The sequence below is a fragment of the Capra hircus genome, chromosome 21 (genome assembly GCF_001704415.2).
Source record: "Capra hircus breed San Clemente chromosome 21, ASM170441v1, whole genome shotgun sequence".
Taxonomy (NCBI): Eukaryota; Metazoa; Chordata; class Mammalia; order Artiodactyla; family Bovidae; genus Capra; species Capra hircus.
In genome coordinates, this window is record NC_030828.1 from 30,717,742 (window position 1) to 31,797,305 (window position 1,079,564).

General features: G+C 41.5%; 10 protein-coding genes, 1 long non-coding RNA gene and 4 pseudogenes across 18 annotated transcripts; 7 read left to right on the forward strand and 8 right to left on the reverse strand.

The window, feature by feature from the left end:
- Positions 938–62,568, forward strand: UBE2Q2 (ubiquitin conjugating enzyme E2 Q2). 2 transcript variants are annotated; one of them, XM_018066095.1, is made up of 13 exons: positions 941–1,422; positions 12,132–12,233; positions 16,610–16,714; positions 23,744–23,800; positions 26,591–26,731; positions 29,849–29,933; positions 31,298–31,358; positions 32,107–32,197; positions 41,251–41,309; positions 52,448–52,496; positions 52,935–53,030; positions 58,466–58,532; positions 60,929–62,568. In XM_018066095.1, the coding sequence occupies exons 1-13, from the start codon at positions 1,234–1,236 to the stop codon at positions 60,958–60,960; spliced, it is 1,134 nt and encodes a 377-aa protein (XP_017921584.1). In that variant the 5' UTR covers positions 941–1,233; the 3' UTR covers positions 60,961–62,568. The 2 variants fall into 2 exon arrangements, with proteins under 2 accessions (XP_017921585.1, XP_017921584.1); XM_018066096.1 differs by lacking the exon at positions 58,466–58,532 and having other exon boundaries at positions 938–1,422.
- On the reverse strand, positions 22,547–208,593 carry NRG4 (neuregulin 4). 4 transcript variants are annotated; one of them, XM_018066097.1, is made up of 8 exons: positions 208,503–208,593; positions 204,884–204,945; positions 194,311–194,425; positions 164,891–164,955; positions 159,233–159,326; positions 115,604–115,753; positions 108,817–108,896; positions 22,547–22,805 (listed from the first exon to the last, which is right to left on the reverse strand). In XM_018066097.1, the coding sequence occupies exons 4-8, from the start codon at positions 164,898–164,900 to the stop codon at positions 22,699–22,701; spliced, it is 441 nt and encodes a 146-aa protein (XP_017921586.1). In that variant the 5' UTR covers positions 164,901–164,955; positions 194,311–194,425; positions 204,884–204,945; positions 208,503–208,593; the 3' UTR covers positions 22,547–22,698. The 4 variants fall into 4 exon arrangements, 1 of the variants encoding a protein (XP_017921586.1); XR_001297025.2 differs by lacking the exons at positions 22,547–22,805; positions 194,311–194,425; positions 204,884–204,945; positions 208,503–208,593 and adding exons at positions 103,053–103,196; positions 125,740–125,836; positions 166,213–166,320; XR_001297026.2 differs by lacking the exons at positions 22,547–22,805; positions 194,311–194,425; positions 204,884–204,945; positions 208,503–208,593 and adding exons at positions 103,053–103,196; positions 125,740–125,836; positions 166,229–166,310.
- Positions 64,452–90,216, forward strand: FBXO22 (F-box protein 22). Its single transcript, XM_018066094.1, has 7 exons — positions 64,452–64,699; positions 65,093–65,231; positions 74,951–75,038; positions 75,899–75,994; positions 77,962–78,126; positions 85,348–85,513; positions 88,240–90,216. The coding sequence occupies exons 1-7, from the start codon at positions 64,554–64,556 to the stop codon at positions 88,655–88,657; spliced, it is 1,218 nt and encodes a 405-aa protein (XP_017921583.1). The 5' UTR covers positions 64,452–64,553; the 3' UTR covers positions 88,658–90,216.
- LOC102188260 lies at positions 166,761–167,040 on the reverse strand (annotated as a pseudogene).
- Positions 171,748–208,657, reverse strand: LOC102188537 (annotated as a pseudogene).
- On the forward strand, positions 208,266–335,319 carry TMEM266 (transmembrane protein 266). Its single transcript, XM_018066093.1, has 11 exons — positions 208,266–208,367; positions 267,225–267,356; positions 270,279–270,467; positions 287,950–288,104; positions 290,939–291,012; positions 302,746–302,802; positions 304,027–304,165; positions 307,496–307,611; positions 320,484–320,673; positions 332,390–332,452; positions 334,081–335,319. The coding sequence occupies exons 2-11, from the start codon at positions 267,343–267,345 to the stop codon at positions 334,677–334,679; spliced, it is 1,596 nt and encodes a 531-aa protein (XP_017921582.1). The 5' UTR covers positions 208,266–208,367; positions 267,225–267,342; the 3' UTR covers positions 334,680–335,319.
- ETFA (electron transfer flavoprotein alpha subunit) lies at positions 345,670–423,404 on the reverse strand. The gene is made up of 12 exons (XM_005695108.3): positions 423,245–423,404; positions 411,322–411,468; positions 408,678–408,759; positions 407,497–407,579; positions 404,311–404,410; positions 402,736–402,846; positions 401,986–402,087; positions 400,743–400,811; positions 397,129–397,211; positions 363,955–364,020; positions 357,333–357,413; positions 345,670–345,973 (listed from the first exon to the last, which is right to left on the reverse strand). Exons 1-12 carry the CDS (start codon positions 423,281–423,283, stop codon positions 345,935–345,937), a joined length of 1,002 nt encoding a protein of 333 aa, XP_005695165.3. The 5' UTR covers positions 423,284–423,404; the 3' UTR covers positions 345,670–345,934.
- Positions 443,781–451,705, forward strand: LOC108638468. Its single transcript, XR_001919826.1, has 2 exons — positions 443,781–443,967; positions 451,286–451,705. It is a non-coding gene; the product is annotated as an uncharacterized LOC108638468 (long non-coding RNA).
- On the reverse strand, positions 450,360–451,494 carry LOC102186723 (annotated as a pseudogene).
- ISL2 (ISL LIM homeobox 2) lies at positions 465,485–471,221 on the forward strand. Its single transcript, XM_018065878.1, has 6 exons — positions 465,485–465,646; positions 466,509–466,698; positions 466,957–467,219; positions 468,949–469,232; positions 469,877–470,044; positions 470,433–471,221. The coding sequence occupies exons 1-6, from the start codon at positions 465,589–465,591 to the stop codon at positions 470,547–470,549; spliced, it is 1,080 nt and encodes a 359-aa protein (XP_017921367.1). The 5' UTR covers positions 465,485–465,588; the 3' UTR covers positions 470,550–471,221.
- Positions 477,319–878,030, reverse strand: SCAPER (S-phase cyclin A associated protein in the ER). Of its 2 annotated transcripts, none has more exons than XM_018066270.1 (32): positions 877,905–877,969; positions 860,163–860,229; positions 842,074–842,191; positions 835,626–835,696; positions 823,239–823,436; positions 803,967–804,067; positions 800,514–800,630; positions 796,622–796,782; positions 774,581–774,843; positions 771,223–771,441; positions 766,047–766,217; positions 765,367–765,436; positions 765,033–765,150; positions 764,495–764,606; positions 760,751–760,891; positions 749,416–749,571; positions 744,263–744,405; positions 739,471–739,552; positions 737,935–738,087; positions 737,258–737,365; positions 711,539–711,675; positions 694,172–694,237; positions 684,729–684,855; positions 620,945–621,060; positions 597,100–597,223; positions 559,630–559,862; positions 545,658–545,813; positions 513,384–513,621; positions 507,085–507,234; positions 482,991–483,182; positions 480,146–480,197; positions 477,319–477,840 (listed from the first exon to the last, which is right to left on the reverse strand). In XM_018066270.1, the coding sequence occupies exons 2-32, from the start codon at positions 860,166–860,168 to the stop codon at positions 477,737–477,739; spliced, it is 4,203 nt and encodes a 1,400-aa protein (XP_017921759.1). In that variant the 5' UTR covers positions 860,169–860,229; positions 877,905–877,969; the 3' UTR covers positions 477,319–477,736. The 2 variants fall into 2 exon arrangements, with proteins under 2 accessions (XP_017921759.1, XP_017921758.1); XM_018066269.1 differs by having other exon boundaries at positions 477,414–477,840; positions 771,205–771,441; positions 877,905–878,030.
- RCN2 (reticulocalbin 2) lies at positions 901,442–920,417 on the forward strand. Of its 2 annotated transcripts, none has more exons than XM_018066370.1 (7): positions 901,442–901,810; positions 902,203–902,308; positions 905,606–905,802; positions 913,832–913,945; positions 917,244–917,340; positions 918,785–918,927; positions 919,438–920,417. In XM_018066370.1, exons 1-7 carry the CDS (start codon positions 901,667–901,669, stop codon positions 919,588–919,590), a joined length of 954 nt encoding a protein of 317 aa, XP_017921859.1. In that variant the 5' UTR covers positions 901,442–901,666; the 3' UTR covers positions 919,591–920,417. The 2 variants fall into 2 exon arrangements, with proteins under 2 accessions (XP_017921859.1, XP_017921860.1); XM_018066371.1 differs by having other exon boundaries at positions 913,844–913,945.
- Positions 908,914–910,146, reverse strand: LOC102187269 (annotated as a pseudogene).
- On the forward strand, positions 967,202–1,011,912 carry PSTPIP1 (proline-serine-threonine phosphatase interacting protein 1). Of its 2 annotated transcripts, none has more exons than XM_005695113.3 (15): positions 967,202–967,867; positions 992,052–992,152; positions 992,485–992,559; positions 1,000,931–1,000,965; positions 1,001,191–1,001,297; positions 1,003,002–1,003,064; positions 1,003,676–1,003,774; positions 1,004,630–1,004,675; positions 1,005,595–1,005,674; positions 1,006,225–1,006,323; positions 1,007,363–1,007,459; positions 1,007,955–1,008,045; positions 1,010,299–1,010,354; positions 1,010,566–1,010,690; positions 1,011,608–1,011,912. In XM_005695113.3, exons 1-15 carry the CDS (start codon positions 967,832–967,834, stop codon positions 1,011,737–1,011,739), a joined length of 1,242 nt encoding a protein of 413 aa, XP_005695170.2. In that variant the 5' UTR covers positions 967,202–967,831; the 3' UTR covers positions 1,011,740–1,011,912. The 2 variants fall into 2 exon arrangements, with proteins under 2 accessions (XP_005695170.2, XP_005695169.2); XM_005695112.3 differs by having other exon boundaries at positions 967,204–967,867; positions 1,010,557–1,010,690.
- TSPAN3 (tetraspanin 3) lies at positions 1,028,547–1,056,018 on the reverse strand. The gene is made up of 7 exons (XM_018066449.1): positions 1,055,744–1,056,018; positions 1,041,006–1,041,197; positions 1,040,681–1,040,755; positions 1,037,536–1,037,637; positions 1,036,440–1,036,592; positions 1,036,096–1,036,179; positions 1,028,547–1,029,452 (listed from the first exon to the last, which is right to left on the reverse strand). Exons 1-7 carry the CDS (start codon positions 1,055,804–1,055,806, stop codon positions 1,029,360–1,029,362), a joined length of 762 nt encoding a protein of 253 aa, XP_017921938.1. The 5' UTR covers positions 1,055,807–1,056,018; the 3' UTR covers positions 1,028,547–1,029,359.

Consider the following 1,079,564-nt stretch of genomic DNA (forward strand, 5'->3'; position numbering starts at 1 on the left):
GAAAAAAACGAATAAATAGGAAAAATATCAGATAGTGATAAGTATCCAGCAAAAAATTAACATAGGATGGTATGATACAGGGTGACTAGAAGGCTATTTTAGATTAGGTATTCAGGAAGGCCCTGAGCTAAGACTTCACTGAAAATAGGCCAGCCCTGCCTCCATGGGAGGTGGAGAGAGTTATCTTAAGCTCGAGACAGGAAAGAGGGAGAGAAAAATGAATGCCAGAGTGAACAGAGGTACTGGGTACGGAAAGGATGAAATTGCGAGAGGTGGGAGGGAGCAGCTGGCAGGGACCAAATTACCATCATCGGTAAAAGGATTGCTTGAGAGCAAAAGAGTGGGCAGAGTCCGGCGAGAAGGTCCTGGCAGGAACTCAGGCTAGATAGAGAAGTGGTGGCTAGGTGACTAGGTGACTAGGATGAGAGTAGCGGAGATGCAGCTAAGTGGGCCGATTTGGGTCCGGAGTGCTGTCTGCAGCCTCCTATCTGGGAGGGCCCCGGGCTGGGTCAGGTGAGTGGGTGGCCCGCTCAGAGCCTCGCGGAGCCCCGCCCCTAGGGACCGGCGCGTGGCCGCTGCCCCGCCGACGTGGCCGGCGCGATAGGCCGGGCACGTGTATGGTCCCAGGCTGGGGGACAGGGGCGCGCGGGGGTCTCCGGGTCCTTCTGGTTATTAGGGGCCGGGGTACCAGCTGGCCTAACTCTGGCGTCCGAGAGCGCGAGCAGAGGAGATGGGCCGTGGGGAAGGGGGCTGGGTCACAAGGAGGAGGGGGCGACCAGGCGGGCGCGCGCCTCAGCCGCGCGCACGCGCCGGAACGGGGACGCGCAGGAGAGCCGGGGAGGGGAGGGGAGGGGGAGGGGAGGGGAGGGGAGGGGAGGGGAGGGGAGGGGAGGGGAGGGGAGGGGAGGGGAGGGGGCGGGGTGGGGGCAGCCCTTTCCCAGGCGGTAGCCGGGGTGGTGTCGCTGTTGCCCTTTTAAGCCACGGGGCCGCCGCCTCCTGCCGGTGGAGTCAGTTACAAAGGGAGCAGCCGCCCAGGCCGCCACACCGCCGCTCGTTGAGGCCTCAGCGTCCCTCGCCATTTTCCAGCCCCGATCCGACGCGGGCCGCGGCGGCGAGGAGAGGCGGAGCCGCGAGAGCGCGGCCCGGGCCGGCCCCGCGGGGCGGTCGCGGCCGTGACGGCGGCTCCGGGCCCGGCTCCCCTTCCGCACCCCTCCCGCCGGAGATGAGGGGAAGATGTCCGTATCAGGGCTCAAGGCCGAGCTGAAGTTCCTGGCGTCCATCTTCGACAAGAACCACGAGCGGTTCCGCATCGTCAGCTGGAAGCTGGACGAACTGCATTGCCAGTTCCTGGTGCCGCCACCGGCGCCGCCGGGCAGCCCGCACTCCCCGCCGCCGCCGCTCACACTCCACTGCAACATCACGGTGAGGCACCCGGCCGCAGCCCCTCAGGGCCGGGCCGGGGAGGAAAGGGGCGCCCCGAGTGCTCGGACAAAGGGGAGGCTGCCCCGGAGAGGCCCCTCGGACCCTGGGCGGGGCGGGGCGGGTCCGCCCCTTTTCCCGGTGAGGGGCCTGGCTGGGGCCCCGCCGGGACTGCGCGCGGCTGGGCTGGGAGGAGGCGAGTTTCTCCGGCTTTCCCGGCGGGGCTGGGTTTGGGGCTGCTGGCCCCTCGCGGCCCCGGTCGCCGCACCTCGAGGCGGCCGAGCTCCCGTCGGGTCGCCATGGCCTCCCACAGCCAGGGGCCTGCCCCCGGGGGCCGCGGCCCGCGGGTCGGCTGTTGTTTGAACCCCGGCGGGGCAGGCGAAAGGCCCTCAAGTTTGAACGCGTCCTTCTCCAGTCAGGTTTCCCTGGTTCCTTCTATTCCCCCAGTTATTTTTTAAGTTCGGGTTTAAGGAGAAACTAACATTGAAAACTGACGCGTTTGTGGGGGGAAAGTTTAGAATGCAGCCTCTGGCGCTGTTTGAATGATCCCCTTCCCGCTGGCCTGGCTCCGCGCTAATGCGTTCCGAAGGCGCATTGGACCTTGGATGCGGCAGGTGTTCTGGGGGATGTTTGTGTAGCCCCTCCTGTGGTAAATCGGGAGCAGGGGAAAGGAGATCCGTGCCCAAATCTGCTGCCCAGAAAGATCGTTTTTATGTCACAAAGTCGGAAAGATCCTTTAAAGCTCTCTCATTTGCTTCGGCGGAAAGCTCGTGACAAACCCGTAAAAAAAAAAAAAAAAAAGTTAAATAAGTTTCCTCATAAAAGTGTATGATGAGGATGTTCATTGTGAAATTGACCTACGGTATCGGTTCCAAACTGCGGGATGTGCCGCTTATTATAACAGGAGTCAAGGTGGTGGTTTCATGTTCCTCTGTAAATACGGTTAAAGCTGACTCTAGCGTCGTTAAACTCCCTTTGGTTAAGTTAGTAGGTAGGTAAGTCCTACAGAGTGCCTGGTGCTCCGGAGTCTGCAAAGGCCTTGAGGTTATGATAATATTAAAATAGTTTTCAGAATACCGGGGAGCAGGTGTATATTTTATAAAAAAGGTACAATAAAGAGCTGTACTGAGGTGTTCTCTTCTAGGCGCTGGTTTCGCGAAAATGGGTAGAGCAGTCCCTGCTTTCAGAACTTAGGCTTCTTGAGGGAAGAGTTTTACACAACAAAGTGATCAAGTTCTATTGTATGCTCGCGAACGCCAAAGAGAGCAATTAACTTTGACTTTGGTTGGGGGGCAGGGGGCGCTTCAGAAAGGGCCTTGAGGAGAGGCGGATTTGTGGAGTTGGGTTTTCACAGGTGAGTCGAATTTTGGAAGGGAGCCAAAGGGCATTTCAGGCAGAGGAAACTCCATCCGGAAAAAGACACCACAGCTTTGAAAATGTGGTTGGCTTAGGAATAGAGACGTTATAATGAGACTTGAGAAGCCCAGGATATAGGCGGATGAAGGAGAACATTTTCCAAGAATGGAAAACAGGAAGTAGTAGTGAGCACAAAGTAGGTGATAATAAAGAGACTGGCTGATCTGAATGATGATTATTCTGGCACAAGTTGAAGGATGGCCAGGAAAAAGTAGGGCTGGTTTAAATGACAAACTGAACTTGTAGGCTCCTGGGGAGGCGCAAGCTCAGGTAAACGGGAAGATGTATTTACCATCCAGGACTAGGAGTAGTTCTCTGTAGTGGGTGGCATTAGGAAATGTGTGTGTGGTTTTGGTTATTCTGGTGGGGGTGGGATGGTGGTATTGCTGTGCTGAGCTGGCATTTAAGTGGCAGGGGTACAGGGATCCCAAGTGTAATATTCAGGCAGTCTGCCAGACAGAATTATCCCACTTCAAGTGCCAGCAGTGCCCTATTGAGAACCATATTGGAGGCTGATAGAGTCAGCTGCACACAAAGATACTGAATGATGACATGGATTAGGGAGTGGAGCACGAAGTGAGAGATGCCTGGCCAAAGGAGGATTTGGTACCATTAATACAAACTACTCAAATTGAGGTGTCAGTGAATTATGACACATTATCAGAAGATAATTATTGTAGATGCTGTGTTAATAACATTATTATGGAGAAACATCAAACATATTCAAGAAGTTCAGTAGCATGGAGAACTTGAACAACAGTGATAAAGTTTTGGCCAATCTTATTTCATCTCTGCCCCACCTTGGATTATTTTGAAGCAGATTCCAGACATAGCACTTCATCTGTAAATATTTCGGTGTGTATCTTTAAAAGATAAAGACTGTTTAGGCATGGCTTAGTGTTTAGATAAAATCAATACAGTTTGCTGTTGTTGATGCCATTTTCTTAGAGGGGAAGGAGCAAGGAAAGAGTGGGGTTGGATTTCAAATGCCAGGATTTGTCTACTGTGTTTGATTTGCTATAATCTAAAAAGTTTTAGCTGTTAAAAATGTACTGTTTGATCTATTAAAAAAAAAAAAACTTTTCCTCTTATTCCCAAATATTTATTGAGTTCTTGCCAGGCCCTGTCTTCTCCCTGCTTACCAAGAAGCATCCTTAGGCACTTTCTCTAACGTTTGAGTGAATGGTACCTCATTAGTTGTTTCTTACACACATGCATGTCAATTTGAGTAATCCTCTAAAGATATGGTGCCCCTTTTTCTTTCAGGCTTCTGCATCAGCAGTTTTCCCCATGTGGAATGTGCCCCTTTCCCCAACTCATTCTGTCCTGACATGTCTGACCATCCCCAAGGCTCTCTAGTCGTACAGTGTGTCTATTTCCCTTCCTGCCTCCTATAGTCCTTAACTGCTGCTTTGGTTATGTTTTCTGATATTCTGTTATAATACGGTGGTAGGTTTTTTGGAAAGTCTTTTTCATGGTGGCGGGGGAGACTAGTCAGTGGTTTTGCTTTTCATCCTCCACTCAGTAAATGCTCAGTAATATTTGTGTTGTTGGCAATATGGCCACCATTTTAGCTACATTGTCTTTGAACAAAAATCTTAACTACTTAATCTTAATAAGTTAACTGCCAAGAACTGGTCAAAAGGGCAGAGAAAACATCAAGAAAGTGTCTTGGGTAGTGCATAAATATTTGAAAGGCCTCTTAGGGCTTGATAGGAAATCTTCAATTTGACTTCACATGAAAGTGGTTTAAGAAATAAAAAAAAAAACACAGACAAAAGTGTACTCTTTAGGCCAAGGGAGTAGAACTAAATTTCTTTTCTGTTTCGTAAATTTGCCCTAATCTTAGATACGAAGGGGAAAGAGGGCTAAATTCAACTTCAAGGAATCTTTTTTTACTTGTTTTCTGTGAACTCATGATAAAAAAGTTTGTCATGCAGACTTAAAAAGTTATTTTTTTCCATTTTCAGTAAATAGATTTAATTGCCAGTCAGAGCTAACATCCAGTTGTTATGATCACACCTAAAAGCAAAGCAGGTCATTTTAATAACCTGTGCAGCCTTATTCAGAGCCAGTATAGTACTTTATTTTAGTTCTTTTGAAATATTTAGCATAACTTGGCAACTCCATTACTCCTTTTATGGACTTCTTGCCATCTGGGAACTCTTGGTAGGGAATCACTGTTTTAAAGTGAGAAATCCCCCCCAGGAAGTAAATTAGCTGGTAAACAAATAAAACCTCATAGTACTTTATTATTTGTATAGCATAAATCATTACTCTTTTTGTATGAGTGGCTATTTGCCAGGCTATTTGGGGTGGAACATTTTTTTGTTTAACTAATTAAATTTCTATTCATCATTGCCAAAAAGGGTACTCTTTTCCCCACCCCAACAGCAAGATACTAAATTTAAAATGTTAGAGCTCTGAGTTTAGGAGATGGGAAAAATTTTTTTACTTTTAGTCTTTGGGACCTCAAGCAAACTACTACTTTTACTGTATTTTTCTGTGAAATAGATAATACTTTTTGATCCACATGAGAACGTATTTAGGAGAATTCTTTAACAGTGATAATAATCTCTATAAATATAAAAGTGATGATGTCATTAGTGGCTGAATAACACTGGTTTGAAAATACTTTTTAATAGCTTTTCATGGGAAATGAACCAGTGCTGTTTAATTTTTGATGTTTCTTGTCTTTACACTGATAAAAAAAAAGTAGCCCTGACAGTGTTATACAAGGGAAATAACAAAACTTGACTGAAAAGCTCAAGACCTTTTCTTTGGTCTGTTCTCCTGGGACAGATTGCTTTTCCAGTTTGAACTCCTGGAGAATCTTTTGGAAGTATCAGAACTGTCATGTTAAGTGCTTAAATGGTACTTTCACTCCAGAGGAATCATTGTTTCCATTCATTTGACCAATTTATAATATAGAGTCAAATTCCTAGTTTGTATCTAGTCTCCCTCATCCCCATTTTTATGACCTTCCTTGAAAGGAACAGATATATGAAGAGGAGATTTAGGTTTCCATTTTGTGAATGGTGTATCCTTTAGTAATTTGATTTTTTTTTTTCTTTGTTAAACTTCCTTAGACCTGGAAAAGGATAGTGTTAGATAAATGTCAGCTGGTTGAAGGGCTGGGAATTGAATTTAAATAGTCCCTGCCAAATAAAGCATTATTGGAGAATCAGAGTGGTAAAGCAGAGGTCCCTTTTTCCAAGGCCATTGTAATAGTGTTCTGTGTTCTCTTCTAAAAGATTATTTTGAAAGACAAAGCAGGCTCGGAACCAAGGAAACCAGTGGTTTCTGCAGATTCAGTGGTTTGAATCTTTTTCAGCACTTTTGATTTCTCTGCTTCAATTCATTTAGAATGACGTTTTAATTAGCTGTAATTTGCTCCTCAAACAGTTAACATTTTCAGATCACAGGAGTGTGTATGCAGTATTCTTCTACCAAATATTAGCGTATTTACTCTGCTTCTGTGGGTTTCAGTCATGTTAGATACTTGGTTGTACATTGTTTACTTGTAAAATGATTATCAGGGAGCAGTCTCTTTTTTTCTTTTTTGGGGGAGGGGATAGCTTTTTTAATGTTGTCAGGTCATTTAGGCTTTTATATGGTGCCATATGGTAATTCTGTCAGTTTATTTCATTCTCCATCCCACATTTATTGAACGGCAAAGTGTGAAAATAATGTGTCCTATAACTGTTCTCCAGAAGTGTTACAGTTGTTAGACCTCTGAACCTTCAACAAGAAGTATGTGCATCAATTTTCAAAAAGTTAAGACACAGCCATCTCCAAGGATTTCATATCATTTGGAAAAATACCAGAAACTGAGCATTCTGGCAGGCAGTTTTGCTGGCAGGTGCTTGATATAGAGCTGGACATTGGTCTTGTAGTGGATTTGTGTGGAAAATAGATAAAGTTATTTCTGAACAAGGCAAGCTCCTTAATGAGAAGCAAAGAGGTCGGTTTGATTGACCTTGAGTTATGTTGTCTTAGATTAGGACAACAACACAGCATTTTATGCTGGCAATGGTGGCGAGCTTCTTTGTCATTTGTCCAATTATGGTAACTTTTAGGGTGGTGGTCACAGACAACTTCATCCTTCAAGCCTTAAAATTACTATAAAAACAATAGTATTAATAAAATTGAGGAAAAACAGGGCCCCTGAATAATTAGATGCTTAGATAATTGTCTAAAATTTTCATAACTATGGTGAGAAAGAGCTGTGTTAGAAGCGTTTAAACATTTAATGTGGGGAAAGTTGCTTGAACTTATATTGGGATTTTTCAGCACCATCCATTGTTTAAAAATTGTATATCATGGGTCATTTTAAAGAGAAATAGTAAGGAAACTATCTTTTCAAGATAGAAAGCTTAGTTATTAATCTTGTAAAAATTTAAAAACTTGAAGTATAAGAGGTTGAAAGCATTAATGCTTAGGTTTCTAAGTTTCGGTAATAATTTTAGATGCCTTTCAAAGTATGTGGGTTGTCTTTTAAACATTACACTGAACAAGCCTTGACCATGATGTTGACCATTTGTGTTGAAGGTTCAGTTTCCAGAGGTGATGGTAGTGGATGTTTTATAATGTGGAAGACAAGACATTTTTATTTAATTAAGAAATCTAGAAACCAGGTAAGCAAAACTAGAAAAAAAAAATTGCCTGTAATTCTACCATTCAGAACACACTACTATCCAGACTTTGATGTATGTATTGTCAACTGGTCATATTTTTTCTCTTCTATTTATATAGATTCCCTCTCTCTTAAAAAAGTCAGATTATTTTATAATCTGATATTTTTTTTTTTACTCAATAATGTTGTAGACCTTTGTAGTAACCATTACTTTACAGTGTCTTCAATTATTGTGTGCTGTCTCATTATATGGCTTTAGCATTGAGTCAGTCATGTCCCTACTATCAGTGGTTTCTGTTTTTTTTCTGTTTTAAGTAATGCCTTAAACATTACTAGATCGAGCTAAATCCTCACGTATATAGGTAATATCCTTTGAACATTTCCTAGTAGTGATAACTTTCCTTTCTTATTGGTGAATTGGTTTTTGGAGATGTTGTAACACATTATATTGTAGGAGCTTTTTTTTCCCTTTCAGGTAGCAGCTTTTATTTATCAGATTGGTAATAATGTTAACAAGTGTCAAGTGAAAAGAGCATTCTCATAGTCAAGGTAAAAAGTGTAAATATTTATGACCCTCTAGAAAACAGTTTGGTTTCTTTTGCTGCTGCTGCTAAGTCGTTTCAGTCGTGTCCGACTCTGTGCGATCCCATAGACGCAGCCCACCAGGCTCCGCCCTCCCTGGGATTCTCCAGGCAAGAATACTGGAGTGGGTTGCCATTTCCTTCTCCAATGCATGAAAGTGAAAAGTGAAAGTGAAGTTGCTCAGTCGTGTTCAACTCTTCACTTTACAACCCCATGGACTGCAGCCTACCAGGCTCCTCCGTCTATGGGATTTTCCAGGCAAGAGGACTGGAGTGGCTTGCCATTGCCTTCTCCGTTGGTTTCTTTTAACCCTCTCCATTTAGCAAGATAAATGCTGACTACCCCTGTTGGCCAGCATTGACCTTGTGATGCTAGATCTCTGAGAAAGAGGGCTTTAGTCCCAGAGAAGACCCAGATTTGCCTAGTTTAGCTCATCTGACAGCTAATCAGGAATAGGATAGGCTGGTAGAGGCCGGTAATCAGGTTTTGGGTCAAGAGAGGAAGGCAGGAAGATGGAAAGGGGATAGGAAAAGTATCCTCAGTGGAACCACCTTAATACAGAATGGTAAAAGGATGTTTCTTACACGGAAGAAATTCTGAAAGTGAAAGGGGGGAAGGGTTGGCGGATGGGGACAGGCAGCAGTTTTAATGAGAATAGTGGCGCAATTTTACATTTTTTTGGGGTTAAACTCTTTGATATCTGGTCTGTCATTTGCCTCTGCATTCAGTCTATGGTGGTATGTTGTTGTGGTTGAAATACTAAGAAAATCTAGCCTCACACAGATACTTGATTGGAAAAAGAAGTATTTTAATAGCCATTTTAGATAGCTGTAGACATTCTTTTTGGATACTGTACTCAAACTTGGTTTTTCTTAGATTTTGACTGGATCTTTCACCCTTGCATGATATAACATCATGCGTTATTATTTGGGAAATATTAGTTCACTGGAATCTTATAAATGTTAATACATTTCATTATATAACATAACATTATATCCACTAATATCATCATCACCCTCATAAAAATACTCTTGGGACGCTGTCAGGCTCACATGGTGGAAACAGGCTTTACAAACTTCTAATTTTTGCTTAAAAGCTTGAATTTTATTATTGGCAATAAATACTGCCTTGGGTTTTCCTTGAAATGACAGGTTCTCTTCATTCTTTTTTTGAGAAAATACCTATCAGAAACCCAAGTTGGAATAACCATTGTTTGACAGTCATTCTTTCAAGTGAAAATGGTGTCCTGTCAAAGTGGTTAGTTCAGCTCACAACTCAAACACACAAGTGCTCTCTCATGTATTCTGTAGCAATGCTCGTGTGTGCCCATTTCATCACTGCAATATTAAAAAGACATAAGGATTGAGATTTAGTAAAATAACTGCCTCATCACAGACATTCGTAAGTGAAGTGCCTTTTTCTTTTTTGAAACAACTTTAATGCATAGTGGTGAATAATACCATGACTTCAAGTATAGTTTGGTGTCACTGCCTTTATCTGTGCTAAGGTACCCACCGTTGTATTGGCACCATTGGTAAGAATGTTAAGTGTGCAAAAGGCAATGAACATCTTAGTATTCCCATAGAAATAGTTTGGACCTTGGAGTCCAAGGACCCGCTTAGGGAACTGTTAACATAGTTGCTTAGACCTACTATATATCCTGTCTTTTGTCTAGGATTAGAAAAATATGGCATAGGTAGTAACTGATCTCAGTATTTCTTTTTCTTTTCTTTTTGTAATTTTCATAATATGATTTTGAGGGGTTTTAGCCCAGAGCACCAGTTGATATATTTTCTTTTGCTTATGCAGAACTTTAATCAATGCAATGAAGCTCAAAATGTAGTTTGTTTTTTTTTTTTCTTTTTTTAAGACTAAAGAAAATACAAATATAAAACAGAATGGTTTAGATAGTATGTTCTCCAGATTAGGCTGAAGACTTTGAGGAAAATGTGATATTCAGTTAAGTAATTCTCACTAAAAATGGGATTAATTTTGAAGACCATCTACGTTTTAGACTTAAAGAGATTTGGAACACAGTAAGAGTTTGAGGGATGGGGATACAGAAATAAACCATTGGTGAATGGATATAATGATGTTCTATTTCAACTTTTTTTCTTTAAAGAACATTTGGTAAAATGCTTTAAAAATATTTAAAAATATTCTGTGGCTCCAACTATGTTATAATTGAGATTATAATTCTCAAAGCAGTGCTTCTTTAGAACTATGTAAAATTGTCATGTTTCTGTGACTAGATCTAGCTGCAGCTAATACTAATAATAATGGCTTTCCCTAATATGTAACAGAAAGCAGTACAAATGAACAAAGTAAATGTTAGTAGGTGGAAATGTGTAATGCTTAATTCGTTAACTTAAAAAAATCAACACGTAATTGTGCTTTAAAAAAGTATGTAGATAGTAATAGCATTTCTAGGTAGTATTCAGTTTGTGTGATGTAATAAAATATTGGAATTTTACGGTGTTTGAATTATTTATTGCTCTGCAACCAGTTTAGCAGCTTAAAACAGACATTATCTCACTATCTCTCATTATCTCATTTTGATTATGGGTTAAAAAACTCTGTGTGACTTACCTGGGTTCCTTGGCTCAGGGTACCTGACCAGGCATTCAAGGTGTTGGCTGAGGCTGTAGTCATCTCAAGGCAGGACAGGACAGTCCTCTCCACCTCCAAGTTCATTCATGCACTTGTTGGTAGGATTCATCTCAAACGCTGTTGGTCTGAGGGCCTCAGATTCTAGCTGGTACTCAGTCAGAGGCTTCTTCAATCCCTTGCCCAGTGGGTTTGTATTTCTCCATAGGGAACTGTTTTCCATTGGGGGAACAAATGAAAGGGCAAGGAAGGCTAAGCAAGACAAAACTTCCCATCTTTTTGAAACCTGATTTCAGAGGTGACATCTATTACTTTACTGTATTCTGCTTGTTACAAGTGAGTTAGATCTAGGGGAGGGAATTATATAAGGGAGTGAATACCAGGAGGTTGGTTAGGATTATTGGGGCCATTTTAGAGGCAGCTTATTACAGTGTTCAAGAACACAACTGACCTCGATGAGTGGGAGCCCACAGACAGTAGCTGTACAAGGAGAATGCCTGTCTCAGAGTCCAGCTCCCATGGCAAGTGAGCGCTGAAGGTAGCCCTAGGATAGCTGTGCTGCTGTTTGTTCTGCCTTTCTAACACTTGCTATATTTAAGAAGTAATCTTAACCTTATTTAAGAAATCTGTCCTTTAGAAACTACATTCTTGCTTGCAATCTAAGAAAGGAAGGGAAATTATTAGGAAAAAGGCGAAAATTAAATGGGATTGCTTTTAGGGGCCAGTTTTCTAATGGAGAAAAAAATCTCAAAGTAACTTCTGTAGTTACACTACTCAGAAGACAAGTCATACAGTGAGTGGATTTAAAAAATTAGTTTTAGCATTTGTAAGGATTTAAAAACATGTGCCTAGATATGTATTCCTTTACTTTGTTTAAAAAATTGAGTTACATCTCATCTAGATAAAGCCTAGAAATGTAGCTTTATTATACTGAAAGGCAAAAAGTAGTATGGTTTAACTCTATAGACTACTTCAAGGTTAGAAATTTTTGTCTTTGCTTTTAATTTGTTTCTGTTTCTTGAAGGATTTATTATGATTCTAGATTTTAAAGCCCTTAAAAAATGTTAAAGCTGGCAAATCCACGCCATGATAGACCTTTCTTTGTAAAGGAAGGGAAACCCATCATCCTTGGTACTTGCATAACATTTTTTTCTGCTTTTGATGGAACAACTTTTGCAATATATTCTCTTCTGTTTGTTTTAAATCAGACTGCAAGTCCTTTTTTTAAGGCTTATAAATCATATAACATGAAGCAGGCAAGATTAAACTATAGAGCTTAATAATTTTTGTTTAAAAAATTAAAAACATGGATTTTTAATGAATTTAAAGACATGGATTTTAATGTGTTACTTTTTTCTGCGATATGTTTTACTTAAATTTGTGATCATCTTGCCATTTAGTGGTGGGGTTTCCTTGCCTATCCAGGTTAACCTGTATGTAAATGTGTTTAACATCAGTGTCTCCGTAACAGGAATCTTATCCATCTTCTTCACCAATATGGTTTGTGGACTCTGATGATCCAAATCTGACTTCGGTTCTGGAACGTCTCGAAGACACTAAGAACAACAATTCGGTAAGAAAATAATAAACTACACTACTTTTTTTTTTTTTTCCTCATGAACGTAACAGAATTCAAGTGTTAAGAGGTAATATGATACAAAAGCTTGATTGATAACCTAGTTTTTAGCTCCTCTAAGATTTTCTTTTTTGTCCTTCAAATTCTGTTTAGTACTTCGTTTCTCATTTTTATTCCCTGTAACTATAGTCTTAGTTTAGCTCAGGAATTAGGTTGTCTCTTTCCCATGAATCCTAATCATTAAATTAACTAAGCATTTTTGATTGGGCCCATTATCCAAGGTAGGAAATAGAAAAAGGGAAAAAGATTGAGATAGATGTGAGGGGAAAATAATGATAGAATGACCCCAATTGATGTTTCTGTCAAGAGTCTATATAACTCTGCAGTAAAAACCAAAGGAATATAAATAAAAAATTATTTTTAATATATAAAAAAATCAGATTTCTTTGATTATAAAACTATTAAGTGACCCTTGTGAAAGAACTAGTGAAATTAAAAACAATAAAAGGAAAATAGAAATCACCCTAATTTTTCTCTACCTGATAATAAACGTTGTTGACATGATGGCAATTTTTTTATTCAGTATTTTTCTTTTGCTTGTAAAATACATAAACATGTTAAAATTATTAAAGTTATATCATTTGCATTTTTCCACGATATCACAAAATTCTTATAGAAGAATATCAGTCATTATTTGCAGGCGACGTGATTGTTTACATTAAATCTAAAGGAGTCAGTTGAAAAAGCAATTTTTAAAATGATTGATTAAAAGTTCTGTTATATAAAAATCAAGTTTTCTGAAATATCAGCTATAATCAGAAAATACAATGGACAGGTATTTTATTGACAGCCCCAAAGAAAATTAGACACCTAGGAATAAGCTTAGATGTGCAAATTTTGTATCAAGAAAACTATAAACATTTGCTGAGTGGAATTAAAGACTTGATAACTGTGTTCCTAGATGTGCAGACTCTCATATTATAAATATGTCAGTTATCTGTAACTTCATGTGAGTTTATAAATTTAATGCAATTCCAGTAAAAATCCCAACAGATTTATTTTTGGAACTTGACAAAATGACTCTAAAGTTTGTTTTGAAGAGTAAATAATAATAATTATCTGACCAGATACTAAATAAAATATCAAGTACTAGCACTAAGCTGGACAGGTAAAGGCAGTTAGAAATTTAGAAACATAATCATGCAATTGGGAATCTAGAATCAGTTAAATTGAACCGAAATACTCAATAAATAAAGCATAGATTATTTTATGAGTAGTACTGGGAGAACTGACCATTTGAGGAAGTTAAAGACTTACCTCAGATTTTTGTCACAATAAGTTAGAGGTGGTTTAAACATCTCTTTTTAAAATTAAGATCAGAGGAACTTCAGTGTGAGTATTACAAGAGTAATAACAAAGCCATGAAGATTAGAGGAAAAAATTAAAAGCTAGACAGACATGTGTTCACATCTCCAGCAAGGGAGGGGCAACAGGACAGGTAATGAGCAATAGACATAGCCCCCTTACCAATGCTTCCCTTTAGGAGGTTGCCTCTAAAGATCTAAAGTTGTAAGTTTTATAGGAGTAGAAATGAGTGGGCTTATTTTTTGATGTCTAAAACATTCCATCAAAAAATGCTCCTGAAGTAGAATGACATAGGATATAAAATTTGGTACAATTTTATGAACGAGTATTTACATAAAAAAACAAACTCATCCTCTACTCTTTCTTGTGCTCTCTGCCAGTTATTTTATAATCTAGTTTCTTGATCAAACAAGCTATCTTTTCTCACATTTAATTCATTATAATATGGATGCTGCCACCTTTGTTGTACTAAAATTTTTACCCCTAGTTGCCAAATCCAGGACTACTTCTTTAGTCCTAAAGTTTCTGCAGCATTTTGATACTGTTCACTCTTTCCTTTTGAAATAGTCCTTCATTCAACAAACACATACGCTTTACTGTCCACCAAGAAAGAGCTGGTTAAAAAAAAATTGCTGTATGGTTTTATGATAGAACATCATGTTGTTAATGCAGCCAGTCTTTCCACAAGAGCACATGCAACGTTCCAAGATGTACTAAAGTGAAAAATCAATGCAAAGCATATTTTCTGAAATCTGGCCCCTTTTGTATGGTGATTCAGTCACTAAGTCGTGTCTGCCTCTTGTGATCCCACGCGCTGTAGTCCACCAGGCCCCTCTGTCCATGGGAATTCCCAAGCAAGAATACTGGAGTGGGTTGCCATTTACTTCAGGGGATTTTCCAGACCCAGGGATGGAACCCAGGTCTCCTGTGCTGCAGGCAGTCTCCTGCTTTGGAAGCAGATTCTTTACTGACGAAGCCACCAGGGAAGCATGTATACAGTGCTGTAAAAAATATATAAGTAAATATATATCTATGTGTACACTGGTTTGTACATACCTTTTTTTAACCTGGGTGGATACAGGAAACTTTTAGTAGTAGGACACAGAAAAGTGTTTTTAAAAACTTGCCTGGCTCTGTGCCAGGCTTTGGGATAAGTGGTCAGTATAAAAGACCAGTCCTGTCTCTGTCCTCTGAGAATTTCCATCAAATCACTTTCTCCTGTTTCTGTCTCTTGCTACCTTGCCTTGGTCTGCTCTGAGCACTTATTTCTTGGTCCACCTCTTTGTTCTCTTTCTGTGCTTTCTCTGCGTAATCTCTTCTAGCCCCAGTACTTAAATTGTGGCCTATATTCCAATGATTCCTAAATTTGTATCTCTAGATAAAATTTTGTCTCCTGAGTTTGACACCCATTATTTGTCTATATATCACATAGATCCAGGGAATCTCACTCAGATGTGCCATGGCTGTTCAAAATGATTACATCTAAAATTTAAGTTCATCTACATCTTAGTACTCCACCACCCCCATCTCGTTTTTCCTCAAAAATTTCTCTCTGTGATTGTGAATGGGGCAAAATGAAATAATGAAAGTTGTTCTTACCCATTCCTGAATGTGGGAACTATCTTAGAGTTCTTTTTTATACCAGTGTTTCCTGACCCCTGCCACCTCAACCCCAAACTATCTAGTAAATTTCTAAGACTTGTTCCTCTCCCTTCTAAATATTTCTTAAATTCTTGCCCCATGGTCTTAGTTTCTTCTTCTGATCCTAAAACACCTTTCTGGGGACACGGGAGGTGTACGGCCCTGCTGCTTACTGCCTGGGGCACCTCTGCCACCACGCGGCCGTCTCTCCTGCAGTGCTCAGGGAGTTCTTCCTGTACCGGGGGTGGAGTGTCCAGGTCTGTCCAGCTCACCCAGCCGCCTCTTTATTGTGTACTGAGCACAGAACAGAGCTTATCAGGTGGAGAACAAATCCACAGTGGGGCTTTGCTGTTTTTTAAGCTTGAGGATACTTTTGATACTAATTTACTGCTCAGCTTTCCTCATTTTCATTTGCTCCATTGTCCACTTTGGAAAGGCTTGTTCTTTGCTTTGTTTAGCCTATTCTAACTCTGTTTCTGTTTTCCCTTAGTCTTTCATAAATCTGCTTCTTTCTCTTCATCTCTTTTCCTGGTTGGCAACATCTAGGAAACTGTTCTGACCAATTGAAGTAAGTTGCCTTATTTGCTCCCAGTCAGGTCTACTGATAGTGACCATTCTTCTGAAATCAGTGCTAAACTTATACATTGAAAACAATGTATATTTTTTAAAGAAAGAAAAGTATATTTGTGCATATAATTTACCTTGCTTCCTTAAAGTAAATATGCTCTAGAAAGCATAAGAGCATAAAAATATGCTCTTAAAAGTGGAAAGGAGTTATTCTTTGCAGTTTTCCTAGTGAGGCCTTTTTTTTTTTTTTTGACAAACACTTAAGAGCCTATAAGTGTCAAGTGTTTTCACAGATTTCCTTTAATCTTTACCCTTATGAGAAGGTCTTAATTTCCTTATTTTCCAGATGAGGAGACAGACTCAGGACATTAGGTACTGTATCTAAGGTTGCCTAGGTTCCAAGGCTCTGTCTGCTAGACCACATTTGCCTCTGTACTTTCAAATGAGTGGCTGTGAAATATATAATTTTATAATCCATGTGCAACAACACTGCTTCTGTTTTCTGTAGCCTCATTAATGTCTTAATATACTCTTTTAAGTTACTAAGAAAAGAAGTTAACAACTGAAAACTAGGCAGTGTTTGGAGCTTCTCTTCCTCTGCCATTTTTTTCATGTAATTCTGCTAGGCAGCCCCAAAAATATTTCTTAAGATTGTTATTTTATCTGTAGGCTGTAATTGAGCAATAGTAAACTTTTTTTTCCCCCATTTCCTACTGGATTAGTTACAATAGTTGTAGCATTATTCATGTCTTCTAAGGGCTCTTTAACATAATGCTTATTTACTGAAATGTGTTTTGTAGCTTCGTCAGCAATTGAAGTGGTTGATATGTGAACTCTGCAGATTATATAACCTTCCTAAGCACCTGGATGTTGAGATGCTAGATCAACCACTACCCACGGGTCAGGTAAAGTAAAAATTCTCAAGTGTTCAAGAGCTAAAATACATTGTTTCATGCACAAATAAAATTAGGACGATTTCTCATTATTATACAACTTATTTAGAAGTTAGTTTTTGTTTTCCTGTTGAATTGTTTTGTTTGTTTTAGATACTAAAAATAGCCTTTTCACTCTTGGGAGCTGCTGGTTATATTTACTAGGACAGGCAAACAATCGCCCTTGTCCCCATCACCACCTTTTTGTTGTTAATATTTCTGGTTGCTGTAACTGTTCCTTGCTTCTGCAATTGTTTGCTTTTGTTTATTTACTTACCTTCACCTGAGAATGCCATCTCTCTGCCCTTTTGTGCTTCTAAAGGCCTAACTCGAATGTTATCTCCTCCATGCAGCAGAAAGTACCCACTTGCTCACCACCACCTCTAACTTCTCTGGATTTCTGGATTTACCTATTTAGGTATAATTTCGTGACTTGTACTATAATAAAGATTTAACTCTTATACCACCCACTTACCCACCCACCTCCCCTTCCTAAAACATCTTTATATTTAGTCATATGAATAATCATCACTTATCATTAGGACTTTGTAGTGTAGTTTCCTGTTATATTTCCTTTGTACAACGTTTTGCTTTGTGGTCTCTTCCTTAGTAATAATTCTTAGTTTAAAAAAGTTATGTCCTGTTTCTTTTCTGTGAGATCTCCCCTCTCTTCTTCAGCCTTTGGTTTCTTCTGTACCAGTCTCAGCAGGTTTTTTTCTGGGCTGGCTATTCAGCGGTCATCTTGAAATTTTTCCTGTCTCTTCTACTGGAGTAGTAGATACATTGTTTTCAGATTTCATGTTTCTTTCTCTTTTCCTTTCTCTGGAGTAAAATGATTTTAGTCAAGTAAAATCTTAAGAAAACATGAAGAGGTGGCACATTTCTGAGTTAACTTCTAAAAAAAAAAAAAGACCAGACCACCATCAGTTTGAATCTTGATCTACTGCTCATTAGTTGTATTACTAGTTAGCTTAGGCTAGTTACCTAGCAGTATTTTCATCAGGTTCCCATTTGCAAAATGGGAGAAATGCTAGTAATATGTATATTTGGGGGGACATGTAAAGATTAAATAGGTTGTTACATATAAATAATTTAGGGCAATGCCTGATGCATAATAAACGCCCAATAAATGTTAACTGCTATTATATTCGTCACTTGATTGATAGTTTGGTTGAATGTGTAATTCTTGGTTGAAAAAAATTTCACCTCAGAATTTCAGACTGTGCTGTCGTCTAGTCAGTAGTGGTGTGCCCTTCTTAGTCATCTCTGTGTGACTTTCAGGAAGCTTCTAGGACTTTGTCCTTCCCTTGGCGTTCTGAAATATCACAGTGGTTTACTGAGTCGTGGTTTGTTTGGTTTTCCGTTGTTTTTGAGCACTTAGTATGGATGGGCCTTGTCAAATTTGGGCTCTTGAGTCTTTCTTTTTGGGTGGATGTTCTTATATTTTTCCCTGTGGCACTTTCTCCTTCCCATTCTTTTCTTTGTTCACCTTGGAATACCTACCAGTAGGATTTTAGACCTCCTTGCTTGAATCTTTGTATCTTATTATCACTATATTCTGTCTCTTTGTCTTAATTTCAAATTCTGAAACATTTACCTTTCAATTTTTGAAAACTTTATTTGAATAGTCATAACTTTATAAGTTTTATTTTGGCTCTTTATTACTGCTTAACCAGTTACCCCAGAACTTAATGGCTTAAACAACACTTTCTTCTCTCTCTTAGGATTATGTGGGTTGGTTAGGCTTAGTTGGACAGGTTTTCTGCTGACCTCACTGTGCAGTCAGAGAGTGGCTGGGACTCGTTATTTGGACATGTGACGCACTGGAATGTCCAACATGGCTTCTTTGTTTGCATGCCTGATGCCTGCTCTTTCCTCACATGGCCCTTCTTACCACATGGCATCTCATCATTCCGGGTCTCTTATTGTGGCTTCTCTTCCTTTAGAAAGGTAGTCAGAATTCTTATTTTTGGCTTTTAAGAGCACAAAAGTGGACGCTGTCAGGCTTTTTTTAAAGTTTAGATCTGGAATTGGCACAGTGTCATTTCTACCATGTTTACTGGTTAAAGCAAGTCACAGGGCCAGCCCAGATTGACAGTGGGCAGGGTCCATATGAGGGTGAATGCCGGGAGTGTGGTCATTGTGGGTCCTCTCCAAACATGAACAAACTATAAGTTCTAAAAGCTTGTTCCCTGATTATTCCTTATTCGTAGCATTCTATTTTTGTTTTGTTGATGTAATCATAAGTGTTTTTAAGGAGTTACTTTGATATTCTCCCTCAAGCATCTCTATTTCTAATAAGTTTAATAATTTTTTTTCTAATTTATCTTGGTTTGTTTTTTTCTTTTTGAAGACTTTCCTCATATATCTCTTTATTCTGTTGCTTTTTCATATTTTTTCCTTTTTTTTCATTCGTATTTGAAAGAGGTACTAAAAAGCTGATAAGGAGTTCTTTGAGGCCAAGACTTGCCAACTGATACAGCTCTTTGGAGGAATTTAAGCTGGCTTCCATCCCTTATCCTCCACTCCCTGTTTCTTGGTATAATCATAAATGATGGCTGGAACTGTCTGGTTTCTCTGGACGTGAAACCTTGTCTCCTGCTTGAGACAGATGTGTCTGCCAGAGTTCTTCTTAGGAGAGCGGTGTGTTCTGGGGGCTAGACAGCCTGCTCTGTCGTTGGCCTTTGGTTAGTCTGTGCCTCACTCCTGTCCAGCTCTCCTGGTGTCTAACCTGCGGGACAGGTTAGCCTGCCGATTTATCCCCTAACCTGTAGCTTTTCTTGTTTGCTCCACTTAAATTACCGTTCTCCAGGTCACTGTCATCTCCTAGCATGAGTTGTCTTTTCTGCTGGTAGCCCTCTTTTGTTGTTGTTACACTGTGTGTTTGTACAGTGTTCGACCTTCATGGTATGTCTTCATTGTAGTTCTAGTGGAGCCTCAGCAAAGAGATGGGAGAAAAGTATATTCTATGTTCAGCTTTGCTTCTTTAGAAAACATAGGTTTTTCACTTAACAGTATATCATGGACACAATACATATAGACCTACCTTGTTTTTCATGACCATGCATATATTAATAATTCCATGTAGGGATATAACATAAATTACATGCATAAGTTTCCTAATTTTGACTCTTCCTTGCATTCACATAATAAACATTCAGTACCTATGTAGGTTGGGAGTTGGGGGTAGAACACAATAGATATGATACTTTATATTGGGTTTTTCTACTTTAAGTAGAATCTAATATAGTCTCTTTTCTTTTAGGCTCCTCTTGTTTAATTTTGGTATCAGAGTATAAGCAGTATCATAACTTGGGAAGCTTTGTGTATTTTTTTTTCTAAAATCTCAAACAGTTGAAATCAATTTTCAGCTAGGGGGTAGTTTTGCCTCCCATGGGACACGTGAAAGTATTTGGAGATACTTTGTATCGTCATGCTGGCAGGGGTGGAGGAGTGTGCTGTTGGCTTTTTGTGGGTAGAGGGGATGTTACTAAATATCCTGCAATGTCAGGACAGTTCCCCACAACAAACAGTCATTTGGTTCAAGAATATCAATAGTTCCAAGGTTGAGAAGCCCTGATTTAAACAAACATCTGAGCCCGTTCCATTTTTCTTTTTTATGTAATATTCTACTTAGATTTTCCATTTCTTCAATCAGTAGTATTCACTTTTTGCATCATCTTCATCTGTGGTTATAATCTTTTCTAAAGTTTTCTTTATCTTGAGGCTTGTCTGTTTTATTATAATGGTCTTTTGAAAGAATTGACCCTTAGTTTTATTTGTTAAATGTTTTTATTTTTTTCTCTAGTCCTAATCATTTCTTTTTCTCTTTTAGTTTACTGGATCAATGTGATTTAAATCTTATAATGAAACATGTAAGGGCATTTGTTTTCTTTTACAGTGTTGTTTGACTTTATTGTATAGATCTTAAAATTTACTTATTTTCTAAACAGTTTGTATGTCTTAAGTAGTTTGAGTCCATCTCTCGTTCATATTACTTTTCTTATATTTTACAAGAAAAAGTTTTAAATAATATGTATTGAAAGTATATAGGCATAAGTTTAGAATAATAACTAGTGATAGGGAATACCTGGCAACTATTGCCTAGCCACCCCTCAGGTAAAGAAACAGAACATTGCTTGCACTGCAGAAATCTTCTTCAGGCCCTTTCCAGAGTATCATTCTCCTATATGTAATCCTCCCCTTACTTTTCTCTAGTTTTATTGCTCATATATCCATCCCTGAACAATATGGTTTAGTGTTGCCTGTTTTTGAGCTTCATATTAAAGAGTTATACTATCTGTGTATTCTTTCATGTCTGTCTTTGGCTCAGCATTGTGAGTGTGTTCATTTAGATGGTGTGTAGTTATAGTTCTTTATTATTGCTGTATGTATTCCATTGTACCGTACATACTCATCCATTTGACTGTTTACTGACTTCTGGTTTGATTCCAGTTTGCTATTAGGAACAGTGCTCCCATGATAATTTTTGTCTATAGTACATGGTACACCTGTGCAAGTATGTCTCTGGGCATGTATTTAGGAATTGAATTACAGGGGCATATGAAGGTCAATTTCTTCTTAAATTCAAAAATTATTTAGAAAAAATTTTTAAAGATTCTCAGGCAGCTTTGGGGTTTTTAGTTTTTCACTGTGATCAGAATATGGCCTGTAAACTTTGAGCTGCATTAGCAGCAGTTGCTTAGACTTAACCAGTGATGTCTTTTGATTATTGCTGTTTCTTGTACTCCGTGGTTACCCCTCTCTGAAATATATCTCTGACTAATGTATTCTTCTTTCTAGAAAGGATTTCTGAGGGTGGATATGAGGAGTGTTCCTTGACTACTCAGTGTCTGTTTTTATTATTTATTTAATATATGTATTTGACTTTCTGTAAAGTACTCTGTGTAAGTGCTAAGGATCCAGTGCTGAATAAACACAGGTATGGCTTGCATCTTGATGGAACTCAGGGAATTCTAAATTCATAGCTGAGTCTTTTCCAAGTTCTTTACATTTTTTTCTTCTGGTATATTTTGTTACAGATGAAAAGTCTGAAACCTGTCTGATTCTTAGTTCTTTATACTTTTTCTCTCTGGAAATTGATGTGTTTTTTTTTCTTTAACTGTAAAGTATGGGGTTTTACTTTTCAGCATTACTTTGGGGCATTCAGAGCTACTTGATATTTTGACATCCTTCTTTAGGTTGGTAACATTTGTCTCTTTCTTTCCCTCATTTTCTGAATGAATATTGTTTCTTTATATTCTGCTCTCTTTTCCCTTAACTCTTCTCTTATTTTAATCACCTTCTTCCCACCCCACCCCCCATCTCCTTTTTCTCCACATTTTAGGGGAATGTCACAGTTTGGTTGTCTTCTTTAATCATAAATATTTTGTTCATTCAGGTCCGTTGTGCTCTCTGGCCCTTCTACTAAGTTGTTTTTTTTTTTCCTTTGAGGGGAGATATTTTTGATTTCCCAGAACTCTCTTGTTCTTTCACATAGTAATATTTTTAGATTTTGTGGATGCAGTATCTTCTCAATTACTGCTAAAGATTCCAGTTAGATTTTTTAAAGTATTTGTTTAATTTTTGGTCTTAAGTTGCAGCACGCTGGGTCTTTGTCACAGTTCATGGACTGTTTTCTAGTCATGGTGTGTGGGCTCCAAGGGTGTAAGGGCTCAGTAGTTGTTGCCCTGTGGCATATGGCATCTTAGTTCCCCGACCAGGGGTCGAACCTATATCCCCTGCATTGGAAGGTGATTTCTTAACTGCTGGACCACCAGGCAAGTCCCTCCAATTCAGATTTTAAATTGTTTTATTGCTTTCATTGATCATGCTTCAGGGCACTTCTGCTTGTTTAACTTGGTGCCTTTCTTTCAGATTGCTAGTTTCTTCAAATATCTGGTGATCCCTGATTATCTCCTCATTTTTAGATGGGGTATGAGTTGTTGTGCGTGTCCTTAGCAGTTGTCACTCTTCTCTGCTGTGGCCTCTCCTGGTTTTTCAGACCTGTACTCTGCCTGTGGCGTGTGAATGGGAAGTGCTTGACAGGTGGCCATTGTAGTTCCTAAGTAAAAAGAAGAGAGAACTCTGTTAGGAGAGTTTGCTGCTGCATTGAGTTACATTAAAAAATTGTTTTTTTTCCTCTGGTTCTGACACTGACACTAAGAGGCCAGCAAGGTTGATCTCCTATATGAGCGTGATCCTTACCAGCTGTAGTTGGACAAATAGAGTAGGAATTTCTGGGGAAAAAAAATACCAAGTTTTTAAAGTCCTAGAGAACTCTGTGTCCTGGAGAACTGTGCCCTGGGTCCAGGAAGCTTGTCTTTATGAACTCTGATTAAACTAGATATAAAACCTCTTCTTAAAACCCCATCTGACTCTCTGTGAATGAGAGTTAAGTTGTAACTTATACAGATATATTCTGTGGTAAATAGCATGTTATAAAAAAAGAAAAATCGCTCTTTAGTGAAATGGTGATTACTTTATAACTTTTAGTTTTGTGCAGTGTCTATGCCTTTATAACGCATTTAACCTTTTAAAATGTAAACTGTAGAATTTATGGAAAGATTCAGGTTTTTCAAACCTTAAAAGGTAGATATTTTAAGGAACCCTTGGTTTGGGGTATTTTAAGCCAAAAAGAAGCCATTGGCCTTATAGGCATAGCGATATGTATAAAATGTTTTCTTATTTTAAATTAGAATATTTAAAATATTAATTAGAATATGTTTAAATTTTTTTCTGTTTGCTTTATATTTGACTCTGCCTTTGTTAATTTCTAAGGCATCTGTTAAGTTGAATTTTTCAAAAATTTTCTTAAAAAGCTGATAAATATTTGTCAAAGCAGAATTTAAGAAAATTAAATGTTAAAATTAAAATTAAATGTTTCAGCTTTAATAAACTGTTAGTGGAATTGCAGTGACAAGTAGTTTGTCCCTAAAGTCTTCCGATATGCTGTGTGCTTACTTGTTCGGTGTAGTCCTGGCAAAATTTTTTTCTTTTCAGAATGGGACAACAGAAGAGGTGACTTCAGAAGAGGAGGAAGAGGAAGAGATGGCTGAAGTAGGTATTTTATGTAAAAGTAACATTTCATAAATATCTTCATTTTTGGACATTTTAGTAATTTTCTAATCTCCTTTATTAAAACCATTGTTAATGTGGAATAATGAGAAACACATTGTATTTGAAGTTTAATACAGTTTATAAAATCTGGCTTTATCTCTAATTCATCATACGCTTTTTAGCAAATTGCTTATCTGATGTCCTTGGATTTGATTTCATGGAAAATAAGAGCCCTTAACATTTAGTACTAAAATTATATATGAATTTAATAGTAGTCAATACTTAACTTGATTTGGTTTAAGAATAGGAACTACTAAGTTTCAAAAGCTGGAATAAAAGGGGAATTTGAGAACATTTAAGGGACTATTCATTGGAAGTAATGAAAACTATTTCATATTGAAAACTTAAGAGTGTCAAAGAGGAAATTCCAAAGACATTGAGCTTACATCAGTCTAGTTGCCAGTCATTGATAAAATTTTAGAGGTTTTCAGACTCTGAAGCTTTGCATTTAAATTCAAACTTCATAATGAAGATCTCTTTCTCTGTACTGACCTGATAAAAGGCATTTAAGTTCCACAACGTTGGTTTTAAAACATTTTTCTGTTTTGGGTCTTAGAATTGATTCAGGTTATTACCTTATTTTTCTTGATTTGGAAAAATGTAAATCTTAAGTTCACTTCTTAGGATGCCTTATAACTAATGTAGTTGGAGGTTTGTTTTGTGAGTCTGGAAGTAAAAATAATTCTTTTTTGGAAAAAAATAACTTTATTTTTGACTGTGCTGAGTCTTCGTTGCTGTGCCAGTTTTTCTCTAGTTGCAGAGAGCGGGGTCTGTTCTTCCTTGCAGTGCGTGGGCTTCTCATTGTGGTTGCTTCTCTTGTTGCCCAGCACAGACTCTGTCTAGGGCGGGGGGGGCTTCAGTAGTTATGGCACATGGGCTCTAGAGTTGTCGTTCCCGGGCTCTAGAGCACAGGCTCAGTAGTTGTGGTGCAGGGGCTTAGTTGCTCTGTGGCACATGGGGTCTTCCTGGGCCAGGGATCGAACCCGTGTCTTCTGCATTGGCAGGCAGAATCTTTGCCACTGAGCCACTAGGGAAGCCCTAAAATAATTCTTAACATTATCCAATTAGAATGAATTTTGGAGATACAGGAAGTTTTTTTTTAATGTTTACATGGAGTTTAACTTTGGAATAAACTGAATTAAAATTTTAAACTTTTTATTGAGCCCAGTATATAATAAAGTAGATATTGTACTCAAAGAGTTTATGTACCTTTCTTTTTTCCATTCACGAGATAATATGAGGGAAGGATAGCAACATTTGGGGAAACCTGGAAAGGTAGAATAGACTTTGGAGATGTCAGATTAGGACAGGTGAAAAGATATTCAAGGCAACTAAAATAATGTGGTAAAAAGGCCCAGAACAACCCTGGGCATGGTATGTGAGCACACTGGAGGTTGTCCTTTTGGAAGAAGATTGATGTGTTGGAGTCTTGGAAAGCAAGTTTGTCTAGAAAAAGCAGATGGCTGAGTTTTTAATTAGAGACAATATTTGTTTATATTTGGTGTGATTGTTGATAAGGCCTTAAGAAGAAAATAGTATACCGTGAATATTGTTTTGTAAAGATGATAATGATGACTTCTGTGTTGTTTAATACTGAGTGGAAAAATTTTGTGGGTTGGAATATGGCTGAGGTTTAAGTTGGAGGAGGAGATACAACCCAGCACTCTGAAGAAAACAAGTGTAGATGGTAAATCGTAGCTGAAATGTGCAATCCAGGGGAAATCAGCTCTATGAAGTGTGAAGTCCTAGACAGGGTCTAAATAAGAAAGGAATAGGAGTTGAAGAGATGGCAGTCCAAGAAAAAGATCATTGAGTCTGGATGGAAGTGGTCTAAATCAACCTGGTTTAGAAATCATGAATTAATCTGCTTGATAAAATGGAGATAACATATAGACTACTACTTTAGAGATTTTGATGACTGAAGTAAAGTTGGAAGTAAGATAATAGATTTATACAAACGTATGCAGAATCTTTAAATGTGTAAAAGCAGATAATAAGGGAAAGGAGGGAGAAGAATTATGTGGAGATAAATGATGTTGACCTAGAGATGGTGTTTGAATTCTTTTTTTAACTTTTTTCCTAATTATAAAAAATCAATATGTGCTCACTACAGAAAACTTGGAAAAGAAGAAAAAACACTGATAATAGTATTTTAGTATATGTCCTTTTTTTTCTGTGCTTATTTTGACATAATTTACATTCTGTGTATTCAATTTTGTATTGTGTCTTTTATTTCATTATTGATATAGAAGAAGCCATTATACTGTATTGGCATTTTAATGGTCTTCTGGCATTCTATTAATGAACTGTTCTGATATTTTGCACATGAAAATTTTGTTTTTGTGGTTATAAAGTTGAAATGGGCAAATAGATTTGTGCCTATATCTGTGTTCACATTTTAGACTAGGTACTAAACTAAATCTAATGGATTTTTAGAAGTCAAGTTAAAGTTCTTGGTGCCTCATGCTGTACTATTTCAAAAATTCCTCTTAATAGGAGATTTAAAGCCATTTAAGATGGTTATGGCTTTGTAAAATTATTAAATATGCTTTACTCAGTTTCTAGCTTTAAAATATACGATATAAAAGGAGAGAACCTTTTAAATTGAATGGTAAAAGCTTTTCTCCTCTCCTCATAAGATACATGTATTTCTCTCTTCTATTTTCTAGGTCAAGAATAATTTAACTTTTGGCATGAGCTTGAGTAGCTAAATTTTTAAATTTTTTGTAGGATATAGAAGACTTGGATCATTATGAGATGAAGGAAGAAGAGCCTATTAGTGGGAAAAAGTCAGAGGATGAAGGAATTGAAAAAGAAAATTTGGCAATATTAGAGAAAATTAGGAAGACTCAAAGGCAAGACCATCTCAATGTAAGTATTGTATAAGTATCTAGAACCTGGACTTTTGTGGTTAAATAATTACAGTTGACCCTTGGATGCTGACCTTACACAGTCAGAAATCCACATGTAACTACAGCCAGCCTTCTGTATCCGCAGTTCCACATCCAAGGATTCAACTAACTGCAGATAGTGTAGTATGTATTTATTGAAAAAATCTGCATATAAGTGGATCCATGCAGTTCCAACTCATCTTGTTCAAGAGTCAGCTGTATAGGAATACAGAGCAATTCAATAAGATACCAACCTCAGCCAGGCCTCTCCATCCCTGCCTTGGTAGTAGATTCAGTCATATGTTTTATTGCCCTAGTTTTACTTTTTCCCCTAACATTTCTCATCTACTGATAGCGCCTTTCTACCCTGTTCATCTGCTTTTCTACTCTGTTCATCTGAAATCAGTTACTGTCCAACCTGCTTATCCTGTTTTCTCTCTTTACCCTTTTCCTATGGGATCTGTAAATTTAAATTCAGTCTCTCCTACAAAGTATAATTCAAATTCTCCTCTTCATGAAGCTGGCATCTGGTTTGTTCTGCCATGACAGAACCAAATGTAACTTTTTCTTTTGACTTAACATCTTTTATATGAAGCAGCATGGTAACAAACACAGCTGTGTGGCTTCAGTTTCCCAACTCTATAACGTGGACATTATGTACCGTTTAGATGATCTTTGTAAATAATAAAGGAGAATGATGTATATAAATGTTCAATGTAGAGAAATATCAAATGAAAGTCTAGCTCTCCATCTCAACACTTAACTGTTTACCTACTGCCTTTCTGTTAAAGCTGTTTATCAACCCCATGAAATCTGAGAACCAGTTCTTTTGTCCTGAGCACAGATTCTCAAACACAGGGAGTGAATTGTTGTGCAAGGAGATGAGAAGTGTTGTAAATAGGAAGATGACTCTCATGTCGTCAGTCTTACTTACTGTACTAATATAACTGGCAGATCTTTCTTTAGAGAGCAAAGAAATTTAGCCAAGTCTTTACCTTGATTATTAAAAAATAAATAAAAGCTTGTGGTATTCAAGTTAAAGATATTTACTCTTACTTTCTATATCTTGTGATTGCATCCAGTTTGTGTGTTATAGTCAAACAGCTACAAATTGTTGAATACTATCACATGACACATACTAAGTCCTTTAAACTTTTTATATGCCTTTGCATTTAATTTTCATAACCACTGTGGGAAATATTCTTCCTACTCTACAGATGTGAAACTGGGGTTTTAACTCATCAAATAACGTAGCCAGATTTTCTACCTCACCTTAAAGTGTAGTGCAGTTTTTAAGGTGCAGCATTTAAAATTTTACACAGATGTTCAGAACAGTCTTTTGGACTCTGTGGGAGAGGGCGAAGGTGGGATGATTTGGGAGAATGGCATTGAAACATATGTAATATCATATGTGAAATGAATTGCCAGTCCAGGTTTGATGCATGATACAGGATGCTCAGGGCTGGTGCACTGGGATGACCCAGAGGGATGATATGGGGAGGGAGGTGGGAGGGGGAGTTCAGAATGGGGAACACGTGTATACCTGTGGCAGATTCATGTTGATGTATGGCAAAACCAATACAATATTGTAAAGTAATTAGCCTCCAATTAAATAAATTTATATTAAAAAAAAAATAAAATTTTACAAGGTCAGGTTTTCTTTTCTGTTTTTTAATTCAGAAGACATTCTAAATATTTTTATTATGATAAATAGTTCTATTCGTATTCAGTCTTAGGATAAGATACTGGTGCCTTTTAATCTTCAGAGAAGTTGGAACACTGAAAAGTACTGAAACCAGTTGTATGTATGTGGACATGTTTCTCTATTTCTTAATATGTAAACTATAGATTATTAGTATATTATTCTTGATTATAAGGAAACTGCTTTAGTTAATGTATCATGTTGAGGGTCTTCTAGTAATTTTCAAAAATGCATGGAACCCCTACACATCTATTAAAACGGCCAAAATCTGGAGCACTGGCAATACCAAATGACTGGTGAGGATATGGAGCAACAGGAAACTTTTCTGATTGCTGAGGGAAAATAGTGTCTGGCAGATTCTTTAAAAACTAAACATATTCTTACCATACAATCCAGCAGTTGAGCTCCTTGGTATTTGCCCAAATAAACTCAAAAGTTATGTCCACACAAAAACCTGCACATAGATGTTTATAGCAGCTTTGTTCATAGCTGCCAAAGCTTGGAAGCAACCAAGATCATCTTTGGTAGGAGAGCAAATAAACTGTAATACATCCAGGCAATGGAATATTAATCCCTGATAGAAAAAAAAGTAATGAGTTGTCAAGACAGGACATAGGTGTGGAGGAACCTTAAATCCATGTTACAGGTGAAAGGAGCCGATCTGAAAAGGTTGCAGACTGTGTTTCAATTACATGGCATTCTGGAAAAGGCAAAACTATGGAGACAGTAAAAAGATCCGTGGTTGCCAGCCATTGGGGGATGGGGTGGGGTTACTAGGTGAAGTGCTGAGGACTTTTTGGGCAATGAAAATACTTTGTATGTCACTGTAACATGTGGATGTATGTCATTATACATTTGTCCAGATCCACAGAATGTACAGCACCAAAAGTGAACCAAAGATGGTGTGATGATGTGTCCAAATAGGTTTATAAGTTGTAAGAAGTATGCCCCTGAAGGATGCTTGATAATGAGGGTGACTATTGATTGTGAAGGGCAGTTATATAGGAAATCTCTGTACTGTCCTCTTAACTTTGCTGTGAACATGAAACTTCCCACCCCAGTAAAACCACAAAAAAGAAAATAAATTTTTAAAAAATTGATGAATTTGAAATAGACCCTTATTAGTTCTAGGCTATTGAAGTGGTCGTGGTGATCTGGACATAAATTAGTCTTTTTTTTTCAGATGACAAATAGTAAATGAATCAGACCTGTTCCAAATTTGTATTCCTGTTGCAACTTTATGATCATTGATTTAATTTTTTTGACTTCTTAAAATGTTAAGTGGTGATCCATTTTTACAGTCTCATCGTGAACATTCATTTCAGGTTCAGATACCTTAAATCTTCAGTTGTTTGAATCAATAAATCCTGGTAAACAGCAAGTTTTATGTTTCAGGGTGCAGTGTCTGGGTCTGTACAAGCTTCAGATAGACTTATGAAAGAGCTCAGGGACATATACAGATCACAGAGTTATAAAACAGGTAAGGACCTCTGGATCTCTGCTGTTGTCCTTATGCCTAAAGTTTTCAGATATAATATAACTTCATTTCTCATAGTATAACTGGACAGAAACAGAAATGTTTATTAACTTTATTTTAGGAATGTGAAATGCAAATGCAAATTTAAGTAACCAAAAGATGTAGGGGATAAAATAGGATGAGTTCACTTATTGTTTGGATTTTTAGAAATTGTTTTTATGGACACATTTTTTGTCTTCTTGTTGATAGGGATTAATTCATAGGATTTTTATCTTCTGGGAAAGGTACAAGAAATATCTGCTTTAGAAAGTAAATAAGATGAATATGTTTTATTGTACAAAGAACTATTGCCAAGTTAATTTATGTTTTTTATTCCTTTTTTGAAATGACAAACTCATATACATAATTAACTTATAGAGAGAGTTAAAATAGGTTTTTTTTTAAAATTATAGTTTGACTTAAGAGTTCTTTCTTAACCAATAAGACTTAAATATTGTGGAACCTCCATAACTGATGTAAAATTCCCGCATACTATTGCAGAGAGTCTAACAGTATTGTATAAGATAAAGAGCCAAACTTTACTTTCTTTGAAAAAAGTAGCATTATAATTCATTCAGAATTTTTCAGAGTGATCAAATCTAAATCATTAGAGCTTACTTAAAAACAATCAGCCTCTCCCCTTAATAGAACAAGATAAGTCAAACTTGTTTCTGAGATTATTACAAGTTTTGGTGTCCTAACAGTTCTTATAAGAAGTCTGAAAGTTTGTGTGTAGAAACCTTATAAAGTTTAATATTTGAATACTATTTATACCGAAATGTTAAATCATCACGTTTGTTACGGCATTATTTTGTAGTAACAAAAAATTAAATTAATAACCAGATATATGGTGAACTTAATTAAATCATGGCTTATCCATAAAGTAAATTACTGTAGAATTATTTTAAAAATTGACAATAAATTTCTATATGCTAAACTGGAAAAATGCCCCCTGAAAGATTATAAAACTATATGTTAGAGGGATTTCATTTTAATAGAAATGTTTGTATATGCATAGGGGAAAAGTCTTAAGTACATGTGGTTTTGCATAATCTTTTTTTTCCTTTTGCAGTGAATGGTAAACAGTTTCTCAACCCCACAATCCCCTTCATGATGACTTTAGTTATCTGTCTATTTAGGGTATAAGATACTCTGTTCCAGCACAAGAATTATTACATTACAACTTAGTTGTTCTGTTTTAACAGCAGAATTTCTTGCTTTTGTTGGCTATATAGTGTGTACATTTACAGCAGAGCAATAGTTATAAGATCAAGTGCAACAGTTATAAGATAAGTGAAGAGTAACTAACGTACCCTATATCATTACAGGGATTTATTCAGTGGAACTCATAAATGACAGTTTATATGACTGGCACGTTAAACTGCAGAAGTAAGTGCTTTTTTATGCTAACACACTCTTTTTAATGGTAGACTGTCACAATGAGATTTCCTCCCTGCTTAATTCGGTACCTATTTACTATGGCTTTTACTTAGAATTTTAGATCCTGTTTGTATAGAAGTAGTTCTTAGGTTGTTAAAATGAGCTGTTTCTTGGGCTTAATAAGTAAAATGAGAAAGCAGGAGGAGAAAAAGAAGGGCCAGCTGTGAGGGAAAGTGTTTCACGGAGTTAGTGAGATAACTATACAAACAAACGTGTGTAAATGGCTTGATGAGTGTATCCATTGTGTGCTCGAAGTAAGAAATGAGGAGATCTTTACATAAACAATTTTAGACAAATTTAGGTTTTGTTAGTGATTTCACTTGTCCTTGGTAAATTTCTCTCATTGACCCCTTTGTCTAATAATATAGTTTGAGAGAAGCAGATTAAATTTTTGAGTTCTTGAGAAGACTATGTACATATGACCCTTTCCTTTAGGATAACTGCCAACTTTGCATGAGAGAATAGATTTAGAATGCTGTGGTCTCTTCTCTGGACATTTTTGTCTCAAGGAACTGGAGACTATAGTAATTTGTTTTTCTAGGGGCCATAGAGCAACTTTAGACTTTCTCTGTTTGAAACTTGCCCCAGGGGCTCTGTTGTTAGCTTCTGGAATGGTTCATTTTTGAAGTTAGTGAGGAAAAAACATCTGACCTTTTTGTTTGAACTATTTTTTTTTGTTTTGTTTTGTAATTCTCAGGGTGGATCCTGATAGTCCTTTGCACAGTGATCTTCAGATTTTAAAAGAAAAAGAAGGCATAGAATATATTTTGCTTAACTTCTCTTTTAAGGTAAGAAAAATTGTAAGGGGACTACATATGCTTCTAATGCAACATATATTTGTACAATTGCTTTGGAAAACTATTTGGTATAATTTGGAAAAGTAGAAGATACTTGTACCCTATGGTCCAGGAATTCTCCTTCTAGATATACAGTCTGCAAGAAATGAGTACTTAGATGTGCCAGGAGACAACACAGGAATGTTCAAAGCAGCATTGTTTATAATAGGCTCAAATAAAAATAACCTAAGTGTCTCCCAGTAAAATTGAGAACTGTGGTATTCATAAAATGGAATAGAGCTATGTACAACAAGATAGATGAATCTTGAACACAGTTTGAGCAGAAAGCAGATCCAGAAACATGTTGTGTATAGTTTCATTTATATAGAGCTCAAAAATAGGTAAAACTAAATTGTTTAGGGCATGCATTCTCATTGGAGGCAGGTCTCTCTCCTTCCTTGCTCCCCACCCCACACCCAGTGCAGTGAAAATTGGTCCTTGGAGTGAAAAAGGCTTAGATGTTAAGAAGGTCTGTAGCAGTTCAAGGGGCCATAGTATGTATATACATACACACTATGTCTGAGGTGTTAAAATTTGGTGAGGGAGCAGGACAGGGAGGAATTAGGAAAAAAAAATACTCTAAAAAGGCTTGTTAGTGGGACAGAAATGAAAAGAAGGCTGAGAAACATTAATGGATTCATACTTGGAAATGAAGATGCGAGTACCATACAGTTAAGATAGCAAGTACGTCTAGGTGAGAGGAGGGAGTTGTGAACTGAAAGGGACATCTAGGGGCTTCTTGGATACTGGCTATTGTCTGTTTCTTGACCAGGGTGGTGGTTGTGTGGATACAGTTTCATGCTAATGTGTAACAGTATACCTATATACTTTTCTAAATTTATGTGTTGTATTTAACAACTTTTTTTTTCCAAGTTGCAAAAAAACAAAAGTTAAAGAAGAATAGCAATGGAATCTAGATAAAATGAATTGATTTACTATGGACTCTGGATAAGTGTAATGGTTTTAAGCCTTTGTTTAAAAACACTATGAATCATTTCTAAGGGATTATGTTTTAATTATTTGGAGCTGGTTTTTGACTTGTTCTCTGAAATTGAGAAATTGTGTAACAGCTGTCTTGCAGATAAACTTTTCTTTTCTATTTCAGTTAGGCTTCAGTGCATTTTAGTGTGATAGAACAAACAGCAGTCCTCAACTTTTTGGCACTAGGGATGGGTTTCATGGAAGACAGTTTTGCAGCAGATTGGGTTGGGAGGTGGTTTGGGGATGATTTAAGTGTGTTACATTTATTATGTTGTTCTATTATTATTACATCAGCTCCACCTCAGATCATCAGACATTAGATCTCAGAGGCTGGGGACCCCTGCTATAGAAGGCTTGAGGACGTGAGGCATCCAAAATGTAATCCCTGTTCTTTAAAGACCTGTCGTCTTTGGAGAGAAATCTGTGATGAAAACTGTAGGGCTTTGGAGATCATGATGGAGAGTCTGGGAGCTTACCTTTATGTAGTAAAAAGCTAGCAGGGGTTTTTAGGCAGGGGTATGATTGATCTGTTTGGCTTTTTATTTTATTTTTAAAAAACAGTTAGTATGCCATCAGCATCAGAGTAGGGTTTGGATAAGACAGAGTAGACTTCTGGGAGACAAGCTGGGGGCATTGATTTTAATCTGGGAGAGAGTAACGAAGGTTAGTAGTGTAGGAATAGGTGACAGTAGATGAATATGGCTTCTCTGGTGGCTCAGCTGGTGAAGAATCTGCCTGCAATGCGGGACACCTGGGTTTGATCCCTGGGTTGGGAAGATCTCCTGGAGGAGGGAAAGGCTACCCACTCCAGTATTCTGGCCTGGAGAATTCCATGGACTGTATAGTCCACAGGGTTGCAAAGAGTTGGACACGACTGAGTGACTTTCACTACCATTAGATGAAAATGAGATGTTTTGAAGGAAGAAAAGACATGAAAGGATACTTTTACACTTGCAAAAAGGAGTAATGTTTTGAAAGCTGCTTACTTAGTGTTTGTGTGTGTATATTCTTGTTTGGGCATATATCCTCATTTATGATTGAACTTTCTTCAAATAACCCAAATGTCAAATGTCACTATTTTCCCACAGCTTTGTTATTGTAGAAATTATTGAGGCTATCAGCTGGGTTATACCTTCCTAGAGAGTGAATCTGGCATATATTTACTGATTCATGTGGTGCAAAGAACCTAGGAATGTATCTTTTTAAAAAATGCAAATTTTAATTTTATTTATTTTTGGCCACTCTGTGTGGGATCCTACTTCCCTGACAAGGAATCAAACTCTGGCCCTTGACAGTGAAAGCATGAAGTCCCAACCACTAGACTGCCAAGGAATTCCTCTATGTAAATTATTTTTAACTTGAAATCTAAATAATTAAACCATATGCCCAACACCAAGCTTAAGAAATAGAACCGTATCAGTATCTTTGAAGCCCAATGAGGGCCACTCCCCTCCCACATTCTCCTTCCAGACATATCTTTAAAGGAATATGAAATCTTGACCAGGAACCTGAGACTTGTGACTGCGGATAGTGTTTTCACTATATTTTCTTGCTCTAGATGGGACTTCAGGGAGGACAATCTGGGAGATAAATAAATGGCTGAGATTCTGTTGGATTTGTGTTTCTGGACCATGGTTTCTGATACCAGAAAGAAGGGCATTTGCTAGGGTTGAAGTATCTAAGAGGCCTGGGAAGGTTAAGATTGCCCTGAGCTAACCGCCCTTGTGAAGAGGACCTTAAACTCAGTTGCCAAGTTATAAATCTCAATTCATGGATTTTGGAGGATAGCAGATACGACTCAGAAAGAAGGATCCACAGAAGGAGCATGAATAGTATTTGAGGCCTTGACTGCCCACGGTGACCCCTTGAGGGTCCTGAAGAATAAGAAAATGAAACTGGAGATGCAGTGTGACACCAGGTTGGGAAGGGGCAGGGGCCGGAGGGTTGCCCTATAGATTGGTCAGCAGCTTGGTTAGGAAGTGGTGGTCTGGCTTTTCTGGCCACGTGTGAATTACGGAGTTGAACTCTGAGGTAGTACTTTAAAAAGAGTTTGTTTAGACAAATCTGGGTTCATCTAGAGAATCGCAGCCGGGATTAGAGATTCCGTGCCATGTCCTAAGATGGTGGGATTGTACATGTGGAGAGGAGAACATGGGGGTTTGTGATACCTTGTCTTCAACTATTTCAAGGACTGGGGATGTAGAAGGATTAGTTTGATTTTGTTTTTGATGAACACAAGGCATGGTGATTAAATTAGTAAGTCAGACTGTAAAGCGACGGTTTTCAACTCAGTATAAGGAAGTGATTTGTAACTATTTACAGCCATTCAATGATGTAGTCATTCAAAAATAGAATGTTCCTCATTGTTAAGAATAGCTTGGAAGGCCTAGACAGTTTATTTGGAAATCAGATAACTGTGTGAGATCACTGTAAACTCTGATCTTCTTAGTTTCTGAGTTAATACATCACAGTAACTCGCATGTCTATATTTTTGTTTTTGTTTTAGATACATGGCATGGCTCACAGGATTTTAATTCCCCCGCCAGGGATTGAACCTGGCAGTGAAAGTGTGGAGTCCTAACTGCTGGACTGCCTGGGAATTCCCTCTCTTATATCTGTTTTAACAGAAACCTTCTTCTCTTGCCCCCAGTGCCTGTACCTACCCTCCCCCACCCTGACACCTTATTTCTGTAAAATTTTGGTTACTGAGTTCCAAGGTACAGAGTCTATGGAATAGAATCCCTAGGTTTTGATAGAGTAGTTAATCTGGGCATTACTTAAAGTGAAGGGAATCCTCACTGTCACATAATCAATTCAGAGAGGTTTGTAGTCACTCATATGGAATCACACATTCAACAATCTAAAATACAGGAAATTCAATCAACTTGTGCTTTACCAAACTTTGCATCTATGCCTTTCTTTATTGTAGAAAAAAGGTGAGCTACTTATTCGGAACTAGATTATAATAACTGTCATTAAGTTGGTTTCTTGTGTGGATAGATTTCTTCTTTTTCTGCCTTACAATAGATAGCTAAGATTACCTGTTTTAGCCATCAGAAGTATGTTTTTTTTATCTCCCTCTCCTATTAGGATTTAGTTTTCATAGTTTATATGTTCCTCAGGGTCTTGCTCAAGGATGGGTAGAGGTAGGGAGTTAAACACTGTATTTTTGTATTCTTAGAAATAAACACTGTTATTTTTCTGTTTTTTAGAAGTAAACATTGAATTTTTGTGTTCTTAGAAATAACTGGATGAAAGAAATGTTTGTTTAGCTCCTTACCTGCAGATTGATTTTTGATTTAAGGGGCAATAGTTGTTGACTAATTCTTTTTTATTTGAACATAGCAATTGGAGGTAATTTCTCTTAGCCTTCCTGACATCTCTTCATGGGAGGCAGTATGCTGTTACCTTGTTCCTGTGTTGTAGTGGCTGGGACCTTTTTTGGACTCATCTGACACTGACACTCTGTCAGAGGCCAAGACCTCTGACACCCTGAGGCTACCTCAGCTACAGTCTTAAAAGTTCACTGAGAGAAAAAGTTTTGTTCTGGAAACCTCAGTTTCCAGGACTGAAAATTTGAAAGAATTGTGCAGCCTGAGAATTAACTAAGATTCTTTTCTCTTATTTTGCCTTCTTTATATGTTTATCAAGTCTGATCTTTGCCAAAGCGATCATCTATTGACATTTAATGTTGTTATTGCTATTTGAGTCTCAATCTAGTGTCTCATTCTGTTTGTCATTGAACCATCTCTTGTTTCTCATTTCATTCAGATTTTTAAGAAATTACTCTAGTTTCCCCACCTCTGTTAGCATGGTGCTATTCGTCCCTTTACTCTTCTTTACTGCCTTACAATTAGAATGCATATCCTTAGCTTGTCCACGTGTAATATGTATTTGTTAGTGTTTTTCTTTTTCCTTGTCAACACAGAGATCTTAGAACATGTACTCTGTGCTCTTGTTGTCATTCCTTTGAGTTCTGTATTTATCTTATACATGTAAACCCTTATACATCACTATTACATAACTCATCAGTATGCATTTGGGCCTGTGGGTGTATTAGCTCTCTTCATGGTCTTTATTCTCCATGTTTCCATCTAGGACCTTCCTCTTGCTTGAAGAATATCCATTTTTGTTTCCTTTAGAGTGGGTCTGCTTATAGGAAAATATTTTTATTTGGACTTCATTTTTGGAAAGTATTTTCATTTGGTATAGATTTTTAGGTTGGAAATTTCCTTTCTTTCATTGCCTCAAAGATGTCGTTCCTCTATTATAGCTTCCATTGTTTCTCTTGAAGTATTTACAGTGGGTAAATCTTATGAAATCTTTAATCATTTTTGGAAAATTCTCAGACATTACCTCTTCAAATATTACTTCTATCACATTCTCTCTTCTTCTAGGACTCTGTATATGATTAGCCTTTTCAATTCATTTTCCTACATCTTGCTTATTATCTGTATTTTCCACTTTTTTCTCTCCCTTGTCTTCATTTGGGATGTTTTCTGACTTATTTTTCCAGTATACTAAATTTCTCTTCCAGGTCTCCATGGTAGTTAAACTCATCCATCAAGTTACTAATTTCAGTCATTTATTTCTAAGCTTCAGAATTTCTATATAGTTCATTTTTATAATTTTAGTTTTCTGCCAGGGTTTTCAGTCTTGTTTTTTCTTGCACATATTTGGCTTCAGTTCAGTTCAGTCGATCAGTCATGTCCGACTCTTTGCAACCCCATGGACTGCAGCACACCAAGCCTCCCTGTCCATCACCAACTCCCGAAGTCCACCCAAACTCATGTCCATTGAGTCGGTGATGCCATCCAGCCATCTCATCCTCTGTCTTCCCCTTCTCCTCCTGCCTTCAATCTTTCCCAGCATCAGGGTCTTTTCAAATGAATCAGTTCTTTGCATCAGGTGGCCAAAGTATTGGAGTTTCAGCTTCAACAACAGTCCTTCCAGTGAATACTCAGGACTGATCTCCTTTAGGATGGACTGGTTGGATCTCCTTGCAGTCCAAGGGACTCTCAAGAGTCTTCCCCAACACCCTAGTTCAAAAGCATCAATTCTTTGGTGCTCAGCTTTCTTTGGAGTACAACTCTCACATCCATATGTGACCATTGGAAAAACCATAGCTTTGACTAGATGGACCTTTGTTGTCAAAGTAATGTCTCTACTTTCTAATATGCTGTCTAGGTTGGTCATAACGTTCCTTCCAAGGAGTAAGCGTCTTTTAATTTCATGGCTCCAATCACCATCTGCAGTGATTTTGGAGCCCCCAAAAATAAAGTATGTCACTGTTTCCACTGTTTCCCCATCTGTTTGTCTTGAAGTAATGGGACTGGATGCTGTGATCTTAGTTTTCTCAGTGTTGAGCTTTAATCCAACTTTTTCACTCTCCTCTTTCTCACTTCCTTCTCAGTTCTTCTTTACTTTCTGCCATAAGGGTGGTGTCTTCTGCATATCTGAGGTTATTGATATTTCTCCTGGCAATCTTGATTCCAGCTTGTGCTTCATCCAGCCCAGCGTTTCTCATGATATAAGTACTCTGCATATAAGTTAAATAAGCACGGTGACAATATATAGCCTTGACTTCCTCCTTTTCCTATTTGGAACCAGTCTGTTGTTCCATGTTCAGTTCTAACTGTTGCTTCCTGATCTTCATACAGATTTCTCAAGAGGTAGGTCAGGTGGTCTGCTATTCCCACCTCTTTCAGAATTTTCTACAGTTTGTTGTGATCCACACAGTCAAAGGCTTTGGTGTAAAGCAGGAGTAGGTGTTCTTCTGGAACCCTCTTGCTTTTTCAATGATTCTGTGGATGTTGGCAGTTTAATCTCTGGTTCCTCTGCCTTTTCTAAATCCAGCTTGAACATCTGGAAGTTCACAGTTCACTTATTGTTGAAGCCTGGCTTGGAGAATTGTGAGCATTACTTTACTAAGCATGTGCAATTTTGAGTGCAATTTTGTGGTAGTTTGAACTTTCTTTGGCATTTCCTTTCTTTGGGATTGGAATGAAAACTGACCTTTTCTGGTCCTGTGGCCACTGCTGAGTTTTTCCAAATTTGCTGGCATATTGAGTGCAGCACTTTCACAGCATCATCTTTCAGGATTTGAAATAGCTCAACTGGAATTCATCACCTCCACTAGCTTTGTTCATAGTGATGCTTCCTAAGGCCCACTTGACTTCACATTCCAGCATGTCTGGCTCTAGTGAATGATCACACCATCGTGATCATCTGGGTCCTGAAGATCTTTTTTGTACAGTTCTTCTGTGTATTCTTGCCACCTCTTCTTAATATCTTCTGCTTCTGTTAGGCCCATACCATTTCTGTCCTTTATTGTGTCCATTTTTGTGTGAAATGTTCCCTTGGTATCTCTAATTTTCTTGAAGAGATCCCTAGACTTTCCCATTCTGTTGTTTTCCTCTGTTTCTTTGCACTGATCACTGTGGAAGGCTTTCTTATCTCTCCTTGCTATTGTTTGGAACTCTGCATTCAAAAGGGTATATCTTTCCTTTTCTCCTTTGTTTTTCGCTTCTCTTCTTTTCTCAGCTATTTGTATGGCCTCCTAAGAGAGCCATTTTGCTTTTTTTTTCTTGGGGATGGTCTTGATCCCTGTTTGCTGTACAGTGTCATGAAGCTTCGTCCACAGTTCATCAGGCACTCTGTCCATCAGATCTAGTCCCTTAAATCTTAAATCTGCTGTATAATCATAAGGGATTTGATTTAGGTCATTACCTGAATGATCTAGTAGTTTTCCCTACTTTCTTCAATTTAAGTCTGAATTTGGCAATAAGGAGTTCATGATCTGAGCCATAGTCAGCTCCCAGTCTTGTTTTTACTCACTGTATAGAGTTTCTCCATCTTTGGCTGCAAAGAATATAATCAATCTGTTTTCAGTGTTGACTATCTGGTGATGTCCATGTGTAGAGTCTTCTCTTGTGTTGTTGGAAGAGGGTGTTTTTTATGATCAGTGTGTTCTCTTGGCAAAACTCTACGAGCCTTTGCCCTGCTTCATTCTGTACTCCAAGACCAAATTTGCCTGTTACTCCAGGTGTTTCTTGACTTCCTATTTATTCCAGTCTCTTAAAATGAAAAGGACATCTCTTTTGGGTGTTAGTTCTAAAAGGTCTTGTAGGTCTTCATGGAACCATTCAGCTTCAGCTTCTTCGGCATTCCTGGTTGGGGCATAGCTTGGATTACTGTGATACTGAATATTCAGCTTAGTTACTTTAAAATCTGTGTCAGATAATGCTTATCTTGACACCTTGTAGTTTTGTCTGTCATTTTCTGATAATGCTGTCTTTAAGTCTCATGTGACTGGTTATTTTTGGTGATAGATGTTATATATGAATGATTAGAAAGCTAATTTGAAGCCTTGGATGCTAGTCCTCTACATAGAAGATGTATGTCTGCCCATCAGGTAGTTGGGCATTGTAACCCAGGATCCCTGAATCCCAAATGGCAGTGAGATGATATAAAGATGGGCTTTGTTCTCTACCTTTTCAAACTACTACCTGTGTAGTTTGTGGTTTGTCTTTCAGGGTCCCAAGCTAACGTGTGCTATAGCAACTTATAAGGAGTCTTGTTCTGCTCAGCTTCTTAACCTCTTATCTTCCTCTCCTCCAGTTGAAAGAAAATCCAAACAGGGAAAAAACAAATGCACTCTGAGGTTCCCTTTTCCTGATCTTAGCTCTGTAGTTGTACATTTGTCTATCTTTTCTAGTTCATAGCCAGAGGATTGATCCAAATTACCTAGTCCATCATTATTGGAATGGTTTCTTTATATAGTTCTCTTGCAGGTGGGAACCTCTTTCTGTATTTCATAATTTTGCAAATATGCTGTTCTGTTTGGGCCTGATCTTCATTTTTATTTGGTTTTCATTTCATTTTTGGGGACTGTTTTTACGTTTATGACTCTCATTCATCATTAGATAATAAATGTATGCATTCTTTATAGATTATTTTAAAATCGTCTAAATATACAGTATTAAGGATATTCTTAAAATTAAACTTGCTTATTTGTTTTTTAGGATAACTTTCCGTTTGATCCTCCATTTGTTCGAGTGGTATTACCTGTTCTCTCAGGAGGGTAAGTTCAAGTGATTATTTTCTTTGATAGTATACATCAGAATCATTTGGAGGGCTAGTCAAATGCCAGGAGGCCTAGAATGCTAAACTTTACCTCAAAGTTTCTGATTCAGTAGGACTTGTTATGGGGCCTGCTGCTGCTGCTGCTGCTAAGTCGCTTCAGTCGTGTCCGACTCTGTGTGACCCCATAGACAGCAGCACACCAGGCTCCCCCGTCCCTGGGATTCTCCAGGCAAGAACACTGGAGTGGGTTGCCATTTTCTTCTCTAATGCATGAAACTGAAAAGTGAAAGTGAAGTCACTCAGTCGTGTCCGACTCATAGCAACCCCACGGACTGCAGCCCACCAGGCTCCTCCATCCATGGGATTTTCCAGGCAAGAGTACAGGAGTGGGTTGCCGTTGCCTTCTCCATGAGGCCTGAGAATTTCCATATCTAAGACAGTTTCAGGTGAAGCTGGTGTTTCAGGCTGGGAACCATAATTTAAGCATCACTGGTATAAATCATTATGTTTATAGGGGTTTTTAAATGACCCCTATGTGTATATATTTCACCTTAAAAAATCAAAATGTTTTTAAAATGTAAGTTGTGATTGAGGGTTTAGAGAAAGTTAGGATTAAGTGATTCCCACATGCCCATGATGCGAGGAATAATCACAGGAAATCTCACGGGCCTATTGAGCTGGTAATTGATTTTCTAAAGAGGTGGTCTCAGTTTGGTAGAATCAAATGGTAATTGCCTGGCATTTTTTATTGAAATTTGTATTTTTGTGTGTGTGTGATTAGAAGTCATATGAATGATGGGGAAAGGATCAGAATTTTTACCTAGGTTAGTTGTGGAAGATTCTATAGATCCTTGAAGTAAGAGGAGTTAAACTAGTTTGAGAATTGTGATATGCTCAGCTGATCAAGTCCACTCTGAAACAATCATATTATGGTAATTAAAATCTAAAAATATCCAATCCTTTGATCATTTCTATGCTTGATATAGTAATAGTCTCATTTAGATTAAAACAATATGGGTGGCTATAAATGATTAAGGAAAATATTTGGAAACTTTTTGCAAATTCAGGATAAATATATAAAAAAATGTTTTTGTAAAATTATTTTGAAATCTGATGTAAACTTCACTAGCATAGATTTTTTTCACATTCTGATGTGGAAAAAATTCCCTAGAGTTTATGGTCTTAGTAGTTTACCATCTTGTGGGGATAATTAAATTATAAATAATGACATTTTCAGTTTTTAAATCTGCTATGTATTTTCTCTTCGTTGATTACTTTTACCAAACGGGGTTATTTTCCCATTATTCAAATAAATAACTAGAATAAGAAGTCAGTTTGTGACTTATCCAAATAAACCTTATATCTTCTAATAAAATGTTTTTTCCATTATACCAAAAGGCAGCAATAACAAAAGATTAGAAGTATTGAGTATTCAGTTGATTTGTCAGGTGTTAAGTATGGACTTAAGTTCTCTGACCTTAAAGGAAAAGGAGATTGCTTCTGGCAATAGTGATCTGGGAAGACCTGGACAAGGAGGTGGGATCCCAGCTAGATCTTGAAGTATTGGTTGGGGTTTGGTCAACTTATGGAGGTTGAAGGAAAATTGTCTATATAGGTGAAAAGTAAACACAATCACACATTTAGGAAAGAGCATAGTGTATTCAGTTTTATCAGAACAGTTTGAGCTATAACACATGAGGGGTAGAGTTCCTATAGAAAAATTATAGGAAATTGTGTTGACAATAGCTTGTAATTACATAGGAGCATGGATTGGTGAGCAAACTATTACCCATGGATATTTAATTTATTTTTCTTAAACTGGTTCAGAAATAGGGAAATAACAGTAAAAAGAATGTCTTAGAAAGCTAAATCTGTTGACAGTAGAAAATACTACAGGACAAATTATATTCACAAAGTCTGGAAGAATGCAAGGCTAGTTAAGAGCTGATGCTACTGTTGTAGGGTAAAGTGATAACAACCTGAGCTGTTACAATAGTGATGGGAATGGAAAGATGAATGAAGGATGAGGGTGATTTGAGGCAAAATCAATATGACTTGATCTTCACAGTCAACTATTAAGTAAAAAGTAAGAATTATTGACTGACATGGGAAGAACTAAAAAGTGTGAAGCCTGATAGAACAGCTTGTGATCTGACTCAGGCTAATGCTTAATTAAACACTGTGACTCTGGACAGATTATTGAACAGTTTTTGTTCCAGATATTTTATATCCCATATCTCCTAGATACTTCCTTATTTGTTTCTTGTCAAAAAATTTTTTAAACATAACAGCTTCATTGTGATACAATTCACATATGATAAAACTCACCCTTTTAAAGGGTACAGTTCAGTGGTATAGTATACTCAGTTGTGTAACCATTACCATTGATTTAAAAATGCTTTTATCACCTTGCAGAAGAAACTCTGTACCTATTAGCAATCACTTCTCATTCCTCTCTCCTATCCCTCCACCCACTAGCAACTACTAATTCTTATCTCTATGGATTTGCGTATTCTGGACATTTTCATTTAAGGAAGCAAACAAATTACACGCTTTTGGGACTGGCTTCTGTCACTTAAAATTTTTCAAGGTTCATCCATGTTGCAGCATATATCAGTAGCTCATTCCATTTTATTTATCCATGGACATTTGTTTTCACCTTTTGGCTGTTATGAATAATGCTATGAACTTTCACAGGCAGGTTTCTGTGTGCACATCTTCATTTCTGTATCACATATACCTATGAGAGGAGTCACTAGGTCCTTTGGTAATAACTTTTCAACTTTTTATGAAGTGCCGCACTTTTCCCAAGTGGCTGCACCATTTACATTCCCACAAGCAGTGTGTATGTAACCAACTCTCTTCATTTCTTTCCTGCTCACTTTTCAGCCCCATGTAATTCGGCATTAGCTGTTACTGTTCCTCCCAGACTGATATTTCCAATAGGGACTTCGGTAAATCCAGAAGTATGTTTTCAGGTTCTGTCATACCTGATTATTAGATTTCTCAGCAACACCGAAACATTTTTCCCTTGGTTTCTGATTGCCTCTTCTCAGTCTCTTTTTGCTGGGAATTCCTGTTCCTTAACTTCTACCTGTTGGAGTTCTTTAGAATTTGGTACTAGGTCCTTTCTCTTTTCTTTTCTCTTCATTCCTTTGCCTTAAAAAAGAATTTTTTTTCCCATTGAGTTAATTGTATGCTTGCACACAGTTGTAAGAAATTAGAGATACTTTGTACCTTTTGCCTAGTTTCCCTATCGTACAGTTTTTGCAAAGCTGTATAGTATAGTATTATGAAACAGTGATATAGAGACAGGGATACAGTATATAGTGCTTATGCAGATTTTCCCAGTTTTATGTATAACTCATATATATCCCTGGTGGCTCAGATGGTAAAGAATTTGCCTGCAGTGTGAGAGACCTGGGCTTGATCCCTGGGTTGGGAAGATTCCCTGGAGGAGGGCACTGGCAACCCACTCCAGTATTCCTACCTGGAGAATGCCCATGGACAGATGAACTTGGTGGCTACAGTCTGTGGTGTCGAAAAGAGTCAGACATGACTGAGCAACTTGAGCACAGCACAGCACATACGTGTGTAGGGCTTCCCTGGTGGCTTAATGCTATAGAATCTGCTTGCAGTGAGGGAGATGTGGGTTCAGTCCCTGGGGTGGGATGATCCCCTGGAGGAGGGCATGGCAACCCACTCCAATATTCTTGCCTGGAGAATTCCCATGCACAGAGGAGCCTGATAGGCTACAGTTCATAGGGTCGCAAAGAGTCGGACACGACTGAAGCAACTTAGCGTGCATGCATGCATATGTGTGTCTTGAATTTTATATTGAGTAGATTTGTGTATGCAACACAGCAGTCAAGGTGCTGTGCAGTTCCAACACCACATGGATCCTTTTTGTTGCCCCTTGAAACTAGACCCATTTTCCTCTAATGCCCCTCATCCCTTAACTCCTGGTAACCACTCATCTAGCCTGCATTCCTAATATTTTGTCATTATAAAAAAAGTTACATAAATGAAATCTTAAAGTTTTGTATTGTAACCTTTGGGGATTAGCTGGTTTTTTGTGTTTTTTTTACTCATAATTCCCTGGAGAGTCATCTAAGTGTCTGACTGGTTTGTTCCTTTTTATTGCTAAGTAGTATTCCATGGTGCCCCATGTACCACAGTTTGTTTAACCAGTAACTCACTGAAGGACCTCTAGACTGATTTCAGTGTTAAGAGTATTACAAATAAAGCTGCTATGAATATTTGTATACAGTGTGTGTGTGTATATGTGTGTGAACGAATGTGAATGTATTGTCCTTTGTCTGGGATTCATGTTTAGGAATGCAGTAGCTAGGTCATAGAACCCCATGGACAGCGGGACCTGGCCAGCTACAGTTCATAGGGTCACCCAGAGTCGGACAACTGAGCAACATCGCGTGCACTCGCAGTCATTGCATATTGAGTTCTAAAAGAAACCACCACACTGTTTTCCAGAATGGCTTTACCATTTTGCATTCTGTCAAGAATGTGTGAGTGATCCACTTTCTCCACATCCTCGCCAGCACTTGGTGACATCATTTGTTTTTATTTTAACTATTCTGTTAGCTGTGCAGTGATGTCTCATTGTGGTTTTAACTTGCACTTGCCTAATGAATATTCCTCAGTGTTGAGCATCTTTCATGTGCCTATTTGACAACTTTATGTTCTCTTCAAAGAGATATTTGTTCGTGTCTTTTGCCAGTTTTCTAATTGGATTGTTCTTTTGTTGAATTTTGAAAGTTTTTAAGATGCATTCTGCACAGTAGTCCTTTGGATGTGTGCTTTTTTAGTTTCTTCGCCTGGTAGGCTGCAGCCCATGAGGTCGCTAAGAGCCAGACACGACTGAGCAACTTCACTTTGACTTTTCCCTTTCATGCATTGGAAAAGGAAATGGCAACCCACTCCAGTGTTCTTGCCTGGAGAATCCCAGGGACAGGGGAGCCTGGTGGGCTGCCATCTCTGGGGTCGCACAGAGTCAGACATGACTGAAGCGACTTAGCGGCAGCAGCAGTTTTTAGCTTAATTTTATCTTAACAGAATCTTTTGTAGAACAGAATATTTTAGCTTTGAAGTAAAATTATGCTTTTGGTATCAAGTCTAAGAACTCTGCCTAGTCCTAGATCCCAAAGATTTTTCTTCTATTTTTGTTCCTCAGGGTTTTACAGTTTACATTTTACAGATATGTCTATGAATCATTTTGAATTAATTTTTGTATAAGGTATGAGGTTTAGATCATAGATTTTTACCTAATGTCCAATTGCTCTTGTGTGGTTTGTTGAAAAAGCTCCATGGCTTTTAAAATATTTCTGTGTGCCAGTGACTCCTAGGCTTGTGTCACACATCCCTATGTCTTTGGTGTTTCCAGTATTCTTCTGCTTTACTGACACCTCTACTCGAATGTCTCTTACACAGGCCTTTAGGACAAAACTTGAGCCCATCTGTTTTTCAGCCCCCTTTCCCCAGTCTTCCTTATCTCACTTAGTGAACCTAGAGTCATTGTATATATCTTGTCTTTTTCTCATGTTCCTTTGTTTCTCCACTTTAAAGGGTTTTCAGATCCAATAGTTTCCAGTTTTGTTGCTACCACCATCAGTTCTCACTTGGATCACTTCAGAGAATTTCTGATCAGCCTCACTCATAAAGCTCTTTAGAGTGAGCTTTTACAGATTTGTTCTGATTGTTGCTCCTCTGCTTAAACACATCCCATGTCTTCCCGCTGCTCCTGCAGGTTGATGTCCTTACCTATTCCATATACTTTCTGTCAGCTTGCCCTTGCTTGCCTCTTCAGTCCTCTTGTTTCCACCCACACTTCAATTCCTGCAAGTCTCAGCTTGTGTTTCACTTGTAGGTATATTATTCCTGACCACCAGATTTAAAATAAGGCTTCTGGTTTTTCCTTCTCACAGAACTTTGGGACCCCCTCCACTACTTTATTGTTCACTTAGCATCTAATCTTTACTATATTGCAAAATCATGAAGGCAAGTCGTATCAGTTTTCTTCATTGTATATTCTTGTGTCTGCCTCAGTTTTTAGCATGCATACATACTATTACTATATATGCAGTAAATATTTGTAAATGAATGAACGAGATAAGAAAATATAGTAACTTAGCAGTTCAGTTCAGTTCATTTGCTTAGTCGTGTCTGACTCTGTGACCCCATGGACTGCCCCACGCCAGGCTTCCCTGTCCATCACCAACTCCCGGAGCTTGCTCAAACTCATGTCCATCTAGTCGGTGATACCATCCAACCATCTCATCCTCTGTCATCCCCTTCTCCTCCTGCCTTCAGTCTTTCCCAGCATCAGGGTCTTTTCAAATGAGTCAGTTCTTCATGTCAGGTGGTCAAAGTATTGGAGTTTCAGCTTCAGCATTAGTCCTTCCAATATTCAGGACTGATTCAATATTAGTTCTTCTAATATTCAGTCCATCCTTTAGGATGGTTTGATTTCCTTGCAGTCGAAGGGATTCTCAAGTCTTCTCCAACACCACAGTTCAAAAGCATCAATTCTTAGGTGCTCAGCTTTCTTTATAGTCCAACTCTCACATCCATACATGACTGCTGGAAAAACTGTAGCTTTGACTATATGGACCTTTGTTGGCAAAGTAATGTCTCTGCTTTTTAATATGCTGTCTAGATTGGCTATAGCTTTTCTTCCAAGGAGCAAGCATCTTTTAATTTCATGGCTGCAGTCACCATCTGCAGTGATTTTGGAGCCCAAGGAAATAAAGTCTGTCACTGTTTCCATTGTTTCCCCATCTATTTGCCATGAAGTGATGAGACCGGATGCCATGATCTTCATTTTTTGAATGTTGAGGTTTAAGCCAACTTTTTCACTCTCGTCTTTACTTTCATCAAGAGGCTCTTTAATTCTTCACTTTCTGCCATAAGGGTGGTGTCATCTCCATATCTGAGGTTATTGATATTTCTCCCGACAATCTTGATTTCAGCTTGTGCTTCATCCAGCCAGGCATTTCGCATGATGTACTCTGCATGTAAGTTAAATAAGCGGGGTGACAGTACACAGCCTTGGCATATTCTTTTCCCAGTTTGGAACCAGCCTGTTGTTCCATGTCCAGTTCTAACTGTTGCTTCCTGACCTGCATACAGATTTCTCAGGAGGCAGGTAAAGTGGTATGGTATTCCCGTCTCTTTTAAGTTTTTTTTTTTTTTTTTTTTTAAAGTATTTTTGACAGCTTGTTGTGATCCACACAGTCAAAGGCTTTGGCATAGTCAATAACGAAGAAGTAGTAAATGTTTTTCTGAAACTCTCTTGCTTTTTCGATGATCAAGCAGATGTTGGCAATTTGATCTCTGGTTCCTCTGCCTTTTCTAAAGCCGGCTTGAACATCTGGAAGTTCAGGGCTCATGTACTGTTGAAGCCTGGCTTGGAGAATTTTGAGTATTACTGTGCTAGCGTGTGAGATGAGTGCAATTGTGTGGTAGTTTGAACATTGTTTGGCATTGCCTTTCTTTGGAATTGGAATGAAAACTGACCTTTTCCAATCTTGTGGCCACTGCTGAGTTTTCCAAATTTGCTGGCATATTGAGTGCAGCACTTTCACAGCATCATCTTTTAGGATTTGAAATAGCTTAACTGGAACTCCATCACCTCCAGGAGCTTTGTTCGAAGTGATGCTTCCTAAGGCCAACTTGACTTCACATTCCAGGATGTCTGGCTCTAAGTGAGTGATCACACCATTGTGGTTATTTGGGTCATGAAGATCTTTTTTGTATAGTTTTTCTGTGTTTTCTTGCCACCTCTTCTTAATATCTTCTGCTTTTGTTAGGTCCATACCTTTCCTATCCTTTATTGTGCCCATCTTTGCATGAAATGTTCCCTTGGTATCTTTCGTTTTCTTGAAGAGATCCTTTAGTTTTTCCTATTCTGTTATTTTCCTTTATTTCTTTGCAGTGATCACTGAGGAAGGCATTCTTATCTCTCCCTACTATTCTTTGGAACTCTGCATTCAAATGGGTATATCTTTCCTTTGCTTTTAGCTTTATAGCTTTATTATAGTAAGTTAGCAAGATGTAGGCAAATACAGTAAATAGGCAGTTTAGGGTAGTATACAATTTCCAATCCACTGGTGTTTTATGAGCTACTTTACTGAGCCATCACAACTTGGCTGTCTTTTTGCTTAGTCCAGGGTACAATGTAGTGAGAATCAGAAAGATTATTTGACGGTAGTACAATACATTATTAGAGAGCTCTTTGTAAGCAACTAAAGATGCTTTATTGGCTGATATAATAGGAGGTATTGTTTGTGTCCCAGTCATTCACAAAGAGAATACTTCTACTTCTATATGACCATGGGTTTTTTGTCTGTATTGAGGGAACATTATTTTAAGAATCTGGTTTTAAATGCCAGAACTTTATTGCTCTTTTAGGGCTCGGTTCTTATCCATGGCCCCTTTCCTTACCTCAACAAAGGGAAAGATCATGACTGTTTTATGTCGGCTGATAAACCTACCTGTTTAAAAAATTTATTTTTAATTGGAGGATAACTGCTTTAGAGTATTGTGTTGGAAGCCTGCCTGTTTTTTTTAAAGTGATCATTATCAAGAATTTGGCTTAATATAAAATTTTATTTCTCATCTGTTTTTTGGATCCTTGCAAGAATCAGTGTTGCATGAATTGTGGTATTTGTTGTCCACTTAAGTACTGGTATCTGTTGTCCCCTCATAGCAATTAAGTGATCATCCTAGATTGTGGGTGGGGAGGTTAGCTGGCAAACATTCTTGCAAGAACCTCCTAGTAAAACAAAAATTTTATAAACTAATGCCCAAAGAGGCTGAACTTAGGATAGTGTTTGCTATATAACTTTGGCAACTGAAAAAATTTTTAAGTTGAAAATGTTACTGTGCCCATGTATGTGGCATTTTATCTGTAAATGACCCTTAGATTATTTTTTTTCCTAGTGTCCTTGCATTGTCTCAATATTCTGCAGGAGCTCTTTGTTTGGACCCTAAGAGCAATAAGAGCTTTTAACACATACTGATAAAATGACACAAGACAAAAGTAGAATTGACTTTTTTTCATGTGTAAATACTGCTGGTGGTATATATATTAAAGAGAAATTTAGTAATTGTATATACTAAGGAAAGTTTATTATGCACTAATATATGCTTAGCTCACTTTTTGTATAGGTACTAGAACTACTTCTGTCTTGTGTTGAGACATTGAACACTTTTATAGTTAGTATGTGCATGTAGAAAATGTACTTCCTTCTGATCTACAAGTATGAAAACTTTCCCTTCTCTCCTGACAAGACTCTCCATGCCCACAATGAAGAGTGGGGTGCTAAAGGGGAAGGTGGTGGTTAGATAATTGGTAACTCAGCATTAACTACATGTCCTTTTCCTAAAATAAGTTTCTCTTTAGCGTTTCTGAAGTGTAAGGACCCAGAATGGTGTTAACTCATGAACAGATTACTAGACTTTGAGTGGTTTTGGAGAAATCAAAATCAAATGAGAACTTGGATCTTGTAATTCTGTTAAATCAGCAAATGCTTATTTAAAGCTGCAAGATTTTTAAATATGCAAGATACACTTTGAGCCCAGTGGGAGATTCAGAGTATTGTAGACAAATTTCTGAGTTTCAGGAACATAAGAGAATATACACAGTTTATCTTTTACTGAAAAAAAATTATGGTGTATAGTTGATTTACAGTGTTATATTACTTTCTGCTCTACAGCAGAGTGAATCAATTAATACATTTACGTATATCCACTCTTTCTTAAGATTCTGTTCCCGTATAGGTCATTACACAGTATTTAGTAGAGTTCCCTGTGCTATACAGTAAATTCTCACTAGTTATCCATTTTATATAGAGTAGTGTGTATGTCAATCCCAATCTCCCAATTTTTTCCTCCCCTACAAAGTGTAAAATCTCATGATTCTCCTTCCTGATTTAATTTTTTTGGAGTTTTTTTCTTCCTATTAAACTTCTGCTTTGAAAGTTCCCGGAAGTTGGGACAAGGAAGTAAAAGAGAGATGGTTGCCTAAATTCTCCAGGATAGGGGAGAGTTATTGACTAGTTTCTGTTAGTGAGTGATTCCACTGTAACTATTATTACTAGTGGTCTACAGTAGAAGTTTTTAGATTCCTTACTTCTCTGTTACTTGGTTTAGTCAATACAAGGATGCATTTGCTTAGCCAGAATGCAAAATTTACAGGCTTGAGTGGTCTTGGCAAATTTTATGGGGCAGGAGGAAGAACAGGCATTTGGGAGAGGAGGCAGCGGAAGGAATCTCAGGCAAGGGAAAGGCATGGGCAGAGTCCCAGAAGACAAACAAAACTTGTGGTGGACACAGTTTTCACATAGACCTAATCAGTGGTCCTACCTTATGTGTTTTCAAGATTGCCACAGTTTTCTTTTGTAATTACCATTCCTTTTATTTTTAGGCATGATATTTAATGTGTTTTAAAGTTTAACATTAAAGGAGGAGTTACTTTGTTTGAGAAAATATCAAAGGCTGAAGAATCTTGATCTAAATAATGATTTATAAGGGAGATCTAAGGGAGATTTCTAATGAAATCCCCCATAGTTGTCCTTGGTTCAGAGAAGAGTCCTCAGGACTAGAAAGAGAAATAGGGGAGCTCCAGAGAGGCTCCCTGGTCAGAACCATTTGATCTTCACAACAGAATGAAAAATATTTTAACTATAAATGCAGATGTTCATTATTATAAATAGGGTAAATTCATCACTGCTGTCAGAGGAAAAGCTCTTGGCTATTTAACATGATGGTGGAGAAATCTTAAGATGAGTAGAACAGTTGAAAACCATTTAAGGAAGATTTCTCCTGTCCCGATTCTCTGGAATGTTTAGGGCTAAGTTCTTAGTTTCTGATACCTTAAAAGTTTTCAAGTGTTCTGTTGTTAAGAACCATTATTTAGTTAAAAAGAAAAAAGACATTTAGAGGATGACATCAGAATTTTAGAATTACCTATAGTTCTGTAACCCTAAAAACTTATTTTCATTTTTGCATGGTATCTTTTAATCCTGTATGCATACTTTCTTAGTAGTGATACTTTAAAAACTGAAGAAGGAATACCAAGATCTAGAGAATTTTGTATGATTCCTTTTTCTTTTTAAGGTACGTGTTGGGCGGTGGAGCACTGTGCATGGAACTACTCACAAAACAGGTGACTATTTTTCTTATGGCACTCAGGTATTTCAACCTCGGTAGAGTGTTTTAATTATGTAAGTTAGATTCTAAGTGGACAGAGCTGTTTGTAATAGTACCTACTTTAAAATATATATTTTTTTTTGCTAATAGCACCTATTTTAATAATGAAAGCTATTTAAACCAGTAAAATGACATTGTACTTGGTGCTTAAACTATGCTAGGATGGGCAATAAGAGTGAGGTATGTTATAATTCGCTCATTTGTTGCTCTTACAACACAGCTTTCTTTGTTTTGTGAGATTTTGGAAATGGTCCAACTTTACTTTTACTGCCTGACTACAAACTTAACATAAATTTGATACTACTGAGTTGTTATATGCCATTTTCTTAAGCTTTCCTGAGTGAGAATCAGGAATACCACAGTGTTTTAGAGAAGTGTTTTCTTCTTTCTATAGGGCTGGAGCAGTGCCTATTCAATAGAATCGGTCATCATGCAAATCAATGCCACCTTAGTTAAAGGCAAAGCCAGAGTGCAGTTTGGAGCAAATAAGGTACTTTTATTAAGAATATCACATTAACTATGAGATACTTTTCCTGTTATGAAGCTTCTACCTGTTCTTTTAGTCTTTGTTATTTCTACTATAATTAAATATGTCTATGGTTTAAAATTTATTATTGGTTTATATATACTAGTGAATAAAAAATTGTATGTAGTTACATGCTTCCCCAAATTGAGATCTCATTGTAATAGTTAATTCCTAGTAAGCATATATGCACTAGGCTCTAATCTAAACTTTTTATCTGTATTAACTTTCTATCCTCTAATAACCTAAAGTAGGTACTATTATTGTCCTCATTTTGTAGATGAGGAAACTGAAGCACAGAGAAGTTAGGTGACTCATGTAAGGTCACAGGTGGAGAGTGAGGATTCGAACCAGACGTTCTAGCTGTTAGTCTCTGCTCTTACCCACCGTCTTCTGTTCTTTATTCACTTACCATATCAGAAATATCTTTCATGTCTAATTATAGTTATCTGTGAACACTTAAGACCAAAACAAACTCTGAAGTTAGTATATTTTGGAAAAGTGTGTGATGGAAATCATCCCTACCTGACATTAAAAAAAAAATTCTGTATGTTCCTAAAATTCCTTGTGAATTTTGTATTAAATACCTATCCAAATAGTACTAAATCTAAGTAAGTATATCTAACTGTATTGCACATCAAATCAAGAGCTCACTGGAATCAATGCACAGAGGAAGCAGAAAATTGATTCTCTAAGGGGACTAAAGTGGTCTCATGTTAATTGTAGCCACAGTTCTCATCAGTAGCAAATGCCAATACTCTTTAGAAGAAAGGATTTCTGAATTAAGACTATAAGATTCTCAGAGATTAAGATCAGTTCAGTTCAGTCACTCAGTCGTGTCCGACTCTTTGTGTCCCCGTGGACTGCAGCATGCCAGGCTTCCCTGTCCATCACCAACTCCCGGAGCTTGCTCAAACTCATGTCCATTGAGTCGGTGATGCCATCCAACCATCTCATCCTCTGTCGTCCCCTTCTCCTCCTGTCTTCAATCTTTCCCAGCATCAGGGTCTTTTCCAATGAGTCAGTTCTTTGCATCAGGTGGCCAAAGTATTGGAATTTTAGCTTCAGCATTAGTCCTTCCAATGAATATTCAGGACTGCTTTCCTTTAGGATGGACTGGTTTGACCTCCTTGCAGTCCAAGGGATTCTCAAGAGTCTTCTCCAACACTACAGTTCAAAAGCATCAATTCTTAGATGCTCAGCTTTCTTTATAGTCCAACTCTCACAACCATACATGACTATTGGAAAAACCATAGCTTTGACTAGGTGGACCTTTGTTGGCAAAGTAATGTCTCTGCTTTTTAATATGCTATCTTGGTTGGTCATAGCTTTTCTTCCAGGGAGGAAGTGTTTTTTAATTTCATGTTTGCAGTCATCATCTGCAGTGATTTTGGAGCCCCCAAAAATAAAGTCACTGTTTCCATTGTTTTCCCATCTATTTGCCATGAAGTGATGGGACCGGATGCCATGATCTTTGTTTTTTGAATGTTGAGTTTTAAGCCATCTTTTTCACTTGACAGTGAAAGATGACAAGCACCCAAGTAGACAACCTAACATACATGAGAACTGGCAGAAACAATGACTAAGAGACACAGAGTCACAAAGACTTGAAGTTTTGGAATTAGCAGATATTAAAATTGTGAGAAAATGAATACTTATGTGTAATATCTAGTGATCAGAGAAAAGAATCTATAGAAATGAAGAATGTTAAAATGAGAAACTGATTAGACATCAGAACAGAGAATTATTAGAAGAAATAACCCAGAATGTTGCACAGAGGGACCCAGGAATAGATAGTACAGCAGAAGATAAGAGGTAGAGATCAGAATGAGGTGTAAAACATGTCTTATTTGAATCCCAGGAGGACATAATAAAATCATATTAAAAAGTGAGGAATAGAAATCAGAAAGTGAAGTTATAAAAGCAAATCCAAATAAATAAATCATAACAAATATAAATGCACAGAAGTTACCAGTTAGTTTGAATTAAGTGGTCTTTAAGAAGTGTATTTATTTATTTTTATTAAAATTTTTTGGAAATACAGTTGATCTATAGTGTTAATTTTTTTCTGTACAGCAAAGTGACTCAGTTATACATTTATGAATATATTCTTTTTAATTTTCTATTATAATTTGTCACAAGAAGTATGTTTAACATGTGAGGATACAAAGAGATGGATTTTTTTTTTAAAGGAAGAAGATAATAGAGATAGACCAGTATAGGCATACCTTGGAGATATTATGGGTTCAGTTTCAGACTTCTTCAGTAAAGCCAGTATCACAATAAAACAAACCACATGAACTTTTTGGTTTCCTGGTATGTGTAACAGTTACACTGTACTGTAGTCTCCTAAGTGTGTAACAGCATTATGTCTAAACAACAATGTACATGCCTTAATTAAAAAATATTACTAAATGCTAACCATCATCTGAGCCTTCAGCTAGTGGTAGTGGTTAACACCAAAAATCAGTGATCCCAGATCATTGTAACAAACATAGTAATGAAAAAGTTTGAAGTATTTCAAATTGCCAAAATGTGACACAGACACACAAAGTCAGCCAGTGTTCTTGGGGGAAATGGAGCCAGTAGACTTGCTTGGTGCAGTGCTGTCAAACTGTTAAAATCTGCAACAAAAAAAATGTGGCATTTGCCAGGTGCAGTAAAGTGAAGTGCAGTAAAATGAGGTTTGCCTGTATACATTGACAAAAAGGTGATTTAGCTGTGTAAACAGTGTGATTTTAGAACACAGTATAACGTGTGGTTTTGGAACAAAGCATTAGTTCAGTCAGTTCAGTCGCTCAGTCGTGTCCAACTCTTTGCGATCCCATGAATCGCAGCACGCCAGGCCTCCCTGTTCATCACCAATTCCTGGAGTTCACTCAGACTCACGCCCATTGAGTCAGTGATGCCATCCAGCCATCTCATCCTCTGTCGTCCCCTTCTCCTCCTGCCCCCAATCCCTCCCAGCATCAGAGTCTTTTCCAATGAGTCAACTCTTCGCATGAGGTGGCCAAATTACTGGAGTTTCAGCTTTAGCACATTCCTTCCAAAGAAATCCCAGGGTTGATCTCCTTCAGAATGGACTGGTTGGATCTCCTTGCAGTCCAAGGGACTCTCAAGAGTCTTCTCCAACACCACAGTTCAAAAGCATCAATTCTTCGGCACTCAGCCTTCTTCACAGTCCAACTCTCACATCCATACATGACCACTGGAAAAACCATAGCCTTGATTAGACGGACCTTAGTTGGCAAAGTAATGTCTCTGCTTTTCAATATGCTATCTAGGTTGGTCATAACTTTCCTTCCAAGGAGTAAGCGTCTTTTAATTTCATGGCTGCAATCACCATCTACAGTGATTTTGGAGCCCCCAAAAATAGTCTGACACTATTTCCACTGTTTCCCCATCTATTTGCCACGAAGTGATGGGACCAGAGTCCATGATTATAGTTTTCTGAATGTTGAGCTTTAAGCCAAATTTTTCACTCTCCACTTTCACTTTCAGCAAGAGGCTTTTTAGTTCTTCTTCACTTTCTGCCATAAGGGTGGTATCATCTGCATATCTGAGGTTATTGATATTTCTCCCGGCAGTCTTGATTCCAGCTTGTGCTTCTTCCAGCCCAGCATTTCTCATGATGTACTCTGCAGAGAAGTTAAATAAGCAGGGTGACAATATACAGCCTTGATGTACTCCTTTTCCTATTTGGAACCACTCTGTTGTTCCATGTCCAGTTCTAACTGTTGCTTCCTGGCCTGCATATAGGTTTCTCAAGAGGCAAGTCAGGTATTCTAGTATTCCCATCTCTTTCAGAATTTTCCACAGTTTGTTGTGATTCACACAGTCAAAGGCTTTGGCATAGTCAATAAAGCAGAAATAGATGTTTTTCTGGAACTCTCTTGCTTTTTCCATGATCCTGCAGATGTTGGCAATTTGATCTCTGGTTCCTCTGCCTTTTCTAAAACCAGCTTGAACATCTGGTAGTTCTCGGTTCACGTATTGCTGAAGCCTGGCTTGGAGAATTTTGAGCATTACTTTACTAGCCTGTGAGATGATTGCAATTGTGTGGTAGTTTGAGCATTCTTTGGCATTGCCTTTCTTAGGGATTGGAAAGAAAACTGACCTTTTCCAGTCCTGTGGCCACTGCTGAGTTTTCCAAATTTGCTGGCATATTGAGTGCAGCACTTTCACAGCATCATCTTTCAGGATTTGAAATAGCTCAACTGGAATTCCATCACCTCCACTAGCTTTGTTTGTAGTGATGCTTTCTGAGGTCCACTTTATTTCACATTCCAGTGACTACTTGATGATAAAAGTCTCATTTAACCAGGAGGATATAGTTTTTTACTCTAGGTCATGCTGTCTATCATTTCTCAAAAAATGCAGGGGACAGTGACTAATAACAATAGGCTGTACATTAATTTTCTTGTTTAATCTTTAGGATATACAAGGGTACTAATAAGAGTAGTTTATTTGAATGGAAGAAGGAAGGTGGGTGAGGAAAGGAACTGGGTGGTTGCAGGCCAGGTAGGAATGAAAGTTGTCATTTGGAATGTGTTTATACACATTCTTATGCTATGAATTTATTAAAAAATTAGGTGACATAACATAATAGATGTGAACCACTATGGAGAATGCTTGTGATAATTCTCCACGATGGAGAATTGGAAGTTAAGATGTAGGCAAGTTGTACTTATGGGGATAAAATTAATAAAATCAATCCTAAACTTGGTCCCATAGAAGACATTCTAATCTGTAGAGGTTAACAAAAGAAGATTGCTTTAGTAGTGTGACTTGCTATCACTTATGGGCATTCTTCAGGTTTAACTCAAATTGTTATCCAGATGTATAGTCGTTAAAGCCTAGTGTTTTCCTTACCTGAAGGCAGTATTTTGTAGTTTATTTATTTATTTTTTTTGATGGAAGTTATGAGGAAGAGTTTTCTGTCAGTGGACATGTATGATTTTATATTTCTAGATACAAATGTTTTTTTCTTTTTTGAAGTAATAGTTGATTTATAATGTGTTAATTTCTGCTCTACAGCAGTGATTGTTATACACACACATATATATACAGACACATATATACATATATATGTACATGTACATTCTCCTTGCATCCAAATAACACCTTTAACTTTATTCATAAAGCCTTGTACTTGTGCAGTGGCAGGAGGACTTAGCACATGAACTGTGAATTTTGTAGATCTTTATTAGAAAACAGTTTTGATTTTGTTATCCCTCTAAAATAGCTGGGAATAATGAAATTGGGAAGTTTACTTTTCAAATGGAAATACTTGGTTTCTTGTGTTCTTTTAAGTACAGCAGTGATGCAAATAATCCATCAATTATTTATAATGATTTTCATCTACTTATAGTTTTGATATAAAATGTATAATTCTCTTTCAGAATCAATATAATCTAGCAAGAGCCCAGCAATCCTATAATTCCATTGTACAGATACATGAGAAAAATGGTACGTTTACTTCAATAAGTATTTATTGCCATATGTGAAATTTTACATAATGGACTGTTTACTTATTTTGTTTTATTCTTCTGTTTTTGCTTTAATTTCTTACAAAATATGGTTACCAGAGTGAAAAAATTTAACTTGAGGATACACATATTGTGCTTCATTCAAAATCTTTGTATCCTAAATACTTGGGCTGGGAATCTCTGAGTCAAACATTCTTGAGTAGATTAATGAATGAATCAATTTACCTACTTGAAATGTGTGATATTGGGATAGGAACCGAGTTAAAGGCAATTCTAAAGGTGGAGTTCTTGCTGTTAATACTGAGTAAGTTGCAATCAGGATCATAAGCCAGTTGCTGAACCATTTTCAGACCGTTTAATGCTTTTTGACAGTTGTGCAGATTTATTTATTCAAGTAAAAAAGTTCTAACTTCAGTCTATACTTAAAAATAGACTGAATTGTAAATTTTAAAAAATATCTTTCAAAAGTTTATTGGACTTATTTTCAATTTTTCTTGTATTCACAAGGCATGTTTGGAGTTTTTGTCTCTAATAGTGAGATGACAACGGAGAAGGCAGTGGCACCCCACTCCAGTCCTCTTGCCTGGAAAATCCCATGGACTGAGGAGCCTGGTAGGCTGCAGTCCATGGGGTCACTAAGAGTCGGGCACGACTGAGCGACTTCACTTTCGCTTTTCAGTTTCATGCATTGGAGAAGGAAATAGCAACCCACTTCAGTGTTCTTGCCTGGAGAATCCCAGGGACAGGGGAGCCTGGTGGGCTGCCGTCTATGGGGTCGTACAGAGTCGGAGACGACTGAAGTGACTTAGCAGCAGCAGCAGTGAGATGACAAAGAAGTAGACTTGGAGTCAAGACCGATTATCAGGTGCCATTTGGGTCACTCACTAGCTCTGTGGCCCTGAGCAAGTCCCATTACCTCTCAGCCTCAGTTTTCTCATCTCTAAAGGTGGTATGATTTCTGTCTTGCCAAATGTGAGGAAGGAGATTAGTTGTGTGTGTGTGTGCAGCACTTAATAACCAAGTGTGCTGATATTCATGGTAGCTGGGGTAGTGGAATGGATGCATTTTTGTGCAGAGGAGGTTAATTGATAGGAAGTAGTTTTTCTTCAAGAGTATCTACAGTAAAGTGTTCTTTAGTTAGAATGTGGTAGCTTGTGACTTAATATTTGTGTTTTTTGTGTGCTCACTTTCATTTAAGTGATAGAGCAAACGTGTCGCTTTTGCAGTGACTGCTTACTTTTGAAAGAATAGTATTCAAAACAATTTTCAAGCTTCTGAAGAGGGAAATGATAAAATTTGAGGACAAAGCTGGGTTTTCATAATAATCATCTCTAGCACGCTAAAATTACAGACCCAAAGATGCCTATATGCTCCTTTATTAAGCACGTGGACACTCCGCAAGTCTTGGTATATTTATACTGTTGGACGCGCAGCTTCCTACCAAACAATACTTTGTCTCAGTCTCATTTGCCTTTTTAGAGAGAGCTTATCTTGTTGTTACCTTAGGGTGTTCCCTGGTGGCTCAGACGGTAAAGCCTCTGGCTACAATGCGGGAGACCCGGGTTTGATCCCTGGGTCAGGAAGATCCTCTGGAGAAGGAAATGGCAACCCACTCCAGTACTCTTGCCTGAAAATCCCATGGATGGAGGAGCCTGGTAGGCTACAGTCTATGGGTTCGCAAAGAGTCAGACACGACTGAGCGACTTCACTTTTTATCTTGTTGAGCATAGAAACACGTTTTTCTTATCTCTTATTTTTTGTTAAATTAGACATTATAGTCAGCATTCAAAAATGTTTATGGAAAGCACCTGTATTTCAGAAAGTGTAGGTCTGTGTGTAATTAGCTATGAAGAAAGAGCAATAGATTCAGATTCAAGAGATGGATTCTAGTTAACCTGCTGCTGCTAAATCTGATCTTGAGCTTAATCACTTAATCAGGGCACCTGCTGAGATGGCACCCTCACTGGTAAAATGACATCACTGCACTGACGACAGTCCAAGTTCCTCATACTCTAAAATACCAGGATTTTGTTTGGGGGACAGTTATTTTTAGTTCAGTTTCCTATATAAAACTTAGCCTGTTGTCTAATATTCCACACTCTCCTCTTTAGGTAGAAATGCCACCAATACAGAGATCTCACCTTGAAAATTCAAGTACAGTTTATTCATAGAAAATAACTATATTGTGAATATATCAGAATGTTGTGTTACCAACCCAAGTATAAGCTTAATTTTTACAAATAGGTTTAAACAGGGAAATTACGAGTAAAGAAAACTATGGGTAGAGAAAGTATGTAACCTTGCTAAAATGTCACTTCTCCTAGTTGGTTTAAGAATTAAAATATGTTAACTTTTTTTTTCCCCATTCTTTTTCAGGCTGGTACACCCCTCCAAAGGAAGATGGCTAAATGTGTTGACTTTTGTATGCTTGGACCAGTGTTGCTTTAAAGAAAATCTTCCCAACATGCAGACAAGCTTTGAGTGCCCCTATAACAGCAGTACCGAAGATGTTAGCTAATAGATATTTTAGTGGATAATCTGTCAACTGATCCAGCATAAGTTACAGCCTTTCCATTTTTCTCATTTTAGGTATCTTGGACTGAGCAGTGGGGCCTTTACTGTATTTTTTCTGATAAATACACATACTGGCCACTCCTTATCATCTCTTTCTTGAAAGGTGAAATGTCTTAAGTAGACAAGTCAGCATCAGGTTACTGAAGTTATGACTTGAGGGCAAATTTCCCATTTTTGAGCTTGTGTGTTATGAGGATTTACAATATATTGTTCCATTAAAGCCAATAAAGTTTAATCAATGTTTAATATTGGTTTAGAAAATTTAAGGTGTTCTGAATCACAGTAGCTTTTTCAGGTTAAAACTATTTTATGATATTGCCAAAATAATGACAGGAAATGTACTTGTTAAACTGTTAAACTTCTTTTTTTTGGCTATGAAGATCTGAACTATCTGCTGAAGATTTGCTCTTAATTGAGTTGAACTTTTTAGGCAGAGCAAAGCAAGGCTGTGTCAATTCAGCTTGTGTGTAGTAATTTCCACTGGGGCATCAGAGTCTTGCTGAGCTGAATCTGCTTCTTGTTGGTTCAATATTTCTTATGAAGAAGAGCTTGAAGTATAGAGCTTGAATTATTTAAAATACTAAGTCATTCTACGTTTCCATTTTATTAACGGGATGTTGCAATCAGTTGTAAACTAATAATCTTATAAAGTGATTGGCACAAAGACTTCTTGAACAAAACTTCAGTTAAGTACAAAAAGTATCTAATTTGGAGACTTAAATTTTTCCTATAGTCATAATAATGGCTTTTACATTGAAAGACTAATAGGAATTCTACATATATTAATTCTTTTATAAAATCTAGATTCAAATCAGTGTACTCTCCATTTCATTGCCTTACCTGAATTAGTCCTGTTGGGTTGGTAATAGATTTTTTTTTTTTAATGTACCCAAATTTGATTTAAAAGTAAACTCTAGTTATTAAGCACTTTTAAAAAGAAACCCAGAAGCACATTTTTTTCTGCACAAACCAGTTACAAAGTTCAAAAGTGTGTCTTATGCTTTAAGACTCAGTTTTTAACTTTGTAAACCACATCTGAAAAACATGGCACTTCTGCATTATTGTGTTTAATTTCTTTTCCTTTTTTTTCTTCTTTCCTATTTTGGTTAAGAGGATAGTAGAAAAAGATTTTCTGGCATTCTTGTTCATTCGGTTAATTTGTATACAGTTCCAATTGCCAGTTGCTCAGATAACAAGTGACAAGGCAGAATTCTTTAAAGCATTAAAGTTCCTTAAACCTAAGGCTAAATCTTGAATACATTATTGAATTCTTTAATATCCTGATGGCTAGCAGATTGACAGCTGCACATTTGGCATGCTTTGGTTTTTGGTTTTGGGGGGTTTTTTGGACTTTATTTTTCATTGCAGATTTATTTGGCAATGTACAGTAAATTTTGTAAACTTGCATCAAGTTTATGAATAAAGAACCATTTAAAAAATAACTCTTTCACTTTCCTTTTGTAACAGATACTCTTTGAGTTTCTATAGGCTCTGTTGGGTTTCTGGAATAGGATCATATATGGTGGGATGGGGTGAGGAGAGGCTTAAGGTAGATTGATTTCACAAGAGAAAGCTGGAGAACCCAGAATTGGTGTGTATAGACTTGGCATACTCAGGGTTTCCTCAACCTCTTCCCTTGTGCACACTGATTCTTTAATATAAATTCAAATGCTACTTTCTTCATCGCTTTCCTAATTCCCCAAGGGTACAGTATCTGTTCCCTGTTCAGTGTACCCATAGCCTCTTGACACAATTGTCAATTTCTCACATACAAGAAGTACAGAAGTAGGAAAACTCCAGGCGTAGTACCTCTGCTGCTTTGAGACCTTTCTGTGTTGGTTTCATCTTTGGATAGAATTGAATGTGCAGCCACCTTAATCCATCCAGAGGTAGATAATGGCCCTGTGGTCCAGTGTCTCCTTAGGACATGAGAAAGTCTTTAGAGGTCCCCCTACCCACCCCCCCACCCCTCAAAAAACACAACTTTTTCTTGGCCTAGAACTAGAGCATTTGTCTACCCCTAAATTAATGGCTGGTCAAAAGAATGAAACTATCATAATTAGTTTGGATCAGTGGTTTTCAAGGTATAATTTGTTGGAGAACTCTGGAGACTCCTGAGACCCTTTTAGGAGGTTTTTAAGGTCAAAACAACACTAAACCATTATTTGATATTTTCACTCTCATTCTCTCACAAGTGTACAGTGGAGTTTTCCAGAGGCTACATGATGTGACAGATGGGATATTGAACAGACTGAATTCAGAAGCAGATCCAGCTGTCTAATACTAACTAATGTCAGTAGTTACAGGTTTATAAGATGTAAAGATGCTACTCTATGCAATAGTGGGGAGTGGGGTGGAGATCTGGTAAGGTTATTTTTTCATGTTACTCTGTGTGATGAACTATTTTAAGTGAATTAGTATGATAAATACAGTTACAACCCACATAAAGAAGTTCTTTGGCGTTATCAGTATTTAAGAATGTGAAGCAGTCCTAAAGTCAAAATGTTTGAGACCTGCTCTTTTTAGACTTACCACATTTACCAGCCAAGAGCTGGGCACCAGATCAGGGCCTTGTTAGCAAGGAAGCTACAGGAGGAGTGGGTGTTCCCTGGGGAGACAGCAGTATCTGCTGTGCTTACATTTTTTCTGTCTGTGGTTCTCAACTTGAACTTGCATCAGGGGTAAATTTAAATCACAGTAAAGCTGAAACTCCGACTGCTGGCCCCAGCCCGCATAGTAAGCCTGCGATGGGGATCAAGAACGCGCCAAGGTATTTCCCAGGTGAATCTCATGCTATAGGCAGGGAACTAATGCTGTTTGGGGCGTGGTTTCACAGCAATGGTAGGTACTCTAAGCTGATTTACAGGTTCAGAACTTGAGGTTACACGGTGTTGAATAAAGGTATTTTCATACTTTTAAAATGATATGCTATCTGTTCAAAAATCAGACTCATGCTGTTGTTAACTGACATTGGGACTGTAAGGACTGATACAACACTCTCTAGTCTGACTCCAAGAATTCATGAAAGACTTGGAAATGAGGCTACAAGAGCAGTGAGCGGCACAGAACGAGGTGGATCTAGTTTGACTGCGTGAAGCTTCCGGGAAAGTCCCAGAAGAATTACAGGACGCGTGACTCTGTGTGTTCTGTTCTTAGTCGCTCAGTCCTGTCCGACTTTGCTACCCCGAGGGACTACTAAGTCCGCCAATCTCCCCTTCCAAACACCTGCCTGCCATCCAAGGCCAGCGCCGGAAACGTATTAGCCTGGAGTCACGTGGGCTTCCTCGCAGCAGTTCCGTCTCCCCGGATCGGCCGGAAGTGGCGCGCGCGCCTGCTCAGTGCGCCGGGGGCCCTGTCTAAGCCGCTCCCTCTGAGCCGCCGTACTGTTTCCCGGTGGGGTTGGTGGGGTTGGTGGGGTTGGTGAGGCATGGAGCGGGTGGGCGGCGGCGGCGGCGATTGCTGCGGCTCCTCCTCCGCAGACCCGCGAAGTACCTTCGTGCTGAGTAACCTAGCGGAGGTGGTGGAGCGTGTCTTCACCTTCCTGCCTGCTAAGGCGTTGCTGCGGGTGGCCGGGTGAGGGCAGAGGCGGCGGGAAGCTGACCTCGGGACTTGCCTCGGGCTTGCCTGGGCTGGCGGGTGGGCGGGTACCGTCGGGACCCAGGGCTGACCCCGGCTCCGGACCCCGTGTCCCAGGTGGCGCTCCCATACCCCAGCGCTACCTGCCGTAGTGCTCCCGGGGACCCTTCCCAGAGGAGCCAGTTTCCCCCTACGGTTCTCTCCGCCCCCAGTTCTGCCTCCGAACCGGTGCTACACGCCTCGCCGTCCCGGGGACTCGGGATCCCGTAGCGATCTCCTGCTGTTGAGGTTATGGGTGGTGGCGAGCGGAGGGAGGTCTGTACAGAGAGAGCTGCGGGAGAAAGGGAAGTGAACGTCCGTTCACAGTCCTTTGTGCGTGTGCGTCCCCAGCGTGTGTCGCTTATGGAGGGAGTGTGTGCGCAGAGTGTTGCGGACTCATCGGAATGTGACCTGGATCTCCGCGCTCTCGGCGGATCCCTGCCATCTGGCGCAGCATTGCCTGGTCCGCGTGGTAGCCGAAGAGCTTGAGGCAAGTAAGGGGTGTCGCGTACAGTTCTTTGCAAGTTTGGTGGGTCAGTCGTTGAGATTAAATACTATAAAACAATTCATATATGGTCTGACTTCCCTGGTGGCTCAAGACGGTAAGTTGACCACCTGCAATGCGGGAGACCTGAGTTTGATCCCTGGGTTGGGAAGATCCCTTGGAGGAGGAAATGGCAACTGCCCACTCCAGTTCTTGCCTCGAGAATCCCATGGATAGACTGGCGGGCCACAGTCCATGGGGTCACAGAGTTAAGCACAGCTTCCAGTTCAGGCACGCCAGGCCTTCGTGTCCATCACGAACTTCCGGAGTTTATTCAAACTCATGTCCATTGAGTTGGTGATGCTATTCTGTAATTTAGGGAAAATTTGCTTGGGGCATGAAGACTTTATAAATACCAATTTTAATGACTGCATATTGTAAGGATGTGCCATGGTTTCTTTGACCATTCTCCACGTACTGGGCATTTTCAATTCAGTTCAGTTGCTCAGTCGTGTCTGACTCTGCGACCCCATGGACTGCAGCACGCCAGGCCTCCCTGTCCATCACCAACTCCCAGAGTTTATTCAAAGTGCCATTGAGTCAGTGATGGTATCTAACCAACTCATCCTCTGCTGCTCCCTTCTTTTGCCTTCAGTCTTTCCCAGCATCAGGATCTTTTCCAGTTAATAGGCTCTGCACATCAGGTGGCCAAAGAGGTGGAGATTCAGCTTCAGCATCAGGCCTTCCGATGAATCTTCAGGGTTAATTTCCTTTAGGATCGATTGGTTTGATCTCTGCAGTGCAAGGAATTTGGACTTCTCCAGCACCACAATTTGAAAGCATCAGTTTTTCTGCACTCAGCTTTCTTTATGGTCCAGTCCTCACATCGGTACATGACTACCTGAAAAACCATAGCTTTGACTATACAGATCTTTGTTGGCAAAGTGATGTCTCTACTTTCTAAAACGCTGTCTAGGTATAAGTGTACCACATTTATATCCATTTCATCTCTGTGAGCACCTAGGTTGCTTCCATCTCTTGGCTATTGTAAATAATGCTGCAGTGCATCAGTTCAGTTCAGTCAGTCACTCAGTCCTATCCTATTCTTTGTGACCTCATGGACTGCAGCATGCCAGGCCTCCCTGTCTATCGCTAACTTGTGGAGTTTACTCAAACTCATGCCCTTTCAGTCGGTGATGCCATCCAAACGTCTCATCCTCTGTAGTCCCCTTCTCCCACCTTCAGTCTTTCCCAGCATCAGGGTCTTTTCTAATGAGTCAGTTCTTTGCATCAGGTGGCCAAAGTATTAGAGTTTTAGCATCAGCATCAGACCTTCCAATGAATGTTCAGGATTGATTTCCTTTAGAATGGACTGGTTGGATCTCCAAGTCCAAGGGACTCTCAAGAGTCTTCTCCAACACCACAGTTCAAAAGCATCAATTTTTCGACACTCAGCTTTCTTTATAGTCCAATTCTCACATCTATACATGACTACGGGAAAACCAAAGCTTTGACTAGATGGACCTTTGTTGGCAAAGTAATGTCTCTGTTTTTTCATATGCTGTCTAGGTGGGTCATAACTTTTCTTCCAAGGAGCAAAGGTCTTTTAATTTCATGGCTGCAGTCACCATCTGCAGTGATTTTGGAGCCCAGGAAAATAAAGTCTATTACAATTTCCACTCTTTCCCCATCTATTTGTCATGAAGTGATGGGACCAGATGCCATGATCTTAGTTTTCTGACTGTTGAGCTTTAAGCCAAATTTTTCACTCTCCTCTTTCACTTTCATCAAGGGGCTCTTTATTTCTTTACTTTCTGCCATAAGGGTGGTATCATCTGCATATCTGAGATTATTGATATTTCTCTCGGCAATCTTGATTTTAGCTTGTGCTTCATCCAGCCCAGTGTTTCTCATGATGTACTCTGCAGAGAAGTTAAATAAGCAGGGTGACAATATACAGCCTTGACGTATTCCTTTCCCTATTTGGAACCAGTCTGTTGTTCGATGTTCAGTTCTAACTGTTGCTTCCTGATCTTCATACAGATTTCTCAAGAGGCAGGTCAGATGGTCTGGTATTCCCATCTCTTAGAATTTTCCAGAGTTTGTTGTGGTCCACACAGTCAAAGGCTTTGGCATAGTCAATAAAGCAGAAGTAGATATTCTTCTGAAACACTCTTGCTTTTTCCATGATCCAGTGGATGTTGGCAGTTTGATCTCTGGTTCCTCTACCTTTTCTAGCTTGAACATCTGGTAGTTCACGGTTCACGTACTGTTGAAGCCTGGCTTGAAGAATTTTGAGCATTACTTTGCTACCGTGTGAGATGAGTGCAATTGTGCGGTAGTTTGAGCATTCTTTGGCATTGCCTGACGTTTTCCAGTCCTGTGGCCACTGCTGAGTTTTCCAAACTTGCTGGCATATTGAGTGCAGCACTTTCACAGCATCATCTTTCAGGATTTGAAATAGCTCAACTGGAATTCCATCACCTCCACTAGCTTTGTTCATAGTGATGCTTCCTAAGGCCCACTTGACTTCACATTCCAGAATGTCTGGCTCTAGGTTGGTGATCACACCATTGTAATTATCTGGGTCGTGAAGATCTTTTTTGTACAGTTCTGTGTAGTTTTGCCACCTCTTCTTAATATCTTCTGCTTCTGTTAGGTCCAGACCATTTCTACCCTTTACTGTGTCCCATCTTTGTGAGAAATATTCCCTTGGTATCTCTCATTTTCTTGAAGCGATCTCTAGTCTTTCCCATTCTGTTCTTTTCCTCTATTTCTTTGCATTGATTGCTGAGGAAGGCTTTCTTATCTCTCCTTGCTATTCTTTGGAACTCTGCATTCAGATGGGTATATCTTTCCTTTTCTCCTTTGCCTTTCACTTCTTTACTATTCACAGCTATTTGTAAGGCCTCCTCAGATGACCATTTTGCCTCTCTGGATTTCTTTTTTGGGGGGATGGTCTTGATCCCTGCCTCCTGTACAGTGTCATGAACCTCCATCCATAGTTCCTCAGACACTCTGTCTATCAGATCTCATCCCTTGAATCTATTTGTCGCTTCCACTGTATAATCGTAAGGGATTTGATTTAGGTCATACCTGAATGGTGTAGTGGTTTTCTGTACTTTCTTCAATTTAAGTCTGAATTTTCCAATAAGGAGTTCATGATCTGAGCCACAGTCAACTCCTGGTCTTGTTTTTACTGACTGTATAGAGCTTCTCCCTCTTTGGCTGCAAAGAATATAATCAGTCTGATTTCGGCATTGACCATGTGGTGAGGTCTATGTGTAGAATGTTCTCTTGTGTTGTTGGAAGAGGGTGTTTGGTATGACCAGTGCATTCTCTTGGGAAAACTCTATTAGCCTTTGCCCTTCTTCATTCCGTACTCCAAGGACAAATTTGCCTGTTACTACAGGTATTTCTTGACCCCCTACTTTTGCATTCCAGTCCTCTATAATGAAAAGGACATCTTTTTTAGGTGTTAGTTCTAAAAGGTCTTGTAGGTCTTCTTAGAACTGTTCAACTTCAGCTTCTTCAGCGTTACTGGTTGGGGCATAGACTTGGATTACTGTGATATTGAATGATTTGCTTTGGGAACGAACAGAGATCATTCTGTCGTTTTTGAGATTGCATCCAAGTACTGCATTTCAGACTCTTTTGTTGATTGTGATGGCTATTCCATTTCTTCTAAGGGATTCTTGCCCACAGTAGTAGATATAATGGTCATCTGAGTTAAATTCATACATTCCAGTCCATTTGAGTTTGCTGATTCCTAAAATGTCGATGTTCACTCCTACCATCTCCTGTTTGACCACTTCCAATGTGCCTTGATTCATGGATCTAACATTCCAAGTTCCTATGCAATATTGCTCTTTACAGCATATATCTTATCAAAATAGGTTTGTTTTTTTTCCCTTCAGAAAAATACCCAGAGGTGGAATTGCTGGTCAAATGATAGTTCTGATTTTAGCTTCTAAAATCTGTATGGAAACACAAAAGACCCTGCATAGCCAAAACAACCTTGAGAAAAAAGAGCAAGGCTGGAGGTATCATGTTCCATGATTTCAAACGATATTACAGTAATCAGAACAAATTTTAGGGTTGTTTGTTGTGGTTTTGTGGAAATGTCACTGGTATGTTAGGGATTGCGCTGACTGTGTAGATGACACTGGGGCATATGGTCGTTTTCACAGTGTCGCTGCATTTGGTGACCTCAGGATATTGTTCACGTGTGCCATCTTCAGTTTCTTTCATCGGTGTCTTAAGATTTTCTGAGTGTAGGTCCTTTAAATCTTGGTTATTTTACTCCTAGTTATTTTATTCTTTGGGGATTATTTTCTTTGTTTCTCTTTCTGATAGTTCATTGTTAGCGTATAGAAACACAACCAATTTCTGTATATTAATTTTGGATCCTGCAACTTTACTGAATTCATTTAATAGCTGTAATAGTTTTTTTGGTAGTGTCTTAAGGGTTTTCTATGTGTAGTAGTATGTTATCTGCAGACAGTGGCAGTTTTACTTCTTCCTTTCAAATTTGTATCGTTTTGTTTCTTTTTCTTGTCCGATTGCCACGGCTGGAACTTGCAGTACTATGTTGAGAGTAAGTGGCAAGAGCGGGCATCTTTGTCTTTTTCCTTATGTTATGAAATGTTTTCGTTCAGCTTTGCACTGTTGAGTGTGATTTTTGTCCTATATGTAGATGTGTGTTCCCCCTGTCTCCAGTTTGTGCAGTTATTTTCATAAATGGACACTGAGTAGTGTCAAAAAATTTTCTGCATTTATTGAGATGACCAGGTATTCTTCATTTTGTTAATGTGGTGTATTACATGGACTGATTTGCATACATTGAACTATCCTTGCATCCCTGGGATAAATTTCACTTGATCATGTGCATGACTCTTTTAATGTATTATTGAATTTGATGTGCTGATTTTTTTTAAGAAGTTTTGAATCTTTGTTCATCAGGGATATTAGCTTGTATTTTTCCTTTTTTGTGGTGTCTTTATCTGGTTTTGGTACAGGGTATATGTCATGAGTTTGGAAGCCGTTCTTCCTCTTCATTTTTAGGGAATAATTTGCGTAGAGTAGGTGTTAACTCTAAATGTTTGGTATAGAATTCACTGGTGAAGCTCTATGGTCCTGAACTTTTGTCTGTTGGGAGTTTTTAAATTTCTGATTCAGTTTCATTGTCAGTAATTGGTTTGTTCATATTTTCTGTTTCATTCTGATTCACTCTTGGAAGGTTATGTGTTGCTAGAAGTTTATCCCTTTCTTCTAAGTGTTTATCTTGTTGGCGTATAGTTGCTCATAGTAATCTCTTTGAATCTTCTTGTATTTCTCTGGGGTCAGTTGTAATATCTCCTTGTTCATTTTGTTTTATTGATTTGGGCTCTTTCTCTTGATGAGTATGGCTAGTTTTTTAGTTTTATCTTCACAGAACCAGCTCTTAGTTTCTTTGATCTTTTTTTATGATTTTACTGTCTCTATTTCATTTATTTCTGCTCTAAGCTTTATGATTTTTCGGCTAACTTTGGGTTTTTTGTGTTCTTTTTCTAGTTCATTTAGGTGTAAGATTAGGGTTTTTAAATTGTGGCTTTTCTTGTATTCTGAGGTAGGCTTGCATTGCTGTACACTTAGCTCTTAGAACCGCTTTTGCTGCATTCCACAGATTTGGGGTTGTGTTTACATTTTCATTTGTCAGCAGGTATTTGATTTCTTCAGTTGCCCATTGGTTACTTAGTTGCATATTTGGCCTACCAGTGTTTTGTTTCGTTGTGGTTAATGTCTAGTCTCATAGTCTTGTGGTCCGAAAAGATTCTTGATATGATTTCTGACTTCTTAGTTTATTGAGACTTGTTCTGTGGCCTAGCATATCATCTATCCTTGAGAATGTTCCAGGTACACTTGAAAATAATGTGTATTCTGCTGCTTTTGTATGGAACGTTCTATATGTTATATCTGTTGAGTCTATCTGTCCTAATGTATTGTTCAAGGCCAGTGTTTCCTATTGATTTTCTCTCTGGATAATCTGTTTACTGATATAAGTGGGGTGTTAAAGTTCCCAACTATTGTGATGTTACTGGCACTTTCTCCCTTTGATTCTGTTTGCTTTATGTATTTAGGTGTTCTCTTTCTGGGTGCATATATATTTACAATTGTCATATCTTGTGGTATCAATCTCTTTATCAAAGTAGTGCTACCTGTCTTGCTTTTCATATCCATTTCCATGGAACACTTTTTCTCCATCCCGTTACTCTTAGTGTGCGTCTTTAGATCTGAAGTGAGTTTCTTGTAGGCAGCATATATATGGGTCTTATTTTTTTTTACCCATTCAGCCAGTCTGTGTGTTTTGTTTGGAGCATTTAGTTCATTTACATTGAAAGTGATAATAGATTAAGTGCGTACTTATCCCTGTTTACTGTTTTCTGATTGTTGATGTAGTTCCTTTTTCCCTTCTTTTGCTTGCTTCCGTTGTGATGTCATGACTATCTTTAGTGTTAAGTTTGGATTCCTTTGTCCTCTGTGTGTGTGATTATTTTAAGGTGGTGATTCTTAAGTTTGAACACATTCAAACTAACGTGCATCCACCCCCAGCCTTAATTATTTTTGACATCGTAGTTTCCCTTTTTTTGGTTTCTGTATCCCTTAACAACTTTTTGTGGATATTGATGATTTTACTCTACTTTTGTCTTTTAACTTTCCTTCTAGATGTTTATATTTCCAGGTGAGATGTTTAGAGAAGTCTCTTAAACATTTCTTGTAAATTCTACTTAGGGGTGCTGAACTCAGGTTTTGCTTGTCTGTGAAACTCTTTATTGCTCTTTCAAATCTGAATGATAGCCTTGCCGAATAGACTACTCCTGAGTGTGGGTTTTTTCCTTTCATCACATCGAACATACTTTGCTGCTCCCTTCTGCCCTGCAAAATTTCTGCTGAAAAGTCAACTGACCATGTTATGGGAGTTCTGTTGTACATAACTAGTTGTTTTTCTCTTGCTGCTTTTAAGAGTCTCGCTTTAAGTTTTGCCTTTTGAATTATCATGTGCCTTGGTGTGGACCTCTTTGAATTCTTCTTGTTTGGGATCTGTGCTTTCTGGATCTGGATATTCCTTCCCCAGGTTAGGGAAGTTTTTAGCTATTATTCTTCCAGTAACTTCTCTTGTCACTTTCTTTCTCCTCAACTTCTGGGATTCCTATAATGTGAATGTTAGTACTCTTGATGTTATCCCAGAGATTTTTTAAACTACTGTCAGTTAAGATTTTTTTTTTCTTTTTCTTTTCAGCTTGAGATGTTTCTACTACTCTTTTACTTCACTCATCCGTTTCTCTGTATCGTCTAATCAACTGTTGATTCCTTCTAGTGTAGCTAAGTTTATTGCAGCTACTGTATTTCTCAGATCTGATGGTTCTTTATAAGTCACTCTTGAGCTCCTCACTGTGTTCATCCATTCTTCTCCTGAGTTCATTGAGCATCTTTATGATCAGTACCGTGAGCTCTGTATCAGGGAGATCGCTTACCTCATTTCACTTAGTTCTCCCTCTGGGATTTTGTTTTGTTCCTTCATTGGGAACATACTCCTCTGTCACCTCATTTTTCCTGATTTTCTGTTTTTAGTTCTTTATATCAGGTAGATCAGTTACGCTTCCTGATCTTGGAGAAGCAGGAGATGGCCTAGGGGGTCCAGAAGCACAGTTCACTCTGATCACCAGAGCTGTATCCTCTAGGAGTACCCCTAATGTGGGCTGCGAGGGTTCATCTCCTGTGGCAGAGCTGACTGCTGTGGGTGTGCTGGTAGGCAGGGCTGGCCCCCAAGCCCGGTTGGCTGCCAGGAGCTCATGTGGAGGTGCCAGCTGCTGGCGGGTGGAGTTGGGTTCCAGTGAAGTTGGCTTTGTGGCCGAGGGAGGACCAGGGCTGGTAGGTAGGTAAGCTCGTGGCACTCATAGGCTGGAGGAGGGACTCCACGGTGGTGCTAGCGGCATCAGGGTCCTCCTGGTAGAACACGCTCCCCAGAATGGCTGCGGCTAGCATCTCTGTCCCTAGGGGAGAGTCCTCGTTGCCTCCTGCTTTTCCAGGAGGCTCTCCAAGATCTGACCCAGCCTCCTTTCAAATTACTGCCTCTGCGCTTGGACTCAGAGCATGTGAGATTTTGTGTACACCCTTTGTGAATAGAGTCTGTTTCCTCCAGCCCTCTGGCTCTTCTGTACACAAGCCTTCCTGGCCTTCGGAGCCAGAGGTTCTGGGGCCTCATCTGCCTGGCTTTAGGACCCATGGGCTGGGGGTCCAGTGTGGGGCTCGGATCCCTTGCTCCCTGGGGACAGCCTCTGCAGTTGTGATTACCCTCACATCTGTAGGTTGCCTGTTCAGGGTGTGGCCTACTCCGGTTTCCCCCTTCTGCCTTCTCGTGGGGATTCCTGCTGTATGTCTTCAGCTGAGGAAATTTTTTTCCATTAGTCGTGAGGTTGTTCCCATCAGTAGTTCCTCTGTAAATAATTGTAAATTTGGAGTTTATGTGGTAGGATGTGGGCTGAAGGTCTTATTACTGTTATCTTGCCCCCTACTCCCCCAAATTATATTCTTTGAAGATGCCTTGTGGACCACGGAAACTATATCCATAGTTAATTTTCCAGCCCTGAGGCCACTACAGGGTCATCATTGTCTCAGTATCTTTTCTGAGTTTGTCTATATGGAATCTGCTCCAAAACAACCTAACTTTCCCAGATCCGCATTTCTTTTTCATTTAACTGCTATTGAGGCTTTGCTGAATGCTGTCTTCTTCCTTCCATTTTGATAGTAAAAATCTTTGAAAGTAACCAGCTTAGGAGGAAAACTATGTTCACCCTTTTCATTCAGTTGAGCTGTCTTGCCACTTGTCTGTTATATGTATTTTGGTGGAAAACATGAGTCTGAATAAGCCCAGGTTGTAAGGGCTTACAGCTGTCCCTCACAAGAGATAAGGCACAAGCAGGAATGACTGGGATGTCAGGGGCGTCACATACGAGGGCAGAGGTCCTCAGGATGTCAGGGGTGTCACATACGAGGGCAGAGGTCCTCAGGATGTCAGGGGTGTCACATACGAGGGCAGAGGTCCTCAGGATGTCAGGGGTGTCACATACGAGGGCAGAGGTCCTTAGGAAGTCTAGGAAAGGTTTTGTGGAGTGCGGCACGTAGCTCTTTCTTAGGAGAAAAACAATCTTCAGCAAAAGGAAGAAAGCTGCAGAAGGATAAAGACAGAAGTGAGCTTGTCCAGATAATGGTGAGCGAGAGATTCCTGTGGGAAACTAGTCGGCAAGCCAGAAATGAAGGCCTGGATTATCTAATTGGCAAAGAAAAGAGGAGCGATGCAAGTCTGTATTCTTTTCCTCTGTTGCCGAGCTGTTTCTATTGCTGTGATACCTGTTCACATAAAGCCAGTGGAATCTTTTGCTGGTACTTAATGTTTTTGTCTAAGAGCTTAAATTATTGTGAAAGTGAACTTCTTCAGTCAGGCTGGAATGAATGTGACCTGAAGAAATAATATATGTTCAACAGATGAATGAACTGAAAATGAAAGAGCGTAAGTGAAAAATGAGTGAGTAGATGGACTCAAAACACCAGCACTGACCTGAAGAAAGGTAGGGCAGCAGCAGTTTGGGTCAGGGCAGAACTTGAAAGCTCCACAAAAGCATCTGTAGACTTGCGTGATCAAATTCTGTTTTTTTTGTTTGTTTGTTTCCTTTTTTCCTTTGCAGAATGTCCATATATTACCACAGACAGTTCTTTACATGGCTGATTCGGAAAATTTCATTAATCTGGAGGAGTGTCGTGGCCATAAGAGAGGTGAGCATCAAAGGAGAAAGTTGTGGATTTGTTCGCTTCCTTATGTACCTCTGTTGGAGCTAGGTACTGTTTTCATCCTGAGAGTTACTGCCTTTCTGAGGCTCTGGGCCTGTTCCCTGAAGAATGCATGAATATAGTTGTCTCTGAACTTTTGAGGAACCGTTTGCTTCAGAGATTGCAAACCTTGCAGGCTAAAGATTCAGAGATTCTATCCAGAGATTCTAAACCTTGTGGTACAGTTGACACAAGTTCTTTGGAAAGGTGTTTCCTCATTTTGAAATACTTGCATGTGCAGGCATTTGTTTTTTACTATTAAAACAGAATGTCTGTCTTTGGCCGTTCAAGCCTTTCATTGCGTTGGATGAGCATTTACCAAATGGTCATTCTCTGGCAGGACTGTGCATTCTTCTTGGCCTCCTAAGTGAAGAGGCAGACGGTGTCCCGTGATGGGCACACTGACCCCAGAGTTAAGACTCAGTGGATTATCATTGTGTGATTTGATTCCAGATGACTGTGCTCTAGAAAAGTCATGATTTCATATCAGCTTAACAGAAACAATAGTAAATCTGAAATTCAGCTGCTACTGCTGATGTCATTGAAGCAAAAGCAGTATGTGAACAACTGGAAAAGACAAACTGGCAATGCTGAAGGTCAGATTTAGAATTTAACATATAAAACAGGGACTCACAACAACAACAACAACAACAAAACACGACTTTTGTTTTTAATCAAAGCTTTTAGACGTCCTTGTAATGTGTTCTAGTGTAAAGTGACTTAAAATGTAATATTTGCTTTTATTTTCCTCATCAAATTTGACCTTAAGTGGATGACCTGGATAATCTTCTTCTGTATTACTGCAGCCAGGAAAAGAACTACTATGGAAGCAGCGTTTGCCCTTGAGAAGCTCTTCCCAAAACAATGCCAAGTCCTTGGGATTGTGACCCCAGGAATTGTAGGTAAGAGAATACCAACTTGATTTCCTGCCTTTCATTAATATGGGGTCCTATGGATCGGTGGGTTATTTGTAGCTTAAAGCAGATTTATGTTTTTGGCCATCCAAAGTACAATAAAGTTAGGCTTATATACCTTCAAGTTATATTTGACGTACATTCATGTTCCTTAGGTTACTGTGGTTAATATTTTCAAGTCTCAGGGTTGTCCATATAAGCTGTGTGTATTAATAATTCATATCTTCCCAGTAGCCATTCAGAGGAAGACAAAGATCTCATTCCTCCTCTCTTCAAATCAGAAAGTATTAGTGAGAATTCTCACTCCTGGCAGTTCAGCCAGAACTGTTCCTGGTGGGTGGAGGTGAGGTTGGCCTGGATAGGAGCTGCCTTTGACCTGCCTCAGACACTTCTCTTCCTCTCCTTGGCTGCCACTCTTTGAAGCTTATAGCGTGAAGTTTTTTTCTAGGTTTGCTCCTGGTGAATGTTTGCTACTTTTAATTATTTTTGACTGTTCTCTAGCTCGTGTGGGAATGAGAGCCTGTTGAGGCCATCATGGTCCAGTGGCTCCGATCCCCGGGTGGAAACCCCAGCTGTACCACTCAAGTGTCTGCATGACGTTGAGCGAGTTCACTGACCTCATGGAGCTTCAGTTTCCCCATCTCTGACATGGGGTGACTGACAGTACCTTTCCCAGAGAGTCTGAGCAGTCAGTGAATTACACACGTGCAGTATTTAGACCAGAGGCGTGTAGTCAGCAGTGAGTAAATGGTAGCTATGATCCTTTACTTTGTTGCACTCAGTAGTACTCCATAACTGGCATTTTTAATCTTCACTGAGAGACTTTTGATTGGATATTAAGTTCTGTGCAAGGAAGTACAAAGGATTTCAAGTGCTCACAGGCAAGTAGGGGTAAATACATGGTTGATGGGAACTGTCTCGTGTAATTACCTCCTACTCCTATATTATTATATCAGCCCCGTCATCACAAATTTTGTTTCTCATTGGATTGAAAAATGATGGCAGTGACTGATTTTAACTCTTAATTTTTGCTTAAATGAGTGATCTAGTTACCCATTATTAGTTATTATCAAATGCGTCTATAGAAACAGCTTTGAGTTCTTACATAATTTTGTTGGGCCTCTGTGCGGGCAGTCATGCTGCCTGCTGTGACTTCTTCAAAGCACGACCAGGTAGAAAGTCTAAAATTTGAGTTGGGGGTCAGCGACAGGAGAGGGCAGGCAGACCCGGGCGACACCCTTGCCTCCGTGACCCCATAGTGAGGGGTGGGCAGTCTACCTGAAGTCTTCCTCTCACACTCAGAGCATTGCACATCTTTCTCCCTAAGTTCCCGTGTTATCTTGATGTTGGGAGGGAGTATCATTCCCGCTCCCTTTATTCGGGACCTGGACCCACTCCACTCTGCCCGCTGATTCTTGTTCCCCTGCAGCTGAGTGCTGTCTTTGAGCCAGTTCCACACCTGTCACAGCAACGCTTCCACCACGACAGCTGATTGGATTCCTTTTTCTTAGGCTACAATTAGTAACTATTTCTAAAACAGCCATTGGTGATAACTTTTTTTGAAGTAGAATTGCTGTAAAGTTATAATTACTACCTCCCCAACTTTTTATTTGGAAAAACCTCAAATCTATAGAAAAGGTGGTAGAATAATAGAATAGTACAATAAACACCCATATGCCTTCATCTAGTTCACCATTGTGAAAAACATGTGCTTCTTCTGTGTTTATGAAAACATTTCTTTCTAAATAGTTTGAGAGTAAACTGTAGGCATCATGACCTTATACTTCTAAAAATGTGAAAGCTGAGAAGTTTTTCCTTGGGTATTGGCCTATTATCTCATTGATTATGCTAGTAAACTAAGCCACAGTTACCTAGGTGTGGCTGGGTAATTTATATGAGCTGAAATGTCTGTCTTCATTGAATTTGTTCACAAAATTGTTTAACTTCTTTCCTAGTGACACCAATAGGATCACGTAGCAATCGACCTCAGGAAATAGAAATTGGAGAATCTGGTTTTGCTCTATTATTTCCTCAAATTGATGGAATAAAAATAAAGCCCTTTCATTTTATTAAGGATCCAAAGAAATTAACACTAGAAAGGCATCAACTCACTGAAGTAGGTAAGTTGTTATGTTACCATTAGTTGCCCATATTGTTGATTGATTTTGTTTGTTCCCGAGAGTCTGAATTAAGTACAAGTTACTGCAGATGTGGACAGTTCAAACTAGTGATTAACAGAGGCTGGTGCAATATTTTTGATCCACTTTTTAAGTTATTTCACTTACATTAAAACCTGAGAGAACTAGAGATGAATTTTCCACAAATACTCCATTGATAAAAACTCACTTGTATTAAATTTTGAAGGACTTCTTCCTCTTTGAATATTTTCTTATCATTTTGTCCTGTTTTGTTTTTTGAAGGTGAAAAGTTTAAGGTTTTATTTCTCTTTTGTGATAGTAATAAGCATTTGTTTAAAAAAAAAACTAGAAGGTACAGGTTAGTTCAGTATCGACTAATTAGAAAGAAATAAGTGTGATGAATTTGATAAGTTTTAGAGATAGTATAAGTTAAAGCAAAGTCTGTCAGACAAAGGTTTACTAGGAAATACCAGGCAGGAGACTTGGCTGATGTAGACAGGTCATGCATGAGAGTTGATAAAAAGGGTTGGCTCAGTTTCTAAGCACTAATGAGAAAGCTTAATTTAATATAGTAAGCATTAAACTGACTGTTGAAGCAAAGCAGTGCTAAGGCCTGTCATCTACCTCTGCGGGTGAACTGATTGGGGCTAACTTGTTGGGGGAGCTCGTTTGGCCTTTGACTCGGTGCTTCTGCTGAAGGTCCTGTGGTTTCTTCTTGTCTGCTGTCTCTTGTTTTTTGTCCGGAAGTGAGTGTGGTGCCTCCTGGGCATGCTCTCTTCTGTTTTAAAGCAGCCTGGGGATCCATGGTCGAGGTCTTCGTGGTAGTGCTGCTTGAAGCTAGAGGCCTAGTTTTGTCCATTTATAAGAAAGACTCAAAATTTTGAGTGGGAGTAACCATCTATTTTATAATCAAATAGTTATTAGGTTTGTGTTAGACCTTGTTTGCATTGTGGCTCTAAGTACAAGAATCAGAAAACTGATGGAAAGAGTCCCGCATTCTTCTGCTCTGTGACGTGATTTTATTGGTGTCCTTTCCCTGAACTGTTTGCTGTCAAGAGTTTTGACTTATTCCAAGACATTGTTTTCATGCTGTTCATGACCTTCTGGAAACAGGCTTTGCCTAGATTGAGATGCTAATCTCTATTCTTTCCCGTACTGTTTTTCATACTTCTCTGTTTGGACTGTTGCCTTGTATGTGGACAGGAAGATGAAGGCATTTGAGGTGGGCAGGGAGGGAGTGGTTGGAGGCTGGGATGTGGGCACCCCTTCTCCACAGAGCGCCAGCCTGCAGCCCTGAGCCAGACACCCAGAGCAGCTCGTCAGCCATGTTCTGTGGCCGTGGACGGCACCCCGTTCCTGCAAGTGTCCACAGGCTCAGCACACTTTCTCTAAAGGCCAGGCAGTGACTGTTCCAGGCTTAGCCAGTCACGCAGCCTAGTGGCATCTATCCAGCTCTGCCATTGGAGCACAGAAGCAGCTGTAGACAGTGCACCAAAAATCAGCTTTGTTCCAGTAAAACTCTCTATGCAAAGGCAGGGGGCCAGATTTGGCACCTGGGCTGTGTTCCTCTGCATTGTAGACTTGGCTGCTCTGAGTAGAAGGTGGTGTGTGGAAAGCCTGGGGTGAATAAACAAAGCCCCCTCAGCCTCCTGCGAGATGGGCAGTGTCTCTGTGGGCAGGGACCTCGCATGAGATTAGTCCTTGTAGACCTTGTACATAGGGTGTGTCATAATCAGACCCACCCTCCCAGGACATATTACTTTATATATATAAATATACATATATATATAGGAGAAGGCAATGGCACCCCACTCCAGTACTCTTGCCTGGAAAATCCCATGGATGGAGGAGCCTGGTGGGCTGCAGTCCATGGGGTCGCGAAGAGTCGGACACGACTGAGCGACTTCACTTTCACTTTTCACTTTCATGCATTGGAGAAGGAAATGGCAACCCACTCCAGTGCTCTTTCCTGGAGAATCGCATGGACAGGGGAGCCTGGTGGGCTGCCGTCTACGGGGTCGCACAGAGTCGGACACGACTGAAGCGACTTAGCAGCGGCATACACATAAATAATACACACACACGGCGGCCACACACCCTGGTTACGTTCTTTTTGAAGAACTTACAAAAATGGCACGTTTTTTAAAAGAGGCGTGGTGGTGGTTTAGTCGCTAAGTTGTGTCCGACTCTCGTGACCCCATGGACTGTAGCCCACCAGGCCCCTCGGTCCATGGAATTTCCCAGGCAAGAATACTGGAGTGGGTTGCCATTTCCTTCTCCAGGGGGTCTTCCCTACCTGGGATCAAAGTCCGATCTGCATTGCAGCCAGATTGCTTACCGATTGAACCACAAGTGAAACCCTAAAGAGACACAGGTTGTTCTGAGATATGTATGGTATCCACCCCGTGTTAAAAAATAGTCTCTGGAATGAAAAAAAATCTATAGATATACACGTGTAGATGGGCCAGCACTTGATTCTTTGGAAGTGAAAGCAGAAACACGCATGTTCCGTAACAGCCAGTGTTGGTGCATTGGAAACTGTTCGTGTGCAGCTCCTCCGCCAGTCTGGCATGTGCGGGGCTGTGGAGATGCCTCCTGGGGCTCCCCGTTCAGCAGGCCAGGCCGACTTTGAATGCAGTACACCGATGTGTGAGTGTCACCGAGTGGACGCACTGAAGTGCTGGGAAACATAAGCACGGGACTTAATCCACCCTGGGGTCTTGGGAAAGTGACATTTGGGCAGAGCCCGGAGGAGGAGTGAACTGGAGTGGGCAGGGGTCCCTCACATGTGGAGTCAGGAAGAGGATCGTAGAAGTATTGTGCCTTCTTTCCAGGTTATGGACAAAAACAGATCAAAGGACAGGAAATAGAAAGAGCCTGGCAGCTCACCTTCGGGACTGCTGTGCAGCCACTGGCTCATTTATGAAATGTAAGGAATTCCAGTGTGTCTGGAGAACGATGAGATGGAAGGTGGGGGAGTGTGGTGTGAGCCAGGAGGCAGGCTGGGGCCGGCTCTGCCTTGTAGGGACACACTAAGGATTTTTACATACATAAGGGCAGCGGCAAGCCGGGACTCGAGGCAGAGGAGGGACACGGCCAGCTAAGTCTTCTGAAACTGCCCCTCTGGCTGTGGTGTGATCAGTTTGGAGGGACACAAGAGAGGCTGTTGTGGTTGTGGCAAGTGGAGCTGTGGAGACATGGATGGATTCACGATGAAGTTTCGAGGTGGAATCGAGGTTGAGGTGATGGATTAAAATGTTGGGAGTTGAAAATGAGGATGGTGACAGTGTTGTTACCTGAGTTTCTGCCACGGTGGGCATGCTGAGGAGCGGAATAGACGGGGACAGAGGTCAGAAGAGCCAGATTACCAGCTCTGAGTTGGACACATTGAATCTGAGATGGGAACATTGATTCGACAGTTAATACGTGGATCTGAAGCTCAAGAGAATGGTCTCAACCACAGATGGAAATTTGGGAACACCAGGTAATTTAAAGGTGATTGAAGAAACAGGAGCTGGCACAGTAATTGGAGGAGGAGGGGAAGGAGGTTCAGCAGCTGATGTTGCTTATTCATGGTTGACACTGACGTGATGCCAGCATGTCCCTCCCAGCAGCCATTCCCTTCTCCAGGGTATCTTCCCAACCCAGGGATTCCCAGGTCTCCCGCAGTGCAGGCGGATTCTTTGCCAGCTGAGCCACCAGAGAAGCCCAAGAAGACTGGAGTGGGTAGCCTGTCCCTTCTCCAGCGGATCTTCCCGACCCAGGAATCGGACTGGGGTCTTCTGAATTGCAGGCGGGTTCTTTACCAGCTGAGCGACCAGGGCATTGTTCCCTGTGCTGTGAATCTTTGTTGCTTGCTGTGTACCTGCTTAAAGTAATTATCGGCACTCTACATGCATTTAGATTATATCACTTTCAAATAGTTCTTAAAAGAGCTGTCTTCAGAAAGAGGTTTCTCTAAAAAGAATAGAAATCTGAACACACAGACCTAGAGATTTTTCAGGCAGTTCTGGCCAATCTTTGGAATAGTTCTTCATAGTAGGCTTTCCTGAATCTGATGCTGGTCTTGGTGTCTAGATTTTAGTTTTTTCCTTTTAACCTTCTAGCTTGATCATATCTGTAATGAATTTATATTCTGCCTTATTTCAGAATGAATTTAAGGCAGCTTACAAAAAAGATATGTAGACGGTCTGTGGAGGAATTCTGAGCTGAGGCTCGCGTGTAGGAGGGGCATGGGGCAGCCAGGGCCATGGGTAGTACCTGAGGTGCAGGTTTGCCGAGCCGGGACAGAAGTAGAACTCGACGCAGTCTTCCGAGAACTGTGATAAATTCTAGTGGATCCATATGCCCTTACAGTAAATAGGTTGAGTTTTTCAAGCTGTTTTGTACCATGTCTCTCTATGAACACCAGTGGCATCACCCCAACTCTGATTCCTTAAAACAACAGTGGTAGGATCCAAACCAATGAGGTCTGGTCACTGAGCGCTGTGTGCAACTGAACAGTGTTTAGGGCTGCCAAAGGAATGGGTAGCCCACGCGCCCTTCAGGCACTCAGTCTGCTGACTTCCGTCTCTTGCTGGATTTCCAGGAACAGGGAACTGGAGATCACTGGTTGAGTGTGTCGTCTGCCCAGCAAACATCAGAGCTGGGAAGATGGCTAGCCCGCTTTCTTGAAGTTGAAAGTTCTGAGACACTTGTACCGAGTAGAGGACCCCCTCGTTTCACCAGAGGCAGGACTGAAGGCAGTGCCAGGATTTACCTCAAAGTGAGCTGGGTGGTCATCTTCTCAGGCTTGTTTATCTTAGACCTCTCAATGTTGAGTGGCGTGGCGTTTGAACCTTCCTTCCGGTATATGATAGAGACCTGTCTGCCTTGACAGGCAGCCAGCCTGGGCTACGGTGGACTTGTTCTCTAAGTTCAGTGGAGGGAAGTGAGTCTGGTTTCTAAATTAGTGTGTTTGCGTGGTCTGCTATAGAACGAGACCACTGGAGGAAGACATTGAAAGCACTGGGTATGCAGTGGCTGAATGAGGGTGGTGCCTAGTCAGCAACTGTAAGAGTCTAGAGCTTAGAAAACAGTAGGAAGGGGAGAGATTAGAAGTCTTTAGGTTTCTGAAACTTAAAACTGAGAGTCGAGATGTGGGTCTAGTCTGCTAAGATGTCCTGGGCCAGTCACTTTCTTGAGATTAGCAGCCTTTATTTGTAAAATAAGACTACACTGTTGACCCCACAGGCCTCTTCTAACTCTAAACAGTCATTCTGGGAAAAAAAAAAAAAAAAACCCACATTTTCTGAAAATTTGCTGGCCTGGTCTGTGTGGAGAAAAAGAGCCTTTAGTAATGGTTTGGGGTCTTGAAAGTACTGGCTTTTACTAATATTCTTCTTACTCTCCCTGCAATGTGGGTTTCCCTGGTGGCTCAGACAGTAAAGAGCCTGCCTGCAGTGCAGGCGACCAGGTTCGATCCCTGGGTCGGGAAGATCCCCTGGAGGAGGAAATGGCAACCCACTCAGGTATTCTTGCCCGGGAAAACCCATGGTTGGAGGACCCTAGGCAGGCGACAGTCCATGGGGCACTTTCTTACTCTCCAAAGCAGTGATGCGCTGTGGAGAGAATTAGAAATGGACCAGAGGCAGTCTCCCTAGAGAAGTCATTACTTCGTGTTAGGAACTGGTCGTTCACCTCCGCCCCACCCCAGTCTGCTTGAGTGAGCTTTACTTCAGGCAGCCTTTATCCTGTGAAGATGGAAGTCCTCTGGCTGAGTCAGTGGATACTCGAATGGGGGGTCAGGTGTTTGATTTTTTTTTCTTTTTCCTGCCCCAGAGCCAGCTGTTTGTCAGCTTTTAAATTGATGATAGTCTATGAACAGGGTGCCAGAGGCGCATAGGAAAGCCTGGGAGCTTGTCGGGGATGTGTGTGCCCTGCCTCCTGGCCGGCTTGTGCTGCCCTCTAGTGGTAGCTGCTTTTCATTCCAGAATTACATCCCAGAAGGGCTCCAGAATTGAGTGTTTCCCTGCTTTGGAATGAGTTTCCCATGGTTAATCCACCTTCTCTCTCCTGGAATATGTGGATAAGGCCTGTATTATAATGGTGTTTTGGTTTCCTAAGGCTGCTGTAACAAATTACCGCAAACTTCAGTGGCTTAAAGCACCATTTATTCTGTCACAGTGCAGAAGGCCAGAAGGCTGCAGTCAGGGTGTTGGTGGAGCTGCTTCCTCTGGCGGCTGCGGGGGCGGGATCTCTTTTCTCTTCCTCCTTCTGGTGCCACTGATGTTCCTTATGGTTGCATCGTTTCAGTCCCTGCTTCTGAGGTCACATTGCCTCTTCTGTCTGTTCTCTAGTAAAGATACTTGTGTAGTATTTAGGGCCTACCTGGACAATTCTGATGATCTCATCTCAAGATCCTTAATCACATCTGCACAGACCCTTTTCCCAAGTTAGGTCACATTCTTCGTTCCTGGGAATGTGGTGGGGAGATCACATTCAACCCTCCACAGGTGGTTAGTGGCGTCTCATTTTCTCTGGACGTTTAAATTCCCACTGCATCTAACTCTGTTCTGTAAACCAGTGTTCCCTCCCATGCCAGGTGGCGGCCTGAGTGGAGATGGCTTGTACCCAGGCCCACCAAGGGATGCTGCTCAGTTACACAGCTACTTCCTTATTTGTGTTGAATGTTGACTATATTATTTTCAAATAGCCATTTAATTTTCTTAATGGTTAAAAATTAATTATAGCAAAGGTTTTGAGTAATGTTAGAGCTTGCAACAGAGAAGGCAATGGCACCCCACTCCAGTACTCTTGCCTGGAAAATCCCATGGACGGAGGAAGCTGGCAGGCTGCAGTCCATGTGGTCGCAAAGAGTCAGACACGACTGAGTGACTTCACCTTCACTTTTCACTTCCATGCATTGGAGAAGGAAATGGCAACCCACTCCAGTGTTCTTGCCTGGAGAATCCCAGGGACGGGGGAGCCTGGTGGGCTGCCGTCTGTGAGGTCGCAGAGTCGGACACAACTGAAGCGACTTAGCAGCAGCAGAGCTTGCAAAAAAAATGGAAGACTTGACAGCTTACACACTAAGTTGCACTTAACTAGGCATATAAGATATTAGCAAGAACATTTCATTTTGAAAAATAATTCACAATTCCTTTTTAAGGATTTCTTTCAGAGACTCTCTTTTTAAAATGGTCACTCTCCGTTGTTCTGCAGGTCTTGTCGATAACCCTGAGCTTCGTGTGGTCCTTGTATTTGGCTATAACTGCTGTAAGGTGGGAGCCAGTGATTATCTGCAGCGAGTCGTCAGCACGTTCAGTGATATGAATGTCATCTTGGCTGGAGGCCAGGTGGACAACCTGGCATCACTGACTTCTGAAAAGTATGTCTGATGTGCTTTTGGCTTCTTCTGCATGTGATGGGTTATGTTCTCAGCTTTACATTACTTTGGGTTTTTTAAAAAATCATGTTTAAAGGATTGCTAATAGTTCATTCCATTTTGCAATAGACATAGGTTGAAGGGCTTACACAACGTAATTCTGCTTATCTTTGAAGAACAAAACTTACATATGTTATCCTTTTAGGAATTTATTCTTAGTTGGACTTACACTCTCCTTAAAATTGACTTTCTGCATTGTTTATTGCATTTCCTTGATGGCTCCATCACTCTGTAACTGCCGCATATCACTTCCTCTCTGGTTCTGTTCTCCTCTAAAGGAAATGTGTGGTTCAGTAGCACAGCTTTGTGGTAAAACTTCTTGGAGCCTCCAGTACTGTGCTCAGTACTTTGGATCTTTTAGAGGGAAGGGTAATACTGTTACTTGTGGCAGTTCTTAAATACATTTGGCCACAGAACCTTTTGTACGTAAAGCATCTTGCAGGCCTACTGGTATTATTCAGCACACATTTTTTTAAAATATTGTATTAGATTTTTAAAAAAAATTTTATTGGAGTATAATTGATTTACAATGTTGTGTTAGTTTCAGGTATAAGCAAAGGGGATCAGTGATACATATATCCACTCTTTTAAGATTCTAGTCCCATTTAGGCCATTAGAGTGTTGAACAGGCTCCCTGCGCTATATAGTTACCTGCTTTATATGTAGTAGTGTGTGTGTGTCAATCCCAGCCTCCCAGTTTATACCCCGCCTTCCCCCTTGATAACCCTGTTTGTCTTCTACATCTGTGACTATTTCTGTTTTGTAAATCAGTTCGTTTGTACCATTTTTTCAGATTCCATGTATAAGCAATATTACTTGGAACACATTTTGGGAAATACATACTAGATCTTTTGAAAGGCTTTTTCAAGTTCAAAAATGATATCTCTTTGATTTTATTACTAAGGCGTCTGTTTTCAAAGATAAAAATATTTGCTCTTCTATCTTGAACCATTACTACTTTTCCATTTCCAATGAAAGTATGTAGTATTTTGAGTTTCAGCTGATTAAGTGGACATAAATACCAGCTGTTCCCAAAAGGAAGAAAATGAAACATTCCTCCCGACCCCAAATATTTCCTGCAGACCTCGTTATTTCTGTATTCATTCTTAGTATTTGGATCCTAGAGCAGTGACATGGAGACAGACTGTTAGAGATCAGTATCTTTAAGAGCAATTTAAATCATCCTAGTCATAATCTCCATCCTGGTTGTCAGCACTGACAGGTCAGGGAAAGCAGATGCTAAGTTGAGTTTCTTGGAACTTGAGGAAGAAGGGAGGAAAGCCAAGTGCAGTGAACTCTGAGCACTGGATTTCATGCATAAGTATACCTGATTCTTGGTAGCTGTCTGTGGGCTATTTCCCCTCTTGTTTAATCTTCCTTACTGTCTTTTACTTTTAAATTATATACAGATGGGGCAGTGGTGATTTAACTTACAGTTTATCTTTGAAATGCCAACTCATTCAGACATGTAACATCTGAGATGCTGGCCAGTTAGTTTAGCATGGCTGCCTGTATATAATATACCCTTTATACCTAATATGGGGAAATACACCCTCCAGCAATCATTACCTTTTACGTGACCCATTAGTGTGGTCTTTACACTGTGTCATTGAGTAAGGGAAGTCACTGAGTGTCTATCAGTGCTTCATTTTAATGGTGTCCAGATATAAACCCCTCTCCCTCTGAAAAAAAGATGACTAATTCTTTTAGGCAGGAGACACCTGTTGCCATTGTATACCGACGAGGAAATGTAATAAAGTTAAAGGAGCAGCAGCAGACTCAGAAGATGGATTCTGCCCCTCAGAAACTGGTTTTGCCACTGGTTAGCCTTAAGGCACTTACTGCTTAAGCCTTTTAAGTCTCAGTTTCTTATTAACCCAGTGAATCCTGCCAGTTCACAGACTTAGATGTTGCTAAGCCTGATAAAAAAAAGGTACTTGCTTGGTTTCCCCCAGTGGGTGTTAACAACTTTATTAACACTGTTTATATTTTCTTTAGTAACCATAAAGTATTTATATTAAAAAATGCCAGGTAAATAGAAACAAAATATATGATTTTTCCCTTCAGATTAAACTAAATTATTGGCTCAAAGCAATAAATAAGACACAGCAATGTAACCTGTTTCTTTATGGACCAAATAGAAGAGAGCTAAAACTTCTGGAATTATGGGTTCTAATAAAATTATCCTTCATGAGTGAATATTTAATACACCTCTTTTAAAATTTGACAAGCTGAGGTAGGGGACAAAAAGGTACTGAAGCTGTAAATAATGCCAAAAGCTTCAGCATTGTATATATGAGTAAAGTTGTAAGGTTCCTTTTTAAGGAAGAGGGTAAGGTGAGGATGCTCTGTGCCCCTCTAAAGCTCAGGCTGGATTTTAGAAATCTTTGTCGTGATGCATTGGCCCCTTTGTATCTGTGACTGAAGAAATAATTGCTTTCTTCTCCACAGATCTGCCTTCTGCATTCTTTCATTGTATTAATTTCAGTAGTTTCATTTTTAACCCTTTCTACCTTACCTCTGGTCGGGGAGAGAGCACCTCAGACTAACCGTAAATTAAGGCGGCACTGCTCAACCAGTGAGAATTGGGAGGAGCTTGCTTTCTTCCACACTGTAAACCTGAATTGTGTTTCATGACACGTTGCCACTTTTCTGATTTCATTTCCTAGGAGCCCCCTGGACATTGATGCCACTGGTGTGGTCGGACTGTCATTTAGTGGACAGCAAGTCCAGGGTGCCACAGTGCTTCTCAACGAGGATGTCAACGACGAGAAGGCTGCTGACGCTGCCATGCAGCGCCTCAAGGCAGCGAACATTCCGGAGCAGAACACCATCGGTTTCATGTTTGCATGCGTCGGCAGGGGCTCTCAGTATTACAGAGCCAAGAAGAATGTGGAGGCTGATGCATTTAGAAAGTTTTTTCCTAGTGTTCCTTTATTTGGCTTCTTTGGAAATGGAGAAATTGGATGTGATCGCATAGTCACTGGGAACTTTATATTGAAGAAATGTAATGAGTTTAACTACAATGATCTATTTCACAGCTATACAACAATAATGGCACTGATTCATCTTGGGTCATCTAAGTAAAGCCACCTGTAAAGTGGCTTTCACAATATATAACTTGTAGGCTCTGCCTTTTCTGGAAAATGGAAACTTGGGAGGTGTATATTTCAGACAGAAGAAACTTTATATGTATCTGTTTTGTAGCTTTGACACTCTAAAGATTTTTTTGGTAGTTTTTAATGTATTAGAGGAAGGATAACTTTGTATATAACATAACGGGGACCCAGAGTTGAGAACTTTTGCATCAGGCACAAGCGAACCGATTATGACTATTGCACCAGGCTGTGTGACTGCTGTATGACAGGACTTGACATAGTCTTCTGCATGGAAAGACTGAGAAAGGACCCATCACTGGAAGGAGAGCTGAGACATTCCATGACTACCTCTGCAGTGTGAGATGATCTTTCAGCAGAATCATGAAGATTTTTTTCTTCCTTAATAAAAGAGAAAACTATACAGACGGCTTGATCAATTTTTCTCTGCTTTACAGTTTCACCATGCTTTTCAGAAGCTGTAACAAAATTATCACTGACTTTTTACTTGATAAGTATTAAAGAACTGTTTCATTTTAGTACTCTATAAAGTTGCTTAGTCAAATGAACTGCCAAGACTAATCCATATTCTATTATAAGGGAAAACATTTTCCTTTTCCCTCAATAAAGACATTGCAACATGGACAAAGGATCGAGGCTAGAGTCACACTTGGGTATCAGCTGCTGCCTTTGTGTGCTAGAGTCCTTGAAGAGTAACTGCTGACCTTAGTCACTCACTGTAGCCCTCAGGGCATAGTCACCAGCAAATAAACATCAGTGTTGAGATTGAAAAAAAAAAACCGCATCGGAAGATTCTTTTTTCATCTACTTCTATATAGCTAGTTGGCAGATCAGGCAATTACATCACCTTTCTTTGATTTTATACCAATATAACATACCTTGGAAACTCAGATAGTTGTGGTTGTGTTATGTTGCCCAGCTGTGTTCAACTCTTTGCAACCCCATGGACTGCAGCATGGTGGATTTCCCTGTCTTCCACCATCTCCTTCAGCACTTTTAGTGAGTGAGTAAAGGAAACTAAGGGGAAAACCCAGAATGATGGTGTCTGTCAGCTAGCAAATCCTGGCACATTTCCAGTAACAGGACTGTCAAGTTTAAATTTCTAATTATTTGTAAATATATCAAAATAGGTGCAGAGAATACCAGTTTTCTCCTGATACCATTCTTTCCTGTTCACACAGATAACACCTTTGGTTTTTAGCTAGGCACATGCACACCAGAATAAAGACTACATTTCCTAGGCTCCCTTGCAAGTATGACTGTTCAGGGCAGTGGAATGTGAGGGAAATGGTAATATTTCCTTTAACAGTATGACCGTTTTTGTTTTGCTTTCCTTTATTCGGTGCTGTTGCTTAGAAGTGGGTGTGAGAGTGAGCCATCTTAGACTCCACAGCAGAGTCAACGCTGTTTTGTGGAGGAGAACCACACAGAACAGTATCCACACAGTGTTTTGTTGAAGTGCATAACTGATCTGGACTGCCTCTCTTTAGGCTGTTTTACAAGACAGAAATTAAAATCAGTCTTGCCTAAGCCACTTGTTTTTTTCCCAGGTCTTTGTGATAGGACATCTGTATTAGCATATTCTAATGCAGTATGATGTAATGTATGGCCCTTTTGTAACAGTCAGTAGTTCTAACAGGATAGAAGGAAACTTGCAAGGTAAGTGAAATCAAAATATATGAACATTCACACTTTTCTGTTTTTAATAACCAATTTTTGCTCCAAAAGATTTTCTTTCTGCTGTTTATATGAATGATGAAAATACTTTAAAGTTTCTTTAAATTATGATTATCCTCAATATTAGTTCTTGAAGAAAGTCCAAAGAAAAGTTTGATTGCAATGGAATATTTCTGAATATTAGTATTTAGCTGTTTTTGAAAGGCTTGTCTTAAAAGCAAGCATTAAAGGAAAAGTTACTGTTTCAGCTAAAAGAACATATTAAATTTTTAGAATGGCAGCTGTTGTATAGTCATTTGTGAAACCGGAAAAATGATCACGTGAAAAAACTGACCCAAGCACAAAAAAACTAAAGATGTATTTTCAGTGTCTTCACATACTGAACTGCCTCCTATCAAGTGACAGGGTTGACAGGATTGTTTATTCAATCAAAATGTTTTAAAAATGCTTTCTTATGTGCTTTCAAAGCAGAATCTTTCTGCAGCTACAGTCTGCCTTGTTAAAGTCTGCTTTAAGGAATAAACTCCTTGAAAAGCCAAGTAACAATGTAAGGAAGAGGAGGGAAGCTTGGGATTAAGACCTGGAAACAGACATCCTACATATTGCTACAGTTAATAGCCTGTGACCTAGACTAATGAAGGGGTCCAGAAGGCCAGTTCACTGCTGTAATTCTCAACTTTGCTTACACCTGGACCATTGGTAAATATTCAGTCTAGTAAGAGAAGCCAAACAGCAAAGGTTTTGCCACTGATTTATACCGCAAATTTAACACAGTGAACATGAAAGAATGTAAAATAGACTTTTACAAACCTGATAATGCCCTATGCATTCTACAGAAATTTGAGAAAATAATTAAATCTACTTTTGCCATTTTGTGCCCACACAGCCTAACCCGTTTAAACACCACCATAAATTCCATTTTAATCAAAACAGAAGACTCTAAATCCTCTTGATTTGAAACTGAGATTTTAGATGACTGACTTGGTTTTCACTTGTAGAAACAATTTATGAGTCTTGCGTTATGAAAATCCTAAAACATAGTGAATATTAGTAATAACATCCTTGTTAAATGAACAAAACTAACACCTATACTATGTAAAAGAGTGTTACCAGGAAGTCATTTTAATATTGGCCCATTTATAGAAAAAGTCATATTTATATGAGACATGTTACTTTTATTTCATTTCTGCACTATGCCATGATGGAGACAGAAGAATATATGCTACTATAAAGTAGAGAACATTGGCAGAAACCAATAAACACCATTTAATGTTTTGGTACTAAGAGTCTGTGGAGCATTTCATTTCAGAAAGGCTTTATAAAAGTTAAGTGTTCTGTGGACATCATATCTTTTTGCCTTTTCATATGAACAAAGCTAGTGGAGGGAATGGAATGCCAACTGAGCTATTTCAAATCCTAAAAGGTGATGCTGTTAAAATGCTGCACTCAATATGCCAGCAAATTTGGAAAACTCAGCAGTGGCCACAGGACTGGAAAAGGTCAGTTTTCATTCCAATAACAAAAGCAATGCCAAAAAGTGTTCAAACTATTACACAACTGCCCTCATCTCACATGCTAGCACAGTAATGGTTAAAATTCTCCAAGCAAGGCTTCAACAGTGTGTGAACTGAGAACTTCCAGATGTTTAAGCTGGATCTGGAAAAGGCAGAGGAGCCAGTGATCAAATTGCCAACATCTGCTGGATCATAGAAAAAGCAAGAGAATTCCAGAAAAACATCTGCTCCACTGACTGCACTAAAGCCTCTGATTGTGTGAATCACAACATCTACAAAATTCTGAAAGAGATGGGATTACCAGACCACCTTACCTGACTCCTGAAAAAGCTATATGCAGGTCAAGAAGCAACAGTTAGAACCAGACATGGAACAATGGCCTGGTTCCAAATTGGGAAAGGAGTACGTCAAGGCTGTATATTGTCACTCTGCCTATTTAACTTATATGGAGAGTACATCATGTGAAATAGCTCAAGCTGAAATCAAGATTGCTGGGAGAAATATCAATAATCTCAGATATACAGATGACACCACCCTAACAGCAGAATGCAAAGAGGAACTAAAGAACCTCTTGATGAAAGAGGAGAGTGAAAAATCTGGCATAAAACTCAACATACGAAAAACTAAGATCATGGCATCTGGTCCCATCACTTCATGGCAAATAGATGGGGGAGAATGGAAACAGTGACAGACTTTATTTTTGGGTATCCAATCACTGTGGATGGTGACTGCAGCCATGAAATTAAAAGATGCTTGCTCCTAGAAAGAAAAGCTATGATGAACCTAGATAGTGTATTAAAAAGCAGAGACATCACTTTGCTGACAAAGGTCTGTCTAGTCAAAGCTATGGTTTTTCCAGTAGTCATGTAGAGATGTGAGAGTCAGACCATAAAGAAAGCTGAACACCAAAGGATTGATACTTTCAAACTGTGGTGCTGGAGAATACACTTGAGAGTTCCTTGGACAGGAAGGAGATCAAACCAGTCAATCCTAAAGGAAATCAACCCTGAATAGCCATTGGCAAGGACTGATGCTGAAGTTGAAGCTCCAATACTTCGGCTACCTGATACAAAGAGCCAAGTCACTGGAAAAGACCCTGATGCTGGGAAATACTGAGGGCAGGAGGAGAAGGAGGTCACAGAGGATGAGATAGTTGGATGGCATCACCGACTCGATGGACGTGAGTTTGAGCAAGCTCCAGGAGTTCGTGATGGACAGGGAAGCCTGGCGTGGGGCAGTCCATGGGGTTGCAAAGAATCAGACACAACTGAGTAACTGAACAAAACAGTAACATCATAGTAAGAAAGGAAAGATTGATTACTACAAGGAATTGGAAAAAATATGTATTCATTAGTTTTAAATGTAGATGAAAATAATCGAGGCCCTTTTCTTAACATTTACACAAAATTTCCAAGTCTAACTAAAATTCAGTCACCATACATGTATCTGAAACATACTCTATTCAAAGCCTAGTCAGGATACTAGAATTACAGATAGGAATAAACATAATTGATCTGACTGACACAAGCAAAATTGTAATCTATGACATTCTAGCTTTCATTCCTCCACAGAAACACTGGGGAGAAAAGGGGGAAAGCAGCAACTATATGAACCAACTTTGTTGGAATTCTGGAAAACAGTCAAAGGTTTACAGCAACCAACACATAGCCCAGTGAAGAAAACCCATCGTCAAAATGGCAGAAAAATGTGACTTTTTACCCACCCTTGCCTCCTGTGCAATGGTGGGCTTATTCTTAAAATAAGAGAAGCCTGGTTTCCATTTCCCTTCCTCAAACCAGAAGAGGAAGAATAGACTTTACTTGCAAATTACTGCCTTTTCTAATCTGTCTTTGGGATTACAAGGTTTGATTCAAGCTGTTCATCATTATTTTTCATAACTTGGAAACAGGCAAGAAAAGGTAGGCACTGCCTGTGAAAGCTGCCCGATGACTACAGAATTGCAGGCACCTAGATACAGGCCATATAAGGCCCAGAGGAGAAACGGGGGTAAGATTTTTGACAAACCAGATGTTCAAAAGCAGTTGTACCCAAGGAATGCACAATGCCAAATGTGTGCACAGACAAAAATGGCTCAGAAAAGATTTAAGACCTTAGGCTTTCATCTTGGTCTGATCCCTAGGATAGAAGCAAGTATGGCGAGAATGCGTTAGGACACAGCTAAACTGCAAAAAGGAGAACTGGCATTCAGGGAAGTCTCTAAAATCAGATAAACGAGATAATAGGGACAGAGGTTTCAATGATCACACACAAGGAATAGGCTTTGCAAAAAGGGCTTGGAAGTCTCAAAAACAAATGAACAACAGCCTTTAGCTGTCAGCAACAACTGGTGAACTGAGGATAAAACAATGTTATATTCAGAATTACAATATTGTAATAGTAAAGTGCCCAGTTTTCAACAATAACAACAAACCTGAAAGGCGTACAAAGAAACAAGGAAACAAGGTCAATTCAATGAAACAGAAACTGGCCTGGAGGAAGCCTACACACAGAACTTAACAGAAAAAAATCATTAATTATGCTCAAAGAACTAATGAAAATCAAGAAAGTGATGAATAAAATGGGAATACCAATGGAGAGAAATTACAAAAAGGAACCAAAGGAAATCTGGAGCAGAAAGTTAAAATAATAAAATTTCACTAGAGGGTTGAACAGTAGAATTGAGCAAGCAAAAAAACTCATCAGCAAAACTGAAGACAGGACAGTTGAAATTGCCATAAAACAAAAAATCTAAGGGATTTGCAAGATACCCTCAAATGGAACAAGAAACATTACAGGAGTCCAAGGAGGAAAGAGAAAACTATATAATGATTATTTGAATAAATAATGACAAGCTTGCCAAATTTGATGTAAGATGTGGATGTAGATGTCCAGAGGCTCAATGAACACCAAATAGGGTAAAGTAAAAAAATACATCATAGTTTGTCTTCAACCTAGGACCTGGGATTTTTCAACCTTAATGTTACAAAAGTGATATGGATTCAGTAAAAACCACATTTCAAGTTTTGAATTTTGATCTTTTCCCAGGTTAGCAATATGCAATGAGATGCACTTATGCTGACTGGCAGTGATAGAGAGCGACAGCTCCCAGTCAGCCACGTGATCATGAGGGTAAACATCTAATATACTTACAATCATTCTGTTTTTCAGCACAGTATTCAATTACATCACTTCAAAATAGGCTTAGTATTAGATGATTTTTGCTAATGTAATTGTTCAGAGTACATTTAAGGTAGGATAGGCTTAGCTATGAGGTTCAGTAGGATAGGTATATAAAATGCATTTCAACTTATGATATTGTCAACTTACCATGGGTTTATCAATATACAACCCTACTGTAAGTCAAGGAAGATCTGTATAATTAAGCTATACAAAAAGAAAGAATTTGAAAGCAGCAAGAATGAAGAGACTCATAAAGCTTCCTATGTGGCTCAGTGGTAAAGAATCCACCTGTAAAAGTGGGAGACGTGGGCTTGACCTCGATCCGGGAAGATTCCATGTTCTGCAGAGCAACTAAGCCTGACTAAGCCTGTGTGCCACCACTATTGAGCCTGTGCTGTAGAGTCTGGGAGACAACTCCTGAGCTTATATGCCACAACTAGTGAAGCTGGTGCACTCTAGAGCCTGCGCTCCACAACAAGAGAGGCCACCACAATGAGCAGCCTGGGCACCACAACTAGAAAGTAGTTCCTGCTTGCCACAACTAGAGAAAAGCCCTTGCAGCAATGAAGACCTAGCACAGCCAAAAGTAAAAAAAAATTTAAAGGGATCTTCAGTAAGATTATCAGATTCCTCATCAGAAACCATGGAGGGCAAATGGCAGTAGTTTGATATATTCAAAGTGCTAAAAGAAAAAACTGTCAACCTAAAATCTTTTATCTGGCAAAACTATCCATCAAAATGAGGGAGAAATGAAACCATTATCAGATAAAAGCAGGAAGAGACTATTACAACTAGATATGCCCTGAAAGAGATGCTAAAGGGAATTCTTGGAGGACAAAGGATAGGAACAGGAAACCATAAAAAGAAATTAAACTCTGCAGTAAAGGTATACATGAACAATTCCAGAAACAAGTATAACTCTGATGTTTAACTCTATTTTCCACACAACTTAGGAACCAGCGTATAAAAACAGTTACTGGTTTATGTTTTCCGACACAATGCTTAAAGATGGAATCCTGTGACATTAATGGCTGAAAGGGAGTGAAGGCAAAGTTACATAAGAGCAAGGTAGCAAAGTTTCTATTAACTGTTGAACTTAAGCTGCTATAAATTCAAATTAGTGTTATTACTTTATGACGTTAAACAGAATCCCCATGGTAACCACAAAGAAATAGCTACAGGAGAATTCCCTTGTAGTCCAGTGGTTAGGACTCTGCACTCTCAATGCTAAGATCCTAGGTTCAGTCCCTGATTAGGGAACTAAGATCCCACAAGCTGTGAAGTGCAGCAGGGGGAAAAAAAAAAAAAAACTGCCAAAAAAGTAGCTATAGAATACCTACAAAAAAGGGGAATTTACATGTTTCACTACAAAAAAAAAGCAAAACACAAAAGACACTAACAAGGAGCAAAAATCCATGAAGCCTTTAGAAGAGAAATAGCAAAATGACATAAGTTCTTCCTTACCAACAATTACTTTAACCATATGTTGTCTACAAGAGACTGACTTCAGATCCAAATAGGTTAAAAGTAAAAGGATGGATAGATAGATATTCCATGTGAATAGTAATCAAAAAAGAATAGTATACTATTATCAGACAAATAGACTTATAACATTTGTGAATTTAAAGAGACAGAAAAGGATGTCCTATAGGGTTTTATATGACAGCTATAACAATTAATAAACATTTATACATCTAATAACATCCTCAAAATACATTAAGCAAAACACAACATGCATTGCTCTCACTGCATCTCATAAGAGAATATTTTAGCAGTAACTGTTTACCTTAAGAAAGAAAACTGAAATCAACATTCTAACTTTATAACTTAAGGAACTAAAAAAAGAAGAATGGACTAAGCCCAAAGCCATTAGAATAATGAGGACTAAGATAAGCAAAATACTGAACAGAAAATCAACAGAAAATTTTAAACCAAAAGTTAGTTCTTTGAAAAGGTTAATAAAATGGATAAACTTTTAGCTAGATCAGTAACAGAAGAGAAGAGACTCAACTTCAAAAAACAAGTACGATTAAGGATATTACTAATGAGTCTACAAAAATAAAAAGGGTCACAAGAATACAAGAGCAGTTGTAAATGTCTTGGATAACCTAGATCTGATGGATATAATTATAAAAACCATACCAAGACTGATTCATGAAGAAATTAGGTCTTTGGAGACCTATAATTAGAAAGGAGATTGAATCAGCAGTCAAAAACCTCCCAACAAAAGAAAATCTTGCAACCTTTGACTTTTCTCAGTTGTACCAAACATTTAAAGAAGAAATAACATCAGTCCTCACACTTTTCAAAAAAAACAATTCAATATGAGAGAACACTTCCTAATCCACTATATAAGCTTAGTATTACCCTGATACCAAAGCCAGACAATGACAACACAAGAAAAGAAAGTTAAAGACCAATATCCATGTTGAATACTGATGCAAAATTCTTAAAGGATTAGCAAACTGAATTCAAGATCACTTTAAAAATTTTATACATTTGAACACATGGGTTTATTGCTGTAATGCAAGGATGGTCCAACAGATAAAAATCAAATTGAATACAATACACCACATTAGCAGAATGAGGGTCCCATGGGGATCATATCATTGATGCTGAAAAAGGATTTGATGAAATTCTTTTTGATTAAAAAAAAACAACAACACACTAGGAATTGAAGGAAGCTACCTCAACATAATAAAGACCACATATGAAACTCTTACAGCTAACATTCTACTCAATGGAAAAGGACTGAAATCACGAACAAGACAAGGATGCAGCTTTTACTAGTCCTATTCAGCACAGTGTTGGAAGTTCAAGGCAGAGTAATTAGTCAACAAAAAGAATGAAATTAGAAAGAATGAAGTGAAATTATCTCTGCAGAATACATGGCCCTATGTGTAGAAAACACAAATGATCTCCTCACCCCCAAATCTGTTAGCACTAAGAAAAAAAATCCAGCAAAGTTTAGATACAGAAGCAACACACAAAATCAGTTGCCTTTCTATATATTAATATGAACAACCCCAAAGACTTAATGAAGTCTTAATGAAGAAGTTGATGACTTGTACATTGAAAACCACAAGACATTGCTGAATGACGTTAACGTGAAAGTTGCTCAGTCATGTCCGACTCTTTGCCACTCCATGAACTATACAGTCTATGGAATTCTCCAGGCCAGAATACTGGAATGGGTAGCCTTTCCCTTCTCTAGGGGATCTTCCCAACCCAGGGATTGAACCCAGGTCTCCCACATTGCAGGCAGATTCTTTACCAGCTGAGCTACAAGGGAAAACCAAGAATACTGGAGTGGGTAGCCTATCCCTTCTCCAACAGATCTTCCCGACCTAGGAATCAAACCAGGGTCTCCTGCATTGCAGATAGGTTCTTTACCAACTGAGCTATACCAGGGAAAGTGAAAGAAAGAAAGTGAAGTCACTCAGTCATGTCCAACTCTTTGTGACCCCATGGACTATAAGCCTACCAGGCTTCTCCAGCCTGGTAGAGAAGCCTGGATTTTACAGGCAAGAATACTTGGGTGGGTTGCCATTTCCTTCTCTAGGGGATCTTCCAGACCCAGGAATCGAACCTGGGTCTCCTGCATTGCAGGCAGATGCTTTTCCCTCTGAGCCACCAGAGAACTCATTATACCAGGGAAGCTGATATTAATGATGTTAAAGATGACACCAATAAGTTGAAAGACATCCCATATAAACAGACCGGAAGACTTAATATTGGTATGATATCAGTACTACCCAAAGTGATCTACAGATTCAAAGTAATTCACTTCAAAATCTCAATGACATGCTTTACAGATACAGAAAAATAATTCAAGTGGAATATCTAGGATCCAAATAGGCAAAACATCTTGAAGAAAGCTGAATACCAAAGAATTGATGCTTTTGAACTGTGGTGTTGGAAAAGACTCTTGAGAGTCCCTTGGACAGCAAGGAGATCAAACCAGTCAATCCTAAAGGAAATCAACCCTGAATATTCTTTGGAAGGACTGATGCTGAAGCTGAAGCTCCAATACTTTGGCCACCTGATGGAAAGAGCCGACTCAGTGGAAAAGACCCTGATTCTGGGAAAGATTGAGGGCAGGAGGAGAAGAGGGTGACAGAGGATGAGATGGTTGGATGGCATCACTAACTTAATGGATATGAGTTTGAGCAAGCTCCAGGAGATAGTGAAGGACAGGGAAGTCTGGTGTGCTGCAGTCCATGGAATCACAGTCAGACATGACTTAGCAACTGAAAAACAACAATAATCTTAAAAAAGATCAAAGTTGGAAGACTCACACTTCCTGATTTCATATTTTACTGCAAAGATACAATAATCAAAACAGTGTGATAATGAATAAAAACAGACATATAGACCAGTGGAATAGAATAAAGAATCCAGAAATTTTCACATATATGGTCAAATGATTTGGAGGAAGCACACCAAGACCATTTCATGGGAAAAGGACAGTGTTTTCAACAAATGGTGTTGGGAAAACTGGATACCCACATGCCAGAGGATGAAGATGGATTCTTGCCTAACACTATATACAAAAATTAGTTCAGATAGACCAAAGACCTAACCATAAGACTTAAAACTCCACTCTTGGGAAAAAAACAGGGGGAAAGTTTCAGAACGTTGGATTTAGGAGCAATTTCTTAGATATGACACCAAAGTCATAGGCATGAAAAGAGAAAAGAGACAAACTGAGCTTCAAAAATTAGACATTTGGACTTTCCTGGTGGCACAGTGGATTAGAATCTGCCTGCCAATGCAGGGAACCTGGGTTTGATCCCTGGTGCAGAAAGATTCTACATGCCAAAGAGCAGCTAAGCCCAAGCTCCACAACTACTGAGCCTGTGTGGCCCAAGTACTGCAGTTCATGCACCCTGGAGACCATGTGCTGCAACCACTGTACCGCATGCTGTAATACTGAAGCCGATATGCTCCACATCCCACGCTCTGCAACAAGAGAAGCCACCGCAGTAAGGAGCCCACACACCACAAGAAAGTGTGGCCCCTGCCTGCCACAGCCCATACCGAGCAACGCAGAGAAAGCCCATACCGAGCAACGAAGACCCAGCATGGCCAGAAACAAGTAAGACATTTATGTATCAAAGCATACTATCAACAGAGTAAAAAAGGCAGTCCACAGAATGGGAGAAAACATTTGTAGATCACATATCTGATGAGGGATTACTACCCATTTATACACACACACACACACACACACACACACACACACACACATATAAAACTCCTAATATGCAGCAACAGTTATAAAAGACAACCCAATTCAAAACTGGGCAAAGGTAGACAGGTATCCAAAGAAGATATAGATGACCAATTAGCACATGAAAAGATGCTCAACATTACTAATCATTTGGGAAATGCAAATCAAAACCACGATGAAATAGCGCTTCATACCCATTAGAGTGGCTATTATTTTTTTTTTTAAGTGTTGACAAGGATGTGGAGAAACTAGAGTGCATTGCTATAATATATATATATATATTCATATATATATTTATATGAATATAACACAGTATAGCTGCTGTGGAAAATAGTGTCATAGTTCCTCAAATAATTAAATATATAATTAACATTCGATACTACTTCTGGGTATTTACGCAAAAGAATAGAAAACAGGGGTTTGAACAGCTATTTGTGGATGTATGTTCCTAAGAGAATCATCACAATAGCCAAAAGGTGAAATGACTCATGTTCATCTGTTGATAAATGAATAAACAAAATGAGGTAAATATGTATAATGGAATATCATTCAGTCATAAAAAGGAATGAAATTTGGATACATACTATACTGTTGATGAAACTTGAAGACATGGTAAGTGAAATAAGCCACACACAAGAGGACAAATGCATGATTCATGTATTTGTATGAAATACTGAGACTTAAATCAAGCATTGAGAATATTCAGATGCTTAGAGATTAAGCAGAATGTTAGCTACCATGGTCTGAGTAGAGGAGGGAATGAGGAGTTATTGTCTAATGGGTATAGCATTCAGTATAGGATGATGAGAAAGTTCTGGAGATGGACAGTGGTGATGGTTGAACCAATGGGAATATACTTAAGGCCATTGAATTGCATGTGTAAAAGGCTAAGAAGTGAAAGAAGCCAATCTGAAAAGGTTACCTACTGTATGATTCCAACTATATGACATTCCAGAAAAAGCTATAGACATAGTAAAAAGCTATAGAGATAGTAAAGGGCTCAGTGGTTACCACTGAGACTGGGAAAGAGTAGATGGAGCACAGGAGATTTTTGGGTGGTGAAGTTATTCAATGTGATACTGTAGTGGTGGACACATGAAATCATGCATTTGTTAAAATCTATAAAACTAAAAAAAAAAAAAAGAGAGAGAGAGGAGCCTTAATGAAAACTACAGACTTCTGTTACCAGCTTTACCAAATGCATTCTTTATATTGCTCCTAATAAGATGAAAACCTCATGATCTGTAAAATCGTGCCCTAAAATTAAAAGCCTAATAGGGGAAAAAAGGTTTGGAATTGTATAACCTGAGCAGTAACAAGAACAAGAATCCTAAATCTCCACTAGTATCTGCACTGAGAATTAGTCCATCTTTTGTATACTTAAACGTTGGGGTTTGTGCTTCTTCCTTTCAGATATAGACCCTGAAATCAATTGCTCCTCATAGAAACCATTTTCAGGGCTTCCCTGGCGGTCCAGTGGCTAGGACTCTACACTCTCAATGAAGGGGGCCTTGGTTCGATCCTTGGTCAGGCAACTAGAACCTACATCCTCAACTAAGGATTCCACATGCACAACTAAGACCCAATGCAACCAATTAAATATTTATTTTTAAAAGAAACCAGTCTCGTTAACATTAAAAACAGGATCTAAAGGTAGCTCCCAATGATAGGGATAGAGCAGGATAGTTACACAGGCAGCTTTTGACATCCCACTAGGGAGTGATAGATGGAGAAGGAACTTTGGGAGATCGTTGTAAGCTAATGATCACTCAAGAAAGCAATCAGACTATTGGGAAACAGGCCTGCTTAAGAACAAAACCACACAACAAAAGCATAAGATATGTCCAGTCCAGTAAGTGAAAAGTGAGGCCTGCACTCTGCTGGTCCCGGTCAGCATGAAAATGATCCTTAGGACAAGTCCCGTAGCACATACCAAAGACAGGAATACATGGGCAAGGTGCCAAAGCAGAAGACCTCATCATACTAAAACCTGAGGTTATTTAACATATTTTGATCTATGTTAGTTTACATTACCACCCTTCTGCTGATGTGGATAGCACCATGACAGTCCCAGTTTGACCATATAGGATCAAAAAGTCCTCTACCTGACTTGAGGAGGAGCTAGTGATGTAAGCTTGACATCCACTCAAAGAATGAGGAAGAAAGCGGTCTTCTTCAACCCTTTCTATTTTCCCTTTGCTTATAAACATGTTGCCCACTTAGTCCTCAGGGCAGAGGTCTCTTGCCTGCCTGCTTGTATCCTTCAAAAGCATCCTAAACTATAAATCCACTTCTTACCTCTCACTTTGTCCCTCACTGAATTCCTTCTGCACCAAGACATAAAAAGCCTGTGATTTGCTAAGTCCTGAGATGAGCTGTGCAGTTTCACCTTCATCAATCAATGCTTTTTTCCTAATAACCAGGTGAAATGTCTTCACGGTTAACTTGCTCTTTGCAGCTTCCCTATCCAGCTTAATACAGTGAAAGCTACTGAAACAGTCACTCTTTGCCCTTAAAGGATTTTCGCTTTTCTTTTAGGGTCTTTATATATTACTAAGAGTTTCTCCTGAGCTGTGAGAAAGTTTGCCTCTAGTTGCTTCAACATATTAGTTTACTGGGGGGAAAAAAAAATCATGTTTGAACCCATGCAACTTTCATACAGGATTGATATTACTTTCCTATTTACCAACTGCAAATAAGTTAATATATGTTACAGAAACACACATACTTTGCAACAGGATGGACTGTGTTTCAAGGTATGATAACTTTCAGTCTTTTATTTAGAGAACAAAGGAAGATTAACTTGTTTAATTTATTTTACCATTTAGTGTTTCACTTTCTTGCCTTTGTAACAAAGAAGCAATGATTTGGCTTCACTGTGTTATTTCTTCAATGTTCTCCATGACCTATGGAAAATAAGAATCAAGATGTTTTCTCCCTCTCAGTTTTTCTTTATATGTACAACTGTCAACACATCTTTGTTTACACATGTACACCCACCCCTTCTGTTTGTGAAAAGTTGAGGTGAACTAGCCTAGAACATCCAAATGAGCCTCTTAACACACCCCAGTACACAGAAGAGTTGTATCAGCACCTCCATTCAGATCTCACAGAAGTGCCCCTGCCTTTTCCCACTGCCTATTTTCTGTTACCTGAAGTTCTAACAAGCTTGGTGAATTTTTAAAAAGGTATTACAAATGACAAAGAGGGTTAAGAGGGAAAGATTGGTAAAGTGAGTCACTCTAACAGCGATAAAAATGAATAACTGATGGCAGGAAAACTGGAGAAAGTAGCAAAAATAAAAACCAAGATAAAAACAAAACAAAACCTGTGGCTGGTATTTAACGTAGGGACAACTGGCTCCCTCAAGAGCCAATGAGCCCTGAGCCTGTTACCCCCTATCTGTGGAAGCATAAGTACAATATGAAAAACTTGGACTTGGGAACTAGATTCACCTGGGCTTAAATCCTGTCTTAGCACCTTTTGATGTGCGATCTTGATTTTAACCTCTCTAAACCTCAAGTTTTCTTTTTCGTAGAGAAGAATGCCACTTGCCTCACAATGGGTTGCATTCAGTTCAGTTCAGTCACTCAGTTGTGTCCAACTCTTTGCGACGCCATGGACTACAGCATGCAGGCTTCCCTCTCCATCAGCAACTCCCAGAGCTTGCTCAAACTCATGTCCATCGAGTCAGTGATGCCATCCAACCATCTCATCCTCTGTTGTCCCCTTCTCCTCCTGCCCTTAGTCTTTCCCAGCATCATGGTCTTTTCCAATGAGTCAGTTCTTTGCATCAGGTGGCCAAAGTATTAGAGTTTCAGCGTCAGCATCAGTCCTTCACAGTAAATATTCAGGACTGATTTCCTTTAGGGTGGACTGGTTTGACCTCCTTGCAGTCCAAGGGATTCTCAAGAGTCTTCTCCAACACCACAGTTCAAAAGCATCAATTCTTTGGCACTCAGCTTTCTTTATAGTCCAACTCTCACAACCATACATGACTACTGGAAATTCCATAGCCTTGACTAGACAGACCTTTGTTGGCAAAGTAATGCCTCTGCTTTTTAATATGCTGTCTAGGTTGGTCATACCAAGGAGCAAGTAGCTTTTATTTTCATGGCTGCAATCACCATCTGCAGTGATTTTGGAGCCCCCAAAAATAAAGTCTGTCACTGTTTCCATTGTTTCCCCATCTATTTGCCATGAAGTGATAGGACCAGATATCATGATATTCACATTTTGAATATTGAGTTTTAAACCAACTTTTTCACTCTCCTCTTTCACTTTCATCAAGAGGCTCTTTAGTTCCTCTTCACTTTCTGCCATAAGGGTGGTATCATCTGTGTATCTGAGGTTATTGACATTTAGTATCATCTGTGTATCTGAGGTGACTGATATTTCACAATGGGTATTAAGACTTATAAGAGTCTCCAAAGTGAATTACCAGCCACAGTGTCTGGCACCTACAGGTACTTGATGTTCACGGTTCCATAGTTACCTTACTTTCTTTTCATTTAAAGAGCTATACTTTAAGAACTAGTGTGTTATTGCAATAGGGATGATATGTAATCACAATCTAAATGGATGCCAGGACTTAAAGCTGTAGGTTTACTTAATGAACAAATTTTAAAAAATGCCTTGGGAGATTTATATTTCAGAGGCATACAAAGTGACATGAATGAATCTATTAGGAGTGTTAAACTGAATAAAGCTTTATGGTATGGTGGCAACAGGAGTTTCCTGGTGAAAATAGGTCATTAATAAATTTTAAAATAACATGTACCATCATGCTCTGATTTTCATAACAAATATAAGCTAATAGCATGAAGAAGGAGAAGGCAATGGCAACCCACTCCAGTACTCTTGCCGGGAAGGTCCATGGATGGAGGAGCCTGGTAGGCCGCAGTCCACGGGATCACTAGGAGTCGGACACGACTTCACTTTCCACTTTCATGCATTGGAGAAGGGACTGGCAACCCACTCCAGTATTCTTGCCTGGAGAATCCCAGGGATGGGAGAGCTGGGTGGGCTGCCGTCTATGGGGTCGCACAGAGTCAAACACGACTGAAGCGACGCAGCAGCAGCAGCATGAAGAAATTCCCAATCCCCATGATCAACTTTGTTTTCATGACACAGATCTTGTCACATGTGGTAAAGGCATTTATTTTGCTTTTCTTAAAGTAATGGCTTTGCAGATACTGAGACTGTTTGACATTGAAAAAACAAGTGGCCAGTGACCTAATTTTGTGAGCTATGCCCAACACCTTATCCAGATTTTTACCCCTGGTTGTGATACCCTTTTTTCCTCATTAAAAGAAGGCAGCAGTTTAATACCCGAGTTCTGAAACTCTTCTCCCAATTAAACCAGAGTACCTCTGTGTAGAAAGGCTCCCAGGTAGTTTCTATTTTATTACAAACATGTCTTTATAAATTGAAAAGAAGCCAACTTGCCTTTTAGGTGTAGGTGGTTTCTAAAAAATAATTTGAGTTTTTACCATCCCATTGAATGATCTGAAAAAAAATTAAGAGGAAATCCTTTGAGGAGATAAACCATTGGTGAATTACAAGCATGGATACTTGTGCATTCAAGCGTTAGTGGCAGTCAGCCATTCCCACATTTTTTCCTGTCACATTTGGCCCTATTTGTATTAATCTTCCCAGTTAAAACCATGTATGATAATACATTCAGTTCTCTGAGAATTTTTTCACTGGTTATTTTATCATCAAGCATTTAAAAAATGAATGCAGTTCCAGACATTATCATTACAAATAACAGCAAAAATAAAAAAAACCTCATCAGATAAACCATTAAAATACATGACTTCACCCAAAAGTAGAAGAATACAACTCAATCTCTTGATAACTCAAATGATAATTTTGAGTATATCAAAATGAATCATCTGATAGTATCATTTAATAATGGCATCTTAGACTTCCCTGGTGGTACCCTGACTAAGAATCCTCCTGGCAATGCAAGGGACAGAGGTCTGATCCCTGGTTGCGGAAGATTTCACATGCCACAGAGTAACCAAGCCCCTCTGCTGAAAATACTGAAGCCTGCAAACCCTAGAGCCTGCAAACCCTAGAGCCTGCGCTCTGCAACAAGAGACACCACTGCAATGAGAAGCTTGTGCACTGCAATGAAGAGTAGCCCCAGCTTGTCACATCTAGAGAAAATCCGCATACAGTAACGAAGACCCAGTGCAACCAAAAACCAAAAAACTGCATCTCTTTCTGGCTTTTTATTGTGAAATATACTTAATAAAATTTACCATTTTAACCATTTTCAATATGCCAGCAAATTTGGAAAACTCAGCCGTGGCCACAGGACTGGAAAAGATCAGTTTTCATTCTAATCCCAAAGAAAGGCAATCTCAAAGTATGTTCAAACTACCACACAAGTGCACTCATTTCACATGCTAGCAAAGTAATGCTCAAAATTCTCCAAGCTAGGCTTCAACAGCACGTGAACCGAGCACTTCCAGATGTTCAAGCTGGTTTTAGAAAAGGCAGAGGAACCAGAGATCAAATTGACAACAAGAGAGTCCCAGAAAAGCCTCTACTTCTGCTTTTTTGACTACACCAAAGCCTCTGACTGTGTGGATCACAACAAACTGGAAAATTTTTAAAGAGATGGGAATAGCAGACCACCTTACCTACATCCTGAGAAACCTGTATGCAGGTCAAGAAGCAACAGTTAGAACCGGACATGGAACAACAGACTGGTTCCAAATTGGGAAAGGAGTACATCAAGGATGCATACTGTCACCCTGCTTATTTAACTTATATGCAGAGTACATCATGCAAAATGCTGGACTGGATGAAGCACAAGCTGGAGTCAAGATTGCTGGGAGAAATATCAATAACCTCAGTTATGCAGATGACACCACCCTTATGTCAGAAAGTGAAGAGGAACTAAAGAGCCTCTTGATGAAAGTGAAAGAGGGTAAAAAAGTTGGCTTAAAACTCAACATTCAAAATATGAAGACCATGGCATCCAATCCCATCACTTCATGGAAAATAGATAAGAAACAATGGAAACAGTGACAGACTTTATTTTCTTGGGATCCAATATCACTGTGGTTGATGACTGCACCCATGAAATTAAAAGACGCTTGCTCCTGGGAAGAAAAGCTGTGATGAACCTAGACAGTGTATTAAAAAGCACAGACATTACTTTGCCAACAAAGGTCTGCCTGGTCAGAGCAATGGTTTTTCCAGTAGTCATGTATGGTTGTAAGAGTTGAACTATAAAGAAAGCTGAGCACCAAAGAATTGATGCTTTTGAACTGTGGTGTTGGAAAAGACTCTTGAGAATCCCTTGGACTCTAAGGAGGTCAAACTAGTCAATTTTAAAGGAAATCAATCCGGAATATTCATTGGGAAGGACTGATGCTGAAGCTGAAACTCTAATACTGTGGCTACCTGATGTGAAGAACTGACTCATTGGAAAAGATCCTGATGCTGGGAGTCTGAGCAAGCTCTGGGAGTTGGTGATGGACAGGGAAGTCTGGCATGCTGCAATCCATAGGGTCCCAAAGAGTTGCACATGACTGAGTGACTGAGCTGCTGCTGCTGATGCAGTTAGGTTATTTAGAAACAATTTGATTCTTTCAGTTCTTGCTTTTATGGTCTGTTAGGCAGGACTGGAGCAGTACTGAATCTAGGGCTAATCATTCCCCACTACTGAAGAAACAATCTTCTGTGTACACTATTACTCAATGAACAATTAGGATTTTTAGCCTTATTATTGGGAACAGGCACTTTTCCTAGCCTTGTGCAAATAGTGGGTACCTCTAATCCTATCAGGTCATTCTTTCCCTAATATCAAGTACTTTCCTAGTATACATGTGATTATTCCTTAACTGAATACTTGAAGATCTCTGAAATTCTCTATGTGGCTCTCCTCTTTTCCAGTGAACTATATTGATTAAGCCACATTGATCAACCTGGGTCATCCACCCAACTTTCCCATGCCACAGCATGGAAATTCTCAAGGCAATACTTTGAGGGAATCATTGGTTCATCTCATCTGTTTTCAGTCTCTCATGATCCTTTGTTTCCTGTTGTCCAATGTCTTGAAAACCATCACTTAATGTAGAATGTCCTTTTATAAATTGTTTCAAGGAGGAGGTAGATCCAGTCTCTGTTACTCCATCTTGGTCAGAAGCAGAAGTCTCATGATATTTTTAAAACATGAATTGACCCATATGTTTCCAAAAGATTTGCTTATCCTTATAGATAAAAATCCTCTTCCTGTCCATATACCAGCCCACTTCAAATTACTTCTGTAAAAATCAGTCTGTGAAACATAACTAACATCATAATTTCACATATTGTGATAACATAGTTTTCTTTGGGGGAAAAAGATGACTTGTGTCATACAGCTAATGAGAAATTCATCTTCAGGTAAAAAACCCATATAAAAAATTTTTAGGGTCAACATTTTTTGGATAGATCCAAATCCCATTAGACAACCAACATCTAACTTGAGGTTTTAAAATATACATTTATTTTGAATTTACTCACCGTGGTGGACACTGGTACTGCTTGTCTCTACCAAGTTGATATCATACTGGACCGAACTGGCCCTCTGAAGATGGCCCTTCCTGACAATAAAGAAGAAAGAAACACACAAATGGAAAATGGGTAAGTGCAAATGCAGAAAGCAAGTTTAAATTTGAATATATGGAGGTTTATTTTCTTTTCCGCAACTATCTGAAACCGCTAGAGCGTCCCTAAAACTGTGCCCCATTATTTAACAAATGCACCAGGGCAGGTAGGTCATCTGTAGGGGCTTCAGATGCTGATGATGCCACTTAGTCTTTTTCCTTTAAGACAGCAGAACTGTGCTATTTTAATGTAGCATTTTTGTGCTCTTCTTAAAGTGGTTAGTTTTCATTATTAGTTGGGATCCTTATGGTGGCTCAGATAGTAAAGAATCCGCTTGCAATGCAGGAGACCCAGGTTTGATCCCTGGGTCGGTGAGATCCCCTGGAGAAGGGAATGGCAGCCCACTCTAGTATTCTTGCCTGGAGATTTCCATGGACAGAGGAGCCTGGTGGGATCCATGGGGTCGCAAAGAGTCAGAATCTACTGAGTAACACTTTATGTGACATGGGGTGTCTTTACTCAACTATTGAAAAACTCAATTGCACCTTTAAAAAAATTTATTTATTTTTGGTTGCACTGGATCTTCAGTGTTGTGCACAGGCTCTCTCTAGTTGAGGCAAGTGGGGCTGTTCTTAGCTGCGGCGCACAGGCTTCTCATTGTGGTGGCTTCTCTGGTTGTGGAGCAGAGGCTCTAGGAGGCATGGGCTTCAGCAGTTGCGGTGTGTGGGCTTAAATGCCCCCCAGCAAGTGCGATCTTCCTGGACCAGGAATTAAATCCATGTTCCCTGCTCTGGCAGGCAGATTCTTAACCACTGGACTACCAGAGAAGCCCTTATTGAATGACAATATTTATGCCTCACTTGCATTTTTTAAGGCTACAGTTCATCGGTCTTTTTTGTCATCTGGTCAATTAATATAGTTTCTAATTACATTCAAATGCTCATGACAGAGTTTTTTAAAACCACTTTTAATATTAAATAAGATATTGGAATGTACACTTGCTTTCGATTTTTTTTCAGTAAGTCAATGCCTAGAGTATTTACCTTACATTAATGAAAATTAATTCAAAACCACTTTTTACCATAGCAAAATGAAATGTGTTTTCTAAAAATACACTGATTCCTCTTCGTAAAACATGATTGATTCTGCCTAGATTTCAGCATATGGGTTATCATTTTGGACTTCATTCAACTATGACATTAATTAGTTATTAAATTTCAAAAGGGCTTTAGCTTAAAGCAATTTCAACCACTGATGGACCTAAAAACTACTACAGTAAACAGGGACTTGTTTAATTCTTGAAAGCACATTTCAGACAGTATGTTTCACCTGGTCAGTATGCAAGAGTCTAAATCTTATGACTAGATTTTATAAGCAATAGCTACTCATGTTTCTTTCAAATTAATTCTACTCTTGATTTTGACAAGACACAAATCATCATGTAGAAATACCTTTGCTTGTGTTGTCATTTAAAAATGGAAAAGGTTCAGTGGGTAGCATGTTTTAACCATTTCTGAAAATTATTCAATGTCATATTATTTTTGTAAGAATCTTAAGGATGCTATTTTTCTCAGTTATTAAATTTACATTCATTTTCCAATTAATATGAAAGTGTTTAATGTTTACATATGGCAAAAAGTTGCTTTATTTTTAAATAAAGTACACATTTAAAAAGAGTGAATGACAATATTTATGCCTAGAGAGAAATAGAATATCTCCTGCCATGTCAGTAAACAAAGGCTGTCACAGTCATCAGCCTGCAGGCTGCCCACAGGCCGCTGGTGAGCCCTGAGGGAACTTAGAAAGGAAAGAATACCTGCCATCTGACTGCTGCCACTCCCTGTAGTGAGCCCTGAGGAAAACAGGAGGTAAAAACACAGGAAACTGGCCCCAAATAATTAAAGTGTATATCAAAGGAATGATTTCAGTGAATCCAGATTCTTGCATCTTCTCATATACAGAAAAGTGCTAACTTCCTTAACTTACTGTAGCTGGTTTTCTTTGACTTAATTAACAATAATTAAAAGACTTAAATATCTTTTGATGTTCTGACTACCTGCCCTTTGTTGCAAAACTTCTATCTATCCTAGCTCCCCCCTTGCCTCATTGGATCAATTTTCTCAAGATTACTTGAGATGCTGCCTCCCAGGCTTGAAGTCCTAAAAATTCCTGCCAAAAAAACACATAACTCTCAACTTTTGGTTGTGAATATTTAACTTGACACCAGTTTAAAAATCAGTGATAGACCCTTACATGCGCAGCACAAGATTCAGTTCAGTTCAGTCACTCAGTCCTGTCTGACTCTTTGCGACCCCATGAATCGCAGCACGCCAGGCCTCCCTGTCCATCACCAACTCCTGGAGTTCACTCAGACTCATGTCCATCGAGTCAGTGATGCCATCCAGCCATCTCATCCTCTGTCGTCCCCTTCTCCTCCTGCCTCCAATCCCTCCCAGCATCAGAGTCTTTTCCAATGAATCAACTCTTCACATGAGGTGGCCAAGTATTGGAGTTTCAGTTTTAGCATCATTCCTTCCAAAGAAATACCAGGGCTGATCTTTAGAATGGACTGGTTGGATCTCCTTGCAGTCCAAGGGACTCTCAAGAGTCTTCTCCAACACCACAGTTCAAAAGCATCAATTCTTCAGCTCTCAGCCTTCTTCACAGTCCAACTCTCACATCCATACATGACCACTGGAGAAACCATAGCCTTGACTAGATGGACTTTAGTCAGCAAAGTAATGTCTCTGCTTTTGAATATGCTATCTAGGTTGGTCATAACTTTTCTTCCAAGGAGTTAAGTGTCTTTTAATTTCATGGCTGCAATCACCATCTGCAGTGATTTTGGAGCCCAATAAAATAAAGTCTGACACTGTTTCCCCATCTATTTCCCATGAAGCGATGGGACTGGATGCCATGATCTTCATTTTCTGAATGTTGAGCTTTAAGCCAACTTTTTCACTCTCCTCTTTCACTTTCATCAAGAGGCTTTTTAGTTCCTCTTCACTTTCTGCCATAAGAGTGGTGTCATCTGCATATCTGAGCTTATTGATATTTCTCCCGGCAATCTTGATTCTAGCTTGTGTTTCTTCCAGTCCAGCGTTTCTCATGATGTACTCTGCATAGAAGTTAAATAAGCAGGGTGACAATATATAGCCTTGATGTACTCCTTTTCCTATTTGGAACCAGTCTGTTTCATGTCCAGTTCTAACTGTTGTTTCCTGACCTGCATACAGGTTTCTCAAGAGGCAGGTCAGGTGGTCTGGTATTCCCATCTCTTTCAGAATTTTCCACAGTTTACTGTGGTCCACACAGTCAAAGGCTTTGGCATAGTCAATAAAGCAGAAATAGATGTTTTTCTGGAACTCTCTTGCTTTTTCCATGATCCAGCGGATGTTGGCAATTTGATCTCTGGTTCCTTTGCCTTTTCTAAAACCAGCTTGAACATTAGGAAGTTCTCGGTTCATGTATTGGTGAAGCCTGGCTTGGAGAATTTTGAGCATTACTTTACTAGCGTGTGAGATGAGTGCAATTGTGTGGTAGTTTGAGCATTCTTTGGCATTGCCTTTCTTTGGGATTGGAATGAAAATGGACCTTTTCCAGTCCTGTGGCCACTGCTGAGTTTTCCAAATTTGCTGGCATATTGAGTGCAGCACTTTCACAGCATCATCTTTCAGGATTTGAAATAGCTCAACTGGAATTCCATCACCTCCACTAGCTTTGTTCGTAGTGATGCTTTCTAAGGCCCACTTGACTTCACATTCCAAGATGTCTGGCTCTAGATTAGTGATCACATCATCATGATTATCTGGGTCGTGAAGATCTTTTTTGTACAGTTCTTCTGTGTATTCTTGCCACCTCTTCTTAATATCTTCTGCTTCTGTTAGGTCCAGACCATTTCTGTCCTTTATCGAGCCCATCTTTGCAGGAAAAGTTCCCTTGGTATCTCTAATTTTCTTGAAGAGATCTCTAGTCTTTCCCATTCTGTTCTTTTCCTCTATTTCTTTGCACCGATCACTGAAGAAGGCTTTCTTATCTCTTCTTGGTATTCTTTGGAATTCTGCATTCAGATGCTTATATCTTTCCTTTTCTCCTTTGTTTTTTGCCTCTCTTCTTTTCACAGCTATTTGTAAGGCCTCCCCAGACAGCCATTTTTCTTTTTTGCATTTCTTTTCCATGGGGATGGTCTTGATCCCTGTCTCCTATACAATGTCACGAACCTCATTCCATAGTTTATCAGGCACTCTATCTATCAGATTTAGGCCCTTAAATCTATTTCTCACTTCCACTGTATAATCATAAGGGATTTGATTTAGGTCATACCTGAATGGTCTAGCAGTTTTCCATACTTTCTTCAATTTAAGTCTGAATTTGGTAATAAGGAGTTCATGATTTGAGCCACAGTCAGCTCCCGATCTTGTTTTTGCTGACTGTATAGAGCTTCTCCATCTTTGGCTGCAAAGAATATAATCAGTCTGATTTCAGTGTTAACCATCTGGTGATGTCCATGTGTAGAGTCTTCTCTTGTGTTGTTGGAAGAGGGTGTTTGCTATGACCAGTGCATTTTCTTGGCAAACTCTATTAGTCTTTGCCCTGCTTCATTCCGCATTCCAAGGCCAAATTTGCCTGTTACTCCAGGTGTTTCTTGACTTCCTACTTTTACATTCCAGTCCCCTATAACGAAAAGGACATCTGTTTCGGGTGTTAGTTCTAAAAGGTCTTGTAGGTCTTCACAGAGCCGTTCAACTTCAGCTTCTTCAGTGTTACTGGTTGGGGCATAGACTTGGATTACTGTGATATTGAATGTCTGACAGAATGTGGTCCACTGGAGAAGGGAATGGCAAACCACTTCAGTATTCTTGCCTTGAGAACCCCATGAACAGTATGAAAAGGCAAAATGATAGGATACTGAAAGAGGAACTCCCCAGGTCAGTAGGTGCCCAACATGCTACTGGAGATCAGTGGAGAAATAACTCCAGAAAGAATGAAGGGATGGAGCCAAAGCAAAAACAATACCCAGCTGTGGATGTGACTGGTGATAGAAGCAAGGTCCGATGCTGTAAAGAGCAATATTGCATAGGAACCTGGAATGTCAGGTCCATGGATCAAGGCAAATTGGAAGTGGTCAAACAGGAGATGGCAAGGGTGAATGTCGACATTCTAGGAATCAGAGAACTAAAATGGACTGGAATGAGTGAATTTAACTCAGATGACCATTATATCTCTTACTGTGGGCAGGAATCCCTCAGAAGAAATGGAGTAGCCATCATGGTCAACAAGAGTCCGAAATGCAGTACTTGGATGCAACCTCAAAAACGACAGAGTGATCTCTGTTCGTTTCCAAGCACAAGATTAGAAACAGGCTATTAACATTCCATGCCTTCTTGGAGTGCTTCCCTTTCTCTTCCCACCACAAGTAACCATCATTCTGTATTTTGTGCTAACCAGTCTCTTACTTGAACCAATCATATATATCACCCTAACCAATACATTATTTAGTTTTGTCTCGTTTTAAACTTTTCATGAGTGGGATCATATTGTTACATTTTCTTAGGTGACTTGCTTCTTTCACATAAAATTATGTTTCTAAGATTTACCCAGGCACTTGATACCAAGCAGGGTCCTCTGGGGCTCCTGGGCACAAAGCCTTTCTGTGTCTCTCATTTCTTTGATTACAGGAAATAGCCTTTTTTTCAGCCTCTATGACTTTTCCTGAGTTCTAATGGGCAGACTCAAGCAGCTGTTAATTAGGGAAGGGAGGGAATGCTAGACCAGGAAGAAACAAACAGTCAAGAGAAAGAGTAGTGCAGCCTTGGGACAAGGTCCTGGTTCTGCATCAACGGAAACACACAATATCTTTCAGCTGTTTTGCAGATACTGAAACCCTCTCCAGGTGGGAGAAAGTTAGATGGTATGCTATCCACAAGCATGTAGATCCAGATCAATTGGAACCTAAAGGTTGATGATGTGGACTCCTACTTATCTTACCACCAATCCATCAGAAGAATGTCCACAAGCTGATCACACCCTTTTAAAATCATTACTAGAAAACTTCTAACTATCCTCTCCAAGCTGGGACACACAGTTTTCAAGGCCAAAGTCCACTGTGTCCTCCTTTGCCTGGTAAAGTAATAAAGCTATCCTTTTTACCTTACCCAAAACTGTCTCCAAGATTCAATTCGGCACTGATGTACAGAGAAGCTGAGCTTTCAGAATCACAGTTTGTGTAACTGTGATTCATTTCAGCTTATATATTACCTTTTAATAGCAATATATCACAACTTGGTGTCCATTCTTTTGTTGATGGGTACTTGGGTAACTAATAAATCATTGCTTTCTTTCACATTCAAAGTCTACTTTAAATAGACTTACTCCAAATATTTAGGTGTTTTTGGCATGATGACTTTAGTGAATGTTGGTCTACCTTACCAGTTTAGAAAAGTTGAGGTAATCATGATAGTAACAAAGAATAAGATCCTTTCAAAAAAAAAAAAGATCCTTTCAAAAATGACATTAATTTAATAACAAAAATAAATAAAAGATACAATTTAGTAACAATAACTGCATTAGAGAAATAACTCTAAACAGAAAACATGATCTGGAAAAATAATCTAGAGCTAAAGGGCATATTGATTATTTAGTCAAACAATAACTACTATGTATTACTTTTTTCCTTTCAAAAGCATGTTTCTATTTTGGTTACCTGCAGAGGAAGTAGAGGGCTCCAAGGATAAGAGTTCCTAGAAGAACAGTCAATGCCACGAAAGCTGTGAACAGGTCACTTTTAGTTTGGATACTGGAGCTTGGGAGAAAAATCTCTTCACAACGAGCTCCTGTATAATTTTCAATGCATCTATGGAAAAAAAAATGTTAGATACAGAGTTGCATTCTTTGTTCCATTAACTAATATAGGAAGCATAAGTTTTCCAGCTGGTATGAAAAAAAAAAGACTAATTTTCAGATTCTGAACATAGACTAGGAATGCTATACTATGATGCTCACAGAGCTACAGTTATAATAAAACAAATTAGCATCTGCAGTCTGATCTTTACTCTCTTCCTTTCCCAGTTTTCAAACTGCTTAGAAACTCCAGAGAAGTTATAGAATATTCAGTCCTTTTATCTTCCATATTTTCAATATGTAATTGTCTACACTTTAGGTTCATCTGAAATTTATTTTGTTATCTCTGATGTAGATGTGATTCTAAGTGTATTTTTCCTTGACAATGCTAAATAGCTATTCCAACCCCATTTATTAAATAATCATTCTCTTCCCTGCTGTTTAACAGTGCCTCCTTTAATATATGTCAAGTTTGTATAAGTGACAACAGTTCTTTACTCTTCAGTGATTTATACATCTAATCTTGGGCTTCTACCTTACTGCTTCAATACTGTTACTTTATGTTTTAGTATCTGGTAGTTCTACTCCTTATATTATCACTTTGCTTTTCTAGAGATTTTGTGATATTTTCATTTGCCAGCCAAATATTTTAAGCCCATTTATTTTCAGCTCTTTAAAACTATGTGACAGAAATCCATAATCTTTGGTAATATCACCCAGTTGCTTTCTCCCTGTTAGTATGTTCAAAGATTATAAAACATAAAAATTGATATGAATTAGTGAGTTTGGCACCAGATCAATTTAATTTTTTCATATTTGCAGTTAAGATAAATAATAGTATTTTAATATATACTAATGTTTATTTATAAAGCAACCCACAAAGTTAAACAGTAAACTATACTTAGCAAAAATTTTGTGTAAAAAAGTATGTGTGTGTATATATTCTTCAAGGTAGCATTACCAAAACCAGAAATATTTGTTCTATTTAATTAATTCTCCTCCCCATCTCTTTCTAGTTTAGAAACTATTTATAAATGTTACCTTCTTTTCTCCCATTCTAGACTAATAAGGATGCAGGCCTAGAAAGTTACATGTGAACTAATTACTAACAAAGCTTGGCAACTAATGTGATAGGCTAATAAAGCAGTATACAAATAAATAAGAGAAAAGAATATCAAGTTACAGCACAGGTATCAATTTTACTTAAATGAGCGTATGAAAGATGTTTTATGAACCTCAAGTCCTACTGATAGAGAGAAAGTGGTGTTATTGGTTAGAGCTTCCACTAGAGGGGGTGTCAGTTTGACCAACGCAGCAATTCCCATTCTCTCAAACTACTGTAAACATGGAGTTGAGGAGACACAGAGAGGAAGAGAAAGGACAGAATATGAGTGGCAAACTGAAATGGAAGTAAAACACTTTAGAAAGCACAATTACCTAAAGTCTAAATAAAAAATACTTATTTTCCCCATAGATCAAGTCACCTGCGTCCTGAGAAATCTGTATGCAGTTCAAGAAGCAATGGTTAGAGCTGGACATGGAACAACAGAATGGTTCCAAATTGGAAAAGGAGTACATCAAGGCTGTATACTGTCACCCTGCTAATTTAACTTATATGCAGAGTACATTGTGTGAAATACCAGGCTGGATGAAGCACAAGCTGGAACCAAGATTGCTGGAAGAAATATCAATTACCTCAGATACACAGATGACACCACCCTTATGTAGGAAAGTGAAGAGGAACTAAAGAGCCTCTTGATGAAAGTGAAAGAGGAGAATGAAAAAGCTGGCTTAAAACTCAATATTCAAAAAACAAAGATCATGGTATCCTGTCCCATCACTCCATGGCAAATAATGGAGAAACAATGGAAACAGCAAGAGACTTTATTTTCTGGGCTCCAAAATCACTGCAAATGGTGACTGCCACCATGAAATTAAAAGACGCTTTTTCCTTGGAAGGAAAGTTATGACCAACTTAGACAGTATATTAAAAAGCAAAGACATTACTTTGCCAAAAGGTCCATCTAGTCAAGTCAAAACTATGGTTTTTCCAGTAGTCATGCATGGATGTGAGAGTTGGACTATAAAGAAAGCTGAGTGCTGAAGAATTGATGCTTTTGAACTGTGATGTTGGAGAAGACTCTTGAGAGTCCCTTGGACTGCAAGGAGATCCAACCAGTGCATCCTACAGGAGACCAGTCCTGGGTGTTCATTGGAAGGACTGATGTTGAAGCTGAAACTCCAATACTTTGGCGACCTGATGTGAAGAGCTGACTCATCTGAAAAGACCCTGCTGCTGGGAAAGATTGAGGGCAGGCGGAGAAGAGGGTGACAGAGGATGAGATGGTTGGATGGCATCACAGACTCAATGGACATGAGTTTGGGTGGACTCCGGGAGTTGGTGATGGACAAAGAGGCCTGGTGTGCTGCGGTTCATGGGGTCGCAAAGAGTCGGACATGACTGAGCAACTAAACTGAACTGAATTCTTTATGAGATTAAAAAAAAAAAAACAACTATAAACTCATTACTCAAATTTCTTAAGGCTGGTTCAAGTTTAGGTAGGATAGAACTTCAAGGAAGATGACAAACTAGCTGATGTAACTAACTATATGTTAGTTAAATCATAGGAGTTGGATGGAGTCAAGAGAATGGTATAAATATAAACTGAGTGGTCAGGTGAGGTTATACACCGACAGACAAAAAAAGGCATATAAAGGAAACCAATCAACACTAGAGTGCTGTCCACTGTCTTACAGCACGGCCAAACAAACACATGCTCTTGTGAGAAAATCACAAGATGGTATCTTTAAATAAAGTCAAGAAAAAATACATCTTTTTGTTATTTAGCTAGTCATATCAGAATTTAGAGGAAAAACAAAGAGAAATTTAAATATTATGTTGTTATCCAAGAAGTAGAAATGACTAACCTAAAAATTAACTTGAAATTTTCAGATATATTTACAAAAAATAAACATAGCCTACCAATGAGTATGTACAAGGATACCACTTTTATCATTTTAATTTATTTATTTTAGTTGGAAGCTAATTAATTTACAATATTGTAGTGGTTTTTGTCATACGTTGATATGAATCAGCCATGGGTTTACATGTGCTCCCCATCCTGAACCCCCCTCCCACCTCCCTCCCCATCCCATCCCTCTGGGGCACCCCAGTGCACTGGCCCTGAGCACCCTGTCTCATGCATTGAATCTGGACTGGCAATCTATTTCATATGTGATAATATACACGTTTCAATGCTCTTCTCTCAGATCATCCCACTCTCGCCATCTCCCAGAGTCCAAAAGACTGTTCTATACATCTGTGTCTCTTTTGCCATCTTGCATGTAGGGTTATCATTAACATCTTTCTAAATTCCATATATATGTGTTAGTATTCTGTATTGGTGTTTTTCTTTCTGGCTTACTTCACTCTGTATAATAGGCTCCAGTTTCATCCACCTCATTAGAACTGATTCAAATGTATTCTTTTTAATGGCTGAGTAATACTCCATTGTGTATATATACCACAGCTTTCTTATCCATTCATCTGTTAATGGACATCAAGGTTGCTTCCATGTCCTGGCTATTATAAACAGGGCTGCGATGAGCACTGGGGTCCATGTGTCTCTTTCACTCCTGGTTTCCTCGGTGTGTACGTGCAGCAGTGGGATTGCTGGGTCATATGGCAGTTCTATTTCCAGTTTTTTAAGGAATCTCTGCACTGTTCTCCATAGTGGCTGTACTAGTTTGATTCCCACCAACAATGTAAAAGTGTTCCCTTTTCTCCACACCCTCTCTAGCATTTATTGTTTGTAGATTTTTGGATAGCAGCCATTCTGACTGGTATGAGATGGTACCTCATTGTGGTTTTGATTTGCATTTCTCTGATAATGAGTGATGTTGAGCATCTTTTCATGTGTTTGTTAGCCATCTGTATGTCTTCTTTGGAGAAATGTCTGTTTAGCTCTTTGGCCCATTTCTTGACTGGGTCATTTATTTTTCTGGAACTGAGCTTCAGGAGTTGCTTGTATATTTTTGAGATTAATTCTTTGTCAGTTGCTTTGTTTGCTATTATTTTCTTCCATTCTGAAGGCTGTCTATTCACTTTGGTTATAGTTTCCTTCGTTGTACAAAAGCTTTTAAGTTAAATTAGATTCCCATTTGTTATTTTTGCTTTTATTTCTATTACTCTGGGAGGTGGGTCATAGAGGATCCTGCTGTGATTAATGTCAGAGAGTGTTTTGCCTATGTTTTCCTCTAGGAGTTTTATAGTTTCTGGTCTTACGTTTAGATCTTTAATCCATTTCGAGTTTATTTTTGTGTATGGTTTAGAAAGTGTTCTAGTTTCATTCTTTTACAAGTAGTTGGCCAGTTTTCCCAGCACCACTTGTTAGAGATTGTCTTTTCTCCATTGTATATTCCTGCCTCCTTTGTCAAAGATAAGGTGTCCATAGGGTGTGGATTTATCTCTGGGCTTTCTATTTTGTTCCACTGATCTATATTTCTGTCTTTGTGCCAGTACCATACTGTCTTGATGACTGTAGCTTTGTAGTAGAGCCTGAAGTCAGGCAGGTTGATTCCTCTAGTTCCATTCTTCTTTCTCAAGATTGCTTTGGCTATTCGAGGTTTTTTGTATTTCCATACAAATTGTGAAATTATTTGTTCTAGTTCTGTGAAAAATACCATTGGATAGCTTGATAGGGAGTGTATTGAATCTATAGATTGCATTGGGTAGTATACTCATTTTCACTATATTGATTCTTCCAATCCATGAACATGGTATATTTCTCCATCTATTTGTGTCCCCTTTGATTTCTTTCATCAGTGTTTTATAGTTTTCTATATATAGGTCTTTTGTTTCTTTAGGTAGATATAATCCTAAGTATTTTATTCTTTTCATTGCAATAGTGAATGGAATTGTTTCCTTAATTTATCTTTCTGTTTTCTCATTGTTAGTGTATAGGAATGCAAGAGATTTCTGTGTGTTAATTTTATATCCTGCAACTTTACTATATTCATTGATTAGCTCTAGTAATTTTCTGGTGGAGTCTTTAGGGTTTTCTATGTAGAGAATCATGTCATCTGCCAACAGTGAGAGTTTTACTTCCTTTACATTCTGGATTCCTTTTATTTCTTTTTCTGCTCTGATTGCTGTGGCCAAAACTTCCAAAACTATGTTAAATAGTAATGGTGAGAGTGGGCACCCTTGCCTTGTTCCTGACTTTAGGGGAAATGTTTTCAATTTTTCACCATTGAGGATAATGTTTGCTGTGGGTTTGTCGTATATAGCTTTTATTATGTGGAGGTATGTTCTTTCTGTTTCTGCTTTCTTGAGAGTTTTTATCATAAATGGATGTGGAATTTTGTCCAAGGCTTTTTCTGCATCTATTGAGATAATCATATGGTTTTTATCTTTCAATTTGTTAATGTGGAGTATTACATTGATTGATTTGTGGATATTAAAGAATCCTTGCATTCCTGGGATAAAGCCCACTTGGTCATGATATACAATCTTTTTAATATGTTGTTGGATTCTGTTTGCTAGAATTTTGTTAAGGATTTTTGCATCCATATTCATCAGTGATATTGGCCTGTAGTTTCTTTTTTTGTGGCATTTTTGTCAGGTTTTGGTACTAGGGTGATGGTGGCCTCATAGAATGAGTTTGGAAGTTTACCTTCTTCTGGAAGAGTTTGAGTAAGACAGGTGTTAGCTTTTCTCTAAATTTTTGGTAGAATTCAGCTGTGAAGCTGTCTGGTCCTGGGCTTTTGTTTGCTGGAAGATTTCTGATTACAGTTTTGATTTCCATGCTTGTGATGGGTCTGTTAAGATCTTCTATTTCTTCCTGGTTCAGTTTTGAAAAGTTGTACTTTTCTAAGAATTTGTCCATTTCTTCCAAGTTGTCCATTTTATTGGCATATCGTTGCTGATAGTAGGCTGTTATGATCCTTTGTATTTCTGTGTTGTCTGTTGTGATTTCTCCATTTTCATTTGTAATTTTGTTGATTTGATTCTTCTCCCTTTGTTTCTTGTTGAGTCTAGCTAATGGTTTGTCAATTTTATTTATCTTCTCAAAGAACCAGCTTTTGGCTTTGTTGATTTTTGCTATGGTCTCTTTTGTTTCTTTTGCATTTATTTCTGCCCTAATTTTTAAGATTTCTTCCCTTCTACTAGCCCTGGGGTTCTTCATTTCTTCCTTTTCTAGTTGCTTTAGGTGCTTTTATTTATTTGACTTTTTTCTTGCTTCTTGAGGTAAGCCTGTATTGCTATGAACTTTCCCTTTAGCACTGCTTTTATAGTGTCCCACAGGTTTTGGGTTATTGTGTTTTCATTTTCATTTGTTTCTATGTATATTTTGATTTCTTCTATGATTTTATGGTTATTCAGAAGCATGTTGTTTAGCCTCCATATGTTGGAATTTTTAATAGTTTTTTTCCCTGTAATTGAGATCTAATCTTACTGCATTGTGGTCAGAAAAGATTGGAATGATTTCAATTTTTTGAATTTACCAAGGCTAGATTTATGGCCCAGGATGTGAGGATCCCGCTTTTAAAGCTCGAGCTCATTTGTGAAAATGTTACGACCCAGTTATGACACAAATATCAAACTTCAGGCAAAGTCAGCTCCTTTAAGGATAAATAAATAAGGGTGAATTAGGGCTTCCCTGGTGGCTCAGCTGGTAAAGAACTTGCCTACAATGCAGGAGACCTGGGTTCAGTCCCTGGGTTGGGAAGATGCACTGGAAAAAGGTTACCCACTCCTGTATTCTGGCCTAGAGAATTCCATGGACAGAGAAGCCTGGTGGGCTACAGTCCATGGGGTCACAAAGAGTCATACATGACTGAGCGACTTTCAAAAAAAAAAAAAAACAAGGCAGGGGAGGTGAACTAAGATTTAGACAGATAATGAAATAGTAGTACCAGTTGAAGCAAAATAGAAAGGTGAGCCATTTGTACCACCATTTCATGTAGAACTAAGTAGCCTTCAGTCTTTATGTAACTTCCTTGCTAATTTATTTTTGGACATCATTTCTGCACAGACTGCCAAGTAGCAAACAGTTGTGCCATCTACTGAGGTAAATACCAAGTACTAGGATTATGCACATTTTCCTGGAACTGAAAGATGAATGCTGGAACAGGTACTAGAGATTTCAAAATTCAGAATCCAAGACATATGTGTTGGTTTTCTAGCTGAACACCACCAACAATCTCTCCTTAAACCCAGAAGCTATGTTAGTACACTGGACATGAAATAAATTCATTAGACTCCACAGCATTCAAGGTAAGTTGTTAGAACCAAGGTTTTAATCATGTAAACAAACAGTGCCATATAGCTCTAAGAAAGAGTATTGGACTGTGAGCTAGAAAAACCTGATTTCTTGATCCACTCTTATGACTTGATGGTGTGACCTTCAGCAAGTCACTCAAACTCTGTAAGACTGTAAAATCAAAATAACACCTGCTGTAGCTATTTCATAGGCCTATTGTCAGAATCAAACAAGTAATGTCTAAAAGTGCTTTGAATATGGAAACACACTATAAAAGTGAAACTGAAATTAGTTACTTTACAAAGGCCATGTTTACATCTCATGTATGACTACATGGAATAAATACTGAAGAAAAGTTATAGCCAGAAAAAATTCAAAGGTTTTCAGAAATAATAAACAATTATAGAAGAGTTCACTAACCAAGTAGAGACTTGATGTCAATGCCACTTGACTTGGGCAAATCTATCCTAGAAAGAAAAAGTATAATATTGGCATATGCTAAAATTGACTTCCAAGTTTGATTCCTACTTTATAGCAATCAAAGTTCAATCTGAAACCCATGAAAAATGGCAAAAGTAAATCCAAAATAAAATAAAACTATTAGAGTGTTCAAAAAAACATGAACTAATAAGCACATGAGCTTAAATCCCTTTAGTGATCCAGAGCCAGATAACCATACAAAAACATGCCAACATCCTATGGAACTCCTACTATATTTTTATAGGTCAAGAATTTAGGGAAGACTGATTCTTTTATTAGCTAATGCCATAAATGTGCCATAAATGTAATTTCACTAAACATTAATAGATTCTTAATATTAAGTAAGAGACACTTAGCTAATATTCAACTTTGCAAAAGTTTTGCTTAATAAAATATTTATATGATATTAGCACCCTTAAAAACCAATAAATATTGCACTTCAAAAGTGTAAAGTATAATCTAAGTCCAATAAAAAAGCAAAATCTATTAGGTTCTTCCAAGGTGGACTATTAACCAGATAATTCATGTGCTGAAATGGACTACAGATTATCAGTTCAGTTCAGTCGCTTAGTCGTGTCTGACACTTTGCGACTCCATGAATCGCAGCACACCAGGCCTCCCTGTTCATCACCATTTCCCGGAGTTCACTCAGACTCACATCCATCGAGTCCGTGATGCCATCCAGCCATCTCATCCTCTGTCGTCCCCTTCTCCTCCTGCCCCCAATCCCTCCCAGCATCAGAGTCTTTTCCAATGAGTCAACTCTTCGCATGAGGTGGCCAAAGTACTGGAGTTTCAGCTTTAGCATCATTCCTTCCAAAGAAATCCCAGGGTTGATCTCCTTCAGAATGGACTGGTTGGATCTCCTTGCAGTCCAAGGGACTCTCAAGAGTCTTCTCCAACACCACAGTTCAAAAGCATCAATTCTTCGGCACTCAGCCTTCTTCACAGTCCAACTCTCACGTCCATACATGACCACTGGAAAAACCATAGCCTTGACTAGACGGACCTTAGTCGGCAAAGAAATGTCTCTGCTTTTGAATATGCTATCTAGGTTGGTCATAACTTTTCTTCCAAGGAGTAAGCGTCTTTTAATTTCACGGCTGCAGTCACCATCTGCAGTGATTTTGGAGCCCAATAAAATAAAGTCTGACACTGTTTCTACTGTTTCCCCATCTATTTCCCATGAAGTGATGGGACCGGATACCATGATCTTCATTTTCTGAATGTTGAGCTTTAAGCCAACTTTTTCACTCTCCTCTTTCACTTTCATCAAGAGGCTTTTTAGCTCCTCTTCACTTTCTGCCATAAGGGTGGTGTCATCTGCATATCTGAGGTTATTGATATTTCTCCCAGCAATCTTGATTCCAGCTTATGTTTCTTCCAGTCCAGCGTTTCTCATGATGTACTCTGCATAGAAGTTAATCTGTATATAAATGGATAAATGTTCTCCATAGAGAATAACTAATATTTGTCATGTATGGTAGTAGTATTGTGAAAAATTATGATTTTTTTTTTGCTTTAGTAAAACACTGTGAAAATTCTAAACATTTTACTTACTGAAACAAGCTAAAGCACCATGAATGAAGGAAGCATGTAAACAAATGATAAGAGTAAGCAAGAGTAATTTAAAACAGGACCTTCATTACTGAACCCATGCATTGGCTAGTCTTTTCCAATGAAGACTTTTTGGGAGAGACAGCCACAGAATGCTGCTTGGTTCAACCAGAATACTTCAGGCAAAATTTTGTGATTAAAATTTTTTTCCCAAATATTGTCTTTCTCTGTGTGAGAAAAATTATCTCAATTCTTTGCTCACCATATTCTGCTTTCCTCAAAAAAAAAAAAAAAATCAGAAAGGAAATCCAAAAATGTTCTTGAAAGACAAGGTATATATATATTTTAAACAATCAGGGAAGAAAAGTAAAACTATAAGCAGGAAATATATATATTTTTGTAGTCTATATTGCTATAATCCTTGGTATAAATATATATACACGTATTTGTATATACAAAGATTTATTTATATATAAAATCAGTATATGTCAGTTCTTCCTTTCTTTTAAGTAATAATTTCAGTAAATATAAAACTACATTTAAAATTTATACAAAAACAAATTATATTAATGGACCTCCTAATCGTAGACATTGGTAAAACTGAAAGGTCAGGGACAACTGGAAAGACTCATCCTCTTAAATCACCACTCAATTAAACCACAGTTCTAAATGGACAGTATTCATGCTGGCATCTTACCTTCCCAGGCTTCAGGTCTCAACAACCTTCTAATGCAGAGAAAATGTCATGCCCCAACTTGGAATAAGACAAAGAGAAGCCAGCATCAGCTCACTTCCTGACAAAAGAAGTTAAGTATTAGAGCTGAACAAAAGTCACAGTTTCCAGTTTGCATGGTATTCCTATATTGAAAATGAAATCTTATTGATGAGAAATTGGGATATTTTTCAGTGGCCTGTCAAAGGAAGTAGTGGATGAAAAAGACACTGTCTAAAAGGATAACCAAAATTCAGAAGCAAATACACAGTCTGATATAATTTCATAATGCAACAAATAAGAAGAAAATGAAGGTGCTTTAAAGGAGGATATTCGTTGTCTTTTATTGGCACTCTGCTTCCTAGAACACCTGAGTCAGTTCTGAAGAATAGTTTCTACTCTTGGACAAGTGATACAAAGGAGTAAGACAAAGGCTGGTGGAAGACATGGAGACCTCAGACGGCAGGTATGTTTGCACTGTTTCAAAACCATATTCTGCCATGTTTGACAAGCAGGTGATCTAGAAAAACGTGAGGTTTCAAGAAGATTTATCCTTTTAAGTTTTTTTTCTAAGCATGGTGAGGTCAAGAAAGATATATCAGTTGTTTCTGCTGAGAATACTAATGAAAAATAAGGTTACTAAAATGAAAAGTGTCAACAAAATGTATAGCTAAATAAAGCAGTTGTTTGAAGTTTTACAACTGTTCTATCATCAGCTTCAAGGCTGTGATTTCCTTTCTGTAAAGGTGTTCTAAAGATCAATCTAAATCCTGATGTTTAATAAAGCATGTGGTACACTGCCAAAAGTCAAAGTGAAGAAGACACCGTTCTGTCATTTTGAACTTTCTTTCTTTGAAGTATAACCCTCTACTAAATTTACAGATGAAAAGCCACAAGTCTTACCTAAAAAGAGGGCCAAGAACTGGTCTATCATAACTACTGACCTTAAGAAAACTAAAATTTTATGTGATTAATAAAACAACTCATAAAACCAGAAAATTCCTTTTTGAAATTGAGTTTAGTAAAATGTACACTGAGGCCCGGCAAAACCGTGGACAGGCACAAATGCAATATACAGTTAAAAGAGGTAACATGTCCAATGCAGAAGTACAATAAATGTTGATTTCCTTATATTTTCTCAATTCTGATTCTCAACATCAATTATTTTACTTTCATAAAACAAGCCTTTCATATAGCAAAACTTTCATGTATTATGTTTGCAGTCCTAAATTGCCTCTCTTAAGTAGAATTCAGTCTTTATCACCTTGACAAATGATGATTTTTACCTACCCAACACTGGAACTGCTGTAGATAGGGGACAAAGCTTGCCTTCAGAGACTTCCCCAACAATTCAGTGGTTAAGACATCATGTTTCCAATGCAGGGGGTGTGGGTTCAAACCCTTGTTGGGGAACTCATATCCTACATAGCCAAAAATTTTAAAAAGAAAAAAAAACCTTGGCTTTAGCCAAGGCAGCAGGGTATCAGGTTCTTTGGTCTGAGCCTGTGGCTCTGTGGGCAGATAATTCTTAGGAATGCCCCTCTGGAAGAATTCTGGTCGTCAGGCTCAGGAAGCCAGAGCTTACTGAGTCACTCTGGGAAGGTATCTTTTGCCTGATATTTAAAATTCCACCTCCACACTGTGCAATGGTTGGCTCCAAAGTGATCACAAGAAACCTGGAGGAAAGTGAAGCAGCAAGGAGAGGCCTCATCCAGCTAGTGATGCAAACACAGGTGAAAACAAATCCTTCCTCCCTATCTTTGCTCCACGAACCTAGAAAGTTCTAGTTGGAAGGCTGAAAGGTCAGGGCCTGGCTAACCTTGTGCCTAAGTTGGCCAAGAAGACAAGGGCAGTAAAGGACTTCACCTGGATTGTTCTCAGTGAAAGACTTTGAAATAGACAAGAAAGGTTGTTAGGCCTCTAACAACCCTCTGGGTTGTCTGATACTACAGGGTCCTGTGTTTTTCATTGTCTTTGAGCTATTTTACAACTCTGTAAATTTAGGAAATCTATTACAATGTAAATTAATTTTGTCCAGTATAATACAAGAGATTTCCCTGTGGATAATAATTAGTACTTATAAATTCACTTCAACATTATAGACTGATCACCTATACTTACATGTGTGTGGGGGTTTTTGTTTGTTTGTTTTTGGCCCCACCGTGAGGGCCCTCAGCAGTGAAAACCTGAAGACCTAACCACTGGAAGGCCAGGAAACTCCCATGCATGTGTTGTTTGCACTTGTCTTTGAGTCAGTTGTAACATTTTATTGGTTCCCTTGTTAATGAATGAGTCAAATATGTCTTTGACACATGTTCATATTATATTTGTATGAAAATCATGATTTTCTCTTTAAATTATTTTTTTTTAACCAGTTTGAAGGTCACCCACTGAGATGGATTCATCTGACAAAGCTAGTAAACGGAGCTGCCAGTGAGGTGCACCTCTGGAGTAGCTTAAGCCCTGGCATGTCTTTTCCTGGCTCCCAGAGGTGAATCTCAAGCAGCAATAGAATTTAAAACTTGCTGGCTCTCTGTTTCTCTAGCTTTCTTCCCTATCCACTAATTTCATGTTTTAGTTTTTATTGTTGTTGGTTTTCTTACTACTGATAAGTTATTTTCCCATTAGTAAGAGCAATGATAAGGAGTTTGGTTTAGCTTGGGGCTTCCCTGGTGGCTCAGAGGTTAAAGCGTCTGCCTCCAATGCAGGAGACCTGGGTTTGATCCCTGGGTCGGGAAGATCCCCTGGAGAAGGAAATGGCAACCCACTCCAGTATTCTTGCCTGGAGAATCCCCTGGATGGAGGAGCCTGGTAGGCTACAGTCCACGGGGTTGCAAAGAGTCGGACACGACTGAGTGACTTCACCTTTTATAGTTTGACAATCTGATGATCTCTGTAAATGGATGATAGAGATCTATTTATCTAGATGACACAGAAACTGGTTTATTAGACTCTTATTAAAAATTTCTCTTTTTTTTTAGCTCAAATAAATAAAAAATTACATACCCACTGGGGAGGAGAATACCTCTTTGACATATGGACAGTGAGATTTTAAGTTTCTGTGTTTACTTGATCTGTGCCAAAGGTATAGATTTGAAGCTATAAGCCCTCTCTGTGCCTATGTGTAAAATTCAGAAAGGCCTTTACCTTTCACTCTATGTGAAATTTCTTCCTTTCTCCAGAGGATATGAAAAAATGAGAGCACAAGGTTTCTTAAATTAAAGAAGTTCTGATCTGATTGACTTAATAGAGATAAATAAGCTCTTACATAAATTCAACATTCCTAAAATTCTCAGAATAGGAAATTGAACTTCTAATGCTTTTTTTTTCTAATTTTATTGAAATATACTTGATTTACAATGTTGTATTAATTTCTGCCATACAGCAAAGTGACTCAGTTATATATATTCTTTTTCATATTCTTCTCCATCATGGTTTATCACAAGTTATTGAATATAATTCCCTGTGCTAGAGAGTAGGACTTTGTTTTCTGAACTTCTAATGCTTTAAATGTACTAAACTTAAATAAAATTCTTCTTGCTAAAACTATGAAATATTCTAAGAATCCAAGTTCACATTAATAAGACTAAATCTTTGGTAAATAATACTAGCTTAATAAAACATCTATATCTTTGAATTGTCGGTATTAAGTATTACAGAAGCATATATTTTATTCCACTTGGGCTTGTTTTTCCTAAAATTATACAGGTTTACTAATCAAGTTAAGCTAATGTTACTCCTACATATTATTAAAAACTACGAAAAATGAACACTGTATTCAGTTAAATTCAATCATTATTCTGACAAACATTTATTTCAGCCATAATTATGTTTTATAGTATTTGTTTTCAGTAGATAATTTCCAAGGTAATGTAAAAGCTTAAACTTTTACATTACCATTGAATACTAATATCCATTAATTCAATTATTAGACATAGATATTATTAGACATAGATAAATTTTAAGTAAGAGAGAATGTGTGTGTTAGTTCTCAGTCATGCCTGACTCTTTTGTGCCCCTGTGTACTGCAGCCCGTCAGGCTCCTCGTCCATGGAATTCTCCAGGCAAGAATATTGGAGTGGGTTGCCATTTCCTTTTCCAGGGGATCTTCCTGACCCAGGGATGGAACATGGATCTCTTGTATTTCAGGCAAATTCTTTACTGTCTGAGTCACCAGGGAAGCCCAAGACAAAATACTGAAATATTAATCACTAAGTATAATTTTAAATTTATATAATTTTGCTTAAGGTTACAGCTTTGGTCATATTAATGAACATACTCATTTCTTCCATTTAGAAAGTCATGTAAGAGATGTGTATGGTAGTAGAAAGTTGCAACAGGTGAATTCATGACTTTGCACACCTACTAAACTGCTTGTGGATGCCATACAGTTCTAAATTATCCACTACCCTAGTTTCTCTGTAAAGTACGTTAGTTATAGTTACTTGGTTGAAAGTTATAATTGATATGACTCATGAGACTATACTTGGAACAACTGTGACAGAGAAATGCAACTCTGTGTGTACTTTTGTTTTCCAAGGGTAGGTGTGTCTGGAAGCAGCAGCTGGCAGTAGTTCTCAAGATTTTCAGTCTCCAATCCAAAGGACTCTAGGACTTAGGACTCCAGAGAGCTTTTGTTTATATGGGTTCAGAACTATTGGCGTTTACTATATTAGGAAGTAAAATATAAATTTACAAAATACTTATTAATTGGTTCATTTGAAGATAATAATAATAATGAACACAAAGTGTGTTAAAAATTACATCTCAGTATTACAAAAATGGCTTGGAAGGGTCAACTCCTAAAAGAGAACTAGATCAGTTTGTTCTAGAATATGAGAAAGTATAATGAAGAACAGAGCTTAGAAAATACGTTTTGTCTTTCTGACTAAAGAGGTAACTGAATATTACTTCTTAGGCACCTATCTTAACCAAATGCCCAGATCTCCTCTGATAACTTTTTTGATTTTGCCTTCCCAAAATTGGAACTTAATATTGGAAAAATAAAATAAAAAATCATGATATCCATTATATCCAAAACTATATTTGAGATTTCCCAGAGGACTCCAGAAAATCACAATTTTTTTTTGTCTATCTTTTAAAAACAGAGATGATAGAAATAATTATTACAGTAAAATAATGAACAAAAATCTATGAAATTTCCTGGACATCTGTCAATGCCTTTGCTGCACATAGTGTTGTTGTTTTTTTTTCCTTTTGGCTGTACCATGCATCATAAGGGATCTTAGTTCTCAAACCCATGCTCCCTTCAGTGGAAGCACAGAGTCCTAACCACTGGACCACCAGGAAATTAATTCCCAGTTCATACAGAGGAAATGCCAATCAAAACTCTTATGAAATAGCTATATACTATACTTCAACAGAAAATTTTACCCTTATTCACCCTGATATCATTAACTAGAGAAACAAATTACCCATAGTCATTAAGTAACTGTCATCTATATAGTTTTGTTTTAATGTGATGCTTGGCAGAAAGCACTGCTACAGAACTGTACTTCTGCTTTTTTTTTTTTTCTATCTACCACCCTATTTTTAACAACTAAGTATGTAAAAGTAAAGAAAAATATGTAATTTCTTTCAGAAACACACAACATGCCAAGGGTTAATTTCTGTCACTTGTACACAGTAATACAACAGGAAAATTATTTTTAAGATAATACAAAAAGGAATGCCAAGCAATAAAGCAACTGTAATTTCCTTTATCTTACAAGAAACTAAATGATAAATTAGTAAAATCCATTTGGATGAGGGCTAACAAATTTAGTGGCAGCTTTGATGAGATATGGGTAAAAGTCTTCCTAATAGCTAGGCAATTGGTACCATGAGATTCAGCTTCTCTTTTCAATTCTCTTTCTGCAGTACAAGTTAAAATGCCAGTATCTTTGAGAAAAGTAATACATTAAGTACACTGTCATTTAAATCTCTATGTGGGGAGGAATTTCCAGAAAGAATTTTTAAAACAAAACAGTGGAAAGAATGCATAGTATAAAGAAAATAATTATGGCACAAAAAGAGGTAAAAAGATAAAATTTTGCTACCTCACACTTGGCCCCTGATAACAACCACCTTTTTCTTCGACAGAAATTAGAATACGTATTCCTAAGAGAAGTCTTGGGTACACAAAGGTAAGAAGGTGTATAGTAAAGTAAGTAAAGTCAAGTCAAGGCACTCAGTCGTGTCCGACTCTTTGTGACCCCATGGACTGCAGCCTACCAGGCTCCTCAGTCCATGGGATTCTCCAGGCAAGAATACTGGAGTGGGTTGCCATTTCCTTCTCCAGGGTATCTTCCTGACCCAGGAATCGAACCTAGTTCTCCTGCATTGAAGGCAGACGCTTTAACCTCTGAGCCACCAGGGAAGCCCAAGAAGGTGTATATAATAGTAGAAAGGGCTAGTGGCCTGAAGTAAGTTACTCAAACTTGGGGCCTCACACCCATCTAAAAGTGGACTTTGGAACGATCCAATGAGATCATGTATCTTAAAGCATTTGGCATATCAAGGCGGTCAATAATGTTTGTTTTTGTTGTTCAGTTGCTAAGTCATACCTGACTCTGCGACCACATGGACTGCAGCACACCAGGCTTCCCTGTCATTCACTGTTTTTGAAAGTTTGCTTAAACTCATGTCCATTGTGTCACTGATGCCATCCAACCATCTCATCCTCTTTGCACCCTTCTCCTCCTGCTCCCAATCTTCCCCAGCATCAGAGTCTTTTTCAATGAGCTGCAATCCAGTGATCCAACAAACTCCTGAATACAAGCTGTGACTTGACTGCTTCTTGTTTTCCTACTTTAAAGAATGGTGTTATCAGAGAAAGTCTGAGAAGGAAATGAATAAATGGAAAAACACTAAATGCACTAAACGAAAGCCTGGTATGTGGATTCCTGGAATTTATTTGCAAAACTGGAATAAATTATATACAGAATCTGAATAACTACAAAATATACTATATACATATGAATCTATGAAGATGTATAATAATTACTCATTTTTCTGAAATTTCTTTAAGAAGTTTCAGATAGTTACATATACATTTTCTCAAAAAATGAATAAAAAGCTGAATAATGTGACTGAAAATTTAAAACTTGTGCTGTATTTTCTTCCTATTGTATTAACATTCTCAGTTGAAGTTCAAAAACAATAGTATCCTTTTATTTTAGACTATAAATTACAGTAAATTCTTATAATGACAATGTCCTATGTCCACAATAGAAATGCTGACACCTGAATAATAGTGGAATAGCTCAGCATAGCTATAGTTAGGCAGTAATAGCATTAGCCTATGCTTATATCAGCAAAACTCTTTATATTATTCTTTTCTTATCTCCAAATTGAATGGATTTTGACACACACACACACCCCATTTTCTTTGTAGTTGGGCTAACTTTCTCTATGCATATAAAATACAATTATATGTACCCACAGATATATCTTACTTCTGTATTTCCAAGCAATTTATTATGTGGGAAATATAATTTTCTGTTTTAATTAAGTTTATCTGAATATGTAGGTTTATAGTGAGAACACACAAATAATTTTATCTTGGGACCATTTTATAAGTATTATTTGTCAAGATCAATATAGTTGAAATTTAAATCTGGTTTAAAAGGTTACACTGTATTAAAGAGGTAATATTTCCTGTTCAAATCATGATTATATAGAATCAGATTTGTAAAATACTGACCAAGAAAAAGTGAACAAAAAATGATCATAGTTCACCCAACTATGATACATTTCACTTCTGGGTATTATATTAATAGCTTAAATAGGAAATCGATAAAGCTGAATATAAACACATTTTGGGCTTCCCAGGTGGCTCAGTGGTGAAGAATTACCTGCCAGTGCAGGAGATGCAGGTTCGATCCCTTGGTCAGGAAGATCCCCTGGAGGAGGAAATGGCAAACCATACCAGTATTTTTGCCAGGATAATCCCACGGACAGAGAAGCTGGAGGGCTATGGTCCGTGGGGGTCGCAAAGAGTTGGACACAACTGAGCAACTGAGCATGCACACAAATGGCATTTTAATATTTAGACTTCTGGGGACTTCCTGTGGTCCAGCGGTTAAGACTCTACAGTCCAGCAGTTAAAACTCTGTGTGCTCACCATAGAGGGTAGAGATTCAATTCCTGGTCAAGAAAGATCCTGCATGCCACATGGCATGGCCAAAAAAAATGTTTTTCAGACTTTTGCATGTCAAAGTAAATTTACTAAATTATTCTTTCTTCCTTCACATATTTTTCCTGCCTCCTCTATATGCTCATTCTCAATAGTTTTAACTATCTCCTATTAAACAGTTAAAGAATTTTAACTATTTCCTAATAAATAAAATAACAAAGAGCTCAGTTGAAATAAAACTGTATATGATAATTTAGGCATCTTCCTTAGCATGAATGGTAGTTTATAAGTCTTATATCTACTATGTTTCAGACTTTCAGAATTATTTTATGGATAGGTCAATTAGTTTACAATTTTTTCCTGAAAAATATTTGTGAGTGTAAGTATCCAAAGTATTTCATTCTATCGACTATTTCTACTATTTTTCACCTGATAATCTTATAACCTATTCAAAATACATCTATGAGAAAGAACTTTCCTTCAAAAGAGTCCACAGTCTAGAATTGGACAGCATGAACCAACTGTTCAGTAGTAAAACAAATTAGTTTCAGAACAATCATAAACTAAAGAGAATGCATCTCAAGGATTTTTTACCAAGCACATGAGAAACTGTCAGCTTTCCCAAATGATCTAGACTCCAGAGAATTAAAAGGGAATGCAGAGATTAGTGAAAGGAATAGTGGAGGTGTACTGAAAAATATCAGGTAGGCTCAAAATAAACAAAACAGTTTTCTCTGGTGACTTTTTCTTTTAAACTGATGTTAATTAATATAATCAAATACAGTAAATCAGTAGAAAGTATGAGGAAGAGTATACATCGTATGAAAATCTAGGGTATTTCCAAACAAAATGGCAGTGTTTCAAGATTATCCCTGGCATCATTTCAGCTCATTTTTCAGCTTAGTTGCCACACGGCACCCACTCCCAAAGTCTTGAGTCTTAAAAGGTATTTAGGACATCCTAGTGCTGTGATATCCAGAAAAGATCCCACGTTCCAGACCACCCTCTGCTGCCTCCACCCGTCAGAGACATTTTGCTCTGTTCTGATAAACTGATTTCAAATACTAAGTAATACTAATGACCAAAGTGTAATCCTTGGAGGATCATTTGCATATAACAGAGAGCCTCATAATACATAGAAAATAATCAAGTTATACTACTCAAGACCTTTATACATTTAGCTAGACTTGGGTAATAATAACTGGCTACATTTATTCCCACTAAAGGCAAGTAGAACAATTAATCATCTAAAGAATTTAGACACTCTCAAGGAAAATTTTTGGATAAGTAAGGCTCCTCTCAGTTTACATCATTGTTAGAAAAGAAGCACTATTTCATATTCTAGTTTGAGAAATAAACATCCTTTGATCCTTATCAATGTTATACATGTTATGCTTCATCATTTAATTATGTGTAATTTGGATATGACTTAGCAACTGAACAATAACAATTTAGACAATAATGCTCCTTTTCCCTAATAAGACTACAAAACAGGCAGAAACACCTAAATATCCCCTATCCTCCATTATCATTTTATCCTTTCTCTCCTCCAATTACAAGAAATTGTAGCTAGGCACATGGCTACATGAAATAAACACTGCGCTTCCAAAGTGCACATTCACTGAGGAAAAGCCATATAACTTAGGTTCCAACTAAGAGAGTGTAGGAAAGTGATAGCTGCAACTTCCAACTTCAAGAAAACATCCTTAAAAGGAGTAGAAGTGTCTCCTTTTCTTCCTTCCTACTTTTTGAAAAGATGTGATCTACAGATTATAAAATATGTGAGAAATGTCAAAAGAAGCTGCGATTGGGCAGACACTACAAAATAAGAGCTTGGGGGACTAAGAAGCAAGCAGATCTCTTTGTGCACCATATGCTTCCTGGAAGATGAAAGGCTCATTTTGACTTGTTTGCAGTGGCCTGTGAAGGAACCAGGAACACAGGAAGGAACACAGGAGACATAGCAGCAGAAATGTGCAAGTGTGCCAGAGCATGGAAGAAATACTGAATCTGGGAGCCTGACTCCTGGAAGGCATCTAGCAAACACACTTCAGCTGATCATGACATGATTAGAGAGGCAATGACAAAAGGGCAAGCAAGGAGCACTGAATATACTCAACTACAGAACGCAGACTAAAACAGATGAGGAAAATGGTGACAAAACACAGGGAAAATGTCATATACTCTGACAAAGTAGAAATCGTACCATTTACAAAAATTGGGAAGAGAGTAACAAAGATAGGAGTGGAGTGAGGACTGCAGTCTAAAGCATAAATTGGCTGGCAGTCACAGCAGGTATTTAACAATAAAACATCAAGTAGTAGAGAAATATATGCACATAGAGATTTTTTTTAAACTGTGAAAACAGTTCAGTTCCGTTCAGTTCAGTCGCTCAGTCGTGTCCGACTCTTTGCAACCCCCTGAACCATAGCACACCAGGCCTCCCTGTCCATCACCAACTCCTGGAGTTTTCCCAAACTCATGTCCATTGAGTCAGTGATGCCATCCAGCCATCCCATCCTCTGTCGTCCCCTTCTCCTCCTGCCCCCAATCTTTCCCAGCATCAGGGTCTTTTCAAATGAGTCAGCTCTTTGCATCAAGTGGCCAAAGTATTGGACTTTCAGCTTCGACATCAGTCCTTCCAATGAACACCCAGGACTGATCTCCTCTAGGATGGACTGGTTGGATCTCCTTGCAGTCCAAGGGACTCTCAAGAGTCTTCTCCAACACCACAGTTCAGATGCATCAATTCTTCAGCGCTCAGCTTTCTTTATAGTCCAACTCTCACATCCATACATGACTGGAAAAATCATAGCCTTGACTAGATGGACCTTCTAGTTGGCAAAGTAATGTCTCTGCTTTTTAATATGTTGTCTAAGTTGGTCATAACTTTTCTTCCAAGGAGCAAAGGTCTTTTAATTTCATGGCTGCAAGTCACCATCTGCAGTGATTTTGGAGCCAAAAAAAAAAAATAAAGTCAGCCACTATTTCCACTGTTTCCCCATCTATTTCCCATGAACTGATGGGACCGGATGCCATGATCTTAGTTTTCTGAATGTTGAGCTTTAAGCCAACTTTTTCACTCTCCTCTTTCACTTTCATCAAGAGGCTCTTTAGTTTTTCTTCACTTCCTGCCATAAGGGTGGTGTCATCTGCATATCTGAGCTCCTGGCCATCTTGATTACAGCTTGTGCTTCTTCCAGCGCAGCATTTCTCATGATGTACTCTGCATATAAGCAGGGTGACAATATACAGTTTTGTCATACTCCTTTCCCAATTTTGAACCAATCAGTTGTTCCATGTCCAGTTCTAATTGTTGCTTCTTCACCTGCATACAGGCTTCTCAGGAGACAGGTAAGGTGGTCTAGAACTCCCATTTCTTTGAATAATTTTCCACACTATAATAAAATTTAAGAATTTTCCTTATTATATAAAAAGCCCTAAACATGAATCCTAAAAGACTACAACTTAACAGAAAAACTGGGAAGAAAAAAAATTGACAGAAGAAGAAATACAAATGGCTCAGCCTCATCTATCATAAAATAAATGTGTCAGAGAAAGATAAATATCACATGGTATGACGTACATGTGTAATCTAAAAGAATGGTACAAGTGAACTTATTTACAAAAGAGAAATAGTCACAGATGTATAAAACAAACATAAGGTTACCAATGGGGAAAGAGGGAGGGATAAATTGGGAGATTGGGATTGACATATACACACTACTATATATAAAACAGATAACTAATTAAGAAGCTACTGTATAGCACAGGGAACTCTTCTCCATTATCTGTAATGACCTAAATGGGAAACAAATCTAAAAAAAGTGGCCATATGTAATGTATAACTGATTCACTTTGCTGTACGGCAGAAAACAATGAAACACTGTAAATCAACTATACTCCAATAAAAATTATTTTTTAAAAAAGGTAAGTTTGAGTTAAGGCAACACTCAGATACCATTTCTCACCTATCAGATTGGTGAAGGTCCAAAGTTAGATAATATACTCTGCTGGAAAATGAGGCAATCTCAAATACCTATCCAGAGCAATTTGGCAATATCTACCCAAATTACAAATGCATATACCCCTGACCCAGTCAAATTCCTGAAATTTACTTGCACTCTATAAATGACGTTTCCCCGTTTTAAGCCTAGGTTTCCCCAATGGCTCAGTGGGTAAAGAAACTGCCTGCAATACAGGAGACATAGGAGACAGGGGTTCTTTCCCTGGGCTGGAAAGATCCCCTGGGAGAGGAAATAACAACCCACTCCAGTATTCTTGCCTGGAGAATTCCATGGACAGAGGAGCTTGGTGGGCTACAGTCCATGGGGTTCCACAGAGTTGGACACGACTGAGCATGCATGCATCTCTCCGTTCGAGGTTATCTACTACTGCACAATTTGCATTAGCAAACACTGAGAAGCAACTCAAAGGTTCATCAAAAGGTGTTCATTAAATATACCATAGTGTTTTTTAGTGTGTGTTTTTATATGAAACATAACACTATGAAATTGTTATAAAGCATTCTGTGTATTGTCATTGAAAGGTTTCTAAAATGTATTACAAAGTGAAAAAAGCAAAGTAGAAAACGGTGCAAAAGTTTATTGAAAATAAGATCTCAGGTTGGTTTTGGCTTATACATGCATAAATATGTTAGAAGATGAACAATACATAAAATTAGTTGTGAGCAGAAAATAGGGAAATAGGTGAAAAGAACAATTTATGCTGTATATCTTTTACTATTGCTTAATTGTTGGGTCACATAAATTTATCAAATTTTTAATATGTCAATGTACTTTGTAACCAAAACTGAAGCAAACTTAAGAGATGGTTGCAAAGGAATAATCTTAGCAGGAGATAAGATCATGCCCCGGGCCTTTTATTCATATCTTTGCCAGACAATGCTGGCCTGCTCAGAAGCAAAGTTGGAAGGGAAAGGATAAACTAAGAGAACATTAAGTGAAAGACCTAAAATTTAAAGTTAAAAAACAGTTCCCCTTAGATCTCCAGCTATGGTACTTACATTCTAGACCTAAGTGGAAACAAGGACACTTCTAGAGCGTACTAAGCTGTTCAGTGGGCTGCATTAACAAAGAAACCACAGACCAAAAGCCTGTTCAAATCCTGAAGTCCTTATCTTCCACTGCTGCTGTTCAGTCACTAAGTCATGTACTGCTCTTTGCAATTGCATGGACTACAGCACAGCAGGCTCCCCTGTCTGTCACTATCTTCTGGAGCTTGCTCAGACTCAGTTCAGTTCAGACTCTCAGTTGTGTCCTACTCTTTGTGACCCCATGGACTGCAGCACACCAGGCTTCCCCGTCCATCACCAACTCCTGGACCTTGTCCATAGAATTGGTGATACCATCCAACCAGCTTATCCTCTGTCGTCCCCTTCTCCTCCTACCTTCAATCTTTCCCAGCATCAGGGTCTTTTCAAATGAGTCAGTTCTTCGCATGAGGTGGCCAAAGTATTGGAGTTTCAGGTTCAACATCAGTCCTTCCAATGAACACCCAGGACTGATTTCCTTTAGAATTGACTGGTTGGATCTCCTTGCAGTCCAAGGGACTCTCAAGAGTCTTCTCCAACACCACAGTTCAAAGCCATCAATTCTTTGGCACTCAGCTTTCTTTATAGTCCAACTCTCACATCCATACATGACTACTGGAAAAACCATAGCTTTGACAAGACAGAGCTTTGTTGGCAAAGTAATGTCTCTGCTTTTTAATATGTTGTCTAGGTTGGTCATAGCTTTTCTTCCAAGGACCAAGCATCTTTTAATTTCATGGCTGCAGTCACCATCTGCAGTGATTTTGGAGCCCAAAGAAATAAATTCTCTCACTGTTTCCACTGTTTCCCCATCTATTTGCCATGAAGTGATGGGACTGGATGCCATGATCTTAGTTTTCTGAATGTTGAGCTTTAAGCCAATTTTTTCACTCTCTTCTTTCACTTTCATCAAGAGGCTCTTTAGTTCCTCTTCACTTTCTGCCATAAGGGTGGTGTCATCTGCACATCTGAGGTTATTGATATTTCTCCTGGCAATCTTGATTCCAGCTTATGCTTCTTCCAGCCCAGCATTTCTCATGATGTACTCTGCATAGAAGTTAAATAAGCAGGGTGACAATATACAGCCTTGATGTACTCCTTTCCCAATTTGGAACTAGTCTGTTGTTCCATGTCCAGTTCTAACTGTTGCTTCCTGATCTGCATACAGGTTTCTCAAGAGGCAGGTCAGGTGGTCTGCTATTCCCATCTCTTTAAGAATTTTGCACAGTTTATTGTGATCCACACAGTCAAAGGCTTTGGCGTAGTCAATAAAGCAGAAGTAGATGTTTTTCTGGAATTCCCTTGCTTTTTCTATGCTCCAACAGATATTGGCAATTTGATCTCTGGTTCCTCTGCCTTTTCTAAATCTAGCTTGAACATCTGGAAGCTCACAGTTCACATACTGTTGAAGCCTGGCTTGGAGAATTTTGAGCAATACTTTGCTAGCGTGTGAGATGAGTGCAATTGTGTGGTGGTTTGAACATTCTTTGGCATTGCTCAGACTCATATCCATCCAAAGGACTCTCAAGAGTCATCTCCGGCACCACAATTTGAAAGCATCAATTCTTTGGCACTCAGTATTCTTTATGGTCCAACACCCATATATGACTGCTGGAAAAATCATAGCTTTGACTATACAGACCTCAGTTAACAAAATGATGCCTCTACTTTTGTCTAGGGTTGTCATCGCTTTTCTTATAAGGAGCAAGCATCTTTTAATTTCACAGCTGCAGTCACCATTCGCAGTGATTTTAGAGACCAAGAAAACGAAATCTGTCACTGTTCCCACTTTTTCCCAACCTATTTGCCATGAAGTGATAGGACCAAATGTCATGATCTTAGGTTTTTGAATGTTGAGTTTTAAGCCAGGTTTTCACTCTCTTCTTTTACCCTCATCAAAAGGCTCTTTGGTTTCTCTTCACTTTCTGCCATTATAGTGGTATCATCTGCATATATAATATTGTTTATCTTCCATTAGTTTTCCCCATATATTTACTTTTCCATGGTTTGCCATCCTTAAAGTCTAAAATCTCTTCTTGTCTTGTCACTTCTCTACAAATTTATTGTTTTTTTGTTCAGATGTTATAGAAACCCCAAGTTTAAACCAACCCTTTGAGTTACTTATCACCAAATAGTCTCATGTATTTATTCAGAATACATGCATTAGTAAACTCCTCTTCTTCTTTTTTTAATTTTTGTCAGTCTAATTTGCAAGGCCTCAACCAATAAACCTAAGATAGGTAGAGGAAAAAGATTTTTCTCCTCCCTTACTAGGACATATATGTTACAGTAACAGTGTAAAGAAAAATCAACTGGGGTCTTGACGCTGAGATGACCTAAACACTGAAATTAGCAGACAAGAATTTTAAATACCAAGGTTTAATGCTCAAGGACATAAAAGAAAATATAATCAATGAAGAAATGAGATAGCTCAGCAGAAAAATAGGAAATATGAAAAAATAATTAACATGGAAATTTTAGAACTCATAAAATAATATATGAAATAAAAAATTGATTGGATGGTCTTAACAGCAGATTGTAAATAATAGGAGGGTCAGTGAACTTAAACACAGATCATTACAAACTATCTGTTTAAAATACAGAAAGATTTTTTTTAAAAAAGAAAGAAAAATCCAATGATTTATGGAACAGTATTAAAAGGTCAACATACTTATAATTGGAAACCCAAAAGGAGAAAAATTAGAAAATGGGGCAGGAAAAGAATATTTAAAGAAATGATGCCCTCAAATTTCCCAACTTTAGTGAAAGATAAATTTGCATATTGAAACGGCATATACCAAGCAAATTTAGGCACATCATAGTTAAACGGCTGGAGGGAAAACAGAGAAAATCTTGAAAGTAATCAGAGAGAACAACACAGCATACATGGGGAAATAGTAATATGAATGATAGCTGACTTTGTATCAGAAGTCATAGAGACCAGAAGACAGTAGAAGGAAATATTTCAAGTGTGGGAAAAAATTGAACCCAGAACTCTGTATTTTGCAGAAATACCCTTTAAATATGAAGGCAATAAAAGCAGCACTACTCATAATGCCCAAAAGTAGGAAAAATCTCAAAGGTTCAATAACCGATAAGTAGAAAAATAAAATGTATATCTACATAATACGACATTATTTGATGATAAAAATAAAGCACTGAGACATGCTACAAAATAGATAACTCTACAACATAAAACAACTTAGGCTAAGTCAAAGAAGCCATTCACAAAATAACCCTTATTGTCTCATTCCATTTGTATTAAATATCCAAAATAGGACAAAGAGACTGAAAGTAGATTAAGCACATGGTGGAAGATAGGGATTAATTACAAATGTTTGTGGTGTACTTCTAAGCATGAAAGTGAATGTGTTAGTCACTCAGTTGTGTCCGACTCTTGGGACCCCATGGACTGTAGCCCCCCAGGCCCTCTGTCCATGGAATTCTCCAGGCAAGAATACTGGAGTGGGTTCCCTTCTCCAGGGAATCTTCCTGACACAAGGATCGAACCCTGGTCTCCCGCATTGCAGGCAGGTTCACAGATTCTTTACCATCTGAGCCACCAGGGAAGCTTTTAGGAGAGGATGAAAATGTCCTAAGATTAGATTACAGTGATAGTTGATTGCATAACACTGTGAACATATGAAAAAACATTGAACTATTTACTTAAACTGGGCAAATTATATGATATGCTAATTATATCTCAATAAAAGCTGTTAAGAAAAAGACTGAAGGCAATATAAGGACATTTTTAGATATAAGAAAAAAAAGATAACTCATGGTCAGCAGCCTGTTTTGTAAGAAAAATAAAAAGGAAGGTCTCTAGGCTCAGGGGAAATAACTAGATGGAGACAAATCTATAGAAAGGAATGATGAGCACTGGAAACGGTTAAAAAAAGTGTCACTTAAATCTCCATTTAGAAAAATACTTATGACAGTTAAAGCCAAAAACAAAAATACTGTACTGTGGAGCTTACAGACTTACGTAGATACATTACTTAGGATAATGACTGCATAAGGAATAGGGAAACAAGTGGAACAACATGGTTGGCAAGATTTCTGCATCTTATATGAAATGAAAATTAGTCATGATTATATTAACTGTGAAGTTAAACCTGTATATATCCTTGGAGCAAAAATTAAAAATATAATACAGAGGTAGTTAAAAGGCTCATAAATTAAAATGAAATTCTACCTTCATGTTTAATCATTTTAAACAGTACTAGCCACAAGACTCATATTGTTGGTAGTCATGGGCTAAAGGACACAAAGAAAAATACATATATAAGATATATAATACTTGCAACACACCTCAACTATATTTAGACTGTGCATTAAGTACAAGTAAGTAATACACTTACTGTGTTAAGTAAGATGCTGTACACTACTGATAAATGAATGAAACAAGGTTATTTAACAAAAGCTAAATTATAATCTATGAAACAGAGACGAACAAAGCCAAGGTCCTTCAAAAAATGGAGAATGGCTGTATATATATTAACATATCTAAAGAAAAAGCCTGTCAATCTGAGGAGCTGTTGGTCAGCAAGAGAAACCCAGGAGCAAAGAGCACAAGAGCCAAACTTCAGCAGTACTCATCTAAGCACTGATAGAGAAGTTATGGGGCAGACTTCAAGTATTACAGTCCTAGGTAAGATTATTCCTCTTATGGAAATGAATGCAACAGGCTAGTGACAAATCCAATTTATATAATTTTGTTTCCATTCTATATTCCCTAAGCAATCTTCTAATTATAAACTTGACTTCCCATGTGTAACAGTCTACACAGAGAAAATACCTGACTCACATTAACTCAAGTCTGTGTTAACTACCACTCAAAAATTAATACACTGGAATGGTTATTTTAGTTATTAGTCTCTACAGGCCCAGTTTGTGTTCATGAGAGATGAGAACTCCCTCCCCCCGTCATGCTATGCATGGGGCTTCCCTGGTGGCTCAGAAGGTAAAGAATCTGCCTGCAATGCTGGGGACCTGGGTTCAATCTCTGGGTCGGGAAGTTCCCCTGGAGAAGGAAATGGCTATCCACTCTAGTATTCTTGTCTGGGAAATCCTATAGACAGAGGAGCTTGGTGGGCTACAGTCCATAGCATCACAAAGAGTCAGACAGGACAGATACACACATGCCACACTATGCATAATTAGGTTTGAAAGCATGGAGACCAAGAGAAGATCTCCAGGTTGTGAAAACAAGGTTATACGGTTACACAGTATTTCATAAGGCTACTTATTTTATGGCCTAGGTGTACAAACTTTACTGAGTAGTTCATTTTCTTTTTAATTACAAGAGTTTGAAATGTAAACCTTCGTATTATTAAAAAACTTAGTTTTGCTTTTAACAGTCGTGCTTGATTACATAAGACAGTGGAATAAAGAGATGCTGCTGACAAAAGAGAACATTAGTGAGAGGTCAGGAAATCAGATATAGTCCTTGACATAAGCTACCCCTTATAAGTAACAGAAAAGAGATTCATTCACAAAACTGGAAAAGAGTGCCCAATTCTTGTTTATAATAATTTATTTTTACAGCAACTAATGAATTGTTTACCTACATAATGATAGTATTAGATCTCAATATTATATTTGTTATTACTACATCTGCTTGTACTGTCTTGGTAGAAATCAGATAAAATGGTTGTATCAGAATGAAGAATGAACAGGTCCTAGATCAAACCTCAAATATTCCCAGTGAAATGTGTTATAAGAATTACATCATAAAGATCTATAAATATAAGATTTACACATTTTTTCTTGATAGCCATAATTAGCTCTATATTTTAAATTTCTATTTAACACATATTGGTTCAGATGCTTTGTAAAAAGGATGAGGCAGGTGTAAAACTGAGGAAATTAATTTAATGATATTTTTAAGGCTTCTTTTCACAGCCTTTCCCTCATTTGAGCCCTTCCCATTCTAATACTTTATTAGACAAAGAAAATTTTCTGAGATTTTTAGAAGCACTGGTTTGTTATTAACTTAATGAGAGAAGGAAATGTGTAAACTAAAAAAGAAGGGCAAAAAAACAATTCAATACATCTCTGTAGAAAATCACAAATAACTTTTATTTTCAAATCCAATCTACTGTAAACATCTTCCTCACAGAATTTATTATATCTTAGCTTTGATTACTTGGTATTAAATACCCCTACTTTTCAGTGATAAGATTTCCAAATTCTTCTCTATCCTCGTTTTCCTCGTCAACATTTTACCAAGAAATTTTTTTTTCTTTTAGCATTTATTATATTCTAGGACTTATACTGGATGGAGGCAATTCAAAGACAAGTAAGAGGATGCATTTCCTCTAAGGTACTTATTATTCTATTCGGGAGCAGCATATACAGAAGTCATTTAAGTAACATAAAGAGTCATAAAGATGTCTAAAACATGTCTGAGTACATGAGAATATAATTACTAGCTGATATCTAGGGTAATCCTCAAACTGGTGGCTTAATGCAAGAAAAGTGTTTTATTCACAGGCAGCCCTTCTCCATCACTTAAATCTACTACCTTGAAAACATGGCCCCCAAGGTCACTGAGGTAGGAAAAAGACAGGCTGGAGTTTTTCAGGAAACAGTTCTCTGGGGCCAGGTTTGGAAGTGGCCTGAATCCCTTTCCATAACACTGTCCCAGAACTCAATCTCATGGATCCAACCTATCGACAAGTGGGGCTGGGAAATGCAGAAGACCCCAAAGATATTTATTGAACACTAATAGGCTCTGCCACAGAGTGTAAATGAAGGCCAGTTAATTCTACTTGGAAAAGCTTTATAGAAAATATAATGCTTGAATTGGGTACCAGATCACTCTATCAGTTTTCCATTGTACACGATGAGAAAACCAAGAGAATCAACTGAAAAAATATTATGAACAATAAAAGAATTTAGCAGAATAGCTGGGCCTCCATTCATTTGAAAGATAATTATTAAGCACTTGTTCTAGATCTATGGGAAACATCACTGAATAAAAAAAAAATTCTTAAATTTTTAAATTTAAAAAACCATAGAGTTTATAATCGATCCTGGGGAGATAGTAAACAATAAAGTAAACAAGGGCTTTCCTGGTGACTCAGTGATAAAGAATCTGCCTGCCAATGCAAGAGACACAGGTTTGATCCCTGATCTGGGAAGATCTCACATGCCATGGAGTAACTAAGCCTGTGTGCCACAACTAATCAGCCTGTGCTCTAGAGCCCAGGAGCCACAGTTAGTGAAGTCCGCGCATCCTAGAGCCTCTGCAACAAGAGAAGCCACTGCAATGAAAAGCCCATGTGCCACAAGTAGAGAGTAGCCCCTGCTCGTCACCACCAGAGAAGAGTCTGTGTAGTTATGAAGATCCAGCATAATCAAAAATAAAATAAATAAAAATTATTTTAAAAATAAATTAAAAGTCAGATAGCATGTTAGTAGATCATAAGAGATGTGGATAAAGGAAGAATGGAAACGGGAGAAGAATAGGTTTCATGTTTTAAATAGTGGTCCAGAAGTTGACAGTAAAGAGATGAATGATGTGAGGGAGTTAGCCATAAGGATATCTTGAGGAAAGAGCATTCTATCACAGAAGGAAAAACCAGGGCATTATCTTAAAGTCAGGAACTTTCTTGGCATTGAGGAACACCAAGGATGCCAGTGTGGCTGAAGCAGACGGAACAACAGGAGAGGAATAGGATATGAGGGTAGAGAAATATGAGAGCCATTTAAGCCTCTGGTCTTGATGTGAGTGAAATGGAAAGTCATTGAAGAGTTTTAAATATAGGAGTAACATGATATTTATTAAATTTATGTGTAAAATGATTTATATTTGCAGCAAAACATAAAATCTATAGGAAAAAACTAGAGAAATGTGCAAAATTTATATAAAATGTTTTTAAAACACCTCTAAAGGACACAAAAGGGAATTTGAATAAGTGAGAAGATACGTATTATTCTTGGGTAAAGACTCAGTACTATATAAAATTTTTTTTCCTTATATGAATGTATCAACTTAATGCAATTAATAAAAAATAACTGTCCTTATGTGAATGTATCAATTTAATGCAATTACCCACTCAAAAAAATCCACAGTCTTTCTTTCTGGACAGATAAATTAATTCTAAAAGTTCATATGAAAAAATTAAAAATCAAGGGTGGTTGGGGTGTGCTGATGCAAAACCTAGACTTACTATATATTAAATCTCACTATAAAGATCTAACAATTAAAAGAAGTTGCTACTGGCACATGAACAGGCCAAAGGAAAATGAGAGAAATTCCAGAAAGAATTCAAATACTTACATTTGAAACTTAGTATATAACAAAGTTGGCATTTCAAATCAGTCGAGGAATTCAAGCATTTAATAAATACTGAGTACCTATTATGTTTCAGGCACAATTCCAGCAGTAAACATGAGTAAAAGTTCTTGTCCTTATGAGGATGACATTCTAATGGGAATTATGACATTAAACCAATAATGTTGAGAGGACTGGGTAGTTTTATTGAAGAAGATAAATCTGGACCATATACATATTCTAAGTAGAATGAATTTTTAACTTTTAAAAAAGAACCTGAAACAAACATGAGAAAATTCATTATAACCTTGGAGTAAGAAAGACTTTTCTAAGTATGACTCAAATTTGAAGTTTAAGAAAAAAACAAAAGACTGAAAATTTTGACTGCAGACAAATAAAAGAACTACTGAATGGAAAAGTAAACACCGTAGGATAGGTAAAAAGAAACATAATAAACTATAAATAATTATTTTAAATTAATATTATACATAAAAGGCTGCTGCTGCTAAGTCACTTCAGTCGTGTCCCACTCCTTAGAGTGACCCCATAGACGGCAGCCCACCAGGGTCCCCCGTCCCACTGGAGTGGGTTGCCATTTTGTTCTCCAATGCATGAAAGTGAAAAGTGAAAGGGAAGTCACTCAGTCGTGTCCGACTCTTCGCGACCCCATGGACCACAGCCTTCCAGGCTCCTCTGTCCATGGGATTTTCCAGGCAAGAGTACTGGAGTGGGGTGCCATCGCCTTCTCCGCATAAAAGGCTAACCTCCCCCAAATAAGACAAGTTCTAGAAATAAAAAGGATCAATGACCCAATTTTTAAAAATAAGCAAATATGTGAACAAACGTTTATCAAAAAAGATAACTAGTATTTAAGCAATGAAAGATGTCTGACTTTACTTATAATTAGGAAAATATAAATGAAAAGAATACTGAGATACTATGGTTTTAATCCATATTTGCAAAAATCCAGAAGTTTGACAACTCTGTTGTAATGGAAACAGTTACTCAAATACATTACTGGTGGGAGTTCAAAATAGTATTATAATCCCCATAGAGAACTATTTGGCAACACCTATTAAAATCACAAAAGTATGTGTCTTCAACCCTGAAATCTTACCTCTAGGAATTTACAGATAAGTGATTCCATACATGTGCAGATTTATACACACAGTTATATACTTCAGCATTGTGTAAGCAGTAACATCCAATGAGGAGTTCAAAGAGCTAAAGGATGAAGAGAAAATTAAGCCCAAAGAAACTGCAAAAAAGAAATAACGAGTAGATATTAGCCAACACTACCTGTGCTTAAATTTTTCATAACATCTTTGGGCAAGAGGAGTTTGTTTCTCCAATTTCATAGCTGAGTCAAATGTGAGTCAAAGAAGTGAGGCAAATAGTCCACAAGCATACAGCTTGTATGGGCAAAGACAGTTTCACAGCTATGCTGAAGTCTAGACCCTGTTCAGTTCAGTTCAGTTCAGTCGCTCAGTCGTGTTCGACTCTTTGCAACCTCATGAATCGCAGCACGCCAGGCCTCCCTGTCCATCACCAATTCCTAGACCCTATAGTCTTAAACAAAACTCAACACTGTCTGCTATGAAAATATGTTGTTACACTGTTGTTGTTACTTAGTCCCTAAGTCCTGTCCAATTCTTTTGCGACCCCAAGGACTGTGTCCCACCAGGCTCCTCTTTCCACGGAATTTCCCAGGCAAGAATATATACTCAATGACTGTTTATTCCAGGCCCAGAAAGTTATCCTAAGAAAAACACTGAAATGAGAACTCCACTCCAAATGTACAGAGCTGCTTATTCATTCCACAAATATTTGTTGATTGTTCACCATGTGTCAGGAAATATCCTTAAGGATATCCTTATCCTTATAAGAAATAAATGCAGGCACTAACCTGACAGAGGTGACAGGCAAGTGTCCCATTCCCAGGGCTTCTCCCTAAGTCCTGCCAGAACCAGTAGTCACGTGGAGCCCTCTTGCCAGGGGGGATGCCCCTTGACTGTCAGGCTCTGTTGGCCAGGGGGGAATGCATTTCCAAGCCTCACAGGTCTGAAACAACAGCAAGGCAGCTGAAGAGACTATAAAGATCCAGGGCAAAGTTAAACAATAAGGTTCATCTCCTACGCAAGGCCACTCCTTCAAAATTGGGGGAGAGAGCTATCTTGCCTAACACATAGAAACAAATACAGGGTCAAGCAAAATGAGGAAACAGAGGAATATGTTCCAAATGAAAGAATAAGCTGAACTCCAGGAAAACAAAAAACAAAAAAACCTAAGTGAAATGGCGATAAGTCATTTACCTACCAAACAGTTAAAAGTAATAGTCATAAACACACCAAACTTGGAAGAAGAAAGGATAAACACAGAGATAACTTCAACAAAGAAACAGAAAATATAAGAAAGCACCAAATAGAAGTCCGAGAGCTGAAGAATACAATAAATGAACTAAAAAAATACACTGCTGCTGCTGTGTCACTTCAGTTGTGTCAGACTGTGTGACCCCATAGACGGCTGCCCACCAGGCTCCCCCATCCCTGGGATTCTCCAGGCAAGAACACTGGAGTGGGTTGCCATTTCCTTCTCCAATGCATAAAAGTGAAAAGTGAAAGTGAAGTCGCTCAGTCGTGTCCAACTCTTCCCAACCCCATAGACTGCAGCCTACCAGGCTCCTCCACCCATGGGATTTTCCAGGCAAGAGTACTGGAGTGGGGTGCCATTGCCTTCTCCGAAAAAATAAATACACTGGAGGGGTTCAACAGCAGACTAGATGAAGGAGAAATAATCAGTGTTCTAGGGTACAGGACACTCTGTGGAACTCACCAAAACAGAGCAGGGGGAAAAAAAAAGATTTTAAAAAGAGAAGACAGCTTAAAGGACCAATGGGACAGTATCAAATACAATAAAATTGACATACTAGGGGTCTCAGAAGGAGAAGAGCAAGAGAAAAAGGGGCAGAAAGCTTATTCAAAGAAACAATGACTGAAACTTCCCTAACTTAAGGACACAGACATTCACACATATGAATGTCAAATCATTATGCTATACATCTGAAATGAATGGAATGTTGCATGTCAACCGTACTTCGTTAGAAATGACATCAAGAGATAAGGCAATTTTAAAAAAGCATTTATGAGATAATGTTAAATGGAAAAAGTTGACTACTATCTTAAATTTATCCTACATAAAAACAACTGGTCATAAGGCTCAGGCTAAGGGCTGAACTGATGTGAAGTTATGTGATTTGGGATGGGGACTAAGGCAAATTAATTACTAAAAGTTTCATTGGGAAAAAAATCAATGAAATAGGAAACAAAAATGCAATTGAGAAAAATCAAAAAAGCTTAAAACTGGTGTTGAAAAAAATAATAAATAAACCTCTAGGAAAAAAAGAAAAAACACAAAGCATTTATATCAGAAATTAAAAGGTGACCATCACTATAGATACAGACTTTTCAGATGTTTAAAAGGTAATAAGAGAATAATATTGCATAGGAACCTGGAATGTTAGGTCCATGAATCAAGGTAAATTGGATGTGATCAAACAGGAGATGGAAGAGTGAACATTGACATTTTTGGAATCAGTGAACTAAAATGGATAGGAATGGTGGATTTAATTCAGATGACCACTATATCTACTACTGTGGGCAAGAATCCCTTAGAAGGAATGGTGAAGCCCTTTATAGTCAACAAAAGAGTCTGAAATGCAGTACTTGGTTGCAATCTCAAAAATGACAGAAATGATCTGGATTGGTTTCCAAGGCAAACCATTCAACATCACAGTATTCCAAGTCTATGCCCCAAGCACTGATGCTGAAGAAGATGAAGTTGAACGATTCTATGAAGACCTACAAGACCTCCTAGAACTAACACCAAAAATGATGCCCTTTTCATCATAGAGGACTGGAATGTAAAAGTAGGAAGTCAAGAGATACCTGGAGTAACAGTCTAGTTTGGCTTTAGAGCACAAAATAAAGCAGGGCAAAAGCTAACAGAGTTTTGGCAAGAGAATGCATTGACGCATTGGTCATAGCAAACACCCTCTTCCAACAACACAAGAGGCGACTCTACACATGGACATCTCTAGGTGGTCAATACCGAAATCAAACTGATTACAGTCTTTGCAGCCGAAGATGGAAAAGCTCTATACAGTTAGCAAAAACAAGACTGGGAGCTGACTGTGGCTCAGATCATGAACTCTTTATTATAAAATTCAGGCTCAAACTGAAGAAAGTAGGGAAAACCACTAGGCCATTCATACAACCTAAATCAAATCTCTTATGATTATACAGTAGAAGTGACGAATAGATTCAAGGGATTAGATCCAATAAGAGTGCCTGAAGAACTATGGACAGAGTTTTGTAACATTGTACAGGAGATGGTGACCAACACCATCCTCAAGAAAAAGAAATGCAGGGAGGCAAAGTGGTTGTCTGAGGAGGCCTTACAAATAGGTGAGAAAAGAAGAGAAGCGAAAAGGAAAGATAAACCCAGTTGAATGCAGAGTTCCAGAGAATAGAAAGGAGAAATAAGAAATCCTTTTTAAGTGAACAATGCAAAGTAACAGAGGAAAACAATAGAATGGGAAAGACCAGAGATCTCTTTAAGAAAATTGGAGATACAAAGGGAACACTTCATGCAAAGAGGGCACAATAAAGGACAAAAATAGCAAGGACTTAACAGAAGAGAGAGATTAAGAAGAGGTGGCAAGAATATACAGAAGAACTGTACAAAAAAGCTCTTAATGACCCAGATAACCACAATGGTGTGATCACTCACCTAGAGCCAGACATCCTGGAGTGTGAGGACAAGTGGGCCTTAGGAAATGTGGCTATGAACAAAGTTGGTGGAGCTGATGGAATTCCAGCTGAGCTAATTAGAATCCTAAAAGATGATGCTGTTAAAGCGCTGTACTCAATATGCCAACAAATTTGGAAAACTCAGCAGTGGCCTCAGGACTGGAAAAGGTCAGCTTTTATTCCAATACCAAAGAAAGGCAATGCCAAAGAATGTTAAAATTACCATACAGTTGCACTCATTTCATGTGCTAGCAAGATTATGTTCAAAATCTTTCAGGCTAGGCTTCAGCCCTATGTGAACCAAGAAATTTCAGATGTATAAGCTGGATTTAGAAAAGGCAGAGGAACCAGAGATCAAATTGCCAACATCCATTGGATCATAGAAAAAGCAAGGGAATTCCAAAAAAACATCTACTTCTGTTTCATTCACTACGCTAAAGCCTTTTACTGTATGGATCACAACAAACTATGGAATATTTCTGAAGAGATGGGAATACCAGACTACCTTACCTGCCTCCTGAGAAATCTATATGCAATTCAAGAAGCAATAGTTAGAACTGGACATGGAAAAAAGGACTGGTTCAAAATTGGGAAAGGAGTATGTCAAGGCTATATATTGTAACCGTGCTTACTTAACTTATATGCAGAGTACATCATGTGAAATGCTGGGCTAGATGACTTCACAAGCTGGAATCAATATTGCCAGGAGAAGTTATCAACAAACTCAGATATGCAGATAATACCACCCTAATGGCAGAAACCAAGAGGAACTAAAGAGCCTCTTGATGAAGGTGAAAAAGGAGAGTGAAAAAGCTGGCTTAAAACTCAACGTTCAAAAAACGAAGATCATGGGATTCGATCCCATCACTTCATGGCAAATACATGGGAGAAAAGTGGAAACTGTCAGATTTCATTTTCGGGCTCCCAAATCACTGTGGATGGTGACTGCAGCCACAGAATTAAAAGATACTTGCTCCTTAGAAGAAAAGCTAAGACCAACCTAGACAGTGTACTAAAAAGCAGAGACATCACTTTGCTGACAAAGGTCTATATACTCAAAGCTATGGTTTTTCCAGTAGTCATGTATAGATGTGAGAGTTGGACCATAAAGGAGGCTGAATACTGAAGAATTGATGCTTTTGAACTGTGGTGTTGGAGAAGACTCGAGAATCCCTTGGACAGCAGGAAGATCAAAGCAGTCAATCCTAAAGGAAATCAACACTGAATATTCATTGGAAGGACTGATGCTGAAGCTGAAGCTCCAACACTTTGGCCACCTGATGTGAAGAACTGACTCATTGGAAAAGACCCTGACGTTAGGAAAGATTGAGGGCAAGAGGAAAAGGGCATAACACATACACACTTTTGAACTGTGCTGGAGAAGACTCTTGAGAGTCCTTTGGACTGCAAGGAGTTCACACCAGTCAATTCTTGACTATTCACTGGAAGCACTGACGCTGAAGCTGAAGCTCCAATACTTTGGCCATATAATGCCAAGAGCCAACTCATTGAAAAAGACTCTGATGCTGGGAACAATTGAAGGCAAAAGAAGGAGGAGGCTGCAGAGGGTGAAATTGCTAGATAGCATTACTGACTCAATGGACATGAATTTGAGCAAATTCTGGGAGTTAGTGAAGAACAGAGAAGCCTGGCATTCTACAGTCCATAGGGTCACAAACAGCTGGACACAACTTAGCAACTGAACAGCAACAACAATATATATATTACTATATAGAAAATGCTGTGCAGTGCTTAGTTGCTCAGTTGTGTCTGACTCGGCAACCCCATGGACTGTAGCCTGCCAGACTCCTCAGTCCATGGGGATTCTCCAGGCAAGAATACTGAGTGGGTTGCCATGCCTTCCTCTGGGGGATCTTCCTGACCCAGGGATTGAACCCACGTCTCCCGCATCACAGGCAGATTCTTTACTAGCTGAGCCACCAGGGAAGCCCAAGAATACTGGAGTGGGTAGCCTATCCTTTCTCCAGGGGATCTTCCCACCCCAGGAATCAAACCAGGATCTCCTGCTCTGCAGGCAGATTCTTAACCAGCTGAGCTACCAGGGAAGCCCATATATAAAATAAATAAATATTAATAATGACCTACTATATAGCACAGGGGCCTCCCAGGTGGCTCAGTGGGTAAAGAATCTGCCTGCAAAGCAAGAGATGCAAGAGACTCTGGTTTGAACCTTGAGTCAGGAAGATTTCCTTGAGGAAGGCACAGCAACCCACTCCAGTATCCTTGCCTACAGAATTCCACGTACAGAGAGCCTCATGGGCTACAGTCCATAGGGTCACAAAAAGCAGGACACGACTGAAGTGACTGAGCATGCATATAGAGCCCAACAGAACTCTACTCAGTACTATGTAATGACCCATGTGGGAAATGGGTCTAAAAAAGTGGGGATATATGTATAACTGATTCACTGTGCCATACAACAGAAAGTAACACAACATTGTAAATTAACTATACTCTAATTAAAAAAAAATAGGGTTTCCCTGGTGGCTCAGTTGGTAAAGAAACCGTCCACAGTGCAGGAGACCTGGGTTCAATCCCTGGATCTGGAAGATCCCCTAGAGAAGCAAAAGGCAACCTAGTCCAGTATTCTTGCCTGGGGGGTTACAGTCCATGTGGTTGCAAGAGTTAGACATGACTTAGCGACTATACCACCATCAATTTAAAAAAATAACAATATTGAGCCACTGAATCAAAAAATAGTATATGTGACTCCAAACACATGCACACTGACACATCTGAAGCACAAGTTTCAAAATAATACACTCATTATGTACTATTTATTCTAATATTTTTTCTGTTCTTTTCATTAATTTTAAGACATGTCAATGAAAATAAACAGAACGTAGGATGGAAAAATAAAACTCAATCATTCCAATAAAGACAGAAAAGGTGAAGTTCAACTAACTGTATGTGTTTATAGACACACACTGGAAAATTGAAAGAAAAATGTATACTAGTCAAGTACCAAAAACAGGAAGGCTAGTATAACACATTAATGTCAGTTAAATAGATTTTAAGACAAAAAATATTAGCAATGAAGAAGGTCACTATATCATGATAAAAAAGGGACACTTCACCAGAAGACCTGGAAGAGAAAATGGCAACCTACTCTAGTATTCTTGCCTGGAAAACCCATGGACAGGGGAGCCTGGCAGGCTGCAGTCCATGGGGTTGCAAAGAGTTGGACATGACTGAGCATACACGCATACACACACACACACACACACACACACACACACCCCAGAAGACATAACCATTCTAAATTAACATATGCTTAATAACACTGCTTCAAATACATTCAGCAAAAATTAACAGAAATCATGGTATTAAAGATCCAAAATTAGTGAGAAATTTGGACATAATCCCTTAGTTACTGATAAATCATGAAGATAAAATTATTAAGGATATGAGAGATTTGAACAGCACATTATAACAAGCCTGATCTAAAGTGTATACATAAAACTCGACATCTGTCAATTAGAGAATCCACAATCTTCTCTTGTAGACACAGACCATTTAAAATTCTGTACATGAATCAGGCTCCAGAGCAAATCTCAATACTAATAAACTGATACCATGTAGTCCTCAACTTTAAAATATTAGCTTAAAAAAAAGAAAATCACTGTGCTAAATAAGCAAATAAAGAAACTAGATAAGAAAAACCAAAGGATGCTGGTTTGAAAGTCCAAATAAGAAAAAAAAAATAGAGACAGAGGAAAAAGACCAATGTGTAAGAAAAAGTAAATTAAATTTGTAAAGCCTACTTGTTTATTGCCATTGTAGTATTTCTAAGTATTTTATTAATTTACTTATGTATTTCATGAAAGAAAAATATACTGACCACTGATTCAGAAATGAATCAACAATTATTTAAACTGTCATCTACCATGGGCAAGGCAATTTCCTAAATGGTAAGAATGATGGGGGATATTTATTGTAGAATAAAGAGAGTGAGTATATATGTGATACAAAATATAAGGCAATAAATTCCACACATTTCTCTGTACAGAGAGGAGGAGGTTAATTTTGATTTGTGATGAGGTGAGTGATTAGGAAGGAGGCAACCTTGAAATATAAGTAGGATTTGAATATGCACATGCGTTTTTACTCGGTTGCAAGTCAATTCCACTCTTTGTGACTCTATGAACTGTAGTTTGCCAGGCTCCTCTGTCCATGGGACTTCCCAGGCAAGTATTCTGGAGTGAGATGCCAACAGACAGGAAGAAAAGGAAGGGTGAGAAAATGCAAAATGTATCTAACATAAAGAGTAAATGGTTCTAGGTAGAACTCAGACCAAGGAAGAATAGAACATCACAAAGGTAGTTTGGGGGCAAACAGTAGATGTCTCTAAAAGCTATGGCAAAAGGTGAAACTTTATTGTTATCTGTGGCAGATGGGTAGGTATGAAGGTTGTCACTGAAGTTTTATTTTAGCAGAAGTAGTGATGAGAATTAGGGTCCAAGAAAATTGGCTAGGAAACCATTTCTATAGACAAATCAGGGATTAAGAAGGTATGAGCTTACAATGATTGTAAGACAACAGAGGGCTAGAAAGATGAGAGACTTACAGCAAAGGCAGAATTTTGACCTGACAACCAGACAAGGGTTCAGTGACAGTTAAACATGAATCAGTGAGTGACAAACTGGTCGGATTGTCAGAAAAAGGGAACGCAGGAAATAGTACGAGTTGGGATGCGAAATGAGTTTGCCTTTACATATAGGCAAGATAGCCTATAGGACTGTATTAGAAACAGGGTCCTAAAATTATTAGAAGGCAATTATTTTTACAAAATATGATTTTAAACTTATCTGCCTTTCAGTTTCACTGATCCCTTAGTCACCATATTTCTTCCTTTTTTCTCAAGGTCCCTTTTGTTCCTCCTGACTTCACCTTCTACCAGTATGTTTAATAACTCCAGGGTATACCTTGTACACTGTGCGGCAAGTGCTAATCTCAAAGAATCTCCTGTGATCACGCAACATGGTGACCTTGCTTCCTTCCCAGCCATTATGAATCATGGGGTATGGTTTCAACTTCTCCTCAATTACTACCACTATTAAAGTCTGAAATTAGGAAGATATCAGATAGATTCTTAAGCCTGGCATGAGTTCCCAGCAAAGCAGCCCATTCTCTTTCATTAGTCACTGTTTGAAAATAAACTAAAAATGCACCTATATAAAATGCAAAAGCAGAGTGACAACCTAAGTGCTATGGACTAAACATCTGTGTCCCCCCACAAAATCATATGTTGAATTTCATAACCCTAATATGACAGTATTAGGAGGTAGAGGCTTTGGGAGGTGATTAAATCATGAGGAGGGAACCCCTCATGAATGGGATTAGCAACCTTATAAAAGAGGCTCTAGTGAACTCTCTCTTCCTGCCACGCATGGCATAATTTTCTGTAATTTTCTGAATATGTTTTTTAACCCTTTAAAAAGCAAAAAAAAACAACAACTTCTTAAGTCAAGGGTCAAACAAAAACAATCTGGCCTGTGGTTTGTAATTTGCTTACACCTAGAGGAAGGTCCTCCTCATTCTATCACATGTTGTCTCTGCAGTCTGATAGCTGGCTCCTTACCAGCTCTTCCTGACAATAAATCTGCCAGTCAAAAGTTCTACCCAGGTACATCTGTAAACCAGGAAGCAGCCACTCCCCAGAAACCAACCAGGCTGGCGCCTGATCTCAGACTTCTGGCCTTTAACTATGAGAAATACATTTCTGTTCCTCATAAGCCACTCAGTCTATGGTGTTTTGCTATAGTAGCCTGAACTAAAACACTAGATTTCTTCCCATTTCAATGACTTTCCATATTTCAATACTCTTTAACTCTTTCTTTCCACTTACTCAGTGCAGTATAACAGACAGTTAGTATACAGTCAGTTAAGTTTTCATTTTCTCCTTATTTTTCTATTTCCTTAGGTCTCCTCTCCACCTTTCCTCTAAGGTTTTTCTGAGAATGAAACATGGAAATGTAAATAAAGAATATGGTCAGTAAAGAAATTTGAGGGGATAATGGAAATACTCCGTATTTCGTGGTGGTGATGGTTTCACAGGTATAAACATTAGTTAAAATTCATCAGTTATGCACTTACATGAATGTTGTTTATCATACATAAATTATATTTCAGTAAATGGATTTAAAATGTAATCTAATATAAAGCACCTGGAGGGTGACAAATAGTTGCTAATTTGTTCCTCTATCCCCTTCTTTTTTCACTTAAGAGGAAAAAAATACCTATTTTTAAAAATAGTCAGTCATTATTCCTTCCATGAAAACTTCTAAAAACTTCCTGAGATAATTATAAGGTTATTTCTCTGTCTCTCCTCCTCCACACTAAATCCCAACATTCTTCTCTTTTTCTGAAAATTTCACTTTCCTATTCCTTTATTTAATATGGTCTTAAATCTAGATTCTATCTCTCTCATTTCAGTTAAATAACAAAAACAGAGTAATTGACACACATGCTACAAAATATCTTTGGATGTCAGCTCTGCTAAAATCTATGGACACTGCTGGTAGTACTATGTTGTTAGTTCACATATTAAAAGAGGTTTATTATAACCCCCTTTAATCCTATTCAACCAAACTCACATGAAGTCAGCTATACAAGTACTATTTTCAAGTCTTTTATTAATCACTAGCTATAACTATACTCCCAAAGTGAATCATAGTCTTTTAAAACAATAAAAATTAAGATCCTTTCTTTTCAAAATTTGCTCCCACCGTTAGAAAACCTTAACTCTTCACTTTCTTTTTAATATATCAAATGAAGTCGGTACCAACACAGTTGTCATGTACTTAGATATTCTAAATCAAAGCAAAATATCTCATGGTATGTTTTCTTATATTAGTGAATTCTCTAGCTGTTTTGCCAGAATAGTAAGTATAGACTGTCTTCCCTAATTTGCTAAAATTGTAGAGAGTTTACTAAAATGGATTATTAAAAAATACTAATAGACTTGAAACAACCACTACAAGTTTTCAAAATAAATGCTTTTGAAATGATTTGCCACTTTGCTTTGTTTTTTTAAACCATATTTTTTTCTATATAAATATGAAGTCTTCCTTACCCCTTTTCATCTCACATTCTTTATTCAATATTTATCACTTCTTTAAGAAGTGAGTAGATAATGAAAAATAAAATTACCCTCTCCCCCAGCCCATTTTACTCACCTACAAAACGGGCTGGGAATAGTAGGTATCACATAACAAAGTCCTCCATTCAAGCAGAATGACCTGTGACTAGGACCACAGGGCTCTTCGTGATCTAAAACATATACACAAATAAAAGACAAATTATAGTTTTCTTAATAAAACAAGGAAAAGGACTAAATATCTTAGATTGAAGTAGTAATTCTAAAAATTAGAATAAAGAATTGTTTCTTAAAATGAAGGACTTAGTCTTATTCCTTATTTGATAAGCAGGGACTTCTATCTCTTTGAGGGAAAGAAATTAATCTGTCTTAAGGGTATGGCCATTAATTACAATGGAGCTTAAAACTGTATTGCAGACATAGGGACTCTCTATAATATATTAAGGGCTTCCCTGGTGTCTCAGTGGTGAAGAATCTACCTGCCAACACAGGAGTTGCGGGTTACCCTGAGTTAGGAAGATCCCCTGGAGAAAAAAAAATGGCAACTCACTCCAGTATTGTTGCCTAGGTGCCGGAAGCCAGTGTGAGGAATCCTGCCTGTGACAAGGTCATGAGGAAGGAAGCTGACATACGCAAGGTCGTGATCAGACTTCAGGGGTCCCCCTGGAATTTCCTGAGCATGTACCCCAACAAAAAAACAAAAATCTGCCAGCTTTTGTACTCTGCTTTTCCACTCTTCTGATATTCTCTGGGAAAAAGTCAACTCAGGGCTTTAGTCTTCTGCATTTGAAAGGAATGTTTCAGTTAAACCCCCTCTGATAGCTCTCTAGCTTGCCTAACAGGTTCCCCGGACCTCTTGCAGCTTGTGAATTGCTTACAGCCCCTCAACCGTGAGAGGCACAAAGCTTAAAAGCATCTTAAAGATACAGAGCCTTTTCTAAAGAGCTAAAAATCATATTGGTGATGGGTTTTCACTGTTGATTTAATGACTGCCGCCAGGCCTCCATATTCTTTATCTTTTAGGCACCTGGGAGGATGTTAATCAATGTAAATGGGATATGGAAAAAGATATATAGTAGTTTTGATGTTAGCAACACCAGACTTTTGAGTTAATTACTTTTCTTTTGTTATAAATCACTGTACTCCTTTCACTTGTTATAAACTGCTGTATCTTTGCTATGTAAGAATGTAACTTTATTTAGTGCTTTCTGAGAATGGGACCAGACTTTGGGAAGATCAACACAAATAAGTCTTCTGGTTGACAAACCCTTATCAGGAAAAAGGCTGTAAAATGTTAATTGGCCCTTTTGGCCGGAAGATTATGTAAATTACCTAAGACTTGTGTATACAATTAGGTATGCAGAGAGAAAAGCCTGGTTTTGATAAGAGTCTGGACTGCTAACGGTGCATAACTTTGTGTTACCCATTGATCTCCATGTTTTATCAAAAGTATAAAAAGCCTTCTGAACAATAAAGGATGGACCAGTTTCTCGGACTAGTCTCTCGGCCTAGTTTCTTGGGAATCTGGCTCCCCCCGTGTCTCTCTCTCTCTCTCTCTTTTTCTCCCTCTCCCTCCCTCTCCTCTTTACTCTAATTTTAGGCTGAATTCCCATCTGGAGCGGGGCGGCTCACTAAGTCTACTTACTTGCCCTGGCTTTTAAGACCTGCACGAAAGGGAGCCTAAGAAGGGGCACCCTTAGATACTCAAGTGGGCACCGGTGGCCCAACGTAGATAGTGCAAGCTCCTTGTCTGGAACTTTACTGGCCTTCCCTGTAAGCCAAGTTATTCAGCCTTCTTTCTCCACTTAATTTTCCTACTACACTATTTCTTCCTAATTTAATCTTATATTAATAAATAAATAAGTTTTCCTCGCCAACGCCCTCCCCGCTTCGAATTTCCTGGATTCACCGGGGCTGGACCCTGGCACCTAGGAAATTCCATGGACAGAGAAGCTGGGTGGGCTACAGTCCATGGGTTCAGGAAAGAGTTGGACACAACTTAGTGACTAAACAATATAATAGATTAAAAGGAGAAGACCAGTATCTTAAAATAAATAGTGGCTTTTCTCATTCAGTAAGCTTTGCTTAGAGTTCTGTCCCAATAGTATAGTTAGATTCCTATCTTTTCTTTAAGGTTTCAGATGCATTAAAGCCTGAAATTGCTGTGGGAAAAAATTTTAGATTACTAAATAAATTCTGATGTTCAGAATCATCTTTAAGTATTTCTATATATGACAATTCTAACATCAAAAAAACAAAAATATCTTATTAGGTTTTGATTTGCAAGGGGACATTAGGTAATAGCTAGTAACTATAAAGACATATTTCAAGTCCTCAGTAAAACTGAAAACAGTAATACCATCATATGGGATACAGCAAAAAATTTTGGAATATTAAGAAAATAAATATCCGTGTCTCTCTTCCTTTCTCTCCTCTTTCTCCCTCCTTTCTTCCTTCGTTATCTTTTACCTTTCTGTTATGCTTCTTTCTCTGCCTTCCCTTTCTTTCTTGGTACCTATCCCTCCCTTCCAGACTCTACCTCCTCACTCACTCTTTGAAAAAAATCCCCCAAAACCATTAGACAGAAAAGTTTAGAAATAAACATTATATATGTTATAACATTAGATATGTTATAACATTATAACATATCTCCTGTGTGTATTGTATATACTATATACTTTAAACATGTCTTTATATTTACTCATTGAGTTATACTACTATAGACTACTATTTATGATTAGAAAAGTCAATTGCTAAATGCTTTATCGTTTGATCCTGAAGGGGGAATTACTTAATACATTGCTTTAAAATTGAACTTTGTTGGTTCCTGATCGTTTCTGTGCAGAAAGTGACATAGAATCTAATGTGAATAAGAAAATGGCATTGTTCCAATTAGGCATTTTAAAAAATAGCGCACTAATTTTAAAAAAGTTATTTAGTATTTATTAGCCACTAATGTGCTTGATAAAGGACAGAAATGGTATGGACCTAACAGAAGCAGAAGATATTAAGAAGAGGTGGTAAGAATACATGGAAGAACTGTACAAAAAAGATCTTCACGACCCAGATAATCATGATGATGTGATCACTAATCTAGAGCCAGACATCTTGGAAAGTGAAGTCAAGTGGGCCTTAGAAAGCATCACTATGAACAAAGCTAGTGGAGGTGATGGAATTCCAGTTGAGCTGTTTCAAATCCTGAAAGATGATGCTGTGAAAGTGCTGCACTCAATATGCCAGCAAATTTGGAAAACTGAGTAGTGGCCACAGGACTAGAAAAGGTCCATTTTCATTCCAATCCCAAAGAAAGGCAATGCCAAAGAATGCTCAAACTACTGCACAATTGCACTCATCTCACATGCTAGTAAAGTAATGCTCAAAATTCTCCAAGCCAGGCTTCAGCAATACGTGAACCATGAACTTCCTAATGTTCAAGCTGGTTTTAGAAAAGGCAGAGGAACCAGAGATCAAATTGCCAACATCCGCTGGATCATGGAAAAAGCAAGAGAGTTCCAGAAAAACATCTATTTCTGCTTTGTTGACTATGCCAAAGCCTTTGACTGTGTGGATCACAATAAACTGTGGAAAATTCTTCAAGAGATGGGAATACCAGACCACCTAACCTGCCTCTTGAGAAATCTGTATGCAGGTCAGGAAGCAACAGTTAGAACTGGACATGGAACAACAGACTGGTTCCAAATAGGAAAAGGAGTACGTCAAGGCTGTATATTGTCACCCTGCTTATTTAACTTCTATGCAGAGTACATCATGAGAAACGCTGGACTGGAAGAAACACAAGGCGGAATCAAGACTGCCGGGAGAAATATCAATAACCTCAGATATGCAGATGACACCACCCTTATGGCAGAAAGTGAAGAGGAGCTAAAAAGCCTCTTGATGAAAGTGAAAGAGGAGAGTGAAAAAGTTGGCTTAAAGCTCAAAATTCAGAAAACAAAGATCATGGCATCCGGTCCCACCACTCCATGGGAAATAGATGGGGAAACAGTGGAAACAGTGTCAGACTTTATTTTTGGGGGCTCCAAAATCACTGCAGATGGTGATTGTAGCCATGAAATTAAAAGACGCTTACTCCTTGGAAGAAAAGTTATGACCAACCTAGACAGCATATTCAAAAGCAGAGACATTACTTTGCCGACTAAGGTCCGTCTAGTCAAGGCTATGGTTTTTCCAGTGGTCATGTATGGATGTGAGAGTTGGACTGTGAAGAAGCCTGAGTGCCAAAGAATTGATGCTTTTGAACTGTGGTGTTGAAGAAGACTCTTGAGAGTCCCTTGGACTGCAGGGAGATCCAACCAGTCCATTCTGAAGGAGATCAGCCCTGGGATTTCTTTGGAAGGAATGATGCTAAAGCTGAAAACTCCAGTACTTTGGCCACCTCGTGAGAAGAGTTGACTCATTGGAAAAGACTCTGATGTTGGGAGGGATTGGGGACAGGAGGAGAAGGGGTCGACCGAGGATGAGATGGCTGGATGGCATCACGGACTCGATGGACATGAGTCTGAGTGAATTCCGGGAGATGGTGATGAACAGGGAGGCCTGGCGTGCTGCGATTCATGGGGTCGCAAAGAGTTGCACATGACTGAGCGACTGAACTGAACTGAAGATATCAATACCCTTAAGATATAATTACTATCGAACCAGATATCTTCACTGTCAGAATTTGAACTTTGCTTTTATTTTAAATTGTTTCACCTTCACATTACAATTATAAAAGTATAAAAATTAAAGAGGGAAACAGAACTTACAAAGAATTTAAGTGGAAAAAAGGAAAATAAACCAACCAGAAATAATCTTCTAATTTTTTTCTTTTTTTACACAATGTTATGCTTCTTTACTAAAGGAAATCAATCCTGAATATTTATTGGAAGGACTGATGATGAAGCTGAAACTCCAATACTTTGGCCACCTGATGCAAAGAACTGACTCACTGGAAAAGACTCTGATGCTGGGAAAGATAGAAGGCGATGACAGAGGATGAGATGATTGGATGGCATCACTGACATAATGGACGTGAGTTTGAGTAAACTCTGGGAGTTGGCGATGGACAGGGAAGCCTGGTGTGTTACAGTCCATGGGGTCGTAAAAAGTCGGACACGACTGAGTAAAAGAACTGAACTGATGCTTCTTTACAAGACAACTTCTTTTTTTCAAAACAACTTTTCATAAGATAATTCTAACAATTTTCCAGGAATAATTTGGCTAACAAATAAAATCCCAGTTGACATTACATTACATTAGAATCATGGACATCATCACATACGGTTTTCCATTGAGGGTGGAGTGTCAACTTTATCACAGAATGATTTCTGTAGCTGAAATTAATGTCCTTGTTTTTAATAGCATCACAACCAGTTATGACTCAACATCTGGGATTTTATCAGTAAGGAATACTCATATAACCTGAATCACTATCTCTGAATCTATTTGTATTCTGATTTCATTTACTTATTTGTAAAGTTGATAGCAGATTTAGAGTACACCAGAATTAGTTTGTAAAAAGCGATAAAATGTAGGTCTAAAACTACAGGTCTAAATAAAATAGTTCCATGTTATAAAGCTAGGTCTTTCAAAACCAAGGTATTTCATATTTCTAGGATAATTTTAGATGGAAAAAATACAGTCTTGTGTTGATATACATAACTTTTTTGTTTCTATTTTTATGACATAAATTTTTTTTGACACACATTGACAAAAGTATAAACTTACAAGAAATTACCTGTTGTCATCTTAACTTCCAAATAGTTTCATTCTTGGCTGAAAGTTTAGGGTTGAAAACAGCACCTAAAATTAATAATTCAGGAAAAATTATCCTCTTTTGATAGCATTACAAAATTTCAAATATCATAACAATGATATTCTTTTAAATGATGAAAATAATTAAGCATTTATAGGCTAGGGACAAAATTCTTTGGTTAGAACATCTATATTTTTAGATACTTATATATCAATAAAAAAATCTGAACAGGTAAATCTAAAAGATCAATAAACAGTATAAATGCACTAGATACAAATCACTGCCTAAGTAATATAATGCAATCTTACATCTCTCTCTAAAGAAAAGTCTAATGTTTTACTTTTAATGAAAGTGAAAGTCACTCAGTTGTGTCCGACTGTTTGTGACCCCATGGACTATACAGTCCATGCAATTCTCCAGGTGAGATTACTGGAGTGGGCCATGTCCTCCACCAGGGGATCTTCCCAGCCCTGGGATCAATCCCAGGTCTCCCGCATTGCAGACAGTATCTTTACCGGCTGAGCCACAAGGGAAGCCCAAGAATACTGGAGTGGGTAGCCTATCTCTTCTCCAGCAGATCTTCCCAACCCAGGAATCAAGCAGGGGTCTCCTGCACTGCAGGCAGATTCTTTACCAACTGAGCTATCAGGGAAGCCCAATAAACACTGCTAATTTAGTAGTATACTATATGAGTTTCTATATGAAAAATATGAGTCAATATGTAAAAATGAATGACTTGAAATTGACATTTTAACTTTCTCATAAAGCCTATTTCTAATCTGACTTTTCAAAAGAACAACTTTCAATTTTTCAGTTTATTAAAAATGACCAAAAGGTTTGCATTTCTACAGAAGCTTTAAAATTTTTATGAGTACTTTTAAATGTACTGTAGATTACATATTACATTTACCAATCTACATGTGCCTTTCTTTTGAAAAATGTCTGGCATCTGGCAAAACAAAGGAGTTATGTATGAAGTTATCTGCTTTAACAGAAACAAAGGAATTCCAAAAGACATCTGAAAAGATGATAGATTTATACTTACATTATGATTATATGCTCTCAATTTTATTTTATAAACTTTTATAACTTACTCCTGACTTAAGAAGAAAACCTTTTGTAACAGAAATCTCAATCAACAACTTCCTATTAACACAGGTGTAATAAGCAAGATCTTCTTTCAAAGTGAGTCACTCTTAAACAGACAAGCAGTGAGAGAGAGAAAGACAGAAATTAAACCTATTTAATTTGAAATAATTACTGGCTCATTGTATGAGTTTCTTTTTCTAGAGAAACAAACTTACCTCAATAAAAACTTACATTCAAACAATAAATTTTGTTGGATATGCAGCATTTCAAAAGTTTTTGAATAATGCAATCTGCAGCAGCTGTACCTTGCCCTTTATAATCCGTCAAAAATCTGATTTACATGGCTGCAATGTGCAGTGTGGGTGTGACTGAGAAAGACCAAAGTGTGCACAGAGGTCAGGCACCAGCCAAGGGAACCAGCCCTTTCAGTCCACATGTTCAGAGTTACAAATGGAGCAGAATTTTATTTAGAAAATAAGTTGTTCTAAGCTGCCCTCTTAAATCACTTTCCAAAATTTTCAAGTGATTAAGTAAACCATATTCATTTGGCTCCTAACTTATCTTTGTACGGCTGAATAATTCCATCGTGTTGTATAACTTTGTGAAGAAAAGGAATTTTAACATGGAGTTAGTGGGCAAGTATTCCATGGATTTTTTTTTGTCTGACCCAAACAATTTATTTTTAGCATAAACATATAATCTCAATACGAGATGTCTAACTAAAGCAAGCACCACCAACAAGACCAAGATGGCATCTCCTCTTCTAAAGTTTAGGTTTTGCCCAGAATTCTTGATATAGGGAACAGCCCATACCAAGAGTCATTGCTCCCAGAACAAAGCCTTGAGCTGCCACAAACATGGATCAGGTGAACAGACATTTTAGTATTTCCCCTGTTCTTCAATCTATATAATCCATATGCAACAATTGCTGCAAAACCTGCCATTCCAATGGGAACAAATGGTGCCTCTCTAGCTTTTCGGATAAGTTTAGATCCCTGATCTTCATCATATGAAGAAACAGAAACATTTGTGTCACTTGACATAGTGATTGAAGAATCTTCAGACAATTACAAGACATTTCAGGTTCCTACTGGCTTCTGACCCCACTCCCATACTCGCCCTCCACGGATTTTTTTAAATTAATTTATTTTAATTGGAGGCTAATTACTTTACAATATTGTGGTTGTTTTTGCCATACATTGACATGAATCAGCCACGGGTGTACATGTGTCCCCCAGTCCCATAGCCCCCTCCCACCTCCCTCCCCATCCCATCCCTCTGGGTTGGCCCAGTGTACTGGCTTTAAGTGCCTGGTTTCATGCATCGAACTTGGACTGGTCATCTATCTTATGTATGGCAATATGCATGTCTCAGTGCTATTCTCTCAAATCATTCTACCCTCACCTTCTCCCACAGAGTCCAAAAGTCTGTTCTTTTTATCTGTGTCTCTTTTGTTGTCTCATATATAGGGTTGGTGTTACCATCTTTCTAAATTCCATATATACGCATTAATACGCTGTACTGGTATTTTTCTTTCTGACTTAACTTCACTCTGTATAATAGGCTCCAATTTCATCCATCTTATTAGAACTGACTCAAATGTGTTCTTTTTAATGGCTCAGTAATAATCCATGTCCATAGGGGTTTTTTAAAAAGGAATTTCCTTACAAAATATATAATATTTACATACATAATGATTTGAAGTACTGAGAAAATTTAAAGAAGTTAACAGTTACAATACAGCATACATACACTACCATGTTCAGTTTGAAGTGAATGTAAGCACTGAACATGGCTCATACTGATGGCAATATAACTATCCGCAAACTATAACAAAGCTGTGCTATATGCATTAGGGAAAGTGACAAGGTTTAAAATCATAAATAACTTAATAAAGTAAAGCATAATTTTGTTTAAAATTGAAGTACAGAGTTCTTTAGCAAGTAACTACCTGAAGTATGCCAACCATTCATATGGTTTTCTTTTCTAAAACAGCTCAGACATGACTACTTGTTTGATATAAAATGTAGAAACTAGTACATTTGCTCTTTTAAGAAAATATTTAAATAAACTCATAATCCATATTCTGAGAAAAACTCTTTACATTACTAAATACTATCTCCCTCATTCAAAGGTAACTTTTACATATTACAATGTTATAAATACACACGTGCAAACATATATATACACACATATATAAAATTTTGTTAGCTTACAATGTTTGGATTTTAAAGTGACATTTTTATGAAAACTCAGTAAGTTTGATTTGAACTATGGTAATATATTGCTGTCCACTAACATGAAAATGACTACTAAACTGTATGTGAGAGATAATAATCTATGAGTTCATTCAGGATATTCAAGATGCTATTTATTAAGAGACAAATCATGGCAGTTAGTTTGATATTAATAATTTTTCACACAATACAAATACATTTAACCTTTGAGGCTACATGATTCTAAAGAAGACTTAACATTTTTCAAGTTAACTTTCACTCTAAATAAAAGCCATGATCTTCAAAAATAATTTGTTCATGCATCTATCGATAAATATGTGGTAAGTGATCTGCTATCATTAACAAATGATAGAAACAATAGCCAAGTAATTACACAAATGTTTTAGGCTGACAATGCAATTCAACCTAATATATTTTCACAGACACCTATTTATGTCACTATATTAACACACACAGAAACAAAGCTTAACTATTAAGGAGAATCAGAGATTCTGAGAGGGAGTTTTATTTGTGCTGAGCCTTGAGGAACGAGTAAGGGTTTGCTGTTTTCTGACAGAGGTAACAGCATGCTCAAAGGCACAGAAGAAAGAAAATCCTAATGTATTCAGATAACAGCAGACAGATTACAGGTCATGATGTGTTCAGGGTGTGCACGTGGCTTTATAAGAGGAGAGGATGGGGAGGGAAGGAATGGCAAGAACAAGCCTTGTAAAACAGGCAGGGTTTAGACAGTGGACTTTATATAAAGGGCAATGGGGCTCCTTGGAAAGGTTTTTAGCAAAGAAGCGGCATGATCACACCTACATTTTAGAAAATTCATTTTGATAATGGTGTGGAAAAATTGACTGCAATCTGCAGAGGAACTACTATCAGAGAAAACCATTTGGAGGCCATTTTAATAATCAAAAATAGTGAAGAAATAAAGTAATGGGAAAGAGCATAAAGGAGAGAATTAAAGATATACTTAATAGGTACACTCACAGAATGGGATAGCAGGGTACAAAAAGAAAGGTCGAGGCCAACCTTCAAGTACACATTGTGCTGTGCTCAGTCGTGTCCCACTCGTTGCGACCCCACGGACTGCAGCCCGCCAGGCCCCTCTGTCCATGCGGATTCTCCAGGCAAGAATACTGGAGTGGGTTGCCATGCTCTCCTCCAGGCAAGTACCCATCAGGGAAATGTATATGAAAATCACAAAGAGATGGGACCTTCCTGGTGGTCCAGTTGATAAGAATCTGTATTCTAATGCAGTGGACACAGGTTCGATCACCAGTCAGGGAACTAAGATTCTACATGTCAGGAAGCAACTAAGCATGCGTGTGGCAACTACAGAGCCCACGCACTCCAGAGCCGGCCCACGTCCCAACTAGAGAAAGCCCCTCTGCTGCAACGAAAGCTCCCACATGCCACAACAGCCAAAAATAAATAAATAAAAATATTTTTAAAAATCTACAATGAGGTACCATTTCACACCTTACTAGAATGTCTATAATAAAAATGGCAAACAATAACAAAGAGAAACTAGACCTCTCATTGCTAGTGGGACTATAAAATTGCACAGTCATTTTAGAAAATAATTTGATACCTTCCTAAAAAGTTAAAATATAAATTTTCCATGCATGCATACGAAGTTGCTTCAGTCGTGTGCAGTTCTGTATGACCCCATGGCCTGTAGCCTGCCAGGCTCCTCTGTCCATGGGATTCTCCAGGCAAGAATAATGGAGTGGGTTGCCATGCCCTCCTCCAGGGAATCTTCCCGACTCAGAGATTGAACCTGTATCTCTTATGTCTCCTGCATTGGCAGTCAGGTTCTTTAGCACTAGTAACACCTGGGAAGCCCATGTTTGTCATAAATGAATCCAAGAGATATGGAAATACGGATCTACACAAAGACATGACCGTAACGTTTAGAACATTACTCATAATTCTCCAAACTAGAAAACAACTCAAATGTCCATCAACTGATAAACAGATAAACACAATACGGTACAGCCATACAGTGGAATATTATTCAGAAGTAAAAAGAGATGGTGTGTTGGTACATGAATTTCAAAAACATGCTAAGTAAAAGAAGCCAGTCACAAAAAACACATATTGTATGATTCCATTTATGGAAATCTTTAGAAAAGGCAAATCAAGAGACAGGAACAGATTAATAATTGCTTGGGACTGGGGGTGGGAAAAAGAAATGATACAAATGAACATAAAAGACCTTTTTAGAATGATAGAAATATTCTACAATTGGACTGTTGAGGCAGCTGCAAATTTGATAAGCATAATTGACCAGGCTAAAAACAGGTGAATTTTATGGTATATAAAGCTGTTTCAATAAAGCTGTTAAAGAAAATTAAATACTGAAACAGAGTTCATGAGTAAGATAATGATTTCTACTTGGACACGTTAAATTTAAAGTGCTGCTGGGACATGCAGAAGGAATTGCCTGAAAATGCAAATCTTGCGTGCAGGATAACAATCAGCTCAGAGATACAGGCAGTTCCCGAAGTCATTTACGTGAACGAACTAGCTCACAGTGTGCATGTGTGAGACAGAGGCCATGGACTGATCCCTGGAAAATACCAACATTGAACATTTGTAGAAGGAGCCCATCGAGAAATTATCAGAGAAATAAGAAAAGAACAAATGCGACCAACAGCAAGCTCTTCTCCCACAATTCAAAATGCTTATCCTCTCTATTTCTAAACTTAGCACTTCAGTCAGCATCTAACCCCCAGCGATGGAAGATGAGGCTTTAGCTGTCTTACACTACCTTCTACTTCTTTGATTTGAATGTTTGATAAGTTACACTGTCTCTATTTCTTCTCTTGGTTATATCTGCAATTTTAAATAATATACTTATACTTCTATGTCCTCATCAATGAACTTGAGTCAATTCACAGACCGGCTTAACTTTATAATAACTTTGCTCCCAACTTTTCTCTCTCCTTTTCCTCTTTCTGCCTTGGTAGCTATACCTTGACTCCTGTATCACGAAGGTTTTTAATTTACATTCTCATCTGTGACCCTAAAAAAGTGTTGCATAACTTTGCCTCTACATGTAAAAGTTGAAAACCAATAAACTACAGTTTTATCAATATTACTATAAATACTATTAACAGCAGATCCATGCTGTGTGAATATTTCCTTCTCTTGTTTCAAGGCCACAATACTTGGGCTATTCGTAAGATAATACTCCCAACAACAAGACAAAAAATAGATTCTTTTCAACTCTAGATTGATTAAAATCATGCTGTAAGTGAATATGCATTTTATTTGTACCTTGTTTTTCTTAAACAGCTTGAGAGCTTGACAGTTGCCTTCTTTTTGGTGGGCTGGAGGGACAACTGAAGAACACTGTGCTTTATCATAATATCTCAAATATTCAGCTGCCTTTTTTGTAGTATAGGGATTTATTTATACCAATAGCACATGATCCAGCATAAAATCAAATCTCTTGAAATGTTTACTCTGTGACTTCCTAATAATTCAGGGACAGGGCGACATCATCTGATCTCTTCACACACCAGGAGTTCAAGGTAGGAATTTCTTAAACCACAGGTATGACGTGACTGCACAGAGTCTGCACCAGTGCACGCTGGTGCTCAGTCCTCAGAGTGACTCTGGTTGTCCTCCATGGGTCTTTCAAGAACTGTGCTCTGGAAGTCAGCATCAGTGAAAACAGGGTCTGTACCTGGGAGCCTGGCCATAGTCTCCAGGTCCTGGTAATGCCACTGGTTCTGTCTGTATCATTCTTGGAGACAAAGGACTTCCTGGTTTCTGTCAGCCTCAGAATCATGACTAGGCCTGCTTGTCCCCCAATCTGGACTTCATACCATGTTTCAGGATTCACTTTTTTTCCTGGGCACAAACACCCTGTTTAGCAGAATGATAATTCCCAGGTCAGCACAGTGAAAGGGAGTGACAAGGTAGGCTCCAGTAAACACAGGGAGCCAGTATGCCAGCCTCCCGGGCACGGTCCACCATGGTCCGAGACATCATGTACAGCAACTTGGAGGTCAAAGTGCCTCCTGACCTTCACTGGCCTGTACTCCAGATGTTTCGGTTCCACTGGATCTGCTGGCAGAGAAATGGGCTTGGTAATCATTCTAGACTCTAGCTCTGCCATCAACTTTAGCTTCCACTTCCGACACTGGATCGGCCATGTCCCTAAGCCAAAGGCAGTAACAGGAACGAGAAGCAGAAACCACTAGAGGAAGGAGCTGTCTTCTGTTTCTGTGGCAGCTGCTTTGGCTTAAGAGTTGCCCACCTGCTGGGCCTAGAGGCCAGTCCTTGGGAGGAACATGCAAACTGTGTTGATTAGTTATGCTTTCCTTTAGGATCCAAGACCCCTGGGTTTCAGTTTGGGGTTGGCTCCGCATTAGCCCAGGGAGGCACAGGAAGTTACTGCATGTCCACAGTCAAGTGTGTAATGCAGGAGTGCAGGAGGAGTCAGTCATGGGGCTGTCATGAGGACAGAATTCTCACCAGAGTAGGCATGCAACCAGGGCCTGATGGCCTGATTCAGAGGCTCAGGCAGCAGTCCCAGAGCGTATTGCAATGCCCATACCCACCCTCCTGGGCCAAGTGGAAGGCAGGGACAGAGCAGTTTTTCCTAGGTGGATAGGGCACACTTGGATGAGTCTTATCTGGGCCCAGGGCTACCTCAAGGATGCTCCTCCTGACAGTTGGCCTGGTGCTCACTCCACAGAGCCCCAGTCCCAGCTCTCAAGTACTCAGTGTCTTAATCATACTATTTATTGCATGCAGTCTTTTTTCATTTTGTTGGACATCCCTTCCAACACTCTATCTCTTGCTCAAATCTAGAACTAATACCAAATTCAGCATAACAATAATAACTACTGCTTTTTTTAACTTTTATTTTTTTGCTGAAGTATAGGTGATTTACAGTGTTTCAGGTATACAGGAAAGTGATTCAGCTACACTATTCTCTATTCTTTTTTAGACTTTTTTCCATTATAGGTTATTATAAACTATTGAATACAGTTCCCTGTGTTATATAGTAGGTCTTTGCTACTTATTTATATATAGTAGTCTGTATTTGTTAATCTCAGATTCCAAATTTATCACTTCCCCTTTGGTAACCACAAATTTGTTTTCTATGTCTGTGAGTCTATTTCTGTTTTGTAAATAATTTCATTTGTATCATTTTTTTAACAGTTGGATTATTTTTTAATAATTTTTATTTATCTATTTTATTTTTGGTTGCACTGGGTCTTCATGACTGCGCGTGGCCTTTCTCTAGCTGTGGAGAGCAGGGGACTCTACTCTCTAGCTGTAGTGTGTGGGCTTCTCACTGCAGTCGCTTCTCCTGTTTCGGAGCATGGGCTCTAGGCACATAGGTTGCAGCATGCGGGCTGTAGAGCAAAGGCTCAGTAGCTCTGGTGCACAGGCTTAGTGCTCTGCAGCATGTGAAAACTTCCCAGACTAGGGATCAAACCCATGTCCCCTGCATTGGCAGGCAGACTCTCCTCCACTACACCACCAGTGAAATCCTCATGTTTTTAGATTCCATATATAAGTGATTTTACTAAAACCATATGCAAAAATACTCAAAGTGGATCAAAGACCTAAATATAAGACTGTTGCTGCTAAGTCGCTGCAGCCGTGTCTGACTCTGTGCGACCCCATAGACAGCAGCCCACTAGGCTCTTCTGTCCCTGGGATTCTCCAGGCAAGAATATTGGAGTGGGTTGCCATTTCCTTCTCCAATGCATGAAAGTAAAAAGTGAAGGTGAAGTCGCTCAGTCGTGCCTGACTCTTAGTGACCCCATGGACTGCAGCCTACCAGGCTCTTCCATCCATGGGATTTTCCAGGCAAGAGTACTGGAGTGGGTTGCCATTGCCTTCTCCGAAATGTAAGACTAGACACTATAAACCTCCTAGATGAAAACACAGTCAGGACATTCTTCGATATAAATAGAAGCAATTATTTTTTTGGATCTACCTCCTTGAGTAATGAAAACAAAAACAAAAATAAACAAATGAGACCTAATTAAAATCTTTTGCCTAGCAAAGGAAACCATAAACAAAATGAAAAGACAATCTATAGAATGGAAGAAAATATTTGTAAATGATGCAACCAGCAGGGATTAATTTCCAAAATACACAAATAGCTCATAGAGCTCGATAGTATAAAAAAATTAAAAAAAAAATCAAAAAATGGGCACAAGAGCTAAAGAGACATTTCTCCAAAGAGAACATACAGATGGCAAACACATGAAAAGATGCTCAGCATCACTAGTTATTAGAGAAATGCAAGTCAAAACCACAATAAGATACCACCTTACACCGGTCAGAATGGCCATCATTAAAAAGTCTACAAATAATAAATGCTGGAGATGGTGTGGAGGAAAGGCAACTGTCCTACACTTTTGGTAAGAATATAAATTGGTGCTGCTGCTAATGCTAGGTCGCTTCAGTTGTGTCTGACTCTGTGCGAACCCATAGAGGGCAGCCCACCAGGCTCCTCTGTCCCTGGGATTCTCCAGGCAAGAGTACTGGAGTGCGTTGCCATTCCTTTCTCCAATGCATGCATGCATGTTAAGTCGCTTCAGTCGTGTCTGACTTCGTGCGACCCTATGGACAGCGGCCCACCAGGCTCCTCTGTCCACGAGATTCTTTAGGCAAGAATACTGGAGTGGGTTGCCATTTCCTTCTCCGATAAATTGGTGCAGCTACTATGAAAAATAGTATGGTGGTTCCTCAAAAACTAAAAATAGGTTTACCATATCTTTTGGCAATCCCACTTCTGGGAATGTATACAGAGAAAACCATAATCCAAAAATACATGTGCCCCAATGTTCACAGCAGCATTATTTACAATAGCCAAGACATGGAAGCAACCTAGATGTCCATTGACAGATGGATGGATGAAGACGATGTGGTATGTATACACAATGGAATGATATTCAGCCATAAAAAAGAATGAAACAATGTCATCTGTAGCAACATGGATCATACTAAGTGAAGTAAGTCAGACAAATATGTGATATCACTTATATGTGGAATCTAAAAAAAATACAAATGAACTTTTTACAGAGCAGATTCATATATACAGAAAACAAACTTATGGTTACCAAAGCGGAAAGGTGGGGGCAATAAGTCAAGAGTTTGAGATTAGCAGATACAAACTACTATAAATAAAATAGATAAACAATATTCAATATTATATAATAAGCCATAATGGAAAAGAATTCAAAAATAAAATTAAAATAATGGCCTAAAGTTGGCATATCTCTTTTCTTCCTGGAAATAACCACACTCCTTTGATGATGGCTCAGATGGTAAAGAATATGCCTGCAATGCAGGAGACTCAGATTCGATCCTTGGGTTGGGAAGATCCCCTGGAATAGGGAATGGCTACCCACACCACTGGATTTCCCAAGGGGCACTAACTAGTAAAGGACCTACCTACCAATGCAGGAGACATAAGAGATGCAATTCAATCCCTGGGTTAGGAAGAGTCCCTGGAGGAGGAAACGGCAACCCACTCCCACATTCTTGCCTGGAGAATCCCCATGGACAGAGGAGCCTGGCAGGCTACAGTCCATGAAGTCATAGAGTCAGACACAACTGAGTGACTAACACTTCAATGGCTACAACAGCAAATTTTGAAATCGGGTAGTCTAAGTCCTTCGGGTTTGTTCCTTTTCTAAATTGTTTCAGCTATTCTAGGTCCACTGCCTTTCTATATAAATTCTAGAATTAGCTTACCAATTACTATTTTTTAAATGCTGTTGGGATACTGATAGTGAATGTGTTTAATCTATAGATCAAGAACTATACACTTAGAACAAACCCTTATATTATTTCGACAAAAGTATGAAGGAAATTCAGTGAGGAAAAGGTAGTCTTTTCAACAAATGGTGCTGGAATATTTGAATATCCATGTGCAAATAACAGAATTATACCTTTACCCTGTAGCATACAAAAAAATTAACTCAAAATACATCACAGATCTATATGTAAGAGCTAAAACTATAAAACTTTTAAAAGATAATCATTGTGACCTTGGGTTAGGCAAAGATTTCTTGACTATGACAGCAAGAGGACAGTTCATAAAAGAAAAAGTTGACAAATTAGATTATCAAAGTTTAACTTTTCAATTAAAAAAAATTAAGAAAATGAAAAGGCAAGCCACAGAATGGAAGAACATATTTACAAATCATGTATCTGATTAAAGACTTGTATCCAGACAATATAAAGAACTCTTACAAATGAAAGGAAGACAACCCAAATAAAAAACGGGCAATCATTTATTTTTTTTAACTTAGGGAAACTTATATTAAAACCCTCAACAAGATACTACTGCCTATCTACTAGAATAACTATAATAAAAAATACTGACAATATAGTTTCGCAAGGATGTAGAGAAACTGGAAGTCTCATACAGTACTGGTGGAAATGTAAAATGGTACGACCACTTTGGAAAAGTGTGGCTGTTTCTTAAAAACATCAACATATGTTTATCATAAAACCCAGCAATCTTTCTCCTAAGAATCTGCCTAAAAGAAATGAAAACATATGTCCATTCAAAAGATTTGTACACAAATATTCATAGCAGATTTTTAAATTTAGACACTTTGATAAACCAAAAATGAAAAAAATTCTACTAAAAAAGCTGCATTAAAGTATGAATGGAAAGTACCTGAAGAATGAACGCAAAAAAGGAAAATAATTCTAGCTGTAAAAAGGAAATAAGGGCCAAGAAAGTTGTGAATATGGTGGCAAATCTAAATAAACAATATAAAAAGTGGAAATGTCCTTTGGGTTCAGCTGGTAAAGAATCTGCCTGCAATGCAGGAGACCCTGGTTCAATTCCTGGGTCAGGACGTTCCCCTGGAGAAGGAATAGGTTACCCACTCCAATATTCTTAGGCTACCCACTCCAGTACTGGGCTTCTCTGGTGGCTCAGACAGTAAAGAATCCATCTGCAATGCAGGAGACCTGGGTTCGATCCCTGAGTTGGGAAGATCCCCTGGAGGAAGGCATGGCAACTCACACCGGTATTTTTGCCTGAAGAATCCCCATGGACAGGGGGGCCTGGCAGGCTACAGTCCATGGGGTTGCAAAGAGTTGGATTCAACTGAGCGATTAGGCACAGCAAAGCAATATGCAAGTAGCATTAAATACCTGAAAACAAAAGCATGAAAGTTAGCAAGGGGTAAATTAAATGTGTCCTAAGATCCTTTCAGTTTGTGGGATGAGAACAAAAGTTACACTTTTGACTTTGGAAGTGAAATTTTTTCACTTTTCCAAAGTGGCCATACCATTTTACATTTCCACCAGTATTGTATAAGGGTTTCAGTTTCTCTATATCCTTGCCAAAACTATATTTCAGTATTTTTTATTATAGTTATTCTAGTAGGTAGGTAGCAGTATCATGCTGAGGTTTTAATTTCAGTTTCTGAAGACATAGCTGCTGCTGCTGCTGCTGCTGCTGCTGCTGCTGCGTCGCTTCAGTTGTGTCTGACTCTGTGCGACCCCAGAGACAGCAGCCCACCAGGCTCCCCCGTCCCTGGGATTCTCCAGGCAAGAACACTGGAGTGGGTTGCCATTTCCTTCTCCAATGCATGAAAGTGAAAAGTCAAAGTGAAGTCGCTCAGTCATGTCCGACTCTTAGCAACCTCATGGACTGCAGCCTACCAGGCTCCTCCATCCATGGGATTTTCCAGGCAAGAGTACTGGAGTGGGGTGCCATTGAAGACATTCAGTTCAGTCGCTCAGTCGTGTTCGACTCTTTGCGACCCCATGAATTGCAGCATGCCAGGCCTCCCTGTCCATCACCAACTCCCGGAGTTCACTCAAACTCTCATCCATCGAGTTGGTGATGCCATCCAGCCATCTCATCCTCTGTTGTCCCCTTCTCTTCCTGCCCCCAATCCCTCCCAGCATCAGAGTCTTTTCCAATGAGTCAACTCTTTGCATGAGGTGGACAAAGTACTGGTTTTAGCCTCAGCATCATTCCTTCCAAAGAACACTCAGGACTGATCTCCTTTAGAATGGACTGGTTGGATCTCCTTGCAGTCCAAGAGTCTTCTCCAACTCCACAGTTCAAAAGCATCAATTCTTCGGCGCTCAGCTTTCTTCACAGTCCAACTCTCACATCCATACATAACCACTGGAAAAACCATAGCCTTGACTAGATGGACCTTTGTTGGCAAAGTAATGTCTCTGCTTTTGAATATGCTGTCTAGGTTGGTCATAACTTTCCTTCCAAGGAGTAAGCATCTTTTAATTTCATGGCTACAATCACCATCTGCAGTGATTTTGGAGCCCCAAAAAATAAAGTCTGAAAGATTTCAGTAAATGAAGAATGCATCTGGTACTTTCTAGGGTAACTACCAGTACAATAGAAACAGTGTTTTAAGTTCAAACTTAAACTAGCAGAGGGGAAAGCTGAAAAAAAAAAATCCCTAAGAAGGCAAAAGGAGAGAAAATAAAACAGATGCGAGAGACAAACTATGAATCAAATGAGATAGAGTAAACAGGAAGAAGATTTCCCCCATTTCCTCTTAGGAACTCAGCCAATAAGAAAGTCATGAACTCTTTGTTTATTATAGCCTTTCAAATTTGTTTCTCCCTGTACAAAAGTGTTCTCTTTAACTTTGCTGTGTGGGGGCTTGCCCGTAGATTACCATGCCTGCAGACACTGAACTGAAATTCTTTGCTGATCCCAAATAAACCCACTTTTTAAAATTGTTGCTGGAAAAGTACCTGGAAGTTTATTTCTTTTAGGCAAAATGTTTGAACAATGATATAAGTTTGAACAACATAATATTAAAAAAAAAAACGAGCTAATAAAGATATGTAAACAATGCTCCTAAGAAGTACTAAATAAACTTTTTTTTCAAGCATACACGGATTTATAAAAAACATATCATTACTGAAAAGCAAGTCTCAGAAATGTTTAAATGACTGAAATCATATGGAGTAAGTTCTCTGACCACAGTGAGAATAAACTAGAAATTTTATACGGTTCAGTGAAGAAATTAAGAATATATTTTAACTCAAAACAATAAAATAAATGGTAATAGGATCATACATATCAACTTTGGAAATATTATATATTAAAATGTGGATGAAACTAAAGCAACATTTAGAGGAAAATTTACAGCCTTAAATGTATATGTTAAGGGAAAAAGAGGCTTACAGATGTTAAGCTAAACAGCCAGCTAAAAAGAAAAACAATTCAAAGAAAGTTTAAAGAAGGAAACAAAGAACAGAAACAACAAAATGAAAAGCAAACATACAATTCAGAGAATTAACAAGGCCAGAAGTTGATCTAATCTTTGAAAAGTTTAGAAAAATTGACTATCATTTATTAAGATTGAGCAAGAAAAAATTTAAAAATTACAGGTCAATAGCCTGGATGAAATAGATGCAAAAATCCTCAACACAACACTAGCAAATTCAACCACTACCAATTCAACAGTATTTTAGAAATCTTAAAGGTCACCATACACCATGATCAAGTGGGATTTATTTCTGGGATGTAAGTGGTTCAACATACACAATTCAATCAATGAGATTCTCTTTATTAACAAAAGTGATTAGGGATAGAGTAAGATAATCAGTCAGTTTAGAAATCCAACTAGGAGACTAAAGGCAGGAAATTTTAAGGCAGTTTGGGAGACTGTTGCAAGCTAATGACTACTCAAGAACAGAATTCAATAACCTAGCAACAATCTACACTACCTTGAAGGAAGACCAGGTGCATCCAAGCACCAAACACAAGTCACAAACCCTGACAGTTAAAATGCAAGCAACAGATATGGGTCTGAATCCTGTTACATTAAGTCAGAGAGTTAACAGTCTTTGAAGAGTAGCATTTCTGCATGTAACCAGGAAAGAAATATTGGTGAAAAGGTAAAGAAATTAGGTGAAAGGGGACATTATACCAAAACCTGAGATGAAGTACCATATTTTAATATTTTTACCACCCTTTTGCTAATGTACGTATGATTTAAATAGCACCATGACAGTCCTGGTGTCTGTCATAACACGGCCATGCAGGGCCAAAGGAGGAACTAATGATGTAAGCCTTGATGTCCATCCAAGAATGAGGAAGAAGGTGGTCTCCTCCCCTTTCCAATTTTTCTTTATTATAAAAATGTAGCCCTCTTTGTTTTGGGGGCTGTGCTCCTTTGCCTGCCTCCCTGTATCTTTCACAAGCATCCTATGCTGATAAACTCAGTCTTTGCCTGCTGCTGAATTCTTTCCATGATGAGACAAAAGAGTCTTGAGCTTCAGTAAGTCCTGACACCAGGTGAGTGGTTTTAATCGAAAGGCAGGGGTTCAAGTCCCTTTCTAAGCCAGGGATTTCTAAGCACAAGTCTGAGTTTTGGCTAGGTTCCAGTCCCACCCAAGAAGGAGTGCCGTGTCAAAAGGAAGAATTAAAATCCTACAATCATTTCAATAGTTACAGAAAAAGCACCTGATGAAATGCAACATCCTTTCATGACTAAAAACTCTCTCAACAAATCAGGTATAGATGGAACATACCTCAACATAATAAATGCCTTATATGACAAGGTCACAGCTAACACCATACCCGACAGTGAAAAGCTTTCAGCTTTTCCTCTAAGATCAGGAAGAAGAAAACACAGTAATGAAAGTCCTAGTCAGAGCAATTAGATTTAAAAAAAAAAAAAAGGAAGAAATAGAATTCCCTCCGTCTACAGATACATGATATCACATATGGAATACCCTGAAGACACCACCAAAAAATGTATAGAATTAATCAATTAATTCAGTGAAACTGCAAGATAAAAAATCAATTTACAAAAAAACAGTTGTACTTCTATACACTAACAACAAACTATCTAAAGAGGAATTAAGAAAACAATCTCACTTATAAAAGAATAAAAAACTTAGGAACAAATTTAACCAAGGAGGTGAACAAGCTGTACAGTAAAAACCATAAAACACTGAAAAAAGAAACTGAGGATGACACAAATAATTAGAAAGATATTCCATGTTCATGGGTTGGAAGAATTAATACTGCGATATCTTCATATTACCTTAAAAAGATATAGGAGAAGATATAGGAGAGGATTCTGCAAACCATACATTTGGTAAGCAATGGCACCCACTCCAGTACTCTTGCCTGGAAAATCCCATGGACAGAGGAGCCTGGTGGGCTGCAGTCTACGGGGTCGCGAAGAGTCAGACACGACTAAGAAACCACCTTCACTTTTCACTTTCATGCACTGGAGAAGGCAATGGCAACCCACTCGTGTTCTTGCCTGGAAAATCCCAGGGACAGGGAAGCCTGGTAGGCTGCCATCTACGGGGTCGCACAGAGTTGGACACAAATGAAGTGACTTAGCAGCAGCAGCAAACATTTAGAATATATGAGGGACTCAACTCCACAGCAAGAAGACAGATGACCCAATTTTTTAAATGGGCAAAGGACCTGAATAGATATTTCTCAAAGGAAGACATACAAACGGCCAATGAATATATGGGATGATGCTCAACATTAATGATCAATAGGAAGGTTCAGACTGAAACCACAGTGAGATATCACATCATACATGTTGGAATTGCTATTACTAAAACGACCAAAAAAAAAAAAGTGTTGGTGAGGATGTGAAGAGAAGGGAGCCTTTGTGACAAGAAGGTAGACTGGTACAAACATTCCAGAAGACAGTATGGTGGCTGCTCAAAAGACTGGAATCGAAACTGCTATGTGATCCAGTGGCCCCCGTCTAGGTATGCATCCAGAGGAAACGATATCAAAGCTCGAGGAACTATTTGAACTCCCACAGTCGCTGCAGTGTTATTCTTCACAACACCCAAGATAGGGAGTCAATCTATGCATCTATCAACAAATGAATGGTTGGAGTCATTTTGGTGCAGTGTATTTAACAATGAATTGTTATTCAGCTTTAGGGAAGAAGGAGATCCTGTCATTTGTGATAATGTGGATGAACTTTGAAGACACAGGGTATATAGTGAGCCAGACACACAACGACAAGAACTACGTCATCTTACTTGCATGTGGAATATGGAAAAGTCAAACTCTTGGAGGCAGGGAGTGAAACAGCGGTTGCCAGGAGCTGGAGAATTCAAGAAATGGGATGATGTAGCTTAAAAAAAACCCAATGGCTAAGTTACCATCACAAAGTAAGTCAGAAGAAAAATGGTATCTTTCAAGTGCTGAAGAAAAAACAAAACTTCTTCTATCCTTAGAATCCTATACCTAACAAAAACATACACATACCCATGGCTGATTCATGCTTATGTTTTGCAGAAACCAACACAATTCTGTAAAGCAATTATCCTTCCATTAAAAAAATAAATAAATTAAAAATATATTCTTCAGAGAATGACACAAAATAGAGACACACTAAAATGAAAGATAAGTGTATTTGTGGCTAATAGACCTAGCTTTACAAAAAACAACGAAGAAATTTCTTCAGGCTAAAGGTAAATGATCCCTGACTGAAGCCTGATTCCACAAAGAACACTATGTGGTAAATTCAATATCTATGTATGATAAAAACTCTCCACAAAGCAGATGTAGATGAAGCGTACCTCAGCGTAATAAAGGCTACATATGACACGCCTATCAAAACTCCAATGGTATTTTTTATAGAAATAGAACCAATAACCCTAAAATTTGTATGGAACCACAAAAGACCCCCAAATAGCCAAAGCAACCTTGAGAAGGATGAACAAAGCTGGAGGCATCACATTCCATACTTTCAAATTATATTACAAAGCTATAGCAATCAAAACTGTATAGTACTGGCATAAAAACAAACACATAGATCAATGGAACAGAATAGAGGACCCAGAAATTAACCTATATATATATGGTAAATTAATCTATAACAAAGAAGGCAAGAATCTATGAGGTGACTAGGTGTTTTCAAGGGAGAATGAGGGAATAGGGAGGGGAGGGGAGTGGAGGCTTAGTAGAGTGAAGGACTTGCAAAATTACATAAAGCAAGAAGGTGCAAAGGCTTTTCCATGTGAGTCCCATCTGGGTTTATTAACTGGCAGTCATCCAAGGTAAGCTCCCACACTCCCATAGAGACTGGGAGATAGAACTCTATCTTCAGGTGCTGGCTGAAATAAAAAATAAATTATTTTGGCAGCCTTGATTTTCCTCAAGCAGGCACTTGAAAGGGGGTGGAGATGGGAGGGTAGGGTCATTCTAGGGATGTGGCATCAACTGTTAGAAGACATGGCTACTGTTGTGTTCAAGGTTGGTGTCTAGTCAAGAAGACAGTTTAGAGGACCCTGGCTAGAGACTGGTCAAGAAGAAAATCTTTGTTAGCCCCCAAATGTGAATCAGATTCAGATAATAGAACTGATTACTCAAGAAAGAATCTAAATTATATCTATGATACCTTGGCTGTCACAGAACGCTCTATGCCCTCTCGGTCTTTAATGAACAAGAACTGTGGATATGAAAATCAAAGCCAAAAATAAAATGTTCAAATGTGGCTGACATTAATATCCATGTGAGTTAATAATAAGAGTTACCATTTACTGTACACTCATAGCATGGCAGACAAAATAACAGAAGCCTCATATACATTATATAGTCCTTAACAGTAATCTGGGGACTTGCCGGTGAGTCACGGCTAAGACTCCACACTCCCAATGCAGGTGGCTCAGGTTCTGTCCCTGGTCAGGGAACTAGATCCCACATGCTGCCAACTACAAATCCCACCACATGCCACAGCTAAGACCGGTGCAGCCAAATAAGTAAACAAATAAATTTTTAAAAACAGTCTTACAGTGTAGGGATTAGCTTCATTTTACAAACACTCTCCGACATAAATCACAGCAGGATCTTCTATGATCCACCTCCCAGAATACTGGAAATAAAAGCAAAAATAAACAAATGGGATCTAATTAAAGTTAAAAGCTCCTGCACAACAAAGGAAACTATAAGCAAGGTGAAAAGACAGCCTTCGGAATGGGAGAAAATAATAGCAAATGAAGCAACTGACAAACAACTAATCTCAAAAATATACAAGCAACTTCTGCAGCTCAATTCCAGAAAAATAAACGACCCAATCAAAAAATGGGCCAAAGAACTAAATAGACATTTCTCCAAAGAAGTCATACGGATGGCTAACAAACACATGAAAAGATGCTCAACATCACTCATTATCAGAGAAATGCAAATCAAGAGCACAATGAGGTACCATTTCACACCAGTCAGAATGGCTGCGATCCAAAAGTCTGCAAGCAATAAATGCTGGAGGGGGTGTGGAGAAAAGGGAACCCTCTTACACTGTTGGTGGGAATGCAAACTAGTACAGCCACTATGGAGAACAGTGTGGAGATTCCTTTAAAAATTGCAAATAGAACTGCCTTATGACCGAGCAATCCCACTGCTGGGCATACACACCGAGGAAACCAGAATTGAAAGAGACACATGTACCCCAGCATTCATTGCAGTACTGTTTATAATAGCCAGGACATGGAAACAACCTAGATGTCCATCAGCAGATGAATGGATAAGAAAGCTGTGGTACATATACACAAAGGAGTATTACTCAGCCATTAAAAAGAATACATTTGAATCAGTTCTAATGAAGTGGATGAAACTGGAGCTGATTATACAGAGTGAAGTAAGCTAGAAAAAAAAACACCAATACCGTATACTAACACATATATATGGAGTTTAGAAAGATGGTAATGACAACCCTGTATGCGAGACAGCAAAAGAGACACAGATGTATAGAACGGACTTTTGGACTCTGAGGGAGAGGGAGAGGGTGGGATGATTTGGGAGAATGGCACTGAAACATGTATACTATCATGTAAGAAATGAATCGCCAGTCTATGTTCGATACAGGATACACAATGCTTGGGGCTGGTGCACGGGGATGATCCAGAGAGATGATATGGGGTGGGAGGTGGGAGGGGGGTTCAGGATTGGGAACTCATGTACACCCGTGGCGGATTCATGTCAATGTATGGCAAAACCAATACAGTATTGTAAAGTAAAATAAAGTAAAAATAAAAATAAATTTAAAAAAAAGGAAACTGACACCAAGAGAAGTGAAGTGACGTTTCTCAAAGTACAGCTTGTAAGTGGCAGAATTTTTAAAAATTTACCATAGTAAATAGACTGTACATATTTAGTCTCATGAATTTACTTATGAATGGAATATGTAAATATAGTCTCAAAATCCCAGATATCGGATAGGCAAAATTCTTTTATATCCCAGGTACAGAATGTTTATGAGATCACTTTCTCTGAAGATAATCGATCGCTATTGGGGGAAAAGAGCCATTTAAAGTTAGTCTGCTTAGGGACTTCCCTGGTGGTACAGCATCTTAACCATCCCTGGTGATTAAGACTCCACACTCCCAATACAAGGGGCACAGGCTCGATCCCTGGTCAGGGAACTAAGATCCCACATGAGCCACATAGCATAGCCAAAAAAAAATCCACTTTAAACAGAGATGAAAATTTCATATAAAAGCAGGGGTAAGAATTTTGATGCTTATTTCATCTTATACTTAAAGAGTTTGGGTTATAATTGCAATTATGTGCTAATTCTTATTAACTTTTCTTGGAGTGTAGTTGATTTCCAATGTGGCTAGTTTCAGCTGTACAGCAAAGTGAATCAGTTATACACATACATGCATGCTAAGTCGCTTCAGTGGTGTCCAATTCTTTGGGATCCTATGGACTCCAGTCCACCAGGCTACTCTGTCCATGGGCTTCTCCAGGCAAGAATACTGCCATGCATTGCCATGCCCTGCTCCAGGGGATCTTCCTGACACAGAGATGGAATCCAAGTGTCTTATGTCTCCTGTATTGGTAGGCAGGTTCTTTACCACCAGCGCCACCTGGGAAGCCCATACACATACATATATCTTTTTTTTTATTAAAGATTCTGTTTCCATATAGGTCATTACAGAGTATCAGCTAGTTCCCTGTGCTTTACAGTACATTAGTATTAGTTATCTGTTTCATGTACAGTAGTGTGTATATGTAAATCCCAATTTTCCAATTTATCTCTCCCACCCCCAACCTTCCCCCACTGGTAACCATAAGTTTGTTTTCTACAACTGTGACTCTATTCCTGCTTTGTAAATAGGCTCAATTGTACCACTCTTTTTAGACTCCATATATATAAGTGATATCAATGTGTGTTAATCCTTAGAATGAACAAATCAAGTAGGGATTGGGGCATAATTTTTCTGACAAAGTTGTATCATATATAAACAGACTTCACCTAATGTTTATTTTCCATGTGGACAATTGTAAAGACGGTTGTAAAAAATTTAACATTGCTGACAATTTTCCCAAGGCCTTCTTTGAATCCTAATGTTGAACTTTTTTAAGAGATGAGTCGTCATCATCATTGCACTTTCTCTATTTTTCACCTGTTGCGGCCTAAGTCTGCCACATCTTCATTTGCCATTGGTTTCATTTGTGATCTGAGTTCCCCAACATCATTTTCATCATCTCCTCTACATCTTTTCAAGATTCATAATTGTGCCCTAAAATCACCTGTATTGTATTTGTGTTTTACAGGAATATTCAACAATCATGAAAAGACTGGCCAACAATGCTCCTAAGCTAGACAAGAATGCATGTATGAGGGACAGTCAGCTTTATAAGTGATTCATTCATTAGTGAATATTATTATACCTTTGACTTCCCTTTGGAATCATAACTGTGGGGACTTAGATAGTAGTCAGATAACTGGGATATCTGTACTAAGAGAAGACTTATGCAGTTTGAGCAGATAGTGACGTAAGATGAGGGCAGAGAGGGAGGCATCCACCCAGCAATGCTGCATCTCAGAGTGAAGGATGGGCACATGTATGTCATACATGATTTAAGAAAAGCCGGAAAACAGGGTAAAAAGTAGATAATCACCCAGCAGACAGACTTTATATGATAGTCATAAAAGCCACCACTCCAACAACACATGCTTACAAATAAGAGTAAATCAAGAAAATCCTCAAGCTTTAAGCTCTGTTTCAAACTCTTTCAATAGAGTGTTCAAATCTTAGCTGAAACAGATCAAAGAGTTTACATTGGTTGCTCAAAAATAGCCTTATCATATATTTAAGAATTTCCCACTTAGATGTTAGCTTGCTAGTCTTACAATATTAGTAGTTCTTTTATCAGGCCTGACTCGGTACATCAGAAAAGGAAAGCAAAATATTATGTATGAAGCCAGTAAGCAAGAAAATCAGTGGAGACCAATACCTCTCAATACCTCAAAATAACTTCATGTGTATTTAGACATGGTAATAATAAGATTTTCAGCGTCAGCCCTTTTCAGCTTATTTTAAAAACAATTTTAAAAGCTTTTGTTTTTAAAATTTAATGTATTTTTAAAAATCCCTTCAGACTAAAATAGATTTTAGGAAGTGAAAAAAAATGATTTGGATCACATTTTGTTAACGTGTGAACACAAATAAAAAAGCCAGTTTTTCTTGAAGCCAAATATAATTTTTCTATAGAATACATCCAAAGAAATATGCCTGTTCTCCTTAACTCCATATTTACCTTTGGTTGGTATTCAAGAATTTCCTTTTCATATAAAAAGCTGGCACACCTGTCTTCTACAACCAATTAATGTTAAGAAAGACAAAAAACAGAAAAATACAATTGTGAACCTCATATAGTTGAGGCAAAAATTAGAATAAAAAATTGTTCTGAAATGATGAAATGTTCTGAAAAACATTTAAAAGGACACTGGAATTTAAAAAAATGCATGCTCTGAAATAAAGCATAGAGAGTAAAACATCACTTTGGAAGTAGTAAACATTTACTAGCAGTCAACGATGCAGAACTAAAAGACTGTTCTATACAAAAGCCAAGACTTTATATTGAACGTATTCTACTCCAGTCAGCAATTTCTTCCTGAAGACTTTTATTTGGTGGTAACAATTTTAGCTTTTCTTGCTGCATACCTCAGCATGGGAAACCAATTTCTAAAAGGTGTTCCCTAATTATATTAAATGTACAATGCTGAACTATACCCATATTCTATTTCAAAAAAGGAACCAAAGTAGGTGGCCACGTATGGAGAAGATGCCTATCCATAGTAACACATCAATAATGCCATTTAAATGTGAATCAGCCTAATGTAAAGCTTTTTTAAAAATATTTTTCTCACTTCATATAACTATTTACTAATAAGACTTCATGCTAAAAATGAACCAATAAACAAAAACTATCTTTGAGGTTGTAGTATAGAAAACAGACATTTATACTGCATCAGTTTAAGATGCTTTGGGCTGTAGGCAACAGTGAACTCAGTTCACAAGAGTCTTAACAATATGGATTCACTTCTCTCACAAGACAAAAAACTTTCAACTTGGTGATTGCTAAGGGTGGTTTACTAATCAATGATGCCATCAATATCTTCAATATTTTTGTTCTACCACCCTGAGTGTGTTTACTTTTTTTTAAGGTAAGAAATGGATTTATTTAGAGAGAAACACACTCCACGGGCAGAGTGTGGGCCATTGCAGAAGGCAAGAGCAGGCCTGAGTGAGTTTACTTTTTCCATTCCAGTTTGTTGCCTAATGATTTCAAGATGGTCACTGCAGCTCCAAGCATTAACTCCAGCCCTGTCTGATTCTTTTATCAGTGAAGTCCCTCAGGAGGTTTATGGGCTACAATTGTATTATATGACTATTGTAGCAATAGGCAAGACTGGAAAATCAAATATTTAACTTCTCTAATTTTTACAAAAGAGGTAAGAAATGAATATGGATTGGTCAGCCAACAGTGTCTGCAGTCCTCAACTCAGTATGCACACACACACACACTTTTTACATGAGTGTTAAACACAACATACTCATCCTCTCTTCCAGGAAGACAGCCCCACTCTGTCATTCAGTCATTGCATGATGCAGGATCTCTGGTTGATTTTCTGTCTGCTCTATGAAGACCAAATACAACAACTCTTATCTGACCATTTGTATCGCTGAAAGAGAAGATGTCTCTAAACAACTCCCCTCACATATATACAAGGATGAAAAAGAACAAAGTGATCTCAATAAAAAATTCCACTGAGAAAGGGAGATAATAAGAAGTACACAGTCGACCACAATCAACAATCCATATGATATCTTATTGGACAGAAATCACAGATTCCCCTGCAGGCAATAAATCCCTTGGTCAGTCAATCTGACTGTGCCTACTTTAAGCCTCAGGAGGATCTGCTTTGTCATTGTCCTCTGCAGCCATATCTAAGGTAGGTTTTGAAGTGGATGACCTTTCCAGGGGATTCACAACTTTTGTAGCCTACTTCACCCTGGCTTGACATAGGGAGAAAAGGATGGGGATTGCTTGGAAGGTAAAGACAATCACAACTAATTGTCAGCTTTGTACTACAGTTCCCTCAAAAACATATCAAGCTTCTGATCTAACTGCTTCAGATCAGTGCCTTGTGTGAGTAAAAGTCAAAGTGAAGTCGGTCAGTCGTGTCTGACTCTTAGCGACCCCATGGACTGCAGCCCACCAGGCTTCTCCATCCATGGGATTTTCCAGGCAAGAATCCTGGAGTGGGTTGCCATTGCCTTCTCCAGGTGATCTTCCCGACCCAGGGATTGAACTCGGGCCATCCGCATTGTAGGCAGACGCTTTACTGTCTGAGCCACCAGGGAAGTCCTTGCGTGAGTAATCACAACCAAAAAATTGTTTCTAGAAGTTTCTAGAAATAATCTAGACTCTCATCTCTTAGCTGCCAACCATCATAAAAGACAAGGCAATTCTAATGACAAGACTTAGGTAAGAAGATACTACCCTCAGTCCCAAAATTTCAAATTACAGGACTCTGTCAATTTAGAGTACAAGCTAAAGGTAGGTTATCCCCATAGCAAAGCTGTATTCTTCTAGCATCTCTGCCTTCATGCTGAGAAGCACTAATCTGAGTTCACTCTCTTGTGTAGGATCCTACTGAAAAGCCACAAGAAGTAACCAATATGCACATTATTCCAAGTTTTTCCTTTCATTTCTCCTAACATGCAGTCTCAGTTTGCACAGTCAGCCTTCCATGGGATAGCAGGTATAGGTTAATCAAATGCTCTATGACCATGTAACATGGGTTACAACTTTCCTCTCCTTAATTTTCTCCATAAGTCTAGAGGTAGGCAGTCCAAGACTGGAAGAGCTGTTCAACAATGTTCCAGACTCTGTCAAACCTTCTTCTCCATGGTCCTCAGCTTGTTAAAATCATCTTTTCACTCTCATACCTGTCACCCCATGGTTACAAGATGGCTGCTGTATCTCCAGGCTTCATGTCTGCATTTAAGAAACAAAGGAGGGGGAAAGAAGAGAGCACCAGCCACCTCTGTTCTTTTTATCAGGAAAGCAAAGGCAATCCCTGAGCTCAGCAGTCTTCCCTTTACGATCACTGGCAAAGGAGAATGGGATTGTCATGACTGGCTTCAAGGTTTTTTGCTAGGCGTGGAGAACTCTGCTGCCCCTAACAAAGTGAAGGTAAGCAATAGGGAACGGATAGAAGGGAGGTCACTAAGAATATCTACCACACAGAGACATTTATAGTTTTAAGAGAATGTTTGAAAAATAAAAAACAATCTCTATTTGGTGAAATTTGAACAACAGAAGTGAGGGGAAGCCCCTCAGGCAATGCTACAGAAATACATTTTAGGTAAACAGAGCTCTACTCAGGCAAATGCAGCCTACTTAGGAGTCTGTCCCTGAAATTAACACCCTTAGTAACTGCTTTCAACAGACTCTTCCCTTTCTTCAATTCTGAACCCACAGATTCTCTAAAATACCCATGTTTATTAACAACTGTTTCTATGGCAGCAGAGCCCCTGGTGGAGGGCACAGGGCTGGAGGCTATTTATAAGTTAAGGACTGACAGTACATGCCAATAACAGCTATTATTGATGAAATCCTTGAGGAATTTTTGAAATATAAATATTATGAAAAAAAACAAGAAATATTCAAAATATTCATGATGCCTGTTGCTCACCAAGAAACCTTTTGTAATTTGGTTTCCCATCTATATGCACCACCTGGAAGAAAATACACTGATCACACTGTTACGACTGGTTTTTGTAACAGTTTCATCTGATTATATTTAAATTAATTTGCATTCTGGCTCTACATCTTAACCTGATGAGATCTTCAGACTAATTTAATCCTCTCTGGGACACTTACTATCCAGACCAGCTTTCTTAAGACCACAAGACTGGGAGTTAGACCCTGGTAAACTCATTAAGGTTATACCATTCAATCTGGTCTTCTGAATTAACAGTAGCACTGAGTGTACTGGCAGAAACAATAAATCAATTTTCATTCCATGTAGCAGCTCACAAAAGCCACTTTCTTTGATGTAAATTGTGCCACCTATAAATATACTTTTCACAATGTTCAAAGCAAAATAGTTTCCAAGTAACTTTCAAACTGTGCTTCTCTGATAGCTCAGTTGGGAAAGAATCTGCCTGCAATGCAGGAGACCCCCGTACAAGTCCTGGGTCGGGAAGATCCCCTGGAGAAGAGATAGGCTGCCCACTCTAGCATTCTTGGGTGCCCCTGTGTGTCAGCTGGTAAAGAATTCACCTGCAATGCGGGAGACCTGGGTTTGATCACTGGGTTGGGAAGAAGGGAAAGGCTACCCACTCCAGTATTCTGGCCTAGAGAAATCCATGGGCTGTATAGTCCATGGAGACACAAAGAGTTGGACATGACTAAGTGACTTTCACTTTCAACTTTCAAATAAAAAATTTTATATATGTAAAAAGGTATGTGGTACAGGGATTATGAGCATGAGTCCACAGCCAGAAGGCCAGAGTGCAAATCCTAGTTCTCTTAATTAGAACATTCTACCACATTAGAGCATTCTACCACAGAATTGAGCAAAAATCTTTGTGCCAAGTTTCCTCATCCATAAGTGAAGTTTGAGGTAGTGGGGACAAAATAATAGTGCCTACTTCAAAGACCTGTCTGAATATAAAATTAATTTATATGTATAAAGTGCTTGAAATATAAGAAGCACTCAACAAGTGTTAGCTGGAAAATCTAACGGTACATGGTTGCATTTTATGCACAGGTAAAATGACTTGATAACTAAGATTCACTTTATGTGTACAACATGAAATAATGCAAAATTCCCTCCAATTAATAATTCATTAAGAATCACAGTTTCAAAACTGGCTGGTGAGTGATTTATAAACTCTTTTAAGCTACCGCCACAAGGCAATGGCAAACTTTCCATTCTTTGCTGCCAGGAATAGTCTTGAATTATGTATGTCTCCTACAAAAGGCTACAGCTCTATACAGGGATGTGAAGCAGATAAATATCACAGCACTTCCAACCCCCTGACCTCTCCATATTGATCCTGGTCTTCCTAGAGGTTTTCTATGTCAATGTCACTAGAGCCTAGAAACCCTACAGTCAATATCCAAACAGAATTAAGGCTTTGAACACCATCCCAGAAAACTTTTCCTGAAATAAGATGTCAGTCATGCTGGTTATTTTTCACATGCATGTGCCATTCTCAGACCTGGAGTAATTGCTATCCCCTCCCATTTTCCTTAGTATAAATAACTGGTCATCTTTAATACATCCCTGCTCATAAAGAATTATTATCCTAATGGCCCTGATTTTCCTTTAACTTGTGTCTACTTTACTACTCAAGTACTTCTTTTATTTGTTTTATTTACTCACCTCCAACAGCACAATTCTTTTTTCCCTTTTGCTTCTGACTGCCAGGCACATCTCTCAAACTCCCCCAACCATGCTCATTTCACACCCAATTCTTCCACTTCCATCATTCTTTACCATCTTGCCCTATCCGCCGACTACTAGCGGATCTGTTTATTTGAGGAAAAACTCTTTTATCCAAAACTATTTTTCACTTCTCTGCAATTTACTCTTAAAAAAAAAAATCTGGTTCCCCCTAAGATCACAAGGTACCTTATAAGTTTCCAATATAACTTATTTAGTCCTTACCTTCTGCTCTTTCTCTGAATCAATAAGAAGAAATGAAAGACAAATGCCATCTTCAGATTATCACACTGTGCTCCACTCTCCTTTGAAATCTTCACCTTGTCTCACATTTCACAGAGCTGTCCTCAACAATCCTATCTGAACAAACTGTTCTTTAAATTTATCCTCCCATCCTTCTCTCCAGACTTGATAGAGGTCATTCATTAAGAGTCACAGTTCAGTTTCTACTAACATTAACACATGTATTTGAAGAGAATTATATGCACCAGAAAATTTAAACATGTTAAGGATGATCACATGGTCAACAATGGAACTGAATAAAACACATGAATATACCTGTGGTCATAAAATAACTCTATAAGTTTCTACAATACTCCTAAAGTCAAGTTCTACTAGTTTACATATTCTGTCATTAGAAATATATCATGTCAGCTACTGCCTTAGATACATATCACCACATGTTTGTCAAAATAAAACGATAACAACATAAAATTAAAAGGCCTTATGATGGATATATAAACTGTTCTTGGCAGATGATCAGACTACTTAGAAGACCTTCCAGAAAAAGGATTCTACAACTTCCCAAAGTCAATCATTCTAATCTTAAACATCCTTAATTTCAAAAGCTTTGACTTTTCTTATCTATATTTCTTCTGCTGTTTTTCCTCTATGGAGATGGGGAAAAGACAGGCACCATTCTCAGTCTCTCATCTACTTGAAAAGCAATATCATCCCTTAGCCTTCACTCTTCTAAACTCAACAACTTGAACTGTTTTCTAGATTCTCGCTCTCCAAGACCTTCTTAACCTTAACTATGTTCATATTATTTTTAAATTACTAAGGCTAGACTTGGATTTAACCAGCATACAAGTTTTCTGTTTTTACTATTTTATGAATAGTTAACACATACATGAACATGGTTCTATACATACAGGCTTTTCCAACATTAGAATTGAGCTCTAAGCTTCTGTACATTAAAAGTTGAAGAATCCTCCATATTATGGAACCTATTTCTATTGTCTCTTAGTTGAACTAAACCAATAATCTATGGCTATAGTTGACAAATTATGGCTCCACATATTGGCCCCAAAACATTACAAAGAATGAATTAACAATTACTTACCTGATTTGTCCTTAGGAGAAAGTTCTTCTCCTAGATTGCAGAGTAGAGAGGAAACCAGCTTTATAGTTCACTTTATAATTCACCTCTATTTCTTCTGCTTTGATAGAAATTGTAGCTACCATAAATAAAAACAAAATATTTTATATAGCAATTTTAGTAACACATGGAGAGAAGAAAATAGCATCTATTTACACATTTCATAAGCTTTCTCATTTCTTTAGGTATACCTTCAGAAAACTTCATAATAACTAACAGAAACTTTAATATGCTTAATTTCTTCTTCTTCCCCTTTTTTAAGCCCCAAGAAAACTATTTATTGTTAATACTTCAAATACAAGGCTAGAAGGTGGATTAAGAAGGACACAGAATTTTATTAAAATAATATTGGGTGGGAGAAAGGAAAACCTTTCAGAGACTTTAGAAGATGGCAAGGCTTCCCTGGTGGCTCAGACGGTAAAGAATCTGCCCACACTGTGAGAGACCTGGGTTCAATCCCTGGGTCAGGAAAATCCCCCGGAGAAGAAAATGGCAATCCACTCCAGTATTCTTGCCTGGGAAATTCCAGAGACAGAGAAGCCTGCTGGGCTACAGTCCATAGAGTCACAAAGAGTCGGACACCACTGAGCGACCAACACTTTCACTTTCTTTCAAGGAATTTTATTTCCTTCTCTATAAAAATTACTTGTTACGTTATGTCTCCACCTAGAAAAAATTTCACATGCAGTATTATGGACAGAGTGTTAATAATGATCATTTCAATAAAGTGGTAACTTCATGAGAAAGGAGAGGGGAAAAGTGGTATACAATATGATCTATCTTCCACTTTAAAAGTTCCTTTTTCCAAAGAGCTTTATTTCATATGGCACTAAGAAGATCAAGGCTCAGAACACCTTAAGTATACAGAAGTGGCATATATAATATAAATTTTTATATCAAGCCAATTATCAGAATGCATAATTAATTCCTCAGAACTTTTATGGTATTTCTAAACCCACATGCTGAAAAGTAAAACTCTGATAAAGGAAACTACAGATGGTTCAAAGAAACAGAAAGATATTCTGTGCTCTTAGAAGAATTAATATTGTTAAAACGGCCATACTACCCAATGCAATCTACAAATTTAATGCCTATCAAAATATCCATGAAATTTTTCACAGAATCAGAATGAATAACCCTGAAATTTATAAGGAACCATAGTATTCAAACTGCCAAAGCAATCCTGAGAAAAAAAGAACAAAAACTGTAAGTATATCCCTCCCAGATTTCAGACTATACTGCAAGACTACAGCAATCAAAACAGCATAGTACTGGCACAAAAAAGAGACACATAGATCAATGGAACAGAACAGAGGGTCGAGAAATAAACCCACTAACCTACATTGAACTGACCTACAACAAAAAAGGCAAGAATATACAATGGAGAAAAGACAGCCTCTTCAACAAGTGGTGCTGGGAAAGCTTACAGCTACATTAAAACAATGAAATGAGAACACTGTCTCTTACACCATATACAAAAATAAACTCAAAATGCTTTACAGACCTAAATGTAAGACATGACACCATAAAACTCTTAGAAGGAAACATAAGCGAAACATTCTTTAACATAAACTGCAGCAATATATTCTTAGATTAATCTCCCAAGACAAAGGAAATAAAAGCAAATGTAAACAAATGCTGCTGCTGCTGCTGCTGCTGCTGCTGCTGCTGCTGCTGCGTCACTTCAGTCATGTCCGACTCTGTGCGACCCCACAGACAGCAGCCCACCAGGCTCCCCCATCCCTGGGATTCTCCAGGCAAGAATACTGGAGTGGGTTGCCATTTCCTTCTCCAATGCATGAAAGTGAAAAGTCAAAGTGAAGTCGCTCAGTCTTGTCCGACTTCTAGTGAGCGCATGAACTGCAGTCTACCAGGCTCCTCCATCCATGGGATTTTCCAGGCAAGAGTACTGGAATGGGTTGCCATTGCCTTCTCCAAATAAACAAATAGGACCTAATCAAACTTAAAAACTTTCGCACAGCAAAGGAAATCATCTAAATATGAAAAGAGATCCTATAAACTTATGGAAACTATTCACAACATGAAAAGATACCCTATGGAAGGGGAGAAAATATTTGCAAATTGTGCATCTGACAAGGTGCTAATATTCAAAATATACAAACAGCTCATACAATTCAATACAAAAAAGGACAATCCAAACAAAAAATGAGCAAAACACCTAAACAGACATTTTTCCAAAGAAGACATACAGATGGCCAATAGGCACATGAAAAGATGCTCAACAATGCTGCTGCTCCTGCTAAGTCGCTTCAGTCTTGTCTGACTCTGTGTGACCCCATAGATGACAGCCCACCAGGCTCCCCCATCCCTAGGATTCTCCAGGCAAGAATACTGGAGTGGGTTGCCATTTCCTTCTCCAATGCAGGAAAGCGAAAAGTGAAAGTGAAGCCACTCAGTCATATCCTACTCCTAGTGACCCCATGGACTGCAGCCTACCAGGCTCCTCTGTCCATCGGATTTTCCAGGCAAGAGTTCTGGAGTGGGTTGCCATTGCCTTCTCCAGCTCAACAATGCTAGAGAAACACAAATCAAAGCCACAATAAGGTGTCACCTCACAATGGTGTAATGGCTATCATCAAAAAGTCTACAAATAAATGCTAGAGAGGGTGTGGAGAAATGGAAACACTCATACAATACTGGTGGGAATGTAAACTGGCACAACCACTGTGGAAAACAGTATGGAGGTTCCTTTAAAAAAGACCCTGAAAACAGATCAACCATATGATTTGGCAATCCCCTCCTTGGTATGAAAAAAGTGAAAGTGAAAGTCACTCAGTCATGTGTGACTCTTTGTGACCCCATGGACTGCAGCCTGCCAGGCTCCTCTGTCCATGGGATTTTCCAGGCAAGAATAATGGAGTGGATTGTTATGCCCTCCTTCAGAGGATATTCCCGACCCAGGGATCAAACCTGCATCTCTTACGTCTCTCCTGGATTGGCAGGTGGATTCTTTACCACTAGGGCCACCTGGGAAGCTAATAACAAAAAACAAAAACTCTAATTTGAAAAGATATGTGCACCTCAATGTTCACAGAAGCACTATTTATAATGGCCAAGACATGGAAGCAACCTAAATGTCTATCAACAGATGAATGGACAAATAAGTTGTGGAATATATATGTGTGCCATGTATCAGTTCAGTTCAGTTGCTCAAATCGTGTCTGACTCTTTGCGACCCCATGAATCGCAGCACACCAAGCCTCCCTGTCCATCACCAACTCCTGGAGTTCACTCAAACTCATGTCCATCGAGTCGGTGATGCCATCCAGCCATCTCATCCTCTGTCATCCCCTTCTCCTCCTGCCCCCAATCCCTCCCAGAATCAGGGTCTTTTCCAATGAGTTGACTCTTCACATGAGGTGGCCAAAGTATTGGAGTTTCAGCTTTAGCATCATTCCTTCCAATGAACACCCAAGACTGATCTCCCTTATGATGGACTGGTTGGATCTCCTTGCAGTCCAAGGGACTCTCAAGAGTCTTCTCCAACACCACAGTTCAAAAGCATCAATTCTTCAGCTCTCAGCTTTCTTCACAGTCCAACTCTCACATCCATACATGACCACAGGAAAAATCATAGCCTTGACTAGACGGACCTTTGTTGGCAAAGTAATGTCTCTGCTTTTGAATATGCTATCTAGGTTGGTCATAACTTTCCTTCCAAGGAGTAAGCATCTTTTAATTTCATGGCTGCAATCACCATCTGTGGTGATTTTGGAGCCCAAAAAAAAACAAAGTCAGTCACTGTTTCTATTGTTTCCCCATCTATTTGCCATGAAGTGATGGGACCAGATGCCATGATCTTAGTTTTCTGAATGTTGAGCTTTAAGCCAACTTTTTCACTTTCCTCTTTCACTTTCATCAAGAGGCTTTTTAATTCCTCTTCACTTTCTGCCATAAGAGTGGTGTCATCTGCATATCTGAGGTTATTGATATTTCTCCCGGCAATCTTGATTCCAGCTTGTGCTTCTTCCAGCCCAGCGTTTCTCATGATGTACTCTGCATAGAAGTTAAATAAGCAGGGTGACAATATACAGCCTTGATGTACTCCTTTTCCTATTTGGAACCAGTCTGTTGTTCCATGTCCAGTTCTAACTGCTGCTTCCTGCATACAGGTTTCTCAAGAGGCAGGTCAGGTGGTCTGGTATGCCCATCTCTTTCAGAATTTTCCACTGTTAGCAACCTAAATGTCTATCAACAGATGAATGGACAAATAAGTTGTGGAATATATATGTGTGCCATGTATACAATGCCATAAAAAAAAAGAATAAAATATTGCCATTCGCGGCAACAAGCGTGGACCTTGAGAATATTATGCTTAGTAAAAGAAGTCAGAGAAAGACAAATACTACATGGTATCACTTATATGTGGAACCTGAAAAATAATACAAATGAATCTGTATACAAAACAGAAAACAATTCACAGACGTAGAAAACAAACTCATGGTTACCAAAGGGGAGAGTGAGAGGGTAAGGAATAAACTAAGAGTATGAGATTAACTGATACAAACTACTATACATAAAATAGATAAATAAGGATTTACTACATAACATGGAATTATACCCAATATCAAAATACCCGATATAATAATAACAATGGAATATTTTAATAATTTTATAATAATCTATAACAGGATATCATTTGCAAAAAAAAAACCATTATGCTGTATATACAAAACTAACACAATTTTCTGAATCAACTATATTTCAATTAAAAAAAGAAGTTTATGGTCTTTCCCTAGTCACAAAAATAATGAACATGAAAGGCTTAATAATAGCTAATTTTGCAACAAAATATCAAAAATTTATCTACCTTCAAATTTAATCATGCTAGTTTTTTTTTTTTCTGGTTCATTTTTAGTCTGTTGGATAAGTGAAAAATCAAATTTTCTTCTTTACATAAAAATCATAGAATCACAAAAACTTACAGCTAGAGAGAAATTTGGAGAATTTCTAGATATATTAAGTTCAATCCTCTCCAAATCAGAGACATTCATTTAACTGCCTTTTTCAAAGTTAAAGAATGAACTGGAGGGAACTTCCCTGGTGGCCCAGTGTTAAGAATCTGCATGCCAATGCAGTGGACATGGGTTCAATCCCTGGTCTGGGAAGATTCCACATGCCACAAAGCAACTAAGACTACCATGGGCCACAACCACTGAGCCCACAACCTAGAGCCTCATGCTCTGCAGCAGGAGAGGCCACCACAATGAGAAGCGCAAATAGAGAAAGCCTGTTTGCAGCAATGAAGACCCAGCGCAGCCAAAAATAAACAAATAAATAAAATTAAAGAAAAAAATAACGAACTGGAGGTGAAACCCTGGAACCCAGAATGCTTTTCCCACTACATCATGATTCCTCAAACTAACTGAGGCACAATTTTGAATATATATGTGACACAGCAGGGTTGAACGAGAGGTCTCTGAGTCAGACTGTCCAGGTTTGAATTTTGGGTTCTTCCACTTGCTATTTGGGTGATCTTGAGCAAATTACTAAATCTCACTGTCTCAGTTTTCTCATCTGTAAAATGAGACAACAACTATACTTTGCCAACAGGACTATTATGAAAAAATTAATACAAATAAAGCTCATAGAATGATGTCTGACACATTGCAAGCATTTCATAAATGTCAGAAATCATTAGGAGTCTACTGATAAACACATGGACATGTATTTGCTAGATTTTAAAATAGCCTAAATATATTAGAATTAGAACATTAGATCATTTTTATGTTTTAAAATATATATACAACCACTGGCATTTCATTTGCCATATAAACAGTACCCCCAAAATGGTTTCCTCATGAAGTATATGCAAAATTCCAGATATTAAACACATAATAAAGCTCACTTAATTTGAACATCATTCATTTTGTAATCATTTGAGTCCAGTGGTATTCTCAGAATATAATACCCAGAGGGATCTTTGTTTTAAACATACCCTTCTCTGTGTGACAAAATTATTTTCAGTAATGACCATGAAATGAAACAAATAATAATAGGAATGAAACAGTGAAAATTCTTTGACTCAACTCCACTTATATGTCAATATAAAATAAATATTACAGTACAAAAGAAAAAAGTAATGGAATTAGTGTTTTGAAAAAAGGAAAAACTTAAACCTATATATTGTTTGTGGGAGTACTAAATAATAACATTATATTTACTATTCTCTTGATTCCTTCTTCAGTTGTGGAGTAAACAATAATTTAAAAAGAATAAATTTCAGAGTTAAATATATTTTTAATTCTTCAAAAGGATAATTTCACATATTAACTAAAATTTGTACTTATAAGTCAAAAAGATTACACCTCAAAGTTTATACTTTCACTCTTAAACACAAATGAAAACTCTTAGGTCATCACATGGAATGAAATACTGAAGTAATCAAGCTGTTTCTTCACCTTGCAGTCTCTGTACTATCACTGCATAAGAATCTACTATTTAGGGATCCCTAAATACAGGGATATGGACCAAAGGGGTTGCAGACATGAACTGCACCTGAAGCCTTGCATTACCCTGAATTTTTATGAATTTATTTGGAAAAATATCTGTAGAGCTGAGTCTAGATTTATTGAAGGCTAGCTATATAATCGGGAGTTCTCTGATTTAAAGTCTCTGTAGAATATAATATTTATTAAAGGATCAATAATTAAAACGTGGTAATTTAAAGCTTACACTGTTGTTTGTTCTTCGGCCCTAAGTCATGCCCAACTTTTGCAATCCCATGAACAGGTTTCCCTGAGTTTGCTCAAATTCATGTCCACTGATACCATCCAACCATGTCATTCTCTGTTGCCTCCTTCTCTTGCTCTCAAACTTTCCTAGTATCAGGGTCTTTTCCAGTGAGTTGGCTCTTTGCATCAGGTGGCCAAAGTATTGGAGCTTTAGCTTCAGTCCTTCCAATGAATATTCAGAGTTAATTTCCTTTAGGATTGACTGGTTTGATCTCCTTGCTATCCAAGGGACTCTCAAGAGTCTTCTCCAGCACCACAGTTAGAAGGCATTAATTCTTCAGCACTCAGCCTTCTTTATCGGAGAAGGCAATGGCACCCCACTTCAGTACTCTTGCCTGGAAAATCCCATGGGTAGAGGAGCCTGTTAGGCTGCAGTCCATGGGGTCGCAAAGTCGGACACGACTGAGCGACTTCACTTTCACTTTCATGCATTGGAGAAGGAAATGGCAACCCACTCCAGTGTTCTTGCCTGGAGAATCCCAGAGATGGGGGAGCCTGCTGGGCTGCCATCTATGGGGTTGCACAGAGTCAGACACGACTGAAGCGACTTAGCAGCAGCAGCAGCAGCCTTCTTTATGGTCCAATTCTCACATCTGTATGTGACTACTGGAAAAAACATAGTATGGACCTTTGTCAGCAAAGTGATGTCTCTGCTTTTTAATACGTCGTCTAGGTTTGTCATAGCTTTTCTTCTGAGGAGCACGTGTCCTTTAATTTCACAGCTGTAGTCATCATCTGCTGTGATTCTGGAGCTCAAGAAAAGAAAATCTGTCACTCTTTTCATTGTTTCCCCATCTATTTGCCATGAAGTGATGGGACCAGATGCCATGATCTTAAGTGTTTTGAATGTTGACTTTTAAGCCAACTTTTTCACTCTCCTCTTTCACCTTCATCAAGAGCACTTTGATTCCTCTTCACTTTCTGCCATTAGAGAAGTATCATCTGAGGGTGTTGATATTCCTGCCTGCAGTCTTGATTGCAGCTTGTGATTGATCCAGCCTGGCATTTCAAATGATATACTCTGCACATAAGTTAAACAAGCAGGGTGACAATATACAGCCTTGATGTACTCCTTGCCCGATTTTGAATCAGTCTGTTGTTCCATGTCTGGTTCTGACTGTTGCTTCTTGACCCTCATACATGTTTCTCAGGAGACAGGTTAAGGTGGTCTGGTACTCCTATCTCCAAAATTTTTCCAGTTTGTTGTGATCCATACAGTCAAAAGCTTTAGCACAGTCAATGGGGTAGATGTTTTTATGGAATTCCTTTGCTTTCTTCATGATCCAGTGAATGTTGGCAATTTGATCTCTGGGTCTTCTGCCTTTTCTAAACCCAGTTTGTACATCTGAAAGTTCTCAGTTCACGTACTGCTGAAGCCTAGCTTAAAAGATTTTGAGCACTACCTTGCTACCATGTGAAATGAGCACAATTGTCCAGTAGTTTGGAACTTCCCTGGTGGCTCAGACAGTAAAAAAATCTGCCTGCAATGTGGGAGACCTGGGTTTGATCCCTAGGGTGGGATGATCCCCTGAAGAAGGAAATGGATACCCACTCCAGTATTCTTTCCCGGAGAATTCTATGGACAGAAGAGTCTGGAGGGCTAGAGTCCATACAGTCACAAAGAGTGGGACATGACTGAGTGACTAACACTTTCACTCAAACTTTCTTTAGGATTGGAATGAGAAACAACATTTTCCAGTCCTGTGGCCACTGCTGAGTTTTCCAAATTTGCTGGCATATTCAGTACAACTCTTTAATAGCATCATCTTTTAGGATCAGAAATAGCTCAGCTGGAATTCCATCACCTCCATTAGCTTTGTTCATATTAATGCTTCCTAAGGTCCCTTTGACTTCATGCTCCAGAATGTCCAGCTCTAGGTGAATGACCACGCCAATGCGGTTATCCAAATCATTAAGACCTTTTCTATACAGATCTTCTGTGTATTCTTGTCCTTATAGTTTCTATCCTTTATCGTGCCCATCCTTGCATGAAATGGTCCATGATACCTCCAGTTTTCTTGAAGAGATCTTAACCTTTCCCATTTTACTGTTTTCCTCTATTTGAATTGCTCATTTAAGAAGGCCTTATTTCTCTTCCTGCTATTCTCTGGAAGTCTGCATTGGGTATATAGTTGTTGTGTTAGTCACTCAGTTGTGTCTGATTCTATGCAACCCCATGGACTGTAGCCTGCCAGGCTCCTCTGTCCATGGAATTCTCCAGGCAAGAATCCTCCAGGCAAGGGAGTGGGTTGCCATTCCCTTCTCCAGGGGATCTTTCTGACCCAGGGATTGAACCTGCATCTCCTGCATTGCAGGTTGATTACTTACTGTCTGAGCTACCAGGGAAGCCTTCAGTTGGGTATATCTTTCCCTTACTCCCTTGCCTATTGTTTCTCTTCCCCTTCATGGATCACAGCCTTGTCATGGTGAAGGGCCTTGAATAATTCAGTGACTCTATGAGTCATGCCATGTAGGGCCGCCCAAGATGAACAGGTCATACTGCAGAGTTCTGACAAAAGTCTACTAGAGGAGGAAATGGCAAACCACTCCAGTATCTTGCATGGAGAGCCCCATAAACAGGCAAAAATACTTCCCTAGTGGTCTGGTAGTTAAGAATCCGCCAGTCAATGCAGGGAACAGGGATTTGATCCCAGATCTAGAAGATTCCATGTGCCACAAGGCAACTAAGCTGGTGTTCCACAGCTACAAAGCCGGCATGCAGCAACTATTGAAGCTTGTGGGCACTAGAGCCCATGCTCCACAACAAAAGAAGCCACCGAGATGAGAAGCCAAAGCATCCCAACTATAGAGTATGCTGAAACTAGAGAAAGCCCATATGCAGCAACAAAGACCTAGCACAGTCAAAAATAAAATAAATTATATATACTATGGAACTTGTTTAGAAACTAGGTTCCTAAGAAATTTTTCAAGGAAGAATATTTTATCACTGACATTGTTTAGAATTTCTGGTACATAAAAACTGCTGGTAATGAAAATCAGACAGGCTTTTAGTGGGTATATTATAGTTTAAATTCCCTACAGACAATGAGAACATTTTTGCCTACACCCCAAGGGATGTTCTCACTGCCCCATTCTTGGCATGCCACCACTCAAGGTAAAATCTGCCCCTGTCCTTGAAAATGGGCTTGCTACATTAAGTGAAATTTAACGTACTTATGAGAAAGTATTTTTTAAAAGAATATTGAGGACCTAGTCAGTGCACAGTACTGTGCTTTGCTTTAACCACACAGAATATATGCACATGAATTTTGCTAATTACAAGTCAATCACATTTATTCATTAAAGCACTCAGCAGGATTTTGAAAGCTATTTTGTTAGCAGGTATTATGTATACTAAATTTTTAAATAACTATCACACAAATTCATATATATTCCATTTTTCAAGCTTTTCATTGACTCAGATTGGCTTTCTCCCTGTGTGTTCCCAGTAAGTGAGGCTGCATCCCAAATCAACATGCAGCAGAGGTTTTAAAATATTAACATTTACATAAACATTAACAACTTAAAATCTCTTGATATTATTTAAATTTCACAAATCACATGGCATCAGAATTCACACGTTCTACTTTTTCAAGCAACTACCTCAAGAGAACAAATTTTAACTCTAATAGCAATCTTTTTCAGACATTCATAGGATCAACGTAATCTCCAGTCTGCCTTCTCCTAATCTTGCAGCTGCATACATGCACAATTTTTCTGATTATGTGATTCTGGTACTCTTGAAAAGACAGTCTTTTTAAATAAAAGAAAATCTGACTTACCTCAAAAGATATTTTGGTATGGAAGAGCATGGTAATTACAGCCACATTAGAAGCAGATATATCTGGCAAGAAAGTGACACAGAAGCCTTAAAACTACAGTTAATTTCTTCTATTTCTGCTGTATAGGTCCTATTTTCCTTTTGCTGTGGGGTACCATCACCCATAAAATCCCTTCTCTAGTCACCTACATTCTACTGAAGCAGGCACCTGTCCTATTTATAGCTCGTGTTCCTCAACGTCTCCTGTTGATAAGTATCACCTGGGGCAGTTAAAAATAAAAATAACAGGCCACACTTGTGTCGATTCAATTTTAATGGATTTGAGGGGAGCCTCCAGAATCTGATTTTAATCAAGCATCCTCAAGAGATTCCTATAGACACATTTAAGAATAAGCTAAAGAGGCCTGCCAGAGTTCTTCACGGTTCCTCGAAATTGATCACCCGCAGGGGCTAATCCTCCTCCAGGTATTAGGACTTAGAAATTTGAAAACAGAGCAGGAAAAGTTTGGAGAAAGCAGAATAGCATCTTGTCTACACAGCTGATTTAGGTTTTCAACATCCCTAAAGACTTAGAAATTAAAAGATGCTAACTCCTTGGAAGAAAAGTTATGACCAACCTAGATAGCATATTCAAAAGCAGAGACATTACTTTGCTGACTAAGGTCCGTCTAGTCAAGGCTATGGTTTTTCCAGCGGTCATCTATGGATGTGAGAGTTGGACTGTGAAGAAGGCTGAGAGCTGAAGAATTGATGCTTTTGAACTGTGGTGTTGGAGAAGACTCTTCAGAGTCCCTTGGACTGCAAGGAGATCCAACCTGTTCATTCTGAAGGAGATCAGCCCTGGGATTTCTTTGGAAGGAATGATGCTAAAGCTGAAACTCCAGTACTTTGGCCACCTCATGGGAAGAGTTGACTCATTGGAAAAGACTCTGATGCTGGGAGGGATTTGGGGGCAGGAGGAGAAGGGGACGACTCAGGATGAGCTGGCTGGATGGCATCACTGACTCGATGGACGTGAGTCTGAGTGAACTCTGGGAACTGGTGATGGACAGGGAGGCCTGGCGTGCTGTGATTCACCGGTCGCAAAGAGTCGGACACGACTGAGAGACTAAACTGAACTGAACTGAACTGAAAGACTTAGAGGTGGGGGTTTAGTTTGGGTAGGTGATATGACGTACACACCACCAGGGTGCAGCATAGAGCTGATAAATTACAGGTGTTAGGGGATTTTTTTTGGACTACACACTACCAAATAAAATAGGTGCACCTACATTTTCCATGAACTCAGATTACCAAAAAAAAAAAAAAAAAAAGCAGCACACTTAAAAGACCCAGGTAAGACACTAGCATATAATTCCCACAGTCTTCTCTCTCTAGAGGGTCTTCAATGATAGCTGTTAAAGGAAGAGTTCCCTTGAAGTAGTATTACACCTGAATGTAAAACTGGTATTAGACTACAAAGATTCCAGGCAATCTAAAGTGGTGTTCCAATTTTTCTGTCTGAAATTTTCAAAACACATGTCCTACTGTTTCAACTAGCAAACTGGACCCTTTTAATCAAGCCTTTGGAGTTCTACTACGTGTAGGGGGCAGGGAATGGGGTTGGAAAATAACACGAACAAGCTATGCCAAAGCTACTTTTTCTTACACTTTTTCAAGTGTAGTTGAAATGTTGCCACCACCTGTCAGAAAATACCCATTCCCCATCCCATCCATCCTCCCAACTTTTCCAGACTCATCCCCGCTTTCTCTTTTCAAGTCTACATTAATTGGAGAAGAAAAATCCTCTGGCAACTCAGGTAGCTTCTACAAATATCACCTCCAAGGGCTTTGTGTTCCTCTCAAATTCCATTAGAGTTGGGTTAAAGATGAGGGAGGGCCTAAAGAAGGAATTTTACTTATTTCCCAACTTGCCAAAAGTAGATACACACTCTGGATCTAGATATTTCTTTGTCTAAGAAACGTATAATCCAAGCCCCTGGGGCAATTCTGTGACCTGGGTTTTGAAGTCTTTCAACTCCACAATTTGCAACTTTTAGCTAGAAAAGCTGAGGTGGGAAGAGGAAGAGGCAGGGATGACTAGACTAAGACATTCCTGCTTATCAAACAGGCCTAACCAAAACAAACAACAAAACCTTTTTAAGAGGTATGAGAACCAGAAATCAAGGCTGTCTGTAGAGCTAGAGCTCACCCTGGAACTTGGTGGCCTAGAAGAGAGAGTTTGCCATCTTTTCAAATACTTTAGAAAAACTATCGGGACTCTCCCGGAAATGGCTAGATTTTTAGCATGAATTGAGACTACGAGTGACAAAAGCTACTCTGACTCCAGAAGGTGCTTAAGTGATTGTATTATTCCACTGCTGGGAGCAGCCCGTACAGACACCAGAAACAGGGAGGATGTAAGAACTTAAATATATAGTCTTCTGGGTGCACCCAGAGCCCTCACCTAAACCATTTGCCACACCCGCTAACCAAGAGCCACTGTCCTAAAGCAACCATTCTCTACGGGGAATATGTTTTACCTCCAAAGGGTGAGATCTTACTCCTTTTATGTGTAAAACACGATACACGCACGGTACAGAAGCAGTTATGCGGTATATGAACGGTATCGGAATTTCATGGCGTCGAGGTGGAAGAGATTGATGAGCAAAACGTTTTAAAAGGCTTTTCTTAAGAGAATGATAATGAAAAGAAAAAAAAAAAAGGTTGAGAAACACTGACCTACAAGGGTCCCGAGGTCAACCATGAAATGAAGGTCCTGACAAGTAATTTTTTCCCCAGACAGCAGCCTGAGGGTCAGGGGCTCTCTGACTCTGGTTCAACCTTGGCCAGAAAGGGGTTCATCAAAGCTCAAAGGGCAATCCATGCCCGCCGTTCCCTGCCTCACCGGGTGCCGTGTGGGGATGTAACCAACGGCTGGCAAAGAGATTTGGAAACTGCAAGGCGCTGCACCAAAGCCAGAGAAGGTTTCTATTCTCGGTTGCACGAAATAACCTCGAATGGGGCCCTCTCACTTGTTGCTTCCCAGCCCTTTTACCTCAGACCTTCTCTCCACGACCCCTTCCTGATTCCACACGCGCACGCGCAGTCCCCACACCCGACACTTCCCCGCGACCCCCTCACCCACGCCCCGAAACCTGCGCGCTCCGTTCGGGCCCAGGCGCGCGCCGCGTCCCCAGCCCCCGCCCCCTGCCCGGTTCCCGCTGCCCGCCGGACCCGCCGAGGGGGCCGGTTTCCTAGACAGCCGCGCGGCCGCTCCGCAGCTGCCTGGGCGCGCGCGCCGAAAGAGGAGGCGAGGGCGCAGGCGCGGGCCCGGTCCTGCCGCCGGCGCGGGGCCGCGCGCGCGCCCCCGAGCGCGGTGGGCGGAGGAGCGGAGGAAGCCGCGGGGCCGCGAGGGGGCGGGGGGGCGGAGAGGGGAGCCCCGGGAGCGCGAGCCGCGGCCGGCGCCGCTGCAGAGCCGAGCGAATCCCCAGCCCCGGCAGCAGGTATGTGTCCCCGCAGCCGGCCGTGGCCGGGGCTTCCCCTGCCACGCTGCCCGGGTCCTGTGGCCGGGGCGGGGGTGGGGGCCGGTCAGGGTTTGCAGGGTACGTGCCCGGGAGGGCTGGGATCTTACCACTGACCTTCATCCCCTCTGGCCGGGGTAGCAAGGCGAGGGTGCCTGGGGCAGCCCAGGGCTTCAGCTCCAGCCTGGAGATCTGCTTCTTGTCACATGCTTCTTATTTATTTTTGCAAACTGCCCTGGTTCGGGTCCAGCTGCAGATGCCTTACCTCCCATTCTTTGCCTCCGTGTGCCATCTTGCATTTATTAATAAAACATGCAAGCTGGGGGTGGGGGGGGATTGCTGCTGAGGGGAATCCCATTGCAGTATAACTAGCGAGCGCCTGTTTTCGTTTTTCGAGTGTGGTATTGAGGTGGAAATCCCACACCCCGGGGATTTGTGGCTTGGTTGGTCGTAACCGCTTCCTAGTGGGCTTCCCCCATTTGTCTGGAGGCGCCACAGCGGCAGAATGGACTGGCAAGAAAGGATGGTGGTTTTTCACTGTCAGGCCAGAATCCCGTTCTAGGGACAGGTGCAAGCTACGGCAGACAGTTTCCCTGCTTGCTAACTTGCCAGGGTGTCTTAAAACCAGAAAATTGTTTCCCTTGATTGCCGAGAGGAGGCCTTGAACAGAATCCCTGAGACTTGCATACTCAAACTCATTAAGATTTTACATCTGAGGATGACTAAAGCTTGCCACCTGTTGGAAGTTAGACCCCATGAAATTCCCTGTAATCTAGCCCACCAATCCCTGTTTCAGACACTAATACTGAGATAGCAATAGGCCCATATTGATTCCTAAGGTATTCTTTAATACTGCTTGGCTTTTGTCTCTTTTAAAATAAAACCTGACTATGATTTGATGCCCCATATGTTATAGATTGAAATGAGATGATTTGTTTATATTCCATACACATATAACATCATATCCTAAAGACTAAATTTCTCTTCAGTCACCTATTTCCCCAGCTTTTCACCTTGCTTCAAGAAACAGTTCCAAAAGTGGGACGTATGAAACTACCTTTTTCCCCCACCCTTGAAATGCTATGGTGAAAAAATAGCGAAAGCTAGAAGTATAGAATAAAAATGGTTATCACAAGATGTTTGGATATGGCAACAGGACTATAATTGCTTCTAAAATGTATAGTAGAGTGCCACATTTAATCATGAGAACACATTTTTTTAATGGTCATATATACCAGATACTGAGTTATAAGCTATTGGTGCATGATCTCATTTAATCTTCATAACAAACCTATTATCTCCATGTTGAACACGAAGAGGCTAAGACTTAGGTTAGCTAACTTGCCCAAGGTCACACGGTCAGGGACAGGATAAGGATACAAACTCTAGTGCATCTGATTGCTGGGGAGGCAGCAGGGGCGGGGGGGGGGGGGTGGTGGTTAGTGCATGGGTAAGGGGGTGGGAGTAATGTTTAACCCTGGTACTGCCACTCCATCCACATTTCATTAAGATCAAAGCTTATGAATGAACATACAGGCTTGGATCTGATTTTCCATTTCATAGATTCGATTCAACCTTTGTGACTTTCCAGTAATAGAAACTGTTGTTTCAGAATGGATTTGTGTGGAATTTTTTAAGGTGGCACTGAGCCTATAAACATGGATTTGAGACATGTTTCTTAGACTTGCAGAGAATGCACTTATGGTTGCCAGATGGGGGGTGGATGGAGGGCAGGGATAGTTAGGGAGTTTGGGATGGACATGTGCACACTGCTGTATTTAAAATGGATAACCAACAAGGACCTACTGTATAGTGTATGGAACTCTGCTCAATGTTATGTGGCAGCCTGGATGGGAGGGGGGTTGGGGGGAGAATGGATACATGTCTATGTATGGCCGAGTCCCTTCGCTGTTCACCTGAAACTATCACAACATCGTTTGTTAATTGACTATACCCCAATACAAAATAAAAACTTAAAAAAAAATTTTTTTTAAGACATGTTTCTGTTCAATACTCCCAAAACAGTTTCAAAAAGTTGTTTCCCTTCACATTTAAATCTATAAAATGTATATGCATCAGGTAAAATGAATCATTCACATTTTTCATGGTCACATTCCAGTCCTATCTTCTCCCTACACTGCACATCATTTTCTGGTCTCACTGCCAGTCATTAAAACATTGACACACTTGTGTGTATGTGCCTTAACCAGGTGAAGAAATCTATGCAAGCTGTAGACCATAATCCAGTCTCTCTGTGATTATAGCAGCTCTTCATTAGAAAAATCTTGGAATTTGTACATTTAACAATGGATGTAAATTTAACATTTTTATATAAATGCATTATTATAATGCAGATATTAGATCTTGCTACACATTCCTAACAGTTTTCACTGTAGTTGCATTGATGGGAAATTCATCCAGGGGGTGGCTACAAAGTTTTATACTCAGGTCACATATTTGAGATGGTGGTGAGAAAAGTATAGATAGGCATAAGGGATTATTTGAAAATTATATCCCATGGAAGTTACAGCTTTAATGTTAAACTGGTGAATAATATTAGGTCAGAAATAAAAGACTCTCTTGTAAATTCTATAAGCTCTGTTTTCTTTCTTGGGCAATATGACTGGTTTTAGGACATCATGATGTTACTTTTTTCGTTATACTGTGTTCTGTTGATAGTAAAGCAATTTGTTACAACCGTTTTGCCTTACGGAAGTCACTTGGTTTTGGAAGCACAGGGCTCTGGTGCTGATGGAAATGCTGAGATGGAGCCTTTCTGCCCTGGGGATTTCCAGTTTCTGATCAGATAAACTCAAGATAAATCCTGATGTTACTGAGCGGGAAGTGGAAAGCCATGAGAGGCATTGCTTGATTCTGGGGAGTAAATGGGTTTTCCTATGGGGAGCACCTCTATCTTCTACAGTCAGTTGTCTTATAATTAAAAAGCATCCAAGAAGTCTACTTTCTTCTATTCAAGCAGGATATTGTTTACTGCAGGGCTGAGCACCCTTTTTTGGTGCAGTGGTCAATTTGAGGAACATTAAAACGTTTCTGACTACATATTTGTTTTCCTGAAACATATGTTTACACTGGGAAAAACCATATGGGCAACTATGGATGCTTAAGTGTTATTATTTTTTTCCCCCTTCACCAAGGATTTTTTTTTTTTTCTTATTTTGGAAGTGGGGAAGCAACTAAAATTTTTCCAAGCTATATAACTAGCATGCATTGCAGTGACTTATTGTAATGCACATTTTAATGTATTGTTGAGTAAGACACTGGGAACTTGCATATTTGTCTTTCCTTGACTGACCTTGTAGGCTACTTACTTGTGAAATGTTTTGTTTTCTTACACTTAACTCAGTATTCTCTAAAATGAGATATTTGTTTCTGTGTCAGCAATCTGGAATCAAAAGTTCACAGTAAGTTTACTCTGAAATACTCGATTTTCACCAGTCTTCTTTTTCTCTCCTTGGTGGAAGCTATAGCAAGGGTTTTAATTTTATTTAGAAAGCTGTTCACAACCTGCTAGTTAATCCATCCCCTTTCCAAACTGAACCAGAGTTCACAAATGCTGGCCAGCACATCCACCATAGGACTTTCTCCAGTAGTCCTGGTCTGCTGAGAGACCTAAACCTTTGGTTGAGCTTGTATACACTCAGTTGCCCCATAAGGAAGATGTAAGGGTTCCTTAAGTGGACTCACATCTGTGGGCTTTGGGCGCAAGGGAAGATGGAGGCTGCTTATAGAAAAGGGCCAGGAAATCAATTCTCCTGTACCAACATTAGTATCTATTGTGATTTCTACTTGCAAATATGTATGTGTTGTAAAATGTTTAATCGTTACATTAATATAGAAGTCCATGGTTAGAATCTTTGATAGTCTTATACCTTCATGAGACCACCGTTAATAGTTTGGTATGGATTTCTCTGGATTTTTTAATGCTGATACTAAAATGTTACTGTTCACCAACAATACTATACATAGATGCATACTGCTTTGCAGTTTCTTTTCTTGCACTTGGCAGTATACTTTGAACCTCTAGAAAGCCCTTGAATGGCATACTTCTAGACACGGCCACAATGGGAGCTAGATGAGAGGAGCCCTGTAACCAGGGCTTGAGGAAGGAAACTGATGTGTGCGGTGACCTGCCATAGGTAATTTCACATTCGTGTCTCCTTTAGCCCTTTGCAAGGACCCTTTGTGGTCAACTCTTTCTAGATTAGAAGAGAAGAGTCCGAGGTACATGACATAAGGAGCAGAGGCTGAGGTTCAGGCCCTGGTCAGTATGGCTCAGAATCTGGGCTTTCTCCTCCTTACTCGCACTGCAGGATGGAGAGTGCCTCGCACCCTCCTCTGCCTCTGCCTGTCCACAGGGGGCCCCCCCTTGGTGTTCCTCTCCTAGACCATGCTTCCTGCAGATTCCTGCATGGTTTGCTCCCTCACCTCCTTTTGGCTCTGCTCAAAGTCGCATCACTCCTTTAAAACTACACACCCTCCCACAGGCATTCCCATCCCTCCTCCTGCCTTGCTTTTATCCACAGCCCCTCCAAACACACTCTATAAAAATCAGCCCCAGGGAATGAACGCTCCAGAGCACAGAGATTTTGTCTATTTTGTTCACTCCCCTAACCCTGGTGCTGTGGAAAAGAACTGACAAGTCACCGTGGCATCCTTGAGTCTTTCCAGCCTCCCACACTTCTTGTTTTCTTGTAGCCCTTACAGTTCCCGTTGTGAGCAGTGAAACCTCTCAAATGCAAAGGCTGTATATGTGTTGGGGGTGGGGGAGAACAACAAGGAAAGTGGAGAAGAATCGAGGGAGATCTTGTCTTACGTTTGAGCTGCTGTTGGCAAAAGAGGAACCTCCCAGACAGAGTCAGCCCTTGGAAAGATGAAAAGACAGTCTCCAGAGGGCTGCAGTGTATAACAAGGAAGCAAAAGGTACATGGGAATATGGCTTGGGATGGAAAGGAGACCTGTGTGAGTTCCCTTCTATTTGGAGTGCAGAATGATTTTGAAGCTTTCCAAAGAAGGATGCTCTAGAGTCCACCAACTTTCCCATGACCTGAGTCACTAGAAAGGAAAAGGAATCTGTGGACACTCATATAGGCAGGTTAATCACGGCACTACCAGCTTCATCCTCTTTTTTTTAAGGTTGAATACCTGTTGGTGTCTTTCCTGCTTAAGCGAGGGTATGGTCTTTCCTACTTAAGCCAGAGTGTGAAAGTTCATTGCCAAAGCATTTATCTCATGAGTCTGAGTTTTGCAGAAAGCGTACCCCAACAGCATCCCAGCCTGAGATTATTTTGGTCCCAGCAGTCTCAGACTCCAAGTTACCGTTCGTTCATCTATTGTTTGCAGTAGTTCTTGGGCAACAGCAAAATGATGGGCATTTGGGACACGAACATGACTCAGAACACTGTAGAACTGAGTACGCTGGAGTGCCAGAGGGAGGGAATGGCTATGGGATGGAGTCTCGGTGGAGCCTCTCCTCAGCCACAGGGAAGCCTCCTTCTCCTTCTCTCCTCCTCAGTGCCTTTAATTGCTGCCCTAGGCGGTCCGAATTATCTACCAGGAGAGAATTCCCCTCCAAGAAAATGTAGCCTGCCTGAAACTGCTTTTGATTTGTAATGGAAACTACTCAGTAGCTAGGACAGGGCCGATAACTCTGGCTCCCACAGCTCATTAAAACAAAGAATTTTAATAAGTATTTCTGCCCTTTTCAGCCCAGGTTTTTGGAAGTGCATGCTGCTATCAGGCAGCTCTTCTCTGAATTCCAGCCTCAAGCCATAACGCGTGCAGTGCTTTCTGCTACTCTTGGCTTGAACTAAGTCTGAAGCAAGTTATTTCATCCGTGATTTTCTGACAATGCCCCATCCCAGTTACAGAATTGCCATCATGTCCAGCCAATGCAATATAGAAATAAGGTTAAATAACCTTTCTCCCGTAATGATTTCCCTTCAAACAGTTAAATATTTGATTTTACCTGAATTTGATGCATCTTTAAAAAGAAAAAAAATTTCTGTGACACCTGCTAATTCTCCTTTAACCATGGCTACTGAAGTGTATTAGTTATACCCTTCAAAACAAAAGAACAAGGTGAAATATTTTATAATTGTGTTCCACTGGTAGCATAGCTTCAAAAGAAAAGCCTGGAAGAGTCTCTTTCTTTTCTCCCTGTCCTTTCATTATCAGTTTCTACCAGGGACTCTCTCTGCATTTTCACTCCCCACTTCCTGTCTTACCAGGAACCCCTGTCCCCACCCTTCTACGGAACAGAACTCTTAAAGGTCACCCCTGATTGCCTAATCACAAATCCAATGGCCCTTTCTCAGATTTCGTTCCTGATGGCTCAGCAACATCTGACCCCATTGACTTCTACTCCTTGAACTGCTCCCTGCTGGCAGCATCTTCCTAACGTGTCTGATCTTTCCTCAGCTCTCAACCTTCCTGTTCTATCAAGAGGCAGCCCTGAGAAGAAATTAGAGTGTGGGCTCTGCCCAGGGGGTGAATCCTGGCTCTAGTTCTTCCTAATTGTGTGACTTTGCACAAATGATTTAGTAACCCCATGCCTCAGTTTCTTCATCAGTCAAATGGGAAGAAGACTAGCTTTGTCGTAGGGCTGTCAGGAAGAAGATGAAATGAGTGTGCCTGGTAAACAGCAGTCACTCAGTAAATGTCACCTTTTATCACTGTAACTTCCTGTTTGGATGCCTTCAGAGTCTTAGTTTGCTCCCTGCCCCAACCCTTTCCAGCCTGTGCCCACTTCCTAGCCTTTGCTCTGATCCTCCTTCCCCCCGCCAGAGGAAGGGAAGAGAGCTGAGGGCTGTGCCTGCCTGGAGGCTCTGAGCACAGACCGCCTTGTAATGAAAGACATCCTCCCTTGGGCACCGAGCCTATCTCTCTCAGGCAGATTATAAATTACTTAAGGACACCAGCTGTGATTTATACTCTTAAAAAATATTGCCTCAGCATTTAGCACTGTACTTTACACATAGTAGGAATTTAACTCATATCTTTGAACTGCCAGAACTTTATAGGTTTCCTTGGTCCTCCCAAAATCCTTTTTCCTCCTACACTGAAACACCTATTGATCGGTCCTAAAGCCCATGTAAGCTTTATATGGGGAGATTGACTCGACACCACAGGGCGAGTTAACCACCTCAACCTTTTTGGAATGAGGAGGGATATACAGAAATCATTAAAATAATGGGAGCACAGGGAGTTATTTAATGCTTTTTAAAAGGAGTTTGAAATCCTACCAACCCATGAAGCTGTTAGGATTTTATAAAGTGGAGCTTTTTTCTGTCCTCATGACATCCATCCCAAGTAAAATGAGCTCTGAGGGTTTAAGTGGCAAATCTTTAGACCTCGTCACAGGCCTGCTCCTGAGCCGCTGTGTTCCAGTCCTGTTTTCTTTCCCCTTACTATGCAGGTGAGAGGACAGTGAAGTTGAATGAAGATCAGAGGAGGGGCTGCCTCCTTAAAAAAAAGTAGTCCTGTTCCTGACATTCTGTTGGCAAGGCATGTACTCCATCAGTTTCTGTGTCTCTGAGGTCGTGTATAGTCAGAGTTGTGCTGCCGGTAGAAGTGTCCCCTCTCTTACCCTGGCAACCTTACAGACCACGTTCTTTGCATCTTCAGATTCTGTAGCAGGATATTTCTGCTTCAGCATTATTGATAGTGGGGCTGGATAACTTTGTTGTAGGGGAGCTGTCCTGTGCACTGCTTAGTAGCATCCCTGGCCTCTACCTACTAGATGCCAGTTGAGATGATCAAAAAATGTATCTACATATTGCCAGATGCCCCCTGGGAATCTTTGGCATCTCTCAGTTGAGAACCATTGCTCTATAGGATCAAACACGGAAACTCAGCATATTACCATTTTGTAAGAATACCAGAATTTGGACAGTTGGGGGCAATTGAAGGTGAAGATTTTAATAGCTGTGAAGGGTGAATTTGTGTTTGAAATTACTAACACAGGGAAAATTTAGTGTTATAAGCAGTTATAGATTTTATCATAAATAAGGAGAAGTAAACAAATAAAGTAGTTATAGAAGTTGAGACCATTTTACCCCTAACGGCCTTGGATCTGAATATAACGCCTCATTCTAGGGCTGTTTCAACCATCTTGGACTATTTTTGTTGGAATTGTATTTAAGGCCTTTGGCAGTGAGTATATAATTGTTTTTAGACCTTTGACAATAAGTATATTAAACCAAAAATAATTAATATTTCTGGAGAAATCCTGGTTAATTACCATTGGAGAAAATTATATTTCACCTAAGGTTGGCTGGCTCTCTTCACCAGAGGCTGCTTCTGACCACAAAGTTACTTGAAAACAGCACTTGCAGGTGCTTCAGGGGTGAAGGAGGAATGACAAGGCCTTTTGGGCTTTGGTGAAGGGCCACAATTAATCAGTACTGTCCATGGCAGTCAGAAAATGTAACTGTATACGTGTGATTTGAGACCCAATTGAAACCCAACTCCAGTTGACAGTCACCATTGTGTTCTTTCTAAAGAGAGTAGCTAATTTTCATGTCACGCCCCCAAACTGAAAGTAACAGTAAATATACTGCTTTCTGAAAAACATTAAGGCTCCAGCCTCAGGAGAGACCTGCTTTGGCCAGAGATCACCTTTGGTGTGTTAATTTCCTTTGAAAAGGAAATGCATACGCGGAAGACCCCAAGATGCTCACTACCCAAGAGCTGAGAAATGAGCCTTGTGCAATGTCTTGAATCAAGGAAGCCAGTAGACTAACTGATTCCATGGACAACTGTGAGCATCTTCAATGTTCCAGACTTGTGCTAACAGGTGGAAGGAACTCCAAATGTCATGTCTGTGCTGTGGGCTGAACTGTGTTCCCCCAAAATGCATATGATGAAATCCTAACCCCCAGTGTGGCTGTTTGTGGAGAAAGAATCTTGACAAAATAATTAAGATTAAATGAGGTCAATAATTAAAAAAAAAAAAAAGATGTATCCCAGTGTTCATGGCAGTGCTATTTACGTTAGCCACGACACGGAAGTAACCTAAATGTCCATTGACAGATGACTGAATAAAGTAGATGTGGAACATATGTGGGATGGAATATTATCAGCCATAAAAAAGGAATGAAATTGGGTCATCAGTAGTGATGTGGATGGGCCTAGAGTCTGTCATACAGAGTGAAGTAAGTCAGAAAGAGAAAAACAGATATTGCTTATTAATGTGTGTGTATGGAATCTAGAGAGATGGTACTGATGAACCTATCTGCAGGGCAGGAAGAGAGATGCAGACACAGAGAATACACAGGTAGGCGCGGGGCAATGGAGGGTGAGATGAATTGCGAGAGTGGGATTGCCATACACACACTACCATGTGTAGAATAGGCAGCTAGTGGGGACCTGCTACATAGCACAGGAGACAGCTCCGTGCTCTGTGATGACCTAGAGGGGTGGGAGGGAGCTTCAAGAGGGAAGGGATGTAAGTATACATATAGCTGATTCACTTCATTGTACAGAAGAAACTAACACAACATTGAACAGCAATTATACTCCAATTTAAAAAGAAAAGATTGACTGAGGTCATAAGGATGGGGCCTTAATCTGCTAGGACTATGTCCTTATAAAAAGAGGGAGTTCTCTCTAGCAGTCTCTCTCTCCCTCTCTCTTTTTCCCCACCGCCAGTGTGAAGATATAGCAGGGAGAAGAGCTCTCACTAGAACTAGACTGTACTGGCACTCTGATCTTGGACTTTTCATCTCCAGAACTGTGAGAAAATAAGTTTGTTATTTAAGCCGCGTAGTCTAGGGAATTTTGTTAAGGGAGTCTAAGTTGACTAGTTCATCCAGCATCCTCACTGTCCAGAGGAGGAGACTGGATCCAGAGAGGTAAACGACTTTCCCAAGGTCCAGGTACTAAGTTAGTGGTGGAACTGGAGCACAAAACAGGTTTCCTGACCCCTAGTCCAATGTCTGTTCCTCTTTCCCCACTGCCTCGGGTCATTGTTCCCGCTGTTGTTGTTCATTCGTGGAGTTGTGAAGTGTCCGACTCTTTACGACCCTGTGGACTGCAACATACCAGGCTTCCCTGTCTCTCAATGTCTCCCAGAGTTTGCCCAGGTTCATGTCCGCTGAATCAGTGATGCCATCCAGCTATCTCATCCTTATCTCTAGAACCCATCACTCCTCATAGTCCTTGTGCTTGCCCTGTTTGGTTCAGCATTGCTGTGAGGATCAGTGAGGTGGTACAAAAAATGACAGTTTAAGTTATAAACTACAAAATATTTCACAAATATAAATATCATGCTCAACTCAGATTTTGCCTAGGACACAGAAATCTGGGCTTCCTTGGGAGCTCAGCTGGTAAAGAATCTGCCTGCAATGCAGGAGACCCCGGTTTGATTCCTGGGTTAGGAAGATCCTCTGGAGAAGGGATGGGCTACCCACTCCAGTATTCTTGGGTTTCCCTGGTGGCTCAGACAGTATAGAATCTCCCTGCATGTGGGAGACCTGGGTTCAATCCCTGGGTTGGGAAGATCCCCTTGTCATCTGAATTAAATTCACCCATTCCCATCCATTTTAGTTCACTGATTCCTAAAATGTTGATATTCACTCTTGCCATCTCCTGCTTGAGCAGATCCAGTTCACCTTAATTCATGGATCTATCATTCCAGGTTGCTATGCAATATTGTTCTTCACAGAATCAGACTTTACTTGCACCACTGGACACATCCACAACCAAGTGTCTTTTACACTTTGGCTCAGCCGCTTCATTCTTTCTGGAGCTATTTCTCTGCTCTTCCCCAGTAGCGTATTGGACACCTACCATCCTGGTGGGCTCATCTTCTTGTGTTGTATCTTTTTGCCTTTTCATACAATTCATGGGGTTCTCGAGGCAGGAATACTGAGGTGGTTTGCCATTCCTTTCTCCAGTGGACCATGTTTTGTCAGGACTGTCCACCATGACCCATCCATCTTGGGTGGCCCTGCACGGCATGGCTCATAGCTTTGTTGAGTTATACAAGACTGTGATGTGTGTGATCATTTTGGTTAGCTTGCTTTGATTGTGGTGAGGTGATCAAGATGGTGGAGTAGAAGGATATGTGTTTATCTTCTCTTTTACAAAGGTCAAGAAAGAGTCAATTCCTTGGTTCTGTTTGGCTGAAGTATGATAATGTTTTGCTCCCACAGATTTCTGCATACGACTCTGCTTCTTGAATGAAAACATGTCTCTCCTCCAAGTCTAGTTTATTACCTGTATGTGTGTGTTAGTCACTCAGGTGTGTCTGACTCTTTGCGATCCCATAGCCTATAGCCCATCAGGCTCCTCTGCCCATGGAATTCTCCAGGCGAGAATACTAGAGTGGGTTGCCATTCCCTTCTCCAGGAGGTCTTCCCAACCTGCATTGTAGGCAGATTCTTTACTGTCTGAGCCACTACATAGATTCCTACTATACATAAACAGATTTCATTTCCCAACATTTTCCATAATTATTTCACCCAGTTTTTAACCTTCCAAAAAGAATCTTCGTCTCTTATATCATAAACTAAAATAGTTCCATTTGAATTTCTGTAGCAAATTGGACCCAATGCATGGAATCTCTTCTGACCTGCTGTGTACCATATAGCAAGATTTATTTTCTCACCAATATTTAACTTCTGAAAGGGGTGGTCTAGGCTTGTCTTGCTGCTCAGGAATGTCATCAGAGGCCAGGATTCCGTTTAGCATTTTGCTTCTCATGGTCATGAGCAGATGCTTCACCTCCAGGCATTTGATGTGTATTCCAGGCAGGAAGAAGGAGAGGGACAAAGGTGAAGTAAAGAAGCTTTTTCCTCTCCAGGTTTTACCTTCATACTGGGGAAGGGACTTCTTGTTTTATTTTATTAATCAGGGCTATATCACATTGCCTTAATGCAAAGGTGTCTGGGAGTTCAAGTATTTTGCTTTCTAGCCTCTACTGTAGAGGGAGAAAAGGGTTGAATGGGGCTTATGAGCCGAGTTAAGGTAATTATCACAGAGAACATGACATCTCTGCAGAATCTTCGGGGGCTAGAGAGCCAGGCTCAGAATATAATCAAGGTGGCCAGGCGCAGCTCACAGGCACTGGACGCTGCTGTACTTGTCTGGGCTGATCACTTGCAGCCGACATTCATGCCATACCCATGGACTCTCATTCCACCAGTTACACTTTTACATTCTTATTAAGGATTCAAAGTCCTTGGATGAGGCTGAGTCACATTTCCATGCTGTACTATATGGGAAGGGTAGGGAATGAGACTCTATGGCCTCCTCTTGGGCTTCCATAATGACCAAAGTGGGAGTCTGCCCACCACCCATCTTGTAATTCCTCCAGCGGAGATGGTGCTACGATGCTATGCAGCCGAAAATGACAAATAGTCACCATCCCCCTATTTTATAGATGGGGAACCCAGAGTTCAGAGGAGGAAAGAGCTCAGTCTGTTACCACTGAGTGGGTGAAGGGCAGAGGCAGGATTTTATCTTATGCTGATGCCCCCAATCTGCTTGGTCCCAGAGAAGCAGCTCCCCTCAGAGTCTTCTCAGAATCTTTGACATTCCCTATGATGAGGGAGGGTTTTCTTTGGAGGCAGTCCCTCCATTTTCCAGTCCATGAGTAATTCCCTCTCTCCCTGTAGGATCTTCCCCAAAACTGCTTCCTCTTTGTCTTCCTTACCAAAAGTAAGAACAAACTTGCTGACACTTAGGACTCCCATAAGACAATATTGAATGGAATTTTTTCTGATGAAAATGCTATGTGGTAAGTACCGTATACTTCTGAAGAGGAATAGCTAGGCAAAACCCCTCAAGATTTATGTAAAGGTGGGTAGACTTTTCTGGCTGCCATCACCCACCAGCCTGTGTGAAAAAAAGACTAGACAGGGATTTCCCTTATGGTCCACTGGTTAAAGATCCCATGCTCCCCGGGCAGGCGTCATGGGTTCAATCCCTGGCCAGGGAACTAAGATCCATATATGGCCATGCATAGCATGGCCACAAATAAATGAATAAAAAAACTCTACAAAATAAAATATATATTAAAAATAAAACATAATTCTCAAAAAAAAAAAAAAAAAAAGACTAGTCAAGATTTGATTCACTGGGCAGAGTTTGAGGGACAGTGCAATTGGAGATGGGCAGGGAGAGCCTTGGTTCCTCCTAGCCAAGGGAGAGGGCTCCCATAGCACCCTCACTTTGGTGCCCCTGACTCAGATCCTATGGAGATTCCCATAAGGCCTTTTCAGAAGCCATAGCTGCATCCCAAGGTATGTTCAAATCTTTGGACACCAACGCAGAGAATGCTGTCAGTCAAGGGAGCTTTACAGTCAAGTGCAAAGACTTTAGCCCCTTTGCTTCAATCCTTGTCAACTCCTCCACCCCTGGCCCACCACTGATCCTGGGAAGCGAGAGCAATGGAAGAAGGGAAGGAGAGAAAAGCAGATTTCATCTCCTTCCCCATTTCCAAGACCTCAAGCTGTGAGTCGGTCTGAGCCATGTGGAGAGAAAGAACTTTGAGCTAAAAGTGAGACTGAAGATTTGATTTAGACCAGATGAATTTAAAACAAAAAACAACACCTGAAAATTAGTCTTAATTGCTGAAATTAGGTGGTCCTTGAAAGTGTGAGTAATCAGAAAGCTGTGGAGTCTATTTGAAGACAAAGAGAAAAGGCTGTTTTTAGTTGTAACCACATTCAGACTGTTGTTACTCTCCTTTTCCAAAGATAACATTCCAACTTTTGAGAAAATGCATGGGACTAAGGCAAAAGGATTTCTGGAGTCGAGCCCCCGCTATTCCACACACTAGGAGGGTAACTCTGGACCAGTCACTTTGTCTTCTGGGTCTTGGCATCCTCTCCCCAAATGATGGGATTGTACTTTGTGATTTAGGTATCCCAGAATAATTTCTCTACTCCTCTGAACCGTGCAGTGACTTAAAACAGCAGGACAAAATAATTCACACGGTGAGCTTGCTTTACAAATTGTACTTCAGTTATATTTGTTGGAAGAGTCAAGCATAGATGAATGGCATTTGGCAGGAGAAAACCTTAGTACATCCGAAACCCTTAATTATGCACGATAGGCAGCTCTGTAGCTTGGTCTATGTCGAAAGATGCCGCATTATCTAATGTCACACTGTAGAGATGTGTCAGAGTTTTTGCAATAGCTTGTTCATCTGTAGCATGATTGTCCTGTGTCAGACAGGTAGCATCCATGTTGTCACCTGAGTCTGCATTTGAAAATCTAAGTGCTCCTATATTTAAAGTCCTCTTGTCTAGTTCCTGTGGAGATGAAGCCATTGAAATTGATGACACTACATAGGAAGTTTAGTGATAACATATTTATTTCCAGAGTTTGTATGTAGTTAAATATCACCATACTAGGTATAAGTTTTGTACACAGCTTTTTATGAATTTTATAATATGTGTAATATATAAAAATCACACATAAGTAATACATATATTAGAAGCACTTTTCCTTCAAAAAAGAAAATCGTATGTAATCCTTTTACCCTAATAGGCTTCCCTAGTGGCTCAGACTTGGTAAAGAATTTGCCTGCAATGCAGGAAATTGGGTTTAACCTTGCTGGTTCAATCCTTGGGTCAAGAAGATCCTCTGGAGGAGGGCATGGCAACCTACTCCAGTATGCTTGCCGGGAGAATCCCATGGACAGAGGAGGCTGGTGGGCTACAGTCCATGGGGTCGCAAAGAGTCAGACACAACTGAGCAACTAACACTACTCTATAAATAATTACTATCCCCTTTTGTGCTTATGCTTCAGACCTGTTTTGCAAATATACAAATATTAATGATCGTTTTCTTTTTTATTATTTATTTTGGTAGAATACACAAAACGTAGAATTTACCCTTTTGGGGAAATTCCCTGTCAGTCCAGTGGTTAATACTCCATACTCCCAATGTAGAGGGCATGGGTTCAATCCCTGGTCAGGAAACTAAGATGCCCCACGCTACTAGCTGTGGCAAAAAAAAAAAAAAGAATTTACCATTTATCTATTTTGGTAAAATATGCATAACATAGAATTTACTATTTTGACTATTTTTAAATATATAGTTCAGTGACATTAAGTGCGTTCACATTAAGTTCTGGAGATCTGCTGAACGAAATAGAGCCTGCAGTTAAGGAAATCCACATTGTTGTGCACCGTCACCACCATCCATGGCCAGAACGCTCCTCATCTTGCAGAATCGAAGCTCTGTACCTGATAAACACAAGGACTTTTTTTTTTTTTTTTTACAGCTGCACAACCCCACTACACACACTTTGTGTTATTGATGGCACAAATTTTCTTGTTATATCTTATCTCATATTTTGAGGCATATATGTTCAGTTTAATAACTTACTGAAGACAAGGAGGCCTGTGTAACAAAAATAGGAAATAAAACTGGAAAAGAGCATTTGCAGGGCCTTGTGGACTATGGTGAGCATTGAATTTCATGCAAAATTTACTGGGACATCTTTGTATACTTGAGGGCGGAGGAGTAACATGATTTAGTTTGTCTTACTGGGCTGCTTCCTGGAGTTTGACTAGCAGGGGGTGGGAGAGAAAGCAGACAAGCAGTGGGGAGTTGTTTTCAGGTAAGAGTTGATAGTGTCATGGACCAGGTTGCCCTCAGTGGAAGCAGAGGCAAGAGGTTGGATTCTGGATATATGTGGAAGGTAGAACCAATAGGATTTGTTGATGGATTGGATGTGGGGTGAGAGAGAGAGAGGAGTCAAGGTTGACTTCAAGGTTCTGGGCTTGAGCCACTGAATGAAATTGCAATTTCCTGAAGTGGAGATGGAGGAAAGTGAAAGTCATTCAGTCGTGTCTGACTCTGCGACCCCATAGACTATACAGTCCATGGAATTCTCCAGACCAGAATACTGGAGTGGGTAGTCTTTCCCTTCTCCAGGGGATCTTCCCAACCCAGGGATCGAACCCAGGTCTTCCACATTGCAGGCGGATTCTTTACCAGCTGAGCCACAAGGGAAGCCCAAGAATACTGTATTGGGTAGCCTATCCCTACTCCAGCAGATCTTCCCAACACGGGAATCAAGCCAGTGTCTCCTGCATTGCAGGCAGATTCTTTACCAACTGAGCTATCAGGGAAGCACTAGATAGAGGAGGAGGAGATTTTAGGTGGGGTGAAATGAGGAGTTCTGTTTCAGTCATTTTCAGTTTTACAATCTATGAGATGTCTCATTGAAGATGTCAAGTAGGCAGCTGGATATGCAAGTCTGGAGTTCAAGGGAAAGAATGGGGCCAGAGATAGCATTTTGGAGAAAGCATGTGTGAATGACATTTTTAAGTCATGAGGCTGAGTGAGCTCACCTAGGCCCTGGAAGAGAGAAGTGAATAAGATAAGAGGTCTGAGTAATGAGCCCTGGGGCATATCAACATTTAGAGGTCAAGAGGAGGTAGAGGACCCGGTGAAGGAAACTGAGAAGGAACATCCATTGAAGGCAGAGATAAAGAGTACAAAATATTCCAAGAAAGAAGAGTGAGCGGTCCGTTGTCCCATGTGTCTGAGAAATTGAGTGCTGTCTTTAGCAACATGAAGGTCGTGCCTTGTACTTGGGATGTGGCTCTCGTCGCCAGGTTCAGTTAACTGATGATGTCAGGGACTCTTGAATCAGGCAATTCTCCTTCCTTTCACAGCTTCTGAGGCTTAGAGTTCTTCTGCTGCATATTCACATACATTTTGAAATTGGGGCTATTTTATCTGTACAAATTCTTCACCACATCCTGTCTGGGAGGAGAGGAAGACACTTTGCGCCCTCTAATTTTCCTTCCTGAAAGGTCTATGCTGTCTTCCTTTCTTTCTTTGAAGTCTTTAGTTGAAGCACATCTTAGTTCCCTTATCAGCGATGGAACCCATGCCCCCTACACTGGCAGCTCAGGGTTTTAACCACTGGACCACCAGGGAAGCCCCTTTATGATATATTCCTTGATAGAGAATCACAGTGCCTGACTGTCTTAACAGCTGTCTGCGTGTGTACTTGCTCAGTCATGTCCAACTCTTTGTGACCCCCATGGGCTATAGTCCACCCAGGCTTCTCTTGATTTCTCTGGGAAATCAAAAAATCTGTCTTGATTTCCCAGGCAAAAATACTGGAGTGGGTTGCCATTTCCTACTCCAGGGGATCTTCCTGACCCAGGGGTTGATCCCCGTCTCCTGCATTTCCAGCATTGGCAGGCGGATTCTTTACTTCTGTGCCACCTGGGAAGCCTTCTTAACAGTTACCACTTATGTAAAAGAACTTTATCTTTTAGCTGAATGTTAAACATCTCATCCTCCAGGAGATAATTATCTAATTTTCTAAATCAGTTGATCCCAAAATGAGTATTCTGTCTTCTCTTGGACCCTCCAAGCAAATAGGTGTTTTTTTTTCCTGCCTCAGAGTGAAGTTTTGTTGTAGTGTGATCTGTTCTTTAGCTCACTAGTTTTCCTTACATTCATCACCCAACAATTATTTAACAAAATCCCAACAACATACTATACTATATGAATTGAGTCTAATTTGAGAAAGAAACTCTTAGAAAGAGTTTACCAAGTCCCAAGCAGAAGGAGAAGAGGGCATCAGAGGATGAGGTGCCTGGATGGCATCACGGATGCAATGGACATGAACATGGGCAAACTTAAGGAGATGGTGAAGGACAGGGAGGCCTGGCGTGCTGCAGTCCATGGGGTCACAGAGGCAGACATGGCTTGGCAGCTGAAGAGCAACATAGCAGAAATGATTCCCGTGGGCAGGAAGGGCAGGAAGACCTCAAGGGAAAGCAGGATTGTGAAAAGGTATGGAGGGTAAGAAAATGTCATGTCCTGGGAAAGTAGAGCATTAGCTGGGCCTCAAAAGGTAGAAAGGATTTGAACAGGTAGAGCAAAAGATCATCATGCAAGATATTTAACATCACAGTCAAAGTTAGTGCTGATTGCGATTACTCTTATACAGACAGGTTGGCCTAAAGAGATAGGTTCCTTGTAAGAGATAATTCACATTGATTCATGAACCCATGAAACTCATTCACACTGGCCTGTGCTTGAGTGGCCAATAGTATAAAGATTCTAGATTACCTTTCAGAGAGACAGTGATGGTCTGTAGTGGTAGTGAGGCACCTTACAATTTAGAAATAGGATTGCCTTAATTATCTATTCATTTGCATTCATATGTGAGACACTGAAGAAATATGAAGACAGATAGGTCCCAGTGTTCAAAAGCCTTGAATGGTGACTGCCAAACCACACCCCCCACAAACTGCAAAAGGTATTCAAACCAAGTCCCTGGAACCTGTAAGTGTTATTTTTGGCAGGGAGTGGAGGCGGGGGGGAATGTGATTTGGGGCAGATGTGATTAAGTTAAGATTCTTGAGATGAGATCATTCTGGATTATCGTGGACACATGGAGAAGAAGAAGTGGCAGTGTGACCCAGAGGCCAAGATTGGAGTGATGAGGCGGCAAGCCAGGAACACCTGAAGTGATAAGAACGTGGAGGAGGCCAGAACCAGAGCTTCCCCCGGAGGGAGCACAGCCCTACCAATGCATTAATTTTGGAACTTTGGCCTCAAGAACTGTGAGAGAATAAATTTATACTCTTTAAAAAGAATATCTCCATGTTTATGATACTTTGTTACAGTAGCTACAGGAAATGTAATGATATTGATTATGTATTAATTATGGTTATTAACAAATGGTATCCAGCCCCATCACTTCATGGCAAATAGAAGGAGAAAAAGTGGAAGCAGTGACAAATTTTATTTTTTTGGCCTCCAAAATCACTGCGGATGGTGACTGCAGCCATGAAAATAAAAGACACTTGCTCCTTGGAAGAAAAGCTATGACAAACCTAGATAGCATATTAAAAAGCAGAGACATCACTTTGCTGACAAAGGTCACCATACTATCAAAGCTGTGGTTTTTCCAGTAGTCATGTACAGATGTGAGAGTTGGACCATAAAGAAGGCTGGGCACCAAAGAATTGATGCTTTCAAATTATGGTGCTAGAGAAGACTCTTGAGAGTCCCTTGGACAGCTAGGAGATCAAAGCAATCAATCCTAAAGGAAATCAACCCTGAATATGCATTGGAAGGACTGAAGCTGAAACTCCAATACTTTGGCCACCTGATGCGAAGAGCCAACTCTTTGGAAAAGACCCTGAGGCTGGGAAAGATTGAAGGCAAGAGGAAAAGAGGATGACAGAGTATGAGATGGTTGCATGGCGTCACCAACTCAATGGACATGAATTTGAGCAAACTCTGGGAGATAGTGAAGGACAGGGAAGCCTAGTGTGCTACAGTCGGTGTGGGTTTAGAAGAACCCGGTAGTTTAGTGAACATCGCCTGCTTTGTGAAGGGAAGCAAGTCCAGAACATAACTATAATATAGCAAGTTTAAATACAATTATTGGGGCTTCTCTGGTGGTCCAGTGGCTAAAGCTCCGTGTTCCTAACGCAGGGGGCCCAAGTTCAATCCCTGGTCAGGAAGCTAGATCCCACATTCCACAAATAAAGAGCCAACTAAGACTTAATGCAGCCAAATATATAAAAATATAGTCTCTGATCAGCTTTTGGTGTGCTCACTCTGGGCCCCTGGCAGTGAACTTGAGCATTTTGGATCCTGAAAGGGAAGCTTTCTCTCTTTCTCACACATGTACCACTGAATACATTTGCAACCTGGTTTTTATTTCTTGGGAGTTTGATTAGCATGATTTAGCTAATCACGCAAAGGTCGACTCAACCTTGAGATTGACAAAGCTAGAGACCACATTCTGACGCTTAGTGAATTTGCCCGCTAAAGCCACATGATCAGACTTTTGAGATACAGGCTTGGCGTCTCCCAGATACTATCTACTGTTACTGTTGATCCCTCTACGCTCCTCAGGGAACATCATGCTTCCCCCTCAATTTAAAATCTGGGAAATGTATTTACTCAGCAGACATTTTTTCTTGGTGCTCACATGTAGGGGTAAAGTAAGGGGCTGCTGAGGCCTGGAGACTTCATTGATGTATCTTTCAGGAGAATGACCTCAGTTCCTGTGTTAGTTTCCTGGGGATGCTGTACCAGACACTCAGTGGCTTGAAAGAACAGAGGTTTATTCTCTCACAGTTCTGGAGGCTGAAAGTCTAAGATCAAGGAGTCAACAGGGCTATATTCCCTCCAAAAGCTCTAGCAGTGAATCATCATTGCCAGTTCTGGTGGATGCAGGTGTTTCTTGGATTGTGGCCTCATCACACCAGTCTGTGCCTTGGTCTTCACATGGCCTTCTCTGTCTTCTCTTTGTCTCTTTTAAGGAAACCTGTCATTGGATTTAGGGCCTACCCTACTGTCCTTAATTAATCACAGAGACCTATTTCTAAATAAGGTCACACATGAATTTTGCAGGGGCACTGGTCAACTGACTATATCTCCTTAAGCTGGAAAAGCTGCAAGGGCTGGAATGAGTCTTAGGTTATACTGAAATAAATATGAATTGAGGACTTCCCTGTTGGTCCAGTAGTTAAGACTCTGTGCTGCCAATGCAGGGTTCAATCAGGGTTCAATCCTGGTTGGGGAGCTAAGGTCCTACATGCCATGTGGAATGAACAAAAGATAAAAAAAAAATTTAATAAAAAAATATGTCAACTACAGCACAGACTAAGTAGATCTCAATCTGCAAGTGCATGGGCAATAAGATAGCATATGTGTGTGTATGCTCAATCATGTCTGACTCTTTAGGACCCCCATGGACTGTAGCTGCCCAGCTCCTCTTCCATGGAATTTTCCAGGCAAGATTTCTGGAGTGGGTTGCCATTTCCTGCTCTAGGGGATCTTCCCTACCCAGACGTGGGATCAAACCCACATCTCCTGCATTGGCAGACAGTTTCTTTACCGCTCTGCCATCTGGGAAGCCCATAAGACAGCATGTGTGAATGTTAGTCACTCAGTCATGTCCAGCTCTTTGCGACTCCATGGACAGTGGCTCGCCTGGCTCCTCTGTCCATGGAATTCTCCAGGCAAGAATACTGGAGTGGGTTGCCATCCCCTTCTCCAATAAGATAGCATAAGGAAGCTAAATAATGATCAAGAGACCACACTGGCGGGTGGCAGCAGTGATGCGCAATGTCTCCTGTTAAGATCCCTAAAGGCACCTCTCCAAACGAGGAACCTGCCCATCTGGCTCCCTTTCCCTCGTCTAATTCAGATCACTCCAGCAGTACTGCTCTCTACAGATGGAGCCAGTTCCCGCATCACCTGCTGTTCTCTGTTGGTGTGGACACCTGTCTCCTGGCCCAGGGTCTTCACAGCTTTGTAGCTTTCCGTGGACACTCTGGCACTTATTTCAAAGGCTTTTTTTCTCCTGTTGGGATGGGTTTGTCTTCTAAGGGCTGCCCCGCCCATAGTCACTCTAGTTACCCAAGCTATTGCCATCTTGGCGTTTGTGCCTGAAGCTCAAAAGGCCGCATGAAGGCATGTCTCCATGACATTCCTGGACTCATGGCACTCTACGGAGAAGTTACTGACCTCATCTTTAGTTAAGTTAACCTGTGGCATACTCCAGTGTTGGTTTCTTTATGATTTTTCCCATCTCAGTAAGAAGACAATGGGTTCTAGGCCAAAATGTTGCATTCTAGCTTCCCAAACTGTGTTCTCATTCCTCATTCACTCATAAGGAGACCCTGGAAAGCACACTGTCAAATTAAACCAGCCCTATAGGCAAAAGGAAGGCAATGGCAACCCACTCCAGTGTTCTTGCCTGGAGAATCCCAGGGACAGGGGAGCCTGGTGGGCTGCCGTCTATGGGGTCGCACAGAGCTGGACACGACTGAAGCGACTCAGCAGTGGTATAGGCAGAACTGCCTCTGCCGCCTTGCGCTGGGCCCATGTTCCAGCTGTACTGGAGTAAAGCATCTGGAACCAGGGCACGGGGAGCAGAATGGCCAGTCTACCACGTTGCCGCAGGACTAGGTCATCCACTCACTGACAGTGTGGATCCAGGAAAGGTTTTCAACCTCCTTGAACCCAAGTTGTGTAAATTGTAATTCATCCATAAATTGGGCCTAAAATTATATGCTTTGAAAAATTGTGAACTGTGAAAATTTAGTGAGATGGCGAATGTATGTGAAAACTTAGCGTCGTGCTGGTTGCAAGTCACCACTCTATAAATCTGCTGCCAGGACTATAGGCAGAATCCACAGCACCGCTGACAAAGAGTGATCATCTGATAGCACCATGCAGATTCAATGAAATTTCCAGTGAACCCACGTGACTGTAATAACACTCCTGCCCCATAATAACACATCTGCCATGGAGTTCGTGTCTTTTCTCTAGATCTTTCCCTGGTTTTCTGCCCTTTTCTCATACCTCAGTGGAAGAATTATCCTTCCTTTTCAAAACTGATAATCTCTGTATTTGTGATTCAGAACTCTATTTACATAGTCCATCCTTTTATTAGCTGTATTCCCTCAACAAACCCAAGTTGTGCCCTTGCTTTAAAACACTATTCCTTAATTCTGCAGCCCACTCAAGATACATGTGGTCCCTCCTTCCCTTTAGCTGTCAAACTTCTTGAATGCTTCTAAAATTATTTCACAAATGTCTGTTTCACACGACCCCATGCTGCATACAGCGGTGGACAGTGGGCATCCGTCACAGCTGTCAGTGGAGGACGATGCCACCAGGTCTCCTGCAGATCAGTCTTGAGCAAAATGGTGACCAAATCTGAGCAGCTTCTGGTCTGGCCCTTGTCCAACTGTATCCATCACACGGGGCCCATCAATCTCTGTTCTCAAATCTCACCAGCTTCATTTCAGTTTCTTGAACTGTCTCAAATTCTCTCACCTGATTAATCCCTAGATTCCAATTAGATTATCTGCTCAGGGAAACCTTCCATGCCCCCTCTTCCACCATATTCAGGACAGATTTTTTTTCTTTTATGTACTCATAGACTCACCATCCCCTTTGTCCAGAACACTTAACTCAGTACCTAATTCTCCATTTATGAGTGTGGTTACCTCGCTTTCTTTTCCACTCTACCCTAAGCTCTAGGGGAGCAAGGGCCGTGGCTATTTTTACTTACTTTATGCACAACTGCTAGTAATGTTGTCTGGCAGTAGACCATCATTAAACAGTGTTAGTTTCAGGAGCTAGTCGGATAGCAAGAAGAAAATAACGTGTTCTAATGCTTTGGCTTCGAGGGGAGTATTCTAATAGAATTATATTGTGTATGTTAAGGGGATGCAGAAGAGCAGCCATTAACTCGTAGGGTGTAATCAGCAAACACCTCTGAAAAGATGAGTAGACATCCGTTACGCAAATGAGGAGAAAATGGCATTGTGGCAGACAGAAGGACTTACGTGAAGAAGTGAAAAGACTTCATGAGTTGAGGGAACTGAGTGACATTTCTATGACTGGAATGAAGGGAACATGTGGAGAAATAGTAAGAGGTGAGGCTGGACAATTGGGGCATAGATCATGGAGAGCCTTGCCTATTTCCTGTGGAATTTGAGCATGTGTGGAGACAGAGATGATCTCTAAGTAGGAAAATAGCATGACATATTTGCATTTGAAAAAGACTTATTTTGGCAGCTAGAACTCTCAGACACGGTTTGTGGAAATATAAAATAGTAGAACCATATTGGAAAGCTGTTTGACAGTTTCTTACAAAATTTAACATATACCTATCCTATGAACTGGCACTTCTATTCCTATGTATTTACCTAAAATTGAAAATATATGTCCAAAAAGACATACAAAAATGTTCATGACAGCTTTTTCATATGAGCGAAAACTAGAAACAACTCAATTTTTCATCAACAGATGAATGGCAAAATAAGTTGTGGTATATCCATACAATTGTGTACTACTCAGCAATATAAAGGACTTCCTCAGTGGCTCAGCAGTAAAGAATCCGCCTGCAATGCAGGAGACTCGGGTTCAATCCCTGGGTTGGGAAGATTCCCTGGAGGAGGGCATGGCAACTCACTCCAGTATTCTTGCCTGGAGAATCCCATGGAGAGAGGAGCCTGATGGGCTACAGTTCAGAGTGTCGCAAAGAGTTGGGCGTGACTGAAGTGACTGAGCATGCATGCACAGCAACATAAAGGAACAAACTAGTGAAAATGCCATAGCCCAGATGACTTTCACAGACACTGTGTTGACTGAAGAATCCAGACACAAGGTAATCCACACCATGTGATTCCATTTACACACAGTTTGCTGCTGCTGCTGCTGCTAAGTCGCTTCAGTCATGTCCGACTCTGTGCGACCCCATAGACAGCAGCCTACCAGGCTCCCCCATCCCTGGGATTCTCTAGGCAAGAACACTGGAGTGGGTTGCCATTTCCTTCTCTAATGCATGAAAGTGAAAAGTGAAAGTGAAGTCGCTCAGTTCTATCTGACTCTGCAACCCCATGGACTGCAGCCCACCAGGCTCTTCTGTCCATGGGATTTTCCAAGCAAGAGTGCCGGAATGGGGTGCCATTGCCTTCTCCGACACACAGTTTAAGAACAGGCAAAACTATTCTGTGGTAATAGAAATCAGGACATCAACTGCCTCTGGGCATCAGGGGCTTGACTGGAGGGAGTCATAGGGAACTTTCTGAGGCTATGGAAAAGTTCTATTTCTTGATTGGGGTGGTGGTTATGTTTAAACCTGTCAAACTTTACTCTTACAATTTGTGTGTTTTATTGTATGTAAATTATGCATCCTTTTTTTTTTTTAAGTACTAGAGGAAAAAGACTTCTGTGGTCACAGTGTGGAGAATGCTCAAAGAGGAATTGAGGATTGACTTGGGGTGATTGTAACAATGCAATAGAAAAATTTCAGAATGCTAGAATTTAAGCAATGGGTTTGGAAAAAGAGGGAATGAATTTCCAGTTTATTGAGGTAAGAGGATTTTTTTTTTCTTCTTCCTCCAACCCCCTCCCCTCTAAGCAACCACCTGTTAGTCTCTGTATCAGTGACTCTTTTGTTTAGTTATGTTTGTTCATTTATTTTGGTTTTTTAGATTCCATATATAAGTGAAATCATACAGTATTGTCTTTCTCTGTCTATATTATTTCACTTAGTACCTCTTGGTCCAACCATGTTGTCACAAATGGCAAGATTTCATTGTTTTTCTTGGCTGAGTAATACTCCATTGTGTGTATATGTGTATCTGTATATATGTATATCATATCTTCTTTATCCATTTTTCTATTGATGGGCACTTAGATTGCTTCCATATCTTGACTATTGTTAATAGGGTATAATTAACAATACTGTATGATTTCACTTATATATGGAATCTAAAAAACATAGGGCTGCATATATCTTTTCATTTTCTTTGTATAAATACCCAGGAGTGAAACTGCTGGATTGTATGGTAGTTCTGTTTTTAATTTTTTGAGGGAGGCCGCTATGCTCCTTTCCAGAGTAGGTGCACCAATTTACATTCCCACCAACAGTGTGTGAGGGTTCCCTTTCCTCCACATCCTCACCAACACTTGTCATCTCTTGCCTTGTGGTTTTGCTTTGCATTTCCCTGATAGCTAGTGATGTTGGGCATCTTTTCATGTGTCTATTAACCATCTGTATGTCTGCTTTGGAAAAATGTCTATTAAGCTCCTCTGTCCATTTTTTAATCAAGTTTTTTGTCTTCTTGATGATGAGTTGTGTAAGTTCTTTGTGTGTTTCAGATATTAACCCCTTATCAGATATATCATTTGCAAATATCTTCTCCTATTCAGTAGGCAGCCTTTTCATTTTGTTAACAGTTTCACTCTGCAAAAGCTTTTTAGTTTGATGCAATCCATTTGCTTATTTTTGCTTTTGTTTCTTTTGCCTGAGGAGACATCCAAAAAAGTATTGCTAAGACTCATGTTAAAGAGCATATTGCCTATGTTTTCTTCCAGAAGTTTTATGGTTTCAGGCCTTACGTTTAAGTCCTTAATCCATTTTGAGGTTATTCTCACATGTGATGTGAGAGAGTAGTCTAGTCTGATTCTTTTGCTTATAGTTGCCTCAGTTCAGTTCAGTTCAGTCGCTCAGTTGTGTCTGACTCTTTGTGACCCCATGGATTGCTGCACGCCAGGCCTCCCTGTCCATCACCAACTCCTGGAGTTTACTCAAACTCATGTCCATTGAGTCAGTGATACCATCCAGCCATCTCATTCTCTGTCTAGTTTTCCTTTATTTCCTTTATTGCAGAGGCTGTCTTTTCCCCATTGAATATTCTTGCCTCCTTTGTCATAGATGGATTGACCATATCATTGTGGGTTTCTTCCCCTGGATTCTCTATTCTGTTTCCTAGATCCATGTGCCTGTTTTTTGTGCCAGTACTGTGCTTTTTTTTTTTTTTTTAATTTGGCTGCACTTGTTTTAGTTACAGAACACAAGATCTTCATTGTCACGTGCAGGATCTTCAGTTGCTTCACACAGGCTCTTAGCTCCAGCATGTGGGATCTAGTTCCCTGACCAGGGATCGAACCCAGTCCCTCTGCACTGGGAATGCAGAGTCTTAACCGCTGGACCACCAGGGAAGTCCCAGTACCATACTATTTTGATTACTGTAGATTTATAGTTTGAAATCAGAGATCAAGGTACCTCCAGCTTTGTCTTCTTCCTTAGAACTGCTTTAGGCTATTCAGGGACTTTTGTGTTTCTCTACAGAATTATTTGTTCTAGTCGTGTGAAAAATGCCATTGACATTTTGATAGGGATTGTATTGAATCTGTAAATTGCCTTAGGTTGTATGTTCATTTGAACGGTATTAATTCTTCCAATCCATGAGCACAGTGTATCTTCCCATTATGTTTGCATTATCTTCAGTTTCTTTCATCACTTCATCATTCTTCTGAGTGCAGGTCTTTTACCTCCTTAAAGTGAAAGTGAAAGTGAAGTCGCTCAGTCGTGTCCGACTCTTTGCGACCCCATGGACTGTAGCCTACCAGGCTCCTCCGCCCGTGGGATTCTCCAGGCAAGAGTACTGGAGTGGGTTGCCATTTCCTTCTCCAGGAGGTCTTCCCAACCCAGGGGATCGAACCCGGGTCTCCCAAATTGCAGGCAGATGCTTTACCATCTGAGCCACCAGGGAAGACTCTTTACCTCCTTAGTTAGATTTATTAGCCGGCATTTTATTCTTTTTGAAGTGATTTGTAAATGGGATTGTTTTCTTAATTTCTCATCCTAGTTTGTTTTTAGTGTATAAAAAGGAGATAGTAGGATTGACAGAACTTAAAAAATGAGGAGGAAAGAGTTCAGAAGTCTTTGGATTGTGCCCTTTAATAGGTTGATACAGTTGCTGAAAATTTGGAAGCAGGTTTTGAGGGGGGATTTTTGGTGGTGGCCGGTGAGTTGGGTTCCAGAAATGTGGAGCTTGTAACCCTGAAGAATCTCCACGTGCAACAGGCAGAGCTAAAGACTGGTCTGAAGCCTGGGGAGAGTCCAGGGCTGGAGATAAGAGTGTGGGGTCAGCAAGAGGTAGGCATCATTGAAATCATCACGAATGGGAGAGTTTAAGGATTAAGCAGAGACAAGGGCTAAAAACAGAACCTTGGAAACCTTGACATTTAAAGGTCAGTAGAGAACAAGGAGCCTATGAAGGAATCTGAGGAGATGTAAAATGTGCTTGGTAGAAGCCAAAGAAGGGGAAAGTGATTCAGTAAATAGGGAGGGTCAATGTCAAGTGCTGGAGCAGTCAGGTCAGAAAATAACTGCCTCCACGCCCCTTCTTCCCTCCCAAACCTTTCGGATCTCATCAACTCCTTTCTCCTGCTGCTGGTGTGTTTTTCCTGAAGGTGGCCAGAGACCTCCAAGTCTCCAGATCTAGTGGTGTCACCATCTCCAGCCTCATCTTCAACCTCCTGCACATTCGACATCACCAACCATGCCCTCCTCCTTGAGATTCTCTCCCCTAGGCCTCTGTGACTCTGCAGGCTTCTTATTACCCTCACAAAACTTTCATCATGGCTCCTCTTTCTGCTCCTGAACATACTCATTTCCTGAGGTTTTGCTGTCTTTTCTTCCCTTGACATCAAATCGAATCATCTTCTGGTTAGACCTGTGGTAGGTGCCGATGAGACCCGTAAATATAACATAGGCCTGGCTTCCCAGAAGTTGACAACATAGCCACAGAGGAAGAAGAAAATAGATCTCAACAGTATTGTATGCTAGACAGTTCTTAGCAGGGTTCTCTGGGATTGTGGAACGAACAGCTGAGCCTGAAACAGTAAATAAGAATGCATAGTCTAGGGAGGAATGGGATCTATGGAAATTTCTGTGGCTGAAGTGTATATAGAAAAGGTGGGGCTGAAGGGTGAGAGAAGGATTCGAAATATAAATGTAGAGAGGTAAATTGCAAAGTGTCGTGTGTAATTCTTAGGAGTTTGAGCATCATTCTCTCTATATATAAGCAGTAGGGAGGCAGTTGGATCTTAAATAGAGGAAAGATGATCACACACAAGCTTCCCAGGTGGTCCAGTGCGTAAAGAATCTGCCTGCAATGCAGCAGACTCAGGAGACATGTGTTCGATCTCTGGGTTGGAAAGATCCCTGGAGGAGGGCATGGCAACCCACTCCAATATTCTTGTCTGGAAAATCCCATAGACAGAAGAGCCTGATGGGCAATAATCCATAGGGTCACAAAGACCTGGACATGACCGAAGCAACTTAGCACACACACATGCTTTATCACACAAAAAATTTTGGAACATAACTAGCTGAATGAAGGCTAGAGAGACTGGGAGGAGGCTGGGGGCAGAGGGGCTGACAAGGAGATTGTATCCGTAATCCGGGTGAGAAATGACGAGGATTTGAATTAAGGTAGCAATGAGAATACCCACTCTGGTACTCTTGCCTGGAAAATCCCATGGACGGAGGAGCCTGGTAGGCTGCAGTCCATGGGGTTGTGAAGAGTCGGACACGACTGAGCAACTTCACTTTCACTTTTCACTTTCATGCATTGGAGAAGGAAATGGCAACCCACTCCAGTGTTCTTGCCTGGAGAATCCCAGGGACGGGGGAGCCTCGTGGGCTGCTGTCTCTGGGGTCGCACAGAGTCAGACACGACTGAAGCGACTTAGCAGCAGCAGCAGCAGCAATGAGAATGGGGCTTCCCTAGTGGCTCAGTGGTAAGGACTCTGCCTGCAGTTCAGGAGACCCAGGTTTGATCTCTGGGTTGGGAAGATCCCCTGGAGGAGGGCATGGCCACCTACTCTAGTACTGTTCCCTAGAGAATCCCATGGACATAAGAGCCTGGCAGGCTGCAGTCCTTAGGGTCACACAGAATCAGACACGACTGAAGCAGTGAAGCAGCAGCAGCAGCACTGAGAATAGGGAAGGTGATGAAATTCCAGAGATATTTCTGGTATAGACTTGAATTGGTGAAGCAACTGGTTGGGAGATGCAAAAGGAGAGGTTGAGGATGACTGCACAGAGCTTAAATGGGGAGATTTGGGTCAGTGGTGACTCCATGACCCCAAAGTAAAACCACAAGAATGGAAACAGCCTTTGAATGGAAGTACAGTAATGATTAAGATTTAAACATATTTGGGAATTCTGTAGGGGTCCACCAGTTAGGACTCTATGCTTTCACTGCCAAGGACGCTGGTTCAGTCCCTGGTCAGGGAACTAAGATCCCACAAGCAGCGTGGTATGGCAAAAAAAAAAAAAGATTTAAACCTACTAATTTTGAAATTATTATACAGTATTTAGTTAGAACTCTGTTTCAACACAGAGACCATAGCTGAAGCCCTAGCGTTTAGTTCAGTTCAGTCGCTCAATCATGTCAGACTCTCTGCGACCCCATAAATCGCAGCACACCAGGCCTCCCTGTCCATCACCAACTCCCGGAGTTCACTCAGACTCGCGTCCATCAAGTTGGTGATGCCATTCAGCCATCTCATCCTCGGTCGTCCCCTTCTCCTCCTGCCCCCCAATCCCTCCCAGCATCAAAGTCTTTTCCAATGAGTCAACTCTTCGCATGAGGTGGCCAAAGTACTGGAGTTTCAGTTTTAGCATCATTCCTTCCAAAGAAATCCCAGGGTTGATCTCCTTTAGAGTGGACTGGTTGGATCTCCTTGCAGTCCAAGGGACTCTGAAGAGTCTTCTCCAACACCACAGTTCAAAAGCATCAATTCTTCGGCACTCAGCCTTCTTCACAGTCCAACTCTCACATCCATACATGACCACTGGAAAAACCATAGCCTTGACTAGATGGATCTTAGTTGGCAAGATAATGTCTCTGCTTTTGAATATGCTATCTAGGTTGGTCACCCTTATGGCAGAAAGTGAAGAGGAACTAAAAAGCCTCTTGATGAAAGTAAAAGAGGAGAGTGCAAAAGTTGGCTTAAAGCTCAACATTCAGAAAACGAAGATCATGGTATCTGGTCCCATCACTCCATGGGAAATAGATGGAGAAACAGTGGAAACAGTGTCAGACTTTATTTTTGGGGGCTCCAAAATCACTGCAGATAGTGACTGCAGCCATGAAATTAAAAGACGCTTACTCCTTGGAAGAAAAGTTGTGACCAACCTAAATAGCCCTAGGGTTAGATGAGCCTTTTTTGAAAGCCCATATAGAAGAAATCATGAGTTTGGCAGAGATGGAACATCAAAGAATATCAGCATTGGGACTCCTCTGGTAGTCCAGTGGCTAAGACTCATGCTCCCAATATGGGTTCGAACCCTGGTCAGGGAACTAGATCCCATATGCTGCAACAAAGATATCATGTGCTGCAAAGAAGACCTGGCACAGTCAAATAGATAATAAATATTTTTAAAAGTTAATATCAGTATTGTAGAGTTGAGAAGGGAAAACCTCAAAGGAAATAAACAGAGAAAGAGGAAAAGGACAAAGAATCCTCAAAACTAAGAGAATAAAGAGTTTTAAGAATCAGAGGGTCATCAACAATGCCAAATGTCATAGAAAGGTTTAGGGCTAAAAGTGTCCATTGTGTTTGGTAATTAGGAGATTATTGGAAGGTAGGGATGGAAACCATAGGGTTGAAGAGAATTTAGGAGAAGAATGAGAAAAAGCATAGTGTAAAATAATGTCACATTCAGGCATACAAATACTTAGAACATTTCCTTTTCACATAATTTTACTCAGGAAAATTACTTGAGGGTGTACTCCAGAAAAAAAATGAAAGAAACTCAACAAAAAGGAAACATGAGATCTGAGGGGGAAAAAAAATAGAGCCATGTCAGATTGATAGTGGTGGAGCAGAACCATAGAGGAATGTGTCCAAAATTGATCATTTAACAGGAAAATTAGGGATCTTGACAGTCTTACCGTAAGATGAAGAAAACGTATAGTTCTACTTTCTATAAGAAAAAGGGCAATGAGAAACCTCAGTAATGTAGAGAAAAGCCTGTGGAAGAAGTCTGGGCCAAACATGAAGCAAAATGAAATATAATCTGATTTTGAGCAATTTGATGGCAGATAAGAAAAGAACAATAAACCTATATATTTGAATTTTTTCCATCTAGTAACTTGGCTGGAAATAGTGTTAGAGCCCTTTCTGTCATGATTTATTCACCCTACCTGATTCTGCCGTGTATGTAATCATAAATACAAATGTTGCTTATTGTTCTTCAAGTTTTAGATTCAATTTTTGTGAAGTTTACAAAGCATGCAAAAATTCATGTAGCTCCAAAGCAGAATCTGAATGAGTTAAACCTTGACATGTAAAGAAGAACCTGAACAGGTGATCAAAATTTGGAAGTGGAGAAGAGTATTAGCAATAAGATAGCTACCATTCATTGAGTCTCCACTATGTCCCAGTCACTATCCTAAGCCTGTTAAAGGTTATTGAATTCATGACAAAGTTAGGTGCTATTTTTATATCTATTTTCCAGCTAAGGAAACTGAAGCACAGAGAGGTGAAGTAACCTGCCCAGGGTCACACAGCTAGCAAATGGAAGCAGTGAGATTAGCACCTCAGTTGTCTGGCTCCAGAGCCTACATCTACATATACTCCAGTCCACTGTCCTGTTTCCTCAGGTGAGGCAGAGAGAAGTGCCCAGGTGCCAGCAACCTCATCCCACTTCCTGGAAGGGGGAGGGGGAGGAGAAACTGACCCAAGCCGATGGAGCAGACAGGAAGCTTAAAATACGTATTTTACAAGTCACCTGAGGTGGTTGCCTCAGCAGGCTAGGACTGAGGGGTGGGAGGCTGAGAGGAGAACTTACTGTCATTTTATACACTTAACGAACCATTGAATCGTTATTACTAAGTGCGTGGATTACTTTCATCATTTAAAAGTCCTACCTTCTTCCAAGGCCATGTTTAAAAATTTCCTCCCAAAGCTTCCCTAATTCCTTCAGGGAAAAAATGGGCTCTCGAATCCTCAGAGCTCCTGCAAGGCCATATCTCTGTTTCTGCCCTCTTTAGAACCCACTACTTCTGACTTTACGTTGCCTTTGAAAGTGCCTTGGGGACAGCGTCTCTGTCAGATTTACCTGACTTACCTCCGTGGCCCTGGCATCAGGCCCTGCTTATGTTATGTGCTCAGTAAATATTGAATGAACTGGATGAGTGGCTTCTGTTAGCAGCAGATTGTGTCCATTTCCCGCACTTTGGGGAACTCAGAACACACAGCTTGAGTATGTCTACGTGTCAGTCACTGTGCTGCCGCTGGGAAGAGGGAGACGGGGAGAGAAGGAGGGGTGTGGAGTGGCCCCTTTGCCCCATCCTTCTGTAAAAACAGAGTCACAAAATGACAGTGCTGAAATGAATCTTAGATCATTACGTCCAACCCCATCATTTTACAGATGAGGAAACTAAGGCCAGGGAGCAGAAAAGACTTGAAAGCCCACAATGAAATCGGAATAGCTGTATATCAGCTTAGGTTCTTAAGCTTTGTTCCTAATTGCCAAAGCAATACTTAGCTTGGTTTTGTTTTGTTTTGTTTTTTTAACCCCTATATCTCTCTATATTTCTACCTAAACATGGTTTGGAGCTTTTATTTCATTTTTTTATGGTCTTGCTTTGTAGGTGATATTTTAAGTTGGCATAGATTCTTTTTGGATGGCAGTGAACGATGGATAAGTAGATAGATGGATAAGTTAGTGACTTTCCCGGGATAACATAGCTGGTCGGTGACAGAGCCAAGACTTAGCAAAGCATCTCGCTGAGGGATGCTAAGCAGCTGAAGTACCTAACACAAAAGCACTTCTGAGTTGCCGTGACAACTACAGTAGTCCTCTAATTTCCAGCAGAGTGTGTGGGGATCAGGGTCAGACCCTAATGCACAGGCTCAGAGGTTAAGGTGCAAAGGAAGACACTCCTTACCCAGGCTGCAATGGCGCAGCCCCAGCTAGATTCAGGAATCAGCATTTTGTTGAAGCCACCAGGCCTGGTCTGAAAGAGGGGCCAAGGGAGATGGATCCAAAGGACACTGTTATCCAGGTGGCATCATGTGGTGAACAGAAACAGGAGGCAGACCCAGATTCCGGTCCTGGCTCAGGCACTAAGTCATTGAGTGACCTTGGGTAGGTCACTGCCTCTTTCTGGGCCTCGGTGTCTTTACCTCTGAGGCGAGGTGATTGGACTAGGCCACGGGTGATGTCCAAGGGTGCTAACCATATGAAAACGCCCCGACACCACAATTGCAAAACGTCTTGTCAGAATCCAGAGAAGGCTGGGATTCCAGCCTCGGGTCCACAGAGAGGACCTATCCCTCCCCTCACCCCTTTGTCACCCACGGACTCCATGCCCTCTGCAGCCAGCCAGAGCTGCGGGACGACAGCCTGAGACAGGTAGCCAGCCAGCCCTGGCCAGCTCCCCGCTCCAGCAGAGGTAGGAGTGGGGTCGGGAGCAGGTACTCTTCTTCAGAGATGCCTCCCTTTGGAGGAGGCACTACTTAAGTGGTAAACAAAGACCCAGGTTTCTCAGCTGGAAACAGGGGTGTGCCTTCCTCCTCCTCCACGAAGATGGGGGTTGGCAGGAGGTCAGCAGTCCTGGGTGCACTGCTGAGTGGGGCGTGAAGAAGCCACCTGGGTGGAGGGGCAGGGTGGCTGGGTGACCTGTGGTGGCGACTCTACATCCATGTCCAGTCCCCGAGGGTCATATCTCCCAGTCTCTTCACAGGTCATCTACCTCCCAAGCCTCTCCACGTTCCTGTGCTTGTCACCACTTATACTTCATTCACTCAGTAAATATTTCTTGAGCACCTGTTGTTCGGGATGCTGAGGATACAGTGGTAAATGAAAGAGACACAAAACCCCTGCTCTCAAGGAGCTTATGTTCTAATGGGAGAGGTACTTAGTAAACAAATACTAATCATATCGTATATTATACACATGGTGAGACATGCTGTGAAAAGAATAAAGCAGGTAGAGGAGATAAGAAATGTGAGCAGAGCATGCTATTTGAATTAAGGTGGCCTGGGAAGACATTGCTATTAAGGTGACATTTGAGCAAAGACCTGAAGCAAGTGAAGGTGCAAGCCCTGAGATATTCCAGGCAGAGAAGAAACATCCCAGGCAGAGAAAAGGCCCAGAACAGAGTGTGCTTGGCATATCTGGAACACAGTCAGCAAGGCTGGAGAGGCGGAGTCACGGGAGACAGGTGGAAGTTGCAGAGAAGGCAAGAGAAAGAGGATAGCACCTTGAGGGCCATCACTCAGTGGCCAGGACAGGAAGCCGCTGGAGGTGGTGAGCAGTGGGGGGATGTGTCTGACTTGGGTTTTAAAAGGGTTTCTGCTGTGTGAAGGACAGGTGAAGGTGGAAGCAGGGGAACAGGTGAGCTGTCAATTGCAGTAATCCAGCTGGGAGATGACAGGGGCTTGGACTGGAGTGGAGAGGTGGTGAGGAGTGTTAAAATCTGAAATGTATTTTGAAGGTAGAACTGACAGATTTGCTGACAGATTGGATATGGGGCATGAAAGGAAGGAATCAGGATGGTTCCAAGACTCTTTGGCCTGAGCAACTGGAAGGATGAGTTTGTTGTTCACAGAGAGGGGAAGGGCTGTGATGGGCTAGATGAGACATCTAAGCCAGGTTTTCTGGTTGATGGTTGGATCCATGAGTCTGAAATTAATGGGAACAGTTGAGGGTAAAGATATATTTGAAGTCATCAGCAAATAGACTTGCACTGTCCAATATGGTAGCCACTAACCACAAAAGGCTTTTTATATTTCACATGAATTAAATAACCTCACCTCAGATATGCAGATGACACCACCCTATGGCAGAAAGTGAAGAGGAACTAAAAAGCCTCTTGATGAAAGTGAAAGAGGAGAGTGAACAAGTTGGCTTAAAGCTCAACATTCAGAAAACGAAGATCATGGCATCTGGTCCCATCACTTCATGGGAAATAGGTGGGGAAACGGTGGAAACAGTGTCAGACTTTATTTTTCTGGACTCCAAAATCACTGAAGATGGTGATTGCAGCCATGAAATTAAAAGATGCTTACTCCTTGGAAGAAAAGTTATGACCAACCTAGATAGCATATTCAAAAGCAGAGACATTACTTTGCCGACTAAGGTCCGTCTAGTCAAGGCTATGGTTTTTCCAGTAGTCATGTATGGATGTGAGAGTTGGACTGTGAAGAAAGCTGAGCACCAAAGAATTGATGCTTTTGAACTGTGGTGTTGGAGAAGACTCTTGAGAGTCCCTTGGACTGCAAGGAGATCCAACCAGTCCATTCTAAAGGAGATCAGTCCTGGGTGTTCATTGGAAGGACTGATGCCAAAGCTGAAACTCCAATACTTTGGCCACCTCATGTGAAGAGTTGACTCACTGGAAAAGACTCTGATGCTGGGAGAGATTGGGGGCAGGAGGAGAAGGGGATGACAGAGGATGAGATGGCTGGATGGCATCACGGACTCGATGGACATGAGTTTGGGTGAACTCTGGGAGTTGGTGATGGACAGGCAGGCCTGGCGTGCTGTGGTTCATGGGGTCTCAAAGAGTCAGACATGACTGAGCAACTGAACTGAACTGACTGAACATTAAATAGCATTTAAAATTTAGCCCCTTCTGTCACACTAACTACATTTCAAGTGCACAACAGCCAAATGTGAGCAGAGGCTACCATACTGGACAGCACAGATAGAGAACATTTCCACCATCACAGCAAGCTCGTTAGACAGTGCTTATAATGTCTGGATGAGATGCCGGGAGAGTGGATGGAGAAAAGCGAGCTTTTCTCATTTGGGAAGATAAAGAGGAGTGGCCTGTATGCTCAATTGCTAAGTTGTGTCCAACTCTTTGTGACCCCATGGACTGTAGCTCACCAGGCTCAGACTTTGTCCATGGGATTTCCTAGGCAAGAATACTGGAGTGGCCTGTATAGGAGTAGGAAAATCCAGGAGAGGGTGGATTTCTGGATGCCAGTAAAGAAAGTACATTGGAGAGGAGGTCAGATGCTTTTATTAGGACAGGGAGACTGAAAATCAAGAATTGTTGGTGGTCCAGTGCTTAAGTATCTGCCTGCCAGTGCAGGGAGGGGTTCCATCCCTGGTCCGGGAGGATCACACATGCCACGGAGCAGCTAGAACGCGCACGCCACAGCTGCTGAAGCCATGCACTCTGGAGCTCATACTCCACAAGAGAAGCCACTGCACTGAGAAGCCCGCGCCGTGTAGAGAGTAGCCCTTGCTCACCACAACTGGAGAAAGCCCACATGCAGCAACAAAGACCCAGCACAGCCAAAATAAATAAATAATTTTTTTAAATAACCTTAAAAAAATTGGCCAGCAGGTTTATCAACATGTAGGTCGTCAATGACTTCAGGGAGGGCAGTTTTGCAGAGGTGGAGACCAAAGCTTGAGTGAGGTGGTAGATTCTGGAGAGAATGAGGAGAGAGGAATTGGACATGTACACACCTTCACACCTTTTCAGATGAAGGTGCGGTGAAGGAGCAGAGAAATAGCCAGAGGCTTATGATGTTAAGGGAAGTAAAGCTTCCCCACAGGGGAAATTGAGAAAACCATGCCTTGAGTAAGGAAGAGCTGAGGGGATCTGATCCCCACGTGGCTCCCATGGCTAGGATATGGACAGGATGGATGTCTTGTCTGGAGGATGGAGGGAGGACAGAGTCTCCTTATCGGCAAGGCTGCAGATAAGAGAGGGGCTGGGGGATGGGGAGCGTGGGGAGGTTCTCTTGGAAATGTCTCAGTTCCCCTGGGGCAGTTAGGAGGAGTTCATCCACTGAGTGTGAACACAGGCATTGGAGGGGTGAGGAGAGAGAGGAGGGCATCAGTAGTCATCCAGGAAAGCAGGAGCGTGGTGGGATTAGGGGATGGATGTGGGATTGCCACGCTGCACCGAAGGCTTGCTTAAAGTTTGTGGTCCTGCTAGAGCCAGCTTCCAGAATTTGCCCTGTCTTGCCTCTGTGTGTTCACGTGCTGCTTTCTCTCTTCAGTGGGTCCTTCCCATTTCTCTAGTCCCTCCTCTGCCCAGCAGATGATTCTGCAAGGCACAGCGTAAGCAGCAGCTCCTCTGATACCTCCTTCCCTCCCTTTCTTCTCACCGGTGCCCATCCTTCCCCCTAGAACTCTGATCGTGTCACATGAACAGTATTTGCTTACATGGCGATTGCGCTAAGGCAGGGGTCAGCAGACACTTTTTGCAGAAGGGCAGATAGTGAATATATTAGGTTTTGTAGACTGTTCGGTCTCTGCCACACTATTCAGTCTGTACAGATTGTAGCACAAAAGCAGTCAGACAATACATAAAAGATGGGGTGTGACCGTGTTCCAGTAAAATGCTGTTTGCCAAAACAGGCGGTGGGCTGGATTTGGCCTCTGGGCCATAGTTTGCCAACCCCTGCTCGAGGGAATGGCAGAGATGATGTCTCAATTGTCTCAGGAGCCGCCGTACCTGGGTACCAGTTAGGGGCTCAGGAAATGTTTAAGTGGACCATAGAAGAGTGGATGTGCATGAATAAACATTTAGGCCTGTCCTACTTAGATGGCAGAACCATGTTCCCTCAGACATGCACATTTTAGTCTGTTTGTCAACGGTCTGTCATTACACAGTCACCCCGTGCCTAGGGAAGGATTATACATGGGAGCATGAGCCCTTGATACCCAGGAAAGATCAGAGATGGCCTTGCCACCCACTGCATCAATGCTAAACTGCCACCCTGGCTAGCCAGCCTTGTTGCTACTTGTTCCCAGGTACACAGACTCCCAGTTCAGAGGGACCAGCCTCTTCACAAACAGGCCCTCCGTATTCACCCTCCCTCTCATAGTTCCTGTGCTTCCCTCCAGCCCAGCATCCCTCAGCCCCTGCAGAGAATGAATAGTCACCAGGTCTCTGTCATATGCAAGGCACAGCGGGAGAATCAGAGGCCCTTCCCTGAAGAAGCTTACTCAGTCCAAGCATCCCTTTGGGAGTGCCCTCTGCCTACCCTCACCATACTCATACCTGAGCTCCTCCTTGAAGCTTGCCAGAGCCACCCCAACCCACCTGATTCCCCCTTCTTTTCTATTTTTTTGTCCCGAGGTTTTGCACTACACTGGGCTTCTCTTGGGGGTGGATTCACGTGTAAATCTCCTCTCCCCATTCATATTGGCAACCAACAAAGACCAAGGACAGCAGAGTGTGCTTTTGTTTCTTTGAGCTCACACTGTCCAAGAGAAGTATAAACCACACACACAGTTTAAAAATTTTCTAGTAACACATTAAAAAGTTAGAAACTGGTGTGTATGCGTGTGTGCTCAATTGTGTCCAACTATTTGTGACCCCATGGACTGTCGCCCACAAGCCTCCCCTGTCCATGGAATTTTCCAGACAAGAATACTGGAGTGGGTTGCCATTTCCTACTCCAGAGGATCTTCCCGATCCAGGGATTGAACCTGCTTCTCTCGTGTCTCCTGCATTGGCAGGCGGATGCTTTACCACTGAGCCACCTGGGAAGCCCTAAAAGAAACAGGTGAGATTAATTTTAATGTATTTTTAATAACAAGTATATCTAGAATGGAGAAGGAAATGGCAACCCACTCCAGCGTTCTTGCCTGGAGAGTCCCAAGGACGGGGGAGCCTGGTGGGCTGCCATCCATTGGGTCCCAAAGAGTCGGACATGACTGAAGCGACTTAGCAGCGTATCTAGAAGATTATCATTCTAACATGTGATCAATGTAAAAATGATTTTATTCATATTATTCATAGGTCTTCGGTGTGTATTTTGCTTGTACAGAACAGCTCAGTTTGGGCAACAACACTGCAAGTGCTCAGTAGCCACATGTGACCAGTGGCTCCAGCACTAGAGTGCATAGTTCATGCAGGGAGGGTGGGAGGTGCCTGGGAAGTGGCCGCATCGAGTCTTCCTTGTGAAGGGCTTTCCTCCTACTCTCTGACACCATTGGATATTGTATCGGGGACTCTGAAGAGCTCCAATACTATAATCCTGTATGTCCCAGCTCAGAAAAGAGTTTGGCTTGAGGCAAAGTGATAGATAAGAAGTGATTTATTAGAATAGGACACTTGTGAGCCTTACAAGCAGGCAGGCAAGAGGATGCTGCACCCTGAGAATTTACGGGGCTATAGTTTTATAATCTAAAGAAAAGTGGGATGGGGGAAGAAGAGCTTCTTTGTCTTTCCTGGGTAGACTCTGTGCTTCCATCATCAGCTCCTCCTCCAGGTTGTGCAGGAGAGTTTTCTTGACCCCACATGGTCAAGTTAGGTCCACAAATTATTGTTTTCTGTGTGTGTAGAGATCATGTCCTAGGGATCATTAACTGAGTTCACTGGGCAGGATGTGGGTCTCATGACATCTGACTGGGGATTATACCCATGTCCCCTGCATTGCAAGGCAGACTCTTCACCACTGGACCACAAGAGAAGTCCTTAAAGTATCTTCACTGAGAAACATTTGACATATAAATATTGTAGAGAAAACTGAGATTTAAGAGCTTGCTTTTACTCAGATGCTAAGTTACAAAGCTCAAATTTGAACCCAGCTCTGGGTTGGCCTAAAGCTCAACATTCAGAAAACGAAGATCATGGCATCTGGTCCCATCACTTCATGGGAAATAGATGGGGAAACAGTGGAAACAGTGTCAGACTTTATTTGTTTGGGCTCCAAAATCACTGCAGATGGTGATTGTAGCCATGAAATTAAAAGACGCTTACTCCTTGGAAGAAAAGTTATGACCAACCTAGATAGCATATTAAAAAGCAGTGACATTACTTTGCCGACTAAGGTCCGTCTAGTCAAGGCTGTGGTTTTTCCAGTAGTCAAGTATGGATGTGAGAGTTGGACTGTGAAGAAGGCTGAGTGCCGAAGAATTGATGCTTTTGAACTGTGGTGTTGGAGAAGACTCTTGAGAGTCCCTTGGACTGCAAGGAGATCCAACCAGTCCATTCTGAAGGAGATCAGCCCTGGGATTTCTTTGGAAGGAATGATGCTAAAGCTGAAACTCCAGCACTTTGGCCACCTCGTGAGAAGAGTTGACTCATTGGAAAAGACTCTAATGCTGGGAGGGATTGGGGGCTGGAGGAGAAGGGGATGACAGAGAGTGAGATGGCTGGATGGCATCACTGACTCGATGGCCATGAGTCTGAATGAACTCCAGGAGTTGGTGATGGACAGGGAGGCCTGGTGTGGTGCAATTCATGGGGTCACAAAGAGTCAGACACGACTGAGCGACTGAACTGAACTGAGCTGGGTCCAAAGCCTGTCCATAAAATAGAATATTTAAGTTGGAAGGTTCATTAGAAAATTATCCAAACTGTTATCTCCATGAATATCACTTGTGTTTTCAGCACCAACCCCCAGTGTCTGGCTCATCCTAGGAGCTCAGCTATTTCAGTGAGCAAATCTGGTCTCACTTTACAGATGAGGAATTGGGAAATGAGAGGAGACTTTTCCGACTCGATGGAAAAAGGGACGCCAGGGGCTAGAACCCACCTTGCTGATTATCGCTGCGCTGCTATTATTCCATGTCGTTCTGTCACGCAGGTGATCAGCCACCCAAACCATGGGAGTTTGACATCTGAAATTCTCTTTGTATTTGCAGGGACAGATTTTCAGCAGGCATTTTCTTCCCCATGTCCACAGCCTCAGAACTCGCCAGAAATCTTCCTTGCAATTCCCATCTCCTCTTAATTCCACCCTCCAGCAGCTGAGCCTGCTCAAGGACCCGGACTCCAGGTCTCCACGTGAAGCCGCATAAACCAGCAAAGCTCACTGCATGTGGGCACCACCCCCAGCTTTCATCTCAGGTCACACTCGTCGTGACAACTCGAGAGGTTTCCTTGGCTGGAGGGCAGCACGACTCTCCAAGAGGGTCATGCCAGCAGCTGCCTGCTGTGCCTGGATGCCTGCCCTGGAGCCTGATTGGGAAGGCGCCCTCGGGCTTACTGCAGGCCCAGCCAGTCAGCATCCTCCCAGGGAACTCCTAGCAGCCTCCCTCCTGATCAGGTCATAGTAAAGGTCATAGATTGTATTAGAAGCTTAGAACTGAAAGGGAATTTAAATATCATGCACCCTAGTGCTTTTCTAACTATAATGTCCTACAAGTCTCCTGGGAATCTTGTTAAGATGCAGATTTCTGATTTCACCAATTGCAACATATATACCACTGGAAGCTATGTGGGGGGGTGGAGGGAGGGGTGGTGGTCACATAGAAATGCTCTATACTTTAAATTTTTCTTTAAATTTTAAAACTGCTCTAAAAAAATAGTCTATTAATTTTTGAAACATCCTACTGAGTTCCAAGAGGAGATCGTTTGCTGGGTAATTGCTCAGTCGTGTTTTTCCTTAGGCACAAAGATGACCTTGCACATTCACTGCTGACGGCCCCTCCAAGGCTGCCTCCAGCACTGACTTGCTGAAAACTGTCCTCGAGTTTGATGGGTTAACTGAGGAATACTTTTTGAATGCAGAAAGCATACTCATGGGGCCATCCAAGGACCCTGAAAGCATACTCATGGGGCCATCCAAGGACCCTGCCTCATTTTTCTGCCTTTAGAAAAGCTGCTGAACTAAATCTGGCATATAGAAATGTGCCTGAGAGATTTTTCTTTTATTTTTTTTAAGGATTTAATATAATTTTTATCCTATATTGAGGTACAGGCTTACAATTGTTGTGTTAGTTGCAAACGTATAGCAGACTGGTTCCATTATACATACACTTTTATCTGTTCTGTTTCAGATTCTTTTTTTCCCATAGTAGAGTTTCCTGTGCTATCTAGTAGCTCCTTGTTGATTATTTTATATATAATAATGTGATGTATTATTCCCAACTTCTAATTTACCCTTCTTCCCCCACCTTTCCCTTTTAGTAACTGTAAATTTGTTTTTGAAATCTGTGAGTCTGTTTCTGTTTTATGGATAAGTTCATCTGTATCATCTTTTTAGATTCCCCATATAAGTGATACTGTATGGTGTTTGTCTTTCTCTGCCTGACTTACTTCCCTTAGTGTGATCCTCTCTAGGTGCATCCGTGTTGCTATAGATGGCATTAGTTCATTCTTTTCCTGACTGAGTAATATTCCACTGTATACATGTACCACATCTTCTTTATCCATTCCTCTGTCAATGGACATTTAGGTTTTTCCGTGTCTTGGCTATTGCAAATGGAGCTGCAGAGAACATTGGGATGCATGTATCTTTTCAGATTATGGTATCCTCCAGATACATGCCCAGGAGTGGGATTGCTGGGTAGTTAAGTTGTTAGTTTTCTGAGGAACCTCCATACTATTCTCCATAGTGGCAGCACCAATTTACATTCCCAGAAACAGTGTAGGAGGGTTCCCTTTCCTCTACACCCTCCCCAGCATTTACTGTTTATAGACATTTCGATGATGGCCATTCCGACCGGTGTGAAGTCATGCCTCGCTGTTTTGATTTGCATTTCTCTAATAATTAGCAACATGAAATATTTTTTCAAGTGCTTTGAGGTTTTTTCCTTTCAGTTTGCTAATATGAACCCTGGCCTTAAGGAGCTTATAGCCTAGAATAGAGTCTAAACCTCTGTAAGACAAAGTAGAAAAGTGGTACACGTCCTGAGTGATGTACAGTTGAAGTGTACAGAAGAGAGAAAAGAGATGGCTCCCTGACACCGCGTTCAGGTGCAAGCAGTGACACTGGGTTATAGAAGGTTGGATGAGAGAGAGATTACAGTTGGGACCTGTGGAATAGGGGGATCCGTGTTCCTGCCGGGAGAGTTCCATAAGCAGAAGCAGAGGGTGGATAACTGTGTGCCTGTCTGTGCATCGGGAACAGTGGTGTCTGGACAAGGTGGCTGGAACACAGCACAGAAAGAGGATGAGGAATGGCTTAAAACGTTGAGGTCAGGTGGTGGAGGGTTCTGAACCACAGGCTGAGGAATTGAGACCACGTTCAGTAAGCAGTAAACCATGAAATTAAAATATGCCTGCTCCTTGGAAGAAAAGCTATGACAGACCTAGACAGCATATTAAAAAGCCGAGACATCACTTTGCGACAAAGGTCTGTTTAGTCAAAGCTGTGGTTTTTCCATTTCGTCATATATGGATGTGAGAGTTGGACCATAAAGAAGGCTGAGCGCCAAAGAATTGATCCTTTCAAATTGCGCTGGAGAAGACTCTTGAGAGTCCCTTGGACTGCAAGGAGATCAAACCAGTCAATCCTAAAGGAAATAAACCCTGAATATTCACTGGAAGAACTGATGCTGAAGTTCCAATACTTTGGCCATCTGATGTGAAGAGCCAGTTCATTGGGAAAGACCCTGATGCTGGTAAAGACTGAAGATAAAAGGAGAAAACGGCAGCAAAGAATGAGATGGTAACACCACCCACTCAATGGACATGAATTTGAGCAAACTTCGGTAAATAGTGAAGGAGAGGGAAGCCTGGCATGCTGCAGTCCATGGGGTCGCAAAGAGTCGGACATAACTGAGCAGCTGAACACCACCAAATCGGTAAGTAGTGGGGACTGAGCAAACCCCAACTTCAGCAGAAGAGTTATGTGGTGGCTGCACGTAAGATGTGTCAGAGAAGAGAAGCCTAGAGGTAAGGATCCTCGTCAGAAGACTGCTTTGAGGAAGATTCGAGAACCCAGGCAGTTGGAGTCTGCCTTGGGATTCCCATAGCCCTTTTCCTGTATCTCTCATGCACACTTACCAATTTTTAACCTTATGTACGTTTTTTAGTTTTAAAGTAGATTTAGTTCATTATTAATGAAAATGAGACAATATAGAAACATATAAAGTAAACAGTTCCTTGTAGTCCCACCACCCAGAGATAACATCTTTTAACATTGTGGGTCTGTCCTTTCAGATTGGTTTATGTATACATCACAATATATGGGCTTTTTTTTTTCCCCCCCAGATATGACCATAGTTTAAAGCCTACTTTTTCTAATTACCTTGTAGTGAACATCTTTTCTTGTCAAGCAGTATTTCTAGATTTTTGTTGTTGTTTTGGTTGACTTTTGGTTTTGCTTTCCTAGTTTTTAAAATTGTGGTTAACATATACATAACATGAAATGTACTGTCACTGACAGTATATTTGTATCATTGTGCAACCATTAATATTATTTAGTTGCAGAACATTTTCATAACCCCAAAAGAAAACCCTGCAATCACTAAGCAGTCATTCCCCATTCCTGTCTCTCCCCAGCCCCCAGAAACCATTAATTTGCTTCCTATCTCTAGAGATTTATCAATTTGAGAAATTTCATGTAAATAGAATCATGCAGTATGTGGCCTTTTGTGTCTGGCTTCTTTTATCCAACATAGTGTTTTCAAAGTTCATCATATGTGGATTATCCTTGTCTTTTTTTTTTTTTTTAAACAAAAGATGCTCAGGAACAAAAAGCAGTGAAATGAAACCTCTCCTCGAGAATACCACTTCTTCCCCCTACCTCCCTACCTGTTAATAACTTTGGATGCAGCCATCTGGACCTTTTAGATGAATGGAGGTTGATAGGAACAATCAAGCGATGACTTTTTTCAACATATTCTGCTGTGTCTCTCTTCCCATCACCTGACATGAATGTGGCAAGATGCCTTAGCTTTTCTAGTCACTTTCAGGATTTAAAAAAGTGTTAGTTACGCCTGACTCTTTGCGGACCCATAGACTGTAACCCACCAGGCTCCTCTGTCCATGGAATTCTCCAGGCAAGAAGGCTGGAGGGGGTAGCCATTCCCTTTTCCAGGGGATCTTCCCAACCCAAGGATCAAACCCGGGTCTTCTACATTGCAGCGGATTCTTTACTGTCTAAGCCACCAGGGAAGCCCGTCAGGATTTAGGACAGCCTCATTTTCAGGTGTTAAAATATTCCATGTAAAGGAAAACTTCTGTCCAGGCTACACAACCTGACCTACAGGCCAGCCTTTCTGCTCCTTCCCACCCCCAGTTCCCTGTATTCACCCGGCCTGACCCAAGGATGCTTTGCAAGTTCCTTAGAAACCCACCTTCTGTGTTCTGCCCACTCCAGCCCCTCTGGGTGCAGTAGGGGAGCTGCACGCACTATTCTACTGGATTCTTGCCTAACTTCAGAGGGCTACCTTCAGTTCCTGCTTTGGACGCTGTGTCCCTGACACCCCTCTGGTCCTCTTGGGCCGAGTCCTATCAAGATGTCCACAGGAGTCCATAACTGTAGTCCATAACCATTGCCATATTTGTGATCAGCTCACATCCTTCCAGTGGCCTTTCTAGATTTGGGGAAATTCCCATATTGAGTCCACCCCCATGCAAGGTGGCAGCCTCCCTTGCAGCCAGGATACAGCTGTGTGATCTGTCTCTGCCGATTTTTAATCAGGTGGAGCTGGGACCTGGGAAGCTGGGGAGGAGAGGATGTGGGTGTGGTGCGGTGGCATCAGCGATGCTTTTCCTGGAGCAGCACCAGCGTCCAGTCCATGTTCCTGACCATAAATGTTTGATACCTGGCGCTCTCACCCACCTGGAATTCAGCATCCTTTAAAAACGTATACTCTGCTTCAACTGTTGAGTTTAATTTTCACTAAGGTCCTTGACTGATGCCATACCCCTGCTTAGCTTGGTGGTTAAGGGCAGGTTCCTCCCACCAATGTTCTCTGTCCTCTCCTGGCCAACCTCCCATGTCCCAGTCAGCCTGGGCATCTGGCATGGGTTTCTCTAGCCTTCTCTCTCACAGGCTATCAGGAGCAGTAGCTACTAGACCAGCTTGACCATCTGTTAGTATATTCCAAATACATAGTCTGACATCTCTCTTTAGAAAATGTGAGCATTTACTATCTTTATCTTTGACTTTAGGGCATCTGCCAAATTCTGGGACCACAGGAAAAGTCCCATTCCACACCTTGTCACATACATATTTCCTCTATATATTATGTAAGTGGGATCATCATCTATTTATCATTTGGTAACCTTTTTTATTGTTACATTGCAGGCAACTTTCCATGTTATTCCATTTAAAAAAAATCAGCTGTATTGTTGAAAGAACTATTTACAAACAATAAAAAGCACCCATTTTAAAAGCACGCTTGGAACCATCACCACAATAAAGATTTAGAATATTGCCAGAAGTTCCCTCATATTCCTTTGCAGTCAGTCCTTCCCAGTTTCCGTTTAACCTCGTCCTATTCAATAGCTGTGGGACAATCCCATAATACAGAAGTTCCTTAATTTATTCACCTAGTCTCCTATTGATAGACATTTGCATTGCTTTCAATTTATTATTTTATTGATTTCTTATCAACACATATTTGTGGAGCACCTACTATGTGCTAGGTGTGGTGATATTATATAAATTCAAGAAACTTCTATATGTATGTATGTATCTGTTATTCCCCTAAAACATAACTTCTAACAGTTGAATTGCAGGGTCAAAGAGTACACATTAAAATAATTTTGATAAATATTGTCAAGTCACCCTTCAGCAAATTTCCAACGATTTTCACCTCTATCAACAATGGCTCAGACCATAAAGAATCTGCCTGTAATGCGGGAGACCTAGGTTCAATCTCAGGGTTGGGAAGATGCCCTGGAGAAGGAAATGGCAACCCACTCCAGTATTCTTGCCTGGAAAATTCCATGGACAGAGGGGCCAGAGGAGCCTGGCAGGCTACAGTCTGTGGGATCACAAAGAGTTAGACACAACTGAGCAACCAACACACATATATATCTCAATGATGCGCGTGAATAGCCATTTTCTCACGCACTCATCAGTACTAGGTATTATAAATCTTTCCTAGTCCATTAGGAGAAAAGATGGTTTGAATTTACGTGTCTTTGCTTACTGATAATGTGGATCCACTTTGCATCTGTGACTTTTATTTGGTTTCTGGAAATCACTGCCCCAGGAGCCAAACTCCCTTGACTTCACTCAGAGTGAGGTCATGACCAGATTCTCTCCACTGAACTGGAAGGACATCCTGTCCTATTAGAAGTGGGACAAAGGTCACCCTTCGATTCCTGACGTCTCCCTGCTTCCCCTGGAACAGCCACTTCAGATAAAGCCCCTCCAGGTTGGGGTTGGCCCTAGTCTCTTCCGTGATTGGACCTGCCCCTGCAGATACCCCTGAGTAGGTCCATGTCGTTTACACTTCTAAGCTGGCAGAGAATGTGGGTGGAAATATAGCAGGCTTAACTTAGATATAGTTCCTGGTCAACTAGATAAAAGTCATTATCAAAGGATAAGAATTTTAGCAAAGTCACTCTCTTTTTAACAAGTAAGTATATACAAAGAACTGACTCATTAGAAAAGAACCTGATTCTGGGAAAGATTGAAGGCAGGAGGAGAAGGGGACAACAGAGGTTGAGATGGTTGAATAGCATCACCGACTCGATGGCCATGAGTTTGAGCAAGCTCCTGGAGTTGGTGATGGACAAGGATGCCTGGCATGCTGCAGTCCATGGGGTCGCAAAGAGTCGGACATGACTGAGCACCTGAACAGACAAACAAAAATATCAATGTGTGGGGCTTCCCTGGTGGCTCAGATGGTAAAGAATCTGCCGGCAGTGCAGAAGACCCAGGTTTGAGCCCTGGGTCAGGAAGATTCCCTGGAGAAGGGAATGGCAACCCACTCCAGTATATCAGTATATAAGTTAGTGCCTGAAATATGACTGGAAACTATTAAAAGGTGACACCAGAATTTCCTGTAATCTCCCCTGCACGTTGGTGCTCTCCCATCCTCATTTCCAGGGAAGTCAGATCTCCTTGGATAGATCACTCATAACTCCTGGGATTGGGCAGGAACCCAGGAACTGGTTATGTGGCTGGTTTAGTTGGGAGGGTTAGGGTTTATGGCACAAGGAAGAAAACAGAATCCTCAGGGCATTAACTGTTCTGAAACAACTCATAGAAATACTGGGACAGGGTAGTTCCTAAGTCAACTAAGTCTTTCCTTGTGGTGCAAGGATATTTATTGCTATTTTTGGTTTCACCCTTGTCCTCTATTTTCACTCCAGTGCTCCATGGGGACAAGGGTATAATTAAGCAAGTATTTGGACTTATCTGGTCCACAGACACCCTCAACAGCTTGCAAATGATTAAGACGTTCCCTTAAAAGGGAACTTTAAAAGCAATCTTGTTCTAACTCTTAGAATTTAAGATATATAATTTTTAGCCCAGTCATCTCACTTCTGGGAATCTATCCCATACAAATAAAAATACCATAATGAAATGTATGCAAGATCCTTATTGTAGTATTTTTCACAGGGCCCAAAATCTCTGAAACTGCCTGTCAATAGGGATCTGTGTGCGCACTAAGTCGCTTCAGTCGTGTCCAGCTCTTTTTCACCCTATGGACTATATAGCCTGCCAGGCTCCTCTGTCCATGAGATTCTCTAGCCAAGAATAGCAGAGTGGGTTGTTATGCCCTCCTCCTGGGGGTCTTCCCGACCCAGGGATAGAACCCGCGTCTCCTGTATGTATATTAAGGGAGAGCAACAGTGAGGCAGGTGAAGTGGGCAAATGAGGGGGAAGTGGGCAAAAAAGAACACATGTGCCACTAAAGACATGAATTTTATGATAAGCAATGTATATAGTTATATATTATACATGTGTGTGTATATATATGTATATGAATTAAGAAATTAGAAAAGTGTAGATCTTTCTCTATTGACTAGAAAGGATTTCCATTCTATATTGCTAAGTGATAAAAGCAAATTACAGAGTTGGTTTTATTTTGTTAAACACAAACCCCCCAAAATTAGCTTATATCTGTGAGTACATGCTTACATAATTCTGAGCAAGGATTTCCACACCTGGGTGTTAACATAGGACCTCAGGGGAGACGTGGAGGGTTAAAATGCAGGCTGGAGAGAGGTTATCGTTAATATACATATATACAAAGATGTATACGAAAATATACATCTTTGCTACATCTGGCCAGTCCCTTAAGGTGGATTGTAAATTTGATTAGAAACACAAGACTAGATGCCAACATTGATTCTAAATTAGGTCATGTGGTTATTGGTAATAGTGCAGGCTCACCTTATCAGCAAGTGATTAAAAAGACCAAAAGCTGTTCATTTAGAAGCCAGATATTGGCCATAAATAATGAAAATCAGAATAGCAGGTCAGAGGCTCCTAACTGGGCAACTCAGGACTCGGGTCTTCTATTGAAGAACTGTACACAAAAAGAAACACCTATAAAAGAAAGGTGAAATAGTAAAACCTTTGTATCATGGTTAAGCATTTTTGAAACATGTTTACTATAAATTTCAGAAAATTTAAATAAAATTGTGCTTCACTTAAAAATATATACATATGTGTCTTTATATTATTTTGTGTGTTGCAGTGGACATTTATCTATAATGTATCAGTGATCTGTTACCACAGTAACACCACATAACAACCATTCCCAAAACTTGGTGGGCTTAGAGAAACAAACCTTTCCTAACAGATGGCTGAAGGAAGAAGACTGTACCTGCCAGTGTGAGTGATATTTATAAGGAAGTTTACAGCTTTCAAAACACTCCTTTGTAATGTTTTGTTCTTCTCACCTCTCTGAATTTTAATTTCTATCAGTGCATCTGTCTTAGCACTAGCCCACGAGTTTTCTGAGTGTCTCTTTTATCTTGATAACCCCAGTCTTTGGTATACTTCTAGAGGACACCAGGTGCTAATAAATGGCTAAAGGATGATTTTGAAAAAACCAAGTTTTTATCTAGGTCATGGGTCTGTGGCTCTGCAATTTAGGCTGGGCACAGCTGTGTGACTCTTCTAGACTTGACTGAACTCACGTGTCTGGGGTGGGCAGGTGCAGGCGGCTATTGGCCGTCCTTGGCCGGGGTGACTGGGCATGCTGGCTGTCATGGAAACGTGTGAGAGAGGGGGCAAGCCCAGTCACATGCGTGCTTTCATGTTTGCTGATGTGGTCATTGGGGTTCTACAGCGAAACAAGAGCAACAGGATATATGTGTGTGCATGTGTGTGTTTCTCTGTGTCTGTGTGTGTGAATAAAGAGATTTATTATTAGGAACTGGCTCACGGGATTACGGAAGCTAAAAAGTCCAGACCCAGTAAAGCCAATAGGATAATTTTGAGCCTGAGTCTGAAAACAGAAGGCTGATACCCCAACTCACAGTCAGTGAGGCAGAGAGAGAATTCTTTCTTACTAGCTTTTTATTATCTTCAGGCCATCTACAAATTGAGTGAGGCCCGCCCCCACTGGCAGGGGCAGCCTCCTTTACTCAGTCAACCAATTCAGATTTTAATCCCATCCAAATATATCCTTTTAGACACACTGAGACACACTGTCTGACCAGATAGCCCCTTGTGTGTCCAGGTGACACATAAAACTAATCATCACAGTTCCCAATCTATGTTGACAAAGCAAGTCACATGGCCAGCCCCAGCAACAGGTGAGGGGGCAATAAGCTATGTGACTATCCTTGTCCATTTGAGCAGCTGTCACAGAAGGCCGTAGGCTGGGGGCCTTCTTACAGTTCCGGAACCTGGCAAGTCCAGGGTCAAGGTGCTGGCAGACCTGGTGTCTGGTGAAGACTCTCCTCCTGGTTTGTAGTAGGCGGTGTTTGGGTTGTATGCTCACATGGCTAAGAAGTCATCACTCTTGTGTTTCTTCTTATTGGGGTACGAATCCCGTTTGTGAGGATTCCTTCTCCGTGACTTAATTACTTTCCAAAGGCGTTACCTCCCAATACCACCAACATATGAGTTTTGAGAGACACATTCAGTCTGTAAGAACAACAAAAGGGGCATTAATACAGGGAGAGTGAGAATGGGGTCATTTTTGCATCCTACTACGGATGTACAAAAAAGTACTACAAAAGTATTGAAGAAAGAGGATTTCCACACCCCCTCCCACACCATTTATCAAAGAATAGTCATTTGTCTGGTGCCATGTAGAATTCAATGGCAAAGTTAATCATATCCAAGTTCTTAAATCTTTTAGTTAACATCATGTACAGCCAAAGATTTCTTCAGAGATTTGCAAAGTCTTACTCTTAAGATTTGCTTGAATGGAACAGGGAGGGGGGACGATAGGGGTCATCCACGGCAGCCCTAGCTCCTTGTTGTCACTTCTCTAAATCACAGATACTTGAGTTCCCCAGGAGCTCTGCAGAATTCTGGAGGGAAAATGACCTCAGGCGGCGGGTGAGGAATCCCTGCTATGGGATGTCTTTTTCTTTTTTTAAAAAATTTTAATTTATTTTTTTTTAACTTTACAATATTGTATTGGTTTTGCCACACATCGACATGAATCTGCCACGGGTGTACACGTGTTCCCCATCCTGAACCCCCCTTCCACCTCCCCCACCACACCATCCCTCCGGGTCATCCCAGTGCACCAGCCCCAAGCATCCTGCACCCTGCATCGAACCTAGACTGGCAGTTCGTTTCTTATATGATATACATGTTTCAATGACATTCTCCCAAATCATCCCACCCTCTCTCTCTCCCACAGAGTCCAAAAGACTGTTCTATACATCTGTGTCTCTCTTGCTGTCTCGCATACAGGGTTATCGTTACCATCTTTCTAAATTCCATATATATGCGTTAGTATACTGTATTGGTGTTTTTCTTTCTGGCTTACTTCACTCTGTATAATCGGCTCCAGTTTCATCTACCTCATTAGAACTGACTCAGATGTATTCTTTTTAACGGCTGAGTAATACTCCATTGTGTATATGTACCACAGCTTTCTTATCCATTCATCTGCTGATGGACATCTAGGTTGCTTCCATGTCCTGGCTATTATAAACAGTGCTGCGATGAACATTGGGGTACACGTGTCTCTTTCAATTCTGGTTTCCTTGGTGTGTATGCCCAGAAGTGGGATTGCTGGGTCATGAGGCATGGGATGTCTTTTTCTGCCCAGACTAGCCAGAGGCAAGGAACCACTGGGTCCTTTGTTCCATCAGGGACAACTTAGGGAAGTACTCAAAAAAAAAAAAAAATGTTGGGAGCCAGGGAAGGATTAGAATGATGGTCCTCTTGATTTTCTTCTCGGAACATGAGAGTAATTTCAGATCTAGTTTTGTGTGATCTTGTTTTATGTGTCCCTGTTTCATGAGATGGGTAGTAGTTGAGTGGCTGCATTATTTGGTAAGTGGAGAAGAGCAAACGGTAGAAAGTAAGAGGGATCCACAGAAGATTGGGCTGCATCTAGAAAAGAGAGCCACCGTGGGCTCCCTGCCCGCTTGGTTAACTCCACTCCGCAGTGGAGTGGAGATCAGAGTGAGAGAATGCTCTCAGACACGATTGATTTTCTTCATTTTCACTCCTTGTTAACAGAGCAAGGTACAAATGGGTCAAGGTAACAACAAGGTTGATCTTGTGTTGCTGTACACAAACCTTTGTCTTTTAGAGCAAGAAACAGCCTCCTCCTGGGGGTGTGGAACATCGTATCTGTGAACGGCACCTGTGCTCAGCAGCTTCTCCCTAGGAGCAGATTCTGCAGCATGCTTGAGGATGTCAAAACTGAACCCCACACATACGCTTTCTAAATAAAAGAGCCCCGAGGTTTGGTAAGAGCACATCTTTTATCTCTCCTGCCGACCAGTTACCAACACTTTGGAGACCCAGGAAACTTCCTTCAACAGAGCCTCAGAACCATCTCACAAGTGTCCAGACCTGGTCTGGCAGACAAGTGGTTATACACCAGACAGCTCCTTCCTGCTTCTTGCTTGCTAAGAGAACTGAGGTTTGTTTATGGTAACAATATGCCCAGCTCCTAAAGGATGAATCACGACTGGTCTAGGATCTCATATCACCCCTTACTCCCTTGGCCAGCTGTGTATTGTCCTTGGTTCTTTTGCAGCCATATGACCTAGCTATGCCCAAGAGACATTAGATGTTGACTAGAGGCCTTGGGAAGATAATACCAGCTAAATAAAAGACTTCGTGAGGAGAAAGCCTTTGATTGTTTCTTTTTGGTAGGAGCTAGTGTGAGGATGTGCAAGCTGGAGCCGCAGCAGCCATTCTGCAACCACAAGGCAACAAATACGAATAATGCCTCACGAGAGGAATGAGGGAATGCCAAGATACAAAGGGTTTCGAGTCCTCGGTGATATCTTTGAGCCCCTGCCTCCAGGCCTCTTGCTATGTAAGATAATTAAAAGTCGTTACTGCCTAAGTCACTGCTAGTCAGATATTTTGTTACTTGCAAGTAAAATTACTCCTAACTAATATAGCGTGTCATCTTCAACCTGGCCAGGATAGGTTTTGCTGACTATTTCACCATACTAGCTTTGTGTGCAAAATACACAGGGATAAAAATCCCTTCTATAAATTACCTCAAGCAGACTTTCTGATACAGAAGATCAGAGTGTGGTCTGTGGATCAGCAAGTCATTATTCTCTGGAGTTTTTTCAAAATATAAATTCTCAAGTTCCCACCCCAGACATACTAAATTAGAAACTTCGTGGTTAGGGCTATCAATTTGTATTTACATAAACCTTCCTGGTAATTCTGGTGCAATGGAATGTCTAAGAACCACTGATATTGAGGGTCAAGTGGAGTGGCTGCATGTCAGAAACAGCTGGGGAACCTGAAGATTCTCACACTCCACCTGCACAGCTCAGATTCAGCATTTCTGCAGTGTAGCCTGTGAATTTATATTTCCCAAAAGGCCCTCAGGTGATTTACAGTAAAAGCAGCTTTGGCAACCAATGGAACGCAGGTGAAAGCAGATCATGTATGCCACGGGGCTGTCACTAGAGTAAGAGATGAGGAATAGACTTAGTTGCCCCTGGGGACAGATGAGCCAAATTACGGATTTTCTCACCTGGTAGGTAAGGGAACTGACTACTTGTTTTTAGAAGCCTTTTTCAGCTCTAAGATTCCTAGGATGCCAGCTTGAACTTGGCAGGTTTGGCTGGAACAAGCCTATATGGTTTTGGTAAATTACATAGATAGACTCATGAGCAACAAGTGGAATGGATGGAATTTCCTAAAGTTTAAAAAACAGCCTTCCTCCCCACTGCTGCCAGACCAAATAAATCTAAAACAGGTTTCTTCTTCTGCTTTCCCAGGTTATGAGACAGCAGGTTTGCACTGCAGATGTTCATTTATAGAGTGCTAGACTACACCTGCTTCGTGCTAGGCTTGTGCTTTGGGCGTTATTTCATTTGGAAAATATTATTTTTAAAAAGCATCATCTTAAGGGATCTTGAACTGTGTTACTTGTTAAGGTTCTAAATCGCTGAAGCAGCCTACTCACTGTCCATCCAAATAGGATTTTAACCCTCTATCCTACCGCATCTTTGCCTGTACTGGAGATGCCAATCATTTCTTCCCCATCCCTACATCTCCTTCCAGGAACCTGCCATCCCTGTTTCCAAGGAGCCTGCTCCCCTCTCAACCCCTCCTGAATGAGTGTTTAAATCCGTAACACGGTGAGAAATAAGCAACCACCACAAAACAAATCACTGATCGACTTTGGGAGATTATTTCGAAAACCAATAAATAAAGGAGGGGAAGTTAAGCATGTATCCTTCCTTTTCGATATGAACTGTACCTTAAGCTAATCTAATAGTTGACGAGGGGGAGTTTGTCTTCATAGAAGCTGAGAAATGAAGACAGAAAGATGAAACCATATGATCTTTTTGCAAGCCCTAATGAATTAATGGGATCTAGGAAGTGACCATCAGTGGCTGTTGTGTCACAAAAGAAAAAAAAGACATTCTGTGTCTCTGAATGGAAGTCATGATACTGCTTATGAAAGTGAAAAAAAAAAAAAACTGAAGGTGAATCTTATTAAAGCTTATAGACTAATATTTATAGGAAATACAGAGGGCAGAGGAACATGTTAAATGAAACCAAAGAGATATAATCACCATAATCTAGACTATGGGAAACTTCATGAGACAAATGACCCAGTTTTTCCAAGAAATTGCATGGGAAAAAATCCAGTACTGTAAAGCAATCATCCTTTAATTAAAAATAAATAAATTTTTTTAATTGCATGGGAAAGAAGTGAGATGGAGGGGGAAACCTACAGATTAATTAAGAATCGTATGAACCAATCATAATGGGTGGGCCTTGTTAGACTCCTGATTCAACAAACCTTAAAAAATTATAGGAAAAATAAGGAAACATGAATAATTCCTGGATATTTCATAATATTAAGAAAATATTGTTGATTTAGTAGTTGATGATAGTTTGGTGGTTGCATCTTTTAAAGGAAATCCTTATCTTATGCTTAGGGTTACATACTGAAACATTTACAGTTGAATAAAATGACACCCAAAATTTCTTTCAAAATAATCGTGAGGAGTGAGAAGGGGCAGTCTACAGAGAGAACTAGACAGTCCCTGTGATGTTAACTGTTGAAGCTGGGGGAAAGATAACTAGAAATTCACTCTACAGCTCTATATATTTGAAATCTTTCTTTCTAAAATGTTAAATTAAAGACATTTAAATCATTTTTATTTCTGTTTTTTGAATGTCTTACATGGGTCATATCAGTATAGTAGTTTATTACGTGTGAATATAGATTTGTCAAGTTTTACTTGTTCATCACGGTCAAGGATACACAAAAATTGGGGGGTTTTGTGTATTTTACACTTGCGTGCCCAACTGTACGGGAAGGTCCGTGGAAGCAGAGATCTTCCTAGTATATTCTCCAGAGAGTTAATATCTTGAATAACATGTAAAGGGCTTACCTGCAAATACAGCTTGTTAAAACACCATTCCAGAAGGGAGTGTTGCTCACCTGGACTCCTGTTTGTGGACACCTCCATCCTGACTTCATTGTCAGTGGAGGATGGACAGTCCACGTGAGCAGTTCTACCACGGGGAGGGGTTGGTTTGCTTGAGGCTTTGTAGGAAGAACTGAAAAGATTGAGACTGACTAAATCTGTGCTATGGAATGGAGAACTTGATATATTTACTGTACAGTTGCTACTATAAATGCTGCAGGAGAGTTCTCATCTTTAAGTTCAGGCCCTCCTTCTGAAGGTATAAAGTAAGGTGAAACCCCAGGAGGTGTGGCTGCAAAACTTCTGTCCAGATTCTCCTTGCTATTGTCCCTGGCTCTTGCTCCCGTGCTTTGTTTTGCCCCAAAAAACATCTAGTGTGAAAACAGTGGTCGCTATATTAAAGCTCTTCTGGCTTTATTTATTTATTCTTTTCTTTTCTTTGGCTGTAGTGGGTCTTTGTCTCGGCATATGAACTCTTCATTGTGGCACGCAGGATCTAGTTCTCTGGCCAGAGATTGAACCTGGGGCCCCTGCATTGAGAGTGCAGAGTCTTAAATACCAGACCACCAGGGAAATCCCAAAGCTCTTCTGATTTTATGAAGCTCTCCATCTCTCTTACTTCCAGTTCCTCAAAGTTCAGATTTCCCAAGATTTCCTCAATTTCCTTTACCTTGAGCTCTGACTTTTCTTAGTTACACAGAAGTTGAAAGCACTTCCCCGCTTTGCAAATTTACCATCAATCCTCTAACATTTTTCACTCCAGGAGCAACTTTTCCTTTGGCACCAAGTGACAGTTCTGTCCCTTTGTTCATTGAGAGCTGAGTTTCAGGATTGCATTGCTAAGTCATTCAGTCAGGTCCAACTCTTTGCGACCCTATGGAGTGTAGCCTGCTGGGTACACTCTGTCAGTGGAATTCTCCAGGCCAGAATTCTGGAGTGGGTTGCCGTGCCCTCCTCCAGGGGATCTTCCTGACCCAGGGATTGAACCGCATCTGTCTCTTACATCTCCTGCATTGGCAAGTGGGTTCTTTATCACTCGCGCCACCTGGGAAGAGCATCAGGATTGGGAGAGGGTATTTATCCTGGATTGATGTCTTGTAGGAAAACCAGTTTGCAGTTGGAATGTAACTTATGAAAGGACCAGCCCTTTGAGTAACTTCCCTTTTAAGTAGTGCAAAATCGCCCCAAACCTGGGTCTGTCTCCTTGTCTGTGTACATTCTGTTACTCTTTCCCAGAAGACTTCAAGGTGGTACTATAGTATCTGTAGAAAAGTATATTCTATTTACCTAATCCAGATTTTAAGAGGAAATCTTACAGTCAGACATCCAAATGCTTTGGAATGTGCTCAGATTCAACAGACTGTGCAATTTAAATTTATAAAACAATAGCTCTGTTGATAAAAGCCAACAGTAGATGCCAGGCACTATTCCAAGGGTTTTACATGCATTAACTCATTTAGTTAGTTCTATTATTATTCCAATATTTTATGAGTGGAAAAAAATGAGGACAAAGTTTATTATTAGAGACATACCACAGTGTATGGGAGAACACACAGATAAAGTTTATTTATTTGAGGCAGAAATAGACATCAGGAGAGGAGTATGGGTATCTTGAATGAGGGCTGCAGTAAGAGGTGATTTAAGTCCCATAGAGAGCAGGGGTTCCCAACTGTTAGAAATGGTGCTGCGTGGCAGGAGGTGAGTGGCAGGTGAGCAAATGGGAAGCTTCTTCTGTATTTACAGTCACTCCCCATTGCTCACATTACCACCTGAGCTCTGCCTCCTGTCAGGTCAGCTGTAGTGTTAGATTCTCACAGGAACCCTCGTGTGAACTGTGCACGCGAGGGATCTAGCACGCGTGTGCTCCTTAGGAGAATCATCCTGAAACCATGTCCCCCACCACCCCGTGGAAAAACCATCTTCCATGAAACCGGTCCCTGGCGCCAGAAAGCTTGGGGACCGCTGTTACAAAGGACCGTCCTTCCAGGTCTTTGTTTATATTTGGTTACTTATCTTCTCTTTTCACACCTGACTGGTCCTAGGACCCTCTCCAACATGTGTGCACAACTTTTTGCTAAGGTGGATCCCACTGCAGAGGCCTATGGGCTGTTCACACTTATTATGGGGTGGTGTCTCCTCCCCTCTTGTCCCCCAAGGAGCCTCTCTGCGAAGTTTTCCTTGACCTCAGGAATGGTTATCTTATCTCTCTACTTCAGCAGAGCTCAGCTTCCACCACTAGCTTTGTCCTTGGAGTGTCTGGGTGAGAACAAAGCTTCAGTTTTACTCCGCTTGACAAATACCAGCTGACCAGCCCAGGGGCCCATCTATCTCAAAGCTCATGACCATAGGCAGCCTGGCTTTGAGGTGTGTGACCTCTCTCCTGGAGAGTCCCACTTGGGAAGAAGAGAGGGAGGCCTGGAAGAGTGGAGAAACAGCCTGCCAGAGGAGAGGGAAATCTTGGGAGAAAGAACTTTGTGGGAAAGCACTTGAGATTATTTTAGACAAACCTACTTTTTGAGATTTCTAAAGCTGAAGTATATAGAGTTACCCTGGTTTTTACTTGGCTATTTAGTAGAAAAAGCTGTGGTCCAACCTGGCTCTCTGCCATCTCCATGTGATGCAGAAAAGTCACTTTGTCACTCTGGGCCCATTTCTTCATCTCTAAAAAAGAGAGAAATCCTGTCTGCTGGTATCTGCTGTAAGTAATGATCAGAATCTGTTCACTGTTACTTTGAAGGGAAGTCTATCTCAGAGAAAGTTCTAAGGGCTTCCATCTTTAGATGAGCTTAGGAGGGCTCTGGTTTGGCTTCTGAGTGTAACAAATTCCTACTATTCAATTATTTGTTTGCAGGGCACCACATTCATATGTTTTGTAGAACTCCTGCTTGGAAATGCTGACGTCAGGCTTCAAGACAGCTGAGCCCCACTAGACACCAGGAACACCCGTGGCCCTGGTTGCATCTTTCAACATGAGCAATCCACAGTAAGTAGCATTGGGATCTGCTCTCTGTGGATGCTGAGTTGGTATGTTGGGATCAGGGAAACAGCGAATAGCTCCTTCCCCAGCCCTGTAGAGATGGAGGGGTTCCAGGTGGTTTTGTTCTTAAGCCTGACATTAAAATAACTTACTAAAATCTACTTTTTCTCTGAGTTGCCTTACTCATGTCATCTCATTTTTTTAGTTCAAAAAGGCAGAGGAATTCTGCAATCCAAAACTGGGGTTGTAGGGACTTGCCTGGTGGTCCAGTGTTTAAGACTCTGTGGTTCCATTGCAGAGGACATGGGTTCAATCCCTCGTCAGGGAACTAAGATCCCACATGCCACGCAATGCAACCAAAAGACAAAACAAAACTGGGATTGTAATCCCACTGCTAGTCCAGTGGAATTACTAATGTCCCATTGGCCAAAACAAGTCTCTTGATTGAACAGAGCATTGGAGGTGGGAAATATACTTTTCCTTTTGATGGGAAGCTGCAGAGTCACATGGCAAAGGGAGGGGTGAAGAAAAAAACCACTGATACATGTTGTCCACCATACTGTTCTCCTTACCCAAGACCAGGGACCAGTCCCAACACCCAGACCTTTACTCCCCCTAAAGGAGGCCTTGTCTCCTTCTGCTGAGAGATGACCACAAGAGGAGAGATGGTGCCGGGCCATGGTGCTATGACCATAAGCAGGAGGGGAAAAGAGCCAGAAGCAGCTTATCCCACGCTTCTTAGAGCCACATCCTGTTGGTCTCAGAAACTCACCCCAGCCCTCCACGAACATCCCATGGATCAGAAAGCCCCAGTTCAGCAATCCATAGTTTCCAAAAGAAAAGAACAAATTCAGCCCAGTGTCATCTACTTTTGGGGGAACATCTGGAAGAGCCAGGATTCCCCCATGAACAACCACACTTTCGTTCCAATTGTTGAGAAACTCAGCAGCTTCACATCCCGTGACTGTTCTGTCTGAAGATCTTGAGTTGTTTTGTAGATGTGACACCATGATGAGTACTATTATCCATGCCTTGACAGGGAGCGAAGAGGTAAGGTTTAAATAGGGCCCACAAAAGAGAATTGGGGCACTGGAAATTCCTGGGTGAATTCAGGTAGTTTAGGCCACCAACCTGTGGTGCTCAAGAAAGACCCCTCTTTTCCCTCAATTATCTGGATGATTCAAACAAAAGAGAAGTAGGCAGATGCAGCTCTAGACTTTCTGGATCACTGCCACTGTGTATTATTGGGTAGCTTTGGAGAAGGAAATGGCAACCCACTCCAGTATTCTTGCCTGGATAATCCCATGGACAGAGGAGCTTGGTGGGCTACAGTCCATGGATCGCAAAGAGTTGGACACGACTGAGCGACTTCTCTTCACTTTCAATAACCAATAATCTTGGTAGTTGGAAAAGCTTAGCATTTAGAACTGTCCAGCCCAGTGTGGGGACTTCTCAATCCAGAGCCCCTCCGACCTCTTCCTCTTCCTCATACCAATGTCAGGTCATAGAGAAGGGACAGCACCTCTCTTTCACCTCGTTGTGCCTCTGCTGGGGAAACTGAAGCCCCAGGATGTGGAGGCCCGCAGAAGTTAGCACTGGAATCTGCACTTGCAGCCAAGAACAGTCTAACGCAGGGTGGGCTGTCACCTCGGCCTTAATGCTGGCCTCTCAATGATCCCTTGGATAGCTCATTCTTACTCTTCCTCCCTGTTTGGCCAGAGGCATAAGACCCAGCCCCTCAGATTCTATGGGATGAGCTAGGCTCAAGGATTTGTTGGGGAGACCAAAGACGGCACCCCAGGAGGTGAAAGCAAAATGACCCAGCTTACCATCTCTTCCCAGGGTAGCTGTTGGGATTGGGAGGAAGCGTTCTTAGTTACCCAATACACCGCAGGATGTGTAGTGTGCCCTTTCCTGTTGATGTCGTTAGTGACCTCCTGTGGTCACTGGAGGTCACAGCCACAAATTCTTCCGCCAGTTGCTAAATACCCTGCTGGGGTTGCTTGATAACCTGTCACAGGAGGTGGCCCTGCCCCTGGTTGAGATGCTCTGTAATAATGGAGTTGTGGGTTATTTGCAGGGCCCTTGATGAGTCTGACAGTAACCTAGGATGAGACTCACAACCTCTCAGACATTTGATCTAGTGACCCCCATTTCCTACTCTCAACCTTAAAAGGGAGCTATAACAAGACCTCATTGGAAAAGACCCTGATGCTGGGAAAGATTGAGGGCAGGAGGAGAAGGGGACGACAGAGGATGAGATGGTTGAATGGCATCACCGACTCAATGGACATGGGTTTGGGTGGATTCCAGGAGTTGGTGATGGACAGGGAGGCCTAGTGTGCTGCGGTTCATGGAGTTGCAAAGAGTTGGACACGAATGAGCGACTGAACTGAACAGGACCAGTTTGAGTAGGAATGGAATGGCACCCAGGACAGCAGGCCCCTCCTGTCCTCACAGCCTGAAGGCTCACTCGGCCCCTCCAGATCGGCCCCCCAAGCACCTGCAGTACATCCAGTTGTGAGCAAACACCTCACTTCTGTATTGTGTACAGATGGTAGGACCATTACAAAGAAATCCAGGAGACAATTTACAAGAATATATTACTCCAACATAAAGGCCGGTGACTGAGAGGCCGAAAAGTCTTAAGTCCTGGCTTTGCTGGTTGGCAGAGTTTCCATCTGGGTCTATACCTGCCCCCAAAGCTCATGTTTTCAGATGTGAGTACGCTTCTGCTTTTCCCCAGCTGGTGAAGCAGATGGCCCAGGTGGTGGGATGGCCAGTGGGGAGGAATGGAACCTCACCCTCCTTTGCCCTCCTCCAGCACAGCAGTGATCCCGTGCCTACTCCCTCGTCTCTTTGGGGAACAGAAACGTCATTTTGTTCTTGGAGGATAACTCTGTCCTGTTGCCGTCCTCCCCCACTCAGGCCTGCCACAGAAAGAGCACTTTCCGAAGTTGAGATCATCTCCCAACAAGTAGACGAAGAAACCAAGAGCATTGCTCCCGTGCAGCTGGTGAACTTTGCCTATCGCGACTTGCCGCTGGCTGCCGTGGACCTCTCCACAGCGGGCTCGCAGCTCCTGTCAAATCTGGACGAAGATTACCAAAGAGAAGGGTAGGTGTGGGACTGCTGAGTAGCTAAGAAGTGTCGCATAAACTCCCCAGGTTTCCATGGGTACCTCCAGGGAGGCAGCCCGAGAGGACAGATGCTAGATAGTCAAGAGACCAGAAGTTCACATCAGGCCACATAGGCCCTTGTCCTCAGATGTGGTTTCCTCCGAAAAAGGCCATGGGCACAGCAAGCATCAGTTGCTGCTGGACAACTCGTTAAGTGAATATTTGCTTGGAACTCAGGGAATTACAGTATTTAAAGGCTGTTAAACTCCCTAAGGGCCCATACAACTTCCAATCTGGACACCTAAGAATTGGGAAACCCACAGGATTAGTGAGTCACCCGGGGGGTCAGAGCCCATAACGAATGGATTTAGACTGTACTTTCCTTATATCGGGCTTCCCATGTGGCTCAGTGTGAATCAGCCTGCCAAGCAGGAAACACAGCTTCGATCCCTGTGTTGGAAAGATGCCCTGGAGAAGGAAATGGCAACCCACTCTGCTATTCTTGTTTGGGAAATCCCATGGACAGAGGAGCCTGGCGGGCTACAGTTCATAGGATCACAAGAGTTGGACACGACTTAGCAACAGTCTTCTCTCACCAGGGACGGGATCAGGAAGAAAGCACTCTGTGTGCAGGAGCATGCTAAGGGCAGAAGGGAATTTAGCAGCATTCAGCCAGGAGCTTTGCAGCCCTTAGCTCCACCCTTTCTGGTGGCCTCTGATACAGGGAGTGGCCCCTACCTACTTTTATTTAACTGGTCAATCAGATTGGACACCTTTGTTCAATCTGGGCAGGGGAGACACAGCAGTGACACCCTCAGTTTATGTGGGGGAAGCTAAAGGCCAGAAACAGGCCCTGGGGTCACAGGGGGGTCCAACTTTCCCCAGCACCACCCTGTGGCTCTTAGATACAGACCTTTAAACATTGGCCCCGAGCTTGGGAGCCAGTTGTGGGCTATTCTCCTTCCCTGGGTACCGCCGTAAGTATTTTGGAACACACCGACTGCTTTGACTATAAAAACTAAGGGTTGCCAGGTTATTTTAGAAGCAAATGAGAAGCCTTAGCTACAGTTAAATTTGCAGAGCTTGGATTCCCTGCGCGTATTTACGCAGAGGCTCCCAGCCTTTCCGAGGTAAATTGCCTAATAATTGTGAAACCATACACCGTGTGCAAAAACTTCACCCCAGTGGCTTTCTCTGAAAATATAATTTTCTCCAAGGACTGTGCTTAGAGTCAGCAGGACACTGGAAACGGATGGGCAAACGGGTTGGAAATGGTTCCGGGAGGCCTCGTGGACGGCGGCGCCATCCTCCTGAGCACGGGCTGCGCGCTCTGACCACAGGGTCTTCTCCGGGTCTCCAGGTCCTCGCCTCCGCCAGTGACATTAGTGGGCGAGCCTTCCCCGAGCACGCGGTTCCCGTGTCATTGCCCTCTGGCGGTCAAAATTGATATACAACCTGGTATCCTTCCCTCCGCGGTTCTCATGGACTCAATTCCCACGTCACCTGCGCCAGCGTTAGGTTCTTTTCAAACGGCAAGAAAAGGGAAGGATTCTCGAGGGTTCTGGTTCCGGACCATGTCCACAGTCTGCACCCTGTGAGCGCATGCACTGCGGTGGTCCAGGCCGTGGGGCGCCACTCCTTAGCTTGAATTGGAGGAGGCAGTGTCCCCGCTTTGTCATTCCATTTACGTCTGAATCAGGCCCCTGCAAGGTTTCTTCTGAGCAGGGAGAATACAGATAGGATGCCTGCAAGGCAAAGAGGCTCTTGATTTGATTCGAGTCTCCAGGTGCGCCCTGGAGCGCTGCTTCTGTTGAGTAAATAGGAAGCAGCCTGGCAGAAGGGATTTGCTCCGCTGCTGGAGTTCTCCTCGGGGGCTCCGTTGGCAGCCAGAGAGCTTCCTGGAGGAAGGAAGAGCAGGTACAGGACACCAGCCAGGGCACGAGGAAGCAGAACCAAAGCACACTGTGAAGGGGGAGAAGCCTCTCTTCACAAGCTTCTTCTTGGCTCTTGCTGCACTTCCTGGGGTTTTCCTAAATTTTCCAACCTGGCCTTTTCTGAAACAAAACAACAGGATTTCTAGGTCTTTGAAAAGCTGTTCTGTGAGTCTTGTCAAATACACCTCATCCTAGTAAGTGAACTGATAAATATAGGAATGAATCTTTTCAGTAGGAAGTGATGGGACCTCAGAGTCCCCAGCAGGGGGGTGCCCAGTGACCCAGCCACCTTGCCATTCACTTCTTTTGAGCTCAGTGGTATTTCAGTGCTTTGAAGTTCCCCAGAATCTGAGAATGTTAGAGCTAGGGGAAAAAAAATCTTAGGATGTATGTATTCTAAATATTCTAACAGGATGCCAGAGTCCAGGGAGTGGAAGGAACTTGTCCAAGGTCACACAGTGACTGAGACGAGACAAGATAGAGCCTTGGCTCCTGGTCCAGGCTGGCACTACAGGCTTCTGTTTGTCACCTGTCCCTTTACAAAATCACATTGTAACTGTTGTTACACGTTGCACACACGTGATACCACTGCTCAGCTCTACTGTCCAAAGTGTATAGTCACTGAAATGTGGGTAAACCCCTAGGCAAAGATGGAAAAGATTCATCTCTGTCAGGCTCCTTGACTTTCCTAACAGAACTTTGTCCTTCTCACGTATTTGCCTCATGGAGCTTAAACTGCAGAGCTCTCTGCTGTCCGCCGTCTTTGCTTCTATACCCAGACTGCCTGGGGCTCAGGTAGGAAAGTCAGACACCTGGGCAGATCGGCACTGGCTTGGTTTGGTGGGGCTGCCATAACAAAGGGCCACAGACCGGACAGCTGAAACACATATCTTTATTTTTTCACAGTCCTGGTACTGGGAAGTCCAAGATCCAGGGTCCGGGGCCGGGGGGGGGGGGCCTCTCTTTGGGCTGCAGACAAGATCCAGGGTCAGTGGCAGGGGGGGCTCTCTCTTTGGGCTGCAGACAGCCAATTTTTCGCTGTGCTTTCAAATGGCCATTCCTTGTTCTGTATGAGTGGAGAGAGTGAGCGCCAGTCTCTTCCTCTCCTTATAAGGGCACTAATCCCATCATGGGGGCCCCACCTTGACCTCATCTAAACCTAATTGCTTCCCAGAAGCTCCACCTCCAAATACAGTCACAACCTGCAGTGTTGGGGGGCTGGCCAGTGCTTAGGGCTTCAGCATTTGAATTGGGGGGTGGGGGTGGGGGAGAAGGACTCATTTAGTCTGTAATAGCATTTCCCCAGACTCATGATCTGCAGTCTCAGCTTGTTTCTCAGTTTTGCCTGACAGTCCTTTGTTGTCCTGGTGAGCTTTCACTCCTGGTCCCCAGATGGCTATTTCAGACTGCTCCCATTCCCCGCAAGCCATCCCTTGCCCCCAGCAGATGACCTCAACTCCTCCTTCCCTCAGGAAGTAGAAACGGTCACAGATGAACTGCATCCCACCCACTCTGTCCCTCGCATCCTCCCTTCTAGGGCCCACCTTACCTCTGAGTGCTGATTCCCCTCCCCTAATGCCTTTTCATGAACTTTGCTGCATCAGTTAACATCCTCAGTCTGACTCATCACACACTCAGGTCTCTCACATCCTCCCCTGACTCCACGTCCCATTTGCTGCTCCCATCTCTGTCTTCCCATTTGCAGCCAAACTTCTTAAAAGCTTCATCTACACTCACCCTGCCGGCTCTGCCCCCTCCCGTTCATTCCTTGGTCTACTGCAGTCCAGCTCAGCCCTATCTGCATGGAAACTCTCCTCAAGATCATCAACAGCCTCCATGATACCAGGATCTTTCCGCTGTCCTCTGTCCAGCATTTGAAACTGTCAGCCACTCCCCCATCTTGAGACACCATCTCCTGCTGCTCTATCACACTCTCCAGACTTTCTTCCTGCCCCTTTGGCTGTCCATTCTAGGCCTTTTAAAACTTGTTCTTTCTCTGCTTGGTCCTTGAATGTTGCGGTTCTTCATTTTCTATCTTTGGCCATTTTCACTCTACTAATTCTATCCACTGGGTAAGTACATCGACACCTATGACTGCAATTAACGTTCTTCAGCTTGTAGCTTTCAAAGCCACGTCTCCAACACAGTTCTCTTCCTTTCTCTCTCTCTCTCAAACTCCTGGCTCACATACAATTATTTCCTGGACATCTTCACAGGATCCCAGATACGTGTAGAATCTTAACAAGTGTCTGTGGAATTATCTGTTCTTCTATCTCTGAGTGGACTGCATATTTGAGAAATGTTCTAGTCTCCACCCAAATCATTGCTTAAAATAGTTTTTTTGGTGGAAGCACTTAAGTCCAGCCTGAGCAACCATTACCTACCCAGTCAGGACTTCTGGCCATCTCAAACGCGACAGGACCCAAAACTGAACTGTCTTCTCCCAAAAGAGAATTCTGTCTGGCCCCAGTCGGTGGATCTAGACCTACCTGGCTGTTCTCCCCAACCCGTCGCCAGAGTGAGTCACGTGCATTTGACTGCTTTACAATGGCCCTCAGCCTCCTTCCTGCCCCGACAGGAGCCAGCGGTTTCCAAGACACCTGCGCTCCAGGAAGCTAGTCAGCCAGGCATAGTCGCCATTGGAGCTGGGTCCTCCTTCCTCCCCTGCTCTGGCTCCCTGTCGTCCATTGCACTGCCACCAACAGTGTACATTGTGGGAATGCTCGTGCCCGGTTCAGGAGCTTCAGAAACCAGAAGGCCACAGTATACCCAAGCAGGGTAGGGATGAAAAGCCTCCCCCCACCCCCAGACTCTTTACCAAGCTTCTGTGAGCCCAGACCACTCTGGTCCTATTTGCTTCTGGCTCTCGCTTCTCTTCACCCAGGTCTCCAGTTCAATCCAAGGGGCTGCACTGGCACATGCTGCCAACGACACCACTGCCTCCCCACCATCATCATCCTTGCCCTCCCTGCGTCTTCCCCCTAGCCATGCACTTCCTCCTTCGATAGTGCTAAAACACAAATCTGTGTGCGTGTCTGCAGATGTGAACAGACACTTAGAGGAGAGAGAGGGGAACAGAGGAGCTGCCTGAGCACGTTCTGAACCCCAGCTGAGCTGCCACAATGCACCCACTCCATAAGTACCTGGAGCCAGCGCAGCTTTGAGGTTGGTCCAGACCCTCAACAATAGAGACAAGGACCAGATTCCTGCCGTCTGTCTGCTCTGCCGTCAGCAGTGTTGGCTTCATCCTGATGCTGTAAGGTTCCCCTTATTTTGTGAGAGAGCTGCCATGGTTATCTGGCCACATCATCTTCCTGCATATCTGGCAAGAGAAAGAATGGCGACCCATCATTCTCTTTCAAGAGCAACAAAGAACTTTCCCAGAATTCTTTAGCTGCTCTCTCCTCATGTCTCATTGGCTAGAACTGGGTCACATGGTAAGGGATATGGGAATCCACAGCCCAATCAGGGCCACGCCTTGAACTAGGTCATTTCCTAAAACACATTGATGTTGGCCTCTAAGGAACCCAAGCCTTCATGCATAGCTTTTGATCCAGAATGAGACTTTCCTTTTCCCTTTATAGTCATTGTTGGATTTGGAAAAGATCTAGAAACATGTCTGCCTTCTCAGACTGTTTCTTCGGTAACTTGCTTGACTTGTGTCCATGATCCCAGTGTTTCCATGTAACTAGAGCCCCGTCTGGCCCGTTTGCCTTTGGAACATCACCCCATTAAACAGTGGGAATGTGAGATACAGAGCTGCTTCTCAGTGAGCCAACTGTCCACCTTTAGGAGAGGGACACTGGGCTTGCAGGTGTCTAACTCATGGCACAGACTGGGAGTTCTACCTTTTCTTAACCAACTTCACTACATTGAAGGCCTGGTTGGTTTGCAGGGTCTGGGTTAGCTAGACAGGAGGTTAGCTTCACAGAAGACAGAAAATTCAGAGAAGCCCAGAGTCTCCACCCTCAGGAGGCGCACAGCCCATAGGAAAAGTGATGGGGACAAGATATGTGGGAGGAAGGCAGTGAAAGCAAGGGCTGTCACCCCCTTTTATAGAGGAGACTCTGTGGCCCTACAGAGAGATAGTGCGCCCCTTCTTTTGGTGAAAAGCGAGTGCAGGGAGAGTTGTGGGAGAGTAGGCAGGATCGTCTTTGTCAAAATACCAAGACAAAGTAAGAAATGAAAAATATTCAGCCTTTTGTAATTAGTTATATTTTAGTGTTCTACAAGGTCTGACTTGGTTGATCAGGTCCAGATCTCCAGATGGGAGAAGTTTGGAGGAAGGTTGGGAAGACAGAAAGGGACATTGTTTGGTGATGATGCTAATGGCACATTTCTGAAATAACTGCAACTTCACAGTCAGAGGAAGAAAACCTAATAGTTTGTGAGATGTCAGGTTGGGAAGAGAAGACAGGGCCAACATAGCAACATCTTTAAATAACGACTGAAATAATTTTAGACATGCCAGCAAACAAAGGCTGGAGGCACAGAGGGAGGAGGAGAGGCACCCTCTGAGCCATGACCCCAGAGTCCCTTCTCTCTCCCCATAGTCTGCAGTCCAAGGACCACCCCCTCCAGAAAGTCTCCTGTCCCCCACCCCACCCAGGCCAGGGTCTCACCTCCGTGCACCATAGCCCTTGACCTACTTCTGTCTCAGCACTTGTGACACTGAGCTCTGTTCTACTCTCCAGCCTCCCTCTGGTACTGGATCAAGTGCTCCCTCAGGGCAGGGATCGGATCCTTTGAGCCTTGGATCACAGAGCGGTGTTGATTAAATGAAGGAATGACCTGAGCAAGTAAATGGATGGATGAGGCCGTGTTAAAGATAAAATTAGAAGAGACGAGGAAGCCCAGTTTTATTTGGGGAGAGGTGGAGGCTAGTCCTAGACCTATGTGGGGTCCAGGAAGAATCACAGGAAGGGACCAGGATTCTCATGCTTCAGAAGTCAAGGCAATGGTCTGTGACTGGCCCACCGCTGAGCATCCTGGCTAATTCCACACCCTCCACAAAATCATTCCAAGAGAAACAAGTCAGACTTGCCTCAGAACCTTGCCCACTTGAGCTAGTATACTCTTAGCATCCTTTTAGAAAAAGAAACAGTTTTGGGGGGTTCTGGGTTAAAAGGCAGTTCTTTCTGTGCCATGACCTTGCAAGTGCGAAGTCCAAAAGTTCTATATCACTTGGCTTGTAAAGCTTGAGTCATCATTTTTCTCTTAAGGAAGAAAAAAGTTAAAAAGAGTTTCCTTAATCCATTTTCTCAATGCCAGTGAGATTTGTCTATAATAAAACTCCGTCCCTTCCTTTGACACACTAGCTGTCCCTGAACCCAAGCTGACCTTGTGACCCATGACTGTATATTTTTAGTAGTCTCAGGCTTCCATGAGGGTTCTTGATGCCCCAAACAGGGAATAGAGGTTTAATTCAGATCAAAAAGTATTTTCTTGTAAGAACAGTTAGCCTGTTTCCTGTAGTCCAAGAACTGCAAAGATTTTCTATTTGTTAGGAAGGTCAGTTCAGTTCAGTTCAGTTCAGTCGCTCAGTCGTGTCCGACTCTTTGTGACCTCATGAATCATAGCACGCCAGGCCTCCCTGTCCATCACCAACTCCCGGAGTTCACCCAAACTCATGTCCATCGAGTCGGTGATGCCATCCAGCCATCTCATCCACTGTCGTCCCCTGCTCCTCCTGCCCTCAATCCCTCCCAGCATCAGAGTCTTTTCCAATGAGTCAACTCTTCATGTAAGCTGGCCAAAGTACTAGAGTTTTCAGCCTCAGCATCAGTCCTTCCAATGAACACCCAGGACTGATCTCCTTTAGGATGGACTAGTTGGATCTCCTTGCAGTCCAAGGGACTCTCAAGAGCCTTCTCCAACACCACAGTTCAAAAGCATGTGCTCAGTGCTCAGTTTTCTTCACAGTCCAACTCTCACATCCATACATGACCGCTGGAAAAACCATAGCCTTGACTAGACGGACCTTTGTTGGCAAAGTAATATCTCTGCTTTTCAATATGCTGTCTAGGTTGGTCATAACTTTCCTTCCAAGGAGTAAGCGTCTTTTAATTTAATGGCTGGAATCACCGATATTTCTCAGCAAAATAAACCTCTTTTCCCCACCTGAGTAGGGGCAGAGTGTGCCGCCGCTGGAGACCACTAGGTGGCGGCAGAGTGCCTCTGACCATCACACAGAGTGCGTGTGAGCTTGGGGGGCGGGGTGAGGACATAAACCCAAGTCCAGGTCCCCAAGGAAAGTGAGCTGAATTTATGGGCTTGGGGCGGGGGGGAGGGCAATCATCTGTGGAGGCACTTGAGATCTGAACTTTGGCCAAAGAGAAGAGGGAGCTGGCTGACACAGAATTTGCCAAGCCACAGCTCAGAACCACAGAGAGCTGGACAGAGAAGCGGGGAGGGAGTGCTTGAAAATCGTAGCCCACTTGTTAACCTCCTGGGTAGGAAGCTGACCTCATCCAGGCAGCCCTGCCCGCAAAGCTTGGCACAAAGAAGACTCTGGGACTTTTGGCCAGTTCCTGAATTAAGGACTCAGGAGGTGAGAGAGTCTTGCGGCCACTTGGTCCAGCAGCACCCCACTCTCTCCCTTGCGTAGGCTTGAACCCGTGGCAGCCCTTCAGAGGTGTGTGGACAATGCCCCAGGTTCCCCAAATAGCGGGTCAATGGTGTGTGTTGGTCATTGTGTTCCCAGACGGAGGTGGATGGCTTGTCAAGTGGGGTAACATCTCCTGGGCTGGGCTCTTGCCACCGCACCCTGCTGTCTTTCCCAGAACTGGCATTTCCCAGGATGCAAGCTATCTGAGATTCTGGAGCAAGCCATGTCAGACTCCTGTGACCCCAGCTGCACACCGCCCTCCACCCCCAGGTGCTGGGGCTACGCTTTAGCTCTGATTGCAGCACCGAAGCTGCTCCAGCGGGAGCTTCAGTTTCTCCAGTTCCCCCAAGGGCTGAGAGGGTCACCTCTCACCTCCAGCCTGAGAGGCCCTGTGACCACAGCGTGCCGTGCGCTTGCACTTCTGAGTGTGTGTGCTCTGCGTGCCTCCTGCGATTGTGTGCAGGAATGACGGGGCTTGACAGTGCTCCTCCTGCTGCTCTGGTTCTCCCTGTGAGAGTGAGAAAGACGCACGCGTGTGTCCCTGTGGGCGTTGGACTGACGGTTCTCCTGAGAGGATGGTTGTCCCTTTGAACAAGTTCTTCACGTGTAAGCTCATTTCCCTCGTCTGCTTTCTCCTCTCCCTTTATGTGTTCAGCTTTTCAGGGTAGTCGAGGACTAAGAGCTCGTTGTGGAGTCAGAACTAGCTTATAAGGCTGCAGATTCCATATAGATGAATGCCCTGAGTGCCCTCATGTGCTGAGCCCCCAGTATAGTCCTGGCACTTAGCGGGCATGTGATGAACTGTGTGCAGGGTGGAACGGGTGTGTGCAGGGTGGAACGGGTGTGGAAACTGCCCACATTTAGATGATTGATCGCTTTTCTAATGTCCACACATCAAAATCATAATAGATACGAATGGTGTAGTAAGCATTACGTTATAGATTTTACATGTTATTTTTAATATTTTAGTATAACACTCCTGCAGTAAAATAGCAGTTTTCCCATTTGGAAGCTTAGGAAACTAAGGCTCGAAGATAACACTCAGAGTTCAGGCAGTGGTGGGGCTGCAGTTAGTACCAAAACCTAGACAGATGGGAAAGTCTGACTTTCCCCACTGTTTGTTAACAGAGGGGGGAAAAAAATTGAAGGAATTGTCATCTAAAACTGCTAGACGAGTTAACATTTGTAAAGTGCTCAGAGTGGCACATGTACATAGTAAATGCCTTATAAGTGTTTGTGAAATCAATACAAATAAAACCCAGGGCAATGCCAGAAGTTGTGGCTTTCTCTGACAGAAATTTAATCATCCGGAGTGAATACAGTAAAGAAAAGTGGGGCCACTGGATGGTCTGCTGATGAAACCGCCACCAGAGTCCAGCAACAGAGTATCTCAAGGCCTGGGCGGGGGGTTGGGGGAGAGGGGCGGGGAGGGGCGGATCTCAGACTGCGCAGTCCTGGGCTTTAAACTTGTATCCCAGGTGTCCTCAGAAGACCTAGTAGTGAGATTCAGGGGTCCGTGCGCCCCTTGGAACGCTGTGTACACTGTTGTGGTTTGAGCACTGTTTGGGTGCAGGGCTGAGGTTTTCATGCCTCAGAGAGCTCTGTAGGCCAGAAGGTTCAGTGGTCTGGTCAAGTGAGCCTAAGGCTGGAGTTGAGGTGGGGGCGGGGTGGGGGAGGCCCAGCGCCCCAGACTTCATTAAGGCCTCAACTTCAACCCCTTTCTTTGGGGACTTGAGGGATGAAAATCCCCACGCAGTAGGATATGCAGCCATCTGGTCTGGCCACTCACAGAAAAACAGGCTCTTCTGTGATCTTCCACCTCCTCCAGGGACACTGACTGTCCACAGCCTGTGAGCACCTGTTCAGATAGCGTGGGGGTCTCCACAGTCCCCATACCCTAGCCACTGCCTCTCCCCCATCGTGCATCCTCCCAGCTACACCAGCCCGGCAGCCACACTGTGGATTGCCAGGGTGGGAGAAGCCAGACCCCCCCAGGAGCAAACACAGCCCCTGCCGTCCTGGCAGCGCACAGCTCTGCTCTGCCTTTCAGAACAGGGCTGTTTCGGTGCCAGGCTTGGGAACACTGCCTGATGGAGCAGTGACCTGGAGCCGCCTCCTTCTGGGCCACTCACGCGGCCTGACCTCATATGAAGGTCCCATCAGAAACTTGCCAGAGTTCATTCTCACATTCTAAAAGTCATTCTCTCAAACTTTTATCAAGACACCTAAGTATATAAAGCAGAAGCAGTAAGGGCACTCACCTCCCCTCCCGCTCCAGGGTTTCTCTGAGCTCTCAGGAGTGACTGGTGGACCCTCACAGTAGGACACGCGCCTGCCTGCCAGGAGATGCCATCTGCTTGTTGGTATTTACAGACTTTGGCAGCCCAAGCAGCCTCCTGGAGCTGTCCCCTCGCTGTCACTGCACCAAGATAGGAAATTAAGAGACGCCTGCCCTCTGGTGGTATTCCTGGGGATAACACCACCGTGAAAACCCACTCCAGGGCTTTGATGGACAGGACTGGATGCTCAAGAGATAAAGGAAAGTATCTTCTCTAATTAAAGAGTCAATGCTGATTTCCCTTTTGGCCCATGCAACTCCTTGAGTCATTATTTAATCACTCAGGGACATTTTGAAGCTAGAAAGATTCTATTTTTCTGCTAAGACAGAATCTCCTAGGAATGTCTGAATCATTTGCGTCTCAGAGGACATTTTATCAGCAGCTTGGGATTTCCAAACACTGGGGCAGCCAGGAAGTGTGCTGCTTCAGCCCAGCCTCCATCGTGGAGACTTGGGGCCCACGGTCCTGCTCTTCATGGAGCTGGAAGCCCAGAGCCTGCTTGGAGCTCTGGCTTCAGCCTTAGGTCTGGGCTAAGGAAGCCCTCGATGCCCCTGAACACACACACACTCAGTCTCAGTGAGAATCAGCGCTCCTTCTTGCTCCCCGGGGGGCCTGCCTGCTTCACCATTTCCTTGGTACTGGGTCCTGTGCCCAGCCCCGGGGACCTGCTTGCCTTCACTGCCTCATCTCTTCTGCACCCAGTCGCCCCGGACCATACCCTGACCACCTCCTGAGCTGCCCAATGCCTCTTGCTAAAGCCACTGCAGTGGTTGTCACTCGGATCACCCAGGATCTCATTGGAATGCAGACACTCATTCCATGGGTATGGGGAGGCCCATGAATCTGCGTTTCTAACAAGCCCCAGGTGATACTGCTGCTGCTGGTTCCCAGAGTCCACTGGGCATCAGAGACCAAAGACAGTTGTTCTCAAGTTCAACTGCACTTTGTGAAAGTGTTAGTTGCTCAATTGTGTCTCACTCTTTGCGACCCCATGGACTGTAGCCCACCAGGCTCCTCTGTCCATGGGATCCTTCAGGCAAGAATACTGGAGTGGGTTGCCATTGCCTTCTCCAGGGGATCTTCCAAGGAGATCAAAAATTACTGAGGCCTGAGTCCCACCCTAGAGGCTGTGTTTTGAATGATATGGTGTGTGGCCCAGGCACCAGGGTGTTTTTAAGCTCTCTTAGTGGTCATCGGACCAGCCAAGGTTGAGAACCATCTAGCTGGATGTGGACTGCAGTGTCCCTGCCCCAGGCAGCCACTCCTCAGCACCTATTGGATCCCTGGATGCTGTGCTTTCCTTGATGGGTGGTCTCCCTCCACCTGCTGCAGCTGAGTCCACCCCCACGTGTATTGCTCTGGGGTTCACATAGAGCGTGTGTGAATCGCATTTCTTGAACTTGTGCAAACAGAGGGGTTGCAGGAAGTCACCTCCAGATGGACGTGGTTGAGGGATGGCAGCTGAAGGCAGAGCAGGGCCGGGGGACCCCTGGGCTGGTGCGGGAGTGGAAACGCAGGACTGAGGCAGTCTTGGGCTCTGTTTGCAACTGCCCTGGGTTTTGGGGGGCTTCCCAAGGCGGCTCAGAAGGTAAAGAATCCACCTGCATTGCAGGAGACCCGGGTTCAATCCCTGGGTTGGGAAGATCCCCTGGAGAAGGGAATGGCAATCCACTCCAGTATTCTTGCTTGGAGAATTTCTTGGACAGAGGAGCCTGGTGGGCTATACAGTCCATGGGGTCGCAGAGTCGGACATAACTGAGTGACTAACACGTTCACTTGGGGTTCTTTAGGAACTGCATTGGTTGCCCCAGGGCTGTGGGAACGCCTGCAGCACCCACCCCGGGTGGGTTAGGTAAACTGCCCCCACGCTAAAGGGGGAGCCCCACCTCCCCCACCCCCAGCCCAGCTCCTGCCCTTCTGGTGTTTACTCTGCCAGAGATTCCTTGGGAGTCTGATAGAATTTTACCACAAACAGTGCCTGTTTCCAGTACACTGCCACCGCACCCTCAGATATGCCCAGCCTCACTCCCTCCGGCTCTTGCTTACAATGGCAGTTTCTGGGCGAGGCCTACCCTGACTGCCTAGTTTGAAATGCCACCCTTCATGCCCCTCTTTTCCTCCACAGAACCCACCGCCTTGTCACACACCATCTCATTTCCTAACCTGTTTTAATGAATTAATTCCGTTTATCTACGTTTCAGCTGCACTGGGTCTTCACCGCCGCGCACCGGCTTTCTCTCGTGGTGGCGAGCAGGAGCTAGTCTCTAGTTCTGGTGCCCGGGCTTGTCACTGCGGAGGCTTCTCTTGTTGCCGAGCACGGGCTCTGGGGCACAGGCTCAGTAGTTGTGGCGCAGGGGTTTAGTTGCTCTGCGGCACGTGGGATCCTCCCGGGCCAGGGGTCGAACCCATGTCCCCTGCATTGGCAGGCGGATTCTTAACCACTGGACCACTGGGGAAATTCCTAATTTCCTCGTTCATGACATTTATGGTCTGACTCTCACCCACTGGAAGGGCAGCCCTAGAGCCGCTGCCTGTCTGGGTCACAGTGCCTGCCTAGGGTAGGACACCTAGGGTGTCCGGCATGCACTTGACTTCTAGACCTTCCCTAGCCTGGTTCCTGAGTCCTGCCCCCTAAGGGATGCCATGGTGTCAGGGCCAGGCCCGCCTTGCCAGCTTCAAACTACATGTCTCCACTGAGTACTGACCACTTCCCAGTAACCAAACCCTGGTCTGCTTAGGAAGTTTTCCCAACTGCCCAAGAAAATAAAAAGCAACATCTTAACATTTGAAGCGGCAACATAAGATGACTTTTCCCTCCCCGGGAGGCAGCTCAAGCTTGGAGTCTCCTTTTTAGAGGTAAAAACTGCTGCTACTTGAAGTACCAGAGCTACTTCTCAGGGTGGAAGGCTCCGGCTCTGAGGGGTACACCCCATGCTTCGGGGATGCGCAGGCACGGAGGAGAACAGGTGCCCCCTGCCCGTGTTGGGCGTACAGGCGTGTCTTCCTCTGGTGCCCAGCATGGCAGCAGCTCTGGCAAATGGCCTTGGCAGCTGCCCTTTTTTGTTCATCACGTGGAAAGCACTTGCCTCAGATTTCAGGTGACAGTGAAATGGCATCGGTTTAGGGGCTGCAGACGATTGGACTGGGTTTCAGGGAGGATGTGGAATTGGAGCTGGGTCTCCTCTGGGACCGGGCCGTGAAAGTGCTTATGGCCTTGGGGAGGAGTGAACAGGAGGGCAGAGGGCGGCAGGAAGCTTCCAGAGGACGTTCTGAGGCAGCTGGCGCTGGGCGAGAACCAGGGTGAGAGGTGCCAAAAGATGAAAACAGGGCCCCTGGAAGGGGGCTGGTGAGAAAAGAAGGCATGACCCCCTCAGCATGGACCAGGAGGAGAGGACGCCAGTCGGTGATGAGGGCCAAGGCTGCCTTAGAATTCAAAGGGTCCAACTTCTCTGGTGGTCCAGTGGCTGAGACTCTGAGCTCCTGATGCAGCGCACCCTAGTTCGATCCCTGGTCAGGGAACTAGCTCCGGCATCCTACAATGAAGAGTTCACATAGCACAAATAAGGATTCTACACGCCTCAACTAAGACCTGGTGCAGCAAAATAAATAATTTTTTTTAATCCAAAGGGATCTTTCATACACACAAAAGCATGCACAGCTGATAGCCCCTGTGGGCAGAGCCTTTAGGCTTCTCTGGGCCTCGGCCAGGTGGGACGAGGCTGTCCCTCTGAGCTAGCCGCCCTAGTGCTTATTTCCTGGTTTCCTGGACAGACGCACAGTCCTCCCAGCAGTGTCCCTCTCCTGGTCTTTCCTTCCCTGATGCGGGCTTCTCACCTGTTTCCCAGAGTCCCCATGCATCCCTCTGACTTATCCCAGCCACCCTCATCAGACCCACCTCAAGCCCCCTCTGTTCTGAATTTAGGGCTGTCAGATTTAGCAGATAAGGTTACAGGGCACCCAGTTAAATTTGAATTTCAGATAAACAATGAGTTGTGTTGTGTTTTTTTTTTAGCGTAAGCGTGCAATGATTGGGCATGTCTGCTTGCTCGGTTGCTTCAGTCGTGTCCGAGTCTACGACCCCATGGACTGCAGCCCACCAGGCTCCTCTGTCCATGGGATTCTCCAGGCAAGAGTACTGGAGTGGGTAGCCTTGCCCTCCCCCAGGGGGACTTCCCAACCCAGGGACTGAACCTGCTTCTGTTACGTCTCCTGCTTTAGGCAGGTGGGTTCTTTACCACTAGCGCCGCCGGCCAGATTCTTTTACTCACTGAGCCACCTGGGAAGCCCAGTGCAGTGATTGGGACACACGCATAGCAGAAGATTGTTGATTGCTTATCCAAGGTTTACCTGTTTGTCCTGTACTTTCTCTGGCAACCCTCCTGAGGTCTGCGTGGTGTTGGTTTGAGGTTTATCCTGCAGCCTATTAGTCATGGGCCGCCAATTGCTTCTCGACCTTTCTGCTAAGATCCAGGGTCGTGGGCAGCCCTCGTGAGCCTTCAGGAAGGTGGAGCGAGGTGGTTCTGTGGAGGATTTTGAAACCCACCTTCAGTCTGGCCTCCACTCACTCTTGTCCCCAGTGAGAACCCTCCCTTCTACCTGGCAGCTCTCCTCACCCCTCACCCCAGCCACACTCTTGGCTGTGGGCTTGGGGGGTCACATCAGTCACCCTCTGCCTGTCCATGGTGCCTCCCATCCTTCCCCATCACCTGATGGAATTCCCCTTCCTCTTCCTGGGACCAGCTTCTGAGGCTGGGGATTGAACCCCCAGTTTTTTCCCCTGGAGCCAAGGACACTGTTCATTCCCATAGGTTTTGGAAAACATCCAAGAAAGATTTGACTAAGCCAGGTTTCCTTGAAGAGCCACGAGCTTTGCCCCACCTTCCCACAGCTGGGGCCTCCTTCGAGCCTTCCCTATCTGTATTGTGAGGAAGAAATCTCCTTTTGGAAGCACCCACAGTATTCCTTTGGGGAGAAGGAAGCTCATCAAGGCAGGAGTCCCCCTCCAGCGACACCCTCAGGGTCTTTGAGGGAGGGTCCTGGCCATTGTGCAGCGGGCTCCAGCCGGCTGCTCCCGCAGGACAGGAAGAACAGGGGTGACGGCTGAATCTTTGGGCCATCAGATAATTTATCATCATCATTACCACCACCATCATCACCACCATCACCATCGTCATCAGCTGCATGTTTCCTTCCAGGTCAGATGCATTTTCTCATTTAATTTTCAATGACCCTGGAGGTTAAGGAGTTTTACATCTGGGGAAGCAGAGGTCTAGAATGCCTTTGGCATGGCCCCAGGAGATGGAAGGTAAACCAGAAGCGAGAAGGCCCCAGCCACTGGTGCTCCAGAGCACCTAATTCCTCCTTGTTGAGGCAGGCAGGCGGGTCCAGCCTATAAATAACCTACCAAGGCAGTGAGTTTTGACCTCACCATCCCAAGACCTTCTTAGAGGCATCCCCTTATCACCAGAATCTTGTGTTCCTGAAGGTAGTGGATCAAGTGTGCTAAGACACCTACCAGCTCTGAGATTCTCTGCCTTCTCTCCACATCCAGGCCTACTCAGGATAGATTTCATCCTTGGTGGCTGCATGTCTAAGTATGTTCACGATCGTGTAGTCAAGGGTTTCCCAAAAGATGGTCCATGGACCACTAGTCCCTCCAGATGCTACATACAAAAGTGTGCCATGGGACAGTGCGCTTGGGAAACACTGATTCTGTAATTCCTTTTGGAGTCCATTGGTGTATGATAGCGTATTAATGGCACTAAAATGTCCTGCAAAGAAAAATCATCCATTTAACCTTGATGCAAGTTTTCCAAAACTTACCCAACCATGGAAACTTTATTGAGTAACAGCCATTAATGTTCTGTGGAACTAATGTTTCTTACAGTCTTCTTTGAGAAGCAAAGATCTACTTCAAATCTTTTCTTATATAACTGAAAAAAAAAAAAAGAAAATTCGCTTATTAATTCACTGAGCACTTGTTAGAGGTGGTTTGAGGGTCTCCTGAGTGTGGAATGTGTGCTCCATTCTGACACTGCACAGAAGTATAATAACAAAGTCAAAGTGTGAAAGTGTTAGTCACTCAGTTGTGTCGAACTCTTTGGACCCCATGGACGGTAGCCCGCCAGGCTCCTCTGTCCATGGGGATTCTCCGGGCAAGAATACTGGAGTAGGTTGCCAAGCCCTTCTCCAGGGGATCTTCCCCACCCAGGGATCAAACCCGGGTCTCCTGCATGGCAGGCAGATTCTTTACCACTGAGCCACCAGGGAAGCCCTATAGTAATAAGTGTAATACTAATAATAATTCATGCAGTACTTATCACATAGCCAGCCTCTCCACTGACCTTTGTGATCTTTACAACAAGGCTGTGAGATGTGGTTTTGTTCCCGTTTTAAAGATGGAGCGCAGGGAGGCGCTGTGAGCAGCCCGGGTCAGCCTGTAAACGAAGCTGCATCTCAGTGAGATGTTTCCGCCCAGCGCCCCAATGAAGAAGGCGCAAGCCGGGGAGTGGGAGGTGGTGGGGGCGGGGCGGGGTCTGAGAGCAGGGCTGCGGCGGGCCCTCCCCCGCTCATGCCCCCTCCCCCACTCTCGTCCCGCAGGTCTACCTGGCTGAAGCCGTGCTGTGGGAAGAGGGCAGCCGTGTGGCAGGTATTTTTGCTCAGTGCGAGTGTCAACGGTTTCCTGGTAACCTGTGTAATATTGGTGGTGATTCTCCTGACTCTGGAACTTCTAATAGATATAAAGCTTCTCCAGTGTGAGTAGCAAGAGAGATACATATGCAAACACATATGATGTCAATATTCCATGTGCATCCATCAGGGGTCCCCAACCACCAGTGAGATCTGCCCCCGGCCTGACGGCTGTCCCCACCCCCTCAGCCCCCGGCCCCATAGCTCATGGGGGTGACCACGGGGAAGCATCTGGCAGCCTCTCTCTCTGTCACCCCAGCATGGGTTTGCTCCCCCATCCACCCGGGGTGGCCTCTTCACTCCCCCTCCCCAGCATGCCATGATCAGCAACTGATAAGATCCACAACGTTGGGGACCCCTCTGTGCGCCTTTTTTTTTTTTCAATTGTTCCCATTTGGAATCTTCCAGATTGGGATTTTCCGTAGCTTAGAGTTCCCACGTGTGGAGGCGTCTCACTTGGTAGTAACCCGTAATGACAGCAGCCCAGCGATGCTAGGATTCCTTGTATTTTTAACCAGTTGTAAGTTGGCAGGGTTACGTGTCTATAACGTGATCATTTTGAAAGCCCTTCTCCGTGCATCTGATCCTAGTAGCAACCCTGGGAGACAGGCAAGACGGCTGTTACCCCTTTCTATGGATATGGGAATGAAGCTTGGGCAAAGTTAGACTTCCCCTTGGTGAGAGGTACTGGAGCTGGGATGTCAAGTCGGCACGCCAGTTTTCTTCCTCACCCTGGTCCTGTTGGCGTCTGTCCTACTTTCATGGGAGCCTGATGCACGTGGTGGCTGCTGGCCTGCTGGCCTCCTCTGTCCTTCCAGGTGCCCTTGGCAGCACAGCCATCAGAGCAGAGGGTCCTCTTCCTGCCCCCAGCCCCTTGTAGATCCCTTCTGGTGTACCAGCAGGAAGGGCCAAGGGCCTTGACTCTTGGCTTTGGGTGAGTGAGTGCTCTTTGGATCCCCAGAGGTCCCCTAGTCAGAGGATGGTTCATTCAAATGCAAATAAAAAAAGAAATGAACTTGTTGGCCCTCTGAGAGATTTCCTTCCCATCCATTGGCAAAATCCAGAACTATTGATCCGGCCACCCCCAGACCTGTTCTGTCATCTTAGACTTGTTTTCTCAGTTGCCCCCAGGTCCTTTACTGAAGTTTCTGCACTCAGGGTCCATCAAAGCTCCTGCCAGCCTGTTAGCCTTCCCTCCTCTCCAAGAGGGTGGTGGAGAGTACAGAGTTGCTTTTGTCTGATGAGGCTCGTTGGCTTTGTACAGCTGGTGGCCCCTTGGTTCTAATCACCGTATCTTCCAGCAGAAAGTAACCAGTGCTGATTTTACACTCAGCCTGTCTTCAATTATACTGTGTTGTCTATTTTCCCTCCCACTCATCCCTCCATCTGCTTTTTATGAGGTCTGACCATAACAGAGTCTTTCTTTCCCTGTTGTGGGTTATACCCAGGGCCCTTGGCCGCTCAGGCATTGGGTAGGGCCGAGAACACAGCCGACACTGGAATTTTGCTTAAAATTATGTATCCAGGAGATTGATTTTGGTGGGAGATCCAATAGCAGCTCATAAAAGGCATCTTAAATTCCATAAAATGCACAATCAGAGATTTATTGCTCTTCTAAAGCGAACCGTAAAAAAAGGCCCAGGAATTCATTTGAGAAATAATGGGGAGAGATTTTATGTTTCCAGAATCATCTGGAGGTCCCTTCAGAATCACGCAGGCCTCAGCCTCCCAGTTCCCACTCATCTTCATGTGACCCACAGTGGGGCAGACCTTGCCTTCTGAGGCTCGTATTGGCCTCAAGCAAGGGGCCCCAAAGACTCCCACCTGGAACCCGGCATTGCAGCTTTCTGAGCCTGGACATGGTCCAGGACTTCGTTTCCACCTGCCCTTTTAGGGCAGGCCATCTCAGAGTTTTGGGGATGCTGTGGGTTCCTCTCTTTGGCCAGCCTGCCCTACTGATGGCTCAGGGCATTTTTCCTGGGCTCCCAGGGCATTTTTCCTGGGCTCCCAGTAGGGAAGCGTGCTCCCAGCAGCATTCCTGCGCCTTGTTTCAGCCCTGCCACACTGCCTGAGGTCACCCACTACTATCACTGTCTCTTTTGGGCTGGCCCTCTGAGCGGCATCCCCTTCTGCCCTCTCTCTATCAAAGCCCACCTGCCCTTGTCCTGGGCCCCAGCACCCTACTGTTAGCCTCAGGGCTCCTATAGTGTGAGCCCAGAGGTGGTGCCTTAGTGCCAAGGACTGTCTGGTGGAAGGTGGGGTGGGAGTTTCAGTGGCTGTTGGCGCTCCCTGCTCACACTCTGGAGGTGGGAAGTTGTGCCGCTTTCAGGAGGCTGACATCCCCTCCCCACCCCCAGCTCCCTCTGCCAGTCCCAGCTCCAGTCTTCTCCCCAGAATACTCTGGCTAACATCGCAGCCACTCAGGATTTTCAGAATGAGAAGTCAGAGGAAGCTTGCCTTAAATCCCACTCACAGCGCACAGTGCTTTGGGGGTCAGTTATGGTGGGGATTTCTGAACGCTCATCTAGATCTGACCAAAGCTGCCTCCCCTGGTCCGAGAGCCCTGGATGTCTCTGTAAGCTCCCTCTGGAAGGCTCCTTTCTGGGCACAAAGCCCACAGCAGCTGGTGGACCGAGCTGGAACTCTGAGAGGCAGCCTGTGGGGAGATGGAGGCAGCCTCTCGGATAGAACGAAAAACAGCATCACAGACCCACCCACCTCCCTCCACCTCCATTGCAGACAGCCCTTAAAGCGCCCTCACCTTCTCTGGCCCGACTGCTTCCCAATCCAGATGCTCACTCTCTGGGCTCCTGGAGGCCCGCCTCCATGCCATGAAGCCCGCTTTGCTGATGGGCCTCATCCTTACTCCTAAAATTGACCCCCGTTACTGTGCTTGCAGTTTCCAGTGCGTTCCAGTTTGCCGGCGTGATACACTGGATCAGCCTGGTCATCCTCTCGGTGTTCTTCTCAGAGGTGGGTTGAGACTTGGGCCCTGTGACCATCTCTTTAGGTCAACTCCTGTCCCAGGGAGACGAAGCTTTAGTCTCTTGGCCCTCGAGGCTGCAAAGAGGGAGACACAATACGGGGAGTGAAGTTGTGTGCTGGGCCTTGACAGGTGGCCCGGATGGTGAGCAGGTGTCGTCCAGGTAAGGGGTGGATGGTGACCTCTGGAAGGTGGGGCTGAGTGGGAGGTAGTTGAGAGAGAGCAGATGATTCATGCAGCTGGTGAGGAGCAGGCAGAGGCCGGGCCAAAGCCCAGGGGCCTGGAGCGGGGAGACTGTGGGTGTGGTCCTGGGTGTACAGGGGGTCAAGGCCCAGGAGGCAGAGAGGCGGAGTCATGGGCCAGGCAGTGGACTTGACCCAGGTTTTCAGGGGGGACAGGGTCTGGCTCGACTGAGCTGTGACCCTTCTGTGGGAGCAAAGGGGCATGTGTCTGGGGTCAGGGAGCACAGATGCCCTTTGCCATTGCTAGAATCAGCTGATAAAGCCCCAGCCCATATCTCTGTGTGTGAGATAAGAGGGAAAAATCACCTGGAAGCCCAAGGGCCCTGGGTTTTGATGGGAGCTGATAGCCTTGAGTGCATCTGAAATGCATGGGAACCAGGATCTCGGCCCAGTTTCTCTGCCTTGATGGAAGGGTGAGTGGCCAGTCCTCTGAGCGACTCCTGGCCTTTCACAGTGACCGCTGCCTGCATTTCGGGGCGTTGACTTGGGGCTGTTCCCGGCAGGGTCTGCAGGGGAGGCTGAGAAGACTGGGCTTCGTCCTGTGGGCGGCCGGTCTTTATAGAAGTAGAGAGTTTTGTGTGGCAGCCCTGTTCCTCCTAACGGAAGATGGGCCCGAGTCACCTGGCCGCTGGCCTTCTCCGTGTGCCATTACCCCAGGGCAGAGTCCCACTGGGACCTCTCAACGTGGTCAGGAGGCATGGGGAGGAAGTCAGAAAGGAGTACGGTGCAGAGCCTGTTGGGGAGGTGTGTAGGCTTGTGCACACACACACATGTGCACACACGTACACACACAGCTCACACCAGCTCAGAAGCAGAGGGGACTCTGAGTCCCAGAGCACAGCAGGGCCTCAAAGGGAGGAAGGGTGCTCTGGGAGAGCAGTGATGTGGATGGAGGGATGGAAGTAGAGAGTGTTTTGTGATGTGATCAGGGAACCCGGGGAGTTGGGAACCCGGGGAGTCAGTCACCCGGGATCCTCTTGTGCCCGGGGCTCTCGGTGGGCCAGCTCTGACACTGGCTAGTGGCATGCACTCTTTCTCACAGACTCAGGGGAGGCCCAGGCCCCATAGGCCTGGAGTCCAGAATCCTCAGCCTGGGCGTGGTGTGTGCTGGGCTGGGCAGCAGGCATTCCACACCCGGAACATTCTCTTCCCGGGCCTCGGCTCCTGCAGCCCACGAAGTTGGCCTGCGAGCCAGGGCTCAGACTGAGGGGGCAGACCCAACACTCCCCCTCCTGGGAGGTGTCCCCACCAGCTCACCAAGGTCATCGCCCCAGAGATGCTTCGGCCCCCAGATAGTGCCTGCTCCCCAGCCTGCTGCCCCTCAGAGGGTCCTTGTCTCCGGCTGGGGGGCCCCCTTGTCTCAGCTCACCAGAGCTCCCTCCCACACATACACGGGCTGTGGCCAGATGTCTGCTTGATGCAAAAGCCTTGGAAAATGTGCCATGTGTCTGTGGCTGCCAACAAAAATGTTTAATCAGTTGCTGCGGTTCTTCCATCTATCCCTCCGCTTTGGTTTTATTGGGTTCACAGAATTTATTACCCAGCGTTAATTTGGCATTCCCTTCCTGTCACTGCTAGAGACGAGCCACCTGAAACAGACAAGCCCCTGTGTAGAGGCATCGCGGCTTCAGACCCTCACCCGCCCCCCGCCCTGTCTCCACATCATGGAAGGGGGCTGGGCTTCCCACAGGCTCAGCAGGGAGAGATGGGGGCTGGGGGAGAATGACTGTGACCTTGGACCTTGGCAGAGATGGGGAGGGTGGGGCTGTAAGGTGGGCGTAAGAGAGGGTAACGGGAGTAACGGGGGGTGGGGGTAACAGAGGGGTAACAGGAATAATAGAGGGATAAAGGAAAGTAACAGGGGAGACCTGCCTTCCCCAGCACAGCCAGCCCCTCATGAGGGGCAGCCCAGCTCGAGAGCCTGGGTGTCCCCGGAGCTCCTAGCATCTGAAGAGGTTAGAGCTGTCCCACAGAGCAGGGGGCCCAGCCCCAGGCTGTGGACCAGTGCTGACCCGGGCAAGGCCTGTTAGGAACCAGGCTGCACAGCAGGGGATGAGCAGAGGGCAAGGGAGCGAAGCTTCATCTGTGTTCCCATCCCTCCCCGTGGCTCGGGCTTGCATTAATTACCACGCGTCCCCCCTGCCCATCTGAGGAAAAGTTGTCTTCCACAAAACCAGTCCCTGGTGCCAAAAAGCTTGGGGACCGCTGCCATAGAGGCCCCCATCCCCTACTCCCCGGAGGGTTGGAAGTGTGTGAAGGTGTTTGTGCTTCTCACGATGACAGGGGCACCTCTAGCGGAAGTCAACTGTCCCTCCGCCGTGGAGCGGGCTTGCAGATTTGCCTGCTGAAAATGCCAAAAGCGTCCCTTTAAAACCATGCAGATGAGGACCGCAGCCCAGGGTCACATAGCCAGTTTCCACCAAAACGGGGCCCAAGGCTCCGGACTCTTGTCTGGTGTGTCGCCGCTGCAGGCCCACCCCCCTTGGCCCTGGTGCACGCAGGCGGGGAGCAGACTAAGAATCTGAGGGAAAGGTCTGGGCCAGCAACTGAGAAAGAAAAGGCCCAACCCTGTGAAACCTCTGACCACAGACCCAGCACCCCCCCTCGCCTAGGGAGAAGCTGATGCCGCCCCTTCAGGGCTGGCCCTTGTCCCTCTGGGGAGCGTCCAGGGCCATGGCCGCCAGCCAGGGGTGGGTGTGGAGTCCAGGAAGGTCCCACCCAAAGGGCTCCTGGGGCCAGGCAGCCGGTCACCTAGTCCGGAGCCACGTCCCACCCCACATCTCAGCTGAGCTTGAGGACAGTCCCCAAGTCGGGCAGGACATTTTGTGAGTTAGGAAACTCAGAAAACTGCCAGGCCTTCAGGAAGATGGGCGGCACAGATGCAGGCCTCTGGGTGGGTGTGCTAACGCCAGCCCGTCCTTGCCCGTCTCAGAGCAACAGGGGCTGATCCAGGGAAGACGCCCCAGAGCACAGAGCTAAGTCTGAAGAGAAGTATGAGGCTGCTTTGGGCTTAGTGTGAAGACATCAATTTTTAAAATCAATTAATTAAATTTAATTGGAGAATTAGTTACTTCACAGTATTGTGATGGTTTTGCCGTACATCCACATGGATCAGCCACAGGTATACATGTGTCCCCCCATCCTGAATCCCCCCTCCCCACTGCCTCCCCACCCTATCCCCCTGGGTTGTCCCAGAGCACTGGTTTGGGGTATCCTCCATGATGAAGCATCGTGCATTGAGCTTGCACTGGTCATCTCTTTTACATATGGTAATTCAGTTTGAGGAACTGACATCTATTCAAACAGGCCAAGCTCTTCAGCAGCAAGGCAGATGCTTCTCAGTGTAGTGAGAGTAGGTGCCCCACATGCAGTCAGGCCAGGCAGGGTCCATGTAGGGTCACGAGGTGAGTGTGGATGCCTCGGCAGCTTCCTGGGCCGTGTCAGGCAGGGTCATCCCGCTTCCTCCTGCTTCCATTGGGCCCTGCAGCACTGAGACGGGACAGAGCCTTCCGAATCCAGATGGACAATTGTGCAAACTGTGTTTCCAAACCGCCCTTGGCTGAGACCAGGCCCAGTGGTCACTTGCAACTGGGGAAGCCAGCTGCTTCTCTTCCTGAGACTCCACGAGGCCTGGGGGCCCAGCCAGGCTGGGTCACCCTGCAGCAGGGCCTGAGTGCAGGTCATGGGGTGTTGGCCCTGTTCCCTAGCCAGGGTGGAGATGCAGAGAGGCCCAGCTCCTTTTCCTGGAAGAGGGGAGAGCTAGCCCACGGCTGACCTTGTAGATGGGAGCCTCAAGGCAGGGGCAGCAGCTGCCGCTTCTTCCTTCTGTTTGTTATTATTAGGATTCTATTGAGGTGAAATTCACAAAACAGAGCCTTTTATTTTTATCAGTTGATTCTTGGCTGTGATGGGTCTTTGTTGCTGCATGGAGGCTTTCTCTAGTCATGGCAAGAGGGGGGCTACTCTTCATTGCGGTGTGCGGGCTACTCACTGAGGTGAGAGCACAGGCTCTAGAGTGTGCAGGCTTAGTAGCTGAGGCACAGGGGCTTAGCTGCTCAGAGGCATGTGGGATCATCCCAGACCAGGGATCGAACCTGTGTCCCCTGCATTGGCGGGCAGATTCTTAACCACTGAACCACCAGGGAAGTCCCGACATAACAGCCTTTTAAAGGTTCAGTGGTCTTTAGCACCCAGTGCTGTGTAACCATCGCCCCTTCCTAGTTCCAAAGCATTTTCATCTCCACAAAGGAGACGCTGTCCCCACTGAATGGCCACTCCCCCACTCCCCCTTTCCCGCAGCCCCTGCCAACCACACCAGTCTGCTTTCCGATTCAATGAACTTAACTATTCTGGATATTTCATAAAAGTGGAAATATTCAATATATGACTTTTTGCGTCTGGCTCTCTTGCACAACATGCTTTTAGGTTCATTCACATGGAGTGTGGTTCGGTGCCTGTGTCCTTTTCATGTCTCAGCCTCCTTCCCTTGTATGGATAGACCGTACTTGGTGTAGCCACACATCAGTTGATCATGGTTTCTTTTAACTTTGGCTGTTAGAGCAGAGAGAGCAGATCCTTCCTCCTTTTGCTTTCTTTGGCCCTTTGGTGGATTGAAAAGAATGAGACTCACTCACATTGGGGAGGGCAGTCTGCTTTTACTCAAGTCTCCTGGTTCAAATGATAATCTCAGCAGAAACACCCTCCCAGACACACCCCAAAATGATGTCTGGCCAGACATCGGAATACCTGTGGCCCAGCCAAGTTAACCCGTAAAATTAATCTCCCAGTGCCTGACAGAGAGCTTGGCACAGAGGTGCACGTGTGCTAAGAAGCTTCAGTTGTGTCTAACTCTGTGATCCTATGGACTGTAGCCCACCAGGCTCCTCTGTCTGTTGGATTCTCCAGGCAAGAACACTGGGAGTGGGTAGCTATTTCCTTCTCCAGGGGATCTTCCCAACCCAGGGATCAAACCTGCATCTTTCAAGTCTCCTGCATTGGCAGGCAGGTTCTTTGCCACTAGTGCCACCTGGGAAGCACAGAGGAGACACCGAAAAGTGGAAGCTCTCACTTATTCATCTGGCTCCTACTTTTGAGTGACTCTGTGCCAGGTGCTGGCTCTGTAGGTGGTGCTGGGCATGAGGATTCTGCCCTGATAATCAAGACGCAGGCCCAGTTCAGGGGTTTACCATCTACTGGGAAGGAGCCAAGCAGACGTGTATAATGAGAACAAGAAAGTGAGCTTAAATCTCCCACTGAAGTCAGTGGGAGACCTCAGAGGGGCCGCAAGCTGCTGCTGGATGTGTGAGCTGCCAGTCGGTGCGGGCATGGAGGGCCTTCAGGCAGTGGTCACAGAGCGAACAAGGGACTGAGAAAGAGCAACCACAGCATGTTGGGGTGTTGACTCTGGCCCGGGAGGTGGTGAGAGATGTCCTGGGGACCAGGCCAGGTCACGAGGTCCTTTCCAGGTCTTGCTCAAGAATGGGACATCTTGTTCAGGAGTAGAGTGGCTTGCTCAGGATTGGGGCATTGTGTTCAGAGTGGGGAGGAGGCTCCAAGCAGGAGAGGGAAGTGATGAAATTGGCCTTTTAGAGAAATCGCCCAGGTAAGGCAGTGAGGAGTGGGTGTTGGAAGTGGGAGGAGGACTGGAGTTTGGGGACTATTTGGGAGATGTGGTTCAGCTTCGGGGTTAAAGGTTTGACCCAGAGCAGTGGAAGCAGGACAGAGGAAGGAACAAGCTGGACGGAGCTGAAGAAGCTAAACTGCAGGATGTGGGGACTGGCCAGCATCGAGGCGAGCATGTGAGCAAGAGAGGGGGCAAGCATGGCTTGGAGGGGAGGGGGACTGGTCTCCTAAGAGGGGGTGGGGATGCCCTTCACTACGCCCAGAAACTGCTGCAGGAAGAGGGGGGAGCAGCGAGGGGAGGGAGGGAGGCCTCAAGATGTCCGGTGGGAGTTGAAGCCAAGGGTGCTGCCATCTGGGGACCGGGAAGCAGGAGAGGAGAAATGGAGCCCAGGGAAACAATTTGAGGATGGAAAGCTGACTAAGAAGCTGTAGCCAGGAGGTGGGAGGAGAATCCAGAGGGGTTGGGACCCTGGAAACCAAAGAAGGAAGGAAGGGAACCAACCAAGGAAGCCAGGGATGCCCCCCCAAAGCTGCTGAGGAGTCAGCACTAATTACCAGGTGCAAGCAGTTTTGGTGGGGGCCGGCGGCAGGTTGCAGTGGGTTTAGTGGAGACACCTCTTCAGAAACTTGGGAGAAGAGACGAGGGGTTGGCTTAAGGGAGACTTGGGGTCAGTGAGAGATGTTTCAGGACCGAGGAAGTGGAGGTGTTCATATGCTGAGAGGGAGTTCTAGAACAAACTCTGCTTGTCTTGTGGGTTCTAGGCTCTCCTACCCATGCCTAGCACGGTAGCCCCCCCCCACCCCTGCAGCCCCCCCCCCCCCCCCCCCCGCACCGTGAGCACACAGCTGGGTCATGTCAGGGCTTAACGCACTGCCCTTGGTCACGTGGTCGCCAGCATGCTCTATCCTGCCGGCCTGGAACCTATTCTTTTAAGGTAGCTGGGAACCACCTGGGGAACTGGAACTAGTGCAGCCAGGGCGCCTGTCGGCTACAGTGTCTGGTGCAGGGTCACCTCTGGACCCCTAGGGCGGAGGCTGCCCAGGGAGCAAGCAGATTCCCGTCACCATCTGGATCCCCGCACATTTGGGAGACCGGAGGGTGAAGCGGGGAAGTCCGGGAGCTGCTCGCTCTGCTCCTGTTTTATCAACGCCTAACTCCAGGGGGCGCGCTTGTGCTGCCCTGCGGTCACCCCTGAAAGGTTTCTCACCTGATAAACCTTTCTTTTGTAAACAAGTTGAAGACTGCTTTCAGCTCCCATTTCCTAAGTTCTTGTAGCTGAATCCCGGGCAGTGTGCCTATCTCTTGCTGCTCTAGTTTAAAAGGGGGCTTGCAGGGGAGGGAGCCTGCAGCCATCTTGGCAGCGAAAGCCTGCCCGGGGATAGGTAGGCTTCTTGAGGAAGCACCAGGGGTCGCCCCTCAGGTGCCCACCAGGGGTATTCCTTAGGCCAGGCGGCTCCCCAGAGAGCCCGCCGCACTCCCCAAACCCACCAGCTGCAGTGTTGCAGGGGCACAGGCTCAGGGCGAGAGGCCTGCTGCTTCCTTCTTCCTGGCTGGTGGGCCCAGCTTTGGGGGTGGGTCTGTGGGGGGCAAGGGTGCCAGCCCCCACTCTGCTCACCAATCAATGAGCCAGGGAATCTGTCTGCCTAGAGAAGGGGTTGTTGTTGTTGCTGTTCAGTTGCTAACACATTTCCGACTCTTTGCAGGTGCAACGGTCAGGTCTTCCCACCCACCCTCGTGCTCCCTGAAGCCTGAGCCCCTTCCCTGGGGAGAAGGGAGGGCGTCCCTCCTGAGAGCAGAGCTTCCCAGGGGAAAAGATGAGGGCCCTGGGGTAGGAAGGAAGAGGGGCCTGGGAGCCAGAAGGCTTACCTGCCCCTCTCAGCCTCAGTTTCTGTATCTGTAAAATGGCAGAAGACCTTGGCTTATAGTAAACGATAAATGGTGACATCCTGTAGGTTTTGCCAAGCCTATCTTGAACATCAGAGCAACCTCATCTCTGGAAGGTGAGACTGGAATGAAGGAGACTGAAAACTCTTAGTCCCAGGAGGGACAGAGGCAGCTGGAATTGAGGGTACAGGTCCCTCAGTCCCTCCCTGCCTTAGAGACCTTTGCAGCGCTTGGGGGCAGGATCACAAGGCTGAGGGTCTTGGGGTGGGGGATGGGTGGCTTCGGACAATGTCCCATGGTTAGTAGGGGTTAGTCAGAACCAGAAAGGGGCCCTGACCTTTGATTCCTAATCGAACTCTCTTTATTCTTGTTGCGTCTGGGCATGTGGCCTCCCTGGTTTCACCCAGGGCATTGTCACCTCATACATCCCCGCTATTCTTTTGGGACCCCAGGGGAGTTTGTTTAAAAGGCAAATTCCAGGGCCCTTCACCCAGAGGTCCTGACATCCTGGATCTCCATGAGAGTCCAGGAATCTTCATTTTAAACAAATGAAGGACTGATGCTGAAATTAAAGCTCCAATACTTTGGCCACCTGATGTAAAGAGCCGACTCATTGGAAAAGAACCTGGTGCTGGAAAAGATTGAGGGTAGGAGGAGAAGGGGGCAACAGAGCATGAGATTGTTAGATAGCATCTTTGACTCACTGGACATAAGTCTGAGCAAACTCCGGGCGATAGTGAAGCACAGGGAAGCCTGGCGAGCTGCAGTCCACGGGGTCATAAAGAGTCAGACGCGACTTAGCAACTGAACAACAAATAACAACCCAGATGTTGCTGAAGTAGAGGGTCCTTGCCAGCACTTTGAGGAACACTAGCTATCAATGGGTTAGTCGACTGGGACGAGACCCATGGTGGGGACTGTGAGGTGGGAGGGCAGCATGGCTTGATACCTGCAAAGGATGCTACAGGGGAAAAGCCCCTGGGTGGGGGGTTTCAGAGCTGGGTTCTCATTCCAGCTTTGACCCTGACTCAGAGCCACCAGTTCCAGGCCATTTCCCCACAGCTGCTTTTAGCTGTTCTGTTTGAATGGGCTGGGCTAGAAAGAAAAGGCTCCCTTGGTGGGCAGGGAGGGTGGCGGTCTATGTGGATGGGCCAGCAAGGAAGGCAGGCAGGAGGCAGGTGCTTCTGCTGTTCTGCTTGCCTTCCTGGCACCACTTTGGCCCAGGAGCTCATCAAGCCTCCATCCCTTCCTAGACCACAGAGGCTGCGTGTATGCTGCCTGCCCCTCCCCTCTGCAGGTTCCTGGCTGAGTCTCAGCCTGGCCAGCTCCCTTCCTCCTCCACCTCCTCCCCCTCACTCCCCATCCAGGGCCACTGACTTTTCAGTAAGTGCTGCTTTGTTTATAAAGAAGCAGGATGATTCCCTTTTAATGAGGTTCTGAGAGTAGTCAAACCGAGAAGGGAAAGTGGAATAGTGGTTTCCAGGGGCTGCAGGAGCGGGGAGATGGGGAATTAGTATGTAATGGGCACAAGAGTTTCAGTGCGGGGAGATGAAAAAGTTCCGGAGGTGGATGATGGTGGAGGTTGCACAATAATGTGAATGTACTTTATGCCACAGAGTCTAAAGTGTGTGTGTGTGTGTGTGTGTGTGTGTGTTTTACCACAATCTCAGAAGGAGCGGCAGAAGGAGAAATCACATTTGGACCAGACCCTGTTCCCCTCTGTGCTAGCCAGGACTTTCTGCTTTGGGAGCCTCAGAATTGTGTGTTTGGGGTGGATGTGGGCTGGTGTATCCTTTCAGAGGAGACAAATGCTGAGTTTCAAAGTCAGCCCAATTCGAGGGCGTGAACAGAAGACACTGGGACAGTCTGGTGTTCTAATGCAGCCTGGGTGTACGACGCAGAGTCAACGACCTCTGGGTCCAGATGCCGACTCACTGCCCAATGCCTGAGTGACTTTGGGCAGCTTCCTTAACCTCTCTGAGCATCAGCTTCCCCTTCTGTAAAGTGGGAGTCACGTGTGAGGAGGGCCAGCCCAGGATTTGCAACCTACTGATACATCCCAGATGGCAAACGTTAGCCTCATACGGAACTGGAAGATGTGTATCTTCTAACCCATCTCTCCAGTGGAAGAGGAAACAGGCCCAGAGAGGGGATTTGACTTTGCCACACAGCCAGCCTATTACTGAGCTGTGACCTCAAGATACCAGACCACCAACCCAGTTCCCTCTGCACCCACTCAGAGCTGCGGTGCAGTTAAGTGAGAGATCGGGGAACGGCATGGAAGGGACTCAGGCTATGTGTGTCCCTCTGTGTTCTCAAACATGGTGACATAACAGGCCGCCACCAGCATCCCTCCTCATCCCCTCCTGGAAATCGGGACAGTCCTTCATGAGGAAGGGGTAAACTTTAGCAGCCAGTCGTTTTTGTGGCCTAAGTATGCATAGAGATCCCTAGGCTTTCTGCAGCTTTTGCCAAGTTCAGGTGGCTGACCTTGTATTGGGCTGGCAAAAAAAAAAATTCAGGTGGGTTTTCTGAACAAACTTTTTGGCCAACCCAATCCTATAGGCGTGTGGGAGAACGGACCCCACCTGGAGGGAATTGCCATGAACTTCTCACCTTGGTTCAGGGAAGGACCTAAGACAATTATACCAGGGTCATACAAGACCAGGTTCTAAGTATCTTCTTTGGAGAAAAAGGTATTCTTGGTGAGGAAACCACCCCAGAAGGCAGACGCATTGAAATGAGTTATGGAGGGTTTTAAGGAATCAGTCAGTCATGCATTTATTCATCACTCACATGGGTAATCACTCAGTGTCACTCCATGGGATAAAGGAGAGAAATCAGACAGTGTCTCCTCATCCTTAATTGGGGCATCAGGCAGGCAGTCGCCACAAGGTAAGATGAAGTGCCGGGGGAGGGGACAGCAGCAATTGATGTTTCCGAGGACTATAGGGACACCCAGGAAAGAGGCATCAAGCCTGGAGAAGGTAGAGGAGCTTCATGGAGGTGATGTTTGAGTGGTTGGGAAGACCCCCTGGAGAAGGGAAAGGCTACCCACTCCAGTATTCTGGCCTGGAGAATTCCATGGACTGTATAGTCCATGGGGTGTCAAAGAGTCAGACAGGACTGAGCAAATTTCACTTTCTGAAGAAGAAAGCCTTTCCAAGTAGAGAAAGGGAAAGAGGCCCTGCTGGTTAGCACACAGGCCAAGATGCTCCAACAAGAAAACCAAAAACACAGGGGCTTAAACAAGATGGGATTCATTTCTCTCTCAGGGAAGGACAGGTGGGACCAGCTCTTTAGGCTCACTTGGTGATGTGGGGCTGATGGGGACCCAGCAGTGCCTAATTGAACACACCTCCCCACCACACTCACACGCCCACATTCTAGTCTTTGGGAAGAAGGAAGGAGGAGGAAGAGACTAATCCCCTAAAGCTCACAACCGAGAGGTGAGCTTCTCTCACAGAGCTTCTCTGCTCATAAGCCATTGGCCAGAACTTGCTCACTTGGCTGCTCCAGATGCAAAGAAGGCTGGGAAATGTAGTCTTTTTCTGGGTGGCTGTGAGAAGAGAGATTGGGGGTGGGGGAGCAGCCTTTGCCATATGAGAAGACAAGGTAAAGGAGAAAGAATTGCATGCTTGTAGGTTCTCAAGTGCTTTGTGTCATGCCAGGAGTGCAAGAGATGGCTGGAGAGGGAGGCAGAGTTCTGAGCGTCCATTCCAAGGATTCAGAGTGTATCTGTGTTCAGTGGGTGCACTGAAGGTGCTGAGCCAGGGGCTGGCGCCAGTGCTAACGCAGACCTGAGCTGCATCATTCAAGGCAGGGCTGGGGAGGGCACACGAACCAAGATACCCTTAGGGGAAGGCTCTTCCCCAGGAAGCAGAGCCTTGGACTCTCAGCTCTGGAGTCTTTGCTGGTGGAAGCAGGTAGGAAGAGCAGTAACCACGGCCTCTTTTCTCACTTCCTCTCCCCAGACTGTTCTTCGGATTGTGGTGCTCGGGATCTGGGATTACATTGAAAACAAGATAGAGGTAAAGACCGTGTCCCTCGCACCCCCCGAGCCAGCCATCCTGGAAGCTGAAGTGTCCCTCGCACCCCCGAGCCAGCCATCCTGGAGGCTGGAGTGTCCCTCGCACCCCCGAGCCAGCCATCCTGGAAGCTGGAAACTGTCACTGTCCTATCCGTCCCAGGGTGGGAGCCATCAGCAAAGGCCAGCTGCCTCCCACACTGGACACACGAGTCTGTCCAGCTGTGCCATTGGGCAGGTGGGGAGGGGAGACGACTGAGAAAATCGTCCAGCGAAAGAATATGGTCTAAAATATCTCCTTGAAGTTCTGCAAAATTTAAAAAGTTATGCTTGAATCATTTTGGAAAACTTCTGAAATGTGTTTGAAAACCAATGTACTCTTTAAAATCGTCCCGTGGTTGGAGAGCAGAGTGAGGGGACCCTAGATGTGCTTCTCAGCCTGGGTTTCTGCAGAGCAAACCAATTGCTCTGTTTCGTGTGAAAAGGAGGTGAGGTGTGATGGGTGGGGGGGGGGTGCTGGGAAGGCTGGCTGTCCTTCGAGTTTGGTGCGCACAGGACAAGGCAAGGAGGTCAGTGTCTGCTGCCCATTCCTTCCTCACCCCCCACCAACACACACTTTTTAGCCTCTTTGGGTCAAATGCTGGGAGCAGTGAGGCCTGGCCTGTGGAAGTTTCAGACCAAGGCCACGCTGAAACAGGCCGATGGCAGGGCAGGGCCCAGAGCTGAAGCTTAGGCGGGGGTCCCCTCCTCTCCGAACTCTGTCTACAGGCAGAGTTAGAGACTCAGCACCAGCCCTGGATGAAGAAGATGCAGGCTCTGGGCTTCCCAAGGGGAAGGGGCCTTCCTTCAGCCCCTGCTGCCACTGAGAGGTTCAGAGAGGCCAGTGCAGGAACCCTGTGACATGGAGGCAAGCCTGTCGCAAGAAGAGACAAGATGCTGGAGGCAGATGCTGAAAAAGAAGCTTGGAGTAGTCCGAAGCAGCCTGAACCAAGGCTGGCAATGGACTGAGGTCACTGGGAGGAGAGACAGTGCTCAGGAGCATGTCCAGCAGGGAGAGGCCCCTAAAGACTAGGGAGGGTCAGGAGAGGTAGCCAGGGATGGGCGGTGACCTTCAGAGGGGGCTGCAGGGCATCGTTGGCCAGTGCCAGCTGCCTTGCCTGACCTGGTCACTGGTTCCAGGACGTTCAGGAAGGTGGCCCAGGATGCTGACATCCACCTCCTCTCACAGGTGTTTGACGGGGCAGTGATCATCCTGTCCTTGGCCCCGATGGTGGCGTCCACTGTGGCCAATGGGCCCCGGAGCCCTTGGGATGCCATCAGCCTCATCATTATGTTCCGGATCTGGCGGGTGAAGAGGGTGATTGATGGTGAGTGACCCAAAGGGGCTGAGCTGGAGGCGGGAAGGGCGGCACAGCTTCTGGGGTCTCACCCTTGTCGGGGCAGCCTTTCCTTGGTTCCCACCCCTACGTCCCACCCTGTGAATACTGTGGGGCTTGACATCTGCTCAGGGAGCCCCTAATCCAGGGTTCTCATCAAACCGGGATGTGATCGGGTCCAGCTTCGGAAGGTCCACTCTGGGAAGGTGCTGGTGGGTCGTCTCATCCATCCTCTCATTTCACAGGTGGGAAGGCTCAGGCCCCGAGGGAGGAGGGTCACACAGCAAAGCAGCCTTGAGCTGCAAGTGGAGGCAGGACGCCCGAGGCCTACTAGTGCTCCCTTAGACGTTCAGCCTCCCCCATCCGCACAGGCTCTGCTCTCGGCTCTGTCCCTGAGAACATCCGCTCCCTCCAGGGCATGAACAACGCCTTCTGGCTCCTCTCTGCCAGCTGTGCACAGCTGGATACCCTCACACCGATGCATCCTGACAGCCCCCGTTGTGAATGCTCTTCCCAGCTGTTCCCCTTTGTCCTGACACATCAGGGGTTGCTGAGTCACTGGGAGCATCATGATCGGGATGCGCTGTGTGAATGGATGGGGGTTGGTTGCCACTCTCACTCTGGGTGTGAACTGGCTTTGGCAGAGACCCCGGGGACAGTGGGCCCACTTGGGGCAGTCTCTGGGGCCTGGAGACAGGTCTCAGGGACTCATGGGCTGTCCTCGAGTTTGGAAGCAAACAGAAAAATTCTGACTTCTCTCATCTGCATGATTCCTACAGCAGCCAGAGAACATCTGGAGGTTGGGATGCTGTGGGTGGAAAGGAACTTGGAGAATTGAGACGTGGAGAGTTCTAGAACGTAGTGGCAAAAGAGGCATGTGACCGAGGTTTCTGAAGGGTCTGGAAGGGCTGGGTTCTGAGAGGTGTGAGAAGAGTGTGAAAGGCAGAGGCCAAGGTCAGGTCAAGAGTTGACCCTGAGACTTCCCAAGAGCCCAGAGAACTGCCAGAGGAGGGGTCTGTGGGGCTGCCACTGGCTGGGAACGCTCCAGGTTCTCCAACCCAGAGTCCAGGGGCTCTCCTCTGGGTCTCAATGTGTTTCATTTATAAGTAGGATTGACTGTGAGTAACTAGATTCAGAATAGCAGTGACTTAAAATAGAAGCCTGTTCCTCTCACATGAGAGGCTGCAGGTAGGCAGTCCAGGGTCAGTAAGGAGCATCCAAAATAGGTTCCTCCTATTTTGTTGCTTTGCTGCACGTAGCCTAATTTCCAAAGTCACCCCCACGGTCCAAGATGGCTGTATCCGTGCCTGCTATCACATCCTCATTCCAGCCAATAGAAAGGTGGAAGAAAGGAATAAGATAAAGAGTCAAAAGGAAAGCCCCAGCTGCCTTTTCTTTTTATACAGCTTTACTGAGATGCAGTTACATACCATAAGACTCACCCATTTTAAAGGCACAACTCAGTGGTTTTTAGTACATTCATAGAATTGTGCAAACATCACCAAAATTTAAGTTTGGAGCACTTAAAAAATCACTTCAAGAAGAACCCATTAGCCTCACTCCCCATTCTCCTCCAGCCTTAAGCAATTACTAATCTACTTTCCATCTCTATAGATTTGTTTCTTCTGAGCATTTCATTTAAATGAAATAATATGATATGTGGTCTATTGTATCTGCCTTCTTTCGCTTAATGTTTTCAAGATTGATCCATGTTGTAGCATGTGTACATGCGTGCTAAGTTGCTTCAGTCATGTCTGACTCTTTTGTGGCCCCATGGACTATAGCCCGCCAGGCTCCTCTGTCCATGGGATTCTCCAGGCAAGAATACTGAAGTGGGTTGCCATTTCCTTCTCCAGGGGATCTTCCTGACCCAGGGATTAAACCCACATCTCTCTTGTTTCCTGCATTGGCAGGTGGGTTCTTTACCACTAGCACCACTCGGGAAGCCCAAGCATGCATCAGGACTTCATTCCTTTTTCTTGTGAAATGGTGACTGCAGCCATGAAATTAAAAGATGCTTGCTCCTTGAAAGAAAAGCTATGACCAACCTGGACAGTGTATTATAAAGCAGAGACACTGCTTTGCCAACAAAGGTCCATCTAGTCAAAGCTATGGTTTTTCCGGTAGTCATGTATAGATGTGAGAGTTGGACTATAAAGAAAGCTGAGCACCAAAGAATTGATGCTTTTGAACTGTGATCTTGGAGAAGACTCTTGAGAGTCCCTTGGACTGCAAGGACATCCAACGAGTCCATCCTAAAGAAAATCAGTCCTGAATATTCTTTGGAAGGACTGATGCTGAAGCTAAAACTCCAATACTTTGGCCACCTGATGCCAAGAACTGACTCATTTGAAAAGACCCTGATGCTGGGAAAGAATGAAGGTGAGAGGAGAAGGGGACGACAGAGGATGAGATGGTTGGATGGCATCACTGACTCGATGGATGTGAGTTTGAGTAAGCTCCAGGAGTTGGTGATGGACAGGGAAGCCTGGCGTGCTGCAGTCCATGGGGTCGCAAAGAGTCGGACACGGCTGAGCCACTGAACTGAGCTGAAGTGCTCCATTGCACAGACGTACCACATTTTATTTGTCCGTCTGTCAGCTGATGGACATTTAGGCTGTTTCCACTTTGGGCTGCTATGGACACTTAGGTTTGAGATTTTGTGTGGACATATGTTTTCATTTTTCTTAGATTCCTAGGGATGGAATTACTGGGCCATGTGGTCACTCTTTGTTGAATATTCTGAAGAACTGCTGTTTTCCAGAGCAGCTGCCCCATTTTACATTCCCACCGGCAGTGTGGGAAGGTTCGAATATCTCCACTTCCTCATCAACCCCAGCTGCCTTCTAAGAAAGGCTTCTGGAAGCTGCTTCATGACACCTGCGCTTATATCCCATTGTCCAGGATGTAGTCTCATGGCTGGTCACAGCTGCAAAGGAGACTGGAAAATATAGTCCTCATACCAAGCAGCCATGCACACAGCCAGAATTACAGAAAATCCCATGGACAGAGGAGCCTGGTGGGCTGCATTCCTGGGGTTGTGAAGAGTCAGACACAACTGAGCAACTGAGCACGTATGCAGAATGTCACTATGGAAAAGGAGGAAAACGGGTATCTCGGTCACAATGGCTTAGGGTTCTAGCCCTCTTATACTTTCTGGGTGCTGTTGGTACCTAGGTACCACGCCTGCCATTGCACTGCTGGATCTTCTGGGAACCACACCTGGGCCTGAACCTGCTGCTAGCTGGACGCTGGGACTGCCCCTTCCCCTCCCAGCCCTGCCACTGCCAAGCTCTTCATGGGGCTGTCTCTGTCTTGCAGCCTACGTCCTGCCGGTGAAGGTGGAGATGGAGATGGTCATCCAGCAGTATGAGAAGGCCAAGGCCATCCAAGACGAGCAGCTGGAGAGACTGACGCAGATCTGTCAAGAGCAAGGGGTAACGCGTGGCCACTCTCAGTTCTGCCCGGGTCCATCCTGGGCAGAGAACACTAGTGGTGCCTAAAGCCCCCCCATCCAGGGTGTCAGAGCTGCAGGGGCCCTGTGGTCAGCGAGCTCCTCCGGCCCCTTCACAGACACATGGGGAGCCCAAGGCCCAGAGTCAGGAGACGTGTCTCTAAGGTCACTTGTGCCCAGCCAGGCCTGGACTCGGCCCCAATTCTCAGGCCAGGCTTCTTTTCATCTTGCTGTGGTGACCAGTCAGCTCTCCAGCCTGAGCCAGCTGAGTCACCTTCTCAGTTATCAGGGTCTTCAGGGCACCGTGGTCTCTGAAGGTAAGGGGAGTCAGATTCTGTGTACAGAGCTTGCCAGGCATCGCGGTGGGCCAGCTGCCACCCAGGACCCCCAGACCCACCAGAGAGGCATCAGCAGTGCCCTCTGCCCTCTGGGAACCAAGAAAAAGACTCAGAGACAGGGAGGGGGCCTGTGAGGCTGTGCTGAGGGGGGTAGGTGGGCTGGGGATGGGCAGCTGGGCCTGGAAGAGGGTCTGCCTAGGATTCTAGGCCCCACTCAAGGCCCATCGCTTCCCCTCCACCCCCTGTCCTCTGCACGGCTAACCAGAGGTAGTTTGGCTTCCATCCTGATGAGAGGGAAGAAACCTGGGGTGTTAGCAGCAGCGGCAGGGGGATCTGCGCAGGTGTGAAGCTTAGTTTTACTTTGGCCGTGCCTGGTCTTGGTCGTGGCGTGCGGGGTCTAGCTCCCTGACCGGGGATCAGAGCCACCTAGCCTGCCCTGGGAGCACAGTCTTAGCCACTGGATCACCAGGGAAGTCCCCAGATTTGAATTTTTGGTGGATCTTCCTTGCCACCATTGGAGGACGGATGGGAGAGGCAGGAGTGGAGATGGGAATGAAGCCTGGAAGAGGCTGTAGAACCACCAAGGGGAGCAGGGTCTGGGGTCAGGGAGATGACACCTTGAGCCTCATCCAGGACCTGGCCAGAGCATGGTCCGGCAGCGTCGTCTGCTGTCTGATAGGAAAACGAATGCCCTGCTCAGCCACACTTGGCCTCATGAAAGCCCTGCATCTGCTCTTCATAAATGCATGGCCTCCCAGGCCGCAGAGAGCGAGCTGGCCCCACGAGCCTCACGTTAACAGCCCATGTGCCGCGTGGCCAGGGGAAGCCCTGGCGGCAGCCCACCTCCCCTGCTTTCCACCGCGACCCCATCCTGAGCCCCCGGGGACCCTGTGTTCCTGCTGTCCTGGTTCACATCACCCGCTCCATGTGGCCTCCTTCCCGGGGGTCTGGGCCAGAGGGAGACTCCCTTGGACTCCGTGCAGGAAAGAGCCCATAAATAAAGACAGATTCCCTCTAGGTAGTGACATCTGGAAAAGAGATGAACAGAAACAAACCGTTTTAATTTAAAAAACACCTGAAGCCTGTCATCTGAGTTAAGACAGCAAAAAAGGGCCAGACGGGCTGGAATCCCAGGGGGCTGCCAGGAGGGCGGGAGGGGCTGGCTAGAGCCGTGACTGAGTTCTCCACTCTCCCAGAGCTCGGCCCTGCCCGCTCCACAGGGTGGGGCAGACAGACACTTCATTTTCAACCGGATTGTAAGACCAGGCTTGAGACTTGACTGGGCAACAAATGCCTTTAAAGAAATGTGAGTGCTGGCTCATGGGATATCAGGGGTGGCCAGATCCTTTGAGAGGAAAGTGCTTGGAATAGTTAAGTTGTTACGGACAGACCTGAGTGCAAAGCCAGCTTGGCTACTTGTGGTTTTGGACAGTGTCCAAAACCTCTGTGGACCTTGGTTTTCCTAATCTGAAAAATGGGGCTAGTAATAAAATCCGGGAAGGATGGCTGTGGGATTGTTTAGCTTAAAGCCCAGCACCTGATAAATAGTGACTCTATGAGAACTAACCCCTATTTCCCCTGACACACCCATTTTACAGGTAAGAAAATTGAGGAGTGGTGACTTGCCCAAGAGCACACAGCTAAGTGAGGGCTTTTAGAGCCAGGAGTAGATCCAGGTGTCCTAACTGAATGCCCTTCTTCCCCAGCCCACCTTGCTTAGGGTCTTGTTCCATGACATTTTTCTACCCAGGTCACTTCTCAGGGCTTGGTTAAAACCTTGATCAGGGTGAGCACCAGGGTGATTTAAAATCACGGCCTGAGGACAGCCCTTCTTTTGTGGGCACAGACCTGGCTCCCCTCAGCTCCCCTAACAGCGTCCAAAAAAGTCTCTCGCTGCTGTCCCCACCCCCACCCCGCCCCATCCTGGTTCATCTTGGTCACAAACTCTCTTTCCCGGCTGGAATTCTTAGGGTTCAGTGAAGCAATTTCCAAACTAAATTCGTGTATTCTACCTAAGAAACTGAAATTTATCCAAAGTTCCAGTGAAATGTGTGGCATCACTTTGCATTCACCTTGCTCTCTCCCTGGCATGTATTTGTATAACTGTTTGCCAGCTCTTATTTTTCAGGACAGTTGTAGACTTATAGGACAACCGTGACGGTAGCTGAGTCCCCACATGCGCTTGGTCTACCCCATTTCCCCCTGTGGACATCTTACCTCAACACCACGCGTGTGCCACAGTTAACGCACCAACTTTGATGCGTTATTATCAAGGTCCGCACAGCGTTCAGATTCAGTTTTTATCGAATGCCCTTGATCTGTTCCAGGATCCCGTCCAGTATATACCATATGGCAGTGAGTCATCATGTCTCCTGGGGCTCCCCTTGGCTCTGGAAGTCCCTCAGACCTCTCTTGATTGTGGGGGCCTTCACAGTTTGGGAGAGTTGGTCAGGCACTTTATAGCATGTCTCTCTGTTGGGTTTTGACTCGTGTTTTCCTCATGATTCGACTGGAGTCCTGGGAGTCTGGGAGGGAGACTGCAGAGATCCTGTGCCGCTCTCCTCCCGTCATATCAAAGGTGACACTGTCACTCGGACGGCACCGTGGGTGTTCACCCTGAGCCCCTGGCTGAGGTTGGGTGTGTCAGGACTCTCACGGGTCAAGTGACTCTTTTTAAAATTCATCTTCACTTTTTAAGAAAGCTTAAACTGCTTCTTCCGGGGACCCTGTGGAGACTCTGGGTGACGTGGTTTGCCAGCTCCTTACATGAACAGCTTGTACGTTTTATCTTCTGTGCCACGTGGCAGCCGATTTCTTACCACGTGGCCACACCCCAGGTGGCCTGGAACCTCCTTGTGTTACAGACGAGGGGCCCCTGGGTTTGGCAGACGGGAGAATCTGAGGCCAGTGGGGGATGAGGATGGAAGAGGGGCGTCTAATGGCCATTCCAGTCCTTGCCCCCTGGACCACACTGGCCCTCTGGTCTTCTCAGCGAGACAGGATTCAGAGCTGCCCTCAGTCCCACGTCTCTCCAGGCCACTGGGCTACCTCCCCTTTAGCAGATTCCTACAAGGAGCCCAGAGGGGCCGAGCGGCGGGCAGCGGCAGGGCTGCACTCTGTTGGCCGGCCTCACCTTTCTCCAGCCTCAGCTGGCTTCTGCAGTTTTCCTCCAGACGGCTCATTACTGTGATGGAAGCATGTCCCCTCAGACCCCTGCATTCAACAGTCCTTTGGTTGGAAGGTCATTCCCATTTGCTCTTCTTTCACTCTCTCTGTGGATTCTGCTGTCTGCCTGTACGTCCACCCAGAACTTTGTTACACCAATCTGTACACCAATGGATTCCAGAGGAGGGGTGGTAGTGACCATCCTTCGGAGAGATGGTGTGCACTTTTTGTCCGTCTCTGTAAATGGCTGCTTCAGAAATCAAAGGTATTTTCGAAGCAGGGGTTAAATCAGTGCAATGATATTTTCTTCCCATTTGTCATATGAAACCACCTCTGAGGTTTTAGTGTATCCTTGCCTGGCCCCTTGCTCTAATTCCAAAACAAAGTTTGAAGTCCCCATTGTACCCGCTCTTTGCGTTCTAAGCCTTGCAACAACTTTTGGCCCCCAATAATACGATCCAGCTCAGAGCCCCATGGAAGTTTGTCTCTCTTCCCTGCTGGGCCCCGTGGGTTGAGCTAAGTTCTACTTCCTCAGCACCATCCACCCTGAGATCACTGGCAAGAGACCCAAGGAGGTGGGGCTCAGTCTAGGGTGACTTGGGGCTCAGCCTGCAAGGCAGCCAGTGGAACTCAGTGAGCCCCTTAGGACAGCCTCAGACCTGGGGCAAGCGGCAGGCTCTGAAAGAAGAGTCCTGTGTGAGGGCAGCTTGCGGGGTGGGGGGCCATCCTCTCACCCAGGGAGTCAGCAAGAGGAATTCTGACCTCGGCTACATGGATCACCCCCTTCACCCCTGGACCTCAGGATCCTCACTGGAAAAATGGAGGAAACAAGGCTTACATCACAAGGATGCTGTGAAGTTCAGATTAATTCAAGTAATACAGAAAGTCTGGTCCACTGAAGTCTCTCAGTAAATGTGAGGGAGAGAGAATAAAACCAGCACTGAATCATTTACAGTGGTGACTGTTTACAAATGCACTGCCACGTGTTTTAGCTCATCTTGACTTTGATGGTCAGAGTTGGCAGGCTTGGTATTATTAATCCTTTTATAGATGGAAAGACTGAGGCTGAGACAGACTGCGGCTCGCCCAGGGTCTCGCTGTTTGTCCTGGAAGGAAGGGCCGGGATGGAACTCTGGGCTCCGTGTGCATTTTCCTACACCACAAACAGGGCATCTGTACAAGTCTGTTAGAATGAGTGACACCATCTGCTCCATCACATAGATCCAGACATCCAGTGGCCTAAGGAGGAGCGTACCTGTCCCGCCCGCCCCCCTGCCCCACTGCAGCCCAGTGCAGTGACATTGAGGGGGGTGGGGGTACAGGGCCACTGTGTCAGAGTCACTCTGGCCTCCAGGCTCTTCCATGTCATGGCTGCTGCTTATTCTGAGTGTCTGGAGTTTTCTCCCTTTAGCCAGGGGATAAGAAAGGGAGGGTAGCGAACGGTGCATAGACAGTTTTACTGCCTGGGCCTGAAAGCAGTAACCTTTGTGCTGGTGACCTGGTGACCTTGCTTCTGCCCCCATTTGATGGTGGACTCAGTTACACATTCATACCTAAGGCACCAGGCCCCAACAACAGTAGACGGTGCGCCTACTAAAAACAGTCACCTGCGTAGCCGCCTAGTAGGCCCACAGTGTTCCCTAGCTCCGCTCCCCCCTTCCCAATAGCAGGAGGGGCAGTCACAACGATCAGTCCTCCCTGGATGATGCAGGTCCCCCGTCTCCTGAAGAAACAGGGTGATAATCTGGACCCCAAGGAACAGGCGTTCCCGATGGAAGCAGGGGAAGGGTGCAGAGGCCACGCCCCTGTCCTTTGAGGCCAGCAGGTTCAGAGTAGCAGGAAAGAGGTTCTCCTCGTTCTTGGGGTGGCGTTTGTGGCTGGCTCATTCTAGAGAAGCCCCCTCTTTTCTTATAGAGGCCAAAGCCCCCCAGCTCAGCACAATAGTCTTTGTTACCTGGATTATTCAAGATCTCCAACCATGAGAAGGAAAGTTGTTTTTTTTTCAAACATGGGAAGTGATTTGTAAAACAGCCGATAGCTTTAATGACAAGCCTATTTAGCTGATAAAATTAGCCATCAGAGGAATAACTTATGTTATCCTTTTGCCATAATTTAAATTTATGGCCAACTACCAGTCATCTTCACAGTGGATGGAAAGGGGCCAAGGTGGGATTCAGCATCACCCTGCTCCTAAATCATTAGTTTGCAACTGTCTCCTGAGTTTTATTGTTACCAACAATGGTGAAACTAATGGAAATAAACATTGGATGCCATCCCAATAGCAGATGGGTCTGAAGGCAGGGCAGTCTGTGCAGACAGCCCTAATAGGATGGAAGAAAATTATTGCTATTGCATTAGATACCATCGAGCTTCTGGCCAAAGTGTGCATTGATCAGGCCAAGGCCATGTCAGTTGTACTCCACAAACCAGACCATTAAAGGCAGAGATGGGCTGGGCGTGCCCGCCCTGCTGCCCCGGGGGTCTGGCCCCGCCTGGGCATGCATTAAAAACCCAGCCCAATGGAAGGGGCCTGACTCACTCCAATAATGCACACTGAGGGCTTCCCTGTGGATCCCAGCTGATTTGGTCAGGTCCTCTGATTAGAAATACTTAGCTCATGATGTGCATTAAGAAGGGCGGTGACTGCACTTTCATTCTTCCTAAGTCACACAATGGTCCTTTTTTCCCCACTGGACCAGCTTGCCAGTGGGAAATTTGCTTCATTTTGTCTTCAAAGCCGCCACGTGCATCCTCTCCCAGAGGCCCGGGCCCACGTGCTACGGGTGTTTCTCCTTACCTGCAGTTTGACTGAAGGGCATTGGGGTTTTTGTGTTTATCTTCCTTGAGATTCTTCTGAGTTCCTTGAATTTATGGGTTGGTGTTTTTCCTTAGATTTGCAAAGGTTTGGGCAAACCTTTCATTTCTTCTCCTTTTTAATGTTTGTTTATTTGCCTGTGCCTGATCTTAACTGCAGCACGTGGGGATTTGAGTTGTGGCATGTGGGCTCTAGTTCCCTGACCAAAGATTGAACCCAGGCCCCCTGCATCGGGAGTGCGGAGTCTTAGCCACTGGACCACCAGGGAAGTCCCTCCATGATCTCTTTATTTATTGCTTCGGCCTCATCTTGTCCTTTTTCTCCTCTGGAACTCTAATTGCATATTAGACTTTCTGGTCGTGCCTTCAGTTCAGTTCAGTCACTCAGTCGTGTCTGACTCTTTGCGACCCCATGAATCGCAGCACGCCAGGCCTCCCTGTCCATCACCAACTCCCGGAGTTCACTCAGACTCACGTCCATCGAGTCAGTGATGCCATCCAGCCATCTCATCCTCTGTCGTCCCCTTCTCCTCCTGCCCCCAATCCCTCCCAGCATCAGAGTCTTTTCCAATGAGTCAACTCTTCGAATGAGGTGGCCAAAGTGCTGGAGTTTCAGCTTTAGCATCATTCCTTCCAAAGAAATCCCAGGGCTGATCTCCTTCAGAATGGACTGGTTGGATCTCCTTGCAGTCCAAGGGACTCTCAAGAGCCTTCTCCAACACCACAGTTCAAAAGCATCAATTCTTCAGCACTCAGCTTTCTTCACAGTCCAACTCTCACATCCATACACGACCACTGGAAAAACCATATTACTTCTTTCTTATACCCTAATGTCTTCCCCCATTCTCTCTTTTTTCTTTTTCTGAGTGTAAGTCATAATATTTTTTTTTATAGATCTATCCTCAGGTTTAACATCCCTGTCGTCTACTGTGTCCAGTCTGCTGTTAAACGCACACAACTGAGGACTCAATTTCAGATATTGTATATTAAGGTTCTAGAAATTTCATTTAATTCTTTTTATAGGGTCTGTTTCTCCACTGAAATGTTATATCCATTTTATCCATCTTTCCCCCTCCCCTCTCTAACATATTAATCACAGTTGTTTCAAAGCCCTTGTCCATTAATTCAAATATTTAAATAGGTCAGCTTCTGTGCAGATTCTAAGCAGCTTCTTAACTGGATTATGATTTGATAATCAGTCACTTTTTTCTACTTGTTTGCATGAATAGTAATTCTTATTGTCTGTGAAATGCATTGTTGATGCATTTTAGATGTTCTGGGTTATGTTATCTTTCTCTGTAAAGAGTTGGCTCTCTGCATTTGGGCATTTGCATGAGAGCAGGGGGCTGCCCAGGTGGTTCAGTGGTAAAGAACCCACCTACACTGTAGGAGACTCAAGGGACATGGGTTCAAACCCTGGGCCTGCAAGATCCTCTGGAGAAGAGAATGGCCACCCACTCCAGTATTCTTGCCTGGAAAATCCCATGAACAGAGGAGCCTGGTGGGCTACAGTCCACAGGGTCGCAAGGAGTCAGACATGACCGAGCACACACAGAATGCAGCAGGAGCACGGGATGTTGCTGAAGATGCACCCAGAGTTTACTGGCGCTTGCAAATTTCCCCTCCCGGTTAGAATCCCAGAGGCAGCACAGAGCTTATTATAGACCAGAATTCAGCTGGTCTCTTAGCCTTATTGAACACACAGTGAAAATGAGGCCCAAAGAGGAAAAGAGGCTTAACCAAAGTCAGAGTGAGGCAGGAGAAGGGGGTGACAGAGGACGAGATGGTTGGATGGCATCACCTATTCAGTGGACATGAGTCTGAGCAAGCTCTGGGGGATGGTGAAGGACGGGGAGACCTGGCGTGCTGCAGTCCATGGGGTCACAGAGTCGGACACGACTGAGCGGCTGAACAACAACAGAGGGAGGGAGGGGTGATGGGCCACGATCTCAGGCTCCTGCCTCCAGGTCTAGCTGTTTCCCCACGTGGGAGCCTCCTTCCCATCTCAGGGCCTCAGCTCTCCCATCTGACTAATGAGGCCCTGACATCCTAGGGCCCTTGGCAACTGATACCCCTTGGCAACTCTTCATCAGCTGGGGACGCACACGTGGCCATGTTCAGGAATGGGGATCAGGAGCCGGGCTCTGAGGGTCCCAGCTAGAACATCTGGACCGCCCCCTGGGCTGTCACGGCCAGTGGCCGGAGCTGAGAGCCCATGCAGCCCATCTGCAGAGGCTGCTCTGTGAGGGGTCAGTCATTCCTCCTCTGGGCAAGCGCTCAGAGCATCCAGCCCACACTCTCTGGGTAAGCAGCTTGTAATAACCTGTCCCCAAAGCAGGTGGCCCTCTCCCTCATCCGCATTCTAATCATGCCCATGCTGACACTGTCACCTCCTAAATCGTTCTCATCTCCTTCTCACTGTCTCTACTCTAGTCCAGATTCTGGTCATCCCTGGCCTGGACTGCTGCAGTAGTCTCCCAGCTCATAGTCCCATGTCTGTCCTGGCCTATGTCTGTCCAGTTTATTCTCCACTCTGCTTTCAGCACAGTCCTTTCAAAATGCTCAGCTGAATCACCACCCCACCACCCCAACTTTCTGTTTAAAAGATTTCAGTGGTTCATTGTTGCTCTTTAAATAAGGGCCAAAGTCCTTAGAAGCCCTTACCGTGGCTCCAAGGCTATATGCCTGGTGTGGCCTCTGCAGACTTTCTCACCACTCTATCCTCCCAGTCTCTGCCTCCTGGACCCAGCGCCTCTACCACAGGTGCCACCCAGAGCTAGCTTTTAGGACTCTCCTAAGAGATTTGTTCCTTGTGCAGCAGATAGCCCCTGTCACTGGGACCAGCCAGGACTCACTGGGAGAGGCATTTTCATTCTAGTATACATAACAGAATTTTAACATCACCCTCACCATGCTTTACCTGACTTCTTAGTGAATGGATGAATAAATGAATTGCTAGAACTACCATACACTTGGGGTGCATATTTTTAGCTTAAAACTTATTTCATTGTGCATGCCTATGTCTGCATATATGGGCTTGGGGCTGGGCAAGCTCTGGCCTCTGGCTGTCTGGCCTGAATTCCAGTGGGACACCCATGGGCAGCTCTGTATCAATTACAAGTTATCAATAATGCATCTGTTCAGAGTGGCCTTGGAGGCCATTAGCTAGGACTGCCGGCCCTGATGAGCGGCCTTGGAGAAAGCAGGCTGGGTATGCCCATGGGAAGTTCGGATCATCTGGGGCCGGAGGGGCTCCTAGCCCCAGCAGAGCTAAGGAGGGTTGCCTAATGGGTCGTCCGTGACATCTGAGGCCTGCTGCGAGAAGGGTGGCTCCAGCCCGCTCCCTCTGCACAGACTACCCTGTAACAAGCCAGCCGTGCTTCCTCACTTTCTGAGACCAGTGGCGCCATCTGAGTACTGGGTTGTTAAGATCCAGGTCTGAGCCTAGTCTGAGACCAGAGGTAGAGCCCAGTGTGTGATCAGGTTGGGCTCTCAGTTCGTGGCTTGGGTCAGGGCTCAGTGTGTGAGCAGACTTGGGGCTCACTCTGTGAGCAAGATCAGCGCTCAGTGTTGGGGCTGAGGCTTTGTCTCAGCTTTGGGTCAGGATCAGGACCCAGTTTGTGGCTAGTGTTAGGACTCAGCCTGAAACCACAGAATTGGGCAAAACTGACTAGTTTCACACATTCATGTATTGATTCACTCAGCAATATTGAGGGCCTTCTGTGTACCAGGCAACAAGACGGACAAGACCCACAAGACCCCTGCTCTTGCAGAGATTTTCTTCTATACTTTACTCTTGTGTAGATTATATTCTGCATGCCTGCTCTAACAGAGCGCCAGGGTGGCAGTGGGGTGCTGGGGCGCTCACTGGCTCCTGAGGGCCAGCTGTGCACGTTTCTTCCCTGTTCCGCATAACATCGTGTTGGTAGTTTGGAACTGGCCATGGTGGATTTACCAGAGATTAGCATGCACTGTCAATCAGGCCTCTTTTTATTTTTTTAATACCTGCACACCACTGCAGGTGAGAGAGGAAAACCCACAGACAGTTTTTGAAGAAAATGGTGGAGTGACCCCATGTGTTTCTCTGATCTCCATCCCCAAATTCCACTAAGATGGTGGTAAAGAGAAAAAGAATAAACAGATAAGAATTAAGAAATCCTTTAAGTCCTGTCCATTAGGACAGAGAGGAGAGAGAGATTTCTGTGGATTTACGGGAAGTGGAGAGTGAGCAAGAAAGCAGTAACTGATCTCGAAGAAAGGGGGATCTATAAGGGAGTGTGTGAAGAGGTGGCTAGTGAAGGAAATGGGCTAATTCCCCCTCGGAACCCTGGAGAGTTTGGAAGGAAGGGGTGAGTATGAAGCTGACCATAGCAGAGAGGGGTGGGCTATAAAAGGCTGTACACATGCTATCTGAACCCTCCAGGTCCCCTTGCAAATCCTGCACAGTCAGGAGACCATGCCCCCCCATCACACAAGAGGCGAGCATTTCAGCCTCTGGAGAAACTGACCCAGAGGCACACCCCGGGATTTAGGTAAATGTCCTTTCGTCTCGTGGCTGGACCCTCAGCCGCATTTCCCTGCTCTGCTCTCGGGGCACAGGTGGGCCCGAGGCGTGTCCTCAGGCAGGAGGCTGATGGAGTCTGCCCAGACCTGAGTGGTCCTAGAGACAAAACCCGTGAACACTGCCACTGGGAAGCTGTCCCAATGTCAGTTTGCTGCCCAGCCACCCTAGTGTTAGTGACTCCTTGAATTGTGTTTCACTTTCATCAAAGGAAAAATAGTGAAACATTAAAATAATATTAAAAAAAAACAATCAGAAGGTGCTAAGTGCAATGTAGAAAATTCAAAGAGGGTAATGGGATGGAGTGCCTGACTTAGGGGTCCGGGAAAGCCTCCAAGGGGGCAGGGGCAGCCATGTGATGTAGGACCAGAGGTCACTGGGGAAGTGATCCTGAGACCAGCACAGGCTTAGAGTGTTTAAGGAGTTTTGAGAAGGTGTGTGTCCCAGTGAGAGGTAGAAGGAGAAAGAATGAGATGAAGTGGGCCGAGTAAACAGAGCCAGAACACACACCTGCTCTGTAAGTCAAGGGTAAAAAGCTTGGGTTTTCTCCCTCCGGAGGGGAGACATGACAAGGGGGTGACATGATCTGATCTGGGTTTATGAGAACCCCTCTGGCCCCTGTTGGAGGATGGATGGTAGAGGATGTGGGGCTGCAATCATCCAGGTGAGAGCTGGCCGTGGAGGTGCGGGAGGTGGGTAGACTTGGGGTAGCCCTTCGGGAGCTGGCCTTGAGGGCAGAGTGGATGGCAAGGATAATGGAAAGTGAGGAAACAAGGGAGATTACATTTTTGGACCCAGCTAAAATGAGATGAAAGCGCCTGAGGAGCAGCTGTGAGGACAGAGTGAACAGTCCTATTTAGGTTGAGTTTGTGATACCTATGACCCATTTCGGTTGCTGTCAGGCAGGCAGCTGGAGGTGTGACCTGACATTGCAGGGAGGGGTCAAGGCTGGAGGTTGGAATCATGAGCAAGCAGGTAATCTCCTAGATAGGAAACTAACCCCCAGCTTCAGGTCTCTGGGGGTTTGACTGGAGGTTGTGGGGTTGTGGAAAAGCAATGCAATGTGTGTTTGGAACACTAGGTGGCAGTGAAGACTCTCCTTCCTCCCGAGTCCGCAGTCAGCGTCAGACCCAAACTTTGCCTTCGCCCAGAAGACCCAGGAAGGCCCCAGTGTGAACAGCTATCTCAGCCACAACCCCAAGAGGCATCTGAAAGCCTCTCTAAGAAACTTTCCCCAACAACAAGAATTTAAACCAAAATAAAAATGTATGACGCCTTTTACAAAGCCTTTATGAAGAGCTCTGTGGGGTGATAACCCCCATTTTACAGAGACAAGAAACCACGGCCATATGGCCGGTAAAGCCACAGGGTTGGGACCAGAGCCAGTCCTGTGTGACCAGCAATTGGAACACCTCCGAGAAGGATGTGGGCGTCGCTGCAAGACAAGTGGGTCAGGCACCGCCCAGCGAGCATACGATGCCACGAAGGGCTTCCCTGGCAGGTTACCACGGGCCCTGGATTTTGTGGGGTTTCCAGTCCTCCGCTAAACATCGGTGTAAGACACCTGAATAAGGTTCTCATTTTGGGGGTCACACATTTAGACAAGTAACTAGAACAGGATTCAAGTCCGATATTCCCCGACTCCTGCGATTTTTTTTTTTTTTTTTTGGTTTTGTTTTGCAAACCACCATTGTGTTCCTCTTACGGCCATCTTGTCCTCACTATGGGGCCAGACGACACAGTATCAGAGGTGGGACACAGAAACATGTTTTATTACTTGGAAAAGGCTCCATAAACGTCAGGGACTCTTGCCATTAGTGTCGTTGGGAGATTTATAAAGGAACGGCCCCTCCAGCCTTTGGAGGCTCAGCGCCTTGCTCCCCGCTCCCCCAAAAGGAAAGAGCCCAGACGTCTGGCAGGGCCCGGGCCCCCGTGCCGCCCACCGCCCACCGCCCACCGCCCCTCTCCTTCTTGCAGTTTGAGATCCGGCAGCTGCGGGCACACCTGGCTCAGCAGGACTTGGACCTGGCAGCGGAGCGCGAGGCGGCGCTTCAGGCCCCACACGTGCTCAGCCAGCCGCGCAGCCGCTACAAGGTGGTGGAGGCCGGCACGTGGGCCGAGGAGACAGCGGCCGAGAGCGTTGTGGAGGAGCTGCAGCCTGCGCAAGGTGAGTCCGCCGGCGCCAGCCCCCGGGCTCTGCGCACAGCCACAGCGTCCGGGAGCTGGAGCACGTCTCCTGATGGGTCTGTGTCCCGATGTCGGTCCACGATTTTGGTGGTGGTGATGGGGGAACCCTAGTTAAGTGCTCCCCGGGACTGCCTTTCTCAGCCTTGGATACAGCGTTCAGTCAAGCTACCTTGACATGACTTCTACATGACCTCGGTGGCCTGTAGGCATCTTGCCTGCTTTGAGTGTTTCACCTCCCCATTCCTTGCGGCAGCTTGCAGACTTTCCTACTTTATGGCTGAAGGAACTGAGCCCCAGAAAAGTCGTCCAAAGGTGCAGAGCTGGGTTTCCAGTCCAGGCCTGGGGCCAGAATAGCCCAGAACCTAAGCCTTGAGGATGGTGGTAAATTGATGGGGCAGTGATGTTGGTGGCGATGGGGGCCTCGGCAGTTCCCTAGGGCAGACTTCTCTCTAGGGAAGACCAACTGTGTCGCCTTGCAGTGGGGACTTAACCTTTGTGAGTCTTGGTTTCACTAGCTGTCAAATGGGAACAATGCTGAGCCTTCCTCACAAGTTCATGTGAGGCCCCAGGAAGCAGGTGTAAGTGGCTTTCAGAATTACGAAGTAGTCCTGCAAATGTCAGGTGGCGTTATTTAGTGATTGGGGTGGAAATACCACTCCGTGGTGATGCAGCTGTCAGGTTGGGCCTTTGTGGGGTTTGGGGAGGCTGTGTTCTGACGGGCTCAGGCCAGGACTTGGCTCCCGGCACAGGGGCCAGCAGGGGAGATCTGAAGCCTTGTTGGAGCCCCCAGGGGGTCCTGGGAGCCTGGACGCAGGTTCCCCTCCCCAGGCACCCTTGCTGCTCCGCTCTGACTCTGCCCTGCCTTGACTTGCACCTGAAAATGCTGTTGCTAAAATGATGGGTAAGGGATTTCTTCACTTTACCAAGATATTTTTTAAAAACATTGACTTCCCCTAATAATTCAGAATACATTTCTAGACCGCCTTTTTGACCTAAAGGTAAGGGAACTACCCAAATGCCTCCAAGAGGAGCTTTTTACAGTGTGATATCATACCATCCTCACACCTCTTTTCTCTCATATGGAGAGAAAAACTCAGGCTCAAAGAAATCAAGAGAACTTCATGGGGTCACATGGAAATGGAGGTGCTGGACTTGGCTAACTGCAGCTTGATCCAGGGCCCTCTTCACCTTGGTGGGCTCTATTCCCCTCACCAGGGCAGTGACAGCCAGGCAGGGCTGGGCAGGGTGGGAGGCAGGAAGCCAGAGATCCAGACTCTGCCACTCCCCAGCTCTGTGACTTGGGGTCTTAGTGCTCCCTTCTGTAAAGTGGGCTCATAACTCCGGCTCTGTCTGCCTCACAGGAAGTCTGGGGAGCTGGTGGACTTGAGAAAGCTCTGTAGGCTACAAGGTGCTGTGAACGGGTTTTTGGGAGTAGGATGATTGCTATTATGATCTTTTGAGAGAACTTCTAACCTTAGAACTTTAGAAGTTGGGGGCTCAGGACTTCTGAGCCTAGCTCTTCAGCTGATGTGCTAATCCCATCTAGAACCCCTGCCAAGAGGTTTACCAGCCTCTAAGAACAGGTACCGGGCGCCTCCCAAGGAAGTCCAGGCCAACCCAACTGCACATAACTCTGCCTGTTAGAAAATACTTCCTCAGACTGAGCCAAGGTCTGCCCCCAGCACCCATCTCTCCCACCTGAACGAAGCTTTTAAGTCTCCCAGCTGAGACATCCTTTTGGAAACTGGCCTCTGAGTGTCTTCTCCTCCAGGGACTGTCGCCTGCATTCCCATAGCCACTTCTCAGGGGACACAAGCCCTCCAAGTTCTTGCTGTGCAGTCCCTCCCTGAGCTTTCCAGTGTTTCCGTCCCTCTCAGAGTGACGTGTAGAACTAAGCGCACTTCTCAGGGAGCTGCAAGACTAGGGCAGAGTGTTAAGGGGTCACCCCTGCTTTTTTGTTCTGGACCCAAGACTCCTGTGACTGAGCCTTGTGGTGGCTGCCTGGCCTGAGCTCACAGTGGCGCCAGGTCATGGCTCTGCTGAGCCCTGGAGCCTCCCCACAGCCCATCCTTGACTTTCTATACGCCCAGGCAGAGTTGGACATTCATTTGTGTTCAGTTGTAGCCTGATTCCTGCCTTTACTCTGGGTTTCCAGGGCTTTGTAGGTTCTGCTCACAACTCACCACCAATCCTGCTGGTTTTACTGCCTGCATATATTTTGAAACATTCCCAACTTTTCGTCTGCATTGTTCAGCCTCCCTCTTTCTGGACCTCATCTGCTTCCTTGCCCTCAACGTTGCCCCCATGGGTGCCCTCTTCACTCCTTTCCCCCTCCAACACACACACGCACACACACACACGCACTCGGTGATCTTCCATAGATCTTTCGTGTCACTCTCTGACTTAATACCTTGGCTGGTTATTTGCTCGAGCTGCTGAAACAAAGTCCTGCAAACTGGGTGGCTTAACCAACAGAGGTTTCCTGTCTCTGAGTTCTGGAGGCTGAAAGTCTGGGATCAGGGTCTTGGCAGGATCAGCTCCTTCTGAGGTTGCGAGGGAGCATTGGCTGCTCCCTCTCCCCCGGCTCCTGGCGCGTTGCTGGCAACCCTTGGCGCCCCTTAGCTTGTAGAAGCATCACCCTGACCTCTGCCTTCTCTTCACATGGTGTCCTCCCTGTGTCTGCATCTTGTCTGGATTTCCCTTTTTACAAGAACCCTAGTCGTGTTGGGTCTGGGGCCCACCCTACTCCAATATATGACCTCATCTTAACTAATTCTGTCTACAACAATCTCATTTCCAAATCAGATTACATTCTGAGGTTCTGTGGGTTAGGATTTCAACATATGACTTTGGAGGTGGAGGACATGGCGACTCAGCTTGTAACAGGTGGCATATAAGGCCCCTGATGGTCTTGTTCCAGGCTGCCCCCTCCCACCCGCTGCCATCTCATCTCCTTCCAGTCTGCACTCCATCTTCACTTTCACTCTGGCTGAGTGAAGCATCTCTGCGTTTGGAGAAGTGTTCTGTGTAGTAGTAAGTCCCTGAGGCTTTCCACATGCTGTTCACTGGCAGGACAGGCCTGCCTGCCAAACTTCTGTTCATCCTGCAAACCCATCTCAGAGTCAGCTCCCGGTCACCACGTCCTTCCCTCGAGACCTTATATGAACTCCCGCTTGCCAGGTTGCCCCTGCATTTTGTCTTCTGGGCCACACCTGGCCCTTGGCAGGCTCCCCATAGAGTGATCTTCGTGGAATGTAGTCTGCAAGTTCATAACTGATTGAAGAACAGAACAAATCTGTGGACGTCGCTTGTTTCACTGTGGGTCCTGCAACCCTGGGTCTTCTCTCAGCGCTCAGGGGGCTTCTGGCGGTAGCCCACTCCAGAAACCCCACTTGTGGCTTGCAGCTCCCCATGCCGGGGCGTGGTGAATCCAGAATGTAAGATCTTCTTTTTGAAAATTCTGGAAGTTGGTGGCAACTTTTGCCTACTTTGTCCTGTTTTCCAAGGATGAGAGGAGCAGGTTTACAGCCTATCCCAGGGTCTTCCCAGGTGGCGCTAGTGGTAAAGAACTTGGCTGCCAGCACAGGAGACTTAAAGAGACACAGGTTCAATCCCTGGGTCGGAAAGATGCCCTGGAGGAGGACATGGCCACCCACTCCGGTGTTCTTGCCTGGAGAAGCCCATGGGGAGAAGCCTGGTGGACTACAGTCCATAGGGTCGCACAGAGTTGGACATAACCGAAGCAGCTTAGCACATACAGCTGGCTCATCCCAGGACCTTCCTGCTGACGGAGCAAAGTGAGGTGGAGGAGCCGCCTCCTTGCTCTGCCCGTGGTGGCTGTTCAAGCCCATTTTGAGACTGCAGCTCACCTGGTGCTGGGGCCTACTCAGCGCTGTTCCATCTTCGGCAGCACATGCCTTTGAACACCTGAGCTCAGGTGGCTCCTCCTGTACAGCCAGTCATTCTGCAGCAACGCTCTGCCTCTCTCAACAGGAGCCTTAGCTCTTGAGGTAACAGCCTGGCCATTACTATCCCCCCAGCCAATGACCTCCAGATCCTGGACACCTGATGCCACACTTGGATTCACAGGGTGTCAAGATCTGAGGTCACAGAGTCTGCAAACAAGCCAAGTATTTAACGTAACCGCACACATTCTAGTACCGTGAAGCCGTGAGTCGCTGCCTCTCCACCCTGTTCCAGCTCTCCCTGCAATCCCCATGGTGGGCACCTTCCAGCAGGAAGTGGAGGGAGGCAGAATAAGAAGGGAGAAAGTGATCGGCTACACGTGCCAGCCAGGGGGATCATGGGTTCTGTGCCAACCCTCCTGGAAGCTAGAGGCATGTCTGAATAGGGCCCTCGGATCTCCCAAAGAGCTGGCAGACGTGCACCCCTGGGAGCTGTTGCCAGTGCCCCTCCCATCTAGCCCTGGAGCCCCAGCCTTGCTCTCTGTCTCCTCTGTGGCGTCCCTGCCTCCCAGCTCTCAAGGGGCACACCAGCCCTGCCCAACTCAGCAGAGCACTAGCACATTTCCCAACCTGTCACTTGACTGCCAACCCCCAGAGCCGTCAATAGCAAAGGCAGTTCCTCGGAGACAGAGAGCAGAAGCCTTGCCGGGCTAGCAAGTGGCATGCGTGATTCACGGCCTCGGATGAGCTGGGGAGTCAGGGCACCCCAGCTCATCTCTCTCTGACCAGGACTTGTGTCCAGAGAGGGATTTCCATGATGTTAGAAATCATGGCTAGACAAGCTAGGGGGGTCTGGGCCACGCTGGAGAGGGAGAAAGGGCAGCGTTTGTTGCTCACCATGACCTTCAGGCCAGCGAGGGCCCCAAGGCTCAGCGTGTCACACTAGTACACAGACAATCTGGGGATTAACCTGCAGACATCAGCAATAAGTCTCTGGAGCCTCAGGGGAGGGCTGGCCTCTCTCAGGGTACGGGGGTGGGGAAGGAGGCAGCAGTGGGGGTAGGAGTGCCAGCCTCAGCCATGGCAGGAGAAGCAGCTCCTGCAGTCCCCACAGTTGCCAGCGGGTCACTGTCAGACTAACGCCAACCAGCTTCTGTTTAAACTTGCTCCAGCACAAATCATTTTTAAAACCCGGACTGCAAAGTTCCAGGCTTTGGGGCCTGCCAAGTTCACAGTGCCCCTGTGTAGTCATTAATACTTCCCTCCCAAATTTATTAGTCTTGAAGCTCGCCCATAACTTATGAATTACAGCCCCTGGTGGGAGTGCCACAGCTTTTACCATATATCACAGTGAACCTCGGCGTCCACCCCCTGCCGCCCCCGCACTGCACCAGCGCTCAGAGAGACCTCCATGGAGGTGCACCGGGTCTCACCTTGGAGAGGAGAGGCCTGTGTGCTGATGGGGGCAAGTCGGGCTTTCTGCCATCACTGGGCTCTTGATGGGGGGCCACTGGAGACCCAGGAGAGCCCCCAGAGCTGTAACGCTAGAGCTGGGGCGCCTCATGTAAAGCAGAGAGGCAGATACCAGCGTAGGGAGGTGGGGGTGGTTCTGAAAGAAAGATGTGGATTCAGACTCAGGGCTGGGTTTGAATCTCAGCTTGGCCTTGAACAAGTTACTTGACCTCCCTGGACTGGCTTCATGGCGGGGAGACCCATGCAGTCACCGAGGGTGTCACACTTGGTTCATTGCTCTGGTGTCACCCTCTTAAAATTCATAATGTTTTTTCTTTCAGTGATTGATACGTTAATTTCAGGTATACCTGAAAATACTCATATATACTGGAGAATCACAGTAAGTCTAGATAGCATCCATCACTATGCATAGTTACAGAATTTTATTTATTGTGATGAGAACTTTTGAGATTTATTCTCTTAGCAATTTTCAAATATACCATACAGAACTAACTATAGTGACCATATTGTAGCATATCCCCTTGACATTTACTGTATAACCGGAAGTTTGTACCTTTTGAGCCCCTTCACCCACCCATTTCACACCCAGCCATTTCACACCCCCTCCCTTGCTTGCCCAGCCCCTGCCTCTGAGAACCACCAATCTGTTCTCTGTATCTCTGAGCTCAGGGCATTTGTTTGTTTCAGGTTTTGTTTTTCGATTCCACATATAAATAAGATCATAGCGTGTCTTTGTCTGACTTACTTCACTTAAGCGCATGCCCTCTGTTCCATCCAGGTTGTTGCAGATGTCAAGATCTCATTCATTTTTATGGCTGAGTAACAGTCCATTGTATGTATGTGTGTGTGTGTGTGTGTGTGTGTGTGTGTACACCACATTCATCTGTTCTTGGACACTCAGGTTATTTCCATATCTGGGCTATTATGAATAATGCTGCTGTGTACATTGGGATGCATGCATCTTTTCAAATGAATGTTTTTGTTTTCTTCAGATATATGCTCAGAAGTAGGACTGCTGGGTCATATGGTAGTTCTATTTTTCTTTTTTTTGAGGAACCTCCATACTGTGTTCCAGAAGGGCCACACCAATTTATATTCCCACCAACAGTGTACTGGGGTTCTCTTTTCTCTGCCGTCTCACCACCACTTATTATCTCTGTCCTTGTGATGCTAGCCATTATAACGAGTGCGAGGTGGCGTCTCCCTGTGGTTCTGGTTTGCACTCAGTTGCACTCCTAACGTTGAGTGACGATGAGCTCCTTTTCATGTACCTCTGGCACACTCTGTGTTTTCTTCAGGAAAATGTCTATCCAGATCCAATTTTTAAATTGGATTATTTTTTTGCTATTGAGTTGTATGAGTTCTTTGTACATTTTGGATATAAATCCTTATCAGGTATGATTTGCAAATATTCTCTTCCGTTCTGTAGGTTGCCATTCATTTTGCTGATGGTTTCTGTTGCTGTGCAGAAGCTTTGTAGTTTAGTCCTACTTGTTTATTTTTTGCTTTCATTGCTTTTGTTTCAGTGTCAAATATAAAAAAATTATTGCCAAGACCAAGGTCAAGGAGCTTACCTGCTGCCTGTGTTTTCTTCTAGGACGTTTATGGTTTCAGGTTTTATATTTGAGTCTTAATTCATTGAGTAAATTTTTGTGTATGGTGTAAGTTAGGGGCCCGGTTTTCCCAGGACCACTTACTGAAGAGACGTTCCTTTCCTCCTGGTATATTCTTAGCTCCTTTGCCGTAAATTAATTGACCATATACGGGTGAGTTTATTTCTGGGCCTTAATGCTTTTTAAACAAAGAGCCCCACATATTATGCAGCTGGTCCTGGGTCTGAACTCTAATGGTCCCAACTAGAAGCAGAAGCACACCCCACTGAGAAGGACTGAACACTCAGCCTCAGCACACAGGGTCCTTTCTTGATGAGGGCTGCTGAGCTGTGGAGCAGCAGCTTGGAGTGTGGCAGTGGGAGCCCCGACCAGGAATCAGGGCCTCCCTCTGGGCTCGGATCTGCACAGGACGTGTGGGTGTGCAGTCCCGACTCCCACCCCACAGCTTGGCCAGTCCTGCCACCCAGGGAGGCCCACCTGACTCACCGCCCTCTTGCTCCACCTCGCTGGGCAGGTTGGGGCTCTGCCCAAGGGGCACACCCGCACAACGAGCACTGCCGCCACAGCACTCGACCAGCTTTAGGAGGATCAGTCAGGATGGCTGCGTGGAGTGCTCACGCCCTAGGAAAAAAGGTGCTGGGTAGTTGAGAGCAGCTGCGGCAGCTGCCACAGAAATGAGCTGAGACTTAGGGGCCGGCAGGGAGCACCGCGGGCCAGGGTTTCAGGGAGGTGATGGACAGACCCAGGTTAGACTTGACCTTCATCATCCTGGCAAAACGTATAGCTCACCAGCAAGTAGGTATTTCTTATTCCCATTTTACTGAGGAAGCTGAGGCTCAGAGTGGCCAGAGATTTGCCTAAGGACACACAGCAGATGTCTGCAGAGCTGGGGTTGGCACCTGGGCTGTTTTGTCCTGGAGCCTGAGTTTGTACCAGCCCTTCTTTCTCACCCCTCCAGGGTCAGCCAACCCAGTCCTCCTGTGGGGCAGTTCCTACCTGGCCTTAGGGCTCCTTAGTGCCAAATCAAAGCAAACCTTGGGGCAGGGGTTCTCTTAGATGGAGGGTGGGCAGCCCCACATTGGGGCTCACTGATGGCCTCTTCCTGGCCGCATGCATCCATGCCTGCCTGCATTCCCTCCCTGCAGGCTCCCAGACACCAGTAGTCATTAGTCTCTGGGCAGGAAGTACCAGGGACCAAGAGCAAGGCTGCGTGCTGCATGGTGCCGATGGTGTCTCAGAGGCTAAGAGGAATGGTCCAGGGAGGTCTTGCAGGCCCTGGACCCAGCCTCAGTCACTGTCCAGTCATCCTGTTTATTGGTGGGTAGTATACGCCAAGCCCCATGCTAAGTGCTGGCGAGACTCTGAGTAAAATGTGGCCTCTGGGTGGGAGAGGACAAAGCCTCAGCCCAAATGGTCATTGTGGAGAAAGGGGCCTGCCTGAAGCAGAGAGAGTGGGGGTGTGGGTGGTGATCAACACTGCTGGAAAAGCCTGGGCAAGGCCTTGCTCTGACTGTCTTGAAACTCACTCTGAGGCCCCTGGGTGGGTACAGGTTTGGAACAGAGGGAACAAATGCAGACTGGACAGGCCTGCAGTGGCCGCCTGGAGATCTAGGTTCTGTGTCAGGCACATCCATGGAGTGAGCAATCCCATTTATTAATCCCTGCAGGCATGATGAGAGGCTAAAGGGAAAAGCGTGAGGTCTGACCCAAGGCTGGATGGCAGAGGGCATCTGGGGGGTCCCTTGATTGGTCACAGGTTTGGCAGGAGCTGAATTGCTGGTAAGAATGGAGAAGAAGCATGGAGAAACGAGCAGGGTCCCAGGGTACCATTCACCAAGGTGGAGGTTGGAGGAGAAACTGAGTTCTCTTTTGGACACGTTGAGTCAGAGGTGGCTGGAGGTCATCCAGGAGAAGCTGTCTGGTTGGCCAGACCAGTCAGAAGCTGAGAGACGTCTGGGCTGAAGGTCACCTGGCTCAGGTTACTTTTATCCGTGGCTTTGATGAAGATTGAACATCCTCAATTGAACAGGCAACACTGAGGTACAAGAGAGAATACCTTAGTAGATGGAATCAAGATTCAGAATGCTTTCAGCAGGCTCTGGGCTGAGACCAACAAGCTGACATTTGCCTGAGATGATAAACGTGAAGTCCTCTGTGGAGCCGACACGGCCACGGTGTGGTGAAGGCCTGGCTGGCTTGGCCCCAGCGCCTGCAGAGGAGGCCTGGCCTGGGCATCCGTGTTGGCCACAGACTCATGAGTCAGCAGAGGAGGGTGATTGCTGAACCCAACTGGAGGATGTTAGGCTGTGTGAGGGGAAAGACCCCAGCAGATCTCCAGGAGGACCCACCTGTTAAGTAAGATGAAAGGAGGTCGCTGTGTGAAGTGCTCGATCCGCAGCCTGGAGCTCTGAAGGACACAGTGACAGTCAGCTCCCTCCTGCCTCCCTTGCCCTGTTTCGGTCACATGTGGAGCCCACAGTGACTTGAGAGGCTGGAAAACGAGGGAGAGCTGAGAATGGACAGGGGTTTCTCAGGAGAAGAGACATTTTGGGAGAAATGTGAGGGCTTTGTAAGTGCTGGAAAGTCTGTCATGTAGTAAGTAGAAGTGGGGTGTGGCCTTGGGGCGTGTGGGGACAGGACCCAGATACCCAGATCTGCAAGGCCTCCCATAGTGGGCCCTTCCTAAGGAGGCGGAGATTGGCTGCCTGACCACGGAGTGGAGGTCCCCGGGAGGCCCTGTGCTCCTTGGAGGTGGAGGGCCAGGCACGCCACCCCTGCTGAGCACAGAGGAATCTGATTATTAGAGCTGCTCAACAGAGAGGCAGGAGGCCCCTTCTGTGAGGGGCACAGGCCGTGGTGGGCAGAGCCCAGGTAGGGGTTGAGAGGATGCTCACACGGGTCGGGGTGGGGGGAGTGTGGTTCCTCGATGGCTCCGGTCCTTTCCCACTCTGCTGTCTCTCCTCTTGAACTTCAGGGCTGGCTGAGGGGCCCGGAGCCAGCTAGCCTGGCTGTCACAGTCTCTAAGAGCCCCACCCGTTCCCCCATGGTACAGATGGAAAAACTGAGCCCCGGAGAGGGGATGTGACCTGCCCAGGTTCCCATGGTGGGCCAGTGGCAGTAGCAGCACAGGATCCCAGGCTCTGGGTGTTTCTCATTCACTCCAGGCCACCTCCTGCACATGAGCCCCTGTGGGACACACAGGTCTGTGGATCCGTTAGCTAAGTTTATTGTCCTGCCTTCGTGACATGGCCCTCTACAGCCACACTGCAGGTCCCTCCTGCCACGGCCTCAGGATAACACCAAGATCAGTGACCAGACCTGTCTGGCCTGGTGGACCTGGTGGCTGTTGCACTGCTTGCCAGGAGCAGTCACACCAGCCTCCTCCCACTTCCCGGGGCAGCCTGCAGGGCTAGACAGCATTTACAACATAAATTATGAAGAGCCACGGAGAAGAGTGTTGCTGTCTGATTCTGAGGAGCGTTGCTGGTTGATCCTGAAGCAGGGCCTGGAGCCAGCCTGGGGCCCCTCCCTCAGCTCAGGCATTAATGCAGAATACACCTCTGGCCGCAGGCATTTAAAGATCAAAAGAGGCCAAAAAAGCTTTTAAGAGCCAGGTTGCTGTGTGTGCTGCCACCGGCCTCCCCATGTCAGGGCAGACACGCTTCTGCAGCGAGCTCAGATGTGTCAGGAACGCAGCCATGGAGAGCAGCAGGTTCCATCACCTGCAGACCGAGGCTTCTTGAGGGTGTAGACCCCCATCCTCACCTTCAGCCTCATCGGGACCTGTCTTCCCTCCCCTGGGCATTGCTGTCTCTCTTCTCCCGTCCAGCCTGACACCTTCCCAACCACTCTCAGTGCAACCTTGGGAGTGCCTCGCACTTGAGCCTGTTCACACTTTCCTGTGGTTCCTCACTGTGCTTGGGGCAAGGCTGAGCTCCTTAGGATGGCTTTGGCGTCTCCTGTTATCTTCTGTCCATTCCCCACCGCCCCGCCCCTCACCATGCTCAGGCCTCTCTGAAGTTCTCACCTCTCCTCTCTCATCCCTTCCCACCCCATCAGAACAATGAACCAATTCTTTGAGACCCTGTTCCCATGCCATCTCCCAAGACCAGGACAGCTTTACACCTCATTGGTTATTCATTCACTGAGCATCTACCATGTGCTGGGAGCAGGGTGCTGGGAGCAGGGCTGGGGGTGCCCAGCGCCTGTGTCCATTACTGGGCGGTGTGGAAGACCGAGGGGGCTGTCGTCCATCGTCAGCCTCTGCAGCTGGCTGTGTGCGGCTGGAATGGCACTCTGAGGCTTTTGCACTGAGGAGAGCTTTCCTGGTGATTGTGAGAAACTCGGGTGGATTCAGAGACTCAGGCTATCCAGGCAGGGAAAGCCCCAAAGGACTATTTCCATGCCCTTGTCTCAGAGAAGGGGAAACTGAAGGCAAAGAAGGAAAGGGCTTCTTCATATCACACAGCAAGCTGGATGCTTCATCAGAACCTGGGTCCCTGATACCCAGCCCAGCACTGGGGCAGATGAGCCATGTGGTCCCCCTGGAGGAACCACGTGGCAGGGAGCTTGTGGGAGACCAGCACCTCCTCGTGGTGATGGGGGTAGAGGCACTGGGGGGAGGAGCACGAGCTGGCCACAGCCCCTGCTCCTGGACTGTCCAGCTCGCCCTCACACTCAGCCTTCTCTGTCCTCACCTCCACAGAAGCCACGGTGAAAGATGACATGAACAGCTACATCAGCCAGTACTACAATGGGCCCAGCAGTGGTAAGTCCGTGTCGGCGCTATCCGATGTGTACCAGAGCCTCTGTGTGGCCCCACGCCAGAGGTGACCCTGGCAGCCCCTAACATCCAGGCCAGGGACAGCTCGACCAGGCTGTCCATCTCCTGGCCCCTGTGAGCCATAACCGCAGGCAGAGTTCCCGGCAAACTCTGGCACCTGAGCTCAAGTGCTGGGATGGGAGTGCTCCAAGATGTGCATGGGGGACCCTGGGGTGGAGAGGGGCTGGAATCTAGGAATCTAATGACCTCAGCGCTTCCCAACCTGAGAACCTTTCAGGATGAGCGTGAGGGGGGTGAGATAATGCATAATTGGGTGTGAGAAGCAACAGGCACTGGGCATGTCCTTGTTTGTTTCATTCTTGCACTTCAGAAAGTCTCAGGACACCTAGTGGTTTTCACTTATGAGAAAGGTTGAGTTTTAAAATAGTACTCGGTCCTTCAGGGTCTTATTTCTCTTTAGCCAGTGTCTTGAGTCTTGTAAGGTTTGGGTTTCACAGCCCTTGAACAGTGAAAGTGTTAGTTGCTCAGTAGTGTCCAACTCTTTGCAACCCCATGGACTGCAGCCCACCAGGCTTCTCTCTCCATGGAATTTTCCAGGCAAGAATACTGGAGTAGGTTGCCATTCCCTTTTCTAGGAGATCTTCCTGACCCAGGGATCGAACCCAGCCTCCTGCATTACAGGCAAATTCTTTACTGCTGAGCCCTTAAATCCTTGTAAACTCCATTCTAAGGCTAGAAGGTTATAGTGTGGACCATGCTGAATACATCTGAATTTTGTCTTTTCTGCAATTTAGCCCCTTTAAGGCCTCTTTCCCTCTCTTTCTCCTCTTCCAAAGCCTTATCCAACCTGCTGATCTCAAAGACCACCATCTCTAGCCTGAACCTCTGTCCCAGCCCACTCTTCCTACCACTTTAGAGAGAAACCTTGCCCACACTACGCCTGCTGTAATTCAGGCCCTTGATACTTCTCACTTAGAGCCAAGACATTCTGGGATGTCCTCCACCCTCCACTTACAGTGCATCCTGTAGAAATCCATCAGTTTTCTGAGGGCTCAGCTCTGGTCATGAGTCTCACACTGGACCCATTTAAAACTTTGAGTCCTGCGGACCATGATGTTCAGATTCCTTGTCATAGCACACTGCGCTGAGTTAGTCAGGATGGGCTCAGTTATGCTGCGCCCAGTGACAACAACCCCATATCTGAGTGGTTTAAATAAACCAACAAAGGGCCAGGACACACTGGCCAGGGGCTCTTTGCCCAGGCTGTTATCTTTACCCTGTCACCTCCCAGCAGACAGAACAATTGGCGTGCCTTCTAGAACAGTGTTGACCGCCCGGGCAGAGCACAGCTGGCTTATGTAGCTTCTCCAGGAAGTGCCACCGGTCACTTCTTGCAGGTGACTGGCTGAGGCCGGTCACATGTCTGCACTTGACGGGGAGGCATAATTCTCCCTCAGGGCAGGTGGCGAATATTAGAAACCTGGGCCATCTGCCATGGCCTCTCCCAGCAAAGCCATTCACACTCACCTCACCCCACCATCCAGCCCGACCCCCATCAGGGCACAGAGGTGCGGCCGGGGTGGAGTGTGACCCGCACCCCTCCTTTCTTGCAGACAGCGGCGTCCCAGAGCCAGCTGTGTGCGTGGTCACCACGGCTGCCATCGACATCCACCAGCCCAACGTCTCGTCTGACCTCTTTTCCGTCGACGTGCCCCTGAAGCTCGGCAGCGATGGCACTGGTGCCAGCGCCAGCTCCGAGAGCGCCACCCGCTCCACGCGCAGCTCGGGCACCCGGGCCCAGAGTGACAGCAGTCAGACGCTGGGCTCCTCCACGGACTGCAGCGCTGCCCGCGAGGAGCTGTCCCCCAGGCCCAGCCCCTCCGCCCTGCCTCTGCCCCCGCCGCCATCTCAGCAGCAGACGGCAGAGGCCACAGTCCAGGACCTGTTGTCCCCACTGTCGGAGGACCCCTGCCCCTCCCGGAGGGCCTCGGACTCCGCCCCCCTTGCCCAGCCCAGCCCAGAGGGCTCGGCCCAGCCCAGCCCTGAGCTGGAGCACAGGGTGAGTCTGTTTAACCAGAAGAACCGGGAGGGCTTCACCGTCTTTCAGATCAAGCCTGTCATCCATTTCCAGCCGGCTGCGCCTGCGCTGGAGGAAAAGTTCAGATCTTTGGAATCCAAAGAGCAGAAGTTGCACAGGGTCCCTGAAGCCTAGAGCCTCCAGGCAGGCTGGGAGGGAGGCGGGGAGACAGCCATCTCGATGCTCCCCCAGGGCCCCGGTGGCCACCAAGGTCACATGAGGGGCCCAGGAGCCCTCCTGGCTTCCCTCAGGGTGCTGCCTGCCTCCAGGGAGGTGACGCCAGGCCAGGAGGCCACACGCCTCAGACCTCAAAGCCCAGAGCTGGCGCCTCCTCTCACCCTGCTCAGGGGAGGGTGGTGCTTGTGGCTGGGGTTTTTTTTTAAAACCACTTTTACAAAAACCAGCCTGTGGCCCAGCTTCAGCAGGGTAGAGCGTGGGGGCCAGCTCAGCCTCTTCCGTTGCCTTTGTTCCCGACGCCCACCCTGGACCCTCGGGAACAGCACTGTGAGCAGGGGCTGTCCAGCCCCACCCCCAAGCCGTCTTTTCCAGGAATCCCGGGTGGAGCCCACACAATCACACACACCATCTGAGCCTATCTCATTTGTCTTCATTCTCATTTAGGCATGAGCGTTTCTGAGTCTTTTCGAGACAAATCTAGTTTCCACCTTCTTGGGACATAAAGGGAGGGTCTGGAGGAGGGTGGGAGGGTTGTGGGGTGGGGGTGACAGCCATTTTCCAATCTTGGCTTTAATAATAAAAACCGCCTGCACTGAGACTTCCGGTTGGCAGAGGTATTCCTTTGGCTGCTAGTCCAGGTGAGGACCCCAGAGTGGCTCCTCTGGGCTTGGGTTGACCTTGAAAATCCACCAAGGGAGCCCCCAGCTCCTCTCCGGTATCCCTGAGGCCTCTGTAGATGAGCCCTAGACCCCAGGAAAGAGGTGCTCACACTGCCTGGCTGTGTGACTCTGGACCAGTACCTTCTCTTCACTCATCTCCCCACCACAGAGGAGCTCAGAATTCTGTCTTCCTTGCCAACAACTCCCAGACACAGCTTCCTGACCCAGGGCTCTGTTCCTCAAGGATCTCAAACTTAAGAGGTCCAAAGCTGAGCGAGATGTCTTGCTCGCAGCCTGCTGCTCCTCCCAGGTTCCCACCCGGGACACCACCATCCACCCGGCCACGCACATGAATGTTGGCCCCCTTCTCATTCCCCACGAGCAGTCAGGGATGCTGGCCACCTGCCCCAGACCCCTCACAGCCTTGCTAAGGCCCAGGCCCAGCCTCTGACTCCCCCTCCTCTCATCACTATTGAGCTGCATCAATGGTGTCAAGGACCCTTTCGAGCTGATAGTGTGTCAGCTCCCAACTCTAACCCGAGCTGTTGAGCCTGATCAGTGTGTCCCTTGCTGAAGAGCCTCCAAGGTGTTTAGCTTATGACTATGTTTTGTTTTCGATGTCCAGAATAAAAAGGGAAGAGAATTTTTTTTTCAGTTCAAGGGCTCCCGTTGCCTCAAATAAATTTCTTGGTGAGGTCACTGCTGCTAAATGGGCTGCTTGCCTGCCCCCAGGCCACAAAGAACATTCTCCTTATTCATGGGGAGATCAGCATTTGTCAGCAAAGATGTTAAAGGGAACGGTGTCAAATGGAGCTTGTTTTGGGGTGTAATCTGAGGCATTCCATCACCAGCAGCAGAGTAATTCACAGCTGCCATGACTGAGCGCTCTGTAAGGCCTCTACACCCTTGGGCTCCTTTAACCCTTCCAGTGGCCCTGTGAGGTGGGATCACTGGGCCCATTTTACAGGTGTAGGACCCAAGGCTCAGAGGTTTAAGAAACTTCCCTGAGGTTACACACTAACAAGAGAGACACTGAAACGAGCTCAGATCTGCCTGGCAGTGCGCTAGGTGCTGGGGTTCCCAAGTTGTAGAGCTTTTGAAAGTCAAGTGGTCACTCGGGTCTGTCACGTATGGGCTGGAGGGCATTACATGACCTATAATCTCCAGGGCAGGAGCTGCGGGATCTGTTCCTAGCGGTCTGCGTCTGCTAGACTAGAAGCAGCTACCCTCCTGGCCAGGATCAGCCTGCTGAGCTGTGGCGCTCTCTTGACTGAGTTCTCGTCGCCCCAGCTCATGGGCTAGTGCTGGCCACCCAGTCAAGTAAATGAGCCTGTCCTGTGCTGGAGGTGAGACCCCAGTGGCTAGCTGGCAGTCACCTCTGCTTGGACTTCTACTCCAGAGAAAAGGGCTGGGAGGAGAGCAGTGGGGTGAGATGGTAGGCAAGTGGCCCCACTCTCTTCCTCAGTTTCCCCACCTAGAAGAGCTCCCCTTTGAAGAGCTGGTTTCGTAGGGCATTTACAGATTGCTGTGAGGTGAGATTGTGCCTGATTGCTCACGGCTGCCTTCCTGCCTGCCCAGGCAGTAACAGTGGCAGAGCGGCTGCACGAGCAGACGGAGACTAGATGCGGTCTGGCCTCTCTGAGGACAGAGTCCACAGTCGTGAGGCAGAGGGCGCGCAAGACAGAGGGAGCCACTCACCTGCCTGAGGACAGGCGCGGGGTGGAGCCTCACAGCCTGGAGTGCAGGAGGTGGAGAGCAAAAGCTTTGGCTTTCACGGTTCCCCCCGGGTGCCATAGCCCAGAGTTATGGCGAGTGGGCAGCTGGGCGCCAGTGGCGATGGAGGCCAGGACCTCCCTGGGAGGTTTGCTGCTCTGGGAAAGACCCCCTCCTTGCTCGCGACTCGCTCAGGGAGCGCACTCTGGGGCTCTCTCAGGGAGGCAGGCCTAGTGGCAGCTGCTGCCTCCTGTGAGCCAACAAGAGGGCGGTCACAATGATGGCTCCCACTTACTCACTTGCTATTGTGCTGGGGGCTCTTTGCGGTCTTCCCTCTCTATCACAGTCTTGCAAAGTGGGTGCTGCCTTCCCTGCTTTACAGAGACAGAGGATGATTTATGAAATGACTTGTCCAAGGGCATACAGCTGAACTAGCAGCAGAATTCAAACCCAGGTCTGTCGGGATTAGATGCCATGCTGGATGTGGTGAGCCGAACTTCGTGGAATTAAACCAGGTTTCAAGGGGAAAGCCAGAGAGGGAGCAGCCAGCCTGCAGGGCTCCTCAGGCTGGAGGCACCTGCCCACCCTCCCTGCAGAGCCCTGTGGCCCTTCCCGCAGGGCCAGCCTCCTGGCTCCGCCTTGCCACTGAAGCTGGAGAGGAGCCCGTCCCGCGGCCTGGCTGGCTCCCTGAAGGCCAAACCTGGCAGCCAAGACAAGGCTCAGAGTCAGCAGTGCTGGTGGCCGGCCCGCAGGGCAGCGTGGCCAGAGCCCTGCAGGCCTGGCTCACAGTCCACCCGGGACTGGGGAGCTGTAAGGCCTTCCCTGAGTGACACGACCGGCCTCTCTCCAGTCAGCCCTCCAACCCAAACCTTGGTTGTTCAGATCAGGTCACACAGACTGGGGTTTTTCACAAACCCTGTACAATTAATTAGAGGCCAGTGGCCTGGGATTCCCTTCAGCATGGTGGCTTGTTCACTCCGTCCGTGACTCTCAGCTCAGCAACACCTTTCTCACGCCAAGCTCTTAACTGAAGCTCCTGCCCTGGTACTGCCCCCACATTCCTCTCTGGTATGATTTCCTCATCTCTAAAGAGACTAAGAGTGGGGCTGTACTCTCTGTGAGCTGAGGAGAGCCTCAAAGGAGATGAGGTCCAAGGAAGCCATCTTAGAAAGAAGCTTCCCAGGCGGCGCTAGTGGTAAAGGACCCGCCTGCCAGTGCCGGAGACGTAAGGGACGTGGGTTCGATCCCTGGGCTGGGAAGATTCCCTGGAGGAGGGCTTGGCAACCCACTCCAGCATTCTTGCCTGGAGAATCCCATGGACAGAGGAGCCTGGCGGGCTACGGTCCACAGGGTCGCAAAGGGTCAGACATGACTGAGGTGACTTAGCGCATCTTACTATCGAATCTACAGGACACCTGCACAGAGTTGCTTAACAAGGATACCCAGCAATTCTGGGGGCTTGACAAGACATCTCAGGGCTAAAGAGGAGTCTGGATACCCCACCTCCGCCCTCCCCCACAGTTGCTGTGGTGCACACAGGGTATGTGCCAAAGCCCCGGATCCTCAGCTCAACCAGCTTCTGTTTTGCTGTACGGCTCCCAGCGAATCCCTGGGTCTGCATCCTTGCCCTGTACAGCAGGAATAATGACTCTCATTCCCTCCATCCCCACCCACCCCTGTGAGGGCTGCTGGGATAGCTAACGACATAATGGAAGGGAAAGCCCTTTGAGAATGTTTCAAGGGAGACACAAACAGACACCATCCTTATTAATAATGGATGCCTGGGTGTTGTGCTGCCTATCCACGTTCAGCAATTCTGGGGAAGGCTGCCCGGGACAAGCTCAGTTATTTCACTTGCTGCTGCTGATAGTTTGGTGCGAGAAGAGGGCGGTAAATAGGAGCTGAGAGGACACGGGCCCCACCCCCAATCCCAATACCCAGCCCAGGCACTGTCTGCTCCTCCTGAGCTCACCTTGCTCGTATATCTCCACTGGTTCCCCCATAAATAATGCCCCAGAGTTACCCTGAGTTAAAGCACTGTTGTTCCAGGAGGCACCTTATTTGCCTTCCTCTCCTTTTCCCAGTATAAACCCCAAACCTGCATTTCCATGGCATAAACTGAATGATGAATTCATAACTACTCTGAAATTTTTTTTTTTCCCTTTGCTTCAGCACTGAAAAGTTTAGTATTGTCTCTTGGTGAATAGTTAATTTAATTATCCAAAGAAAATGATGGAACATTTGCTGCTAAATTTATTGCAAACTACCAAAGAGACAGCGCTGGCATAATTTTATGCAGAGCCCCAGGCTATAGCATAGGGGAGCAGGCTGCTTATTCATCCTGAAACAAGCAAATGAAATTGACTACCCTGGAGATCAATCAGGACATTAAACACTGTGATGAATGTGGCAGAACTCTTCAGTGTCTGAGATTTACAGGGCACCTTTCACCAAGCGCTCTAGGAGCCTCCCCAACATCAATTAGGCCTCATAACTAGGTAGGCTCACCTCCACCTCCACTGCATAAAGAAGAGGCGTGGTGTTCTTGGACCTGGGTTTGCTAAACGCCACAAAAGTAAGCCAGTGTGCAGACCAGATCCAGCACAAAGCCCCCTGCCTCCCTCGGCAAAGAATGTTTTAGAATGGAGGAATCAGGCTAAAAGGGGACTGAGAGATTGGAGTCCAGACTGTGTCACGTTCTTGGTGCTTCTGTGCCTTGGCCACGCTGGGCGTTTCACCTGGGATATGCTTCGTTATTGGTTGATTTTGACTGAACTCAGCTCAGCTGTCTCATCTTCCTCCCCTTCACTGCAGCCGGTCTGGGTACGTCCTCTGTGTTCCCAGGGGCTTCCCAGGTGACACCAGTGGCAAAGAACCCACCTGCCAATGCAGGAGACATAAGAAACATAGGTTCGATCCCTGGGTTGGAAAGATCCCCTGGGGGAGGGCATGGCAACCCACTCCAGTATCCTGCCTAGAGAATCCTGTGGACAGAGGAGCCTGGCAGGCTGTAGCCCACAGGGTCACAGAGTCGGACACGACTGAAGCGACTTAGCATGCACGCACACCGTGTTCCCAGAGAGGAACTCAGGTTATGGCATGTGGTTGAGGGTATACTTCAGCCTAAGGTCACCACTCACTGGCTGTGAATCCTTTGGCAAGCGTTTTAAGCTCTGTAAGCTTCAGTTTTCTTATTTGGAGAGTGGAGAATATTACAATACCTCGTGGGGTTATGAAGCTTAAATGAAATAATGTCTGTAAAGCATTCAGCACAGCTCTCCAAAGTGGTTCTTGTCTCCATTTTCCTAAGCTGTTTGATATCTGCCAACACATTCACACAGGTTGAAGCTTGAAGGTATCTTGGAAGATTATCAAGTGCAATTTGCCATTTTACAGATGAGGAAAATGAAGCCTAAAAGGAGAGAAGGAATGTGACCAGGGCACCCCTGAGACCATATGAGAACCAGGATGAGAACCCCAGTGTCCTGGTGAGCAGCCCACGCAGTGCTCAGCCCAGGTCCCAGACCTCACAGTTCCCCATGCAGCCCCCACACTGGGAAGGGAAACAGCCCTCCAAGCCAGACTTGAGTGCCCAAAACCATGTGACCAGTTGTGGGAGGCAAAGATGGGGAAGCCCAGACAGAGAAAACCTCACCATGGCCTGACTACTCACCAATCCGGGCACCAAAGAAAGTAAACGCCAGCTTCCATCCCAATAAATTCCTATTTCTATCACCCCTCACTCTTCCACGCTTGTGTGACAAGTTTGCTGTTTTGAGGCAATGCAAACCAGAGGAGAGAGGCTGGAAGATATTGAGGGGCAGCCTGGTGCAAAGGCCAAGCTCTTCAGGCCTTGAGTCAGCTCAGGTTTCATATCTCACCAACTGCCTCTGCTCAGCCCATTTCTTCTTCCAGAAAGTAGGGGTGATGATACCCACTTTGGGGACTGTTGTATTAGAGAAGGATAGATAATGCACCTAGTAGGTTCTTAACAAGTAATGTTTGCCAGGATTCTGGTTTGTGTCCAGCTCTGCCGCCTGCTTTGTGCCTGGGGCAGGTCACCTCTCCTGAGAGCCTGACTTCACAGTTTCCTATCCTTCCCAACTCTGAGCGGGGAGCCTGCATGAGAGTGCTATTATAAACCAAGGACTATCAGCAACTCTTCTCCATGTGGGTGCCCCACAAAATATTTTTAAAACCCTAGGGCTATACAAGTTGGAGCAATATATCACCCTAAATGGGCTTTTAACAAGGTTATCAGTCAAGTATCCTTTCGTTCAGCAACAGCTAACCAAATCCATCTGTTATAATCAATACTACTCTCCGGGTTTCCCAGCCTCTTAAGCACACTTTTACACGGACCAAAAACAAAACCCCCCTCTCACTCCCATGAGAGACAGTGTGAAATACAACCAAACTGATTCCCCCTTTCACACAGCACTTACGGCTGGGGTTTCATTCAAAGCCTCCCAGCCCAGTACAGACACGCCCAGGCTCTGCCGGCAGCGTGGCTCCCGCACTATCCTGGGAGGACGAGCCCCACTCTCTGCCAGCCTCGCCCACAGCACCGGACCCATTTCCACAGTCTCAGGGGACCCATTCTGTACCCAAAGAGCTTTCAGTCAAACCTATTCAGGGCATAAGGCCAGAGGATTCCTGCAACAGCCTCCTAATCACTTCCATCTTTTCTTCCTCTCTCTGTCCTGAACACTTCACCAGCTTATGTTATTCCTCTAGATCAAGTAACAGGCCTTCCTCAACACAGGCTAGTATAGCATCTATCTCCCTGTTGCCAGAAGGGTGCTCCCGAAGACCTGTTCAGGTGGCAGGGCCTCAGGACGTCATGCTGCTCTTTGTGGAACATTCTGGATATACTGACATGGTTAATTCTAACACGTAAACAAGGACTAGTAACAACCAGTAGAGAGCATTTTTAAGTATTCAACATCTGTTCACTAAACAAAAGCTGTGGAGAGCCAGTGGCTGCTGACCTCCTTAGTTAAATATCCATTTGTTACCAGTTCATTCACTTTGGAACCTGATTATAGTAGGATCAGATACAGCAGCAACTGGAGTTTTAGAAAAAAGGATGCAAGAAAGACTGAGATTGGGAAATTCTATTAATTTTTCCTGCAGATCAGGAGCTCTCACAGTACCATCTCTGGCCCAGCTCCTGAAACAGCAGTATTCCTTGAGGGCAAAGTTTGAGAACCACTGACCCATGAGGAAAAACAACAAACTCCTCAGCCTACTAGCCAATATCCTCCACAATCTGGCCTTAACTACCTACCACCCTCAACCCCTCTCCTGACACTCTGTGTTTCCGCCCGTCACTGCCTCAAGCATGCGAGCTCTCATCTGTTCTACTTCCGCCTCTCGTGTTCATGTTAACACCTCCACGCCCTGAGGAATACCCGCAGCTGGCCCCCTGGAGGAGCCCTCCCTGTATGTGCAGTTCATGCTGACTGCATGCTATCTGCTTTTCCAATCACTTGGGTCTCATCTTCTCTGCTAGCTGCAGATCTTGGGGCAGGGCTGTGCCTCTAACAGCCTGTATTCTCAGAGCCCAGCAGCAAGCTGCTCTCCCCATCAGGACCACAAGCTACGTCAGTGCGGTGGCCGGACCAGACATCCAGGTGTTTGCTCCAGAGACCCACACAGCACAGCTGCTGGGTGAGCCAGGGAGGCTAGAAGGGAATATGCCCCGATGTACTGCTGAGAGACCAGGGGAAGAGCTGGTCTTCCCCTCAACTGCCAGAGAGCTGAGACCAGGGCCCTCACTGTCCATAGTAAGGAGGTTGTTTATTGTTCAGTTGCTAGGTGGCATCTGACTCTTTGCAAACCCCTGGACTGCAGCATGCCAGGCTCCTCTGTCCTTCACTTTTTCCCAGAGTTGGCTCAAATTCATGTCCAGTGAGTTAGTGATGCTGCCCAACCATCTCATCCTCTGCCGCCCCCTTCTCCTTTTGCCTTCAGTCTTTCCCAGTGTCTGCTTGACCTAAACGACCTCAAGAACCTATCAGCTTTGCCCCCACATGGCTGCCTTCCTACACGCGTACTCCTGCCCTCACAGGGACTTCGTGTTCTGAGAAATTACCCAAATTCCTGGGGGCTGTTTGACATCAACCTAAGGCCTGAAAGGTCTTAGGGGAGAAAGGCAGGAAGCATACACACAAACCCCAAAGAAAGCTATTCCTAACACTTTTGCCGAGACTGCTCCCAGAGCTACAGCTCAATCCTCAAGCCAAGATGTAGGGCCATCATTTGGAACTGACAGCTTGGTTTCCCACAGAACATTAAGTAAGTGAAAAAAAAAAAAGGGCATGTCAAATTGTACCTTCTGGCACAGATGGTAGTTTTTAAAAATTTGTCCCAGTCTCACACAACTCTCTTTGGAAGGTAAACTTTGAGTGGGCACTTAAAGGGGCTTCTAAGTTGAACAAATTCCTGCTGGAAAGACAAGCCCAGGATACCAACTCTCTTCCTCCACGAGGATCCTGAGTGGTGCCCCGCCCACCTGGGACAAGGCACCGAGTGCCCTTTACCTGAGGGTACCATGCAGCCACTCCCTGTTCTTCCAGCCGAGGTGAGGCAGAAGCACACAATGGTGAAGCCACTGCTCTGAAGCCAAACTTCCTGGTTGCAACTCATGGCTCTCGTTTGTAAGCTGTCTGAAATTGGGCGAGTTACATACCCTCTTTTTGCCTCAGCTTCCTCATCTGTAAAACAGGGATAAGAATAGCACCTATCTTCTGGGTGTTGTGAGGACTGAAGGGGTTTAGTATGTGACATATAGTAAGTGCCATGTGTGTGCTCAGTTGCTCTGTTGTGTCCGACTCTTTGAGACTCTATGGACTAGAGCCAGCCAGGCTCCTCTGTCCATGGGATTCTCCAGGCAAGAATACTGGAGTGGGTTGCCATTTCTTTCTCCAGGGGTTCTTCCCGACCCAGGGATCGAACCCGGGTCTCCGGCATTGGCAGGTGGATTCTTTACCACAGAGCTACCTGGGAAGCCCCTACTTAATGCTATTATGATGATGATGAATTGTATCCAGTAAATTAACTGAACAGCTGCTTGAAGCTGGAGCAGGACAGTTGTGACAGGAGGGAGAGAAAAGGGAGAAAGACCAAACAGTTCAACCCCAAGGCTAAGAACCACACCAAGATACCCCTTGGGATAGACCTCCTTGAGCTGGCACACCCTGTATACAGTGGGCGTACCTCTGCAGCCACCACTTCTGCTTCTCTCCTGTCCCCCCAGTTATGGTATCCCACAGGAATGAAGAATAAATTGAAAAGGCTCCGAGTAAGGTTAGCTTCCTTGGGAAGAGCCCCAAAGACAGCAACAAGATACAGGCATTACTTCTGCAAGAGAAATTCAAATTACATGGCCTTGGACAAGTCACTTCAGCTCCTTCACGTTTCTTTGTGCCACAGTATCCGTCTCTGTACAAGGGGGCTGAGCCGGATGGTCCCTCAGCTCTGCATCCTAGGGTCCTACAGTTCTAACACTGAGCACTACTTGGCTGCTCCTCTCACTTTGTTACAAGAAGGCAGAAGTGTCTGTCAGTGACATTTAACTTCAAAGAGTGTTTCACAGCAAGTGATTATAATGCATCAAAAAAGGGTTCAACTAATCAGCCCCAGGCTGGCCACACTGAGGGCCCGACTGGGCCCTCTGCTCCCTCCCTTTGTGTATCACTAGTCACCTCCCGTCTCTTCCCTGCCATCGGTCTTGTCATCAACTATACCTTCTGTGCTCGGCTTCAGCGTGGCAGGGCTCTTCACTCAACTCGCCTGCGGACTCCTCAGATCCCTGCCCACGCCTTCTTGCAGTCCTGGCCAAGACCTCACCAGCCTCTGTTCCTGGGGCTGCACTTGCACAAGCGCCTGGGCGCTGCGACGCTCTCAACCTCAGCCCGTGCCCTAGGGCAGCATGGCAGAGTGCTAGAGCTCACCGCACACGTGGCCAACGTGCATGCCTGGCTGCTTTCTAAGACAATCCAAAGGAAGCCCCCAGGAGGGTGAAAGAGGAGCCAGAGCCATCTCTGAGCAAGACTTTTACCATTTCCAATAGTATTGAGCTATCTGTTAGCGTAAGAGGCCATACTGTCTCAATGCAGCCCCTTCTCCACTTGCCTCTTCTTTATAGACACCAAGAACTGTAAACTGCCAAGATCTTAAAAGGAAATGGAAAATTAAACTAACTTAAGTCAACTAAATACATTCAGCAGGTTCAGGTGTAAGGCTGGTCTGCTTTTGTCCCATTAGCTATGATTCTCTAGAGACTGGAATATACTTAAGATAATCTTCACGCTTTGTGGCCATGCTTTTTTACCTCTAAATTCACCACTCTAGTTCCCTTGTCTCAACAACTGGATTATGTTGATTAGACTGGTGGGAACATTCATGTTTATAATTTTATTAAAATACAGGACCATCCATGACCAACACAGGCAAAGAATAAATGATAATCTTCACTCTTGTTTTTTCAATTTTCTCTCTTCCTATCTCTCTTCCTATCTTCCTATCTTTCTCTCTTCCTATCTTCCAGAAAGATAGGCATATTTCTGGTAATACTTTTAAAGTTATGGAAAGGCTTTATTATGTATTACAGAGCTATAAAATTCCAAAAAACAACTGTTTAGAACCACAAATAATTAAGAAATAATAATAACCCCATAAAAAAAAGCATTTGGTGTCTGTTAGAAATTTTCCTCAAGTTATGAAATAAATGTAGCTCTCCACACTTTCCAATGATTGTTATATTAGCCATGAATTTCTATGATTTCAGCTGAATATACTTTGATACAATTTTCCTTCTTAAGACGTGGTCATGACTCATTTCTTCTTCAATAGCTCAGTCATTTCAGGAACAACCTGCAAATTAAAAAAAATAATAATAATTAAACAATTTGAGTCTTCATTGTGATAAGGTCACAGCTCCTTAAGGAGTACAGAAAGGCCAAAAGTAACAATGTGAATCACTAGGGAGGTACAGGAGGTACAAAGTGCCCCCTCCCTCTGCCTTACCGAGGAACTCCCTGTTTTCCCACAGTCTCTCTTCCCATCCGTGGGGAAACTATACCCACCCTGGACATGTGGCTGGCAGAGCCAAAAGCCCACTCATGGCCTGGAAGCCTTTGTGACACAACCTCAGACCTCAGAAAGGCACCCCTGAGAACAGGAAGTCCAATTTCTCCTGTCTGTGTTGAGAACAGTGTATATTTTTGGCCTTTGTGTTTCCTGGCACTCCTCCTTCCCTCACTGCAGTCCTGCCTTACCTTCAAAGTCTCCTGCTTAGTCACGACTCCTGCCAACCTCCTCTAGTACTTGTTTTCTCATTGTTTATTCACTCATTCATCATTCATTTAACAAACACTGTAGTTGCTGTTCCTCAGCACACGTTACCACCTTCTGGCACATCAAAATGAGCTGCATGCTGGACGTCACCCATCATCGCTCTTTACTAAAATCAAGGCCTTGTGCTAATGCGGTGGCTGGTCAGCAGACACAGCAAGAAACCACAGGGAAGGAAACTGACCAAGTTGGCTCCCACTTTAGAAAGGATTCATTACTAACCCTTGGCCTGGGCGGTTCAGTGGCTGCAACTGGAGCTTTCGGTGTGGAGCTGCTTTTTGACAGCCTGGATCACAGAGGAGGGCTACATGTGGGGACTGCAGGAGAATGTCACACAGGGCCTGCCTGAAAACTAGCCTAGCCACTCGTGTAAAATATCAATTACTCAGCTTCCAAGGGGTTGTCGACTGCCCTAGCTCACCAAGATCCCAGCTGAACTCGCTACTGATGAATATAGCCTCTCAATTATTTAAGAGAGCTACATTTCCATTAGGTGGAAATAATGTGTTCGTACAAAATTTATTAAGGAAATTGTCGACATGTTGTTTCTTCCGAATGTCACTTTGTCTCCAGCCTATTAAAAGGCCCGTGTTTACCATGGAGCCAGCAGGCATTAGCTCAGGGGCAGCATTAAGTGCTGGCACCACTTCCCCCAGTTTCCTCGGTGGAGAGACCATGAGCTTATGCCAGTCACACAGATGACATGCTAAACGAGCCTCATGTGGGGCCTACGTGTTTCATGAAAAATGGGCTAGGGCCCAGCTTCTTTTAAATAAAACATCAATTTGGTTTAGAACATAGTTTTTAAAAACCTTACAGAAAGTCCCCCTGCCACACTCCCCCCAAAAGGGTTGAGGGGTCTTTCTCTCTCCATGCTCCATATCATTTTTGTTAGATCAATCTCGGAATTCCCAAGCATACCAAACAATGCCTTGGTTAGGGAAAAAAAAAACATGCCAACTCAGTTTACTGAGTATCTAATGGCCTCAGCACACTGAAAGATCTGAATTCTTATTTTTTTCTACTTTAGACCCTGCAGAGGCAGCTCCCTACTCGGTAAGACCAGATGAGAGTGAATTTATGTCTCAAAAAGGACAATCTACTGATATAAGTCACAGCACATCTATATGTCACTCATTTGTTTAGTATTTCCTCAGGATAAGCACTATGGGAAATAGCGAAGATCAGGCCGGATTCCTGGCCACAAGGAGGGAAGAGACAGAGGCCTAAGAACCACTCGATCAGAAATTCGCTCATCTTATACTGTCCTGTAAGAGGATGAGAATGGCATTAAAAGCTCCGAATTCAAGCATTCTGAGGTAAGTCGAGCCTGGTACGGACTAGGAAAAATCAGAACATTTAACGTGGAGAAAAAAAAGATTCTGGGCGAAAAATGAGGAGGCAAACAGATAAACACTGTGGCTTCCAGAGACAGTAAGGGACTAGAATGACTGTAGTAAATGGCTATGCTGGAGAGAGGTGGAAAAGGGTTAAGCAGATAGGACTTATGCCAAGTCTAACCAATGGGGACACAACAGGCTCTCCAACAGAGACAGACAACTGGATATCCACATGCAAAAGAATGATGTTGGGCCCTCACCTCACACCATACACAAATAGTAACTTAAGATGGATCAAAAACCTAGCTAAACAACATAAAACTCTTAGAAGAAAACTTGAGGGTAAATCATCAGGACCTTGGATTATGACAATAGATTCTTGGATATGACATCCAAAACATAAGCAACAAAAACCCGATGAACTGGACTTCATCAAAGTTTAAAACGTTTGTCATCAAAGGATATTATTAAGAAAATGAAAAGACAACCGACAAAATGGGAGAAAGTATTTAGAAAACATACTAAGGGTCTCATAACGGTTTAACATCCAGAAAATATGAAGAAATCTTACAACTCAACAACAAAGAAACAAGCAATTCAATTACAAAATCGACAAAGAACATGGATAAACATTTCTCTAAAGAAGACATACAAATGGCCAAAGAGTACACACAAAAAATGCTCAGTATGATTTGTCCTCCAAAAAAAAAAAAAAGTCAATCAAAATAACAATGAGATACCACTTTACAACCATTAGGATGGTTATAATAAAAGATAATAACAAGTGCTAGCAACTGTATGGAGAAATTGGGGCCCTTGTATATTATTAGGTAGGAATGTAAAATGAGTCAATCACTTTGTAAAATAGCAGGCAGTTCTTCAAAATGTAAAACACAAAGTTATAAAAGTGTACAAGCAATTCCATTCCTAGATATGTATCCAAAAGAGATGAAACAGTGCACAAAAACTCATACATGAATATGCACGGCAGCATTAATTATAACCATCAAAAAGTGGAAACAGCTCAACAGGTCATCAATTGATCAACGCATAAACAAGCTGTGGCATAGATATACAATGGCTATTACTTGGCAATAAGAAGGAATAAAGCGCTGCTCCAACAATGAACCTTTAAAACATTATGTTAAGAAGCCACCCACAAAGGACCATGTATTACATGATTCCAATTACCCAGGACTGGCAAATCTACAGAGACACAAAGGAGATGAGCTGTTGCCAGCGGCTGGGGAGAATGTGAATAGTCACTGACTGTTAACAAGTATGGGGTTTCTGCTCAGTGTGAGGAAAATGTTCCACAAGTAGACACAATTAGACCTAGGCTAGCAGTGATGGATGCATAACTCTGCGAATATACTAAAAATGACGACACTGAACTGTACCTTTTAAAAGCATACATTTTATGATATGTGAACTATAGCTCAGTAAAGTTATTATATCTTTAAAAATTAACAAAACTACCAGCCAAGTGGTTCCCTCTGTCCTATAACTCTAACTCTGATTATGATATTCACCATTTATTAAGCACCTACTATGTACTTGCATGGAACAAAACACAAACAGGTAGGCTAATATTTAACACAGACTAAACTAAGTACAGTAAATGTCACTTAAATCTCATTACAAGGTAATATTTATATTACTTATGAGAATGCTTACATTTAGATAGATTAAGTAAGTTTGCTAAGATAATTTAATTAGTATATGCCCAAGACAGAATATGAAATGAAGCTTGTAATTACTGTACCATGTTACTTCTGTCATATGAAGAAAAAATAAATTTGTCCTAACTCATAAGACTGTTGAAGGGCCAAGCGAAAAAATAAATAAAAGAAAATAAAATGTTATGCATATCCAGTTTTACTCTAGACACGATGAGATTTGGTGGATGCAATATACCTTAGGGAATTATTAGTTCAATAGCTATTTCTATATTTGTTATATGTGATACAGTTTGAAATTTTTAAACAAAAATTTGGTCTAAAAAAGTCCTTTTTACATAACTATGATTTATGATGTTATTTTAAGATCTTAATCCCAAATAGATAATTAATTTTCATTCATAATTTCCATAATTATATTTTTTCAGCAGTTTATACCTTAAAATTTTTATTTTTAAAGACAGAAGGTAGCTCCAGTGAGAAGTGTACTCACTGTGCCACCCTGTCTGCTCTTCTCTCAGAATTATTAGGTTGGAGCAAAAGTAACTGCAGTTTTCGACCATGAATTGTAAATTATAACTAGGCTCAAACACATCTTTATTAATCAAAATAGGAACCATTCAATCAACACATCTTTGCCAATGAGAAATATGTTTGTTTGCCCCTGTAGCATAAAAATACCTGCTTCAGGATTTGACAAACTCTTGGAAAGCATTTTCTGCCTCCTGCTGGTTGTTGAAATATTTTCCCTGCAAAAAGTTGTCAAGATGCTTGAAGAAGTGGTAGTCAGTTGGCAAGATGTCCGGTGAAGATGGCAGATGAGGCGAAATTTCACAGCCCAATTTGTTCAACATCCGAAGCATTGATCATGCGGTATTTGGTCACGTGTTGCCATGGAGAAGAACTGGGCCCTTTCTGTTGATCAATGCCAGTGGCAGGCGTTGCAGTTTTTGGTGCATCTCATCGATTTGCTGAGCATACTTCTCTGATGTAACGTTTTCGCCAGGATTCAGAAAGCTGTAGTGGATCAGACCAGCAGCAGACCACCAGTGACCATGACCTTTCCTTGGTGCACGTCTGGCTCTGAGCAGTGCTTTGGATCTTCTCTGTTCAACCAGCCATCACCAGTTTTTGTATAAAATCCACTTTTGATTGCATGTCACAATCTAATTGAGATGGTTCACTGCTGTTGCAGAGGATAAGAGAAGACAACACTTTGGCACCCTTTTATCGAGTTTCTTCACCTTTGCAATTTGCTTCAAATGCTGAATGACCACAGAATGGTCAACACTGAATTCTTCGGCAACTTCTCATGTAGTTGTAAGAGGATCAGCTTTGGTAATTACTCTCAGTTGGTCACTGTCAACTTCTGATGGCTGGGCCACTGTGTTCCTCATCTTTAAGGCTCCCATCTCCTTTGCAAAATGTCTTGAACCACCACTGCACTGTATGTTCAATAGCAGTTCCTGGGCCAAATGCATCGTTGATGTTGCCAAGATGTCTCCATTGCTTTATGACTCATTTTGAACTTGAATAAGAAAACTGCTCAAATTTGCTTTTTATCTAACATCACTTCCCTAGTCTAAAATAAATATAAAATACACAGCAAGTGATAAGTCATTAGCAAAAAACATAAAGCGAGAAATGTGCATCAAAATGATGTATAACATAACCACATTGAGAATGTATTCCAATATCAAAGGGCAAAGTTCAACAATGCGAAAAGCGCAATTACTTCTGCACCAATCTAATACTATAATACTCATCTGTGTTACACTTAATTCTGATTTCAACTGAGAAAACAATTTGATTTCTGTTTAGTTCTGTCTTGGTTGCCAGAGTCTGTAAAAGACGTGGTCCTATTTACTGCAGTTCATCTAAGGTACAGGAGTAGTGGTGAACCGACCAGCTGTGGTACCTGATGAGCTAGAAAGACAGTAATGAGAAAAAGAACAGAGGAGGAACCTGGCTTAGTTGTGCCAACAACTTGCTCAGCAACTTCCCTAAATCACATCTCTCCGAGACACAGACAACTTAAGAAGAACACAACCTGCTTGTTACTCATACAGTAATAAATGAGAGGCTGTACCTCAAGTAGAATTTTTCATATTTTCTTAACTAGTTTTCCCCAAGACTGCATTTTTAAGGACTGATTAACTTTCTCACCACTTTGTATTAATCAAAGGCATATATAACTGTGCTTCAGAAGCATGAGATAGACAATGCCTTAATTCTTGCCAAAGGCAAATAGAAGTTATGTCTTACTCCAGTCTCCCAATAGTCAAACGTGGGCTTCTTAAGGGATCGAAGATTGGAAGATGATACTCCAAGCAAATGGCAGCCAAAAGAAAGCAAGTAGGGCTACACTCGTATCAGACAAAAAGACCGCAAGACAGAAAAGTTAACAAAAGACGAAAATGGACAATATATAATGAAAAAGGGACAATTCATAAGGAGATACAACTTAATAATATATATGCACCTGACACAGGGGTGTCAAAATACATACAACAACTATTAACAGACCTATACAGAAAAAATGGCAGCAACACAGTGACAATAAGAGATTCCACTTACATCAACCAATAGATAATTTAGAGTCAATAGGGAAAGAGCAGGCTTAAGTGAAACATTAGATTTGATATGACAGATGTGTACGGAACATGCCATCCAAATGCAGCAGAATACACATTCTTCTCAAGTGCACATGGAACTTTTCTCAAGGATAGACTGTATGCTGGGACACAAAACAAGTCTCAAGACTGATAACGATGGTAAGAATCTAGAAATCAACTAAGAGAAAGCTGGAAAAACCACACACAAAAAATGGAGAATGAACAACATGTCACTGAACAACTATTGAGCCAATGGAAAAAAAATCAAAGGAGAAATAAAAGCACAAAGCCCCAAATCAGCAGAAGAAGGAAATAATAAAGATCAGAGCAGAAATGAATGAAATAGAGACTAAAAAGATGATAGAGAAGATCAGCAAAACTAAGAGCTAGTGCTTTGAAAAGATAAATGAAACTGACAAACTTTTAGCTAGACTCACCTAAAAAAGAAAGAAGGCTCTGACAAATAAAACAAAAGAGGATAAATAACAATGGGTACCACAGAAATACAAAGGCTTATAGGAGAATATTATGAATAACTATATACCAACAAATAGGACAACCTGGAAGAAATGGGCAAATTCTTAGAATCAGACTTTTTAAGCCTAACTCATAAAAACATAGAGAATAAGAATAGACCAATCAGTAGTACAGAGATTGAATCAAAAAGCTCAAAGTAATCAAAAAGCTCCCCAGAAAACAAAAGTTCAGAACCAGACAGCCTCACAAGTGAATTCTACTGAACATTCAAAGAAGATTTAATATCCACCCTTCTCAAACTATTCCAAAAAATTGAAGAGGGAACATTTCCAAACTCATTTTATGGGGCCAACATCATCCTGACACCAAAACCAAAGACAATGTGAAAAAAAAGAGAGAATTGGAGGCCAATATCTCTGATGAATATAGATGAAAAAAATCCTCAACAAAATTATTAGCAAAACAAATCAAACAATACATTAGAAGGATCACACACCATGATCAAGTAGGACTTATTCCCTGAATGCAAGAGTGGTTCAACATCCACAAATCAGTTAATGTGACGCACAACATTAACAAAATGAAGGATAAACACCATACGATCATCTCTGTAGATGCAGAAAAAGTACTTGACAAGATTCAACATACATTTATGATAAAAATTCTCAATAAAGTGGATATGGAAAGAATGTGCTCCAACATGATAAAGGCCATACATACTGAGCCCATTAACATCACCCTTCGTGGTGAAAAGCTTGGCCAAAGTCACCCTTCTAAAATCAGCAACAAGACAAGGGTGCCTGTTCTTACCACTCTTATTCAAAATAGCATTGGAAGTCCTGGCTGGAACAATTAGGCAAGAAAAAGACATACACGGCGTCCAAATCGGAAAGGAAGAAGTAAAAATGTCACTAAAAACTTGTGGATGACATAATTTGATATATGGAAAACTCTAAAGATGCCACCAAAAAAAATATTAGAAATAATAAATGAATACAGCAAAGTTGCAGGGCACAAAATCAACATAAAAAAATCTGTTGCATTTCTACATGTTACCAACAAACCAGCAGAGAGAGAAATTAAAAAAACAATTCTGTTCACAATCACAACATAAAGAATAACATGCCCAAGAATATATTTAACCAAGGAAGTGAAAGACCTGTACACTAAACCCTTAAGACATGGTTTTGTTTTGTAAGACACTGTTGACAGAAACTGAAGACATAAATAAGTGAAGGTATCCCATGCTCATAGATGGGAAAAACTAACGTTTTTAAAATGTTGATACTGCCCAAAACAATCTACAGATTCAGTGCAATTCCTATCAAAATCCCAAGGACGTTTTTCACAGAAATAGAACAAAAAATTCTATAATTTGCATGGAACCATAAAAGGACCCCCATCTCCCCACACAAAGCCAAAGCAATCCTGAGGAAAAAGAACAAAGCTGATTTCAAACTATATTACAAAGGCATAGGAGTCAAAATAGCATGGTACTGGCAGAAAAACAAATACACAAATAAATGGAAGAGAACAGAGAACCCAGAAATAAAACTAATTTACAATGAAAGACAAAGAACATACACTGGAGAAAGAACAATTTCTTCAATAAATGGTGCTGAGGAAACTGGACAGTCACAGGCAAAAAAAAAAAGAAACTCGACACACAAAATCAATTCAAAATGGATCAAAAACTTGAATGTAAGACCTGAAATCACAGAACTCCTAGAAGAAAACACACAGAGTTTGCTCTCTGACATTAATCTTAGCAACATCTTTCTAGATATGTCTCCTCAGGCAAACAAAAGCAAAAATAAACACATGGCAAGTTAAAAAGCTTCTGCATGACTAAGGAAATCATCAACAAAACGGAAAGACGCCCTATGAAACAAGAGAAGATGCCTGCAAATCATATATACAATAAGGGGTTAATATCCAAAATATGGAAAGAACTCATATACCTCAACAACAAAACAAACACTCCAGTTAAACAATGGGGCAGAGGAGGTGAACAGACATTTTTCCAAAGAAGACATAAAGGCAACTGGCACATGAAAAGATGTTCAACGTCATTAATTATCAGGGACTCGCAAGTGAAAACCACCATGTGGCATCACCTCATTTCTGTTAGAATGGCTGTTATCATAAAGGCAAGAAACAGCAAGCGTTGGTGGTGAGGATGAGGAGAAAAGGGACAACTGGTGCACTGTTGGTGGGAATGTAAAGTGCCCCAGCCACTTTGGAAATCAGTATGGAGATTCCTCAAAAAATTAAGGACAGAACTACCACATGAACCAGCTACCCCACTCCTGGGTTTTTAACCCATAGAATACAAAAACACTAACTTGAAAACATACAATGGGACTCTTAGGTCCGTTGCAGCATATTTACAAGAGCCAAAATATGGAAGCAACTTAAGTGGCCATCAGCGGATGAATGGATAACGAAGATGTGGTCTATATGTATACAATGGAACAGTATTTTGCCATGTGTGACAACATGGATGGACATTGATGGGATTATGCTAAATGAAATAAATCAGGAGGAGAAAGGCAATCTCACTCGTGGAATATAAAAGACACCCCGTCCCAAAACACAGTAAAAGAACACACCAAATAAAAATAAACACACAGAATGAGAGAACAGAGCAGCGGCTACCAGAGCAGAAAGGGCTGGGGGAGAGCACAGCGACTAAAGGTGATCGACTGTATGACGATGGGGCGAGACTAAATTTGTGGTGGTCAGCACACTGTAGGGTATACAGAAGTAGAATTACAATGTTGTACACATGAAACTTATATAATGTGATAAAGCTACGTTATCTCAATAAGAAAGTCAGAAAAAGCTTTTAAAGTGTGCTTCTTAACACACCAAAAATAGCTTGAGAATCTTTGGAAATCAGCTTTCTGGATGATTTTTGAGGTCCTTTTCCACTTTTAGTGTCCTAGAACTCTCAATATCTCTTTGAGCATGCACACACACATGTGCACAGACACACGTAACAGACACACACATACGCTCTCATGTTAAACCTAGGAGCTGCCCCTGATGCAAGAGGCACAACTTGTGGGACACCATTGCATCCAACATTGCTGCAGAGATGCTCCTGCCCCGAGGCGGGTGTCCACAGTATGAACATCACAAATGTCTGAGTGTTCCTCATTTTTTAATCAAGTATGTGGGCAGCAAAATACAGCACACAAGCAGACAGAAACATAGGCCTGAAACAAAACCACTTACAAATTTATTAAAACAGTCTCTTGAAGAAAAGTAAAAGGCAACTACATTCGATGTCTGTTTGCAAACATGTCAACAGGAGACATGGCTGGGGTTCAGCAAGTATTAATTTCATGTTTTAATTTAAAGGTCTTTATCCCTTTATCTGTATCTCACTGGAACTAAACGCTTTCTACTTGAACAAAGGTATTATTACCCAGAAATACAAAAATATTTATTTTTTTCATAGTAACTTTTCCTCCCACTGGAATATCTTGGTTAAATGACTGCAGCTACAGTCACAGTTCTTATACAGCTGGGCCAGGTCACAGGAGCAGCTAACCTACCTAAACCCTACATTTCAGATACAGAACCCTAGGGCCACAGAAGATGGGCTGTATTTTTCCCATACAAGATAGAAGCTCTTCTGGGTTGCATGTGGGGCGGCGCGGCAAGGGGGAGGATTTCCACAGAGAAAAATGCCCTTTGCTGACCCAGGGCAATAGCCCCACTCCAGTCTCGGCAGGCAGGCTGGGCCACTACCAAGGAACTGCTGAGCATCTGAAGGGCCCATTATTCACTGAGCGTGAACATACACTTCAAAATACAGATGTGCTCTCAAAGTACACTCGTGAGTTCATCTGGATCATCCAAGTGCTAGAGAAGCCATGGCAATGGGCCAATCCTCTTGCTGGGGAGACCACCCCTGGTTCTGTTCCCAGGGTGCAGCCTCTCCATAAAGGCCCACAGCAGCTCATTATAGTTCTATGTGACAGGTTAGTAAACCTAGCGTTGGATGCTACTTTCAGAGCCTCAATCACTGCCTACGTGATTTCTGCACAAGGTAACCTAGAAACTTGTAGACAGGCCCTGAGGGACAAAAAGAGGCCAGCCCATGCATAAGCTAGGACCTCTAAACGTGGCCAAATGGGTATCAGGTGCTCAACTATATCACTGAAGTAATTCTTTCACTGAGAGGGCAAACATAAGGGTGGTAGGAGGGCAGAAAGAATGCAAAAATATTAAAGAGTGTGAGGAGTTAGAAATAAGTGTTCTTTCCTACAGCTGTCACTATTAGGAAGGCCTCTGACTCTCAAACACAGCAAGCAGAGCATAACCTGTTGAACCGATAAAGTGGACTTGAGAGCCCACTCATCCCATGAAAAGCTATAGCATCACTAGTAAATCTCTGAATGAGGGGTTATGATGGGAATTTCTTTAAGGTATCTGGTAAATATGGTTCTAGGTTATAATTATTTGAGTCATTTCACACTGCGTACTAACTTAGTACATGATATGCCAAGAATCATATGGACTTCTTAAAGGGAAAGTTATTAATATAATGTTCCATAAAAACATCATCTACTAAGCAGAACAATTCTTCACTTTAAGTAGTTCAAAATTGTGTAAATATATTAATATATACATACACAGACAGACACAGATACACATTCACTCACTGTCTTCCTATGACAGCTTCCTCCCTGACCAACTCCTGCAGATTCTTGGATGACAACTTAGATAACAGCTATCACTCTCAAGGCCAACTTACCTTAAATAGATCTGCAACTATTCCATAATCTGCCACTTGAAAAATTGGAGCTTCCGGGTCTTTGTTGATAGCCACAATTGTCTATGAAATAAAAGCAAAGAGTTTTTTAAGAAAACATACCACACTGACTGATGGTTCTATTCTAACTTCCTTAACAACAAATTCGTATGCTTAAAAATGTCTACCAAATAAGATTAGTTTAATTTGTGCTGGTATTGTAAATTTAGAAGTTTCTGGGTAGGAACATAACAAAAAATTATCTCCCAACCCTACCACAGGCCAACTGCAATATTTAAAAAGGTTCTATATCATTATTTTTAAAAGTTCTTTTTTAACTTACGAAAAAATGTTGTAGATAAGTAACAAATCCGAGAGGATTCTGGGAAGATGGCCAAATAGGAAACACTGAGAAACTGTCTCCCCACCTACACAACGACTGAACTGGCAGAATCTTTCATGTAACCAGTTTGGAATTTTGGAATCTATTAAAGGTTGCAACTTCCAGGGGAAGACTTGAATGGTAAACTGTAGCTCTTAGCAGAATAGTTGCTACTAAACCCCCATCTCTGACTCCTGGTGGCAGGCAGCTGTGTATATATTCCTGGAACAGCCTGCATACAGCTTATAGCAGTCAGAGTGGGTAAAAGAAACCTTGTCCTCTAAATATTGGTGATCTGTGCTTTGATCACAGAGTGTTGCATCTGATCACAAAGGTGCAAACAAAGAAGAGGGTGGCTATTGCTGTTGTACCGCAACCATTGTTTTCCCCCACCTGTCAAAGTTATTCCCAGGGGATTTAAAAGATTAGTGCTCTTCATTTTTCTCATTTTCCCCCTGTGGGAGCCAGACATTTATGACTAGGACATTCAAAAGCAAACGCATATCAGAGGAAAACTGCAAAGTGGCCATACATGCCTAGGGAAAGGCACAGACTCTGAAAAGACTCCAGAAGCCCATAAGTTTATATACCTCAGGTTAACACTTGGCACAGAGACAGTGTACAACAATCAAAAAGAATAAACAAAACAGTAACAAAAACAAAAAAAACCAGCATACTCTGGGGAAATAGAAGAATCTACTATATTCTTGATTCAAATGTCCAGTTTTCAACAAAAAAAATCACAAGGCAAAAAAAGAAAAAAGTATGGCCCACTCAAAAAAAATATAAACAGAAACTGGCATATCTATTAGACAAAGACTTTAACATAATCATCTTAAAGATGTTTGGAAAAAAAAAACTAAAAGGAGATGAGGAGAAGGTCAAGAAAACAATGTGTGAATGCAATGGAAATAGTGATGAAGAGAAAACGCAAAAAGAAACCACAAAGAAATTCTGAAGGTGAGAAGTACAAAGTGTGAATGAAAAATTCACTAGAGGGATCCAAAGGCAGATTCGATCAAGCAGGAGAATGAATCAGCAAATTGGAAGATAGGACAATGGAAATTTTCAAGCTTGAGGAACAGAAAAAAGATTTAAGAAAAGTGAACATAGCCTAAGGGACCTGTGGACCACCATTAGGAGGGCCAAAATATCTTATGGTGGTCCCAGAAGGAGAAGACAGAGAAGACGGCAGAGAAAATATTTGAAGAGATAATGACTGACAACTCCCCAAATTTGATTACAGACATGAATAGAAACATCCAAGAAATTCAACAAACTTCAAGTAAGATGAATTCAAAGAGACTCCACACTAAGACACACAATCAAAGTTTCAAAAGCTGAAGATAAAAAGAGAATCTTGAAAACAGAGAGAATTGATTTGCTACACACAAGGGATCCTCAAGACTATCAGCAGATTTTACATTACCAACTTTGGAAGCAAGAAGGCAGTGAGCTGATACATTCAAAGTGGTAAAAGAAAAAAACTGTCGACCGATAATCCTATATCCATCAGAACTGTTCCTATAGTGACTTTTGCAGAAACTGAAAAACTCATCCTAAAATTCATATGGACTCTCAAGAAACCTCAAGTGGGACTTATAGACCAATGAAACAGAAGAGGAACCCAGAAATAAACCCTCACATATATGGTCAAATGATTTTTGACAAGGGTGTCAAGATCATACAATGGAGAAAAGATAGCCTTTTCAACAAACGGTATTGGGAAAACCAGGTATCTACATACAAATGAATGAAGTTGGCCTCTTACCTAACACCATTTACAAAAACTAACCCGTAACAGATCAAAGATTTAAACATTAGACCTAAAATTACAAAACGCTCAGATGAAAACATAGAGCAAAAGCTTCATGATGGTGTTTCTGGCAATGATTTCTTGAATATGACATGAAAGGTATAGGCAACAACAAAAAAAACAGACGAACTGAACTTCATGGAAATTTAAAAATTTTGTGGCTCTAAAGTTGCTATCAACAGAGTAAAAAGGTAACCTAGAGAATGAGAGAAAATACTTGCAAATCATATATCTGATAAAGAATTAATATATGGAACATATTTTTAAAAAAATACTAAATTACTTCTAAACTCAACAACAAAAAACCAAAGTATCCAATTCAAAACTTGGGCAAATGGCTTTAAAAGCCACTTCTCCAAAGAAGATATACAAATGGCCAGTAAGCACATGAAAAAATGCTCAACATCATTGATCACTGAGGAAATGCAAATCAAAACTACAATGAGATACCACCTCAGATCTAATAGGATGGCTACTGTCCAAAAAAACCATACTAGTGCTGAAAAGGGTGTGGAAAACTAAAACCCCTGTGCATTGCTGGTGGGAATGTAAAACGGTACAACTGCTGTGGAAAACATTATAGTAGTCCCTCGAAATATTAAAAATAGAATTACCATGTGATCCAGCAATTCCAATTCTGGATATATACCCAAAAGGACTGAATTCAGGACCTTGAAAACATATTTGTACACCTGTGTTCATAGCAAAGTATTCACAAATGCTAAAACTTGGAAGCAACTCAAGAGTCCATCAATGGATAAGCAAAATGTGGTGTGTATGTATACACACACACACACACACACACACACACACATAATGGAATATTATTAGCCTAAACAGGAAGAAAATTCTGACGTATGCTACAACATGGATGAATCTTGAGGACATTATGCTAAGTGAAATAAACCAGTCACAAAAAGACAAATACCAAATGATGATTCCACTTAAATTGTACTTAGAATAGTCAAAATCATAGAAACAAAAGGTAGAATTGTGGTTGTCAGTATATAGACTATGAGGTGGGACACTGGGAAAATACCATTTAATGTGTATAGAGTTTCAGCTTTAAAAGATGAAGAGAGTTGTCGAGTTGGATAGTGATGATGGGTGCACAACATTATGAATGCATTTAATACCACTATCAGTGTGTACATAGCTAATTTTACACTTAAAAATGATTAAGATGGTAAACTTTATGTTATGTATATTTTACCATGCAGAATAATGTTTTAATGCAATATACTAAAAATGTGAATTTTACATATATAAATTAATAATCTGACTTAAACCAAACCAACCAAATATAACAGGGAATTTTTGTAGGTCATTGAAAAACTTTAGATATACTGAATAAAAACTACAGATAAAAAGTTCATTCATCCATTTTATATTTGGTGTGCTTTTTTCAACAAGACAGAAGTCAACTTTGTCAAATCATGAGATACATATTATTAGAGTCAATTCTCAGCTTATTTCACTTATAAGGTGATCAGTATTTTCCCACCTATTAACAATATATGTTTTAAACTTGTGATTATAAATGTTAGATTTCGACTTTAAAAAGTAACAAAGCCATATCCTAATTCATAGGCTTTAAAGCTCAAACTATTTATTCTGTATATACTGCATTCCATTTAGCATTTTTAAATTACTACCCTGGGTCTACTGTGAGAATAGAAAAGTTAACTATCTAGTTGGCCTATTAAGTAAAGATGAATATTTAAAACAAAAAAGTTTAAGTCCTTATGTATGCAGCAAGTAAATGTAACAAAGTACTACGTCTCCTACAAAAACTACCACAAGTTCCTCTTAACTCCCATAAAATCTTTAAATGTAAAGGATTATAATGACAGATCAGTAACAGATTACGGAGAAACTGTCACTAAAAACATGTTATGTTTACACAATTATTCTATTAATAACAGATTTCTTTACATACTACAAATAGTTTGGTTATCCCCACAGATGCTTCTAACACCATTCCAATTAAAGTAAGATTAGACTTTTGACTCTAACATGGTGTTATTTTAATTAAAAAATGATAATTTTTGAATCTTTGGAAGTAAAATGAAGTACTTCCCTGCCTATTACTCCATCTCATGAAAACAGGCAGAACACCCTTTTCAAGTATTTTGATACAGTCTAACTTAAAACATAGTCTATATGATATATGTGTAAAATCCTCTAAAAGGGCCCTGAGGCCTGAATATTCCAGAATATCTGAAATTGGCACACACTGCAGTGCAGGTAACTACTGATGCAGAGAAACATGCCATATATATTAAAGTGTGGTCAAAGACTATAATATAGCACGGTTTCAATATACACCTCAAATCTAGTCACAAGGACAAACATTTTGAATCATAGGCATTGATTTGCATCGTGGTCTTTCTCTTCTGGGAATAAGTAGCCTGCTTCATAGCTACTAGCAGAGATTTATTTAATTAACGACGGTTAATGATTTCCTGGAGGCCACCTAGTCAAACATCTGACAGTTTAATCATCTGAAAGCTTTTTCATCCCACTATATAAAAGTTATTTTTAAAGAAAGAGCCTGTAATTGTGGGCAAAGAACTACCATAGTATTTAAGAAAAAAGATTTCGGCCAGTTACAGAATTCTCAGATTACTGAAAGAATGTTTCTGAAATATCAACTGTAAATAATTATGATAAAATCTTGCTTGTACTCTAGGGCTCTTTTAATATGTCCTTATAAATTAATACTCTTCTTCCTTATGGACATTTTAAAACACAGATTGTATTCAACCATATATCTGTATACAGTTTATATGCAGAGCAGGCTCTGGGAGTTGGTGATGGATAGGGGAGCCTGGCGTGCTGCAGTCTATGGGGCTGCAAAGAGTCTGACACAACTGAGTGACTGAACTGAACTATCAGACTTAAACCAATCACTTTATCTATGGCTGGGTCAGGTCTTGGTTGCGGCAGCTGGGCTCTGTAGTTGTGGCACGTGGGCTTAGTTGCCCTGCAGCATATGGGATCTTAGTTCCCTGTCTAGGGCTCAAACTCACATCCCCTGCACTGGAAAGCAAATTCTTAACTACTGGACCACCAGGAAGTCCCAATCCTCCATTTTAAAACTTGGCCAAAATTACAATCTAAGATTGGTGCGTCTCCCACAAAAGAGAGTTATGACAGGGGCTATGTCATTTTCATTTAAGCAACTCCAGCATCTGTACAAAGTACACAGACTTAGTAAATATTTATTGACTGGATAGACAGACAAATTATTGGCTCAAGTTTATTCTTACAGATTATTCCCCAACATGGGTCTCCTTAATTCAATTATTCCCTTTTTGCTTTGACATTTACCATCTAGTCCATTTCTCCTCCAGTCCGGCCCTGCTGGCATGAACAAAAACTTTCACCAAGATCTTTAGGCAGGCAGAGAGAGAAGCAAAATTCTAGATATGTCTGAACAGGCCCAGCTAAAAATATTTTTGAAGGTTGCTGGTGTTTACTGTTTTTTTTTTTTTTCCCTCTAATGCAGCAATAACATTTTCCCCATTGGCACTGCTGCTTTCAGAGCTCAGTGAAGAAACCTGCCATCCAACTGTGAAATCTGACTGGTTTGGGGCCAACTCATTTAGAGGTTACAAGGAGGTAGTGCATGCATCTTTTCAAGTTAGAAGTTAAACCTATTAAAAGTTTTATTACCTTTTCTATCAAACTTCCATCTGAATGAATAAAAGCAGGAGTGTCAGAGGCATCTCTGACTTCATGAAAGACTAAGTTCATAATTCAAACTGTGCATTGTTATGCATGAATTAATGTGTCATATTCTGAAATGTATGTTCACAAAGTCATCACACAGGACTTCTAGATAGAATTCAAGCAGCAAGTTAAAATCAAGTGGCTCCTCTATATGCTGCATTTTTGACAATTACTAAGGTTCTGAGATGCTCTAATCCAAAATGTGTCAGTCACAATTTAGTAACGATCCAAAAAGACGGGCACTGCTGATGTATGACAGTGGGACCATTAGGGGACTAGGGTAAAACACAGAACCAGGTATCAGTACGTCATAAACTAGATGGTCAGAACCTCATCAAGTTGTTTTCACCCCATATTCTCTAGCCATGGATTGTCAGAGCTGAAAGAGATCTTCCAACACGTGCATTTGGCAGACAAAGAGCTAAGGCACAAACAAGGCATGTCAGGTGGTAAGTTTGCAGGGGAGCTGGGATTCAGGTTCACATCTCTTTCCATGATACACACTGCCTCTCCCACCAGTGGTACATCCTCAGGCAGGGTACAGTGGTGTATATACCTTTCAATTCCTAGGTTTGTGTTAATGCGAATGGTTCCACTACACACACTATAACTACATGGAAGCATTTCAGTGAAACCTAAATTTTAAAATGTGAAAATTTTTCCTCTTAGTATCATCACTGTTGTGTAGTTACCTTGCTGTCTTTCATCCCAGCTAAATGTTGGATGGCTCCAGATATTCCTACAGCAATATAAAGTTCCTGAAACAAAAGAAACCATATCATTAATATGCATTCATATATTACACCTTCCAAAGTACTTGCTATAACCAACCCAAGTCTTATACAAGAAATATTTTAAATGAAACAGATGCAATATGTATTACTTAAATTATGCCTTCCTCCTTCCCTGATCTCCCTAACCCATAGTCCACACTTACCTTTGAATTCATAAAGTAGTGGTGGAACAATAATATTGGATAATAAGAATTTTTGAGCATTAACTGTGTCGACCACTGTGCTAAGCATTTCATATCAACTGTTTCACTTAATCTCACAATTTGCTGTAAGGCTGTACTTTCTGTCTCTGCTACTCATTTGGATACAGCTCTTCAACTCACCACCCTGCATGGAGCCATTCACAATATACACACATTTGATATTAATATAGAAATACATATTAAAGTATACTTTGACTCAGCTATTTGCTTCTCATGGATATTTGTTGAAGTGGTTATCAGAGTATATTTATTAAGCTTCACATTTAGAAAAACCAAATATACAAATCAGTCTCAAGGGTCACACACACACACACACACACACACACACACACACACACAATCTCCTTAATTAAAAAATAACAGATTTCTCACAGGCACAGAATGAACCTTTGTATTTCTAACGCCTAATAAATGGGTCCCTGCACTGCAGTTTCCCAGTAAATGTGGATGATAGTTGCACCTCTTCCTACCCCTCTGCTTCAACTAATTATAAAGGGAATGATGACTGCTCTCTGTACCTTTATCTAAAAATGAAAACTCACTATCATCATGGAAAACCGATTTAATAAGTGCTTAATTAAAAATGCTTAGTTGCTCTATTAGGGATAACTAAAACTTCAGCTGAAAAGCTTTCCCCACACATAAACTGAACAAGCCCTGGCTTGGGTAGGGGGTGCCCCTTACCATGTAACCAGACTGACACTACAGTTCCGTCACGACTGACAGTATCGCCTCTCCTCAATATGAGTAATGTGGAAGGTACTGAAGGTGGCTCTGTCACAGTTTTATTACAGGGCAAATACTTCAAAGTCAGTGACAATGTCAGGTGGTCCCACTTTGTCTTCTGCATGGCCCGTAATCTAATTCATGAGCACTGGAGCTTTTCTTTAAAAAGCTCTTCAATAGAGGACCTTTCTAAAAAGGCTCCTCAGGATGCTCTAACATATACAGAGTTGAGGACCAGTACAACAGATGATCCTCAGCTCGTGAGCAGCTTGAAACCTGTAACTTGACCCAGCACATTGATAGCGTATCTCTCTGGGTCTTCTCTTTAAAGGCATAAAGTGTCCACCGCTTCTAGAGCAGCAGGATACCCTTAAGTACTCTGGAAAGGACACAACCTAGCCCCCAATGTGAGTTAATCATCTAAAAATCTACAGTGAGCTGGGTTTGCTTTTCAATTCAACCTGCTCATTAGTTAATCATCAAAAGCCTGAAAATAGGAAAGAGCACTTAGGCCTAAAGAGACTGTGTCTTAGGGTGGGGAGTACACTACTGCAGAAAGCAAAATGTATGGGGTGAGGATAAAAAGCAATCCCATGATTTTATCTTAAACATAATCCAATGCCTCAATTATGGCCATACACCTTTGGATAATACAGTAAGGCCTTGTTATTATACTCTTATCAGACAATGACACTTGTATGACTAATAAACAAGCACTACTATTTTGAAAAAGCACCAGTATTTTACACTGAAGACTACAGGTAACTTCAATCGATAATTTTAACATCATTCAGTTTATTCTGACCAGCATTTCTTTTAAGAGAGAACATTCATTAAATTATTAATCACAGTATATTTACTAAATCCTACATTCAGGAAAACCAAGCCAAAATGTAAAGCTTTTTAAAGTAAGTTATTTAGATAGACACTGTCTCGCTAACCATGCTTCGAAGTATGTTCTCAAACCATATATTGGAAAGGATCAATAGTTCTATATAAAGGGGTCTTTCTGACATACATGTCTACATTAAAATTCAGCAAGTCTTAAAAGCCTCCCCATTTGCATTATAAAATGCTAATAAAAATGCTGATTCACTCTGGCACTAAACATCAACATAAATATGATATAAATGAAATTTACATTAAACCTCCTGAGAAATGACTACTGCTGGCTTTAACCATAAATGTCAGTAAAGAAATAACAGATTCTGGGCCAAAGGAAACCAACGGTGGTTCCAGGGTCATTCCCACCTTTCTAAAAAGCATAAATTGTCCAAACAGGTAAATTCTGACCTGTTCCTGACCAATAAGAACTTATTTTACTATCACGCTAACATGGTTCTCTGAATAAACCAAAAAAAAAAGCTTTGAAACAACAGCCCTGAATGAGTCCTGAGGTTCTGGCTGCTGTTCTGAGATCTGATGGCTCTTTAAGACAGGAAGAGAGGCTTGACGCTTTTTTTCTTCTTTTTCAGAAAACGTGTACAGGCAATTAGACTACAGTCATAGGATGCTTCCTCATGATTCAGAGAGCATTTCTGTATTTCAATAATAATAATTAGTATGTGCAAAACCCTCCACAGATGCTAATTTATGGAGCACTTAGACACTGCTTCACAACATAGCAAGGCAATCCCTGCCCTGAGGCACTTTCTTTCTAAATCGGATGGTAGGTAAAACACTTTGGAGCGAAAATGAGAGGTGATGTTGGAGGGGGGAACAACAATTAAGGGTTCAAAAAGAGGTGGGATTAAAGAAAGGAACAGACAGAAAAGGAAGGAGGGGTAGTCCTGGAGATAAAGTTCTAGTAGCCTTCACAAAGGGAAAGAAACCTACAAGAGTAAGAAACTAGGACGAGGGCCACAGATGGTAGCAGTCTGGGTTAATCATCGTGCAATTCAAGGATGGAGAGGACGGGTGAGCAGTAAAGCCACAGGGTTGGTAAAGAAGGGACAGCACCTACTTCAAACAAGTTCGAACAAATCTTTCTTTCTTTGCCGAGACCTAAAAAAGACTGCAGCTGTAGCCTCATCCAAAGAACTCAGGAGCAGATGTCTACACTACCTCAGAGTGTGCTCAGATAAACACAGGAATAGGGCTTGGAGACTGCTGCACCCAGTGTGGTTAACAGAGGTTTGCAAGAGGAGTTTATCACTGTCATTTAGAAGTTTAGAACCTAGGCTCTGGAATCTCACTGCCTATGCTGAAATAAATGCCAGCTCAGCCATCTAACAGACCTTGACCGTGAGCCAATTGTTTTAACCTCTCTATGCCTCGGCTTGCTCATCTGAATAACTGGGATTGTAAAGCTTCAATCCTTAGCACAGAATCTGGTTTCCCAAGCCACTGGTGTACCACTCAAGAACTGAGATTTATTCAAACACTGATTTTCTCAGCCCACTCAGTGACTAGTGGACTCCTGGGGTGATCCCAGGGCTAGCGTATATAGCTGAGCGGGCTGTATACTGAACAACTCTGGAGGGAGGCATTATTCATATCATAGTCATTATAGATCTGCATTTTTATTACAATAATTTTCCAACAGATGGCAGTAAAGTAACTTGAGAAAGGAGTATTTTTTCCCTTATTCATACAAAAGAGTTGTATGGACTAGCAGAAGTACAGGACAGCAAGAATCCCCTGTGATACACACTCAAGAAGCTCATAGTCAACATAGGTTAAGGTAAGATCGTAAAAATCCGGGTGTGACAGAGCTCTGGTCTCTTATGCAACCCCTTACTTTCTGTTCCTGCCAACAAGAAGCAGAATGGCCTTTAGCAGCAGGAAGCAGTTTGGGGGATGATGGTTCTCTGGAGTAATTTCTGTCCTCTGCCAAACCGGAGTCTACTTTTACAGCCTAACCCATCTGTCCCTGCTCCTTAGTCCTTTAAACAAAACACGCTTTTAGAAGAGGTTTTACTAGTCCGAACATGATGACAAATCTGTATGTCCGAGAATTGAAAGACTGAAATGAAATCTTAACACTTTTACAGAAATCTAACCAACCTGGGGAAGTAACATGGTCAGAGTATTCTCTGATGCATGATTTGGGGTTTGGCTGCTTTCTTCTGAAAGTATTTGCTAACATCACTCTCCTGCGTCACTCAAATCTTGGGCAGGAAATATGGAATTCCAAGAGCATACATTTCTGAGTCCTGCTCTCCAGAAGATCCTGGTGCAGGTGCTAAGGAGAAAAGTGTTTCTTACTTGCACGTTGTGATTTTTGCCTAACATTATTAAATCCAAAAGAGATATACAATATAAAAATATTGTAAGCCACATACTTTAAAAAAATTTCTATTAGCCTCATTAAAGTGAAATGAAATAGGTGAAACCAATGTTAATAATATAATCTCATTAAATCTAGCCACATTTCAAGCGCCCAATATCCACATGTAACTTCATGGTTACCACCGTGCTAGACAGCCAAAGAACCAAGATAATTTAAGAACAAGCTAAAGAAGGGAATTCCCTGGAGGTCCAGTGGTTAGGATCGTACTTTCACAGTCGAGAGACCAGATTCAATCCCTGGCCAGGGAACTAAGATTCCACAATCCGTGAGGCACACAAACAAACAAAAAACCAAAGTAAAGAAGAGCCTTCCTGTAAGCTCTATGAGGTACTGCAGAGCATGACAGTAAGACCTCAAGACAGAATGACATTAGTATCTTGTGTTAGCTTTGCTTTTATTGGCTCAGAAGATCATAAAAGGAAAGTCAGCAGAATGACCAGGCTGAAGATTAAATAAGGGGGCAGTCAATAGAGAAACACACAGATGACTCAAATCCACCAATTTTCAGGTATGGTAGACCATTATAAGAAAACCCAAAGCAGATGAAAATGGCTGGTTTAAAACAGTAAATTTATACCCTGAAACTGATTATCAAATTTTGTTCTCTAGTGAGATACTCTTTCTTGAAAGTTTAGAAAAACCTGAAGACTCTATCCCGAAAGGCTCACACTTCTCAAAAAAGCATACGGGCACACCCTGGAGATTTTGGGCATTCCAGACTACTGCAATAATGTGAGCAGTGCAAAAAACAAGTCACAAGAAGCTTTTGGTTTCCTAGTGTATATAGAAGTTATGTTTACACTACACTGTAGCCTATTAAGTGTGCCACAGCACTATGTCCAAAGAAACAACATACCTACCTACATTTTAAAAATGTTATTTTTAAATTAAATACCTGCAGCTAATAGGATTGTTGGGATTATTAAATAACACAATGCATGTGAAGTGCTCAAAATATGAGCCATTACTATTAATGCTATTATTATTACTGAATGATCACTAAATCTTTAAACCAGAAGGCATTAGACAACCAACTGCCACATAAATGCCACTTTAAACTACTTGGGTAGTTTACTATTGTGATAGTAACTACCACTATCTCAAGAGAAGTTGCTATTTAACTTTATAAAATTCTTCTGGGATAATGTATTGGGAAAATTTTTTTACTGATATTCTTAGTGATTTTGGGGGAGAGGGGCACTTAGTACTAGCTGCAAAGTTTGAATTCAGCCCAACTTTCTAGACAGTGCTGGCTGGCCTAGGAAGTTGAGGTGAGTTTCTTCACAAAATTCTAACATAATCTTCATACAGGGATACATAGCCCAGAGACAGCTACCAAGACATATCAAATTTGTCATACAAAAATAATATATATCAAGTTGAAATTACATCTTTTTTCCTACAATTGGAACAGTATTCTGCCTGCAGCAACTTCAGTACTGCTTAAACAAAGTAGAAATGAAAGATTTAAATGTTTACTTTTATGTTTATATAAAAATATGACTATGAGAAGAGTGGTTAAATCTGGAGCTTTTCAGAGCAGAAAAACCAGGCCAGTATTTCTTTGCCTCTTTAAAACTCAGGTTTAAAATTCCTTTCTACCAAGTCTCGCTTTCCAGATTGGGGAAGGAATGTAAAAAGCTATATTTATTTGAAGACAAAAAATTTAAAGACATCATATAAGTAGTTCTATTAAAAACTAGAATTCAGCAATCCTATGTACGTGCTTAAAAACAATACCCTAAGACTGCCTCGGATGAAACAAATTTTACAGAATGGCACACTCTCTCTCAACATTGCTGACTCAGAAGACTACAGAGGCATAACCTTAAACAGCAACTGTTACAACAGCTAAAACACAACACAAATACCCAGGACAAATGCCAGGTTAGGAGTTAAATGTAATTCATCATAGGAAATAATGAATGTCTCTTTGAGAAGTAGATTAACCGAACTATATTTTCTAATTACTGCAAGTCTCTTGTGCATTAATATTGCTATATTTCATCCTGCTACTCATTTAAAAGGCCAAACTATTTCCTCCGTTTGCCAAATTGTTTTTAAGTCTCTTCTCTTTTTGGAAGAGGCCCCAAAATGCAAAGCACAACTGTGGCTCTTCTCTCAAACAGCTCTCTGCCTGTATTATGAAATTCTCAGACAGGTTTATGCCTCAACTGAGTTTCATATGAATACAGAACTTTATGCATACTCCTGCTCTGAAGCTGAAGGTATGTCTCAACCATCAGATAATGGTCCTGTACCAGGACTAACTCAGATTGTATCAGTATCTGAGATGACATGTTAATCATCACAACTACATGAATCGTCTATAATATGCCAGTAACCATACTCTACTTTATATACATTATCTCACTTAACTATGACAATAACTCTAAGGGGTGGAAATTTTTCTCGTTTTATAGAACAGAAAGCACAGGCTCAAGGAGGCTTGATGAGTCATTCAAAGTTACACACACCTAGTAAAAGGCAGGCTTCTTAACCTTTGATTTTAAGTTCAGTACTTCTACTACATCACAAATAACTCAATATTGTGACAGTACTATTAATACCCTTTAACTGAAGTCACTAGTTTATTAAAACTCCAGTAAATTTATTTATCATGGAGAAAAATCACTAAAACAAGATGAGATGTACAGCTAACATAAGGTTATATGTAAAAAAAGTATCAACTTCAGCTAACATTAGTTTTTACCCCATGTTACTAGATGATAGCTTATTTCTGAGTTCCTCACCCTGAATTAGGACATATACTATAGCCTTTGATTTACCTAATGACCAGTTAGTTGCACATAAACTGAAATGCCTCTAATACAAATGTTTCACACAAATGCACTGGCTACAAGGCTATCAAGAAGACAGAATCATGGAAGGGGCAAGACTTGGAAACCATTTCTTGTTTGTTGATGTCTTTGATGTTTAGCTTATGTAACCTATACAGAAAACTAACACTTTGGATAAAAACTTTCACCTGGCTTTCGATGAAGTCAATATCTGGTTCCAATAACTTTAATGGAAAAGGTCTAGAAACAAAATCAGAAAACATTTAAAAGAAACCTCTGTAGGTTTCTCATATTAATAGATATTCCATGGCTCAGTAGATGGACTTGGTGCTTACTAGGCAGAGAATACATAGCTTGGGTTTTTTGTTCAAGGTATTTTAAAATCCTAAATTCAACCACAGATAGGAGTTTCTCTATATTCTTTTTATTGGCCCGCCTTTCCCTCCAGAGAAGCCAATTAAATGTCATCTTCACGACCAGTCTAGTTACAATATGACCAAAGCAAGTGGTAATTTATACTTCTAGCATAGGTTTCATTGCGTTTGTGCACTCAGTCACTCAGTCATGTCTAACTCTTTGAGACTCTGGACTATGGCCCATCAGGCACCTCTGTCCATTTTCCAGGCAAGAATGCTGCAGTGGGTTGCCATTTCCTCCTCCAGGGGATCTACCTGACCCAGGGATCAAACATGCATCTCCCACACTGGCAGGTAGATTCTTTACCACTGAGCCGCCTGGAAAGCCTATATTGCTTCATTACATACCTTATTATTTTTGTTCAAAGTGTAAGTTTAGTAACTCAGTTTCTCAAATACAAAGTTAAAAGAATTTTTTTTAAAGGATAGTAACTAACTATATTGTGATTTAGAATTCAAAAGTTAAAATGTAAACCAAAAAAGGTGAAATTTCAACCCTTGGTCTTTAAATACTGTTTTCAAATGTAGGATTTGATTACATGATGCATAGAATCTGACATAAGTTTTTCTTAAGAAAGTATTTTTACAATAAAATATAACTTTTAATACTTAACTATTCTGCAAGTAAATATTTAGCATTTAGGTAATTAGCTTCTATACTAAATGCACAGATTTTCTATTGCAGGAAGACTTTCTTCAAGGACACCTAGAATGACAGAAAGCAGTCAAGTGTGTGTGTGTGTGTGTGTGTGTGTGTGTCTGTGTGTGTGTGTGTGTGTGTGTGTGTGTGTGTGTGTGTAGGCCATGCCCCACAGCTTGTGAGATTAGTTCCCCTGTGTGTGAGTGTGAGTGTGTGTATGTATGTGTGCGTGTGTGTGTGTAGGCCATGTCCCACGGCTTGTGAGATTAGTTCCCCAACCAGATATTGAACCTGTGCCCCCTATAGCGGAAGTGCAGAGTACTCATCACTGGATGACCAGGGAATTCCTAGGTATAATATAAAATTACTCAGATGATTAAATTACACTGAAATATTTGGGTATACAACATCAAATTACTTAGATATATAATTAGTATATTATAAAGCCTTGCATTTTTAGCAATCAAATAAAAAGTTTAAGTATAAAATTTTTCATCAGTAAGGTTTAATTGATCTAACAGATAAATTATACATATGTATACAGAATTTTGTAACAGTAAGGATAGAAAGCTCAGTGCCGAAAAACTGATGCTTTTGAACTGTGGTGTTGGAGAAGACTCTTGAGAGTCCCTTGGACTGCAAGGAGATCCAACCAGTTCATTCTAAAGGAGATCAGCCCTGGGTGTTCTTTGGAAGGAATGATGCTAAAGCTGAAACTCCAGTACTTTGGCTACCTCATGCGAAGACTTGACTCATTGGAAAAGACTCTGATGCTGGGAGGCACTGGTGGCAGGAGGAAAAGGGGACGACAGAGGATGAGATGGCTGGATGGCATCACCGACTCGATGGACTTGAGTTAGAGTGAACTCCGGGAGTTGGTGATGGACAGGGAGGCCTGGCGTGCTGTGATTCACAGGGCCACAAAGAGTTGGGCACGACTGAGTGACTGAACTGAAGGTTATCTACGCATTTGTTGTTATTGTTCAGCTGCTAATTCATGTCCAACTCTTTGTGACCCCATGGACTGCAGCACAACAGGCTTCCTTGTCCTTTGCCATTGCCCAGAGTTTCCTCAAATTCATGTCCAATGAGTCAGTGATGCCATCCAACCATTTCATCCTCTGTCGCTCCCTTCTCCTCCTGCCCTCAATCTTTCCTAGCATTGGGTTCTTTTCCAATGAGTCAGCTATTTGTATCAGATGGCCAAAGCATCAAAGCTTCAGCTTCAGCATCCGTCCTTCCAATGAATATTCAGGGCTGATTTCCTTTAGGATTGACTGGTTTGATCTCCTTGCTATCCAAGGGACTCTCAAGAGTCTTCTCCAGCACCACAATTCAATGCACAATATCTAATTCTATGCACAATATCTATGTCATCGATTAAAAAAAATAGAGGCCTGAAGAACCAAGCTGGCAACAGAACCTGACTTCAAAGTACTATTCTTTTCACTCACCAAGTTACCTCATTCGCAAAATTACTAAGAAGGTCATTGTTTGTGCATAGCCTTTCTTGATGATTATTTAATCTAAAATAATAAAGATAGTTTCTATGCCAAGAAGCTCATGAAAGCTATATAATAACTTGAGAAAAACAGTTTGGAGGCTCTTCAAAAAGCTAAACAAAGACTTATCATGTAGCCCAGCAATCCCAGGCCTAACTTTACCACCCAAAAGAATTTAAAGCAGGAACTTAACAGATAATTATATGCGAATGTTCAAAGCAGCATTATTCACAATAGCCAAAAGGTAAAAACAAAAATGACCAAAGTATCTATCAACAGATAAATAAACAAAATATTCATGGAATATTATTAAAATATTTTTCAGCCATAAAAAGGAATGACGTTCTGACATATGCTACAATAAGGATTAAACCTGAAAATATGCTAAGAGAAGACACTCACAAAAGGACAAATATTGTATACAATTCACTCTTAAAATATCCATCATAGTGAACTCATAGAGACATAAAGTAGATTAGGGATTACCAGAGCCAAACGCTGGACTGGAAGAAACACAAGCTGGAATCAAGATTGCCGGGAGAAATATCAATAACCTCAGATATGCAGATGACACCACCCTTATGGCAGAAAGTGAAGAGGAGCTAAAAAGCCTCTTCTTGATGAAAGTGAAAGAGGAGAGTGAAAAAGTTGGCTTAAAGCTCAACATTCAGAAAACTAAGATCATGGCATCTGGTCCCATCACTTCATGGGAAATAGATGGGAAAGAGTAGAAACAGTGTCAGACTTAATTTTTTTGGGCTCCAAAATCACTGCAGATGGTGATTGCAGCCCTGAAATTAAAAGACGTTTACTCCTTGGAAGAAAAGTTATGACCAACCTAGATAGTATATTCAAAAGCAGAGACATTACTTTGCCGACTAAGGTCCGTCTAGTCATGGTTATGGTTTTTCCTGTGGTCATGTATGGATGTGAGAGTTGGACTGTGAAGAAAGCTGAGCCCCAAAGAATTGATGCGTTTGAATTGTGGTGTTGGAGAAGACTCTTGAGGGTCCCTTGGACTGCAAGGAGACCCAACCAATCCATTCTGGAGGAGATCAGTCCTGGGATTTCTTTGGAAGGAATGATGCTAAAGCTGAAGCTCCTGAACTTTGGCCACCTCATGTGAAAAGTTGACTCATTGGAAAAGACTCTGATGCTGGGAGAGATTGGGGGCAGGAGGAGAAGGGGACGACTCAGGATGAGATGGCTGGATGGCATCACGGAATCGATGGACGTGAATCTGAGTGAACTTCGGGAGATGGTGATGGACAGGGAGGCCTGGCGTGCTGCAATTCATGGGGTCGCAAAGAGTCGGACACGACTGAGCAACTGAACTGAACTGAACTGAGGTTGGAAGGAATGGAGAACTACTGCTTAATGGTTACAGAGTTTCTTTTTTGGGGTGATGAAAAATTTGGAGTATAAACAGAGGTTATGGTTGTACAATGCTGCTGCTGCTGCTAAGTCACTTTAGTCGTGTCCGACTCTGTGCGATCCCATAGACGGCAGCCCACCAGGCTCCCCCATTCCTGGGATTCTCCAGGCAAGAATACTGGAGTGGGTTGCCATTTCCTTCTCCAATGCATGAAAGTAAAGCATAGTTGTACAATAGTCTGAATATAATTGATGTCTCTGAATTATACACGTAAATATGGTTTCAAATTTCATTAGATTTTTATTACAATAAAGTCATCAGGAAGTAATTTCCTTGACAGAATCCTTTATACCATTCTTCATCTTCAAAACACTTAATTCTAGAATCCTGTCTTTAATAACTATCAAAATTCTCCAGGCCAGAATACTGGAGTGGGTAGCCTTTTCCTTCTCCAGCAGATCTTCCCAACCTAGGGATCGCATCCAGGTCTCCCGCATTGCTGGTGGATTCATAATCAGCTGAGTCACAAGGGAAGCCCATAAACAGTTCCAACAACATTAGAAAATAACAATACGGGAAACCAGGTAAAAGACTTATGGGAATTCTCTGTACTGTTTTGCCATTTTTCTGTAAATCTAAAACTGTTCTGGAAAAAAAAAAAAAAAAGCAACTTGAGTTCTCTATGAGTTCAGCCCAAATTACACAAAAACTCCTTGAGCCACCTTTTAAAGCTCTAATAAGAATCTGAGCAGAGCTAATAATGTAGAAAAGGGAAATGGGTATAAGAGAAGAGTAAATTTACTATTCATCCAACCTTACTAGAGACCATCTAAGTAACTTCACTTTAAGGAAATGGAAAACATTTCCCTGCCCCTAATCCATTTCCCCAATTCCTTCTCAGACTAACTTTAGTTAATATTAATACATAAATATATTAAATTAAATTACTAAAATGTTCTTTTATACAAGATCGCAGTACTCATATCTTTGGCTCTAAAATAAACATGAGGATGGAATTACATGTGCTAAATGACCAGCTATCACTGAATAAACATCTCCTTCTAGTACAGTGTCTTATTTTCTCTGACATTAATGTGCATGATTATCTTATCTGAAGCGACACATGAGGAAAACATTAGCTTTTATATGAAAGAACCGAAAATACAGTTAGGATAAGAATAGAAATTTAGAACAGTTTTATTCAAATTGCCACACCAAGATGGCCACAACAAAGATTTGCTGTCTACTCTTACTGATTTTCATACCAGCTGTTAAATTAGATTGATCATCTACAAGGCACGTCAATTTCTATCAGTGGAATCTTTTATAAAAGTTCTAATAGATACATAAAAAATTCAACACACTCTCCAAAACTTAAAAAATTAACTTTACATACTAAATGGTAATGGATAAGAAAACTTGACTGACACTGGTCTTCTTGGAATAAATATGTAGAGAAAACAGTCAATAAAAATTAGTTAAGAAAATGAAGCAAAGACACAATTAGAACTCACAGACACAATTACAACTAACTTTTAGCAAATAAGTTTTTAGCTCTTGCACAACCAAACTATCTATACATCCAAACCACAGTTTGTTAGTTCAACTTCTCCTTTGTCACTTTAAGCTCCACTGCAAGGGCTTTGATCATCCAGGCCATGTAATTACCTTTAAGGAGCATGCTTAGGGTGTTTTCTGTACTACAGGTCCATACAGCATTTCTCTTTGTCCTCTTGGGAACAGAACATCAATTGCTTTCAGCTAAATGCACTCACATATGAATATTTTAGTACAATCTAATGCTTCTATACCAACCCCAAAGGAATAGAGCATCAATTTGTGAACACCATTTTCTTAGAGTTAAAAGCCAAGCTGGATAATGTAGTATGAAAGGGGTTGTCACTTTTTAGCTTTTTAGCAAGTCAGAAAAGCAGTCCATAAATTCAGTCCCAGCTGTGTACAAATAACTCCCATAAAGTTTGTTCATACACAGACTTTTCAACATTAGTGAATTTTCTTCAAAAGAACTCAGAAAAAATGTCTTGTCTTAGTAAATTCTCCCCAAAACTGTTTTATCTAGTAAGTATTCATCAAGTCTTAGAATTATAAATGAACCACTAATCTGTTAGTAAATACCAAAATACAGACAAAGTAATCTACTTACACTAAGTGAAAAAACAAATTTCTCTGGCAGGACACAACAGAAACTCTTTAATGACTGCAATATGTTTATTTATACGTTTGAATGGTGACGTAGGTAAAGTCATCAATGGGGCTTCTAAAAGGTAATCCAGGAAAAAATTTAAATGGGAACTACTACCAACTATGTCAAGGCTAAAAAAGCTGTATTTATTAAATTCTAGTCATAGCATCAATCTGACACTCTATTAAGCTCAACACATGTTAATTAATGCCCTAACAAAATCCAATGAAATTATCAGATAACAGTTAAAGAATTCAATACCTGTTCATGATTTCAAAACAAAAAAACCTCTAACAAACTAGATTTATAATACTAATTCACGATTATAAATAGTGTATTAATTCACAGTACTCATACTATCTGCCAGGCACAGTTTTAAGTGTTTGACATAGACTAATGCATTAAATCTTTAGAACTTCCACATGATACAGACTGTTACCACTACCATTACACAGCTGAAAAAATGGTGGTACAGAGAAGCTAAATGATCTGTCCAAGGTCACATAGCAAGCCAGTGGTAACACTAAGAACTGAATTCAGGCAACCTGGCTACAAAGTCTGGACTGCTAACCATTTTTAACCATGATATGACACTGGCTATTGTAGCAAACTGCTTTAGCAGCATTCCTAGTGGTGAAACACTAGAATTCCCTTGAAAATAAGAGACAGGGACGTTTATCAATCAACATTCCAAACATGGAGCTTGACAAATTAATTCTAAAACTGTGGGAAATGACAGAGTCAAGAACAGCTGAGACAATTCTGGAGAAGAATGAGGGAGATGGGTATTGCCTAAGTAGGTAATTTTATTACAAAGCTCAAAGAGCAGTTTCAGTACAATCATAAACAAATGACAGACAAAACACAGAATCCAGAAAGAGACTTCTGCACATATGTAAACTTGATATGTAAAAGATCTGGGGCAGAAGAAAATGAGTAATAAATGATTAGCTACATGCGGAAAAATTAAATAGTTACTTCATACCAAACAAACAATTAAATCAAGTAGATTAACTGAGTGTGAAATATGAAAAGCAAAACTTTAATAAAACTTTTAAGAAAAAAAATACAGGTTAATATTGTTAAGACCCTCTCTTAGCAGAGATCCTTTTAAATAAAAGACCAAAAAAAGTATATATCAAAAAGGAAAAAATGTTCAACCACATTAAAATTAAAAGCTTCTCTTTATTAAAACAAAAAAGATTCAAAAAATGAAGAAGACAGTCATTCCTGAGACAAAATATATGTAATACACATAACCAACAAAAGATTAATATTCAGAATACATAAAAGAACTTCCAAAATTGTTAAGAAGACAGGCAAAAAAAAAGGCCAAAAAGATATGAACAAGAAATTCAGACGGGGGGAAAACATGAACGAAAGATTCCTTACTCATAATCAGGGAAAAGCAAATTAAAAAGCACAGTGAGATTTCATGATCAGACTAGTAAAACTTTTAAAAAGTTGTAGTAAAATATATCTAACATAAAATTTACCACTCTAATCAATGGCAAGTGTTCTGTGGCATTAAGTATGTTTGCCTTGTTGTGTAATAACCACCATTACCTATCTTTGGAGCCATCATCAACCTCTACAACTGCAAAAGATGTTAAAAAAAAAAAATTGAAAATACCAAAATACAGCAAGGATGAGAACAAAGGTAAATTTTATAAACTGTTAATAAGTGTAAATAACCACTTTGGAAAACAGTATGTCAATATCTGGTAAAGCTAGACATTTACTATATGTAATTAAGCAATTTCACTCTTACGCATACTTCTCTAGGGAAACACGAACATACAAGGAAAGATTTTTTAAGAATTTTCACAGCAACACTACTTGTAATAGCAAGAAATTATAGACCACCTAAATAAACATCCATTAATGGAAAAATGGTAGAAGTATGATATACTTGTAAAATAGAATGCCATACATTAATGAAACACAAATGAAAACTGCTACCTTCATTAAATGAATGAATCTCACAAACAAAATTGACTAAAAATAGAATAAAGAACACACAGTCAACAAAGTGGGTATAGAGGGAATATACCTATATAATAGGGCCTCCCTTGTGGCTCAGCTCATAAAGAATCTGCCTGCAATGAGGAAGACCTGGGTTTGATCCCTGGATTGTGAAGATCCCCTGGAGAAGGGATAGGCAATCCACTCCAGTATTTCAGAATTCCATGGACTATATAGTCCATGGGGTTGCAAACAGTCAGACACGACTGAGTGACTTTCACTTCACTTCACCTTTATAATAAAGGTTACATATGACAACCCCACAGGTAACATCATACTCAACCATGAAAAGTTGAAATTTTTCTTCTAAGATTAGGGACAAGACAAGGATGTACACTCTCATCACTCTCATTTGACATAGTATTAAAAGTCCACACCAGAGCAATTAGGCAAGAAAAAGAAATAAAAGGCATTCCTTGGAATGCAAGAAGGAAAACTGTCTCTAATTGCAAGCAATATGGTATTATATAGAGAAAACCGTAAAGATACCACCAAAAAATTGTTAGTACTAATGAGTGAATTCAGTAAAGTTGCAAGATACAAAATCAACACAGAGAAACATTGTGTTTCTATACACAACAACAAACTATCAGAAAGTAAAATTAAGAAAACTACCCCATTTACAACTGCGTCAAAAAGAATAAAATACCTAGGGATGTATTTAACATAAGGAAGTAAAAGACTTGTACATGGAAATCTATGATACTGATGAAAGAAAATGATGAAGATACAAATAAATGGAAAGATACTCTGTGCTCATGGATTAAAAGAATTAATATTGTTAAAACATCCATACTGCCCAAAGCAATATACACATACAATGCAATTCCTAACAAAACTCCAACAGCATTTTTCACAGAAATAAAGCAAACAATCCTAAAATGTATATGGAATCAAAAAAGACCTTGAATAATTAAGGTTATCTTGAAAGATTAAAAAACCTGGAGGTACCATATCAGAAATACATTATAGAATTTAAAGAGGAGCTACAGTGGTCATGTACAGATGTGAGAGTTAGACTGTGAAGAAAGCTGAGCACCGAAGAATTGATGCTTTTGAACTGTGGTGTTGGAAAAGACTCTAGAGAGTCCGTTGGACTGCAAGGAGATCCAACCAGTCCATTCTAAAGGAGATCAGCCCTGGGTGTTCTTTGGAAGGAATGATGCTAGAGCTGAAATTCCAGTACTTTGGCCACCTCATGCAAACAGCTGACTCATTGGAAAAGACTCTGATGCTGGGAGGGATTGGGGGCAGAAGGAGAAGGTGGCGACAGAGGATGAGATGGCTAGATGGCATCACTGACTCGATGAACGTGAGTTTGAGTGGACTCCAGGAGCTGGTGATGGACAGGGAGGCCCGGTGTGCTGCAATTCATGGGGTCGCAAAGAGTCCGACACAACTGAACTGAACTGAACCCCAAGTCCGAGATCAGGGGCGGCGGCTGAGAAGAGCTACCCCACGTCCGAGGTCAAGGGCTGTGGCTGAGACGGGCTACCCCACGTCTGAGGTCAGGGGCGGTGACCAAGAGGAGCTACCCCACATCCGAGGTCAGGGGCAGTGGCCAAGATGAGCTACCACAGGCCCAAGATCAGGGCGGTGGCCAAGAGGAGTGCCCGAGGTCAGGGGAGGTGGCCGAGAGGAGCAACCCCACCTCCAAGGAGCTGCAGCTGTGCAGGGGCAGGAGGGCCAATAGGAGCTACTCCATGTTCAAGGTCAGGAGGGGTGGCCAAAGGAGATACTCCTCATCCAAGGTAAGGAGCACTGGCTGCACTTTGCTGGAGCAGCCGTGAAGACATACCCCATTTCCAAGGTAAGAGAAAGCCAAGTAAGAAGGTAGGTGTTGCGAGAGTGAATCAGACGGCAGACATACTGAAACCATAATCAGAGAAAACTAGTCAATCTGATCACAAGGATCACAGCCTTGTCTAACTCAATGAAACTAAGCCATGCCATGTGGGGCCACCCAAGACGGACAGGTCATGGTGGAGAGGTCTGACAGAATGTGGTCCACTGGAAAAGGGAATGGCAAACCACTTCAGTATTCTTGCCTTGAGAACCCCATGAATGGTATGAAAAGGCAAAATGATAGGATACTCAAAGGGAATTCCCCAGGTTGGTAGGTGCCCAATATGCTACTGGAGATAAGTGGAGAAATAACTCCAGAAAGAATGAAGGGATGGAGCCAAAGCAAAAACAATACCCAGCTGTGGATGTGACTGGTGATAGAAGCAAGGTCCGATGCTGTAAAGAGTAATATTGCATAGGAACCTGGAATGTCAGGTCCATGAATCAAGGCAAATTGGAAGTGGTCAAACAGGAGATGCAAGAGTAAACGTCGACATTCTAGTGAACTAAAACGGACTGGAATGGGTAAATTTAACTCAGATGACCATTATATCTACTACTGTGGGCAGGAGTCCCTTAGAAGAAATGGAGTAGCCATCACGGTCAACAAAAGAGTCCAAAATGCAGTACTTGGATGCAATCTCAAAAACAACAGAATGATCTTTGTTCATTTCCAAGGCAAACCATTCAATATCATGGTAATCCAAGCCTATGCCCCAATCAGTAACACTGAAGAAGCTGAAGTTGAACTATTCTCTGAAGACCTACAAGACCTTTTAGAACTAACACCCAAAAAAGATGTCCTTTTCATTATAGGGGACTGGAATGCAAAAGTAGGAAGTTAAGAAACAGCTAGACTAACAGGTAAATTTGGCATTGGAATACGGAATGAAGCAGGGCAAAGGCTAATAGAGTTTTTCCAAGAAAATGCACTGGTCATAGCAAACACCCTCTTTCAACAACACAAGAGAAGACTCTACACATGGACATCACCAGATGGTCAACACTGAAATCAGACTGATTATATTCTTTGCAGCCAAAGATGGAGAAGCTCTATACAGTCAGCAAAAACAAGACCGGGAGCTGACTGTGGCTCAGATCATGAACTCCTTATTGCCAAATTCAGACTTAAATTGAAGAAAGTGGGGAAAACCACTAGACCATTCAGGTATGACCTAAATCAAATCCCTTATGATCATACAGTAGAAGTGAGAAATAGATTTAAGGGACTAGATCTGATAGACAGAGTGCCTGATGAACTATGGATGGAGGTTCGTGACATTGTACAGGAGACAGGGATCAAGACCATCCCCATGGAAAAGAAATGCTAAAAAGCAAAATGGCTGTCTGAGGAGGGCTTACAAATAGCTGTGCAAATAAGAGAAGCGAAAAGCAAAGGAGAAAAGGAAAGATATAAGCATCTGAATGCAGAGTTCCAAAGAATAGCAAGAAGAGATAAGAAAGCCTTCCTCAGTGATCAGTGCAAAGAAATAGAGGAAAACAACAGAATGGGAAAGACTAGAGATCTCTTCAAGAAAATTAGAGATACCAAGGGAACATTTCATGCAAAGATGGGTTTGATAAAGGACAGAAATGGTATGGACCTAACAGAAGCAGAAGATATTAAGAAGAGGTGGCAAGAATACACAGAAGAACTGTACAAAAAAGAGCTTCAGGACCCAGGTAATCACGATGGTGTGATCACTCACCTAGAGCCAGACATCCTGGAATGTGAAGTCAAGTGGGCCTTAGAAAGCATCACTACGACCAAAGCTAGTGAAGGTGATGGAATTCCAGTTGAGCTATTTCAAATCCTGAAAGATAATGCTGTGAAAGTGTTGCACTCAATATGCCAGCAAATGTGGAAAACTCAGCAGTGGCCACAGGACTGGAAAAGGTCAGTTTTCATTCCAATCCTGAAGAAAGGCAATGCCAAAGAATGCTCAAACTACCACACAATTGCACTCATCTCACACGCTAGTAAAGTAATGCTCAAAATTCTCCAAGCCAGGCTTCAGGAATATGTGAACCGTGAACTTCCAGATGTTCAAGCTGGTTTTAGAAAAGGCAGAGGAACCAGAGATCAAATTGCCAACATCTGCTGGATCATGGAAAAAGCAAGAGAATTCCAGAAAAACATCTATTTCTGCCTTATTGACTATGCCAAAGCCTTTGACTGTGTGGATCACAATAAGCTGTGGAAAATTCTGAAAGAGATGGGCATACCAGACCACCTGACCTGCCTCTTGAGAAACCTATATACAGGTCAGGAAGCAACTGTTAGAACTGGACATGGAACAACAGACTGGCTCCAAATAGGAAAAGGAGTACATCAAGGCTATATATTGTCACCCTGCTTATTTAACTTATATGCAGAGTACATCATGAGAAATCCTGGGCTGGAAGAAGCACAGGCTGGAATCAAGATTGCCAGGAGAAATATCAATAACCTCAGATATGCAGATGATACCACTCTTATGGCAGAAAGTGAAGAGGAACTAAAAGGCCTCTTGATGAAAGTGAAAGAGGAGAGTGAAAAAGTTGGCTTAAGGCTCAACATTCAGAAAACGAAGATCATGGCATCTGGTCCCATCACTTCATGGGAAATAGATGGGGAAACAGTGGAAACAGTGGCAGACCTTATTTTGGGGGGCTCCAAAATCACTGCAGATGGTGACTGCAGCCATGAAATTAAAATGCTTACTCGTGGAAGGAAAGTTATGACCAACCTAGATAGCATATTGAAAAGCAGAGATATTACTTTGCCAACAAAAGTCCGTCTAGTCAAAGCTATGGTTTTTCCAGTGGTCATGTATGGATGTGAGAGTTGGACTGTGAAGAAAGCTGAGCACTGAAGAATTGATGTTTTTGAACTGTGGTGTTGGAGAAGACTCTTGAGAGTCCCTTGGACTGCAAGGAGCTCCAACCAGTCTATCCTAAAGGAGATCAGTCCTGGGTGTTCTTTGGAAGGACTGATGCTGAAACTCCAGTACTTTGGCCACCTCATGCGAAGAGCTGACTCACTGGAAAAGACCCTGATGCTGGGAGGGACTGGGGGCAGGAAGAGAGGGGGACAACAGAGGATGAGATGGTTGGATGGCATCACCGACTTGATGGACATGAGTTTGAGTGAACTCTGGGAGTTGGTGATGAACAGGGAGGCCTGGAGTGCTATGATTCATGGGGTCGCAAAGAGTCAGACACGACTGAGAGACTGGACTGAACAAAGCTACAGTAATCAAAATAGTATGGTACTGACATAAAAATACAAGAGAACCAAGAAATATACCCATTCACACATGGTCAATTAATATATGACAAAGGAGCCAAGAATATACTACGTGGAAAGGACAATCTCTTCAATAAATGGTGTGTGGAAGACTGGACTTGTTGCTGTTTTTCTGTCACTGAGCTGTGTCCAACTCTTTGAGACCCCATGGACTACAGCACTCCAGGATCCTCAGTCCTCTACTACCTCCCCGAGTTTACTCAATTTCATGTCCACTGAGTGGTGATGTCATCACCTCAACCTCTGTCATCCCCTTCTCCTCCTGCCTTCCATCTTTCCCAGCAGTAGGGACTTTTCCTATGAGTCGGCTCTTCACATCAGGTGGCCAAAGTATTGGATCTTGAGCTTCAGCTACAGCATCAGTCCTTCCAATGAACATTCTGGGTTGATTTTCTTTAGGATTCACTGGTTTGCTCTTCTTGCAGTCCAAGGAACTCTCAAGAGTCTTCTCCAGCACCACAGTTTGAAAACATCATTTCTTTGGCGCTCAGACTTCATGGTCCAACTCTCACATCTGTACATGACTACTGGAAAAACCATAGCTTTGACTATACAGACCTTTGCCGGCAAAGTGACGTCTGTTTTTTAACATGCTGTCTAGGTCTGTCATGGCTTTTCTTCAAAAAGCAAAAAGGAGCAAGCATCTTTTAATTTCATGGCTGCACTTCCCATCCACAGGGATTCTGGAGTCCAAGAAAATAAAATTTGTAACTGCTTCCACTTTTTTCCATTCTATTTGCCACGAAGTGATAGGACCAGATGCTAGGATCTTAGTTTTTTGAATGTTGAGTTTCAAACCAGCCTTTTCACTCTTCTCTTTCACCCTTATCACAAGGCTCTTTAGTTCCTCTTCACTTTATGCCATTGCAGAGGTATTATCTGCATATCTGAGGTTGTTGATATTTTCCCCAGCAATCTTGATTCCAGCCTGTGATTCATCCAGCCTGATATTTCGCATGATGTACTCTGCTTAAAGTTAAATAAACAGGGTGACAATATATAGCCTTGATGTACTCCTTTACCAATTTTGAACCAGTGCAGTTTTACCTGTTGCTTTTTGACCTGCATACAGGTTTCTCGGGAGATGGATAAGGCAGTCTGGTACTCCCATCTCTTTAAGAATTTTCCACAGTTTGTTCTGATCCACACAGTCAAAGGCTTTAGCATAGCCAATGAAGGAGAAGTAGATGTATTTCTGGAACTTCTTTACTTTTCTCCATGGTCCAGTGAATGTTGGTAATTTGATCTCTGGTTTCTCTGCCTTTTCTAAACCCAGGTTGTACATCTGGAAGTTCTTAGTTCACGAGCTACTGAAGCCTAGCTTAAAGATTTTAAGCATAACCGTACTAGCAAGTAAGGAGAAGGAAATGGCAACCCACTCCAGTATTCTTGCCTGGAAAATCCTATGGACAGAGAAGCTCAGTGGGCTACAGTCCCTGGGGTTGCAAAAGTTGGACGCAACTGAGCACACACTTTTTTTTTTACTAGGATGTGAAATGAGCACAACTGAATGGTCTCTAGCATTGCCCTTCTTTGGGACTGGAATGAAAACTGACCTTTTCTAATCCTGTGCTCACTGCTGAGCTTTCCAAATTTGCTGACATATTCAGTACAGCACTTTCACAGCATCACCTTTTAGGATCTGAAATAGCTCAACTGGAATTCTATTACCTGTGCTAGCTTTGTTCATAGTAATACTTCCTAAGATACACTTGACTTCACACTCCAGGATATCTGGCCCTAGATGAGTGACCACACCATCTTGGTTATCTGGGTCATTTAGTAACTATATTAATTTTTTTCTTAAGTCTAGCTGTCTTTGTTTTGATTCAGTTTAGTACAGTTCAGTTGCTCAGTCGTGTCCAGCTCTTTGCGACTCCATGAATTGCAGCACACCAGGCCTCCCTGTCCATCACCAACTCCCAGAGTTCATTCAGACTCACGTCCATCGAGTCTGTGATGCCATCCAGCCATCTTATCCTCTGTCATCCCCTTCTCCTCCTGCCCCCAATCCCTCCCAGCATCAGAGTCTTATCTAATGAGTCAACTCTTCGCATGAGGTGGCCAAAGTACTGGAGTTTCAGCTTTAGCATCATTCTTTCCAAAGAACACCCAGTACTGATCTCCTTTAGAATGGACTGGTTGGATCTCCTTGCAGTCCAAGGGACTCTCAAGAGTCTTCTCCAACACCACAGTTCAAAAGCATCAATTCTTCGGTGCTCAGCTTTCTTCACAGTACAACTCTCACATCCATACATGACCACTGGAAAAACCATAGCCTTGACTAGACGGACCTTTGTTGGCAAAGTAATGTCTCTGATTTTGAATATGCTGTCTAGGTTGGTCATAACTTTCCTTCCAAGGAGTAAGCGTCTTTTAATTTCATAGCTACAATCACCATCTGCAGTGATTTTGGAGCCCCCCAAAATAAAGTCTGACACTGTTTCCACTGTTTCCCCATCTATTTTCCATGAAGTGATGGGGCCAGATGCCATGATCTTAGTTTTCTGAATGTTGAGCCTTAAGCCAACTTTTTCACTCTCCTCTTTCACTTTCATCAAGGGGCTTTAGTTCCTCTTCACTTTCTGCCATAAGGGTGGTGTCATCTGCATATCTGAGGTTATTGATATTTCTCCTGGCAATCTTGATTCCAGCCTGTGCTTCTTCCAGCCCAGCATTTCTCATGATGTACTCTGCATAGAAGTTAAATAAGCAGGGTGACGATATACAGCCTTGACAAACTCCTTTTCCTATTTGGAACCAGTCTGTTGTTCCATGCTCAGTTCTAACTGTTGCTTCCTGACCTGCATACAGGTTTCTCAGGAGGTAGGTCAGGTGGTCTGGTATTCCCATCTCTTTCAGAATTTTCCACAGTTTATTGTAATCCACACAGTCAAAGGCTTTGGCATAGTCAATAAAGCAGAAATAGATGTTTTTCTGGAATTCTCTTGCTTTTTCCATGATCCAGCGGATGTTGGCAATTTGATCTCTGGTTCCTCTGCCTTTTCTAAAACCAGCTTGAACATCTGGAAGTTCGCGGTTCACATATTGCTGAAGCCTGTCTTAGAGAATTTTGATCATTACTTTACTAGCGTTTTTATTAAGTTATATTCAAATATAATTGACTATATAAGTTTAAGTTGTACAGTATAATGATTTGACTTACATACATCATGAAATGATTATCACAATAGTTTAGTGAACATCCATCATCTCATGTAGATATACAATTAAATAGAAAAAAAATTTTTTTAATAATAAAAATAGACCTACCATATGACCTGCAATCTCATTACTGGGCATATATCCAGAGTAAACCAAAACTCAACACACATGCACTCTGATGTTCCCTGCAGTACTATTTCCAATAACCAGGACATGGTAGCAACCTATATGTCCATCAACAGAGCAATAGATAAAGAATATGTCATACATATATACGATGGAATGTTACTCAGCCATAAAAAGGAATGAAATTGGGTCATTTGTAGAAATGTGGATGGACTTAATGACTGTCACACACAGTGAAGTAAGTTGGAAAGAAAAAAAAAAGTATCATATATTAACGCATATATGTGGAATCTAGAAAAATATAGATGACCACATTTGCAAAGCAGAAGTAGAGACACAGACGTGGAAAATAAATATATGGATATCATGCAGGAAAGTGGTGGTAGTGGGAGGGGTTGGGAGACTGAGATTGACATATATACACTATTGAAAGTACGTTTAAAATGAATGACTAATGAGAACCTACTATATAGCCTGGGGAACTCTACTTGATGCTCTGTGGTTACCAAAATGGGAAAGAAATCCAAAAAGGAGGGGAATATGTGTATACATATTGCTGATTCACTTTGCTGTCCAGTAGAAATTAATACAACACTGCAAAGTAACTATACTCTAATGAAAATTATTTATTAATTAATAAAATAACTTAATTTCAAATGAATAAACACTTTAAAAATTTCTCAAATGAATAAACATTTTAAAAATTTCTAAGTTTGTATCTCTAATACAATAAACATCACTGCCTATGAGCCAAATAAACAAAAGCTCTCTGAGGGCCCTCAACAAATTTTAAAAGGAGTCCCAAGACAAAAAAGTTGAGAACCATTGTACTACACACATAATGAAACAGGAAAATGTGAAAACTACAATCAAAGCATATCAATCCTGAAATAACCAAGAACTTGGAATTAGTACACAAGGATTTAAAAACAGCTATTACAAGCATGGTCAAAGATGTAAAGAAAGGTACCTATAATATTTGAACAGATAAGAAACCTCAGCAGAGAAACGAAACTATAAAAAGAACCAAATGAAAATCTAGAACTAAAAAAATACAGAATAAGAAATTTCCTAGCTAGGTTTAACAGCATATCAGAAATTATACAAGAGCCCAGGGACAGGGTAGCCTGGTGGGCTGCTGTCTATGGGGTCGCATAGAGTCGGACACGACTGAAGTGACTTAGTAGCAGCAGGAGTAATCTTGAAGGTCAGTCAATGAAAATTATTCAGTCTGAAGAACAGAGGGAAAAAAAGATGAAAAGGAATGAACAAAACTTAACCTACAGAAGAATGTAAAGATATCTAAAATATGAGGAACTGGAGTCCTAGAATAAAAGTAGAGGAAAAAAAGGTGGCTCAGTGTTCTATAAATGCTAAGTCAATAGGGCAAACCTGGACTGCCACCTGCTTCTGTATATAAAGTTTTAATGGAATACAACTCATTAATTTATTTACAAGTCTATGCCTGCTCCTGCTCTACAACAGAAGAGTTAAGCAGTTATGACAGACACTCCATGGCCAATAAAACCAAAAATACTTGCTGTGTGATTTACATATAGCTTGTTCTCCCTGATGTAGATCTTTTATATCTTAACTGGATTTTTTGGTCCAGAACTCCATCAATTATTCGTATAGTACCAAACACTATAGTACTTGGTATATTAGGTATAGTACCAAAACCTCCAACTAGGATAATAAATTTGTTTATTCTTCACTTTAGTTGCCAGATTTTGCTTGATGTAGTTTGAATTTCTGTTATTGGGTACTTACCTGTTCTGTCTTACTGATAAATTGTTCATCAAGTTATGGCCCTCTTTATGTTTGGCAGTACTCACTGTCTTGAAGTTTGCTTTATCTGATATTAATAAAGACACCTCAGATTCCTTATGTTTACTATTAGTATGGGGTATCTTTTTCTGTCTAAATGTATTTCTTATAGGCAGCATATAGTTGAGCCTTGCTTTTTATACATCTGGCGATCTCTGCTTTTTGACTGGAATATTGAGTTCATTTATACTTTTCTCTCACTGCTTTTAAGAATTTCTTTTTATCAGTACTGACGTGGATATACCTTATTTATGGGTTTTGAATATAATTATATCAACCATAAACACAGATGAAACAGCTTTGCTTGTCTGCCAGAAAACAATTCTTGATCATGAGATTTCAGGTCTTCATTTTGTTTTCACTTAAAGTAATAAAAGGTGCTTGCTAATCTTTAACTGGAGAAAGCTATAGAATCAGTGAATCTGGAAACTAACATTTATGACACACAGAAGGCCAAGAGGCACAGGAAAAGATGCTCAACATCATTAATTATTAGGGAAACGCACATCGAAATTATAATGAGGTATCACCTCCCACCAGTCAGAATGGCCATCATTAAAAATTCTACAAACAATAAATGGTGGAGAGGGTATAAAAAAAAGGGAACCCTCCTACAGTACTGATGGGAATATAAATTGGTACAGCCACTACACATTCTTTAAAAAACTAAAACTAGATCTACCACATGATCCAGCAAGCGCACTCCTGAGCATATACCTGGAGGAAACCAATATTCTGAAAGATACAGGCCTCCCAATGTTCACTGCAGCCCTACTTACAATAGTCAAGACATGGGAGCAACCTAATGTCCAACAGCAGAGGAACGGACAAAGCAGGTGTGGTACACATAAGGAATGGAATACTGCGTGCATGCTCAGTCATGTCCAATACCCTTGCAACCCCACAGACTGTAGCCCGCCAGGCCTCTATCCGTGGAATTTTCCAGGCAAGAATACTGCAGTGGGTTGGCATTTTCTACTCCAGGGAATCTTCCCAATCCAAGGATTGGACCTGTGTCTCCTGCGTCTCTCACTGACCCACCTGGGAAGCCCTACAATGGAATATTACTCAGGTCATTAAAAGGAATGAAACAATACCATTTGCAGCAACATGGATCGATTATCATACTAAGCAAAGTTAAGTCAGAAAGAGAAAGACAATTATGATGTGATATTTCTCATATGTGGAATCTGAAAAATCATACAAATGAACATATCTATGAAACAGAAATGGACTCATAGACATAAAGAACAGATTCGCAGTGCCAAGGGACAAGGGGTGAGGGAGGGAAAGACTGAGAGTCCGGGTTAGCAGATGCAAACTGTCATAGGATGGATAAGCAACAAAGGCCTGTTCTATAGAACAGGGAACTATACTCAACATCCTGTGATAGCCTATGATGGAAAAGAATATGAAAGAGTCAAGTAAGGCAGACAGAGAAAGACAAATATCATAGGATGTTACTTACATTCAGAATCTTAAAAAAAAAAAAGGTACAAACGTACTTATTTATAAAACACAAACAGACTCATGGACTTAAGGGAGCAAACTTATTGTTATTGGGGGAGAGGGTGGCGGGGAGGGACAGATTAGAAGTGACATATACACACTGATGTATTTAAAACAGATTACCCAGGGATCTACTGTATAGCACAGGGAACTCTGCTCAATACTCTGTTAGAACCTTAATAAGAGAAGACTTTGAAAAAGAAAAGTTTCAACAGGGAATGCAGCAGAGAGACCTGATGTTGGTTAAACTATGCACTCTTTCCAATTAATTGGCTCTCCCTCCAAAGCAAATGTACTAAAAATAAAACTTCTATTTTGAAAAACAGATTTTTTCTTTTAATCATTCTTTAAGCAATCTGACTGTAACATGCCTTGTAGTTTTCTTCCTGTTTCCTATTCTTGGTATTTGTTGAGCATCTGAGATCTGAGTTTTTCTCCTCCAACTACACACATAATAGACCTCCTAAAGTTGTCCCACTGTTCATCAAAGCTTTGTCCATTTTTTCCTGTGTTTTCAAAATTTTCTGTTTCATTTGGGACATATCTCTGCTGCCATATTTTTAAGTATTCCTGCAGTGTCTAATGGCAGGATACACATTCTCTTCAGGTGCACAAGGTATATTCACCACAACACAGCATTTGTCAGGCCATAAAATAAGATTCAATGAATTTTAATACTGAAAATTTTATCTTTAACATTTACATTTTAAAAAGCAAAATACAAAATTAATGAAGTAAAGTTCTATCTTAAGTGCAAGGTAAATCCAAAGTAAGCAGAGGAAGGAAATTAAGAGCAAAAATCAATAAAAAGAAAACAATGAGAAAGTTAAGAATTGGTTCATTTTTGGTGTAGCTGCTCCGGAAAACAGTTCCTCAAAAGGTTAAACATAAAGTTATCATATGAACCAGCAAGTCTACTCCTGTGTATCAAAGAGAAATGAAAGCATATGCCCACACAAGAGAAATGAAAGCATATATCCACACAAAAACCTGTATATGAATATTCCTATCTGGATTATTCATAACAGCCAAAAAGTAAACAGCCCAAATTTCCATCAGATGATGAATGGATACATAAAACATGGTATATCCATATAATGGAATACTATATGGCAATAAAAAGGAATATTATAATATGAATAAATGAAAACATTATGCTATTTTTTTAAAGCCATAAAAGACCATATATTCTATGATTCCCCTTACATAAATGTCCAGAATAGGTAAATCTATATAGACAGAAAGAGCTTCCCTGGTGGCTCAGATGGGTAAAGAATCCACCTGCAACGCAGGAGACCTAGGTTCTATCCCTGAGTTGGGCAGATCCCCTGTAGAGGGAAATGGCAACCCACTCCAGTATTCTTGCCTGGGAAATCCCATTAACAGAGGAGCCCAGTGGGCTACAGTCCATAGAGTCGCAAAGAGTCAAACACAACCGTTTGCCTAGGATTGGGGAGCTGGAAAGAAAATAGGTGTGCAGTTTCTTCTGAAGGTGATGAAAACGTAGTAAAACTAACAGGTGATGTTTATACAATTCTGTAAATAAACTAAAAGTCACTGAATTAAATAGTTAATTAGATAAACTGTATGGTAAATGAGCTGTAACTCAATAAACTTGTTATTTTAGAAAGCTAAATCATTAGAAATGTTTAATATTACAAATTCCTCACTGGACTGATGTAGGAAAGGGAAACAAAAAACAGAAGACACAAACTGCAAAATTTAGAAGGAGCTGTCACACCAGATTTTACAAACAATGAAAGGAAACAGGGCAAGATTATAAACAACTTTATCCAATATATTTGATAACTTAAGAGAACTGAACCAATTCCTTTAAATACATCACTTAGCAAAACAGACCCAAAACAAAATAGAAAATCTGAATAGCCCTAAATCTATTAAAGTAACTAAGTTAACTGTCAAATGCTCCAACAAAGAAAACTCAAAGCTCAGATGGCTTCAGTGGTGAGTTCTATCAAACATTTACGAAAGGCACAAACACAAACCAATCTTACACAAACTCATTCAAAAAATACACCAGAAGAGAATATCTTTAAACTCATTTCATGAAGGCAGCATAATGCCAATACCAAAATTAAACAAAGATATTGGGGATGAGGAGGAAAATTACAAATTATTTTGATAAAGACAGACCCCAGACTCCTTAACAAAGCATCAGTCAATGAAAGCCAGCAATATATTAAAAGGGTACTATATCATGATCAAGTAGGACTTATCACCGGAACTCAAGGTGGTTTAACATTTAAAAATCAAGCAATGTATTATTATGAATACATAAGTCTGTGTATCTGCCTACACATACAAACCTACACACACTCCCTAACTTTTTTCACTGAGGTGTCCTAAGAACAGCAATATCTGAACAGCAACGAGCACAATTAATATTCAGATGTCAGCTTCATACTTTTCTTTCACTAAAAGGAACCAGGATTCCCTGGAGAAAAGGTTGATGTCAGGGCTGGGATAGCAAAGGTACAAAAAGCCTAGAACATCTTATTCTATCAGTAAGGCCCCAAAGAAAGATGGGAACATGTTAAGATACAGAAGCCCCCAGAAGGGCTTCTCACTGGCCAAATGCAGAACAATTTGTATATCAACAAAAATAACAACAACAGATTTTCACCCACTGAACATAATAGGGACAATAAGTCCCTATTCAATGTTTGCTTATAAGAAAATAAATGTAAATGAATAAATTGAAAGTTTGAGAACTGGAATATTCACATCATTTCAAAGTACCTCCTTATAAAAGATTTATTCATTACAAAGGGAAAAACAGCTTTACAATGGAGAAGTTTGACAAATATCACCTTAATCAAACAGTCAAAGTGAAAACCTAATAAGACACAATGAAACTGTGTACCACTTGATAGGATGAAATATTACTTTTGGGATGTTCCTGTCAAAGATGCATATATAATCTAAATTGAACGGTGAGGAGACAACAGACAAACCTAAAATAAGGGACATTCTACTCTACAAAATAGCTGTCCTATAATTTTCAAAAGTGTCAAGGTTTATGAAAGTCAAAATAAGACAGGAACTGTTTGAGATGGAAGGACATATGACAACCATATGCAACATTTGATTGCAAATTACAACCCTTTGCTATACATACAGGACATTATTGGGACAACTGGCAAAACCTGAACAGGGTCTGATGATCACATGGTATTAACGTACTGGTGCCAATGTCCTGATTTTAAAAGTTGTATTGTGGTTCTATAGGAGAATGTCCCACATATTTGGAAATGATGGAGAATCATCTCAGCAACTTACTCTCAAACAGTCCACAAAAATAAAGATTTTTACTTTGTACTTGAAAGTTTTCTGTAAACTTGAAATCAGCTCAAAAAAGATTTAGAGTCTTAAAAATAAACACATACACAAATACACACAGACAAATAATACACACAGAGACAGACAGACAGACAGACAGACAGACAGACACACACACACACACACACACACACACACACACACACACACACACACACTGAAGTCTAACTTAGAGTTAATGAGCCAGAATCTCCAGGGAATACAGGATTCATGTTAAAGAAAGTCTTCAAAGACTTTGAAGTGAAGTGAAGTGAAGTTGTTCAGTCATGTCCGACTCTTTGCGACCCCATGGACTGTAGCCTACCAGGCTCCTCCGTCCATGGACTTTTCCAGGCAAGAGTACCGGAGTGGGTTGCCATTTCTTTCTCCAGGGGATCTTCCTGACCCAGGGATCGATCCCGGGTCTCCCACATTGCAGGCAGACGCTTTACCATCTGAGCCACCAGGGAAGCCCATCAAAGACTTTCAGTTCAGTTCAGTCCAGTCACTCAGTCGTGTCCGACTCTTTGCAACTCCATGAATCACAGCACGCCAGGCCTCCCTGTCCATCACCAACTCCTGGAGTTCACTCAGACTCACGTCCATCAAGTCCGTGATGCCATCCAGCCATCTCATCCTCTGTCGTCCCCTTCTCCTCCTGCCCCAATCCCTCCCAGCATCAGAGTCTTTTCCAATGAGCCAACTCTTCTCACGAGGTGGCCAAAGTACTGGAGTTTCAGCTTTAGCATCATTCCTTCCAAAGAACATCCAGGACTGATCTCCTTCAGAATGGACTGATTGGATCTCCTTGCTGTCCAAGGGACTCTCAAGAGTCTTCTCCAACACCACAGTTCAAAAGCATCAATTCTTCGGTGCTCAGCTTTCTTCACAGTCCAACTCTCACATCCATACATGACGACTGGAAAAACCATAGCCTTCGCTAGACGGACCTTTGTTGGCAAAGTAATGTCTCTGCTTTTCAATATGCTATCTAGGTTGGTCAACTTTTCTTCCAAGGAGTAAGCGTCTTTTAATTTCATGGCTGCAGTCACCATCTGCAGTGATTTTAGAGCCCAAAAAAATAAAGTCTGACACTGTTTCCACTGTTCCCTCATCTATTTCCCATGAAGTGATGGGACCAGATGCCATGATCTTAGTTTTCTGAATGTTGAGCTTTAAGCCAATTTTTTCACTCTCCTCTTTCACTTTCATCAAGAGGCTTTTTAGTTCCTCCTCACTTTCTGCCATAAGGGTGGTGTCATCTTCATATCTGAGACTTAATATCTGCATATTAAAGACTTTAATATGTTTTAAATTCCTTATGAAAAATTTTTAGTAATCCTACAGTCATGACAGTAACGTTGAAGAAAGCTGACTGCATGACATTTATCTACAATACAAGTAAGGATGACACTGGTCCTTTTCTTTCATTCTGCCATGCTACTTAATAACAAGTGTACTGTTCCTGAAAAGTCAATGTAAATAAAAGCCTGTCTCCCACCATACTTTGCTGTAGAAGATTACTGATTAGAAAGGTTGTGGGCTTCATCTTTGGTAAATAAATTCAAATCTAAAGATGTTTATTCATGTACACTAGGACAAACAAGATTTCCAAAAAATAACCTATTTGCCATTCCTCATTAAATGTCAGGGAAGGTTCGAATTTACCTGCTCAATAAATGTTCTCACAGCCTGACAAATGTGGAATCACAAGCAAACAGGTCACATGGTTTTTCTAACTTTGTTTACAGTTTTAGTACACATTTTAGATTCTGAGATCTTATCTGAGTTCAAATAAGCTGAATAACACAAAAAGCATTAACAACCATCAATAATTAGTATAAAAATAAAAATTTCTGCTCTTCAAAAGAAAATGAATAAAGAAGCAATAAAAAGACAAAGAACCCAATTTTAAAATGGGCAAAAGATTGAACTCTCTTCAAAACAAACTTCAAAGACAAGACTTAAATTTTTTTATTATTTTGAAATTTTAAACAAACATCTGATGAGATATGAGATTTTTAAATAGATATGACTTAATATCTTGTTTTGAAATACATTAAAAGTACATTTTGAAATATATTTAAAAACTCATTTTCCTCCACACAATAAAGACGATTTAAGCTGGCTAAGAATTCTACCCACTGAAACCTTGTATCATCTAAGAAATGTGAACAATCATTCAATATTGTTAGTAATTCAACTTTGAAACCAATATATTCCTAAGTTTTGAATAGTTTTAATTGAAGAATAATCTAATATGGATCAGAAGGGAATCGGAATTCCTAAATTTACAGAATTTACTGAATTTCATGCAACTAGACATAATACAGAAATAAACTAGGTGTTCAGGAAGATGTCAGACTACAGCTGTCAATTCACAGGTCCTGATTTTGAAAGTCTGTGTTCATTAATAGAGATTCATTAGTTTTATGTACAGATTTTATAATACATAGGCACTATGGTAAATAAATGCTAAGATGAACTTACAAAATCTATATAATAAAATGATGCTTCTCTCAATTTCATATTTAGTGTTGTGACATAAATTTGACAAAGTATTCTACCACTTTAAAAACTTTGAAAAACACTGCTGGATTTAAGACCTGCTATACTTTTTACTGAGGCCAAGAAATCCATAGGCCTATGAGGACACATTCACCAGGATAAAGGGTAACTGCTTAGGTACACTGAAGAGGTCATCACTTCACTGAGATGATTGTTCCACAGATATCTATAGTTCTTACCCCCGCAGAATTGTGCACGGCGTATTTTACTGCAGTACTTACTGGTGCCACTATTTTTCCTGTCTGTCCAACTTGCAAGTCGTTGGGAACAAAGCCAGCATCAACAGCAGCACGAGAAGCACCAACTGAGAAAAAAATAGTTGCCATTTTTTAAAGCTCTATTATTCAATCTGTTGGGGACATTCACTGATAACGGTTTTTAAAAGATTTTTTAAAAGAAAGACTTTTTTTTTCACCCTCTCCAATCCTCTCCAGCAGATGCTGCCTTGTCTGCCACCATCCTCATACCACTGGGGCCTCAAGGTGGTACTCCAGGGCCTCACTGCCACTCTCAAAAAGGTTTCCCTCCTTTCTCCTTAAAAGCCTTCAGTTTTGAATCTCGTGTCATCGGATAATGTCACTCGTATATTGCTTGTGTCCTCTATTAACCAGCAGGTCAATTCCCTTCATTTCTCTAGGATTTTTAGCTTCTGGGTCTTCGTTACTCTCTCCAATACTAGTCTTATCTTCATTCTTGAAGACTTTGACATCCTGGCTCCTCAGTGCTTTGAGCAATTCTTCTCCAGTCATCTTACCCTTCACGCTACCTCAGCCACACCCGTGGTCATATCCTCAATCTGTCCACTGCCAATATCATCAACAATCTCAATTTCCAAAATCTCTCTGTGACTTCCCCATTCCAGCTGACCCCTTTTAGTCCCTTACTCCAACTACCCTCTGACCCCACTGAGGTCTATAATTCTTTCCACTGTCCCTCTCTCCCCTTATGTTCTCCCTTCTTTCTTTACCCAGTTCAGTTTCTATTATCAATGACTCTAAGCACTCCTCTGCATATGCCTTCAATTTCCTTGCCCTCCTCTTATATCATCTTATTTCCAGATGGTGGAAAACCTCCATCTCTGGTTACTGACTAAGCAATCTTTCTCCCCTTTGCATACCTGTCCTGTTCAGCATGACTGGAGAAAAACGCCAATATTCAGCCATGTTAACTGTTTTGTACTTTAAATAAATAGGCCTTACTTCTCTCAGACTGTCCTACATTGTAATTTTGTATCTTTCCTCTCTCTTCAAACTTTCAATATTCTTTTAACATTCCGCTTCCAATTTCACTAAAAAACTGAAACCTGCTCCAACTAACACGTTCACCCATCAATTTGCAGCTGTGTTCATATTCTCTCCCACCGACTCAAGAACATCACTCCAATAACTCTCCTCTCATGTATGATTAACCTTTCCCTCTTAACTGGAGCATTCCCATCGGCATATAAAGCATGCTATTATCTTCTAATCTTTAAAAAGTTCCTCTGTCGGTCCTGCTTCCCCTCTAGCTACTGTCTATTTCTCTGCTCTACCATATGATTAGAAGCCTCTAAAGAGTCATTTGCATTCATTGTCTCCATTGCCAGGCCTCCCATTCTACTTTAAAAACTTTTTAATTAAAATATGGCACACATACAAGAAAAGCACACAGGTCACAAATGAGCTCAGCTCGTGATCAGCTTCGCGGGCTGATCATGAAGTGAATACAACCAGGTAACTACTTTTAAACACTCCAATCAGGTTTTTGCCCCCACTACCACCATGACTAGAATTGCTCAAAGTCACTAATGACCTTTACGTGGCTGATCAATGAGGCACTTTTCAGTCCTCATCTTCCCTGACCCGTGGGCAGCATCTGACACAGGTGATCATGCTTTCCCTTACTGAGCCACTTCACTTAGATTCCAGAACATCACACTCTCCATCCTGGTTTTCCTGCCTTGCTTTTCCGTTTGTCTTTGGTCTTCATTCTCCTCTTCTCCCCTACCTCTTAATCTTGCAGCACCTAGGGCTTAGTCCTAGGACTTCTTTTACATCTACACTCTTGGTGAATTCATCCAGTCTCACAGTTTCAAATACCATCTAAATTTGCAATTGATTCTCAAATTTCTATCTCCAGTCCAGACTTTCAAACTCCACATTCCTATACCAACTGCTTAACTGACAACTCTATTAGGGTGTCTGTAATTAGACATCTCAAAACTTAGTATCATTCCTTGGTATCCACAAGGGATTAGTTTCAGAACCCTTCCAAGGACACCAAAATCCAAGGATGCTCAAATCCCTCATATAAAATGGAACAGTATTTGCATATAACCTACACACACCCTTCTGTGTACAGGCATACCTCAGAGATACTGGTGGTTCAGTTTCAAGCCACCACAATAAAGCAAGTTATGTGGATTATTTTTTGGTTTCCCAGTGCATTCATTGTTGTTTAGTTACTAAGTCACGTCTGATTCTTTTTGCGATCCCATGGACTGTAGCCTGCCAGGCTCCTCTGTCCATGGGATTCTCCAGGCAAGAATACTGGAGTGGGTTGCCATTACCTCCTTCAGGGGATCTTCCTGACCCAGGGATCAAACCCACATCTGCATCTCCTGCATTGGCAGAAGGACTCTTCTACCACTGAGTCACCTGGGAAGCCCCTAACATACTATTTTATTATTTACTAATTTACTATGTTTACTGTCTGTGGTAAGCAGCAAAATGGCCCCTCCATAGATACATTCACTTTCCAGTTCCCAGAACTTGTGAATATTACCTGTGTGGCAGCAGTTATGATATAAGGTTAAGGATCTTGGGAGAAGGCACTTATCCTGGATTATCTAGGTGATTTTTAAATGTCATCACATATATCCCTGTTAAGAGGGATGTAGAGGGAAACATGATACAGATAAACAGGAGAAGGTGATACGAAGACAGTGGCAGAACCTGGAGTGACATGGCTGTAAGCCCAGGAATGCCATGGCAGCCTCTGGTAACTGGAAACGTATTCACTCCCCAGTAGGAGTGTGGCTCTGCCAACACCTTGATTTCAACGTGCTTCTGGCCTCTAGAACTTTGAATCATTTTGCTCATTTTATTCATCGTTTTTTGCCTAGCTCCTTAAATAGTGCCTGCCATACAGCAGACACTCAATAAATATTTATTCAGTGAATGAATAAATGAAATATCCTCAGTCAAATACCATCATCTGATTATAAAGAGTCAAGATTACATCTTTATTCAGACAAAGCCATAACTATTTCTATGGGTACATATATTAGGTAATATAAAGCATAAAAGCCAGAAAGTTATACACGAAACTCTCAAAAGGGGGAGAACAAACTAGACATTAAAAATACACTCATTAATAGCTGTATAATTAAAAACTAAAATATTTTTAATGTTCTGATTTTTTTCAAAAACCATCATTCCATTCTTAATATACTTTTAATAACAAGATCTATCTTCCCTATAAATTTTTTAAATGTTAATTTCTATTTGTATGAGAGATTTACATTGGACCAGCAATAAAGAGAAAAACAAGGGCATTCCTGAATCTGAAGCAGGCAATGAAGTGGACATTTAATTTTTTTTAATGGAAAAAACTACTAAAATTTGGCAAATGGTAAGAGTATCATATAAATAATAAAGAACAAGGATAATCTTTCCTCACTGAAGGCTACACCATTTACATGGAGATTAAGAAAAACTGTTTCAGACAGAAAAGTTGAAAACCACAGAAAGCAAAGAATCTGCAGCTTTGAGTGACTTACATACAAATGAAATAATGAAGAAAAAATACTTCCAATGAAACGGGAATGTTTTTCTGGTAAGGAAAATAAACTCACCTGCAGCATGTAGTTGATCTGCCAGATCATACAACAACTTAAAGTTCTCTCCACTCTTCAGACCCCGACCTCATTTAAGACGATGAAAAAAAAAAAAAAAAAGAATTAATCAAATATAAACTCCATTCTGTAAAAATTTTGAACTTCATATGCATGAGTGAATCTTCATGTTATACAACTGCCATCCTCTCTATAAAGCCTTTCCTAAGTTCTCCAATGATACTCTTGCACTTTTCCAATAAAGCATTCAACACTACTGTAATTCTGTAATTAACTAACTGGTTAACTACTAGTATAATTAGTCTTTAAAATCAGTCTTCCCCACTAGAACAAAAACTCTTTAAATACAAGATTCATACCTATCTTGGTCACTGCTATATTTAGCAATACTTAACTGAACAACTGAAAGAAGACATTCCACTAGTCTTCAAACTCCTTAAGAGCAAGAATAATCCGTTTTTTCCTTTATTTCTCCAGCACTTTGCAATGAGCCTGGCAGAGAACATATACCTAACAAACATTTATTGAAAAAAATAAGTGAATAAACTAGTCAGATATGCCTTTCTGAAATATAAATTATTTCCTCTCAATGCCACTTGCAATAAGAGGTTGTTTGGAAGCTTAATTATTTCATTTGATGTTTAGTTTGGAAAGATTTTTCAATCATAGCAGTCACTGTTTTAAAAAGTCAGCAGGCTATGAAATATGGGTCTTTTTGTTTGTTTCTTGAGGTTTTTTGTTTGTTTTGTTTTTAAGTAAGAAGCATGATATACAAAAAGAAGCAAGTCCTATGCAATATTAACAGTTTTCATATTAAATGTGATAAAAACTTCGAAAGAATTATCCATAGAGACTGGGACTGTGCTGCAAGACTTTTAAAATAGAGCAAAGGGTCACACAACACAGCCTTGAAATTCCAACCAATCCTTTCTTTGCTTCAGAAGTTAACCATACTCTTCAGAATGACACAGGAGTCAGTCAAAATGACAAAGATACCAAGTTGCAAAGCTACGGAGTTGAGATTTGTACCATGCTCCCCCTGGTGCCAATAAAACAGATTTGCAACAGAAATCCAAACTATTAAACTAAAGATTTCATTTTCCGAATAGGTAAAATGGGACTAATACTCACAACTTAGTTCTTACATTTGAAAAAACACCTGTGCTCCATTAAAATTAAGTATTAATAAAAGCAAAGTATTTTAAGTTTACATCATTTTTTAAAATTACAATATTCTACTTACCACCAGACACCACCACTTTGGCACCTGTGAGCTCTGGTCGATCGCTTTTTGTTAGTTTCTGGTCAAGCCATTCTGATATTCCCACTGGGGAAGTGCTTGATGCTGTGTAAATTGATACATATAACAAAACAAACAGTATGAGTTCAAGTACTATAGTGAAAATAATTTTTTAAGAGAAATACACAAAGAATTAATCACAGGAAATTTAATTTTGTTAGTGTGATTTCTTATTTTTTGCTACTAATTTCATTCTCTCTGATTTTTGGAAAGACGTAAAGGGACTGGATTCCAGCCTTCACCGTTATTAGCTATATGACTTTTGAGAAGTCATTTAATTCTCTGAGTCTACCTGTAAGACTGAATAACCATTTCTTTATGGGGTTTAATAAGATACTATATATATTAAAGTATTAACACCTTCTATAAGTTTACTATTATTACAGTCTTCCATTATATTGAAGCTCTTTTATAATAAACAATGAGAGGAGAGTAAAAAATCCTTACATCAATATAACAAATTAATCTTAATGCACTCCATCCCTACCCCTTTGATATACACCAAACTAACAATCACAGTACAAAAAAATAATATAAATATTTCTTACTTTTGGATAAACTTGGGAATATCATTTATTTAGATGGAGCTCTCAAACACCCTGCATTAGAGATTTAACTAGAAGCAATCTCTTATTCTAATATAATGTCTGAACCAAAAATAAGAAACTAAAACAAATACAAATGAACACTCACCCTTTTCTGAACTGGCACTACCTCCACTTGTTGCTGCAGCTTCAAAAGATGTTCCTCGGACAGAAAATACCTTCACTTTCTCATCACACTTCACTGTACATATAGCATTTCCTGAAATACACGTTTATTTTTAAAAACAACCATGAAAGGCAAAAAAAAATCCCTCAAGTATTCCTTTGAGGTTCAGAATTTACTTCACAAAGATAAGGAAAAAATAACCGTAGACCAGTTAGGTTTTGTCTACCTTTGCTAAATATAGGAAAAGGACTATAACACTGAAGAAACGTATCAGTGGCACTCTATGTAACTTTGGATGTCTTTAAAAATGGAACAAGTGCTGACCTGCATGGAAGAAACAAACTGGAAAAGGCTGTCACATTAATCAGGTACATTCTTCCTAAAAGGAATATAAACAAAAGCTTTCTTCTCCAAAACAACATGATCAGTAACTTAACAACATGAGCTGCAATAACTTAATAAAGACAAAGCTACTATGCCTGCTAAGGGAAGAAAATAAGTGAAAACACGGTAGGGGCATAAAGGACGGGAAGTATGTGCACCCAGATTTTTAAAGGATTTGAGACATTTCTTACGGATTAGCAATTACATTAAGAGTGACCTAAACTATAACCAAATACTTCCCTTTAAACACTACTAAAGATGAGAGGTTTGAGTTCAGTCAGAAAGATCAAAGAGTTCATTGCCTTCTCCAGCCCCACCAGAGACCAGTGTGCTTAGCAAAAGATCAATCGACTAAAAAGACACTGAACTGAATTTCTTTTTTATTTTTTAAATTTTAATTGGAGGTTAATTACTTTACAATATTGTATTGGTTTTGCCATACATCAACATGAATCCACCACAGGTATACACATGTTCCCCATCCTGAACCCCCCTCCCTCCTCCCTCCCCGTACCGTCCCTCTGGGTCGTCCCAGTGCACCAGCCCCAAGCATCCAGTATCATGCATTGAACTTGGGCTGGTGACTTGTTTCATATATGATATTATACATGTTTCAATGCCATTCTCCCAAATCATCCCACCCTCTCCCTCTCCCACAGAGTCCAAAAGACTGTTCTATACATCTGTGTCTCTTTTGCTGTCTCGCATACAGGGTTATCAATACCATCTTTCTAAATTCCATATATATGCATTAGTATACTGTATTGGTGTTTTTCTTTCTGGCTTACTTCACTGAATTTCTTAATGCAGATAGAAATGAAATAGAAGCAGCAAAGAAGACTGAAATTTTTTTCTTAAATAAAGTTTTCTTCTCCAAGAGCCACTTACAAAATATACTAAAAAGAAACCTAATTTTTATTGATCACTGGAAAAATCTCACTCTGTACATGGAATGACCAGGAAGGAAAAAAGTGTGTTTTAAATCTATCAGAGATAATGTCATATCACGGTGCAGCAGCAATTCTAACACTAAGATAGATCTAACACTTAAGATTTTCTTCAGGAAGCTTTAGGATGATCCATGCTTCAAAATCTTATCTTCAAGATTAATTTCTGCTTTTAGAATTTTCAAAAATTTAACATACTGATTAACTGTTTTCCTTGGGTACTCACCTGCATAAATGGTTCTCACAAATGTGTCAGGTGATTTGATTGCAATGATGTCAGAAATAGGGGCAACATCAAGTTTGGCTGCTATTCTGGGCAAAAGGTTCTAAAAGCAAAATAAATAGTGAGTTACATGCATACATGCTGATGGATGGCTATAAAATACTAGCAATTCTATAGAAACTTTATTTTGAATATTTTATATTTCACATGCATCTTTAGACACATGACAACTTCAAGCACAACTTTTTGGATAGTCTTTGAACATAAGTACGAGTCGATCACTACTCTAACTATATTAAGAGTTTTATGAGTTTATAGCAATAAACTACCTTAACTCAGTACGTTGAATTATGAGATATGATATTTGCTTTAATGATCATCATTTACAAAGTGTGACAGTTATAGATTACTGAATTTAGATAAGATAGAAAAATAATTAGAGCAGTAAAATTCTCAAATACTAAAAAAGAACATCCTTATATGTTTACTTAATGTACATGAAAGAAAAAATTCCAAATCAGACATGTTCACCTTTTTAAAAAGTGATGTCACATTTAAAAAAATAAAAACTAACTGAAGTGTCCATCAATAGGGCATAGGTTTACAAATTATAGTAAATCCATATAATTTAAAAAATGAGAAAAGTAAAGCACAGCCTCTCTCTCTCTCTCTCTCTCTCTCTCTATATATATATATATATACACACACACACACACACACGTATATGCTTTTTCTGTATATGCATATAAATCTCTGGAATAGATACATGTGGTAACTTTGCTCCCACTAGCAGGGATCACTGGGCAAGCCTCAATAACCCCAGGACTTAGTTACTTCACCTCACAGTAAGAGGAAGAGAATCTCTGTGCTTTTATTCTAAATTTCTTGAGCTCTAAAACAGAATCAGTTAGTGAAGAATGAATATGCATACTTTATGGATGCAAAGGTTCTCTTAGATGATGACATCATCTAAGTGTGATTTAAAAAGTGAAGTGTTGCTTTTATCACACAAATAGAAAGGGTAAATTCCCCACTGCTTTCTACACAGAGCTTACTCTATGGCATCTCCTAAACTCAGTACATGAAACCAACTCCAGCAGGTGAACTTTCATTGTAACAGCACTCAAATTCCTCTCCTCATTCCATCCCCAAATCCTCTCTGTTCCTCTAAGAATTCTCTCAGGACCATCCTCTAATCACTCCTTTATTCCGCATCCTCTCACATGCACGTACAATTATTGGCACTAACATGTATTTTGTTTTAAAAGTTTTAATAGACATATTATATAACCTTCAATTAAGTTTATAAGCACCCTGAGAGCAGAGGCTATGTGTCTCCACTTCTCATCTCTCTACCCTGTATCTAATAAGCAGTTCTATATAAGTTGATGCCAACAAGTATTGAAAGCTGGAGTCAAATTTCCTCCTGCTACATCCTCCAACACTAAAGATTTTCTAATATTCAGTCTATTGTTAGCTATATTATATAGCAATTTCCTTTCAACCATAATAACAGAGCTACTGAAAAGTACCATAGTTTATAAATCCACAATCAGAAAAAAAATTAAGATTTCATAGGAAATAAAGGGCTTGGGAAAATAATTAAAATGCCATTAAACATAGTTCTAACTTGGTAAATAAGAGGTTTAGAAGATACCTGCTTCTAAAACAAACCAAATTTGTCAGCATTTAAAGCCTGCTTCAGTAAGTAACTCTTTCCTGGAGGCACCTTCTTTAACTGTTCAGGAAATACAACTGGAATATTATTACCTGGCTGAGCAGATTCTCACACAAATTTTATGATATTTACACTGTATTTCTTTCTAAAGCTTTAGAGGTTTTTTTAAAATTCCTTGAAATTTAATACTTTTTGTACTTATACTCTTCCTTGTTTCACTCTAGCACATCTTGAAAACAAAATTGACCACAGCACTTCAAGGCACATGTCTCAATGTCCTGAAAGGATGGATGGGAAACAGATACCTCTCGACACTATCTAACAGGCTACACCACGTGGTTTCACGGAAGGAGAGGTAATAACTAACAGTGTTCTTTTGATGCACAAAAAGATGACAGTTTTAAAACTCTAGATTACCAGTATAAAGCTGTGGTATCTTAAAAAGACAATCGGTGAAGAACTACTATAGAGCAAATTGTTTAGCTTCACCTGATGGACTCTTCCTTGTCCCCAATCCATTCAGAAGCTGCAGCACCAGCTATAATACTGTTATGTGACCTTTGTTCTCAAAACACCCATAAAGCAATCAAAGCCAGAGTATTAAAATCTAGGGAATCAGCTACAACAAACACCCTTTCTTGGTTTAACAATTTTTTAGGTGAAATGTCATCACAGAAACTCAAGACTCACGAAATTGTTTGAATCATCTAACACAGAAACAAAACCCTCATAGATGAAATGGTCCCCAGCGATCTTTTAGTCAATGCTGACCTGCAACATCCCAAAATATAGTAGCTGGGTGGCAAGCCTCTGACGTAACCATTTCCAAGGAAAGTGGAAACTGCTACAGAGAAAACCCATTCCATCTTTGAATAGTTCTGACTGGTAGACTGCAGACATCACCTGGCCAAACTGCATCATGTTACATATCAGAAAACGAATTTCAGGAAGGTAAATAACTCATGCAGGCCACTACCCATCTCACAGCACATTCAGACATATCACAATGCATGTGATCAGACTACACTTCTCTCTACCCTAAGGATGTCTTCAACCACTACACAGCCCTTTCCAAATCTCTCAAACAGATAAACTTGGCCTGTCTAAATATCCACCAGTCACCAAAGCAAACCGATTTCTTATAATGGGTTACTAATTCAAATGGCGTTCAGACAATGAGACAGTTCCACATTGTTATTTAAGAAAAATACGTTTAAAAACAGAGCTTTCCCCATGAGAAAATCTGAAAATCTGGAAGTGGCATTATAAAAAATTATGACAAAGTCTCAAAAGAACAAAGTTGTCTCTATGACCATAGCTGAAAGCCTGGAGATAGCATTTTAACAGAAATTATATCAAAATCTTGAAAGAATAAATTTTATCAAAACCATTACATTAATTCTGAAAGCCAGAATTAGCTATCTAAACAAAGTCTGTTGTACATTTTCAGCACCATGAAATCTAACCCTTCCAACTAGCGACATCAGATTCCACATTCTCAATCTTCTCACCTTTCCAAAGGCAGATGCTCCAGCACAGATGTGTGTGTGATTAAACTGCTTCTGAGTTGCCAAAATCAACGGTGTCAGTTCCTCTGAGAATTAAACACATTTGATAAACACATTTCATAATATTTTCATATTCAGTTGGGTTTTTTTTTGGTCCTTTTGTTTTTATTGTGAGAAAATATACATAAGATGAAATTTAATGTTTTAAAATATACAGTTCAGTAGCATTACAGACATGCACGTTGTACCAACACCACCATTCATGTCCAGAATTTCAACTTCTCAAACTGAACTCGCAACCCATTAGACAGTAACTTTCCATTCCCTCCCTCGCATCCTTGGCAATAACCATTCTACCTTCTGTCTCTGTGAATCTGACTACTCTTGATATCTCATATACATGGAATCCTACAGCATTTTTTTGTCCTTTGCCCCTGGATTATTACAGGTAGCTTAGTGTCTTCAAGATTCACTTACACTGTAGCATGTTTCAGAACTTTTTTTTTTAAGGCTGAATAATGTTCCATTGTATGTGCAGACCTAGAGCTTTGCAGTTTTCCCTCAGAGATCTTGTACATATTTTCTTAGATTTATACCTAAATATTTTGTTTCCTTTCTTCTTCTTTCTTGGTGCTAATGTAAATGGTACTGGGTTTTTAATGTTATTATTATTTTTTCTTCTTTTTGTTTCTCGGTTTTTAATTCTAATTGATTACTGATCTATAAGAAAGCTATTAGCCAGCCACTGCACCCTTAATTTGATGCTGTACTTCCCCTCCCTAACCATCCTTGGCTCAAGGAAGCACCAAAGGAGCCCAACTCCCATAACCAAGAGCATCACGTCCCCCCAAAGAAGCCCCAGGCTCCCACACACCTGCAGGGGAGCAGACAGGCACTCTCAGTCTGAAGCAATCTCTCTTGTGCCAGGTTCATGCTGAAATGTGCAGAAACAGGTGAACACCCACCCAGTAACCAGAGAGGGAAGTTTAGGGGTCCTCACCTAACATGCTCAGATACTCAGTTATGTCCGATTCTTTACAACCCCATGGACTGTAGCCCACCAGACTCCTCCATCCATGGGATTTTCCAGGCAAGGATACTGGAGTGGGTTGCCATTTCCTTCTCCACATATTCAGTTTTCAAGCATAATTTAGGCATTAATTTTTTCCACTGGAAAAGCTCACCTGGAAGGAGGCCTTTGTACGCGTCATGCTGAGCCACCAGAACTTTCGCTACACCTGCTACTTTGCAGAGATCTTGTGCCACCTACGAATAAAAGTTTTAAATTATCCATCTAGCAGAAAAATACTAATAGAGCCACCATTACAGATTCAACAGACTATAAAATCTTAGTGGCCACTGTAAAAACTGTTTTTATGAGAAAAAGGGCTTCTCAGGAATAAAAGAAAATTATTTAACAAAGAAAATCTTAAGCCAATTAATCTTACGGTCTACTGACCCTAAGCAAAAATTCTTGCCTTGAAAAAAGTACAAATTGATAAACCAAAATCAACTTAGCTCTCCACTCAAATGTAATTGTATATCGTGCTCTTCCCTTTTGCTCAATACAAATATAAGTCCATCATTTTAGAAACGGTTAGGTTCTTTCGCTCATAATAATGACACAGCCAATTCCTTTCAGACATCTCAGACTTCAGGTTCCGAGAACTAAAGAGCAAGACTTAACCAGTCTGGTATGCAAGCCACGGCACTTTATCTGACAATAATGATTTCTGCTGATATTAAAATCAGTGATTCTGGGCCATAGAGAAAACCATAGAGAGCCTTAGAAAACTATAGAGAAAACAGTCCACTGTCAACCCCTGAGTTCCTGCCCATCCCCATGGATTTATCTACAATGAAGCAAAATATTTTCTATCTTAATTCCTTTTTTCTCTTATTTAGAATCAGGATGGGGTTCTGGGAAAGCTGTTTGACCAGTCAAATTTTCTGTATACAGAAAGCCATTAGAATTCCTTCTTTTAAATCTCTAAGTACCGCATGACCGGTTTCTGTTGTAGCAGAAACATGGCAGTCATAGTCTGGTCTACCGTCTTCTTACCTCTTGCTGATTCACTGATGAGTAAGCATAAAAGGCCACGCGTTCTGCCCTCCCTCAAAGGAGGGCAAGGCTCCAACAATACTCACTCAAGAAAAAAGGCGGTGCAAAAACAACTCTTCTGAATCAAGTATTCACTGGCAGGGGATATTGTACTATCAAATCCATCTCTTATTTCAGGCACTACACAGAAAAGTTACTTGCTGTCTATGATATATCTTCCAAGTTATATTAGATTAATTAAAATCACAGTAAAAAAAATCAAATCCAGAACTTGTATATCTGAAAGTAGGGCAACCAAAAAGAGAGCTTAGCTATCTTTTATAACTGCAAAAGTCAACAGTTGTTGGCAGGATTTAGGTAAAGAAATCCACATAAGCATACAAAGCATACACCTGGTTGAATACATTATTTTAAGATACCAATTTCATGTAAGAAATTGGCCAAAACAACACTAACTGAACCTGCGTTATATCACATGCTCTGCATCAATGCCATGTAATAAAAAATCAATTAAATTGTCTAAAAAGTAACAAGCTCTCTTCTGGGTTTTTTCCCCTGAGGTCCAAGCTCCCAACTACAAAACTGGCAGATCCTGTATGGTGAGAGAGGCAACTGGTGGCTCAAGGTGTGTAAGCTTAATGACAGCACAATTTCAACTACACTAAAGTCCAAGGTACAGACTCTGCAAACCTCATTAGAGTTCCTTTTCAGGGGGTTAGTTTGCAAAGCTGTCATTGTCTTATGTCAACAACCAAACAAAGAACATCTAGTACCAGTTGTAGTTTTGGGAAAGTCCTTGCATTTGAATTCTTACACCAAGTAAAAATTAACACCCATGATACTTTTTCCAGATTTACCACTTTCAGGAATTAAAAGCAATTAGCAAGTATATTCCGGAGAAGGCAATGGCACCCCACTCCAGTACTCTTGCCTGGAAAATCCTATGGACAGAGGAGCCTGGTAGGCTGCAATCCATGGTGTCACTAAGAGTCGGACACGACTGAGCGACTTCACTTTTACTTTTCACTTTCATGCATTGGAGAAGGAAATGGCAACCTACTCCAGTGTTCTTGCCTGGAGAATCCCAGGGACAGGGGAGCCTGCTGGGATGCCATCTATGGGGTCACACAGAGTCAGACACGACTGAACTGACTTAGCAGTAGCAGTAGCAGCAAGTATATTCATCAATACTAAAAAGGGATTGGCTATTAACCTCTGCTGCTGCTGCTAAGTGGCATCAGTCATGTCCAACTCTGTGCGACCCCATAGACGGCAGCCCACCAGGCTCCACCCTCCCTGGGATTCTCCAGGCAAGAACACTGAAGTGGGTTGCCATTTCCTTCTCCAATGCATGAAAGTGAACAGTGAAAGTGAAGTCGCTCAGTCATGTCCGACTCTTCGCGACCCCGTGGACTGCAGCCCACCAGGCTTCTCCATCCATGGGATTTTCCAGGCTAGAGTACTGGAGTGGGGTGCCATTGCCTTTTCCGATTAACCTCTAAGGGGACTCTCTGCTTGGCACCTGATGGCACAAGACGGCGCCAGTGGAACTAAGTCAAGTATTCCACCTCATTTCATAAGACAAAACGCCTAGTGAGCAAACCTTTTAGTTTTCTTTTCACACACAATAATGGTTGTGAAACTGACCATTTAATGAGGTTTAGGGCCCAGTTTGGGTTACAGTCCTCATTATAACTCTGTCGCCATCATTCCCTGTCTCTTGATGGCAATTTTATTTGCTATGGTTGACCTTAAAGATGTCTCACCTTGTCACATTTGGTTCCAGCTACTAAACAGGACACTTCACCTCCAAGATGTTTGGCTGCAGTGATGGTATTTAATGTAATGGGTGCAAGGGTATCATTTGCATGCTCAGCTATCACCAGGGTACTCTGAAATCGTAGCAATGAGGTCTAAAAAGAGAAAAAAAAAAAAGGAAAATAATGTTGCGGTATAATTTTTGTTGTGCTCTAACTGGTAAGCAGGTGTGGTTTAAAGAGAAATGTATGCAATACTCAGTTCTATAAGTGTATTTATAAATATTTGCTCAATAGCAAAATTGGGCTATTTTTATCTATCACTCTATTACTGATATTCCTGCCTAATAAAAATAGAAAATACATATTAGTATTCTACTGTTAGAAAAAAAATCTTTTTATTATTTCCAAACAACTTTCCCACTAATCTATGTTCAACAAGAAACTGATATATGTATCTGAATGTAAAATCCTTAGAACACATTCTCAAACTAGGTATCAACTACCAATTACATTCACGGGCAGTCAGTACTACTAAGGAGCAGAGTATATCCAGGAATAATGATAATGTAATCAACTACTAAAGTCCTACCGCTTCAGGTAAAATGAATTTAATACCAAAATAACTGATAATGTAAACCTGTCTTTACAATACAACACTACAGCAATTTTGCTAAAGTTTCAATTGTTTAAATATGCTTTTAAATTCAAAAAAGCTTTGGGGCTGTATCCTGGAACCAGTTAAAATCCTCCCAGAGGTACTGCGGGCTATCGAGAAACCAACATGTAGTTCACGGTCATGTGAAATAATTCGAACACCAGAAACACAAAGATGAACAAGAATGGTCCCTGCACTCAGAGTTTTCAAGGGAAATAAGACTTGTTCACACACAATTACAAGACAGAATAGTTTCCAGTTAATGATAGTTTCCAAGTCAAAATGCTGGCAGCCGCAGATCACAGACGATCAAGGGGAAGAATGGAAGGAAGCTTAGGTGTTCTGACATGTGAAAGGATGAGGGAGCACGCCACAGGCCTGAGGAAAGGAGAAAATCTGAGAACTGTCCTTGTGGAAAATGGCAGTGAGAAAAAGAGGCACTGATGATCACGTGTCATGGTTCAGCGGTTTGAATTCAGCAATAATCTTCTGATCGGGAGTGGGAATGAAGAAAGCCTAATATAAAATATACCCAGAGCTTAAATTTTATAAGGAGGTTATAAATGAAGGGAAGCCAGGCACAGGACTACAATGCTGGTCACGCAACTAAATCAACAGAATACGTACTTTTTGTTTACTATTTTGTACATATCCTGGTAGCTCAGATGGTAAAGAATATGCCTGCAATGCAGGAGACCTGGGTTCAATTCCTGGGTCAGGAAGATCCCCTTGAGAAGGGAAGGGCAACCCACTCTAGTATTCTTGCCTGGAGAATTCCATGGACCATGGGATCATAAAGAGTTGGGCACTACTGAGCAACTAACACCTTCACTTTTATCTTTTTATTAATACTTAGGCATACCAGTTCAACTAGTTTCCATAATCATTTAGGTTATGAGACATTTTTTATGATTATAAACAATGCAGAGATGACCCTTCTCATAGCTCTCTGCAATCTTCCTCAACAGATGAGATATCCTTTTAGTCCAGTAAGACTAAAAGTTCAGATTGGAACTTGGCCAGGTTACTTCAGCTGCTCTGCTTTCAGATGACTAAGCCAGATTCTGTGCAACCTTCAGCAAGATAGGGGCCCCTTTCCCCCTAAGCTTCCTACCTCTACAACCGCAACCCATTCCTTCTCCTCAGCCCTCTAAGCCTCCTCGATCCTTGATGAACCAATCCCAGAGCTGAGGGCCATAGATTCCAGGGCAAGCATTCAGGGATAGAAATGCCACAGGATGAGGATGGGAAGAGAATAGGGAAGAATTTGCCAGAGGACATAATTGCTACATTGTTTATTAGTGAATGACATTTATCTTTTTCCTCAAAGGAAGCAAGCTGCTGCTGCTGCTGCTGCTAAGTCGCTTCAGTCATGTTCGACTCTGTGCGACCCCAGAGACGGAAGGCCACCAGGCTCCCCCGTTCCTGGGATTCGAAGGGGGAGAAAAGGAGACTCTTTTGCTGAATCAAGTCTCTGTTTGTATAGCTTTTACGTTTTTATAATTTAAAAAAAACCTCACAGAAGGTGAGAATTTTTATGGTTAAGGTTAGAAATCTTTATGCACATCTTAAGATTCACTTCTTATGACAAATCCAGGAATGTTAGATCAAGACATAGACACACTTTCAAGGCTTTTAACACTGATCGATGCAAAATGTTTTCCAGAAAAGTTGTAACAGTTCACAATTCCTGCGATGGCATGAAAGTTCTTAGAAGGCAAACAACATGCCAGTTCATTTTTGTATCCCCGTTGTCTAGAATAATGTGTTTTCCGATATACACCTGTAGAATTACACGGTACTTCTATTTTAATCAGAAGAGCACACAGTAAAGAACTGTGTAATTAGGATCCAATGGCATAATTTATGCTTCAAATCACATTTAACAAGAATTGCCAGTTACAAACTATTTATTACCAATATATATCAGACACCATATTTTTGATTATGTTTCACATATCATTTACCATAAAATTTATGAGCTTTTCGTCACCATTTAAAGAATAAATCCAGGATTTGGTGGCAGAAGGCCCATATTTGCTATAAATTATAGTTCTATAATAAGATAAATTGGGTAGTTTCCTATGGAATTGTCAAGCTTTTCAGAACTTCCAAGGGAACACTGCATATTCTTCTTAAAAGGCTATTCAAAAAAACTGTATAGAATAAACAACAAAAGAATATATAAGAAACTACTCAGTCCATCTATCTGACCAGTCTTGACTAAACACTACATATATCCTAAGACACTTCACATTATTTTACCAACTGACTCCTTTATAGTTTAATATTAAGGGTTCTTTAATTCACTAAGGTTTTTTCTAATTCAATATTCTACCTTCTATTCTCACATACCACCTCAAGAGAAGCCATAGAACCTAAACATGGTTATGTAGCTTAATTCAGCAATAATAGCTGTGTGTAGCCTGCAGCAGAAGAAATTGGTCTGTGGTCTTTAAAATGTTATTCCTTAAACCAGAGCCCAGTTTCCTCATCTTCAAATTGAGGGAGACAAACTAAACCGAAGGTTTTCAAACTATACTCCATCCAGGAAGGCACCGCTGGAACCAACACACAGAATAAAGTGAGCACCAGGCAGGCAGGGCTGCCAGAATGGTCCCTCGCTTTGCTTTAACCAAATTAACCAAACTAATATTATTGAGCCCTCTGAAAAAGAAAGGAAAGCGAAAGTTGCTCAGTGTGTCTGACTCTTGGCAACCCCATGGGCTACAGCCAGCCAGGCTTCTCTGTCCAAAGAATTCTCCAGGCAAGAATACCAGAGTGGGTAGCTGTTCCCTTCTCCAGGGGATCTTCGCAACTCAGGGATCAAAGCCCTCTACTAAGATTAAATTGTATTTAAAACTCAAAAACCCTTTATGATGTGGTACTATTACTACCTTGAGTTTACATATGGAGGAACTGGAACTTAATGGCTACAGACCTAAGAAAAGAACCAGGTTAAAGTCCAGGTAGCTGGACTCAGATCTGAGGTTTGCAATACCTACCATTTTTAGCACTACCATTTTTAGCTGTTTTATATATGGGTCATTCCTGTAATATTTCACCTAGCAAATATTCTCCTGCTAAAAATAATAGAACTGGTCAAAAAGATGACTTCAAGGGCCTCTTTTCCAGCTCTAAAAATCCTACAACGCTAAAATCCTATTTTAAACCCAAGTGGTGTAGCATATCACAAAAAGATTCAAAAAGTACAGGTCCCATTACTGAAAGGTTTTTAAATGCAAGTTGTTGTATTACCTTGTGATCCACTGCATCTGTAGACTTTAGGGCCCTCTTTTTTAATGAGGAAAAAAAAGAAGCCAAATCTTCAACATTTAAAGATAACTGTTGAAATACGCAATAAGGTAGCTGCTCAGCAAAGAATCTCAATCTCTTCAAAACACTGCTACTTAAATTAATTAATGCAGACTGGTACCACCATCCATTTTTGGTCATCAACCTGTGTGTGTGTGTGTGTGTGTGTGTGTGTGTGTGAAAGAAGTTTACTGGGAAGCACTCTTGGCTCCCCATGAGGCATCAAGGAAATATAACTGGGCAGTGGAAGAAGCTGAACTGCAATACTGCAATACAGCCACTAAAAAGCTCTCAGCTCATCTCACAAGGGAACCCCGGAACTAGGATGGCCCATCAAACTTCCCCAGAATTGAAGCAAGGGGGCTGCAGACTTTAGATGCACTTTTATTTGGGGCTTTTTAAAAAAATAATCAAACTAACGTGACTAATGCACTTTTATCTCTGTTTCAAACTCAATCCTGGAAACAATACCATGTTTAAAAGGCAAGATATGTATCATATAAGAGAGCTCCCTGGTGGTTCAGTGGTTAAGATTCAGCGGGTGCAGACTGGATCCCTGGTCAGAGGACTAAGATCCCACATGCCTTGAGGCCAAAACACATAATGTAAACCAGAAGCAGTATTGTAACAAATTCAATAAAGACTTTAAAATACTTTAAAAAAATTTTTTTAAAAAAGAGCACATACAGTACATAATAAATTAAAACAAAGGTAAACAGGTGAGTTAAGGCAGACAAAACTAAAAAAATGAAGTGACCTTGTTACCTAAAGAAAATCCTTACTCTTACTATTACTTCATTACCCACTAACAGTTGTAGTTCACCTTAGTTCACAAAGTACTTTCACAGGTTTCTCCAGCTCCCTAACTAGGTTAATTCTCTCCCCCAATACATATTCCCGAAAGACCCTATACACCTTTCACGATCACTCTTAAGATAATGTGTAAATGTCTGTTTTCCCCAGTCTGTTTGCAAGGCACTGGGCAGGCTCTAGGTCTATCTCAGGAGAAGGCAATGGTGACCCACTCCAGTACTCTTGCCTAGAAAATCCCATGGATGGAGGAGCCTAGTGGGCTGCAGTCCATGGGGTCTCGATGAGTTGGACACGACTGAACAACTTTACTTTCACTTTTCACTTTCATGCACTGGAGAAGGAAATGGCAACCCACTCCAGTGTTCTTGCCTGGAGAATCTCAAGGACGGGGGAGCCTGGTGGGCTGCCGTCTATGGGGTCACACAGAGTCGGACACGACCGAAGCGACTTAGCAGCAGGAGCAGTGGCCGGTCTGTCTCACTCTCCATTGTAAACTCAGTATCCATCTTTGAGTTTGATACATAGTGGGCATTCTGTGAATGTTTAGTAACTAAGAGAGGTTTCCCCCAAAATGATCAAAAACTAAAAAGCAACCATTTTTCTGTCATTGATAACTCAATTATCTAAGTACTTTAATATGTGTGTCTACCAAGAACAGTACGCAAAGGTGCTAAATCACTAGAGATACCCTATCATACTTTTTTTTTTCCACTAATTTTTGGCTGCGCTGGGTCTTCGCTGCTAAGGCCGCTTTCTCCAATAGCAGGGGAAACTTTGTTGCAGTGTGCAGGCTTCTCATTGCAGTGGCTTCTCTCCCGGAGCACAGGCTCTAGAGTGCACAGGCTCAGCTGCCCTAAGGCATATGGGATCCTCCCAGACCAGGGACCAAACCAGTGTCCCTTGCATTGGCAGGCGGGCTATTAGCCACTGAACCACCAGGGAAGTCTTCCCACTCCATCATATTTTTAGGGAACTTATCTGAACTTACTGACTAGACTTAGTTCCAAGTAGTAAAGTGAAGTTTTCTTTTACATACTAGCTGCATACCCTTATTAAGCTGACTGGCCTTTTATGAGACAGTATTCTTTTCAAGGATAGGGCTTAAAGAGGTTATCATCTCCCCACCCTTTCAAGGCTAGACTTCTTGAAAACAAAGTCCTTACACACAAACTCTGCTGCCTCACCTCACTCCTTCTAAACCTTTACTCACAGCAAACTGGCTTTCACTTCCACTCAACACTGAATCCAATCTCTTCAAAGTCACCATCAACCTTGGATAGCTAAAGTTCAATCAACACATTTCTGTCCTCTTATTCAGCCTTAACAATTTTGATCCTGCTTGTTTTACTGTTCATCAGGAGCAACCAAGGATTGCTGTTGCTGATAAAAAGTCATGTACAACTTTTTTGCAACCCCATGGACTCTAACCTGCCAGGCTCCTCTGTCCACAGGATTATCCCAGCAAGAATGCTGGAGTGGGTTGCCATTTCCTTCTCCAGGGAATTTTCCCGACCCAGGGATCAAACTCACATCTCCCGCACTGCGGCCAGATTTTTCACTGTTGAGCCTGGGAAGCCCCTTTAACTGTATGTTCTTGTAGTGAACTATAACAGGAGTTGGAAGAAAAAAAGTTGGGACCCTAACTCCCTATTTTACCCTTACAAACCTACTCGAAACATGAAGTAGTAAGAATAAACATAATCTACCTCCCCCACCACCTTTGAAAACTAAATGGGGTTATGGTAAATGGGCAGAGGTCTTTTTGTTTAACTCAAAAATTAAAAAGCAGGTACAAACTATAAAATCTTTCAACTTCTACTGAAAAAGACAAATAATATATAATTAATTACTCATCCCTATTTTAACGTAACTTTTGTAATTTAAACATGTATATTACATTTCTGAACTTTAAATTACTTTAACCTCTTTAGTAATAAAATACAGTAGCTTTTAATCATGACTAGAAATGTCATATGACATTGACTATATTATTAAAAACAGTCAATTTACTTCTCTTTAAAAACAGACAAGACGCTTAAAGTAGACACATTGGCAGCAGCATAATTTTATTTAATTCACCTCATGCAATAAATCTTTCAGTACCACATCAAAGTTGGCTTTCTCGCTTCCTTCAAAAGAAATTAAAATCTGCATGTGAATTACAGAGTTCAAGCTCATTCATCAGTGATAAACCATGGACTCTGAAAATTGTCATGTTCCTTCATACCAGTTTTATAGCTTCTGAATCATAACAGAGATGCCTCCCTGTCTGGGAATGAATATAGTAATAGGCAGATTCAAATAACCTTCAAAGTGTTGCTGTACTCTCTGTGTAAAATATCTCTTTGGTATATTGAAAGTATAAGCCGTTCAGTCATGTCCAACTCTTTGCGACCCCTATGGACTGTAGCCCACCAGGCTCCTCTGTCCATGGAGTTTCCCAGACAAGAATACTGGAGCAGGTAGCCATTCCCTTCTCCAGCGGAATTTTTCCAACCCAGGGACGGAACCCGGATCTGCACTGTGAGCAGATTCTTTACCAAATGAGCCACCAGGGCAGTCCCTTTGGTATCTTACTAGTCAACAAATCAATCTTAAATGCAAATGAATAAAATAATACTAATAATTCAGATTAATATTCCTGCAAGAATATTAACTACCTATTTTCCTCTTAGTGTGCTCCTCAGCTCTTTGTTTTGGCTGGAGAACACTTTCATTAACAGGTAACACTGAGGAGGCCCCTCCAAAGATGAAGGACTTTGCTCAAGGCCACAGATAAGCCAAAATGGAAACATAACTTAGATACCAAATGTGAGTCATTTAACTTACATTCAAACAGCTTAACGTATCTCTTTTCTTTTTTCACTGACTGCAATGAAAAACAAATATAAAATTTACCATCTCAGCCAATTTTAAATATATAGTTTAGTAGTGTTAGCTATATTCACCTTGTCATGTTAACAGCTTAATATTTTAAATCTTTTAGTAGATTAATCTATTATTAAAAATAAGACTTTGTAGAAATGTATCTTTCTAAATTTATTCAGTTAACTACAGAACAATTTTTTTTAATTTCTAGAGTACAGAGTCAGATAAGGCATTTTGACTTTAGAGTATCATAGGTGACAGTAAACAGGTCAGACTGAAGGGACTTGCACTTCAGAAATCTGGCACAACTTGACCACCAAAACATTTAACAGTGGTAACGGATTATGGGAAATAGATGGGGAAACAGTGGAAATAGTGTCAGACTTTATTTTTCTGGGCTCCAAAATCACTGCAGATGGTGATTGCAGCCATGAAATTAAAAGACGCTTACTCTTTGGGCGGAAAGTTATGACCAACCTAGATAGCATATTCAAAAGGAGAGACATTACTTTGCCAACAAAGGTCCGTCTAGGCAAGGCTATGGTTTTTCCAGTGGTCATGTATGGATGCGAGAGATGGACTGTGAAGAAGGCTGAGCACCGAAGAATTGATGCTTTTGAACTGTGGTGTTGGAAAAGACTCTTGAGAGTCCCTTGGACTGCAAGGAGATCCAACCAGTCCATTCTAAAGGAGATGAGTCCTGGGTGTTCTTTGGAAGGAATGATGCTAAAGCTGAAATTCCAGTACTTTGGCCACCTCATGCATAGAGTTGACTCATTGGAAAAGACCCTGATGCTGGGAAAGATTGAGGCCAGGAGGAGAAGGGGACGACAGAGGATGAGATGGCTGGATCGCATCACCGACTCGACAGACGTTGAGTTTGAGTGAACTCCAGATGGTGATGGACAGGGAGGCCTGGTGTGCTGCGATTCATGGGGTCGCAAAGAGTCGGACACGACTGAACGACTGAACTGAACTGAATGGATTATAACTTACTGAATGAAGCACAGTTCCATGAGTTCATAAATAATAATACAAGGCTAACAAATGTAGAAGGAACGATGGAATTAGAAAAAAATCACCATTTTACATCACAGTAATCATTTCTCAGGCAAGAAGCATCACCAGATAAGACTAGTGAGTAAAAGGCGGATGAGAAAGAGAAGAGTTATAGTCTCAATGTATATCCCCATAAATTAGTTAAAAATCACAAAGGGAGGAGTAGTAATTTGAAAGCAGAGAAACCTGCTGAATAACCCTTTAGCCAAGTAATTAACACCACCAACAATGGAATAAACCAACATTATGAGCCTCCCAGTACGATCCACTGAGAACACAATATCACTTCTGCAAAACTCCTGCCAAAAATACATAACCTGAAACTAATCAGGGGAAACATCAAACGTAAATGGGGGACAGTCAACAAAATAAAAGGCCTGGAGCCTTCAAAAATGCCATTGTCATCAAAGCCAAAGAAAGGCTGAGGAGCTTTCTAACAAAGACTGAAGAGACATGAGAACTAAATGCAAGGCCTGATTCTGGACTATCCTAGACCAGAGTAAGAGATACGCTACAGAAGCAAACTGGTACATACAGAAATGAGTAAACCCCGAGGTCCCACTGCTGAGCATCAGGGAACTACAGTTAATATCCTACGATAAACCATAATGGAAAAGAATATTAAAAAGAATGCATATATAACTGAATCACTTTGCTATATAGCAGAAATTAACACTGTAAATCAATTATACTTCAATTTAAAAAACAATACAAAAAATACTGCTACAAATGATTAACAAGACAACTGATAATACATGAATAATATCTGTAGATCAGATAATGCATAGTATTGTATCATTGTTAAACTTGCTGATTTTGCCAATTATACTGTGCCAAAGAATTGATGCTTTTGAACTGTGGTTTTGGAGAAGACTCTTTTGAGAATCCTTTGAACAGCAAGGAGATCTAACCAATCCATCCTAAAGGAGATCAGTCCTGAATATTCATTGGAAGAACTGATGTTGAAGCTGAAACTGCAATTTGGCCACCTGATGCAAAGAACTGACTCAATGGAAAAGACCCTGATGCTGGGAAAGATTGAAGCGGACGACAGAGGATGAGATGGTTGAATGGCATCACCAACATGAGTTTGAGTAAACTCCAGGAGTTGACAGGGAGGCCTGGTGTGCTGCAGTCCATGGGGTTGCAAACAGTTGGACACCGCTGAGCAACTGAACTGAACTGAACTGTGGTTATGAAAGGTGCATATTCCTTGTTCATAGAAAATACACTAAAAGTTTTAGGAGTAAAGGGCATGTTTGCAATATAATCTCAAATGGTTCAGAAAAATAACAGGCTGTATATATGAAGAGAAATAAAGCCGATGTGCCAAACTGTTAACAGCTGGTGAAATTCAGCAAAGGGTGTTGAGATTTCTTTGTGCTGTTCTTGAAACTTTTCTGAAATTTCTCAATGTTTAAAGCTAAATATGTATGTGTATTTATGTATTCATTCTAGAAGTGTTCCCGCTATTTTCCTATATCCCTTGAAATTCAAATCTCTCGGATGTTTCCAATGACTTTCGAGGAGTTACTTTACTTAGCATGACTTCAAATTCTGAAAATAAGTCATAAAGGTCAAAGTCTTTGGCAAACCACAGTAAAGATTTGGAAATACTGTCCATGTATATTGGCAAACTGTGTTTATAGTGATTACTTAAGTTAGTCGTTCCATTATTTTTTCTGTTGAAGTGAAGTTGCTCAGTTGTGTCCGACTCTTTGTGACCCTGTGGACTATAGCCCGCCCGCTCCGTCCATGGGATCCTCCAGGCAAGAATACTGGAGTGGGTTGCCATTTCCTTCTCCACGGGATCTTACTGATCCAGGGATAGAACCCAGGTCTCCTGCATTGCAGGCAGACTCCTTACCATGTGAACTACCAGGGAAGTCAAATAACTGAGTCAATAACTATAAAATAACTGACTCCCAAATGCCCCCTCCACAACTATTTCTCTCAGGCCAGACCTCTAACCTGTCCACAAAACTACCTTCTCATTACTGTATACATTAAGAGAGTCACTCTGATACCTGGAACTTTTTCCAAATCGATGACTTTAACTTGTTTATGTCTGGATCCGCTGAGGAAAATGTCTGGGAGAAAGACTGAAGGCTGACCTGAAGGATATGGGTTTGAACTCTGCGTGTATGAGGGGGAGGGGTAACAGAGGGTTGGCGGTGTGTGTGTTTTTTTTTTTTTAATGAAACAAAGAATACACAAGAAAAGGACCTACAGATATCTAGAAAGATTGCTAACTATGGAGAAGGTCCCAGCAGGATATAAGAAAATATGAGTGCACAAGAAAAAGTGTAGAAAGAGTACAAAACGCCCGGAAAGTTCCTGACCCAAGTTTAGCAATCTTGTCACTTAACCTAACTGTAAATTAGAAAACCTTCAGAATCTACAATATAAATTGTTACTTGACTTGTAACTGGTCAATCTCCAAATACTAGTGTCCCAGAGCGTTAGACAAAAACATACTTTCTATCAGTCTTTCTCATAATAGAAAATGTGGTAAACTCATGAGTTGTAACTCATAAAAGCATCAAAAACTTAGCGCTACCAATAGTTCCCCAGCTACTTAACCAACAATCTGCTGGATTTAAAAAAAAAAAAAAGGCAAATTGGCCAAAGTTGTCAATACAATCACCTAAACTCACCACTGTCCCATTCACCAGGGAGAAGACCAAGTTTCCAAAACCACATCGCCCCTCGCCCCCGGTACTTGACAGTGAGTGGATTCGAGCAGCCATAATGCGCCCAGGGAAAATGTTTAATTCTTTCAGAAACGACACCTTCGAAACTGAACTCAAGTTTTTTATTTTTTACAAGAAGGCATCCCAGCGGCGACATTTTCCTCCCTTGGGTAAAGATTCGCCGGGGACGCAGATGCTCACTCTCCGCCCAAGGTGGAAAACCTGGCGGCCCAGCAGTGCAAAGAGGAAAGCTGGAGGACTGGAAAAGGGCTGCGAAGAGGAAGCGGAGGGGCAGCGGGTCGTAGGTTCGGTACTCTGAGCTCTGACCTCGACCCCCAGCTGGCGACCAGGAAGGAGGCAAGGGCAGGCCTCAAAACTTTGAACCCAAGCCCCAGTTCAACCTGGGCCTGCCAGCGCGAGGGCCAGCTAGGTCTGGGAATGGCGGTGACCTTCGCCCAGACCTTCACAGGAACAGCAGATTAAGGCCGGGCCGTCACCGGGCTCGGCCCTCCCCGCCCGGACTCACCGCCCGCCGGAGCTGCCCAGGAGCCGCGGCTCGGAACATAGCCCCTGCACTGGTTCGCCTCACGGCAGCCGAGAGTAGACCGAACTGCAAACCCTCCGCGAGTCACTGTAACGCTCGCGAGACGCGGGAACGAGAGCAGGCGCCCCCCAGGCGAGCGGAGAGAGCGCGAGCGTAAGGTTTCTGCCAGCCGATTGGGCGGTCGTGCAACCAATGGGGAGGGCGGAAAGTTAGGGGCTGGACTTGGGAGTAGGACAAAAGTGGAGGTGCGTAAAATAAGGAAAGGCAGGGGCAAAGCGGGGGAAAAGCGGGCGACAGTGGCTCAGACTGCCTGCCAGTCCCAGCGTGCAGTGTCCAGTTACACTGGACTGATGACGTCACTGTCCTGGCTCCCCAGTCCTCTCGACTAAGTCCTCCGCTCAAGCTCCAGTTATTCGTCTGCCTGTTTACAGATATTAGTGCGAAGACCTGCAGTATGCTAAACACATTTTTCAGGTCAGGGCAATATAATAAAAGGATGCGTGAATGGTTGACTTCACCAGACTCTGAAGGAAAACGTATCATTACTATTACGGAAGGAATGATTCCTGGAATTGGTGATGTTTGAGCTGGGTTCTAGAAGGAGAACAAACAAGGAGCCCAAACGAGGAAGGAGCAGGACAGGAAGATCCCAGGAGAAGGGGCAGGCTACTGTGTGCTGCCTTATAGAAGGAGGCAGATTGGGAAATGTCTTGGATTGGGGTGTAACATGCGGCCCCACCCAAGCCCTCTTCTCTCCCTACTCAGGCCCAACCACACCTTGGCTTCAGTGCCCATGACTGCTAAATCTCTCCTGACCTTTGGATCCATTTATCCACTTGGCTACTGGGCAGCTCCTCAGCATGTTTTCTCAACACCTCAAATCCACACATTCACAACTGACTGGGCATTCCCATCCAGACTTCCTTCTCTGCCTGTATTCTGTTTCTCAAGCAAAGCTTTCCATCTCCCCGCAACGGCTCACGCCAGAACCTGAGGGTCACACTTGACTTGTTCCTTCCTTTGTTTTCTATCGTATCAGTCACTAAATTCTAGCGATTCCACTCCCCAAACAGCTCCCAAATCCACCCAGGACTCTCTTCTACCCCGGTCTGTGTTTACACTGCTTGAGTTGCTTCTTTACTGTTCTCCCTGTTTCCAGGCTTTTCCGCCCTTCAATCCATCTCACACAGCAACCAAAGGGCTCTTTCAAAAGGATGAACAGGTGTTGGATTCCCCTGCTGAATACACTTCAGTGGCTCCCCATTGCTTTTAGAATAAAATGCAACCCCCTTAATGTGAGGAATAAGCCTTGTGTGAACTGATCCCTTCTTTTACCCCCTTTCCATCTTGCATGGCCATACAGAACTTCCTTTACATCCTCCGATACCCTATTCCCTTCACCTCCCTACTCTCTTCCTCCTTCTTCTCCTATTTATTCCTTCAACTGTTTAATATTAATACCTATTCATTCTTGATATTTCAACTTGGACTTTCCTCTCCCCCCGCCAACACCACGAGTAACTCTGAATTAAATGTCTCTTCCATGTGCCCCTATTTTCACCTATACTACTTCCCCTGTGTATGGAGGCAGTTGTCACAAGGGTTGTAACAGCCTGGTTACCTGTCTGTCTCACCCATCTGTCTGTAAGACTTGTAAAGGCAGAGTCTGTCCTACTTGTTTTTATTAATGTGTCTTCACACATTGTACAGAGCCTGTCTTATAGGAGGTATTCAATCACTATTTGTTGGATGAATTAGCAAATCAGTGAGTGGCTTGCTAAAGAGTCTAAACTTTAAGCAGGGGAGTGATACGTTCAGAAGTTTTTAGTCCCCAGTTTTGTAAAAAACTACCTTTCCAGCCTTGTCGAGACTACCAACAAATCCCACTGGCTCTACCTTCAAAAGATGTACAAATTCCAGCAAGTTCCACCAACATGTCTTCATTCCTCCACCATGGCTGCCTTCCCTCAGGCCCCTATCGTCTCTCCCCTGGATCATGGCAGGAACCCCTGACTGGTGTTTCTGTTTATACCTATACCTCCTGAAGTCTCCTCTCCAAGCAGCAGACTAATCATGTCCTCTGCTCAAAGCCCTCCTCTCTACTGCCCCCTGTCACTATGCCCACCGCCCCCCACACTCTGCTGCTCCTTGAACACCCCAAGCAGCTCCCATCTCTGGCCTTTGCGCTCTCATTGTTCCCTCTGGCTGAAATGCTCCTCACGTGGCTCTGTTTCTCACTTCATTCAGGTCTCTGTTCAACAGCCACGTTTTCCAAAAGATTGACCTTGGCCACCCTACGGAAAACAGTCCCCCTCCCTCTGCACTCTCTGCCATCTCCTTTTCTTTCCTTCTTGGCACTTATCACCACCTAACAGCATACACGTTTCTATTCTTTTGTGTTTCTTGCTAATCTCCTTGCATGGGAATATAAATTCCCTGGAGCAAGAACTTTGAACCAACAAACATTCGCAGGCCCTATACTTTGCTTGTTCTTGCCTCTGTCTAGACCTGGCAAGACTTCTCCACCTGGCAGATTCCTATGCCACCTTAAGCAGGCATTTCTTCTGTAAAGCCTTCCCCAACCCTCCAGGGTGAATGAACCCTTTCCTCTTCTTTACTCTCCTGGTTCTATGACCATAACTTGAACATCACTTACATCTACTTAGAACACGTCTGCATCCACGTGGTGGGCTGGAGCTGTGGACCCCCTCTGGGAGTCCGCATGTAGGAGCTGCCATTTAGTACTCCCTGTATCACTGCATTGCCTCCCAACCCAGTTTCACAATCGGACAGTCCTGTGGAAGTGGAAAGAAGAGGGAAGGGTGCTTTAAGTAAAAACTGAAAGGAGTATTTTACTAAAAATGATGTGGAAAAATTGGTACCCAAACAACCTCCTTCCCTGCCTTCACACCCATGACAAAGCAAAACACAAAAGAGAAGAGAGGCTTCCCCACCCCCATCCCACCTCCACCCTCGCTGGGGCAGCTTTGGCACCACCCAGGCTCCAGTGAATCAGCAGCAGCTGTGCCCAGCAGAGGCGTGCAGTGTCCACGGGGACAAGGTGGTTCCTGGCAGAGCAGAACCAAAACCAGGGAAAAGGCAGAAAACCGCCAGGTCTGTGATGACTGACCAGAGCTGCTCATGGAGTGGTGGCCAGTTCTATGTTCACAAGCCGGTCAGCAACCACCGAAAAACATGTGCACTAAAACATCTATCTTAGAGGACTTCCCCTGCAGATATTTGGGTGTCTGTCCTCTTCCCCCTCAGTTATGAGCTGCTTTTGTGGCAAGACCCAGTCAATGGTTTTTGGTATCTGGTTCATGTTTACTGAGTGGTTGTAGAAATGTTTGTCCAAAGAGAAAAGGGAGGGAGGGAAAGGTGAGGAGAGGGAGAAAGGAGTTGCCACAGTCAAACCCTGCAGTCTCCACAGTCAACCTCCAGTCTCCAAAAAAACACCTCACCTCACCTCTTCCCCCCCCACCCCGCCCCCAGGCCAGTTTCGGGAGCAGCCTCTCTAGGATTCCTGGTGAAAACTTAAAAGAGGAGCGTTAGTGGGATAAATTACAGCCCCAGCTGTGGCAGCTCTCTGGGGGCCACACCTGGTACTCACCATCTCCTTCCTCGTCAGCCATGCGAAGTTCCTCTGCCCTCAGCTGGCACCTCCTCTGGGCTCAGTGGTCTGCCTGCTGATCCAAGCCCCTGACCACTGGCCCTTCTTAGCCCAGGGTAGTTGCATTTGTCCATTTATTGTCACGACTGGGCAAGAGAGTACTGAGAAGCACCCACGTGGGTCACTCTGGGCCAGGATGATGACTCTGCTTCTAGCCTGCTGGTCCTTGCATACAAGTGCCCAGAATGCCCAAGTGGCATCTGTAGCTAAATACTTCAATGGAAGTAAATACTCCGGGAAGTAAATAAATACTCTGGGCTGTGAGGCCTGGAAGCTGAAGCTCCTCAAGAGCTCACAAGAGTGATGATAAAGTAGGTCCCTCCTGCTTCCACCCCTTGTTTCCTGGACTTACATGTTCTTCTTACAGGGGGCACAGCACCATATAAAGTTCTGTGATTCAAGATGCAGATTCAACATTAATACCAGCTATGGAAGCATAAAGGGCCAAATAGCGGTACTGCTGGGACTACAGCCTGGATCTGATATAAAGTCTTTTTCTTCCCTGAGCTAACCACCTTTTGTCCATCTGACTGAGTTAGTGAGATGTCATTGATGTAACGGAGCAGTGTGATGTTTTGCAGAGTGTCTAAATGGTCTTGATCTCTTAGGCTGTCTTACTATAGAAGCTGAAAATTAACATAGCTCTGGAGTAAAGTTATAAATGTATAACATTGATGTTCCATGTGAATGCATACCATTTCTGATCTACTTTCCTCAGACGCATAGAAAAGAACTTATTCACCAAAGCAATGTCCACATAAAGTGCACCTGAGGCTCTGTTCTTTTGCTCCAGCTAAGATACCCAGACTGGTGTGGTGGCTGCAGGAGGACGACTCCTCGGGTGGGTTTGGGGTCCACGGTCACCCGCTGGGTTTAGTCTGGTGTCTTCAGGGATAATACTGATGAATTGATTGGAGAAATGATGAGAATCCTTTAGAGTCTTAAAGGTTGCTTCATTGTATGCTGCCAAGGAAGCCCTCCAACTTTTACACAGATTTTTTAATTGCCTGTTAATCACTCCTAGTTTTTTATATTTTTTTATAGGGCATCAGTAGAGCTTAGCAATTGCCACCCAATGCCATTGTCTGATAGTAACTATTTTCCCGGTTTCTCTCAAGTGCCTAGCATATTCCCTTCCACAAGCAAAGCATCCCAATTCACCACCAGTGAAAGCTGTAACAATTGCACCACTACTTTATGCAAAGGGTTATCTGCATTCCAGCTACTGGCAGTGAGAGGGGCCTCAGAACTGGTCTAGCAAAGAGTAATACAGCTCCAAAACTGTATCTCATCTCCTGCTTTCTCAGACCACTCCACTTGCAATAGGAACACATTCCTGTTTCTTTTGGAAGCAGGCTCTGAGACAAGTTTTAAGTACCTGACGACTGTTGGGAGGGGATGCCCTTAAGATTCACATGTGTGTAAAGGATGAACCAGAAAGAATGGGACAGAGGGAAAAACTGGGCAGACATGCAACCTGAACAACAATCCAGTGGAATGTGAATTATTCTGTTATTGAATTAGATGGTAAAGCATTGTTTATTATGCAATAACACTATTGCCATGCTAAAAGAATACAGTATATATCAGCATTAACAGACTAACCACATTCCTGTCAACCCACAGGAGAACAATCATCAGAAAAAATAGAAAATTAAAAATGGAATGTATCATCTGCAGTATTTAAAACTGAATAGCTCATTACATCAGAATTTCTTCACAAGTGCAAAGAATGAAAACAAATCTGCAACCAAAGTAAATTTCTGAGTGGCTCATTTGTTCACCAACCACAGAAAACTGTTTTACTGATACTGAGTTAATTAAATTTGGCTTGATTGTACCAGCTGACAAAATGTGTCCTAAGAAAATTAGCTTGCTTACTACAGTTAGATTTGGGGGTAGAAGAAATGAGGGCATGAAAAACAACTTCAATAATCAGTTAAAAACCAAGGTAAATTATTTCAAGTAGTCTTCCTTAGCTTTGGATGAGTAAACAGGTATTATTAATGATAATGTTCAGTTTGTCTTATTTATTCAAGGAGTCAGAGCCAAGTTTGAAATGACTGCAGAAGGCCTCTGTGAATCATTTGAATGAACAGACTAGTTCCTAAGAAGCTGAGTAAACAAATCAGTACAAGCTGAAGTGGAATCTGCTATGATGCGTTACAGCTTATGGTGGCAAAAACACATGTGAAGCAGAAAAAGGCTTAGACAAATTTTAAAATTTATGAAAATATAAGGTGTTCCTATAGTTATTCACTGTATTATTTGTCAGCAGATATTTCACTGAAAATATTTTGAATCTATCATTTCTCATTGTCTCCATGTCAATGGTGAAATTCATTCACTCATGGACTCTTATCAATTCTGTGATTGTTTATTCTTTTTTTTATTTTTTAAATTATGTAAGTGTGATAACACAATTACAGGAGACTTGGAAAATACAGAACAAAGTTGCATCTAGTTCCACTCTATATTACAATTTTTAAGTAGATAAATTAAGGTTTTTAGTTGGAGTTTCAATATCAACTGTCAAAAATTAATAGAATGAATAGATAGAAAAGTAAGAGGATATAGTAGACCTGAAAAGCACTATGAACCAATTCAACATAATTAAGATTTATACAATTTTCACACAACAGTAGGATACAAATTCTATTCAAGTTCCCATAGACTATAAACTTGGAGACACTGGAACATCAGTTCTGTGAATTTTTTTTATTTTTTTTTGGGTCTGAAATAGAAGCTGAATATTCCAACTTGTTGTACTACATAGCACTTTGACAGTTTAGAAGTGGTAAGGATTTATTGTGATTTTTAACTCAGGAACTAGATTGAAATTGTACTCAAATGTTTATAACAGCTTATTATCACATCCCCAAATGGGAAATAACCCATTAAATGCCTATTAACTGGTGAATGAATTAACAAATCATGGTCTATTGTATTCCACTCTATGGACTGAATTGTGTTCCCCCCAAATTTATATATTGAAGCCCAGTGTGATAGATTTGAAGATAGGACCTTTGAAAGATAATATGGATCAGAGGAGGTCATGGAGGTGGGGAACTGGTTGTGAGATTACTGCATCCCTCCTTTCTCCCCCATTTGAGGACAGAGAGAGAAGGCAGCTGTCTGCCAGCCAGGCTTTGCAGAACCCTACCACAATGGCACCTTGGTCTTGGACTTCCAAAACTGTGAGAAAATATATTTCTGTTGTTTAAGCCCCTAGTCTGTGGTGTTTTATGGTAACCCAAGCAGCTGCTGCTGCTGCTAAGTCGCTTCAGTCGTGTCCGACTCTGTGCGACCCCACAGACGGCAGCCCACCAGGCTCCCCCATCCCTGAGATTCTCCAGACAAGAACACTGGAGCGGGTTGCCATTTCCTTCTCCAATGCATGAAAGTAAACAGTGAAAGTGAAGTCTCTCAGTCGCGTCCAACTCAGCGACCCCACGGACTGCAGCCTACCAGGCTCGTCCGTCCACGGGATTTTCCAGGCAAGAGTACTGGAGTGGGGTTCCATTGCCTTCTCTGAACCCAAGCTAAGTATGACCTATTAGATTCTGTTGTAACACAATAAAAAAGACATACTATTGATACACACAGCAACATGAGAGAATATCAAAAACATTATGCTAAGTGACAGAAGTCAGACACAAAAGACATGATTCCATTTATATGGCAGTCTGTAAAAGGCAAAACTAAAGGGACAAAAAGCAGATAAGTGGTTTCCAAGAGCTGGAATAGAGGGTGGAGACTAAAGGCAAATGGGCATGAGGGAACTTATCAGTGAGATGCAAGTGTTCTGTATTTTGACTGTGGTGTGTATGTGTGTGTATATATATATATATATATATATATATACATACATAATGTGGTATATATATAGTATCTGTCTATATATAATGTCTGTCTACATTTATCAAAACTCAAAAAACAGAACATTTCAAATTGGTGAATTTCATTGTATGTGAATTTGACCTCAATAAAGCTGATTAAAACCCATCCACACACACATACAGCAGGTCACCAGATTGAATCCTCTGCTCATACAATTTACAACCACGGTGGTATGGTCACTCATTTAGAGTCAGACATCCTGGAGTGTGAAGTCAAGTGGACCTTAGGAAGCATTATTGCTAACAAAGCTGATGGAGGTGATGGAATTTCAGTTGAGCTATTTAAAATACTAAAAGATGATTCTGTTAAAGTGTTGCACTCAATATGTCAGCAAATCTGGAAAACTCAGCAGCGGCCACAGGACTGGAAAAGGTCAGTTTTCATTCCAGTCCCAAAGAAGGGCAGTGCAAAAGAATGCTCAAACTACTGGACATTTGTGCTCATTTCCCATGCTAGCAAGGTTATGCTCAAAATCCTTCAAGCTAGGCTTCAGCAGTACATGAACTAAGAACTTCCAGATGTACAAGCTGTATTTAGAAAAGGCAGAGGAACCAGCAATCAAATTGCCAACATTTGTTGGATCATAGAGAAAACAAAGGAATTCTAGAAAAACATCTACTTCTGCTTCACTGACTACAAGAAATCCTTTGACTGTGACTGTAGATCATAACAAACTGAAAATTCTTCAAAAGATGGGAATATTAGATTACCTTCCAGTCTCCTGAGAAACCTGTATTCAGGTCAAGAAGCAACTGTTAGAACTGAACATGGAACACTGGACTGGTTCCAAAGAGAAAGGAGTAGGACAAGGCAGTATATATTGTCACCCTGTTTATTTAACTTATATGCAGAGTATATTATGTGAAATGCCAGGCTGGATGACTCACAAGCTGGAATCAAGTTTGCCAGGAGAAATATCAGCAACCTCAGATATGCAGATGATACCACTCTAATGGCAGGACTGAAGCTGACGCTGAAACTCCAGTATTCTGGTCATCTGATGTGAATAGAATGGAAACATCACAATGGAAAATTCCCTGATGCTGGGAAAGACTGAAGGCAGAAGGAGAAGAGGGTGGCAGAGGATGAGATGCCTGGATGGCATCTCTGATGCAACGGACGTGAACTTGGGCAAACTTCAGAAGTTGCTGAGGGACAGAGAGGCCTTGTGTGCTGCAGTCCATGAGTTTGCAAACAGCTGGAAACGACTGGGCTATTGAACAACAACAACAATGGCAGAAAGGAAAGAGGAACTAAAGAGTCTCATGATGAAAGTGAAAGAGGACAGTGAAAAAATTTGACTTAAAACTCAGCATTCAAAAAACCAAGATCATAGCAACTGGTCCCATCAGTTTAGCTCAGTTCAGTAGCACAGTCGTGTCCGACTCTTTGCGACCCCACGAATCACAGCAGCCAGGCCTCCCTGTCCATCACCAACTCCCGGAGTTCACTCAAACTCATGTCCATCGAGTCGGTGATGAGATCCAGCCATCTCATCCTCAGTTGTCCCCTTCACCTCCTGCCCCCAATTCCTCCCAGCATCAGAGTCTTTTCCAATGAGTCAACTCTTTGCATCAGGTGGCTGAAGTATTTCGAGTTTCACTTCAGCATCATTCCTTCCAAAGAACACCCAGGACTGATCTCCTTTAGGATGGACTGGTTGGATCTCCTTGCAGTCTAAGGGATTCTCCAGAGTCTTTCTCCAACACCACAGTTCAAAAGCATCAATTCTTCAGCGCTCAGCTTTCTTCACAGTCCAACTCTCACATCCATACAGGACCACTGGAAAAACCATAGCCTTGACTAGACGGACCTTTGTTGGCAAAGTAATGTCTCTCCTTTTGAATATGCTATCTAGGTTGGTCATAACTTTCTTTCCAAGGAGTAAGCATTTTTTAATTTCGTGGCTGCAATCACCATCTGCAGTGATTTTGGAGCCCCCCAAAATAAAGTCTGACACTGTTTCCACTGTTTCCCCATCCATTTCCCATGAAGTGGTGGGACCAGATGCCATGATCTTCGTTTTCTGAATGTTGAGCTTTAAGCCCACTTTTTCACTCTCCTCTTTCACTTTCATCAAGAGGCTCTTCAGTTCCTCTTCACTTTCTGCCATAAGGGTGGTGTCATCTGCATATCTGAGGTTATTGATATTTCTCCTGGCAATCTTGATTCCAGCTTGTGTTTCTTCCAGCCCAGCATTTGTCATGATGTACTCTGCATGTAAGTGAAATAAGCAGGGTGACAATATACAGCCTTGACATACTCCTTTTCCTATTTGGAACCAGTCTGTTGTTCCATGTCCAGTTCTAACAGTTGCTTCCTGACCTGCATACAGGTTTCTCGAGGCAGATTAGGTGGTCTGGTATTCCCATCTCTTTCAGAATTTTCCACAGCTTATTGTGATCCACACAGTCAAAGGCTTTGGCATAATCAATAAAGCAGAAATAGATGTTTTTCTGGAACTCTCTTGCTTTTTCCACGATCCAGAGGATATTGGCAATTTGATCTCTGGTTCCTCTGCCTTCTCTAAAACCAGCTTGAACATCTGGAAGTTCACGGTTCACGTATTGCTGAAGCCTGGCTTGGAGAATTTTGAGCATTACTTTACTAGTGGGTGAGATAAGTGCAATTGTGCGGTAGTTTGAGCATTCTTTGACATTGCCTTTCTTTGGGATTGGAGTGAAAACTGACCTTTTCCAGTCCTGTGGCCACTGCTGAGTTTTCCAAATTTGCTGGCATATTGAGTGCAGCACTTTGACAGCATCATCTTTCAGAATTTCAAATAGCTCAACTGGAATTCCACCACTTCCACTAGCTTTGTTCGTAGTGATGTTTTCTAAGGCCCACTTGACTTCTCATTTCAGGATGTCTGGCTCTAGGTGAGTGATCACACCATCGTGATTATCTGGATCGTGAAGCTCTTTTTTCGTACAGTTCTTCTGTGTATTCTTGCCACCTCTTCTTAATAGCTTCTGCTTCTGTTAGGTCCATACCATTTCTGTCCTTTATCAAGCCCATCTTTTTATGAAATATTCCCTTGGTATCTCTAATTTTCTTGAAGAGATCTCTAGTCTTCCCCATTTTGTTCTTTTCCTCTATTTCTTTGCATTGATCGCTGAGGAAGGCTTTCTTATCTCTCCTTGCTATTCTTTGGAACTCTGCATTCAAATTGGGAATATCTTTCCTTTTCTCCTTTGCTTTTCACTTCTCTTCTTTTCACAGCTATTTGTAAGGCCTCCTCAGACAGCCATTTTGCTTTTTTGCATTTCTTTTCCATGGGGATGGTCTTGATCCCTGTCTCCTGTACAATGTCATGAACCACCGTCAATAGTTCATCAGGCACTCTGTCTATCAGATCTAGTCCCTTAAATCTATTTCTCCTTTCCACTGTATAATCATAAGGGATTTGATTTAGGTCATACCTGAATGGTCTAGTGGTTTTCCCTACTTTCTTCAAAGTGAAAGAGGACAGTGAAAAAATTTGACTTGAAACTCAACATTCAAAACCATGATCATAGCAACCAGTCCCATCACTTCATGGCAAATAGGAGAAAAAGTGGAAGCAGTGACAGATTTTATTTTCTTGGACTCTGAAATCACTGTGGATGGTGACAGCAGCCATGAAATTTGAAAATGCTTGCTTCTTGGAAGATAAATTATGACAAACCTAGACAGCATACTAAAAAGCAGAGACATAGCTTTGCCAACAAAGGCCCATATAATGAAACCTATGGTTCTTCCAGTAGTCACATACGGATGTGAGAGTTGGACCATGCTGCTGCTGCTGCTAAGTCACTTCAGTCATGTCCGACTCTGTGCGACCCCATAGACAGTAGCCCACCAGGCTCCCCCATCCCTGGGATTCTCCAGGCAAGAACACTGGAGTGGGTTGCCATTTCCTTCTCCAATGCAGGAAAGTGAAAAGTGAAAGTGAAGTCACACAGTCATGTCCCACTCTTCACGACCCCATGGACTACCAGGCTCCTCCGCCTATGGGATTTTCCAGGCAAGAGTACTGCAGCGGGTTACCATTGCCTTCTCCATAAAGAAGGTTGAATGCTAAAGAATTGATGCTTTCAAGCTGCAGTGCTGCAAAAGACTCTTGAGAGTCTCTTGTACTGCAAGAGATCAAACCAGTCAATCCTAAAGGAGATCAACCTTGAATATTCATTGAAAGGACTGATGCGTAAGCTGAAGTTCCATTACTTTGGCCACCTGCTGTGAAGAACCAACTCATTAGAAAAGACTCTGATGCTGGGAAAGATTGAAAGCAGGAGGAGAAGAGGGTGGCAGAGGATAAGATGGTTGGATGGCATCAGTGACTCAGCGGACATGAACCTGAGCAAACTCCAGGAGGTAGTGGAAAGAGCTGGACATGACTCAGAGGCTGAACAACAACAAAGCTGATTAAAATTCATCTATCACACATACGGCAGGTCACCAGATTGAACCCTCTGCTTATACAATTTACAATCAGGATGTTGATGCCAATGTAAATTGCAACATTTCTTTTTGTAATCTGACTTACAACCTACATTCAATCCATCAGTAAATTCTTAGGCTTTAGCCTTCTGCTTCCACTCTAGTCTAAGCCACCGTCATCTCATCCTGGGGTTATTGAAGCAACCTCCTAACTAGTCTCTGGGTCTCTGCCCTTGCCTTCAAAGGCAATTCTCAGGACAGTGATCCTCTTAAAACATAAAGCACATTCCATCACCCCTGTTCAATTGCTTCCATCATGCTGGGGAAACACTCCAAAGCTCTGCAGAGCCCTCCTTGATCTGGACTCTGCTTGGCTCTCCAATTTATTGGATGGCCAAAAGTTCCTTTGTTTTTAGTACAAGTAAAAGACACATTTTTCATTGTCATCAAGAACTTTATTGAACAACATATTCACCATTTTGTTCTACTCCACATGTGTGTGCTCAGTCATTCAGTTGTGTCTGGCTCTCTGTGACCCCATGGACAGAGGAGATGCCCAGGCGCCTCTGCCCATGGTATTCCAGGCAAGAATACTGGAGTGGGGTTGCCATTTCCTCCTCCAGGGGATCTTTCCAACCCAGGGATCAAACCTCCATCTGTTATGTCTCCTGCAGATGCTTCACCACTGTGCCATCTGGGAAGCCCTTTTCCCACTACCCTCTGTCATTTTTCAGGCAACTTCATAATTCCATCTTCCCAAAGCTTTTTATCTTTTTGAGCAAAGAACTGTTCTGTGCCTTTAACAGTCTTTCAGGAAATTGGAATTTTTTCCATTAAGAGAATTTTAAAGACTGAAATAAATGGACATCTGAAGGGGCAATGTCTGGTGAATACTGTTGATGAGTCAGAACTTTCCAGCCAAGTTGTAATGGTTTTTCCCTGGTCATCAAACATGCGGTCTTGCTTATCCTAACGGAAGACTGTGCATTTTCTGCTGACTAATATTGGGCACTTTTTGTCAAGTGATGCCTTCAGCTGATTTAATAGGGTGCACTACTTGTTGGAAGTAACCTTTTGGTTTTCCAGAAGGAGCTCATAACAAAGGACTCCCTTCCAGTCCCACCATATATACAACATCACATTCTTTGGCTGAAGACTGGCCTTTGGTATAGTTGATGGTGGTTCATTTCGCTTGCCCCATGACCCTTCTGCTCCACATTACTGTGCAGTATCTACTTTTCATCACCCATCACAATCTGTTTTTAAAAACAGAATGTTTTGTTATGTTTAAGGAGAGAACTGCACGCAGAAACATCATCAAGAAGGTTTTTTTTTTTTTTTGCTTAACTTACATGGAAGCCAAACATCAAAGTGATTAACATAACCAAGCTGGTGCACATGATTGTCAATGCTTGATTTGGATATTTTAAAAAATAATTTTAACTATTTATTTTGGCTATGCTGGGTCTTTGTTGCTGCTCTTTTGGTTTGTTTAGATTTTAACAACAGCTTTCTTGAGACATAATTATATACCATTTCATGTATATAAAATTTTTAGCATATTCACAGAGTTGTACAAGCCACAGTTAAATTTAGAATATTTTTGTCACTTCCAAAAGAAACCTCATACTCTTAGGCTATCAAATCCTAATTATCCCATACAACCAGCACTGAGAAATGACTGATCCACTTTTTGTCTATGAATTTGCCTATTATTTCAATGTCTTGCATTGAAAAAGCAAGAGAGTTCCAGAAAAATGTCTATTTCTGATTTATTGACTATGCCAAAGCCTTTGACTGTGTGGATCACAATAAACTGTGGAAAATTCTGAGAGAGTTGGGCATACCAGACCACCTGACCTGCCTCTTGAGAAACCTGTATGCAGGTCAGGAAGCAACAGTTAGAACTGGACATGGAACAACAGACTGGTTCCAAATAGGAAAAGGAGTATGTCAAGGCTCTATATTGTCACCCTGTTTATTTCACTTACATGCAGAGTACATCATGAGAAACACTGGGCTGGAGGAAGCACAAGCTGGAATCAAGATTGCCAGGAGAAATATCAATAACCTCAGATATGCAGATGACACCACCCTTATGGCAGAAAGTGAAGAAGAACTAAAAAGCCTCTTGATGAAAGTGAAAGAGGAGAGTGAAAAAGTGGGCTTAAAGCTCAACATTCAGAAAACGAAGATCATGGCATCTGGTCCCATCAATTCATGGCAAATAGATGGGGAAACAGTGGGTGGCTTTACTTTTCTGGGCTCCAAAATCACGGCAGATGGTGATTGCAGCCATGAAATTAAAAGACGCTTACTCTTTGGAAGGAAAGTTATGACCAACCTAGATAGCATACTCAAAATCAGAGACATTGCTTTGCCAACAAAGGTCTGTCTAGTCAAGGCTATGGTTTTTCCAGTTGTCATGTATGGATGTGAGAGTTGGACTGTGAAGAAAGCTGAGCGCAGAAGAATTGATGCTTTTGAACTGTGGTGTTGGAGAAGACTCTTGAGAGTCCCTTGGAGTACAAGGAAATCCAGCCAGTCCATCCTAAAGGAGATCAGTCCTGGGTGTTCATTGGAAGGACCGATGTTGAAGCTGAAACTCCAAAACTTTGGCCACTTGATGAGAAGAGCTGAATCATTTGAAAAGACCCTGATGCTGGGAAAGATTGAGGGCAGGAGGAGAAGGGGACAACAGAGGATGAGATGGTTGGATGGCATCACTGACTCGATGGACATGGGTTTGGGTGGACTCGGGAGTTGTGATGGACAGGGAGGCCTGGCGTGCTGCAATTCATGGGGTCGCAAAGAGTCCGACATGACTGAGTGACTGAACTGAACAGAAGTTGCCTATTATGGACACTTTGTATAAATGTAATCATAAAATCTGCTGCCTTTTGTGACTTGGTATATACTTAGGATTAGAATTTGTAACTTTGTGTATCCATTTAAGAAACTGCCAGGCTATTTTCCAAAGTACTACCTCATTTTATGTTCCCACCAGCCATGTGTTATCGCACTCTGATTTCCACATCTCTGTTACATTCCATTATTTGTGGCCTTTGCTATGTTGCCACAATACAAAAATTGCACCATGCTCCTGGGTCCAGTTTGAGCCATAGGTTGTTATTGACCTTACGTTATTGTTTAGTACGTAATACATGAGACACTCACCACCCCAAATGAACTGTATACTACTTTAAGGTAGATTCCATGTCTTGTCATATTCATATCTCCTCCATCATATAGTGAAATGCTAGGCATGCAACAGGTGCTCATTAAATATACATTGATTGTCTGAAGAAATAACAAGAAGTTGGCAGCAATCATGAAAGGAGAAAAAAAATGAAATAGAGGAAAGAAGAAGGAAAGGGAAAAAGTCAAGGAGATTAAAGGAAGGAAGGAGTTTGGGGTGACAGGGAAAGTTAGAACCAAATCATTTGAATTTTAAATGTTATACTGAAAGGTCAGGCATCAAAAAGTTCATTCTTTTGCTTCTCCTTGAAAGAGCAACTTTCTTGTTGTAAGGTTTCCACATGCAAAAGAATGAAGTTAGAGCCCTTCCTCACACCATATGCAAATATTAACTCAAAATGGGCCATGGAGAGATGGTGTGAATAAGGTCCTAGGGTTTCTGGAAGACCCTGACTAGGCCCTGTAACTGAAGAGCCAAACGGTGGCCAGTCCACCTAGAGCAGTTTGTAGGGAGCTGTGACTAGGGTGAGGTGGTGTTTAGCTAGATGATATAGCTGTCAACTGGACAGAATTTTTTTGTTCAGTTCAGTCACTCAGTCGTGTCCGACTCTTTGTGACCCCATGAACTGCGGCACGCCAGGCCTCCCTGTCCATCACCAACTCCTGGAGCTCACCCAAACCCATGTCCATCGAGTCAGTGATGCCATCCAACCATCTTATCCTCTGTCGTCCCCTTCTCTTCCTGCCCTCAACCTTTCCCAGCATCAGAGTCTTTTCAAATGAGTCAGCTCTTTGCATCAGGTGGCCAAATTATTGGAGTTTCAGCTTCAACATCAGTCCTTCCAATGAACAGCCAGGACTGATCTCCTTTAGGATGGACTGGTTGGATTTCCTTGCAGTCCAAGAGACTCTCAGGAATCTTCTCCAACACCACAGTTCAAAAGCATCAATTCTTTGGCTCTCAGGTTTCTTTATAGTCCAACTCTCATATCCACACATGACCGCTGGAAAAACAATAGCCTTGACTAGACGGACCTTTGTTGGCAAAGTAATGTCTCTGATTTTGAATATGCTATCTAGGTTGGTCATAACTTTCCTTCCAAGGAGTAAGCATTTTTTGATTTCATGGCTGCAATCACCATCTGCAGTGATTTTGGAGCCCCCCAAAATAAAGTCTGACACTGTTTCCACTGTTTCCCCATCAATTTCCCATGGAGTGATGGGACTGGATGCCATGATCTTCGTTTTCTGAATGTTGAGCTTTAAGCCAACTTTTTCACTCTCCTCTTTCACTTTCATCAAGAGGCTTTTTAGTTCTTCTTCACTTTCTGCCATAAGGGTGGTGTCATCTGCATATCTGAGGTTATTGATATTTCTCCTGGCAATCCTGATTCCAGCTTGTGCTTCTTCCAGCCCAGCATTTCTCATGATGTACTCTGCCTATAAGTGAAATAAACAGGGTGACAATACACAGCCTTGACGCACTCCTTTTCCTATTTGGAACCAGTCTGTTGTTCCATGTCCAGTTCTAACTGTTGCTTCCTGACCTGCATACAAGCTTCTCAAGAGGCAGGTCAGGTGGTCTGGTATACCCATCTCTTTCAGAATTTTCCACAGTTTATTGTGATCCACATAGTCAAAGGCTTTGGCATAGTCAATAAATCAGAAATAAACATTTTTCTGGAACTCTCTTGCTTTTTCCATGATCCAGCGGATGTTGGCAATTTGATCTCTGGTTCCTCTGCCTTTTCTAAAACCAGCTTGAACATCTGGAAGTTCATGGTTCACGTATTGCTGTAGCCTGGCTTGGAGAATTTTGAGCATTACTTTACCAGCATGTGAGATGAGTGCAACTGTGTGGTAGTTTGAGCATTTTTGGCATTGCTTTTCTTTGGGATTGGAATGAAAACTGACCTTTTCCAGTCCTGTGGCCACTGCTGAGTTTTCCAAATTTGCTGGCATATTGAATGCAGCATCATCTTTTTTTTGTTAGCCCTTATAAATTAAAGGCTTTAAAAGCTCTCAAGAGTCCCTTGGATGGCAAGAAAATCAAACTGTCAATCCTAAAGGAAATCAACCCTGAATATTCTTTGGAAGGACTGATGCTGAAGCTGAAACGCTAATAGTTTTGGCCATCTGATGCGAAGAGCTGACTTACTGGAAAAGAAGCTGACGCTGGGAGAGATTGAGGACAGGAGGGAAAGCAGGCGGCAGAGGATGAGATGGTTGGGCAACATCAGCGACTCAATGGACATGAGTTTGAGCAGGCTTCAGGAGGTGGTGATGGACAGGGAATCCTGGTGTGCTGCAGTCCATGGGGTCGCAAAGACTCAGATAAGACTTAGCGACTGAACAACAACAATGACAAATAAATCAAAGGAGCACCAACTTATGAACAGCATGGCAAGATATTCACCTCTAAGTATATGAGTAAGGAGTACAAAAGCCAACTCGTAAGCCATTTTGGAAAGATTTAGTTGAATCTCAGATCTTATTTTTACTCTGGGCTAGAGGCAAGATGCAAGCATTTCTTCTTGTCTCCATACATGGAATACTTAAATGGTACCTGACTTATCAGTTCCTCAAACATTTTGGAGGATTGGTCTCTGACATCATATTAATGTAAGGCATTTTAAGGGGCTTTCACTATTATTTTCAATTCTTATTGTTAATTGTCAGCTCTTATAAAGCCTATTTTGTTAAGTTATATTATCCTTGAAAGATAAACATTTCATCCATTTTTCTACTTTATATTCTTGGATTTCAGCAAACTCTCTTTTATGTCTTTAATTCCACTCACAAAAAGTATGAATTCTTTGAATATTAAAATAGCTCTAACATTTTTGCATTTCCTAAGAATTAATATTTCATTTTTCCACATTAATCCTTCTCTTCTTTTCTTGGAGTTGCATTGGTATTTTTCTAATTTTGTGAACAACAGGCTTAATTTGAACACATTTAAAATCAATACTTTATTTTTAAATAAATTGTGTTAGAATTAATATCCTAATGTAAACTTTGACTGTGCTTTGGCCGTCTGCCAGTGGTTCCTATGTGTTTTTAATATTGGTATTTTTCTAGATAATGTGCAGTTTTATTTTGGGTCAGCTGCTTATCCCAATATGATAAGAGGTTTTTAAAACAGCAAATGATGGCATATTATATTAAATTAAAACCTGTTATATTCATACAGCAGAAACTAACACAACATTGTAGAATAACCATACTCCAATAAAAAATTTTTTTAATCTCATCATTTCATTTTGCTCAAAATTTTAAAGAAATGGACCATCGACCTAAATGTAATAGCTGAAACAATGATACTCTTGGAAAAAAATAAAAAATAAATCTTCATGATCTTGGGTTAGGTAAAGCCTTCTTTGATATGATATCGAAAGCATAAGCAACCAAAGAAAACATTGATAAATTGGACTTCGTCAATACTTAAAAGTTTTGTGCTTCAAAGGACACCACCAAGGAACTGAAAAGACATCCCAGAGAATGGGAGAAATATTTGCAAGTCATATATCTGATTAAGTATTTGTACCCAGAATATATAAAGAACTCTTCCAACTCAAAAAGGCAACCCAATGTTTAAAACAGGCAAAGGATCTGAATAAACTTTTTCTCAAAGAATGTATACAAATGTCTTCAAGTGCCAATAAGCACATGAAAAAACACTCAATATTGGTCATCAAGGAAATGGAAATCCAAACAACAATGAGATTCCACTTCAACTGCACTAGATTGGCTATAATAAAAGAGACAGATAAGAACAAGTGCTGATGAGGTTGTGGGGAAATTGGAAACCTCACACATTGACGGAAAGAACCCTCACAAATCATGTAGCTGGTTTGGTTAACAATTTGGCAATTCTTTGAAATGTTTATCATATTGCCATACGACCTAGATATCTCATATATAGGTATGGGTATATGCCCAAGAGAAATAAAAACATATTCACACAAATCTTGTACATAAATGCTCATAGCAACATAATTCCTAAGAGCCCCAAACTGAAAGCAAGCCAAATGTCCACCAATTGATGAATGGATAAATAAAATGTGATCTATCCATACAATAGACTATTATTCAGTAGTAAAAAGGAATAAAATACTGACACAGGACAGCATATATGAACCCTGAAAATATTATGCTAAGTGAAAGAAGCCAGTCATGAAAGACCATGTATTATATGGTTCGATGTATATAAAATGTCCTGAATAGGGAAATCTATAGAAATAGGAAGTGGATTAGTGGTTGCCTATGGCTGAGGGCAACTGAGGGAGGTGATTGCTAATGGGTATGGAGTTTAGGGAGAGGGGAATGAAAATGTCTACACGTGAGGGAAGTGATGATGATGCAGCTCTATGAATGTATTAAAAACATCGCACTGTACACTTTAAATATGTAAATTGTACAGTATATAGATTCACACACACATCATTAGGATATAAGGGTGAGGGACATTATGATAAGTCCTCTCATTTATTTTCTGTTTTTTTAAAAAAACGTTTAGGAACTTTCCTGGTGGTCCAGAGATTAAGACTTCACCTTCCAATGCAGGGGGTGCAGGCTCCATCCCTGGTTGGAGAGTTAAGATCCCTCTTGTCTTGGGGCCAAAAAAAAAAAACCAAACCCAAAACATAAAATAGAAGCAATATTATAACAAATTCAAAAGACTTTAAAAATGGTCCATATAAGGAAAATTAAAATTAAAAAACAAACATCTGACAAAAGCCAGTAATTCAACCACTAATGATTACAATGTCTGGTAGCCCCTTGCACACACCAACTTGGACCCACCAGTGTTTCAAGACTCCACAAAAGAGAACTGCTGCTTTACACCTTGATTTATTATGCTTAACACCCTTCAGTTCTCTCTGCTCTTCATCTAGATGGCTTTAATTCACTGCTTTCCAGGGCTGCTCCAGAATTTCTCTCCAGGAGTGTTTTAGGGGCAGCAGTCTGGTTTAGAAGGAACAACCCCAGGGATTTGTCTTGAAGCTGCATATGCACAGCAGACCCACTTTTTCACTTAAAATTTAGAGGCTGATAAGATTGGTACACCCAGAGTACTGCTTTTGGGTGGTCCCCTCCTCTGCTTCAATAGGGACCACATAGAAATGGGCCTGTAGTCTTAAAACCTGCTGCATAGTTTCAAGGCTCACTTGTGCTTCCAACAAGCAATTATTCTGCAATGATATTCTGCCTTTCTAAATATAGCACATGGAAATGCACCTCCCCTTTTTAACAGTGTCTGCCAGCAAGACTTCTTTCCTGGGGCTAAAAATACATGCAGATGATTTTGACTGTGCCACTCTCAGATTCTCCTTTCCGTGTATCTGTTCCTTCCCATGAGTGGTCATTTTTCTATTTGAAAATCATGACCATGAAACCTCGAACATTTACGGGTTATGCAAACAGCTTCCGTCGGTATATTTTTAATAATCACCACTCTTATTATTACCAGATGTTGAAATCCCAAGTGATAGCAGAGTGACAGACTGTAATGGTAAGATTATTTGGTCAAGAGACGCGATGTTTTTGTTTTCTGAGAGAGAGCAGGTGTCTTGCTTGAATTTGTATCCACTTTCCCCCTCATTTGGCTGAGATGTCTTAGACAAATTCTTTAGTATCACTGATCCTTTGCGTCTTCATTAGTGTGTGTGTGTTCGTGTGTGCTCAATCGTGTCTGACTTTTTGCAACTCCATGGACTGTAGCCTACTAGGTTCCTCTGTGCATGGGATTTCCCAGGTAAGAATACTGGAGTGGGTTGCCATTTCCTGCTCCAGGGGATCTTCCTGATTCAGGGATCGAACCCGCACCTCTTTCATCTCCTGCATTGGCAGGCAGATTCTTTACCACTGTGCCGCCTGGGAAGCCTGTCCTCATTAGTAGAATGCTGCTAATGCCTTAAAGGATTTTTGTGAGAAACATGCGGGATTTTATGTTATCTATTATTAGATTTTGAATTAGATATTAGTTATCTATTGCTGTGTAACAAATCCTCACCGCTCACCCTGCCAAATTTAGCAGCCTGAAACAATTTATTATCTTACACAGTTTCAGAGGATTAGAAATCCTGGAGCAGTTTAGCTGGGTGGTTCTGGTATAGAATCTCTCATAAGATTGCACTCAAATTATTGGCCAGGGATGCATTCTCTGTAGATGGCATGAGTTTGGAGGATTTGCCTCCAAGTTCACTCATATGGTTATTGGCAGGAGGCTTCCATTTATCACCATGGGAACCTATCCACATGGGTTCTCCCAAAGTCAGTGATCAGAGGATAAGATAGAGACAGATAGAGTGTATGCCAAGACATACACTGCACTCTTACAACCTAAATTCTATGGTGACATACCACCATGACTGCCATATTCTGATCACACTAACCAACCCTAATACAATGTGGGAGAGGACAGCACCAGGGTGAAAAGAACAGGAGGCAGGCATCACTGCAGACCATCATGGAGGCTGGGTACCACCTATGGATGGAGCACCCAGCAGGCACACCTGGACACTAGTAATTCAACACCCATTTATTGAGCCCTTCCAGGCCCAAGAGGTATAAAATAGACGTTTTCCTTGCCCCAAGGACTCTCATTGTAGAGGCTCATAGTAAGTGCTCGAGAAATATATTTTTCCCTCAAGAGAAAGAAAGAAACAAAAACGTCATGAAAGGAGATCTTGATAGTCAGAGGTACAGCCACTATCCCTCTAGAGAAACCCCTCCTAAATGTAACTATTATGAGTTGGAGGACTAAGCAATTTTTGGTTTAGAGCCTGAGAATTTACATTAAGGATCTGAGCAGAAGTAAAGACAATCATTATAACTGTCTGTGAGAAAAAAGTGTACTAGGCAAATTGATGATGTCCAGAGCCCAGCAAACATGGTTATTTTCCAAAACAATTATTTGGCAAACTAATAAGTAAGGTTCTAAAACTCTGGGCTCCTTATCTCTATGTGAAAGCAACTAAGGTGTGAGCTCGCTTTGGCAATGATTCATCCACTGTCAATTTTGTTGGTGTTTAATCTAATGCATATATACATACTGTATGTACTATATGACCTTGAGTGTAACATCTTCTTCTATTAATAGAAGGCACTCTGACCTCCCAGTTTATCATAATTAGTCAGCTGTGACTCTCCTGATATTTTACCTGTGCTAAAATATTCATATTTCAGGCTCTTAGAGGAGACATGTATGATTCATAGGATTAATGGCAAAGGAATTTACCTCCATTATCAAATTAGCCTTGCATCTCACCAGCCTTCACAAGGCTAAAGTGAAGCTTGAGATTTATACATAAATATTAAAGTCTGATTCCAAGTTTAATAAAACATGCATACCTTTCCAATATACCCATGGAACTTTTGGACACTGGAACTTTTGCTAATGCAAAAGAGCCCGCAGGTGTCTGAGAAACACCAACTAAAGTCCCATTGGATGGCTGTCATTCCCTCTAATGCCCTTGACCAGGCTTTTCAGGTCACCAAAACTTCTGTGGTTCAGTAGCTCTTGGCTGAGCCTGCTGTTCTCTGCCAGGCCTGTGGAGGATGCAGGAGAGGAGACTGATACCATCTCTGAGCTCATAGATTTAATGAAAAACACTTGTCCCAGAGTCTCCTCCTCCACAAGAAATGGCAGGGATTATAGTTGTCATATTCACAGCTGTATTTTCAGTGCTTATAAAGGGGGCTTCAGGCAATCCCCATTAGGGAATCCCTAGCATGCCCGTAAGAACTAAAGCATCATGTGGCCCCCAGAAGGCTCTGCACTTAACCACACACACCATGAAACTGCAATGAGAACTTTGGGGCCGAGCCGGGGCCAGACCTTCCAAAGTCCCCACATTTTGGATTCATTCCTGTCTCCCTACATTGCTGCCACCTGCCTGATGGTGCACCCTCCTCAACGCCAAGACTCTACTCCAGTGGTTCCCAATCTTCAGCCAAAGAAAAAGTATTTGGCCTTTTGCAGAGAATAATAAGAATAGTATAATTCGTTTTTCACAAAGCTCAGTGGGAAGGACTATTTATTCTGAGAATAGGCTTTTCTTTATTGGTGTTAATATGTTACATCTTTTATAAATTACGGTAGGAGACAGCGGAAATTTTTTTTAAATAAAAAGACAATAATATTTTATTTGGGGCACTTACTCAATATTTCACAGATCCTCAACAAGTTTTGAGGTAGGTTAATATTATAATTTATTTTACAAACTAAAACTCAGGCAGAGATTACATCACTTGTTGCAAACCATAACAGGAGTCCTACCATAACCAAGAATTAATGGTTTTCCAGATTAATCTGATGTGTGTGAGTTTAACAGTAATAGCTTGCAAATAGTCATTAAAAACAAAACAAAACCCAAACCCCACTAGATATTACAGAAATTCTACTTTGGGTATTTTGTAATTCTTAAATCAATCCTACATTGATTATACCTGCTTTTGAATAACCTACTTACTCTCATTATAAATCTATTTCCACTGGATCATCAAAAAAGCAAGAGAGTTCCTGAAAGGCATTCTTTTCTGCTTTATTGACTATGTCAAAGCCTTTGACTGTGTGGATCACAATAAACTGTGGAAAATTATGAAAGAGATGGGCATACCAGACCACCTGATCTGCCTCTTAAGAAGCTCGTATGCAGGTCAGGAAGCAATAGTTAGAACTGGACATGGAACAACAGACTGGGTCCAAATAGGAAAAGGAGTACATCAAGGCTGTGTATTGTCACCCTGCTTATTTCACTTATATACAGAGTACATCCATCATGAGAAACGCTGGGCTGGAAGAAGCACAAGCTGAAATCAAGATTTCAGGGAGAAATATCAATAACCTCAGACATGCAGATGACACCACCCTTATGACAGAAAGTGAAGAAGAACTAAAAAGCCTCTTGATGAAAGTGAAAGAGGAGAGTGAAAAAGTTGGCTTAAAGCTCAACATTCAGAAAACGAAGATCATGGCATCCAGTCCCATTACTCCGTGGCAAATAGATGGGGAAACAGTGGAAACAGTGGCTGACTTTACTTTTTGGGGCTCCAAAATCACTGCAGATGGTGATTGCAGCCATGAAATAAAAAAATGCTTACTCCTTGGAAGGAAAGTTATGACCAACCTAGATAGCATATTCAAAAGCAGAGACATTACTTTGTCAACAAAGGTCTGTCTAGTCAAGGCTATGGTTTTTCTAGTGGTCATGTATGGATGTGAGAGTTGGACTATAAAGAAGCTGAGTGCTGGAGAATTGATGCTTTTGAACTGTGGTGTTGGAGAAGACTGGAGAGTCCCTTGGACTACAAGAAGATCCAACCAGTCTATCCTGAGTGTTCATTGGAAGGACTGATGTTGAAGCTGAAACTCCAATATTTTGGCCACCTGATGTGAAAAGCTGACTTATTTGAAAAGACCCTGATGTTGGGAAAGACTGAGGGCAGGAAGAGAAGGGGACAAAAGAGGATGAGATGGTTGGATGGCATCACTGACTCAATGGACATGAGTTTAGGTAAACTCCGGGAGTTGGTGATGGACAGGAAGGCCTGGCATGCTGCGGTCGCAAAGAGTCGGACACAACTGAGCTACTGAACTGAACTGAATCCTTATCATTGAAGAAGGAAATGGCAGCCCACTCCAGTACTCTTGCCTGGAAAATCCTATGGACAGAGGAGCCTGGTGGGCTACAGTCCATGCGGTCACAAGAGTCAGAGATGACTTAGTGACTAAACCAGCACCAATCCTTATAGTAACAAATTAGCACATTATTGATTTTGTTGTTTTCTGCTTTTGGAGTGGGTGAAGCAGGAAGATAAGCAGCAAGCTTTCCTCAGAGTGCTAGGCAGCCTTTACTTGCAGGTGCTATGCTCAGCGCACCATCTGTGGTGCTTTGGGGTTAAAGAAAAGCAGGTATCTAATGAACCCAAGATCCAGACAAGATGCCTGGATCCAAAAGAGGTGGAGGCCTTGCACAAGTCCAAGGTGAAGAGAAAAGCACTATCATCTCGGGCCAGTGATACTCAGCCTCAGGCTACAGCATCACAGCATATGGGAAGAGCTCTTAAAAGACCAGTAAATTTGTCCCAGCAATCTGTTAATTAAAATTCTTACTAACTAGACAAACCACACATATACTTAAATTTACATTTTATTAAAATGACATCTATAGAAGCAAAATATCTAAATATGTATTATCTGTCCCACCTATCATGTAAATTGCTCTAATTGTCACAAATCTAATTCACTTAGCTCATTATAATCACTTAAAATTCAGCTCATCCTGACTAGATTCCTGGGCCAGTCTTCTCAAATAACTTGTTTTATTATAAGTTTCCTTTTATTTAAACAATTGTCAGTTAGTAATAACACAGGATTAAGAGTGGTTAATTAACAACTGAGAAATTATAAGGAAAATGTCATTATTGGGTTAGAAAATCCAGCATTCAGCAGAGCAAATTTCAAGAGTAAGGATATAGACACTTATGTTTCTAAACAGGCTGAATGGCACAGCTCAACACAATGTGAGTCAAAGAAGCAAGAAAAAAAGAAGGGAAGGGGCCACAAGAGGCAAAATATTTTATCCTAGTGTCCCCCAGATTGACTGTGGAAGTAAACATTTTCTATATTAAAAATGTTTATATAAATTATATGAATAGTAATTTTCATAAAAGTCAAAATGAAATGTTCTGCATAGGACAAAAGATATGCCTAAGCAACATATCATATTTGCACAAGGCCACTGAATGGCATGGGTACTAGTAACAAATGAAAAAGTGTAAGTCTATGGCAGACTGAGCAAAGATTTCAGTGTGGTATTCTATAAGCCCAAGACTATAAACTACTCTCGCTATACGAAAGCTCTAATGACACACAGAGTCTTTTGTAGGAACACTTGTGCTTCTGGTTGGCACATTATCTACTCTTTAATATGTGAAAGTAATACAGAGAGTTGTGAAAGTTTGTGCAAAACCACTGTATTCACAGAAATGGCATAGAAGTGAATTCAACAGTCGATGCATTTGCACACTTCATTCACATCTTCAGCGACAAAAGGTATTCCGAACACTATCGAACTGAACAAGAATGCTGGCTTCAACAACAGCTGCTAGTAAGCAACAGAGTCACATAAGTTACCCCAGAATGGGCAAATATTGCCCAAGTAAAATTCTATTGTTAAAGCTGAAACAGATTTAAGGCCATTCAAGTTCAAGCACAGGATACAAATCTTTTGGAGCCCCATCTAATTGTGTTTGAGACATGTGACCTTTCTTCTAACTTGTGGTCTTAAACTTCTGTTTTACAAAACCCAAAAGGAAATTCCAGAAGAAATTAACAGTAGAGGTTATATGAAATAAGAGTAATATGTGTGTGCGTGTGTGTGTGGTAGTCTTTCAGTCGTGTCTGACTCTTTGTGACCCCATGGATTGTAGCCCGCCAGGCTCCTCTGTCCATGGGATTTCCCAGGCAAGAATACTGGATTGGGCTGCCATTTCCTTCTCCAAGGGATCTTAAGAGTAATATACGAAGCTATAATTAAAATATATTAAAGAAAGTCAACATTAAAACTGCAAAACTTGTTACTTGTTGGATCCAGCCCTACACTAGGAGTTAGGTAATATATATATAAAATATTTATAATATATATATAAAATATATATATTTTTTCAAGTAGATTGCTTTATGTTGCTCTAACGTGTTCTTTTCAACAGTGCACTGTTAAACTAGTCAAAAACTCTACACATGTATATTCCCTTACAATAGCAACACACACTACTGCTACCTGCAAAGCCATCACTCTCAAATGACTTAATGAGTAAAAGGAAATAAAAAGCAGAGGAGTAACATATTAAGGAGAAATAATGGGAATTAGAAGATTCATGTGGTTCAGCTCTTTTTAATCAGCCAGCCAGCTTGCTAACAACAAGAGATGGTTTCCACTGAGGAAGGTCCTGTGGAGTGGGATGTAGTCACCAGTGACCTCTGTCTTATCTGGGGTTGCAGTAGGAAGTTGCTTGTTCTTCATTTTGCTTTCAGTTCAGTTCAGTCACTCAGTTGTGTCCGACTCTTTGCGACCCCAAGAATGGCAGCACGCCAGGCCTCCCTGTCCATCACCAACTCCCGGAGTTCACCCAAACTCACATCCATCAAGTCGGTGATGCCATCCAGCCATCTCATTTTCTGTCGTCCCCTTTTCCTCCTGCCTCCAATCCCTCCTTGCATCAGAGTCTTTTCCAATGAGTCAACTCTTTGCATGAGGTGGCCAAAGTACTGGAGTTTCAGCTTCAGCATCATGCCTTCCAAAGAACACCCAGGACTGATCTCCTTTAGAATGGACTGGTTGGATCTCCTTGCAGTCCATGGGACTCTCAAGAGTCTTCTCCAACACCACAGTTCAAAAGCATCAATTCTTCAGCGCTCAGCTTTCTTCACAGTCCAACTCTCACATTCATAGATGATAACTGGAAAAACCATAGCCTTGACTAGATGGACCTTTGTTGGCAAAGTAATGTCTCTGCTTTTGAATATGCTATCTAGGTTGGTCATAACTTTCCTTCCAAGGAGTAAGCATCTTGTAATTTCATGGCTGCAATCACCATCTGCAGTGATTTTGGAGCCCAGAAAAATAAAGTCTGAACTGTTTCCACTGTTTCCCCATTTATTTCCCAGAATCAAAATATTTTTACCCTTTATGTAATCATTTACTTAAAAAATTTGAACCTCCAGGATTTTGTCCTAGATGAGGATACCTTGCTTCTAACTTTAGCTTCTTCAGCTTTCTCTGGACTAATTACTTCATCTTCTATTTCCTTCTTCTCCTCTGCAGAGGCTGCCTGGGGGACTTCTGCGGACATACTGCTCCCTCTGCGGACAAGAGGCTGAGAAGAGAAGTGCCCAAGACAGTGGAATTTTTTTAGTGTGTCACCTGGCATCATGGAATAGTGGCAGTCCTGTGGGATGTCCCTACTGGTTGTTCCTTGGTTCTTGAATTCCAAATGTTTGAGTACCACTGTCATACAAGAACAGTTCAATCCCCATCTCACCCTTGGGGCCTTCCCTGTCTTTCGGGGCTCCCACTTTTCCTTTCTTTTAAAAAATATCAGTTAGGATATTTTGTTTGTAAAGTCATAAGTATATAGGTGCAGGACAATTGGTAAATGTAAAAACTCACAAAGAAGAAAATAGTAATCCTCTATAGTCTCACTTCTCAAGTGAAAATAAATATTGCCTAAGAGATGCCCTTCTATTCTGCTTTCTGAGTTTATCATTTAACTTTTTAACATTTTGTATGGTAATTTCATAATATTCTATCCTCTTCTTCCTATACAATTAAGTGCTGACTTTGTCTAGCTCCTGGGGTAAGCATTTACATGTATGAGCCACTTAATCCACAAACAACCTTGTAAAGAGGGTACTATTATTATTTCCTCTTTGTAACTAAGGCTCAGAGAGTTTGAAATATACACCCATTTTACAGAGCTGCTAAGTAGTGGAGTCTTTCTGACCAGGGGGAGCCTGGCTCTGGAGCCCAGACTCCAAAATAGTCGGATCCAGTGCACTTCCATCATATGGATCTACCACAGTTTATTTAACCATTCTTGTACTTTTGCTCATTTCCCTTTTTTCTTCCAAGTTTCCAGTATTATAAATAAAGCTGCCATGTACAACCTCATAATTAAATCTTTGTGTACATTATCCAGGAGTATTTCTGCAGAATGATTTCTGGCAGAGGATTTGCTTGATCAAGGAGATTACAGTATTAAGGCTTTGACAAAATTCACCAACCTGCATCTCATATTGTTGTGTCTTTTCAGAATGTTGTATCCTTGACACTCCATCCAACAAGCTAAGCAATGAAGAGCCAGTGGAGCCAAAAATAAATAAATTTTTAAAAATACTTTTGCTATATGATGCTTTAGTTACTAATATGGTAGTAATCCACAGTGATCCAAACCCTTGTATAATTCAGTCCCCATGAATACCTGTGACTTGTTTCTAATGAACAGAATATGGCAAAAGTAAAAGGATCTTGCAGATGTAATTAAAGTCCCTAATCAATTGATTTTCAGTTAATCAAAATGGAGATTATCCTCGGTGGGCCTTACCTAATTAGGTGAGCTCTTTAAAAGGGCTTGCTGAAGTTAGAGAGAGCAGTAGAAACTGTTACTGACTTTTAAGAAGTAAATCATCATGAAATGAAGCTGCAAGTACATGAATTCCATCACCGGTATGGGAGTTCAGAAGTTTATCCTTCCCTGCCACACCTCTATATGAGAATGCAGTCTGGCCATCATCTAGATTTCAGCCCTGTAAGGCCCTGAGCAGAGAACCCAGGTAAGCCATGCCCAGACTTCTGAGTTGCACAAACTCTTACATAATAAATGGGTGTTGTCTTAAGCCACTGAGTTGTGTGCTAATACAACTAACAAGACTACAAATTTTCCATGTGTTATTAACCATGGTTTTTCTTTCTTTCCAGCTCATGTTTCTGCATTCATCATTTTCTTATTTGGGTTCTTAATAGTTTCTGTTTTAAAGATATCAACAACCCCTTTGTCTGTCATAAATAATACACAGCCATTGCATTTTCATGTGGTCAAATCCATTGGTCTCTCCCTTTGTGGTGCCACTTGGAAAGTCCATCCTCATCCCAAAGAGACAGCATGAGTCACATACATTTGTCTAGTACTTTTGTGGTTTCATCATTACATTTAAATCTTTAATCCATCTGAAGGGGTTTTTGGTAAACGGTGGTGCACAAAAGCCCAACTTTCACTGCTTTCAAATGTACAAACAATATCTACTGAATAATCATTTGCTTTTCTACTGAATTTATATCAGATCCAAAGTCTAAATTTGACCTTTTCCATGTGTTACATCAGGTCTATCCTGTTCTGCTTTAGTATCCAACTGTTTTCGTTGTTAGAACTCTACGATGCATTTGAGTATAGTAGGAAAAAAATCACCCTTCATTTCTCTTCTTTCATAAACTTTCCTCATGATTCTCAAACATTTCTTCTTTCATTTTATCTTTGGAATTGTTTTGTCAAATTCCATTGGCAATTTAATTGTATCTGTGGCACACTGAGATACATTTATAGATTTATACACATATAGATTATAGAATTGACTTCCCGTATTTCCATACTAGAACATGTTTAGAACTGTGTGTCTTTTTCATGACCTTGTCAAGACAGGTTTAGTTGTGTACATCTTCCACGTGTCTTATTGGATTAATGACAGTGTTTTAAATATTTTCATTTAAGACATCCTAACTAGTATATTTCGATAATTGTTTATTTACTAGATTATAAGAAGATTTTTTTTAACTTACTTGTGCAACCATAAATCAGTAAGAGTCTGGCAAAAATCGAAGAAAGCATTCTGTGAGAATCAGTTCTTAAACAATTATCAGTACCCCCTCGTGGGATGTATGTACCTATGCTGATTAGTCTAAACCAACAAGAGAATCCCAAATTCCTTGCAGTAATTGGTTCAGGAATGGACAAATCTAAGATAAGTTGGGCCAGTGAAACAAAAAAGAGGTTTTCCAGGGGATTGTGATAAGAAGCTTTCTTGCTCTTTGATGAGAACCCCAGGAAGCCGGCTTTTCCCATTGGTCACAGTCAAGGAGACGTGTGTATTTTGGCAGCTGTTGTGTGACCATAAGAAGCACCCTCAGAATGAAGCTGAGTCTGTGGATAGCAGAGCAGAGACACCGAAAGACCATGCTGATGACACCTTTGAATGCCTGGATCATCTGACTCGAGATCTGTCCTGCCTCTGTGCTTGTTCTTTGAGCCAGTTCATTTTCTGTTTGTGCCCCTTTCACCTGGGCCTTTTTTAGCCCAAAGCACCCTGCTGATACATGAGGACCGAGTGAGACAGATGAAGGACAGTTCCCAGCACAGAGTGGCTGCTCAGTATATGATAGCGCCACCCACCACCATCCCTGACCCCTAGCCCCACCAGGCCTTACTTCCGTGTCCAGTGCAGACCTGCGTCCAGCCTTTGCTCCCACACTTTCTCCCTCCTCACTCACATACGGAGCTTTCTCGTCCTTAAAGACCCTGCTCAAATTCTACCTCCTTCACAAATGCTGTTTGGCTCATGGGGAATTCTCCTCCGTGCTCGGCTTGTCTGAGCCTCACTGCCTCCGTGGCTGCCTTTGCCTTCCTGAGTCTGGGTCCGTCTCCCCATTCCCCATCTAGAGTGAATCCCTCCAGGGCCTGGACCACCCAGTGTACCTCAGCCTCCTGCACTGGTCTGCCTCCTGCAACCTCTTGCCCCTTGTAATGCTCAGTGAGCACTTGATGCTGAAGTTACTAGCCTTTAAATTTCTTCTCTCCCTGGCTTTTTTTTACAATTTGTGGGCATCAGGATTCAGCTGAATGAGATTCCTACAACAGCAAGAGGAGTGTTATTATTTTGTTCTGAAGGTCTCTACAAGTGTAAGGCATGTCTAAAGTGGCTATAAATAATTTATATTGTCCATAACTCAAGTCGATAAAAATAGACCTCATCACAGTGATGCGGCAAAATCTGGTACAAGCTGCTTTTCTGCTGCCTCCAAAGCCATCACAAACTAGGTGCAGATGAAAATCTGCCTGGATTCCCTCCTGAATCGGATTAATGCCCCATCCGAAATCACATTAATCACAATCTGTCCGAGATTAGACCCTGGATAATCCCATTGGACAAGAGGTGACAACCCAGATTCTATCATCTCATTCATTATCTATTTTTGGAATTTGCTAGTAACTCTAGCCTCCAGAAGATATTTTCTGATGAAAGAGGATCCTCCGTAGATTCTTTTGAAAAACTGTCAGTTCATGGGCTTTGAATAGAGCCAAGCGCTTGGTGTCATTGATGTCTCCTATTTTGTTTCCAGGTGATGAACAGACAACAGAATCCCCAAGTCCGTAGTCTTTGTTATGAGAAACACACACACATTTAGCTTTTTACAAACCTATGTTGAAAAAAATTAAAGACATCCTTCAAAACCTTTAAAAAGATTAGGACAACAACTTTCTGAAGAGACATCCTCATGTTTGAGGATATGATATTTTCTTTTCTGCTTTTTTTAGTATCATAAAGGTAAGCATCTATGGTTGGTAAAGGGGCTGTAACTGGCCCCCAAAGTCTGAAAACTGCCTCCCTCACACACACATCTACACAACTGTGCAGGATGGAGGACTTTTTACAATATTCCATTTCCTGCTGGCAAGTCAAACTGAACTCTGATAGCTGATGTTCCTCTTACTTGCATCTAGGAATACTGCTCAAGGGAAATGCTAGGACCAAACGAGTCAGGGCAAACCAATTCCGGTGCCTACATTCTCAGACCTCTGGTGCGGGAGCACAGCATAGAAAGCCAACCCCAGGAAGGATACAACCCACATAACAGGACTGTTGCCCACAGTATTGGTGTCTGTATCTCAAACCAGATGTTATTTTTCAATATCTTTAACAAGTAAGTTACAAATGAGTGGTATTCTTTTCTGCATTCTTCGGGACTACGAATAGAAATGCTTCCCTTTATCCCATGGAAATGGTGGCCAGGAACTGATCACCAGCCAACTCTCCCCAAACTAGCCTGCTGCCAACCTGCTCTTTCTAGGTTTCTGGGTGGAGAGAGGAACTGTCCATCCATAGGATCTCTTCCTTCATCTCCTGGCCCCTTACCCCCGCCGCTCCCCCACCCCCCGACTCACATCCTTGTTTTCTCTTGCCTTGCTTGATGCACCCACTCTTTCCGTAGCACACTACGCTCATGCTATTTTCCGTCTGAATCACTCCAGCCAGGCGACAGGATCACGGAGGTTCCCTTTGGCCAAGAGGATCCCTGAGACTCCGCAGTGGAAGTTCGAGGCTCCACTTTCAGTGGAGCTTCCCTTTCAGTCTTTCACTCTTGCTGACTCCTCCACGGAGTCCAGCCACGTGGACCTGCCTTAGGTGGCTACAGGGTCTTTCCTGTCTCCTGTCTCTAGGGCTTTGCTCGTGTCACTGTCCTGGGTCATTCTCCCTCTCCCAGCTGCTCACCTTTCCCCCAGATGCATTTGCGTCATTCATCTCCTCTCTCTATCTTTGAGACCATTTCCTCTTCCAAGCAGACTTCCCTGATCCTTTTCTTCTTGGCACTCATCCTACAGGGCTCAGATAAGATGCCACAGGCTCCAAGAAGTCTCTCCAGCCATCCCATTCTGTGCCCCTCCCTGGTGTTATCGTTCCAGGTTTGGTAGCTCTCTTCCCAGTGCTGATCATAAGTCAGAGGTGAACAAAGTCAGACATGAGGTCAAGTGGTGAGGACAGATTTTAACTAATGATATCTTTTGCATCAGGGAGAAGAGTCTCATGAACTGAACTCAACTGCAATATGTACAGAGGTGACCAGACATCTTAAAGGGAGAGTGTGGGAGTAAGGAGGGCTCATAAGAGTCAGCAAGGCGAAAAATTGCAAAAGGCTGGAAGATAGGAGGCTGGCCCTATCTTTAGGTGTTGGTTGGAACGGAAAGTAAATTCTTTCAGCACTCTCGAGTATTTTCAGGTAGACACTTTAAGCGGGGCTGGGGTGATCCTAGGGATGTGGACTTGAGATGTGAGAGACTATGTTAGTGTTTTGCTCAAATCTACAGGCTAAGACTGAGGTCTAGTTGAGAAAGGGGTCAGAGAAGCGTGGCTAAAGTTTGGTCAAGGAGAGACTGTGTCGCCTCCCTTCATCCTCCTCTCCTCCTTAGCCTTGTTTCAGTGAAGGTACCGTGTCCAACCAGGGGCCCTAGCCTTAGCCTGGACCATTTGGTACGAGGCCAGCCTTTCTGCAAAACCACCCAATCTTGGTTTGGTGATTCTATTCCTTTTGGAGCTCAGTCTTTCCCTCTTTCCTTCTCTCCCTTTCTTTCTCACTTTGCTCAGTATCCTGATCTTGGCAAAGGGAGGGATAGTGATAGGATGAAACCACACTCTAGAAGGTAGACCCTTCTAGAGGCTGCTCGCTGACAGAAGTCAGCCAGGAATGCCAGTGCCTGGGGCCACACTGCTCAGAACCACATCCAGGCCACCTGAGCCAGCTGGGGATTCCCCTTCTGGAAAGCTAGGAAAAACACAACTGTCCCTAAAGCCATCAGCATGGGTCTTTTTTTATGATTTCCTCCCCTCCTGGTGGCTTAGAGGATAAAGCGTCTGCCCACAATGCGGGAGACAGGGGTTCAATCCCTGGGTAGGGAAGATCCCCTGGAGAAGGAAATGGTAACCCACTCCAGTACTCTTGCCTGGAAAACCCCATGGATGGAGGAGCCTGATAGGCTATAGCCCATCAGGTCGCAAAGAGTCAGACACGACTGAGCGACTTCACTTCACTTCACTTCCCCTCCTGGGATGCTTGGCAGGTTATCCCCTGCAGCTATGAGGGTGTGATTTGGAAAGAAACAAAGGCTTCCAGGTGGTTTCGTTTTTAAAGGGCTACTTCTTCTCATCCTTCTATAATGGTTGTATTGATCCCCCAAGGACAAGAGTGCTACAGACGGGGCTTCTTAACACAGAACGACCTTTGTCACATGTCCACTATAAACAAAGTAACCAACAAGTAAGTTCATCCCATCTGGACAGACTCACATAGCGAAAGTTGATAACTAGTTTCATGGACTAGTGGGTTTAAGTCTCAGTCTCACCTCTTGCTAGATGTATTAACTCATTTAGGTTACTAATTTATTTGTTTCTGAGCTGCTGAAAGATGGTAAAAAGACCTGTCTCAATACCTTAGATGTAGAGTCAGCTTCATGAGATGCACCATGTGGGGCCCCATCCTTGGTTTCATGTTTTGATACTGCCATCTTGAAATTCTTACTAATTTTTGAGCAAGGGACACCACATTTCATTTTGCACTGGCATCCGCATATTATGTAATCCAGTCTGTCCTGGGGGTTGTTGGGAACTTTAAATGAGACCTCTTAAGATGGCTTAGCCCAAGGCCTGGCCAGAAGCAAGTGTTCAGTGAATGTTAGGGAGGGATGGGCCCACCCCATGTCACTGGGTGCCTTTGCTCAGAGGAAGCTGGTGGGGGTCAGGCAAGAGAGCCTGGGGAGAGAGGATGGGTCTGGATATCAGGAGACCTGGAATCTGACTCTGATTTGCCAAGTTTCTTGCTCTTCCCAGGCCTGAGCTGCTGTCTAAAACATGGTGCCCAACTCCCTCCAAAGTCAAGCTCTCAGAAGCCTATGGTGGTGATAATATGGTGGTGAGACCCCTTCTGGCCTCCTCTGTACAATGTCTCCAGCTGCCTTTGGAGACAAGGGTGTGGGCTGGGAAGGGGATGGAGGCAGGAGCCAGAGGAGAGCCCAGGTCCTCAGGTGGGCAAAGAGAAATCCCATCCCAAAGAACTCCAGCAGGAAGACCCCTGGCCTGGGTCAAGGGGCCTGGCTTCCAGCTCCATCTCTTTCACTTACATGCTGGAAGACAGGTCATTGGCCTTCAGTTTCCTCTCTGCTACTCACAGGGGGATTAACGCTCCCATTGCTAGCAACAGCTTCCTTTGTGTTGGGTGGACAGTGCGTCTGCGACATGCCCTTTGTGAGTGATTCAGAGGCCATATAGTGTAGTGATACAACCAGCAAGTCAGGGGGCAGAGAGTCTGGTTCAAACCCTGGCTCCACTGGCTATGAAACCTGGAACAAATTACCTAATATCTCCAAGCCTCAAGGTCTTCATCTGTGAAACAGGGATAACTTTTATCTACTTGGCTGCATTGGATCTTAGTTGCAGCATGCAAGATTTTTGCTGCGTCCTGCAGGATCTTCCGTTGCAGTGCATGGACTCTCTAGCTGTGGCACGGGGGCTCAGTAGTTGCAGTGTGTAGATTTAGTTGCTATGTGGCATGTGGAATCTTAGGTTCCTAACCAGGGATCAAATCCACATCCACTGCATTGCAAGGGGGATTCTTAATCATTCGATGACCAGGGAAGTCCCAGACACAGGGATAATTTTAACAATAGTAACTCCTTCCTAGAATTGTTGTGACACACTAGCAGTCCTGTGTGTGAAGGTGGGTCCAAGTTAGAGACCTGTATGTTAGCTGTGATAAGGATGATTCTGAACATGAAGGTTAAGCCCCACATTCTTTCCCATATATGTGGTTCCATGATGATGAATAGGAGACAAAACATCTCGCGGCAGGTAAATGTCTCCTGAGTGGGTAAGAACAGGAAGGCAGGTAGTGGGGAAGGAAGCCGAGTGTGTGTGCATGTCCAGGCCTGTGGGAGCTGTCTGTGAGCTCTGTGCTTGAGGAGGAGGAGGCCAGGCAAGGATGACCACCTCTCCGGCCTGCAGCTTTTTGTCTGTCAGACAAACGCCTGAAAGAGAAAGTCTCCAAAGGGTCTTGCCGCTTTTTCGTTTGGGCGTTCTAGAAGAAGGGAGGCTCGACTAAGCAAAACTGGAAGATAATAAAGCCTGCTTTGTGATCTACTCCCAGGCCCCAGATTCCTTCCTGCTCCTTCTTTCAGGTTTTGTTTTCAGGGTAGGAGCGGCTGTCCCTGTATTGTGAGTGAGCACCTGTTCTGTGCTTTCTCAAGGATTTCTGAAAAGTAAGCCTATCTTTTAGGGGAAATTGTGAGTAGAGTTTAAGGCAGCAATGGTGGGGTGGGGGAGGTCTGGGGAAAAGGAATCCAGAGAGACTTCTCTGTGCTTCCAGAATCTTCCCAGGAGGAGAGTCATAGCCGGGGCTAGTTTTACGGAATATATAGAGCTCTGGAGCTCAAGCTGCTATTCCCTGTAAGGGTAGAGGGTGCTCTAAAGCCCAGAAATGGAGGGCCCCCAGATCACCTGTGGTCTGTAGTTTGGGACATGGAGAAGGGGATTGTGGGAGTATCTGGAAAGCAGACACCCAAGGCAGGGTCAGATCGACGCCACCTTGTGGCTGTGCCAGGGGAAAAGGATTTTTGCTTCTCTCACTCTTGTGCTGTCTCTCAAGGATGGCTGTGACCCAGGAGACCCAGGTGGAGGGGTCTTGAAAACAGTCCTTGATTTTCTAGCTGCAGAGAGCTGAAGCTGGTGACAGAGGGGCCCACACTCGTGGGCCTTCGACCACAGCGGAAGCAGCGAAGCCTGTGGAGCCGGGCAGACCTGCTGTGAACGCCAGTTCTGATTCATCCTGTGACCAGAAGCAATCATGTCACATGATTCAGTTTCAGTTTCCTCGGGGATTGAAGGAATCTAGCACTACCCACCTCGTCGTGTGCATGTGCGCTAAGTCACTTCAGTCATGTCTGATTCTTTGTGACCCCGTGGACTGTAGCCCACCAGGCTCCTCTGTCCATGGGATTCTCCAGGCAAGAATACTGGAGTGGGTTGCCATGCCCTCCTCCAGGAGATTTTCCTGACCCAGGGATGGAACCCATTTCTCCTGTGTCATCCTGCATTGGCAGGTGGGTTTTTTACCACTAGAGCCCCCTGGGAGGCCCACCCACCTCATCACATTGCTGTAAAGACCTAATAGGCTAATAACAGGGCCTTAGCACATAACCCACTCCAGTACTCTCGCCTGGAAAATCCCAAGGACGGAGGAGCCTGGTAGGCTGCAGCCCATGGGGTCGCACAGTCGGACACGACTGAAGCGACTTAACAGCAGCAGCAGCAGCAGCAGCAGCACATGATGGAGACTGAAAGAAATACTGGTTTATGACCTGGCTACCTGACATCCCAGGAGAGATCCACTACTCATCCTACTGCCCCCTCAACACCTGCCCTCCTTCCCACCCCTGCCCACGGGCCCCCAGACACCCCCTTCCCTAATAAGGTCTCAAACAATTGGTATTTCTGGGTTGTAGGAGGAATTTCTCTTGGCCCAAGAGATTAACAGTCTAGACCTAGGATTCCAGCCCAGAGCCGCCCCCTCCTGGCTGCCTGAACCATTGAGTTAATTGATTTGCTTGCTCCTAGCTGGGTGCTGAAAGTCTGGCCAGGCCCAGAGCCGTTAGGGAAGGAGGAGAAGCAGCCAAGAGCACCTTTTTCAGTTCACTACAGAAGGGTACCTACCACATACCGCCTCCCAGTTCTGAGACTGTGCCCAACTACACAGACATCATCTGTACACAGACTCTTCACTCAGACCACACTTTCTGAGCCTCCACCTCCACAGAAGCGACAGACAGAACAAGCACACATGGAAATGCACAAAGAAACCATCAGATGACACATACACACAGATAGACTTCCCCTCCACACCCAGAGGCAGGCAGGCACCGGGAACAGGTCAGGCACAGTGTACACACACACTCCCAACATAAAGCCATAATGGTAAGTGTCATATTTACCACTATTGCACTTCCCTTTCACTTTTCACTTTCATGCATTGGAGAAGGAGGTGGCAACCCACTCCAGTGTTCTTGCCTGGAGAATCCCAGGGATGGAGGAGCCTGGTGGGCTTCTGTCTATGGGGTCGCACAGAGGCGGATACGACTGAAGCGACTTAGCAGCAGCAGCAGCAGCAGCAGCAGCACTATGTGCCAGATATTGTTCTAACCTTTTCCAGAGAATAATTCTTACAACTGTAGAGGTAGATACGATTTTTACCCCCCTACCCCATTTTACCAGGGAACATTTCATGCAAAGACAGGCTCGATAAAGGACAGAAATGGTATGGACCTAACAGAAGCAGAAGATATTAAGAAGAGGTGGCAAGAATACACAAAAGAACAGTACAAAAGAGAGCTTCATGACCCAGATAATCACGATGGTGTGATCACTCACCTAGAGCCAGACATCCTGGAATGAGAAGTTAAGTGGGCCTTAGAAAGCATCACTATGAACAAAGCTAGTGGAGGTGATGGAATTCCAGTTGAGCTATTTCAAATCCTGAAAGATGATGCTGTGAAAGTTCTGCCAACAAATGCCAGCAAATTTGAAAAACTAGCAGTGGCCACAGGACTGGAAAAGGTTAGTTTTCATTCCAATCCCAAAGAATGCTCAAACTACTGCACAATTGCACTCTTCTCACACGCTCAACATTCTTGAAGCCAAGCTTCAGCAATATGTGAACTGTGAACTTCCAGACATTCAAGCTGGTTTTAGAAAAGGCAGAGGAACCAGAGATCAAATTGCCAACATCTGCTGGATCATGGAAAAAGCAAGAGAGTTCCAGAGAAACATCTATTTCTGCTTTGTTGACTATGCCAAAGCCTTTGACTGCGTGGATCACAATAAGCTGTGGAAAATTATGAAAGAGATGGGCATACCAGACCACCTGACCTGCCTCTTGAGAAACCTATATGCAGGTGAGGAAGCAACAGTTAGAACTGGACATGGAACAACAGACTGGTTCCAAATAGGAAAAGGAGTACGTCAAGGCTATATATTGTCACCCTGCTTATTTAACTTATATGCAGAGTACATCATGAGAAACGCTGGGCTGGAAGAAGCACAAGCTGGAATCAAGATTGCCAGGAGAAATATCAATAACCTCAGATATGCAGATGACACCACCCTTATGGCAGAAAGTGAAGAACTAAAGAGCCTCTTGATGAAAGTGAAAGAGGAGAGTGAAAAAGTTGGCTTAAGACTCAACATTCATAAAACTAAGATCATGGCATCTGGTCCCATCACTTCATGGGAAATAGATGGGGAAACAGTGTCAGAATTTATTTTGGGGGGCTCCAAAATCACTGCAGATGGTGACTACAGCCATGAAATTAAAAGACGCTTACTCCTTGGAAGGAAAGTTATGACCAACCTAGATAGTATATTCAAAAGCAGAAACATTACTTTGCCGACTAAGGTCCGTCTAGTCAAGGCTATGGTTTTTCCAGTGGTTATGTATGGATGTGAGAGTTGGACTGTGAAGAAAGTTGATCGCGGAAGAATTGATGCTTTTGAACTGTGGTGTTGGAGAAGACTCTTGAGAGTCTCTTGGACTGCAAGGAGATCCAACCAGTCCATTCTAAAGGAGATCAGTCCTGGGTGTTCTTTGCAAGGAATGATGCTGAAGCTGAAACTCCAATATTTTGGCCACCTCATGTGAAGAGTTGACTCATTGGAAAAGACCCTGATGCTGGGAGGGATTGGAGGCAGGAAGAGAAGGGGACGACAGAGGATGAGATGGCTGGATGGCATCACCAACTCGGTGGACATGAGTTTGGGTGAACTCCGGGAGTTGGTGATAGACAGGGAGGCCTGGCGTGCTGTGATTCATGGGGTAGCAAAGAGTCGGACACGACTGAGCAACTTAACTGACTGACCCCATTTTACAGATGAGGAAACTGAAGGTCAGAGAAGTAAATAACATGCCTGCGGTCACAGAGTGGCCGCGGGCAGCCATATACACCCATACCGGCTCCCTCCTTCCTCAACCCCGTTTATTTTCATAGACACGTTATTCAAACGCAGCATTCTTCCCACCCCGACGTGCTCCACATACACTGAGGGTGAGTGCTGTTCGGGGCGCTAAGTGGCCAAAGACTCAAGAAATGGCATGTGGGCACAGCAGCTGGTAAGCTGTGCTGAAAGACCGGGTAGTGAGAAGACCAGAAGTTACAAAGGCAGCGGCGGTGGTTAAAAGTCTTACAAGCCCGACCGGGCTACCACGTGAAGCGCTCAGCACAGCGCTGGCCGGCGGAGGGGCGCTCGCAGGCCGTGCGGGGATAGTCCTCGGGTAGTGAGTTGAGTGTGCGCTGAGGGTCTAGCTCCAGCTCTCAGCAAAGCCTCTCCCTGCGTACTTGACTGCACCCATTTCCCGGCAAGCAGTCCAGAGCGTGAGGCCGACAAGCCTTACGTTTTTAGCAGACGGGCCGCGGAGCTCCACGGTGCCCTCAGGCCGACATGGGTCGGATCTGAGATTCCCGTGGAGGCATTTTATAAAGCCTAGGAGCCCACCTGCGCCCCACTCAAGCGTACACCAAGTTCTTGGTACACCTTTTAATGGGAAAAACAACAACAGCCACCCTGGTTGGGTAAATGTGATTTATAATTCATGGGCCAGACTTTGAACCCTTTCAGACAAAACCCACAGCAATTTCTTTGAAAGAAAGAAATGCCTAGACTTTGCTCAGAAGTCGCAGGTTTTCTAAGGAACGACAAGCCACTGCACGGATAGTAAATCACCCTGCGCACCACATTTGTTTCTAATTATTTGCATTGCAGTTCGTTTGTGAAATAAAACAGAAGAGTTTATAAATATCGTTTATTCTAGAAGTGAGACACACATTCGACCCCAGTCTTGTTCCTAGAAGGAGCTGTGCTATTCGAGTGGGGAAAAGAATGAGGGAGTCCGTGTCAAATTACACCCTCGCCCCAAATGCAAGTCAAGGCTGGAGTCTGGATCTGGCGAGGGTCTTCGGATTCTGCGTTCTGATGCTATCCACCTAACGCTCCAACTCGAAGAAGTTTTCTGCAGGCGGATGGGTGGGGAACGTCTAAATAGAGTTTACCCAAACCCTTAACCTCTCTCTCTAGCTTGGACCCTGAGAACAAAGGCGTCTGAGAGAAGAACGCTCACCGCCTGGACGGTGAAGGTCTTGTCCAAACAGACCACCTTCTCCGCAGCTCTCCTCACAAGAGGGAGAATTTTTTGCTGTTGTTAATGAAAGAAAGGAGCATTTAAAAGAGACACCCCCGCCCTTTACTCCCCCAGGTATTCATCACCCTGCTCGAGCACGCCTGGGGAGACCGCCCCGCAAGTCTAAGAGGAAGCTAAGAGCTGCGGCGGTCGCGGAGACAGCTCAGCAGTGACGCAAGATCCAGCCGGGATAGCCCGACCCGGGGCCAGAATGAGGATCTTTGTAGGTTTCCGGGGAGGGGGCCGCGCTCCATTGTTCACTCTGGGCCAATCAGGGTTGGCTCATTTCCTTCCAGCCAATCCCCTGTCACTCCCGCCTTCCACCCCACCCCGCCCATCAGCCCCCAAGTCCCTAACACCTCCCCCGCATACCCCGCGGTTCTGGGGAAGCTTCGTGACGCCACAGGTTCCGCCCCCAGCTCCGGCCACGGGCGAGTGCGTGCTGACGTCATGCTGCGTGCGGGACGGTGCGGAATCGCTCCTTCAACTCCGCGGGGCAGGAGGAGTTAGTTAGCAAAGAGCCGAGGCTGGGCGCACGACCCTCGTCCTTCTGCCCCTGGCCGCACGCTTTGCGCACATCTCTTTTCTGCATGGTGGATATTATTTTTCACTATCCTTTTCTAGGTACTATGGGGGATCATTCCAAGAGTAAGTCTTTCTCTGTATATGTGTGTGGTGTGTGTGTGTGCGCTTAATATGCAATATTTCTAATGCAGAAGAATGTTCAGCGTATTCTACAAGTGGCTTCTATTTGACAGAACACAGAGAAAAAATCAAAACGAATAGATTTTCCTGCAGGACCGCTTATCCTTTGGAATCCTGTTGTTTTAGTTTATAATTAAACATTCTTTCTCAAGCCTGCTAGGCTGACCTCGGGCTGTGAAATCTGCTTCTGTTTTGCGCTAGGGCAATAGTTTGATTTAGGGATGTGGGTTTTTTTTTTTCTTTGCTTGCTTGTCTTTCGGCCTTTCAAATAAGGAAGATTTCTTTAGATTAATCTGGGATGTTTAAGCTAAAAAATGTCAAGGAGGATGAGCAGAGACTCTGCTAAAAGCTGATGTGTCTGTGTTGGGATAGGAGGGAGTCGCGGAGAGAGGGAGTGTGCGGACGGAAATGCCGGAACATCACCGTTCGGTACGATGGGGTGGCGTCCGCAGGGCTTAAATGTCTATTTACCCTTTCTTCTCACTTACATCTTAGCTTTTAGTTACAGGAGATATCAATAAAACGCCTGTGTCCAAGTGAATGTAATACCGTAAAAAAAAACCCAAACTGAGGAAGGGGTGGGGAGAGACTAAAAGCCTTCACAGATTCAGAAGATTGTGTTTCTTCGTGTTTTGTTTCTTTTTTCGTTTACAATTATCTGGACCTTTGCAAAGCCCATTTCCTTTTTATCTTGTGGTCCCAATTCTTGAAAGAGAGAGCGAGCGGGTTGGGTTGGGGCTGGAGCGGCCTCGGCCGGGGTCCGGGCAGCCAGGCCTGACGCGGGCTCCGCGCCCTTCCCCGGCAGAGAAGCCCGGGACGGCCATGTGCGTGGGCTGCGGGAGTCAGATCCACGATCAGTTTATCCTGCGGGTGTCGCCAGACCTCGAGTGGCACGCCGCCTGCCTCAAGTGCGCCGAGTGCAGCCAGTACCTGGACGAGACGTGCACGTGCTTCGTGAGAGACGGGAAGACCTACTGCAAGCGGGACTACGTCAGGTGAGGCCCGCAAGTGTCCGGGCTGCGCCACTGCCCGCTGGGGCCGGGGCTCGAGAATGGCAGGCCGCCTGCACGCCCCCGCCCCGAACGCGCGCCGCCACTCGTCTCCCGGCCTGGGAACCGCCGAGGGCTGGTCCCCGCAGCCACCCTCGCGACCACAAAGCCTCCTGGGCGCGTGTGCCCTGGGCGGGTAGCAGCGCGGCAGGCGAGGCCGGCCACAGGCCCTATGCTGACAACGCCCGTGCCTTGGGCCCGCAGGCTCTTCGGCATCAAGTGCGCCAAGTGCCAGGTGGGCTTCAGCAGCAGCGATCTGGTGATGCGGGCGCGGGACAGCGTGTACCACATCGAGTGTTTCCGCTGCTCAGTGTGCAGCCGCCAGCTGCTGCCCGGAGACGAATTCTCGCTGCGGGAGCACGAGCTGCTCTGCCGCGCCGACCACGGCCTCCTGCTCGAGCGCGCGGCGGCCGGCAGCCCGCGCAGCCCCGGCCCACTTCCCGGCGCCCGCGGCCTGCATCTGCCAGGTAAGCCGGCACTGCGCCGCCAGCTCCGGGGTGCAGTGCACATGTGGGTGTGTGTGTTCTTAGACGGGTGCTTGTGCTCGGACGAAAACTTGTCACTGGGGTGTGTTTCCGTTTGCCAGCATTGTGGGGGTTTCTGGGTGAGTGCAGAACTCTGCTTGGAACGTGACGGAGTGTATGTTCGTGTGTGACCGGGAAAATTGCGTGTGGGTAAACGTGAGCCGGGGTTGTGTGTATGAGTGTTCGGAATTGTGGAGATTTGTGTTCTCAGGAATGTGTGGGACACGGTAGTAGTAGGAGGAGGAAGGTAAATGACACCGGGGCATCTCAAGTGGTGACTCTAAGGACCTTGTACTGGGAATTTCAAGCAGTCTGTGTGTTGCTGGAGAGAAAAGACAGGTTTGCCTGGGGGTATGTGTGTAAGGAATACAGTTCCCAGCCTAGAGCTGGGCTCAGCCAGGCAGAAGTCCACCGGCACAGCTCTGAAGGCTCACCAGCCAACAGGGAGTGAAATGTCTGCATTTTTCTTTTGAGGCCCAGTCTGATGAACAATGTAGCCAAACGTTTCTTGGTGGGAAAGAAGTGGAAGCACAGTGGATTCAGGGATAATGGCAAACACCCCAGGGGATGCTCTAGGTCATAATCAGAAGATGGCCAGAGGCTGGTTCTAAGTGTGTGGTGAGCCGGTGGGAATGGTGACTCCAGCTGAGCAGTTACCAGCGAGTAGCCGCAGACCTGAAGCGTCAATCTGCAGACCAGGCTGAGCCTCTGGGCGTTGTGTGCTCCAAGGGATCGAGCTTTTTGCTGGCCCTCTCTTTAGTATAGAATGAGGACATTGAGTTAGAAGGGCTGTTTGTGAATATTTATCCAGACCTAGAAATGCCTGGAAGGGGATATAATTTGAAACACTGCGACTTGTATCCAAGGGTAGGTAGACCTGGTTCAGATGGGGGTGTGATGCCAGTGTTGAGTGAACCCTGGTCTCTCCTTTGTTTGTTGAAGGTTTCCGGCCACCGGAATAGGGCCCTAAATAAGTACCTGACTCTACCCAACCTGGGGTTGAGAGAACCCAAGGCCAAGTGAGGAGAGTGCCAGCGGTTGTGGGCCAGCCGGGAAAACCGCCGCTGGACAGGGAAACTAGAGCCTCAAGAAAGGAGATCCTGGGGCCGAAGTCCAAGGGCTGTTAGAAAGGAACTCTTCCAGGTCCGCGAGACCCATTCCTGACCCCAGGCCAGGTCTTAATGACACACGGTCTGGCCCTGTCTGAGCGGCCCCAGAATCTGGGAGACGGTCTCTTCGGGGAGAGGCAGACAGGCCCCCTTGTCCCGATGCAGCGCGGCGCTCGGGCCCCTTCCCCTCCCAGCGTCCCAGGCGCGCCTCCTTCCTCTTCTGAAACAGTCCCGCGGAACCCTTGCGGGTATTCCGACGGTCGGGTTTAGCGGAGGAGGCACAGCAGGGTGCAGCCACTTCTGTCCTGCACAGGCCTCGCTCGGAGCTCCCAGGCCGTGCTTGCTCTGCGGGGATCGCGGCGGGGAGCCCGGTGGAGGAACTAGGGAAGGGACGAAAGTGCACATCTTTCTCCGGGTAGGGCGAACAGACAGAAAGGGAGAACAGACAACCAGAAAACTGAAGAAAAGACAACGAGATCGGGCCCCGCGGGGCTCGGCCGCCGCGGGGCAGGGCGCAGGGGGAGTGGGTGGCGGCCGCTGGCTCACCTCTCGCTCCCTCGCAGACCCAGGATCCGGCCGGCAGCCCTCGCTGCGCCCGCACGTGCACAAACAGACCGAGAAGACAACCCGCGTGCGAACCGTGCTGAACGAGAAGCAGCTGCACACTCTGCGGACGTGCTACGCCGCCAACCCGCGGCCCGACGCGCTCATGAAGGAGCAGCTGGTGGAGATGACCGGCCTGAGCCCGCGGGTCATCCGCGTCTGGTTCCAGAACAAGCGGTGCAAGGACAAGAAGAAATCCATCCTCATGAAACAACTGCAGCAGCAGCAGCACAACGACAAGACGGTGAGCGTCGGGGAGTTGGAGGTCGGGTCGGGGAGCTGGAGGTCGGGTCGGGGAGCTGGAGGTCGGGTCGGGTGGAGCTTTGGGTTCGCGCGCCGCATCGCTCCCTTTTCTGGGCCGGCTCTCCGGAGATCCAGGGCGGAACTGTTTCCTCCAAATAGCGTATCTTTGTGCTTTCAGAGCGAGGCTTACCTTGGGGTTGGAAGGCACCTTAATTATTGTATCTGAGGTCAGGTCTTCCCCAGACCCAGCGGTAGATCGGAGTTGGGGTCAGGGGCTCAGTTCGGAGCCCAAGGCAGCCTGGTTTTGAGCTCCAGCATGTAGGGGCGGGTTGTGTCCATCTCAGCGGGACTCAGTTTGAACACTTTCCCTCTGCAAACCCGGAGAGGGGGTGGAATGCAGCCCTCGCGTTTTGTTCCCTTGCGGTGTTGGCTTCCAGCACTGACTGGCCCGTGGTGGCTGTTTTGGGGCCCGAGGTGTCTTCCAGTGGAGAAGGCAGGCTCACGCGGCTGCTGCGGACAAGTGCATGCCTCCCCAAACAGTTTCAGGCTCCAAATCATGTGCCGGGGCCTGGGGTCCCGGTCTCAAAGGTGGCGGGAAACGCAAGACCTAACTCTTCTGCCTCCCCTCTTCTGCTTGTTCCGCAGAGTCTCCAGGGACTGACCGGGACGCCCCTGGTGGCAGGCAGCCCCATCCGCCACGAGAGCGCGGTGCAGGGCAGTGCAGTCGAGGTGCAGACGTACCAGCCGCCGTGGAAAGCGCTCAGCGAGTTCGCGCTCCAGAGTGACCTGGATCAACCCGCCTTCCAGCAGCTGGTGAGGACCTGCTCTACCCGCCCGGACGGCTGGACTCCGGGGGAGGTGGGGTGGATTTAGTCACTTAACCAAGGTGGGAAGGGGTGGGGGGCTTTCAGGGGAACAGGGGCTGGGAGAAGGGGGAGGTTGGTAGCTGTAACCGCACCCGGCCCATAATTGGTTCTAAACCAGGTCTCCCTGGATTAAAGCACCGGGAGGAGAGGTCGAGGGATTAACCCACCCGTGCCCCCGCCCGCCCTAATACTCCTGCCTGGGGGCCGGGCGACTTCTCCAAGGGCACGCTCCCACCCGAAGACTTGTCCCAAGGATACCTCAGGGAGCTGGCGCCCGGGAAAACCAGCTCGGGCACGTCTTCACCCGCTCCTTACCGGTGTCTCCCATGCCCCAGGTCTCCTTTTCTGAGTCCGGCTCCCTAGGCAACTCCTCCGGCAGCGACGTGACCTCTCTGTCCTCGCAGCTCCCGGACACCCCCAACAGCATGGTGCCGAGTCCCGTGGAGACGTGAGGGGGGGACCCTTCCCCGCCAGCCCGCGGACCTCGCATGCTCCCTGCATGAGACTCACCCATGCTCAGGCCATACCAGCTCCGAAAACTCTCTCGCCTTTGTAACTATGATTGTTGTTATTTAAAGAGAGAAAGGACTGAGAGAGGAGGTCGGGACAGCCAAAATCGCCTGGACGCAACCTGCTTTCACCAGACTGGAGAGCCCCGCTCCGAGGACTTTTATTTTTACAAAACCAGAATTTGGGTTGACTAGCGTTAGCTCTGCCCTCTCCTCTCCCTCGGTCCGCGGCGCCCCCCGTCCACGTACCCACCGGTGCGTGGAGCTCGCGCGGGGTAGGTCCCGCGCCCGCCAAGCCTCGCGCTCGCCGGCGCGGACCATGGCTCCTGCCCCGGCCTGGCTCCGCGCTTCCTGGTGGCTTCGCCCGCTCTCTAGCGGGGAAGAGGACGGGGGCAATCCAAAGGAACAGACACTCAATCCCCCAAAGCGCATGATTGCCGGAAAAAAGTAGAAACGAGACTTTCCTTGAAAATGTTTTAAATTATCAGTCGACGGAGGACAGAGTGTGTGAGCCTTTGCCGAACAAAACGTAAGTTATTGTTATTTATTGTGAGGACAGCCAGTTCATAGTGGGACAAATATTTTGTTCTTAATAAAAAAGAAATAATAACCCTATGTGATGCTGCTCCTGTGTGCTGTTGGTGCAGCGGGAGGGCTGGACGAAGGCACGTTGCAGCTTGGAGCTTCTTTCAACGAAAATGACACTCGGCCCAGGGCCCACGGCTCGTGCCCGCGCCTCGCGCACCGCCGGCCCGCGTGCTCCCGCGCCGCCCGGGGGCGGGCCCGGCGGGGATTGGGCGTCGCGAGGGGGGGCGGGGCTGGGTGTCTGCGCTCTGTGCGCCCCTTGCGGCCCGGCGAGGCCTCCGAAGCGCTCCAGCGCCATGGCTCTCCCGAAGCCAGTGCGCCCGCTGCTCGTTCCTCATCCCTGGCGTTTCGCCGCAGAAGCCCGCGGGGCAACGGGGTGACTGTTCGGCCGGGAAACCTGCGATGATCGGGTTGGCTGTTCCGATTGTTGGGGCGAGCCGTTCCGTCTCAACCTTGCCTTAGCCGAACCCAACCTGGAGTTCTTCAAGGTCCTCCGACTCTTTTCGGCCCGGTGCACTCGGGCCCTACATGCGTGCGGTTCTCTTCCCGCGGGTCTGGATGCCCGAACCCCCACATCCAGAACCCTCGATCGCCTGCCACGCGGGCCCTGCCACCGAGCCACGAGGCTAGCCAGCGGGCCCTGGGGTCGAAAAGGGGGGCCTTAACGGCTCATCCTCGGCGCTGTCCCCAGAGTGGATGCGCGACGTGATCAATCTCGCTGCATTTATTAATTCCCCCGTCTAGACAGAAGAGAAGGCCGGGCGGCGGCTCCTTATCTGAATTTGGCATCACCTGCAAGCGATACACTGAAGGAGCCACAACAAGCCCCCGCTAGGATCGCGGCTGCCAGGGAAAATAAGTCCACCCAGAACCAGTCTGGCGTGTCGTTGGTTTATTTTCTTTCCAGACCCGAAATGCAGGGGGCGGGAGCTGGCTCGGGTGGGAGGGGGCTGGGAATGGCCCCTGGATATGCCGTGCCCAGGTCACTTGGTGTGACATTTCAAACCCCTGCGACTTGTTTTCTTGAAAACTGGCTTTAGTGATCGCAGGAAATAACCGGGAGATACTGAATCTCTAGCAGGCCCCCGGGCAAGCACAAAAAAAAAAAAAAACCGGGAGGCTCAGGTTTTACCCTTCACAAATATTTAACCCTTTGGCAGCCTGGGATAATTCTTTTCCTAGACCAGCCGTCACTTGGACTCAGAAAGCTGCCAGCCTACCAGTGATTGCACTACTCTTGAAGAATCTCTGGCATTGGGTTTCTGTTTCCTTGTCCTACCAAGTTAAAAGATCCCAAAGGTATATCCTTTGTCCAGGAATTGTTTTGAAAGAGGGCAACGCCCTTACTATTGTTGCCATCTTAGCTCAGGTAGGGCCTGGTAAGGAAAAATGTGTCGGAGGGGGCATCTTTGGTCGTTGGGCACAGAAGTCGATGCCTGCTGTTAAAAAGCCATGGGCTGCTTGGATGGCCAGAGGCCACTGTAGGTGTTTCAGCTGAGCTGATGGCGGAATTCTGAAAGCGAATTTCTCCCCTTCCCCCGCCCCCCCTCCCATTAGTAACGGGAGGCTAGCAGCAAAGCTGGCAATTACTGAAAGAAAATGGGAGGAGGTGGGAAAATTGGGCCACATTTATATTTTACTTCCTGAAAGTCAAGGTGATGCTAGCACAGACGTTAAAGAGACTATTCTCCTTCTTCAGGATTTAGGAAATGGTGCTGCAAACTTAGAGATAAAGGAAGAGATATTTAGGGTTAATGAGGACCAGCTTTACCTCTCAAGTGCCAAGAAACGGTTTTAATAATCAGAGTTGGAGACTTTGAGGGTTTGTTCCCTTAACTTAAATTCTTCCCTCCCAAACAGAAATACAGATATTTCCTTTTACCTTCTGGTTGGCCACTGGATAGGGGGCTAAACTTTCAAAAGTCTTACTTTTGAAAATTTTGATTGATCCAGAATATTGGGTTTTGTCGTTTTTAAAAAGGAAATAACAGGTTCTTGAATTTGAAAAATTTCATTATGGTTGTTAATTAGCTTTGAATTTTTGCTTTTGACAGATTGCAGTATTTTAATGCTACAGATGGAAACATCTGCCTATCTAATTACAGTCACTTCTTCCTTGGCCATCCATAGATCAAAAATCTAATTCCTTTTTGGATATTTTTATGAGTGTGTGTGTTTTTGAATATTGGGAAATTATTATGATCAAAGTGGTTACCATGTATTTAGGATACCTGTAGCTATGTGTTGATGTTGTTTAGTTGCTAGGTTGCATATGACTGACCCCGAGGACTATATAGCATACCAGGCTCCTCTGTCCATGGGATTCTCCAGGCAAGAATACTGTGTGGGTAGCCATTTCCTTCTCCAGGGGATCTTTCAGACCCAGGGATCGAATCTGAGTCTCCTGCATTGGCAGGCAGATTCTTTGCCACTGAGACACCTGGGAAGCCCCGTATCTGTGTGTACTGAGGCATAAAACATTAGAAGCTCTTCTGCTGTAGATTGTTGCTAGCCACCCAAAGGGGCACATCGTTTTCTGTGCGGGTTTCCAAGAGGAGAGTTTGACTCTAAAGCCTTATTATGATGGTCCCTGGTGAGGTGTCAGATCTATGGTTGGTTAGTTACATTAATAAATATCAATTTTACTGGCTCCCAGGTCATCTTTAAACATCTTCTGTAATACAGTAGGGATTTCCTTGTAAATTAAATTACCTGTAACAATTACAAGTGTATTTTATGCTTACTGAACTTTTAAAGTGAGATACCCAGTTGTGTAGTAAAAAAGTCAGTTCAATAAAAGAGGCCATAAGGTGGGAAATGGGAGTTAGTTATTTAAGTAGATTCACCTTAGGATAAGATTTTCTCAGCAGATTTATCTAATAATTTGGGTAGCTCTATGTAATTGAAGCAGGAAAGAGATTCCCAGAGATGGAGAAGTTTATGGCTACCCTACCACAAAATTTAATACATATTGAAAGGCTACACAGTTCTGGGAAATTCAGAGTCCCTGTGGCAGTATTCCCAACGAACTTTAATTTTTAATGAATTTTGTAACAGAAATCTGCCTTTCAGTTTTGAATATGAAATAGCTTTAAAGCTTAGTTTTGTCAGAGCTGCAAAGACTAGGTTTAAGTAAGAGATGGTCTAAGATTGTTCTCTTAAAAAATGTGAGATTCTGCCACTGCTGTCTGGGGGAGGGCATAAGCTGCCACACATTTAGTTAGCTGTGTTTTCCCATACAAGTATTCACCAAACAGAGCAAGGGAATTTGCTTGACTAGCAGCATGCTAGAGATGGGAAACAATGAATGAATATAAACTATATGCAGCAGAGTCCCAATGGACTTGTGATAAAAGCAGGAAATTCAGAGAGTTTATTAAGCTGATGTAGGGAAGATTAGAGGCTTTTAAATATGGGTCTGATTGATGTAAAGGTAAACTTTCCTCAAGATACTGGCATTCAGTGCAATAAGGAGGATTGTGTGACCAATTACAGGCTAGCACCTTGTTGATGGAGACTGTGCATGGAAGATGCTGATAAATGGAGTCAGGCTGAGAGCAGTAATAGGAGCGAAAAAGGGCACAGAGAAATACTCCATTGGGAACCAGATGTGGAGTGCTGTGGGGGAGTGGTTCAATTTGTAAAGCAAGTTTGGCGCCTCGCAGAAATCACGCCAGAAAGGCTAGAGTGCTAGGTGAGTCCATCTTTTGGATCAGGGCACCGCCCGATCGATAAGGTCAAGGGCTGGTGAGAGAGTGGGTCAGGGAGTGAGCGGAGGGGCAGGAGTTGAGAAAGGCAGAGAGCTTCCTCAGTGGGAAACAGGATCTTTAAGGCGGGGGTATCATATGGAAGGCGGGAGACCTCTGGGTTCCGGGTGTGGGAGCAGGGAGATGGAAGTGGAGGAAGAGGGGTAGTGAGGAGTAATCCCTTCCCAGAGTATTGAGACCCAAGAATTCAGAAAGCTTGGCAAGGAGCTCTGGAAGAACTGGCCCAGGTGGCTTCTTTCCTGGGGAAGGAAGGAAGGAAAAATGGTAGACGAGGCGAGTTCCGGACCTAGGTTCAGGGTTCGAGGCTCACAGCGCCCCCGACTGCCTAGAGCGAGAGAGAGTCTCTGGAACTCGGCAGGAAGCCGCGGGCCCGACATCGTGCTGGGCTTCGGAAGGACTAGCCGCGTACAGCTCCGGGCCAGCGAGCTGCAGCCGAGAGCGGGAAGTTCGGTTGGGCAACGGCGCTGGGCATTCAAATGCCGCTGCTCTCGGGCCTCGGGCGGCCAATTCTGAGCTTTAAGGCCCGGGCGCAATGGTTACCTACGCTCCGGCTGGGCCCAGTCGCACCTTCAGCTTTACAGGCTGGACCCAGCCGAGGCCTTTCGCTTCGGCCCAGCGGGCGCACCTGTGACCCCTGAGCCTCGGGGGACCGGGGATCGGGCCCCCGCCCCCAGGAGAACGCCAGTGGGTGGCACTCGTCCCCGTAGATTGGAGCAAGATGTGCCTGCGCTCACCTGCGCGCTGTTCTTTCCCCATCCCGGGAGAGTTTAGAAGTCGTAAAACCCAGGGGAGTTAGAGCTTCAATCATTCTGGCCCGGCGGAGCGCGCAATAATAAAGTAGGGAACTTGAGACCTCCAGAAACCGCGCGGGTCGGGAGTCACCCCCCGAGAAGCCCCCGGGCCCGATCCTCGCAGGCTCCCCAGCCGGGTGGGGCCGGGGTTTGTCTCAATCAAACCTCCTCCCCTCCCGGACCGGGGGGTGGGGGCGGAGGGAGAGCGGGGCGGACCAAATGAGACCATTCAATTAAATGTTTAATTGCGAATTCTGGTATGGTTTCTGGAAGGTTAATCACAGCTGTCTCAATTACTTATGGCGTTTTGGCAAATTTCCGACCAGATAAGCATATTTCTATTGTGAAGCGTCTTGTAGGAAATCTTATAAATATTTGATTATTCATTTCAGCTACAAGGATTCTGTATCCACGCCCCAAGATGCGGGGAAAAGCGGAATTTGGGAACGCCTCCCCTGGATGGGGCGCCCCAGGCGGCGGCGGGTCGCTCAAGAAGCCGGCCGCCGGTACCTGGCTCCCAGGCCCTCTGGCCACAGAGGAGCCCCGGGCCGCCGGCCGGAGGTGGGGTGCGGGCGCCAGGGCCGAGCCCACTCGGCTTCCCGGAGTGCGGCGCTCCGCCCGGCCGCGGCTCGAGGTGCTTCTACGCGCGCCGCGGCGAGGGCCCCGGGCCCTGGGTCTGGCGGCCCGGTCCGAGTCGCCGCCAAGCCCTGGGAGCGGGCTCCGCTGGAGCGGGAGGGGTTTTCCCCGCCCCGAGCCCCGAGCCCCGAGCCCAGCCGGGCCCCGCAGCCCGAGCGCGCGGAAGACCCCGGGGGCCGGGCGGTAGGAGCACAGAACGCACAGGGATTGCGTTTGCTTTCTTCCTCTTTCGTTTGAAATTGGACCTCTTTATTTTCTATTTGCAAAGAAGTAAAAACAGCATACACATAACTCGACAGCCTTGGGAGGATCCAAAAATAAGTGTCCTGAACAGGAGGTAAGTTTGCTTTTAACAATCCGGTGTAACTTCTGTATTTTCCGTCCCCTCTGCCCCCAGTCTTGAATCTTATAGTATTAATACCAATCCCCCCCCCCCATCAGATCTTTTTTCTTGCTAATGTTTGATCCTTATCTGACAGAAATAATTCCCAGTGTCACTCAGTGAACGGCTTAGCACTGACCGTCGGCTTAAGGTGGAGAAACGATGAGAACAAGATATGGAAAGGTCAACATCTCCTGGCAGACACTCCTCCCGTTCAGCTGTGAGCCATGCACTGGAGTGAAAACGTCTATTCAGGACTTTGTGACCATCTGTTTTATTTTTACTTCGGCTTCATTGCAGTTATTTGAGAAAATACTTTAGAGTGGTTCACTATGTTTGATCTTTTTAGGACCACTAATTTTTATTTTGGAGAATTTCAATTCAGCAATCCTATTTCTATAGGAGACTCTCGGTATTGGCTGCTGGGAAAGTTTAGGCAGACAAATACAATGCTCTGAGTTAATTTCAGATAGCTGCTAGAACATATTATGTAATTAGAATGTAAAACTGTTACAAACATCTTCTACTCAAACCTAATAAGGGAAATTTAAAGCAGGTTAACTTTGAGGAAGTCTTTAAGATACTTCCGGCGTTGGAATTAGTTTTTCTTTCAAATCTGCATTGCCTTCACAAGAAAAGTCACCACTGCAAACAGAATAAGTTATTTTATTACAAGAACAAAACAGACTTGCTAACTTTTTGTCTAATTTCACCCATATTACAAATGCAAAGTATATATTATCATAGAATGTAAGTTACCAAACTCCAAACTATTGTGCATAAATGAAATAAACTCGCAGAATTAGAAAGAACATTAAAGTATCTACAGTCTTTATAAATAGTGTAAAGTATATACCATATCTACAGAGTATAAACATGTGAAAATGAACTTCTTAAGGAGTAGTTACAATGTTTTGAACAATTTAAAATATTAATGAGTGTACTCAAATACACAACCAACCAAAAACTTTATTTTTTCTCTTTTTTTAAGAAAAACTGTCGAGCTTCTTCCCAGGCCTGCTGAGGAAATCTGTTAGCCAGTTCAAGATAGTCTTGGGAACCAAGGCATTTTCCTGAGAGGGGAAAAAAGAAGAGAATAGTAAACAAGTTAAAGTCTTCAACATTTTAGAAATGAAAATTACTTTGATATCTGAGTTCAAAATGGAGACATACATTTCAAATAAACCACGATGCAAATTTCAGTAAAGGTAACTCATCTATATCTGTAGTATGAAATATATAATATATATTTTAATTATAATCTATCTCATGCTTCTAAGCTACTCAGACATTAACCTCTAGGTAAAATATTATGAAAAACACCGTTTTTGGACTCTGGAGTAAGAAAATAGGGAAAATAAGAATGGTGAACAAAATGAGTTGCGTATTCCATCTTTATGTTAGCCTGGAAAGGCTGTATCTGTACATAAACTTGATGGTTGTTTTCTGACAGTTACGTATTCCATCCTTAAGTTATCGTGGAAAGGCTATATCTGTACATAAACTTGATGGTTGTTTTCTAAAATAGTCCATTTGATCTAAAACATGATTTTAGTTTAAACATAACTTTAAAAAATGCTCAAATCTGGCATTCAGTTGCCCAACAAAGCAGAGGGAACTATCAGGCGCTTTACTGGCTACTGAAACAAACAGTTTCCTGGCCAGCAGTGAGGATTTGGAAACCCAGATTCTTCCTTAGCAATAAGAATGTGGTGTGTCAGGAGCCACTTCATATTAGAATTTAGAGGTTCACCTGGGCAATGAACTCAAAACATCTTGAAACATTTTATGGGGACATTCTAAGCAATAGGGGAACAGATGTCCAGGTGCAGACTAGCAACAGTGTGGCATCATCATTTTTTAAAATCAGGTATGCATATTACGAGCTGTCACCAGTATAGAGATGACTTTCCTAAGCAAAGTAGAGAACAGTTCCCCATTTACTGTTTTGAAGATTAATCCCATAGTAATTGGGGAAAGCATGAAAGTCAGAGAAGATGATCCTTTGGAAAAGAGAGGTTGAAACTAAGCAGATAGAGGCAGCCCTGGGACATGCCTGACAGATAGGCAGCCAATGGTGACTCATCCTTATGTCAGGAGGAAGAGGAAGAAAAAGAATGTCTATACTTCTTACTGGCCAAGAAAAAAAAAAAAAACAAACCCAAAAAACTGCTGTACAATTAAAAATAAATACAGTAGAAGAAGATTTCTCTAGGCATTTTCAAAATTTAAACCATTGTTTTTAAAATATAGAAACAAATTACGATTACAAATTATGATGTTTTTCCTAGCCTCCAACAACTTAAAAAAAAGGCTGTGACTGAGTCAGGGCAGAAGTGAACTTGCACACTAATTCTGACTTAGGCAAATGATGCCAACTATGATGGTGACTTGAATTTCTAAAAAGGGGCATAGCTTTCTGTTTACTTGTGAGTGTCTGAGCCAATAAAACATGACATTTTCTCATGATACTGTTACAGTTTTAGTTATATTCTCATTTACATACTTTTCAGCACCTGTCCATTGTAAAGAACTGTGAGACACACATACACCCCCTGCATAGGGTGACCTCCTCCTCCCCCACAGTGAGGGCTACTGAGTGGGTGCCCCAGAGGATCTTGCTGGGACTAGACCTCTGGCCACTTTAAAGACTATCAAACTAATGGAAGAATTGGGGAAAATCTGGATGAAGGTCTCATTAATCAGAGATGCTGACATGACAGACAAAGAGCAACTTGCACTTCTCAATTACAGTGTGGGTAGCAGAATATTTAAAAAAGTAAAAATGCACTTGAAAATTCTACATCTCATCTCTGATCACAGGACTCACCTCAGCAGAAATGCTACAGGGAAAAACACCTTTTTTGTAAATCTTTTGGCCCCTGAACTGTGCTCTTTCTTCATGTAAAACAATTTTACAATTTTTATTTTAAATAAAAAATTCAAGTGCTTGAATTTTATGGGAACATATGGGCTACTATCAATGACAATTTTATTCTGAACACTGGTAGGGAACTAAATGTATGTAATTTCAGCATTTATATGAGTAATGTAGGCCAATATTAATGATCTGACTGTCTCTTCTATTACAAGGTAGCTCTTTAGTAATTATTCACCATTTATTATAACTTGCATGAAGTGAGTATAAATTATATAAAGATGTTTTGTGCTTTTCTTTTTTCCATGGATTTCTCTGTATATTCTGATACACTCATGTTTGATGACAAAATCAATTTCTTTATTCTCTGAAATATACTTTGTTCTGAACTTCAAATATTTTAGGTGATGAAATAAATTGATTTCTTGACAGCTGCAAAGGGTGGAGTGAGAAATGTCCAGCTAACAAACACATGACATTTAATTTCAATAGAGACATACCTTTGGGCTGATACGACTGGTTATCTGCCTGACCTGAAGTCTGTGCAAAATCCTGTGTGAAACGAGAAAAGTGTTTATATATCAATGCTACGAACAGAGAACTTTGCTGAGAGTGGCTATAAAATGCCTCTGAATTCTGAGATAACTATTTTTACCGTGAATACTTTGGAGCCCAAATATAAAAGCTTAAGAAACTGATGTTATGTAATTCAGGTTCTCATTTATATCAAATAATGATGACTCAAATCTAAATATCACCAACAGCCAGGTTGTTGCCTGCTGTGGAAAGTATAACTTTGTTTTATATCTAACAAACTGAATTCTTTAGTCAAATACTGTCTTAAAATACTGACAGACTTTTAACATTAAACAAAACCCACAAGTATAAAAGCCCTTATGTATTCTGTAGCTAAAGTTTTAAATTGAAGTATAATTGACGCACACTATCACATTAGTCTCAGGTGTGAGGCTCAGTGATTCCACAGTCATCTACATTTTAGAACGGTCACCATGATATGTCTAGTTATCAGCTGTCACCGTACAATGTTATTATTTGCTGACTGTATTCCCTGCGCTGTACGTTAAGTTCCTATGACATTGATTTTATAGCTGGAAGTCTGTACCTCTTAATTCCCTTCACGTGTTTTGCCCACCTCCCCATCCCACTTTCCAAACCACCAGTGCTCTGTATTTGTGAGTTTGTTTCTGTTTTGCTATGTTTGTCTCATTTTTTGGATTTCATATATAAGTGAAATCACATGGTAACTGTCTTTCTCTGACTTCTTTCATGTAGTATAATATTCTTTAGGTCCATCCATTTTGTAGCTAAATCTTAAAGTCCAGCAATTTTACTCTTCAGTGGAACATGAAAAAGGTCATCTATAATATGTGAAATTTCAGGAACCTAGGACAAACTGCTAGCTCTTATTTTTAATATTTTCTAGTGACTACTAATAATCTAACACAGGGGACCTTGAAGAATCATTATATAAACGAAAGTCCAATGCACTTTCATTCTCTTGAGCACAATAATTTATAGAAAAAAACCAAACTTGTTTTTAACATCCTATCCCAAATAAGCATTATAAGAAACTTCCACAGTTATTTATAAAATCTGTGCTAAAATATATGGTTAATGTGTTAAACTTATATTAAATTATATTTAATTGTGTATTAACTATAATGGAGAGGAGTCAAATTAGAAGTACTCTGAGATCAACACCAGATGAAATACTATATATGATCCTTACTTTAGATTCTGATACCATTTATATTTTTATAAATTGTTTTCCAAGCAGTTGAAAAAATGTAAGGGACTAAGATGGTACAGCTACAAAATTGTCTTTGCTCGATACTCACTGTCTTGGTTGAGGCCTCTTTGCACAGGCCGCAAAAAGCTGCATGTCATCTCTCTGGAGGTCCCTGTCCCCCTTTCCTTTCTTGCCTTACTTTTCTCCACAGCATTTAACACAATCTGACATGCTATTTATTTTGCTCATTTATTTGTTTTTTGTTTGACTCCCCCGACTCTAAATTTCAAGGCAGGAATTTGTATCTGTGTTGCTCGCTGCTGTATTTCCAGTGCCTGGAGCAGTGCTCAGCACACCAGAGGCACTAAAAATTTACCTGTGGAATGAGATAATTGAATTTTAAGATCATGGCCTTAAAATTTTCTATAATGTATTTCCTGTTTAATCCTAAGGCTGTAAGAATATATGAAGAATCCTATATGTTGATATGATGGTTATATAAAACTTCGTTAAGATTTTAATTATTAACTATAATATTTTTTTGAATATATATACCCTACCTATAAATCTGAATATTTTAAAAAATTTTTTTGGAAACTGGAATCTAGACTCAAAAAGAAGCTGAAAACAAAACATTTCTAAGCATAATTGATCTAGTGTGTTTATTAGCTGATCATCTAATAGAGGATAGTTTAAGAAATGTAAAACCACTTCTAAGGTGAAGAAAGCTTGGGGGATCCTTTAGCCATCCTAACCAGGTGGGCACTGTTACGCCCTTTCAAAAGTGATACATGTATATTAGCCAGAATAAGGAACAATAACAATACAAAGTTCTGCTTTCTGTTTCATTATTATTATGAACAGAAAACACTGTCTATTAAGCATATGTACGTCATGGAACAATAACATATTGGCTTTAGGGTGAGAACATTTGAAAAAAGAATGGAAGATTTTCAGCAAATAATGTCATTGTGTAATGACAGAAAAGAAATAACAGAATTAGCTATTAGCTAATGTTAAAGAATAACCAAATTGATTCTCTATTGTCAGTTGACTGGGTTAATTTAGATGTGGAAATACTGCTTTGCTACAGTACTGATTCTGATTCGAGTCCTACAGAATTTCACCGGATCAGAAAAATGTAAGGCCATAATTAAAAGTTTTAGATTTGAGATAAAGCAACAAGATATTTTTTTTCTTATATACACACTGACTGTGTGTATATACATATGAATATTTATTAAAAAATTTACAAATAAATTGCAGTTTTAATCTTGCTTCAGCAGTCATTATCTATTCCCTATAAATAGACAAAAAGCAAGATGAAGTAACAGTTAAAGCCTTAAAGAAGTCTTTTGAAAACATTTCCTTAGTATAGGCTTAACTGGAAAAATACCTTTTTCTTGAAATCCTTCAAACAGAAATTATATACAATACTCAAATCCCAGTTTTACTATCACGACAGTCAAGCACATAAATAGGTGAAATTTTGGGGTGGTGTGGATGGCAGGGGTAAACAGCTGGTTCACTTTTATTTTTCAGTCGCATTAGCTTTCACACAGAGTCAGAGAATTTGGCGTAAATATAGAAGGTACCTGAATAAATGTGGCCAGTAGAACACAGCTCATCTCTTGCTCCAGAATGATCTTGTTCTGAAGGTTGTTGTAACAAGCAGCGATAAGTGACGGGAACAGCACTTTGATCAGCCGTGGGTCACTGAAATACTGGAAGGGCAGCTGGCAAAGCTTCTGCAGTACTGTGGGGTGGCGGCCGGACTGCACGATGACCTGCAACAGAGGCAGAACCCCAGGTCAGCTGCCATAGAGCCCTGGCCTGGCCCATGTCCCGCTTCCTCAGCCAGCAGTACCAGTAAGAATCACAGAAAACGTGCTGAAGAAGTGTAAGGAGGGGAAAAAAATACTCCTAACTCCTTATCAGAGCTTAATTTAAGTGATATTTGAAAGGAGCAGAAAAGAAAGAAATCTCATTTCCTAACTGAAGGAAAAGCTGCCACAAGTTCTACATCCATTTAAAAATTCTTATAATCCACGAGGAACCATGGATTCATCATGGAGAGAGGATGCCCACGAAATGGATTCAGGATACGCACTACTTTAACAGTGCCTCACCCTTCACTCTTCCCCTTAAAGCAAAATAGCCATATTCCTTAAAACCTGCCAAGAGCTCACTCAGAAGAATGATACCCTCTCCTATACCCTCCCACTGCAGTCTTCCCCTACCCTAGCTCATGGAATATATTGAACACAGATCAATTTACTCCATACGCAGAGAAGCCCCTGGAAAGAAGAAGGGGGTTTGTTAGGGGAATGGGAACAGTTTCAGCCAAAAAAAAAAAAAAGCTCCAAAAGTTCCTTCCTCCAATCCATACTGCTTATCTGTGTTTCCATCAGTGCCATTGAGTCTAAAAGGAGAATTGTTTAGATAAACGAGACTGTTGTCCTGAAGCAGTCTAGGTTTACAACTGTGTACATTTTAAGAAATGGGGCAAGGCAATTAATGGGCTTGCAGGAAAGCCCTCCGAACTTACTCGCTAGGCCTATATGATAAACTAAGAAATGTCAAAATCAGATCTGTTTCAAGTAACCTTGATTAGACTGTTCTAATATAAAAGAGCTGGGTGACCCGAAGCCCCATTTCTTGGTATAGGAGGAAGCTCACGGAAGGTTAGGAACACTGTAAAATCTAAGGTCAAGACTGTAAATTGTACTTGGAAAAACACAATTTTACAGGTACACACCCAGACAGGACTGCATTCAAATTAAAACCAGAAGGACAGAATGAAACAGCAGAGGCAGGAGAAACATAAATTATAGGGATTTACAAGTTTTCAAAGTACTTTTAACAATACTTTAAGAACATACTCTCAGATGATAATGCAGTTTGGTTTAAGAACAAAATCAACAAAGTAATAGTTCACATATTTTAGTTCAATAGCTGAAATGACATCAAAAACCTTTAGAGAATGTTGATAGGGACTTGTTAATACCTTCAAATCCAGCAGGAATTTTAAAGACTTGCAGTGTGACAATTCAGCACATGGCTATGGGCTGCCATCCCTGACACTGGCTGAGAAAAATGTGCCCCTATCATCCACTTTATTGATAAAGCATTTACTTAAATCTTTATTTTAATTATTAGCTACAAATTTTGTCACACAGCCAAATGATCATCACTTTAGAATTTATAATGATACCATTATTAGAAGCCTCTTTTCCCCTCTTTGGACAAAAATTAAGAACAAGTTTTTTCTTTGGAACTTCACTGTTAAAATGCTATTACTGGAAGTCTCACTAATTGAAAAGATATTAAACTGGACAGTCTGGCTGGCACAGGCACAATGCTAAACTTAAAGATGGCAACTCCTGGTTCCTGGTAAATCAGCACAGAACATGCGCGCTTAACCGTAGCTTATTCCACCTGGACTCCTGACCCTCGCTGGGGACCGGGGGTGTCAGTCCCCTCTGGGAACAGAGCTGGCTATGAGTTGCCTGTTGAAAAAGTGAGTTTATAGAGGTCACCAGCAGGGTAGTGAGATGACCTGTCAGAGACCACTATCTTTAAGTTCCTGACTGCAGAAGGCACGAATGGAGGTCGGCAGTTTGGGTGCCTGGGGGTAAGGAGCTCTACCTACAGGACCACCCATGACAGGACTTAGCCAGATTACGGGCAAGGGGTCCGCAAGGGGTGCTGCGAGCATCCCCCTGGCTTGGCAGTGAGCCAGAGGAGGACATCTAGTTAGCACCGTCCCTCAAACCACATTTCAGATATTGCGGGGAGACAGCTCTAGGAGAGCCTGGGAGGGGCCAACCCGTAGCACCGAGGCCCAGGAAGTGAGACCACTCCTGGATAACGCAGGCGGGCTCGGGGCGCAGAGGAGTGGCATGATGTCAGGAGCACAGATGAACAGTCAGCTGAATCAGGTTAGGTACTTCCTGTAGGGGCAGGGAAGCAAGGCTGGGGATGCAAACAGCCTGACCTCAATGCTCAGGGCCTTGGGGACAAGGAGAGAGTTGCCTGAGAGGCTTTTGACAGGTTAGGGGATGAAGGCAGGACTTAGTTTTATTTCATCTAGTCACTCAGTCCCAGGCCTTAGCGGGGAGTCAAATGTCACTTGGGACTGCTTAAGTTGTCCAAAATCAGTAGAAAGTCAACAGGGAGCCATCATAGGACGTGAACGTCTTGCTGAATGAAAGAAACATACGTAAGAGAAATCTCCTACCATATGATGTAAGTATGTCTCTCTATATGCCTTCCTCGTGGAGCTGCAACTAAATCAGTAACTCATCTGTCACCTGTGTCCGGACAAAGGCCTAAGGTGGCACCACCTGAGCCTGGCCAGGCCACCTGCCCCTTCTTTCAGGGCACACAGGTCAACACAAATATTAAAGGGTATTTTCACAGAGCCTCGTTCCTGAGCACTGAACCAAGGATCGATGTGACCTGCCTGTAGATTTCTTTAGTGGCCACAGTCATCAGACAACAGCTGGGGAGCTGGTGTGGCCCCAGTAGTAATGAGAAACCTCCTCTCGACCGTTTTGTCCATTTCCATGATACAAACTAGGACTCCAAGGAAAGCAAGAGAATTTCCAGCAACTTCAGATCAGAAAGGACTTCCCTGGTGGCTCAGACAGTAAAGTGTCTGCCTACAATGTGGGAGACCCGGGTTCAGTCCCTGGGTTGGGAAGATCTCCTGGTGAAGGAAATGGCACCCCACTCCAGTATTCTTGCCTGGAAAATCCCATGGACGGGGGAGCCTGCTAGACTACAGTCCATGGGGTTGCAAAGAGTCGGACACGACTGAGCGACTTCACTTTCACTTTCAGATCAAAAGCGACTGAAACTGAACTTGCCACTTGCTCTTGGGTGCGATTCTAAAATACATACTAACCACAGAGCTAGGAGATCTGAGTTCTGGCCTTTACTCTAGTCACCGACTAGTTGTGCAACCTAGGCAAACTGTTCAGTTGTTTGGGGTTTTAATTTTTTTTAAAGTATTCTTTTCAATGAAGCAGAACACATATCCCCTTTAAATTAAAAGCCTGATTTTTCACAAAGTTAACATAACATGTTAGTGTTAGTTGCTCAGTCGTGTCTGACTCTTTGTGACCCCATGGACTATAGTTTGCCAGACTCCTCTGCCCATGAAATTTTCTAGGCAAGAATACTAGAGGCTGTTCTCCAGGGGATCTTCCTGACCCAGGGATTGAACCCATGTCTCCTGAATTGCAGGCAGATTCTTTACTGTCTGAGCCACTAACACTCAAATAAAGAAAATGAACATGACCAAGAGTTCTGGGTCTTTAATATACTCTTTCTCACTGAGAATTAGATTCCTGCATTTTGAATTTAAGACAAGTCACACTGAAACTACTTGACTGTATCAGAACATGAGAGAGCACTGCAAGGCTTTCTTGGGCCTGTTCTTGGTCATCCTCTGGAGAGAATTCTCCTTTGGGCTTCTAAGCAAAGGCCAGCAGTAGTAGTTCCAAGGTCACTGAAGAAAGGCACCTTTTACCTGCGTGCCCTGGCACTCACCACCTTTTTTCTTCACTGGCAAGGGTTTGGGAGAAGGAATAGGGAGAGGGTAAGAGAGGAAGTGGGCGAGAGACCCTCACTTCCTTTTCTTTTTGGAACTATCAACAATTCTGGGAAGGGGCTTTAGAAAAAGGAAAGTTGCATGCTGCCAACGTGCGCTATAGCCTTGGAAAGAGGGCCAGGAGGATCTGAATACCGGCACTAAAAAGGCATCTGGGAAAAAAATAAAAATAAAAGAATCTGGAGTAGACAAGTGGGACATGTTGATTCTTTCATCTGCTGATCCCTGGACACCCACTAAGCTTTCTGGTTCCAATCTTTGTACTTCCTACCAAGTGAAGTATAACTGGGTGCCCCAATTGAAGAAGCCAGAAAAGAGCTCTAAATTCAGTAGCCATTTACTGAATGCCTCCTGTGCCAAATGCTGAAGGGGACATGCAGAGGAGTCAAGCCTCACCTCTCAGGGAGATAAGGTATGTCCACAAAGGACAATAATACAAAGGAGCCTGGGCCATCAGAGAGGGAAGGATCAGGTCCTGGGGGATCCCATGGGAGGGAGAGATTACTCCTCACTAAGGTGAGGAAGGCTGCACTGAGCAGCTGGGTTGGACCTTCGAGGTTAGATCAGATCTGAGCACCTAGAATGGTAGGTGGAGGAACTTCACGTGGAGAGAAGAAACCACCTTGATTCAGGGCCAGCCTGTCTTTGTCTTCTCAGGCTGCCATCACAGACTGCCCTAGACTAGGTGGCTTAAATGACAGAAATTTATCTCCGCACGGTTCAGAAGCCTGGCAGTCTGAGGTCAGAGTGCTGCATGGCTAGGCTCTGGTGGGGCGCTCTTCCTGGTTTGTGTGCTGACGCCTCACTGCGTCCTCCTGTGGCCTGTCCTTAGTGAGTGTGCATGAGGCCACCAATCCTATCACGTTAGGACCCACCCTCATGACCTCATTTGACCTTCATTAACTCTTAAAAGTCCTATCTCCAAGGACAGTCACACTGGGGGTTAGGGCTCAACATATGAATTTTGGGGGAATACAATTCGATCCGCAGCTCAGGTCCGATTCCTCGTCACCCCTGGCCAGCATGAAGTTTCATTAGCAGGCTTTCCTCACTAACCAGGTGTATTTTACAAGTGCCTGGGCCAGCTGTCTCTCAGGCCACAAGCATGAATCTGCAGGCTCAAGGGAGCTTGGTGCTAAGTAGCCCTGGCTCTGGTCAGTTGACTGGTTTGAGCCACAGTGTTCTTTCAGTGAAACGGAGGCGGATGGCAGCTTTCAGCATTTACATGAATGAGGATCAAACAAAACAAAAACAGTGTCTGTGATCACAATGTAAAAGGCAATGTCAGTAGGAACCTTCGGTTAGCTCACCAGTTCTGCTGCTCTGAGTCTCCTCACCAGTTCTGCTGCTCTGAGTCTCTTCCTGCCGGATCTGGCTTCCCTACACTCGCAGAATCAGAAGTCCCCTCCCAGTGTGTGAGTCCCCTCCCAGTGTGTGAGTGCTTTCTGTCATCCCGCCCCCGCCTCTCCTAAGGGGTGCTCATCAGAACAGGGCGCCTGGCAGCAGCGGGCCCTGCTCTGGCTAGGGCTCATCGGCAAGCTTCATGCCACCTGGGAAGCCATGCTGTGGCCTCTCCCTGGCCCTGCCTCCACAGGAGAGAGCTGTGCAAACAGGCGGGGGCTGCCAGCCAGGATCTTGCGGTGGCGGGGTAGGAAGTGCATTCTGACAGCTCTGAAAAGAAAATCCTAGCATAAGCGTGATCCAAGAAACACAGGTAAGTGGTACAGAGAAACAGTCTTAAGCTTAGTCCGTGTGTGTGTGTTGGGGCTGTTGTGCCAGATCTGTCAATCTGAAAACAGAGCAAGAAGGGCCAGAGCTAGTGAGGCTGGTGTTGCGGGCTCCTGATTCAGACCCAGGAGGAGCTTCCCTCCAAGCACTTAAGGAAATCCTTCAGCCCAGGAAGCCTTCCCAGGCAGCACGGCCAGAGATTGCTTCTGCTTTTCAACCCAAAGACAAGGCAGCAGCTCTTATACTGTAAATTGTGTGAGCAGCTTAATTCCTAGTTCCAGAAGGGCAGAACTGTTTCCTTCACTTTTCTGCCCTCCCCTGCTCTGCTACAGGGCTGGGCACCTCGGAGTTACTGGGATGAGTGAACCGAAGTGACGCAGGGTCCCCAGTTCACACTTTCCTCTGCACCTTGCCATGGGGGAGGATCACACCGAGATCTCCTCTCATGGGTACACACGCCATTTTCTGAAGCAGGTCTCTGTTTCACATCGTCCTAGGTCTGCTCAGCTAGCCCCTTGTCATGGATTAAAGGTTTGTGTGCCCCCCTCAATTCTTATGTTGGAATCCTAATCCTCATGTGATGGCATCAGGAGGTGGGGCGTTCAGGAGGTGATTAGATCATGAGGGTGGAGCCCTCATGAATGAGATTAATACCTTCATTAAAGAGACCCCAGAGAGCCCTCTAGTCCTCTTTCTGCCTTGTGAGGATATGATGAGAAGCTGGTAGTCTGTAACTTGGAAGAAGGCCCTCACCAGAACCCTGACCTTGGACTTCCAGCCTCCAGAACAATGAGAAACAAATTCCTATTGTTTCACAAGCTACCCAGTCTATGGAACTTTGTTACTGCAGCCTGAACTAAGACATCCCTAAAGAATGAATTCTGTGATCATTCGTCTACTCCCCTAGAAGGAAACTGGGCTTGAGACTCTCAGCATCCCAGGCAGGGGTCCCTGGCCCAGTTATAAGGAGAGGTCTGGGAAAAAACCCTCCTCCTTTGTGGGTAGTGGGGTGACACTGGTCTCTCACTTGATGTGAAGGAATCCAAAATCTTCTAGGGCATCACATTGCCAGTTGTTGCTTGCTGTTCAGTCACTAAGTCATGTCCGATTCTTTGCGACCCCACGGACTGCAGCACAACAGAACCTCAGCAACATCCAATGCAGCAGAAAGCCTGTCACTGGCGGAGACCTGGGGCCTTGGGGACGAGGAGAGAGTACTGGCGGAGATGGTACTCAGTAGTCTATGAAGCCCCTCTATCTACATCATCTGAGTCTCTCAACACCTTTGAGGAGGGCAGACACGGATGGCTATACTCTTTTATAAGAAGAGCTCTGAAACTCAGAAAGTTTGGCAGACTTGTTATAGGTCCATTTGCCAGTCAATAATGGAGCTGGGCCTAGAAAACTCTTCTGACTCTGAGAGCTGGCTTCTCTCTTGCCTCTCAGGCGCATCCAGGGCTATCACACCCAGGGGGCTGCCCCTTCCTAGGCAGAGGGGCTCTCTGTCGCCAAGCCCTGAGCTCGTTCCAATGACTGGCTGCCAGCCAGCTTCTCGCACAACTTTGCCAGCCCAGATGAAGAGGAGGATGACATACTTCCATTCTAAACAGACTAAACCAACTGACATACACAGATTAAACCAACACAAAAGGCCTTTCTTCAAAAACCTATATTCTGCTGGGCTAGATATCAAATAACCAGTTCTTGGCTAAGTGCTAGGCTGTGCCAAGGGTTTGTCTCAAACTATCAGACACAAGAACTTGAAAGAGAGGAACGGTTGGTGACGGGGCTAGATTCTCAGGAGTGAACTGTTGGAACAAGCGACTTCTAAATGAGGACCCTCTTGTGATGGTGACGTAATTAGCTGCCTTCTGGATTTTGCATGCCTGCAGACCCAGCCTTGTTTTTGAAACAACCACTATCACCTATGATTTATTTATAATGCTAATCCTTGGTATGACCTGCAGAGTTTTTCCCAACAGTTAAATTTCAGGTACAAAAAAAAGGAAAGTGGAGGTAAGCTGCTGAGTAGGTATGCATCTGGTCTAGAAATGGAGTTGGCCTGGGCAGTCTGCGTTTTTCACATCTGTGAAATGACAGCTGCGGTAGTCACTTCACATCTGTGAAATGACAAGTGCCGTAGTCACTTCAAAGATCCCAAGGAGAGTGGCTAGGAAGGCCTCTGGGGACTCTATCACGATACGTGAATGGAAAACGGCCTGATTCTCCTCACCCAGAAGGCCCCTTTCCTCCAACTGTGACCACCTGGAATGCAGCCAAGAACCAGGAAGTGAGCAAGCAGGCTGCTGATCAGACAAACCAGCTCATTCATCAAAACTACTGAGCATCTACCCTGGCAGAGTGCTATGCAAGGCTTGGGGAGCGAGGCAGGGAATGAGTCAGAGACATCCCTGCCCTCACAGAGTGCCCAGTCTGTCCAGAAAACCCACGTCAATTCTTTATAGCTAAGTTCTGCAAGCTCCAGCTCAGCCTACCAATTCACATTTCAGAAGCAAGTCTAACAAAAGCAGACTGGAATCAGCAAATTAGGAGACTGCTGGAGACAGAAAGAAGCACCAGCTGACACTAATAAGTGAGGGGGTGGGAATTAAAATTATTTCAAAAAGAAATAAGAATTGAGAAAGTTGCATGGAATCATTTAGCATAAGTGGTTGGTCTTGAGTGCCATTACTGTGCTGTAGTAGTAACACAGATTATAACCCGTGACCTTCTCTCAGTACTCTATACTTAAAAAAAACTTGCTTCACATACATGATAATGCTCACGTACTTGATACTATAGTAGGTGTTCATTTCTTAAGGCATCAAAAATATATATGAAGCATGATTTAAGCTTAAGAAATAAATAGACTAAAATTTTAAAAAAGAGCACAAGTAGTTAATGTTAAATAAATATTGTGCTTTAAAGGTAAGTTTGCTGCTAAGTCTGCTGCTAAGTCGCTTCAGTCCTGTCCGACTCTGTGCGACCCCACAGACAACAGCCCACCAGGCTCCCCCGCTCCCTGGGATTCTCCAGGCAAGAACACTGGAGTGGGTTGCCATTTCCTTCTCCAAAGCATGAAAATGAGAAGTGAAAGTGAGGTCGCTCAGTCGTGTCTGACTCTTCGCGACCCCATGGACTGTAGCCTACCAGGCTTTTCCGTCCATGAGATTTTCCAGGCAAGAGTACTGGAGTGGGATGCCATCACCTTCTCCAAAGGTAAGTTTAGTCCTCTGCAAAATCCACTTATATGGGAACAGCTCTCTTCCTGACCATACCAAAACCATAACACTAAATAATAGAAATAAACTAGTAGAAAGGTTCTGTGGGACAGTTTCTTGGCCCCTTTCGAAATCCATTCATCCAACCATCCTTCCAAGCATCTTAGACACAACCATGGTGTCCTATAGCAAAATCTCCATCTCTCTAGAATTTACCTACATTCAAGGAAACAAAATAGAAAGTGGTCACTTTCTGGCTTATCTACTTATACTCTGAATCCTGCTAATTTTGCTATGATCTAAGAGTGATCTTAAATTTCTCCTTTATTTAGGAGAAGGCTTTGCATTTTATTTTTATGTTCTTTTTTTCCCTCAGAATGCCCTCTCTGGCAAGCTGCTAACTGCTCGGGTCACTGGACGCTCAGTCCGACGTCTGCCATAGACCAGAAAACAGAAATACACATGCGGCCTGTCTGGCTCCAGAAGCATGAGCAGTTGTTGAGGCAAAGACAGGCTGATGTGAGTCTCCAGTTTTCAGTACTATGGGAACAGAAGTCACGTCCTTTCTATTTGCTGCTGTGTCTTTAGTGTGTGGCATAGTGCCTAGCACCCTGCCTGACAAATCACAGGTGCTCTATAACCAGCTGGGGAATGAACAAACAAGGACTGAGCTTTGGTGTCGAAACCTGACTCCAGGGGCCGGGCTGTCTATACCCACCACCACACCAGAGCCCTGGGCCTATGCTTCCCAGGGCTTTCAAGGTCCTCAGGGTCGCTGTCTTTGGACTTACAAGAACAGCTGACTGAGTACCTCAGGCAGCACCCCATCAACTCCAACAGCCTTTTGGCACAACAGTCTGGAGAGCAGGCGCAGGGAGGGCATGGTAGGGACAGCAAGAGCTGGTCTGTCAAGCCAAAGGCCAAACCACCTCCATCAGGCAGGCTGGTAGGGTGAATGGAGTATGAGATCAGACAGAAATGGACACAAGTAGTTAAATCTCACCAAGGAGAATTCTTTACACCTAGGAATTTTTGTTTTGCTTTTTCCCTTTTCTTGTCAGAGACAAGATGTCCTCAACAAAGGGGCAGAAAATGGGTGTCTAGACATCTAAATTCATTATAAGAGACAGCCGAGAGGGCCTGTAAATCATTGGAACAAAGAATATTTTTCTAGCAGAGCAGAAACAAAGTAGCTGTTGCATTCCTCCCTGTGAACCTGGTCCTGCTACAATGCTGGAGCGCAGGGGGCAGCAGTCCTCGTGGCCCGGCCGGGGCAGAGGCCAAGCCTCTTTGTCCACAGTGCTCTTTGACAAGTCCCATCACACCTGACTCCCAAGCCCAGGAGAGGAAAGACATGATAGGAGGGGCCGTGAGGCCAGTGACCTCTATGAATCATACAAAGGAAAAGGTATGTCCCAAACACCCCCACCCACACACCTTGTTACTCTGATCTGATGCCTTATGGGTAGAGTGGCTGGGCACTAAAATGGCTTTATTTAAATATCACATGAGAAAAAATTGAAGAGTCTGTCCACATACATAATCAAACCGAATTCGGGTCAGAGAAACACAAAGATTCCCTTGGCTAGCACTGCAAACACATTCCTCTCTTTCCAAACTTGCTTCTGCTGTAAGATAGATTTCAAGGCTGAGATTAAGTGCAGAGATCTTGGCAGACTGTGTGGGAGGCAGGCCCTTGGAGCACTAGCCTTCTTCCTGGTGGTCCCAGGGATTCATTGGTGTCTAGCGCCAGCCGAAGGTCGAGGAGGAAGGAGAGAGAGGGAAGAAGGGAAGGAGGCAGGGAAGCAGTCAGGGGCAGGAGAGGTTAAAGCCAGTATCTAGGGGCTGGGCCTCACAGAGGCTTTGGAAACCAGGTTACCCTACAGAAACGAGGGCTTTCCTCGCGCAGCGAGAGGGAGTGGCTGTCCTGCAGTGTCCCTCCAGGGAACCTGGGTGACAAGGCCCCTGACGTGTGTCCGCTGCTTTGTATGGGTGACAGGCAGCTTGCTGAGTACTGCTGGCAGAGGGGTGCAAAGAAGGCTTCTGGGCAGGTGCCCCCCTCAGACACCACCCTGCTCCTGTGGGGATGAACAATGCTACAGAACCAGGGACACCAGCTCCCATCCTGGCACTCCACGGCAGAAGTCCTGAGGCCTGTCTCCCCACTCTCTACATCTTGAGTGGACTTTCAGACACAGCTTGAACATCTCCTCCCCCTGCTAGTAACATTAGGGGCGCCTCATCATCTCTGAGAGAATAAACCCCTAAGACCTACCAACTGCACATAGGTCTCTTCATGACCTTGGCCTGGCCAGCTTCTTCACTCTTAACTCATATACTCTCCACTACCACCTAAGCTACAGACAGAAGGAACAGCTTGTCGTTCCCTAAACCTGCCAGGCCATTTTACATCTCAGTAAGATCCCCTGGAGAAGGGAATGGCTACCCACTCCAGTACTCTTGCCTGGAGAATCCCACGGAGAGAAGAGTCTGGCGGGCTATAGCCCGTGGGGTCACAAAGGGTTGGGCATGAGTGAGTGACTAAGTGCGCACACACACCTTTGCTCATGGTCTTTCCTAGGCCCAGAAGGTCTTTCCTACCTTGCTACCTGCTAAGAATCTATTCCACCTCCAGATAGCAGCTCCAACACCACCTCCACTGTGAAATCTCTAAACAAAGCTCAAGCACCCATCCAGGTTTGCTTATTGATAGTCTCTCCCTTTCCTCCCAGAGTGTCAGCAGCCTGAGAGCAGGGGCTTAGGCTATTTTGTTTCTCTCGGGCTCCTGGGTGGCTAGAACAGCGGCTGGACCATCGCAGGTGTTTGTGAAATGTCTGCGGAAGGAAGGGATGAGTCTCAGCACCGACAGCACGGCTCCTAGGCTCCGGGCTCCACAAGGGCAAGCTCGGGGCTCTGTTCATTTCTGCATCCTCCAGCACGTGGTCTGAGATGGAGCGGACATTCAGTAAGAGCTGATCACTGAGAGAAGGAGTGAATGATGAACGCTCATGTGGACACAAAGCTCACGATACTGGCGTTTCCCCAAGAGTAAGTCACCTTCAGCCTCTGCTCCACAATAGAGCTTCTTTTTCCTTCTTTCATGCGGACTGTTTTGTGAGAAGAGTTACCTTTTAAATGAAGCATGTTCTAAATCCCCTTCGAACACATCTTGCAGCACAAGAAGGTTGGCCTAGATTCTCTTAAACACTTGGCTAACCCTAAAAGTCATGGATTCTATAATTTGTCAGGGACTATACTCGTAAGTGCTCTTTTCATTTTAATTTGTTTGAGAAAGAACTTTGTCTAAAGAGCACAGACCTTGGAAATGATACAGACCCACTATATTGTCATACATTTGAGGGGCCTCTTTATTTTGGATTTTTTTTTTTTTTTACTTGAAGTATCTATGTCCCACCTACCACAAGGTAGAGGGTAGGGAGAGGAGGGAGAAGACTGGTCACAAAAAGTCCGAGATCTTGCGTCAGGAGGCCTGGCTCCAGGGACTTGAGCAAGTCCTTCTCTTGTCTGGCAATGAGGGGAGCTGGACTAGGTGATCTCTGAAGGCCTGTGAACTTGGAGAAACAATATAATCCTGCGCTACAAGGTTTCACACCCATGAGTACCTTTTGGTGGTTATACCTGAATAGACACTACATCTAAATATGGTGAAAATAGCTTAGAATATACTTTTTTTCTTAAGAATGAATGAAAAGTCTTCACACAAAATATGCTATCCTCATATTCTCAACTATTTTGATTTTGAACTTGGGTCAAGCCTTCCTCACCACAGAGCCTTTGGGTGGTGTGAGAATAGCAGAGTTAATAAACGCAGAGCACAGCCTGATAGATTTTCTGATCACATCCCAGCAGCAGCCACGGCGTACTTATGGGCTCGCCAGCACCAGTCTATGACAATTTTATTTAATCATAAAAAGTATAATAGCGGTCAAATCTTTTTGTAGTTTTAGTTTACTGCTTTCTCAAGTGAAATAAATGGTCTCTCAGATTCCTTTTGCTTTCATCTCTCTGCTCTAAGTACAGTAGGATAAGGTTCCAATTAAGGTCCATTAAATGCTCACATTGATTCATGTGAGGCATTTCCCAGTTTCTTTTCCTAACACCATCTCAGTGCACCTCTGAGTTATTTCTGTGGTGTGTTTTCAGTTTAGCAGTTGCCCATATAGAAGACAGTTATTTGGGTGTGAGGTCTCCCTTCCTCTTATTTCTGAAGCCCCAAATGGTTAGCAGAGATTCTCCTCCACTGCCTTCCAGACAAGCGTATGTTTATTACCCGTCAGGTATGTCCGGCTGAACTACGCATGCCCCTTGGGGAGGGGAGCTGGCAGCTGGACAGGGCCACACTGGCCCGCCCAGACCTCCCTTGGCAGCTGTGCTGGGGCAGCGCATCATGTGGCGGCCCAGAGACCCCTACAGGAGGACCTCTTCATGCTTCTACATCCTTGGGGTCCACGAAGACACAGAGTTCTCTTCAGTTTTCTCAACAGACGGGGGGACACAGGCTGTGACAGCAGAGATGGCCTATCTAAGGTGGAATCAAGTGTCAGAGCTGATCGAGTGACACTCCAACGATCTCCCCATTAATAGCAGCGAATGTGGAAGGCAGACATTTCAATCATATCACAACTAACCTTTGTTCAGGCCCAGGGAATTTTACACTATGCTCATGAGCATAATTTAATAATTATGAGCATAATTTTACACTATGCTCATGACCTAATTTAATCTGCACAACAACCCTATGAGGTGTTATCAGTGTTATCCTGATTTAAGGAAACTGGCACCAGGAAGATAAGGGTTTTGACCAGGATCACAGAGCTAGTAAGGGGTATAGTTGTGACCAGAACATAGGTCACCTGGCTCCAGAGCCCACAATCCTCTCCTCATGCTACAAAACATACTGCCAGGGCCTTGACGCAGAGACCAGCTCATGGCTACCATGACAGAACTCCTACACACCAGGTTCTTTGACGAGGTATGCAGACCCAAGGTGCGTGATCCCAAGGGAACTACACACACATGAAGAAACTTGAGAAAAATATTTTAACCAGCGCACCACAGCCACCCCCACCCCCCCGCCCCGCCGCCGACTCCGCCAAAGCTTGCTATTAAAATGAATGACACGGTGATTTGGGGGTCTTTAAGTGTAGATTTTCCAACAGTGTATGCTTTCAGAGTGGGACACACATATCAAAAAGACTTGCTGTGACAGTGCCACCAACTTGACAAGCAAACATCCGAAAGACATCCCCTCTCACAGCTGAGAGTCAAGTAAACCTGGGGTCTGCGTAACAAAGACGACATTTAAAAAACTGTTTATTTGGCTGTGCTGGGTCTTAGGTGCAGCATGAGGCATGTGGGATCTTTATGGCACCTTTAGTTGTGGCATGCCAACTCTTAGTTGCGGCATGTGGGATCTAGTCCCCAGAGCAGGGATTGAACTTGGGGCCCCTGCATTGGGAGCGTGGAGTCTTAGCCACTGGACCATCAGGGAAGTTTTGAGGATGACATTTAATCATTACAATTTCTTGGCTCTATGTTATAGCTTGGGGGAAGCAACACTCAGGATAACCTACCCAAGTTTATCATTCAAGTGAGGGGGGCGGCGCTAGGACATGGACTTAAGTCTGCCTCCAAAGTTTTCTCTCACACACTGCTGTTTTCTCAAACATAGGATTTGCCAAACCTTAAACACACTAGTTTCCTTTGGATCTCAGAACTACTGGCTCCAGCAAAAACAAAACTAAGAAGTTTCTCTTAGAATAAACTCAAATGTAACTGACTTACCATGCCAAAGAAATGGCTCTTAAATTTTTAGCTAAAAGTCAGTTTAGGAGGTTTGGTCACTAAAACAGAAGTGCTGTATTCTTTAAAATCTGGGGCTATTTTAACCTTTTCTGCAGTATCATGTCTAGAAGAGATATATTATCTCAACATCCAATAATTCATTTAACAAATATTAAGTAATTACTATGTGCCAGACACTCCTGTAGGCACTGCAGACAAAGACTCTGTTCTTGACATACTAACACTAGTAGCACGGGGTGGGAGAGGGGAGACAGACAAAATAAAGTCGGGGTGGGCAAAAGTATATGAATAAAAATACAGCTAGGTAAAGGTGCAAGCAGGAAGCATGGGGCTGATTTTAGATCGTATGGTCAGCGAAGGCCACTCTGATAACATGGTAACTGAGAAAAAAGCCTTTGAAAGTTGCCCCGCCTCCCCCGCCCCGCCCCGCCCCGCCCCTGCCACTCCCCAGACCATGCTGATTTCTGGGGGAAAAGATTCCTAGGTAGAGAGTGATAAGAACACAGTTTTGAGAAGTGTGTTTGCAGAACAGCAAGGAGACCAGCGTGGCTGCTAGAACATTTGTGATGACTACATTTAGAAATGAAAGTTATTAAATTCAAGCACCTATATTGGCCTGGACATAACTTCTCACTTCATCTTAGACTTATACATTTGTCTTCTGTCGGAGCTGGAAGGGCCCTTGGGAGCACCCAGCCTAACTCTTTTGACAGACGGGAAAGTGGAGCCCAGAGAAGGGCAGGGACTTGCTCAGGGCCACACAGCCGCATAGTTATGAGAAGCCCTTATCTCCTGACTGCCGTCCCAGTGTTTGTTCTATGATGTCGGGCTTTTACGTAAGATCTCCTACGTCAGAAGAGGTGTTTTCTCTGTGATTACAGACGTGTTTACAGTCTATCTCAGTGATTTTAAAAGGTACCCTTTAAGTCTGAACACCAAGGCAGGCCCAGGAAAAGTTAGTTTTATGATTGGTCATTAAACTTTGACCAAATATTCCTTCTGGCCTCATTTTCCACGCCAGTAGAAGACTTCCAAGTGAGCCAAGGATGACTGATGACTGGAAACACCCCCCACGCCTGGCGGCGGTGATCGGCCTTGGCCCTTGCTCACAGGACCTGGTTTGGGTCCCTGGGACTGGGGTGCTGATGGTTGTGTGGCTTCTTCCCCTTGTGCGTTTTCTGCTGCTCTGCCCAGTCTTGGGATGGATCTCAGAGGATTAACTTCATGTCACTGTGCAGCTAAACCAAGCCCTCAGAATGTCCCTCCTTACGCTCTTCGCCTCAGACACTGTGGAAGGAGTTTAGTGGGCTGCCAGCCTTTATAGTGGAGTGGAGAGGAAACTATGGTGAGCTTTCCGTTTCAAAGCTTCAATGTTAGATTTCATGACAGTTATTTCACTGGAGTGTTCTGAACCTGAGTTCCCTCAAACTGAGAAACTGAGAAGACAGGTGAAAGAAGGGTAGTTCGTTTCTGCTGTTGAGTTGCTAATCATATCAACTCTTTGAGATCTCATGACTGCAGCATGCCATTCCCTGTCCTTCACCATCTCCTGGAGTTTGCTCACACTCATGTCCACTGAGATGATGCCATCCAACCATCTCACCCTCTGTCACTCCTTTCTCTTCCTGCCTTCAATCTTTCCCAGCATCAGGGTCTTTCCCAATGAGTTGGCTCTTTGCATTAGGTGGCCAAAGTATTGGAGCTTTGGCTTCAGCATCAGTCCTTCCAATGAATATTCAGGGTTGATTTCCTTTAGGATTGACTGGTTTGATCTCCTTGCTGTCCAAGGGACTCTCAAGAGTCTTCTCCAGCACAATCCGAAAGCATCAATTCTTCAGTGCTCAGCCTTCTTTATGGTCCGACTCTCACATCTGTACATGACTACTGGAAAAACCACAGCTTTGAATAGAAGGATCTTTGTCAGCAAAGTGATGTCTCTGCTTTATAATACACTGTCTGGGTTTTTCAGAGCTTTTATTCCAAGGAGTAACTGTCTTTTAATTTCATGGCTTCAGTCACCATTATCTGTACAACCATGCTTTTTTCAGTTCACCATGCCAGAATTATGAATTCAGCCTACTGCTGACTCAGCTGTAGTATTTAGTGCCATAAAGCTGATGGTAAGAGGGCCGCTGGGACAGCAAGGTCTGCCTTTCTTGAGCGTTCACTCTGAGCCTGGGCCTGTATTGTCTGATTTAATTCACTCAGCAACACACGCAGTAGTGATATTATGCCCTCCATTTCACAGAGGAGGAAACTGAGGCTCACAACTTAGTAACTTGACCAAACCAAGGTCACAGTACTAGCAAAGAGCAGACTAGATGACTTCAAAGCCAGCTGTCTTCAGAGCCTGTGCTCTCATCCTCTGTGACAGCTGACATTTAGTGCCGTCAGAGATCAAGTTCAGAACCTGAAATGCAGAGTGACTCATGATGGGAATCTAATCAGGTGCCACCTTAACTACTGCTGCTTTAATCCCAGGCAGGGGGATCGGTGGGAGTACACTGAGCCATGAGTCAGGGCAAGATTCTGCACAGAGGGGGTGAGGAAACATCCCTTTCACTGGGTGCTGACCAGTGCTGTACCTGGTCAGTGCCAGCCTTGAGTGGTGATGGTGTCCACCTGAGGACTCAAGAGGATGTTCCCTTGGGGAGCCTGTCCATTACTCCAGTTAATTCCCTAGCAATGCAGCCACTCAGCCAAGGAGGGGTTTCCTTGCAAACCTTTCAGGTGGTTTTGGAGTAAAAAGATACTTGCTATGAGCAGGAGGTACTTCAAACTACCCTTGTGTGGGAAAAGTGAGTTGGGGACGCCAAAGAGATGAGGGCTGCAAAGGTGTCTTTTGTTTGGATTCTGTCATTGGTGACTTTTCCAACAAGTGGCCAAAATTGCTAACTGGCAAATTTCTCCATCTAATACCAGCCAGGTCACTCACCGGAGGCCTCCAAATAAATCTTTCAGTTCAGTTCGGTTCAGTCGCTCAGTTGTGTCTGACTCTTTGTGACCCCATGAATCGCAGCACGCCAGGCCTTCCTGTCCATCACCAACTCCCAGAGTTCACTCAAACTCATGTCCATTGAGTCAGTGATGCCATCCAGCCATCTCATCCTCTGTCGTCCCCTTCTCCTCCTGCCCTCAATCCCTCCCAGCATCAGAGTCTTTTCCAATGAGTCAACTCTTTGCATGAGGTGGCCAAAGTATTGGAGTTTCAGCTTTAGCATCAGTCCTTCCAAAGAACACTCAGGACCGATCTCCTTTAGGATGGACCAGCTGGATCTCCTTGCTGTCCAAGGGACTCTCAAGAGTCTTCTCCAACACCACAGATCAAAAGCATCAATTCCTCAGCACTCAGCTTTCTTCACAGTCCAACTCTCACATCCATACATGACCACTGGAAAAACCATAGCCTTGACTAGACAGACCTTTGTTGGCAAAGTAATAGTTCTGCTTTTTAATATGCTAACTTATATGCAGAGAAATAAATCTTTAGGCAGAAGTTATTTTTGATTAGGAAGTTTATTTGTTCTACTTTTGGGAACAAACCCCATAGCTTCCTCTGTTGCTGTAAATACTGAGAGTAATTCCAGGATAGTTACATTGTTGAAGTTCTTAGGCTCTTCCTTAGACATGATACATTATTGTTTTTTGAAAGGGACTATATCTGTCACACAAAGAAAATGCAGAAAGCTGAATGTGTGTGTGGCAGCTCAAGAATAAGCTGCCAACACTGGAAGAACAGAAAGGCCTTGAAGGCTGGAGTTTCCCCTCAGCCCACCATAGCACACTCTAGTCTCAGACCTGGATGAGGCTGGAGGAGTTTACCAAATGGGTGTGACCTAGGACCATCTGCCTTTGAGAAAAACAAGGAGCAAAGCAAGAATGTTTGCGCAGGAATTAGGGTACCTCTGAAAGTTCTAAAAGCTAAAATGGAGCTCTGGGAAACTGCCACTCTTAAAACACAACTCTGCGTCCCTCATGGGCAGGTGGTATGCAACTGGGAGACTGGCCCTGTTTTTGTTTGCAGGGAAGTGTCTGAGGTGAGTACAACATTTTAGGAACGTCTAGTTAATTACCTTTTGATTTTCTTACTAAGTCATCAAGCGACAAAAGACTTGGAAACTGTGTGTCACACAGCTTGGGTGGAATCTAGTTTCACAAGCCTCGCTGTCCAGCTGACTGGCCAGTTCTGACCACCCCCCTGCCCCCCACAATCAGTGGCCGAGCAGATGATGACACAATCTGCATGACTCCCTTCAGAGAAGCTGATGGGGGAGGGTGGGCCAATGGGATCCTTCCTCCTTTCAACTATTACAGGAGATTCCAGCTCTGATAGCGGGAATCTATGGGGTCTTACCAGATGAAAAAGTCAGTCACTAACTAAAATGAATATGCAAAGGTGCTTATTCCCAATACAGTAATATGCAGGCAGTCAAATCATCTGTCATTTGAGTTAATTTAATTATCAGACCACATTTAATTATCCAATATAAAATGTAAATAAAGTGAAGGCCTGACAGCACATACTAATTACGTTCATTATAATAATTAAATGGGAAGGAACTTAGAGTCATGAAAGTACTATAAAATACAAGGAAGCTTTTGATTAAAATTTTTTTAATTAGAAACTGCAACTGTACAGGAAACAGATGATTGGTTCTATCGAGGATGAGGCACTGCTCTTATTATCCAGGTTTCTCTTCTAAAGTCATCCTTGGTATCATGGGGCTCAGTCCTTCCAGTTAATAGACTAAATGGTGCCAAATAAAAAGTGCCAATCCTTCATGCAAAGCAGTTTACCTAATAAAACAGCCTTCAGTTGCAGCAGGAGTTCAGGGTCTCCTGTCTTATAAAGACACAAGCTGTTTCCCTGGAAGGAATAAAAGATCCTCTGTGGACAAACAGCCCTGCAAATTAGCATGATTTCTGCCTGATGATACAGAAACATTAAATCAGTTGAGCATCGTAATTTCTCCTCTGAAATTTCTCAGATTTAAAGAAAGTGGCATGAGGTTAAATAAATTCACTTTCATAATAACAGAAGTAAGGCAGAAAGGGCATCAGGACTGCCCACCAGGAGACTGGGTTCTGTGAATTCTTGCTGGGCAATTCCTTTTCCTTCTCTGAGCCTCAGTTTCTCCAATTCTTTATGTCATTTCAGGGGGCTTATTTCACCTTGCTGAATCCCAATACCTCACCTGTCTGTGAGGTAGGAATAATGCTTCTGCTTACAGCCTTAGTGAAGTGCTAATGAGGAAGGTCCAAGAGACAACAGATATGAGGGGTAGTATAAAGAATTCTTGGATGGCATCACCAACTCAATAGACATGAGTCTGAGTACGCTCCGGGAGATGATGAAGGACAGGGAAGCCTGATGTGCTGCAGTCCATGGGGTTGCAGAGTCAGATACGACTGAGCGACTGAACAACAAATAAAGAATTCTATGAATATAAGAGGTAATGCTTAGAAACAGCATCTCCTTAAGGTTCAGTGTCTCAGAGGTTGACAATTACCATCATTTCTAGCAATTTCTGATTTCTTCTCTAGTGTTAGTCTCTCGGTCGTGTCTGACTCTTTGCAACCTCATAGACTCTGGACTGTCAGGCTCTTCTGTCCATGGGATTCTCCAGGCAAAAGTACTGGAGTGGGTTGCCATTCCCTTCTCCGGGGGATCTTCCCAACTCAGGGATCGAACCCAGGTCTCCTGCATCATAGGCAGATACTTTCCTGTTTCAGCAACTGCATTAGGACTGAACTGCCTTCTCTGACCTTCCATCAAATCAGAAGTAGATGTTCAGGTAAGATTCAATCTTTCTAGGAGGCAAGGTGTTGACAAAGGAGGTCTGGCCTTTTTTTTTTTTTTTTTTTTTTAACTTTTCTAACTTCTTACTCATAGTGAACTTACATCTCCACAATTATCTCTAAACCCCACAGCATCTTCTTCCCTGACTGAGAAGCCACAGGGTCTCTGTCTCCTCCTTGCATTGCTTGCTGCTCTCTGCCCACTGAATCTGCTTTTCTCTTGTTCCAACATGCCCAAGCATTACTTTGCTATCAGGTCCATGTCAGTTTTAACATGCCATTTCCAAACACCAGTTCCCCCGACCCCATTTCTCATTGACTCTGGTGAGCCCAGAGATACTTAGAGCGTGTGTTTTACCTGCAGTGGAGGAGTAGCAGAAAGATTCTCTGAAACCCCACACAGTTCAGTATATTCATCACAACACAGTTGATTTAAGCAAAGAGTTTCAAACCATCCCTAAACATGAGTGCGCTGAAGGAACTAAACCTTTTGCTGTAGAACTGTACTGTAAAATATCATCACACACACACATTACTCACATCTTTACAAGGGCAGGAGATAGTGTCATGATAAATAGTAAATGACTTAGGTATAAAGCAGGAAACTGTTAGGTAAACCATGGGCTGGCTACAAAAGATAAAGTCATGTAGCCATTAAAAGTGATACTTATAAAGAAGAGTTCTGATATAATGTTAAGTGTATAAAGCAGGATAGGACTGTATATACAATATGATCTCAGCTAGGTAAAAATGTTCATAGAGGGACAGAATGTGGGTGAAATGAGTGAAGGCGTCAAAAGGTACAAACTTCCAGTTATAAGATAAATAAGTTCTGGGGATGTAATATACAGCATGCTGACTAAAGTCAGCAATACTGTATTGCATATTTGAAAGTTGCAGAGAGTACATCTAAATGTTCTCATCACAATAAAAAAATTAACTATGTGAAGTGATAACTGTTATCTAAATTTATTGTGCTAATCATTTTGCAACATAACCATGATCCAGTCTTCACACTGTACACACTTAAAACCCATACAGTGTTATATGTTAATTATATCTCAACAATATTAACTGGCAAAATGTTCACAGAAAAGAGACTGCAAGGAACCTGCCAAAATGGTAACAATGGCTATCTCAACAGTGAGATCAGGAATGAATGGGACTCTGCTTCCTTCTTTACGCTTGCTTATCTTTTTCATGATGAGTAAATGACCAACCTAGATAGCATACTGAAAAGCAGAGACATTACTTTGCCAACAAAGGTCCGTCTAGTCAAGGCTATGGTTTTTCCAGTGGTCATGTATGGATGTGAGAGTGGGACTGTGAAGAAGGCTGAGCGCCGAAGAATTGATGCTTTTGAACTGTGGTGTTGGAGAAGACTCTTGAGAGTCCCTTGGACCGCAAGGAGATCCAACCAGTCCATCCTAAAGGAGATCAATCCTGGGTGCTCACTGGAAGGACTGATGCTGAAGCTGAGACTCCAATACTTTAGCTACCTCATGCGAAGAGGTGACTCATTGGAAAAGACTCTGATGCTGGGAGGGATTGGGGGCAGGAGGAGAAGGGGACGACAGAGGATGAGATGGCTGGATGGCATCACTGACTCAACGGACATGAGTCTGAGTGAATTCAGGAGTTGGTGATGGACAGGGAGGCCTGCCGTGCTGCGATTCATGGGGTCGCAAAGAGTCAGACACGACTAAGCGACTGAACTGAACTGAAAGGACACTTTTGTAACCAAAAAACAAACTTTTGAAGGGAAATGAGATGCAGTTTAGTAGGTCAAATGGATACACATGAAGAAAAGATAACATAACAGGAGATGTTCCTCCTTGAGTAGCTTGTGAGAGCCTCCTGAACCTGCGGGGCCTGGTTCGTGGGAAGGACACACCATCTCTCCGGAGGTGCTGGCTAGGGAGCGTGCTGTGTGAGTGCTCCCGTGGTGGGAGAGGAGAAAGGTCTGCCCTCTGGGCAACGAGATCTGTAAAAGAGGAATTTTTCTATGTAGGACACTTATTCTGGCAAGGGTCTGCATTTCCTGTATTTTAATCATGAAATCTTTCAGGGATGGACTGCATATTCTTTAACCTTCTTAGAGGGAAGGTATACAACACAGATTTTGCCTCCATGCTCACTCAGGGTCAGCACTGGGGGCATCCACAATCATCTGGGGAAACAAAATCCTGGGTTAGTGTCCCTGTGAACCCCGATGGCTACACCTGCTAAGCTCTTGGGCTTGTCTTGTTTCTTCTCTTCTTTCTCCTTATCACATAGGCAGTTTCATCAGTGCTTAGGGTGTAGGTTCTCACCTTGTATTTGGCTCTGGCACTACAACTATCTCCTGTCCTTCTCCTGCCCTGGTCTAGATTACTGCTGCTGCTGCTAAGTCGCTTCAGTCGTGTCTGACTCTGTGTGACCCCCTAGATGGTAGCCCGCCAGGCTCCCCCATCCCTGGGATTCTCCAAGCAAGAACACTAGAGTGGGTTGCCATTTCCTTCTCCAATGCATGAAAATGAAAAGTGAAAGTGAAGTTGCTCAGTCATGTCTGACTCCTAGCGACCCCATGGACTGCAGCCTACACAGGCTCCTTTGTCCATGGGATTTTCCAGGCAAGAGAACTGGAGTAGGGTGCCATTGCCTTCTCCCGGTCTAGATTACTGCAGGCTAATAAACCTAGTAAGCACATATATTACAGAGTTGCCTAAAATAAAAAATTAGGAAACTTGGAGTGAGGGTTGTTTGCTGGCCTTTTCCTCAGATATAATCCACACAATTAGAGTTGCTGAGTAGGAGGCTTTAGATAAATTAGGTTGTCAGGAATTACAATCTGATATGTTATGCCATAACTCTGTTTTTTAAAATAAGGAGAAATAAAAGTATTTTATTATTGTTATTTTTAAAATAAAATCTGTAAAACAGATTTCCCAACATTTTAAGGCAACAGAACCCTATTTACAAATGAAATCTTGCTCAGAAACCAAGTAAAACAGTTAAAAGCAAAAGAATTCTGGGTGATTCGAGGGGGTAAGGCCCAAACCCTGCCTTCTCAGGCTCCCCTCCAATACCACCTGGCACCCTCTTAAGTACCTCGGCAGAAGCCAAAGACCAAGAGCAGTTTCATAAAGCAACGGATTCTGATGCTATTTGCAAAGTGCTGCAAGTTGAAAGATGTTATCTATTTCATCCAAACAAAGAAACAAAATGAATAAAGCATCAGAATCTACATGGTAAGGGAGGAGACACTTCTCTGTGGCTTAACAAGAATATTTGATGAAAAATATTTTATTTTTATAGCTCTAAGAGGAGGTCCTCATGCTGATCTAGGGCTGATCACGTCTTTCTAGAGAGGAGAAGCCAGAGACATATCCCTGGAGCCTATCTCAAAGGCCTCACACAGAACAGATGGGTTCCAGCAGGCTTGCCTGCCTTTTCTCACTCCAATACCTCACACTCTCAGGGCTGGGGAAGTCTGAGGAACGTTCCTGGGCCCCTTACCTGGTTATCTGGGTGGTTGACAGTGAAGTAGCCCACACAGACGATGACCTCATGAAGGAGGCTTTCACAGGAGACATGGCTGCAGTGGCCCAGCAGGGAGCTGGCGATGTGCCGGAACGCAAGGGACAAGCCCTCTGCCCCTACGATAGACTGACAAAGACAGGAGCAGTTAGAACTCTGCAGCCAGGGAGAGCCAGGGCTGCAAATCACAAAGCAAGCCTGGGCCCTGTGCACTTTGTGCCACACTGCCAGGAAAGCATATGAAATTTCGAAAGCACAGTGCTTAACAGCTCAGTTCAAGGATTCTTGCTCTAATAAGTGACCATAATAAATGTAACACTTAACCTGAAAAAAAAAAAAAAGAAAATAGAGCATAGCAGACCAGATGCCTGTAACTATGTGGATCAAGGTGTTATTCACCTAAAGCATGAGTATTTATCCCATTTTTAATGAGGTATTTTTTTCTCATTGCACAAATAGTCTCATTGTAGAAAACTTGGAAAAATTTAAAGATATTAAAATTCACCTGCAAATCTACCATTTAGCTAACTTTCAATACTTTTTTTTTTGAAGGAGAAAAATATTTCCCCATATGCAGGGATTAAAATACAATTCTAATTATTTACTTAAATTCAAAACCAAAATAGATATAAATAACTATTTGTTATTCAAATAGCTAGTTGTTATTCAAATAGCTCCACAGCTCCCAAAAGAATGTAAAAAATCCCCAACAAACACCTCCCCCCAAAAAACCAAACAATGAAGCCCCCTCGGTTATGAGGCTTCTGGGATCCTTTCTCAAGACAGGCAAGGGGCTGCCCGTGGTGGGCAAGCGGGAGGAGAGCCTGAGTCTGTCTGTGCAGCCTGAAGCTTCTATTTAATAAACATGTCAAACAGACAGAGCGACAGGAGGGCAAAGGGGAGAGGCGAAGCCCACAGAATACACTCGCAGCCCACACTGGAATGAAGCACCACTGCTGGCCTGTGGGATATGGCAGCGTTTTAAACTCATCTCTTGATTGGAGGTCTTGGCTGGTTTGAACCAGGTCAGATACGTTGCAGCTTGGAAGTTTCAATGAATTCACTCTGTCTAACAGTGTTGTGAAACACAGTCTTTTTAATTAATACTGTTGAAACAAAATTACTGCTAAATTTTAAGAGTGCCTTCTGCCTCAGTTTCATTGCACTGAGACCAAATGTTTTTCAAGCCCCAAAGAGACTTCAGGAGGGCCCTGATCCTTTAAATCAAGGAGTGACACCTTCTCAGCTCAGCCCTTATTTAATTAGTTGTGTCCAGCTTGCTGTGACCCAGTGCCCTCTGTTTAACCTTTACTGATAAGAGCAGGTCAAGGGGCATGCAAGTTTGAATATAAAAATTAAACCAATTTTTCAAGGAAACCATATTTCCTTTTTAGCCAGAATTAATTGCCAAGTCAGTACATTGATTTGTTTCTTGAGACCACCTTCAATTGTAAAAACTGTCAAAGAGTATGCAATATACAATATCCGGGATCTCAAGGCCATCTGTGCCAATATGAATTCAGAGTGAAATAGAAGTCTTCGCTGAAGGGAGAAAAATATTTTGACAGCCTTATTAGTATACAATGAAATGGAACCAGTTAAGAAAATATTCTAATGGATAACCTTTTGTTACTGCTATGCGACACGTTGTCACACAAAACAATTACGTAGGTTTATGGCTCTGAAGAAAGGTACAGGAACAATGGGAATGCGGCACTCAATACTTCACCTTGTGATTCAACACCTGCAAGATGGTTTGGGTAAATTCTTCACCCCTTTGGAATTTGAGTCAGTCTACAGGGCCTACTATGTGCTAGCTTTGTTGTTGTTGTTCGGTCATTAGGTCGTGTCTGACTCTTTGCAACCCCAAGGGCTGCAGCACACGAGGCTCCTCTGTCCTTTACTATCTCCTGGAGTTTGCTCAAATTCTTGTCCATTAAGTCGGTGATGCTATCTAACCATCTCATCCTCTGCCATCCCGTTCTTCTCTTGCCTTCAATCTTTCCCAGTATCAGGGTCTCTTCCGATGAACTGGCTCTTTGCATCAGGTGTCCAAAGTATTGGAGCTTCAGCATCAGTCCTTCCAATGAATATTCAGGGTTGATTTCCTTTAGGATTGACTGGTTTGATATCCTTGCAGTCCAAGGGACTCTCAAGAGTCCTCTCCAACACCACAGTTCAAAAGCATCAATTCTTTGGTGCTCAGCCTTTGTCATGGTCCAGCTCTCATATTACTATGCTGACAAAGGTCTGTGTTGACAAAGCTACGGTTTTGCCAGTAGTCCTTTATGGATGTAAGAGCTGGACCATAAAAAAGGCTGAGCACCGAAGAATTGATGCTTTTGAACTGTGGTGTTGGAGAAGACTCTTGAGAGTCCCTTGGACTGCAAGGAGATCAAATCAATCAATCCTAAAAGAAATCAACCCTGAATATTCATTGGAAGGACTGATGCTGAAGCTGAAGCTCTAATACTTTGGCCACCTGATGCAAAGAACTGATTCACAGGAAAAGACTTGATTCTGGGAAAGACTGCAGATGGGAGGAGAAGGGGAGGACAGAGAACGAGATGTATGGATGGCATCACCGACTCAATGGACATGAGTTTGAGCAAACTCTGGGAGATGGTGAAGGACAGGGAAGCCTGGTGTGCTGTAGTCCTTGGGGTTGCAGAGTTGGACACAACTGAGCAACTGCACAACAATTCACATCCGTACATGACTACTGAAAAAACCATAGCTTTGACTATATGGACCTTTGTCAGCAAAGTGATGTCTCTGCTTATTAACATGCTGTCTAGGTTTGTCACAGCTTTCCTTCCAAGGAGCAAGCTAGCTAGCACAGTGCCTTTATGTAGGCTCATTTAATCCTTAGGCTTGTGAGGTAAGTGTTTTTAATCTTATTTTAAAAATAAGAAACTGAAGTTTAAGGACTCATATGAGTTGTCTAAGGTCATACAACTTGGTAGCGGGATGGCTGAAAGTCAGGTCAGTCTGACTCCAGACCCAGAGGTCTTGATGAGGATACTTCTCTGTAACAGCTCTACAAGAGACGCATTGCTATGACGCACTGGGACTCAACCTGTTGACATGTCTCACGTTGTCTTGTCTAACTTTTCAGAGGGTTGGACCACAGATCTCATTTCAGTTTTCTTCAGTTCCGTTGATCCTTCTGGGCAGTTCATAAATTGTCTCCCAGATTTTTTCTGAGGTCAGACCCATATTGTATCTAAAATCTCTTTTTCTGTGTTTGTTATACTTGATCTAAAGCCAAAAGGCTGAGAAGTGATCCTGTGCTTATTATAAACATAGTTCCTAAAATCTCACTTTTGACAATAAGTTGTTTCAATGTACTAGAATATGAGCTTCTCTGACCATATCTATCATAAAAATACTTTTCTCCCAAACTCACCCATCGCTTTACAATGCAAATATTGTATATTTGTATCACATTTACTTGAGCACTGCACGCTTGATCAGATGTCTATCTACATCAATAATGTCTGTGTGGAAAGATGTTTTTGCTTTAGCATGCTAAACAGACTACAGTGGTTGGTTAAGAAAACAACTACAAATCTTTGCCAGTCCTCCCTTTGAGAGAAGGGACCTATGTCTTCTCTTGAATCTGGAAAGCTGTAACCAATAGAGTATGGCTGATATATAACTATACCACTTCAGAGGCTAGGTCATAAAAAGCCATACAGCTTCTGTCTGGTCCTTGGGGAGCACATGTTTTCCAGAAGTTTCCTCTGAGGACACTCCTACTGAGAACACAGACACGATGATGTTCTGAGAAGCCCAAGCCACGTAGAGAAGCCATATGCAGAGTCTACGGCCAGTAGTCCTGGTGAACCTGGTCTTTGAGGATTCCTGGGCATAAAATATGAGAGTGAAGGAGCCTCCAGCTAATTTCAGTTCCCAGCTATCTGAGTCAACCTGCTCCTCCTCTCCACACTCTCCACTCCAGGATTCGAGCCCCTCAGCAGAAGCCCTACATCGTGAGTAGTGACAAGCCACTCCCACTGTTAAAAGCCCTGCTGGAATTGCGGACCCACAGAACCTATGATCACGATAAAATGGTTGCTGTTTACCCTACTAAGTTTGTTTTTAAATGGATAAAAGTAACTGGTGCAAGAAGGTGATCACTGGTAGATGTATTAAAGGCCCTGAGGCTAGCAATTCCAGGCATCTGGGTCCCTGCACATCTTGATGTCTGAGAGTAACAGAAAAACACGTGCTGGGCTCTGAGCACCAAAAGGACTGCAGCCAAGAGGAAAGGCCCTGTAGGCTTTCCAGGCCCATGGTTAAGGGGAAAAGGGAACCTGGAAACAGTGTCTGGGGAGAGAATGAGAAGTAGTGACGGCAAAATTGACTAAAATAAAAGAAGACAGGGGAGTCAGGAAAGAGATCAAGAAAAGAAGGTACAGCAGGGACGGATTAAGAGAAGTACAGAGTAACAGGAAGGACAGAGGAGAAAAAAGCACAAGAACTGTTGGGTACCAGCCAAGAAAAGACATTCCACTCAGGAGGCGGGCATTTCACTCCAAGAATGGCTGGAACACTCCTGAGTCACCTTGGTATCTTTCCTGAGGTTGAAGCAAACGTGGTTCAAGTAGGGGGTATATTTTGGGCTCGATGAGGCAAGGAGCTGGAGAGGAGAAATCTTGGTTTTTATCTTAGTTTGGCATGAAGAACTCCAGAAATAGATTTTTTATTTTTCTCACATTACTGGCCATTATGCCTAAAGGCCCCGAGGGAGCAGAGCTGGGAGTTGTGTGGTTCTCCTTCTGAGTGAGGCTGTATAGGCTGTGAGCTCACGGAGGTATGCGGGTGGGGCAGGGACCTGGGGCTCCCTGACATGCACAGAGACTGATGGAATGGCCCACTTAATGGAAACGCTCGTGTATGAAGTGGAGCCCCCTGCAGCAATACAAATCCTGGTCAGAAGACCCATAAAACCAGAAACTGAGGAATACTTTTTATTTGTTATTTGCTTTTCACAATCCCTGGTAACAAAAGAAATCACTCTAGTTGGATCTAGCTGATGGGTAGCCTGTTGGTCTCCATAGTCTGAGGACATAAAATGAGCATATCTTGATTTCCAAGCTGTTTCCAGATACAACAGAGTGGGGTTGAGTCTTCATAAAAACAAATGTTATGTCCAACCCAGAGGCCAGAGCCACTGGCATTTTCTCCTGTTAAAGGTGCAGCTGTAACCTCTCGGAACTCTACATATTGTGTAGTTACCACCTCAGGCTAGTTTAAGTGCTTTGAAAACTGAAAAGCATTAACCCCAAGGAAGAGACTTCTGATCTTGGGAGGGATAAACTAACTCTACAAAGTTGAAAGACACTGAATCCAGTGGTACAACTGACTCATAATTTCCAGCTGTCAAGAGAACAAGAATCACACATTTGTCACTAGCTACAAAATAGAAGTGTTTCTTCCATTTTGCCAGGGCCAAAGCCCACACTTTTCATACGTTTGTATCTCTGTAACCTTTTTCCCTTTAAGCAAAGCAATTCATCTAAATTATGGGTTCATCATCTGCCAAGTTTGTTCCTTTTTTAATGAAATCACTTGACAGTTAATAAACTGAAAGAGAAAGTCTACTCCTTGGGGCTTGCTCTGTTCCAAAGGTTCAGTGTTTTTGAAAATTAAATTTCTTACACGAAAAAAAATCTGTTTCTAAGCTGACAGTCTGGTGTTATAGCACAAAGCAATTTTTCTTTCTTTAGCTATAAAAACTTAATTTATAGGGGTTTGCACGTTTAACTACACATGCACTTTACATTGGACACCAGTCAGTTAAATCATCCATAGAAAGTCATCAATCAGAACAATTTATCTAATTTTGGTTCTGTTTATATAAGAAACCATTATTTTCCTTAATATTTAAATGTTTATAGGATGATAATGGTTTTTCTAAAGAAATCAAGACAGAAGATTTGTATGTAGCAGAGTGGCATAGGCTTGGGTTCATATAACCATGGGTACCAGTCCTGGCTCAGCTATGTGTAACCCTGGGAAATTACTTAACTGCCAGTTTTCCCATCTGTAAAATGGGTATAATAATATTTTGGAGGGTAGTCATGAGAATAAATAAGAAAGCATATGCAGAGCACTTAATACAGTTCCCAGAATATAGCAGCTTAATAAATAGCGGGTACTGTAATTCCCGTTATTGTGGCTTATTCCTGACACACCACTCCAGGAGAAGAACCTCTCATCATATCCACATGAAATCATTAACTCTCGGTTGGTTAACCAACTCCTGGTACCTGGAAAGCAGGCAGATCAAGAGCTGCGAAGCTGTTGAAGAAACGCAGACTCTGGATGGCCACTTGGACTGTGCTCTGAGCGTAGCTCTCCTTGGGACTGGCAGTGCTGGGGTCCGAGATCGTGCCGTGGAAGAGGACGCAGTACAGCATGTGCAGAACTCCAGCCAGGTCTGTGGCCTGAAGAGCAGCTGCCAGCCCTGTGGGATCCTGGCGATTATCGTCAAATATGCTGTACGACCTGACAAAGAAACATTCAACTCTTTAAGAGAAATCTACTTAAAGGATGTTAGCATTTTTACAGGTCAAATGGAACAAGACAAGCAGACCGTTAAAAGCAAACCATGTGAGTTGTGTAGGGAGGTAACAAGAAACCTCAAGGAATAAAGGCAGCCCTTCCCACCCTGGTGCACTGTGGCCTGCCCTTTTCTCCAGCTGGGAGGCCAGGCTGCTGCGCCAGTGGCAAGGGAGCACGCTGTGGCCAGTGCTGGGGCTGCTATCGCCCCTGGGCCCTTTGCAGTCTGGGCAGCCGCACTGTGTTTAGACTCCAGGTCTGCAGGAACTGGACAGAGTCCATGAGAGCTGCTGAGACTCGGAAGTCAGGAACACCATGGCTTGCTTTTCGGATACACGAGGGAGTCTTCTCAGGGGAAGCAGTTATCAGGAAAGCATGAGGCCTCAAAAACCCAGCAGTGTGCTGGTATACTGTGACATGGAGACACTTCAACTGCTTTTGAAGGCACAGTTCTGTCATCAAGGAGCACTGGAAGGACAGGTTGCAGGGGCCCGATTCCCAAGAACAAGCTGATGCTGGACTAGCTTTATACAAACCACCTTGGAGTTAGCTTAGCAACAATGGCAGGCAATGCTCTGGATAAGCAAGAAGCAGCGGTAGTGGCAAACGATTTCTCAAGTCAATGCGAAGTGGTGTTGTTCAGGCGCCACGTCGTGCCTGACTCTTTGTGATCCCATGGACTTGCAGCACACCAGGCCTCCCTGTCCCTCACCGTCTCCTGGAGTTTGCCCACGTTCACATCCATTTCATCGGTGAGGGTTTGTTAAATTTGTCTCACTCTTGAACTCAGGTATACATGAACTATCTAGTGACCACGAGCCTACAGTTTAATAATTAAGTGCGTCTGGCAAGCATCCATTCACCCCCTCTACCCCCTAGAAACCACATCCAGGTTTCTCTCCCCTTCTCACAGCCAGCATGCTTCAGGTGGGGGCCCCTTCCTATTCGCTCTGGCTCAAGGGTGAATAGGTCTAAGATAAGGGGTACATTCTATTTCTCTGATGGTTCAGCAAGGTTTGGGGATGGCACGCGTCACTGTCAGAGCTGACGGAATGGAGGGAGATTTTTGCGCTGAAATGCCTGGAAAGAAGGCCTCATTTTTTCTCCCAGGGTCTGAATCGGAGAGGGAAGGTCAGTAGCTGTGGCAGCCATGTGTTCTACCCGCTGCACAAATGCTCAGGTCTCTCAGTGTTGTTCCAAGTGGGTTAGTCACCTTCCTTCATGGGACAACACGTCTTTATGTTTCTGTCACAGGTTGATGCCCTTTCCTACTTTCAACACTAACTCAGGTTCCTGCTGACCTTCCCTTTTCTACTGTTATTGTTCCTTTCAACAGGAATCTAGAAGGGGAGCGAGGCACTGAGTTCACTGCAGGTCAGTCGCTCAGTCGTGTCTGACTCTTTGCGACCCCATGAATCGCAGCACGCCAGGCCTCCCTGTCCATCACCAACTCCTGGAGTTCACTCAGACTCATGTCCATTGAGTCAGTGATGCCATCCAGCCATCTCATCCTCGGTCGTCCCCTTCTTCTCCTGCCCCCAATCCCTCCCAACATCAGAGTCTTTTCCAATGAGTCAACTCTCCGCATGAGGTGGCCAAAGAACTGGGAGTTTCAGCTTTAGCATCATTCCCTCCAAAGAAATCCAGAGTTGATCTCCTTCAGAATGGACTGGTTGGATCTCCTTGCAGTCCAAGGGACTCTCAAGAGTCTTCTCCAACACCACAGTTCAAAAGCATCAATTCTTCGGCGCTCAGCTTTCTTCACAGTCCAACTCTCACATCCATACATGACCACTGGAAAAACCATAGCCTTGACTAGATGGACCTTAGTGGGCAAAGTAATGTCTCTGCTTTTGAATATACTATCTAGGTTGGTCATAACTTTCCTTCCAAGGAGTAAGCGTCTTTTGATTTCATGGCTGCAATCACCATCTGCAGTGATTTTGGAGCCCAGAAAAATAAAGTCTGACACTGTTTCCACTGTTTCCCCATCTATTTCCCATGAAGTGATGGGACCAGATGCCATGATCTTCGTTTTCTGAATGTTGAGCTTTAAGCCAACTTTTCCACTCTCCTCTTTCACTTTCATCAAGAGGCTTTTTAGTTCCTCTTCACTTTCTGCCATAAGGGTGGTGTCATCTGCATATCTGAGGTTATTGATATTTCTCCCGGCAATCTTGATTCCAGCTAGTGTTTCTTCCAGCAGTGTTTCTCATGATGTACTCTGCATAGAAGTGAAATAAGCAGGGTGACAATATACAGCCTTGACATACTCCTTTTCCTATTTGGAACCAGTCTGTTGTTCCATGTCCAGTTCTAACTGTTGCTTCCTGACCTGCATACAGGTTTCTCAAGAGGCAGTTCAGGTGGTCTGGTATTCCTATCTCTTTCAGAATTTTCCACAGTTTATTGTGATCCACATAGTCAAAGACTTTGGCATAGTCAATAAAGCAGAAATAGATGTTTTTCTGGAACACTCTTGCTTTTTCCATGATCCAGCGGATGTTGGCAATTTGATCTCTGGTTCCTCTGCCTTTTCTAAAACCAGCTTGAACATCAGGAAGTTCACGGTTCATGTATTGCTGAAGCCTGGCTTGGAGAATGTTGAGCATTACTTTACTAGCATGTGAAGATCTACGCTTATCTCGTACACTTGCCCAGAAGCACAGAAGAGATGCCACCAAGTAACTACAAATTTTAAAGTGCTGGCTGGCAAGTTTCTAGTATCTTGTCTGGTTTTCTAATCCATAACTTATCCCTAAAGGGATTATTTTATTCATTCTGATTTGCTAGTTTCATCAGAGTTTTATTCATAACCATAGTAAGCACTTCCTGAATGTGCACTATTTCTGGTATTGCTAAGAACGTGGCATGACTCTGACACTTGTCTCTTCTCAAGAAAGCAGCTCTTATGAAATACTACCATCTCATCTGCATGGCAGGACCGGCTAACTACACTCACACCTTCCACCTTGCCTCATTCCTAGTTCTTCATAGTTGGTGGAGAATGTATGGTTCTCCTGATTGCACGCATGACAGAATTGAGACCCTCAGAGATTCAGTGAGATGTCTGAAGTCATAAATATTTGTCAGTGGCAAAGGCAGGGGTACCACCAAAAATTCTGACCCTTTAAAGGTGGTGCTTTGTCCAAACACCAAAACATCTAGGCCAAACAGGTGACCTCTTCTTTTATCTCCATGTCTTCTCTTCAATAAAATCTTGGGATAAACTGAACACTGTTAAACAAATTACACAGATTGTAATGTAATTCTGTATCATCATAGAAGGACACTTTCTGTCTTATGGGACTCAATAAAAACAGAAAGTTAAGAAATGTTATTTATTTGCTTAGAGATATATTTGAACCTTTACACAAACTGTTAGCTAATGTCAGTTCAGTTTGCCCTTCCTTCCATTCTAGCCCTAAGAGTAAGGGGTCAGACCCTGACTAAAGACTGAGTAGAGATTAATCTCTCCAAGTGGAGATTAATGTGCCTGAGTTTATTACATAGATTCCAAAAAGGGGTCTGTGTTTGTTTAACCAATGCCTTTTAGAACCAATGACAAGTCAGAAGACATTTCTCCCTAAAGTTAATTTCTAATAGGCTTTCAGAAGCTTGGAGCTGAGTGACATCATGGCTGGTGACAAGAGTTTTTCTGCGATTTGCTCTGTGATTCAGCATGGTGACCTCCCTCTTACTGCCTCTGCTGTTTTTAACCTGATTAGCATCATATTTAAATGCAGATATTCAGGGATATAGCATTATCATTTAGAACCCTTTGTAACAGTTAATCTTTGCAAGGATTTATGAAATGACATGACTTCACTGCTACTATTTCTTCAAAAGAACAAATTTTTAAAAAAGGCACCAAGTGAAGATCATAGTAGTTTCTCTTCTCTCCACTCCTTCCCCACCCCACCCCACCCCGACCCCCCAGCCATTAGGAAAACATGAAACTATAAAACAACATAGCTTAGGATCTTTTCCAATATTCTTCTGATGAAATAAAAATGCTGATTCAGAAAAATCAATTAAATTAGCATTCAAGAACTCAGATGTGGAAATGGTTCAAAATGTATATAATATTGCTTTGTGGAAACGATGATTCATTTCAAAGTGAGACTATAGAATATACAGAGTGGAGGGAAGAGAGAGGGCTTGTTGACTTCATTTGACTTCCACAGGACAAATGTGGACCTGAAAGGACTTTAGAGAATGTTTACTTTTGATTTAGTCTGAAATACAGATAATTTGTCCATGAACAGGCCACTGGCTCCTGTTGGTCTTAAATGTCAGTTATAATCACTTTAAGCCTAAATGTTTATAATAAAAAAGTAAAAGGCCTTATTCATATCAGGCATAGGTTATAAAGTTTTCTTTTCAAAATACATGGAAGATATGAAAAATCAGATCTGAAATTTTATATGTTACACCCTAAGATCTTCTCGATTTTACTGGATTTTAAAGTGTTTTTGTTTGGTCTCTAAAATTAGGTATATTCATTTCTGTTCATTAAAAGTTACACTCAATTAGGAAAAACTACAACTGGGCCATCAGTACTCCTGCACAGTTCTTGAAAACCCTACTTTGCTTTAAAGGAGAGTATAGCTAGGCAAAAAAAAAAGCAGTAATTTGTGTGGGTATGAATCAAGTGCCATCCATTCCATCTTTGAGATTTTAAACCACTATGTATTAGGTCCTATTTGGCCCAAAAAGGCAGCTGAGAGAGTTGCAGGCACTATAACCCCCTCTTCCCCACTTGTTCTTGGCTTGCTAGTATCTTGGTTCTTATATCCCTGGTCTCAGATTTCTGGTTTCGTAACAACCACCCTGACGCCCTTCAGTGTTGGTGATCTTCTAGACAGCTCTCTGAGCTTCTGAGATTTGGCCTTTGCTCCCTTCTTTAGATCTAGAATCCCTGAGGTATCTTGTTAGAACCTCCCATTTTAGTCTCTGAACCCAGAACACTCTGCCCAAAGGTTTGCATAGGGCTTGGGGTGGACGGAGTTAAGTCACTGTCCCGCCCAATGATGAATGTGAACTTCACTGTTTAAAGAGAAGTGAATTATTTCTTAGAGAAATAGAGCTGGGGGCTCTTACGTATTGGAATAGTCTGAGAAAGGGGACCTGTATCCAGGAATATCATCATTCATCAGACTCTGTGGTGAGCAAAAGGGACATGATTATCTGTCATATACTGTTTGCTTAGAAAGCCAAAGTACCTGTGCTCCAGGGACAATGACCACCTGTGATGCAAAGTCAAGGAAGACCAGGCCCTTGCCTTACAGAAAGTTATAGTCTAATAGGGGCCTTTTCATACTATCCCCTATGTCACTCAATATGTCAGCAAATTTGGAAAATTCAGCAGTGGCCACAGAACTGGAAAAGGTCAGTTTTCATTCCAATCCCACAGAAAGGCAACGCCAAAGAATGCGCAAACTACCATACAACTGTGCTCATTTTATATGCTAACAAGGTTATGTTCAAAATTCTTCACACTAGGCTTAAGCAGTATGTGAACTAAGAACTTCTAGATGTATAAGCTGGGTTTAGGAAAGGCAGAAGAAAGACAGCAAATTGCTAACATCCTTTGGATCATAGAGAAAGCAAAGGAATTCCAGAAAACATCTACTTCTGCTTCACTGACTACACAAAAGCCTTTGTATAGATCACAACAAACTGTGGAAAGTTCTTAAAGAGATGGGAATACAAGATCATCTTATCTGACTCCTGTGAAGCATGTATGCAGGTCAAGAAGCAACAGTTAGAACCTTATATGGAAGAACTGACTGGTTCAAAATTGGGAAAAGAGTAAGTCAAGGCTGTATATTGTCACTCTGCTTATTTTTAGCTTATATGCAGAGTACATCATGTGAAACACCAGGCTGGATGACTCACAAGCTGGAATCAAGATTGCCGGGAGAAATATCAATAAACTCAAATATACAGATGATACCACTCAAATGGCAGAAAGTGAAGAGGAATGAAAAAGCCTCTTGATGAAGGGGGAAGAGAAGAGTGAAAAAGCTGGCTTAAAACACAACATTCAGAAAAATAAGACCATAGCACCCAGTCCGATCACTTCATAGAAAATAGAAGGGGAAACAGTGGAAACAGTGACAGATTTTATTTTCTTGAACTCCAAAATCACTGTGGATGGTGACTGAAGATATGAAATTAAAAGATGCTTGCTCCTTGGATGGAAAGTGAAGTCGCTAAGTCATGTCCTACTCTTTGCGACCCCATGGACTGTAGCCCACCAGGCTCCTCCGTCCATGGGATTCTCCAGTCAAGAATGCTGGAGTGGGTTGCCATTTCCTTCTCCAGGGGACCTTCTTGACCCAGGGATTGAACCCAGGTCTCCCACATTGCAGGCAGACTTTTTAACCTCTGAGCCACCCTTGGAAGGAAAGCTATGACAAACCTAGACAGCATATTAAAAAACAAAGACATGACTTTGTTGACAAAGGTCTAAAAAGTCAAAGCTATGGTTTTTCCAGTAGTCACATACATATATGAGAGTTGGACCATAAAGAAGGCCCAGCACCAAAGAAGTGATGCTTTCAAACTATGGTGCTTAAGAATACTCTTGAGAGTCCCTTGGACAGCATGGAGATCACACCAGTCAATCCTAAAGGAAATCAACCCTGAATACTCACTGGAAGGACTAATGCTGAAGCTAAAGCTCCAATACTTTGGCCACCTGATGCCACAAGCTGACTCACTGGTAGAGACCCTGATGCTGGGAAAGACTGAAGGCAAAAGGAGAAGAGGGTGACAGTGGATAAGATGGTAAGATAGCATCACTGACTCAATGGACATGAATTTAAGCAAACTCTGGGAAAGAGTAAAGGACAAGGAAGCCTGGCATGCAGCAGTCCAGAGGGTCGCAAAGAGTCAGACACGACTTGGTGACTGAAGAACAAGTAGGCAGGTGTATGCATCAGTTTCCTATCGCTGCTGGAATAAATTATCACAAACCAGCTGTTCAAAGGGTTTCCCAGGTGGCGCAGTGATAAAGAATCTGCCGGCCAATACAGGAGATGTGAGTTTGATTCCTGGGTTGGGAAGATCCCATGGAGTAGGAAATGGCAACCCACTCCAGCATTTTTGCCTGGAATATTCCGTGGACAGAGGAGCCTGGGGGGCTAAAATCCATGGAGTCCAGCTGGACGAGACTGAGTGACTGAGCAGGTATGCATGCAAGCAGTTGTTGAAAAACAACGCAAATTTATTCTCTTAAAATTCTGGGAATCAAAAATCCAAAATAAGCCTCACTAGGCTAAAATCAAGACCTGCCTCTTGAGAAACCTATATGCAGGTCAGGAAGCAACAGTTAGAACTGGACATGGAACAACAGACTGGTTCCAAATAGGAAAAGGAGTACGTCAAGGCTGTGTATTGTCACCCTGCTTATTTCACTTCTATGCAGAGTACATCATGAGAAATGCTGGGCTGGAAGAAGCACAAGCTGGAATCAAGATTGCCGGGAGAAATATCAATAACCTCAGATATGCAGATGACACCACCCTTATGGCAGAAAGTGAAGAGGAACTAAAAAGCCTCTTGACGAAAGTGAAAGAGGAGAGTGGAAAAGTTGGCTTAAAGCTCAACATTCAGAAAACGAAGATCATGGCATCTGGTCCCATCACTTCATGGGAAATAGATGGGGAAACAGTGGAAACAGTGTCAGACTTTATTTTTCTGGGCTCCAAAATCACTGCAGATGGTAATTGCAGCCATGAAATTAAAAGACGCTTACTCCTTGGAAGGAAAGTTATGACCAACCTAGATAGTATATTCAAAAGCAGAGACATTACTTTGCTGACTAAGGTCCATCTAGTCAAGGCTATGGTTTTTCCTGTGGTCATGTATGGATGTGAGAGTTGGACCGTGAAGAAAGCTGAGCGCCGAAGAATTGATGCTTTTGAACTGTGGTGTTGGAGAAGACTCTTGAGAGTCCCTTGGACTGCAAGGAGATCCAACCAGTCCATTCTGAAGGAGATCAGTCCTGGGATTTCTTTAGAAGGAATGATGCTAAAGGTGAAACTCCAGTACTTGGGCCACCTCATGCGGAGAGTTGACTCATTGGAAAAGACTCTGATGCTGGGAGGGACTGGGGGCAGGAGGAGAAGGGGACGACAGAGGATGAGATGGCTGGATGGCATCACTGACTCAATGGACATGAGTCTGAGTGAACTCCAGGAGTCGGTGATGGACAGGGAGGCCTGGCGTGCTGTGATTCATGGAGTCGCAAAGAGTCAGACACAACTGAGCAACTGAACTGAACTTAACTGAACTGAGGCTAAAATCAAAGTGTTACCAGGGTTTTGTTCCTTTTGGAGGCTGTAGGAGAGAATTTTTTTCCTTGCTTTTTACAACTTCTATAGTACAGTGCATTCCTTGGTTCCTGGCCCTTTCTTCCATTTTCAAAGTCAGCAGCACAGCATATTCAAATCCCTCTCTTAACACTGACTTTCCTGCTTCCTTCTCACTTATAAGGATCTGTATGATTACACTGGGCCCACCTGGGTAATCAAGACTACACTCTCTATCTCAAAATATTTAACTTAATTATTTTTGAAAAATTCCTTCTGCCATGTGAGATAACACATTTATAGGTTCTGAGGATTAGGATACAGATACCTTTGGCAGAGCTACTATCTACCCCCATCCCCAATTTTTTTTCCATTGTGGCAAAATACACATAAAGTCTACCATCTTAACTGTTTGCAAGTGTACAATTTAATGGTATTACATACATTCATAATGTTATACAACCATCACTACCAACCATCTCCATAACTCATTCATTATGTAAAATTGAAACTCTAAACTCATTGAATAATAACTCTCCATTCCTTCTCCCCCTGGCAACCACCATTCTACTTTGTGTCCATAATTCTGATCTCTATGTATGTAAGATAAGTGGAATCATTATATACTATTTGTCTTTTTGTGACTGGCTTATTTTACTTAGCATAATGTCCTCAAGGTTCATCCACACTGTGCATATGGTAGAATTTCCTTCTTTTTTAAGGCTGTGCATTATTTCATTATATGTATACATCATATTTAGTTTATCAATCATCCACTGATGGACACTTGGGTTGCTTCCACTTTAGTTATCGTGAATAATGCTGCTATGAACCTGGGTGTATAAACTTATCTTCAAAACCCTGTTTTCAATTCTTTTGGATATATAAACAGAAGTGGAATTCCTTAATCATATGGTAATTCTACTTTTAATTTTAAAGGAACTGCCATAATATCTTCCATAGCAGCTATGCCATTTTACATTCCCACCAATGATGCACAAGGGTTTCAGTTTCTCCACATCCTCACCAAAACTTGGTACTTTTTCTATGGTAGCCATTTCAATGGGTGTGAAGTGATACCTAATTGTAGTTTTAATTTGCATTTCCCTATAAAGATGTTGAGCATCTTGCCACATGTTTATTGACCAATTTGTACTACTTATTTCGAGAAATCTCTATTCAAGTCCTTTGCCCATTTAAAAAGTGTGGTTATTTTGCTGTTGTTGAGTTTTAGGAGTTTTCCATAGTTCCTGGATATCAGTTATCGTATAACTGACATATGACTTGTAAATATTTCCTTCCATTCTCTGGGTTGCTTCCTTACTCTATTGATATTCTTTTGATACACAAATCAAAAAATTTTCATGCAATCCAATTTGTCTACTTTTTCTTTTATTGCCTGTGCATCTGGTGTCATATCCAAAGAAATCCTTGCTAAACCCAATGTCAGGAAGTTTTTGCCCTGTCTTTTCTTCAAGGTGTTTATCATTCCATGTCTTACATTTAGGTCTCTGATCTATCTTAAATTAAGATATTAGCTAAGTGCCCAGCTTCATTGTTTTGCTTATGGATATCCAGCTAAAAGATTGTCCTTTTCTATTCAATGGTTTTGGAACCTTTGTCAAAAATCATTTGACTGTACGTGCAAGGGTTTAAGTTTGGGCTCTCTATCCTATTCCCACTGTTACATATGTCTGTATTCATGCCATTACCACACTATTTTGTTACTGTAGCATTATAGTAAATTTTGAAATCAGGAAGTGTGAGTCCCCCCCACTTTGTTCTTTTTCAAAACTGCTTTGGTTATGTGAGATTCCATATGAGATTCCTTGAAATTCCATATGAATTTAAGGATGGGCTTTTCTATTTCTGCAAAAGAGAGTCTTTGGGATTTTGAGAGAGACTGCAAGTAATCTAGAGACTGCTTTGTGTAGTAACAACAAGTTTTGTAATCCTAGGATGTGTTTCCAATTTATGCCTTCTTTAATTTCTTCTGGTAATGTTTTGTACTTTTCATTGCACAAGTCTTTCATCTTCTCAGTTAATTCCTAAGTATTTTATTCGCTATTATAAATGGGAATTTCCATAATTTCCTTTTCAGATTATTCACTGTTATAGAAATGCAACTAATTCTTGTGAGCTTTGTATTGTTGTTTATTGAATTCAATTAGTCTTAACAGGTTTTTTTTTGTGTGGAATCTTTAGGGTTTTCTACATATAAGATCTTATCATCTGCAAACAGAAAATTTGTACTCCTTCCCTTCCAATTTCCATGCCTTTTTTTTCCAGTTCTTTTTTTTTTAATTTTTATTTTTACTTTATTTTACTTTACAATACCGTATTGGTTTTGCCATACATTGACATTAATCCACCACGGGTGTACATGCGTTCCCAAACATGAACCCCCCTCCCACCTCCCTCCCCATAACATCTCTCTGGGTCATCACCTTTTATATCTTTTTCTCACCTAATTGCTTTGGCTCAAACTTCCAGTACTGGGCTTCCCTTGTGGCTCAGCTGGTAAAGAATCTGCCTACAGTGCGGGAGACCTGAGTTCGATCCTGGGGTTGGGAAGATCCCCTGGAGAAGGAAAGGGCTACCCACTCCAGTATTCTGGCCTGAAGAATTCCATGGACTGTATAGTCCATGGGATTGCAAAGAGTCGGACACGACTGAGTGACTTTCACTTTTCATTTTCCAGTACTATGTTGAATAGAAGTGGCAGAAGTGGACATCCTTGCCTTATCCTGATGTTAGAGGAAAAGCTTGTATTATGTGGAGATAGTTTCTTTCTATTCCTAGTTTGTTGAGTATTATTTTCTTTTCATGAAAGAGTGTTGAAATTTATCAAATGTTTTTTCTGTATAGATTGAGATGACCATGCTTCCCCCACCTGCATTCTGTTTATGTGATCTATTAAATTGATTGATGTACATATGTGGAACCATTACTGCACTCTAGGAACAAATCCCACTTGGTCATGGAGTATAATCCTTTAAACATGCTGCTGAATTTGGGGTGGTAGCATTCTGTTGAGGATTTTTATATCAGTGTTCAAAAGGAATATCAATCTGGAATTTTCTCTCTTGTGTCTTTGTCTGGTTTTGGAATCAGGGTAATGCTGGCTTCATAGAGTAAGTTACAAAGATCCCTACTCTTCAATTTTTGGGGAAAATTTTGAGCAGGACTGGTGCTAGTTCTTTACATGTTTGGTAAAATTCATCACTGAAGCCATTAGGTCCAGGATTTTCCTTTAGAGACTTTTGATTACTGATTCAATCTCCTTACTAGTTACACGTCTATTCAGATCTTCTATTTCTTTGTGATTTCATCTTGGTAGGTATCGTGCTTCTAGGCGCGTGTGTATACACCACACCTTCTTTATCCATTCATCTGTTGATGGACATTTAGGATGTTTCCATGTCTTGTCTATTGTAAATAGTGCTGCTATGAATATAGGGGTGCATGCATCTTTTCAAATGATAGTTCTGTCTGGGTACTGTATATGCCCAGGAATGGGACTGCTAGATCATATGGCAACTCAATTTTTAGTTTTTTGAGTAACCTTCATACTGTTTTTGTAGTGGCTGTACCAATTTACATTCCCACCAACAGTGTAAGGGGATTCCCATTTCTCCATATCTTCTCCAGCACTTATTATTTATAGAGTTGTAAATAATGGCCATTCTGACTGGTGTGAGGTGGTACCTCATTGCAGTTTTGATTTGCATTTCTCTATTAATTAGTGATGATGAGCATCTTTTCATGTGCCTATTGGCCATCTGTATGTCTTTAGAGAAATGTCTATTTAGGTCTTCTGCCCAGTTTTTGATTGGGTTGGGTTGTCTTGTCTTTCTGTTATTGAACTGAAGGAGCTGTTTGAGCCCTTGTGGGTTGCATCATTTGCAAATATTTTCTGCCAGTCTGCAGGATGTCTTTCTGTTTTGTCTTATTGTTTCCTTTGCTGTGCAAAAGCTTATAAGTTTGATTAGGTCCCACCTGTCTACTTTTGCTTTTATTTCTAATGCTTTGGGAGACTGACCTAAGAAAACACTGGTTAAGATTTATGTCAGAAACTGTTTTGCTTACATTCCCACCTAAGAGTTTTAAGGTTTTCTGTCTTATATTTAAGTTCTTATGACATTTTGAGTTTATTTTTGTGTATGCTGTGAAGATGTGCTCTAGCTTCATTTTATTGTGGTTTTGATTTGCATTTCTCTGATGATTAGCAATGCTGACAATATTTTCATGTACTTGTTGGCCATCTGTATGTCTTCTTTGAGACAAATGTCCTTTTACGTCTTCTGTCCATTTTTTAATATGGTTTTCTTGACATTTAGTTGTATGAGCTAGTTATGTATTTTGAATATTAACCCCTTATCAGTTGTATGAATTGCAAAACTTTTCTCCCATTCAAAAGGTTGTCTTTTCATTTTGTCAATGGTTTCCATTGTGTGCAAAAGCTTTTAAGTTTAATTAGATAGTATTTGCTTATTTTTGTTTTTATTTTCTTTGCCTCATGAGTCAGATCCCCAAAATATTGGAATTATGTCAGAATATTCTGCTTGTTTTCTTCTAGGAGTTTGATGGTTTTGGGTTTCACATTTAGAACAGGTCTTTAATTCATTTTGAGTTTTTTGCATATCATGTGAAAAAATGCTCTAATTTCATTCTTTAACATGGAGCTGTCCAGTTTTTACCACACCATTTTTTTAAGAGGCTGTTTTTTCACCCTTGAATATTCTTGCTTCATTTATAATTGACCAGAAGTGTGTGGGTTGATTTTTGTTTCATTGAGTTGTGTCTGTTTTTGTAGCAGTGACATAATGTTTTGCTTACTGAAACTGGCAGTTTTGTAGCACTGTTTGGCCTTACCTATTTGTAATTTTTACAGTTTTTTTCTTGTAATTGATTTCTAGTTTCATGGAGCTGTGGTCGGCAAAGATGCTTGATATGATTTCAATTTTCTTAAATTTATTGAGACTTATTTTATGGCCTAGCAGGCAATCTATCCTGGAGAATGTTCCATGTGCACTTTAAAAGAATGTGTACTCTGCTGCTTTTGGATTGGCTCTTAAATATATCTGTTAGGTCCATATGGTCTATGTATCATTTAAGGCTAGTGTTTCCTTATTGATTTTTGGTCTGGATGAACTGTCCATCAATGTAAGTGGAATATTAAAGTTTCTGACTATTGTGGTGTTGTCAATTTCTCCCTATATGTCTTTAATTTTTATTTCTTTTAAAATTTTTGGCTGCTCTGGGTCCTAGTTGTGATGAGTGGGCTTCCCATTGCAGTGCCTTTTTTTCCTGTTGTGAAGCATGGGCTCTCGGGTACGTGGGCTTCAGTAGTTGTGGCATACAAGCTCAGTGCTGTGCTTCATGGGCTTAACTGCTCATGGCATGCAGGATCTTCTCAGACCAGGGATTGAACCTATGTCCTCTGTCCTGGCAGGTGAATTCTTAATCAATGGATCATCATGGAAGCCCCCTCTTTTATGTCTTTTAATATTTGCTTTATGTATTTAGGAGCTACTACGTTTGGTGCATGTATACTTACAATTGTTATATCTTCTTGGATTGATCCTTGATCAGTGTAATATTGCTCTGTCTCTTATTACAGTCTGGTTTTTTTAATTTTTATTTTTACTTTATTTTACAATACTGTATTGGTTTTGCCATACATTGACATGAATCCACCATGGGTGTACATGCGATCCCAAACATGAACCCCCCTCCCACCTCCCTCCCCACAACATCCCTCTGGGTCATCCCCGTGCACCAGCCCCAAGCATGCTGTATCCTGCATCGGATAAAGTCTATTTTGTTTAATATGAGTATTTCTACCTCATTTATCTTTTGATTTCCATTTGCATGGAAGACCTTTATCCAACTTCTCACTCTCTGTGTGTATTTTTAGATCTGAAGTGAGTTTCTTGTAAACAGTATATATGTGGATTTTATTTCTGTATCCATTCAGCTACTCTATTGCCATTTTGTCAGTCGATTTAGGCTTTAAGTTTTGATATGTTATGTTTTTGTTTTCTTTTTTTTTCACATTATAATGACTGTTATTTTTATTATTTTTGATATTGTAATACTTTCTTTTTAATTTTTATTTTTACTTTATTTTACTTTACAATACTATATTGGTTTTGTCATACATTGACATGAATCCACCACGGGTGTACATGCGTTCCCAAACATGAACCACCCTCCCACCTCCCTCCCCATAACATCTCTCTGGGTCATCCCTATGCACCAGCCCCAAGCATGCTGTATCCTGCATCGGACATAGACTGGTGATTCGATTCTTACATGATAGTATACATGTTTCAATGCCATTCTCCCAAATCATCCCACCCTCTCCCTCTCCCTCAGAGTCCAAAAGTCCGCTATACACATCTGTGTCTTTTTTGCTGTCTTGCATACAGGGTCATCATTGCCATCTTTCTAAATTCCATATATATGTGTTAGTATACTGTATTGGTGTTTTTCTTTCTGGCTTACTTCACTCTGTATAATTGGCTCCAGTTTCATCCATCTCATCAGAACTGATTCAAATGTATTCTTTTTAATGGCTGAGTAATACTCCATTGTGTATATGTACCACAGCTTTCTTATCCATTCATCTGCTGATGGACATCTAGGTTGTTTCCATGTCCTGGCTATTATAAACAGTGCTGCGATGAACATTGGGGGTACATGTGTCTCTTTCAATTCTGGTTTCCTCGGTGTGTATGCCCAGCAGTGGGATTGCTGGGTCATAAGGCAGTTCTATTTGCAATTTTTTAAGGAATCTCCACACTGTTCTCCATAGTGGCTGTACTAGTTTGCATTCCCACCAACAGTGTAGGAGGGTTCCCTTTTCTCTACACCCTCTCCAGCATTTATTGCTTGCAGACTTTTGGATCGCAGACATTCTGACTGGTGTGAAGTGGTACCTCACTATGGTTTTGATTTGCATTTCTCTAATAATGAGTGATGTTGAACATCTTTTCATGTGTTTGTTAGCCATCTGTATGTCTTCTTTGGAGAAATGTCTATTTAGTTCTTTGGCCCAGTTTTTGATTGGGTCGTTTATTTTTCTGGAATTGAGCTGCATAATTTGCTTGTATATTTTTGAGATTAGTTGTTTGTCAGTTGCTTCATTTGCTATTATTTTCTCCCATTCCGAAGGCTGTCTTTTGACCTTGCTTATATTTTCCTTTGTTGTGCAGAAGCTTTTAATTTTAATTAGATCCCATTTGTTTATATTTGCTTTTATTTCCAGAATTCTGGGAGGTGGATCATAGAGGATCCTGCTGTGATTTATGTCGGACAGTGTTTTGTCTATGTTCTCCTCTAGGAGTTTTATAGTTTCTGGTCTTACATTTAGATCTTTAATCCATTTTGAGTTTATTTTTGTGTGTGGTGTTAGAAAGTGATCTAGTTTCATTCTTTTACAAGTGGTTGACCAGTTTTCCCAGCACCACTTGTTAAAGAGATTGTCTTTACTCCATTGTATATTCTTGCCTCCTTTGTCAAAGATAAGATGTCCATATGTGTGTGGATTTATCTCTGGGCTTTCTATTTTGTTCCATTGATCTATATTTCTGTCTTTGTGCCAGTACCATACTGCCTTGATGACTGTGGCTTTGTAGTAGAGCCTGAAGTCAGGCAAGTTGATTCCTCCAATTCCATTCTTCTTTCTCAAGATTGCTTTGGCTATTCGAGGTTTTTTGTATTTCCATACAAACCTTGAAATTATTTGTTCTAGTTCTGTGAAAAATATCGCTGGTAGCTTGATAGGGACTGCATTGAATTTGTAAATTGCTTTGGGTAGTATACTCATTTTCACTATATTGATTCTTCTGATCCATGAACATGGTACATTTCTCCATCTATTAGTGTCCTCTTTGATTTCTTTCATCAGTGTTTTATAGTTTTCTATATATAGGTCTTTAGTTTCTTTAGGTAGATATATTCCTAAGTATTTTATTCTTTTCATTGCAATGGTGAATGGAATTGTTTCCTTAATTTCTTTTTCTACTTTCTCATTATTAGTGTATAGGAATGCAAGGGATTTCTGTGTGTTGATTTTATATCCTGCAACTTTACTATATTCATTGATTAGCTCTAGTAATTTTCTGGTAGTGTCTTTCGGGTTTTCTATGTAGAGGATCATGTCATCTGCAAACAGTGAAAGTTTTACTTCTTCTTTTCCAATTTGGATTCCTTTTATTTCTTTTTCTGCTCTGATTGCTGTGGCCAAAACTTCCAGAACTATGTTGAATAGTAGTGGTGAAAGTGGGCACCCTTGTCTTGTTCCTGACTTTAGGGGAAATGCTTTCAATTTTTCACCACTGAGGATAATGTTTGCTGTGGGTTTGTCATATATAGCTTTGATTACGTTGAGGTATGTTCCTTCTATTCCTGCTTTCTGGAGAGTTTTTATCATAAATGGATGTTGAATTTTGTCAAAGGCCTTCTCTGCCTCTATTGAGATACTCATATGGCTTTTATTTTTCAATTTGTTAATGCGGTGAATTACATTGATTGATTTGCGGATATTGAAGAATCCTTGCATCCCTGGGATAAAGCCCACTTGGTCATGGTGTATGATCTTTTTAATGTGTTGTTGGATTCTGAATGCTAGAATTTTGTTGAGGATTTTTGCATCTATGTTCATCAGTGTTATTGGCCTGTAGTTTTGTTTTTTTTTGTAGTATCTTTGTCAGGTTTTGGTATTAGGGTGATGGTGGCCTCATAGAATGAGTTTGGAAGTTTACCTTCCTCTGCAATTTTCTGGAAGAGTTTGAGTAGAATAGGTGTTAGCTCTTCTCGAAATTTTTGGTAGAATTCAGCTGTGAAGCCATCTGGACCTGGGCTTTTGTTATTTTCAAATCTCCCTTGTGATTTATTCCTTAAACCATTTGTTGTTTATGAGTATTTTATTTAATTTCCACAAATCTGTGAGTCTTCTAGCTTTATTTCTATTATTGATTTCTTACTTCATGCTGTTATGGTCAGAGAAGAGATTTTGTATGATGTCTAGTCTACTGAGACTTAATTAGTGACCTAACATGTATTCTACCTGTTAAAATGTCACATGCACACTCAAGAAGAACGTGTATTTTGCTTTGGGGTAGAATATTCTGGAGGGGCGTTATTCTGCCTACCATAATAGACCTATTCATTCATAATTCATTTATTCAACAAATATTTTGAGGACCTATTTTGTGGCAAGCACTTTTATAGACACTAGGATTCAGTAGTAAAATCTGTTCTTTTTCTCATAAAGCTTACCTTTTAGTACAGGAGATACAATGAACAAATTAATATAGTATGTCAGGTGTGCTAAGTACTATAAAGGAGCAGCAGATATGTAGGGAATGAAGATGTAGGGTGTGTGCTGCTGCTAAGTCACTTTAGTTGTGTCTGACTCTGTGCGACCCCATAGACGGCAGCCCACCAGGCTCCCCTGTCCCAGGGATTCTCCAGGCAAGAACACTGGAGTGGGTTACCATTTCCTTCTCCAATGCATGAAAGTGAAAAGTGAAAGTGAAGTTGCTCAGTTGTGCCCGACTCGTGGCGACCCCATGGACTGCAGCCTACCAGGCTTCTCCGCCCATGGTATTTTCCAGGCAAGAGTACTGGAGTGGGTTGCCAGTGTGTGATGCTATTTTATACACAGTGGTTGGGGAAGTCCTTTCTAAAGTGTTACATAAACAGAATTCTACAGAAAATGAGGAAGGAAACCATGTGGATACCTGGAATAAGGGTGTTTTAGGGAGAGGAGTATCAAGTCCCAAGGCCTGGAGCCAGGAGCATGCATGACATTTTCAAGAAATGGCAATAAGGCCAGTGTGGCTATACCTGGTTGAGCAAGAAGAAGAACAATGGTGGAAGAGGTCAGAGAAGAAACAGGAAAAAGATCAGTTAGGGGCTTGCAGACCATTGTAAGGACATTATAAGGGTTTACCTGCATGAGACAGAAAGTTATTGTAAAGTTTTGAGCAGAGGGGTGATACAGTATGACTTTGGCTTAAAAATAATCACTAGAGATAACTGGTTAAAGTTTTTAGAAGAGTCAAGGCAGAAGCAGAGAGGCCAATTAGGAGACTGTTTCAATCATCTAAGTGAGAAATCATGGTGGATGAACCAGGATGTCAGCCATGGATGTGGTAAGAAGTGAGTAGATTCTGAAAATATTCAGAAAGGAAAGGCAAAATGATTTCCTGATAGATTGGACATAAGTATGAGAATAAGAGGAGTGCAAAATGGCTCAGTGATTTTCAGCGAATGTGGCAGCTATTTACAGAAACAGGGAAGACAGTGGATAGAGAATGTCTGCAGAGGACAATGAGGAGCTTAGATGTAAACATGTTAAATTCAAGGTGCCTATTTAACATAAGTGAAGATACTGGATTGGAAGTTGGATAAAATGAGCTTCCCAAGGGTAGGGAATTCTGTTTATCTTATCCCCAAGGCTTAGAACAGTATCTGACATAGAGTAGCCACTCAGTAGACATTTGTTGAATAAGTGAATAAATATACAAGTCTGAATTCAGAGGAATGATCTGGGCTTGAGATATTTGGGAGTCATCAACACACAGATGGTATTTAAAGCCAGCTTATCTAGTGAATGAACATAAATTAGCCTGAGAACTGAGCTGTAGGGTATTCCAGCATGTGGAAGTTGGGAAGATGAGGCTAAATCAGCAAAGGCAACTGAAAAACAGACACCAGTGGGGTAGGGGGAAAAGCGAAGAAGTGTGATGCTCTGGAAGCAACGTGAGGATAGTGCCAGGGAGAAGGGAGGAATAAATAAAAAAGTTCAATTAAAAATGAGGACTAAGAAAGGTAAAATCTACAGAAATGACTATTAAATACTATTTTTAGATTACGAAAACTAACTGCCTATGTTTAGGATGGCAGGGGACTGGAATATAGTTTTCAACAGTAAGTGGGGAAAAAAGACTTAGCATATTAGTTGTATAGAGATGAAGAAACAGTCTTGCCTGATCACCAACAAACATAGTTCAGTTCTGCCTGAGCTAACAGGAGGACAGCGCATGCAGCAAGGAAGGCTTTGCCGGCCGCACTGCACTGAGCGGCCGCTCTGGGAGCACTGGCTCTGCACTGGGTGTAGCGGCACGCTCAGGACACTGGCACATCACAAAGCTCCCAAGGAGACTGATTTCTGTGGTGAAAGTAGATGAGACAACGTCATCTGAGGAGAACCTGAAGGAAGCAGATTTATTTCAGAACTGGGGGCTGTAACAGTTACCTTCAAAGTGAAGAGGTATTACACTGTTATTTGTGATCCCAGATGAGACATGTTACCCAAAAGTAGATATTAAACTTACAGAAAACTTTCTAACAATTAGAACACTCGAGTGTTAAATGGGCTGTTGATGAGGTAGTACTTTCTTAACTATTCTGCAGTCAGTAGAGGAACACATTAACTGAAGTGGCAGAGGGCTGCGGCATCAGAACTCGGCTGGGCATTGGACAGGATGATGTCTAAGATTCTGTTCAGTTCTGGGCTGTTACAATAGATGTGAATCTGCTTTGAAAATTATAGTCTCCCCCCTCTTCCACACACTATGTTATGTATACACTACAGGGAGAAAATAACTGGTTTAATGTACATCTAATTTGGAGCCCTGTAGAAGGGAATGAGGATGACTTAGTGGATTTATGAGAGCAAGAGAAAGCTCAAAGTGGAAAAGATACATGTGTAAATGCTATAAGACTGTCTGGACATTTGGTTAGAGAAGAGGAAAAATATATGGGCAATTAAAGAGTGAGAATATTAGATAGGGGAGACTGGTTTATACTTGGGAAGAGTTTCATCTGGTTATGAATTTCAATTTCATTCAAAGAGGAACTTTTGAGAAGGAAACCCTTTTGGGAAGAGAAGTGCTGGACGATGAAAACAGATAGGTAGCCATTCTTGTGGTTTTGGATCAACAAACTAAAACCCGCTGGAGTAAGGGTGAGACCAGGAGGACACCAGCGAGAATGGAAAGTAAAGGGGGAGGCCCTTCAGAAGAAACTCTGGTCTCTGGCAGAGGTCTGAATGGAGGCCCGAGAAAGTTCAAAATAAAATGATGATGAGCTCAGGACAGTCTGGAGACAACCAAAGACAGATGGAGAAAGGGCAGGGAGGAGCCCATGAGGTGAGAAGGTGGTAGGCTCTGGATGACAGACAACAGCATATGGTCCTAGATCTTGGAACTAGATGCTAGGGTTGTTGTGCAAGAGCGCTTCTCAGATGGGACAGTTCTGACCTCTCTATCTTCAGTTCTCATAGTGACTGTAAACACAAAAGGGTTTACAGAATCAGCCAAAAGTGCTGATTTTGGCTAGTTTAGTTGGCATTTTGGGTTTCTCTAATCTTTAGTATTTGGCAGTTAGGCTGAAGGAGTTCTGAAAAAAGCAATTATTTCTTCAGGGTGAGTAATAGGGAGGGGACAATGTCATATCTGGGTTGCATGATGTGGTATAATCCTAACCGATCTTTCCTGCTTCCACTCTCTCCCCTATAATTCATTCTACACAGAGTAAAAATCCATTACTTTTAAAACAATCAGATCATGCTGCTCTCCTGCTTAAAATCCTCCAATGGTTTCCTACCACACTTGGAATAAAAGCCAAACTTTCACTCTCTGTTCTCATCTCTTGGCCCTTACTCTCTGACTTCATCTCCTAGCACATTCTTGCTCATCACATTCCAGCACACTGCCTTCTCCTCTTCTGGTACACACCCACTTCAGATGGTGAGAGTCATCAACTTCTGTTCTGCTCAGCTGGAATACTCTTCCCTTTAGCCTTTACAGAGTTGGCTCCTTCTTAGCTTCAGTATCACCTTCCCAGAGAAGCCTCCCCTGACCACTCCATGTACCCAAGTCACTCTGCTGTACTACTCTGCTCTATTTTCTTGCATCACTATCACTAGCTGATACTAACTTACTCATTTACTGGTTTGTCATCTTTTTCTCCTGTTAGACTGCAAGCGCCATAGAGTGAGTATTTTGTTCCCCAATGGATCCCTAAAGCTTGATAAATGTCTGGCACATAAATGGTCAGTAGATAGCAATTAATAAAGATTTGCTAAAGCAATGGCAGAGAGAGAGACAGAGACAGAGAGAGGGAGAGAACTGGTTTCAGCAAGGTATACCGAAGGCATGAAGGACTTGGATGTCTCCTTCTTACCTTATGGGGAGAAGGGCGTGTGACATGGGCAACTCTTCTTTATATGTTAAGAATGGGTGTAGGAAATGGAGCCCTGCGTAGGTCCTTAGTACACACTGGTATTTGCTAACGCTGCCAGTCATGGCTATTTCCCAGCTTCTTATTTTGTTTCTAGCCCAGGTGGTAGGTGCCCAAAGGGGAGCTGCTAGGATATTTAGTCTCTCTCTTTAAGGGAATCTTTACATTTGAAGACATACTCAGGACAAAGATATAGTGAATTAGAAGTAGACAGATATCAAGTCATAGGTATAAATAGTAGGGGCCTTCTCACATTTCTGAAGCAAGTATTTTTTAATTTTTATTTTTATTCAATTAGATAGGATAGGATTGGATTGTGAAAAGACAGAAGTTAAAAATAATAAAGGTTGGGGTCCTAAAATCTGTTCATATGACTAGAATCATGAGAAGCATAAGGTAATCAGGAGGGAAAAAAAGCCAACTTTGGATAAAAGCCAATGAGCTTAGAATCTGACATATTAAATATCAGTTCCTGGAAGAAACTGCAAGTAGGAATTCCAAGAGGAAATGTCTATCAGGGCCTTGTTTATGAATACAGTTTATGCCTTAATTTTACTAGCTTCTGGCTTAACTTACTTTTCCCTATTACCTTTTATTATAATTCTTTTGTTTTTTAAAATTAATTTATTTTTAAAATTTTTAATTGGAGGCTAATTACTTTACAATATTGTGGTGGTTTTTGCCATACATTCACATGAATCAGCCATGGGTGTACATGTATTCCCCATCCCGACCCTCCCTCCCACCTCCCTCCCCATCCCATCCCTCAGGGTCATCCCAGTGTACCAGCCCTGAGCACCCTGCCTTACGCATCAAACCTGGACTGGCAATCTATTGCACATATGAATAAAAAGACACACATACTTTGTAACCCAACTCAATTCTTTTTGGAACAGGGTGGGGTATAATAAATACATATATAAAAGCTACCTTGGGCAGGAGGTCAGGCTGACAGACATGTTAGTCCCTGTCTGCCCCCTTCCTTGTCCCACTCTTTGAAGAAGAATTAGCAAATTCATGTTTATAATGTGAGGAAACAGACATTGAAAAGCTAAAGAACCTGTCACGTGTCACAGAGCTAGGAGAGCAGGACCAGCATTCATATTTCTCTGACTCCCAAACCCATGCTCTTCAACACAACTCTATAAAAGGATCTTCCTCTTGAGATCCTGATCCCCAGAGTCCTAGAATCAGTGTGGGTTTAGCTGCAAGTGTATCCCAGACAGATTCTGCTATGCTGAGTCTGGTGAGCCTGCATACATACTGACAGAATTCCTTCATCATGTCCTATCTCCTCTGCGAGTCGTAGCCAGTGAAGGCTGCCCCTAAATGCTGGCCCTGTGGGTCAGGCCCAGACAGCCCCCTTTTTCTGGGATAGTGCCTAGCACACAGTAGACACACATTCTGTCCTTACAAGTCAACTATGGCTTTATTACCAGCTGGGATAGATCTCTTAGAAATCTCTCTAATAACATTTGCTTAACTGTGAATGTAGAGACAGTCCAGAGATTCCTGTATTATTCTCACTTTCCAAACCTGAAGGATGAGGATGGTCACTCTTCCTTGTAAGTCTAGAGGCTGTAATGACCCCACGGACAGTGTGAGGATTGCTGGGAGATAACTCATGAGGTGCCCTTCACCTGGGGCACGTAAATGGTATTCTAACAAATGTTATTTCCTTTAGTTTCACTTGCTTAATTCTATTGTATTTACTTCAATTCCCATCTCCCAGTACTAACAAGCCTTTTTTCTGAGGGCAGTGGCTAAAGATACCAAGAGAAGGGTGATAACAGTGAGCATGAGAGTGCAAAGAGGAAGGAGTACAGACGAGAACAGGACGCTGGGGAACACTGGTCTCCAGGGCAGGCCGGAACGTGGCAGCCTGTGTGTTTCAAACACGGCCACAGCAGTATTTCTGGTATCATGTGCTCTTCTAGAACCTTCATGTTCCCCACAAAGAGATGAAGTCTATTTCTCTCCCCTTGGAAGCTGGGTGGGACTCTGTCACTGCTTTGCTGAAGAGAACTCAGTGGTGGGATACTGCATGACCCCTGACCTAGGTCATAAAACATGACATGGTTTCTACTTGGCTCTCTGCTTTGTCAGGATGCTCCTCCTTTGAGCCTGTCACCATGCTGTGAGGAAGCCCAAGTTGGCCTGTGCAGAGAGACCACAGGGAAAGGCCCCTAGCAAACAGTGAGCAGGAGCGTGCAGAGACGAGAGGCCGCAGGTGGGAGCAGACCTGTGTGAACAAGCACAAAGATGATCCCAACCTCCAGTCTCCACCTCCCACCTGAGGCCCAGACCCCGTGAAACAAAGAAAGTCATTCTCCCTGTGTCTGATGGAATTCCCGACACACAGAATCTGTGAGATGAACAGACCGTTGTCCCATGTCAGTAAGTTTTGGGGTAATCTATTACATAGCCACAGTAACTGGAACAAGAAGAAAAGCAAAGGAGAGTGTGTGGTAGGGTGAGGCCGGAGAAGGGTGGGGTTAGAAGAGTCTGAACGTTGCCAAGCAGTAAGCGAGACTAGTACTAGCAGGCAGCGTTAGGGGGACACATTACAGCTTGGCATAAGGAGAGGCTTTTAAAGCGTTAAAACTGCCCAGTGACTGAACAGGCTCCCCCAGTTCCCTGTCAATGAAGATACTCGAATATACACTGAGAAAGGTTATTGAAGAGATACAAATCTGAACCAAAGACTGGGATCAGGTGACTGTAAGGTTCCTTCCAGTCCATGGAACACGACAGCAGGTTAGAGCTGGGTCACAAGGAAGACAGATGAGACAGAGGTGACATCTGGCGTCTGATGCCTGGGACACCGGCGACACCATACATGAAAAGAGAAACCATGAGGGACTGAAAAAGACTCTTTTCCATTCCTCTCATCTCTTGCCCAGATGAGTGTTAATGGGCTTTCCCACTGTCTGTGACCGCTCCCCTACATTTTCACATGAAACTTCCAAATATGGTCCTCAGTAGGTCACTGCCCCAATTAAAGGCTTTTAAAAAAGATCTATTTATTCACTTGGCGGCATGTGGGATTTTTAGCTGCAGCATGTGAACTCTTGTGTTCTGTTGTGTTAGTCGCTCCTTCGTGTCTGATTCTTTGCGACTGTGGGATTCTCCAAGGCAAGAATACTGGAGTGGGGTTGCCATTTCCTTCTCCACGGGATCTTCCCAACCCAGGGATCGAACCCGGGTCTCCCACATTGTGGGCAGATTCTTTACTGACCGAGGCACCAGGGAAGTCCTAGTTGTGAACTCTGAGCCGTGGCATATGGGATCTGTTAAGTTTCCCGACTGGGATCAAACTGTGGCCTCCTGCACTGGGAATGTGCAGTCTTAACCACTGGACCACCAGGGAAATCCCCTGATCAAAGGACTTTAGTGACGCCACTGTCACCACCACATTCAGCAGGTCATTTTATATATCACACAGTATTTTCATATTTATTATCTCACTTGAACATCATAACAGCCTGGGAGGTACTAAGATCACTACACACATCTCAAAATCCAGCGAAAGCACGTACTCAGTTCATTCTTCATATTTTTTTGCTTTGATGTTTTTGCTTATGCTATTTTCTTTGTCTAGGTTTTTCTCAACTCTAAATGTTCCAATCCTTTTTAACTTTCAAGGCCCAGATTAAATTTTAGTTGCTCTAGAAAACAGTTGATTCCTGCAACTAAGAGTGGTCTCTCCCTCCTCTGAACTCTGTCAATGATGACATGATAATCCAATACGTATCAAGCAATTACTATGTGCCAAGCAGCATGTTGAGTGCCTTCTCTATGTTATCGCCTATCTTCTGTATTGCTCTCTACCTTATACCACGGATATTTGTATACACCTCTTCTTTACTAGCTTACCAGCTCCTTGAGGATATGATCAATGTCTGAGTCATTTTTGTTTTCTCCCAAGTCTAGCACGGGGCCTGGCACAGAGCAAGCACTATATAAATATTTGTCTAATGAATGAATGAATAATTCAGGCAGGCAGAGTTAAAGTTTACCTTTGCTCGAACAAATGGTTTTCAAGCACCCTTAAACACTTGAGAAGCACTCATTTATATCCACATAATTAATGGGCTAAATTACAAATCATTCTTATCTTTTTAAGACCCAGGTTTCTAGGGACCTTGGCTAGAATCTGTTTTATCAGTGTCGATTACAGATGTAAAAGTGGAAAACCACAAATACACATATTAACAGACTTCTTTTTATGCAAAAATACTGTAGAATTCAGAAGTCTTTTCCAACCAATCAGAATTAGCTAGTTTTCACAAGTTTCTCTCTTTCATCTGTGCGGTCATAAAGACTGTAAACTGTTTCACTTTGAATCCCACTACTTCTTGGCCCACCTGCTACACGACTTTGCATAGTTATGAATTTAGAAATGATTGCTGACTAAGTGAAAAACCTGTGTTGGTTGCAACGTGTAATTACTCATTATGGTTCTGATCCCATTAGTTCAGCCAAGGAGCCAGCAAGGGCACCGCAGGGAGCCTCAGCCAAGTATGACAGTTGAGTCACTGCCCCAAGATTTGAAAACTATCCTCTTTTCTTTACTTCTTGTAGGCCCAAGAATGGAAAACTGACAACAGTAAAGGCTAAACAGGCATTTCAGAAAGTTGTATTACAGATTGTTGAAGTTTGTTGAAGTGATCAAGAAATTATAGCTGGTGAAAAATTCCCATATTAAAATTCTGACGTATTCCTAATATAAAATCAATCCTTTTCACCCGAAGATTGCAATTTCAATTTTAGCTAACGAGATGGAAGTTATTGTCTAAAACCAAGCCCTGGTACAAAAATAATCAGTTAGTATTTCCCCCACGCACACTGAAGCAGAGATTAACAGAGTACATTCTGACACCTAAATTGTCTTTCACAAAACCTAGGAAAAAATTAGAAGATTAAGGGCACAATAGGAGGGGAGAGCAAAGGCAGACCTGCTATAATCACCACCACAAAGGCCAGCCACTGGCAGACTGCAGAGTATTTACTCAAAGCCCTGTGCTATCCATCAGTGTCCGTAATTATCTCAGGTCTGCCAGTTCACAAGAGGCAATTTTTGAAGGCTTCTCTGGCTCCCCTTTGTCTCTTATTCCTGTTGGTCACAAAAGGGCTTTGAGGACAAGCCTTGCTTGACACTCTGGCTCTGGCTGGCTTCTCCACACAGCCCTAACAGGAATTATGTGAATTACTCCAATAGAACAACCACCACGCTAACTTTCTCCCCAGGCACGGCTATGACCGTGTGCCAAAACCCTGTTGAAGTGCTTTCAACAGGCCACTGTAGTTCACAATTTAGAAATACAATTTCTATGAAGATATAGGAAGTAGTACAAAATGGTCTGTAACTATTAGAGGTAAACAAATCAGAAGAGACAGGAAAACTCCCTGTATTCCTATAGCTCGGCAGTGCTCAGGAAATGCTGGAAGATGGAAAGACAAGAGGAAGAAAATCGGTGAGAGATCATTCTTCTCTCTGTCTCAGAAGCAGATTATACTGATACTGCCAAGAATTGCTTAGGTAAATTGAGCCAGGGAACTACCTGGACCTGCTTTCGTAAGAAGGCCTACTAATAGAAATCTGCTGAGTAACTGAGGTTGGGGAAGGAAATTATACTGGGAAAAAATAGATTAAGAATTCTTAAAAACTACTAGAAACATCACTTTGCTGACAAAGGTCCATATAGTCAAAGCTATGGTTTTTCCAGTAGTCATGTATGGATGTGGCAGTTGGACCCTAAAGAAGGTTGACTGCCAAAGAATTGATGCTTTCAAACTGCAGTGCTGGAGAACTCTTGAGAGTCCCTTGGACTGCAAGGAGATCAAACTAGTCAATCCCACAGGAAATAAACCTGGAATTTCAGTGTAAGAAGTGGTGCTGAAGCTCCAATACTTTGGCCATCTGATGCGAAGAGCTGATTCATTGGAAAAGTCCCTGATGCTGGGAAAGATTTAAGGCAAAAAGAGAAGGGGGTGACAGAGGATGAGATAGTTGGATGGTATCACTGACTCAATGGACACGAGTTTGAGCAAACTCAGAGAGATAGTGAAGGACAGGGAAGCCTGGTGTGCTGCAGTTCATGGGGTTGCAGAGTCAGACATGACTTAGTGATTGAACAACAACAAAAAAAAACTACTAAGGGTTAATCACTGACTTATTTAAAATCCAGGTGTATATGTACATATAAATAATTATAGCTCATTTTATGAGCATACACACAACACATGTGTGTGTGTATGCATCCTAAGTTGCTTCAGTTGTGTTGGACACTTTGCGGCCCCATGGACTGTAGCCTGCCAAGCTCCTCTGTCCATGGGATTTTCCAGGCAAGAATACTGGAATGGGTTGCCATGCCCTCCCCTTCAGGGGATCTTCCTGACCCAGGGATTGAACCCTCATCTCCTGTGTCCCCTGCACTGGTAGGTAGGTTCTTCACCAGTAGTGTCACCTGGGAAGCCCATACACACACACACACACACACACACACACACACACACACACACATATGGACTATCGTTTTATATATAAACTTCATGCACACACACCTACATGCACACATGCACACACACTCACACTCTGGTCTGCTTGGATAATCTTAGGCATGTCTAGAATCACGGAAAATGGTGGTGTATATCCTATAATTTGGAGACCATCTCATCTACCGCTCAAAAATTTCATCAGAAACCTGGGAGTCATTCTGGATTCCTCATTTCCTTTTATCCTCCCATGTTATTAAGCTTTATGTCATCTCACTTACATTTATTCTGTGTCCTCACTGTATCTGTTCCTCTCTGTTTTCACTGTCTCCATGGGTCCTCAACATTTAAAAAGCCTACTCCTAAGGCAAGGGTCGGAGAAGGCAATGGCACCCTACTCCAGTACTCTTGCCTGGAAAATCCCATGGATGGAGGAGCCTGGTAGGCTGCAGTCCGTGGGGTCACAAAGAGTTGGAAAAGACTGAGTGACTTCCCTTTCACTTTTCACTTTCATGCATTGGAGAAGGAAATGGCAACACACTCCAGTGTTCTTGCCTGGAGAATCCCCAGGATGGGGGAGCCTGGTGGGCTACCGTCTATGGGGTCGCACAGAGTCAGACACGACTGAAGTGACTTACCAGCACAGCAAGGCAAGGGTGGGATGATTTGAGAGAATAGCATTGAAACATGTATATTATCATATGTGAAACAGATCGCCAGTCCAGGTTTGTTGCATGAGACAGGCTACTCGGGGCAGGTGCACTAGGATGACCCTGAGGGATGGGATGCGGGGGGGAGGGGGGTTCAGGATGGGGAACACATGTACACCCATGGCTGATTCATGTCAATGTATGGCAAAACCACTACAATACTGTAAAGTAATTAGCATCCAATTGAAATGAGTAAATTAAAAAAATAAAATAAAAAGCCTACTCCTTCTAGTGGGCTCAAGCCTACTAGACTCAAGCCATTCCAGCCATTTCTATACTTTTCAGGAGTGATCATCCTATACTGGAAATGTAAACATTTATGGAGCTCACTGAATATCTAATCTCCTGCCACCCTTCACAGTCACCCTATTATAAACCACATCAAACTGAACAGGAGACAATGTCTTCTATATCCATAACTCTTAGTTTGGGTTGTCCCCCAAACAGACCCTGAAACAAAGATATGGTTGTATGATGTTTACCTGTGAGGAAGTAGAGAAGGAAAAGAGGGCAGGGAGAAAAGTCAATCAAATATGTGTTAATGAACAGGTTACCACTCTCCAAGGGGCCCCCTGGAGAGATTGTAAGGAACACACTTCAGGATTGTCCCATTGAGGGTTGGTGGAGCTGGGATGTTATCTACCAATTTATTGTTGGAGAGTGATTCCTGGGTGTTAATTCTCCTGTACTTCTAGCAAACAGCTACTTGTCCAGAGAACATCCCCAGGTAGTGAAACACGGGAAGTCACTGGCAGGTGACCGCCTAGGAGGCCGCAGGTACCAATAACATCTGCTATATCACGCAGTACCCTGATGCCCTTTCTCCCAAATGGATTCTTCACTCCACTTGTCTTCTGGATCCTTTATGATTTAGGTCACTGAAGCCCTTCTTGACCTCCTCTGGAAGGGCTTTATTTCCTTTGCTGTGCACCCTCTCTTCTGCTGCAGCTATTACACTGTAGCTGTTAATTCACAAGTCTGACCCTCTGACAGACTCTGGGCTCCCTGAGGAGCTTCAGTACTTAGCTTGGAGTCTGGCCCAGGGCAGATGTTCAGTCAATGTCTACTAAACAAGGACATGTTTGTGTGTGTTAAAGAGAAGAGGATGCTGTCCTCCACATATGTAATTGAGAAAGTCTTCAAAGAAACAAACTGTATGCTCCCATATTCTGAATAATATAAAGACATGTGTGTAAGAGGGAATACCAGCGGAGGAACCTTGGGTCCTAATTCAAATTATTTTGGCTCAGCTGCTTTCCCTATGAGTGGTTATGAATGACCTTTAAGCTTCTTTCAAGTCCCACAGATTTTAAGTGACTGAATCCAAGGGAATGCTGATGCCCACAAACTACACAACAACTCATACATGGAAATGTTTACGTGTGTGATATTCACTCAGATTCAAGGGAAGAGTACAGATGACAAAGACTTGAGATGCTGGCAGGTTTATAATGGCATGTACATGAAAGAGCCAGTGTTGGAAGGGTCTTCTGGGTGAGAGGATCCCTCCCAGGGAGTGGCCAGGCTACTGCACAGAGCGAGTTGGGCAGCATGGCGGCCTCTAAGCTGGCAGGTGCCAATGCCCTGGATGGATCCCCATTACTGTTGCCCCCGGAACTTACCTGGGTCACAGACCTACAAACAGCCCCTTCCCGAGTGCTCATCAAGTCCCTGGAAGGTAGGCTCTGGCCACATTTCTAGAGGGAACAGACTAAGTGTAATAGTGACTAAAGGCCATGCTTGACTTCCTTGACACTCAGTCTTAATCTTCCTAGAAATGTGATGGGGGCTGGAGGGACTGGGTAAGAATAAGAAAGAATAGGTGGTTATCAAGGTCCTATGTAGAACAGACCAACACATGTTGAGGAAGTTAATTTCTGAAAACAAACTCTCTTTTAAAATATTCTGAATAGAGACATTAGCACTATGGTACACTGAATATGGCTGTATAAGATTTCTTTAAGTAATCAGACTTCATTAGCTTCAAATAGTTTCTTTCTTGATAATCCCCACATATACACATATGCATATACATATATATATATATATACATGTCTGTGTATACACAGATATATGTATGGGCTTCTCTGGTAGCTCAGCTGGAGACCCAGGTTTGATTCCTGGGTAGGGAAGATCCCCTGGAGAAGGGTTAGGCTACTCATTCCAGTATTCTTGGGCTTCCCTGGTGGCTCAGAGGGTAAAGACTCTGCCTGCAATGCGGGAGACCTGGGTTTGATCCCTGGGTTGGGAAGATTCCCCTGGAGGAAGGCATGGCAACCTACTCCAGTATTCTTGCCTGGAGAATCCCTATGGACAAAGAGGAGCATGGCGGGCTACAGTCCATGCGGTCGCAAAGAGTCGGACACGACTGAGCAACAAGCACAGCACAGCACATATATATATATATATATAAATAAATAATCTATTTAGATTTTAATTGTAAGAAAATTATTTTACTGAGCATCCTCAATATGTCTGAGGGATATGTCATATTAACACCGAGTCACTACTGTAAACGATTCGTAACTTGGTAGGTGGGTAGAGTAAAGAACACGAGGTGGTTACCGTCTCTGTCAGAAAATGACTGCTTCTGAGGACAGTGCACAGGATGGGGTGGGGGGTTTAGAGAGCCAACCAGGCTACTAGTAGTTCCTGATACACTGGCTATAATCATGCCCACAGGGCATGAGTGACTTCACGGAGTTATTGCTTTTGGATGGCTCCTCTCTTATTCATAGAGATACCTTGGAAGAAGGAACAGAGGGGAAAATAAAGAACCTAGCAGGCTGTAACTGAAAGCATGTGATGGTCAGGGCACTGTGAGGCTGTGCCGTGTTATGCTGAGGATCTGACTTGATTGGTCTAGGTTTTGTTACTGACGTCCTGACTCAAGGAAAATCACTTGATTCCTCTGGATCTCAGTGGAAGAGGGACTGGATGGTCTCTTATAGAAATTATAAATAAGTTAATGACACCAACAAGAAAAATAGGCTCTGACAGGAGCCTGTAGCCAGGGAAAATGAGAAACATTAGACAAGTCTCAGTATGGGACGCCAATAAGGACAGAGGTAGCATAAACAGGAAAAGAGGCCAAGATGACCACGTACATCCCTATGAAACCACTTCAGAATGAGCAAAGTCCAAGAGATGTTTCAAAAGTTGAGTCCAGACTGACATCGAGTAGAGGCCTTACCTTCCAGTGACAGCAAAGCAGAGCGTGCACATTCCCTGTAAAAGTCCTGCGGCATGTTGCAGAAACGCAGCCATCTTGGGATTCTCATCCACGGGGCCTTGCACCGAGAGGAAGCAGCCACAAAGCTTGTCGATCAGACCGATGTTCACCACGTAGCTAGATGTGGGGACAAATATGTGTTACCAATGTGCATAGCCTGGTAACATCTTTCCCTTCAAAAAGTGAAAGTGAAAGTTGCTCAGTTGTGTCCGACCCTGCCACCCCATGGACGGTAGCCTCCCAGGCTCCTCTGTCCATGGAATTCTCCAGGCTAGAACACTGGAGTGAGTAGCCATTCTCCTCTCCAGGCATCTTCCCAACCCAGGGATTGAACCCAGGTCTCTTGCATTGCAGGCAGATTCTTTACTGGCTGAGCCACCAGGGAAGCCCTCACCTTCAAAGAGAAACCTTAATAAACACAGGCTTAGGCCTTTCTAACAAGCAAATGACAACACAGGTTTGAGTACAATATCTTAAGCAACTATTTCCTTAGATTTATCCCTGAATAATCAGTTATTTCAATGAATGGTTCTGTTTACTTCTGTTGGCTACTCTGATATTATTTTCTTCAAGAAAGAGATTATCTGATCATTCTCACCAGTCTAGAGTCTGACAATAACTGAAATGATTTATAAGGATCTCTATACTCTTGAAAAGGAATACTTCTTAAAGCTCCTAGTAAGGAGCTAAATTCACTAGAATGCAAGGATTCAGGATGATGCTACTCAGGCACTTTTGTTATAACCTAAACTTCCAACGCCACTGTAGATTCTCTACTTTTTAAAACCTTATCACCATTAAGAGCATAACAAGCATCAAGAATCCAATTGCCCTCTGTTATGAAAAGTACCAGTTCTGAGAGTTGACAATATCACTTAAGAAGTTACTCTCATCTTTTCAGTCTATTAAACAGTTTTCTATAACTGTTTATTAACCCAGATCAACAATAGTAGCTCTTAGTCCACAAAGCAGAAATAACTGCAAATATCTGAAGACTATGAAGTACCTTGTAGATATATCAACCTTAGCTTAGAGATTTTATACCAACTCAGTGCTACTGCATTCACATATATGAAAAGTGAAGGACTTTGAATACAGCAGTTCTGAAAATCAGCACATACAAGCTTTCAGTGATATGCGCAAAGGACCTGGTGCTTCTGCTTGTAAGCGCCCTAAAATCCCTACCACTATTCATTTACTAACACACTTATTTTGTAAAAGGAAGGAGAATCTGATGAATAATTTATGTTGGTAGCCTCTTTTAAGTTTACTGTTTACAAGGCATAAAATAATGTTCCCTTTCTCTTTTTATGTTAGGAAATATATTCATCTGGTTACTGATAATCTCCCATAGTTTTAAAATTGGAAGATGAAATGATGACCACCAGCCCTATTATCTTATTATAAAGGAAAATGACATATTGACATATTGAACCCTAGTCCCACAAGTTACTGGATGACCATGGGCAAATTACCTTGCCCTTCTTAGTCGGTTTTCTTTTTGATATAACAGTGTTAGTAGAAGGTTCTTGTGATAAGTGACTGATAAGCTAATACATGCAAAGAACTTGATATATCTTATTATTAGTTTTATTGTTACTAGTAGTAATAATGGCAGTATTGTAAAAACAGATGCATTCATACTTACTAGTCATAAATACAATGAGAAATTAACACAACACAAAATACCATTTCACAAATATTAGACTGATAAAAGGGCTTAAAAATCACTAAGTATGTTAACATAAAACACTGATAAGGATATGAGGAAATGGGACTCTTATCCTTTACTAATGGGAAGTGTACTCTTTGGAGAACAATTTGATGTTACTTGGTAAAGTTGAACATGGATTTATCATAGGATTCAAAATTCTTACTGTAGGCATATGCACTTGAGAAACTCACATACAGGTGCAAAAGAAGCTTATACAAGGATATTCACTGTATCACTGCTTCAAATAGTGAAAAAATAGAAACTACTGACCTCAAATAGGTGTACAAACTGGGAATTTATTCATTCAAAAAAATGTCTAGAGCAGTTAAGATGAATTAATCAGAATTATATGCATCAACATAAATAAATCTCAACATGTTATGTGAAAATAGAAATTGAGAGAATTGTATGATAGCATTTATGTAAATTTTAAACACATACAAAACCAGAAATGTTTATTTATTATATGAATATATAAAAAATATATATATACTATACACATATATATTACACATACATATATACAAATAATATAAAAAATGCATGGGAACTATATACACATACTGTAACTCTCTCTCAAGAGATAAATCACTGTGCAAGAGAAGGGACTGTAGATGGGCAGTTAGCTATACCTGCCACATTTGGTTTCTTACCAGTATGAAAAAAGATCTAAGACAATATGGAAAAATGTTATCAGTTACTGAAAAATGATGTCAAGTTGGTACACAGGTATTGATAATTTTGTAAGGTGTAGGTTGATACACTACATAAACTCATAGAAAATTTAAATATTTTTGAAGAGAATAATGACAAACCGAAAGAGCATTTGAAACCTGTAAGATAAGGGTTAATGTTTTATTTCCCAGGTTTATTGAGATACAGTTAATATACACTTCCTTAAGTTTAAGGTATACAATGTGATGATTTGTGTATTGATTACAAAATATTACTGTCTTCTAGTTTCACACCACTGATCAGAGAAGATACTTGACATAATTTCTATGTTTTTGGATTGTTGAGACTTCTTTTGTGGCATAACATAGGATTCATCCTTGAAAATGTTCCATGTGTGTTTGACAGCAATATATATTTTGCTGCTGTTGGATGGAGTGCTCTATATATGTCTGTTAGGTCCTTTTGGCCTAAGTGCTGTTTATTTTTTTATTTTTATTTATTTTTAATTTTTTTTAATTTTTTAAATTTTAAAATCTTTAATTCTTACTGTTTCCTTATTGATTTCCTGTCTGGAAGATCTATCTATTATTGTTGGGTGTTTCTTCTTGCTGTGTAGTTGCCAAGTCATGTCTGACTCTTTTGCAGCCTCATGGACTGTAGCCTGCCTGGCTCCTTGTCCATGGGGTTTCCCAGGCAAGAATACTGGAGTGGACTGTCATTTCCTTCTCCAGGAATTTGTTGTCGAGAGTGGGGTATTAATTCCCCACATATTACTGTATTGTTGTTTTCCATTTAGTTCTGTTAGTATCAGTAAATATTTAGGGGCTCCAACATTGGATACATAAATAATTACTGTCATATCTTTGGTGGATTGACCCCTCTATCATTATATAATGATCTTCTTTGTCTCTTTTAACCATTTTTAGCTTAAAATCTACCCTTCCTTTCTTCTGGTTACCATTTCTCTGAAATACTTACACCCCTTTGCTTTCAGTCTTTGTGTCTTTAAAGCTAAAATGAGTCTCTTACAGTCAGCATGTTGTTGGATATTGTTTTTATCCTTCAGCCACTCTGTGTCTTTTGATTGGAGAATTTAATCCATTTACCCTTAAAGTAATTACTGGCTACTAATGGCACCCCACTCCAGTCCTCTTGCCTGGAAAATCCCATGGACGGAGGAGCCTGGTAGGCTGCAGTCCATGGGGTCGCCAAGAGTAGGACACGACTGAGTGACTTCACTTTCACTTTTCACTTTCATATATTGGAGAAGGAAATGGCAGCCCACTCCAGTGTTCTTGCTTGGAGAATCCCAGGGACGGGGGAGCCTGGTGGGCTGCCGTCTATGGCATCGCACAGAGTCGGACACAACTGAAGTGACTTAGCAGTAAGGACTTACTATTGATATTTCACTAATTATTTTCTGTTTTTTAGCTCCCTCGACCTGTGTTCCCTCTCTTGCTGTCTTCTTTTGTGACCTGATGACTTTTTGGGACAGTATGCTTTGACTTCTTTATACTAAGTGTATCTACTATAGGTTTTTCTTTGGGAAATGTACTACTTGAATTCTGTTTTTTAAATTAGTTAATTTTAATTGGAGAATAATTTACAATATTGTGGTGGTTTTTACCATACATTGACATGAATTGGCCACAGGTGCACATGTGTCCCCCATCCTGAACCCCCCTCCCACCTTCCTCCCCTCCCCACCCATCTGGGTTGTCCCAGAGCACTGACTTTGAGTGCCTTGCTTCATGCATCAAACTTGCACTGGTCGTCTGTTTCACATATCGTAACATACATGTTTCAATGCTATTGTCTCATATAATCCCATCCTCACCTTTTCCGTGTAGTCCAAAAGTCTGTTCTCTACATCTGTGTTTCTTTCACTGCCTTGAAAGAGGCACATGAACCCCAATGTTCACTGCAGCACTGTTTGCAATAGCCAGGACATGGAAGCAACCTAGATGTCCACTGGCAGATGAATGATGGATAAGGAAGCTATGGTACATATTACATTCTGTTTTAAGTTGGTAAGTTTGACAGCATACAGAAAATTTATGCAGTTGTCCCTTAGTATCTGTGGGGGATTGGTCCCAGGACCTGCTGTGGATACCAAAATTCATAGATGCTCAAGTCCCATCATTGGGACTCCATATCCTTGGTTCTGCACCTGCAAACTCAACCAGATTGCATAGTACTATAGTATTTATTAAAATAAAAACTTGCATGCAAGTGGACATGCACATTTCAGACCTGTGTTGTTTAAAAGTCAACTGTACCTTTGCTTCTCCTTCCTCATATTTCAGGTCATTCACGTTACAGTTTACATGTTTTTATAGTGTTTATTCAATAACAAATTTCTGTGGTTATGGTTACATCTATTACATTTGATTTTTAACTTTCAAACTAGCTTGTAAGTGAATTTTATGTATCAGCATTATAACACCAGAGATCTGATTTTGATTATATAGTTAGCATTACCAGTGAGTATTACACATCCATATGTTTTTATCTTATTAATTATCACCATTTTCTTTAAACCTGAAGAATGCCCTATAGTATTTCTTGTAAGGGAGGTCTAGTGGTGATGACTTTCCTCTGCTTCTTTTGTTTGAGAAAATCTTTATTTCTCCTTCATTCCTGAAGGACAGCATTGCTGAGTACAGCATTCTTGGTTGGCAGTTTTTTCTTCAATATTCTGAAAGCCTGTGCCATAGGCTGGGCTTCTTGATCAGGCTGCTGGCTGTGCTCTGATATTAAGCAAGATTGCTGGCTGGCCTCTCTGGTTGGGAGTGGTCTCCAGTTGTACATCATAGATGGGTGGGTCTAGAAACTGTCTCTGTGATTGAGAAGAATTTTGTCTGGGCTCCATTATAGGGTGGGGCTGCAGGCTATGCTCTGTAGTTGAGTATGGGACCATAGCTGGGTTCTGAGGTTTCCCAAGGTTACTGTTCAGTCTTCCTGGTTATGTGGGGTCAGAGGCTGAGCTCACAGTTGGACACGGCTGCTGGCTTGACGCCCTGCCTGAACAGGGCTGTAGTTTGGACTTTGCAGCTGCTTAGGTTCCATAGCTGACCTTCCTGGATGCTCAGAAATGAAGGCAATGGTGAGCAAGAAGGCACAGATGATGACCTGCTTTCCTGCCCAGGTTGCATGGTAAAACAAGCTCTGTAGCTGGTACAGCCTGGGGACCCTAAGCAGCAGAACTGCCAACTGAATTCCCTGACCAGATGGGGCTACAGCTCAACTTTATATATGGGCAGAGCTGCTGCCTGGGATCTCTGCTTGGGCACCACGGTAGCCAGGAGCACAATCCACCAAGATCTGAGTGCTGAAGCACCACACTCCCCTGTTCTATTTGCTCCCCACGGGTCAAGCCCTGCAGATTCCCCCAGTAATCTTTGTTAGGTGAGACCAAAGTGGAAGTGTCCCACAATGCTGGGGGAGCTACATGTCCATTTGGGCTCCTTCTTAGTACTGGAGAAACCACAGGCTTGTGGGGGGGCCTGCATACAGCACTGTGCTGGCCTGTGGGAGCACAGTGTGCAGCTGCTCCTCTTACCCTTCTAATGAGGTACTTCTTGGTCTCTGAGGTCCAGTAAGAGATGCTTCACGCTTACCCACTTTCTTTATTCTGAGTTTTCACAGTGGTTCTTGTCTATGCATAGTTACTATCTGGGCTTCTAGTGAGGCCATCTGTTTGATGGCACAATAAGTTCACAAACAATGAATGAAGACCTTGTAAATGGAGCATTTACCACAGGGAATCAACACTGATCCTGACAAATAGGAGCATCATCTACAGCACTGGAATCCATTTCATAGTACAAGATGGCTGGCTGTTCTTTAGTATATTCCACCCATATCTCAGAAAAGTTGTGGAGGCCAAAAAAGCCAAGATTAAGGTGCCAGCAGGGTTGGATTCCTCTGAGGCTGCTCTTTTTGGTTTCCAGATGGCGGTCTTCTTGCTACCTCTTCATATGGTTGTTCCTCATGCAGGTGCCTAATGATCTTATCATGTACCAAGAGCTTTTACAACTAAAAGAGTCAAGACCTCCAATAGGAAAACGGGCAAGTACATGAATAGGCAACTCACAAAAGACTGTCTGAGCCGCCAAGAAAGTCCTATTAAGATGGCCAGTGAACATTTAAAAATGTGCAGTATCATCACTAATATATAGAAATGAAACATTTTCACCTCCCAGTCTGGCTAAGACTCAAAAGAATGATGCTATTCAACACTGTCTAGGCTGAATGTACAAGGACATACTCATATGTAATCTCTCAGTTCAGTTCAGTTCAGTTCAGTCGCTCAGTTGTGTCCGACTCTTTGCAACCCCATGAATCGCAGCACGCCAGGCCTCCCTGTCCATCACAAACTCCTGGAGTTCACCCAAACTCATGTTCATCGAGTTGGTGATGCCATCTAGCCATCTCATCCTCTGTTGTCCCCTTCTCCTCCTGCCCCCAATCCCTCCCAGCATCAGGGTCTTTTCCAATGAGTCAACTCTTCGCATGAGGTGGCCAAAGTACTGGAGTTTCAGCTTTAGCATCAGTCCTTCCAAAGAACACCCAGGACTGATCTCCTTTAGAATGGACTGGCTGGATCTCCTTGCAATCCAAGAGACTCTCAAGAGCCTTCTCCAACACCACAGTTCAAAAGCATCGATTCTTTGGTGCTCAGCCTTCTTCACAGTCCAACTCTTACATCCATACATGACCACTAGAAAAACCATAGCCTTGACTAGATGGAACTTTGCTGGCAAAGTAATATCTCTGCTTTTGAATATGCTACCTAGGTTGGTCATAACTTTCCTTCCAAGGAGTAAGTGTCTTTTAATTTCATGGCTGCAATCACCATCTGCAGTGATTTTAGAGCCCCCCAAAATAAAGTCTGACACTGTTTCCACTGTTTCCCCATCTATTTGCCATGGAGTGATGGGAACAGATGCCATGATCTTCGTTTTTTGAATGTTGAGCTTTAAGCCAACTTTTCCACTCTCCTCTTTCACTTTCATCAAGAGGCTTTTTAGTTCCTCTTCACTTTCTGCCATAAGGGTGGTGTCATCTGCATATCTGAGGTTATTGATATTTCTCCCTGCATTCTTGATTCCAGCTTGTGCTTCTTCCAGCCCAGTGTTTCTCATGATGTACTCTGCATATAAGTGAAATAAGCAGGGTGACAATATACAGCCTTGGGGTACTGTTGTTCCATGTCCAGTTCTAACTGTTGCTTCCTGACCTGCATATAGGTTTCTCAAGAGGCAGGTCAGGTGGTCTGGTATTCCCATCTCTTGAAGAATTTTCCACATTTTATTGTGGTCCACACAGTCAAAGGCTTTGGCATAGTCAATAAAGCAGAAATAGACATTTTTCTGGAACTCTCTTGCTTTTTCCATGATCCAGTGGATGTTGGGAATTTGATCTCTCTATGTAGGACAATTTGGCAGTTTGTATCAAAATCCTTAATACACAGTTTCTGACCCCAAATTATACTTCTCAAAGTTTAATAGAAAACAATAATCAATTATAGGGAAAGATATTCTTTACAGTGTTATCTATAATAGTAAAATACTAGATAAACCTATTTAAGTAATAGGTCACCTGAAGCAAATCACCTTGGGCTTCCCAGGTAGCATTAGTGGTAAAGAAGTGCCAATGCAGGAGATGTAAGAGGTGTGGGTTTGTTCCCTGGGTGGGGAAGATCCCCTGGAGGAGGGCATGGCAACCTACTCCAGTATTCTTGCCTGGAGAATTCTTGTGGACAGAGGGGTGAGGCTACAGTCCATAGGGTCACAAAGAGTTGGACATGACTGAAATGACTTAGCACACATGGACAAGCAAATCACTGCCACATAATTAAATACTTGGAAAGCCAGTAGAAAGTCATTTGCAAGTTTCTGTTGATTTGAAATAAAAGAAATGAAAAAAGTATGACATAAAAAGTATGTGTAAGTATTACAATTTGTTTTCATAGAATAACCACATATATGTACACCAAAACCAAAATTAAAACCAGTGATTATCTTTGGGTGGTGGGATTAAAGACAATGCTTGTGTATTAAAAAATGCATTGTGATCGTCTGTGTTTTCCAAATTGTTGCAGGAACTCCTATAGCACAATGGTAAAAATACAAATAATTCAATTAAAAATAGACAAAACACCTAAATAGACATTTTACCAAAGAACAGATACAAATGGCCAGCAGATATAGGAAAAGATGTTCACCATCATTAATCATCAGGGATATACAAATCAAAACCACAATGACATACTCCCTAATACCTGTTAAGATAGTTATTATAAAAAGGAAACAAACAAGAAATCCTAAAAACCAGGAAATAATATTGGCAGGATGTAGAGAGAAAAGTGAAAGTTTGTACACTGCCGGTGGGAAAGTGTATTTGTATAGTCACTATGAAAAACAGTGCAGCATTCCTCAAGAGATTACAAACAGAAACACCATATGATCTATCAATTCCACTTCCGGGTATTATTGTGAAGGAAATCAATCACTATCTTAAAGAGATACTTGCACTCTCATGTTCACTGCAGCATTATCCAGAGCAGCTAAGTGTCCATCCTCAGATGAATGGATAAAGAAAAGTGGTAAAGCTGTGGCTCAGCTGGTAAAGAATGCACCTGCAATGCAGGAAGATACCCTGGAGGCTACCCACTCCAGTACTCATGGGCCTCCCTGTTGGCTTAGATGGTAAAGAATCTGCCTGCAATGTGGATGACCTGGGTTCGCTCCCTGGGTTCGCTCCCTGGGTTGGGAAGATCCCCTGGAGGAGGGCATGGCAACCCACTCCAGTATTCTTGCCTGGAGAATCTGCATGGACAAAGGAGCCTGGCAGGCTAGAGTCCACAAGGTCGCAAACAGCTGGACACAACTGAGCGATTAAGTACACACACTCAGATGGCTCAGTGGTAAAGAGTCCGCCTACTAATGCAGGAGATGCAAGAGACATTGGTTTGATCCCTGGGTGGAGGAGGAAATGGCAACCGATTCCAGTAATTTTGCCTGGAAAATTCCAGAGAGTTGCACACAGCTGAGCACACCTGCAAAGTGGTGTGTGTGTGTGTGTATGTATAAAATGAAATATTATTAAGCCATAAAAAAAAAAGGAAATCCTGCAATTTGTAACAATATGGGTTGCCCTTGAAGGCATCATGCTAAGTGAAATAAGTTAGACAGTTGAAGGGCAAATACTGTGTGGAATCTGAAAGAGTTGAATTCTCAGAAATAGTAGAATGCTTGCTGCCCAATGCTGGGGGTGGGTAGGGGAAATGGGGAGATGTTGGTTAAAGGGTACAAACTGACATTTATAAGATGAGTAGGTTCTAGGAATGTAACATATAGCATAGGGACTACAAGCTACAGCACTGTACTACATACTTGAAAGCTGCTAAACAGTAGCTCTTAAATGTTTCAATATACACACATACACGCAAAAGGTAATTATGTAAGATGATGGAGGTGTTAACTAACAGTTACTGTGGTTATCATTTTGCCCTACATATACATGTAACAAACCATCACGTTGTACATCTTAAACTTACACAATGCTATATATGTCCACCTATATCTCAATAAAGCCAGGAAAAAAACCAAACTGCAGAGCTTCAGGACTGATGCATTTCCTGGGCAAATTTCAAACCAGTGTTTTTTCACATTGCAATCTGCTTCTATCCTGTACATAATACTGCTTTCCTAGAACTATGCTAAACACTTGAAATTACCAACATTTGCATCTTACAAAAAAATTCGAATGTTTTACAGCCAAAAGATATTATCTGGATATTCTGTTCAAGTTTTTTTTTTTAATTTGTTTTTGTATCCCAGGACCCTGTAAAGTGTCTGGCATAAAGTGAGTACAAGTGGCAATATTTTGAGATGATAGATATTTCTGAGGATCCCTTAGGGCTAGGAACTGGACTGAATCATCTAAAATAAGGAGAATAAATACTGTTATTACCTCATCTCGGATAGATACCCCCTTGCCTCTTCCATGCCAGATAAGGAGAGAAAAGAGACATACGTCAGAGTGATGTACCCTTTTCCAGCTCTACCTTAGTGGTACAGGCAAGAGAACAGTGCCAAAAACTGTGTTGGAACCCTTCCCTCACAACTTTACAATGCTAGACATTTATAAACTGACAAAAAAGGCCCAGGTTGTAGCAGGGAGTGGAGTGAGATTTCCTGTCAGTTCATATTCGAGAAGGTGAGAAAGAAAGCATGAAACTATTTACACATATTCTGTTTGCTTCACTAGGAAGATCTGAGATACAGTTTGTGGTCCTACACATAGGGATCATCAAGCCAGCCAACAATGCAGTATCTACAAGAAAACACTATTTACCAAAAGTGGTTCAAGCCAGATAAAGAGTGACATCGTTTTGCTCTGAAGCACTGTAATTGCCTATCATCCTTTTTAAGTTACATGAATTATTTGGTTTGGCAGATCATCACTGTTATCTTTCCCCCCCCCAATAACCTGTTTTCTTAATGAAGGATCTGGTAACTATAATAATAAGCATAAAAATGTAGGTACTTTCTCCTGGAAGGCCCACTGGAATTGCACTAAAGCACCTGGCTGGGCCTTCTGCCTCACTGTAGCCGAGGCATGTAGCTGAGTTGTCTGGATGACAAGAATGCAGGGACGCTGCATCACACAGTAGCCCAAGGGAGGATGCTGGGCATTTATCAGCAGGGAGGGCCAGGTTCTAAAGACCAAAAGGACATGGGGAAATTGAATGAGATCAAGCAACAGAGAGAAAGGCCAGGGAGGGTCAAAGTCAAGTGCTGCATGATAAATGGTTTGTGCACCCAAAGGGCCTGCCTAGTACTCTCGAGCAATAAATATGCTTGGGGAGAGAGGGCAGGCGGCTGCAAGGGACAAGTTAACAAAGTAATCAAGGGTAAGAAAGATCCTGAATGAAACAACTGTTTCCAAGAAAGCACTACAAGAGACCAGATGAAATTTATGAACTGAGAAAGAAGCGAATGCAGAAGAGGGCATTCTCTTTCTCCTATTAACCTACTATAAGCTTCAAAAAGTAACAAATTGCATGGGTTTTGGGAGTCAGAGATCAGTGCAGATCACAGAGGAGTTTCTGCTAGGTGGGACAGGTAATTGATTAACACCAGATGGAATCTTGGGAAATTAAATGTCCTATCTGATTCCAGATTCACCAGGGAAAAAGAATTTAAATGTCAGAGTAGGAATAAATTTCCCTGGAGAAAAGGTGACTGTGGAAGGAAGCAGGGTTGACCGTGAACAGGTGTTAGAAATTGCCACATTTGTGTAGTGGAAAATATACAGCTGTTGGAAGTCCAGATAGACCTGAGTTCCAGTCTCAATTCTCCTACTTAAATTTTAAACTTATTCATTACATAACCTTTAACCCCGCTGAGCAATTTCCTTACCTACAAAGTTTGAACAACAGAGTGGTTCCAAATAGAAAAAGGAGTACGTCAAGGCTGTATAGTGTCATCCTGCTTATTTAACGTATATACAGAGCACATCATGAGAAATACTGGGTTGGATGAAGCACAAACTGGAATCAAGATTGCCAGGAGAAACATCAATAACCCTAGATATGCAGATGACACCACCCTTATGGTAGAAAGAGAAGAACTAAAGAGCCTTTTGATGAACGTGAAAGAGGAGAGTGAAAAAGTTGGCTTAAAGTTCAACATTCATAAAACTAAGATCATGGCATCTGGTCCCATCACTTCATGGGAAATAGATGGGAAAACAATGGAAACAGTGACAAACTTTATTTTGGGGGGACTCCAAAATCACTGCAGATGATGACTGCAGCCATGAAATTAAAAGACACTCCTTGGAAGAAAAGTTATGACCAACCTAGATAGCATATTCAAAAGCAGAGACATTACTTTGTCAACAAATGTCTGTCTAGTCAAGGCTATGGTTTTTCCAGAATTGATGCTTTTGAACTGTGGCAATGGAGAAGACTCTTGAGAGTCCCTTGGACTGCAAGGAGGTCCAACCAGTCCATCCTAAAGGAAATCAGTCTTGAGTATTCATTGGAAGGACTGATGCTGAAGCTGAAACTCCAGTACTTTGGCCACCTGATGCAAAGAAATGACTCATTTGCTAAGACCCTGATGCTGGGAAAGATTGAAGGTGGGAGGAGAATGGGATGACAGAGGATGAGATGGTTGGATGGCATCACCGACTCAATGGACATGAGTTTGAGGAAACTCCGGGAGTTGGTGATGGACAGGGAGGCCTGGCATGCTGCAGTCCATGGGGATGCAAGGAGTTGGACACAACTGAGCGACTGAACTGAACTGAACAAAGTCTGAATTAGAAATCCTACACTTACAGGGCTGCAAAGCCTCGACTACAATACTTTACTCTCCTTCATGGATCACAGCCTTGCATAACTCAACAAAGCTATAAGCCATGCCTCGCAGGGGCACCAAAGACAGACGGGTCATAGTGGAGTGTGTGCAAGCTGTCGCTTCAGTCGTGTCCAGTTCTTTGTGATCCTTTGGACTGTAGCCCACCAGGCTCCTCTGTCCATGGGATTCTCCAGGCAAGAATAATGGAGTGTGTTGCCAAGTCCTTCTCCAGGGGATCTTCCAGACCCAGGGATGAAACCCACATCTCACTATGTCTCCTGCACTGCAGGCAGGTTCTTTACCAATAGCATCACCTGGGGCACAACTACAGAGGATCCAGAGGATATCACTGTCCTCTAGAGTTTCTACACTTTCTGTGTGAGTACTAAGTCACTTCAGTTGTGTCAGACTTTTTGCGACTCTATGGACTGTAGTCCGCCAGGCTCCTTTGTCTGTGGGATTCTCCAGGCAAGAATACTGGAGTGGGTTGCCATGCCCTCCTCCAGGAAATCTTCCCAACCCAGGGACTGAACCCTTGTCTCTGGCATCCCCAGGAGTGGCAGGCTGGTTCTTTACTACTAGTGCCACCTGGGAAGCCCCTAAAAGATTCTTCCTTTCCACACCGGGAGTCAAGAGTTCTTTGTCATAGTGGAGAGTTCTGATAAAATGAGGTTACCAACTCAATGCACGAGTTTGAGCAAACTCCGGGATACAGTGAAGGACAATGAAGCCTGCCATACTGCAGTCCATGGGGTTGCAAAGAGTCAGACACAACTTAGCAACTAAACAACAGCATAATACGTTACTAATAATGGGTGCGACAATTAACGAGAGCTATTCTGAGTACTTAAAATCTGAAAACATTTATGAGAGATGAGCTGAGATAGGGGAATTCTTAGAAATTCTTTGAGTTGGAAAGAGCTGACAGCAAAAACAGTTAAATTCTAATTCTAATACTGAATATTAAATACCAAGAATGACAGATGAGCTTTAACTATACTGTTTTTCCTTAATAGGACTTTTCTTCTCTCTACAAAATGTGGTATATTTTCTATCAGGAATTTTTGGATGGTGTGAAAACAACTGCCATCACATGGGCCCTGAGACTTAAAATTATTTTAAAATAATTTTTTTACACAAACAAGTTTTAAGAAATCTAGAAACTTACCTGATGAGGTCCTGAACCCGACTGTTAAAAGCATCACCTTGTGAGGGTTTGCTTTTCATTTCCTGTGTTGATATTTTTGGTGTAGTTGGCTGGCTGTTTCCATCTGGTCGATTGGCAATCAGGCAGCCAAAAACCGCAGCACTGACTTTGAGAAGTCCAGTTGTCAAGCCTTCGAAAACTTGCTTATTTGTATTTCTTCCCAAAATAGCAGTATTTTCATCTGGAACATAAACCTAGATGGAAAAAATACAGTATTGTATTTCAATAAAACCACCAAAAATGAACAGAGATGATACGGAAAATTTCTGGAATCATAAATAATTTTGAAATTCTAGAAGTGCTATTTGAATGCTTGAGTACTGGTTCTAAAGTCAGACTGTCAGTTCAAATCTCAATTTTGCCCCTAGTGGCTAGGTGTCCTTGGGCAGGTCTCTACTCCCAATTTTCAATTTTCTCATAAAACAGGGATAATGACATTACCGATAACAGAGGGTTCTTGTGAGGACTAAATGAGCTAATAACATAAAATGCCTAGCTCATCCTAAGCCTATAATAAGCACTCAATAAATATTACTTATTCAACTGAATAAAGTATTAAAAATTTGTATAAACTCAGAAAACAAGCCAACTGGTTAATTGATAGCACTGTCATGGGAAGCACACCCTGACTGAAACCATCCATCCTGGTCAGGCACCACAGTAACCATGTGTGTGAGTTATTTTACAACAGGAGGTCCCGGTAAGGAGCACGGAACTAATAAGCCAGCACTAACCAGAAGAGTTCAGGAAAGGTCAAAAAGAGACACCACGTGTCCAACCACCTCCCAGAATCCTTCTTGCTGGCATCCATCTTGGCCGAGCAATGCGTGTGTCATTAGGAAGGACTCTGAGTCAGAATGACTAGCCAAAGACAACCCAGAGACTAATCCCACCACCACACAACCCGAGACTGCGAGCCACGTGGCAGAGCAGTCCCCCTGGGTTCCCTTACCCTCCTGCTCTCCTTGGGTGTCCCTTCCCAATAAAGTCTCTAATTTTGTCAGCACATGTCTCCTCAGACAGTTCATTTCTGAGTGTTAGACAAGGGCCCACCCTTGGGCCCTGGAAGGTGTCCCCCTTCCCACAATAGCTGTTTCTTGTCAAAGTAGATTTTTAAAACATCTAATCTAAATTCCTCTATGAGGAAAAATTTTGCATTTATTATAAGATGGTAAAATATAATAGTATTTCTCCAGAATTTCCCCTAATACACAGAGTCATATTGAGCTGTTTGCTTATAGTTTACAGGAAGTAATATGGCTGTTAAAAGTTGGACAAGGAGTCAGAACGTGGGCTTGGGTTCCAGCCCCAGATATATGATCTTAGACATGTTCCTTAACCTTTCTGTGTCTCAGTTTCCTCAACTGTTACATGAAGATAATTACAGTATCCAATGAATCAACATACATAAAGCCTTAGCACAGTGTCTGGCTCATAGGTAAGTCCCACAGAAGTGCCATCTGCTACATCCAAAGAGAAGTAGCAACTGCTACTCTTACTATGATTCCTACTACTACCAGGAGTAAATACAACTGGGTATGAACAGCAGCTCTCACAGAGAAGGATGAGTGGAAGCACAGTGGCTAGATATGTAATCACCAGGCTGGGAACTCTGCTTTGGCATGTGATATTGGCTACTTAAGGGTTCACTCTTCCCAGGAGCAGAGGCTCCTGAAGACCTTGCTACCAAGAAAGGGGCAGAGACAACAGGCCAGAGATAGGGAGGAAGAAAGTTTAAACATGGAATCAGATGGCTTTGTGTTCAAGTTCCAGTTCCTCCTCTAGCAGGTCACATGACTTTAGGTAAACACTTCACATTTACAACTCAGCAAATCACCATAAAGGCACAACTTTTCTTTTCTTTTACAAACTTCAGAAAGAATATGAGAAACACATTTCTGGGTAATGTCAGGGTTCTTCATACATCACAAATTTTCATATTCCTTTCATTTCAAAAACCTTGTACTGATACTAAATATTTCAAATAAAACACTATACACGTGCTCTTAGCAACCTTTCCCTTTTCTAGAAGCATTTTAACCCAGTAATCAGATCTTTCAAAAATATAGTTGAGAATCATGAAGATATTAAAGACTTCTGAGATACCAAAATTAATGTCATTTATTTAATCACCTGCTCATCTAACATTTGAATATCCAGTATGTCCATGGTCAAAGACACAGAGATTCTCTGTTTACTGTAAGGTCATTTAGACCCTGTAGACTCTGATTTTACAAGTAAGTGTAGCAAGCTGTGGCTTACTGGTTTATAGTAGAACAGAAAGAACAATATGAAGAAGTGGTGGCCATTTTAGAGGTAGCAAAGTAAAAGTGAAAGTCACTCAGTCATGTCTGACTCTTTGTAATTCCCTGGATTATACAGTCCATGAAATTCTCCACGCCAAAAGACTAGAGTGGGTGGCCTTTCCCTTCTCCAGGAGATCTGCCCAACCCAGGGATAGAACCCAGCTCTCCTGCATTGCAGGTGGACTCTTCACCAGCCGAGCCACAAGGGAAGCCCAAGAATACTGGATACGGGTAGCCTATCCCTTCTCCAGCGGATCTTCCTGACCCAGGAATCAAACCAGGGACTCCTGCATTGCAGGTGGATTCTTCACCAACTAAGCTATCAGGGAAGCAAAACAAGGTACTATCCTTGAAGCTCAAGGCAAAAAACAGATATAAGAATACTAAAGGCTCTGCAATCTGAGACTCATTGCCTTTATTGGACTCATTTTTTTTTTGCACTGAAATTATTATTTACTAAAAACAGTATACCTGTTTATGCTCAAAATGACAACCTTGAGGTATTAAAAAAGGCTAAATTATGAGCCACAACTTATTTGGCGGGGGGGGGGGTGCAGAGAAAAAATGATGAAAACTAACATTTCTTAGGGTTTTCTTCTATGCCAAGCACTTAAGCATTTTCCTTATACCATACCATTTGGAGAAGGAAATGGCAACCCACTCCAGTATTCTTGCCTGTAAAATTCCATGGATGGAGGAGCCTGGTAGGCTACAGTCCATGGGGTCGCAGCAAAGAGTCGGACACGACTGAGTGACTTCATTTCACTTTCACGTCACTTATACCATCACATTTAATTTTTGTAGATTAACATCTCAAAGGTCAGAGACAGCAGTCAACACATCCAAGTTTCAGAGCTATAGTTAAAGAGCTGGGATTGAAACCTGAGTTTGTTAGACTCTAAAGCCATGTGCTTTCTCTCACCCCACACCAACTTCCCACTGGCCATCTCTTTTTCTGGGAATTCTGGAGAAACTGTCTCTAGTGGAAGGAGGTGAAAACTGATCATAGGTCAAACATGGCCTTTCTGATGTCTTTTCCATTAAAAGTTCTTAATTAATAAGAACTTTACTCGTGACCAAAGAGCATGAAAATACTTTATTTAAAGATTGTTGGAATAATTATGAATGAAATATACTAAGCCTCTTATTCAGAAACCATAAATGTGGTGCAGGGACCAAATGTCACTTCTTCATCCGTCCCCTAAAATAAGCTCAATCAAAGTCAAGTAAATCAGATATATGTTTGCACTATTTTTATATTCTTTGTCCACAGCTGACAACTTTTGATTTTTGTCTTTCATTGAGGATTTCTGCTTAATTTTAGAAACACCATTTTACCAGTTTCTTATAAAGTAAACAGAAATGAAAAAACATCTCTAACAATTTGCCAGTTATACAAAGAACCCTTGTGGTCTGCAGGAGCCAAGGAGTTCTCCTCCTCCTTAGGAGCCAAGCCTCCCTTGTTAGGCTTGTCATGGTGAACCCTGGGACCAGGGACCTGAGTCCAAAGGCCCTCACTGTACTGAAGTTTTATTTTTCTCATCCTGATTTCTTATTTTCCAACAGTCTAAGCCCCTCACCTCATCAGATTTCCCCCCCACATCTGTTTTTCTCTAATTTCTTCATTTAACATTGATCCTTTCACTGTTGAGAATAGTTTTCTTTCGCTTGTAACCTTTGGTGAAGACTGTCTCATCAGGACATCACCTTACTCAAAATCACAGAAGCTTTCTCCATCCTTCTATATAGATTCTTCTTCTGCTGGTTTAGAATCATTTTACTGCAATGTTTTCATAGGAAACTGATGTTTCATCTAAGAAAGAATTTCAAAACTGCCTGAATTAAGGTATGAAAGCGCTTATCTTTAGTTAGACAAAAGGTTCTTTCTAGTCTTCAAGAATGAGACTTGATAAAGAGAAACTTTAAGGAGAAGGTATCTACACTGTAAAGGATATTCTATTCAGAGCAGTACTCTGTACTGCTGTCTTTTGTCTAGCTGGGTATCACTGTTACTTGCTGGAGGTAAAGTAACTCATTAGCGGCCTGCTCTTCTGGGACACTTACTAGATGAAATGCATATCTAGAGTTCTGATATATGCTTATACACTAACACTTGAGTTTGAACTTCCTTCTAATACCGCTGCTGGGCCAAGGGCACCCTGCAAGTTCAGGGGCCTGTCCTTTACGAAAGGTGTTTTAGCAACATTCTCCCCTCCCCCTGCACACTGTCTATTGCACACCTGGTTTACCTGAGTCTGGAAAACATTCCATCCTGGGGTGGGTGGTCGGTGGAGGGCAGGGGAAGGTTACCTTCCCAGCATGCAGCCCTGCGTGTGACTTCACCACCTGCCAGAATGTGCCAGGCTTGGCCTGGGAAAAATCAGAGCTATGTAGCTTTTGGTTCCTCTCAATTTGTCACTTCTGAGGCAGAAATCTAAAAAGCCACAGTTTCTCTTCCTCTAGTATATTTCTTTAGGATACACTGGTGTGGTCATTATCTTACTCTCACAGTAGCAGCAAACTATAAGTTAATTTCATGTACATATGCTTACTAAATTTCTCCTTCCTCTCAAAAAACATTTGGCCCTCTCAAAATCTGCAGATATTTCATATAGTTTTAGATTTAGAAAGAAACTTAGAATCAGATTGTTTCATTTTATAGTTGAGGAAATCACGGTCCAGGGGAGAAAGAGACTTTCCTGAAAAGAAAGAAACCATCAGGGCTGGAATAAGTACTGTTCTCTAAACCTATTCCAAGGAGAAACCCAATATCTATAGGGCCAAGCCCTGAAGCAAAGTGTTTTAGCAAAATTAAATTAAAAGTCACTATCACTTTTAAAAGAAGAGCTCATATTCTTTTTCCCCCCCAATACCTCCTACCATGTTTCAAAAACTTCCTACACTCTTTTTTGCAGCCCAGAAAGATGCTTTTATTAGTAGTATAAATCTATCCCTCTGTAATATGATTCCATGAGAGACAAAATTAACTTGGTAATCAGTGGTAATACTATCCAACTAATTTTCAGTATTGTGAAGTTGGGTTTAAGTATTTTTAAGTTGTACAGTGTGTTCACAATGGTTGGAATATGAATTAAACTCACTAAGAACCAACAGGAGATTGTTTAGAAAGCTCCTACCAAGTCAGTGTCAGAGTATAAGGAAAAAAAAAACAAAAAAGGCAAAAAAGTGTGGAAGGACTCCAGCATCAGACACAGGTTTCTACATTGTTGGCACCATTTTACTTCCTTAGCTAAACTGTCTTCAGACACACAACAGTCTTTGCACCACTGATATTTTGTAAAACATCTATGCTCATGTTACATTATGACATGCTATGTTATAAAAATAGAAGTCATGAAAGATATTTACCCTGATGATTTACTTGGCTTGAACGCATGAAAGGAAATTACATAGGAATGGCTAATAGTTTTTCAACGTTATCTTTTTAAAATTCCATAAACAATATTAAGACAGTATTAGAGGATTTTGTATTTTATCCCAAATACATTTGTATTTTTAATACATTTATGCCTTTCAGCCTGTTTGTATATTTTATGCAGTCAAAATCCTACATAAAATAATTTTAGCAAACTCTATAGTACATGCCTTAGTGGTCTTGATGGTTGGAAATTTCTTTGTTATTAATGTTGAATCATATCATTCTTCTGCTCAAAAGAATCCCTGGCTTATCTTCTGCAAAGTTAAAGTCCAAAAATGCATCATGGCCAAAGAGCCCCTCCCTGACATACTTCTCCAGTAACCTTTCTAGATTCATGTGCTTCACTCTGCTGGCTCTTGCTCTATTATCTCTTCTGCCTGAATACTCTCCTCCCAGGTGTCCTCCCAGGTATCCCAGACTCACTCCCCCTCTTCTGCTAGTTCTCTATTCAAACACCACCTTATCCATAAGCCTTCCCAGACCACCTCTTTAAAAGTCACAGCCTTCTCCCGCAAACCCAATTCCCTTTCCTGTTTCCTCAAGCTTTATTTTTCTCCCACTGCAATGGTCACCTTCTAAACTATTATGTGTTGGTATTTCCTCTCCCTCAAAGCTAGAATATAAACTCCACGAGGGCGAGGTTTTGTTTTGTTCACTGCTCTGTTCCTGGCACCTAAAACAACTTCCTGGGCTTCCCTCGTGGCTCAGATGGTAAAGTGTCTGCCTGCAATGCGGGAGACCCAGGTTCGATCCCTGGGTCAGGAAGATCCCCTGGAGGAGGGCATGGTAACCCACTCCAGTACTCTTGCCTGAAAAATTCCACTGATGGAAGAGCCTGGCAGGCTACAGTCCATGGGGTCGCAAAGAGTCGGATGCGACTGAGCAACTTCACTTTCTTTCTGTTCCTGGCGCCTCAAACAACACTGGTTATGTGTATGGGTGCTTGGTCGCTAAGCTATGTCTGACTGTGACCCCATGGACTATAGCCCCCCAGGCTCCTCTGTCTATGGGATTTCCCAGGCAAGAATACTGGAATGGGTTGCCATTTCCTTCTCCAGGGGGTCTTCTCTATCCAGGGATTGAACCTGCATCTCCTGCATTGGCAGGCGGATTCTTTACCCACTGAGTCACTTGGGAAGCCCGCTGGCTATGTAGAAGGTGTTAGAAAAATATCTGTTGAACGCACTTAGACACTGATTTTCAATTAGAAAGATATTATTGTGACTCATTCACAAGTTAAAAATAAAGCCAGCACTTAAAAATCAAAAATGTACAGTATGCAGTCACCCTGGATGAATCTGTAAAGCGAGTAGGAGGCAGAAAGGAATTTGCCCATTACGCCCTTCTCCATGCAGTCTTCTGCTTCTTCACCTCTTACTCCTGCTTCAGTTGCTGCACTCTGTGGGGTATGTCTTCTATTTCCCCCACCTGCCAGCATAAGTCATGTGCTTCACTGCAGTCTCCAAATACCCCCTGCACATTCTGCTTCATTGTAGCACTAACAGCAGTGCATTTTAAATGTCTCTTAGCTATCTTTTCTGGGCTTTCCTAGTGACTGAGCGCTGAAGAATTCACCTGCTAATGTAGGAGACCTGGGTTCGATCCCCTAGAGAAGAAAATGGCCACCCACTCCAGTATTTTTGCCTGGAAAATCCCATGGACAGAGAAGCCTGGTGGGCTACAGTCCATGGGTTGCAGAGAGTCAGACACGACTTAGTAACTAACAACAGTAACAATCTGTCTTTTCTACTGGACTGTAAGCTATTTGTCTCTGCAATTAAGGTGCCTACTATCTACCTGGTGCTTTTAGATGTTTGTGGAATGAAAGAATGAGTAGGTTCTAAAAGCATTTACAAAGCAGTACTGATGTGTTGAGATTACTGTGTTGAGAGCTAGGAGGCTAGGGTCTCATTCTACCTTAGCCATTGTTACCAACATGACCTGTGTGTCTCCAATCTTTCTGCATAAATTAAGGGCATTCGGCTTTAAAATTTGCTGAGTCTGTTGGAAGTAAGATGATGAGAGGTACTTTAATTCATTAAATGTTTACAGCAACCCTCAAATATATCTGTTATTATCCTTATTGTGCAAGTGAGAAAACAGAGGCTCAGAAAGGTAAAACAACTTGAACAAGGTTGTGAAGTCAGTAAATGATAACACAGCTTCTCAAATTCAGAAAGCCTGATTTCATGTATGGTGATTTATCCCGACATCACTGTATCTTTCCTAGTAGGAGGATGGAGTGGTTAATCTCCAAGGCCTCTTTTTATTCTCAGAGTCTATGGTTCTGTAGGTCTAATTTATGATCATGAAATTATTCAAATAAAGCCATCTATCTGGAGTACAAATAGTGAGTTTCCATGCCTTCCTCCAGGGGATCTTACCAACCCAGGGATCGAACCTGCAACTCTTATGTCTCCTAAATTGGTAGGAAGGTTCTTTATCACTAGTGCCAGCTGGAAGCCCCCCTTAATCTACATATCCATTACCAAAACCTATGAATTTCAAGGACTTCCCCAGTGGCTCAGTGGTAAAGAATCTGCCCGTGATGCAGAAGATGCAAGAGACGCAGGTTTGATCCCTGGGTTGGGAAGATCCTCTGGAGGAGGGCATGGCAACCCATTCCAGTATTCTTGCCTGGAGAATCCCATGCACAGAGGTGCCTGGTGGGCTACATAGTCCAGTGTGTCGCAAAGAGTCAGATACGACTGAAGTAACTGAGCGGATAGACACATCCCAATTCTACATCCTGAATGTTTCTTGACTCCACTTCGATGGCCATACTTATACTAGCCCAAGTCACCGTAATCTTTCTTACAGACTACTCTAATAATCTAACTGGTTTCTCTGCATTCATATTTGTTCCCCCCAAATCCATTTCTGATTGTACCTGACATCCTTCCAGAGTGTACATTTGACTAAAGTCAGAAACTTAACTGAACCTACAAAGTCCAGCTTTGGCCCCAATCTACCTCATTTGCCCAAATTGATTCCCTTCACTTCTTGCTCACGAGGATCTAGCCTCAATGGCCTTTCTTTGGTTCCCTGAATTCCACAAGCTCTTTTCCACCTTAGGGCTCTCTCAGGAGCTATTTTTTCTGCCTAGATTATCCTCTCACCTCCCTTTCTGCCTAGCTAACAGGCAAAAACTAAAGCCTCAGGATTTTAATATAAATGTCACTTCTCCTGGGAGGCCTTTCTTGACCCTCCTAACTCGGTCAGTTCCCATTCATGCTTTCCCAGGGTACCCTGTACACATTCTTTCAGCCTGTGTCACAACACTAGTCACGTAATTAATCACATGATGCCTACTTCCGATACCTGGTAAAACAGAAGCTCTGTGAAGACTGGGACAGATGTGCTTCATACACTGTTCTACCCCTTGTAACAAATGTTCAATTCCTCATATATGTACTTAACAAGTATTTTTAAAAGACTAAAAAATTATTTGAAAATGGTACTATTGTTTATCCCCATATTATAGGTGAGAAAATTGAGTTTTAGAGAAGCAAAGAAATTGGTTCAAAATTAGAAGTTAGCTAATTATGGAGTTAGAATTTGTATCCAGGTAGTCTGATTCCAGAGGCTGGGCTATATCACCTTCTAAGGTATATGAGACAATTACCAGGAGACATCTACTCTTTTTAACCCATTTTTATGTCTTTTTAAAAAGTTATGGCAAAATACATGCAATACAATATTTACCCTCTTCACCATGTTTAAGTGCACAGTTCAGTGGTAATAAATACATTCACATTTCTGTGCAACTATCGCCACCATCCATCCCCTTAATTCTTTTCATCTTGTAAAACTCTATACCCACGAAACAATAACTCTCCATTCTCTCCTTCCCAGGGCCTCTGGGAACCAACATTCAAGATTCTGTCTTTATAATTTTGACTACGCTAAGCACCTCATATAAGTGGAATCACACAGTATTTTGTCTTTGAGTGACTGGCTTCTTTCACTAAGCGTAATATCCTCAGAGTTCATGCATGCTGAAGTGCATGGCAGAATTTCCTTCTAAACTTTTGAAGGCTGAATAACATTCCCCTGTATGGATATACCACAACTTTATTTATCCACTCATTCACTGATGAGCATTTGGGTTTGTTTCCACATTTTATCTACTATGAATAATGCGGCTATGAATATATGCCTATCTTTTTAAGATTCTGATTGCAAGTCTTTTTGGTATATGCTCAGAAGCAAAATTACTGGACCATATGGTAATTTTATTTTTAGTTTTTTCAAGAATTAGTTCCTTTAGACACTTTAAAGAAAACACCATTTTCTACAATGGTTGTGACCATTTTACATTCCCTCAGCAGTGCACAAGGGTTCCAATTTCTCCATATCTTCACCAAACCATTTGTTTTTTAAATCTTTTTGCCAATGGCCATCTTAATGAATGAATATGAGGTAGTATTTCATTTCTCTAATGATTAATGATGTTGAGTATCTTTTCATGCACTTATTGGTCATTCACATATCTTCTCTGGAGAAATGTCCAAGTTTTTTGACAATATTTTAATTGGGCTTTATTTTGCTGCTGTTGTTACTGAGTTGCAGGAGTCTCTATATATTCTAGATATTAATCCCCTATCTGATAAATGATTTGCAAATAATTTTCTCCTAGTCTGAAGGCTGCCTTTTTATTATATTCATAGATGCACAAATTAAAAAAGAATCATTCAGTCCAATATGTCTGTTTTCTTTTGTTACCTGTGCCTTTTGTGTCATATACAAGAAATCACTGCCAAATCCAACCTCATGAAACCCTTGCCCTGTGTTTTTCCACAGGTTTTATTATTTTAGCTTTTATATTTAGTTCCTTGATTCATTTTTGTCTTAGAATCCGCCTGCCAATGCAGGAGACACAGGAGATGTGGGTTTGATTCCTGAGTCAGGAAGATCCCCTGGAGAAGAAAATGGCCACCCACTCCAGTATTCTTGCCTAGAAAATCCCGTGGACAGAGGTGCCTGGTGAAATACAATTTATGGGGTCCAAGAGCTGGACATGACTGAGAATGCACACACATGCACACTACTGGATTACTGTAGTTTTGTAGTTAAATTTGCTTGTTGAGTCTGTATCCTGCTACTTTGCTCAATTCATTTACTAGTTCTAACAGTTTTGCCTTTTGTGTGGAATCTTGAAGGTTTTCAACGTATAAGATCATATCAGGAAAAAAACAATGATCATTTCTTCCTTTTCAATTTGCATGACTTATTTCTGTTTCTTGCCTAACTCCTCTGGCTAGAGCTTCAGTACTCTGTGGAGTCCAAGCAGTGAGTATGCACACTGCCTGTTTTTGATCTTAGGGGAAAAACTTTTAGTCTTTCACCACTGAGTATATTGTTCACTATAGATTTTCATATATGAATTTTATTATGTGAAGATACTTTCCTTCTCTTTCTAGTTTATACAATGGTTTTTCTTTTGACACAAAATGGTGCTGTATTTGGTCAAATGCTTTTCTGTAGCAATTGAGATTATCATGTGTATTTCTTCCTTCCTTCTGTCAAGGGGGTGTCATACACTGATTCGTGTCTGTATGTCGAACCAAGCTTGAATTCCAGGGATAAACGGCACTTGGTAGTGGTGTATAATCCTCTTAATATGCTGCTGAATTTGGTTTGGTAGTATTTTCTTGAGGATTTTTACATCGATGTTCACAAGGGATCCTGGTCTGTAGTTTTCTTCTTTTGTAGTGTTCTGACTGGCTTTCATATTAAGGTATGCTGGCCTCATAGAGTAAGTTAGGAAATGTTCCCTTCTCTTTTTTTCAAGTTTGAGAAGTACAGATAGTAGTTGTTTAAATGTTTTCTAGAATTTGCCAGTGAAATCATCAGGTACATGGCTCTTCTTTAAGAGTTTAAATTGCAGATTCCATCTCCTTAGTTATAGGTTATTCAGATTTTCTATTTCTCCATGATTTAGTCTTGGTAGATTTTGTGCTTCTAGGAATTTATCCATTTCATCTAGGTTATCCAAGTTTTTGGTGTACAACTCTTCACTGTACTTTCTTACAATCCTTTTCATTTCCACAGAATTGGTAGTAATGGCCTCACTTTCACTTCTGATTTTAGTAATTTCAGTCTTCTACTTCTTTTCCTTAAAAAAACGGTCCACATAACTAAAGGTTTAACTGTCAATCTTTTTGAAAAAAAATCAACTTTTCGCTTCATTATTGTCTATGCTCTCTTCCCATTCTTTATTTAGCTTTTTCCTTCTGTAAGCTATATTATTTTCTTTGAGTTTAGTTTGTTGTTCTTTTTCTATTTCTTCAAGTTGTAAAGTATGTTGTTGATTTGAGATATTTCTTTTTTTTTAATAAAGCCTTTTTAGCTGTAAAACTCCTCCTCCACACCACTTCTGCCAGTCCCCTTAAGTTTGGTACTTTTTTCAATTTAGCTATTACGAATGATGCTGCAGTGAACACGAGAGTGCAGATATCTCTTTGAGATACTTATTTTAGTATCTGGATACATACCCAGAAGTGGGATTTCTAAATCATAAGAATTAAGTATTGTGAAGTCATTTAATTTCTAGTGGACATTTAAAGGACTTTCTGGAATACAGCCTAGTAAATGGCAAGAGACCAACACAGCCTAAATAAAAGTCAAACAGAACAGAAAAGAGTATTTCATTTGCTGTGATGGAAGTGTCAGGAGTGAAGAGTAAGAGGTACAATGAGGAGAATAAATGTGCATCATAAACGGAATGTAGGGCTTATACATACCTGCATATCTAACTAGGTCCTATGATGATTTGTAAGGCAGCACAGAGCAGCAAGGCAAGATGTTGAAAGAATGTTGGACTATGAAGCTCAAAGAAATACGACTGGGTGAACTGGCATTTGTTATTTTTTTAACTCTTTAATATAAAATAATTACAGATTAATTGGAAACTGAAAATAAAAGTATAGAGTAGTTCTACATACATGTCCCAGTTTCCTCCAATGATAACATTTTATAACTATTGTTGTTGCTCAGCCACTAAATCATGTTTCATTCAGGCTCTTGGTTGGATGACTGATTTTTTTAATTATATCTGATGTCTTGGGTATTACATTCTAAGACTCTGGATCTTACTGAAATCGTGCATTTTAAAAGGCCTTTTCTGAGACTGTGTTGGTGTGGGGCTGGGGGTACCACCTTGTCAGTCAGGTGGGGACGGAAGTGCAGGTGCCCTGTGGGCCTTCACTGACACCCTGGCGGAGAACAATGGCCCGTGATTGTTGGGTGAGAACAGGAGTTCAGGCTTCTCACTTAGCTCTCCACTGATACCACACTGGCTTGGTGGTTTGGGGAGGGAGAGGCAGATGTTACTGCTCCCTATATGGCCTCCACAGGAGGGTTACCACTGGAAGGTGTAAGGGTGGTGGGATTTGTTACTAGAGGAAGGTGGTAAGTCCTGGCATCCTATTTGGCCCTTTCTGATCCCACTCTGGTGAGAAAGAGAAAGAGGGAGTCTCACTGTTTCTGGGTGAGGTGAAAATTCAAGCTCTCAGCATGGTCTGTACTGACCCTGGTGGGAGGCTGTGTGGTCTCTAAGTCATGTCCAGCTCTTTGTGACCCCATGGATGGTAGCCTACCACACTTTTCTGTCCACAGGATTTCCCAGGCAAGAGTCCTGGAGCGTGTTGCCATTTCCTTCTCCATGAGATCTTTTTGACTCAGGGACTGAACCTACATCTCCTGCTTGGCAGGTGGATTCTTTACCTGAGGCACCTGGGAAGCTCCCTGGTGGGAAGAGAGGGGCTAATTACTGCTAGGTGATTATTAAAATTCCAGTTTTCCACTCAGCCTTCTCTGAAACCACCATGGTAGAAGGGCACAGCCTGAGTGCTTAACCCCTTCTTAAGGCCTCTGATTCTTCCAGAGAGTAATATCCACTGTCACTATGTAGGGATTTTTCTCACGGTGGTAACAGAAGTAGTGAAAGAGGCAGTAGGGAGCATAATAGCAGTTAACGCGAGCACTTAACAATGTGAGATACCAGTGCTAATGGCTTCACTCAGTTCATCTCACTTATCCAAGCCAGGCTTCAGCAATCCGTGAACCGTGAACTTCCTGATGTTGAAGCTGGTTTTAGAAAAGGCAGAGGAACCAGAGATCAAATTGCCAACATCTGCTGGATCATCAAACAAGCAAGAGAGTTCCCAAAAAACATCTATTTCTGCTTTATTGACTATGCCAAAGCCTTTGACTGTGTGGATCACAATAAACTGTGGGCAATTCTGAAAGAGATGGGAATACCAGACCACTTGACCTGCCTCTTGAGAAACCTGTATGCAGGTCAGGAAGCAACAGTTAGAACTGGACATGGAACAACAGACTGGTTCCAAATAGGAAAAGGAGTACAAGGCTGTATATTGTCACCCTGCTTATTTAACTTCTATGCAGAGTACATCTGGAGAAGGCAATGGCACCCCACGCCAGTACTCTTGCCTGGAAAATCCCATGGACAGAGGAGCCTGGTAGGCTGCAGTCCATGGGGTCACTAGGAGTTGGACATGACTGAGTGACTTCACTTTCACTTTTCACTTTCATGCATTGGAGAAGGAAATGGCAACCCACTCCAGTGTTCTTGCCTGGAGAATCCCAGGGACGGGGGAGCCTGGTGGGCTGCCGTCTCTGGGGTTGCACAGGGTCGGACACAACTGAAGCAACTTAGCAGCAGCAGAGTAAATCATGAGAAATGCTGGGCTGGAGGAAGCACAAGCTGGAATCAAGATTGCTGGGAGAAATATCAATAACCTCAGATATGCAGATGACACCACCCTTATGGCAGAAGGGCATAACATTCTATGCAGATGTACTCTGCACAGAAATTAAATAAGCAGGGTGACAATATACAGCCTTGACACCACCCTTATGGCAGAAGACTTCCCTGGTGGCTCAGACGGTAAAGTGTCTGCCTACAATGCAGGATACCTGGGTTCAATCCCTGGGTCAGGAAGATCTCCTGGAGAAGGAAATGGTAACCCACTTCAGTATTCTTGCCTGGAAAACCCCATGGACAGAGGAGCCTGGTAGGCTACAGTTGATGGGATCAAAGACTTGGACATGACTGAGCGACTTCACTTTCACTTATGGCAGAAAGTGAAGAAGAACTAAAGAGCCTCTTGATGGAAGTGAAAGAGGAGAGTGAAAAAGTTGGCTTAAAGCTCAACATTCAGAAAACGAAGATCATGGCATCCGGTCCCATCACTCCATGGCAAACAGATGGGCAAACAATGGAAACAGAGATAGACTTTATTTTCTTGGGCTCCAAAGTCACTGCAGATGGTAACTGCAGCCATGAAATTAAGAGACGCTTACTCCTTGGAAGGAAAGTTATAACCAACCTAGACAGCATATTCAAAAGCAGAGACATTACTTTACCAACAAAGGTCCGTCTAGTCAAGGCTATGGTTTTTCCAGTAGTCATGTATGGATGTGAGAGTTGGGCTATAAAGAAAGCCGCGCACCAGAGAATTGATGCTTTTGAACTGTGGTGTTGGAGAAAACTCTTGAGAGTCCCTTGGAGTGCAAGGAGATCCAACCAGTCCATCCTAAAGGAAATCAGTCCTGAATATTCATTGGAAGGATTGATGCTGAAGCTGAAACTCCAATACTTTGGCCATCTGATGCGAAGAGCTGACTTATTTGAAAAGACCCTGATGCTGGAAAAGATTGAGGGCAGAAGAAGGGGATGACAGAGGATGAGATGGCTGGATGGCAGCACACATTGAATGGACATGAGTTTGGGTAGGCTCCGAGATTTGGAGATGGGCAGGGAGGCCTGGCGTGCTGCAGTTCATGGAGTCGCAAAGAGTTGGACACAACTGAGTGACTGAACTGAACTGAACCCAGATGGTATCCCCACACAGCAGCATTGCTACTCCTGTTTTCAGACAAGAAAGCTAGGGTTTAGAGAGACTGTATTATGGTAGAGTCCAAGATTTCAATCCAAGCAGTCTCATTACTAAGCCTGGGCCTTAAACTACTTTATAATACTGTAGTGAGGATTAATTAAGATGACATGTGAAAGTGTTTGAAAATTAGAAAGCACTAAACAAGTGTGAGGAAATTTTTATTACCACTTTTCAGAGTACTCTGACAAGTGACCACAATTAGATAAATGAAAATTCAGGTTTCATCCAATGTTAATGAATCATTTAAACACTGTCTTCCATTGTAGTAGCTACACAAAAGACAATGTTTCATATTCTGCAAAAGCTGCAAAGCTGCTCTTAATGAAAGTTTTAAAGGTAGAACTTTAGGGAAATACATGTACAGAGTTTTTTCCCATAGGTCTTTTTACATTTTGTACATACAGAAATGGTAGCTGAGTTTTGGGTTAATCTCTTTCAGCTCAGTTCAGTTGCTCAGTCGTGTCCGACTCTCTCTTTAGATACGTTTAAATAAAAGATGTGAGGAGAGAGATGTTACAGATAATCACTGAGCCATGTTACCCACTTTATAGGAAAGAGATTAAGTTCTGGAGGAATCCCTTAGATTACAGAAATAGTTGTATGTAGATCATGAAGCAGACAAATTCATGTGAAAAAGGAAATGTCTGTCATTTACATTTCAACTATATTTGAAATGACATTATAATTCTCTAAAGCACATGAGCTTATGATACTTTCTTTCGTTCATTTATCAAACATTTTCACAATACTACATCCTAGAGCTCTGTGATAAGCTCAATAGATGAAAATAAAAGCAGTCTTGCTTTCAAAAGTTCATAGGTACGTAAAGAATAATTAGAATTCCATGCAGTACAACCCCAGAAGTAATCTCCATGAGGACTGGCACAAGGAACACCATGAGAAGGAGGTAACTCCTGAGCTGAGTCTCACTGAAGAGAAGAGCTTAGTGAAAAGAGCTTGGTGGGTTGGTGGGGGGCAGTAGAATACACAAAAGAATACAGCGTGAAAGAAGGCCTGGAGGAGTGCAGACCCCCGGAGAGCTGCAGGTTGCTGGGTGTAGCCAGAGCAGCAGGAAATGAGACTATAGGATCACATGCCTGGTATGCTTCATTAAGGATTTTGGCTCTTAATCTTGAAGGTGATGGGTGAGCCAAAGAAGGATTCATTTTAGACACAGGCCTCTTGTCATAACGTGGTGTTATGGTAGAGATTAAAACTGAAGGCAGGGAAGGCGGCTACCATATTGCTACAAATGAGAGATGATGGGGGCTACAGAATAATCTGATTAATTGCATATTTGGTGAATGAGGAAGAAGAGGAATGAAGGGGAAGTATGGTTTTAAAACATTCCCTAGGTTTTTGGCACAGATGGTAGTGTTATTTAGCAGGATGGTAAAGGGGGGAGGACAGGCCCAGTTTTTGGAATGCTAAATTTCAGGAGGGCTTCCCTGGTGGCTCAGAGGTAAAGAATCCATCTGCCAATGTAGGAGACACAGGTTCGATCCCTGGATTGGGAAGATCCTCTGGAGGAGGGCATAGCAACCCATTCCAGTATTCTTGCCTGGAGAATCCCGTGGACAGAGAAGCCTGGAGGGCTACAGTCCACGGGGTCCCAAAGACTCAGACATGACTTAGCAACTAAACAATAATAGTAACACAATAAAGCTGATGATGCTGGCATTTTACAAATGATAGCTTAACGTTTGGCAACTTGGTCAAAAACACATGCAGGGATGAAACAGAGAAAAATACAAAAGTGCCAGTCTCAGGATGGGTATTCTGATCCAACATAGAAGCCACATATTCCCAAGTTAATTATAGGCGACAACAGGTAGTTTTCAGAAATATGTCATTTGTTTTTCTAAAAATACCTATCAAACATCTATCAAACCATATGTGAAGTGCACAATTAAAAAACAGGTTTGGGTCTTCCTCTTTCACAGCATTCATTTGGGAGACAAATCCCAATGACATTTCTCACTGCACACAGGAAACCTCAAATGAAGGGACAGTAAGTGTGATTTGACAAAAGTCTTCTAGACAGTCTGATGTGCATGCCCACACCTTAGATGAGACTTCTTCCAGGAAGGCAAGTCATTTCCATTCAGTCAGTGCTTATCAAAGTGCCTCAGGGCGCCCAACACAAGGTGTGGAGGCAAAAGCAATGGGTATTAGGCTAGCTCCCTCCACTAACTTTGTATGTGACCTTGCATGAGTTATTTAACCTTTTTAAGTTTGTTCTCTCACCTGAAACTTGAAAGGGCTGGCTGTATGAGAGAATCCTTAAAGATCTCTATAGTTCTTGATATTTTATGATTTGTTGACAAGCAGGTCTAAGGATGCTGAATTGGACATTCTTTTCTCTATATGTGGTGATTTTCAAGAGCCCAATCAAGTGTTCCTTCCAAGCCTCCTGCTCCATTCCCACTTGCCTAATTTCTACTTAGGTTTAGCTTCCAACAATTCCTCAGTGAGGTGTTCTCCAACTTTCCTCTTAGGAAGGAATCTCTCCTTCCTCTGAACCTTTAGAATATCCAGTTCTTTGCTCTGCTTATGGCACTCTTTGCTGTGGCATTGGTGTCTCATTTTACAAGACTAGAGGATGGCAAACTTTTTCTATAAAGGGATAGACAGCAAATATTTTATGCTTTGCAGTCATACAGTATCCATCAAAACTACTCTACCATTGTAGGGAGAAAACAGTCATATGCAACAAATGAGTATGGCATTATTTCAATAAAACTTTACTTACAAACAGGTGATGGTTTGGCCTATAGGTCCTAGCTTGGTGACCTTTGCATTAAGACTATGATTTCTTGAAAGCAAGCTCCACACCATACTGTCTCTGATTTCTTGTGATGCCTAGTATAACATATTTTTGCCTAAAGGCATGCAAGTAAATGGAATAAATTGCATATACTTAAAACAGAAGGAGAGAAAATCAACAGCCATTCCCTCTGTGTTATTCATATCAACAACAAAAAAAGAGAAAATGGATATACAAGTATATAAAGATGGTGTACTAGCTTTTGTACCCTTCAGTAATGTAATCAGTGTCTTTACACTGCTCCCTCTTAAACAGCACTTCTCCCCTTCTAAGTCTAGGGCAAAAAGTTAAATTTCCCTCAGCTTACAGTGCCAAAAGCTGAAGACCTTTCTGTATGGAAACAAAGGCACGTTTCTCACAATGCTTGTTTTGAAACATGTCAGGCTGTTAGAAAAGTCAAAGAATATTAAAAAATGAACTACACTCTTTACCTAGATTCATCTGCTGAGAGCATTTTGCTACATCTTCAAAGGCACATTTTAAAGATAAATTTTACTGTAAACTTCACTATTTTAAGTGTATCTTTCAGTAAGTTTTCACAGATGTATGTACCTGTGTAAGACCATCATGATAAAGAACATTTTCAACAGCCCCCAAAGTTCCCTTTGCTCCTCTGAAGTCAATGTCCTTCAGCACCTTCAGGATTCTAGGCAACTGCTGATCTGTTCTGTGTGTCATGGATTATTCTGTATTTTCTACAACTTCAAATAAGTGGAATCATACAGTAGGTAGACTTTTGAATCTGGCTTTTTTTCTTCTGAATAATTCATTCATGCTGTTCAGTGTATCATCAGTCCATTCCTTTTTATTGCTAGATATTACTCCATTGTGTGGATATACCACAATTTGTTTATTATTATAACCTGTTGGTAGATATGTATGCTGTTTAAGGATTTTAGTTATTTATGAATAAAGTTGCTAATGTCATTCTTGCACAAGCTGTTTTTGTGCAGAAATGTTTTCATTATTCTTGGGTAAATAGCAAGGAAAGACACTGGTGGTATGTGGGGCTTCCCACCTGGTGTTAGTGGTAAAGAATGTGTCTGCCAAGGAGGAGACATAAGAGACATGGGTTCGATCTCTGGGTTGGGAAGATCCCCTGATGGAGGTCATGGCAACCCACTCCAGGATTCTGGGCCTGGAGAATCCTGTGGACAGAGAAGCCTGGTGGGCTACAGTCTGTAGGGTCATAAAGAGTCAGAATTGACTGAAGTGACTTAGCATGCATGCATAGGGCTAGCATGTTTCTGAGAAACTGCTAAACTTCAACCACACTTTTAAAAGCATCAGGATTTGTTTAATTATATCGTCAAGATTCAAGAGAAAGCAAGTTATCGTTCAAGAAACGAAACTACATACTGAAGTGTGGTCAACTTTAAGACTCTCATTTGCTGCAGTCAGAGGTGTTAATGAGACCTAATATGACTGCTTTTTTCTCTCTGAACAGACTGCTTTCACAGGTGAGAATGAACTAAGCAAAAGCAGAGGCCAAACATAAAGAATGCTTTTAGTCTATTTCCAGCATCTCATAAAACCCCAAGAGGACTGGGAAAGGGCAGAGAAACAGGAACTTAGCTGTGTGTATGGCCATTTTAATGCCTAGTATTCCTGTTCTCTTTCACTTACTAGAAGAGTCAGAAGGCCTTCTGCTTGATGACATACTGTGTCTAAGAACAAACATGAAGATGTAGGGATGTAAGCTTCAAGAAGACAGGAAGAGAGACTGAACTCTTACAGGGTGCTGAGAAAGGCCCAGTTTCTCTGTATTCACGCTTCTATTTATAATTTCTGCTCACCCCTACACCTGACCCACTAGCTGTCTCTTTTTTCCTCCATTCTATATCCCCTTCCCTCGATCTCCTGTTTCCGTTTCCTTCTCTTCTTGGGTCCCACTCAGCTTCCTTTTAGGTTCTTCCATTTACACTCTTCTTTCTGCTGAGTATGTGTACAAATGTGCATGTGTGTGGTTCTCACCTTCGCTAGGTGTATTTCAGGCTTCTCTTCCTCCTCACAAACAAAACCCACCAAGACTGTATCTAGACTCGATGTTCTTATGTAGTTGCTCAGTCCTGCCCAGCTCTTTTGTGACCCTGTGGACTGTACCCTGCCAGGCTCCTCTGTCCATGGGATTTCTCAGGCAAAAATACTGGAGTAGGTTGCCATTTCCTTCTCCAGGGGATCTTCCCAACCCAGGGATCCACTCCCTGTCTCCTGCGTTGGCAGGCAGATTCTTTACCACTGAGCCCCTGGGAAGCCCATCTAGACTTGGTGGATGCAAAGGAACAGGACTATTCCCTTGCAGTTGTTGGTGATGGTCTCTGTGCTTTTCATCTGCGCTAGTTTTCTCCCTGCAGCTAGAACCTTCTATTATAGGACACCCACAGTATTACAGGTTCCCATCTGAGCACTGAGATCACCCATTTTCCTGAGTCTTTATGTTAGATGACAACACAGTGTGTTCAAGTTGGCAAAAAGTATACACTGAACAGCTGTCACCCTGTTTAAGGAATTTTCAAAACAAGAGTTAAATAGATGTTTTAAAAATTTCTCTCCAGGCATTTAAAAACATGTTTCAACTATATTGTTGCTGTTCAGTCTCTCAGTCATGTCCAACTCTTTGAGACGCCCTGCAGCACGCTGGGTTTCCCTGTCCTTCACTGTCTCCCAGAGATTGCTCAAATGTCCATTGAGCCAGTGATGCCATCCCACCATCTCATCCTCTGCCGTCCTCTTCTCCTCCTGCCTTCAGTCTTTCCCAGCATCAGGGTTTTTCCAACGAGTTGGCTCTTCCCATCAGGTGGCCAAAGTATAGGAGCTTCAGTTTCAGCATCAGTCCTTCCATTGACTATTCAGGACTGACTTCCTTTAGGACTGACTGGCTGAATCTCCTGGCCGTCCAAGGGACTCTCAAGAGTATTTTCCAACACCACAGTTCAAAAGCATCAATTCATTGGCACTCAGCCTTCTTTATTGTCCAACTCTCAGATCCATACATGACAATTGGAAAAACCAGAGCTTTGACTAGATGGACTTTTGTCAACAGAGTAATGTCTCTGCTTTTTAATATGCTGTCTAGGTAGGTTATAGCTTTTCTTCCAAGCAGGAAGCATCTTTTAATTTCATGGCTGCAGTCACCATCTGCAGTGATTTTGGAGCCCAAGAAAATAAAGTCTGTCCCTGTTTCCATTGTTTCCTCACCTATTTGCCATGGAGTGATGGGACCAGATGCCATGATCTTCGTTTATTGAAAGTGGAGTTTTAAGCTAGCTTTTTCACTCTTCTCTTTCACCTTTAACAAAGAGGCTCTTTACTTACTCTTCACTTTTTGCCATAAGGTTGGTGTCACCTGCATATCTGAGGTTATTGATGTTTCTCCCGGCAATCTGATTCCAGCTTGTGCTTCATCCAGGCTGACATTTCTCATGATGTACTCTGCATATAAGTCAAATAAGCAGGGTGACAATATACATCCTTGATGTACTCCTTCCCCAATTTGGAACCAGTCCATTGTTCCATGTTTGGCTGTTACTTCTTGACCTGCATATAGACTTCTCAGGAGGCAGGTAAGGTGGTTTGGTATTCTCGTCTTTTTAACAATTTTCCACAGTTTGTTGTGATCCATATAGTCAGAGGTTTTGGCATAGTCAATAAAGCAAAAGTAGATGTTTTTCTGGAACTCTCTTGCTTTTTTGATGATCCAGTGGATGCTGGCAATTTGATCTCTTTGTTCCTCTGCCTTTTCTAAATCCTGCTTGAACATCTGGAAGTTGACGGTTCATGTACTACTGAAGCCTCGCTTGCAGAATTTTGAGCATTACTTTGCTAGCATGTGAAATGAATGCAATTGTATGGTAGTTTGAACATTCTTTGACATTGCCTTTCTTTGTGATTGGAATGAGAACTGACCTTTTCTAGTCCTGTGGCCACTGCTGAGTTTTCCAAATTTGCTGGCATACTGAGTGCAGCACTCTCACAGCATCATCTTTTAGGATTTGAAACAGTTCAGCTGGAATTCCATCACCTCCACTAGATTTGTTCGTAGTGATGCTTCCTAAGGTCCACTTGACTTCACACTCCAAGATGTCTGGCTCTAGGTGAGCGATCACACCATCGCAGTTATCTGGGTCATTAAGATATTTTTGTATAGTTCTTCTGTGTATTCTTGCCACCTCCTCTTAATATCTTCTGCTTCTGTTAGGTCCATACATTTCTGTCCTTTATTGTGCCCATCTTTGCATGAAATGTTCCCTTGGTATCTCTAATTTTCTTGAAGAGAACTCTAGTCTTTCCCATTCTGTTGTTTTCCTCTTTTCTCTGCACTGATCGCTGAGCAAGGCTTTCTTATCTCTGCTTGCTGTTCTTTGGAACTCTGCATCATTTCAGATGGGTATATCTTTCCTTTCCTCCTTTGCCTTTGCTTCTCTTTTTTTCTCAGCTATTTGTAAGGCCTCCTCGGACAACCATTTTGCCTTTCTTTTTCTTAGGGATGGTCTTGGTCACCTCCTCCTGTACAATGTCACGAACCTCTGTCCATAGTTCTTCAGGCATCTGTCTATCAGATCTAATCCCTTAATCTATTGGTCATACCTGAATGGTCTAGTGGTTTTCCCTACCTCTTCAGTTTAAGTCTGAATTTTTTATTCAGTTTAAATCTGAATTTCTCCATCCTTTATATTATAGTTATACTATGCATCATATGCAGTACACCTAAACGTATTATAATCTGCCTGCTAAGCAGGAGACATGCGTCTGATCCCTGGGTTGGGAAGATCCCCTGGAGAAGGAAATGGCAACCCATTCCAGTATTCCTGCCTTGGAAATCCCATAGACAGAGGAGCCTGGTGGGCTACAGTCCATGGGGTGGTAAAGAGTCAGACAAAACTGAGCAACTAAACAACAACAATGCTAAAAATTTTGTTTAAACCATCGTGTATATTTAAAAGTTTTGTTAAAAAAACAACACATCTTCATTTCCAGAGTTCTTTGTTCCTTCCTAAAGATGGTCATTTTCATTGGGTGTCATTTTTCTTCACTTTGAAGAACTTTATCATTTCTATAGTACAACCTTTTGTCGTTTGATTGTCTAAGGCATATATTTCAAAATGTCAACTGTATTTATTTCACCTTTATTCTTGAAGCATTTTCTGGTGTGCTGGATATAGAAATTATGGATTGAATTTTTCTAATTTTTAGCATTTTAAAAATGTTCACTGTCTTCTGGCCTCTGGTGAGACAGATGTCAGGTGTTATCTGAATCATTATTTGTCTATATGCAATGTGGTATCTTTCAACATTTTCTTTTTTTATTATACTTGTTTTTTGTAGTTTGACATGATTATCTTTGTATTTATCCTTTTGGGGGTTGGTGAACTTATTATTGAATCTGTATATTTGTGACTTTCATCAAATTTGGAAAAAACTTAGACATTATTCTTTCAAAATATTTTAATACTTCATTCTTTGTTCTTCTGGATATCCAATATACATATTACACTGTTTAATACTGGCCCACAATTCCCTAAGGTTCAGTTCCTTTCTGTTTGCTTTTGTTCTCTCAATCTCTCCACCACACACACTGATCAGACTGGTTAATTCCTATTCGTATAACTTTAAGTTCAATTATCTTTCCTCTGTTACTTTCACTCTGTTAGGTCCACCAGTGAACTGTTTGTTTGTTTTTTAATTTATACTTATTTTGTAAATAATTTTACACCTTTCCCAGTCTTCCCTGATGTTAACACCTTACATAATTACAGCACAATTACTAAAAGCAGAAAATTAACATTGATATAAAACAATGAGCTAATCCACAGATCTCATTAGAATTTTCCCAGTTTTTCTCAGTAAAGTCCTTTTTTTAAATTTTTTTTTTTTGGCTTCATGATCCAATCCAGAATCCCACACTGAATTTAGTTGTCAAATCTCTCTAGTCTCTGTGACTTCTTCAATCTTTGGATTTAATCAGCTATCTTGTAGACCATCTTCAATTTGGAACTGTCTCATATTTTCTCATATTTAGATGACATATTTTGCAAAAGTATCAAATGTCACAGAATGACAGTGTGAGCTTCTAAGAATATAATATTAGAGGGTAAATGATGTTGATATATTGTTTTTAGTGATGTTACTTTTGATCACACAGTTAAGGTAGTATCTGCCAAGTTTCTTCATCTCAAATTTTCTATTTTCCTTCTCTGTAATTCAGTTATTCTGAAACTTAAAAAATATCCTTTTCCTAATTATACTTTTACTCACTAATTTTTGCATCCATTGATGATTCTCTCCTGCAATAAGTATTACTGTGGTATTTGTCTCATGTTATTTTTCTATTTTTCATCATTATCATTTCTTAATTCATTCAGTGAATTTTTGACTTCAGTTATATTTTTCAGTTTGATTTTTAAAAAAGAAGCAGGCATATGGTTTTGCTGGACTCAACTACAAAACGTTATTCATGGATAGCAGTTGAAATCTCAGTTCAGTTAGTCTTTAGCTGAAGTACTTGGCTGCTGCTGCTGCTGCTAAGTCGCTTCAGTCGTGTCCGACTCTGTGCGACTCCATAGACGGCAGCCCACCAGGCTCCCCCGTCCCTGCGATCCTCCAGGCAAGAATACTGGAGGGGGGTGCCATTGCCTTCTCCGGAAGTACTTGGAGTCTCCCACAAACATATAGTACCAGGGTCATTCAGATACTTATAAATAAATTAGGGAATCCTCCTTTCTGGTTTTCTCCCTTTTGAAAGTCATCCCTACATTCTCGCAGTTACCTTTGCCCCAAATTCTGTCTTCTGGTTCTTCAGGCCTGAAAGACTGTGGATTTTCTATGGTAGTTTCAGCCATCCCATGTGGTATTACCCTCAGGCTAAAAGCCATGAAACCAGGAAACTTACTCAATGCTGTTCCCTTCTTCCGATCAGAATCTGCCTGCTTTTGCTAGGTCTGTGCCACCTTCAGGTAGGTTTTCTCATGCTTTACCCCTCCTGTCATCTGCAGAAGGGGCACTCTGGTAGGAGCTTATTCAATAATATTGGAAGCAAAACCACATCCTCTGCATGATTCTGACTCTTTCAAGCATGTTAAGACTTGCTTTACGGCCTAGTGCATAGTCAATCCTTGTAAATTTCCCATGGGTATTTATAAAAAATTTATATTCTCTAATGTTTCACATATGGTTCTATCTATGTGTATCAAGTTTGCTAATTGCTTTATTCAGTTCTGTACATATTTAACCATTCTGTTTGCTTTACCCACCACCTGAAAGGAGTGTGATAAAATCTCCACTATGATGCTGGATGTGTCAATTCCTCCGTGATTATAGGTGACACTAATAATAATGATGACGATATGAATTCATATGACTGCAGTAGAATGGCACATTAGAGTTATAATTTGACCCATATTCTTTCACTAGATCAATTTTGAATGTAGCTTTAAGGGTAAAGCTCTATTCAGTTCAGTTCAGTTCAGTTCAGTTGCTCAGTCGTGTCCGACTCTTTGCAACCCCATGAATCGCAGCATGCCAGGCCTCCCTGTCCATCACCAACTCCTGGAGTTCACTCAGAATTGCGTCCATCGAGTCAGTGATGCCATCCAGCCATCTCATCCTCGGTCGTCCCCTTCTCCTCCTGGCCCCAATCCCTCCCAGCATCAAAATCTTCTCCAATGAGTCAACTCTTCACATGAGGTGGCCAAAGTACTGGAGTTTCAGCTTTAGCATCATTCCTTCCAAAGAAATCCCCGGGTTGATCTCCTTTAGAAGGGACTGGTTGGATCTCCTTGTAGCCCAAGGCACTGTCGAGAGTCTTCTCCAACTACCAGTCACAATATTCTTTAACTGTTCTCACCAGACTTAAATGAGCAGTGTGCCACGTAATATAGTGAAAAAAGTTAGGTTGGGATTTAGGAGACCTGAATTTGTATCCCAATTCCACTGGAAAAAGGCTGTGAAATTTTGGGCAAATACCCAGCCCACACATCTCCCATCCTTCCCGTTTTTTGAGTTCCATTGTCCTCATGTGTAAGACAAGGAGGACTAGACCAGACTAGATACTATGAAAGCCTCCTCTCTGGTTCTGATACACTCTATATCAATAAATATATATAATATATATAGTGTATGAGAAACAGAATTCACATTATTGATGAAGAAATGGGTAGGGTGCCCTTGACATGTTGAGCAAGTACCACACAGTGAGGAAAGGAGAAGCAACATGCAAGTGGCATCAGTAAGACCAATGTTACTCATGGAGAGTTGAAGGATTTCTATTCTCATGTAATTAACTATGAAGTCCATGTTCTGCCTCCTTGGTACAAAGAAGAGAATGTAGCGAATGGCCAATTCCAGGCCTTTGCTGCTATAATGAAAATAAAATAGGCATCCATATGGCTCTGCACCAGACTCAGTAAAAAACAATCCCCTTGCTGTAAGGTTGCACTTATATTTTCTTTGTTAGTATACAGGGCTTTCTTGTCATCTTCTGCAGTGCTCACCAACAGTCTCTGATCCAACAGTATCATATCAATTATTTAAGGTTTGTACATCACTTTTCAATTAACAGTTTCTTTGGCTCCAGAAAATATATACACACAATTTATAAGAGTATTCTTTAAATATTCCATGAGGAGCAGGTCACTATGAATTAAAAATAAGAATGCTAATAAAATATTGAATGCCTTTTTAAAGTGCAATGAAACATCAAGAAATTATAAATCTTTTAATTAAATGCTTTTTCAGTATATATTACCCAGGTGAAAATATGAAACATGGATAAATTAAAGTCACAAAAATATTACTTTATTTCATTTGTCAACTCAATAAAGTGAGGACACATCAATTTAGGTTATAGGAAGGAATGTCCTGGGCAAGAACTCAGGAGACTTGCATTCAGGTCATCAGTCTATCACTGGGTAGCTGTATGATCTCTTTTGCCATAATTCAATTTACCAGTCTGTAATATGGCTTATGTAGAATTTGTCCACATTAAGACTCTGATGCTGGGAGGAATTGGGGGCAGGAGGAAAAGGGGACGACTGAGGATGAGATGGCTGGATGGCATCACTGACTCGATGGATATGAGTTTGAGTGAACTCTGGGAGTTGGTGATGGACAGGGAGGCCTGGAGTGCTGCGATTCATGGGGTCGCAAAGAGTGGGACACGACTGAGCGACTGAACTGAACTGAACTGAACTGAAAAGTCAATCAATCTATTTTCACAGTACTCAGCAGTACTCATACTTGTCTTTTGTTGGTAGTAATAAACATGTAACACAGACTTATCATCTAACAATTTTAAGTATATTTCATAGTCTATCTACATGCACATGGTTGTAAATCAGATCTCTAGAACTTTTTCATCTTGCATAACTGAAACTCAATACTCACTAAACAGCAACTTTCCATTTGCCCTCATCCTAGCTCTCGACTTTCAATTTAGTGAGTCTGCCTACTTTAGATATCTCATATAAGTAAAATCATACAGTATTTGCCCTTCTGTGACTGGCTTATTTCACAAGGTTTATCCATGTTGTCACAAATGGAAGGATTTCTTTTTTATGGCTGAATAATATTCCAGTGCATGCACGTACAGTTGTCTTTATTCATTTCGTACAGTTTTCTTTATTCATTTCGTACAGTTTCCTTTATTCTACTGCCAATGGACATTTCTGTTCTCTCCCCCCCTTAGTTATTGTGAATAATGGTACAGTGAACATGAGAGTGCAAGGACCTCAGAGGTTCTGATTTCAATTCTTTTTGGGTAAATACCAAGAAGTAATCCCATATGGTAGTTTTATTTTTAATTTCTTGGGGAACTGTCATTATTGTTTTCCAAAGTAGGTGCACCACTTCACATTTCCACCGGGAAACAAGAGTTCCCATTTCTCCAAACTCTTGCCAATACTTGTTACTTTCTGCGTTTCTGATTTTTATATTTATGTATTTAGGTCATTAACCCTTCATCAGATATATAATTTTCAAATATTTTCTCCCCTTTTGCAGTTTGCCTTTTCATTTTGTTGATTGTTTCCTTTGCTGTACTGAAGCCTTTTAGTTTAATGCAGTGACATTTGTTTATTTGCCTTTGTTGTACTTTCTCGTATCATTAAAAAAAAAAATCACTGCCAGGAGCAATGTCAAGGAGCTTTACTCTTATGTTTCTTCGAGGAGTTTTATGGGCTCAGGTTTTACATTTAAGTTATAAGTCCATTTGCAGTTAATTTTTGTGTATGGTGTAAGATAAGAGTCCAACATTATTTTGCATGTGGATAGCCACCATTTCCCAACAGCGTTTACTAAAGATTATCCAAAAGTATTCATTAAAGAGACCACCTTTTCCTTTTCATATTTTCTGTCTTATCAAATCTTAGTTGGCTGTATATTTATGGGTTTACTTCCAAGCTCTCTATTCTGTTCTATTGGTTTATGTGTCTGTTTTTATGACAGTTTGTTCTAACCTTTAATTATCTCCTTTTTCTGCTAACTCTGGGCTTAGTTTTTCTTTCTCTAGTTTCTTGAGGTACAAAGTTAAATTGATTGAGATCTGTCTTCCTTTCAAACTCAGTTATTTAGTGCTATGAACTTCCCTCTCAGCACTGCTTTTTCAGTACCCCGTAAGTTTTTGTATGCCATATTTCAAATGTGTCTTAAAGATGCTATTTAGTTTCTCTTTTAATTTCTTCTTTCATCCACTGTTTTTTGATCGAGTTGTTTAATTTCCACAGATATTTGTGAATTTTCCAGTTTTCCTTCTGCTATTAATTTCTATTTTCATTCCATTGTGGTCAGAAAATACACCTGTCATCTTAAATTTGTTTACTTGTTTTGTGACCTATTATGTGATCCATCCTGAAGAATGTTCCCTGTGTGCTTGAGAAAATGTGTATTCTGCTGGTGGCTGGAATATTTTATATATGTGTATTAGGTCCATGCAGCCTACAACATTGTTCGAGTTCTCTGTTTACTTAATGGTTTGCTTTCTAGATGTTTATGCATTATTGAAAGTGGGGTATTGAAATCTACTTTAACTGAGCTATTGTCATCTTCTTCCTTCAGTTCCTCAATACTTGCTTCTTATATTTGAGTGCTCTGATGGGTGCACGTGTATTTACAATTGTTATACCTTCCTTAAAAATTGACCTTTTATTACTATATAATGTCCTTCTTTATCTCTTCTGGGAGCTTCTGACTTTTAATTCTATTTTGTCTGATATAGGGATGGTTACCTCTGTTCTTTTTTCGTTACCACTTGCATGAATTATTGTTTTCAATTCTTTGACTTTCAGCTTATGTGTGTCCTTAAATTTAAAGTAAGTCTGTTGTTGACAAAAGATAGTTGGATCTTGTGTTTTTATCCATTCAGCCAGTGTGTGCCTTTTTACTGGAGAGTAAACCACTTACATTGAAAGTAATTACTGATAGAGAAGGAATACCTATTGCTATTTTGTTACTTTACGTCTTATACAGTTATTTTGTCCCTCATTCCTCTTCTGCCATCTTCCTTTGTAGTAACATGCTTTGATTCCTTTCTCATTTTCTTCTGAGTATCTTCTATAGGTATTTTTCCTTGTGGTTGCCATTTATAATAATCTATTTCAACCTGATAACAATATCAATCACATACTAATATGCTATACTTTTACTTCTTTCCCCTCAATATTTTATGTTATTCATGTCACAAAGTATATATTTTAAATCATGTATCCATTAACATACTTTTATACTTATGGCTGTTTTAACAGCTTGGTCTTTTAATTTCTATGTCAGGATTAACACTGATTTAACCCCTCCATTACAGTATTACTTCCCTGGTGGCTCAGATGGTAAAGCGTCTGCCTACAGTGCAGGAGATCTGGGCTCAATCCCTGGGTCGGGAAGATCTCCTGGAGAAGGAAATGGCAACCCACTCCAGTATTCTTGCCTGGAAAATCCCATGGACGGAAGAGCCTGGTAGGCTACAGTCCATGGGGTCACAAAGAGTAGGACATGACTGAGCAACTTCACTTTCCTTTCACTTTACAGTATTACAGCATCCAGTATTTGTCTTTATATTTACATTTATCAGTGAGCTTTATACTATCATATGCTTCCATGTTGCTATTTAGTGTCTTTTTTTTTCTCCTACTTTAAGGGCTCCTTTCAGAATTTCTTGTCAAGTAGGTCTCGTAGTGGTGATGAATTTCCTTAGCTTTTGTTTATCTGGGAAAGTTTTTATTTCTCTTTCATTTTTTGAAGGATAGTTTTGCTGGATGTAGTGTTCTTGGTTGGCATTTTTTTCTTTTATCATTTTGATTATAACACCCACTCCCTTCCGGCCTGTAGGTTTTCTGGTGTGAAATACACTGATTGTTTTATGCGAGTTCTTCTGCATGTGACAAGTTGATTTCCTTTTGCTGCATTCAAAATTCTATCTTTGACTTCTGATAATTGAGTATAACGTGTCTATGTGAGATTTCTTGGGTGCACCAAAGTTAGGACCTGTTGGACTTGTTGGATTCCCTTTCCTTCACTAGATTGGGAAATTTTAGGTCATTATTTATTTAAATAAGTTTTCTGCCCCATTTTCTCTTTGTCTCTCTTTCCTTTTGTGATCACCATAACATACATATTGGTTTACTTTACAGTACAGCATAAGTCCTTTAGGCTTTTTTTCATTCCTTTTTATTTTTATTCCTGATTGGATAATTTCAAATTACCTATCTTTTAGTTCAATGATTCTTTCTTCTGTTTGATCAAGGCTGATCTTGAATTCCGCTATTTTTTCAGTTCAATAACTTATTCTTTAGCTCCAAAACTTCTATTTGGTTCTTTTTATATTTTCTATCTCTTCTAATTTTCCTTTTGTTCATATATCATTTTTCTGAGTTCACAGAACATCTTTAGAATAATTATTTTGAATATCTGTCACATGATTCATATACCTGCTTCTTTAGGGTTGGTTGAAGATTTATCTTGTTCTTTGTAGGGGCCATGCTTCCCTTTTTCTTTGTGTGTCTTGTAACTTTGTGTTGGAATCTGCACGTTTGAAGAAAGAGGTTATCACTTTTAGACTGTACATACCGGCTTTGTAAAGGGGAAGACACCAATTTCCTTGACTAGAGAGTCAGAGGTTCTATGAAGCATTTTTATAGGGGATAGGACTTCTCTGGGCCTGCATGTGCAATTTCTCAATTAGAAAGGCCTGGCTGGTTTCTTTCTCAGGAGATCGTAATCTCTTGCTCCCTCTGGTGTCTGTCTGTAGCATTGCAGGTTCTCTGATTCTTAGCAGCAAGCTGCCCTGCTTTCTGCTGTTCCCAAGGGCTGCCAGGCATCCAAAGTATGCCAGCTTCCTGGCAGTGCCATGAGTCAGGTGAGGCAGATACAAGTCCCTTGGGCAGCCCTCCAAAAAGCCAGAATGCTGGACTCACACTCAACTCCTCTCCCTTTAAAGCGGAGAACCATGAGCTGGGGTATCATCTTCCAGTGCCAAGCTGTGCCAACTCAAGAGAGGAGAGATTGTGAGTAAAGCAGAATAGTTTTTCTTACTCACATCAGAGTGGCTGTTCCTGGCCTTGAGATCACCTTGGGTATGTACTGTTTTCTGGAGTTCTTATAACAGTATTTTTTTAAATTAATTTATTTTTTATTGAAGGATAATTGCTTTACAGAATTCTGTTGTTTTCTGTCAAACCTCAACATGAATCAGTCATAGGTGTACATATATCCACTCCCTTTTGAACCTCCCTCCCATCTCCCTCCCCATCCCATCCCTCTAGGTTGATACAGAGCCCCTATTTGAGTTTCCTGAGCCATACAGCAAATTCCTGTTGGCTATCTATTTCACATATGGTAATGTAAGTTTCCATACTATTTCCATACATCTCACCCTCTCTTCCCCTCTTCCCATGTCCATAAGTCTATTCTCTATGTCTGTTTCTCCATTGCTGCCCTGTCAGTACCATTTTTCTAGATTCCATATATATATATATATATATATGAATTAGAATGTGATATTTATATATATATATGAATTAGAATGTGATATTTATATATATATATGAATTAGAATGTGATATTTATATATATATATGAATTAGAATGTGATATTTATCTTTCTGACTTACTTCACTCTGTATAATAGGTTCTAGGTTTATTTACCTCATTAGAACTGACTCAAATGCATTCCTTTTTAAGGCTGAGTAATATTCCATTGTGTGTATGTACCACAACTTCTTTATCCATTCATCTGTTGAAGGACATCTAGGTTGCTTCCATGTTCTAGATATTGTAAACAGTGCTGCAATGAACAATGGGACACGTGTCTTTTTCAATTTTGGTTTCCTCAGGGTATATGCCTAGGAGTGGGATTGCTGGGTCATATGGTGGTTTTATTCCTAGTTTCTTAAGGAATCTCTATACTGTCTTCCATAGTGGCTGTATCAGTTTACACTTCCAGCAACAGTGTAAGAGTGTTCCCTTTTCTCCACACACTCTCCAGCATATATTGACTGTGGACTTTTTGATGATGGCCATTCTGACTGGTGTGAGGTGATATCTCATTGTAGCTTTGATTTGCATTTCTCTAATGATGAGAGATGTTGAGCATCTTTTCATGTGTTTTTTAGCCATCTGTATGTCTTATCGGAGAAATGTCTGTTTAGGTCTTTTTCCCACTCTTTGGTTGGGTTGTTTGCTTTTCTGGTTTTGAATTGCATGAGCTGCTTGTATATTTTAGAAATTAATCCTTTGTCAGTTGTTTCATTTGCTATTATTTTCTCCCATTCTGAGGGTTGTCTTTTCATCTTGCTTTTGGTTTCCTTTGCTGTGCAAAAGCTTTTAAGTTTAATCAGGTCCCAGTTGTTTATTTTGTTTCTATTTTCTTTACTCTAGGAGGTGGGTCATAGAGGATCTTGCTTTGATTTGTCATCGAGTTCATAACGGTATTTTGCTGAGTGTTTCTTTGGGAATGAGAACTGGGACTATCTATTTTGCCAGTTTGCTCTTTTTCACTGGTCTTTTCATTGCCTTCTAATGTTCATGTCTAGTCTCCTCAAGGAGACATTTTGAAGGTAGAGGCCTACTTTCCTCTGCAGTGTAATGATTCAGGCACAGAGAAGATCCTTAACACTCAGTTATTGAAATCTGCTTTAACATAGTTTTAGAGTCAGACATGACTGAAGCGACTTAGCAGCAGCAGCAGCAGCAGCAGCAAAGTTTTCATACTTTTTGAAGATAATGCCTATCTAAATGTACTGTTTTATAGGGCTCCAAATAAACTCCTCAAGACCTTATCCTAAAAATCCTACTTTGAATCTATACTGCAAGAAAAAACACATACCTTTTCAGTGCCACCCATGTTAATTTGGCTTTTGTAAAACTCATAATCCAGAACTGTAGGATTTCTACCCTTCAAGGCATAGGCAAATCCAAATTCTCCCCAAAAGTCCTCCAATGCTCCAAGTTAGAACTCATTCATTCATTCATCAAATATTTAACAGGCATTTCCTTATGCGCCAGGTACTTTTCTAGGCTGTATGCACTACTCTGTAGCTCTGATTATGTTACAGAACTTCTCACAGCTTTTCTTTAATACTAATGTATGCAAGTTGCTCATTCTTCAACCGTGGGCTTCTAGAATGAAGGAACTGTGTCCAATTCACCTCTATAATCCTGGCATCTGTACAACGCTTTGCACATAATTGAGATTCAATACAAGAATGCTAAAACAAACTCCAAACAGCTAGATTAGGGGAGAAAAGCCTTCTATACCATCTCAGTTTGCTGAAGAAAGGCCGAACTGCCCTATAATCAGTTGTCATACAAATTCTGCCAGATCTTAATTAACTTCTTTTATGAGTCTTTATAATCCTTCTGGAAAATGTGTGATGACAGTTTCCTACCCTTTGCTGAAAGGGTACTAAAAGTTAGTGATCCATATTTCAGTTACATGTACATCAAAACAAGTTAGCAATAAAAATGTAAATGCACGAGTGATTTCCAGAAATGGAAAAATCACCACCACCACCTCTACCTCTCCCACTTAGAAAACATACCCACCTCTTTCAATTATCACAAACTCCATCACAGCAGTGTTAGAACTGACAGAGAATAAAAAGCCAAAAAGAACAGCAAAGACCAGGAAGTGCCACGTTTAAGGGAAGGAGGGATAAAATGTGTTTGACAAACTAATGTCCCAGGATTCAAGTTCTAAACTGAACAAAATAAACATAGAATGTGGTGAAATTCATTGGTTGGGAGATTAAAAGCTTTCCGAGTGTTAAGAAATCTTGAGGTCACAAGTAAGGGAATATTATTCAAAGGAAACTGGGGCTTTCAAAGTAGAGGGAAAGGATCAAGCTACTTACAAGCTCCTGGCACATGGTAGGCACTTAATAAATGAAAGCTATTATGAGGAGCTAAGGTCTAGCTTTGTGATGTCCCAGGCAGAGGCTACCAACCTCCTTTCTCTGTGTTTCACCATACTCTATACAGGCTGACATCACACCATTTTTATGTGCAACTTACATATCTGTTCCTACTCCAAAGCAGGAATTTCCTGGATGGTTAGGATCATACCCTACACTTCTCTGCAACTGGAAGTAGTAGGCACTTACAATTATTAAGTGAGAGAATAAACAAACTACCTTATATGATAAGAACAGGTTTTGATCAGGAAAGAATGAAGAGCTAGGATGGAAGATCTTGTCTGTAAGTCTTCTTGCTCATTCCTTCACAGTTCAAACACCATTCCCTTTTGTTACTTGTTCTGTTCAAAGTACATTTATGTATCTGCTTCCATTACCAATACAGAATAGGTTTCACACAGTATATTCTTTCAGATAATGTGGCATGGAGTAGTTGGAGAGCATGGGTTTTTTTTTTTTTTCCACTTCTTATTTTGAAATAATTTAAAATTGGTAACGGAACCATAGAGATTATATACTTTGAACAGGGTAAAGTAACAGAAGAGAATGGCTTTGAAATGTGAAGGAGTAAGCAAGAAGATTTAAAAACAGGATATGTTACAAAAATAGTAGAGTACCCTTCACCCATATCCCTACTGCTAACATTCTGAAAAACCACTTTATAATTACCAAAAGCAAGAAATCAACATCGAGCCAATAAAATTAACTATTCTACAGATCTTATTTGAAGTTTCAAGTTTTCTCACGAACATCCTTTTTCTGGTCTAGGGTCCCACGTTACATTTCATTGTCAGATCTCCTTAGATTCCTCCAACTTGTGACAGTTCTTCAGCTTTTCTATGTCTTTCATGACACTGACACTTTTGAAAAATATGAGTCAATTTTTGTGCAGAATGTGCCTCAGTTGGGGTTTGACAGACCTAGCTTGGGCTCTTGACTCCATGACCATCCATGTAGGCTTGGGCAAGTCAACCTTTCTCAGACTCAAGTTTCTTCACCTGTAAAGCAGTATATCAACACTGACTTTCTGTTTTAAAAATGAAATGAGGCAATATATATTAAAATGCCTGGAATATAAGGTCATATAACAAATGCTAAGTCTTTCTCCTTGTCCCTGGCTTTGACATATTTCTGATAAAAATTTTTGCTAAAATTCATTACCTGTATTTCAATGCCTTATTTTAGAGATAAACATAACTTAGCCCTCAAGTGCTGACTCAGTGTCATCTATAAACAACCCTTATTGCACTGTATTGTTCTAGGTCTGTGTTTTTGTCCTTTTTCACTGCTGTCCCTTCTCTTTGTCATGAGAAGAACAGGTATGAGCCTCATCATTTCCTTTCTGATTTTCAGCTTGAAACATATGGGAATCCATGTGTTTACTTATATATTCATCAACAATGTGCTAAAGCTACTGTGTCAGGCCCTGTTTTAGGATCTTGGGGAAAGTGATGAATCATCTCCTGTCCTCACTGATTTTATGGCTAGTTGGGGAAATGGACAAGTAAGCAGTTAATTACAATTCAATGTGATTAATCCTATGAATGACCTAATGAACAGGAGCATATAAGAAGAATACCTAACCTGGACTTGGGGAGAGGGTCAGGTTGGGGAAGGTTTCATGAAGAAAGTGCCATTATAGCTTAGTAAAGGTCTCAGGATGTAGAAATTAACCAGATGGAGAAGGAAAGAGAGCAAAAGGCTCACAGTTTAGGGAAAAGCTATTAGAACTACGTGCTGAGTAAAATAAATCGGTTCTGAAAAATAAATCTCCTGTGTTATAAACTTGCAGCTTGAGAGTGATTTTGTGCCAATACCTCAGGGGCTCAGAAACTTGACCAGGAAACTTCTGGTCCCAGGGCTGTGTTCTGGAGGCTGCAGTTGACAGACCTAAACCTTTGGATATTATACTGAGCTTACCTCTTTCAACATCTGTGAACTGAAGTAAAATTTAAGGCTACAATTGGCTGCTTGTTCCTATTTCAAAAATATAATAGGTTTGCCCCTTTGTGACAGAGGAGTTTCTTGCTTCAAAAAATACATCAAGAGCCCTCAAAAAGTCTGTCTTAAATTGACCTTTTTTAAAAAAATCCAATTTCTTTAATATCTTCTCCCACCATTCACCCTGCCTCATCACTTAGGCATTACTTCCCTTTCTTTATGTTTCTTACCAAGTTAAACATAAACTGACCCTTTAAACTGAGCTGGCACGAGAGGTTATGAGACTAATTTCTATGACCTCAGAGATACGGCTTTGAGCCTAACTCATTCCAAAGTCCCAGTCTAACCGTGGAAATCTGTGGTCTCGGCAAGTGCTACAAGTATATTATCCATCAAATTCTGGGACTTAGGAGAATGCACTGTAAGATTTTCAAACGAAGAGGTTTTTCTGCCAGTTCCTATTTTACTCTACCAATCATCTTCACTTTTTTTTTTCAATCTGGCGAATAAATAAGATGGCTTCTTTTAGTTTTCTCCATAGGGGATATTTTTCAAATCTTAACTGCTTCTAATTCAAAGCAATAATATTACATACCGTCAACTGGTGTGTGAGGAGGTCCATTAAGAAGGTAATCTTGTTACTAAACAGAACATCAGTGCAGTTTTCTGAACAGTTATTGCAGGTGAGGTTGTAAACATGGACTGCATTGCAAAGAGACCTAACACAAGGAGAGAAACACCATTTATAAAACTTGCGCAGTTCTTCTCTAAACAATGCGAAATGCGCGAAATGAATGGTTTAAAAGCAGCAAGCATGGGATAGAAATCACTCTTAAAAAACCAAGCCAAATATTACTAGGTGCAAGGTCCATCAGCTAGATATAAAAGCTTTTAATTTTTATCCACGGCCTAGTGCTCATTAGAAACTAATTCTTGCCTCTTATTAATGCAGCAACAAGCAATGGAAATGTACTTACCAGTATACTGACAATGTCTTAATAATCTAAGATTAGATGTTACCCAGGAATTTTGGGATCTAGAATTTTTTAATGGTATCCAGAAAATAAGAGTGTGCCAAAGCTCCTGTTGCCAGGTCTCCTGGTTGACAAGGGCAGATGATGGAGGAAAGGAGCACACACGAAGAAAAACTACAGGCTTTCCCTTGTGAGACAAGAACTGCAGAGGTCTGGGGAGTGAGCACCACACCTGCTCAGAGATTGTATGGACAGACCCAGAGTGCCTCAGCAGGGCAGGACCTACAGAGTCAAACAGTCTCGGGTCAAACCCATCAAAGAAATGTGCCTTTTTTTTTTTTCTCTTTTTCCTGGGGATTAAAAAATCATATCCCATTTTTTCAAAGAAACTTTTGGAGCAACAAACTCAACGGGCATTCTTGTGAGTGCTTTGAAAACTGTAATTAACCTGCACTGCCTGAGTGATCAATGTTGATTCTGGCCTCACTAAATCCCCTGCTTAAGTCCTATGTACAAATGTTTTGATTTAGTCCCTTACAACCAATCCTCTAAAACAATAATTCTTAAAGTGTGAACCATGGACCAGTAGCATCAATATCACCTGGGAACTTTCAGAAATGCAAATTCTCAGACTTCACCCCAGATCTACTAAACACTAGAAACTTTGGGGGTGGAGTCCAGCAATGTGTGTTTTAACGAATTTCACTTTTTTTAAACAAAATTCCAGACCACTGCTCTGGAATAGGGGCTCTAGAGTTTGACAAAGCACTAGCATCGTCTGTATATTTTTAAAGATACAGACTTGCCTGAATTCCTCCCCTGGAGATGCTAGTGGGAGTGGGAGGGCTCTAGACATTCTGCATGTTTCAAAAGCTCTATGAGCAGTTCTGATGTACAGGCAGAGCTGAGAAGCATGGGTCTAAGAATCAACATGTAAGTATTCATTTGTTCAACAAATATGTAATTCCCTATGAGTTTCCAGGCATTGTGCTAGGTAGGCAAGACAGACAAGCTCTCTGTTCTCATGGAGCTGATGCTCTAGTGGGAGAAAGATGGTAAAGACAGCCCCTGTTGTAATCATCTGTTTGTCCGATATAGTGGTACTTGCTTCAACATAATGATAGGTTCCTGAAACTTGAGCATTAGAGTATGTTGGTTAAGAGGAGAGATATTGGAATAAGATACTAGGTTAGAAACCTAGTTCTGTCATTTGAGGTTTTAGCAAGTTACTCATTTATATCTTAGCATCCAATTTCTTATCTGTAAAACTGAGATAATAATACCTAAGCTTCACATGGTCATCATCAGAATTAAATGAAATAATAGATGCAAAGTACTTAGGATGGTGCCTGGCACATGGTTAAATAATTCATAATGATAGGCTTCCTTAGAGTTATTAATCTTATTATTCTTATTGTGAATAAGTCACAATTAAAGCAGTTAAAAGTCAAATAAAATTAAAGCATGCTATGAAAGGTGTAATTTCCAGAACAATAAAGCACCATGCTTCGTAAATTTTTACATGGTATACTGGCATGAACAATGAAAGGACTCTAAGTTGAAGGGAGCAGGAGGAGGCTTAGCTCCAGCCTGACTTAACCCCTGAGGACTATACAGGAAATCTTGGCCTATGTGTAACTCATTTACGATACATCAGTTGGAGGTTCTACCTAACAAATCCCCCACAAATGCAATTCAGCACTATTCCATTTATTAGCTAACGTATTTAGATTTAGCAAGAGTACTTTTCTTTTCAGTTAAAAAAATAAGATGTAATTGTGATTATAATTTTAAAGATAATTGTAATAACTGTGAGAAAGAGAGCACAAATAAACAGTAAAAAACTATGAAGAGGTGATTTGGTACTTGTACTTCCAGTCTTCTCATCTCAGGAATATTCACTTAGTTAATATATGTAAAATGAATATTTCTCCATGACATTTAATATTCTTCCATAACACCAGTCTTCAATTTTTTACAAAAGCAGCTTTCTTACTTTCTTACTCAGAAGCTTAAAAGCTAATGAAATCTTTTTCAAAAGCTTAAACTAAAGAACAGATAAAATCAGAGTTGCTCTGACTGAAGCAGAAGTAGACCCAGAGACCTACTCTGTTCTCCTCTCAAAGAGCCTTAGAATACTCCTCAGAGACCGGGGGGTGTGTTCCCTTGGAGTACAGTAAAAACTCCTGAGCTTTAACACTAATACAATTTAACTTGGGAACTTTCTGACTAGGAGTGATGACCTTAGTACAACACACACCAAGAAGTATGGTGAAAAGTGCCTCCCCCTGACTTATGTCCTTCAGCCCCTCAGTTCCCTACCTTAGAAATCACCATGGTTACTAGTGCCATATCCTTCCAGGAGTCTGTGCATATGCAAGAGTGTTCCCCCTACACAAATGGTATCATACAAGATTTGAAGGGTGAAGTGAGCCAAGGCCATCTTTTGCTGTTGGCTGTCATCAAGCAAGGTTGGCTGTTGCTGTCATCAAGCAAGGTTGGCTGTTGCTGTCATCAAGCAAGGTCTGGAAATGTGAGGCTTCCCTGCAGTAGACTCAGGTTCCCTTTTCCAGATTCTCTGTGTCAAGAACCAGTGGGGTAACTTGTACTATTTGATTTGATTTCCTAATCTCTGATCTGCAGCTTCCCTTATCCATTGTGGTTTCCTGAGTGTGAGAGAAAGTTGTTGTGTGGCCCCTTCCTAACTTTTTTGGCCTCAGAGGGAGCAGTGCCCCCAGTGGATACATTTGGTATTGTTCTGGAGTCAATAAAGAGGTCTGCAACCTTTTCCAACAGATTTGTAAGCATCCAATTTCTTATTTTAAATTCCTTTTCTGATTAAACTGCTTAAACTAAGAAATACTGTAGCTTTTAAAAGAAGGAACAGGATCATCCAATGTATGTAAAATTTTACATCAATCAATTCCTTACTATTGTATCTAATTTTCAACATAATGAAGCAACACTGTTTTAATATTCAGAGTTCTTAGTTATAAGCCAGGGGAAGAAAGCTCTGGTTGATTTAAACAGGAAGGAAATTAACTGACAAGCTTTGGGTATATCATAGGATTTAGAAAACACAGGCATCAAAGTTATACTGCATGGACCAATATCCAAATCACACACCATGAACCTGATCTGCTAAAACAAAACAAAACAAAAAAAACTCCGGACACCATATGTCACAGCTTGAACTCACACTATGACCTTGGACAACAGACGCAGCTGCCTGCAATTGTCAAAGGAATAGAGTTTGGGATGTCCTTGCTTCTTAGTTTATTAGCCTCAGAGTAAAAGTCTGGAGTGGGTATGCTGGGCTGTGAAGCCTAGGTCACAAGTTTATATCCTAGACACAGAGTGCTGGGAAGCGGACACCTGGTATGCTCATGCACTATAGAGGGAGGGCCACACTGTGTGCCTGGGAACTCCATAAATACAGGAGGTGCTCAGCTGCACAACCAACGTTCACAACAGCTGTACTGAACAAATCCTTCTGCTTCCTGAGAATAAATTTTCAGTAACAATAATTTGGTTCAAAGGATGTGAAGATTTACTTTAAGATTTTTGATAGACATTGCAGAATTCAAATTGCCCTCCAGAAAAAAAGTATTTTAAATCAATTTATACTCCCAGAAAAAGTTCATCCATGTTTTCACTAACATCAGATGCTTTCATTTTTAAAATCTGTTACTGATCTGACAGCTAAAAATGTTAAAGGTTGCATTTCTTTAATTGCTAGTGTGATTAAGGACTTTTCACTTCATGATTGGCAATGTATATTTATATTTTTTTAAATTATCACTGTGAACCGTTTACCCATTTTTCTATGGGGGGGATTTGTCTTTTTCTTATTGATTTATAAGGCACTTTACCAATAACAAAGGTATTAACCTTTTTATTTGTTTATTGGCTGCAATAGGTCTTAGTTACAGTATGTGGGCTCTCTGTGGTGGTGCACAGACTCTCAAGTTGTGGTGTGTGGACTCTGAAGAGTGTGGGGTCAGTAAAGGCTACACTCGGGCTTAGTATTTGCAGTGTGCTGGCATGGTATGTGAGGTCTTAGTTCCCAACAAGAGACTTGAACCCATGTCCCCTGCATTGCAAGGCAGATTCTTAACCGCTGGACCACCATCATATACAGCAAATAAATTTTCCTGTATGTTGCTTATCTAAATTTTTGGCTTTTTGTCATAAAGAATGGTTTCATTTTTATTTGATAAAATCTGTCAAACTTTCCCTTTAGTATATCTGGATACTGTGTCAGACTTAGAAGAACCTTCTACTTCAGCATTACAAAAATATTCTTTTAAATTTACTTCTGGTAAATTTAAATTTAAATACTTCTGGTATTTCCATAGATTTTACATTTAAATACAAGATATGAAATTGATTGTGGGGTAAGGTATGACATAAGTAGCCATTTACACTTATCTTTTTGTTAATTATTCTTATCCTCTATTTAAACATTTTTATTGAAGATTTTTCTCTTTTTCTTAATGATTTATAAGGATTTTCTCATTATATATCTATAACAAAGGGTTAATACATGTTGTTAATATTTTTTTTCAGTTTATCTACTGCCAATAATTTTGCTCATTATTTTTAAGGCATTTTTTATAATCTGAAGCTAAACAATTTTATGTAGTCAAACAATTCTTTGTGATTTATTTTCTCTTCCTGTCCCTTCTTCCTTTAAAAAGTTATCCTTTACCATGAGATGAGGCACCTACATGTTTGTATCTAGCCATTTGTACTTATTTAATCATCACTGTGTGTGGTAATGTTATGGTTTTATAATTTACTATCAAATCATTGAAAATTTATTTTGATGTGTGGCATGAAGCAGAAGCCTAAATTCCCTCTCCTACCCAAGAAAGTCTTGAATAATTCACCTTCTCTCTACTGGTTTGAAACGCCACCTTTACTATAACTATATACACAGGATGTGTTCCCGGCTTTCCAGCCTAGTTGATAATTTATGTAAGTTCTGTAATATATAGAGCCAATAACACACTGCTTTATGTATTGCAGCTGTACAGTGGGACTAATATATACAACTGTAGATCTCTCCAAGTTTCAAAAATGAGGGTACTATATTTAGAATGACATGTGGAATTTATAGTTCTATAATTGTATCCTCTTTTCCTTTTGATTCTGATCTATCATTTTTATAGCCTTGATTTCTAATCTCTCTTTTTTCTTAGTCAATGAAAACCCTACAGCCTATCTAAACTCTTTTGTGGAATACCCCAGGGCATAAGTAAATCTACACATGAAAAAGCAAACGGCACAGGGTGTGGGATTATTGTCCTAACGCCCTCTGTGCTTTACATTAAAGACACTGCATTTACTAGTGAAGTGCGGAATGTTATATCTATAGTCTTATGCTTACAAAACTTTCCTGAGAAAACTTCCACAAAGAAACTGGTTTCTGATGAGAAAAAATGGGCGGGGGGAGTATAAAAAATCCCAGGGGTCAGGAAAAACTTGTCCACTCAGTAGAACTTGTTTGAAAGACAACCTCTATTTGAAGAGCACCTGTCTTAGAACGATCACGTCTTTGAACCCAGCTTGGGTGGTCTGCCCAAGTAGCTTTCCTTGTAATTTAAAACCCAAATGACTGGAAGCACTTTTTAACATCAAACAGAAAGCCCCAGATTTTAAAAGTATCTTCTGAGAAGACAGTAAAATCTTACTGTCCATTCCGTCAAAAGTACACTGTGGTTGGGGCTGGAGATAAAGGCTTTCTGCCCCAGATAATCATGAATACATGAGTGAATCTTGTATCAGTAGGTTTTCTCACTGAAAATGTTTTCTCTGAAAAACAGAGGACAGAAAAGGCATCACGAAGGTGGGTTTGTTTTTTTTTAATCCAAGAAGAACATTATTTGAATACAAGTATAGTATACCTCAGACATTAAGATTAGTATCTAAGATCTTATGAACTAGTTAAACAGTAAAGCCCTAGAGAGCAACAGCCGAAGAGGACTTGATAATATCACTTAGGAAGTACGTAAGTTTATAACCTTACACGGTTCGTAGTGACTAAGGCTTTTCAGAAAACACTGTTCACAAATCCATTTCTGATACCAGTGTCAAGAAAGCAGACATTTAAAAACAACTGCCATTGGCAGTTTAAAACCAGAACCCTTATAAATTATAATTTACCAAATGCCTTTGGTTTGCATTAAGCATTTATTCATGATAGATGGCATATCACTTATATACATGGAGGTGAGTGAAGGCTTTATGTTCCTGTGGAGCAAAATCCTGTGCCAAATAACAGAGTCACAACAATACAGCTGCAAAGAGAAACTGGGAATTTTTGTAAATTATTGCTTCAGCCCTCATGGAAGGAAAGAACTGGCTTGATGTGAATAAGTGTAGGAAAGGACAGAATACTACAAATCACAGAGGATGGTTAGCTAATGATATGGTTTAAGGAAAGATTATCTGGACTGAACCAGAACACGCAGACCTGGAGTAATACCAGTTTCCTAGGGAGGGGTGAAATGAATATTAAAACTAGAGCTCCCAAACATATTATAATCTCCAAGTACATTTTGTTTGCATTAAGCATCTAATAAATGGTATATAGTTTATATTCACCATTTTCAAATTATGCTTTGTCATTATAAAGCTGCAAACTAAAACAATTTGTTTAGATACTATCAAAAAGAATTATCTGAACTAGGGAGAGGCAACTGCAGCTAGAATTCTAACATGCTTGCAAAGAGTTGACTCATTGGAAAAGACTCTGATGCTGGGAGGGATTGGGGACAGGAGGAGAAGGGGACGACAGAGGATGAGATGGCTGGATGGCATCACCGACTTGATGGACATGAGTTTGGGTAAACTCCGGGAGTTGGTGATGGACAGGGAGGCCTGGTGTTCTGCGATTCATGGGGTCGCAGAGTCAGACACGACTGAGCGACTGAAGTGAACTGAGCTGCACCCACCAAGCAAGTGGCTGCTCATGCAATGGGGCCTGTGATGTAGGCCTGGCCCATGTCAAAGCTGCATGTGCCGGTTTTAAAGGCTAAAAACAGACTAGTGTCAAAGCACTGAAAACTCTACTATGCAACTGTTCGAGTGACTTCTAGTTCAGGTCCTTGCCCGATTCATCCTTTGTGGAGTCCTCATAGTATGCAGCACAGAGCTGGCTGGGCACAGGGATGTCTACATGAAGGGACAACTGCCTTCCTTGTTTTAAGCAGAACATACAAGAAATAACTATGGAACATACAAATATATTCATTAGCCACATTTTCTACTTTTAAACAATCATTAGAATGAAGAGGGGTGGGAGCCCCATCTCCCTAGCTAAAAGTATCTCGTTAATTTTGTACTGATAGTTCAGGACTCAAAAGGATTTTTCCTTCAAACTCTTCTACATAACAGTCCTCTTTCCTCTCTTTGACACAGAGAATAACAAAATTCAAATACTGAACCAGTACAATTAGATAAGCAAGTCTTGGTTAATAAGAGAATGCCTTCTCCAGGCTTCCCTGGTGGCTCAGTGGTAAAGAGTCGGCCTGCCAAGGCAGAAGACACGGGTTTGATTCCTGGGCCAGGAAGATGTCAACTGCTGTGGAACAACTAAGCCCATGGGTCACAACTGCTAAGCCGGTGCTCTAGAGCCCGGGAACCTCAACTACTGAAGCCTGCCCCCCGAGAGCCTGTGCCTTCGCAACAAGAGAAGCCCCTGATCTCTGCAACAAGAGAAAGCCCGCCAGCATCAGAGACCAGCATCAAAAACAAAAATAAATAAAACTTTCAAAAAAGAAGAAGAAAATGTTTTTTTGGGAAGAAATCTGGGGACAGACGAATGATGCAGAAAATTTAACAATAAACAGATGATCCCGTTTTAATATTTTTGTTGACTATGGAGAAGGTGGATTTGTGACAGAATTTCGGGGTATCTTTTCGCAGTGGACATTTGAATCAGTGTGAGCTGCAGGTAAAGAGGAAAACTTTTCCCCACTGGCACTGTGATGGTTAGCATAAATTCACACAGCTTTCTCCACCTCTGACTCCCTCCTTTCTGACGCTAGAACACTTAGGGTGGGTGAGGATAGCCTAAGAGCCAACATCCAGGAAATGGAAATAAAAGACAGCTCAAGACTGGGGTAGAGAAGGGATGCTAATAGTGCTGTCCGACCAACCAGTCTTTGCTAGGCAGATGTAAATTATGCGCCTTCTACACCTCAGTTTGCATCAAAACTCAACGTAACAATTACAAATGATTGCTACACTGCATATCATATTCTACAATGTAACATTTTAAAAACACTAACATCAATTTTTTAATTCAGGGATTTTCCTAAGTATAATGATGCCTCAGAGCAGGAGAAAGAAATCTTCAACTAGATGAATTATTTCAAAGGTTCTTGTTAAGCTGGTGAATTTGGCATAATTAGAATAAGCAGTTTAATTATTCCACAGAGACATACTCTAATTTTAAATGAGAAATCACATATATTTTAAGTACAACCTAATTAGACTTCCTGCGTTTCCTAAAATTAACCTCCCACTGAGATGGTGTTTTGTTGCAAAGATTACAAAAATGCATTTAAAAATTAGGATGAGCATAAAATTAAAACATTAATTTGAAGTCTAGTGTTAAACTCTGTCTTGTCTAATAAAAAGACAGTTATGATTAGCTAGTCTTTAGATATGTTCTTAAGTAGGATCTGGTTATATAATTTTAAAGTCACAATTAAACACGTAGGCTCTGGAGAAGAGACCCAGGTGGCTTGCAGTGTTAAACAGCAGATTAAAGTCGACACAACTAATTTCTTTACTTTAATCTTATTAGTGGTATAACAGCTGTCAACTGTAACCATTTCTGTGCTGCCTTTTGAGACAAACAAAATGCCTCAATATGTCAAATGGAGAAGAGTATTTATCAATCACTATGGCAACCCACTCCAGTGTTCTTGCTGGGAAAATCCCACGGACAGAGGAGCCTCATGGGCTACAGTTGTAGGGTCACAAAGAGTTGGACACGACTGAGCACACAACTCACACACATATACACACACACGGCTAATGAGCTTTCAAAATAACTTTTTAAACTTTCATTATCTCAAGGAAAGTTATTTACTTTTAGTAAATCTTGATCTAAAAATAGCTATTTAGAATTATATTACAATAATCCTGCCTAGAAATAAGGAATTGTTTATTAACAATGGATTGTATCCTAAACTTCACCCACACCAGCAAATAACATTTGATTAACACTTAATGAGAGGCTGTAATGCAGCAGACACATCAGGTGGTATGTGGTTTCCACCTCTATAATCTATATCTGGTATTGATGGGAAATAAGCTTTATGATGAATTTACTCTATATTTACCACCTGATTTAAATCATGAAAAGGGTATTGAAGGTAACACAGAAATGTTGTACTGCTTTTGTAGACTTCATTGCTAGATCTTCTCTGAATATTTTGTCTCATACATACAAAGAGTTACAAGTGGTTTTGGTTCATCTTTCTGAACTTCTGTTAGATCATTCTTCTTGTCCCTCTTTGGCTCTTTACCAGACTGAAAACCTCCCTCTTTGGTGATACCATGTAGGCAATAAGATAGAGAAGGAGAATACCAGAATAGAACGCTCAGTCCTAGCTGCCAATGTGATAAGAGACGATAAATCATTCAGTGTTTTTAAGCCTTAGTTTCTTCATTTATATAATGTGACAAATTGATGAACATGTGTCAAAGACTCTGTTAAATAAATGTAATATATTGATTAATATAAAATAGCTTTATTACTCTTATATTTCTGACAATGCCAAGTGTTTTGCAGGGACTCATTACAACTTCTTTGTAAAGGTTTTCTCTATCTCTCACTCATCCTTCACTCACAATACTAAACAAAGTGCTAACCACATGGCAATAAAAGTTTATATTAAATGAGCGAATTCCTCTTTGGGTAAAACAGCATAAGCAGTGAGGGCTTAAATTAAGGCAATAGAGAGATGAGACAATAACAGAAAAATGAGGAATGAAAAAGATATTAACTTTCTACAAAATGTGAAAAAAAAGGAATAAATATCTCTGACCTTTCCCTGAATTAGTCATTTTGTCCAAATCACTCAAACTTAATTATTTTTTATACTGTACTGACAGTGTCCTAATAATATAAAAATGTTTACACCTTCCAAAAAGTGTACCCTGTTATTTCAGGTCTCCATGTTCTTGCACATGCTGTGTGCTCTCTGCTGAGGAAGACTTGTTAATTGGACAAACTCTGAATCTATCTTTTAAAACCTATAGGAAAGACTCTGTCTTTCTCTGGCTGTTAATGACGCCATCCTTTTCACTGTCTCTGCACTTGGCGCATACTTGTATAGTTATACTTAGCACCAAATTACCTCTTCCCCTGTTTAGTTCACTTTTTAATGAATGAGCCTGCTGACGGTTATGGACACAGTTTTATTTTCACAACTACTGCTCAGCACACAACCAATGGTACCAATCCCCCAGGTGCGTGTGGAAATGTGTAATAACACATTTGGTTGTCACAAAGACTGGGGGCAGAGGTATTTAATGGGTCAAGGAATGTTACACATCATGCAGTGTGCAGGGCATTGTGACCAGGGCCATTAGGATCCCATGCTAGAGTGTGACAATTCACAAAGCCCTTTCATATATGTTAGCATTTCACCTTCATAACAACCCTGCAAGATAGAAATATTTTCCCCATTCCCCAGATGAAAAATCCTACAGCACAATAAGGTCTTAGAGACAGGTCTCACATTAAACACTGGCAAAGCTGGTATTTGAACTCTAATGCTCTGATTCTGAATCCCAGCTGGGTTTAATTCATTAGAGCATTATAGTCCCTTGTCTCGAATTCTAAATACAGATCCTGGCTTGAGTCCTAGGACTAATCAAATGAGAAAGTGAATATGTTTATTGTTGTTCAGTCACTAAGTCGTGTCTGCCTCTTTGCAACTCCATGGACTGCAGCACACCAGGCTTCCTCGTCCTTCACCATCTTCTGGAACTTGTTCAGGCTCAGGGCCATTGAGTTGATGATGCCATCTAACCATCTCATTCTTGGCCGCTCCCTTCTCCTCTTGCCCTCAATCTTTCCCAGCATCAGGGTCTTTTCCAATGATTCACTCTTCGAATCAGGTGGCCAAAGTATTGGAGCTTCAGCTTCAGCATTAGTCCTTCCAATTAATATTCAAGGTTGATTTCCTTTAGGATTGATTGGTTTGATCTCCTCGATGTCCAAGGAATTCTCAAGAGTCTTCTCCAACATCACAGTCCAAAAGCATCAATTCTTCAGTGCTCTGCCTTTTTTACAGTTCAACTCTCACATCTATGCACGACTACTGGAAAAACCATAGCTTTGACTATATGGATCTTTGTCAGCAAAGTGATGTCTCTACTTTTTACAACACTGTCTAGGTTTGTCATAGCTTTTCTTCCAAGCAGCAAGCATCTTTTAATTTCCTGGCTGCAGTTACCATCCATAGTGGTTTCAAGAGTCCAAAAAAATAAAATATGTCACTGTTTTCACTCTTCCCCCATCTATTTGCCATGAAGTGATGGAACCAGATGCCATGATATTTGCTTTCTGAATGCTGAATTTTAAGCCAGCTTTTTCACTCACCTCTTTCACTTTCATCAAGAGGCTCTTTAGTTCCTCTTTGCTTTATGCCATTAGAGTAGTATCCTCTGCATATCTGAGGTTGTTGATATTTCTCCCAGCAATCTTGATTCCAGCTTGCAAGTCATTCAGCCCAGCACTTCAAATGATGTACTTCGCATAGAAGTTAAATAAGTAGGGTGACAATACACAGCCTTGTCATACTCCTTTCCCTGTTTGGAACCAGTCTGTTGTTACATGTCCGGTTCTAACTGTTGCTTCTTGATCTGCATACAGGTTTCTCAGGAGACAGGTAAGGTAGTCTGGTATTCCCATTTCTTTAAGAATTTTCCACAGTTTGTAGTGATCTACATAGTCAAAGGCGTTAGCAGAGTCAATGAAGCAGAGGTAGATGGTTTTTTGCAATTCCCTTGCTTTTTCTATGAACCAATGGATGTTGGCAATTTGATCTCTGGTTCCTCTGCCTTTTCTAAATCCAGCTTGTACATCTGGAAGTTCTCAGTTAACGTACTGTTGAAGCCTAGCTTGAATGAGTTTGAGCATTATCTTGCTAGCACATGAAATAAGCAAAAGTGTATGGTTGAACACAGAGGTAAATTTTAGCCTAAAATACATTATGTGTTAGACTGTGTATATATTTGCAAAATATGACATTGTAATCTTCATCCTACTTAGGTGTTTCTCAAGAATCCAAGTCTCAGAAGGTGACAAGACAAAAGAGGTTACAGAGTTAGCAAAGACCTATATAGTTCACAATTCTGAAAGTGCTACAGAATGTGTTCAGCAAGACTGCTGTGTTACACTGTCTAGAACCCCAGAGGACTTGGCCACAAATTCTACATCAATTGTTTAGGTCAGTGACATTTTCCTTACAGAAATACACTGCTGATTTTATGAAGGAAATTAATAAGAAAACAGGATTCACTTAACAGAAATTAACTTTAAAATCATTTTTGCTGGAATGCATAAATTTGAAAAATGGATAGAGACTTGTATTTATATTAACTCAAATGTCATGCTGAGAAATATTTATATGAATTTTGATTTTCAGTAAGGCAACAACCCAATCTCTGAATCAATAGCTAGGCTTCATGAAAATGATTCCCTGGAGAAGGCATTAGTGTAAAGGAAAGAGCAAGAAAGTTAGAGCCTCAAAGAAGTTGTTAGTAACGTCCCAGGAAGTGATCTAACAGTGATAGTCCAAGTTAAAGATTTTCTTAAGTAAACAGGTAACCAAAAATGTTCAACCAATGAACTATTACTTGAGAACATTCTACATGGAAAGAAAATGCCTTAATATAGAGTGGCTACGAAAAAAAGTTTAGAATTGCAAACTTTATCAGAAAACATGAATCCGGAGTGTACCAGCGTAATTCTGGTAATACAACCAGCCCACCTAGAACGAAGTCTTGCATTTCTTATTGGGCAAGACAGAGGTAGGCACAGGATGAGGCAGGGCTCTGAAACTTGCATCAGGTGTATGACTATGCCATGTGTTGGGACAGATGTTTAGTAATATGGAGATACTGTGTGCTTTCCTTGAGAAGAATAAAACTGCAATTTCAAAAAAGCTCAGACTGAAATAAGTCAATGCTTTTCTTTCTTCTTTTGAGTACTATAAAAATGGCAACAAAAAATCTTTTGTTTTTTTACAAATGTTTTATCTTTCACCTAGCAGTTGAAACTGCACTACTGAGTCTTAAAACAAAGGCAAATTACTCAGTTCTTAAAAATATCATAAAGCTTTATTTTGTAGTATAGGATTAACATTCTGAGCTGCATCAGGCTGTCAGGATTTGAGTGGGGAGCTGGTAGGAGTAACTGCTCTTGCAATCTTCTCTCCTTCTAAACATCTTAATCTCAACTTCAAAACAGGCTGCTGCTGTTGCTGCTAAGTCTCCTCAGTCGTGTCCGACTCTACGCGACCCTATAGACAGCTGCCCACCAGGCTCCCCCTGTCCCTGAGATTTTCCAGGCAAGAACTCTGGAATGGGTTACCATTACCTTTTCCAATGCATGAAAGCAACTGGTTCTAATTTCAGAAGACAACCAGTGAAATGATCAAGTTCATCATGAACAAACGTATTCTATATTAAAAAGCTGGACTATGGTCCATTATGCTCAAGTCAGAGAAAACAGAGGCTAAGAAATATATTTTTTAGTTTTTATGAAAATAAGACAATGTTACTGGGATTCAAACTAAATCCTAATTATAAGGTTAATAATGAGGAAACCACTCTGTGTGACCCAAGGGCCACCAAGAAAGTTAACAATTGAGGACTATAAAGAACATGAGTAATGTTGTTACTTGTTCTTATAGAATTCATGTATTTTATTAAAGAACAATATGTTGTCTAATCGTTGATCCTGAAAGTAAGATCTGCACTCTAGAGTACCTTACGTTAGCATCCAGGTATAGAACGTTTAAAGTATTTAATTCTCTATACAAGTTTTCCAAATGAAGTTTAGGAGGAAAAAGGAAACTTCAGTCAGTCTGAGCTTGTAGAAACATTTAATGTTCATAAAGAATGATACCCTAGAGAACATGTAGAAAGTGCTTTCTCTCTTTCTCTTTATTTCTGCTTTAAAGTTTGGGCATTCATTCATTCTTTCTTGATATGGAAGATTGTAGAAAAACTGCTATGAGGTTGCAAGGAAGGCTCTATTACATAGTCCAATATTTTCAACTCAATCTGGAGTTTAAAAAAATCTTTTAATATTTGTATTTAAAAGTATCAGAATCTAGGTTAGAAGGGACAGAAATTCACTCAAAATATTTCAAGTAAAAAGAGGCATTTACTGTAAAGCTGTTGGGAACGTTCACGTGAATCCAGGAGAAAATAAGCTACCAGACTTCAGGAGGGCAGGAACAATGCCAGCTCTGTGGACTGGGCCTCCTCTCATTTCCAGCCCCCTCACCTCTCATGAAGCTCTAGTCTCCTCCTTCCCCCCATAACTGGCCTCCATTAGTCCTGCTAAACTTGGAGTGAACACAACCCTGTAATGACCATCCCAGAAGTTACTCTGCATGATTTTTCAAATTTAAACACACACACACACACACACACACACACACAATGGGTTGGAGTTTTACGGTTTTCCAACTGCAAATTCCTGAGAGACAATCTTGACTGGCCCAGTTTAACTTTTGGGGCTGAGTTTTAAGACTGTAAGATTGGCTGCTTTTGAGTCAAATGTTCAGTCTTGGTTTAACCAGCTGTGGTCATTGAGGGAAACATCTCATGGCATAAAATACAGCAGCTTAGAAGAGGCATAGGTGTAAAGCCTAGAACATGTAACATCATAACACCCAGAAAAAGGGAGGACACAACAAACAGCAATGGAGTTGAGGTGAATATGACAAGCCAAGAAAAGAGATAAATGGTAACATGGAAGGAAACTCATGGTGAAGAGAGGATTAACAGTTTAGACTGTGTTGTAAACCGAAGAGAAAAGCAAAGATCCAACAGTAGATGAGCTCCAAAGAGAACAGACAAGGCACTCAAGCAAGAGAGGGGAGCAAGCAGCAAGCTCAGGGCAGGCACATGAAGCCACGTGTCGGAGGAAACTAAGGGAAACTAAGTTTGCGGACATCAGATATGTAGCAAAGCATTCCTTTTATGAAGAGCTTATGTTATCACCAGGCTGGCTGTTCCACAAAGGTAACACAGGCAGGCTAATATTAGTGATACTTAGAGATTTACCCATTTCATTTTCCATTACTATAAGTTCCCTAAGGACAAGGTCTATTTCTAATGGCTCTGAGATGTGGCAATCCCATTCCTATGTCCATACAACTGATCCCAAAAAGGGAATCCCTAGAGAACAGTTTCCCTGGGTATCAGAATCGGAAGCCCAACGTCATTTACCTGCTTCTGGCATCCACCAGGATACACCTTTTCCACTATAAATGAACTGCATCAGTTGCCACCCTGTCGGTATCACAAGACCAAGAGAAAGGAACAGAAACCTCTAGGGATGAAACCTCAATAATTGTGGGAGAGTAATTCTGAACATTCTGTCATCTGGAAAGAATACACACTCTTTGAGAAAGGGTATCATGGCTCCCTCTCAGGTTGTAGTCATGTCCCAAACATGACTGCTTGCAATCCTGATGCTAGCAATGGCCATGTATATGGCTGCTGGTGACGGTGAGGGGTAAACAAGGGAAACCATGCTAAACCTCGGGCCCTGCGACCGTCACTGAGGGTGCACTCAATAAATGTTAAGTTCTGTCCCCTCACCAACTTCAAAGAATCAAGTAAATGCAGTATGGCCAAGCAGATAAACTGCACAAGTTTATTTTTATCTTCCTTTGGATAATAAATCTGTGATCTTCCTAGTCAGCCAAGCTCTAACTCATGTCATTCTAAATTTATTTACTTTTACTGTATTTAGTAACTACTGTTTTACCTGAGACTGATTTATGGATAGATAAATGTATATACTCTAAATAAGAAAAAAGGGAACTTAATTAATTTGTTTGACATGAATAAATGGGTATAGTTTATAAAGGCCACAGCAGTGGGAAGAATTTATTTTTCACCATAGATTAAAATGGGGGTGCTCTGATTTTAAAACTGTGATAAGGACAAAAACCAAGAACACAGTTCCAGCATTCCCTTTGACCTTCTAAGTAAAGCAGTTACAGATATAAGATTCACAGAAACTGAAAGATGGAATACAAAAATACTGCCTTAAGTCGAGCTAACAGACTGGTCTAAATCAGGCCCTTATTCATCTAGGACTGAGATGTAATCATATTTTAAGTCCACAGAGTAAAGTATTTGATATAGTGTGTTCTTTTACTGCTTTACTTCAGTGTCTCAGAAAATTCATTCATTCATATATGGAAATGATACTTATTAAGACATCGTATGATTCACAAATAATGCATTTACTATGGTCTCTGATCCCAAGGAATTAGAGTCCCTTTGAGAAAAAGATAACATAAGTAGAATACCTGGGAACATTAATAGAGGGCTAAACTGGACTATTCTCTAACCTGTTTGATATTTCTTCAATGATTTAGATAAAGATACGTATCTTTTACACATCAACCTCAGATGTGACACGGTGTTAAAGGAAAAGAACTAAGTAAGCAGCCAAATCCGGGTCCAAAGAGAATCTTGACAGGCTGGGCCAAAATTAACCAGGATGAAGTCTGGACTTAGGGTGGAAAAAAAAAATGACCAAGTAAAATGAATAGATCATAGATTCTTAGAATCCAAAGTGACACAGACACAGGGATTTAAAGCTCAATACGCGAAGAGTTGACTCATTGGAAAAGACTCTGATGCTGGGAGGGGTGGGGGGCAGGAAGAGAAGGGGAGGACAGAGGATGAGATGGCTGGATGGCATCACGGACTCGATGGACGTGAGTCTGAGTGAACTCCGGGAGTTGGTGATGTGTCGACAGGGAGGCCTGGCATGCTGCATTCATGGGGTCGCAAAGAGTTGGACACGACTGAGTGACTGAACTGAACTGAACTGAATTAAGGAGGGTAACGTGTAGTCAAAACAATAACAACCACAAAAATAAAAGAAAAAGAAAAGAAATCCAACCCATTGATATTAACTAAGTGCTTTCTTTGTGCAGGGCACTTAATGAACAGATATACTTTTAGTAGCCAACAAATCCTACCCTGCACAGTAGTATTAACATTTAATTAAGGCTCTGTTATAACTATTTGGCCCATGATACCATACTTACAAAGTAAAAAGCAGAGACTTAAGCTCAGATCTGACTCCAGAGTCTGTCTATTCTTCATTATACCATGTAATGCTTCATGCTGATAAGACTATTTCCATATAAAAATTCTGTCCAGAGGGACAGTGGTGGAAGAGAAGTAAAGCTGATGGAGAAGAAAAGGGGCTAATTAGTTCTGCAGTAGGACAACCTAGAGTAGCTTGGAGACTAGAATAGTTAAGTAGAATAACTTAACTATTTGGCCCCTTTATTGTTCATAACTATCTGTCAAGGACTAAGAATTCCAAGCAAGTAAAAGGCAACCTAGGAAAGACAGCCCTGTGATGATTTTTGGTGGCCCAAAAGATATGCTGGCTTCTTTATGAAATATGAACATTTACTGCTGTCTGAAAAGAGACTGATGCTGAAGCTGAAGCTCCAATACTTTGGCCACCTGATGTGAAGAGCCGACTCATTGAAAAAGACCCTGATGCTGGGAAAGACTGAAGGCAGAAGAAGAGGGCAGCAGAGAATGAGACGATTGGATGGCATCACTGACTCAATGGACAGGAGTTTGAGCAAGCTCAAGGAGATAGTGAAGGACAGGGAAGACTGGTGTGCTGCAGTCCATGAGGTCACAAAGAGTTGGAGATGACTTAGTGACTGAACAACAATATTTGGGCCTGGAGATGTGGAATGCTGTGTCAACTCTATAACTTCTATTCACGGCCACTATGTAAATATACTACAAAAACATAACACAAAGTTTAGGCCACAACCTTAGTCACAGCAGATCCATCTTCTTATTTACATAATATGGGGCATTCTTTATGCCCAAAGAAAATGACAAACTGCCATTTATTTTCAAATATTAAGGGCTATGTTAAGAGACAAACTAGTATATATAGAATGGATAAACGTTAGAGTCCTAATAGCACAGGGAACTACAGTCAATATCTTGTGATAAAACTATAATGAAAAATAATATACAAAATAATGTTCATATACATATATATATAACAGAGTCACTTTGCTGTACAGCAGAAACTAACACAACATTGCAAATAAAGTATACTTCTATTTTAAAAAAAGCAATGTTAAACAATTGTTATTAGCCTAAACCAAAGAAAAGCTTAGACTATGTCATTCATTATTTTGTTATTTGTTTTCTCCAATTAAAATTAGGAAGAATAACATGAGTCATTCCAAAAGTAGATACAACATGAAATAAAAATTGCCTTGTTTCAGGGTGATCTTTCTTGGCACTGAAAACAGTTTTATTGGAGCACATTTGTTAAAAAGGTTGACTTAAGAATACCACATCCTGGCCAATTCCTTTTAATAATGTGTGTGTGTGTGTATAATTTAAATATAACAATGTCATGTTAGTTTCAGGTGTACAGTACAGTGATGTAGTTTTATTTATATATCTGTATCTCTATAAATCCCTCTATATATCTTCTTTTCCAGATCCTTTTCCCTTATAGGTTTAATGAAATACTGAGGATAGTTCCCTGTGCTATACAGTAGGTCCCTGATGGTACATATTTCATACAAACTAGTGTGTACATGCTAATCCCAATCTCCTAATTAATTTATCCCTCCCCTACTCTTTTCCTCTTTGGGAACCGTCTGTTTCTGGTGTCTGTGGGCCTATTTCTATTTTGTAAATAAGTGCATTTGTATCTTTTTTTTTTCCTTGGCTTTCACATATAAGTGATATAATATGATAACTGTCTTTGTCTGGCTTACTTCACTTAATAGGATAATCTTTAAGTTCATCCATATTGCTGCAAATGGCATTATTGCATTCTTTTTTATGGAATATTCAGTTCAGTTCAGTCGCTCAGTCGTGTCTGACTCTGTGACCCCATGAACTGCAGCATGCCAGGCTTCCCAGTCCATCACCAATTCCTGGAGCCTAATCAAACTCATGTCTGTCGTGTTGGTGATGCCATCCAACCATCTCATCCTCGTCCCCTTCTCCTCCTGCCTTCAATCTTTCCCAGCATCAGGGTCTTTTCCAATGAGTCAGTTCTTCACATCGGGTGGCCAAAGTATTGGAGTTTCAGCTTTAGCATCAGCCCTTCCAATGAATAGTCAGGACTGATCTCCTTTAGGATGGACTGGTTGGGTTTCCATATAGTTCAAGGGACTCTCAAGAGTCTTCTCCAACATTATAGTTCAAAAGTGTCAATTCTTCGGTGCTCAGCTTTCTTTACAGTCAAACTCTCACATCCATACATGACCACTGGAAAAACCATAGTCATTGCTTTTCGTCCAAGGAGCAAGCCATGAAATTCTGCTGAAGCTGAAACTCCAATACAATTTTAAAAAATATGTTTTATTTCTATATACTAACAATGAAAGATCAGAAAGAAGAATTTAAAAAATAATTTCATTTACCAGTGCATCAAAAAGAATAAAATATCTAGGAATAAATCTAGCAAAGGAAGCAAAGGCCCAGACAACTGTAAGATGCAGATGAAAGAATCTGAAGATGACAGAAACAAATGGAAAGGTATACCATGTTCTTAGATTAGAAGAATAAATACTGTTAAAATGACTATAGTACTCAAGGCAAAATACAGATTCAATGCAATCCCTATCAAATTACCAATGGCATTTTTCACAGAACTAGAAGAAAAATTTTAAAATTTGTATGGAAACACAAAAGGCTGAATAGTCAAAGCAATCTTGAGAAAGAAAAACAGAGCTGGAGGAATCAGGCTCCTTGACTTCAGACGATACTACGAAACTTTGTAGTTTCACACTAATCAAAACAGAATGGTACTGGCACAGAGACAGAAATATAGATCAACAGAACAGGACAGAAAGCCCAGAAACAAACCCATGCACCTAAGATCAATTAATCTACGAGAAAAGAGACAAGAATATCCAATGAAGAAAAGACAGTCTCTTCAATAACTGGTACTGGGAAAACTGGACAGCTACGTGTAAAATAATGAAATTAGAACATTCTCTTAACACCATACACAAAAATAAACTCAAAATGGATTAAAGGCTTAAATGTAAGACTGGATAATATAAAACTCCTAGAGGAAAACACAGGCAGAACACTCTTTGATATATATTGCAGAAGTATCTTTTCGGATCCATCTCCTAGCGTAATGCAAATAAAAACACAAATAAACAAATCGGACCTAATCAATAATAATTTGAAAAGGATTCAAGCAAGTTTATGAGTTTTCTCTGGTTCTAAAAAAGAAAAGCAACACAGTGAAGATTCAGAAAGATTTCAAAAATTAAAATTTCCAGAAGTGGGTAGAATCCTCAGTTTCACATTAAAAAAATCTGCTGAAAGCAAAATATTCACCCAGAGGGAGTTACCTAGCAATAATTACAGGACAGCTGCTGAGGTACTATGTGGAGTAAAAAGGGAGATGGGCAAAACGGTGAGGAAAGAGGATCAGGGAGTTCCTTTATCCATTTACAGAGCTCTGGGCTGCAGGGGGAGTGAAACATTGGGTGTGCAGGCATAGGGGGTCCACATGGTAACTGTTCAGATGATCCACATGATAAACGTTACTAGACAGTGACTGAACTTTTTCAAAGCCCCTTTTGTTTATCACTAAGAAAAATGAACTAATGAAGGATAGTTAAAACAAAACCAACAACAGTTGCTCTAGGCAAGAGCCATGGAATGCCACAGGAGGCAGAAAACAAGATGTGCTAATAAGGCGGCAGAAAGCTCATGATGTTGAGGGCTGGGAGCTCAAGCCCAGCAACTATGCAAGTCCCAAGGCCAGAAAGCTGTTAGAAGGAATATGAAAAAGAATACTTTTGCGATTAAATCACTGACTGATGCCCACCAGTGTGCTTTGAGTCTACATTTAAATTTAATAGAATTGTGATATTTCTTTTTCCTGTCTCCAAGTAAGCAGCATAATACTCTCAGCCTTAATCTGTTCGCCCTAAGAAGGGAGGCTAGGTTAGAAAGTAGAGTCATGATCTTGAGCTGTGCTAAGGACAGGGGAATCTTAGAGTCAGTGCTAGATGCCCACAGCCTTTTAAACTGGCCTCACTCAGTAAGCAGTACCTGGTTGAAAACACAAATCGATTAGCCTAAGATGAGATGAAGAAACACACTCTGGGTCCTGGCACTTCGGCAGCTGGTGGCCATCAGAGAAGCCCTGATCTGGACTCTCAGGGTTCCATGGCTCCTTTCCAAAGCATGTGCGCTAATGCTTGGTTAGGTCTTTTTAGGAACTGCGGGAAAAACCTCTTCTGTTCTTTACACAAGAGGCATAGATAAGCACCAGAACATGCCCTTTGCCACAGTGACAAAGGCAGCTTTTGGGAACAGGCATTTAATCGAGGTTACCATCAAGGGACCTCAGTGTCACGCATGTTGAAGCCTACCGAAAAACACAGCAAACAACAGCAATAAAACAAAAAAGAAAGAAAACAAATGCTACCAAGTGCATTTAAGGCGAACAATACGAATTAACAGTTAGGAAAAGCACTGTCCCAAACAATCAAATGCCATTTCCTTTCTTATCTCTAACAGTGTGTTTGATCCCTTCCTCTGTCTCCCTGCCAATCAACATACACTGAGTGATGACAACATGCCAAGTAACACACTGTCAATGAAGTCCACTTTGATAGGGCACAGCAACTCTTTTGGGACAGTACACTGTAACTACCCTATGCGAGAGTTTTCTGCTCCAAAGCAAGACGTTCTGACTTTACAGGGTACTTACACCTTCTTTCATTCATCTCTACTTTGTCAGTAAAGCAAAAGAACCCAAACTAACTCAGTGTCAAAATGTGTACACAGAAATATCTCACATCAAATTGATAACACTGTCTTAAGCCAGGCAAGATTGCTATTTTAAAAACTGTCACCTAACATTTATTAAACACTTTAAGGCTTATAAGCTTCCCTGGTGGCTCAGCTGGTAAAGAATCTGCCTGCAATGTGGGAGACCTGGGTTCAATCCCTGGGCTGGGAAGATCCCCTGGAGAAGGAATGGCTGCTCACTCTAGTATACTGGCCTGGAGAATTCCATGGGCAAAGGAGCCTGGCAGCTATGGGGTTGCAAAGAGTCGGATAGACTGAGTGACTATCACTTTCATTTTTAAGGTTAACAAAGAACTCTCACATACATTATCACTTCAGTTGATCCCCATGCTGTGAGGTGAAAATGATTACCCCTGTCTGGCCAAATGAGGAAACAGATATAACAAGATTAAGGCACTTGTCCCAAATCTCCTAGCTAGTACCTGGCAGAGGTAAATCTGGAACCCAGATTGGTTTGACTCCAAAGCTGCTGCTATTTCTCATTTACCAAATGTCTCTTAGAAAAAAAAGATAACATACTCAAGGAATTTTTTTCCCCTGTTGTATCCAGCGGACAAATGAAGCACTCACTTTAGCCGAGCTAATTAAATATTTAAAAGCTTCTCAGTGACATAAGTGAACTTTTATCAAAACTTTTTATTTAAACTCTACAAGTGTCTCCACAAAATATCCAAAAAGTTTGCATGTTACAACTCAGGAATACAATATTTCTGAAATAATGCTGTCTGCTACTACCCCCTTGGTGGCCAGGGACCAGAGGGTAACTTAAAATAATAAGGAAGTAGATCTTGTGTCTAAAGGGGGTACACGATCCTTAGGACAGAGCAGTTTATAGTTAAAGACCAAATGACAGTTCAGTTCCCAACTATTTGGCTGGCACTCTAGACTATGGCAGTCTTGGCCCCCGACTGCTCTTCCTGTATGTTAGGGCCTTTTTCAAATTTCACAGCTCAGTCCTTTGTTAATGTCCTTAGTCACCTTTTTTTTGTATGCAATACAAAAGTTAGTTTTCTCTTATTAGTATTCATTTCTGTTCAAATTTTGTTAAGTGGTTAGAACGTCTCACAAGTTCATCGGGTCTTCTTGACTTGGGGTTAGTAAAAGTCACAGACCAAAGGAATTTCCTTCATAAGGCTTTTTAGGCTCAATTTGAGTTTTGTAAGTGAAGTCAAGCACCTCTGTTTTCCTCCCTAATGGGGAGTGTAAGCTTTTGCTATTCAAACCTGCACACACATACAATTTTCTTGTGGTTCCCCCATATGGAAACCATAGGCAGAAATGACTCACAAATGAAACGTGAAAGACAGATTAAAAACCTATACTTACTTAGGAGGAATTCGTGAAACAGTGTTCACATTTGTGACGGGGACCACTGCTTGAAGAATGTGTTCAAGGGCTGTTAATCCACCAGCGGCTTGAAATGCAATCTGATCTGCTTCATTCTAAATAGAAACACAAAGAGAAGTTAGCCCAATTTCCCAGACATAAAATTGTAACCAAATGAAATACTTAGTTGTAGCGTGAAATATTCTGTTGGTTCAATTATTCTATAAACACTTATTGAATGCTTACTCAGTGCTAGGAATTACAGGTCAAAAGTGGTGAACAAAAAGGATCATGGTTGCTGTCCCCTGTGAAGCTTAAAATGTAGTGGATGAGACCAACATTAATCAAATACGTGTAACAATTTCCACTATAACAAGTACTCTGAAGAAGGAAAGATGCTCTATGAGAACAGTGGGGAAACTAAGTCTATATTGGGGAAAAGGTCAGCACAGGCTTTTCTGGGAAAGCTGAGGTTTTGAGACAGGCAAAAGGAAAGGGAAAGGGATGAAGTACTTCAAGCACAGGAAAAAATCATTTTATAGATAACTTTTTAACAATACTTTTAAAACTTGGATCTTTTTGTAATGTTAATTACCACCTAACAAGACAAATTGACTTCCACAAAGATTTCCTTTGCTAGAACTTTTCTCTTTAGTAATACAAGGTAATTTAATATCTAAGCAGTTAGCTGCATCTTTTTTTTCTTTTTTAAGCCACTTCAGCTATTTTAGGGAGACTATTAAGTAACCATTTCAGAACTCAACCTATGATTTTTTCCTAGACAATTTCTGAGTTATATACAGTTCTTGTGTAAAGGATATCTAAGTTCTTTGCCTTCCTCTGGCATGAGGAAGTCAAGAGTTTTTAAACATACACAGAATCACTGTGTCAAATATGTGACAAATAGGATGGCAACCTGCTGTGGGCTGAATCGTGTCCTCACCCTCTTCTGAGTTCTTATGTTGAAGTCCCAACCCCAGGACCTCACTCAGGATGTAACTGTGTTGGAGGATAGGAATTTAAAGAGGTGATTTAAACTCAAATGAGGCTGGTAGGGTGGGGCAGTAGTGCAGTATGACTGGTGAACTTATCAAAGAGACACCAGGGATGCACAAAGGAAAAGCCTGCGAGAGTACACAGCAAGCAGGTATGTTTTACAAACCAAGGAGACAGGCCTCAGGAAAAACGAAACCTACCCACACCTTGACCTTGGACGTCAGCCTCCAGAGCTGTGAGGAAAGTTCTATTATATTTAAGCCACCCAGTCTGTGGTACTTAGTTATGGCAGTCCTAGCAAACTAATAGTCCATGTCTCTATTACAACACCACCTTGCATTTGTTTTAATAGTATTCTCACAGTTATCAAGCCTTGAAATGTCTCTGAAATACTGAGGGACTTTTGGTGGGGGCGGTAGCGGGGGGAGTACTTGGCAGAGAGACATGGGCTGTTCACAAGCTCTGCCCAACATGTCTGCCTGACTCTTCTGATGCTCAAAGCACAATGCTCTGCCTGCTTTATGTGGACTAACAGTTACAGGTTCTAGAACATGTCTGGAGTTGGACAGTATAATATCTTAATCATTCATTTATTCCTTCTGGGTACAGAATAAAATACAGTAAGAGACTATATGAAGTCCATCATGAATCCCAGATAAGACTTCACTTAAAAGTCCCAGATAAGATTTTAACCTTAATTTTTAAGATTAACAATTAACAATTTATGTTATTAATGAAAAAAATGTTTCCTGCAATAGAACAATCAGAAAACTGAAAAACTAGGTTCTCAGTAATTTATTTAAAGCCATAATGCTGTGACCATTCTTTATTCTTATGCTGGGATGTCAATATAAATAGAAAATAGTAATAATTTTCACATACACAGATAAAACTGCACTAATCACAACCATATAGCTATATCATAACTATATGGCAAACTGAACACACCATGTAACAATTACAAAATTAAAAAGCAAAGCTCTGAAACATGGTATAGTCCCCCTGATACCCATACTAGTCATTCTCTCTCCCTCTGCCACATGTAAAGGCTATCCTGATTTCTGAAATCATAGATTTTTTGTCTTCTACTCAGTTCTATAAAAACAGGCTCACACTCCACATATTCTATAATATTTAACTTTTCTAGCTCAACTCTTTTTTTAATTGCAGCGTAGCTGCTTTACAATGCTGTGTTAGTTTCTGCAGCCCTCCATCGAGGGTCAGCTACACATCCTTCCTCTTGGTCCCCCCTCCCACACAGCCCCTGTTCTGTCCCTCTCGGTCATCACAGAGCACGGCGCCGAGCTCCCTGTGCTGGGTAGCAGGCCCCCACTAGCTCGCTATTTCAGACAAGACAGTGCATGCACGTCCATGCTCTTCTCGCAGTCTGTCCCAGTCTCCTTCCCCAACGACTTGTGTGAACGGAGCACAAGTTTGTTCTCTATGTCTGCATCTCTATTCCCGCCCTGTGGCAACGAATACTGGGGTACATGCGACTTTTTGAATTCTGGCTTTCTCAGGGTATATGCCCAGTAGTGGGATTTCTGGGTTATATGGTAGTTTTAGTCCTAGCTTGTTAAGGAATCTCCATACTATTCTCCACATTGGCTGTACCAATTTACATTTCTTCCAACAGTGCAGTAGGGTTCCCTTTTTCCCATATCCTTTCCAGTATGTGTGTGTAGCTTTTTTTGATGATGACCATTCTGACTGGTGTGAGGTGATACCGCATTGAAGTTTCGTTGTGCATTTCTTTAATAATGTTGCTCTATTATTTCCCCCCCCTAAATTCATCAATTTTACTGCCTATAGCAGTATTTAGTTCATCTTCCTTGCTGTATAGTATTCAGTTCAGTTCAGTCACTCAGTCATGTCTGACTCTTTGCGACCCCATGAACTGCAGCACACCAGGCCTCCCTGTCCATCACCAACTCCTGGAGTTCACTCAGACTCGCATCCATTGAGTCAGTGATGCCATCCAGCCATCTCATCCTCTGTCTTCCCCTTTTCCTCCTGCCCACAATCCCTCCCAGCATCAGAGTCTTTTCCAATGAGTCAACTCTTTGCATGAGGTGGCCAAAGTACTGGAGTTTCAGCTTTAGCATCATTCCTTCCAAAGAAATCCCAGGGCTGACCTCCTTCAGAATGGACTGGTTGGATCTCTTTACAGTCCAAGGGACTCGCAAGAGTCTTCTCCAACACCACAGTTCAAAAGTATCAATTCTTCGGCGCTGAGCCTTCTTCACAGTCCAACTCTCACATCCATACATGACCACAGGAAAAACCATAGCCTTGAGTAGACGGACCTTAGTCGGCAAAGTAATGTCTCTGCTTTTCAATATGCTATCTAGGTTGGTCATAACTTTTCTTACAAGGAGTAAGTGTCTTTTAATTTCATGGCTGCAGTCACCATCTGCAGTGATTCTGGAGCCCCCCAAAAATAAAGTCTGACATTGTTTCCACTGTTTCCCCATCTATTTCCCATGAAGTGATGGGACCGGATGCCATGATCTTCGTTTTCTGAATATTGAACTTTAAGCCAACTTTTTCACTCTCCTCTTTCACTTCCATAAAGAGGCTTTTTAGTTCCTCTTCACTTTCTGCCATAAGGGTGGTATCATCTGCATATCTGAGGTTATTGATATTTCTCCCGGCAATCTTGATTCCAGTTTGTGTTTCTTCTAGTCCAGCGTTTCTCATGATGTACTCTGCATATAAGTGAAATAAGCAGGGTGACAATATACAGCCTTGACGCACTCCTTTTCCTATTTGGAACCAGTCTGTTGTTCCATGTCCAGTTCTAACTATTGCTTCCTGACCTGCATACAGATTTCTCAAGAGGCAGGTCAGGTGGTCTGGTATTCCCATCTCTCTCAGAATTTTCCACAGTTTATTGTGATCCACACAGTCAAAGGCATTGGCATAGTCAATAAAGCAGAAATAGATGTTTTTCTGGAACTCTCTTGCTTTTTCCGTGATCCAGTGGATGTTGGCAATTTGGTGTCTGGTTCCTCTGCCTTTTCTAAAACCAGCTTGAACATCAGGAAGTTCACGGTTCACATATTGTTGAAACCTGGTTTCCTTATCTAATTATATACCTCACCTTATTTAAATGTTTCAGTGTTTCACTGTTGATTGACATTTGGGTTGTTCCTACTTTGAAACTCTGGACAATGATGCTTTCAATATTTCTGTACACGTATTTGGGCACATGTGACATGTAGTTGTGTTGAGTATATGCTTAAGGGTGGAACTACTGGGTCATGTTGCATGCACAGGTGCAGTGTTATTAGTTATGGCTCAGCAACTTTCTAAAATATTCAGAACAATTCCTGTACACACTGCAGTGCAGAGATGATTTCAGTTATCCTAAATTCACATCAAAACTTGGCTTTACCAGTTGTTTTTTTGTTTAAACCTTCAGTCATTTTAATGGGTGTATACTGGCATTTGAGTGAAGTTTTTGTTTGTCTTCCCCTGATAATAATGAGGTTGAACACCTTTTGTTTACTGGCTTTTTTTTTTTTTTAATTTTGAGGATCACTTTACGATAGAGTGAGGGCTCACATCGTAAGGATATCATCCAATTAAACCTGACGAGTGCTCACAAGTTCTGAACGTTTCCATTTCCCTAGAAAGTCCCCTCACGTGCTTTCCACAGCCAACCCTTCCTCCCTGAAACACCCACTGATTTGATCAATGCTACCACAGGTTGGCTTTCTCTGCTGTAGAGTGTCATATAGAGGAGATCATCTAGTACCTACGAATATTTAAGCAGGTAGTGATGAGTTATCCTACAAGCAGTTCATCAGAGCCAGGCCCAGGGTAGCCTGGGCAGCCTAGGGAAAACGGCAGAGGGGCTCTGAGTGACGAGAGGGAAGCAAACACCTATGTTCATCTCCTTTCTTCTATACTCAAGTAGGAATTATAGATAAAATATTTAATAATATTTTAAAAATAACCACATTAAAAGTAAAGGAAACATCGCTGTAAAACAAGGATGGAAGAGCTGATAATAATGCTTCCTTGGTGGTCCAGTGGTTAAGAATTTGCCTTGCAATGCAAGGGACACACGTTCTATTCCTGTTCTGGGAAGACCCCACATGCTGAGGAACAACTAAGCCTGTTGCCACAACTACTGAACCAGCACTCTGGAGCCCACAACCTGCAACTGCTGAAGCCCTTGTGACCTAGAACCCGTGCTCCACAAGAGAGCCCACCACAATGAGAAGCCCACGCACTGCAACTGGAAAGTAGCCCATGCTCTCCACAACCAAAGAAAGCCCATGTGCAGCAACAAAGGCCCACCACAGCCAATACATACATAAATAAGTAATTCTGGGGGTTCAGGATGGGGAACACGTGTACACCGTGGTGGATTCATGCTGATGTATGGCAAAACCAATAACATATTGTAAAGTAATTGGCCTCCAATTAAAATAAATAAATTTAAATTAAAAAAAAAAACAACGCAGAGCAAGAGGCTGACTTTCAGCAGACTCTTAACAGAACATCTGCCTTTCTAGACTCTGCGCCAGCTTTCCCAGTGATTCGGGCTCCAGTTCCGACTGCTCCTCTCCTGCTACAGCTCTTCACTCTTGCCGCTCTGTCCATGCCTACTTTACCATGTCCGTTCAGGCTCTCCTGGCCTCCCTGCAGCAACCTCCTAATTAGTATCTCTGGATCCAGGCTCACAGCAGCCCCATTCTCTAGGGCTGGGCTTCCCAAACCCTCCAACACAAGTCAGGTGTTTTGTTTGTTTCTTTGTTTTGAAGATTTTCACTCCATTGTGACCAATACTTTTGTGAAATAGTATACAAATGAGGGAAAAAAGATATACTAAGTTTGAGCCCATATTTTAAAATATTAGATTAAAGTCATGAAATTCCTCTTAATTGTGCACTTATCTCACCATGTTCTAGTGACAGCAGCCTGGTGCTGGCCTGTGGACTCCTTTCTTAGTAGTCCTGCTATGGATGCCTTTATATGCAATGAAGACAATATCATCAAGAGTGAACGTGATCATGATACTCTGGGGGTAGAACATGTGAACGATTTCCTCCTCACTGTGTACTGAATGAAGCCCAAATTCTTTCACACACTTCGTCAGAATCTGAACCCTCTCTAACAGCCTCCTTCCCTGCCACGCTTCTACCTCTCTCTCAATCGAACTTCCCATATGGCCCACGCTCTTTCAGGCCTCTGCGCTTTTGGGGTATCCTTTCTCAGAAGGGATGACCCTCTAGCTTTTCTTCTTTGTATCCCATTAAACTTAGAGCTTCTTGCAGTGGAGGACTATGTCTGTTTTACCATCACATCCCCAACACTTAGCAGATGGGTGAGTACTCAGCAAATGCATTATCAGTGGTTGTTGAATGACAGTTGTGAAAAAGAAGACTCACAAAGGTATTTTAACACAATTTTAACTGTGAAAACACAGGCAGTCAATTGCTCTAGTATGAGCCCAGGATAAAATTCCCATTCCTGTTATCGCATGTAGCCAAATGGAGTAGTTTTCCACCAGGATGGAAAAGACCAAACAATGAAATTCAGGATTTCAAGACTGAAAGACATGTTTACCTTGAGACTCTTTAAGCGCCATTAAGAAAATACATTCTCCACTGTTTCATACTCTGTTTCAATACAAAGCCTCTATATTTTGATACTTCTCAACTCAAAACCAAAGTATGTCATACTTTAAGCCAAGCAGATGCACCAATGGATGCAATCTGTCCACAGAGAAACAAAGCAGCACCGCTGCCATTCTTGTAGACCTTTCCACGAGGGGAGGGAACCGGGTCAGCACTGCAAAATGAGGGGAAAGGACTGAGGGAAAGCAGACCATCTTAATGTACACATCTATGCCTTAAAAACAAAACAAAATAAACTCAAAGTCTTTCATGCAATGCCAACAACATGGATGTGACCTCTCGAAAAACTTAAGACATGGGCTCTAACAGACATTAAGCAGGAAAAAATAAGCTGATTTCCGGAACATAAAGGACACTGAAAGCCAAATTTTTTACTGAAGTATTATTGAAAATTGAAGTTCTAATTTGTCATTTGCAACTTTTCAAAGAAATAAAGCAAAAAAGCAAAACCAACTGTGGGGAAAAAAAACAAAAAACAAAACCTCACAAGTTTCTCCCCAGAGTCAAGGGCAGTTCTGATTATATGCACTTTTGGATTACAGATCTAACAAGCCACTTTTGGATTCTCTTCCACAGAGCATGACTAAATGGACATACTGGTCAGTGTCCTAAGTTCTCCCTCGTGCCCCACATTAACTCCTATTCATGCCATCATCTCTGCTCTTCTTAGCGCTCCATTTCTCTTTTCGCAAGCTCAAGAGTGGCAGCTGACTTATCTCTGCAGCCCCAGTGTTGGCATAGAAAATGAATGGTAAATTCATGATAGGTGAGTAGCTGAACAAAAGGATGAATAAACAGAAAGCCTTCTCTCAAACAGCAAAAATGTCCTGTGAGATACAACAGTTTATCACAACACAGAGGCCTGTTAAGCACAACAAGCAGGAACATCTCCCAGTGGATCTCACTGCCTAACGCAGTGCAAATGAACAGCTCTCCCTCTCTCTGTACATAAGGTAGACGAGGCAATTCTCTGATAGCCTATGACAGAAAGGGAAAAATCACACTGGCTCAATGACGAGTTACCCAAATGTTAAAACCAAGGGGGAAAAACACCTTCTTAAACATATGGTGTTAAACACTCTATGCAAATGAAAAATGAAGATCACTTTCAAGCAATAATTCAAGTAGACTAAAGGATGCAGAGAGCCTTCCTCTTCCTCTCCATTCCCACCACACCAGCTCCTTGTGCCAGTCATGTGGTACTTCCTATACACTGCTCTCTCTATATACCTGGACGCCACAATGAGGCTGGATGCTCCTCAAATACAGTTATACACTTGTTTCTATGCCTCTCAGTGTCTAGAAAAAAGCAGATATACTAAAAATGAGGACGAGATGGTTGGATGGCATCACCGACTCAATGGACATGAGTTTGAGCAAACTCCAAGAGACAGTGAAGGATAGGGAAGCCTGGCGTGCTGCGGTCCACGGGGTCACAGATTCAGACACGACTGAGTGACTGAACAACAACAAATTCTCTCTATCCATCCTGTCCCCTTCTCATCTTGTAATGTTCAAACAGCAATCTCTCGATCCTTTCAGACCCAGATCAAATCATTCATAACATTTTTCCAGATCCCCTCAACTAAAGTCAAAGGTCTTGGTCTTTGTGTTTCTCTCATGGCCCTTCTCACATCTGACGTTATCCCAGAGTTTTCTGTGTTCGTGCACTACATGAAGCCTAAGCTCTCCTCCCTCTGCATTCTCAGTCGGGGTCCAACTCAGGATGCACATACTACAGACACCAAGCAAAGTCCGTTAACCGATTGAAAACATCTCATCTAGAAAGGTGAACTAGGTATTTTTCTTTTTTTCTGCCACCCCTTTCTCAAATACTCTGCATTCAGATAGAAATTATGAAATCAGAACTTTCATAAAGAGCTTCATCATTCTGATTTGAGCAAGAAAAAAAAAATGCCTCTAAAGTGGAAACCTGTGGCTTTACTTGTATATCCAATACCTGACATAACACCTTAATAGCTCTGCCTTCCTTTGCTCCCTCCTACTGTGAGACTGACAACTGACTAATAGGCTTACAGGCTCCATTCTAATAACCCAGCTTAGCTAAAGGCCAGCAAAAAAATGACAGCTTCAATCTGAATTACATGGCCTAGGAATCCATTCAATTATTGACTAGAGTAACTGTTATTACCTCTCCCAATTAAAGGAGAGGCAGCTGTTAATCTTTGGTGGCCTGAAAAGGCTGGTGGCCTTTGTACTTGACTTCTCTATAGACAGTAATTACGTTCTTTGTGATCAGAGAGGAAGGCCTTCCTAGCCTTTTAGACAGAGGCAGCAGATGGGGAAAACTGTTTTCATGTTCATTAGCAGGATAGGCTAGATTTGTTTGCAGCATCTGGTGGTACCTTAAGACCTGTTTAGAGACAATACAAGTAGGTTTTGGCAAGTCCACAAATTCAGAACTTAGCAGCCCAATTTATAGAAACAAAAAGATTCTGGGGTGAATTTTTTTATGGTTGTTTTCCCATATGGAAAAGTTTCCTAACACTTAAAGGACATCATCTCTACTCAACTACGATCTTCACTGGTTATTGTCAGCTTCAAAGAAGCAAGCATAATGAATTGAGACTCCTTCTACTGTGTATGATTTTTCTCTCCTAAGCCTTCTAATGTTGGCTTCTTCATATTCCTATATCTACATAAAGGTTTGGCTCAGCTTTTCAGCTATAGACAGTCACATCTGAAAGATTATCACAAGGAAACTGTAAATCTGTGGGACTGTGGTGCCAAAAAGTGGTGTAAAATCATAAGCCACAGTTTGAAGGTCTGGGTAATAAGGTAAGTGGTACTGAAAGAGGCTGGAAAAGCTTTCTCAAGATGAGACGAACCATTCCTTTGTGATGCTAATTGGAACATGGACCCTTTGGAAGGCTCTCCCTGAGGGAGCTGAACTGTGCCATATTTGATCTGTTTGACTGAGGCGAGAGCAGGGTGAGTGAGAGGGGGTGGTTCAGGAATTGAAGGATGAAAGCAGGACACAAGGCCTGAGGGCTCTTATTCCTTCTCTTTAAACCTTCTCATCCATCTATGAGACGGATGACCAAAGGTTAGTGTATAGAGTTTATGACTGCAATCCAACAAAACTCACAATAAAGTTATTTTGATCTTCTCTCATCTTCACATTCCACAAAGCTGCCAAGGGGCCCAGCACTCATAGCCACAGTGAGGGACAGACCTAACATAGACCAATGCAGTGCTGGGAAGTAAGCACTATTGACGAGGGGATGTACAAAAAGCCGTATGCACAGAGAGGACAAGGTCTTCAGGACACAACTGGGGTCAACGTGCACAGTTTTCTGAGTTATCATGCCATCAAACTAAAAGACAATGGGTTCAGTCAAGGACCGACATAAGAGGCGCCTTGTGCGACTCCTTTATTCTCCCGCCATTCCCAACTTCCAGGCTACCCAGCGCTTCATGGGAGATTTTGAAGAGTCCAACTACAGCAGTTCCTTGTTTTCCTTGTTCCTGCCTCTAATCCATTCTAGATGCTTTAAAGTTGGAAAGCAAAAGAAATTCAGGACTATGAGACCGAGGAGAATCTGTTTGGGACAAGTGAGTGATACAGACAAGAGCTAGTAACAAGGACAAACTCCTTCAGTCCAGCAGCTCCCAAGGAGCAGGACCTTGAGAGCTCAGAGGCTCTTGTTCACTGAGATGGCAGGGAAATGGAGATGAGTGTTCCCAGAGGGCTCTGTTCTCACTCCATGGTAACACCTGCACTTCCTGACTGATTTTTCTATTAAAATTTAATTATAAAGTAGGTCATAGTGATTATTTAATCACAAGGTAGACTGTGAGCTCTTTGACAGTTGGGATGTTTATACAGGGTCTAGCAAAAAACAGGTTTTCCATAAATACCTGCCGAGTATAAAAGTACAGTCTAGTTTCTGGGCTTCAACATCAGAAATTCTCTTAAGAGGAAAGAAAACCCACGAATCCACAATGACAAAGAAAAAGGCTTAGAAACATTCACGTGCCTGGGAAAGGCAAGGCAAGGATACAGGTAAGCTAGAAACTATGATACATAAGGCAAGGCCAGCCCTGGGGTTAGGCCTGCCTGAAGAGGACAAGTCCAGAGAGGAAAAGCCAGGAATGTGACGGGCAATGGCAAGGCCGTTGTTGATATCTTTGCTGATGTCCTGCCCTACCTGGCATTCATCCCCTCCCCTCAGTTCTCAAGGAAAGTAATGGCCCAGGCCCTCTATGTCCTAAAGAAGGGAGGGGGAGAGCAATTTTCTCAAAGTGCCAACGTGGAGGGCTGAAAGTGAGAAATTCAAGGGCTTACCATGTGGTAGGCGGAAGGCTGTTATCTTATCTAAGCCCTCAAAACATCCCTGTATAATGCGATGATGATAAGGTCTGAATCATCATCCCATTAATGAAATAGAGGAATCAGTTACTTTACTGCTTAAATTTTTACAGCTAGCAAGTGGCGGAGCCAGGGATCGAGCAGAGGTTTATCTGACTTCCAAGGGCACAATGTATCTACATCAAGAAAGCTGTGGGAAAATCTAGTGTGTGACTATAGGAATGTGCTGGACTTTCGGGATACTTAGCACTAAACATCCCAGTTCTGTAACGTCTTGGACTTGATGCTATTTTAAAATTTCAAAGAATATTTTATTTTGAAACAGTTTTAGATTAAAGAGTTACAAGGACAGTAGAAAGTCCCTATATACTTTAGTTGAGCCTTCCCTCATATTAATATCATGGCACACTTTTCAAAACTTATAGTTTAAGAAATTACACTACACTATAAACTACAACCTCATTTGGAGTTCCACTAGTTTTTCTATTGATGCCCTTTTCCTGTTCTAGGATCAAATCTGGAAACCCACGTTGCATTGAGCTCCATGTTATTGTGAAGACATGGTAAGGTTACTTTTAGCATTAGAGAGGGAATCCTGAGCTCTTATATTAACATTCACTAGCAACTAAACAAATTTTTTTTAATTCTTGAAATAATCCAGACTCAGAAAATGTAAAGGAATGCCAAGTTTGACTATCACAAGTAAATAAAAAAGGAAATGAGAGCTAACTAGATTCTGAGGGACTGAAATATGAGTAGTGCTTTATCTGGTGGCGAAGTTCTTGAGACTGTCAGGAAATGGGAAGAAATGTGCACACAGCAGGAGGGCAGCAGGCCCTGGGTGAGGAGGAAGGGAATGTGGGACCAGGGTTAGAAGAGACCCCAGGTGGCCCAGGATGGGCTCCCCCTGCAGCTCCAGTCCCAACTGGCCTTCAGTATTTTTTTATGGCAGAGGGCTGGCTTTCAAAACCCTTTCCTTTCTGATTATCAGTGAAATCCAGCAAAGACATGATACTGCTTCAGAGTCTTCAAAGCATGCCTTCTCTACCTGTGCCCAGGATAGGATATTTATTGCAAGATTTCTTCCCCAAGAAGTAGCAAGGTTAAAAAACTTGCAGACAGAAAACAACAAAATTCTGTAAAGCAATTATTCTTCAATTAAAAAAAAAACCCACATAACCTTGAGATAGGGTACTAGGAAAGTCAGGCACAGTTGATTTTAGAAATGATCCTGCTAGGAAGCACTGTGCTTGCTTAATTTAGTCCGAAGGAAATGAAAGGGGGGAAATAGCTAGTGATCACAGGCAATCCATTTCCCAGATGGATTATCTGGAGTCTGCACTCTGGTTCAGCCCCTCCCGGTTCTCTAGCATCTAAAGTATAGCGGGAAAATAGATGAGATAAAATCACTGCTAAATCTGTTACTAAAGAGACTATCCAATACAAAACATGGCAAGGAAGAAGGCAAAAATGAGCAGCTTTTCAGATTTTGAACTTCAAGATGACTATATTATTTTATACTTAAGTTAGCTTCCCGAGTAGCTCAACTGGAAAGAATCTGCCTGCAATGCAGGAGACCCCAGTTTGATTCCTGGGTCAGGAAGATCTGCTGGAGAAAGGATAGGCTACCCACTCCAGTATTTGTGGGCTTCCCTGGTGGCTCAGCTGGTAAAGAATCCGCCTGCAACGTGGGAGACCTGAGTTTGATCCCTGGGTTGGGAAGATCCCCTGGAGAAGGGAATGGCTACCCACTCCAGTATTCTGGCCTGGAATTCCATGGACCAGTTCATGGGGTTGCAAAGAGTTGGACACGACTGAGCGACTTTCACTTTTTCTTTTCATACTTTAGTTAAATGAAATGAAAACTGCTTTACTACACAGAGCTTCTATTCCCCATTAAGATGTTGCAAACAAGATGTTCTTATGTAGAGAACAGTGTGAAAGACTTTTTCAGAGTATCTGGTCTTCTTGACTTTGCTAAAGCAAGTATGATCATGTTTACTGAAGGGTTAATGCTGCCCCACTGAACTGTTACACTAGAGATGCTCTGAGCTACCACTTTTAGCTAGCATGAATAAGATAAGACCTTTCCTAAAGGTGAACTAAGATGTTTAAAAGTCTGCTTATTCAAGGCAAACAAAACTCAGAGGATTCATTAAGTCTGGAGAACACCAGACCATTACAGAATGCTATTTCTTTATAAAAAGGCATATATGTATCTCTTTTTACAAGGAATACTCAATTTCATCTAAAGAGAAATTTGGTGATCAACTTATATTTACACAGCCTTTAGTGTGAGGTGTGTTTTAGTTTTAGGTCAGCATCCAAGTCCATGTCCTCTCATTATGGAAAAGTAAAGTCATCAGTTAAAAAAGAAATGTAAAGATCCTAAAATGAGTCTATACTTCCGTAGACATTCATGTGTAAACATTAAAAGGCGTACAACCCAGGAGGCTTTTTCAGCAGAGACAGGGAGAGGGCTTTGAGAAAGATGGGCAGAAATGATATTTCAGATTGTGAGTTCCTTGCAGCACAAATAGTGTGTGTTTGCTTGTTTTTTAAGGAACTGGGGCTTCTCTAGTGGCGCAGTTGGTAAAGAATCTGCTTACAATGCAGGAGACTGGGGTTCAATCCCTGGGTCGGGAAGATCCCCTGGAGAAGGAAATGGCCACCCATTCTAGCACTCTTGCCTGGGGAATTCCATGAACAGAGGAGTTGGGCAGGCTACAGTCCATGGGGTCACAAAGAGTTGGGACATGACTGTGTGACTAACTTTTAAAGAAAAGAGGGTATTCATTCAGAGTTTGCTACCACAGATAGTCAACCACTTGTACTTGGCAAAGATTCAAAGTCAGACAGAGGGATGGGAAAGCTTTATAAAGAAGAAAAGAGATGGCTTCAAGTATGTAGTGTTTGGAGGTTGTTGGCATGGGAAGCCAGAGGCAGGTTAACTACAAGGGGGCATCTTATTGGTGGCTTGAGGAGCACACTCATCTTTGGCTGGCTGGTCTTGAGCAAGAAGCAGGATCAAAAACCAGTGAAGCTGGCAGTCACTGATCAACTTCTGACCATTCTGGGTTGACAGCTTGACCATTCTGGGTTGACAGCTTCAGGGGTTGTAGGTCACTGCTACAGATGGGCTGGCTATTGTCTATTTGTATATTCCGTTTCTCAGACAACTTGAACATTTATGTAGAAAATCCAGATGAGTGTACAAAAAAGCTCTAAAAAATTAACGAGAGTTTAACAAGGCCTCGATATAAAGTCACTGCAAAAAATTAATTCTATAGGCAAATCCATAGAGATAAAAGTAGGTTAGTTGTTGCCAGGGGCTGGGGGAGGGGAAAACGGGGTATGGGAATGATGATGTTATAACTGTATACTTTAAAAGGGTGAATTTTATGGTATATGAATTAGATGCAAACCATGTCTTATTTACCATTTAGAAACTATTAGCATGGCCTATAGATTAATGCTGCCGTGGTTTGAATCCCAGTTCTTTCACTTATGAAGCATAACATCAGACAAGTTACTTATCCTCTCCATACCTCCATGTTCTTACAAATGAAGCTACATAATTTCTACCTTGAAAGATTATTAAGAGAATTAAATAAGTTGATCTGCATAAATGTTAGTAATTGTCATTATCTTCTTTATATTATCCCTGCTTCTTAAGCTAATTACCTAATATAACATCATCAAACATATATTAGTTCCTACCTGCTGAGGGCTCATGCTTTTCCCAGCCTTCACATTTCACTTCCAGTTCATTCAGTGCTAAACACCCATAACATGCACGTGTGTGTGTGCTCAGTTGTGTCTGGCTCTTTGCAACCCCTCTGCCCATGGGATTTCCCAGGCAAGAATACTGCAGTGAGTTGCCATATCCTTACTCCAAGGGATCTTCCCAATCCAGTGATCGAACCAGCGTCTCTTGAATCTCCTGGATTAGCAGGCAAATTATTTACCACCGAGCCACTTGGGAAACCCCAGTACCCATGAGAGCAGACCCTTAAAGTTCTTGAAAGGACATACCCTAGAGTCTTTCTGGTATCTCAAAATTTCACTAATGTATGATTTCTCTCATAAATATCTTTATTTTATCTGAGTCTACCTTCTCACCTCCAAAGAGCCTCAAGGCTATAGTCTTCTGACTATTTCCACAAACAACTCGGTATTTCCTTAATACGTTCTAAAAAAACTCATCACACTCTTTTTTAATAATTAACTGTTCAACTGCCTATACGGGCAGGGCCTGTATCTGTCTTTAATTACTGCTATTTTCCTTGCGCTTGGCACATGAAAAATTCACTAACATTTTAAAGTGTGTACACACATGCACTAGGCACTCTCCTAAGTGCTGCCTTGCAAGCAGTGCCTCAGAGAATGAGGTTAATACAATCACCATCCCTATTTACATGGAGAAACGAAAGCTCAGAGAAGATAAGTAACTTCTTTAAGATTATATAACTAGTAAGGGCTGATCTAGGACTCATATTCAGGTAGGTCTAATTTTAGAATCTTGAGCTTTAACCATCACACCATATTACTTCTCTGCATACTGTGCACTGAAAAACAAAACTGTTTCACTGAACTAAAATGTCTGTAAGGTGAGTGCAATGATACAGATTAGTGCTAGGAGGTTTCCCTAGACAAGAAGATAGCATTACAGACATAATAGACTATACACTTCCAGATAAGGAATGGCTCTATATTGTTCTTGAGAATAAGGTTACTGAAGCTTTGAACAAAAGCCATTACTCAAGAAGCTAACAGTAAATGGTAAGAGGCAGAAAAGAACGATAGAAACTAAGAATTTTGGATTAAGAGGGAACTTGAAAATGTTCCCTTATTTAAAGTGCCATTTTGGGTAGTCTGGCAAATGTTATGTGCTTTATAACTTTACTAGCTTTTTATGGTATATTTTACAATTTATTTTCTTGGGTACACATACGAACAAGCTTGTTATATGAATTCGACAAACAATCTATCTGATACCCAGAATATACAAGGAACTGTAGTTGGTGCTTTAGAAGACCAAACTGAAGGATAGCAAAGACTCAAACTTAACTAATAACTAATGTCTGTACTTTGGATTTGTATTCGAGAAGTAAATGATGTAAATTATATATAGGCTTTTTTAAGATAAAAAATATTCTCCAGCTTCCTTTCGTCCTTAGTTGAAATAAAATGGGGATATATAAATGAACGCAAACACAAGTCATTGTTGCAACTCTTCAAGATAACACCAATTTTTCCCTCTGAATAGACTGACTTTGTGAGGTAATTCCCAGAAATTTTTCCTGGTATTACCAAATCTGCCAAATTGGCCACTTCTGTAAAGTAAGCTATTTGGCCCTGACAAGCATTTCTTGAATGTCCAGGCATCTGCTTGCCTTAAGGCAAGGAATGGATGAGAAGACAAGCCAACAAACCATTCAGTTTATTTGAACAAACATTTATTGCCTGTCAGCTATCGGCATGTTTGCTAAATGGCAGAAATACAGAAGCCCAGAGAATCAGGACCTATCTTCAAGGACCTCACATTCTACTGAGAAAGACTCAGAAACAGATGAATGTGACGTAGGGTGGTGAGTCTTGTGTATGATGGAGGTATGGGGCTTCCCTGGGGTCAGTGTTAAAGGATCCACCTGCCAAGGCAAAAGACGCGGGTTCCATCCCTGGGTTGGGAAGATTCCCTGGAGAAGGAAATAGGAATCCATTCCAGTATTCTTGCCTGGGAAATTCCACAGACAGTGGAGCCTGGCGGGCTACAGTCAATGAGGTCTCAAAGAGCCAGACACAACTCAGCGACTAAACAGTAGGATGGAGGTACAGGGTACACCTTGGGCTTACACAGTTAAGTACATAGCCTGCTTGGGTGAAGATCAGAATGACAGGGAGGCGATACCAGAGGTGAACCTCAAAAGAAGTCATCCAGGCAGAAGTCTCTGATTACAGGGTGGGGGTGGATGTGTGTGTGTGTGGCTGAGGGAGGCAAATGCACTGAATGGGAGACAGTGAGGTGTTCTAGGGGATGAGGTGTATGGAAATTAGAGGGTAGAAGGCCTACTCAAGGAATAATAAGCTGCTGAAAATGGTTGAGTGTGATGTGATGGGGAAATGTTGAGAGGTGATGTCTGAGGTGTAGGGAGAGAACAAACTTTTCAGAGGACCTTGTATTCAAAGACAGAGAATCTAAATCTTATTCTAAAGCAACAGAGAGTTGCCAAACGGTTTTAAAGCAGAGTGACAGACACACTTTCCACCCCTGCCCCCTCCACTTTTGAAAGCACATGCTAGAATCTACATCGTGGCTAGACTGGAGTGGGTTAAGAAAAAAAAAAAAAAGTAAGAGAAATGATTCGGGAGTCAACACCATCAGTGACAATTCAAACAGAGAGGTAAGATGGCTGGCTAAAACCTATATTTACAAGTAAAAGCAACAACAGCCTTGGCTACTGATTGGAAGTGGGAGAAAGAAGAATCAATTCACCAATCATCTTCTACATATGAAGCAGAAAGGACACAAACTGGTCTAGCACACCCTATGGAAAAGCTTAGAGTCTATCAACTGAGTAAAGGAGGCCTAAAAAGAATGTAGTGATTTTCAAGGTAATGAATATGTGGCGGTCACAGGACTCAGGGTTCATGCATGGCAGGAGAGGGAGAGGTCTTGTGCCTCCTTCTCATAATGCCAAACGAAAAACACTTTCAAACACCATTTTAACTTTTAATACATAGTTCTGCTAAATGGAACAGTGGCGTCAATCGGGTATTTGTACAGAGGACTGAAAGCTGGACAGATTTTTTTTTAAACTGCATTTATCATTAATCAGCCATCTTTGTGCAATAACATTAATCTCATGCAAAAGAAAAAGGAGTAAAATATGAAGGAGGAGGGGAAGGAAGAAATGAAGATATACTGCTTTTTCTAGGAAAGGTAATCTTTCTTCCAATGGATATCATATATTGGTTGCCATGCCTCTGAACAAAAAAGCCTATTTTTCTTTTTCCTTAATTTGAACTTACAAGGATTCCTGTGCCATCATCATACAGGTGCCAATTTAGAACAGTTTGAACATAGAACAGTTCAAAGAAGAGATGAGAATGTAAGATTTTTGTATGATCTTATGTTCATGTTTTCTAAGCCCTAGTAAGTAGGTATATCTATAATCTCAGAAAGCAGTATATATTTAACCTTTGTAAGCTACCGCATACTCACAGACATGATTATGTCTTCTCAGAATGTGCATTATATTAAGTAAATCTGTTTCTGTCAAGTCATCTTTTCTCCAGTCTGCTGAGAAATACACTTATCATATTGCAGATGGCCTCTGAGTGGCACTGCCTAACAGTCAGTAGACTGCATCAGATACGCAATTATGTCATCCTGCCTTTTTCTTCAAGAATAGTACAACTTGAGACGAAAAACTAGTGCTATTTAAAGTAAAATGGCAGGTCTAAACCGTTGAGTACATACATGGTCTGAATATGTTTACATGAAAATACGAGTGTTATGTCAGGTATACTTACTTATATATTACAAGTCGTACTTTAAAAATTAATTTTTATACTCCTAATACTTAACACAGTGCCTAGCACTGAGTAGGTACTTAAATAGATGTACATTCCTGTGTTGATACTAATAAAACACCTCCCAATTTACAAAGGAATAAATCAAAAGACTGTAGTCTCTAAACAAATGAAATACCAAAATGCCCAGGCAGCACAAGAATCACATTCTATACAGATCGCTATGTCGAATAAACCTTACAACAGAACTTGAATTTGCACTATTCAGTATATACATACAATGCATTACATTATTATTTATCAGAAATGCCACTTTTGAAAAGGCAGAGGCAGAGATCCAGCAATGCCAGGGGCTGCTATGGATTGACAGGTTCTAGGCAACTCTACCTTCCCTTCTTTTACTCCTCCAGCTCTGGCTGGCATTGAGGTAGACAGGAATAGCTTCCTCAAGTTACAACTCTCTGGGTTCCATCACCCTCCTCTTTTGCTCCTCCAATCAGTCTAATAATTTTTATGATGAAATCTTTGTTTTAAACACATTTCTTTTAGAAATACCTAGAGTAGTTACTACTTTCTTAACTGCAGAGTACTTTCTTGCTGCCCACTGTTGCTTGACATTTTCATTCATTTATTCAACAAACATTTAACAAGCAACCATTATGTTCTTACATTAGGTGCCGCGGACAGATAAAACAGACATGCCCATCCTTTAATGAAGTTTACAGTCTAGCATTCTAGTGGTATAATCAGCTTCTATTAAAAAATATGTAAGGATTATAAACTCAGTGAAAGTAAGATCATAAAGTACTACTTAATTCTTACTGGCGAATGCTTTACTGAAACTTAAATTTATTGCTTCAAGTAAACCAAAATATAAAAGTAACTTTACCAGTTGGAGTGATAAGAGAAGTCAACCCTTCATAGATGCACTTTAGTAATCCATTCCTGTTCCTAATGTTACAGTGAGGAATAGGAATATATATGTGATACAGCTTACACAAAGTGTATACAAAGGATACAAAAAAGGTACACAAAGCATAAACAAAGACATGAAAGAAGTGGCATAGACTCATCATGAATTTACTTAAATCCTCATTTAAATTAGATAAGGAATTTATTAAATTTGTTTCTATGGCACTTGAGACACAGACAGTAGACAAGTCCAAAAAGTCCTCTATCAAATGGAGTCAGCAACCTAACGTGTCCCGGACAGTAGGCTACCAATTTGTTTATCAGTGATCTTGACTATAAGGCTGTTAATGTATTATTCATTAGTACATTATGCATTTTACTGTTTTCTGCAGAGATGTTCATTCAGAAATGCTCTGTGCTAGCAAGAACTTAGTGTAAATGACACAAATAAAAAGATCATTTCATATGTTTCTGATGAGTGATTTATATAACACTTCTATTAATCAAAACAGACTATTAATATACAACATAGCTTATCATCCACATCAGTTCAGTCCAGTCGCTCAGTTGTGTCTGACTTGTGTCTGACTCTTTGCCTCATGGACTGCAGCATGCCAGGCTTCCCTGTCCTTCACCAACTCCCGGAGCTTACTCACACTCAAGTCCATTGAGTTGGTAATGCCATCCGACCATCTCATCCTCTGTCATCCCCTTCTCCTCTTGCCTTCAATCTTGCCTAGCATCAGGGTCTTTTCCAATGAGTCAGTTCTTTGCATCAGGTGGCCAAAGTAGTGGAGTTTCAGCTTCAGCATCAGTCTTTCCAATGAATATTCAGGACTGATTTCCTTTAGGATAGACTGGTTGAACCTCCTTGTAGTCCAAGGGACTCTCAAGAGTATTCTCCAACACCATAGTTCAAAAGCATTGAGTCTAAAAAATGCTCAGCCTTTATTATTGTCCAGCTCCTGGTCTTGTTTTTACTGACCATATAGAGCTTCTTCATCTTTGGCTGCAAAGAATATAATCCATCTGGTTTTGGTATTGACCATCTGGTGACGTCCCTGTGTATTCTCTTGTGTCATTGAAAGAAGGTGTTTGCTATGACCAGTGCATTCTCTTGGCAAAACTCTGTTAGCCTTTGACCTGCTTCATTTTGTATTCCAAGGCCAAATTTGTCTATTACTCCAGGTATCTCTTGACTTCATACTTTTGCATTCTAGTCCCCTATAATGAAAAGGACATCTTTTTGGGGTGTTAGTTATAGGAAGTCTTGTAGGTCTTCATAGAACCGTTCAACTTCAGCTTCTTCAGCATTACTGGTCGGGCACAGACTTGGATTACTGTGATATTGAATGGTTTGCCTTGGAAAAGGACAGAAACCATTCTGCAGTGACCCCACAAGAGACTGACCCAGACTTTCCCGTGAGTGTCCAGGAGTCTCCAGTGGAGGCGTGGGTCGGTGGTGGCCTGCTGCAGGGTTGGGGGCACTGAATGCAGCAGTGTGTGCATGGGACTTATTGAAGGAGGTCCCCATTATCTTCATTACCTCCACCATAGTCTGGCTTCAGGTCAAACAACAGGGAGGGAACACAGCCCTGCCCATCAACAAATAACTGGATTAAAGATTTACTGAGCATGGCCCCGCCCATCAGAACAATACCCAGTTTCCCCCTCAGTCTCTCCCACCAGGAAGCTTCCATAAGCCTCTTATCCTTCTCCATCAGAGGGCAGACAGAATGAAAACCACCATCACAGAAAACTAACCAATCTACTCACATGGGCCACAGCCTTGTCTAACTCAATGAAACCATGAGCCATGCCGTGTAGGGCCACCTAAGATGGACAGGTCACGGTGGAGAGTTCTGACAAAACATGGTCCACTGGAGAAGGGACTGGCAAACTACTTCAGTACTCTTGCCACGAGACCCACATGAACAGTATGAAAAGGCAAAAAGATAGGACACTGAAAGATGAACTCCCTAGGACGGTAGGTGCCCAACATGCTACTGGAGATCAGTGGAGAGAAACAACACCCATCTGTGGATGTGACTGGTGATGGAAGTAAAGTCCAATGTGGTGAAGAACAATATTGCACAGGAACCTGGAATGTTAGGTCCACGAATCAGGGCAAATTGGAAGTGGTCAAACAGGAGATGGCAAGAGTGAACATCGACATTTTAGGCATCAGCGAACTAAAATGGATTGGAATGGGTGAATTTAGCTCAGATGACCATTATATCTAGTACTGTGGGCAGGAATCCCTTAGAATAAATGGAGCAGCCATCATGGCCAACAAAGAGTCCAAAATGCAGTACCTGGATCATCCACATGGAGTTTCCTATTCTGAAAAATTCAAGATGCTTTATGACTGACTTTAATTTTCTTGTACCTGTCTAAATCTATGATAAAGAACAACTTAGGCCAAGAAGTATGAATTGAATACACATAATCCAAACTATAAGAGATACATTCACCCAGTATGACTTATTCCAACTTCAATTTGGTGGAGAGATATCTATTTAATCACTATGCACTGATTCACTGGTATTGAGTCAGTTAAATGTGATTTTAACTCTGTCAATAAAGCAACAGTTGCTCCTCAAGCAGTATGCTAATTTTTAAGTTTTATTACTTGAAAGGAAAGAATAAAATGATAATATTCAATTATTAAATCTGGAATTCATTAAACTAATAGCTTGCAGTAAGATGTGAAAACCTGGAATAGAGAAATAGATGGTTGAAATACACACATAGGCAGTGTGAACCATTGATCATTATATTAAGACAGGAAACTTCCAGTGAAAATGTTAACAAAATGCTAAGGGGGATGGGGGAGATTAGAGAGTGATGATTAAAGTTTCTTTTCAGGGTGATGAAAATGTTCTAAAGATTATACTCAACTCTGCGAATATATAAAAACAGCCAATTATATTGTTGAAAGGGTGAATTCCATCCAATGGGAACTGTATCTTAAAAGCTGTTTAAAATGATAACAAAATGGTCTAATTAAAAACCACACTATTTACTGAAATACTGGGTCTGAAATATTTACAGCAACTGCAGAATAGCCAGTTAGCTTAATTCTCATGCAGCATTGTCTTTACTAAGGGTAGCACATTGCTTTAAGTAATCATAGTATATAAAATTCAAATTAGAACATTTATAGAAGTATTTTCTGCTTTACAAATGACTCCAACTAAGTTGACAGGACTGGAGAAAGTTTTAATTAATAGGTCAGAAATATATATTTGTACAATAAATGAGGAAAACTTAGAATCAGACAAAAATTTGATCCTAAAGTTCTGGTATGGACAGACATGTTTTTCTCTCTCAATCTCTTTCTTTTTCTCTCTCTCACAGAAGCCAGAAATTCTGAGTTACTGGTTTTCAGGATGTTCACTGATTACCCTTTATGAGAATCTGATAGAACCAACTAATAATCAACAAAGAGATTAAGAATCTCCATGCTTCAGAAAACATAAGCAACCATATACAACTGTATTTCATGGGAATTAAACTACAGTTCTGATCAAGGGCAGAAAGAGAGGAGGGCATCAGAGGATGGTATCACTGATGAAATGAACATGAACTTGGGCAAACCCTGGGAGATGGTGAGGGACAGGGAGGCCTGGCGTGCTGCAGTCCGTGTGGTCAGAAAGAGTCGGAAACTACTGGGCGATCGAACAACAACACAACAAACTAGTCAGTCATCTTATTCATTCATTCAGTAAACAGTTTCATGTCACTTAAGGCTGTGTTTCCTTATTAATCTAGGGGTATGCACCCAATGACAGTACTGAGGTGGGAAGTATACTATGTTAGGAAAACAAACAAATCACTATAATTCCACAGTTAATGCTGTAACAGAAGTATAATCAGAGGGTTTTGAGAACACAGAAGAGAAATTGCTACTTATTTTTTAAAAAGGAAGTACATGCTTTATACATGAAAAATAACATTTACAGCATGTTCTCATATATTATGGACAGGATGATATACTTGCCACTTTAGTGTCTTAGTAAAAAAAAAAAAGCATGCATAAATCAAGTATCAAAAATCCCAACTGTTGTGTGTGATCAGAGTAAAATAAATAACCTTTTCTACCTTAGCTACCTCCTGCTGCTGCTGCTGCTACGTTGCTTCAGTCGTGTTTGACTCTGTGCGACCCCATAGACGGCAGCCCACCAGGCTCCCCCGTCCCTGGGATTCTCCAGGCAAGAACACTGGAGTGGGCTGCCATTTCCTTCTCCAATGCATGAAAGTGAAAAGTGAAAGTGAAGTCGCTCAGTCGTGTCCGACTCTTAGTGACCCCATGGACTGCAGCCTACCAGGCTCCTCCGTCCATGGGATTTTCCAGGCAAGAGGACTGGAGTGGGGTGCCGTCGCTACCTCCTACATACCATCAATTCCTGACTCTCATAAGACTGAAATGACTGTCACAATTCTCAGAGGGAGAGGGTGGGACGATTTGGGAGAATGGGAATTCTAACATGTATACTGTCATGTAAGAATTGAATCGCCAGTCCATGTCTGACGTAGGGTGCAGCTTGCTTGGGGCAGGTGCATGGGGATGACCCAGAGAGATGTTGTGGGGAGGGAGGTGGGAGGGGGGTTCATGTTTGGGAACGCATGTAAGAATTTAAGATTTTAAAATTTAAAAAAAAAAAAAAAAAAAAAGACTCTTATACATCAATGGTTTGAAGTTCCTTCAAAACATCAACATAATTAGCTTTACACAAACTTTTCTTATATTAATGGCCCAAATATTCAAATAGAAACTTTACTTATTTTACCAGCAAATTTGTAAAATTTTCATAGCTTTTAAGAAACCATGCAGTAACATACTCCTATAAAATGCTTTGTTGTTACAGTAAAAAAAAAAAAAAATCCACAAAATTCAGATACACAAAGTGACTGCTCATGTAACATGTGTGTGCTGTGTGTATAGACTTCTCATCTACCTTGTAGAAGAGAGAGCGCCATGGTAGAGACCTTGAAAAGACTAGCGTGACAGGAGATAAAAGAACAAGCAGCTGTCAATGCAAGCCAAGGCAAAAATTGATACTTGTCCTAAGAGAGGTGCAGACAAAGTGTTTCAGAGTTCAAAGAAGAGGGAGATCATTTCTTCTTGGGAAGATATTTTCACTTGGATTACTAGGCTTTTATGAATGGTTCCATTAGAAACAAGATCACCACATATCTAAGTGAATATTTTAAAATATTTTCACTTATTATTTACATCCTATGGCATAGTTATTTTTGCCACCATATTATTTTTATGATACTCAGAAATAGGAAACTAGGACAGTCCCACATTCTGCTGAGAAATGTTCATTCTGTACTTTCGGGGATATTTAATAACCTCAGATATGCAGATGACACCACCCTTATGGCAGAAAGTGAAGAGGAACTAAAAAGCCTCTTGATGAAAGTGAAAGAGGGTAAAAAAGTTGGCTTAAAGCTCAACATACAGAAAATGAAGATCATGGCATCCAGTCCCATCACTTCATGGCAAATAGATGAGGAAACAGTGGAAACAGTGTCAGAATTTATTTTTTTGGGCTCCAAAATCACTGCAGATGGTGATTGCAGCCATGAAATTAAAAGACACTTACTCCTTGGAAGGAAAGTTATGACCAACCTAGATAACATATTCAAAAGCAGAGACATTACTTTGCCAACAAAGGTCTGTCTAGTCAAGGCTATGGTTTTCCCAGTGGTCATGGATGGATGTGAGCGTTGGACTGTGAAGAAAGCTGAGTGCTGAAGAATTGATGCCTTTGAACTGTGGTGTTGGAGAAGACTCTTGCGAGTCCCTTGGACTGCAAGGAGATCCAACCGGTCCATTCTGAAGGAGATCAGCCCTGGGATTTCTTTGGAAGGAATGATGCTAAACCTGAAGCTCCAGTACTTTGGCCACCTCATGCAAAGAGTTGACTCATTGGAAAAGATTCTGATGCTGGGAGGGATTGGGGGCAGGAGGAGAAGGGGATGATAGAGCATGAGATGGCTGGATGGCATCACTGACTCAATGGACGTGAGTCTGAGTGAACTCCAGGAGCTGGTGATGGACAGAGAGGCCTGGCGTGCTGCGATTCATGGGGTCGCAAAGAGTCGGACACGACTGAGCGACTGACCTGAAGACAACTTTTAACAGTTTCTGGAGATTTTTTATCATTCATTCAGAGACTTACCAATACATGAGAGTATGATCTCTGGAATGAAACAAGAACTACAACCAAATATTGAAAGTTCTCAAGAATAACCATGAAAGCTTCTGCAAACTTTAGGTTTACATGAAGGGAAAATCTTCTGAGACCTGGATTATTCTAATAATCCATCAAAGGACCCTTATTTATGAAAAATAAAATATAATTACTGGTACATATTAATATTAAGCTAATACATGACTGCAAGATAGAATTTATTTTTTTGTAAAGTTACATTTTCTATGCATACCTAAAATATAGGCATCCCTTAACAGATGCCTATTTTAATTAAATGTAATTAAAATAGTTAAATAGTTAAAAAAGCAAGCTGATGCATTTTTACGGTTTCAAGGCTCACCATTTTTATGCACCACATGCCTTCTCTCTGAACTCGCCTTCTTCTGCTGAACTATCTTTTAACTGTTCTTTTAGTGAAAGCCTGCACTACTTCTATTTGTTTGCCTTTGAATGTTTGAAAATGTCTTCAATTTGCCCATATTCCTGAATCATGTTTCACTGGGCATAAAATTCTTGGCTGATATTACACATCTGAAGACACCATTCTGTTGACTTTTGGCATGCCTCATAGCTGACAAGAAGTTTCAGCCTAACTGTACTTTTCAGATAATCTGTCTCTATTCTGGTAGTTTTACATGTTTTGTTCTTCTCTTTGATCATCGAGCGTCTCCCTGTAATGTGAATGCATGCCTTTCTTCCATTCCTAAAAATTCTCAGGTGTTGAATGTCAAATATTAACTCTATTTTTCTATTTTTTTCCTTTCAGAACTCCAAATAGATGCCATGGAAACCCTTAGTCTACAATCATGATTCTTAATCATTCCTTCATCCCTTTTGTTTTTCTTCTGTGTTTGGGGTATGTTACTTATCACCACCTCCCAAGTTACTGGTTAACTCTTTGCATGTCTAATTTCAGTTTATATTTATTCTATTTAGTTATATTCATTTCAAGAGTTATAGTCTTATTTCCTATATTTCTTTTAGTTCTTTCTCATATTATCTACTATTTCACTCCTGCTTATTTTTTCCATGCTTTCCTATTGATTTTATTTTTTTTTCTTTTTCCTTTTTTCTTTTATTTTTAAATTTATATTGGTTTTGCCATACATTGACATGAATCCACCACGGGTGTACATGCATTCCCAAACATGAACCCCCCTCCCACCTCCCTCCCCATAACATCTCTCTGGGTCATCACCGTGCACCAGCCCCAAGCATGCTGTATCCTGTGTCGGACATAGACTGGCGATTCGATTCTTACATGATAGTATACATGTTACAATGCCATTCTCCCAAATCATCCCACCCTCTCCCTCTCCCTCTGAGTCCAAAAGTCCATTATACACATCTGTGTCTCTTTTGCTGTCTTGCATACAGGGTCGTCATTGCCATCTTTCTAAATTCCATATATATGTGTTAGTATACTGTATTGGTGTTAAAAGGGTACTTTCATTTACCTCCTTGAGCATACTAAATATATTTCTTTCAAAATTTCTTTCAGAGAGGTCTGTAAAATTAGTTTCATCTGATATAAACTCTTGCTCCATTAAAAAATCTGTTTCACAGCCATCTTTCCTAACATTTTATTTACTCATGTCTGTAATTTTGTTTTTTAAGCATAGGAGCTTTGTTTTATTATGTCTAACCCTTTATGCTCCCTTATCTAGTTTCATAGTTGTTTCCCCTGGGCATCCATGGTTCCAAGGTCACTTAAATGGCAATTCGGAGGTTGTAAGTCCGGTAACGGTCCTGGAGATACTGCAGACCTGTTACTGAGCAGGCAGGTGGCTTGGATTGAGGCTGTGCATTCTCTTCCTCCCAGTACTCAGCAGCATTTTTCCTTCAACCACCTTTTAGGAGTGGAAAAGTCCCTGGCTCAAGCTTTGTCCTCAGGCTATGAACCTGACTTTGAACGGCGTGTTTACCCCCTTTTAGCCCACAGGAGCTCACCTTCTGGTCACGAGGGTCTCTGGACTGAGAGCGCTATGGAATGGTGACTTCTGCCTTTTTTAATACGCTGGTTTCTATGCATTCCATTTCTGGTCAACAGAAATCCCAATTTTGCTTTCAACCTGTTTCATCATTACTGTTATGTAGAGGTGCCAGTATATAAACTTATTATGCCAACATTTCCAACTTTTGCCTGACTATCTGAAAAACCTGCCTTTCCTCTTAGCTTATATGATTCTTTAGTCTTCTGATTTTCTCCATCACCTTCTCTAACATTTATCTTCATCGTAGAAGGTTTGTCTTCCTTTGCTTCAATCAGGGATTAGTAAAGTTTTCTCAACAGACCAGACAGTAATATTTTCAGTTTTGCAGGTCAACAGGCAAAAATAAGACTATAATATAAAATGCTGTTGCTTAGTTGTCAAGTTGTGTCTGATTCTTTTGCAACTCCTTGTACTGTAGCCCACCAGGGTCCTCTGTCCATGGGATTTCCCAGGCAAGAATATTGGAATAGGTTGCCATTTCCTTCTCCAGGGGATCTTCCCCACGCAGGGATTGAACCTGCATCTCCTGTTTAGACAGGCAGGTTCTTTACCACTAAGCCACCAGGAAAGCCCACGTATAATGCAATCATAGTGAAGTTAAGTCACTCAGTCATGTCCGACTCTTTGCGACTCCATGGACTTCAGCCTACCATGCTCCTCTGTCTATGCAATTTTCCAGGCAAGGGTACTGGACTGGGTTGCCACTTCCTTCTCCAGAGGATCTTCCTGACCCAGGGATTGAACCTGGGTTTCCCACATCATAGACAGATGCTTTACCGTCTGAGCCACCAGGGAAATCCATAAAATGCAATCATAAATAAATGCAAAAAGCCTTTGCAGTTTGTGGGCCATTAAAAAACTGGCAGTGGGCCAGCTTCGGTCCATAGGCATTAGTCTGCCAAACTCTGCAGTAAATTTTATTTTTTCCGGTTTTTCTCCTCTACTCTATCCTTTCATTACTTCACAGATTATCATCCATTTCTACTATTTCTTTCACTGTATCCAGGGCTGATGATATTCAACCTCTATCTTTACCTAGATGCCTCTTCTAAGCCCTTTGTGTTTACAGTTAACTGCACACTAGATTTCACCACACGGATGTACCACAAGCACATGTACATGTCCAAGGTGGAATCTGTTCTTGTTTGTCTTATAAACTTGAAGTAAAAGGCAGAATCATCCACTTCACCTTAAGCTTTTCCTTTCCATGCTCCTCATAGCCAGTGTTGATTCTATCTTTTGAATACTTTCCAAATGCATTTATTTCTCATTCCTACATATGTCAACCTAATCTGTCACCACCTCACTTAAAGATATATCAGCTTCACTCAGTACATGGTAGTGATTAATAGCATGGACCCAGGCAGTAATTTATTTGTTTTCAACTCCTGGTTCACCACTTATTTACTGTGGGACCTTGGAAAAGTGCCTCAGTTTCCTCATTTGTGAAATGGGGATAATAAATAAGACTGCTGTGAGGATTACATGTGTTACTATACTGGTTTTGTTGTTGTTCAGCTGGCTAAGTTGTGTCTCACTCTTTCATAACCCATGGACTTTAGCCCTCCAGGGTCCTCTGTCCATTGGATTTCCAAGGCAAGAATACTGGAGTCGGTTGCCATTTCCTTCTCCAGGGGGTCTTCCCGACCCAGGGATAGAACCTGTGTCTCCTATAACAGCATGTGGATTCTTTACCACTGAGCCACCAGGGAAGAATAGTATATGTGTACCTGGCACAAATAAGTATTATTAGTCTGCATTTATTTAACCATGTTGTCAAGCGATGTCTTCTACGTTTCCAGTTTCTTTTGCTCTGAGTAAAGAAAGCCTTCAGCACCCCACAGAGAGCTCGTGGCCCATCTACCAATCTTTAGTGAAGTCAATAAACTGGGTGTCTGGATGGTGTCCATGTGCTTTTCCTCAGCAGATTCCTTGTCTCTTTGGCATCAGGCATGGAAGAGAAACACAGATAATCAAAAGCATCCCCTAGCAAGAATAAACATCTTCTCGAAGATGGAATAGACAGAACATAAGTTTTCTTCCACTTGCCAGCCCCATGGCACCCTTGCTTTCCTTATCCTCATTCCAACTCTTACTGACCCATTAGCTTTGCTCTAACTACTGTAAAAGGATGAGGAATGAAATGAGAAAGATTCTTTGGAAACCAGGATGCAGTCTACACATATAAGCATTATTACTATTAATATGGGATTGGAGAGATGGTACATTCTGAGATTTCACTACCTTCTGACTATGCCCCTGGTGGCTCAGAGGTTAAAGCGTCTGCCTGCAATGCGGGAGATCCGGGTTCCATCCCTGGATCGGGAAGATCCCCTGGAGAAGGAAATGGCAATCTGCTCCAGTATTCTTGCCAGGAGAATCTCATGGACGGAGGAGCCTGGTTGGCTACAGTCCACAGGGTCGCAAAGAGTCGGACACGACTGAGCGACTTCACTTCACTTCACATCTGACTATGCTTGCTGAAAACTTTCTAATTCATATTCTACATTTCTATAATTGTGCTATGAGGCAATTAGAGGAAAAATAACATTTAAATTCTCTTTGAATGATGTAACAATTTTCTTGAAATCCTAGAACGCTTGTCTTCTTGAGCCACATAATAACTTAAAACTCCCCTTGCCATGACTGTACAACCCTTTCAGCAGGGAAGCAGCCTCCACAGTATGGTTCTTGAGAAATATGCTAACTGAGTTTTAATCAATCTGAAGAGTTCCACCCAAAACCAGTTTCGCTACTTTCAGATATCTGTAGGAGTCCAAGACTGGAGAGCTGGATGAACCCTAAGACTACTGTTTCACAGGCAAGGAAACAGGCCGAGAGGTTCTGTCACTCCCCAGCACGAGCATCCGGGATTGACGCATCTGGAGCAGGAAGCTGAGGCTTGTCATCTCTGTGGCACTGCTTTCCCTCACCGTGGAGATGACCACACTGGCAGTGAAATGACTATATGACTAACCCTCAAGCTCCACTGAGGTGATTTTCCCCATCACTTCTTTTCCTTTTTTGTTTACCATATTTTTCTCTTTTAAATCTGCAGTCTAATGGTGACTTTCTATTCCTTGATTTATCTATTACTCATTTGCTTTTTCATTAAGTATCTGAGGGCCTATACTCCTCACTGTATTCTTGAAAGCATCGAGGATAGCATCAATTAATCACAGGTTTTCGAAAGGAAATGCATCTTGAATGTGATCCTGAAGAAAACAAGACCCAGATAAGCAGAGGAAATGAGGGGCTACTGCAGAAGCAAGGAAATGCAGGAAGGAAAAGATGGTGCAGGCTCAATACAGAAGACTCTGTTCTGTTTAACAAGGGATGAAGGCCTTCAAGGAGGAGGAAGGAAAGAACCAGTGAGGGGGGCCATGAATGCTAGACTTCTAAAGCAGAAATATGATATCCAAATTAAATAATTCAACATTTATTGAGCACCTACTGTATGCCAAACACTCTACTTTTCTCTAGTGGCACACTGGTTAAATAAAATAGCCCTTACTTTTTAGAAGCTTTTGATTTTAGTAGGGGAGACAAACAAGAAAACAGGTAATCATATTATGAGGCAGCAATGACAAACTTCATTATTCAGCTATGAAAAAACTTGGTGAGGATTTTAAAGCTAAACAATGGACTGAGATAAGGTTCCTGAAAGTGGAGATTACTGAAATTAGTTTTGAAGAATGAGTAGGAGATGGCTTCAGGAAGTAGGTATTTCAGAGGAAGAAGCAGCATGCAGTCAGTCGGGAATGAAATGTTAAAAATTCAGTATGTCAGTATTTACACACATGTGTATGATCTCTGGACATATCTTAAGGCAATATCAAATTTATTTATACATCCCCATTCTTGTTCAATAAAAGACTGAGTGAATGCCTAAAATTGAGAAACAGGCTTTAATTGACTGTGATAGTTGACATGGCCACAGTGCAAGCAAAGGGCCACTTCTCCGTTCTAAAACCTCCTCCTCTGTCTACTTGTCAGCACATTTTTCTGATGGAACTTGGAGATGACAGGAAAAAAAATATCACCAAAGGAAACACATACTACACGTGACTTTCCACATTTCACTTTTGGAAGAGGGTCATTAACCAAAATAGTAATCTTAAAATTTCTAATACTGGAATGGCTTCTTCTCATCCTTTAGCCATCATCTGTAAAACACAGTTTTTTTTTTTCTTTTTTGGAAAAAGACTATTTCAGACCAATATATGGCAAGCAGTATAAGAAATGCTATGCTATGCATCTTCTTATGCTGCAGTTGGTCACTCCAGTGAGCAGGCCTGACAGTTTGCAGATGAAAATGTAAACACTGAGCTCAACTCAGTTATGTTGAGGCCAACCATTTCTGACAGTCTCTACAATGTGATAAACACCGTCTGTCTACAGTTCCTCTGTATTTGAAAGTTACGACAAACATTTTGTTGAAATGTAAACAACTGACTTCATGACTGGTGAAGCAGTGGCCTGCAAATTTATCTAAAATCAAGAAAACAAAGATCTTGTTTGACACTGGATAAACCATTAGTGGTCACCAAGGGAGCAACTTTGGGAGGTCATAAGTGTTGTCATCAGTCTTGAAAAAATATGCACCGAAGGTATTGTCACAACTTACTTGAGGCAAGAATAAGTAATATCAGAGACAAAAGAACTACAAACCAGTAGAAAAAGAGTAAATTTTTCTTTCACTCTAAAGGACGGTTTCAACCAGTAGAAAAAGGGTGAAACTGTCTCTTTAAAGGATAGTTTTTAATTGGAGCTGAATTTTAAAATTGATCTAATTTCTGTTTTTTCAATAACTTTAAGTGGAAGAGTATGGAATAAAATTTATAACTCTAATTTTCTATAAAATTGAATGAATCTCATTCTTCCATTTCTTCAGTCCTATGGGAGATAATTGTTATGACTTCTCAGTACAACCTTTCTGAAAAGCTATGCAGGTCCAGCCCAGTTCTCCAGAAGACTTCACGTTATCTTCTAATTAAGATAGCACTGCAAACCAAATTCTATTGTTTTATAATTATACACTATAAGGTTATAATAAATAATATTTACAGTTATAAGATTAAAATATTGCCGACTGAGTTTTTATGACAGCCTGTCACTCTTTAGTCACTCAGTCATGTCTGGCTCTTTGTGACTCCATGGACTGCAGCATGCCAGGCTTCCCTGTCCTTCACCATCTCCTGGAACTTACTCAAACTCAGGTCCATTGAGTCAGTGATGCCATCTAACCATCTCATCCTCTGTCCCCTTGTCTTCAATCTTTCCCAGCATCAGGGTCTTTTCCAGTGAGTCAGTTCTTTGTATCAGGTGGCAAAGTATTGGAGCTTCAGCACCAGTCCCTCCAATTAATATTCAGAACTGATTTCCTTTGGGATTGACTGGTTTGATTTCCTTGCCGTCCAAGGGACTCTCAGGAGTCTTCTCCGATACCACAATTCAAAGGCATCAATTCTTTGGTGCTCATATTTCTTTATGGTTCAACTTTCACATCCATACATGACTACTGGAAAAACCACAGCTCTAACTAGACAGACCTTTGTCGGCAAAGTAATGAATCTGCTTTTTAATATACTATGTAGGCTTGTCACAGCTTTTCTTAAAAGGAGCAAGCGTCTTTTAATTTCATGGCTGCAGTCACCATCTGCAGTGATTCTGGAGCCCAAGAAAATAAAGTCTGTCACCATTTCCATTGTTTCCCCATCTACCTGCCATGAGGTGATGAGACCAGATGCCATGATCTTAGTTTTTTTAATGTTAAGTTTTAAGCCAGCTTTTCACTCTCCTCTTTCACATTCATCAAGAGGCTCTTTAGTTCCTCCTTACCTTCTGCCATAAGGGTGGTGTTATCTGCATATCTGAGGTTACTGATATTTCTCGTGGCAAAGAAGGTTATATAAGGGTGTTGCAAAAGTAATTGAGGTTTTACACTGTTGAAATTTGCCATTTGATATTGGAATACATTCTTAAATAAATGTGGTTATACACCATTTTAACATGTATTTCTCACTTTGCTTTTTGCTAATGATTTATTACTTGCTGTTTATTTTATATTTACTTTAGACTAGGGAAATAATGTTAGACAAAAAGAAAATTCAAGTAATTTTCTTATTTGAGTTAAAAATGGGTTGTAAATCAGTGACTATAACTTGCAATATCAACAATGCATTTGGCCCAGGAACTGCTAACGAACGTGTAGTGCAGTGGTGGTTCAAGAAGTTTTGCAAACGTGATGAGATTTGAAGATGAGGAGCAATCATGGCCGGCCACTGGAAGTTGAGAATGACCAACTGAGAGTAATCATCAAAGCTGATCCTCTTATAACTACATGAGAATTTATGAAGAACTCAGTGTTGACCATTCTACAGTCATTTAGCACTTGAAGCAAACTAGAAAGGTAAAAAACCTCAGTAAGTGGGTGCCTCATGAGCCGACTGAAAAAAAAAATCATCATTTCAGTGTCATCTTCCCTTACTCTATGCAACAACAGCAAACCATTTTTTAATCAGATTGTCACGTGCAACAAAAAGTGGATTGTATACGACAACTGGCGATGACCAGCTTGGTGGCTGGACCAAGAAGAAGCTCCAAAGCACTTCCCAAGGCCAGACCTGCACCACAAAAAGAGCCACGGTCATGGTTTGTTGGTCTGCTGCTGATCTGATCCACTAGAGTTTTCTGAATCCCATCAAAACCCATTACATCTGAGAAGTATGCTCAGCAAATAGATGAGATGCACTGAAAACTGCAATGCCTGCAGTTGGCACTGGTCAACAGAAAGGGCCTAATTCTTCTCCATGACAGTGCCCCATCGACCACACACTGCACAATCCACGCTTCAAAAGTTGAATGAATTGGGCTATGAAGTTTTGCCTCATCCACCAGATTCACCTGACCTCTCACCAATCAAGAGCATCTTGAGCATACAACTTCTTCAAGCATCTTGACAACAACTTTTTGCAGGGAAAATGCTTCTACAACAAGCCGGAGGCAGAAAATGCTCTCCAAGAGTTCATCGAATCTGGAAGCGTAGATTTTTTACACTTCAGGAATAAACAAACTTTTTCCCCTTGGCAAACATGCAATAGTTCCTACTTTCATTAATAAAGTTGTGCTTCAGCCTCGCTATAAAGATTTATATGAAATTCGGGGTCTAAAGGGCTTCCCTTGTGGCTCAGCTGGTAAAGAATCTACCTACAATGCAGGAGACCTGGGTTCAATCCCTGGGTTGGGAAGAAACCCTGGAGAAGGGAAAGGCTGCCCACCCCAGTATTCTGGCCTGGAGAATTCCATGGACAAAGGAGCCTGGATGGCTGCAGTCCACAGGCTCTCAGAGCTGGACATGGTCAAAGTGACTCAGCATACAGGCATGCATCCTGGAAGACAAGCCCAGGGCCACGATGGCACGTGGACAAGGATGCACGCTGAGGCGCTATCTGAAAAGGCAAAATCCCCGCCCCCACAAGTCCAAACAAAAGTCTATCAATAGGGAAATGGTTAAGTAAGTTCATGGTACCACTATTCCATGGAATACTATTCAGTCTTTTAAAAAGAATTTCCAGGGTAAAGTAAAAGAGAAATTTCCTTTACATAGAATTCCCTTTTGGATGGTTTTAATTTTTCTAAAGCCATGTGTTGCCATCTTTTTCAACTGAAAAACAAGCCCAGCTAATTAAAATGGTGAGAATCAGGTAGATGATGTGCTCATGTGGAATAATATTGATAATACGCTACTATCCGAAAAGAAAGGACTAACAATACATATAGCTCGATTTTTCAACTAGAAAGAATGTGTATGCATGTATATGCATAAGAATATGCAGTAACCAAAAATACGGAAGGATATTTTCCTAACTGTTAACAGCTGTTAAATCTGAGAAGAGGGCCAAGGAGGGAAAGAGGAAGGAGCTTTCACTTATTCTGTTTCTATATTAGTTAATTTTGTTTTTAACAATGAACATGTTATAGAAATAAAAATTATTTTTCTTTCCAAAAGGCTTGTGAACCTAAAGATCTCCAAAACAGATAATTAACCAACAAAATTATAGTACTCTCATATGATATAAAACTCTGTGGTTCTTAAAAAGCATTCATAAGAAATGAGAAAATGTTTAAGTGTTACACTTTTTCTACCATACACATTACTTAGTAAAATAAAACTAAAATGTTTTACTTCAAAATTATAATAAAATACATGTATCTTTATTTGAAACATTGGTAGTTTGCTCCTAAAAGTCTTAAGTGGAAAAGAGCTGTTGTAATCAACCTTTTACTTTCTGAGGACAATTCTGTATCCATCCCATACCATTAGCAGAGGAAAATCAATGCAACCAACTCAGACATATCAGAGACTTGTATGGATTTTCTCCTTCTCCCTTTCCCCTGACATGATGGTATGTTTTTGTTCTCTTTAGGGAAATTCAATTAACAATATTGGCCTCCTTCTCAGTCAGTGATGGACACCACTGAGATTCTCTTCACCACCAAAAGACATGTAAGATGGGCTTACTGATTCCCTGACTTACAAGTTAACAGGAGAATTACTGCCCACTCCTATAAATGACTCTATATGCTTCTTGTCATAAACACAGTGACAGCTCCTGACATCAATCTTTCATGACCTTATTGATTAGGACACTTAGAAATAATGAGACTTCACTAGTGGCAGAGTAATGCTTGGAAAAAGAAAAAACTACTCCAGAGAGGACTTGCCTATTAACACTGTGAAATTTATCTTCTCATTGCCCTTTTCTTATTATAGACCTTCACCTAGAAACATATATGATGAAAAGTTAATAATCAATTTTGTGGTTCATGCGCTTTTTCTTAATACTTGTTGGTAACATATTTTAAATTAACAAAATAAATAGATAAAAAACAATTTTTGATCACTGTCTTCCTATCCTATGAGATCAGGACATTCCTAAACAAGGGGAACACTGGGGTTTTTCTGAAAGCAATTACAGGATACAAGCTGTTGATGGAAATTCTGAATATTCTAGAAGGGAGAAGCTCTAAAAGTGTTCCACTCATTTGAGTATTTTCTGCTTATATGACTTACATATATGTGTTTGAAGCAAAATGTCAGATAATTTTAGAGCTGGACAGAACCCCAGAGATCCAATTCAGTCTACTTCTCATATTGCAAAGAAACTGTCACCTAGGGAAGTGACTTGCCTAGGGTTATGCCCAAACAGAGCTAGGATTAGAATCCAGAACTCATCTGACGAGATGTTTTATAATTTTTCATAAAGTGAGAGGAGTGGGAAAGCCCATCTGGTTAAAGAAAAAAGAATTTCTGCTTATTTCCCCCTCTATACTAACTTTTTGGGTATTTAGGACAGGGTTAGAAAACACAACCATGTTTTATTTAAAATGGGGAAGGAGGTGGGAGGGGGGTTCAGGACTGGGAACACGTGTACACCCATGGCGGATTCATATTGATGTATGGCAAAACCAATACAGTATTGTAAAGTAAAATAAAGTCAAAAAAAGAAAAGAGGTATCAGAACCAGAAAAAAAAAAATGGGTCTGTAGACAAGAATCATATCCCTTGCAGGGTACCTGGCATGTTACAAGTACTCAATAAAAACAGGCATGCCTCTGAACAACGTTTCTATGGATAACATTCTGCTAGCACAATGTCTCTTGGTTTTTAAAATCCAAACTTTACAGAACAAACTTATCTTTAATTACAAGATTTTCAGTTGATATATACACAGAAAAATTTATATCTAATCCAAACTTTGTACGTTTTAAATACAATGATATCCAAGTTGAATTACACTCCAGTCAAAACTCATAAAATGTCAGAGCACATATACATATTGCAGAAAGTTCACTGACTGGAAACAAAGGGAATATGTAACATGCTATTGGATGCAAAACAAAATATTAACAATCATATTAATTGTTATGATGTTTTGGATATTTTACATCGTGAGTGTCTATCATTTATATATGCATTTTACTGTGCTTTATAGTTTAAGTATAGTTTAAGGAATTGGGAGTTTAAAACATGATTTTTTCCCCCTCATCTAAAGTAATGGGAAACAGACTTGCAGTTACTATTCTCACAAAATGGATTCATTTCAGGATGGCAAGAGGGAACTTTCAGTGTAGACACTGTGTTTGCAATTGCTGGGCATAGCACTGTACTTTGCACTGTGGACAGAAGGAACTGAGCTACTGCTAACTCCTGCCACTGTTGAAGTCTGAGAACTGGAGGTATCTCCTGATACTCTTACTGGAATGAATTCTTGATCATGCCTTTCTTTCTTACCACCTTAGACTCTGATGCGAAATCTGACATGTGTGCTTCTAACTGGAAGAACTTGGATCATATGCCTGTGCCAAGCTGTCAGAGAGGCTGGAAAGATAATTTTCTAATTTCTCTTTTGGGAAGGCTTGTATTCATAAGATAGCCATGAAAACTAAGACCTCAGCCATGATTTTGAATTAAGACACGAAATCCACAAACAACCAGAGAAAAAACAGAGAATCTGAACTTCACAAAAAAATAAAATAAATTTTATGCTTCAAAGGACACCAATAACAAAGTGAAAAGACAACGTAAAGAATGGGAAAAATTATAATACTTTTAAGTCCTACTACTGATAAGGGATTTAGATCCAGAGGATTTAGATCCAGAATATATAACGGACATTAACAATTCAACAATAATAAATAACCCAGCTTAAAAATGGACAAAGGATTTGAATAGACATTTCTTCAAAGAATATATATATGAACAGTCAATACATACACACATGTCTGATACTATTACTTATCAAAGAAATGCAAATTAAAATCACAAAATTCCACTCCACATAACCTAGGATATCTACATTTGTTTGTGTACCTATCTACTGACAGAAATTAACAAGGATGTGGAGAAACTGGAATCTTCGTATGTTGCTAGTGAGAATGTAAAGCGGTACAGACAATTTGGAAAAGTTTGCCAGTTTCTCAAAGAGTTAAATCTAGAATATAGTATACAACTAAGCAATTCTATTCCTACATACAAACACCCTTAAAAATGAGATCATATGGCCACACAAAAACTTACTCATGAATATTTATACCAACATTATTTATAATAGCCCCAAAGTAAAAACAACTCAAATGTTTATCAACAAAATTAAATGTGGTATATCTATAGAATGCAGTATTATCTGGCAACAAAAAAGGACAGAATATTAATACATGCTACAATGTGGATGGGCCTTGACAATATTAAGTGCAAGAAGCCAGTCACAAAGGTCAACAAACTGTATGATTGCATTATGTGAAATTTCCAAAACTGGCAAATTTATATAGACGGAAAGTAGATAAGTGGTTGCCGGGGATGGAAGGGGTAGGGGAAAACGGGGAGTGACTGCTAATGGGTACAAGGTTTCTTTTAAGGGTAATGGGAAAGATCTGAAACCATCTGTGGTGATGGTTATGCAACTCTGCAAATACGTCAAAAAGCACTGAGTTGGGGACTTCCTTGATGGTCCAATGGTTAAGAATCAGACTGCCATGGCAGGGGACATGGGTTCGATCCTTGGTCCAGGAACTAAAATCCTATATTACACAGGGCAACTAAGCTCATGGACCATAACCACTGAGCCTGTGCTCTAGAGCCCTTGAGTACAACAACTGAAGCCTGAGAGCCCTAGAGCCCATGCGCCATGAAAAGAGAAGCCCCTGCAGTGAGATGCCTACACACCCCAAGGAACACTAGCCTCACTCTCTGAAACCAGAGAAAACCCACACACAGCAACGAAGACGTAGCGCAGCCCAAAATAAATGAATAAATATTTTTAAAATTAAAATGTAAATGCTTCATTTAATGATACATATAGAAAAGTGCATAAATTATAAGCATAAAGTGTGACGACTCCACAAAGTGAATGTACTCCTTGCCTCCATTCATTGTAATGGCCCGAAATTAAGTGACGATTTAAAAGACTTCATGCTGGTTACCATCATGTCCTCAGTATCCAAAGTGTTTAGTACATAGCTGAAAGTTCATTAATGTTTCTTAAATAAATAAGCAATGAACTGCTCCATAGTATTCTATTATACAACAGAGCTGCAACTTGTTCATTCTACTCTTGCCATCCCCCTATTGATGTCAATCATCTATTGACATGTGGGTTATTTTCAGGCTTTTGCTGTTAAAATGAGGATGCAACACACATCCCTGTATAGATCTCACTGCATCCTGGTACAGGAGTTTTTCCAAAGTATGAAACTACAAATAGAATCCTGGCGGGGGTGGTGGGGGTGGGGGTCAAATGGGCCTTGCAAAGTTTCTCCTTTACCAGATCTCACCAAACTGCTCTACAAAGTAGTGTATCAATTAATACTCCACCAGTATGTATGAGGGATTCCTTTCACCATATGCTTTCAAACACATAGTATTTTCCATTTTCAGTTTTTACCAGTCTGGGAGTAAAATGGCAACTTGTTTAAATTTACAGAAATCTGATTATTAATGACATTGAGCATCTTTCCAAATATTTAACGGCCACCTGGATTTCTTTTATTTTTAATGACTCACTCAGTTTCCTAATGGGTTGACCTTTTCCTACTCCTACTGATTGGTAGGAAAACTAACAGGTTCTTCTAGTCCAATTTCTGGTTATATGTGTTGCAAATATCTTTTCAGTCATACCGTATAACTTCGTTTATCAAAGCTATTATTCGAAGAATTTTGTTTTTCACATCAATGTGGTCAATCACATTACTTAATTATACACACTTCTGAGATACTAAATTATTTTCAAACTAATCCCATGGAGATATACTATATTTTTTCTAAATTAAAAAAAGTTCTGCTTTTGTACATACAGGACTTTAACTTATCCTAGAATTAATTTTCACACAGTTTTCAAATTTGTGAGATAGTGGTCTTATCCCATCACTTAATTCACTTACACATACATCCACTCATTGATTAATATGAAAAAATAATTGTTCCAGTCCCATTTACTGAAGGGTCCATTCTGTCTCTACTACTGAATATGCAATTTATGTCACAATACCAAGATTCCCTCTATATACGTATGTATATGTGTACATCTATGTGTTATACACACATACACACTCCTATATATGTAAAATAGTTTCTGGGCTAATATTTTCTACTATGTAGTTGTACCAACATCACACATTTACTATACCTTATAAAAAGACTCATTAGAAAAGACCCTGATGCTGGGAAAGATAGAAGGCAGGAGGAGAAGGGGATGAAACAGGATGAGATGATTGGATGGCATGACTGACTCAATGGACATGAGTTTGTGCAAGCTCTGGGAGATGGTGATGGACAGGGAAGCCTGGCGTGCTGCAGTCCATGGGGTCTCAAAGAGTCGGACACGACTGAGCAACTGAGCAACAACAATAAAAACCCTCATTTAATTCTTAGCTTTTTTCCCCTCAGTAGTCACTGAGGGGACTTTTCAAAAGTTGTCAGTTTTATTGAGATATAATTGACACACAACATTGTACACATTTATGGTATCTGGTTTAATCAAACAAATGTTGATTTAATACACATATATTTTATGAAATGATTATCACAATAAGGGTAATTAACACCTTCATTATCTCACAATGCGGGAGACCTGGGTTCGATCCCTGGGTTGGGAAGATTCTCTGGAGAAGGAAATGGCAACCCACTGATGTACTCTTGCCTAGAAAATCCCATGGATGGAGCAGCCTGGTGTCCATGAGGTCGCAAAGAGTCGGACACGACTGAGCAACTTCACTTTCACTTTATCTCACAAACTTACCATTATGTGTGTGTATGTGTGGGGAAATTGGGGACCTTTAAGACCTAATCTCTTAGTAACTTTTGAATATATAATACAGTATAATTAACTTCAGCCACCACACTGTACATTAGATCCCAGAACTTATTCCTCTTATAACTTGAAGTTTATACTCTTTGACCAACAGCTTCCCATTTACCTTAAACCCCAGGCCCTGGCAAACACCATTCTACTCTCTGGTTCTACAAATTTGATTTTTAGATTCCACATGAGACCACACAGTATTTGTTGTTACCTCTCTGACTTATTTCACACAGAATGTCCTCTATACATGCTGTTACAAATGCAAGGATTTCCTTTTATCCTTTTATAGGTTGAGTAACATTCATTGCACATTTCCACACGTTTTCTTTATCTGCTAATCTGCTGATGGATGTTTAGGTTGTTTCCACGACTGTGGATCACAACAAACTGTGGGAAATTCTTCAAGAAATTGGAATACCACACCACCTTATTTGTCTCCTAAGAAACCTGTGTGCAGGTCAAGCAGCAACAGTTAGAACTGGACATGGAACAATGGACTGGTTCAGAACTGGGAAAGGAGTATGTCAAGGCTGTATATTGCCACCCTATTTAACTTTTGTGCAGAGTACATCATGCAAGATGCTGGGCTGGATGAATCACAAGCTGGAATCAAGATTTCTGGGAGAAAAATCAACAACCTCAGATATACAGATGATACCAGAAAGTGAAGAAATGGCAGAAAGTGAAGAGGAACTAAAGAGCCTCTTGATGAGGGTGAAAGAGGAGGATGAAAAAACTGGTTTAAAACTCAACATTCAAAAACATCATGGCATCTGGTTCTATCACTTCATGGCAAACAGATGGTGAAAAAAGTGAAAACAGTGACAAATTTTATTCTCTTGGGCTTCAAAATTACTGCAGAAGGTGACTGCAGTCATTATATTAAAAGGTGCTTTCTCCTTGGAAGGAAAGTTATCACAAACCTAGATAGCATATTAAAAAATAAAGACATCACTTTTCTGACAAAAGTCTGTATAGTCAAAGCTACAGTTTTTCCAGCAATCATGTATGGATGTTTGAGAACTGTACCACAAAGAAAACTGAGCACCAAGAATTGATGCCTTCAAACTGTAGTAGTGGTGAAGACTCTTGAGAGTCCCTTGGACTGCAAGGAGGTCAATCCAGACAATCCTAAAGGAAATCTCCTGAATATTCATTGGAAGGACTGACTCTTGATGCTAAAGCTGAAGCTCTAAAACTCTCCCCACCTGATGTGAAGAGGCAACACATTGGAAAAGACCATCATGCTGGGCAAGACTAAAGGCAAAAGGAGAAGAGGGTGGCAGAGGATGAGATGGTTTTGATAGCATCAGCAACTCAATGACATAATTCTGAGCAAACTCCAGGAGATTGTGACAGGGAAGACTGGCATGTTGCAGTTCCTGTGGTCGCAGAGAGTCAGACATGACTTAGCAACTGAACAACAGCAAGTGTCTTAGCTATTGTGGATAAAACTGCAATATACTCAGGAGTGCAGGTATCTCTTTGACTATATACTCACAACTGGGACTGCTAGATCATATAGTAGGTTTATTTTTAATTTTTTGAGGAATCTCCATACTGCTTTCCATAATACCTATACCAATCTATAACAATTTATATTATTATCAATAGTGTATAAGGTTCTATTTTCCACATCCTTGCTAACCTTTGGTAATTGCTATCCTTTTGATAACAGCCATTTTAACAGACTGAGGTGGTATTTGATTGTGAGTCTGATTATACTTTCCTGATGATGATGATGATGATGTATCTTTTCAAGAATCTGTTGGCCTATTTCATGTGCTCTTAAAAATATCAATTTTAGGTACATTTGCCCATTTTTAAATCAGATTATTATTATTGTTTGCTACTGAGTGGCAGGAGTTTCTTATATTTTCTGGATATTAACCCCTAATTAGATATATGGTTTGCAAATATTTTCTACCATTCCATAAGATGCCTTTTCATTTTGTTGCTTGTTCCTTTTGCTACATAGAAGCCTTTAAGTTGGATATAGTCTGACTTGTTTAGTTTTGCTTTTGTTGCTTTTAATTTTGGTCATATCCAAAAAAATCATGACCAAGACCAATGTCAAGCAACTTTCCCTTGTTATTTTCTGAGGCCTGATCATGCCTTTGCGTACGCCAAGCCTCCTTCCTCATGATATGCCGGGGGCCAGGATGAGGAACTCCGCCCATGGCAGTTTTCTTCTGGAAGTTTTACATCTTCAGGCCTTACATGTAAGTTGTCATTCCACTTTAAGTTAATTCTTTTGAATGTGATTATCCAATTTCTCCAATACTGCTTTTTGAAGAGACTATCTTTATCCCTGTTGACTATTCTTGGCCCCCTTGTCAAATATTAGTTGACTCTTATGTATTATTTTTAGGCTCTCAATTTTACTCCACTTATTTGTGTGTTTGCTTTTATGCCCTCACTAAACTATTTTTGATTACTATAGCTTTACATAGGGAATGCATTCAATCTACAGATGGTTTTGGTTAGTATGGAATTTTTTTTTTTTTTTTTTGGCTGCACAGGGTCTTCATTGTGGCACACAGCTCTTTGTTGTGTCACGTGGAATTTTCTCTATTTGTGGTGAGCGGGCTTCTTGTTATGGTGGCTTCTCCTATTGTGGAGCATGGGCTCTAGGGTGCCTGGGCTTCAGTAGTTGTGGCGCACAAGTTCAGCTGCCCTGTGGCATGTGAGATCTTAGTCCCTGGAGCAGGGATCAAATCCGTGTCCCCTCCATTGGCAGGTGGAATCTTAACCACTGGAACAGCAAGGAAGTACCACACAGACATTTTTTACAATATCAATTTTTCTAATCCATGAACATGAGATTCCCCCCTCCCTGCATTTATTTGTGCCTTCTTCAATTTCTTTCATCAGTTTCTTACAGTTTTGGTATACAGATCTTTTCATTTTCTTGGTTAAATTTATTCCTAAGTCTTTTATTGTCTTTCACGCCATTGTAAATAGGATTCCTTTATTTCTTTTTCAAATACTTCCTTGTTAGTATATAGAAAAACTACAGATCTTTGCATATTCATCTTGTATTCTCCAACTTTAGTGATTTTATTAGTTCTAACAGCTTTTCTTAGAGTCTTGGGACTTTCTATATATGAGATTGTATCTTCTGCCAACAGAGACAATGTTACTTCCTCCTTTATGATCTGAATTCATTTTTATTTCTTTTTCTTGCCTAATTTATTTGGTTATGACTTCCAGCACTATGTTGGAAAAAAGTGGTGACAGTAAGCAGTCTTATCTTATTCCTTATCTTAGAGGGAAAGCTTTCAATCTTGCAGCCAGCATATATTGAAGTCTTTTTTTTTAAAATCCATTCAGCCACTCTATGCTTTCTGATTGATAATGTTTACACTTAAAGTAATTCTTGATGGATAAGGACTTGCTAAAGTGATTTTAGCGTATTCCGGCTACTTTGTAGTTCCCTTACCTTTTCTTCCTCTTTTGGTATGTACCATTTTGGGGGTTTTGCATCTTGGGTACCATGAAATTTATGTAAAACAACTTATAATAGTCTCTTATCACAGACTAATGTAGTTACTTCTGATACTTTTGTCCTTTAAGTTTTATACAAGACTTAAGTGATTAACATTCACTACATTATTAGACATTTTTTTATTTTCTTGTCACTAATTAGCATTCTTTCATTTCAGCTTTAAAAAACTCCTTGCAGCACTTCTTATAAGGCAGGGATAATGTGATGAACTCCCTCAGGTTTTATTTGGGAAAGTCTTTATCTCACCTTCATTTCTGAAGGACAGCTTTGCTGGGTACAGTATTCTTGTTTGACAGTAATGCACTGATGGCCTTATTGTTGGGGGTGGGGGGAACAGTCTTTTGTATGTGAAGATCTTTTTTTTCCTTCAGCTGCTTTAAAATTTTTCTTTGTCTTTGACTTTAAACAGTTGTATTATATTTTGTGTCTTTAAGATTATTTGGGATTGCAATTTGAGTTACATGAATTTGGATACACAAAACTCTTTCCAAATTCCCATAACTGTGAAGTTCTCAGGCATTATTTCCTTAAATAAACCTTCTCAAGAGACTCTTTCTTCTCCTACTTGTACTTCAATAGAAAGAAAGAAAGTGAAGTCGCTCAGTCATGTCTGACTCTGCGACCCCATGGACCGTAGCCTACCAGGCTCCTCCGTCCATGGGATTTTCCAGGCAATAGTACTGGAGTGGATTGCCATTTCCTTCTCCAGGGGACCTTCCTGACCCAGGGATCGAACCCAGGTATCCCGCATTGTAGACAGATGCTTTACTGTCTGAGCCACCAGGGAAGGCCTCAATAAAGCAGACTATTTTTCTTACTGGTAGACCACGGTTCTTGTTAGGTTTTCTTCACTCCTTTTCATTCTTTCTCGGGTTAAATTTTAGGTCTCCATCTCTTTTGAGTCAGTTGCTGGAAAATTGTGTTCATTCAGTTGTTTTCATGTCTTGCTTCGCTGTATTATCATTTAAAGAAGCCATCACAGTAAAGAAGTCTGGTTTTTGGGGAAAAATTAACTTGGTCAGTTTTATTAGTGATTCTAAGGTTTCTCAGAACTTTTCTATGAATACACTTGCTCCACACTTTTGGTTCCTTTTGTGAGGGAACTTGTAAAGATTATATGCCTTCTCTTGATCCTGCAAAGCCAGTCCATGTGCTGACAGCCTCCCTTTTGCTTTCCCTTGCTGTTCAATCACTCAGTTGTGTCCGACCCTTTGTGACCCCATGGACTGCAGCACGCCAGGCTCCCTGTCCTTCACCAACTCCCGGAGCTTGCTCAAACTCATGTCCATTGAGTCAGTGATGCCATCCAAACATCTTGTCCTTTGTCATCCTCTTCTCCTCCTGCCTTCAATCTTTCCCAGCATCAGGGTCTTTTCTAATGAGTCGGCTCTTCGTATCAGGTGGCCAAAGTATTGGAGCTTCAGCTTCACCATCAGTCCTTCCAATGCTTTCCTTGGGGTGGTGCTGAATGTTCACATTTGGGTGATTTCTCAGTTCCTCAGAGTTGAGTCAGCTTTCTGTGATGCTCATTAGTCATCTGCAGAAGTTTCCTCTCATTGCTGTCAGGGGATATGGGTGTGTGTGGATAAGATAATGGAGTACTCAGGCATGTTCAGATATGTTAGCAACATATTTCACCAGATATCAACCAATCAAAAGGAAGAAATGACTTCAAACAATCCACTTGGCTATACTGGTGCACATCAGGTAGTTATCAGCACTGCTTTTTCTTGTTATATTGAGCTGGCCATGACCTCCAGGACAGTGAATCAATGTTTCATTATTAGATATGATGTTCTTTGGCAGTTTTTTGGTAACCACCCTAAACTAGGCTCTTCTTAAATTAAATCTTTAAAATTGTTAACAGCTAGGAATAATTGTTGAATTTTAATTTATGTCTTTTCTGTTTCTATTAATAGTTTTTCTCCTTTAATATTTAAAATGATGGTTTATATTAATTTAGATGCTATATTTTAATTCTTGTAATAAATAAGTTGATTATGTTGCTACTAAATTTTAATTCTTACAAAAGAGATATGTAATCCTACTCATATTTTTGAAAGGAAGAAAATGAAGTTTCCTACAAAGGTTATAATCTACCTAAGCTCACAGAGCTACTATTTACATGGCTGATTTGTGATTTGAATTCAGGCTTATAACCACAAAGCCTGTGGTCTTAATAGCTGCATTATATTGTATCAACATCTACTGAATGCCTAATTGTTGCCATGAGTTTAACATACATTATTTCATTTAACAGCAACACAATCCTTTGGGACATGTCAACATTATACTTTTTACTTATAAGGAAGACTGAAGCCCAGATTGCTTAATTAATTTTTCCAGGTAAACAGGCAGCAGGTTCTAGGTCCATGCTTTCAACACTGCTCTCATCTGCTTCCTTAGTATCTGCCCACAGATGGTGCAATTTTCACCAACATCACATGTAACTTTCAACAATCCTTTATTTCTCCACAGTTCCTAAGGATGGGATAGAGGACAACCTAGATGATTTAATTTATTACAAGGTAGAGTTTCTCCAAAATGTTCATTTAAGAATTTCTAATGTCAGAAAAATAGTGAGTTTTCAGGGACATGAAGGGGAACAGGGAGTATATTCTTAGTACCAGCAAGAAACATCTTCATGAGAATTTTATTTCAAAAACTTAAAAATTTTGCATTCTTTTCCATGATCTCATCTATGCTTATTTTAACTAGAAAGCAATGTTTTATATTACATACTATTGAGGAGGAAAATAGTTTTCTTCTTGTCTTACTTACATACAAGGTATTTGCCATGGAGTCTATTAAAGTAAAAAAAAAAAAAAAAGAGCTGAACTGAAGACAGCTAGTATCAAGGTCCTTATACGGGCAATTTCTCGTTTTTTAGTGTCACTATTTCCGAGAACCCAGACTTCTACAAATGTAGTTAAAAACAGTAAGTGTTTACTCACTGCATCCAGCAATCAATCACTAAGGTGAGCCCAAGAGCAGAACACTGCCAGAGAGGTAGCATGATGGAATACTGTTGGGATGCTACAGGCAGAAACTTCAAAAAGCACATCTTATTGAGAGGTAAAATCACTCTTATCATATGCTGGGCTGAAAGGGTTTCTTATACAGTGTTGTCTATCTCCTTAAATCATAACAACAATGTACTCAATAAGAACTTTGTTAGTGAAGAAAGAACTCTAATAATTTGTTCTTAATATTAGCAGTAGCATTTAGCAACATAAATATAGATTAAATAACTCATGGTCCTACTTCTGGCTCTCAAATATCATTTTTATGACATTTCTTGCCTAATGTAATAAATGACATGCTTGGTTAAATATTATCAATTATTTGCCACATGATCTTTTGCACAAAAACCTGCAAGTAAAAGAATTTTTAATGATTTTTTGGTCTCTAATATTTGTATAAAATTGACATTCCAGGGAAGGGTACTTTTGTATCTAATAGCTTTGAGAAGCCTCTCTTAGCTAAGGAAAGGTGGGCAATGACAGTATATTGGCATTTACCTAGCTAGGTAAGTAGTGAACTTGGTTTTGATTTCTCATGCTTCAGTTCAGTTCAGTTCAGTCGCTCAGTCGTGTCTGACTCTTTGCGACCCCATGAATTGCAGCAGGCCAGGCCTCCCTGTCCATCACCAGCTCCCGGAGTTCACCCAAACTCACATCCATCGAGTCAGTGATGTCATCCAGCTATCTTATCCTCTGTCGTCCCCTTCTCCTCCTGCCCCCAATCCCTCCCAGCATCACAGTCTTTTCCAATGAGTCAACTCTTCACATGAGGTGGCCAAAGTATTGGAGTTTCAGCTTTAGCATCAGTCCTTCCAAAGAACACCCAGGACTGATCTCCTTTAGAATGGACTGGTTGGATCTGCTTGCAGTCCAAGGGACTCTCAAGAGTCTTCTCCAACACTATGCTTAGCTCTCCTTAAAAACAACAACAACAACAACAACAACAAAAAACACATTCTATCTAATTCTAAGCTGTTTCTGTCATTTAGTCAGTAAGTCGCATCCTACTATTTGTGACCTCATGGACGGTAGCCCGTCTGGCTCCTCTGTCTGTGGGATTTCCCAGGCAAGAACACTGGCATGGGTTGCCATTTCCTTCTCCAGGGGAACCTTCCCTACCTAGGGATTGAACTTGAGTCTCCTGCATTGGTAGGGATATTTTCTACCACTGAGCCATCAGGGAAGCCCCTAGTTCTAAGAAGAAATAACAAATAACCATCAAAAATGTGTAGCTGGGATTTAGTTATAAACAACTCTAATGTTCTACAGTTCTGGTCAATGAACTAAATACTTTCCTGAATAAGGACCTTCACTGATGCATCAGCAAAGGCATTCTCTTTTTAAACTAAATCCTCTGTGTGATACTTTTCTAAGTGGAAGGGACACACAGCTGTTTTCATATATTTGCAACATAGCTTAATATGAAACAAGCTGATCCTCAGTTACACAACTAGCTAACTTAAGTATTTAACAGCCATTTCCCAAGATGCTGATGTTACAGACATTACTTCAATATCCTTCCAGTTTATAATTTATTTTTAAAGTATAATTTAAAATGGCACTAGAAGGACTATCTCATTCTAAAATGAGAAACCAGCAATTAAGATAAACTCTGTTGAAAAATGACCCAAAAAAGCTGAATAAAACGCTTTTAAAAATTATTCTACACAAATTAAAGCTACCAGAAAGAGAACAGCAAGTTGAATATCCGGGAAAAGGTAAAAATTAAGACACAGAAGCACAGCCCTCAAAGTTGCTTTTGCTGATCCATGAGAAACATTTATAAAATGACACAAGTTAACCATTCCACCCAAGACTGAAAATATTCACCCTCATAATAAGTCTGAAATGGAAGATAGCCAGCCAATCCATATACTTGCAGCTTGTTAGGACACCCCAAGAGGTCTAGGGAACCTTTGGCCTTGAATCTGAATTAAGATATTCTGGAAACATTAATATACTTAGCACCTACCAAAAATAAATAAAAACATTTCCAGAGGAAGGCACCATTATATTAGGTTTTCAATTATTTTTAAAATTGTTCCAACAATGACCATAAACAAATGTAAATAAATTTTAAAAGACTGAAATTATACAAAGTATATTCTCTAACCACAAAAGAATGAAATCAGAAATCAGTAACAGAAGAAAGTCTGAAGGACTCAGATATGTGGAAATTAAACAATACATTGTACACAATGAATGGGTCAAGGAAGAAATCACAAAGGAAATCAGAAAATTTTGAAATAAATGAAAATGAATACAATATAAATTATGAAATTCACTGAAAGTGATGTTTAAGAGAAAAATATATAGATGTAAATATCTGCTTTAAAAATAACAAAGATCTCAAATTTATAACTTAACTCTAAACTTTAAGGAACTAGAAGAAGAAAAGCAAACTAACCTCAAAGCTAATAACCCTAAACTAAAGGAAATAAAGATTAGAGTGGAGATAAAATAGAGAATAGAAAAACAAACAGAAAAATTAACATTGGTTCATTGAAAAGATCAACAAAATTGACAAACTTTTAACTAATGATAAAAGAGAAGACTCAAAAAACTAAAATCAGAAATGAAATTGGGGATATTACTACTGATCTTACAGATATAAAAGGATTATGAGAGCATACTATGATCAATTATATGCCAACAAGTTAGATAACCCAGATGAAATGAACAAATTCCTAGATATATGATAACTACTAAAACAGACTTAAGAAGAAAGAGAAAATTGAAATATATTTGTAACAAGTAAAGAGACTGAATCACTAATCAAAAATCTCTCAACAAAGAAAAACTCAGAACCAGATGGTTTCACTGGTCAATTCTACCAAACATTTAAAGAAGAATTAACACCAGTCCTTCTCAAAGCACTCCAAAAAACAGAAGTAGGGAACACTTCCTATCTCATTCTATGAAGTTGGTATCACCCTGATATCACAGTTAGACAAAGACATCAGAAGAAATTCCAGACTAGTACGCTATGAATATAGAGGCAAAAGTTCTCCACAATTACATCGATCAGTATGTAATGAAAAATTAATAGGTGAAAAAGGAACTAAGGCATAAAAAGAATGTATAAAATCAAATAAAGATGTGAGATATTGAGATTATCAAATAGACTGTAAAATGATATCTTCTGTGTATAAATAAAAAGTAAGAAGTTCATAGCAATACAGGCATACCTCAAGAAACAAGAAAAGTCAAATAAATAACCTAACTCCACAACTAAAGCAACTAGAAAAGGAAGAGTTGGAGAACCCCAGAGTTAGTAGAAGGAAAGAAATCTTAAAAATTAGGGCAGAAATAAATGCAAAAGAAACAAAGAGACCATAGCAAAAATCAACAAAGCCAAAAGCTGGTTCTTTGAAAGGATAAATAAAATTGACAAACCATTAGCCAGACTCATCAAGAAGCAAAGAGAGAAAAATCAAATCAATAAAATTAGAAATGAAAATGGAGAGATCACAACAGACAACACAGAAATACAAAGGATCATAAGAGACTACTATCAGCAATTGTATGCCAATAAAATGGAAAACGTGGAAGAAATGGACAAATTCTTAGAAAAGTATAATTTTCCAAAACTGAACCAGGAAGAAATAGAAAATCTTAACAGACCCATCACAAGCACGGAAATTGAAACTGTAATCAGAAATCTTCCAGCAAACAAAAGCCCAGGTCCAGACGGCTTCACAGCTGAATTCTACCAAAAATTTCGAGAGGAGCTAACACCTATCCTCCTCAAACTCTTCCAGAAAATTGCAGAGGAAGGTAAACTGCCAAACTCATTCTATGAGGCCACCATCACCCTAATACCAAAACCTGACAAAGATGTCACAAAAAAAGAAAACTACAGGCCAATATCACTGATGAACATAGATGCAAAAATCCTCAACAAAATTCTAGCAATCAGAATCCAACAACACATTAAAAAGATCATACACCATGACCAAGTGGGCTTTATCCCAGGGATGCAAGGATTCTTCAATATCCGCAAATCAATCAATGTAATTCACCACATTAACAAATTGAAAAAGAAAAGCCATATGATTATCTCAATAGATGCAGAGAAGGCCTTTGACAAAATTCAACATCCATTTATGATAAAAACTCTCCAGAAAGCAGGAATAGAAGGAACATACCTCAACATAATAAAAGCTATCTATGACAAACCCACAGCAAACATTATCCTCAATGGTGAAAAATTGAAAGCATTTCCGCTAAAGTCAGGAACAAGACAAGGGTGTCCACTTTCACCGCTACTATTCAACATAGTTCTGGAAGTTTTGGCCACAGCAATTAGAGCAGAAAAAGAAATAAAAGGAATCCAAATTGGAAAAGAAGAAGTAAAACTCTCACTGTTTGCAGATGACATGATCCTCTACATGGAAAACCCTAAAGACTCCACCAGAAAATTACTAGAGCTAATCAATGAATATAGTAAAGTTGCAGGATATAAAATCAACACACAGAAATCCCTTGCATTCCTATACACGAATAATGAGAAAGTAGAAAAAGAAATTAAGGAAACAATTCCATTCACCATCGCAACGAAAAGAATAAAATACTTAGGAATATATCTACCTAAAGAAACTAAAGACCTATATATAGAAAACTATAAAACACTGATGAAAGAAATCAAAGAGGACACTAATAGATGGAGAAATATACCATGTTCATGGATCGGAAGAATCAATATAGTGAAAATGAGTATACTACCCAAAGCAATTTACAAATTCAATGCAATCTCTATCAAGCTACCAGCAACATTTTTCAAAGAACTAGAACAAATAATTTCAAGGTTTGTATGGAAATACAAAAAACCTCGAATAGCCAAAGCAATCTTGAGAAAAAAGAATGGAACTGGAGGAATCAACTTGCCTGACTTCAGGCTCTACTACAAAGCCACAGTCATCAAGACAGTATGGTACTGGCACAAAGACAGAAATATAGATCAATGGAACAAAATAGAAAGCCCAGAGATAAATCCACACACATATGGACACCTTATCTTTGACAAAGGAGGCAAGAATATACAATGGAGTAAAGACAATCTCTTTAACAAGTGGTGCTGGGAAAACTGGTCAACCACTTGTAAAAGAATGAAACTAGATCACTTTCTAACACCACACACAAAAATAAACTCAAAATGGATTAAAGATCTAAATGTAAGACCAGAAACTATAAAACTCCTAGAGGAGAACGTAGGCAAAACACTCTCAGACATAAATCACAGCAGGATCCTCTATGATCCACCTCCCAGAATTCTGGAAATAAAAGCAAAAATAAACAAATGGGATCTAATTAAAATTAAAAGCTTCTGCACAACAAAGGAAAATATAAGCAAGGTGAAAAGACAGTCTTCGGAATGGGAGAAAATAATAGCAAATGAAGCAACTGACAAACAACTAATCTCAAAAATATACAAACAACTTCTGCAGCTCAATTCCAGAAAAATAAACGACCCAATCAAAAAATGGGCCAAAGAACTAAATAGACATTTCTCCAAAGAAGACATACGGATGGCTAACAAACACATGAAAAGATGCTCAACATCACTCATTATTAGAGAAATGCAAATCAAAACCACAATGAGGTACCACTTCACACCAGTCAGAATGGCTGCGATCCAAAAATCTGCAAGCAATAAATGCTGGAGAGGGTGTGGAGAAAAGGGAACCCTCTTACACTGTTGGTGGGAATGCAAACTAGTACAGCCACTATGGAGAACAGTGTGGAGATTCCTTAAAAAATTGCAAATAGAACTACCTTATGACCCAGCAATCCCACTGCTGGGCATACACACCGAGGAAACCAGAATTGAAAGAGACACATGTACCCCAATGTTCATCGCAGCACTGTTTATAATAGCTAGGACATGGAAACAACCTAGATGTCCATCAGCAGATGAATGGATAAGAAAGCTGTGGTACATATACACAATGGAGTATTACTCAGCCGTTAAAAAGAATTCATCTGAATCAGTTCTGATGAGATGGATGAAACTGGAGCCGATTATACAGAGTGAAGTAAGCCAGAAAGAAAAACACCAATACGGTATACTAACACATATATATGGAATTTAGGAAGATGGCAATGACGACCCTGTATGCAAGACAGGGAAAGAGACACAGATGTGTATAATGGACTTTTGGACTCAGAAGGAGAGGGAGAGGGTGGGATGATTTGGGAGAATGACATTCTAACATGTATACTATCATGTAAGAATTGAATCGCCAGTCTATGTCTGATGCAGGATACAGCATGCTTGGAGCTGGTGCATGGGGATGACCCAGAGAGATGTTATGGGGAGGGAGGTGGGAGGGGGGTTCATGTTTGGGAATGCCTGTAAGAATTAAAGATTTTAAAATTAAAAAAAAAAAAAAGTTTAAAAAAAAACAAACAAGCAAAAAAAAAAAAAAGTAAGCTCAAAAATATCTGCACAGAACATGAAATTATAAAAAAGCTATAGCAGATGTGAAAAAGAGTAAACAGGCTTTCTAGACATGGAAAATACTGTGGTTAAAATTAAGAATTTAATGGACAGTTTTAACAGTGTATCAGAGACAACTGGGGAGAGAATAAATTAAAACAAAAAATAGAAGAAAAATGCATATCTATAAAACTTTGATTTATGATAGATGAGACACCAAAGAATAACAGGGAAAAACTAGTTTTTTTAATAAATGGTGCTCAAAAAATTAAGCACCCAGATGGAAAAAAATGAAATTAAGCTTCACAATAAGCCAAAAAATTAATTCCAGATGGATAATAAACTAAAAGTAAAAGCAAAACTAGAAAACTTCTGCAAGAAAATATAAAAGACTTCTTGATTCAGGAATGGGGCAACTGTTTATAAAGACAAGCAAAAACTATTAACCATAAAATACTAATAACTTTTCTCATATTAAAACCAAGAAATACTATATGATATCACTTATACTTAGAATCTAAAATACAACAATCTAGTGAACATAATAAAAAAGAGACACAGATAGAGAGAACAAATCAGTGGTTACAGGAGAGAGGCGGGGGCAGGGATATTTTGGTAGGGTAGTAGGAGGTATGAACCATTATGCATAAAATAAGTTACAAGGATACGTTGTACAATACAGGAAATAAGCCAATATTATAAACTGAGTAAAATCTTTAAAAATTGTGCATCACTATATTGTACAGTTGTAACTTATATAATATTATAAAAATATAAACTATATTTTAATTTTAAAAAAAGAAAAAACCAAAAGAGAGTAAAATGACAGCTGAGTAACAGAAATATATGTATTTAATACACTTGACAACCGAGGATTGGTAACCAGAACATAAAAAATAAATTAGTAGAAAAATGGGCAAAAGATTTGAACAGGCATGCCACAAAAAAATTCAAATGGCCAAGCAGTACAAACAGGTGCTCGAACCTATCTGCAAACAGAGATGCGCACTATACTACAGCAAGGAGTACTGCATACCTACAAGATCAGCAAGAATTAAAGTCTGATAACATCAAGTGCTAGAAAGAGAGAAAGGACTTTCATACTTTGCTGGCAGTAAGTCGTTTGTAATAATTTTGGCAACAATATAGCATTATCAAGAAAAATTAAAGATATACATACCGTATGACCCAGGAATTCCACTCCCTAGGGAAATTCTTGCACATGAGTTCAGCGATACATGTTTAGAGGCACTTATTTCATCAAAACAACCCAGTGTCCATTAGTGGTGAAATGGATAAATGTTATTGTGGTATATTTATATAATGACACAATATATAACAATGGGAAAACCCCTTACAACAACATAAATTGTTAAATACATAATCTTGATAGAAGCAAAACATCAAATTACAGAGAAGAGCATTCCATTTATATAATGTTCAAAACTAGACATGTTTAAACTAACATATATTATTTAAGAATGGGCCTTTAGGGGACAAAATCATAAAATAAAAAAAAGTGGTCTCCAAAACGCCAAAGTAATAATTTATCCAAATATTAAGAGAAATGTATGATTGGCAAAATAAATGTAGGTGGGTTGGAGGGTTCTGAGATGCTGACAATGATGTTTCTCAAGGAGTAGTCAGCAGGTTTTTTGCTGTTATAATTATTAATTTTCTATGCAAGTCTGTTTTATATAAATTTCTATGTTATATTAAGAGGTTCTTAAAAAGAATTTAAGAGTAGTCCACAAAGAGATAATTTGCATAATCATAATAGAAAATATCACAAGTCATATAAAATGTTGCTGTAAACTAGCAGTGCAAATATTCATAACTGAATTTTTATAACAAATTTATTTGCTTTTAAAAGAGGACTTTTCATAAAGAAACCACGGTAAGTGATTTCAGACGAGATGACTAAATAGTGTGCTTTTATAAAGGCAAGCCTCATCGTCTGAAATATAACATATACTATTTTGCGGTCATGATCACCTTTTTTTTTTTTTTACTGAGAGATAATTAACATAAAACGCAGAGATTTAAGTATTTGGTTTGATGAATTTTGGCAATTGTACATACGTATATAACCACACCTAAAACAAAATATATATAAACACTTCTTCCCTTTCCTTCACTGTTTCTTTAACAAAAAAAAACACAAACCACGTACATATTAAAGATCCGCATGATTCTTAAAATAACAATTCCATTTAGTTGACTAAAACAAGCGAGTTGAAGAAGGTATGAGAAACATTTTCATTTTACTTTGGGCCATATGATATACTTGACACCTTCTGACAAAATGTGGGTGTCATACAAGCTACATACAGTTATTAGGCAGCTGCTATGAGGAAACTCCATAAAGTGAGAACACTGTAAGTGAGGCGATCGAAATGAAAGGATCCTACAACTGAATGTTTTTCAGTTTCTCACAACTGAAGAGTTCCAGCTGAAAATAAGAGAAGTAAAACCTAACGCAACCATGGAGTCTGGACAAGAGGCAGTGTCCAGCAGGACCTGAACACAATTGGGGTGAAAAAGCTCCTAGGGATTAGTGGTTTATCTTCTTTGAGTCTAGGCATGTATGGAATAGCCACAAACCTCAGTTGGTGAAAAGCAGGAAAGAAGAGGATGGGGTGAGGCTGAGTTTCTACTTTTCTATCTTCTATAGCTTTTTGTTGGTGGAATTTTGCAGGATGAACTTCAAAAGCACCAAAGCATGGCAGGGTGTGCTATAGGTTATCACAAAGTCAATTATGCTTTGACATCTCTCAATTCAGTTAAATTATGAATGCTGTCAGCTATGTGGTTTACTTATTAAGGTTGAAGAGACTTACAGCTGAATCCCTATTTAAATTTGGCAGGATTCTAAAAAAGTCAGGAAAGGCAACTGGACAAAATCCATGTCCAATCCATCTGCTTAAACTGTTTACTTATAGTAACAGCATACAAATGTCTCATGTTACTGATAAACCACAGAAAGCTTGTGGGATGCTGTTACTATCCAAACTTAAATGTAATGTTCAGTGTGGCAGAGTACTGAGAAAGTCAATGCAAATACAAATCACATTTACTTAGAACAAATTTAATACAATGGCAAGAATGAGGAGAGTGCCTTTGCATTTATAAGAATGTTTTAAAAACTCTTATTTGAAATAATTAAACATTTGTGCAACAAAAGTGTCTTTGAAGCAATTTAACTTGAACTTTCAGTGTAATTTTTATTGTGAAACATAACATATAGAAAGCCAGAAAAGAAAAAAAAGAAAACACATAACACAATTTGAAGAGTAATTTGAGCATAACATCATCATCTGGTCAAGAAAAAAGAAGAATCTGGAAACCCCTTCGGTAAATCTCCCTGATCATACCAAGCACTCTCCTCTCTGGACAATCATTATCCTGATTTTTATGAGAAATACTTCCCAAATCTTCTTTATAGTTTTACCACCTAGGTATACATTCCAAAACAATATGGTTAGCTTTGTCTGTTCTTGAAGTTCATATAACTGGAACTGCTGCTGCTGCTGCTAAGTCCCTTCAGTTGTGTCCGACTCTGTGCGACCCGAGACGGCAGCCCACCAGGCTCCCCCCTGGATTCTCCAGGCAAGTACACTGGAGGGGGTTGCCATTTCCTTCTCCAATGCATGAAAGTGAAAAGTGAAAGTGAAGTCGCTCAGTAATGTCCAACTCTTCACAACCCCATGGACGGCAGCCTACCAGGCTCCTTCAAGCCGTGGGATTTTCCAGGCAAGAGTACTGGAGTGGGTTGCCATTGCCTTCTCCGAAAGAGACTATCTTTGCATTTATTTATTGGCTATTTAAATTTCTCCTTTTGGAATGCCATTCTCTTGACCATTTTCCTATTGGGTTGTTGTTGGGGTTTTTCTTTCCTCATTAATTTGTAGGAATTCCTTATATGCTCTGGATACTCTTCTTTGTGAGTTGTACATATAAATGTCTTCTCCCATTCTGCTTCTTTTTTATTCTTTTCTTTCCCTGGAGTCTCTTGATGAATAAAATTTCCTATTTTAATGCAAATTTATTAACACCTTCCTTTATGATTAATGTCTTTTTTGTACTTTTCTTATCTAGGCAAAGCCCCAAAGTCAAAAAGACATTCTTCTGTTATTTCCTAATTTTATTTTTTCATTTACATTTAGGTCAATCTAGAATTTTTTGTTTATGATGTGAGTTAAGGTCAAGTTTCAGTTTTTAAAAATAAGGATATTTAATCACCATAGCATCATTCACAGAATAGACCATACTTTCTCCTAATGCTTCACCCCACCTCCTTTTTCCATATATACATAAACAAATCCCCCACATGTCATGCATCAAGCATACACATTAGAATAGGACTGTTTATATTTTTCTTTTTCTCCATCTTTGCTCCAACAGCACACCATCTTAATTTCTGCAGCTTTAAGTAAGAGATACAAAAAAATCTAATCTATGAACATGATAGATTTAATCTTACATACTTAATTCTTTTGATGACATCATAATACAATTTTATATACTCTCCTTGTATCTAGTGGTTTTGTTAAACTTGTTTAATAGTTTATGATATCAGCTATGCTTTTTTGGGGGGCAGATACAATTTGTTAGATTAGGAAATTCCATTCTGTTCCTGGTTTACCATCATGAATTGCTTTGGTGATGACTTTATCAAATGCTTTTTAACTGCATCTTTGAGATGATCTTTTTCTTCCATTAACATAAGCTATGACTGATTTTCCAACAATAATCTAAACTTGCATATCTTGAATAAACCTAACTTTGTTGTTACATATTATTCATTTAACACACTGCATGATTTGGTTTACCAAAATTTGCTTAGGAAATTTGAATCCAAGTTCATGAATGAGATTGGCTTGCACTATGATTTTCTTCAATTTTACTATGATGTCTGTGGACTGTGGATTTCTTTTTAACTTACCCTGCTTGAATTTTATTTGGTTTCATGAATCTGTGGATTGATCTATAAGTTTTAGAAAGTTCTAAATGATAATTACTTCAAATAATGTTTCTACTTCTCTCCTTCTGAATAACTATTAGGTATTTTCACCATATATTATTTGCCTCTTACATTCTTCTCTGTATTTTCCATATCTTCTCTCCATGCTTCAGTCAGGATTCTTTCCTATGACCTATCTTACAGTACACAAATTCTCTCTCCAGTTGGTTTATTCTGTTATTTCATCTACAGGTTTTGTAATTTTAATTACAAAAACATTCAGTTCTCAAATTTCTATTTTCTTTCAAATGTGCTATACTTTTTTTAAAAAATGAATACTTATATCCTTGAACACAGTAAGCATAGTTCTAGAGTCCCTATTTGTTTCTATTGATTTTTATCCATGTTGTCTTGCCTTTTATATGCTTAACTATCTTTCTCTGCCAGAAAATATATTTTAAAATCACCTTATTGAAATAAGTTGAGGCTTAGGTTGATTATTATAATATCTTCCTTCAGAGTAGATTTTCTATTTGCTTTGGTTAGGTACCTGCAGGTATTAGCAATTCCAGATCACTTCCCTGTTTTTTTTTTTTCAATAATCAGGATTTCCCCAGCCACCCAGATGGTTTGACCTTTAGCTGCAGTCTGTGCAGTGACTGGCACACTTTCTGTTTACCCTATCTCTTCATTCAGTCCTTTAAAGTCTCAACCCAAAACACAGGCTTTTTGCCACTGTGTTAGCACTGACAGCCCTAGACGCTCCTGTTTCTCCTCCATCAGTTCTGCAATATTATTAAAAGTACTACTCAAGCTTCTCATCCACCTTTTTTGGATCACCAACTATACCCAGCCCCAAAATGCCATGTTCCCAGATCTTGGACCAGTAATTCTTTACTACTCTATTAGGAGTTCGGAACCAGCTTATAGTTTGTTTAGCTTTATTAACTGTCATCAGTGAGAGGACTATTCTGAATTACCTCCTGCGTCACTATTGTTAGGTCCATACCTGTAGATATTTTCAATCCTTTTATTTCCTAACATATACAACACACAGTTTTATGATCTATGACTGGTATTTATAAAGTTTTGCAGTTCTGCTTTCTGCTTGAGCTTACTCATAATGACTTATCTACTTTTGTGATTGTGTTTTGACTGACTGTGGCCACTTGTTCTCATAAAATTACTTCACATAAATGCCTTGAGGCCTAGGATAAAGGTGTCCTCTTCCAATTAGGATTTGCATTTCTTTCTGCCAGGTTCCTAGGCGATGCTACTAATCAATCTGGGGCTACTTTACACTCAATTCAACATTTGAAATAGTATGGTTGTGAGAATTTGGACTGCAAGCCTACTCCAGGGCTGGAGTATGGTCACCCCTTCTGTACCATGCAGAGGCACTCTCCCTGCAGTCTCTGAGGGCAGGTGAGACCGTTCAGGATTATGTCAGGGTGTGCTCCTCCTTGGTGGCTTTAGTCCTTGTGAAGAGAAAATCTCCTATTAGATTCTATACTTGAAGCAGCGGCTTGTGGCGCAGTTTGTTAAAAAGCATAATCACACAACAAAGCTTACAAATGTTTTATTTCTGAATGGAATCAGAGAACCTAAGAAGCCAGAAGGAACGTGAGTCACACAATAAGCACAAAAATACCCAGATCTCCTCAGTCTCCAAATCTCTTTTGTGACAGGAGCACTTTTGCGCTTCATACTTTTAACCTGTTAGCCCTAAAACAGTTCTCAGAACTTCAGAAAAATTTTCTAAGGGAAACTGTGCCGAAGCAGTAACAGAAAGCATCAGCGTGTTGAGGTCTAAACTAAGAGGACAAAGACCTCAAGATTAATCTCACCATTCCTCAGTGAGCGCTTGCCCAAGTTCCACCAGTCCCACCCCTGTCACTTCTAGGCTGTCTTCAAATTCTTCACTGGGTACTTGGCTTTGACGCTAATGATTTTGTTACTCCAGGCAGTTTTCCAAACAAAAAGAAATGGTTATTTATAATTCCTAGACTGAAATCATAAATACCATCAGCTGAATTACACTGAAATGTCAGTATAACTCTATGAACAGGATTTCACATAAAGTGTGTCTGTCTTGGCAAAGTAAAAAGGATTTTAGTTCTAAAAGTTGCAAAAGGATCTTATTGTAGGTAAGTTTAGACTCTTAGGTGGTCCTGCAGTGTATACTCTGAGGACAGTTTTACAGCAAGGTTCCTGACACAGACCATTTAGACTGGGAGCCAGACAACATTTTTCTCCCTCAAATTATAAGGAATCAGTGGTATTCTGGTAAATTGCCCCTTTGTGAATGAAATAACTTTACCTAGATTTTCAGACTGAATACCTTTCTTACACAGATCATTTTACTTTTTCCTAAAAAATTCCGTGACTACTTCAATCTAAAACAATATTCGTAAGATAAAGTTTACATGGTAGTATCTTCAAGCAATGCCTTTTATTTCAAAGTATAAGTACCCTTTTTTAAAAACAAAAGGAAAATAATCAGTATCTGTAATTTTAAAACAATTAGAGATTTCCCCAAGGCATATAAAACCTCTAAACATTCCATCCAGTACATGCTGGACAACTACCAGTTTCTGAACGCTGTCACACTTTGAAAAGGACATGTTACATAAAAGAACTGACTCCACGTGGCTCTGCGGCCATGTCACAGTGAGTACGCTGCTTTCAGTTCCTAAAGGGGTTGTTGTTTGATGCCAAAATGCAGCTGAGCACTGTCTTGGAAAGTTGGTTATTCATATGACTGAAAACCCAGTAATTCTGCCCGTGAGGCATATTGCCTAGAATAGAGCAAGCTCTCAAAGTATAGTCCTTGGACCAGCAGCATCAATGTCACTTGGGAACTTACTGGAAACACAAATTCTTGGGACCCACTCCAGATCTACTGAATCAGAAATCCAAGGTGTTTTAACAAGTCCTCTAGGTGATTCTGATGCAGACTAAAGTCTGAGGCTCCTTCCCTGCTTTAGAGAAATTCTTCTTGAATTGTTCTAATACAGAAATTGTTTGAGCAGCACGGCCCCTTACCTCTCTCCCTCTATCCAATCACCCCCGTCTATACACACACACACACATATCAAATCCTGAAATGAACATCTATTGTCAGGAGAATGATATAAAAAATAGTAGTACTAACACAACGTAGTACTCACTGTACAACAGAAAAAATAAATGAAAAATAGCTACATTTATAAGCTTAAATAAAACTTAAGAGCCATAATTTTGATTGAAAAAAATCAAGAAGTCTGCAGTGTAATATTTTATAAAGGCCAAATATAAGCAAAACAAAATAACATATTAATTAAATATATATTTATGTGATAAATCAATAACACTATTTTTATAAAACAAAGAAAGGATACCCCTTTAATTCTATACAGTATTTCCTGAAAGGGAGCAGAGGCAGGGGGATAGGGTAAGGAAGGAATCCAATGGGAACTATAAATAATAAATACACTGGGATCAACTTAGTTCTTGGGTTGGTCATGAAATCATAACCCACTGCATTTATGTAATTTTTATTACATTTTTTCATATATATAAAATATAACACAATACAGTTTAAATCAAGAAAACAAAAACTGCAGCTAATAAACAAAGATGAACATCATCTTAAAAAAATTAGAAACCACCTAAGTGATATAAATTGTATAAATTGTGATATGTTCATTCAGTTAAAAAGAATTTATAAGGCATGATAAAATATTTATGATAAAATTAGCAAGACAAAATACTATAAAAATGTAGAGTAAAATATTAGAAAAAACACAATAAAATGTCAATATTGGATATTACAGGGAGTTTTACTTCTTCTTTGTTCCTTTAAAATTTTCTATAGTGAATAATAAATACTTTTAAAACCATTAAGGATTTTTTAAACGGTCACTGAAACATTTAATGACTATAAGTCATTAAAGAAAACTATCAAATCTTCTATTGGAAACAGGAAGGAAACTAGTGTTTTGTGAAAATCTGTGATTTATGAGCTTTATAATTCAAAGTCTTATATTTTCTGCCCTTAAACTGTATATCTTTATTACTCTGATTCTATTTAAAATAGAATGTCATGTTAGGAAAAATATGACTGAGAAAACTACAATGTAAAGAATATATTTTTGCCACAGAGGACTTCAGTTAACACAACTAAAAACAATTTCAATATCATATGAACAAAAAGAAAAAAATATCCACCAATGGTTGACTGGCTTTTGGAAACACCAGAGAAATACATATACTTAGAGTTTGCCTTGTAGTACCATGGCCCGTCATAATGATAAAGAAACATAGAGATTATGGCCAGAGGCCAGAGATGAATTACATACCTCTTTTTCCAATATTCTAGCGACCTCACCAAGGGTCCGATCTAAAGCAGAAACCTTATTGTTTGCCCATGAGCCACTGTCTTGTGCTTGTAGTTGTTTTAGAAGATCTTTGGCTAACCGCTGAAGCCTTGGATACAAAATAAAAGAGAAGAATGACATGAATGAATTAGGCTACAATATTTTACTTTCCAGAACACTTTTAAACAAATGTTACTTTCATTATTATATTAGAAGCTGCTTCATAGAGTACCTAAGGAAAAGAAAAACAAACCACTCCTAAGGCCGGTATTACTCTATATTCACAAACACCAATCTAGTCTTTGTGACACAAAACAGACCTAGAGGACAGTACTGTCCGTCCACAGGATCAGCTGGAGCACTTGCTGCCATCAGTTTCTGCGTTACTCTTACACTAGAACAGACTTGATGATGGGGAAAGGTCAGAGTATGATGGCAGAGAAAATGAGGAGAGGAGCCTGAGCAGGTTTTCATATTTTGATGTAAATCTTTAGGGTAATTATAAGCACTGTAAATTCTCAGAATGTCAAATTCCCCATGTTCCAGTTTACAAGCAATTTGGGGATTTCCTGTCACTGCTGATGTCATTTAGACAACAGAGCATTTGTTTTTACTTGCTTTTCACCAAGAATAACACGTAACATACCTGGGGCTTCCTAGGTGGCTCTAGTGGTAAAGAGACCGCCTGCCAATGCAGGAGACATAAGAGATGTGGGTTCAGTCCTGGGTTGGGAAGATCCCCTGGAGGAGGGCATGGCAATCCATTCCAGTATTTTTGCCTGGAAAATCCCATGGACAGAGGAGCCTGGCGGGCTACAGTCCATGGGGTCGCAAAGACTTAGACACTACTGAAGTGACTTAGCACGCACAAAAATAACACATATTTCATAGGATTCTTTACTTCTTCTGTTTCACAGACCTCATTCTTTGAGCAATCTTCTCCTCCTATCCTGTTACTCGCCTGAGCATCCTACCAACAGACACTCACCAGAGACCATCCTAGATCTCTCCACTTTCCCTCCATATGCCATTTCCCTGTTACCCTACTTCCATTTTTACCTATGACTGGTTCCATTGGCCTTCATTATAATCACTTCCTTGTAAACGTGTGGTACATTCCCTCTCTGTTGTTCTGTTACTCCTACAGCGAACCCCCAGTTAGGGTAACAATCACCAACAATTATTTAGTAGGCCAGGCATCCCTCTCGGTGTCTTGCAAACATTAATTTAGCTGGATTAGTGAACATCTGCCAGCTGTTTCCATTTCTGATACTGAGAAAAACTCATACCATACAAAAGACTGGTATGACTATGGCTTCAGAATCTTACTAATAAGTTTGTCCAGGTCTGCTCACTCTCGCTCTCTTCCACGAAGGCTTCATATATTGCTCCATCTCCTCATAATTCCACTCTTTTCCTTCTCCCCCTTACTTTCATATAAGAAGGTTTTACATTTCATAGAGAAAATGGAAGCTACTGGAACAAGGAAATCCTTACTTTCTGCCGAAAATCTATACGCATGTGAGCATTTCACCCACACTCTCCTTTATTTTTCCTATTACAATTGAGGAAGATGGATTCCTCCCATGTAGGGCTAATCTTACCACACTGGCTCTATATGCATGAGGTCTTTCTGGATCTAAATCCTGCTTTCCCTGCTTCAGTGTCTTTACAAATGCTCTTTTATTAATTCCTTCTGAAACACTTGCCCCACCTCCAGAAGAATCCTATTCTTCCCTAAGTTCCTAGCTCAAAAACTGCTTTCTCTGATCTATTCCTACAAGTCACTATCACAAGTCTCTCCCACGCAGAGATTGACAACAGGATTTTTGGTAATGATGGGAATGTTCCATACCTATTATGTACAACCTGGTGGCTGTTGGCCAAATGTACCTATTGTGCACTTGAAAGACAGTTAGTATGAATGCAGGACTTAAGAAAAAAATTAACCATTTTATTTCATTTATTTTTGGTTGTACAGGGTCTTCATTGCTGCGCGTAGGCTTCCTCTAGTGGCAGCAAGTGGGGGCCACTCTCTAGTTGTGGTAGCTTCTCCTTGTGGTGGATTCTCTTGTTTCTAAGCAGGGTCTCTCAGTTCAGTTCAGTCACTCAGTCGTGTCCAACTCTTTGCAACCCCATGAATCACAGCACAATAGGCCTCCCTGTCCATCACCAACTCCCGGAGTTCACCCAGACTCATGTCCATTGAGTCAGTGATGCCATCCAGCCATCTCATCCTGGGTCGTCCCCTTCTCCTCCTGCCCCCAATCCCTCCCAGCATCAGAGTCTTTTCCAATGAGTCAACTCTTCGCATGAGGTGGCCAAAGTACTGGAGCTTCAGCTTTAGCATCATTCCCTCTAAAGAAATCCCAGGACTGATCTCCTTCAGAATGGACTGGCTGGATCTCCTTGCAGTCCAAGGGACTCTCAAGAGTCTTCTCCAACACCACAGTTCAAAAGCATCAATTCTTTGGTGCTCAGCTTTCTTCACAGTCCACCTCTCACATGACCACTGGAAAAACTATAGCCTTGACTAGTCGGACCTTTGTTGGCAAAGTAATGTCTCTGCTTTTCAATATGCTATCTAGGTTGGTCATAACTTTTCTTCCAAGGAGTAAGCATCTTTTAATTTCATGGCTGCCGTCACCATCTGCAGTGATTTTGGAGCCCCCCAAAATAAAGTCTGACACTGTTTCCACTGTTTCCCCTTCTATTTTCCATGAAGTGACAGGACCGGATGCCATGATCTTCATTTTCTGAATGTTGAGCTTTAAGCCAACTTTTTCACTCTCCTCTTTCACTTTCATCAAGAGGCTTTTTAGTTCCTCTTCACTTTCTGCCATAAGGGTAGTGTCATCTGCATATCTGAGGCTATTGATATTTCTCCCGGCAATCTTGATTCCAGCTTGTGCTTCTTCCAGCCCAGCGTTTCTCATGATGTACTCTGCATATAAGTTAAATAAGCAGGGTGATAGTATACAGCCTTGACGTACTCCTTTTCCTAAGCAGGGTCTCTAGGACTTCAATACATGCAGCACACACGCTCAGCAGTTGTGGCTCACAGGCCCTAGAGTGAAGGAGCTTTGGTATGAAGAACTAATTTAACTTAATTTTAATAAGTTAAACAGCCATGTGTGGCTAGAAGCTATCATACTGAACCGTGAGGAAGCACAACATCACCCTTATGAGAGAGGGCTGTTGTGGAACCATTCACCGTCTTATCCATAGCACCGCTACATAAGTACACTCTAGAAGTACTGATACATGGTCTAAGAAGAAATTTCTTCTTTATACTAATCTTAATAACACCCATAATCTCTATGTTACGAAATACTTTCATGTATATGATCTTATTTGTCCTCTGAAAAACATTATCCATCCCTGTTTGAATGCTAGGGCTTAGGAAGATGAAGTGACTTTCCCAAGGCTTCATGGCTAATAAATGCACTATTGGAACTAGGAACCTATGCCTTTCATCTTCAGGTTTCATGCTTTATCTCCGCACCATCTAGTCAATTCAATAAGAAAATTTTATTCACAAATGAATAATATCCTAGAACACAATTTCATCTATTTATATAAAAATCTTTAATTCCTCAAAGAATACAATACCAACTGCAGTTCAAAAGGCACTTGTGAACTCCAATTTAAATCTAAACTATCCATATGGAGTTTACTTTGATAAGTCACAGAACAAATACAAACTCTAAAATCAGAAATACCTGTGCTTAAATTCAGGCTTTATGTAAACTGTGGGGAGGTTATTTAAATACTCAATCTCAATTTCTTCAACTTAAAAGTGGAGATTATATATACATATATTTTTTTCTTTAGAGCTTCTGAAGATTAGAGATAATTAATGTAATGTACCTAACATCATTCACTAAAGTAGACATTGAATAAATAATCAATAAATAATCAACTCTTATTACTACTTGCTGACAGAAAGTCGCAATCTAACATTTTGAAAATATCAAAAAATACAAAAATAGACTAAGAGCAACATAGTCCTTTTCCTCCTAATCGAATGTGGGCTAGAGTCCCATCCGATTAAAGTAACTGACCTTATCATGTGGACGAATATTGGCAGCAAACTCCATTGTGTGACAGATAAGTAGCCACTTCAGCTCTTGGCTGAATAAAGCCTGCACACCATGTAACTAAATATCCAGCCACGGCAACAGATGCATATGAATCTAGCAGTACTCTTACCAAGAATGCTCACATTCCACTGAAAACCAGGGGTATTTAGAGAGGCACAAGGACCATTTTAATTCACAGAATACAAGAGGCTCATATTTCACCCTGAGGTAAATCAAATCTGGGACTCATATGAACCTACCCTTCAAGGAACAATGCCAAATGAAGGGGATGCTGTGGTAACATGAGCTAAACCTCTGCTTCATTCCTGGCCTCCACCAAGTACCACAAATAACATAGCTCCTCTCAAGAAAAAAAGCACTCGATTTTGATTCATACTATAAATAATGATTGAATGTCACAGGACTCAATTCCTGAAAGTTATAGTTTCCTTACAGGGCAAGAACAGGAGCTGTTTAGAGGGTGCAGTTTTTTAATACAGAAACTGCTATTTGTGTAAATTCTGGCAGATAATTTTTCTAGCATGAAAAGAAAAACTAAAGGCTTTGTAATTCCTACCCCAGAACATGAGAAGTATCTGACAGGTAAATGGCTTTGTGGAGAATTTTTTAAGGTCAGATATTTTCTTCTCAAAATTTGAACACATTTTAACAATTCTCAGTTCAAATCTGTTACTGGTGAATGTGAAATGTAACGGCTCCTCTGTAAGGAACCCTATCTTTTATCACAATAGAGTTTGGGGAGGTTCATTAGGGTCATTGGGAAGATTTACAAGTGTAAGAAGGGAAACTAGGTCCATGTTAGGAAATAACATTGTTCTTTAGTGTGATGGGCAGGAAGACATAAATATATTAACTTCCGTTTTTTCTTTTAAACCTCCTCTATTTGAGAGGTACACAGTTTAAATTTAAGGCTACAGGTTCCCCTTCCATTTTTAAATTATATGCCTAAGCCTGTATTTCTAAATGTAAGAGTTTAAGAAATCCTCATATAAAATGAAAAAAGCCAGTGTGCATATATTGCCTCCCATATGGAACATCTTTTATTGTTGCCTCCAGCATCCTTTCTTGTGAATAAAGAACCCATCTACCCTTTCAGGGAACTATGTCATCCTCACACTTCATACTGATGTGCTCAATGCTATCATGGTGCTGCTGTTCCCAGGCCCTCACCCATAGTGGAAAGATCTAGAAAATGTGTGTACATTATTTTATATAAATAAATATAAAATATATGTAGTTAGATATACAAAAAGATGATGCCCGAGCAACAGGGCTTTGAACTGTATAGGTCCATTTATACAGATGTTTTACACTATGTGTGTACCACAGGATTCATGGTTGGTTGAATTCATGAATGTAAAACCTCAGAGGAGAAGGGTTGACTGTAAAAGTTATAGGCAGATTTTTGACTGCTCAGAGGGTCAGTACCTCTAAACCCCACTCTGCATTGTTCCAAGGTCATGTGTGTGTGTGTGTGTATCCCTACAGTTTACATCTATATTTATTTCTACATATATGTTGGAAAATACAAGTTAAAACTTATATCCACAATTCCAATTCATCATTGCAGGATTTTCTGTTCTCCTTGAGTCTAATTTTTAACTCTCTTCTCTAACAGTGAGCAATATGTCTTCCAACGTCCTTAATATATTTACTTCTGTGAACAACACATCACCCATGCATATCCTGACATACCCACCTAACGCATCACCCATCTTTGTCTATGCACACTATTATCTGCCTGCATGGCTCTGACTCCCCACACAGGTCTCCTCTGCTCTTCTCACCCATGCATGGGTTTCACAGCCTTTATGAGGCTCCCCTGACAGACTGGGCAAGGATGACAGTCCATGGCTCTGTCCTCCTCACTGGGCTCTGATTCCCCACGCCAGGCCACGGTGTCCTGCCCCACACGGAAGCTCCCGTACTCTGCTCGGCTCTGAACCTTCACTCCGGGCCACCCCTCCTTGGTCCACTCAGGCTCTGAGAGCCACCCCTCTGCCCCCGCTGCATCCAGTCACCCAGCCCATGCAGACGGCTGCGTGGTGGTGCTCTCATCTAACAATAATAGGACTGAATTTTTCTGGAAGGGGGAAGGGAAACTGGAGAAAGTCCTTTTCATTTATTAAATAGAATAATTTTATAAGGAGACGTCTTTCCATCTCCTTTTTGGTTACCTATTTCAATCAGTTACAATAATTAAGTTTTTTGAGAAAAAGGATGACTCTAAAGTTTTAGATGACTTAATGTAAGGATGGACCTGCCATTTCTTAAGATAAACAGAAATAGGAGGGGTAAGTTTTGGAAACAAATTTTAGGAGTTGACCTTGACACATATTCACCTGAGGCATTCAAGTGAACAGAGAGACATCCAAGTGGAAATGCTAACATGAAAGCTGGATATTGTATAATGGAGTTCTGGGGACAGGTCTGGATTAGAGACATGAATTTAAAGTTCATCTGGATACTAGTTGTTTAAAGTCATGAAAATAAATAAGATTACCAACAGAGTAATTCTCTACCTGAACTCTCAGGACAAAGGCATGCTAATGTCAGAGCTCAAAGAGACAAGAAACAATGAGGCAACAGGTAATGAAGAAGAGCAGTTAGTCAAGTAAGAGGAGAATCCAGAGAAAGCTGTACAACAGACTACTACATTAAAGGTCCCCCTTGAAGTATATCTTGCTGCTGCTAAGTCACTTCAGTTGTGTCTGACTCTGTGCAACCCCAGAGACAGCAGCCCACCAGGCTCCCCCGTCCCTGGGATTCTCCAGGCAAGAACACTGGAATGGGTTGCCATTTCCTTCTCCAATGCATAGCCATGACTTAACAGTCTCCTCATACAGTGACTAAGGACTTGACAAAGTGACTTCCCTTGGCCAATGAGACATCACAAGCAGAGGCCTGATCTGGCCTGATATCCCCTATCACTGATGAACACTATGCAAAAACCCTCAACAGAACAAGCCGAACAAATTCAACAGCATATTAAAAGGGCTATTCACCATGACCAAATGATCCGTTATCAGGGAGGCTGACCCAAGCTTCCTTACATGGCAGTCAGAGGGGAACAAGAAAGCAAAGTTGTGAGCAAGAGCTTCAAGACTTCTGAAGACTCAGAAGTCACATATTGCTTCTGTAGTAGACTAGGGATCAGAACAAGTCAAAAGGCCAAATTCAAGAGTAAGGTTAATAAGAGTCCACTCATTGATGGAGAGGTGGCAAAGTTATATTGCAAAGGGCCATGCCTTAAAGAATGGCTCAGCAACTTCTGGCTATCTCTGCCAACACTATATTGTGTCATATATTAAATTTCCTCAAATTTTGGATCCATTTCTAGATTGTTTTTAAAAACCGAGTCCATTAATTTGTATTACTATTTACATGCCAATGCAAAACTATTTTAACTACCTGTTAGCTGAATCCTACTTCATTTCCCCTCTTTAAAAATATTTTTCCTGGAAATTTTATTTTTCTGTATGTTTTTTAAAATGCTTCTATCTCTAGCTTTAAGAAGGTTGTTCTTTTATTGAAATCACATATTTGTAGGAGAATTTAAAGAGAATTTACTATACTTTGTCTTCTATCCAAGAGTACAATTTGTCTTTTAACTTTTATTAGTCATTTTTTATATCCCTTGTTAGCATTTTATGCTTTTATTTTTGTAGAGCCTTCATATTTCTTGTTTATTCTTAAAAGTTTATTTTTATTGCTATTATAAATGATATTTATATTTTCTGATTATCATAAAGAAAAGCTACTACTTTCGTATCCTAGATATGCTGCTGCATAACCTTAGGCAAGTTACTTACTCTACTTAGGGCTTAGTTTCCTCATGAAATTCACTGTGTTGATGTGAGTAATAAATGAGTCAACACATGTAAAGAGCCTGGCATAAGGTAAAGGTTCATAAACCTCACCTATTATTAACAGTGTCACATAAATTTGGAAATCAGCCATCTTACTGAATTGATTCTCTTGTTTTGACTAGCTCTTCATTTGATTCTCTTGGGTTTTACAGGTATACAGTATGATCATAATCTTGACAATTTTGTTAATGCCTTTAATATTTTATACTTCTGTTTTTCTTTTAAAATAACAATGGCTCATAGCTCCCAAACTGTAATAAAGTATTACCTGATGGGTGTCTTATTTCTGACAGGGAAGAATAATTCTATTACAAACGTAAATAACAGCTACATTAAAATGCTATTGCATAATCTATACCAACCACTGCTTATAGATATTCCTCCATCTGTGGCATATAAGTTGTTTCTTGAGTTTTTCACTATTGAAAGTAACAAAAATACTTATCTTTGTATATAAATATTTGCACACATTTTTTATTATTTCACTGGGCAGTATGAAGTCTAAAGTGGATGTCCAAAGTAGCAGGGGGATAAATTAGATGAGTTTGGGACCAGCAAACTATACAAAATAAACAACAATGTCCTACCGTACAGCATAGGGAACTACATTCAGTATCTTCTAATAAATTATAATGGAAAATAATCTGAAAACAATGTTATGTATAACTGGATTACTTTTCTGTACATCAGAAACTAACATAACATTGTAAACAACTATAATTAAAAAATAAAACTTTAAGTACTGGAACTTAATCTTATATATAATGAATAAAAGATCTTAAAAGTAAAAGAAAACTAAAGTGGACATCCTGCACTCCAGATTCACACGGCCTTCCAGTAAGACTATACCGATCTGCACTCCCAACAGCAGTATTATATGAGTACCCTTCTCTCGCTGCACCACTATTGGCAGTCTATTTGAGACAAACAAAATGATGATGTTTTTGTTTCCTTAGCTAGCACACCTAGAAATTACGCTTACATCCAATGGTGGAGTCTAAATCCTTATCTGTCAAGTGGCCTCTGCAACAATCCTGAATGAGATCTCCTCAGAGTAACAATCAGTACAGCCCTGGCGAAACTTGCTTTGTTCAATAGGGTTTCTCTACCTCAGCACTACTGATGTTTTGAATGAGATACTCCTTTGCTGCGGAGGACTATTTCACGCACTGAAAAAAGTGTAATGGCATCCCTGGCCTCTACTCACTTGATGGCAGCTGCACCAGTTTTTCCAATCTGTGATAACAAAAATATTATCACATATCCCCAGATGCAGACAAATGACCTCTGGCAAAATCGTCCCCAGTTGGATATATGGTGTTAGAAGAATAAAATCCTAGACATCAGATACAAAAGTCTACGACCACAAGCGAACGATAATGGTGCAGGTAAACTTTTGTTATAGGCAGAGACTAAAGAGACAAATAAAAAAAATATAGGCTAAAATACTCACTTTGCTTTATAGGGTGAGTCCGAACCAAAAGTTTTTGCTTCCAATAAACTCTCATATTCCTTGGCCCTGGAGAGAGAAGAGTTTTATCACTGTTAGCTATTTTGTTGCTAATTTTTATACCAAAATAAAACTTTGGCTATGTTTTTCCCCTCCCAGTATTAAGAATATTACTATGCTGATTTTTAACAATTCCATTTCTGACACTACTTCTTTACAATACTATAAATGTGATCCAAAAAGATTGAAAAATACGTATTTCCTCATAGGATAGAAAATCATAAAAAACATTTCTGAGTTAGGGATTTGGTACAGAATGGTGCTTATTTTTCAAAAAGTGAAAATCATAATTAAACTTGAAACCATATTAAGTTTCTACAAGGTGGTTGAGATGGCTGAATATCAATGTACCTCAAGAGGTATTCAATGCAAAATTACTGTTGTTGTTGTTCAGTTGCTAAGTCACGTCCAACTCTTTGTGACCCCACAGGACTGCAGCACGCAAGACTTCCCTGTCCTTCACCATCTCCCAGAGTTTGCAAAAACACATGTCCATTGAGTTGGTGATGCCATCCAACCGTCTCATCCTCTGATGCCCCCTTCTCCTTCTGCCCTCAATCTTTCCCAGCATGAAGGTCTTTTCCAAAGAGCTGGCTCTTTGCATCAGGTGGCCAAAGTATTGGAGCTTCAGCATCAGTCCTTTCAGTGAATATTTAGGGTTGATTTCCTTCAAGATTGACTGGTTTGATCTCCATGAAGTCCAGGGGACTCTCAAAAGTCTTCGCTAACAGCACAATTAAAAAGCATCAGTTCTTCTGTGCTCAGCCTTCTTTATGGTCCAACTTTCACATCTGTACATGACTACCAGAAAAACCGTAACTTTGACTATATGGACCTTTGTTGGCACAGTGATGTCTCTGATTTTTAATATGCCATCTAGGTTTGATATAGTTTTTCCAAGGAGACACTTACCAAGGAGCAAGAGTCTTTTCATTCTGAGGCTGCAGTCACTATCCACAGTGATTTTGGAGCCCAAGAAAATAAAATCTGCCACTTTTCCCACTGCTTCTCTATCTATTTGTCATGAAGTAATGGGACTGGATGCCATGATCTTCGTTTTTTGAATGCTGAGTTTTAACACAGCTTTTTCACTCTCCTCTTTCATCTTCATCAAGAGGCTCTTTAGCTCCTCTTTGCTTTCTGCTCTTAGGGTGGTATCACCTGCATATGTGAGGCTGTAGATATTTCTCCTGGCAATCTTGATTCTAGCTTGTGATTCAACCAGTCCAGCATTTCGCATGATGTGTCTGCATAAAGTTAAATAAGCTGGGTGACAATATGCAGCCTTGATGTACTCCTTTCCCAATTGTGAATCTGTTTGTTGTTCCAGGTCCTGTTCTAACTGTTGCTTCTTGACCTGTATACAGGTTTCTCAGGAGACAAGTAAGACAGGTATTCCCACCTCTTTCAGAATTTTCCAGTTTGTTGTGATCCACACAGTCAAAGGCTTTAGAGGGTCAATGAAGCAGAAGTAGATGTTTTTTGAGTTTCCTTGCTTTTTCTATGATCCAATAGATGTTGGCAATTTGATGTCTGGTTCCTCTGCCTTTTCTAAACCCAGCTTGTAGATCTGGAATTTTTTGATTCACGTACTGCTGAAGCCTAGCCAGAAGGATTCTGAGCATTACCTTACTAGCAGGTGAAATGAGTGCAATTGTGCAATAGTTTGAACATTCTTTGGCATTGCCCTTCTTTGGGTTTGGAATGAAAACTGACTTTTTCCAGTCCTGTGGCCACTGCTGCATTTTCCAAGTTTGCTGACATATTGAGTGCAGCACTTTCACAGCACCATCTTTTAGGATTTTAAATAACTCAGCTGGAATTCTAGCACCTCCACTATCTTTGTTCACAGTATTGCTTCCTGAGACCCACTTGACTTCACACTCCAGGATGTCTGGCTCTAGGTGAGTGATCACACCATCATGGTTATCTGGGTCATTAAGTTCTTTTTAGTACAGTTCTTCTGTGTAAAGAATAGTCATTGAAGTCTGGAAGTAATTTTAAAAGGCAGTGGAAATGATGATCAGATACTCAAAGATTCGTTTTGTTCTGCTTTTGTTGTTTATACTGACTAAATGCCAAAAGCCTGCAAAAATCTAATAACACTTCTCTGTCATTGTTCAACTATGCTCCAGCTTGCATGTTCCAGCACTTAAGAGCCATCAATAGGTCAACAATCAGCAAATGTCACTTCGACAATATATTAACAATGATTTAATTTTTCAATTTCTCTTTTCAGAGGTCACCATCTAAATTTTGACCATTCATCCAAAGGGTTTAGTCTCTAATTAGTGATCTGTGAAAGAACTAATTACAATGTACACCAATCCAGACAGTGATGACTGGTGAAAAAAAATAACAACTGCTTCATAAAAACCTGAAAGATGCAAATTAAAACAGGCCTAATGAGAGAAAAAATCAATCTAGCATAGGTTATGCTTGGGAATGAAGAAATAACTAAATTAGAATTAAACATTAAATTATGTATGTTTCAACCTACATGTACACATTGAAAGTGAAATTGTTAATCACTCAGTCATGTCCAACTCTTTGCAACCCCACGTACTATAGCCTGCCAGGCTCCTCTGCACACAGGACTTCCCAGGCAAGAATACTGGAGTGGGTTGCCATTCTCTTCTCCAGGGGATCTTCCTGATCCAGGGATTGAACCTGGGTCTTCTGCATTGCAGGCAGATTCTATGACGCACTCATTGAAAGTGACTGTTAGTCACTTTGCCATGTCCAACTCTGTGACCCCATGGACTGTAGCATCAGGCTCCTCTGTCCATCTACAGGCAAGAATGCTAGAGTGGGTTGCCATTCCCTTCTCCAGGGGATCTTCCCAATCCAGCGACTGAAGTCAAGTCTCTTGCACTGCCAGCAGATTCTTTACCGCCTGAGCCAGGGACACTCTCAATGTGCTCATTGCTCTCAGCCAAAATATTAAGGCATATGAAAATGGGGAAATATCCACACTGTACTTGCAACTGTGACCTCATATGAAGGCAGGAAAAACTGCAATTATGTAGGGTTCAATGCATTCCAAGCACACAAGCCAGGAGCTATACACTCACTGTCTTGTGAAGTCTTAAAAAATATGTCTTTCCCTCATTTTACAGAAAAGAAATTGAGGCTTAAGAAGTTGTCTATTATATCAACACATTTCTTCATCTGAGGCTTCAAGTGGAAAAGACTGAATACATTCTCCCATTTGTGCACACTTAACTAGAAAATTATAATACTAACCAAAGATATCCTAACTCTACATGAAATGGTAGTTAAGCACTTTTTCCTAACTTGAATTTTGTCTTGATTCACTTTTAACAATCAATTAAATACTTATTTCCAAAGTTCATACTCTGTATAAACTAAACTAGATAGAATATGGGGAATAATAAGAGTTATATATAGCAGGGGTGAGGTATATACATAGTGGAGCTACTTAAGATATTTATACTCCACAAGGAAGAGGAAGATACAGCATTAAAAGGCACATAATTCTCAAAGCTGAGTAGGTAACAGATGTTAACTGTCACAAGTGCTCATTACCACCTAAGATGCTAGGGGGAGTTTCCTCAAGGCAATGGGAAGTGTACCTGCTTGAAAGATAGGTAGCATCTGAATACACGAAAAGAAAATGCCATTAACAGGAGAGAGAAGTGAGCAATAATGAAGACACAGAGGGAAACACAAGTTACATTAAGGGAACTGTGTGCAGATCCCTTTGCTTGGAGCAAAAGCTTAAAAGATGGGAATAATGAGAGATAAGACTGAGTATTACAATTCTGATTATTTACTTCTTAAGATAACGACTCACTTTATTAATATTTTAAATTAGTGTCACGTTGTATACTACGTTTCCTCACTTTTAGTCTCCTTGTTATCATGATTCTATTTTTTCTCAGCCATAATGTGGGTTATTTATCTACTCCATTTTTTTGGCTAGCCTTTTCATAGGCTCTTTTGTTACCAATATGCTCAAAGAATTAGATCTTATCAACTTCTATTTAACTTGTTTTTATCTTTATAAAGATAAAGTACATTTTAAGTGCCGTATGTGTATTTGTTAAATAAAAATAAATAAATCCATACCATTTTCCAGGAAGGAGATATGAACACTGTTCTAATCCTTGAGTTGTTTAGATCATTTCTACTTTAACTGATAAAGTAACTTACGGCTATAATTTCATTCTGAGTAATTTTTTTTAACTATATCCCCATAAGTTTCATTTTCTCACTGTCACAAATTTCAAATAGTTTATTTCCATTTTTTCTTACTCAAAAAAACCCCACAAAACTCGTTACTTCAAATATTTTCTGCCCCACCCCCATGCTTTGGTTCCAAAATGTTCATTTTTTTGTCTTTATAATTTTTTTCATTCTTGAGTCAGCTTTATTGAAGTATAATTTGCATACAATAAATACTTGAAGTTTTAAACCTATAATTTTGATGAGTTTTCACAATTGGGCCTACAATGTAAATGAAACTGTAATCATGATATAAAGCATTTCTACCACCAACAAAGTTTTTTCATTTGTTTTTGCAGTAACTCTCTTTCCCTTTCCCCTACCCTTTCGTTCCTAGCAACCAGCTGTCTACTTTCTACCCCTAAAGCTTTATGAATATCAAATCAGTACAATCATACATAATCTCTTGTGTCTGAATTAATTCATTTAGAATAAATCTCTTGAGAGTCTCTCATAATGTTGAATATATTATTAGTTTATTCCTTTCCACTGCTTTACAGTGTTCCATTCTTTGGATACCATAATTTGTTTATCCACTACCATTTGGATATTTTACTTTCCAATCTGGGGCTACTACCTACTATGAAGATTTGTAGACAAATCACTGCATGGATAAATGTCTTAATTTCTCTTAGATAAATACAGAAGTAGGGTTGCTGGGCTATATGACAAGCACCTGCTTAACCCTAATTTACAAAATATTTATCAAATGGGTCATTCCAATTTGTACTTCTACCAGTAAAGTATAGAGTTTCAGTTGCTTTAATCTCCAACTATTACTGATGAACAGCCTATTTCTCCCCTCAATTCTGTCAGTTTTCCCTTCATGTATTTTGCAGCTTTCTCACATGCATATATGTTTGTAATTGTTACATATTTTTGATGGATTCATTCTTTCATCACTACAAAATGTCCTTCTTCTTTTATTGTACAATTTTGGTCTTAATGTATATGTTGTATTATATTAATATAGTTTAGCTACATTATCTTGCAGAGGTTATTCTTCTCATGAAGTATCTGTTTCTTTCATTTCACATTAAGCCAGCTGGGTTCTTATATAATAAGTGAGTCCCTTGTAGATAGCATATAGTCGAATCATTTAAAAAAAAATTCATTCTGCCAACCTGTATCTTTCACTGGAGTCTTTGAAATGAAAGTGTGAGTCACCCAGTCATGCCTGACTCTTTGTGACCCCATGGACTCTAGCCTGCCTGGCTCCTCTGTCCATGGGATTTCCCAGGAAAGAACACTGGAGTGTGTTGCCATTCCCTTACCCAGGGAATCTTCCTGATCCAGGGATCAAACTCAAGTTTCCTGTATTGCAAACAGATTCTTTACTGTCTGAGCCACCAGGGAAGCACTGGAGTCTTTAATGCACCTATATTTAACATAATTACTAAGAAGGACAGATTTACTTCTGCCATTTTGCTATTTTATGTAATCTCTCTTTTGTCCCCCATTTCCTTCATTACCACTTTATCTTGTGTTAAATGTACCATCTTCATTCCATTCTCATTTCCTCGCGCATATATACGTACATATATATTTGTTTAGTTATTTATTTTCTTTGTAGGTGACCTAAATTATAATCAACATCTTATTTCATAACAATCTAGCTAGAATTAATATCAGCTTAGTTTCAGTAGTATACAAAAGTGTTCCTGTATAGTGTTTGACTTTCCAGGTGGCTCAGTGGTAAAGAAGATGCCAGCCAAGCAGAAGATTCGGGTTCAATTCCTGGGTCATGAAGATCCCTTGGAGAAGGAAATCGTAATCCACTTCAGTATACTTGGCTGGGAAATCCAATGGACAGAGGGGCCTGATGGAGTATAGTCCATGGGATCACAAAAGGGTCAGTCACGACTTAGCGACTAAACAACAATATAGCACTTATCCTTTATGCTAAAATTATAAATTACAGATTTACACAGTGTGTGCCCATAAACATAGGTTTATAATTATTATTTTGTGCAGGTGACTTTTAATTCAAATAGGAAAAATGAGAAGTTACAAAAATACTACACTTACACCAGTTATTTCTATAGTGTTTTTTATTTCTTTGCGTGTATTCAGGTTGCTGTCTACATTTTTTTTCAATCTCAGACTGAAGATTTCCTTTAGTGCGTCTTGAAGTGCAGGTCTACTAGAGACAAACACTTGGCTATTGTTTATCATAAAATGTATGAATTTCTCCTTCATTTTTGAAATTTTGCCAAGTACAGAATTCTTGGTTGACAATTTGTTTTCTTCTACCAGGAAACTGAATATGTTTATCCTACTAGCTTCTGACCTCCATATTTTCCTACAGAAATAAACTGTTATTATACTACAGATATTTTATATATGGAGAATTGTTTCTCTTTTAAGATTTTCTTTGTCATTAGCTTCCAGTGCTTGATTATGTGTCTTAAGGTGGATCTCTGCGTTTCTTCTACTTTGAGTTTGTTGAACTTCCTGGATCTGCAGATTCATATACTTCATTAAATTTGGAAAATTTTCAGATATATTCCTTCAAATGTCCTCTGCCCTTTGCTCTCTCTGCTCTCCTTCTGGGATGCCCCTTATGTTTATGTTGGTATGCCAGGTAGTGTCCCACAGGTCTCTGACTTTTACCCATTCGTTTTTCTTTCTCTTCTATAGAAAATCTCAATTGATAGTTTTCAAGGTCACCAATTCTTTCTTCTACCTGCTCAAATAACCTGATGAACCCTTCAAGTAATTTTTCATTTCAATTTTTGTAATTTACAGATACAAAATTTATTAGTTCCTTTAAAATTTTTTTAATCTCATTATTAACCTTTTCCAGTTGGTTAGATATCACCCACATGGTTTCCTTTACCTCTCTGAGTACATTTAAAATTTTTAAAGTCTTTGTCTAGGAAGGCCAATGTCTGGGCTTCCCCAAGGACACTTTCTATAATTCCTCCTCCCTCAAAGTATGGGCCAATTTTCTTTTTCTTTGCATGCCTTGCAACTTTTCCTTAAGAACACACTTCTATATTTAAAATGGATAATCAACAAAGACCTCCTGTATAGCACATGGAACTCCCCTCAATGTTACATGCCAGTCTGGATGGAAAGGGGGTTTGGGGGAGAATGGATACATGTATATGTATGGCTGATCCCTTTCACTGTTCACCTGAAACTACCACCACATTGTTAACTAACTGGCTATACCGCAATACAAAATAAAGTGTTTAAAGTTACCTAAAAAAAAAAAAAAAAATCAATGCCATATTAAAAAAGCAGATATTCTAAGCATTATAATGTGGGAACTCTGGAAATCAGATTCTCTTTCCTCTCAGGGTTTGTTTTTGCTTGTTGTACACTTGTTTAGTGACTTTTCTGAACTAATATTCTAAAGTTTATATTCTTTGTCATTATGACCCCTAAAGTCTTGGTTCCATTATTTTAGGAATCAGCTAGTGATCCAAGAGATTTCTTTGAACACCATAAATAATAACAACAAAAAGTCCCAATCTAGTATCTGCAGATGAGCTGTGTGACTATGTTGCAGCAAGCCAACAAGACACAGTCAGGCAGATTACAACAGTGTCTTAGCCCTCACTTCCTGCTTGCATAAAAGCCTGATGGTCAGGTAGGGAAAAGACTCCAGGGTTGTCTTGGGTCTTTTCTAATCATGTACCCATCCCTGGGGATACATGCGGCCTTCTAGATTTCTCAAAGTATGTGGGAGATTTTCAAAGCCTTTGTTTCCCAAAGCATCTTAATCCTCAACCTTTCCCTGCAAGTTTTTATTAGTCAATTATTTATCCTAGTTGTATATCCTTGTACTTGTGTGCTGTGCTTAGTCACTCAGTCAAGTCCAACTCTTTGCAACCCCATGGACTGTAGCCCGCCAGGCTCCTCTGTCCATGGGGATTCTCCAGGCAAGAATACTGAAGTGGCTTGCCATGCCCTCCTTGCACCAGGTATCATCAATTAATACATTTGCCTTCAAATTGTTTTTGACAATTATCCCCAGGTAACCTCCTCAGCTCTGGGACAATTCTGAGTTAGGCAAAAGTAGGACAAAGTCTTAAAACTAACCTTTCAGAGAACCATCAGAGACGTCAAAACAGCTATGGTTCTTTGAGTACAAGATCTGTTCTTCTCTAGTATTAGGTTCCTGTAACAGGGATGCAGTTGATTGTCTTCAAAGCTTCTGCTGAGTTGGGAAGTTGAGATATGACCAGGGTAAGCTAAAATGCCACTACCCTCTTTGATGGGCTTCCCTGGCGGCTCAGACAGTAAAGAATCTGACTGCAAAGCAGAAGACCTAGGTTTGATCCCTGGGTCGGGAAGATGCCCTGGAGAAGGGAATGGCAACCCATTCCATTACTCTTGCTTAGAGAATTCCATGGACAGAGGAGCCTGGCAGGCTACAGTCCATGGGGTTGCAAAGAGCTGGACATGACTGGGCGACTTTCACTTTCACCCTCTTTTTAAAAATTGAATTATAGTTACTCTACAATTTTGTACAACAAAATGACTCAGTGATACATATAATGTATTTTTTCTTTTTCAGATTATTTTATATTATTGGTTATTACAAGATATTGAGTACAGTTTCCTGTGCTATACTGTAGATCCTTGTAGTTTATTTTATATATAATAGTTATGTAAATGTTAATCTCAAACTACTAATCTATCCCCCCCACTACTATCGCATTTGAAAACCATAAGTTTCTTTTCTATGTCTGTGCGTTCCTTTCTGTTTCATAAATATGTTCACTTGTATCATTTTTTAGATTCTACACATAAGTGATATATGAGATTTGTCTTTCTCTGACTTACATCACTCACTTAGTATGATAATCTCCAGGTCCATCTGTGTTGCTGCAAGTAGCATTATTTCATTCTTTCTTTTTTTAACTGCAGTATAATTGCTTTCCAATGTTGTGTTAATCTCTGCTGTACAATGAAGTGAATCAGCTATCTGTATACATATATACCCTCCCTCTTGATCTTCCTTCCCTCACATTCCACCATCCAAGTCATCACAGAACACCAAGCTGTGGTGTTCTATACATCATGTTCCTACTACCTAACCATTTTACACATGATGGTGTATTTATGTCAACCTTAATCTCTCAGTTCATCCCACTCTCCCCCTCCCCGAATGTGTTCACATGTTCTCTACATCTGCGTTTCTATTCTGCTCTGCAAATAGGATCATCAGTACCATTTCTCTAGACTCCACATATATGTGTTACTATCTGATATTTGTTTTCCTCTAACTTATTTCACTTTGTATGATATATTCTAGGTCCGTCCACATCTCTACAAATGACCCAATTTCATTCTTTTTACGGTTGATTAAAATTCCATTATATATATGTACCACATCTTCTTTATCCATTCATCTGTCAATGGAAATTTAGGTTTTTTCCGTACCCTGGTTATGGTAAACAGTGCTTCAGTGAACCCTGGGGTACATGCGTCTTTTTTAATTATGGCTTTCTCAGTTATATGTCCAGTAGTGGGATTGGTAGTGGGTCATATGGTAGTTCTATTTTTAGCTTTTTTAAGGAAACTACATTACTGTTCGGGAGAAGGAAATGGCAACCCACTCCAGTATTCTTCAGAATCCTGAATCCTGTGGACAGAGGAGCCTGGTGCTGTCCATAGAGTCAGACATGGCTGAAGCGACTTAGCATGCATGCATACATTGGAGGAGGAAATGGCAACCCACTCCAGTATTCTTGCCCGGAGAATCCCACGGACAGAGGAGCCGCACAGAGTCAGACACGACTGAAGCGACTTAGCAGCAGCAGCACATTACTGTTCTCCATAGTGGCATATCAATTTACATTCCCACCAACAGTGCAAGTGGGTTTCCTTTTCTCTGCACCCTCACCAGCATTTATCGTTTGTAGATCTTTTGTTGATGGCCATTCTGATTGGTGTGAGGTGATACCTCATTATAGTTTTGATTTCATTTCTCTAATAAAATTAGTAATGTTGAGCATCTTTTTCATGTATGTCTTGGCCACCAGTATGTCTTCTTCGATAAAATGTCTAGTTAGGTCTTGATACTAAGCTGCATGAGCTGTTTGTATACTTTGGAGATTAATCTTTTGTCCATTGCTTTGTTTGCAAATATTTTCTCCCATTCTGTAGACTGTCTTTTCCTCTTGTTTATGCTTTCCTTTGCTGTGCAAAAGCTTTTAAGTAGGTCCCATTTACATCAAAAAGTGTTTTTCCTATGTTTTTCTCTAGGAGTTTTATAGTGTCACGTCCTACATTTAGATCTTTTATCCATTTTGAATTTAATTTTGTGTATAGTGTTAGGGAGTGTTTTAATTTCATTCTTTTACAGATAGTGGTTAGCTTTCCAAGAAACATTTATTGAAGAGACTGTCTTTTCTCCACTGTATATTCTTGCCTCATTTGTCATAGATTAGGTGACCACAGGTGCATGAGACTGTCTCTGGACTTTTCCTTCCTGCATCGTTGACCTTATTTTCGTTTTTGTGCCAGTACCATATTGTCTTGATTACTGTAGCTATATAGTATAGTCTGAAGGTGCCTGATTCCTACAGCTCCATTTTTCTTTTTCAAGATTGCTTTGTCTATTCAGGGTCTTTTGTATCAAACTGCAAATTAAAAAATTTTGATTCTAGTTCTGTGAAAAATGTTACTGGTAATTTGATAAGAACTGCACTGAATCTGTAGATTGCCTTGGGAAGCACAGTCATTTTGACAATATTGACTCTTCCAATCCAAGAACATGGTATATCTTTCCATCTGCTTGTGTCATCTTTGATTTCTTTCATCAGTGCCTTATGCTGTTCAGAGTACAGGTCTTTTGCCTCCTTAGGCAGATTTATTCCAAGGTATTATTTTTGATGCAATGATAAACGGGATTGTTTCTTTAATTTCTCTTTCTGATTTTTCATTGTCAGTGGATGGAAAAGCAATAGATTTCTGTGTATTAACTGTGTATGCTGCAACTTTATCAAATTCACTGATGGACTCTAGTAGTTTTCTGGTAGCATCTTTCTCTATGTATACTATGATGTCACCTGCAAACATTGACGGTTTTACTTCTTTTCCAGTTTGGATTCCTTTTTCTTCTCTGACTGCTATAGCAGGGACTTCCAAAACTTTGCTGAATAAAAATGGCAAGAATGGACACCCTTTTCTTGCTCCTGATATTAGAGGAAATGCTTTCAGATTTTCACCATTGCATATGATGTTAGTTATGGGTTTGTCATATGTTGCCTTTATTATGTTGAGGTAGGTTTCCTCTATGCCCACTTTGTGAAGAGCATTTTTTTTTATCATAAATGGATGCTAGATTTTAGCAAAAGCTTTTTCTGCATCTACTGAGATGATCATAATGATTTCTACTCTTCAATTTGTTAATATGTTGTACCACACTGATTGATTTAGGGATGCTAAAAAATCCTTAAATCCGTGAGATTAAACCCACTTAATCTCCTTTTAATGTATTGTTGGATTCAGCTTGACAGAATATTGTTGAGGATTTTTGCATCTATGTTCATCAGTGGTATTAGCCTATTATTTTATTTCAGTCTCATATTGGTAACAGGGTGATGGTGGGAAGGCAGACATTTTTAAGAAGAACAAAATGCTCTGGCGTATTTCAAAACAGTTCCTTATTCCCTGCTGGAAGCAAAAGCATTTTGCTGTGATACTCACTTTGAGAACCTGATCAAGCTCTTAGAAGTGAAGTACACAGAAGTGTGGGGATCTCGTGTAGTTCTGACTCCCATATTCGTCCACCTTGAACATCTGGAGAGTCATCAATTATAGTTCAGGTTTCCCTACCCCAGTACTGATCTCCACAGAGGATGCAAATTATATCTCACTAACGCTGCCATAACAAGTCAACATAATGCACCAAACTGATAAAATGAAAGAGTGCATTTCAACAGATGTAGAAAAGGCATTTGAGAATATGGTATATCAATCTAAGAAAAAAACACTCAGGAAGTTAAGAATAGAATAAAGCTCCCTCAATCTGAGAAATGACATCTACACAAACTGTAAGGCGTGATGTTATAGCTAATATAACAGAGTGAAAACCCTACTGCTTTCTCCCTAAGATCAGCTCCAAAGCGTCTGTTTCATATTTTGTAGAAGGTGCAACACAGTGCAATAGACAATAGAAAAAAATAAACCGTATACTAAGTAGGAAAAAAAAAACAAATAAAATTGATTTTATTCTGATATGTTTACGTACATAAAGAAATCTTATAAATTTATAAAACTATTAGAGCTCATAAATCTATTTGGAAAGGTCCCAATATCTAGTGAATATACAAATAGTAATTCTGTCTATATGCTCACAACAAAAAATATTACAAATATAATTTTCAATAGCAACAAAAACTTAAAATACTAGGATAAATTTAATGAAGTATTTGTAAAGCATTTAAACTGAAAATTACAAAAAACTACTGGAGAAATTAAATAAGCTCTAAACAAATGCAGATACATATCTCATCATGAATTGGAAGATCCAAAATTATCAGGATATCCTTTCTTCCTAAGCTTATCTACAGATCAGTCTAATGCCAATCAAAATCCCAAGAGACTTTTTAATTTTAGATACTAAAAATTGATCTTAATATTTTTGTGAAAATCCGAGACCTTAAAAGATGCTTACTCATTGGAAGAAACGTTATGACCAACCTAGATAGCATATTCAAAAGCAGAGACATTACTTGGCCAACAAAGGTCTGTATAGTCAAGGCTATGGTTTTTCCAGTGGTCATGTATAGATGCGAGAGTTGGACTGTGAAGAAAGCTAAGTGCCAAAGAATTGATGCTTTTGAACTGTGGTGGTGGAGAAGACTCTGGAGAGTCCCTTGGACTGCAAGGAGATTCAACCAGTCCATCCTAAAGGAGATCAGCCCTGGGTGTTCCTTGGAAGGAATGATGCTAAAGCTGAAATTCCAGTACTTTGGCCACCTCATGCGAAGAGTTGACTCATTGGAAAAGACTCTGATGCTGGGAGGGATTGGGGCAGGAGGAGAAAGGGACGACAGAAGATGAGATGGCTGGATGGCGTCACCAACTCAATGGACGTGAGTTTGCGTGAACTCTGGAGTTGGTGATGGACAGGGAGGCCTGGCATGCTGTGATTCATGGGGTCACAAAGAGTCAGACATGACTGAGCAACTGAACTGAACTGAACTGAAGACATTGGAAAAACAAAACTTCAAAAAGAAAACAAAGTTGAAGACTTCTTTGCTTTATTTTAAGACCTACTACAAAGCTACTGTGATCAAGACAGTGTGAAAAGGAACAAAATAATGGACGAGAACAGACCAGAAGTAGATTCAGACTTCATGGGGTGACTTATATTTTTTATTAGGTGTCAAAACAGAAAAACAGGGTAGAATAGGAGAGTCCAGAAATAGACTTACTCACGAGGGGAGATTTTTTTTTAACCAAAGTATTAAAACATTGTAATGGGGATGGAAATCTTTTCTGTGGATAGTGTTGGAACAACTGACTAGCTATAGAGAAAAAGAAATTTGGACCTATTCTTCATATCATACTCACTAATTTGTTTGAGCTGGATCATAAATCTAAATGCCAAAACTAAAATTACAAGGCTTCTAGAAAAAAAATACAAAGGTTTTTTAACTTTTCATCAGACAAAAATCTCTTAGAACCCAGAAAGCACAAGACCTAAAAAGAACATATTGATAAAATAGACATCATCACGATGAAAAATACGTTTGCTTATCAACAGCTATTGCTAACAAAATGTATAGCCAAGCTCCAGATTCAGAAAAAAATTCACAAAACACATAACTGGCAAAGAACATGTATCTAGAATGTATAAACAACTCAAAGATAAAATGACAAACAACTCAACTTTTAAAATGGGCAAAAACCTTCAAAGACACGTCATAAGGGAAGATATGAATGGTGAAAAGTTACATGGAAAGATACTCAATACATATTATTAATCACTAAGGAAGTGCAAGTTAGAATCACGAGATACAACTATGCTCACACTGGAATAAAGACTAAAATTTTAAAAATTAAAAATACCAAGTATTGACAAATGTTGAGCTACTGGGAGTCCACCAGATTGCTGATGGAAGTGTAAAATAGTACCACCACTGTGAAAAAAATGTGGAGTTTCAGTTTTAAGTATTTATCCAAGAGAAAGGAGAATGCAAATACACCTAAAGACTTGATAGAAGGTTAATTTATAAATGCCAAATAAGTGAAAACTCAAATGTCTATTAACAGATGAACAGATAAAAATTTATGGAATATGCACACAATGGTATGTTCAGCAATGAAGAAAAACAAACTACACACAAGTCAGATATATCTCAAAAATGGTATACAGTTGGCCCTTGAACAACATGGCACTGAACTACATGGGTCTACTTATACTTGGATTGCTTTCAAGAGTAAATACCACAGAACTACACAATGCCCAGTTGGTCAAACTGCAAATCATGCAGCCTAACTGCAAATCATGTTAGCTTTGCTGTAAAGTACATTCAGAGACTGTCTTTCTCCAGCACCACTACCTCCCCCCCTCAGTCAGGCGTCCATCACATGTGTGGAGGTTTAGCCAACAGAGGAACTGCAGATATGGAGCACCAACTGTAAGCTATGTGTGGATTTTTTGACTGAAAGGAGAGTCAGTGCTCCTAACACTCTCATTGTTCAAGGATCAACTGTACTTAGTAAGAGAAGTCAGCCACAAAGGCTTCATTTGCATGTATTTCTAGAATAGGAAAAACTAACCTATGATGAGAGAAAGCAGGTCAGTGGTGACCAAGAGCCAAGGGTGGTGAAAACTGACTGGAAAGAGACACAAAGACACTGTGAAACAATGCAAAGGCTTTTACAGATTATACGTGAGTACGCAGGTTTGACAAAACTCAACAAACTGTATATTAGAGATCTCTACATTCACTTATGTAAATCATACTGCAATAAAAAAGTTATTGATACAGGTATGTAAGCATAAAAAGGATACACATATGCCAAAAAATTAGCAGCATCAGAATTATAGGATTTTTCCTATAATTTAAAGATTTCCTTTAATAACCTAGTATTACTATATATATATAGATGTCCATCAGCAGATGAATGGATAAGAAAGCTGTGGTACATATACACAATGGAGTATATATATATATATATATCAGGGCCTGAAGGACAGCCTCACTGAAAAGGTTAACATTTGAGCAAAGACCTGAAGGAGGTAACCGTGCAAAGCTCTATGGATATACGTGGGAGAGCAGTCCAGAAAGAGGAAAACTGGAGTGTAAAAGCCCTGAGGCTTTGAGAAGAGAAGTGACATGATCTGACATGTGAACAGGTGCCCTTTGGCCAGCATGTTTAGAATAGACTGTGAAAGCCAAGGACAGAAACAGAGACTAGTCAGGGAAGTGCTGCAATAACCCAGGTGAGATATGACGGAGGCTTGACTGAGGGGGAAGGTAGTGATGCTAGAGAAAGAGTCTCTGAATGTACTTTACCGGAAAGCTAACATGATTTGCAGTTAGGCTGGATGAGACGTGGGAGAGAGAAAAAGGTTAAGGACAATTTCAAGGGTTCTGGCATACACAACTAGAACAGAGTTACCTGGTTATTAATATAGAGAAAACTAGAAAGGAGAGGTTTTGGAGGGCAGATGCAGAGAAGAAAGCAGGAACTTGTTTTGGACACACTAAATTTGAGTACAACTAAAGAGATATAAAACTAGTAGTCATCAACAGGTGGAGAATATTGAAAGACAAACACCTGGTGAACTAACCAAAGGAATGTGTACCTAGAGGAAAAAGAGAAAGGTCCAAAGAACGGACTCAATACCATTTCTGGAGGTCAGCAAGTTCTCAGCATAAACTAGAAACGAAGGTCAGTAACACCCTAAAGTATATACTGTAAAACTATTCTTAGAAAGTTCAAGGAACTAAAAAAAAAAAAAAACCCAACCAAAAAAGCCTTTTCTATTCTTTGCTCGAATGAGTACTCTCAAGTTTCCACTGATTATATAAGATGAAATGGACATCTTCTTTTAATTACAATCTGAAATTGGAAACGATGGAGAGAGAGTACCTGTTCACCGTTATTCTAGACCTGTGTTCCTATAATTCCATAGTTCAAGCTTCTCTTTTTCTAACTATTTAGGAATAAAGGTGTAACAACATATTCAGACAACCTTTCTTCAAATAGCAAATAATTATTTTCTAAGGAGGAACTACACTTGTGTCCTGGAACAAGACTCATCAGTCATCAAATGATGCTCAGAGCTTGTGAGGTAATGATGTACTACACAGCTGTCTGATCCTCAGATGTCACTTTGGAGGCTGATGATAAACTACAGGTCTGACAACTCACTTTCCATTTCAAGATATTTCTTGAACTTTCTCTTGTTGTGACAGGCAACCAAATTGATTAAACCTAGTCATGGGATTTGACACTACAGCCAGCAGACTTCTATTTGTTGATTGCTATTGATTTTCTTTGATACTTCATTTAAAAATCAATAGTTGGAAAGAAAAATAGGCTTGGTTTACACATACTTAAACATACTATTGTATGCTGAAGGAGGCACAAGTTTGGCAGGGCTTTGGCATCCAATTATAAGAAGAGCTCTTAACAGGTGAAAGCAAGGGCTTTAGATCGATATTCAGTTTTCTTTCTCAATCAAAGAAAGTGGCTATAAATTAGGATCATCAGTATTATTTTCAAGGCTTTCTTGAAGCAAACAAGTTTAAACTTTTGGGGAGGGGCAGAGAGTCTTCCTTGGATTTACATTAAAAATGTTACACCACTAAAACTTTTTCTTTGTTTTTAAGCATATTTATAGCACCTGGGGGCTTCCCTGGTGGCCTGGCCAGTAAAGAATCCACCTGCCATGCAGGACACCCAGGTTTGATCCCTAGATTAGGAAGATCCTCTAGAGGTGAAGTGGCTACCAACTCCAGTATTCTTGCCTGGAGAATTCCATGGACAGAGGAGTCTGGTGAGCTACAGTCCACGGGGTCACAAGGAGTCAGACATGACCAACAAACTAACAATTTCACTTTTTTCTTTTCATGGTACCTGAAGTTCATCCGTGCTTTTATCTTTTTGGCTTTCTTCTTATTTTTCTGCCTCTCTTCTCCATCTTTCAAAGGCTCTGGTGGAGCTGTACTTTCAACCACAATGTCAATAACATATTTCTTTAAGGAAAGGTGCTCCTGCAAGATAAATACACGAAATAATAATTAAAAACAACAATAGCACTGCTACAGACTACAGTGACTATAAAAGAATACACAGATGAAAGTAAAAGTAATCTCTAGGAAATACTGGCTTCAAAAACTGCTTTGGTAAACACTGAAGAAATCATTTTACTTGAGACTTTCATTGACCTGTCAAACTTTGCTGCACATCAACTGAGCTAAATGCCAAGGATACAGGGACACACTCAAGTGCCCTGCAACTCCACACTGCAACAGAAGAGGTAAAATACCATACTCAAATCTATTAAACCCAGCTTGGTCCTACAGGAGCGCAAAAGGGGAAACAAGATCACTTGGGGCAAGGAGGAAAGATTTTAAGAAGGAAGCACCATGTCTGCTATCCCTTGAAGGATGGATTGAATTTGAACATGTGGATATTGGGTATGTGTGTGTTTGTTTGGGCTGGTAGTTGTGAAAGGTGGCAGGAAGAAGAAAGGAGTAGGCATTCCAGAAAACAGGCAGAGGTGAGAAAGCAGAACGTGGCTAGTGGCAGCAGAAATTTGGTCTGGCTCAAGTACACAGTTTGGCCCCACTTCCCTCCTTAGCCATCTTGGATTTTATGGCACCTCATTATTATTACTCTCCTGCATGTACACAACTCCCTTGTCCCTCTATTCCTCTTTCATACCTGCATGGAAAAACCTCAACCCTCAAGCTAACTCTTTCTCTACTTTGTACTCATAACTGAGCAGATTAATATGGCTATAATTACAAACCATGGTGACAAGATCTCAGTTTGAATTTATGACATTACACCTCAAATGGGCTCTAGAACTGCCAGGCAATCGAGCAACCTTAGTCTACTTTGTCTACATTCTCCCTCCCAGAAATTATTTTAGACCCTCCCCTTAAATTTCCAACATCATTAGAACCATAGATCACTTCTTCCTCCCTGACACATTTTCTTCACTAGGTTTCTAGATATCACACTCTCCTCCTAACTCCATGTACCTTTTAACTCTTCTTTGGTGGATCCTTTTCCTCTTCTTGACTGATAAATATTAAACATCTCAGACTTATAACTTCCTTCTTCTCTATTCAAACTTATTTATTAACTGCAGTGACTTGAGATATCATTCACAGAGGCAATTCCCAAATTTTTATCTCTAATCCAGACTTCTCCCCTGAACTCTATTCCTATATCAAACTATCTACTGAAAATCTCCACGTAAGTGGAGTATTTCCAACATAAGCATTTCCAAAATAATACTCTACAACATAGCTCTTATGCTGCTAATATACATTAAAAATTGACCTTAGAGTGTTTAGTAAGTGGTGCCACTATTTGCATAACTGCTCACATCTAGTACATCAGTAAATCCTATCAGCTCTACTTTCAAATACACCCATATTAATCTCAATCCAATCACTTATCCTCACCACCATCACTTAATCTAAGCTTTCATTTGGATTATGAAATAGCTTCTTAAATATCTTCCAGCTTCTATGGTCTCAAAATCTTTTCTTTACAAAATTAGCAATTTTAAAAAATATAAATTACATCATATCATTCCTCTTATCAAAATCTTGCATTCTCGTCACGTTCAGGATAAAATCCACAGTCCTTATCATGGTCTACTAAGCCCCACATCATCAGCCTCTCTGACCTCATCTGACATTGCTCTCTCCTTTGTTCACTCCACTGTGGATGAAGTGGGCATATTAAACAGTAGAACTGATAGGGTTTACTGATATATTAGATTGGGCAGTTGTGCAAAGTTACTGAACACTCTAACAGCAAATTTTATGTATACAAGGAGCATAAGGGTTTTGTTGTAGAATGTTATTTTGAAAATGCTTATGGTGGAAACACAAGTGGAGAGTTCCAGGAGACAGTTTGATATAGGAGTGGAGTTCAGGATGCTGTTGTTCTTCACATTCATCAGGAATGGTACTGCCTCAAGACTCTTGTTTCCTTAGCCAAGAATATTCTTCTCCAGGTACTTGCATGGTCTCAGCTAAAATGAACATCCAACCTTACATAACACCTTCTATTATTTGCCATCTTTTCATTTTTCTGCATAGGACTTGTCTATCATCAGTGCCTGATATCAATATTTATTTGTAATTTCCTGCACTAGAATATCAGTTTCATGAGGGCACTGACTTTGTTTTGTTTGGTGATGGTTCGGTGTCTGGTACTGTGCCTGGCATACAGTAGGCACTCAATAAGTATAGGTTAAATGAATGATGAAACGAAGGTAACAAGATCTAATACAATATCGGTGGTCAAATGAATGAAGGTGGTCAAAACATACAAACTTTCAGTTATGAGATTAAGTAAATCTTCAGATTGTAATGTACAACAGTGAGTATAGTTAACAATACTGTACTGTATATTTCAAAGTTGCTAAGAGAGTAGATCTTAAAAGTTCTCATTACAAGAAAAAAACTGTAACTCTGAGCGGTCATAGACTGTAACTATGGAAATCATTTCACTATATACAGATATATAAATATATATATAAAATCAAACATTATGTTGCATACCTAAGACTAACACAAATGTTCTCTGTCAATCATATCTTGATAAAAAAGGGCAAAAATAGTATTCTGAGGGCTTATTATATAATGTACACTGAGGTAAGTCCTTTACATATGATCACTGATTTAGTCCTTTGAACTATACTAAAAGGTATATATTGTTATTACTTTCATTTTAACTATTAGGAAGCAGACACAGAATCAAATAACTTTCCTGAAGTTAGAAAGTCAAGATCATGACGATTAGCAGTTTTGTAGATAGTAGTGATACAGCCTAATTTAAATCCAGACAATATGATTATGGAGTCTGTATTTTTGGCTAGTACTTTAGAGATATGGTTAGAAAATGAGCTGAGCCATAGAGTTGTGCTTATTATTAAACTTCTGTGCTTAGTGAGGTCAGAGGGAAAAAGCCAAATCCTGTATATTTTCTCTTGTATATGGAATCCCCCAAATAAAGCAAACAAATGGATATAATAAAACAGAAACAGACTTATAGTCACAGAGAACAAACTAGTGGTTATCATTGGGAAGAGGGATAAGAGAGGAGCAAGATAATGGAAGAGGATTAACAGGTACAAACTGTTGCTGCTCCTGCTGCTGCTAAGTCGCTTTAGTTGCGTCCAACTCTGTGCGACCCCATAGTCGCATAGACGGCAGCCCACCCAGGCTCCCCTGTCCCTGGGATTCTCCAGGCAAGAATACTGGAGTGGGTTGCCATTTCCTTCTCCAATTCATGAAAGTGAAAAGTCAAAGTGAAGTCGCTCAGTCGTGTCCGACTCTTAGCGACCTCATGGACTGCAGCCTACCAGGCTCCTCAGTCCATGGGATTTTCCAGGCAAGAGTACTGGAGTGGGGTGCCATTGCCTTCTCCAGGTACAAACTACTAATTATTAAATAAATAAGATCAAGGATGCAATGTACAAGACAGGGTATATAATCAGTGTTTTATAATAACTTTAAATGAATATAATCTATAAAAATACTGAATCACAGTGTTGAACAACTGAAACTAATAAAATACTGTAAACCAACCATACTTCAACAAAAAGCAGAAACTTTTCAAATCATAAACTTACCAAAACAGTAAAACAAAATCACCCCAAACAAAGGCAGAAAATATTCTCAAAAGTGGAAGTAATTATTTTCATTGATAAATTAGGCCTGTTGTATATAACATCTTCACACTTTGGCACTAAACAAAGGCAATTACTTAAGTGATAAGTATATATAATATACATATACATGCAACTTGAAAAAATAACCTAGGTCTCAAGTCAAATGAAAGCAATCACATAAGTAAATAAAGAAAACTCCCTTAACATATATTCTAAAGACACATAACACAAAGCAAGTCATGTAAAACCACCATCCAAGTTATCATTTATTAAATACTTGCTGTGATCAGCAAAGGGCCAAAGTCTTCACAACCCCACAGAAAGGTGGGAAAATGTTTATATTTTACAGATGTTTAACAAAGGCTCAAAAAGGTTCAATATTATGTTCATGATCATAAAACTCAAGTTCAAAAGGGCTTCCCAGGTGGCGCTGGCAACTTGCCTGCCAACGCGGGAGACATAAGAGGCGTGGGTTTCATCCCTGGGTTGGGAGGTTCCCCTGGAGGAGGGCATGGCAACGCACTCCAGTATTCTTGCCTGAAGAATAGACAGGGGAACCTGGTGGGTTACAGCTCACAGCATCGCAAAGAGTCAGACAAGACTGAAGCAACTTAGCGTGCACACACGCAAGACCAGGCTTTTTTCCCACTCCACATTTCCTCCCTCTAACACTGCTCAAGTGGGCTAAGTCTCTGACATCTAATTTCTATCACCACACTAAGGAAAAGGAGTATTTTAAATGACATTTTTAATTTTGTGAAATGCTTAATTAGACTATTTTCAGTTGCATACAAATGCTATTTATATATTTAATAAAATCCATTAATGGTCTAAAATGCAGACATTACACAGAAAAATTTGGATTCCATACAGAATTAACAAAAACTGCATCTTTTTAAAAGACATTAAAATCATACACACAGCATGCATCATGAACTCTCATTAACTTTTTAAAACAATCTCAAAACTAAAACCAAATAAGAATATATCTCTATTTCTGTTTGACTTAATTTTTTAATACAATTCAACACATGTTAATCGTAAAAAATAAACAGTGAAGTCAGTCTGAAAGAGAAACAGCAATACAGTATATTAACGCATATATATGGAATTTAGAAAGACAGTAACAAGGACCCTATATGAGAGACAGCAAAAGAGACACAGATGTAAAGAACAGACTTTTGGATTCTATGGGAGAAGGTGAAGGTGGGATGATTTGAGACAATAACATTGAAACTTGCATATTATCACATGGAAAACAGATGACCAGTGCAAGTTCGATGCATGAAGCAGGGCGCTCAAAGCCGGTACTTGGGGACAACCCAGAGGGATGGGGTGGAGAGGGAGATGGGGGGGTGGTTCAGGAGGTAGGAGGGGGGACATATGTACACCCGTGGCTGATTCATATGGATGCATGGCAAAAACCACCACAATACTGTAAAGTAATCAGCCTCCAATTAAAATTAATTAAAAGCCAGAAAGAAAAACACCAATAGAGTATACTAACCCATATATATGGAATTTAGGAAGATGGCAATGACGACCCTGTATGCAAGACAGGAAAAAAGACACAGATGTGTATACCGGACTTTTGGACTCAGAGGGAGAGGGAGAGGGTGGGATGATTTGGGAGAATGGGAATTCTAACATGTATACTGTCATGTAAGAACTGAATCGCCAGTCCATGTCTGACGTAGGGTGCAGCTTGCTTGGGGCTGGTGCATGGGGATGACCCAGAGAGATGTTGTGGGGAGGGAGGTGGGAGGGGGGTTCATGTTTGGGAACGCATGTAAGAATTAAAGATTTTAAAATTTAAAAAAAATAAAAAACTAAAAATAAATAAATAAATAAAAAATACAACTCAACACATGTTAATTATAAATAATATAAATAAAATTAAGAAATAAAAATCTCCTTTAATTTTAACACCTAAAAATAATTGAGTAATCATCCAGACATTTTTATCCACATACATTTTTATTAAAATGTATATACTTTTTATAATATTTTACAATGTTTTTAAATTTAATATTGCAAATATATTCATTCCATGAAATAATGTTCTACAACATAATCTACTGATTATTTACAGTATATGTAATTTTACTAAATGCTTTTTTGTTAAACATTGGAATTTTTATTTTCAATATGATAAATACTAGGGAAACAAATATAGCTAAACTTTTAGGGACTTCCTTGGTGGTCCACTGCTTAGGAATCCACCTTGCAATGGAGGGGACATGGGTGTGATCCCTGGCTGGGAAAAGATCCCACACGCCGCGGGGCAATTAAGCCCACACACAGCAGCTGGTGAGCCCACACGCCACAGCTACTAAGCACCCATATGCCGCAACTAAGATCTGATGCGGCCAAATAAACAAGCATTAACAAATTTAAATTATTCCTTTAAGATCAAAGCATAGAACTGCAATTTCTGGGCTACAGATTACACACATTTTTGAGGCTTTTCATATGTATTCCAAAACAACCAAAATGAGAATAAGTCCCCACAAGTGGTTTGCCAGTACCTAGTATTTCTGTTTTGTTTTGTAAATCGGTCAATTTGTTAGCTGAAAAACTTATATTAATATGCTTAACCATTTGTTTGTATTTTGTCTTATGTGACTTAAAATATGTCTATTTTCTAATTTTCAAGGTTTCATAGATTTGCTTCTAGTGGGTTGCATTACGTTTTCACTTTCTCTAAGAAAGAGACTGCCTTTTGGTGACGCACTGTTGGATGTGACACAGGATAATTAATTGTTATATTTCCATTAAAACCATGAAGACTACACAGGAAGGTTTTGAGATGGTTTCTGAAGAGGGAGAACATGCACAAAGGAGGTTTTCAACACTAAGAAGTGGTTTAGAAAATTATAATGCATTTCTACTTGTGAAGTATTAGCCATTAAAGCACTTATAATGAGGATTCTGGGAAGATGATGGCAGTGGTAATAAAGTTATAGATTCTCTTTGAATCACCATATAAAACAGAAAGAGCAACTGGACAGCAAAATCAAAACCCACAGCAAATATTTACAACAAGTAAGTGGCAAGGGATCCCCACAGCCTCCAAGCAGGAGTGGGTTAGGACAAACCACCAACAGATCAGCAGGGTTTCAGTGTTTCTGAAGGAGAAATCAGAGGGAAACAGTCAGAGTGAATCATGAACCTGAGAACAGAACTCTAAAAAGGAAATCATTTTTCACTGTAGAGTTCAATAGGCCAATCTGAGTACAGCATCTAAAACGGAGAGAGGTTTGATCACTGAAATGGCAAGTGAGTGAAAGGTGCCTGCATTAAGGTCAGAACAGTCTGTGAAGGCTAAGCCCTGCTTAGTTGCTCAGTCGTGCCCAGCTCTTTGTGACCTCATGGACTGTAGGCCAGCAGGCTCCTCTGTCCATGGGGATTCTCCAGGCAAGAATACTGGAGTGGGTTTCCATGCCCTCCTCCTGGGGATCTTCCCGAGCCAGGGATCAAACCAGCATCTCTTCTGTCTCCTGCATTGGCCGGTGGGTTCTTTACCACTAGTGCCACCTGGGAAGCCCAGGCTAAGCCCTATGACCTCTCAAAGCTAAGCCACAAAGAAAACTGCTAAAGAAGGAATTTAATTAAGCAAACTAGGAATAACAGAAACAAAGGGAGGAAATGCCTGGATACAAACAGAACTAGGAAATTTTAGGAAGCAAGTCACTATATTTTTTACAAAAACAACAGAAGGAGCTCTAAGAAGTTAGAATAGGTACCCTGAATCACAACTCATTATAAAGGTCTTATAAAACAGATTCCACATAAAAATAAGCAATACAAAGGTATCAAGTTCATATGACAAAATTATTAAAAACAAACAAATAAGTAGAATAGCAACACTACAAACAATGAAAACACCCCCCCAAAAAAATACACAGAAAAGATAAGTATGTAACCTTCTATTTCAAAATAAGCTAAAACAAATATAGAAAATGTTCTAACACAGACCACCATTTCAAAGACTCAGAATTTAAGTCACAAAACTCAGTGAAGATGGCAAGAGAAAATACATCATTTAAGAAATGAAGATAAAATAGAAGACAAAAGAGTGAACAAACACAGCAAATAATTCCTCAGACAACTAAAAATACAAAAGGGAGAAAAATACTTAAAACAAAAGAAATAAAAATGATTTGAGAGTAAGTGGAAATACAGAAGACAGGCAAAGATATACAGCAAACAGGAGCACCTGAAAAAGAAAACCAAAACAAGGCAACAAATCAAATGTTAAGAACTATAATATAATTCAAGAAAACTTTCCTAAAAAAGAATACAACTGAATGTTGAAAGAGTACACCACATATCTGAAAATACTGACCCAGAGTGGCTAATAACAAAACATATAATATTATGAAATCTAAAAACAAAATCTATAAAAAGTTAGATTATCACCAGGCCTTTTGACAGCAATATTTTATGCCAGAACAAAATGAAGTATAGTAGTTTCCTCTTATTCTTGGTTTCACTTTCTGTGGTTTTAATTACCTGTGGTCAACCATGGTCTAAAAATATTAAATGGAAAATTCCAGAAATAAACTCATAAGTTTTAAATTGGGTACTGTTCTGGGAAGTATGATGAAAACGTACACTACCCCACTACATGGCCTGGATGTAAATCTTCCCCTTCCAGTGTTTCCACACTGTATATGCTACTCACCCATTAGTCACATAGTACCCATCTAGGTTATCACATGGATTGCAATATGGCAGTGCTTGTGTTCAAGTAATCCTATTTTATTTAAAAATGACTTCTAAGCATGAGAATAGTGACACTGGCAATTTCAATATTCTCTAACTTGCCTAATTTATGAATTAAACTTTATCATGGGTATTTATGCATAGGAAAAAGACAATACAGCTGACCTTTGAAAAATATGAGTTAGGGATGCTGATCCCCACACAGTCAAAAATCTACACATAATCTTACAGTTGGCCTTTCATGTTCATAGAGGCAACCAGCCACAATCATGTAGTACTGTGTTTATTGAAAATAATTCATGTATAAATGGGCTCACATAATTAAAATCTGTGTTGTTCAAGGATTAACTGTATATATAGCATTCAGTACTATCCATGGTTTCAGACATCCACTGGGACTGGGGTCTTGGAATATATCCTCCAAGGTTGGAGGGGACTACTATAAATTTATTTAGAATTGTCAAAGGAAGAAATGTGAACTAAGGATTTTATACCCAGTAAAACCAGCTTTCAGGTATAGAAAGCACAGATAAATTGTTATTAATATGAAAAAATCTAAAGAGAATATTATTTTCATAAGACCTTCCTTGAAGAATCTACTATAGAACAAGCCTCGAAAATCAACATGGAGACAGAGACATGAGGACTAGTGGTAAATATTTCATATATACTTACGGAACTAAGACTAAACTAGTGATTAAAAGCTAAGGAAATAGAGTTTTAAAATGGTTGTATGTCAGACTTTTCACAGAATTACTATTAAAAAAGATGAGAATGAGGAAAACATGAACAGAATTCTAACCTGTTCTCAGTAATTAACATCGGCAGTAGGATTATTAGTAATGTTATTCTAAGATTGCTGTGTACATAATGTCGGATGAAGTAAAGGAGATAGCATTTCTCCTGAGAAACCTGTATGCAGGTCATGAAGGAACAGTTAGAACTGGACATGGAACAACAGACTGCTTCAAAATTTGGAAAGGAATATGTTAGGCTGTAATTTGTCACCCTGTTTATTTAACTTATATGCAGAGTACATCATGCGAAATGTCGGACTGGATGAAGCAGAAACTGGAATTAAGATTGCCAGGAGAAATAACAACAACCTGAGATATACAAATGATACCACCCTCATGGCAGAAAGTGAAGAGGAACTAAAGAGCCTCTTGATAAAGGTGAAGGAGGAAAGTGAAAAGGCCAGCTTAAAACTCAACATTCAAAAAACTAAGATCATGGCATCCAGTCCCATCACTTCATGGCAAACAAAAAGGGGCAAAGTGGAACACAGTGACACATTTTCTCTTCTTGGGTTCCAAAACGTATGTTATGTAAACGTATATATGTATGTATATCTGGAGGAGGGCATGGCAGCCCACTCCAGTATGCTTGCCTGGAGAATCCCATAGACAGAGGAGCCTCACAGGCTATAGTCCATGGGGTCACAAAGAGTCAGACATGACTGAAGTGACTTAGTACACATTCACGCATGCATGCATGTGTGTGTATGTTTGTGTATAAAATACTCACACACACATCACATATATTTTATGTTCTTGAAATATCATTTCACAATAAAAGTAATCAAGACATCTTAATGAAACAGCTAACTATAAACTAAACGTCTTACCATATCAAGTAGCAAAGTAACTAACAAATTCTACCAGGCTTATGTCAAAAGAACTTGAGAGCAAACTCTAAGAGACTGCCCCAACAGATAGCATAATTTGAGCTTTAAAAGAAAGAAAAATTTTCAATGAAGGAAAGCCATCAAAAATTCCAGAGTTTATAATGATATATATTTTAAAATAACTGTTTCCTAGGATAATAGGGAATTCATTATACTGGAAACAGGTAAAAATGAAAAAAATTTAACCTACTAATCAGTAACCAAATAGTAGATGAGGGAAGGAATATCTTTACAAATATATTCCAAATAATAAGTGAAAGTGAAATGTAGAATTTGAATAGCCCCATATTTATGAATTAACGGATTTAGGTATCCATTAAAATCAGAAGCTAAAAGCATCAAAAGCTAATATGTCAGTACCACAAAAAGAAAGTCTATAAGACATTATGCTCATCTTGATGAAAGAACTCACACCAAATACAGTTTTTCCAAATGGGCTGAATGCCTAGTTTGAGCAAGTCTCTAGATTTGCCTACCTGTGAGCAGGCAATAGACAGTATACAGGAATTACTACACACTGCACAGTAACAGAGCTTTAGCAAGTCACATAATTCTTCTGCTAGGGACAAGATTTCCCAATTCTTCTTTGTTTTTAAGATTTTTTTTTTTTAAACATGGACCATTTTTAAAGTCTTTTATTGAATTTGTCACAACACTGTTTCTATGTTTTGGTTTTCTGGCCATGAGGCATGTGGGATCTTAGCTCCCTGACCAGGGATCAAACCTGCACCCGCTGCACTGGAAGGCGAAGTCTTGACGACTGACCACCAGGGAAGTCCACCCTTTCTTCTTGTAGCTAGTGGTAGCCATGTGACTGAATTCTCACCAGTGGACTATGAATACATGTTTAATGTTTGAAGACCCATTCACTTTCTTCCCCTTCTGCAAACTGGAACACAAAAGGACCTGTAACATAGCTCTGAATATTAGAACTATATTAGAGAATGATAGCAACAGAAGATAACTCTCTGAAAAAACTACATGGCATAAAGCCACGCTGACCACTTAGAACTGCTTACCTCAGGACTCTATTGTGAGGAATAAAGATCTATGTTTAAAAAAAAAATCCTTGTATTTTTGTCACTATTACAGAAGGTTAGTCTTTTGTCTTTCCCACTTAATGCAATTATGTACAAAAATTTATATTATGTTTATATCTTTGCATTTTTATATGTGTATGCATGTGTACATAAAATGACTATAAGAAAATATGGCAAAATACTAAAACCTGTCACTAGATGACTGATGCATTTTTAATTTTCTCATTTATAGTAAATGTGTAAGTAGAAAGTAAATCATTTTAAAATAGCTCTTATGAAATGATATTTAGAGCTGATGCCAAAATAGTATTTGGGCAAAGTGATTGGAAAAGTTCAATAAGGCAGGATGCATCATGAGTTTATCAGTATTAGGGGTGAGTGATGCGTACATGGAGGTTTGTCATCTTATTCTGTCTACAATTACAAGTGTTTTAAATTCTCCATCAGTTTAGAAAATTCTCCATCAGTTTAGAAAATCTTGTAAAGAAAAATAATTTACACACACGTAAAAATTATATGTTTGGCTTGCCAATAGTAGTAAATGAAATTACAATATTCTTATCTCTCAAGCGTCCAAGAACTATTCTCATAATGAAATTTACATTTGTGCACTACTCAGTTACTGAAGAGAGTGGACTCCCAGTTTGACATCTATTTTAATGACAGAAGGAGACAATATCCTGCAAAAAAATAATCCTTGATGACATCCTTTCTTAAAATCCCAAGGAACTGGCTACGATAAGACAAATACAGCAATTTCATCTCCTTTTACCTGAAATATTGCTTGCTTAAAGTTATCTATAGTTCTGGTCATCTGAAAATTGAGCTTTTAAGAGACTGATATTCCTGCCTCCATTCTAATATGAACAACCAAACAGTTTCACAGTCCAGTCTACTTAATATTTAATAAAATGCTCAGTAAAAAAATAAATTTTGAATAACTTACTTCCACAAAATTACCATAAGGAAATATGAAGGTACAACAATATTTCTCTACAAATATATTCATTGCAGTGAGATTTAAAACAAAATATCAGCAGTAGGGAACTGATTACCTAAATTATGGCACATGTATTAATATGGTACTAGAAAGGTTAGATTAGTTTTAAGCACTAGTAATGGTAAATAAAAATTCAAATTTTAATCCTTGTAATGCAGTTTATATATAAGCAAGTGTTTAAGATATTCACAGGTAAAGAGCAGAAAATTAGATCAACATACTAACAGTAGGCAAACCTCAGTTTTTCTTAAATTTTCCACAATTGATGTATATTAACATTGTAATCACTGTAAAATTAATGTTAATAAGGAAATGTAAGGAAAAAGCAAGTTATTTAAAGAGGATTGATTTGTATAAGGTTACAGTTTCTACAGGCTCATTTGTACCACAGAAAGAATAGATAGAACTATGTAAAAATACACTCATCTTTTGCTATCTACTCACAATCCTAATTATTACACCACAGGCACAAGGAAAAGCAAAGTATACACTTTGGGATGCAGTGTGTCTCAAATGTGCCTATGACTCATTTCCAAAATATGAATTATCAGGACCAAAAATCATCTGAAGGCCTCTGCATAGCCTTCTTTCTTATAAGAATTTTTAAAAACACAACTTCTAGCCTTATGGAATCCTACTCAGTGCAAGCACTACTCTACTACTAACAAGTCAGAAATGAGTCTTCATTGGCCATTCTATTTGACTGCTAATTCTACACATGCATTAGTAAGAGACACTGTTTTTTTCCTTAGGAACAGAAAAGCAAATTGGTGCTGTGGAAACAGCACTGAACTGTGAGTCAAGAGAGCTATCCCAGGATAAATTCTACAACTCATGGCTAAGTCACTTCTCTGAGCCTCAGTTTCCTCACTAGTAAAATAAAAGCATTAGACAAAAAATTCTAAAGCTCCCCATTTTCTAACATTCTAAAAATCAATGTATATGTATAGTTGATCACTGTTGTACAGCGGAAACACAACACTGTAAGGCAATTGCACTCCAATTAAAAAAATAATAAAACAAAATAAATCAATGCCTCAAGTCCAAAATCTAATTAAGTATGGCTAACTCCACACACACACACACACATTTAAATCTAGTTTTAAAGTCATAATTGTGACTTCTTATTTAAACAACATTAATGTAATATGAAAAATTAGCAATGCATATAAGGAAACTAATACCTATACAGATGATCTCATCAAAGTTTATACCCTTCTTATTCTTTTAATTACCTTTTATGGCATTCTAGACCAAAGCACTGGCCTTTCTAACATAATTTACTATATTCAATGAAATAATTCATAATGAAGTTTATGACCTTGATATTTTATCAGACTCCTCCTGAAGGTTCTTTATTTTTTAAAAGAGACAGGAAAAAATTAAGCTATAGATAGGTTCATGATCTTTGGGAAACAATGTCAAAGTTCTAAAAATAGTTGATGAGCTAGAAAATATAAATGACACACATAGGATTTTATTAAACTAATTTTTAGAGCTCTCTCAAGTGTTACACCTTACAATAAATACATTTCATAAAATATGCTACACTGAAGAAAACAAGTTGCTTCCCAGTATTTAAAAATATTGTAATATAGAAATGAGAATTTTTAAGGATATTACTCTTCCTAGATCAAAAGATTTAAATATGTCTTCTCTGAATAAAAAGAACCAGTTTCATTACAGTAATACAAAATGTGTTTTTACTTGAAAATGAAAACTGTTTCTTTATAGAAATCCAATGTCATGCTCAAAAGGCATATTTCTCTGGAGCCAAAAGTTTACTTTCAAGAGCAGGATGGGAATAAAAAAAAAAGAGCAGGGTGGATGCCAAGTTACAAATCTAAATAGATGAGAAATTAATGCAACGGTTTTCAACATTTTGTTTGGAAAAACATTTTTCTCTCAACCTCATCCTGTACTTTCTCAACTTTGTAATCTAAAATCCAATGATATTAATCAATTTCAGAAACAAATAATGTTTTCTCTTAAATTCTTAAAATATTATGAGGCACTCCAATCTTTTAAGCCTGCCTGGGACAACAACAAGTAAGATAAATACAAGGCATTTTACAATATTTCTTCATTGTCTTCTACAAAAACTGGGCAAGTGTAGGGGCCCGGAGGGTAGGAACTTGGTTTCTTGCTTCTTTAGAGAATGATGGTAAGAAAAATGAGAGGTGAAGAAGAGATGGCAGACTGGGGAAATGAAGGTGTTTGGGAAGGGAAGAAGAAGAAGGAAAATCAGGAGAAAAAGGAGAAGCAGCTGAAAAAAGGGAAGAAATAAAAACATACTCAACTACAAACAACATGGCATTTTTAGACAGCACTTTACCATATATCTTGAATACCACCCTCACAGATAGAGTATATTGAAAATAATACATGACAAGTTAGCTCAGTAACATTTAGTTTGAGAGTGAAAAAGAGAAAGCATCAGTCACTCAGTTGTGAACAACTCCTTGCAACCCTGTGGACCGTAGCCAGCCAGGCTTCTCTGTCCATGGGATTCTCCACGCAAGAATACTGGGGAGGGTTGCCATTCCCTTCTCCAGGGGATCTTCTCGACCTAAGGACTGAATTAGGGTCTTCTGCATTGTATGCAGATTCTTCACAGTCTGAGCCATCAGGGAAGCCCGTCATTTAGTTCATTAACATTTAATTCAATATGAAGTGTGCCAAGGGCTTATGCTAACAGCTTATGTTAAAGAGCCAGAGTTTTACTATGAATAAGACTGAAAGAATCTATAGCAAACTATTATTTTGGCTTGTAACACTCTTCTATAAAGCCATTCCAGCAGGTTATCCCCCAGAAAGATTTCAGAGGAAAGCTGATTTATAATTACTGACCTATTGGATGGCACTAGCCATACCAAAATGTCTATAATTATCATCCAAACATGATTCAAAAGTGAAAGCACCATATATAAGAATTAGTTCTCTCATATTTAAATAAGTATGTTTAGAGATTTATGAAACTATGAAATTTATCAGAGATAACACAAAATGAAGAGATAGGCTCAAGTGACATTTATCTCTGCTTCCCTGGCACCTGGACTCGTGCAGAGTGCCCAAGCAGGTGCTGAAGAAATGCTTTAAAAAAAAGTTTTAGAGTTCCATTATATTTAAATACAATTTTAAATTTAGTCAAACAGTAAATTTAAGAAAATCTAAAATGTAATGCCTTTAAAAAAAATCAAAATAATACCCTTTGTGGCAGCACCGTTTTGAAAAATTAAACACATTCAACAATGAAACCTATAAAACTTGATAGGCTATTTTAATAATACAAAAGAGTCAACTCTTCCCAGGTCCCTTTCTACAGGTGTAGGATACACTTATGTTTTTATCTATTACAATCTATGTATTATATTGTTCGAAGTGACGGATGAGAAAAATAAAGCTAATGAAATACTGTGAAACAGACACCATGGAAAAGAGAAAAGGCCGTCTTGTGATAGAATGATAGTCCACCATCTGTCCCCCTGCCACTCAGGGACAATTACAAATACTCCATCAGTTTCTGGTAGGTGGAGATGATAAATGAGGTAAAGACTTCTTTTTCAGACTCTGATGTTCCTTTCTGATCTAATCTGAGGTTTAACAGATGACTCAAAGAAAAGCCCAGAGTTCAACAAGCTTATTAATTTATTATGCTGTGAAGATGGGAAGAGGTCTGAGCTCAATACTACAGCAGAGAATGGTTTAGCTGTATTGAACCAAGGCTTATAATGAAAGATGTCTTTGCAGAATTCTAAGGTTTCACATACATAGTATCAAGCCTCATCCTTAGAAATCATTTCAATAATATTCTAGTAACAATATTACCATCGAACACAAATAATATCACCCTTTCAATACAAAATCAGAGACAATGTTCATAGCATCAGACCTCCCAGTTGAGTGATTTTCACAGCCTGGGGTGACAAGGGCTTAAGAGAGTAGACATCCTCGTATCATAGTCAACAGCACCAGAATAAACATTTCCTTTATGTCTATTAACTTTTAAATGTTTAACCAAAGGATGCATGCAAAAATATAAATATTTGGTTACAGTAAAAAGATAGAAAAGAGTATACTACTCTAACACTACATAAGAAAGAAAGCTGGAATGGCTATGCTAATATTACACAAGGTAGCAAAGAGTATTATTAGAAATAAAGGTCACTTGATAATAAAAAGGGGTCAATTAATCTAGTGGACATAACAATGATTAACATTTATGAACCTAATAACAAAGCTTTGAACTACATGAAGCAAAAACCGATTGAACTGTCAAAAGAAATGGAAAAAGTAACAATTAAAATAAAAGAGTCCATATCCCTCTCTCAAAAACTGACAGAAGTAGGTGGAAAATCAGGAAAGATATAGCACATGATGCAACTTTTTGAGGTGACTATTATGTTTACTATTTTGATCATGGGTTATGAATACGCCAAAACTTATTGAACTGTAAACTTAAAATAAGTACATTTTAAGGTATAACAGTAATATCTCAAAGTGCCTTAAAACAGCAGGAAATTCCCAATTTGTATTAATCTATAATATCGAATAGAAAAGAGTTAAGTCCAAAGAAATAACATACAGCATGGTACTTTTTTATAGAGCCAAAAACCACTAAAATAAAAGCATATTTTTATAGTAATAGACCTAGATGCAAAAATAAAACTATAAAGGGGAGGGAAGAGGAAGAATACACAAGGACATATCAAAAACCCAAACTAGGTTTGCCATAATAAGATGATACCAAAAAGAAAAATAATAATCTAGGAAGCATTAAATAAGAAATAGGGATGTTTGATATTCTTTAAAGGTATAATTGATCAGTAAGATGAAAAATGTATAAATAATTATGACCATGAGAGTAAACTCCAGTATACATATATTGCAAAAATTGACTTTAAGAATACAAGGAAGCATGAATAAATAATAATAGCATACTGGCAGTCTTCATTTTTGAGAAAAGGGTATTAATGAGAACAAAAACAGGTTTAAAAAAGTAGGACTATTTTCATAACAATGAACAAATTTGATATATATATATGTCTAAAGGGAAAAAATATTATTAAAATTTTATAATGTATGAAGATATAAAGAATATCAATAAATTTCCCAAAGTAGAACCTATATAAGCCATAATCTATGACCAAAATGAAATAAAAGTTGAAATTAAAAACAAAAAGTAGTGCTCATCTTTGGCATCATAGTCCCTATGCAAAATATCTAACAGTCAAATTCATGAATCACTTCACACTTTTAAATACACACAAGCATTCGTACAGACGGCATTACCACCACTCTAATTTGCAACCTTGGAAATATCTTTGTTTAAAAGAAGAACTGAAATTCAAAATACTTGTAAAATTCAGTAATTATTTAGAAACAAAGTAAGCCCAGCAGGAAAGCTTAAGGCTTAAATAAAGAAAACTATGTACTTTCCTACTGATCAGTTCAGTTCAGTTCAGTTTCTCAGTCGTGTCCGACTCTGTGACCCCATGGACTGCAGCACGCTAGGCTTCCTTGTCCCCATCACCAACTCCCAGAGCTTGCTCAAACTCATGTCCATCAAGTTGGTGATGCCATCCAACCATCTCATCCTCTGGCATCCCTTTCTCCTGCCTTCAATCTTTCCCAGCATCAGGGTCTTTTCCAATGAGTCGGTTCTTTGCATCAGGTGGCCAAGGTATTAAATGATACATACATACAGATATAATAGATGAGTAGACAAACAATGTAGCTGGATGGAAAGAAAGAATTTTTTAAAGTATTGAGTTTGTTACAATAGTGTTTCTGTTTTTAGTTTTTTGGCCGTGAGGCATGTGGGATTCTAGCTCCATGACTAGAGATCCAACCTATGCCCCTTGCATTGGAAAGTGAAATTTTAACCACTGCACCATAAGGGAATTTTCTAGAAAGAATATTTAAAAGATGTCTACTCTTACCTTGATGCAATCTTAATCAAAACACAAACAGGATGTTCTTAACAAGTTAACAGTAAAGGATATGTAGAAATTGAAAAGTAGAGGGAAAACAAAGACAATTTTGAAAAAAGAATAATGAAGAACAAACTGACCACAGTAAGAGGAGAAGCAAAAGACAGCAAATGATATCTACTCAATTCTTTGGAGAAAATAATTATAAAACTGAAAATCTCTATCCAGTCGAAAGTAAACAAAGACTTCAAATAAAGATTATTTCTACTTTATGCAACCTATCCTGGAGTACAAAAAAAAAAAAAGAAATAGGAAAAACTAGCCAGTTTACATTATGAAGCTAATATAATCTTGAGAAAGGAAAATCTAAATTAAATATCTGCAAAACAAATTCAACTATATATCTTTAAATCAAGACCAAGTAAGCTTAATATCAGAAAAGTCATTACGTAATATATCACATCAAAAAAATTAAAGGAAAATGTGACCTTTCCAAAAGATCAAGAAAAAGTTTCAATAAAAATTAATGCCTACTTATTTTTTTAATATCTTACAAAACCAGGGAACTTCTTTACCTTGATAAGAGCCATTTATGAAACTTATAAATTGTTTAAAAAAAAAAACAACCTCCAAATCAGAAAATAAACAGAATTTTTTTTTAAGTCTTAATTTTATTCAACATAAAATGCCAAGTCACTGAACTAGTTACTGGCATAAATCTAAGGTTACTTTGTACCCCAAATCTTATAGTATGGTTAGAATAGATGAAACCCTAGCAAAAGTCAATAATACATGCTTTAATTCATTTGTTCTACAATACCAAAAAAGCTAAAAAGCCAATCTGAAATTAAGAATACATCACCTACCTGACCAAATCTCAAAGTGGCATTAAATGGAATTCAGTATTTTCCTTTTTATAATGGCATCAAAAGTTATTGCAACAATTTAAAAGAATAAAGAACTAAGGATGTAACTTGCCAAAATACTCAACTTCACTATCGTGGTCTCTTATGCTTGCAGACGCATTCATTTATCTAATTTTAATCTTGAACCAAAAGAAGAAAAATGTGTCCCAAGCAACATGGACACATCTCTGTTGTTCTATTTCTTCTTTAATTTTTTAAAATCCTTTTCCTTTTATCAAAGTTATCCAATACACATAATTAACACAGTCAATAGTTCAAAGAAAGTAATTTCCTACTGGTCTCCCCATTTCTTTCTCAAATCCAGAGGCAAATATTTTAGCTCATTAGTTTATCTTTTTTCTTTTATACTAATGTATTTTGTGTTGCTATTTCTACATTTTTCAATTTTAGGATTAGCTCCTGACTTTTCGTTGTGGAACATGAGGATTTAAGCTCTATTCCAGAACCTGAAACTACCACTACACTTTGACTCTCATGTTTTCCCCTATACTTCCAAATATAAAGAAAAAAAGAGGTGCTATTACCTAATTATCTAGGAAGCAGGAACATGAGGTTTACTACATTACTTTCTGATGCTAAAATACTTCATAACTTAAAAAAAATTTTTTTTTTTTGAGAGAGAGAACTAAATTACAGGACTGTGAAAATTCTGTTTTATAGCTTTGTGATTTTCCTGATACTGCAGATGTGCCTACTCTGCCAAATGCAAGAGAAGCCAAGTTGACAGAATCATTATTACTAAAATGCAGTAACTTTGATCAGAGATAGATAGGCATTCCCTGCTCCTCTATGAATAACTACTTTGGAACCAAAACACTGGCCACAGAATTTCAGATAAAGAACCTAATTAGGTGTTGATTAAAATAAAAGCTTTCCCCCAATGCCCTTAGTTCTTAGGTGGTAGAAGCCAGTAGGCATGCCATGGGCCAGAATGGAGGCTATGGTAAAATCTCAGAGAAATGAAGGCAGAGCAACCTCAAGGGTGGCCTGATGAGCAAGAGACAAATAAATGGCTCATGCTCCGCCCATGTCCAAGCGGAAAGAAAGGACCAGGAATTCTCTAGCTACCCTTTAGGATCAGTGGCCGTGAGTACACTAAGTAACCAGGTTAACTAGGAACTCATCCTGGAAATCAGGAAAGAGAAGATACTACATAGTAAGACCCCAACTTTTCCTCCTAACGTGGGGTTACATAAGCCGTACTCTTACTCTGATATGCACAGATGCCATTTTAAGGGGACAAGCTAGAGGATGGGGACTGAGGACTGTTATAAAAGAGCCTGGGTACTAACCAGGGAAACTATTTAAACTGCTGGATCAAACTAAGATTTAAATAAATTGACTGTCTACTTAAAATTTCTTCCTTGAATCAACGAAGAAGACTGAATCAGCTATAGCTAGCTACGTAATCCCTGCACATATCAGGTATAATGGAAGTGAATTTACTACCATAAGAATTCTAAAAGTTAGAAGAAATACACACATTAACAATCAGCCGTTTGTATGTGTGAATTATATACATAAACAACTAAAAAAATGTCCCATCCTATTAAAGAGAAAAGGAAAGCAATGGAAACTATGTCCTATAAGAAACAGTAGATGCTTTTTACATCGTTTCTCAAACATAATTGTACTTATTGAGGTATAGGGGGAAAATGAAGGTCCTTTCTAAATGAGTTGTAGGTTTTAAAATTTGACTTGATTTGCTGTTGAAGGGCAGATGTTTTCCTAAACATGATTATAAAAAGAGGTAATAGCAAATACTTGTGCTTTGTAGAAACACAAGTATTTACTATTATTTCTCAGACTGCCATCAATTCTGGGAGACATCTACTACATCTTCCACATCAATCATGGGCACATTGGAGCCAAAGAGACTGGCTTACAATCCATTAAATACAATGATATCTTTCTATTTTCACTACCTAAAATGTTCATTCAATCACCTATCTAGTATAGTTCTCCAAGCAGAAATACCAATTTAGGAACAGTAAAATCACACTTGATTGCAAACATCCAATAAATTATAATTAAGATCCTTCATAAAAGTTCTTTTCATATTTTCCATTAATTAAATGAAAATAAACTATCATTGTCTCTATATGTGAATACACGAGTTGACAAACAAGTGTAATTTATATGCTTTTAAAGCCAAGGAGTCTCACAAACACAGAAATACATAAATTATAAAAAGTTTTAAAATCTTTTAAATTTCACTCTCTTTACAGAATTAAATGTACTTTATATAAGTCCTGTGAAAACCACTATCAGCTTCTTCAGAGAATGTGAAAACAGGACTACAAAAGAAATCAGAGTTTTATTAAAACTAAGACTTTACTATTTCTCTAGTATTGCATTAAAAAATTAAATTTTGGAATATATTTAAACTAGCACCAGTTTCTTTGTCCTTTAGAAATCATGTTCTTTAAACATTTGGATTCTAAGATGATGAAAGAGAAAAAAAATTGAACATATAGTAGCTTTTTTTGTGAAGTCTCAAGAAACACAAGAAAAATTTCCTGGTCAAATTACAATAAAAACCCAAAACATTAAGCCTTTCTTGCTGGGCAGCTACCTATTATGTTTAACAGGCTTAAAACAAAATGTGTCAGAGATCAAGAGTAAGTTATCTGATATGTCAAGTGCATAAGGTCAAAGGTCCAATTTTATTAGGTCAGAGGTGGTATAAATAAAATCTTATATGTCAAAGAAGAAGGGTCACAGATAAGGTGTATATAATATAAAGACATCACAGATGACAAGTAATAACTTTAAGTAGGACAAGTATGTTTACTATAGTTACCCTCACTGATTAAAAATGAAATGTGTGTATGAGTAAGTATAAAATGCCCTTTATATATCATGTAACTCATATGCACACTTGGTTTGAGGAAAAAGGGGCTATTACCAAAAATAACTACATGAATGAAGTGAAACTTAAAAGAAAATGTAATACTTCTAAACTGAAACAGTACACAAAATGAATATTTCAATCAAACCTCAAACCACAACAGCTAAACATCAAACTATGCTTTAGTAGCTACAAAAGTTATATAATACTATATATTTTTCTTCCAAAGTAAATGCGTGAATTAAATATCCCTTCCTTCTCTATTTTTCTCAATGAGATAAAAACACATAAAATTTAGATTTCAGGTTACACAGTTGCAGTGCTGCACAAAATTTTAGAATTTTTTGGTAAATTAAATAGAATATTTAGCTTTTTTATTAAGAGAACTTAGTTACAAATAATTTTTATAAGTGAAAGATTTTCTTTAAAGAGACTAATTAAATTCTAATTAATGGGGCTTCCCTGGTGGCTCAGTGTTGAAGAATCCACCTGCCAATGCAGGGGATGTGGATTCGATCCATCGCCCGGGAAGATCTCACATGGCGTGGAGCAGCTTAGCCCGTGCACCACTGCTGATGAGCCTGTGCTCTCCAGTCCAGAAGCTGCAACAGGAGAAGCCACTGCAACGAGAAGGCCGCACACTGCAACAAAGGGGAGCCCACGCCGCAAAGAAGACCCAGCAGAGCCAAGAACAAATTTAATTAACGATACAATTTAGGGTTTTTAAAAAGTGGAACACACATTCACATGACTCTAGTTATAAACAGCAAAGTTAAGTAGAGAATGGGGACAACCACATGAATGATTCAAGTAAAAAAAACAGTCCCATAATACTTAAAATACCCACTCTGAGTAAAAGGTAAAAAATTATTTTCAGTAAACTAAATAGATGATTAGTTCCATTTTTTATTCCACCTTTATTATTTGGTACTTAAAGCCATTCTGTATAACCTTACAGTTCAACTTATTTCAGTAAGTTTTTCTTAAATGCCTTACTATGCAACAAGCATTATGTCAAACAAAGGATATACAAAAATTAAACATTTAAAGACTTCCAATTTCAGCCACAGTGAACTGGCACAGTGAACTCCAAAAGCTGCAAATAATATACAAAAGATCTACCTGAAGGCATTAAAAACAGCTGACACAGCCAGAACTTGAGACCATGATCCCTAAACAGGAGGGAAGCACAGGAGGTGAGCTCCACATTCACTCTGGATTTTGCCCTAAGTGTTTATGCCAATTTTTGGCATGAGAGAACAGTGAAAGCTGAAAGTGGCAGTCGTACTGAGCTGAGGAGACAGAATTTGGTTTAGAGCTGTCAAAACAGTTGGAACTCAAGGGGCAAAAATCCTTAGAAGGAGTGAGTCAAATTAACCGGGTGTAATTTCTCCTCAAACATTGGTCATATCAGAAACTTAGAAAACAGCAGCTCTGTTCCTCCTACCTGTTGCTGCTAAGTCACTTTGGTCATGTCCGACTCTGTGTGACCCCAGAGACGGCAGCCCACCAGGCTCCACCGTCCCTGGGATTCTCCAGGCAAGAACACTGGAGTGGGTTGCCATTTCCTTCTCCAATGCATGAAAGTGAAAAGTGAAAGTGAAGTTACTCAGTCGTGCCCAACTCTTTGTGACCCCATGGACTGCAGCCTATCAGGCTCCTCCGTCCATGGGATTTTCCAGGCAAGAGTACTGGAGTGGGTCGCCATTGCCTTTTCCGGTTCCTCCTACCTAGGTAAGATCTATTAAGAACCAACCAAAAGGGACTCCTGGCAGTCCAAACGTTGAAGAGTCCAACTTCCAATGCCAGGGACAATGGCTTCAGTCCCTGGTCCGTTGGGAACTGCTGGGGACCACCTAGGCCCGTGCCACAGCTACTCAGCCCATGTACCACACCTAGAGAGCCTGCACGCTGCAACTACTGAGTCTGTGGGCTCTAGAGCCCACGTGCCGCCACTAGAGAGAAGCCCGTGCACAACAGCAAAGGATTCCATGAGCCAATAGGAAGATCCAGCCTGCCACAACTGAGACCCAGACACAGCCAAATAAATAAATATATTTTTTAAAAAATTTCAAAAATTACCCCTACTTCCTGACAGTATCCAATCCAGAGCAAAGTCTCATGTCTTTGAATACTCTCCCCTATCCAAATCACCTAAGCAAAAACCCAATTCCTAGAATAAGTCTGCTCCAACACCTTATTGAGAAACTCTACAACTTCCCATAGTGTGCACTTTTTCTTTTTGTAACAAATCAATAAGCCCAGTTCTGCTCAACTGCAGACATGCTCCTGAAGGTCTTTGTCTGGAAGGCACTGACAAACAGCTAAGAAAGAAAATGAGCTATAGCTTCACATAAACATTAGGGATCAATCTCACAGACTTAAGGATAAGTTAAAGAAGCCCAAGCACAAAAGGTATATACTGTATGACATCATTTATAGGAAATTCAAGAACAGTGTAAGACTATCTGAGGGTAGTCAGAGACTAGTTAACCTTTGGGGGGTGGGGCACAACTGGGACAGGGGATGAAGGAGCCTTCCAGGATTCAAGAAACAATTTATGTGCTGACATGAGTGGAACAAATGTAAAAATTCATTGAGTCATGTACTTTAAATCTGTGTGTTCTATTAATATATACCATAATTAAAACAAAAAAGTTAAACACATATTTTCACTTTTTAAGTTAAGCACCTACACACAAGTACTGCCCTCACAGAACCGTAATAACCTTTCCTGGATATCTTATGGGATGCCTGAAAAACATGAATTTCTCATCTTTGGGTACCTTTAGAAATTTGCTTAGTACATACAGAACCAACAAATTAAGAGATTAGCAGTATCAGCCATATCTCAATAACAGTCGAATTAAAACATTTATAAAAATACTTCTATAAATCTAAATTCCATGTTAACAGTAATTATAGGTAGATAAATAATGCATTTCCAAAAATCCCTACGTACTGTATTGATACAAAATTATCAATTTCTATGATTTTTATATTGTTAGCTATTTTCTAAGAAACATAGAGTATCACTGAACAACTCTTAAATTATTAAAATATCAAAATATCATAAACCTTTTATTAACCTTTTTCTTTTTTTCTTGGAGTACAATTTTTTTACAATGTTGTGTTATTTTCCGCTGTACAACGAAGTGAATCAACTATATATATACACACACCCCCTCCCTCATGAACCTCTGTCCCACCTGACCCCCACCCCACCCCTCTCGGTCATCACAGAGCACCAAGTTGAGCTTCCAGTGCTATATGGCAGGTTCCCACTAAGCTATCTATTTCACACATGGTAGTGTATATATCCATAAACCCGTTTATGCACTGAAATTATATAGACAGCATTAAATTCTTATTTCTATGTTTCTTATTAATATATATACACTAAAATAAAGATATTGGTATACTATATTGTTGTTTAGTCGCTAAGTCATGTACAACTCCTTTGTGACCCCATGGACTAAAGCCCACGAGGTTCCTTCTGTCCATGGGATTTTCCAGGCAAGAATACTGGAAAGGGTTGCCATTTCTGCCTCTAGGGAATCTTCCCAACTCAGGTATCAAACCCACATCTCCTGCATTGGCAGGCAGATTCACCACTGAGCTACCAGGGAAGCCCATATTATATTGTAGTAGTTACTAAATATAGCTTTAGATAATCACAGAGATACATATGAACATGGATTTCTTCATAGTAGAAGAGAATATAGAAGGTACTCAATAAATACATGTAAATGAACCAAAGTAAAGCTTACCACTTCTTCATCTGAAAGTTCACGCCCTTGGATGCTGCTATTTTCTCTCACAGCTTGCTGGTGTTTTTTTCCTTTAATGTGACTAAAAAGATACACCTCTGAAGAGATCTAAAAGCATAATATAAAAGCAATGTAGTGAACATTTAATGATATTTTATTTAAAATATTATATGTTCTATCCAGTATGTTATACACAACTTGCAATCACTCTACAATTTATAAATTAGTCTTAAAAATGTTTTCTTTAGAATACAATTCTAAGACTCCTCTAGAAGACAGATGATAAAAAAGGCTTGTCTTCAAAGCCAACCTTAACAGGGTATCATTTCTTCTAAGTATAAAGTCTCAGCACTGAAAAATGTTGCTTTACTTTTGTGGTCCTAATATCCCAAAATATTGACCTAGGTATCATTAGGCTAAAATATCATTAGTATCATTAGGTAAATATCCATTTGAGCAGCAACTGCATGCTTTGGTCCTTTGCATTGCTACTCCTAAAAGCAAATACTGTTTCTGTACTATCTATACTTACATTGCATAAAAATCATTAAAGAAATTCATGGTACTCAGCACATGCCTTGTATGACTTTTAAGACTGGAGAATACATATCCATAGTTTAACAAACTTTAGTAATAAATTGTAACGTCTCATCACAACACTGATACTGACAACCTACCAGGACATTGCAGAGAGAACACTGCTTCTTTCTTTCATAAGGGGTTAATTTGGGGGCATAATCGGTATTCGCATGTCGTCCACTGCTTAACTCGGCAGCTTTTTCTTTTCTTTGTTCAATCTGTTCCATGTGTCTTCTAATGCTTTCATCATGCTATAAATAAAATTAAAGTGTAAAAATATAGAAATTTATTCATTACACTGAGAACTTGAAAAAGCAATATTTCCATTAAACTTTCTAAAATAATAGAACGTCTTAATTCAATATTGGACGCTGATGATAAGAATTATAAAGCCCTTTATCATCCCCTACATGCATAGTAACATTTTCTAAAGGGTACTCCATGGAATTATACTCTGGGTTATTAATAAGCATTTTGCAGAAGAGTTTCTGTGGTCAAATAACTTCGGAAAATAGTAAGTTAAAGCTACTTACTGGCTCTAGGCTTGTCACTCTGCACTGATGTAATAAACCTAGCTTATACTGAGCAACATTTTACACATCTTTTTGACCATAACATACATGAGAAGCACTTCGTGGAACATACTATGGGAAATGTTTCCCCACCATAAAGATCAAGCTTATCCTCAGCAGAAAAGGCCCATCGTGACACAGACCTCTACCCACATCATCTCCAACAACTTCCCAGAAAACAAACAAACAAAAAAAACCCCAAAATACTATTTCAGACTTTTGACTTCATGCTCGTATGATTTTATATGGCTGGGTACCATCCCACCCATCTTATCTATTCAACTCATCTTTCTTTCAAGATTCAGCTTAGAAATTTCCTCTAAAATTGTTTTCCTAACTTCTGAAACCCTTCATGTTAACTTATGTGTTTCCTCCTCTGTATTTTCATGACACTCCATGATTATCTTTTTCCATATAGAAATTATCTGCTTAGCATCTGAATCTCACACTAGATTATGAGTTTCTTAAACCTTAGAACCCTGCCTTACTCATCTCTGTATCCCTATGCCTACCACCAGATTCAGTAAGTATTTGCTGCGTTAGATTTAACAAACAGTAATATAGGATCCTCTACTCTATGGAATTTACTACCCTTGTGAAACCCCAACATGTAAATAATTATGACATAATTGTAAAATAGTCACACTAATAGAAACTACCAATGGCAAAGACTTTCTAGAAAATATCAGCTTATCATCATCTCCCAAGCTATAATTATGCAATTCATAAGCACTGAAATAATACTTTAATTCATTTCTAAATTATTAGAGGTCTATAAATATTAAAAGTTTAATAGTAATGTCCTCAAGTCATTAACAAATTACTTAATAAAACCAAGAAATGCTAAAATTCTTTAAATTTTTTCCCTCAATGGCTTTATGTTGTTAAAATAATTTGTTTTCAGATAGCTGAGTTGGAAATGATCATAGACAAACCACATAACTCCAAAAATTAGTAACACAAATTAATCCAATTTTTATACAATTAAAAAGAAAAAATATTAATCCCATGCTACATTAAGACAGCTCTAAAATGTCAAAGTAAAATATACAATATTCCTACCTTGAGCTGGATTTTTTTCTGTAGCTCTTCCATAGCTTCTTGTTGAGCAGCTGTGAGTGCTGCCAATCGTTCTTCCCTGTCCCTGTAAGAAGACAGTAAAAATTATAAACTCAATGTTTACAGTAACAAATCTCATGAGGTTAAAAAAATACAATAATACAAAAAAATACAAAAATAAAATTATTTTTTCACAGTGCCTACTAAGTCTTGGATATATTATTGCATGTTTAACATTTGGGAAGCAACAGACATTGTTAGTTATACAAATATTAGGTTGATGAAAAAGTAATTGTGGCTTTGGACCGTCAATTTTAAATAATTATAACTAGGCTCAAACCCATCTTTATTAATTAAAATATGAACCATTAAAATCAACACATTTTTGCCAATGAGAAACAAGTTTGTTTATTCCTGTTGTACAAAAAACTGTGCTTTGGGATTCGATGAACTCCTGGAGAGCATTTTCTGCATTCTCTGTTTGTGGAAATGTTTACCCTGCAAAAAGTTGTTGAGATGTTTGAAGAAGTGGTAGTCAGTTGAGGAGAGGTCAGCGGAATATGGTAGATGAGGCTAAACTTCGTTGCCCAATCTGTTCACCTTTTGAAGCTTTGATTGTGTGACATGCAGTCAGGTGTCGCCATGGAGGGAGAAGAACTGGGCCCTTTCTGTTGACCAGTGCCAGCTGCAGGCATGCAGTTTTCAGTCGTCTCATCGATGTGCTGAGCATACTGCTCAGATGTAATGGTTTCACTGGGATTCAGAAAGCTGGAGTGGATCAGACCACCAACAAACCACCAAATAGTGACCGTGACCTTTTTTGGTGCACGTCTGGCTTTGGGAAGTGCTCTGGAACTTCTTCTCGGTCCAACCACTGAGGGTCGTTGCCTATCATCGAATAAAATCCCTTTTCATTGCATGTCACAATTTGATCAAGAAATGGTTTCCTGCTGTTGTGCAGAATAAGACAAGAAGACACTTCAAAACAACATTTTTTTTTTTTTTTACTTTTGGTCACCTCACAAGGCACCCACTTATTGAGCTTTTTCACCTTTCCAATTTGCTTCAAATGCCAAATGACCATAGAATGGTTAATGTTGCATTCTTCAGCAACTTCTCATGTAGTTGTAAGAGGATCCCCTTCAACAATGTCTCTCAATTGGGCATTGTCAACTTCCGATAGCTTGCCACTACACTCCTCATCTTCCAGGCTCTCAATCTCCATTGCAAAACTTCTTGAACCACTGCTGCACTGTACATTTGTTAAGCAATTTCTGGGATAAATGTGTTGATGTTGCAAGTGTCTCCACTGCTTTACAATCTATTTTGCACTTGAATAAAAAAACTGCTTGAATTTATTTTTTGTCTAACGTCATTTCTATGGTCTAAAATAAATATAAAATAAACAGCAAGTAAAAAGTCATTAGCAAAAAACATAAAGTGAGGAATGTGCATTAAAATGATGTATAACATAACCATATTCCAACATCAAAGGGCAAAGTTCAACAATGCAAAGCTGCAATTACTTTTGCACCAACCTAATAGGCTCTGGACCCAGGAATGGGTTTAAATACTAGCTCTGGGATTGTGAAAGTGAAAGTCACTCAGTCGTGTCCAAATCTTTGTGACCCCAGGGACTGTACAGTCCATGATAGCTCAGTTGGTAAAGAATCCGCCTGCAATTCAGGAAACCCCAGTTTGATTCCTGGGTCGGAAAGATCCACTGGAAAAGGGATCGGCCACCCACTCCAGTGTTCTGGCCTAGAGAATGCCATGGACTGTGTAGTCCACAGTGTCACAAAGATTTGGACACGACTGAGCGACTTTCACTTTCACTTCATTGGAACTGTAATTTAATTATGGCATATTGAAAATATACATTTATCTCTTTTCCTGTATAGAAGTCTATAAATTATGAAAGGGATAGAAAAGGCTAATATTCCCAAAGACAAAGAGAACAGGAGAGGAAACGATCACAAACTGTGAGATGTACAAAGAAGTAAGACCATGCTTAGGAAAAAAGCAGTAAAATGAAGCTTTTCTGAATGAAGCCTCATGTTGGATTTAGTAGACAAGAACTACAACAGCTATTATAAATACGTTATTGAGAATTAAAAGATAGTATGCCAACCTAAGGAAAAAATATCATGACAATGATTCAACAGAAAATCTCAATAGAGAAAGATTTTTTAAAAAACTTTACAACAAAAGAAACTAGGAATCCTTAAACAAATGGCTGATTCGAGGGGTGCAGCAGGGAAAATATAAGATGAATTTGAAGCATCTTTCAGTGCCAGGAAGTAAGGATATACTCAAAAACCAAAATGATGAAGTGTATCTAAGGCAAATGGGGGTCAAATGAAAAAGCTCTCAATGTCCAAGGATGAACCAATTTGAGTAAGAGAATACATGCCATAATACTGATGTATAAATGACATATTGATATAAAACAGGAGTTTAATAAATAGAACAAATATCCTGTACAGAAGAAGTGCACACAATTTATGTAGGAATTCTTCTCTCAAGGAGGTAGAGAATAACTCCCCATCTCTTCAGCTTAGCCAGTGCCTAGTGACTTGCTTCCAAGGATGATAGTATATCAGAAATTTAAAGTATACAGTGTAGAAATCTAACAAAACTACCTTAGCCAGGTGATCGAGACTAACAAAATCAGTGAAAACACAAGGTGATATCATGAACTTTTGACATTTGAAAAATGGTAACTGACATTCACCTCCCCAAAATCATAACCTCAATATAACCATGAGAAAAACATCAGACAAATCCTAATTGAGGAAAAGGCTACAAAATACCTGACCACTATTCAGAACTGTCAAGGTCATCAAAACCATGGAAAGTCTGAGAAACTGCTACAATTCAGAAGAACCTGAAGAGAAATGACAATTAAATATCTGAAGAAATAGTGGCCAAATACTTTCAAAATTTGATGAAAACACTAATGTAATAGAGTAGGATAATCATGAAGAAAAACAATCTAGACAAATCATAATTAAACTGGTGAAAAAACAAGGTAAAAAAGAAACAGAAAACAAACCCAAAAAACCCTCACCATATACAGTGGCAAAACAGTATGATTAATGGCTGAATTTTCATCAAAAACAATAAAAGTAAGAATATTCACAGTACTGAAGGATTTAGCCAGTGCAACATGGCAAGAAAAAAGAAATTAAAGGCATCTGTATTACAAAGCAAGAAGTAAAGCAAGGGCTATTTGCAGATGACACGAGCCTTTATGAAAATGTCCTAAAGAACAAAAACAGCAAAAAAAAAAAACACTAATAGTTTTCATAGGAAAACTGGGCAAGATCATTAAAAAACTGTAAAATAAGATGAATAAAAAATTTATTGTATTTCTATACAATAGCAAAAAAGCTACCAAAAATGAAATAAAATAATTCCATTTTCAATGACCTCAAAAAGAGTACTTAATAGATTTAAGAAATGAACTAAATTTAAGAAATGAAATGAATTACAAGATCTATTTTCTAAAAACTACAAAATATTGTTGAGAGAAATTAAAGCAGATACAGAGACACACACCATATTCGTACATAATACACAATATTATAAAGGTGGCAATTCTCTCCACAACAATCTATAGATTCGAGGCAGTTGCTATAAAAAAGCTTGGAAGCATTTTATTTTTAAGAAAATGGTGAACATACCCTAAAAAACTATTTGGAAAGCAATTTTGAAAGAGGATAACAACACTGGAGTACTTATATTACTTGTTTTCAAAACTTGATATAAAGTTACGGTAGTTAAAACAGTGCGGTGCTAAAGTAAGAAGAGACATCAAAAGAAAAGGACAGAGTCCAGAAATAAACTGTCCCATCTATGATTAATTGATCGTGAACAGGTAGCAAGGCAGTTCAATGGTTAAAAGCTAGACTCTTCAACAAATGGTGCATTCAACAAATGAGTACCATAGGCAAATGAATAAATTTAGATTTTTCTTTTTATACTATATCTAAAAGTTACCTTAAAAGGATATAAAACCTAAATGTGTATCAAACTGAAAACCATAACATTTTGAAGAATATCTTATGACACAGGATATTAAAAAATTTCATAAGATCAAAAAGCGCAAATCAATTTGGCCAATTAAATGCTTTGTCTTTGGTCTTTGAATCTTTTTTTAAATTAATTATTTTAATTGGAGGATAATTTCTTTACAATATTGTGGTGGTTTTTGTCATACATTGACATGAATCACCCACAGGTGCATGTGTCTCCCCATTCTGAACTCCCCTCCCACCCCCTACCCACCCCATCCCTCTGGGTTGCCCCAGAGTACCAGCTTTGAGTGTCCTGGTCTTTGAATCTTAAACGAGAGATTTTAAAAAGTAGGAATGGATAAGTGTCATTTATTATAATGATAAAGACAACATACTAACTGGATTACTTCCATCAAAGGACCACTGCTGCAGCTCCTGTGACCTAGCCTTTGATGTCTGACCAAGTCCAAACCTGTTCCTCTAACTTCCTGTCACTTTTCCTCCCAATACTTAAGTTAGCTAGTATCAAATTCTATTTCTTACAACTGAAAATACCTTGAAACCTCAAGTTTCCCATCCAACAGAATGTTCAAAAGGTTTCCATTTTAAGTAGGGTGTCTTAATTCCTGGAAATCAAAATTCAGTAAAACATTTCTGTATATGTGACTATTTCTAAAAAATCTACATGATAGTAGATAGCTTCAAAATTTGATCTGAATATACACTCACTACAAAATGTTCATCAGGACCAAACATCGAGATAGCAAATGAAGTACCTAGCTCTTTCCCGGGCTGCATCTTCACGGGCTTTTTCCTTTTCTTGCCTCTGTTGTTCAATTCGGGCTTCTTGTTCTTTCCTCTTCATTAACAATTCTTCTACACGGGCCTGCCGTTCTGCTTCTAGAGCTCTCTTACGTTCCTAGTATCAGAAGTGTTTTAAAAGATGTTAGAATTATGTGTAAGATGAAGATGATTAAAGGTGACATAGCTTGGACACAGACATATATTCAAGACAGACAAATACCTGACTTGTCATTATGTTTCTCAGAATTTAAACAAAAATCAAGTATCAGTAACATCTGGCTTTCACACGTCATTTATCAGTGCTACAAATAATTATAAGAATAAATGCTATTTTAAGCACTGAAACATGTTTATTACCATATGTAAAATAGATGTCCAGTGCAAGTTCAATGCATGAAGCAGAGCACTCAAAGTCAGTGCTCTGAGACAACACACAGGGATGGGGTGGGGATGGAGGTGGGGGGCGGGTTCAGGATGGGGGGACACATGTGCACCCATGGCTGATTCATGTCAGTGTATGGAAAAAACCATCACAATATTGTAATTATCCTTCAATTAAAATAAATTAATAAAAAAGAATAATGTTATTTTAGTAGATATTATGTTATTTATATTCTTTGAGAATCTGATAAATATTTTATGTTTAATCACTTCTAAACCCTTGTGTTTAGATGGTTGTAGAAACAACAGAATATGATGAAGAAAGCGTAATTAACAGAATTTATTTCTGAACTAAGCTTTCTTCTTAACTGAAGAAAAGGTTGTAGCCGGGTTTCCCAGGTGGCTCAGTGGTAAAGAATCTGCCTGCCAAGGTAGCAGCCACAGGAGATATGGGTTTAATCTCTGGGTGGGGAAGATCCCCTGGAGGAGGAAATGATAACCCACTCTAGTATTCTTGAGGGGATAATCCCACAGACAGAGAAGCCTGATGGGTTACAGTCCATGGGGTAGTTGCAGAGTCAGACATGACAGTCCATGGGGTAGCTGCAAAGAGTCACACATGACTGAGCAACTGTACACACACACACACACACACACACACACACACACACACACACACAAGTTCGTGGCCAGGAGGAAGAGGCATTATAACATAGCATAGTGGATAAGAGAGTGGATACTGCATTAGACTCTCTAATTTTGTTCCCTGATTCCATTATTTACTGTTGGGTGACTCTGGCCTAGTTGAATTAGTTTTCTAGAAGACAAAAAATAACAATAGTACTTTTAAGGATACTGTAAAGAACGTATGAGACAATACATGAAAAGCACTTACCACAGGCCTTGGCATATACTAAATTCTCAGTAATTATTTATTATAATCATTATTAAGGTAGAAGATACTTCATTAAAATACTGTGATATACTTTCTGTATATATTTCACCATATTACTAGATATACTGATGTATTTCTTTCAATTCATCCCCATTCTCTAGGTAGCTTACACAACATCTCCCTGGCCACAACTCTTTATGATAAATAGAACACACTGATCTAGGCTCTAGTAACAACTACTCAGATAACTTTGAGCAAGTCATTTTACCTTAAAGAGACACACCATTTGTTGTGAGATTTAAATTATTAATATAGGTAAGTACCTAACAAAGTGTTTTGTATGACGTAAAGTGTTCAGTAAATGAAGATAAAGCAGTTTCTGTCTCAAGAACACTGAGGAGAGAAGTAAATATTTCTAATAATTAACTTAACTCACAATGGTAACTTTATTTCTACAAGAAGCTGTATGTATGCAGGGGAAAAAAACCTTTTTAAAGTAGTACCACCAAAAGGTACCTAATTCTTTTCTTTCTTTCTTTTTTCTTTTTGGAGAGGGGACTGGGAGCTAGAGGAAATGTACTGATTCCAGAAGAGTATATTTGACAGACTGCAGACTGTAAAGGTATCCAAATAGATTTTAAACAGTCATTACTTTCTGAAATATTCATGGATTAATCTACCTCTCACTACTAAGTATAATATGTAGCAACTTGTTTAGCTATTAATTATCTGAAAAACCAAAGAGTAAAACATAAAGTTTTCTCTTAACCTCAAATTTACTTGAAGTATTTTTTTTAAATCTGCAGTATATCTGAAAACATAACTGCCACACTAAAATGTAAAAAGATAAAGCTTAAGTATAATTAAACCAGAACTTTTCATTTCATATTTTATAAAAACAAAATCTTCTGGAATATAGTTTTTAAAATTATAAGTTGGTCTTATAAATTAAATATACTAATATTATATAAAACAATTACTTTATGTATATATGCAATGTAAGTTATATGTGTAAATAAAACTTGTTGAACGTTTTTAGGGATATAAGAAATACTCCAACATTGTACTAACAAATGATTGAATTTCAAAAAAAATCCAATCCTCTAATTTCTGTTTTTAATAATGAGAAAAGAAAATTGGTACTTGTGAGTAAAACTAGTAAATTCAGCTAGTAGTTTCCTTTTTAAAATGTAAGTTTCCTAAAGACAGGAAACTGCACTCCATAAAAGCATCTTGTACAGAGCGGGAGTTTGATAAATACCTATTAAACAAATGAAGCATAAGTTTTAAAATAGTATTCATTATAAATCTGTAAGCTTACAAATATAAAGTATAAACCTACAGCAGCTGAACTGGAAAGACATCTACCTCTCAAGCCTTCTGAAACCTCTCAGACTCCCATGTACTTTTTTTCAAAGTCAAGGATATGTTTATGGTGGCCAAAGAACAGATTTTGTAACCCTGCCCTCTATGCCTGCAAATCAAAAGATTATGGCAAGAGGACAAGGCAGACTATCTCAGGAAACTGGGCTTAAAACTAACCTATCAATAATTTATATAACAAAAATGGCAAATTAAGGATATACAACGGTAGCATTAACTTAGTATTTCACTTGCAAAAAACCCAAGAATCACAACTTCTTTTAACAATTAATTTTGGAAGTTTTTCGAGAGTATAATTAAAGCAGATGGGGGCCTCTCTAAATTCTTCACTGAGTCAGTATCTTACTATTACTGTATTTATACGTTTGGCTTTAGTGCCTAGCACATCTAGTAACGACTATACATTAAAAAATTTTTTTAAATTATATATATATGTATATAAAACCAATAAATTTTCTACTATCAATATACAGATTAAACTTATGTATATAGGTTTTAAATTTTCCACTGAACATTAAATCCACCAGAAATTTCAACATTTTAAAAAAGAAAATTCTGAGTAATCAAAAAATGTGTTAATGACTACCAAAAATCCCTTACTACTTTCAGAAAAGATCTACTTTCCTTTAAGCCTTAATAAGTGTTCCAAATTATGAAATGAGTAATTTTTAAACAGAAAATAACTGCTGTATTTTCAAATCTGCAAAATAAATATAGAAAAAGTAACCACAGAAGTCTATTAAAAAATATACAATATTACTCATATATTTTCCCCCAAAATCCAGCTAAGGAGTCACCTCATTCAGAGAACTTTCCCTGACATTCCCCTCTCAGCAACAGAGCTAATTATTCCTTATTCTGTGATACTGCTATAGCCTATACAGGTTTCTATTACATTTTTACACTGCATTCTATTATTTACCATTAAGGCAAAGATCATTATCTATTTATTTCTGAATTACTAATGCATAATATTTATTCAAAAGTAACACACAATTTTCAAAATGATTATTTGTATAAAATGGTTCCACTGCAGAAATAAAAACAGCAATAAAGCTGAAGAGATGGCACAGATTAAAAATTCAAATATCCTATTTCATTTATTCATCTAAGAATATTAATTGATGGACAACTTTAACTTTTAAATGATAATAATGAAACTCTCTACTGTCCCTTTGATAGGAAAAGCTAAATTTTCTCTAATAGTAACATTCTGTATTTTAAAACATAAGTTAGCTTGGCACTCAAGATTAAAATAAGACCCTGAACACAAATTGAACAGAGACTGGGTGAATACGGGACTGTTTGCTAGCATGAAGTAACCAATAAACTTGAAAGCTGTATTGATATTTTAATCTTCTAAAATTACCAGTGAGATAAAGGAGCATAAAATATTAATAACATCCCTAATTTTTAACATAACAACAAAGCTCTTCATGATCAAGTCTATAACTCTACATGCTGTACTTGCTCGTATCTCCTTCTCTGCATGGAATGCCTGTTTCCACCATTTGCAACTATCTCATTACTCAAATCTTGGTTAAGGCATCATCTTCTCCAGAAAGCTTTTTCTTGACTTTCTCATGTCTCAATTTGAGTAATGTGTTCTCCTTTGTGCTTCCAAAACGCTTTTACTGTTACACTTATCCTAATGGGTTAAGATTTATTTACATATATGTCTCTGCATTGTGATCAAAGACGTATCTTTTTCATGTCCTTAAGCAAAGCTAATGGCAACCCACTCCAGTATTCTTGCCTGGAAAAGCCCATACACGGAGGAGCCTGGCGGGCTACAATCCACCAGGTCGCAAAGAGTTAACACAACTAAGTGACTAACACACACACAAGCAAAGCTTAGCATGTGAGTAACAGCAATAATTCAATACATGATCACTGAATGAATAAACAAATAAATATTAGTTATAATAAAGTATGTGTCTGCATTCACACTTGATCTTGAGGAAGATCTAAAATAGTTAAAAAACATCACTCAAGTTTATGTGTTAACCTTTCTTCCCATTCTGAAAATGGTAGTTGACTTACGGTATGCTACAGAGGTTTAAGTACCTGATGATACTGCCCAATATACGACAGGTGCTCCCTGTTATAAGCATTAAAATTGCCCAGTTCCTTAAGGCTATATACACAGGTTCAAACACAATCCATTTTTAATAGATGAAAGGCAAATATTCTTTCCCAACCTAATTAGAAAAGAATAGATAATAATCTGTCCAGAGCAATTTAGCTCTTCATCTGGTTGAGACTAGAGATTCAAATTGACAAAGACACTGATAACGTTATCTGAAGAAGTACACACTGCCTTTGCTATCAGACTTCCTGATTCCAAGCCATGCTGGACTAAACCATACACCCTTGGGAACAGAGTCTAGGACTGACTTCTTTTTCTATGTCGAAGGGCCTAGGAAATGGACAGTGCTCACAAATGCCTGCTGAATAAAATTCTACCTGAACAGCTTCATCACGTGCTTGCTTTTCTTCCTGTCTTCTCTGACGCTCTTCCTGTAACTCATTAAGCCTCTGCTCATATTCCTTCAATTTTGATAAAACATCATGGCGTTTGTTCTGGGCTTCAAGGGTATTTATAAAGGCAATTTCGTTTACCTTCAACAACAACAACAAAAACCACAGAAAGTAAGTTTCAAATTAGGCTCATTCTAAGGCACATCAGATACATCAGATTCTTAACACATCATGTTAAGAAATTTAACAGTCTTTATTTAATAATATAAACCAGTTGTATAAGGCACAGAACAAAAAATGAATGACTTTCAGTCTTTTATTTCAATATTTATTCCCCAAATGGATAATAATCCAGTGTATACAACAAATCCATAGGCCATAGCAAGAAGTGAAATAGAGTAAATAAAGGCCTGCCATTGAAATTTTTTATTGAAATACAATTGATTTACAATGTTGTTAGCTTCTGGTATATGGCAAAGTGATTCAGTTATACACACATATATGTATTAATTCCCTGTGTGATACAATATGACCTTGTTATTCATCCATTCTATATACAATAGTTTGCATCTACTATAGGGCTAATAGTTATTATGGGGCTAATAGTTAGCCCCAAATTCCCAATCCAGGCCTCCCCTGTGCCCTCTCCTCTTGGCAACCACAAGTGTATTCTCCATGTCCATGAGTCTATTTCTGTTCTGCAGACAGGTTCCTCTGTGTCACATTTTAGATTCCACATACAAGTGACAGCATATAGCATTTGTCTTTTTCTGACTTACTTCACTGTACATGACAGTCTCTAGGTCCAACCACATTTCCACAAATGACCCAGTGTTGTTCCTTTTTGTAGCTGAGTAATATTCCATCGACTCTATGTACCACATCTTCTCTATCCACTCATCAGTAGATGGAAATTAAGGTTACTTCCATGTCCTGGGTATTGGAAATAGTGCTGCAAAGAACATCGGGGTGCATGTATCTTTCTGAATTATGGTTTTCTCAGGGTGTATGTCCAGTAGTGGTATTGCTGAGTCATATGGTAGTTCTACCTTTAGATTTTTAAGGAACCTCCATACTGTTCTCCATCATGGCTGTATCAATTTACACTCCCACCAATAGTTGAAAATGGCTCCTTTTCTTCACCCCCTCTCCATCATTATTTAAAGCATTTTTGATTATGGCCAAGCTGATCCATGTGAAGTAATACATCACTGTAGCTTTGATCTTCATTTCTCTAATAATTAGTGATGCTGAACATCATTTCATGTCCTTTTTGGCCATTTGTATGTCTTCTTTGGTGAAATGTCTATTCAGGTCTTATGCCCATTTTTTGAGTGGGTTGTTTGTTTTTATATTTTTTGGTATTGAGCAGCATGAGCTGTTTGTATATTCTAGAGATTAATTCCTTGTCAATTGCTTTGTTTGGAAATATTTTTTCCGATTCTGAGAGTTGACTTTACATCTTGTTTATGGTTTCCTCTGTGGTGCAAAAGCTTTTAAATTTAATTAGGTCCTTTTCTTTATTTTTGTTTTTATTTTCACTACTCAAGGAGGTGGGTCAAAAAGATGAGTATTCTTCCTATTTTCCTCTAAAAGTTTTATAGTGTCCAGTCTTACACTTAGGTCTTTATTCCACTTTGACTTTGCTTTTGTGCATGGTGTTAGGGAGTATTCTAATTTCATTCTTTTGCATGCAGCTGTCCAGTTTTCCCAGCACTATGTATTAAAAAGACTGTCTTTTCTCTATTGTATATTCTTGCCTCTGCCATAGATTAGGTGACCATAAGTGCCCGGGTTTATCTCTGGTCTTTCTACCCTGTTCCATTGATCTACATTTCTGGTTTTGTGCCAGCACCATACTGTCTTAGTTACTGTACAAATCAATTTTCTTCAACATACACCAAATAAGTTATAATTAGGTACAAAGTACTGACTACATATACTTCATCCTCAACTTTACATATATTGATTCTTAACAGTCAAGTTTAGCTAGAGAGTACAGTTTTTATGAATAAAGATAGTAAAGTAATGCTCAAAATTCTCCAAGCCAGGCTTCAGCAATACGTGAACCGTGAACTTCCAGATGTTCAAGCTGGTTTTAGAAAAGGCAGAGGAATCAGAGATCAAATTGCCAACATCGGCTGGATCACGGAGAACGCAAGAGAGTTCCAGAAAAACATCTATTTCTGCATTATTGACTATGCCAAAGCTTTGACTGTGTGGATCACAATAAACTGTGGAAAATTCTTCAAGAGATGGGCATACCAGACCATCTGACCTGCCTCTTGAGAAACCTATATGCAGGTCAGGAAGCAACAGTTATAAGTGGACATGGAACAACAGACTCGTTCCAAATAGGAAAAGGAGTACGTCAAGGCCGTATATTGTCACCCTGCTTATTTCACTTCTATGCAGTGTACATCATGAGAAATGCTGGGCTGTAAGAAGCACAAGCTGGAATCAAGATTGCCAGGAGAAATGTCAATATATGCAGATGACACTACCCTTATGGCAGAAAGTGAAGAGGAACTCAAGAGCCTCTTGATGAAAGTGAAAGAGGAGAGTGAAAAAGTTGGCTTAAATTTCAACATTCAGAAAACTAAGATCATGACATCCGGTCCCATCACTTTATGGGAAATAGATGGGGAAACAGTGGAAACAGTGTCAGACTTTATTTTGGGGGGCTCCAAAATCACTGCAGATGGTGATTGCAGCCATGAAATTAAAAGACACTTACTCCTTGGAAGGAAAGTTATGACCAACCTACATAGCATATCCAAAAGCAGAGACATTACTTTGCCGACTAAGGTCTATCTAGTCAAGACTATGGTTTTTCCAGTGGTCATGTATGGATGTGAAAGTTGGACTGTGAAGAAAGCTGAGCGCCGAAAAATTGATGCTTTTGAACTATGGTGTTGGAGAAGACTCTTGAGAGTCCCTTGGACTGCAAAGAGATCCAACCAGTCCATTCTAAAGGAGATCAGTCCTGGGTGTTCTTTGGAAGGAAGCTGAAACTCCAATACTTTGGCCAGCTCATGCGAAGAGTTGACTCACTGGCAAAGACTCTGATGCTGGGAGGGATTGGGGGCAGGAGGAGAAGGGGATGACAGAGGATGAGATGGCTGGACGGCAAAACCGACTCGATGGATGTGAGTTTCAGTGAACTCCGGGAGTTGGTGATGAACAGGGAGGCCTGGCGTGCTGCAATTCATGCGGTCGCAAAGAGTCGGACACGACTGAGTGACTGAGCTGAATGATAAAAAACTGGAAAATGTCAGTTGGGATCAAATTCCTCCTTCTTGAAAGCCATAAGGATGGCATGCTATTGTGAAAAAGGCAGAGTGAAACAGGGAATTAAACACTGGAGCTGCTCTCTCTGACAGAAGTACAGACTCCAGGAATCCATGCTAAATGTAGTAAAACCTATCACTAGATATGTTTCAAACTAAAGCAAGTGTCAAACTCACATGTGAATGAAGTTCTAAAAAAGATTCCCCAATCTCCATGCCATATAGCCACTTTCATAAGTAAGTGAACAACATAATCATTTCTCAAACTCGACTGAAAGTATAAGACAGACAGGCATGCTCAAGGGAAATTAATCATACTGTATCAAGGGCCAGTGTTAAGCATAATCAGGATGAAAGAAGAGTAAACGGGATCTTAACGCTCCAAACAAAATACACAAAATAAAATTCAGAGGGAAGAATGTGCAAAAATAGAGAAAAAAAATCCCAATTGGTAATGCTGGTCAAATGGCTGGTCAATACACAAGTTGAATATGTTTGGCCATGTAACATACAGCATAGTGATAACAGTTAACAATATTATAACATATACTTGGAATTTGCTTAGAAGATAGACCTGAAATTGTAACACACACTCATACAGTAACTAACAAGTAACAGATGTTTTAATTAGCTGGATTGTAGTGACTATATCAAAATATATATGTCTATCAAAATATCAAGTTGTATACCTTAATATATATAATTTTGATAGTCAGTGATATCTCAATAAAACCATAAGTAAGTAAATATATAAGACATTTCCTGAAAATTACTGGAATAAAACATAACCAAAGAAAAAGCAGAAAATTTCTTAGGCAAATTCTGCAATGTAAGAGAAGTCAACATGCACTTGGATTTAAAGGTGCAAAACAAATGATGTAACAATAAAATAAAGGAAGATAAGAAAGTTAAGGAAACTTAGGAAAAGGTAACATGATCATAGAATTAACTCAGTTAATTAAGCATGAAAACAGAACAAAGATGGTAAAAAATCAAATCACTAATGGAGGAAAGGCTTGTTACAATCAGTTACTATGAACATTAAAAATATAAAATTTAAGTATAAGTAATAACTTTTGAACATGGAGAACAAGTAAAGACGACCTAATATAAAAATAATTTCTATATTAAGAAAGTCCAAAGAAAATATTCCAATATATTGGGTTGGCCAAAGGGTTCATTCAGTTTTTTCATAAGATGGCTCTAGTAGTGTTTAGTTGTCTTTAACTTCATTTGAAACAATTTTGTTAGATTATATAGTGATAGGTGTCATATCAACATGTATTTGAAAAAAAACAAAACTGATGACTTTTTACAGAGACATTTTAATGTTGAAGATGGAAGAAAAAAGCAACATATTCAGCATATTATTATTATTTCAAGAAAGGTAAAAAGGCAACTGAACCACAAAAAATGATTTGTGCAGTGTATGGAAAAAGTGATGTGACTAAACAAATAGGAAGAAGGAGCCACTCTTTGATATATGTGGAGCCAAATTTCCTGATCATAAGAATCATGTGGAAGGCTTACTACAAACAAAAAAGCTCCTCAGAGGTCACTCTAGCATTACTGAAAAAAACCTGCAAAGCCTGGAAATCTCTCTTCTTAACAACTCAGATGACTGTTATAATCAGACAAGACTGGGAAATACTGGCATGTGGAAAAAACCAAAGGTTGGAGGAGGTTTTTTTTCATAGATTAAAATGTCTGGGAATGAAAATAACTGATAATATTCCACACAAACTGTTAAGATATTTATGTAATTACACTAAGAACAATTCATTCATAAAACATTTATATGAATGAGAGAACAACAAAAAAAACCCTGGTTTTGTATATGTAATACATTTCAAAATAGGATTTCAGAGATCATTGAAGAGAAACCAACAGGGCATATTGGTAGTAGGGTTTTAAAGAAGTACTTCATATTAGGAAAAATTTTAGTATACACTCATCTTAGTTAACTGGGATTATTAAGAATTTTTTAAACTGCAAATGGCAGCTGATATCTTTATGTAAACACAACCAGCAGTTGATCATTTATCCTGATGGAAATTACTTAAAACTACAGGTTGGGTTATTATGTTTATAGGAGTCACTTTGGTTTGCTGCATGCTAAGTCATTTCAGTCATGTCTGACTCTTTGAGACTCTGGACTGTAGCCCACCAGGCTCCTCTGTCCATAGGATTCTCCAGGCAAGAATACTAGAGTGAGTTGCCATGCCCTCCTTCAGAGGATCTTCCTGACCTCTGGCTTAATGAGATTGTGATGAAAAGAAATATATTAAGCAATTAGACAAATCAAAATTCATACAAGTCATATGAAAAAAGACCACAAAATGAGAATACTAAACCAGTAATAAGAACAGTGGTAAAAGCATGAGCTTTGGAACCACAAACACCAGGATTTTAATTCTGGCTGTGACCATCAACAATCTGCTTTCAGATTGCTCCTCTAAAATATAAAAACAATACATAGTTCAGAACATCCACTTCCAGCTATAATGGAGTAAAAGGGTCCCGATGTACCTTTCTACCTTAAACAATTAAAAAATTAGACGAAAATATATAAATTACATGAATAATGTAATACACCAAATAGCAAAAGAACAAAGGAGAAATCCACATTATTCTTGCAACAGATGCAGAAAAAGTGCTTAACAAAATACAGTATCCTTCATGATGAAAGCACTCAACAAACTAGGAAAATCAAAACCCCTCATAAATACTGATCCAACAATTCTTAAAATTTGAGCAAACCAAGCTCTCCAAAATATAAAAATGTTTTTATATCATGACCATGTGAGGTTTATCCTAGAACTATACATTTTGGTATTTGAAAATCAAATACTGAAACTCACCATTTAAAAATCTTATAAAAACATAACATTATCTCAATAAATGCAGAAATAGCAAGTGGCCAAATTCAAACTTCATGGTAAAAAAACTTAGTAACTAAAAATAGAAAGGAAGTTTCTCAATCTAATAAAGAACGTCTCTGAAAGATCCATAGCTAATATTATACTTAATGGTGAAAGACCAAATGCTTTCTTCCTAAAACTGGGAACATGGCAATAATGTCAGCTGTCATCACTAGTCAATACTGTCCTAAAATAGCAAAAATATTTTGGAAGAAAATATAACTTAAGGATTTATACTTCCTGATTGCATGACTTATGAAGGTAGAGTAATAAAGTGTTATTGGTCTAAAAATAGGCATAAAGATATATGTAACAGAACAGAAAATCATAAACAAACCCACACATATATGGCCAACGGCTTTTCAACAAGTATCCAAGGCAATTCATTATATAAAAGATGGCCTCTTTGACAATGATAATGGGACATTTGATATCCATCTAAAAAAAATGAACCTCAACTTTACTTCACACCATATACAAAATTTAACTCAAAATGGAACAGATGTCATCATAAAATTTAAAACATCTAGAGAAAACTTAAGGGAAAATCTTAGTGATCTTAACTTTACATAATAATTTTTTTAAAGGGCATAAAAAACAGAAAGTATAGAAAAAAAGTCAATATATTGGACCTTTCCAATTTTTATACCTTCAAAAGACACTTCTAAGAAAATAAAAAGGTCATCCATAGACTGAGAAAAAAACATTTGCAAAACGTAGATGTTAATACCTAAAATATACAAAATCTTTTAAGAAATCCTGCTATTTGCTACAACATGGATGAACATGGAGGGTACTATACTAAAGTGAAATAAGCCAGACAGAGAAAGAAAAATACTGTACTGTACCAGTTATATTTGGAATATAAAAGAAAAAGTCAAACTCATCAAAACAGATTTTTCTTTCTGTAGCTGATTTCCAGTTTGCTAACCACTGTGATGAGCAAAAATGCTTGATACAATTTCTATCTTCTTATATTTGTGATGACTTGTTTTATGGTCTAGTATGTGATCTATCCTGGAGAACATTCCATGTGCACTTGAAGAGAATGTGTATTCTGCTGTTTTTGAATATGATGTCATGTATATATCTATTAAGTCCAACTGGTCTACAGGATCAAAAAGTATCCTTGTTTTACTGAATTTCTATTTAGATATGGAACAAACTGAAAGGCTCATCAACAGATGAATGAATAAAGAAGATGTGTGGGGTGTGCACGTGTACAATGGAATATTACTCAACCATAAGAAGAATGAAATTCTGCCATTTACAGTACCATGGATGAACCTAAGGAATATTATGTTCAGTGAAATAAGTCAGACAAAGAAAGACAAATACTATATGATATCACTCCTATGAGGTATCTAAAAAATAATACAAATGAATATATATGCAAAACAGAAACAGATATAGAAAACAAACAAGTGGTAACCAAAAAGAAGGTGGGAAGGGGTAAATTGTACAGAATAATACAAATTATTATGTATAAAACAGATGAGCAAAAATTATATATTGCTATTGTAGGGAATCACATTCATTATCATGCAATGACTAACAATGGAGTAACATCTGTAAAAACACTTAATCACTATATTGCATACATGAAACTAATATAATATTCTAAATCAACTATACTTCAATTTGAATGTGGAGATCCAGAGAATAGCAAAGAGAGATAAGAAAACCTTCTTCAGCGATCAATGCAAAGACATAGAGGAAAACAACAGAATGGGAAAGACTAGAGATCTCTTCAAGAAAATTAAACGTACCAAGGGACATTTCATGCAAAGGTGGGCTCAATAAAAGAAATGGTATGAACCTAACAGAAGCAGAAGATATTAAGGAGAGGTGGAAAGAATACAAGAACTGTACAAAAAAGATCTTCATGACCAAGATAATCATGATGGTGTGATCACCCACCTAAAGCCAGATATCCTGGAATGTGAAGTCAAGTGGGCCTTAGGAAGCATCATTATGAACAAAGCTAGTGGAGGTGATGGAATTCCAGTCGAGCTATTTTAAATCCTAAAAGATGATGCTGTGAAAGTGCTGTACTCAATATGCCAGCAAATTTGGAAAATGCAGCAGTGCCCACAGCACTGGAAAAGGTCAGTTTTCATTTCAATCCCAAAGAAAGGCAATGCCAAAGGATGCTGAAACTACCGCACAACTGCACTCATCTCACACACTAGTAAAGTAATGCTCAAAATTCTCCAAGCCAGGCTTCAACAGTATGTGAACTGTGAACTTCCAGATCTTCAAGCTGGTTTTAGAAAAAGCAGAGGAACCAGAGATCAAATAGCCAACATCAGCTGGATCATGGAGAATGCAAGAGAGTTCTAGAAAAACATCTATTTCTGCTTTATTGACTATGCCAAAGCCTTTGACTGTGTGGATCACAATAAACTGTGGAAAATTCTTCAAGAAATGGGCATATCAGACCACCTGACCTGCCTCTTGAGAAACCTATATGCAGGTCAGGAAGCAACAGTTATAAGTGGACATGGAACAACAGACTCGTTCCAAATAGGAAAAGGAGTACGTCAATGCCTGGAGAATCCCAGGGACGGGGGAGCCTGGTGGGCTGCCGTCTATGGGGTCACACAGAGTCGGACACGACTGACGTGACTTAGCAGCAGCAGCAGCAAGGCTGTATATTGTCACCCTGCTTATTTAACTTATATGCAGAGTACATCATGAGAAACGCTGGGCTGGAAGAAACACAAGCTGGAATCAAGATTGCCGGGAGAAATATCAATAACCTCAGATATGCAGATGACACCACCCTTATGGCAAAAAGTGAAGAACTAAAGAGCCTCTTGATGAAAGTTAAAGAGAAGAGTGAAAAAGTTGGCTTAAAGCTCAACATTCAGAAAACTAACTCATGGCATCCAGTCCCATCACTTCTGGGAAATAGATGGGGAAACAGTGTCAGACTTTATTTTTTGGGGCTCCAAAATCACTGCAGATGGTGATTTCAGCCATGAAATTAAGACACTTACTCCTTGGAAGGAAAGTTATGCCCAACCTAGTGAAAGTGAAGTGAAGACGCTCAGTCGTGTCTGACTCTTTGCAGCCCCATGGATACCAGACTCCTCCGCCCATGGGATTTTCTAGGCAAGAGTACTGGAGTGGGTTGCCATTTCCTTCTCCAGGGAATCTTCCCAACCCAGGGATCAAACCCAGGTCTCCTGCATTGTAGACAGATGCTTTACTGTCTGAGGATCAGCCTAGAGGGCATATTAAAAAGCAGAGACATTACTTTGTCAACAAAGGTCCGCCTAGTCAAAGCTGTGGTTTTTCCTTTAGTCATGTATGGCTGTGAGAGTTGGACTACAAAGAAAGCTAAGCGTCAAAGAATTGATGCTTTTGAACTGTGGTGTTGGAGAAGACTCTTGAGAGTCCTCTGGACTGCAAGGAGATCCAACCAGTCCATCCTAAAGGAGATCAGTCCTGGGTGTTCACTGGAAGGAATGATGTTGAAGCTGAAACTCCAATACTTTGGCCACCTGATGAGAAGAGCTGACTCATTTAAAAAGATCCTGATGCTGCAAAAGATTGAGGGCAGGAAAAGGGGACAACAGAGGATGAGATGGTTGGATGGCATCACCAACTTAATGGACATGAGTTTGGGTACACTCCAGGAGCTGGTGATGGACAGAGAGGCCTGGCATGCTGCGGTTTACGGGGTCACAAGGAGTCAGACACGACAGAGCAACTGAACGGAATTGAACTGATACTTCAATTGAAAAAAAAAAAAAAAAAACTCAAAGAAAGAGAGAGTAGAAAAGTATTTGCCAGGGGCCGGAAGGAGACGGACAGCAATAGGAAGAGACTGGTGAATAAGATTGTGTTATACAGTGAACAAGACTTGAGCATCAAACATATAATATGGTAACTATAGTTGATAACACTGTATTGAATAATTAAAATATGATACGGGAAAACTTAAATGTTCACACACACACAAGATAAATATGTGAGGTGATGAATATGTTAATTAACTCAATCAGGGGAATCCTCTCACAATGTATACGTATATCAAATCATCATGTAAGTATCTATTTCATTTGTTAATTATACCTTAAAAAAGCTAAAAAAGATACCTGTTTGAATAACAATAAAACAATCTAACTTTCAAAAATCAACAGATATCTCAATAAACACTGTACCAAATAAGAGCTTCAGACAGAAAAAAAAACCACATAAAAAAAGTTCAAAAAGCAAATTAAAACCACATGAGAACTATATATACAGACTAATATCAAATGGTTATAATTACAATGTGTAACCATGTCAAGTATTGGTGAGAATGTGGCTAACTAGAACACTCATGTATGTACTACTGGTAAAGTATATAAACTGTTTCTTTAAAAGTTAAACTTCTCATAGGGTTCCACCAATCCACTCTTGGGTATTCACCAGAGAAAATAAAAGCACACACCTGCACAAAGGCTTGTACATGAATTTATACAGCAGCTATATCTATAATAGCCAAAAACTGTAATGAAAACAAATGGCCATCAACAAGTGACTGGAGTAACAAACTACAGTATTTCTACACAATGATATACTTCTCAGCAACACACAGAAATTATAAACACAACAACATGGATGAAATTCACACTAACTATGCTGAGTGAAAGATGCCAGAGGAAAGAGTACCTACTCTATGATTCCTTTCATATAAAATTCTGGAAAATGCTAACATCCATAGGGACAAAAAGCAGATCAGCAATTACATGGTAAAAGAGTTGGATGAAGGAATGAACACAAAGATATGAAGAAACTTTTGAGGGTGATGGAATTGTTTATTATTTTCATTGTACTGATCATTTCAGGAATACATATGTCAAAACTCATCAAACTTGTGCTTCACATATGTGTTATTTATTATCTGCAAATTATACTTCAATAAAGCTATAAAAATAACATATATCTCATAGGATTATTTTAAGAATAAAATATTGTACAGAATAAATTTCAAATGAGCCTATAAAAATGCTGTTTTTCTGGTACCGAATAAACACTTGATAAATATTAACTTCTCATATAACAATTGAAAGTACCTAAGTAACTAATTCAATGTTCAAAACACCTAAGACATACCTTAGCTTCTTCTTCTTGTGCTTTCTTAACAATTGCTTGTAATTGCACCTCTCGTTTGAATTCAGCATGAAGTAATTTCTCTTCCATCATCCTACGTCGTTGGTCTAATAACCCTTCTTTCCACTTCCGGACTTCTTTCTCCTATACGCAATGAATTATCACATCATTAATTTCAGCATACACAGTCATTTGACAAGAAGTGCAAACAGGTAAACAGCTTAGGAATTACAAAGTGAAGAACCAAGAAAGATCTAAAGATCATGACTAATTATTAAGAACACAGACTATAAAGCCTGACAGTTCATAATCTACCAGTCACTTGCTAGATATGTAAACTGGGCAACTTTTTTAGCCTACATCTCACTTTCTTCATCTATAAACAGAATAGTAGTAGTATCTAACTCATAGGTTTTAAAGACTGAGTCAGTCAATATATGTAAAACTTTTAGAATAGTACATTAGAGATTGCTCAAGAGAAATATTTGCTGTTATTATTATACTGCACTATGAGCACACTTAAAAACAGTATTTCTTATCCTTATAAACGTTGTCTCTATAACTCAAATTCAAGACAAATGAGTACCCTAGAAATTGAAAAATGGTGAGAAGTTTGAAAAGTCACAATTATCTGCATAAGAACATTCCCTGAAGGAACACAGAGTTTTGCTTATAGAAGAATAAAGATAATTATGATAGCTGCGTTTAATTCCTTTAAAACAATATCAAATAGGAGTAAAAGACTTGTCCTGTGCTTCAACATTTTAGAGCCAGCACCAAAAAGAAAAAAGAAAATCAATGCTGACTTAACATGAATGGGAAGAAAACTAACATTTAAGTTGAATTTTAGCTACATAATAATGGGTTTAACCACCTTAAAAAGTATGATGCAGAAAGAGCACTGAAATAGGAGCTAAAAACAGGTCCTTAAGGCCCCATCTCTGCAAATAATTGGTCCTGTGACACTGGAGACAGCCCTTAGTCTCTCCTAGATTCAGTTTCCACATCTATAAAACGGGGTTCAGGATCTGTTCAACTCTGTGTGCCTCACAGAAGCACTGTTGTGATCATATGAGACCATATATGTCAGAACAGTAATGAAACAATAACCACTGTACAAATGGAAGGTGAGATTTATCATTTGAATTAACTGAAGTAATACTGACATTGATGGGAAAATTAAGAACTTCTAATGTCTTGTACAATTTCAAGGATTTATTATTGTGTTTGCATGAATTATCTGGAGATTATATTATACAGTGAGAAAATAAACTATATAATTTTGTTTGTATTAAAAACACAATAAGAAGGGAAAGTATAATTGTGTTAGAACACTTTTCTGAAGCTTAAAATGAAAAAATATATTAACTCTTGTAGAACCCCATTACAAGGAGACTGTTTTTCATACTTGATTTATCCAAACTAAATGATTAAAATAAAAATAATTAAATTCTTGAAATTCAGGTAAAGAGAAAAATTACAGATTTTCTTCCTTTCCCATCAACTTTTCTACTGCATTTAGAAGAATCTTATGTCACCTCATTTTTACAATCAAACTATTTGATCTAATTATCTCTCCCAATTTTAAAACACACAAAAGGAATGAAAATACTTTTAACCTATGCATATTAGTCCTCCTTTCTAGGACCAAAAGGTAAACAAAAGAGTTTACAGGGGAGGGCTTCCCTCATAGCTCAGTCAGATAAAGAATCTGCCTGCAATGCAGGAGATCCAGGTTCCATTCCTGGGTTGGGAAGATCCCCTGGAGAAAGAAATGGCAACCCACTCCAGTATTCTTGCCTAGAGAATATCATGGACAGAGGAGCCTGGCGGGCTACAGTCTATGGGGTCGCAAGAGTCGGGCATGACTGAGTGACTAACATACTATAAGGGGGCACACGGCTTCTGTTGTGCTGCATCAAGTATTTGTAGTACACAGACCCCAAGATGGCTCCAAATGATCCCAGTCACCTGGTATTCAGATCTTTGCATATTTCCCTCCCACATTCTATCAGGACTGAGACCAATCTGTTGCTATTCAGTCACTAAATCGTGTTAGACTCTTTGTAACCCCATGCACTGTAGCATGCCAGGCTCCTCTGTCCTCCACTATCTCCCAGAGTTTGCTCAAATTCATGCCTACTAAGTTGGTGACACTATCTAACCGTCTCATCCTCTGCTGCCCTCTTCTTTTGCTTTCAATCTTTCCCAACATCAGGGTCTTTTCCAGTAAGTTGGCTCTTTGCATCAGGTGGCCAAAGTACTGGAGCTTCAGCTTCAGCATCAGTCCTTCCAATGAATATTCAGGACTGACTTCCTTTAGGATGGACTGGTTGGATCTCCTTGCTGTCCAAGAGACTCTCAACAGTCTTTTCCAGCACCACAATTCCAAAGCATCAACTCTTGGTGCTCAGCCTTCTTTATGGTCCAAATCTCACATCCATATACAACCACTGGAAAAAATCGTAGCTTTGACTAGATGGACTTCTGTCAGCAAAGTGATATCTCTGCTTTTTAATACACTCTCAAGGTTTGTCATAACTTTCCTTCCAAGGAGCAATATAATTCAGCAAAAGATAGTACATCACCTCTAAGATCAGGTTATTATAAAAAGACAATGCAGCTTCCATTTTGGCAGCTCACTTACTCATTCTCTCTTTTTCTGTCTCAGATTATTCTGTGGCAATGGTAGCAGCCATGTCATGAGAACACTGGCCTATGGAAAGACCCACATGGCAAGAAATGGAGGTCCACAACCAACCACTAAAGAGGACTCCAGGCCTGCCAACAGCCAAATGAGGGATCTGAAAGTGGGATCAAAAGAGGGATCTTTCAGCTCCAAATGACTGCTACCCGAGCCAACACACTGACTGCAACCTCACAAGAGACTCTGAACAAACAAAAAATCACAACATAAGCCACTTCCAGTTTCCATGCCCAAGAAATTATGAGCAAATAAATGTGTGTTGTTTTAAACTGCTGAGTCTTGAGGTCCTTTGTTATACAGCACACAAAACTAACACAGTACTCACATCTAACATGTATAATTAATAAGAATGACCATATATATATGGAACAACAGTCACCCAAGTACCATGCTACAGTTTTACATACTTGCTACATTCATCAACACAGCTGGTTAACAGTTATAAATGCCATTTTATGGATAAAGAAATTAAAAGGCAATACTGTTAAGTTATTTGCCAAGGGCACCCACCACGTGCTATCATGTGGTTAAAATCAAGATTTCACCAGCCTGGCTATCTCTAGAGTCCATGTTCTTTCCACTACATCACACTGACCAAAAGTTATACTGCTCTAAATTCTCCAACACTGCAGGCAGATTCTTTGCTGTCTGAGACACAAGGGAAGCCCCATGAATTTACTTAGTGCCCTGCTTATTCAAACTTCACCATCTCAGGTTCAAAACTGTTGTACCGATTCATCGAACACTTTGCACAAAACTGACTAAGGAAACCCCCAATGAAAATGGCAAAAGAAAAAGTGCAGCTTTAATAATCCATGCAAACTGCAAAATATCAATTTACTAGCTTTTTTAGGAATGACAAATTCTTATTTCTTTTTTAAGAAAGGTACAGGTAATTTTCAGTAGCTAGAAATGCTTTTAATTTCTAGTGAATTTATTTTTACTGTTCTTTTAGCTTCTCTGAAACCAGAAAAAAGTCAATATGAAAATAAGCCCAGCAATTTAAGGCAATCATGGTTCTCTAAAAATTAAAAACTCACCCTTTCTAACAATTTCTGAAGCTTTAATGTTTTCTGTTCACGTAACTTTTCCCTTAGTTGCTGTGCTTTCATTTGTTTTTCTTCATGTTTCTTCTTAGATTCTGCAATTGTTCTATTAGTACAAACAAATGGACAAGAGACACAAATGTTTACATGATAAAGCCAAAAATATCTTCTTTAGTCTTCAAAGTTCTTAAAATAAATATAAACAATTCACAAAACTAATTTGGCCTAACATTTCAGGAAAACATTGTCACTTTTCAAAAGATCTGCAACTGTTCTGAATAATGTACCTTAAAATACTATCAGTATGTAACGACTCCATTTAATAATTAAGAATGGCTAGCTCCCTTCCTGGAGAAGGAAGTGGCAACCCACTCCAGCGTTCTTGCCTGGAGAATCCCAGGGACGGGGGAGCCTGGTGGGCTGCCGTCTATGGGGTCACACAGAGTCGGACACGAGTGAAGCGACTTAGCAGCAGCAGCAGCAGCAGCTCCCTTCCTGTGAAACATTTCAAATTAATTTTCAAAGGCCAGACCTTTTACGAGACGGTGAGGAAAGTTTTTCATGCATGTGAATTCCATGTCCTGGAGGCCTAGCAGGTTCTTCCTCTACAATATCCCCCCAGGATGTGTTTTGGCGCCAAGATTCACGAGCTATTTTGAGAAAAAAGAAAACCACTGTTACTGTTTAACCACGTAATTCTATGAAAGCAACTTTTGAGAACCGACTTTTAAAAGGCATCCTACTCTAATAAATTATTCATTTTACACAAAAACCACATGTATTAACATAATCTATTTTGTACTGTTCTACCTATACATACAACACACACACACACACACACACACACACATGCACACATAAATTACCTTCATAATCTGCAAGGACATCATTCCAGTTCATACCACAGAAAGATACACTGCCACTGCCCATGCTGGCCTAAAAGGTAATAAGAAAAATTGAAAAATAGTTGAACCAATTATAAACTAATAAAATGAACTATATATGAAAATTTCCTATCTATTGCTCATACATTTCATTTAGCAAACAGTCCAACACCAACATTAACAGCAGAAATGAATGAAGTAATTTTAAAAGAAAAGTATTGGCCTTAAACTATTACTACATAAAACTCTGAAATATTCAGAGTATACATCAGAAAAGCTCAAAAGTACTTGTTGGGCATTAAAATTTAATAGAAAAATATTTGAAAGATTTACAGTTACTTTCATTCTTTAAGAAATCCCTCTCTTCAACATATATATCATGAGTGCTTAGTGACAGCAAAGCAATGTATCATTTGCTTTTTATCAGTAGAATAGAAAAAGATATCTTAGATTCTTCTTCAATCTTTACACTTATAATCTGAGAAATGTTATGTTTTACTTACTCTGAGATTCAATTTCTTCATTTGTAAAATGAGAAACCAACTTCCAGCTTGTCAATTGCATCATATATAAAAAACACTTGGTAAAGTGCTTTAAAAAAGACTTCCTATTGTTTATTGTATGTCTCAATCACCCAGAGAATAAAAATGCTAAAAGCTCACAGAAAAATCACTGTCGTTGTCAGTTTCAAGGTTGATATCGTTGTTTTCTTCGGCTTCAATTTCTCTAGTTAACTGTTCCTCTTCGGCAATGGCACTGGCAATGGCTTCTTCATTGGCCTTTTCTAGACGATCTGCTAGCTCTTCTTTTTTAGCAAGAACTTCTGCCATAGACTATAAAGTGAAAAACAAACAAGAAGAAGAATCATCAGTGGACTGGAAAGTCAAGTAATTATTTCTCTCTTCATGTTATAATCATATACTCAACACATACATAAAAATAGCATTGATAAAGAACTATAAAACTTGGGGTCCAGCTCCGTGACTCAGAAATTTCTTAAAAGCAAGAGACTATTCTGTATTCCATAAAATGATACAATAATCCATGACTTACTTTCTTACCAGACCACTGGGTATGACAAACTGTGAAGTTATATAAATAAGAGGTATTGTTATTAAAGATAAAGTGTGAATTTCATTTGAGCACCAAAATTCAAAACAGTTACAGACCAAGTATCTTACAAACAAAAGAAAAACACTATTCTTAAAAAGGAACATAAAAAAATTATGTCGTAATGGTGTTATTAATACTTTTTGAACATATATACCTAATTTAAAATTATGCATTAGAAGTATATAATACAAATAATATGTACCAGAATTAATTGATAAATCCCTATAATAAACTAAATATGTATACTAGAAATGCTAAGGCAAACACTGAAATCACAAAGATTTATGACTACTAAGCAACAAAGGAGACAAATTTTTAAATATAATTAATTAAAAAGCGGGGAGAAAAATAGGAAAAGCGGGATAAAGAATAGATGAGTCAAAGAGAAAAATAATAAGATGGTAGATTTAAAAGAACCATATTCATAGTCACATTAAACAGAAATAGTCTAAACACCTCAACTAGCAGACTCAAATCTGGATAAAAGCAAGACCCCAAACCACATGCTGCACATAAGAAACCTAATTTAAATATGAGAGTATAAACAGATTACAAATAAAAGAGCTACTATTCTAACACTAATCAAAAGAAAGCTGAATTATTAATATCAGACACGGTAGGTTTCAGAACAAAAAATATGACAAGGGATAAAGCAGGTCATTTCATAATGATACATACATAAAAATAGCATTGATAAAGAACTATAAAACTTGGGGTCCAGCTCTGTGACTCAGAAATTTCTTAAAAGCAAGAGACTTAAACAATCCTAAAGGTTTGTGAATTTAAGAACATACCTTCAAAACAAAGGAAGCAAAAACTGACAGAACTGCAAGACAAAATAAACCTAATGGGAATGTAAAATGGTACAGCCACTTTGGAAAACTGTCTGATAGTTTCACACAAAGGTTAAAAATTAAGTTACCATGTGTTAGTCGCTCAGCTGTGTCCAACTCTTTGCAACCCCATGGACTGTAGCCCACCAGGCTCCTCTGTCCATGGAAATGTCCAGGCAAGAACACTGGAGTGGTTAGCCACTCCCTTCTCCAGGGGAATCTTCCCATGTATCGAACCCAGTTCTCCTGCGTTGCAGGCAGATTCTTTACCATCTGAGCCACCAAGGAAGCCCATATGAAAGTTATCATATGACCCAAAAATTCCAATCCTAGATGTATACCCAGAAGAAATGAAACCATACATTCACACAAACACTTGTACACAAATACCTAAAGTAGCATTATTCACAAATGCCAAGAAGTGGAGAAAACCTAATGTTCATAAACTAATGAATGGATTAAATAGGGTACGGTTCACATTTTTCAAACAATGGAATATTATTTGGCCATAAAAAGTAGTGAAATACTGGTACAGGCTAAAACACAGGTGAACCTTGAAAATAACATGCTTAGTGAAAGGAACCATTCACAAAGACCACATACTGTATATGAGAGAAAAGAGATGAGTGGTTGTATGCGGCTGGGAGGGTGGGGAGAAAGGGAGGCCTGCTCACGGACACTGGGTTTTTTCTGAAGTGATGAAGTGTTTTACAACAAATCATGGTCACGCTTGCACAACTCTGTGAATATATTAAAAAACACTGAACTGTACACTTTAAATGGATAAACTGTATATTATGCAAGTTATATGTCAATAAAGTTGGTTTTAAAAAGGTAGTCCCACAGATACATGCAGAGATTTCAATACCTCTCTCTCAACTGATAGAATAGGTACAAAAAATTGGCAAAGGAGACCTGAACATTATCAACAAAACGGACCTAGATATTTTCTCAAGAGAAATGAAAACATATGTTCAAAACAAAGACAAGTGTTCATGGTGCCTTTATTCATAACAGAGAAACTGGAAACAAACATCTGTCAACAACTGGATGGATGAACATATTGAGCTACACGCATATGACATAGTACTCCGAAAGACAATAGGAAAAGGAGGAACTATTAACATACACAGTGATGTCAATGAATCTCAAAATAATTATGCTACAAGAAAGAGGCTGAACATTACATAATTTACATTAATTGTATTATTCCATACACAGAGAATTCTGAAAATGCTGATTAGGATGTAGTGGCAGCAGAATAGTGACAACCTGGGAAGGGGAAACAGGGAAGAGCGGAAAGAAGGATGACAGAAGAGAATGTAAAGCTTTCGGAGGCAATCGATACTTTCATTATCTTGATTGTAGTGATGATTTCATAGGTATAAACACATGTCAAAATATATCAATATATATACTTTAGATAGGTGAAGTTTACTGAAAGTCAATAATACCTCAATAAAGGTATTAAAAATGCAAGTGCTTGAGCTTCAGCTTATTACTGAATTGGTCTGAAGCCTAAACATTGGTAGCTTCTTTAAAGCCACCCCTCCCAACTTCATCTACCCTGTTGATACTCTACCCCCTCAAAACACACAAGATTGTCCCTGGGGAAGAGAATGGGATGAGGGAGTTTAGATGAGAAATCATTTCTTTGCATCATAAGCTTTTTCTCTATAAACTCTTGAATATTACAGAAAATAATTTCTTAAGGTGCCACACCAACATCGCAAATAACAAAGATTAGAAAGCTATTAAAGTTGAATAGATTTAACTTTGTAGAAAGTATGTTCTCACGTGAGCTTATTTCCTTCCTAATCTTATCTTCTCCAGAGAACATTTCTACTTTGTCTCTTAAGACCTGAAAATATTTCAACATAGGACAGGGAGGCCTGGCGTGCTGCAATTCATGGGGTCGCAAAGAGTCGGACACGACTGAGCAACTGAACTGAACACAGCTTATGGATGAAATGATTTAATTTTCCACATACAACTTCTACTATTTTCCACACTGTGGAATTCAAACAAATATCTGTATACATCATCATTCCGAAATTTCTAAATTTTCATTAAAATTTGGAATTTCAGTAAATCTAAAAAAACTAATCCAGGGTAGCTAGGATTTATATCAGCACATTTTTACAATGCTGGCAATAGTGGACCTTAAACAGAAAGGTTCTCACAGTCATTTTCTGCTTAGTTTTCTGTTAAATATGAGAACTGCAGGGTTTTTTTACTCTATCCATCTATGAGACAATATTATATGAAGGGGAAAAAGGAAACAGTTTTCTCAAAACAACCACATTTCTATATAATCCTTCACTTAGAATCTCAACAATAAGGTGCTTATCTAGAGCAACCCACAGAAGTATCACTGCCAAGACAAATTAAAAATATAAAATTTTTTCAAAACCTCAGTTTAGTTAAAACGCCTCTAAAACTTCTAAGAATACACTAATATTCATATGTAAAGCAGAACTTATTTTCTTTCAAGTATGTAATGTCACACTCAAAATAACCAAGGGTTTTCAATATTTCACCACAAGCTAATTTTACCTATGTGATCAAAATAAAAATGATGAAAGAAATTTTTTGAAATTATTTTATGCTTAAAGTATAGGATGCTTTTTCTCTTTTGAAATTTGATTCTCACAGAATCAATTCACAAAATAAATAATTTAATATGATATCTATGAAATTTAATATGGTATCTATGAAAAGAAAGTATAAATATAACCAATTTCTACCCCATACATTAAACTCACTTATATGACAGTAATTACATTTAACTTTCAAAAAATTCACACTAAAAGATGTAAGTTAAAAACAAATATTAATTTGTTTTTCTTATTGCTATAACTCTTATTTTTCCTTAAACAACTCATATCAAGTTTCATCAATATCTAATCTTACTCTAGGATATATGATTTGGCCTAATCCTGGTGGCTCAGTGGTAAAGAATCCACCTCATTGCAGGAGACACAGATTTGATCCCTGGGTCAGGAAGATCCCTTGGAGGAGAGCATGGCAACCAACTCCAGTAATCTTGCCAAGAAAATCTCACGGGCAGAGGAGCCTGGCTGGCGACCATGGGGCCACAAGAGTCAGGCACAACTGAAGCTACTGAGCACGCACACACACACCATCTGCTCACATCATCTTTTAGCATCATAAAGCACTCAGTTTAAAAGGAAATTATAGTATACGGTGGCCATTTAAAAATGAAAATTGGAATGACTTTTCTCAACAGCTTTTTATATGGAGCTACTCCTTTTGAAAATTACTTTTAAAAAATGCCAGCATGACCTATTCTGAACTATCCTCAGGCCAAGTTATCTTACTACTTAAGTGGAAAAGAGAAAGACATGAGCAGAATTAACTATTCATCCAAAAACATAATCCTATAAATAATTTCAAGTCAATGCATTTTTAAAGATTCAGCAATAGGGATGACAAATTTCATCTTAAAGACCAATTCCAAATGATAACTATCTAAAGTACTCTGTTAAGAGAATTTTAAAACTAAGTTCATTAAGCACCATTTTCCAACAGAGTGGTAGATGTTGCATAGAAGATATTAATGTTATAGTTTCTTAATGCTAAAGAACATTTGACCAAATCATACAAAAACTAAATGATTTTGAGCAAGTTACTTGACTCTCACAGTTTCATTTCCACCCTCTACAAAATAAGAAGAATCTTAACTACATCCAAAGTTTGCTACAAGAATAACATGTTAACATAAAATAACATATAAAATGCTAAGTTTAAAAGTGCTCTGTAAAGTATAGAGAAATGCACAATACAATTTTTCATTATTGGAATTTTTGCCTCTTTAATATATCTACTCAGAATTCTGAGAAGTTGTTCTTACCAAGTTAGCAGCACTCACATTTGAAATATCTGAAGGATCCATTTCACTTTCTATTCTTGCTTTTTCTCCTGAAAATTTGTCTTCACTTGCTTGCAAAGAAGGTGTGTCAGCTTGCTGAATAACTGAAACACACTCTGTATCAATGTGAACAGCAGGTATTTCAGAAGTTTGCACAGAATTGTCTGGTAAGAAACTATTCCCAGAGTTCTTGACATCATCCAGTGTACTCACTGTGAACTAACAAAACATATTGTAGAATGAATCAGAGGTAACAAAAAATATTCACCAACTATTTCACTCTAGAAAAGCTGATTCTGCTTAATCCACCAACTGTGAAGCAGCAGTTGGCTGGCTAACAGACCAATCACTCATTATTTTGGTACATTTCAAGTGTTAGAAAAGAAACGTTAAGCAGCCACAAATTTTATTTACATATCTACTATATTTAAGGATACTCAAGTGTTTTAAGAAATTAAGCAATATATGTTGCAATTGCATTTTATTTTATTAGACTGATTCCTGATGGCTATACTATATGCTTCACAAAAGAAATCTAGTCACAAGTATAATAAATATTATGCTTTATGTTCAAATAACTAAAGGTATTCACATAGTTTTTATGAAAACTAGTATCAAATGAAGGCACTTCTCACCAAATATGTACTTTAAAGGCATTTTACTCAAAACATGGAACTCACTCTCTTTAAATAACATTAACACACAAAACCTCAAAGCATCTTTCATGAAGACTCACATGGTACATAATACCAAATCTTAGATCTAAAAGAAAAATACACCATAAAAAGTAGAGCATATGTCAGCAAGCAATCTCCTTAAGCAATTCATATTCTTTAGACTTCAACAGCCTCTCCATTCCCCTTTAAGAATATTTAACACAAAAGCAACAGAAATATAAAAAACATCTAGAACAAATACAACTTTTGCTTAGGAAAAATACGTTACATCTTTTAAAAATTTTAGAGTTTAGTGAAAGAAACAGGACTTTATTTTCACTTTCTAACAGAGTACAGAAATAATGGCACTATGCTTTTCAGTACTCAGAGTAATGAACTCCAAGGAGAATGAAAATCTAAAGTTGTGAATTTAAAACTCACTCACACCACTACTTAAATAAACATCAGATAAACACTGCAGTGGCCATAAAAACCCCAGTTTGATATAGTATTTATGTAAATATTAAACTTGGCCAAGTCTTATAAACTACTTTAAAAATTCTACTATTGGTTAAAACTTTAAAGTGTCCCAAAGTGTTCATTTTAGCATACGCATTATTCAAATAGCATCACAATGTTTATATTGCTATCAACATTATCTATACATCAGTCATCATGGTTTATAATCTTTTTGGTAATATTTATATTAGCATTACTGATCTTTACAATATAGTCAATCCTGTTTATTAAAAAACCAGTATCAACTTAAATAACAGAATCAAAGCTAAATTATAAAGTAATGGTCAAAATATATGAATATGCTAATTCCATTTTCAGAATGAGAGTGGAGAAAACACAGCTATTAATATTAGCTTGGACACCATAAGCAGTGAACTTTTATACTGAAACAATTCAGCAATAATTACTCATAAGCTCTATGTATAGACTATGTCTAAAATCTCAAAATCATGTAAGCTTATTCTTAACACAAAATTAGCACATTTTTTATAATGTTAAATCTTATAGTTAAAATATATGTTAGCAAAAATGCTAAATGTTGGTTAAGTGATGTAAAAAGTGATTTCTTCATCAAACTTACCTACATTTAAAAGTTTCTTAAAGTTTTACCCAACAACTATGTACTGATAAACTTACTATGTGCCTATGACTCTGCTCCATATTATGGGAAATTAAAAGGCAATATGGGCTTCCCTGGTGGCTCAGATGGTAAAGAATCCACCTGCAATGCATGAGACCTGGGTTTGATCCCATGGTTGGGAAGATAACTTGGAGAAAGGAATGATTACCCACTCCAGTATTCTTGCCTGGAGAATCCCATAGGCAGAGGAGCCTGGCAGGCTACAGTCCATTGCGTTGCAAAGAGTCGGACACGACTAAGTGACTTTCACTTTCACACTTTCATAAGATTCTACCCACAAGGAGTTTTCAATCTCATGTGGGCATAAAACATATACACATTAAATAGTTATAAAACATTAAGAATAATGCAGGATTAAGAGCTATTATTATCATTAAGAAAAAAAATGGGAGTCTAAAAATAAATATTCTACAGGTAAAAAGAAGAAAATTTTAAAAAGCTACTATTCTGGACTGAGAAATATTACAGTTACTTTACAACTTTTTTCTTAGTCTCTGTACCCATATCAAACAATCTCTTATATTTCACTAATGATTTTGCAGAAAACTATACTAAATGAACATAAATCTTTCTGTAAACAAATATCTTTCAAAAATGCGTTGCTTAACCAAACAAGTAAAATAAACTTCAAAAAAAGTTTGACTAAAAGAAAAAGGACTGGGGATATTAATCTTAAGGAATTATTTTAAATATTAGCAAATCACTCTATACTTGGGCTGTAGAAAACAAAAGTAGAGCAAGTGAAAAATGATTTTTACTTTCATCACTTTAAATAACACCTCAAATGAAGCAGGAGGACATCACTTTAACCAAGTAATCAAAGTCAACAAACATGGGCAAATTGGTATGACATGTCTTTAGATGTGAGGTTGACAATCGCTTTATTTTTGCCTAAAATGCATAAGCTAAAGTGAATAATGAATAAAGAAACTGAAGAACATTGTACCAAAAAAATCTGCAATGTATTCTTCAAAAAAATGAATGTCATGGAAAATAAAGACAGGGTGAGTAACTGATGCTAGTCAAAGATATTAAACAAACAAAGTCAAATACAATGTATGATTCTAAACTGCACCGTGAATCAGGGAAAACATTTCTGTGAAGAAATTACTGGGACAACTGGAATTTTTGAAAATCAGACTATAAGTTTAGATAACAATATTATATAAACATCAAATTCCCTGAATTTTATTATTATAGTGTGGTTATGGAAAAGAGTTTTCTGTTCTTTGGAGATACATGCTGTAGAATTTAAAAGTGAATGGCTGTGATGTTTATACATTACTTTCAAGTGTAACACGTAAATAAAGTGAGAAAAGAAACTGTGGCAAAATGTTAAATCTGTGAATCTAGGAAAAGGGTACCAGAGGGTCCATTACTCTATTCTTGCACTTTTCTATAGATTTGAAATTTTTCACAATAAAAGTAATACAATGAAATAGAAAAATTAAGACATTCCTACATATATATATATATATATATATATATATATATATATATCTCCCATATAAAAAGCAGTAAAAGGACTTTCAGAATGTACTACCTGGGTTCTTTCCGCAAGAGGATGATCACATGAGTGTACTGGGTCCTTGGGCCGAGATTCTATAGTATTAGAAGGTTCATCTCCAACAAATTCACTTTTCTGTATGCTTTCGTCAGGCAAAAGATGTACATTTTCTTTATCACTGTCATCCTTTGATCTTAATGCTTCTGTTGGTAATGAAGCTTTTGGCATCACTGCTGTTGATCGTGAACGAACAGGCCTTCCTCTCTGAACAGTTTCCCATCCTTCAGCATCTTTCCGTTCTATGTGGTTGAGGGAAGAAAATAAATCAAGAATTATTTAGAAGATATAAATTTTCAAAAACCTATAAAATAAAAATATTTTACAATCTAATTCCCATTGACTATAAATAAGCTATAAACATGACACTGATTACCATTCAAAGTGTATTCACGTGTGTGTGTGTGTGTGTGTGTGTGTGTTATCTAATTCCTATGACCTCACAGGGCAGGTATAATTATCCTTATCTTACAAATGATAAAACTGAGATTAAGACTGACCTAAGGCCCCACAGTCAGAAAGCAACATTTATATAACGCATACCATTACTGGTTAGGACACAGACTTGGATTACTGTGATACTGAATGGTTTGCCTTAGAAACAAAGAGAGATCATTCTGCTGATTTTGAGACTGCATCCAAGTACTGCATTTCAGACTCTTTTGTTGACTATGATGGCTACTCCATTTTTTCTAAGGGATTCTTGCCCACAGTAGTAGATATAATTGTCATCTGAGTTAAATTCACCCATTCCAGTCCATTTTAGTTCACTGATTCCTAAAATGTCGATGTTCACTCTTGCCATCTCCTGTTTGACCACTTCCAATTCGCCTTGATTCATGGACCTAACAGTCCAGGTTCCTATGCAATATTGCTCTTTATGGCATTGGACTTAACTTACATCACCAGTCACATCCACAACTGGGTACTGTTTTTGCTTTGGCTCCGTCTCTTCACTCTTTCTGGAGTTATTTCTCCACTGATCTCCCATAGCATATTGGGTACCTACCGACCTGGGGACTTCATCTTTCATTGTCCTATCTTTTTGCCTTTTCATGCTGTTCATGGGGTTCTCAAGGCAAGAATACTAAAGTGGTTTGCCATTCACTTCTCCAGTAGACCACGTTTTATCAGAATTCTCCACCATGACCTGTCTATCTTGGGTAGCCCTACACGGCATGATTCATAGTTTCACTGAGTTAAACAAGGCTGTTGTCCATGTGATCAGTTTGGTTAGTTTCCCGTGGCAGAAAGTGAATAACTAAAGAGCCTCTTGATGAAAGTGAAAGAGGAGAGTGAAAAAGTTCATTTAAAACTCAACATTCAGAAAACTAAGATCATGGCATCTGGTCCCATCACTTCATGGCAAATAGATGGGGAAACAATGGAAACAGTGAGAGACTTTATTTTCTTGGGCTAAAAAAAAAAGTCACTGCAGATGGTGACTGCAGCCATGAAATTAAAAAGCACTTGCTCCTTGGAAGAAAAGCCATGACCAACCTAGGTAGCATATTAAAAAGCAGAGACATTACTTTGCCAATAAAGAACCATCTAGTCAAAGCTATGGTTTTTCCAGTAGTCATGTATGGATATGAGAGTTGGACTATAACGAAAGCTGAGCACTGAAGAATTGATGCATTTGAACTGTGGTGTTGGAGAAGACTCTTGAGAATCCCTTGGACTGCAAGGAGATCCAATCAGTTCATCATAAAGGAAATCAGTCCTGACTATTCATTGGAAGGACTGATACTGAAGCTCAAACTCCAAAACTCTGGCGATCTGATGTGAAGAACTGACTCATTGGAAAAGACCTTGATGCTGGGAAAGATTGCGGGTGGGAGGAGAAGGGGACAACAGAGGATGAGATGGTTGGATGGCATCACTGACTCAATGGATATGAGTTTGAGTAAGCTCCAGGAGTTGGTGATGGACAGGGAAGCCTGGCGTGCTGCAGTCCATGAGGTCACAAAGAGTCGGACATGATTGAGCGACTGAACTGAACTGAATGTATACTATGTGCTACCACTGTGGTAAGTGCCTTAGATATAACTCTTTCAATCTTTCCCTAAGATCAGTACTACCATTCCCATATTACCAATGAGGAAACTGAGACAAAAGGTAAAGCCAAGATGTAAGTCCAGGCAAACTGGTTCTGATGTCAATGGTCTAATGGATATGTAAAAACTGCCTCTCCATCTTTCAGAATCCAAACATAAGCCTAGCTCCAAAGTCCAAGTACTTTTCCCTTTAGTACCAAAAGTACACTAACTTAGCAAAAAAGGAAAAATAAAACTATTTTAATGATCATAAGATTATAGAACGTTAATTGAATGAACACTCGACGATCTAGTTCAGTATTTTACCATACACATAAAAAAATGAGGGCCTATGTCCAAAGACACAGAGCAAAATAGCCCAAAATAAATATGAATCTTCTACTACAATGGTTCAAAGTGTCACAACCTGAGGTATACACATATACAGTTAATAGCCATAATTTTTAAAAGTTTATAGGCTAAAATGTAGCATATCAAAATTAATATGAAGCTATCTAGTTCTGGCCAAGATGGAGTAGACTGACTTGTATTTCCAGGTCCTCCTTCTTACAACTAAGAACTCTGGAAAAACACACAAAATAAGCACAGGAAGATTTTAAAAGACAGAAAGATAGGTGGACTGCCTTGTGACCCTGGGAGTTAAAAGCAGCATAGTAATGAGCTCTCTGTGTTTCCTAATTGTTTCCTATATATGACAGGATGGTACAAAGGCCTCCAACCCAGAAAGAAAAAGTGATACACACAAAACAGGCATCAGCAAAACTTGTTTTGCCAAGCCGAAGGGCAGAGGAGACGATGACCTAAGAAAATAACCATTTTGGCAAACCTCCTTCTATTCAGCCAACCATCAGTGGAAAACTTGCACCTCATGGTTTCAATAGGGGTAAGTAGAGAGTTGAACTTCCATTGCCCACGTGGTAGAAATAGATGGTCAGACTCCCTCACCAAAACAGTGTCAGCAAAGTTGAACGGTGAGCTGAGTTTCTACCTCCAAATGACATTAAACAAGGCAGTAGGAACTGGATTAGTCAGCACTCTACTTTTCCCCACCCCTAGTGTCAGTGGGAAACGGAGCAGCAGTGAGACTTAAGGAGGTAGTGAGAGTCAGAACTGGTAGACACTGATCCGCCCTACCCACACTGTCGTAAGGGTCCAATGCTGGGCACAACCTCTACCTTCATCCAACATCAAAGACACATAGAATGAGTCAATATTCTGATCTTCCCCACCCCCAGGCTTGGCAGGTCCCATATAGAAAGCTGAGCTTCCACCCTCACCAACATCACTGCTACAGAATAAAGCAGTAGAAGACACATTTACTCAGCACATGGATCCCATTTCACCTTGTGATAATGCCAGCAGGACCCATCGGAAAGCTAAGATTCCACTCCACCTTACACAGATAAGTCGAGAGTCAGTCCTCCCTTCACTCTGGCACTCCATTGTGTCAGTAGGGGTACAGAAGAGAACTGAGCTACCTCCAGTAGCAGCCAAGGAAGTGGTGAAAGTTAGTCTCCAATTTTGCTGAAAAGGTATCAGGGAATGTCTTAAATGGAGCACAAAGGACCTGTATGCCAACAACAAAAGAGGTAACATTTGTGTGAATGGAGTCCCAGAAAGAGAGGAGAGACAGTGTAGGACTTAGAAAGTATTTAAAGAACTAATAAAAACTTTCTAAACTTAGTGAAAGATATAAAACTAAAGGAACTAAAAAGATACCAAACTAAAAGAACTAAGAAATCCAAAGAAACTGATGCTAAAACACATCATAATGAAAGCTCTGAAAAGAAAAAACATAGAAAAATTCTTAAAAGAAGCCATGGTGGGGGAACAAGAAGCAATAGGGAAAAGATACATCATCTATAGCAGAACATCAGTTTTAATGACAGCAAATTTCTCTTCTGAAACACTGAAGGCCCAGAGGAAGTGGCACAACTTTCAAGGACTGAAAGAACTGTCAATCGCAAATTCTATAATCAGTGAAACTATGCTTCAGGAATGAAGAATACATAAGGCATTCTCAGATGAAAAGAAAACTAAGCAAATGTGTCACTAGCAAACCAGCCCTTAAAGGATGACCGAAGGAAATTCCCTAAAGAGAAACTAAGTAAGTTTTAAAAAAAGAACATGGACCAAATTCTCCAACCCAAAGATTCAGAGTGGCATACTAGATAATAAAACAAAAGCATACAGTTATAACTGGAAATGGAACAACAGACTGGTTCCAAATAGGAAAAGGAGTACGTCAAGGTTCTGTATTGTCACCCTGCTTATTTAACTTATATGCAGAGTACATCATGAGAAATGCTGGGCTGGAAGAAGCACAAGCTGGAATCCAGATTTCAGGGAGAAATGTCCATAACCTCAGATATGCAGATGACACCACCCTTATGGCAGAAAGTGAAGAAGAACTAAAGAGCCTCTTGATGAATGTGAAAGAGGAGAGTGAAAAAGTTGGCTTAAAGCTCAACATTTAGAAAACTAAGATTATGGCATCCAGTCCCATCACTTCATGGCAAATAGATGGGGAAACAGTGGAAACAGTGGCTGACTATTTTGGTGGGCTCCAGAATCACTTCAGATGGTGACTGTAGCCATGAAATTAAAAGAGGCTTACTCCTTGGAAGGAAAGTTATGACCAACCTAGACAGCATATTAAAAAGCAGAGACATTATTTTGCCAACAAAGGTCCATCTAGTCAAAGCTATGGTTTTTCCTTTAGTCATGTATGGATGTGAGAGTTGGATTATAAAGAAAGCTGAATGCTGAGGAATTGATGCTTTTTGAACTGTGGTATTGGAGAAGACTCTTGAGAGTCCCTTGGACTGAAAGGAGATCGAACTAGTCAATCCTAGAGGAAATCAATCCTGAATATTCACTGGAAGGACCGATGCTGAAGCTGAAGCTCCAATACTTTGGCCACCTCATGCAAAGAGCTGACTCATTAGAAAAGACCCCAATGTAGGGAAAGACTGAAGGCAGGAGGAGAAGGGGATGACAGAGGATGAGACGGTTGGATAGCATCACCAACTCAATGGACATGAGTCTGAGCAAGCTCCAGGAGATGGTGAAAGACAGGGAAGCCTGCAATGCTACAGTCCATGGGGTCACAAAGCATCAGACATGATCGAGGAACTGAACAACAATAGGCCATGCCATTATATGATTCACTACGTGGAAGATATTTTATTTCAAAGGAAAAAAATACTTACAAAATGCTCAATCTTGTGACTAGTATATTAACTCATCTTATTTTTTAAATATTGCAGCTATGTTACTACATTTATATTATACTTTAAAATAAGGACTAGATGGAACCTGTCATCTTTTATTTGAAAAATCTGCATTTTGAAATCTGCAAGGGGAAAGCATGCTTAAATTTTTTGTTGTTTTCTTAAACTTTTTACTACTTTTTCATTATTTTATTATTTGTTATATTTATATATTTTATTATGAAGATTTTCAAATATAGTACACAGAAAATAGTATTATGAGGTCCCCACTCTAATCATTAAGCTTCAATAATTATCAACATCCTGCTGCTCTTATTTCATTTCTTCTTCCCTATTGTTTTTTCTGAAATATTTTTTTAAATTTTATTTATTTTTGGCAGTTCTAGGTCTTCGTTGCTGTGAAGGCTTTTCTCCAGTTGCAGAGAGCAGGGGTTGCTCTCTAGTTGAGGTACCTGGGTTTCTCACTGGTGTGGCTTTCCTTGTTGTGGAGCATGAGCAGTAGGGTGTCAGTCTCAGCAGCTGTTGCCCATGGGTTCAGCAGCTGTGGCTTCCGGGCTCTAGGGCACAGGCTCCGTAGTTGTGGCGCACAGGCTTAGTTGCTCCACAGCATATGGGCCCATCCCAAATCAGGGATCAAACCTGTGTCTCTTGCTTTGGAAGGCAGATTTTTTTTTACCACAGAGCCACCAGGGAAGCCCTGTAATATTTTAAAACAAATCCTAGAAACATCACTTCTCCTGGAAATATTCAGTATGTGTCCTTTTTTTTCTTAAATACACTTTTTTAAAACATCAGATTTTTTTCTTTCTGGCTTTGCTGGCTCTGTGCTGTGTGGGCTTTTCTCTAGTTGTGGTGAGCAGCTACTCTTTAGTTGTGGTGCACGGGCTTCTCATTGCAGTGGCTTCCCTTGTGGAGCACAAGAGAAGGGCGTATGTGGCTTCAATAGTTGAGGCACATGAGCTCTGGATCACAGGCTCAACAGTCATGACACAGAGGCTTAGCTGCTCTGCAGCATGTGGATCTTCCCCATCAAGGATCAAAACCTGTGTCTCCTACTTTGGCAGGCAGAACTTTTACCACTGAGGCACCAGGGAAACCCAGTATATGTCTTTAAAAGATAGAATTTTTAAAATATAACAACATCATTAATATAACCAGCAAAATCAACACACAGAAATCCCTTGCATTCCTCTACACTAATAATGAAAAAAATAGAAAGAGAAATAAAGAAAACAATTTCATTCACCATTGCAACAAAAAGAATAAAATACTTAGGAATATATCTACCTAAAGAAACTAAAGACCTATATATAGTGAACTATAAAACACTGGTGAAAGAAATCAAAGAGGACACTAATAGATGGAGAAATATACCATGTTCATGAATCGGAAGAATAAATATAGTGAAAATGAGTATACTACCCAAAGCAATCTACAGATTCAATGCAATCCCTATCAAGCTACCAACAGTGTTTTTCGCAGAGCTGGAACAAATAATTTCAAGATTTGTATGGAAATACAAAAAACCTCGAATAGCCAAAGCAATCTTGAGAAAGAAGAATGGAATTGGAGGAATCAATCTGCCTAACTTCAGGCTCTACTGCAAAGCAACAGTCATCAAGGCAGTATGGTACTGGCACAAAGACAGAAATATAGATCAATGGAACAAAATAGAAAGCCCAGAGATAAATCCACACACCTATGGACACCTTATCTTTGACAAAGGAGGCAAGAATATACAATGGAGTAAAGACAATCTCTTTAACAAGTGGTGCTGGGAAAACTGGTCAACCACTTGTAAAAGAATGAAACTAGAACACTTTCTAACACCAAACACAAAAATAAACTCAAAATGGATTAAAGATCTAAATGTAAGACCAGAAACTATAAAACTCCTAGAGGAGAACATAGGCAAAACACTCTCCGACATATATCACAGCAGGATCCTCTATGACCCACCTCCCAGAATACTGGAAATAAAAGCAAAAATAAACAAATGGGATCTAATTAAAATTAAAAGCTTCTGCACAACAAAGGAAACTATAAGCAAGGTGAAAAGACAGCCTTCTGAATGGGAGAAAATAATAGCAAATGAAGCAACTGACAAACAACTAATCTCAAAAATATACAAGCAACTCCTGCAGCTCAACTCCAGAAAAATAAATGACCCAATCCAAAAATGGGCCAAAGAACTAAATAGACATTTCTCCAAAGAAGACATACAGATGGCTAACACACACATGAAAAGATGCTCAATATCACTCATTATCAGAGAAATGCATATGAAAACCACAATGAGGTGCCATTTCACACCAGTCAGAATGGCTGCGATCCAAAAGTCTACAAGCAATAAATGCTGGAGAGGGTGTGGAGAAAAGGGAACCCTCTTACACTGTTGGTGGGAACGCAAACTAGTACAGCCACTTTGGAGAACAGTATGGAGATTCCTTAAAAAACTGGAAATAGAACTACCTTATGACCCAGCAGTCCCACTGCTGGGCATACACACCGAGGAAACCAGAATTGAAAGAGACACATGTACCCCAATGTTCATCGCAGCACTGTTTATAATAGCCAGGATATGGACGCAACCTAGATGTCCATCAGCAGATGAATGGATAAGAAAGCTGTGGTACATATACACAATGGAGTATTACTCAGCCGTTAAAAAGAATATATTTGAATCAGTTCTAATGAGGTGGATGAAACTGGAGCCAATTATACTGAGTGAAGTAAGCCAGAAAGAAAAATACCAATACAGTATACTAACGCATATATATGGAATTTAGAAAGATGGTAACGATAACCCTGTATGTGAGACAGCAAAAGAGACACAGATGTATAGAACAGTCTTTTGGACTATGTGGGAGAGGGCAAGGGTGGGATGATTTGGGAGAATGGCATTGAAACATGTATAATATCATATATGAAACGAATCGCCAGTCCAGGTTCAACACATGATACTGGATGCTTGGGGCCAGTGCACTGAGACGACCCAGAGGGATGGTATGGGGAGAGAGGAGGGATGGCGGTTCACGATGGGGAACACGTGTATACCTGTGGCGGATTCATGTTGATGTATGGCAAAACCAATACAATATTGTAAAGTAATTAACCTCCAATTAAAATAAATAAATTTATATTTTAAAAAAACTAAAAAAAAAATCAACCTCATAAAAACCAAATATACAAAAAGAAAAAAACAACTAAGTTACGAAATTAAGTTTAACAAGAGATTTTTGATTCAAGATAATTTAACTGGCTCACCCTTAGGAACACTATGATTAATTACTTTATAAAGAAAAACAGCCCTTTTTGAAAGCTTCTTTATGGAAAAAAATACTGCTTACAACTTGGACCTAATCCATTAACCAATAAGATGGCCAATACAAACTATTACACAATTTTTTTAAAAGACCTGAAATAAATGAAGCATTTCAAAAGAAGAGTATATCAGGGGGGCGGTCCTAAGATGGCAGAGGAATAGGACAGGAAGACCACTTTCTCCCTCACAAATTCCTCAAAAGAACATTTCAACGCTGAGCAAACTCCACAAAACAACTTCTGTAGGCTGGCAGAGGACATAGGCAACCAGAAAAGCAGACCACTGTCTTCAAAAACAGTGAACCTCTCTGAGTGTCCCTCAATGTGGAGAAACTTTCCATCTTTAACCTAGATGTTTTATCATCGGTGCTGTATAGATGGAGAAGTCTAGAGGCTACTGTAAAAATAAAACTGAAAACCAGAAGCAGGAGGCTTAAGTCCAAAGCCTGAAAACATCAGAGAACTCCTGAATTCAGGGAACATTAAGCAATAGGAGCTCATCAAATGCCTCCATACCTACACTGAAACCAAGCTCCACCCAAGGGCCAACAAGTTCCAGAACAAGACATACCACACAAATTCTCCAGCAACACAGGAACACACCCCTGAGCTTCAATATACAGGCAGCTCAAAGTTACTCAAAAACCTTTGACGTCTCATAACCTATTACTGGTCACTCCACTGCACTCCAGAGAGAAGAAACCCAGCTCCACCCACCAGAACTCCAGCTCAAGCCTCCCTAACCAGGAAACCTAGACAAGCCACTGATACAACCCCACCCACAGTGAGGAAGCTCCATAATAAAGAGAACTCCACAAATTACCAGAATATAAAAAGGCCACCCCAAACGCAGCAATATAATCAAGATGAAGAGACAGAGGAATACTCAGCAGGTAAAGGAACAGGAGAGTTGTCCACCAAACCAAACAAAAGAGGAAGAGGTAGGGAATCTACCTGAGAAAGAATTCTGAATATTGATAGTGAAAATGATCCAAAATCTTGAAATCAAAATGGAATCACAGATAAATAGCCTAGAGACAAGGATTGAGAAGATGCAAGAAAGGTTTAACAAGGACCTAGAAGAAATAAAAAAGAGTCAATATATAATGAATAATGCAATAAATGAGATCAGAAACACTCTGGAGGCAACAAATAGCAGAATAACAGAGGCAGAAGATAGGATTAGTGAAATAGAAGATAGAATGGTGGAAATAAATGAATCAGAGAGGAAACAAGAAAAACGAATTAAAACAAATGAGGACACTCTCAGAGACCTCCAGGACGATATGAAACGCTCCAACATTCGAATTATAGGAGTCCCAGAAGAAGAAGACAAAAAGGAACGCATGTAAGAATTAAAGATTTTAAAATTTAAAAAATAAATAAATAAAAATAAAAATAAAAAAAAAAGAAAGACCATGAGAAAATCCTTGAGGAGATAATAGTTGAAAACTTCCCTAAAATGGGGAAGGAAATAATCACCCAAGTTCAAGAAACACAGAGAGTTCCAAATAGGATAAACCCAAGGCGAAACACCCCAAGACACATATTAATCAAATTAAGAAAGATCAAACACAAAGAACAAATATTAAAAGGAGCAAGGGAAAAACAACAAATAACACACAAGGGGATTCCCATAAGGATAACAGCTGATCTTTCAATAGAAACTCTTCAGGACAGGAGGGAATGGCAAGACATACTTAAAGTGATGAAAGACAATAACCTACAGCCCAGATTACTGTACCCAGCAAGGATCTCATTCAAATACGAAGGAGAAATCAAAAGCTTTACAGACAAGCAAAAGCTGAGAGAATTCAGCACCACCAAACCAGCTCTCCAACAAATTCTAAAGGATATTCCCTAGACAGGAAACACAAAAACGGTGTATAAACCTGAACCCAAAACAATAAAGTAAATGGTAACAGGATCATTGGCCGAATGGATACACAAACAAGACCCATCTATATGCTGCTTACAAGAGACCCACCTCAAAACAAGGGACACATACAGACTGAAAGTGAAGGGCTGGAAAAAGATATACCATGCAAATAGAGACCAAAAGAAAGCAGGAGTGGCAATACTCATATCTGATAAAACAGACTTTAAAACAAAGGCTGTGAAAAGAGACAAAGAAGGCCACTACATAATGATCAAAGGATCAATCCAAGAAGAAGATAAAACAATTATAAATATATATGCACCCAATATAGGAGCACCGCAATATGGAAGACAAATGCTAACAAGTATGAAAAGGGAAATCAACAATAACACAATAATAGTGGGAAACTTTAATACCCCACTCACACCTATGGACAGATCAACTAAACAGAAAATCAACAAAGAAACGCAAACTTTAAATGATACATTAGACCAGTTAGACCTAATTGATATCATAGGACATTTCACCCCAAAACAATGAATTTCACCTTTTTCTCAAGTGCTCATGGAACATTCTCCAGGATAGATCACATCCTGGGCCATAAATCTAAACTTGATAAATTCAAAAAAATCGAAATCATTCCAAGCATCTTTTCTGACCATAATGCATTAAGATTAGATCTCAATTACAGGAGAAAAACTATTAAAAATTCCAACATATGGAGGTTGAACAACACACTTCTGAATAACCAACAAATCACAGAAGAAATCAAAAAAGAAATCAAAATATGCATAGAAACGAATGAAAATGAAAACACAACAACCCAAAACCTGTGGGACACTATAAAAGCAGTGCTAAGAGGAAAGTTCATAGCAATACAGGCATACCTCAAGAAACAAGAAAAAAGTCAAATAAATAATCTAACTCTACACCTAAAGCAGCTAGAAAAGGAAGAAATGGAGAACCCCAGAGTTAGTAGAGAGAAAGAAATCTTAAAAATTAGGGCAGAAATAAATGCAAAAGAAACAAAAGAGACCATAGCAAAAATCAACAAAGCCAAAAGCTGGTTCTTTGAAAGGATAAATAAAATTGACAAACCATTAGCCACACTCATCAAGAAGCAAAGAGAGAAAAATCAAATCAATAAAATTAGAAATGAAAATGGAGAGATCACAACAGACAACACAGAAATACAAAGGATCATAAGAGACTACTATCAGCAGTTATATGCCAATAAAATGGACAACGTGGAAGAAATGGACAAATTCTTAGAAAAGTACAATTTTCCAAAACTGAACCAGGAAGAAATAGAAAATCTTAACAGACCCATCACAAGCACGGAAATTGAAACTGTAATCAGAAATCTTCCAGCAAACAAAATCCCAGGTCCAGATGGCTTCACAGCTGAATTCTACCAAAAATTTCAAGAAGAGCTAACACCTATCCTACTCAAACTCTTCCAGAAAATTGCAGAGGAAGGTAAACTTCCAAACTCATTCTATGAGGCCACCATCACCCTAATACCAAAACCTGACAAAGATACTACAAAAAAACAAAACTACAGGCCAATATCACTGATGAACATAGATGCAAAAATCCTCAACAAAATTCTAGCATTCAGAATCCAACAACACATTAAAAAGACCATACACCATGACCAAGTGGGCTTTATCCCAGGGATGCAAGGATTCTTCAATATCCGCAAATCAATCAATGTAATTCACCACATTAACAAATTGAAAAATAAAAGCCATATGATTATCTCAATAGAGGCAGAGAAGGCCTTTGACAAAATTCAACATCCATTTATGATAAAAACTCTCCAGAAAGCAGGAATAGAAGGAACATACCTCAACGTAATAAAAGCTATATATGACAAACCCACAGCAAACATTATCCTCAATGGTGAAAAATTGAAAGCATTTCCCCTAAAGTCAGGAACAAGACAAGGGTGTCCACTTTCACTGCTACTATTCAACATAGTTCTGGAAGTTTTGGCCACAGCAATCAGAGCAGAAAAAGAAATAAAAGGAATCCAAACTGGAAAAGAAGAAGTAAAACTTTCACTGTTTGCAGATGACATGATCCTCTACATAGAAAACCCGAAAGACTCCACCAGAAAATTACTAGAGCTAATCAATGAATATAGTAAAGTTGCAGGATATAAAATCAACACACAGAAATCCCTTGCATTCCTATACACTAATAGTGAGAAAGTAGAAAAAGAAATTAAGGAAACAATTCCATTCACCATTGCAACGAAAAGAATAAAATACCTAGGAATATATCTACCTAAAGAAACTAAAGACCTATATATAGTGAACTATAAAACACTGATGAAAAAATACAAAGAGGACACTAATAGATGGAGAAATATACCATGTTCATGGATCAGAAGAATCAATATAGTGAAAATGAGTATACTACCCAAAGCAATTTACAAATTCAATGCAATCCCTATCAAGCTACCAGCCATATTTCTAACAGAACTAGAACAAATAATTTCAAGATTTGTATGGAAATACAAAAAACCTCGAATAGCCAAAGCAACCTTGAGAAAGAAGAATGGAATTGGAGGAATCAACTTGCCTGACTTCAGGCTCTACTACAAAGCCACAGTCATCAAGGCAGTATGGTACTGGCACAAAGACAGAAATATAGATCAATGGAACAAAATAGAAAGCCCAGAGATAAATCCACACACCTATGGACACCTTATCTTTGACAAAGGAGGCAAGAATATACAATGGAGTAAAGACAATCTCTTTAACAAGTGGTGCTGGGAAAACTGGTCAACCACTTGTAAAAGAATGAAACTAGAACACTTTCTAACACCAAACACAAAAATAAACTCAAAATGGATTAAAGATCTAAATGTAAGACCAGAAACTATAAAACTCCTAGAGGAGAACATAGGCAAAACACTCTCCGACATATATCACAGCAGGATCCTCTATGACCCACCTCCCAGAATACTGGAAATAAAAGCAAAAATAAACAAATGGGATCTAATTAAAATTAAAAGCTTCTGCACAACAAAGGAAACTATAAGCAAGGTGAAAAGACAGCCTTCTGAATGGGAGAAAATAATAGCAAATGAAGCAACTGACAAACAACTAATCTCAAAAATATACAAGCAACTACTGCAGCTCAATTCCAGAAAAATAAACGACCCAATCAAAAAATGGGCCAAAGAACTAAATAGACATTTCTCCAAAGAAGACATACGGATGGCTAACACACACATGAAAAGATGCTCAACATCACTCATTATTAGAGAAATGCAAATCAAAACCACAATGAGGTACCACTTCACACCAGTCAGAATGGCTGCGATCCAAAAGTCTGCAAGCAATAAATGCTGGAGAGGGTGTGGAGAAAAGGAACCCTCCTACACTGTTGGTGGGAATGCAAACTAGTACAGCCACTTTGGAGAACAGTGTGGAGATTCCTTAAAAAATTGCAAATAGAACTACCTTATGACCCAGCAGTCCCACTGCTGGGCATAAACACCAAGGAAACCAGAATTGAAAGAGACACATGTACCCCAATGTTCATCGCAGCACTGTTTATAACAGCCAGGACATGGAAACAACCTAGATGTCCATCAGCAGATGAATGGATAAGAAAGCTGTGGTACATATACACAATGGAGTATTACTCAGCCATTAAAAAGAATACATTTGAATCAGTTCTGATGAGATGGATGAAACTGGAGCCAATTATACTGAGTGAAGTAAGCCAGAAAGAAAAACACCAATACAGTATACTAACACATATATATGGAATTTAGAAAGATGGCAATGACGACCCTGTATGCAAGACAGCAAAAAAGACACAGATGTGTATAACGGACTTTTGGACTCAGAGGGAGAGGGAGAGGGTGGGATGATTTGGGAGAATGGCATTGTAACATGTATACTATCATGTAAGAATCGAATCGCCAGTCCATGTCCCATGCAGGATACAGCATGCTTGGGGCTGGTGCACGATGATGACCCAGAGAGATGTTATGGGAAGGGAGGTGGGAGGAGGGTTCATGTTTGGGAACGCATGTACACCCATGGTGGAGTCATGTCAATGTATGGCAAAACCAATACAGTATTGTAAAGTAAAATAAAGTAAAAAATAAATAAATAAATAAATAAATAAAATAAAAAAGAAGAGTATATCAAAATGGAAACTATAACATAGGTCTATTAAACACTACAAAATTAGTTGTGGACAAATTACATTTTTAATGAAAACTTCAGTAAAAACTATATTGAAAAATCATTCCCATAAATAAGGATACTTCTTAAAAACAGTAAATCATTATTTAAACTATCAGAGAACTTCTAAATACTTAACATAATTTCAGAGATGTGCCCAAAGCTCAAAACTATATTTCACACCACTGTTTTTACACTCCAGAATTTTCACAAATGTCATTAATAAAGTAGTATTAAATTCAAGTCAATAAAACCAATAATTTAAAAAGCACTGAGATAATCCTAACCTAACTGCTGTTATCATTTTTATTTAGCACTATATTTAATTCACTAATATTTTGTGTTCAAGATAAAATGTTGCTTTACTGTAATATCCTTTTAGGTTTTGATATTAAGGTTATAAAATGATCTCTCTCTTATTCCGAGGAAGAGTTTCTTTAAGATTGAAGCTATCTTTACCTAAAATCTTTGGAAGACTTCACAAGTGAAGCCATCGTGACCTGGAATTTTCTTTATGAAAAAACGTTTCACTATTAACCCACATTCTCTTTTATACTTAAAAGTTCCTTCAAGTTTTTCTAATTCTTGCTATGCAATTTTTGTTACATTTTTCAAGTTATCAATTTCTTCTTTCTAAATTTAGTGGATAATATTGGTCATAATTTTAATATTTGTGGGATCTCTATCAATGCCCTTGTTTAATTCCTGGTACTAGGCCTTGTCTCCTTTCTTTCTTGCTATTACTAGAAATCTGTTAATTTTATTAGTCTATCTGAATAATTACATTTTGGCTTTGTTAATTTCTCTGTGTTCTCACCTATAAACCTTTTATTTCCATGTTCCTTGGGTCTAACTTGTTCTTTTCTAATTTCTTGAGATGGACAAAATGTGGATTATAGGTTTTCCTTCTTTGTAGTTGGTATGATTGAGGCTAGAAATTTTCCTCAAAGCATAGCTTTAACCAGACCCAAACATTTTTAAATGTTCATTTTCTTTCAACTGACATTTTCTAATTTTATCATGACTTCTTCCCTGACTTGTGGACTTTTCAGAAATATATTCCAAAGCTATAAAAATTTGAGAATTGCACGGCTATCTTTTTATAATTAATTTCTAACTTTATTCCACTGTGTTCAGACAGAATGAGTTCAATCATCTAACAGCTGTTGAAACGTTTAATGGCTCAGCATGTCAATTTTGGTAAATGTTCCATGTGTGCTTGAATATGTATTTCAATTTACAGTTACAGCCGTAAGAAAGTAAGTAGCCTGTATTAAAATTAATCTTCCTGTCAAACACAACTACAAGAGCTAGACAAAATATATAAATGAATTGTTTAAAGGCACTGGAAAGCAACCAATATAGGCAAGATTTGAGGAATTACAATTCCTGAGAATAGAGGCAACAATATGAGATCCACATTCACCGTAGAATTTTCCCTGAAGACTGCTGGAATTCACAGTGCAGGCAAAGTGACTCCTTGTAGAAACCACCAGTCCTATCTAGCTCAGACAGATACTGAGTTCATTGAATCTAAAGCAACTGGGACTTCAAGGAAAAATAATCATGGAGAGCAGGGAACTGAAGAAGAGAAAGCCAAAAGAAATCTGCATTCAATCTTCCCTTAAGAAGTCTGACAACTGCTAAGCTTTGCATATACAAGGCAAGACTCCAAAAATCCAGAAGAAAACAGCAGCTGGGGTGCTAATGAGCTAAGCAGATATTGTAGCAACTGTACAGTGCTGAGGAAACAAAAGCTGGAATTCAGGAATGAAGTGGTGTTGGCAGATACCCCAGGTTTTCAGTTAAGACCCCAAAAGGAACAAGAAAAAACTAAAACATATCAACTTTAATAAAACCTCAAGGCAAACCCTGACAGGATTAAGGTGCTCTGTTTGTTCTCTTATCACCATAAAAAAAAATACATTTTTAGAAAAAGCCCTTGTAACCTTTAATACACAATGTTAAACATTCAATTAAATATGTGGCATACTAATAAAATAACTGAATAATAAATGAACAACAAAAAACTGAAAATTCCCCAAAAATGTTTTTCAAAGTAATAAATCTATGGATAGTTCAGACATTTTACTTCTCAGACACAAAATTTCTAAATAGCTGTTATTAATATACTCAAGAAAATATGGATTAGACATACACAACAGAGGACTAGTGCAATAACTAAAATACATATCAATAAAAAGTTTCCAGACTGAAGCATCAGAATGGAAAAGAGAAAGCATTATTTGTCAGACGTATCAATTACATAAAGCTAACTAATCAAGTTGTTTGGATTTTTAAATTTACTGATGTTTAACTATATGTACTATCAGTTGAGATAGTTATGTTAAAATCTCCTGGTATAAATGTAGACTTTTTTCAATTTTTCCTTTCAGTCCTGCCTGGTTTTGCTTTATATGTTTTAAAAATATGTATATACATGTGTATGTCTAAAGCAACTTAGAATTACTTTATCTTTCTGATGAGATGACCCTTTAGTACTGAAAAAAAAATCTCTCTTTAAAATGCTTCCTGTCTACTCCATTTTGTCTGGTTATTCTAAAAATACTAGTTTTGATTTGAACAGGATATGTATAGAGTGTCTTTCATCTTTCTCTTTTTCTTTTGACTTTTCCATGTCTTCATATTGAAGGTATATCTCTTGTAAGTAGAATACAGGTTTACTTTTAATACAGCTTTATAATTTTTGTTTTTAAAATTTAGTATTTAGACCATTTACATTTAACGTAGGGACGGATACAATTGCATTTACTTCTAATACACTACAATTTGTTTTTTATTTGTCTTATCTGTTTTGTGTTTCTTTTTTCTTCTTCTCTGGTTTTCTTTTGGATTAATCAAAAGGATTATTAGTTGAACATTCTTTTATTCTTCTTTTTTTTTCTTGAGTTCATAACACATCCTTGACTTATATCTAATACAAATTATTTTGTAACTTCCTAGATAATGCTAGATAATACTAGATAACGTAAACTCCATTTTTCTGCTCCTATCTTTTGAATTATTATAAATTTTCATTCTACATACATGTCAAGCTCCACAAGACATTGTTCCATACAGTCAATACACATTTAATGTTATCTACATGTTTACTCCTTCCAGTGTTCTTCATTCCTTCATGTATTTCTGGGTTTCTATCTGGGATTATTTACATTCCACCTGAAGAACTCTGCAGCATTTCTTTTAGTATGTCTGCTAATTACAAATTCTTTCATTTTTTATTTATCGAGAATCACCTTTATTTCACCTTCATTTTGAAGGTTATTTTTGCTGGATGTAGAATTCTATCTTGCCAGTTATTTTCTTTCAGCACCTTAAAGATCTCATTCCACTTTCATCTGACTTTTATCTTCTATGAGTTTACTGTTGCTCCTTTGTAAAGTCTTTTTCTAAAACTCTGATTATTTGCAAAGATTTTCTAGTATTTTTTTTTTAGTATTTTTAGTATATTTCATCTAGATGAGATTTATTTTGTATTTTTCCTACTTGGAGGTTTACAGCGTTTCTTGAATATAAGACTTTATGTCTTTTGCAGTTTGGGAAAATCTTCAGTGATTATTACCTCCTCAAATGTTGCTTTTGCACCATTCACTCCATCCCTTCACAGACTCCACTTACATGTGTGCCTCTTATGCTCTTCTCTGCATTCTATTTCTTTTCTCTCCATGATTTAACCTCAGTATTTTCTACTGACTTAGAATTAATTCAATACTAACTCTCTCTTAAAATTTTAAATCTCTTCTAACATGTGCAACCACATTAGCTGCTTTAAGAATTTCACTTATCTTTCTGGATTCCTCTCTTACAGAGCACTGTGACCATGAAAAAGTCTGGATTGGTTGCTCCCTAGACATGCACACAGCAAACATCCTGGGATCACCACCACAGAATCATTACCTTTGCCTCTTCTCTGTGCTGGCTTCCCTCTAGTAGCAACAGTGTCAATGAAGTTAAAAAAAAATGTTAGGACCTTGCATGTTTGAAAATGTCTTTAATCTACTCTCACATATAATGGATAATTTGGCTGGACATGGGATTTTAGCTTTGAAATTATCTTCCTCCAGAATTTTGAAGACATTGTTCAATTTTCTTGTAGCTTCTAATAATTCTGCAAAAGCTGATTTTTTTTATTGATTCAGAATCAATTCTGATTCTTGGTCAGTTGTATATAAACTGATTTTTTTCTATTTTAGAGCCTCTCATCATCTGTATTACTCATAAATTTCCCAACAAATTTTTATGTCACTCTACTTTCATCCATTACATTGGACATTTAATGGATGGCCATTATGGTTAAAAGCTTATTATCTTCATGTTAAACAAAAGTTTCTTTAATTATTTCATGACTTCTTCCTTTATCTTTCTATAACACATTATTCAAATAGGGGATAGTCTCATTAACTATTTTTATAAAAGAAGACTAACACTTAACATCTTAAAATACTAATCATCTTATTTCCATGAAAGTCTTTGAGTCAGGAATCTGAAGAGTGTTCAGTTTTTGTGGGGGAGGTATAGGAAGGTACTCTACTCATCTCCACATGGTGTCAGCTAGGGTGATTCAACTGAAATCAGAGAGTTCATGATAGCCTCACCACATTCCTAAAGTTCTGATACTAGTTACTGACTGAGATAGTTCTTCTCCTGGCCACTTTCTCTTCATATGGTCTTTCATTATTCACCAGCCTATCGTGGGCTTCTTTACAGGGCAGCTGGCTTCTAACAAGGAGAAAACTGACGCTGCAAGGACTCTTTACCAGCTAGGCTGGGAATTTACTAAACGTCACTCTAGATACATTCTATTGATCATATCAAGTCACAGGACCAACCAAAGACTTATGGGGAGAAAAACAGACTCTACTGCTTGACGGTGGGAGTGGCATGCATGCACGTGGGTGAGAAAAACTGCCCAGACCCACTGTCACAACAGTCTGCCACGATTCACAGCCAGCTTCCAACTGCCAAAGTCTTCCAGGACTACCAGACATTCATCCAATTACAGAACTGGCCTCAAAGACCGGTATCTCGTGATCTATACCAGATCTGGATGAGTTACTCAGGTGTGGGTTCTCTTGATCTGGAAACCTCACAGTTCAGTAGGAGGAGAGGGTTTGAAGAGGAAGAAAGATTGAGGCGTCTTAACATTATGAATAGTCTTTCACTTAACATCTTTCAATGTAGCTGGTATCCCTCAGGTCAAATACTATCTTTTGTACCTTCTCAAGAGAATGAACCTCCAATATTTTGCAGGGTGAGTGAGATACATCTACTCTCATCCTACTACTCAGAGTAATGAAGAATTGAGGAAGATTCAAGATTTTTTTCTTAACTTATAACCTCTATCTATACTCTCACTTCCAAAGATACCTGCTCACACCAATTTTTGATCTTTTGGAAGTTATGTGGAGCAAATTGGATTGCTTGACACTGACAGTTGTGCCTACTCTCAGAGCTGAGGATTCAGCTAGCTTACTCAAATGTTACCACTGGTCTTTCTACTTTCCAACTTTTCAAATTTTGCTCATATCATCTCTTCTCCTGTCTCTTTTTCTTTAAGTCCTTCCATATCATTTCAGTTGAGTTTGGAGAAAGAGTAAGGTAACTGTTTGTGCTCACTTTGTCATCTTTAACAGAAATCAATTTTATAGCATATTATTAAAAACTCAAGTATTATCGCTACTGCAGTTATAAATTAAACTTAAGTTATACACCATAATTCAGTGCACAGTTCAGTTGCTCAGGTCTAACTCTGCAACCCCAGGAACTGCAGCATGATCAGGCTTCCCTGTCCATCACCAACTCCTGGAGCTTGCTCACAGTGCACAACAGTGCATCAAAACCCCGAAATGGAAAACTAAAGTGGTCAAAAACAAAATTCCCTGGTACATTAACAATATTATTTTTCAGTTTAGTCATAATTAAGATCAACCATTTCACTTCAACCAAATGGGTCACACTCATAAATACTGCTTTAAACAAAACTATAATACATCTGTAACATCTTACAGAAAAACCCAAATGAACATTTTGGCCAACCCAATATAATTCCTTGTGGTTTTGATTTTTTAATACATTTCTCTCAGACTCTTTCAAGTACAGACACTAAGCTTTATGATTATACATTTTCCGACCTTTTCCTAAGAAATAACTCATGCCTACTTTCAATCTTCTACTTTCTCAATAGAGAAAGCACAGACAATATAGTCTATAAAAGTAAGGCATATATTTGAAACAAGCCAATACATCTTACTGAGACCAAAATGGAAAAAAACAACACAATATCAGTAATGAAGATGTTGCATTACCTTTGTTATATCCAATAAAACATTTATGAACCAAAAAGCTCCAAACAGATCTTTCATCACAGAGCAAAGAAAGCAGTATTCTCGAGTTGTCTCTAAGTCACAATACAAATTCATTATTTCTTACTAAACTCTAAAATCCAAGTCTCTAAAAATGTATTAAAAAAAAAATCTACCCTGGGGTTTCCCTGCTGGTCCAGTGGTTAAGAATCCACCTTGCAATGCAGGGGCCACTGGTTCAATCCCTGGTCCAGAAAGATTCCACATGCTGTGAAGCAACTAAGCCCACGGGCCACAAGTACTGAGCACATGGGTAACAACTACTGAAGCCCATGCACCCCCGTGCCTGTGCTCTGCAACGAGAGAAGTCACCTCAATGAGAAGCCTGCACATCACAATGAAGAGTAGCCCCCCAACTGGCCACGACTAGAGAAAGCCCACACACAGCAATGAAGACCTAATACAGCTGAACATTTTTAAAAATCCACCCTGAATTCATGTAGAAAATCCCTATGGAATACATAAAGATGGGTCTTTAGAATAATGGCTCTTCTATTTATTTTGTATCTTTATTTATTCTGATGGTATGGAAAACAGATACATGAGTAAAGATAAACAGGATATTATTTCAGTATTTATTAATGAAATGCATTTAAATAGTATTTAAATATTAATGAAGTACTGGCATGATATTTTAAAGTAGAGGATGAACTATGTATTTCTTTTTACTTTAAGTCAAAAGAGTTATAAAGGATCCTAATAAATGAATTGACAAAAGACATCATTCTCAAACTTGAGACTAGAACGATCTTCCTAAGTTTTCATATAGTTTTTAAGATTATTTTATGATTTTAACTAAGGCAAATTAACATCACAGAAATGATGCACCCAGATAAATATATAATGCTACTATGACCAATTTCAAATAAAATAAATAGATCCATGTAAATCCACTTGTCTACTGCATAAAAAGGTTGATTCAAAAGCACTTGCCATTTCTGCGGGAAGGCTTCTGCACTGCCACCGGTGGGCAAGACGGGGCAGGTGCTACCTCTGAAGAAGGAGTAGAGCCTGTATGATGAGCCTTTACCTTGTCAGCCCAACTGACCCCTGTGGGAGCCAGACGCGGGGCAGCCACTGTGCCAGATGAACCCCTATGGAGAAAAGTACTGAATTTAATAAATCAAATATATGTTAAAAGTTTTAATATATACTTAATACATTTAAATTTTAAATGAATTATATGTGTGAATGTATATCCACACATACAGGATAACATACTATCATAGCAACTTAAGGCAAATATAGTCATAAATATCCTGGACTAATACTTCATTAGTTCAGCATAACATATAGTATGGGAACAAACATAATATAAAAGCTGTCACTAGTTCAGTTTAAAAGAAAATCTCAGTGAAATGGAGAATCATAAAAAATATGCACATATACCTGCACATATACCCTTAACTTTTTATTTTCATTTAAAACTCTTATCTATTAATAATATACATGTCCATTAATTTGACCATATATCAACACAGGCACTATTAAAACAGGGTTTTTCACGTGTATTATTTCTTACATGAACCTCAAGTATGATGCCTCATTGACAATGTCCAATTTTGGGTTTTTTTAAATGGAGTGATAATTTAGTGACACCTATTAAATAAGAACACAATTCTTCTCAACTTTAATAACCTCTCCAAGCTTTTATAGTTGTCCTATCCACTCCTCATTTGACAGCAAAACTTTAACAGTTCACTTTATCAAAGCTTCCCAAAAACTTATCCTAGTTTTCACAGAAACAATGACTCATTTTACACTCATATTTTAGTGGTTTACTTAATATTTAAGTTATGAGTTAAAATACAGACAACTTAAATAAACAAGTTTGGTAACTAACTGCAGCTTTATTATCATTTTATGATGGTAATAAAGGGTGTCAACTAATTCAATGATACAACACATGAAGATCAATATGAGAACTTTATTATGCATGCATTAAAGACTTTCATTGTTAAAATCAGCCATGCACCATATAAGACTCTCTGCACTACAGACCAATGGAATGCATTATAGGGGAATTTCTCTTAAAATGGTGTTTGAATATACAAACATTTGCTTTTATTTGCTTATATATCTTTCCCCAACTCCATTAAAGTTCAATTATTATAAGGCTCCAAAGTCTATCAACCTTCACCTAGGGCAATACTATCTAATAATCTCATTTAAGGCAAAAAGTTGATTCTACTGAATAACACTTAATGAGCTCTTACTAAGGGCTGAGTACAATGCTAGGTGCTTGGGATACAGAAAATATGACAAACATCTTGCCTTAAAGAAGGTCATAGTGTAAGAGCAAAAAATAAACATTAAAAACTTTAACACACTGAAAATCTAATAATAATATACACATATGCAAGGCCCAGCAGTAACAGGAGATGAAACTGACCGTGGACATGGAGGCAGGAGCAATGAGAAGCCACAAAGAAAGGGTAAGTTTTAACCGAACAAAGATAACTGACCAAGCAAACTACTTACTGACCCTGACACTACAAACGTTAAGACTCACTCTAAAGAACTAGAGTCCAAACAGATATTTATTTTTAAAAGAGAATTTTGCTATGGAAATTTAAGGAAAACAACAGTGATAACTTCCACGAACAACATCATAGCTGCCAGAGGTATCAACAGCATTTTGGGCAAACAGGGGCTAACTTCAAAGGCAAAGATGGAGAATGAGAAGTCCATGGGGGGCTTTGAAAAGTTCTAATACATTCTTGGAAATCAAGAAGACCACACACATGTGCTGGGTTGTGTGCAAACTCAGGAAAGGTCTGAAACAGCCCTAATCTCTCACCTCTGACTGCCGTTGAGGCTCTGAGGAAGCAGGAATTGACAGCAAAGTTAGAATTGTAAACTCCAGAGCACTGAAGACATGGTGATCACACATAAAACCAGAAAAGAGCTAGGAGATTTAATGGTTCAAGGCATTTAAGGAAATCTCTGTCAAATCATTAGCTGACAACTAAGATAACTAAGAAGAGACTTCAGTGACTACAATAACAAAGAACGTAGACTTCAGAAGACTAGTTCAAGAAAGTCACTATAACAAACAAACAGTAGCAAAACCACCACCACTAAACAGTGACAACAAATCCTGGAAAGTGTAGCAATCTGATCTCCAGAGCTATCACACTATACTATTTAAAATATCCGATTTTTAACAAAAGCCATAAGACATGCAAAGAAACAGGAAATTATAGCCTACTCATGGACACACAAAAGAAAAGGAACCAAAACAAGCCCTGAAGGAAGCTTGAACGTTGGACTTACTAGACAAAGACTTTAAATGAGCTATTATAAATATGTTCAAAGAATATTTAAGAACAAAACACAACCACATCTAAAAATAAAATATGAGAAAAATGTTTCACCAAATACAGGGTATCAATAAAAATTAAATCAAATATGAAAAATAATCACAGAGCCTTTCCTAGTGGTCTAGTGGCTAAGATTTTGTGCTCCCAATTCACAGGGCTCAAGTTTGATCCTTGGTCAAGGAAGTAGACTCCAAACGCCACAACTAAAGATCCCACATGCCACAATGAAAACTGAAGATCCCACGTGCTGCAACTAAGACCTGTCGCAGTCAAATACATAAACAAATAAATACTTTAAAAGAATTACATAGGTGTTCTGGAGTTGAAAAGTACAATAATGAAAATGAAAAATTCACCAGAGGGGTGCTCAACAGCAGAATTAAGCTTGCAAAATAAAGAATTAGCAAATTTAAAAAGAGGTAAATTGAGACTATCTAACCCAATAAACAGAAAGAAAAATGAATGCAGAAATTTGAACAGAATCTTGAAGACTGTGGAACACCATCATGAGTAACACAATCCCAGTATGAGTGGGATTTCCAGAGGAGAGGAGAGAGAAAAACGGACAGAAAGGGTATCGGTAGAAATAATGGACAAAAACTTACCAAATTTGATGAAAAACATTTATCTACAAATCTAAAAAAGTTCTAGAAACTCCACACCTAAATACATCATAATCAAACTATTGAAAACAAAAGACAAAGAGAGAATCTTGAGAGCACCAAGAGAGAACTGAGGTATCTTATGAAAGAGTAACACCTTATATCTCATCAGAAGCCATGGAAGCCAGAAGGCAGTGAGAGGACATAGTCAAAGTGCTAAAACAGAAACACTCTCAATCAAGAATTCTATGTACAGCAAAACTATCCTTCAGAAACCTGAAAGATAAACTAAGATAGTCTCAGATAAACAAAACCTGAGAAAAACTTCTACCAGCAGACCTGCCTAGTAAGATATATTAAAGACAGCTCCAGTTGAATGATAGGCCACTACACAGTAACCTGAATCCACATGAAGAGATAAAGAGAACCATCAAAAGTAAATAACTACGTAGGTAAATACAAAAGACAACACAAACTTATTTCTTCTTATAACTCTTTTCTTCTCTTATGTGATATAAAAGACAACTTCATAAAATAGTAATTCTAAAACTGTTGATAAGACTATAATGTATAAAGATATATTACTGTCCATATGGCATATAATACAGTTTATGATATATTTAGGTCATCTGTTACGAAACTGACAATTCATGATACTAATCATTTAGCATGAAATACGTTTCTGAGTTTTAACTTTGGGATCCTGTTTGAACATAAAATACTTCCTAAAAGTTAAAACTTTACTCTCCTGGATTTTAACTTTTTATTCAAACATAAACAAAAACATATACAAGGATATACTTATAGTGAAATGCAAGTTTTATAAAACAAGTATATTGTCCACAAAAAATTTATTTACTATAATGTAAGCCTTAGTAGCCTTTTTTGAGTTCATCTCACCCAAAATTTAAGCTTCTTCGAGCATTTGATGTTACATTTATTCTATCTGTTGACGGACTTGGAATCACATGACGTCCTGGGGACATCTTCTTTACTTCCCATGCCAACGAAGTTGGTCTGCCAATTCAAGACACACAGAAGATTAAAAGAGAAAAGAGGCAGTGGCAGTGGTGGTGGTGGTAGGGTAATCTCATCTTTTCTCTTTGTTGTTAAGTGCATGAAAACATAAGCAGATCACAACTTTTCCTTGGTACACTGTCAATCAGAAAGTTATTTACCATATTACCAGTAAATAATTCCAGATGATGCATGGTCCAGGATTTTCCATCCACTATAGCAGGTTATGGGGTTACAAAGACACGGCATAAACTACTTATATTTTAAAAGCTTCCATACACCCAGCTAAAAACACATTAAAAAGGCAATGGTACTAATTTTGGCTACTTGTATCCAGTATTGTTGGAGAGTTAAGAGTGTAGGGCAGAGATCAAGACAGACAGACAGTGCTGAGGGTTAAACTGAAGAATACACATTCATCCTCTAGCTCACCCACAAGAGCAACATCATGCACATTTCTCTGTTCTTTGCTAGAAAAGCTAACTATTCCTCCTTCTTCACTGGCCCCACACCAATCAGTTGATAGGATGCATAATCTCTACTTGAAAAAAATTTCCCCAAGCAGTATCTTCTCTACCCTATGCCCTCAATCAGACCTTCATAACTCTCCAAATCTCCTAGCCTCCTACTCTTTATTCAATCTAGTGACTGCGATTTTTTTTCTCTCATTAAAAAATGATACTAATTACCAGAAAACAAGAAAATTCATATAGATGTTTATCCAAATAAAATCTAAAACTTCTGATAATTTATTGCCAAATCATATGGCAAATAAAATTTGATGCATGAGATGATGAATGAAAGATGGATAATGCCACCTACAGGAAATTAAAGGTTGCTTTTTATATCTGTGAGCTGCCTCAAGAGGCAAAGAGAAGAAATGCTGGGAAGTTCTTAAGGTTAAAAAAAGTTGCCTCAGGGATTTCTCTGATGGTCCAGTTGTTAAGAATCTGACTTACAATGCAGAGGACATGGGTTCTATCCCTTATCAGGGAATTGAGATCTCACATGCCTAGAGCTCCTGTGTCACAACTACTGAAGTCCATACGCTCTGGGGCCCACACCTTGCAACTGGAGAGTCTACGTGCCACCATGAAAGATCCTGCATGCTGCAACTAAGACCCACTGCGGCCAAATAAATAAAATGTATTTTTTTAAAGTGTTGCCTCAGGTATATTTTTGAACCATGATGCCTGGATAGGCATAGCTGTTAAGCTTGGAGTTCGCCTCAGAATCTTTCTCAATACAATCTTCAACATAGCCACTGCTAGCCTGGAGTTTGCAAGCAAGAAAAAAAAACTAGTTAACTTCTATAATGCATTGACAGTTATATTACAGACCTTTTTTGGATATAAGGAACAGAAACTTCATTAAGCTAAATAAAAAAGAAAATAAAGATTTATAGCAAGGATATAAACTTAACAAGGATAAGGACATCCTCAAGGTGGCTCATGAGGATTAGGTATGGAAGAGGCAGGCTTTAAAGCAACACTCTCAAACTCTGAAAGACCAGATGATTTCCCTAATTTCTGCCCTCTCTGTACATCTTTTCTGTTTTCTCTGAATCTGATTTCCTCTGCTTATCTTTTCAAGGGCAATACAGTCACCAACTCCAAATCAGCATGATGATCTGGTTCAACCCCACTAAAGAATGTATCCCTCACTCCCACCCGATCTGATCACCTATTATCCAGGGGTAAAGGTGAAACTGCTTATTGCAAAGACAACCAGTTTCCTTGAGTTTGGTTTCCTGGGAACCAAGACTTCCTGGATTTGTCCCTTGGGACTCCTTCATTCTCTTGGTTTCCCCCTGGGGTTGACAGACTAGGACAGGATAAAAGATGCCTTCTCAACAGGACAGCTCCACTCACTGAGACTGAACTAAGGTTAAATCCAAGGAAAACAGCCTAGGCCTGTTTTCTCCGGGTAAAAGTGCATCACTGTAGCTTCATGTGAACTGACCCACTTTACTAAAGTTCACGCTTCACTTATAAGTCTAAACTAAATAGCAAATTGTTCTTTTGCCTGTGCACATAACCAAAACACTAAATACAGTTGGATTATCCGTCTCTGGAATATGTCTTGGCTCTCCCTACTGCCTTTCCTCGAGCCTGAGTAGCCAGCATCTAATCTATAAACTATAATGCTGAATAGCAACCTTCCCACACTACAGTCAGAAAGATCTTTAAAAAAAAAAAAAAAAGTCTGATATGTAATTTCCTTACTTAAAACCTTTATGGCCTAAAATAAGCACTAAAGTTTTTATCACGTCTACAAAGTCCGACATAATCTGGTCTCAGCCTACCTCTCTAGGTTCATCTCATGCTATTCTTTCCCTGTTCTATTCACTCCAGCCCTGCTAAACTCTGAACTCCTGGACTATTCTGTGCTCTCCTGCACCTCCAGGATATCCTATACTGTCACCTCTACCTGGGACTACATTTTTCTTTTCTCCTTGTCAAGCTAACTGCTTCTTGGTATTTCTGCCTCACGGAAATATAAGCTCCTTGGGGGAAATCCTCCTGGGCTTAACAAACTGGTTGATGGTACCTTTTATTATACTCGCAAAGTATAGTATGTTTCTTTGGGATGACTCTTTGTACACGGGTAAGTATTTAACCTCAGTGTTTCCTGTCAATGCACTGTGCACTTCATGAGGGCAGGACTGCGTCTGTTTTTCTTCATCACAATAGTCCCAGAGCCTGGCACTGGGACGAATTCCAGATGAAGGTGTGCTGTGTGCAGCTCCCCAGCATGCTGATTCCAAATGAAGGTTTCTAAAACAGCTCTGATCTTTCATTATTCCCCTAATCTCATCAATTTTCCTCACTGCCTACTACCTTAAGAAGAAATACTATACTTTTCCCTACTTTACTGTCACTTCGTATGCACTCTGAACTTCTATAGCTGTCCTTAATCCCTTCATTTGAAAGGCCAACTTTATTAAAATCCATCACATTTTTTAAACACTTCTACAACCTCCTCAAAATCTTTCCTGATCTATTCCCAAAGGAGATATGACTCTGTCCTCTGAACACCTTTAATATTGACAATTTTTTCACAGTAATCAGTTCTATTTTATCCCACCCTTAGACTACAAATTCATGAAAGTAGTAAGTGTATCTTGCTCAGCAATTACATTTCTGTACAAGATAACAAGTGCCTTGCACTAGTAGGTACCCAATAAAATACTTGTTACTGAACTTGAGAAATGCAGCTCCCAACTTTTAGATTTAGACAAGTTTCCAGTTAAGCTGAGGTCAAGTTCATTGTCAATTTTAATAAATGCTTTAGAATCTGACAGCTGCTATAAATATAAAGACCAGAATTCATTACCTGCTTTGAGCATCTGTCTTCTCTAGCTTTTCCTGTAGTTGAATCCAGTCAATTAATGCTTTGAAATCTCTTACATAGTTATCCAGCATCATCAGCACCTCCTAATTCAATACAAACAACAAATATTAGATTCCATTCTGAAACTAAAGAGCTTCAAGAAAAAAAAGTTTAAAGGACTTAGGAATTAATAATTTGTACACTAATACTCCTCATTGATGAAGCAGCAAAACCTACCGACATCTGGGGAGTGGGGGGTTATTTTCATTCTGTTTGGTAAGAAATTAGTGAAGCTCACAGTCTAAAGACCAAGAGATGGCATTGATATTCCTTCTAAAGACTTTCTCAACTGAATATTCTTTTAATCTTGTTATTGCTATATTAATAAACAGAAAAGTACATGAAACATAAATGTACTGATAAATTATTTCAAAGTAAGGACTCATGCAACCACCATCGAAGACAAAAAATTTAACACTATCAGTCTCTAATAAAAGTTCCCTGATGTCCCCCTCCAAATCACTGTTCCAAAGTAACCACTGCTTTGACTTCTAATAATTTTGCCTGATTTTGAAATTCATAACATGAACTCATTGACTATGTATTATTTTGTGGTTTCTGTCGTACATTTATTTATTGGATTCATCCATATTGCAGAATGTACCTGCCATTCACTTACTGTCATATTCCAAGGTCACTACTGAACAGTATTCTATTAACATTTACTTACCTAATTTACAGTTTATAAAAATTTATTGGTTGGTATTTATTTTAATATTTATTTACCTAATATTTACACAATCTAATGTTGATGCACACTGAAGTAATTTCCAAATTTGGGATATTACAAGTTATATGCTATTATTCATGTACATGTTCACTGCACATATGTATTATTTCTGTTGAGTGTATGATCAAGAGTATAATTGCTGAGTCACAGAGTAAGCCTATGTTCCACTTGCATACACAGTAACAAACTGTTTTCCAAAGTGGTTGCCACACCCAGCAGCAGTGTACGTGAACACTACTTGCTGCACACCCTCATCTATACCTGGAATTTCCATTTTGGGTCTTCCTTTTGTGTTTTTAACCTGAGCCATTCTGGCTGATGGGGCTGTAATGGTTTCGTTTTGGTTTTAGTATGTGTTTCTCTGATTATTAATGATTCTTAGCACTTTTTCATATGCTTATCAGCCAACCTCTTTTTGTAAAGCGTTTTTTCAAGACTCATTCGGTTTTTCTAGTGTCTTTCTCTTTTTGATGTGCAGGAGAACTTCTTTTGGATATGTGCCTATTGTCAATTATATGTGCAGCACATATAAGCTCACCTTTTCACTCTCCTAATGGAATGGAATCTTTTGATGAACAGAAATTCCAGATTTTAAGGTGGTCTAATTTATGACTGTTTTATCTAAAGACTGATATTATTGTGTCATTTTTAAGTGTTCTTTTCCTATCACAAGGTCAGGAAGATTTCTCCAAAATTATCTTTTAAAGCATGAGTCTGTTTCTATGGGATCTCTTCTATTACATTGGTCTATTCTTATACCAGTAGTAAATTATAATGCATTGCTACAGCTCTAAAATAAATCTCAAAACTCAGTAAATTCTCCAACTTTGTCTTTGACCTCAAAGTTGTCTAGGCTAATTCCAGCCCTTTTTGCATTTCCATACAATTTTAGAATCCCCTTGTCAAGTTCCCAAGGGTAAAAAAAATAGAATTTTAATTGCATTTGCATTGATTCTATAGAGGAACTGAAAGAAAACTGATACTCTTATAACATTGTTTTTCTAGTCTTTACAGACCTATTGTTCTATATATTTACCTTACTCAGTGTGTCTCAATAATGTATTATATTTTTCTGTGTAGAGGTCTTACATATCTTTTGTTAGACTCAACCCTAAGAATAAATGGTAGTTGCTTTAAATTTTTTTTCAGTTAATGTTGATTTTCCTGGATCTCCTAAGTGTGTTTATGTGTGTGTGTATACATATACATATACATGTGATCTGTAAATAATGACAAACTTATTTCTCTCCATAAGTCTCATATCTTTTATGTCTTATTCTCTTATTCCTGTGCTGGCCCAAGGCTGAAAAGAAATAAAGACAATGGCCTATCTTGTCTCATTCACAATTTCAGAAGGAAAGCTCTCAACATCTCACCATTAAGCTTGACGTTTACTCTAAAATTTTTGGAAGATTCCTTATATCACTAAGGATATTCCCTGTTATTCTCAGTTTACTAGTTTTACCATGAATGGGTGCTGAATTTCATAAAGTATTTTTCCAAAATCACTGACATGATCATATGATTTTTCATCTTCACTCATCTAATCTGGTAAATAACATTAATTTCACATTCAAATGTTAAAGAAACATTGCAGGACTGCAAAGAACCTAACTTGATTGTGATGTACTGTCCAATTTTTAAATCACTAGATTCAATACATCGTTATCTGGTTTAGGACTTATGCATCTATACTTCAGTGTGGCCTATATTTTCCTTTCTAATAAGACTTTTGGTTATCAAGGTTATGCTGAAAGGAATTCTCTATTTTCCTATGTTCTAGAAGAATTTGCATAATATAGGCTTTTTTTCCCCTCAATTTTTACTGAGATATAATTCACAGACTATAAAATTCACCATCTTAAATTATGCAATTCAGAGCTGTGCACCATATATACACAGAATTATGCAACTGATTCCAGAACATTTTCATCATCCCCCAAAAGAAACCTTTAGCAGTCACTCCCCATTTTCCCTTTTCCCCAGCCTTTGGAAACCACTGATAACCTTCTATATCTACGGACTGGCCTCTTCTAGACATTTCATATAAACAGAATCATATAATATGTGGTCTTTTGAGGTAGCTTCTTTTAGTTAGCATAATGTTTTCATAAGAAATGCTGGGCTGCTTGAAGCATAAGCTGGAAGATTGCCAGGAGAAATAACAATAACCTCAGATATGCAGGCGACACCACGCTTATGGGAGAAAGTGAAGAGGAACTAAAAAGCCTCTTGATGAAAGTGAAAGAGGAGAGTGAAAAAGTTGGCTTAAAGCACAACATTCAAAAAACTAAGATCATGGCATCCAGTCCTACCACTTCATGGCAAATAGATAGGGAAACAGTGGCTAACTTTAATTTTTTGGGCTCCAAAATCACTGCAGATGGTGATTGCAGCCATGAAATTAAAAGATGCTTACTCCTTGGAAGGAAAGTTATGACCAACCTAGAAAGCACATTAAAAAGGAGAGACATTACTTTACCCACAAAGTCCATCTCGTTAAGGTTAAGGTTTTTCCAGTAGTCATGTATGGATGTGAGAGTTGGACTAAAAAAGAAGGTTGAACGCTGAAGAATTGATTCTTTTGAACTGTTGTGTTGGAGAAGACTCTTGAGAGTCCCTTGGACTGCAAGGAGATCCAACCAGACCATCCTAAAGGAGATCAGTCCTGACTGTTCATTGGAAGGACTGATGCTGAAGCTAAAACTCCAATACTTTGGCCACCTGATGCAAAGAGCCAACTCATTTGAAATGACCCTGATGCTGGGAAAGGTTGAAGGCAGGAGGAGAAGGCGACAACAGAGGATGAGATGGTTGGATAGCATCACCAACTCAATGAAGATGAGTTTGAGGCTCTGGGAGTTGGTGATGGACAGGAGGCCTGTCCATCACAGGGAGGTGCTGTGGTTCATGGGGTCGCGAAGAGTCGACATGACTGAGCAACTGAACTGAACTGAACTGAATGTTTTCAAGACTCATCTACCTGGTAGCATGCATCTGTACTCCACTCCTTTCTATAATTAATAACTGTGTAAACACAACTTCTTTTATTCACTTTCAGTTGATGGATATTTAGGCTGTTCTCACTTTTTGCCTATTATGAATTCTGCTGCTGTGAACATTCATGTACAAGGTTTTATGTGAACACATGTTTCTAATTCTCTTGGGTGTGTAAATGGATTTGGGTTTCCTGGGCCATATGGTAACTCTAACATTTAACATTAACTACCAAAATTTTTTCCACAGTAGCTGTACCATTTTACTTTGCCACACTAGCAATATGAGAGGGCTGCATCTCCTTCAATCCTTACCAACATTTGCTATTTTCTGACTTCTTGACTCTAGTCAACCTAAAGACAGTAAACTGATATTATTGTTTTTATTTGATTTTCCCTGATGACTAAAAATGTTGAGCACATATTCATGTGCTTATGGACATTTGTATATCATCTAAGCAAAAGTGTCTATTCAAATTCTTCGTCCATTTTTTAACTGGGCTATTTGTCTTTTTTATTTTTGGACTGCATTTTTCATATATTCTGTATATTAGATTTATCAGACATATGGTTTGAAAATATTTTCCCTCATTCTGTGAGATGTGTTTTCACTTGTGAGTGTCCTAATAACACATATAAGTTTTAAATTCAGATGAAGTTCAATTTACATATTTTTTATTTGGTTACTTGTGCTCTGGGTATACTATTTGAGAAAGTATTGCCTACTCCAAGGTTACAAAGATTTACATCTATGTTTTCTTCAAAGTTCTATAGTTTTAGCTCTTACGTTTAGGTCTTTGATCCATTTTCAGTTAAATTTTGCATATGGTGTGAGGTAGGGACCCAAATTCATTCTTTGTGTGTGGATATCTAGTTGTCCCAGCAACGTTTGCTGAAAGGCGATTCTTTCCCCATGAAATAGTCTTGGCACCCTTGTCAAAAAAGACAGTGACCAGGGCTTCCCTATTGGCATACTTGCCAATGCAGGAGACATGGGTTCGATCCTTGGTCCTGGAGGATCCTACATGCAGTGGAGGAACTAAGCCCCTGTGTCACAACCATTGAGCCTGTGCTCTAGAGCCCGGGAATGGCAACTACTGAAGCCACATGACGCAGCTACTGAAACCTGTGCACCACAGAGCTCTTCCTTTCTCTGCAGTGAGAAGCCACCACAATGAGAAGGCTTCACACTGTGACGAGAAAGCAGCCCCCACTTACTGCAACTACAGAAAAGTCTGCTCAGCAACAAAGAACCAGAATAGCCCAAAATAAATAAATAAATAAAAATATTCTAACAAAAAAAGTGACCACAGATCTTATGGATTTGTTGCCAAGATCTCTATGTCTATCCTTAGACATAGATCTATATGCCTATCCTTATCCTGGCAACTCATCATTTTGATTATTATTACCTCAATAATAAGGTAAGCTTGAATTCAGGAAGTGTGGGTCCTCCAGCTCACTCAGATTTTACCAACTGTTCCACTAGTGTACTTTTGTTGTTGTTCAGTCACTAAGTCGTGTCTGACTCTTTGTGACACCATGGACTGTAGCACACCAGGCTTTCCTGTCCTCCGGAGTTTGCTCAAACTCATGTCCATTGCAAAGAAGGCAATGGCAACCCACTCCAGTACTCTTGCCTAGAAAATCCCATGGACGGGGGAGTCTGGTAGGCTGCAGTCCATGGGGTCACAAAAGTCGGACATGACTGAGCGACTTCAATTTCACTTTTCACTTTATGCCAAGAAAGGTCCATCTAGTCAAAGCTATGGTTTTTCCAGTAGTCATGTACAGATGTGAGAGTTGGACCCTCAAGAAGGCTGAGCACTGACGAACTGATGCTTTGGAGGAAATGAAGCACTGAAGGAAATGGCAACCCATTCCAGTGTTCTTGCCTGGAGAATCCCAGGGATGGGGGAGCCTGGTGGGCTGCCATCTATGGGGTTGCACAGCATCGGACAAGACTGAAGCGACTTAGCAGCAGCAGCAGCAGCACATCCATTGAGTCAGTGATGCCATCCAACCATCTCATCCTCTGTCGCCCCCTTCTTCTCCTGCCCTAAATCTTTCCCAATATCAGGGTCTTTTCCAATGATGCTCTTTGCATCAGGTGGCCAAAGTATTGGAACTTCAATTTAAGCATCAGTCCTTCCAATGAATATTCGGGATTGATTTCCTTTAGGATTGACTAGTTCAATCTCCTTGCTGAACAAGGGACTCTCAAGAGTCTTCTCCAGAACTACAGCTTTGAAAGCATCAGTTCTTCAGTGCTCAGCCTTCTTGAGGGTCCAACTCTCACATCTGTACATGACTACTGGAAAAACCATAGCTTTGACTAGATGGACCTTTCTTGGCAAAGTGATGTCTCTGCTTTTCAATATGCTGTCTAGGTTTATCATAGCTTTTCTACCAAGAAGCAAGTATCTTTTAATTTTGTGCCTGCAGTCATCAACTGCAGTGATTTTGGAGCCCAAGAAAATAAAGTCTCTCACTGTTTCCATTTATCCCCCACCCATTTACCATGAAGTGACGGGACTGGATGCCACGATCTTCATTTTTTGAATGTTGAGTTTTAACCCAGCTTTTCACTCTACTCTTTCACCTTCATTAAAAAAAAAAAAAAAAAAAAAAACCACTCTCTAGTTCCTTTTCATTTTCTGCCAACAGGGTAGTGTCATCTGCGTAATATCTGAGGTTATTGATACTTCTCCCTTCAATCTTGATTCCAGCTTGTGAGCCATCTAGCCTGGCATTTCATGTGATGTATTCTGCATATAAGTTAAATAATCAGGGTGGCTTTAGAGAAGAAAAATAATCTAATCCAAGGTCCTACTGAGAATCATGCTTGTATTTAATTGTCCTGTCTTCCTCATTCTATTACTGCTCTTCCTCAGTCGTTCATGACCTCATATTTTTAAAGAATACAGGCAGTTATTTTGTAATATGTCAATCAATTTAAGGTCAAATTAAATGAATTATCAGAAATACTACATTAGTGATGCTGTGGTCTTCTCAGTGCCTAATATAAAGAGGCACCCACTATGTATATGTCCTATTACTAATGATAATAAACTTGATAATTTGATAAGTGGTATCTAACAACTCCCCACTTAAACTTCCTATTTTTCTCTGTACTTAAAAACTATCTTTTAGGGAGATATTCTGTAACTATAAATATCGTGTTCTTCAACAAATTTCACTAATTTAAGATTCATTGGTGATTCCTGCCTGGATAAATTATTATAATAATTTCTAAATGATGGTTTTCTAATTCCATCATTCCTTATACATTTATTACTTAGCATTCTGTTATAGAAAAGGTGCTTTCTCTTCTCCCTTATTTGACTATTTATTAATTTACTTATTCATAATAGTATGGATTCATCAATTTCTATAGTCTTGAATGATCCATTACTATCATTATTTATTTTAATACTTGAATTGTTCCAGATTTGGCAAATGGGAAGTTGTTGATGCTGGCTCTTATGTATTTCTGACTTGCTACCATTGTGTTGAAATAATTTTTGCTGTATTGGGTTAAATTTAAAATATTATGTAAGTTATTTTCATATGTTTCTTTTTGCCTTTTTAATGTAACAAGTAGGAAATTTAGAAGTACATATGTGGCTCATGTTATATTTCTATTGGGCAGCAGGGACAGGTTATAGTAATGTGGCAAATCTAAAAAGATGAGATATTTTTAAATGATAAGTTTCTGATTCTACCGTTTGATCCAGTAACTAACTGTGCAAGTAAAATATTAGGCAGAGGTTGGTCTTAACAAAACATGACACATATAGAAAAGACTGTAATTTTACTTGACACTAAACTCAAGTTGAGTAAATAGTTTGCTGAGCCAGAGGAAAGAGTGAGTATGGCCTCACACTTCAATAATACAATTATAACAGCAACTATGAAAAGGCTGGGGGTCTGATCGCATAAGGTAAAATGAGACCACTTCCTCTGTGAGTTTTCTGTCTACATGAAATTTTTTTTTTTTTTTACTGCTAACCAGAATTTCCACTCTCTTTCTAGTTTGGGGAATTGGGTTTTTGCACAAACGAAAAAGGAGAAGATCTTTCTGCTCTCTACTACTTGACAGTTAAGCACAGTAATATGATCGGAACTTAACTAATCAGACTCACTTGCCTGGGACTCTGAATCTCAAGCAAGCAAGGCAAAGATAAAGAGGAAATCGTGGTATTAAAAAAAAAATAGCAATACATCCTAGCCAGATGTTTCTCCGCAAAACCTCCCTGGTTTCTGCCTATTTTCTAACCCTGATTCATGGGTTTCAGTATCAAATCTGTGACCTATCCTCTCAAAGAATTAATTTTTCCATTTAATCAGCTAGAGTCTAATTCTATTGCTAGCTACTTGCTAACCACTAAGCCATGATAAGCACAATTTAAGGAGGATAGATAGGTAAAGTAGACTACAATTAACCAAGTGTGATAATAAGGAAGATTTTAACATCACATCATAGTAGGAACTACAGTAAGAACTGGATGACTAGGCTTAAAGACTAATGGGACGGTATGATAAACATCTTCACATAAAAGAGGTTATCATAAAAGGGATTATATTATTTCCACATAAATACAAGTTACAGAACAAAGAATGCTCAGTGAAAATGACAGAGTTTCACCTGCCAGAGCTGCCTCAAAAAGAGAATTAGTTACCAGAGAGAATATGGTCAAGGGTAACTGTATAATGGGTAGGTGGATGAGACAACTTTACTAACAGTTCTAAGATTCTATGATTTACTCACCAAAATAAAATGTGTTAGAAATCCACTATGTGTCAAAACACTGAATCAATAAATTCAAACCACAAGAGAGATGTATTCAGTGATTTGAAACATCAGTAGCATGCTAGCAAATGCTGCTCTTTAGCCTGAGTGAATTAAACAGAAGATTATTCCCTCAGATGTCCAATGTAACATTTATCAGTGGTACTTTATGACAGAAATTGATTACAATTTACAATCCCTCTTAAAGCAAATTTCTACCCTCTCTAGTCTTGTTTAGAAATTTTTATTCTAAAGAATGGGCTGAATAAGTAAAACCATTAGTGACAAAAGATGTTACATAATGAGTAAATGTCAGAGGATCATCTAATGAATGAAGAAGTCACATAGTCTACAGTCAGTCACTTAATTTTCAAGATAACACTGAGTTTAGTGATCTGGTTGTGACAGCGCAGAACCCAAACCCCACTGCATTGACTCCTGGCCCACTGCTCTTTCTGCTAAGTCATACCTCCAAGATGTTCTATACCAGCAGCAAGAAAAATAAAAAGAAGAAAAGATAGGAATGAAAAAAGTTACTAGCAAATCCATTATCAAGGGCATGCTTCCCTCCAGTGTTCCTCATCAACTTTTTTTACATTTACTACTAAACTGAAGCTTTCTGAAATCAAATTTTAAAAAAAAATACTGGTTAGTCTTTTAAATAATCTTTAATTCTGCTAACATATATGTGAAATCATCAGTTTAAAAAGAAATATATTTGGAAAAGTAAATGTCTAAAATTTTACCAGCATTTCTAAGGCAAATGATACAAAGCTGAATATATCAAAGGACATTATAATTATGCATGATGTAAAACCAGTTTTCATAATATGGGTCACCTGCATTCTGTTTATCAAATACAGCATTTGCACAGACACTAAGCCTCCAATAACAAAATACATTTAAAACTGACTGGATTTCACAGGAATCACTTCTAATTCAGTTAATCTGCACTCTAATTTTCCTCTTTAGAAAATCCAAAATCACATTACTGTGACACTACATTCGACTCATCTCACAAAGACCTTTTTCTTAGCACTGACTAGTTTTACATGAGAGTGGCAATGAAAATTTTACACAAGAAAGATTTAAACGCATAAGCCACTAAGATCCACTCCATGTTTGACAAAAGGGAATCGATGTCAAGTTTAGCTATGTGCAGACATTGCTTAATTGGCCATAGTTGCCATTTAAATGCATAAGACAAAGAACTTTAAAGTGTATTCACTTTACCAGTACCATCCTATTCTCATCTTACTGTAAAGACATGCCAGTCTCACTTTACTATAAAAGGCAACTTTCCAATTCTCCCAGAAGATGACTATCAGAAAATGACAGCTAGCTATAAAAACGGTTATTTGTTTTAAAAATATATTACTTTTCCATAACAAAGTACTGGACTCATGGTTTAGTATCAGTGGGCCTCAAAGACCTCAAAAACACTTTTCACTTACAATGGTTTTTTTTTAAACATACAGGTACACTTTGGAAACCAGACCCAAGACTAATAATAAATATATGCCAAGTTATTCATAAATGAAATATAGTATCACCCTCACTTTAGTCATAAAAGTTATATTCTACTTTAAAAGACTCTCCTGACATAGAAGTACTGTTTATTTTCTTTCTCAGGTAATCTTATTGTCAAATCACTGGTAATGAAAGTTTTCTATGATCAGGAAAAGGAAAATTTTAAAACTTTAGTTGACTTCCTTTTCTCAATTCTACTAATACAATTCAAATTCTTTAATTAAATTCATTAATTTAAGCGACCTACTTTAGGGCACAGAAAGATTTACTTCACAATAATTTCCTTTAAAAGTTGTCTACTGATTTCCCTTTTCACTGAAGGAAAAAAAAGAAGAAGAAACCTTCAAAAAGGCAAGAATATAAGCAGCTATACTTCTGATACAAGTTGGCACAGAGAAAGTACATTTGGTGGCTTAAACAACCTATTTTAAGGAATGTTTAGCTCACCGTTATCAGAAATGATCAGAGTGGTACCATGCAGCTGTAACCTGAGTCGTGTTTTACGAACAAGGGAATACAAACAAGACAAGCAGCTGGAGCAGCCTCACAGTCACTGATGCACATCTTTCTCCTTACAGCTATGAAGGCTATTTTGTTAAGCAGGACGAAACGGAACAAAAGTGGCTCTGAAAGTAATGTTATAGGCATTCAGATAACTACATATAGATGTACAGCTAAAATTACCAATTAGTTTACCAATTGGCTGCAACGGATTCGATCGGTTTGTAACTAATTCTAGTTACTGGCGCACAGCAGGATGGTTGGCGCCATCCCTCTGTCCTCCTGACACACAATACTAGGTGCACAGACCCTTGGGCCCAGACATCAATACAGCCCTCCAACTCAGCTGCAGGAATGAGTACAGTTGTGCCCTCTGTGATGATGAAAGAAGTGGAAATAACCATCACATGAGAATGGACTCTTACAAAAAGAAAATGCATTTTTTAAACTGCTAATATAATGTTTAAAAAAGAAATCATCTGAAAGCAAAATGGCAAGTAAATCACTTTCAAAAACTGTCTAATAATAGTATTCACCCAGTCATCTTCATTCCGTTATCATTTACCTCTTTCAAATATCTCCCCTTAATTCTCAATATAAGCAAGCTGGAAAAAGAATACATACATAATATATTCAACAAATAAAAGCCTACCAAATGAAAATCTGCTAATGAAAAGCATTCTCCTATAATTTAATCCTTACCAGGATCTTTTTGGATAAATAAAATTTGCAGTTGCCTGGGTAGTAATACAAATATGTTGCTTCAGTGGCTAACTAATTTTTAATTGCAACTCATTTGGAAGTTGCTGGACCAGATGTTCTTTTTTTTTTTTAATTTTATTTTTACGTTATTTTACTTTACAATACTGTATTGGTTTTGCCATACATTGACATGAATCTGCCACGGGTGTATACGAGCTCCCAATCCTGAATCACCCTCCCACCTCCCACCCCATATCATCTCTCTGGATCATCCCCATGCACCAGCCCCAAGCATCCTATATCTTGTATCGAACATAGACTGGCACTTCGTTTCTTACATGATAGTATACACGTTCACTATGGAAACAGTGTGGAGATTCCTTAAAAAATTGCAAATAGAACTGCCTTATGACCCAGCAATCCCACTGCTGGGCATACACACCGAGGAAACCAGAACTGAAAGAGACACATGTACCCCAATGTTCATCGCAGCACTGTTTATAATAGCCAGGACATGGAAACAACCTAGATGTCCACCAGCAGATGAATGGATAAGAAAGCTGTGGTACATATACACAATGGAGTATTACTCAGCCATTAAAAAGAACACATTTGAATCAGTTCTAATGAGATGGATGAAACTGGAGCCGATTATACAGAGAGAAGTAAGCCAGAAAAAAAACACCAATACAATATACTGACACATATATATGGAATTTAGAAAGATGGTAATGATGACCCTGTATGCGAGACAGCAAGAGACACAGATGTATAGAACAGACTTTTGGACTGTGAGGGAGAGGGCAGGATGATTTGGGAGAATGGCATTGAAACATGGACCAGATCTTCTTATGCTGTTTCCCATTATTAGAGACCTATTGTGACTAAGTGTAAGTAGACAAAAATGCTCAAAATGATTATTATAATGCTCAAAATCAACATTGCTGTTGCTGTTCAGTCGTGTCTGACTCTTTGCTACCCCCATGGACTGCAACACACCAGGCTTCCGTGTCCTTCACTATCCCCCTGAGATTGCTCAAACTCATGTCCATCGAGTTGATGACATCATCCAACCATCTCATCCTCTGTTGTCCCCTTCTCCTCCTGCCTTCAACTTTTCCCAGCACCAGGGTCTTTTCCAGTGAGCCGGCTCTTCACATCGGGTGGCCAAAGTACTGAAGCTTCAGCATCAGCATCAGTCCTTGCAATGAATATTCACGGTTGATTTCCTTTAGGATTGACTGATTTGTTCGTGCAGTCCAAGGGAGTCTCAAACACCACAATTCAAAAGCACCAATTCTTTGGCATCCAGCTTTTCTCATGGTCCAACTCTCACATCCATACATGACTAATGGAAAAACCATAGCTTTGACTATACAAACCTTTGTCGACAAAGTCATGTTTCTGCTTTTTAATATGCTGTCTAGGATTGTCATAGCTTTTCTTCCAAGGAGCAAGCATCTTTTAATTTCATAGCTGCAGTCAGCATCTGCAGTGATTTTGGAGGCCAAAAAAATAAAGTCTGCCACTGTTTCCAATTTTTCCCCATCTATTTGCCATGAAGTGACGGGACTGGATGTCATGACCTTTGTTTTCTGAATGCTGAGTTTTAAACCAGATTTTCACTCTCCTCTTTCACCTTCATTAGGTGGCTCTTTAGTTGCTCTTTGATTTCTGCCAGTAGGGTGGTGTCATCTGCATATCTGAGTTTATGCTGGTTTCTCCCAGCAATCTTGAGTCCAGCTTGAGCTTCAGGCAGCCTGGCATTTCACATGATGTACTCTGCACAGAAGTTAAGTAAGCAAGGTGACAATATACAGCCTTGATGTACTCCTTTCCCAACTTTGAACCAGTCTGTTGTTCCATGTCTGGTTCTAACTGTTGCTTCTTGACCTCCATACAGGTTTCTCAGAAGGCAGGTAAGGTGGTCTGGTATTCCTATCTCTTTAAGAATTTTCCACAGTTTGTTGTGATCTACACAGTCAAAGGCTTTAGCATAGTCAATGAAGCAGAAGTAGATGTTTTTCTGGAATTCCCTTGCTTTTTCTATGATCCAGCATATGTTGGCAATTTGATCTTTGGTTCCTCTGCCTTTTCTAAATCTAGCTTGTACACCTGGAAGTTCTCAGTTCATGTACTGTTAAAACCTGGCCTGAAGGATTTTGAGCATTCCCTTGCTAATTGACTATGCTCCAATATAAAATAAAAAGTTTAAACTTAAATTAAATTGAAAAAATACAACACACTATAATTAATAATAAGACAGTAAAATGTGTAAAGTAAAAATTCCCCAAAATTCAAAGAGATATTGAAGAAACTGCAATAGTAGTGGGAGACTAAAATATTTCAGTGCCTGAGAGATCAAGGACATTAAAGAACAAGCTAATAATTTAGAGTATGTAAACAGTGACTTTAAAAATATAAACATTAATTTTTATCTGTAGAGAGTCCACTTTACCTACTCCTATCTGTCCAAAGGATATTTGCAAATACTTAACTTCTTTACTTTATCCACATCTATCAGGCTTCTGTTATAGCCATTTCCTTCCCCATGAAACTTCAGTCCCATGGTCCACTATTCCAACTATTCTCTTAACCTCTTCAATCTTTTACTTAATGAAATTCCACTGAATCTGCCTTAAAAATACCAACCCATGACTAATTCATCTACCCGCCATCTTTGGGCATTTTTAGCAAGTGACTGAATGGCTAGTAAGCATTCCATCAGGGTAGAAGGGAACCATATAACTGTGTAGACATATCTTTACCCCAACAATGTATGTGGTCTCATTGCTTCACACAGACATTTAACATCTATTTACTATTTATCTACACAGTATTTATCTATTACTGTGTTCCAGTTCCAGTTCCAAGAACTGATGACAGAGTGGTAAACGAGACAGTGTGGTTTCTGTCTTCTGGGAGCTTCATGTCTAGTAAGGGAGACAGATGTAAAAACAACAAAATAAACAATTATGCAGTTTCAACTGTGATAAAATGTTTCTAGGGAAAGTATGCTATGAGAGTACAGTCAGGCCATACGTGCCCAAGCAGAACCCATGGATATCCAGGGCTGAATGCATTACATCATTTTATAAAAGGGGCTTGAGCATCCGTGGATATTGGTATCCACATGGCAAGGGTAGGAGAGGTGTCTTGGAATCAATCCCATGCAGATAAGAGGGTGAACTCTATATCAGCAGGGAACCTGATTTAGTCTGAAACATGATAAGCTCTCCTGAGAAAGTGACACTTAAATTGAAACCTATGCTAGGAATGGGAGTTAGATAAAAGGGATGAGGGAGGTGAAGAGGTGCTGGGCAAGAAAAGTGAGGATGAGTGTCTCGGCAAAAAAAATCAGAATGTGGAAAGGTCTGAAGACTTGCGGGTACCTGGGATGTTTGAGTAATCGAAAGAAGGCTGGTTTAAATGAGGGAGGGAGGAGAGAAAAGTAGTGTGAAATGAGGTTTACACAAATCAACTTACTCAAGATTTGAAGGTCATGCTGGAGATTTTAATGCACAGAGCTAAGGGAAACTTTTGAGGAGCTATAATCAAAGAAATCAGAGCTCATGTTTAAGTATCAGTTTGCCTATCGTATAGAGAATGGATTGGAAGGATGCAGGGAGTCCTGCTAGAAGATTTCAATTGTGATCCAGGGATTTTACTAATATAATGGCAGCTTGGACTAGAATGGTAGCAGTAGAGAATAAGAGAAGTGGACAGGTTGGAAAGATTTAGGAGGTAATACTCAAAGAGTATTAAAAAGCAGAGACATTACTTTGCCAACAAAGGTCTATCTAGTCAAAGCTATAGCTTTTCCAGTACAGATGTGAGAGTTGGACTATAAAGAAAACTGAGCACCAAAGAACTGATACTTTTGAACTGTGGTGATAGAGAAGACTCTTGAGAGTCCTTTAGACAGCAAGAAGATAAAACTAGTCCATCCTAAAGGAAATAAGTCCTGAATATTCATTGGAAGGACTGAGGCTGAAGCTGAAACTCCAATACTTTGGCCACTTGATGCAAAGAACTAACTCATTGGAAAAGACCCTGATGCTGGGAAAGGTTGAAGGCAGGAGAAGGGGACAACAGAGGATGAAATGGTTGGATGGCATCACCAACTCAATGGACATGAGTTTGAGTAAGCTCCAGGAGTTGGTGATGGACAGGGAAGCCTGGTGTGCTGCAGTCCATTGGGTCATCAAGAGTCGGGCATGACTGAGCAACAGAACTGAATTGAACTCAAAGAGGTCCATTCATTGGACAGTGGCTGGTGTGGGGTAAAGGGAGGAAGATGGAGGGACTACCTGCCAATTCAGGGAAGAAAAATATATCTCCAGGTTTAGGGTAGAAGGAGTCATCATGAACTTGTTTCTATATACATCAGTTTGACATGCTTATGAAATATCCAAGTGGAGATGCCAACGAGGCTATTTGGATATACAAGTCTGAAAATCAGAAGAAAAGTACAGGCTAGAGATATAAATTTAAGAATCATCAGAAAAGCAACAATAAATTAAGCCATGGCATGGAGAAATCGCAGAGGGAGAAACTAATAGTGAGAAAAGAAGATGGTCTAAGATGAGCCTTAATGAATTCCCAAAAGCTAAAGGTCAGGTGGAAAAGGAAAAGCCAACTAAGAGGAAGCAGAGGCAGCAACCAACAAAGAAGGAAGAAAACTAGCAGTGGTGGTTCTATAAAAGCCAAAGGAGAGAGTGCTGCAAGAGGGGAGTGGTCAACAGTGTGAAATGCTACTCAGAGATCAAGGGAGGGACAGAAAAACACCCACTGGACTGAGCAACGCTGAGTGACTTTAATAAGAGTTTAATAGGAGCTCTGATAGGGATGTGACACCAGGTTGGAGTAGACAAATGAGTTCCTGAGAGAAAAGGAAATGGAGGCCGCAAAAAGGCAGGTGTCTTCTAAGAAACCTGGCTAAGAAGGAGAGGAGGAAAATGGGGTCTGGGACAGTAGATGAAAGAATAAGTAAAACAGAGATAGGGTTTGGGGGTTTCTTTTTTTTTTTTTAATTTTTAATTTTTTATTTTTTTTAAATTTTAAAATCTTTAATTCTTACATGCGTTCCCAAACATGAACCCCTTTTTATTGTTTTTATTGTTGTAGTTTACAATGGAAGAGAAATAAGCAAGTAGTGTGCTGATGGGAGAAGACTCTAATAAGGAAAATTGAACATACAGGAAAGAGAAGAATTTCCAGTCTCAACTGTGACCTTCAAGGTTGCTGGGCAACCCTGTGGCTTCCAAAAGTCTGCCCTTTCATTCTCCATCACAGTTATTTCAGATCTTTCCACCCTCTTTCAACTTCCAACCTCATACCTCCTACTTCTTAAAAATATAAAAGGGCAAAGAACCCCTCAAATGGAATTCCAAATTCTTATCACAAGTTTCCACCTTGATCCCATCTGTTCTTATCCCTCTTGAATGCCAAGCTTTCTCTCAACTGCAGTCATTCTTAACCTATGTACCAGTCCTTCTTCCACGGCCTTTGGGACATTCCTATTCTCCTATATTCTTCCTGCTTCTATAATGATTCTTCCCTGTTCTGGATCTATATTCCCCTATCTCCATCTGTGACTTCTCCTTTCATCTAATTATAAAATTCATTTTCTTTTTATTGTATGTTATACTTTTCTAAGCATTTTCTCACATATCATTTTGATCCTCACTTAACTTGTTGAAATGAGAAGTCTCAACTTTTGAGATATAAACATAGAATACTTTTATCTTTTTCCACATATAACTAGCTACTCAGCTGAATCCTAAACCTGCTGAGTATGCTCAGTGAAATCCACAATTTTTCAGTCACATTCAATTATCAAAGTTTGATTTTTAAATCCTATCTTCAGACAATCTGCCTATTGTTGTCTGACAACCTAGCACAGGTGAGAATTGGACAGCCTTTAGCAGATGCCTGTTGTGGGGGAGGAATTCGGGTTGTTTTCACGGAGTCATTCCTCTCTTCCTCCTCTGTACCCCTTAACACTATCCTACATTCACAAATTTATGTCCCTGCCGTAAGTGGCAGTTGTGGGAACAGAGCAATATTCCACTTACAGAGCTTACCAGATATTAGTGATGGATCTTCAGTAGTCATCAGCCAGTCCTTCTCCAGGGACTAAGATGATGCTGACCAACAACAGAGTCAAGTGCTGCCAGGCAGAGATGCGTCCCTGACCCTTCTCTGGATCAATGTGAGTGAGCAGTCCCCAATGATCTCTGCAGTACATGGTAGTTTCGGCACAGGGAGCACTCATGGGTCTCTAGGCAGTGGTCAGGTCCACCCTGGCTCCCTCTGCCCAAAGCAAGATCTGCCTCAACCCATCAGACTTTGGTGTATTCTACTGACACCTAACCAAGTGTCCTCATAGGAAGTCCCTATTACTCCAACATCTTCACCGATGTCTACAATCCTTCCCTCACAGAAATCATGAGATGCACTGGCGGTCCTCTTTACTCGATCAGTGACAAGTCCCATCCTAACTCCTTCCAAAGAAAGCTTACTACCCTGAAGTCCCCCTAAGCCAAGCTGGCATGAGCTACTCCAGCAAGCTTATAATGCTATGAAATCTCTAAGGGAGATACAGGTATCAGTTTCTATATTCCACTGGGTCCCCAGTATCCCAGAGCCACACATCCAGTTCCCCGCAGGCTGAAATGGAAAACAAGGAGTGGAGACTACACCCCAACAATATGATTTTCCTTAAAAATATTTTCTTAAAACATAAAAAAGTTTTATAAGCTGATAGTAACAATATTAATTGTGACAACCAAAGCATAAACTTGGATGATTTCAATCACTGTTCATTCTGAAACCTGTTTCTGTTGAGTCATATTTTTAAGTTAGTTTAAAACATATTTTGGCTGTTTCCAATTTTAGAGGAAACACAGCTATTGTTTCAACATATAACTTTGCTTTGACTCTTCATATATTTCAAAGGTTAAATAATGAATTTCAGGATTTTTAACCATGTTCACTGTAGAAACAGAAGCTGCCTCTGTAATCTTTCTATGAAGATATATCATCCTGATTTTTCTCAAAATAATTTTATTTAGTATAAATACAGCATACAGTTTGTATCTACTAAAAGTCCAGGCTTTCCAGTGCATTTTCAGAGACAGATTATGCTATGTGTCTGTTTGACATCCTATTACAAACACAAGGTTATCTAAAATTAGAAAACACACCTTACAACTACTTCCAAATCCCACTCAGAGTTGTTTACGGTTAGCCATCAATCTCACTTTCCCCTCACCAAAGTTGATGAGAGTGATCTCAATAGAAAAGGGGCTGCTGCTGCTGCTAAGTCACTTCAGTCGTGTCTGACTCTGTGCAACCCCATAGACAGCAGCCCACCAGGCTCCCACGTCCCTGGGATTCTCCAGGCAAGAACACTGGAGTGGGGTGCCACTGCCTTCTCCAAGAAAAGGGGCAATGTCCAGTTAAAGACGTTAGACATGAAACCAATGAATGTGAAAAACTCACTAATGCCACCTACAGTACCAATGGAGAATGCAGCCAAGAGAGACCTTTTAATAAATTGTGTGTGTGGGTGTGTGTGTGTATGTGTGTACCTATCTTTTAATTTCTCGCCTAAGACTATATATATCAAGACAATTTTCTACCCAGTCTTGCACAGAATATAAAAGTACACAATTAGGTAACGCAAACAACAACAAGGATAATCTTAAAAAATCAAAACAAAGAAAAACCTGACGCATTCACAGAAGCCAACAGTAGAATAGTGGCTGCAAATGATAGGGGAAATAGGGAGATGCCGGTAAAGGGTACAGACTTTCCGTTTTAAGATGATTAAGTTCTGAGGATGTAGTGTATAGCATGGAGATTATAGTTAATACTGAAGGTAAATAATCAACTTAGATAGAGCAAAAACTGGCGAATCTGACGTCAAATGGATTACAAAAACTTAAAGCAAACCTTACCTTACATTCCACCACACTCTGATCTGATTCACAAGTCACATAGATTTCATCTACTGCCCGGCGAAGATTGTCAAAAAGAAATGCCCAGTATCGAGCTCTTAGATCAACTTTCCGAGGGTGTCTTGTTTTAGTGGGACTTTTATCAAAGTGTTTATCTCCAGCTGTAGATGATGTCATTTTACAGTCTACTGTAGTGTTCTGATGAAATAAAACATGAAAAAAAATTTTCTGATGCTTCCAGGAACTAGATTTTTTTATAAATCACACTTTTCAACATAAATACTTAAAAACATGATGTCTTTCTTTTCACCTTACATCATACTGAATTCACCAAAACAAAGCTTCTCATTTTAAATAAAAGCAGCAGGTTTGTAATATCAATTACATGTCTCATTGAAAATTAGGATGATTTTAATGATGAATAGACGCTTGGTCAAAAAGGAGCACTAAAAGGGCTCCTGGTTTACTAAAATATATGTATGGCACATTTAAATACACTAACAAATAACAGATACCCATTTCATCATTGTGAAATTGCTGCATATATTCTTTTCATTTAGAAATGACATATTCTCTACTTATATTGTTACTTAACTTTATCTTAAACCATTTTTCCACTACAAGTAAAAATCAATATATAAACACAAAACAATTTACTAGAGAAGAATACTGATGAAGAAAACCAAGCATCAGCTATAGAGCAGATTCACCAAATAAAGTAACTACAGCATTCATATGACCCAGTCTTTCCTCGTTTGCACAGGCAGATTTTGGAAATACAAGATTATATTCTACACTTTTATAGACTACCAAAGAATCATTCCACCACAAACATGAGTGTGTAGTTTATAGGAAGACGTGAACCTTCTCACTAGAAGTACAAACAAGTTGCTTTTCTCTCTGTGGCTACTTAAACTGATAAGTAAATAAATACTTGTACTACAGTTAGAACAGCAAACAATTCCAAGTTTCTTTGGGTTGTCCTGTATGTGTGTAAGCCATTCCTATTAGCTTGTTTGTTTTCCCTTCTTCATGTAAGAGTCCCAGAGTGAAGAACACCCAAAATAGAAGCTAAGAGGCTTCAGTTTTGTTTTACGCTTTGGCCTTCAAAGTAACAGTGACTTCTATACTTGAAAACTCTTTTATAGCCAGCCTTTGGCTTATACAGAATCTTTGTTACCAAAAGGCAAGCAAACAAAACATTTACACACACAAAGACACACACACTTAAAAGGCTGAAATGGAGCTGCTCATCCTCCTTCCACAGTCCTTCATCCAGATGAAGGCTGTCAGACCCAGCAAATAAAAATTAGTAAGTATTTTATCTGACAGTCCTAATCCGGGCCCAAATTCTCAACACTCAAGCAATAAAATTTAAAGTAATCATCAACAACCCACAAAACCTTTGCCTTAACGGCTCTCCAAGTACTTTCCAACTCTAGTAGTAATAATTTAATTATGATGGCAAATATCCCCTTATACAAATTTTAAAGTATGTATTATTAGCTGTACTTTACAGCTTAGAAAACTGAGATTTAGAGGCTGGTTTGTCCAAGATCACAGAGCCACAGGAGACCATCTGCCAGTTAGAGCTCTACAATTACACCACTGACTTCCCATTACACTGCACCCCAAGGCCCTGTGCTAACAGCCCTTTACCAGATATTCCAGACCACCTCATTTCTCTCCCTATATTCCACACAAACTTAAAGTTCACTTGAATTTTCCTGAATTATACCTCCATCACAAACTTTTTCTAGAATAATCAGTGAAGCACTAGTAGCTTCCTGTGAATTCAGACACTAATCTGAGTATGAAATTCTCAAAAATACTGTGACTCATCTTCACCCATTTATGTATTTACCCTATCATGTATCCATATGTATATTATTCAAATACTTTAGCCAGCCTTTCTTAAAATGCATAATAGGCAAAACTGTTTTCAAGTTAAGATGTTTCTATTCCCTGTGATTGCTCTATGTTAGACTTCTATTAAGAAAGACTCTAGAAAGGAGTAAATTACATCTAGGTAATTCCATCTGAAGGGCAATGTACTATGCAAATCGGACATTTAAGTTAGACAAAAATAGCAGTCTTTATATTTGAATATTTTATTTTATGAAGGGCTTTTTTTAATTGCAGGATAATGGCTTTATGCTTTCCCTGGTGACTCAGCAGTCAAGAATCAGCCTGCCAAGCAGAAGATGCAGGTTCAATCCCTGGGTCAGGAAGATCCCCTGGAGAAGGAAATGGTAACCTGCTCCAGTGTTTCTGCCTGAGAAATCCCGTGAACAGTGAAGCCTGGAGGGCTACAGTCCATGGGGTCGTAAAGCAACTTAGCAACTAAACAACAACTGCTTTACAGTGCTGTGTCGGTTTCTGCTTATACCAGTGTGAACCAGCTGTAAGTATACACATATGCCCTTCCTGTTGAGGCTCCCTCCTGCTCCCCACCCCCCACTGTGGGTCATCGAGCATGAGCTGAGCTCCCTGTGCTCTGCAGCTGCTTCCCGCCAGCCAGCTATTTCACCATCGCAGTGTACATGTGTCAGTGCTGCTCTCTGAATTTGTTCCACCTCTTGAAAATGTATCATTTAATATTCAAAACAAAGTATTATATAAAGACAGGACAAGTATTATTATCCCTATTCTGTACATGACAAAACAAAGGCTTAGTAAGAGTCAATCTGTTGACCCAGTCAAAAGGCTAAATGACAGAACTAGGACCAGAACCTAAACTTCCAGCTTCTGCTTCACTGTTCACAGAACATTTCACAAAGCACCTAGCCCACAGTAAGTACCTATATGATGTTAGGTATGATTAGAGGGGGAAAAATAAAGAGGAAACGAAATATGCTCAAAGAAAAATGTGAATAAAATACTGGCAAAACTGCCAAACTTGTGGAGAAAGGTAGAAGAGACATGTCAAATTGTCTGATAAGTCTGTATAAAGTTTCAAAATATAGGGTTCTTTTCCAACCGCTGATAAAAATAACAGCAGTGATAATAATAACTGCAGCGGCACTTAACATTCACGGCATGCTTGCTATGTGCCAGGCACTGTGTTAAGTGCTTTCCATATAGCTATATTTCATTTAATCTTTGAAGTAAGTATTACCATAGTTACTATTTTTTATTTACTGACTGTTTGGCTGTGCTGGGTCTTCATTGCTGCCTGGGCTTTTCTCTAGTTGTGGCAAGTAGAGGTTGCTCTCTAGTTGCGGTGTGCAGGCTTCTCACTGCAGTGGCTTCTCTTGCTGCAGAACAGGGGCTCTAGGCACGAGAGCTTCAGCAGCTGCAGGATGCAAGCTCAGTAGTTGCAACTCCCAGGTTCTGGGTACAGGCTCAATAGTTGTGGCACACAAGCTTAGTTGCCCCAAGACATGTGGGACCTTTCCGGACCAGAGACTGAACCCACGTCTCCTGCTTTGGCAGGCAGATTCTTTACCACTGAGCCACCAGGGAAGCCCATCACAGTTACTACTATTAGCTCCATTTTTTACAGGAGAAAACTTAGGTGTAGCTAAATTAAATGATAAACCCAAAGTCTCACACTAAGAGACAAAGCCAAGATTCAAAATTAGGTAACTATTTCATTGCCAACATTTGCTGGATCACCAAAAAGGAAGAGAGTTCCAGAAAAACATCTACTTCTGCTTTATTGACTACACCAAACCCTTTGTCTGTGTGGATCACAACAAACTGTGGAAAATTCTGAAAGAGATGGGAATACCAGACCACCTGATCTGTCTCCTGAGAAATCTGTATGCAGGTCAAGAAGCAAGAGTTAGAACTGGACACAGAACAACAGACTGGTTCTAAATCAGGAAAGGAGTATGTCAAAGCTGTGTGTTGTCACCCTACTTATTTAACTTATATGCAGAGGACATCATGCAAAATGCTGAGCTGGATGAAGCACAAGCTGGAATCAAGATTGCTGGGAGAAATATCAATAATCTCAGATAAGCAGACGACACCGCCCTCATGGCAGAAAGCTAAGAAGAACTAAAGAGCCTCTTGATGAAAGTGAAAGAGGACAGTGAAAAAGTTGCCTTAAAACTCAACATTCAGAAAACTAAGATCATGGGATCTGATCCCATCACTTCATGGCAAACAGATGGGGAAACAATGGAAACAGTGTGAGACTTTATTTTGGGGGGCTCGAAAATCACTGCAGATGGTGACTGCAGCCATGAAATTAAAAGATGCTTACTCCTTGGAAGAAAAGCTATGAAAATCCTAGGCAACATATTAAAAAGCAGAGACATTACTTTGCCAACAAAGATCCATCTAGTCAGAGCTATTGTTTTTCCAATAGTCATGTATGGATGTGAGAGCTGGACTATATAAAGAAGCTGAGCGCTGAAGAATTGATGCATCTGAACTGTGGTGTTGGAGAAGACTCTTGAGAAGTCCCTTGGACTGCAAGGAGATCCAACCAGTCAACCCTAAAGGAAATCAGTCCTGAATATTCTTTGGAAGGACTGATGCTGAAGCTGAAACTCCAATACTTTGGCCACCTGATGCAAAGAACTGACTCATTTGAAAAGACTCTGATGCTGGGAAAGACTGAAGGTTGGATAAGGGGATGACAGAGGATGAGATGGTTGGATGGCATCACTAGTGTGATGGACTTGAGTTTGAGTAGGCTCTGGGAGTTGGTGATGAACAGGACAGAACAGGGAGGACTGGCATGCTGTAGTCTATGAAGCCACAAAGATTTGGACATGACTGAGTGACTGAACTGATCTCGTTGCTATGGCTAACTGTGCCTGTTTCCAAGATATGCAGCAGAAGACAAAGCGATCTAAATTTCTGGAAAAAGTTAAACACAACTGAACTTCATGTTTTAAATGAAATTCAAAATAACAAATGCTATATACTAATTTAATCAATCTTCTGAGACAAAACAAGGAAGAAAGAAAGAAAAAGAGAGGGAAAGGGGAAGGAGAAAACTGAGATTTCTCACTTCCCTCTCTTAGAACTCTGTCAACTCCCCCTGATAATCTGACAAAGCCTACTTTACCAGCATGTGAGATGAGTGCAATTGTGCGGTAGTTTGAGCATTCTTTGGCATTGCCTTTCTTTGGGACTGGAATGAAAACTGACCTTTTCTAGTCCTTGTCCACTGCTGAGTTTTCCACATTTGCTGGCACATTGAGTGCAGCACTTTCACAGCATTATCTTTTAGTATTTGAAATAGCTCAGCTGGAATTCCATCACCTCCACTAGGTTTGTTTGTAGTGATGCTTCCTTAGGCCCACTTGATTTCGCATTCCAGGATCCTTGGCTCTAGGTGAGTGATCATACCATTGCGGTTATCTGGGTCATGAAAATGCTTTTTGTACAGTTCTTCTGTGTATTCTTGCCACCTCTTCTTAGTATCTTCTGCTTCTGTTTAGGTCCATACCATTTCTGTCCTTTCCTGTGCCCATGTTTGCATGAAATGTTCCTTTGGTATGTCTGATTTTCTTGAAGAGAGCTCTAGTCTTTCCCATTCTATTGTTTTCCTTATATGGAGTATAAGGGATAATGACAGGGTGGTAGGATCAGTAAATTATACATTGCATGGAATCTATAGACTGCAAAGAATTATTGGAGTCACATGATCAGAGAGAAAAAGGAAGAAAGAAAGATGACAGGTAGAAGAGGGATAGCTGAGACTGAGATCCTAGAAGGAGAGTCACTGCTAGTGAGAACAAGGCAAGACCACAGGAATGAGCAGAAGACAAAACCACTGGAGGAAAGAAATGTAGGAAATTTAGAGGATAGCAAATGGTACAGCACGCACACTGAGCCTGAAAATTATACCTTCAAGGAATAAGGAGAAGTGACTTGGAATTCTATTTAAGTGCTGCCACGGAAAGGGGAAGCAGGTGGTATAGCTTGATGGCACGTGCTTCAAATTTGAGGAGTTTTAGGAGATGGGAGAAAGACTGCCTAAAATACCAGTGAGGAAGAAGCAGGAAACATAACCCACCTCTAGGATCAGAGGTAGGAGGGCTGTGGGGGTGAGGTGGGAGGGAGACAACTACTACTTAAAACAACTGGAGGAAGCAGAATCCCCACAGGTGAGTCAGCGTTCAGCTAGAGCAAGAAGGGAAAGGGCATGTTCAGAGAAAAGAGGAACAAAGAAAATGTTGCTGATGATAAACTCACTTCTAGAGGGCAAAGTGGTAGAATTTCATGAGTAATGCAGACATAGTTCCCTGATAACTACTGAAACTGAGCATCTTTTCATAAGTTTACAGGCTATTCAAATTTCCCTCATTTTTTATTGGGTTATTTGTCCTTTTACTGATGAATTTTAGCTTTTATAAAGCCTTAATATATGGTATCTTCTCCCAGTCAAGCTTATCTTAAGTTTTTTAGTATATAAATTTTATGTATATCCATCAATTATGCTTGTCTTATCTAAGAAAGCTTCTTGTAGTTCAATGTCATAAATATATCCTTCCAGATAATTTAAATTTTTTATTTTCTCATTTGTTCTTTAACCCATCAATAATTTATTTTTTATATTATATGAAAATAATCATAGTTTATTTGTAATTTAATTGCATTACCGTCAGAGAACAGGTTGTGTCTGGATTCTATACTCTTGTCTGACTTCTATTTACTGAGACTTCTTTATAACCTAGGAAGTGATCAATTTTTGCATATGCTTTGTGTACACTGAGTGCCAATGAATATACACACATACACATACATGTATGTATTTATATGAGCTCAAGTATAATTGTATCTTAATTCTATATTCTTGCCATTTTTTCTGATCTATCAGTTTCTGAGTAAAGGATATTAATATTTACCACTATGATCATGAATATATCTTTCCCCCTTGTAATTCTATTAAACTGAGCTTTAAATATGTCAAGCCTATGCTGTTAGGTACCTAAAAGATTTGTACTTTTATACTCCTTGCATGATTATTCATTTTACCATTATATAATTTCCTTCTTTCTGTTAGCAATGCTTTTCCTGTTGAATTTCACCTGGTTTGATATGAATACTACTATTCTAGCTTTAGAGTACATCTAAAATATAAAGTATTTTGCCTGGATTTTTTTCTCTTTGTTTCAAACCTTTCCTTGACATTTTAAATGTGTCTCTTATAAGCAGTATATTTGCTGTTGCTCACTCAGTTACGTCTGACTCTTTGCGATCCCATGGACTGCAGCATGCCAGGCTTCCCTGTCCTTCACCATCTCCTTAAGCTTGCTCAAACTCATGTCCATTGAGTCGGTAATGACATACAATCATCTCATCCTCTGCCATCTCCTTCTCCTCCTGCCTTCAATCTTTCCCAGCATCAGGGTCTTTTCTAATGACTCTCCTCTTCACATCAGATGGCCAAAGTATTGGGCTTCAGTTTCAGCATCAGTCCTTCCAATGAATACTCAGGGCTGACTTCCTTTAGGACTGACTGCTTTGATCTGCTTGCTGTCCAAGGGACTCTCAAGAGTCTTCTCCAACATCACAATTCAAAAGCATCAATTCTTCAGTGCTCAGCCTTCCTTAGGGTCCAACTCACATCCATACATAACTACTGGAAAAACCAAAGCTTTAACTACACAGACCTTTGTCAGCAAAGTATGTCTCTGCTTTTTAACATGCTGTCTAGGTTTGTCATAGCTTTTCTTCCAAGGAGCAAGCGTCTTTTAGTTTCCTGGCTGCAGTCACCATCTGCAGTGATCTGCAGAGCCCAAGAAAATAAAGTCTGTCACTGTTTCTCCACTGTTTCCCCATCTAGTTGCCATGAAGTAATGGGACCAAATGCCATGATCTTATTAGTATTTTGAATGTTGAGTTTGAAGCCAGCTTTTTCACTCTCCTCTTTCACCCTCATCAAGAGACTTCAGTTCCTCTTTGCTTTCGGCCATAAGGGTAGTGTCATCTGCATATCTGAGGTTATTGATATTTCTCCCAGCAATCTTAAATTAAGCAATATATAGTTCAATTTAAAATGAGAGGTTTAATTCAACCACCTTGACTTTTAGGAACTGAATTTAATCAGTTTATATGTATTATGCTTGCTAAAATATTTATAATATCTACCACTATCTTTCATGTTTTTCACTTACTATGATTTTTCCTTTTTCCCCTTTCTCTTGTCTTCTATTTAGTTGAAAGGGAAAGTCACTCAGTCGTGTCTGACTCTTTGCAACCCCATGACTACACAGTCCATGGAATTCTCTAGGCAAGAATAATGGAGTCGGCAGCCACTCCCTTCTCCAGGGGATCTTCCCAGCCCAGGGATCGAACCCAGGTCCCCTGCATTGCAAAAAGATTCTTTACCATCTGAGCCACTAGGGAAGCCCAAGAATACTGGGGTGAGTAAGCTTTGGTTTATTCACTTTCTCTTTTCCTCTGTTTATTTGGAAATCGTGCCCACTTGTTTTCTTCCTTTAGTAGCCAGCCTTAAACAAAGACTCCTTAAAGAAGACAAGGATTTTATCACACTAACTTCCCTCCAAACTCCTACAATCTATCTTCTATGTCTTAATATTGTTTAAGATTGTAGCTCCACCTTTCTAAATTTAACTGTGTCAGTGTTTTTTTAAAACATCAATAGTTAATGAGATTTACTGACATATTTTACAGCTATCTTTTTATCTAGCTCCCTCCTCCAGGTTACCTTTTCTTCTTTGCTGAAGTATATCTTTAATAGTCCTTTATTAACAATCTGTAGGTGGCAAACCCTTAGCATTTGTACATCTAAAAATGGTTTTATTTCACTCTTGCATGTGAATTATCATTTGAATGGGCACAGAATTCTCGATTAAAAGTTATTTCACCTTATAACTGCAGATATTGCTCCACTCTTCTTTTGTTTATAACAAGGGTTATTGTATTCTTCTGTGGTTTTCTTTACAGTTTTATCCTTAACTCTAACATTTTGGGGGTTCTCTACAATGTGCATGCATGCTAAGTTGCTCAGTCATGTTTGATTCTATGCAACTCTTTCTGTCCATGAGATTCTCCAGGCAAGTATACTGGAGTGGGTTGCCATTTCCTCCTCCAGGGGATCCTGGGCCTGCAGGCAGGTTCTTTACCACAGCCCTTCTCTACAATGTATCTAAGTATAAATCTATTTTTATTTAGCCTGCTCAGCTCTACAGTTACCCTCTTGAGAACTCAAAGTAAGGAAAATGTCAACAGTATTTTCTCCAAATATTGCATGTCCACTATTCATCCTCTATTTCAAAAGTCCTAGAAGGCATATATTAGAATTTCTCAATCAATTTCTCTTTCCTATTTTCCATCTCTTCAGTTCTCTGAGATATGTTCTAAATCTGTACAACAAAGGAAAATATAAGCAAGGTGAAAAGACAGCCTTCTGAATGGGAGAAAATAATAGCAAATGAAGCAACTGACAAACAACTAATCTCAAAAATATACAAGCAACTTCTGCAGCTCAATTCCAGAAAAATAAACGACCCAATCAAAAAATGGGCCAAAGAACTAAATAGACATTTCTCCAAAGAAGACATACGGATGGCTAACAAACACATGAAAAGATGCTCAACATCACTCATTATCAGAGAAATGCAAATCAAAACCACAATGAGGTACCACTTCACACCAGTCAGAATGGCTGCGATCCAAAAATCTGCAAGCAATAAATGCTGGAGAGGGTGTGGAGAAAAGGGAACCCTCCTACACTGTTGGTGGGAATGCAAACTAGTACAGCCACTATGGAGAACAGTGTGGAGATTCCTTAAAAAATTGCAAATAGAACTACCTTATGACCCAGCAATCCCACTTCTGGGCATACACACGGAGGAAACCAGAATTGAAAGAGACACATGTACCCCAATGTTCATCGCAGCACTGTTTATAATAGCCAGGACATGGAAACAACCTAGATGTCCATCAGCAGATGAATGGATAAGAAAGCTGTGGTACATATACACAATGGAGTATTACTCAGCCGTGAAAAAGAATTCATTTGAATCAGTTCTGATGAGATGGATGAAACTGGAGCCAATTATACAGAGTGAAGTAAGCCAGAAAGAAAAACACCAATACAGTATACTAACACATATATATGGAATTTAGGAAGATGGCAATGACGACCCTGTATGCAAGACAGGAAAAGAGACACAGATGTGTATAACGGACTTTTGGACTCAGAGGGAGAGGGAGAGGGTGGGATGATTTGGGAGAATGGGAATTCTAACATGTATACTGTCATGTAAGAATTGAATCGCCAGTCCATGTCTGACGTAGGGTGCAGCTTGCTTGGGGCAGGTGCATGGGGATGACCCAGAGAGATGTTGTGGGGAGGGAGGTGGGAGGGGGGTTCATGTTTGGGAACGCATGTAAGAATTTAAGATTTTAAAATTTAAAAAAAATAAAATAAAATAAATAAACTCAAAAAAAAAAAATAAAAATAAAAATAAAAAAATAAATCCTCTTAAGTAATATCTTTCAATTCGTAAATTCTCTCTTTCATCTCTTTTTCCAATATATCATTTACTCTTACTAATTGTAGGTTTTAAAAATTTCACTGACATTTTCATTTCTAAGATGTTCACTTTTATCTATAAATGTTCAAAATTAACATCCATCTTTTATTTCAGAATTTTCCCTTTTTTATTTCATCTTTCCTTTGAGGAATTTAAACTCCTTTAGTTGAAAATCCTCTTTCAAAAAATGACCTTTCGGGCCTTCCCCGATGGCTCAGTAGTAAAGAATCCACCTGGCAACGCAGGAAACATGGGTTCAATCCCTGTTTGGGGAAGATCCATGTGCCTCTGAGGAACAAAGCCCGTGTGCCACACGGGCTTATATACTTAGCCTATGCTCCAGAGCCCAAAACTGCTGAAGCCCATGTGCTCTAGAGCCTGTGCTCTGAAACAAGAGAAGCCGCTGCAGTAAGAAGTCCACACACCACAACTGGGGAGTAGCCCCCAGTGGCCACAGCTAGAGAAAAGCCCGCACAGTGATGAAGACCAGGCTCAGCTAAAAATAAATAAATAAACAGATGGTTAAAAAGTGACCTTTTTTCATTACCTCATCTCTCATTTGTTGTTTACATCTTATATTTTTTCCTCCTGTGCTTTTTTACTTTGCAACCTTATTTTGCATTTGTTTCTTTTACTTTAGTTTTTCACTCTGCTCACGCTCACTACATGTGTACTAGTTTTATGGTTACCATCATCTAGCCCGCCATGGTCCCACTTTCAGAGGTCTTTTATTGGGGACTTAAAGCTCTCACCCTTCAAGAATATAGCAGACTTAGTCATGAGCCGGAGGGCCACTCTCTTTTATTGCTTCAGATGTCAATTATCACAGGCCACAACCCCAGGCAGATTGTAGCATTCTTTGTCTCCTAGTGCAGAACACTGCACAAACCTAAAGTTTTATACCATGAGTCTGGATCTGTTTTCCCACTACAGTCAGGGTGTTTCAGCCTTCCTTATCCCATAGGACTTGTCTATTAAGTGTGTGTCTCCAACTCCATTTACCTGTGAATATTTTTATTTGTTTTACTCCTGATCCACTGGGATTTTTATTTCATTTTTGAAAATCCTTTGTCTCTTTAATTTAAAAAAAAATACTGTATGGCAAAAACCAACTCAATATGGTAGAGCAAATTTAAAAATAAATTTTTTTAAAAAAGAAAAAAACCTTGTGGAAATTAGCTGCGGAATATTACACACTAAATAAATATATTTTATCATTTATGCCTCTTGTGTGTAAGAAGTGGAGAATATTTTATGCACTCACAATGCCACCCTGATTAAAAGTCCATGTTTTCCTTATGCATAGTTTTTGGTTTACATAATACATATTGGTATATTTGATAACATCAAACTAAAACTGTATGAAAAGGTCAGAGAAAATACCTATAGATTACAAAGCTAATATAAATATGCAAAAACATTTTTAAAAATAAGGTAGGCTTGTGTTCTAAAATTCTAGTAGAATAATTTGAAAAATTTTAGATTCAATACATCTTGATTATCCTACAATTGAAAGGCATCATTATACTGAGAAAATAGATCATAGAAGAAGTTAGAAATATGGAATGTGCCACAGAGGAGTTAAAGAGTGTAAAATGTAGAAACTGATGGAACAGGTTCAAATCTTGGCTACGTTACATACTAGGTAAGTTACATAAACTCTCTCTACCTCAGTTTCCTCATTTGTAAATGAAGATAATAATAATGCCTATAACATCAAAGGGTTGTTATAAGAAGCAAATTAGTCTATGTAAAGTATTTAGTACAAGTTAGACACATAACATGCTATACACATTTGTTAAATAAAATTGTTACATTAAATTTTTATATGAAGATAAAATATAATATCTAAATCCTGAAAAAGTAGATTTATAACTGAAATTAAAAACAAAAAATAAAGTTATATATGCTGTACCTGTTTTGCTGTTTTATGAGTGCCTTGAATTGTCCTCTTTGATTTTCCACCAGTTTGACATTTAGATTTTCCTTAAGGCAAAAATAGATAAATATATAGATCAACAAACAGATAATATAAAACTGAGCTATGCAAATCTTCCAGGCATGCTAACACCTAATCCCCTTCCACAGACCATAGACTAATCTATACATGGTGGAAACAGTGGCAGACTTTATTTTGGGGGGCTCAAAAATCACTGCAGATGGTAACTGCAGCCATGAAATTAAAAGACGCTTACTCCTTGGAAGGAAAGTTATGACCAACCTAGACAGCATATTAAAAAGCAGAGATTACTTTGCCAACAAAGGTTCATCTAGTCAAAGCTATGGTTTTTCCAGCAGTCATGTATGGATGTGAGAGTTGGCCTATAAAGAAAGCTAAGCACCAAAGAATTGATGCTTTTGAACTGTGGTGTTGGAGAAGATTCTTGAGAGTCCCTTGGACTGCAAGGAGATCCAACCAGTCTATCCTAAAGGAGATCAGTCCTGAGTATTCATTGGAAGGACTGATGTTGAAGCTGAAACTCCAATACTGTGGCCACCTGATGTGAAGAACCGACTCACTGGAAAAGATCCTGATGCTGGGAAAGATTGAAGGCGGGAGGAGAAGGGGAAGATGGAGGATGAGATGGTTGGATGGCATCACTGACTCAACAGACATAAGTTTCAGTAAACTCCAGGAGCTGGCGATGGACAGGGAGGCCTGGTGTGCTGCAGTCCATGGGGTCACAGAGTCAGACATGACTGAGTGACTAAACTGAACTGGCCAACATGAACTACAGATATAATAAAAAACAAATTTCCAAGGTACCAGAGACTGTTTTAATTGACTGGTTTTCTTAGAACAGGAAAAAATCAGATAGTCTGACAATTTAAAAACAAAGTCAAATGAGTGATACCCTTCAACTTACATACAACTCTTTTGAAAATACTTTTTGAATTCAAATTTTATTTTGACAATAAAATTAAGAATAAATTTTTTACCATTTAAAAACTCAGTATTTCCTGGTCACTATGCTTGACCTACCAAATTGTATGTAATTATTTTATATTGTTAGGTTAATCATGTTTCCATTATGGCTTACAATTGTAATTATCTTTTATTTTTTGTCTGGCTATTGATTTTGAAAACTGATAAATATCTTTCATTATTGTGATTATGTAATTATTACTCACTTAATACCATTGTATAATGATTGGTAAATGGAAAAATAATAGAATTCTTTACCACCAAAGCTACCATTTAATAGAAAAACCTGTAATCACTTTTTAAAATCCAGATGCACTCAGATTATCTTGGAGTTTTTTGAAAAATACAAATGCTCAGGCATTGTTTTTCCTTCACCAGAGCTCCAGATGTGTTTCTAAAAAACTAGACTATATGCGGATCTTTTAATTTTATCTAGTTTGTTTCAATTTCTATTTCATATTCAGTGCTCCCATTTCATTTAGTTTATGTTTTCCAATTTCTCCATCTTTTTTTATGTTCTTTCTGAAGCCTTTATCAAATGTAGTAGAAAAGCTCTTATATAAATAATATGCATAATATATATTTTATAAAACTTAGGGATTTTTGCCTAACAAAAAATTTGTGACATTTTGATTCCACTTGTTTTTGCTGTTCAGTTGCTCAGTCATGTCCGACTCTTTGTGACCCCATGGACTGCAGCACACCAGGCTTCCCTGTCCTTCAGCATCTCCCAGAGTTTGCGCTAAACTCAGTACTCTTGCCTGGAAAATCCCATGGATGGAGGAGCCTGATAGGCTGCAGTCCATGGGGTCGCTAGGAGTCGTACGCGACTGAGCAACTTCACTTTCACTTTTCACTTTCATGCACTGGAGAAGGAAATGGCAGCCCACTCCAGTATTTTTGCCTGGAGAATCCCAGGGACGGGGGAGCCTGGTGGCCTGTCGTCTATGAGGTCACACAGAGTCGGACACGACTAAAGCGACTTAGCAGCACAGGCAGCATGTCCATTGAGTCAGTGATGTCATCCAACCATCTGATCCTTGTTGTCCTCTTCTCCTGCTGCCTTCAATCTTTCCCAGCATCAGGGTCTTTTCTAACAAATCAGCTCTTCACATCAGGTGGCCAAGTATTAGAGCTTCAGCATCAGGCCTTCCAATGAATATTCAGGACTGACTTCCTTTAGGATTGACTAGTTTGATCTCCTTGCAATTCAAGGTATTCTCAAGAGTCTTCTCCAACATCACAGCTGGAAAACATCAATTCTTCAGCCCTCAGCCTTCTTTATGGTCCAACTCTCACATTTGTACATGACTACTAGGAAAACCATAGCCTTGACTAGACGGACCTTTGCTGGCAAAATGATGTCTCTGCTTTTTAATATGCTGTCTAGGTTTGTCATAGACTTTCTTTCAAAGAGGAAGTGTCTTTTAATTTCATGGCTGCAGTCACCATCCACAGTGCTCTGTAGAGCCCAAGAAAATAAAGTCTATCATTGTTTCCAATGTTTCTCAGTCTATTTGCCATGAAGTGAGGGGACCAGATGCCATTAACTTGGTTTTTTGAATGTTGAGTTTTAAGCCAGCTTTTTCACTCTCCTTTTTCACCTTCATCACTTGTTTGACTTAGTATAAATAGAATGCTAGAGTTCTAATTTAAAAATTAGATATGCAACAAGCAACAAAGGTTTACTACATAGCACAGGGCTTCCCTGGTGGCTCAGACAGTAAAGAATCTGGAGACCTGGGTTCGATCCCTGGGTCGGGAAGTTACCCTGGAGAAGGAAATGGCAACCCAATAAGTATTCTTGCCTGGAGAATTCCATGGACAGAGGAGCCTGGTGGGCTACAGTCCATGGGGTTACGAAGAGTTGGACATGACTCAGTGACTTTCACTTTCACAGGGAACTATATTCTGTATCTTGTAACTTATAATGGAAAATAATTTCAGAAATAACATATGTGTATATGTATAACTGAATCACACACAGAAAAAGAATTCTACTTTTTGAAATTTAGTAATATTTACCTTTTGGTCAGTTTTTCTAAATGTTCTATGGACATCTAACTACAATGAATGAGATACTAAATTTTAAAAATATTTGTAGAGGATAATAGAAATCTATTATAAAGTATTAATAACATCATTTAAGATGCTCCTATTCTTATATTTTTGTATTTGATAAAATATTCTCAGAGAAATGTTAATATGTCTCACTATGATTATATATATCTTTTCCCTTATATTTCTTCTGATTTTTGCTCTATGTATCTAGTTTCTGCTGGTTTATGACATCTATCTTCTTTGTGGATTGTACCTTTTATCATTAAAAATATTCATCTTTGTTTCATTTAAAAATAAATTAAATGAAAAATAAAAACTCAGTATTTTGTTTTAATTTATCTGATTTATGAAATATAGTTTCATTTTGAAAAGGGAGATTCTCGGTTCTTTTGTATTCCTGCAGTTAGAGCTTTCTCACTTGCTCTTTTTAAGAAAGACACTACTGTTTTATAATCATTCTATTCTTGAGAGTTATTCCAAAACAGGAGTAAAATTCTGTAATGTACAACAGAATAACTTTCCTTTCTGCAAAATAATTTTGAACCAGAACAGTTGAAACAGTAAGAATGAAGTGAGCCATAACACCTACAAACAATTTATCTGCACATCAATGGGCCTGTCTCACTACTCTACCAGGGTTAGAGGCAGAGAACTCTTTACTCCCCTACACAGCTGTTTATTCATCCTTTCATCACAGAGAAGAACGTACCAGAAGGCTTTTTAGAATATCCATTAGAATAATCAGCTTAAAACAAGTATCAAAGGAAACAGGAATAAAACAAAGAACAGAAGAAAACTTTAAAAAATTGAATTATTAGCCTCAGAAATATCTGCATGTAGCCATAAAAGAATGAGCTATTTTTAAAAAAGCAAAAATAAAGATTATGCTGTAAGTGGCAACATTTTAACAATATAAAATAACCCTTACTAAAAATTATGATATTAACATTCTTCCCTTGTCATTATTATAGATATTCAGAAAGTTCTAGTTCTCTATGCTCTTATTTTCGTTATTTTGCAGTAAGCATATACGAAGCTTTAAAATTGTACTGGCCAATTTTTTATATACTTACATGCAGTATCAGGATATACATCGATATACTGATACAGGATTCGATTCATTATTATATTCTCTTTCCTTTCATTTTTTTGAATAGAAGCAATTTTAATAAATAACACCTTCGGATTACTTTGAGAAAATAAAACTTCATGAAATTATAACACAGAGCAACCATAACATATGTTCAGGGTTCACGCTACTTTTGTAGTAAATAACGTTGCCATATTTTTCAATCAAAGAAATGAAGTAATAGTAAGCTCCATAGGAAGACTTTAGCTAGTACGGAGCTAAATTTAAGAAGAAAATTTTAACTTCCCTTCTATTTAATAGTTTTTGTGATTCAAAATAACCACTCTCTAAAATATCTAGGAAGACTGACAATGAGAAGCTACTAAGGAAAGACTGGTCCAAGCAGATATTTTAAAATACCATAATGCCTATATAATTAAAATAGTGTGGCACTCACACATGACTTAGATAAACTAGTAGAAAAGAATGTAAGTACACATGAAAACTCAGTTTACAATAAAGGTGGCATCTCAAGTAACTAGAGCAAAGACAGACTTTATAGTAAGTGATCCTGGGACAACTTGTTACCCATATTGAAAAAGATAAAATTAAATCTGTATATATAAGAACAAACTGCAAATGGATCAAAGTTATAAATGTAAAAAAGAAAAAATAAATTTAAAAATAAGATTTTAAAGAAAATTTAAGTAAAACTAAAGTGTAAAAAAATTCAAACATAAATAAAGAATATAAACTTAGGTGAATTCCTGTATAGCTTGAAACATCCCACTGTGTAAGGATATTTTCAGAGAGAAGAATACGGCAAGTAGAAATGAGCCAGCTTAACAGATCTTCAACTAGACAAATCTAGAAAAAATTTAACCCTCAAAATAAGAGTGATGGATTATAATTCATTAACTAAGAAACCATGAGTCTATAAAAGCTTTCTAAAATACATTAAAATGCTTTTTAAATACAAAGGGAGATAAGGAAAGCTTTTCCTTACACTAGAATGTCAGCTAACAAACAGTAAAGGAACAATGGGACCAGCACATCACCGCTTTGTAACCACCAGAGCAGCAACTTATTAAATTCAGAATTATCAAAGGAAGCTAAAAGCAGCGGGTAGACTATCTCAAGAGAAACAGGGTATTTACATATTCTAAAACTATCTTACCACAAATTACTAATTACAAAAGAAATTTGTTACTTAACAGCAGAGAAATTTGGGCAAAACAACCTTAACCAAGTGACTAAAGCTGACATCACTAGCAATAAGAAAAACCACCATCATGTGCTCCTATGAGGCAATGGAAAGAACACAACGCAATTTTTGTAGCTGTTGTTGTTCAGTTGCTCAGTTGTGTCTGACTCTTTGCAACCCCACGGACTGCAGCACTCCAGGTTTCTCTGTCCTTCACCATCTCCCGGAGTTTTCCTCCTAAAATACATAACTAATCTAACCAGGAAAAAAAAAATCATACAACTCCAAGGCTGCAGTACTGCCTACCCTACAAGCCTTCAGAAAATTTCACAGTGAGGTCTACTTTGGCACACTCCAACATCCTGTTTCCTGCGTCCCCTATTCAATCTTCTAGATCTCCAGGACCTAGGCGAAGCTCACACTGCTAGACATTGAACTCAACTGACTGAAGAGAGAAGACACTTTTTCTAGTTCAAATAATAATGAGAACTAAAAGAAATGTGTTTTATTTTCTAAACCATTACATCAAATTCTATCTAATCACAGTAAATACAATGAATTTTTTAAACCTATATTATAAGAAGGATTTAATAAAAAAAAAATCTAAATCTCCTATAACTTTAAAAAAAACTAATCTGCGGGACTTCGCTGGTGGTGCAGTGGTAAAGAATCCACCTTGCCACGCAGAGGATGCAGGTTCCATCCGTGGTCTGAGAAGTCTTACAAGAGCCCATATGCTGCAGAGCGACCAAGCCTATGCATGTGCCACAATTACTGAGCCCACATGCTCTGGAGCTCACGTGCTGCAACATCTCTCGTGATGCAATTAAGATCCTGTGTGCCATAACTAAGACCCAGCGCAGCCAAAGAAATAAATGAATATTTTTAAAGAAAACCCATCTGCCAGTTATAACCACACACCCAATTTCATCCTCGTATGAAACTGAAACTATGTCATTTACATTTGCATATTAGGTAAGATTTAAAAAGCAGTTAAAAATTACTTCTGATTTCATACATACACAGTTTTCAGTCCACCTACTGTTCAAGACTAAATATCTCTTCTAATTTACAACAAAAATGAAACTTTTAAAAATACATACCATCATCATCTTTGCTTTCTAGTGGAACACTCCAAGCTATTAGGTTTCTTGCTGTACGACCCTCCTCTGCAACTATTCTCCTTACTTTGTCATGACTATTAGAGCGCTGGAATGAAGCCTATGCACAGATAAGAGAACATGGCATTAGCCTGTTAGTCAACATACAAAATATAGTTGGCAAACAAATTCATCATTACTCTTCTTTTCTCAGAAAGAAGACAGTTAAAACTAATTCGGGATTGGAAAGGTGCTTAAACAGAAATAAGAGTAAGGCACAGATCTTTATCAGTTCTAAAATTTTACAAGACTGAATTTTACAATATTAAAAATAAATCATTTTAAGAATAAATTCAACCTAAGATTTTAAAAAGTGTCCTAAGGAGCACAAACACTGCTGCGTATCCATTTCAGCACCACTCCTCATTATGTACCAACAGGTTAAGACATAGTTTTTACAAACATGCTACATATTTCCTTTGAAAGCTCTCCATAACATAAAATGTTTTTCAAGATGTCTATTTTTTCCCTATGGATAATGCTAAACTAAATCTTCACTCAGTTGTAAATTTCCACTGCACAGAATCTAAACATAAACAATAAATTATTATTAAATAATAAATAAATAATTCTTATAAACTTGCAAATTTAAGTTGCAAAATTTAAAACTCTGCCCTCCTGCACACAATGTTGTGTGTGTGTGCCTATGTGTTCTTGCTTCTCTAGTCCCAAACAGCTGAAACAACACTAGCCTACAGTATCAGCCGCACCAAGACCCTGGGCAAATGGAAGCCAAGTCCTATTACCAAGTCTCAAAATCAAAGTGTTGCTCAGTCATGTCCAACTCTTTGCAACCCCATGGACTATACAGTCCATGGAATTCTCCAGGCCAGAATACCGGAGTGGGTAGTCTTTCCTTTCTCCAGGGGATCTTCCCAACCCAGGGACTGAACCCAGGTCTCCTGCATTGCAGGCGGATTCTTTACCAGCTGAGCCACAGGGAAAGCCCCAAAATCAAATTACCTTCCCACAAATGAACACTATACCAAAATAGTCCACTTGTCTAAGCCAAGAATCTATGAACATAAAAGAGCTCTAAAGCATGCCCATGAGCATAAGGACGCAGCCTCCTTGCCCAACCCTGACACCGTGTGGGCAATCGACCGCCTTCTGAAGAGAGTTCCCTACTGAGTCCAGCCCAAAATCCTAGTCCAGCATTAATGGTGTGTTCGTCTTCTCTTCTGGTTCTTGCCAATCTAAACTCTCAGCATCCTTGGAATCCTTAGGCAACAACACATTTACTGGGCAATTACTACGTGCAAAGTACTGTATAAGACACTGAGAAGAACACAAAAATATATGGTAGTATGATGACAGAGGATGAGATGGCTGGATGGCATCACTGACACAATGGACATGAGTCTGAGTAAATTCTGGGAGTTGGTGATGGACAGAGAGGCCTGGCGTGCTGCAGTCAATGGGGTTGCGAAGAGTCGGCAGAGCGGCTGAACTGAACTGAACTGATGCTGTGCTGTGCTTATTAGTCTCTCTGTCGTGTCCTACTCTTTGCAACCCCATGGACTGTAGCCTGCCAGGCTTCTCTGTTCATGGGGATTCTCCAGACAAGAATACTGGCGTGGGTTGCTCTTTCCTTCTCCAGGGGATCGTGCCAACCCAGGAATCGAACCGGGGTCTCCGGCACCGCAGATGGATTCTCTACCAGCGGAGCTACCAGGGAAGCCCATATGGTAGTGTACTTGTCTTCAAAGAATAACAGTCCACATTAGAGGACCAAGCCCATAGGAGCAAAAGGTAACATACAGATTAACCTGTACGGTACCTAGTCTCCAGAGATGCCCCACTTCCCCTCAACAAACTCCTCCTCCTGATGTTCCTATCTTTGTATGATCCCCTCCCCTACAACCTGGCTCTGTGACCTGCTTTTTTGACCTATAAAATGAGGTGGAAGTGACACAGCTAATTTCTGAAAATAGGTCATAAGAAGCTTCACAGTCTCTACCTGGGTCTCTTGGAATGCTCCCTCTTGGGATATTCACTCTAGAAACTCAGCCATCAAGCTATGAGAAGCCAAAGTTACCAGGAGAGATACCACATAAGGGCAGCACTCTGGCTGACAGCCCCAGCTGAACTCCCAGCTGACAGACAACACCCACTGAGCCATCCTGGACATTCCAGCCCAGTCAAGCCCCAGATGACTGCGGCATCCCAGCACCCCAGGCACCCCCAGGCAGAAAAACCACCTAGTCAACCCTCAGAATCAGGACAGATAACAGGAACTATATATACGCACACTAATCCACAATATACAAATCTGTATTTCTGTATTTATCTGTACAGAGATATTGAAACTGAAAGATACTGAACCTCTCATTTCAATCCTACACCACAAGTTCATTTTAGCCTTCCTCCTTCCTTACTTGTAATTTATTTCTCCATTAGTAAGAAACCCAGCTCTTATCATCTAAAATATATTTACTTATCTGTTCAGTTCATATATATATATATACACACACATATATATATATATATGTAGTTTTAGAAAAAGGTCTGGCAGGGGGGATTCCCTGGTAGTCCAGTCCAGTGGTAAGGACTCTGTGCTTTCACTGCCGAGGTGGGTGGTTTAGTCACTAAGTCATGTCTGACTCCTGCAACCTCACGGACTGTAGCCTGTCATGCTCCTCTGACCATGGGATTTTCCAGGCCAGAACACTGGAGTGGGTAGCCGTTTACTTCTCTAGAGGATCTTCCCGACCCAGAGACTGAATCCAGGTCTCCTGCACTGCAGGCAGATTTTTTTTTACCAATTGAGATACCAGGGAATACCCTTCACTGTCAAAAGCCTGGGTTTAATCCCTGGTCAGGGAACTAAGATCCCACAAGCTTCGCTGTGCAGTCAAAAAATAATAATAAAAAAAAGTTTCATAACTGCTAACCCATACCTGTGAGAAACTCATTTAGTAGCAAGATTATATTTCTATACAGGTTTATCTTTAGCCTTATAGGATCCAAAGTACTAGATTTTGTATTTTCCTTAATTACTTAAATTAGTTGTTTCCTTCATTAAATTGTTATTTTCCTTAATTACTTAAATTGGTTCTTCTCATCTTCACCCTTTCGGTGTGGTTACATTACACACTTACATTACTCTTTATGTTTTGGGTTCTCCTCAGCTACTGGTTGATTTTAATTGCTTGCTTATTTGGGAAATACATGAAAGAAATACAACAAACGATTCTCAAACAAAGGAACTTATTAATGAGAAGTATGACTTTGAAAATTGGGAAAGGAGTATATCAAGGTTTATACTGTCACCCTGCTTATTTAACTTGCACGCAGAGTACAACATGCAAAATGCCAGGCTGGATGAAGCACAAGCCAGAATTAAGACCGCCAGGAGAAATATCAACAATCTCAGATATGCAGATGACAGCACCATTATGGCAGAAACCAAGAGGAATAAAGGGCCTCTTGATGAAGGTGAAAGAGGACAGTGAAAAAGCTGGCTTAAAACTCAACATTCAAAAAACTAAGGTCATGGTATCTGGTCCCATCACTTCATGGCAACTAGATGGGGAAACAAGGGAAACAGAGACAGACTTTATTTTCTTGGGCTCCAAAATCACTGCGGACGGTGACTGCAGCCAGGAAATTAAAAGATGCTTGCTCCTTGGAAGACAAGGTATAACAACGAAGGCAGCATCTTAAAAAGCAGAGACATCACTTTGCCGACAAAAGTCTGTATAGTCAAAGCTACTATTTTTCCAGTGGTTATGTATAGATGTAAGATTTGGACCTGAAAGAAGGCTGAGCATCAAAGAATTGATGCTTCTGAATTGTGATGTTGGAGAAGACTCTTGAGAGTCCCTTGAACTGCAAGGAGATCAAACCAGTCAATCCTAAAAGAAATCAACCCTGAATATTCATTGGAAGGTCTGATGCTGAAGCTGAAATCTAATACTTTGGTCACCTGATGCTAAGAGCCAACTTGTTGGAAAAGAGCCTGAGACTGAGGAAGATCAAAGGCAAGAGGAGAAGGGGACAACAGAGGATGAGATGGGTGGATGGCATCAGCGACTCAATGGACATGAGTTTGAGCCATCTCTAGGATATGGTGAAGGACAAGGAAGCCTGGTGTAATTCAGACGATTGGGTTGCAAAGAGTCGGACACAGTTGAGCAACTGAACAACAGAAATGCCTTTGAGAGAAGAAAAAAGTCACTATATGCTAGGGCAGGGGCTCACAAGCAACTTCTATAATAAACAATTTACATTTGAGAATAAGCTGTAATCATGATACCTTTTGCCCTTAAGTACTTCAAGGTGTATTTCATATATCTAAAAGATACTCCTTCATAAAGCTATACTATGACTATCAAATCAGAAAATTATCATTGATCCAAATTATCTAAATTACAGTAATTGTTTAAATTTCACCAACTGTTCCACTAATGCTTTTGATAGTATAAACATGACAAGAGATATAAGCTCAATTATTTCAGGAGCTCTACAAACTCTAAGCAAGACAAATACAAATACAAAGAAAACCATGCTGAGACTAGCACAGAAAAACTGATGATAACCAGAAGCACAGGGAAAATTTTGAAAGCATACAGAAGAGGGGGGGAAGTTCACCTTTAAAGAAGCAACAGCACAATAAGATGGGCAGCTCTGCATTGTCCAGACAGTGATAAAATAAATAATCTATAATAAATAAATCAGTCACTTATTACTATCTATTCAGTAGAACAGTAGGGTCAAAAACTCAACTTGAGAGTTCAAGAGAATGTTGAGTAAGAAAATGGAGACAGTAAGTATTTTAAAAAAAAAAAAACTTTAAGTATTGTAATAAAGGTGAACCAAGAAAGAAGAAAGCAGAAACGAACTGAGAAGGTTTTTTAAATGAGTGCCAGCATATTTTTATGCCGACGGGGATGATCCACAGAAAGTGAAACTGCATATATAGGGAGAAAGGGAATAATCAAAGAAGACAATATGTGAGTAACAGGAACTGAATTTCAGAATACATAAATGAAACAACTAGCTCAAACTATTAGGAAAACAAAGACTGTTCTCTTCCACTCTAATACTGTATTATAAAGTTAACCCAAATTTTCCTCTCCAGAACTTAACTTTTGATATTTTTAAAATAAACACCTGTATCCACATTTCTTCATTACTCTGACCTTACCCTGGATATACACATGACATCTACTTATATGACTCATAAGCTTTCACTGAAACTCATTAGTTCGTGAACAATGTTCCAGCTCCATTCTGTGCAAAACACTTGAATCATCGCTTTTCTATTCCCATATTTTCCAATCAATGTAATATCATAAAATTGCTTCCTTTTGCTTAAAGACATCTCCCAATGATTATTAGCTTTATATAACTTAGGTTGGCATTTATTATTTAGATTATCTAAGCATTGTTTTAACCAAGAAGTATCACTATTCTTTTCAGGCCAGATGACTATATGTCAGTAGGTCACCTACTTTTCATCTCTTTTTCAGATAATTATCTTATGCAGTCAAAGAAAACTGTATAGGTAAATATGCATAGCTATATATCAGATCATAAAATTTACTATCATATTCTTTATAACTCAAGAGTCTTCATAAAATAGTGAGTTTCTCAGAACTAAAATGACCACAAGACAGCAACATTTAGTACCAGAAAACTTGAAATTTAGTATTTTCTTATTCTATAAACATTTCAGTTCTACTACAAATTATGAGGTTAGTTCTTTTATACTTAGTACACATACACACTTTCAAAGAAAAACGCACCAGCTCAGGACTGTCATCATTCTTAATTCCAATACTTTATAAAGAAAAACATTACAACACTCATCTTACTACAACACATGATTGAAAACCATTTTTCAGCTTAAAGGACAGCTGCCTTCTGCAACATAAGCTGAATGAACTCTTTTCAGTAAAAACTCATATATTTTGATCAATTTTAGTAATCCTATTCTTATTTTAAAAATCTCAGTAGTAACTTAATTTTAAACTTTTTAATTTAAGCATCAGGGTTTGAAATGCAATAAGTGAGTCCAAGATACTCCATAATATTCCAGATGTCTATTTCAAACAGTATTTTCATATAGGTTCTTTTCTTCCAAGAGATTTAAACAAAATATATGTATTTTCATCCAAAGTCACAGTGTGCCACCTAGTGCCATAAGGAGATTTTACAGAGGAATGTTCAAATACTAAATGTTTCAATAAAAAGTATACACATCAGTCTTGAGGCAAAGTTTTTAAGTTTGACTCTTACAGTATATTACCTAAGAAAGCAAGTGTTTAGAATCTTTACCAAGAAATGCATATACCTCTTAGCAAGACTGATGAAGCAAAGAGAAAAAAGAAGGCAACAATTATCAATACCGAAAACAAAAAGGAACATCACTAAGTTTCTAGAGCCTCTAGACATCAGAAAGATAAAAGAATGTTATAAATAAAATATGAATTTGAAAATTTTTATAAAATGCACAAATTCCTTGAAAAAACACAATTTAACCAAATCTTAGCATAAAATCTTGGGGCTTCCTGTGTAGCTCTGTCGGTAAAGCATCTGCCTGCAATGAGGGAGCTCTGGGTTCAATTCCTGGGTTGGGAAGATACCCTGGAGAAGGAAATGGCAATCCACTCCTGTATTCTTGCCTGGAGAATCTCATGGACAAAGGAGCCTGGCGGGCTGCAGTTCGTGGGATCTGAAGAGTTGGACACAACTTAGTGCTATCTTTCTTTCTTTCTTTGGCATAAAAGGAAATGGAAAAATCTGAGTATTTACTAAAGAAATTTAAAATTTTTAAATACTGAAGAAATATTTACTGAAGAAACTCCATTAAAGAAAATCCAGGCTTAAATGAGTTTCACTGGTGAATTCCCTTAATCACTGAAGGAGAAATTATACCAAATTCTTTCACAGAAAAAAATGAAGGCTCAAATCTCAAGTCACAGAGTGACTCATGACCCTGAATATTAGAACCTAAGAGGACAAGGAAAGTAAACAAGCAGGTCAAACTCCTCAAAAGTAACAATGTACATTACATATGCCTACACACACACACACACACACACACACCTGCAAACTGAACCCAGTGAAAACATCACAACCAAGTTGATTTTATTTCAGGAAGCAAGGCTGATTTAACATTTTTTAATCAATGAATGCAATTCATCATATTAACTAAATAAAGGAGAAGCGTTTGATATTCTTTTCAACAGATGAAAAAAGCATGTGATAAACCTGGATACCCATCTATGATAAAAATTCTTCACAAACTTCAGCAAATATCATATTAAATGATACAATCTTGAAGGAGACAGGATGCCTACAATCACCACTTCCATCATCTTGATACTGAAGTTCCTAGTCCATGTAATAAGGTGAGAAAAAGAATGAGAGGGAAATTATAAGGTGAATCTAGAATAGCTTGGTAGACTAGAAAGTATAGAAGGACCCAAAGAATAATAGAAGCATATGAAAAGATACAAGAGCCGGTGTGAAGGAACTTCCACCAGCTAAGTCAAGGACAACGTGAGCATCAAAATAAATGGTAGTAGTAGAACGTAATATTAAATAAAATAAAAAATCCAAGAAGCCTAAAAGACAGGCAGACAGATAGATAGGCATGTAGATGATTAATTATTATTATCATCAGTGAATGCTAAAACTAGTGGGTAGATGGTTTGATGAGTTGCAGGATATTTACAAGGCCTCAAAGTCTCTCTCAACAAATAACATACTACTTGGCTCAGATGGTAAAGCATCTGCATGCAATGCGGGAGACCTGGGTTCAGTTCCTGGGTCTGGAAGATCCCCTGGAGAAGGAAATGGCAATCCACTCCAGCACTCTTGCCTGGAAAATCCCATGGATGGAGCAACCTGATAGGCTACAGTCCATGGGGTCGCAGAGAGTCAGACACGACTGAGCGACTTCACTTTCACTTCAAAAGACAAAGCAAACTTCAAAGAGAAAAACCTGACAACACTCTATATTAACCAAGTGATCAGAGTCCACATGATCAATAGTAGGACAAACTGACATCATATGCTTCCTGATGTGATATACTGAGAAGGATACAACACCATTCGTGTGATATTCTGCCAAAAACACAAAATCTGACTCTATAAGAAGAAAATTTGACCCAAATCAAGTGACATTCTTCAAAACAGACCTGAAAGAACTGCCCTGGGTAAGTGATTTGACTCACCCCTCGGTGAGCTCCTCCTCGCAGGCAGGACACCCACATCCTTTCTCTCTGGGTGTGTGCCTCTGCCTTGCTTCTATCTGAAATAAACTGTTTCTCTGTGTGCCCTCCCATTTGCTGTGCTACGTCTCTAATAATGAACTCTGTACCTATTTTTATAGCTTTTACCTTCTTGAGAAATTCATTTTTCAACAGGCGCAAGAGCCAAAGCAACTTTGCTTCTAGCCGCTAGCCCTACAGGTGGTCTAGTAGATACGATTCCTGGTTTTCACCCAGGCTGTTGTTATTGTTCAGTTGCTAAGTCATATCCGACTCTCTATGACCCCATGTATCGCAGTATGCTAGGCTTCCCTGTCCTTCACTATGTCCCAGAGTTTGCTCAAACTCATGTCCCTTGAGTTCACCCAGGCTGCTGCTGCTGCTGCTGCTAAGTCGCTTCAGTCATGTCCGACTCTGTGTGACCCCACAGACAGCAGCCCACCAGGCTCCACCGTCCCTGGGATTCTCCAGGCAAGAACACTGGAGTGGGTTGCCATTTCCTTCTCCAATGCATGAAAGGGAAAAGTGAAAGTAAAATCGCTCACCCAGGCTACCCAGGTTCAATTCCTGGGCAGGGAACTAAGATCTCTTCACACCACTGCTCACTGCTGTCTCCTCAAGATCAAAATATTCTTAAGTGGTTCATGGAAGAGTAATATGCATGTATTTATGAAGAAGTGAAAGAGTTAGTCGCTCAGTTATGTCTGACTCTTTGCAACCCCAAAGGCTTTAACCCGTCAAGCTCCTCTATCAATGGAATTCTCCAGACAAGAGTACTAGAGTGGGAAGCCATTCCCCTCTCCAGGAGATCTGCCTGATGCAGGGATGTGTCTACAAATAAATGTACATGTGTGTAGCTATACATGCATATGTCTTTGCCTGTATAGGTGTTTTTATTTTTGGCCATACCATGCAGCATATGGGATCCTAGTTGCCCAAGCAGGGATGGAACCTAGGCCCCTTACAGTGGAAGCACAGAGTCCTAAGCACAGGACCACCAGGGAATTCCCTATATGTGATCTTATATGTGTGTGTGTGTGTATATATGTTTTATATACACACACACATATAAAATAAAAGAGAGAATATGAGAAAGGAAAAGAGACAAAATTAGCAATTGGTAAAGTTAGTGAAAGAATATCAAAGAATTATCTGTACTCCTCTTGCAACCTTTCTTAAATCTGAAATGACAGGAAAATAAAAGGTCCTAAAAATAATGATAATAAAGGATGATATTTTCATGATCTTCAGGTATAGAAAAAAGTCTTAATCAGGATACAAAAAAGCACTAACCATACAGGAAAAAATGATGAATTGAACTTCACTGGAATTAAGAACACATTCTTATATTAAAAAGACATCATTAAAAGAATGAAAAAGCAAGCCACAAAGAAGATATATGTGTAAAAGTAACAAAGGTCTTATACCCAGAATAAAGAAATCCTTAAATCAATTAGAAAAAGAAAGATAACCCAACAAGAAAATAAAAGTTGAATAGGCATTCACAAAAGACATATAAATAACCAACTATCACATAAAAAGGTACTCAAAAGTAAGCACTGAAAACATTAAAACATTTTCAAATAAATGACAATACCATGTGATGGCAAGGAGTTGGGCAACTGCTTGCACTGCTGACAGAAAGTTAAACTAATACACAACCACTTAAGAAATCTGGCATTATCTAAAAGCACAAGCCAGCCTCTATTGACCTCCCTAGCCTCATCTTCCATTACTCTTACCGTTCGCCATGCTCCAACTCCACTGACATTTAATCAGTTCCCTATAGCCACCAAGCTCCTTCCTAATTCAGGGCATTTATATAACATTTTCTCTTCTATTCTGCCACCCTACAATGTACATGTATTGGCTTCCTCCCCAGCATTTACTGCCTGCATCTTTTCTAATAGTTCAGTTTTTATTGGGGTACCATGTGGTTCTATGAAGACCTACAAGACCTTTTAGAACTAACACCAAAAAAGAGATGTCCTTTTCATCAGAGGGGATTAGAATGCTAAAGTAGGAAGTTGAGAGATACCTGGAGTAACAGGCAAGTTTGGCCTTGGAGTACAAAAGAAAGAAGGGCAAAGGCTAACAGAGTTATGCCAAGAGAACACATTGGTCAGAGCAAACACCCTCTTCCAACAATACAAGAAATGATTCCCCACATGGACCCCAAATGGTCAATATCAAAAACTCAGATTGATTATATTCTATGCAGCCAAAAATGGAGAAGCTCTATACAGTCAGGAGAATCAAGACCTGGGGCTAGCTATGGCTCAGATCATGAGCTCCTTATTGCAAAATTCAGACTTAAAGTGAAGAAAGTAGGGAAAATCACTAGGCCATTCAGGTATGACCTAAATCAAATCCCTTATGATTATACAGTGGAAGTGACAAAGAGATTAAAGGGATTAGATTTGAGAGACAGTGCACTTCATAAAATAGCGGGTTTCTCAGAACTAAAATGACCACAAGATAACAATGTTGCAGTACCAGGAAACTTGAAATCTAAGCATTTCTCTATCAACCTTTCACCTAATGATTTTAGCAGCCACTGAAAACATTTATTTTCATTTCTTCACATTATCTACATGTTTTAAAATGTCACCTATAGGCTGGTGACTGACTTCATACTTATAGCCCTAGTATTTTCTTACTCTATAAACATTTCAGTTCTACTACAAATTATGAGGTTAGTTCTTTTATACTTAGTACAGATACACACTTTCAAAGAAAAACCACCAGCTCAGGACTGTCATCATTCTTAATTCCAATACTTTATAAAGAAAAACATTATAACACTCATCTTACTACAACACATGATTGAAAACCATTTTTCGGCTTAAAGGACAGCTGCCTTCTGCAACATAAGCTGAATGAACTCTTTTCAGTAAAAACTCATATATTTTGATCAATTTTAGTAATCCTATTCTTATTTTAAAATCTCAGTAGTAACTTAACATAATTTTAAACTTTTTAATTTAAGCATCAGGGTTTGAAATGGAATAAATGAGTCCAAGATACTCCATAATATTCCAGATGTCTATTTCAAACAGTATTTTCATATAGGTTCTTTTCTTCCAAGAGATTTAAACAAAATATATGTATTTTCATCCAAAGTCACAGTGTGCCACCTAGTGCCATAAAGAGATCAAAAGAGATGGCAAGAACACCCAGAAGAACTGTACAAAAAAGGTCTTAATGACCAGATAATCACAATGGTGGGGTCACTCACCCAGAACCAGACATCCTGGAGTGTGAAGTCAAGTGGGCCTTAGGAAGCAATGCTGCCAATAAAGCTAGTGAAGGTGACAGAATTTCAGCAGAGCTGTTTAAAATCCTATAAGATGATACTATTAAAGGGCTGCACTCAATATGTCAGCAAGTTTGGAAAATCCAGCAGTGGCCACAAGACAGGAAAAGGTCAATCTTCACTGCAATTTCCAAGAAGGGCAGTACTAAAGAATGTTCAAACTACCAGACAATTACACTCATCTCCCATGCTAGTAAGGTTATGCTCAAAATCCTTCAAGTGAGGCTTCAGCATTATGTGAAACTGAAAACTTCCAGATCTTCAAGCTGGATTAGAAAAGGCAGAGGAACCAGAGATCAAATTGTCAACAATCGCTGGATCATAGAGAAAGCAAGAAAATTCCAGAAAAATATCTACCTCTGTTTCATTGACTATTCCAAAGGCTTTGACTGTATGGATCATAACAAACTGTGGAAAACTCTTAGAGAGGTGGGAATACCAGACCATCCTACCTGTCTTCTGAGAAACCTGTATGCCGGTCAAGAAGCAACAGTTAGAACCTTATATAGAACAACTGACAGGTTGAAAATTGAGAAAGGAATACAGCAAGGCTGTTTACTGTCACCCTGTTTATCTAACTTATATGCAGAGCTCATCATACAAAATGCCAGGCTACATAAGTTACAAGCTGGAATCAAGATTTCCAGGAGAAATATCAACAATCTCAGATATGCAAATGATACCACTTTAATGGCAGAAAGCAGAGAGGAACTAAAGAGCCTCTTGATAAAAGTGGAAAAAGGGTGAAAAAGCTAGCTTAAAACTCAATATTAAAAAACTAAGATCATGGCATCCGGTCCCCTCACTTCATGGCAAATAGAAGGGGGAAAGGTGGAAGCAGTCGCAGATTTCTTCTTCTTGGGCTCGAAAATCACTGTGGATGGTGACTGCAGCCATGAAATTAGAAGACAACTGCTCCTTGCAAGAAAAGCTATGGCAAACGCAGACAGTACGTTATAAAGCAAAGACATCACTTTGCCGACAAAGGTCTGTATAGTCAAGGACATGGTCTTTCTGGTAATCATATACAGATGTGAGAGCTGGACCATAAAGAGGGCAGAGTGCAGAAGAATTGATGCTTTTGAACTGTGGTGCTGGAGAAAACTCTTGAGAGTCCCCTGGATTGCAAGGCAATCAAACCAGTCAATATTAAAGAAAATCAACCCTAAATACTCATTACCACTGATGCTGAGGCTGAAGCTACAGCTCCAATACTTTGGCCAACTGATGTAAAGAGCCAACTCATTGGAAAAGACCTTGCTGCTGGGAAAGACTGAGGGCAGGAGAAGAAGGGCGTGACAAGAGAATGAGATAGTTGGATGGTATCACCAATTCAATGGACATGAACTTGGACAAACTCTTGGAGAAGGTGAGGGACAGGGAAGCCTAGTGTGCTTCAGTCCATGGGGCTGAAAAGAGTCAGATGCAACTTGGCAACTGAACAACAGAAAGAACAACCTTCCCATCAGGAAGCTTACACAAGCTCTTAGCCTCATCCACCAGAGGGCAGAGAGAAGACGCAAGAAGAACCACAATCCCACAGCAGCTAGAACAAAAACTACATTACAGGAAGTTAATCATTAGGATGAAAAAGCAGAGAGTTATGTCCCAGATGAAGGAACAAGATAAACCCCCAGAAAAACAACCAAATGAAGCAGAGATAGGCAACCTTCCAGAAAAAGAATTCAGAATAATCGCAGTGAAGATGATCAAGGATATCAGAAATAGAACGGAGATTTAAGAAACATTTACCGAAGACCTAGAAGAACTAAATAACAAGCAACCAGATAGGAACCACACACTAGACTAAGGAATTAATAGCAGAACAACTGAGCCAGAAGAACGGACAAGTGACCTGAGGACAGATGGTGGAAATCAGTGCCACAGAACAGAATACAGAAAACAGAATTAAAAAAAAAAAAAACGAAGACAGCCTAAGAGACCTCTGAGACAACATTAAACGCACCAACATTCACATTATAGGGGTCCCAGAAGGAGCAGAGAGGGAGAAAGGACCCAAGAAAATATTTGAAAATATAATAGCTGAAAAAATCCGTAACATGGGAAAGGAAATACTCAACCAAGTCCACGAAGCACAGAGTCCCAGGCAGGAGAAACCCAAGAAGGAACACACCAAGACACACAGTAATCAAACTGACAAAAATTAAAGACAAAGATAAAATATTAAAAGCAAAAAGGGAAAAATGACAAATAACATTCAAGGGACTCCCATCAGGTTATCAGCTGACTTCTCAAGAGAAACTCTACAAGCCAGAAGGGATTGGCACAATATATTTAAAGTGATGAAAGGGAAGAACTACAACCAAGAATACTTCACCCAGCAAGACTCTGTTCAGACTGATGAAGAAATCGAAAGCTTTCCAGACAAACAAAAGTCATGAATAGCTAACTTTTAAGTTATGAATAGCACCACCAATCTGCTTTACAACAAATGCTAAAGGAAACTCTCTAGGCATAAAGTTCCTTCTTCAGGGAGGAAACACAAGAGAAGGAAAAGACCTACACAAAATAAACCTAAAACAATTAAGAGTGGGAATAAGATCATACATATGGATAATTACCTTAAATGTAAACAGTTTTAAATGCCAGAAGAATGGACAAGTGACCTAGACTGGCTGGGTGGATAAAAACATGTGTGTGTATGTACTTCCATTTAACCACATCACTCTACTTAACCCCTCAAATTGTATGTAATTATTTTATATTGTTAGTCAATCATGTTTCCATTGTAACTTACAAATATAATTATCTTTTATTTGGATGATTTGGGAGAATGGCACTGAAACATGTATAATATCATATAAGAAACGAATGGCCAGTCCAGGTTTGATGCAGGATACAGGATGCTCAGGTCTGGTGCGCTGGGATGACCCAGAGGGATGGTATGGAGAGGGAGGTGGGAGGGCAGTTCAGGATGGGGAACATGTGTACACCCATGGCAGATTCATGTTGATGTATGGCAAAACCAATACAATATTGTAAAGTAATTAGCCTCCAATTAAATAAATTTAAATTAAAATTTTTTTTTAAGTTTTACTATTGTGATTATATAACTATTACTCACTTAATAGCATTGTATCATGATCAGTCAACAGAAAATAATAGAATTCTATATCACTAAAGCTACCATTTAACAGAAAAACTTCTAATCACTTTTTAAAATCAAGATACATACCAGAATTACCTTGGAATTTTTTGAAAAATACAAATGCCCAGGTATTGCTTTTTTTCTACAAAGTTCCAGATGTGTTTCTAATGAGCAACCATATTTAAAAACTGGACTATATGATGATCTTTTACTTTTATCTATAGTTTGTTTCATTTTTTTCTTTCATATTCATTGCTCCCATTTCATTTAGTTTATGTTTTCCAATTTCTGTCTCTTTTTTTTTATTCTTTCTCAAGCCTTTATCAAGCATAGCAGAAAAGCCTTTACACATAAATACCTAAATAGTATGTATAATTACATATTTAAGAAAACGTATGACTTTTTGCCTAGCTAAAAAGTTGATGACATTTTGATTCTACCTGTTTGACTTAGTATGAACAGAATGCTACATACGGATGGCTAACAAACACATGAAAAGATGCTCAACATCACTCATTATTAGAGAAATGCAAATCAAAACCACAATGAGGTACCACTTCACACCAGTCAGAACGGCTGCGATCCAAAAATCTGCAAGCAATAAATGCTGGAGACGGTGTGGAGAAAAGGGAACCCTCCTACACTGTTGGTGGGAATGCAAACTAGTACAGCCACTATGGAGAACAGTGTGGAGATTCCTTAAAAAATTGCAAATAGAATTACCTTATGACCCAGCAATCCCACTGCTGGGCATACACACCGAGGAAACCAGAATTGAAAGAGACACATGTACCCCAATGTTCATCGCAGCACTGTTTATAATAGCCAGGACATGGAAACAACCTAGATGTCCATCAGCAGATGAATGGATAAGAAAGCTGTGGTATATATACACAATGGAGTATTACTCAGCCGTTAAAAAGAATTCATTTGAATCAGTTCTGATGAGATGGATGAAACAGGAGCCAATTATACAAAGTGAAGTAAGCCAGAAAGAAAAACACCAATACAGTATACTAACACATATATATGGAATTTAGGAAGATGGCAATGACGACCCTGTATGCAAGACAGGAAAAAAGACACAGATGTGTATAACGGACTTTTGGACTCAGAGGGAGAGGGAGAGGGTGGGATGATTTGGTAGAATGGGAATTCTAACATGTATACTGTCATGTAAGAATTGAATCGCCAGTCCATGTCTGACGTAGGGTGCAGCATGCTTGGGGCTGGTGCATGGGGATGACCCAGAGAGATGTTGTGGGGAGGGAGGTGGGAGGGGGGTTCATGTTTGGGAACGCATGTAAGAATTAAAGATTTTAAAATTAAAAAAAAAAAAATAGATACACAAGAAAGGTTTACTATATAAAAGGGAACTACAGCCAATATCTTGCAATAACCTATAACCGAAAATAATTTGAAATATAGTATGTGTATAACAGAATCACCTTGCTGTGTACCTGAAACACTTTAAGTCAACTATACTTCAACAAAATGTATATATTAAGAAAAAAAAGAGTTTGCATTCTGAACCACATAAACATTGTATAGTGGTAAAGAACCCACCTGCCAACCCAGGAAACAATGAGATGTGGGTTCGATCCCTGGGTCAGGGAGATCCCCTGAAGGAGGGCATGGCAATCCATTCTAGTATTGCCTGGAAATTTTTCATGGACAGAGGAGCCTGGCAGCGTGCAGTCCATAGGGTCACAAAGAGTAGGACACGACTAAATTGACTTAGCAAGCATGAAACATTGTATATAATATTAAAACAAAACAAATCAAAAAGAGAGGCTTCCCTGGCGGCACAGTGGTAAAGAACCCGCCTGCCAATGCAGGAGACATGGGTTTGATCCCTGATCCAGGAAAATCCCACATGCTGTGGAGCAACTGAGCCCCTGTGCCACAGCTATGGAAGTCCACACGTCCTGGAGCCTGAGCTCCACCGCAGAGAAGCCACTGCGACGAGAGGCCTGCACGCTGCAGCTAGAGAGCAGCGCCCACTGTCCACAGCCAGAGGAAAGCCCGAGCAGCGAGGAAGACGCAGCACGGCCATAAACAAACAAATCACATAGCTGCACGCCGCAGCTAGAGAGCAGCGCCCACTGTCCACAGCCAGAGGAAAGCCCGAGCAGCGAGGAAGACGCAGCACAGCCATAAACAAACAAAGCACACAACTTTCTGAAAGACTAAAAAGAGGCTGAAACAGTGGAATAAACGCTTTCAGAATACTGACAGAAAATTTTCTTCATCTAGACTTCTACATTCAGCAACACCATCTTTGAAAATCAGGGTAGGAAAAAAGATTCAGACAAACAAAAACAGAGCTTAGGACTGAACAGCCCTCACTGTAAGAAATTCTCAGAATATAAAAGGCAGAAGAAAAATGATCTCAAATGACAGATTTTAAAAATTTAAAACTCAGAACTTATTATTTATGTCTTTAAGATATAAAAGAAACTGGAGTGTGGAATAGGTCAGGATGAGATAGGAAAGGAAAATATAAGTAAATACAATCCTACATTTACACCCAAAAGAGGAGGCTCCTGCCCTAAGTCCTACACTTTAGAAGATTACACGTATCAAAATATCAAAACATCAAAAATGTCAAAACAAAAAGATAGGAAGTAACTGAGTATATAGGAATTAATCCAGAGGGATTCACACACTGAACTGAGGCCTCCCCGCCCTAAGAGCAAACAATGAGGAAGAGAAGGAAAAAGGCAAACCACAGCCTCTGTGCTAGGAAACCAAGATAAAAATATCTAATTTTACTTAAAAATGGCCACCCCCCATTTCCTAAAGAAGTCTCTAGGCACCTGGATTATCCCATAAACTGCATTTCCTCCTCCTCTTGGGTTTGAGTGAGATAGTTTGAGTAGATACTTAGAACTGCCTATAAATCTTGAGTTTAAAAACTAGAACTCATCTGCCCAGGGTTTCTGGGGAGTTTCACCACATTAGTGCCCATCTGAGATTCAGAGACCCTTCTGGCCCAACTTCCACCCTGCCAACCCCAGGGAGAGCATTTCTCCTTTAAGACCTGGCTGAGCCCTGGGTAGGAAAGTAGGTCAAGCTGCTGACATAAACTAATTTATAACTTTTTAAGATGAAGACATTAAGAAAAAAGCTAACGTCCATCTATATTCTTGCCCTAGGTCATACAAATGTTAAGAGTGAGAGTCTATGCCTCTAGGGTTGAACAGTACACTCACTGTTAGTTACCTTAACTGCTGTGCTTTATAACACATGTTCCATAGAGTATCTTATAGGTAACAAATATTACATCAAAAAGGATGATGAATGAAAACTGGGAAGGAAGGAAAGGAGGTAGGAGGAGGCTAAAAAAACTAAGGTTAATGTTTAAGGTAAACTGATCACTTACCATCATTTTTTAATTCCTTTCTATGCCAAGAAGCTCATTTACCACACAAATCCATGCAGTATGATTCCTATAATAAAAAAAAATACAGTACATACTATTAGCCATAACACTGTCATATTTGTTTATAAAAAGATAAAAATTTCATTCCCATTAAGTTTCTCATTATATTCAACAACAACAAAAACATTACTCCTTTATATTTCATTTGGTTATACTATAGCATGCTTTATGCTGAACAATAATACCTCAATGCTCTCCAAAAATAATTAAATGGAAGAGAAAAAGTATTAATTACATAAACAGTCTCTGATATCCTAATCTGGAGGCTTCAAACTTCTTTTACTATAATCTATAAATACATACTTCTTATTGAAACAAAGTTTCATGAAGTTACATTTACCTCTATTGTGAGAGATGCACTCTAATATTTCCTGCTCTATTTCATTATTTAAATACTCTTTTCACTGAATTATGACCCACTAATGAATTCTGAAGGAGATCAGCCCTGGGATTTCTTTGAAAGGAATGATGCTAAACCTGAAACTCCAGTACTCTGTCCACCTCATGCGAAGAGTTGACTCATTGGAAAAGACTCTGATGCTGGGAGGGATTGGGGGCAGGAGGAGAAGGGGACAACAGAGGATGAGATGGCTGGATGGCATCACTGACTCGATGGACGTGAGTCTGAGCGAACTCCGGGAGTTGGTGATGGACAGGGAGGCCTGGCGTGCTGCGATTCATAGGGTCGCAAAGAGTCGGACACGACTGAGCAACTGAACTGAACTGAAGGGTCTACACAGAACAGATCCTACTTTTCAGGGAACCTGTTTAATGGTGGTCAAATCTTCATTCAAAGAAATCCAAAGCTAGGAAACTAGATTTAAAAAAAAAAGAGGACTGAGAAATTGCAAGAAACAGTGGCTTAATCCTGTAAGAAAAGCTGCTGAACAAAGAAAAATAAGCAGCAACTGGAACCCAACTTTCTGGGACAACGGTCTTGGTCACTTATCTTCACCAAGTGAATCCACTCCCTTTTAAATGCAGCACTTCAAATAAAAACATATGTTCAAACAAAAACTTACATACAAGTATTCATAGCAATGTTATTCCTAATAGCCAAAAAGTGGACACAACCCAAATGTCCAAAAACTGATGGATAAATAAAATGTGCTATATCCATTCAAGGAAATCTTATTCAGCCATTAAAAAAAGAATGAAGTGCTCGTACATGCTACAACATAAATGAATCTTGAAAACAAGATGCCAAATGAAAGAAGCCAGTCATAAAAGACCACACATTACATAATCCCACTCATATGTAATGTCCAAAATAGGCAAATCCGTAGAATCAGAAAAACAGATTATTGCTTGCCTAGGGCTACAGAGTTCGGAGAACGCAACGGCAACCCACTCCAGTACTCTTGCCTGGAAAATCCCATGGACAGAGGATCCTGGTAGGCTGCAGTCCCTGGGGTCGCTGAGGGTTGGACATGACTGAGCGACTTCACTTTCACTTTTCACTTTCATCCACTGGAGAAGGAAATGGCAACCCACTCCAGTGTTGTTAAACTTCCTAACTCCTCATACATCTCCAACCACGTCTCCTCCTCTCTTCTCTGGTGTTCTTTCCAGCTCAGCGACATGGCCTCTGTAAGTTCCCCAACAGGCCAGACACACTCCTGCCTCAGGGCTTTACACTTCAAAGTCCTCATCTGGAATGCTCAAGACTGACTCCATCTTTGCCCACGTGTAACTTTCTCAGTGAGGCCTACGAAAGCACTCTTCTTTAAAATTGCAATCTGTTTCTCTGACTCCCACTACTGGCACTCCCTATCCCACGTCTTCTCTAGAGCATTCATTACTTAAACTTACTTGGTGTACTGTCCATCTGTCCCCGCAAGAAAGTTAGCTGCATGATGATCTTTGGTTTGGGGCTACTGCTATAGCCTCAGAATACAGAACAGTGTCTGCTTTCAGAGAGGCATTCATTAAACACTTGTTTACTAACAAACGAAACCCATGTTAAAGAATCTTTGCTCAAAATGTTCCTCTCTTCTCACCCTATACATACTCAAAGCCTACCAATTCATCAAGACCAACTCAAAAAAGTCCTCTTTATGAAGCCCATTTTGATATCCCCAGCTGAAAGAGATCTTCATCTGAATTCCAAGACTACTTGACCTGTAACCATCACTTCTGAAAAGTAGGGAGAAGTGTGATACAGCAGAAAAAGTGTATACAAGCACTGGAGCCAACCAAATGGTCCTGTGACTATGAGAAGTTATTCAGCCTCTTCAAATATCGGTATGCTGCTGCTGCTGCTAAGTCGCTTTAGTCGTGTCCTACTCTGTGCGACCCCATAGACAGCAGCCCACCAGGCTCCCCCGTCCCTGGGATTCTCCAGGCAAGAATACTGGAGTGGCTTGCCATTTCCTTCTCCAATGCATGGAAGTGAAAAGTGAAAGTGAAGTCGCTCAGTCATGTCTGACTCTTTGCGACCCCATGGACTACAGCCTACCAGGCTCCTTTGTCCATGGGATTTTCCAGGCAAGAGTACTGGAGCGGGGTGCCATTGTTCTAACCCATAAAAATGAAGGCTAGATTGCTTACCCAAGATAATTTTTTCCACACAAAGACCTATTTACAAATATTCAATGGGGCTTTACTCATAATTTCTCTAAACTGGAAACAACTCAAATATCAAAAAGAAAAGATAATCCAATCTTGGAACATCTATATAGTAAAACAGAGAGCAATACAAAGGAATGAATATACAATAAAATAGATATCTCAGACAGTCTGCTCAGAAAAAGAAGCTGGATGCAAAAGAATACATTCTGAATGATTCCATTTATATCAAGTTTTAGAACATGCAAAACTAACCCCAGGTGGAAATATCAAAAGAGAGTTACCTTAGTTGGAGGGGAAGGACTGGAAAGAAGTACAAGGGAACTTTCTGGGAAGACGGATTGCAGCAGCGGTTCATAACTATGTATAACTGTGTTCTTACTCACTGCACTGCCCACTTTAAAAAAAGTGGGCATGCTTTTTGTAAACTATACCTCAGTAAAACTGATCAAAGGACACACAGTTTGGCGGGGGCGGGGGGGAATGAAGGCTATCCTTAGTTTATAAGGTTGTTAGGAGGATTAGATGAGAAACACGTGTACTGAAATCAGCACAACACAGTGAGAAAGACAGCACAATAATATGGGACTGAATCTCAATTTAGCAAATTATTAAAGCTACTAATTACATAACCTTGTGCACAAGTCATGAATCCCTCAGAACTTCAGTTTTCTCTTGAGTAAAGAGAATAATATCTACTTTACAGTTAAAAGGTAGCAAACTAGAGTTTCTGCTAGTTAACACAATATTGGTTACATAACAAGTCCCCAAATGGTTTTTAAAATAAGACATAAAGACCAGCACATAAAGATGCTCAACTGGTGTTATATTTTTCCCCCATTTCCTTTGGATGACAATTTTCTCCTCTATTACATTTTAGAATCTTGAAAGACAAGATCAGCATTTCAGTGATCTTCCTTTTCCTCTATTTAAGATAGTATGTTTAAAATGGTAGGCATTGAACAAAGATTTTTAAGGAAAGGAAGGAAGTAGGCTGGCTTGTTGATTAAGCAGAATTACCTCTTTTGACCTTTTTCTTTTGGTCATTCCAGAATCAATTAGTGAACTTTCCAATAAAGACAACTGTAGGCTAGATACCAACAATTTTTTAAGGGAGACACAAATTTATGTATTAATATTATATGATCCATATGCACTGGACAACAGATTGGAAATAGACAAGAAGCAATGTGGAGCCTGGTGGAAAGACTCTTACATAACAAACGCTATAAAGAAAGATCCACACAGTCAAGAAGGAAAGCAAAGAGAAGTGATCAGGTGAGAACCCACACCTGAAGGAGGGGACACAGAAGTAGGGGAATTACTTGGGTTTGGAGATCCTCTTTGGAAAGAGAAGGGTTTGGACCACATATTGGGCACCCCAGGCCTAGAGTCTGAGACTGGAAAGACAAATCTCCTTCACTGGTGTGCAGACCAGTGGGATTGGCAGGGGAACTGTGAGAAACTTGAATTCCACTCATTAAGGGCAGGCATACACTTGCTTCCTTGCTCCCAGAACAAGGCAGAGGAAGCAGACTGAGACTGCCTGTGACTCTAGCTGCTTTTCCCGACCACCCCAGTGCACGTCCTGGCCCATCTTGCTCCACCACACAGCTCCCCACTAGGGTGAACGTTGACACTGTCAAGGGGCAGGGCAGAGGTGAAGGGATAGTGCCGACTCAGACCCAGCTCTGCATCTGAGTAAGGCAAGGGCAGCTATTACTGGTACTCTCAGAGGCAGCAGATGCAAAGTAGTGTGGACTCTGATGTGCCAAGACAGTCCCAGCGCATGCCCCAACCCACACTGAGTGGCTGCTCCCACCCCTCTTGCTCCAGTGTAGCTCCCTTCTGGGGAATGATGCCAGTGCTGTGAGAGGAGAGAGCATACACGAAGAGGGAATAGAAGCAGTCTGGCCCCACCCTTAAGGCTTCTGCTCCAGCACCTTGGTGTGTCCTCTACTAAGCATCAAAGTCCTGGCTCACACCTGGTTCTGACTCTTGCTCTTCCTTCTACAGCCCCACCTCCCATCACAGTGACAGGTGCCAGCAAATCTGGGGTAAGATGTGACTCGTGCTCACTTCAAATCCAGCTCTCCCACCAAAGCCAATAGGCTCACACAGACTGCATAAGGACACACCCACAAAAGGATACCCCTTTAAGATCACCATACTTAACAGTTTCACCTAATTTTACAGAGATAGAAAGTTGATCAAAATGAGATGACAGAAGAATTTATTTAAAGTGAAAGAAAAATATATATATAAACAATTTATCAGGAAAAGAGATCAAAACAGGAATAAGAATGCTAACTAAATTAGGGAGAAGAATAGATGAACACAGAGAGGGCTTTAAAAAGGAACTAGAAAACGAAAAAGAACCAGTTAGAGCTGAAGAATGCAATAAATGAAATTAAAAAAAAAAAAACTAGAAGGACGTTAAGAGCAGACTAGGTGATACAGAAGATTTCCCAAGTTATCTGGAAGATAGAGAAATGGAAATCACCCAACCACAACAGTAAGAAAAAAAATTTTTAATCAGAACAGTTTAAGCAACATCTAAGAAAACACCAAGCATACTGAGATTTGTATTATAGGGGTCCCAGAGGGAAAACATTCAAAAGTGTATTTGATAAAATTATGGCTGAAAACTTTCCAAACCCGAAGAAGGAAACAGATAATCAGATACAGGAAGCACAGAGGGTCCCAAACAAGATGAACCCAAACAGACCTAAACCAAAACATATCATAATTAAAGTGCAAAACTTAAAGAGAGAATTCTAAAAGCACCAAGAGAAAAACAGAGTCATGTACAAGGGAATACCCATAAGGCTTCTGCAGAAAGCCTGCAGGCCAGACAGGAGTGGCAGGAAACATTCTAAATGCTGAAAGGGAAAAACTAGGATACTCTCTACCCAGCAAAATTATGAGTCAGAACTGAAAGAGAGATAAAGAACTTCTCAGACAAGCAAAAAGTAAAAGAGTTCATCAACTCTAAACCGATCCTAAAAGACATGTTATAAGGTCTTCCCTAAGTGGAAAAGACAAGACTACAACAAGAAGTAAGAATTTCTATTAGATGAAAATTCCACTATTACAGTAAGTAACCATTTAGCCCTTACTATTAAGGGCTGTGGTATGGTAAATATACAGCAAAGGCTGAGGATCAACCATTTAAATAACTCAGCATAAAAATGAAAAGATAAAAACTGTAAGATCAACTATAACTACAATGAACAGTTAAGGAATACATATGAAAATGTAAAATATAATGTAAAGAATACAAAATATAGTGGGAGTGAGAAAAATGCAGATCTTTTAGAATATGCTTTGATTTAAATGACTACCAGTTTAAAACAAGTAGATATACATCAACACATTCTTTTCAAGTGCACAAGGAGTGTTCTCCAGAATAGATCATATGATAGGTCACAAAACAAGTTTAAACAAATTGAAGAAAGTTTATATCAAGCAATTTTCTAACCACAATGGTATGAAAAAGGAATCAATTACAGGAAGAAAAACGAGAAAAACACAGACACATGGGGACCAAGCAGCACACTAATAAAAACAACAAGGGATTAATGAACAAATCAAAAAGAAGATCAAAAATTACCTTCAGACAAATGAAAATAAAAACACAACTCTCCAAAACCTATGTGATGCAGCAAAAGCAAATCTAAGAGGAAAGTTTATAGCAATATAAGCCTATGTCAGGAAACAAAAAAAAGAAATTCACAAATAATCCAATCTAGCATCTAATGTAATTAGGAAAAAAAAAAAAAGAACAAAAAGCTCAAAGTGAGCAGAAGGAAGAAAATAATAAAGATCAGAGAGGAAATAAATAAAATAGAGACCAAAAAATAGAAAAGATCAATTTAATCAGCACCCGGTTTTCTGAAATGACAAAATTTAAAGCCTTCAGCCAGGCTCATCAAGAAAAAAAGAAAGTGGATCCAAATAAACAAAATGAGAAATTAAGAGAAGAAACTACATCTAATATCATGGATATACAAAAAAAAATCATAAGAGAATACTACAGTCATATGAGAATATGGTGACAAACAGAAGAAATGGAAAATTTTCTAGAAACATACAAACTTCTAAGACAGAATCAAGAAGAAATAGACAACCTGAATAGACCAATCACTAGCAGTGAGATTGAATTAGTAATCAAAAAAAACTTACAGCAAACAAAAGTTCAGGAACTGATGGTTTCATAGCGGAATTCTACCAAACACATGAAGAACTAATACTTATCCTTCTCAAACTATTTCCAAAAGTTAAAGAGGAATAAATACTCCCAAATTCATCCTACAATGCCACCATCATGCTGATACCAAAAAGAAACACAGATACTCCAAAAAAAGAAAATTACAGGGCAACATCTCTGATGAATACAGATGTAAAACTCCTCAACATAATACTAGCAAACTGATTTCAACACTATATAAAAAGATCACACACATGACCAAGCAGGGGTTTTTCCAGGCATACAAGGATGACCCAATATCTGTAAATCAATCAATGTAATACACAACATTAATAAAAGGAAGAATAAAAATCACATAATCATAGATGCAGAAAAAACACCTGATAAAATTCAACATCCATTAATGACAAAAACTTTCATCAAAGTTGGTACAGAAGGAACACATTTGAATATAACAATGGCTATTTATGACAAATCCACAGCTAACATCATACTCAATGGTGAAAAGCTGAAAGTTTTTCCTCTGGGATCAGGAACAAGACAGGGATTTCCACCTTTACAACTTCTCTTTAACATAGTAGAATTGCAAATCCTACACATAGCAATTGGACAATAAAAAGAAACAGGACACCTAAATTGGAAGGAAATAAATAAAACTGTCCCTATTTGCAAATGACATGATGCTATATACAAAAAACCCTAAGGTCCTAACCAAAAAAAATATTACAACTGATAAGCAGGTTTAGTAAAGTTACAGGATACAAGGCTAACACAGAGAAATATGCTGCTTTTCTACACACTAATAATAAATTATCAGAAAGCAAAAAAAAAAATCCCATTTAAAATCACATCAAAAAAATATATATATATATAGGAATAAACTTAACCCAGGAGGTAAAAGACCTACACTCTGAAAACTATAAGACACTGATGAAGGAAACTGAAAATGATACAAAGAAATGGAAAGATGACCTATGTTTATGGACTGGAAGAATTCACATTGTTAATATTACCCAAAGCAATCTACATATTTATGCAATCCCTGTCAAAATACTTGTGACATGTTCACACAGAACTAGACCAATAATCCTAAAAATCATTTAGAATCACAAAAGAAACTGAATAGCAAAAGTAATCTTTAGAAAAAAGAACTAATCTGGATTCACACTCCCTGACTTCAGACTACACTACAAAACTACAATAACCAAAACCATACACTAATGGCACAGAAACAGACACGTGTATCAGTGGAATGGAATAGGGAGCTCAGAGAAAAACCCATGCACTTATGGTCAGTCAATTTACAACAGAAGAGGAAGGAATATACAACAGGAATGAAGACAGTCTCTTTAATAACTGGTGATGGGAAAACTGGACAGCTACCTGTAAAAGAAAAAATTGGGACATTTTCTCACTCCAAATTTAAAAATAAACCGAAATGGATTAAAGACCTAAATGTAAGACCAGAAACCATAAAATCCCTAGAAGAAAATGCAGGCAGAACACTCTTTGATACAAATTGAGACAACATATTTTTGGATCTGTCTCCTAAGACAAAGGAAACAAATGTAAAAAAAATAAGCAAATGTGACCTAATTGAACTTACTTGGGTGAACTATAATTTGTAGGTTAATAAATACATTAAGGGACATGTGTAGCATAAATTTAAATACCACAAAGAATTTCTGAGGAGCCATCCCTTTCAATAAGAAATCAATAGAGCGAGCAAGCACAGAAGTGACACCAGGAGCCCATGTCAGGTTAAACGTCACCACTGCATCAGGTTAAAAATGTTACCTTAGGCTTCCCTGGTGGCTCAGTCATGGAGAACCCACCTGCCAATGCAGGAGACATGGGTCTGCTCCCTGCATCGGCAGGCAGATTCTTTACTACTGAGCCATCTGAGAAGTCCTCACATGCCATTATACGTTTGTCCTAACCCATAAAATGTACACCAAGAGTAGAGAGTAATGTAAACTATGGACTCTAGGTCACAATAATTTGCCAGTGTAGGTTCATCAACGGTAACGAATGTACCACTCTGGCAATGGATGTTGGTAATGGGGAGGCTACACATGAGTATAGACAGGGAGTACATGGGAAGTCTCTGTATTTTCCTCCTAATTTTGCTGCAATTCTAAAACTGCTCTAAGAAAAGATTTCTATTGGGGAAAAAAAAAAAAAAAAAAAAGGATGGGGAGGGTTCCTATAGTACTGCAGGAAGATCCTGAACTCAACTCCTCCCATGTATACAACAAATCGAAAACTATACATGAATAATTTCCTTGGAAAGGGACATAAAAACTTGGTAAAAAGAACTTCCACAACAAAGGGCAGAACATCAATACAGATATGAGAGGCAGAGGATGAGAGAGGCAGAGATAGTTTCGCCAAGGAAAACCCCAATACCAGCTGCGTCAATTCACAATCAGGAGGTTCCAGAAGGTACGGATCTTTTCTCTGAAAAGTGAGGGATCTGAGCTCTACATCAAGCACTCCAACCCCTAGATCCTGCACAGGAGAGATGAGCCCCCCAAACAACTGTCTTTAAATAACAACAGAAAATATGTCCAGGAAACCTACAGAACTTCTGGGAATGGACAGTTCAGTTCAGTTCAGTTCAGTCGTGTCCGACTCTTTGCAACCCAATGAATCCCAGCACACCAGGCCTCCCAGTCCATCACCAACTCCCAGAGTTCACTCAGACTCACGTCCATCGAGTCAGTGATGCCATCCAGCCATCTCATCCTGTTGTCCCCTTCTCCTCCTGCCCTCAATCCCTCCCAGCATCAGAGTCTTTTCCAATGAGTCAAGTCTTCGCATGAGGTGGCCAAAGTACTGGAGTTTCAGCTTTAGCATCATTCCTTCCAAAGAAATCCCAGGACTGATCTCCTTCAGAATGGACCGGTTGGATCTCCTTGCAGTCCAAGGGACTCTCAAGAGTCTTCTCCAACACCACAGTTCAAAAGCATCAATTCTTCAGTGCTCAGCCTTCTTCACAGTCCAACTCTCACATCCCTACATGACCACTGGAAAAACCATAGCCTTGACGAGACAGACCTTAGCTGGCAAAGTAATGTCTCTGCTTTTCAATATGCTATCTAGGTTGGTCATAACTTTTCTTCCAAGGAGTAAGCATCTTTTAATTTCATAGCTGCAGTCACCATCTGCAGTGATTTTGGAGCCCAAAAAAATAAAGTCTGACACTGTTTCCACTGTTTCCTCATCTATTTCCCATGAAGTGATGGGACCAGATGCCATGATCTTCGCTTCCTGACTCACAGGTAGATTTACTCAACCCAGGAATCAGCACAAAAACACCTGATTAAAAAGTGCATAGACCATAAGTGATGAGGACCCACTTTCTAATCTTGAAGTATCTGCCAGAGACCATAAGCCAATTAGAACACTCCCCAGGGACTGAACCACTGGCAGGAGCCTTTTCCAAGATTTATTTTTTATTGAGGTGACCTTGGCTTATACTGTTACATAATTTCACATACACAACATGATATTTCTACTTGTGTATACCGAACAGTGTGCTCACCAAAAATTTAGATTCCATCTGTCAACACAGTTAACCACCTTTATCCATTGTACCCTACTCCCCTCCTGTCCCTTCTCCTCTGGTAACCATTATTCTGTTCTCTGTATCCACATGTTTCTTCTGGTTTGGGTTGTTCACTTATTTTTTGTTTTTATATTTCACATAAGTGAAATCTTACAGTATTTGTCTTTCTCCCATGCGACTTACTTCACTGAGCATAGTACACTCAAGCTCTATCCACGTTGTTGCAAATGGCAAGGTTTCATCTTTTGATGGCTGAGTAGTATTTAATTATGTGTATATACAAATATATATATATATATATATAACATCTTTATCCATTCATCTATTGATGAGCACTTAGATTGTTTCCACATCTTGGTGATTCTAAATAATGTGGCAATGAACATAGGGGGCACAGTTATCTTTCCAGATTAGTGTTTTCATATTCCTTAAATAAATACCAGAAAGTGGGATAGCTGGATTATACGGTAGATCTATTCCTAATTTTTGAAGAATGTCCATAGTATCTTCTAAAGTGCCTGCACCAATTTATAGTCCCACCAACAGTGCATCAGGTTTCCCTTTTCTCCATATCCTCACCAACATTTGTTATTTCTTGGCTTTGCAATAATAGCCATTCTACCTGGCATGAAGAGATATCTCATTATAGTTTAGATTTTCATTTCCCTATTAATTAATGATGTTAAACACCTTTTCATGTGTCTGTCATCATTTGCATGTTTTCATTGGAAAAATAACTATTCAGATCATCTGCCCACTTTTCAATGAATTGTTCCTTTTTGTTGCTGTTGAGCTGTATTAGTCCTTTATATATTTTGGATATTGACCCCTTATCAGATACATCATTTGCAAATACCTTCTTCCTCAGTACGTTGTCTTTGTTTTGTTGACGGTTTCCTTTACTGCACATAAGTTCTTTAATTTAATGTAGTACCATTTGTTTACTTTTGCTTTTGTTTCCCCTTGCCTTAAGAAACTAATCTAGAAAGATATTGCTAAGACTGATGTCAAGGAACATACTACCTACAGTTTCTTCTAGGAGTTTCATGGTTTCAGGTCTTACATTTAAATCATTAATTCATTTTGAGTTGATTTTTGTGTACAGTGTGAGATAGCAGTCTAGTTTCTTTTTTTTGCCTCTTGCTGTCAAGTTTTCCCAGGAGCATCTGTTGCAGAAGCCGTCCTTCCTCCATTGTATGAGCTTTGTTCCTTTGTCATAAATCAGTAGTCCATATATGAGTGGGTTTATTTCTCAAATCTCTACTACTGGTAAGTGTGTCTATTTTTCTGCCAGTGCCATGCTGTATTGCTTACTATGGCTTTTCAAAATAGTTTGCCATCAGGGAGTGTGCTACTTCCAGTTTTGTTCTTTTCTCAGGATGCTTTGGCTATTCAGTACCTTGTGCCTCCATATAAATTTTAATATTATATAAAGTTCATAATTTTTGGCTTTATTTCTCTGAAAAATATCCCTGGAATGTTGACAGGACTGCACTGAATCTGTAGATTGCATTGGGTAATATGGCCTTTTTAACAATATTAATTCTTCCAATCCGTAAGCATGGAATATCTATTTATTTGTGTCTTCTTAAATTTCTTTCAACAATGTCTTATATTTTTGAGTTTAAAGGTCTTTCAAATCCTTACTTTTATTCCTATTATTTTATTGCAAATTTAAATAGGATTCTTTTCCTAATTATTCTTTCTGCTAGCACATTGTTAGCATATAGTAATACAACAGATTCCTGTATTTTTATTTCGTATCCTGCAACTATACTGTAGTATTATTTCTCTTCTTTCTTTTCTTGGCTTATCAGCATGTGGAATCTTAGTTCCTCAGCCAGGGATCAACCTGTGCCCCCTGCAGTGGAAGTATGGAGTCCTAACAAGTGGTCTGCCAGGGAATTCCCCTATATTTATTTCTAATAGTTTTTTGGTGGCATCTTTAGGGTTTTCTATTTATAAAATCATGTTATCCTCAAATAGTGATGAATTTACATCTTCTTTCCAATTTGGATGCCTTCTATTTCCTTTTCCCGCCTGAGTGCTCTGGCTAGGATTTCCAATACTATGTTGAATAAGAGTGGCAAGAGTTGGCATCTTTGTCTTGCCCCAATTTTAGAGAGATAGCTTTAAGCTTTTCACCATTAAGTATGATATTAACTGAAGGTCTGTTTCATATATGGCCTTTATTATGTTGACATATATTCCTCTTAAACGCACTGTGTTGAGAGTGTTTATCATAAATGAGTGTTAAATGGTGTCACATGCTTTTTTCTGCATTTATTGAGATAATCATATGATTTTTAGCCTTCTTTTTGTTAAAGTGGCATGTCACATTTACTGATTTGTAGATGCAAATTTAAAAAAAAAAACCACTGACATGTACACTTTAACGGATGAATTTTCTATGCGAAATATCTCAATACAGCTTTTTTATAAAAGGAGTTAGAATTTCCAAAATTTCAGTTACTACTTTCATACTTGTCCTAACTACCATCTGTACTATTATCTACATTAACATTTCTCTATGAAAAAAACTACATTTTTACTTAAATTTTAAAAGGAACCGTAACACCACCATAAATGAAAAATCAGCTAATATAAAAAAATGAATATGGCAAAATACTGAGAGGGCTACTCAAATTAAATGAGAACTACAGGCTACAGGAAAACAATGGCCAAGCAGAAACTAGAGTACACACACACACAAAAAGATAGTAAGCAGGGAATGAACACTAGGACTAACTGGGCCCAAGGTTTCTGAACAGGTTGCTGCCTGTGAGGAACTGAAGTTTCACTTGTCCTACCCTGCCCTGCAGTCCCAGAATGTACAGACACCTGAGAGTCCTAGAGATAAAAATGCGAAGACTGGCTCAAGTGCCAGGAAAGGCATCTGTCCTCTCTGAGTTCAGGCGCACAGGTTCTGAAACGGCAAGAATCAAATGGCATGCCCAAAATAGGAAGAAGTCTGCTATCAGCATGACTCTAAAAAATACAGGCCCAACTAACCAAAGTAACGACAGTACTTCTATCCACAAACTGTCTCGTATTTGTCAGTAAATTCTAGAAAAATCAGGGTTTCAATCAGTTACTCTCCAACGTTCATAAAATTTATCACTCATGTTTTTGCCTCTTCTAAAATAAAAGAAAATCTTGAGTATTTACTTTTTGAGACTGGAACTTAAACAATCCTGATGTCAGCACACTCAAAACTATTGTTAATTTTTCACAATTGCCAACTGGAAAATAAGTGTGTAACAGTAAAGTAAGTATTCTGAAAAGCAATACAGACATTTTATAATTCCAAGTTATTTAATGAAGTTTTCAATTCTGATCACTCCTATATTTATTACCATGAATATATCAACTAAGAGGTATTTCATGCTGTTTTTAGAAAAGGCAGAGGAACCAGAGATCAAATTGCCAACGTCCGCTGGATCATCGAAAAACCAAGAGAGTTCCAGAAAAACATCTATTTCTGCTTTATTGACTATGCCAAAGCCTTTGACTGTGTGGATCACAATAAACTCTGGAAAATTCTGAAAGAGATGGGAATACCAGACCACCTGACCTGCCTGTTGAGAAATCTGTATGCAGGTCAGGAAGCAACAGTTAGAACTGGACATGGAACAACAGACTGGTTCCAAATAGGAAAAGGACTACATCAAGGCTGTATATTGTCACCTTGCTTATTTAACTTATATGCAGAGTACATCATGAGAAACATTGGGCTGGAGGAAGCATAAGCTGGAATCAAGATTGCAAGGAGAAATACCAATAACCTCAGATATGCAAATGACACCACCCTTATGGCAGAAAGTGAAGAACTATAGAGCCTCTTGATGAAAGTGAAAGAGGAGAGTGAAAAAGTTGGCTTAAAGCTCAACATTCAGAAAACGAAGATCATGGCATCCAGTCCCATCACTCCATGGCAAATAGATGGGGAAACAGTGGAAACAGTGGCTGACTTTATTTTTGGGGGGCTCCAAAATCACTGCTTTCCTGGTGGCTCATAGATTAAAGCGTCTGCCTCCAATCCGGGAGACCCAGGTTTGATCCCTGGGTCTGGAAAGGAAATGGTAACCCACTCCAGTATTCTTGCCTGGAGAATCCCATGGACGGAGAAGCCTGGTAGGCTACAGTTCATGGGGTCGCAAAGAGTTGGACACGACTGAGCGACTTCACTTTCCTTTCCTTTTCCTTTCCAAAATCACTGCAGATGGTGACTGCAGCCATGAAATTAAAAGACGCTTACTCCTTGGAAGGAAAGTTATGACCAACCTAGACAGCATATTAAAAAGCAGAGACATTACTTTGCCAACAAAGGTCCATCTAGTCAAGGCTATGGTTTTTCCAGCAGTCATGTATGGATGTGAGAGTTGGACTATAAAGAAAGCTGAGTGCCACAGAATTGATGCTTTTGAACTGTGGTGTTGGAGAAGACTCTTGAGAGTCCCTTGGACTGCAAGGAGATCCAACCAGTCCATTCTAAAGAAGATCAGTTCTGGGTGTTCATAGGAAGGACTGACGTTGAAGCTGAAACTCCAATACTTTGGCCACCTGACACAAAGAGCTGACTCATTTGAAAAGACCCTGATGCTGGGAAAGATTGAGGGCACAAGGAGAAGGGGACAACAGAGGATGAGATGGTTGGATGGCATCACCAACTCAGTGGATATGAGTTTGGGTAGGCTCCGGGAGTTGGTGATGGACAGGGAGGCCTGGCATGCTGCAGTTCATGGGGTTGCAAAGACTTGGACACGACTGAGAGACTGAACTGAACTGAATTGAAGAGGTATTTATTTTCTTCCATAAACCCATGCCTCTTTGAAAATATCAAAATTACCTCTCCTTTCCAACAATATATTAAAAGCAAGCTTGACACATAGAGAAATCTTTACAAATGAAATATGATGTCTGAGATTTTCTTCCAAAAGAATGGGAAGTGACAGCTTTTGTGGGGCAAGACTGTCCGTGCATAGGTAATTGCTGAAATAGATTGGTACACAGAAATTAATTTTTCTATTCTCTCCACTTTGCATATGTTTTCAAAATATATAATAAACTTACTTTAGGAAGTTATCACTAAAATGTAGAAATTATTTTAGTAAAGTTTCATGAAATCTTTAGTGTTTCATGTCACAGAGCAAAAAAATATTTCCTAATATTTTTTAAGGATGTCTCCACCGATGGACTGTAGATCTTTCTCTTTATATTCCGTAAGACCTACCGCCAAAGCCAGACACACGTTTGTGAAAAGGTTACCATCCCAGCATAGAACTGGAAACAGATTTTTATTAGTGACTTGTTTTGTTATACAAGCCATTAGCCGTTTTCATTTCTACAATTTCAGAAATGCTGATTTCACAAAGGATATTAGACTGCACCATTACAGAGAATCCTATTTATCTTCCCATTAAATACCACTACCACTTTCTAAGTGTTTAAAGAATGTTCCTATATGATTTCCCAAAGAATTTTTGCTTCTTCTTTAAACTAGGTTGGGTTGTGATTGGGTGTGAAGGTGAAAGACGACAACGTCAATCCCCTTCATATAGTGGTTAAATGAAGGAATCAGTGAAGTCAGTATCAAATCAACATGTAGAGATTCTTAAATATCTATGAAGCTGGAAGAACAATTTTGAAGTCTATGCTTAAAACACTAGATCCTTTGGAGCTCAATTTACCAATTTTTTCATAACTGTATCTATATAGCCACACTGATTATGCTTCCATACATATTCACCAGGTAAAGTGACCTAAACCATCAGGGTTCAGAGAATGAAAAAAAAAAAATTGCAGCTCAATGGAGTGGGGAGAAAGAGAGAAAAGGAAAAAGCATATGCTGAGTGCTTAATATGGGCCAGAAGCAGTTCTAAAGCTTAAGACACCTCATTTACTTGCTATCAACAAACTTGTGAGATAGACAATAATATCCACATTTTATAGGTGAGGAAAAATTTGTCTGTCAAAGCACAAGTAGGAGATCTGGGATTCAAACTCAGATCAGTTTGCCTTCAAAGCCATTAAGCCACACTTCCACTGACACCTTTCCAAATCATAATAAAAATTGACTCTGTAATTAATTCCTTAATGGATATTATTCAAATCACTTCAATATGCAGCATAAGTCAATCTGCGACGAACACATTTTGAAGAAAAGTCGTATTTAACAACAACGACAAAAAAAAAAACAAGGACCAGAGCATCAATATAAACCAGAGTGGGGCATTGGTCAGAATACCAACCTTAGGTTTAAAAAGCTTAATTCCAGATGAACCATTTACCAGCGGCTGACCTGGGGCAAGGAATGACCTCAGTTTCCCCACTGGTAAAATGTACAATGCTTATCCCATTCTTCCACCTCGGATCGTTGACATTGATGGGAATGAAATTGCTAACGCTGGTAAAATCAACATGTGCTTATATATAAGGAATGACTCAATAAGATATTATACTGAAGAGCTATTTTCATGTTAGAATAACTTGGCACAAATAGAATGAGGAATACAGATCACCAACAACAGGAAGAAGCTGCTCTCAAGCGGGCGGGCCCCATCTCAGCGGGAGCCACTTGACAGCAGCAGGTGCTGCTTGGAGGACCAGTTTTCTGTCTGCTTTCAAACAATCCCGTCCCTCACTGGCACGGGAGGGAAGGCGCGAATGAAGGGCTGGGCAAGGAGCACCAAAAGAGGCAGAAGGTTAGGTTCTAACTACACCCAGGTGCCAGGCCCTGGTTAAACTCCTTACCCCTCCAGGCCTCAATTCACGCATCTGTAAGACGCAGAGACCTTTCCCGCCCTGCTTCCCGGGCAGAGCTAACACCCGAGTCAACGTACAGGAAAAGCGTGGTAAACCCTGCTGAGAATGACACGGTGACGATCACCTGTCAAATGAAAGGCTGGGAGGACGGCTACTCCGTTAGCCCCTAGCGGTTTGGACATTCCGAAAGCGTCGACCCGCGGCCGCCCTGGGCCGCCCCTCTGATGGAGTAAAGCAGCCCCCCGCCCACCTCTCGGCCCGCGGGGTGCGCGGAGTCCCCTGTCGCTCACACCCCTAGATGAGTACGCAGGGCAGGCCCAGAGCCTGCCCACCCCCGTCCCTCGGCCTCCTCGGAGGACCCCACGGCCCTCCCGAGCTGCCGCGGCTCCCCTCCCCCAGCAGTGTTCCCTGTCCCTCTCCGCTCGCACTCCCAGGTGAGGGGAGGGGGTGAAAGGGCGTACCCCGCCGCCATTTTGTCCCCTCGGCCCCCTCTACGCCTTCCGCCGACCCGCACCCCAGTCCAGGATCTCCCGGCTCTGCGTAACGCGCGCCCCTCGCGGACACTCACCCCTGGCCGCCCAGCGCAGTTCGGGGCGGCTCCGAGCGTCCCGCCGGGAAAGGGGCGGGGCGGGGCGATTGCGGAGGGGCGGGGCGGCTGGCCGGCGCACCACGTGACTCCCAGCTGCGGCCGCGCCCCTCAGTGCTCCACTCACCGGCAGCCCGCGCGCAAGCGCAGCCAGGTTCCCGCCGACGGGCCGCCGAGGCGGGAGGTAGGGCGTGGGTTTCTTTCGTGACCGGGGCGCGGCTGCTTCTCGGGTCTGTTCCCTTCCCCAGGCTGTGCTTGCATCCCACTTTTGGCCACACAGTTGTTTCTCTCACGAAATCAGTCCCTCCCTTCCCTCTGCTTCCTTTATCATCATAGTCTGTCCCATAGATAAAGAACCGAGAAGTCCGCCTCAGAAATCTGTAACTGAAATTGCTTCAGAAAAGTGCAGTCCTAAGCGAAACACAGCTTACCCCCTGCCGCAAAGCTTTATTCGGCACCGCCCGGGTGCCAGACTTGAAAGGATCAAAGTACAAAGACCTAACAATTGTGTTTTCCGTACTTCAAAGACATAGGAATTAAGTAATTCAACGATGTCAGAACCATTCAGACCTTAATTATCACATAAATATTACCCCATTCACTTCTCAGCCGGCTGAGAAACTCAAGCTCATTATACCTTTCCCTCCCCTTTTTTACCCACAGTATGCAGGAAGTTATGGAATACAATGGAGTCTACCTCGCAGCTAGACTCTAAGTGCTGTGAGGGTAGGAACCATACTGTTGGTGGTTCAGGCCGTTCCCACCTCCTGCCTTCTTAGAAAACTTGCTCTTTCATTTAATAAGTGATTTTTGAGCACTTACTGTATGTCAGATGCTATTCTAGATGCTTGGAGTTAAGTAAACAATAGATAAAAATCCTTGCCTTCCTAGAGCAGGGTAGAGATGATAATTAAATAAAATGAGTAGGGTAAAGAGAGCACATATTGCCCTTTCATAAAAGGTGGTTAGGGCCTTATTCCTCTTATCATTGTCCCCTTTCTCCTCTCACTCTCATTTCTGTAAGCATCTAAACAACCATTTCCATCTTGAAATCTCTCACCAAACCCACTGAACTGAACTGAACAGCAAAAGTAAAGACTGACTTTGGGGTCAGGTCATGTAAGTGTGTGATCTTGGGAAAATAACTCTCTAAACTTCATTTTTTCTCATCTGTAAAATGTAGTTTTAAGATACACTTTAATGAGTTTTTGTGAGTCTTAAATGAATCAATTTTTAGAAAGCACTTAAAATATTTTAGTGTACAGTTAGAGCTCAGATTGTACCAGTGACTGTTTATTTTTTTCATTTAGCCTTAAAACAAATATGAGGTAGGTACTATCATATAGAGGGTTCCCTGGTGGCTCAGATGGTAAAGAATCTGCCTGCGGTGCAGGAGACATGGGTTCAATCCCTGGGTCAAGAAAATCCGCTGGAGAAGGAAATGGCTACCCACTGCAGGATTCTTATCTGGAGAATTTCATGGACAGAGGAGCCTGGTGGGCTACAGTCCATGGGGTTGCAAAGAGTCAGACACAACTGAGTGACTAACACTTTAACTTTCACTTTTTTCTATCATATAGGGCTTTCCAGGTGACACTGGTAGTAAACCAGCCTGCCAATGCAGGAGACATGGGTTTGATCCTTGGTTCAGGAAGATCTCCTGGAGAAGAAAATGGCAACCCACTCCAGCGTTCTTGCCTGGAGAATCCCACGGACAGAGAAGCTTGGCAGGCTATAGTTCAGGGGGTTGCAAAGAGTCAAACATGACTGAAGTAACTTAGTATACTGAAGTGACAGGCACGTACTATCATACAACTGTCCCTTTTTCTTTAGCTGCCTGTCTTGCCCCACCTCTTGACTTCTGACACGCTCGTCCCTCCAGTATACACCTGCTCTTCTTTTCCACCTGGCAAACTCCCTCTCACCTCTGGGACCTCAGCTGCTCTCTCCACTGGGCTTCCAAAGCACTTTGTACAAACTCTAATAGTTAGATCCCCTTGAAAACAAGGAACAAGGACTCACTCAGTAAAAAGTAAAGTTTTCCATAAGACTGGAATTGAATTACAGAGGACTACAAAACCAGCCACTCTTGCTTCTCTCAGGTGAATCCCCTGGCTTCACTGCTTCTTTTTGCTTTCAGCAGTAGGCAAGGAGAAGCCAAGAGATTTCTTCTCTCTTGCTCTCCCTTGAGCATCATCTCCAGTGGTTAATACAACATCTCTGTGGCTCCAACTCCACCTGGGAACCTCCTGCCATGGCTCTAGATTCTGCCTGACAGTCTTGGCTTTGAGGTTCTGATAACATCACATCTTTCCATTGTTCACCAGGAGTTTAATTTGCTCACCTGTTTAACTTGAATGCCTTTATCACTTCCAACAAGTGGAAAATAAAATTCTAGTAATCCAGGGCAAGCAATGGTACTATAATTGCTTAAATTAGTATCTGCAGTTGCTTGTAAGAAAATGCCAGATGAAAGTAAGGAAATAAAATTTGGAGCTACTGTACTTCACTATGTGTTAGTCATGATAATTATAAGGACTACAGAGTAGGCTGACAACTTCACAAGCATTAGGCAGCTTAGAGAGGGAAAATATTAAATTCAGAGCTTTAAACTCTCAGCTAAATGTGTGATCAGAGAACCAGAAAGCTTCTACAGTGGCGTGGAGAATCTCTTGTTTCTTACCACTTAAGGACAAACCATGGTTGAGGATCAGAACCAAATATATTTTTTCAAGTTGCTAAAATGTGATGACATTGAATTCACAGCCTAAGTCACTGCCTTAAAGTTAGGACATCAACTGGAAACTAGCATGGTCCTGTGACTTAAGATGGGGACATTTGAGGTGACCTCCAACTAGCCCCATAAATATCCCCCAAGCCCCATCTCCTTACTGACCTTCCCCTGTTGAAAGAATATATATGCAGCAGTTGCCTTGAAAAGAGAAATCTATTCTCCCCCAAATCCTATCCCCCTACCACCTCCAAACCCACTTGTAAAGTTAAATCCAGGGAACCAGGAGAGAATTATAAGGTATATTCCAGATAATAAATAGATAAATGAGCTTATACACCTAAGCAATTACAGTATCTTTTCTATTTGCATTAGCAATAGCCTGGAAAACTGTATCAGAGTAGATTCTAAGGATATTACAAAAGAAAGGCTAGAATATAATATGTCAGATTAAACACAGGTGTCCTGCTCTTAATGTTCTAAAGGGAGCACCTCTAGCAACCTGCCTGATCTGGTTGATTGAAACCAGGATTCAGTAGTGGCCTACGTTTAATGAAACTAAGCAGTCAGAATTTCACTCAAATAATGGGGAGAAGGAGGGCTTCCCTGGTAGCTCAGCGTAAAGAATCTTCCTGCAATACAGGAAGTGCAAGTTTGATCCTTGGGTCAGGAAGATCCCCTGAAGTAGGATGTGGCAGTCCACTCCAGTATTCTTGCTGGGAAAACCCATGAACAGAGAAGCCTGATGGATCCACAGGGTCACAAAGAGTTGAACTCAACTGAATTGACAGCATGCATAACGGGGAGAAAGAAATGTAAAGATTCACACAAAAAAGTCAAGCTACAGGGTCACACATGAAAGAGTCAAAGTGATGGGAATGTTGGAGTACATTTATTATGTGCAACCCGCTCACCCTTCTGACTATATTTTATAGAAAGGGTCAGAGGGCACTAAGACACTGAGAAAACATTAGAGAAACACAGGCCTCCTTGAAAGCTCTGCAATGCCTCTCCACTTTGGACCAAGGATGATTGAAATGGGTTTCCTGGCTTCAGTGGGAATGCTGCCAGAGTGGCAGGGGCCATGTGCCAATAATAAACCATAGAGACAAGGAGCCGCAGTTACCATGATGGACCACAATGGACAGCAGGAGCAGAGTGGTAGTCAGAATGTTTTGATCCTCAGGGACCTGTGGGGGTACCAACTTGATGGCAGGGTCCCTAGGACTGAAATATTAATGGATGGGTAGCCTACCAAAGTTTTCCGTGATATACACAACCCGGAGAACTAACATTCTGGTACACAGAAACCTCACTTGAATTGTCACAAGAGGAAGTCTTGGCCCCTAATTCAGTTCCTGGTTATAGTACATACCCAGGGTCCAGTGATTAAAGGAGAGACTGGGTCCTCTTGAGGAAGGACGCTGCAACATTGTCACAACTGTATACCGTAAATCTTTCTCTAAGACTTTCCCCAAAGGACCTGTGGCGTGTAAAAGAATGAGCATGCACTGAGGGCAGGGACATATCCAGACTTTGAAGGATTATTAGACACTGATCTGAATTTATGCTAATCCTTTGGGACCCCTGGATAGATTGAGGGCTTCGGGTAACCAGATAATAAGCTTATATCCAAGTCAATCACACAGAGGGCTCAGAGAGTTCTGTAAACCCATGCTGAGTTAATTTTCCAGGTCCTAAATGCGTGTTTAGACTAGATAGGCTTGGCAACTGGTAGATTTCCTGCACTAGCTTCCTGACCCATGCAAAAGGACTGTTACGATAGGCTGAGCCAAGTGGCCCCTGGAACTGCCCTTCCCTAATTAAATGGTTAAGTGAAACTGGAAGTGTAAGTCACTCGGTCGTTTCCAACTCTTTGCGACCCCATGCACTATACTGTCCATTGAATTCTCCAAGCCAAATGCAATATCACAGCCCTCTGGGAATTGCAGGGATCGGTGCCACCATCAAAGAATTGATAGATGCAAAAGTGATGAGTCTCATCTCACTTCTGTATAATTCCTGCTTTTGACAGTGGCAAAACTAGACAGAAATTCAGATTATCCAAGCTTCTACTCAGGAGATTTTGAAACGTTGTTTATATGTACCACATCTTTATCTGCTCCTTTGTCAGTGGACATTTGGGTTGCTTCCATGTCCTGGAGAAGGAAATGGCAACCCACTCCAGTATTCTTGCCTAGAGAATCCCATGGACAGGGGAGCCTGGTCGGCTGCTCTCCATGGGGTCGCACAGAGTCAGACATGACTGAACCGACTTAGCATGCATACATGCATTGGAGAGAGAAATGACAACCCACTCCAGTATTCTTGCCTAGAGAATCCCAGGGACAGAGGAGGCTGGTAGGCTGCCGTCTTTGGGGTGGCACAGAGTCGGATACGACTGAAGCGACTTAGCAGCAACAGCAGCATGTTTTGGCTATTGTAAACAGTGTTGCAATGGACATTGGGGTACATGTATCCTTTGGATCATGTTTTTCTCCAGATGGATGACCAGGAGTGAGGTTGCAGGGTTATATAGTAGCTCTATTTTTAGCTTTTTAAGGAACTTCCATACTGTTCTCTCATGGTTGTACCAAGTTACATTCCTGCCAACAGTGTAAGAGGGTTCCCTTCTCCTCCACACCCTCTCCAGCATTTGTTGTTTGTGGGGTTTTTGATGATACTCATTCTGGTTGGTGTGAGGTGATATCTCAGTGTAGTTTTGATTTACATCAAACTATTGTTAATAGGTAAACATAAATCATGATTCCTTTGTTCACAGGTACATTCTTAATACCTAAAACAGTGTTGAATGTGTGATAGGTGCTTAATAAATATTTGTCAAGTCAAAAAAAAAAACAAAACTAGGCAGCGACTCAACTTGCACCTTTTGATCCAGATATGGCATCTTTGCTGAGACACATCAACCTAGTCCTGCCCATGTAGTATGCAGCTGTTGATCTGGCAAGTCATTTTCCCCTCAAATCAATTAGCACAGAAAATCAAAGCAACACATTTTCGTATGTCAGGAACAGTAACTGACTTTTATAGTTTTACTTCAGGTCCATGTCAATTCTCAAATACTGTCACAGTGTAGCCCACATGGACCTTGACCATCTGGACATCCTGTGGAACATTCATCTGATCCAGACACTAATAGCATCTGTTGACTGACTCAGTGAACAAGAAGTAGCAAATATTCTCAGTAAGATACATGAATGCCAGAGACACACAACTTCTGTGAAAGGAGTATTGCACTATTCCTGTACAGCAGTGGTTCTCAACCAGAGACAATTTTGTCCCCTACTGAACATTGAGCAGACACTATTTGGAGACATTTTTGGCTGTCACAGCTGTAGGGAAGGGAGTTAGTGGCTATTGGCATCTTGTGGGCAGAGACCCAAGGATGCTGCTAAACATCCTGCAATGTACAGGGCACCTCCTCTCAATCAAGAACTATCAAGTTCAAAACATCAAGATGAAAAAGTCAAGAAACCCTGTGTTAAAGCTAAAGACAGGTTTCTGTACCTTGTGCATCCGAACACTAAGAAAGATGCACAATCATGGTGGGCCCATTTGGATTTTGGAGGCAACATACACCACATCTGGATGTATTTCTCTGAGCCATTTACTGAGAAACCTGTGTTCCCAGAAAATAAAAAAGCTCTGCAGCACATCCAGGCTCTGCCAATCAAGTCTAATAATCCAGAAGATCTTAAGTTTCTGTGATAAGTGAGGATGCTGTATGGACCCTTACACAAATCCCAATAAGAGATTCAAAGCACAGGACTTCAAGTTTTTTACATTATACCATGCTCTCTTATGCTGAAAGAGCACTAGATTCTGATAGACGATCATGATGACATAAAGATTGATGTTCTCTGATCTGCCAATCTTGACGTGCCACAACATAAGATATGTGCATGTGCGCTAAGTCACTTCAGTCATATCCAACTCTTTGTGACACATGGACCATAGCCCACCAGGTTCCTCTGTCCATTAGATTCTCCAAGCAAGAACACTGGAGTGGGTTGCTATGCCTCCAGCAGGAGATCTTCCCAACCCAGGGATCGAACCCAAGTCTCCTAAATCTCCTGCAATGGCAGGTGAGTTCTTTAACACTAGCACCACCTGGGAAGCCCAATATTAGACATACATACCAACAAACCATCATCAGTTAAAAATAGCATAGAAAGATTACCTTTGATTGGGTCAGGAGAACACAAGTAAGTGGCACAGGCAGATGGCAGGGACTCTAGGGCCTCATGAGGAGTTCCCTATGACCATCACTTAGAGGAAAACAAAGCAGAATAAAATAAAACTTGGGCCTAGTTTAAAGATGGGCCTGCACCATATGTTGGCATCAGCTGGAAGTGGATTGTTATATTACCCAGGAGCAGCTTTGAAAGAAAATGTGAAAATCAACTCTCCCAGTGGGGAGAGCTTTGGGTAGTACATGTGGATGTCCACTTAGCCTATAAGGATCATAGTCTGAGGTACAGATCTACTCTGGCTCATAGGTAGTAAGTAACATTTGCCTATTGCTCAGAGACTTGTAAAGAATAACATTGAAATATTGGTAACAAGGAAATCTATGGAAGAGGAATATGAATACCATGAGTAACCATGTGTGCATGCTCAGTTGTGTCTGACTCTTAGCAGTCCCATGGACTGTAGCCCACCAGGCTCCTCTATCCAAGGCAATTTTTAGGCAAGAATACTGGAGCAGGTCGCCATTTCCTCCTCCAGGGGTTCTTCCTGGCCCAAGGACCAAATCCTTGTCTCTTGTGTCTCCTGTGTCTCCTACATTGGCAGGCAGGTTCCTCACCAGCTGAGCTACTAATGGATCTCTCAAAATTGGCCTTTTTGGGCTTTCCTAGTGGCTCAGCAGGCTTCCCTGGTGGCTCAGTCAGTAAGGAATCTGCCTGCAATGCAGGAGACCCAGGTTCAATCCCAGGGTTGAGAAGATCCCCTGGAGAAGGAAATGGCAACCCACTCCAGTATTCCTGCCCATAGACTCCCATGGACAGAGGAGTCTGGTGGACTACAGTCCATGGGATTGCAAAGAGTCAGACTGAAGTGACTTAGAATGCATGCCTGAAGATTTTTGCTTCTTATTTGAAAGCTTACCCAAAAGCATCCACTGAAGAGAAAGTTCTTCTACCATATGATTCAGCAAGCCCACTCTTGGTCAAATATCCAGAAAAGATGAACACTCTAATTGGAAAAGATGAACATGCACCCCAGTGTTCATAGCAGCACTATTTATGGAAGCCAAGACATGGAGGCAAACTAAATGTCCATCAGCAGATGAACAGATAAAGAAGATGTGTGTGTGTGTATACAATGAAATTTTACTCAGTCATAAAAAGAATGAAATATTGCCATTTGCAGGAGCATTAATGAACCTAGAGATTATCATACTCAGTGAAGTAAGTCAGGCAGAGAAAGTCAAATATCATATGATATCACTTAAATGTGGAATCTAAAAAATAATGCAAATGAATTTATTTACAAAACAGAAATAGACCCACAGACATAGAAAACAAAGTTATGGTTACCAAAGAGGAAAGGGAAGTTGTTGTTCAGTCACTCAGTCATGTCTGACTCTTTGTGACCCCGTGAATGGCAGTATGCCAGGCTTCCCTGTCTTTCCCAATCTCCCGGAGCTTGCTCAAACTCACGTACATTGAGTTGGTGATGCCATCCAACCATCTCATCCTCTGTCGTCTCCTCCTCCTGCCCTCAATCTTTCCCAGTATCAGAGTCTTTTCCAATGAGTCAGCTCTTTGCATCAGGTGGCCAAAGTATTGAAGCTTCAGCTTCAGCATTGGTCCTTCCAATGAATATTCAGGGTTGGTTTCCTATAGGATTGACTGGTTGGATCTCCTTGCAGTCCAAGGGACTCTAAAGAGTCTTCTTCAATACCACAGTTTGAAAGCATCAATTTTTCGGTGCTCACCCTCACCCATCGGCAGAAAATGGAAACAGAATAGGGAAGGATAAATTAGGAGCTTGGGATTAGCAGATACTACCTACCATTTATAAAATTGATGAAAGAAAGAAGGAAAACAAGGATTTACTATCATGTAATAATCTATAATGGAAAAGAGCCTGGAAAATATGCATAACTGAATCACTTTGCTGTACACCTGAAACTAACACATTATTGTAAATCAACTATACTTCAGTCAGTTAATTAATTTTTAAAAACAGAGAAAGCTGTTAATAATCAGGGAGAAGACCCATTCTGTGAGTGTTTATTGGCTCCATTATTCAGCCTCCCAGTCTTTGTTCACCAGGCTTGTGTACTAGTAGCCATGGCAATAGGGATAAGGGCTCCACACTGTGGACTTTCCTCCCCAAGGCAGAGAGCTCAGACTGCAAGAGCAGAAGCCAATATTGAACCCTTGTTACGGCACTCTTCCTCAGGGCACTGAGGGCATGCTGATTATATTTGACCGTTTCCATCAAAATGGGCCAGAGATTTATTCTCACTTGAATAGATACTTCTTTCTTCTTTCCTTATCCAAAATAGTTCCACCAGCAACAAGATCTGTGGAGTTATGGAATGTGATGATTCCATGGCTCATTATCATTATATCCATATAAGATTGCTTCTCACCAAAGACCTCATTTGAAAGCAAGAGAAATTGGCTCAGACTCTTGTTTTTCACTAATATTACCACGTACCCCATCATCTGAGAACATCTAATCCAACAGATTTATGGAATGACCTACTGAAGTCATAATTACAGCACTGCGTTTGTGCTAAGTAGCTTCAATCATGTCCAACCTTGTGACCCTATGGACTGTAGCCCACCAGGCTCCTCTGTCCATGGGATTTTCCAGGCAAGAATACTGGAGTGGGTTGCCAGGACCTCCTCCAGGGGATCTCCCCGACCCAGGAATTAAACCTGTGTCTCTTACATCTACCTGCATTGGCAGGCGGGTTCTTTAACACTAGCACCACTTGGGAAGCGCCAATTACAGCATTACTTGTGGGACAAATCTGTGAGATCCAGTGCTACCAGGATGCAGTTTATGCTCTGAGCCAGTGACCAACAGATGGTGCTGTTGCTCTTACAGTCACAATACCCAGGTTCTGGAAACTATTATACCTAATAAGCCGCTGACAAAATTTAGTTTCCCTACTCCCCAATCATAAATGCCTCTTTTTTTTTTTACAGGTCTTGATTCCTGTCTTAGTTTGTGTTTGTGTCCTAAGACAGAACCTTGTGTCCAGGCAATTTATCTGGTAGATCACTCCAATGAGCACAAGTGATGAAGGGAGGAAAGTAAGTCAGAGAAAGAAGAAAAGACAATAAGGTGTGTAAGGATGAGAAATTAATCACTCATGGGAAACTGAAGCTCATTATCACCAAGAAACCTCTGAAGAAACGAATGGAATAAACTTCAGAATTGTCCTTTTGGAGGACAGGAAGGCAGGATGTATACCTGCCAACTCCAACTAAAGGACGTTAACTCTGTCACATTTCTGGGCTTTCCTTTGGCAGAGTGTGAGAGAACCTAGAGGGAGAGACTAGAGAAGTGGGGAAAAGCTTTCATTGTGCAGGTAGCCTCTACTGCAGGTGCAGGTGACTCAGATGGGCCAAAGGGATATGAAGAGAAGCATCTCCCTCATCTGCTATACCCCCAAGGGAGGCATGCTTTCATGACGGGACACAATGATGGTCCAATTGAGTGAGAAATTGAAACTGCCACCTGACTGTTTTGGGGTCCTCGTGCCACGAATCTAATAGCCAGAGGAGAGGTTACAATACTGGATGGAGTGGACTGTCCCAATTAACAATGAGGACAGAGAGGATTCTATCTGGTACCTAGGAGGAATCACTGGGGCATCCCTTGTTTTTCCATCTCTAGTAGAAAAGATTAAAGAAAGAACCCAAAAAAGGCAAGACCACTAAAGATTTGAATCATTCAGAAATGAAAGTTGGGGTGACTACCTAGGTAAAGGGCCACAACCAGCTACAGCATAGACAAAGAACAATAGATGCACAGAATGAATAGTGAAAGAAGGAAGTAATAAATATCACCTCTAACCTTATGACCAGTTATAGTGATGATTAAGGGTTATGCATATTTTGTTAAGTAAAGTCTGATACTGTAAAGAACAATATTGCATAGGAACCTGGAATGTTAGGTCCATGGATCAGGGAGACTGGATGTGGTCAAGCAGGAAGTGGCAAGTAAACATCGACTTCTTAGGAATCAGTGAACTAAAATGGACTGGGATGGGTGAATTTAATTCAGATGACCATTATATCTATTACTGTGGGCAAGAATCTCTTAGAAGAAATGGAGTAGCCCTCAAAGTCAACGAAAGAGCTAGAGATGCAATACTGCAGCATGATCTCAGTTCATTTTCCGAGGCAAACCATTCAACATCACAGTAATCCAACTCTATGCCACAGCCACTGATGTCAAAGAAGGTGAACGTGAAGCCTTCTATGAAGACCTACAGCATCTTCTATAACTCATGCCAAAAAAAGATGTCTTTTTCATCACAGGGGATTGGAATGCAAAAGTGGGAAGTCAAGAGATGCCTGGAGTAACAAGCAGGTTTGGCCTTGGAGTGAAAAATGAAGCAGGGCAAACAGTTTTGTCAAGAGAACATGCTGGTCATAGCAAACACCCTCTTCCAATCACACAAGAGCTGACTCTATACATGGACATCACTAGATGGTCAATACCAAAACCAGATTGATTATATTCTTTGCAGCCAAAGATGGAGAAGCTCTATACAGACAGCAAAAACGAGAGTTGGAGCTGACTGTGGCTCAGATCATGAATTCCATATTGCAAAATTCAGACTTAATTGAAGAAAGTAGGGAAAACCACTAGGCCATTCAGATATGACCTAAGTCAAATCCCTTATGAGTACACAGTGGAGGTGACAGATTCAAAGGATTAAACCTGGCAGACAGAGTGCCTGAAGAACTATGGATGGAGGTTTATAACATTGTATAGGAGGCAGTGACCAAAGCCATTCCAAAGAAAAAGAAATGCAAGAAGGCAAAGTGGCTGTCCAAGGAAGCTTTACAAATAGCAAAGGAAAGAGGAGAAACAAAAGGTAAGGGAGAAAGGGAAAGATATACCCAACTGAATGCAGAGTTTCAGAGAAGCAAGGAGAGATAAGAAGGCGTTCTTCAATGAACAATGCAAAGAATTAGAGGAAAACAATAGAATGAGAAAGTCTAGAGATCTCTTTGAGAAAATTGGAGATATCAAGGGAACATTTCATGCATGGATGGGCATGATGAAGGACAGAAAAGGTAAGGACCTAACAGAAGCAGAAGATATTAAGAAGAGGTGGCAAGAAGACACAGAACTGTGTCTTACAAAAAAGATCTTAATGATCTGGATAACCACCATGATGCAGTCACTCACCTAAAGCTGGACATCCTGGAGTGTGAAGTTAAGTGGGCCTTAGGAAGCATCACTACAAACAAAGCTAGTGGAGGTGACAGAATTCTAGCTAAGCTATTTAAAATTCTAAAAGATGATGCTATGAAAGTGCTACACTCAACATGCCTGCAAATTTGGAAAACTCAGCAGTGGCCACAGGACTGGAAAAGGTCAGTTTTCATTCCAGTTCTAAAGGACAATGCCAAAGAATGTTCAAACTACTGTACAATTGCACTAATTTCACCTGCTAGCAAGATTATACAGAGAAGGCAATGGCAACCCACTCCAGTACTCTTGCCTGGAAAATCCCATGGATGGAGGAGCCTGGTGGGCTGCAGGCCATGGGGTAGCTAAGAGTCGGACACAACTGAGCGACTTCTCTTTCACTTTTCACTTTCATGCATTGGAGAAGGAAATGGCAACCCACTCTAGTGTTCTTGCCTGGAGAATCCCAGGGACGGGGGAGCCTGGTGGGCTGCCGTCTATGGGGTAGCACAGAGTAGGACATGACTGAAGCTACTTAGCAGCAGCAGCAAGATTATGTTGAAAATCCTTCAAGATAGGCTTCAGCAGTACATGAGCTGAGAAATTTCAAATGTACAAGATGGGTTTAGAAAAGGCAGAGGAACCAGAGATCAAATTGCCAACATCTGTTGAATCATGGAGAAAGCAAGGAAGTTCTAGAAAAACATCTGCTTCATTGACTACACTAAACCTTTGACTATGTGGGTCACAACAAACTGTGGAAAATTCTTTAAGAGACAGGAGTACTAGACCACCTTACCTGTCTGCTGAGAAACCATTATGTGGGTCAAGAAGCAACAATTAGAACTGGACATAGAATGACTAACTGGTTCAAAATTGGGACAGGAGTACAAGGCTGAATATTGTCTCCCTGCTTATTTAACGTTTATGCAGAGTACATCATGTGAAATACCAGCCTGAATGAATCGCAAGCTGGAATCAAGATTGCTGGGGGAAATATCAACAACCTCTAGGAAACATCAGATGATACCATGGATATGTAAATGACACCACTCTAATGGCAGAAAGAGAAGAGGAACTAAAGAGTCTCTTGATGAGGGTAAAAGAGGAGAGTGAAAAAGCTGGCTTAAAATTCAACATTCAGAAAACTAAGATCATAGCATCTGGTCCTATCACTTCATGGCAAGTATACGGAACAAAAGTGGAAGCAGTGGCAGATTTTCCTTTCTGGGGCTTCAAAATCATTGCAGACTGTGACTGCAGCCATGACATTAAAAGATGCTTGCTCCTTGGAAGCAAAGTTATGACAAACCTATATAACATATTAAAAAGCAGAAACATCACTTTGCTGACAAAGGTCCATTAGTCAAAGCTATGGTTTTTCCAGTAGTCATTCATGTACGGATGTGGGAGTTGGACCATAAAGAAGGCTGAGTGCAGAAGAAGTGATGCTTTTGAATTGTGGTGCTAGAGAAGACTCTTGAGAGTCCCGTCGACAGCAAAGAGATGAAATCAGTCAATCCTATAGGAAATTAAACCTGAATATTCATTGGAAGGACTGATGCTGAAGCTGAAGCTCCTATACTTTGGCCACCTGATGTGAAGAGCTGATTCACTGGAAAAGACCCTGATGCTGGGAAAGACTGAAGGCAAAAGAAGAGGACGGCAGAGAATGAGATGGTTACATAGCATCACCTACTCAAGAGGCATGAATATGAGCAAATACCAGGATACAGTAGAGGACAGAGAAGCCTGGAGTGCTGCAGTTCATGGGGTTGCAAAGAGTCAGGCACAACTCAGGAACTGAACAACAACCAAATGTGATTTGTCCAGTGAGTTGCCTAAATCCTCATCCCTGTGTATCCTGAGCTCCTGATTATCATGCCATTATCAGGTCATGGTTGCTGAATTTTTCCTCTTACATTTAAAACTGACCATGGAATATCAAGAGGTTCCTTACTGGATCACCCAAGTGCCAAATGTTCCTGCTTGCTCCATACATAGCAACAGGTCCACCTCCTCATGATTATCAAAGTCATTTTCCCCCACAAGGTAGTAGCTCCTTTTCACTGGCACAAAGACCCCAACGTGGCAAGGTGGCAGTCATAGTATTAAGTTAAATAGGATTCTTTGTTCCCTGGTGGAAGTGTACTCTTTCTGGAATCTGAGATCTACAGAAGCAAAGGACCTAGACATTGTGGGACCAGGAAGAACAAATTCTTCAAATGAGTTTTTGGGAGTGATGGTGAGTTGGCCCTCCTACTTCCACTCTTTGATCCTCAGACTCATGTATTGTACATTGTATGAATACAGTACCATACAGTGACTGTTGGTTTAAGGTAAAAAAGGATAGAGACCTGTCCTCACAAGTGTCTTCATAGGCAAATGTTCACTCTTTAGCAAGGCACAATAGCATAACTGTAGATGATTTTCAAGGTTAAAATAGAGTATAACTCTCTGCTCAATAAAATTCTCTGCTACAGATGTGGCTCTATTCTAGAATCCAAGTGGTCTTCACTATGACTCTCTTACCAGAATTGCTAGGATAAATATGGGGTTAATTCTAAATAAATATGGATTTATGAAATCAATAAACAAATCTATGATTTCTAAAGGTCTTATGGGATTCTTCCTACCTTTTTATGAGATTAAGATATAATACTTAAATGAGAACATCTGTATCATTTTATCAAAAATGAAAAATTAAAGGAAATCAATCACCTTCAGATATTCTACAAATTTAAAGAGCACTGTGTGCCTAAGAAAGATGAAATATTGAGCTTTTAACATTATGAAATGTTATCTTTACCTTTTTAAAAGCCTTTCATCATCAAGACTACCTTGTCTGATATTAGTATAACAACATCAGGGTTCTTTTGACTACTGGTTGCAGATATATATTTTTCTATTCATTTATTGTCAGCATCATTGTGTTTTCATACTTAAGGTATATTTATTGAAAGCAGCAAATATTTGAAGTTTTACATTCAGTCTTAAATTTTTGCTTTTCTAATTGGAGTATTTATTCCATTCATATTTGATACAGTGACTGAGAGAATTGGGCTTAAACCAACTATCTTACGGTTTCTTTTCAACCTGTCCAGTACATTCTATGTTCCCTTTTCTCTCTTTCCTTGCCTTTTTAAAATTAAAATATTTCTCTTTATTATTTTATTTTTTCCTCTATTAGCTTGCTTGTTAGCTATGCATTCTCTTACTGATTTTTAGTGTTATAGAACAGGTTATAATATGCATCCTTGACTTATGGAAACTTCTTTAGGACTTTCACCACCTCTTGAACAATGCAAAGATTTTAGAAACCTTTAGTTACAGTTACTACCCACCACATACCTTACTGCTGCTGTTGTCATATTACAATTCTTTCTGTATGTTAAGCTCTATATTGGACATGAGTTATGATATTGCTCTTATTGCTATTTCACAAATCAATATTCCTGAAATGGAATGTGGATACTTGCTGAGGATTTTTAAGGGTCTCTAGACCTTGTAGGTCATTCTGGGCTATGCTCCTTGGCTCTCTTGAGCTATTTTATTGATAGTAGCAGCTTCCTTTTTAATACTATTTTTACATAAGATGTATCTGCCTTTAAAAGTGTATATAATACATACAGAAAACCTCTGTAAAGTTCAACACCAATGTTTATAGTAGTCATTTATAAGAATGGGATTTCTGGGCTTTCCTGGTGATCTAGTGGTTAAGAACCTGCCTTGTAATGCAGGGGACACAGTTCGATCTCTGGTGTGGGAAGATCCCACATGCTGCAACCCAGCTAAGCCTATGTGCCACAGCTGCCGAGCCCAAGCTCTAGAGTCCAAGAGATGCAACTAGTGAACCCATGTGCCGCAACTACTGAAGCCCGTGTACCCTAGAGCCTGTGCTCCACGACAAGAAAAGCCACCACAATGAGAAGCCCGAACAGCTCAACTAGAGAGTAGCCCCTGCTCAGTGCAACTAGAGAAAGCCACGTGTAACAACAAAGACCCAGCACAACCAAAAACAAAAAATATATTTTTTAAAAGAATGGGATTTCCGATCATTTTTTCTCTGTTTATTTGTATATAGTGATTTCCCTAAAATAAATAAGTACTCATGCCATACTTGTGTAACTCCTTTGTTTCTGTACTACACTGTAGGACAAATCTTTTTTTTTTTTTTTTTAATAGCAATCAACTTCAAAAGTGTCCAGATAATGAACCAAGAAAAAAAAAAGAGGCGCAAATTTCTCACAAGCGCCCCCAGACAGCATCTTGTACGGAGTTGCAATCGTAGGAACGTTTTTCTCTTTGTCAGCAGATCTGACAACACGTAAGTCTCGAATGCCTGATGTGCTTACAAAGCAATCCTGTGTTTTGCTCCCATAAACACTCCAAAACTTACAGGTTCGGGAAGTGGCGTCTTTCAAAGAAGTCACTCTGTTTTCAAAGAAGGCACTCTGTTTGGGGCTTCCTCTCATAAAACCATCTTCAAAACTAGTTTTGTAATGCCAAAAAAAAATAAATTTCATGATAATTTGTAAGAAAACTTTAGTATACAATCTTCCTCCTCTTTTTACTCCTTCTTTCACTGCCTTCTTTCACCAACTTTCATCCCTTCCTGCTTTGCATTCTTGATGTTTACTGCTGATGTGTTTGAGTAACACTTCAAGGACTAATTGATGAGAACTTGAGGGAAAGAGTGTGGGAAAGGGTTCTGAGGCTTAATAAAACATGGGATGTGGGGAGAGGGGGCTGAGAGAGGACTGGACAGTTTGTGTGTGAGGCCCAAAGGTAAGGTGACAAAATTTGTCAATTCATTTCGGAATATTTTTGAGTGTGAAAGTGGACAGGATTAATAATTATGCCAGGTCAACCAGGAGGTATGGTCACCTTATGTGTGCAGGGAGTAAGTCAGGGAAGGCACTCTAATATCTGTCCACTTACGCTGCCTTTAGGGCCAGAGATGGGTGTAACTGCTGTAGGGCCATAAATGTGAATTGCCGGATGTAGAGGATGGCTTCAACTTCAGGATGGAGCTATCATTACATTTGATCATTGGGACAGATCCTTGTTTAATTGAGGGAAATCGCATTCAATAAGAAACAGTTAAATTGAATTTGTTGCAATTATGTCTAACAGGTTATTACAATTTTATGACTACTTAAGCCCTGATCCTGGGAAATATTGAAGGCAAAAGGAGGAGATGGCAGAGAATGAGATGGTTAGATGGCATTGCTGACTCAATGGACATGAGTTTGAGCAAACACCAGGAGATGGTGGAGGACAGAGGGGCCTGGTGTGCTACAATCCAAGAGGCCACAAAGATTCAGATGTAACTTAGCAACTGAACAGCAACACACACTTTAGATACTCCTTAGAAATGAAAGTATATTCTAAGTATATTTAACATGACACCCACTCACCTACATATTTTGTGTTATCTTCTAAGATTCCATTGTAACCCTGGAATTTCCACATCTTCTCTTCTCAAAAGACTAATGAAAGATTAAACAACCAACAAAATGCCTCTAATTGTGTGACCATTCAGTGTAGGTTGCTCCTTCATTCATTGCCCTGTAGTCTATTCCTTTGTCTTGTGTTTTCTAACTTTGGAAAAGCTACAAATTCAGTCCATTTGTTAGCCTTTCCATGTAATTTGTTTATTGTGCCAAATTTCACTTATTTTCATGGAAATGCACCTGTAACACAGTGTCTGTACCATGTATACTAAGTATTGCTTTGTTTTTTAAGCCACTAATCATTGAAACACACATTTTAATAAACTCAAAATCTACACATTCTTTCTCTTAATAGTTTCAAAGTTAATTCTGCTATCTACAGTACATACTTCTAAAAGAATGCCAGTAGAGCAGAATTAATTTATTCCACAAAAATTTATTGAACTTTTCTTATTAGTAAGGGCACTGGTGAAATTACATAGTTCCTGACCTCAAGACTCTCAAATTCTTGTAGTAATACCAACAAATAGGTACAGTTGTTGTTTTTGTTTAGTCATGTCTGACAGTAGACTGTGCTAAATGCTATAGCAGGGGAACATACAAAGCACAATAATGAAATAAAGAGACCCAAGAAAATAGCAATTTTGCTTGGTAGGAAGTTAGAAAAGGCCTCCTTTAGGAAGCACTCCTAGACCCAGGATCTAGAAGGTGGAATAGAAATTTTCTAGGGAGAAGGAAAGGAAAATTAAACAAACTTGAGCCCCTTCAGTGAGCCAGACACCTTACATAAAGTATTTAATAAGCTACTCTCATAAGACTTACCAGAAAAGGCAGTGGCACCCCACTCCAGTACTCTTGCCTGGAAAATCCCATGGACGGAGGAGCCTGGTGGGCTGCAGTCTGTCGGGTAGCTGAGAGTTGGACACGACTGAGCGACTTCACTTTCACTTTTCACTTTCATGCATTGGAGAAGGAAATGGCAACCCACTCCAGTGTTCTTGCCTGGAGAATCCCAGGGACGGGGGAGCCTGGTGGGCTGCTGTCTATTTGGTTGCGCAGAGTCAGACACGACTAAAGCGACTTAGCAGCAGCAGCATAAGACTTACCAGACAGGTTTTTATTACTACAGTTTTTTTTTTTTTTTACAGAATTTTAAAAAGATTAAGTCATTTGTTCAAGATAACAAAGTGGGTGAGCTATAGAGACTGATTCAAGCACTGTGCTTCTGATTCCAAACGTGTCTGTCCTCTTTCCCTGGCACCATACTGCTTCCCAACAGAGCAGAAGGGTATATGACTAGTAGTTTTGCATCCTGTATGATGCCATCGACATAAAGTTCCAGAACAGGCAAAACTTACCTATGATGACAGAGGTCAGAATAGTAACTATGTTTGGCAGAGGTGATATTTGGGGAATAGGAGGGAGACTTATGGGGCGATGGGCAGGTTTTGCAGGTTTGTATATGTATAGATTCATTGAGCTGTACATGTAAGATTTGTGTACTTTGTTGTATGTAAATTATACTTCAAAAATACAAATAAAAACATATTTGTGGGACTGCCCTCGTAGTCCAGTAGTTAAGGATCTACCTTGTAAAGCAGAGGACCGGGTTTGTTCCCTGATTGGGGAACTAAAATCCCACATGCAGCAGAGCAACTAAGCCCATGAGCCAAGACTACTGAGCCCACACACTGCAATGAAAATATTTTGCCTGACACAACAAAGCTCCTGTGTGCCACAACTAAGACCCAACGCAGCCAAATAAGTAGATTAAAAAAACAAACATATTTTCTATGTACTATGGCTTTTATAAGGCAAGAAAGTTGACCTCTGGATTCTCATAATGCCTTTTTTATTGACAGCCTGCTTATTTTAAATATTTATTTTTCACTAAATAAAATGGATTTACAATTAATGAAAATGGATCAGTCTTGCCTCTCTTAAACATAGGTCTTTAATCTGCTTCCTAACAATCCTAACTGCCAAGATCATAAAATTATTTATTTTAAGAGATGAAGAGCTGCTTTGAGACTTCTACAAGGGCTACCACCTGGATTTTTTTGAGACTCTAATGAAAGCAAAACTATAGCCCTCCTCTCCAGAAATCTACTGTGCAAAAAATTTTGCACGGGATTTTGTGATTATCATACCACTTATGATCCACCTAACAGGCAAAGATCTTAAAGTAAGATTCTCTGAGCTAACCTAATCATTTTCCTACAAATGAAAAATAAGGGCCAATAAAGGAAAGAGATCTGCTTAGGGGCTGAAGGAAGATAAAACCCAGACCTTCTGGTGCTGTTCACGTTTATGCTGTTCAGTCTATCTCCTCTTAAGATATCATTAGATTTCTTTTGCCTCAAAGCCTCCATCTGGGGAGACCTTGGGTTCAGAAGAACTTCCATAATATCTTGTATCCTACATTTTGTAATTGGAATCACATCAGGAGCTGGCCAAATTTTACATTGTACTTATTGGAGAACAATATGTGCAAAGCTGAGTTGAGGACATTAGTCTTTTTTTTTTTTCATGTACTGCCTCAAAGCCCAGAACTAAAGCTAAAATTTAAAATGTAATAAAAGTTTTTTCTTCTCTTTTTTTCAAAATTGTTTTAGAGAAATCAATCCTGAGGTATTCCCTCTATTCACATTCTGAAACTTAAAACTTTATTCTATGTTGAACTTCATAACACTGGAAAGATCCCATTGAACTCTTCATTCTGTACACTTCCCAGAAGTTTCTGATTAAAAACAATTAAATTCCAACCTGACTCAAGAAATGTGTCTGATTTTTGCCCATTCAGTTTGAAACAGAATTCTTGGCACCCAATCCACATAGAGACTGTGAGAAGTGAAAGAGGACCCAGAAAGCCTTTTCTTCTGTGTGAAAAGGCCTGATCCTAAGTGGAGCAATTGATGAAAGAAAGCTCAAGCTGCAGCCTACGAATTTCTTTTTAGTTTAGTGTACTTAGGATAATGAGCAGAAACCACAGAGCCTTGTAGGTAGGCCTAGAATAAAAACCACCTCCACGTGCATTCTGTCTGCAAAGAATTTCCTAGGTACTTACTATGTTCCTTCTGCACAACCATCTTTTGCTTTTCTCCCCACATAATGTAAGCTTACATTTATTGAACACTTTACCATACATGCCTGCTACTGTTCTAAATGCATATTATTTAATTTAATCTTCATAATAAACTTCTATAGTAGTCTTATTATTTTTCCCATATTATAAATGAGTCAAGAGGTTTTTAGAGGCCAAGTAACAAAAAATTTATTACCGTGTCATTATTTGAGGGCTTCCCAGGTGGCGCTAGTGGTAAATAATCCACCTGCCAATGCAGGAGACGGAAGAGATGTGGTTTACATCCCTGGGTCAGAAGATCCCCTGAAGGAGGGCATGGCAACCCCCTCCAGTATTCTTGCCTGGAGAATCCCATAGACAGAGGAGCCTGGCGGGCTCCCTGTAGGGTTGCAAAGAGTTGGACACCACTGAAGTGACTTAGCAGGCAAGCAGGTCATTATTTACTATTGTTCAGCTTTTCTTGTGACACATGATTATAAATCCTCAGTTTAGGCAGATTTTCGACTGTCTTAAGAATTCTAGAATTCTATTGTAAATTTAGAATATGTTAAATTTGAAATTTCTAATTTACTAAAAGTTTAATTTTTAGTTGAGTATTATAATGCAAATCAAGACAAGAGATAGCTAAAATATCTTTTTACTCTAATTGCCTCATGAATTTGTTTAAACTGATATTCTGAGCACTCCTCAAAATAATTCTCTTCTTTTTTATATGAGCTTCTCCATTGGTCAAGTACAGAAAAATTATTCTTTCCTTTATTATGCATTTCTATAAATAAATCATAATATTAACCTTCCAACAAATATTTGAATAATAAACCACTTTCACACAGAAATTATGTTAAGTACGCTTTCTTTCCCTGTTGAAAGTCTCAAAAATAAATTATAGCTAATATTTTAAGAAAAAGTTATAACTTTGTTTCCTAAGATAGTGAATGTGAACCATAAGCCTTAAAACAGACACCCATGTTCATATACCTTGACTATATAAAGTTCAATTCAGTTCAGTCGCTCAGTCGTGTCTGACTCTTTGCAGCCCCATGGACTGCAGAATGCCAGGCCTCCCTGTCCATCACCAACTCCCAGAGTTCACTCAGACTCACGTCAATCGAGTCAGTGATGCCATCCAACCATCTCATCCTCTGTCATCCCCTTCTCCCACTTCAATCTTTCCTAGCATCAGGGTCTTTTTAAATGAGTCAGTTCTTTGCATGAGGAGGCCAAAATATTGGAGTTTCAGCTTCAGCATCAGTCCTTCCAATGAATATTCAGGACTGATTTCCTTTAGGATGGACTGGTTAGATCTCCTTGCAGTCCAAGGGACTCTCAAGAGTCTTCTCCCACCACAGTTCAAAAGCATCAATTCTTAGGTGCTCAGCTTTCTTAATAGTCCAACTCTCACATCCATACATGACCACTGGAAAAACCATAGCTTTGACTAGATGGACCTTTGTTGGCAAAATAATGTCTCTGTTTTTTAATATGCTATCTAGGTTGGTCATAACTTTTCTTCCAAGAAGCAAATGTCTTTTAATTTCATGGCTGCAGTCACCATCTGCAGTGACTTTGGAGCCCCAAAAAATAAGTCTGTCACTGTTTCCACTGTTTCCCCACCTATTTGCCATGAAGTGATGGGACCAGATGCCATGATCTTCGTTTTCTGAGTGTTGAGTTTTAAGCCAACTTTTTTCACTCTCCTCTTTCACTTTCATCAAGAGGTTCTTTAGTTCTTCACTTTCTTCCATAAGGGTGGTGTCCTCTGCATATCTGAGGTTATTGATATTTCTCCCTGCAATCTTGATTCTGGCTTTTGCTTCATCCAGCCCAGCGTTTCACATGATGTACTCTGCATAGAAGTGAAATAAGCAGGGTGACAATATACAGCCTTGACGAACTCCTTTCTCTATTTGGAACCGGTCTGTTGTTCCATGTCCAGTTATAACTATACAAAAGGTGTCAATATTTCTTAAATGCCTGGATGGTAAGTATCCTGAGTGCCAGCTCTCCAGGCAGGTGGCAGGGAATGTTTGGGACTGGTTGTAAGAAGGAGCCTCAGGTCTCCTGCAGAGCAATATTAAGTAGGCCAAGTATATGCTAGTCTTAAAGAATAATTTATGTCTTAAACATAATTTACTGAATTATACATTTTACTTAGGGACAGTGGTAAAGAATCCGCATGCCAAAGCAGGAGGCGCGGGTTCCAACCCTGGTGCGGAGGACGCATTGAAGAAGGGCACGGCAACCCACTCCAGTATTCTTGCCTGGAAAAATCCCACGGACAGAGGAGCCTGGCAGGCTACAGTACATGGGGTTGCAAAGAGTAGGAAGCGACTTAGCGACTAAACAACCTCAAACTTGGCGAAGGTCACAGAACTTGTAAATCGCGAAACTGAGCATCAGATACAAAACATCTGGCTTCAGTACCCGGGTTCATTCGTTCTGCTCTGGTCAAATAAGTAAGTAGAGATACATTAAAGATTTGGAAATACAAAGATTTTCCTAGGTACTCTATTGTTTTCATCCAAATCTGCAGCCTTTCTCATTGATGGAAGCAGGGTCGGTTACATGGACTAGACAGGGATCTTCGGGCAGGAATGAGGCTGACTGACAGACACGGCGAGGGTGGAGTGAGGGCGTGTCTTCTGGAGGGTGTCGTGGCGCAAGGAAAGGCTCCCCCGGGGGTCTCCCCTCCCGGCCACGATCGCCAGCCTCCGGGAACCTCTGGGCCCGCGGCAGATCGCCACATCGCCGCGGCCCGCCCCCAGCGCCGTGGGACCCAATCAGCGGCGCGGCCTGGCGCCCCGCCTCGCCCCGCCTCCCCCACCCCCACCGGGGCTATATAGGCCTCGGCCGGACCAGTTTCACCATCGCAGTTGTGGCTCGGGCCTCAGCCTTACAGCGCACTAGTAACTGAGGCCACGGACCTCTCCGCATTCCGTTCCCACCTCCCTACGTCGCCGCGCCGCCTCTCTGCAGCTCCCATCCGAGCGCCGCCGCTGGCGTGGGCCCCGCCTGCTTCCCTCCTCGCCTCACTGTGTGTCCGCGGCTGGCTGGCGCGATGCAGCTGGGCCCGAGGCCCGCCACGCTGGGGCTGCTGCTGCTGTGCGCCGCGGCAGCCAGCGCCGGGGAAGCCGAGGAGCTGCACTACCGGCAGGGCGAGCACCGCGCCGACTACGACCGCGAGGCGCTGCTGGGCGGCCAGGTGAGGCGGCCAGACCGGGGGCTGGGAGGGTCGGGCCTCGCAGCGCGGCTGCCGCGGGCTTTGTCCCCGCGGGACAAAGGGGGCGGCCGGGCGAGGCCTGGTCGGGGCAGCCTGACAATGGGGGCCGGGCGGGGCGCTGCTCACTCTCGGATGGACCCCGGGGTCTGTAAGCTCGTGAAAATAGTGCGGCCCAAGAGCCAGATCCCTTCTACTCTCCTACAAGGGGCAGGATCACTGAGGGGATCATTGGGGGCAGGGCCCTTGGAGAGCAGATATGGGTCACCCCAAAAGCCCTCCGCAAGGGAGGTCTCTAATAGCTCTGTTTTTCTCCACCATTTTGCCCTCCTGATAGTAATGCTTGATCCCCCCTGTATATCGCTTACCTCCCAAAGGAAGAAGTCGATGAATATGTTAAACTCTCCCCCGAAGAGCAACACAAAAGACTGAAGTCAATCATAAAGAAAATTGACTTGGACTCAGATGGCTTTCTCACCGAAAGTAAGGACGTCCTACACAGCTAACAATGGAGACATCCCTTTGTAGGAGACAAATAACGTTTAAGCAGGGTGTCTGTTGAGTGTAGATGACTAGTGTTGCAGTCAATTAGAGATGCTATGTGAGAGGGGTAAAAAGGACATGGGGAGTAGGTTTTATACCTCCAAATCTTTAGACATAGGATACCAAGTAAAGCTCAGTGCTCTCTCCAGTAATACATAAGCATCATTGACCCTGGTGTTCAGATCATACCTAGAGCAATTGCCGGACTCCTCACATGACTTTTTATCAACGTCAACAATGTGATTCATTTTGGAGAAACAAACTAAAACCTTAAGGCATTAAGTTTATTGCTCTTTTGATAAATGCTTCATTAGAATCTTAAGAACTTGCTTCTTTTTATAAGCAAGTGGAAAAGGACCTGTTGCGTGTGAATTGTGTTTATGACAGATTATTATAACTCGGTAGGAACCATATAATCATTATATCCACCTCTTTTTGTAGGGGTGAAGAAACTGAAACCCAGAGGCATAAGTACCTTCCTCAAATGAGTGGCAAAACCAGGATTAGAATCCATATCTCCTTCCCTTAACTCAGTCTTTAATATCCTTCACTTAAAAAAAAAAAAAAGAGTGCTCTTAGGTTCTAGAGTCAGGAACGAAATGCACAGATTATTAAAAGAATATTCTAAATAAATAGCTGTGCACCTGCCTCTCCCCATTGCTTAATTCATTTGAAAAACCCTATCAACTTTTACAAATTGATCCTCAACAAAAATTCAGGAGCTGTTTTGCTATAACTGTCATTTAAATGCTGCTTAACATCTGAAGAATGAAGTTGCTAGAGAGAATTACAAGCTGATTGGTAAATTCAAGATGTGTTGTCAATGAAGTGCCCTCAGGTGTGGTCACCAATATTAAGGTTTTGCTCCTTCTATGTGAACAACAGAGCCTCTAGACTAATTATCCAATAAGAATAGGTCCAACTTTGGATTCATTAGAGAGTGCACAAGATGATTTGGAAAACTTGGTGGCATGTATCTGTAAGGGCCTATATATGTTCAACTATTTAATAGTAAGCTTTAAAAAAATTAAAATTAAAAGAAACTTAGTCCAAATCTTCATTTAATAGATGAGAAAACAAAACCTTGAGAGGGTAAACTTAGCTCTAACAGCAGAGCTGAAGTGTGAAGCCCTGTTTCTGGCCTCTGTTCCATTCTGTATCCTGTTATGCCTGGATGATCATTCCGCTTGAGGACTCTCCAGGAAGTTTTGCTTATTTGCACGTTAAGGGCCAGGACTGGACTCGGGTTCTTGAGAGACAGCAAAGTTCAGTGGAAGGAGTGTGGGCTTTGAAGCCAAACATGGGATTTGAATCTGGACTCTGCTACTTATCAGTTATGAGTCCTCAATTTCTAATGTCAATTTCCTCAACTGTAAAGCAATTATTATAATTGCCTTGTTTTGAGAATTAAAGACAGCATCTGTAGAGGACTTGGTATAAAGTAATTGTTCCATGGTTACCATAATTATTCTACCCCAATTTAAAGTTTCAGGAGAGGCAAAGTATTTTTACTTTTCTCTATTCACCTCACTTGGAGAAGGCAATGGCACCCCACTCCAGTACTCTCGCCTGGAAAATCCCATGGACGGAGGAGCCTGGTGGGCTGCAGTCCATGGGGTCGCTAAGGGTCGGACACGACTGAGCGACTTCATTTTCACTTTCCACTTTCATGCATTGGAGAAGGAAATGATAACCCACTCCAGTGTTCTTGCCTGGAGAATCCCAGGGACAGGGGAGCCTGGTGGGCTGCCGTCTATGGGGTCACACAGAGTCGGACACGACTGAAGTGACTTAGCAGCAGCAGCAGCATTCACCTGACTTCCCCCAGACTAACAGAGGAATACTGTTCTTTAAATGGTGTATTATCTTTAAACCAAATGGGTACTCTTGCTATTCTTACAAATATGCACATTTTTCTCCCCTCATCCCCTTTTCTCTATGATGCATATGCTAAATATCTCTGCTGCTGCTGCTGCTCAGCCACTTCAGTCGTGTCTGACTCTGTGTGACCCCATAGACGACAGCCCAACAGGCTCCTCCGTCCCTGGGATTCTCAAGGCAAGAGCACTGGAGTGGGTTGCCATTTCCTTCTCCAAAATATCTCTATAGATATTTTAAAGTATTTTAAGATAGATTTTTAAAAGTTGATTTGAAAGTGGACATTTCTGATTTAGAAACTTGTCCTCCATGTTTTCAGATACCCAGTTAAGACAAAGCTATTACAAGACACACATAAATCATAATTGCTACCCATAACTTTGTTAAAATTTCCTCCAGATGATTTGACATAGTTAATGGTAATATACTGTAACAATATTTCTCAAACTTCCGTCACTTGAGTGCATTTTTCAGAATTTAGATCATACTTACTTATCTATTATTTCCTTAATATAGTCTTACTTCAACTCAATGTAAAATGTATTTTAAACTTTATATTTTGTAAATGAAGAACATTTTTTCTAATACGTATTAAAATAAGTGGTTAGCTATTCAAATATTTGTGCTTCCTGAGAGATCTGTGGTAATTAGCAAAGGAAAAGTTGCTCAGTCATGTCCAACTCTTTGTGATCCCATGGACTATACAGTCCATGGAACTCTCCAGGCCCGAATACTTGAGTGGGTAGCCTTTTCCCTCTCCAGGGGATCTTCCCAACCCAGGGATCAAACCCAGGTCTCCTGCATTGTAGGTGGATTCTTTACCAGCTGAGCCACAAGGGAAGTCTAAGAATACTGGAGTGGGTAGCCTATCCCTTCCCTAGTAGATCTTCCCAACCCAGGAATCAAACCAGGGTCTCCTGCACTGCAGACAGATTCTTTACCAACTGAGCTATCAGGAAAGCCCAATTAGCAAAAGTTATCTGCAATTTTTTGGATAATATGTTTTAAAAGTCAAGTGCTTTCTTGGCCAATTGGTAGTTTATTTAATAAATACTTGTTGAGCCCGGTGCTTTCTAGTCATTTGGAGTACCTCAGTGAAAAAAATATACCAAAACTCTCCATACTCAAAGGGCTTACATACTGGGTAGATCACACATAACATTCTTAGATTCCAAACAGCTCTCCTCATCTCCTACTCTTGTTTCTATGAACACAGCTAAACCAGTTCTCACTCAAATATTTATAAACACTAAAGTTTTTTTTTTTTTTTTATTGTTTTAAAGAATGTTTAGAAATCCTCACTTCTCTTAAGTATCAGAATTACTGTCACATTCATTATGTTCTGGGAAATTCTCATAGGTGAACTCAGTTCATGGATTCAAATGTCTTTTAAACATTATGCTATGCAAGAAGCGAAACAACAGTTTCTTGAGTATGATAAAAACAGTGATGGTAGTGTGTCATGGGATGAATACAACATTCAGATGTATGATCGGGTGATCGACTTTGATGAGAACACTGCTCTCGATGATGCAGAAGAGGAGTCTTTTAGGCAGGTGAGTATGTGTGCACAAGCTTTTTCTTTTGATCATATTAGTTCAGTTTCCTGCATGAGTGAGCACAAGAAGCCTGAGGTCATCGACTGGATTGCCTTGTTCTCTAGGCAATCACCTGTTCCACCTCAGTGGTCATTTTGATGTTTCCTTTCTAGCCAGATTTAGCGCTCTTATTCTGGACTACTTCAATTATCCCTGCTTCTTTTTCTTAGCTGCATCATTTGTTCTCATTTCCTGGTTTGCTTTTTTAGTGTATTTTGAATATGTTTCACAATATTTTATTTTATTGTGTTATTGAACGGTTGGTTTTGTATCATATTGGAAGATTATAGAGGCCTATTCCCATTTCTAAGTACCTAGGTTTATATAGAATAACTAAACATTTTAGAATTGTGGTAAGATACACATAAAATTTACCATTTTACTATTTTTAAGTGTGCAGTTCCATATTTTTTTATTATATTCACACTGTTGGCAACCAATCTCCAGAATTTATTTCATCTTGCAAAACTGAAACTCTAAACCCATTAAAGTGTTAGTCACTTAGTCATGTCTGACTCTTTGCAACCCCATGAACTGTAGGCTGCCAGCCTCCTCTGTCCATGGAATTCTCCCGGCAAGAATACTGGAGTGGGTTGCCATTCACTTCTCCAGGGGAATCTTTTCCACCCAGGGATCAAACCCAGGTCCCCTGCATTCCAGGCAGATTCTCTACCATCTGAGCCACCAGGGAAGCCTCAAATAACTCCCTGTTTCCACTTCCCCCAGCCCCTGGCAATCACCGCTTTACTTTGTGTCTCTGAATTCAACTACAGTAATTCCCCAGCATATGAACGAGTTCCATTCCAAAAATGCATTCATAAGTCCAACAAAGTTAGCCTGTACCCAACAAACAGAATCAGCTATACAGTATTATAATAGGTTATAATATTTTTTGCACAAATAATATACACAAAAATACAAAAAAATTAAACAACTTTAATCTTACAGTATAGTACCTTGAAAAGTAAAGTAGTACCAGCTACATCACTGCTGCTTCTATGCTTGCCTCTGGACATCTTGGGCTTGAAATAAGGAGACTGTACTACTGTATTTTATACAGTGCCTGCATGCATGCTGAGTTGCTTCAGTCATGTCTGACTTTGCAATGCCAGGTTCCTCTGTCCATGGGATTCTCCAGGCAAGAATACCAGAGTAGGTTGCCATTTCCTTCTCTAGGGCATCTTCCGACCCAGGGATTGAACCTACGTCTCTTATGTCTTCTGCCTTGGCAGGCTGATTCTTTACCTTTAATGCCACCTTCAAAGCCCGTACCCTGTACAGTAAGGTACACAGAAGCATAAGCACTTGGAGAGGATGCCTGCATGTGACTGTATGCCAGACATGTGAATTAGCTTAAGTGATTGGACAGGAAGACACATGTTCACATCTGTGAAAGCTTGCAACTTGAAGGTTCATATGAATGAGACTTACTGTATTCTAGGTACCTCATATAAGTGGAATCATACAGTATGTTTTTTTGTGATTAGCTTATTTCACTTAGCAGTCTCAAGATTTGTCCAGGTCATAGTATGTGTCAAAATTTCCTTTTAAAGATAATAATATTCCATTATATGTATATATCACATTTTGTTAACCATCCATCAATCAATGGTGAGTTGAGCTGCTTCATCTTTTTGGCTATTGTGAGTAATGTTGCTATGAACATGGATGTACAAATATCTGTTTGAAATCCTGCCTTTAATTCTTTTGGGGGTACATCCAGAAGTGGAATTGCCAGTTCATATATAGTAATTCTGTTTTTAAATTTCTGAGGAACTGCAACACTCTTCCATAGTGGCTGCACCATTTTAAATAACTTATTTTTAAAAATTTAGTATCACTGTGAGTTGTGGTGTGTCTCATGGTTTAATTTGTTGAAATATACTTCTTAAGCATAGTTGAAGAAGACATATTTAGGAATTAACAGGAACTTTTAAAGACTTAGTAATTAGTAGGGACTCTTTAAGACAAATTATTATAAGCCTTAAAAATTGATATTGTGAATACTTTGTATTTCAGAGGTAGTTTTAAAGACTTTTTTTTAAAAGAGATTTTTGTATGTGGAAAAAATAAACTCAAACAACTGTTTGCAAAGGCTGTGTCCCAAAATATTAGTCAAGGGTGCTTTGAAAACTTTTGAGCTTCCTCTGTTGGTATCTACAATTTAGTTTTTACTGTGGCCATACTGTAGCATTGGATATGCTATTTATTTTAGAACCATATTGGCCACTTGAACTCTGTAGGTCATCACTAACTCAAAATTGGTTGTTTCTCTTCTAAGGATTGTCCACTAAAAAAATGCACAACTTGAGAGTTGTGTGTTGTTTTATTTGAGGCAGTATGAGGACTGCAGCCTAGGAGACAACACCTCAAATAGCTCTGAGAAACTGCTCCAAAGATGTAGGGGGGAAGGAAAGGACAGTATATATGTGATTTTGGTAAAGGGGGAGTACATACAGTCAAGCACATTTATTTTTTTAGAAAATTTCTGCTGGTCTTATGAAGCTTCTGCTAGTCATGAGAAACAGTTGTCCACCATGAAGGATTTGAGTGCTTTTCTAGAGATGAGGAGATATAAGAATTGGGCTCATAAAATTATCTCCTGAGAATATCTAACTATCTGAAGACCTGTCCTGCCAGTTTTCCCAGAACTCAGAGTGCCTTTCTTCTGCTGTCCGTCCTGAGCTCCTTCAGAGGGTGCTGGAGGCAAGCAGCTGCAGCAGCACAGGATTTAATCCTGTAGAGGTAGATGGCAAGCACCCGTGGCAAGTGCCAGTTTGTGGCTGACATGATAATGCATTGGCTATGCCTGTACCGCCAGTGAGGAGGGTAAGGACTCCAGCTTTGGGGCCAGTCAGCTTGGCTTTACATTCAGCAAGCGCTTCCCCAGTGGCTCATCAGCTAAAGAATCCACTTGCAATTCAGGAGCTGGAGGAGATGCGAGTTCAATCCCTGGGTTGGGAAGATCCCCTGGAGGAGAAATGGAAACCCACTCCAGTATTCTTGCCAGGAAAGTCCTATGGACTGGTGGGCTACAGTCCAGAGGGTCGCAAAGCATCAAACGGGACAGAGCATGCATGCAACACCACATGACTGGTGCACCTTAGTTTAAATTAAGCCTCCTATGCCTCAGTTTCCTCGCATCTAAAAATGGGGATGATAACAGTATGGAGAAATAGTAACAAATAGCAGCAGTTGAACTGGTAAATCCTTCTATGTTAATGTGAAAGAAAATTGTTGAAGTAAACACGTGAGTCACATGTTTATCTCTAATACTTACGTACAATCAGCTTTTGGAAGTTGTTTAAGCATTTGTTAACTGTATCAGCTTTAGAACAGACAAGATTTAATATATAGGGGGAAAATATCCTCTTTTTCTCCTTATTTGGGTCTTCATCTTACAGCAGACTGAAAAGAGTGTAAATCAGTGTTTTCACTACTGAGTGCTAAAAAGAAAACAAATGATAATAAGACCTAGAATTTGTCTATCTGCTAGTTATTCTCCTTTACTGTAGGAATTAACTCATCTTAAAAGCATCGTTCACATTCCAAGATTTTTTCTAAAACCAAACCATGGTATGACATTATGACTTCTTTGCCAGGGGATTAATACAAATGTTAAATACAGTATTTTAAAATCTTACCAGAAGTAGATTCTGTGTTTGTTTGTTTTTCATCCAAAAGATTTAATTGTTATCCCACCAAAAAGTAGGAAAATTGTGTAGTTTTTTAAAATCTATATTCTTTGTAGAGTGGAGGGTGAAATGTAATAATACATGATGGTATTGAGAAGAAAATCTTCACTTCGAAGAAATACGTGACTGGTTACATAAACTGTTTATGAGCAGTTGTTTTTTTTTTTTCAGAATGTCTGATTTTATTTTATTTATTTTTTAAACAAGCTCTGGCCAGTTTTATTAAAGAAAAATTGTACATGATTTACTTTTCACCAGTCTGGTCTGGCATGCTTCTAATAATATCAGAATCACCTGGATCAATGATAGCCAGTGTGCATACTCGGTAGTATTTTCCACATGCTGTGCCCAGTTCGATATTATTGCCACTGTAGTGATGGACACCAGTTTTGGCCAACATGGCGTAATACTCTATTTCAGATTTCCTCAAGGCTGGGCAGGTGTTGGCAAGGATGACCAGTTTCGCTTTGCCTTGTCTGATCATTTTCAGAGTCTGTTTGTACCCCAGCACGTACTTTCCACTTTTCATAACCAGCTGGAGCCTAGAGTTGATCTACTCCAGTGACTTTTTCGTCTTATTTGCGGCCACCATCTTCCTGCCTTAGAAGCGGGACGCCCCCAACCTAGAACACAGAGGACAGGACAGGAAGTTTACGATCTGAAGTTCCAAACCGGCAACTCCCTGGGCACCGCGCGCTGCCAAAACCTCGGCCAGCAGGAGCCCACTCACCCAGAATGTCTGATTTTAATGCTGTGTTTCCCAGCCAGGTACTCAGGACATGTTGATTATAAGACTGTACTTTTAAAGAATGAATTAGATGGACCTTATAGCATAAAGGAATTAATGGGTCCCTGAAATGAACACTTCTCAATGGGAGTCCTATTGGTCCTATTGCTTATTCTTCAACAACATAGGAATAGGTCTCTGCATGAAATTCTATTTATAATACTTGGTTAGAATTATATATATATTTACATATATAACCCACTAAAAGTGGATGTGGGATGTAAAAATGAACCCAGACACAACTGCGTGATTCTGCAAAATAAAAAATAAAAAGATGAAGAATGCATCGATCTTGATCAAAGTTACAGCCTAAACATTGTACCATAAAATAATCATAAAAAGTAATTGGATATCCAAATAAAATGTTTCTGTATGGAAGCCTATTTAAAAACAAAAATCAATTTGATAGCTGAATTATATGTTACTTTTAACGTTTTCATATAGAGAATAGAGATAACCTGGAGTAATGACTCGCAGGCTGTGAGATGCCGGAAAAAAGTATTTCTTTATGACCTGATGAACAAGTATAGTCAGCACTTTTAAGCAGGATGATTACAGTTTGAGCACCTACCTGACAAAAGCTCAATTCCTGTCACTTCTAAAGCCAGCTGCTGAATGTGCATGTGTAAGCAGGATTTATTTGTGTAAGATACAATCATGCATGTGGCTAATCAGAGTTTTAAGACCTAGACTTTTGTTCTGTTTTCACAGGTTATATATTTCCTCATGTAAAATCTTTAGTCTACCAAAAGATGGCAGTTTTGTTCTTCACAAGTTTCTGTTACAATGTAAAAATAAATGACTATAGTAGTTTCCATCTTTTTACTACTGTGTATAGCACTTTCTATGTGCTAGAACACAAGGGTTTTATACAGAAAAAAAAAAAGTGTTGAGGTTTTATGAAGCTGACCGTCCTTTGTGGTCATCTTTTAGAAATTTGCCGCTTTGGAAAAAGTTTTTTGGTGTATTAGCTTCTTTAATATGAGTCTCTAATAAATTGTGTTCTTTAAATGACCAAAAATAAAACTTTTAAAAATCACTGTATTTTTTAAAAACCTGAGAAATGTAAATGGGAAAAGTGCTTTTTTTTTTTTTTTTTTTTTAAGAAATCTCAGCTGTTGAAAGAGATCCTTTCTTTCTATAGGCAGATTTGGCCAAATTCAGCTCCCTCTGCTGAAACACGAACCTTTTTGCTCCAGATTGAAGGGTTCTTTCATAAGGAAATCTAAGCACTTTAGTATTTTGAATAGTGATTTATTCAAAAAACTTGATTGACTCAGCTAAGTACCTCAAGTTCTTGTTTTTCTACTTTTCCCCATGTTAAACCTGAACATAACATGTACATTATTTAGTTATTTAAAATTATGAAACATTAAGTTAAAAGCAGCTATTTGGAAGCATTTTTTTTTCTCTGTCGTGATTGGGTGAATATAACTGGCTAGTGGAATCTGGGTGTTTAAAAGACAAATTCCTTGGGGAAAGAAGTGAGCCTCTCTACTGTAAATCAGTCATCGTAAAAGAACTACTGTTTCAGTAAACGAGTGCTACCTAACCACTAGTATTCTAAAAAATTGAAAAGAGCATTTCTTTTCAACAGTGAAACACATAAAAGTTTCTAAAATATTTGAAATTGTGCTTTTTAAAAAATGTGCGGTTTAATACACATCAGTTTATAAAAAGGAAAATTATTCCTAGAAATTTCTCAAAATAAAATGTATGCAGGATTAGCAATATGCCACTATTGGCTTCCAATACTCTTAATTACAGAATTACCTTTGAGAAAATTGATTAAAAGCAGCTTTTTCCCGAATAGTCGCTGCTGCTTGGTTTCCTACTAGAGTGTACTTGAGGGGAAAGGAAAGGAAGATGGACATGACAAAGTAGAAAACGGTATGATTATTTAACTCAACCCCAAGATAGGGGCTTTTCAGCTTTTGATGTATTCATCTGGACATACAGAATTAGCACTATAAAGAGCCTACAAAGAGTAGACTTCCAAATATTTACCAAAAGTCTTCTCATAAGAGGACTATTTTTTGAAACCTGTTACAGTGTTTTTGAAAAGTCATTTTGAAGACCAAAAACAGAAATAGGCACACCAAGAACTAATACATAGTCTAAATTCATTGCTTTGGGGCCATTCAAAAAATTACTGCAATTGTTAAAGAAGATAGTGTGTAGTAGTATAGAAAGAACAGGAAGGATCCAACTTCAATATATTTTAGATGTTTTCCTGACATCCCTTTCAATAAGTCATTTTAATCTCAGTTTTTCCATCCATAATAGTAACATGTAACATTTATTGAATACCTAATATGTTTTCTAATTGCTTGATAGGAATTCTCATCCCAGTTGCTTAATAGAGATTTTTTTTTTATTATGAATTGTTCAGTTTATTTAAACTGAAAAAAAAAAAAACAAAAAACAGTTCACTGATTTCTCTCATTTCCCTACCAGCCACTTCTGGCAGCCACCTGTCTGTTCTCTCTATCTGTGAACTTTGATTTAGAGGGATTTTTTTGTTTGTTTTTAGATTCTACATATGAGAGGTCATGCAGTATTTGTCTTTCTCTGACTTATTTCACAAAGTGTAATGCCCTTGAGGTATATATACATGTTGTCTTAAATGGCAAGATTTTATTCTTTATGACTGAGTAATATTCTACTATATATATATAATGGAATATATTATATAATTTTTTTATCCATTTATCCATCAGTGGACATAGGTTGTTCCCATGTGTTGGCTATTGTAAATAATGCTGCAGTGAACATAGAGGCTTGTATGTCTTTTTGAGTTAGTATTTTCATTTTCTTTAGACAAATACTCAGAAGTGGAATTGCTGGATTATCTGGTTGTATAGCATCCAGGTGTCAGGTGCGCCTCACTGTGGTTTTGATTTGCATTTCCCTGATGATTTATGATGCTGAGCGTCTTTTCACGTGCCTGTTGGCCATCTGTATGTATTCGGAAAACGTCTATTCAGACCTGCCCATTTTTTTAGTTGGACTGTTTATTTTTCTATTGAGTTGTACACGTTCTCTATGTATTTTGGATATTAGCCCCTTATCAGATAGATGATTTGCAAATATTTTCTCCCATTCAGTAGCTTTCATTTTCTTGATGATTTCTTTGGCTGTGCAGAAGCCTTTTAGTTTGATGTAGTCCCACTTGTTTATTTTTGCTTCTGTTGTTTTTGGTGTCAAATTATCCCAATTGTATATTTGAGGAGCCCAAAGAGGTTAAGCAGTTTGCCCTAAGTAACAAATTAAAAAGTGGCATTGCTGGGATTCAGATCTGAGTCTCTCTGTGTCCCTGTACTGCTTCTAGTAAATGCTTGTTATTTGCCCAACTTACCGTCAAAGGGATGATGTGAAGATAAAATGTGATAATGGATATAAATGTACTTTAGAGTTCACATAGCTTGTATTTTTCAAAGTATTTTTAATGACATTATGGGATGAATGAGAAAACCTTTAAATGTTCAATATTTAATTTTCAAAGCTTCATTTAAAGGACAAGAAGCGATTTGAAAAAGCTAACCAGGATTCAAGCCCTGGTTTGAACCTTGAAGAGTTTATTGCTTTTGAGCATCCTGAAGAAGTTGATTATATGACGGTAAGGAAGAAAAAATTTCAAGATAACTATTGAATAGCCCAAACTTTAAAACTTACTTTTACACAGTAATGAAAATGAATTATATACAAAACAGAATTTTAGGAGATGATCTAAACTTCTTGCTTCAGAAAAGGCGTGGGAAGAAGGAGGTTTTCTGGTGGAGTGGGGGTGTGTACAGGGAGGGAGAAGGTAAGGAATGAGGTTTTCTTAATCTCTGAAGTATGTATGTGTATCAGTCTGTCCCTGGCTACTTTCTCTTTCATAACTGGGTTATCTTCAGCCTTCCTTGTTGTTTTGTAGCTTTCAGACTTTCGCAGGTGTTTCAATATTAGTAACACTAGAACTTCCTGTTTAGTTTACAAGGTTACTTGTGAAAACTTTTGGTCTGGGAACACTATCACATTTAGATCCCTTTTCATAGGGTATGGAGGTGGGATGAGGTGGGGGGATGCAACTGCTAATGACTAATAATGTTTTTGCAACTTTAGGCATAATAAGTCCCCTCATCCCTTTAGTACTTAAAAGAAGTACCAGCTCTTCAAAATTTTGTTGAACTCTAGGTATAATTCAACACTGATTAAGTCCCTGCTATGACTTGGGAAACTTCTTGAGAGAGAAACTATCATATTGGAGAGTAAACATTAACATAAGAAATGGCTTTTAAAAAACAGACTAAACATTTACATTGAGGTCTGTTGCCCGGCATCAGCCCCCAGCTGTGTGGCTTGGTTCCCTGGACATTTCAGGGAGGGAAGATGCAGCTTTTTGCTTAATGGGTCATGGTTGGATGCCACTGCCTTGATAGCAGGACTGCAGATACATTTTTCTCTCTAGCTCAGTAGCAAGACACCACCATCAGTGCCATTTCTCTTGCCATTGTGAGGCTTTGGATTTCTTACTTTCCACAAAGTACATGACCTAGTTTGAGAACATTGCTGGGCACAGTTTGTTTTTACGTGCCAGAATTAAGTAAAGATAAGCTAATTGAGCCCTAGCATGGTAGGCAGAGGATGTTGGATCTTGATTATCTGGGGAATAAGGAACAGTTGAAGACCAAGGAGGGAAATGACCAGTGACAGCAATGAAATAATTTAGGCATTATGTGTATGGCCCTGGAATAGAAAGTGGCAATGGAATGAATTGATGAATGACCAACATTTTGAAGAAAGCACAGACAGGAATGTTGACTGATGTATCATGGGAGGGGAAGAGGGCAAGAATCAGAAATGACTCCAAGGTTGGAAGCTTGAGTAACAATGATGCAAAAGCAGTACCATTGCAGAATGGGATATGTCAGGATGGGAAAGGATGGTCTTTGTGCTGAGTTGGAGTTGACGGCAGCACACGAGATGGGTGATCCTAAGACGGTGTCTCATTCAGAGCAGCTCCATTGATTTCTGTTTACCTTAATTGTCTGTGGATCCTTTTTTCCTTTTTTTCCCCTTTAAGGGTATGTAGGATGGGAAAGGGCAGAATATAAGATCAACTAAGTGATTCTACTTTGAATTAAAAGTTGGAATTTAAAAATATTTTGATTCACATAGTGTTAAAAATTATTTTAACCAAGGCAGCATTCTTGAAATAAGTCTGTTTCCCAAGAGGATTACTTGAATGGAGGAATAATCATTTTGATTAGTGATTCTTTTATTGGATCACAGACTCCTTAAAGAAAAATATGATGCAAGCTGTGTACCCTGCCCCAGAAAAGTCCTGAACATGTCCATATTCATACACATAAAATACTGGGTTATAATTTCAAGAGATTCTCAGATCCTCTCTCCAAAACTAATCTTTGGGTCTCCAGGTTAACATCCCCTGGTTTCTGTATCAAAAATCTGTTATATTTGATTTTTTTAAAAAACTAACAACTTCTACTTAAGTGTTGCTTCATGCAGATGTAGATAAAGCCCCTGGATTTGTCTACAATAAGAGACATTTGAGAATATATTTCACTGTAGTTGTGGTGCTGGAATCCAGGCTGAAAAAGTATTCAGGCAGCAGCAGGTAATGAGGAAATGAGAACAGTAGATGTAACCTCTGAGAGGAAAAGAAAGACCAGGATGGTGGTTAAAGAGTGCAACAGAGTCGTGGGAACTTGACTGTTTTTAAAGGCATAGAAGGAGGAGCTAGTGGAAAGGGTTGGAGAGGCTGGAGTTAAGAGTAAAAGAAAGCTCTCAGGAAGTGGGGAAGTATGGGATCTAGGAAGAGAGTTGAGGGCTTCATCCTGAGGGGCAGAGCCTTAACTGCTGAGATCAAAGAGAAGGATGAGAGGAGCAGGCATCAAAAAGAGGTGGTTAAAGGTGAGGATGCAGTGCTGGGAAGCAAGGAAGGATTTCTCCCATGCTTAGAAAAACAGGAAGTCTTTGCCAAGAGCATGTTGGAGAGAGCTGGGGTAAGGCTTAGAGAAAACAGAGATGTCAAAAAACAGCCATAGAGTGTTAGGGAAGCTGAGGCAGAGATAAACTTCCAAGCTGCAGTGAGAGCCCACAGAAGTGGCAAAAAATAAATTTATAAGGATTAGGTTTATATTTGTGTATCTTCCTCTGATTCTGGAATAAAGGAGAAAGTGATGTGGGTCTGCTGTATAGCATGAGGGCTGCCATAATCAGAAAAGTCTCCAAGGGGGCACAGGAGTGTAGGTAGGCAGGCACTGGAGCAGGTCATCTTGGGAAAGCATAGCTGGAAAGCGTGTGATCTTTGGGTCAAGAGGGATTAGTTGGGAAGGAGCCTTAGAAAGAGTCAGGAACAGATTTGAGGGCAGTCTAGGGTGGATGAGGGTAGATGGCTGGAAGAGGAGGCAAGGAAGTTGAAGTTATATAGGGTACTGACCCATTTCAGGCAACAGTTCTATGCAGAGACATCTGAGATGAGGGTTCTTTTGGCTTGTTAATGGATTGGCAGGAAAGTGAAATTAAAGACAAAGGTAGTATAAGATATCATTCTTCAGAAGGAGGTAATGTGCAGAAAATAGAAATGTGAGTTTATTGCCAAGGTTATTCAGGAGGGTGAGGTAGAGTGCTCAATAATAGAAACTTAAGGATGTTAAATTCTAAGCTATTAATATTTGGGGTTTTATTCCTGCTTCTAATTTCCAGTGTTTAGAAAGATTGCATGGCAAGTAGAGACAAAATAATTATTCCTAAAGAATAATTAGGATAATTATTTCCATAGTAGGATTAATTAATTATAGTAGAAATAATTCAATAATTAATTCTATAGTAGGATTGATTCAGATGGTGATGGGATTGAAACTTTTGTGACAGATTTTTTTTTTTTTTTGTGAACATACATGGAATAGGAATTTGTCATTCAAGAGGCTTTAGAAGAACATGACAAAAATGGTGATGGATTTGTTAGTTTGGAAGAATTTCTTGGTGACTACAGGCGGGACCCAAGTAAGTAGGCTGGGGATGTGTGGAAGGAAGGGGGGAAAAAGGAAGAAATTGAAAGATAGTCTTGCTCATTGAGAGCTCTGTTTGACAGAGGAAAATGGAAGAATGGGCCTGATACCTCCTTGTTCAGTTCAATAAAATACTAGTGAAACAAAGAGACGCAGCTTATCTGAGAATGCTGTTTTGCTCAGTTTTAGTTCCACATGTAGAGCCAAGCATTTTTCTTCCTTTTCAAACAAATACAATGTAATTATCAATTCAAATGCCTGAGGAAGTAAAGGTTGATACTTTTAAACAGACTCCTGTACGTTTGCATGTAGATCTTAGAAGAAAAAAATAAATAAAATCCTATAAATACTAGAGTAAGACTGTGGAAAGTGGCTTACTGTTCAAAATTTAAGGAAGTTTTATATGCAGCTTTTTTTTTTTAATTTTAAAATCTTTAATTCTTACATGCGTTCCCAAACATGAACCCACCTCCCACCTCCCTCCCCATATGCAGCTTTTTGTATAAGCAGCTGTCTTTTCAGAATTTTTGCTTAGCGTCACTTACTGTGAATGTCACTTTAAAATTACCTATGGCATTACTTTGTAAGAACACACAGGAAGATTTAGTCACATGATGTTCATAAAACCATTACCCAGTTCAGACTTCAGCCAACAATATCAGAACAAGTAGCAGCAGTTAGCAAAATTACTAGTTTGTGATAATATGTAACAGTTAAAAAATTTTTTTTCTCCATGAGATTTTTACATAGACTTTTTTAAAATCTCCATCTGTTTATTTATTAATTTTTTAATATAAATTTATATATTTTAATTGGAGGCTAATTACTTTACAATACTGTATTGGTTTTGCCGTACATCAGCATGAATCCGCCACGGGTGTGCACAGGTTCCCCATCCTGAGCTCTCCCTCCCACCTCCAGGTTCGATGCATGATACGTAGACTTTCATCTTTGGTTTTTTTTTTATTTTTTTTTCACTTTTTCAGTTGAGTTTTATCCCAGAACAGTTTTATAACAAAGCTGATTAGTTTTTCTTTTTGGCCACGCCACACAGCATGTGGGATCCTAGTTCCCCGACCAGGGCATTGAATCCACGCTGCCTGCATTGGAAGCACAGAGGCCCGACCCCTGGTCTGCCAGGGAGGTCCCTATGCAACAGTTCTACATACGCCCCCTACCTTTTGAACCTCCCTCTCATCTCCCTCCCTATGCCACCCCTCTGTGCAACCATTTTAAAACTCTTGAGTATCATTTTTGAAAATTACTACAAAGTTTGCACTTATTTCAGCCCTTTACAGTTAAATGCTTTATTTCTTGGGGCCTCCTTTCTGTGGTAAGCTGTAAATTCATTTCCTCTATCTGGGGCTATATCAGACTCTTTTGGGATGCCTGTGATATTCTTGTGTATCCATGTTTATGTTCTTTTTTAATGTTAATAGCCGCAAATGAAGATCCAGAGTGGATACTTGTTGAGAAAGATAGGTTCATGAATGATTACGACAAAGATGCTGATGGCAGACTTGACCCACAAGAACTGTTGTCCTGGGTTGTGCCCAATAACCAGGGCATTGCGCAGGAAGAGGTAAGTATTACAGAATGACTCTCTCATCCCCAGAGTTGTGCTATTATAGTAAAGGAGATTCAGAATCGTAAGCCAAAGAAGGAAGTAGTGGAGTTATTTAGGATCGATGCATTGCTATTTCTTGATTTAAATCTATGATCTGTTTTAGATTGTCAAAGAGACAAGGAAGTTAAGATGGTATTATGTATGAATTCAATAGTACAATAGAATAATGAAAGTTGGTATTTACCTCTGGGGCTCAAAATGGGTTATACTAATTTTTCTTGACTTTGAGATATCCTGAATTGGATTTGCGTTGGGAAGAGACAGAACCCAGCAGAAAGTAAGAAAGGAGGTAACGAGAAATGCTGTAGACAGACCCAGTCATGGTAGTTAATACTTTTAGGTACTTAGACAATAATGAGTACTTGGTATACCTGAATGATTTTGACAAATCAGATCCCATTAAAATGTGAACATCTTGCTGAAAAATACTCATTATGCTTGACACCTTTTTGTTTTATTTTAAAGGCTCTTCATCTAATTGATGAAATGGATTTGAATAGTGACCGAAAGCTCTCCGAAGAAGAGATTCTGGAGAACCAGGACTTGTTTCTTACAAGTGAAGCCACAGATTACGGCAGACAGCTTCATGATGAATATTTTTATCATGATGAGCTTTGATCCCCGGGTGTATCTGAGTAGAGCACGGGCTCCTTTTATAGTTTGTTACCAGCTTTACTTTTGTGATAAAATGTTGATGTTATATTTTACATTCTTAAGTCTTACCAGAGTCAAAATTATCTTAATGTACATTATAGTTTTGGCCTTTTAGGAGAAAAGTAAAACAAAAGCCTGATATTTATTTCCAAATGCATTGAAGAAATGAAACAATGTTGTGCCATATGACAAAAAAGTCTTTCCTAAATAGCCCATCTGTTTAGTACTGTATTGTGAAATATTTGAGTTCTGTTTCCATACTTGAAAAAAAATACCAGAGGATTTCAGAGATGCCTGAACAATATTATTTAAGTAGTATGTGACTAAGCTATCAATTTTTTGTTTTAAGTAGGTTTAACTTGGGAACTGACAGAAGGACATTGTTTTTAGATTTAGCATTTTGTTTTAAAACCTTTAAAGGAACCTTAGAAGGACTTATACCTCACATATTAATGTTGAGAAGTTCTGCTTAATTTTAAAATGGTTTCTGTAAAGGGTTTTATTGTATGAAATAGAACTTTATATTTTTGCATATGTATAGATAGTAATTATATTTAATGTGTAACTATAGCATTACGGTGTGTGGAATTTGACTTTGTCCAGAACTCTACTCTTTTTTTTTTTTGACTGATTAAAATGAAATGTCCTATCTTTTTATATGTTTGTTTGATTTTTCTTTGTTCTTTCAGGTAAACCTTGAATTCAGCAAAAGTTTTGTTGTATTATACATTACCTCACCTCATTTATTCCTGTATTTGAGAAGTAAATTCTCTCAAAACTTTGTTAAATTATATTCTTGCTTCATGTTCTTATTTTGGTTTTTTTGGATTAAAGAATCATATTGTGATTGAATGTACACCTGACACATTTCAGTTGCTAGTATAGCAAATGTGGTCTTGCTCTCTCAGCCTGGAAACAATCATAAGGATTACACAGGTTGAAATTACCAGCAGAGCCTGAGATCAGTCATACTGAAATTAAAATCACACTTGATAAGCATTTGTCCATACCCATGCAGTCAGTTTTAACCTTATTCAGGAAGTTAGCTTGTTACCTTTGTGGGGAGTAAGAACAGTGAGAAGGTGAGAAATTTATTTTTTTCCTAGCTTTAACTCACAGTTTCTGTTTTCTTAAATTATCTGTATTTGTGGGTGAAGAGGCCAGCTATGCATTCTGTTAATCTTTTTCCAATCTGAAGTTGTCTCTTTTATAGCATGCACAGCATTGGGAGACTCAGCTAGTTTTTATGAGTAATAGAGAAAACCTGAAACTCTTTTCTGATAGAATTAACTGTCTGCTTACCTCTCTATTGCTCCCATTTTTGCTGATATGAGTTGTGAATGCAGATTATAAACTCTCACACTTTAATGATAGCTTGCTTACCCTGGTGGCTAAAGTACATGGTTTTCATTTCAACTTACGATACTTGTCTGGTTCTTTAAGAATTAAAAGATACACAATTCTCACTCATCTGCCATTTGTCAACCTTACTGAAATTAGGATATTTGGAATTACTAGTTTGATTAGCATGATAATCATTTGTTTTTCTTACTAGATTCTCCAAAATCTATACCAGAATTGTTAGAGGATCAGATACAGCTTTTATTTTAATCTGATGAGTTAAGAATTAGCATTCTACATTCAGCCTTGATTTCACGTGGATATAAGAATTTTGGTGACATTATTAGTGGTCATCCATATCTGTACTTCTTTAATCCCTGGCATAAAGAAATTATACTTTCCAGTCCCCATGTGGGTGAACAAGGGCTGGTTCTAACCAATTAAATGTGAGTGGAAGTAGTATATGTCATTCCCAAAGCAGACCAGTGACAAACCTTTGCCGTGCCTTTGCCCTGGTGTTGTAAAGGATGCCTTACTTGAAATGGTGAAGCCACAAGATCAAAGTAGTCTTTTTAAAGGTTTCTTGCTTTTCGGCTGCGTTGGGTCTTCATTGCTGTGCAGAGGCGCTCTCTAGCTGCGGCAAGCTGGGGGCTACTCATCCTTGCCGTGTGTGGGCTTCTCTTGTTGCAGAGCAGGGGCTCTAGAGTGCAGGCTCAGTAGTTATGTTGCACAGCTTAGTTGCACGTGAAATCTTCCCAGACCAGGGATTGAACCCATGTCCCCTGCACTGGCAGGTGGATTCTTTATGGAAAGTCCCGAAATAGTCTTGATTACTGAGTGACCCCAGGAAGCTCAGGTGGACCCTCAGTGGACTTTGCATGATCAAAAAATAAGACTTTTATTATGTTAAGCTGCTAAGATTTTGGTAAGAGCACAGCCTATCCTTGCTAAGAGAAGATTTAGTATTAAATAATTGGCTTTTATAAGCATTCAGAGAAAAAGAATCTGCTTTGAACAGAGTTTCTATAATTCAGAATAGAAAAGTTTATTTCTTTTACTAATTCAAAATAGAAAAGTTTATTTTTAATGCTTTCATTGGGATTCAAGTTTTAAACAAGCCTCTTTAAAAATAAAGCTTTTATTTTAATAGAAATAGGATAATTTGAATTTATTCTTATAGAATGAGACTTTTTGAATTATTTGCTGATTCTGGCTGAAGGACTTAATAACTTCCTTTGTTTGACTCCAGGAACTACTTCAAAATGGAAAAGCTGACAGTATATACACAAATCAGTTCATACATGTTTCTGATTGGGCAAATATACAGGACAGAAAATGACTTTATAGTTTGTGATGTGAACTTAAACAAAGCTAGGACATTCAGTTAGCCTTACTTAGTTCTTTCCTTTTTTTTTTTTTTTTTTTTTAATCGACTTACTTTAAAGTCTTAGCAGTCTTAAATTCTCAACAAAATTGAGCAAAAGGTAGTGATTCCCATAAACTCTGCTCTTCACACATACACAGCCACCTCTACTATCAAAATCCCTTACCAGAGTGGTGTATTTGTTACAACTGATGAATCTACATTGACACATTGGGGAAGGAAATGGTAACCCACTCCAGTATTCTTGCCTGGAGAATCCCAGGGACAGAGAAGTCTCGTAGGACATTATTATCACTCAGAGACCACAGTTTAGGATTTGTTCTTGACGTTGCACACTTTGTGGGTTTGGACAAATGTATAATGACATATCTACCTTTCTACAGGGTAGTTTCACTGCCCTAAAATCCTCTCTGCTCTGCCTTTATTCATTCATCCTCCGTCCCAACCCCTGGCAAACACTAAACCTACTGTCTCCTTAGTTTTGCCTTTTCCAGAACATCACATAGTTGGAATTATTACAGTATATGTCCTTTTTGGGTTCCTTTGCAGTTTTAAATTTATGCATTAAATTATGCATTTATCTCTCAGGTTTTTGTGTTACTGTATTTCCTTTTAAGTGAGAAATTTCTTCTTTAAAAAACTTCTATAAGATCTTTTCAAGTTTAAAAAATTATTTGGGAAAGCAAATTAAAGTCAAGTTCTTGAAACAAGTGTGATAACCAATGTGCTTCATTTCAACATTGAGTTTTTGTCAAATAAATATTTGGCCAGACTTTCTGACTGCTATGAAATTTTTTACAACTGATATCAGTGAGTAGCTCAGCTACTTAAGGGCATCCAGAACAGCTACTAAAATGTCTCAGTTTTATTTGGGGGAAAAAAAGGTACTCGATTCAAGTACAAAGGAAAACGCACTTTCATAATGCATGTTCACCATCAGTTCAGTAGCTCAGTCGTGTCCGACTCTTTGTGACCCCATGAATCGCAGCACACCAGGTCTCCCTGTCCATCACCAACTCCTGGAGTTCACTCAGACTTATGTCCATCAAGTCAGTGATGCCATCCAGCCATCTCAAACTCTGTTATCCCCTTCTTCTCCTGCCCCCAATCTCTCCCAGCATCAGAGTCTTTTCCAATGAGTCATCTCTTCTCATGAGGTGGCCAAAGTACTGGACTTTCAGCTTTAGCATCATTCCTTCCAAAGAAATCCCAGGGCTGATCTCCTTCAGAATGGACTGGTTGGATCTCCTTGCAGTCCAAGGGACCCTCAAGAGTCTTCTCCAACACCACAGTTCAAAAGCATCAATTCTTCAGCGCTCAGCTTTCTTCACAGTCCAACTCTCATGTCCATACATAACCACTGGAAAAACCATAGCCTTGACTAGACGGACCTTTGTTGGCCAAGTAATATCTCTGCTTTTCAATATGCTATCTAGGTTGGTCATAACTTTTCTTTCAAGGAGTAAGCATCTTTTAATTTCATGGCTGCAATCACCATCTGCAGTGATTTTGGAACCCCAAAAAATAAAGTCTGACACTGTTTCCCCATCTATTTGCCATGAAGTGATGGGACCAGATGCCATGATCTTCGTTTTCTGAATGTTGAGCTTTAAGCCAACTTTTTCCCTCTCCTCTTTCACTTTCATCAAGAGGCTTTTTAGTTCCTCTTCACTTTCTGCCATAAGGGTGGTGTCACATGCATATCTGAGATTATTGATATTTCTCCCAGCATTCTTGATTTCAGCTTGTGCTTCTTCCAGCCCAGCGTTTTTCATGATGTACTCTGCATATAAGTTAAATAAGCAGGGTGACAATATACAGCCTTGACGTACTCCTTTTCCTATTTGGAACCAGTCTGTTGTTCCATGTCCAGTTCTAACTGTTGCTTCCTGACCTGCATACAGATTTCTCAACAGGCAGGTTAGGTGGTCTGGTATTCCCATCTCTTTCAGAATTTTCCACAGTTTATTGTGATCCACATAGTCAAAGGCTTTGGCATAGTCTCAGTTTTATTTGGAAAAAAAAAAGTCTCAGTTTTATTTGGAAAAAAAAAAAAAGTACTCAATTCAAGTACAAAGGAAAATGCACTTTCATAATGCATGTTCACCATATCTTAATGGCAAATTTATTGCAACATGGAGTTCACCATATCTTTATTGCAAATTAACCAAAGACAGTTCATGAGCTATAGAAAGTAAACCATTTAAATTCTGGAAACTTTAAAAATGGTTAAAGGGATTTAAAAATTCACATAGCCTTTAATCCTGGTTTTGTGGGGATTAAAAAAAAAAAAAAGATTAAACAAAAAAAAAAACACCCTAGTTTTGTTTTCTGTTCTACCAAGTTATTTTTCTTCTCTTCTGAGGCCAATTTCCAAAGAACAGAAGACATCACTCTTCTGCTCTGTGGTCCCATTAATGATGGTTGGTAACACAGGTAAAGAGACCATCCTATCACAAGAACACAGTAAAAGCATGAACAAAGGTGGGTTTTCTTTGTGCCGGCTGTTGGCCTGTCTGAATTGATGTTTTGTTGTTCCATCTAACAACAAATGACCTCATGCAAGAGACTGATTTTGTTAGCATACTCTGTAAAAAAAAAAAAATTCTTGATTATCTTTAATTGTGATCTTGCATTCGTGGTGATGAGGAAAGGGAAGTTGGGCTAAGCTAAGGCTGAGCTGTGACTAGCTGTTTACAGGTATTTCACCTCACCGTCCTACAGCAATTACTCCAGCTGTGCTCCTTCGGCCTGTCCACTTTTTACACCCCAGCACCTCAGCAAAACTAACTCCCAAACAACCCACCAAAGCAAAGCAACAAACTGAGAGCCTAGAGAAGGGAAGATGAGGGTGGTTTGTATTAATGCCACTCTCCTGCTCAATTTAAAAACATGATAAACATTTATAAAATTCCTGTATGACAAAGAGGAAAAGTATAACAGTTTATCTACAAATCAATGTGATTTAGATAAATCACTTTATCTAAACATCCTTGCATAAAGGAATGAAATATAAGTTTCTTGAGGACTACTCCTGTGTCTTTATCCTTGTGTTTCCAGTGGCCAGTATGTGATTACCACATAGTAGATATTTACTGAATGAATTTACTAATGGCACAAGATGAGAGAAAGCTGACATAATATCAGTTTGTTTCAATGACTGTAATTTTTTTTAATGTCTCTTAGCCTGTTCTTGACTTGCAGTCTCATTTAAGAAAGATTCCCCCCCCTTTGGATGTTTAAATATATTTATGTTTAAGTAATCTTTGAGGTTATTTTGTTGGTTCTAGGTGTTATCCCATTTGTCAGTCTACTGACGCACCTTCATTATGGTTTGCAAATTTTGACTGAATTCACGTTTAGTGATCTGTTTGCATGGAGAGACTTGCATATCCTAGGTTGTAGAAGTCTTCCTTAGGCCTTGTTAGTTTTATCAGTTCTAGACAGGTTTCTATGTTAAATTTCTTAGCCTAAAAGTGTCTAATTTCACAGTAGTATGAATCTGGACTCCCTGTGTATCTGCATGAGCACAGTTTTGGTGACTAGTTTCCCTCATCCCTGGTGGCACATATGGTGAAGAATCTGCCTGGGTTAGATCTGGGTTAGATCTCTAGGTCAGGAAGATTCCTTGGAGAAGGGAATGGCTACCCACTCCAATATTCTTGCCTGAAGAATCCCATGGACAGAGGAATCCGGTGGGCTATAATCCATGGGGTCGCAACGAGTCAGACACGACTGAGCAACTAACACTTTCTCATCGATGATGGTTGGCAGATGTTGTACTTCCTTGCTCCTCTTTAGACCACTGAGTGGAGTTTTTCTAGTCTTCATCTCAGAGAGAGCCTCCTTCTGGTCCTGGCCAGCTCCCCACTGTAGAAGCATCATCTCCTTTCTTGTTCTTTGGCATTAAGACCTCAGCCCCAGGGGCTGAGGTTCACGTTCAGGGGCCCTATCTGATTCCCCTGTGAGCCATTATGTCCTTGTTCATTCCGTCTTTATTTTTATTCCTTCTTTATTTCTAGCACATGGAGGTTTCTTTATTGCTCTTATACTCTGATCTATAATCTTAAATGTTTTGGATTGTATTTTGTCTAGCATTTAAGTGCGTTTGGAGCAGGATTTCAGTCAGCTATGATGACTAAGAAGCCTTACTGTTGATTTACATTGATAGAGAGCTGGGTTTTTTTTTATGTGACCATAAGCTAATAGCATAAAATTGTGCAAAATATATAATGCAATCTTAAATGCTTTAAAAATAAACAATGCACAGATAGATCTCATTTGCCTTGTTTCTTAGACTTAGCCGTGCTGTTGCTGCTGCTGCTACTAAGTCGCTTCAGTTGTGTCCCACTCTGTGTGGCATAGACGGCAGCCCACCAGGCTCCCCCGTCCCTGGGATTCTCCAGGCACGAAGACTGGAGTGGGTTGCCATTTTCTTCTCCAATGCATGAAAGTGAAAAGTGAAAGTGAAGTCGCTCAGTCGTGTCCGACTCGTAGCGACCCCATGGACCACAGCCTACCAGGCTCCTCTGTCCATGGGATTTTCCAGGCAAGAATACTGGAGTGGGGTGCCATTGCCTTCTCCGCATGAGGTCAAAGCAAATCAGGCGCCAGGTGAGTCAACTAAATGACTAAACTGGAATTCTTAAAATTGCTTGAAAGAAGAAGAATGGGGACAAATCAAAGGGATGCTGGAATCAGTTTGTAGGGGTTCCCACTGGCCAAATACAGTATAATCTAAACATCAAAATAAATCATGATAATAGATTATAAGCTTTTGAATAAAATAAAAATCCAAGTCCATGGTGAAATAAAGTAAAGAATTAAAAGACAGATGAGTGAGAAAAGAATGCTCTTCCATATAATGGAATGCCAACTTATAAATGTAGAATAAATGCTTGAGTTAAAAAAATCATCAAGGGATGCCAGAACTAATGGGTGAAAATTTGATAAGAAACATATTTACAATTTAAAAGTATCTTCTCACAAATTACTTTTCTCATTATAAAGAGAAAAATAGTAGCTTTATAGCTGAGAAAACTGACAAACTGTAACCAAGTAGTCCAAGTTAATATCACCAATACAGGAACTAACCAACATTGTGTGTTTCTAATATGGTCATTGAGAAGGACACACCATCAGTTCTATGGTATTCCTGAAAAACTCCAGCTGATCCTTGAATAACATGGGCTTGAATTATGGGGTCCACTTATACATGGAATTTTTTTCAACAGTAAACTTTACAGCATTATGTGATCCACTGTTGGTTGAATCGGTAGATGTAGAGGAACAGCACATCGAGAGGGTCATGTGAAAATTATTCTCAGATTTTCCACTGTGCAGAGAGTTGGCACCCTTACTTCCCAGTGTTGTTCAAGTGTCAACACCACATAGTCCTAGAGAAAGGAAAAATAGGTATAAAGGATATTAACGGAGTAATCCTGACATTTGAAAATGCACTGTAGTTAATATTATTGTATCAGTGATAAATGTCGTTACTTTTGACAACTGAACAGTGGTTATAAGAATGTCCTTGTTCTTACATGCTGAACTATTGTTAGAAGAGAAAGGAGTACAATGGCTGCAACTTACTTTCAAATAGTTCAGGAAAAACAAAAAAGTCTGTGTCCACTGGAGGAGGAGGGAGGGGAAAGACAGACTAATATGCAAATAGGACAAAATATAAGCAGTTGATTAAATCAAAGTTATAGTTTCAAATTTAAGTTTCAAAAATACATGAAAATTTAAGAATTAGCCCTCCCCCTAAATTACATTCTAACAGTAGGATTGATTATATACCATTTAGCAAGGTTGTTTCTGCAGATGGATTTAATTGGGCAGGAGGAAGCACAAGCTGGTATCAAGATTGCCGGGAGAAATATCAATAACCTCAGATATGCAGGTGACACCACCCTTATGGCAGAAAGTGAAGAACTAAAGAGCCTCTTGATGAAAGCGAAAGAGGAGAGTGAAAAAGTTGGCTTAAAACTCAACATTCAAAAAACTAAGATCATGGCATCTGGTCCCATCACTTCATAGCAAATAGATGGGGAAACAGTGGAAACAGTGACAGACTTTATTTTTCTGGGCTCGAAAATCACTGCAGATGGTGACTGCAGCCATGAAATTAAAAGACACTTACCACTTGGAAGGAAAGTTATGACCAACCTAGACAGCATAGTAAAAAGCAGAGACATTACTTTGTCAACAAAGGTCCGTCTAGTCAAGGCTATGGTTTTTCCAGTGGTCATGTATGGATGTGAGAGTTGGACTGTGAAGAAAGCTGAGCACTTAATAATTGATGCTTTTGAACTGTGGTGTTGGAGAAGACTCTTGAGAGTTCTTGGACTGCAAGGAGATCCAACCAGTCCATCCTAAAGGAGATCAGTTCTGGGTGTTCATTGGAAGGACTGATGTTGAAGCTGAAACTCCAATACTTTGGCCACCTGATGCAAAGAACTGACTCATTTGAAAAGACCGTGATGCTGGGAAAGATCAAGGGCAGAAGGAGAAGGGGACGACAGAGGATGAGATGGTTGGATGGCATCACCGACTTGATGGACATGGGTTTGGGTAGACTCCAGGAGTTGGAGATGGACAGGGAGGCCTAGGGTGCTGTGGTTCATCGGGTCGCAAAGAGGCGGACACAACTGAGTGACTGAACTGAACAGTCCAAACAGAAGCCCAGCTATGGAATTCACATAAAGTTTCTTGAGCACATGTCTCCTGACTTCAGCCTCCTGAAAAATGCTTTTGGTTTTCATGAGGCCATGCTCTTCTAATTTTTCTCCTTCCCATTTGATCACTGCTTCTCAGACTCTTTTATGGGCTTTTTTCCCCACCATCTGGCGCTTTATCCATGGCTTTTTCTCTTTCCACACTTTACCTAAATTATTTTCACTACCCCCATAGCTTGGATAATATCGCTAAGATGATATTTCAAAGTCCACAGCTCAGTGTTGAAGGAGCCTGTGCATCAGCTTTTGGTATATATGAATACTTGAGCTTTTCGCAAGAAGTCCCTGAAAATGGGCACATTTTCTCATCTAAGAGAACTGTTTGCTTTGTGGGCCAGCAGTAAGAGGCCATGGGTGAAAGCCTGTGGTGTTTGCAATGGAGAGAATTAAAGAAGTTGAACAGGAGCCAGTCTCCCATATGAAGGGAAGTATGAAACGGGGGCAGCCCTTGGAATGTCCATTTAAGAACCCATATGGGTATAGCAGTCAAGTAGTATAGCACCGACATAAGAGAAAAGAATTGAGAGTCCAGAAATAAGACTGCGGTGATAGACAAGGGTGCCAAGACAATCTAGCGGGGAAAGGATAGCCTCTTCAACCAGTGGTGCAGGGACCACTGCATAGCTAAATGCAAAAGAATGAAATTGGACCCCTTCCTCAAACCATGTATGAAAATCAACTCAAAATGGAACATAGGCCTAAATATGAGCTGAAACTATAAAACTCTTGAAGAAACTGTATAAGCAAATCTTTGTGACCATGGTCAAAAGAAAAAACTAAACTGAATTTCATCAAAATTTAAAACGTTTGTTTTTTAAAGATAACATTAAGAGAGTGAAAACATAATCCACAGAATAAGAGAAAATATTTGCAAATCATACCTGATAAACAACTTATATCTAAGATGTATAAAGGACTCTTACCACTCAATTTTAAAAATAAAAAATAAAATAACTCAAGGTTATCCAATTAAAATATGGGCAAATTATCTGAATAAACATTTATTCCAGGTATATATACAAATGACCAATAAGCACATGCAAAGATGCCCCACATCTCTCATCACTGTGTGCTTAGTCACTCAGTCTGACTCTTTGCGACCCCATGGACTGTAGCCCACCAGGTTCTTCTGTCCTTGGGATTCTCCAGCAAGAACACTGGAGTGGGTTGCCATGCCCTCCTCCAAGGGATCTTCCCAACCCAGGGATTGAACCCAGGTCTACTACATTGCAGGCAGATTCTTTATCATCTGAGCCAGCAGGGAAGCCCTCACTAATCATTAGGGAAATGCAAATCACAACCACAATGAAATAACACATCACACCTACTTGGTATGTATATAATCAAAAAGGCAGATAATAACAAGCATTTATGTAGAAGTGGAGAAATTAGAACATTTGTATGTTGCCAGTGGGAATGTAAAATTATGGAGCTGTATTGGAAAACATCCTGGCAGTTCCTTAAAAAGTTAAACAGAGAATTACCACATGACCCAGCAATTCCACTCCTAAGTATTGGGTCAGCCGAAAAGTGTGTTTGGGCTTTTCTGAACATCTTATAGAAAACCTGCTGCTGCCGCTAAGTCACTTCAGTTGTGTCCGACTCTGTGCCACTCCATAGACAGCAGCCCACCAGGCTCCCCCGTTCCTGGGATTCTCCAGGCAAGAACACTGAAGTGGGTTGCCATTTCCTTCTCCAATGCATGAAAGTGAAAAGTGAAAGGGAAGTCGCTCAGTCGTGTCCGACTCCCAGCGACCCCATGGCCTGCAGCCCACCAGGCTCCTCCATCCATGGGATTTTCCAGGCGAGAGTACTGGAGTGGGGTGCCATTGCCTTCTCCGATAGAAAACCTGGAACATGCTTTTTGGCCAACCCACTATATACCCAGAGGAGATGAAAACATACACACACAAAAACTGTACAAAAATGTTCATAGCAGCACTACCCATAATAGTCAAAAGCATGAAATCAATCCAAATGTGCACCAGCTGACACATAGATAAATTAAAGGTGTTGTATTCATATAAAGGAATGTTATCTGGCTACGGAAGGAATGAGGTACCAATACAAACTACAACATGGATGACCCTCTATATCATCTACTAAGTGAAAGAAGTCAGTCACGAAAGCCACATGATCCATATGACTCCAAAATCTTGAGAGATAGAAAGTAGATTAGCGGTCACCTAGGTCTGGATGCAGGGGTATGAATAGTGACTGCTAATGAGTCCCTGGTGGCCAGTGGCTATGACCCCATGCACCGAATGCAGGGGGCCTGGGTTCAATCCCTGGTCAGGGAAATAGATCCCACATGCTGGAACTAAGAGTTCTCATGCCACAGCTAAAGATCCTGAGTGCCATAACGAAGACCCAATGCAGCCAAATAAATTAATTAAATTAAAATGTTTTAAAAAGAAAAAAACAAACTCATATATGAGTTCACACCAGAAGTCTCACAGAAGACTTCCCTGATGGGTCACTCTGGGCCACAGAATCACCATAACCACCTGAGAGAGGAGAGACTCCTCACTACAGACCATGATCTTTCCCCACTGCCTGCCACTCCACCCCTCCTCCCAGACTCCAGCACCAGAAAGGGTCAGAGGACAGCAGAGACCACAATTACTCCACGCCACTCACATCCTCTGAACACAGTGCTGGAGGGGGGACACCCTGGGGGCACTTTTTGAGCATTTGAAGCGCAAGGTCGGGGGCCCAGGCGCCTTGCCATTTGTGGTGCAATCCTGCACAAGAAATAATCGTACTTTGTCTCACCTGGTTTTAGACTGTCCCAGTGCACATTCGTGTAGGTGAAACTCCTGCTTATGATCATCTGAGCCTAGAATCAAACTCCACCTTAAACAAACTATTTTTCACATAGTTTTAATGTATACTGCATTTCCAGAAATTCAATACTATGTAAATCAAAAGCTTCCTCTGATTTAGAACTTTTCCAAGAGTTGTTCACCATTGCAGAAAAACAGGTCCCAAATGACATAGCCACCAGCGGTATGTGCGTGCGTGCGTGCGGTGTCACTGTAGTTGTGTCCGACTCTTTGCCACCCCATGGACTGTAGCCCGCCAGGCTCCTCTGTCCATGGGATTCTCCAGGCAGGAATACTGGAACGGGTTGCCGTACTCTCCTCCAGTGAATCTTCCCGACCCAGGGATTGAACCCACATCTCTTATGTCTCCTGCGTTGTCAGGTGGGTTCTTTACTACTAGCGCCACCTGAGTCCCTGATAAAAACCTTGGTATCCTCCTTTTGTATCTAAGCTCATTCTTGGTACAAACATCTGACAGCAGTACTTCCAGATGTCCTCTGGGATAGCCATTCCCAAGTATTTACGTGTTAAGATAATACCCTTTTCAAATCCTTACACTGAAGTCCTAACTCCCCATCACCTCAGGATGTGACTGTATTTAGAGTTAGCACCTTTACAGAGGTCATTATCATTAAATGAGGTCACAAGGTGGGGCGCTAATCCAATAGGATTGGCGTCCATATGCAAAGAAGAGAAGACCCCAGGGGTGCAAGTGCGCAGAGGAAAGGCCAAGTGAGGACAGAGAGAGAAGGCAGCTGTCTGCAAGCCAAGGAGAGAAGCCTCGCCAGAAATAAACCGGGTAGACACCTTGACCTTGACTTCCAGCCTCCAGAAGTGTGAAAAGGTAAATGTCTGTTGTTGAAGCCACACCGTCTGTGGTTATGGCAGCATTAGCAGGCTAGTATACAGTCTCCTGAGCTTCCTAGACAGGTGAAGAACCTGTCTGGCAATGCAGGGGACATAAGAGATGTGGGTTTGATCCCAGGGTTGGGAAGACCCCCTGGAGGAGGACATGGCAATCCAGTTGAGGATTCTTGCCTAGAGAATCCCCCAGACAGAGGAGGCTGGCGGGCTGCAGTCCACAGGGTCGCTAAGAGCCAGACACGACTGAAGCGGCTAGGCACATAGGCGCTCGCATACCCCTCACCCACACGCACACGAGCTGCGACCGCATGTAGAGACGTGTCAACACTGTTGGCAGCTCTCTGAGGCAGGGGAAAATACACTCATCTCTCTCCTTTTGCTGCGGCCTTTGTATCAGTGCCTCCCATGGGCTTAATGCTGCAGGAAGCCCGGGTGATGCAGTCTGTGGAGGTTGCCTCCCTGGGCCCAGAGCAGGCTGTAGGGGCACGGAGAATATATGGAGGAGGGGACAATCAGTATATAATGATTCAAAAAAATTTTATATGTAGGTAAGTTATATTACATATGAGTTTTATTTCAAGACAGTAAAGCAGCTGTTAACAACATTATTATTATTACAGGGAGCAAGGGGTCTGTTTAGGATTGAAAATCACTGCCAACAGCCACCAGTGCCTCTAGGGAGGCAGGGAAACAGGCTTTGACTAGACACTAGTTTAAAAATGAAAAAGACCATATCTTAAATATTGTGTCCTATACTGTGAAGTGGGGGAGTTGTAACCACGAAAATGACAGGCAAGTTTAGGAATCTAACCAAGATATCCTTGCATGCATGCTCAGTCACTTCAGTCATTTCCAACTCTTTACAACACTATGGACTGTAGCCTACCAGGCTCCTCTGTCCTTGGGTTTCTCCAAGCAGGAATACTGGAGTGGGTTGCCATGCCCTCCTCTAGGGGATATTCCTGACCCAGGGATGAAACCCACATCTCCTGTGTCTCCTGCATTGCAGATGGATTCTTTATTCCCAACGAGGGAAGCCCCAAGATATCTTTAAGGAATCCAGTTCCCAATGGGAAAGGTGGGTATAATTAACCCAAACACAGCTGAGGGACAATTATTTTCTTAATACATAAATTATATCAAATTGCTTGTATAATTTTTTAAAAAGCGATAAAACAGTCTCTCTGGACTCAGTAACGTTATATTTAATATCATCAAATCATGTATAATTATAGTTTGGAGGATAAGATAGTGTACCTTATCTAACCCAATTTTAGCAGACTGGAAAAATGAGACTTTTCCTGATCACAGAAGTAAATAGAAAGATGCAAAATGGATGAAGTAGTCCTACCAATAAACTCGCCTCTGGTTGCAACCCAGGAGCCAGCCCTCTGACTTCTCAGTGCTCAATGTTGCCTTCTGTTTGCTAAAGCCCTTCCTCCACATACTCTTCACCTAAATAACCCACAGCAAATGATAGTGTTTCCTGGTCTGTTCCTCATGCAAACTGCAAGCTCCCTGAGGCAAGGACGGTGATGTAAACTGCTTTATATGTCCTTCAGTTTCTGGTGGACACGCAGTGAGGGGTAGCTACATTCTTTGGTTGGCTGTTTAATTCATTTTCCAATTGGTAGGGGTTGAGCCAGTCATTTTCAAACTTTCACCTGGAGAGTTTTTCAGAAACACCGTTGTTTGACCCCCTCCCCTAGAGATTCTGGCCCAATTGGTCTGCAGACACCCAGGTGACTCTTAATATGTCGCTGGATCTAGTTCAGGGTTTCTGCATCTTGGCACTGTTGACCTTGGGGACTGAATTATTCTTTGCAGGATGTTTAATAGCATCGTCAGCTTCTACTCATCAGATGCCAGTAGCACCCTCCCTTCAGTTGTAACAGATAAAAAATAGCGTCTTCAGACATTGCCAAAATTCCCCCGAGGGCAAACTCACCCCATGTAGAAACACTGGTCTAGTTGCTCTGGATATCACTTTAAGAGTCTAGTCTTGAAAGCCCATAATTTTGTTTTCTCTGGTCTGTTCTGACAGGAAGCTGCCTCACTGTGTCTGGGAAAAGCACTAGGCTGGTGTCCGAAGGAGGACCTGAGTTTCAGCCACTTAACCTCAGTGCAATCCGGGCAGCTCTCTTTGTTCCCAATCTGGTTTCTCATCAGAGGATGATTGAAGAGTTCAAAGGAGTGGGTCTTTATATTTTCTTTCAGCTCTGAGTCTTTGTCCTTGCCTGCCTTACCTGGCAACCAGTTGGAACTGGAGTGTGTTTTCTATTTAATACATTCATTGAAAAGAATTTTATATTTCCCATTTAATTAAGAAAAAGTAGATGAAATTGCCTTATGGTTATGACTCTACTGATTTCCCACTCCAGCTCCTGTAGCCACCTCCCAGGAGACAGATGAAAAGTAAGGCATGACATTGTTTTCATTCCTAAGTTACATAACCAATTTCAGGGTGGAATATGATTTAAACAGACAGGAAGAAACACTGCCTTTTTATGAGAGGAATTTAAAAGTGGAGATGATGGATTTAACAATTTAACTTTCAAAGACAAAAAATGTCTGTAGGAAATTTGAAAGGTGGAGGTTATTTTTTTTTAATGTAATGCTTGTATTAAATGAATTTAAATGAAGTATTTCCAGTTTGGGGTGTGTGATTTCAAATGAATCTGTGATAATTTAAGGAGACCCCTGTATAACTACCTGGAAAGGAGGCAGAGTACTCTGGACGAAGGTGGAGTAAAACAGGCTCCATGGAGCCGTCCCCATGCTCTGAAGTAAAAACCTTTAGAGTCCAATCCAGCCGCTTCTCACCCCTTCATTACTGCTGCCTGAATTCGTGTAATTGCCTCTTAGTCTTTCCATCCATCTTTTGACTTCCCCACCCCCCACCCCCTTCTCCATCATCTCTTCCATACAAGGTGACCGTAGAATGCAATTGGCCCCACTGCCCACTGCCACTTGGAAAAAAGTGCTTGTCTACCAGGGGTCTTAGTTGCCGCATGCAGGGTCTTCGATCTTTGTTGCAGCCTGTGGGATCTTTAACTGCAGCACGCGGGACCTAGTTCTCTGCTCAGCGATGGAACCCAGGCCCCCTGCATTGGGAGTGCAGAGTCAGCCGCTGGACCCCCAGGGAAGTCCGTGCTTTGCCGCTTTACTCAGAATGGAAACCGAATAGCTACAGGATTCTGCCCCTGCTCTTTTCCCGTATTCACTCCTCTCCCTCCGCATTGGACACCATTATGATTCCTAAACGGAGCGGGCACTTGGCGTGCTCCTGCCTCGGGACTCTTGCACTTGTTCTTCCTTCTCCCAAGGACGCTCTTCTCCCAGAGAGCCATAGGGTGTCTCCTCTACTTCCTCCAGGTCTTGGTGAAAGCTCACCTGGGCAATGCAGCCATCATGACCACCTTATTAACACTGCAACCTGCCACCTGCATGCTGACTCCCCATTCCTTAAGCTCTGCTCTTCTTTAGTTCCCATCGTACTACTCATCACCTTCAGACGCACTGGATAATTCACTTAGAACATCTCTTCTCTTGTCCATTTCCCTCTACCAGAAAGTAAGCTCCACGAGGGCAGAGTTCTTTGTTTCCTTCTCTCTTGTTTCCCAAGTACCTAGGATAATACATGAACATAATAGTTACTCCAAAGACCATTTGAATGAATAAATGGGTGACGAACTATGAAGCCTGGACTTGGGCAGGCTGCTTCGCTTCTCTGAGTCTCTGTCTCCTTACTTATATATGGAGGTGATGAGTTGCTATATTTACCTAATAGAGTCATTGTGTGAATCAAATGAGTTCTTACCTGAAGAGACTTAGCATACAGGAAGGTTTCAGTTAGCTGGGTTTTTGTTGTTGTTGTTGTTGTTATTATTAAACTGTTGCCCAGGACCGAAATTGGGGCGCAGCATCTGCGGAGTGAATGAATGTGCTCCTGGCTGCATGACTAAACAGCAATGCATCGAGGCAGGAGCTGGACTGTGAGCCTGGGCAAGCTGGAGCCGGAAAGGCAGGTCAGGTGCGGGAAACCCACCTTGAAGATAGCCCGGTGTGCCGCCCTGCTATCCCCTCCCCTAAGAGGTGTGTGGACCTGATGTGTGGGCCCTAGGGAAAGATTTGTGTTAGGGAAGTGTGTACAGAATTATCATAAGTAAGATGAGAAGGGAAGGAGTGCAGAAGTGGGGAGATCAGGTAGGAGGGGGTTGACTCATCTCAGAAGGAGTAATGAGCCCTTGGGTAAGACAACTGTGCTTGGAACAGATGGTGGAGACATTTTGGAGACAGAATCGACTCCTTCAAAGCAGACTGAGAAAGGCAATCTACTTTTTACACTCTGTCAGGCAGCAGAAATACGATGAACACGAATGATGTGATTCTTACCTACCATTAATTCCTAAACGGACGTTGATTTTTTTATTAAAAGGCTTTGGGGCCTATTATTCAACAGAGAAGCAGACTGTTTTTCTCATGGGGAATGTTTAGACTAGAAAAAAAGGAAATTCTTTCCTTGCTAAGTAATAATAAAGATGAAGCAGGCATGGCCAAAACACAATGTGAAGGAAAGCTCTGGAACCCACCGTCATGAAACACTTCTTGTCAAGCCTCAGTGAGTACTGTAGCAGTTTCTGTTAGAAGTTAAAACAGGAAATACCTTGTGATTAAAGCTCCTTTAATTTTTGATAGCTGCTGCTGGTTTGAGAACTTTGGCATTTCAAAATCTCAATGAAGTGATTTATTTTTTGAAGCAACAGAAGGGCAAACCTTTGATAAGGCTGCAAGGTGAGATGAATTCCACAGCTGAAGTTAAGATGCCAGAGATGAAGGCTCCTTTTATACATATATTGGCCGCCAATTGACAGCCCCTGCCCTTTAAACTTAATTGCCAGGGGTCTCTCTGGGACTAGGAGGTTTCACAGTCTGTTGTCAGTCTTTGATGCTCAGGTGGTGTTAAATATTTTAGAAACCAACAACAACCCCCACCCCACCCCCAAGACTCTAACACCTCTTTGCCCGAATGACACCCCAGCCTCCTACTTTGTTCCCCCCACCCCACCCCCACTCTGCTCAGCTTCTCTTCTTTCCTAGCATCCTCTAGGATTGCAAAGTCAGGTTGCCAGTGTTGTTATTGAAGTGTTTCTCATCTCTTAGGAGCCACATCTCCTGGCGTGGAACTGCAACCTGTCATCTATGTACTGACTCCTCATTCCCTAAGCTCCAATATTCTTTTGTTCCCATAGCTCATCGCCAGAATAGGCCCAGAATTTTGAAATTGCCCTTGTTCAGATCACTAGGACAGTCTGCAGGGCCCTTAGGCATACACAGGAGTGTTGTTCAAATGCTTGTTGAAGGCTGTTCTCTTGATCACTGCCACCTCCAAGACGAAATGACTGTTTTCATGCCAATTTTTCCTCAAGGGCCAAATCTGGGTCCAGAGGATCAGTTTCCTTTGGTCTCTGGGATGAAGTGTCCACAAAACAATGTGCCTGCTCCCAGCCCTGCGAGACTCCCTGTGGGGGCGGTGCCGTGGGCGGGAGAGGCGGCGCCTGAGGAAGGAACCGGGGTGAACTCAGGCCCCTGTGGAGTGTGTGGGTCTCACTGCACCCTTTTCTGCTGGACACTTAGAAACACTTCCATTCCTTGAAACCTTGCTGTCGTCTCCATTTCATCCAGTGGTTCTCAGAGAGTAGCTCTGAGACCAGCAGCATCAGCGTCACCTGGGAACAGGTTAGACATGCAGATTCTCAGGCCCCTCCCCGATCTTCTGATTCAGAAACTCAGGAGTCTGTGTTTTACCAAGCCCTCCAGGTAATTCGGGAGAAGGCAATGGCACCCCACTCCAGTCCTCTTGCCTGGAAAATCCCATGGATGGAGGAGCCTGGTAGGCTACAGTCCATGGGGTCGCGAAGAGTCGGACACGGCTGAGCGACTTCACTTTCAGGTTTCACTTTCATGCATTGGAGAAGGAAATGGCAACACACTCCAGTATTCTTGCCTGGAGAATCCCCGGGACGGCGGAGCCTGGTGGGCTGTCGTCTATGGGGTCACACAGAGTCGAACACGACTGAAGCGACTTAGCAGCAGCAGCAGCAGCCAGGTAATTCTAGAGGTCAAGTGGGAGAACCCTCTACCTGGCCTGCTATTCTATGGCTGTGGGTCCTCAGATTGCTTTGCTTACAGTTTAGAAAGTCTGCTGTGTATGTCTACGCATCTGCAATCACCTCATGGACCCTGACAGCAACAACCTCCACGGCAGGAGGGAAGGATGGCAGTGAGTGTTGCGAAATGCCTGGGGAGGAAATCTCAGACATACTCCGGCCTGCTTGGAATCTTCACGTCTTTAAAAAGGGAGAGCACTCAACAACTGAAAAGGGGAAAAATATCAAAGAGAAAAACAACTGCTATTTTGAATCAGTAGCAGAGCCAACTGAAGTGATAGCCATAAAACATTTTTACTTCTGACCAGAGAATCCCTTTAGGGCAGGTAATGATCTGTTAACTATCAAAGGAGTAGACCAAGGACCCGAGAACATATAGTAAGGAGAAGAGGTGAGGTGGAGGTGGCGGGGAGGAGGATGTGGGCTCTGCCTTCAACAGACCACAGCCCAGACCATGGGGAAGATGACCAGGATCAGGACCAATTCAGAGAACCACAGAGAGGCATGTGTGGGTGTGTGGCAGGGAGGAGTGGGGGGAAGTGTCTCCTTTGGATCATTAGAGCTGCCCAACAATGGCGCAGCATCTTAGGGGTAAAAGGGAGCCCCCTGACTCTGGGACCATGTAAGTCTGGGTGGCACTGTGACAGAAACACCATAATAAAGGGTATTCTTGTATCACATAAGAAGCTGCTCTAGGGTCAATGTTCTGCAGATTAAAAAAAAAAAAACAGAACTCTTTCTTTAAGCAAGATAGTCCACCACGATACTTATAAAACAGATCAAAGAGGGGCCTCTTTGGTGATCCTGGGGACATGTCCTCTTTGGAATATCCTAGGTGAGTACCAAGGGCTTCCCAAGTGGCGCTGGGTAAAGAACCTTCTGCCAAAGCAGGAGACGTAAGAGATGCGGGTTGGATCCCTGGGTCAAGAAGATCCCCTGGAGAAGGGAATGGCAACCCACTCCAGTATTCTTGCCTGGAGAGTCCTAGGGACAGAAGAGCCTGAGGGGCTACAGTCCATAGGGTCACACAGAGTTGGACACCACTGAAGCGACTTAGCATGACATAGCATAGCACAGGTGAGTACCAAAATCCCTTTCGATATGAGCTCCTCTGATTCTGTGGTTCTTCGACCTCTTTTCAAACCAGAACGTCTCTCTCTTCTCCCTAGGCTTCTCTTGAGTTGCCCACAAGCTTCCTTGGATATGTGCTACTGAAGTATCAATAGTTACAGAAGATGAGAAAAACCCACGAGTGCGTGCAGTCCCACGCCTCACAGGCCCCTCCCCGGGGTGCACACAGTAAGGGCTTCCCATCCTGAGGCCAGGTGAGGGCCGAGGCCCCGATTTGAGCTTACCTGAGGACGTGCCTGTCTTTAGCCACATTCAGTGTAGACAGGGATAAAAGGCAGGCAGCCTAAAGTCTGAACCAACAGGTGGACCTGAACAGAATGGGTTTTCCAAGCAGTGAGAGACCCCTCTTGAAGCTGGCTCAGAATGCTCTCCAAGCCTGCCCTGGTGGGGGTCTCAGAAGTGAAGAGGGGGTTTCCTTAACTTGAAGAAGGAATTCACAGGGCCTGGACTCCATCTTAGGCCTGTTCATGCTGATCATGCTCGGCCACCTTTCCAATGGACTCTGAACTCTGTGTTTAGTGCCTAAGAAAACAACAACAGAAGGATAAGACCCCCTCCAGACAGGGGAACCTTGAAGATCGTATCTAGGTTGCTGCTGCTAAGTCGCTTCAGTCGTGTCGGACCCTGTGCGACCCCATAGACGGCAGCCCACCGGGCTCCCCCGTCCCTGGGATTCTCCAGGCAAGAACACTGGAGTGGGTTGCCATGTCCTTCTCCAATGCATGAAAGTGAAAAGTGAAAGTGAAGTCGCTCAGTCGTGTCCGACTCTTAGCGATCCCATGGACTGCAGCCTACCAGGCTCCTCCATCCATGGGATTTTCCAGGCAAGAACACTGGAGTGGGGTGCCATTGCCTTCTCCACGTACCTAGGTTACTCATCGCCTAAGAGAAAACATACACTAATCACCCCTTCCTCCAGACAGGCCATATATTTTTCTGTATCTATCGGAGTGTAACCTCGGGCTTATTGATTATTGGCTAATTGTTTGACTGTTTGAGCACATGAGCACATATCACATAAATGATGGGGTTATTGGGGTTGTATTTTCCTTGGTTTATGTAAGTCTCAAGGAATTTGGGGTGGTGGGTTCAGACACGTGCACATGGGGTATAAAAGATTTTCACAAATGCTGGTCGGGGTCCTTGGCTAAGAGGAGACGCTGCCTTGGGCCCGCCAGTGTAATAAACTGCCCTCCACTATCTGCATTGTCCTTCTGAGTGAGTTTGTTTCCCGGAACGAGTGGCTACAGCAAACTCTGAAGGGTCCAAATGTGAGATGGACCTAGGACCCGCTGTGGGGGAGCTGGGAGCCAGGCCCTCTCATTGCTGGCTCTCTGAGTCTGGTTTTTTTTCCAACAGAAACTGAGTTTTTGTCATAAAATTCTTGAACCGCTTGACTGTCTGGATTATAACTTCTTCCCTCCCACCCCCCAGTGATGATAGCTTTAATCTCTCTTGTAAACACCTAATTGAAACTTTTTCCTGCAGAAGAGTAACAGAAAGAAAACACCAAGGAGATTTCATTATGGGACAACTTCTTCTGTGGTTAGTGAGAGGCAGGGCTGTGACCTGGAGCTGATTTTGTTCATTTAAAAGGAAAGACAATATTTATTCATGCAACAAACATTTTCTAAAGCCATGGAGCTGCTGGGATTCTGTTGGGCACTGGGGATATTTGCAGCTTCAGTTCTGAAGGAGCCATGAGGTCAGGGGATAAACATGGGAAAATCACAGTCCAGGATCCATGCGTTGATGGCAATTGGTTTACACAAGCTGAATAAAAGGATGAAAAGCCTTTCGAAAAGCCTTGTGAGCAGAGAATAGAGAATGTGTAAGCAGCATGAAGTCAGGGTATTGAAACCAAGTTGATTGACCTCTCTATCTAAAATTTTATTTCCTTTCTTGTCCTCTCTGAAGTCAATCTTGTGCTCACTGAACACTAATCAGCCAGAGTCAGATGACTAAAACTGCTGTTGTAGGTAATCTCGACAACCTACAAACTTAGGTTGTTTCTCCAGGGCAAGATGAGCTAACAGACCCCGGAGCCATGCACCGCCCAGCCAGAGACATCCTGACTCCTGAAACCACGATTAAGAAATGTCACAGAAATGTCACAAGGCCATGAGTAAGCCCAGCTTCTTTGTTCTTCTGCTTTAAAAAGCCTCCAACTCAAAGACCAAGTGTGAGTGGGTCTGAGGCTTGTCTCCCAACTCCCTCTCTTGGCACCGTGCAATAAAGCCTCACTTTGCTGCCAACACCCGCTGTCAGAGTTGGACTTCCTGTGCTGTGGATACATGCGAGCCCTTTTTGCTTGGTTACAGAAGTATGGACCCATTCTCCTGGGTGGAGATGAACAGGAGAGGTGCTGGGGAGAAGAGGGCAGCAGGTGGCCTGGTGAGCTGGGCAAGGTAAGAGCTGATGGGCACTCTCTGCTCAACTAGGGAGTTGAGACTTTATTCTAAGAACCAGGAGTATCTGTTGATGGGTTCGAAGCAGGAGAAGGTCCTGATCACACCTGTACTTTAGAAAGACTCCTCTGTGAAATGATACAACATCTAGGATTTGCATCCAGATAACCTTAGACCAAGGCTTCGCAGGTAGTGCTAATGGTAAAGAACCTGCCTGCCAATGCAGGAGACATAAGAGACACTGGTTCAATCCCTGAGTTGGAAAGATCCTCTGAATAGGAAATGGCAACCCACTCCAGTACTCTTGCTTTGGAGAACCCCATGGACAGAGAAGCCTGGTGGGCTACAGTCCAGAGAGTCACAAAGAGTTGGACACGACTGAAGCAACTTAGCCTGCAAGTAACCTTAGACCAAAAGACAAAAAGCAATTAGTTGGTAGACTTTGTATTGGAAACAGCCCATATATCTATCAAAAGTCTGGTTGAATAAAAAAGTATCAGGCAGCTGTAGCTGGGAATGAGGAATTTCTCCATTTATATTCTGAGTAAAAAGAGAATGTGTATATAACAGTTATTTAAGAAAGGCAGGGATCAAATATATAAGCATACAGATGTATCTACTTGTATTTAAAATAAACAATGGAATGACAAACCAATGAGAAGTGATTACTGATGGGGTGAGGGACCATACAGAGGGAAGGGATGGAAATAAAGGTGAATTTATTTGAATAAATGTTGTTTTGTATATTTGACTTTGGAACCAAGTAAATATTTCATGTAAAACACAAAATTAAATTTAAAAAGGAATTTCTGAGAGTAAATAAATAAAATGGAACAAATGAGCATACGTGTGCATATTGTCAGTGGGGTAAGCAGGCAGGGGAGCCATTCCAAACACAGTGATTTGACTGTATATCTATAGAGAGAAAAGGAAAGATACACCCATTTGAATGCAGACTTCCAAAGAACAGCAAGGAGAGATAAGAAAGGCTTCCACAGTGATCAATGCAAAAAAATAGAGGAAAACAGTAGAATGGGAAAGACGAGAGTTCAAGAAAATTAGAGATACCAATGGAACATTTCATGCAAAGATGGGCTCAATAAAGGACAGAAATGGTATGGACCTAACAGAAGCAGAAGATATTAAGAAGACGTGGCCGTAATACACAGAAAAACAATACAAAAAGAACTGAATGATCCAGATAACCACGATGGTGTGATCACCTAGAGCCAGACATCCTGGAATGTGAAGTCGAGTGGGCCTTAGGAAGCAACACTACAAACAAAACTAGAGGAGGTGATGGAATTTCAGCTGAGCTATTTCAAATCCGTAAAGATGATGCTGTGAAAGTGCTGCACTCAATATGCCAGCATATTGGAAAACTCAGCAGTAGCCACAGGACTGGAAAAGATCAGTTTTCTTTCCAATCCCTAAGAAAGGCAATGCCAAAGAACATTCAAACTACTGCATAAATGCACTCATCTCACATGCTAGCAAAGTAATGCTTAAAATTCTCAATCCCAGGCTTCAACAGTACGTGAACCATGAGCTTCCAGATGTTCAAGCTGGTTTTAGAAAAGGCAGAGGAACCAGAGGTCAAATTGCCAACATCCTCTGGATCATCAAAGAAGTAAGAGAGTTCCAGAAAAACACCTATTTCTGTGTTATTGACTACACCAAAGCCTTTAACTGTGTGGATCACAATAAACTGTGGAAAATTCTGAAAGAGATAGGAATACCAGACCACCTGACCTGCCTCTAGAAAAACCTGTATGCAGGTCAGGAAGCAACAGTTAGAACTGAACATGAACAACAGGCTGATTCCAAATCAGGAAAGGAATATGTCAAGACTGTATATGGGTACATCTTGAGAAACACTGGGCTGGAGGAAGCACAGGCTGGAATCAAGATTGCCAGGAGAAATATCAATAACCTCGATAAGCAGATGACACCACCCTTATGGCAGAAAGTGAAGAAGAACTAATGAGCCTTTTGATGAACTTGAAAGAGGAAAATGAAAAAGTTGGCTTAAAACTCAACATTCAGAAAACTAAGATCATGGCATCTGGTCCCATCACTTCATGGGAAATAGATGGGGAAACAGTAGAAACAGTGACCGACTTTACTTTTCTGGGCTCCAAAATCACTGCAGATGGTGACTGCAGCCATGAAGTAAAAAGACGCTTACTCCTTGGAATGAAAGTTATGACCAATCTAGACAGCATATTAAAAAACAGAGACATTACTTTGCTAACAAAGGTCTGTCTAGTCAAGGGTATGATTTTTCCAGTGGTCATGTATGGATGTGAGAGTTGGACTGTGAAGAAAGCTGAGCACCGAAGAACTGATGCTTTTGAACTGTGGTGTTGGAGAAGACTCTGGAGAGTCCCTTGGACTGCAAGGAGATCCAACCAGTCCATCCTAAGGGAGATCAATCCTGAGTGTTCATTGGAAGGGCTGATGTTGAAGCTGAAACCAACCTAGACAGCATATTAAAAAACAAAGACATTACTTTGCCAATGAAGGTTCATCTAGTCAAAGCTATGGTTTTTCTAGTAGTCATGTATGGACCTGAGAGTGGGGTATAAAGAAAGCAGGTGAGTGATGGGGACATGAGAATTCATTCTTCTAGCTTACATTTGGAAATGCTTGAGATTTTTCGCAAGCAAATGTTTAAAAATATAAAGCACTGAGGAAACGCAAGGATCCCTGTGGCAGCCTGTGGAAGAGGGACTGGAGGGGACGTTTGGGGGCACTAGTTTTTCTCTACCCTGTGAGTCCCCTTTGCCTCTCCTTCTCTACTTCCCTGCCTTGTAGAACAAGAGAGTGGGTGATTGTACATCAGCCTCACAGAAGAAGTCCCGGGTCAGGCCTGCCCCCAGTATTTGCATGGCCCAAGGTTAGAATACAAATGGAGGCCACTGGCCATGGGACATCTACATAATAAGAGTATAAATCAAGCTAACAAATTGCTAAGTAAAACATATTTTATCCTGTTACCCTGACAAATGTGTTTTCTTATAGGCCTGGAAAACCAGATTTTAGGTAAAAACTCTTGAACTCTGGGACTTCTCTGGTGGTGCAGTGGTTAAGACTCCCCACTCCCAATGCAGGAGGCCTAGGTTCGATCCATACTCAGGGAACTAGATCTGCCTGCCACAGCTAAGACCCAGAGCAGCCAAAAAAAAAAAAAAAAAATCCTTGAACTCTGTGCTGGAACATGGAACCTTGAAAAGGGCTCCCTTTTTCTTACCCCCGCCCCCCTGCTTTGTCCCACATTGCAAGGAACCTTGTGCACATGTGTGTGGCCATCCCAGCTCACATATCCAAGCTCCATCTATAGCCTCTGCCAAAGCTGCCCCTTGGCCATCCTCTGGGCCAATGGCTACACACACTAACAGTTCAGTTCACCCTTAGTGGGGCAGAGTTGTGAGGAAGAGGCCCTTGCAAGTTTAGGGGCCATGTGGGCATGCTATTCCAGAGTCTCGGGGACCTGAAATTTGTTCTAGAAGATATGCACAGCTCTGTGTGATTATGTGTCTTTGGTCTTGTTGACTCCTTATGCTTTGGAGAACCATATGATTGAGGGAGGCCCATGGGTCCTCAGGGTGATGCCAGCAACTGCTGGTGGGAGGATGGGAATTTTATCTCAGATGAAGCAAAATTGAGAGGCCCTTGATGTTTCCAAAATCCAAAATTAAATGCTTGACTTTAAGAGATAATGGAAAGAGGATAATATTCTTGGCCCCCAGCCCTAACCCCACAGCAAGATGACTTGTGGGATCTTAGTTCCCTGACCAGGGATCAAACCCAGGCCCCGGCAGTGAAACCACTGAGTCCTAACCACTGAACCACCAAGGAGTTCCCTGGAAGGCATCTTAAAGGGCCTGATTTATCCTTTAAGGATTTAAAATCTGACTGTTTGGAGTAACATTATAAATAACACAATCATTTTGGTTCAATTTGAGGGGAAATCATAAGATCAACTATACATATCTTACCTTCTAAAAAAAAGTCACAGCCCTTATTGAAATTGAATTCATATTGTGCCTTCAAAACGAAACTGGCATGCTTTCCAAGACCAAACATCAGGCGATGTTGCCCCCCAAGATTTACTGGTATGGCTGGCCAAGGTCTCTCGGCCTCATTTGAACAATCTTTGCTTCTCAGCTGCCCAAAACTCCTCCCTCAGTACTTGTCCCTTTGGCATCACTGGCATTGTTGTCAAACAATAATCAGTACCCAGCCTTCAAAGAACAAAGAAATTTGTGTGGGTCTGAAGACCTGCAATTTGAGGGACTTCCCTGGTGGTCCAGTGGCTAAGACTCTGTGTTCTCAAGGCAGGGGGCCTGGGTTCGATCCCTGGTCGGGGTACTAGATCTTATTTGCAACTTAAAAAAAAAAAGATTCTGCATGCTACACTAAAGATCTAACATCCTGTGTGGTGCAAATAAGACCTGGCACAGACAAATAAATAAATAATGGTTGTTGTTGTTGTTTTTTAATAAAAGAATTGCAATTTGAGAGACAGATTTGAGTTGAATGGAAAGAGGGTTCTAGGGAAGAAAAAGAGTCAGGGTTTTATAAAGGCCAAGACCACAGGTTGTTAAAATGGTCTGGCAGGAATTATGATGGACTCTGACACGGGAAAGGAAATATTTCTCCTTGAGGAAAAGGCTGTCACGAGTTATTTAGGGTAAGGGTCCAAATGGTATTTTGACTGTCTGGAACACTGCCCGAGTTGAGACAATAATGGGTCAAAGTTCAGATTCCATCTGGGCTGAGGTGAGCATAAATCACACTCACTCAGTGCCTCCCACCTTCATTTTAGAGAGCTCTCTTAGCAATACTGACTCCATTTTAATTTTCCTTTCACAGTGCACACCGGGCTCTTAAAGCATCTTGCTTGTTCTAGAAAGGGAAACTTTTCAAACCCTTACGCCTTAGTGAGAACAAGTGCATCAGGTCTTTTCACAGGACGGACTCGTGCAGCCAAAGAGTCCCTGGCCCTGCATGGAAGAGTGAAGAATGAGCACAGGACTTTAGGAATGGTACTGACTTCCACCCAAGTTTGTCTTCTCTATAATTGTGCTGAGGGCTCCTATATGTGATACAGAACAAATCACAGACATCAAAGGTTGGTAGTTTTTCAGGGCTCTGTAAGAAAGGCAGTGCTTTTGAGGCTCGTGTCCTTGGAATCCTGGCTGATTTTGGAGCGGGATATAAGGACAAAAAGCCCAGCAGGCTTCCAGTTGGCCAGTGCACTGCCAGGGCCATGCCGTCATAGTCGCAGCAGCCCGAGCCCTGAGCTGTTAGGCAATCAAGGCCTTAGAGGTCGGCCAGGACAGTTTGCCCAGCCTCTATTCTCCTGAAGTTTTGGTTCAACTCAAACAGACCTCTGACCACCCTCCTGGCCTCTAGGGGGCGCATTTCTCAGTCTCATAGTCTTTTTAGGGTGCAATTTCTTGAGCCTTGACCACACATTCCTAGGAATCTTCTGGATGGGTGGGTGATAAACCAAATGCCACTGTGCTGTTGACTGAAACTCTTGGAAGACCTTTGCCCCAGAGCTGGAGCAGATGGACTTCACTTTGGGCTTGGAGACTGGAGCTTGCAGGGTTTTTCATCAGTTTTGCCCTTGGCTGTGTGCAGGGAGACTGAGTTACTTAGCCTCATGGTCCATTATCATCTTTGAGTAAGGCCTCTTCCTTCATTTTGAATTAATGAATTTCTTCTTATCCCATTGTTGTTGTTCAGTTGTTGTGTCCAGCTGCTTGAGACACCATGGACTGCAGCACACCAGGCTTCCTTGTCCTTCACTATCTCCCAGAGCTTGCTCAAACTCATGTCCATCGAGTCAGTGATGCCATCCAACCATCTCATCCTCTGTCACCCTCTTTTTCTGCCCTCAATCTTTCCCGGCCTCAGGGTCTTTCCCAATGAGTTGGGTTTTCACATCAGGTGGCCAAAGTTTTGGGCTTCCCCTTCAGCATCAGTCCTTCAGTGAATATTCAGAGTTGATTTCCTTTAGGAATCCTTGATCTCCTTGCTGTCTAAGGCACTTATCCCATAGTTCCCGCCTGTTCTCCTATCCACTATAGGTAAGCACTCTAATGTGCTTAATGCATATCTTTTTATTTGTATGTGTTCTTGCATGTGTTTTGTGTGAATATATTTTTTTAACTCAGAAAATAATTTGTTTTTCTTAAGTGTAAGGGGAAACTTAGAAGCATACATTATCAGGACTTTAATCCAAATGTTGAATAAGCGTATCATTCTAAATTCAGGGCCTGGGCAATGTGAAAATGAAAAATACTTTGAGGGATAAAAATATATTGTGAATAACACATGAATTTACATTTCCACTTAGGTGTACTATTCCAAAGTCAATTGATATAATTTTGGTACATTTGAACTAGTACAGAATTATTGAGAGTAACCACTGTAATACCTTTCAACTATAAGAAGTATGGGAAATTGCAAAATAAAAATAATTTAACATAGGAGAACTATCATATGATCATGCTGGTCTACAAAGTGAGCATACAAATTTTGGTTGAAAAATGTTCCCCTAGTACCCTAAAAATAAGCAGAGTCTTTGAAATCTTTTACACATTGATAGCAGATAGTCATGTTCATTTTATTAATACCAGAGGCAATAGTACAATGCTAAAAATAAGCACCCACCTATACTTGTATCATGAATGTACGGAAATGGTATTCTGTTATAAAATCTCATCTGCTTTCCTACTTTTTTCACTGAACACTTTTGATTTTAAGATCCACGTTGCTGAGTCTGCCTACAGTGCATCAGCCACGTGTTACTCATTCACGCCCCCGCTGGAGGACTCTCAGGCCGCCCCTCCCTTCTCCATCATGGGCACAGGAACAGAATTTCTGGGTCATAGGACTGAGATGGAGGTTTTAGTCTGGAAACCTACAAGCACACCAGTGCCAAAACCCCTTCCCTGTGCCTGGAGGAGACGTTTCGGAAGTCTGAAGAGACACGCCGCCTCCCATCCTCCCTGCACCACTAGGCTGAACTCCTAAAACTACAGGATTTGGGGTAGGAATGCCAGAGTTGAGGAGCAGCCATTCTCCCCCTCTCTGCTCTCAGAGACAACATCGCGGGGTCCAGCTGAGAGGCCCAGCATCACCAAAGAATTTGCTGGCAAGTCCTGAATGCTGAGTTGGCCCCGCCTGCACAGCTCTGGATAGGGGGACAGCCAGCCCTCACCCCAAGGCTGGGAAGTGACTGGGGCCGGGTCTCCACAGGCAGAAGACTTGAGCAGGGACACTCTGGGGTCAGGTGACTCCCTCGCACCTGCCCATGGCCCCAGGCGATCCTCTGGGGGGGCAGCTTCACTAACTGTTGGACTGCAGTCGAGAGGCTCAGGCTTCTCACACTAAAAAACACTCAGAAACCCTCAGATTGACTCTGACACAAAGCTCTTCCAGCCATAAGATGGGGGCGAGGGGGCTCTTGCTGATTTTCACTGCCCCACACCGCCAGCCTTCAGGGGGCGCTGTTCCTCCAACATCAGAGATTCTGAGCAAGAACCAAGGGCAGCTCCCAAGTGACAGCTCAGCGGTGCCTCACACGGATGGTAAAGACCCTGCGATAAAGGCCTGGGGAGAATGAAGGGAAACTGGATCAGGCAGAAACACGGCAGCTCCTTTGGGCGTGTACCTGGGCTCCCTGCTGCCTTGCTCCAATAGCACCACCTGCTCCTCCTTGCTGGAGGAGACCCTCCAAAATGCAGACCGAGAGAGGCTGAGCCCTCCCTCCACACTGCCTGGCCCTGCACTTCTGTTTCCTGCCTCCTCACCTCCTAGCAGGAAAGCAGGGACCTTCCCTGGTAGGACCTGAAGATGGCCTTCTCCAGAAAGACACAGCCACAACTTCTGTGAATGACACACGCAGTGAGCGGTGGAAGGACAGTGTTGGGGAGGACTTTTCTTTGCCCTCTGGACCTTTGTCCCATGGGCATGACCCTCAGTTAAGGAGAGCCTGGGGCAGGCCAGTGAGCTTGGGGCTGGGAGTGTGGGGAGACGAGTGTAAGCACCTCTGGGGCAACCTAGGGCAGGGGCGGGTGACAGACTTAGGAAATAAGCATGGTCCCTGCCTGGAGAAAGGGCACTCACTATGAGGGTAACACCCATTCATGCCACAACTATTCTCGGAGCACCTCTTAGATGTCAGGCACTGGGCGAGTTGCAGCAAGAGCTGTGTGGTTCCAATGGTCTGGAGCCGATATTGGCGAGTAGAGACAAATAGTATATTTATGCGTGTGTGCATAGTTATGTCCGACTCTTTGCAACCCCATTGACTGTAGCCTGCCAGGCTTCTCTGTCTATGGGATTTCCCAGGCAAGAATACTGGAGTGGGTTGCCATTTCCTCCTCCAGGGGATCTTCCCCACCCAGGGACCGAACCTACGTCTCTTTCGTCTCCTGCACTGGCAGGCGGATTCTTTACTCCCCTGGTGGCTCAGACGGTAAAGCGTCTGTCTACAATGAGGGAGACCCGTGCTCAATCCTTGGGTTGGGAAGATCCCCTGGAGAAGGAAATGGCAATCCGCTCCAGTACTATTGCCTGGAAAATCCCATGGACAGAGGAGCCTGGCAGGCTACGGTCCATGGGGTCGCTTCCGTCTCCTGCATTGACAGGCGGATTCTTTACCGCTGAGTCACCTGGGAAGCTCAAGGAAGCCACTATGTAACTCTAAATAGCAATATGAACAATGAAGGAAATCGGGAAGGTGCTGAGACAGAGAATAATGGGGAGGAAGGAGACATGCTGATCAAGAAAGGCGGCACCCAGGCTGAAGCAGGGATTATGGAGGTCTCCCTCTGCCCAACACCCCTTTCCTTCCCTCCTGCAGCCCTCTCCTTTCCCTCCTCTACTCTTGATCCACAAGGCTCTGGGAAAGGACATGTGACCCAGATCCAGCCAATCACGGCAGCACATCCCACACTGGCCACAGTGATTGGTTCATAGATGGGCACATGACCCCAATCCGGCAAAGGAAAGTCAGGCTGGAACTTTGACTGGACTCTTGAATAAGAAGCTGTCTCTTCTTTGTTTGAGGATATTAAAACAAGGATATAAGCCTTGAGCAGCCATGACATGGAAAGAGTGTGCCTGGGAGCACAGCCAACTTCAAGGAAAGCAGAGATGAGAATTTCTCCAGAGAGAGAGAGAGAGAGAGAGAGAGAGAGAGAGCTTTCGATCAAGCCCTAAGGCCATTTTTGGAATCTGCAGGAGGGAAGAGGAAAAGAAACATCAGCGTTCCCCTAAACTGTCTTCAGAATCGTCTTCATCAGTCTTCTGCTGCCCTCACTTCCATATGGAGCCGAAGGCGGGTGTTGGGCAGCCATTCGTGGTCTGTTTGGAGCCCCTTTTGGCAAGCACAAGTAGTTCCCTGAAGTCTCTTCTTGTCTTCACCTTTGGACAGCAATCAGGACTCTGCGGGAGCGGAAAAGCCCCGTCTTTAACATCTTGTTATATGCGTATTGTTGGCTGATTCCTATAAATAAGGAAAACGAAGCTCAGAGACGTTGAGTAACTTTCCAAGAATACAGAGCTAAAGTTGAGCCCCAGTTTGTCTGGCTTCAAATCTTCCTACCTCTTTCTACTATCCCAACCTAACGGGTGTCATGGCTGGGCAGGCAGATGGCTCCTAGTGTTGGGCTCTAGGCAACTTGAGCTGGGATTCAGGGCCAGGACTCCAGCTCTGGCAGGCTGTGGGCAGGGCGGTCCCACATCCAGAGTGACATTTATCTGGAAAGTGTGGCTCAGGGTCTAGGCTTACAGTAATGGATTGAGTGCCCACTGTGTGTTATTGTGCTTCATCCAGATACGAAACTGACGACAGCCAGAGCTGATGATACCTGCGGCTGGATGCCTTCTTGTCCTCCTTTCCTGAGTCAGGACTGACCCCTGGGATGGGGTGAGGCTGAGGCTGGCCAGCAGGGAACCCCAGCTGTTAGGAGCAGAGAAAGACAGTGTCAGAAGCCAGACCCATACACCTTTCTCCCACATCCATCCATCCGGGACCGGGGCCAGCCTCCTCACGTCTCTCTGGAGTCCTCCCCTGCCCCTCTGCCTCCAGCCTCTCCCCTCACCCCTGTTCCCCAGAGCTGTCCCTCTGCCTCCAGCCTCTCCCCTCACCCCTGTTCCCCAGAGCTGCCATTGTTTGCCTGATCATTCATGTCTTGCTGCCAAACGAAGGTCCAAAAACATGTTTTGTAACAGCAACCCTTATCTGTAGAGGATCTTTGAAACTTCAGGGCCTGGCATTTACAGTGGGCTTCCTGAGCTATTTTTAGCTGTGTTTCTCCTTTCTTTCAGATGTGTATCCTGCATGTGTGTCAAACTGTGTGCGTCACACATTGGCTCAGGCAATTTCTTCCATCCCTGCCTCCCCTCTCCATTGTTAGTAAGGCAGTTCATTCATTCAGTCCATCCACCTTTTGTTCAACAGGTATTCCAGGCATCTTGCTCTGCACCCACCATTCCAGGCAGCTTCGCAGACCATATCTCTGACAGCTCACCCCTGCTTCTTCCCCTGCTGCATTCAACTGCAAACCCTTCAAGGGCAGGGGCTGTGTCTTGCCTGTTTTGCAGTCCCTCAGTGTCCTGCCTGTGGCAGGGGTTAATAAATGTGTACCACTTGAATGGGACAAACACAGGCTCTGGTGGGAAAGCACTAGAAACACTGGCTTGAGAGGCTAGAGGTTAGTCTCAGCTCTGCCACTTACTAGTGTGGCTCATGGAGAATTACTGTCCTTCTCTGGGCCTCAGGATGCCCACCTGTAAAATGGGACTGCCATCCTGTCCTGGGCACCTTGCTGGGCTGGAGCGGGTGGGAGATGGTGCAGGTGTGGGCTGTTACTACGATGGTCTCTCCCATAGGCAGGGTATGTGTTGACAGTGGAGGGAGATGACTGTGTTTCTCGGAGCCCTTTGGCCATGAGAGCTGAGTTGAGCAAAGACAGCAGGAGGACACTCTCAGGACCCCCAGTCGCCAGCCCAGGAGTTTCAGCAGGGGAAATGGCCAGCAACCTGATACACCTGTCTTTCTGAGGCTGGATGTGATGCTTCAATGCTCCAGGGCGTTCTGCCAGTATCCAGGGAGGTGGGGGCGGGCACGAGCTGTTCTCCAGCCCCAGGCTATCTGCTCACAGAAGGGTCTGTGAGCATGGCATCACTTGGCTCATTTGCAGTCCCGTGGTCCTCAAGGTTCCAAGCTGCCTGCAGTAACTTTCAGGGGGGTGATGTGTGTAAAGGAAAGTGGAGTTTCAGTTTGAGTTTGAGTTGGGACATTTTATCATCACAGGCTATCTGAGTGGAAAGGGACAGCTGAGCCCTCGGAGTCCGATGCCTCACTGTCCAGAGAGGAAGCCGAGGCTCACACTGGAGAAGGGACAGGCCGAGGTCACTTTTATAGTCCAGGGGTGGGTTTTGGAGATTGAAACCCAGCCCTGTCGCTTAATCCTGTAAGAGCTGGAGCAAATTGTGACTCTAAGTCTCAGTTTCTGTAAATGTTAATGTGTGTGTGTTAGTTGCTCAGTTGTGTCCAAATCTTTGTGACCACGTGGACTGCAGCCCACCAGGCTCCTCTGTCCATGGGATTCTCCAGGCAAGGATACTAGAGTGGATTGCCATTCCCTTCTCCAGGAAATCTTTCTGACTCAGGGATAGAACCCAGGTCTCCTGCATTATAGGCAGATTCTTTACGGTCTCAGCCGCTGGGGAAGCTCATACATGTTAATGGGAGTTTTCAATGCTAATATGGCACACCTGTGAGGATTGGAGGGAATGGTGTGTATAAGGTGCCAGAGGCAGCTCAGGCACGTCTCCAACCCCCTGGCCCAGGGTCATAGGGATGCTCCCTCCTGGACATCCTGAGCTGCTCAGGGGAAATTCCGCCCTGCTTCTTGGGTGACAAAGCTGTCAAAGGCTTTTGGAGCCAGGACAGGAGAAGGCAAGTCTAAGATTATGCCAGTCAGGAGACTGATTCTGAGGAAGTGAGCATCTTGGGGCCTGGGCCAGCCTTCCCACCCCTTCCTTTTCTTCATTTGCTCATTCATTCCTTAGAGATGGATTGAGTGTCTACTCAACAATGGATTCTGTCTGGCTGCTGCTCCACCAGGAAGGAAGAAAACCAACTGCTCCCTGTCTGAAACCCTCATGGTCCAGTGGGGAGAGAGACAAAGCAAGGAGACACCATGAGAGTGGGAATTGCTTTAGAGTCTGCACGGGATAGGGGACACGGAAGAAGTGGAGCTGCGGAAAGCTCGCACTTTATTCTCATTTTAATTGCAGAGCAAGTTTACATGGTTGAGATCAAGCTGTATAATTTTATAACCTGCTATTTTCATTTGGCGTTAGTCATAAATGTTTTCTCCATGTGATTATTAAACTCTTTATAAATATTTTCAATGGCTGCAGCATATTTTCAGCAGAGCAACACCATAATTTAATTAGGCTTAGACATGTAGATTGGGGGATTTTTTTCCCCTATGATACATAATACTTTTACAAACATCTTTGTACATAAATTGTTTCCCATGTTTCTTGTTATTTCCTCTGGGTAGTTTTCAAATTCCTGGACACAGTGTATCAAATTTTAAAAATTCCTCAGTAATTCCTTGATATTTACTGCCAAGTGTCTGAATTGGTTTTTCTGGGGCCCCCTAGAGAGGCTGCCGTAGCACTGGCCAGACTTAAGTCTGTGTAGAGGTAGGAGGTTATAGTAGAAAGATAGGTTGGGGATGGGGATTAGAATATACAGACTTGGGATTCCAGTCCCAGACCCGTAACTTCCTCATCCTGTACAGTTCTCCTGCGGCAGGGGCAATGACACTCTCCTTGAGTTGCTTTCTGAGGACGAGAGATGGTAAACCTGAAGTGCACAGCTCAGCTCGGCGTCTGACACACAGTAGGAGCACAGTAATGGTGACTACCACAGATGACAGCGTCCTGGTCGGGACTGGGAGGACCCAGTGCCCTCTGGAAGCAGAGGCTGCAGGGTGAGGCCTCAGCTCCAGCTTCCACCAGCCCAGGCACAAGTCCTCCTACACTGGCCAAGCCAGAGGCCCCAGCAGCCCGGCAGGCAACGGAGCAGAAGGAAGGGGCCAGAGAAAGTGAACAAAAGGCTCTGGGGGCAAACAGGGGGAGGAAGTGATTTCCAGGCTGACTGAGGAGGGGAGTGGGAAGGAGAGAAGCGGGAAGAGGGGCCATAGGAAAAGGCAGGACCAAGGGCATGAGAACCAAAGTGAAGTGCTGGTTCTATACTGGAAAGTAAGGTGAATCCAGGTACTAACCAGGAGCACCCAGGCGGTCCCAAGGCCAGGGGTGGGCTCTGACAGGCTGCCCACACCTGGTTCCATGACTAGCTCATTTGACCCTTTGCTGGCTCTGGCAGGCCCACCTGCAGAAATCTCTGGGGTCCTTCTATCTCTGACATCCTCTGGGCAGGCAGCTCCCTGGAGAGATGAATGACTCCCCATCTGGTCCTCTAAGTTTAAATCTACCAGACAATTTCTCTGGTGCAAACAGGAGACAGAACTGCTCTGGGTCTCTTGCACCAAAGGGAACACTTTTCTGGAGGATTATTGGAAATGGGAAGTACAGAGCTCAGAGGAAAAGGGCTTACTCAGAGAGAGTGACCACGGAGCGCAGTGGACAGGGGAGCCCTGAGGCAGGCTGGAGGAGAATCAGAAAATGGTGCCTACTTTGGTGGGTGAAGTCCCATGTCGTACTGCTTGGCTACAGAAGCAAGCTCTGGTTTTCAGCCCTCACTCATCCCCTTGGCTGGACCTTCTTGTGTGGCAGTTCGTATTCTGCACAAGCAGACCCTGAGGCAGAGTTTGGAGCACGTGATGTTTATTAGCGATTCACACCTGTTGAAAGGAAGGGGGAGAAAGCAGGACGGGGCAGAGGAAAAGTCAACCTGTGTGTTTCAGGCTCAGTCAAGCTCAGCAAACACAGCACCAGCTCATCAGAGTTGTCCAAGCATATGATCTCAGTGGAGGGGCCTTTATCCTTTTGCCAATAGTCATGCCAGGAAAGGTGTGACCTCAGCTAAGGCGGCCCCCTGCAACTGAGAAGGAAGGAATTGACAGCTGGGGACTCTGTGCTGGGCACTCTCCCTGCAGTGGGGCAGCAGGTCCTTTGGGAGGGGACCTGGGCTTCACGCCTTTCACGTCTTAAGCAGTGAACCACCTACTCGACTGTACATGGCAGCCCTGTGGAGAGAAATTTCAGAGGTCACAAACCTGTGCCTTCTCTAGATGCTTTGAAAAGTGTGGATGGCGGGGGGGGGGGGGGGGGGGGGGCGGAGTGACAGAGCATTGTCTTTGTACTAAGGGATTCCCGTCAGGAGAGTCACGTCCTCTTACCACGATGGTTCCTGATTTTCTTGCCTGGCAGTTTCGAAATGTCCGGGTTGTTGTATCTCACCACTTCCTCCCCTTCCCCAGCACTAGCTCCTGAGCCTTGTCATATGCTTTCTGCTGGGAAAGGGTGTCAGATTATTGTTCTATTTGTCTCCTTTTCAGCTTTCTGTGTGATCTGGCCGCAAGTTCTTGACTTTCGGTACTGAGAAGGCAGCCCTAGAAAGAGGCATGATCTTCATGAGAAGACGGGAGATGGAACCCTCTGGCTCTAAGATCTTCGGTGGTCCCTCAGTGCTCCTAGCTTGCAGTCCAGACCCTCAACCTGGTATGCAACACCTGCATGAGCTGCCCTGCCTCTTCCCAGCCTGGCACACAGCACCACTGAATGAATGGAAGTGCTTATTGTCATTAATAGTGATGATGATAATAATAATAATAAAAGAATTCATGTTTCTCTAGGCTCCTCCAAACCGCAGCCATCCATCATTCAGGGCTCAGATCAGCAATGACCTGAAACTTCTCAGCTCATCTATTCATACAAAATCATGACTCCTTAAAAATCTACTCCACCCATTTTGGGGAGACAAAGGTAAAGAGCAGTGAGTTCAGAGCAAACCTTCAGGGATTTCCCTGGCATTCCAGTAGTTAGAACTTCGCCTTCCAGCACAGAGGGTGCAGGTTCCATTACTAGTGGGGAAGCTAAGATCCCACATGCCTTGAGGCCAAAAAACCAGAACATTAAACACAAACAATATTGTAACAAATTCAATAAAGACTTTAAAAATAAAAAGAGCAAAACTTTGGACTCACTATTGAAAACAACCAGGGATCCTTGGAGAAACCTTGATTCTAGAGCTAGGGGCAGGTAAGTAAGAAGTACTCAAAAACAAATAGCGTCATATGAAAAGGAAACAGAAACTGCTCTAATCTGGGACAGTCTGAGCATCAACATAGATAACAGTAATAACAGATTATAACCTATTGAAATAGAAATTCCTGAGTCTTCATTAATATAAATGAATGAATAGATAAATGAGGAAAAGGAAACACTTCTGTTCAGTAGGCTGCCAACTAATAAATATAGATGGAAGGGTGGAGTCAGAAAATTGTCAATGGATGTCAAAACAAGCAGGCGAAGCTGTGATGAGGAACAGATACATATATTTACATAGCCTCAAAATTTTCCCTATAAGATACTCATTAAACATGAAAGGGAAAACTGGTGGACACCACCCAAATCAAGTGACCAAAGTTAACATCACCAACAACAAGTTGACCTCATGTGCCTCCTGATACGAGGCACTGAGAAGAACACAAAAGTACTTATGTGGTGTTCCTGTCATACGAAGTGTGTGATCTGAATGTAATCATGAGGGGAGAACCAGATGCAAACCCAAATGGAGAGACATTCTACAAAATGAGCAGCCTGCCATTTTCCCCGGTATCAGTGTCATGAATGTCAAGGGAAGATAGAGGAACTGTCAGAGATGGAAGGAGACCAGGAGGGAAGCATAGACTTAAGGGACATTACAACCGATGGAATCAAAGGTGACTGAGGAGACGGACTAGACAAGAACATTGTACAGCGTTCAGTTTCTTGGTTTTGAAACTTGTGCTGTGGTTATGTAAGAGAATGTCCTTGTTCACAGGAAATACGCACTGAAGAATTTAGGGGTAAAGGGTTCCATGTCTCTAGCTTACTCAGATAATATCTACTTCATTACTAAGCATATGTAATCAGTTCAGTTCAGTTCAGTTCAGTTCAGTCGCTCAGTCGTGTCCAACTCTTTGCAACCCCATGAATCACAGCACACCAGGCCTCCCTGTCCATCATCAGCTCCCGGAGTTCACTCAGGCTCACATCCATCGAGTCAGTGATGCCATCCAGCCATCTCATCCTCTGTCGTCCCCTTCTCCTCCTGCCCCCAATCCCTCCCAGCGTCAGAGTCTCTTCCAATGAGTCAACTCTTTGCATGAGGTGGTCAAAGTATTGGAGTTTCAGCTTTAGCATCAGTCCTTCCAAAGAACACCCAGGGCTGGTCTCCTTTTGGATGGACTGATTGGATCTCCTTGCAGTCCAAGGGACTCTCAGGAGTCTTCTCCAACACCACAGTTCAAAAGCATCAATTCTTCGGCACTCAGCTTTCTTCACAGTCCAACTTTCACATCCATACATGACCACTGGAAAAACCATAGCCTTGACTAGACAGACCTTTGCTGGCAAAGTAATATCTCTGCTTTTGAATATGCTATCTAGGTTGGTCATAACTTTCCTTCCAAGGAGTAAGTGTCTTTTGATTTCATGGCTGCAATCACCATCTGCAGTGGTTTTGGAGCCCAAAAAAATAAAGTCTGACACTGTTTCCACTGTTTCCCCATCTATTTCCCATGAAGTGATGGGACCAGATGCCATGATCTTCGTTTTCTGAATGCTGAGCTTTAAGCCAACTTTTTCACTCTCCTCTTTCACTTTCGTCAAGAGGCTTTTTAGTTCCTCTTCGCTTTCTGCCACGAGGGTGGTGTTATCTGCATATCTGTGTAAGTACAGAGAGAGATATAAGAAAGAATTGTGGTAAAAATATAAATGATCTGCTGAATCTGGGGAAAGAGGATGAGAGTTCCTTGTACTCTTTTTAAACTATGTCAAAATAAAATGTAAAAATAAAAAATATATATATGAGAACACATGTCTTTCAGAGATATCTGGAAAGGGGTGCTGCTGAGGACAGGGCTTGGGAAGAAACTCAAGAGCTGGGCCCCGGCTCCCCAAGAACGTGGGGTTTCGCCGTCTGATGAGAGTCTATTGTCATGCCCTCCACACTGCTCAGGCCACCAGCCACTGCTGGGCTTTGTTCTGCTGTCTGAAGTCCTGGGAGTACATCTTCTCCTGTCACTCCCTGAGAGGACAGCCCCTTAGCAGCAACAATGCCAGGTCTGAAATGCTGTCATCGCCGTGGGCTGACAGGCCTCTGTGCACGGGAGCGGAGCTGGATGACCTCATGTGCTTAAGTACTGGGCGAGGCATGTTAGAAACATCTTGTATAAATTTTGGAGCAACTCTGTTAAATACATAGGCTCATCATCCCCTTGTTCCAGACGAGGAACTTTGTCGGTGAGGTGAGGCTGGAGCCAGGATTCAAATCCTGTTCTTCGGTCTCCAAGCAGAGTGCTCTCCCCACCTCCCACCCCTCAGCTGGATGTGCCCAGTCGCCCCCTGCTTCCACGCCTTGGCATATGCTGTCTCCTTTGCTGCATCCGTGCTCCCTTCCCCATTTCTCAACTTACTGATTTCCTGGCCCAGACAAGACTGAAGTCAAGGTCTCCTGCCTTTGAATGCCAGGATCTCAGTAATAATTAAACAGCAGCTGGGCCAAAATCAAGCTTTGCCTTACTGTGAGCAAAGATACTTTCTGACCAAATGAAGACCAGCCCAACTGGGAAGAGGATTTTGAAAAACTGTTGATGCTCTTTTTTGAGACAGCTGCCGTTATGGAAAACACAAACCAAAACAGGCTAGAAAGGACCAGAGCAGGAATGGGGGGTGAGAGGTGATTATACCCTGCCTTCTCTGTTATTAAAAAGAATCCGATCAGTGGTTCTGTCCTGCTGGGCCTGTTTCCCTATCTGTAAAATGGAGCAGTAAGGGAATGAGAGGAGTTCCCTTCCAAGCGTGTGCGTCTGACTCACAGACGGTGACTAGAAACTGTGACAGATTCCCTGCCGCTACCCAGTCAGTAAGTCTAAGCTGAGATCTGGCCTTATGTTTTTTAACCAAGTCCCACAGGTCTTCTGATAGGCCCCCTTCTTGCCATGTGAGACCCTCAAGAGGGTCTCTGCGGGCCCTTCCACCTCTGCATTTCTCCACCCTCTGACTGGTGAGCTGGCGATGGTGGTTCTCAGCCTTCACCGAAGGAGCCCTTCCTCCACATCTGCAGGGCTGGGTGGGGGTTCCTGGTGACCCTGCTGGCCACCTGCTGGCCACTTAGCACTTCTGTGATGTCTTCTAAGCCTTCCGGCCAGCAACACCTGGCTTCTGAAGAATGATGATGACTGGAAACTTGGAGTCACACCCTGGTGGCTGCAAATTAGTAAATCTGAAAGCTCCTTGTCAACTCTGAAGAGCTGCATAAGTGGGAAGAAGCTTTATTTTTTTGCAACTGCTTCTCTGGGGAAAACTGAAAAGTAGAATCTATAGCACATCCTAAGGGCCACAGGCCACATCCACGGGCCCCTCTGCAAAGATCTGGGGCCAGGATGTTCCCAGGTGTCAGACAGGACATCTGGGAGCCCCGCCCCCACCCCACAGGGGCCCTGGTCCCTGAACTTCCTCCCCAGCTGCTGACTTCCCCTCACCCCCTCCCTCTTCATCAGGCTTTGGCCCCAGACTCTGCCCTGGCCCCTCACCTCCAGGCCTACTCTCTAGGAAGGAAAGACTCCACTTAGGGTGGGACTCTAGCTCAAGTGGTAGAGAATCTTCCTGCCATGCAGGAGACGCAAGAGATGTGGGTTCAATCCCTGGGTTGGGAAAATCCCCTGGAGCAGGAACTGGCACCCCACTCCAGTATTCTTGCCTGGAAAATGCCATGGACAGAGGAGCCTGGCGGGCTACAGTCCATGGGGTCGCAGAATTGGACACGACTGAGCATGCGCACACTGACAAGTTAGCTGAACTCTCTGAACCTCAGCTTCCTTATCTGCTGGGTGGCGTGAGGTCTCAGGCGTGTGTGCTTAGCACACAGCTCTGTGTGCTGAGACCCCAGCAGGCCTTGGCTGTCATTCTGGAGACTCCTTGCTGACTGGTCACACCAGCCAGCTCCTTCCGGCTACTCAGGTCCAGCTCCCCTCCTGAGGGGGGACTCCCCTCTCTCCTGCACCCACCGCTGTTCTGCAGTCAGCACACTTCCCTACCTGGGCTTCCTCCATCAGACAGGCAGGAGCTCTGCCTTGTTTGTTTCCACGTCCCAAGATAGGAAGGCTCAGGAAATGCCGGCGGGTACTCTGCTGCCGGGTTTGTTCCATTCCGGGGCAGGGTAGCTACGGTTGAGTGCGGGGGGCCCAGCATGGTGGACATGTGCCTCTGGCCAACTGGAGGAGCCTGACGCATTTCCCCTAGGAACAGTGGGCCGTGGTGCTTGGGTACAGGACCAGTCCAATTCAACCATGGAGCGAGCAGGCACCCCACGGCCATGCCATCATCATGGCAGCGTGCTCTGCTTCTCCAGAAAGGAAAGGTATGTGTGTCACCTGGCCTGCCTGGACAGTGGCAGGTATTATCAAGACAACAGTGAGAAAAGCAAATGTGAAAGTGATAGTCACTCAGTCATGTCCGGCTCTGTGACCCCGTGGGCTGTACATCATCAGGCTCTTCTGTCCATGGGATTCTCCAGACAAGAATACTGGAGCAGGTAGCCATTTCCTTCTCCAGAGGATCTTCCTGACCCAGAGTTAGAATCCAGGTCTCCTGAACTGCAGGCAGAGAGGGGCAAGACAAATGCCCCTTGGACCACGGGTGATGCTATTTCTGAATAAAATTCATGGGAAGGGCCTTCTGAATGCCTAAAGTCACCAAGGAGCTTTGAGATGCTCCTTTCTACAACGCCTTCCGTTTTCTAGAAGGCTCCAACCTATTGCTCAAGATTCTTCCTGTTTGAGATGAGGTTGAATCGTGGGCTGGGGTCAGATCATGCAGTATCTACAGGCCATGTAAGGCCAATGACTATTGTTCAAAGAGCATTGAGAAATCATAGCTAAGGTGACCATGGAAAGTATATGATCTAATTTGGTCTGAAAATGTCATCCTGATGTGTGGAGAACAGGCGGTAGTGAGCAGGGTTTCCCACAAGGATGTACATCTTGAAACCCTTTATAATGCTATCTTCGGATTTCTGTTTTTAAGTGAAGTCTGATGGGACAATGAGGCATGGATTCAGGGCTCGGCTCATGCATGGCCCCATCTCCTACCACCTCCCCTGATGAGTTCTCAGCTTTCTCCTCCCCTCTCCTGCCTAGCAACCACTGTCACCCTCTGCCCGCAGCAGGGCCCGGGCATAGGTGTGGGGAGGCTCAGTGTTGCCTGGCAGCATTTCAGGACAGGGCATGGCAGTCCCCGCACTGAGCTGATGGCACCGTGGCACATTTGGCAGGTGACTCAGGTCTCCTGCCCACTCCTGACCCATGTACCGAGGGCGTCCTGGTATGAGCTTGCAGTAGTCTTGGGGATCACCCTCTACCATGAGAAAGGGAGATGCCTGGCTTGACTTCCCTGCCCCCAGCCGGAGAATGCAGTCTGGTGACTGGCAGGAGGGGAAACCCAGCAGCTGGTGGATTTCCTCTGAAAGTGAGTCAAGAGACGGAGGGCACTTGTCCCTCAAGTGTTCCCATGCCCAACGGGGTGCAACATTAAATAGCAAATGAAGCAAGTTGACAGAACATGGGAAAGGGAAAGACTATATTTTAGAAACTTTAATGGCAATTTGTCCCTTGCCTTGTTAATAAGAGGCCCCACACTTTCATTTTGCATTGATGCTGCAAATGACATAGCTGATCCTGGCAGAGAGCCATCAGTGAGATCAAGCATGTAAAATACATGCAGACCCTGCAGGCAGTAATACTCCCTTGATGCTGGCTCGTATTATTGTTGTTTATTTGGCTCAAGAGGATGGATGAACTGGCTTCAGGAGCCAAACCCCTCCAAGGGGCTGGCTGTGGCAATGTTGTAATAACTGATTTTGCACTTTGTTCTCAATCCATGGACCTACTACTTCTTGAGTTTGAGTTCCTCAAGGAAATGTATTCAAATGTCATGCAAAATAGGATGGGGCTCAGCCTTCATGGAGGGACTCCCTCCTTAAATAGGAGCAAAGTCTGGCTCCGAGCACAGCTGCCTGGACCTCAAGGTGAATGGTGTTTTGATGCAACTGTGATTATGATTTTCAAGACTGGATTCCCTTCCCCAGGGAAACTGGTGATGAAAGGAGGCCTGAGAGCAGTTCCTTTTCTTCTCAGAGGCACTCAGATGTCTCCCTCCTTCTCCTCTGTCTCCGTAATGTCCCACCAGTCCATGCCTTCCTCCTGGCCTGCCCACCTAGGGCTCAGTCCTCTCTCAGAGTTATTATAACACCCTCTTCTGGTCTCACTCTCTCCCAACCACTTCCCATCTGGAGAGATCTTTCTAGAACCCATAAGTGGGTCCTCCAGGGCAGAGACCAGTCTGTGTCCTCTCTGAGCCCCAGTCCCAGCAGGGCCTGCCAGGAATTGGTACCTAGCAGTGTCTGTGGACCTGGTGGACAGAGGGCTGTGGTGGCCACAGTGGCTGGCTCTCAACATCCCCATCACCCCAATCAAGACATCCCCTTCCTGAGGCCGGTGATGGCCATACCTGTGCATGTGATTCTGTCTCATTCTGGCCAATGAGACGTGAAGGGAGGTCTCCTCGGAGCCTGGGCAGGGAGGACTTTGAAGAAAATGAGACAAAAGGAGAGGAATCACTTTTCTTCCTCTGTGGCTGTGTGTGCGGTTGTAGACCAGAGCCATTGGAGCTGGAGAAGGGAGACAGTTCAGTTCAGTTGCTCAGTCGTGTCCAACTCTTTGAGGCACAGTAAGTTAAGGGAGACAGTAAATGAGAAGAATCACAGAGAAACTGAGCCAGGGCCCTAATGAATTTCACCCAGGCCATGCTGCCTCCAGACCCCTTGTATGGATGATGACACATGTTGTCCACATCAGACCCTCTGGTTTTATGTTCCTTGGGGCCAAAGCATCCTTAGGCGGTGCAACTAACAAAGGGAAATTGGACAATGATCATGCGCCAGGGCTGGACTCTCATCCAATAGAGCCATCAGCCCCAACAGCCTCCCTGGACTCACATTTTCCAGCTCTGGATCAGAGTGAGAGGTTCTGGAGGCAGAATTGGAGAAAGGAAGGATGAAACTCACTGTTAAGAGAGGTTGTTGGTAACAGACACGAGGGGACATTAAGACATGGGCTTTGGCATCAGAAAACCTGAGTCGAAGCCCAACACTCTGTTTACCAACTGTGAGGTACTGAATGAATCAGATAAACTCTTTCTTTTCTCTGTTTTGATTTTTTGGCCATACCCCGCTGATCTTAGTTTCCTGACCAGGGATCAAACCCATGCCTCCTGCATTGGAAGGGGCAGGCTTAACCACTGGACCACCAGGCAAGTTCCAAGTCACATAAATTCTTTAATCTTTGGTTTGCTTCTCTGTGAGGTGGGGATGATGATAAGGGAGGACTAAATGAGGTAGTCGGCGTAAAAGGCTTAATGATGACCCCAGTACTAAGCAAGTGTAAACCAAAGCGGAGTTGGCTATTGGCCACCGAGGTGGCCAAGCCTCAGTGGGGAGTTGAGGAGGGAGGAGGAAGGCCTCTCTACAGCAGAGCACTTTAGAGTCTCTTTAGAATCCTCCTATTACTTCCTTCCCTAATTGCTTCAGCCCACAACCTGCATGGCCATCCATCTGGGGCTGCCCCAGGGCAGCTGGGAAAGGAAGGTCTCCTGTGTGCAAGCTTTGTGACAGGCCTTGAGGGAAGGGAGGATTTGTGCAGGGAAGGAAAATGAAGGAAGGCATGTCAGGAGGGAGTCTGGGGAGCAGAGAGAGGCAAAGACGTGGAGGTAGGAGTAGAGAGGGGATCTTTGCGGGGAAGGAAGAGGGCTATTTTGAGCAGAAATTTATGAGGGGTGATGGGAAGAGTCCCTGGAGAGGCAGGGGAGAGAGCCTGACTTGAAGTTTCCCGCTAATAAGAGGGTGTGTGTGTGCTCAGTGCCTAAGTCGTGTCTGACTCTTTGTGACCCCAGGGACAGTAGCCCACCAGGCTCCTCTGCCCATTCGTTTTTTCAGACAAGGGTAATGGAGCAGGTTGCCATTTCCTCCTCCATGGGAATAAGAGGGCAAGAGCCTGAGGGTTTCTTGTTTGTCTCCAGAACCAGAAGCATCACTCCGTTTGATAGATGGAAAACCTGAGGCCAGGGAGGCTGAGTCGGAGCTATCAGAGGTGGTGATGCCATTGGGATGAGATTCAGCCTCAGCCTTTGGCCTTCGGCATTCAAGGTGATATTGACGTCAGCTGTCTTCAGCTACAAGCAACAAAAAATCCAACTGGGGTGCTTTCAATGCTGGAGATGTTTATTAACTAGATCCTAAGGATTCTGGGCTTCCCTTGTGGCTCAGCTGGTAAAGAATCCGCCTGCAATGCAGGATATCTGGGTTCAACCCCTGGGTTAGGATGATCCCCTGCAGGAGAGCTTGGCAACCTACTCCAGTATTTTTGCCTGGAGAATCCCCATGGACAAAGGAGCCTGGCGGCTATGGTCCATGGCTGGGACACGACTGAGTGACTGACACACACACAAGGATTCTGGAGGTAGGGGGCTACCCCCATAGCCTCTGCTCTGCAGCTCTCCCCAACGAGTTCTCTCTTGGGTGGTTATTTCAGAGGTGTGGGTGTGTTCCAACTCTAACCCCAGGCTCACATAGCTGGTACTTGGGAGCTTAGGTCTCTCCTGCGGCAGCTCTCATCTGTCTGATCACCACAGTCAGTGGTAAGGGAGGCATTGCTGAGGGTGGTGATTTGTGGACGATCCTGATTCACCCCTTCTTGCCAACACATCCCGGGCTCCGCCCCCCCCGCTGGCATCTTCTGCTGAGTAGGCAGGCCCTTCCTTCCCAGATGTCTGGGGCTCCAGTCCAAGGCTCTTCCCAAGGTAATACCAGACACACCGAGAGAGCCCCAGCACCTGCCCTACAAAAAACAGAAATTCCAGTAATTCCCTAATCTTTTCCAAAGATTAGGGGTGGCCGATGGGGAAACCAAGGCTTGGAGAGCTGGAGGGTGGATTAAAGTCCTTCTGAAGGGTAGGGCCCAGACAGAACAAAAACAGGGGCCTCCACCTGGATTTTTCAAACTCTCCCATTTATGCCTCTGTAATACTGTCTCTCTCGGTCCAACAACATTCTTTCAGCCTGAAGACCCCATCTTCAGAGGGGACTTCCTGCCCCAGAGAGGGTCTAATCTGGAGACCTGGAGAAGAGGCAGGCTCCATGAGGCTGTTCTCCATTGGCCTAGCTACCTGCTCCCCCCACCTCCATGCTCTCACCTTCCTCCCACAGCCAGCCCACAGCTATGTCTGCCCCCAGACTGTGACTTCCTCGAGGGCAGGACGCGGACTGGGGCATCGTGCATGCAGGGTTTGATAATGTTCTGGGTTGGGTGAGCCCCTCCCTTCCTGAAGTGGTTTGCCAGTGACGTGTGGAGAGTCTGGGCTCTCTGGACCTGGGCCGGGGTGGGGCTGGCGTGGTGGGTGACAGCACCTGGGTTCCTGCCCTCCTCCTTGCCCACAACTGCAGTGGGCCTCAGGCTCTCTGGGCTTGTGGCTCAGAGAACATTCCCCGCTAGAACATCAGAAGGGGGCAAGTGGAGGCGCGTAGCAGGGTGGCAGGTGGCAGGCGGGGCGGCTCCACTTCCTGTGGGGCGCCGGCCCTGGAGCCTGCCCCGGGGAGGTTGCACAAACCTTCCTGCGGAGGCCCCGGGGACCGCCTCTCCCGCTGGCCACTGCCTCTGCTGACCCGGGGCTGCCTTCCTTGCTCTTAGTCCTGCAGCCTGGACTGAGTCTTCCATCTCCGCGGGGCTGGCGAGGGGCCGGGCCGGACCGTGGGGCCCTTCCTCCCGTCACTGGGCACCAGCCCTTCCTCATTTTGCCACTGATTCTAGCCCCAAACAAAACAGGTTGAACCCTTTTCTTCCCTCTGGCAGTCTCTGGCTTACGGCTGCCTTCGGAGGCGCTGCAGAGGGCTCCGCTGGCCGGGGAGGGGGGCCCCGGGCCAGCCCTGCCGGGACTGGGACTGTGCGCCTGGCTCCTGGCCCTCGTTCAGCCCTGACCGTGGCAGGAGAGCAAGCTTTGCCGTGGCAGTTGCCTGAGGATGATGCCTCAGCTTCAGTTCAAAGATGCCTTTTGGGTGAGTGAAGACGGCTGTGGGTTTGAGCAAGTGGAGTGTGCCTGGGGAGGCCAGCTCAGCTGACATTTCCTCAGGGCGGTGGGTTGGGGATGTGGCTCCCAGAAGGGGGGTTTTCTCATAAAAATGATGGCTGATTTTGATCCTTTATTGTCGTGGGGTGAGGGGTGTGACCTGGGCTGTTTCTGAGTTGGAAGTGGACAATGGGGGTCCTCGGTCTGGGGTACTGATTCCTCTGCAAACTTCAGCAAGCAAGGGATTGCTGGGATCCCTGGGATCGCAGGGCAGATCTTTCCTCTGGGAGACCCCCTCTGCACAGCAGGAGCCTTTTAGGAGCATCTGATATATGGCTGGGAACTTGATGAGGACTTGTGAGGTAAAGGAGGAAGGGTCACTGGTCTGGGGACCAGATAAACTTGAATTTGGATTTTGGCTCTGCTATTTAGAGGCTGGACAAGTCATTTTACCTCTCTGAACTTCATTTCTGGCCACCCCACCCCCACCCCACCCCCCCCATCTATAAGGTAGAGATAATTAACAAACATGCTAACTGAATGGGAGAGCTAAACGAGGGGATCTAATGTAACAAAATCCCCTGCATCTCGCTGGAGCACCAAACGGGAATCTCTTGCCCTTACCCCACCCCTCTTCACCCCTCTTCCTTGCAGACCTTAGGGGTCCTTCAGGGAGGCAACAGGGCTGGGCAATTCCTTGTTCGCTTTCTTAAATTCAGCACATGTGTAAATCAAGTCTTTTCCTTGTGAAAGTCCAGTGCCCAGCTGGCTTGTGGGGGTGAAATTGCTGGCCCCAGGCCACGCAGCCTGCAAGCCCCATTTGGACCCCACCACCTTTTTTTCCTGCTGTCTCTCAGCCTACCCCTCTGCTTCTCAAGCGCTGACTGTTCCCAGTGGCTCCCAGGGAAAAGCTGAGACCTCTCTGGTTAGAGCTGAGGAACGTGGCTGTCCTGAGGGCACCCCCTCCAGCCGCGCAGAGGACACTGGCTCTTTGCTCAGTCGGCCTGAACTCAGCCGACAGTCTGGCCTCCCTGGGCCCTTTCCTGGGGCCTCCAGCCAGGAAGACGAGAGCTAACGAGCCAGGTCTTCCTTCCCTTCTGGGCCACGCTCTCCTTGGGGCCCGTGGCCAGAGTCTGAGTGGCTCGCTTCCCGCCTGCTCGAACTGCACAGTAGGCAGAGGGCTGTCTCTCTGGGCCTCCATCTCCCCATCTCTACAGAGAGGGGCCGGGACCAGCCCAGAGAAGCCAAGGGAAGCAGACCTGCCTCGGCCCCTTCCAAGCACCAGGCTGGCAGCTGGGACCCATGCGAGAGGTGGGGGCTGCCGTCAGCAGGGGGTGCGCAGACTGGACAGTGCATCACTACGTCATTGCTCTGACTTGGAGTGCAGAGCTGGGGAAAAGTTGGGGCTTCCCTGTGGCTCCGATGGCGATGAATCTGCCTGCAAGGCAGGAGACCTGGGTTTGATCCTTGGGTTGGGAAGATCCCCTGGAGAAGGAATTGCCAACCTACTCCAGTGTTCTTGCCCGGAGAATCCCATGGACATTGGAGCCTGGTGGGCTATAGCCCATAGGGTCACAAAAGAGTCAGACATAACTGGGAGACCCACACTTCCACTTGAACATCCAGGTGGTTAGCAGCCCATGGCAGGCCAAGCACACCCTGGCTGTATTTGAGTTCCAGGACGTCTGGTCCAGCCCAGAGCCTTTGGTTCCACCCTCCCGAGGACAGAGCTGGCCCGAGGGGCAGCCCCAAGGCAGGATCTGGGCAGGAAGGGGGTAGGTGGTGCCGGAGGGAGCAGGGTGTGGTGGCAGCATTCTACCTGCGGCGGCTTCCTGTGCTGCGTCCCGCCACACTCTGTGCTCGCCCCACCTCTGAGTAGTCGCTTACAAGTTCTCCTCTCCTCTGCTGCTGGCTCCGGGGGCTTGGGGTAGAGGTGCCACTTCCCTAGGGAGGGCCAAAGCAGGGAGGGAAAGGCCAGTGCCCCCCAGCTCTGAATCCTAACCTGTGTCCCAGACGCTCAGCCTGGCCCAGGCCGCAAGGACAACTAACCCCAGCACTAAAGACGTGTCAGGCGCTGTCCTCAGGACTATGCATCTGTTGACTCATTTAAACCCAGGAAGTGGATGCTATTGTGGCACCTATTGTTCACAAGAAGAGGCCAAGGCACAGAGAGCCTCAGTCACTTGCCCAGAGTCGCACAGCTGGGTGAAACCTGGACAGGTTGGCCCCAGTGTCTGCTCTCACTCGGGTGCTTCATTACCTCTTTAGCCATAGTGCCCATCACTGGATTTTTGGGTTACGTTGGTGAAGGAGGGAAAAACTCAGTCCTTCCTTACCTCCCAGAGAAATCAGATCAGATGGGCTCCACAGAAGTCTTCTGAACCCCAATTTATAGACAAAGCGGTAAAATGGAAAAGACACAGTGATCCAACCGCCGTGCGGGTGTTAGGGACAGGGCTCAGCCTGCCCTTCCCCCTGGCTTTCCCCCACCCCATGCCCAGGCAGTGCCATAAACCACAGCTTGGGAACACGCTGCCTGCAAATGGCTGGTCTGTAGTGGAAGGAAGCCCCTGAGCTAGAAGGATCGTGTCTAATACTGCGGCACTCCCGTTAACTGGCAGCCTCAACCATCCAAAACACAGGTGAGAGCCAGCCTTGTTCACAGCAGCACTTCATTGTGAGCAGGGAAGCAAAAATGGTTTCTGAGGTTCTAAGAGTTTGCATTAAAGCTTGCATACTTCACTCATTTGAGATGCCCTATACCTTTTAGCTAGGGCCCATGAACTCTGATTTTACCCACAGTTTTAACAAGCTTAGTCATGTGGTTTTGTTGACCTATAGATACAGCAAATGGTAGGTATCTACATGGAATCTGATTAAATATTGGTGGGCCTGACCTGTTAGACCCGTTAGGGACAACAGAGGATGAGATGATTGGATGGCATCACTGACTTGATGGACATGAGTTTGCGTAAGCTCTGAGAGTTAGTGACGGACAGGGAAGCCTGGCGTGCTGCAGCCCATGGGATTGCAAGGAGTTGGACATGACTGAGCAACTGAACTGACACTGACCTGTTAGAGACAGTTTCACAGATAGCTGGTAGCCTGATAGTAAGAGAAGAGACAACAACTTATAAAAAGCAGACACAGTGGTTAGAAGTGGTAGAGTTGACCAGTCCTGTCCCTCAATAGGCCTGTATTTGCAATCTTGTCAGTGTGACCATGCAGTATTTATTTATAGCCTACTTCTATCTGCAGCCTAACGTTCAGGCTTCTTTTGGAGTGAGGCTGGGGTGGGCTAGCCACAGGGGAGGGAAGGGGTCATTTGATTTCTTTTAATACACACACAGTGATAAAGAAGATCAGTTTTGCAGGAAGTCTGTGACTGAGCCTCAGAACAGGGGGCTGTCGGAGAGAAAGCTGAGGATAAGAGTACCAGGTGTCCAAGCTGACAGGGCCTTAGAGCTCCTGGAATCTGACTCAGCACCAGGCCAGAGGGGCAGAGAATCCCAGAGAATGCGGGGTTACCACTCCTTATCCCAGTATACACAGCTTTCCTTGCAGGGGCTCTGCTCTCAGCAGCAGCCAAAGTGTATTGCAAGAAACACCTGTCTGCATCCTCAGCATAGGGCTGGTGAGTGGGCTGTGTGTTTGGTCAACATTAATAGAATAAGTGGACAAACAGTAAGGGCCTCCACGGTCCTACTGCCTTCCTGAACCCATCTTCTCCTTCATTTTGCTTTAGTTACATTCAACAGATATTTGTTGAGAAGTGTTCCTACTAGGTAATCTAAGCTGGGCCCTGCGATCCTCATCCCCCATCCAAACAGCTGAATGAGACTGTCTGATTACCTTGCCCTAGAAGAAGTCAGGATCGACTTCTGGAGTCTGAGTTCTTTGATAATGGACCAGGCACAGGGAGCACCCAGAGGACTGCTCTGAGCTGCACCTTCCCCTCCTGCCCTCTCATTGCCTCCCAGACCTATACATCCAACCACTTTTGCAAAGAAGTCACGGGATATTGTTTTAAGAAGGAGAATCTAGTTCTGAACCAGGTTTTATTAAGACCCACATCCTGTCTTTTTCGGGGTTGTTAAAAGGAAAAGTAATGGCCACATATACTCCTTTTCATGCCTTTGCCCTTCCCTCCCTACCGTCATGGCTTTGGGCGGAAACCATCAAAGGGGACCTAGAAACCGGGCCTGAACTTTTCCCTCTGACTTGAGGTTACATTTCTCCTGTTTGAGGCTGGGCTCCCGCTCCATTTGGAAATGCTAAGCGAGGAGGTGCTGAGCTCCGCAGCAGAAACAGAGGAGGTACCACTTCCTTTGGTGGGGAAATGACTCACCAAGGATGCATGGGCTAGGGGCAGGGGGAGAGGGCTGAGGCCCCATGTGTCTGATCAGCTACTGCGGCCTCTTCCCCTCTCCGGTTCTGAGACTCTGAGGTTCCCTGCTGACGAGGAGAGTGTGGGGGAACACTCCTCTTCTTGACATAATTTTATCTTGAACATGCATGGGCTGGGGTGTGATTTCCTTATCTTCAAAACACCATTGTTAGTGACTGTACAGTCCTCCAATTTGTGGATTTGGTGGACATGCTGTGAATCCCATCCTCAGCATAGGGCTGGTAAATGGGCTGTGTGTTTGGTCAATGTTAATAGAATAAGTGGACAAACAGTAAGGGCCTCCATGGTCCTACTGCCTTCCTGAACCCATCTTCTCCTTCATTTTGCTTTAGTTACATTCAACGGATATTTGTTGAGAAGCGTTCTCTACTAGGTAATCTAAGCTGGGCCCTGCGATCCTCATCCCCCATCCAAACAGCTGAATGAGACTGTCTGATTACCTTGCCCTAGAAGAAGTCAGGATCCTACAGAGGAGCCTACAGTCCATAGGGTCACAAAGAGTCAGACATGACTAAGTGACTTAGCACACACACACGTGATTTATTTATACAATCCCCTGTTGCTGGACATTTAGATTCAGTTCAGTTTAGTTACTCAGTGGTGTCCGACTCTTTGCAACCCCATGGACTGCAGCATGCCAGGCTTCCCTGTCCTTCACCAACTCCAGAAACTTGCTCAAACTCATGTCCATTCCTCTGTCATTTCCTCCTCCTGCTTTCAATCTTTCCTAGCACCAGGGTCTTTTCCAGTGAGTCAGTTCTTTACATCAGGTGGCCAAATTATTGGAGCTTCAGCATCAGTCCTTCCAACGAATATTCAGGACTGATTTCCTTTACGATAGACTGGTTTGATCTCCTTGCAGTCCAAGGGATTCTCAAGAGTCTTCTCCAGCACCACAGTTCAAGAGCATCAATTCTTTGGCACTCAGCTTTCTTTATGGTCCAACTCTCACATCTGTACATGACTACTGGAAAAACTGTAGCTTTAACTATACAGACCTTTGTCTGCAAAGTTATTTCTCTGCTTTTTAATATGCTGTCTTTAAAAAAAAAAAAACAGAGATTATTGCCAACTATTCAGCATTCTGGGTCGATCTTTGTGTATCAAGATTTTGCACTTGACGACCACTTCTTGCATAGCTTCCCACATGAGGAGACATTCCTGGGTGGGAAGGTGCAGCCAGTTCTCTGGCATTTGGCACTAGCAGCCACTCTGGGACCCCTCAGAGTCCTCTGGCCGGGCAGGAAACTTTTCATCCAGGAAAGAGGGATCAGAGTGGCCTGGAAGGGGCTCTGCTGGGAATCAAAGCCCACTCAGGTGTCGTGGAGGGACTTGCAGCAGGGCAGGGCCCTGTGGCCTTGAAGGCCGAGGAGGCCAGTGGCTGAGGAGGGGGTCCTCCTGAGCAGGAGGGGGTCCTCCTGAGCAGGAGGGGGTGGTAGAGGCAGGAGATGGGAGAGAGGGGCCTCTGGCTGGCCTTCCTTTGCCTCCACCTACTGCCTTCCCTGTGCCTTTCTGGCCATGGCTGTTGAAAAGGATGAGAACGGACTCTCTCTGGGCTGGTCGCAGAGCTCTTGAGGTGCTCTGTGTAAAAAGCACAGAACCAAGCGGTGTGTCTTGTGTGCAACCCATTGTGAAAAGTGGGGGGAAATAAGCATTAGTGTTGGTATAGGCTTGTATTAGGATTTCCCTGATGGCTCAGATGGGAAGAATTCGCCTGTAACGGAGGAGACCTGGGTTTGATCCCTGAATCGGGAAGATCCCCTGGAGAAGGGAGTGGCTACCCACTCCAGTATTCCTGCCTGGAGAATCCCATGGACAGAAGAGCCTGGTGGGCTACAGTCCAGGGGCTTGCAAAGAGTCAAACAAAACCGAAGTGACTTAGCACGCTTGCATGGGCTTGTATTAACAACAAGAATCTCTGGAAAGACGCACAGAGAGCTAATTAAAGTGATGGCCTTTTGGGGGAAGTGAAAGAAGAAAGATTGATGGGTTTCAGGGCTGTGTGGCATTAAGTATTCTATGTACTTTTCTATAGCGTTTGGTTGTTGAACCATGTAAATATATTACCCAATGAAAATTAAATTACACAATTAAAAATGAAAAAGAAGATGTTTATTTCCTGTTCTGTGAAAATTCTTTTTTCTCTGAGTCCCAGATATGTCATTCTCAGAGGAGAGGCGGCTGTTCCTGGTTGTTGTTCAGCATCCCTTATGTACCAGGCCCTGTGACACATGTGTCCCCAAATCCACCTTGCAGGGAAGGACTTGCCAATGTCCTCCCATGTCCAGAACGGAGACACGGGGAGGTCAAGGGCCAAGTTTATGGTCATACATTCAAGGCAGAGCAGGGACAACCGTTAGCTCTGTCAGACCCTATCACATTCTGCCCCTGAATCCAAGGAGACTGGTGAGTTCTTGGTTCAATTATAATTCCTAAAGGATGAAAGGGTGGCTCCCTATTTGGTAACATTGGTTTCCATGGTTTTGGAAGTAAGGTGATTTCTCCCGCCATAATTTTCTGCAAATGATCACAGATTACATATGCCATTAAAAGGAAAATGTTTAAAAAACAAAACTAAGCAATTCCTGTTTTCAAGCTGAGATCGTGTTTTTAGGTGGCATTTGTGGTTCAGTGGCGTGAACTCTTCCACATACTCTGTGCACACTTTGTGGTGTGTGTGCCCCCAGGGACCCAAGGACTTGGTTCCTCCACAACCACTCCATAGGATGCGGTCGACCGTCTGATGGCCCCAGGTGAATGCAGAGCTTCATGGTTGCATTCGCCCTGCTTTTGTGATGCCTGCAGGTATTCCCCTGTAGCGTTTCCTGGCTGCTGTGTCCTGGGTCAAGAACGTAACCCACACCTTTGATTTTATTCTTGGTGGAAAACAAGATCTGCTTCTTAAGGTCCTCCTTGTTGTCCAGTTGCCAGGAACTCAGGGACTTCGGCTGGCTTCTCCTGGCACCTCCACACAGCCGAGGTTGCTAGCCCCTGGGATGGAGAGGGAGGGCCTTGCTTGGGCTTGGAAAGGTGGGGGAGGACTTGGGAGGTGGTGGGAGGGCAAAGGTGGAAAGCTTGGCATGGGAAAAGGTGTGGAAGGGGGAGTGGTGCAGTGGGTTTGCAAGACGGTTTTCTGGCCCAGAGCACTGCGTACAGTGACTGTAGGAAGGGAGGACCCCGGCTGGGCTTTAAAAGGTCTTGACCAGCCTCGAGTGGAGGCAGAGAGCCTTTCTTTCTTTCTTCACCCTCTCCAGTGACGGATGTTTCTTCTCATGCAAAAAGAGGCTTGGAGGCTGTGGGCTGTGGTTAGGATGCCTGCCTGCCTCAGCTAGAGCCTGTCTGACGCTGCAAATGACACGATGGAGGGAACTGGTTGCGGAAATCGAAACTGCCTCACTTCTAGCAAGAGAGAGTGGTACCCGGTGCCCTGGGGGCTGCCCACACTAGCTAGGGCGTCCTGCTGGGCTAGCTCTGGAAGGCCCCTCCCTCACGGGCTTAGTCACTCTCTGTGCTCCAGGCTCAGATGGGGGACAGGCCTCTTTGAAGCTTCCCCCCTCACTTGCTGAGGGGGAACTTGGAGAATCCTTTCTCCTTTCTGAACTTCAGTTTCCTCATCTGTAGGATATTAGAGTGAGTCTCCACTGAGATAAGGGCTTTGAGGATGGAGACACTAAGCACAGTCCTCAGGGGACCACATGCTGCTCAGCATTGGGAGCCAATAGACCAGGAAGAGATCCCAAGGGATCCTGACTTATAATTGGATAGGCACCTACAGCGTGAGCCTCATATGTGGGTCTTCCTAATCTCAGGATGCCTCCCCAACTCTGTTCGCCATTGGATACTAAATTCCACCGTTTGACAGTCATTCCTATGGCTTCAGGTGACAAGATGCAGTAGCCCCATGAGGCTAGTATTCTTATCCCTTCTTTATAGAGAGAAAGTCATGGCTTATAGAGGGGATGTGGGCCTGGGGGTGCCACCCAGATGGACGTTGGGGCTGCTGGGCTAGGCTTGGCTGCTACCTTCCCCAGCCAGGTCAGAACACCCTTGCCATTAGCAAGAGCGTGTGGTGGTTTGCTGAGACCTGGCAGCCTGAGCAATGGATAACAGGAGCAGGCCAGTAAGTGACAGGCCCTTCCTCTGATGTTGACAGGCCACCCGCTATTGGGCAACAGGAAGTATCTGCTGCTGTTCCAGAGACTAGCAGCCAGGGTGGGGATGGAGCAGCCAGATGGGATCAGGGTTCTCAGCTGCGGAAATAGAAAAGCAGAAGCTGAGCCATACTCAGAGAAAAAGAAGGGGAGATGGGCTGAGTCAGGAGGGTGCTTGACCTATTCAAGGGACAAGGAGGCCTACGCTGCTGGGGCAGAGTGATGGAGGTGAAAAGCGGTTGGAGATAAGATCAGAAATGTAACAGGGTTCACAACTCCAAAGCCCAGTCGCAGCTCCAGGTCAATTACATACAAATTTCAGAGTGGAGGAGCAGTAGCTTTCAAAGTTCTCCATTGGTGTTGAGAACTGTGGTTTTTCTGCTGCGTGGCCATTGCTGACAGTGAGCATATATCTGGCTTTTACCATTTATGCGACCTCATTGGACTCACTTGTGAATTAGTAGAGGATAGAGGGGATTTTTTTTAACCTTATACAATTACTTTTTTGTGGCCAATGTCAATATACATAACAGAAAATTTACCATTTTAATCATTTTTAAGTATGCAATTACGTGGCATCTGTACTCTCATAATGTTCTACCAACCATCACTACTAATTCCAAAACTTTTTCATCATTTCAAACAGAAATTCTATACCCCTTAAATAATAACTCCTTATCTTGCTCCTCTCATCTCCTACTCTGCTTTTTGTCTCTATGAACTTGCCATGCTAGGGACCACGTATAAGTAGAATCAGGCGGTATTTGTCCTGTTTCATTTAGCATAGTGTCTTTAAGGTTCATCCATGTTTTAGCATGTATCAGAACTTCATTCCTTTTAATGGCTGAAAAATATTCCATGCTATGTGTATACCTCATTTTGTTTATCCATTCACCTGTTATTGGGCACTTGGGTTTTTATCTCATTTTTTATATTATGAAAAATGTCAAAAAAAAAAAAAAAGAAAAATGTCACTATGAACATGGATGTACTAATCACTTCATGGCAAATAGATGGGGAAACAGTGGCTGACTTTATTTTTCTGGGCTCCAAAATCACTGCAGATGGTGATTGCAGCCATGAAATTAAAAGATGCTTACTCCTTGGAAGGAAAGTTATGACCAACCTAGACAGCATATTAAAAAGCAGAGACATTACTTTGTCAACAAAGGTCCATCTAGTCAAGGCTATGGTTTTTCCAGTGGTCATGTATGGATGTGAGAGTTGGACTATAAAAGCTGAGCACTGAAGAATTGATGCTTTTGAACTGTGGTACTGGAGACGACTCTTGAGAGTCCCTTGGACTGCAAGGAGATCCAACCAGTCCATCCTAAAGGAGATCAGTTCTGGGTGTTCACTGGAAGGACTGATGTTGAAGCTGAAACTCCAATACTTTGGCCACCTGATGCGAAGAACTGACTCATTTGAAAAGACCCTGATGCTGGGAAAGATTGAGGGCAGGAGGAGAAGGAGATGACAGAGGATAAGATGGTTGGATGGCATCACTGACTCAATGGACATGGGTTTGAATGGACTCTGGGAGTTGGTGATGGACAGGGAGGCCTGGGGTGCTGCGGTCCATGGGGTCACAGAGTCGGACACAACTGAGCGACTGAACTGAATATTGGTTTGAATTCCTGCTTTCAGTTCTTTTGGGTATAATACTAGGAATGGAGTTGCTGAATCATAAGTAATCCTATGTTTAACATGCTGAGCAACTGCTAAGCTATCAATATTTTCCCCAGAAGCTGCTCCATTGATATTCCATCAACAATGCACGAGGGTTCCAATTTCTCCACATGTTCACCAGAGCTTGTTATTTCCTGTGTCTTTTCCCCAATCATAGACGTCCTAGTAGGCCTGAAGTGGAATTTCATTTTTTGTTTTTTAACTTTGGCTCTTTTTATTTATTTATTTGTCTATCTATGCAACATGTGTGATCTTAGTTCCCTGACCAGGGATCAAACCTGGGCCTGTTGCAGTGGAAGTGTAGACCCTTAACCACAGGTCAGGTGGGAAAGTCCCTCACTGGTGTTTTGATTCATATTTCCCAGTGACTAGTGATGTGGAGCATATTTTTACACTTTCATTGACAATTTATCTTCCTTAGAGAAATGTCTATTCAAGTCCTTTGTCTGCTTTTGAATTGGGTTATCTTTTTGTTGTTCAGTTTTAAAGTTCTTTATATAGCCTGGATAGTAATTATTTTAAGTATGACTTGCAAATATTTTCTCCCAATTTGTGGATTGTCTTTTCACTCTCTTGATGCTGGCTTTTAATGAAAATTTTTTTGTTTTGATAAAGTCTAACTAATTTGTTTTTTTCTTTTATTGACTGTTCCTTTGGTATCATATGCAAGAAATCATTGTTAAATTCAATGTCTTGAAACTTTCCCCCTATTTTCTGTTCAGAGTTTTACAGTTTTAGCTCTTACCTTTAGGTCATTTATCCATTTTGAGTTAGTTTTTGTATATGGTGTTAAGTAAGAGTCCAACTTCATGCCTTTGAATGTGAATATCCATTTCCCCGTCACCTTTGGTTGAAAAGATGGTCTTTTCCACGTTGAATGGTCTTATCCTTGTTGAAACTCAGTTGACCGTATATGTGAGTGCTTATCTCTAGCTTTCTATTTCATTCCATTGGTCTATAAGTCTGTCCTTATGACAAAACTACACTATTTTAATTGCGATAGCTTTGTAGTGAGTTTTGAAATTAGAAAGTGTGAGTCTTCCAACTTTGTTCTTTTTTTCAATGTTGTTGGCTATTAAGGTCCTGTGTTGAGGTGGTTTTTTTAAATTTTTAATAAAAAAAATAAAGTACAGTTGATTTACAATATTGCATTAGTTTTAAATATACAAAAAAGTGGTTCAGTTATACATATTTTATATATGTATTTATATATATTCTTTTCAGATTCTTTTCCCTTATAGATTATATAAAATATTGAGTGTCTTTCCCTGTAATATACAGTAGCCCCTTGTTGGTTATCTATTTTATATATAGTAGTATCCCTGGTGGGTCAGATGGTAAAGAATCTACCTGCAAAGTGGGAGACCCAGGTTCGATCCCTAGGTCTGGAAGATCCCCTGGAGGAGGGCATGGCAACCAACTCCAGTATTCTGCCTAGAGAATCCCATGGACAGAGGAGCCTGGCGGGCTACAGTCCATGGGGTCGTGAAGAGTTGGACACGACTGACCCACCAACAGTTTCTCTTTTGCGGCTTCCCTGGTGGCTCAGCTGGTAAAGGATCTGCCTGCAATACAGGAGACCCTGGTTCGATTCCTGGGTCAGAAAGATTCCCTGGAGAAGGGATAGGCTACCTACTCCAGTAGTCTAGTGTAAATCTGCGTCTCTATTCCTGCCCTGCAAATAGGTTCATCAGTACCACCGGGGCTTCCCAGGTGGCCTGGGAAAGCCTCGTGGTAAAGAGCCCCCTCTGCCAATGCAGGAGACACAGAGACGCAGGTTTGATCCCTGGGTCAGGAAGATCCCCTGAAGGAGGGCATGGCAACCCACTCCAATATTCTTGCCTGAAGAATCCCATGGACAGAGGAGCCTGGGGGGCTATGGTCCATGGGGTAGCAAAGAGTCAGACATGACTGAGTGACTTAGCAGAGCACACAGGTATCTGCTAATCCCAAACTCCTGACGTATCCCTCCCTCCTTTCCCCTTAGGTAACCATCGTCTGTTTTCTGCCTGTGGATCTAGTTCTGTTCTATGAATAAGTTCTTTTTTTTTTTTTAGATGCCACATTTCAGTGACGTCATATGACATTTCTCTTTCTCTGTCTTGCTTCACTTAGTACGATCATCTCTGGGTCCATCCATGTTGCTGCAAAAGGCATGATTTCATTTTTATGGCTGAATAGTGTTTCACTGAATAGATGCACCACGTCTTCTTCATCCATTCATCTGCTGATGAACATTTAGGTTGCTTCCATGTCTTGGCTATTGTGAACAGTATTGGAATGAACAATGGGATGAAAGTATATTTTTGAATGATGCTTTTCTCTGCATATATACCTAAGAATGGGATTGCAGGATCATATGCTAGCTCTGTTTTTAGTTTGTTAAGGACCCTCCATACTCTTCTCCATAGTAGCTGTACCAGTTTCCATTCCCACCAACAGTGTTGGAGGGTTCCTTTTTCTCTACACTCAAAGTGTTTTTATGGAAGAGGAAACAGGTTTGAACATTTCTGAGGTGGTGCCAGTGATAAAGAACCTGCCTGCCATTGCAAGAGACACAAGACTCGAGTTCAATCCCTGGGTCAGGAAGATCCCTTGGAGGAGAGCATGGCAACCCAGTCTAGCATGCTTGCCTGAAGAATCCCCATGGAAAGAAGAGCTCTGGCAGGCTCCGGTCCATGGGGTGGCAAAGAGTTGGACACGACTGAAGTGACTTGGCACGCACACGTGAGGTTGCCACCAGTCTATGACAACGCCCCTCTAACTCTCCCAAGCCTGGATATACATGGAGAGACACCATCCCAAGAGAGAATCCCCTTGGGATGGTGGGTTCCTCCTTAGAGTTGCCCTACCTCTGGCCCCTGGGAAGGCCCATGACTTCTGAGCTTCCTTGAGTCCCCAGCAGCTTTCATGCTTCAAGCACAATTGTCCCCTAGGCTGCGGTCACCTACTTCTTCAGTGGACTATGAGAAGGCCTTGAGGGCACTGATGTCCACCTTGGCCCTCGTCTGCTTAGACCTGATAGGCCTTTGAAAATCAGGATTTCTGATCCTCGACTTCCCAAGTCAGCCACTGAAGCAAAAGAAGTCCCCTTCTTTGTCACCTCTTGAAAGTTTCTCCTTCATTTGGACCAGCTCTGAGACCACTCTCCCAGACCTGGGGATCCCAGACTGCAGGTGGTAGGAAGGTCCAGAAGGTCATCTGGGGTCAGTCCCCACAAACAGGGTGAGGTGGTAGCCAGGGGATCAACAGAGACGTCTGGATCAGTGTCCATGGAGCTGTCGTGAGGACTGAAATTGTGGGGCGTGAGGGTCTGCACAGCATGAGGGTCTGCACTCCTGGAAAGCAGCACAATAGTGGGTGCTGAGCTGGGGTCTGCAGTTGTTCCCACCCTGACCCAGATGAGGATGGAAATTGATGCTGGAACCAAAGGAACAGTGTGGCTGATTCCACGGTCAGGGGAAGACCAGCAGCTAAAACTAGGCCTCAGGGCAGGGCAGGAGCTGCGTGAGGTTGCTGGGATTTTATTTTAGTATGCAGATCACCCCTAAGCCTAGAAGGGCTGCAGGTTCAGTGAGGGGAGGAGTTTGCACTCCAGGATCCAGCGGTCTTGGTTTGAGTCCCACCAACACGTTTGGTGCAATGCAGGAGACACAGGAGGCAGAAGTTCGATCCCTCGGTCAGGAAGATCCCTTGGAGGAGGAAATGGCAACCCGCTCTGGTATTCTTGCCTGGAGAATCTCATGGACAGAGAAGCCTGGCGGGCTCTAGTCCATGGGGTCGCAAAGAGTCAAACATGACTGAACGACTAAACAGACATCAACAACGTGTGGGTGCAAGTGAATGCTGAGAGGGAGAGTTAAGCAGGGATGGTCCCCGAGAGAACAGGCTTGCCCCAGAGCCCCAGGACCCCAGAGGTGGCATCTTGCTCCACTTAAAGATGTGCTTTCCCTCAGTGCTGCTCTGTGCCTGATACACGCTGGCTGTGTGGGCCAGGGTAAAGCAATTCCCAGTCTCTAACGCAGAACCCAAAGATGGTGGAGGGCGCCATCCTTGTCTCTCGCACTGCCTTTAGCACCGAGCACCCTGCTTGGACTCCATTGCGCTTGTGGTTGAGCCCTCCACACTCTCAGTTTCTAGCTCCTTGTCTGTATTAAACCTATCACTGTGGTTAAAAGCCAGAGATGTGCTCAAATGAATGTTAATGGCCTAATAAAGGCAAGAGCCCCACACGCAGACACCTAGCAGGTACAGGAGACCCAGAAAGCCCCTGGGTAACCAGAGCCCAAGGGTCAGCTCTGAGGTCCAGATCCTGCCAAGGGCAGCAGAGGAGGCTGAGGGGCCTTCTGCGGTGGCTGCCGGGGGTCTCTTCCTGCCTTTGGGGAGAGGTGCGAGGAGTGGGCCCATCTCTGTCTTGAGTAAGTCTCGAGCCCAGAAGAATCTGCCAGTTCTCACCCTGCAGCCGTTTATACCGCCAAGCAAGACACCCGCCTTGGCCCCGTGAGTGTCCGAGTCCAAGTGTTCATTCCGCTTTACGGATGAAAAACCTGAGGCTGAGACTGGAAGCAACCAATCGAGATAAGTGTCACAGCTAGGATCCAAACCCAGCTCTCCTTTTTTATTTCCTTTCTTGGTTTACTTTCACTTAACATGTACCGATCACCACGGCCACCCTTTTCCAGGAGCTCATTAAGTCTCAGGATGACCTTTGTTGGGCTCCTACATATATTATTCCATTTAGTCCTCAGGGCCCCTGGGGGGAGGGCAGTGTTTCACAGCCCTTTTATAGAGGAGGGGCTCTGTGCATGGGAGGTTAAGTAACTTGCCCAAGTCCACACCGTCTGTATGCATGGGCTTGGCCAGGACCAGAATCCAGTGCCTGGACTCTTTCCACACCCCCTGCCTGAACTTCTTCTTGATAAGGGGGTGTACCCATGGGCCATCCCCTGGCAGGTATAGGTGGTGTGCAAGGGGTGATGCTTGGGGAAAGGGACAAGTAGAAACAGAGCCTTGGCTATCGGTGCTAGCCCCCAGTTCCTGGCTGGTCACTCACAAGCTGGAACCCGTGCAGCAAGGAGCCGTGGGGCTGGCTCTGCACAGGGTGTGGTCACCGCCTGTCCTTGCTTATGGGTCAGAGTCTCCTCTGGGGCTTAGTGTCTGGGGTGGCTCAGTAACCTCCATCCACCTTCCCCACCTGCCCTCAGCCCTGGCCTGACATCTGCCTCCTGCCCACCTACAGAGGAGCCGTGTGACCGGGGCCAGCCACTCGCCTTCCATGCATATGTGTGTCTGTCGCTTCAGTTGTGTCTGACTCTCTGTGACCCCATGGACCTTAGCCCGCCAGGCTCCTCTGCCCATGGGGATTCTCCAGGCAAGAATGCAGGAGTGGGTTGCCATGCCCTCCTCCAGGGGATCTTCCCAACCCAGGGATTGAACCCACGGCTCCTGCGTTGTAGGCGGCTGCTGAGCCTCAGTCTCACCTGTGACATGGGGCCATCAGGGTACCGTCCTGACACTGCAGGCTTCTCTGAGAATTAGAGGCACAGAGGGCATGGGCTTCTACCGGTCCACACACCACCTACCCTGCTCCCTTCTCCTGACCTGGGAACCTGGCCCTGGTTCCCGTTACCTTCTGGGAGGGTCCCACCGCTGGCTCTGCCTGACTCTCCTGGAGCTGCTCTCAGGCCACCTCTTCAGACACCGGCCCTGGCCCTTCAGGCCCCTCGCCGCTCACAGCCCTGAGCATCAGGTTTCCAGTCTCCTGAACCCGAGGGGCTCAATGCCACCTCCAGGCCTCTGCCCAGACTTGTGTTCCCTCTCTGCCCTGTCCCTTATGCTAACTTCTGCCCATTTTGGTTTCTTAACGCAGGAGGAAGACGTGGGGGATTGAGCTGGGCCTTTAAGAATGGAGGGGAAGTGAGCAGTGCTTCACAGGATGGGGGAGGGGAGCGCAGTAGAGGAGGCTTTTCCTTCCTGATGTTGGAGGAGGCCTACTTGAAAGAACAAAGTCACAAAGTCGGAAGCCAGCACGCCTACACACTTGGTGTTGAAGTTGGGACAAGTTATATAACATCGCTCATCCTCAAATCCTCACGGGGTCTGTATTACTGAGATGAGGCCCCAGGTTGGTACAGTAGGTCCCTTTCTGGTACCCGTGCTATTCCCCGGCCTCCAAACTCTGCAATGTGGGATTCCTAAGAGCCCCTGAATATTCACAGGGCTCTAACAGCGCCCCTCTCCCCCTCACCCAAGGCTGCAGGAAACAATCAACCCCAGGTCTCCAGGTTCCCCAAAGCTTGTGGCCCAGCTGGGTCCCAGGTCAAGGGCCTGGACATCTCAGGGACCATGCAACGCAGCTGCTTGGGTGAAGAGGCCTCAGCCCAGGGCTCAGTGGGGATCTAGAGCCCTCTGGAAACTCATTTCTAATCCCAAGCCCCAGATTAGCTCATTTAACCATGTTCAATGTGCTTTTGTTCCTTAAGAGTCTATCCGCTTTCTCGGCTCTCTCCCTTTGACGCCTATCCTGAGCCATCTTGGAAAAGCCATAAATCACCCCACACCGCCTGCTTATGGATGGACCCCTCCAATCTTTAAGTCAGGGGACACCTAGACTCAGAACACCCAGTTGGACACATCATCTGAGGCTTGAATCCTCTCTGCAGAATCCCTAACCTGCTTACCAGGTCCTAGCTACAGGGCACTCTCAACCCAGCAAAGCAACTTACCTGTGTTCCATATTTGGGGCCACATGGACTCTTGGAAAGTCCTTTGTACCGATCTGGAGTTGGCCTCCCTGTCTACTCCCCTGTGAGTCCTGGCTGAGCCTCTGGGGGCACCAAACACAGATGCTCCCTCTTTCACTGAAGGCCCCACAAAGGCCTATAAATGATCACATTCCTTATTGGCTCCTCAAGGGCTGAGGCCTGGCCTTCTCTGTACCCAACCCTCCTCCTGGGATTCTCTGGGTAAACATCCAGCTTGCTCACTGAAGTCTCTGGTTCATCCATCCATCCATCTATCCACCCATTCATCCATCCATCCACCCATTCATCCAAGCCATACCTGAGTATCTGTTCTTTGCCTTCTTTCAGTTTAGTAATCAATAATCGTGGAGACGAGATCTGCTGTGGGGTACTAGCCGTGGGGCAGTGGAAAGATCCTGGCTGCTATTCATTGACTTATCTTCTCTGAGACTCAGTTTCTTTATCTGTACAATGGGGATAGTAACATGTTGTACAAAGTAGAGGGGATGGGTCTGTCTGGCTTATTTAAGGTGTTGGGTAACTAGTCATTGAATTGCAAACAAATGGTCTGGTCTTCTACCTGGGGCGGCTCAGGAGCCAGCTGTCATAAAGGCACGTCCACTTGAGGGCCTCCCTATGTCCGCAGCCTTTATCCAGTGTATTTGCGGAGCATTGCTGTACAGACGTGGGCACTGGGACCCAGGAGGCAAACCGCCCCACGTTCTGCCTTCTCCAGAGTTCAGTACTCACTTCCTCAGGTGTTCTGACAGTACCAGTGGTTTTGCTTCTCAGCCCACAGCAGACAAGCAAGAGTGGACTGGTGGCTAGTAAACTAGCCACGGTAGGCGCCTTGGCCACAGAAGTCCCTTCTGTTAAACTGCGGTGAAATTAGAGGGCGAAGTAGTGCCGTGCAGCCTATAACCATATTCAAAATCGCTGTCCTTGGCGTCCGGGGCTTCCTGAGATAAAAGGACTGAGTCCAGTCTCCTCTGTCTCTTCTTCTACCAGTAAAAGGTGATTTTAAAAAAAGTTAGATTAAATATATAAAGAGCCTTAGCAACCCAAGAGCAAGTCAGTTATTAGAAAGGTTTCTGATGGTCTCTGAACTTGGCAAGGCGCAAGCAAAAAACTTGAATTTTCTCCTTCCGCCTTCCAAAGCGGTAGAGGTAGCTCTCCCTTCCTTACCCCTGGGCGTGTGTTAGAGCGTGTCCAGTCCTTTTCAGGTCTAACTCCCTCCAGTTCAACCTCGTATCAAGATCTCACTTTGCTGCTCACTTGAAAGCTCCCCAGTCTCCCTCCACTTTGCCAGTGATTGGAAGCCTATGACGCGCACAGGGCACAGGGTCGGTCTCTTCACCCCCACTACTTACTGCTTCTGGCGTCTCTACAGACGGCGTGGGTGAGGGGTCGGAAGGTCTAAAGGGAGGAAGGGTCTTACTTCCCTGGTGCAGTTGCAGCTGGTGCAGCAGGGGACTGATGCCCACAGGTCAGCTCTTCCTCTCCTGGCTACTTGCAGATCTTTTGGGGACCTTGCCCCCTGGCTATCCCACTTTCTTCCCTGCAGCTGTCCGCGTCTGATCCCTCCCAGCTGCACCTCATCATCTGCTCCATGCAGCTCTTTCCGGGGGCTCCTCCTTTGCTGCCAGGCATTTCTCACCAGCGGAGACTTACAGGCAGCTCTTCCCAGCCACCTTCCCAGCCTCCACTTGGTTCCCAGGAGACATATGGGTGTCAGCCCCCAGCTGCTCCCTTCCAGGCCTCACACGCCCTCGGACTCCCCTTGGGCAGCTCCAGCCCACCTCTGACTTCAGACATCTCCAGGCAAGATGCAGTTATGGTTGCCATGGTTTCCAAAAGCCAACAGACACACAGCAGACTCCAGGCTGAAAGGACAGTTGAAGGTCACCTCCTCTCCCCAAACCCATAACACAGTCAGGCGGCCCCAGAAAGGACAAGGGCTTCACCAAGACTACCCAGCTTCTTCCTGACAGATCAGACTTGTGACCAAATCCCAGGCCTCTCCCTCTAAGGTGAGAGGCTTAGCTGTCCTCTGAGATACTTTATATTCTGAAATTTCATGTAAGGAAACATTTGAAAAAGCTTCTGCAACCTTTTAAATGGACCCTCTGGGGGGGTGGGGGAGGGTGTATAACTCAGTAGGATGATAACTCGGTGTTTTCCAGCCTTGAGCAGCTGGGTTCTGTCTGGTGAGAGCCAGCCAGAAGGGGCTGGTGAGAGCCAGGTGGGGCCAGGGCAAGGCATGGGGAGCTACTCTTGCTGAATAGATACTGAGTTCAGGGCTTTGCAGAGAGGTGAGGGGATGAGCTAAGATCTGGCCTGGGAGAGCTCAAAACCTGGCTGTTTCCCACCGACTTCTGAGCAGGTAGCTAATCTCTCTGGGTTCCATTTCTGTCATCTGTAAAATGGGGTAATAATCCTCAGCCCCGTTGCCAGCTCAGGGCAACCTCTGACCTTGTGTTTCCTCGTCTCATCTGTGTACATTGTTTCACTGGCTTCTTAGATCAACTGTAGATGGAGGGAACCATTAGGCCTCTTGTTACAGGGAGGGAAGTAGAAGCTAAGAGTGCCCAGGACCACAGGGTGGGGTGTGAACCCATAAATGGTCAGCTAAACTCTGTCCAGTCTTTCGGGCCAGGCCTGGGCCCCCTCCCTAAACTTGGCAGCCAGCCTGCCCCCAGGGGGCTGTGCCCACGTGGGGTGGGCTGTCTGGGGCCAGGAGAGGCTGTCCTCCCTAGGCACTTTCTCGATGAGGAAACCTGGGCCTGAGAAGAGAAGTGGCTTGCTTGGGGCGCTTGTCTCTGTGGCCCAGCCAATGCAGCCACCAAGAATGGCATGGGTGTGACAAGGAGGAAGTGGCAGCGGGTACAAAGGCTCCTTCTGTACTTGCGCAGTGGGGGCATGGCAGGGCTGGGGCCGGCTTGCCAGCCTGGAGTGTGGCTCACATCCAGGGCCATCCAGCCAAGCGAGCAGGTGGGCCATCCCTGAGCAGAGACCAGAGCCTCCTTCAGATAGAGGCAGGAATACGCTTCTTCTGGCCGGAGCAGCCTGGAACACCTTCTCCTGTAGCCCTGATCTGACCGGTGTGGGGCAAGGGAGGCCAAGAATGGCCACATAGTGTGGATGGCAAGGCCTGGGGTCCCACATCTGGCTTGGGGGAGGTCTCCCCAGGAGGGGGCTGCATCTGCCTGCCACCTGGCACCCCACCCTGGGGTGGATCACCCTAGGTGCCACATGGCGAGGGTGGGGCCTCTGGCTGTTTGCTGGCTCTCCGCTCACATCTGCAGAGCCAGCCGGCCCTTCTCCAGGGCAGCGTTCCTCTGACCCAGCCTGGGCACGGAGCTGGCCTCTAAGAATCCATGGTAACTGGATGACAGCCAGAAACACAGCTTTGGTTTGAGGCAGAGGAAGTCTGAGTAATCATCTTCAAAAGTGGGGTTTTTTCATGTTTTAAAGTGTAACAGAGTTGCTGGACTATCAATGTCTGAACTGGACTGAATGTCTGATGTAGGTTTGGGGACAAACTGCGCGTGTGCTCAGGCACTTCAGTCGTGTCCAGCTCTTTGAGACCCCATGGACTGTCAGCCCGCCAGGCTCCTTTGTCCGTGGGATTCTCCAGGCAAGAACACTGGCGGGGGTAGCCAAGCCCTCCTCCAGGGGATCTTCCTGACCCAGCGATTGAACCTGCGTCTCTCATGTCTCCTTCACTGGCAGGTGGCTTCTTTACCACTAGTGTCTCCTGGGAAGCCTGGGGACAAGCTGACCTGCATTCATACCCTAGATTCTGATCTTCACCAGCTGAGGGAACTTAGGCAGTCACTTACCCTCTTCTCCTCCTCATCGCCATCCTTAACTCCCTGCGTGTGTGGTGTTTTTCGATAAAAAGACAGCTGTGCTGTTCTTGGTATCGTGTGTGGCTGGTGGACTCAAACGGCTATTTCACCGAGGGCAAGGCCAGAGGCAGGTCTCAGGTGACAGAGGCTGCACGGGGACACAAGGAGGCGGGAGGCCCTGCCTTCTCGTAGCTTCCATGCTGTGGAAATGTCCATCTGAGCCTGTAAACAAGGGGTTGAAAGGGAACCCAGGATACATACAGGCTGTGGCTAGTTAGGTACTAGGAGGAAAGGGCAGGGTGGGCCCCTGGAGGGTGGTGAGCCTGCAGGACTGATCGATTAACTGATTGAATGATTAGCTAGTTCGTTTCCTCTGGAGAAGGCGGTGGCACCCCACTCCAGTACTCTTGCCTGGAAAATCCTATGGACGGAGGAGACTGGTAGGCTACGGTCCATGGGGTCGCTAAGAGTGGCATGACTGAGCAGCTTCACTTTCACTTTTCACTTTTATGTATCGGAGAAGGAAATGGCAACCCACTCCAGTGTTCTTGCCTGGAGAATCCCGGGGATAGGGGAGCCTGGTGGGCTGCAGTCTATGGGGTTGCACAGAGTTGGACACGACCGAAGTGACTCAGCAGCAGCAGCAGCAGCAGTTCATTTCCTCAGCAGCTTCCTGAGCCCCACTCTGCCCCGCTCTGAGCCCTGGGTCAAAGCCCCGGGGGCAGGTGAGGTGGGGTGGTGGAGGGGGTGCAGGCCAGCCAGGAACAGCCCCCAGGGAGTCCGGCACTTCCTTGGAGCAACCTACTCACTGGTGACGGTGGCTCACCCGGCCGAAGCCCCACCTGCTCTGAGTCAGGGCTGGGCCGGATTCTAGAGCCTGCAGAACTTCAGTGACTTGAGCTCCAAGGACCCCGCCTGCAAGGCCCCTCTGCCTGCCACCTCCTCTAGAATGGCCAATGTAGGTTTGGTTTTGCTTCTCTTTCCACTCGGGGGTCTCTGTATGACAGTGGGGTTCCTCTGGGGAATGAGGGCTGGGAGGAAAGAGCAGAGAGTCTGCCGTGGGGCTGGGGTCGGTCAGTCCTCCCCTCCCCGAGAGGCATGGCGGGGTAACAACAGGGCCTGCAAGTCCAAGTCTTCGTCCCGCTCTGCCTATGGGATCTCAGGAGCATCTTCCCCTTCTCTAGGCCTCAGTTTTCCTAAGGACTGGACAAGACGCTTCCTAGTTCTGGTGCTCTGTAGTGTCCAGCTCAGAGTGACCCCTCAGAGGGAGAGGGCAGGGGCAGGGAAGGAGCAGAAAGGACCCATCTTCCTCCCTGGCTGCCACTGGCTTTTGTCCTGGGGGTCTGGAGGGGCGGGGGGCGGGGAGGCTGGGGCAGGAAGCTGTGGTCTGCTGCCTGGTTAGTAGCAAGTGGCCCACAAAAGCTGCAGAAATGGAGCCTGGGGCAGCCACACCAGCCTAGATGCTGGCAGAGAGGCCTGTGGGGGTTGGGAGATGACCACTCTGCCTGAGGCCCTAAGCAGCCAGCCAAGACCCAGGCCCATTGCTCGTCAGCCTGTGGGCAGCTGAGCCTGGTCTCGGGAACTTCTAGGGCTGCTTATGGAGGAGGCATGCACTTGGGATCCTAACCATCTTGTGGGCCAGCAGGTTTTACCGTTCTGAGTTGACTGAAGGTGGGCTGGGCCCGGCATGGGGCCAGCTGGTACACTTTGTGGTCTCTCTGCCTTTCTCTACTGTGTCTGATTTTCCTTGCTGCTGCTGCTGCTGCGTCACTTCAGTCGTGTCCAACTCTGTGCGACCCCATAGACGGCAGCCCACCAGGCTCCCCCGTCCCTGGGATTCTCCAGGCAAGAACACTGGAGTGGGTTGCCATTTCCTTCTCCAATGCATGAAAGTGAAAAGTGAAAGTGAAGTCTCTCAATTGTGTCCGACTCTTAGCGACCCCATGGACCGTAGCCTACCAGGCTCCTCTGCCCATGGGATTTTCCAGGCAAGAGAACTGGAGTGGGGTGCCATTGCCTTCTCCGCTGATTTTCCTTAGACCTTGAAAAACACCTTCTCTTCCCAGTGCGTGCTAAGTTGCTTCAGTCGTGTCTGACTCTGTGCAACCCCATGGACTCTAGCCTGCCAGGCTTTTCTGTCCCTGGGATCCTCCAGGCAAGAATACTGGAGTCGGTTGCCATTTCTTCCTCCAGGGGATCTTCCCAACCCAGGGACTGAATCCATGTCTCTTATGTCTCCTGCACTGGTAGGCGGGTTCTTTACCACTAGTGCCACCTGGGAAGCCCAGAGCCGGGCTCAAATACCACTTCCTGCAGGAAGCTCTCCTTTATTTAGATTTCTCCCCACCTCTCCCCACATACCCACAACACAGCATTTGAGGGGAGGCATGGGGCAGCATTGGCCAGCTCTTTATTCAAGTGTGTGCGGCCTTGGGAAAGGCCTGCTGATTCACTGAGCTCTGGGCTGTGGAGTGTGCATCAGGGAAGTGGGGGCTCCCTTCCCCCCATCTCTGCAGCTCATGATGGGGGATGGTCTGTGGAAATGGAAAAGAAAACAGGTAGGTGCTGCCTCTCCGGGCTGGCCCCAGTTGCCTGGCTGAGCACCCTGGGGGTTGGGGTCCTTCCTCAAGAATGGATGGGGGGAAAAATGGATGGGAGCCAGGCTGAGAGACACAGGAGCCCTGCTCTCAGCACTGTGAGAGCCGGATCCTGACCCTCGACGTTCACCCCACCCAGTGGGTGCAGGAGGATCCCCCTGAGCCCACAGGGTGAGCCCGGCGTGGCGTCCAGCACACAGAGGATTGTCAGGGAACAGCAATTGCTATTCTTTGCAGAGGCTGTAGAAGGTAGGACTGAAGGGTGTGGGCCTGAGCCAGACAGCCTGGGTTCAATGCAAGGCCTGCCTCCTTCAGGCTGCATCACCCGGGGTACACCTCACCCATCTGTGCCTCAGTTTTCCCACTTGGGCACCTGCGATAAGAGGGTTCATGAGAAGGCGACAGGGGTGAACGGTGCCAGGCACCCCCTAAGGCTGTCATCACGGGGCCTTGTGGTGGGGGCCCTTCCCCATGCCATCTTAGGTTAGAGCGTCCTGACTGTGAGCTCTGATCCCCGCAGGGCTCATCTCTACCTGATGCCTCCACAGACGGGGGGGACCCTCTGTGTGCCTGTGTGAAGCCATGTGCTGGATCCCAAGAGCTCATCCTTAGATAGGGGAGATGGAGGCTGATGGTGAAGCCAGGTCCTGGCGGTGGTCAGCGGGGTCCTCGCCAGGCTGCACACAGGGTTCCCCACCGGTGGCCCTCACGTGCCCCTCTGTCCTGTGTCCCAGTGCAGGGACTTCACCGCCCACACGGGCTACGAGGTGTTGCTGCAGCGGCTGCTGGACGGCAGGAAGATGTGCAAGGACGTGGAGGAGCTGCTGAGACAGAGGTGAGCGCCGGGAGGGGAGGGAGGTGGCTGAGCCCCCAGGCCAGCCTGGCCGCTGGCAGGTCACCCCTGCTCTAAGCAGTCAGGAGTGCGATTCCCCTGTTTTTCCCGGCCTGGGCCTTCCCCCAAGTGGGCAAATATATCTAATGTCCCATCAGATGTGCTTGAACTCAGCCACGTTTATTTAGAAGGGCCGGAGGCCTAACCGTCTCAAGGAGGCATCTGCAGGGCCAGAGCCTACATGGGCAGACCCTGCCACCTGGCTGAGCCCATCTGAGGGTGAGCTTTGGGCAGCAGCTGTGGACAAGACCAGTGCCCGGGGGTTGTCGTTGCAGGGCCCAGGCGGAGGAGCGGTACGGAAAGGAACTGGTGCAGATCGCCCGCAAGGCAGGTGGCCAGACAGAGATCAAGTAAGGGGCCCTGCCTGCCTCCCCAGGCACTTTCTGGGCCTTTCGACAGGGTTCAGGGCTTCCCTGGGGTGGGCTGAGTGGGGAGGGCCCGCGAGGGTCTGAGTGGCTCCTGGGGCAGGGTGGCTGGTGGGCAGCTTTCTTGGGTGCTGGGCACTCTGGGCAAGGTCAGGTTCTTTGTGGAGGTGAAAAGCCTGCAGTCTGAGCTCCCAGGAGATTCCCTGGGCAAGGGGCACAGCCCACACTCCCTGGGGGTCTCCATCCAGTCTTGAGAGCCCTGGCGAGGGGTGACAGGACCCCACTGGCTGCCGCGCCCCTGCAGCATTGGCTCAGCTCGAGCTTCCAGGAGGGACGTGTGGCCCAGAGGTCGGGTGCCAGCTCCTCACCCGTTGGCCGTGTGACCTTGAAGGGGGCGTTGGTCACTGACACTCGGGGTTTCCGTTTCCTCCTCAGTGAGGGGCTAACAGTGCAGCCTTCCTCAGAGGGTGAGGTGCGTCTGGGACTGCCCAGGCCTGGCTGGGAGGGCAGCTGCTGCTGGGAAGCCCCCAGGCCAGCACCTCTGCGTGCAGACTGTGAGAGGGACGCAGGTGCAGAGAGAGTTTCAGTTTGAGGGCAGCTAAGGAGAACGTTCTAGCAGTGGTGAGGAAGGGTGGACTCTCCCTGCTGGGTGAGGACTGAGTCAGGCCGAGGGGCAGATAGGACTCCAAGTCCTGGAAAGGCTCGATTGAGTCCTCCTCCTCCTCCCCAGGAGCCCAGAGACCTGACCCAGCCTGCGGTTGCCATAGCAACCCCTGCCCCCATTCCCCGCAGGGGTCTGGCTCTGCTCAAGGAAAGTGGCCCCAGAGCCTGTCAGCTACAAAGCCTGGAACCCGGTCCCCTCATTTGAGATGAATAAACAACACTCTCCAGGTCTAAAGACACAGGCGACCGTGCTTCCAACTGGGAACCTGGAGCCAGAGAAGACTCGGGGAGGGCTAGAGGAAGGCTGAAGAATGGTATGAGCCAGGAGACATGGATGCTCAATGCCCAGGGGTCCTGCCTGGGACCAGAAAGCGTGAACGCAGTCCAGCAGTAAGAATGTAGGAGCTCTAGTCCCGCTTGGTCTTTATAAGCTGTGTGACTGGGGGCAGGTCACTTAACCTCTCTGAGTTTGGTTCTCATCTGTCCACTCCAGTGGGCTGTTGAGCAGATAAAAATGGCAGGACTGAGGCTGGGTACAGAGGAGGGCATTCCTTACCAGGACACAGTAAAGAAAATGAACGGGGACCTTCTTTGTATTCCCAGGCAGGGGTGGAATCAAGGGAGCATGATCCAGGAGTCCCCACCTGCCTCCTGACCTCCCAGGGCTGCTGGAAAAGGAGAACTTTTCCAGCAAAAGACAAGCCCTCCTGGGGGATATGGAGAGGGTGCTCCAGGCAGGGCCACAGTGGGAGGTCAGGCTGGAAGCAGAAAGTGTGAGGCACACTCAGGGGGCTGTGAGTCAGAGGGGATTTAAAACAGGGAAGGAGAAGCCACCAGTGGAGAGAATAAAGTGGAAATGGAGCCGGGTGGGCAGCGGGAAGGGTGGAGAGGAGCACCGTATCTGGCCCTGTCTTTAGAACCATGAAGCGGCCAGGGCGAGGCTCTGGGCGGCCCTGAGTCCTTGTGTGGTTGTAGGAGGCCAGGCGGGACAAGGTCTGCCCTACCCTATATGCTGTGTGACCCAGGAGTGGTCACTCCCCCCCTCTGAGTCCTGGGTCCTCAGCTGTGAAAAGTCACACTCCTGAGTTCCTCTGGGCAGCCACAATGTCAAGCAGAGAGCCCTAAGCCACAGTGATACTTGAGAAGCATTGAGGGTCATTACGATCTCATGGGCCCCTCCATGAGTCAGACAGATTGGGGTCACCTGGCTTAGTTTAGCGCTGAGGAGACTGCCTGGCCCGGCTAGACCATTTTCTCTGAGGCCCAGCCCTTCTCTGGCCCAGAGAGCTGGAGGGTAGGGTCCCTGGAGGGAGAGCCTCCCTCTGAGGTGGGAGCACCAGGGTGGAGCCCCAGGCCAGGGCGGGGAGCTCAGAGTCAGGATCCACCTTGCTGCCTACCACTTAGGAGCTGGAGCGTGGGCTGGCATGGCCAGGCCCCAGGGATCAGCCTCCCCAGCAGCAGGAGAGGCAGGAAAAAAAACCCACAGGGGCCTCATTGCCCCGCCACCCAGGTTCCAGAGCAGGCTGGGAGCAGTGCGTGTGAGAACCAGCCCCACCCCGAGTTCCCCAGGGAGCTAGAGTGGCCAGAGGAGTAGGGCAGAGCGGAGGGCACCTCCTGGGAGAGGACCGTGGGCAAAGGCTGCAGGCTGGAAAGCTCAGGGCACATTTAGAGCCAGAGAAGCAGCAGGCAGGGGTTGGACTGTCCCCACCCACCTGCTGCTTCCCTTCGGGCCCGGCCCCCTTGCAGTTCCCAGCTCAGCTGATGGTGCCCCGTGGGTGCTTAGTCAGTGTTGCTCTGTGAGGTGTGTCCTATAAGGCTGGTGAGACCAAAGTCATTGCTTTCTTTAACTATGGGCCAAGCATCCATCATCCACCTAAGTGTGTGCCATGCCCCAAGCTGTGGTGGGGGTATGGGGACTCAAAGGGTTTAAAATAAAGCCCCCCCACTGTCCTGAATCTGGGGTCTAGCCCACTGGGGGTGACCTCACTCTCATCCCCAGTCTTTTGCATCAGAACCTTCCTCCAGGGCCTTCTCATGCCCCACCTCCTCCAGGAAGCTCTCCCAGACACTCTGGCCTTGCCTGCCTGTCAGCTTTTTGGCTTAGACCACGTCGCCCTGTTCTATACCAACCTGGAGGGGCTCTCTGTGTGTAGAGTGAGTGGCAACCATGACAACATGGGTTGCTTCCTTGTTGCCATGGAGACTTGTGAGCTTGTGTTGAGGTTGGCACCTGGCAAAGCTGGCTTGGCTATTCCATGTGGGGGCTGGAAGCTCATCCTCCAGGGCTCATCCATCACTCGGGGACAGGGGGAGCCCTGTGCCTCCTCATGGCCAAGCCCCCTGTCTCCCATGGGATGCTCATTCTCAGCCCCTGAGAGGACGAGTGGAGGGGGCTGAGGGTGCATAGACTGAACGGGGTAGAGGAGGAGGGCCAAAGCCAAGGGCTTCCGTGACCCCAGAAATAGCCCAGCGAGAGCTGAGAGCGGGGAGCCGTCCAGACTCCCCCACTCCTGCTGCCTGAAGACAGAGCATTTCGGCGTCATCCCCTGACCTCAGACTGGCCAGAAGGCCTGAGACTCAGCCACATACACTGAGACGATGTTATTCTGGCCTTTAGGTGACTTTTAGCGCTCACCTCGTTCACACATGAACTCAGCAAGCATCTGCTGGGCAGTGGCAATGAGGACTGGCCCCCAGCTCAGGGAATCCCCACAAGCTCTTTCAGTGCATTTTAAAGAAGCACTAGGTAGGTGCAGGCGGCTTATCAGTATTGCCTGAACCACACATCCAACCCTGCAGAAAGTTCCCCTTGACTCTCCTTCCAACCTTGGGGCCTTTGCTCTGGCTGATGCCCTCATATCTCCCCTGTGAATTCTGCCTGAAATACCGCCTCCCCCAGAAAGCTGTCATCTCCCTCTCTTGCTCATCCTGCCCCGGGTAGGGCACTGAGTGCCACACAAGTGCAGAAGCTGCATAGGGTAGTGGTTCAGAAAGGGGAATAGAGGCAGGGCTGGGGTCAGTTTCCTGTGCGTCCCTTTATATTGGGTTGGCCCAAAATTTCTTTTGGATTTTTCCATGTTATGAAATACCCAACTGAATTTTTTGGCCAATCCAACAGTACCTGCGAGCAAGGACAGCCCCCACTTGAATCCTTAAACACTCATGTCCCTGCTTCACCCCCAGATGTCAAGCCTAAGACACTGCTTTCCTGTCAGAAGGGTTTGTTTTTCATCATCTCTCTTCCTCTGAGCTCAGAGAATGAAGGTATCACTGAAGACACTGCAGTGAGAGAGGGGGCCCTGTTCTTACCAGGGCTGCTCTTCCTCTAAGGAGGCCAGCTCACTTGGGCCCCGCCTCCAGCAGGGGAGTGGGGCAGTGAGAGGAGCCCTCTCCTGGGAGCTGGAAGGCAGGGGCCTCATGGCTGGCAGGGGGCAGGGGTGAGGATGGCAAAGCAGGGGCAGTGAGATTGTGTGGGCCACACGGTAGTACAGGAGACACTTTCGCTGGAAATGCAAACTGTCTGAAGCAGAATTCTGGGCTGAGTGTCCTAAGAGCCAGGTTGAAAAGGGTGATGGGATGAGTTACATAGGAGGGCACGGGGCTGACAACAGAGGCAGAGGGCTGCACGGGGCTTCCGTCGAACATGGTAGAGACCCAGCAGAGCCGTTGTTGCTGTTCAGCCGCTCAGTCTGTTCGGCTCTTTGTGAGCCCGTGGACTGCAGCACGCCAGGCCTCCCTGTCCTTCACCATCTCGTGGAGTTTTCTCAAACTCATGTCCACTGCATCAGTGATGCCATCCAGCCATCTCATCCTCTGTCGTCCCCTTCTCCTCCTGCCCTCAATCTTTCCCAGCTTCAGGGCCTTTTCTAATGAGCTGCCTCTTTGCATCAGGTGGCCAAAGTATTGGAGCTTCGGCATCAGTCCTTCCAATGAATATTCAGGGTTGATTTCCTTGCAGTCCAATGGACTCTCAAGAGTCTTCTTCAGCACCACAGTTCGAAAGTCTCTGGGAAATCTTGGTGATGATTTCCCTGAGTGGTCTGGAGTTGAGAAAGGCCTTGGGGTTTACTGAGTATTGAGTTTAATGCATTGGGCTGTGATCCAATGAGGAGGAGAACCAAGCATTACCCCTGTTCAACAGGCTCTTATTTCAGTGCAGTGATAGACAGTGTATCAACCTAAGATGACAATAGGAACAAGTGCTCAGAAGAGACAGAGGGAGAGCCAGGCAAAGATGCTGCACACAGGGGATCAGCATGTGCAGAGGCCCTGGCGCAGGGGGAACATGGTATATAAGAGGAACTGGTGAGTGGCCAAATGACTGTGGGCAAAGAACCAGGATAAGAGTCGAGAAGTGAAGCAGGAGGGATGGAGGTGATGGGGCAGGGCCTAGGGTGGTGGCAGTGAGAGGTGGATGGGTAGACTGGGGAGGTGCATAAAAGAAGGTGATGGAGGGAGGGGTGTGCATAACCTGGTAGGTGGTGGTGCCTTTGCTGAGAAGGGAGTGCTGGAGGAGGAGCAGGTTTGTAGGGTGAAGAGCCCGGTTTCGGACACTCTGAGGTGTCTGTGGGATGTGAGGTCCAAAGGGAGGTGAGGACCAGTAGGCTGCAGGCCCTGGCCTCTGGGAGGGGTCTGGGCAGGATGTAGTCATGTTGTGGGTGAGGGACAGGGTGTAGAGAGTTGGCTGTGCTGGGCCTAGAGCGGCTCTAACTGTAAATGGGTCGCCTGAGGCAGGAGATGCATGTGTGAGAAGGAAGTGTAACCGCTGGCAAAGTGTCGGTTCTGGCAGAGTCCTGACCTCTCCACCCCCTACCAAGGCAAGTGGGGTGACCATGCCACCACCCCGCCTTCCTCTGGTGAGAAGCAGAAAGCGTCACCATTTGCCAGCTGTGTAGCCACTGTCAGTTTCTTCACCTCTCTGACCTTTGTTTTTCTCATCTGTGAAATGGGGCTAATGATGGTGCCCTCCCTGCCTGGCAGAGTTGCCAGCGTTAAATAATGAGGCCAGCATTGGAATGCACATCAGCAGCACCTGGAAGCTTGTTGAAACAGTGCGCTGGGCCCTGCCTCTGAGCTTTGGCTCCCGGAGGACAGCAGTGGAGCCGGAGAAGCTGTGCTTCTGAGGACTGCCAGGTGCTGCTGCTGGTCAGTTTCCTGAGTCCCCGTGGGAGGAGGGAGCCCCTTATGAAGCCTGCCTTGCAAGGACGGTGAGGAGGTTCTGGCGGGTGGAGTCGGTGGAGTCTTCAGCACACGTGGTGCTTGCTAGTGGTAAAGAACTTGCCTGTTGACGCAGGAGACAAAACAGAACGCGGGTTTGATCAGGAAGTGAGTTGCCATTTGATCCAGGAAGACCCCCTGGAGGAGGGCATAGCAATCCAGTCCAGGATTCTTGCCTGGAGAATCCCGTGGACAGAGGAGACTGGCGGGCTACAGTCCATAGCGTTGAAAAGAGTCATACACGACTGAAGCGACATAGCACGCGCGCTCACAGGCACGCAGGCGGGGGTGGGCAGAGCTGTATCGCTGGGTGTCATGTGGTCATATGGCCACCAGGGGGCAGGCACGCTGCTCTGCACAGGGATGCAGCCAGTGACAGGACGCCTCACCTGGCAAGGTTTGGCGTGTGTGTGTGCGCGCGCGCGTGCGTGTCGCTCAGCCATGTCTGACTCTTTGTGAACCCATGGACCTGTCAGGCTCTTCTGTCCATGGAATTCTCCAGGCAAGAATACTGGAGTGAGTTGCCATTCCCTTCTCCAGGGGATCTTCCTGACCCAGGGATCGAGCCCAGGTCTCCTGAATTGCAGGCAGATTCTTTACCCTCTGAGCCACCATCAGCCTCACTGGCTCTGGCTCCTCGGGTGGCCTGGTGAGCAAGGAGCGGCAGCGTATTTTTGCCTCCTTGGGTAAGGGGCCATGGTCAGGGGCAGAGAATTTTACCCTTGAGAGCAGACAAGCCTCGCTTCAGAGCCAGTCTGCAGCCCCGCACACCGTCTCTGCGCACTTGGAGACTCGGCGCCCATCAGCCCACAGGGATGAGGGGGTGACAGGAGGGGAGCCCACTGTATGGGAGCTGCTTCAGGGGTAGGCCTCCAACCCAAAGGCGAATTCAGTGGGCATTTCTGATAAGAGGGGGGTGCATGTGGTAAACTCTTAGGTGGGGCATTTGGGAGGTACAGCTGAGATCAGGTTCAGGGGCTTGGGGGACCCCCAGGACTGGTCAGGGTGTGCAGATGTGGGCTCAGAGGAGGGTGGCATAATGACAGCAACCCTTGCAAAGCATCTACTTTGCACCAGGTCTTAAGAGACCTTTATACATATAAATTCATTTAATCCTCACAACCATTTTGCTTGTGATATCATTATCCCCATTTTACAGATGGGAAAATTGAGACATAGAGAGGCTAGGTCATTTGTCTAAGGTCATACAGAGACTGTGTGGCGCAGCTTGGAATGAACCCAGGCATCTGGCTCCAGGGTCTGCTTCTAATGCACATGGGAGTCAAGGGCAGGAAGCTCTAGCCAGCTTCCTCACCTGGGATTCCAAGCCACCTCCCTCCTCTGCCAGGAGGGGGAGCTCGCCCCTCAGAGAGGCCTCTGTGGGAGAGCGGATGAGTTGGGAGAGGCACTTTCCCATCAGTCCTGTTCTGAACAAGGTGCGCCTCACCCATCAGCAGCAGACAGGAGTGGGTCCTGAGTGAGCTCCCACATCTTAGCTCAGACCTCACCTCTGTTCATCTCTCTGGGTGACAGCCTCCTTGGCAGGACTGCCAGATAAAATATAGACCGTCCCATTAAGCTTCAGATAACAAATATTTTTAAAATGTAAGTATGTTCTAAATTTTACATGGGGCATGTTTATATTCAAAAAGCTTTTGTTGTCTATCTGAAATGTGAACTTAACTGGGTGTCCTGTGTGTTTATTTACGCCACCTGGCAACCCTACCCTCGGGCATCTCCTTCCACGCTTCCCATGCTTAGCCCGCTCCTTCCCTTTGCTTCCTCCTTGGTGTCCTCCTGGAGAGGGCAGCTCCCGAATGTCTGCTTCAGACTGATGCCTCCTACCGTGTTTTCTCAAGCACCCCCAGCTCAGTGCTCCCCAGAGTAACTCCCCATATTCTCTCCTGGGCCCTCTCAGAGGTGTCACCACTATCCACTCAGCCACCAAGCCAGGGACCAGGGAGCCCCTCAGCTTCTCGCTGTACTCAACTGTACATCCCGTTCTTCCTGCCCGAAGGCCCCCACATCTCTCCCCTTCAGCACCTCTGCCCTGCTTGTCACCCTCTTCCCCTATAGCCTCCCTTCATCTCCCTCCAAGACGTCCTCAGGCCCCATGCTAAGTCTGAACCCCCCCCCCACCCTCTCCTGCTTCAGTTCATCTGGAGGAGGGGCTCCAGGGAGAGAGGGAGGGCCTGAAGATGTGCAGAAGCCAAGAGCATTGGTGGGGGGAGGGGGGGCGGTATTGGGCATTGATTGCTTTGTAATTTCCAAAGAGAGCACTTTGCATTCCAGAAATCCCAGCTTGAGTTCTGAGTCAGTGGTCATGGGCTGAGTGAAGGTCCCTCGGGTCTAGGTCAGCGTGTATGAGTGACCCAGGGCCCTCCCACCAAAATAAAAGTCCCTGGGCCCAGCCAGGACTCCAGGTGCCCCTGGAGTCCCTGGTCTTTCTACTGACCCTGGTCTTGCTGTTTTGCAGCTCCCTGAGGGCCTCCTTTGACTCTCTGAAGCAGCGTAAGTCCCGCCTGTTCCCCACCCTGGGCTGCAGGGGGACAGGACCTTCTGGGAACAGCAGATCCCCACCGATGGAGACGAGTGGATTCCGGTTGGGAACTGAGGCTGGTGGCAGAGACGAGCTGTGGGGTTGGGGCTGGGCTGGTCCAGGCAGGGGCGAGTGTGTCACTGGTTGGGGCCCATCAGGTCTGATGCCAGGGACCAGTGTCCTTACTCTGCCCCCAGAAATGGAGAATGTGGGCAGCTCCCACATCCAGCTGGCCCTGGCCCTGCGCGAGGAGCTGCGGAGCCTGGAGGAGTTCCGTGAGAGGCAGAAGGAGCAGAGGAAGAAGGTGAGGCGGGTGCTGGGGATGGGCCCGGTGGGAGACTGCAGCAGTCACTGTGGTGGTAGTGGAGGCTGGGTCCTCATGATGGAGGGCAGGGCAGCACCCCAGGCTCGGGGGTGGTGGTGATCTGGAGGAGAGAAGAGTGTTTGACAGAGGCCGGGCGCTGGGACCAGGGCCTGGCTCTCCAGCCTGAAGGCCCGTCTGGGGCTCTTCCCACTGAGGTGTCTCATGCCAAGAGCGAAGGGCATGGGCCTTTTTGATCACCCCGTTACAGCAGGCTATGGAGGGTACTCGACAACTTGGGAGTATCCAAAGAAGGCAACCTAAGTTAGGGAGCCACCAGAAACTCTGCTTATCTGGGAGAAAGGAAGACCTGGGGGCTCAGTCACTGCAGCCACTCTGCAGGGCTGCCTGAGGCCAAGGTGGACAGAGCTTGTGGGGAATAGGAGGTGTTGAGCTTGCCCTAGCATCCCAGGGTATTTTTCACAGGGGTCGGCTGTCCCTCAATGCATGGGAAGGAAGTGAGGTCCCCATTGTGGGGGGTATATAAACAGACTGAAGGCGACTTGTCAGAGAAGCTGCAGAGCTTGGATGAGAGGTGGGGTTGGTACCCTCTGTGTCCCAGCGCCCCCTCCCAAGCCTGAGACTCTCTGATTGGCTGAGTATGTGGCCCTCTGGGAAGGCAGGTGTGGACATAGGATCAGCCTTTCAGGGCCTCAGTGATGAGGGTGGAACTTGGACAGGTGGGAGAGGTCAGCACACAGAAACACTTCTTGCTTGGAGAGGGAGCATCTTTGTACACTGTCCAAAGAATTGAAAATGGAAACTTCCACACAACTGACCTGTGAAGGGAAAAAAAAGCAACAGTTCATGGCTGGGGCCAGCCTGGGGCTGGGTGTCCTGGCAAAGCCACTTGCCCTCTCTGTGCCTCAGTCCCCCTCTTGCAGGATGGGACGCTTATGTCCACCTCCCAAGCTTCAGGGACCCAACTGAGAACCAGGCCCTCTCTCAGTCTGCACAGGCAGGGTGCCGGCTCCAATGAGTGGCTCTGACCGCAGACATTTCACGTGGCTATACTCCCTGTCTGCCCAACTGGGGCCTGAGGCTTTCGGGATTCTAAATTTGGGTTCCTGAGCAGACAGTGGGCCCTCAAAGCCCACCCCACAAGTCAGCCCAGCCTTGAGATGCTGGAGCAGGTGACCTCTCTGAGCTGGGACTTGCCTGCAGAGCATCTCTGAGGCCCCGGGATGGCTATTTCAAGCTTTCCTGTGGCCAGTGAGGCTGTGATGTCTGCAAAAGCTATTTTGGACAGAATGACACCTTCTACAGTGTGGCTGGGGTTCCCACGAGTGTGATTGCTATGCGTGGTTACAGAGGCTTGTGAGTGAAGAGCAGTGTGTGTGCATTCGCATGTGTGTGTGTAGGCTGGGTATTCTCTGGCTAGAGACCAAGTCCTGGCTGGGCCGGGGGGTGGAGTGGTCTGCAGGGAGAGGATACCTGGGGTGCATCCATGCCCCGGGCTCCTCTAGCCTTCTGTTGGGAGCAGCAGTTGTGAGAGAGCCGGCTGATGGAGGGGGAGGGCAGCTTGTCACTGCCCCATTAGAGCCAGGAGGGGAGCCTGGGCCTCCTCCCAGGGACACCCCATCCTCTTGGCCTAGGGGAGCCTCCTGAGGCTACAGCCCCACGCTCAGAGCCTCATGTCCCCTGCAGTACGAGGCTGTCATGGACCGTGTCCAGAAGAGCAAGCTGTCGCTCCACAAGAAGGCCTTGGAGGTGAGCCTGGAGGGGCGGCTGTGTTTGGGGTGTGGATCCCAGGAGCCTTGGGATAGGGCTGGGCTCAGGCTTCCATCCAGCAACAGGCACAGCGGCCTGTCAGGTTCCTGGGGCGCACTGGCTGCCAGGGTGCCATGCAGATCAGCCCGGGGGCTCTGCCCCCTACCCTTGTTGGGGGGTGGTGCTTCTGACTGATGGGTAAGCAACCAGTCTCAGACAGTGGTCCACAGGGTCACACACGCTGGCAGCTGGGGATTCCGTAGGTGAAGGGAGAAGGGACTCCTGAGCTGTCTGAAAGGACCGCGTGCACAGGGTCTGGCATCGTGATGAAACACGGCATTTCCCGAGCCCTGCAGGTGGTCTGACGTGACCACACCTCTGAAGAGGCGGGGGCATGGACCAGGCTACACTGTCCCCAGTGGAGAGGGGGGCCTGGGAACAAGACTCCCTTCTTCATCTCCATTCCAGACCCCGAGATCTCTGTCCCTGGTGTGGAGGCCCCCTTTCCATCTACAGCCCGACAGGGAGAAGGGAGGTCGGGCTCAGGAGCCTCACCTTGGGGCCCCCAAGTCACGCCCCTCCACACCGCCCCCTCCCTCCCCCCCTCCCAGTCCAAGAAGACGTATGAGCAGAAGTGCCGGGATGCAGATGACGCTGAACAGGCCTTTGAGCGCATTAGCACCAACGGTCAACAGAAGCAGGTGGAGAAGGTGCGTGCAGTCACCGAGGCTGGGCAATCTCATGGGGCTGGGGGCAGGGCGGGAAGGGGTGCCGCAGACTCCCCCAGGCAAGGTTTCCTAGAATCTCAAGGTCTAGATAGTCAGTTTGATCCCCTTTGCTGTCTCCAGGCTGCACCCAACGACCCATTCCTCAGAGCAGGCCCGCTGCAGCCCAGGCTCAGAGCCCACAGGGCAGACGCTAACCCTCACCCAACCCTTCGGAGAAGGGCTCAGTAGGCCCATGTCCCAGAGAGGAAACAGGCCCAGAGATGGTGAGTGACTTGTCCAAGGTCTCAGAGCCAGGCAGGAACAGAGAAAGGACCTCAAACCCAGGCTTTCCAGAACCCAAGCTCTTGACTACTCCGGCCTCTTGGCCAGGGTGGGAATATCAAAGCCCCCAGGACCCACGAACACATTTGGCCCATTGCACAGACAGGAAAGCTGAGGCCCAGAGAAGGCAGGGGCCTGCAGGTGAGTTGGTGGCAGCAAGTCAGGGACAGAGCCCAAGCCCCAACCAGCAGGTCCAGCAGTGGCTGTAGAGCCCCAGGTCTGCATTGCTTGCTCTAGCTCTCCAGGTCTAGTTTTCACGTGTGTCTGCATGACCAGGTTTCTGTTTTATTCCTATTTTATTGGAAAGAGCCTGTGGTCCTTTGTGGGGTGAGGCTGGAGTGGTTCCGGAGGCCCCCTCAGGGCTAGCGTCTGCTCTCCCTTCCCCATGAGAGGTGGCCGGGAGGTGCCCCATGTGACAGAGGCCCTTCAGGGAGGCCCAGGGAGGCCAGGGGCCCGAGGTCTGGGCTGGGAGGCGCGGGGCTGGGCCTCAGTGCCGCTTTCCCTCTGTCTTCTCAGAGCCAGAACAAAGCCAAGCAGTGCAAGGACTCAGCCCTGGAGGCAGGTACGCGGCTGGCCCACCTCCTCAGCTTAGGGGGTGGGCAGCCTGGACATCTTTCCCGCGGCAGCACACTTCCTCCACCCTGGGACACAGTCCCACTCTCCTCACTCTTGCTTCCTTATGCAAGTAAAATGAAAAATTCATTTTCTCGCATTTGCCAACACTGTTCTTGGTGCTTTGTATGTTTTTACTAATGCTTACAACAATCCTATGAGGTATTCACTGTTACTATCCCTCTCTTAACAGGTAAGGACACTGTGGCACAGAGAGGTTATTTAACTTGCCCAGGGTCACACAGCCAATAAGTCATGGTAACTGTATTTGAATGCAAGCCGTCTGGCTCCAGGGCTGAGGACCTTCACAGCCACTGATCAAGGGAGACAGGCCCACCCGTTGCACATACACCTCTCTCTCTCTCTCTCATATACACTGGGACACATCACAGCCTTCTCTGGGCATATGTCTCCTCTATCCTCCTCCCGATGCCAGAAGATCCCAACAGCCCTCATCTCTGCTGACACAGCTCTGCCTTCTGCCACACCACCTGTCCCAACACCCAGGCAGAGGCTCCCTTGGCTGGTGGTCACAGAGCTCACGGTCCAAGCCCGCTGGCTTTCTAGCCCACCAGCTCCCAAAGCTCCCCTTCATCCTTCTCCAGGCCCACCCCCTCTGAGCCTCAGCTTCTCATCTGGAAGGTGGGATGGTGAGAGGCCCAGACTCTGACCTTAGGCTCTGCCCCAGCCCGAGGCAGCTGGAACACAGTGGGCGCTGAGCACCTCTCCAGGAGCGGTACCAGGGTGAGGGGCCCTGCCAAGCGCTCATCTGTGGCTCCAGCACCCAGGGCAGGTCTCTCCAGGGAGGAGGAGGGCACTGAGGGAGCACAGGGGTGGGCTGGCTTCCCTGAGGACCCATGTGCTTCCAGAGCGGGTGTACAGGCAGAACATCGAGCAGCTGGAGAGGGTGCGGAATGAGTGGGAGCAGGAGCACCGGGCCACCTGTGAGGTGAGTGACCCCTTGGTGTGGAGCTGATGCCCGTCCCTGCTCCGGCCGCTTCGTGGGGGAAGAGGGGACCGCAGTTGGGAAAGCCAGCCTTCCTTCCCTCATTCACTCATCCGCTCACTCCAAGGCCCTCCCCAGGGAGCTCCCTGCCTGCCTTTGTGCTTGGAGTCCCTTTCTGCAGGCAGGCAGGCAGGCAGGCATCCTTTGCTCTTTTTGGCTGAAGCCGCAACTGAGGCTTGAACAGAACCCATAGCTTCCCTGGGCTCTGATGATGAACAGGGCCTGGGAGACAGGATTCAGGGTCCAGTGCTTCTCTTAAGACACACCCCAGGGGTGTGGTAGGGTCTTGGGAAGGGCAGGGGGCAGAGTCCCACAGGCAGTTCAACTTCCCAGAAGCCTCAAGGGCTGGCACAGAGGTGGGGGTGGGGACCCCCAGCCTTTAGGCTTCCTTTAGGCTTGGCTTCGGCAGGCTGGGTCTGGCTGGTCAACTCCAGCGGCGCTGTGGGTGGGGCCCGGCTTGGCCCAGCCCTACTGTGACCCCATCTCTCCTCAGGCCTTCCAGTTGCAGGAGTTTGACCGGCTGACCATCCTCCGCAACTCCCTGTGGGTGCACTGCAACCAGCTCTCCATGCAGTGCGTCAAGGACGATGAGGTGGGGGCTGAGGGCAGGGGGTAGAGGGGAGGGGTGAGGGGAGGGCAGCCTCCGGGCGACAGTGAGGCCGGTCCACCTGAGCCTGTGAGCAGACCTAGTCCTCTGTGGCCTGAGCCCTGGCCTCAGGGTCTCCGAGCCCAGCACCGAGCCTCTGCCCCAGGCCCCAACGACAGGGAGCTCAGTACTGTGCAGGCCACGGCCTCTTGGCCTGGAAGACGTGTGTTGTGGTTACCCTGGCGTCTGCCCTCTCTGCTCGCCCCAGCCCCGAGGCCTCAGCTCTCCTATCAGAGCCCCAGAGCTCTATTCCCTCTGCTGGGAAAGAGAGGGGAGGGGAGGTGGACCCAGGCCCTCAGAGGTTTGCAGAGGCTGGGGGACCCTGGGGTTGCCCTGCTCCAGGCCTGGTGGTTGCAGGAGCCGAGGTCCAGTCCCTCTTCTGTCCCGACATCTCTAGGGTGTCCTGGCTCCCCCGCCTTACTGAGCTCTACGTGCCAGGTGGGCCCCGCTCAGCAGAAAGGGGTGGTCACCTCCCTGCCAGGGGCCTCGATCTCTGCTGATGCAGCCCTCGCTCGCTCGCTTTCTGCCCTGACCCCCTGACCCACCACTGTTACTTGCCTAATCCCTTCTGCCCACGGGTGTGGAGTTTTGGGCGCTTTCCCCCCAAATGACTTGAGCCCACTTGGTGGCCTCATTGTAGCAGAGGAGGGAGTATGAATTCTGAACCCTCTCATGCTGGACCCAAAGCCCAGCGCACTGACTTCACTTCCTGCTGTGGGATCTTGGGCAAGGCACTCTCCAGAGCTTTCTCGTCTATAAATGAGGAAGTCCTGTCTCCCATAGAGGATGGAGAAGGAATGTGCACACACTAGGTGCTCAGGAAACAGGGGAAGCTGCCAGCCAGGGCTCTAGCCCTTCAGGCAGGCCTGCGGCAGTTACACCTCAAGGCCCCTGGTCAGGGTTCAGACCCAAAGAGGGGGGCAGGCTTGATACTGTGGGCCAGGTGAAGCCTGGCCCCTCAGCTTCTGCTTTCCCCCACCCCCAGCTCTACGAAGAGGTGCGGGTGACGCTGGAAGGCTGCAGTGTGGACGCCGACATTGACGGCTTCATCCAGGCCAAGAGCACAGGCACCGAGCCCCCAGGTGAGGCCTGCCTGTGGGCAACACGGCTGCTGGGTCCAGGTCCTCCTTCCCTGGAAGGCCTGGCCTGGGTTCTCTGAGCCTCAACTGCCAGGACAGAAGCAGGGTGGCTCACAGCTCCCTTCTGGGTGCCAGGCCCAGGGGAAGGTCAGGGACAGAGCAGGCCCCTGGCTGGGTCCTTAATGTGCTGCCTCCTCGAGAGAGAGGACAGGCAGGGCCTAGGACACTGTAACACTCGAGGGGGGACAGGGGTAGGGAGAGGCAGGAGCCGCTAAATCTTGAGTCTAGAACGTTCGGTCTCAGTGGTACCCACAGTGGGATCTCTCAGGGAAGTGAAAGGGGGCCCCCTCCTCAAGCACCAGGGCAGGCCAGGGCCAGGATGGGAAGGTGGGGCCCTGGTCTGGGTCTCTGGAGGGGGAGAGGATGGGGTGTCAGAGGGCACAGGTACCCCCTGCCCTGCCCTCGTCAGCCTGGGCCTCTCGCACTTGTCACCTGCAGCGCCGGTGCCTTACCAGAACTACTACGATCGGGAGGTGGCCCCGTTGTCCAGCAGCCCTGGCGTCCAGCCATCCTGTGGCATGATAAAGAGGTGAGCGCCTGCTGGACACCAGCCGGCTGGGACACACAGAGCGGGGCCAGAGGAGGTGGGCTGCCAGGAAGGGGCCAGCCCCTCCTCCTGCAACTGGCTCTTCCCCACGTATTTATTGGGCACCTATTGTGTGCCTGGTGCAATGTCTAGGTGGGGGGCACTCTTGGGGGACAAGACAGACTCAATCTAGCCTCAGGACACCCTCAGCCCAAGGGGAGCCAGGCACGAAACAGTCATACCCCACTTATTCACTAGCAACTGTGCTGGGAGACTCCAGGAGGGCTCACCCCTCGAGCTCTGCTGCTGGCCTGGTCGGAGCCTTGGACTGTCAGGCCCCTCAACCGCTGCACAGGATCAGGGCAGAGGAGCGGGCCCTGCAGCCAGCGCTCTTGGAGAATTCTCCAGCTTTCTCCAAGCCCCCTTCCCTGGCCTGGCTGTGGTAGGTGCCAGGGTCCTGGCGTCAGGCCCCAGTGTGTCACTTGCACAACTCACACGCCTCCTCTAGGCCCAGGGCCTGTGAGTGTTGGGGGCAGACTCAGACCTAGGACCCTCCTGGTTCAGGTCTGTGATGACAGCCCACTGGGAGCACCAGAGCCTACTCAGGGTGCACCCACCCTCCAACTCCCCCAGCCAGTTCCCCAAGTGCCCCATCTGTGGGCATCTAAAGGAGCATCGTGGCCTTCACATGGCACCTGTGCCCCATCCCCAGGCCTCCATGACCTCCTCTCTCCCTCCAACCTAGTGCAGAGGAGGCCCTGCCTTTGAAAGGTGGGTGTGGGTGGGGGTGGAGGCGACGGAGCTTCTGGCCCTCCGAGGATGGCTTATTTCTGAGGCTCGTGGGCCCCACGGCATGCTCCTCCAGGAACCATGAGACAGCAAGGACCCTAGGAGGTGGGCATTCCCACCCTCACTATCACACCAAAACCACAGGAGACTCAGACCTCCCTGCACCCCCAGTGAGGGCCAGATGCCTGCACAGGTGGTCACTTAGATAACAGGTCTGAAGAGCTCACTTGGGGGCAGGGCCGAGAAAGGACCGAGAGGAGAGGGGCCTGATGAGGATGAGAGAAAAGAGGGAAAGCAGTCCTGCAGGGGAGGCCTGGCTGCTGGAGAGGACAGGCAGGGACCCTTGTGTGGGGCAGCTGAAGCCAGGCAGGGCTGGGGAGGGGCAGGGGAAGTGAGTGGAGGGAAGAATGGAGTCGAGAGCGTAGATGACCCTGGGAAGGCAGGCAGCGGGGTGCGGCGCCTCCAGCCCCAGCCTGCTGGGCTAACCCTCCCTGGCAGGGCAAGTCTGCATCAGACCTTCCCACACCTGCCAAGTCTACACTCGCCTATCCATGTGCTCTGTCCTGGACCCTCAGCTCCACAGACGCTGCCCAGGAAAGGTCTCTGTGTCCCACCTCGCACTACAGGGCAGCTTCCTACAGGCCCTGCCCCTGCCTGAGCCCTCAAGACCCCTCGGTGTCTGGCCTCGTCCCTCTTTCAGTCTTGTCTCCTATACACCCCAAACTGGTCCACTCCACTCCCCAGACTCCTCTGCCTGTACGACCTGCACCTCTGCACTCCTCTCCCAGTCACTGGCCATGCTTGGCACCCGGTCTCTGTTTGGTGAAGCTGAGTCTTTGCAGACTTAGCTTGAACCTACCAGGCCAGGAAGGTAGGTTCTACTCATGTAAGCTCTCAGCACCTCTGCTTCAGGGCACCCACACAGGCCTCCGTACCAGGTGCCCCAGTGTCTGCCTCTTGCTTCTTGCCCTTTTTTTTTTCTTTTATTCAACATACTTGCATAACTCTAGCTCAGTCCAGGTCTGAACCAAGCACAGAGGAAGGGGGTGAATCAGCCCAACACTTCCTACTGGACGACCACTTTGTGTGGTCGGGGAGTAGTAGGGCTGGCCAGGCTGGTGAAGGTCCCAGCAGGGTGTGAGTGGGCTGAGCTCTAGGGGGCAGCTCCTTTGCCTGTGGGGAGGCTGGAGAGGGGTCTGGCCAGTGTGGGGCCCAGGCCCTGGAGCACAGAAGTCTCAGAGCTGCCAGTTTGGCCCTGCAGGGAACAGGTACTGAGAAGACATCTACAGGGTAAGGGACTGGGAGAGTGCTGCCGGGGAAGAGCCACTGGGACCACCCTTTGGAGAGCCCTCATGCCCAGGGGCACCTCATAAGTCACATCTGTGCCCAGAAGCTAGGGCCGACCTTGCGGGCTCCCTGCCTCATCCACTCCCCCCACCCCGACTCACCTGTCCTTCCTGCCCCCAGGTTTTCTGGGCTGCTGCACGGAAGTCCCAAGACCACACCGTCACCGGCTTCTGCGGGTAATTGGGGGTGACAACTGTCACCCTGGCTGGGGGGAGGAAGAGGAGAGGATGCCTACTTGGCACAGATGGGCCCTCCAACAGCTGGGAGGTTGGGGGATGGGAAGAAGCTGAGCAAGTCTGGGGATGCTGTGAGTCAGGGGGCCTCTGGGGACTACTGATTTTTGCAAGGAGTGGGCACCAGGCCTCACTTTGTACTCAGCCTCCACAGAGACCCTGACTCCTACCCCTGACCGGAATGAGGGTGTCTACGCTGCCATCGCCGTGAAGGAGGCGCCAGGGCCCCCCACCGTGCCAGGCCAGGACTATAGGGCACTCTATGACTACACAGCACAGGTGAGGCCCCCTGCCCTCCCCTCCTTCTTGCGTGGACACCAGCATGCCCAAGGGTGTGCTCACATGTGGGCACATGCACTCTTGAGGGTGCTGGGGTGGGTGCCCTTAGAATAGCACCTGACATTCAGGAAGGGCCTGGTGCACACCTGCTGAATGAAAGCTCATGAACGGCACGAGGCCCTGGGTCATGTGGTGTGGGCACTGCTTGGGCTATGCATGTGTGCAGCCAGCTGGTGGAGCTGGAGCTACCCGAGGAAGTGGTCTGAGGGGCAGGCTCTGCATCCGTGGGTAAAGGCCTTGTTCCCCATGACCATGGGTGCCCAGAGCAAGTCATGGTCGGAACTAGGTCCTCAGCTGTGCATGGCTGATTTTCTGAAGCCCACAAGGGGAGGACGAGTCAAGGAGCCACAGGGCAGCTGTGCCCAGACCCCCAGAGACTAATTTGTCCCTGCTTTGAGGCGAGGGGTACAGAGCTGGACCCCAGATCCACTGGGACTGAGGCATCTCCTTGGGGCTTGGCTGGCTACACTGACTCCCAAAGCCTGTGCCCTGGGGAGGGGGCACAGCCCAGGAGAATGATGGTGTGCTTGCAAGACAAGGGCTGGCTGTCCTGGGGAATAGCAAACACCCCTGCTCCTGACTTGCTAGCTTGCTGTGTCTCAGGCAGGGAGCGGGAGAAGGGAGCAGCTTGGAGGAAAAGCCAGGGAAGAAGCCCCAGGTTGTGACAAACCGAGGGGACAAGAGGCTGGTCTCTCAGGGCTGCCCTAGCCCGAGTGGCCTTCTCTTGCAGCCCCAGGAGGCCGCCATGTCTCAGCTGACAGCCCAGTTGCGAGACACTTACTGCCTGGGGGGTAGCCTGACCAGAGGCCCTCCCAGCAGGCCCCTTCAGCCGGATGGGTTTTCCTTCTCTTGCCCAGAACTCCGATGAGCTGAATCTCTCTGCGGGGGACATCCTGGAGGTCATCCTGGAAGGGGAGGACGGCTGGTGGACGGTACAACGGAACGGGCAGCGTGGCTTTGTCCCTGGCTCCTACCTGGAGAAGATTTAAGGAAGAGACAGAAGCCCCTCCCTGGACTTGTCCTGCCCATGGGGCCAGCCGTGCCCCCACCACCCCCTGGCCTTGTGGGGGGCCTCAGACAGAGCCTGCCCTCAGGGAAGGTGCCAGCTGCTCCCCAGCAGTCTTTCCCACAGGGAATAAAGGAGCGCTCTTTTTCCTCCTGGCATCTGTGTCCAAGTGCTCCACTGGGAGGAGGTAAAGGAGGGAGGAGTCCAGGAAAGCAGAGCTTCCCACCTGCAGTGTCATCACTGAGGCTCCAGCAGGGTCTGTGCCGGGTCTGCTCAGGATGGGGAGGTACCCTAGTGCGGGGTCCCTGCCAGGGAGACACACAGCTGCCAAGGCAAGAAGGCCACAGGGGTCAGGGAGGAGGGAGTAGGGGTCAGGGAGGATTGGGGAGGGGTCAGGGAGAAGCCCACGAGAGCCAGGATGGGGGAGAGCAGGCCTCCAAGGGGCAGAGGGACTAGGGCAGGGCAGCAGCAGACAGGACATGAGGCAGGGAAGAGCACTGGGACAGGGCGGTGTGTGAGCAGAGGGAGGAGGGAACACCTGGAACATTCTGGGGATGAGCAAGCTTAGCTCCAGGCAAGAAACAGGTGACAGTCTGCCAAGGCAGAGGGGCCGTGGTGCAGAGTCTGGTAAGGGGGGTCTGCAGGCCGCTGGGTCACACTGTCTCCTGACCCAGCTGCATGCCACTCCTTCTCAAACATAGCAGATCCCACTAGGCAGGGGCCCCAGGTCTACACAGGCCCACCCTGCGCACAGAGGTGGCCAAGCTCCTCTTCTGTGCTTGATGCTCTCAGGCCATTCTCTTTTTGGCCCCAGAAACATAACTTCTACCGCTGCCCCAGGCCTGCCAAAGCCCTGCTCCAGCCACACCACACCTAGGGCCCTGGGAGCGAATGTGGAGGAAAGCCAGTGAGAACCGGCAGCCAGAAGCGTTGCCCAGGTCAGCCAGATACGAGACCTGTCAGAAGTAATTCAATCAAGCAAGGTATCTTAATGACTTCTGTGTGAATGACACTGTATTTGAAAATGGGGGGGGGGCTAAGATAAAGGGGTGTTGTCAAAGAGCTCGCTCACCCCAGAAGCTGCAGAGAGATACTATCAGCCCTCTGATACAAGGCAGACAGTAAGTAGGGCAAGAGTGGGACCAGGAGGCCATGTCCAGGCTGGCCAACACAAAGATGATGGTGGCTTGTCCGGGAAGTGGCAACTGAATTGGAGAGCAATTCAGGAAGGATGAGGGAAATACATCAACAACATTTGGAAACTTATAGGATGTGAGGCAGGAATGGGAAGAGTGGAAAGAAAGATGAAAAGACTCCCCTCCTCAGGTGCAGTAGAAGGTGGAGGCGGGGTGGCAGCAGGGACACAGTCTGAGCAAAGACCCAGGAGAGGCAGGACAGCCCAGCAGACTGGCCACTGGCATCAGGCCATGCAGGAGCAGCCAAGAGGAAAGAAAAAAAGAGAAAGCCCTAGGTTTCAGTGCTTGACTTATTCCTTGAAAATACCTTGTCATCTTGATTGAGCATTCCATTCAACTGCAAAGATCTTTTTTAAAAACCACTGGCCTAGATATTTATCATTAGCCCTGACAGGTGCCGCAGTGTCTACAGTGCTGGAGGGTGATGGGTAACGAGTGTCGGATAACAGGGCCCGCCCTCCAGTCATTTTGGCAGCCACGGAACAGAACTGAGAGCAACTCTTGGGTCACAATTTATAGCAGGGAGAAAGAAACCCACAAATGAATTGAGGTCAGATTCATTGCCTCTGCAGCATTCTCCGTTCTCTGTGCACCAGGTCACAACCTCAGCTGGACAGACAGCCTTCCCAGCAGAGGAGATGGTGACCGATAAAGAGGGAGTTGGCGTGTGGGTAATGGAGTGTATAAATAACTGCACCCCTCTTCTTGACAGAGGGCTACTCACAGGAAAAATGGAGCAGAACAGATAGGAAAAGCATGGCCCCTGAAGTCAGAGCATCAGGGTCTGAAATCGAGACTCATGCTTCCTTGTGTGGTCTTAGGCAAGGTACAATTTCTCTGGATCTCAGTACCATTATCGCCAAGATGGGTGCAATGAGCTCCTGTATAAATTGCTATTCTTGGAAATTTCAAAATTAGACATTAAAAGTGCTAATGAAAAGCATGAGATGATCATTTTTAATAAAAAGGATCACCACCTCCAAACCTTGGCTGTAATCAATAGGAACTTGGGGCTTGGCATAGCATCCTCATCTTAGTATGCCCTTGGGGGAGCTGCAGTTGTCAGTAATTCCTTCCTGAAAGTGACAAGGAGTAAAGAAGTAGGAGTTCAGGAGAAGCAATGGGCTACTTGGCCGGATTGGACACAAGCACCACTGGGGTCTAACACTTAATTCCAACCACCCTCCCACAGCTATTCCCAGGCTGGGCAACCTCAGCACAGGGCTATCTGTTAGGCTCCGTCTGGCTGAACCACGATCTCTGTCTATTTTCCCTTCTGGCACGTGAAGCAGCAGCCCAAGCCTTGCACAAGGTCACCGCCAGCAAGTGGGCACCCCATCCTCAGCACCAAGCCCACAGGGATTTCAAACTGTGCTCAATGAAGCCCTATCAGGGGCCAAAGGGAGGGGAAGGCGAGCCCCACACAATTTCACACTCCACTGATAGAGTCTACCTATGGGACCAGCGGTGCTTCTCAGCCTTGGCTGCTCAGTAGAATCACCTAACAAGTTTTTTTTTTGAATGTTGATGCTCTGGTCCCATCTCAGTCAAACTGAATCCAATTCTCTGCCAGCTCAGCTTGAGCATAAATATTTCAAACATTCTCCTGGTGATTCTAATATGCAGCTAGGGTTGAGAACTTTTCTAATGGGTACTTCAGCTGCAAAAAGAAAGTTCAAAAACCAACTTCTTATAGCATCATAGTGACTGATTTTAGATACTGAGCATCCACTCTGACTACTATGGTGTTGAGGATACAAAGATAAACAGGTCTCTTTTCTTGACATTGTAACTTTCATATCCATTTTGCTTTCAGTGGATAAAGTCAAGAGACATGACCAGTATATGAGTCAACATAGTCAACACAACTAGCCATACACTCAACACTGTCCAAAAAGGTATTCAGGAGGTAAACTTGGGATGTTTCTGTAAGGGTCTGCACAATACCCTCAGGAAATCTCAGGGACACTGCAATGAAGAGCCACACGGGACATACAAATTATTTTCAAGAAATGCAAGCATATAAGATCAAGTACTCAAAGAGCAGGGACTCCTACCCACCAACAACAACCAATTAGGAAATGTATCAGGCACATAATCCCGTTACCACAACAGCAATACACACTGAGTTTCACAGAAAAGTTTCCCAAGTAAACTTAACTGTTTATTAAGATTCATAAGAAAAACAAAAAACCCAAACCAACCAATCCAACTGGGCAGAGGATACAAACTGGAAATCCAGGAGACACAAATGGTTGAACAGCTTTGACAATATCCTGGGCCTAGCTAAGAGTCATTGATGTACATCTTTTCCTCTCCTGGACGGGAAGAAAAGATACAGGCCGGCCCAGAGTGTCCAAAACAGATCAGTGTGGCAGAGTAGGAGGGTGGGGAACTCATCTCTCCCAACAAGCACATCAAAGCTACATCACAGGCGGAACAATGCTCACTGAAAACCAGCTGGAGACAGGGAAAAGACTCCTGCACAACCACAGCTGTAAGAAAGTCACAGAGAATCAGGTAGGAAGAGAGGAGCAGTGATTAGGCCGGGACTCGTGCCCTGGGAGGGGACTCACAAGAGCCCAGAGAGAGATCCTCCCTGCGGAGTAAGTGGTTCCAGCCCCATACTGGGCACCCCTAGAAGATGAGATCCCCTGGCTGGTTGGAGGGCTGATGGTACAAACAGAAGGGCTGTGGGAAGCCTGGACCCCACTCACGCGGAGCAAGCACAGGCTTGCTTATCCCTGAAGCAGGGCACAGAAGGCAGACTGAAACCACAAAGGTCTCTGACTAGTTTCCTCCCACCGCCCTGGTATGCACCCTAGGCTGAGCTGAACAACAGCTTTGACCTCACTTGTTCCACAAAGCAGTTCCACACCCAGGCGGGGGCTGTCCTGGCCAAGAGGAAAGCTCAGCCAAGAGGCACAGAGGTAGCCCAGATCCAGAGCAGTGTCTAAGCAGGGAGGGGAGAGCCATGACACGCTGACACAGGTGGTCCCTCAGAACCTGTCTGCTGACTGTGACCAGACTCCACAGCCCAGGCCCAACCCACGCTGAGCCTGCACACAGGTCCTGCTTGCTCTGTGTTGATGCTACACACCAGGGTGAGCATGGTAGCAGCTGAGTGGAAAGACAGAGGTGGCTCAGACCTGGAGCAGTGTCTAAGCAGGGGAGGGGCAGCCATTACTACTGCTCACACAAGCAGCACATCAGAAGTTCTCTAGATCTCTGACTGGCCTGCTCCAAGCACCACCACAAATCTCCCTTGCCCCAGCACTGCTCCTCTCTGGGGTGAGGGTGCCAGCGATGGGGGCAGAGAGCACACACTTAAGAGGAACAGAGCTAGCACGGACCTAACCCCTCAGAACTTCTGCCCCAGCAACCCGAGACCCAGTCCTGGCCCCACTGAAAATAAGGAAAGTCACCTCTCACATCTGGACTCCACTCTAGGGAACAAGCACAGACTTGCTTACCTCTGAAACAGTGCAGAGGGCAGACTGAAACTCCAAAGTCTCTGACCAGTGTCCTACCACCACCCTGGTGGCTGCGGTCCCAGCCCCTCTCTCTGCAGGCCCCTTCTAACCAGGTGATGGCTGCCAGCAAACCCTGGAGAAAGATGTGACTTGTGTTCATGTCAGATCTGGCTGCCCTGCCAAGGTCACTGGGTGCATGCAGACTGTGTAGGGTGGCTCCCACACAAGGATACCCCTTCCCAAGACTGCAATAGGTAACTTCTCACCTAATTTCACAGGGACAAAGGTAAGCAAAAGGAGAAGACAGGAGGGGTCTGTTTGAATTGGAAGAGCAAGGGAAAACCTCAGAAAACAACTAACGAAACAGAAATAAACAATTTGCCAGATAAAGAGTTCAAAGCACTAGTAATAAGAATGTTAACTGAATTACGGAAAAGAATAGATGAACAGTAAGAATTTTAAAAGGAACTAGAAAATATTTTAAAAATCAATCAGAACTGAAGAATGCCATAACAGAAATGAATAACACAGAGAAGGAATAAACAGAAGACTAGGTGATAAAGAAGAATGCAAAAGTAATCTGGAAGACAGAATAATGGAAATCACCCAATCAGAACAGCAAGAAGAAAAATGAAAATTGAGACCAGTTTAAGGCATCTCTGAGACAATATCAAGTGTACCAACATTCACATATAGAGGTCCCAGAGGAGGAGAGAGAGAAAAGGGTCAAAAAGGTATTTGATGAAATTATGAATGAAAACTTTCCAAACCTGAAGAAGGAAACAGATATCCAGATACAGGAAGCACAGAGGATCCTGAACAAGATGAACCCAAACAGATCATATCACACATAATTAAAGTGGCAAAAGTTAAAGAGAGAATTCTAAAGGCAACAAGAGAAAAATAAAGAGTCATATACAAGGAAACCCCAATAAGTGCTGAAAGGGGGAAACCTGCAACCAAGGATACACTCACTACCCAGCAAGACAATAATTTAGAGTTGAAGGAGAGATAAAGAACTTCCTAGACAAGCAAACCTGAAGAGTTCATGAATACAAAACCAACCCTAAAAGAAACATTAAATGGTCTTCCTTCAGTGGAAAGGAGAAGGCTAAAACAAGAAGTATCTATAGGAAAGGAGAAATCCAACTAATAAAAGCAAATCTATAGTAAAGGCTGAGGATCAACCATTTAAATAAGCTAGTACAGAGATTAAAAAACAAAAAAAATCTGTAAAAACAACTATAACTACAACAATCAGTAAAGGCATAAATGACAAAGATGCAAAATAAGACATACAATGTGGAGATGGGGAGTAAAAAATGTATACCTGCTGGAATGTGTTTGAACTTAAATGACTACCTGTTTCAAACAGGCAGATAGTTATAGGTTAGTATATATAAACCCCATGGTAATCACAAATCAAAAACCTACAATAGACACACAAAAACTAGAGAGAAAGAGATATAAAAGAAAGTCAGCAAATCACAAGGGACAAGACTAAAAGAACACTGAAAAACTACAAAAATAAGTAACAAAATGGCAATAAGTACATACGTACCAATAGTCATATTCAATGTTGGACTAAATACTCCAATCAAAATACATAGAGTGGCTGACTGGATGAAAATACAAAACGCATCTATATGGTGCTTACAAGAGACTCATTTCAGAGCTAAAGATGCCTACAGACTAAAAGTGAGGAAATAGAAAAAGATATTTCATGCAACTGGAAATGACAAAAAAGCAGAGGTAGTAATACTCACATCAGACAAAACAGACTTTAAAACAAAGTTGTAACAAAAAACAAAGAAGGATGTTATATAATCATCAGTTCAGTTCAGTCGCTCAGTGTGTCTGACTCTTTGTGGCCCCATGAACTGCAGCACGCCAGGCCTCCCTTCCATCACCAATTCCCGGAGTCCACCCAAACCCATGTCCATCAAGTTGGTGATGCCATCCAGCCATCTCATCCTCTGTTGTCCCCTTCTCTTCCTGCCCTTGATCTTTCCCAGCATCAGGGTATTTTCAAATGAGTCAGCTCTTCGCATGAGGTGGCCAAAGTATTGGAGTTTGAGCTTCAACATCAGTCCTTCCAATGAACACCCAGGACTGATCTCCTTTAGGATGGACTGGTTGGATCTCCTTGCAGTCCAAGGGACTCTCAAGTCTTCTCCAACACCACAGTTCAAAAGCATCAATTCTTCGGCGCTCAGCCTTCTTTATAGTCCCTCTCACATCCATACGTGACCACTGGAAAAACCATAGCCTTGACCAGATGGACCTTTGTTGGCAAAATATCTCTGCTTTTTAATATGCTGTCTAGGTTGGTCATAACTTTCCTTCCAAGGAGCAAGTGTCTTTTAATTTCATGGCTGCAATCACAATATGCAGGGATTTTGGAGCCCCCCAAAATAAAGTCTGACACCGTTTCCTCATCTATTTGCCATGAAGTGATGGGACCAGATGCCATGATCTTAGTTTTCTGAATGCTGAGCTTTAAGGCAACTTTTTCACTCTCCTCTTTTACTTTCATCAAGATGCTCTTTAGTTCTTCTTCACTTTCTGCCATAAGGGTGGTGTCATCTGCAATATCTGAGGTTACTGATATTTCTCCCGGCAATCTCGATTCCAGCTTGTGCTTCATTCAGCACAGTGTTTTTCATGATGTACTCCGCATATAAGTTAAATAAGCAGGGTGACAATATACAGCCTTGATGTACTCCTTTTCCTATCTGGAACCAGTCTGTTGTTCCATGTCCACTTATAACTGTTGCTTCCTGATCTGCCCACAGGTTTCTCAAGAGGCAGGTCAGGTGGTTTGGCATTCCCATCTCTTTCAGAATTTTCCAGGTTTTTTTTTTTTTTTTTTTTTGTGTGTGTGTGTGTGTGTGTGTGTGTGTGTACATATATATATGATAATTTGGAAAACATCAGTTTTCATTCCAATCCCAAAGAAAGGCAATGTCAAAGAATGCTCAGACTACCACACAATTGCACTCATCTCACACGCTAGTAAAGTAACGCTCAAAATTCTCCAAGCCAGGCTTCAGCAATACGTGAACCGTGAACTTCCTGATGTTCAACCTGGTTTTAGAAAAGGCAGAGGAATCAGAGATCAAATTGCCAACATCCACTGGATCATCGAAAAAGCAAGAGAATTCCAGAAAAACATCTATTTCTGCTTTATTGACTATGCCAAAGCCTTTGACTGTGGATCACAATAAACTCTGGAAAATTCTGAAAGAGATGGGAATACCAAACCACCTGACCTGCCTCTTGAGAAACCTATATGCAGGTCAGGAAGCAACAGTTAGAACTGGACATGGAACAACAGACTGGTTCCAGATAGGAAAAGGAGTACATCAAGGCTGTATATTGTCACCCTGCTTATTTAACTTATATGCAGAGTACATCATGAGAAACGCTGGGCTGGAAGAAGCACAAGCTGGAATCAAGATTGCCAGGAGAAATATCAGTAACCTCAGATACGCAGATGACACCACTCTTATGGCAGAAAGTGAAGAGAAACTAAAAAGCCTCTTGATGAAAGTGAAAGAAGAGAGTGAAAAAGTTGGCTTAAAGCTCAACATTCAGAAAACTAAGATCATGGCATCTGGTCCCATCACTTCATGGAAATAGATGGGGGAACAGTGGAAACAGTGTCAAACTTTATTTTTGGGGGTTCCAAAATCACTGCAGTTGGTGACTGCAGCCATGAAATTAAAAGACACTTACTCCTTGGAAGGAAAGTTATGCCCAACCTAGATAGCATATTGAAAAGCAGAGACATTACTTTGCCAACAAAGGTCCGTCTAGTCAAGGCTATGGTTTTTCCAGTGGTCATGTATGGATGTGAGAGTTGGACTGTGAAGAAAGCTGAGTGCCGAAGAACTGGTGCTTTTGAACTGTGGTGTTGGAGAAGACTCTTGAGAGTTCCTTGGACTGCAAGAAGATCCAACCAGTCCATTCTGAGGGAGATCAGCCCTGGGTGTTCTTTGGAAAGAATGATGCTAAAGCTGAAACTACAGTACTTTGGCCACTTCATGCGAAGAGGACTCATTGGAAAAGACTCTGATGCTGGGAGGGATTGGGGGCAGGAGGAAGAGGGGACGACAGAGGATGAGATGGCTGAGTGGCATCAGCAACTCGATGGACATGAGTTTGAGTGAGCTCCAGGAGATGGTGATGGATAGGGAGGCTGGCGTGCTGTGATTCATGGGGTCGCAGAGTCAGACACGGCTGAGTGACTGAACTGAACTGATAATGATAATGGGATCAATACAAGAAGAGAATATAACACTCATTAACATACATACGGCTATTATAGGAGCTCCAAAATACATAAAGCAAATATTAACAAACATAAAGGGAGAAATTAACAATAATACAATAACAGAGGGGACTTTAAGACCCCACTTACGTCAGTGGAGGTCATCAGACAGAAAATCAGTAAGGAGAGTGGTCTTAGATAACATTATAGAACAGATGGACTTAATAGATAGCTTCAAGACACTACATTGCAAAAAAGTAGAATACATTATGTGCACATGGAACGTTCTCCAGGATAGATCACAAAACAAATCTCAACAAATTTGAGGACAAAAATTACAACAAGCGTTTTTCCCAACCATATAAGTCTGAAACTAGAAATCAATTTGGGGAAAAAGGAAAAGCACAAAAACATGGAGACTAAGCAACATGCTAATGGGTCAAAGAAGAAATCAAAGAGAAAATCAGAAAATACTTTGAGACAAATGAACATGGAAACACAACTTTCCAAAATCTGTGGGACACAGCAAAAACAGTTCTAAGAGGGAAGTTAACTGTGTTACAGGTCTTCCTTAAGAAACAAGCAAAATCTTGTTTCCAACCTAACCAATCATTCAAATAAATTAGCAGAAAAAGAACAAAGAAAACCCACAGTCAGCAGCAGGAAGGACGTGCAAAAAGGATCAGAGAGGAAGTAAACTAAGAGACTAAAACCTAACAAACAGTAAAACATCAGAAAAGATCAATGAAACCAAGAGACAGTTTTTTAAAAAAGAAACAAAATTGAAAAACCTTTAGTCAGACTCATCAAGAAAAACAAAAGAGAACTCAAATAAATAAAATAAGAAAAAGAAATAACCAATATCAGAGAGGTACAAAAAATCATAAGAGAATACTATTAAGTTATATGCCAACAAATTGGAAAACCTGGAAGAAATGGAGAACTTTCTAGAAACACAGAACCTTCTAATACCCAAAGCATCTACAAGGCTGTAGGGAAACGCAGAATTTCGTATACTGCTCAGTTCAGTTCAGTCGCTCAGTTGTGTCCAACTCTTTGCAATGCCATGGACTGCAGCACACCAGACCTCCCTGTCCATCACCAATTCCCAGAGTTTACTCAAATTCATGTCCATTGAGTCAGTGATGCCATCCAACCATCTCATTCTCAGTCGTCCCCTTCTTCCACCTTCAATCTTTCCCAGCATCAGGGTCTTTTCCAATCAATTCTTTGCATCAAGTGGCTAAAGTATTGGAGTTTTAGCTGCAAAATCAGTCCTTCCAATGAACACCTAGGACTGATCTCCTTTAGGATGGACTGGTTGGATCTCCTTGCAGTCCAAGGGACTCTCAAGTGTCTTCTCCAACACCACAGTTCAAAAGCATCAATTCTTTGGTGCTCAGCTTTCTTCACAGCCCAGCTCTCATATCCATACGTGACTACTGGCAAAACCAGTAGCTTTGACTAGATGGAACTTTGTTGGCAAAGTAATGTCTCTGCTTTCTAATATGCTGTCTACATTGGTCATAACTCTTCTTCCAAGGAGCAAGCATCTTTTAATTTCACGGCTGCAGTCACCATCTGCAATGATTTTGGAGTTCCAAAAACTAAAGACTGGCACTGTTACCAGTTTCCCCATCTAGTGGGAATATAAATTGGTATAACTTTTCTGGAGGGTAACTGAATATATCTGTTAGACTGGTGCAAAACTAACTGTGGTTTTGCATTGTTGAATTTCACTGTTTGATACTGGAATACATTCTTAAATAAATGTGGCTATGCATCATTTTCATGCACACTTCTTACTTTATTTTTTTGCTAATGACTTATTATTTGCTGTTTATTTTAGCCTAGAGAAATGATGTTAGAAAAAATGCAAATTTGAGCAATCTTTTTGAGTTCAAAATGAGTCGTAAAGCAGCAGAGACAACTCACAATATCAACAATGCATTTGGCTCAGGAACTGCTAACAAAGGTACAGTACAGTAGTGCTTCAGGAAGTTTTGCAAAAGAAATGAGAGGCTTGAAAATGAACAGTCCAGCGGCTGGCCCTTGGAAGTTGATGACCAACTGAGAGCAGTCACTGAAGCAGATCCTCTTACAACTACACGAGAAGTTACTGAAGAACTCAACAGTGACTATTATAAGGTCAATTGGCATTTGCAGCAAATTGGCAAGGTGAAAATGCTTGATAAGTGGGTGCCTCATAAGCTGACTGCAAATCAAAAAGATCATTGTTTTGAAGTGTCATCTTCTCTTATTCTACACAACGAACCACTTCTTAACTGGATTGTGACATGGGATGAAAAGTGGATTTTATACAACTGGTGACAACCAGCTCAGTGGCTCGACTGAGAAGCAGCTCCCAAGCACTTCCCAAGGCCAAATTGTACCAAAAAAGGTCATGGTCATAGTCTGATGGTCTGCTGCCTGTCTGACCCACTACAGCTTTCTGAACCAGTGAAACCATAGCATCTGAGAAGTAAGCTCAGCACATTGATGACATGCACCAAAAACCGCAATGCCTGCAGCCAACACAGGTCAACAAAATGGGCCCAATTCTCCATGAAAATGCCAGACTGCACATCTTACAACCAATGCTTCAAAAGTTGAACAAATTGGGTGATGAAGCTTTGCCTCATCTGCTATATTCACTTGGCCTCTCGTCAGCTGACTACCATTTCTTCAAGCATCTCAACAACTTTTTGTAGGGAAAATCCTTCTGCAACCAGCAGGAGGCAGAAAATACTGAGTTCGTCAAATCCTGAAGCATGGATTTTTACACTATAGGAATAAACAAACTTATTTCTCATTGGCAAAAATGGACTGATTGTAATGGTTTCTATTTTGACTAATAAAAATGTGTTTGAGCCTAGTCATAATGATTTTAAATTCATGGTCTGAAACCACAATTACTTTTTCATCAATCTATTAAAAGTTCAAAGTGAACCACTACTAAGAATCTATCCTCGAGTCCATGCAACAATGCAGAACATGGGGCAATGAAAGTACTTCAGAACTAGACAGAGGGGGTGGCTGCACAATACTGTGAACAGACTAAATGTCACTGAACTGTCGCTTTAAAATGTTAATTTTATGCTGTGTGAATTTTACCTCAATAAAGTTTTTTTTAAATTAAAAAAATCTAAATGCCTGACAGTATGTGTAGGAAGGTGTTCACTGCAGTGAGGCTGGAATCAAGCGTCTGTCCACTGTACATTGGTTAATCATAGTATTACTATATCCATGCAGCTATTCTACAGTCCAATACAGGTAAGAGTACACATTTTGTTGTGAAGATAAAAAGAGCACCTGTAAAATAGAATTCAAGAGGACCTACAGAATAGAATTCACGTAACAGCAAAAAGTAAACCTACAAACCAAGATCAAGTCTGTTTTTGTATATGTGAAGTCTAGAAGGGTTACACACCACTGCTAAACTTGGCTTACCTGAAGGCACTTTTTCCTTGAAGATGTCCATCTGGTTTACATTTTTTAAAGCACTATTACTATTGTTTAAAAAAATTAGAAACAAGTTTTAAAAGATAGTAAGATAGCTCTAAGAGAATGAGAAGCAAAGTCACCCCAACAGCGATGAGCATAGTTAGCACCAGGGACCAAGGTTCCTTGGAGAAACAATGATTCCAGGGCTGGGGCGAGGTGGGTACAAGATGAATCTGGAACATCTTTGTCACAGATTACAGAAGTGTTTAAAAAAAAAAAAAAAAAAGTCAGGATGTCTGAGACAATTTGAAGGGACTCCCACTGGTCACATCTGGAACTATTTGAGAACTAAAAACAAAAACCAAAGGACAATAATGAATTATAGACTACTGGAACAAAGGAGAATCCATCAGTTCACAAGGAATATAAATATGTAAAAATAAACAACTGGGAGAGAAAGGAGTGCAGACTGGTAAATGAGGGAGTCCTGAATTGCAAAATCAGTATTTCACAACCATCACAGGAAAGATTAAATCAGGTCAGAGTCAGCCCTATTTGCTAAACTGAGGGAAAGTTTGGTGAAGAGCAGGACTGTTACATGTCTTAAGAGTGTATCGCCAGAGACTGCTTGAATCGAAAGGGGATAAAACAGCAACTATACCATGGAGAAAGTGGAAAACATCCTGACCAGGTGCACTAGGTATTAATTTGTTGCCTCTTAGCTCCAAACTTGCCTTCCTTCCCCACCACACTAAAGTTGGGACTCTGCAAACTACATTTCTCTTTGCCAGCTGGCCAACAGCCTCTGAAGAGGATGACAAGGCTGGAAGAGACCATTTGTGTCTCAGTCTGGCCTGGATCCCAGCAGCATCCTCCACGGTGATTGTTTTCTGCTCTCATGGGTAGCGGGCACCTCCAGGGAGTCGATTCTGCAGCACAGGGCTGGCAGCATGTTCCTGTCGGAGGTCTGCCTCTCAGGCTTACAGGGCTCTCCTCTGATGTTCTAAGGTCCTTCCTTGTCTTCTCTTCCCTTGATTCTTGGGGTAGTAGCTGTTTTCTAGGCAGACACTTTGGAGCTCTTTTCTCCCTTACAGTAGTTAATGACTTCTTACTCAGTCAAAAATTATTTATCTGAAAAATTTCCTATTTTTACCTTTCACTAGACACTAAATGATAAACCAGGTGATCGAAATTAAGGTTACCAATGAGGGACAGATGACACTGTGTTTCCTGAGAGGATATGACACAGTGTTCTAGGTATCTAGAATGCAAAACAATCACATCGAATCAACAGGGAACATCAGATAAACCCAAAATGAGCAGCATCATTTTAAAGAAGCTGTATTCTTCCAAAATGTCAATGTCTTAAGTGACAAGCTCCAGGTTAAAGGAGACAGCTCCCTGTAATACATGATCTGAGACTAGATCCAGAACTGTAGGGGGAGGGCTCTACAAAGATCAGAATGCGAACTGTATTTTAAACTACTCTTATCAGTGGTAACTGTACTGAATTTGATCGCTGCACTGGGATTGTTGAAGAGTATCTTTATTCCTAGGAAATACGCACTGTTAAGTATTAGAACAAAAGGACCATGATGCAGAGGGAGAGCACATCCAAGAATACAAATGACAAATCAAGTGGCATAAATGTTACTCAGTGGATCTAAGCAAAGGATATTTGGGCCTCATGTACAATTTTTATTCCTGCAACTCTGTTAAGTCTGAAATCACTGGGTTGGCCAAAAGGTTTTCTGTAACATCTTAGGAAAAACTTGAACAAACTTTGTGTCCAACACAATATTTCTAAATAAAATTCATTTATTTTAAAAAGAAAATGACTACAGCAGTAATTCTCAGCCTTCACTGCACTCTGGACACCACAAGCCACCTCAGAAGCTCTGGGATTCCAGGCATCTGTATTCTTACAAGTTCCCCCAGTGATTCCAGTGTGCAGACAAGGGTGGGAAATGCTGGTCCAGTGGGAGAGCTCATTTATTAAATTCAGGTATAAAAAGTGGCTCTTTTGCACTCTAGAGAATAAGCCCTGGGGAACAGGTCTCAGGGTAATGCAAACTCCCAGTCTCAGCTCCATGTGGTATGGCAGAGACCCTGGAGATATTAAGTAGGTAGGTGGTGGTGGTGGTGGTTTAGTCGCTAAGTCGTGTCCGACTCTTGTGACCCCATGCCAGGCTCCTATGTCCATGGTATCCTCCAAGGCAAGAATACTGGAGTGGGTTGCCATTCCCTTCTCCAGGGTATCTTCCCAATCCAGGAATCGAACCCAGGTCTCCTGCATTGCAGGCAGATTCTTTACCAACTGAGCTACCAGGGAAGCCAAAGTAGGTAGGTAGTAAGTGAAATTCGTATGGATCCGGTCAACATGGAGAGATTTCCGATCCAGAGCTTCCCAAAGGAATAAGGCATTTCCATGACTATGCCAGGAATTAAGCACAATTTAGAGCTGACAGGAACTAGGATGGTTTAACTGGACCCAGAGCTACCATCTCCCCTTGTCTTTTTGGCTCCACTGTTAGCATGATGGGTTTGGGTCTGGCTGACAGAGCACAGGAGAGGATGCTGCTCTCTCACCAGGCAACCTGGGGAATGAGTGAAGAGGGTGGTACGGAATTAGTTTCTTGGGCAAGTTCAAGGAGTGGGTTACTAATTGGCCTATTTTCCCAAAGCATTTTCCTACTCTGGAGGCTCATCTAGGTACATCTTGCAGAAAGAGCTGAGGGCAACCAACATTCCAGCTACTTCTCACCTCAGCTCCAACCTGTGACAGAGCAGCCACAGAATGGTACATATGGAAAACTGGAAGCAAGGATGGGGAGACACGGCTGGGGGATGGGGAAGGTGCTAATCAAAGGCCCAAAGACAAGCAAAACATTCCTGTCTAACATGCAACAGACAGGAACAGGAGACAGGTTCGGTCAGCAGAACATAGCCAATCTCCTCCTACTCAGTTCAGTCACTCAGTTGTATCTGACTCTTTGCGACCCCATGGACCGCAGCACGCCAGGCCTCCCTGTCCTTCACTAACTTTTGGAGCTTGCTCAAACTCATGTCCATTGAGTCGGTGATGCCATCCAACCATCTCATCCTGTCATCCCTTTCTCCTTCTGCCTTCAATCTTTCCCAGCATCAGGGTCTTTTCCAATGAGTCAGTTCTTTGCATCAGGTGGCCAAAGGATTGGAGTTTCAGCTTCAGCATCAGTCCTTCCAATGAATATTCGGGACTGATTTCCTTTAGGATGGACTGGTTCACTTTCATCAAGAGGCTCTTTAGTTCCTCTTCATTTTCTGCCAGAAGGGTGGTGTCACAATCTCCTACAGTTCTCTAAAATCAACCACGTTTTGGTTAACTTGCACTTTGAGAACAGAAATTAGTCTCTACTCCTCTCCTTTCTCACATCATCTCTATTTTCAGGCAGGACAGACCTGCGTAGTACTTAGGCTTCTCAAAATTGATGGATCCAAAACTGAACAGGAACTCATGTCCCTAGATATGATCCTTACTGGCTCCCGATCCCTGTAACTAATTCTGTTTTCCCAGTTGACTGAGCCAGAAACCTGGGACTCACCCTCAAATCCTTCCATCCTTCCCCTTTCTCTCTGCCCAGTGATCAAATTCCACCATTCTCCCCTACTCCAAACTCCTCCCGAGACCACCTCCACCAACAGAGCCCCACTCCAAAGAGTTCCCGAGTTCTCTCCTAAACCACCATATCCACACCGCACTGAAGACTGCCTGGCCCTCCAGCCCATCCCCATGGCCACAGGGTGGCTATGACAGGTCCACCTGCACCACCACCATGCTCACACATGACTGCCTCCACCTTCAAGTGAACCTGGCCTCCAAAGCATGTCAAGGAAGACCCGAGAAAACCTACGTTGTACCCCACTTCTTTCCCCAGCATTATTTCCAGCTCCAGGCACAGAGAGTTCCTTGTGGCTGCCTACATACCCCATCCCATCTCACACTCCTGTGTAACCTCTACTATGAAGTCTATCTAGCCTCTGGGCTTGGGCCTCTCCTCCAGAAGTTGCCTCTGACCTCTCCAGGCATCTCCTTCCGGCTCCCATTTGTCACTACAATCACTGCACTGTATGAGAACTATCTCCTTCTGTAAATTCTGTGATACCAGCACTCCACATTCCTTGAAGAGGACGGCGCCATCACTGTATCCCCAGTGCCATGCATTCAGCAGGTGTGCCATATCTGCAGGATGTACTGGACTCAAAAGCATCTCTAGGTTTGTGAATACCAAGGTCTTTCTAATTTTGCAACAGATATAATGGAAACACATGCAAATCATAATGAACTACAGATAGCACCAACATTTAAAACATTATACTGCTGCTCTGGAATTGAAGTGTCCCCAAATAATTAAAAACTACATGTTGAGGGGGTGATACAGAGTTTATTGAATTAGATTTTTCTATTTACAACTGAGATCACATCTACATACTATTTTGCTAGTCTACATGTGTACATTATTTCTAACGAGTTTAGACTTAATGATGAATGGGCTCAATCATACAAAAATACACGCACACACTCACACTAATTGTTTTAAAATAGTAGTGCATACATTATACTCCTCCTATAAAGCCAGCTTTGATTAAAAACCGCTAGTTTCAAAGATCAGTCTGATTTTGAAGATGAACCAAGATACACGAGGTATGATTCTAAAATCTATCTTAGCCATTTTGTACAGTTGCTATCTTACTGGACTATAGTATATATTTTTAAAAAGGACACTGATGAGGGGCACTATCTGGTATTAACTTTAACCAGACAGCTGACTGCCTCCTCCTCCCCCCCAAAACCTTTGGCCAAGAGTTCTCCACTGTGAAGACTGAAAGGACCTGGTGATACTACAGCAGCAGTCCCATTATGCTTGGAGGTGACAGAAGCAGGGCCACGTCAACCTTTAATTCTACCACACTATGCAACTCACAAACGGTTCTGAGATTAGAACATTTACCGCCATACTCAAAACACTTACGGACACGGAGAGCTAGAACAGAGGGGAAAAAAAAGTCATAGGTGGGTAGGTAAGAAGGTAGACAAATGAAGAGTCAAGCTGCTCTGTCCAACACCTATGTATGTGTGCTTTAACTAAATGAACTCAGGAGGCCAATAGCAGTGGACCTGCTCAATTCACCTTCCAAATCAGAACAAGACTGAAAAGCTCAGGCTTGAGTCTTCTACTATGCATAGGCTCCGCCGGTGATGAGGAGCTCATAAGCAGGATCTCTACTCCTTCTGCACAACACGATACAGGCGCACAGCATGCCCAGCAGCTGTAGGAAGAAAACAATGGGGAAAAAAGGCTGAAAATCTTCTTACAGCAAGTGTGTATTTCTTTGTTGGCAATGGAACTGTTTCACAGTTCAAAGATCTCAAATCATCAAAAAAATCACGACCAGTAAGCAATTTCTAATGAACACATTATTCTTTTAGGAACTAAGAACCCAGTTTTCGCATCCCTGCTGCATATCTAAGAATAATCCGTGAAGCAAGCAGAATATCCAGGCTCTTCTAGTGCCATCCCCATCTTGATCCAGACCAGGGCTGTATAAAAGTGTGCTTGCTGTACTGATGGCAACAGTCCATAACTGAGCCGTCACATATGGTAGCCACTAGCCACATGAGGTTCCTGATCACTTGAAACGGAGCTAGTGCAACTAAGGAGCTGCATTCTTTATGGTATTAATTTAAATTCAGGTGTATGTGGCTAGTGGTTACCACACTAGACAGCAAAGGTCTAGAGTGGAATGATCAAGACTACATATGAGGAAATCTAATGTTTATCTTTCACACATCTGGATTTTGGGGAGACAGGCTTTATGACAATCCACAGAATGAAAAGCCCAATATATGAGTAGCCCAAAAGCCCTATGCAGGGGGAACCAATCCTGATACCAAAAAGTGTGGTTTGAAGGTTTCTGTTTTGCAATGATTTTTGAAATCCAGGACAGCTCTGTGATATTATGTACATATTACTTTTTAAAGGTCACTTTCTTCATCATTTTAATAGGCCTAATCCTTCTGTGGTAGCAAACTGGAGTAGTAATAAAGTCATGCCATGTTATTTTGGATAAGTGAGAGGATTAAGCTGGATTAAAGAGAAACGAGTCTAGAATTTCTGACCTGCTTTCTTACAAAATATAAACGGTTATTAAAGAGCTAAATAAATTAATGTGCTGTTCTAACTTTTCACTGAAAGTGAAAGGTCCCAGTTATTTGATTTTAAAAGGCAGGGCCCTTTGTACATACAGGGGTCAATCTAATTTCAACAGAATGTATCCGATCTATAACTAGACACTCAAAAGTCTGAAGTGGAAGATTACTAATGAGACCCATGGACAGAGACAAAGGAAGTCCTCAGTCTGAATTCTCCATGATGAAGTCACACACTCCAACTTCTCCCCTTACTTAGCCTCTATTCTACCCATTTGGGATATATCCTTCCTGCTTGAATTCATCAGTTTCATTATAACAGCATTTGCTCAGTGTTTACTAATGCAAAGTACCTTAAAGACATTTTAAAAGTAGATATTGTTGAAGTTCACTATATATCTTAAGCCAATTCTAGATATGTTTAGTATCTAATTCCTAAAAAAACACATTTCCATTCACTGTACATCAAAACATTTTTAGAACAGCTATAAGATCAAACACAATTATGTTCCCAGGCAATGTTAAATTGAGCAATAAAAATGCTAAGCGCTGAAATTATTGATTTGGTTGGGAAAAAAATCTCTTCCCATTCTCATCTCCTCACATTCCTTTCAGCTGGTTAACTTCTACTGGAGTCAGCACTCTCAAAATGGAGTCTGAAATAAGTATCTTTTTTTCTTGACTTTAATTAAATCAACTTGTACTGATTTAAAAACAATTCAATAAGCTTGATAAAATCCTACTCATGCCTGGAAATGACTCTGTTTAATAACATTAAATACTCCAATAAAAATTAAAAAAAAAAATTAAGTGCTACACAATAACTTCTTATAATGCAAACCTCATCACTAAGTATTACAGGTTCATTTCCAAAGCTTTGCTACATTAAAATCTCATTGATTATTGAAGTTCTCCAACAACAGATTTAAAAATATCACAAATGTTTTAGCTCCAGTGTGATTTCTTAGAATGAAACTTATCCCTACAATATTCAAGTCATGAGAAGTAATCTGCACCTAGTCCAAATATAACACCCAGCCAACAGCAAAAATGATTACTAAATACATAAGCAAATGATTAAAAAAACTGACTGCCAAGGATTAAAATGTTCTATGATACACAATTAGATACACAATAGATGGCATCATGGGGAAGTAGGTATTTTACACAAGGTAATTAGAACTGGACATTGGAAACACTCTTTTCTGAGAAAAATTTAGAAACACCTATCAAAAAGTCATCCCTATTCTCTGACCCCTCAACTTAATGGCTACAAATTTTTTGCTATAGATTTTGCACATACATACAGAGGGTATTCACTACTTGCATTTTGGTAATAGCAACACTTCCATAGGTGCCCATTAATGCAAATAAATTATGAAGTAGGTAAAAAAATAGAATACTTATAGGTAGCTGTGGTAGCATATTAATTTGTCTTCAAGAAGGTACAAAAGGTTACATGTATTATTCCACTTATATAGTATTTGTAGAATTATGAAGTTCTGGGAATGGAGGACGGATTAGTGGTTGCCAGGGTATGGGGAGGAGGAGTGGGAGGGAGGTGGGTGCAATTATAAAGGATTCTATAGTGTTGTAACTGTTCAGTATCCTGACTGTGGTGGTGGTGGATACAAGAACCAAACAGGTCATAAAATTGTACAGAACTGAATACACATATAGAAATGAGAAATCTAAATAAAACCAGTGGATTGTCTCAATGCCAATGTCCTGGTTGTGATATATAACAGTTTTGCAAAATGTTAACCACTGAGGGAAACTGCAAGACGCATAAAGATTCGGTCTGCAGTATTTCTTAAAACTGGAGGCTTCATACAATTATCTTAAGAAACAAAGCAGAAAATTGCATCCTATCAGCTTTTATTTGTATAAAAAATATTTATGTGCTTGTTTAACCACAAACTACTTTTGGAAGGATATATAGGAAACTGGGAACAGTGGTTGCCTCTGCAAGGAGGGATTCAAGAACTGGAGTCAAGATTTGAGCAGGAGTTTCACCTATTATTAAATATTTATCATTTGAAGAAAAATTTATCAAGTGGGCTTTTCAATTAAAGAATTTTCAAAAAGTTAACAATTAAGATTAATTTTCCCCAAATTGAAAAAAAAAACACCAAAAACCACAACTTAGCTACTCAGGAATTAGCTTTGGTTTTAAGTTTTTAAGGAAGAATTACTTGAAATATTTTTTTCAAAAGATGGTCAGAATTAAGCCACTCAATTTTAACTATCTAAAGGGCCCAATCCAAAGTGCTATTTACATATGTATTTTAACTCATTTTAATGAATTAAAATAGAAGTTAGAAGAAGCAGGAAGGAAATGGCAGTCTCAGCCTCCTTCACACTTGGCATACAGACCAGAAAAAAGCAGCATGGCCTTGGGAAGCAGTTCTCTGTAAAATTTTGCTCTTGATCATTCCATCTTAAGGACGTGACAGCATTGTGAGACTCCAAGGACTGACAATTTCCATTTTTTCCCATACTGCCTTTGTAGAGAGTTTTACCTGCACCTGATACTTAGAAGAGCTTGTCAAATCAAAAATCTAGATTTTATTATTATGACCAGACTGTTGAAATATAAACTTTATAGCTGATCATTTGTACATTTAAGAGGCTGGTTACTATCAAAGAAGTGAAATATCTTGCTAATTAATAAACTAATAGTATAAGGAGTGTGCAAAATCTTTAAAATCTCATTCTCTTATATTAAAAAATCCTGTTGTAACAATTAACCAGCACTTTTCAGGTTTTTTCCCCTTGATCATTTTGGTCCTATCCAAACCTAGACCACTTAACAAGACTAGAACAAGGGTGGGCCAATGTTTCATAAAGGGCAATTATAGTAAATATTTTAGGCTCTGTGAATCAAGAGACAAAATTAGTCTCTGTGGCAACTACTCAACTCTGTCACCACAACACAAAAGCAGCCATGGACAATACATAAAATGAGCGGGGCTCACACCAAAAAAGGTGGTGGGCAGACTGGCCCACAACACTCAAACAGGCTCTTATTGGTAAATTAACTTATGAGAGAATTTTATCTTAAATTCACCTTTATGTCTTAGAACATTGATGAAATGTAGCTTAATGGTACCACAAATCAAAATCAAAGGAGACAGCACTTGCATAGTTTTGATACTCACAACGCTACCAAAAATCATCTTTCTTTACCATTAAATAAAACGATTTACCGCAATAGCTCTTAGAGCTTCCCCACTTAAGAACCTGAAGAAAAACGCTAACAATTATTCAATGCTATTACATTTTGTATTCCATCCAGCTTAAAGTGTCAATTTGCTGTCGGATTTCATAACAGAATTTAGGAATTTAATCTTTTGAGAATCTTAATTCTTCAATTTGTAATCAGAGGCAGAGCACACATGGAGACAAGGTTCAAGATTTAATCATGGTCCTAAGTCATGCTATCCTTGCTCTTCCTCAATTTCAAGGTCTTCAAAACTAAGGGAACAGGGACTGGAGAATCTCCAAGCATCCTTCTAGTTCTTTCTCTATCACGGTAAATATAAAAGCTCATTGCTCTTTGAGCTGTTTCTGCCTTCACCTAGGTTTTCCATATCCTGGGCACCAATCTACATCAGATTCTGAATACCAAAAGTTTAAACATTTATAGGTACTCACACATATTAGAAAATCCTTTTACTACAAATGGATGTTTTTTCTCTTAAAACTAAAATTTTTTAAATTTTCAAAACCACTATGTTTCAAGTCTGCAAAAGTTCTCAATCTCTGACTTAGTTTTGTGGAACTTGAAACATCAAAGCTTTATTAGATATTATTTAAGCCACAGTGATTTACCTATAAAATGGTATAAGAAGGCATATTTAAGAGACTGGTTAGAATGTTTATTAGTCCCCACTGAAAAATATTTAATGAAGAAATATTAATAAGCTGGTTAATAAGCTCAAGTAGATGAGGGACATATTTGAGTGTTGATTTTTATTAGCCTTCTATATACATTTTGCATACTTCATGATCATAAGCATAAACTTCTTAAGCTTTTCTGCTGCATGCTAATATATGCAGCTTTATTACCACACATAAAGTTATTAAAAATGCATGGATCAGGATTTCACTTGGGTAAAGACACTACCTTCATGTTTCGTTATTTTTAGCTAAATGACAGTGTTTACACAGAGAAAATATGAAATACATCCCTGCTGATCTACAGATTACTGCTACACTGAGCCACAGAGTAAATGCTTAGAAGGGCAGAGACCATAGCAAATAGAGCTAGGCTTTTTAATCAATAATTTCAGAGGTGTTTGAATACCAGCAAAGTAAACAATCACCTTTTTGCCATTTTAAAAGGCACTTCCTACTAAATACACTAGTTTCTGTTCAAATATACAGAAAGCAGACAAGCCAAGCAACTTACATATAAATTAGCAATTACATTGGTTTATCTAGCAATTAAATGGTATAAAAACTTTAACACATTATTGCCTGGGTGATTTTTGCCGAAATAAATTAATGCCTGTGGTGTTGATATGTCTCTGGTCAATAATGTGCTAGAATAGATTCTCTGGACCTGAAGCACGTTTCAAGAATATACTAAAAGAACACTAAGAACACTCTGAGAACTAGATCTGATGCAAAGGATTTTCAATCATTTTCAAACTGTTGTAACATTCCTCTAACAGAATTCCTAAGATAAAATATATACACCTGAGAAACTAGGAATGTAGGTAGTTTATCTGGGCAGAAAAATAGTCATCTTCCTTATTTGTTTTCTAGGTGGGTATGAGATTGAAGATTGAAGGCAGGAGAAGGGGATGACAGAGGATGAGATGGTTGGATGGCATCACTGACTCGATGGACATGAGTTTGAGCAAGCTCTGAAAGTTGGTGATGAAAGGGAAGCCTGGCATGCTGTAGTCCATGGGGTCACAAAGAGTCAGACATAACTGAGCGACTGAACTGAACTGATGAGGTATAAAGGATATGTGTGGGTTTGTTTGTTTTTGATAAAGTGAGAGGTGATTAAAACAATTACCAGGTACTTTGTACAAGCTATTAATAAGGGGGAAAAAAAAAGACTGTTTTCACTGGTAGGAGCTGGGACAGGTACCCTCAGCTGCCAAAAAGACACGGGACATTTCCAGATATGCCAAGTGGTATGACAGACTTCTTGATGCCAATCTGTCTAAAAAAACTAAATCCACATATACTAGGGCAGTTAAACCTCAGTTTTTACTTAACAGTCTTTTCTGTAAAGTGATAAAGTTGCTCCTATTAATGTAAGAGACCAGTGTAGTGCCAGTTCTTGATGTATGTATATTAATATACAAATCCCTTGGAGACAGGAAAGCAAGAAATGGAAAGAGAAACAAAAAAAAATTAAAATTAAGCTTTCCATCGCCAAGCTAAAATAAAGCAGTTTGATTTTTTTAACAATTGTGTGAAGTTCTACTAAAGCACCTCCCAAGAATACATTATGACAACAGTCTGTATTTTGAACAGGTCACTCACTAATCAAGTCAAGAGAATAAAATAAGAAATCCCCTGTCCATGGTTTCCCCATCCAGATCTCTGGCTTCTGGGATCATTCTGGGTCTATGTCTGGAGACAGGAAATAGAAGATGTTGGACACTGGTGTCTGTACCTCAGTCACTTCCAAGTTATCCATATACACAAAGCTTAACCGCACTTGGTGGTTAAAAACCATTGGGTGTTGACACTGGAGAATCAGGACACTCTGATAACTCCTTGGCTAGCTGTGCTTACCTGAATAGCTGCAAATGCCAACGCTGCCCAGATAACATGCATCATGATTTCTTGTAGCTTCTTCACAACTAGAGCCTCACACCCCTGAAACACCCAAAGTCATCTTCATTAGTCTTTTTTAAAAAGGGAAAAGCTGCAAGGTCACACATTACTACTCACTGGCAGAAACAGAAATGACAAACAGCAAGAGGGAAAAAGATAATGCACTTGAAAATAACTTATATTAAAATTAAATGACATTAAAGGCAAGTAAAAGAAGGTAGAAAAGTTCTAGGTAGAGATAATTCACCAAGAAAACAGGTTACCAGGCTAGATTCAAATGCTAGTCAAGAAACTGAACTTACCTCAGCATAGAGATCAGAGGGGTGGGCCAGGCTGCCATTACAGCTGCTGGCTGTCTCTCTGCAACAACTAAGAGGGACGCTCTGGTTTTTGGTTTCTTTGAACCAGTCTGTATTTTCCCAGTCTGAATAGTTGTGAATTCCACAACAGTGCAGCTAACAGAGAAGAGAATAGAGACATCAGTCCTCATAGAACACAAGGCCCTGTGTTGAACTTCAGAGTTCTGTGCACTGCAGAGCTTTAAGCTACTTTAGACCAGGGATGTCCAATAGCACTTTCTGCAATGACAGAAATGTTGTAGGTCTGTAAGCTCAGTATGGTAGCAACTAACCACACGGAACTACTGAGCACTCACAATGAGGCTAGTGTTGACTGAGGAAGTGAATTTTTAACTTTAATTTAAACTGCTACATATAATTAGTGGTTCTAGACCCTCTGTCTGAAAAATCATATTGCCAACAAGGGGTAGTTTATAGCTAAGAAAAAAATCTTTAATTTTGCCTGTTAAACATCTGATTCTGAATTAAATATTATATCCAAAGATAAAGTATTTAAAATCTTTTGTCTGAAACGTCTGGGATTTACTCTAAGTTATAATTAGCAGAAGACATGTGAGAGTAAAAAATAAGATGAGATAGATGAAATAAGATTGGCAAAAACTCGATACATTTTGAGGTGAGTTTATGAACACAAAGATCTACTAGATGATTCTACCTTGAGGTATGATTCAAATTGTCTACAATAATTTTCTTTTTTTACGGTTTTGTCTGTTATCTTTGCCGGTCTTATCTTCTAAAGGTATGTGAAAGACTTCTTACCTCCTCTAAAGTTCATTTGGGCTCTCAACTTTCCTGTGACATAACCCTTTTGCTCATTATCACACCTTTAGCTAATTATTTTTGAGGAGGAAGGGCAGATGCTTCTTATGGCTATGCTAGGTAATGGTGGAAAAAACTTTTCAAGGGTGAAGGTAAAAATACTGGACTCATTATGCAGCTAACCATGGCTATTACGGTACACTGCTAATTTACACAGTAACAGAGATAAGTTCAATGTTGACTCAATAGTGACTGGTTCTCCAGCTTCAAGAGAACTCACCTGTCTCTGAACATAGTCAATGGCCCGGCTAGCAGCATCAGGGTTGGTTCCATTGTAGGTCTTATATACCTTCTGAATGCTGCGATCAACTTCATTTTCCACCTGAATCAAAACAAAGAATCTAGTCCCTCAAAAATATTGGTGAAAGTAACATTAGTCAAGACTCCAGCTAAATGCCTAAATGGCACATATGTAAAGTTTCAAGATAGTGCTATGAATTTCTTGTAAGAAAAAAAGTTCTCTCCCTGCCTGCCTTCAGGTAGACTCAGGTAAAATGTCAGACATATTACATTAGATTAAAAGCAATCAAAGAGACGACTGTCTGCAAGATGGCAGGCTACCTAGTTATGAAAGAGGGAGAAAGCAGTTGAGCCTTGAGATAAGTGTCCTAGATTATAAATATATCACCTCCTTTTTCAAATGGGGTTCTTAGAAGACCTACTCATTTTCCTTTCCTAAAGGAGGTAAAAATTAAACAACTTAAAAAGCACCCACAGGATACTTTTGGGACAAATACCAATATTACATTTTACTTATGTTTATTTAGACTTGGACAAATATGCAAAAGTAATCAACAGATCTAAAAAAAATGATCAGGAAATCAACTCTTCAAAATATATCACTGCCAACAGAGAGGCAACTAAAGTGTCATTTAATTAAGTTTGCTTGTACCAGATTCTCCTTACCCTACTTCTAAGATGATGGGACCTATTTGGTAATTTTATCAGTCATGTGGTTAAGATCATAAAATTGATACCCAGACTGTTGGCAGGGGTATGATCCACTGCATTCTTTTTTATAGCATAGCTGTCTGGTCCCTTATACAGCAATGGTTAAATAGTAAATCAGCCTATCATGTCTTTGACTCCAAACCATAAGTTACAATGAGAATAACCCCAAGTGCGCTCAGAGAATAAGCCTAGGATGCCTTTGTATCGGTTCTATGTTGTTGTTGTTTAGTTGCTAAGTTGTGTCCAACTCTTTAGCTAATGCATGGACTGAAGCCCCCCAGGCTCCTCTGTCCATCTGATTTTCCAAGCAAGAATACTGGAGGGGGTTGCCATTTCCTTCTCCAGGGGATCCTCCCCATGCAGAGATCAAACCTATGCCTCCTGCATTGGCAGGCAGGTTCTTTACCCCTAAGCCACCAGGGAAGCCCATAACAGCTCTATAGTTTAATTTAAAGCAGCCTATTAGCCTTAAATGCTGCTGTAGGTGGAAGGCAAAAGTGGGCAAAATAGAAAGAAAAGGGGCAAGAAAAGAAGAAATGACCAGAAAAGAGGAAAGAAGGACAAGAAGGGAGTGGCTATAGTTGTTTTGGTGTTTGAGTTGGTAGGGGCCCTCGTTCCTCAGGAACAAGTTGGAGGGTTGCAACCCCCAGTATGATGCATTTGAACTGTGGTGTTGGGAGAAGACTCTTGAGAGCCCCTTGGACAGTAAGGAGATCAAACCAGTCAATCATAAAGGCAATCAACCCTGAATATTCATTGGAAGGACTGATGCTAAAGCTGAAGCTCCAATACTTTGGCCACCTCACTCGAAGAGCTGACTCATTGGAAAAGATCCTGATGCTGGGAAACACTGGAGGCAAGAGGAGAAGGGGACGACAGAGGATGAGATGGTTAGATGGCATCACCAATTCAATGGACATGAGTTTGAGCAAGCTGGGAGATAATGAAGGACAGGGAACCTGGCATGCTGCAGTCCATGGGCTCGCAAAGAGCTGAACACAACTGAGCAACTGAAAACCAACTCCCAGTAACTTTTTTCTATGTCTAAGACCAAGGCATTTTTTCCTGAAGAGGCAATGGAAAATGAAATCCTTAATTTAGTTCTTCTAAAACAGAAATCTGGGAATCTATGGACTAAGGAAATTTGAACAAATTTCTCAGCTGACCAATTATTCATTTGTAGATCATTCTACAGTCAAGGGGACGCTCGTTCCTTGGAAGGAAAGCTATGACAAACCTATGACAAAGACTGAGATGGCACTAGTGATAAAGAATCCACCTGCCAATGCAGGAGACATAAGAGATGTGGGCTTGATCCCAGGGTCGGGAAGATCCCTTGAAGGAGGGCACAGCAACCCACTCCAGTACTCTTGCCTGGAGAATCCCATGGATAGAGGAGCCTGGTGGGCTACAGTCCATGGGGTCACAAAGAGTCAGACACGACTGAGTGACTACCACTTTCACTTTCTCATGACAAACCTAGACAGTATACTAAAAAGCATTACTTTGCTAACAAAGGTCTGTACAGTCAAAAGCTATGGTTTTTTCAGTAGTCATGTATGGATATGAAAGTTGGACCATAAAGAAGGCTGAGTGCCAAAGAATTGATGCTTTCGAATTGTGGTGCTGGAAAAGACTATTGAAAGTCCCTTGAATTCCAAGATCAACCCATTCAATCTTAAAGAAAATCAACCCTGAATATTAGTTGGAAGGACTGATGCTGAAGCTCTAATACTTTGGACACCTGATGTGAAGAGTCAACTCAATGGAAAAGAGCCTGATACTGACAAAGACTGAAGTTAAAAGGAGAAGGGGGCAGCAGAAGATGAGATGGTTAGATAGCACCACTGACTCAATGGACATGATTTTAGCAAACTCTGGGAGATAGTGAAGGATGGGGGAGCCCGGCATGCTGCAATCCATGATTGCAAAGAGCTGGAATGACTAGCAACTGAACAACAACTAGAGTCATTTAAAGAAAACTGTCTACAAACTAGGGGTTTCCCTCGTAGCTCAGTCGGAAAGAATCTGCCTGCAATGAAGGAGACCGGGGTTCAATTCCTGGGTAGGGAAGATCCCCTGGAGAAGGAAATGGCAAACCTCCAGTATTCTTGCCTGGAGAATTCCATGGGCAGAGGAGCCTGGCAGGCTACAGTCCATGGGGTCACAAGTTAGACACGATTTAGCAACTAAACAAGCACCACCTAAAACTAGGACAGCAGCAGAGTAACACTTTGTTATATTAAATGAGATAAGAAATCCTGACACATAATTTCTAACTACCTTTATATTTTTCAAGTGGTGGCTAAACTGAAGGCAAAAGAAAATGTTTACTCTGAAAATGAGTTTGTTCTATTTCACTCAAAACACTTAAACCACCTTTCAAAACATATAAATTACAGTAGACAACATACCTTTGCTCTGTAAACATATCCCAAAACCACAACAACAACTTCTGTGACAAAAACCAAGAGTAGGATGATGACAAACTGTAAGGAAAATGTAAGGAAACATTGTCAAAAATTAAATACAAATGAAAAAAACAGCTCTAAATACTCTCTTGATAAAAAGCAATTATCTGAGCTAACTGCTACAAGTTTAAGACAAGTGCTAATTCTATTCCAATTATAAAGAAAGCCAAAGAGAATATGGACTTTCATGCTCAAGTCAAGCAAGTAACACAAATGAATATTCCCACATATTATGACGACACATACGGTCAGGGAAGAACTAACTTACCGTGGCAAGTCCACAGCGGCTTTCCCGGATTGTGGCACAGCAACCAATTAGCCCAATAATGAAAAGAAGGGCCCCAACAGCTATGATCACCACAGCAGGGATGAGAGTGTACACATCTTCAAAGAAGTGGTCATAATCGTCGTAAGTGATGAAGACATAGGCTCCGACATAGCATAAAATGCCAGCGGCTCCCTGTAGAAAATAAGGTCAGAGCGCTGGTAAAATTCTCCAACCCCTGGTAAACATTCCCACTATTTCTTGGCACATTAGAACTCAATGAGATTTTCCACCACTTTTAAATCTATTTGTAGACTTTTTTCAGTGAAGCTGAAAATTATGCATTAGTAAGAACATTTCTTTACTAAAGTTGAAAAGTCTTCCAAATTCCAACTACTCTTTGGTAATTGCTGGCTCATCGAGGACTGAGAAACCATTAATCCCACACATAATACGGATGACAAGAATGAAAACACACACAGACCCCAAAGGCCTTCTGTAGTCAATTACAGATCAGCACAGAGGTGAGGGCTGCCCCCCTCAAATGGGGAAATCAGGACAAGTGGCAGAGTCAGGACCTGAACCCAGGTACTCTGACTCTAGAATCTGCATTTATACTCTCATCTCTTGCTTTGGGGAAAGAAAATACAATAGTAACTAATAACCATGATACATGATACCCACTTCTAAAAAATTTGCCGTCCTAGATGAGACTGTGAAATGGTAAAGCTAGAGGGCTGAATGACTAAAGAACTTGGCAAATTCTTTGCGTGTGTTAGTCACTCAGTGATTCCTGACTCTGCAACCCCATGGACTGTAGCCCACCAGGCTCCTCTGTCCCTGGGATTCTCCAGGCAATATTGGAGTGGGTTGCCATTCCCTTCTCCAGGGGATCTTCCTGACACAGCGACTGAACCTGGGGTCTCCTGCATTGCAGGCAGATTCTTCACTATTTGAGCCACCAGGGAAGTGAAGTGAAAGTGAAGTCGCTCAGTCATGTCCGACTCTTAGCGACCCCATGGACTGCAGCCCACCAGGCTCCTCCATCCATGCGATTTTCCAGGCAAGAGGACTGGAGTGGGGTGCCACTGCCTTCTTCGAGCCACCAGGGAAGCCCACTGCAAACCCTTTAAGTCTATGCTTTAGAATTGTGTTTCTTGAACTATGTAAATAGGAATCATCTGAAGATCTTATTAAACTGCAGACTGATCAGTAGGTCTGGGGGTGGAACCTGAGATTCTGCCATTTCCAACAAACTCCCAGCTAACGCTGTTGATTTTTGAGCTACACTTTGAGGTACAAAGTTTTAGAGCACCTACCGGGAAGTGAATGCAGAAAGTCATAAAACAGCTGCTGCTGCAGACACTGTGCTCCACCTACAGAGTTTTATTAATACATACATTCTCCTCTCATATTGTCAATTTTGCTCTTGTGTCAATTTTGCCAGCACAATGCTGACAGCCCAGTGTTGCCTGCTTTCATGTGAATGAGCAAATACAGTGTGAGGCTAAGTGTTAAAACATCAGTTTAATGAATTATCATTTATAGAGCATTTTGAGGCTTTCATATAAAAAGAATTATTTCACCAATCTTTAAAATTTAACACATACAGCATTAATTTTCAAACTACAAAAGAGCCTCCACAATGATATCATTAATTCTTCTCAACCTGGAAGCAGTTTAAGTCTGTGGGACTCTGCAAGCTTGGGCATCATCAGTATATTTTCATACACTAGGCCGGTAGAATCACTCAGATCTGGAAGGAAAAGACTCCATTTATAGAAAGTTGAGAAAGTAACTTGACTTTAAAAATAAATAAATAAATAACATGGACTTTTTAACAGACGTCAACTAGAATAATGGAGCCAATTTAAGAAACTATATTCTTTTCAAACTCTCCTCTGGCCTTCAGGAGGCCCCACTGCTTGCTCTCTCATTCTCCTTAGGGACTCTCCTTTACCAGACAAATGTTAGTGATCTCCAGGGTTCTACCTTCGGCCCTATTTAGTTCTCATTTTGTAGGCTCTCCTTGGGCTAGCCTAGCTATGGCTTCACCAGTCACTGTGGCTCTCCACCCAAGCCATCAGCTCAGAACTACACATCCCCATCTGGAAGTCCCACAGTCGCCCTGACCTCAACCTACCTCAAACCCTCGCTGCCTTCCTGCTCACTCCATTAAATCTGCCCTCATATTTCGTATTTCAGAACAAACAGCAGCAGTTACTTTTCCTAGTCAAATGCCTGAGAGTTACTCTATACTCCTTCTGTGACCTACCTCTATATCCCATCAATCTTCAAACTCTTTCAGGTTTCCTTTTTTATTTTTTAATAGTTTTATTTATGGCTGTGCTGGGTCTTCATTGCTGTACAGGTTTTCCTCTGTGGCTGAATGAAGGGTACTCTGTTGTGGAGCACGGGCTCCCAGGCTCAGCAATCGTGGTACATGGGGTTAGTTACTCTGCAGCATGTGGGATCGTCCCGTATCAGGGATTGAATGTGTATCTCCCACGTTGGTTGACTCTTTACCACTGAGCGACCAGGGAAGCCCCAGATTTACTTTTAAAACACCACCTGAATACTGTTAACTTCTCTTCAACCCTCTGCAGTGCTTAATTCAGGCCTTACCACTGTTCACCCTAAACCTTACTTGCTCACCCTCCCTCTGTCCCTTAATATGTTCTTTATATGATCAGTTATTTCTGTTAAAAATATAAACCAGAACAAGGCATTAGCATGTTTAAAATCAGGATGAGGCAAGTGCCAGGGGCAAGGGGAGGGCGGCTGCATCAGGAGCAGGCTGGCAGCATGGCAGACAGACACACACCGAGGGCCATGTGCCGAGCCGCCCCCAGCCCCCGGCCCCCGAAAAAAAAAAAAAAAAAAGGATGAGGCAAGTAAGGCCTCTGATAAACTCAGCTGTTCCTTCCGGCTTTTTGGGCTCGGACTCCCCGCCTCTCAAGCACCCTGAACTACTGAAAGCTGTTATTCTGAATGCATTACACATTCCCGCACTTCTTTACCTCTGCTGCCCTCTTCATCTGCTCAGGACGCCTTGTCACCCATTAAGATGCAGTGTAAATATCACCTCTTCTTTAGGAAACCATTCTTGACCATTTCAGATGGGATTAGGTGCCCTTGGTCACAGACCATCCCCTACATAGCTCTAACGGCATTTATCACAAGTGTTGAAATTATAACTATATAAATCTCTGCATTCCTTTAGGGCACAAACTTTGCCTGTCAGTCTTTCAGCCCTGAACCACCATCCAGCACCCAGAGCAGCTCTTGGCACGTGGTAGGTATTTGTCAAAATTCATTGAGAACACTTCATCTCATCCCTTCCCTTGAAACTGCCCTTCAAGCTCAATCATAAATCTTTGGTTTGAATTTGCTTTGTTTCCTCTTCAGTTCAATCTTACAGATTTTAGTTCACTATTCGAACAAGATTTAGCAACTTAATCCAGCTTACTTAATTCTTAATGGCCATCACATTTGGAATACATTAGTTTACAAATGCTTTACTTACAGAAATTGAACCTGTTCAAAGACCCTCAGTCCACTGACCTACTTACTTTGGGGACATATTATTATGGGACGATGGAAGACATGAGAGAGAGAAAAGAGGAGAAACAGTTAAATAATTTGGGTGCATTAACCACAGAAGCATATGGAATACTTAACACTCATACCCAAAACTACTTTTTCTTGACTACATACGTGTGATATGCAAACATACACATATGTACACACAAACATTTTGTTACAGTAAATACTTTTAGTCCCCAAACTGAATTAGAAGAAATCCTATATATGAAGCAATCAAATTTTATCCAGTTTGTTTTCACTAGTCATCTCTCTATTCTTTGGATTCTTAGCTTTTCTTACTCTAATAGGCAACCTTCATTTACAAGGCTTGAATTAAAATAAATTCCATCTTTGAGGTGCTAGTAAAGGTAATTAACGGCTACATAAATTTGATAGAAAATAAAACTGGAAGATATAGGTACTCAACAATTTGAAATACAGGACATTGAAGAACTATTTCCATTTTAGATATGAAATGAGTCTGAGGTCCCTACAAGGCTCACCCTTGGTGCTGCCTGGGACTGGGCCAAGTGAAACACTTCCAGTGCGGCCAGCCTCCACCCAGACAGATAATGAGTGCAATGCAAGGAGGAGATGCCATTTATAAAGCTGCCTGTTCCTTTTCTAATAGATTTGAGAGAAGTTTCTTTCCCCAGGCTGCAAACTAGTCAACATCTAAGTCACACAGTGCAGTTGAGAACATAATGCTTCTGTTTTGACAACATACAGGGGGAAGCAGCATAGTCACTGCACATACCAAGAAAAACTGCAGTGACTGCTGATATGAAACTATATAAATCAAGTAACTCATAGAGGGTGTCCTCTAAATTTTCTTCTCTTAATGACGTGTGTGTGTGTGTGTGTGTGTGTGTGTGTGTGTGTGTGTGTAGTCGCTTCAGTCATGTCTGACTCTTTGCAACCCTGTGGACCGTAGCCCGCCAGGCTCCTCTGTCCATGGGATTCTCCAGGCAAGAATACTGGAGTGGGTTGCCAAGCCCTCCTCTAGGGGATCTTCCCAACCCAGGGATCGAACCTGTATCTCTTATGCCTCCTGCATTGGTAGGCAGGTTCGAAGCCCAATGACATGTATATATAGTGCTTAACAAAAGTTGTATAATAAACAACTTATGAAAGACATCAGTTACTTTGAAAATACAGAGAAGGTGTCCTAACAAGAGCTGAAGACCTAAAAACAGCAATAAACAACTGCTTTAATGACATCCAACCATCCAAATGACAAACATAGGTGGGGCGCATATAGTAAATGTAAGGAAAGTAATTCCTAACTAGGGACTTGCAGTCATGAAGATTTTTAACATAGGACCGGTGGCTATTAGAAAGGCTAAAAGGTGAGCAGGGTTAAATCCTTCTTCTGAAGGGTCATGCTGGGATTGAGATCTATCAAAGGCTCTGGGCTTTGCCAACAAAGCAGCTGCAGAGGGGATGAAATGTAGAACTTGGAAGCAGCTGAACTGCTTTAGTCACCACCGAGAAAATCTGAGCCTATAAGGAGGATTTGTGGAGGACAGTATACTAAAAATATTCATCCTTTTTACAAAGAAGTGAAGGGAAATTTAAGGGAAAGGCTGAAAGCTGAAACAATAGGGAAAAAAAAAGAGAATTTTCTGAAAACTGTTCCTCCTTACCCTTTTTAAAAATCTGCACCAGGCCTTTAGTTGCGGCATACAAACTCTTTAGTCTGTCATGTGGGATCTAGTTCCCTGAGCAGGATCGAACCTGGTTCCCCCGGCTGCACTGGGAGCATGGAGTTTTAGCCACTGGACCACCAGGGAAGTCCCTCTTCCTTACCCTTTAATAAACTCATGTTCTAAACTGTCACAAAACTGTAAAACCTTAGGAGAGCCAGTGCTTTTGCACAACACCAAGCTATTCCTCCAAAAATAAAGCTACCTGTTAGAAAATTTTAGAAGTATGAGTTTAGAAGCATGACACTTCACTTTATCCTTTCACCCTTTCACTCCCTACATACAAATGTAAAGCCCTTTTAAAGCAAGAAATTTCACTGTTATGTAAGATTGATTTTTCTATAGTTTAGAAACCAGTGTTTTGGTTTAGAAACTAGTTGTTTTGTTTCTGTACTTTTCAAATCTTCTGAGAGAGATGATGAAATGCTATAATCCACAAAACTCCTGAATTCTTTACTTTTCTAAGAAAGAAGAAACAGGAAATGGAAGGTAGCACATCAAGCACAGTGAGCCTGCCGCCGGAACAGACTATCCCACAACAGGAGATGAAAGAGCTCTGCTGTGAAAGTGCATTAGTACGGAGATTTAGAAATGTGAAGGTAGAAGCATCCCACAGAGCATCTGGGTGAAGATAGAGCAAAGAAGAACACAAGTGATTTTCCTGCAGGACAGGGTAAAGATGAAGGGGCCATCTTAAGTCATTCAGCTAAAAGCAGAGTCTGACAAATTCTTCTCACCTGCGAACTATACTTCTCTGTGTGATTTTTGCCTCCAACAATCAATTGGTAAAGCAGAAGCGACTGGAATGTTGGGAGAAAAAATAGAAAAACTTGGCAAAAACCACTGTGTACTCCACAGACTTTGTAAGAATGCAGATTTCAAAAAGCAGAGAGGGAAAAAACAGCAGCAGAAATTCATCTTAGGTATATTTATTTTTAAACATTTAACTCAGAGCTTTCTGTATGGTCACAATAGTCTCTCATGTACCTATCTCCCTTCTCTCCTACAAGGAATCCATTGGTAATTCTATACAGCACATTTAACGTATATATATGGAATACAAAAAAAAATGGTACTGATGAACCTATTTGCAGGTCAGGAATAGAGACGCAGAGGTAGAGATCAGACTTGCGGACACATTAGGGGAAGAGGGTGGGGTGACTGAGAGAGGAGCGCTGACATACACACCATCATGTGTAAGCAGATCGCTGGTGGGAAGCTGCTGCGCAGCACAGGGAGCTCAGCCCAGTGCTCCATGGCAACCCAGAGGGGTGGGATTGGGGGTTGGGAGCGAGGCTTCAGAGGGAGGGGATATACCTATACTTAGAGTTGAATCACGCTGCTGTACAGCAGAAACCAACACAGTATTGTAAAGCAATTATCTTCCAAGTTAAAAAAGTTATCTATTTGGCTGTGCCAAGCCTTAGTTGCAGCACGTGGAATCTTTGATCGTCGTTTCAGCATGCTGGATCTTTAGTGGCGGCGTAAGAAATCTTTAGCTGTGGCATGTGGAATCTAGTTCCCTAACCAGGGATTGAATAGGGGCCCCAGCATTAGGAGTGCAGAATCTTAACCACTGGACCACCAGGTAGGCCCCTATACAGTGTACTTCTGAAAGCTTCCCCAAACTCCACCCTCAAGCCATAAGTTTCTTAAAATCACCTTAAATCTTTGACCATTCTACTACTTACATAACATTTTCTAGTCAAACATATTTGCTTTGGTTCTGACTTACTCTGATAAAATACTTCATATCTTTGAACAGAATTACTCTTCTACCAAGTCCAATGCTGCACATTTTTCTTATCACTCAAGAAAAAGAAAAAAAAAAAAAAGACTATAGCAAAGATTTCAAATCCTCTTAACAGAAATTAAAGCTATTTTAACCAAGAATTTGGGAAGCTATTAAATATATCATTTTCTCCATAACAAACTGGTCAATAATAAAGACAAGCAGTATTCAAAGATATGTAAGGATACAGAGAGAAGAGCCCTCAGGAGTAGAAGAAGAATCTTTCTGGAATGCAATCTGGCAACACATCATTAGCCTCAGCATTTATGCTTTTGCACCTATTAACTGTACTTCTAGGAGTCTATTCTTAAGAAAGGAGGTCAGAAGGAAACAAAAGATTTGTACAAGGTGCATTCATCAAAATGCTACAATAGCAAAAACAAAAGATCATGTTGAAGTTTGACAGAAAACAGCAAAAGTCTGTAAAGCAATTATCCTTCAATAAAAAATAAAAATTAAAAAGAATACACACACACACACACACACAAAGAAAAAACCCAAGCATCCAGAGATATATTTGCATTAGAGCCCTTAAATATGTTGAAGCATAATTTAGTAACACACTTGTGGTATGTTAGGGGAAAAACACACTTATGCATGGATATTTATAAACACCAAAATGTTAATACTGGTTGTCTCTTGGTGGCGAAATTATGGTAATATTAAAATATTTTTCAGTGTCTTCTTTAAAAAGGAAATATATATTTGCAGAATCATGAAAGCTAATATTTAAAATTGTATCTGAAATTGAGACTTCATTGTTCTCTAACAAATGAATTCTTAAATCTGTCCTTAACCAAAACATAAAATAGGAATCTCTTCAATCCCAAATGTTTTAGGCACCTCTGCCAATCTTCCCTGTTTATAACTTTTCTTGGGTCTGCCTGGCTTTGACTCATCTTTACATGTTTTCTGACTACTTAACACAATTCTGATCACTTCAGTACGCATCTTTTTTCTGCCATAAATATCACCTATCAAGGAGACAAGCAAAACAAAACCCTACTTCGAGATGTATAATTTTGACAATAAGCCACTTCTTCCTTCATTATCAATATCACTATCATTATTGCCATTATTCTTAAAGAAAGAATATTTTAATCCTTTAAACCAATATTACTCTGGAGATATTCCAAAGATCATGTTCCTCAATTCTGTCCTATTTTCACTTTTTCTGTATTTGACTTTTTATAATCATTGTTTATCTAGCTTAACAAAATTTTTCTATTAATCCAACTTTTATCTCCCAGTTGAAAAATCTAAAACATTCAGGCTGCAGTGAAACTGGAGATCTGCAACTGCCATAGTCAAACTATTTTAACAGCATGGAAATTAGATATTTTCAGATTGCAAGGCTCCAGGGGTCATCTGAAAGAGTATTTTCAGAGTATTTAAATATGCATTTTTCTTTGAGACTCTCTATCCCCATACCCAACTCTAACTGTAAAGAGTCAGTTATTACTACTAGAGCCTGAGGTGTTTCAACTTCATAACAGGAGTTGGCCTTTGCTTGGGTTATGTATTTAATCAATAGCAACAACAATATAAAATACAGTATGTCAGCATTTACTATAGATTTCCTTTTAGTAAGTAAAAAACAAATACATTAATGCAAATAATTTTTCTTAGCTACTGGCTCTACCAAACTATTAAAGAGGGGGAGGGAGGAAAGAGATGACATTTTTAAAGGAAGACTTGAGACTGTCCATGTGGAAGGGGGAAGGAGAGGAGCAGCTAGAAATTAAATTCACTAGAACATTAAATGATTTTGCCTGTCTGTCTGACCCTTCTTCCTATAAGCTATTAGAAAGCAGGAACTATACCTTTTGCATTTCTCAAACAGGTAAAGCACAGATATTCAGCAAGTATTTACTGAGTGAATGAGTCTTAGGGTATACTTGTTTGATGCAAGTATAAATTTTATGGAATAAATTTTTTGCAAAATTCCTAATGTTGGATCTTATGGAATAAATTCATTAAAATATTTCAAAGCATGATAAATACCCTAAAAAGGTAATAAACAACCTATTTCTTAAAAATTGCCAATTAAAGAGAGTCCTCCTACATTCCCTTTGCTTTGAGTTCTTTCAGTTAATAACTCCCAGCCACAAGGTACTTGGTCCAGTGGACAGATGACTGAGAATGCAGTAAGACTGGAAATAATTCATTTTCTTAACTGTCAAAGACAAGAAATAGGTCTCCTGTTATACACGATAACTTGCTTTTCTTCTAGTAAACTGAGAAACAACTATGAAAAAAGAAATCTGTTAGCTGAAGGTGTGCTCCAATGACATATTCTTTGTCAGAGCAGTCACTCATGAAGATGAGACTACAAGAGGTAGAGAAACAAATACCAGGATGGGAGATGAAGGGTCCAGTTTAAAGTATCATATTCTCATAAATGGTGGAGAGGGTGTGGAGAAAAGGGCACCCTCCTACACTGTTGGTGGGAATGCAAACTAGTACAGCCACTTTGGAGAACAGTGTGGAGATTCCTTAAAAAATTGCAAATAGAACTGCCATATGACCCAGCAATCCCACTGCTTGGCATACACACCAAGGAAACCAGAACTGAAAGAGACACATGTATCCCAATGTTCATCGCAGCACTGTTTATAATAGCCAGGACATGGAAACAACCTAGATGTCCATCAGCAGATGAATGGATAAGAAAGCTGTGGTACGTATACACAATGGAGTATTACTCAGCCATTAAAAAGAATTCATTTGAATCAGTTCTGATGAGATGGATGAAACTGGAGCCGATTATACAGAGTGAAGTAAGCCAGAAAGAAAAACACCAATACAGTATACTAACACATATATATGGAATTTAGAAAGATGGCAGTGACGACCCTATACGCAAGACAGCAAAAAAGACACAGATGTGTATAACGGACTTTTGGACTCAGAGGGAGAGGGAGAGGGTGGGATGATTTGGGAGAATGGCATTGTAACATGTATACTATCATGTAAGAATCGAATTGCCAGTCTATGTCCGACGCAGGATACAGCATGCTTGGGGCTGGTGCACGGTGACGACCCAGAGAGATGTTATGGGGAGGGAGGTGGGAGGGGGGTTCATGTTTGGGAATGCATGTACACCCGTGGTGGATTCATGTCAATGTATGGCAAAACCAATACAGTATTGTTAAGTAAAATAAAGTAAAAATAAAAATTAAAGAAAAAAAAAGAAAAAAAAAGTATCATATTCTCAACTCAAATGTGCAAGATGTGCTAGAAAACACAAAACATGTATATGGAGATGTGTGACAAACAGTTTTTCTTCATTTATAATGAAATATTTCATTATAAATTTTTATCTTTTAAACAAAAGCATGAAGGTACAGCTAAAACTTCTTTTGGTAATTTGAACACATCAAATTTGCCTTAGGGCCTGTAGGCTGTTCCTTGTCTTAAATGTCTGCCATTTCCTCCAAATCACCCCAACATCTGTTCCTTCACATATTCCAGATTAAATTTCACCTCCTTGGAAAAGACTTCTTTGCCAACCTATCACATCATTCTGTCTTAATTCTCTGCATAACATACCACTATCTGTTATTTTTCTTGCTTATTTTTAACTGTCTGTCCTGTAAAGCTCTGTAAGAACAGAGATCTTCACTTTTCCACTACTTTTTCAGTAATATAAGCAAAAAGTGGGTGCTTAAACATTTGTGTAGTATCTGCTTAACAAAGCACATTTCCTTAATTTTATGGATTTACAGAGGGAAATGAAAGTTGAAACTTTTTTAGGATAAGACAAATTTTAAAGCTTAAATAAGGCTTTTAAATAGGATTTGTATTTCATATGAATGAATGATTAGTTAAGCTGCCACATTCTAAAGTTGTTTCCAAAAGCCTTTAAAAGGTGTTTAACCTTGTGGTATTTCCTACTCCAGAGCCGTTTTAGCATTACCATGGCCTTTCATATTGATGCAAAACAACACCCTAAACAGATGTGCCAGACTAGAAATTCTGCAAGCAGGAACAAAGCTTTCTCTTACAGTCTCTATAATGCCTAAGATATGTGTGAGCAAAATAAACACTAGCCAATTGGCTCTTCTTCTAGGGTAGAAAAAGTAAAGGTAATTTGTATAACATGGGACTTAGTTAAATACTCAATTAACTGAACAGAATAAAACCTGAAATTATCAAGTACTGATTTAAACTTGTTTTAGATGAGGCCTCCCAGGTCAGATCGAATTAAGACTCTTGTCTGACCTTGGAGCAAAAGTGCAGTTTAGAGAAGAGATTAATGACTATTTATTCTAATAGCCTTCAAAATTTAGTAACTAAACACTTTTGTCTTCCAAAAATCATCATGGGTCTAGCACTAATACACTTACATTTAAAGCTATGCCACTCTGTAAAAAACAAAGAGATCCAAGTTGTACATCCCTTCACTTGTCCAAAATTACCTATCACGCTACAGGCCCTAATATTCTGGAATTTGATGATGAGCTCTCAATTTCCATTAAGACAAGCTTAAGAACTTTAGAAACCACTGCTTCCCCTTTGTGCCTTTCCACAGTAATTTTCTTAGACTGTACTGTCCACAATAATCTATACCAAGTCAACATTAACAACTTTGGCTGTTATATCATCTAATGCCGATTCTAAGCATTTCAAGTACATATCTATTTCCACATCACAACTCACTGAACAAACTGCCAACTGAACCAGGATATCAAGATATTAAGAGGCAGAGTTTAAATATGTTGCCAAAGCAATTAAATGTCAACATTTATAAACAGTCAGCTGATAGTAAAGAGCCAATGCAACAGTTAAAAAAATCTTCGCTAACGCTGACCAGTGGTGGTGGTGGTGTCACTAAGTCGTGTCCAACTCTTGCAACCCCATAGATTGTAGTCTGCCAGGCATCTCTGACCATGGGATTCTTCAGGCTAGAATACTGGAGTGGGTTGCCACTTCCTTCTCCAGCGGATCTTCCCGACCCAGGAATTGAACCTGGGTCTCCTGCATTGCAGGCAGATTCTTTACCAACTGAGCTATGAGGGAAACGTTGCCCAGGGGAACCGAGATAAATGTTAGAGATGCTCTATGTAGGGAATGCCTATTCTTACACTGATACATTAAGGTATTAAAAGGTGGAACGGACCACTTATAAAAGAATACACTTATCAGAACTAAAGAATGCAATATAAAAAACCAGGAAGAACAGGTTAACATGTTTTATGTACTTCCTCATAATGACCTAATTTTTTAAACTGACAAGTTAAATAGTCCAGTTTAAATGCTGGTGGAAGTTCTAAACAAGGTTAAAATCATCTTTTGGAGCAAGTGAGTCTAACACTGCCTAAAGAGCTCCTTGCTCCCTTTGCAAGTCTTTTGAAATCACACTTTGCTCTAACATCATAGGCTCTAGAGTATAGGACACCCTGGGTTTGAAGGCTGGCTCTGCCCCACCTTGGGTGTGCCACTTCAAGTAAACTTTAATATCCTCATCTGTAAGAGAAGCATAATATTCCCTGCCAAATGAGGCTGTTAGGAGGCTTTATTCCATTAAAGTGCTTAGCACAGTGCCTGGGTATAAAAAGCACTCAAATTTAGTTATGATTACCAACATCATCAGATTCCAACAGTTGGTCCCTAAACTACTAATTCTGTGGGAGACTCATCTAATATTGCTTCCTTCTTAGTTATGTTACATGAATCCTGCTCTGTGCCACATTTTTTTCCCCTACATGTCTGCTTAACTTCCTCATCACAGCTCACCTCACAAACATTTTACTATTCTACTAACCTAGATAAAGGGTGTTTAACCTCAGCCTTGGCAAGAACCCACCATGAAAAGCACAACCGAAGTTCAACATAACCTTCTTCACTAAGTGCCAATAATAGTACATATACTTATATAATTTCTAAAGATGAATGAATCTTTGAATAAACTATAATTTTAAATGAAAATTTAATTATTTAAAGAAAATGGTTCCTGTATTTCTAGTATTTTGTTTAACAATTCCAGTCCCTGAGCTTGAAAGGCCTAGAAGTCACCTGATAGTACACAGATTCTTCTTCAAAATCAAACTGGATGCCCATAAAAATAATAAGGGACTGTAAAGGATACAAAGCTAAGTCTACACTTAAGAATCTTATCTGATAGTGTTTCTCATCTGGAGATACTAGGAGATTCTTTTACCTTTTAAAAAGGCTTCTAAGTCAAACTAAAGTATAAGAAACACTGCTCTAAATGGAAAAGAAGAAATCATGGAATCCTGATATCACGTGGGTGATCCTGAACAGTACTCTCAGTCCGGATTCTTTTCATCACACCATACCCTGAAAGACTCTATGGCAAAAGATGTGTGTGGTAAGTGCCCTGTGATGTGTAATTATTCTTTTACGCTACAGCAGTCAGGATATGAAAAGTTTCATTCTTTGCAGGGGGAGGAGGGAACCGGGTTGTAAGAAGGAAAGGATTCTTTCCAATTTAGGTATGTTTGTGGCAAAGAGGTGAATGGACGCATACAAAAGGATGGGAAGTGGAAATGTTCAAGAAGTGTCCTGAAGACTGGGGACAGAGAAGTGTGTCCAGGTGTTTAAGAACATGGTCAATCGTGAGGAAGTAAACGATGATTTGAAGACTTTGGTTGCAACACTAGGAGAGCACTGAACTTTATTCTACTACTGAAGCTTTGGGGAGGGGTGTGTGTTTATTTTTTAAATGAAGTAAAATGATGTGAAGGAAGAAAAGCTTTATAAGATTTATCCGGGTGCAAGGTCCAGATGAACTAGAGGGTGGAGAGGCTGCCAGGAATAACACAGGTTATTACAAAAGTCCCTGACGAGATAAGGACCTAAAGTAAAATGAAGTGCTTTACAAAGGGCCTTTTCTTTGGGGGCGTGTCCAAAAAAATTCATAAGCCACCTTTTATTGAAAGTGAACTCATCGCTTTCTAGATCTTGTGACACTCGAGTCATATTTAACCAAGGTTTATAATCTCAGGCTACCCACCCCCATGGCCAAACAAATAAGATTGATTTTTCTGCTCACAGGATTATTTAGCTTCTCAAGTTGAAACCTTTCCGTTTTCTGGGCTGGTAACCAGTCGACCAGTTCTCCACACACAAAGAGCTCTAAGGCAAAATTCCTCACGCCTGAGTCGGAAGCGTCCCCGCACTTCTGCACCGTTTGCTCGCTCGCCTCGGGGCTGCCAGTGGAGCCGCGGGGGCTCCGGGCCCTGACAAAGAAAGCGGAGCCCGACCCTTTGGGGAATATCCTATTTCGAGCCTGATGTCCTGAAAGAATCTGCAATGTGAGCTCTCCGTCCAGCAGGCTGTTCCGGGGGGAGGTCGGGGGAGGGGGGGCTCTCAGCGCCGGGCTCCTGGCACAGAGCCCGCCGGCCGCGGCGTTGGGCCCGGGAGGGAGGCCGCCAGAAGCCCCCGAGGGTTTCTCCTCACCGCCCTCTACACCCCGAGTCTGCGTCCCGGCCGCCGAGATACCAAAGCGAAGCGGCCTCCGGGGCCAGGCCCTCCCGGGTCTCCGCCGCAGACTCCCGTCTCTCCCCCACCTCCTCAGCGCCAGCCACGACTCAGCCTGTGTCCCCGCTGGGTCCCCACCGGCGCTTCAGCCGAGGCCTCTTCGGGCCGCACCGCCGGCCCCTCGCCCTTTCCCGCCCGCTGGCCACGCTCACCCAGAAGATGAGGTTGAGAAACACCAGCACGGTCTTGGAGGAGGTGATGCCACACTGGCCCATGGTGCCGCCGGTCGGCTGCGGCCCTGCTCGGCGAGCGGGACGCGCTCACCGAGCGAGGTGGCAATGGCGACGGCGCCTCCCCACAGGGAACTGCTCGGCCTGCGAGGCGTTCACCGCAGCCCCCGGCGCCGTCGCGCACCCCAGCCCCAGCAAGCACCTCGCTTCTACGCGCAGCCGCCGCAGTCTCCGTGGGGCCCCCGCTCCGCTCCCTAGCAACCGAGTCCCGCCCCGGGACAGGCAGCTTCAGCCAATCACTCCTGTGGTGGCTACAACGAGGCCACACCTCTTAAAGGAGACGAAAGCTCAGCGCCCTTTCTTGGCCTCTGGACGCCCTTGGGATGCAGATGGTTCACTTGGGAAGTTCCAGAGGACCAAACCCAATCCCTTCCTATTGAGCTACGTTTGCCATGCCAGGCTTATAGGTGATTCAGAGCCCGAAGAAAGCCATCTTTCTACCTAGTTCGTTCTCCTAAGGAAGTTAGAGACAACTAATTATCTCCCACTCCACACTGAGATTTTCCTGACAAAGTAACACCTAAGCATTGTCTGGGAGCAGTGCAATGAACATCAACAAATAATTATGGAGAACTTATTGTGTCAAGCCCTAGGCTAGCTCTCAGAAGAGTCATCGGAAAGGAGAAAATGCTGGTGATGGGGTTGGCAAGGCGGAGACATTTTCGTGTGTGTGTGTGGTTGGGGACAAGATAACACATCTAGTCTATTCCTGGGTAGACTATTCCAAAGGGGAACAAGATTTAGCAGAATTACATAAACATTGTTTTACATGGCAACGTTTCACACTTTTCTCCCAATCTGGGATTGATCATATTAATTAACAATTATTGAGAGCTTACCCCATGCTAGGCTTTTTATGACCATTTGCTCAATTAATTTCCATCACAACCTTTAGGTGGAAGGTATTATGGAGAAGGAAATGGCAACCCACTCCAGTATTCCTGCCTGGAGAATCCCAGGGACAGAGGAGCCTGGTGGGCTGACATCTATAGGGTCGTGCAGAGTTGGACACGACTGAAGTGACTTAGCATGCATGCATGCATTATGGTTATTAGCCTCATTTTACTGGTGGGTAATTGAGGCTTAGAAAGATTAACAAATTTACCCAGAGCCACACAGAGAGTAGGTGGTGTAGGGCAGAAACCACATTCTCAGCCACACACAAAACTGTTTACTGTCTTACCTGCCATTACAACCCTGCACGCCCTCCTTAAAGATGCCCATTTGCTTGTCCTTAATCATCTCGTTCTCTACAGTCTCCCTAGCTAATCACCTGCTCCAGGCACTCTTAGCAACACCTTTTCATCTCAAACTTTTATTGATTAGCACCAGCAGCAGCAGGCAGCTATTCATTCATTAAACCTTTTGCAAGTACCACCTCTGTGCCTCACAGTTCTAGGTGGTGAGTATTTAACAGTGAGCAAGACAAATCCTTGCCCCCACGGAGCTCACTTTCTGGTAGAGGAGGTAGACCTTGATATTGAGTAGTGATAGAAAATAATTCAGAAAGTAGCATTGACATATATACTCTTAGTTCAGTTCAGTCGCTCAGTCGTATGAACCGCAGCACGCAAGGCCTCCCTTCCATCACCAACTCCCGGAGTCCACCCAAAACCATGTCCATTGAGTCAGTAACGCCACCAACCATCTCATCCTCTGTCGTCCCCTTCTCCTCCTGCCCTCAATCTTTCCCAGCATCAGGGTCTTTTCAAATGAATCAGCTCTTCACATCAGGTGGCCAAAGTATTAGAGTTTCAGCTGCAAAATCAGTCCTACCAATGAACACCTAAGACTGATCTCCTTTAGGATGGGCTGGTTGGATCTCCTTGCAGCCCAAGGGACTCTCAAGAGTCTTCTCCAACACCACAGTTCAAAAGCATCAATTCTTCGTCACTCAGCTTTCTTTATAGTCCAACTCTCACATCTGTACATGACTACTGGAAAAACCATAGCCTTGACTAGACGGACCTTTGTTGGCAAAGTGATGTCTCTGCTTTTTAATATGCTGTCTAGGTTGGTCATAACTTTCCTTCCAAGAAGTAAGCGTCTTTTAATTTCATGGCTGCAATCACCATCTGCAGTGATTTTGAAGCCCAGAAAAATAAAGTCAGCCACTGTTTCCACTGTTTCCCCATCTATTTGCCATGAAGTGATGGGACCGGATGCCATGATCTTCATTTTCTGAATGTTGAGCTTTAAGCCAACTTTTTCACTCTCCTCTTTCACTTTCATCAAGAGGCTTTTTAGTTCCTCTTCACTTTCTGCCATAAGGGTGGTGTCATCTGCATATCTGAGGTTACTGATATTTCTCCTGGCAATCTTGATTCCAGCTTGTGCTTCCTCCAGCCCAGCGTTTCTCATGATGTACTTTGCATATAAGTTAAATAAGCAGGGTGACAATATACAGCCTTGATGTACTCCTTTTCCTATTTGAAACCAGTCTGTTGTTCCATGCTCAGTTCTAACTGTTGCTTCCTGCCCTGTATACAGGTTTCTCAAGAGGCAAGTCACCGTGTGTAAAATAGCTAGCTAGCGGGAAGCAGCTGTTTAGCACAGGGAGCTCAGCTCTCAGCTCTGAGAGGGGTGTGATGTGGGTGGGTGTGAGGGAGGCTCAAGAGGGAGAGGATATATAGCTGATATATGTTGTTGTACAGTAGAAACCAACACAACACTGAAAAGCAACTATAGCCCAATTAAAAATTAAAATAAATATTTTAAAAAGAAAAGAATTCAGAGGAAAGGCATAGCGAGTGATAAGAGAAGTCCTTTGAGAGGGCATGGAAGGAGACCCAGCTGAAGTTAGGGAGCAGGCTATGTGAATATTTAGAGGAAGAACATATTTAGAGGAAGAACCAAAGATGGGAATAGTAAGCACAAGGGCCCTGAGGCAGAAATGGGATCAGTAGGAAAAAGCACGTTTAAGAGCCTAGAGTGCAGGAGGTCAGTGGAAAGCAGAGAATGCAGTCAGCAAAGGCAGATCACCAAGGGCCTCGTAAGCCATGTGATGGAAAGATACTGCAAGGCTTTGAGCAGGCTAGGAACACCCTCTGACTTCAGTTTTAAAAGCACCATTCTTGCTACATCACATCCCAGTTAAAATGTAAGAAGTCAATCAATCAATTAATCCTAACTGTTAGGTTTGATAGTCTATTCCTTGCTGGTCTCATACTCTAAAATGTTTCTCTCGGCTTTAGTGTGATGCTTTTCTTCCTTCCCCAAACATCTTCTTTGCATTTCTTCAGCCTCAAATCTTCCCAGTTACCTGCTGCTGCTGCTGAGTCACTTCAGTCATGTCTGACTCTGTGCGACCCCACAGACGGCAGCCCACCAGGCTCCGCAGTCCCTGGGATTCTCCAGGCAAGAACACTGGAGTGGGTCCCAGTTACCTGAGGAGGCCTTAATTCCCTGGCACCTGCACCTCCATCATGTCCTTCCTTACTTTGATCCCTTGTGTGAGTCTCCCTACCACGCTCCTCATATTAGGATCACCTGGACCACCAGACTTTATTCTGGGCATTGGCCTCAGCACACCACATGTTTTCAATGTGCGGCCAGGGTTGCAAACCGCTTTTCTAAATTTACAACCTGCTTCAGTCTCTCCAACCAAAAAGGAAAAACTGTATTTTTCTTTCTCTCTTCTGTCCATCAAAGTTCCTGAAAGCTCATCTAGTTCTGAAAGATCAGCTCGATGAGACTTCAGCATGCATGTGAATCACCTGAGGAACTTGTTAATTGCAGGGTCTGTTTCAGAAGATGGGGCTGGGCCCAAGATTCTTCATGTCTAATGAGTCCCCAGGTAACACAGTCAGACCACGCTTTGTAGTTAAGGGCTGGCCTGCTGGTCTGTACTCTCTTGCTTCCAACTCACTTTTTTTTTTTTTTTCACTCACTGCCTTGTGGTTTTTCCCTATAGTGTCACTGAAATTGCCAGTGTTCCCAATGTCCCATCTGTTCCCCCTCTTCTGGGGCAGTGTCTATAACAGGGAAGAGCACAGGCTTGGAGACCAGAGAGTCTGGGTTCAAACTGTAGCCCTCCCACTTACTAGCTCGGTGATGTCTCTGTGTCTCAGTACCCTCGTCTTTGGGAAGGGGGGAAGATCATGATGATAGTCCCCACCTTGTGAGAATTAAGCAAGTTAAGACACATAGAGCTGTCAGAACAGTGCCTGGCACCCAAGGGCTTCATAAGCATTGGTGTTGTTCATCTCACAAGGCCTCTCACCAGTATTTGACTCCACTGACTTCTCTTTGTTTAAATATTTCTCCTCCTGTAGCTTCCAGAATACCCTCCTCTCTCTCTCTTTGGCTGCACCTTGTGGCATGTGGGACTTAGTTTCCTGACCAGGGATCCAACCCGTGCCCCCTGCAATGAAAGTATGGAGCCTTAACCACTTGTGCATGTGTGCTAAGTCGCTTCAGTCATGTCTGACTCTTTGCAACCCTATGAGCTGTAGCCTGTCAGGCTCCTCCCATGTCCTCCTCCAGGGGATCTTCCCAACCCAGGGATCGAACCCGTGTCTCTATGTCTCCTGCGTTGTCAAGTAGGTTCTTTAGCACTAGTGCCACTGGGAAGCCCACTCCCACATTTACTGCAGCATTATTTACAACAGACAAGAAGTAAACACAACTTGAATCCATCAGCGGACTTACCACTGGACCACTAGAGAATTCTCCACCCCCTTCCCACTGAGTTCTCCACCTCCTCTCCAGCCGCTCTTCTTCCTGAGCCCTCTTGGATGATGGTGTTTCCCAGGACTTTGACTTAGGCTCTCGGATTTTTCTCACCTGACCTGAGCCATCTGACCCAGTGTCTTGGGTTCAGGTCCCACCCAAATGCACAGCTTTCCTGAATCTAGAGTTTCCTCCTAGACCTTTCAGTTTCCTATCCATGTACCCAACAGCCTGCTGCCTGGCTCCAGGTATATTCTTTTTTTTATTTTTATTTTTACTTTATTTTACTTTACAATACTGTATTGGTTTTGCCATACATTGACATGAATCCACCACAGGTGTACATGCGTTCCCAAACATGAACCCCCCTCCCACATCCCTCCCCATAACATCTCTCTGGGTCATATTCTTTAATCCATTCAGTACATGTCTACTAGTTTCCTGCTCTGTGCCTGACCCTGTGTCAAGTGCTGGGGGTACAGTAGTGGCCTGGGCAAAGACCTTAGGGAGCTCACAATCCAGAAGGGGGGTTCCGTGCTAATCATGCCACGATTGACTGATTGCAGCTGGGATGCATGCACGCTCAGTCGCTTCAGTTGTGTCCAACTCTTTATAAACCCATGGACTGTAGCCCGCCAGGCTAATCTGTCCATGGGACTTCCCAGGCAAGAATACTGAAGTGGGTTGCCATGCCCTCCTCCAGGGGATCTTCTTGAACCAGGGATCAAATCTGCATCTCCTGTGTGCAATTTAAAGGTTCAGGGTGCTATGAGAGTGTATAATGGGGACCTGATCTTGTCTGGTGGTGACATATATTCTCCGGACTCCTTGTGTCCCAAACCGAACTCACTGTTTCCCTGAACCTGCCCCTCCTCTGCCTGTGTTTCTTAGATCAGTGAGCAGCACACCTATCACCTTACCCAGGCCAAGTCCTGGACCTCATGACTCCCACTCTCCCTCACTGACCACTTCCACCCAATGGGAGAATCCTTCCTTCTGGAAAACCAGCCTCTGGATAACTCCTGGCATCCTAAATTCTGACTGCCCTATGCTCAAGCAGCCTGATTTTATCCCCTGGTAAAGTAGAAAAAGAGCAAATGAGGGGCTGAGGTTCATCCCCAGAAATGCAGACCCACCGTGTGTCCTGCTGCACCTGACTGTGGCCCATCTATATGGGGGGCGAGGGGAGGCTGGGGCACGCATGTCTTCTCTTACTCTCAGCTGATAACTTTCCCCAATCAACCCTGTTTCTTAATCTACACCACATAAAGAAAAATGCACTCTGATTTTACATTGTATGACACAAAGTGGCTATGTTTTACCAAAAAAGGAATTTATATTTATATTTATATTTATTTTTTGCACTGTAAAAACTGTGTCTGCTTATAGTGATTAGTGTCTTTATTAGACCAGCTCTACAGCCCCATTTGGGACATAGGAGAAAAAAATGTAGATACAGATATATAGGGCCTCCCAGGTGGCGCTAGAGGTAAAGAACCTGCCTGCCAATGCAGGAGATACGAGAGACTCGGGTTCGATCCCTGGGTTAGGAAGATCCCCTGGAGGAGAACTTGGCAACCCACTCCAGTATTCTTGCCTGGAGAATCCTGAGAATCCTATGGACAGAGGAGCCTGGCGGGCTACAGTCCACAGGGTCGCAAAGAGTTGGGTACAACTGAGCGACTGAGCGTAGATATATAGATAGAGAGCAACAATATCTGCTTGTAGCAAACATTTGTGTGTGTGTGTGTTTTTTTTTTTAGTTTTCCCACATTTGAACCCCTTACCTATTTGGAAGGATCCCAATTCAAGAATCTTGACTGATAGAATGACCATTAAAAAAATTTAGAAAATTTCATAGAGTAGAAGGAAGACAAAAACTCATTGCTCTACATCCAGACCAAAATTAATTATGAGTAATTTCGTCCAGTCTTTTACTACATACATATGTTGACATAATTGCAATTATTTAACTATATAAAATTTTATATACTTTAAGCTAATTTTAAAATTGTTATTTCAAAGATGATATATAGTCAATGCAGAAAATTTGAGAATACAAAAACAAAAAAAAAAACACACAAAAAAACCCAAAAGTTACGATTCTGAGATAACCACTGTTAATAATTTGGTATATTTCCTTAAAAAATTGTCTCTACATTTTTACATTTCACATAACTGAGAATACACTGAGGATTCCAACTGTTTTATGCGTAGATAACTGAGACAATCTAACATTTCCTAGATAAAAGATTATATGAAGAGAAGCAAGGGGATAGATGTGAATAATGCTTGCCATTCACGTGATGTATTACTCAATACCAATTAGAGAGCCTTAATGGATTCAGAGATTTAAAGATGCGGAAAATCATTATGCAAGTTTCTTGGCAGTGAACACGCACATTATGCTGCCCTTCACAACTCTGCTTCTACTGACAAAAATACAGAAGCCTTTTTGTTCAGCTGGTTTCCTGGCACAGTGTTCCAAGCTCTTAAAAAGTTTGTCCATTATGGGCAAGTGCGGAAACACAATAGGAATCATTATTGTTTTCAGTGTCATCAAACATGGCAAAGATACCACACGAATTGTGGGATGAATTATGGAGCCTGAGAAACACTTTTCCAGGAACTGAGAGAGGACTGGAACAGAGGAGAAACAGCTGACAAGCTGGTTCAGTGAGGTGATGAGAAACATGGATCCTGGGACCAGACTGCTCAGACTGGCTCTTGGTTCTTACCCCTCAGTCATTATGTGACCTTGGAGAAGTTACTTTAAACTCCCTGGGCCCGTTTCCTCATCTGTAAAATGAGGAGTGATATTTGCTGATATTCTCATTCAGATTTTTGCAGTCTCTTCAAAAGAGGGTGGGGTGAGTGTTAAGAATAACACCTACTCCATAGAGCGCTATTTAACTGGAGAGAATTGAATACATGAGTAAGTAAAGTGCTCAGCTCTACTAGCTGAGCAGCAGGGTCCACATATGACACAGAATTCGACTGGATCACGGCATTTGAGAAGCCGTATAAGTTCTTTATATCACAAGTTTTCTTTTCTTAAATTATATCATTTTTATTAAAATTTTTACTGAGTGAAAACATGCATTCAGAAAAATGCACAAAGCCCAGCTTGATTTTAACAGAATGAACACACTTGAGAAATCACCACCCGGGTCAAGAAACAGAGGATGACCAGCATCAGAAATCTTCTCTCATAGCCCTTCTTGATCAGTATCTCCTATTATCATGACTTCTAACACCATAGATTAGTTTTGTCCGTTTTTTTAACATTTTATAAATACAATCATATGATATGTACTCTTCTGAGTTTAGCTTCCTTCACTCCATGCTATGTTTATGGGATTCATCCATGTTGCTGCAAGTAGCAGTAATTTATTCATTCTCAGCACTGAATACATTCAGTTGTATGATTATGGCAAGATGAAACAATGCATTCTTTTGTTGAAGAACATTTGGGTTGTCTTTAGTTTTTAGGTTATTGAGACTGATATATCTGTGAATATTCCTGAATCTTCCAATCCATGAATATGGTATTTCCCTCCCTTCCTTTATTTAGGTCTTCGTTCATTTCTCTCAGTAATGTGTATAGTCTTATACACTTTTCATTAGATTTGTTCCTAGATATTTGTTGCCTTTTTGATGGCCTTGTGAATTGTCTTATTCTTGAATTTCATAAATTGTAGCTGGTTAGTACTGGTAACTGGTTAGTAGAAGTATTGGTAGTTGCATAAAGACAATGTTTCCAGCAACATTGCTAAATTTAATGAATAAATTAGTTGATTGTTTTTCCCTATCATTTGTTTTCCTATTTCATTCATTTTTGGTCTTGGTATTTCCTTCCTTCTACTTCGCTTGAGCTCAGTTTTCTATTCTTTCTCTAGCTTCTTATTCTATGAGGGAAAGGGATCCTCTTCTGTTCCCGTTGTCTGGTCTCCTGTTCTGGATCAATGGAGTTTGTGAAAAGCAGTGTCCTGGATCATCACCAGGTCTCCCCCTCCAGCCTTGTTCCCACCTCAGTGCTTTACCTTGAGACTCTTTATCTTCAGGAGGCTAAGTGCCAGCCTCAGGCTGCCCTACCCTCTCTCCTTTTGTTATTTTCGGGTTGCAACTTCATTTAGTTGCAGAAAGGTAGGTGCAAGAAGGACAGGAATTTAAGAACAGTGTGCTGGATATCTCAAAAAAAAAAAAAAATCCCATTTACAGCCAGGGGCAGCTGCCCAATTTTCTAGTTGTTAGATAGCTTGGATCTCTGACTGCAGGGGAATTAAGTGTATTTCTGTCTTTATTTATGCGAATGGATTGCTTTGTTTCCTAGTTGAAGCACAGGCAAGCGATTGTTTTGCCTTTCAGATGCTAGTAATTGATTGTCTGTCAGTTTTGATTTTCAAAATTGTTTGGCATTTTTGTGCTTTTCTGGTGAGAAGTGCAGAAGGCCGTAATGGGGGCTGCTCTCTAGACACCATTTAGAACAAGACATCTCCCAGAATGACCTTTCTAAAATGCAACTCTGACCATGCCTTACCTTCACTTAAAGGATTTTAATAATTCTCATTGTCTACTGAATAGAGACCAAAGTCCCAGCTTGGCTGAATGACTCTTTGTAACAAAGCCCTTGGCTGAGGCTTAGGACACCCTGAGCTACTTAACAGTTTCAATAATGGCCTTGTCCTCACTCCCCTCCTGGCCTTTGAATATGTTACACATGTGAGCTGGAATGCCCACTCTCATCCAGCTTTACCTTGAAGGACTGTTTACTCTTCAAAATTCAGCTCAGGCAACCCCTCCAAAAAATCTTTCTGATCTACCCCCTCAAGCTGGGGTAAATCCTCTTCCCTGAACGCTGACAACTCCCTCTCCCCACATGCATGCTTCCATTAAACTGTTACTGAACACAGGTCTGGCTACTTGCTGCTCATAAGCCAATGAAGAGGCCAGGTTGGTGGAAAGGAAAGCTTGCTTTATTTTGGAGGCTGGCAACCTTGGGGTGGAGGGGCCCAACCGCTGTACAGAGGCTGATTCCCTCTGCCCATCCACCACCCGAGAATCAGAGAGAGGGAAGAGGCTACATGCAGAAACAGCACAGTCAGCTCTGACAGTCGCACTGCTGGTCTGACCGGTGTCATCTTGATTGTTTTAAGTACAGTTAATCTTCAGTTCCAGGGTTGGTTTGTTTCCATTTCCTTGAGACCAATTCTTAGACTTGTGGCAGCTTATATCGTGGCTACAGTCAGTTATCACGTTAATTTCTCTACCTGGTGGAGGTTTCAGTATCCATAAGACAGTTTACAGGACATGGCTCAGAATATTATCTATAGCCCTTGAGAAGGAATTAAAGGTCCTTGGCTATTAATGACTACAGTATTATTTTGTCTCCTTTAACGGTTTTCCTTTGTTTCTGCATTTTCTTGCTTTTCTGATTAAACTTATTCTTTGGCTAAAGTTTTTTTCACAGACAAAAAGCAGATAGAGGACATAGGGGCAAGGACAATAGGGTCCTCTGTTGTCGTTTGCTCACTAATTCCTGGCCAACTTGTTGCGACCCCATGGACTATGGTCCACCAGGCTCCTCTGTCCATGAGATCTCCCACGCAAGAATACTGGTGTGGGTTGCCATTTCCTTCTCCAGGGGATCTTCCCAACCCAGGGATTGAACCTGTGTCTCCTGCCCTGGCAGGCGGATTCTTTACCACTGAGCCACCAGGGAAGCCTCAGGAGCGTCCTGTTCCATTTCAAAACCACTTGCCACACTGGGTCCTGATAGACTTCGATAGGCCCCTGTTTCTCATGCGTCTCTTTATCCCATGACCTAGGGAGGACCTTAGTACGTCTGTAGGTTGAACAGTGTGGCTCTTGCTGGGCTAGGAGCTCCTATCATATGCGATTCTGGTGGTATTACGGCCACCACACATATGAAGATGCTGGAGCACTGAAAAGTCAAGGACAGCCCCATTGACTCTCGTAAGACTTGCTGACCTTGCTAGCTGTGCCCTGGTGTGTGCATGCGGACAGAAACAGACAAGTATTGCCTCCCATGCCTCACACTGCAGGAAAATTGCTCTTTTCCATCTTTTGGGCCCAGCTTTGTCAACACCCCCAGTGTGTTGCACGGAGAGTAGAAGAGAGAGTAAAGAACCAGTGTGAAAGCTGTTCATTTCTAATACCAGAGTGGAGACAGCGCTGCTCCAATCAGTGGAAGAAGCCTGGTCTCGGGGTCAAATATCTTAGGGAGAAATCCTGGCTCTGCATCTACTGTGTCGTCTTAAGAACAGTGGATTTCTGAGGCAGTGAAACTACTCTGTGCGATACAGTAATGGTGGATACATGCCATTATATACTTGCCCAAAGTGTACAGCACGCAGAGTATGTAAACTATGGCTTTGGTTGTAAACAAAACAATTGTATCACTTTACGATATGCAATGATTGCCAGGACGATTAAGCGAAAAAAGCAATACAGAACAATAAATATAGTATGCTACCTTGGCCTAAGGAAGAGAATTGGGGAGTAAGAAGTATATATTCACATTTGCTTATATCTGCATAAAGAAAGCTATAAAAGATATAGCGGAAATTACAAAAGCGGTTACCTCTGAGGCTAAGGAGTTGGGTGTATAGGGACAGGGGTGGAAGCACAACTTCAGAATGCATGCCTTTTTGTTTTGATTTGTGAACCATATGAAGGAAGGTATTACCCATTAAATTTGCTTAAAAACTAATTCTATAATGTCTGAAATGCATGGTGCTAAAACCCACTTACCAGACTCCGAGGTGAAAGTGTGCTAATGTATCATACAGAAAAATAACCTGGACCCAGTAGTACTGGGAATCATGTGATAGGGAGACTTATGGGACAGTGGGTTATCTCTTACTCTCGCTTCTGCCTTTCTTCCAGGGAGCTTTGCACTTGTTTCTGTCTGGCTTCTTCTCCATCACTTAGACTTCCCACCTATTTAAGTGCCAGGACCAGAGCTGGACTCAGTCTAGCTTTGTGCAAGACTGGATGGGGGGTTACTCAGCACAAACATGGCTGCCTGAGCCTCTTCTCCCTGTTCAATAGGGGCTGTGGTTAGAGACAAGTTTCAAAGAAGAGGGATTTGGGCAGGACTGCAGCGATAGGCTCGCTTGGCATGGCTGTTGCCTGAAGACCCAGAGGTTAAAGAGGCAACGGGCAGTAGGCTGTCCTAGGAGGGGTAGACATGGAGGGGCAGACGATGGCTCTACTGCGCCTGGAGAAAAGAAGCAGAGAGACAAACCGGACTGGTTAGGAGCTTCTGCCCACTTCCTGTGTGACCTGGGCAAGTCCCTTCTCTCTGGGCTTCAGCTTCTCATTTATGGGACAAGGGGATTGGGCTAGATGACGCTCTGAGGTCCCTTTGGTCTCAAAAGGGGAAACAAACAAAGGGGGGTGAAAAGAGCCTTGAACCGGGAGTGGGGAGACCTGGTTTCCAGTGCCCCTCCTCCTATAGCCTTGCATTTGGGCCTTCATCAGGCCATGTGATGTCCATGAACCTCTACTGAAAAATGAGGAAAACACTCTGCAGACTGCCACGAGTTAAATAAACTCCGGAGCATGAAAGTGTCCTGTCAACTGTCCTGTCAGTGTGCGTATGAGGAGTGATTATAAAGGCTCCCACCTCCACAAAATAGAGGTACGACCCCGCCCTTGGCCTTCTGTCAGGATGACTAGGGGACAAATGAGAGTTCAGGAACTGGTACAGCGCCTGAGCTCTGGACTGGGCCGCAACAGCTCGGCTCCATCACCTGCCAACTGCGTGACGGTGGCCGAAGGTCCTTCCCTTCTTGGCGTCCGTTTTTCATCTGTGGACCGGGCCCGGTAGTGTCTGGCTGAGAGGTGGCAGTGAGGAAAGATGAAGGCGTGAGCCTGAGGGGTGTTGTGTGGACTGTGGTGTGCTTTTTTGGTGAGAGGAATGATTAATGGGACTGTTCCCTGGTCCCTCAGCTCCTGAAGGAAGCTATTCTGTGATGTTAATTAAGCTCATTTACACAGGCTTCCTCCAAAGCCCTGGGAGGCAGCCCAGCAATGCATTTACATGGTTATAAATGTTTCTGTGAAACTTATAAAAATGAAATGTTTCAGTTAAGACCACTATCCCTTCCACCGTAAGGTCTCGGTCATACTTCCGCTCGAGTTGGATGATGTTGTACGGCCATTGGCTTCTTTGGGATCTGGTTAAGGGGAAGCTGAGTCTGAGATACAATTTATTTCACTTGGTGGATATGTTTATGTAGTTTATAGTCACTTCTGTGTATAGTCACTTCTGTATATTGCTAGTCATTCTGGCAATAATTCTTCTAACCACCAATGTCCACCACGTGGACTCACTCGTTATCAGGACAGGAAGATGCAGCCCAGAGGCCATAGTGAAACATGGATGTGTCTACACCCAGCCCTGGAAGGTTGTGGAGGAGGAACAAAGTGTGAAGGGTACAGAGCCAGAAACTAGTTTGGGGAAAATTCTTCCACCACCAGAGAATAGATTCATTTCTCATGGATGCCCAGTCAAAATGGAAATCCCTCCTGTTGAAGAATATACTCAGTAATACCACATATACAATTCTAAATGTACTATACATTTTGTTTCTCTTTAATGGGATTCATGCGAAATAAAACGTATCAGAAGTCAGTTGTCTGTAGGACTTGAGCACTGTAGCAGTCCTACAAACAAGGGGTGCTTCTGTGTGTGAAGTTGCATGTTTTACTCATCCCAATATATGGAATCACATTTTGGGCTGACTAATGCATCATGTAACTAATGCATTGTGTCCTGATGAGGCCTGGAAGTTCCAGATGAAATAGCACACAAAATTGCTACCAATACAACGAGACAGCCTAGAGAAATGAGGATTGCAATGACAAAACTCCTACACACACTCATCAATAAGTACAGTGTATGGAGCATAAGAGAAATTTCATTACACAATTGTGTAGCTCAAAGCAATGTAGTAGCAATTTGCGAATGCATCGGAATTGCTCTGGGTAACGAGCCATCAGTTTAGAGTTCTTAAGATGGGTCCTTACCCTGAAAGCTTACAGCTAGTGTATAAAAGAAGTGGGATAGAAGTTTCCCCCAATTTGAAAACAATCCTAAAAATTTAAACTTTACCAACAAGACGTGAAACTGAAAGAAACCTCCCTAAACTATTAATAAAATCACAAATTGTCTACCACAGCAGGGGACACACTGAATTATCTTGCTGTTTTCCTTATAGGAAATGCCGTACACTATATACTATTGTCATACGAAGAGGCCATCAAAAGGTATGTAGCCAAAAGCCAAGGAAAACAAGGTATTAAAAGATGTGCTAGGCACATTAAAAATATAGAATATTAAAAATATTATACTCTGTGGGGGGGATTTTGTGATGTTTGTGGTAGATCAGCTTTTGTTTTCTGTAGGTTGTTTTGATTTCTTTTCTCATTCTAAGTAACTATTTATGTTTGTCCCTGATTTTGTACTTATAATTTGCATTAGTTTTCCTTTTAGAAGGCCTCCAATTGTATAAGCTCTGTTGTTGTTCAGTCTCTCAGTCATGTCCCACCCTTTGTGACCATATGGACTGCAGCATGCCAGGCTTCCCTGTCTTCCAGTATCTCTCGGAGTTTGTTCAAGTTCATGTTCATTGAGTTGGTGATGCCATCCAACCATCTCAACCCCTTCTGTGCTCTTTGCCTTGTTCCTTCAATCTTTCCCAGGATCCATCAGGGTCTTTTACATTGAGTCAGCTCTTCCCATTAGGTGGCCAAAATATTGGAGTTTCAGCTTCAGCATCAGTCATTCCAGTTATTTCCTTTAGGATTGACTTGTTTGATCTCCTTGCAGTCCAAGGGACTCTCAAGAGTCTTCTCCAGCATCACAGTTGGAAAGCATCAATTCTGTGCTCAGCCTTCTTTATGGTTCAACTTTCACGTCTGTCCCCGACTACTGGAAAAATGGTAAGCTTTGACTAGACAAAGCTTTGTCGGCAAAGTGGTGTATCTGCTTTTTAATATTCTCCCTAGGTCCGTCTTGGCTTTTCTTCCAATGAGCAAGTGTCTTTTAATTTCATGGCTGCAGTCATTGTCCGCAGTGATTTTAGAACCCAAGAAAGCAAAACCTGCCACTGTTTCCACATTTTCCCCCATCTATTTGCCATGAAGTGATGGGACTGGATGCCAGGATCTTAATTTTTTGAATGTTGAATTTTAAGCCAGCTTTTTCACTCTCCTCTTTCACCTTCATCAAAAAGCTCTTTGTTCCTCTTCACTTTCTGCCATGAGAATGGTATCATCTGCATATCTGAGGCTGTATAAGCTTAGGGCTTCACAAAACTTGGATATGCTGTGGCCTGGGGGGCTGCACGGACTCACATTCCCCCTCCTTGCTCTCTCCAGCCCTTTGTGCCTCGTGGGCCCCACCGGAGTGCACTGCAGCGTGCTGCTCTCCATCTGAGCCATCCCCAGCCCCCTCTTCGGGCAGCAGCAGCGGCAGCAGCAGGCACCTCGCGGGAGGATCAGGCCTGGCCCAGGGAGCTCCCACCGTCCCACACACTCCTGTGTTTGGCTTCCTAACACAGGCCTCATTTCTCTCACACCTTCTCCGGCTCCTCAGCACCTTCAGGACAAAATGGTCTGACATTCAAGGCCTCTGGGTCTGGTTTTATTTTATATCAAAAAATTTTAAAGACCACATTTCCTTCCAAATGAAGCTGTTAAATACAAAAGCAATTCTGTATCTGATCACCACAGTAAATTATTTCATGTAGTTTTTTTCTTTTCTTTATTTATTCTTCTGCTTATTCTCTAGGAATTTCTAGGAAGACAAGCATGTCATCTGCAAATAGCCATGTGGTCTATTCCTTGTCAATATTTATATTTCTGTACCAGTCAGAGGCTTTGTTTGCAAACAACAAAAACCAACTCTACTTTAACACAGGAAAACTATTGGAAGAGCCACACTCTGGGAAGCCAACAAAACCAACCAAGTCCTGCTAGAATTCAGACTTCTTTCCAGGCTGAAGTGCAAAAAAAAAAAAAAAAAAAAAAAAAATTCCAGTCTGGCAAACTGAAAATATCTTCACTGTCTTATCAGTTACTCTGAACAACTCCAAGTTCTGGACAAGGTCCATTCCTTCTCTAATTCTGTCCCAATTCTATCTCAATACTCTGCAAACAATATATATAAGCATGGACTAAAGGGAAATACAAGAGAAATTCATTAAAGTATACAAATATATAGATGGCAGAGCAGGAAAGGAAATATGGGTAGAGAATACGGGGCTCTGTGTCTTGACTTAGGTGTATAACCTTCCTCTACCATTTATTACGTGATGACTTTGCCTTTGGCCAACACCTCATCTGGCAGGGATTCGAGGCCATGTGTCAGAGTGGCCTAGGCCGTCATTCCTGAGGGGTCTGGGCCTAGTGGTCTTGCCTAACATCTCTGTTGTAATCTTGCTCCCATACTGGAGGCTGCGCATGGCAGTACTAGCAGGGAGAGCAGAGGGTTCCTGAGCGTCACCCTCATTGCTTCATGTGCTATTGTAATGACCTCCCCGTTACCCTTTAGTACCCGTTAGTACTCTCAATCAGTGCTGTCCAGTAGAACTTCCTGCAGTGATGGACCTGTTCCACATCTTCTCTGGGTAAAATGGTAGCCAATAGCCATATGTTATAGCCAGGTGGCTCAGTAGTAAAGAATCTGCCTTCCAATTCAGGACACACGGGAGATGTGGGTTCAGTCCCTGCGTTGAAAAGATCCCCTGAAAGAGGGCACAGCAGCCCACTCCAGCATTCTTGCCTGGAGAATCCTATGGACCGAGGAGCCTGGATGGCTACCATCCCTGGGGCTGCAAAGAGTCTGACATGACTGAGCAACACACACATAGCCGTGTATGGATACTGACCCCTTGAAATGTGGCTAGTGTGACTGAAGAAACTGAATTTCTAATTTAGTTGAAATTAAATTTAAATATAATAGCCACAGGTGGCTAGTGGCTACAGTATTGGACAGCACACTTGTAAATCAATCATTCCAGCTAACACCACGATCTCCCTTGGGCCTGTTCATCCACTGGCGTGACAGCCCCTGATGGCTGGTTGGCAGTATTCACTTCGTATTCAGTGGAACCATTGTGTGTCTCCAGATAGAAGCTGTGCTCCTTTGCATATCAAAACCTCTAAACCAGCAGGTGTAGAGATGTGGAAACAAAAAGCAAATTTTTTGAAAGGAGATTATTTGGTGGAGTGGCGACACGTGCCACGCCCACATTCATGCTTTGGTTCCAGGATTGCTGTAAACCGATCACTGTAAGTTGGTTGCTTGTTGAGCTCATACACCACATCCTAGAGGACAGTAACCCAAACTCACAGAGTGTTGTCTACCAGGGTACTGTGACTGATCCTTTAACTGTCTACTCTAGTCTTCTCTTGGGCCAGCTCTCCTGTGTATGATAAGACCTATGAATCCCATGACCATGGGCCCATGGCTTCATTCTTTGGCTGTATAGTGAGTTTTGGGGCAGAAGCAGTATTGTATGGGTTGTTCTGATGGTATTTATGAAGTCCACTGATGTCAGTCCTGATGGAAGCATGAAGGAAAGAAAATATCTATTCAGCTCCAATATCCATATTTATTCCAATGTGGACAAATCACTGTTCCTCCATGATGGAAGGAGTCCAATATAAGCGACTCGCTATCATAGAGTTGACTGTTCCTCTCCACTGTAGTATGATATCAGACTTGCAGACTTGGTCTCCACTGCTGAAAGTTAGGCCCTTGTCAGCAGCAGTGGCTGCTTCAGCTTTGGAACCGCTGGTAGACCACCTACTCGACCAGGTGGTCTCTGTTCCTGCCTCCAAAGCCACTTTATTCCTGAGCAGGACCAGGAATAGCTGGGGAAAGAAGTTGATAGACGTCAGCTCACCCACTGGGTGGGTGATCGTGTCCACCTGGTTATTGAGAACTTCCTCCGCACGAAGGGCATTTTGGAGAGCATCTACATGAGACACAGCAGGCTCTGCCTCTGGGTCAGTTCTGACAGCTCTATCCACATTGTCTTTCCCAGACCACATGGTCTTTCCCAGACCACATGGTCACCAATCTCCACTCTTGTTCTTTCCAAGCTCCTGATCATTTGGCCAGACCACTAACTACTGCTCAGGAACCAATGGAGATCTGTTCCTCAGGCCATCTTGCCATCAAGGAAAGTGACCAATAAGATACAATGTTTTAAATTTTGCCCTTGATAAGATTTCTCTTCCCCATCTTCTTCTGGGGCCACCTCTGAATGGGACAGCAGGACCACAGGAGTCCACTTTCAGTGGACAAGCTGTGTGTAAACTCTCCTTGGTTCTTTTCCTCCCCGGTCAACTGGCTGTAGGAAATACTCCATGAAATTATAGATGTAAGAAGTGATAGGAGGGCAGGACCACAGTATATGAGATGTCCCCGCAGCTGGGTTTGGGTGACAGGCCACGCATATGCTCAAGTGAAAGCACATAGTGCCTCCAGTTGTAACACTCCTTCCGGGCAGTTTGTGCCTGAGCCTTCTCATTCTTTGTGCATCTAAAGTCCTGTAATTATAATTCCAGTGGTTTTTTTGTGTGTATCAGATTTTGGTATGCCAGCTTTGCCAAAGAGTCTCTTTCCATCTTTATGTTCTACATATTAAGTAAAAAAATCAGTCCTCGAAATTTTGTTAGCCTCTACTTCTTTTTGATTATGAAATTTTGATTTAATGTTACAAATTCAATCAATATAACTCACTATATTTATGAAACAAACAAGAAAATTATACAATCATCTCAAGAGATGTAGAAAGATCATTCAGTAACATTCAGCATCCATGGCAGGCAGGCCTTGAATCCAGCCCCAGCAGGGCCTTCCTACTGCCTCTGAGGGCTACTTTGTGAATTATTTATTTATTTATTTATTTATTTTTATTGGAGGATAATTGCTTTATAATATTGTGCTGGTTTCTGCCATACGTCAACACGAATCAGCCACAGGTATACATATGTCCCCTCCCTCCTGAGCCACCCTCCCGCCCCCTTCCCCATCACACCCCTCTAGGTTGTCACAGAGCGCTGGGCTGAGCTCTCAGTGTCATACAGCAAATTTCCACTTTTTGTCTGTTTTACACACAGTAATGTATGTAATGTGTATGTTTCCATGCTATTCTCTCAATTCGTCCCACCATCTCCTTCCCCCCCACTGTGTCTGTTCTCTATGTCTGCATCTCTATTGCTGCCCTGCAAATAGGTTCATCAGTACCACTGTCAGATTCTACTTTGAAATCATTTAGGTATTTATGTGTTTTTGGTGATTAGATCCTGAACAATCTTTTCACTTTCTTCTATAGTTATTGGACCACTCAGTCATTCCACCGCTTATTGAGTTAACTTAGGTAATTTATGTATTTCTAGTAATGTTTCCATTTTATCCATAATAGCTTTCTAATTCACCTGTTTTCAAAAAAGTTTTGACATTGTATTATACATGTCATTTGCGCAAAATCTGTATCATCTTCTCTGTATCATTCCCTTTGCCATTTCTAAGGATACTTTTTCATGATTTGTGTCTTTTCTTCTTAGCCAACCTAGCAGTCTGATCAGATCTTAATTTTATCAATTCTGTTTGATTTTTCTTTCATTAATTTTTTACACTTTCTTTATTCCTCTCTCCTACTTTCCTGAGAGTATTTTATTATACCTTTCCAGCTTCTCGAATTGAATATTCAGGATATTCTAAAAAACCATCCTAACAGTTATCTGCTTGCCTGTAAGCTCCACAGAGAAACCTCTCTCTTTCGGTCACCGACCTACCCTCAGCACCTAGAGCTGTGCTGGCCTATAGCAGGCACTCAGAATATCTTTGTGCAGGGAATGAGACATTGACTTTACACAAAAAAGTTTAAGACTATGACACTGCTCTGAGGAAATCTTCAGTCAGAGTATTTAGGTTTCGGTGTGAGATATTGTTAGCCCTTTCAGGCATTTTGTCATCAGATTTAAAAAATTTTTCAGTTTAACTTGAGCTAGTTAGAGGAATCACCAACTCAATGGACATGAGTTTGAGTAAACTCCGGGAGATGGACAAGGCCTGGTGTGCTGCAGTCCATGGGGTCACAAAGAGTCGAACATGACCGAACTGAACTGAGAACTGAGTTAGAGGAATATTTGAAAATTTCCAAGTGGTTAGACTTGAGGTGAAGACCTTATTTTTTTTGTTGGTAACTTCTAGATTTATTACGTTATGATCTGGGAATATGCCTCATCTGATTTCTCCTTTTTGGTTTCTGAGATTTTTGTGGCCTGTGTGTTATGTGGTAAATTTTTATTTTTGTTCTATAAGGATCTGAAAATAAAACAGATAGTTTACCTTTGGGCTACACATGAAGCTTGTTAAATTTGATAGTCAAACCTTCTCTTTACTCAATTTGATTTTAGGTTATGATAAACCCTTCCACTATGCCTATGGTTTGGTTGAAGTTCTTTTTTATTTCACATCTTCTTGGCAGACTATACTTTTTATTTGAAGAAAATTTATATTATTTATATTGCTTAATGTGTCTTGTCTTGAATTCTACTTTGTCTGATATGAACATGTCCTACATTGCTTTGTCAGCTTTCGCCTGGATTATCTTTGCCAGACCTTTCATGCTAATCTTTGCTATTTTGTTGTAAGTGAGTATTTTGTAACTGACTGGTCTATAACTGGATTTGTGGGTATGACTGTGTAGAAGAATGTGTGTGTGTGTGTGTGTGTGTGTGTGTGTGCCCAATAAAGAAACTTAAGTGTAAGTCACAGGTGTATTGTAACAATAAACTGTTTGCTCTTCCTGCCATTCAATTTCATGTTTTCTGTTAATTATTCTTTCTCAATATTTTCTTTTTTCCCTTTTCTGAATTTTGTTGGGTTGACAAAGCCTTGACTGTTACTTGTTTTTCCTCTTGTGTTTTTAACTTCCATGTCATATCCATATTACTATTAGTTGTTGTTCAGTTGCTGAGTTGTGTCTGACTCTTCGCAACCCCGTGAACTGCAGCACGCCAGGCTTCCCTGTCCTTCACTATCTCCTGGAGTTTTCTCAAACTCACGTCCATTGAGTTGGAGATGCCATCCAACCATCTCATCCTCTGTCCCCTCTTCTCTGGCCCTCAATCTTTCCCAGCATCAGGGTCTTTTCCGCTGTGTCAGCTCTTCGCATCAGGTGGCCAAAGTATTGGCATCAGTCCTTCCAGTGAATATTCAGGGTTGATTTCCTTTAGGATGGACTGGTTTCATCTCCTTGCTGTCTAAGGCTTTTCCAGCACTACAGTTGGAAAGCATCAGTTCTTTGGCGCTCAGCCATATTATTAGGACTCATCTTTAAATTACATCAAATGTATTTCAATGTATCATTTCTTATTTACATTAAGAATTGAATAGAATATGGTTTATCCACTGAATAAGACATGTCTTTTATAAGAGACGGATACTGAGCTTAAATTGGCTTAAGAAAGGTTTTCATAACTGAGGAGCCCAGGTGTCCAGACTAAGTTTTGATGCCAGCTTCTCAGAGAGCTGTCTAGAATACTAACTGCTGGCATCTGGCTCGCTGGTGGAAAATTGAACTTTGACTGTTGAGATAAGGGCAGCTTTCAGTGGACATTCAGCTTGTTACCAGGCAACCTGAGCTTCCACAGTCATTTGCTGGATAATTCCCTACTCCCCCTTCATACGCTTATTATTTTCTGTTCCCTGGAATAATTTAATGAGGCTTGAGAATGTCCGTCCCTTCGGCTTTATAGAACTCCCCTCTGAAATCTTTTTTAGGGATTAGCTCTTTAACAACTTTCTCTACTTCTTTTAGTAGATTTATCTATTTAGACTTTTTCTCTCTTCTGGGGTCAGTTTTAATTAATAATGTATTCCTAGAAAATCAATATTTCAACTAGATATTTCAAAGTTATTTGCATAGAGTTATGCAGAGAAACATCTTATAATTTTTAAATTCCCTCAGTTTCAAAGGTTATTCCCACTTATCTTTCTTGTCTTGGATGTGTGTGCTTTCTCATGCATAATCGTCTCTCATTGTCTGACTGACAGATGGAATCAATGCTCAGAGCAACCTGGGAGCTCACTTGTTGAAGATGACAGTGCTTCTTTCATCCTGGGTCTTGGGAAAACTGTGGGCAGCAAAATCCCCATCTCACTCTACCCCTTCCAGTTGGACTTCACATGAGCAAAACTCAACTATTGTGCTAAGCACGTGATATTTTTGGAATTTACCCATTACAGCACCTTAGCTAATATACAGATTTTCTTTTATTATTTTTATAATTTCATTGTTACAATTAAGATCCATTTGGAATTTTAGGAGAGGAAGTAACATGGAAAGCTATCCTCGTTTTTTTTTTTTTAAGATGCATGGTGAGTTATACCAAAACCGTTTATTAAACGGCATTTTCCTCTCTGATTTAAAATACCATCTTTACCTTAAACTAAATTCTCCTATCACTTCTGTCCTTTCTTTGAAGTCTTAATTTTTCTTTAATTAGTCTGCTGAAAAGCCAGGACTGACTGCTGTTGGTCTTGATTGTTCTTTATCAAGTTTTTGCTGAGATGTACTGTGTTTTTTCAAATATAAATTCAAATCTTTCCTTACTTAAGGAATGTTTTCCCCTTTCTTGAGCTCTTTGCTCTCTCTCACCACATCCCTTTTTGCATTTTCAGAATTCTCCTTTAAAGGGGTATGGATGTGAGAGCTGGACTGTGAAGAAAGCTGAGCACCGAAGAATTGATGCTTTTGAAGTGTGGTGTTGGAGAAGACTCTTGAGAGTCCCTTGGACTGCAGGGGATCCAACCAGTCCATCCTAAAGGAGATCAGCCCTGGGTGTTCATTGGAGGGACTGATGCTGAAGCTGAAACTCCAGTACTTTGGCCACCTCATGCGAAGAGTTGACTCATTGGAAAAGACTCTGATGCTGGGAGGGATTGAGGGCAGGAGGAGAAGGGGACGACAGAGGATGAGATGGCTGGATGGCATCACTGACTCGATGGACATGAGTTTGGGTGAACTCCGGGAGTTGATGATGGACAGGGAGGCCTGGCATGCTGCGATTCATGGGGTCACAAAGAGTCAGACACGACTGAGCGACTGAACTGAACTGAACTGAACTGAACTGAAAGTGACCTTCAGAGCTACTATCTATTAAAAACAATTGTAGTTGAAGATTTGTGTTTATGAACTGTTTATTTCATCAATGTATTGGAGTATAGGGCTTCCCTTGTGGCTCAGCTGGTAGAATCTGCCTGCAATGCAGGAGACCTGGGTTTAATCCCTGGGTTGGGAAGATCCCCTGGAGCAGGGAACGGCTACCCACTCTACTATTCCGGTCTGGAGAATTCCATGGACTGCATAATCCATGGGGTCACAAAGAATCGGACACGACTGAGCAACTTTGACTTCACTTCAAAGTGACCTTCATTTGGCAAACATGTTAGTCATTTCTGAATTCTCTTTCTCCTTCGTAATAGCCTGCTCCAGTTTTATCTGTGTGAAATCCTTCAAATCTCTCAAAAAAATGTGGCTCAGACGTTTTCTCAAATTATTATTTTTTTAAAATTGTATTTATTTGGTTACCCAGGGTCTTTCTTGCTGCACACAGGCGTTCTCCAGTTGTGAGCAGTGGGGGCAGTTCTCTGTTGCGGAGCATGGTCTTCTTGCAGCGGCTTTTCTCGTCGCAGAGCACAGGCTCTAGGCAGTGGGCTTTAGAAGTTGCAGCACGTGGGCTCAGTAGTTGTGGCTCACCGGCCCCAGAGAAAGCAGGCTTCTGTAGTTGTGGCACGTGGGATCTTCCCAGACCAGGGATCAGGTCCCCGTCCTCTCCACTGGCAGGTGGATTCTTATCCACTGTACCACCAGGGAAGTCCCAAAGTTATCTCCTATTTACTGAACTCACTCCTTTCCACTGGAGGCCTGTTCTGATTTTGTGCCTTTGTCTCCTCTTCTGAGCATCTCTTTCTCCTCTTGTTCTTTATTATTATAGCTAATGTTTTGATTTATCCTAT

What these genes read in the sequence shown, in the direction of transcription:
- FBXO22 (XM_018066094.1), top strand. Translation starts at nt 64,554, where the DNA reads ATGGAGCGGGTGGGCGGCGGCGGCGGCGATTGCTGCGGCTCCTCCTCC. An exon ending in GCGTTGCTGCGGGTGGCCGG is followed by an intron (nt 64,700 to 65,092) that starts GTGAGGGCAGAG and finishes GTGCGTCCCCAG; the next exon opens with CGTGTGTCGCTTATGGAGGG. An exon ending in GCATCAACTCACTGAAGTAG is followed by an intron (nt 78,127 to 85,347) that starts GTAAGTTGTTAT and finishes GTTGTTCTGCAG; the next exon opens with GTCTTGTCGATAACCCTGAG.
- NRG4 (XM_018066097.1), bottom strand. An exon ending in GCCCTCTACTTCCTCTGCAG is followed by an intron (nt 108,897 to 115,603) that starts GTAACCAAAATA and finishes CTTTATTGTCAG; the next exon opens with GAAGGGCCATCTTCAGAGGG. An exon ending in CAGTACCAGTGTCCACCACG is followed by an intron (nt 22,806 to 108,816) that starts GTGAGTAAATTC and finishes CTTTTTACTTAG; the next exon opens with GAACTACAATGGCCACCTGT.
- UBE2Q2 (XM_018066095.1), top strand. Translation starts at nt 1,234, where the DNA reads ATGTCCGTATCAGGGCTCAAGGCCGAGCTGAAGTTCCTGGCGTCCATC. An exon ending in AAGAGGAAGAGATGGCTGAA is followed by an intron (nt 23,801 to 26,590) that starts GTAGGTATTTTA and finishes AATTTTTTGTAG; the next exon opens with GATATAGAAGACTTGGATCA. An exon ending in TGGCACGTTAAACTGCAGAA is followed by an intron (nt 31,359 to 32,106) that starts GTAAGTGCTTTT and finishes TGTAATTCTCAG; the next exon opens with GGTGGATCCTGATAGTCCTT.
- PSTPIP1 (XM_005695112.3), top strand. Translation starts at nt 967,832, where the DNA reads ATGATGCCTCAGCTTCAGTTCAAAGATGCCTTTTGG. An exon ending in GGACTCAGCCCTGGAGGCAG is followed by an intron (nt 1,004,676 to 1,005,594) that starts GTACGCGGCTGG and finishes ATGTGCTTCCAG; the next exon opens with AGCGGGTGTACAGGCAGAAC. An exon ending in AGCACCGGGCCACCTGTGAG is followed by an intron (nt 1,005,675 to 1,006,224) that starts GTGAGTGACCCC and finishes ATCTCTCCTCAG; the next exon opens with GCCTTCCAGTTGCAGGAGTT.
- RCN2 (XM_018066370.1), top strand. Translation starts at nt 901,667, where the DNA reads ATGCAGCTGGGCCCGAGGCCCGCCACGCTGGGGCTGCTGCTGCTGTGC. An exon ending in AGGCGCTGCTGGGCGGCCAG is followed by an intron (nt 901,811 to 902,202) that starts GTGAGGCGGCCA and finishes TACCTCCCAAAG; the next exon opens with GAAGAAGTCGATGAATATGT. An exon ending in AAGAGGAGTCTTTTAGGCAG is followed by an intron (nt 905,803 to 913,831) that starts GTGAGTATGTGT and finishes TAATTTTCAAAG; the next exon opens with CTTCATTTAAAGGACAAGAA.
- ETFA (XM_005695108.3), bottom strand. Translation starts at nt 423,283, where the DNA reads ATGTTCCGAGCCGCGGCTCCTGGGCAGCTCCGGCGGGCG. An exon ending in TGTGAGAACCATTTATGCAG is followed by an intron (nt 402,847 to 404,310) that starts GTGAGTACCCAA and finishes CGTGTATTTCAG; the next exon opens with GAAATGCTATATGTACAGTG. An exon ending in CTGGGATGAAAGACAGCAAG is followed by an intron (nt 357,414 to 363,954) that starts GTAACTACACAA and finishes TTTATTTCATAG; the next exon opens with ACAATTGTGGCTATCAACAA.
- ISL2 (XM_018065878.1), top strand. Translation starts at nt 465,589, where the DNA reads ATGGTGGATATTATTTTTCACTATCCTTTTCTAGGTACTATGGGGGAT. An exon ending in TATGGGGGATCATTCCAAGA is followed by an intron (nt 465,647 to 466,508) that starts GTAAGTCTTTCT and finishes CTTCCCCGGCAG; the next exon opens with AGAAGCCCGGGACGGCCATG. An exon ending in CCGCGGCCTGCATCTGCCAG is followed by an intron (nt 467,220 to 468,948) that starts GTAAGCCGGCAC and finishes GCTCCCTCGCAG; the next exon opens with ACCCAGGATCCGGCCGGCAG.
- SCAPER (XM_018066269.1), bottom strand. An exon ending in AACTTTCAGATGAAGAAGTG is followed by an intron (nt 711,676 to 737,257) that starts GTAAGCTTTACT and finishes TTTATCTTGCAG; the next exon opens with GAGCACCTTTCCTTAAAGAA. An exon ending in AAAGCACGGATGAACTTCAG is followed by an intron (nt 694,238 to 711,538) that starts GTACCATGAAAA and finishes TTCTCTCTCCAG; the next exon opens with GGCCAAGGAATATGAGAGTT.
- TMEM266 (XM_018066093.1), top strand. An exon ending in ACATTGAAAACAAGATAGAG is followed by an intron (nt 302,803 to 304,026) that starts GTAAAGACCGTG and finishes CTCCTCTCACAG; the next exon opens with GTGTTTGACGGGGCAGTGAT. An exon ending in CTACAATGGGCCCAGCAGTG is followed by an intron (nt 332,453 to 334,080) that starts GTAAGTCCGTGT and finishes CCTTTCTTGCAG; the next exon opens with ACAGCGGCGTCCCAGAGCCA.
- TSPAN3 (XM_018066449.1), bottom strand. Translation starts at nt 1,055,806, where the DNA reads ATGGGCCAGTGTGGCATCACCTCCTCCAAGACCGTGCTGGTGTTTCTC. An exon ending in TTCTCAACCTCATCTTCTGG is followed by an intron (nt 1,041,198 to 1,055,743) that starts GTGAGCGTGGCC and finishes TATTTTCTACAG; the next exon opens with GGAGCCGCTGGCATTTTATG. An exon ending in CCTCTGATCTCTATGCTGAG is followed by an intron (nt 1,036,180 to 1,036,439) that starts GTAAGTTCAGTT and finishes TGGGTGTTTCAG; the next exon opens with GGGTGTGAGGCTCTAGTTGT.